The sequence below is a fragment of the Caretta caretta genome, chromosome 2 (genome assembly GCF_965140235.1).
Source record: "Caretta caretta isolate rCarCar2 chromosome 2, rCarCar1.hap1, whole genome shotgun sequence".
Lineage (NCBI taxonomy): Eukaryota > Metazoa > Chordata > Testudines > Cheloniidae > Caretta > Caretta caretta.
This window is the reverse complement of record NC_134207.1, coordinates 255,011,633-256,165,065: the sequence shown is the minus strand read 5'-3', so window position 1 is coordinate 256,165,065 and position 1,153,433 is coordinate 255,011,633. Positions and strand designations below refer to the sequence as shown.

General features: G+C 43.8%; 7 protein-coding genes and 2 long non-coding RNA genes across 36 annotated transcripts; 4 read left to right on the top strand and 5 right to left on the bottom strand.

Annotated features, from left to right (window-relative positions):
• Positions 1-318,558: 318,558 nt before the first annotated feature.
• XYLB (xylulokinase) lies at positions 318,559-460,477 on the bottom strand. Of its 6 annotated transcripts, none has more exons than XM_048837529.2 (20): positions 460,294-460,476; positions 456,614-456,696; positions 451,901-451,970; positions 450,423-450,503; positions 448,818-448,904; positions 446,429-446,557; positions 444,538-444,603; positions 442,392-442,464; positions 432,974-433,092; positions 431,486-431,567; positions 427,887-427,927; positions 427,335-427,450; positions 426,406-426,521; positions 425,749-425,822; positions 403,269-403,365; positions 338,617-338,675; positions 331,381-331,468; positions 328,927-329,021; positions 323,385-323,630; positions 318,559-319,614 (listed from the first exon to the last, which is right to left on the bottom strand). In XM_048837529.2, exons 1-20 carry the CDS (start codon positions 460,345-460,347, stop codon positions 319,531-319,533), a joined length of 1,860 nt encoding a protein of 619 aa, XP_048693486.1. In that variant the 5' UTR covers positions 460,348-460,476; the 3' UTR covers positions 318,559-319,530. The 6 variants fall into 6 exon arrangements, with proteins under 6 accessions (XP_048693486.1, XP_074982104.1, XP_074982103.1 ...); XM_075126003.1 differs by lacking the exon at positions 460,294-460,476 and adding an exon at positions 460,208-460,291; XM_075126002.1 differs by lacking the exon at positions 460,294-460,476 and adding an exon at positions 460,051-460,165.
• A 733-nt stretch (positions 460,478-461,210) lies between these two features.
• On the top strand, positions 461,211-490,812 carry C2H9orf152 (chromosome 2 C9orf152 homolog). The gene is made up of 4 exons (XM_048837542.2): positions 461,211-461,274; positions 472,088-472,216; positions 483,346-483,483; positions 489,602-490,812. The coding sequence occupies exons 3-4, from the start codon at positions 483,399-483,401 to the stop codon at positions 490,177-490,179; spliced, it is 663 nt and encodes a 220-aa protein (XP_048693499.1). The 5' UTR covers positions 461,211-461,274; positions 472,088-472,216; positions 483,346-483,398; the 3' UTR covers positions 490,180-490,812.
• Positions 490,813-497,519: 6,707 nt separating this feature from the next.
• On the top strand, positions 497,520-527,650 carry NUB1 (negative regulator of ubiquitin like proteins 1). Of its 2 annotated transcripts, XM_048837538.2 has the most exons (16): positions 497,536-497,633; positions 499,137-499,329; positions 503,436-503,553; positions 503,666-503,833; positions 506,685-506,743; positions 507,902-507,972; positions 512,283-512,477; positions 513,652-513,740; positions 515,227-515,333; positions 516,131-516,317; positions 519,553-519,660; positions 519,863-520,015; positions 521,595-521,741; positions 524,081-524,182; positions 524,831-525,023; positions 526,913-527,650. In XM_048837538.2, exons 2-16 carry the CDS (start codon positions 499,322-499,324, stop codon positions 527,074-527,076), a joined length of 1,869 nt encoding a protein of 622 aa, XP_048693495.1. In that variant the 5' UTR covers positions 497,536-497,633; positions 499,137-499,321; the 3' UTR covers positions 527,077-527,650. The 2 variants fall into 2 exon arrangements, with proteins under 2 accessions (XP_048693496.1, XP_048693495.1); XM_048837539.2 differs by lacking the exon at positions 499,137-499,329 and having other exon boundaries at positions 497,520-497,633.
• Positions 527,651-539,010: 11,360 nt separating this feature from the next.
• On the bottom strand, positions 539,011-588,106 carry WDR86 (WD repeat domain 86). 4 transcript variants are annotated; one of them, XM_048837543.2, is made up of 7 exons: positions 587,512-588,105; positions 584,789-585,118; positions 572,996-573,137; positions 569,854-570,277; positions 548,783-548,918; positions 541,320-541,423; positions 539,011-541,214 (listed from the first exon to the last, which is right to left on the bottom strand). In XM_048837543.2, exons 2-7 carry the CDS (start codon positions 584,949-584,951, stop codon positions 540,996-540,998), a joined length of 1,188 nt encoding a protein of 395 aa, XP_048693500.1. In that variant the 5' UTR covers positions 584,952-585,118; positions 587,512-588,105; the 3' UTR covers positions 539,011-540,995. The 4 variants fall into 4 exon arrangements, with proteins under 4 accessions (XP_048693500.1, XP_048693501.1, XP_048693503.1 ...); XM_048837544.2 differs by lacking the exon at positions 587,512-588,105 and adding an exon at positions 586,961-586,980; XM_048837546.2 differs by having other exon boundaries at positions 541,156-541,189; positions 587,512-588,106.
• A 29,346-nt stretch (positions 588,107-617,452) lies between these two features.
• CRYGN (crystallin gamma N) lies at positions 617,453-629,026 on the bottom strand. Its single transcript, XM_048842190.2, has 4 exons — positions 629,006-629,026; positions 628,279-628,527; positions 625,172-625,317; positions 617,453-617,769 (listed from the first exon to the last, which is right to left on the bottom strand). Exons 1-4 carry the CDS (start codon positions 629,024-629,026, stop codon positions 617,634-617,636), a joined length of 552 nt encoding a protein of 183 aa, XP_048698147.2. The 3' UTR covers positions 617,453-617,633.
• A 32,726-nt stretch (positions 629,027-661,752) lies between these two features.
• RHEB (Ras homolog, mTORC1 binding) lies at positions 661,753-723,776 on the bottom strand. 4 transcript variants are annotated; one of them, XM_048837555.2, is made up of 9 exons: positions 723,542-723,771; positions 699,666-699,737; positions 689,449-689,516; positions 681,267-681,349; positions 676,667-676,723; positions 676,515-676,562; positions 675,736-675,817; positions 674,238-674,306; positions 661,753-662,240 (listed from the first exon to the last, which is right to left on the bottom strand). In XM_048837555.2, exons 1-9 carry the CDS (start codon positions 723,591-723,593, stop codon positions 662,148-662,150), a joined length of 624 nt encoding a protein of 207 aa, XP_048693512.1. In that variant the 5' UTR covers positions 723,594-723,771; the 3' UTR covers positions 661,753-662,147. The 4 variants fall into 4 exon arrangements, with proteins under 4 accessions (XP_048693512.1, XP_048693515.1, XP_048693513.1 ...); XM_048837558.2 differs by lacking the exon at positions 674,238-674,306 and adding an exon at positions 663,146-663,265; XM_048837556.2 differs by lacking the exon at positions 676,667-676,723 and having other exon boundaries at positions 723,542-723,776.
• A 161-nt stretch (positions 723,777-723,937) lies between these two features.
• Positions 723,938-788,641, top strand: LOC125631219 (uncharacterized). The gene is made up of 5 exons (XR_012667305.1): positions 723,938-724,053; positions 736,082-736,234; positions 738,426-738,518; positions 739,288-739,368; positions 787,645-788,641. It is a non-coding gene; the product is annotated as an uncharacterized LOC125631219 (long non-coding RNA).
• PRKAG2 (protein kinase AMP-activated non-catalytic subunit gamma 2) lies at positions 746,600-1,133,514 on the bottom strand. 11 transcript variants are annotated; one of them, XR_007354878.2, is made up of 17 exons: positions 1,132,543-1,133,514; positions 1,023,493-1,023,564; positions 1,004,722-1,005,001; positions 884,352-884,563; positions 844,157-844,244; positions 803,921-804,030; positions 792,090-792,171; positions 789,287-789,345; positions 777,329-777,374; positions 765,331-765,385; positions 763,260-763,386; positions 758,982-759,147; positions 758,535-758,572; positions 755,823-755,969; positions 752,271-752,402; positions 751,711-751,764; positions 749,961-750,056 (listed from the first exon to the last, which is right to left on the bottom strand). XR_007354878.2 is itself a non-coding variant. In XM_048837547.2 (16 exons), exons 1-16 carry the CDS (start codon positions 1,132,642-1,132,644, stop codon positions 749,454-749,456), a joined length of 1,710 nt encoding a protein of 569 aa, XP_048693504.1. In that variant the 5' UTR covers positions 1,132,645-1,133,263; the 3' UTR covers positions 746,600-749,453. The 11 variants fall into 11 exon arrangements, 9 of the variants coding, with proteins under 9 accessions (XP_048693504.1, XP_048693505.1, XP_048693506.1 ...); XM_048837547.2 differs by lacking the exons at positions 751,711-751,764; positions 752,271-752,402 and adding an exon at positions 746,600-749,485 and having other exon boundaries at positions 749,963-750,056; positions 1,132,543-1,133,263; XM_048837548.2 differs by lacking the exons at positions 751,711-751,764; positions 752,271-752,402; positions 1,132,543-1,133,514 and adding exons at positions 746,600-749,485; positions 1,043,799-1,044,041 and having other exon boundaries at positions 749,963-750,056.
• LOC125631218 (uncharacterized) lies at positions 844,244-890,238 on the top strand. 6 transcript variants are annotated; one of them, XR_012667303.1, is made up of 7 exons: positions 844,244-844,800; positions 845,501-845,585; positions 864,363-864,403; positions 867,139-867,403; positions 883,020-883,135; positions 887,430-887,493; positions 887,574-890,238. It is a non-coding gene; the product is annotated as an uncharacterized LOC125631218 (long non-coding RNA). The 6 variants fall into 6 exon arrangements; XR_007354882.2 differs by lacking the exon at positions 867,139-867,403; XR_007354883.2 differs by lacking the exons at positions 864,363-864,403; positions 867,139-867,403.
• Positions 1,133,515-1,153,433: the final 19,919 nt, after the last annotated feature.

Here is a 1,153,433-nt window from a genome sequence, read left to right as displayed (position 1 = left end):
GGACAAGTGCAGAGTCCTGCACTTAGGATGGAAGAATCCCATGCATCACTACAGACTAGGTACCGAATGGCTAGGCAGCAGTTCTGCAGAAAACGACCTAGGGGTTACAGTGAATGAGAAGCTGGATATGAGTCAACACTGTGCCCTTCTTGCCAAGAAGGCTAAGGGCATTTTGGGCTGTGTAACTGGGCACAGACTTACCGGCAGCGCCCCCTGCTGGTCATTTCTGGGAATTAGCTCACCAGCCTCCGGAGCACCCTCTTCACGCCGGTGTCTTTCCTTGCTGCTGGCTTCCGTGTCCCTCCCAGGAACCCGGTGCCCCTTTCACTGGGTGCTGCCCCCTGGCAGTACCCCAGAGTTCTGGGTCTCCCCCTCCCAGGAGAATCCCCCACCCACTATCTCTACCTCGCCTCAGTCGTAGGCTCCTGCTAGTCACCAGCTAGCCCTCACGCCCTGGGGCAGACTGCAGTATGAGCCACTCATCACAGGCAAGGTTGGGTTTGGACCTGCTACCTCTGTCTAACCTTGGGCTGTCCCTGCAACCCCCATACCTAATAGCCCTTACCAGGCCCGCAGCCTGGGGCTTTCCTAGGCCGGAGCTCCCAGGCTCCCTTGGCCTTTCCCCAGCCCTGCTCCAAACTAGGTCCTCTATTCAGGTCTCTGCAGCCAGCTCCCTCCCTCTCAGAGCTAGAGAGAGAGTGTTCTTCTGCTCCTGGCTTCCCTGGGCTTTTATAAGACCCACTGGGTCTGTTTGTGGCATGGCCCCCAGCTGCAGCTGCTCTGCCAATCAGCCCAGCTTTTCCCCTGCCCCAGCCCTCTTCCAGGGCTATCTTAACCCCCTCTGGGCCCGAGCAGGTGTGCACCCCGCTACAGGCTGTATAAGTAGGGACATTGCCAGCAGATCGAGGGATGTGATTGTTCCCCTCTAGTCGACATTGGTGAGGCCTCATCTGGAGTACTGTGTCCGGTTTTGGGCCCCACACTACAAGAAGGGTGTGGAAAAATTGGAAAGCATCCAGCGGAGGGCAACAAAAATGATTAGGGGACTGGAACACATGACTTATGAGGAGAGGCTGAGGGAACTGGGATTGTTTAGTCTGCGGAAGAGAAGAATGAGGGGGGATTTGATACCTGCTTCCAACTACCTGAAAGGGGGTTCCAAAGAGGATGGATCTAGACTGTTCTCAGTGGTAGCAGATGACAGAACAAGGAGTAATGGTCTCAAGTTTCAGTGGGGGAGGTTTAGGTTGGATATTAGGAAAAACTTTTTCACTAGGAGGGTGGTGAAGCACAGGAATGGGTTACCTAGGGAGATGTGGAATCTCCTTCCTTAGAGGTTTTTAAGGTCAGGTTTGACAAAGCTCTGGCTGGGATGATTTAGTTGGGGATTGGTCCTGCTTTGAGCAGGGGGTTGGACTAGATGAACTCCTGAGGTCCCTTCCAACCCTGATATTCTATGATTCTAAGTATGTTCAGTTCAATTACATTATGCTTACCATTGCTAAGTGGTTCAGATATATTCACCTCTTGAACCAGATTCTGTGTACCACTTAGGACTAAATCAAGAATTCTCTTTCCCCTTGTGCTTTCCAGGACAAGCTGCTCCAAAAAGCACTCATTATTAATCATATATATAACATATAGGCAGCCCTATTTTGGCTAGAAAATGCTTATGACCCAATCCAGACTTCACTGAACATACTCTCTGTTCATATGTATTTGTGATGTCCATGAATGATTTTCAAACTACAGGTTTCAGAGTAACAGCCGTGTTAGTCTGTATTCGCAAAAAGAAAAGGAGTACTTGTGGCACCTTAGAGACTAACCAATTTATTTGAGCATGAGCTTTCGTGAGCTACAGCTCACTTCATCGGATTTCCACGTGCATCCGATGAAGTGAGCTGTAGCTCACGAAAAGCTCATGCTCAAATAAATTGGTTAGTCTCTAAGGTGCCACAAGTACTCCTTTTCTTTTTTCAAACTACAGGTTTTGTTCGTGGATTGTTCATTTAGAATATATGATATTCTTGTTGGATCACTGTTCATCTATCCCACATAGTATTGTTTCTGCTCCTTGATTTGATGACAATATTTTTAAACAGGAGAACTATATGGTTTTTTTAGGAACATTCAGATGCATAATCATTTGTGCTACAGTCCAAGAAACTTTGGGATTTACAAACATTTTCGTGAATAGCCAGCAAAACAAATAATAGGAACCCAGGAACCACAGCAAACTGAACTCACTGTTGTTATTTCCAAATTCTATTTTTGGCACACCTAATTATACTTTATACACTCAGGAATTACTTTACATACAGTTCAACCAGATCAAAGTAATCAGCCTTGAAGCTCTCTCATACAGTATACTGAAGTTTCCCCCAGCTTGGCAGGAATCCATGGCTATTGTACAGTGACATAGCCATCTTCACAGCACCTGCTTCTTCCCTCTCACCCTCCCTCCTTCCTCCCCCCCCCCCCCGAACCCCACCCTAGGACATCAGGGCTAGATTCGAGCAATCTGGAGTCCTAGGCGCACTAACAATGGGGAACCCCATGGCTTCACCCCCTTCTTCACAGATTCATAGTTTATGACCAGAAGGGACGATTAGATCATTTAGTCTGATCTCCTGTATAGCAGAGGCCATTAAATTTCACCCAGTCACCTCTGTATTAAACCCAGTAACGTGTGTTTAACTAAAGCACAACTTTCAGAGAGGTATCCAGTCTCGGACTGAAGACATCAAAAGATGGAGAATCCATCACTTCCCTTAGTAGTTTGTTCCAGTAGTTAATTAACCTCACTGTTAAAAATGTGCGCCCTATTTCCAATTGGAATTGGTCTGGCTTCAGCTTCCAGCCACTGGTCCTTGTTATGACTTTTGAGCCCCTTCATACCTGACACTTTCACTCTATGAAGATTCACCTCAATCTTTTTTTTTTTTTTTTCCATACGGTAAACAGATGGAGTTCTTTAAGTCCCTCCCTGGGAGGCATTTTCTCCAGCTCGTCAATCATTTTGAATTTTCTCTCAAATCACTAGTGGAGTAGCAGGGGCTACGTCCCCTACCAGATAGGCAGGGCAGAAGGATGGAGCTCCTCTGTCCATGCCCAGTGGCAACACTGATCCCTGCTCAGAGAAGTAAATATGGCAGCAAAGGAGCCAGAGTGTATTTGGTTGGGTGAGAGAGCAGGGCCTGCTGCCCTCTGCCTCCTACCACATATAACATCCTTTGCTAAGGTGGCGATGGCAAGGTCCCCCAAGTGCTGGGTCTGCAAACAAAACAATTGAAATGCACAAGACCATTCACACTTCTCAGAGCTATTATTTCAGGCTGTCTGCAGTCTCAGGCAGACGTGTCTGCAATGGTTACACTCACATTTTTACATTTCACATTTTTTACCACAACCATGAGGGCTGGAAACTTGCTTTTATTGAAAAGGAAAGGTCCAATTCTCATGTGATCGTGTGACTCCAGGTGCTGAGGCATGAGCCTATGGTCTCCATGTTTTAATCCAGCCCTGCTGGGCACAGGGAGCATGTTGAGATGGAGCACACAGAGCTTTATCCAATCCTTGGACAGCACAGTGGTCCACAACACAACTCCACCTTTCCATTCCTTCTCCCTCCAAGACCAAAGCCACCTTTCCCTTCCTCTGATCCAGGGACCACTGGGAGCTAAAATGAAGCAGCCTACATAGTATATTTCTGGTCCTGACTTTTTTCTCTAAAAGAACATTTTAGCATGCTCAGGATTATGTTTCCTTGCCTTAATTTCTCCTATTGTTCCTAGGAGGTTGAAGCTTTACCTATAGCACCTTCTTACATAGATTACTAGCAACTCCAGTCCTTGTGTTAGGCTCTGTACAAACACATCATAAGGGACAGCCCCTGCCCTGAGCAGCTTAATTCCTAAGTATACGAAATAGACAAAAGAAAGTGTTACTTTGTACAGATGGAGAAGAAAGGCACAGAGATTTTAAATGAGCTACCCAAGGTCACACAGAGAGTCTGGGGGCAGTGGCAAGAACTGAACCCAGTTCTCCTGAATCCCACTCTAGTGCCTTAACCACAAGGCCAGTCATGTAAGTGATACTTACTAGGAATGATCTGTGCCACCTGACATGTAACAATCCCGGTTAAAATAGCTGTAGGAGTCTGAAATTTGCAAAAAGGAATGCATCCGATGCAGTGAGCTGTAGCTCACGAAAGCTTATGCTCAAATACATTTGTTAGTCTCTAAGGTGCCACAAGTACTCCTTTTCTTTTTGCAGATACAGACTAACATGGCTGCTACTCTGAAACCTGAAATTTGCAAGACACTCTAGCTGACCATTCCATTCGCTTCTCCTTCCAGAGACTCAATTAATAAAGAGTTAAAGAAGGCTAATATAATTAATGTCAATCAACATGGGTTTATGGAGAACAGATCCTATCAAACTAACAATATCTTTTTTTGATGAGATTGCAGTTTTGGTGCATAAAGGTGATAGTGTTGATGTCATGTACTTTGACTTCTGTGAGGCATTTAACTTGCTACCACATGACATTTTGATTAAAAAACTAAAAGGTTATAAAATTAACAGGGCACACATTAAATTGATTTAAAACTAGCTATGTTTCTAGTGGGGTCCCACTGAGATCAGTAATTGGCCCTGTGCTATTTAATATTTTTATTAATAACCTGGAAGAAAACATAAAATCATCACTGATCAAATCTGCAGATGACAGAAAAATTGGGGGAGTGGTAAAAAATGAAGAGAACAGGTCACTGATACAGAGTGATCTGGATCACTTGGTAAGCTAGGTGCGAATAATCTATATTTTAATACGGCTAAATATAAAGACATACAACTTGGAAGAAAGAACGTAGGCCATACTCACAGGATGGGGGACTCTATTCTAGGAAGCAATGACTCTGAAAACAATTTGGGGGGTCTTGGTGGATTATCAGATGAACATGAGCTCCCAGTGTGACACTGTGGCCAAAAGGGCTAAAGTTATCCTTGGATGCACAAACAGGGGAATCTCAAGTAGGTGTAGAGAGAGCACTGGTGCGACCACTGCTGGAATACAGTGTGCAGTTCTGGTGCCCATTATTCAAGAAGGATGTTGATAAATTTGAGGGTTTACAGAAGAGCCATGAGAATGATTAAAGGATTAGAAAAAAATGTGCCTTATATGGATAGACTCAAAGAGCTCAATCTATTTAGCTGAACAAAGAGAATCATAGAAATGTAGGGCCGGACAGGACCTCAAGAAATAGACTTAAGGCCAGAAGGGACCATCACGATCATCTAGTCTGACCTCCTGCACATTGCTGGCCACAGAACCTCACCCACTCCTGAAATAGACCCCTAACCTCTGGTTGAGTTACTGAAGTCCTCAAATCATGGTTTAAAGACTTCAAGTTACACAGAATTCACCATTGCACTAGTTTAAACTTGCAAGTGTCCTGTGCCGCATGTTGCAGAGAAAGGCAAACCCCCCTCCACCCCACTCAGGTCTTGGCCAATCTGACCTGAGGGAAAATTCCTTCCTGATCCCAAATATGGCAATCAGTTAGACCCTGAGCATGTGGGCAACACCCACCAGGCAAATACCTGGGAAAGAATTCTCTGTAGTAACTTGGAGCCCTCCCCATCTAGTGTCCCATCACTGGCCACTGGGGATATTTGCTACTAGCAGTTGCAGATCGGCTACATGGCTTCATAGGTAGTCCCATCCTACCATCCCCTCCATAAATTTTTCAAGCTCAGTCTTGAAGCCAGTTAGGGTTGGGTTTCTTTGCCCCTCCCCCCCACCTCCTTGGAAGGTTGTTCCAGAATGTCACATCTCTGCGCTATGGCAGGACCAAGTAAACTTAGAACATCCCTTGAAAGCCTACTCATAGATTTACTAACCTTACAGTTAGAAAGTTTTTCCTAAAATCTAACCTAAATCTCCATATCTCCAGATCAAGCCCATTACTTCTTGCCCTACCTTCAGTGAACATGGAGAACCATTGATCACTATCCTCTTTATAATAGCCCTTAAGATATTGGGAGACTGTTATCAGGTTGTCCCTCAGTCTTCTTTTCTCAAGACTAAACATCCCCAGTTCTTTCAACCTTTCCTCATAGGTCAGGTTTTCAAAATCAGTTTTCAGGGACCTCGCCAATGCCAAGTACAGCAGGACAATTACCTCCTGTGTCTTACATACAACCCTCCTCCTAATACACCCGTGAATCATATTAGCCTTTTTTGCAGCTGCATCACATTGACAACTCATATTCAGTTCCTTGTGGTCCACTATAACCCCAGATCCTTTTCAGAAGTACTACCATCTAGAGAGTTATTTCCAATTTTGTAGTTGTGCATTTGATTTTTCATTCCTAAGTGAAGTATTTTGCACTTAAGGTTAAGAAGTGACTTGATTACAGTCCATAAGTACCCACATGGAGAACAAATATTTAATAATGGGCTCTTCAATCTTAGCAGAGAAAGGTATAACACTATCCAATGGCTGGAAGATGAAGCTAGAGACATTCAAACTAGAAATAAGGTGTAAATTTTTAACAGTGAGAGTAATTAACCATTGGAACAATTTATCAAAGGTTGTGTTGGAATCTCCATCACAGACAATTTTTAAATCAAGACTGGATGTTGTAGGGGAAGTTCTCTGTCCTGCATTACACAGAAGGTCAGATGAGATGATCATAATGATATCTTCTGGCCTAGAAATCTGTAAATCCATTAATCAGATCTTTGACCAGAAGCTCCAAGTAGTTCACGTCATCCAACACCCAAAAATCAACTTTTCCCCCCAGAATTCAATTGTCTTTGTTCTGTCAACTACTGACAGCAGCAAGAGCAATTAATTTCTTTGTGTAGCCCTTGTGATACACATTCTTTACTTCACATGTTTATTTCATCTTCATGTGAGGAAGAGAAAAATATACATGCTTATTTCTCCTGCTCACTTCCCAGCACCATCTGATATGTAAACAGACTCACAAAATATCACATTACTGTGAGGGAGGGGAAGATGTTACATTTTTTTCCAATGGCTATGGGGGTAAAATAATGATTTTAAAAGTGTATGGGCTGAACAGATTGTATTTCTTAAGGGAAACTATCAGGAAACTCAGGCCAGGCCTACACTACAGACTTATACTGGTGTAACTACGTCACTCAAGGGCGTGGAAAAATCCACCCCCCTGAGTGATGTAGTTATACTGACCTAACTCCAGGTGTCGACAGCACTATGTCAATAGGAGAACTTCTCCTGTGGACATAGCTACCATCTTTTGCAGAGGCGGATTAACTATGGTGACGAGAGAAGCTCTCCCGTCAGCGTAGGAGTGTCTTCACTTAAGTGCTACCAAGATGCAGCTACGCGGATGCAGCATTTTAAGTGTAGATCTGCCCTCAGTTTAGACACAAAATGTTTGGTGTTAAATAATCAGTGATGACAGAGTTTGACAGTCCTAGTTATAAGTGTCGGGTCCAATTCTGATTTTGCATGAGTGTAAAACAGGAGCAACCCCACTGGAGTCAATGGAGTCACACGGCTGCAAAACTCAAGAGATTGTGCCACTTCTGCTCATGCTGAGTAGTACCATATTAGACACATTACCCCACTGAAATCATGGCAAGCGACTACTTACCATCAGGATGGCAGAATCTGCCCCTAAGTGAGATCATAATCAGACTCGTCTAACTTGTTTCTAAATATATGCTGGGGGAATTCCTCTGCCTATAGTGTCACCAGCCTTTTAAAGTGGTGTCATTAAGAGAGACGTTAATTTAGGGCTCTCATAGCAAAGTGCTTGGTAGGCAGATTTGGGGTGGGTGGGGAGAAGAGTTCCTTCCCAGGACACGATATAGTTCACTGGGTCAAGAAACACTGAGAAATTATAGATGACCCCAAGCCAAAGACTGCACACACCACTTGCATCACTGATTATGCTCAGGAAAGGAAACAGGCCAGGATAAAAGGCAAAGCCAGCAAGACAGATAGCGCGCATTATGCTCTGAAGTGACTGCATGACCTGATCGATTTTGCCCTCCCCCATCCCTAGCCCTCCCTGTGTTGTCATTCTAGGCCACTGGTTCTCAACCTGTGGCCCAATCAGCACACAGCTGCAGCCCATGTGTCATCCTCAGGACCACACAGGTAGTGTTAGATGTGGCACACATAACATACTGTGGGCTGCATATGCGGACCACAATGGTAACTAGGTTTAAAATCACTGTAATCCAGACTATGAATTGGCGGGACCTCCATTTATACCCCTGACTCCATATAAGCCAAAATAAACAATATTTAAACTTTAAAGCAAAGGAGACATGAGGAAAAATGCAACACCCAGTCTACTCAAGAAACACTGCTCCCAAAAGCCTCCATTAAACAAACAAAAACAAATACATTTTGCAACTTGCCCTGAAGATCAGCAAGATTAGGGGCCTTTTGGACCAAAAGCAGATTTCTTGAAAATGATGAAAATTAGCCAAGAAACTTGGAAAATTGTATGGATTTTTTAAATATAGGACTGAATTTGAGCCCTTTTCACTCACAAGTAGTCTTCCTTTTTCAGAATGCAAATAACATTTTTGAAAAAAACTAATTTTGTGAAATGGGTAGTTCTGCAGGTGTGAAGATACCCAAATTAATCTTCTGTGAGATCATTTTTGCCCACATTTCACACAGCCTTACTCATGAACAACACAGAGCTTAGCTCACAAGACTCGATTCGAAAGGAGAGGGTTGGTGTCTGGTAAAGATGAAGAACAACCACCACAAAAAAATATTATTGCTTTTTTTTTTAAAATCTTTTTCTTTGTTTCTCCCCCACAATTTTTTTTAAATATCCCCTAATCTCCCCCACCCCCAAAAAATCTCAGTTTCACTGAAATTTTGGAATTTGAAAACTGTTGTCAAAACTGTAATTGCAATTAGAGTTAGTCACCAAATGGAAACTGATTTGGTAAAATATTCATAAACAAAAGCATGTGAATTCAATTCCTTGCACTTCGTGGGAGCATGCTCATCATTATTTGCCAGTCTCATGTGAACACTCGTGAAAGATCCACAAGCCCAAAACTTTCAAAAATGTGTACCAAGGTGAGCATTGTTTGATGTTTGCTATTTGTTATTTTCCTGTTAAGAGGGTTTACTTATTCATTCAGCAATCAATCACACACCAGGAATAATGGATAGCCAAGCACTTCAAAAACTCACTGGCTGAAAACTATTTTTCTGAAATATTCACTTTATCCTTGGAGTCCAAATTCATATAGAGCTAATGGGACTGGCTCACAAAACAAAACAAAAACATCAAGTCATTGAATTATTGTTTCAATGAATACTCTAATAATCTCTTGTTATAACATTAGTGCTCAGATACCAAAGTGATGGATGCATTAGAAATGTACAGACAGATTTCCCCTGCCCCTCAAAAATATTTTATGGAAATAGAGATGATTCACGTACCCTATTAAGTCCTGCTCATTACAGAATCAGGTCAATGGGATCCCACACAGGTACACAGGCCCTGTCTACATTGCAAGCCAAGATCTTAAGTATCAACAATCCAGCAGTTTATTAATATTTCCTGGAAGGTACCTTTCCTAACGAAACAGTAACTTAATCTAGTAGGTATTAGACAAAGGTTTGCCCCCACCCACAATTGCCCCAGTTCAATAATAGAGGTCACAGATAAGACCTACTGAAATTTTTGAATTTTGGAAACACAGTGCAGAAGTAGTGAAGTAAAGAAGGGAACTGCCACATCCAATTGGGAATAAAAGATGTTTATTGTAAGCTTAATGCAATTTTATTGTAATTAAATTCAATCTCTTCATCTTTGATGCAGTAATGGATCAGCAAATAGAACTCAAGAGCGTAGCCCCAGCCGAGTAATGGTTCTGTGGTTGGATGTGCCACCAGCAGTACACTTTATAAACAAGGGTCAGTGCAAATTGATTTAGAATATTTAAAAGAACAGAGCGTTTCCCAGTTGTGTGTGTGCAGTGCACATGTATCGCTCCCCCCACCCCTACCCAGCATCTATTTCCAAGCCATCACCACAAGCAGAAGCCTCATCAGGTATGTCTACATGGCAATTAAAAACCCATGCCTGGCCAGCACCAGCTGATTTGGGCTCACAGGGTTCAGGCCGTGAGGCTATTTAATTGCAGTGTAGACTTCCGGGCTCAGGCTGGAGTCTGGGCTTTAGGACCCTGCAAAATGGGAGGGACCCAGAGCTTGGGCTGCAGCTCCAACCTGGAAGTCTGCACTCCAATGAAACAGCTGCAGAGCTCGAGTCAGCTGGCATGGACCAGACCATGCATACCGGACCATGGTTCTGGCTACTAAAAAAAGTGCCAGAAAGGCATTCCAGAGTGTTCCAGCAGGACTTGAGTGCTATTTTAGACACACACATCCAGGATTTGATCACTGCAGATGACCTGCCCAGGGCCATCGGCACAAAAACATGAGTATTTGCACCAGGAAACTGATTTTAAAAGTTACATTTATACCAGACCAGAAGCAAAGTGGCAGATGTGTAGCTGCATTGACTCAGGAGAAGCCCAGAGAACTGAATACCTTCCCCTCATATTCCCCTTTGCTGCAGGGGGCAGTAGTTTTGTACTGGCCCTAACCACTAGCAATTACTGTCCTGTTTTTGCTGCCTAAGAGGGCCAAAGCTCATGCATTCACCACGCACCTGCATGGAAGGACCAGCCACACACAGCCCCTTCTGTCGGTCCTATGAACACACAGCAGCAATCTGAGTAACCTACACAGGGGAGTAAGAAGGGAAATGATGTTCCCCAACACCCATGAGGACAACACTGTAGCTTGCCCTCAAATCAGGGAACTGAATCATACCATGTGACCTGCTTGTCCAATCACAGCTAACCCACAGAGTTCAAAATTTCTAACAGCTCAAAACTCAAGAACAACATACAGACCAACAGAAGTTGGTCCAATAAAAGATATTACCTCAGCCACCTTGTCTTTCTAATACAGACCAAAAGTTATTTGGAGGAACCTGTTTTGATTACAGTCACAAGGTGCTTTACAATAAGGAGTGGCTAATATGTTTGGGTTAGATACTAGAGGGTTTTTTAAAATGAGCTTTTTCCTCATCATGGAAAATTTCAATCTTCTGGTGGAAATTCAAAAACTGAAATATTTCCATTTGGAAATGCCGCCACTGTGCCTCATGCTCCCATTCTTCTCTACAGGCCACGCGTCCTGACTAGACACCTCCTACGATGCACCACGGTCTCCTCTCTTTTGAGAGGGGAGGCAGCACATCATGGCATTCCCTGGCCAAGAGGCATCATGGGAGATGTAGTCCAGCCCCAGAGCCCAGCCCATAAAGAAGAATGGTGACACAAGGCAACTGAACTACCACTCCCCTGAGGAAACATGGCAGCACTTTCAAAGTTTTGGGGCATTTGATTTAAAAAACAATTAAAATTTCCCAATGCTTTTCATGAAAAACATCATTTAGTCAGACAACCAGTTTTCCATCAAGAACAGTTTTAATGGAAATTTTTTGACCTGCTTTATTAGATACACTGACATTACAATCTTATAATTGATCTCAATACATGCACACTATGAAATTCTCAGTGCTGCAGAAGGATTTCTATGCAAGCCCTCAGGAAGTGCTCTTGCCCAGTGCTAGTCTCTTAACTTTGCCCATTAGTTCTTCTTGTTCCGGGGGATAATATACTGTTCTAATAGTCTGAGTCACAGTAGGCATCCAAAATAGGACTCTCAGATAACTCAGTAACAACACACTGTGTGTCTGCAGAACTCTAGCTCTGAACGTAGAGCTGCACAGCACAGTCAGAAATCCACACATTCAGGAAGGATATTGAATACTCTTCTGAAAATAGAAAAGGACGACTTGTGGCACCTTAGAGATTAACAAATTTATTTGAGCATAAGCTTTTGTGAGCTACAGCTCAGTTCATCGGATACAGCTCATGAAAGCTTGTGCTCAAATAAATTTGTTAGTCTCTAAGGTGCCACAAGTCCTCCTTTTCTTTTTGCGGATACAGACTAACACGGCTGCTACTCTGAAACCTGTCTTCTGAAAATGTCTCTGCATGCTCCTCTAATGCACTGAATGTGGTACCTGCAAAGGAAAGGGGCCATTTTCCTATAAGAAAGAAAGAAAGAAGGGAAATAAAGCTACTACTTTTCAGGATATTTTTAAGTAGCCATAGGGTATTTCATCATAATTTGGCCACCTTAATTATTTTCAGCATGGGAATTGTCAAGCAGAATTTTCCTATACTAGCTATTTTTACTGATATCTATGCCTTAGATAGCACTTTGTTCTAGGGTGACCCTATGGCACTTTCAATTTCCAGAATATTAAAGATCTAAGGCTGGCAGTGAAGTCATCTTCAGTATCTTTTTCAGGGTCTTCCAGTGAACTGTTATGATCTGTTTCTATTTGAATGGAATACCTTTCTTTGGTTTACTTTAACGCAGGCCTCAGTTAAACTAAATCTGATGGAAGGAAAGTCCAGCTCAGTAGAGTTCATCACACTAGCAGCTGGCTTTTGATAAAAGCCCTACACGAATGCACTAATATTATTGTACAATATCTGACAAAGTACATTCAGACTACTGGACAGTACAAAGTCAGCTCCCGCATGAAGAGTTTTATTCTTAAGTCTGAGGGCTCTGCTACTTCATTTGATCACTGGGAGACTTCGGGAAACGGGAGGGGAATATAGATCCAGAGCAGCAAAGCTCCCTCAGAATTTTATAAAAATGTTTGGGTGGGTGAGGAGGAGGAAGGAGCTAAGTTGCACATTTAGTGGTTGAAATGTGGCCCTGTATTTTGACTAGAATATGAATAAAACCCAGTATTACTATTTTGGATATTCCAGGGGTGGATGGAGTAAGAGGGGAAGTTCACTTTCAGGAGTATTCAGGTTTAGATCTGAATTCAAAGCCTTCTCGTATACAGAGTCCCCATATCTCAGCTATCCCAACTGAAGCTACACAAATCCAGAGTGGAAATAAGGTATAAATTTTTAACTGCCAGAGTAATTAACCATGGGAACAATTTACTAAGGGTCATAGTGGATTCTCCATCACTGACAACTTTTAAATTACGATTGGATATTTTTCTAAGAGATCTGCTCTAGGAATAGAGGGAAGTCTCTGGACTGTGTTATACAGGAGGTCAGACTAGATGATCACAATGGTCCCTTCTGACCTTGGAAGCTACTGCTGAATAGGGCTAGAAGTGAAGGGCTTAGAGGGCTAGCCCCGACCGTGAGAGACATAAATTCAAATCCCTGCTCCATAAGAGTCTTCCTGTATAACCTTGGACAAGTCACTTAGTCTCTCTTTGCCTCAGTTTCCCCAGTTCTGAAGTAAGTATAATAGCACTTTCCTATCTCACAGGGGTGTTATGAGGATAAATACATTAACGATTATGAAGTGCTCAAATAGTACGATAAGGGCAGGCCTACAAGTCCCTAAGATAGACATAGCTTCTATTAATGAATTCCAAAGGTATGCATCATTATTCACCACTGACAGATGTGGAAAGTGAGTTACAGATGGTGGAAATGACTTGGCCAAGGTCACATAGTAGGTGACTAGCGGAACTGGATATACAGCCCAGGTCTTTGGTGTCCTATCCATTAGGACATGTTGCCTATAATGAAGCAGAAAACCTCAATGAAAGCAAAAAGATGCTGAAGCCAAGCTTTCACGAGGGAAATGCATTCTAAACAATAAACGTGAACTATTTCCAGAGAGATAAGCCTTTGTATGAAGGATGCCATCAGTGTGTGTGACAGTTTTCCTGCAGCAAGAAAATGTAGCCAGACTTGGGTCAAAGTTGGTTAATATACCACCTTTTAATCATAGTTGATCTGATTAACTTGGTATATGCAAATATAAATGAGGCCACGTTTTCAATAACATGCTACATATAACATATGGTGGAGCTGACTGACTGCTGCAGAGATCAAGAGAAGAGACCAACGTTCAGAAAAGCATTTTAATTATTGAGCATTTTTGTTTATCAGGGGAATGAGGTGGGAAGATGAGCGATCAAAGTTTATATCCAAGGTTGTGTCTGAATCTCTGTATTTCAAGAACAATATAAATCAGGGCTTTTTATTTTGTCAGTTGTGTGAGATGCAAATTAACTTCACACTCATTATTAATAAGGCATGAATGATAGGAAGAAGAGAGGAAAGAGATAATCTACACCTTACAAGTCCCTGTTTCCATTGTTGTACATAAAATAGGATTTCTAATATCCCAGTTCTCAGCTTTACCCACCTCTCCTCCAGCTAAACCAGGGGTGGGCAAACTTTTTGGCCTGAGGGCCCCATCGGAGAATAGAAATTGTATGGCAGGTCATGAATGCTCAGAAAATTGGGGCTGGGGTGTGGGAGTGGGTGAGGGCTCTGGGGTGGGGCTGAGGGGTTTGGAGTGCAGGAGGGTGTTCTGGGCTGGGACCGAGGGGTTCAGAGAGCAGGAGGGGGATCAGGGCTGGGGCAGGGGTGAGGAAGGGTTGCAGGTTCCAGCTAGGGGTGCAGGCTCTATGGTGGGGCTGGGGATGAGAGGTTTGGGGTGCAGGAGGGTGCTCTGGGCTGGGATCGAGCGGTTTGGAGAGGGGGAGGGGGATCAGGGCTGGGGCATGGGACTGGGGCATGGGGAGAGGTTCAGGGGTGCAGGCTCCGAGCGGCGCTTACCTCAAGCAGCTCCTGGAAGCAGTGGCGTGTCCCTTCTCCAGCTCCTATGCGGAGGCGGAGCCAGGCGGCTCTGCATGATGCTTCATCCACAGGCACTGCCTATGCAGCTCCAATTGGAGCGCCAGAGGGGGCCATTGGAGTTTGTAGGAGCCGGAGTGGGGCTATGCCACGGATTTCGGGAGCCACATGGTGCAGCCCCCGACCCAGCTGGAGCGCCTGATAGGGGCTGAGCCGCACGGTGCAGCCCCCGACCCAGCACCCCATCTGAAGCGCCTTTATCCATTAGGACAAGGTCTAACAAAGAATTCCCTCACATTGGCTGTACCACTTTTTGCGTTAGAAAATTGTCATCTCTAATGTTTAGAAATTCCAAGGTTGTTTTAGTACTGGCAGCATGAGGCCGCCAGTATATATCACTCAACTTGAAGTCCCCCATGATAACACATTTCCCCCCCTCCCCCCCCCCAAATTGTAGATAGGTGTATAAGGCGGCAATCATACTGTTCCCTACTGTGATGTGGTGAATTGTAGCAGACACCAACTAGTACCCCATCGTGTGCTTTATCTGCTGGACATTGATCCATATGCATTCAAGACCATTTTCTTTGAGTTAGCAGTGACTCATCCTCCTTTCCTCCTCTATTTACTCCTGTGGCGCTTGTTTTCCCTAAAGGTGCCCACCACCCTGATGTCTAATATCACCTAAAACAGAATTTGCTGCAGAAACATTAAGGATGGCAACCAGTAAGTCAGTAACTGTGGCACCCCCTGGGGCCAGCAGAAAAAAATGCTATTGGGCCTGTGGCATTCTTAAATGATGCAGAGAAGAACACATGGATGGCTGGAGCTAGTTCCCATCACCCTGGGGTCAGGGGGATTCAGTATGCTTTGCTGTCAGTGCAACAATCCTATAAGAAAGAGTATTAAGGTGTCAGGGAAGATCTTTTAGCAGATTGGAAGAGGAGATGGTGGTTATGGCTGAGTTTTTATTATTATATGCAGTTAGCCCACCCACACTCCAGCCTGCATTTGAAACACATCTTTAGGGATACTGGTGACACTGGTACAGTAGAAGGACCCTGCTTAGCTCAGCTAGTGTCAGACATCTCACCTTTGACCCTCTAATTTACAGCCCATTTGCCTAGGCTGAGCAGAGAGGCAGGAGGAAGGCAGGAGTCTCTAGGAGAACCCCAATCAGTTTTCATGTGCGGGGGGGGGGGGGGGAGAAGGGCTCTCTCTTTCTCTGTGGAACATCTGTGGGGGAATACACACAACAATCTGCTTCTGGCTAGCTAGCAGGGAAATGCAAACTCAGACAGCAGTAAGCTGGATAGGCATAAAGTTACTGTGTGTGTCCATCACTGCCTATCCGTGGCACATGACAGTGGTTGAGCTGAAAAGGGAATCTTAGAGGTCAAGAGTGCACAGCATGTACAAATGCACCATTCTGCCTCCAGGGGGCATTCTTTTTCACATCTCCAGAGTGGGTCTGCCTTTGTGCTTCAGCGCCCAGCAGCAGGGGCGAAGGCATCACCACTCGATGGTCTATCAAAGAACTTTTGCGGCACAACACAAACGTAGGGGATCTGTTTTTGACAGCGGAATCCGTAAAAATTGACATGCATGATCGTCAACTGAGACTGGAATTCAAATTGTGCCAAATGGGGTGGCAGACAGGAGAACTAAATCTTGTTAGTAGATTTCTATCAGGGATACGTTTGGCTCATTGTGTTGAAGTCTGCCTTTTCTGGTGTAGTGGCTTTTTAAAAAACAAAACATCAAAGCCTTAGTAAAAATCAAGGTGAGGTGGACACCGTTTTGAAAGGGAGTGAGCTTATATATCAAGTCGTTTCACAGCAGGATTTTTGATGTTTTTCAAAATGCCTGCTTTACAATCAGGCAAAAATAAAAATGATCACGCCTTTCCCAAACAACCCCACCAGCCACCGGAAAGGACCAGTCCTACTATTCAGGTATTTAGGAGGCAATATACCCCCATAGGAGCTAGGCAGCTGGCAAGCAGCGTGTTTAGCCTCTCAATCAGTGGCAGACTTAGAGTTAGTGGGGCCCTGTGCTCAGCTTCACTTTTGGGGCCCCTCCTTGGGACCCACCCAAGAAAAAGAACATTCTCTCTTATTTCCCTGCACCCCTGTTTTTCATTTTTTCTTCTTCTTCATCCTCCTCCTATAAGTAATAGGAAGTAAATGAAAATAAAGTGAGGTACCTTGATTGTTTTTGTAGTCTAACTTATTTTTCCACAGACTACTTGAAAATTGCTGAGGGTCTCGGCGGACCACTTAATTATCTTTCCAAATATTCTTTGTACCGTTAGCTAACTATTGTAAAAGCGCTTTGGATAAGAGTGCTTTATAAGTAAAAAAATGTTGGATGCGGGGTCTGGCCAGGACTTAGAGTGTGGAAGGGGGCTCAGGCAGGGGGTTGGGGTGTGCAGCACTTACCTGGGGCAGCTCTTGTTTGGTGCGAGGGGTGCAGGTGGGGATGTGGGGGGGTGCAGGAGTCAGGGAGGGCAGATGGCTGAGGGTGTGTGAGGGGGTGCAGGAGTCATGGCTGGGAGCGGGTGCAGGAGTCAGGGAGGGCAGGGAGCTGGAGGTGTGTGGTGGGTGCAGGGTCTGGGAGAGAGTTAGGGTGCAGGAGCAGGCTGGGGGTTGGGGCAGAAGGTTGGGGTGTGGAGCACTTACCTGGGGCAACTCCAATTTGGTGCAAGGAGTGCAGGTGGGAATGTGGGTGTGTGTGCAGGAGCTCCCGTTTGTTGCTCAGGGTGGGGGTGTGCAGGAGTCAGGGAGGGCAGGGGGTACGTGAGGGGGGTGCTCCCAGCCCCCTTCCCCACCCCAGCCCCCTGCCCTGAGCGGCTCATGGTAGGGAAGGGTGTGTGTGTGTGTGTGTGTGTGTGGGCGGGGGGGGGAACTGCCTTTGCTCCGCCCTGCCCCGATTCCACCCCCCCCCCCCAAGTCTCCTTCCCTGAGCATGCTGTGAAGGAGTACTCCTCCCACTCCCTCCCGGAGTACCAGCAAACAGTTGTTAGGCAGCGGTGGCAGTGCTGAGAGGGAGAGGGAGGGGGAGGGGCAGGGGGAGCTTGGCTACTGGTGGGGACGGATCCTGCAGCAGGAACCCCAGGAGCTGGCAGGACCAAGCTTCTGCACCTACAGCTGCCTGGCCTTGGGGCCCCCTGTCATTGGGGGGCCCCGTGCCAGGGCACCCTGTATTTTACTGTAAATCTGCCTCTGCTCTCAATAGAGCTGTGATACAAGGATGTATTATCCCATATTTCACGTGAGACAAAAAGAGCTTAAAACAACTTACCCCAAGTCACAGAGGGAGTCTGTGGCACAGCTGGGAACAGAACCCAGGACTCCTGAAGCCCTGTTGAGATTGCCTTTCTGCTCTGTGTGGGACAATACCTGGTTTGTTTCCAGCTAGCCACCATTATTTTCACCAATAGCCAACTGGCACAGGGAAATTTTTTCTAAAAGTTTTATAATATTTCTTCTCCTGCCTTCTGTACTACTAAACACCATTAGCAAGACACTTAGCAGCATCTTATGTCACTTCACACCTTTGAAGTGCGGCGCAAACATTCACTAATTAAATCTTAGCTTCAGGGATGCTGTAGACTTTGTGCTTGCAAAGGGACACCAAAAGGGAAGATCAGTGCTGGTGAGCAGCTCCGCTCCTTGCTTACACATTGTGAGGAGAACGTGGGAAAGATAGCACATTCTCCCTGAGGTGCCTGCTGCTGCAGCAGTGGGGTCAGTGGAAATGGTAACCCTTTCCTTAAGAGGATATTCAGGTCTCAATTGTCCATTTCTTTCACAGAGACCTCAATCCCAAAACAGAATTCAGAGCTACCTTTCTGTCCCAAAATAAACAAAACCAGCAGCAGTAGTTGGTAGTAGTGGGGTGAGGAAGGGGAATATGTGCAGGTGGAACAGGGACAAATTAGAAGTATTTGGGAAAAAAATCCATTAGCAGTAAAAGGAAGAGGATGTTTTAGTAGCCAGCAAGGAAATAATAGCTAATTTTGTTATCATTCGTTTATCTCAGCCAAGCACGGGAGCAATGATGTCAATACCTATTAAACCTCCGAGAATGCCACCTGATTTGAACAGGACTTTCCCAGAGGCCTGAAGAGATTCAGAGCCTGAATGCTCAAACTGTTAATAAAGTTCAGTGCCTCTTTTCCATTCAGCCTAACTCCAGAGGGCTTATTGGGATAGTTCCCACCACTAACGGCAAGCACATACTGAGGGCAAAGGGGTGTGTGCGGTGGGATAACACTAGAGAGAGACACAATAGAGCAGCAAAGACTGTTGAGTAGCACACTGCATTGTTGACATAAAGGAGGGAGCGCGCCTTTTAGCGGCGACTACTGTGTGAATACAGGGACCACTGTACAAACCCAGAAGCAACTTGCTTCGAAAGGTTGAATTCACTCAGGTTACATTTTAGAGGCAAATGGCAAACATTTTATGCTCAGTCCAGCCCTTTTAGTGCTGGCATTTTTGTCTAAATTGTGTTTGGATTAAATGAATCCCTCTCATCTGTTTGCTCTCTGGCTCTGAAATCTCCATTGCATCACTCTACAGAGCTCGGCAACACCTTGCCTGATCTTCCTGCTCTGTTCTGTCAGCATTCTGCTTTGACCCCTTAAATCAAGGGACATGGCTTTTATCTGGGAGACATACGTGTCAGGTGTCTAGCATAAGGTGCCATCCATACAAAGTAAGTGCAGTTGGCCCCGCCAGTAACACACGGTCAATCTAGATGTGGATAAACAGCTTCAAATGTATTTGCTCCCTACCCCCCAGTCAAAGTTAATAAGCACTGGGAATATGCTCCTGCTAGGCATGTGTAACGTTACTGGATTTTGCCCTCTGCACTGTACGTAGGAGACCTCAGATCAGATCCCCAGCTTCTTTATAAGACGCCGCTAGGATTAATAAACCAAGAAGCTTGGTCACTTGGGCCTAGGGTCATTGGAGGTTGCAGACATGAGCTGGAGGATTTGGGGAGTGGAGGCTTTTATTCAGCACATTCTCAGTTGTGTTCTCTTGTGCAATTTGGACGGCAAGAGGGGGAACTACGACATCTCCATTAAGCAAAGATAAATGATTAGTGTTGAGTTGTTTGCAGAGAAGCAACCAAACATGGGTAGTTTTGCTTGTGACCTCAGAAAGACCAATATCCAGATCTCATACGCTGGAGCGAAAAAGTATTACTGTGAAGTCTTAACAGAGCTGACACACTTGCCATCATGAATGAAGCTGTCACTGCTCTGAAGAATTCAAGTGGCAGGGCACTGGATATGCTAATGCAAAATAAACTGATCTGAGCTGGTTGATGTTTCCCTGAAACACTTTTTTCTACAAAAGGGCTTTTCCATGGTCAGTGTAGTGGAAGAGCTGGGGGTGGAATTTTCTGTTCTTTCAATGAAAAATTATTTTTAAAAACAAAAACAATTTTTCTCTAAGTTTTCAGTGAAAACCAACATTTTTCTTCAGAAATTTTGAAAAAACAAACTTTTAGAAAAAATTTCCAGTGAAAAAGAGATTGGCAGACCCATCCCTAAAACATCCTTTGGAAACAGGCTGAGTCCACAGAATTACAGATGGAGAGCAACTGAAATCAGGGAAGACCTACTGGGCCATCTAGACCATCCCCCTTATTGCTGCTAATCCATTCACTACAGTACAATTGCTAATGCTTTACGGAGTGTCATTTTAAGGGTTCCAAGGAACAGCATCTTCCCTAGGGAAATTATCCCACAGTCTAGGGAGAAGGTCTTTCCTGCGCGGTTGCCCCTGAAGTGCTGAGCTAGAAGCTAAAATGGCTGACTCCTCTAGTGGGCAGAAAGATGTGCAGGTTTGTGGCACTGGTGATTTTACTCTCCAGTGCTGGGGCCGAGTCACCAAGTAAGACAAGTGTGGAGAAGAGGATGGGTCTGCAGTATTGGTGGCACCTCTGCCGCTTGATAGATAATTGGTGAACTCTTACCCCAGGGTGGTGTGTATCTGGGGATTCTTTTCTTCTAATCCCTAGGCAGAAAAGCACAAGCAGAGTGCAGGGCAGTGAAGGAGATGACATGCCCAAGGTCACACAGGAAGTCTGTGGTATAGCTAGAACTCTAACCCAGATCTCAAGTCCCGGATGAGTGCCTTAATGAAGGCTGGAAAGAGCACAGTGATCCCACATTGCTCTGTCTTGGGCCAAAGCTTTTTCTAAATGAGGTTGTACCAAGGCACACAGAAACTGGGGTGCCTGCAAAAGCTGATGTCTTGAATCCTCTCAAATAAACAATGAAATAAAATAGGGTATAGACTGGCAAATCTCTTCATCTCGTTATTCCCCAATACCTGTTAGGCTGTACATTGTAATATTATCTAGAGTTGTAATATCATAAAGGGAGGAGAGAAAGTCAACTTCTCTGCTATTGCAAACTCCTTTTTTGTTAAAAGAAAAGGAGTACTTGTGGCACCTTAGAGACTAACCAATTTATTTGAGCATGAGCTTTCGTGAGCTTCATGCTCAAATAAATTGGTTAGTCTCTAAGGTTCCACAAGTACTCCTTTTCTTTTTGCAAAGACAGACTAACACGGCTGTTACTCTGAATCCTTTTTTGTTAGTGTTCACTCAGGACTCAATGCAATCAGATGATCCACGAGGGTTTTTTGAGATGCACCCTGACTGTAGCTCAGTTCCAGGCCTCCTTAACGGAACACAGAAGAGTGGCAAAAAAGGGCAAGGCTAGATATTCAAATACTACTTGGCAACAGGGAAAGCAAGAATGCTAAAGAGGTCAAGGGTCAGAAGAGGAGAACTAGAAGAAAGGCCATCTAGCAACAGGCATAGCTTTCAGACAACAGCTCCAAGGCTAAAAAACTGCATGGAAGTAAAATAATGAAGTCAAGGCCCTTGCATGACTTCTGCTGTAGCTGGAAAATGCTTAAGCCTAAAACAATCATATTTAGACCAGGCACAACAACACTATACATTTCAGAGTGATTGATTCATAACTCCCAGGAGTTCTTTGCTGTATTCTTTTATTCTTTCTCTCCCCCCCGCCCCCCCATAGCAGTTTGTAAGATCCAGCCCTCAAGACAGATGAAAGAGATCACTTCCCTACATTCTCCTTAACATCAGTAGGTCCCCACAGCATTTAGAAAGGAGCATTTTAATGCTTAATGCTCTAACAAGGAAATCCAACTGCCATCAGTAGAGCCTGTTTTGATGGCCTGAGTAAACAGGATATGCTGGTGACAGGTCATTTTAATACTGAACCGATTAATTCCAGAACACTGGAACAATGGGTTTCCTTCGGCTGCTGAATAATGCATGCCTGGCATTGCAACTGGCATCAGTAGGGTTCCTGGTTAGTGACAGAAATTCACACCAATGCTATTTTAATAAGCCATCACTGCTAAAGAAAGCTATTTACATTATTCATCTCCAACATTTGCACAGACATGTCAACTAGGGAGGTGGGGGAAAATGAGGTCAGAATAAAATACTGTTTCCTAAGTATTTAATTTCATGATCGATATAAATGGAACAAGGCAATGCTTATTTTAAGCATGTGATGTTAAAGGTACTGTCTCTGGTCTACAACTGGGACAGTGTAAGCGCGTAAGAAAGTGACAGAGCTTGACAGACAAGGGAAAAGCCAGGCAACGATTGGCCAGTCAGCCAGACCAAAGCTGTAGCAGAGCTCTGCTTGATACACGTGTGTCAGCCAGGTGGCATTAGGACTGTCCCAGGCACAGTTGACTGTAACAACCCTTTTGGGCCATTATGGCAATCAGGGATCATCGGATAGAAGGCATTCTCTAGCCATGGCTCCTTATGTCTGGGGCTGCCATTATACTGACTGTACGCCACTCAGGAACTGCCTAAGTGACTGGATTTGGCAAGTTTCCAGCTTCTTCATTGGTGCAATCCAGCCAGGGGTAGGGACAAGGATCCAGCCTGGAATTATGGAAGTGAGAGATGAAATGACTAGTTTGGTCAGATATAGTCTCTCCTTGCCAATGCAGGATTGTTCCACTTTAGTTATGAATGACTCAGACAGAGAGAGAAAGGGATGTTTTTGTGGTTAACACTGGATTGGAAATCAGGGGCTTTAGGTTTGATTACTGACTGTCAGACTCCTCATGACATCTTAGGCAAGTCACTTAGGATCAGATTTTCAAACAAGATCAGTTTCTATTTAGGCACCAGCTCTGTGGCTAAATTCTGAAAAACGATCATATTAAAGGCTAAGATTTTTACTCAAATTTAACCTAAATTATGGGTGCTGAGCACTTGAAAAATCTGGCCCTCACTCTCTCTAGGCCTCAATTTCCCATTAGTAAAGCGGAGGTAATACTTCCTGTCTCCCACCATTTGTCTCTAATGTCTATTTAACCTGTAAGCTCCTTGGGGCAGGCCTGGTCTGTCACTGTGTTTGTACAGTGCCTAGCACAACAGGGGCCTGATCTTCACAGGTGCCTCTAGGCATTATCAAAACATTAAATAGTTTTAAGTGACTCAAGTAACAGCGCTTCTAACAGTTGCGCCTCCGTGGAGCCCACTCAAGAATTCCATCTCACTCCTTGGAGTGTACACCCTTCAGAGACCTGTAGATCTGTCCTCCTCCACTTCTGGAGCAGTGGGAATGTTTTCTATGAGCTTGTGTCTCCAATGTGGGACTTGCCTCCATTGTGATATTTTATTGTATTATTATTTGTATTCTTAATTCTTTCTTGGGAGCAGAGAGCCCACAGCAGATGTGTTTACAATCTATTAAGTCCAAAAAAAGCTAAACAAAGAAGCATGACCATTTCTTCTTGTTTTGCAAAAAAAAACAAACTAAACAATAAAACCCCCAAAACCTTGAGAACATGACACCATGGCGCATAGTAATACAATGTCAGGATCAAAGGCAGCTGCAGAGCTAAGTGGGAGAGGCTGCACCCAGCTTTACAAAGTGTAATGTGTTATTTCTATCTCTTGGGAGACCTATAATTGAGGCATATTGAAAAAAAAATTAGTTTCCGTATGGGGCCATTACACTGTATATTAAGAAGTCCAATTGACATGAAGTACTGAATTGAATTTTCTAACCTTTTAAAAAAAGCCTTCACTTGGAAATTTCTCATGCATGTTCCAGATTAAATCTTCCTAACATAACTGGCTTCCTATTCTCTCTCCCCCATCACATGTAAGCTTCTTGTCCTTGCCTTCATAATTAGTTGTTGCGCAGAGGACTGTAGAAACATATAGCAAGAGACAGCCCTTAATCTGAAGGACTTCTATTCAAAGAGATGAGTCAAAGTATCATCAACCTCATCTTTGACAAGTTCTAAGAGGTAGCTGGGATTTTTAAAAACATTTATTCCCTCCCCTTCCTACAAAGTGGGCAAAAGCAACAATCATTTTTTGCCTAGAAAAGTCTCCACAATGTCATTTTTTCAATAAAATTTCAAAATGAGGGCCAATGTTTTCCGAAGTGGTTTTTGGTGCCTCTGTTTTTGGGGCTGCATCTTTTGGGTGCCCTGGTTTTCAGTAATTCAGCTTCTCATAACAAGCACCTAAAAAGGCCTGAACTTAAAAAGTGACTGGTGACTTTAAGGCCCCTTAAGACTGTAAAGGCTGCCACACTCTACAATGGGATTTTCCCCAATAGCTCCTTGAAGATCACTTCTTAGTAGGTTGGAGGGAAAAAAACCCAAGAAGCTATATTTGAGCACTGAGCCTCTAGGCAAACATAGCTCATGGAACCATCCCATTCAGTTCTAGTTCAGTGGTGCAGATCAATACTAATTATTTAATGCTAACACCTCAGGATCCTCACAGAGCTCTAATGGTGATCTTTTACTGCTTGTTCTCTAGCTTTGCAGTATCAACCTTCATTACGGTGCACAGAGCAGGAAAGCATCTTTAGACAAATGAACACTGCACTAGTTTTATGGCTGGTTAATACCGCACCAAGCTCAAGTGACCCTGTACAGCCAATGAATATCATAGCCTGGGTGGACTCTGGCAGAGAGTGTTCCCCAAGATGTGTGGGCCTTTGGGGGGGGGGGAGAGAAAGGTGGGGGAGTAGAAAGGGCAAGGATCTTGGTTAGCCACCCACTATACCCCTCCCCAGCCTCAAAATAGCACCTGCAGCATTTGTGTTCCAGAATTGAAGGTTTCATTTTAGGACACCAGGTATGGCTCTAGTCCTCACAGCTGTGAAGCTAACCTTGTAAAGGAGATCTTAATGTACACCCATGCAGCGGGGAAGGGGGAAAAAGGACACAAGCAGCATCTCTGTATGTCCTCTGCGCAGCCTTTGCAATCCCTGTGCCCCTCAAATGCAAGCACAGATCCCACTGATGCCCCTGTGGGTGCTGGCCACACTCCAAAGAAGGCAGGGAGAAAAGCATATTTCTCAGCTTAGCTGGCTGCAGAGGGGAGTGCACAGTGCACCTTCCTAAAGTTATAGCAGCAGGTACACTCCCACTATGCAGCTTTGCACCACTCTCATTGCGGGACCACACTCAGGCTAGAGAAGGAGAGTCTTGTGGTTAAGGACGAGGAGATCAGGGTTCAATTTCCTGCTCTGATTCAGGCTGCCTGTGTGACCTGGGGCAAGTCAATTCCCCCCTTGCACCAATGGGATTATGGTGCATCCTTTATTATCCTTCTCCTTCTCTATTTAGATGGCAAGTTATTTGGGTCAGATTATCTTCCTATATGCACAGTGCCTCCAGGTGCTATAGTAGACTCAATAGTTTGTAGAGCTCTTGGAAGATTAGAATTGTTAGCGCAGTGCTAAGTATGCTATAAGATCAGAAGAATTTGTCATCAGCCTACAAAATTACCTTGAAAAGGAGCCTACACTCAAGGCACTGACACGTGCCTGCAACCTTGACACAGAGGCGTGGGCAGGACTTACTGCAGCACATATAAACTTTCTCCTAGATTTCCAACGGCATGAAACACACTTCAGGTGAAGCAGGCTCTCTCACAGTAACAACTGCTCTCAACACAAACTGCCTTGAAGGGTTCTATGGCCATATACCATTGCTGATCTTAGCAGACCCTGCCCGGAGAAGCAAAGCTATCCCAAAGCGTTCTAAATTCAAAGAGCTGTGACCTCAGGATGTCTTGCCAGTTCAGAACCAGATGGCACAAGGACATGATCAGCAGGTAAACTTTTATTAACTGACACTTATTTTCACATGGACACATTGCTCACTATCGATTCAGAAAGCATTTAGTCAGTCCAGTTTTGTTTTGTGTTGCTACTGCAAGCCGGCCTGCTTCTATAAGCAGCTGTTTCAGAAATGGACACAAACTGCACGAGCCCTGAAAGCTGCCCAGAACCTTTAGAAAGAAAGTAATGTAAGCCTTCCCCCTGCCTCCCCATATCACTAAGGCCTTGTCTTCATTAGAGTTTTGTCGACAAAAGCTATGCCGACATACAGCCACCGCTTTAACTAAACCGCTCTTTCATGTCCACACTATGCTCTTTGGGTTAGCAGAGCACTAGCAGCTCTTGCATCAACATAGAGAGCAGTGCACCATGGGTAGCTATCCCACTGTGCAACTGGCTGCAGGGTGCTTTGGAAAAGGTTTGCTGTGCCTCACGGGGCAGGTAGTGTCACATGATGCAGGTTTCTCAATCCCGTTGTTCCATGGGCATCCTACTAGATTGCCAGCTGCTTTTCAACCGAAATTGGGCAGGGGGAGGAGGAGGAGGAGGAGGAGAGCGTGAGAGACAGGGAGAGTGTGGGGGGAGGAGGAGAAGACAGAAACAGAACGTGTGTTGGGGGCGGAGGGGAGCATGTACATGAGCAGAGCAGTCACGGTGAGCATTGTGGGATACTGAGGGAGGACTGTTATGGCGACATAACAAATGGCAGCATCTACACGGATGCTTTGTCACTTTAACTTTGCTGCGAAAAGCTCTAGGTCTCTCCTCAAGGTGGTTTTATTTTGTTGCCAGAACAGGAGAGTTTTGCTGCCAAAAGTATCATTGCAGCGTGTACACCTCTACAGTTAAGTCGGCAAAAGCTGCCTTTTGCCAACAAAACCATGTAGCATAGAGAAGGCCTAAAACAAATTAGAGGATTGGGCCAAAAGAAATCTGATGAAGTTCAACAAGGAGTCAAAGGACAAGTGCAGAGTCCTGCACTTAAGACAGAAGAATCCCATGCACTGCAACAGACTAGGGACCGAGTGGCTAGGCAGCAGTTCTGCAGAAAAGGACCTTGGGGTTACGGTGGACAAGAAACTGGATATGAGTCAACAGTGTGCCCTTGTTGCCAAGAAGGCTAACAGCATTTTGGACTGTAGAAGTAAGAGCATTGCCAGCAGATCGAAGGACGTGATCATTCCCCTCTATTCAGCATTGGTGAGGACTCATCTGGAGTACTGTGTCCAATTTTGGGCCCCACACTACAAGAAGGATGCAGAAAAATTGGAAAGAGTCCAGTGGAGGGCAACAAAAATGATTAGGGGGCTGGAGCTCATGATTTATGAGGTGAGGCTGAGGGAACTGGGATTATTTAGTCTGCAGAAGAGAAGAATGAGGGGGGATTTGATAGCTGCTTTCAACTACCTGAGAGGTGGTTCCAAAGAGGATGGATCTAGACTGTTCTCAGTGGTAGCAGATGACAGAACAAGGAGTAATGGTCTCAAGTTGCAGTGGGAAGGTTTAGGTTGGATATTAGGAAAAACTTTTTCATTAGGAGGGTCATGAAGCACTGGAATGGGTTACCTAGGCAGGTGGTGGAATCTCCTTCCTTTGAGGTTTTTAAGGTCAGGCTTGATTTAGTTGGGGATTGGTCCTGCTTTGAGCAGGGGATTGGACTAGATGACTTCCTGACGTCCCTTCCAACCCTGAAATTCTATGATTCTGCCGTCACTCTGGGAATTCTTCCTCATGGCTCAACAGAACTAAATTGGGGTCCCTCTAGTCTGCCAAATACAACAAGTCAAGGACTGTGAGCAAAGAACCACAAATGTTTTCTCAAATTTTTAAATGAATTTTCTCCATCCACTTTTTATATGAATCTTTCCCATGAACAATCCTGCTGACCAGTTTTACTGGCACAAATGTTTGCAGACAGCAACGTTCAAAGCAGCATCTGCTAGCTTTCATGGTAACTAACCTTTTAATATTACATATTAATACTGAAAGAGCTTGCAAACTCATCCAGTTAGAAAAACAAATCATACCTTGTGACTTAGCTGGCCAATCAGAACTCACAGGTTGGATTTCACATACGAATTATTCAAACAAAATTACTCGAGGCATTAAGTTTGAACAAATAAATTTGAACAAATGAATTCAAGTAATCACAATCTACTTAATACTCTCCTTCCTCACCACGTAGCGAGCATTCGTTATGAGTGCTAGGAAAGCACATGCATACAATTAAGCACATCAAAAGACTACACACTGAAGGAGCTTTGGGCACTGGTGCACCGCAATCCCGCCTGTGGTACATAATAGTTTAGTCTCCTGGAGGCTGGAATACTTTGGTCCAGTTTTGGTTGTTGGGTTTAGCTAGCCTGTTTCAGAGAAATAGGAGCTTCTTCCAACAAACCCCAAAGCCTGTCTCCCGCCCTTTACTTCAGCTCTGAACCTGAATCCCGCCCACACTATCAAACCAGGCTCTGCCATTCCTGTCTATTCTGGGCCACTATTTGGAGGTCTTCTATGTTAAGTCAAGTCTCATACGTTTTCTCTCTGAGCACTGTTCAATGGAGGTCAAACACACATAAAATTAACACTGAGTTGGCCAAAGGACATTTTCACACAGCAATGGAAAGAAACAGTGACCCCAAATCTGAAAGAGTCAGGCTAGGCCAGGGCCATATTTATCAAACACATTTGTAACATCTAGAGTAAGCCTAGGACAGCATTGGGGATTTGTGCTGATCACCGATTACAGCTGAGAGACAAAGTGGGTGAGGTAATATCTTTTACTGGACCAACTTCTGTTGGTGAGAAGTTGGTCCAATAAAAGATTTTACCTCACCCACCTTCTCTCTCTCTAATATCCTGGCACCAATAAAGCTGCAACAATACCGCATGTTACAGCTGAGAACAGAGTACTACCTTAAAAACAGAGCAGGTAACTAAGCATTACCTCTTAATTCCCCCGCCTCCTCACCTTATTCATATCAAATGCATCACTCACCAGTTGCCATGCATTTTCTGTCTTACACTGCAATTGGGTATCCATCTTGTGGCTGCTGAATAGACATAGGGCACTGGGTCTGTAAAGTAAGAGTTTATTCCAGGGAACTGTTAGGCAGAATTTGCTCTGGTTTGATACCTGCAAGAACACTGCACAGCCCTCCCACCTAACAAGGAGAAGGTGGATAGCCTTTCAGATTGTGACAGCCTGTGTGGCCTCTCATCTAATTAGGTCAGATAAGAGCTTGTATGAAGAAGCAGGTGAAGTGCTGTAGATTCAAGGAAGATGGTAAATTAGCTCAGTTAAAATGAGAGAAGCTACCTCCACTCACAAGCCCTTGTCCAGAAATCAAGCCAAAACTTAAGAAAAGTTCAAAATAAGCATGCTTAAAGGCAGAGCCTCTTCCTTGGAGCAAAGGCAGGAGCAGGGTGTGAGCTAGTGAAGCAATTTGCCCTACCCTCGCCTTCTAGTGAGAATTGTATTTTCTGATCACAGGAAAAATATCAGAATACTTAACCTGCTCAGCATTTCTTACCCAGTACTTTCCAGGCAAGGATCTGCCTCTTCCTTTCTGTTCCTGGAACACCTGCCTTTAAGGCCCCTCTCTTGAGCATCTGTGTGAGCCTGAGTTGCTATTAACTCATTTACCAGGGTCAGAGCTATCACAGTCCCCGTCTGATGGCATGGAGCTTTCAGAGCCCTGCCAGTCTACTGAGGATGGCTGAGCTGGTCTCATCTTGATTTTGCTAAGTCCATTTTTATTATTAATACCACTTAGTTCTGATTAGTGCTTCTCATCTGTAGATCTCTAGGCACTTTAGAAGTTATCCCCAACAAACCAAGGAACAGAGAGATGAAGGTCACGCATCAGGTGAGTAATAGAACTCAGGTCTCCTGAATCCTAATCCAGTGCACTATCCATCAGGCCACATGTAGCCCTCAGGCCTGATGTCCACTCATATAAGATTACTATATGTCAGTGTTTCTCCTATGATTTGTTGATATTTCAGGAGCTGCTTTGAAGGTATTTCAGGAGTTGCTTTGAAGATGCATGAAATGTTCCACTTCTCCATGTTCATGGTGAAAACGTTAGGGCTTGTTCAAGATGTATTGCTGCACCATGGAGAATTTGCTCATTGTTTTACAGGAACAAACAGTCCGGTGGAATGAGTGTTCAGTGTGATGAACAGTGTTTCGAATCTAATGAGCGTTGACACTCATAGCAGAGCTTTTCTCCTTTGCTCCAAATGAACATCAATGGCCTGTGTTCAGGGGTCCTGCTAAATTCTTTTAGATACTACTTGGGTGGAAGACGTTCTCTGTTCCAAGAAGCTTGCACGTGTCATTGTTGAGACAGAAGCTGGCAATGGTGACATCTGCACTTATTTTAAAAAGTGCATTTTGGTCTTTTGTGTGACTGCTTCATGATCCTAAAAATGTCACTGCAAAACTGTCCTGGGTTTTCATGTTGAAAATATGGTCCCTCAGCTACCATCCCTCTAGCCTGCTGACTCCATTCTCATCCCTTTCACTCACCCTCATGGTCTCACAAACACAAAAAGTTACATTAATCACAAACAACAACTTTCTTTTCTAAGCAAGGAACAAAACATTTGAAATAGACACAAGAAGCAGCAGAGGAATCCTTGAAGATACATGGGTAATAACTAAGCCACCAAGTGCTCTTATCATTCTACCTTTGCCTTCCCTCACCGCTCTGCTGTTTGCTGTTATCGTTTCTATATTATGTTAAATGTAGGGGCTGATCCTGCAAACACAACTGCAAGTAGCGAGTTGTCCTCCTCATGTGGGGTAGTTGTGAGCAGAAAGTACTATGCTGGTGGTAAGAGTTTGCAGAACTGGATCTTATGACTGTAAATTCTTTGGGTAGGTCTATATTGCAGCTGGAAGATGTGTTTCCCAGCCCAGACAGACTCACATCAGCTCAGCTTGAGCTAGCATGCTAAAGTTAGCAGTGTGGACATTGTGGCAGAGGCAGAGGCTTAGGCTAGCCACCTGAGTCCAAGCCCATCACCCCTTCAGGTCCAAGTTCAGGCAGCTATCCCAAGGTGCAATGGCTACACTGCTATTTTTAGCATGCTAGCTCACGTCTATGTACCCATGCTGAAAATCACACCTCCCAGCTGCAGTGCAGACATATCCTTTGGGGCAGAGACCACATGCCAGCACTGGGACTGAAGGGAGGCAGCTGGCCCCTCTCCAGTTCTCCTGGGGCTAATTGGGTACCCACTCCAGGTTATGGCAGCCATAACTGGCAACCCTGTTACAGTAGCCTCCGTGGGCTATAGTGAGCATGAAGAATCACTGGGGTTCAGGACCATCTCTCCTGGTTAAAGTAGATTGGAACAGGAGGGGCTGCTCTCAAGGAAGAGGGGGAGCTGTGGAAGGTGGACTACTTATCCAAGCTGGGGGAACTCCATTCTGCCTTTAATTGTACTCCCCCATCCTTTAAACCCCCCAACTCCTGCCTCAGAGCCTTCTGTAGGAGGATCAGAGCCAGTACTATGCTTGCTGCCAAGGGTCCAACCTGCTGAGGGATTTCACTGTTGGGGGAGAGGGGTTTGAGTTTCCATAACCAGTGCCCAAAAGTCCTAGAGAACACTGACTAGGGCGCCATGTATTTACTTGGTAAAAGCACCAGACACATCCATTATAAATCATATCAAATCCCCAAGTTTATTTAGTATAATTGCACAACATGTCTACTGCGGTAGCACCAACCAGGTTGGAACCCTATTGTGCTAGGTGCTGTACAAACATAGTAAATGGCAGTCCCTGACCCAATGAGTTTACAGCTTATAAAACTTCATTCCTGCTGACCATACCCCTGTCTCTACTGGTGGGAGTGGCTGTTCTCAGATTATAGTTCTTAATATGGAGAGTTTTATCTGACATTTTGACTACTGAAGCATGACGTTTGTCTGTGTTGTAGAAGCAGATTGTGCTCAGAAAGGATGAAATTCAGCTGCTTTTTTCCTCAGGCCTGTAATCACATCAATGCTCTGTTTTCACTCTTTTAAACTCCTGTAAAGCCACCTGTGAAAAATGTTGCTGATTTTGAGGAGAAACATGGATCTGACCAAGACTAACGCTGGCTCTTTAAGAGTTGAAGGGGAGACAATTAGGTGAAGTGGCTCAGCTAATGCATAAACAGTTTGTAATTATAGGGCCAGGACAGGCACACATGCGCTACCTGGGGAATATTCTTATTAAATAAAGCAGAATTCTGTCATCTTCTTAATCATGAAATATGGATGAAGCTGTAAGCAGCCCATCTGAGGTTTTAGCCTTTGCCCTCTGTGTGGGCGTGTGTGCCCATCCTGCCATTCAAGAAAAGAAGGGGGGCAGAAACAAAACCCAGCAATGCATTCACAGTATACAAAACTATGCTCTCTGGTGTTGATGGATTTTTTTTGAGTTTGCATGGGCATACGGATTACAGAAATAAGAATTCTACATTATCTACAGCCAGGAGCTTCTTTTCAACTGATCATTAGCAGACAGATGGTTATATACTGTGTATATATATATATATATATATATATATATATATATAGGAAGGTCTTGACCACATTAAAGGGAGTGTTGTCTCAGAATTTTGGAAATATGTGGCCACATTCTGATCCCTTCACTCATGTTGAGTAGTCCCACTGACATCAGTGGGATTTCTGGTGGAATATGGTGCTACTTAGCATCAGAAGCTGGTCCTCGGAGCACCTCCAATGAAGAGCCAGCTTTAGCCCCCTATGCCCTTTCCTCCAGTGATTACAGCCCAGTGCCTCAAAGATATTTAGGTGCCTGATTTTAATTGAGAGTTATTGGGAGCTAGGTACCTAAATACCTTTGAGCATATGGGGTTTTTTATTGCAGTCCAGACATACCCTTAGAGACCCAGTGTTCTGCAGTGGAGCGATACTTCGTGTCCCTAATCAGCCCCTCCTGCAATGTTGCTGGGCACTGTTTTGAAGGCTGCTCTGTGTCACCCCTTAAGTGGCTCCATTTTACTGCTGTATGATGTAGCGCTCCCTGTACGCACCCTGAAATCCTTCAGGATGACAGCTGCTATATCAAGGCTTTACTGTGACATATGGAGTTATTGTTATGTTTGCAGGGGGAGACCCCCAGCACCAGCACTACTGGCTGGAGATATTCTGCCTACAGATGAGAGAGGCAATCCCCTCTGTCGGTGCAAGAGGAAGAACGCACAGGGGCAAAGGAATGTGCTCTCTTCTTCAGTGCTGGCCCCAGACTGCTGGCTGGTGGAGAAGCCAATAGCAGTGGCCCAACTACACCCAATTTGTGACATCTGGAGAAGCAGGGACTGTCTTTTTGTTCTGTGTTTGGACAGCACCTAGCACAATGGAGTCCGGGCTCATAGGTGCTACTGGAATACTAATTAATAATATGCGGGGGGGGGAGCATACATTTCAAGACTTTCCCCACCTGGCTGTGCAGAGGGGTCCCTCTGTCCTCTCCATTCTAACCATCTAAACAGAAGCAACCCTTAATCTAGCCCTTAAGTACCCTCCTCCTCCTTGAAAGTACACTATAGTGATAGATAGATAGATAAATAGAACTGACCTAAACTCGTTAATTATTCTCTGCTTTAATCCCCCTCATTCACTCGTACTGCTATCCTTCAGCCAGCCACTCAGTTTAAAGAAAATCAGCCAGCTTGAAAAATGGGGTGTTCTCATGTAAACATTACTCATATTGCTGCAGTGAATTATGCTGCCTTCTGATCAGCAGCCTCACCCACTAAAGCCCACCTGATACAATGTCACATAGCATAACATGGTATAATGGTGTGACTGCAGTGAAAGATGCAGTAGTTTACTACACAACAAACCTGCTTCCAGAAGTTATGCACAAGCCAAAACTCCTTCATAGCATGGCTGCCGTACTCATTTGCAGCACAGCTACCGTCCCAGGCAGATCTGAAAACTCAAAAGGGGGTGTGGTCTGAAGATGTGAAGGAGCCCAGGAAAACCACAAATAAGTTACCACAGCAAACTATAGAACACGTTAGTGCTGCCGTGAACAGTAGAAAGTAGCTAAGAGCCAGATTCTGCCACCTTTCCATTGAGCAGAGCCTTACTCCTCCATTAGTTCCATTGCTTTCAATTCGAGCTTGAGGACTTAGGTACTACTCTATGCAAGTAAGAGTGGCCAAATATGGCCCTAATACCCTGATCTGATGCCCATTAAATAAACAGAAAAATTCTTATTCATTTCAATGTGTGTTAAATCAGACCCTAAATTATCCAAAATCCACATCAGTGTAGCCAGATAGTGTTTCCATGGCTGTCCAAGCATATAGATGGTCCAACTGCAAATGCTGGGAGTGCCTGGACTTAATCTCAGGTTACAAGGGATTTGTGAAATTTTGCTGCATCTTTCCACAAGCCATAGCCTGTTTCTGCAGGTTGTAGTAGTGCAGTACTAGACATCTTTCCCACAGGGCTTTTATCTCTCCAGTGGGTGTTTCTAGCCATTCCCAGTATACCACGAACATCTATTTCTCATGGCTGGATAGCAGAACACATTAATGTACACTGCTCAGGTTTGTAACACATTTTCAATAATCTTTACGTTTACCACTCCACTTTACTACAAATGGAGCATGCAGCCCAACATGAGAACAGATTAGAATTGGAAGAAGGAAACATTTGGGGTTAGATTGTGCCATCAGGTTTTAAAAACAGATATTTCTTTTGAAATCAGCAGGGAGCTATCATGCCAAAACATCATCATACTGCAATATGTCTCCTTGGTTTAGATAGCAGCTTTCATTTGTGACGAGTACAACAGTGTTCAAGAGCTGCCTTAAATCCCAACCAGTGAAATCCATGGTTTGCCAAACCACCCAAGTTCTTAAAAGATAGATCAGTAGGGGGCTAATCATGCTTTTATTTTGTTCTGATCTTCTGCAACGGTTTCCATTAGATATGGACTTCAGGATCTGAGCACTTCCTAGACTACAGGGAATTTCTAATCCAGATCTGAATCAGAACTTTGCATCTCCAGGCCTGTCTCTTGTTTGAAATAAACTCCAATGTCTTTTATAATCTAGGTGGTTATCATCTGGTAACAAGCCATATGTATTAGCCCCAAAATGGTGATGCAGAGATAAATTAAAGAAGTCCAGATTTAGGGTGGACAAGGGACAGTGCTTCATTTCTGGAAAACAGAATGCCTAGGTAGGCCAAGTTGTCAGCCAGTGGCTACTCAGGTCCTGATTCAGGAAAGCCTTTTCTGGAACTTAAAACACATGCTAAGTGCTTTCCTGAAATGGGCCCTCAAGGAACAATTAAGCGGCACTCTAGGAAGTAGCAAAAAGAAAGCCTTCTCTGCTTGAACGGCCTTATTGACCTGAAATCTTATACTCTTTCTTTGCCAGTTTTGTTCAGCTGGAGTTGATTTCGAACTATAGCATGTGTCTTATTAAACATTCAGCTGGAATAATCACATGCAGGCCCAGATCCTCAGCTGGCCTAACCAGACAATGCCAATTAAACTTTCATGTATGTCACAACGTGCTAAATACTGTGAAGGGTAAATTATTTTCCCCAGGCAGGGTTAATAAATATTCTTAAAAAGGCAGTTACATTTTGTTTGAACCATTCATGCATTAGGTTGCCAATGACAATGTGATACTTTACTCTAAATTCACCTCCAGGTGAATGAGTTCATAGATGTAATAATTTGTCACCTTGTTCATACTTTCTCTCATTTTGGCAAACATTTCAAAACAACCAATTGTTCAGTTTCTAATAGAAAAGAGAGGCTTTGTTTTGGTTTGGTTTTTTGCATCGAGTAACCAGTGTAGAGAGCTTCTCTCAGCAACCTGCTTTAAAATGCAACCCCTGTCCTGTACCTACCCTGTAACTTTCTGTTCCTCTCCATGCTCTGATTTCGCTCTCTCTTTTTGTACGATCACATTATCCCATATTGCAATTGTAAAACCACATTATAAAAGCAGCCGATATTGAACTAATTTTATCACAGGGCTAGTAATAAAGTTTAACACCAACTATAATATTGTTGTACACCAGAAATATTGCAACAGAGCAGTAATATCCTGTTAAATTCGTTTTCCACCCAGCACCATCAGATCTGTTGAAAGATGTTAAGGGTGAAGCATTTTTTGGTTTTTTTAAGCTTTATTTCTGTGGAGCTCTATAAATGTTTAAATTTCATAAAAAAATAGATCAGCTGGTTTTAGAAGTTGGACAGTAATTGTACCGGTGATATGTCCAACACATTTATAGTCTGAGCAGTGTAATTGATGGTCAGTAACCACCCTGCATAACAATGTACATCATTAGAGCATGCCCACAGAAAGGAATGACTATAGAGATTTGGTACTTGTGTGGCTCCCATACGACTGTAGCATCTGAGTGCCTCAACCTTTAATGCATTTATCCTGTAAAATGGGGATAATAGCACTTCCCTGTTTTACAGACAGGCTACGTAACTTGCCTAAAGCTATACAGGGAGTCTGTAGCAGAGCAAGAAATTAAACCTGGGGCTCCCAACTCCCAGTCTGGCACCCTAGCCACTGGACTGTCCTTCCTCTACATAGGAGGAAAACAGTGATGGATTAATGTTTTTTGTTACGTAGGGCCATGGCTAAAAATATTAGCCATCCTTCTAAGTAAATTACCCCTGCCCCTGAAGGCTGCATAGGGTATTAAAATTAATAATTCATTTACGGTAGCAGCCAAAATGTGCTAGTGTTTTCCAACCATCTGTGAAAGAGCTCTTCTTGCTTGCAGAAGCTCAGAATCGGGGGCCCTGTCCACCTAGAGGTAGGCACTGGATTAATGAAAGGTGTGTGTTGAAACAAATTTACTTAAGCTGGTACCAAGGCCTGTGTTGACACTTGTTTCACTGAAATCTGGTTTTTAAAATAATTTAGCTTGCATCAAAAATATGCCAATACAATAGTGTCCACTCAGATTTGTGCCTTTTAACTAAAATAGTTTTTAAACTAATTTTAGTTAAATGGGTGCAGAGTCTGTGCATAGACAAATCCTAAAAGTGGATTTGTCTAGAAGGATAAGTACACAAAGATTATGGGAAGAAGAGAAGAGGTCAATTCAACTAATTGTCAGAACTAAGCAAAATGTATTGCCATTGCTTATTTGTACAATGGTAGTCTCTATAAGCCCCAACAAAGACCAGAGTCCCATTGTACTGCACCCCGCACAAATAGATAGTAAGAGACTGGCCCTGCCCTGAAGAACTTAGAGCTCAACAGACGTTACAGACAAGGGGAAGGAGAAAAGAAATATTTCAATTTTACAAATAGGGAATTGAGGCACAGAGAATTTAAGCAATATGCCCAAGTCACACAGGAAGTCAGTGGTTAACTTAGACTTGACCCTAGGTCTCCTGTCTCCCAGTCCAATGGATTAAGTACAAGGCCATCCTTTCTCTCAAAGTAGGATCTAGATGCGGGTCTTTAAGATGGTCTGAAATGAAGACTGGGTAGGGACCTTGGGGATGAGCTCTGGGAGGTCATATTATACATAAGGGGCCAAGCGCAAGATAGCATATGTTAGAGTGTCACATCTCACAGCACCCCTCCTGGTGTGGCCCTGCACACACCCCGCCCGTTACTTCCCCCTTTCAGGGCTTCTCAAGAATACTTCTCCAACACTCTCTTAAGTAATAACACCCATTTCATGAGGTAATTTAGTAACATGGGACATCAGGTCACAAAAGAAAGTCCAAACCTGTAACTCAGAAGGTTTGGACTCCACCACCTTCTGTGACTCCAGGCTCTTCATCAATCTCACTTGGTCTTCAGGCTCAAAAGCTACCCCTCCACAAGGGCCCTACTAGAGTTCAAAAGCTCAGAGCAATAATGCTCCTGCCCTAGGCATAATAAAAGTCTCCTGTCCCTCCAGCGTCTTTCCCAGCACTCTACCCAGTGTACACGACAGGGGCCACAGGTCCAGTCCTCTGGGCCTTCCTCTTGATTTAGTCTCCTTCTCCCACTAATCTAGGCCTGTCTGTCTCCCTATTCCCAGGGACCACCTATAGAGTTTACTACTCTCCGCAGATTCCCTTAGGCCCATGGCAAAAACCCCACCTCTGTTCTCTCTGCCTGGTTTTCCTGACTGACTCTCAGGCATGGCTCACCCAGTCTGCTTCCCTTTATGGCCCAGCTGCCTTCCCTTAAACCCAACTGGGTAGGGACCTCTGGACCTGGGAATACATCTGCTGCCAGCCTTGCGGGAGGGACCTCTGGACCTGGGAACCAACTGAATATGGGGGACAACTAATGAATAACAGGGTCAGGAGTGAAGGTCACACAGACCTCACAGGCACCCACATAAGCCTTCCTAATCAAGAGTTTCATCTGAAGACTCCCAGTCCCACCTGTGGGGAACCACAGTATCCTGATTACCCTCTTTTAAAGGACAAAGGGCCATAACAGATGTGCTGAGACCAGTGTCTTGTTATACCCACCCTTCCCTTCCTGGCCAAGAGTTTCTGGTGAACATCTATGGAGCATTTGGCCTCTCATAAGTAAACCTCTAGAGCAGCAGTAGTCAGCCCATGGGCTGCAGGCCACATGCAGCCCAATTAGCACACAGCTATGGTCCAGCTGTGTGCTAAAAAAATTCAAAATTTGCCGCTCTGATCTGATAGGGGGCAGGGCTGGCTGAGGGAGAGAAAGCATCTGGCAGCCTGCAGAAGGGCTCCTGCCAGCAAGGGGCTGGCAAGTGGGTCTATGGTAGAAGTGGGCAAACTATGGCCCGAGGGCCACATCCGGCCAGCGGGACCATCCTGCCCAGCCCCTGAGCTCCTGGCCAGGGAGGCTCGTCCCCAGCCTTTCCTCCCACTGTCCCCCCTCCCCCGCAGTCATGCCACCGTGTGGGCAGCGCTCTGGGTGATGGGGCTGCGCACTCCTGCAGGGCAGCATGGCAGTGTGTCTGGCTCCAGCCGGGCAGCACGGCTGCCAGACATGCCGCTCTGAGTGGCATGGTAAGGGGGCCGGGGGGTTGGATAAGGAGCAGGGGGTCCTGGGGGGCAGTCAGGGGTTGGGGAACGGGGGGGGGGGGGGGGTTGGATAGGCGTGGGAGTCCCGGGGGGCCTGTCAAGGGGTGAGAGTGTGGATAGGGGTCGGGGCAGTCAGGGAGCGGGCAGGGGGGTGGGAGTCCTGGGGGGCCTATCAGGGGGTGGTCAGGGGAAAAGGAGTAGGGGGAATGGATGGGTTGGGGTTCTGAGGGGGGCAGTCAGGGGGCAGGAAGTGGAAGTGGGTGGATAGGGGGTGGGGGAGCCAGGCTGTTTAGGGAGGCACAGCCTTCCCTACCTGGCCCTCCATACACTTTTGCAACCCCGATGTGGCCCTTGGACCAAAAAGTTTGCCCATCCCTGGTCTATGGGCAGGTTGTGGGGGGAGGGGCTTTGGGTTGTGAGGGAATGGGGGATGCTGGGAACCAGGGGTTTGCAGCATGCCAAGTTTTATGTGGGGCTCCATGACTAGGGTCTTGGCTGCCAGCCCACGCCTGCTGCTCCACTCCTGGCCCAGTGCAGGGGTCCCAACTGCCCAGTGCTGCATAGCGGCATCCGGTTCTGGCTGCCAGCTGCCCCGCACCACAGGGTCCCGGTCCAGCTAGCTGGCTCAGTATGGCAGGGTCCAGCTGCCAGGCCCCACATGGCGGGGTCCACGTCTGGCTACCTGGCCCTGCACCACAGGATCCCGGGTTCTGGCTGCCCAGCCCCACACAGCGGGGTCTCAGTTCATCTGCCTGCCCCCCCCCCACCACAACAGGATCCCCTCCTGGCCCCCTCTGTGGAGGGGTCTCTGGGCGGGGTGCTGGGCATAGGGGACTGTAGGGAGTTGGGTGGGGGGGAAGCACTGTAGTTCTCAACCTGCCACCCACGTAACACATTGAAAACCACTGCTCTAGAGGCTGTTAACAACTATGACCACCACTGCTACTATGGCTTGGGGTCCTGAATTTCAGGGGTGATGAGCAGCGGCAGCTCCAAAAATGGGCCCTTTAGCCAGGATTCCCTAGCTACTCTTCACCTGGATCTTAGATTGCATTTGAATCCTTGTTCTTTAGAAATGAAAGACACAGCGTTCCACCACTGATCTCCCACCTCCCATCCTTTCCTTGCAATAAGTTGTTTTAAGTAAGAATGCATCAGAGATGACATCTTCCAGTCTTCCTTTAGCTCTCTAAATGTTCACCAAGAAGAGAGCAGCTCATAGATTTAGCAGGCTCCTGCTTGCCTGACTTCTTCCTGTGCTACTGTTGTTCCTCCCCTTTCAGTGGATTACATCCCTGTCAGGTGCATCCTCATGTTTCTTGTATATAATTAAAGGACAATATGAATATTTTCTTTGACCATTACATCCATTGACAACAGCAGGAGTTGAAATGTCCAGATCCAAGGCACGTCCACATGGTGCATTGATGACCAGCAGCACCAGAAAATCCATGCTGTTCTCCTCAAGGTGAACATATAAGGCATGAAAAGAAAGAAATCAATGCCTAATGTGGCATCTGCAGGTTAATAACAAAATACAAGCTGTAGTGGAGGTAGGCAGGGAATTAGTGTGACTGGATAGTTTAAGGAGGGGACTGAGTTCGGAGACTGGAGTTCTAGTCCCAACTCGGCCTCTTCAGGTGCGTGACTTGGGCAAGCTGCTTAACTCCTCGGTAATTGTTTCCCATCTGTAAAATGGGGATACTACTTGCCAGCTTTTACAGAGTCCTTTGAACCCTGCTATGAAGAGTGATACGCTCATCCAAATATTTCTATTACTAACCCTCCAACAGCCCCCACCCTCAACTCAAACAGGGTATGAAAATAGAGGGTCAGATTCCTCAGGAACTCAGAGCTATGCTGATTTACACCAGCTGAGCAATTGGCCCATAATATTATCACAGAAGTAAACTTAAAACAATCTATTCAAAGCCCAAATCTACAAGGTGGCAGGGGCTTTCAGCTCACTGGTGCATGCAAGCATTGGACCAAAGGTTAACCGTGACCTTGATGTTACCGGCCAAGATGGCAGCATGCCGATAGGATGCAGTCTCAGCAATCATTATCCACAGTTGGCTCTTTGGATCAGAAGTACAGGAAACTCCCAGCTGGGGACCAGCATGCTGAGCAGACAGATATGAACTGGCAAGTGACTGCTGGGCAGGGGCACTCTCTGCAAGTGCAGAGTGGAAAGATGGCAAGACTGGCCACCTGGGGGAGTTTGCTGGGGGATTTTGGGAAGGCACTGGAGGACAAGCTTGTTTCAGTGATTGTATCATGGCACTGAACTACAGCCATACTGGAACTCTCTTGAGTGAGCGACAATCAATTCAGCATGGTTCAAGATCTACCCCAACTTCTATTATGCTCAACATACACTGAAGGGAAATTTGTGTTTCTACCTCCTCCTGGGTGTCCCAGACCAAGACAGAGACTTCAGTGCAAAAAGCAAAGGTCACAGTACAGGTTAAATCAAAATTCGATTAACCAAACAGAATGGAGTTTGCAGATAGATACCTGGTATATTATACCTCAGTCAATTATTATAGTTCTTCATTATGAAGCATTATGCTGCATACACTATTTACCATTGATGCTACAACGTGCTGGAAAGTGGACATGATTTTTCTGCTATTTTGAGATTATTCTTGTCTTTGTGCCATCTGTTCTTGTGCAGTATTTGACACCACCCAAACCAATCTTTTTGCTGCACTTTACCTTCTTTTTGGTGTTCACGTGGTATTTCCTGCACTTTCAATTTCATGTGCAAATAATGCAATTGGAGTCTAATCATCCCTCTCTTGAATTTTATTCTTATTCATTTTAGCCTGTCTGGCATAGTGGAAGTGGAGGACAGCTTTCAATTGACACCACAGAGGGAGTGAAGGAAGATGGTGTGTATATGTGAGTACAAGAGAGTGAAGCCAGGTCATAGATTTTCCCTAGAAGCGGGTAAACTCTTCTGAACAGCTGACCACAGGGTATGTCTACACTGCAATCAGAAGGTGTGACTGCAGCTTGGGCAGACATACCTGAGCTAGCCTTGTACTAGCCAGACCAAAGCTAGCTCCAGTAACAACAGTTGTGCTGCCACAGCAGCAGGAGCCAGCGGCTCGACTATGTACCCTGGGTCTGTACTGCAGGAGGCTAGCCCTGCTGCCATGGCTACACTACTGTGGCTACTTAACCTAGCTCCTGTAAACACACACTGGCTAGCTTTGAGCACAGGTATGTCTAAAGGAGCTTTAACTGCACCTCCCATTTGCAATACAGACATATGTTAAGTGACTTTCCCAAGGTCACACAGAAAGTCTGTGGCAGAGCTGGAATTTGAACCTTGATCCTGTATAGCCTAGTCCAGTGATTTAACCACAAGGCCATAGGTCAATTCAAAATGTAATGCTGGGGTTCTCTTTTATATTACCTCATGTGTTTTATTGTGGGATCATTTTCTTTTTCCATTTTTCACATTGATCTCATTGATCAGTGTCACTACTAATGACTGTCCTAGTGCAGACAAATTAGAAGGGGTTGAAGAGATCAGAGAGAGAACCTAAGCGCTTGTGCAGTCTCTGCTTGTGAGCAGCAGTCGGATTCTCCCACCTTAGCATACAAATAACTCCCCTTGACTTCAGTGACTTCAAAGGGAGCAGGAACATGTTCTCTGTGCATAGAAGCTGAGTGTATTTTTCCCTAAAAAACAGTCATCAATCATTGCCAATGACACAGACTTATATCTTCCTCTATATTGAATCTAGGGGAGAGTCAGACGTTTGAGATTCCAACATAGCAATTCCATATTGAACCAGTTCATGGCTGGCTGAGTCCATGTTGCTTTCTTCTGTTTGTCAGAAAAGATACCACAAGGTTAGCTTAAATTAATTTGCCTTACCATGGTACCTTAGGCAAAGCCAATGCATTGCAATGGAAGATATAGTCCCCTTGGCTGCCACAGGTAGCCACTATCATGGGGAAACAATTGTTTTAAGCAGTCTCCCCCTCCTCTTCATCTTGTCTTGCAGATCTGTGCACTGCCTCTTCCACAGCTTTTCCAAGAATTCAGTCTTGCCTTCTTGTAAGAATATAATTGAGTAGATGGTGTCTTTTTGAGCAAGTTCAGTGGTTCAGGAAAGGACAGTTGTTTTAAAGAGTGTGGCTGGCTGGCCAGCACCCCTTCTTAATGCATTGCACACACACGAGAGAAGCAGTAATATGAAAGCACCAAGAAAAAAAATGAGCAATTTAAAAAATAAAAAATGATTTTTCCCCTCCTGCAGGGAAAGCAGAATTCCAGGACTGCACTCTGAACAACAACCTACAGTCCATCAATTTTGACAGGCTTCTCAAGTAACTTTTGCAAAAAATGTACTTAGACCCTGTACAGATATTGCATTGAATTTTCTAAGCTAAAGTCCTGTCAGGAGAACCTAGAACTTAATTTATCGTATATGTTTACCAGCTGTCTTTGGGAGTATCCATAATGATTCTCTTTTTATCTGGCAACAATAGAGGACAAAGGTGCAGTGATGCAAAGAAAGATACATTAGCTGTCAGAACATAGGTAACATATCTTGCTAACATACTCCATTCTATTTTCCCCACATTGGCTTGGAGCAGTGTTTTCCTTTAAAAGCATCCTATCACCTCTGACAGAAGCATTAAACATGAATGGCATCAATACCTTGGGAAAATGCTACCTGCTAGGGAGCTAGATAAAACTTTGTCATTCAAAAGGTTTTATTTTTCCTATAAGGTCCTTTTTCTTGGAAAGCATCAACCATTTACTTTAAACTTTATCTATTTTTTTTTCAGTGAACACGTCTATCCTGACAGTGCTGAAAGGCATGGGCCATGCAACTGCCATGGGTCTTGCTGAAAGCAGGCTAGTGGAGGGGTCTGGATCTATAGGTAGTTCTTTCTAGACACCTTTGCCAGCGCTGGTAGAGGACGATCAACCTGGTTTAGATGAAATAAGGACCAACATGAACCTTCATCGCAAAACACTAATGGAACCCAAATCTTTTCTGGGATTTGGGAAAGAGCATGGCTAATTTATTATAAATTATTAATTCATTATTATTATGATTATGATGGTTATTATTATAACGGTTCTCTGCACAACTTGGTTTTGGTCAGAACCAGAACTACAAATTCTTATGAGAGAGGCTATTCTTGAGTTTTTCCCCAACACCAGACAATCTTATGAGAGAGCCTGTTTTCCAAACCAACCTCAAGGTTTGGAAAACAACAACACAGCATCCATCAATCCATGTTGCTTAAAACATTAGCTCTCAGAACACTAATATTGCTTAATTCCCAAGAAGGCTAAGAGGAATATTATAACAAGCCAGCACTAGAATCAGAACTACAGCTTGTGTTACCTACCTAGGGTTTGAACTTGCAAGAGTGCTAAGTGCTCTCGACTTCCACTGAAGTCAGCGGGAGTCGAAGGTACACAGCACCTGGAAGAATCAAGCATTTAGTGAAACAGATCTACAACAAGGCAGGTAAGCAAAGTAGTAGCTAATCTACCTGTAGCGATACCTATATGTTGATAGAAGGAAAGTTAGAACAATTTCAGTCCTTTCTACACAGGACCCACTTGAGGGGTGAAATAAAGAGAAGAGAGGCAGAACAAAGATGAGAAGAGTAAAGACATGAGAAAAGTTGAGATTTCTAAGGGAAGGCCATGAAATCTACTGTACTATTGTTGCCTTAGGGCTCTGGTTAGCTCAACTGCACAGCGTTTACTCTATGCAGGCTCCAAAGCTAATTAGCTGCTGCTAATTTGGATCCAACCTCTAAGCACAGGGCCAGATTTGGATCCAGGGATTTGATTATAAAAACACTCCAAAACAGAAGAAGATATTCTGGATTGGGTTTAACTCTAATATCCACCTTTCCTTCAGTTTTGCGTTCAATGTGGGGGTTTAAACAGCTCAACACAAAAGAAACTCAGGTGATTCTGGCAAGGTTCATGGTGAAGACATGAAAAAAATAAATTCAAGTTTCAATGCAAAGCCATAAATGATCCCAGGCCTGGTTGAAAGCTTTACAGTCAGTCTCTAATGAACCTTTCAACTCACCTGAGCTGCAAATTTCAAGTATTCAACGAGATTAGAAATCAGCCACGTTTCTCCTGGTTTCAGGTTCTACCGCAAACATTTCCACAGCTCTAATTTCTGTTTAGGATTCAAGGGGATGATAGAGAGATGCCCTTTTTAAATGACTCAATCTCATTTAGAAGCTACATCAACTTCTCCATTCTATTATCTAGATGATTGTAATGATTCCTAGGAGCATCTCTGAAATTGTAACTGGCAGGAAATTACTTGTGTGGGATATAATAAAGGACCTAGGAAGAAGAGGAGCAATGTACAATGGGAACCAGGGAAAATGGAAAGAAGAATCTCAGACCCAAGCATGATCATCATAATAAATTTATGAATGGATACAAATAAGAAACCCAAGGATATCTTATATTAATCATTGCGGGGGAGGGAGGAAATTATGAACCTCTGACTTCCACTGGTGAGCAGTCACTCACACAAGTAGTCCCAGTGAAGTCAATGAGACCACAGAAAGCAAAGCAATTTGCCTAAGGTCTCACAGCAGAGCCAGATCTCTTAGTCCTATGAGCTAGTTAGTGGACATTTGCTAAACACTCACACCTACCCATTACCACTGTCCTCATGAGCAGGTGTGGAAAGACAGTTCAACTACTTCCTGTGTTAGGGAATTGCTTAGACAGAAGCATGAGCATTACAGAGGCAACATGCCAACCACACCTTATTTTGTAACATGCCACCTTTAGGGGACCAGCTCTGCACAGAGCAGATGACATGGCCTGGCTCTTACGCTGTTGTAAGGTTTCTTTAGAACTTCAGTTAACATCCTTCAACCCATTGTATTACTGAAATCCCTTAGGCCTTATCTACATTAGGCATTTGCTAAAAATATTCTCATCATCGCTAACACAACTTCAGCTTCAGCCACGTGGGGAGTCTTAGGCCTGGTCTACACCTGAAACTTAGGTTGACCTAGCAATATTGTTCATGGCTGTAAAGAGTTTCACACTCTGTATGACATAGTTAGGTTAACCCCCACTGTAGACATAGCTATGTCGACGGAAGAATGCTTCCAACGACCCAGCTACTGCCTCTTGAGGGGTTGGATTTATTACAGCGACAGAAAAAACCCTTCCACCACTCTAGCAAGCGTCATCCACGTAGCTGCAGCACTGTAGCACTAGTCGCATAGACATTCCTTTAGAGGATATACAGGTCAAGCTGCCATGAACACAGAGTGATTCTAACTGAGAGAGCTCTTGAAAATGCCAGTGGCAGCTGGCAGCCCATCTATGCTTGGGCTTCCAGTGCTGCTAAGCATGATGGAGCTCAGCTGGTGTCAGTGAAGTTCGAATTTCCTAATGTTGGTAGGGCCTGTAGCTCAGATTTTTAATACTAAAAGGGATCATTATGTTCATCCAGTTTGACTTACTGAATTACACAGCTCATATAATTTCACATAGCGAAATCAAATTCTTCATCAAACTCAACAACTTCTGATTGATCTAGAGTACATCTTTTAGAAAGACACCCAAGTCTTAATGTAAAGATGGCCGTGGTAAATTACCAGCACCACTAAAAGTAATGCAGCTCTGACCGATTTCACCTTATATATATTAGTAAGAAGCTAGGAAGAGTTCTCGTGTGTACACTTTCACAAACAGGGGCTTCCCAAATAAGGTGCCTGTTTTTTTCCTTCATAACTAAGATGCAAAATTTTATCAGTGAAGTTATTTTCTCTCTCTATCTACAGAGAAAAAATGATATACCAGCTAAACTAATATCACTAACTGAAATGACAGGTTAAGTATAAGTGTGTATGATTGCAGAATGCAGGATGGTAAAGCATATATCAACCCCTTTCAAATGTGACTATTTAATATTACTGTCATTCTTTTGGAAAAGTCTTTCTCACAATGAAAACGACAAGCCAGTAATACTCACTTTGGGGGCTAAATTCCACTCTCAGTTACACTGCTTTAAAGTGACTTTAATGGAGTTACTACAGATTTATGCTGGTGTACCTGAGAGCTGAATTTGGAGCTTTATGTATTACAATATACTGCTACTTCACTGGTTTATATTCCTGTAATTTTTCAGAATCATGTGAGTGCCCTGCATCTTCAAATCAGTGTGAATGTCTCCCTCCTAATCCTGTGCAAAGAATGAAGGTTAATTAAACCCATGTTTGATTTATAAATGTTATCCCTTCTGGGGAGCAGAGCACAACTCAAGCTACAAGGCAGTACTATGTTTATTTTTACTGCCCCATGAGACACTCCTTGCATGCAATAATTTTATGGTATAAACAATATTTTAGGGAAGGGACTGTTATGGTTTGTTGAGCAACTCTGGTGAAAACTGTTCTCAAACAAGACCAGCTTTTAAAGAGATTGCATAGAAGAGCAAGCCAAATGAAGCAAGCATCCTTGAAGGGAGCTGTAGTAATTTGTCCTTTAGTGGGTAAGCCATAAACCAAAGACATATCACAATTACATCTGATGTACAAAACATGGGATTAAAGCAGGCAGAATGTCTTACTCAGAAATCCAAATTCTGACCATAGTTACATGGGTGTAAATCTGGAGCAATTCCATTTGAATCATTGTGATGCCTCTGGATTTACAGTAGGGTAAATGAGAACAGAAACTGACCCTTAAGATTGTATTGAACTTGTCATAAATATAAAGGGAAGGGTAAACCCCTTTGAAATCCCTCCTGGCCAGGGGAAAGCTCCTCTCACCTGTAAAGGGTTAAGAAGCTAAAGGTAACCTCGCTGGCACCTGACCAAAATGACCAATGAGGAGACAAGATACTTTCAAAAGCTGGGAGGAGGGAGAGAAACAAAGGGTCTGTGTGTCTGTCTGTAGTCGTCTTGGCCGGGGATAGACCAGGAATGGAGTCTTAGAACTTTTAGTAAGTAATCTAGCTAGGTATGTGTTAGATTATGATTTCTTTAAATGGCTGAGAAAAGCATTGTGCTGAATAGAATAACTATTTCTGTCTGTGTATCTTTTTTGTAACTTAAGGTTTTGCCAAAGGGGTTCTCTATGTTTTTGAATCTAATTACCCTGTAAGATATCTACCATCCTGATTTTACAGGGGGGATTTCTTTATTTCTATTTACTTCTATTTTTTATTAAAAGTCTTCTTGTAAAAAACTGAATGCTTTTTCATTGTTCTCAGATCCAAGGGTTTGGGTCTGTGGTCACCTATGCAAATTGGTGAGGCTTTTTATCCAACATTTCCCAGGAAAGGGGGGGGTGCAAGTGTTGGGAGGATTGTTCATTGTTCTTAAGATCCAAGGGTCTGGGTCTGTAGTCACCTAGGCAAATTGGTGAGGCTTTTTACCAAACCTTGTCCAGGAAGTGGGGTGCAGGGTTTTGGGAAGTATTTTGGGGGGAAAGACGCGTCCAAACAGCTCTTCCCCAGTAACCAGTATTAGTTTGGTGGTGGTAGCGGCCAGTCCAAGGACAACGGGGGGAATATTTTGTACCTTGGGGAAGTTTTGACTTAAGCTGGTAAAGATAAGCTTAGGAGGTTTTTTCATGCAGGTCCCCACATCTGTACCCTAGAGTTCAGAGTGGGGGAGGAACCTTGACAGAACTCCTTTCCCTTCCCTCTAGAGAAGTCATCATGGGCCAGTTCCTAAATTATTGGCACCTGTGTGAATATAAACAGTTACGGCACCTGCTGTATTCCACTTTCTTCAAGGGCTTCTTTGAGATTGTGGCCATCTTCCAGCTCTGCTTCCATCACACCGCCAGCAGTAAGTGTTACTACATGGAGTGAGGTGTGGGGACAACGTGGAACAGTCGAAATCTCTCTCTCAAACACACACCTCCCTGTGAAAAATTTAAATTTACTAAATGCCACAAAAATGGCAGTTGGACTGCAAAAACCATACCAAAATTCACCCATTTTCTCAATGAAAACAATTCCACTCAAAATGGGCCTGTTTCAGCACAAAAAATTCACAAAATCAGGCCCGACTTTGAATTCACAAAGAAATGGTGTGACAGGGTGGAGTAGGCCCTGAGGTCTCCCGCTGGTGGCCTTGTGGCCCTGTCACACCTTGCCCCAGAAAAGGGCAGTAGAGAATGTGATGGGTTCCTCCCGGGGTTCTACCTGGAACTGGGGTACACTGAGCCCTCCTGACCCACCAGCCTGGGCTCCCTCTCACACTGTGCTGCTGTGACAAGCTCCATAGCCCTCCAAGCTTGCACTTTCACCAGCATTCACACAAGTAGGGACACAGCCAGCTGCAGTTAATGCAGGCTCTCTAACCACCAGCCTCCCTCCTAGGACCCCAGAGCAGTACCATCCTGCCCTGCTCAAATCTGGCCAGTATATGGGTTTAATACCCGGTCCACCTCCCCCTCAGTGTGAAGAGGACCATACACACTTGTGGTAACCAAAGCTGAGATTTTCCCCAGGCACCTTAGTCAAAGACACACTGGTTTGGATTAAAACATAAAATAAGTTTACTAATATCAACCCTTGATATTAGGGTTGATATTAAGTGATTATAAGTGATAGCAAACAGATAAAAGCAGATTACCTAGTAAATAAACAAAACCTCAAACTGAATTTAACACACTGGATAGGTAGGATATGAATTAGCAAATTCTCACCCTGAGTGATAAATGGGCTGGCAGATTCTTAAGGCACACTGCCTTTGCTTTGCAGCTTGGGTTTTCTAGCCTGCGTATGAAAACTGGGAAACACCTTTAGCCTGGGACCATCACTTCCCCCAGTTCATTCTTTGCTCCTCAGGTGTTTCCAGGTGTGTTATTGTGAGGAGGGTAAGATACCATCAGGAAGTCATTTCCCCCTTTTATATCTTCTTCCCACTTGCTGGAGAGCTGTGACCTGGGACAAACAGTTCCTATTGTGCTATCTCTGAGAGGTTTCTATTGTACACAGTTCCTGGGGTAATCCTTATGCATGTGTGCATTTCCTCAATAAACCATTTATAGTGTTTGGCTTTTTTACTGTTGTACCTGAAAGGCTGCTTGTGGGTGTTTTCACCTTCACAACATGTTTCAGTAACACCTACACAGCCAAACTTCATAACTTCACATAGGATGACAGCACATACAATCCAACGAGATATTAATGTCTACCAGATCAAGACTTTTAGAATAATGCCTCACAAGACATACTTTGTGCAAAACATATCCTAATTATAGGATCACAAAAACCTTGTAAGCAGCACAGAGTGGGCTCAGGAGGTTTGTTTTGTACCAGACCCTGTCAAAAGTTCTGAAACCTCAGCAAAGGATCTGGGTTGGATCAGTGTTTATAAGCAACTCTCAGTTGGCTGTTCTTGTGTTGGATCCGTGCTATGGTTTAAGCTTGTTTCCCCATCTCTAGTTTTCATCCTGCACCCTCTCCCAAATGCAAAAACTGGCCTTGGAAAAAAACAGGGCTGTGATGTGTATTGTGACAAAGTTCCTGCTCTACCTTGGTGGGTCTTGCACTTATTGGCGGATTTGCTCGCCTTGGAGCTTCACGGCAGCCCTCAGCTTGGCCGATTTTCTGAAACCACAGTCCAGGTTGACTCCTCCTGTGTCTGACCAGGAGCTGGGAGGATATGGGGGGAACCCGGGCCCGCCCTCTACTCTGGGTTCCAGCCCAGGGCCCTATAGAATGCAGCTGTCTAGAGTGCCTCCTGGAACAGCTCCAATTCCTTGGACTACTTCCCCATGGCCTCCTCCCAACACCTTCTTTATCCTCACCATAGGACCTTCCTCCTGGTGTCTGATAATGCTTGTACACCTCAGTCCTCCAACAAGCCTCACTCTCAGCTCCTAGTGCCTCTTGCTCCCAGCGCCTCACACACACACCACAAACTAAAGTGAGCTCCTTTTTAAAACCCAGGTGCCCTGATTAGCCTTCCTTAATTGATTCTAGCAGCTTCTTGATTGGCTGCAGGTGTTCTAATGAGCCTGTCTTAATTGTCTCCAGAAGGCTCCTGATTGTTCTGGAACCTTCCCTGTTACTTTACCCAGGGAAAAGGGACCTACGTAGCCTGCTCACCTGCTGCTGCCCTCTGGCCTGGGCTTTCCTTGCTTTTTACCCCTGCTTTCAGCTTCCCCCCGACCGGGCCAGACGCTCTCCCCGCTTTCTTTTTCTTTTGATGTTTTTTTTTCTTTCTCCGCTGTTGCTAGAGTGCTGGCTGGCTGCCGGCCGGCTGTTAGCCTCTCCCCGCCCACCCACCCTCAGACGCTGCTGCCGCTCCAGCTGAAACCCCCCCCGCCGTGAGAGAGGGGGGCCTGCCGGCCCACTTCCCCAGAGGGGGGAGTGGAAGGACCCAGCCTCCAGACCCAGCTGCTTGCTGTTTGTCTGCGGACCCGTCTCTGGTTGAGAGGAATCTTATCACTTGCTCCAGCATTTCTGGAATGCAAAAAAGAAAACCCGGAACAGACAGAGGAACAGCTGTCTACCAGAGGAACATTGCCCGGGGAATTTACAAATCGCCGTGGAGGGGGCCTAAGGCTGAGTAACTTTTGAACTGTGATCTCATGTTGGGGGAGGCCTTGACTGTGTCGTGACTGTGTTTGCAGGCACATAGGGGGCGTGGCATGGAGCTCCCCCCGATCCATCTGTGTCCTCCCAACCCCCACAATACCATCTTCACAACTGCCACCTCCACCGTCATTGCTGGCTGTTTAACATCTGCCTCTGGACTTAGCTGCTCGCCCTGATTCCACCATGTGGGCCAGAAGCACCAGCCAACCAAACAGGACTCTCTGGACAAGTGTACGGTGGTTCATGTGCCCCCCCACCCCGAACTGCCCATCCCACAGCCTGTCCCTTTTTACCTGACCCCAACTCCTGTTAACCACCTGCCACCACCCCCGCTGGGGCAGCAGCAATGGAGGGCACCGGGGAGACCTCTGCCACTGCCATGCCCACCGCCTCCCCAGACTCTAGGGGAGCCCCCCAGCCAGCGGGAAAGGCCAGAGCAAGAAGAAGGGGAAAGACCCTGCTAAAAACACCAGGCCCTCCGTGGCAGGGGCCACCCCCATTGCTGCGGCCCCACCACCGACCACGGCATCCCTCCCCCCTGCCTCCTTCACCAGCTCTGCGGGTGTCCCTCCCTCACCCCCAGGATGTATGCCCCCCCGCCCGCCGCCTCGTCATCTCTCCTGTCCACCACCTCCGCCACCATCAACAGCGGCCGGGGCCCCTTCCCCACCATAACAAGGAAGCACGGTGTCCGATGCCTCCTGGTGCCTGCCTCGCCCCACGTGGAGACCTACGTGCGGGCGTTGGCGAGGGTGGTGGGGCCCTCGGCCATTGTGGCGGCCTCCAAAATGTATGGGAAGATCGTCTTCTTTTTAGCAGCGGAGGCTGCCGCCCAGGAGGTGGTGGAGAGGGGCCTGGCGGTGGGGGGGGGGGGTGTTTGTCCCCCTAGAGCCACTAGAGGACCTGGGTGTCCACCTGGTCCTGACCTCTGTCCCTCCTTTTCTCCCCAACGCTGCCCTTTTACCCGCCCTTTCCACCCTGGGGAAACCTGTTTCTGTCATCAGCCCTCTCCCGTTGGGCTGCAAGGACCCCACCCTCTGTCACATCTTTTCCTTCCGCCGGCAAGTGCAGCTTCTACTGCCGTCGGTGGCGCATGATGGAGAGGCGGTCGAGGGGTCCTTCCTAGTCCCCCACCAGGGGACCTGTTACTGGGTGTATTTCTCCACGGGGGAAGCCCGGTGCTATCTCTGCCGGGCGTCAGGGCATGTCCGGAGGGACTGTCCCTTAGCCCGGCAAGGAGGGGCATCTGGGATCCCCGAGACCCAGCAGGACATCGGCCCCATCATTGCCAATGCCCCTGGCTGCCCGATACCCAAACCCGCCCCCCTTCTCTTCGGACCACCACTTCTCCCACTCAGACCCAAGGGGCACCTCCCCAACAAAGCTCAGACGAGTGGGAGAGCCTTGCCCTCGCTGCTGACAATCTGGCAGGGCCTATGGAGGAGGGTGTGGCAGAGATACCACCAAGCATGGGAGAGAGCCTGCCCCAGGGAGAATCCTCCCTCCCTTATGCTGCCCCACCGTCCCCCCGCCAAGTCCCTGAGCCATCGCCTTTACTCCCTGACACGACCCCTGCTAACCAGCCCCCAGATGATGCCATGGAGGGCTGGGCCCTAGTCCAGGGGAAGCGAGGCAAGGGGAAGGCTTGAGCTCCACCTCATCTACCCAAGGCGGAGGCCTCCCCGTAAGACCAGGAAGAGGGGCACAATGCCAAACCTTCCGCTTTGCCCACGAGTGCGTCCCATCCACCGGTGTCAGCCAGGAAAGACGTGGTAGCACTGGAAGGTAGTATCTCCCCTCCACGACCCTCGAGGAAGGCCCTTCTGTCCTGACACTACTCGAAGCCCCCGTGAACCCCGAGGCAACCATCATGGCAGGTGCCAGCGGGGAGAACCCCGGGGCGATGGAAAGTGTCCTCTCCTCCATGTTCAAGGAGATCGAGGCCCTAGATCTGACCCCGGTCGCCCAGGGGGAGGACGACCTTTTGCCAGCAAACCTCAATTTGGGCGACCTCACTCCACCCCTCTTTTCCCCATGTTCCCTCCCCCTAACTGCTGCTTCTGTTCCCACCTCCGAGGAGCCCCTGGACTCCTCCATCGACCCGGCCACTAATGGCACCCTGCTGACAACCACCGAGCCTGCTCAGGTGACAGCCGGCATCACACGACTGGGACATGAGTCACCGGGGCACCCCCCGTTGGTGCGGAGCAATCAATTTCCTTCCCGGGCGAGGGCCCAACAGAAGATAATCCACCATAGAGTCCGCGCCTGGTATCACTGAGAGCTCCCTCCCCACCCCCCTTAACCCTCGAGTCTGATTGGGAGGCGCCACCATCCAGCTGCTTGCCTCCCAAAACCCAGAACCTCACCTCTGCCCCTGCCCCTATCCAATTTACCTCCTGCAATGTTATTACCGCCACTGGGGCTGTCTCCTTCCCTTTCCCAACTGATGACCCCCAGGGAGCGGCCTGTGTGTTCTCCTGCCCTGACCCATTAGGAGCTGCTATCTTCCCTCCACCACCCCTTAATGCCCCAGAGCTTGAGGCAGGCCTAGAAGCTCCAGCCCCTCAGGCACCCCGTTGGGGGTCTGCACCCTGCTTGTCCATTTTAGTGGACCATGGGGCTGCACCAAGGGCCCCGCCAGGGAACAACCGGGAAACCGTAACCGCACCCCCCCATGAGCTGCGAGGAGAGCTGTGGAAGTTTTTAGAGGAGGTCCGTGGCTCCCGCAACAAGGTACAGCTTGCTCTCCAGTGATGGGGAGATTTTTTTCAAATCCTCCGGGCCACAAGAGCCCTCATGGGGGAAGGTAAAGGGACAGGGAAGCAGGATGCCGCGGCCTACTGGCGGGTCCACGTCTTCCGTGACCAATTACTCACCTACGGGATGGGTCAAGGACTATTGCGCAGCCCGCTGGGGGATGCGACCGTCCCTGCCAGTGAGGATCCCCCCCCCATGACACCTCTCACCATCACAACGTTGAACACCCGGAGTTGTAGGATGGCTCTCCACAGGTCCCAGGTGCTCTCCTCCCTTCGGGAGGGAGGGTACTCTGTGATTTTCCTGCAGGAGACCCATACGGATCCGACCGCCGAAGACGGTTGGCGGCTGGAGTGGGGGGACAGAGTCTACTTTAGCCATTCCACGATTCGGCAGGCTGGATGGCGACCCTGTTCTCCCCCGACCTACGGCCCAAGGTGCTAGGGGTTGCCGAGGCCGTGCCGGGTTGCCTGCTGCATCTCCGGGTCCGTATAGAGGGGCTCATGGTTAACCTCGTTAATGTCTATGCCCCGACATCGGGCCCGGAGCAGCTGCAATTTTATCAGCAGGCGTCCACCTTCCTCGGCACCTTAGATTCTCACGAGTGCCTGGTCCTGGGAGGGGATTTTAATACCACCCTCGAGGAGCGAGACCGCTCGGGGACCGAGCGGAGCCCGGCCGCCACGGACACCCTCCAGGAGATAGCTGAACATCACTCCCTAGTGGACATGTGGCGTGACCACCACCCAGATGACACTTCCATGTTCACCTTTGTCCGGGTGGAAGCCCATCGGTCAAGGCACTCCCGGTTGGACCGCATTTATTTATCATGCTTCCATCTCTCACGAGCCCACTCCTCCAGCATTCAGCTGGCCCCATTTTCTGACCATCACCTAGCCACTGTGACAGCCTCCCTCTGTGCGGAGAGGCCGGGGCCGGCCTATTGGCATTTTAACAACAGCCTGTTGGAGAATGAAGGCTTTGTGACGTCCTTCCGGGAATTCTAGCTGGCCTTGCGAGGGCAGCGACATGCCTTTCCCTTGGCGCAGCGATGGTGGGACCTGGGGAAGGTGCGCGCCCGGCTTTTCTGCCACGACTACACACGGGGCACCAGCCGACGGAGAAATGTGGCGATAGAACAGTTGGAACGGGAGGTCTTAGAGCTGGAGAGGCATTTGGCCGCCAGCCCCGAAGACCCGCTCCTCTGCGGATCGTGCCGGGAGAAGCGGGAGGAGCTCCGGGCCCTCGAGGACCATCAGTCCCGGGGCACCTTTGTTCGATCCCTGCATCTGCCTCCTTCGGGAGATGGATTGCGGCTCCCGCTTCTTCTATGCCCTGGAGAAAACAAGGGGGGCTAAGAAACACGTCACCTGCCTCCTGGCAGAAGACAGCACCCCCCTCACGGAACCGGCGGAGATGTGCGGGAGGGCCCGAGCCTTCTACGCACATCTTTTCTCCCCGGATCCGACTGACCCTAGCGCTTGCAGAGTGCTTTGGGAGGAGCTCCCTATGGTCATCGCGAGCGACCGAGACTGGCTACAATTGCCTCTCACGCTGGCCAAGTTCTGGAAAGCCCTCCGTCGTATGCCCACTAATAAGTCTCCAAGCATGGAAGGGCTGACCGTGGAGTTCTACCGCGTGTTTTGGAACATCCTCGGCCCAGACCTAGTCACCATCTGGGCCGAGTCTCTGCAGAGTGGGGTTCTCTCTCTTTCGTGCAGGCGAGCTGTGCTTGCCTTATTGCTGAAGAAGGGGGACCTCCGCGATTTACAAAATTGGCGTCCCGTCTCGTTCCTCAGCACGGACTACAAAATCGTAGCGAAAGCAATCTCACTGCGGCTAGGGTCTATGCTGGTGGACGTGATCCACCCAGACCAGACCTACACAGTCCTGGACCGCAGTATCTTTGATAATCTATTTATGGTTCGGGACCTTTTGGAACTCGGGCGTAGAGACGGTCTGTCGTTCGCCCTCCTGTCCCTAGATCAGGAGAAGGCATTCGATAGGGTGGACCATGGGTACCTCCTGAGCACTCTGCAGGTCAACTGGGTCAAGAACTCTGGCTTGGCAGTAGGAGACTGGCGGCAGGCGAGCTCCCTCCCACCCGCGCTTCAGACCATCCGGTGGAGCGTGGGTCCGCTGCTCTACCTCAGCATTTACCTTTCTACCACGCATCCCTCTCCGCCGGAAAACTGGGAAAATTTAGAGGGCGGGGTGATAGTGGCTCCAGAAATGGACCGGACTACTCCGATGTCTCTCCCTCGGAGGGAGAGCGCTGGTGCTTAATCAACTAGTCCTGTCCATGCTCTGGTACCGGCTCAACACCTTGGTCCCAGCCCCGGGTTTCCTGACCAACCTCCGTACATTGATTCTGGGGTTCTTTTGGTCAGGAACGCACTGGGCCCCTGTAGGGGTTCTTCATCTACCCCTGAAGGAAGGAGGACAGGGCCTGAAGTGTCTACACACGCAGGGGTCCATGTCTTCCACCTCCAGGCCCTACAGAGGATCCTCTATGGTGCAGGCAGTTTGGCGTGGAGCACACTGGCACACACCATCCTGCGCCGCATCCGAGGGCTCCGATATGACCGGCAGCTCTTTTATCTCCATCCAGGAGGTCTTCCGCGAGACCTCTCGGGGCTGCCGGTCTTCTACCAGGACCTCCTCCGGACTTGGAAACTGTTTTTAATGACCAGGTCCATGGCAGCCACCGAGGGATAGATCTCCTCGCGGAGCCCCTGCTACACAACCCCCAGCTCCGTGTGCAGGTGGCAGAGTCCCCCTCGGTGCAGCAGAGCTTGATCCTGGCAGAAGTCACGAGAGTCAGACCTCCTGGACTATGACTGGGAAGTCTGGCTGGATCCCCTGACTCTCGCCTAGTGCATGGGGCTCTCCAGACCTCGCACCCCCCTGGCGTGTACTTCAGGAGGCGAAGGCCGCTTTTCCGCCTGCTGCTCGAGCTTACCTCGACCGGGTCCTGCTCAAGGGCACGCCCCGCCCACCCTCTACCCCAGGCCCGCCAGACCTTTTAATTGGACCCCGCTCCGCAGACCCAATCGACCCCTTCACTGCGAGCCAGTTGCATGAACTGCAGCCGGTACGCTTCCAAACCGCGCCAAGGAAACATCTATACATGCTCGTGCTCCACACCCTTCACGCCCTCACCCTAGTGTCCCGCCCCGACACAAAGTGGCGAGACCTTCTCCCACCTTTGGATGGTGAGCGGCCCCGGTGGGCCAGCCTATATTCCACCTTTGTTCCGAGGCCCGTTGGGGACATCAGTTGGCGGCTCCTTCATGGAGCTGTGAGCACGGGCACATACTTGGTGCGGTTCACCCCCGTCCCAGATACTTGTCTCTTTTATGGTGTGAGGGAAACCCTGGTGCACGTATATTTGGAATGCGCCAGGCTGCAGCCCCTGTTCCGGCTCCTCACAAATCTCCTATTATGTTTTTGGTTGCATTTTTCCCCTCATCTTGTTGTTTATGCACTCCCCATCCGTGGCCTCACAAAGTCGCGGGATCTCCTAGTTAACCTCCTCCTGGCCCTGGCTAAAACAGCCATCTATAAAACCAGAGAGAGGAGGTTGGCCGATGGAGTTTCCTGTGACTGTGGGGCCATTTTCCGATCCTCAGTCTGTTCACGTATCCGGACGAAGTTCTTCTGGGCAGCATCCACTGACTCCCTTGATGCTTTTGAGGAGCGGTGGGCACTGTCCGAGGTTCTCTGCTCGGTGTCCCCGTCCGGGTCCCTTTGTCTGACCCTTTGATTGGGGAGAGAGTAAGGGACCCCAGCCCCAGCCATTGCTGCTGCAGATGACATCACCACCTTAGAGGGCTCCTTTCACATGTGGGTGCATGTGCCCCCCCCCCGGATTGTCCACCCCACAGCCTGCCCCTCTTGTTGGGTGCTTTCAGAGGAGGGAATTGTTGGTGACACTCGGGGGTGGCGCCAGGTAACTCGAAGGGGTGGAAGACCATGAGAGTCAATGAAGCCCACTCGCTCTGGGCCACCAGGTAACTCGGAAGGGTGGAAGACCACGAGAGTTGAGGAAGCCCCCCGCTCTGGGCCCAGGCAAACTTGAACACTTCCCTCCCCTGAAGCTAATGAGAAAACAATTGTGATTGGTTGCTGTGTTACACATTGCATATGCTGCTGTTTTTACTTTTGTGTTATGCAAATAAAGAAGACATCTTCTGCTTAAAAAAAAAATTACTCTCCTCTAGCCATCTGGCCTGACCCTGTCACAGTATGAATATGTAACCTTCTTGTAAAATGTCACTGCATCGCCATCTATGGCTGGTCCACAGAAGGCAGCTGTCTGCTACTGCTCCCAGCAAATCTAATTAGTCCTTCAGCTCAAATGGTAGAGGTCTGTTGTTTGGCACTGCTGGGCCCAGGGTGAAGTCCTGCTAACAGACAATGAACTGATATTCTTGCAAGCCTATGGGGAGAATTCTTTTCTGAGGTCTCAGGTGTTTCATGTACCACATGCTGGATAGTAACAGGAGAGGACTCCAACCTTCAAAAACTCAACTGGCTCTTTATTAAGAGAACTATTTACAGAGGTGCTGCAACTACAGCTAGGATTCAAGCCTTGTGCACACAGACTGGCTTCCTGGTGCCTTCTCCTAACCCTTCCCTCTTGCAAACTCTGCTTCTCCCTCAAAGTCCTGTACAGGTTGTTACATCAGGCATGCAAAAGAAGAGTCAGCTGTAGCCCTTAGAGATTCATTATTGTTTACTGGGTAAAATGATAAATATTCCGTTTGCTTTTAAAAAGTAATACTTTTTCTTTTTCCCCCTTTCTTGGATAAACTTCTCCCTTAATATATCTCACTAGGGGTGTGTACTGTGCATTCCTTGACTGGTCCATTGACTCCACAGGGTAATACATATGTCAAATATTGGTCTTGTTCTTAGAGCCAGGATAACATCCATTGTACACACTTCCTGTTTCTTCCTTCCCAGTGCTGGGGCTACCGCACTTTGACATACCACCAATTGATTACGCCAGATCCAGTTGCTATTAAACAGATGTAAGCAGGGAATAAATTCTTCCCTGACATCAAGTTGGGAGGGGGAGAGACTTTGGCTGTGTTTATGTAAATATAGTTTGCTCCTGCTCCTAGATATCCAACAAATAGAGCAGTGTTTTGCTCAAAGTAATCAACTTTGGCTAATGTTGGGTTACAAATCACTTTAGTACTGAATGCAGGGGCAGTGAAATGCTGTTACCAAAATGTTGCAATTATTGTAGGAATACGGAGAAGCAGGACTGTACTTAACCTGTCCCAAATGGGGGGGGGTCACCTTCAGCTCAAAGGACCTCGTTAAGCCAGAGGCTTGAATGCCAGTGCCCTGTGAAAGTAAGAGAGGTGGGAACAGATGTCCTAGCCAGGAGATATGGATTCTCCCTAGGAGTCCCCAGGCTGGTTTGACCTATTCGTCCCCACTGTTCAAAGAAAAAGTTAAATAGACTTTATTAGGAGCCTCTTTTGTTATTTTAAATGCACAATCAGAGCTGAAATCAGTTGTGGGACTGTTTCTGCCCAAACTGCTAAGAACTAAATGTCACTGAGAGCTGAAATCACTTGAGATGGGGCAGTGTTTCTGCCCAGCCTGCAAAGAGCTGAAAATAACTACGAGACTGATATGCAGAGGTCACAGCAGAGAGGGCTGGCAGCAGAAGGTGACTGACAGTCGGCCAGCAAACGAGTGGCTGGATGGGCAGAGAGGGGCAGCGAGCAGCCAGCAGGGCAGCTGGCAGAGAGGGGTGGCACATGAGTGCCCAAGCAGCAGAGCAAGTAAGGTGCCTCCTTACCTTAGGGTGACCAGATAAAATGGACAAAATATCGGGACACATGGGAGAAGCAAAAAAAAAAAAAAAAAAAGCAGCCGGATTCGAATTGCTGAAGGAAAAAAAAAAACTCGCCAGAGCGGCCAAAGCCGCAATATTGGGACATCGTGCATCGGTTGGGACAGGGGATAAAGAACTACAAATTGGGACAGTCCCATTTTATCAGGATGTCTGGTCACCCTATCTTACCTCCACCCAGGGTGGGAGGTGAACTCTGCAGATGCACCTCTGAACTTTGGGTTTGCATTGACCAAGGACAGCAACTGTAAGTGGGGTGCAGAGAAGGGACTGGCCTGCTAAAGGGACTTTTGGGTTGCTGGACTTAAGAACCTGAGGGGAAAAGGACACTGCCCAAATTACTTGGGGGGTGGGTCTTTGCTCGTGGTTTATGTTTATGAATCCTGTTTGTGGTGTTTTCCCAAATTAATGCCGAGTTACTTAAATCCTTTTATTAAAAGTTTCTTTTCTACACTCAGACTCTGTGCTTGCGAGTTGGGAAGTATTGCCTCTCAGAGGCGCCCAGGGTGGTGTGTAATTTTCCCAGGTTACTGGGTGGGAGCTAAAGCCAGTTCTGTGTTGTATCGATGGAAAGGAACCTCTAGATATTGAGCCCATCCCTGGTTGCTGCTGGCTTCGCCGGGCAGAAGGGTTAAATAAATGGTGCCAAAAACCTTGGCCAGTACGATGCAGACCTACAAACCAAGCCCCTAATGCAAACCAGCTGTTTGCACCTGGAAGAATAGGAGTTACAGAATGGAAGAATCCCTGGGACCACTGCATGAGGAGCAATAACTAGACATATCCTTTGATTTGTGAACCTCACACAGCCACTTGCTGGCTGACTGATTTAAAGGGGAAAATAAAGCTCCCACTAAGGCAGTGCAAGTGAGACCAGAAAGCTCAGGCAGCTTGGGCTGAGATTGTCAAATCAGCTCCATGTACGTCAGGGCCCAACTCCCATTGACTTCAATGGGCACCTACCTCCCTTAGATCTCTTTGAAAATCCTAACCAAACAGATCATATGGCTACAGAGCCTCTGTAGGGTTGGTGGTGGGGAAATCATTAAAATATAAGATTTGACTCACTTGCTATGGAACCCTCCTGCCCCATAGCCATGAATAATCCATTCTCCACAGTTTCCATGGCCTAACACAGTGTGAAAAGCTGGACAAGTCTTTGCAAATGAATTGAGCCCCAGAGTAATTACACATTCCTGCAAATTAGTTGGTACTATAATTGCACTTAGTATTTACCATGTGACCTAAGCCAAAAATAATCATGTATTTACTTTTTATTTATATTGTAACTTGCCATATACTGTAATTATACTGCCACTCCATGGCACTTAACACATCATTGAATGTTCCACAATTATCACGTTAGTAAATAGTGCTTAGTGGGGAGATTTGTGCCCTGTAATTTTAGAGCCCTACTTGTTAAAGGTTTAGTGTAGCTCTGTCAAAAATACTGCATCTCTTGACAAATACATTTTGCATAAAGAGCACCAGATACCAGGAGAGCAAAAAATGAACATTTATAAATTTCAAAATGCATCCAAAATATAGCTGGATTCTTAAGGCTCTTATGTTGAAGTCAATCCAGTAATCATATTAACAAAATTCTCTAAAGTCTTCAAGAAAAAGACCACCAAATAAATGGAGGTTACTTACCTGTAACTGGAGGTTCTTTGAGATTTGAGGTCCTTATCTCTATTCCACATGTGGGTACACTGCTGCACCATGTGCATGAATCAGGAGATGTTTAGTAAGCGATGTCCATTGGTCTGCAGGTGCACGGTGGTTCTCCTCATGATCTGAACCAAGGTTATAAGGGGATCTGCAGTAGAGGGGCTGAAGGACCGATAGTGGAATACAAATAGGGACCACATAGCTCAAAGAGCCTCCCGTTATAGGTAAGTAAAAAATGGTCATCTATCTTTCCATAACGGTTGTTCTTTGGGGTGTGTTGCACATGAATATTCCACTGGAAGTGTAGTGCACACACTTCGTGCACAGCTGACAGAAATTTTTCTCTCAGAGGTACCTGTCAGGGTAGCTCAAGCATCCTCTTTTGCCACACATTCCTCTCAGTTCCTTCAAACTGGAAGATTCCAATAGAGTGGGGAAGGAATGTGCAACACATCTCGAAGAACAACTGTTACAGAAAGGTAGGAAACCATTTTTTCTTCTTCAAGTGCCTGCACATGGCCAATCCACTGTAGGGGATTCACAAGCAGACAAACATGGAGGTGGGCTCAGCGTCTACCTGAACATTATGAATATAGGACAAATCATCCAAAACATCCATAGTCCTGGACTAATGGGGAAACAGCATAATGAGAATCAGATATGTGGACTGATGATCAAGTTGCTACTTTACAAATGTCTATGATAGGTACCTGCACCAAGAAAACTGCTCTAGTAGAATGTGCCAATACTCTAGCTGGTGGGGTTATATTAGCCAATTGGTAGCATAAATGAATGAACAAAGAGATCCAAGATGAGATTCTCTGAGTGGAAACTAGTCAGCTCTTAGCTCTGTCCACAATCACAATAAACTGTGTGGAGGACCTAAAGGACTTAGTATACTCTAGGTAGAGAGCTAAAGCCCTTATCACATCCAATGAAGGAAGTCTCACCTTATCTCTATGTGCATGAGGTTTTGTGAAGAATGTTGGCAAACAGATTGCCTGGTTAACATGAAGATTAAAGACTACCTTGGTGAGAAACTTTGGGTGAAGGCAGAGATAAACTTTATCCTTATGGAAAACTGTAGAGGGAGGCTCAGACACTATGGGTCTCAACTTGTCCACCCTTCTGACTGAGGTAAAGGCAACTAAAAATGTTACCTTCACAGAGGGGTGAAGCAGAGAGTAAGTTGTAAGGAGTTCAAATGGTGAGCCCATCAACTTTGCTAGGACCAAATTCAGATCCCTAGGAAGGGTAGTATCTTGCACATGTGGGTACAATATGACCCAGCCCTTCAGGAATCTGGTGATGACGGGGTTGGAGAAAAGGGATCTACTATCCACCGAGGCATAGAAGGCCGAGATAGTTTTATAAGAGTACATCTGGAAGCTAATAGCCAAATCTGATGTTTTCGGCATAGAAGATTGTGCAGTTTGAGGTGCAGGGGTGCATGTTCCAGAGATCCTTTTCTGCCGGGACCAAATGGAGAAGTGCTTCCATTTAGCTGGGTAAGTGCCCCTAGTAAAGGGGTTTCTACTATTCAGAAGCACTTTCTGAACATCCTTACAACAGGATCTTTTCAAATGCATTAACCATTAAGCACACATGCTGTCAGCTGAAGGGTCACCGGTTGGGATACAGCAGGTGACTGTAGTCCAGAGAAATCACATCTGGATCCAGAAGAAACAAAGGAAGCTTGATTGACAGGGTCAGTAGGATCACGTACCAGTGTTGTCAAGGCCATGCTGATGCTATAAGGATGAGACAAGCATGGCCTTGTTTGACTCTGAACAAGACGCTGGGTAGAAAGGGAATCTGAGGGAAGGCGTACAGTGGGTTGGGGTCCTTACAGGGCAGCAGAAAAGCATCCATCAGTGAGCCCGGGCTGAGACCTTGCTTGAAGCAAAACTGATGGCATTTTCTGTTGGGTTTTGTTGCAAACAGGTCCACTTGGAGAGTCTCCCAGAGGTGGAAGATTTATCTGACTGAATCTGGGTGTAACGACAACATGTGGTGATCAGAGATGGTACTGCTCTATCCTCCAACATATGCTGTTTCCCTGGAAGATAAGCAGCCTTAAAATGTATTGAATTGGTTATACACAAGTCCTAGAAGTTAACTGCCTCTTGGCATAGCTGAATAGATGGCACTCCCTCCCTTTCTGTTTATGTAAAACAGTCACAGAGCTGTCTGTTAGAATTAACAAATTCTTTCCTACTATATGCAGGAGAAAAGCTGTACAAGCTAGTCAAACAGTTCTTAACTTCCTGGCATTTCTATGAATCATTAGATTCTGAGACAACCAACCAGAGACCTTGAGTCAGCAGGTACCCCATATGAGGCCCCCAACCCAGGGATGGTGAATCTGTGACTACAGTGAGGGCTGGTAGTGGAGGGATAAACAGGACCCACACACAGACTTTCAGAGGGTCCATCCACTAATCCAGAGATGACAAAACTGGTATTGGCACTGGAATCACCTTGTCCAAATGATGAGAACTTAGGGCATATGCTGCTGCTAGCCATCCCCACAGCTTTCTCTGATGCAGCCTGGCATGTTGAACTACATAGGTACACGTTACCATGTAACCCAGGGGATTAACGCAGCAGCGTGCTATGAAGAGAGGATATGCTTTCAGTCAGGGAACCAGGCCCAGTTATGTTTTGAACCTGGATGGTGGGAGCAGGGCCTTGGCCTCAGATTGCTTCAACATACACTATTCTCTGTACCAGTTTTAGAATTGATTTGTCCCAATTTACTAGAAGCCCCAGTGCATCCAATGTGGACAGGACAGTGAATCCACTGGATAACACTGGAGCCTCAGACTTACCTCTGACCAACCAGTCATCCAGACATGGGAACATGGACTCCTAATTTTTGTAAATGTGCTGCCACCATATACTTTGTGAACATGCAAGGAGCAGCTGAGAGACTAAATGGAAGTAATGTGAACTGATCCTGGGACCCGTTTGCCACAAATCTGAAAAACTTTTGATGGTTGTGGTGTATCACAACATGGAAGTAAGCGTCCTTTAAGTTGAGGGCAGCATACCAGTCCCCCCTGTTCCAGGGAGGGAATGATTGAAGCTATGGTAACCATGTAGAATTTTATTTTCTTTAGGAATTTGTTCAACTTTCTTAGATCTAAAATAGGCCTTAGACCTCCTTTTTGCTTTGGGAATAAGGATGTAGTGAGAATAGAAGCCTTTCCCCTGAGACGCAATGGGACTTCCTTTATGGCCCCAGCCTGAAGAAGTGACTGGACCACCCAGTAAAGGACAATCCTGTGAGAGTGATCCCTGAAGAGGGATGGGGCAAGAGGGTAGAAATGAACTGGAGGCCATATCCCAAGTCCACCATGCTTAAGACCCATCAATCTGATGTTACTTGGGTCCAAGCACTTAGGAAGCAGGATAAGTGATTTGTAAACAAAAGGTGGGAAACAGGTGGAACTACAGTAGCTGGTACATTGCCCTTGACCAACTCATCAAAATGCCTGTTTGGATGAGGCGGCTGGACAGGATGAGTCCACTGATGCTGAAGAAGAGGTTGGTGGAGGTTGTCTCCTATAACCCCTACCCTTTCTCCTCAGCAGATCTTGAGAATGGGGAGCAAATCCTTGGTATCTGTATGGCTGTTGTGGATGGAACTGTTTCCTCTTTGTGGCTGAAATATAGATTCCAAGTGAGTTCAGTGTTGTCCAGGAATCTTTGAGGCTATGGAGCCTATCGTCCATCTTATCCAAAAACAAAGAGGGACCTTTGAAAGGGAGGCCCCCGATGGTCTGCTGGATCTCTATGGGGAGCCCAGATGACTGTAACCATCTTCTTATAGAAATAGCTGATGCCATGGCTCAAGCCACTAAGTCTATGCCATCTAAACTTCTGGAGTGCAATTCTGGCAACCATCTTGCCCTCTTCCACTGTTACTGCAAACTCCGGCCTACAGTCCTCTGGTAACTTGTCTTTACATTTTATAATGTTTTCCCAAAGGATGAAGTCATGGCGACTCAGGAGTGCCTGCTGGTTTGCAATTCTGAGTTGCAGAAGTCTAAGAAATAAAGTTTGTGCCCAAACAAGTCCAGTCTTTGAATCTTTGCCTTTGAGCATAGATACTTGATGTCTGTGTCTCTCCCATTCATTAGCAGCTGCTAACACCAAGGAACCGGGGAAAGGTGAGAGTATGAATGCTCATATCCCTTTGAAGGGAGGTAGAACCTCCCTTCAGCTCACTTTGATGTGGGAGGCAAGGAGGACTGTGTCTGCCAAAGTGCCTTAACCGGCTCCATAATGGCTTTGTTAATTGGCATAGTCATCCTGGCAGGTGCTGCCAATACCAGGATGTCCACCAACTTGTGAGAGCTTTCATGCTCCTCTTCTGCCTGAATATCAAAAACAGAGGCCACCATTTTCAACAGATCTTGATGAGATTTGTGGTCCTCCGGCAGCAGTGAGTTAGTTGCTGGTGATGAGGAAGAGGATGCAGCAGGCTTCTTAGGTGGTGGCTGCTTCATGACTTGTGGTGGGGAACCCACTTGAGTGACTTCTGGCTGTTCATTACCAATCTCGGTATCGAGTGTGACCTCAGGTGCCTCGGGTAGCCCACACTGAAAATGCCAAGGTGAGGGCAGGCTGTAAAAAGGAAAGCAGATTCTCCCAAAACTGATGGTTAACACTGTAGTTAGATTCACCAACCAGTCACAAACTGTGCTCCTGATCCCCCACTCTGGTTATCAAGAAGTTTAAAAAAAAGAAATCAGACAGCCCCCTGTATTGCATCCCAGTCTCTGGCTCCCAATCAGCCAATAGAGGTCCAGTAAAGTGAGAAGTTATTTAAAACTCTATTTACTATACAAAAAGTTCTTCTGATCCCCAAAGGGCCAGCCACATTACCAGGTCAATATTAGTTTGGATCTTACTCGAAATACCACACTGCCAGCCAATTCTTTAGTATCTAAAATGTAAAGGGTTTTATTATAAATGAAAAGCAATCAGATACATACATATGACTTCAGAGTCCATATATCAGAGTCCAGCATTGGTGAGTTTGCTGGCTTTTAAAGTCCCTCCGGAACACATCCAAAGCTTGGATGGGTCTATCAGTCATTCGGTCAAAGCTTCAGTTTGTAGAGAAGTTACTCCAGAGATGAGATGGATTGAAGACAAAATGGAGAAGATGCAGATGTCTTTTTATGTCCTTTGCCATGTGGCTTGTAGATCCTTTGTCCCAAACACAAGATCACAGCACATGGGCATGGAAAAGCACTTGGAGTCCCCTGTCCACAGGCATGTCCCTACATGTCCTGCTGACTCACAGGTGAAGCCCCTGGCTTCTTTCAATAGGTTCATTGTATAGCTGATTGTCCTTGATGGGCCAATAAGCAGGCTGGATAGTGCTCATGCCAGTCTGTCTGGGGGTGTCACCAAGAAACGTAACACAAGTTTGAGAGGCAGATATATCACACATTTATAACTCACGATACAAAGATGATACATATGCATAAACAAGATCATACTTAGCAAATCATAACTTTTTCACTGATACATTACATGGCACATCTTGTAAGATTCATTGCAATTTTGTAATACTGGTATCAATAATATTATAAATGGTCACCCATATACCTTACAGCGTCACACCAGGATCTGGAAAATGATGCCTTTTGTGCCGACTTCTTTTTGAGTGGTCTCAATGACCGTGAATGAGATGGTTGAGGGGAGGTCTGAGCAGAAAAAGGGGCTCCCCAAAGTGTACAGAACAACCACTGATATGGGCCTTGGACCCATCCTTGACTGGGCTATTGCCCCCTAAAAGAAGGCCAGTGCTGTGACCAGTCATCTCCAGTACTCTGATGGAAGCTATGCTCTCTGTCTTGGATGCGACACAGACAAATGCACTTCTGACAATAGAGTGGGGGTGGGCAGAACAGGTTGGGACTGGGGATAGGTAGCCCAAGCCCAGAGAAGGTGATACCAGGGATATCATCAGAGGTTTGCCTTTCAGCTGCATTGATCTTTGCGGAAGCTTGAGAGTTAGTGGTACCTTAGTTTCCTGATGTGGTAAAAGTAGATGCCGCAAGCATCTATACCAATTGTAAGCCCTCCTGGACCGTCAGGGAAGCAGGTCCATTGTGGCTGCGTATGCCTCCAGGATGGTTGGGAAAGGCAATAACTGATGGCTCTGCTGCAGAGATCGTTCAGGGGATGCCCTTGATGAACCTGGCACAGACCCCAGAGGTGGTGATCCCTTCTTCTTAGCTGAAGAGTGCTTCAGGGAGAGAGACTTCCCAGAATGTCTCAGACTCTCTGCCTCTACTTGGCTTCAGTAACGACACACGCAAGTGAGGTACTGAACCTAGAATCATAGACTTTAAGGTCAGAAGGGACCATTATGATAGTCTAGTCTGACCTCCTGCACAACGCAGGCCATAGAATCTCACCCACCCACTCCGGTCACAAACTCCTAAACTATGTCTGAGCTACTGAAGTCCTCAAATCGTGGTTTAAAGGCTTCAAGGAACTCCACTAGTAACCTCCTTCCAGCCTGACAGTTCACCTTTCAGTGTGACCCATTGTTCCTTATCCACCTTTCAATTTTCATATTGATCCCCATCTTTTCCAATTTAGCTAATAATTTCCCATGTGGAACTGTATCAAATGCCTTAATGAAATCGAGGTAAATTAGATCCACTGCATTTCCTTTGTCTAAAAGATCTGCTACCGTCTCAAAGAAGGACATCAGGTTAGTTTGATGTGATCTACCTTTTGTAAAACCATGGTGTATTTTGTCTCAATTACCATTGACCTCAATGTCCTTAATTACTTTCTCCTTCAAAATTTTTTCCAAGACCTTGCATACTACAGGTGTCAAACAGGCCTGTAGCTACCCGGATCACATTTTTCCCCCCCCCCCTCTTCAAAATAGGAACTATGTTAGCAATTCTCCAGTCATATTATACAACCCCTGAGTTTACAGATTCATTAAAAATTTTTGCTAATGGGCTTGCAATTTCATGTGCCAGTTCCTTTAATATTCTTGGATGAAGATGATCTGGGCCCCCCAATTTAGTCCCATTAAGCTGCTCAAGTTTGGCTTCTACCTCGGATGTGGTAATATCTACCTCCATATCCTCATTCCCATTTGTCGTCCTACCATTATCCCTAAGATCTTCATTAGCCTCCATCCTCAGTGTTTAGCGGTCCCACTTCTTTCTTTGTTTTCTTCTTATTTATATGGCTATAGAACCTTTTACTATTGGTTTTAATTCCCTTTGCAAAGGTCCAACTCTACATGGCTTTTGGCCTTTCTCACTTTATCCCTACATGTTCTGAGCTCAGTAAGGTAGCTTTCCTTGCTAATCACTCCCATCTTCCACTCCTTGTGGACTTTCTGCTTTTTCTTAATCACCTCTCTAAGGTGCTTGCTCATCCAGCTTGGTCTACAACTCCTGCCTATGAATTTTTTCCCCTTTCTTGGGATGCAGGCTTCTGACAGTTTCTGCAACTTTGACTTGAAGTAATTCCAGGCCTCCTCCGCCTTTAGATCCACAAGTTCTTCAGTCCAATCCACTTCCCTAACTAATTTCCTTAATTTTTTAAGGTTATCTCTTTTGAAATCAAAAACCCTAGTCACAGATCTATTTTTGTTTATCCTTCCATTTAGTTTGAACTGAATTAGCTCATGATCGCTCGAACCAAGGTTGTCCCCTACAACCATTTCTTCTATGAGGTCCTCACTCCTCACCAAAATCAAATCTAAAATGGCATCCCCTCTTGTTCATTCAGCAACTACTTGGTGAAGGAATCCATCACTTATCACATCCAGGAAAATCTGAGCCCTATTATTATTACTAGCACTTGTCCTCCAGTCTGTATCTGGGAAGTTAAAGTCTCCCATGACCATGATCACACAATTCCCATTAGTATTTACTTCATTAAAAACATTAAAGAGGTTTCTATCCACATCCAGATCAGATCCCAGCGGTCTACAGCACACCCCAAGCACTATCCCAGGGGAGGCTCTAGTAGCTTTCTTCCCCAATGTGATTTTTGCCAGACAGACTCTATCTTATCCATTCCATCACTTCTTATTTCTTTACAGTCTACCTCATCATTGATATACAATGCTACTCCACCACCTTTGCCTTTATTTCGGTCTTTCCTAAACAGCACATACCCTGTGGAGGGCCTAAGCCTTTTCTTTGGTACCAGCGAATGGGACCACATAGCTGCAGACATCCCTGATGGTGCACTGCATACTGAAGCTGATGTATTTGAGTCGCTCTCTCCACAAAATGAGTCCGATGGAGGGTGAAGTGCTGCCTCCATGAATATACACTTGAGTGTCATCACTCTACCTTTCTTGAGTGGGGCTTAAATCCCTTACAAATGTGACAGAATTGTTACTTTACTGGTTGAGAATAGTGTGATGTTGCACCCCATAATGCTTTTTGGAAATATGCTTATGAATGTAAATGACATAACTGGAATATGTTTTATGCTACGTATGCCATGTAACATCTCTCTGCAAAGGTTATGATCTACTGAATATATTCATCCTATTTGTATGCATGTATCATTTTTGTATTTGAAATTATGAATATTGGCTGTGTACTTGTCTGATTTTAAGTAGCCTTAGTAAGGCATTCAGACAGCTTCTTTAGAAAGGAATTTGCAAGTTAATTGCCCAATCAAGAAACACTTAATGGACAACGGATCTTGGAAGGCTCCAATCCACATAAGAAGTCTACCTGAGGATGTTCAAGGTAGTATGTGAACAATGGCTGCTACCTGTAAGTTCTGAGTCATGCAAGGACATGTGACTTGCCCATGATACTCCAAAACCCCATCTTGTAGCTGAGATTCTACACAGGGGGAGGGAGGGGTGTCCACTCACAAGAGAAAGTCTATTTAAACCCCTGGGAGACTCCTCCATTTTGTCTTCAGCTGGCTCAAGAGATAGCCGCTCCACCCCAAAAGGATACCTAAAAGAAACCGAAACAAAGGACAGTAACCACGGGTGTGTGAGTGATTGCTGGACCCAGACTAGAAGGAGGCTAGTCTGTAAAAGAGGCTTATTGGAACATCTCTGAGGGTGAGATTTTATCTGTATTCAGCTTTTTACTCTATTAGGTTTAGACGTCCGTGTTTTATTTTGCTTGGTAATTCACTTTGTTCTGTCTGTTATCACCTGGAACCACTTAAATCCTACTTTTTGTATTTAATAAAATCACTTTTTACTTATTAATTAACCCAGAGTATGTATTAATACCTGAAAGGGGGGGGGGACCAAACAGCTGTGCATATCTCTATCAGTGTTATAGAGGGCAAACAATTTATGAGTTTATCCGGTATAAGCTTTATACAGGGGAAAAAGGATTTATTTGGGGTTTGGACCCCATTGGGAGTTAGGCATCTAATTGCTGGAGACAGGAACACTTCTTAAGCTGTTTTCAATTAAGCCTGCAGCTGTTGGGGAAACGTGGTTCAGACTTGGGTCTGGCTCAAACCAGGCAGGGCACTGAAGTCCCAAGCTGCCAGGGGAAATGGGCTCAGGGGTAGTCACAGCACAGCAGTTGGCAGCCCCAAGGGGGTTTCTGTGATCCAACCTGTCACAGATAGATTGAACCACACAGGAACGTGAACACTCTACATCTGATGTCCATCCAAATACCAGGCCTTAAGTTTCAATGGTCCCCAGTTGTGTTGGATTAGCAGGTCTGGAAATGGTTGGATGTTGATGGGTTTATGGATTGAAAATCTCAGTAAGTCTGTGAACAAGAACTGTCTCACCCAGTTGGTCACAATAAGGATGACTCGAGCCTTGTCATGATGCATTTTCCACAGGACATGTGGTATTATTGGGATGGGAGAGAAGGCACATCTGAGGTGATCCCTCCATGGTTGCAGAAGGGCATCTCCCTTGGAGCCCCTGCCTAGAGCTCCTCTGGAGCAGTACAGGGGAAGTTTTTTGCTCCAGTTAAGCAAGGAAGATGGTATTCTCCACTGGTGAAAGACCATGTTCAGGACCAAATCATGAATCTCCCATTTGTGGTCTGTGAAAAAATGTCTGCTGAGACTGTCTGATGGGGAGTTCTACACACTTGATTAGCATGCTATTGAAAGGGTTATGTGATGTTTGATGCATCAGTTCCAGAGGCTGACTATCTCTGCACACTGAGATAGAGATCTTATTCCTCCCTGCTTGTTTATATATAAGATGGTTGTCATATTGTGTGACATTATTTGTATATGCTGGGATCAGCTGAATGGAAGGAAAGCATTGCAGGTCCGATGGACCTCCCTTAGTTCCAGTAAATTGGTATGCATCCTGGACACACAAGGGGTCCAGATGCCTTGGTCAGTATGGATTATCCATATGAGCTCCCCAACCTAAGAGGGAGGCAATGATAGTTGCCTTAACTGTAGGCATGAGGAAAGGAGTCCCCACACTCAAACTTTCTCCAGCTTCATCCACCAGATCAGAAAGGCCAGAATCTTGGACAGAATTGTTACTTTAGAATTGATGTTGACTTTTTCTGGTGAAGATGGACTGAAGCCAGATTTGCAGGCAAAGGAGATGAAGCCTGGCAAATGGCATCATGAACATGAGACCATGTGGCCAAGGAGGGAAAGGCAAGTTCTGACTGAAGTCCAAACTCTGAAGTGACCTGTTTTATGAGATCACCAATGGCATGGGATCTCTCAATAAGTAGATAGGCTCTCGCTGTAGTTGAATCCAAGATCACTCCTATGAAGTTTATGGACTTTGTTGGGGTGTCAAAGTGGACTTTTCATGGTTGACAAATTCCTCGGGAAGGTAGTAGAAGGAGCAGGCATCAGGTTAGCAAATGGACATCCTTGTACAATCCACCCATCTGAAGCCAGTCATCGACAAATGGGAAGTTGCTATACCTATTTCTTCTCATCCAAGCTGCCACCACTGAAAAGATGTTTGTAAAGACCCCGGGTGCCATAGCTAGCCCAAGGACTCTGAATTGCTAATAGTTTTGACCAAGGAGGAACTGAGGAACCTTTTTTGGGCAAATATCTATGTGAAAGTTTGTGTCTTTCATGTCAAAAACCACAAACCAGAAAAAGAATTATTGATGCCAATGTGACCATGTCTGAATTTTCATTTTTGGATGAATATATTTAGTTAGCATAGGTTGAGAACTGGTCTCCATCCCCCATTTTTTGTGGACTAAGACTATGTGGAGTAGAATATTTTCTCTGGATATTGAGGTGGAATTCTTTCTATGACTTCCGGCTGGAGAAAGGAGTTCAAATCTTGGTGCAGAATTTCCTAATGAGATTGGTCCCTGAAAAGGAACCGGGAAGGGTGTTTGTGGGTAGGTGGTAACAGAAAGTTAATCAGATAGCCATAGTGAATAATTTCCGGCATCCGTTGTTTGTTAAAGCCTACCAGCTTTGGGCAAATTGGGTAAAGTGGCCTACAAAAAAACTGAGGGGAAGAATGATGTGGTATCAATAAAGGGACACAGGTCCCATCAAAAGAAATTATTTGACTGTGGGATAGAATGAGCTGTGGCAGTGAATGTTGTGAACCTGGGCCTTTGCACCATCTGATGTTTGTATGGTAGTTTGTGGAAGAGTTGATGGTAAAATGGTTGAGGAGGTGGTCTTGCTCTGTACCCCTGTTTGTGATGCCTTCTTTTAGGGGCAGGGGCATTAATACCCAAAGAACAAAGTGTTGTTTTTGAGTCCTTGAGAGAATGGAGAGATTCATCTGCCTTTTCACGGCACAGGCTAACTGTATCAAATGGCAGATCTTGATTGGTACTCTGCCCCTCTCTAGAGAAACATGAAAATTGTAACCAGGAATCTCTCCTCATGACAATGACTATAGCCATCCCTCTGGACACAGTGTCTGCAGCATACACGTCAGCCTGGAGAGAGGTTTTTACCACTAATTTGCCTTCATCAATTAAGGACTAAAACTGAGCTCTATCTTCCTAAGGGAGCTTGTCCTTAAAATCCAACAACTTTGCATAATTAGTGAAATCTCATTTAGCTAGACGGGCCTGATAATTTGAAATTCTAAATTGGAGAGAGGCAGAGAAGACCTTTCTCCCTAGAAAGTCAAGTTTTTGGTACCCTTGCCCAAAGGTGTAGTTTTGAGGTGTTGCAGCCTGGATCTTTCACTGCCTGCTCATACCATGAGAGAGTTGGGAGGTGGGTGAGAGAATAGAAACTCTGCCTCCTTAGGTGGAATGAAGTAGTGCTTCTCAGGCCTCTTCGGGGTGGGAGCGCAAGATGCAGGAGTGAGCCATCCTGTTCTAGCTCATGCTCGGAGGGGTGCTGCCTGTTGATTGAGGCCAATGTACAAGGGGGTCTTCCTCGCCTGGATCTGATTGTGATCTCATGGGCTTCTCCGTCAGATATTTTCTAAGTCTTAGGTCTCAACCCTCACAATTCTGGGAGAGAAGGAGCAGCAAATGCTGCACTTAGCCGAGATGTGAGCCTTGCCGAGGCACTAAAGGCAGTGTTGGTGTTCATTGCTCACTGACAAGGAATGCAGGCAGGAAATGCAATTCTTTGAACCCCAGGACTCTAACTGACTACACTAGTGTGATGTTGCAACAGTAATCTATATTGTCATATTTTAATTAGATAACAACTGTTCTATATTTGCAACAAATCTTGTACAAGATCTCGACTCACACCTTACGCCACCAGCACTTCCAGCTGTCTCCATGACACCACTGATTTCCTGAGAAAACTACAATGCATTGGTGATCTTCCAGAAAACACCATCGTATCCACCATGGATGTAGAGGCTCTCTACACAAACATCCCACACACAGATGGAATACAAGCTGTCAGAAACAGTATCCCTGATGATGCCACAGCACAACTGGTTGCTGAGCCCTGTGACTTTATCCTCACACACAATTATTTCAAGTTTGGTGACAATATATACCTCCAGACCAGTGGCACCACTATGGGCACCTGCACGGCCCCACAATATGCCAACATTTTTATGGCTGACCTGGAACAACGCTTCCTCAGCTCTCGTCCACTCACGCCCTTTCTCTACCTATGCTACATTGATGACATCTTCATCATCTGGACCCATGGGAAGGAAACCCTGGAAGAATTTCACCACGATTTCAATAGCTTCCACCCCACCATCAACCTCAGCCTGGACCAATCTACATGGGAGGTCCACTTCCTAGACACCACGGTGCAAATAAGTGACAGTCACGTTAACACCACCCTATATCGAAAACCCACAGACCACTGTGCCTACCTTCATGCCTCCAGCTTCCACTCCGGACACACCACACGATCCATTGTCTACAGCCAAGCGCTGAGGTACAACTGCATTTGCTCCAACCCCTCAGACAGAGAACAACACCTACAAGATCTTCACCAAGCATTCTCAAAGCTATGATACCCACACAAGGAAATAAGGAAACAGAACAACAGAGCCAGATGTGTACTCAGAAGCCTCCTGCTGCAAGACAAGCCAAAGAAAGAAACCAACAGAACTCCACTGACCATCACATACGGTCCTCAGCCAAAACCTCTCCAATGCATCATCAGTGATCTACAACCCATCCTGGACAATGATCCCCCATTTTCACAGGCCTTGGGAGGCAGGCCAGTCCTCGCCCACAGACAACCTGCCAACCTGAAGCATATTCTCACCAGCAACTACACACCGCACCATAGTAACTAACTCAAGAACCAATCCATGCAACAAACCTTGATGCCAATTCTGCCCATATATCTACACCAGCGACATCATCACAGGACCTAACAGATCAGCCACACCATCACCGGTTCATTCACCTGCACGTCCACCAATTTAATATATGCCATCATGTGCCAGCAATGCCCTTCTGCCATATACATCAGCCAAACTGGACAGTCCCTACGTAAAAGGATAAATGGACACAAATCAGATATTAGGAATGGCAGTATACAAAAACCTGTAGGAGAACACATCAACCTCCCTGGACACACAAGAGCAGATTTAAAGGTAGCCTTCCTGCAGCAAAATAACTTCAGGACCAGACTTCAAAGAGAAACCGCTGAGCTTCAGTTCATTTGCAAATTTGACACCATCAGCTCAGGATTAAACAAAGACTGTGAATGGCTCACCAAGGACAAAAGCAGTTTCTCCTCCCTTGGTGTTCACACCTCAACTGCTAGAAGAGGGCCACATCCTTCCAGATTGAACTAACCTTGTTATCCCTAGCCTGATTCTTGCTTGCATATTTATACCTGCCTCTGGAAATTTCCACTACATACATCTGACGAAGTGGGTATTAGCCCACAAAAACTTATGCTCCAATATGTCTGTTAGTCTATAAGGTGCCACAGGACTCTTGGCCACTTTTAAAGATGTGGCATGTAAGAGGTCTATGAAAAGGTTATGATCTGCTGGTTATAATTATGCTATCTGTATGCATGTATGATTTTTGTATTTGAAGTTATGAGTATTTGCTCTATACCTAGATTTCAAATATTTGCTCCTGGGGTAACGCCCACAAGGTATTCAGCCTGCACATCTTGGAGGGACTATTCAAATTACATGGCTCATCAAAAGGACATTTAACTGACAATGGACCATGGGAGATGCCCATCTACACTGAATGGACTGTCCTGCAGATGTGCTGTCTGGGGGATAGGTAATAATTTCCTGTGGTGACTAAGCAAAATTATTCATGGACATGTGACTTGCCCATGTGACTCCAAACCCCATCTTTTACCTGTAATTTCCCACTAGCTGTGCTGAGGGCTTTGTTTGAAACAATGGGTTTCCCTCCACACGGCAGAAGGTATAAAAGGCCCTTGAAACATCTCTCTCAGTCTAGTGTTTTCAGTGGTAATACAAGAACTGGAATGCCTAAGGAAACTGCTTTTCTGACTTCTTGTTAGCCAGTGTGGTGAAACAGAAGTTTACTTTTGTTGCTGGTTTGGGATATCCTATGGGGGATTAGCCACCAGTCTTGGGGTGCATCTGCCCTATTTCTCAGCAGTTTGTCCTGAATTTGGCACTCAGTTGTGGCCCAAAAAGGCACGGTTCCAACTAGTACTTCCGACAAAAAGAATAAAATACTAAAACTTTGTACAATGTATTTACAGATTGAAGCAGTCGAAGGAAGAAGCTGTGGACACAGAGGATTCTGACTCAGGCCATGCAGCGGTAAGAAGGCACTGGAGAGGTGCCACTCCACACCTCCCCTTTTACTATCAGTTAAGAGCAGGAGGAGAACTACGGTGCATGGGCAGACCAATGGATAATGCTTACTAAAATCTCTGAACTCACATGTGGAATACACACAGAGACCATCAAGTGAAGAAGAACCTTAATTTATAGTAGATTAAAGCCAAAATTTTCAAACTTGACTGACTACATTAAGGTATTAATTCCACATTCAGGCACCTACAAAAACAAGATATTTTTGAAAATCCACCACAGATCCCATTTATTTCTGCTGGGATTTGTGAGTGCTCAGCACATATAACAATCAAACCACTTATATTAGATACCAGAGACTCTAGTCCTGAAGACACTTACTCATGCGTTTAGATTTGTACATACAGGTATCTTCCTTTGGATTTCTATGGGGCTACTCACATGATTAATTTAAGCATGTTTTTAAAAGCTTTTGTGGAGTGGGACTTAGCTTCATGCATTCAAGTTTAAAAATATTGGCCAAACTAAACTATTTACGGAGAAAAATTAAGTTTTAAAGTATTCTCAAATTTTCACAATTTCCATTTCAGCAGAAATTGTTTCTTCTTTAATTTAAATATAGATGGACCCCAGCTAAGATCCTGAATCTGAACACCCCCAAGCCTTGGTCAAATTCCAATCTGGATCTAAACTTTGGGGGTCAGCCACACTCCTAGTTTTCAAGGATTTCCTTTTAACAATCTATATGATTTATGATATAACAAAAAAGTTATTGGTGTTACAGACGAGCTACCCAAATTTTCCCACTTGCTTTAAAATGTTTATTTGTAGGTGTGATGCTCTGTACCTTGGGGGAATACCCTGCACCCCCATGTTCATCCTTATAATATGATTGTGTGGTATCCAGTGCAAAGTTTGTCATGTTGGATGTCTTCGGAAGGCTCATGATGCACTGAGCATTGTTGTTATAGTAATATAGTTAGGAGGCTGAAAATGTGTCCTCATGGCTTAAAACAAGTCGAGGCAAAAACTCTCCAGGAGCAGAGGGGCAGTTCACACCTCATCAGGCATGTATGGGACAAACCCAGCCCAGCCTCAGAAGAACAAAGGACACTGCATGCCTAGGTAGCAACAAAGGATCTGTTGGACTCTCAGGTGAGTCACCCCCCTTCCCTTGGTCAGTTTGGGACTGCAATGAGGTAATGGTACCTGACTCTGAAGGGGGAGGGCAAAGCCAAGAGGGAAGAAAGAATATGATAAAAGGGAGAGATTTGCCATGCTCTCTCTCTTCCACCTACAGACACCACCACCAAGCGACTGAAGCACTGATCAAAGGGGAGAGCCTGGCTGAAGGACAACCAGCCACCCTGTGGTGAGAAGCATCTAAGTTTGTAAGGGCACTGAAAGTGTTAAAATCTGCTTAGAACGCATTTTGCTTTTATTTCATTGAACCAAATCTGACTTCTTGTGCTTTGACTTATAATCACTTAAAATCCATCTTTTGTAGTTAATAAATTTGTTTGTTTATTCTACCTGAAGCAGTGCATTTGGTCTGAAGCGTGTCAGAGACTCCCCTTGGAATAACAAGCTTAGTACATATCAATTTCTTTGTTAAATTGATGAACTCATATAGGCTTACAGTGTCTAGCAGGCATAACTGGACACTGCAAGATGGAGGTTCCTAGGGTTGTGTCTGGGACCAGAGATATTGGCTAGTGTCATTTGGTTTCACAATCCAAGCAGTGGCTGGCCAAAAGTGCTCGCTCATGTAGTTGGGAGCAGCTTACATGCTAGAGGCTGTGCGTGAACGGCCCGGGAGTGGGGGTTCTCAAAGCAGAGCAGGGTAAGGCTGGCTCCCAGAGTCGAGGAGTGGAGTGACCTAGCAGATCACTGGTCCAGATAACACCAGGAGAACGTCACAGTAGGTGAGCCTAGTGGAAAGACTCCATGCATCTAAACAGAAAACCCAGGTCTAGAAGGAGGAGTTTGTTGCATCATTCACTATCAACCACACTGACTGATTAAAGAATAGCAAAGATGGGCCATTAAGCTAAAATCCAAGAGTGGAATCCTTGCTCCATTGAAGTCAATGGGATTTTTGCCATGGATTTCTATAGGGACAGGATTTCATCCCAGAGCCTGAAGTTCCTGCTCAGACCTTGACCCTGCAAATACATACAAATGTGCTTAAATTTAAGCATGAGTATTCCCATTAACTTCATTAATTAGAACTGGATAAATAATTCCTAATGAATAATTTATTCAATGAATTTTACTTCTTTTTGTGTTGGTGAATTGTCTGCAACTAGATTATTGATTGGACTCTTCATCTAAAATTATTTGCAGGTTTTTTCCAGTGAATCATCATCAACCTGCAGGTCTCTGGGGAACAGTACATTGTGAACAGTTACTGTCTGCAATTCATGCTGTGTGGGTTGGCTATATAAATGGTGAGGGAACACGTCTGTTCCTTGACAGGAAAAATTGTATGTAACTAAACAGCAGCAGCATGAATTTCAAACTGCACATTCAAGTAGAAAACTCAAAAATTCACACTGTTGTCGACTGCTGTTATGAAATTCAAAATTTGCTTTCAGTCAATATCCAAACATTGGGACTTTCAAATTCCTTTCAGTGCGTGTTCACACTAGTAAGGCTTGAGAAAAGCCAACACAAGAGGCACAAATTCATTCAATCTTTGTGACTATTTCTTTAAGATTTTTTCCGTGTGGCTCTACTCTTTGTTCAGGGCGGAGATGAAACATTGCTGAAGCCACAATCTTCTCAATCTTACCCAAGAAAGGGAAGTTAGAGATGGGCAGGAGTTGGTGAAGTCATAATGTCCTATGACTGCTTGTGCATGGGTCAATTCACTGCATTTCTTATAGTTGCAAGGATTAGGCTCTTATTGGGTGAGATGTTGACTTGGTCTTTCAGTAAGAGTCCTCATTATTCTACACTGGCTTTCACAAGCAAAGAAGAGGAAGAGTCCAATCCACCTATGATGGCCCTGGCTTCCACCATTGCTTTGAATATATGAGACTGACCAAAACTCAGCCAGGGAAGTTGCAGTGGTTTCCTCTTTTGGCCTTCAGTTCAGCATAGCACTTAAGCAGGCACTTAAAACCCTTTGACTTTGATGGCATTTAAGCATTTGCTTAATGTTAAGCATGTGCTTAAGTGGTTTGCTAGCTATGGGCCTTGGCTCTGGTTTGGGAGATTGTCGAAAATGCTCAATCTTTCCCATAAAGTAGCACTTCGCAGTAGGAGGCGTTTAATCTGGTATAGCCCAGATCAACATTCATGATGAAAAGAAGATAAATTGGTTACAAACAGGCCCTGCTGTCATAAAGCAATCCCCAAAGTGGGCAGATATGGAGTGGACTTTTAAAAATCAAATCATTGTTTTGTAATGAAAGAGAGAGAGGAAGCAATGAATATGATGAAAAGGTTGTCAGGCAGGCTGTAGATTCAACCATGTGACTGGATGCCCCTTTAATCTGCCTATCAGAATTCAAAGGAAGAGGGTAGTTTTAAGAGCTGTCTCAGAATACAAAGCAAACATGTCGACTGCTGATTCATGTAATGATAAACAAATGTGGGTTTTAGAGTGGAGTAGGATTGAAGGTCATGCTATACAGATAGGAGAAGAACAAAAGCCGCTACTTAAACTAGCGTCATGTTGTGTACTGGTCCAGTTGGACCAATATAGTGTCCAAGAAGGACCACAAGTTTATGATTTTAAGAGAGTACCAACCACTTGAGAAAGGTTTCATTTGTTCTGTTTCCAGTTCTAGCTCCAGTCAGTATTATCAGTCAAGAGAATGGATTCATAGCCTACCATTGCTTGTTCCTGTTACAGCCTTTGTCACAAGAAAGAAAGCGTGAAAAATTTGAGTAGCCTCATGCTTATGGTAAAGATTATAGTAAACCAATTCTCTAATAGCTAGGGCAGGTGTCACCAGATGGCGCTGTTACAAATATTTTTCCAAGTTCTTTCTCTTAGTATGTGAGCAAATGTTCAGTGTTGTGAAGACATGGTGTGTGCTGTTAGTTTTGTTATGCAAGGTTCTGGGGAGTGGCAACTGTATAAGCAGCAGGAGAATTTGCTCTCAGTTTTGGTCTCTGATTAGAGTCAGTTCTTGTGACAGAAGTGTTCCCTAAGAATTGGGCACTGGTGTTGAGCTGAGATTCCTGAAAGAGGGGATTGCCTGCATGCTGCTTGTGACCTCAGCTCCAGGACTGGTGTATGTATGTAAGTAAATAAAACAAGATACACTCAGCATATCTCCAGACTCCACATCACTGATTTCTCCTCTACTGGGAAGCCGACCTGCAAAGCCCTGGGCATCTGCTGCCATTCACCAGAGGGGGTAACCCTGGTGTCAGAACGGGACACAGATATTAGCAGAAAGGGCAACAATACAATCTATGGCTGCCATAGAGCTTCAGTCAAAGGAGACTTCAGGTTCCAGTACATAATCACTGATTTGATCCATGTGGCTACAGTGTACAAGCCTCCATATTAATGATAAAGACGGAGAACAAGCATTTGGCTAATATGGTGATGTGCACCAATATAAGAAACTGGATAGATTGTTTCATTTGGTGCAAGTGTAGTGAGAGCTATGGGCTCCTCTGAAGTTGCTAAGGGGCAAAATGTGAATAGCCCTCCTCTCCCCCCCGTGTGCTATAGTCAGCTTTTCTAGCCATTTGCAGTTTGAAAAGTATGACTGCAAACAGCACCATATGAGGGGGGTCTCAACTCAAGATCTCCTATAAGCTTCTACCACTTGAACTAAAGCAGCAGCTTCTCTAGCCAGTAGCTGAAATAGATTTGCATCTTCTATGGACCAGTTACCAAAGGGGACAAGTTACCCACAGTTCATGTGTGTCACATGGCCCCTTCTAGCATTTGGATAAGTCACAGCCACTCGCTTTATCCCATTAAGTCTTTCCCACAGCACAACAATCTGAACTAATGAAAATCTCGCATGAACAATGCAGCCAGTATTTATGCCCCATGCATGTGCCATTGATTAGAGTGGCTGCAGATGGTTGTATTTTAGATAATCAAGCCCAGATTTGTCAGTGTTGGAACAAAGGCATAGTTTCCTTGCTCGCTAACCAAATTTGTGGCCAAGACACTTGAACTGATCTCAGCTCTGGTGGCCAGTGAAAAAGTGTACATGGGGGGTGGGGAGAGAAGCAGCCTTTGCACATATCTAGGGCCCTACCAAGTTCACGGCCAGGAAAAATGCATCACGGACCGTGAAATCTGGTCTGCCCCCCTGAATCTGGTCTTTTGTGTGCTTTTACCCTATACTATAGGGATTTCACAGGGGAAACCAGTGTTTTTCAAATTAGGGGTCCTGACCCAAAAGGGAGTTGCAGGGGTCAACAGGTTATTTTGGGGAGGGGGCCACGTTACTGCCACCCTTACTTCTGCGTTGCCTTCTGCGTTGCCTTCAGAGTTAGGTGGCCAGAGAGCAGCAGCTGTTGGCTGGGCGCCCAGCTCTGAAGGCAGCGCCCTGCCAGCAATAGCGCAGAAGGAAGGGTAGCAATACCAGACCATGTCATCTTTACTTCTGTGCTGCTGCCTTCAGAGCTGGGCAGCCAGAGAGCGGCTGCTGACTGAGGACCCAGCTCTGTGGGCAGAAGTACAGAAGTAAGGGTGGCCATACCATGCCAGACCATCCTTACTTCTGCGCTGCTGTTGCTGGCAGCGGCTCTGTCTTCGGAGCTGGGCTCCAGGCCAGCAGCTGGCACTCTCCAGCTGCCCAGTAACGTAACCCCTCCTTCCCCTGCCCTACAATAACCTTGCAATCCCCCCACAACTCCTTTTTGGGTCAGGACCCCTACAATTATAACACTGTGCAATTTCAGATTTAAATAGTAAATTTCAAGTTTAACTATTTTAAAAATCCTACGACTGTGAAATTGACCAAAATGGACCGTGAATTTGGTAGGGCCCTACACATATCTAGTCAGGTGTCTCATATCTTACCACAAACACGGCTTTCTTTCAGATCAGTAACCTTATTTTCTAGCTTCTGAAGGGAAAAAAAAGGCTTCTATTTTTTTAAATATGCCTGTGACAGCTAGGGCAACTTCCTGCAGTATCTTAAGTATGAATAGCTTATGTATCATTGTGGACCAGGGATTGTACACATGTCATAGGAGAGGGTTACCACAGCTCCTCCAGGAAATGAAAACAGGAAGGGGTGATTAAAGCAAATCACGCTGGTTATAACACCTCCAGAGAGGTATCACCTCCTGGGGGGCCTCACCTATAGTACTTCAAACTGGATTCACCACAGGCCAGCCGACAGAGAAAGGACTTTTGGATTCAACTGACTCAAAGCCTTCTTCCTCCACCAGCAAACTGCCAGGACCTGCTGTCCAAGGTGAGCCCCAACCCTTGTGGCAGAATTGGAAAGACTTTGAGCTACTGGGTCCCCGTAAGACTGATGGGTGACCTCCAGTAAGCTGTTAGCATGCATATAGGGTCATTTATTATTTGGTATATGTTTTCTCCGTTACCTGAAGAATAAATGTGCATGCGGTGTGGTAACTTGTAACGGCTGGCAATACACTGTTCATAGCCCCCGCAGAGAAACAATGCACAGGCACCGGCCTTTGAAGGCAGACTGGCTTGCCGGGGCTATTGCAGTGTATCCAGGGTGCTGTGCAGCCTTAAAACCCCCAGTCAGAAGGGATGAGAGAGAGGTGGATGGCTGGCAGCCAGAAACCCTCAAGTGGGCACCCTTGAGAGACCCTGGCGGGGGAAACACAGATGCAGTTACCCTGAAACTGCGACAACGTCATCCTGCCACATCTCACCACCACTCTGGTTTTAAAAACAAACAATCCCCCCTCTCCCTCAACACACATACAGAGAACAGAGTTGAAAGTTGTCCTGAGGGATGTTCTGGCCTGTCTCACACTCATAATAGAACACGCTGCCTCAGGTACCACTTGTCCAGACTGCCACTGTGTTCATGTTTCAAGAGAGTCTCATTATTTAACATGCTGTTTGGCCTGGTGGGGCGGAGGGCAGAATGGGGGAGTATTATTATTTCTGGTAATGAAACATTTGGAAATAGACAAACTGACCCAATAAGGACCTGATCCTGTGAGGTGCTGAGCTCTCTCAGCACTCATTGAAGTCAGTGAGACCTGTGGGTGGGTGCAGGCAAGGCTGATCACTCACTCGCTTGCTTGCCTGGAGCAAATGGGCAGGGAAAGGACAGGTAGGTGCAAGCAATTGACACAGGCTTGACTCTCCTCACCCCCATCACTGGCCAGAGTATCTGAGGAAGAATGGTTTGTCAACACCAAACTACTGCCCCACCCCCAGGACCAGGAGGCAGAATTGTACCTTAGAGGTGTAGCCCAAGGTCCAGCATGCTTCAACAGCAGCCATGGGAACTACAAGTTGTGGACTACAAACTGCGGCATGTTGGGAGAACTTCCCGGTTCCTGCAAGGATGTACCCTCTGCCCCTGCCCCACCCAGCAGAAGGTCTTAGCACTGACTGAGCTGGGAGCATGTAGCAGGCAAGCAGAGGAAGCTGCTGGACTGTAATCCTGTTCTATGTTCTTGTTCCTGGTGGTTTGTCTGAGTGGGTCTGGTCTGAGGTGAACACACAAACACACAGCGCAGACCACACAAAGGACCCTCAAACTTTCCCAAAGTTGTGTAAAAAGCTGCCAGGCAGGCTTCCCCTATCTTGAACACCCTTATACTGGGCCAGTGAACAGGAGGGGTAGCTACAGAGGGAGTAGAGTTATTTCTGGCATGAGGCAGTTTGGGCAGCCCCCTTTGCTCAAGATGTGCCTACAGTCAGAATCTAGCCCAGAGCCTGGGAAACCCAGCTACCTTCCCTAGGTGTCACTGGCTTTGAGAACAAAGGACTGAGACCAAGGGAGGTATTGCTCTCGCAAATAGTTGCATCCCAGCCCTTTGTTTTAAGACACACTTTGTACAAATGAAACAAGTGGACTGTATGTTAACAAATAACTAAAAAATAGAGTATGAGAGAGAGATCAATAGAAAGCATTTAGCAGCCGAGGTGACATAGACAAAGTACATTTAGGACCATAGACACTTGACTCGAGGCTTTGATGGGGCGTTGTTTATTTTTTGTTTCACTTCTTAATATTCTTCAGATTAATGGTTGCAATTCTCCACTGAGCTATAAGGTCCTAGAGGCAACTCCTGCTGGAGCATTTTGATCAGAGTAAGCCATGGCATTTGCAACAGACAGGTTTATGAACTGATTTACTGCTCATATAAATTTCACATTGCTAAACTATTTAGCTGGCCTCTTTCTCTCCCCCTTCCCCACACCTCTTGACAATTAATCATTGGAGAACTTTTTTTTTTGGCATGAAAACAGCTGCCAGGTAGTGTTGTACTGCCTCCATTCACATCTTATGTGTATGTGACAGTCACTGAGAGACAATTTTTTAGATTTACAAAATATTATTGCTATGGTGAACAGTGACATGGGGAGGGGGGAAATTGTGCTTGAAAAGTGTGTGTGTCATATCCCCAGCCTTGTGGGTAGTCTCAAAGATAATAGCCTACCACAGCTGCCAGTTAAAGGAGTTACTGTTTTGGCTCAAGTGGTAGAGTTTTGTGCTGAAGGTCCTAGTGTGATTTACATAAGGTCTATAGATGAGTTTTCTCTAGTGTTCAGCTTATCAGTCAAGAAATGAGTCAGTCATTCTCCTATTCAATGATGATGAGAAAATGTACAGAGAGTATCACCTTAGATATTTAACCATCACTTTCTGTAATATGTATAATTCTTAAAGTAACATGTGAAATGAAAAAGGTTCACTGTAGGCGGATTGCCTAGGAAAACACGTATTTAAGTACATGGACTGGGTTTACCTGATGAAGAGAAAGCACTACAGCTGGGGGAAGAAAAAGAAGAAAAAGAGAACATTTTGTAAGAAGCTTTTCAAAATTCAAACATTCAAGATTTTGAATTTCCACCAGCTCTTTTAGATGATCAGAAAACAAGGCCAAGGAAGCTCTGTTTTTTGGAGTGATGATATTTCTAATTTTGAAACATTTCTCTTTTGCCCTTCTAGTAGTGCCTTCAATCCCAGGATCTGAAAGCACTTTACATACATTAATTAACATATTCATTCTTATGAACACCCTTGTGCAGTTAGGAGGTATTATCATTCCCATTTTATAGACTGAGATTAAGGCATAGAAAAGTAAAGTGATTTCCCTAAGGTCACATGGTGAGACACTGATGGAGCTGAGAGTAGCCTCTGGGTTGCCTGGATCTCTGCTGTCTGCTTTAACTGCAATATTATCCTTCATCTCCTAGAAGCTGCTGCAGCGAGACTAAACCTCTTACAGTACGCACACATTTAAAAACTAAATCATTCCTTAAGCTTTCCCCATAATTAAATCTATACCAAACCCTTTCTGGAAGTTCAATGGAAGTTTACTTAATATTTGCATTTTTTTACCCTATTTGTATGTCTCAAGCAGGAGTGTTAGACTACCATAAGGAAAACCATTTTAGTGGTAATTCTGACCTCACTAGAAGCAAGGAACACTGGCCATCTTCCAAAAGAGTCTATTATTGCAAAATCTCCAGCCTAAGTTTCTACAGAGGAAATGTCAATAGATCAAACCGGAAGCCAAACCTTGGCTTGCATGATACAAATCAACTACACATAATTGCCCGGTGTATAAGTTGATGCTGCATTTCTTCCAATCAGTTTACAAATATTTTGCTCATGGCATGGACCTTAAAAATGGACCTTACTAAAGTGTAAACTCATCTGACAATGAAACAAAGCCCCAGCTTTCTTCTTTAAGAGGAGTGTCAAATGAACCAGAACTGTGTGTTAACTTATATGACATACTCATTGTCTCTCATTGAATACACTTTGCAGTCAAATAGAGACCAGTTACCTCAAAGTGACGCTCATGGTCGTGGCATAGCGGCTTTTACCGGTCATTTCACTGGTTCAAATCCAGCTCAGGTGACCAAAACTTGTTATATCTGAAGGCCATTTGATTGCCTATATCAAATGGACTGCAGGTCTCCATCTGGCTCCTATTGGACAGACGACCACATAACAAAATCTGTCCTCAATCTGAAACCATGGCTGGCAGCCTGAGCAGAGACACTTTTGATAGAATGGGCATGAAGAATGGACTACCATCTCTTCCCCAGAGGTGTTCTCTCCAGAAATGGTCTGAGGCAGGTGTGCACTGCTACTGAACACACTGTATCTGTTTTGTAGATAAAATGAGAACTTCAGTTTCCAGAGCTGTTATTTCAATGCCTTTTAATGTCAGTTTCCTTTTTAAGAAGAGTAGGGGGGAAAAAAGGCGCTATTCTGAAAAAAAAATTCAAATTCATTTTGTGACGTTGCACTCTATATGTTTATGGAAATATGCTTATGAGTGTAAATATGACATAACTGGAATATGCTTTGTGCTAGATAGGCCATGTACCATATCTTTGCTAAGATATTTTTATATCTGAAGTTATGAGCGTCGGCTCTATGCTTGTATTTGAAGTGTTTTCTGTAGGAAACACATAAGGGAGGTGTAGAGGGGTGAGCACCTGCTCCAGCCCTGAAGGGGTTGGAAAAACCCTGCAGAGGGCTGTGGCTAGGGAAGGGAGTAAAACCCTGGCTGATTGGGGGAAGTGGCTGCAGCTGAGGGCCACCCCCAGTCAGGGCCCAGCTGGCTCTATAAAGGCTGTGAGCCAGAAGCCCAGGCACTCTGGTTTTTCCTTTAGAGGGAGAAGGGCCTGGCTGCAAGGTGCTGAGCAGGACATCCAGATTGGAGCAGAGCTGGGGAAGGGCCAGAGGAGCTGGGAGCTCCGGTCTGGAAAGCCCCAAGCTGCAGCCCTGGGAAGGCCTATTAGGTGCGGGGGTTGCAGGGGCAGCCACGGGTAGGCAAAGGCAGCAGGTCCAAACCCCTTCACCTGTGATGAGTGGCTTATACTGCCGTCTGCCCCAGGGAGTGGGGGCTAGTTAGTGACTGGCAGTAGCCTAAGACTGAGATGAGATGGGGATAGTGGGTGGGGTTCCCCTGGGAGGGGGAGACGCAGAACGGTGGGGGTATTGCCAGGGGGCAGCACCCAAGGCAAGGGCACCATGGTCTGGGAGGGACACAGGGGCCGGGGTGGTGAGACACCGGCCTGAAGGAGGTGCTCCAGAGGCTGGGTATTAATTCCCAGATGATGACCAGCAGGAGGTACTGCCAGGTGAGTCTGCGCCCCGTGACAGGAGGTTTGGCTAATATATTATTAAGGGGCTGTTCAAGTAATTGGGAGTACTTAACTAACAATGGACTTCAGGAGATGCCAATCCACATCTGAGCTTTCCTGGGAACTTTCAAATTAACATATAAAACAATGGCATCGTCCTGCAAAAAGCTGAATCATTCATGGACATGTGACTTGCCCAGGTGGCTACAAACTCCATCTTGTTGCTGTGATTTTGCACATAAGAACAAAGGGGTTTCCGCCCACAAGAGAGAATATAAAAAGCCCTGGAAGCACCTCCATTTTGTCTTCAGCTGGCTCAAGAGTTGGCCTCTCCACCCCAAAGAGATGCCTGAAAGAAACTGGAACAAAGGACTGCAACTACGGGGGTGTGAGTGATTGCTGGACCCAGGCCATAAAACGTATCTCAGGTACAAAAAAGGATTATACCTGAGATAACATGAAGGTGAGAAGTTAGTATTTGTAACTAGATCCTTAGCGTATTAAGTTAGCCTTAAGAAAAGGAGTACTTGTGGCACCTTAGAGACTAACCAAATTATTTGAGCATAAGCTTTCGTGAGCTACAGCTCACTTCATCGGATGCATACTGTGGAAACTGCAGAAGACATTATATACACAGAGACCATGAAACAATACCTCCTCCCACCCCACTCTCCTGCTGGTAATAGCCCATCCAAAGTGACCACTCTCCCTACAATGTGCATGATAATCAAGGTGGGCCATTTCCAGCATAAATCCAAGTTTAACCAGAACGTCAGGGGGAGGAAAAAACAAGGGGAAATAGGCTACCTTGCATAATGACTTAGCCACTCCCAGTCTCTATTTAAGCCTAAATTAATAGTATCCAATTTGCAAATGAATTCCAATTCAGCAGTTTCTCGCTGGAGTCTGGATTTGAAGTTTTGTTGTAAGATAGCGACCTTCATGTCTGTAATTGTGTGACCAGAGAGATTGAAGTGTTCTCCGACTGGTTTATGAATGTTATAATTCTTGACATCTGATTTGTGTCCATTTATTCTTTTGCGTAGAGACTGTCCAGTTTGACCAATGTACATGGCAGAGGGGCATTGCTGGCACATGATGGCATATATCACATTGGTGGATGTGCAGGTGAATGAGCCTCTGATAGTGTGGCTGATGTTATTAGGGCCTGTGATGGTGTCTCCTGAATAGATATGTGGGCACAGTTGGCAACAGGCTTTGTTGCAAGGATAGGTTCCTGGGTTAGTGGTTCTGTTGTGTGGTATGTGGTTGTTGGTGAGTATTTGCTTCAGGTTGGGGGGCTGTCTGTAGGCAAGGACTGGCCTATCTCCCAAGATTTGTGGGAGTGTTGGGTCATCCTTCAGGATAGGTTGTAGATCCTTAATAATGTGTTGGAGGGGTTTTAGTTGGGGGCTGAAGGTGACGGCTAGTGGCATTATTTTCTTTGTTAGGCCTGACCTGAAGTAGGTGACTTCTGGGAACTCTTCTGGCTTTATCAATCTGTCAATTTCAGCCCATGCACATCGGCGGAAGCACTCTATGTAGAAGTCCAGTCTGCTGTTTCGACCTTCAGGAGGAGTCCACCTAGAATCCTTTTTTGTAATGTTGGTAGGGAGACCTCTGTGGATTAGTATGTTGTTCAGAGGTATTTTGGAAATATTCCTTGAGTCGGAGATGTCGAAAATAGGATTCTAGGTCACCACAGAACTGTATCATGCTTGTGGGGGTGGAGAGGCAGAAGGAGAGGCCCCGAGATAGGACAGCTGCTTCTGCTGGGATGAGAGTATAGTTGGATAGGTTAACAATATTGCTGGTGGGTTGAGGGAACCATTGCTGTGGCCCCTTGTAGTAGTTTAGAAAGTTTAGTGTCCTTTTTCTTTTGTAGAGAAGCAACGTGTGCGTTGTAAATGGCTTGTCTAGTTTTAGTAAATTCCAGCCACGAGGAAGTTTGTGTGGAATTGATTGACAGACAGCCCCCCAACCTGAAGCAAATACTCACCAACAACCACATACCACACAACAGAACCACTAACCCAGGAACCTATCCTTGCAACAAAGCCCGTTGCCAACTGTGCCCACATATCTATTCAGGGGACACCATCACAGGGCCTAATAACATCAGCCACACTATCAGAGGCTCGTTCCCTGCACATCCACCAATGTGATATATGCCATCATGTGCCAGCAATGCCCCTCTGCCATGTACATTGGTCAAACTGGACAGTCTCTACGCAAAAGAATAAATGGACACAAATCAGATGTCAAGAATAACATTCATAAACCAGTTGGAGAACACTTCAATCTCTCTGGTCACGCAATTACAGACACGAAGGTCGCTATCTTATAACAAAAAAAACTTTTAAATCCAGACTCCAGCGAGAAACTGCTGAATTGGAATTCATTTGCAAATAGGATACTATTAATTTAGGCTTAAATAGAGACTGGGAGTGGCTAAGTCATTATGCAAGGTACCCTATTTCCCCTTGTTTTTTCCTACCCCCCAACCCCCTCAGACGTTCTGGTTAAACTTGGATTTATGCTGGAAATGGCCCACCTTGATTATCATGCACATTGTAGGGAGAGTGGTCACTTTGGATGGGCTATTACCAGCAGGAGAGTGGGGTGGGAGGAGGTATTGTTTCATGGTCTCTGTGTATATAATGTCTTCTGCAGTTTCCACAGTATGCATCCGATGAAGTGAGCTGTAGCTCACGAAAGCTTATGCTCAAATAAATTGGTTAGTCTCTAAGGTGCCACAAGTACTCTTTTCTTTTTTTTAAGTGAGTCTGTGACCGAACCCATCACACATTTTCAGCCAAAAGACCTGAAGAGCTCTGTGTAGCTCAAAAGCTTGTCTTTCACTAAGAAGATGATCCAATAAAATATTACCTCACCCACCTTGGTCTGGTAAATAAAACCAGAAAGCCATCTGGAAATGCTTTCATCTGACAACTGACATGCTCTGATCATCTGCAACCCACCTAGTGCTATTTTCACTAGAGAAATTAAATGCTGGGAGTTCTGCTACTGCTTTGAATACTATTCTTAAATACTTTACCATGGAATCTCCCAAAGGAAGTGGTGGAATCATTGCTTGGGACATGCAGTTCTAAGTCTCCTTTTCATCAGACCCAGACGGCATGGTGCTACAGAACTTGGATGAAAGTGAGCTGGCTGAGGCTCAATTCTGCAGAGACAGAGGTTATGTAGGTCAGTTGTAGATAACTAGGAATTCACACGGGACAGTGCATGCCAGTTGTAGAGGCATAAACCTGTACGATCAACATATTGGCTGACTCACAGGCAAACTGTAATTATTCTATTACTGACTGGATTATATCCAAGTACACACTTTGTCCCCTTGGCTAAAATAAATGCAATCCCATTTTCTCTCTTTTTCCTCAGATCTTGAAAAGTACACTGCATATCTATCCATCATCATAAAATGACCCTTTGCCTTCCCACGCAGCTCTGAGATTTCATATATTTCTATCTTGCATCTTTCAAATACTTTTGTCACAATGGCAATTCCCTTAATACATATTCCTCACATTCCATGCTCCAACTCTGATGGTTAGTTTATGAAGCTTTGGCTCATTCTTCTCCTTGGTGCAACCATCAGACAACGTACTGCCTGAAGGTTTTGGTACAGTACCATCATAACACTCACAGCCTGCACTCTTAATGGCCTCCCCAGTATAATCTGACATGCCTTCTGGCCTGTGGGTTTCACCATCCAGCGCCACATGTTGATGACATGATTTGAGTTCTATGAATGACTTGAAGAGACACTTCCTAAAACACAAATTAAAGATATCACTCTTGTTATTGGGAACTTGAATGCAAACGTTGGATCTGTAAGCTATCCTAAAGAAGTAATGGGAAACAATGGCCTGTGTTTACAAAATGAGAAAGCAAGGTATTGAATTCTGCTGCCTTAATCACCAGGCCATTATAAACACCATATTCACCAAACATCTTAGACATTTATACACAAAGGTCACTAGACACTATGGTAAAAAATCAGATTGACTATATAATGATACAGAAATACTTGAGATTGAGTGTGCAATGGACAAAGACTTTCCTGACTGCAGCTGAGACCATCTGCTGCTAGCCTCAAACTTAAAAAGTTACATTAGACAGGTCCACTGCATTTGGACTTGTCGAGAATCAATTAAAATTATATAATTTCTGTCCAGGTGAATGAGGACTACTACTGCAATGATCTTTGGCATAAAATGAAAACTATTATGCTTGAAACTGCCAAAGCACGCATTCCAAAAAGTCAGTGTTGAATTGCATCATGGTTAATTGAGAAGGTGTTAGAGATTGTGGGAAAAAATGACAGTGGCTTGGAAACCGAACATAGGAGATAATATAAGGAATCAAGCACACAGATTCAAAGGCAGTCGAGGCTAGACAAGAACAAATATATAAAAGGGCAAAATGTACGGAACATGAGAATTATAAAGAGTAATACAAAAGGGAGGTTCATATTGGTCAGACTTCTTACCAATAGATTTTCCCAAGATCAAACAGAATAAAAGATCATGATAGCAGATTCCTTACTGAGGGCAATAACATTAAACACAGGTTGAGAGATTACCATCCTTATCTGTCTTCCTCACAGAGCCACTCATAATATAGTACAACAGAAAAGAGAGTATGGAGCTGGTGCCATCAATCCTGCAGGAGTACGTGATGCATGCTATTATGAAAATGAAGCTTGGGAAAACACCATTAGTAGATAACAAGCCTAGAGAATTGTTCAAAGCAATTGGTGAACATGATACTGATCTTATATGACCAATTTGTAAAGACCTATGGGTGACCAGAAATTGGCCAGAGGACCGGATGAAGGGAATTTTTCTGCCCAGCCACAGAAGAGACGTAATAGAGTGTAGTAACGATTGTATTATCTCCCTGATATTGTACGTGAACAAAATTTTGCTCTACAGGAAGTTCTGCCTTTCAGGGTCGCATGAAATGAAGTGTAGAAGCAGAACCACCACCACCACCAGTTGGTTTCAGAGAGGGCCAAGGCACACATGACTAAATTGCAAATATCCATCACATCACTGAAAAAGGCAAAGAGTACGAACACCTGTTGATCATGTGTTTAACTGATTACTCGAAAGATTTGATACCATTCGACACGACCATCTGTGGAGGCTACTGGCAGACATGGGGATTCAAAAGCATCTCACTGAACTCATCACAAGTCTCTATCTTCACCAGCAGACAACGGTGCAAACCTCAGTAGGCAATAGTGACTGGTTTTCTACTGGCAGGGTGTGAAACAAGGATGTATTTTGTCCCCAGCCCTCTTTAATATATACATACTAAACCTTGGAAGGTTTTGGCAAGGCGGAAGGAGCTGGGATTTCCACTGGTGGACACCTCAACTAACCTCCATTATGCTGATGATATGGATCCTGTTTACTGCAATTCCTGATGTAATATAACAAATGTTGGTGTCTGTAAAAATAGTTAGTGAGGAATATGGACTAGTCCTAAATGTGATTAAAACAATTATGTATGTTGAGAATTAACAAAAACAGGATGCAAGTGGACATCACAATTAACAGAAAAGCTATAGAAGCAGTAGATTAATTTAATGATCTGGGATCATATATATCCAGACAAGGAGTCTGTTCCAAAGAAATTGGAAGACGACTAGGGATGGCTTGCTCAGTTGAAAGACCATCTTGAAATGCATGAAGGTGTGACTGATGAAGAGCCTAATTTCTGGCATAGCAACTTATGGATATGAATTGTGGAAAGTTAATGCTGCTGCCAAGAAGCAAACTGAAGCTTTTGAAATGTGGTGCTGCTGCTTGTGTATCTCCTGGATGGAAAAAAGATGAATGCCTATGTTCAGAATGATAGCTGTGTTAGTCTGCATCAGCCAAAAAAAAAAAAAAAATTAGTTTAAGGTGCCACAAGTTTTATTTGGGCATAAGCTTTCATGGGCTAAAACCCACTTCATTGGATGGGTTTTAGCCCACGAAAGCTTATGCCCAAATAAATTTGTTAGTCTCTAAGGTACCACAAGTACTCTTTTTGTTTATGTTCAAAATATAACTGTCAAATCAATAGTCGCAGACTTATGTACTTTTGTCACAATAGGCAGAGAAAGTTGAGAGAGTTATTATGGATGGAATGGGGGAGGGTCCTCGTAGGGGGGATGACCAGTGAGGAAGTGGATGGTGTGTGACAGATCACTGGAAGGTCAGCTGCTGAGTGCTCAGCATTAGAGATGGATTGTGAAGGCTTCAGAAAATTCTGCTTTGCCGCCACTGATATTCAGAAATAAATAGATTTACTTGCCTCCATTATTGTGGTGTTTTGCACATCACTATTCAAGAAAGTTCAGTATTTAGGGATTAATTTTGGATCCTCAATTGAGCTTGAAATCTCAGGTGGCTTCAATGGCCAACTGTGCCTTTTTCTCCTCTTTGCTTGGCAACCATTTCTAAGGATATGATTATGTTACAGTGCTCACCACTGTCAGGGAAGATGTGAATTTTGCCTTTTATATGGACTCTGCTGCAACACATTAACAACTTGTTCATTTTTTTCTCTTTTTTTTTAAATGAGACTAGATCAAAGCAAGCTAACTAATCATTAGTGTGCAGCAGCAGGATCCAACGGAACAATTCTTTTGTTCGCTTTGATTAACAGTTCATTAGTTCGCTTTGATTTATTCCTGTTTCAAAGAGGACTAGATCAAAGCAAACTAACAATGTGAGGGAGCTGACTTTTTCTCATCACTATAGCATGAAATTATCTATTGATTACTATGACTATGCCATGAATTATGCTTCATTTTACTGTGACATCATCATGTCCTTAACCATTTCCTTCTGATGTTGACATTGCCACAGTCATCCATGCCACTTGTGACCTTTGGATTAGCTTAATGCAATGCTTGCTATGAGACAGGGTTCTACCATCCTTGTGGAGCAGGGGGCTACCCCGTATAAGTAGCCCCAATGATTTCAATGGAGCCACTAGCACAGTGAGGTGGTGTTCAGTGGGTAAGTCATGGAATCTGATCCTACATCAAATCTCCCTTGACAACTATGTAGAAGTTGCAGCGACTGTTTAGTACTTTTAACCACAGGAAGCAGATTCCATCAGTGCTCTCCATACTGCACGGCCTTCCTTTTCGTTTTGAGGTGCAATTCCACATATTCACGTTAATCTTAAAAGCCTTCCTTGACTCGGCTTCTAGACTCTAAGAACTTGGGAGAGTAGAACCTGGGACTATGGGGGTTTGGGCCGCAGATGCTTAAGTATTGCCATTGGAAGCTTAGGCCAGGTCTCTGCTGGAGGACCCTGTGAAGATAGACACTGCAGAAAGTAACACCCAGCAGGCCCTGAGGGGCAGCTGCACACGGCCCATTGATTGGCTCATTCTGGTATATGACCAGGAAGACATCATGGGGAGCTGTCTGAGCAACAGTGCCGACTGCTTGCTTGCCACATCTTGCTTTGCTGTGGGCCCTAAACTCGGGCTTCTTACCCTGGTTAGGGCAGCCATTCGTGCATTCCTGGAATACCGGATGTTTCGGTACTTCTGGGAATAGTGTTGGCCTGCCCTGTCAGCTTGATTCCTCCACTGCCATGACCTCAGATGCATGGTGTTTGTGAAGTCATGCTGCATAGGGGTGCCCTGCTTCACCCTCACTTGACTGTGTGCAAGATCACACTGGCTGGAATGGAGCAGCATGCTCTTCAAAGGGGCATCCGCTATTCTATATTGGACAAAACCACATCCGGTTTAGTCAGAGTATGAGATGGGAGGACCCCCCCGCCAAAAGAAGGACTTTCTGGTTTAATACCGGACAAGTGGCCTGCATAACCCTGGTTCATCCTTGACTCTGCTACTTGCCTGCAGTCTGTAACCTAGCACCTGATGGTAACTTCCTGGTATCCTGGCCCTGCAACCTTGACCCCACTATTCATCTTGTAACCACAATTTGATAACTCATTGGTGCACACAGGCTGCCCACAGCCTGGCCCTGACAATTTACTCATACCACTTTTGCCCCCCTCCTTCCCCCTCCAGCCCCTCTAAAGATGATGGAAGGGACAGGCCACCCTCCAACCGGTGGATCCCCGAGGGCCTGAAACCGGCAGGACCAAGTCACCCATTTACCAGCAGAGAATCTTATGCTACAGGCTCAAGCGATGCAGCTCGCGGTCAAAGCACAGACCCTACACTAGCACACACAGGGAGAAACTACGTACCTGAACAGACCACCCATCGCCTGAAGCAGTGCCCAGGGTTCTGCTGCCCACACGGTTTAACGAGGACCATCAGAAATTCCAGAGTTTCCTGAACCAATGCAGGCTACTCTTCTTGCTCTGCCCCTAAACGTACCCTACAGACCAGACAAAGGTGGGGCTTGTAGTCACCCTGATCCCCAGCGAAGTGCTTGGTTGGGCTTCCCCACGTTGGAGCAGAACAGCCCAGTGCTCTTTTGACTGGGATGCCTTCCTACAAGCCTCCTTGGCCATCTCTGATGATCCACATTGCATCAGCTCCACAGAGGGTGTCCATTCGAAGCTTCATCAGGGGCAAGGGCTGCCCACTTCCTACACCACCCACTTCTGATGGCTTGCAGCTGATGTGGCATGGAATGAGGCAGCCCCATTACACCAATTCCAGTGGGGACTCTGAGGATGCAAAAGATGAACTATCCCTTGTTGAAAACCCCACCTACCTATAGGCCTTCATTGTTCTCACCCTGTGCATCAACTTTTGGCTGTGTGAGTGGAAGGAGGAAAGGGGTGGCCCAATGCCCCCATGCCCACGAGCCCACCTGTCCTGAACCCATGCAGGTTGACAATCACCGATGCCTGACCCCGGAAGAGAACGAATGTTGATGGCAGCTAAACCTCTGTTTTCACTGTGGAGCGTTAGGACAGGCCCTTGCCTGTTTAGGAAACAGATCAGCCCAAGGCCTGGCAGGGGGGTAAAGCCTGGGCATCAGTAGTGCTCCATGCTCTAAACCACCTCCCAACCTTCAAACAGAACCCCACATTTTCAATTGTTCCTGTGTTTGTGGGTTTTGGAGCAGGTGAAACAGATCCCCCCACAGCTGGTGATGAGAGATTCCAGGGCTGCTGGCAACTTTATAGAGGCTAATACAGCCCAAATCCTCCAGATCCCTCTCTGGCTAAAATCCACACAATGGATTAGGTTTGCTCCTAATATCAAGACTAGTGACTCAAGAGACCATCCCCATAGTGGAAAGGCACCAGGAAATAATGTGTTATGGACTGGGATGTAGGTGGTCTGGACTAGTAGTCAGAGCAGGAGTCAGGTCTATTGGGTGGAGCAGGTGTCCAGGGTGGGGATAGAAGCCAAGGATCAGCACCAGAGCCAACTGCCAGTTCCCAGAGCCAGGGATTGAGTCAGAACCAGGAATCAAAGCTGGGGGTCAGAGCCAAGGTCAGATACCAAATGCCAGAGCCAAGGGTCAAGCTGGACTTAAGAGCAGAAGTCGGAGGCCAGGGTCGGAGCCAGAACTGGTCACTGAGGATTGGAAGTGAGGCGTACAGGCAGGAGGAGAACCAAGGATTAAGCACTGACAGAAGCAGAGTGGGAACAGGAGTGAAGGTGTGAGTAAGGCAGGAGCCAGGAACAGGATTAGGTGCAGGAGGCAGGCACAAGCAGGGTCCAATGCAATCACAAAAGGAAACCACCTTGTTGCTCGGACAAACTTCCTGTTCCTCCTCCTGACTTAAATAGCGTAGGTGGACCAATCAGTGGAGCCAGGCAATCCCTATCAGCTTCCCAGTCCACCCTGTTTCAGTAGGTATTGGGTGGAGCCCAGGATGTGGCAGCTGTCTGGGTACACCCAGGCTTGGGTTCAACACCTGGGACATCACATGATGTAACCTGCTCTCCATTCTTCCCAATAATTCTTTGCTTAGAGCAGCATGACCTATGTATCTCCTGATGGCAGAAGAGCATTGGATTCTCCTGTGAATATTTCCAGAAAGTTTGCCTCCAACAAACTGACCAATACCCAGAGGGCCCACATCCAGGCCTGAGGATTGGCTAAGAACCCAGATGGCAGGGGCTAACCAGAAGGGAGCAGCTCAAGACCGGAACCTCACCCTCCCTGACAAGTACTGAGACTACCTGGATGTGTTCTGAAAAGACAGATTCACTATCCCCACACAGGGCTGCAACTGACCTTCAACATGTGACAAAGGTGCCCTATGAACAGACATACGCCTTGTCTGAACCAGAACTGGTCCACTATCAGCCTAGATGTCATTGTGGAACTTCCAGTGTTTAACGGCCTATCAGTAGTCTTAATAATCATGGACCATCTGACTAAAATATCCCAATTCATTCCCTGCAACCACCTGCCCCCGGATGAGACTACTGCACAATTCCTGGTGCAAAACGTGAATCATCTTCGTGGACTTCCAAACCACACTATTTCAGACCAAAGGCCCACAGTTTACCTCTTGCTTGTGGCACAAAGTACTTCAGTTACTGGAATGTCACATATCCACTGCACACCAGTGCACCACTGCACACCACCCCCAAAAACAGATGGACAAACCAAAAGAGTGAACAGAGTACTAGAACAGTACTTGAGATGTTCTGTGAATTATCAGCAGGGTAACTGCTCCACATTTCTGCCATATGCAGTGTTTTCATTTTACAATGTCAACCATGCCTTTACAGGTTATAGCCCCTCCTTTTCAAATTACAGGTTCCACCCCATTTTCACACAGTGCCACCAGCAGCCTTCTTGAACCCAGCCACCACTGACTGGGTCCAACAGTCCAGGAGGAGCTCAAGAACAACCAAGAGGCGGCAAAAGAGGCTTACAAGAAACATGCATACCGTCAGCGACAGAAAGCACCCTCATTCACAGGAAGCCAGAAGGTGTGGCTCGCTGCAAAGCATCTCCAGACCAGTCAACCTTCCTGGAAACTGGACCACCACTTCCTGGGATTCTTCCAGATATGCAAGCAAATCAACACAGTTACCTTTAAACTACAGCTTCTCCAGTCCCTCAACATATACCCAGTTTTTCAAGTTTTCCTTCTGAAGTTCTATACTCAGAACCCCTTCCCTGACTGAACACCACCACCTCCACCAGTCAAAATCCAGGGTTGCGAAGAATATAACATGCATGCCATGCTTGATACCTGATGGACATGTGGCCGCCTGCACTACCTGGTGGAGTGGGAAGGCTACAGCATTGAGGAGTGCTCTTGGGAACCTGCTTCCCATGTGCATGCCTCTGACTGGGTGGGGGGATTCTACAGGACTCACCTTGACAAGCCTGGGCCAGCACCACTCCGAACGGGGGCCTGAGGAGGGTGTGTAATGTAAGAACATGGGACCACTGGGGTTCTAGGCTGCTGATGCTTCTGTATCACCACTGGAAACTTAGGCCAGGTTTCCCCTGGAGGACCTTGGGAAGCTAAATATTGCAGGAAGTACTACCCAACAGGGCCTGAGGGACAGCCCCACAGCCCGCTAATTGGCTCATGCTTGTATATAAACTTGGAAGCCATCAGGAGGAGCTGTTTGAGCAACAATGCAGACCACCTGCTTGCTTCTGCTCCAGACCTTCCAACTTGAGTGTCAATTAACTTCAGCTAACTAATGCAATTGTAAATGCTGCTCTAGACACACTGGTCTTCAAAAACACAAATGTTTGTTTGTAGGCTGAACAGTGATCAAGAACAAACATTTATGGATTTCTAGTTTAGCACCGAGTCATACGCCTGCTATATATACAGTTTTTGGATTCATCTTACTATTTAATTTATGGGTGTGATCTTTTTTAAATCAGAAAGCTAGAACCCTGTGAACACAATTATCCAGTAAAAAGTGTAAAGGGTAAAAAGTGCCCTATGCTGGTCTAGTTTATTCCCTGTGGGATGAGAAGTAAACTATGCTGCTACAGGCATCTTTATACCAGCATAACTCCATCCATGCTAGGAGGATTATTCCACTTTACCAGGATCAGCATCACCCTGTTGCATTTCAGAGCAATAAACTTATCCTGTCAATGTCAAATGGTAAACTCCTTTTGGTTTTGTGAATGCCATTTTGATTGTAACCTTCACTTTACATTGTAAATGCCATTTTGGGATAAGACAAGATGGGATGGCAATGAAAACCAGTCAAATCCTGAGAGGGACAATCTATGCTATACCCTCTGTGCTCATATCAGAGGACTGGGACACCTCCTAGAGAGCTAACAATGAGAGTGCCATCAAGGGCCACCAACTCTGAATGACTCTTCCCTAGCTGAACAATACGTTTGCCCTTAGTAGGGGTCACTGACTTTGAATGGACTCTACACAAAAACCTGCCTTTGAAGAAGGGGGCTGAAATTCCTTGGTCTAAGCACATGGCTAGAAGAGCTGCAATTGCCCAGCCTGACTAAAGAGGAAAGATTTTATTTAAGGAGGCTTCTTCTGTGAGGATGGCAGCCATTCCACTGCCAGATAATAACACACAGGCCAATAAGTGTGGGAGGGTTATCAGGTCTATGGACTTGGACCAAAACCTTAGGTCTGACAGGTGGTGGTGAAGTTATACAGAGGGAGCTGTGTTCAGGTGTGTGTTGATTTCCACAGATCTGTAACCCTTGTGCTCTTTTTAAGAGTAAAGGAGTTTTGGTTAAGAAATGCCTGTGCTAAGTCTGTGTTCCTTGCTTTACTGCCACATAGTCCTTGAAGTGGTTAGTTGAGAAATCAGAGCTTCCATAGCCAGCTGGAGTCTAAAATGGAATTTATCTAAGAAACTGGGGGCTCAAGAGTACTGAGGCACTGGTCCTGGGATCCAGGTGGCCAGACTGCAGGGTCCCATTGCTCAAGAAGGGTGTCAAATATGGAGTCTGCACGTAGGAAGGTATTTGAGAGACCTAGAGTTGGGAACAGTTATCAGTCACTAACCAGGCCCAGGAGGTTTAAAGGCACATGGAATTCAGTGATTGGATCCCATCGTAAATTGCTGTCCATCCAGCAAGCAGGACAGGGCCAGGCTCTGACACTATGTAATTGCTCTCTTAGGGCTTGTCTACACCAACAATTAGAAAGCAGCAACCTGGGGTGTGAATCTATCCTGCACTAGCATGATCTAACTGTGAGTATGCACCCTGATGACACATGTTGACAATTCATTAGAGTGTTTGGAGCTAGTCCCATTTCAAAGAGGACTAGATCAAAGTGCTGTAACTAACTGTTAATGCATATCAGCAGGGGCACATGGACTGTTTGACTACATCTACACTTGCAGATTTAGAGTGCTGGGAATTAAACCAGCTCTCGGAGACAGCAGCAGGGAAAGCGCTGCTGTGTGTTCCTTGTGACTGTAGAGCATGTCCACATTAGCAGCTCTTGCAATGCCACAGAGAGCGGTGCATTGTGGTAGCTATCCCAGTGTGCAAGTGGCTGCAGCATGCTTTGGAAAGGGTTTGCAATGCCTAATGGGGCAGGCACAGCATCACATGATGCAGGCTTCTCAATTCCATTGTTCCATGGGCATCCTATTAGATTGCCAGCTGCTTTTCAAATGAGGGGTTGGGGAGTGTGTGGTGTGTATGTTGGGGGAGAGACAATGTGTTTTGGGGGGCAGAGTGTGTCAGCATGCTATCTTGTAAGTTTAGACAGGGGAAGGGGGAAATCAGACAACACCCCTGCCTCACACACACCCCCCCTCTACCTGCCTCTGTAGCAGGAACATTCCACAGTAATGGTTTGCTTTATGTCCTGGAGCAGATAAGCATTCAGGCTGTCAGAAACGGAGCTTTGAAAGGGGATATCTGCATGCCTGCAGCAGAGTTCAAAACAATGACCGGTGTGGCCACTTGACTTCAGGGAATTATGGGACATTTCCAGAGGCCAATCACAGCACAGTAATGCAACACGTCATCCACACTGACACCCCAGTCCTCCGGCCAGGGTGTCACAAGCAAGCTCTATGCTTCTCGTGGAGGTGGATTACCAGGAGTGCTCCAGCTGCAGAGTCCAAGCACTCTACGTGCCTTGCCAGTGTGGACACCTCAGGAGTTATGGCGCCCAGGGCTGATTTAATGCGCTCTAACTTGCAAGTGTAGACAAGGCCTGTGATATGTTAGTGCAGGATAGATTCACACTCAACTTCCTGTAGTTTAATTCCTTGTACAAACAAGCCTTTTGACTTTCATCAGCACACAGTATCTGACTGCCTTTATCCTGCAGAATAAAATTCACAAGATGGTACATCCTAAGTTTACAGCCTGTATTCAAACCCATAGATCTCTGTGGTCTTAACACAATCCAAAACTAATACAGCAGACAATCTAATGCAATTTTGAACATTACACGACATGGTCAGTAAGGCAGCTCAGCTGGACAGCATCCTGTTTGCATTTGAAAAAGCAATGATCTTGGCATTGCCAGTTCATAAAGGAAAAAGAGCATTTGGTGGGGACCTGCTTTTGCAAACCTCATCAGCCACTGGGAGTCCTTGGCACTTCCTTCAAACCTTTACCAAAACTTCACAACATCACAGGCTCAAATGGCACACTGGGTGGAAAGCTGCAGAGCTAAAGCTTGCTCCTTGTCAGTTCCTAGAGCAGCTTCCAGCTGATGAAGCTGGTACTGTCACTACTTTGTCTGCCATTCAGCTAGGCCATATTCCATTTCTGTGGTGAGTTGTCATTTCCTAGCAGGTAGACTCCAGTTTGAACTGGTGGGTCATTTTCTGTTGAGATATTTAGAGTCTTACTCTAGAGATCCCCCCATGAGGCTTATGTTAAGAACATAAGAATGGCCCTACTGGGTCAGACCAAGGGTCCATCTAGCCCAGTATCCTGTCTTCCGACAGTGGTCACTGCCAGGTGCACCAGAGGGAATGAACAGAACAGGTAATCATCAACTGATCCATCCTCTGTCGCTCATTCCCAGCTTCTAGCAAACAGAGGCTAGGGACACCATTCCTGCCCATCCTGGCTAATACCCATTGACAGACCTATCCTCCATGAATTTATCTAGTTCTTTTTTGAACCCTGTTATGGTCTTGGCCTTCACAACATCCTCTGGCAAGGAGTTCCACAGATTGACTGTGCGATGTGTGAAGAAATACTTCCTTATGTTTGTTCATTTCTGCAATAACTGAGCAAAATGTTAAAGGAAAACTGAAGGAGTTGTGGGGGAGGGTGTAAATGAAGTACCAGGATAGACAGGGTGAGGACAGGAATTATTCAGGCAGCACAAAGGAGTATACCTGGGAGTCCTGGGATGAAGACCCTGATTCCACAAGGTGCCGAGCATTCTCATATCCCATTGACATTGGTATGGTTGAGGGACTTCAGCACCTTGTAGGACTGGGTTCAATTCCTGGACCTTGAGCAAGTCACTTAAACTCTCTGTGCCTCAGTTCTCCGTCTGTCAAATGAAGACAAAATTCTCAGGGCTTGTCTACACATACAGTGCTGCAGCACTTAGTGAAGACACTATATACACTGAAGGGAAAGCTTCTCCTATTGGCATAGGTCCACCTCCCTGAGGTTGACTGGAGAAGTCCTTCTATTGACATGGCGCTATCTACGGCAGGAGTTTGGTCAGTATAAGTGTGTTGCTCGGGGGGGGGGGGGGGGGGGCTTTTCCACAATCTTAAGTGATGTAGTGATACTGACAGAAGTCTGTAGCATAGATCAATCTTTAGGCCACATCTACACTACAAAGTTTTGTTGGAAAAAGTTATGCTGCTTTAATTAAAAGACCTTTTGCATGTCCACACTATCTCCTTGTGTCAGCAGAGCACATCCACACTAACGGCTCTTGCATTGACAGAGCTGTGCACTGGGGGTAGCTATCCCACTGTGCAACTGGCCATAGGGTGCTTTGGGAAGGGTTTGCAGTGCCTCATAGGGCAGGTACAGTGTACACATGATGCAGGTTTCTCAAACCCATTGTTCCAGAGCTATCCTAGTAGATGGACAGCCGCTTTTCAACTGAAGGGTGTGGAGGGAGGGAGAGGAGAGTGGCGTGTCTGGGGTGTGAGAGACAGCAGGCTGACCGACCTATCCTGAGACAGGGGGATACCCTCCCCACGTCAGCTCCGCCCTGGCTCTGCTCCTCACAGCAGTCTCTCCCGAAGCAGCCCACTCTGCCTGCCTATGGCTCTGTGGTTCCTTCCGAGTTCTCACACAGCCTCCTGGGCTGCTGGGAGTGACATCCGCAGCAGCTCTGAGCTCTCCCTGCTGAGGAATATCAAAGCAGCGCAGCAAACAGCCCATCCCTCCCCCGCACCCCTTGCAGCAGTCTGTCTGCCCTGGTGTTCTAGTGCAGGGCAGAACAGGATTATTCCACCTCAGCGATTTGCTCTGTTTCCCGAGGGAGCAGCACGCTCAGCTGTCAGATACTTCTGGGAGTCTTGAAAGGGGAGGGGCACATGACTGCAGGGCAGCAGAGATCAAAACAGCGAGCAGAGCTGTCACGGCAGGCATTGTGGGACACTGGTGGGAGTCAGTTGTCGACAAAACAAACAGCAGTGTCTACACAGACGCTTTGTCGCTTTAACTGTGCCACAAAAAGCTTTGTGCCTCTTGCTGAGGTGGTTTTGTTGGCAAAACAGCAGAGTTTTGCCTCCAAAATTAGCTTTGTAGTGTGGACACCTCCCGTTATGTTGGCATAAGGCAGCTTTTGCCAACAAAACTTTGTAGTGTAGACAAGTCCTTAGTTTCTCCCTTCCTTTGCCTGCTTAGATTGTTAGGACTTTAGGGTAGGGACGGTCTCTTACTCTGTGTGTATGCATCACCTAAAACAATAGTGCCTGGATCTGCTCCTGTGCTACAAATGAAAGTCATGCATTCCATCCCCACCTTTGCCATAACAAGGAGCACGTGACATTTTCAAACCAGTTCTGAGACATACCAGCCGTTAACCCTGTATCTGAATAGAGAGACTGATTTCCCAGTAGAAATGGCCATTGCACTGGTGCGCCTCACCAGAAGCTACAGTTCAGTGACACAGATTAGGACCTCATGAAACACAGCTCCTATTTCAAACCTTGGCAAAGCAAGGACTTTCAGCGTTGTTGGAAGGAAAGTTCTTTCTTGTTAATTTAACAAACCACTGCTAAACGTATACTTACATTTTTTCAAATCATACCCTACACTCTGAAAGTACCTGCTTTTTCCTGAATTCTAAGAGGAACTACATCTCCAAAAGTCCTACTCTATGTGATTAGTCTGCCAAGATTTCTGCTGCTCTTTGATTGTTAATCATTCCTTTCTTTTATTATATTTGACATTAAAAGTTGTTTAGTGTTTTACTCCTCTTTGTATTAAATGCAAAGATTAGAATGTCTTTTATATTATACCGCAGGTTTACTCTGAAGATGAAAAGTGCCAAGTATTATATTATAGCCAACCATGATTTATGGGGCTATTATTTACAGTGTGCATAACCTGTGCTTGAAATGCAACAAGATGGACATTCTTCATATTTTCTACAGTATGTCCTCATTGTTCTTTCCATTAAATTTTTGGAGGGAGAGAATCAATGGAACAGCTCCTCAGCTAATGTAAATCTGCAAGGTTACACTGAAGTCATGCTGATTCACACCAGTTGAGACTCTAGCTCTTTGAGGGAAAATTAATCCAATGTCCCAGTGTACTGGCAAAACAGTATGCCCCCATTTTTAGGAGAAGATATGAAACTGTAGAGATCACAGATCAAAGCGGCTGGAAAGGCCATTCAGCAAAAATAAACAGGGAGAACAAGACCATCTGTGTCTCAGCCCAGATAAGCAAATGGTAGTTGGCACAGTCATTGACCAGCTGGGGTACCATTACCTTCCATTTCTCAAGAGACGGAGGGTGATTTAAACATCATCATTTAAGCACCAGTGGGTTTTGCAGCTTAACTGATATGAGCTAATAAACCTTTGCATTTGAAATATAGTGTAAAAATGGACACTTATTCTTCCTATATTCTTGTTGCTTTCTTATCTAACCTTCAGCTATTCACAAGTGCAAACCAACAAATCATAACTCCTAAGCTAAATCCATCTTTAGTATTACTCTACTGTCTTCAGTTGACTTACACCAGGCATCAGCTTGTGATCACTGTTTTTCCACATCTCCTCTTTGTGATTGTTACTATTAAAGCTGGTCAAGAAGTTTCAGATTCTCAACATAACAACATTTCACTATTTTTCACCCAAGATATCCATGTTTGGATAAGACTTCCTCCCCCAGCCCCTCACAGTTTCCATTTGATCCTGTAGGGTGAAATTCACCCCATATGCAAACAAACATAAGAGCTATGGGCCATTTAAGTCCAGTGTTGTCAACTCTGGCAAGGTCATCACTAGGCTCACAATATTTGGAGCTTTGTCTTAAAGCCCCAGCTCCTGGAGTCATGGGATTATTTGAGAATCTCAGTTTTAACGGGAATAAATAAATCCTGGTGTAAGCAGGGTCTGAATGAATTCTTCCCTGACAGTTAGCTGAGAGGGGAAGAGACTTTAGGTGTGTTCATTTAAATAGTTTGTTCCTCCTCTGCTTAGCTAGAGCGCTGTGTTGCTCAAAGTAATCAACTTTGGCTGGTGTTGGGTTACAAATCACTTTAGTACTGAATGCAGGGGTAGTGAAATGCTGTTACCAATGTTGTTGGCAGTATTGTATGAATACCGGGAAGCAGGACTGTGCTTAACCTGTGCCAAATGAGGTGGTCACCCTCAGCTGAAAGATCTCATTATGCCAGGGACTTGAATGTCAGAGCAAGAGGGGTGGGGACAGATGTCCACATTTCCTGGCTGCGACCCTCCCCAAGGGTCCTCCCCATACTGGTTTAACCTGTTTCCCACACTGTTCAAAGAAAGAGCTAAATAGGCTTCATTAGGAGCCTCCTTGTTATTTTAAATAGGCCTGGTTTCCTAAACCTTTCATCATTTTTGTTGCTCTCCTTTGGACTCTCTACAATTAGTCCCCATCTTTGTTAAAGTGGCACCCAGAACTGAACACAATACTCCAGCTGAGACCTCACCAGTGCAAAGTTGTGTGGAACAATTACCTCCCATGTCTAGGAGTATGCTTACACTGAACTCTCCTTTTGGCCATGTATAGAGTACATGCACAACATGCCCCCTTAACATGGCTATAAACAGAAGTGTAGATGGCGAGGCACTGCTCCAGAGAGTAAAGATATGTCTGAACCCTTAGGGTATGTAAGAACATGAGAATGGGTCAGACCAATGCTTGATCTAGCCCAGTAGCTGGCCTTCTGATAGTGGTCAGTGCCAGATGCATCAGAGGAAATGAACAGAAAATGGCAATTATTGAGTGATCTGTCTCTGGTCATCCAGACCCAGCTTCTGGCAGTGAGAGGTTTAGGGACATCCAGAACATGGGGTTGCATCCCTGACCATCCTGGCTAATAGCCCCTGACGAGCATATCCTCCATGAACTTATTTAATTCCTTTTTTAAGGTAGTTATACTTTTGGCCTTCACAACATCCCCTGGCAACAAGTTACACAGATTGACTATGCAGTGTGTGAAGAAGTACTTCCTTATGTTTTAAACCTGTTTCTTATTAATGTAATTGGGTGACCCTGGTTCTTGTGTTATGTGAAGGGATAAACACTTTCTCCACACCATTCATGGTTTTATAGACCTCTATGAAATTCCCCCTTAGGTGTCTTTTTATCCTAAAAGGAACTGTCCCAGTCTTATTGATCTCTCCTCATCTGGAAGCTGTTCCATATCCATATAAATTTTTGTTGCCCTTCTCTGTACTTTTTCTAATACTAATGTATACTTTTAGAGAGTGGATGAACAGAACTGCACGCAGTACTCAAGGTGTGGGTGTACGGTGAACTTATATTGTGGCATTATGATATTTTCTGTTTTATTATCTATCCCTTTTCTAATGGTTCCTAACATTCTGTTCACTTTTTTGACCGCAGCTGCACATTGAGCAGATGTTTTCACAGAACTATTTCCAAGATCTTTGAGTGGTAACAGCTAATTTAGATTCCATCATTTTGTACCTATACTTGGGATTATGTTTTTCAATGTACACTGCTCTTCATTTATCAACATTGGGCAAGAAAATGGCAGATGAAATTCAGTCACCCAGTTTTGTGACTGGGTCTCCCTATGTAAGTATTTGCAGTCAGATTTGGACTTAATTATCTTTTCAATAGTCTGCAAACTTTGCCACCTCACTGTTTCTCTTTTTCCAGTTCATTTATGAATATGTTGAACAGTACTGGTCCCACTACAGATCCTTGGGGGACCCCACTATTTACCTCTCTTCCCTGTGAAAACTGACCATTTATTCCACTTTGATACAATAGGCATCACAGAAACTTGGTGGAATGATGATAATCAATGGGACATGGTAATACCAGTGTACAAAATCTTTAGGAGTAACAGAATAGGTCTGACTAGTGTGGGTAAGCACTATATTTAAAAGTAAGCATAAAGTCAAATATAGTAAAACATCTTAAATGAATCAAACTGTACCACAGAAACTCTACAGATTTAGTATTCATGCATGGATTTTCTGAGTGTAGCATTAGGAATATACTACTGACCACCTGACCAGGGTGGGGATGGTGAAATGCTCCGGGAGATTAGTGAGGCTATAAAAAACAGAAAACCCAATAATGATGGGGGAATATCAGTTATCCCCATATTCTTTGGGAACACCACCTCAGGACAGAATTCATAAATAAAATCTGTCAACATAATTAATAACTGCTTCTTGGAGCAGCTAGTCCTGGAACCCACAAAGGGAGAGGAACTTCTTGATTTACTCTTAAGTGGTACATAGGATCTGGTCAAGAGGTGAATATAGCTGACTCACTCACTAATAGAAACTACAACGTAACTAAATTTAACATCCTTGTAGGAGGAAAAAGACCAAAGAAACCCACCACAGTAGCATTTAATGTCAAAAAGGGGAATTATGCAAAAATGAGGAAGCTAGTGAAACAGAAATTAAAAGGATCAGTCACAAGAGTGAAATTCCTGCAAGTTGCATGGAAGCTTTAAAATCACCATAACAACTGCTCAATCGATATGTAGAACCCCCTCCCCCCCCCCCCCAAAAAAAAACCACACACAGACACCAGTATAAGGACCAAAAATGCCACCATGGCTAAAGAGAGTAAAAGAGCCAGTTAGAGACAAGATGACATCCTTTAAAAATTTACATCAAATCCTACTGAGGAAAATAGAAAGGAACATGAACTCTGGCAAGTCAAGTATAAAGGTACAATTAGGCAGGCCCAAAAAAACAAAAACAAAAAAAACCTACACAAAATAATTGAAGATCAATTAGCAAAAGACACAAACTAACAGAAAAAATTTAAGTACATTGGAAGCAGGAAGCCTGCCAAACAACCAGTTGGGACCATGCGACAATAACTAAAGGAAGACAAGGCCATTGAGGAGGAGCCAAATGAATTCTCTGCATCAGTCTTCACTGCAGAGGATGTGAGGGAGATTCCCACACCTGAGCCATTCTTTTTAGGTGACAAATCTGTGGAACTGTCCCAGACTGAGGTGTCAATAGAGGTGGTTTAATATATTTAATTATATGTACTCTCTGTGGCTCTCTACATGCCTACCCACGTCTACACTGCTATTTTGAGCAGTGTACTGTACCATTGCCTCCCCACTGGTAGAGTCTTTCCCTGCCACAGCAAGGAAATGCTCTGGCAGCTTCCCACACTTGAAGCCTTTCCCATCTGCCTCCTTTATTGAATTTCATTTTATTGGTTTCAGACCAGTGCTCCAATTTATCAAGATCCTTTTGATTTCTAATCCAAGTCCTCCAAAGTGCTAGCAATCCCTCTCAGAATGGTGTCCTCTGAAAATGTTAAAAGCATACTCTCCACTCCATTATCCAAGTCCTCAATGAAAACGTTGAACAGTACCATTCCCATGACAGACCCCGAGGGACCCCATTAGACACATCCTGCCGGTTTGACAGCAAAACCATTGACGACTACTCTGAGTACAGGTTTTCAACCAGTTGTGTGCCCACCAAATACTTTTCATCTACACCACATACCCCTAGTTTGTGCTTTAGAAAGTCATACGGGACCGGGTCAAAAGCCTCACTAAAATCAATTTACATCATGTCTACTGGATGCCCCCATCCAATCTCATGACTGCAGGGTGGAGGGGAGAGACTGATTCATGGTTTTGGGGTTGGCAATACTGTAAGTGGGGTTTACGTGGTGCATAATCTTGATATAGCCTTCTGCACAGGAGTGAATTTCCTTATAGTGAAGACATAATTGTGTTGCAGGAACGTACCAATCTGACCCCGAGAAGCCACAAAGCAAGGTTCATGATTTAACTGCAACATCACATCAGATCTGGGCCTGGCCTGCAGGTTCCAGGACTATAACAAACACAAGAAGGGAAAATGCACTTATTGTGAAAAGACCTCCCCCAGAACAAAAGTCTTTGTTCAATGAAAAGAAAGGAAAAGGGAAACAAGCTAATTCTGGCACTCTTGGTAAACGTAAGCCACTCACACACAGGGAGCTCATTTTACTGAGGGCAAAGAGGGATTTTATTGATGAACCACTCAGATTATTAATGAAAAAAAGATAAACTGCTCACTTTTGCAGCTTGAGTCCCACAGGTCACTCACTCTCAGATGGGTGGTAGCATTAGAAAGAAAACTACTGGTAATATTATTGATGAGCCCCAGCAAATATTAACCCTATGTATATATATGGTGTGTACTTCAGAGTCTGATCACTGGAAATAGAGAAAATTGTTCATTCTACAAAAAAGAAGAATTTAACAAAGATAAATGGCTGTTGTCACAACCTTCTCTAATGACAAACAAAGCTGTCTGGCCAGGTCTTTGGCCTAAAGCATTTGCAGCCTAGATTAGGTCTTGTAAACTAATGCTCACCTGTTACTGTCTTGCAGTTCTTTCATTTGAACCCCTCTAACTGCAGCTGATTTAGGCACATTGAGATATTCTGGGTGGTTTCATGATCAACAGTCAAGTTACTGTACTCCTCTCTCTTCCCAGTATACTGTACAATCAACCTTTCTACAACTTATTATCTCTATGCCTATCCTTTGCTAGAGGAGAGAGTACATAGAGGGTGATTATTTGATTTCACTCTATCACTTTTGAAACCAGAACAGCAGTTGAGAGCGAGACAAGCTCACATGGCTAGCATCAGAGCTCATGCTATGCCAGAAGCCTGTTTGATTAGCAAACACGCCACAACGAGCTTCATGGGCCCAGCCTCGGGAGGACCACCAAGTATCCCAGTTCAAAAGGATGGTTCTGGTTTTGAAGAACTGGGCCAGTATCCAAAATGATTATATTAAACATTAGATGTGAGGATTTTAGCACTTCAAGCTCCCCACTGCCTCCACCATCTCACGCAACAGAGGGAAAGAAGGAAAGGCAAGAACAACCGTAGCTTTGAAAAATGTCAAGCTTAGATAGTGGAAAATGGTGGGATTCTCCCAAGTTCTACCTACTTGTGAGGCCACTCGCAGTAGATTGTGCACATCTGCCTAACATGATCATCCCTCTCCTTCTGTGGATGTTTTAATCAGCAGTGAAATGATTAATAATATTGACATTCGTATTGTCATCACTGGGTTTTAGAGTTAACATCACTGTAAAAGAATATGGGCAGCTTGCACCTCCCTTGAGCTGTCAGGGTCAGGCTGTCTGCAGACTCAGGAACATGTCACTGCAGCAGTTTGCAGTCAGATTGCATTGTTCAGGTTAGGAGTACTTGTGGCACCTTAGAGACTAACCAATTTATTTGAGCATAAGCTTTCGTGAGCTACAGCTCACTTCATCGGATGCATACTGTGGAAAGTGTAGAAGATATTATATACACACAAAGCATGAAAAAATACCTCCTCCCACCCCACTCTCCTGCTGGTAATAGCTTATCTAAAGTGATCACTCTCCTTACAATGTGTATGATAATCAAGTTGGGCCATTTCCAACACAAATCCAGGTTTTCTCAAACCCCCCCCCCATTATGCAAGGTAGCCTGAGAAAACCTGGATTTGTGTTGGAAATGGCCCAACTTGATTATCATACACATTGTAAGGAGAGTGATCACTTTAGATAAGCTATTACCAGCAGGAGAGTGGGGTGGGAGGAAGTATTTTTTCATGCTTTGTGTGTATATAATAAGATCTTCTACGCTTTCCACAGTATGCATCCGATGAAGTGAGCTGTAGCTCACGAAAGCTTATGCTCAAATAAATTGGTTAGTTTCTAAGGTGCCACAAGTACTCCTTTTCTTTTTGCGAATAGAGACTGACACGGCTGTTACTCTGAAACCTGTCATTGTTCAGGTTAGTTTCACAAATATAAGGGCTAGTGACTTACATGATTATTATTATTTTAAATGTGAACTTAGATTCTAGAGCTCAAGATGCAACAACCCAGGGAAAGTCCAGGCTTGCCTACATGGGTCTGTGAATTGAGAAGGGGCCTAGCTAGCAATCTCTGGCTGCTCATCTGCAGCAGCTACACAAAATGGAAGACCGTGTGTTTAAGGACACAGGCTGGCTGCTACCATTGTCTCTGCAGCCTCTGCAAAGAAAGCAGGGCTATGTCCTAGTCTTCTGTCCACAATGAGAAGCAGAGCTAACTGGGCAGAGTGAGGAATGAAAGGTGTACGAGATGGAGCTATGGATGTACTGTAGTTGAGGCATTGTATCTGCCTGCCAGAACTTCCATGGGGCAGCAGCTGAGCCACCTTTAAAATGCAGGGCTGCAGCTATATGCCTGGAAAGTTTGCGTCTTTGCCCCTTCTAACCACAGGTTCATGGAAGAGGTTTTACGAATCTCCTACTGCTGCCAGCTGTAGGAATCCATCTTTTAGCTCAGAGGACAGAGGCTTGTGCTTAAGATCTCAGTTCAAACCTCACTGACAACTCAAGTGAGACTGGTTCCACACCATTAATTATTGTTATGATTTGTGTAACAGTAGTGGCCAGACACTCCATGCAGAGATCAGGGGCCTGTTGTACCTAAAGCAGACTTTCCTGACGGTCACATCTCCAAAGATGCTATTATTGTGGCCGCATGTATTCTATTAAGGTCCTGCACTACATACAAATGCATTAACTTAAACAGACTAATATTGATTCAATAATTAGGCCTCCAAGTCTCATTTTGCGACTTGTCTGGTTGTTTTAAGTATCTTCTTGCATACATAATTGTCCCCCTTCACCCTAGAAACTCCTCTATGTGCCTATATTTATGCTATACCTGCTCAGGAATAAGACAAGCAACTGTGTCTGGGTACATTTTAACTTGTTCTTTTACTTTAGATTTCTTTAAACCTGGATTTTGTACCCCATGCTGTAGAATAAAATAATAGTAACTTACACAGAGAATCCCAAAGCATCTTAGTCTCTGGGTCTGATCCTATTCCCACAGAAATCAGTAGGAACTGTCCTAACAATGTCAAAGAGGGAAGGTTTAGAAAGGAAGGAAAAGTGGTTTTGTCATTAAAGCAGGAACTCAGGAGACCCATATTCAGTCCTTCGCTCTGCCACAAACTTCCGTGGTGACCCTGGGCAAGTTGTTTAGTCTCTCTGTGCCTCAGTTCACCCCCCCCCCCATCTGTAAAATGGGGATAATGCTGCTTCCTTTGCCTATCTTCTGTACTTAGACTGCAAACTGTTCCAGACAGAGACTGTCTCTTATTGTGTGTCTGTACAGCACATACCACAATGAGGCACTGTAATGGGGTGAGCACCCTCTCTCGTGCGTGCCCCCTTTCTCTCTAGCTGATATACTTGCAATCATAGTCTTTTACATGGGGTGGCACCCACCTCTCACGAGCAGCCCCCTTTGGATGGTTGGGTTTGAGCCTGTTTTTGGTTTTAGTTCTTATATTGGGGTGTCACCCACCTCTCAAGACACCCCCCAGGCTGATGGTTCTCTTCATAGGTCTTCAGTGACTCAGCCCTCCAAACAAGCCACATACACTGTCCCCCCTTCCTGGGGTATATAGTCCAGAGTTCTTATCTCAGCCCTGGTATGGGGCCATAGCTCTAAGGCTTTTCCCAGAGGCACTGTCTTCTTCAACCACCCAGCCAGGGCCCATCTCAGTACCTGCAACTGGTAGTGTTTCAGCAGGCCTCCCTGGGCTCAGTCTTCAGCCAGACCAGCAGGGCCTATCTTGGTACCCTCGCTAGCCTGGCCAGGTTCTGTGCTCAGTCCCCCTGGGCTTCAGCCTGCCCGCACTGACCTTCTGCTGCTCTTCCCACCAGCCAGGCACTCAGGCTTCAGTCCTGTCTACAGTACTGCTGCTCTTTCAGTCACCCAGTCTTCACTCTTTGGGCTCCACCCAGCAACTGAACTCTGCTCTGCTGCTTGTCTTATGTAGGGCCCTTCTGGCCCTGGATTGGTCACTCCATCAGCACCTCTGATTGGCCACTGTTCTGCAGCCACTCTAGGCTGTCTGGAGGACTTCTCTCTGCTCTGTTCTGGGGCAAGGTGATGCAGGGCTGCGAGGCCTCCAGCAGGGGACCTCCGGACCTAGTCCACCCTGCCACATGCCCCAGTAGTAGTTGTGGCCCCAAGATACTGTAACGTTAGTATAAATAAAGATAATAAGCAATGGCAGCAGAAGTCTCAGGCCCTATCAATATACTATACATAGAGCAAATCCACGACATAGATACATAACTTGGTATGGACATAATTTTGTGCTTTCCAAGCTGCTACATCACATCCTGGCCTCAGATGCAGATGTATTCATCAGGATCATTTTAAAACACTTTTCATTTTATACTGCATGATTTTGTTCATACACCCAGAATGAGTTTCATTGACCCTTACCTAATTATGGACCATTACTCTGTATTTACAGAGATAAACTGGTTAGCCAGCTCACATGTCAGCTACAGATCATGCACCTGGAGATTCACTGTAGGCTTAGGTCCAATGGTTCATGTAGGAACCAAGTTTGGTTCAGGATGTGGCCATTAATTTTCAAGATGAATTTTTTGGCTATTGGATTAGCCATTTGGTATTATACACTCACTGCCATATGTAAGATACCTATACATGAAAATCTAGCAGTTCCTCATTTCTGGTGAAGTAACTCCAACTAACTCACTTGTCTAAAGTCATGGTTCTTAACCTCTTCCCACGCAGCACCCAAAAACTACCCAGGGTTTCTTGCTACCACCTACCTAACTCTCACAATCCAAAAGCTGGTGGAACAGGGATTAATAGCATTGGGTGGTTTGGAGAGCTGGCAGGATGTGGGGGTAGTAGGTGCTGGTTGCTGGGAGATAGCTTGCTGATGCAGGACTCCAGTAAAGCAGATCTGCTGGGACATTGCTGGGTGCTGAGCTAGTGGGGTTATTGGTGCAGGAGAGCAAGTCTACTGCCTTCATGTGGTGACCCCGTCAGCCATGGAAAGCAAAGCTAAAACAGACAAATTGCAAAATCTGAGCTCAAGTTCTCATCATAAAAAGCAAAAGAAAAATACAGGCCAGTGGGGCCACTATGAGGGCTAGCATTATAAACTTTACCACTGGAGTCAGATCACAAGGTACTGCACCTCAGTATCAAGGGAATTTCAGTGGCCAAGAGGGATCTCCTCCTCCAGTTGGCCATAGAACTTGAAGTACAGGTCATCTTTCTTCAGGAAACAAATGCCACTAGTGTTACTTAACTATCAATTCCTGGCTTTGCTGTCATGTCTCACCTCCATCATAGGCAATACAGGATGGCATTCTATATCATAGAATCATAGAATCATAGAATATAAGGGTTGGAAGGGACCCCAGAAGGTCATCTAATCCAACCCCCTGCTCGAAGCAGGACCAATTCCCAGTTAAATCATCCCAGCCAGGGCTTTGTCAAGCCTGACCTTAAAAACCTCTAAGGAAGGAGATTCTACCACCTCCCTAGGTAACGCATTCCAGTGTTTCACCACCCTCTTGGTGAAAAAGTTTTTCCTAATATCCAATCTAAACCTCCCCCACTGCAACTTGAGACCATTACTCCTCGTTCTGTCATCTGCTACCATTGAGAACAGTCTAGAGCCATCCTCTTTGGAACCCCCTTTCAGGTAGTTGAAAGCAGCTATCAAATCCCCCCTCATTCTTCTCTTCTGCAGGCTAAACAATCCCAGCTCCCTCAGCCTCTCCTCATAACTCATGTGTTCCAGACCCCTAATCATTTTTGTTGCCCTTCGCTGGACTCTCTCCAATTTATCCACATCCTTCTTGAAGTGTGGGGCCCAAAACTGGACACAGTACTCCAGATGAGGCCTTACCAATGTCGAATAGAGGGGAACGATCACGTCCCTCGATCTGCTCGCTATGCCCCTACTTATACATCCCAAAATGCCATTGGCCTTCTTGGCAACAAGGGCACACTGCTGACTCATATCCAGCTTCTCGGTCCACTGTCACCCCTAGGTCCTTTTCCGCAGAACTGCTGCCTAGCCATTCGGTCCCTAGTCTGTAGCTGTGCATTGGGTTCTTCCGTCCTAAGTGCAGGACCCTGCACTTATCCTTATTGAACCTCATCAGATTTCTTTTGGCCCAATCCTCCAATTTGTCTAGGTCCTTCTGTATCCTATCCCTCCCCTCCAGCGTATCTACCACTCCTCCCAGTTTAGTATCATCCGCAAATTTGCTGAGAGTGCAATCCACACCATCCTCCAGATCATTTATGAAGATATTGAACAAAACCGGCCCCAGGACCGACCCTTGGGGCACTCCACTTGATACCGGCTGCCAACTAGACATGGAGCCATTGATAACTACCCGTTGAGCCCGACAATCTAGCCAGCTTTCTACCCACCTTATAGTGCATTCTTCCAGCCCATACTTCCTTAACTTGCTGACAAGAATACTGTGGGAGACCGTGTCAAAAGCTTTGCTAAAGTCAAGAAACAATACATCCACTGCTTTCCCTTCATCCACAGAACCAGTAATCTCATCATAAAAGGCGATTAGATTAGTCAGGCATGACCTTCCCTTGGTGAATCCATGCTGGCTGTTCCTGATCACTTTCCTCTCATGCAAGTGCTTCAGGATTGATTCTTTGAGGACCTGCTCCATGATTTTTCCAGGGACTGAGGTGAGGCTGACTGGCCTGTAGTTCCCAGGATCCTCCTTCTTCCCTTTTTTAAAGATTGGCACTACATTAGCTTTTTTCCAGTCATCCGGGACTTCCCCCGTTCGCCACGAGTTTTCAAAGATAATGGCCAATGGCTCTGCAATCACAGCCGCCAATTCCTTCAGCACTCTCGGATGCAACTCGTCCGGCCCCATGGACTTGTGCCCGTCCAGCTTTTCTAAATAGTCCCTAACCACCTCTTTCTCCACAGAGGGCTGGCCATCTTTTCCCCATTTTGTGATGCCCAGCGCAGCAGTCTGGGAGCTGACCTTGTTAGTGAAAACAGAGGCAAAAAAAGCATTGAGTACATTAGCTTTTTCCACATCCTCTGTCACTAGGTTGCCTCCCTCATTCAGTAAGGGGCCCACACTTTCCTTGGCTTTCTTCTTGTTGCCAACATACCTGAAGAAACCCTTCTTGTTACTCTTGACATCTCTGGCTAGCTGCAGCTCTAGGTGCGATTTGGCCCTCCTGATATCATTCCTACATGCCCGAGCAATATTTTTATACTCTTCCCTGGTCATATGTCCAACCTTCCACTTCTTGTAAGCCTCTTTTTTATGTTTAAGATCCGCTAGCATTTCACCATTAAGCCAAGCTGGTCGCCTGCCATATTTACTATTCTTTCGACTCATCGGGATGGTTTGTCCCTGTAATATCAGGGAAGGTATTCCAGCAGCTCCAGTCTCATCATCAGGTCCAAATGACATTATTGAATGGCAGGCTACCAAAGTGAAAGACCTGACTTTTATCAATATCTACAAACCTCCATCTGCCAACTGGCCACCTCTTGGCTTACCCATCATCTCAGAATCTTTAGTCTACTAAGCTTATTCAGACCACTCCCACTGGGCATACCCTGATGATGATGATCTGGATGGAGTAGGCTAGAGGACTGGATGTTGACGGTCAACCTGAAGCTTATGTATGCTCCGAAGCAGCCACCCACTTTTCTTAGTAAAAGATAAACCTTGGGTTTGTCTCCTGACCTTGCTTTTTCTACAACTGGTCAACATCCTCTAGTGGTCACAGAGTGTAAAATTCTTGATATGCTTGCTCAATCCCACCATCTGCCATGCCTGATCACAACAGGCATGCAAATTCCAACTACAAGGGGCTTCCAGAAACCTCAGAGGAATTTGTGGAAGGCAAGGTGGGATCTGTTCCAATCCAAGTTGGATGCTCTTATGGATATAGATTCAGAATCAGACAGACATTCAGAACAACATCAGTGCCATCTACCAAGGTTTCTGCAATAAAAGTTCTGGCTACTGAAAAGAAATCTAGGCCTCAGGGACTTTGTCAACAATTCATTCCTGGATGGTCATGTGATGCAACTAGACTATATCAGGAATTTAAATCTGCCAAGAATGAACAGCAGGTTTTTGACAAAAGTAGAGACCTTATTCACCTTCTAAGTCAAACTAGGCAGGAGCGATGGAAAGAAACTGGTTCCAAATTGAACTTAATGCATTCCAGTTGCAGAACCTGGCAAGCTATGAAGAGAGTGAGGAGAGAGTCTAGCCTTGGCAAGAGGGAGTACCCAGGCACAGCAGACTCCATTGCATCCCAGCTTGTGGCCAATGGCAGCGCTCCAAATGGAGATAAAGTTTTCAGCTGTGCAGTTAAAATGATGGTTGCTGAGAGATGACAAGTGTGGACACAAACCTGAAGGTGCCTTCTACTGATGAAGAGCGCGACCTGGTTATACATCAATTGCAGCTTAACAAGGCTTCTGATCTAGATAACATCCACAACAAGTTTGTGTCTCATTTTGGACCAATCACCAAAAGCGGGCAGCTTCACTATCTGAATTGTTATACCCAGGATTGCTGCATCCCAAAGCCTGACACAGAGCAAAGGTCACAGCTGCTCCCAAGCCAGGGAAACCACTGACAGACCCAAAGAGCTACTGACCAATCTCTCTGCTATTTGTTACCTACAAGATGATGGAGAGACTAATCCTGATGCAGATTAACGAGGTAGTTGATGCTCAACTGCCTTCCATTCATGCTGGATTCAGGATGGGCAATGCACTCAAGATGGGGTTCTTTGTCTGACTCAAGACATAACAAATGCATTTGAATCAGGACAGACAGTCGGTGCAGTCCTTATTGATCTGATGGCAGCCTTTTGCACTGTGTGGCATTTCAGATTGACTAATAAGCTGCTGCAATTTATTCCTTGTAGTCCGATGGTTCATCCAAGAAGTGATTAGTAACTAAAGATTCATCCTGCAATTTGGGGAGACAATCCTAAATCGTTTCTGCGATGGCCTCCACAAGGATCAGTTTTGGCTCCTCTTTTGTTCAAGATATACACAGATGAGCTTCCTGAAATGCAGGCCAAAAAGTATATATATATATGCTGAGGACATCTGTATTGCTGACACTGGAAACAATTTCCATAGGGCTGAAGGGAATCTCAGTCAACACATGGACATTTTGACTCTACTTCCAGCAGCAAAGACTAATACTTAGTGAAACCAAGACAGTGGCAACTACTTTACATCTAAACAATCATCTTGCCAATCGACCCTCTCGATCTGCGTATAAAGACAGTTGCTGCCATTTCAACATAGGTGGGAATAAAATTCAACCATAGCCTGACATACTGGCCACACCTGGAACACCCAAAAATGAAGATCTCTTCCTGTACCACCTGGATAGGAAAACTATTGGGAACCTCCTGGGAGCAGATCCTTTGGTCCTTCATACATCTGTATTGGCCCTGGTGTTGGCTCCAGCTGAATGCTGGGCATTGGTCTGGAGGTGCAATTGCCTGACTCATCTGGTCAACTTGGGGCTGAATTTTCCACTCCTATTATTAGTGGCTGCTTGAATAATAAGCCAACCTCCGATCTGTATGTGCTAGTGTCCATAGCTCTCCAGGACCTTCGACAAGATGCCATTACTTTTAAGCATGCCTGGAGAGCAGTGACAGATGAAACTAGCTTATTTCAGTTCAGTGGTGCCCTGTTTTCAGACAGGAGACTGCACACAGCACCGACCTGAAGGTCTGCATCTATTCAGGGGAGAAATTCCACAATTGCAGACTGTGTGTGACACTCATAGCTGGTTTCTCCACAAGCCTTTGCTAGGGCAGCTCACATACTCCTGGACAAGAGCACTACTGGTCCTTTACCATGCACAGACAATCAGTTCCACCAGGAAGCTATGTTCTTATAGAGGGGAAGCATTGGTGGGAAAGAGAGTCAAAGGGTAAGTTTACGCTGTTTTAAAACCTGCCACAACAAGTCTCAGAGCCCAGGTCTACAAACTCTGGCTCGCAAGGCTCGTGCTACGGTGCTAAAAACATCTGAGCAAACATCCGGGCTTGGGCTGGAGCCGGGCTCTGAAGCTGTGAAGGGGAGTGGGTTTCAGAGCCCAAGCCCAGAAGTCTACACAGCTGGTTTTAGTACCATAGCGCAAGCTTGTGTCTGCAGACCCAGGCTTTGAGACTTGCTGCTGCAGGTTTTAGGATATGTCTACACTGAATGTTAACACACGACATATATACAGGAATCCATCACTGCACCTGCTTTCTTGTCTACTTGATCTTAGATCCTGAACCAGGTTCAACAGGCTACTCTGACTCACAGAGTTGCCACAGCTATGCACCAGCTTGGCCTGGTTTCCTCTCCAGGGTGTGACTGGGGGGCAGCGTTGCAGACAACTCATGTGATGGAAGAATGCCCCCCTTGACATCTGGAGGACGATTTACAATGCCCGGCCCCCCTTCATATAGAGGCTATCCTCTGGTTATGCACCCTGGACACTGAGAGCTGGCGTCTGTATATGAGAGGAGGTGCTGGCTGCTGGTGGGGAGCTGGGCTGCTGGAAGCTGCACAGCGACTGAATGGGTTGGAGCCGGAGCAGAACAAAGGTGATAATAGTAGCAGGTTGGAATGGGGGAGTAAGTCAGCTGCTCCTTCTCCTCGCTGTCCATATTCCCAGTGGATTCTAGTAACTGGGATTCGGCTGCTTTTGTGTTCTCTCAAGCAGTAGAGTGAAAGCCAACGAGTGTCTGTAATGTGAGCTCTCAACCCTGCAACACCTCCTGACAGCCTGGTGTGGAACCACAGTTGTGTCTCTGCCTCAGTTTCCTCTGCTGGACTCTCAATAAGCTCAGTGAGGCTTGTATCCAGTGAACAATGCCTCTTCAGGGGTCTAGTTTATTTAAGCATCACCAAACATTGCATGTAAACAACCCTTCTCCTGCTGCTGTAAGTCCCCAGGCTTCTCCATTGCCTGGAGCTCTGCATTCTCTCCTCGGCTGACTCAGTGTATCTCTCTGGCCTTCCTGGCTCAGTAGTCTCTCTCCTCTGGAGCTGACTCTCGTTGTGTTCTGGGGGCTGTTCCTCTCCCTGGGAGCCTCTGCTCTCCAAGAGACACCACTGGAAGTAGCTTCCTATCCAGCTCCCTGGGAGGGGCTTTCTCGCCTGAATCTTCCTTGTGTGTTCTGGGCTCCAGCCTGAGCGCTCATAATACTTTATACAGCCCAAGTGTTCCTTAACTAGCTAACTACAGCCCAGCTACTTATCCAATTAACCATCCACAGGTGGATCAGGGTTGGCTCATTCTTCTTAGTGGCGCCTGTCACAGAATGGTTGGGTGCCTGATCACCCAGAGGGCTAGTCCTCATGACGGTGCCCCATATTTACCCCTTGGCTGTCATGCCCCAAGGGTTCAGAAGTCCCATAAGAGCAATCAGAATCAACAGTGGGTGAACTGAGAAAGTGTAGACGATTTATCTGGAGCTTTACCAATCTACAGTGTCTGAACCTCTCGGGTCCAGACAATCTAGCTGGAAATCTAGCTGTCAGAAAAGACTTTTCTCATGAGATTTCCATTACTTGGAACACCTGGTCAGGCTAGAAATACCACAAAAGCAGCTTCTCTCAGGGCATAGCATCTTATTACTTCCAGTTTCAGCAGTAGTCCACAAATGCAGAGTTGTACAAAAGTAAGAAATAACAGGGGAGAAAAATTATACAGACCCCAAATCTCATAAAAGCTTCACTTTGGGCTAGCTTAGAAGCACGAGCAGTGGGGAGAGGGCATGGGAAATCAGTGTCTTTGAATGGGATCTGCCCTTCCCCAGCCTGAATGCAGCCTTGCAATAAATGTGTCCACTGGGCAGTTGTCAGTCTAGTAATCACACAAAATAGCAGGTCATAGATTCATAGATACTAAGGTCAGAAGGGACCATTATGATCATCTAGTCCGACCTCCTGCACAACGCAGGCCACAGAATCTCACCCACCCACTTCTGCGAAAAACCTCTCACCTATGCCTGAGCTATTGAAGTCCTCAAATCATGTTTTAAAGACTTCAAGAAGCAGAGATTCCTCCAGCAAGTGACCTGTGCCCCATGCTACAGAGGAAGGCAAAAAACCTCCAAGGCCTCTTCCAATCTGCCCTGGAGGGAAATTCCTTCCCGACCCCAAATATGGCAATCAGCTAAACCCTGAGCATATGGGCAAGATTCACCAGCCAGATACCCAGGAAAGAATTTTCTGTAGTAACTCAGATCCCACCCCATCTAACATCCCATCACAGGCCATTAGGCCTATTTACCATGAATATTTAAAGATCAATTAATTACCAAAATCATGTTATCCCATCATACCATCTCCTCCATAAACTTATCGAGTTTAATCTGAAAGCCAGATAGATCTTTTGCCCCCACTGCTTCCCTTGGAAGGCTATTCCAAAACTTCACTCCTCTGATGTCAACATCAGTTTTCATTTGGGGACTGATTTTCAAAGGTGCTAAGCACCCACAGCTGTAATGGGATATGCAGTGGCTCAGAACCTGTGAAAATCAGGCCCCAGGAGGCAGACACAGCAAAATAAAAGGAAGAGAACTCTGTCATGGCATCACACATTTCCCCCATGGGTTTGCCTTGATGTCTATTTCCAGTACTTCCCTGGGCTTTTCCTTGGCATTTATCTGACAGCATGAGCCCATTCCCCTGAGAAAATAGTTTCTTCTCTGTTGACAATATCACTTTATTTAGTTTTATATTAGGTATTTTGTAACATTTAGCAGGGGTTAAATACTGTTGTCTTTTAACTAATTATGGTGGAGAAGAAAAAGATGGTCTTGTGACCAAGGCACTGGACGGGGAGGAGATCGGGATTCAGTCCCTGTGTGACCACATGGGCATATGACTTGGTCTCTCTGCACCTTAGCTCCCCATTTATAAGTTTGGGATAATATTATTATTCCATTCTCCCACCCTTTGTGTGTCTTGTCTATTGTCACCAAAGGTCAGTGGGCCTACTCAGGTCTGCAAAGTTAGGCATGTGTTTAAGCTTTTGCAGGATCTGTGCTTACAGGTACATCGACACTTATGGCGTCCTGTAGGGTACTGACACTGCACGCCCAGCTAGCCCGGGGATAAATAGCAGCGTAGACGGTGAGGCATGGCTTAGGTGAGTAGATTCTATGCACCTAACCAGTGCCTCCCACACTTCTACAAATAGTGTCGTGCCCCTCTGCTTCTCTGCTGCTGGAGTCTTTCCCCACTGCAGGGCAAGGCTCTGACAGGAAAGGACCAGCGGGGACAGGCAGAGCAAGACAAGGCTCTGACAGGGAGAAGGCAGCGGGGACATGCTCTGGCAGCAGGGAGGAGGCAACGGGGAAAAGTCTGTAGTGAGAGGGTGATGCAGTGAGGAAAGGCTCCGACCGTGGGGAAAGGCTCCAGCAGCAGGGAAAGGCTCCGACAAAGAGGAGGCAGTGGGGAAGGGCTGTAGCAGCTCCCTGCTGCCAGAGCCTTTCCCCGCTGCCTCCCCACTTCAGGAGCCTTTCCCTACTGTATATAGCTACACGCTTTAGCAACAAGTGTGGATGCAGCTGCCTTTTACTGCGGTGTGTAGCTACATGTGTACCGCCTGCACTCTACACGCTGCTGTAAGTGTAGACAGGGCCTTCAACTGTCAGCTTTTTGGAGCAGGGACTGTCTCCTACCCTGTGTTTGTACCGTGACCAGCACACTGGGGTCTGTAGGCACTACTGTAATAAAAAACTGATAATAACAATAATAGAGAGGAGACAGTAACGTTGTTTCACACACTTCCAGTTTGGGCCTCTTTATTATTATGACAGTAGCACCCCAAGGCCTGACCAAGACCCCCTGGGGCTATGTGTCCTACACTCACAAAGTGATGGACAGTCCCTGCCCCCAAATAATTTACAATCTAAATAGAGAAGACAGACAAAGAGCATGAGGAGAAACACACAGAGAGGAGAAGTGACCTGCCCAAGGTCATACAGCTGGCAGAGGCAGGACTGGAACCCAGGCCTCCTGAGTCTCACTTGTATGCCTTATAAGTAGAGAGATAGTTTGATCTACTGGATATTTCTTATTTTTAGCCATAGTGAGATGCCCACTGACCACAACTCTTCCGGATATTATATAGGCTGCAGTTAGCTGGAAATAACTTACTTTCCACAGGATATCCAAGAACTATATTCACTGCAATTTCACTCTGCGGCGTGTAAGCAATAGCCATACTTATCTGAACTATTGCAACACCGACAGCCAAAGCACGCTAAGTTAATCACTGGTCTATCTGTAGGCTGCCAAGTATATAATAGCGTGATAATGAATTTGTATAACCAGTCCTATAAAAACTTTGCTTTTTGTACTCAGGCATTTTAATTGACATAGAAACACATTTTAAAAGAGAAAGCAGGCTTGATGAGGTCAGCTTAAATTCCTTGGTATAATTACCAAGTCCATTGAACACAAATCTGAAATCATTTATGGTAAGTTAATAACTTATGCCTTTAGTTTATAAGTGCTGCATTATATTTCAGGCAGTTCAGATCTTGGCTTTGCTAAAATGACCCAGCCTTTAATAAATACCTCCCCATGTTTTTTCTGTTATCGTTCTTTTACAATTGTGGTTTTGAAATGGTGATGCAGGTATGGTATGTTTAAATCACCATAAATTAGAATATTTTTTTTCTGGCTGTTGCATCCTTACCGTAAGTCACCTGGTTTTCTTTCCCCAAAGAAATGTATTGCATGTAGGGTTCAGAAATGAAAAATACTCCATGTGCCATCTATGAAGGACCCATGCTAGATTCCTCCTGGATCAAGGGCTCTTTCGGAGTCTCCCTAGGCAGGTAATTGAGTTGAGGTTTTTTTAAAATAATACTTTAAGGGCTTGACCCTGCAAGGTGCTGATTTACAATCTTTGGATTTACAATCTAACTAGATGGACAGACACACTATCTCTAGAAATGTTATATGGCCCCCATTACAGTGGTATCTAAGTGTGACACTTTGGGGTTCACCCAGGCCAGTAAGGGGTTCAGTCAACATCTGCCTTGCAACTCTCGCTGGCTTAAATGCTGTGTTGCCATGGTTCACAGCCAGAACACCAACAGCCAATATACAAGCACCCTTCTTGCCCAGTTACTCTTTGCAGGGGGACCTCAACATCCTTTCATCCCCAAGTTCTCCCCAAAAGTCTTTCTCTGCAGTGCTCAGCCCCTCTCTGTGTAGCACACACAAAACGGTCTCAAGTTCACTGTTCCTTTAGCGCCAGTACATAGCAGCCTCTTAGCTTAACTGCGGTAACACACCCTCCACTTCAATACATAGCACTGAGTTGGTTTCTAGTTCAACAAAGGTTATTAAGAAGAGAACACAGATTTATGTGATACCAAGCAGAGGGGACAGGCATAGAAATGGTTACAAACCAACCAAAGTAAAAATACGCTTCTAAAACTAAAGTCTAACCCAACCAATTAGAGTCTTTTGTTCAAAGTTGTTTTCTCACCAGTCAGTCATTCGCCCAGCATGGCTGTCCAGTCTTTAGCCAGGATCCAACACAGAGCCCAAAGCACTCAGTTTCTTTGTGGTGAAGGATGAAAAAACGGCCTTTTGCCATCACTTATATCATCCCAAAGTTCACTGGCCCTGTTTCAGGAGGCAGGAGGAAGGCTTCCTGGGGGTGCAGTCTCCATCCCACATCTCGACTGTTATGTGGTCATCTTCCCTCACTTGCCTGCCTGCTGGCTTTGTTTACCTTGCATGTAAATGTGTTTTTCATTGTCTTAGGTCACACCTGGCTTAATTTACACTGGAGACAATGGAGTCAAGCCAGTGAAAAAACATTCCTTTGTCTAGGATGGGCTGGGCTTAGGCACGGATTGCCAAGCACATTTGAGACCTATTTCCAGCATATCTGTTTAGCTTTTTGCATGTTAGCTGTACACACATCACACAAGAATATTTCTGATCAGCGAGTTACTAGTTTTACAGTTATATAGCACAAGACACCTTTTAAACAACTAAGAAAAGGAGTACTTGTGGCACCTTAGAGACTAACCAATTTATTTGAGCATGAGCTTTCGTGAGCTACAGCATAAATTGGTTCGTCTCTAAGGTGCCACAAGTACTCCTTTTCTTTTTGCGAATACAGACTAACACGGCTGTTCCTCTGAAACCTTTTAAACAACTGTCATGACAACAGTGCATGGGATGCCCTGAGCTGGTCAGACCAGCTGAGACTCACTGCTACATACCAGGGAGTCCCTTGCCCTCAGGCACTGTGGTGCTCTTAGAGTCACACTGAGCACCTCACAATCTTCAGTGTATTTATCCTCACAACAACCAGTGGAGGAAGGGAAGTGCTATTTTCCAGATGGGGAACAGAGGAACAGGGAAAGTGAGGGTCAGATTTTTTAAAGTACTTAGGCACCTAGCGGGATTTTCAAAGCATCTGCGTGCTTGACTGCCAATGACTTCAATGGGTATTAAGTGTCTAAGAGGCTATGGAAAATCCCACTAAGCACACATACCTTTAAATATCTGTCCCTATCCAGCTTGCCCGCAGATTACACAGGAAAGCTTGTAGCAGAACAGGGAACTTGAGTCTCCTAAATCCCAGGCTAACACCATCCCTCCTCTGCAAGTCCCAGAGGAAATTGATAACTTAGAGAATCCTTTCCTTCTATACACATCTCTTAATATCCTGGCTAGTGGACATCTTTCCGGGACCACACTCCTAGCGCTTTCCCAGCAATATCTCTTACAAGCTTGTACAAGTGCCTTTGAACTTGTTAATGTGAAAACATTCATTCATCAAATAGAATATTTTGGATACTATCCCACCTGGAAAGAGGTCACTGAGAGTGTCTCTTTCCATTCAGAGCTGTGGAACAGAAAAGAAATTCCTTTCAGCTTCAGGAGACGAGACTACTTCTGCTCTGCAGCCCCTTCCCTTTCTCCCCTCCCCCAGCCTTTCAACCCGGCTCTCATCTCACACAAATCAATCTTTCCCAAGGATGTCATAGGATCCCCGTGCAGCGTATTAAGAAGAGCAGGGAATATTGCCAGGAGGAATGTGCTGAGCCAGCTGGTCCTTTGCACCCGGTAGGATGCACAGACCAAAGAGGCATCTGCCACACATGTCACACAGATGAAGCCAACTTTACATTCAACAACGGCACTAGACAAAAGATAAAAGCAGCTTCAACATAATCTATCACTCCAAGGGCTCTGGATCCACCCCCAACCCTTTCTCTCCAGGTTGTTTACCCAAAGCTGAATCTTGTTTCCAATTAAAGGATTTCTAAACAACGCTTTATTATTAATTATTATTATTGCCTGACAACTTTGATTATCACACTGGCTCATTCTCATTCATTAATCCAATCTAAAACTGTAGTACGAACAGTGTTTTCCTGTGATACATTCCTATGGTTTCTTTAAATGTTTTGCATTTTGACATTTTGTAGAGCTATACGTAGCTTTTTGGGGTATTTTTAAATGACTCCAGGTTTGTACCTTAGTTGCTGTCAACCCTCTAGGGAAAATAAGGGAGCAAAATAAACGAAAAAAATCACTCCAGCCATGTTTCCTGGAATCGGCTACTGTCAGAGAAGTACTAGCATCACAGAAAGAGTCCAGGGAGTACTCTCATGTTTAATATGCACAGGCTACCACTAATACAGTAGCTTCACGTGCTACGAAACAGAAGTACAGTAATTGCAGCATCTTGTGGTGGTGGTTAGAATACTGGCACTTTCCAGACTGCCAGCCATAATGAATTTCCCTGGAGGATGTACCGCAGAACCCACTTACAATGAAGCCAGATAGAGTGACAGTTTGTTTACAAAAAGAAAAGGAGGACTTGTGGCACCTTAGAGACTAACACAGTTATTTGAGCATAAGCTTTCGTGAGCTACAGCTCACTTCATTGGAGACATCCGATGAAGTGAGCTGTAGCTCACGAAAGCTTATGCTCAAATAAATTGGTTAGTCTCTAAGGTGCCACAAGTCCTCCTTTTCTTTTTGCGAATACGGAGTAACACGGCTGTTACTCTGAAACCTGTCAGTTTGTTTACAATGAAGCAGAAAAAAAAAGTGGAAAATTGTTTCTATGTAGTACAATGTGAAAATTGAAATTCTAGTTTGCTCCGTTCGTACTATTTAGCCAAGATATTTATATAGCATCAACCACTGTAGTATCTAGCTGTTATACACATGGGGGGGATTTTCAAAACTAACTGCTTACATGCCATTTGTGCCTTTGAAAATCTCAGTCATACTGTATCATATATGTTAAATACACACACATGCATTTTGCACATATGTAGCCTTTCATTAGAGGATCTCAAAATCAGTATGCAAACATCAATTCATTAAGTCTCAGAACAGTCCTGGCCGGTCGGGGAAGTATTATTAATAACTAGTTGTATTATGGTAGTTGCCTAAGGGACCCAATCACAGATCAGGACATGCGAGGTGCTGTGAAAATACAGAGCAAAAGATGTTTTCTGGCCAAATAGGTAGAGACAGACAGACATCACAAGAAAACAATGGACAATACGGGTCAACTTTTTTGTTTTGTTTTTTGTTTTGTTAGGGACATAAAATAAATGTTGTTATCCATTTTACATTTCTACATTGTAGTTGCATCACTAACCATAATCCTAGGCAGTGGTCTCAGTATACCAACCTTCTAACCATTATTATTATTCTCATTTTACAGACAGGTAAGTTGAGTTGCAGAGGGATTTTTAGTGACTTTCACAAGGCTACTCAGCAGAGTCAGTGACAGAGTCAGGAATAGAACCTAGAACCTGGCACCAGTCCTGTGCTTTAGCCACTATACCATACTGCTCACGGATACAGTCATCCAAAGGTAAACTACTCACATGGTGAAGTTTTCACAAGCACCCAAGTGATTTAGAAGCATAAGTCCCATTGAAAATCTCACCTGCAGTATAAGAGAAGAAATAAACTTACCTTGTTCCACCACTGTAAATTGGCCTCATCATCCAAATCACTTTCCAACATTAGGGGAAGAGGAACTTACATTTGAGATTTTCAGATGCAACATTTTACCCTACTTCACAATTTTTACACTCAGATGGGGAATATCTTCCCGCTTCTAACGATCTATGCTAGATTTGATGAGATGTTGAATAATAATACAAAAAGACTGCCCTATTGTTACAAATACTGTTTAAGAATCACCACCCCCACCACCATTTTGGTGAGTCTTTCCTAAATCAATGTGCTGTGCTCCCTCTGCTGGTTCTGTGACAGCAGCTAACACTATTCCTGGGGCTGACCTGACTGGTCATTCCAGTGCACTAATAGAAATGCTGTTAAACCCCAGAGATACCTTTTCAAAGGCACTCGATAAAATGAGGCTGTGGTAAACAAGCAACTGTGTCATTTTCATCTCCATTCAAAACAATCGGGGGCGAGGGGGCGGAAATCAATGTTTGTCAAGTGAAAAAAGATAATTTCAATAGGAAAAATATTTCCATGCTTCTAAGATTGTGAAAAATATCAGAAAACTGGAAAAAAGTCTTGAAATTCTTCTTTTAAACAAGTGTTACACTGTGCACAGAAAATTCTATAATCGATGTTAAAACATTTAGTCAGGATGGAAACTGCTTTAATCGGGATGGAACTATAGTTTCCTACACTGGGGTTTTGGGTAAAAATATGTTTTAGGTGCCTAAGTCCCATCTTCAAAGGTGACTTAGGCCACGGATGGCCTGATTTTAAAGGTATTTAGGTGGCTAATGATGCAGATAGGCATGTAGTGGGATTTTCAAAAGCATCTAGGCACCAAATTCCCATGGGCATGTAGGCACTTTTGGAAATTCCACATCTGCATCTTTAGGCACCTAAATACCTGGTCCCTAGGGGGCCTAAGTTGCAATGATATTCACTTAGGCTTCTAAGTACCAGAGATTTAGGCTTCTAAATGCCTGTCTCTTACAAAAATGGGACTTAGACACCTATGAAAACTTTCCCGTAGTCACAAACAAAGCCACTTTTCTGAAAGCTGACTATTAGGTGAACAAAAATGCGAATGACACTAAACCTTAATTTGTCCCTAATTGAAAACAAAGATGATCCAAACCTTTTCTGAGTTTGAAAAAGGCTGGTTAACTTTTGAAACAATTAGGTTTCATTTCCACATTGCTCTTCTGCATTCTATTAGAGAGCAGCAGAGAATGGGACTTTCAATTTTGATTTTTTATAAATTTAGTAAAAAATTTTAAAAGTCATAATCAGAATGAAATGTTTTGCGTTTACTGAAATGGAACTTCTGAGTGACGGGAAATTTTTTTTTAAAAAAGTTCTGTTTCACAGAAAATTTTGAATTGGGGGTGGGGGGACGGAGTTATTTCCCCGGATGAGGAATGAAAACAAATGTCAAAATCTCAGGATTTCTTGTGAAACAGAAATTCTGATTCCCAAACAGCTCAAGTAACAAAATATCATGAGCCAGATGCTCAGATCGTGTAAGTCAGCATAGCTTCATAAGTCAGTGGTGCCACATTGATTTACATCATCCGAGGTCCTAGGCCCTGTTCTAAAACTTTTCCACATGTAAGTGTTTAGGGAGGTTATTTGTCAACCTTTTCTACACTGAGGAAGTATAACATACAGCACTAAAGCACACTTAACAAGGAATTCCTCTGACTGGTGGTTCCTCTCAATCTGTACTGTACAACTATCCTTTGCATTATCATGGCCGAGACACAAACTGGGAACAGTTCATATAGCTAATGACCTAGGGATTGATCAGAAGCTCACTGAAGTCAATAGATGTCTTTCCATTGACCACAATGGGCTTTGGTTCAGGGCCTTAGACACCAGGTGTGCTAAGCTTGTCTTAGCTAGAAGCTGCTCTTTCCTTATCTAATGTGTTCTAGCAATGGGGATGTGCAGAAAATTCTACCTGGAATATGAAAAATGTAAGACACTGAGATTTTTCACCGCACCTCGGTTTTCTGAAAAGGCATCAATTTTATTAAGAATTTAAGATATTTTGCCATTTTTTCACTGGAAAAATATCAGATCTTGGAGGGAAAAATGGACTTGTATTCCCTTTGGAAATCATTATTAAGCCAATGACTGAATAAATCCCACAACATTTTTGATGTGTTACATTTCAGAATTCTAAATTCCTTTTGCCTGAAAATCCACTCACATCAAATACATCAAAAACTTCATATCACATTCGTTTGTGATATGAGCCATTTCCAGGACATACAGTAGCAAAGGATATTTGGGGGCTGTATAAAATAGGGAAAAACAAAATGATGAGAAAAGCATCTCTTGGAAATTATGGTCACTCTTGAACAGACTTCTTAGCAAGTCTGCCCTGAGAGTCAGAGTCTGCACCACTCTGAATCAGGAATAACTTCACTGAAGTCAATGGAGACTCACCCGCACAAAGCCTGTGTCAAGTGAAGCAGTCCTTTTCCTGTCAATCCACTGTTCTAGTCTGTTCCCAGCGACTGGCAGCCCAGGAGATGCGCCAGTCTGGAATGTGGCAAACAGTAAAGAGAGTAAAGCATGCTGACATTTTCTCAGCTATTAGGTGTAAGCAAACAAACAAAAATACAAAGGAAGGAAAATAAGCTTGGTACAGATGGGCTTTTTTGCACATTGCTTTCCACACACAGAGCATAGAATCAGAACAGAGCTGAATCTTGAGTCAGCATAATAATGACAGGTCGTTACAATTACAAGCTGCTTTGGACGTATTACTATTAGGGCTGCTGCTGGTTACGTTCGTATTGTTATTGGTGCTATTCATGCTACTTGGACAAGCATTTAATGTTCCCGTACTCACGTAAATCAAATCTGGATTAACGGCTGAGATAACAACATTATGTGAAACGGTTTAATGGCTGAAGAAGTAGTATTAAACTGGGGTCACATTTCAGCCTTATTGAGCTGGGGGCATTATGGATTCAGACTGGGAGCCAATAGGAGTTTTTGTGTGAATAAGGATCCCCAGAATTCCCTTTTTGAGGGGACACAGATGACATGACTGGCGAGGCAGCAGACGTCTCTGTTTTCTTGTTTGATGGACAAATTTGCAGACGATCTCACAGCAAGTCAGTGGCAGAACCAGGAATACAATCCAGGAGTTCTAAATCGCAGTCCTCTGCACTAATCACTAAGAAACATGGTTCAGGAATTCAAAGCAGCCTTCCCTCGATGATTATAATGTTCTATAATCCATGGTACTGAGCTCTGTACAGTCTCTGATTTAACACTACACCCTCAAGCCATCTTTTACTCCATTTTGAGGTTGTTTGTATTACAGTGGCACCTTGACAACCCAGCTGAGATCAGGGCCCCATTGTGCTAGGCACATATACAAAGTAATAGTCAGTACCTACCCCAAAAACCTCACACACCTAATAGACATAGGAAGCATGATCATCCCTAATTTATAGATGCAAAGCTGAGGCCCAGAGAGATGAAGTGATTTGCCCAAGATCATATGTGAAATCTGTGGTAGACAGCTTTTCAGAGCCCAAGTCCAGTACCTGGGTCAGAGCCTGGGTTAACTCAGGGTGCAGTGAAATCATACCCTTAATGGGAACATAGCAACTAGTGAAACAGACCAAGAAACTCTTGAAGTCACCTAAGTTTGCAAGACTACATAATAATGTTCCAACTGCACAATATTAAAGCAAGCTGCTGTGCATGGACAGATCCATCTATTCATACTGAACCTCACCAAGTTCTTTAAAATTGGGCGTTCTCTTCATATTTAAAATGACCCCCTTAATTCCCTGTAGGATTCTCCATATTTTCCCAGTTTTCAGATGCTACCTTCTCACTCTGAAAGCTGTTAATTCAGATGAGGCACTCAGATACTATGGGGAAGTCAGTATAGATCTCCCCAGGGAAAGGGGTTTGTCCACATGGAGCAGCTCGCAGGGACAGAGCCTTAATTTGTTCCTGACCCCCAACTGGCAGATACCGTGAAGCCTGAGAACTGATAGCTTTGTAATTTGATCCTGCTGTAACTGTAGATACAACTCCTGTTTATATACATGTAATCCTTCTGCCAGGTCGAGTTGGCAGCAACAAGGGCCAGGTTCAATATCTATGGGCTCCTCTTAACGATACAACACAGAACTTAAGCAAGCCCCCACCCAGTAATCTGGGGAAAATTAACACCACCCTTAGACACCTCTAAGAGGCAATACTTCCCCTCTTACAAGCATTGAGCCTGTGTATAACAAATGAGAACTTTTATTAAAGAAGAACCAAGCATTAGTTTGATAAAACACCCTACCCCCTGATCTCCACTGGCATTTGGCATCCCTATCCCCAGCTTAGCGAGTGAGCTTCAGTTTAGGGTGACCCCCTCAATCAGGGCACGCTAAGTACAGTTCTGCTTCCCTTCACTCACAGAATAAGGATAACAACAGTTCATTACCTCGGCATCAAATACTAAAATGATTAGTAACCCAACACCAGCCAAAAGTGATCATTTTGCCAAAGCAGCTCCACCATGCTGTGCACCTAGGCAGAGTAGGCATGTCTATGCAAACACAGTCTGCTTCTGAAGTCTTTTCCCCCAGCTCATCACTAGATGTCAAGGGAAAGCTCATTCAGACCCTGCTTACATACATGTGCAATTATTTGAGATACTTCTCAGTTCAGAGAAATAGCATATGATCCCTGTCCTAAAAAGCTTGCAATCAAATTTCACACTCTAACATAACAAAGGGGCCAATTAAATGGGAGGGGGCAAGAAATCCAGGGTTGAGAGTAACAGGAGTAGGTAGATATATAGGAAAGGCCAGTGCACACCATGGTTGAACCAATTTCACATTGTATACATTAAATATACACACACAAATAAAATAGTCTCTGACAACTTCCTTCTTGTAGGCATTGGCAGAGCTTGTTGGGAAAGTTTTTGACAAAAAAAATTTTTGTCAAAAATACCAATTTGTCAAAACCAAAACTTTTCAGTTTCAACAAATTTTTCAACTCAAAAATTTTTAAGAAAAAAGGTTTCAAAATTGTCAAAATATTTCACATTTTCTCAACAAAAATTTCCATTTTTCCAGCTCAAAACAACTTTTCATTTCAATATTTAAACTAATTATAGTTCAAAAAAGTTTATTCAAAAGATGAAACTCTCAGGGAAATATTTTGATTGCTCTGAAATGATTTTTTTTTCCAGATTTTTGGTTCACAAAATTTTTTGAGATTGACATTTTGTCCTAATTGGGCAAGGAAAAATGTTTTGATTTTTCAAAAAATCTTGTGGGACAGGGAAATGTTTCCCACCTCATTCTAGGTTTTGTGCTAGGAGTGGGCTAAAGAGTTGGAAGAGGAGAGGGCACAGACCTTGGAAACTTGTCCAGTTCCAAGCTAAGGGGCAGCTTGGATGAAGGCACTAAAATGATGGTGGGAGAAGCGGTTGAACAGGGCACTGAAGTTGCAAGCGGGGTGTAAGACAGACAGCACAAGAGATTGGATAAGTCAGTGGGGGCAGAGTTATATATAAGACCACACCCCTTGCAACCACTGGATCATCAGCAGGGTCAAACTCAGGACCTACTAGTGCTAGAAGCATGAAGCACTACTGCTTGAGCTACAGGAATAAATTCCATTACCTTCTACCTGCAGTATACTCTCAACCTCTAATGTGAGCTAACGGCTGTAGGAGGGACAATGACTCTCCCTTTGCTCAGATGGTTTGCATATGCAGAACTTTGAAGGTGAGGACAAGTTTGAACTTGATGCAGTGAAGAAGAGGAACAAAGGAAGGGGTTTAAAGAGAAGGGGGATGTAGTCAACCTGTTGAGTCAGGAGGAGGATTTCAGCAATTAGATTGTGTAGGGAGAAAGCTGGAGACGAGTAGGATGCAGTAGTTAGCCTAGGAGGTGGAACCGGCCCAGCAAAGGACTTTTCCAGTAGTTCTGTATTATTTTTTTTAAACTCTCTGAGCTGTCTGCCTTAATAAGATTCTGCTGCAGCGAGATCCACAGCTTAATTATGTGATACTCAAAGTAGTATTTTGCAAGTCCACAAGTAGCTCTCCCCAGTCTGATGCAACTGAACTGGGTATCTCGGAGCCTGATTCTGAACCCACTTACCCCGGTGTAACTCCACTGAGATACACCTGATGTAAACAGATGCGAGATCAGTGTTTGTCCCTTATTTTACAAGTAACTTTCCCACTGGGAGAATTTGGTCAGAGGGTTAACTACGCTGATTTATGCATTTCAGGTTGAGTGCTTCCCTTGTGCAAGTTTATCTTGAAAATACCAGACGTAGGGCAGGAAATCCAAGTAGAAGTAAAACAGGCCTTACTGTTTGGAACAGGACACATTCTTGTTCCAGATGATACACATGTGGCTACTCAAAGGATGTCATCAATGGATGTCAATTGTTTCCACTTCTTTCTTTCTTATAAGACACCTGCAGACAAGGACAAAGGAGGAAGTATGAAAAGGACTACTCCAAATCCTTTATTCCACTGATTTCCAGCAACAAAGATCTCCCTACATAGCACATTCCAGTGTCCTTTGTTTAACTCCCCTGCCCTACAAAGATTAGAGCACAAAACCTTTGCTTTCTGGTGCTTTGTAGGCTAACCTATAGGTTACGCTTTGATAAATATCCAGCCAGTCAAGGGACCATTAAGGTGTTTTCTCAAGCTGTGAAGTTGATATTTTGTTCAGTGTTTGTTAACCATTACAATGTTAGCCATATATGGAGGGGTTTACTGGCTTCCAAGCTTAATTTTGCTATCAGTTTTGGCAGGCTAGGTTAACTAGTGTTGATATTTTTGTCAGTTTTAGCCATTCACATCATCATCAAGTGCTTTATAGTTCACAGTTCTGACTTTCATATCTCATGGGAGGAGGCAGGAGGGTTTCACACTTATCAGAACAATTGTATCCTTGGGGTTTGACACACACACACTTTGAAGCAAACAGAAACCCACCAGGAATGGATTTTAGTGCTCTGGAAGCAAGCATTGACTAGATCCCAGTATAACATAAGCAGGTACAGGGCAAATTTCCTAACAGAGCCATGCATATGATACCTGACCTGCAGTATGACAGTCTTGAGCACAAGTTAACAGTCTTAAGAAGTTCCACCATTGTGCACTGGGTTGAGGTTGTGAACCAGCATCCATCATCAAGGCAAATCCCAAAGGAATGTAGCCTCCTTGCAGATCAAGCACCACCTGGATCAATCTCTAACTAAGGGTATGTCTAAACTATAAAATTAGGTTGAATTTATAGAAGTCGGTTTTGTAGAAAGCGTTTTTATACAGTTGATTGTGTGTGTCCCCACACAAATGCTCTAAGTGCATGTAGTCGGCGGAGTGTGTCCACAGTACCGAGGCAACTGTCGACTTCCGGAGCGTTGCACTGGGGGTGGCTATCCCACAGTTCCCGCAGTCTCCACCGCCCATTTGAATTCTGGGTAGAAATCCCAGTGCCTGATGGGGCTAAAACATTGTCGCGGGTGGTTCTGGGTACATATCATCAGGCCCCCCTTCCCTCCCTCCCTCCGTGAAAGCAAGGGCAGACAATCGTTTTGCGCCTTTTTTCTTGAGTTACCTGTGCAGATGCCATACCATGGCAAGCATGGAGCCCGCTCAGCTAACAGTCACCGTATGTCTCCTGGGTGCTGGCAGACGTGGTACTGCATTGCTACACAACAGCAGTTTATTGCCTTTTGGCAGCAGACAGTGCAGTATGACTGGTAGCCGTCATCGACGTAGTCCTGGGTGCTCTTTTAACCGGGTGCCTGGGCAAACATGGGAATGACTCAGCCAGGTCATTTCCCTTTTAAGTTTCGTCTTGTGGCAATTGAGTCCTACCAGCAGTGCACTGTCTTTTAACCTGCAGCTAGCAGAAGATGACGGCTAGTCGTCATACTGCACCGTCTTCTGCCGAGCACCCAGGTGTTGACGATGGCTAGCAGTCATACTGCACAGTCTGCTGCCAGCAAGATGTATAAAGATAGACGAAGTGGCTCAAAACAAGGAATAGACCAGATTTGTCTTGTATTCATTTTCTCCTCCCTCCCTCTGTGAAATCAATGGCCTGGTAAACCCAGTTTTGAGTTCTATCCTTGAGGGGGCCATTCAGTTTCTCGCAAAGCCACCCGCTTTGTTGATTTTAATTCCCTGTAAGCCAACCCTGTAAGCCATGTCTTCAGTCGCCCCTCCCTCCATCAGAGCAATGGCAGACAATCGTTCTGCGCCTTTTTTCTGTGCAGATGCCATACCACGGCAAGCATGGAGCCCGCTCAGATCACTTTCGCAGTTAGGAGCACATTAAACACCACACACATTATCCAGCGGTATATGCAGCACCAGAACGTGGCAGAGCGAAACTGGGCGAGTAGGCAACGTCAGTGCGGTGACAAGAGTGATGAGGACATGGACACAGACTTCTCTCAAAGCACAGGCCCTGCAATGTGGGCATCATGGTGCTAATGGGGCAGGTTCACGCGGTGGAACGCCAATTCTGGGCTCGGGAAACAAGCACAGACTGGTGGGACCGCATAGTGTTGCAGGTATGGGACGATTCCCAGTGGTTGCGAAACTTCTGCATGCATCAGGGCACTTTCATGGAACTTTGTGACTTGCTTTCCCCTGCCCTGAGGTGCAAGAATACCAAGATGAGAGCAGCCCTCACAGTTGAGAAGCGAGTGGCAATAGCCTTGTGGAAGCTTGCAACGCCAGACAGCTACTGGTCAGTCGGGAATCAATTTGGAGTGGGCAAATCTACTGTGGGGGCTGCTGTGATGCAAGTAGCCAATGCAATCAAAGATCTGCTGATATCAAGGGTAGTGACCCTGGGAAATGTGCAGGTCATAGTGGATGGCTTTGCTGCAATGGGATTCCCTAACTGTGGTGGGGCCATAGACGGAACCCATATCCTTATCTTGGCACCGGAGCACCAAGCCGGCGAGTACATAAACCACAAGGGGTACTTTTCAATAGTGCTGCAAGCACTGGTGGATCACAAGGGACATTTAATCAACATCAACGTGGGATGGCCAGGAAAGGTACATGACGCTCGCATCTTCAGGAACTCTGGTCTGTTTCAAAAGCTGCAGGAAGGGACTTTATTCCCAGACCAGAAAATAACTAACTGTTGGGGATGTTGAAATGCCTATAGTTATCCTTGGGGACTCAGCCTACCCCTTAATGCCATGGCTCATGAAGCCGAACACAGGCAGCCTGGACAGTAGTCAGGAGCTGTTCAACTACAGGCTGAGCAAGTGCAGAATGTGCATTTGGACGTTTAAAAGCACGCTGGTGCAGTTTACTGACTTGGTTAGACCTCAGTGAAACCAATATTCCCACTTTTATTACTGCTTGCTGTGCGCTCCACAATATCTGTGAGAGTAAGGGGAGACATTTATGGCGGGGTGGGAGGTTGAGGCAAATCGCCTGGCTGCTGGTATGCACAGCCAGACACCAGAGCGGTTAGAAGAGCACAGGAGGGTGCGGTGTGCATCAGAGAAGCTTTGAAAACCAGTTTCATGACTGGACGGGCTACGGTGTGAAAGTTCTGTTTGTTTCTCCTTGATGAAACCCCCTTCCCCTTGGTTCACTCTACTTCCCTGTAAGCTAACTACCCTCCCCTCCTCCCTTTGATCACCTCTTGCAGAGGCAATAAAGTCATTGTTGCTTCACATTCATGCATTCTTTATTCATTCATCACACAAATAGGGGGATAACTACCAAGATAGCCCAGGAGGGGTGGTGGAGGAGAGAAGCACCAGGAGGGGTGGTGGAGGAGGGAAGGACAAGGCCACACTGCACTTTAAACATTTAAAACTTTAAAACTTATTGAATGCCAGCCTTCTGTTGCTTGGGCAATCCTTTGGGGTGGAGTGGCTGGGTGGCCAGAGGCCTTCCCACCGCGTTCTTGGGCGTCTGGGTGAGGAGGCTATGGAACTTGGGGAGGAGGGTGGTTAGTTACACAGGGGCTGTAGTGGCGATCTGTGCTCCTGCTGCCTTTCCTGCAGCTCAACCATACATTGGAGCATATTGGTTTGATCCTCCAGCAGCCTCAGCATTGAATCCTGCCTCCTCTCATCATGCTGCCGCCACCTTTCAGCTTCAGCCCTCTCTTCAGCCCGCCACTTACTTTCTTCAGCCCGCCACCTCTCCTCCCAGTCATTTTGTGCTTTCCTGCACTCTGACATTGTCTGCCTCCATGCATTCATCTGTGCTCTGTCAGTGTGGGAGGACAGCATGAGCTCAGAGAACATTTCATCACGAGTGCATTTTTTTCCACCTTCTAATCTTCACTAGCCTCTGGGAAGGAGAAGATCCTGTGATCCTTGAAACACATGCAGCTGGTGGAGAAAAAAAAAAAAAGAGGCAGTGGTATTTAAAAAGACACATTTTCTAGAACAATGGCTACACTCTTTCATGGTAAACCTTGCTGTTAACATTACATACACAGCACATGTGCTTTTGTTCCAAGGTCACATTTTGCCTCCCCCCACCACGTGGCTAGCCCCTCCCCCCTCCCCGTGGCTAACAGCGGGGAACATTTCTGTTCGGCCATAGGCAAACAGCCCAGCAGGAACGGGCACCTCTGAATGTCCCCTTAAGAAAAGCACCCTATTTCAACCAGGTGACCATGAATGATATCACTCTCCTGAGGATAACACAGAGAGATAAAGAATGGATATTGTTTGAATGCCAGCAAACATACACTGCAATGCTTTGTTCTACAATTATTCCCGAGTACGTGCTACTGGCCTGGTGTGGTAAAGTGTCCTACCATGGTGGATGGAATAAGGCTGCCCTCCCCAGAAACCTTTTGCAAAGGCTTTGGGAGTACATCCAGGAGAGCCGCAAATGCCAGGGCAAATTAATCATTAAACATGCTTGCTTTTAAACCATGTATAGTATTTTAAAAGGTACACGCACCAGAGGTCCCTTCTCCACCTGGCGGGTCCGGGAGGCAGCCTTGGGTCGGTTCAGGGGGTACTGGCTCCAGGTCCAGGGTGAGAAACAGTTCCTGGCTGTCGGGAAAACCAGTTTCTCCGCTTGCTTGCTGTGAGCTATCTACAACTTCATCATCATCATCTTCCTCGTCCCCAAAACCTGCTTCTGTGTTGCCTCCATCTCCACTGAAGGATTCAAACAACACGGCTGGGGTAGTGGTGGCTGAACCCCCTAAAATGGCATGCAGCTCATCATAGAAGCGGCACGTTTGGGGCTCTGACCCAGAGCGGCCGTTCGCCTCTCTAGTTTTCTGGTAGGCTTGCCTCAGCTCCTTAAGTTTCATGCGGCATTGCTTCGGGTCCCTGTTATGGCCTCTGTCCTTCATGCCCTGGGAGATTTTGACAAATGTTTTGGCATTTCAAAAACTGGAACGGAGTTCTGATAGCACAGATTCCTCTCCCCATACAGCGATCAGATCCCGTACCTCCCGTTCGGTCCATGCTGGAGCTCTTTTGCGATTCTGGGACTTCATCATGGTCACCTCTGCTGATGAGCTCTGGCCAGTGTGGCAAGCTGCAGGTGACCATGCAAAGAGGAAATTGAAATTCAAAAGTTTGCGGGCCTTTTCCTGTCTACCTGGCCAGTGCATCTGAGTTGAGAGTGCTGTCCAGAGCGGTCACAATAGAGCACTCTGGGATAGCTCCTGGAGGCCAATACCATCTAATTGCGTCCACAGTACCCCAAATTCGACCCGGCAAGGCCAATTTAAGTGCTAATCCCCTTGTCGGGGGTGGAGTAAGGAAATCGATTTTAAGAGCCCTTTAAGTTGAAAAAAAGGGCTTCATCGTGTGGACAGGTGCAGGGTTAAATCGATTTAACGCTGCTCAATTCGACCTCAACTCCTACAGTAGATCAGGGCTAAGAACTTAAAGTTGTAAGCAATTATCCACTATGGACTAAAGCAGGGGTTGGCAACCTTTCAGAAGTGGTGTGCCGAGTCTTCATTTATTCACTTTAATTTAATGTTTCGCATGCCAGTAATACATTTTAATGTTTTTTAGAAGGTCTCTCTTTATAAGTCTATATATTATATAACTAAACTATTGTTGTATGTAAAGTAAACAAGGTTTTCAAAATGTTTAAGAAACTTCATTTAAAATTAAATTAAAATGCTGATCTTACGCTGCCAGCCCACTCAGCCCATTGCCAGCCTGGGGTTCCGTTCACCTAGGCCAGCAGCAGGCTGAGCGGGGCCTGTGGCCAGGATCCCAGCTGGCAAGGGGCCGGCAGCCAGAATTTCAGACCGGCAGTGGGCTGAGTGGGGCCGATGGCTGGGATCCCAGACCAGCAGTGGGCTGAGCGGCTCAGTCCGCTGCCACTCAGCCCACTGCCAGTCTGGGGTTCCGTCTGCCAGCTCCTGCCAGCCAGGGTCCCAGCTGCCGGCAGCAGCCCTGCTCAGCCCGCTGCCGGTCTGGGATCCGGGCCCTGCCCACATGGAGTGGCTACCTACCTTCTCCCTGGTTCTAGCCCATTCTCTTCCTCTCTCTCTGCACTGAGTTGAAGGTGGGAGTGCACTGAGCACAGGGCTGGGGGTGAAGGAGCAGGCTGGGTGTTGGGGTGTAGGGTCTGGCCAGGAACTAGAATGAGGGAGGGGGCTCAGGGTTGGGGCAGGAGATTTGGGTGTGGAGTGCTTAGCTGGGCAGCTCCCACTTGGTGCGAGGGGTGCAGGTGGGATGGGGGGGTGCAGGAGCTCCCGTTTGGTGCTCAGGGTGGGTGTGGGAATGTGGGGGGTGCAAGAGTCAGGGCATGGGGTGTAGGGGTGCTGGGTATGTGTGGGGGGTGCAGGGGTCAGGGCAGGGGGCTGGGGGTGTGGGCTAGGGTCATGGGGGTGCTCCCAGCCCCCTGCCCAGAGCGGCTCACGGCAGGGAGCTGGAGGGGATATGCCCCGATTCCACCCCCCTTCCCCAAGGCCCTGTCCGCACCTCTTCTCCGCCTCCTCCCCAGAGCAGTGCACGCACTGCGGCTCCACTTCTCCCCCTCCCTTGCAAGGGCCATCAGCTGATTGGTGGCAGGGAGAGGAGGAGGGTCAGGAACAAAGCACGCTGGGGGAAGAGGCGGAGGGGGGAGCTTGCCTGCCCTGCAGCAGCAGCCGGCAGAACCAAGCTTCTTCACCCTGCCCCCGTGGGAGGGGGGCAGAGAAGAGCGGGCAGGATTTTTAATGGCATGCTGCTGCCTGCCGGGGTCCTGGCCTGGGTTCGACAGCAGGCTGAGCGGGGCCAGCAGCTGGGACCCGGCAGGCAGCAGCGTGCCATTAAAAATTGGCTTGCGTGCCGTCTTTGGCATGCATGCCATAGGTTGCCAACCCCTGGACTAAAGTAAGACAATCTTGTTGTGTGTTTCTAATACTGCCACCAGGTGATGAGGGTGCATAAGACATGAAATAAAGATGGCTAACTAGCAAGAAGCTACTGTGTCTGTATTATAGACTTTGACAACTAGTAAGGAATGAAAGGGCTGGCATGCTAGGTTTGGTTTGGATAAATCTGAACAAGACACAGGAGATGATGGTGGGTAAAGCTAAACCATAAGGAGGAATCTGCAGGGGATGTGGCTGCTCTCTCAATTGAGGGTGTGTCAGGAGGTGGAGATTGGGGTCCAAGCCTGGTAGTATCCCGCGGCGAGAGTCTGTGGTCATATTGCCTAGTGGTGAGAGTCAATAGCTGGAGGTATGGGAACCTGGGCCCTCCTTGCTCCACCAGGTTCCAGTCCAGGCCCCAGTGAAACAATAATTCAAAATGTGCAGCCTAGAGATGGGTGCCCCTAAATCAGCTCCTTGGGCCACTTCCCTCTCTCGCTTTGGTTCCTCTATCTGTGTCACTGGTTTGCCTCTGGGTCCCTCCTGGAGTCCTCTCTGTCCCATGGGGTATCCTCTCACAGTCACATCTTGACCTCTGCAACAGAAAGGCCTGGGGCAGCTTAGCAGTGAGGCCTCACCCACATCAGGCCTCAGAAGTTTCTTGGCAGGAGCCTGCAATACAAAACTGCTCCCCTGCTCCATCCACCCAGACTGAGCTGAGCTGCTCCCTTCTGAACTCAGCCTCCACTGTGAGCGTGCCCAGCAGGGTCCCTGGGTGGGGCTTTCTGGGCCCAGAGCTGCTCCTTAATCCTTTCCTCACCAGTGTGGAGCTGATACACCCCATCACAGGGTGTATGACCTAGATCCTGGCTATTCTGAAAGCACCTCTCACTCTCCTTGGGTTTGTCATTCTTTACTTGTGCCCTAGTTGTCCAAAGATGAAATCCATGCCACCTTGTGCTGTTAGCCTGTCAGATTTCACACATGCGGAACTGGCTTGGGCAATATGTGGATAGCGTGAGAAACACCCAAGGGACAAAGGAAGTGGTGATTCAATAGGTGGTTCTGTTCCCTGAAATCATCTATGCTACCTGCCCAGTTTTAGAGGACATTGTGCTGTTACGGGTGCTGTCTTTCAGATGAGATGTAAAAACAGAGGTCCTGACTACTTGTGGTCATTAAAGACTCCAATTGACATAACAGAGATTGTTGTGACCACATTCCAACCCAGGTCATTACACTTTGCCTACCTAACTTGCAATTTCAGTTGGACACAGGATTTTATTTAACTTCCTGTCCAAAAGTTCCTCACTATAAATAGCTGCACTTCAGTGGTGGATGACATGATTCCTATCCACCACTAATCTCACAGCGATGTCATAAGGTTTAATTAACATTTGAAAAGCACTTTGAGATCCTCATTTAAGAGATGAAATGGCAGTACAAGGGTTTATCAGTATTAACCCATGGCCAGGCTACCTCCCTGCTATACAAATGTAACCCTTCTGTCAGGTGGCACTGGCAGCAACAATATCTAGGGGTTCCTCTTAACATTACAAAACAAAACTGGCTCAAGCCCGCACCCAGTAATCTGGAAAAACTAAACACCACCTGTGGGTGCCCGTAAGAGGCAATACTTCCCTCCCCGCTTGCAAGCACTGACTCTGTGTATAACAAAAAAAACCCAGAACTTTTATTAAGAGCAGAGGGAAATATGGCATTAATTTGGGAAAACACCACCACAACTGAAAAGTAAAAGTAATAATAAGTTAAACCTTCACCCTTCAGTATCATGGGCAGTAGTCCTGTGTCTCAGTTTCCCCCCTTGAGGTGTGAAAATCCAACAGAGGCCACTCCATTTTCTCTGCAGCGCCCAATGTATGGTTTGTTGTCCAACATCAGCAATGTCCCAGAATCAAGAAGTGTGTTTGGGTGAATCCACCTTATGCCTCCGGGGGACAAGGGGTGGTCAAGTAATACCACTGCCTCTCCTAATTCATGCCTGAAAATTTCATTCATGTGGCCAGGACCTCACTCTACAGGAACTGTTTTCTTACTGCAAAATAAATAAATAAATAAAGCCAAAACATGCCAGTAGATTGTGGTTTCCCTGATCAGCATTAATCTTTGGGCTATGGGAATCCAATCTCACTTTCCAAAAGCCATTTCCAATTGCTGCCTATGTGCTTGACCCTGACTTCTGCTGATCGATGGGGCATTCGGTTTCAGGCTCCAATTGAAAATTACTTCTTTGGATTGCCTTTATTTTCAAAGCCAGGAAAGAATTGTTCACAATTCTGAAGGCCACTTGGCTATAGGTAAAGTACTGAGCAGCTCATAGGAGCACTAATTGGATCCAGTATACTGACTGACCTGCCTTGACACTAAGGGTATGTTTTTACTACAAAGTTCACTCTGGTGATCAGCACTCAGGTGCAAGCACTAGGCTGGCCTCGCCTGGATGTGAGGAACCACACTGCAAAGCCCTACCTGAATTTCCATCTCCTCACTGGTGCTGAATGCCACCATGTGTGTTACTAGGACTTCTGGAGACTTATTTCATGGTACTTAGTACCGCAAGAAGCCGAGCTGCTCCACGATTCTTTCCCACCCTGACATCTGGTGGTGAGCTGTGGAAAAGGACTTCAGGGGCTGATCTCGTTTGCATGGGCACACCCACCCTGCCTAGCATGATGGACTGCTTGCCCAAATGCTCACTTTGGCTGCTGTGGGATCCCCAGTCTCTTTGTTATTGGGGCAGGAGTAATAAAGGGTTGTTATCCTGGTTATGTGAATCAAGGGCAGTAGAACTGTACTTGGCATTTTATGATGGAGGGACTCACCCTCAACTAAGTAGCGCTCACTAGGCAAGGGACATGGGTTCCAAAACCCAGTGAATTGAGAGAGGCTGGGGATAGGCATGTGTACCTGGTAGTGTGGGTGCCTTACTTTGACCTTGTCTCTCCCCACTGTGTAATGACAGAGTTAATTTTGGCTCCATTGGGAGTCTTGTGACATGCTGCAGAGTTGAAATCACTAGTACCTAGATCTAAGCATGAGACCTACTTTGGGCTAGTGGTGCACCAGCACTGAGGCTCCCCCTACTACCAGTTAAAAAAATCACTGAGAGCTGTGTTAAGTGAGGGGGGGCCCTGAAGACAAGTTGGTGAGTGGATGGCGGAGAGGAGCAGACAGCAGGATGGCTAGCAAAGAGTGGAGTGGATAGCTGGGCAGCTGGCGGAGAGGTGCAGCTGGTGGTGAAGACTGCAGCAGAACCCCATGGAGAGGCATGGCATTTGGCCATTGACCCGAGCAGCGGAGCATGTAAGAGGCCCCCCATATCTCCCTCCACTTCCACCCAGACTTGGAAGTAAACTTTGCAGATGAACTTCTGAACTCTGGAGGGCGGGGTGGGGGCTGCACTGATCAAGGACAGAAACTGGGGTGGGAGGTCGGGGACTATTGGGTTGCTGGACTTAAGACTCTGAGGGGAAAAGGACACTGCCAAACTTACTTGGGGGTGGAGCTTTTGCTCATGGTTGGTGTTATGAATCCTGTTTATGGTGTTTCCCCAACATACTTACACATTGTTTTCCTCCTTTATTAAAAGGCTTTTGCTACACTCAGACTCAGTGCTTGTGAGAGATGAAGTATTGCCTCTTAGAGGTGCCCGGGGGGATGGTATGTAATTGTCCCAGGTCACTGGGTGGGGGCTCGAGCCAGTTTTGCATTGTGTTATTCAAATGGAACCCCTAGATACTGAACCCGGCCCTTGTTGCTGCCAACTCTGACAGGCAGAAGGGTTATATGTCTGTCCTCTGGACACACAGGGAAACTGTGGGAAGGCACTGGAGGACTATCAATACTAAAGTGATTCAGCCGATATTCAGAGTGCAATGTGAGTGGGTTACCAGCCTGCGTGTAAGCAGCACTTGAGCGTTAGTCTACAACCTAGGATGGGCCGGCGAGCCTGGGCATAAAGCACCACCACTCTCAGGTGACAGGGGTGAAGGTGTGTATGAACAGGAGCTGGGTTAGGGGCAATACCAAGTAAGAACCTGAGTTAACTCTGCAATGAAGACAAGCCCTAATTGCACAGAATACATTCTGTCCTTGCAAGGTGCAGACTGTGTTTCTGATCACAGTTTTCATTGGCCTACATGCGTTGATCATGTGGAATGATCAAACTGGTGGAGTGCCCAGAACAATCCTTAAAACCCTGCTGCACAATATTCTTTAAGCTAATTGTGGCTGCAGTTGTATGAGAAGAGAGAATAGGGTCATGGGATAAGCTATATAAGCCTTCCTTCACCCTCTCTGTAAATTAAAATGAGGTCAAGTTCCTGCGGGGTTAGTTGATTTCTTCACTTGTCGAGCTGTTCTTTGCACAGCTCACTGTGCAGGAGAAAGAGGGACTGAAACTTTGGATTAGAGTAGGTTGGGATAATTGAATAACTTTTTTTGTTGGAAATGCGGATGCATTGAAATGGAAACTTTTCACAGAAACGGTCAGTACTAGGGAGCCCATGGAATGATGGGACGGAGAAAGCTGCACTGAGCCTGCCCCCATGAGGCATTGCAAACCCTTCCCAGAACACCAGATGGTAGCCAGTTGCACAGTAGGATAGCTACCCATGATGCAGTGCTCTCCCTGTGGATGCCAGAGCTGCTACTCCGGACATGCTCCACCAACACAAGAAGCGTAGTGTGGACATGCACCAGCAGTTTAATTACAGCGGTGGCTGTACGTCAATGCAACTTAAGCCAACTTAAGTTTGTAGTGTAGACATACCCTAATTAATTATTTATTGGGTCTGAGAGAAAGACTGACTCTGCAGCCTGGTGGTTCAGCCACTCACCTGAGACAGGGCAGATGTAAGGTCTTGCACCTGGTTTTCCCACATCCTCTTACTACTGGCTATTCTCAGGTTCTGCTCTCAGTTTCAAAAGGTCTTGGACAACCTGTTTGTAAAGCACAAGGAAAGATACCTCAGTCAGTGCATTAACATTTACCTAGGGCTTGGACCACAGAGAGGGCTATTCACTTTAATATTAATACAGGAATCTGATGAATTGATCTATCTTTTATGAGCATCTCATACAGCTACAATGAGCTCGATGGTGCAGAGCTCTTGCCAGCTTCTGTCTCCCCATATCAGCTGAAAAATGCTCATACTTGTGACACCACCCAGAGATGGCAAGAGACTTAAGAGCTGGCTTTAACCTCTAAGCACCGGGCATACAAGACGGTGCAGTGAGAGGCATTCACTGGCTTAGGAGAAAGCCCTTCCCACTCTGTACAGCCACCCTGTGCCTCCGCCTCCCCAGTTGCTAATAATGTGGGAAGGGAGAAAAAAAAATGTAGGAGGAGGAATGGACGTGGCCACTGGAGCATGTTACTAAATTACAGCTTCAGACCTCAAACGATGACCCAAGATAGAATAGTGTAAAATATTATCAGTAAACTAAGCTGTACTAAGCCCATGCAATATCTTGTAAGTAATTGTATAATAACAATATCCATAAATCAATCAGCACCTGCAACTAGTGCAAAGATTTCTTTTTAAATCATAAACATTCAAATGGTATAAAAGAAACCCAAGGCCCAACTTACAAACGGGGTGTCTAGTCCCACGTCCAGCCTCCCACAGTGACCAGTGCCACCTGCTTCAGAGGAAGGAACCCTGAATCCAGTTCTGGGGCTACTTGCCCCTAGGGAAAGCTTCCTCTTCTCCCTCAATAGTTGGAGGTTGGTTGCAGCCCCAAAGCTGGTGGGTTTACATCCCTTCCCAAATTCTTCTTCGTATACTCTTGATTTGCTATCCTAACAGTTAGACACCTACATCAAAGGGGCTGATTTTCAGGAGGGCAGAACATGCTGAACCCCAGTTGAGGTCAATGGGAGTTGCTGGGATCCCAGCCCTTCTCAAAATCAGCCCTCCTACTTAGATGCCTGACCTAGGGTACCCAGATGTACAAATTTACTACCCCTTCCACAAACTGCCCACATTTTGCCCAGCCTAGGATATATGCAGGGTATCAGGCAAACCAGTCATTAAGGTACAAAATCAGCGAAGTATGTAAAGCTCATGTTGAAGAGCTTTCATGGATTGGGGCCTCAGGATTTACAATCTTCCAAACTTGAAGTATTCATTATTTCCAGATGCAATTGAGACCTCAACCTGGTGGTATTCCTTGCACTGTAGAGACAATCTACCTGCAGAATGTCAATGCTTCCTAAAAGATGGTGGACCAGACTGTGGCCAAACCTGAATAGGTGCGCAAGGTTTGGGGAAGAGTATGAGGCACATTCTCTGCCCTCGCACTCCTGTGAATCAGAGCTACAGGTTTACAAGAACCCTTATGTACCAAAAACATTGCATCAGGCATGGTCAATCATCGTAGTCTTTCCTCGGCATCAGGTCAGCCAAACCTATGATTTTGTGTTTCTGTAGGGCCAGATCTGGACTCCTCACAAAGCTCGAGTAACCTGAGGAGGAAGGTTTGGTTCACACTGTCACTGGTCACATTCCCACCCTCCCAAGGCTCTTGCTCAAAGCAGTGTTCGATATATGCAGAGAGTGGAATCCACTTGGACAACCTTTCCTTGGCCTCACCCTATGCAGCTGATCCACATGGGACCAACAGCCCTTCAGGTCTTCCACAGGATTTAGCTCTTACATTCCATAAAGCTGATGGTCATCATCCAAGTCACTTGCTGTGCAGCATAATTGCCGAGTTGGGTTTCAGACTGAAAGTGTAATTCTAAAGATATTCCAGTTTATTTTTAGTTTACCTATGCTATGTGCACAGACAAGAGAAAGCTCCATTGGCCAGATTCTGATCTCAGCCATGCCAGTGTAAATCCACTGAAGTCAACTGAGTTCTTCTGCATTTACACTAGCCTAGCCCCAATCAGAGTCCGGTAGCACAATGGAGTAACTGATATCGGCACCACATTCCTGATCAAGAACACTCACTCTCTTGCTGATCTCTCTGAGTTAAGTTCCAAGGGGTAAAATTCCCAAATGATAACCACAGGATATGTGTGCGGTGGAATATTCAAATTAACACAAAGCCATAAGAGAGTATAAAGCTGAAATGCAATGCTATCAGAACCCGCTTAAAAAAAAATAAACCAAACCAACCTTCCTCATTAAATAGATGCTGAAAGGAGAAACTGAGGAACAATGCAGTTTGGCACCCTTTAAAATAATTAGATCTACCTACTTGGCCCTAATGTTTTTTACCATCAGGAACATCAAGGCGGGTGTCAGCAAGGCTCCTTCTCATTTCTTAGGTGAACTGCATTGAGGGATTTACAGTCTATTGAGAGGAGTCTGGAATTCTTTAAATTCACCGAAGCCAAAGTAATTCTTTCTGAATGCAGCCCCTGAAGGTGATTGTGCAGCTTAGAATAAGGATGTCAACATGCTGCTTTCATCATTTGATCACAGAGCTGGTACTGCACACGGAGTTTCTCTTGACCATTTAATTAATGAAGGGACTCACACAGCTGGAATTAACGTGAACTTTCAAAGCATCAAAAAGTCCAGCTATGGAACAAGCTGATATTTTCATTTATATATTAGCTTATTCTGGGTCATTGTTATGTACTTCATTCACAGGATATAGCAGCCTCTTGTTCACCCCCTTTTACTTGAATATTCCCTTTCACTTCACCTCTCTAGTGCTTCTGCATGAAGGAGGCTATCACCAATTAACAGGGACAATGGGAGCTGGAAGGGAATTTTAGCAAGCTCAGCAGGGATTCTTTTCTCCCAAAATCTTTGAGGAAGAGGATTATCCAAAAATGGGCAGGATCGATGCCAAAGTTTTTCCCTTTCTGATTTCTACTTGCTTTAGCCCTAACTTTAAAAAAAAAAATCAGACAATATCAAAGACGCTCTTTCAGAAATATTTGTTTGCTTATTGAAGTGAATTGACTTCACTCCTGGTAGATCACAAACCCACTACATTTCCCAGAATTCCATTATATGCTATAAATTAGATCAAGAGTTTAATACTTATTACCTCATGCTAGTGGAAACACTACTTTCACCTTTGTTTTATTGCCAAATACCAATGGTTTCAAGAAATGTAATAAAAGAACATTTGATAGCGCATGGAGCTATTTATAGATTCAACACTAGCAGCTTAATTCCTACAGCAATCAGTTAGATGTGGCTTCTGGATAATGCAATGGACAAGCACATTGGCTAGATGCTATGAATCAAGACTAGATGCCTTTCTGGAAGATACGCTTTAGCCAAACACCCATACCCAGACTCAATAAAAGGGGTCATTGGGTAAAAAGTGTTGGCCAGTGTTATGCAGGATGTCAGACTACATGATCTAATGGTTCCTACTGGCCTTAAAAACTATCAATCTAAATGTTGCCAGTACAATAAAATAGTTAAACATAATGACTTTTAAGAATCATAATTAGGCTTCTTAGTTAACACATCAATACAATGAACCCAGGGAGTTCAAATCTCTTTTGGGGCTACCATTTGAGACTGTGTGGTTGCAAATTCAAAAAGGACAGTGGTACACCTGTTTCTAGTATCAAGGAACCTGAATCCGGTGGCAAAGCTAGTAGAAATAGGCTTTAAATGAAATCTTAGAATCTGGGGAACACAGCAAAATGCAGAAGAAGATCTTGACTCCTTAAAATTCTTTTATTTTCCTCTGAGCAGCTGTGATGATGTGTGTGCCCCACACTGGCCCTGCTGGGAACCTTGCACAGGGTGCCTGACTCAGTCCCATTGTTACACAGCACTGATGGAGCACAAGAGCTGCTGTCTTACACTCCGGCGGTAGCTGCCTCTGAGCGTGGAGTGAAGCAGTGGTGTGACCTATACACCATATGTAGTGGCACCCCGTTTATAAGCAATGGTTTAGGAGCCATCATAAGCGTTAGATAAAAGGTGTACATTAATGAGCAAATAATTCAAAAGCGGGGACCTAACCCAGTGTCACTTAAGGGGGAGTTTGGGGCAAGCAGTATTCTTCCAATGTGTACTCACATGAATGTGTATCTAAATAAAACACAGGCAGCTATGTGGTATCATTAGAATGAGCACAGGATTGAGAGCCAAGAATTTCAGATCTGCAATCCTGGCTCTCCCACTGACTTGCTGAGAACCTTGGGGCAAGTTATTTCACCTCTATGTAGCACAAAATGGGGACAACAATAGAAACTCCCCCATGCTGTTGTCAGGATTAATTAGCAGCTGTTATTAAAATGCTCTGCAACTGCTCAGTTATCACAGTAAAAGTGCATATATTTAAGTGGGTTAAGTGCTTTGGGATCTTTCTGGACAAAACGCTTAACACGTGTCCATTCTACAGCTCCACCCTTTACCCAGAGCTCAATGGTCATTGTGAGTCTAGATTAAGTATTATGGTAACGGCACTAGTTGCTCCTGAATACAGCTTGACAGATATTCCATATTGGTTGCATGCTTTATGGTTGGAAGAAATCCCAGCCTTGTTGACACTAACTTCACTCAGCTTCAGAGGCTCTCTTAACTCTGCTTTTGGGCTTGTCAACACTCGGCGGATTGAGACACCCTGTCAGTGTGTGGTTCCTTATACAAACCATGACTAGAAGCCAAGGAGTCTCCAGGGCATTTATTTTTAACATCCTGTTGTGTGAGTTACATGCTGGTTAGAAAGGAAAATCTGGGTTTATTCCTTCACTGTTTATGTTCAAAGAATTTCCATCCCACAATGCCTACCCCAATAAAACAACCATAGCACGTCCTCCTACTGCAATTGGTTTCCATACCATAACATATATCCAAGCCTAACATTGACGCTGCTGAATAATGACTGTACATGAGGCTTGCTGTACAGGCAAGCTATTTTAGACTGTTTATAGTTAGGAAACTAACTCTGTCGGGGCATTTTCAAAATGTATATTACACTGATTGATGAAATGCTGTTTCTGGATTCTGTGACAAAGAAAACTGCCAGGCCTCCCCTAGCCGGCCGTACACAGAAGCAAAGCACCACCTCTACTTTTACATAGGTATCAATATTTAGCTCTTTTTAATCAATACACTGCTGGGGTTTTCAGCTTAGATCACTTTAAAAATACTCCATCACTTTCCAAATAACACAGTCCCTAGGAAACTGCCACAGCACAAATTCCAGATAATTTTTCCCTTTATTCAAAGGGGAAAAAATAGCTTCAAAGAGTGAACTTTGTTTAACGATTCTCTCGGTGCTTGTCAGACCAGAGCCTATTTCTAATATAAGTCTGTTTCATCATAACAGGTTTATGAAGTTCTGACTGAACACATTACATTAAAGGACCTATTATTTATTTGTATTACATAAGTACCTAGAGACCTCAGTGAAGATTAGGGCTCCTTTGTGTTAGGCTCTGTACAAACACAAAGTGAAAGATAGCCCCTGTCCCAAAAGAGTTTTCAGTCAAAACAGACAGATGAAGAGTGGGAGTAGAAACCAGAGTCATAGAGAGGTAAAGTGACTTGCCCCAAGTCACACAGCAAGTCCAGGAATAGAACTCACATCTCTTGACCCCCATCCAGTGCTTTACCCACTGGACCACACTGCCCTTTAAACATCACATTGAAGGCACTCTGACTGCACAGTGCAGGTTGGCTGAAGTTTATGGTGGACATGTGGGATCCTTTCCCTTATGGTTTTTGTTCACTGGTCTGGATTTATACTTGGTTGGATAACTGGCCCCCTTTGCTTGTAAAAACATAATCAGGCGGTCATGGCTGGGGACCTGGCATGGTAACACATCACTTCCTGTCAACATTATGGAGTTGAAAAGCAAATTCTGTCCTTCAGCCAGATCAGCTCTGCCTCACCCATGTCTCCCCTCTTGAATTCAATTTAAGGGCTCTGCTCGGACAAGGTGGCTGTCATGTGGGTAAATGACAAACACCCTGAGGAAGCAGGAATTGAAAAGATACTTAAAATAAATGACATTGATTAGTATGCCGATCTCAGGTGCAATGGCAATGGACAAATGCCTTTTGCACCTATGCACACAAAGGGACAGCAACCTCTTTTATAACTAAAAGAGTAAATCATATTTGCTTCTGTTGCAGAAAGCTATTGAGTTTCATGTCAGTCTGTGCCTAATTTGGACAAATCTGCATCACCACTGTCAATGCTGGCTGAAAAATGTAAACAATTCTACAAAACATCTTACATTTTTGAAGTCATTTTATCTTTTCACAAGATTTAAACTGAGTCCATTTAATTTTTCAATCATTTTTTATATTTCTTTTGCCTTTTCCTGTTCTAAGGTCCTCTCCTTTTTTCTCTTCATTAAAATTGGTTTGGAAAATGAGTGCGAGTGTGAAGGAAAGAGAGAAAGAAAAAGTGAAAAATGAAAACACGCAGAACATTTTGAAAAAAGAATTTTGACAAAAAAATTTAAATGGGCAGGGGTTTTTTTGCAAACATTTTCCATTTTGAAAAAGGTCATTTTTGATCCTCAAAGTGTTCATCTAAAAAATTTAAATCATCTCTAGTCACGACTATCGTTTCATCTAGCCCTCCTTGTAGTCTGTAAATTCTTCCCTTGTCCGTCTTAACTGTAGTCTGCTGTACTCAGAACACCTTATTGAGGCAATGACTCACAATCGTCTTGCTTTGACTGTGAGTTTAGGCCATGACCTTTCTTTTATTTTAGCCCCCAGGGTCAGAAACAGATTTCTTTCTCAGGAGGTGCCAGCAACGGTTGACCTTCACAATCTTAATTCCAGATACCATGGTGATGGGCACAATATAAGTACCTCGACAGATAAGGTTGGCTTAATTAAAATTAATTTGTTAATGGAAAAACTAGAGATAATAAAATAAATGGTAAGTAAATGCTTCCATCTTCTATTACTAACAATGTTGCTATAGTTATAAGTAAAGAAGGCTTTAAGTTAGAACAGTGATACAATATGACTGCAAAAAGATGCAGGGCCAAGAATGTAAACATGACTAGTGACTAAACTGTCTCAAGTTTGGCGTCCAAAGACAGACACACAAAAATAGTCACTTTTGAAAATCTTGTTCCTGTCCCTCGCCTTTAGGTTGGAAAAGGGTCTTGTCAGTGTGTCCAACCAAGTTGGATCTTTGTCCTTTGTAAATCCTGGCCACACCTCTCTGTCTGATTGCTTATCATTCAGGTAGAGATTCCAGTTAGCAAATGGGAGTTTGCATCAAACCTACCACAGAGACTGATCCTCCAAGGTGTAGAATATCCTCAATTACATTGCCTACACAAGGAGTGGAGGGCACTCTCTACCTTGTGAGGTTGAGGTGTTAATGAATAATTTGCAGTGAATAATTCTCTCAGTGGAGACAGTCTCTCCTCCTGCTTGTGAAATACCCATACACACAGACTGTTGTTGACTCAAGTACATTTATTGCACAAATTCACTCCATTAATTTTTTCGTGATCTTCTTTATTTCTATGGACCTGGCCATTGTTGTTTATTGTGAGTCTTCAACATTCAAGCTGTGCTGCTTAGATGTTATTCATCACATGGCATTCTGTCCCCTGATTTGACAATTAACTTTTATGATCATGGGAAGGGCCTGAAGAGGTCAATGGAGGTTAGGGAGCAGAAAGAGGATTAGACAATTGTTGGATTGAAGGTTTAGGGAATGCTGGGCCACACAGGTCTTGCCTGAGGCCTTGTTCCTAGAAAAGTTAAGCTTTGGTAGTCTGATGGTACTATATTCTCCATCTTCTTCAGAGTCTAAATTTGCAGGAACAATGATCCATCTAATTTTTACAAACGAGCTGCAACTGAGAAGTACCTAGTTTAAAATTAGAGTTGCACGAAATGGCTTTTATAAATAAGGATTTTTCCAGAGTAAGAAACGTAATTGATTATTAATAGTCAGAATAATACTTTGCAATTCTATCCAAAGAGATATTATGGCTAGGCAAACAAATATGGGTTAAATCAAGTTAGTCCAAAGTGCTGTTTTATTTATTTATTATTTGTATGATAGCATCCAGGAGCCCTAGTCTTAGACCGGGATCCCTGTTGTGCTAGGCACTGTACAAACACATAATAAAAAGATGGTCCCTGCCCCAAAGTGATCAGAGAAGAGGCCTGGGAGTCAAGACTTCCAGCCATGTCACTGATTCATTGTGTAACATTCAACAATTCACTTATGGCCTTACTTTTCAGAGATGTCAAGTACTTGGAGTTCCATTGACTTCAGTTGGAGGTGTGGGTGCTCAGAACCTCCAAAATTCAGTCTTAACCTCTGGGTCTCAATTAGCCATCTTAAAAGCCATCTTACCTCCTTGATAAGGGATTCTATTTGCAAAGCATTCTGAGATCCCTGAATCAGATGCTACAGAAGTGAAAAGTATTATCATGATCTACCTAGAATCCTAGACCAATCCTTTTAAGGTTATTATGCAAAGAGCATGGTTAGCCAGAGAGCTGAAAGAGTAAATGTGCCCATAGATATGGCGTCAGGCAGCCTGGCAGGCTAGTTTTTAACACAATCAGAAATGTTTTCTTCAGCATTGTTCTATCCAAAAATCAATAAAGGAACCCTTTTAAAATTACACTTAAAGAAATGCAATTGTTTTGTTCTTTCTCTGCGTACCTTCTGTACTATATGCCAACAGAAGAACAGAGCGTTCCCTCTAAATAGATGACAAACTCAAGCTTCAGAAGATAGATTTGATTTGGGCCACAAAATGTCAGCTTTAATGCATTCTAAAACCAACAGCAAAAAGATAGAGTGCATTCTATGGGGCACATTTGGAAAATATTAGCAATCCAAATGCAAGAATACCGATACCAGAAACTATGCAGAAGGCAGGGCCAGTAATTGTGCAAGCCCAGTAGGGAAAAGGGGTTTAAAAAAAGTTTTAGATGATTGCCTTTTATTGGTCTAACAATAAAAATAAATTGGGCAATCTCCTGAGAATTGCACTTGTTTAATCAATCATGGAAACCAGAGTGAGGCAGAGGCACTGAGCTAGTAGCAGGGTGTTAATTCAGGATGCATATTGAACAGCATAGGACAAATAATTCCTAACAAATCATTTCCTGGGAAAGGCTCTTTGCTTCTTTTTCCCCCCCTCTCTTTGCAAATTGACTCCCAACAGCATACTACTGTCTCAAATTTATTTGCTGCTGGATATTATGTAACAGTTCATTTCTGTTGGTCACTTGTGCTCTATGGCTTGTGGGGAAAGCAGTTCTTTGATAGGAATGGTTGAAATTTGTAATTTTCATTGCAAATTTTAATGAAATTTCAACAAAAATAAAACCTTTGCCAAAAATGTTGTGAATTGCTTTTTTTAACCTGCTCTATTTATTAAGACTATTTGATTATCAAAATATGAGCTGCGTTGTTTTGACTGGAATTATACCCCTTACTAGCTTAGTTAAAGCAGTATAACTTTCTAGTGCAGACAAGGCCTTAGACTACAAGACTGACTCTCACTATGTATTTCTGAAATAAATAGGATGAAATTCAATAAGGACAAATGCAAAGTATTCCACTTAGCAAGGAACAATCAGTTGCACACATACAAAATGGGAAATAACTGCCTCAGAAGAAGTATTACAGAAAGGGATCTGGGGGTCATAGTGGATCACGAGCTAAATATGAGTCAACAGAGTAACACTGTTGCAAAAAAAAGCAAGCCTCATTCTGGGATGTATTAGCAGGAGTGTTGTAAGCAAGACATGAGAATTCTTCCGCTTTACTCCGTGCTGATTAGGCCTCAGCTGGAATATTGTGTCCAGTTCTGGGCTCGACATTTCAGGAAAGATGTGGACAAATTGGAGAAAGTCCAGAGAATGGCAACAAAAATGATTAAAGAGCTAATAAACATGACCTATGAGGGAAGATTGAAAAAATTGCGTTTGTTTAGTCTGGAAAAGAGAAGACTGAGAGGGGACATAACAGTTTTCAAGTACATAAAAGGTTGCTACAAGGAGGAGGGAGAAAAATTGTTCCCCTTAACTTCTGAAGATAGAACAAGAAGCAATAGGCTTAAATTGCAGCAGATGGGTTTGACATTAGGAAAATTTTCCTGTCAGGGTGATTAAGCACTGGAATAAATTGCTTAGGGAGGTTGTGGAATCTCTGTTGGAGATTTTTAAGAGGAGGTGAGAATGCCATGAGTGCAGGGGACCAGACTAGATGACCTCTTGAGGTCCCTTCTAGTCCTACAATTCTATGATTTGTACAGCACCTAGCATAAGGGGACCCGGATCTTGGTTATGGCTACTGTGATACCAATAAATAATAATAATGTTTCTGTTCACAGACTTGAAAAGTGTAACTCTTAAAAATTAGGTTTCTGCTGGGAATAAAAAATTCACATATTCAATATTCTTCAATATTCGCTTGTTTCACTTCTACCACCAGTATTCCTGCCCTTTAATTTGTTTGCTAGAATATTCAGAGGAAGCTAAGATGCAAGGGGCATGAAGACAGGCAAAGCTAAATCATTTAAAAAGTCAAGAAAAATTCACATACATTTTTTGCACGATTTGCCCAGCTCACTATTTATAGTTTGAGATACAATAGAGTCAATGGGGAAGTTTGTTTAAACAAAGTCAGATGCACGTATGGCCTGCACTTCCTTTCCTTAATAGGTCTGCTTAGATGAAAAGGGCAAGAAGGTGCTACAATCTGAATAAAAATGAAGAGTGAAGATATTTCTGTTTAAATGGGCCATATTGAGCCCTGGTGTAAGTGAGTTTAATTTGTTAACTTTGATGGGAGTTGCACTTGGGAGACCTGGGTTCACGTCCCTGCTCTGCCAAAGACTTCCTGTGTGGCCTTGGGCAAGTCACTTAAGGTACATTTACAGAACCCATGGCCATGAGCCCCCTTGCTTGGGCCAATAGACTTGGGCTCCTGCCCCAAAAATAGTTGTGTAGATGTTGTGGCTTGGGCTGGAACTCGGGCTCTGAAGCCTAGGGAGGGGACAGGCTTCAGAACTCAGGACAGGACTTCAAAGTGCTCTCCACACAGCTATTTTAACAGTGCTAGCATGAGCCTCACAAGCCCCAGTCTGTCGACCCAGGCTGGGAGTCTCATGCTGTGTAGACGTACCCTTTGTGCCTCAGTTCCCCATCTGTAAAATGGGGATAACAGCACTTCCCTACCTCTCATGACCGTTTTGAGGACAAATATATTAAAAAAAAAAAATGAATGCCAAGCACTTTGCGATCTACTGTGCTATGTGAGAGCTAGGTATTATTATCTTATACCACAGCTGTAGCTGACCCCATAACTTTACTAGTCTGTACATAAGTGTTACCAAATTGAAATGAAAGCCCAGGTTTTCAAAAGTGACTAATGACTTTGGATGCCCAATGTCCAATTTTCAGAAGGCAGGTGCTAGGCACTCCCCTCTATAGTCTCAAACTGGGCACCCAAAAAATTAAGTATCCCAAATCACCAGTCACTGCTGAAGGCCTTAGCTTAAACACTGCCTTATAGGACAGGTTTTAACAGTAGCAAAAGGAAGATAGAAAAGGTTCAGAAAAGGGCAACTAAAATGATTAGGGGTTTGGAACAGGTCCCATATGAGGAGAGATTAAAGAGGCTAGGACTTTTCAGCTTGGAAAAGAGGAGACTAAGGGGGGTTATGATAGAGGTATATAAAATCATGAGTGGTGTGGAGAAATTGAATAAGGAAAAGTTATTTACTTGTTCCCATGATATAAGAACTAGGGGGCCTCTAAATGAAATTAATGGGTAGCAGGTTTAAAACAAATAAAAGGAAGTTCTTCTTCACTCAGCTCACAGTCAACCTGTGGAACTCCTTGCCTGAGGAGGTTGTGAAGGCTAGGACTATAACAGGGTTTAAAAGAGAACTGGATAAATTAATGGAGGTTAAGTCTATTAATGGCTATTAGCTAGGATGGGTAAGGAATGGTGTCCCTAGCCTCTGTCAGAGGGTGGAGATGGATGGCAGGAGAGAGATCACTTGATCGTTACCTGTTAGGTTCACTCCCTCTGGGACACCTGGCATTGGCCACTGTCAGTAGACAGGATACTAGGCTGGATGGACCTTTGGTCTGACCCAGTATGGCCATTCTGTGTTCTTAAGATGGCTTTATGCAGTAACATTAATATACAGTACAGACAAAATGCATTAAAATAACTATTGCACACAGGGTAGTTTTCTGTGGATTGATGGCAGTGCTAAAAGAAATAATGCAGGCATGGTGTGACAATCTTTATATAGAATACATAAATTGAACATTTTGGGTTTGACCAACATGGCTACAACAACACTGCAAACAAAAATTCAGGGCAAGACAGTTATCAAATTACCTTTTGGAATTGCAAGGAACAAATGAGAAATGGAGGAATCTCACTGTGAGGGATGTGAACATATGTTGACAAAAAATATGTTTTCTGTATATTCACAAAAAAGTGTGTCCATAAATACAAGAAACTAAGCCAGCCTTCTGGTCTCAACTTATGTATTATACACACACACACACACTCTAGTTGCTCAGAAAGGGCACCCTATTGTGATTATTAACTGGCATGGCTAAGGCAGGCCTGGGGCTGATTATTATAATTTAAACCCTTGGATGACTGAGAAGCCCTATATAAAACTGTGCAGTGCAGCTTAACAGACCCTCTCCTTTGCCTAACTAGAAAATCTGTTTCAAAAGGGCTCCATGAATTGTAGGGTACAGTCAATTAACTTGAATATTAATTATCTATAATGAATGTACCCATCTTGAGGGCTTGAGAAGAAACACATTACTTGGAGAGGGACTAATTACGATGATGTAATCTTGACCATGAAGAATAATTCCTTCCTAGTGATAGAAATGATCTAATTGAAGTATCTCATTAATTAATGTCTCCTGAAACTGACTGATAAAATGCCTCTATGAATGCCATCTGAACTCTGAGCCAGCAGAGCACTGTGCCACATACACTCCTGCTCCAGACCTTATTGGGGACAATATAATTAAAGGCCGTAGAAGCGTGCTGCATTCAGAAGGATTTATAACTCTGCAACGTGTATAACCTACAAATGCAATGTTAAGACAACGCAGTTTTCAAACATCGCAAGACCTCCGAGGTCAGCGAAAGAAAATATAAATCATGTAAAAATGCATTGGATTGGAGTGAATCCACTCCCCCACCCCCAACCCACACCAAGTCAGTCTGCACTGAGGGACCAATCTTGGGAGGTGCTGAATGTTCCCACCTTTTATTGGCTTCCCGACTCCAACTCACCTACTCCACAGCTCTCTGCACTAGATCCCCATTGAATATAGAGTCAGATGCCAGAAGTCTCATTTTCGGTTTACACCAGGTTTACACTAGCATATGTCCATACACTTCAGTGGAATTGCTCTTTATTTACCCCAGTATAAATGAGAGGAGAGTCAGGCCACTTCCTATGCCTCTTGTGTTGCCTTTTATGCCCCGGCAAAGAGGGTTGAACCGCCATTTGGACTTGGTAACGTTACATACTTGTCACAGGGTGAGCTGGCCATCTAAAGGAGTTGACCTGTGTCTAGTTAGCTGCTTCTCAAGTGATTGGTTTGAAGTCAGGGGTCAGGTGATAGTCCTGCAGATCACCGGATCCCCAGATAAAAGTAGGCAAGCAACTCAGGCAAAGGGAGACCTGCATGAGATCCAGGGTCAGGTGAAAGGATCGGTGGGAAGGGGGGTCCACCACAGCAACTAGGTGGAAGGCTTGGCTGGAGATACCTGCTGTGTGGACGGGGGCTTAAACCTTGTCAGGAAAATCTTGAGGTGGGTCAGGCAGCAGGATCTGGCTTGTCTATTTTGACTGCTACAGGGCTGGACAGAAAGAGATAGAGATCCCTAATGGGTTTATTTTCAGATTAGTAAAGTGCTAAAATACCAAGGTGATGAGTGCTGTATAAATGTGTAGACAGACAGATTAGGTGGGTGATAGAGGAGGCACTCTGCACCTCTCGGACCAGTCCCTAAAGTGATCATTTTGAAAATTAGACCCTTAACCTAACTGTGCCTCATGTTGTTATCCTCGTGGTACAGATAATTAACACTAACCTATGACATAGGCTTGTTCGGATTTTGTTTGCAAAACATGCTGAGACCCTGGAATAAGGCTCAATATCCTGATTGAAGTTTCTAGATTCCACTGTAATATAATCAACAATCATGGGATAGTGAAACCTGAATTAGGGCTTGTCTATACAGAGACCGGGTGTGCAGAAAGCCAGGGTGTAAATCTACAGCATACCAGTTTGCCATGCACTAAGTCTCCATATAGACCTGCCCTTAGAATCCCAGAGCTAACAGTAATCAACTACAGTTTAGTACAAACATTCCAGCACTTAACATCACATAAGGAAACCTTGGAAACAGTAAGTAAGTTAACAGGAGATATATGGGCCAGTTCAAGGACACAATTGTAATGTTACACCCTATATTCTTCATAGAAATATGGTTATGATATGAATATGGCATAACTAAGATATACGCTATGCAAGATGGCTCATGTTAGATATCATTAGAAAGGTTATGATTTACTAAATGTGATTATCCAGTTGGTATGCATGTATCATTTACCTATCTGAAGTTAGGAATATTGACAATGTGACAATTACAACTGTGTGTGTACTTGGGGAAACGCCCACCAGACAGTAAGCAATCAGCAATCTAATGGGCCATTAGAAAAAGACAATGAGTCTTTGAGATGGATCTGCCATCTGCCTGGAGTTCCTTCCTGTGGACATTGCAAACAAACCTGGTTTCATAGTTGCTTTGACACTGCAAAGTCAGTTGATAAGATCACCTGATACAAAATACTACCTTGGACACTGCTGGTACTTTTCCTCTGTAGGGAATGGGGATCAAAGGTTTCCCACCTTAAGTAAATCCTTTTAAGGCTGGGGAGGGGATTAATCTAGACTCTTCTCCATTGCCTACCCAAGAAGAAAGACTGCTAAAAGTACCTAAAGGGACAAAGGAACTAACCTGAGGGGAAAGGCAGGGGTGAGTCCAGACTGAGACAGGAGTCCAGTCTGTAAGAAGAAATAACTGGAACTCTAAGCTACAGAAACTGTGCAACTTGCCTAAAACAACATTTGGGGGAGAAACCCGACTCTTTAAGATCTTAAGCTTAGTATGCATATTTTGTTTTATTTGTTCAGTAATCTGCTTTGTTTTGTTTGCCATCTCTTATAATCACTTAAAATCTGCCTTTTATGGTTAATAAATTTGTTTTGTTTATTATTAAACCCAGTTTGTGAAAGTTCTAACTGGGGGCAAGAAGTTGTGTGTATCTCTCTTTACACAGAGAGAGAGAGCGCAAATTTTTATAAGCTTGCGCTGTGCAGATCTTTCTATACTGCACGAGACAGTATTATTTTGGGTTTATTCCCCAAAGGGGGTGTGCACGTGAGTGCTGGGTGAATCCTCTCATACAGAGCTGACTTCAATCTGCATCAGCAGATGTGTGGCTCTACCTCTGTGTGTGAGTGTGCGTGTTCGTGCACGCGTGCACTCAAGCTGCAAGAGGCCGGAGAGCCTAATTCAGCAAAACAGGGAGAGGGAATCCAGGCTGGTGGAGCAGGCTGGGCTCAGTGAAATCCCAGTACATCAAATGGCATTCCAAAAGGGGCAGGAGGTCTAACCTGGGATAACAATATCGTTATTTGTTTTTGGTTTTTTGTTAAAGTGATTTAAATGTCTACAGCTGATAAAAGGTTCTTCTCCAGACTCCAGAACGCCTGGGTGTCACATACCATTCCAGCACTAATTACATTTCATAAAGCTACCATATACACCATAACTAACATTTATTGGCCCATGAAATGTTGCTCAGAGTTAATAATTACAGATTTGTGTAGACAATAAAAAGCGGAGCATCAGCCTGGAAGCACGACAGGAGATTTAATGTTTCAGTTGTTAGTGAGTATGGCTCAGTCGCTAAATGTATAAACTGGGGCCATATTGCCCCAGAAAATCCCACAGGAGGAGAAGAAACACACCTTTGGGGAGTTTCCCCCACACATCATTATGTCTGGGGAGCGGCGTGCATGAGCTGTAGGTCTGGCCCTCAGCACTCACAGACCCCCGTATCCATCAAAGACAGAGTCTTTATGGAGGCCCTCAGTCCTATTACCCCTGCTGCCCACTCCTGGGTAGAGATTTCCCTAGCCAAAGCTGACTCAAGTTACAGCTACACTACAGAGCCTATGCCAGCATAGCCCCTAGCGTAGAGGCAGCCTACACCGACAGGAGTTGTTCTGTCAGAGTAGGAACACCCACCCCCCGCGTCAACACAGCTGCCCCTACACTGGGGGCTTTGTCGGCATAGCAACATCAGTCCGAGCTGTGGGTTTTTTCATACCCCTGGCTGACACAGCTGTGCCAGCATAAGTTTTAAGCACAGACCAAGCCGCAGGGAGTGTTTCCTCTTCTGCTGTGGCTGCTGTTGTGAATTTTCCCAATGCAGTGGGGGTGCCCAACAGGTAGAGAGCCAGCTCTGCCCCGGCCCTATCTCATGGGGTAATGCAGGTTAGGTGGCACATCAGGAGCAGGCTGGAGGGGGGCCAGAGTCTATCCAGAGCACACTTGCAATGCTCCCTATGAGCCATCGCTAGTGCCCAACAGAGGCGCATAGGAGAGCATATCTCAGGCCTTAGACTTTTGCCATAGGTTGAACTGGCCCCTAGCAGCCCCATATGGGAATGGGGACTGGAAGCTTCCTTCCTGCTGGTGCTCTACTGGTGCCAGGATGAATTTGTCCCTCAGTCCTTATTCCCAAGGGAGTCAGTGGTTTATTATTATTCCTGCCCCCCATGAAAATGAGCAGTTAAATCAAGACGTGGAGAGGGAGAAATCAGCCTCCTTTTATGCCATTTTGTCATTTGCTTGCTAGTTCATATCTTCTTTCAGGTCGATTCCTATATAGCCAATCTCCAGATTTTTCACCCTATAGCACTTGAAGCTTTATTTGAGCTGGCCACTAGGGTGCAGATTCTCCCTCTAAGGGTATGTCCAAACAGCAAGAAAACACACACAGCTGGCCCACATCAACTGACTCAGGCTCATGGGGCTCGAGCTGTGGGCTATAAAACTGCAGTGTAGATGTTTGGCCTTGGGCTGGCGTCCAGGCTGAGGCCCTGAGAAGTGGGAGGGTCCCAGAGTCCGGGCTCCAGCCCCAGACTGAATGTCTACACTACAATACCACAGCCTGAGCCAGTTGGTACAGGCCATCCGCAGGTGTTTTACTGCAGTGTAGACGTACCCTAAAGTTCTTATTTGCTTATTAAATGAGATTAGCACAGATTTACAGGAGTAGCGAGGAGATGAGGAAGGTCACATATATCATTCACTATCAATAAATGCTCCATAACTCTGTGTGTCTGTAACCCTTCTGCCAGTGCAGTCGGCAACAACAAAGCCAGGTTCAATTTCTCAGTGGCTGCTCTTGACAATATGACACAGAACTGGCTCAAGCCCCATCCCGTAATCTGCGTAACCCTACCACCACCCCTGGCTGCCTCTAAGAGGCAATACTTCCCCACTCGCACGCACTGAGCCTGTGTGTGTATAACAAAAAAGATCTTTTATTAAAAGGAAACCCAGCATTAGTTTGGGGAAAGGTAACAACCACATTCAAAAGCAGACAACCGTAAGCAAACCTGACCACACAGTGCACTGGGTAGTGTCCTTTGCCTCAGTTTCCCACCTTGTGGTGGGAAAGTCCGACTAAAGCCTGTTTGCCAGAAGCTGGGAATGGGAGACAGGGGATGGATCACTTGATGATTACCTGCTCTGTTCATTCCCTCTGGGGCACCTGGCACTGGCCACTGTTGGTATACAAGATCCTGGTATACAGATGGACCTTTGGTCTGACCCAGTAGGGCTGTTCTCATGAATGCCTATCCCTGGAACACATCACTCCCCTCTCCCTTTGCTGCACCCCACTCACAGTCGGTTGTCCTTGGTTAGCAAAGACCCAGAGTTCAGAGGTGTGTTCATGGCGTTCACCTCCCACCCCAGAAAGAGACAGGGCATCAAACAGTGTCTCTGCTGCTGCCTCTGCAACTGGCTCAAAGCTACCACTATTTCTCTGCTGCCGCCACTCGCCACTGTCTCACCGCTGCGACTTCTCTACCACCACCGCTCCTTGCGGCTTCTAGCCACCGCTGCTCGGTGCTCCCACAACATCATATTCTGACGTTCCACCACTTAACCCAGCTCTTCGGCCATTATAAACTTACTTTGGTATAACTGCCTTGCTCAGGGGTGTGAAAAATCCACACCCCTCAGTGACACCGTTATTCCAGCCTAACCCCTGGTGTAGACAGGGCATAGCCACCCTCTCTCACAGAGATAGATTCGGCTCTTTCAATCTTCACTGAAGCGCTACAGCAGAGCAGTGTTTTAAGTGCAGGCCTGTCGTTAGTGATTGAGCGCTCAGTGATTTCATCAGGGATTCTCACCGCCAGTGCCACCTCTGTGTTGTCTTTCACTGTCCCCACACAAGGTCTAAGGTCAGCTCCTAGACCTCCTCAGCAGCGCTGTCAGCTCTAGGAATCACCAACCAGAAACAAGAATTCTCAATAGATCTAATTCGCTCTATCTTTAAACCTAGGAAATAAAAAGGTCAACTGGGGGGTCTAGGACTCTTCAGGCAGAGTCCCCACCAACAAACAGGAATACCTGCCCCCCACCCATTCTCATCTTCACTGGGATTTGGCACCCCAACCCCCTGCTTAGCAAGTGAGGTTAAGTTTAGGGTGTATTAAGCACAGTTCTTCTGCCCTTTACTCGTACAATCAGGATAACAACATTTCATTACCCTGGCATTCAAATACTAGAACGATGTGTAAACCCAAACCAGCCAAACTTGATCATTTTGGCAAGACAGCTCCATCTGCTGCTTACCTAGGCACGTCTACACAAATATGGTCTGTTCCTGAAGTCTTTTCTCCTTGCTTATCACCAGATGTCGGGGGAGAGCTCATTCGGACCTTGCTTACAGGTATAAAACCATCACAGAATCTAGGAGCCTCATTCATGGACAGGACCCCATTGTGCTAGGCATTGTACAAACACAAAACGATGATCCCTACAAGGATCAAGTGGCATGATGCTCTGCATGGGACTACCTTAAACACTGGATATAGACAAACACTCAAGGCCCAGTTCTGTAGGCGTTACTCAGGCAAAATTCCCACTTCGGTCAATGAGAGTTTTGCCTAAGTGAAGCTAGCAGGATCAAGCCCATGCTGTGAATTCTGAACCAAGTGGTTACATTTGATCCAGACAAGCATGCCTGGAGGAAAACATTTAAAAAGGGAAAGAAATAAAGTTCTATAAATGGTGAGAGAACAGCACTGGGCATATGTGAAATACTGGAAAGTGCCCTTATTCCACCCATAGATTTTTCTCCACTGTCAACACACTAGGCTATTCTAAAGGAGATTATTTTAGGTTTGTGCTGATAATATTAAAAGGGGGCTTGAAGTGGGGTCGTGTATAAATAATGGATATAAAATAAAACCACTGCAACATTATAATTAAAGCTGTGACTGTACCTTTAAACAGTAAATGTCAAGGCTGTTATACCACATGTTTACAGAGGGCTCATAGAGACCAGATTTTCTTACCAATTACTCCAAATTCTATCACACACAGTGAGGGTTGTCCTCTAGGTCGGGGTCGGCAAACTTTGGCACACGGCCCATCCGGGTAATCCGTTGGTGGGCTGCAAGATATTTTGTTTACATTGGCCATCCGCAGGCACGGCCCCCAGCAGCTCCCAGTGGCCGCGGTTCGCCGTTCCTGGCCAATGGGAGCTGTGGGGGGGCCAGGCTTGCCAACGGTCAACGTAAAGAAAATGTTTTGCAGCCTGCCAGCAGATTACACGGGTGTGCCGAAGGTTGCCGACCCTTGCTCTAGGTAGAACAGGGACCTAGGAGTCAGAACTCCCATATTCACTTCCCAGTTTTGTCCCTTGCTGTATGACCTTGGGCAAGTCATTTAGAGCCCGATTTTCAGAGGTGCTCTGCATCCACAAATCCAGTTGAAGTTGTGGGGAGCAGCAGCTGCTCTGCACCTTTAAAAAAATAATCAGGCCCCTAAGCTCTGTAACATTCATGTCACCCATCTGTAAAATGGGGATATTGATACCCACTTCAGAGGGCTGTTGTGGGGCTCAGTTAACTATCCCCCATATCTCACTCATCTGGTCTCAGAGAAGAGAATATAGCATTCAATCAGAGCCCAGCCCTGCGGCCTGGTACAAAAGTCCTGCCTCTGTAGCATCATTCCCTGCTTCTCCCAGCCCACCAAAAGCCTCTCCATAGGGTTCCAGAGCCATATGCAGGGAAGCGTCTGGTCTAGTTTTAAATGCCCCAAGTGATGACGTTCCTATCACCCCCTTTAAACTATTCTACAGCCTAATATATCTCACTGTCTAGAAATTTTACCTAATATTCAACCTAAATTTCCCTTCTCAGTTTTATCTCATTACTCCTAGTTGTACCACCTTGTACCAAATGTTGTTCTTCCATAGAAATTATACCTCATAATGTTTGCAGACCATCACCACATGGCTGATTCACCTGATTTACAAGATTGTAAATGAGAGGAGTTAGTACATTACACATGGGCATAAGCACAGTTGGGAGTTTAAGATTAGACTTATTTCAATACAACAACAAAAGTTTAGTAAATACATTGCAAAAATCTTATTGTTTCCCCATTTGCACTCATATCACAGAGTGAATGTGAGCCCAATTCTTCACTCCATTAACACTGGGAAAGAGAATTAGCTCCTCTATGTAACCATGGCACCCAAAATGGCTTACTGGTGTTGTTACGAATTACACCTAAGAGGACACGCACACAACTGCTGCGACCAGTGTTCACTGCTTTCAGATCAGCTGCAGCACATTGACCCCCACTGTTTGCAGGTAATTTCAGTACCATAACTGATAAAATGAGATGTCAGACATAGGGGCATATTCTCCTGTGAATGCAAGCACATAACTCCCATTAGTGTTAATGGGAATTATGCACATGCATCGTGTAGAGAATATATGCCCTGGGTTAGACAGCACACTCAGCAGACTTGAGTAATCTGTGGCTGATTTTATTTTTCTCCTCAGAGAGTTTGAGATGAAAGGGAATGCATAGGGAAACTGGGGTACAAGGCATTAAAATTGAGACCTGAGCGAAAGAGCGCTTGGCGGCCATAGTGCTTATGTTGTGTGAGTAATGGGTGGAGTCCTACAGGAATTCTTTTCTCTTAGAGGGCCGGATCACGATCTCTCTCTCGCTCGCTCGCTCGAGTGTAAAAGAGGAGCGAGGGTTAAGGGGAAGGGAAGCAAAGCTAAAACCAGAGGAAGAACTCCCACTTTTCCCCTTACTGTGGTGGTTTGGGGGAGTGCCACTTCCCCCTCTCCCCATTCTCCAATGGTCTGAAAAGAGTCCCTCATGCTGCCCTCCCCCCAGCTCATTTTTATGAGTGGTTCCCTTGTTCTTTATTGCTAGCCCCCATCCTGTGCACTGTCGGAAGCTGTCCAATCAGGCCCTGGGGAAACTGGAGAAGAACGGAGTTTCCACCAACAAATGTGATTTAAAAAAAAAAATTTACAAGAGACAGTAGACCAGAGAGGAATGACATAACTGGGCCTTGGTCCTCTCTAGCTTCTTCTGTTTGCTTAAAGGACAGCTCTCCTAACTCTGAAAATGGTACTGTTTTACTTGACAGACCTGCTATCTATCTAAGGCACTCATATAATCCCCATCATTTTAGTATGCGAGTGCCTCATAATCTCATGTATTTATCTGCATACAACACCTCTGTAGGATAGCACTTTCCCGTCATCCCCATTTTATAGCCTGGGACATGAGACACAGAAAGGCTAAGTGCCATGCCCTAAATCTGCAATGGAGCTGGGAATTGAACCCACGTCCTACCTAAAGCCTTAACCACTAGACCATCCTTCCTCTCCTACTCCCTGTACCTAGTCAGCGTCTTATCCACACACGGCTATAACCAATATATAGTTTTACTGGTTTATTTTACAGAGGCATCATAGTCCAGCAGATAGGGCCCTAAACAGAGAGTCAAGGGTCTTGGGATCTATTCCCAGTTCTGCCACTAACATACTATGTGACATTGAGTAAATCACTTCACCTTTTAGTGCCTCTGGTTTCTCCCCCTGTAAAATGGAAATAAAGATACTTGCTGTACTTAAAAAACCAACAACCCTATATTAAAATAATGCTCCCAGCAACGTGGGCTGTGCACAGATCTGCTGTGACTGATGGGATTATCGCTACAGTGCAGACTAGGATTCTCTCCCCCTACAATTTATACATTCTTAACAGTAATCAAGGTTCTGCAGGCTGAACTGGTGCCTAATTGATTTCTGGTGTTAGCTTTAAAAGTGAACTCAATTGAAAAACCCCAAGTTGCTGTAAAATGAACCCGCCCCTTCTGTAGGGCAGGTGGAATGTTATGGCTCTAGGATCGTCTAGGGGTGATCAAGAGTGGGAATTCTTTTAACTGTGAACTTGATTGCTTCTCTACTTACCAACACAAAGCATGTGCACAGACTGGAGGGGAGGAGGACAGTTTATATCCTATCTCCATACTAGAAACCTTGGCTGATTTTGCTTATCACCCATTAAGGGAAACAGTTAGAGGTTGTGCCTGTGATCAGCTAACACCCCAGGGCGGGGGGGAGGAGGGATAAAACACAGTGAGAGGGTCACAGAGTGCAGCAAAAAGTAAAACAAGCCCACCTCTCATTTTTGTTTTTCATATTACTTAAGTTAACACAGTGCACTGTTAACATTAACTCATGGCCATATCTCACCATATCGATAGGCAATCAATATCACCACTGAAATATGATTTTGTTAAAATGTCTAGAGGGCTGTACACATTTAGCTCTCACACTATTTTCAGAAAATGAACATCAATATAAAAAATAATGAGGCTATAAAAATAAAGCCTAGTTCATGAGCTGAGCTGGCTTTTAAGAAATGGGGCAGAGATTTATATTAAAAAACCTCAAAGGACACAGGCTAGAAGAACAACATTTAGCATCTCTTTCAAACCCAAATGAAGGATGTTGAAGGCTGAAACTCAGTTTGCCATTGCTGATAATACTTGGATAGAACAGTGTTGAGGAACCACAAAAAAATCTCAGGCAGATAGATGAATAGAAACCGTTTAAACTTAAGACAAATAAATAGGATAGTATAGCTGATATGACAGAGCATCACTTCATATTCACAGACATTGTAATGTCAAGACATGCTTCTGTAACTCCCACACCTCCTGCAAGTGGTGTTCTGTCCCATCTAGTAGCACCGAGACCACTTAGAGAGAGAGAGAGAGATTAAGGAGTTTGCTCTACAGCCTTAGCTAACAGGAAGTTAGCTTTTAGCTCATGCGGTAGAGGCTCATGCACTAAGCTCCAGAGGTCCCAGGTTCAATCCCGCCCGCTGATAACCAGGGTCTGTTAGCATTACGCTTCCATTCATAGTCAGACCTCGTCAGGCTAGAATATCATGAGAATTCAGACGTTAAGCACCATCAGGCCTAATTAGTTCATGGATGGCAGACAATGATGAAAATGATTCTAGGATACTACAGGGATTGGTATTGGTGACGCAGTAAGAGGCATCCCCTCCCTTCTTATCCAAAGTAAGCTAATGTCCCACTATGGTGGTAGGAGGCTGTTGGACATGATACTTGGTCAACTGCTATTTTTGTTTATTTTTCTTTAGGGTTGCCAACTTTCTAATCGCACAAAACCAAACATCCTTGCCCTGCCCCTTCTCTGAGGCCCCACCCTGCTCACTCCATCTTCCGTCACTCGCTCTCCTCACCCTGACTCACTCATTTTCAGTGCGCTGGGGAGGGTCCCTTTTTGACCGGGTGTTCTGGTTGAAAACCGGACACCTGGCAAAGGATGTTTCCAAGGGGCAGATAGAAGCAGGTTGTCACTTGACTATCCATATGATGTAACACAGTCACACACTGCACATAAAAAAGGATTGCAACTGGGGCACAAACAGGTCCAAGTGTTACACGCACAACAGACAGTGTTCAGAAAACAGCATGCTAAGGGAGGAACAGCAGCAGCAGCAAAGTCATAAAGAACCAAGAATAGTATTTTCAGACCCCCCCGCTCCAACTCCCTTCTATTTGTCAGGCTCTTCTCCTCCCACCCATCCTAGATCTTTTATGCATTTTTCATTTAATGAACAGAAGCCAATGTCCAATAAAGTACCATTGAAATGAAAGCATGTAAAATATCTAAGTGTCAGCAAGCTGAATTCAAGGAGACAGAGGACAGTTCCTTTTAGAACTACACCCCCACTAATGCATTTTCAGGGGCTCTTCTGTCTGCTCTAAAATGCTTCAATGGGGAATGTCCCTCCACAAATGAAAGTATACAACCTTAGGACCCATCCAGTGGCTGATATAAAAGTTCTCTGGGATACCCCCTGCTCAAGGCCGCCCTGGGCCCACTCTAGTTATAGAGAAAATGAACATTTATGGGTCCAGGATGTCTCCCAAGCAAAGATTAGATAGAATGCAGTTTGACTGGAAGTTACTAGTTAAGACCCCAATCCTGAAGCAGATTCCATCCATAGAGAGTGGTGTTGGCTTCAGTGGGAGGGAGGGACGCACCCACAGGGAGCTCAGAATCGGGACCTAAATGGAGACATGTATGAACCCATCAGCATTTGCTTTTCCACCAAACAATGGATACTGGCTCAGAATCTGGCTCTGAACATCCTCCAAATTCAGGAGGAATTGGACCTAAAATGGAATTTCAGATCCATCTCTAACACCAACTAGCTATGCCACGGCCAGCCAGCTTAGAAGGCCAGAAGGAGCTGACGCAAATTCAGTTGTATTTCATAGGCTGTGGGAGCTCACACTTCATTGTATATAAATGGGCTTCTGTTTTTTTCATGCTATTGGATACTTGGGGTTCTTAGAATTTTTATTTAGCTTCATTTCACTTCAAACTCAGCATCATGTATAGTGGTTTAAAAATATCCACATTTAGAGTTTTCAGTTACAGCTGTGCATAGACTGAAAAATGTACCACCCTGCACTAAGAGCAGTAAAGATTTAAAAACGTTCCCCCCTTGCAGGTACTATACAGTACCAGCCTGTTTCTGCTTGCCTCAGGGAAAATTCTTTCATCTTTCACATGTTCCTCTATGGCTGGATTATGTCACATCAAATCCAATTACCTCATGTCATGTCAGTTTCTGACATAATGCAACAGAACATACTGAAGCAACACAACTCAGCATAACAAGATGTGTCTGAAATATTTAAAACATGCATTATTCCATGCAGTAGTCGAAGCGCACTGGCTGCTTAAATGCCTTTGAGCAGCTATATTATTCGCATGCCTTGTACGAGCAAAATCTGACCTATCTTCCAGCACTGAATAAACTCAACTGCACAGATTCACAAGGCTCCCCAGTCCTTCTGTGCTTGAATTCTTCAACACCACTCTGCATTTCCCAGTTGTGCAGCTTAAGCAGCAGGTAACCTTACATCAACTAGTCACAGCTCCAGAGAGCACCTTTTTAGATATATACACACACACAAAAAGTATGTTTTAAAAACCATGTGCATTGTGTTCAGTACAAGGGGCAGGATGGAAAGACCTGGACTGTGCAAGAGAGTCTCCCAAAGAAGTGACTTGGGGGTCACTCAAAAGTGGGCTGGATGGAGTACAAGCCTTGAGAAGTCAAGGTTCTAAATAATCACACAGATCTTCTAATCTTTTTAAAGGAACATCAAACAGCAAAAGTCCCGCTACCACCCCAGATGCTTTGAGTCTGTATGCATAACTAACTTAATATGGACCACGGAGCTGGTTCAAGGAGATTGCTCTGCTGAGAACTCACATAAAGAGGAGAGGGATAGCAGCATAAATAAAGGAAAAAAGAGGCTCCGCAAAAAGTAGACAGCCAGAAATAAGTAGAGACCTACATATATGACTCCCCCAAGAGCTCATCATGCAAGCAAGAATCCAGTTGGGTAGCCTGTCTATTTAAGAAGATTTGTTTACCTGCTTCCCTTCCTTTCTTATTTATCCAGGAAAGGACAGCTCCCAGGGAATGAAATCACCTGCCACCCCTTCTTTCTTGTTTCAGGACACCTCCAAAAGGAGTTTATGAAGGGGCAATGGCTTGTCCTTCCCCTCTCCAAAACTGCGGAGGCATTGTCCCTTTAACAAACAGCTCTTATGCTGTCCTGGGTAGTCTTTTTCTTAGGGGTGCATGGATATGAATGAACATGATTCCAACAGGGTGTAAAATGGCATTACCATTCTTTTCCTTTATAAACCTCTACAATGTTCTAGTTTACCTTTCCCCCAAGTCAGAAAGAAAGCCATATTCTCTTTTCCTATACAAAGAGGAAATTGAGTGGTGCAGTGTAGACAAAGCTCACCTGAAATCAACAGGAAAGATTAGGGCCTCCCAATAATAAAAAGCTCTGAAAGAGTTTGTATTTTTATTTATCCCCTTACATAAAGTTATAGCTGTGCCCAGGGCGGGAATAAATCTACTAGTTATTTCCTGGCTGGTAGCAACCACTTGAACCTGCCTAGTCCAGCTGTGGCTAATTGAAATCCACAGGTGCAGCAGTTCCCAATTAGTGGATCCTGAGGCATCATTGGGGTTTCTGGGATATTTGAAATCTTGAGGCAAACACCTCAGGAGCTTTTTGTCTGTGCAGATAGGATTATGGGGGAGGGTGAATTCCAAAATGGAATACATGAGAGAGGAGGTAGCTATAGAAACATCTGTACTGTTCTTGAATAATTCTAGGTTTCTTTTAGTATTTTCTTATGGGGAGCAATGATAAATGTTATTAAATCATTTTGCTTTGCTCTAGAGCACAAAGCTGTTCTGTCTGCTTTTGCTTGTGGCATCCGTGAGGGGTTGCCCCCTCCCCCTCTGTCTGATATGCCACCTGATGTACTGGGGTTTCACTGAGCCCGCCTGCTTCACTAGCCTGGGCTCCCTCTCCCTGTTTTGCTAAATCAGGCTCTCTGGCAACACACACACACAGTCTGCAAGCAGCTGTGTATGGGAAGATTCAGCTAGGAAAGTGCCCAGCACTCAGGTGCACACCCCCTTTGAGGATTAAACCCAAAATAATATTGTCTTGCGCGGTATAGAAAAGTCTGCACAGTGCATGCTCATAAAAATTCACCTTCTCCCTCAATGTGGAGAGAGATATGTACAGCTTCTTGCCCTCCCCTCCCCGCAAATATGAATTGCACAAACTGTGTTATGTTATAAACAAGAAATAATTTTAACTATCAAAGGTAAATTTTAAGTGATTATAAGGGATAGCAAACTGAACAAAGCAGTTTACTAAGCAAATAAAACAAAACATGCATACTGAGCTTAAGATCTTAAAGACATGGGTTACAAGTAGTCATTTCTCACCCTAAATGTTGATTTTTGGGCAGGTTGCAGAAATTCTTGAAGGTTAGCTACCCTGCTTGCAGCTTAAATCTTCAGGTATCTTATTCACTGACCAGATCCCTTTTCCAGCCTGAGTTCAGTTCTCCTCCCGCTTTCCCTTCTTCCTTAGGTGTTTCCAGCGCTCATCCTGGGTGGGGATTCAGTGAAGAGTGAACCAAGATCAACTTACTTCCCAGCTTTAAATAAGATTTATATAAGGCGGGAATCTTTTGTTTCCCAGTCTTGACCTCCCCCTCCTTTTAGTGGAAAATTACTCGAAGTCCAAGATGGTATTTAGTACCAGATGACCACATGACCTAGTAGTGTCACAGCAATATCCCAGGATGCCTCTCAGGAAAGAGAGAGATTAGTGTCTTCAAAGTCTTATTGTTTCTTCCTAATGGCCCACCAAGGCTGATGGCCTGTTGTCTGGTGGGTGTTTCCCAAGTACACACCCAGTTGTAATTGTTACATAGTCAAATTCCTAACTTTAGATACAGAAATGATACATGCATACAAATTGGATAATCACATTCAGTAAATTAAAACCTTTCCAATGATACCTTACGAGACCCATTCTGCATAAAATATCTCAGTTATGCCATATCCATATCATAAGCATATTTTCATAAAGAATATGGGCTGTAAAGTCACAGCACCATCTCACCACACTGCCTGTACAGAGGGTTGCCAGAAAAGGTTACATTGAAGAATCTGCTCAAACCTCCTTTAACTTGGTAAGTTCATTTGGGAAACCTAGGATATAGGTCCTGGGAGGAAGAATGCCTCAGATCTATCATGGAAGCTGTCTCTTCAAAGCCAGCAATGTCTTCCATGCTTCCTGGCTTGCAAATGCTGTGGGGCAGCAGCTGCAACTTCATATGTGTTTGTACAGCACCTGGCACAACAAGGCCTTGGTACTGTGTGGTGCGGGGAGGGCTCTCTGGTTGCTTCTAGAATACAAATATTGCATAATACTATCAATCCTGAATCAACAGGGGCTGTAGATCCTTCCAGCCACAGATCATTAACCATTTGGCATGGAGATGGACAATGTCTAGCCATGTTTCAGGAGGCCTCTGCTACATATATGATATTGCTCGCATCTTGTGAAATGGCCAGTTGCAGAATTCTAGCAACATCAAACATGAGGTCCCTGTGGGACCAAGCATGGTATTACACGCATTCCCTGCCTTCATCCATAAGTTTTGGCTGCCTGCTTGGAGCAGGATAGCCCATGCCATAAACTCAGCATGAGTCTCTCCACAGTTCAATAACAAAATAACCCAGGACTTGGCTCTCTGTGCCTTTAAATAAAGAAAGAAAAAACTCAAATGCAAGCACTAAACACAAGGTCTTGACCTGATTCTGCACTAGTGCAAAGGAGGAGGAGATGCTGCATTCCAGTCTCCCTAGCTCTTCCACTAGGAAGATGCAGGCAATCTATCTTAATTGGCCTGCTGGCTCTTGATTGGACAATATTTTTCCAAGCCCTTCTAGGCTTTAGAGGGTTGTCTTGTTGGTAGCCTGGACTGAGTGGATTTTCCTTGAGCAGGGGTGCTGATGCCTCCAGAAGGGGACACAGAAGGCCTGATCGATCCCATCAGATCCCCCAACAAGGGCATCAAAAATCTGCTTCCAATAGAATGGAAATTTTGGCACATATTAACAATATTATAGCCAGCATTAGTGCAGTGCCAAGGTGTGACCTCAGAAAAATCAGAAAAGTAAGATAGAAAAGACCTTTCTGATTGTCTAATCCGTCATCCAGGCAGTGCTATTGGATGAGACTACCTTAGGTAGATGGTGATTTGTGATTACTTCTCGTGACTGGTTAATTGCACACATTCTACTTTTGTTTCTGTTTTCTCCCCTTGCCCTGACCCATCCTGGTGCATTTGTTTGTCATTCACCTGTTGCATTTTGTCTTCTAAATTATAAACTCTCTGGGGAAGGGACTGTCACTTACTAAAAGAGAGGCAGTTTGACTTAATGGATAGAGCATGGGGCTAGAACGTAGGTTCTATTCCTGGCTCTTTCATGAGCCTGCTGAGTTACCTTGGGCAACTCCCTTGACATTTCTCTGCCTCGGTTTCCCCATATTCAAAATGAGGGTAATGACACTTCCCACCTTCGTAAAGCACTGGGGGGTCTATGGACAAAGAGTACAATATAAGCACTAAAGATTATTATGATGTTTGTACAGAATGTAGTACAATAGGACGCCGACACAGTTGACCTCTAGGTGCTATCAGAATATAAATATTACGACACACAGAGTTGTTCCTCAGAGACAGAGCAAAGAAGTCCGCAGAGATCCTGAGTGCATCTGTTAAGTATTATAAGTTCTGCTCGTTTGAGCTTTCTTAGATCCTAGGAGAACTAACTCTTCATGAATAAATTCTCTTTGTTCCTGTGCACCAATTAGCTCAGAAAGCCAGAAGAGCCATTATTCAATGAAGTCCAACTGCAACATTAGCTTAATGCAGGAGTTCTCAACCTTTTTCTTTCTGAGGCCCCCCCAACATGCTATAAAAACTCCACGGCCCAGCTGTGCCACAACAACTGTCTTCTGCATATAAAAGCCAGGGACGGTGTTAGGGGGTAGCAAGCAGGGCAATTGCCATAGAGGGCCCTGCAAAGCTAAGTTGCTCAGGCTTCGGCTTCAGCCCCGAGTGATGGGACTTGGAGCCCTGGGCTTTGGCTTTCTGCCCTGGGCCCCAGCAGGTCTAATGCCAGCCCTGCTTGGCAGACCCCCTGAAACCTGCTCGTGGTCCCCGGTGGGCCCCGGGCCCCTAGTTGAGAACCACTGGTTTAATGCACATCTTGTTTCCAGTGCCCATCGAGTTGAGATGGCCTCCAGTTGTGTCCCTCTATGGGTGTTCCAGTTCCACATCCAATGAACATTCCTGTCCTCAACAACTCAGAATTGTGCATGAGGCAATTTCCAATCAATTTACCTGAAATCCTGAAAAGGTGGTGATGGCTCCAGCTTTATAATGGGCTTTCTGATCTCTTGAAGGCATACGATGGAAGACAACTGTGCATGAGGCATGAAGAAGGGATTGTTAATGAACTGATCCACCATAAGGGGAGAAAACAAATGAGACAAATTCAACAAAATACAATAGACATGGAGTAATTCCAATGATTTCCTCTAACTACCCTGTCTGCTGAGTACTCACCAAATACTGCAGTATCTAGAGGTCTTTCATGTGAGTCACATTCTCATTTAAATATCTAATGCATGCACTGTCTGCCTGCTCATAAGACAGCAAGTTCACCTGAAAATATAGGAGCCAGATCTGCAGCTGCAGCTTAGGATAGGGTAAGGAGGACTGCAAGGCTGGTGTTAAGCCACCTTAATGCTCCCCATCTCGTGGGGCAAACTGTGTGCAAGTCCAGTCCCTGGCATAAATTAGAGAAGCCTGAAGCCTACTCTAATTTATGCCAGTGGTAAATACCCCTAAGGAGATTACCAGTATGGACAGATGCCCCAAATGCTGCTGCTTGACCCAGTCACACCCTTTCTACTAGCTGCCAGGAGGGATGGTGGTGAAGGAGTCATTACAACAACTCTGGACCACCCAAGGTCCTCACCACCCAGAGGGAATCCTACAGTGGCCAGTTAAGCCCCCTTTGTGCCAGAGGAGTAGCACAAAGTTGCCTTCACGCCACCCTATGCTCTTACAGAAAAAGTTCTCCTAGGTCGGGCATCTTCTTGGCTCAAGTTACACACCGGCTAGATGTCTAAGGGCCTCTGCCTCAGCTCTTTTTCTAATTCCTAGGACCCACCTTTGATCTCTGGATGACTTTCTCCTCATTGGCCCTGTAATTTGGAACTGCCTTCCAAAACCTCTCAGGAAGGCTCAGCTATGAAGGGAAAGAATGGACTTCCTCACTCATTGAGCTCACAGTTAGGATCATCTAGAACTTCTTGACAAAGAGAGACAGACAAATCAGCTCTGAGTAAGAAATATTCAGGCTAGTTCTTTCTCTCCCCCTCCTTTGCTGTCCAAAGGATCCAATTCCAGACACTCCCTCCTAGATGGCACTATTAATCCCTCTAATGACAATCAGCCCAACCTCACCACTGATACCCCTGCACTGGTCCCCTCTCTCCCAGAGATACATGGGGCAGTCTGAGGCTGGAGTAACAGAAAGGCCCTAGAGTCCACAAATGCAGGGAAGTTTGAAACTTGTGGTGACCAGAAATCCCATCCAAGAGAGAGTTTGCAAGACTTGCCGTCCAAATGGCCCAGATGCTCGAGGCTGTGACCTCAGTGCAGACATAGCCATGTACACCAGCTAAAGGTCTAACGCAAGGACTTGAATGGCAGAAGAAAGGGAACAAGAATTGAATGTATTAGGAAGGGGGATATTCAGCACTGGATCTGGGCTGGGACAGAGCAAGGGATGAATACGGGGTAAAGTCAGGAGAGTTAGATTCAGACTGATATTGACCCTTATCTGACCCTCCTAATCTTCTAAGTTGCCGCTGTCACTAACAGTGAAGGGTTCTCTGCTTTAGATCAGATAGGATTGTTTTTAAACACATTTCAGCAGGAAATGGTACTATTATTTACAAAGTCCTTTCTTTCCAGTGGAACAGTTGGTGCTGAGACTATGGGGTTTTGACAGGATCCATATAACATTAAAGCAAACAGTAAGATAATAGGAATCACATTTAACTGCCAATGAAGAAGAGAGAAAACCCGGAGTTCTTATCTAAGCTTTATCGGTCCCTGTGCAGTACTGTTAGCTTTTACTGTTGTTGATGCACCCAGCATCCATTCCTATAATTTGTGCAGCATTAGTCTTTGCCTGGACGGGAACATGAGATGAAAAGTGAAGTCGGATGAGCAGAACATTAGAGCAATTGGAGAGGGAGCATCTCTACTTCTGAGTTCTTGTGACGGGTAAGAATTTGTGACAATCTAGTGGCATAATTTCATGCAAGTCAAGGTCCCCTTCAATTGACTTTGTGTAAATCTAATCTCTATACATATTTCCCTCCCATCGAACAACTAAACCTCCTCATTGTAAATGCCATAGTGAGCCCTCTAATACACAGCTGGTGCTGCTGAGGTGGCCTATGGAAAGCAGATATTAATGGATATAATTTTTATGAAGAATCTGTAATTAACTGTGGGGGGCAGTGAGGGTTCTGTCCTGTTTTCCGATGAAAGAGGTAAGAATATAGGTATGTCTGGGTATACTATTAACTAGTTGGTAAACTAATTCCTGCTTGTAGCAGGGCAGTCACCCCACTCCAGCTCAGAAGGGGTTAAAATCCAGCCCTTGGAGAGGACTGGGGCTGAGAGGAAAGGCTAAACTGATTGGGGAAGCAGCCACAGCTGGGGCCACACCCCAATCAGGGCACAGCTGGTCCTATAAAAGGGAGAGATGGACCCAGGTTCCTGGGAGTTGAGCAGGGTACCTGAGTAGAGAAGTGCTGGGGGAAGGCAAGAGGAGCTGGGGAACTAGCCTGCTAACTACCTAGGCTGCAGGCCTTGTGCAAGGCCTAGAGAGGTACTGGGGCTACAGCCCAGAGGTGTAGCCTGGGGTTAGGCAGAGGCAGCTGGTCCAAACCTCCTTGCCCGTGATGAGTGGCTTACAGACTGCAGTCTGCCCCAGTGAGTGGGGGCTAGATGGTGACTGGCAGTAGCCACTGAGGCAAGGTGGAGCTAGAGGGTGGGGGCTCCCTTGGGAGGCAAGACCCAGAGTGTGGGGGCACTGCCAGGGGGCAGCACCCCAAGGTAAAGGGGGTCTGGGAGGGACCCGGGAGCCAGTGGCAGATGAGACACCGGCCTGCTCAGGGCTGGAAGAGCTAATTCCTGAGACAACCAGCAGGAGGCTCCACACCAGTGAGTTATTGCCTTGCTACACTGCTCTATTGAGAAAATCATAGGGGTAAATTCTCTCACCTTTACTCACAGGAGTAGTACTTAGTCTGCCAGTATTCCCATTGATTTCAAGCACCTTTTTCTAGAATAAGGTGCTACTGAATGTGAATGAGGCTGGCAGAATCTAGCCCATAGAAATTTGCCATTTCAGGGCCTGGCTGTAGTTTGTTGGCTCAGCTCCTTGATGGGGGTCTCTGATGGGGTCAAACCTCCACAGCAGGAACTCCAGGAGGTATGATGGGCCCTGAGCTCTGTGCATTCAGGGAAAGTATTGCTGCTTCCCTTAAGGAGATGAACCTGAGCCAGAGGTGCAAACGGCTTCAAGGTGTCACCCCCCTCCCCACTCCTTTTGGGGGGTAGCTAGGAGCAGCAGCCACGAGTATTCTTTGTACTCAGGGGAACACAAGGACTCCAGTTGTTTCTCTCCCCATGTGACTTTGCATTCATGGCTCCTTATACCCATGTTTGGGGCCTGGCTACAGTCTGGCATTTTCTAGACAAGTGTGTGTTTATACAAGTACTATACGGGACCCAGAGAGAATGAATGAGAGTGGCCCATGTCATACACGTCAGTGAAATAAGACAGACAGTACCACTTCTCCATGTCAGAGTACAGACACAGCGTGCGGTACCAGGCCTGGGCAGCCCACCCACTGATATAAACTTTTAGAGTTGTCCTCAGCCTGTCATGATCTACCTGACTCCGACTCTGTCCTATGATGATTCTTGGGGATCTACCCACTTGACTTCACCTAGCAGGATTCTAGTGAGCTGTAGTCCTTTGTCTGACTACAAAAATGGATCAGATAGACATCAAAAGGGGGTGGAGAATGAGGAAATATAGACATCTGTGCCCCATACATCTGAGACAGCAAAGAAAAACTGTGGTGTGCTTTGTTGGTTGCAGGGTCACAACTAGTGCACTGTGTACTTATCACACACAATAATTTTTCAGTTCTCCTATAAAAAAACGTATCCAACTCTGAAGCAGCAGGGTACTGAGAGTAGAGATTACTCATCGGTTAAGAGAGGTCAAATATTTCTCAACAGGGTCCCTTTTAACCTTTATAGCAACAGGCTTATTTCAAACAGTAATCTTGCAGATACTCTCCTAAGGAGAGCTAGCTGCTAGATTAGTTTTCATTTAGATATACTGCTACAGCAGCATGCTGTCCATGAACTTTATGATCTGATCATTCTTGGTTAGTTCAGGGAGCAGGAGATGTTTGGGTTTCTGTTCCACGAGGAAAACCACTTAAAAAAAACAGCACTAAAATCATACCACTTTAAACATGCAATTAACATGATGGCAGCTGTCCTGGTTCAGATGTGATCTCTAGATTTCTAGAAATGATCAGCTCCAGGACAGCAGTTTCGTTTAAGGCTAAATTGAATCTGTAAAGCTTTGAACAAAGTGGCTTTTAAATCTGTACAATAGCTACAGCAAAGGGAAGCCCTGGAAAGTCAACGTCACCGAAACCATTATTATAGCTGATAGGCCCCAATACCGCTCCCCGGCAGTCTCCTCCTTGTCTATTGCAGCAACCCCTAGAGGCCCCATTGTTCTAGGTGCTGTACACACATACAGTAAGTGACAGTCCTGCTGGGAATAGTCCAGTCTCTATGCACAAGACAGACAAAAGCAGCAGCAGGATCTCTAGTTTGCATACAGAGGCACATAGTGATTGAGTCACTTGCCCTGAAGTCATGTGGCAAAGCCAGGATTGGAAACTATATCTCAAGTCCCAAACTAGTGCCTTAAGCAAGGGATCGTCTTTCCTGCCAAGCAAGATCATCTGGCATCTTCCCACACTGTGGAACTGTACCACTTCCACTGCATTTTGAGCCTGGCATGCCCACAAGGAAGGAGCAGCAGTCAGCTCCAAGCATTCATGCTTGCCCCAGGGGCCTGGAGCATTCCACCATACACCTCTGACACTACACGCTGATTGACAGAAGTGATGTGTTATCAATGGGTTTTCACCTGTCCCACATCACAGAGGAGGTAACTCTATATAAGCAAATAGGAGCTTCAGTTATCTAAACTTGGGAGCTTAGAGTTAAGCAGGTAAATCCATATTTTAGACATCTAAATAAGTAGCCTGAGGTGCTGAGCACCCAGCTCCCCATTTGACCTCACAGGGCAGTGGGGACACTCAACCCCTCTGAAAATCAAGTGCAAGTTATGCATTTAAATCCCCCTCTAGGCAGCTAACTTTAGGCTCACAAGTTTGACAATTCTGACCCTATTGTGCTAACAGCTACAGAAGTGTTAGTATATTAATATATGCAACTTTAAAATATCTAGGCATTTATTTTATTATTACAGTTGACTCATTGTACAAACATATTTATCACTGTGCATAGCCATCCTGAACAGTTACCTTCAGGTTAGCATGAGTGCACCAGCTCTGTATTGCTCATTTGTCAAATATCATGCACATGGATCTGAAGCTGGTTAAGCGGTGTTTCCTCTTAAAGTCAATATTTATTCATTAACAACCTTTTAGCTAGTTAATTGAAAGTGACAGGATGCATTTTGCCTAATAGATTGCATTTTACAGAGTAATTTCTGATTTACAGTAAATTTGATTGAAGATAAAAGTTCATTTCTGGTATCAGTTTAAAAATGATTTGCGCATCTAGCAATTTTCCCTTAGGAAAATGCTGTGCTCTGATTTACTTGGATGTGTGTTTCCTGGCTTGCAACAACACCTCAGCCAAGTTTTTCCTCTAAGTTCTAGGTATCATAGCAAAGGGACCGTGTGATGAGCAGGACAGCAAATTGTGTTAAAGAGCAATTATTCTGCTATTTCTCCTTCAGGGTGGTTTTTAAACTGGATTAGATTCCACCACCCCCCCCATCTCTTCTACATTTAAAACTCAAGCACCTGGGAGTAATATGCTCCAGATAGTAGGATCAAGTACATCTGAAAAACAAATCAGACACAGAATGTATCAACATTACTTGAATTGTGGAAATCGTTATGAGCGGACAGAAACACGAACAGCGATTTTATTCCACCCATAACAGGAACGCTCGGCTAGTAAGCATTCTAAACTCCTGGCTTTCCCTCAATCCCTCTTACTTTTAAAGGTGAAGAATGATTCTGCTTTTCCAGGAAGGGTATATTAAAGAGCAGGTGACATGGGGTCAGGATTGCTGGATTCTGTTCTCTTTAGGTGTATGGTACTGGTCTGAAAAGTGACTTTGTAAAGACGGCCATGTGTATTGTCTCGAGGCTACATCTACACTACAGCTGGGATCGAAGTTCTGAGATCGATCCACCGGCGGTCGATTTAGCAGGTCTAGTGAAGACCTGCCAAATCAACAGCAGATCGCTCTCCAGTTGACCCCGGTACTACCCCCAGCGAGAAGAGTAAGGTAAGTCGACAGGAGAGTTTCTCCCATCGACCCCCGTGGTAAGTCATCCGAAGGTACGTAGATTCCATGTTATTCATGTAGCTGGCATTGTGTAGCGTAGGTCGACTTACCACAGTAGTGTGGACATGAGTGACTCCAAATCAAATGCACTCGCTTTACAAGTGAAAGGATGGTAGTTTTTTCCTGCCACCCTTGCAAACTCACCCTGGAATCTAAGTGTCCACAGCTGAGTTACTTCTGGCCCATGCATCAAACAATAAAGAATATACAGCTAGAAATTAGTTAACAAATCTGCTGATGACACATGAGCCAAAATAGAATCCAGCTGCCTCTCCTGTTACTATATTGATCGTGCAGGATTAACAGGAGTAGAGAGCAGTAAAAACTTATGGCCCAATTCTCCTGCTTTTATTCATGTTGAGTAGAACCTTAGTATGAAAATAATCCCAGAACTCAATTGCGTCTTCCAGATAAATCAATGGAACAACCTGTGTGCTCAGGTGGAACTGTGGCCCTTAGTCTACAAAATAAGCAGATAGGCCGCTGACTACACTTGGATAATCCATCAGTTGATTAAGAAGGTGACATTTTTACCCAGATACTTTTCAGAGGAAGACCACACTTTTGAACACCATGGGGATGAAGAACACACAATGGAGGCAATACATACCTGCTTCACTGCATTATTATGAAGCATAATTAAATGAAAAAACATTGTGAAACACTTTGAGGCACTTGACTGGACAATGTAATAATTACAACTTCTCCTTACTTACCATCAGAGATCACTTAGGAATCACGTTCTGACACTGTGATGGAGCATAATGACCTTGCACTCCCATCACTGCATCATGCAGGGACTTGCAGGATAGATACTTGAGTGTCAAATTTTTAAATATGTCCCCACAGTTCAGGGATGAAAACCTGGTACCACTAAAGTCGGTGGCAAAACTTCTATTGTCTTCAATGGAGCCAGGATTTCACCCCAGATGTTTATTCCACATTAACTGAACCTTACCAGGTCTTGATCTTCCCTCTCCTCTATTGTTCAAACAACAGGACATATGCCTTCCCCCTTGACCACATCCATCTTCCACTTACCCCAACTCCACTTAGTACAGATCCAATCAATCCTAGAGGCATACCCTCCAGCTAGTTATGGAAACATGGTGCAAGGTTCCCCACGCTGGCTTGCAAATGCCACTGCTTATATTGCATGAGTCCTGTGAACAAACAAAAGAATATAGTCTTCAATTTGTCACCCAAATATTGACCAAGTGGTTAAAATACGGGGAAAGAAAGCGATAAGTTACACCACTACTATTGTTTCCCTGCCTACTAGTGACAGTTTTCTGCCTACTTTGACTTAACAGGTCAGATTCTGAGAACATTACTCCACTGAGTACTACCTTACTCAAGTTTCACAGAAGTCACTGGAAGTGTTCATAGAATAAGGGACCACTCAGGGTGACAATCTGGCCCAATGCTGCTGGGGAGGGGAGTATTTTGTTTAGTATCCTTTACAGATTAGAGAGGAGAAATTTCATCCTTTCAGTGTGACACTATGGGAGATCGGATAGTAGATAAAAAACAGAATGTTGTACTCAGTGGACAGTAGCACCACTGCCAAATACCATTGTGCAAGTCACAGCTCAACTAGAAGATGGAATGTTTGTGTTTTAAATCTCTCTGGCTGTATTCTCTTCACTAAGATGCTAGCCTCAGAGCAAATTAAAATACATAGTATTTTCTGCTGTTGTGTAAAACATGCCATTAGAAACAAATGGATCATCAGAGAAACCAAAAAATAACTAATTTTAAATATTTTATTGCTGGTAAAGTATGAACTGCATGGTCATTTGGGTGCTCAGACACTGTTCCTGATCTGCAGTAACTCATCACAATGTCAGACACCTGGCACTGTTTGCTACTTTTGCTTGTTAAAGCATATTTATATTACTTCAAGATGAGTTTCTATCTTCTATGCTGAGTTTTGAAGAACAAAACACGCATTTATGCCTCAGTCCTATGAACCTGTACTCACATGCTTACCTTTAAGTATGTGAGTAGTTCATTGACTTCTGTTCCTCTTTTTGCTTCTCACAATATGGAAGGGATCCAGCAAGAAAGAAAAAGAAAGTCAGAGGCTCCTCTAATCACAGGACAAATTCTATCCACAGCTACTTCCACACCCCCATATCAGTAGGGTTACATGCTTGTAAGGGGAGGAAGAATTTGTTCCATGTTTTTAAAGCAGATGTTGAGAAAAGGTTTGGTTGTTTTTACTAATATCATCCTTCCCAAACAGGAGAGAGGAAGAGCTATTCTCTGGTTAGATTGTTGGGCTGAGACTCAGGAGACTTGTTCCCCTGCTTCATCAGAGAATTCCTGGGTGACCTTGGACAAGTCACTTAAGCTATCTGTGCCTCACTTCCCTCTCTGTCAAAATGAGGACAACAGCACTTTCCTATCTCACAGGGGTGTTGTGAGGATAACTACATCAAAGACTGTGAGGGGCTCTGATTCCTTGGTAATGGGAGCCATGCAACTACCGTAGATAGCAGGGGAGTCCCAATGAAAAGGAAAGGAACTACCCCAAAGCAGGGGGAGCTTCCCATTCTCCACATTAGTGCATAAAGCGATCATGTGATAGGACTCTGGCAAATTCCAAAACAGAGTAGCTTGTGAAAGGCTTCAGATCTCCACAATACACCAGGGCTAAGTTACACCCTCTGCATTCAGGCTATTCTGTACCTCGGAGTTTCAGCCCCATTATTTTATTTTTAGAAATGCTTGTCATTGTCATACATAAATAAGCCAACATCAGACAAAGGAGCACCCTTAGGAGGGTAAAAGAGCTGGTTGCAGGTATGGGAAGAAAAGTGTTATGAGGAAAGACTTCAAAAAGGAAACAAGTTCATTGTAGAAAGATTGATTTACAGAGACTTTAGGTTTACAAATGCCTGACTGGAAACACCATAAGAAAGAATGTGTAAATGCTACACAATGAGATTGAATAAAGAGTTACTTAGGTTGGCTATCAGAATGGGATTTTCACTAGTCAGTCATTAACCCTTAAAGAGGCACTCATCCTTCAGGGCTCCACACATTCATTTTTCTAACTGCAGGTATTTGTGCCTCCAATTTAGACCTCTTCTAGGCAACCGGAACTACTTGATTTCAGCCACGTCCCAAGAAGTAAGGGGAATAAACAGGAAGAACTGGAAGTCTTAGTATACAAGCTAAATTATGACTTAATTGGCACCAGAGATTTGGTAAGATAAATCTTATGACTAGAGTATTGGTATAGCTCATTCAGGAAGGGCAGGCAGGGGGGAAAGGGAGGAGGTGTTGCATTATACATCAAGAATGCATACACTTTTTCTAAAGTGGGGAAGAAGGTGAGTGGCAGACCAGTTGAAAGTCTCAGGGTAAAGATAAAAGCTGGGGGTGGGGAAGAAACAGGGGTGACATTTAGGGCTTTACTATAGTTCACAAAATCAGGAGAAGGGGCATTTCTAGATTAACAAATACTCAAAACACAAGACCTGGTAAAGGGGGACTTTAACTATCCAGCTTGTGACACTGCACCCCATATTCTTCAGTGATATTATTATATGATTATGGCATAATTGACGCATTTTGTACATGATGGGTCATATGAGGTTTCATTGGAAAAGTTATGATTTGCTGAATATGATTATCCTATTTGTATGCATGTATCATTTTTGTATCTAAAGTTAGGAATATTGACTATGTATCTTATTTCAATCATACTTACCCTGGGTAACACCCACAACTAGCCTTTCTGGTACAACAATGAAAAAGCCATACAGTGCTGATGGCCCATCAGCAAAGACAATGGACCCTGAAAGAACGTAACCTTCCTGTGAACATTTTGGCCAGCCTGTAAGCAATGGCTGCTATGACTCTACAAGGACATGTGACCAGGCCACATGATTCTGGACTCCATCTTGGGATGTCAGTATTTTTCCACAAACCGATCTGGGAACCACGTTTTGAAACAAAGGATTCCTGCCATATGCTAAAGCTACATAAGGCAGGGAGTGACATCATCTGTTGTTCTTCACTCCCCACACAAGAAGACTCCTGGAAACACATGAGGAACAAGGACTGAACTGGGGGAAGTGCTGAACCCAGACTAAAGGGATTTCTAGCCTGTGTTTGAAGATCTGAGAAACCCAAGCTGTAAAGCCAGTGCAGCTTGTACCTTAAGAATCTATGAGTCTGCCTGTACCATCTGTTAGGGTGAGAATCTGGTATTAATATGCAATCTAGTATATTAAGCTTAGGTTGTGTTTTTGTTTATTTGCTAGGTAATCTGCTTTGGTCTATTTGTTATCACTTATAATCACTTAAAATATATCTTTTGAAGTTAATACATTTATTTTATGTTTTAATCTAAACCAGTGAGTTGGAGTGAAGTGTGTGGGAATCTTAGCTCAGAGATGTTGTTGCATATTGAGGCGGAGGTGAACTGGATAATAAATTCATACTGGTTGGGGAGTTTGGACCAGGACAGGACAGTACCACTTTGGGGTCCTAAGCTAGAAAGCTGGGGGTTATTTTGGCTGTAGCCTCTCCATTGTTGGTTCACATTCAGTGGCTGGTCAGAGAGCCTGCATGTAACTGCAGCTGGGTGTATCCCTACCTGTGTGTATGCTGGTGGAAGTGCAAGACCAGGAGCATATCTGCAGCTTATCACAGCAGCACAGTGTGAGAGGGAGCCCAGGCTGGTGGGTCAGAGGGCTCAGTGATACCCCAGTTCCAGGTGGAACCGCGGGAGGAACCCATCACACAGATATTTGTTGGGGAAAAACAAACAAACAAACCACAGAATGTCCAATAAGTTCTTGGAATGCATTGGGGGCAACTTCTTGTTTCAGAAGGTGGAGGAAGTAATCAGGGAGACAGCCATTTTAGACTTGATTCTGAGTAACAGAGAGAAGGAATTGGGTGCAAATCTGAAGGTGGAAGGGAACTTGGATGAAAGTGAACATGAAATGATTTCTTTATTCTAAGGAAAGAAAGGAGTGAGAAGAGCAAAATAAGGAAAGTGGTCTTCAGAAACCAGACTAAAACTCGGAGAACTAGTAGGAGAGGTCCCATGTGAATGGGGAAATCTAAGGAAAAAGGAGTTCAGGGGAGTTAGCAGTTTCTTAAAGACACAATATTAAAGGCACAGCAACAACTATTTTGATACAAAGGAAATATAGGAAGAATAGTAAAGGGTCAATATGGCTGCATCAGGAGTTCTTTAATGACCTGAAAATCAAAAGGTATCTTGCAAAAACTGGAAACATGGATAAATGGCTAAGGAGTACAAAAGATGCACAAGTATATAGGGATAAAATCAGAGAGGCTAAGACAAAGTGAGTTACATAAAAGGCCACTAGAAGAGGTTCTTTAAATATATTAGGAGCAAGAGAAAGACAAAGAAAGTGTAGATCCACTACTTAGTGGGCAAGGAAAGTTAATGGATGATACCAAGAAAGTTGAGGTGTATAAGGCCTCTTGTGCTTTAGTCTTCACTAAAAAGGTCATAGAACATAAGAATGGCCATTCTGCGTCAGACCAAAGGTCCAGCTAGCCCAGTATCCTGTCTTCCAACAGTGGCCAATGCCAGGTGCCCCAGAGGGAATGAACAGAACAGGTAGTCATCAACTGATCCTTTCCCTGTTGCTGATTCCCAGCTTCTGGTAAACAGAGGCTAGGGACACCATCCCTGCCCATCCTGGCTAATAGCCATTGATGGACCTATCCTCCATGAATTTATCTACTTCTTTTTTGAACCCTGTTATAGTCTTGGCCTTCACAACATCCTCTGGCAAAGAGTTCCACAGGTTGACTGTGCATTGTGTGAAGAAATACTTCCTTTTGTTTGTTTAAACCTGCTGTCTATTAATTTCATTTGGTGACCCCTAGTTCTTGTGTTATGGGAAGGAGTAAATAACACTTCCTTATTTACTTGCTCCACACCACTCATGATTTTATAGACCTCAATCATATCCCTCCTTAGTAGTCTCTTTTCCAAGCTAAAAAGTCCCAGTCTTATTCCTCTCTCCTCATACGGAAGACGTTTCGTACCCCTAATCGTTTCTGAACCTTTTCCAATTCCAATATATCTTTTGGGAGATGGGGCAATCACATCTGTACCCAGTATTCAAGATGTGGGCATACCATGTGTCAAGGTTCCTCCCCCACTCTGAACTCTAGGGTACAGATGTGGGGACCTGCATGAAAAACCTCCTAAGCTTATCTTTACCAGCTTAGGTCAAAACTTCCCCAAGGTACAAAATATTACACCCTTTGTCCTTGGATTGGCCGCTACCACCACCAAACTAATACTGGTTACTGGGGAAGAGCTGTTTGGACGCGTCTTTCCCCCCAAAATACTTCCCAAAACCTTGCACCCACTTCCTGGACAAGGTTTGGTAAAAAGTCTCACCAAGAAATAAAGAAATCCCCCCTGTAAAATCAGGATGGTAGATACCTTACAGGGTAATTAGATTCAAAACATAGAGAACCCCTCTAGGCAAAACCTTAAGTTACAAAAAAGATACACAGACAGAAATAGTTATTCTATTCAGCACAGTTCTTTTCTCAGCCATTTAAAGAAATCATAATCTAACACGTACCTAGCTAGATTACTTACTAAAAGTTCTAAGACTCCATTCCTGGTCTATCCCCGGCAAAGACAGAATATAGACAGACACACAGACCCTTTGTTTCTCTCCCTCCTCCCAGCTTTTGAAAGTATCTTGTCTCCTCATTGGTCATTTTGGTCAGGTGCCAGCGAGGTTACCTTTAGCTTCTTAACCCTTTACAGGTGAGAGGAGCTTTCCCCTGGCCAGGAGGGATTTCAAAGGGGTTTACCCTTCCCTTTATATTTATGACACCATGGATTTATATAGAGGCAATATGATATCTTCTGTCTTATTATCTATCCCTTTCTTAATGATTCACAACATTCTGTTCATTTTTTGAACTGCCACTGCACATTGAGTAGATGTTTTCAGAGAACTATAAACAATGACTCCAAGGTCGCTTTCTTGAGTGGTAACAGCTAATTCAGACCCCATTATTTTATATGTATAGTTGGGATTATGTTTTCCAATGTGCATTACTTTGCATTTATCAACATGTATTTCAGCTGCCATTTTGTTGCCCAGTCACCTAGTTTTGAGAGACCCTTTTGTAGTTCTTCACAGTCTGCCTGGGACTTAACTATCTTGAGTAGTTTTGTATCATCTGCAAATGTTGCCACCTTACTGTTTACCCCCTTTTCCAGATCATTTATGAAGATGTTGAATAGGACTGGTCCCAGTACACGCCCCTAGGGAACACCACTATTTACCTCTCTCCATTCTGAAAAATGACCATTTATTCCTACTCTTTGTTTCCTATCTTTTAACCAGTTACCAATCCATGAGAGGACCTTCCCTCTTATCCCATGACAGTTTACTTTGCTTAAGAGCATTTGATGAGGGACCTTGTCAAAAGCTTTCTGAAAATCTAAGTACACCATATCCACTTGATCCCCCTTGTCCACATGCTTGCTGACCTCCTCAAAGAATTCTAGCAGATTGGTGAGGCATGATTTCCCTTTACAAAAAACATGTTGACTCTTCCGCAACGAAGTATTTTCATCTATGTATCTGACAATTATGTTCTTTACTATAGTTTCAACCAGTTTGCCTGGTACTGAAGTCAGGTTAACCAGCCTGTAATTGCCAGGATCACCTCTGGAGCCCTTTTTAAAAATTGGCATCACATTAGCTATCCTCCAGTCATTTGGTACAGAAGCTGATTTAAATGATAGGTTACATACCACAGTTAACAGTTTTGCAATTTCACATTTGAGCTCCTTCAGAACTCCTGGGTGAATTCCATCTGGTCCTGGTGACTTATTCCTGTTTAGTTTAGCAATTTGTTCCAAAACCTCCTCTGACACCTCAATCTGGGACAGTTCCTCAGATTTGTCACCTAAAAAGAATGGCACAGGTTTGGGAATCTCCCTCACATCCTCAGCCGTGAAGACAGATGCAAAGAATTAATTTAGTTTCTCCGCAATGGTCTTATCATCTTTGAGTGCTCCTTTAGCATCTCGATCCGTCCAGTGGCCGCACTGGTTGTTTAGCAGGCTTCTTACTTCTGATGTACTTAAAAAGAAATTATTACTTTTTGAGTCTTTGGCTAGCTGTTCTTCAAATTCTTTTTTATAGACCAAACTTCTATACATGGCAAGATTTTGGAACAAATTATTAAACAGGTTGCTAAATAATCTTGGAAGGATAACATTTTTTTTTTTAAATCAGCAAATGTTGGCAATCAATTTCACTGTATACACACAAACTGATGGGAAAATATTTCGATCAATAATCATCATCAACATTTATAGATATGCAGAATAAGAAAAGTGTTGCTTGAGAACTTCAGAGCTTGATTTAAGGATCTTTACTTTGAATATTTTGACATGTGAGGTTGACAATTTGTGTTTTAACAGTTATAAAACTAACTCTTTGAAGGTCAACCTCTGTCATTAAATAAATGTCTAACCCCTCAAAAATTTTCCACAACTGTGAAAATATAAAAAAGTACTTAAAACAGATGTTTGTCAACATTAAAAATCGATTTCTGACAAGCTGAATAATAAGTAACAAATCATACTAAACCAACTTAATTTCCTTTTTTGATAGGGTTACTGGCCTAGTGGATTGGGGGCGGGAAGTAGTAAACGTGATCTCTTGATGTTAGTAAAGACTTTGAGACACAGTCCCACATGACAGTCTCATAAGCAAACGTGGTATAGAGATGGGAGAGCAATACAGCGGTGCATAGACAATCCAGGAAGTTTTTGGAAAGCGTAGGGGACAATTTCCTGGTGCAAGTGCTAGAGGAGTCAACTAGGGGGGGGCACTTTTCTTGACCTGCTGCTCACAAACCGGGTAGAATTAGTGGGGGAAGCAAAAGTGGATGGGAATCTGGGAGGCAGTGACCATGAGTTGGTTGAGTTCAGGATCCTGACGCAGGGAAGAAAGGTAAGCAGCAGGATACGGACCCTGGACTTCAGGAAAGCAGACTTCGACTCCCTCAGGGAACGGATGGCCAGGATCCCCTGGGGGACTAACTTGAAGGGGAAAGGAGTCCAGGAGAGCTGGCTGTATTTCAAGGAATCCCTGTTGAGGTTACAGGGACAAACCATCCCGATGAGTCGAAAGAATAGTAAATATGGCAGGCGAACAGCTTGGCTTAATGGTGAAATCCTAGCGGATCTTAAACATAAAAAAGAAGCTTACAAGAAGTGTAAGGTTGGACATATGACCAGGGAAGAGTATAAAAATATTGCTCGGGCATGTAGGAATGATATCAGGAGGGCCAAATCGCACCTGGAGCTGCAGCTAGCAAGAGATGTCAAGAGTAACAAGAAGGGTTTCTTCAGGTATGTTGGCAACAAGAAGAAAGCCAAGGAAAGTGTGGGCCCCTTACTGAATGAGGGAGGCAACCTAGTGACAGAGGATGTGGAAAAAGCTAATGTACTCAATGCTTTTTTTGCCTCTGTTTTCACTAACAAGGTCAGCTCCCAGACTGCTGTGCTGGGCATCACAAAATGGGGAAGAGATGGCCAGCCCTCTGTGGAGATAGAGGTGGTTAGGGACTATTTAGAAAAGCTGGACGTGCACAAGTCTATGGGGCCGGACGAGTTGCATCCGAGAGTGCTGAAGGAATTGGCGGCTGTGATTGCAGAGCCATTGGCCATTATCTTTGAAAACTCGTGGCGAACCGGGGAAGTCCCGGATGACTGGAAAAAGGCTAATGTAGTGCCAATCTTTAAAAAAGGGAAGAAGGAGGATCCAGGGAACTACAGGCCAGTCAGCCTCACCTCAGTCCCTGGAAAAATCATGGAGCAGGTCCTCAAAGAATCAATCCTGAAGCACTTGCATGAGAGGAAAGTGATCAGGAACAGCCAGCATGGATTCACCAAGGGAAGGTCATGCCTGACTAATCTAATCGCCTTTTATGATGAGATTACTGGTTCTGTGGATGAAGGGAAAGCAGTGGATGTATTGTTTCTTGACTTTAGCAAAGCTTTTGACACAGTCTCCCACAGTATTCTTGTCAGCAAGTTAAGGAAGTATGGGCTGGATGAATGCACTATAAGGTGGGTAGAAAGCTGGCTAGATTGTCGGGCTCAACGGGTAGTGATCAATGGCTCCATGTCTAGTTGGCAGCCGGTATCAAGTGGAGTGCCCCAAGGGTCGGTCCTGGGGCCGGTTTTGTTCAATATCTTCATCAATGATCTGGAGGATGTGTGGATTGCACTCTCAGCAAATTTGCGGATGATACTAAACTGGGAGGAGTGGTAGATACGCTGGAGGGGAGGGATAGGATACAGAAGGACCTAGACAAATTGGAGGATTGGGCCAAAAGAAATCTGATGAGGTTCAATAAGGATAAGTGCAGGGTCCTGCACTTAGGATGGAAGAATCCAATGCACCGCTACAGACTAGGGACCGAATGGCTAGGCAGCAGTTCTGCGGAAAAGGACCTAGGGGTGACAGTGGACGAGAAGCTGGATATGAGTCAGCAGTGTGCCCTTGTTGCCAAGAAGGCCAATGGCATTTTGGGATGTATAAGTAGGGGCATAGCAAGCAGATCGAGGGACGTGATCGTTCCCCTCTATTCGACATTGGTGAGGCCTCATCTGGAGTACTGTGTCCAGTTTTGGGCCCCACACTACAAGAAGGATGTGGATAAATTGGAGAGAGTCCAGCGAAGGGCAACAAAAATGATTAGGGGTCTAGAACACATGACTTATGAGGAGAGGCTGAGGGAGCTGGGATTGTTTAGCCTGCAGAAGAGAAGAATGAGGGGGGATTTGATAGCTGCTTTCAACTACCTGAAAGGGGGTTCCAAAGAGGATGGCTCTAGACTGTTCTCAATGGTAGCAGATGACAGAACGAGGAGTAATGGTCTCAAGTTGCAGTGGGGGAGGTTTAGATTGGATATTAGGAAAAACTTTTTCACTAAGAGGGTGGTGAAACACTGGAATGCGTTACCTAGGGAGGTGGTGAAATCTCCTTCCTTAGAGGTTTTTAAGGTCAGGCTTGACAAAGCCCTGGCTGGGATGATTTAACTGGGAATTGGTCCTGCTTCGAGCAGGGGGTTGGACTAGATGACCTTCAGGGGTCCCTTCCAACCCTGATATTCTATGATTCTATGATGAAATTAATATAAAGTGGGTACATAACTGGTTGAAAACCCATACTCAAAAAGTAGTTATCAATGGTTCACTGTCAAACTGGGTTGATGTACCTAATGATGTCCCACAAGGTTCTGACTTGGATCTGGTACTATTCAATATTTTCATGAATAATTTGGATAATGTAGTGGAGAGTATGCTTATACAATTTTGGAAGATCCCAAATTGGGAGAGATTGCTAACACTTTGGAGGACAGGACTAGAATTCAAACCACCTTGACAAATTGGGGAATTAGTCTGAAATACATAAGATTAAATTCAATAAAGAGAAGTGCAAAGTACTACACTGAGGAATGGGGTGCCAGAACAATTTGCGTTGGGGCTGGGGGGTGCTGAGAGCAGTTGAACAAAACTGTAAACCCTGTATATGATGGAAACTACTTCAAGCCAAGGAGTGCAGCAACACCCCCAGCCTTCTTGGCAACAAGGGCACACTGTTGACTCATATCCAGCTTCTCGTCCACTGTAACCTCTAGGTCCTTTTATGCAGAACTGTTGCCTAGCCACTCGGTCCCTAGTCTGTAGCAGAGCATGGGATTCTTCCACCCTAAGTGCAGGACTCTGCACTTGTCCTTGTTGACCCTCATCAGATTTCTTTTGGCCCAATTCTGCTGTCTCTGACTGATCTTCAGGCTCAATAGATCCATGCTCGTCTCCTGCTACAGCTCACAGAGAACTGCTTTCCACAGTTCCTCCCTACACGCCTCCGCCCCATTCCACATGGAATCCGGAGCCACTGCAGTACCCCTACTGCTCCACCCCGGGGGAGAGTGCAGACAATCACAGCCATACACACACTGACCTGTGAGAGACAGGGTTGGTGAATGTGTTAGTGAAATGGAAATGACTGTTCTTTCCCCTTCAAAGATTATTTTCCCTGTTGTGATCGGGGACATGGTGCAGGGGGCTTCTGCCTAACAGTTTGAGTTTGAAGTGGCAGCAGTCCTGCCGACTGGTTACAGTGCAGATGGCAGCAGCCCTGCCTCGTGGCAACAGTTCAATGTGGCAGCAGCCCTGCCCAGTGGCTATAGTGCAGGCGAGGTAGGGAAACCTGGGCCCACCCTACTCCACCGAGTTCTGACCCCAGGTCTCTGTGGGGCTGGTTCAGCTGCTCCCCTATCTCTGAATGGTGTCAGCCTCCATCAGACTGCCTGAGCCACTTCCTACTCCAGTCCGTATGCCATCCAGCTGTCGCTGGTTTCTGGTGAACACTGCCTTCTGGGCTTCCAGCCCTTGTCCCAGTCTCTGGATGCTGTGGTTCCCATGTTCCTGGCTTGCTGCGGGTTCAGCTCTGGTCCTCTGTGGGCCCTCCCAGGGCACATCCTCTTCCTTGGCTTTCCAGCCCTTGTCTAAACTGCGTTGGCGTTTAAACACTGCCTCCAGCCCAAGTATGTTCCTCAACGGTGTAGGGGCCGGGCCTCCTTAGCCCACAACTGTTCTTTAACCTCTTCCTGGCCAGTGAGGGGTTTATACACCTCATCACACCTGTATTGATAAAGTTTTGTTCAGTTTTAAATATGTCTGTATGTGTTCAGAATAAAAGTCTATTTATGGAAACTAAATTCACCTTTATTAGTTCACAAGATATATTGGCTGGGGCTGACATCATTCACTGATAATAGCAACAGATGCATTTGCAATGTTATATTACCACATACACAGCACTCATCATAATGTAAATACCAGAGTGCAAAAAAAAAAAAAAAAAGCACACTACAGCAACACACATTACTGTGGCTCATTGTTAAAATGGTTCTTCAAAACCTCCCTGTGCCTTATAGCCCCTCCCCTCCCCCCAGGCGCAGTTGAGCTCTTCTTACAGCCCTGCTATCCGGCTGCTCAAAATCAGCAGACAGCCGTTCTATCTCCCCCCCAGATTAGCAGATGACAGAACGAGGAGTAATGGTCTCAAGTTGCAGTGGGGGAGGTTTAGACTGGATATTAGGAAAAACTTTTTCACTACGAGGGTGGTGAAACACTGGAATGCGTTACCTAGGGAGGTGGTAGAATCTCCTTCCTTAGAGGTTTTTAAGGTCAGGCTTGACAAAGCCCTGGCTGGGATGATTTAACTGGGAATTGGTCCTGCTTTGAGCAGGGGGTTGGACTAGATGACCTTCTGGGTCCCTTCCAACCCTGATATTCTATGATTCTATGAAACTTCTCCCACTTTGCTTCAAAGACAGTATGAAGCACACAGCAAACAGTTATGACCATGGGGATTTTTTTTCCACTGAGGTCTAATCTCGTGAGTAGACAGCACCAGGACCCTTTCAAACAGGCAGAGGCACATTCAATTGTCATTCTGCACCTGCTGAGCCTGTTCCTGAAGCGCTCCTTGCTGCTGTTGAGGTGGCCGGTGTAAGGCTTCATGAGCCATGGAAGGAAGGGGTAGGCTGGGTCTGCCAGGATCACTATGGGCATTTCCACATCCCCAGTGGTAATCCTCTGGTGTGGAAAGAAAGTCCCTGCTTGCAGCTTTCTGTACAGGCCTGTGTTCTTAAAGATGCGTGTGTCATGCATCTTCCCTGATCAGCCCGCATTGATGTTGGCTTTTCAGAAATGATCTGGACAAGCTTATAATAAAAACTAGATTAAGAAGCTCCCCATTGCTTTAGGGCCTTCTCCCATATTTCAGGATTATGCTAAACCTTTTCTGGAGGTTCTCAGGGAACTTGTTGAATTCATTTCTGGTGTCTTTGTGCTCCCAGATCCTACCAGTGCTGGAAAGCTTGAGACAGTCTTCAGCCCACTTGTGCAAACTCCCAAGGTTTGATAAGCATCAGAGAAGTAGCTGAGCCTTTTAGACTCACCCCAAACTCCATCCAGTTGGAGATGTCCCTCCATCGCCAATCAAAACACATTCAAAATGACATTTGTGTGCACGCACAATTCAGGGTTAAGGCTGAAAAATTATGCTCAACTCTTCCCCATTGTGGCTGGCATTTGTGGTACTTATTGGGCCTGATTCTCCCCTATTACACCCTGTGTCATTGTTTAAACCTATGTAGAGCAAGTGAAAAATGGGTATGGCAGGCTGCCATTTTGATTGGGTACATTTCTGATGCTCATGTTGCACAGGTGTAAGTGACTCCATGAAGTGCTGTGCAGCAGAGAACACGGCCTACTGTCCGTATTACAGGACATTTAGTGACCTCTGCAATACAGGGCTTGACAATACAATTCCTAGCCACCTCCTCCCTGCACCGTTACCATATGTTATAAAGCTATTAAGACGGCAAGAACACTGTATGTTAAAGGAAAGGCTTGCAAAAGCCACTTCTCATAACATGAACAGAATTAAAAAGTTTCTCTATGCACTGTTGTAATATGGAAAAAGCGAGCACTTCCAAATCTACAGACCTTGTTATCTATGTATCTATTTTGTTATTGCTCAGGGATTAGAGCTGCTCTTCCTTACAAGCAGGCCTTTCTTTCACAAAAGGCGCCCAAAGAGATAGAACCCTGTCAAAGGACACTCATTTATACAGTCATGTGACTACACCACATGATTGTGATTGAAAGCTACAGCATCCTCCTGAAATACAAATAAGTGGGCATCACATAAGTCCTGTTGTGGATTTGGGAAATCATTGTTTCAGACCTCTGGAATGACATGGGGTGTCACAAGAGGGAGGACTAGCAAAGAGAGTGGCTATCCTAGCTGGGAGCATACGCAGGGCAAAGGACTGGGGACTGAGAGAATTCGTGCTCACGTGAAAAGAGAACAGTGCAGGATTCTGCTCGTTCCTGTTACTAATGAGGATAGGGTTAAACTGAGAGATTACAAGAGATGGCAACCAGAACAATAAGATTAATACATTGCACTTAAAGAGCCCCGTCTGCAGAAAGAACACAAATCAATTCATAAATATTAAATATAAATAAGCCCCACAGTACCCATGTGAGCTGCTTAAGTGCTGTGATTAGCGATGTGATGAGTCCACATTTTTATGGCTTCACTAGATACCAAATATTGGGCTCTAAATTTCCAAAGATGTCAAATGCAATGTGGCTGATAGGACACATCCTCTCATTTGCTGAAAATAAATGTCATATTTACATAGCAGCCACAATGTACCCTACCATGGGTACAATCTCCATCAACGGCACTAGCATTAACTGGCATGAATCTTCGATGGACTGCATAGGATGCAGAAGGAAGGGGTTAGGGGATGGGGGAGAAAGCTTCTTCTAGGTGCAGCACCTCTCACTCAGACAGAGGCTGCTGATCCCATTTTGGTTCTGTGAGGTAAGTCATAGAATCATAGAAGATTAAGGTTGGAAGAGACCTCAGGAGCTCACCTAGTCCAACCCCCTGCTCAAAGCAGGACCAACACAAACTAAATCATCCCAGCCAGGGCTTTGTCAAGCCAGGCCTTAAAAATCTCTAAAGATGGAGATTCAACTACCTCCCTAGGTAACCCATTCCAGTGCTTCACCACCCTATTAATGAAAGTCATGTAGGGCCTGGTCATCTCCCCTAGCTCTGCACACAGCTCTATCCCTTTAAATACTGAAGGAGAATCAGCTGCCTTTGAAGTGTAATCCCCCATCCCCAGAAGCCAGGGGGAGCCCTCTACAGCAGTCATATGCTAGACTAGAGTGGGATTTCCGAATGCACTCAGCATTGGCCTAACTCTGCTCCCATTGAACTCAATGGGAGTTTTTGCCATGGACCAGAGTGGGGGCAGAGTTAGGTCAGTGCTGGGCACTTTTGAAAACCCCACCCTAAGTCTTTACCTATTCTAGCCTAGGGATCCAAATCTGCAGTGTCAAACTGCCAGTCATAGCAGAGGCTGCAGACTCCAGGCTGACGTTTGCTCAGGAGAAGGGCTGTCAAGCGATTAATAAAAATTAATCGTGATTAATCATGTGATTAAACAGTAATAGAATACTATTTATTTAAATATTTTTGGCTGTTTTCTACATTTTCAAATATATTCAATTACAACACAGAAGTGTAAAGTGCTCACTTTGTATTTTTTTTGCACTATAAAAAACAAAAGAAATAGTATTTTTCAATTCACCTAATACAAGTACTGTACTGAAATCTCTTTATCATGAAAGTTGAACTTACAAATGTAGAATTATGTACAAAAAACCTTCATTCACAAATGAAACAATGTAAAACTTTAGAGCCTACAAATCCACTCAGTCCTATTTCTTGTTCAGCCAGTCACTCAGACAAACAAGTTTGGTTACAATTTGCAGGAGATAATGCTGCCTGCTTACAATGAAAGTGAGAACAGGCATTCACATGGCACTGTTGTAGCCAGCGTTGCAAAATATTTAAGTGCCAGAGGGGCTAAAGATTCATGCTTCAACCACCATTCCAGAGGACATGCGTCCATGCTGATGATGGGTTCTGCTTGCTAATGATCCAAAGCAGAACGGACTGACACATGTTCATTTTCATCATCTGAGTCAAATGCCACCAGCAGAAGGCTGATTTTTGTTGTTGTTGTTGTTGTTGTTTCGGGTTCTGTAGTTTCCACATCGGAGTGTTGCTCTTTTAAGACTTCTGAAAGCATGCTCCACACCTCGTCCCTCTCAGATTTTGGAGGGCACTTCAGATTCTTAAACCTTGGGTCGAGTGCTGTAGCTATTTTTAGAAATCTCAAATTGGTACCTTCTTTGTGTTTTGTTAAATCTGCTGTGAAAGGGTTCTTAAAATGAACATGTGCTGGGTCATCATCCGAGACTGCGATAACATGAAATATATGGCAGAATGCGGGTAAAACAAAACAGAAGACATACAATTCTCCTGCAAGGAGTCCAGTCACACATTTAATTAAAGCATTATTTTTTAATGTGCATCATCAGCATGGAATGGTGGCCGAAGCATAAAGGGGCATACGAATGTTAGCATATCTGGCACGTAAATACCTTTGCAACGCCGGCTACAAAAGTGCCATATGAACACCTGTTCTCACTTTCAGGTGCCATTGTAAATAAGAAGCAGGCAGCAGTATCTTCCATAAATGTAAACAAACTTGTTTGTCTTAGCGATTTGCTGAACAAGAAGTAGGACTGAGTAGACTTGTAGGCTCTAAAGTTTTACATTGTTTTGTTTTTGAGTGCAGTTATGTAAGAAAAAAAGCTACATTTGTAAGTTACACTTTCACAATAAAGATATTGCACTACAATACTTGTATGGGGTGAACTGAAAAATCCTATTTCACTTATTTTTACAGTGCAAATATTTGTAATAAAAATAATAATATAAAGTGAGCATTGCACACTTTGTATTCTGTATTGAAATAGAAATCAATATATTTGAAAATGTAGAAAAACATCCAAAATACATTTCAATTGGTATTCTATTGTTTAATAGTGTGATTAATTGCAATTAATTTTTTTAATCACGATTAATTTTTTTGAGTTAATCATGTGAATTAACTGTGATTAATCAACAGCCCTACTCAGGAGATTTTCCTCCTGATAAATTTAAGACTCAGACTAGGCTCGCAACTCAGAACTTTTTGCTCATAGAATCATCCTGATTATAAAAAGTGTACTTGATCAGAGCTCAGCATAAACTTGAAAGCCTTGTGTCTCTCACCAAAAGAAGTTGGTCCAGTAAAAGATATTACCTCACCTCAAAGACCAGTACATGAAATCTATGGCCTGGGCAGCAGAGAAGGGTTGCGTTCTGGGTTAAACCTACATGATATGTTCATGAAATCTTTACTATTACCCTATATAGCCTACAGACTTCATATCACCATCACTGTCCTCCATCCCACTGGGTGGAACTGAGATGCCTTCAGACCGCTGTTAACTCCATACTGACTGAATATTTCAGCTTTCCTTTTGTCCTTACTCCCACCTGCTCAAGGAGAGAGAGAGACCAAAGACTCCAGGTCAGGTTTCCAACTTTGTTGCATATAGACTATATTGTAGTCCTAAACTGCTGAGCCCTAGGATGAAGCCATATCCTGGACTCATTGATGTCCAACCTTGGGGCTAAACTCTGCTCTCAGTTACACCAATGCAACCTCATTGACACCAATGCATGTATGTAACTGTGAAGAGAATGTGGCCTTTAATATAACATGGAATACATAATTGTGTATATTCTGTGTTGTTAACAAACAAGTAAAAAAGGCGACGTCAAATCTCAGCATGCATGTGTATGGATTGTGGGTTATTGACATTAAGATCTATTGGTGCACGTTATTTGGGATACTCAAGCTACAGATAATTAGCAGAAGAGACCACAATAGTTCTCTCTGAATTGATACAGTCTATGCTAACTTAAAGCCAAATTCAATAAAGCCTCCGTCTTAAGCACCATAAAAACTCACATCAGGCTATGTACTAAACTCTGAAAAATAAAATATCCAAAACATGCAGGGTTCAGATAGATAAATCTGACCCTTACTGAATGTTTAAATCAAGAAAGATTGAGCATGCTTCTTTTGATTTATTAGGACTTTAATCCCTCTTGTAGAGGCAGCACAATTTAGAGGACTGAGAAGGAGACTAAAATCCTAACAACAGCTGGAGTGAAATCATGGCCCCACTGAAGTCAATAGGAGTTTTGTCACTGATGTCAATAGGGCAAGGATTTCAACCCTGGTTCTCAGATAGGGTTATGCAAAATATTCACAGCAGCATTTGAAAATCTTGACATGCAGGCTTACATTTTCAAAGGCAACTAGTGATTGGGGGGTGCCTCCATTCTTCACGGTCCACATTGGGACACCTTGAATGGGCTGGATTTTCAGCGCTAAGCAGCTGCCCTCTGAAAATCAGAGCCCCTTAAAGTGTCTCCAGATGGGCACGTAAAACCTGAGGCACCCAAAATCACTCGCCGTGTCCTCTGTCTAGTCAAATTTTCAAAAAAGGGTCCAATTTTGTAAGAAACATGCAATATTTTTCCCACTTGAAAACTCATACCCATTTCGAACACTGATCTTTCTGACACTGCTGCTAGTGGGAATTGGTGTGATCAGAATATACACTTAGATTGCAGACTACACATATAGCATGTACACTAAACTAATGTATTAAAATTCCTTATTTGTGGATGAGTAGCTTTTCCAGCTGAATAGTTCCTGTCTTTCTAAGTGAGCTCACTAACGTAGCAGTACTACTAGGTAGTCTAAATAAACCTATACCCACTACGGGAAAACGGTAGGGTTCTGTGCTGATTCTGTACATGGGGGATGGTCCTGCCACATTTATTCATACATAGCTCCCTTTGAGTGGCCAGAGGAAGGAGGATCAAGCACTTGATGAGCCCTATTGTAACCGTAATGCCCTTCTTTCTAATTGCTCTCTTCCCCAATGTTTGCTAACACGGATATTATTCAGCCTGTTAGTTTATGATAAGCACCGATGCAGCTAAATGCTGACAAACTCAGCGATACTGTAACCCTAGTGATATACTTTTATTGCTGCCTTTGTACAGTGGCTCATTTACAATGCTGTACAAGAAATTAAAAAAAAAAAATAGTCTGGAGCTCTGTTCTTCTCACTCTGCATTTTCCATTAACAAGCCCCGCATGGGAAAATGGGTGCCCCCTCTACAGTTATTATTTGCACTCTGGCTGCGTATCAATCCCCCCTCCCCAATCTGCATTTCTCAATCCAGCCTGTGGATTAGCGTTGTTACCTCAAACCCGCCTTGAATTGCTCCATTTTGTCACCCGTATTTGAGGACCAAGGGAGAAAGCGAATGAAAGGAAAGCTGCATCTCTAATAGTATATTCAGTGGGCCTAGGGGTGCCGACTTTCTACTCGCACAAAATCGAGCTGGGGATGAGGGGTTTGGTGTGCAGGAGAGGGCTCTGAGCTGGGATTGAGGGGTTCAGAGAGTGGGAGGGGATCAGGGCTGGGGCAGGGGGTTGGGGAGTGGGAGGGGGTCAGGGGTGCAGGCTTCGGGCGGCACTTACCTCAAGCAGCTCCCAGAAGCAGCAACATGATCCCCTCCAGCAGTGCTGACCAGAGCCACCAGGGTCCCTGTTCAACCAGGCATTCTGGTCGAAAACTGGACACCTGGCAACCCTAAGTGGGCCTGATTCTCTTCTCATTTAGTCACTCCTGATTTACACAAGGGCACAGGGATGCAGTTCCAATGTGTGGGCCAGATCCCTGTGTTTGGAAGTGCTGTGCTCAGAGTATGATCTAGAGTGGAAGAGGGTCTAAGCAACCTTTCCACTACTCTGATCCTTGGAACAAACCAGCCCTTTGTGAAGCACCACTCTCCACTAACCATGGATCTTTGGAATGCAGTGTACTCTGGCTTCCCCCTCCCATTCAGCTTCCCACTCCCGCACCCCACGCCCCCCGCAGCCTAGGCATGGAAGGTGGTGGAGTGGTGGCTATGTCAAAGGAATCTCCAGCTGCAAGACTAGAGCAGCACTCATCCCTTTAGGGCTGCTGGAGCAGTGCAAAAGGGACAGAGCTAGGCGGGGGATAGGCTCTGGCCCATTATTTTCAATGGACCTGTGTCCCTCTGCACCAGTGATGCATTCAACTCCTTTACATTATGTTGACAAAGGGATAGAGTTTCTATAGGTCTGGAAACTGTACAAATGTACCACAATCTAAGATCCATCTGCTTCCCAAGGCCCAAAAGTGAAATCTGCTTCCCATCTTATGTTTTTATCTTTACTGACGCCCTGCTGTTTATACACTCAAATGCTGCACATTCTAATTTTGTTTAACATACACAATAACTATGTACCGGCTGCTGAAACGTTGTTGACTTACAGCCTCTTCCTTCTGTCCACACAGTGAAAAGACAATATTAAAAATGCATCTTTCTTTCAATATAACGGACGGAGTATGAACACAGGAGAAGCTCTACGAAACAAGCATGACATGCATTTGGCCCCAGTGTACCAGACCCTCAGCTGGTTAACTCAGAGGAGCTCTGTTGGTGTCAATGGGACTACACTGAGGTGCAGCAGCTGAGGACCTGGACATTTGTGTCTACATTTATCCCAGTTACTTGTTGTTTTGCTGAGTCAAGGTGATCCATCCTGTGGTATATTTCTAATGCACAGATGCTATGTTGGCCATAATAATATTTGCTTTAAGAGATCAGGATGAGACCTACAGTAGAAACCGCAGAGTTACAGACACCTTGGGAATGGAGGCTGTTTGTAATTCTGAGGTTCTACTGTATGTGAGGAAGAGGAAAATTATCCCATAGTATGCAGATTCACCTTCCTCTGAAGCATCTGTCACTAGTCACTGTCAAATACAGGATACTGGCTAGATGGACGTTGGGTCTGCTGTGGTGTGGCAATTCCTATGTTCCTGTGTGTATTCTAGTTATGGTACGTTTTAAGATTTGACTTCACTGAGTTATTTTCCCCCCCATGTGACATCCAGTGGTGAGCTGGAGCCGGTTTGCACCGGTTCGCTAGAATCGGTTGTTAAATTTAGAAGCCCTTTTAGAACTGGTTGTTCTGCGAGGGACAACCGGTTCTAAAAGGGCTTCTAAATTTAACCAGCCAAAAGTGGCGCCTTAGGCACCGAATCCATGAGTGCTCCAGGGCTGGAGCACCCAAGGGGAAAATTTGGTGGGTGCAGAGCACCCACCAGCAGCTCCCCGCCCCACCCCCACCCCCAGCCCCGGCTCACCTCTGCTCCGCCTCCGCCTCCTCCCCTGAACGTGCTGCCCCACTTTGCTTCTCCGCCCCCCCCCCCCCAGGCTTCCCACAAATCAGCTGTTCCCGCGGGAAGCCGGGGCAGCCTGAGAAGCAGGCCATGACTTCCCGCTCAGGCCCTGGGAGGTGGAGGTGAGCTGGGGCAGGGGGGAGGGGCGCGAGGAGGGTCACCCGCACCACAGGAGGTAACTGAGGTGGGGGGACACACAGGGGAACCGCTCCCCACCCCAGCTCACCTCCGCCACCTTCTGCCTGAGCAGGAAGCCGCTGCCTACTTCTCAGCCCTCCCAGGCTTCCCGCCGAACAGCTGATTCATGGGAAGCCGGGGGAGGGGGTGGAGAAGCAGAGCAGGGCGGCGCGTTCAGGGGAGGAGGCGGAGGCAGAGCAGAGGTGAGCTGGGGCTGGGTGCGGGGAGCTGCCGCTGGGTGCTCTGCACCCACCAAATTTCCCCGTGGGTGCTCCAGCCCCGGAGCACCCAGGGAGTCGGCGCCTAAGGCGCCACTTTTGATGTGATCAGTGGGGGGAGCGGCCGCTCCCCCTGCTCCCCCCCAGCTACGCTCCCCCGCCCCTAGGAGCCAGAGGGACCTGCCGGATGCTTCCTGGGAGCTGCCCCAGGTAAGCACCTCTGGGACTCCCCACCTCGCCCCCCGACAGGTGCCTCTGGCTCTTAGGGGTGGGATGGGCACCCACTACAGTGGCCCATGAGACCCTCCTGCCCGGTTCTGGGGGAAGTCAGGGGACAGGGGAGGGGGGTGGATGGGGCAGGGGTCCTGGGGGGGCGTGTTAAGGAACGCGGGGGGTTTGGATGGGGCAGGAGTCCCGGGGGGCAGGGGTGGGCAACGACCCCCTCGTGGGGTGAGGAGGGAACCCGTTAAGATTTTGGCAGCTCATCACTGGTGCCATCCAGACAACACTTGATGTCAATGGCTCACATGTTTAGACTCTTTGACGATGATGTTCCTCTTTGTAGAGGTACAGTCAAACCTGAATGTGCTGTGCAAGGATTAGGCCTGCATGCAGTTCCTATTAAAATTAAGTTACCTATTGTAATTCTGTTCTGAAAATGCACTCCCTTGCAAATGACCACAAGAAATAACTCCTGGCTGTGAAAGTCGTTACACTGGTGACCAAAGCCAAGATTGAAATTGATCTGCAAAAGGAAAGCCACTGCAAAGCCATTTTCTTCTGGAAACCCAGAAATGCAAACCAGTTATACTCTATACACAAAAACAGCAATACCAGTCCCTCAATAAAGTGCCATCTACTTCTTCAAGCAGTGGAACCCAGGAGGTAGAAATTATATTGGATCTTCTCCATTGTTCCCAGAGACAGAAAAAGAAGGGGAGACACCGATAAGTTGATTTTAAATGCACAATGTGGACTGCTGTTAGAAAACAGATAGATTAACGCCAGCTCCTGCCATGCTAAATGTACCAAATTAGAAAAGAATTAAACTGAAATAACCCAACATTCCATCCAAGAACACAGAACCTGAAAATATTTTTTCCCCATGTAAATCTTTGTAAAGTAGCCACTTCATTGGCTTCCCAGCACTAAATCTCATGAACACCCCACCTGGGAGCAATTGCACCAAAAATGGTGGCTTGGCATTTTGAAACTGGTTCTATCATGCATTGCTAGGTCTTCCACTGATTTAGGGATTTTGAGATATACCAATAGAGCTGGGAAAGGCAATCTAGGCACAGAAGCACATACTGTACAAACTCCAAACCAGAGAGGGAGGAAAGCCCATATGGGAGGAAGGATGGCCTGGCAGACAGGGACCTAGCCTAGGACTCAGGAGACCTGGGTTCAATTCCTGATTTAGCCACAGACTTCCTGTGTGACTTTAGGCAAGTCACTTAATCCACACTGTCTCAGTGCCCCATCTCTAAAACTTGGGTAATGCTTCCCTCCCTCATAGGGGTGTTGTGAGGATAAAATGAGTGTGAGGTGCTCACTGTGTTATGATACAATGGTGATAAAGCTAAACAGACCATGTGCCAGTGTCCTGGCTATAAGAGGACCAACAAAAGTCGTGACTTGCTCAGGGCAAATTTGGAAAGGGACACCCCCCCAGTTTACATAATTCTTTCATGTTGGATTCTCCACATATCTGTTGGAACCTCAAGAATCATACTGTGCCCTATTGTTGCCAACTACGATCCTTTCTGATTTGGTGACTCCCTTTAGAGCCAATCAACGATACTCTGTGATTCTTCTGACACTATTTATAGCATGCTCATCACTGTGCATATAATCAGCCATGGAAGTCACTAGAAACAGGACACTTTCTTTCTACCATCTGAACACAAGTCAAGTGAACAGCTCCAAGGAAGTGGTGCAACTGATTTTCCCAGCTGTGATTGGGCACATTGCTTCCATAGCATTCACAGTTCCTGCCAGACTCTGCGGAGTGAGAAACTGGTGGTAAGAGCTGAATGTAGGCTCATGGCTTTGGCTTCGTATGGGCTGCACACAGATGGTACCAGAACAGTACGTGACTCAGCACAATCAACTTTCAAATCAAACTCACTGGTCTTGGTGGCACAAAATGAGATCTCAAAATCTGGAAAATGAAATGAACAGTAACTCGAAATGGGATAAGAAATAGAGTAACAAAAGTGAGGCGTGACGGGCAAACAGCATCTTAAGTAAAAATTATATTAAATAAAATAATAATGATAGAATACTGCTGCTACTTCTACTACAAGGATTTGACCACTTCCGCTAACATGTTTGAATAAAGAAAACCGTATCTCAGTACTTTTACTTCTGGCCAGACCAAGGGATGGGGAAGGCTGCCACACAAATAGAAGTAACACAGAGACCAAAAAAAAAAAAGAAAGTCAAACCAACAACATTTCTTAAATCTACAAAACAAAACAAAACTTTCTTTAACTTGAGTTTGTGATGGAGCCCCACAGCCCGGCTGGGATCCCACGGGTTCTGCAGGACCTGCTGCCATAATAGTGGGAGAAGGGTAACAATTCAAGAAACAATGTGGGAGCGGGTGGGAGAAGGTATTGCGGGGCAAGAGTGGAATTAAAAAAAAATAGTCTTCCCACAGCACAAACAACATGAACGCCCCAGCCAGCAGCTGCTGCTTTCCAGCTGCCCAGCTTTGTAGGCAGCGCTGCTGCCAGCAGCAACACAGAAGTAAGGGTGGCAGTGGGGACTCTCTCTGCCTGTGCCTGAGGACGGCAGGGCATGGGAGCTTCCTGTCCCCTTTGCATGATGCAGGAGCTCTCCAGCCATTTGCATGGAGGGTTAGAGCTTTCTAAGCCCTTTGCATGGGGAAGGGGAGACTCAGGGGTTGCTGATCCCCTTGTAGCAGTTCATGAGGACGCCAATCCATCTGCATGGGTGAACTGGGAGGGTCGGGAGTTCCCATCCCATTGCATGGAGGTCCAGGGAGTGGGTGGGTGGGGAGACATCTGCTGAGAGCAGTATGTCCAGCCATTGCTGGGACAATTTTAGAGCCCTGCAGTGGGACTGGGATCCCACAGTTTCCGCAGCCATAATAGCAGGAGCAGATAAAAATTCAAGAAACAATGCAGGAGTAGGTGGGAGTGGGAATTGATGGATGGGATGGGATGGGAGCAGGAATAAAAAATTGTATTGCACAGGGTTCTAGTTTGAGGCAAAGGTTCCTGATAGGTCTTAATTTATCCAAACTACTAGATATGGAAACACCTAGATCATCAGCAGGGAATCTGAGGTTACCAAAGCCATCTCACTTAGACTCTCTGACATCCACAGATTTCATACAATCACAGTTAACCTGTGGAACTCATTGCCACTATATATATATATGGTGAATATATATATATTACTGAAGCCAAGGATTCAAAAAAGAATTGGGTGTTTATATGGATAACAAGAATATCCAGAATTAAACTAGTAAGGATTAAAAACAGAATTAAGAGTTTTGGAAGGGATATAAACCTTCATGCTTCAGGACACAAGCTAGCCTCTAAAGGGAATCTGTCACAAGCCGCTCAGGCTCCCCTTGCCAGTGGCCACAGATTGCTGTTAGGGGAGTCTAGTCTCTAGATCCCCAGGTGTTTTAAGCTTCAAGAATCTCAACAGAGCCCAGGCACTGTCCCAGCCTTGGGGTCTGGAGGCACTCCCTCAGAGCACAGACCCTCTGCCTGCCGTTCCCTCCTGAGAGCTATGACCATGCGGCCCAGCTGCCCAGCCCCTGGATCCAGTACTGACTCATCAGGCTGCCCCCATACTTTAAACACTCCCTCTCTCAGCATCCCACCAAAGCTGGGAGCCTTCTGGGTTACAGTTTAGCTCTCCTGGCAGCTCGTAGAATATTACGAACAAATACTTTGCACAGAACACTGCCCCGCTGTTGCTCTTAGCTCAGTCACACAAGAAATACACAGATCTATACAAAAATAGTAAATCCTACATGCATTTCCTCTCTCTAGTTTCCCCTTCTCTTGAGAGTCTTTGGGGGACTATCCTCCACCCCTCTTGCCTGATCTGGCTCCTGCAACAGCTTCCTTCATTTTATGCTGGTGAAAAATAGTCAAAGAGAGCAAATAGAGCAGCTTCTGCCCTTTCATAACCTTCCAGCCTCTCCATCAGGTGACTCCCAGGTGACCAGAGCCCTATCAGGTGACTTAGTTGCTAGGCAACCTCTCCCGTGATAAACCAGTTCTCCTGGCAGGGGCCAGCCTTTTATCTAGGGTGCTTCCATCTTGAATAAAGGACCACCCCCTTTTAGTGACCCCCTGTTGTTAGGCCTTCGTCACTGCTCCTGTTGGGATTACTGTTCAACATGGAAGTTAAAGGACACCAGAAGAGATAAAAGGCTTCATAACGGCTGTAGCATAGACATAGCCTTCATTAATTGTACAGGCAGACCCCAAATCATCACTGAATCTAAAAGAAACTTTCCCTGGGGGCAAATTATCCCATAACTGTCACTACAGAGTTTCTTGCACCTGCCTCTGAAGCCGCTAATCCTGACCACTGTTGGAGACAGGACAAGAGGCTACGTGGACCATTGGTCTGGCTCGGTATTTCTGCGTTCCCTTAGAAACTAGCATTCATTTAAATAGAAAAAAGAAATTTAACTGGAAGCCCTGAGGAGCCTTGTCCACTAATTCCCAGTACTTCCCTTGCCCTCGCTCTGCATGACAGTGCTACAATTTTTTAAACAGAGAGAATCAGAACCTTATTTTCTTGCTTTTAAAACCAGAGCCTGCTGAGACCATCAAGCAACTGAGAAACTTCCATGGTTCTTGACACAGTGTATTGATTTAGATATTCCGGGCAGGTTTCTGGAAGATTTCGTGGGAGATGTGCTCACAAAACCTGTTAAGGTTTTATAATAACAGGTGTTGTGTGCATACTTCCCCTGTGCTCCAAGTTTCTAGCTCAAAAATAGCAAAAAATGAGGTCAGTTCCTGAGACCGATGTCGTCGGGCTGGAAAAGAAGTGACAAGAAAGGAGTTGGAAAGACATTGTATTATCACGAAAGCTCCTCTCTGGGATTGCATGTGCTGGCAGCAGTGTTGTAAGCCTTGCTCGTGTCAGAATGTGTCAACATTGACAAGACCCATTGGAACAAAAAGCACGATTGGGTCAACCTGAAAAAACCCAAGAGGGTTTTGTAGGTCCTGAGTCCACAATTGGATCTATGCAGATGGACTGTGCCTGTGCAGAGACCCACCGTGCACTGCATGTGCACAGGGTCCCCCCACATGGATCCAACTGGGGAGGGTGCATTATTCTTGGGGAGGGTGCATTATTTTCTTGTGCGGCGGGGGGGGGGGGGGGGGGGGGGGATTCCTGACAATTCCCTTGTATTTGTGCTATTTTGTGATTATTATTTATTTAGCACCAAGTGTTCCTGGCACTTTACCAAGTAGGATAGAACTTGTCTGTAATTATATGGAGTCTGCCTCTATGGCATCCAACAGCCTGTATGAAGAGAAGGGCTCTGCTCCAAAGACCTCACAAACTAAGGCCAAAATTTCAAATTTGGGCACCTAAAGTGAGACAACTAAACCCATATTAAGCACCTGATTATATGACCTAGGTTTCAGAGCTGCTGAGAATCCACAATTCCTACTGGCTACAATGGGAGCTTTGGGGCCTCAGCACTTTGGTGCCGAAACAGGGATTTAGGGGCATGATTCAAGAATTGAAAATACAACAACAAAACAGACAAAGAAACACAGTTAGTATTTCATGAACTACAAGGAAATACTCAAGGGGTTCAATCACACCTAATGCCTCGCTAGTCCTCTAGCGCCCACCAAAGAAGACAGGATCTTTAGTGAAAGCACAACTACTGTTGCTTTCCAGAAGTAGACAGCTTCACTGGGGATAACAGAAGGGGAATTTTCAATATGCCCACCATTCAGAATCTGAATCTGGGCACAGCACACGGACCAGTTTCTAACTTTCTAGTTTTACTCTAATCCGTCTTTTCAAATTTACCAGTACACACCACCATTTTCAAACCAGCAGTTACCCGTGTCCTTCTGCCGTAGCCTGTAACTTACTTATCACTGCCATTTAATGGGACACATTCCCTGCTGGTGTAGGCAGACATGATGCCTTTGCAGCCAGCTGAGTTGCATCTGCTTTCACCAGCAGGGCAAAATCTTGCCTTCGGCAAAGGGCCAGTCCAAGGCCTAGGTACTACACAAACCCTATTCTGAAGGCTTCACTCAGAGTGGAGTGGTGCCTAGGCCTTGTGGGAATTTCACCCATAATGAATCCGGCAGCACATGTATTGCTACATGTATTGCTAGCCTGACTCCAGCCAATCTTTCCTAGAATTAGGGACCACCATTTTCAAACCATCACCCACAGAGGTGAAATTTATGCTCCCCGTTCCCTCTTCCTACCTGGTATTGTACATGATGAAAGGCCTCTTGCTTTCCTATGGGGGAAAAAAAATCTGGTCATTCTTTCTCAGACTCACATCTCTACCACAAGGACATAGCCCGCCATTATTCTGATATTTCAATTGATTCAAATGAAAGGCCAAATGAAAAGCTAATCATTGCCAGCTTTGGCGCCCCCCCGCCAACCAATCACCAGTTATGCCCAAGGAGTTTAAGGGAAGCATCTGAACTGTGGAGTCGTTATCTGGACTACAGCAAATCTCTTAACCTCTTGAGATACCACCACCACCACCAGAACATGTTCCTAAATCACTAGAACATGTTTCTGCCAAGCTTGTCTTCTAAAAGGATTATGGCTGGGGTGGGTTAGGGACAAGCTACAAACTCCTATAAAATGGCTGGTGAAAGCAACCACCTCGGACAGCTTTTGCCCCATCTTTTGCCTTCATGCAGTGGAGGTATTTCTACTAAAAGCTGGGGCACAAAAAGGGAACATCTGCTCAGGACAAGCATGGCTCATCAGCCTTGGTAAACAGCCTGCCTAGGAGAAGGAACTCCTAATTCGCTGGTCCTCATCCTGTTCTGTAATAGCATCAGGAGGTGCTGCAGCTGAGCCTGGGGACTAGCTAGTTCAGCATTCAGGCAGACTAATGAGCCCAGATCAGCTACAACAGAATCGCCTGATTGGCTGAAGGGAACCGGCAGCTGTGCTTCTAAGCCTAGCAGTACCACCAGGTGGCCAGCTGCTCAACAATTAATGCCTGCAGCTGCAATTGCTCCCATGCCTGCTTTGTTCCCGGACATACTCCAGTCCTGCTCCTTCCGGGTCCCTGACCCTTAGCTTTGACTCTTGGTTCCACCTCTGACCCTTGGTGGTGTTCCTGGCCTCTGACTCCAGCTCTGACCACTAGACCTGACTGCCAGCTGCTCCAACCAGTAGGCCTACCTGTCCACGTCCCAGTCCTGATAAATAGCTAGAGACTGGCTTAAGACATAAAGCATGAAGTGTGTTATCTCTTCCCAATTTTATCATTAATTATGATAACTCTGGATAGTCTTGATCTCCATATAAATTTCAAACCCCTCTTTGAATCCTGCTGCAGTCTTATACAACTATATACGGTCTTGAAAAATTGAAAGTCAGTGCCTTTTTCACCATATGGCTAGAAGGAATTTGTAGTTCCTTTCCCGCTTTAGACTTGATACTACTCATTGGAGCTCAGAGGTAAATGCTAGACCTGCGGTCAAGGCCCTGGACTAGGAGTTCAGTTGCCTTTCTCTAGAATACCTGTCTATCACAGCCTCTCTCTAGGATATCTTGGGGGTAAGTCACTGATCTCTCTGTGCCTCAGTTTCCCATGCGAGGAGTGGGAATAACAACACTCTTTCTTCCACCCTTTTGCCTACTTGACCATAAGTTGTTTGGGGCAGGAACTGTTTCTTACTAGGTTTCTACAGCACCTAGCCCAATGGGATCTCTGACCTGCTTGGGATACTATAATACAGATAACATTAACAAACTGTTACTGGCCTGAGGGAGCTGTCGTCTGAAAAGTAAAATAGTTGGATGGACTAGAAGGATTGTCAAACTTGAATCTGTGGGTCTTAAGACTAGTTTCCTTGGAAAAGGGATCTTTGCCACCAGCCAAGCAGATAGCTAATGACCCTTGTCTGAAATCAGACCTGTGCCGAATTGATATGAAAGGGAGCCATGCAGCTAAATGGACTTGCGGACTCAGAACCAGATTGAGATCATGATGAAGTCAAACAGGTGATGTTCTGATGTGATGGGGAGTTGATCCTTCAAGAAGATCAACACAGGAGCCAATCAAAACTTAGTTATAACCAACATAATCTTCAAACTGCAAAGCAAGAAATGACCTGCAAGTACCTTCAGAGTCCATTATAAGGTTCACACTCTTAAAGCCTGTGAAACACAAGTGAAATTAAAGAAGACAATTGAACAAAAGCCACAGACCTCTGCACAGCAAGCATAGATCAGATATAGGACAACATCTCCTGCTCCATTATAGACACTGCGGGTGAACTCCTGCAGAAACAGATCCTAAAGAAGAAACCTTGGATTGTGGAGAAGATCATCAAGTTGAGTGATCAAGGAAGGAAGCTAAGAGCACAAAGGAAGATGAATGAAACTGCAAAAGAGCAATATTCCTGTATGATGAAAAAAGAATAGATGCACTAATTAAAGTGGCAAAAGACGACTGGTTTGAACAACAGTGACCTGATATACAGAAATCTTGTGGCAAATGCCACCAGGAAGGCCTACCAAACCATCAAGACTCTTTTGAAAGATTTTTATGACAGGAAAAAATACTTGCCCCAAGTATTGGTGAAAAGGTATTTCCAATCATTTATAATGCTTTCTAGAGGAGCCGAGAACTATGCGTGACCTTGTTACCACTCTACCACTCTTGTTACCACTCTACCTCTCTTAGCAAAAGAGAGACTTGCTGGAGCTAAAAGAGATAACAGCTTCCTGTCACCCCGGTCTGTTAACCACCCCAGACAGATTTCTCAAGACTCTGCCAGCTCTTACTTGTTGCACCCGAGTTCCCAAGCCCTCCAGAAAAGTGTTCCCCTGTACTGTCCGGCCTATCAATGGACACGCATAGAAACTACCTAGTTTGCTACCTCCAAAGAGACAGTTTACACACCAGCTTGTTTCAGTCAACTAAGAATTCATACTATGCTTCATATTGCAGCACTGAGATTTACTGATGATAAAACAAAGAGAAGCTTATAAACAAAGATAGAGTTTTAAGTGATACTGTCATAAATATAAAGGGAAGGGTAAACCCCTTTGAAATCCCTCCTGGCCAGGGGAAAGCTCCTCTCACCTGTAAAGGGTTAAGAAGCTAAAGGTAACCTCGCTGGCACCTGACCAAAATGACCAATGAGGAGACAAGATACTTTCAAAAGCTGGGAGGAGGGAGAGAAACAAAGGGTCTGTGTCTATCTGTATGCTGGTTTCTGCCAGGGATAGACCAGGAATGGAGTCTTAGAACTTTTAGTAAGTAATCTAGCTAGGCATGTGTTAGATTATGATTTCTTTAAATGGCTGAGAAAAGCATTGTGCTGAATAGAATAACTATTTCTGTCTGTGTATCTTTTTTGTAACTTAAGGTTTTGCCTAGAGGGGTTCTCTATGTTTTTGAATCTAATTACCCTGTAAGATATCTACCATCCTGATTTTACAGGGGGGATTTCTTTATTTCTATTTACTTCTATTTTTTATTAAAAGTCTTCTTGTAAAAAACTGAATGCTTTTTCATTGTTCTCAGATCCAAGGGTTTGGGTCTGTGGTCACCTATGCAAATTGGTGAGGCTTTTTACCAAACCTTGTCCAGGAAGTGGGGTGCAAGGTTTTGGGAAGTATTTTGGGGGGAAAGACGCGTCCAAACAGCTCTTCCCCAGTAACCAGTATTAGTTTGGTGGTGGTAGCGGCCAGTCCAAGGATAACGGGTGTAATATTTTGTACCTTGGGGAAGTTTTGACCTAAGCTGGTAAAGATAAGCTTAGGAGGTTTTTCATGCAGGTCCCCACATCTGTACCCTAGAGTTCAGAGTGGGGGAGGAACCTTGACAGATACTGAGTAAGGAGAGTGGACACAGAATTGGTTACAAATAAAACAGAAGTGTAACATGCTTCAATGCTTTGACTAAAGCAGTTTTCTTACCCTCCAAGTCCTTTTGCAGAGTTTGCTGATTTTCAATCAAATCAGGATCCACATTTTTCATGAATTGTTCTCCTCCATGATAACCAGTCTTTTTGTTTCACCTTACATTTTCCCAAAACTCACTGTTTTGACCCTAAAGGCAAGACAACTCCCTATTGCCTTGGTCTCCCATGCTGATTTCACATCCCTCCCCCTGCCAACCTGTTTTCCTGTTGACTTAATATGCAAATAGCACTTCCTTTGTGTTTGACATATGCTGCTTCATTTACCTTAGAGATCTAGGTAGACAGTTAAATCAACATTCCTTTGTCTGGGAAAAAGTTGATTACTGACCCTGCCTGGTTACGTTGTTTATACATATTTTTAGTACATACCTACAACTTCTTGAATGACATCCATACATACATACATACGTCTTGCAATGCTTATGATGACCAGTATGATATAAGCTTTTACTTGGTACCTTACATGAGGTTCTTTCTAGATAATAAACGCAAAGTGTTAGAGGTAATGAGTTTGTCAGGCCTGATAGTTGTTACAAAGCAGAGAACTCATTGCCAGTTGGCACTGAGGGATTCTTAGACTCCTGATGAACAAAATTAATTCTAAGTTCGAAGTGAAAGAGGCAGAGGAGATCTACGTGAGAAGCTAGACTTACTGTGATGAACTTCCTTCTACAACAAAAGAAGTTGCAGATGTGGTTTGGACACTGAAAAGCAACAAAGCCCCTGGAGTGGACAACATACAAGCAGCACTAATTTAAAGTGGTGGACAGGCACTCATCTGGGCATACCATAAGCTTGTCAATGTGATTTGAAAGTCTGGAAGATGGCCCAAGACTTGGGTACAGTCCCTGATGGGTCCTATTCATTAAAAGGGGGATGCAGCTGTTTGTGGAAATTACTGCACAATCTCTTATTGAGCAAAATACTGCTGTGCATCATGCTGAGGAGAACTGTGCCCCAGATAGAGAACTTTCTGGCTGAAGAACTAGCTGGGTTTAAACCCAAAGCATTAAATTGAAGCAAATATTCAATTTGCATGTGCTATACAGAAGAATCCCATGCACTGCTACAGGCTGGAGCCGACTGGCTAAGCGGCAGTTCTGCGGAAAAGGACTTGGGGATTACAGTGGTCGAGAAGCTGCATGTGAGTCAATAGCGTGTCCTTGTTGCCAAGAAGGCTACCGGCATATTGGGCTGCACTAGTGGGAACACTGCCAGAAGATCGAGGGAAGTGATTATTCCCCTCTATTCAGCACTGGTGAGGTCATATTTGGAGTATTGTGTCCAATTTTGGGCCCCCCACTACAGAAAGGATGTGGACAAATTGGAGATCATCCAGCAGAGGGCAATGAAAATTATTAGGGTGCTGGGGCACATGACTTATGAGGGGAATCTGAGGGAACTGGGCTTATTTAGTCTGCATAAGAGAAGAGTGAGGGGGGATTTGATAGCAGCCTTCAACTACCTAAAGGGGGCGGGGTTCCAAAGAGAATGGATCTAGACTGTTCTCAGTAGTAGCAGATGACAGAACAAGGAGTAATGGTCTCAAGTTGCAGTGGGGGAGGTTTAGGTTGGATATTAGGAAAAGCTTTTTCACTAGGAGGGTGGTGAAGCACTGGAATGGGTTACCTAGGGAGGTGGTGGAATCTCCATCCTTAGAGGTTTTTAAGGCCCGGCTTGACAAAGCCCTGGTTGAGATGATTTAGTTGAGGTTGGTCCTGCTCTGAGCAGGGGATTGGACTAGATGACCTCCTAAGGTCTCTTCCAACCCTAATCTTCTATGATTCTGTACAAGAAAGTGCTGGGAAGGTGGTCCATCTTTTTGTGGATTTTGCTAAGACGTTTGATAGCATGTGGCACAAACCTCTTTGGGCAATCCTGTGGCTGGCTGGAGTGGTGAAAATGTGTTAAGTCTGATACAAAATCTCTATGGAAGTACAACAGCTTTGATGTTTGTGGGGTATGAATGAAGTAGTTGGTTTGACTTGAGGACAGATGTCAAAAAGGGCCTCTTGCTATCACTGACCCTCTTCAGCTGTTATCTTGAAGAAATATTAAGAGCTATTGTTGGAAATCTAGAGGGTGGCGTATCCATCAGTGGATGGAAATTTAGCTATTGGTCCTCCACCAATGAAATTGACTTGATTGGATAGTAACAAGAAGAGGTTCAAAAATTACTAGAAAGGTGGAAGCAGAGAAGTTAGGTTTAAAAGTATCATATGAAAAGACAAAGATAATGGTGACATCTGAGTCTGTTGAAAAGGCAAAGATATTCCTACACAAATCTGAGGAGGCACTGGAGTAAAATGAGTATTTCAAGTGCCTGGGTAGCATGACTACAAGAGACACTAAACATCACTTAGATATTTGACCTACAATGGGACGTGTGACTACTGCTCTAGCAACATTCAGCTACATTTGGAGAAGTAAAAGTATTACTATGAAGTGTGAAATGAAATTGCTGTAGTCTCTTGTCTTCAGCATCTTGCTGTACACAGGTAAGACATGGACGTTAAGGAAACAGGACATTAAGAGGCTTTCTGCCTTCAAATTGAAATGCATCACGTGATTGCTGTGCATTAGTTATACCTCACACATGAATAACAAGGAGGTAATCACCCAGATTTATAGCATGACCAGGATGATAACTGACATGAAGACGATCAGATGAAGAAAACTTGAGTTTGTGGGCCATGTGGGTTTACTTCTGTGAAAATTCTGTGACACTGCACATGCGCAGAATTCATGTCCCCTGCAGATTTCTTTGCTTCCCCACAGAAAGTGACAGGGAAGCAAAGGGAAGCCGCAACAGTGGGCATGCACCCCTCCCCAGTAGTGTGAGCACATGATTTCCAGCACCCGGAGCAGCTAGCAGAGAGGTAAATCACCCCAGGGGAGTGGCTGTGGACACCCATGGGTGTAGTTTGGCGGGGCAGGGGGCATTGCCTCCCAAACACAGGCAAAATGTGAGGGGGCTTTTGGGGGCACATTCCACTGCTCCCTCCCATTTCTGTGAGCGCAGAGCTGACTGGGTGAGGGAGGGTGCTGTTCCAGCTAACTGACTGCAGCTGGATGCTGCCTCCTGGGTCCTAGTGTTGGTCATGTCCCCTTCTATGTATGCTGGGAACCATCCTGTTTTCGGTACAAAGGTGAGTGCCCACAGTGAGGCAGGAAGGGGGTGGAATAAGGCAAGGAGAGGGAGAGGGGGAGGGGATGGGGAAGAGAAGGGATAGGGCACAGAAGGTATGTGTATGTATATATGTATGAGGTTTAATGTGAGGCAGGTTATTTCACATCTGCCTATGGCAGGGTTCCTGCACCTTTCTCTGAAGCATCTGGTACCAACCGCTGTCAGAGACGGGATACTGGCAATTCCTATGCACCTTTGAGCTCTTTAGGGTATGGACCACCTTTTCATTTTATGTGTGTGTGTGTGTGTGTGTGTACAGAACCTCGCACAATGGGCCCTGATCCTCAGATTTGCTTTTAGGTGCTACCAAAATACAAATAAAAATGATAGACAAAGAATAACTGCAAATATCCACTGAATGTGAGCTCTTCATAATATTTTGCCTTCGAACCAGAGATCTCAAAGCACTTTACAATATCCTACCACTACTGCAGATGGAGGTCAAGTGACTTGGCCTAAGTCACATGGAAAGAGCAAGGAATAGAAACTATATCTCCTGACTCCCAACCCTGTGCATTAACTACACAGCCATGCTTCCTCTCTAATCTTTGATTTACCCTCTAAATGCTGGAAGCTGTTTAGTGGGTCCTTTTTCCCCCTGTTCAAATATTTTACTAGCTGCACTGGAAAGAAAAAGATACAAACAGCAGGGGAGACTTTCTCATGGATAGAATACAATGAATTGCATGAGTGTGAGGGACTGCCCCTTACAATGTTCAAATGAAAGATAAACGTGAAAGGAGCTATATCCTTACAGCATAAAACATAGCAAGCACTGTTCCTGGGGGAATAGTAACGCCTTTTACAAATAAAACAGCAACCCAGAGGTCAATGCATTGTAGTGAGCAATATTTGCCATCTGGTAACTCAAATCCCTGAAATTTGCTGGCAAACAACTCTTGGGAATAATAACCATACGTTGGATTCACTGCATATATGTCCCTTCAGCCAAGGACTTCAAAGCACTTTCCAGTTATTAATTAAGCAAGTTTCATAACACTCCTGCCAGGTGGCAGAGTATCATTACACCCATTTTGTAATGATACCGAGGCTGAGGCCCCCCATCTCCAAACATAGCACCTGATTTGGGTGCCTAGCTTGAGACATCCTACGGGGGCCTGATTTTCAGAAAATGCTGAGCTCCTGCCCTATGGAAATCAGCCCCCTTTAACGTGTCTCAAATTGGGCTCCCAAAAAACAAAGGGGGCCCAATCACTGGTTACTTCTGAAAATATTGGCCATAGCAGCAAATTCATCATTGTAAATCAGTGCAAAGGCATAGATGGCAAACGTAAGTCTTCACCCCAGTAAATAGCACCATCACAGGGGGCCTTTCAACCTTCCCTGGAGCCAGCTTTGCACCACCTCAGCAGAAGCCCCCAGCGCAGGTTGCATTTGGGGTAAGTGGCAGACGGGCACAGTTATGTTTCCCAGTGATTCCCCACTGGTGCAAGTTAGGATGGCCTCAGGGCTGCTCTAACCTGTTCTGGAGGCTAAAGCAGCTCCCCCACCCAGGAACCAAAGAAGCACAAGCCACTTGGGAATGGGCAACAGGGGATGGATCACTTGATGATTACCTATTCATTCCTTCAGGGGCACCTGGCACTGGCCACTGGCGGAAGACAGGGTACTGGGCTAGATGGACCTTTGGTCTGACCCAGTAGGGCCATTCTTATCTCTGCACTGGGATTAATTTTGCCTCTGAGAGCTTGATTTTTAGAGGTGCTGAGAAGCCATAACTCCTACTGAGGTCTGTGAGAGCTGCTGAAGGCCCGATCCTCCTCTCCCTTACACCAGGTTTACACTGATATCATAGGTGCAGGAACTATGGGTGCAAGAGGTGCTGCAGCACCCCCAGGTTTTATTTGGGGCTCTGCTCCTCACCCCGCACACAGGGTCCTGGCTGCTGGCCCCACCCTTGTCCCCCTTAACTCTGTCTGGGTGCCCTCCTCCTGGAGACACGGCCCTGCTCCGGGTCCCAGCTGGGGGGGGGACGGGACGGCCAGAGGTAAGGGGGCTGGCTTTCAGCACCCCCATTATTAAAAGTGTTCCACCATCACTGACTGATATGGCTCTATCAACTTCATTGGAGTTGTCCTGATTCACACCGGTGTCAATGAGAGACGAATCAGGCTATCAGAATGGAGATTCAATGGTGTAAATGAACGGAGGATGAGGCCCGAGGTACCTAAAACCAGACACTCCAAAAAAAAAATGAAGCACCCAGAATTAGTGGACACATTTGAAAAATGTGACCGGACTTTGGCTGCTGAAGAAATGCACCTGCAACCTTCCTAACAGTAGGAGCATTTCTTTGCCAGACTCCTAAGGGTTAAATTCTTGCAGACCGGCTGAGAGGGAGTGCTACCATGTATAGAACACGGTACAAGGAGCTGAAAGCATGAGGCCATTCCTGGAACCCCCGGCATCTGTTGTCAATGTCCATGGCCTCTCAGTGCAAAGCATTGCCCTAGGGGAGATGGAGGGCTGCTGAATATTTATCATGGATCCAGGAATTCTGCCTATAACTGACTGGTCCAGTAAAAGTCTGTGTCAAGGCTCTGCCAGTGCAGGAAGCTGCATGTAGAATCAGGGCTATGCATACACCTACAGTATTGCTTTGCAACTGCCCTGCAGCAGGGCTCATGCTTGCGGGCTCTGTTGCTGGTATCAGTAATTATATTCAAGACCAAGATTCAGTTTTAGGAGGGAGCAGCAGGGGAAAGGTCCGTCTTATACAGAAGCAACAGCATGCTCCATGGCTAGAGGCAGAACATTAGCAGCACCAGCTGTTAGTAGGGGTGGATGAGCAGAAAAATAAAGAAGAGACCAGAAAGAAAACAAGTGACTCCAATAAACTGCAAAAGCCTTCACTGGAGTTGAGTTACTTTATCTGGAGTTCAGGCATCATGTATAGGTATCTAAAGGGGAGAATCATTTTTCACTCAAGTGTTTAACCTTTTGACGTTTAAAAGAGAAGGGAGCTTAAATTCCTAACAGGAATATGCTGTGCTTTCAATATGCTAAGTTAGACCCACACAATGCAATTCACTGTATTGTTACTGGATTTGAAGAATTTTTGTGTGTGTCTTGCTTAAAAAGAAAAATCAAGGAAGGTCTGATGATATTTTTAAGCTGTCGTGACACTCTCCTTGGGCCTCCTGAAATCAATGGAAAGGCTGCCATTGACTTCAGTGGGTTTTGGCTTGGAGTCATTATGGATGTCTGGGGATTTCTAGTCTAAAGAGAGGTTCAAGGTTTACATAACACTATGAAGAAGACTCTGCATAGAAATGTGGCAGCTGTAGAGTGGGGACAGGATGGTCACTGGTTCAAGGAATCAGTACTAGGACAGAGAGCATTTTGACTTAGGTCACTGGACTGATTAGAGCCCAGTTGGATAGCAATGATCGGACATTGTTACCTGTCATCTGATCACTGCTCAGGTGGTCTTTGGGAAGCAGTGTGGTTGGTGTTTCATCCAGTTCCTAGTACACGGGGGCTGAATCACCAGCTTCTTTCATGGGTTGACAAACCTCTTACCCCTGAGACAGAAGGATTAAGAGAAAATGACACATTTAAATATGTTTCCCAAATATCCAGCTAAGGAGTGCATGGGCCCATTATTGTGGTTAACTATAGTAGCCCAAGTGTGCTAAGCACTAAACCCTCTTAGTGTGTTTCCTAAAGCATCATTAACCATGGCTAAAATACAGAGATACAGTATATACAACCAGCTACTTTGCATGCCCTAGAACTAGTTTTTTCTTAAGAAGCTTTACTGTACGTTTGGTGCCTTGGAGCTGTAACATGCGTATGTGCTGTTCTTCTCTTAACACTCCATGCAGGGAGTGATGGGAATGTGCAATTGGTTATCAGACATGAAACTCAGCTGTATCTAAAAGCATCCATTTCAAAAGCAGACACCAAAGCATGTAAGGGGCACATTACTAGTGATGTTGCCATTGTTTTTAAAAGAGCACCAAGGAAACAAAGCTACAAAAAAAATTCATTCACACAACGTCAAAGGGATCAGACGTCAAAGCATGAAAGCAAAGCAACTCCAGAAGGCGGCAAACGCCCTTGCTGGAGGCCACCCACCCATACTGCTAACAGACTGCCGGGCTCCCAAGTAAGTGCAGGGATTGGAAAGAAGAAAAGATTTTCCATGGTTCATGTGTCAGACACGGCCTGATGAGGCCAATCAATTTTGCAGCAGGGGCCAAAAGAGAGAAATTCAGATGTTTAGAAGGGGAGAGGGAAGAGGATCTCTAGATACTTCCTGCTACCAAAAGTTTTATAAACCAACTTGGCTGCAATGCAATACCTAGATGAAAGAGCAAAGCTCTTCATCTCTCACTTGTTTAAATCTGGAGCAATTCCACTGAAATCAATGGAGCTACACTAGGGTACGTGAGAGGAGAATCAGGCCCTTTATGTTTAACATGATAATGCTGAGTTCTGAAATGTAAGCCAAAGAGTCGGATTCTCCGCTCACCTACCCCAGTGTAAATCAGGAGTAACTCCATTAAAGTCAATCATGTTAAAGAAGGAGAATTTGGCCCAGAAACTATATTGTTCCCTGTCTGCATTTTTAAATACACTGCACATCCATAGGCCAGCTTATTCCCTGTCAGGTGTTGCAAGATCTAGGTATAAAGGCCGATGGGGAGGGAGGCAGGTAGGTTAGGGATGTTATTTAGCCTTTAACTTGGGATTACCTTGGTTAATTTCTTGTGGCACTGCTCAGGCCCATTACCGGTATCTCTAATGTATTTCTCTCTCTCTGTGTATGGTATTAATTTTCTGTTATGGTGGAAAAGAAAGGATAATTTTTCCAAAAGGAGATGAGCAGTGACAAAGGATACAGCTTGCTGACAACATACTTAGCCACAAGCCACTTTTACACCCTTTTACAATAAATAGTAGCTGGAGGGGGGATTGCTTTTCCCACTCTCCTGCCAACCTCTCATTGTTTACTCTACCCTAGCAGTTCAGGAGCTCTTGTTAATGCACTGTGATTGAGTACCTCAGAGAGGATGGGGTTTGGGGGTTAGCTCACGGTTCCCTTTGAAGAGCTGTTTACTCTTTAGTGATGCCTATGGCCCATTGAAGACAGTGCTGCCTCACCCCTGCTGGGCCCATCTGCTTTGTCTGCCTGGTTTCCTGCTGCCGCAGGCAGGCAGCTGGCCTGCGCATTTCAGCGAACATTTGTAAACCCCTGGAGGGAAAAAAATTAACCCCATAAAGAAAGGTGGGAAGGGGCAAGAATGAAACAGAATGTTCTTGCCTTCTAACCCCAGCCCCTCTGCCCCAAGCCCCGCCCCCATCTGTTTGATTTCCTCTTTAACAAGGAAATGTGCGTGTCTGTTCCTACAGTTAGACATCCGCATTGGGCCATTTCCCCAGCTGGGGTCAAAGGGTGTTGCCAGCAGAGCGACAACCATTTACACCAGCCAGGGAGCTGGCCTGGTATTTGTTGTTGTAGCACACACGGCCTGCGAGCCATGCTCATGCTGTAAAGACGTAACAAGCGTTGCTATCTGCTGGGTGCCACTGACCCTCAGACTCTGCTGCCTTTATTTTATTTGGTTACTTTGTGAAACCTTCAGCGACGCCTACTCGTACATCCTCCTGATGAGGATGCTGCCCTTAGCAATTTGGTCCTCATCAGTAGCCCATCCTTCCTTTCAGGTGTTGTGCAGTTTTCACCTGCACTAAATTTTCTCTCTCTCTTTCTCTCACGCACGATGCAGTTTGGGGTCAGTTACATGGAATTACCTTTAAATGCACATTGGACTTAAATGCACAAGAAACCAGAGTGTTGCCGGCACCCAGTGCCGAGAGGCAAAACAACAGCAGGGGTTCGTTACCCGGTGTGCATCACCCAATAATCACAACGGGGTGGAGAAGCAGAAAAGTTTATTTGCAGCTGCAAAAAGGTACAGGGAGAATAAGATCTCAAATCCTGCACATAGAGCAGGAAGTTACACAGGCTTTTATACATCCTTTTTCCCAGCATACTTATCCAATAGCAAGCTGCCCTAAGTATCCATATAGCCAGCCAATCCAGTTACCAGCTAGTTCCCTTGTTTTTTGTATCATTTGTTAAACTATACATAAAGCTGCTTTATTCAGCATTGTTCTGCCATATCTGCCTTGTTTGGCCTTGTTTCGTTTCAGGCAGTCTGACTCTGCAACATATTGTTGCAGATCCTCAGCATAACTGCTGCGAGTGCCTCCAGGCGGAGGGGCCAAGGACACTTGGGCCTAGTAAGCAGAGCTGCTGCGAGTGCCTCCAGGCGGGGGGAGGGCCCAAGGACATATGGGCCTAGTGCAAGGGGGCTTCATCGACACTCGTGGTCTTCCATCCCCTCGAGTTACCTAGTGGCCATGCCCCAGTGTCCCCAACAACTCCCTCCTTTGAGAACAGTTAACAACCTTGGCTTTGAGTTTGCTCACTTGGGCTACTTATTTCTTTACAATAGGATTTTGCATAAGCACTTTATGATAGCCCTGAAGAGAATGACTTATTAACTTTTGCAAAAGGGCCCTGACACATGATACTGCACAGCATAATACCATTAATACAAGCAATACAGGAAAGAGAAGTTTCAATAACAGGCTAAATAAACCACCAAGCCAAAACGACAAACCCCAGCCTGAAAACAAGGTTTGCAACCAATCGCTCTCAGGGGCAGTATAGGCAACCTGTGCTCCGGCTCAAGCATGGGCCTCAGCCTGTACCACCTTTTCACAGATTTCATAACTGCTATCATTTACATATACACAACATCGGGGCCCGACGAGGGCACAAACCCCTCCTTGGGATGCCAAGAGATAGTCCAAAGCCAGCCTGTTTTGGAGGGAAAACGTCCTGAGCTGCTGTACCTCTTTATTAAATGTTTTTACTGCTGACCCTAAATCACTAACCGAGTGCTCTAACTCTAAAGCAACTTTCTCAAGTACCATTTGCAGCCTTACAGTATAGCGGCCTATGCATGCCATGGCTGGCCCGGTAAACAGTGGCGCTATTTCCAGTACAGAGCACCCTACAAGCTTTTCAGTTGTGAGGGAATTTTTTTATATTGCCCTCCAATGCCATAGTCAGTCACCGGTCTTTTCTTGTGACTTAACAGAGGTGTCTCAGGCATTTCTAATCTTTCCTTTGGGCAGTGTGGCAGTTATTGACAGATGAGGAACTCCATGAGCTATATAACAGCTACCTGTCCAGTTGGCTGGCAGCACCTTGTAAGCCTTTCGGCCACATACAAAATAGTGACCCTGTAGGGCCCAGTAAGGACTGTTTCTTAAGGGGATTCCTGGGATATTTAAGGCTGCTTTGGCTGTTTTTCCAAACAGTTCATATGCCCCTAAGGGGGCATCCCATCCTCCTGATTGGGTACAAGTGGAGGCGTTTCTAATTGTGCTGTTCAAATTACACTCACCATAGGGACCACTACAAACCCACCATTGGCTTGCTACATTGGAGATATTAACTGGACGGCAAGTTACATTTCCAAACCTTTCTTTTGTGGTAAGATTATTTGTAAGAGTTTTCCTAAAAGGGGAGGAACCATTGCACCCACACTGCTGGCCTCCCCTTTTGGTCTTTATCCAATACCCATTAGCCCACTGTGTAATAACACAGGAGCTTTTTCCCACAGGACGCCCATAGTGATCAGATTGGTTTCGGGTAAAACATAACACTCCCTCAGTGAGTACTGCAACTGAATACTCCTGGTCCTGATAGGTGGCTTGCTGTAAAGAGGTCTTGTTCCAGAACAACGAGTCCGTTCTTTCCTGCTCTTTGGTGGCGGCTAATTCTGCTAGGGTCAGGGGCAGCATGTCAAGGGGCATTCCCGTTTTGGGGGATAGTGGAGTTGGAGCACATACCCAGCAATCAGTCTGGTTTGTTAAAGTAGCAACATGGTGCGCAAGCGAAACAAAGGAGTTATGCTCCCGATATGCACAGTTTGGAAATACCAATACAGAGAGTAACAATGTTACCCAATTAATTATTACCAGAGTCTTCCCAACCCAGGGTCTCCAGTACCTGGGTAGGCCCATTTTAGTGTTAAGGTGCCCACTATTTGTGTCTTTTAAACAGTAGCTTTAGCCCAAGATCGTCACTAGATGAGGAGTCAGCAGGTTGGACGGTCCACTGTTCTGCTGACGAGGGGGCAGGTACTGCGTTCAGACGAGAGTGATGGATCCAGTTCTTGTGTCCCTCGATCTTTGCCGCTGTATGGGAGATCAGCAGGACGGTATAGAGTCCTTTCCACTTTTCCTGGAGAGGCTCGTCTTTCCAGGTACGAACAAGCACGGAGTCACCGGGCTGTAAGGAGTGGACAGGAGAGTCCAAGGGGAGAGGCTGGGAATCCTTGGTATACCTGTGAAGAGACAAGAGAACAGCAGACAGGGAACACATATACTGTGACAAAAAAACATTACCCAACTCCCATTCCCCTAACAGAACCGGGGTGCCATTCATAGGCCATGCCCTTCCGAATATAATTTCAAAGGGACTAAGACCTAATCTACCCTTTGGGAGAACGCAGATACGAAGTAGGACAAGGGGCAAAGCATCAGGTCATCGCAGTGAGGCTTCTTGGCACACTTTTGAGAGATGCCGTTTAAGGGTCTGATTGGTATGCTCCACTACACCACTGGCTTGTGGTCTCCAGGGCTTATGGAGTTTCCAGGGGATCTGTAAGGCATGTGAGATGCTTTGAATGATTTTTGACATGAAGTGTGTCTCGTTGTCAGATTCCATCCACAGGGGGAGTCCAAAGCGAGGAATGATCTCCTTAACAAACTTGAGGGCCACTGTTCTGGCAGTGCAATTACGGCATGGGAAGGCTTCTGGCCATCCACTGAACCGATCCACTATGACAAGGAGATATTTGAACCCTTGGGTCCGGGGAAACTCAGTAAAGTCTATTTGCCACACTTGTCCAGGGCCCGGAGTGGGTTCTAGGGCAGCTGGTGGCACAGGATGTCCCGGTCGGGGGTTATTTTTTTGGCAGACTAAGCAGTCCGCTTGTACCTGGGCAGCCAGGGGTCGGAGTCTGGAAGTGATAAAGTATTTTCCCATTAGCTGGATAAGTGCTTCCCTGCCAGCATGAGTGGTTTTATGTAGTTTCTGCAGCACCAGCTGGATCAGGCCCTTTGGTAGGAGGACCTTCCCTTCCGGGGAATGGAACCATCCCTCCTTTTCCCAGAGACCGAGTTTGTCAGTTAGCTGTCTCTCCTCCCCAGAGTACTGAGGGGTTGGAAGCTCCCCTACTGGTGGGATAAGGGCATGCATATGGGCGTTCTCAGTCTGAGGGGATGGCAGGGTGGCAGCATGCTTAGCCTCTCTATCTGCCCGGGCGTTACCTCTGGCCACATCTTGATCTTCCCTTTGATGGGCTTTACAGTGTACCACCGCCACTTCCGAGGGAAGTTGTACGGCTTCTAGGAGCCGGAGGATTTGGGGCCCATACTTGACTGGGCAGCCTTGGGCTGTCAGCATTCCCCTTTGCTTCCATAGGCCAGCATGAGCATGCAGCACACCAAAAGCATACTTTGAATGAGTAAAAATGTTGACCCGCTTTCCTTTTGACAGTTCAAGTGCACAGGTCAGGGCTATTAGTTCGGCAAGCTGGGCAGAGGTCCCAGCAGGCAAACCTTCAGCTTCCGCAGTGTCATGGAGGGTCACAACAGCATAACCCGCCCTCCTTTGCCCATCTATTACAGTACTGCTACCATCAGTGTACCACTCATAATCTGCATTTGGGAGGGGTACATCCTTTAAATCCGGACGGCTGGAGTTCTGGGCATCTGTGATCTCTAAACAGTCAGGTTTCTGTTCCTCTGTTTCTGGCAAGAGGGTGGCTGGGTTAAGGGAGGGGCAAGGCTGTAAGGTGACTTCAGAGTTCTCTAACAGCTTAGCCTGGTACCGAGCAATCCGAGCCTAGGTGAGCCAAAGACCTCCCTTTGCATCCAATAAGGCTCGGACCATATGGGGAGTATAGATTTGCATAACCCCTCCCAATGTTAGCTTCTCGGCTTCCTCAAGCACTAGGGCAGTAGCTGCGACTGCCCGTAAACATGCCGGCCAACCCTTTACAACCTGATCCAGTTGCTTAGAAAAATAAGCCACAGGATGTCTCCATGCTCCTAACAGCTGTGTGAGCACTCCTAGGGCCACCCCCTTTCGTTCATGTACATACAACTGAAACGGCTTAGAGAGATCCGGCAGGCCCAGAGCCGGGGCTTCCATCAACTTCCTTTTCAAGATTTTAAATGCCCTGTCAGCCTCTGGGGTCCAATAGAAGGGGTCATGATCTGCTCCTTTTACACAGTCGTACAGGGGTTTAGCCCACAGTCCAAACTCTGGGATCCATATCCTGCAAAAGCCTGCCATACCCAGAAATGCCCTGAGCCGCTTACGATTACTTGGGGTAGGAACTTGACAGATAGCTTCCTTTCTTTTTTTTTTTTTTGCTTGAAAGCTGACGCTCCCCTTGCCTTAGCTGTAACCTGATCCCTCTCCACCTCAGACAGCAGGGTTCTCAGGAGGATATTACAGTCGTCTCAATCCGGCTTGTGACTACTGAGGCACCCCTCAAAGACTGAAATAAACAGGCTTGGGTTCATGGAGAATTCCCCAGCCTGTGTTTTAAAAGCTGCTAGGTCTATTGGATTGAATGGCACATGGGTGTAAACTTGCATAGTGGTATCCTAACCTCAGTCTGCCCCTGGGCAAGCCACAACAGTCTCAGTAATCAAAGGATAGAGTCCCACCGAGGGGGCAATCTCTGTAACCCAAGGCATCCTACCCTTATAAGGTGGGGTTGTGGGGGCCAAAGGGGACACCGGCTCTGCCATTACAGTGGGGGTGGGGGTCTGGGGACTAACATTAGCTACTACCGAACCAGTCGGAGTCAAATTACAGCTCTGCAGAATTACAGCTGTATTCTATTTCTTAAAGCCATAAACACTTGTGCATACAAATGTTCATTCCATTTACCCATTCACTGACAAAACAAAACTAATTGGAGGATCGTGTTGTAATTAATTGACCCTCCTGGTGAGCACCACTACTGGTCCTCTAGTTGATATTGAGGCCAGTCAACAGTACAGAATAGTTTTAATTGGCTCTTGGTCATTGGATCCGCACCAAATACCTTCCAGTTTGCTAGAATGCACTCTAGGGGCGTACACCGTGCCCTAACTCCCGAGCTCTGTCCCTGTCCCATACCGACTGGGTAACTCTGGGCATCCCCAGGTTGCAACAGAGCATACAATCTGGATTTCAAAAAGTTCCTACCTTATCCAAGGGACCGGTTCCTCACCGTTGCCCACAGCTGCTTCTCCCCTATATGAGTGCGTTGCACCGTTGTACCCTCCGGCGTCGATCAAATCGCTTCTCCTCCGAGGCCCCCGATGAACTCACCGGTGCGCGCTGGGCGTCGGTTCTCGCCGCAATCCTCGACCTCCAGGAGGGGTCCGGCCAAGGCTAAATAGCAGCCTCGTCACCCACCCAGGGACGCCAAAAGCTGTTGCCGGCACCCAGTGCCGAGAGGCAAAACAACAGCAGGGGTTTGTTACCCGGTCTGCTATACCCAATAATTACAACGGGGTGGAGAAGCAGAAAAGTTTATTTGCAGCTGCAAAAAGGTACAGGGAGAATAGAATCTCAAATCCTGCACCCAGAGCAGGAAGTTACACAGGCTTTTATACATCCTTTTTCCCAGCATACTTATCCAATAGCAAGCTGCCCTAAGTATCCATATAGCCAGCCAATCCAGTTACCAGCTAGTTCCCTTGTTTTTTGTATCATTTGTTAAACTATATATAAAGCTGCTTTATTCAGCATTGTTCTGCCATATCTGCCTTGTTTGGCCTTGTTTCATTTCAGGCAGTCTGACTCTGCAACATATTGTTGCAGATCCTCAGCATAACTGCTGCGAGTGCCTCCAGGCGGGGGGGCCAAGGACCCCTGGGCCTAGTGCGAGGGGGCTTCATCGACACTTGTGGTCTTCCATCCCCTCGAGTTACCTAGTGGCCATGCCCCAGTGTCCCCAACAAGAGTATTAGGGATAACTTAGAATGGGTGACATTGTATAGGGCCCTTTCTATTTTTGCTTTGTTCTCCTTTGAAGCTATATGCAGCAAATGAGATGCTGCTTTTCACACACAGCACTGCCAGCTAATAAGAAGGGTAAAGTGGAACCAAAAGCTAGTTACAGTTGTCAAGCTGCTGTTGTATGGTAGGGAAATTTGCAAGAAGCACTAATCTCCAGGAGAAAAATTGTAAGCTCTTGTGCAGCAGCCTCCTATTGATAAATGGGTGGATGGGAACTGGCGTACTTCTGAGACCCTGTCCAATGAGTCCGCTCTGTGTCTGGAGAGCATCTCTTCCCCCTTCTCCCTGCCACCCCCGTAATGCTGCTGAGCACCCAGAGCCTTAGTCTCCAGTGCTTTGCATCCTGCATTATAGTTTACTCCTGTGCAAAGGAGTAAAAGGCTGCCAGATTGGAAGGGTAGCACACTGTAAAAGAGACTGCCAGCCAGGCACAAGGCAGTGAGGACTCAGGCTCTGCATAGTCTCACCTGTTCACTGCTCTTTACTGAGACAGAAAACAAATAGAGTAAAAAATATCCTTCCCCCCAACCTGTGCACAGAGTCCCATCAGAGAAGAGGCTTCTCTGCTATGGCAGCTGGGAGAGGTGGCTGTGTTGCCTACATGACACACTTAGGGCTATGTTCTCCTCTCCAGGCATGTATATAGCTCATTAATATTAATAGAAGGCTCACACACACTCGCAGGAGAATATATATCCCTCTGTGTTTGAGACTTGATACAGGCCGTATTTATAGTAGTCAGGGTCTGCGTTAGCTGCAGTTATGTTGATGTTCTGCCACTGGCCTGGATCCATTACAGACACTTATTTTTCTTACCCTCATTTCCTCTCTTCTCTCAAGTAATAGGCTTTTCTGATAGTTTCCATACCGCCATCCATTGGAAATAATTGGAGACATGAGAAGCTGATTATACTCTATCCCCCTATGTCTTATACTGTAGAGCAAGAGGAGAAAATGCCACCTGCTACCTGAGGGTGACTAATTTCCTACTAGGAAAATCTGGTTGCTAAACATCTGGCTTGACAGGATAGTGAGATGATTTCCAACAGAGGTGCGGGAAGGCCCAGGAAAATGTTTACGCTAGCCTAAGGATGCTAGGCCCAAGTCCAGCACTATCAACCTACACATCAAGGCAGTAAAAACCTCCTGGATCTCCACAGAATATTTCCTCCAAAAGGATCCCAAAACACTTTGCAAACTATAGGCAGAGCACAAATGAAATGCATCTACCCCTATGGGGGAAGGTGCTAATAAACCAACATGCAGCATAAAAGTGTGAGCAGAGGAATACTGGCAAATATACAAAAGAGAAAGCCATTTCCCTTATCAGAAGTACCAAGATATCTTTAATGTTTTATGCAAGTCGGACAGGACCTGCTCAATTTCGCCACAATGGAAGCATAATGGTAAACGGACTTCTAGGATTTGAACTTGCAATTCACAGAATCATAGAATATCAGGGTTGGAAGAGACCTCAGGAGGTCATCTAGTCCAACCTGCTGCTCAAAGCAGGACCAACCCCAACTAAATTATCGCAGCCAGGATTTTGTCAAGCCTAGCCTTAAAAACTTCTATTCCAGAGAGTTTAGCAATGTCAAACCAGATGCATACAACATACACATGGCTCTTCTAACCCTCTTTTGGTTAGTGTATTAATGATCATTTGCATTCTAAATATATACTAATAAAAACTGATTTGTGCATGTGTGTGTATGCACGCGTGTGTGTGAGCACTACTGTCTCTACAATAAAAATCAGAATTGCCCAATTGTGTATCCTAGGTCCTGCAGTGGTAACAGCTAATGTGGGGATTCTCCTTACACTGAAGAGGTAGAGACCTGCTTTTTCAGCAAGTGGATCCTAGTTCTAGCCCTGCTGTCGCTGAGAAGTTCAGAGTGGCCATGCTGTGCAGCATGTGACATCCCTGAGCTCCCTAAATAGCCAAGGGATTGTTATTACATATCTGAAGCAGTGAAACAGACTAGGAAATAAATGAACCTTTTGTCACACACCAAGGTGTAGGCGGTGCGACCTCGTGATTAGCGCATGAGTCTGGCCTAGTCATCAGAGCAGAACCGTACAACAGAACTGAAGGCGTGGTCAGGAGACAAGCCAATGGCTGGAGTCAGGAGCCAGAACAGAACCCAAGGGCTGAGCCGGAGTTGTGGTCAGGAGACAAGCCAATGATTGGAGCTGGGCATTCAGAGGTAGGAAGGGACGAGGGCTGGAGCTCCACAGGCAAGGGTTGGAGCAAGGGCTTGCTAGGAAGCAAACCGGGCATGGCTGTGGGTGTGGAACGTACTAAGCAGCCACTGTTCTGCTGTTGCTACAGGGCTATGTAACTGTAGCGTCCTCGTGGGCAAGATGGAGTCTGCTCTGCAGGCATCTCTGGCCAAGAGAAGGCACACGCAGAAACGCAGCAGGGAAACTCCCTTCTACCTCAGGGGCACCTGTCCCAAACCCCTGGAGTAAAAACAGCCACACACTGGAATAGTGCAATGGATATAGGAAAGGGAAATATTCATTAACAGAGGGATAAATGGAGAAAACAGCAGGGGGAGAAGATGTGGGGGGAGCAGTAAAACAGGGTTACAGCCCACACCAGGCTCCATGGGCCCAGTAGTATCACAATATGAAAGGGCAGATGCTGAGCACTGCGTCTACACTCAGAGTTCAGTGAGTCTTGGGTGCTCCAGGTCATCTTCGGCGCCAGTAAACTTCCCCCAACAAACCTCTCCGGTGCCCTCTTCTGCCGCTCTCTGCAAACCCACACAGAGTAACAACCTCCCCACTTAGCTAGCTACAGCCTCCCTTCTTATTCCCAATGCAAAGTCACAAGCCCCAGTATTCATGGCCCCATACAGCGCTGGGCAAAAGTGATACTGGGTCTGGCTACTGTTTATCCTCATGGTGCCCTTCCCAGCTCCTGTCCTGAGATTTCCTCTGTCAGCTGCTCTGTCCTTCCTGGGCTTGAGACTGGAGAGTTGAACAGGATAGATTTTAAGTGACTATAAGTGATAAGGCATAAGTCAGAATTGGTTACAAAAGAAATAAAAAGATAAACCCACAATCTAATTCCTAAATTTTACCAAGCAAAGTAAGAATTGAAAGCAAAAAGGTTTCTTTCACCCCAAAACGTTCAGCAGTCCATACTAACTGGAAAACCTTTCAGCTAAGACCACTCCCCACAGTTCAATCATGCTCCTATTGTCTTTCAAGTAATCTTGCTGCCATGACTACAGATAGGGGAGGAGAGGTAATGTGTAGGTCTGTATCCCTTATTTTATATGTGCCTTGTCTCTTTTAGGATTACCCTCTGCAACCCACTGGGGTGCAGACCTTTAATCTGTGGTATACGTGAGTTCCAAACTGTCCTTTAGATGAATTGTAAATTTCTTGTTTACTCCTTCTGTGTATGTGAAGTTTGAGCTGTCTCAGAGGTGATATGTTTACACTCTTCCCAGCTGGCGAATGGGTTGCTTCAGCAATTAATAGTTTTCTAACACCTGTGGTCAGTTCTTTGTTGTCTCTGAGGAGCTAGTCTGTGGGCATTCCCACAATTACAACATATTTCAGTAACAAACATATGGTAAAATTTCACAGTTTTACACAGATTGTTGTTAATCATTTTAAGGGGATAATGATGTTCAACAAATTATAAGTTTTCAAATGATACCTCACAAGACATACTTTGTGCAAAATATATCCTCACCATATAAAAGTGGTGCATATGGGGTACAGGGTGTCACACTGGCATAGTGAGTTTTTAAATTATGGAGAAGGAGAATAGAACACACAGCAAAATCCTATACATTGGGAAAGAGCAGAGTGTCATTGTTATGGAGAGTAAATGGAGCACATTAGCTTGTATGCAGAACTCCATCTTGAAGCTCACCTTTTATGAAAAAAACGCTCCTTATAAGTAGCAGAATTTGAGAACTCTGACAAGAAGTAGGAAGTGGTAACAGTATCAAGTTACAACAAGAACGCAGCTTCTTCATTGGTCACGGAGGCACAATAACACAAGGAACTTCCTCTGAACAGCTCTGAGCATATTGTCCCTCCATCACTTTCTCCCTGGTGAGCCAGTGGAGCAAAAGACCATAACAAGAAATTACACCTACACCTCACACATGAGAGTGAAAGACACTAGTACGAGGCAACCAGTCTGACTTGAGTTTCATCTAATTTAGATTTATTTTAACCCTAAAAATGTAAGGCCTGTTTTTTAATCTGATGGTAGGTGCTTAGTATTGTCATCTCAAAGCATTCAAAAAAATCACAGTCAAGCCCCGCCCCCGCCATATCACAAGATGGGCTTAGCAATCATGAGATTTTAAAAATAAATTTGGGTTCTGTTTATTTGACTTCTGGTTTTTGAACAGTTAGGGTTCAAATTTATCTTTGCAACCATAAGGAATAAAAACATACTTTCCCCCAGTACATGAAAGCAGAGGCATTCACTTAATCACATGATTCCAGGAGCTGGGGCTTTATAGAAAAAACACCAAATATCATAAGCCTCACTATAAAATCATGAGAACTGGCAACACAGTTGTCGTGGGGCTCACTCATTGCTATCAGCACCTCCTGTTGGCCATCCTGGGAATTAGCTCTGCCAGGCATTGTGCTCCCCCTCCGGCATTGTCTTCCCGCGTGCTGTCTCGCCATATGGCCCCTCTCACTCCAGGGACTGCAGTCTCCTCTTCATGGCTTGGCACTATGGCCCGGTCACTAAAGTCCTCCTGTTCTGGGGAATTCAAAGTCCTTCCAGACCCGCTAGCTGGCTGGCCTCTGCAATGCCTTGCCACTCCCCAGTGGCTGGTAGGGGAACCCAGGCACACCCTGTACACTGGGTTCCAGCCAAAGTCTCTGCACAGTTCTACCCCTTGCCAGGGCCGGCTTTATACCTTACACACCCCTAGACACAGCATCTTCAGTGCCCCCCTGTCACGGAGTATGGGGGACTCCAAGCCCTGCACTCCTCTTCCTGGGATTCACTGTGACTCTCAGCCAGCCAGTAAAACAGAAGGTTTATTGGACAATAGGAACACAGTCTAAAACAGAGCTTGTGGGTACAACCATGACCCCTCAGTCAAGTCCTTCTTGGTAACAGGGAGCTTAGACCCCAGTCTTAGGGTTCCCTGCTTTCCACCACCCAGCACAAAACTGAAACCAAAACCCCTCCAGCAGGCTCTCTCCTGCAGCCTTTAACCAGTTTCCCAAGCAGAGGTGTTACTTCCCCCTCCCCCTCCTGGCTCAGGTTACAGGCTCTCAGGTATCCCATCTCCAATTAAACTCCCCTGCCACATTCCCAGGTCAACACTCCCCCATCCCTGCTTTGTCACATCTCTCCCCCCTTCCAGACTGAACTCAGCGGGTCACTCTGACAAGTGACCTGGGGAAGTTCAGAGCCCCCTCTCCGGGACAACGCATCCGCTATCATGTTGGCACTTCCCTTTACATGGACCACGTCCATGTCATAATCCTGCAGGAGCAGGCTCCACGTCAGGAGTTTGGCATTGGCTCCTTTCATCTGGTGTAGCCAGGTCAGTGGAGAGTGGTCAGTGTACACGGTGAAGTCGCCCGAAGAGATATGGCTCTAGTTTCTTAAGGGCCCACACCATGGCCAGGCATTCCTTCTCGATGGCCATGTAGTGTTGCTCCCGGGGTAGCAACTTCTTGCTCAGGTACACGATGAGGTGTCTCTCCCCCTTTTCATCATCCTGCATTAACACCGCCCCCAGTCCCATGTCTGAGGCATCGGTGAACACCATAAAGGGCTTGTCAAAGTCTGGGTTTGCGAGAACTGGGCCACTGACCAGAGCCTCCTTCAGCACCCGGAAAGCCTCCTGGCACTCCTCAGTCCAGACCGCCTTGTCTGGCTTCCCCTTCTTGCATAGCTCAGTGATGGGGGTTGCTATGGCGCTAAAGCGGGGTACAAACCTTTGATAGTATCCTGCCAACCCAATAAAGGCTTGGACCTGCTTTTTGGTTTGGGGAGCAGGCCAGTCTCTGATCATCTCCACCTTAGCTGATTCCGGCTTTAGGCGGCTGCTCCCCACCCAATGTCCCAGGTAAGATACTTCAGCCATCCCCACCTTGCACTTCTCAGCTTCTCCAGCGCCCTGGAGTTGGTCCAGCACTTGTCTAATCTGGGACACATGGTCTTCCCTGGTCTGGCTAAAGACACAGATGTCATCAATATATGCCACGGCAAAACTCTCCATCCCCCTCAGTAGCTGATCCAGCAGGTGCTGGAAGGTGGCCGGTGCTCCCTTGAGGCCGAAAGGCAGGGTCAGGAACTCATAGAGCCCCAGAGGGGTGATAAAGGCCGATTTCAGCCTGGCATCTGCATCCAGAGGCACTTGCCTGTAGCCTTTTGTAAGATCCGTGGTGGTAAGGTATCAGGCTCCTCCCAATTTGTCTAGGAGCTCATCAGGCCTGGGCATGGGGTAGGCATCAGATACAGTGATGGCATTGAGCTTCCGATAGTCCACACAGAACCGGATCGACCCGTCCCTTTTGGGGACCAGCACCACCGGCGAGACCCAAGGGCTGGCAGATGGCTGGATCACCCCCAAAGTCAGCATGTCCCTGACCTCTTTTTCCAGGTCCTGAGCAGTTTTCCCTGTGACTCGGAAGGGGGAGCATCTTATTGGCAGGTCTGAGCCTGTCTGCACCCGGTGGACAGTCAGATTAGTGCATCCAGGCTGGTTGGAAAACAGCTGTCGGTACAGATGCAGCACCCCCCCTGCTCTCAGCTTGCTGGGCAGGGGTTAGCTGATCTGAAAGGGGAATTGTTTCCAGGGGGGAGCCAGCCCTGGTCTCAGGGAATATATTTACCAAAGGGTCTCTCCCTGCTCCTCCCAATGTCCACACACGGCCAACACCACATTCCCCCTGGCATAATATGGCTTCATCGTATTCACATGGTACACCCGGTGGTGGTGCGCCCAGTTAGACAGCTCCACCACATAGTTTACCTCATTTAGCTGCTTGACAACCTTGAAAGGGCCCTCCCAGGTGACCTGTAGTTTGTTTTTTTTCAAGGGGATGAGAACCATCACCTGTTCTCCGGTGGCATAGGCGCGGGCCCACACCGTGCCGTTATACCAGACCTTCTGCTTCTTCTGGGCTCTGGCCAGATTCTCCCTGGCCAGGCCCATGAGTTCAGCAAGATCAGGACATACTCCACCACTGACTCTCCATTGGGAGTGGCCATCCCCTCCCATTCGTTTCTCATCAGGTCCAGGGGGCCCCTTACCCTCCTTCCATATAACAGTTCGAAAGGCAAAAATCCGGTAGACTCCTGGGGTACCTCCCTGTACCCGAACAGCAGGTGAGGTAAGTACTAGTCCCAATCCTGCGGGTGCTGGTTCATAAAGGTTTTCAGCATCATCTTTAGCGTCCCATTGAACCTCTCCACCAGCCCGTTGGACTGGGGGTGATAAGCTGAGACCCAGTTGTGCTGGACCCCACATTTCTCCCACAAGCACCAGAGCAGGGCCGACATGAAGTTGGACCCTTGCTCTGTCAAGACTTCCTTGGGGAACCCCACTCGGCTGAAAATGGTCAGCAGCGCATCTGCCACGGTGTCTGCTTCAATGGAAGCTAAGGGCACTGCCTCAGGGTAGCAGGTGGCGAAATCTACCACCACCAGAATGTATTTCTTCCCTGACCGGGTTGTCTTTCTGAGAGATCCCACTATGACCATGGCCACCTTCTGGAAAGGCTCCTTTATGATGGGCAAAGGTTTCAAAGCCGCTTTCCCCTTGTCCCAGGCCTTTCCCACCCTCTGACAGGGGTCACAGGATCGGCAATACTGCCGGACAGTGGTAAAGACCCCGGGCCAGTAAAAGTTCTGTAGCAACCTCTGCCAGGTGCGCCGGATTCCCTGATGCCCTGAGAGGGGGATGTCATGGGCCAGGTACAGTAGCTTGCAGCGATACTTCTGGGGGACCACCAGCTGCCTCCGGATCCCACAGGACTCCACTTCCCCTGGGGGAGTCCATTCTCGGTACAGAAACCCCTTTTCCCACAGGAGCCTCTCCTTGCAACCTCTCCTCATAGTCTGTACCGCACTGAGGTCGGCCAGGTCCCTTAGCTTCCGCAAGGGGGGATCTTTCTGCAACTCGGCCTGGAACTCAGCGGCTGGGGAAGGGATGGGGACCAGTTCCCTCTCGTTGGCTGGGTCTGAGGCCACAGCCTCTCTGAGCCGTGCCCCTCGGTGCTCCCTCCCTACCAGGGTAGGGTCCTGTGCCTCCAGTGTGGTATCCTCCCCAAGGTCGGGGCACAGTGTCCCTCGCCAGCTCTGGCTACAGATCACAACCAGGGCATTCTGGGAGTTGCTTGGCCAGTCCTCTAGGTCCCCCGCATCAAAACGTCAGTGGGCAAATGGTGGTACATCCCCACATCCTTGGGGCCCTCCTTGGTGTACCCTTGCCACGGGCACCTCGAATGTGGTCCCGCCCACCCCCATCAGGGTCAGGTAGGTGTCGGGCACCACCCAATCTGGGGCCACCACCTCGGGCCGTGCCAGCGTCACCTCCGCACCCGTATCCCAGTATCCATTGACTTTCCTCCCATCCACCTCCAGGGGAACAAGGCACTCTCTCCGGAGGGACAGCCCTGCGCCCACCCCGTAAACTGAGAACCCTGAGTCCAGAGCATCCAGCCCTCCGGAGGAGCTGGCCTGGGGTACTCTTCCCTCCTGAGCAGGTGGTAAGCTGGCAGCCCCCCTTGCCTGGGCTGTCAGCCCCTCGTCCAGCTGGGTCCCTACCCAGTTAACCCTGGGTAGGTTGAGTCTGCTCAGTCTGTCCCTGAGCCTGGGGCACTGGGTCCGTAGGTGGCCTCTCTGGCCACAGTGATAGCAGCTCGTGTCACGTTGGTCCCCTCAAGCTGGTCAGATGGTCCTGACGCCAGGCGTTCCCCTTGGGAGGGGGTTCTCCATATTTCCCTGCTGGGAGGTCCCATGGTGACTCTCTCTCTGCATCGTGGGGGGTCTGTTCTTTTGGGACTCCTCCCTGCTACCCCCTGACCAACTGTTCACAAACTCATTGGCCAGTTGCCCTGCATGCTGTGGGTTCTCTAGCTTTTTGTCCACCAACCATAGCCTCAGGTCAGAAGGGCACTGTTCATACAGTTGCTCCAGTACGATTAGGTCAAGCAGGTCCTCTTTAGCTTGGGCCCCAGCTGTCCACTTGCGGGCACATCCCTGCATTTGGTTGACCAGTTGTAGGTATGTGACCTCAGACGTTTTACGCTGACTCCGGAACCTTTTCCAGTACATCTCGGGGGTCAGCCCAAACTCATGGAGCAGGGCCTTTTTCAACAGTTCATAGTCCCCTGCCTCAGCCACTTTCATTCTGCTGTACACCTCCACGGCTTTGGGGTCCAGTAAGGGGGTGAGAACCTGGAGCCTGTCTGCAGGGTCAACCCTGTGCATCTCGCAGGTATTCTCAAAGGCCATCAGGAAGCTATCTAGGTCCTCCCCCTCCTTACACTAGGCCAGGAAGCACTTATCAAAGCTCCTTGCAGTCTTGAGTCCCCCCTCACTCACCCCAGCCGGGGCCCCACTGCTCCTCAGCCTGGCCAGCTCCAGCTCATGCTGACGTTGCTTCTCCTTCTCCTCCCACTCATGCTGACGTTGCTTTTCATGATCCTCCAGCTCCCTCATTTTCATCTCCCTCTCCCATTCCAGCCGCCTCTGCTCCAGGGATGGGGAGCTCCGCCGGGAGGATCCCCTGCTGGCTGCCGAGGTCAGGGTGCCCTCGGTATTCGCTGGGCTTCCCCCAACCCCTCCCCTAGGCATAGGTAGGAAGGGTCTCAGGATGTCCTCGTCAGCAGTCTGACCCCTCCCAGCCTGGTCAGGCCCCAGGGCCCACGCTGCGTCCAGCGGGCGGCTTCCCTCAGGGACAGGGATCGGGTCATCCAAGCGATCCTTCTCCTCCAACTGGGCAATCAGCTGTGCCTTGGTGGACCTCCCAACATGCAGCCCTCTCTGCCTGCACAGCTCCACCAGGTCAATAGGAACACAGTCTAAAACAGAGCTTGTAGGTACAACCACGACCCCTCAGTCAAGTCCTTCTGGGGGGGCAGGGAGCTTAGACCCCAGCCTTGGGGTTCCCTGCGTTCCACCACCCAGCACAAAACTGAAATCAAAACCGCTCCAGCAGGCTCTCTCCTGCAGCCTTTAACCAGTTTCCCGGGCAGAGGTATTACCTCCCCCTTCCCCATCCTGGCTCAGGTTACAGGCTCTCAGGTATCCCATCCCCAAATAAACTCCCCTGCCACATTCCCAGGCCAACACTCCCCCTTCCCTGCTGTGTCACCCCTCTCCCCCCCCGCACATGTGGCTCTGCCTGGAGCCCCCCTCTCACATCCCCAAGTGGCCCTGTGACACCCCCAGCAGCCCTGTGTGGCCTGCTCTGCTCCTAACCTGGCTCCAAGAAGGCTGCTTGGACTTTTCACTTGAGGAAAGAAAACACCCGCCTGCAGGCTGTTTGCTGCCACCCGCCAGACCAGTCAGCTTCAGCCGGCTCAGGCTGTTCTGGCAACACAGCAGCCTCTGATGGGCAAAAGGCAGAACTGCAATACATTTTCTGCAGGGAAAAAAAATTCTGCCTCCCTCAAACAAGAATTCTGCGCATGCTGCAAATGTCATCGAAGGGCAGGGGGCACGACGTAAAACAAGTGGCATGTGGCGTGTCTCCGCAGGGGACAGGGCAGATGAGAAGGCTCCCTCCCAAGAACTCCGGAGCAGGGCAGCCAGCGGCAGTAGGGTAGCAAAATAGCCCAAAATACCACAAGTCACAACGGCTAAAAAATCCCAGTAACTGACAGCTAAAAATAGCCCAGTTGGGCTAGAAAAACCATATACCTGGGAAACTTTGCACCCTTGCAAGTGCCAGTGCCCCTAGCATATGCTTACTGTGCCTAATTAGAAATCCAGCCCTGTCCCTTTCTGCTGTTTCCATTGGCTTCTTCCTAGTTTTAATGGAAACTGATGGCCATTTTTACCCTTAAAAATTGGGGAAAATTGCTCACGTTCTTTAATAAAGGGCCTGATTCTGAACTGGTTTTCCCTAGTTGTACTCTGCTATAAACTCCCTGCTGACATCAGTAGGCATGCTCCTGATTTTACACCGGTGTAACTGAAATCAGAAGTAGGCCTGAAGTTTTTGCAAAAAGTATTTGATTTGATTTTTTTTCCCCCTCTCAGTGGCTGTGGCACATTGTGAAGGACTGTCAGTCACAGGGCCCACAGTGAAGCACACTACAACTCAAAGCACTTTTTCATCATAGTGTTTGGAGCAATGCAGTAATTCTGGGAATAGTTTTCCTAGCAGAAACAAACATAAACCCCACCGGGGTACAGGCTGTCTGCATGGGCTTTGTATTTTTCTGGCCAGAAATCTGGAGCCAGGTATCCAGATTTGTTTATGCATTTGCAAATGTTTTAAGGCAGGGGGACATCCTCACTTTATGCAAATAAAAAGCAAGGGCCTGATTTTCAGGCACATCTACTGCCTTATGTAGCTGAATATGCACATTCAATCCTCAGTTTATATGCATGCATAGTTGTGGCATATGGATATATAGCCACATGAGCACTGTGTACGTGTGTGCAAAATAGATGTGCATTTACATGCATGCAAATGATCTACTGTTGTGATGGGGTATCCACCCCACATAGGATTAGAAGGGGTTAAGATGGCCAATTAACTCCCCAGGCTGCACCTGGAGGAGAAGCCAGGGAGCAGGGAACTAATTGATTGCATGCAGGATCACCTGTGCAGGAAGGGGGGGGGGGGAATAAAGACAGGAAGCTGGCTCTATGATGGCATGTCATGTGCCAACAATGTACATTGGCCAAACTGGACATGCCATCATGTGCCAGCAATGCCCCTCTGCCATATACATTGGCCAAACCGGACAGTCTCTACATAAAAGAATAAATGGACACAAATCTGACATCAGGAATCATAACATTCAAAAACCAGTAGGAGAACACTTCAACCTCTCTGGCCACTCAGTAAAAGATTTAAGGGTGGCAATTTCGCAACAGAAAAGCTTCCAAAACAGACTCCAACGAGAAACTGCTGAGCCTGAATTAATATGCAAACTAGATACCGTTAACTTGGGTTTGAATAGAGACTGGGAGTGGCTGCATCATTACACATATTGAATCTATTTCCCTAAGTTAAGTATCCTCACACCTTCTTGTCAACTGTCTAAATGGGCCATCTTGATTATCACTACAAAAGTTTTTTTTTCTCCTGCTGATAATAGCTCATCTTAACTAATTAGCCTCTCACAGTTTGTATGGTAACTTCCAATTTATCTGTATGTATAGATAGATAGATAGATGTTCCATTCTATGTATCCGATGAAGTGAGCTGTAGCCCAAGAAAGCTTATGCTCTAATAAATTTGTTAGTCTCTAAGGTGCCACAAGTATTCCTGTTCTTAATGAGATTGATAATCTGGTAAAAGTATTTACCATGATTATTAATGAGAATCAGAGGGCACCAGAACGAATTTGGTTTCTTGACTGAACCCACCCCAAAAAATTACCAGCAATAATAAAACCTTTTCACCTGAATGCTGAACAGACTACCATCAACAGAAGATATGACCAATATGCAATGGATTATGCTACCCTGAATAGTTCTACAAGCAAAGGACCACTTTTAATGGCAGGTTTCAGAGGAACAGCCGTGTTAGTCTGTATTCGCATCTGATGAAGTGAGCTGTGGCTCACGAAAGCTCATGCTCAAATAAATTGGTTAGTCTCTAAGGTGCCACAAGTACTCCTTTTCTTTTTAATGGCAGTACAGTAAAGTTTGCATTTCCTAATTCATGTACACACACACACACACAAAATCTATATAAGGAGTCAGGTTTTAGCCCAGGACACTCCCCCAGATCCAAATTACAATAAAAAGCAGGAATGTGCCATGCAACCCCAGTTAGTTTCTTGGCCGGGCTCAGGGCTAAGGAAGCCTGCAGTTAATCAGCTTTCTTTCTCCACTAACTGTCACTGCAAACAAAGGAATTAGCAGTGAGGTCTGCAGGGAACACTGAGATAATTTGGCTCAAAAGCGAGGTGGGGGAAGAAAGCAAAACAAAATTACCAACAAATTTACTCACACTGACCACACCATAAATATTTAGATATAATCATCATTATCTTAGAGTAAATTAAGTTATAAACAGGCTTACATGACAAATGCCTGTCAGCACAGGAAAGCACTTTATTGCAAGTTAATGTGGAAATGGAGCACTTCAATCAATCAGGAGGCAGAAGTGCTGTCTGATGATATCAGCCCATAGAAACCTATTCCTATTGGACAGCATATGCTCATACCCACCCTGTACTTATTATACTGAACAGTGATAGATAGGAACAGGTATGGGTGTGTATGAAACTGAAATAATGAATCAAGTACTTACACCCCCTTAGGAGTTATTACTGTGTATTACACTAGCACCCACAGGCCCTGAGATCAGGGGCCCATTGTGCTAGGTGCTGTACAGACACACAGTCAGAGACAGTCACTCCCGTAAAGAGCTTACACTCGAAACAGAGACCAACAAATGGTGGTAGTAAGGAATAAGTATCATTCAACCCTGTTTTATAGATGGGGAGCCCTTCCAGCATGCCCCAAAGTCACCAAATTCAGGCTATTTCACACCAGGGGAGGGTGAAATTCTATGGCTCGTGCAATAAAGGAGGTCAGACTGGAGGATCTAATGATCCCTTTTGACCTTAAAATATATGAAAGCCTTTGCCTTAGAATCAGCCCTCATTTAGCTCGCCATGCTTATAGGCCCCGATTCAACAAGCTCCTTAAGCACATGCACAGTCCCACTGAAGTCATTAGAATCACGGACAAGTTTCAGGGCCTTGCTGAATCAGGCCTTCATAAAGAGTTGAAAATGCTCCTTGCCAGAGATAGTTTCTATTGTCATCGCTATTAGCCTCAGAATAAGGCCAACTCCCCTTGTCTTCAAGATGAGCCTTTGTTTCCTTTGCGTATTTTGTATGTTGCGTCAGAGCAGGTCTGTTCCACTGTTGCAGTAGCTGCTGTTACTTTCTCTGATTTGTGGGTGGGAGGGAAGGGAAGTTTATACTTTGCAACTGAAATTATTTAGCCAACTCCCAATGTCTGTCCTTACACCGGCCACGGTGCTGTGGAGTTCACGGTGTAACCCATTCTGCCTGGGCCAGCAGCAGGGTTTGAACTGGTACCGTGGAGCCGAAAGTTTGAGTCTCCTCAGTTTGGGCTAAAGGAGTAATTCTATTAGCTTGCAGCTGTAGCCGGCTCCTATTATTAGTAACTGTTGCCTGCGGGACCCTGGTAGGACTGGGGCTGGGGCTGCTGTACAGTGGCTTTGTTCTTTTCAATCAGAGATCTTAATGGGTAGTCGTGGGACTTTGCTCCTCTTCCCAAAGCGCTCCCCGGGGTGGGGTGCTGCAGGTTGCCATGGTGTCATCCCCTTTGTTCAACATCTATATGGGCCCTTATGAGGGTTAATAAGGAGCCGGGAGATTCGGTGTTTCCAGCGTGCTGATGACACCCAGCTGTGTGTCTGATTTGGACGATGAGGTTCCATGCCTTCCCGAGTGTAAGGTTGATACTGGGCCATGGATGAGAGTTGACACCCAGCTGTGTGTCTGATTTGGACGATGAGGTTCCATGCCTTACCGAGTGTAAGGTTGATACTGGGCCATGGATGAGAGTGTAGTGGCTGAAGCTTGAAGTCCCAGACAAGACTGAGGTGGTGATGATGGGTTGGGGGAAGCAGCCAGAAGAGATGGTGGAGGTAATATCAAGGAGTATGTTTGCTATTAATTATTAGTATTCACAATTTTATGTTTGTTTTAGGCTCCCAGCTGCTGTTTGAGGATCATATTACAGCAGTGACCCAGTCAGCTTTCTATCATCTGCACCTGGCCAGGCAGTTGCAACCTTTCCTTGCAGACCTTGCCACTGTTATCCCTGCTTTTGTCCCCTCAAGACCAGATTATTGCAATGCTCTTCACATGGGGCCACACCTTAAAACCATGCGGAGACGAAAGCTGGTGCAGAATGAATGCAGCAGCTCCCTTACTGATCACATGACCCCAGTGCTCCAGGATCTGCATTGGCTGCCCATTGGTAGGTGTTGATCTTGACTTACAAAGCCCTAAGTAGCCTGGGACCAGACTCCCTGAGAGATTATTTCTCTCCCCACACCATACTGCCACAACTGTGGTCAGTGGGGCGCGTGAGCTGGATCCCTCTCATCAGAATGGAGAGAGGGGCTGGCACAGCATTCTCCGTGAGGGGTCCAAGATTCTGGCCCTTGCTCTGCCTCCTTCCCTTCCCCCAGTGTGAAACAGCCCTAATTTGTTTTGTTTTCCCCCTGTTTTGAACCCACTAACTTGTGCTTGGCTAAAGAATTTCTTCCAGAAAGGCACCCAGTCTTCATCTGAAGATTCAACAGATGGAGAATCCACCACTTCCCTTGGTGGTTTGTTCCAATGCTTGATCACCCTCACTGTGAAAAATTTGTGTCTTATTTCTAATTTGAATTTGTCTGATTTTAACTTCCAGCCATTGCTTCTTGTTACGTTTTTCTCTGCTAGTTTAAAGAGCCTTTTAGTACCTGGTATTTTTTTCCCCAGAAAGGGGAGAATTTCCATCCCCCAGGGACCACTGCAGCGTTTCCTCAGTTGCCCAGGATGGTAAATCTCCTAGCTGCCCATGAACATTAGTTCTGCTGCTAGATCTTCAATCTATTCTTTCATTTGGGTGAATATCACTCTCTCCTGTGGCTCGTATCTCCTCCCATATAAAACTCACAACATCAGTTTCTACAGAATAGCTGTAAATCTCTTTGTGAATTCGTCATTGGAAAGAAAAAAAAAGAATCAACAGATGAAGTGACAGAGAAAATAATTAAGATAAATAAGATTCTTCTCAGAAGCGTATGTTTATAGAGAGAGGTGGAACCTAGACAACTCTGTGCTGTCTGCCCTTTGCCCCACTATGAAGTGAAAACTGAATACTCCTTTTCTTCTTTCTCCCCATGAGATGTCCTGCAACTGGCCTGCTAATCACTAGCCGAAGCAATGGAACCTTCTAAAAAGAAAGAGACATCTTTGGATGTTTTTTCATCTCTGAAATATTCCATGTGCCACATGAACCAGACAGTTTCTTTTAACAAAATGCTGTTTCTCCCCCCAACCCTATCCTTAGAGCAATAATGCACCCCGCACCACAATAATCCAGCCCACTAAATTATTGCAATTAAACTCCAATTCCTGTCACACACCAAGGACAGAATCCCAACAGGGTTTGTAATGCATTCATGCGGATGGGCAAGCAGAAGGCCAAGGTACATTTTGTTAAATGGTGTCTCACTCCCACTGAGCTTCTGTGTGGCTGAGAGGGGAGGAAGGAAATAAATTCACTAAATCTTTTGACTCAAAATAAAGATTTCTATAGATACCAAAAATCTGTTGACTGGCTCAAATAGAGAGCTTTGTAATTGAGTGAACAATGTTAACTACTGACTTCTCCTAAATCCTGCAAGACCAAGAGGGTTTCAGATTTCAGGTATTTAGCTAAAATTCAGCCCTCAAAGTACGCCACCCTAAACAGCAAATATTCTAGCAGTTAATTTGGGGTTATTAGACTGATGGGGCCAGTCAGGTGGCTTTATGGGAATCAGGCATTGCTCCTCTTTCTTTTAGGGAAATCCTAAGGGAATTATAAGTGGCTTTTTTATTTTAAAGGTGTGGAAAGGTAAAAAAAGAACAAGGTGTTTCTAGAAAATAAAAAGACCAAAGCAAAAGCGTTTGGATGGATAAAAGGTTGTAGAGATTATTACATTTTAACATATAAATTACTCAAATCGCCCCCATATGTCTGCACTCTGCTGCCGCATGAAAAAAGGAGACTGAGTGCTTAGTTCCCAATACATTAAATCCTAATAAATCCACCTCTGTTTTAAGTTATAATACATGAAACACTTTTCTCTGAAAATTCATCTGTGGTGCCATGGAAGTAGAGGCTGGAGCTGTAAAACGTGTTTGTTATGGAATCAGAAAACAAGGGATAACACTGCAAGGCAAAGGAACATATCAACAGCGAGAGATTGCTACAAAGGCAGAAACTAAGAAAGTAATAATGGTGTGATATGAAGACAGGAGGAACCAGTTTACCTAAGGGAGCAGCCTTGCTGGGGAAAATACAGCACAGACTACGGTCACGCAGTTTATTAGATGAGTAAGTTGGCGGAGTTTTCTGGGGAGAAAAAAAGGAGTTTGAGTCTTGTAATTGTTTTGAGCCAGATCCTCAGGTGACGTAAATTGTCACAGTCAATGGGAGTTATTGAAATCAATGGAGCTGCACTGATTTTCACTTGCTGAAGATCTGACCTTTATTTTTAATGTTCACTGATGTTTTTCTATTGGGAGATGCTAAATCTTTTCTGAAATGTTGATCACATTTCTCTTATGCCAAGCTGCATCCTACTATCCAACTAGTCAATAAGCATCGGTTGAGACACCCTTCAGAGACATTCAGCAATGTTCCAGTCAGCCTCAGGTTTCATGGGTTCAGCTCTCATTCATGTTAATGGGAACATCTTCACTGACGTTTGTGGGAGCTGGTTGGGACCTGAGATGAGCCACGAGAAACTCCCCAACAATTCATAGAAATCATAGAAATGTAGGACTGAAAGGGACCTTGATAGTCGCCTAGTCCAGTCCCCTGCACTGAGGCAGGACTAAGTATTATCCAGACCAACCCTGATAGGCATTTGTCGAAGCTGTTCTTAAAACCCACCAATGACAGAGATTCTACAACCTCCCTAGGTAATTTGTTCCAGTGCTGAACTACCCTGACATTTAGGAAGTTTTTCCTAATGTCTGACCTAAACCTCCTTTGCTGCAAAAAGCCTGTTATTTCTTGTCCTGTCCTCCATGGTTAAGAAGAACAATTTATCACCCTCCTCTTTATAACAACCTTTTATGTACTTGAATACTGTTATCATGTCTCTCCTCAGTCTTCTCTTCTCCAAACTAAACAAAACCAGTTTTTTCAATCTTTCCAATAGGTCAGGTTTTCTAGACATTTAATCATTTCTGTTGCTCTTCTCTGAAATTTCTCCAATTTGTCCACATCTTTCCTGAAGTGTGATGCCCAGAACTGGACACAAAACTCCAGTTGATGCCTTACAAGTGCTGAGTACAGTGGAAGAATTACATCTCATGTCTTGCTTACAACACTCCTGCTAATACATACTGGAATGATGTTTGGTTTTTTTGCAACAGTGTTACATTGTTGACCCATATTTTGTTTGTGATCCACTATGCCCCCCCAGATCCTTTTCTGCAGTACTCCTTCCTAGGAAATAATTTCTCATTTTGTATTTGTGCATTGGTTATTCCTTTCTGGGTGTGGTACTTTGCATTTGTCCTTATTTAATTTCATCCTATTTAATTCAGACCATTTTTCCAGTTTGTCAAGATCATTTTGAGTTCTAATCCTGTCTTCCAAAGTGCTTGCAACCCCTCCCAGCTTGGTATTCTCCACAGATGTCATAAGTGTACTTTCTATGCCATTATCCAAATCATTTATGAAGATATTGAACACAACTGGACTCAGAACAGATCCCTGCTGGACCCCACTTGATATACCCTTCCAGCTCAACTGTGAACCATTGATAACTACTCTCTGGGAATGAAGAAAAGGAGTACTTGTGGCACCTTAGAGACTAACCAATTTATTTGAGCATAATTGTACACTATAGGTACACTTATCTAGTACTTTTCATCCAAAGAATGCAAACTTTGGTCTGAATCATGGCTGTCCACATGTGGGCGCACTAGAAGGGAGAAAAAGTGCAGAGAGTCCTTCCCCACAGTTCACCTACTCAGGGGGCAACTGTAATTTGGCTCTCAGGGATCAGGTGTGCAAAGAGGGAGTTGGCCGGTAGCTCTGGTAACATGAGCAGCCCAGAGAAATTGTGTGTCTGGATGGAGGAACAATTACACACACACACACACACACACACACACACACACACACACAGATGATTGCTCTGGGAGAAACATTAGCTACACCTTTGTATAGGTTACCAAACACATATAGACAAAGAAGGAAAAATAAAGCCTCACTCACCACTGCTAGGCAGCCACCTCCAGGGTGCAACATGGCAGCTAATTAACAGCACTCACAGCAACTCTGTGTAACAGTTAAGGATGGGAGAGGAAGGAGCGACGTAGGTGGGCAGAATGTCATGACCTCCATCAGACTCTGGCCAGGCTTAACACCCCTGCTACGTGAGAGATGGCTTAGTATCGCTAATTACTTCCAACATTCAGTGCATCCATAGGAGGACACATTACAGCAGCACAGCACCCCCTAATGGCACGCAGGGGAATTGATTTGGTACAGTCCTCAAGGATGCGCTCCACCAACTGATCAACTAATACAGTAATACAAGTGCAACACAAAGGTGGAGTAGAGCCCTGGTAAGAAAATCAGCTTTATTTCCTGGCACTGGTACAAAAGCTAATACCCCTATCCCTAGGGGATCAATATTCACTAACTCCAGTGGACACTCTTACAAACACCACTGTGATAAGTGCCTTAGATGTGTTTCTTGTAGCACTTGAAAAGGTCCCATCCAAGCACTAACCAGAGCCCATTTATCAACTCTTACAAACAGTGTAAAGATCACGGCCTGAGATGGCATGGCTACATGCCATGGATACACAGAGCCTGCTTTATTGGAATCCTTCCTATTAATCTGCTTGTTATTCTTGACCGTAACAAGAGAAAGCATTTATTCAGGGTCACCTGAATGTGACATACCAAAAGATCCTTGCTAGGCAGTCCAGCTTAATATAGAGTTAAAAATGCAAGGGCAGCATTCCCTACACTGGTTCTCAGTCTTGAATCTTACTTTACATCTTGAATGGTGTATGAGACATCTGCACAGCATGCTGGGAGAACAAATCCGCCAGTAAAATGACCACCCGGGGATAAATCCATCCCTGTTATAACAGCAATGGAGTTACACTCGGGCATGATTTTGGCCTGTTGCTTCCCAGAGGGAGAAAGTGGATTCAAAGCAAGTAAGCCTTGATCGTCTACCAAGGAGACAAGTGAATGACTAAACAGCATAGTTGTTGTAACTGTATGGTTTCATCTCTCTCACCAATAGAAGTAGGCCCAATAAAAAATATTACCTCACCCACCTTGTCTTTAAAATAGAGTAAGTAGAAACAGAAGTGCCTATTCAGTATGCTAAGATGCATTGGCCAGACCACGGCTGTGGTCGTCACACCGTGTTTGGATTCAAATTACCACTGATCAGTTATGCCCTATCCAAATCCTTCCCCCATAAAAAAAAAAAAAAAAAAAAAAAATCTTAAAACCTATCTTGTGTTATGCCTTCTGGGCAAATTTGCTTTTATAAGCATGAATAATTCATGCATGTTCATTTATTATTAATTAATATGCCATGAACATGCATGGTTTATTCACCCAAACAAAAGCAGCACACCCTTCACACTCTCTGGCAGCATTAGATTAACCATTAGTAGCCAGTCTGACCAAAGCACGTGGATCTATTTCATTTTTCACCCCTTTTTCTCTGTGTGTAAGTGAAATTGTTCTCTGTCCTTCTCCCTTGTCAATGGCTTTCTCCATTCCATAGTGATTCCTGGAGTGGGGCCATTCAACTTATCAGAGCTTAAGCCTTTAGGATCATTTGAAAATAATACATTGTTGTTGCTACAAGGAGGAAAGAATGGTAATTATTAATTTGCAATATACTGTACACTTAAATACCATGTTATGTACAATTTCACACGCAAGAATGATGAAGACAACTCTGGAAACAGCTGACTTGGCTACCTCATAAGTAGGCTTACTGTTCAGCAGCATTGCGGAGGGGGATTTATGCCTGAAACTGTATAAAAGCTACTATCACTTATGGCAGCATTTTCCAGATGGAAATATCTCCCGGCACTGTTGAAATGCCCCCAAAAGCTTCTGCAAATCACAGCCTCACACTTATTATAGGTTTCAGAGGAACAGCCGTGTTAGTCTGTATTCGCAAAAAGAAAAGGAGTACTTGTGGCACCTTAGAGACTAACCAATTTATTTGAGCATGAGCTTTCGTGAGCTACAGCTCACTTCATCAGATGTTTACCATGGAAACTGCAGCAGACTTTATATACACACAGAGAATATGAAACAATACCTCCTCCCACCCCACTGTCCTGCTGGTAATAGCTTATCTAAAGTGATCAACAGGTGGGCCATTTCCAGCACAAATCCAGGTTTTCTCACCCTCCACCCCCCACACAAATTCACTCTCCTGCTGGTGCTAGCCCATCCAAAGTGACAACTCTTTGCATAATCAAGTCGGGCTATTTCCTGCATAGATCAAGGTTTTCTCACATCCCCCCCACCCCCATACACACACAAACTCACTCTCCTGCTGGTAATAGCTCATCTAAACTGACCACTCTCCAAGTTTAAATCCAAGTTAAACCAGAACATCTGGAGGGGGGGGGGTAGGAAAAAACAAGAAGAAACAGGCTACCTTGCATAATGACTTAGCCACTCCCAGTCTCTATTTAAGCCTAAATTAATAGTATCCAATTTGCAAATGAATTCCAATTCAGCAGTTTCTCGCTGGAGTCTGGATTTGAAGTTTTTTTGTTTTAAGATAGCGACCTTCATGTCTGTGATTGCGTGACCAGAGAGATTGAAGTGTTCTCCGACTGGTTTATGAATGTTATAATTCTTGACATCTGATTTGTGTCCATTTATTCTTTTACGTAGAGACTGTCCAGTTTGACCAATGTACATGGCAGAGGGGCATTGCTGGCACAATTACTGTAATAATTTGTACCATGGTAACCAATTGATATCAGGACCCATTGTGCTAGGCACTGTACAAACACGCAGTAAGAGACAGTCCCGGCCCTGAGGAGCTTACAATCAAAACAGACAAGGAAGTATTCTTTCCTTCTTTTAGGTAGATAAAGAATAGAGGCAAGGAGAGATGCTGAGTTACACTAAACCCCTTAACACTGCAGTAAAATGACCCTAGTCTTCAAGCCGAAGTGACTTGCCTAAGATCACACAGGAAGTCTGTGGCCAAGCCAAGATTTGAACCCAGACCTCCTGAGTCCCTGAGCCTTACCTGCAAGATCATCCTTCTTCCATTGCCAGATACCAGTGTCAGTCCATACCATGGACAAGATGTAGTAGTCTTCTCTTATCAGTATTGCCCAAGAAGTACAAACTTGGTTAATTTGTTTTCCCTCTATGTCTGTGGCTCTAGTACTACAAAATGGCATCTCAGTTTAGGAAATTATAAACTAATTCCAATTCAATAAAGCCACCTGGTTTGAGACCTGCGATCCCGAACTTACAGTACTAACTATCCTAGTTTAAGGGATAGCTCAGCAGCAAAGCTCCATTCATTATATGCTTAACTTGAATCCCTATAAGAAAGGCAAAGTCTGCCAATCAGCTACTCTATACCAGCGGTTCTCAAGCTGTGGGCTGCATGCAGCCCAATGAGCACACAGTTGCAGTCCAGCTGTGTGCTAAAGGCTTTGCGGCAGGGTCCAGGTTCCCAGCTGCCCAGCCCAGCGCAGCAGGGTCAGGGTCGCCGGTCTGGGGCTGCTGGCCAGCCCCACAGGGTCAGGGTCTGGGCTGCTGCCTGGCTGCCCTGCCACTTGGCCCCATGTGACCAGGTCCAGGGTCATGCTGCTGCCCAGCCCACCCCCGCTCAGGGCTCCATTCCTGACCCCACTCTGTGGAGGGGTCTCTGGGCAGGAGGCACTAGGCATAGGGCTCTGTGGGGGGGGGGAGGGCACTGTGGTTCTCAACCTGCAGCCCAGATAACACATTGTGGGCCGCATATGCTGCCCACAATGATAAATAGGTTGAGAACCACTGCTCTATGCTGTAATAGACACACACACAGGGTAACTGTCTTTGGTCATTCCCATTGCCAAGGACCAAGCAGACACAGACCCATGCTGAATCCCTGAATGAACCAACTCTGCTAGACTTCGGGGAAGTCTGGATCCAGACTGGTGCCCTGATATGACATGCACCAGCCTCACTTGGCACTAGTGTCCATGCAAAACCCCATGCAAAACTGTGGTCAGGGTGGGTTGGTGGCCATAGAGACTAAATCTGCAGCCTGGCCCATCTCCAGCTCCGAGGAAATAAGCAACTGGTGAAGTACAAAGTGGTGAAACAAACTCATTTGGTTCAATATTTTCAATGTCCCCAGCAATTCTGACTGTCATTTTAAATACTCCTTGCATTGTATAAATGGCCCATTGTTTTAGACAGAGCTTTGATCTTCACTTTTTAGGGGTGACCTGTTGCAAGACACTCGGGTCTGTGCCACTCACATGCAGCATTATGATTTCCCTAACTCACAGAGACAATCCCATGTAAGACACAGTGCAGAGATGTGGAGAGACCTATATATTTTAAGGTCATACTCCCTTATACAACCCCTTATTTCAAGCATGAGGACAACAAAAAGGGATCATACAAAAATTCCAGTGACAAATACACTACAGCTGCAAATCAGGCTTCAGTAAAAGCAATCGGAGGAGGCGCAGAGCTGGTCACTGACCGAGGCCATGTCTATACAGAGTTAGGTCACAGCAAGCTGGAGTGTAAGTCTACAGTGCTCCAGCCTGCCATGCACTAGCTGGCCACATGGACCCTGCTTTTGCACATTAAAAGTTCCATTGTGTGCTTTGACCTACTGCTAGTTCACAAACGTTTCAATAGCACTATGTCAAAACACATTACAGAGCATTTAATGTACAACAGCATGGTCCACATGGCCAGCTAGTGCATGGCAGGCTAAAGCACTGTAGATTTACACTCCAGCTTGCCATGTACTAATTCTCCATGTATACAATCCCTGAGAATGGACAAAAAAGGCTTTTGGAGAGAGAGAGTGTGCAAGCAAGGACTGTCATTTAGGATATTTGTACAGCACCCAACACCACGTGGCCCCAGAAACCCCTGGATTTGGTTGAGGCTCTAGATGTTACCTACAGCAACATTAATGGAGACGAGTGAATGGAGAGGAAGAGGGAGACAAAAAAATAACTCAAGAACTAAACTGTTCAGTCCTCTTAAATAGTGATGTATCCAAAGCACAACTCAATATCCAAACCTCCCTCCTCTGTTGAAGAGGGAGGGCAGGGGGAAGGGAATGATTTGGAACTCTACTCAGATCCGGGCACAAATTGTACGGTTTCCTATGTAATGATCCAAACCAAGACCCCAAGTCCATACTCCCCAGCCATTGGTGTATTCCAAAACCATATCCAAAACAGAATGGCATGCCTCCCACCTTAAATGCTTCAAACATCCTCCCATTAGGTCAGATTGCTTTATAAACAGAGAGATGTTCTGGAACACGAACACTTGGAGAGTTACAGCCAATTTAACACACAGGGACTGCTCTGGGAAAACTTAACACTGTCATAATTCATCCTTCCCCTCCCCCCAAGTCCAGAGATGAAAGATTAAACCTCAGAAGATTTATTAAACTGTCACTTTAATAGAATTTTTAGACTTTCTCTGTTAATAGTTTAAATTTAATTGAATTCCATCAAATGTGGGGGAGGGGGAAAGGTTGACGTTTCTCCCCAGCCGAAGAACGTTCTGAAACAGAAGCAGAGCTCCAATGCATCTTTTAGGCTTATTTGCATGGCATAGAACTGGATTGGACAAACAACACACATCTCACTAACAGTGACAGAAATGCCTCCACAACCAAACTTCAGCACTGGCTCAGTTACCATGCCACAAACTGCCCCGAGTTCCAAACACGAGACAGATGACGCAAAGGAGAAAGCATAAAACATGTCACCCCTCGCTTCTCAAGGAGAGGGAAAGAAAGAGAAACAGAAGGACTAGGATGAATAACTCTAGCACTTGACACGGCAACAATTAACTTGCTGAGGGCAGAATAATTCTTATGGTACGTCTCCGGCCTTGGCAAGTTCCCAACTTGGGTAAGGGAGAGATGTAATGAGCACAACGGACTGCCAAAGAATTTTCATAAATCCCAGCTGACGTCAGTTTTGATTTATGAGATTTGTGTGAAAAAATGGAAAATCCAGGTTTCTCCAAATGCATATGTCATCAGCTGCCACAGCCCTGCTGGTCTCCAGAGGTAACTCATCACACAGACAGCAGTAATCTAGTGCTTCATAATCACACCGAGCTTCTGTACTGCATTCTTAAAGGTTAGACGTTCATTCCTAATCAATACCCGAAGTAGCAGACTCCCCCCATCCAACTACATTGTCTTACATTATTTACAACTCATCAGCTTTGTCCAGTAATTACTTTCAATCCCATCACTTGGGGACACAAAGCAGAGTCTCTTCAGACATTGAAAAGAAGCGGGCATCAGGCTGGCACAGCCAGTCACTTTGTTCTTCACCTAAGGAACAGTCACAAGCCAGGCTGCAATATTCTGAGATTCAAATGTATCTTGTTTTCCCATTCAAAAGAAAGGTGCTATCAAGGGATTTAAAACCCAAGTTCCCACCCCAGTGAGCTCTATTTGGGAGCGTGGAGGAACAGGCATTAGGAACACAGAGGCGATCTGCAAGCTGCGCTGAAGGCTGAGTTAAGAGCTTTATGTTAATGTGAATGGGTGCAGTTTAATATCACAGCAGCTGGAGGACATTCTAGCGCCGAGCTTTCACCCTCCCTCGCGTTCTGATGCACACAGGGTGACCAGATGTTCCGATTTTATAGGGACAGTCCCTACATTCAGGGCTTTTTCGTATATAGGCGCCTATTACCTTCCACCCCCATCCCGACTTTTCACACTTGCTCTCTGGTCACCCTAAAGACACACCATGCTCAAAGGGGAAGCAGCAGCAGCTGGTATTACCCTGTTTATGATTTTAACACCACTGCTGCTGCAATACAGAACATGCAGGAGTCTGCCCCTGGAATACACCACTACAAACAAATGCACCGTCCACTTCCATGCACAGTGGCCATGCCTGCTTCTATCCCCTTCGATGGGGCACCTAGACCAGCGTGATGAGTCTACCACAGCCTTAGTTAGGAGAGATGCATCTTTTAGCTCATGGAATAGAGGCTTACGCATTAAGCACCAGAGGTCCCAGGTTTGATCCTGGTTGACGATAATTGGGGTCTATCAGCATTATACATGCATTCTACCCCACTCCTGAGACTACCCCAGCACACGCACAGACCCAGCCTTTGTATTTTTTTGTTTTGTTTTAAGCTTCGCAGTGTGTCTTTAAATGAGGGCATGTACCCCCCCTTACCTACCTCACAGGGGTTTTGGGAGGCTTAATTAATTAGGGCTAGGCCAGAACAGGTGCTGCAGGTGGGGAAAAGGGCACCTGTGCAGTGCTCCTGTGCAAGAGGCAGCCCTAATACCGTTGCAAAGTGTTTGGGAGCTCAAGGGGGAGGCCAGCCTGTAGTGTTCAGTGATAACTCAGTACTTAAGGTGCATGCAAGAGCTGTGCTGTACTCTGTTACAGGTTCCCCTGGGCTGTGCACAACAAGAGCTTCTCAGGGCCTCACTCAGCCTCTCCATCTGGGAAGCTTAGCCCTTAAAGGCAATCAAATTCCACCGCTTCCAAGCCAACCTTACTATAGCAGACATTTACAAACAGTGATAACCAGCCTAATAACCAGTGGTGAGCTGGAGCCAGTTCGCACGAACCGGTTGTTAAATTTGGAAGCCGGTTTAGAACCAGTTGTTAAAGGAGTGGGCTAACTCCCCATGTGGGCCGCGGGACCGTCCCGTCCGTCCCACCTGAGCTCTCAGCTGTGGAAGCTCCCCTGAGAATTTTTACACACCCGGTGGCACTTTGGGCCTTCTAAATGTTTATCAGTGTTCAGTTAGGCTCTGAGGTGCCCTGTGCTGTTGCTTGGACCTGCAGGACTCCCTGGAACATTAGCACTACTGCTAATCCTCTTCTTCTGGTTGTGCCCTATCCTGGGGCTCTGTTGTCTCAACCTGCTGTTGCCTGTCTGAGACCATCCCAGGTAAACGGCAGAGTCAAGGCCCCTTATCTCCCTTCCATTTGGGATTTGGAGAAGGTGTCACTTATTCCTCTGTGGCATGTGTCCATCTGGTTGACAACCTCATATGATCATAGGGCAACTTCTTGTGATACCACAGCTGTTTGCGACCACTGTTGCCCTCATAGAGACACACGGCATCATTTTCATGGAGTGGTGGCAGTTCCCAGACCCCAAACCGTATTGATTTTTTGTTTTGCCTTCTCTCTCTCTTTATATACCTTCAAGAGAACTCCTCCTTAAGGTGATAATCAGGGCGGGGAAGATGCTGTTTCAGCCACTTTGTGCTAAAAGCTTTAATTACTTTCTGGAGGTGTCATCCTGAGCAGTAGCTCTGGCAATGACAGTCCACATTTCATCTGAGACTGGACAGATTTTTTTTAATCTTATTTACCTATTCAAAATCTAGCTCTAGACTTTGCTCCTCTGCACTTTTGTCAAATGCTCTAAAGAGTGTGTTTGCAATCACCACATCTCTCCCAGGTTTTCATTCAATTTACAAATCACAAAGCTGAAACTATAATCTTTGTATTCTTGTGGGGGGGTATTGCCAGGCCTCTTTTGGCAATGGCAATAAGTGTTTTATGATCAGTTTCAACTAATGCAGACCTCCCATAAATAACGACGTGAAACTCTGTACAAGCATGGACTAAGGCCAAAGCCTTTTCCTCCTCCATTTGAGCGTATTGACACTCAGTTTTTGTTAGTGCCCATGACACATAAGCCCCAGTCTCCAGTTTTGGCCATGCTGCTGTAAGAGAACTGTGCTAACACCCTCCTTGGAGGTGTCCGAAGACAACTTAGTTTTGTATTACTGTCATAGTACCTTAGGACAGGGGCCTCTTCAACTCCTTTACTTTCTCAATTTGCATCCCATGTCCATTTGGACATCTGTGCACAGTAGTGCTCTCGGGTTCCTGGTTTGAACAGCTGGCATGGGCACAAATTTCTCTACATAGGAAATCTTTGTACTCCCTTCCTCTCCTGTCTTTTGGGGCAGGCATATTGGTGATGGCCTCAGCCTCATTGTGATCTGCTTCTACACCTTGCTGTGTTAACTCCTCTCCCGGGTCTGTTATTTCCATCACACAGAATTTACATTTTTGTTTGTTCAGTTTTAGCCCAGCTGCTCTGGTTCTTTCCAGAGCCACGCATAGCCTCTGCTCATGCCCTTCTACTGGTTTTTCCCCAGATCAAAATATAATCTATGTGAATCTGAGTGGCCTGTAGACCATCAGACATGTGCTGTATTTTCTGGTGGAACACCTCAGGAGCCAAACACAACCCAAATGGCAGCCTGAGGAAACTGTCTCCCCCAAAGAGGGCATTGAATGTGCATGTGACAGACTGTACCCTGTATTAACTCCTTGCACACTATTGTAATAATCTTTGTACAAAGTATGCCTTGTGAGAAATAATTTGAAAACTCATAATTTTCTGGTCATTATTGTCCTGGTAAAATATGTGTAGCAGCATTGTATGTAAAGTTATACATTTCTACTCTATGGTCTTACTAAAATTTGTTCGAAGTCTGGGGATTGGACAAACCAGAGACAAAGGGCAAGCTGACACCGCAGCCAGGTGTAAACCAGGCCAATGGTCACCATGATCCCAGCTGGAGATGTTTATCAAAGCGGGGAGAGGACTATAACAGGAAAGGGGAAACACCTCAAGGGACTCCTTCTTCCTCTCTCTCTGTCCATCTATTCATGGCACCAGAAGAACGAAGGAGGCAGCCATTATATAAAAAATGGGTCCTGGCCTAAGAAATCTGGCAGTAATAATGTTGTGAGCATGTGCTGAGAAAAACTTGACTTTGAATTTGACACAGTTTGTTAAATTAGGCATTAGTTGCATTTTTTTCTTTATTTTTCTTGTAACCACTTCTGACTTTTAGGCCTCATTACTTGCATTCACTTAAAATCCATCTCTTTGTAGTTATTACTGTTTTATCTAAACCAGTGTGTTTGAATTGAAGTGTTTAGGAAACTCCATTTGGGATAACAAGATTTGTACATATAATTTCTATTAATAAAATGACAGACTTTAAATGATCATGTATTGCCCAGGAAATGGCTAGGCAGTATAAGACATACATTTCTGGGGGGGGAAATCTGGAACTGGGAGTGGGCTGGCGTCACCCTGCATTATGCTTCGGGCTGGTTAAAGCCTGGGTGAGATTGGCAGGTTGCAAGTGCACACAGACATCGCTGGGAGTGACTTTTCCTAGGAGCTGTTTGTGAGCACTCCAGGACCAGTGGCAACCAGAGCAAAGCAGTGTAAAGGGCACCCCAGGTGCAGGGGTGATAGAATTACTCACTAGCCTAGATTGTACCCTGGGTATGTCACCATGCACAAACATGTGCTCTGTTTGTCTAAGAACTCTGCTCAAGCATCCAACATAGAAAAATGTTTGGCATCAGCCATCTTCCCAAAAAATTGCCCCTGGGTAGGAAGCGGAAAATTTTCCCTTTTTACATTTTTATTTAATTCTTTCGAGTCTACACACAAGTGAAGGGCGCTGTCTTTTTCTCCTCCAGTGACTAAGGAGTGTCTCCACTCTGTAGCCTATTTCCCCTTTTTTTTTCCTACCCCCCCAGACGTTCTGGTTAAACTTGGATTTATGCTGGAAATGGCCCACCTTGATTATCATACACATTGTAAGGAGAGTGGTCAGTTTGGATGAGCTATTACCAGCAGGAGAGTGAGTTTGTGTGTGTGTGTGGCGGGGGGGGGGGGGGAAGGGTGACAAAAACCTGGATTTGTGCTGGAAATGGCCCACCTTGATTATCATGCACATTGTAGGGAGAGTGGTCACTTTGGATGAACTATTACCAGCAGGAGAGTGAGTTTGTGTGTGTGTGTTTTGGGGGTTGGGGGGTGAGAAAACCTGGATTTGTGCTGGAAATGGCCCACCTTGATTTTCATACACATTGTAAGGAGAGTGGTCACTTTGGATAAGCTATTACCAGCAGGAGAGTGAGTTTGTGTGTGTGGTTTTTTGAAAGTGGGGGGTGAGAAAACCTGGATTTGTGCTGGAAATGGCCCACCTTGATTATCATACACATTGTAGAGTGGTCACTTTGGATGGGCTATTACCAGCAGGAGAGTGAGTTTGTGGGGGGGGGGGGTGGGCGGAGGGTGAGAAAACCTGGATTTGTGCTGGAAATGGCCCACCTTGATTTTCATACACATTGTAAGGAGAGTGGTCACTTTGGATAAGCTATTACCAGCAGGAGAGTGAGTTTGTGTGTGTGGTTTTTGGAAAGGGGGGGGGGAGGTGAGAAAACCTGGATTTGTGCTGGAAATGGCCCACCTTGATTATCATACACATTGTAAAGAGAATGGTCACTTTGGATGGGCTATTACCAGCAGGAGAGTGAATTTGTGGGGGGTGGGGGGCGGAGGGTGAGAAAACCTGGATTTGTGCTGGAAATGGCCCAACTTGATTATCATACACATTGTAAGGAGAGTGATCACTTTAGATAAGCTATTACCAGCAGGAGAGTGGGGTGGGAGGAGGTATTGTTTCATGGTCTCTGTTTGTATATACTGTCTTCTGCAGTTTCCACAGTATGCATCCGATGAAGTGAGCTGTAGCTCACAAAAGCTTATGCTCAAATAAATTGGTTAGTCTCTAAGGTGCCACAAGTACTCCTTTTCTTTTTGCGAATACCGACTAACACGGCTGTTACTCTGAAACCTGAATCCACTCTGTTGGTTCTTCTACTCACTCTGTGATTCCCAGACCAATGAGACTATCTAGCTCCTCCTCTTGCCTCTGCTTTAGGGTGAGGGGAGCTTTCATAGGGGCATGAACTGTGGGGTGATTGGGCTTTTTCAGCTGTATGCTGTTGAGAGCTTCCCTGGAAGACATCCTCAAATCCTTCCTCAATTGTTTTGGTCACCTGCCCCTCCAATGAGTGCACTCTCTTCATGAGACCAAGGGTGTGACGCTTTTAACCCAATAAAGGGTTTGTTTCCCTGGTACTATTACAAATTGTGTCTTTTCCAGGTTGTTATTTGCTCCATATATTTAATTTGAATATTGTGTTAGTGGGTGGATAAGCTCACCACTGTAAGCCCTGAGTTTACTTTTCACTATCTATGGCTTTTTAAAAAAATGTTCATACTATTATTTCTGGCAACATATTAGCTTGTGCACCAGTGTCCAACTTTAAATTAATAGATGTCCCATTTGCTTTCCATTGCTCCTATGACAAATTCATCTGAGCTAGTTGCGCTGTTGTAGTCCTCTTTGTTCATGCTGTGCACATGCACACTCTGCTGGTGCTTACAAACTCTTGCAAGTGATGTGACTCATTGCATTTCTTGCAACTTTTCCCATGTGCTGGGCATTGTGCCAGTTGTCATGGCATGTGCAGCTCCATGTTCTTGCTTGATTCTGACTGTGATCTCCACATGCCTTTCTGCCTTAGGTCTTTTTTCTTGTGATATTTTGGATTCTCAATCATGTCTATAGTGTCAAAGCACTGTCCACCTTCCATAAACTTCATTACAGACTGAGTGACTTCTGTTGGTGGGCAAATTCTAATTGTTTTGACAAGGATTAATTCTGGGTCTTCCACCACTCTCTCTCTCTCTGAGTTTTTGGTTCCAGATTCCAACCATGATCTGGTATTTTATCAGGGACTCAATTAGTCCCCTAAAACTGCAGGGCTGACCTTCAGTCTCAGATCAGTCACAAACTCTTGTATAGTTTCATCTTGCTTGTACCTGGTGATTCTTCATATGTTCCATTTTTACCTGGAGTGCAGTACTCCTCAAATTTCTGTACCAGGTTCACAATTAGCTTCCTCTGCCTGAGTTAACTGAAAACTGTTGAACACAAAGTATTCCTGAACGAGCCACTGTCGAAAATAAAGCTAGCTTCTGAATTCCTTCCTTTTTACTAGCACACATTGCTTGCAGATAAGCAGTGAAGCACTGTATGAACTTCCTCTAGTTGTTCTCCACATTTACAGAGAGTTTCAGCTTCGATGGAGCTGAATTACTCCATTCTTCCACCCAGGGCATTTTCTTAGGCTATGTCTACACTGAGCCTCCATGAGGACTATGGAGTGTGAATTGCAGATCACACCCCAAAGTGTTCTGTGCTAACTGCCCCAGTTGGATGCTGCTAGTGTGAACTAAAAGGTTCCTAGTCCATGTTAACACAGTCCTCTGTCAAACAGGACTATGTAAATGCCAACTAGGTACCTCTTAGGTCACCCCAGCAGTGTCCACACCCAGGGGCAATGGCAGCATTACCAGTGCCCAACCACCTTTCACAGAGACAGTTACCTAATTACCTAGTTATCTAATTACCCTGTAAGGTATTTACCAAGCTGATTTTACAGAGGTGATTCTTTTTACCTTTTGTTATATTAAAATTCTTCTTGTAAGAAACTGAATGCTTCTTTTCATTGTTCTTAAGATCCAAGGGTTTGGGTTTGTGGTCACCTATGCAAATTGGTGAGGATTTTTATCAAACCTTCCCCAGGAAGGTGGGGTGCAAGGTTTTGGTGAGGATTTTGGAGGGAAAAAAAGTTTCCAAACGGCTCTTTCCCAATAATAAACCCGGTTAGACATTTGGTGGTGGCAGCGGAAGTCCAAGGGCAAAAGGTAAAATAGTTTGTACCTTAGGGAAGTTTTAACCTAAGCTGGTAAAAGTAAGCTTAGGAGGTTTTCATGCAGGTCACCACATCTGTACCCTAGAGTTCAGAGTGGGGAAGGAACCTACAAAGATAGATATACCACTTATTGATATAATCATTGAAGTTTCCAAATTTCCAAGATCTCACGTCAATCAGACTGCTTATCTCATCATCACCCTCACTGGCACTCAGCAGCCATTCTGCCTTACACAGCACTTGGGGATGGACTGTATAATGAAATGCTAAACTGTATTATACATTCAGCCACTAGGTGGTGTTGTGTATAATATACCTTATTTAAGCTAGTCTCAACCATACCTGGCAGTACACTAAAGGACCTTATAGTGAACATTTCTGGTGTATCTCTCTGGGAAGGAAGCTCTGTAGACAGTCCATATTTGGTACAGGAGCTTGACCTGCTAGTAGCAGCCCTGCAACCTACCATGTACAAGATGCACATGACATGGTGTCAGGAGTAAACTAGTGCCAGAGGAGAACAAAACTTAAGGAAAGCGCAACCAAGGTTGTAAACAGAAGGAACAAAGCTTGCAGGATTGATCTTATCATCATGCCATTCTTCAATGCCCCAGAGAACTTCATTTTTGATAGACCTACAGAATGGACAAACTGGAAACAACATTTTCCAAGTTTTTGCATTACAACCAAAGTCCACAAGGAAGCTGGAGACATTCAGATATGCTCTTTAATTTATGCTCTGGGGAAGCAGGCAGAGCATATCTTTAAATATTTTACCTTTACTGAAGAGAGTCACAAAGATTAAAGGGGTCTGGTGATGTTTGATGCATACTGTATACCTCAGAGAAATGTGGTTTATGAAATGTCATGTTTTCACCTGAGAATTCAAGTACAAGGGGGAAATGTTGAATTTTGTACAAGAGCTCTACATACGTTGGATAAAAACTGTGATTTTTGAGACTGCAAAACATTAAAATACCAGAGACAAGCTCGTTATTGGGATAACAGATAAAAATATTTCACAGTAGCTACAATTAAAAACAGACTTAGCCCTAAACACAGCTATCCAGATAGCAAAATAGACAGAATTAGTGAAACAGCAGAACAAAAAAAGACAGGAAGCAGTAAAGAAACTCAGCATGACTGCTAGAAGTTATTATCATAAGACCCCTGAAGCTAAGAGGGACAAATTTCAAGCAAACACCAAAGCCTTTCAGCCTAAGTGTACAAGGTGTGGAAAATTTCATTTCTGTCCAGCTAAAGGTGAAAATGTAATAAATGCACAAAATGTAGACATATTTCAGCTGTTTGCTGCACCAAAGCAGTCAGCGAGTTGACTAATATTTCAGACAATCAAGAGCTATCGTTTCTGGGCTCTATCACATGTGATGACACCAAGTCTCCCTGGAGAGCAAAACTGAATATTCATGAAAGGACTATTGACTTTAAAATTGACTCAGGAGCAGATGTCACAGTCATCTCAGAAAGGACTTGCAATCACCTTCAACTCCTCCCTGAGCTGAAGTCAACAGACACAGCTCTGACTAGCCCTGTAGGTACTCTGAATTGCATGGGCCAGTTCACCACAGAAAACGACATACAAAGACAAAAGTATGCATTCAGCACGCATGTGATCAGAGGATCAAAGACTGATAACCTTCTTAGCTATAGCGGGGCAACCATGATGAGCCTACTGAGAAAGGGAGGAAAACTCAGAGGCTTTGATAATATTGGACTTTTAAAAGGAGATCCAGTACAAATAACCTTATGAGACAATGCTCAGACTTTGGAAGAGTCTAGCTGCAGATTTATGCAAATTCAAAGGACATCATTACCTGGTCATATTCCATTTTCCAGGTATATAGAAATAATGTACTTGAAAGACATAACATAAGATGTCACAGAGTTATCGAGAAACTGAAGTGCACTTTTGCTCACTTTGGTAATCCAGAACAAATAGTGACTGACAAAGGATCACATTTCACTGCAGCAGAATTTAAGTCATTCAGAACAAAATATGATTTTGATCATATTCCTAGTAGCCCACTTTACCCACAAGTGAATGGAGAGGCTGAGAGAGCTGGACAGACAGTCAAGAAAATCCTACCCAGAAAGATCCATTCCTTGCGCTTCTGTGTTACAGATCAACACCAACAGCAACTTCTGGATATAGTCCAGCACAGTTCCTGATGGGAAGACAACTCAGAACTACTGTTCTGACTTTGGAAAAGAATCTATCTCCAAAGTGGCCAGATGTGAACAGAGTAGCCAAATCAGATAAAAGGAGGGGGGAAAAAGCTTACAACACTTGTGTAACAGAGATCACGGAGTTAGAGAACTTCCAGGTCTAGAACCTGGTGACCATGTTTGTGTCAAACTGAATGGAGAAATAAGATGGACAACTTCAGCTATCATAAAGAAAAAGAATTCAGAGCCCAGATCATATATGACCGAGACTGACAATGGAGAGTTTAACAGAAACAGTCGACATCTACAGTTTGTTCCTCAGAAAGAAAAAATCAACAGAGCAAATTCTATAGGTGGCAGATGCAGATCAAGAAGAAGACGACCCAAAGATTGCAGACTGACCACAGCCATTTGTTGCAACTAATGGACAGCCAGATAGCCAAGCTGTTACCTATTTGGGCTGTGTAATTAAAAAACCAGTATGATTCAGACACACTTAACAGACTGATATGTACTGAACTTCAAATATAGCATAATAGCGTAAATTTTGTAAATGGTAGGAATGTAAAAAACTTAAAAGGGGAGATGCAATGCAATAGGAAACCTCATTATACTGTTCAGCCACTAGGTGGCAATGTGTGTAACATACAGTACCTTATTTAAGCTATACCTGGCAGCACATTAAAGACTCTTTCGGTGAATACATCCAGTGAATCTCTCTGGGAAGGATGTTCTGTAGTCAGTCCATATCTGATATGCTAGTAGCTGCGCTGCAACCTACCGTGTACAAGGTGTACATGACAGACTGTGCATCCTGCCCCAGGCTCTCTAGAACCAGAAATATAGTGGGTATATGGTGTTTGACGATCCCCAGAGAGATGTATAAATGCTTATAGTATTGTTATCTTCCCAGTCTCCACTTGTGAAGGTTCTGTGCTACAGTCCTGCTTGCTCCTCACTGGATGGAACTTTGTCACCAACTCTCCATGACCGTTTGCTATAGGCCTTTCAGAGCTTTTCAGGCCATTTTCTAAAGTGCCTTTGTATTGGAATGCTTCAGTTTTGGAGTCCTCAGCTTTAGAGACACAGCATGTTTAGAGATGCTGAGCTGTGTGTTCCCCCTGACTTGGAGTTATAGGTACTCCAGACTGCTGGTAATCAGTCTTTAGCGAACCAGTTGGGTGCCCAGAAATAGAGGCCACGTGAATATTTGTCATCCAAAATCAGGTGCCACTTTTGAAAAATCTGTTTTTCTCCTCCCTGTGCAATGCAGCATACCCTGAGTTCAGCTGACTATGCTGGGTCCGCTGTGTATTGACATACCAGCTTTCATCGATCTACAAATCAGGATTCTTCAGCCCTTAGAGTAAACTCATACAGCCCAAGAATAAAATCCTCCTCACCCAGGTAACCAGTCCTTTCAGGGATCCACTTTACCAGAGGATTCTCCAAAGGCTCCTCCAGAGACGAAGTAACTTGCTTCTCCAGTCCCCACCACTGGTAAAGCAAGACTTACACGCATTTGTGGTGTCATACCAATTCATTGGCAAAGGGAAGCTGATGAATATCCACTTCTGATGAGTTAGAGAGTCCCCTGACAGTTATAGAGCATGAATTACATTTTATGCAAATGAGTGGCTGCGTAGGGAATTGTGGAACTCAACTAAAGTTGAATATGAAAGAGGTTATTCCTAAGGCACATTTGAAACATCTGTTGATTGTCTCTAGTTTAATGCTGATGGCGGGGGGGGGGGGGGTGAATAGCTGTGTCAAAGCCCAGTGAGCTCATCAGTCAGCATAGGGCGACGTGTCACTCTTCCGATCTCCAGTCTGATCTTGCTGTGATAAAAGGGAACAGGGGTTGGGGGGAGGAGATAGATGTGTCTCTGCATACAATAAGGGCTGCAAGATTCACATCATAAGCTGCTCGGTTTGTCCAGCAGTTTCTTTTTGTTATGGTACCTATGCAAGTAGATCTGGCTGGGGGTGGTTTCTCATAGAGGAATGCTTTCCCCACGTATGGCCAGTCTGTTCAATAAGACTTTCTATTATTGTTTACGGTAGTGCCCAAGGTGTGGTAGGTGCTTCCCAGACATTCAGGAAGGGATGGTCCCCTGTCCTGAGGACCACATACTCTTAGCGAAGAGCAGACAAGTAGACACTGGTTAAAGGAAAGGCAGAAACAAATAGGAAACATTTATACAGACCAACTGATTTTCACTGTAAGCAGCATGAGAGAAGCAGGTCTTTAAGAGGACTTAAATGCAGGCCAGATATATATATGCTTTGTCTGCTGCGTGCCTTATTCTACTTGTGCATTTCTTATGGCACTGGGTGTTTCTTTACAGCTACCAATAAGGAGTGGAATGTGCTCGTGGTTAGAGCAGAAGACTGGGACCCTGGAACTCATGGCTCTGATGCTTATGGATCTTGGCCACATCTTGTGACCTCGCTGCCTTGATTTCCCCATCTGTCAAATGGGGTGGGCTAGCAGTCAGTTTGCAGCCTCCCAAAAGTGGGGGTGAGGACTGGCTGACTAATGGTTTTTAAAGGGCTTTGAGAAGGAAGGTTATTGTTGTTTGAGAAGGTTATTGTTACAATGTAACATCGGCTGTCAGGATAACCGGGACCAGCATCATATGAGAAACAAGCAATACTCAGATACACACAACTCTCACCGCAGAAGTTGTCGCACCAGGCCAGAGCTGAGACACATTGTCAGGTCAGCATGTAGGAGCGTTTGCCCAACTGTAGTCCATCCCATGTCTGTTCTTGGGATAAATAGAAGGCATCAATCTCCAGCCGGGTTGCATAGCCAGCCCTTCATTCACTTTTAACAGTTATAAAAAACCAAAGCAAAGCAAGTGCCTTGGCAACAGGTCACGTCAGATGGTACAAATGCCACATCAAGAGAGTGATGCTGGTTCTGTGCTTATCATCTCGATAGCGCTGGGGGTAGCCGTGCATGTTTCGTTACCAAGGCTTGTTACAAATGCACCAGCGACAATGTACAACCTTCTGTTTGCCCAGGCAAAAAAAACAAAAGACAAATTAGTCACTATAGATGTTGATCATTTCAGGCAAAGGAAAATAAAGAGGGGAGAAACAGGGACTCAACCTGCAGCCTTCATCGAAACTGAATCAAAATGTCAGCTACCTCACAGCAGCCAGGAAGCCGCTCTCACAGGTGCAATCAGAAGGAAACAGAATCACCTCTCATTTCAGTTACATGGCTACATACACCACAACCAGCCTCCTTAGCAGGTGTTTTCATTTTCCTCTTAAGGATCAGGGCTTAGCTCTCTGCCAGATGTAGGGTTCCAGACTCAGTGGGCTGGGCACAAGACGGATCTAGAGTGCCTTGTATCCTATATTCTTAAATTGACATGGATGACAAAACATACCACCTACCAAAGCCTGCCATGAGTATGACGGGGGTGGGGGACAAGACTCAGGGAAATGCTGTAATAATGGAGATTGGCCCCGACAGCGGAGTTCAAAAATTCAGGGTCACGGTTTCGGAACCAATGTTCCATTTCAGATCCATCTCAATAAAGAAGAGACAAGAAGAGACAGTGAAGGGAGGGTTCCCAGTTAATCCCTGGGTAGTGTAAATGCTCTGGAGCTAAACTCAGTGCTGGCATGAGTGGGTGCAAGTCCATCAGTGTGGCCCTGTACTTTTATTCTTTCTGTGTTTGTAAATTTTTGGAGAGACAAGATGGGTGAGGTCACCCACCTCGTCTCCCCAGTACAGCTACAATTCTGTAAGCTTTGGGGTTGTCCCATGGTCCTGTGTCCTGGGAATTGACTTTGGCTGACCTCTCTCAGCAGCCTTACTCTGATCAGCCAGACACTGAGCTGGGCTACTGTATGTTTATTTTCCCGCAACAATTAAACATCTCTGATCAGCTCAATTAATTAACTGTACACTAGCAGTTACTCACTGACAGCACCTTCGGCACCTTTACCACCTGTTACCAGACAATCAAACAAAAACAACTGAGCAAACAATGGCTCCATGTCTAGTTGGCAGCCGGTATCAAGCGGAGTGCCCCAGGGGTCTGTCCTGGGGCCGGTTTTGTTCAATATCTTCATTAATGATCTGGAGGATGGCATGGATTGCACCTCAGCAACTTTGACACTAAACTGGGAGGAGAGGTAGATATGCTGGAGGGTAGGGATAGGATACAGAGGGACCTAGACAAATTAGAGGATTGGGCCAAAGGAAATCTGATGAGGACAAGTGCAGAGTCCTGCACTTAGGATGGAAGAATCCCATGCACTGCTACAGACTAGGGACCAAGTGGCTAGGCAGCAGTTCTGCAGAAAAGGATGTAGGGGTTACAGTGGACGAGAAGCTGGATATGAGTCAACACTGTGCCCTTGTTGCCAAGAAGGCTAACGGCATTTTGGGCTGTATAAGTAGGAGCATTGTCTGCAGATTGAGGGACGTGATCATTCCCCTCTATTTGGCATTGGTGAGGTCTCATCTGAAGTACTGTGTCCAGTTTTGGGCCCCACACTACAAGAAGGGTGTTGAAAAATTGGAAGGAGTCCAGCGGAGGGCAACAAAAATGATTAGGGGGCTGGAGCACATGGCTTAAGAGGAGAGGCTGAGGGAAATGGGATTATTTAATCAGCAGAAGAGAAGAATGAGGGGGGATTTGATAGCTGCTTTCAACTACCTGAAAGGGGGTTCCAAAGAGGATGGAGCTAGGCTGTTCTCAGTGGTACCAGATGATAGAACAAGGAGTAATGGTCTCAAGTTGCAGTGGGGGAGGTTTAAGTTGGATATTAGGAAACACTATTTCACTAGGAGGGTGGTGAAGCACTGGAATGGGTTACCTAGGGAGGTGGTGGAATCTCCCTCCTTAGAAGTTTTTAAGGTCAGGCTTGACAAAGCCCTGGCTGGGACGATCTAGTTGGGGACTAGGACCTGCTTTGAGCAGGGGATTGGACTAGATGACTTCCTGAGGTCTCTTCCAACCCTAATATTCTATGATTCTATGAACTTTCTGGGAAAGATACAAAGAACTAAGAAATCTCACAACAATTATACCCACCTTGAGGGCTAAAATGCACATAAAGAACTAAAAATTAGACAACCTACCTGGTTACCTTTGCCCCAGTCTATTCTACAAAAACTTAGCTAGAATCCTGCAGTCAGTGAGACATTCCCTGGTGTGCTATAGAAGAGCTTTAGCTTTTGCAGAGAGAGGAATTTAAAATACAATTAAATAACGTAGGGATGAGCCTGGAGGCAAACATCCTGGTTTAGCTAGAGAATAGTATACTTCTGACTCCAGATCCAAACATAGCTAAACATGGGATGAACTCAAGCCCTCAACCTTCCCCATCTCCTCCCACCCCCCACACACACACACCAACAAGCTCCAGCACACCCAGGTTTGGGGAAAGTTTGGCTCCAGATCTCAACTTTTGGGCTTAGGTCCATCTCTAGAGAGAGAGAGAGAGAGAGAGGTGCGTAAAGCCCGACAGGTGCATAATTGCCAACATGGGCACTAAGACTTTCACTGGCACCTTTTCCTGCAATCCCTGTGAAGGGGCCCAGAACTGGAGGACCCCTGGACTCCGAATTGTCTTCTCAGCCTTCCAGGCCCATGTTCACTCCTGCCAGCAAGGCAATGACGAGAAGCTCGCTCCCCGGCCTCTCATGCTGAGGGAAGTGCTGCATTCTCCAGGGCACTCAATCCAGGAGCATCATGGCCAGGACTTTCAGACGTGCCGGTTGGTTTGGGAGCCTCCATTCTCGAGGGCCCATACAATGTAAAGGCCTGTCTTTCAGAAAACGCTATGCACTCACTCTCTGAAAATCATTTCCTCTCATGGTGTCTCAAGTTGGGCTTCCAAAGTCAACAACCACTTTGGAAAATCTCAGCCTAAACGTACACACACAAAAAACCAAACACTGCAGAGGGTATAAATTGCAGGTCACATACAAATCAACAAGCCAAACCAAAAATGCCCCCAGATATACAGGATGGAAGAAGGGATGGTATTAATTCCTCTGAAAGCAGGCTGAACAAAGAGGAGCTCCCAGTATGTGCGGGAGAGCCCTGAAGTGCTGATGTAAAGTATCATGCAGGTTCTTTCATTTTTGCAAGAAAAGAAAAAACCCTAAATTGTACCATAAAAACCTTGTGTTACAAAGAACTGATTAACATTTGACTCTGCTATAGAACCTGAACAATGGCCAAGGCTGTGAAGTGGCTGCCCAAAAAGGCTAAGCGAAACAATACAATAATACAAAGAGCCCTTGTGCATGGCAGGAAGCGTGATATACTATCTACCCTCCTGGTCACTGAGAGTGCTTTAGTGTTCATCTTGACTAACCAAGCCACAAGAATTCTCATGCTACATATTTTGTTAAAAAATCCCTGGGTAAAGAGGGTGCACAACAAAGTCATATTGCAAATCCTAAGTGTCATAAGTGTTTCCTTGGTTACAATAGACAGTTAGCACTGTGGAACCAAGCTGTTCCTATGTTCCTTCTTCCCATCTTCAAAGCACTTCACATCCATCAACTAGTTCTCACAACGTTTCATGAAGTCAGCCAATAATATTATCCCCATGTTACTGGGAAACTGAGGCAGAGAAAAGATGGACTCAGAGGGACCACAATTTGAACTCAGGAGTTTTTGGTCCTTAGTCACTTTCTATGGTTAACAAAATGTTAGACAATTAGACCCAAATACTCAACTGATCTAAATCAGCCTAGCCTCATTGACTTCAATAGAAATGTTCCAGCTTACAACGTCTGAGAATCTGGCCCTTGATCTGTCTCCTGGGGACAAACTGAAATTTTACTAATAGCTCCTTTTGTCCCCATTTATGCAGGTCTGCTTAAAATACTTCACGCCATCTATGCTAGAGTGTGATTTTTACTTTGATGTAGGCAGACCCGAGGAGGAGATGATCCTGTGAACTGGATGCAGTGAGATTTAGTTTTAACTCACATACTTTTGTAAATAAATTCAAGGCTGAAATCCATCTGAGTACAAAGTAGTTGTATGTGATTTACTCCATCATCTGTATGTCCATCAAAAGCAAATTTTATATACAGACATTTTTGGAAGGGGGGTGTCATCTTCAAGCATCATCATCATCTTCCCTTTCATTTGCTTATTTTGAATATCAGAACTATCAGCTCCTCAGTCTCCCCCTGGGTTTGCTGGAATACTTTGACAAGTTTTTAGAAGACCTCAAGAGGAATGTCACATGAAACTGTAACCTCGGATGCACATCCCCTTCCCCTCCAGCTGAGCTCTTCGGTAGAAACAGCAGAGTTGTAGACTACCTCTGACAGCTGGGGTGGGAAAAGAAAGCTGCAGTTTAGGATGTAGCCTTGTGCACCATCACTATTCTAATCCTCCAAAAATATGGGTTAGGCCAAAGTAGAGCAAATTGCAATAATCATTCTCAAGGCAGCAAAGTTCCAACTTCAAGGAGCAGCCCTAGGCCCACATCTGACAGCAAGAAGAGTAGAGTCTTGGCCAGATGAAGGTGGAAGAAGGCATTCTCGTAGCTGTTTCTGCCTGAAAATCCATGTGAGGTGAAGAGTCTGGCAGGCCTCAAAGTTTCAGGCCACCTTGACAATCAAAGGGTAAATACTGCCGATATCTGGGGAGACCTTCTTTGCCCATTAGGGTAATTTGTTTTACCTGGATTAATTAAACGTCTGTTTTGAATAGCTGGTCCAGCCTCATCCTCTGCAATCAGTCGGCTAGGCAGTAGTGAAATCAGTTTAATGCATCCAGCATTAAACTGCAGCCTGCCACATTCGGTCCCACAAATGGAGCAGCAGCAACCTGTAATCCACTGCTTTGACAGATCAAACAGCACTAGCATGGACATCCTCCATCATGGCTAGAGCAGACTGAAAGAGCTAACAAACAGGAGTGGTTAACAGAGGAGTTTTCTGAGGGAGTTTAGAGGGAGAGTGTGAATGGAAGCTAGATATATTTAACATTAAAACTTAAAGCCAAAAACACCCCCAATAAAAGCAAAACATCAATAAAGAAATGAGCTGCAGGAGTAGTAAGAGAATGCAGGCAGAAGTCCAGTGGCAGAGCGGGGGCTACCCAGTTCATTGCACACAATGCAGCATGTCTGATTACCTGCCCTATGGGCAGGTGGCATATGTGTGCATTTGGTGCAAGGAGCTCCTGGCCCTCAGAGACCATGTAGGGGCTTTGGAGACCAGAGTGGCTGAACTGGAGGAGCTAAGGGACACAGAGAGGTACATAGATGAGACTTTCTGGGACACTGTAGGACAGTCCCACCCTTGGTCTGACAGCCCCTGTGCTGCTGAGGAGGATAAAAGTCTCAGGGAAGGAGACCATCCAACTGGAGCAGAGAGAAACAATCCCATAGTTGGGACCCCTCCTTCCAGAAGATGTTGTGGTATCCTCTTGCACTGAGGAAAACTCTCTGGGGGAGGGAACTCCAGTTATTAGGAAGAGACAGGTAATAGTTATGGGGGATTGGATCATTAGAAACATAGATAGCTGGGTTTGCAATGACCGGGAGAGCCGCATGGTGACTTGCCTTCCTGGTGTGAAGGTTGTGGATTTCTCAAGACATCTAGATAGACGTATGTGTAGTGCTGGGGAGGAGCCGATGGTTGTGGTACATGTAGGTACTGATGACATAGGGAAGGATAAGAGAGAGGTCCTGGAGGCCAAATTTAGGCTGCTAGGTAAGAGAGCGAAATCCAGGACCTCCATGGTAGCATTCTCTGAAGGGCTTCCAGTTCCACACTCAGGGCCAGTTAGACAGGCAGAACTGCAGGGTCTCATTGTGTGGATGAGACGATGGTGTAGGGAGGAGGGGGTTAGATTTATTAGGAACTGGGGAAACGTTTGGGAAAGGGAGAGCCTATACAGGAAGGATGGGCTCCACCTAAACCAAAATGGAACCAGATTGCTGGCACTTAAAATTAAAAAGGTCATAGAGCAGCTTTTAAACTAAGGGCTGGGGGAAAGCCAGCAGGTGCGGAGGAGCACATGGTTAGGACAGAGGCATCCCTTAGGGGAGGATCTATTAATGGAAAGGAGTAAAGAGGAGAGAATGGAAGATGATCAAATACAGGTAGGATCTGATTAGAAACAGTCAAGTGACAAGTTTTTAAAGTGCTTATATACAAATGCTGTCAGTCTAAATAATAAGATGGGTGAACTAGAGTGCCTCGTATTAAATGAGGATATTGATATAATAGGCATCACAGAAACTTGGTAAAAATCTTAAATGAAGCAAACTGTACCATAGAATCTCTATGGATAGAAATTCCATGCTTGAATAATAAGAATACAGCAGTAGGGATGTATTACAGACCATCTGACCAGGATGGCGATAGTGACTGTGAAATGCTTAGGGAGATTAGAGAGGCTATAAAAATAAAAATCTCAATAATAATGGGGGATTTCAACTATCCCCATATTGACTGGGTACATGTGACCTCAGGACGGGATGCAGAGATAAAGTTTCTTGACACCTTAAATGACTGCTTCTTGGAGCAGCTAGTCCTGGACCCACAAAAGGAAAGGGAGGCAATTCTTGATTTAGTCCTAAATGGAGCACAGGATCTGGTCCAAGAGGTGAATATAGCTGAACCACTTGGTAATAGGGACCGTAATATAATTAAATGTAACATCCCTGTAGCAGGGAAAACACCACAGCAGCCCAAACTGTAGCATTTAATTTCAGAAAGGGGAACTACACAAAAATGAGTTACTTACACAGAAATTAAAAGGTACAGTACCAAAAGTGAAATCCCTGTAAGCTGCATGGAAACTTTTTAAAGACACCATAACAGAGGATCAACTTAAATGTATACCGCAAATTAAAAAACATAGTAAGAGAACCAAAAAAGTGCCACTGTGGCTAAACAAGAAAGTAAAAGAAGCAGTGAAAGACAAACAGACATCCTTTAACAGGTGGAAGTTAAATCCTAGTAAGGAAAATAGAAAGGAGCATAAACTCTGGCAAATGAAATGTAAAAATATCATTAGGAAGGCCAAAAAAGAATTTGCAGAACAGCTAGCCAAAGACTCAAAAAGTAATAGCAAAATTTCTTTTAACTACATCAGAAGCAGAAGCACTGCTAAACAACCAGTGGGGCCACTGGACTGTCAAGATGCTAAAGGAGCACTCAAGGACGATAAGGCCATTGCAGAGAAATTAAATGAATTCTTTATATCGGTTTTCGTGGCTGAGGATGTGAGGAAGATTTCCAAACCTGAGCCATTCTTTTTAGGTGACAAATCTGAGGAACTGTCCCAGATTGAGGTGTCATTACAGGAAGTTTTGGAATAAACTGATCAACTAAATAGTAATAAGTCACCAGGACCAGATAGAATTCACCCAAGAGTTCTGAAGGAACTCAAATGTGAAATTGCAGAACTGTTAACTGTAGTTTGTAACCTATCATTTAAATCAGCTTCTGTACCAAATGACTGGAGGATAGCTAATGTAATGCCAATTTTTAAAAATGGCTCTAGAGGTGATCCCGGCAATTACAGGCTGGTTAACCTGACTTCAGTACCAGGCAAACTGGTTGAAACTATAGTAAAGAACATAATTATCAGATACATAGATGAAAATAATTTGTTGCGGAAGAGTCAACATGTTTTTTGTAAAGGGAAATCATGCCTCACCAATCTGCTAGAATTCTTTGAGGGGGTCAACAAGCATGTGGACAAGGAGGATCAAGTGGATATGGTGTACTTAGATTTTCAGAAAGCTTTTGACAAGGTCCCTCATCAAATGCTCTTAAGCAAAGTAAACTGTCATGGGATAAGAGGGAAGGGGCTCTCATGGATTGGTAACTGGTTAAAAGATAGGAAAAAAAGAGTAGGAATAAATGGTCATTTTTCAGAATGGAGAGAGGTAAATAGTGGTGTCCCCCAGGGGCCTGTACTGGGACCAGTCCTATTTAACATCTTCAGAAATGATCTCAAAAAAGGGGTAAACAGTGAGGTGGCAAAATCTGCAGATGATACAAAACTACTCAAGATTGTTAAGACCCAAGCAGACTGCAAAGATCTACAAAAGGAGCTCACAAAACTGGATGACTGGGCAACAAAATGGCAGATGAAATTCAATGTTAATAAATGCAAAGTAATGTACATTGGAAAACATAATCCCAACTATACATATAAAATGATGGGGTCTAAAATAACTGTTACCACTCAAGAAAGATCTTGGAGTCATTGTGGGTAGTTCTCTGAAAACATCCACTTAATGTGCAGTGGCAGTCAAAAAAGCGAACAGAATGTTGGGAATCATTAAGAAAGGGATAGATAATAAGACATAAGATATCATATTGCCTCTATATAAATCCATGGTATGCCCATATCTTGAATACTGCATGCAGATGTAGTTGCCCCATCTCAAAAAAGATATATTGGAATTGGAAAAGGTTCAGAAAAGGTCAACAAAAATGATTAGGGGTATAGAACGGTTTCCATATGAGGAGAGATTAATGAGACTGGGACTTTTCAGCTTGGAACGGAGATGACTAAGGGATCTATAGAGGTCTATAAAATCATGACTGGTGTGAAGAAAGCAAATACAGAAGTGTACTTACTCCTTCCCATAACACAAGAACTAGGGGTCACCAAATGAAATTAATAGACAGCAGGTTTAAAACAAACAAAAGGAAGTATTTTTTCACACAACGCACAGTCAACCTGGAACTCCTTGCCAGAAGATGTGATAAAGAACAACACTATAACAGGGTTCAAAAAAGAACTAGATAAGTTAATGAAGGATAGGTCCATCAATGGCTATTAGCCAGGATGGGAAGGGATGGTGTCCCTAGCCTCTGTTTTCCAGAAGCTGGGATTGGGCGACAGGGGATGGATCACTTGATGATTATCTGCTCTGTTCATTCTCTCTGAAGCACCTGGCATTGGCCACTGTCAGAAGACAGGATACTGGGCTAGATGGATCTTTGGTCTGACCCATTGTTGCCGTTCTTATCAGAATGTTGTAGTAGGAGAGGTGCTGCCTCCTGCCAGTGATCATATTCAGGAAGGAGAACTTCACGACTAGGCAGAAGCTGGTGAGACTGTTTCCAGGAAGTGCTGGCTTTTGAGCATAGGTTGTGAGTGTTCAAGGACTGTGTGTTCAAGGGCTGCTGGGAGTGCGCCTTGTCTGAGTGACACACTGGCAATCTCTGCCAACAGCAGTCCTTGGAATTCTGTGTTGGCTTCCACTAGCCACAAGCAACATGTGTCTGTTAGGACACTGCCGGGAGCTCAGCCAGGGAAGGTGGTAACACAAGGAAGGGAATGGAACAAACAGACATTAGCATATTTATTTTTCTGCACCAAGCTGAAATGGAGTTGAGGCCACTGGCCTTTGTGACTTCCATGCACCAGATCATAGCGTGGGCTGAAAATGTAACATGCTGTTTTGTCTCTGTGTGTGATATTTGGCTTTTCACTTCCTGAGTGTGTCTCCTATGCAGTGTTTTTCTTTTGCTGATAAATATTTATGTTGTATGATTTTGATTTATATTTTGGGGGTTAAATACTGTGGAGCTGGAAACATCCAAAGTAAAACAACATAAAACAGAAAGAGAATAAAAGGGAACGACTCTTTGCCAAGGGTTCTGCTTCCTCCAACGGCGGAATTTTTCCATAGAAATGACCCCCAAAAGAGGCACAAAACTCATCCCCCCGGTCTATGCTTTATGATCATGACTCCAAAAACGTGTGCAGCAAATAGGAAAGGTGTTTGCAGAATCACCAAGGTTACTAGAGTGAAAACATCGCAAACAGCATTTGCATGATTGTCCTTCCAAATCTCAACTTGTAGCAACAGTGCATTTTAAATGAAGGTGATTTATAACTCAAACCAGCGTGCTAATCATATTCTGGATAATAGGATTTATGAGATAAAAAACAACAACCTATCTTTGGAGACAATGAGCTGTGTCTCTAGAAAGGGAGGCAGCTGAGCTTCAACCCCACCCCCACAAACATTTTGGACGGATTCAGAAATATACAGGAAGGTTATCCGTTTTCAGTATGATTCACAGTCTAGCAGGCATTAGCCCCTTTCCTGCTGAGGGACGAAGGGTATATCTTTTCTGCAGTCATGGGGCAGCTCGAGTAGACATACCTGAGCTAGCTTTAATGGAGCTAGAGCGGGGCCCAGAGTGGTGAAGCCACAGCAGCGTGCACTTAAGCGTCAGCTAGCCACTCAAGTAAATTACCCAGGGCTCCAGGCAGGCTTGTAAAGCCTTCACTGAAGCGAATGCTGCCGCACCTTCACTGCTCTGGGGCTGAGTTAGATTACAGCTAGCTATAGTATGCCTACTTGAGCTGTAACCACACCCCATAAGTAGGGTTGCCAGGCATCCAGTTTTCGACCAGAACGCCCAGTCAAAAAGGGACCCTGGTGGCTTGGGTCAGCACCGCTGACCGGGCCGCTAAAAGTCCGATTGGCGGCGCAGCAGGGCTAAGGCAGGCTCCCTGCCCACCCTGGCTCTGCATAGCTCTCAGAAGCAGCCAGCATGTCTAGCTCCTAGGCATAGGGGTGGCCACGGGGGCTCTGCACGTTGCCCTAGCCCCGAGCACTGGCTCCACAGCTCCCATTGCCTGCTAACCGCAGCATGGGCAGTGCACAGAGCCCCCTGGCCCCTCCGCCTAGGAGCCGGACATGCCAGCTGCTTCCAGGAGCCACCTGAAGTAAGTGCTGCCCAGCTGGAGCCTGCACCCCACACCCCCTCCTGCAACTCAATCCCCTGTCCCAGCCCTGAGCACCCTCATGCACCTTAAACCCTTCATTTCTGGCCCAGAGCCCAGACCCCGCACCCCCAGCCGGAGCCCTCACCCCCTCCCACACCCCAGCCCCCTGCCCCAGCCCAGAGGCCCTCACACACCCTGAACCTCTCATTTCTGGTCCAGAGCCCGGAGCTCGCACCCCCAGCCAGAGCCCTCACCCCCTCCCACACCCCAGCCCTCTGTACTACCCCAGTGAAAGTGAGTGAGGGTGGGGGAGAGCGAGCGACAGAGGCAGGGGGGATGGAGTGAGCGGGGGCAGAGCCTCGGGGAAAGGGTTTCAGTTTTGTGCAGTTAGAAAGTTGGCAACCCTACCCATGACTGCAGTACAGACATACCTTAAATCGAACACCCCAGCCCACTGAGCGAGTTCAAACAACTGTCATTTTTTAAAAATTAACCTGTCACAAAAAAGGCCAATTGTAGATCTCTACAACCTGCCCTCTTTACAACAACTGTAGAATTCCCAGCCCCCAAATACGCTGCATGAGGTGTGAGACAGACAATGTTCATTCCTGCACCAAGGATAGGGTTTAAGGTCCAATATCTTGCACCAAAGCAGAACTGGAAATGAGAGCTTTATGCCATTTGAAAGCAGATGCCCATGTTCCCAATGAGCTCAATAGTCCTGGATGCTCCTAAGATAGCTAACTTTACAGCCACGACACATTTACGTGGCGAAAAGCTCATTGAGATCACACTTTTGAAGGTGTATTGGCCCAAATCCTCAACAGGTATAACTTGAAATATGCTGATTTACATCAGCTGAAGATCTTGACCCTCAGTTTTAATTTCTCTCTATGAGCCTCATACAATTGGACTCATAATAACTAATCACCAGGCTTGACAGGTGGAAGGATACAAGAAATTGTTCTGAGAACCAAACTCTCTAAAACATTTGTAAAATAGATTTTCTGTGCAAGATGCGGTTTACAAGGAGCACACGATAGTATGGAGTGGTAGAAATGTCCTAATCGACGCTTGTATGGGACAGTCAGGCTGATTCACTCAGGGATGTGCCCAAACTCATCTCAACAAAATTATGTCACACCACCTTATGTATTGTCTATATATATATATACACACACACACACATATATACACACAATAAACATTCATATAAAATATGTCACCCTGTAATCTGTCAAATAAATCTGACATAATAAATATGTCAATTTATTTAACAACTGGTGCTGAAGAGAAATAGGCAGAGTGAAAGAAATAAAGACAGGGCTTAGTAAAAACACTGAGGAAGGCAGAAATTAAAGCAATCAATCAAATCCTCATGGAATGCCTACATCACTTGAAATAATATTTTATTGTCAGCTATTGATTGGCTCCCACTGAACGAAATTGCAAACAATGAATCTGGGGTTATAAACAAGAGTCACAATAAGAATAACTTATTTCAAAATCTTGGTCGCACATCAATTTGTGCTTTGCAGAATGAGATGTACAGAGAGAGTCACCGGTAGCCCTTGGGCATTTGGCTGCTTTGCCATTTTAACCTCGGAAGCCATCACCATTCAGTAACAATGGAAATGTTTTTATGAAGCACCAGTAAAAATAAAAACCCACTCTCCCCCCTCTTTAAAGTTTAAAGAGGTTTAAACTTTAATTTGTCAAGTGTCCAAACGTCTCTAGGATTAGCGCTAAGGCATGGGATGAAAAAGAAAAGTAGCATTTGTTTCAGCTGGTGAGATTCCCTTTCGGAGGAGGGCGGGGGGGGGGGGGGGGGAGAGATCTTGACATTCAGTCTCATGGCACCACCAGTGGGATTGACATTTTGCCCAAAGCAAAATAAAATAAATCAGAGGTGCAAAGAATGCTTTAGGAGCGATTTGAGCAGCTGGTGCACATTCCAGGCCCAGATCATTAATGATCTGGAGGATGGTGTGGATTGCACCTTCAGCAAGTTTGCAGATGACACTAAACTGGGAGGAGAGGTAGATACGCTGGAGGGTAGGGATAGGATACAGAGGGCCCTAGATAAATTAGAGGATTGGGCCAAAAGAAATCTGATGAGGTTCAACAAGGACAAGTGCAGAGTCCTGCACTTAGGACAGAAGAATCCCATACACTGCTACAGACTAGGGACCAAATGGCTAGGCAGCAGTTCTGCAGAAAAGGACTAGGGGTTACAGTGGACGAGAAGCTGGATATGAATCAACAGTGTGCCCTTGTTGCCAAGAAGGCTAATGGCATTTTGGGCTGTATAAGTAGGGGCATTGCCAGCAGATTGAGAGACGTGATCATTCCCCTCTATTCGACATTGGTGAGGCTTCATCTGGAGTATTGTGTCCAGTTTTGGGCCCCACGCTTCAAGAAGGGTGTGGAAAAATTGGAAAGCATCCAGCGAAGGGCAACAAAAATGATTAGGGGACTGGAACACATGACTTATGAGGAGAGGCTGAGGGAACTTGGATTATTTAGTCAGCAGAAGAGAAGAATGAGGGGGGATTTGATAGCTGCTTTCAACTACCTGAAAGTGGTAGCAGATGACAGAACAAGGAGTAATGGTCTCAAGTTGCAGTGGGGGAGGTTTAGGTTGGATTAGGAAAACCTTTTTCACTAGGAGGGTGGTGAAGCACTGGAATTAATTACCTAGGGAGGTGGTAGAATCTCCTTCCTTTGAGGTTTTTAAGGTCAGGCTTGACAAAGCCCTGGCTGGGATAATTTAGTTGGGGATTGATCCTGCTTTGAGCAGGGGGTTGGACTAGATGACCTCCTGAGATCCCTTCCAACCTTGATATTCTATGATTCTATAATCTTTGTACAGAAAGGGGAAACAGTTTCCATTGCCCCTTGACTAGCCCCTTGGCCCCAACTCTCCTCTCTCTTGCATCATTCTTACCCGGGTGTAATTCCATTGACTGCTGGTTTACACCAGTGGAAGAGAGAGGAGAATCAGGCCCTGAATTTTCCCTTCCCTGCTAGAAAATGATGTGTGCGATTAGCCTTGAGTTAAACTCTTTCTGACCTGGATTCTGTTATCCTTCGTCATTCCTTCCTTCCCAAGTCGCCCCACTGAAATGAATCAGACTGCTGGAGTAGTTGGGTCTTGTGAAGGAGCAGAGAGACTGCAGCTGGGCACTGCACGGGTTAAAGAAAACCTGTGGGCTTAGCTAGCACCGCCCCATTATACCTTCAGCCAATGCCAGGCCTGGAGGGAGTAGAAAAGAAAGGAGCCTGGCTCGGTCAGGGGCTGACTGGTGAAGAGGCAGGAGCTCTCTGTATGCCTGCCTGAAGAGACAGACCAGCAACCTGCCTACCAGCGCAGCCACTGGAGGCAAGTAAGTCTCCCCTTGCCAAGGGGAACCTGCAGACAAGTCCCAAATGCGGGGAAACTGCCCCAAATGAAAAGGTCTGGCATAGAGAGCAGCCGAGGAAAACAGGTCCTGAACCCCCTCTCACGGCTGGGAGACAGGTCCACCTCTCCAGTTTAGGGGTGAGCAACAGGATCCTGGGCCCGGACCTGAGGGAGAAGGAGATGTCAGGTCCCCTTTCAGTCCCCCCTAACCACCGATCTAGCCACGAGGCTGCCCAGCCACTGAAGGCCCTATCACAGGTCTACTCAGAATGAGTGAGGGTAACCGAATCCGGCCCCATCAGATTGAACTGAAAAGAGGAGCATTAACTAATTATCACTTATTACCAGAATTGCAGTAGCGCTTACAGGCCATAACCACATAAGGACTCCACTGGGCTAGGTAGTGAATGGCTGTTTTAAGGAGATATACATTTTTGGCAGGCTTTGGGAGAAAAAATCCACTTCTTTCATTCTCCTTCGGCTTGCTGACTAGGAAGGTTTGACTCCAAGGGTGTTTATCAAGTTAAAATTAAAGGATTTAGAACCAACCACACTGGTCCCTTTTCTAGCTCTCCCTCACACTTACTCATACTCCCCACCTCCAAGCAGAGCTCCAGGCATAGGCGCCCACTCCGTGGGTGCTCCAAAAATGGTGGGTGCTTAGCATCTCTCCCTCCCCCTACTGCCTCCTGCCCACTGGCTACATGATAGGTCTCAACATGTAATTGTAAATTGGGAATCATCATCGAGTGGGTGTGTTTCTAATGGGGTCCCGCAAAGATCAGTTCTTGACCCCATGCTATTGAATATTTTATTAATGACTTGGATGAAAACATAAAATCATCACCAATAAAGTTTGCAGATGACACAAAAATTGGAGGACTGGTAAATAATGAAGAGGACAGGTAGCTGATAAAGAGCAAACTGGATTGCTTGGTAAGCTGGGTGCAAGCAAATATTGTGTGTTTGAATATGGCTAAATGTAAATATATACACCTAGGAACAAAGAATGTAGGCCATTTCTACAGGATGGGAGAACTCTGCCCTGGGAACCAGTGACTCTGAAAAAGATTTGGGGTCATGGTGGATAATCAGCTGAACATGAGCTCCCAGTACAATGCTGTGGCCAGAAGAGCTAATGTGAAACTTGGATGCATAAACAGCATAATCGCAAGTAGGAGCAGAAAGGATATTTTACCTTTGTATTTGGCACTGGTGTGACTGCTGTTGGAATACTGTGTCTAGTTCTGGGGTCCTCAATTCAAGAAGAACGCTGAAAAAATGGAGAGGGTTCAAAGAAGAGCCATGAGAATGATTAACAATTAGAAGACATGCCTTCTAGTAATAGACTGAGCTTGAGTCTATTTAGCCTAAGAAAGAGAAGGTTAAGGCCTGACTTAATTACAGTCTATAAGTACCTGCATGGGTAACAAATGTTTGACAATGGTCTCTTTAGTCTAGCAAAGAAAGGTATAACATGATCCATAGGCTGGGAGTTGAAACTAGACAAATTCAGACTGGAAATAAGGTGTACATTTTTAACAGTGAGAGTAACCACCATTGTAACAATTTACCAAGGGTCATGTTGGATTCTTCATCACTGGAATTTTTAAAATCAAGATTGGATGTTGTTCTAAAAGATCTACACTAGGAATTATTTTTGGAAAGTTCTATGGCCTGTGTTTTTCAGGAGATAAGGCCAAATGTATCCATAGTGTAAATTCATTGATTTCCAATGGAGCAGTATTAGGGGCTAATGTAGCTTTAACAAAGTTCTAATTTACATTTCTGACGGTGCTTAGCATCACTTCTAAGCTATCTATAAGTTACCTTGCAAGGGGAGAGAGCTAATGTACACACTAAAGTCTGGTGCAAGGACGACAGCAGTAACGTATTGCCCAAGACTAAAAGTAGTTCCTGCACCTGTAGAATCTAGTCGATCTAGCCTGAAGCAAAGCTTCAAGCAATATTCCCCCCATCGAGGACATTTTCCCCCGCTACTGCTCTTGGAGTCAGTTAGTATTTGTTTTACCATCAGGTAGATCTCTCTCTCTTTGTCTTAGCATTTTATACTGCTACCTGTCATCTGTGCACTTCCCCATAAAATCAAGAGCATAGTCCCCAGTGAGTTTCATGGAGTTTCTGGCACTTCTCTGTCTGTGGGGTAAAATCCCTGCTTGGGGAAGGGGGCGGTTGGTTTTGATTTTTTTAGATCTGTATTCGCTAGATAAATGATCCCCTCTCCTACATTCCCCCACCGCCAAACCCCTTCACATGTAGTAAGGTCTCCTTCCCCGCACTAGGTTAGCAGTATCAACCTTCAGGTACTCTATTCAGCAAAACAGAAGCAATTTTTGGTGTGATCATCGGCCCACAGAAACCAACCAATGCTGGTCTCTAACCAGGACATTTTGCACTACCTGCTGTACCTCCAGCCGTTGGGGCTTGCTTTTAGTTCACTGCAAGTGCATCTGGCAGTAATATCGACATTACAACCCCTCATTCAGGGAAGATCAGTTTTCTCCAATGCCATGGTTGCAAGATTCCTAGAAAGGCTCCTTCATCTACATCCTATGGTCCAAGAGCTGGTTTCTCTGTGGGACCTTAACGGGACCTCCGTTCAAGCCCGTGGCATCTCATCCCTTTCCGCTTTTGTGTCACAAAAAACCTGCGTTCCTCGTAGCAATAACATGCACAAGGAGAGTGAGAGAGTTGCTGGCTTTGATGGCGGAACCTCCTTAAACACAGTTCTCCAAAGACAACATGATTTTATGACTGCATTCAACATTTTTGTTGAAAGTGGTTGCTCGGTTTCATTTGAATCAGGCGGTATTTTTACCTGTGTGCTTTCCCAGGCCGCATTCATCTCCGGAGAAGCAGCATCTCCATACATTAGATGTCAGGCGATGTCCAGCCTTTCAATCTGGACAGGATTAAATCATTTTGTGCTTCACCTCATTTATTTGTGTCATATGCGGATCACAGGAAAGGTTAAGAGGTCTCTTTGCAGCCAATCGCCAACTGGATAACATCCTGCATCAGGACTGCATATGAAACATCTTCTGCTATGCCTTGTGAGAGAGCATGAGCTCATTCTACGAGGGTGCAAGCTATGGCCACAGCGTTCTTTATTGACATTTCCACATTTGCAGGGCTGCTGCATAGTCGTCAATACATACGTTCACAAACCATGACACCATAACTGCCTCTTCCAGGGTGGATGCAAACTTCGGGAGACTAGTCATGCAGTCCTTGTTTGGGTAGACTGCGAGCCCTGCCTCCTGGGGTGGGTCCTGCTTGAGAGTCACCTAAGTGGAATACACAGCTGCATCTACTCGAAGAAAAAGAAACGGTGATTTACTATAACTGTGGTTCTTTGAGATGTGATGGAGACTTGTATTCCATGACCCACCCCCCGTCCCCTCTGCACTGAAGTCTCATTTCCATGTGTTTGGGCTGAAGGAACTGAGGGAGGGTTAGGGCAGTGCCACCTCATATAGCCAGGGGAGGGGCTACGACCACTAGGCCTGAATGCTGCCCCTCTATGGGTACTGCTAGTCAAATTGCTCTGGCTCCAGTGCAGAAGGCACACCCCAGTGGAATACACAGCTGCATCTACTCAAAGAAGAACTAACCGATCACAGGGCTCAAAACAGTTAAAAGTGACCTATTCTCGGGACAGCAGGGTGATCAAAAGGACCAAGCTGCTTTTAAAGGGGACTCTCACTAAAGCAGGGGAAAATAACTGGTTTGGGAGTTGAGGGAACGGACTCGGCCAACCAGACACTAGAGGTCTCATGGAGGGGTGGGGGTGATATGAAGGTTAGCGCTCCGAGGATTGCCATGGAGAAGATGTCTAGACACCTAGTAAGCCAGACATGTGTACAGACTGTTTTTTTTTTGTTGTTGTTGTTGTTTTAAGACCCATTTTCATTCTAACAAATACTTTGCTTTAAAAAGGCTGTTTGGTTACTGCTCCAAGAGGGAACAGACTTGCAGGTGCTGGATTAAAGTCAGCCCTGCTGAAGTAATCACAGCTGATACACAGGGGACTTCAGCCAGGGCCCAGTCAGAGTAGGAGACTCATATGATTCCCCCACAAGCCAGGTGACAGCTAGGGGCCTGATCCCGGAGAGGGGGTGCAGTTAGCTCAGTAACTCACAGAATGCGCCAGCATTTCTTCCCCTCCCACCACACTTGCCAAGGCCCCTCACATCAGCAGCCCATCTCTACTTCCGACCAGGAGGCTGCTATATTTGGAGTCCATCAATGCTTCTCTGAGTGCAAAGTCTGGGCTGGAGGGGTGCTTTCCTAAATGTATAATTTTCCTACTGATTTCTGCTTTGGCTAAGAAAACAAAGCACATCTCTGCTGCAAGGAGGAGCTCTTAGGGTGGATGTGTCATGGAGTTCTGGGCATTCACCGCCCTGCTGAAGACCAATTAGCAGTGGGTGATTAAACAGTAATGCAGCATACATAATGAACCATTCAGAGGAGAGCAGAATGAGTGATCAAGATGTACAGAGCAGATCCCTTCAAACACAGAAGTGAGCCCTGCAGAGAAAGGGGAACAGCAGCTGCTGCATGCTGAAGGGAAGAAAAGAATCCTTGGAACAAAGCAATTGGGTACCCTCTAGTGGCACAAGCTGGGAAGCAGTCTTCCCTTTGTCCTGACCCCTTCATTGTATCTCATCCGATTATATTTTACTATACAGTTACAAACTCGTAGGCTTTACATGCCCCCAGGCTCTCTCTCTTTAACCCACTTTAATCACCATCTTCTCTATCAACACATCAGATCCATTAGCGTGAGCAGTAACGAGTCACCCTGAGCTTGTCAGATGTTTTTATCATGAGATCATACCATATGCCAGGCCCAGAGCTTAGCAGACGCACACGGAGGCATGGAGGGACCATGAGAACCTTAAAAAAATCACAGTAACTTTGGGGGATCATACACAGTGAAGACTAAACAAATGCTGAACCTCCTGACACTGCTGCCTAGAAGCAGCAGGTTAATCTCTGTCACATGCAGTGACATTTATATTGAGGAAAAAAGAAACCAGAGGTGGTTAGGTGCCAGTTTAGGGGTGCAGCGTGAGCGATGGCAGAGCTGACGATAGTTTCTCTATTGAGCTTTGGTGATATTGCTGTCCTTTCTTACAGAAAATAATCTGACGGTATTAGCTGAGTTAGAATGCACGATGGCCACCATCTTGGTGGGCACACTGGGGACTGAACTGGGGGACTTCCAGAGCTAAAAGCACAAGCTGCTACAGCTTGAATTAAAGAGCCAAACAACCTTTGGACTCATATCCTCCATGGAAAAGGCACAGAGGGCTCCTATAACACACTCATCAGCAGGTTACATAGGCACCCTTTATTAATATTTGAATTATAGCAGGACCTTCATGCCCCCACAAAATTGAGGCCTTGCTATAAGAGGCTGTGTATGAACAGTGAAGTCCCTGTTCTGAAGAGCTTATGGTGTAAATGGAGAAGACCAAGAAAAGGCCGGAGAAAAGCAGCATCACCATCTCTGTTTGACAGATGGGGAGCCGGAGGAAGGAGAAAAAGAGTGAAAATTTAGTCAAAACTCTTCTCCTTACTTTTTCCTCCATCTAAAAATAGAAATTTGGAAAATTTCAAGCAGCTCTAGCTTTAAAGCTGGTCTGGGTGAGATGGTGACTGGGTTCTCATTGACATTTTTAATATACAAAATCTTGTTTTCAAAGGTAAATCATTCAGAGCCCAGTACTGTGTTGGACTATTGGTCTGAGAACAGAGGGTCCCATCCTCTGCTTGGTTGTGCCCCTTCAGTATTTGTGTTCCGCTCTTTCAGGGATCTTGCTCCCCAGCAAATACACTGCATATAGCAAACAACAGGGGTCCCAGCAACAGCAGGAGGAGAGAGAACAACACAGGGCCAAAATTCTCTGCTGGTATTGCCCAAGCCCCTGTGGGAAATTTACTGCCGTGCCTTTCTCAACAGAGCTGGATGAAGACTGCCCTTCAGAGAAATCAGAACACAGCTGTAAAAGAATCTCTCTCCTTTTATTACTTGGCTCTCAATCTGTTCAAAGAAAAACAACTTTTTTTCCTTCTTAATCACCTTCATCAAACTCCACTGAACTTTGGGATAATGTATGCTGTGTCATTGGTGCAGCACTGCTCAGAGAATGGTAAATAGGCTCCCATGTATTTCTTAGGATGACAGTTCACATTATCATTGAGAGCGAGGAAGCACTGTGCCGCACTGAACAAAAGGAAATCAGAATACCTGCACCCCGAGTGTGCCTTTCCCCCCGAGCCTCACAACATGGCTGTGGGCTAAGGAAGGAAGATTATGTCCCTGTTTCAATTAGGGGTAAACTGAGGCACAGACTTACTCAAGGTCAGACTGTAGTTGAGGCAGAAATAAAACCCTAGAGTACTGACTACCAGTCCCCTGCTCGAATGACTAGCCCCTTCTCCCTGCCTCTTACTTGCTGCTCTACTGCAGTTAAGGTGCTCGCATGGTATGTGCCTCTGGCCTTTATAAGGAATGACAAAGGAGAACAGGCTCCAGTCCAAGAAAGCAAAGAATAAAAAATCTCATTGGAAGCAATGTTTTTACCTATACAAGGGAAATTAACAAAGCCACCGACGGGAGTTAGACACCTAAGGGAATTAGGCATCTAATTGTCATTTGTTTTTGAAAATCTCCCCTCTAATGGTTATTCCTTTGGTTCCTGAATCTTTAAAGCCCTGAGGGCTCTGCTGTTTGCAGAGAGAGGCAGCCATTTTGTGTTCAGTTAAGAGCAGACTGTCACACAAAGTCATGCTGTGCTCTTTCATGATGACTTCAATTGTGTTCTTTCTTGTCACCTTAGTCTAAAATAAAGGTAATTGTCGCAACTTCTTCAGGGAATCTACTTTCAATTTATCTCCTCGTCCCTTCTTTTGTCCCCAGTTAACTCCCTTCTGAATGTGTTGCTGCAGCTTTCTTCATCTGACAGAAATTTTCAGTTAAAGGAAAAAGGTGTCAGTAATGTAAACCACGACTCGTGTCCCTTCTCCAGTTCTGGTTAGATCTTCATTCTCTTTATAAAACCCATCTAGCAAGGAAGATCACCATCCTTAGATAAATAGAAGAGGCCATGACACATTCCAGGTGTGTGAAAGGAGAGGAACTTAGTTACACAGATTCACTTGTTGCCTCAAGTTAGTGCTGATGACAGAGAGGAGCACAGAGGACTAGCTAGACCCTGGATGATGTAAGCAGGTGCTATGCAAGCTTCTCCCCACCCCCAGATCAGCCACTGGAACCCCTTTGTGACCTTTAAGCAGAGACTGCCTGTCATAGTAAATTGTGTGGTCATTTTGTAATGTATATACATGTCCACAAGCGACTAGGACAAGACCATCACAGTGACAGATTATAGCTCACGTCTCCTAGAGACTTGAAGTTCAATAGGACATGCAGTTTATACTTTCAAATACAGAAAATGGATAAACTGAATGTCTTGGGCTAACGTTTTTGGAAATGGCCAATCAATTTGTGCCTTGAATATTGTGTTTACAAATAAACGCCCCAACTAGGCCAATTAGGGGAAATGTCTCATGCCCTTTGGGAAGTGAATGTCTAAACTGCGGAATTGCACACACACATAGGCAGGGTTTTCTGATGCAGCTTCCAGCTTTCCTTGTGGGTACAAAATAGGCGTCTTTCTGAGCGAGCACATAATTGCAGTAATCTCTTATTTACCATCCAGCTCATCACATAAGGAGCTCTTGTCAGGATGCAGCTTAAAAAGGGGTCTGAGCACATGATTGTCACCTAAATTAAGGACCAGGACTGTACTGTGCTAGGCTCTGTACGAACTCAGAACAGAGTCCCTGAAACCCTCTCCTATTTTCCCTCTACTCCTTCTTAATTTTACTCTATAACAAATGTGCAGCTAAAATTAATCACCCCAGAGTTGAACTGTCCAGAACCCCAGAGTTGAAATTGTTCTGTTTCTCATTGTCTAAGCTTTTCAGCAGGAAAAAATAAAAAGCAACCAAACATCATCCAGGGCCAGATTTCCAATTAGGCACAGTAGGCATGTGCCTTGGGGCACCAGCCTTCTAGGAGTGCGTTACCTCTCTAAAACTGTGTGCAACATGAAGGTCAGCTGTAGGCAGGGGGAGCGCTGAAGATGCTGGGCCTAAGAGCACGTAAGTGTAAATCTGGCCCTGATACCATCATAAATGTAATAAAAAGTAAACTTTAAAATTAAATCATTTATTTTAAAATTTTATTAGTAACAGGCAAAGTTTTAAAAAATATTTTATATTTATGACGTGTTTTTACTAATTTGTTATTTAACCATCAATTAATTCAGGCTCTGAGCCAGAAAAGCACAGAAGACCATGCTTAGTTTTAAACATATGCTTAAGCCCATCTCTCTTCAGCAAAGCAATTAAGCACAGGCTTAACTTTAAGCCTGTGCTTAAATCCCATTTAATGAGAACCACCAGCTTAAGTGTTTTGCTGAATAGGGTCCCTCAATCATTTTGAATGTTGTAGCTCTTTTCAGTATAAGAAAACTGCAACAGCATAATTGAGCAACTATGGTAAATCAGTGGGTCTGTCTGGCACTCAGCAACCAGCAAGGAAAAAACCAACAGAAGTGCAAAAAAGCATTCTTCCCCCAACTGTGCCCCCTTCCTTTAAAAACGGCCAACAGGAAAAAGATGTATAATTTAGTGGAATGGTTTTATTTGTGCACTGGATTATTTTAAACATCAGCTGAAGTTATGTTCTCGTCTTCAGAACTACTGGGTGTTGCTTCAAAGTCATTCTGAGTCACTGCTCTCAGTCTTCATCTGCTGATGGGCCCGCAGGTAGTGATGGAAATATAACTTCCCTTGACACAGATAACCTCCAACAAATGAGCAAGTTCCCTTTTGACAGGGTGATGATAATAAATGGGGTGGGAGTGGGGGAAAGAGATCACACAGCTCTTTAAAAGGTAAGAAAATGGGCCATATTCTGCTCTCAGCTTCCACCGGGTCATATGGGTTTAACTCAAAGCAGGATTTACTCCAACATGTTTGCAAAGCAGCAGAAATCTCATTAGTCTGTTTCTAAGACCACTGATGGAAAAGCAGTTTTTTACCTGCAATTGCTTATTCTACAGCAAATGGATAACACATTGGTACATGCCAGTAAAGGCCTTGGAGACCTGTGTATCTAGGAGTCTGACTAACTGAGGTACCTGGCCTTTCTCAGAGCCCAGTCAAAAGCCAACGCTTCTGATAATCCGGAGATTAAATACTGGCCCCAATTCTGATCTCAAAGGTTTTACATTAGTGTGACTCCACTGACTTTAGTGGAGATACTACAGGTTTGCAGAGGTGAGAGATCAGAATCAGCCCCTAAGTTCACAAGATATCCTTCAACCTGCTTTGCACAAAAAAGGCTTTGTACACCCAAAAGTTGAAGTGAGTATAAAGGGCCTGATCCAAAGCCTGCTGAAGTGAATGGAAAGATTTAGTTACTTCAGTGAGTCAGAATGCAGCCTGGACTTCCAGGAAGTATTGTCTTTGCTTTCCAAAGGGTTCTTAATGCCAGCCAAACCCTACACTCTGAGCACTGCCCTCTTATACCATTCTGGGGTGACTTGATTTACCGCAGTTCACCTTGCCCTGCTACACTGATGGTGCCTCTCCTTAGGGCATGTGGCCCTGGTCTTTCCTTTCCCACGAGAGAGCATTGATTAACCCTCTCTCTGCTAGCCCCTGTATGAAGTCTGTGCTCATCACATGTATTTTTCAGATAGCACCAAACATGGTCATTAACACACACAAAAAGCTGAATTCAGCACTCTTTCTGTAAAACGGATGGTGAATCCTTAACAATGCTAGTCTCTCCTGGGAATAATAAATTATGAGGACAAATGGCAGAATCATTATCAGTTTCAATAGCCAGTCATAAATAGTCTTATAAGAACACTGAAATGATGGGGTTTTATTGAACTAGGTATCACTTGCCATTAATTACAGCAAGAAACTTTTGTACTTTGATGAAAGGCATTTTAGCCAGCTGAGTTATAAATTTGAAATCTTAAAACAAAAGTCACCTCAAGTATTCCCCCCTCCCCCAGACCTGAATGCAAAATGGCTTTTTAAGCCCATAATGACACAAAGTTTTCTAAAAGCTTTCTTATTGCACTCTGCTTCGGTGCTTACAAGAGACATTGAGTACAGATGGCTATTTTATTTTTCCTATTTACAGTGTTTTGTAGTTCTGCTTCAAATATTTTATCTTTTGGCTTGGTCATTTATGCTACAGCAGCCCATAGCATCTAGAACAGAAAAACCCACCGCACTAATTTAAAGTCAATGGGAGCTGTTGGAGCTCAGCACCCGTGAAAGGTAAGGACACTAATTGAGCCGCACTCCAGCAACTTCGTACACATGTGCACTTAACCTGAGTCCAGCTGCCTTCAGTGGGAATGGACCATATGAGCATGTGTGTGTCTGTAAGCAAACAAGTATTTGCAGGATCAGGGCTTTGGATGCCAAAGGCTCTGATCCTTCACACACTTCTGCACCTGAGTGGCTTTATGCCTGGGAAGCACTATTGAGTCCAATGGAATTACTCTGATATGTATTGGCAGGACAGGGGCTGAATAGTTAACTTCTGGCACCCAGGTTTGAAGATGTTGACCTTTGTCTTTATATTTGACTGCAAAGCACACCTATTATTCTCATCATCATTGTTATTTATTATGTGTATTATAGAGCCTAGGAACCGCACTCATGCACTAGAGGCTCAGTCCTGCAAGATGCAGCATGCTCTCGGCTCCTGTTGAGGTCAGTGGGAGCTGAGAGCAAGTGACATCATAGGACTGCTCAGCACCTTGCAGGATCAAGCCCTAGATAAACAATAGGAGAATGGTCCTGTGGTATTACCATTTGCTTCTTGTTGCCTTAAATGACCTGTTTATATTTTTCCTTGTGCAGGCATCATGGTTTTTTCCTACTGCCTATCCAGTTAAGACCTTATTTGGCAATCTGAGAGTTTAGCTCCCCAGTGCACTTGCTTAAAATTTAACAGATGGCCTCTAATAAGTAAATTGAAAAGAGCAAATAAGGTTAAAACAATTTTTCTTTATTGAATATCATTAACTTCACGGCTGCTCACTCCAAAATGCTAATTAAACTTCAATTCCTTTTGTAGGGTTCTAGTGAAGAAAAATTGCTGTGGGGTAAATTAATCTTGGTTGCAGAGGCCTGGACCAGAAGGTCTGATGCACAGATGTTTGTATTGCATAACCTTGCAGAGACTATTTGAAACTTTCCACTGATCATACTTTGTCAGACTAGATCCTTTCCCAAAATAATATAATCAAGAGGGGAGTTCTGGAGGGTCTGATAAGAAACTTTGGTCCTTTCCACAGTATAGTAAGGAACTGGACAAAACGACAGGGTCTATAAACAATGGTGCTGCTAGGTCGCCTCTAACAGATTGTTTGACTAGTGTGGATGAGGATTTCTAAGAACCATGTTATAACCTTGTAAAATTCGTGCTTCAAACCAAAGGTACTTGGCTGCTGTCTCTAGAACCACATACAGCTCTTGACAAGAAGAATGCCTTAACCACAACAGCAGTAGACTCATGAGCTGTGGGTTCAGTTCTCTCTCTTTCAGTACTTACATAATTCTCCTAACTGGAGTATCTGAGCACCTCACAATCATTAAAGGACTTTATCCTCACAACACCCCTAATATGTCAGTAGGTCTTACTCCATTTTACAGACAGGGACGTGAGACACAAGGGGTTAAGAGACTTGCCTAAGGTCACAGGAAATCTGTGGCAGAGCAGGGAACGGAGCCGCAGTCTCCTGACCCTCACTCCAGTCCCTGTTCACTTAGGCCAAACTTCCTATGCTCCTTGTCACAGATTGGTCCCCTGAGAATCCTTTCAGGACTTAATCACAGACCACAACCACTCCAGGTCTCCTTCACCACCACCACCACCATCACCACGTTTTATTGTATTCTTCCAGCAGGCCGCAGCCCGTAGTGTTGTTTACATGTATTTACAGCCCCTCGCCAGCTTCCCCACTTGCGTCTGGAGAAGGGAACAGTACTAGGCAGCATCTAGTCCTGCCTACTTCAGCCTTCCTTCAGGCTCCCAACTCTTCCAACACTTCCTTCCTATCAATGTATATACCCCCAACAGGCTGGGGTTGCTTCTCCCTCAACCTGTAGCTCTTCTCAGTTAATTAAAACCCTCCCTCAACTACCTATTTTCCAGTTAGGTCCCAATTACTATATACTGGTGGGTACTAAAGTGTGACGGTGCTGAATTAGCTCCGACGCAGCACACCCTGTTACACTCCCTGGGCAAGTCACTTAATCTCGGTGTGCTTCAGTTTCCCAACTGTAAAATGGGAATAGCATGACATTCTCAGACTGTCCTATCTATTTAAAGCTGTTTAGGGCAGGGATTTCTCTTATTATATTTGTGTAATGCCTAGTACAAATGGGGCGCTGATCCCGAATGAGACCCGCAGTTGCAGCTGTAATGCAATAATGCTAATAGTGATATATATTGACCTGAATCAAGTTCCACACACTCTGCTTAGTTTCTAACAGGGTGAGCTGAGTGCTGCCCCCAGGCACACTGCCAGATTGACACAACGAGGCCAGAGCTAGAGCAACGAACACGAGTCACCAAGGTCCTATCCCATCCCTGGGTGCAAAGGGTAGAGAAGAGAGAATCTCTTGCTCTCGGCAGCCAGGAAAGGTGGGATTGTGATGAGGGAGAGAGAAAACATACAGAATGCCAACAGGAATCATGGCAGAGCATTCTCAGGAGTATTAAGGCTTTTAGAATGGCACCTCAATACCACAGAGAATGGTGCCTATAGTTAAAACTGTTAGAAGCAATTGCAGCCAGAGTTAGTTGGAGACTAAACCAAAGAATGAAGTGGACTGACTGCAATTTATAACAAGGACCTGTTTCATTGTTGCTGTCATTTTCATCCACTCAACATCATTGTGGTTCGAAGGCAGGAGTGGTTTATTTGGTTCTGAAGCCATAACAGTATAGTGTCAACTACAACAGGGACAGAGCCTCAGACTTTCCATACTGCAAAGATATTGCAGAGGGGCTCTCTTCTCCTTTAAATATGCGATTCCACTAATCTGAAAAGTTGGATTTGCTTCTACACTTAAAGATTCGGAGTGTAAATTGTAAACTTTAAAAAATGGGGAATTTGACGTCAATTATCTGGCCAGTCTCACCATAGTCATTTCTAGTCTAGACAACCAGACTGAATATCAACATCTTGGCATCTGCCTCTCAGCCCAGAATATTCATTGCAGGGAGCACCCACTGTCCAACACACCAACTGCAAAATCATTCTAACTCCAAGACCAGCCATTGCATCCATGATGGTTAGAGAGAGTGGAAGTTGTGTTGTGACTTTCATTCCAGTCTTTAGATGAAGTAATCAGAACAGTAGCAGATTTTTCTTTTAACTATGGAAGCTACTGAATCAAATTCCTGTGCCAGCTTGTAGCCATCCCTATCCCCACCCCTGTTGGGTTCAAGCTGGCTGAGGAAGTTGTTAGCAATAGTTGTTTTAAGAATAACTGGTCCACTTATAAGTGGATCTAAAATGCCCACAAAACAAATCAAAGTGAGACTCTATTCACTGGGCAAATGGCAAAATGGATCTAGTCAGAAAGCAATTCTGCTTGTGACTCAAGTGTGCTGTTAAGGCAGTGAGATGGAATCAAGAGAAACAGTGTACCATGTTTCCTGAGTCAGCCATTCCCAGAAGAAATTGGTTAAACATCAAAGAGGGGTCTTGAAGTGCAGCATATTTGCTAATTCGTTTGGCTGAACTGTCTGACTAAATTGCATATTGGATTAAGTACCACTGATGGCAGGAATCATAATAATTAGGTCAAGAAAGGGAAAACATATTGTCATCTTTCAAGGATATCTTTCTTGATCAAAGGGGCATTTCTGCTATAAGCTACTATCCTCAGACTGAGTCAGTTAGGACGGGAATCTAATGAAAGGAATGAAACCGTGAGTGACATGGGGAATGTCCCACTCTGACCTAACAAGCTACAGCAGCAGTATCAAGAGATGCTCTCAGAAGACATAAGCAGTGACATCAAGGTTTTGCGAGAACTCTTTGCTTATTTGTTTTCTGTAACTTGTATTTCATTCTAAGATGAAAGCCTAAGGTAGGAAGTCATCTTGCGGTGACTGTATAAGCCCTTTCATAGCATGGTTTATATTTTTAAGAGTATTCCATCTGCAAATAAAGCAACATTTACCAGCTATAGAATGTCTGGAGTTCCAGACTGCCTCTCACTCCCCATCCATATGAGGAAGTGTTAGGAGAGTCCCCAACAGCTGGTAAAGCGGTGCACATTATATTATGCAACACCTGTCAAAATCTCAAGGGAGTCTTGTTTTACCTAACCCCAGGAACTGGGCTTGCAGGCACAATATGAATGTCTGGAAGAGTACAGCTGAGCTGCAGTGGTAAGCACAGACAAGGGCACACAGCAGAGAGAGAGAGAGAGAGAGGGCAAGATGATGTAATAACAAAGTAACCTGTCTGTATCTTCAGGATATCCCTGTACAAATGGATTAAGAGGATTTTCTGATGGGAGTTTGTGACATGCCAGGTGAGCCTGAGGAAGGTAGGAAGCAAATCCCACCTAGTTAGGAGGAAAAATAAAGGAGTATTGGACCAAGCAGGAATTAAATGAAGTCTTCTGGAGCTTCTGTACAGCTAGCTACAGAAGAATATCCAAGTACCTCATAGGTGGCTTCCTTCAGCCCAAGGCCCTTCTCTTCCTGAAACACATGGATCAAACATAAACCAGGCAGGAGGTTTCTGCTAGCCAGGGCATTGGTATTCTCCAGTTATTATTAACAACATTACAGAAGTACCTAGAAGCCCCAACCAAGATCAGAGCCCTTTGAACAGCACCTAGCACCAAAACACAGTAAAACAGACCCTGCCCTGAGGAGCTTGCAATCTAAACAAATAAGACAGACAAGGGAATCATCATCATCTCCATTTCACATGGGGAAGCAAAGCACAGAGAGATTAAGTAACTTGCCCAAGGTCACTCAGGGAGTCCTGGGAAGTAAACCCATAGTTCCTGAATCCTAGTCCAACATTTAAGCCACAAGACTTTCCTTTCTCTCTAAAGAGATGCTCTGACTTCTAGGACAACCTCACATGCTTGGGGTCTAACGGACTAGCATATTTGGGGTCAGGAAAGAATTTCCCTCCAGGTCAGACTGGCAATAACCAAGGGGGGGAGGGGCTTCTATCTTCATGTGGGTGTGGGTCACTTGCCAGGATTATCTAGGTGTATCTCATATCATCATCTCCCTACCATTGCAGGGGCCTCAAGCATTGGTGCACCTGGGTCTTCCTATTCTCTTGCCCGGTGCCCTGGTCTCCTGTGGGCTGTAAATCTTTGGTCTAAGTTTGTTTGTTGGGCTTAGTGTGCGGGTGCTGGGTGGTGTTGGTGGCCTTTGGTAGATGGGAGGTCAGACGAGATGATCTAATGGTCCCTTCTGGCCTCAAGCTCTGACTCTCAAGTTATAGCCAATTCCCCAGATCATACAGCTCCTGTGGTTTTCTGGAGAATTTTTTAATTCACCCCCAGTTGGGCCCAGCTAAACTTTCCTCATGACCCAGAAGCTGGTGTTCACCTATACACCCTGTAATAGAGCTGTATGCAAGAATAAGGTGGTCAAGCCAGTTATAACATTTTTACCCAGAGTTAAAGTGAATTCAGTCGGAATTTTTCACTTGCCCCCAACAAACAAGAGAGCATGTGCTGCAAGGGAAAGGCAACAACGATAAAGCTTTGAGATACTCAAGCAAGAAATAGTTGATCATAATGACTGAATAATAAGGATAATGTACTTCAAATAATACCAGCCAACCAAGGATCTAAAAGCGATATGCAAACATTAAATAAGCTTCATAATTGGTATGTAGTTGGCATTATCTCCATTGTACTAATGTGTAACTGAGGCACACAGAGGGTAAGGCACTTGGTCAAAGGTCACAACAAACCAATAGCAGAAAACAAACAAACAATCTAGACAGAATGACACTTTATCCCGTCCTAACCTCTGAGCCACAGGCTTCACAGGCTCTGAACAAAATGAACTAGCATGCACAGTGGTCAAGAAAGAGCCAGCATTTCTTAAAGAACAATTGCAAAAGTTTCATTATATTTGTCAAGGACTTGTTTAAGATACTACAGAACGGCAGAAAGACAAGGCAAGTAAAAGCAATATCAAGAATGGGTCTTAACCAGAGGAAGGTTCACGCAATGAAACGTCAAACAGAAAGAGGCGTCTTCGTGCCTATGAAGAAGTGGGAGCAGCAGCCCATTTCCAGCAAACTCCAAAGGTGAAAACAGCAGCAGAACATGCTTAAGTCCCGGGCAGACTGCGAAAAGCTACAAGCGTCTCTCAAAACTGGGTGACTGGGCAACAAAATGGCCGATGAAATTCAATGTGGATAAATGCAAAGTAATGCACATTGCAAAGCATCATCCCAACTCTACATATAAAATGATGGGGTCTAAAGTAGCTGTTACCACTCAAGAGAGAGATCTTTGAGTCATTGTGGCTAGTTCTCTGAAAACATCCATTCAATGTGCAGCGTCAGTCAAAAAAGCAAATGGGATGTTGGGAATCATTAAAAAAGGGATAAATAAGAAGACAGAAAATGTCATATTGCCTCTATATAAATCCATGGTATGCCCACATCTTGAATACTGCGTGCAAATGTGGTCGCCCCACCTCAAAAAAGATATATTGGAATTGGAAAAGATTCAGAAAAGGGCAACAAAAATTATTACAGGTATGGAACGTCTTCCATATGAGGAGAGATTAAGACTGGGACTTTTCAGCTTGGAAAAGAGACTACTAAAGGGGATATGATTGAGGTCTATAAAGTCAGGACTGGTGTGGAGAAAGTAAATATGGAAGTATTATTTATTCCTTCTCATAACACAAGAACTAGGGGCCACCAAATGAAATTAATAGGCAGCAGGTTTAAAACAAATAAAAGGAAGTATTTTTTCACACAACGCACAGTCAACCTGTGGAACTCCTTGACAGAAGATGTTATGAAGGCCAAGACTATAACAGTGTTCAAAAAAGAAGTAGATAAATTCATGGAGGATAGGTCCATTAATGGCTATTAGCTAGGTTGGACAGGGATGGTGTCCCTAGCCTTTGTTTGCCAGAAGCTGGGATTGAACAAGAGGGAATGGATCACTTGATTACCTGTTCTGTTCATTCCCTATGGGGCACCTGGCATTGGCCACTGTCAGAAGACAGGATACTGGCCTAGATGGACTGGTCTGACCCAGTATGGACATCCTTATGTAACATATTTACTCTCAGAGGCAGAAGTTGTGGAACTCTTGATAGACAAAAGAGATCAAGTCTCTGGAAAGAAATCTTAAATTCTGATAGGATCACTCAAAGCGAAACCACTGTGGACTACATGGGTCAAAAAGCCCTGACTTAAGGAGTGCTGAAAGCATGCAGAGTGGATAGAGGCTGTAATTATTACTATCCTAAGCCAAGAGAGGTACATTACATAGATGCATCGGAAAAGATGTGTTTAGCTATAAGCTTATTACAGAAATACTTGGCCTGATTCTCCACTGCCTGGCACATTGTGTTGTCATTTATGCTTATGCAATACAAAGCAATAGGGACTACCATTCGGATTTGATAGCATTTTATGCCCACTTTACACAGGTGTAAATCACTATGCTAGGGGCCTGGCTGTGCAAAAATCAGGCCCACTGTCTATGGGTATCTTTCTTTAAATGGATTTTGGCCCTTCATAATGTGGATGTAAAATCTTAACCACAGTTTCTGTTAAGAACTTTTCATATAGGCCCAGAGTCCACAGCTTGGCCTGGGGCATGAGGGCTAGCTAACAAAGAACAATACATGGCTAAAAGAAAGCTGGGGTAGACAGACAACCTTGTGTGTTTCAAGTCGATGAGCGGAGTCAGCATAACTCCAGATGGTGAGCCGTAATTGGGTGTCCTTATCGCGTGTTACAGACACACGAAGCGCTGAGAAGGTCCTCCAGGTGAACTCCCTGGTGAAGGAAGAAGATAGTGGTACAATACCCCTCAGATGCCAGACAGAGGCACAGCATGATTGACATGAGTTATGACATCCTCCCCTCACAGATGTATGCCAGTCCTAGTTCACAGAAATGCAAGGGTAAAACTATAAACAATTGTTATTGTTAAATACTAATTACTGCTTCTTTGCTTTAAATCTCCAGGAATGTACCCGTTGGTCAACCAGGAGAGCTGCCACCTCATTCCCCGGGACCCCAAAATTAGGATTTAACCTATACACTTTAATAGGAATAGTTTGAGGGTAATTCCCTGTGTATTAGCAATATGTTAACCTGAGTCACGGGTGGAGCCATTATGTAATCTTTTAGACTATTGACTTCTTGTGCTTATCTTGTCTTGCTGCTAGAACCTATCCAGGGGCTCGGGAACTCCCACCCTGTCGCTTCTCTCCGCCCAAGGAGCACCCTATATAATCTATTGTAATTAATTGTTCTGCAGTGTCTCTGAACCTAATAAGCAAAGTGACACTCCAGCAGCGCTGTGCATAATAAACCCTTGTGCTTGACTCTACACCAGGGATTGGCAACCTTTGGCATGCAGCATGTCAGTGTAAGCCGCCTGGCAGGCCAGGCAGGTTTGTTTACCTGCCGCATCCGCAGGTTCGGCTGATTGCAACTCCCACTAGCCGCGGTTCGCTGCTCCAGGCCAATGGGGGCTGCGGGAAGGGCAGCCAGCACATCCCTCAGCCTGTGCCGCTTCCCGCAGCCCCCATTGGCCTGGAATGGTGAACTGCGGCCAGTGGCAGCCACGATCGGCTGAACCTGCGGACGTGGTAGGTAAACAAACCTGCCAGACCAGGGGCCTTACCCTGGCGGGCCGAACGTTGCCGATCCCTGCTCTACATGGTGTCCATTTCTATTCCTTCAGTTTATATATCATATCATTATTGTGAGACTTTACTGACTGGTTTCTTTATTTGTATTTTGAATCTTTCAAATGTTATACATTGCTTCCATTCCCCAGCCAACTGGAGTGCAAATGGAAATAAAGGCAAAGCATGTGCGTGAAGTGCACTTTTGGCTTTTCTGCTGCTTTAGACACATATCCTGCACTGTGTTACTGTTTAATTTGGTGAATTTGCCGCAATTAAAAATGAAAAGTAAAAAGGATTCCACAGGGGTCAAAAAAGGCGGTATTTGGGTCAACTACTACTTAAACCATGGACAGAAAGTAGATGTTTTCAGACATTATTTATTCAGTCAGAGCTCTACCTCTTTGAAACTGAACCTTTCAGCAAACCCAAACATCTTTTCTTGTTCTTTTCCACTTGCACCATAAAGTGCTTTTTCATTGGATCACTTTATTGGAGAGTCATACCTTTCTCAGATGGATTGAGACTACAGTTAGGGGGGCATTCTATTAAAGGGCATGGCTGAAGCCTCGGTCTTTCCTTGTACTCCATGACCCATAAGGCTCCAACCTAGAGGGTCTTTGGCATGGGAGTGAGAAGTAATGCAAGTCAAACAGCAGCAAACCCGTTCCCCACAGCTAGCAAACTTCACTGCTGTTCCAATGGCTGGGATCAGTCTTCTGTGCAGTCTCACTGGGTTTGTCTAGATTAATAAAAAGGTTGTGGATTGGTCGGGGTTATTTAATACAATAGCTAACCCTGACCTTTCCTTAGTTTAGCTGCAGGTTAACATTTTGCCTGTATTTAGCTAGTCAAGGTCACTGTAGCGAAGGAACCTAAGGTCAACCTCAACCAAATAAATCCAGGTAGAAGGTGTCAACCTGCAGCTAAACTAGGGGAAAGATTGTGGGTCGGCTGGGATTAGCTAGTGTGTTAACTAACTCTGACCTCTTTCCTAATCTGGACAAATCCACTGTGATAAACAAGGAGCCTGAACAATGTGAAATAGGGAATCTGGTTGGAAATTCAAATGCAAGACACATTAAATTTGAAGAAAAGGGCCCCACATTCCTGCATCAGTGGGTTTTTGGGAAGGGATGTGTACGTATGAGACCTGTGAGTCCTCGCCAGACTAGCCTGTATGCCTGGAAAAGAGAAAACAAAAGGGAGGACTGAGTCTTACAACAGCATTTCTTTACAGGACTTTCTTGATTTACTGAGTCTTATTCCATCTGACACTAGTCAGTGAATAGTTGTGACTTTGGTGAGTTGGAAAAAAAAGAGCTTGTCTATAAATTCTTATACACCAGACACCAATCCCTAGAGGTCACCCCTAATAAACCCATCACCACAGCAATACTGTAACTCAGTGGTGCTCAATCTGCAGGCCCTCACAGCCTTACATGCTTCTCTCATCTCAGGGTTGCGTAAGGCTTCCTGCAGCAACCTGACAACGCAACAGTCGCCTTGAGGAAAATGACAATTTGAAACAAACACCAAACGGCAGACATACACACGCATGTTGGAGCCAGGATTGGTACAACCAGATTTTTTATCCCAGGTGACATACATCAAATGCCAGGTTTCTCACTCACCCAAAGGGATATTGCACAAAGCGTTCCCTTTCATTACCGACTTTGAGTTATTAATGTACAAGAACTTTTCTCCATACACTTCTGAATTCCAAACATACGAATACTTTGCAGTTCCACAGCACTTTCCATCACAGAACCTCAAAGCACCATCTCATAAATGAACTGAACTTCACAGCACCAGTGTGAGATAAAGCAAGTATTACCCATACACACAGAAAAGGAGGCACAGGGTGGTTAAGTGACTTGCCCCATGTGACACAGCATGTCTAAGGACAGGTTTCAGAGTAACAGCCGTGTTAGTCTGTATTCTCAAAAAGAAAAGGAGGACTTGTGGCACCTTAGAGACTAACCAATTTATTTGAGCATAAGCTTTCATGAGCTACTGATGCATCCGATGAAGTGAGCTGTAGCTCACGAAAGCTTATGCTCAAATAAATTGGTTAGTCTCTAAGGTGCCACAAGTACTCCTTTTCTTTTTGAGAATGTCTAAGGTAGAGCTGGGAACAAAACTAAGGATTCCTGATTCCAAGTTCTGTGTTTTAACTACAAGACATTGCTTCCCCTCATGTATAATTAATATTTTTAATTCTTCTGCAGCTCTGTTGGATAACAAGATGGCTGTTAAAGGTGGAGGGCTATTGCTATAATAAGTGGTTCATGTTATAGCATTGTACTTGGGGACACAGACTAATGAGCACATAAAAAGAGAGGAAGGAATGCACAGAGATAAACGTGAACTTATGCCACTTTTGAAAGCAATTGCTCAAAACCCCCCTTTTAAAAACATGAACATGTAATCTCGAGCTTGTTAATATCAAGAACAGTTCTAATGGTTCAATCATGACCAAAAATGGCATTGTTCATATTCACAGATGAAGTATTTAAAACACAAAATGAATAAAACAAACATTCCTTTATAATGCACAATGGACAATATTTCGTTGAAGCTGCTCTTTACACAAAGTCAGATGCTTGCATCATCTTCTAGTAACGTTCTTGTATTGAAATTTACTAATATGGGGCCCAAGTCAGGAAAACATCCTGAATTCACTTAGGCATGTGTGACGAAGTGGGCCTGTTCTTAATGTTTCCTCCGAATATTGTGGGGGTGCCTCAGTTTCCCCTATGCAGTTCTTAAGTATCTAGGTGGTGGGGTAAGGGTGTATGATCATTGCAGAGCCCTAGAGGGCAGGTGTGTGCAGGGGTCTGGACACAGAGAATGGCCAACACCCTGTTTCCTGGCAACTGATGGCCTGGGCCCTTCCCCCCCTGCAAGGTGAAAGCTGAAGGGTTGGAGAACAAAGGAATCAGGTGCCCTCCTGGCCCGGGAAAGGAACAAAGCCCAGAGGAGGAGGGGCTGGAGGGGGTTTCAGTTTGGGGCTGGCTGGGACATGGAGTGAAGTGCAGACGTGGTTGTCTGGCTCACTGCCCCCAAAATGGACCCAGCTGAGGGGTCCCGTTCTCTGCACCTGCAAGCTCTGTTTTAGACCATGTTCCTGTCGTCTAATAAACCTTCTGTTTTACTGGCTGGCTGAGAGTCACGTCTGACTGCGAAGTTGGGGGGCAGGACCCTCTGGCTTCCCCAGGAGCCCCGCCTGAGCGGACTCGCTGGGGGAAGCGCACGGAGGGGCAGAGGATGCTGAATGCTCCGAGGTCAGACCCAGGAAGGTGGAAGCTGTGTGAGCTGTGTGTCCTGAAGACAGGCTGCTCACAGAAAGGCGACTGCCCCAGAGTCCTGACTGGCTTCATGGGGAGCAGTTCCAGAGCATCGCCCAGGGACTCCGTGACAGCATGTGCTGAACAAAATGGGATGTAAATACATGCCCAAAGATAAATAAATGCTAAAGAAATGTCATAATATGGACGGTGTCATGGGATTGCTGGCCCCGCTAAGGGGAGTCCAAGCCAATGCCACCTGTGAAGAGCTATCTTAATCATAGAATCATAGAATATCAGGGTTGGAAGGGACCTCAGCAGGTCATCTAGTCCAATCCCCTGCTCAAAGAAGGACCAATCCCCAACTAAATCCTCCCAGCCAGGGCTTTGTCAAGCCTGATCTTAAAAATATCTAAGGAAGGAGATTCCACCACCGCCCTAGGTAACGCATTCCAGTGTTTCACCACCCTCCTAGTGAAAAAGTTTTTCCTAATATCCAACCTAAACCTCCCCCACTGCAACTTGAGACCTTTACTCCTTGTTCTGTCAACAGCTACCACTGAGAACAGTCTAGATCCATCCTCTTTGGAACCCCCTTTCAGGTAGTTGAAAGCAGCTACCAAATCCCCCCTCATTCTTCTCTTCCACAGACTAAACTATCCCAGTTCCCTCAGCCTCTCCTCATAAGTCATGTGTTCCAGCCCCTAATCATTTTTGTTGCCCTCCTCTGGACTCTTTCCAATTTTTCCACATCCTTCTTGTAGTGTGGGGCCCAAAACTGGACACAGTACTCCAGATGAGGCCTCACCAATGTCGAATAGAGGGGAACGATCACGTCCCTCGATCTGCTGGCAATGCCCTTACGTATACATCCCAAAATGCCATTGGCCTTTTTGGCAACAAGGGCACACTGTTGACGCATATCCAGCTTCTTGTCCACTGTAACCCCTAGGTCCTTTTCTGCAGAACTGCTGCCGAGCCATTCGGTCCCTAGTCTGTAGCGGTGCATGGGATTCTTCCGTCCTAAGTGCAGGACTCTAAGGAGCCACCTAGGCAGTTAAATTGTATAACAAGCACCAGGGCCTGATGAAAGGCTTCCAGGGCTCACTTACTTGGGGTGCTCATCTTGAAAGAAACTCTCCCAAGGGAGAGGAGCTCCCAGGATTGAGACCCATAGGCCCCAAGGATGAGGGCTGTGCAACCTCTGAGCCAAAGGGAGAGTTAATTCAAGTGTATTTTGAATTTAATAGAGTAGAATCCCAGCAAGGATATTATGTCTTGCATCGGTTTGGAGTGTGAAGTTCTTAAAGGGTCCTGAGAAAAGGGAAACAGAGGCAGGGGGTGCCTGCGGCACCGCACCAGCTCAGCAGGGGACGCTACCGGCAGGCATGTCCTATGATAGATGGATTTAACCATGTGCGTGAGTGCTTTCCTGACTCACACATGGCCTTAGATACTAGGAATGGCTTTGAAGCACAATGTTTAGAAAGGTTCCAGTTCTGGGTCTGAAGTACAATGTGTTCAGTTTAACTGGTCCACGGCAAGGATCTGGATCGCTATTATTTAGTTATAGGCGCGATTGGTAGCACTACCTTTTATTAAACTTGCCTGACACTTCCCTTTTTAAGTTAGGCCCTATATAAATCTCAGGGTGTTTTTAAAAAAAAAAACAAACAACAACCTCACCACGTCACAGCCAGAGCCCAGGCATTGGACTTTCACAGGATAGCCACAGCCACCAAGACCCCACTCCCACCCCTCACTACTGCAACCTTTTCCAGTAGCTGGGAGGTGAAACCAGGCATATCAGCTCGCGCCTCCCTGCTGAGGCCATGGCTGCTTGTGGGGGGTTAGTGGGCTGCTCCAATCTCAGAGGGGACCAGGTAGGTAGCAGGCCAGTCCTGTCCCAGGGAGAGGGCGGGGCAAGCAGGGTGCATCTCACCGTCAGCCAGGCTGCTGTGGCTTCCTAGTCTGACCAGCCAGTGGGGAAAGGGGGTTGGTGCTGACAACACACAGCCATTAGGAGCCCAGGCCTGGACCACCGCACAGTGGCCCCCGAGGGCCCTGCAGGAAAATCAGGGTTTTCCAGGTTCCATCCCCCCACCCTAATTCCCACACCAGGGCAGGGCCCCTCTCACCCATGCTCATGCTCCAAGCCACAGATCCTCATCTCAGCTCCTGCAATGTCTCCCCTGGGCCTCCTGTGGGGTGGGCTTGGCTGGGCCTCCAAATTGCAGCACATTGTCAGCACTGCCCCCCTCTCCCTGCCAGTTGGCAGCAGCCTGGGCTGGATGGTTGGTGCCATGTGGTGAGACATCCTCACCCCCCGGAGCAGCAGAATTAGCCCAATACTGTGATTTTTCCAACAGCGGGGAGGCAGAAACAGACATTCCTACTTCCACCTCCCCACTATTGCAAACATCACAGTATTGGACCAATTTCACAACTCCTGCGCAGTCTGTGAAATCATTATTTACACAGGGCCTTATTTATAAGATCCTGTTTTCAGTTGCTGCTAACTTTGCCAAACTTTAACCACTTGGGCTGAAATTTTCCATGCTGGCGTCTGCCTAAGCGTAACAGGGTTCACTCACCATTCTGGCACCTCCTGCTGGCTGTCTTGGGGATTAGCTCTGCATGTTAATGCGCCCTCTTCATGCGGTGCCTCGCTGCTGTCAGTCCTGCTCTAGGACCCACATCTCTCCAAGGACCGTGGTGTCCTCTTCAGCCACACAGTCTTCTGGCCGGGCCACACACTGTGCTCCCCCACTGTCAGGGACCTGTAGTCTGCTATTCAGCCACTTCGCCTAGTGCCAACTACAGCAAATTGTCTGGCCACTTCCTTGTGGCCCCAGCATCCTCTTTACCCTTGCCTCAGGCCCTCAGCCTGCAAACCCCAGCAGCCAGCCAGGATGGTCTCTTGCTCCCCCGGTCACAGCACTGCTCTGTCCAGAGTGCGGGCACTTCTCTTAACCCTCTAGAGACACAGTCCTTCCTCCCTCGGCTCCCAGCAGAAAACTGCCCTCCCCTGCCCTGCAGCTCCCTTTTTATATGGGCCTGTTTGGCTGCTGCCCTCATCCCTTCTCTGATTGGCTGCCTCCTGCGCAGCCTCCCTAGGGCTCTATTAACCACTTAGAGCCCAGGGTGGGGCAGGCACTTCAGCACACATTTTTGGAAATATGTCACCAAGATGGTTTGGCCATTTCCAAGAAAAAGGCTGGGGAAAAATGTTTTCCCCCCATTAAAAAATTCTCCTCACCTTTTCTTTAAAGAGTTCTAATGCCAACATGCTTTGGAGCAGGGACTTTAAGTTTGGGAAGGGGATGGGCCTTTGTGTTGGGGATGTGTCTCTTGCCCCACAAGTCGTCATAAAAATCCATCCAAATTTGGCCAAGTTATAAGCCTTTGAAAAATTACAGTTGCATGTGCTGAGTAGAAACAGCTTATATTTTAGCAGCTATATTCCCTGAAGATTCTGTCCACACTGAATATGCTCCAGTCTGGGATTGAACAGGACTTTCCCTGCAGTTACATCTCTGGGCTTCTGTGGGCCATGCTGGACCCAGGTCCAGGAACCTGAACTGTGTGCAGAGAGACTGTCTCTAGAATACTTTCAATGATAACCCTGCTGACCCCAGGCAGTGTGGAGGAGGAAGCTGACGGATTAAAATGCAGAGTTGGACTTGCAAGGGGTAGGGGAGTAGATTGGGACAAGGAGTCTGTGGGAGGGGAGATTCTGGGACTGCCCGGACAAGGAGACTGGGTCTGGTAGCCACGGGTAGAAACTGGAACTGAGATGGTAAGAAGACTGGAGCCAGGGGACTATGCGATGGTCTGAGCAAGGGGACTGGGACATAGTCTGGGACAGGAACACGGGGGATTGGGAGCCAGTTAGAGCTGGCACTAGGCATAAGCAGACTAAGTAATTGCTTAGGGACCCAAGCAGCTCAAGGGGGCCCCTATTAATTATTAGTATGTGTTGTGTGTGTGTGTGGGGGAAATATTCTTGCTTAGAGCCCCCAGTATGCTAGCACCAGCACTGGAGCCAGTAGCTGGGGGAGAGACTAAGGTCGGATGAGATGGCAGGAGGAGACTGGGACTGGCTGCGTAAGGAGATTGCGACTGAGAAACAGTGGGATGTGGGGAAGAAGAGGGCAGGAGGGGACACCAATCTAATGAGGAGCTGGGTCATGGGGAGGAGAACCAGCACTGTCTAGGTAAAGAGCCAGGAGGTGGGGACTGATTGGATGAGGAGACTGGAGGGGGAGATTGGGACTGAGAGCCAGTGGCGCTAGGGAATGAGGGGAAGATGACTGGAGGCCAGGGTGGGGAAGGAAAAGAAAGAGATCAGATGAGGAGCTGGGACTGGCTGTGCAGAGACAGGGTGGGAAGACAGGGAGCCCCAAGGGATGAGACCAGGACTTGCAGGGACTGGAAGGAGAAGCCTGAAGAGTGCAGACTGAACTAGAGGAAGAATATAGGCCTGGGCCAAAGGGATCACGCTTGGGGAAAATGGCAGAAGAATCTACTCACCAGAGCACAAAGCCCTCCACATCCTGAAATGGAACACAAGATTCCTGAGTCTTGCCCTTCCTTTGCTACCAGCAAATGCCTGTTAATATACCACACAAGTGTCTCGTTCCCCTCTAGTGCTGGTCCACGTAGAGGATGACACCCTACTGCTGTTATCGGCTACTCAATGAGTCCAAGCAACAGAGGTCTGTGCAGTGGAACTAAAGGTTTCAACTCTGATAGCCAATGGGGTGTCAAAATAATGTCACATAATGGAGGTTGGTTTAAGTGGCATGTCTAACATCACACAGGGACACAGGCAGGGATAGAATCCAATTCTCTAGGGTGGCATTCAACTGCCTTAACTTTTTGCTTCCTTCATTCTCCTGCCTCATTCCCTACACTGTTGCAACAAACAAAGCAGGGGTCCTACAGACTACAGTTTCTTTCCCTATACAACTCTGATTCATCTCCAGACCAAGTCCATCCTATGCACTGAATGAGGCAGGGATCCTATGTGATGATGTAACTGCAGACTGTTTATAACACATATGCACAAAACGGACGAATGAAGGTTCCACAGGGAGCCTGAGTTCTGGCATTTCCCAACTCTGGAGTGCTTGATTTTGCAATCTTAATGCTCTTTTAATAGTTTTTTGTTTGTAATATGTATATATTACAGTTGCTGTGCACTGTACAAACACATGCTGTCAAGGTTCCTCCCCCACTCTGAACTCTAGGGTACAGATGTGGGGACCTGCATGAAAAACCTCCTAAGCTTATCTTTACCAGCTTAGGTCAAAACTTCCCCAAGGTACAAAATATTCCACCCGTCGTCCTTGGATTGGCCGCTACCACCACCAAACTAATACTGGTTACTGGGGAAGAGCTGTTTGGATGCGTCTTTCCCCCCAAAATACTTCCCAAAACCTTGCACCCCACTTCCTGGACAAGGTTTGGTAAAAAGCCTCACCAATTTGCCTAGGTGACTACAGACCCAGACCCTTGGATCTTAAGAACAATGAACAATCCTCCCAACACTTGCACCCCCCCTTTCCTGGGAAATGTTGGATAAAAAGCCTCACCAATTTGCATAGGTGACCACAGACCCAAACCCTTGGATCTGAGAACAATGAAAAAGCATTCAGTTTCTTACAAGAAGACTTTTAATAGAATCATAGAATCATAGAATATCAGGGTTGGAAGGGACCTCTGAAGGTCATCTAGTCCAACCCCCTGCTCGAAGCAGGACCAATTCCCAGTTAAATCATCCCAGCCAGGGCTTTGTCAAGCCTGACCTTAAAAACCTCTAAGGAAGGAGATTCTACCACCTCCCTAGGTAACGCATTCCAGTGTTTCACCACCCTCTTAGTGAAAAAGTTTTTCCTAATATCCAATCTAAACCTCCCCCACTGCAACTTGAGACCATTACTCCTCATTCTGTCATCTGCTACCATTGAGAACAGTCTAGAGCCATCCTCTTTGGAACCCCCTTTCAGGTAGTTGAAAGCAGCTATCAAATCCCCCCTCATTCTTCTCTTCTGCAGGCTAAACAATCCCAGCTCCCTCAGCCTCTCCTCATAAGTCATGTGTTCCAGACCCCTAATCATTTTTGTTGCCCTTCGCTGGACTCTCTCCAATTTATCCACATCCTTCTTGAAGTGTGGGGCCCAAAACTGGACACAGTACTCCAGATGAGGCCTCACCAATGTCGAATAGAGGGGAACGATCACGTCCCTCGATCTGCTCGCTATGCCCCTACTTATACGTCCCAAAATGCCATTGGCCTTCTTGGCAACAAGGGCACACTGCTGACTCATATCCAGCTTCTCGTCCACTGTCACCCCTAGGTCCTTTTCCGCAGAACTGCTGCCTAGCCATTCGGTCCCTAGTCTGTAGCGGTGCATTGGATTCTTCCATCCTAAGTGCAGGACCCTGCACTTATCCTTATTGAACCTCATCAGATTTCTTTTGGCCCAATCCTCCAATTTGTCTAGGTCCTTCTGTATCCTATCCCTCCCCTCCAGCGTATCTACCACTCCTCCCAGTTTAGTATCATCCGCAAATTTGCTGAGAGTGCAATCCACACCATCCTCCAGATCATTTATGAAGATATTGAACAAAACCGGCCCCAGGACCGACCCTTGGGGCACTCCACTTGACACCGGCTGCCAACTAGACATGGAGCCATTGATCACTATCCGTTGAGCCCAACAATCTAGCCAGCTTTCTACCCACCTTATAGTGCATTCATCCAGCCCATACTTCCTTAACTTGCTGACAAGAATACTGTGGGAGACCGTGTCAAAAGCTTTGCTAAAGTCAAGAAACAATACATCCACTGCTTTCCCTTCATCCACAGAACCAGTAATCTCATCATAAAAGGCAATTAGATTAGTCAGGCATGACCTTCCCTTGGTGAATCCATGCTGGCTGTTCCTGATCACTTTCCTCTCATGCAAGTGCATCAGGATTGATTCTTTGAGGACCTGCTCCATGATTTTTCCAGGGACTGAGGTGAGGCTGACTGGCCTGTAGTTCCCAGGATCCTCCTTCTTCCCTTTTTTAAAGATTGGCACTACATTAGCCTTTTTCCAGTCATCCGGGACTTCCCCGGTTCGCCACGAGTTTTCAAAGATAATGGCCAATGGCTCTGCAATCACAGCCGCCAATTCCTTCAGCACTCTCGGATGCAACTCGTCCGGCCCCATGGACTTGTGCACGTCCAGCTTTTCTAAATAGTCCCTAACCACCTCTATCTCCACAGAGGGCTGGCCATCTCTTCCCCATTTTGTGATGCCCAGCGCAGCAGTCTGGGAGCTGACCTTGTTAGTGAAGACAGAGGCAAAAAAAGCATTGAGTACATTAGCTTTTTCCACATCCTCTGTCACTAGGTTGCCTCCCTCATTCAGTAAGGGGCCCACACTTTCCTTGGCTTTCTTCTTGTTGCCAACATACCTGAAGAAACCCTTCTTGTTACTCTTGACATCTCTCGCTAGCTGCAGCTCCAGGTGCGATTTGGCCCTCCTGATATCATTCCTACATGCCCGAGCAATATTTTTATACTCTTCCCTGGTCATATGTCCAACCTTACACTTCTTGTAAGCTTCTTTTTTATGTTTAAGATCCGCTAGGATTTCACCATTAAGCCAAGCTGGTCGCCTGCCATATTTACTATTCTTTCGACTCATTGGGATGGTTTGTCCCTGTAACCTCAACAGGGATTCCTTGAAATACAGCCAGCTCTCCTGGACTCCTTTCCCCTTCAAGTCAGGGGATCCTGGCCATCCGTTCCCTGAGGGAGTCGAAGTCTGCTTTCCTGAAGTCCAGGGTCCGTATCCTGCTGCTTACCTTTCTTCCCTGCGTCAGGATTCTGAACTCAACCAACTCATGGTCACTGCCTCCCAGATTCCCATCCACTTTTGCTTCCCTCCAGCCAGGTCACTCTTGTGGTTTCCCCCTATGAGGGAGGGAGAGCGAGAGCGTGTGTATGTGTGTGTAGCAGGGAGAGACAACAATCAAAGCTCCTGCTCTCCAGCAGTCTTCCACTTCACTGCCTCACAGTAGCACTCCCACAAATAAAAATAGAAGTAAATAGAAATAAAGAAATCCCCCCTGTAAAATCAGGATGGTAGATATCTTACAGGGTAATTAGATTCAAAAACATAGAGAACCCCTCTAAGCAAAACCTTAAGTTACAAAAAAGATACACAGACAGAAATAGTTATTCTATTCAGCACAATTCTTTTCTCAGCCATTTAAAGAAATCATAATCTAACACATACCTAGCTAGATTACTTACTAAAAGTTCTAAGACTCCATTCCTGGTCTATCCCCGGCAGAAAACAGCATATAGACAGACACACAGTCTTTGTTTCTCTCCCTCCTCCCAGCTTTTGAAAGTATCTTGTCTCCTCATTGGTCATTTTGGTCAGGTGCCAGCGAGGTTACCTTTAGCTTCTTAACCCTTTACAGGTGAGAGGAGCTTTCCCCTGGCCAGGAGGGATTTCAAAGGGGTTTACCCTTCCCTTTATATTTATGACACATGCCCTCAAAGGATACAGAGATTCAGATTCAATGCTCTGACTTGTGCTTTTCTCTGATAGGAAGATCTAGTGGTTTGTATTTATCTGAGAAGATTCTCTTAGCTTAAGTTTATTGGGTTTGGTATAAAAATATTGGAGGTGGAAGAATCGTAGTTCAAATAAGACAGTGCTGGAACAATGTAACCCAGAAATATTCATGGGTGTCATCAAAATGGGAAAAGCTGGTTGAATCAAGTATGTGGGAGACAGGAACTGCGAGGGTAGGGGTGAGGCTGAGCTGCACTGTTGAGCCTCACTCTCTGACAGGGAGTCTCGAGCAATCCCTCCAACTCCTCCTGCCCAAACACTCATAACAGTGAGCGGAGCTGAGTGCAGCCAGAACAGCCAGTGCAGTGGTGGGCACGAAGGAAACAACATTCCCCAAAGCCAGTGAGCTGGGGGAACTATCCCTCCACTTTTAGCAAAGGTTCCACTTTAGCCCCCTTTCTTTCTCCTTTTGGAAACTCTACTGTCAAACACCATACAGTACAGAGGTGATAAGTGTACCTCACAGGTCAAGTTCAGCCTAGGGAACTGCAAAGCAGTCTGCACGTACGCTGCTCTATACTATACGGCAGGCTTCGCTGACGTGGAGAGGCCCAAGTTAAGACAAAACACGCCTGAACAAGTAACTGCTGAACAAGCTGCTCATGGAGTTCACTCACTGCTGTGAGTGCCTCCTCCTGGCAGTTCTGGGGATTAGCTCAGTCAAGCTGACACTCCTTCCAGCAGGTTACACCCTGAAAGTTTCTCCTCTGCAGCCCCTCTCTTGCTCCTGGAACCATAGAATCCCCTTTGTGACTCACCCTCCAGCCAGGTCACTCTTGTGGTTTCCCCCTATGAGGGAGGGAGAGCGAGAGCGTGTGTGTGTGTGTGTGTGTGTGTGTGTGTAGCAGGGAGAGACAACAATCAAAGCTCCTGCTCTCCAGCAGTCTTCCACTTCACTGCCTCACAGTAGCACTCCCACAGCAGCTGGCAGGGGAACCTGCGCCCCCTCCAGGTTCTGGCTCAGGGACCCTACACAGCAGCCAAAGTCCATTCCCTGCACCTGGCTGCTTCTCCCTGAGCCACTTCCATGTCTCCTAGCTCTCACTACTCCTCTGGGTTTGCCAGTCTCTTCACTGATCTCAGCAACACCCCCCTGGCATGATTGCAAACTTCTCCCTACCACCCCTCTGCTTCCAATTTCCTGTCTTTTTTTCACCTGTCCCTCACTGATGAGCTTCTCTCTAATTAGGTTCACCAGCCTAAAGCTCCCCCACCACCATTTGCAGCCAAATTTAGCTGACTGGGTCCAGCTGGCCCAATTCAGCTCTTGCAGGGCCAATGTGGGGAACACTCCCTATCAAAGTCTGAGCAAGTAATTGCTGAAATAACTAACTGTTGTGACAATGTTTATATACAATAAGGAAGCAGAAACTAACTAAACTAATTATTGTGGGTATGTTTATAGTAAACTAAATAGGCAGAAATACCCTGAAATGATAAGCTTGCCTTACACAATCTCCAAAGCAATTGGTCTGTATGCAATCTGCAAAGTGATTGGTCTTTACATGCAAGAAGAACAGAGGTTAGTAGCTAGGCAAGATGTGTATAAACTGTATGGTGTGTGACATGAATTGGAATTGTGGTATCACCCTGTACCTAAATCCCCTGTGTCTGGACCTGGCCAGAATGGGCAAAGAGCTGTTGCAAGCCTAATAAGTAACCTGAGTGACAAGCTAGAGTCAAATTGAGTTTTTTGGATCCCATAGAACTGGATGAAGTGTTCTCCCCGAACTGGACAAGGTGTTCTGGAGGATAGGTCCATCAATGGCTATTAGCCAAGATGATCAGCGATGCAACCCTATGCTCTGGGTGTCCCTAGCTTAACATAGAATATCAGGGTTGGAAGGGACCTCAGGAGGTCATCTAGTCCAACCCCCTGCTCAAAGAAGGACCAATCCCCAACTAAATCCTCCCAGCCAGGGCTTTGTCAAGCCTGACCTTAAAAACATCAAAGGAAGGAGATTCTACCACCTCCGTAACTAATTCCAGTGCTTCACCACCCTCCTAGTGAAAAAGGTTTTCCTAATATTCAACCTAAACCTCCTCCACTGCAACTTGAGACCATTACTCCTTGTTCTGTCATCAGCTATCACTGAGAACAGTCTAGAGCCATCCTCTTTGGAACCCCCTTTCAGGTAGTTGAAAGCAGCTATCAAATCCCCCCTCATTCTTCTCTTCCACAGACTAAACAATCCCAGTTCCCTCAGCCTTTCCTCATAAGTCATGTGTTCCAGTTCACCTAATAATTTTTGTTGCCCTTCGCTGGACTCTTTCCAATTTTTCCACATCCTTCTTGTAGTGTGGGGCCCAAAACTGGACACAGTACTCCAGATGAGGCCTCACCAATGTCGAATAGAGGGGAACGATCACGTCCCTCGATCTGCTGGCAATGCCCCTACATATACATCCCAAAATGCCATGATGCTCCAATTGGATACAAATGGACTTCCAGTAACAGCACCTAATAAGAATGTACTTCCTCCAAGGATTTCAAAGAGCTTCTACAATCATTAATCAGCTTTTATAAATATCTAAATGGTATTAGACCCATGTTAAAGATGGGTATGATGAGGTACAGAAAGGTGAAGTGATTCAGATCAAGACCTATATTCCCTACCCATAGGATGCATCCCCATACCAACGGTATGAGCAGTTCCAATCTGCCCCATTTTCTGTAAATTAGATCAGACTTTCAGACATTTAATAAGCAGACTATATAGCACTCAGCTAGACATCGTTTGGGCACCCCCAGATGTAACACACTGTAAGCACATACAGGCACTTTCTACAAGAAGACTCATTTCCAACAGATCCTTTACTTGTTTTAACACTCTTTATTGTCTGTAGCACATTTAGCCAGAGGCCACAGCCATTAATTACAGATAAACGGCAAAAGCACTGAGTTCACATTTCAGACACTGGGCCAAACTGCCCTCTTAGTCATACCCAGGCAACCCTTCAGTGTGCTTGCACAGGCATAAGTTATGGTGGGATTTGATCCAATGCAGCCAACACAGTACTTTGTAATAGCAGATAATACTCACTAAGGCATTTCCACAAATGGAAACAGAACATCACTGGGACTGAAGAAGGGAAAATTAAGAAGTACTCTCTTTAATATTAATAACTGCTTTCAGAGGAACATAATTCCCTGGATATTCATACACCACCTTCTGTTTTAGAATAATCTAGCAGCTTCATAAAATACCTATATGTTAAGGAAAGAGAGTCCAAAATCAATGGTGCTTAGATTTTTGTGGACTTTACGTAATTTCTGTAAGGCAGCACCATAATAAACATGGTATAACATGGTATAAAAAACAGACAGATTAGAGACTTATAGAAAGATAGTTATGACAGATAAATGGATATAACAGACAGATAAAATAGATACGATACAGACAGACAGACAGACATGGTAGACATACAGATAGAGACAGACATGTAGACAGAGAAAGACATGGGTAAATGGATAGATAGAATTAACCTGACTATTGTTACCCAGCTATTACAAAATACCAATTACAATGCTGAAAAGGATCTGAGAAAAAAAATGATGCTGTGGACACAAAAAAACACTTGAGTGGTTTAAGTAAGATTTCAATCTTTCAGCAACTTTTCCAGAAACACCTTTTTAAAAAAACATTTTAATATGTATTAGACCTTGTTTTGGGCACAAAATACGAAGAATGCCTTAAACAACTGCAGTAAATTCTGTCAACTTTCTTCTGATCTTCACCCTGGCAGTCAATTCCTTGGGCTAGTGTTAGATTTTTCTTTTTCTTGCTATTTAGCCAGATGAGAGGAGACTGGACTGTAGAGAATCTTTTGTTCAAGCTCTGCATATCTTTTCAGAAGGGGCTGGTAGAGCTAAAAGAAAGAGAAAGTTACATGTGTATGTTTAAAACATGGATTTTAAAATTTTGCATTTCAAACCACCCCCAGAACCAACCAGAGTGTTAGGAGTCTTTTAGAAATGTCCTCAAGAACATGCACTGCTATTCTTCATTCTGTTTTTAATAGCCCTTGCTAACAGTTCTTTTACAGCTTTAATTTTGACACACTCAGACAGTTTCTATTGTAGTGGTGTGATAAAATGTGTACATGTTAGTTCAGTGTTCTTGTGATGAGCATAATTCATTACGTCAAGGGGAAGTAAGCAGTCATCTCTATTAAAATCACTGTTTTCTCGCAATTTGACACATCCTTCTCTGTAACATTTCTAAAACCCAGCCTGGTCTTCCTAGCCACACAGCCAAAACTCTTGTCCCGGCCTTCCTCATCTCCCCCAGTATTAATAATAACTGCATCATCCTCAACCTCTCCAGCCTACATGCTCCCTGCACTGATGCTATTCACCAGCAGGGCGGTGTTATGCCTGCCTGCTGGCACTAAGGGGCCATAAAGCCATAATAAATCAGGCCCAATAACTGGAAACCCTTATCCGTAGTAACCAGTAAGTAAGACCCAGTATTTAAGTGAATGTCACTGTTTCCCAAATAAGGACTCCAGTTTGCAATCCTTACTCAGACAAAATTCTAAATGGCTTCACCCTGAGTTTTTCATGAGTAGAAGTATAGGCTTTGTGAGAGTACAGAAAAGCAGAACTGCCCTTTATTCAGTTAAAAGTACAGTACCTCATGGCATCAGTGTTTAATACATACTCAACTGGAATAAAATACAATCTCCCAATATGATCACATCTTCTCACAAGAGAACACATTTATAGTTTTTGTAGGATGTTATCACCTAACATCCTACAAAAAAAAGTGATGGTGTTTTGACCTTGTGTTTCCATTCATTTCAAAATCTTCAGTTTCTGAATCCCCTTCTCCCTGAATAATTGTTTCAAATTGAAATTCTCTCTTTGTTCCTGGAATTTAGTCAAGAATTGTTGACTAAAGAATGGAATTATTGGACAAATTCAGCAACAGAGGAGTATGCTTTGATTAATTCTACCCATCACTAATAAGCGGTTAACAGCAGTTAAAACAAATTTCTATACTAAATTAAAAATATCAGGTGAAAGTCTAAGGAATATACAAGGTAAGTATACAATATATCTATGATATGTGAGAATATACATTGTACACTTCACTGAAGCCCTGTCAAGTACATGAAAATAGGTGTTTTAATACATGGTAGCTAATAAATTTTAACGTTTTTAAACACTCTCTTCCAGTGACAGAGCTCAGACTAGGAGACAGGAGACCTAAGTTATACTCCTACCTCTACTGCTGACTGACTGTATGACCTTGGGCAACTTGTTTAATCTTTGTGCCTCAATTTCTCCTGTCTGTAAAATGGAGATAGAGATCTACTGACAAAAAGGACATGAAACTGCAGAGTACTGTTATGATGAGAGTCATTCAGAAAGCATCTAGCCTGACCTATTTAATTATACAGTAGGGCCCAATATATTTCACAGACCAAAGTACTGATATTTTGTGTTTCTTTGTTAGCAGACATTTTTCCCCATGCAGAACTTGTACAAGGATGTGTTGAAGTGAGTAAGCACCGAAGATTTGAAAAATGGAGAAGAATGAAGTCACAGAGGTGATCAAGTACCTCTATAAGGCTTGAGTCCAAAGAAAATCCCTGAGGACATGATTGCAACACTGGGGAATGATGCCCATATGCCACAGTAAAAAAGCTGGGCTGATGAATTGTTGAATTTAAGCAAGAGGGAATCAGCACTGAGGATGAGCCAAGGTCAGGATGCCCTAGAGAGGCCAGAATACCAGAAAAAGTTGATGCAGTCCACAGGATGATGATGAATGACATAAGATGAACAGTCAGGCACATAGCTGAGACACTGGGCATCTGCAGTGGGTCAGTGCATGCCAGCCACCATGAAGACTTGGGCCTGAGAAAGGTTTCAGTAAAATGGGTGCCCAGAATATTCAGCACTGATCAGAAGAGAGTGTGATACACTTCCAGGAAACTTTTTGTTTCTCCAGGACAGTGCATCACCGCACACATCCCAGACCGTAATGACCACAGCAGCCAAATGTGCCTTTCAGCTGCTTCCCCGTCCAGCCTATTCAACATATTTGGCTCCTTCAGATTTCTGCCTGTTCCCCAAGTTGAAGGAAGACCTTTGGAGAAAGAGTTGCAGTGATAATAATGAGGTGATCATAGAAACTGAGGAGTTTCTGGGCATGCAAGACAAGGACTTCTATTAGACAAGCATAGCCAAACTGCAGCTGTCTATTCTACAGCTGCACTGGACCAAGTGCATTGATGTCATGGGGGACTATACTGAAAAATAAACAAATGCAAATTATGACTCTCTTTGCCAGGCTAGAAACTTTCTGAACACTCCCCATAGCACATCACAGAGCATATGATTTTAACTAACTACATGAATGCCTTAGGTGTGTTGTGTGCCAAAGTGCTGTCAGTACCTGTGAAATACCAGAATTGCCATTACACATCCTGAAGAATGCTATTGCTCCTATTTTTCTTAAATATATATATAGAAGAGTAAACAAAATACTGAGCAAACACTCATGGGCTGTATTAGGAGCATCAATATGTCAGACAAAAATAGATCCTTCATTTACTGAAACACCTATAGTTATGCCTCACTAATTCTTGCCTTGCTAACCTGTAAACTTGATAAACCCTGGCTGCTTTACCAGACTCCTCAGCAAAGATTTAATAGCAGAGCGCTATATTGCTAAGACTGCTGTATTTCTAAGATAGCGTTCTCATCTTACTACATGACATTTTTACAATATATACTACTGCACGTTTACTAGCACAATATGAAGTAGTATTGTGAATATATCACTCTAAATTAAAAAGCGTCAAAATCAATGAACAGCCACGTCAACTGATAAGTGTCCTTGACTATTTTATTGGCCTTGAACACTTAACTTGACAATTTGCAAAATCCAGGCACCTGCAGTGGGTCTCCCAGCCATCAGTGTGAATGAGTGCTGTAATATATACTGCATGCACATGGGAAAAATCAAGACCATCCCTCCTACTTTATTTCCGTACAACTTGGGTGAAATTCACCCCCCTGTGCAGAGGCCCAGCACAAAGTCTGTGAACTATAGATGTTCTTCTTACCCCCTTTTTTGACTTCATTGGGGAGTTCTGTTTAAATACTAGTGGCACAGCATGGCCCCCTATTACTGCAGGCTGTAGTGATTGGTATTTTATATGCAAACACACACATGGTGAGTCAGAACTTCAAATGGTGTAAGAAACAGTTACTTATTGTAACTGTGGTTCTTCAAGATGTGATGCAGATGTGTATTCCACTTGGGTGTGTGTGTGCCCAGCACACCAGAGCCAGAGAATTTTGCTTAGCAGTATCCGTAGGAGGCGGAAATGGCACTTTGTTCTCATGGCCCCTCTCCAGCAATACAAGGCAGCACCACCCAACATCCCTCAGCTCCTTCACCCAGAACACCTGGAAACGAGACTCCAATGCAGAGGGGACAGAGGGTGGGTTGTGGAATACACAGCTGCAACTCAAAGAACCACAGTGACAATAAGTAACCATTTCTTCTACTTCAAGTAGACGCAGCCATGTATTCCACTTAGGTAACTCACAAGCAGTACCCACCCCAGGAGGCGGGGCTTGGAGTCTATCTAAACAAAGATTGCAGGACTGCACTACCTACATTTGCATCCGCTCTGGAAAATGCAGTAATGGCATCATGGTTCGTAAACATATGTATCAACAACCAGGTGGCAGGCCTGCAAATGTCCAATATTGAGATGACACTGAGGAACCCTACTGACATAGCTTGCACTCTTGTAGAATGAGTTTGCACCCACTGAGGAGGCATGGTTGAAGCTCTTTCATATGTAGTCTTGATACAAGATGTTATCCACCCAGGGAACAGACTGCTTGTCCGTTCATACATCTGCATATAACACAAACAGACAAGTCGATGCATGAAAAGGTTCAGTTCTATCCAGGCAGAAGGTTAGACAATGTCTCACATCTAAAATATGGAGATGCTGCTCCTCCAGAGATGAATGTGATTTAGGAAAGAACACAGCTAAATATATTGCCTGGTTCAAATGAAAACTGAGAAACCACTACAGACAAAAAATCATAGAAGCTGGTTTCCATTGACATTACCTTGGATAACTCCTCCTTAGAGATTTCAGGAGTATTTTTCCAGAGGCAATTATATGGATTTATTTTTATAATTGATGTCCACATGGAATAAAGAACACTCAATGATGCACAAAAGCTCAGGAACATAAATTTCCTCTTTGTAATACCCTCAAAAAGTAACGTATCAAAGAGTGATATTTTAAAAAAGTAATTATGTGTGTTATAATATGAAGCTTGTAATTGCCTATAACGTAACTGTCATCAATATATTACTGACCAATCTCACACATTACCAGGGCTCAGCACGTAAATAAGAAAACAAAAGATAACAAATTGTTAAAACAAAATACAATATAACCTAGACTGAGACTACTACCTTCCATGCAAGAAGTGCTCACATCAGTATTACCTTGTCCTCCGTTCCCATCCGTCTGTTGCATCCTGTTACAAACCTAGATTGTGAACTCTCTAGGGCAAGGACTATCGTCTTATCAATTGTTTGTACAGTGGAGCCCTGACCCAGTCCCTGGGTACTACTTAGGGTGACCAGTTGTCCCGATTTTATAGGGACAGTCCTGATATTTGGGGCTTTTTCTTATATGGGCACCTATTACTCCCCACACTCTGCCCCAATTTTTCATACTTGCTGTCTGAATACTACTAACTAGACGACTACTAACATTAATAAAGTCAACAATACAAACAGCCCCCTTGTCACACACCTCTCATGTATTATATAAGCCAATGCTGACTATATCAATGCAAAATTTATGAATTAAATAGATGTAATTAAAACCTATGCACTTAAGGATGCATAGGCACTTCCCTGCACCTTCCCTACACAAAATCCTATATAACAGCACTAAACCAAATCTTATACCATTGCATAGGTACATGCCTTGTAACACGAGAGATGGGATTATCTCCAGATAATCATATTCTTTCTCATGCCTTTTTGCTTAATTAGCCAATAAGCCAAGCATCTCCGTTTTTAATAGACTTCTAAAACTGAGCTGCATTTTAATGCTCTAATAATGGTTTCTTACTGTCAGTTAGCATATACATATTGTTATAAGGTCTCCCAGTTATTTCTGTCATGCCTAGTGGTTCTGTCAGGCTGCAATCAAGGAAACTTCAGTGTCTGGAGCTCTATTGTGCCTTTCCTGCACAATCCCAGTTCCTTGCCCCAACAGGAACTATGGAAGGCATCATGTTCCCCAATGTGAAGGGGGGCACAGCTATTGCTCTCAGTATGGCTGCAAGTCATTGCTGAGGGATAGGCAAGTTGAGGGCCCATGCTCGTCCCTGCCCCTCCCCCTCTTTGGGACGGCTGGCAAGTGAGTGCAAGGACTGGTGATGGTCCTAAGCCCCTGCACGGAAGCACAAAAGGAAAGTGGTTCCATGCACCCTCCCCACATCCTTCACATCCACATGGGGCACTAGGCCAAATCTGACCCTACAATAATAAAGAACATATTAGGATAAAAGTTGTACTTCTGATTCTTGAAATTCTATTGTACTTATAGACCTTCACATTCAGGATTCAAATACAGCAAGCTGTAATGTTTTATTGCAGTCAGAAACAGGCTTTCCCCCCCTCTAGTGATCTGGTCCTTGTTGCTTCCAACCTATACTGGCAAAAGAAGGAAGCCAGACTAGATTCCCTAGCTATGACCCGCTTTCCGTACACTGCGAAGATCTGGCTCTTGCAGTCCAAAAGTGATATGGGCAACTTCACATTGGTTAGCAAAGCTGCTCTACAAGAGCTCCTCAGCAAGACAGAGCTTAACCTCAGGATGACTTTGAAGTTTATAAAAAGAACCATCATTTAAGCGAAAGCCACTAAACACAACAGAATGAAACTGGATGAACAGGGAGATGCAGCCCTATAAAAAACAGAACCAAACTGACTCATCACATTATGAATTTTCAATGCACTGTTCATGCTAACCCACTGTATTACTGACAGGCCCTCTGGCTTTCTGCAGTTTCACAGCCATGAAACTAGCCAAGGAATCCACTATCAACTGTAGAATTATAGAACAGGAGATAAAAAATTGAGTGGAATTTATAATGGAAAGAAACTGCTTTTAATGGGATGCAGCTGGCATGCTAAATGGGGGTGCAGAAATGGTCATTCCTCAGCTTGTTGTTTAGCTGCTATGGTCTCTTTAATGACTCCGTTTCAACAGGAGCAATAATTCACTGCCTCGATATCATTTAAGACCAATAAAAAGATGTGCAATGATAGCCAGGTCTAACCAAGTGAGAAAGGAGGAGAAAAGTATGGAGACAGAGACAATTATTCTTTTAGTTGTCAGGACATTGTATGCCAGTAAAACGTAAAAGACAAAAGAATTCACCGTTGATACTTTGAGCCAGGCAGTGTCTACCCCTGCACGGAAACAAGGATCTCACCCTCCCTTGCACACCTTTGCAAGCGGAAACTAGAAGAGCACTAGACAGCCCAAAAGAAGTGAACCGGTGGTTCACCATTCCACAGAAGCCAGCAGAGACAAACTGCACAGGGAGCACATATTACACACTTTCAAAGGGTGTCGCAACTCCCACTGGTACCATGTCCCTCACTCCTTCCAGAGACATTGTGGCTGAGTCAGATGTCACTGTGGACTGCTCCTGGGGCAGAGTGTTTCTCCACCCTTCCCACATCTCCTGGCAGCTCGGATTATAAAAACCAGAACACAGATCTTTTAAAACAAGGGGAAACAGGTATCACAAAGTTGAGCAAATGAGATCAGATCATCTGATTTTAAATTGACTGGCTTAATATTTCTGATCAGGACTTGTTTGATCACTAAGATTTTCCAGTTCTGTAATAATTAAATAATATGCTGGTATGTAGTGTGCCACTATGTAGCATAATCATTTCCATTATTAGTGTTGCTGATGTCTGGTCCTCCAATACCCTTTTAGCTGGAAGCTAGTAATTTTGGCAGTTTCCAAGAGTTTAAATAAAAGCTTAAAAGCCTTGATGTCTGCATTTATGGTGTGTGATGTTCTATGAGTGAAGCATGACCATTCATAAACTTGATATTGCCACTGCAACAAATCTTGTACACAGTATGTCATGTAAGGTGTCAATGGAAAAGTTATGATTTGCTAAGTCTGATTATCCAATTATATGCATGTATCTTTTTTTCTGAAGTTATAAATATTGACTATGTACTGGCATACATATATGCTGTATTCCTGGGTAAAACCCACCAAGTAAAATCTACAATGAAGCCAGACAGCTTTGCATTGATGACCCATTAAAGACATTTAACTGTTGCAATGGGCCACAGAAAAAACTCATTCCACCAAGATATCTCTTCCTACAGATGCCTCAGCTACCATCTGTAAATCAGCAAGCCATGAAAGGACATGAGATCTGCTCATGTGAACCTTGACTCCATCTTGTGCCAGTAACTTTCCACAAACTGGGCTATGAACTTTGATTGAAATAGAAAATTTTCAGGCCCATGGTCAAGGGTATAAAACATCCATTTTGTCTCTTTCCTGCTCTGATTCTCTGGACTGTGCATTTACAACTAAAAGGAGCATACTGAACTATGGACTGAGGACCTTCCAATACTTTGGAAGTTACCAGGGAGACTTTACAAGCCAGCAATCTGTAATATCACTGCTACAAACCAGATATAAAAACATTGCCACTATTGTATGTATATGATCTATTCACCATTATAACGCTCTTTTTTAATTAATAAAGCTTTATATTTTAGTTACTAGAAGACTGGCAGCAGCATGATGATTATTGGATAAAATCTGAGTTATGTATTGACCTCACTAAGTGGCTGATCTCTTGAGATTAGAAGGACCTTATATGTGATGAAATTGGTTTTCAATAACCACTCCTCAGAGTCCAGTGTCTGGGAGGTGAGATAAGGGCTGGGATGCCGAAGGAGACTGCATTTCTTACTTCCTGTTAACCAGTGTGGTGAGACAGAAGTTTACTTTTGTTACTGGCTTGGTATAATCTAATGATAGAATAACCATCAGTTTGGAGTGAGTCTGCCCTATTTCTCAACAGCTTGTCCTGAATATGGCATTCTCAGCTGTGACCCACTGAGGCAGTGACATGCTGCATCCAACGTATTATGCAACATGCCAACAGACTAAATTAATGTAGAAGAAATCTGTACATAATTAAAGTTAGTGGAAGTAGAAGGTATTTAGATCCTAGACAGCTACAACTAAGTTACTATTGTACAGTATTCTTGCTGCATTATACTGTTCATTTATTGCATGATATTAAGTTATATGTAAAAAGCTGTAATAGAGCTACAGTCTTATGGAACTCCAAATGGGAACAAATTGCCTTTAATGGGAAATTGGAAGTCCCAAGACAAGTTCGTTCCTTGGTTTACATGAACTATGTGGCTCTGTTGCCTAATTGGTTGTTTAGCCACGTGGTCCCACAAAACACAAGTTTCTTGTTTTGGGAGAATTGTAGAACTTTAGAGGATGTGTATGTATGTAGTGAAAACTGGTTCTAGTAAGCATTATTTCTAATTAGCGACCATTTGGCTGTTCAGACTGGAAGTTATCAGTGAAGATGTGTGTGCCTTTCATAAATGATTGCTGATCAATATTAAGAATCAGGCAGGCAGGGATATTTCTGATGTTTTCTAAACAGAGAAAATAACTTCATTAACATTTTTCCAACTAGCACTTTGCTGGAAGTAAAGACTACTTTGTCAATATTACCAGTCAGAACCCAAATGACCAGCACAGGCATTAAACCCAAGTTATAACACTTTCTATCCTTGAAAGATGACAGTTTTTCCTCTCTGCATGTATCTGATTGGGGAAATTTACTCTTTTATGGGTCTGAATATTGTGATCACTCAGATATTGTACCATTACAAGAACAGAGATTTCCTCAAATCAATCCTAGTGCCTCCCAAGTTACAAATACATCCATTTTATTTGCAAAAAACAAAACAAACAAACAAACAAACAAATATATGCATGATATTAAGTTATATGTAAAAAGCTGTAATAGAGCATTTTTAAAACATACAGAAAATAAAATGAAATAAAATTGAAAATGCTGAAATTCCAAAGCTACTCACCTGGTCTGCCCCAGTGGTTGGTGTAACAACTAATCTAGGTTCTGGTGCTAATTTCACTACATCTACCAAGGACACACTTGTTTCTGCCACAAGCCCTGCAGAGAGAATCACAATACTGATCAAAGCTCAAAAACAAGATGAGGGATGTGCCTCGACTCACTGGCAAATTAATACATTATATTGATCCTCCATCACCAGGTCAGCATTCAAAAGTGAAGGATAAATGGCAAAGGTCTTAGATTCCAATGCACTAATCTGGAAAGTGGGGACTCTGAGATTGAGTTTTTGTCAATCATTCAATTTGTACCTTATGGTGGAATAGCAGCAGAAATGCAGTTTCAAAAAATATCAGTAATCATTTATAGACACCAATAATACAGTAAGCCGCAGTGAAAATTTGCAGAAGCAAGAAATCCAAGGACAAAGTGTAACCAAAATAAAAAGCACAGCAAGAAAGATAGGGATGAGATGTGAAAACCGTATTAAGAAAATATGTACTACAAATACTCATTAAACTATGATGATATATAAGGCAGCTGAACAGTCAGAGGGAATCCCATTACTACAGCATTCTCCCTTGCAGAATAAGCTACAGCATTTCAGGTATTCTTTGTTATTCCTGCCAAACAACCTAGACTAACCATGGAATACTGTATTTGTAGATTATAAATTGTAATGTTGTTAAGGGGCCCTTATCATCAATATTTCATTTATATTAGCAAGTCTTCATTTTTACACAATTCCTCTGCTCAGCCAGAGGAGTGAGCCAGCTGAACAGCATCAATCAAAAATGCCACTGAAAAAAAACACACAGCATGCCCGGGGGGGGTTAGGCAGCAGCATACCTGAGCAAAGATTCATATACCATACTGACAGAGGGAATCCCCATCTTCTGGCCATATGAAATATCTGCATAAATCTTAATGGAAGTTGTCACCTCAAGCTATATTCAAGGGCAGAGAATCCAGCATGTACGGGAAAAGTTCAGGATGATTTTGAAGTATAAGGCACATTCTGAGTAAAACAGAGGAAGGATTTGGTCCCTAAAAAGTGTAAAAATGTTCTCAGCATACTTCACTCCTACTGATAGTCTGGTGCTGCTATTTCCACTCTCCTAAATGCTTTGCTGATGGCATCATTGCATCTTCTTTGGAAACAAAGTAGTGGAAGCATATTTTGTGTGTTAAAATTACTGACTCCGGTTCTCTGCTGCACAGAGTTTCTGCTTTGTCTTCAGACCTGTGAGTGCAGTCAATGTGGGTGTACCATGTAGCTGAACGCAGAATTTTCTTCGGAAAATGAAACCTGGATGCTTTTGTGATGATCAGCACTGTCTTCACCATGCTTCTGTCTCAATGTTATGACCCTGCATGAACCTGGACACAGGCTGTCCATTGCTAAAATGTCTAATTGAGGCCTATGGGAATTTTGCCTGAGTAAGGACTTGGCCCACAGCTTTGAACTTGTTTAACAGTAAAATAGCCAGGAAATGATGCTATTAAAGCATTCCAAAATACGTGAAGACCACCTTCCTGGGATTCAACATCATTTAACCTCTGAGAACCTGTCATTAACATACAAGTTTTTGCATCAATACGCAAATTAATTAACACCTTTACTTCTGGGACTTTGGCTGTTGCATTACAACTGGTGATGTACTGCAATAAATGAAATGACTGAGCAAGAGATTTATGCATTCACAACATGAAGCATACACAGCTTGAACGTGGAGCACAGCACAGCTTGTATATGCTGATAGATGGTTTGTCATTTAAAAATGCCAAGATTTACACAGAAGATTTATTTTAATGTCACCCGTTTGGGCAGTATTTATTACTAGGCTGGTTTTCTCTAACTCCTTCTCTCTTCCTCTGTGGGTTCAGTCAGGAGAGGGGAACTTTAATTAACAAATGGGTATCTGTTGGTGGAGGATCAGCGCATCAAAGCTGCACACCCTTCCCAGCAAACCTCATCCACTTCTAGAGATGTACCTGCTATCTGTCCAGGTCCCACTCCTGTCTGAGAGGAGGTTGCTGTAGATTGTGCTGCTGTACCCTACGTTACCCTCTAGGCAGACAATCTGCCACTGGGAGCCCAAGCCTAAATTCTGCTGCAAGAAGTGAGAGTGAGTGAAACCCTAAAAATTCACTTTTATTCTTATTGGGCATGATCCAAAACCCACTGATGTCAGTGGAAATACTCCCTTTAACTTCAGTGGGCTATGGATCTCATAGAATCATAGAATCATAGAATATAAGGGTTGGAAGGGACCCCAGAAGGTCATCTAGTCCAACCCCCTGCTCAAAGCAGGACCAATTCCCAGTTAAATCATCCCATCTGGTCCACTATGCTTTATATACCCTGCACTTTTTTTCAGAAACTTTAATCATGGGTATTGGGTGCATGAAAATTAAATGTTCAGGTAGACCAAAGGACTTTTCTTTACAGCCTTACCATGAATTGCTCTGTAAGCACATCCTAAACAAGCAGAGTTGGCGGTGTCAATAGTATACACTGGTGCGCTAAACACATCAGACAGGACCTGGGAAGTATAAAAGCATCTGTTACATATGACTGTGAAACACAGGGCAAATAAGTAATTCCTTATAATTGCTGAGGCAAGCAAATGGTTCCTGCACATGATAGCAAAATGTTTGTGCAGGCTTTGTACCAGTTACCTCAGGGGTCAGTGTGTACTGACCCTTTTCACGTGACACAGTACTAACCTTTGGCAAACTTGACTCAAGTCAGGTGACCGGGGCCAGGAAATAAAGATACATTTCTTACAGTGTTGTCACTCCTTTATTACAAAGGTTCTGTATGCGGTTATTATCTCTCCAGCAAGTTCTCAGAGTCATCCCCCAAGACTTGTAAGGGGCAGATCTGTTCACTCCTGAACCAAGAAATGGGGGGCCAGATTCTCTGCTTCACCGAGTTTATGCTCAGCAAAGTAGAAGGAAGGAGGGGAGAAGTGAGGGAGTCAGCTGCAACTCCCCAATTCTCTGCTCAGACATGACCACGGTTAGAGCAGCCTGGAGGCCCAGAGCATTCCAGCTACTCCTCCTCTCTCTCCCCAACATAGCCCTTGTTCTGGGGTCTACAGGGAGGGTGGTATAGGAGTCATGTGATCCTAACAGTATCCCAATGCAAGAGGACAGAGGGCTAAGTGGTATCTTGTAGTGAGTTTCAGCTGGCCAGATCAGTTCAGTGTACATCAACTCACTTTAAAAAGGTATAATGTAAGACATCAATAGTAAGTTAATAACATACTGATCATTAATAGTATTGTGTGGTGTATGCACAGATGACAAATTCAAAATTACAAACATATTGTGAATTATGTTTTTAAAGTGTGTCTGCTGGGCAGGGCTGAAGTTACCCCACTCTAGACAAAGGAATGTGGTTCTGCCACCTTGAAGGTACTTCCAAGGTGCATTAAGAGACAATGGAAATGCAATTTACAAAAAAGAAACAGAACTATCAAGGCAACAAGGGGAGGAGATTATCACTCAGCATCACGGCACGGGGAGGAGACTGCAGAAAAACAGATTAATTGGCATTTTAGCAAACACCAGCAGAGGAAACCAGCATGAAGCTTCCTTCACCGCAAGACTATGTCCCTTCCTCACAGCTTGACTGAGCTTTGCTTTAGGATAACCTTCAGAAGAATCGATTGCAAAGGTTCACTGCACTATAAAAGAGAGGGGGAAAAAGCCCCAAGTTATCTTCCACCTAACAAGATAAAGGAACCAAGCACTTTGGACTTTGTGGAAGATCCTGACCTGAATGGTGGTCAGCCATCTTGCTGGAAGGTAGATTGGTAAGGAAACTACCTTGAATAAAGGCTGTAGCTTGTTGGTGTTAAGCCTCAGCCACTTGAAAGTGTTTTTCACTTTTATTTGCTTGTACCCATATTTAACTCTTTCCCTTACTTGAACTCACCTGAAATCCTATCTTCTGTTGTTAATAAACTTGTTTTACATTTAATCTAAACCAAACCAGTGCCGTGCTCCCTTCAGGTAGCATTGTGAAGTAAGCATCTCTAAGTATCCATCTATATCAAGCATCACGTGAAACTCTATTTTAGGGGACAAATGGAAAATTGATCAAGACATCCTTTCCATGGCTTGGTAATCAAATGTAAGCTTATTCATAAATTCATATATATAACAAATCATTTAGAATATGTGATTTCTTCCTCATGAGTGACTTCAAAAGTAACCGATAGAACTTTTCAATGTCAAAAATAAAGAACAAATATTTCACCACGTTTCATGCAGTCATTCATCAAGAGCCAAAGATGTAAAAGGAAAAACTCCCTAGTTTAGACATTAAGGATTATATTTTGAAACAAGAAAATAGAAAGGGGCATAAACTCTAGCAAATCAAGTGTCAAAGTATAATTAGGCAGGCCTAAGCCACCAGATGGTATTCACCCAAGAGTTCTGATGGAACTCAAATATGAAATTTCAGACCTGTGGTTTGTAACCTATCACTTAAATCAGCTTCTGTACCAGATGACTGGAGGACAGCTAATGTGACATCAATTTTTAAAAAAGGTTCCAGAGGTGATCTTGGCAACTACAGGCTGATCTAAGTCTAACTTCAGTACCAGGCAAATTGGTTGAAACTATAGTAATGACCAGAATTATTAGACACATAGATGAACATGATTTGTCAGGGAAGAGTCAACACAGCTTCTATAAAGGGAAATCATGTCCCACCAATCTATTAGAATTCTTTGAGGGGGTCAAAACATGTAGACAAGAGTGATCCAGTGGATATAGTGTACTTATCATAGAATCATAGAATATCAGGGTTAGAAGGGACCTCAGGAGGTCATCTAGTCGAACCCCCTGCTCAAAGCAGGACCAATCCCCAATTTTTGCCCCAGATCCCAAACGGCCCCCTCAAGGATTGAACTCACAACCCTGGGGTTAGCAGGCCAATGCTCAAACCACTGAGCTATCCCTCCCCCTTTAAAAAAATTTTAATGGCTGGGGGAGGTTTGGAGCTGTGTGTTCTGCGGTGAGCCCTCTCCATGCTCCCGGGTTGCCGGGCTTTCTTGAGACTTTAAGAAAGCCTTTGACAAGATCTCTCACCAATGGCTCTTATGCAAAGTAAGCAGTCATAGAATAAGACAGAAGGGCCCCTCATGGATCAGTAACTGGTTAAAAGACAGGAAACAATGGGTAGGAATAAATGGTCCATTTTCAGAATGGAGAAAGATAAATAGCAGTGTCCCCCAGGGATCTGTATTGGACCACTGCTGTTCAGCATATTCATAAATGATCTACAAAATGGGATAGACAGTGAGAATGCAAATTTTGCAGATGATATTAAATTACTACAGATAGTTTAAGTCCAAAGCAGACTGTGAAGAGCTAGCAAATCTAAGGGGAAAAACAACTGAAGACAGTTGGCAGTTTTTCAAAGAGACATTATTAAGGGCAGAAGAGTAAACTATCCCATTGTGTAGAAAAGATAGGAAGTATGGAAAGAGACCATCCTGGCTTAACCAGGAGATCTTCAATGATCTAAAAATCAAAAAAGAGTCCTACAAAAAGTGGAAACTAGGTCAAATTACAAAGGATGAATATAAACAAATAACACAAGTATGTAGGGACAAAATTAGAAAGGCCAAGGCACAAAACAAGATCAAACTAGCTAGAGATATAAAGGGTAACAAGAAAACATTCAAATACATTAGAAGCAACAAGACTACCAAGGACAAGGTAGGCCTGTTACTCAATGAGGAGGGAAAAATAATAACAGAAAATGTGGAAATGGCAGAGGTGCTTAGTGACTTCTTTATTTCAGTTTTCACCAAGAAGGTTGGTGGTGATTGGACGTCTAACATAGTGAATGCCAGTGAAAATGAGATAGGATCAGAGGCTAAAATAGGAAAAGAACAAGTTAAAAACTACTTAGACAAGTTAGATGTCTTTAAGTCACCAGGGCCTGATGAAATGCATCCTAGAATACTCAAGGAGCTGATTGAGAAGATTTCAAAGATAATCATGAATGGCTCAGATAAGTCATGGAAGACAGGAAAGAGTCCAGAAGACTGGAAAAGGGCAAATATAGTGCCAATCTATACAAAGGGAAATAAGGACAACCCAGGAAATTATAGACCAGTCAGCTTAACTTCTGTACCCAGAAAGATAATGGAACAAATTAAGCAATCAATTTGCAAACATCTAGAAGACAAAGTGGTAAGTAACAGTCAGCATGGATTTGTCAAGAACAAATCGTGTCAAACCAACCTGATAGCTTTCTTTGACAGGGTAACAAGCAGTGTGGATTGGGGAGGGGGGGGGGGCGGCAGACGTGGTGAATCTTGACTTTAATAAGGATTTTGATACTGTCTCACATGACCTTCTCATAACAAACTAGGGAAATACAACCTAGATGAAGCTACTATAAGGTAGGTGCATAACTAGGTGGAAAACCATTCCCAGAGAGTAGTTATCTGTGGTTCACAGTCATGCTGGAAGGGCATAATGAATGGGGTCCCTCAATAAGGGCAAATGCAAAGTACCCCACTTAAGAAGGAACAATCAGTTGCACACATACATAATGAAAAATGACTGTCTAGGAAGGAGTACTGCGGAAAGTGATCTGGGGTCATAATGGATCACAAGCTGAATGTGAGTCAGAGTAACACTGTTGCAAAAAAAAAAAAAAGTTACAGAAAAAGGGCAACAGAAATTATTAGGGGTATGGAACAGCTTCCATATGAAGAGAGATTAAAAAACTAAGACTATTCAGTTTGTAAAAGAGATAACAAAGGGGGGATATGATAGAGGTTATTATACCATGAATGGTGTGCAGAAAGTGAATAAGGAAATGTTAATTTATTCCTTCACATAACACAAGAACCAGGGGGTCACCCAATGAAATTAATAGGCAGCAGGCTTAAAACAAAACGAACAGTCAACCCGTGGAAGGTGACCAGATTTTCCTATTTTACAGGGACAGTCCCGATATTTGGGGCTTTTTCTTATATAGATGCCTATTACCCCCACCCCCACGCCCGTCCCGATTTTTCACACTTGCTGTCTGGTCACCCTACATGGAACTCATTGCCAGGGGATGTTGTGAAGCCCAAAATTGTTTCTGAATTCAAAAAAGAATTAGGTAAATTCATGGAGGATAGGTCCATCAATGGCTATTAGCCAAGATGGTCAGGGATGCAATCCCATGCTCTGTCCCTAGACCTCTAACTTCCAGATGGTGGGACTGGACGACAAGGGATGGATCACTTGAGGATTGCCTGGTTCTGTTCATTCTCTTTGAAGCATCTGGCATTGGCCACTGCCAGAAGACAGGATACTGGGATAGATAAACCCCTGGTGTGACCCAGTATGGCCATTCTGATGTTCTTCACAGATATTCCTGAGTGTTTAAAATAACCTTTGGTATGTACAAAATGAGGGATTGTGAATACAGTTTATTAAGTGGCAGCTTTCTATAGCCCCAGAATGAATTATCCAAAAGCGATGACAATAACTTGAAAACACTTTGTTTCCCAAGGTTTTGATTAAATTTTAAAGAATACAATTAACCAGTGATTAAATTAAAGTAATGGCACTATATTGATCATATTATTTTAAGACACTTCTAAAAAGTTTTAACAGCAGCTTTATTATACTTAAACAGCAAGTTCTGTAACTTTATTCCCCCTCTCTAAGTTTGTTTCACTGTGTATAAATGTATTGTGAAAAACATCCAGCTCCTTGCCTAGATATAACAGTGAGGAGGTTCTACAAATGGCTCTAGGGCATATATATAGCTTTAGAAATTAAGGTTTCACTCCCACTAAATGTACTGGTCCAAGTTCAACCCTGGTGTTGCCTTAGTGGAATTACACAAGCACAGATCAATCTGGCCTAGTTTTTAATCTTCCTTATGTCAAGTTATCGACTAGAATAACCAGAGCAGATACAACAGACAAAGAGAAATAACAGCAACAAGCAACATGTTTTTTCTCTTTTCCCAATCCACTTTAAACACTATTGTCATACAAAACTGAGAAAAGGGATTCTGGATGACTTGGGAAATATAGAGCCTTTCACTTCTAAGTCATGAGCTCAAATCTGGATCAATTCCGTAATGACCAAGTCTGTGATGGGGTGTACAAACACCACACCAGGCAAAACTGCCTATACAACAACTTTGGGCTCAGGCAGCCTTGCCTTACCACCCCTGAGAGGCATGCTCATCTTGCAGGAGCCCAGTTCAGAAGGTCCCAGCCCTGGGAGGTAGAGAGACCTCTCTTCACTGGCTCCCAGGAAGGGAGGATGAAGCTGGCAGAGGCTTCCTGCAAACACTGTGCAATAGCTCTGAGGACACTGAAAAGAGGGAGGCCAGGGACACGTTTGGACTGCTGCTGTATTGTGCTTTTCCTTTGTTACCTTTCCTCTGAGGCCTGGAAGGGGTTGGGGAAGAAGGCCTAGAGGCAGACTGCAGTAGGTAGAAGCCCAGGGAAGAAGCAGGAGGTCTGAAGAAGCAGATCTCAATAGCCTGGTACAGGGGCCCTAGGCTGAAACCCAGGATAGAAGGATGGACTTGGTTGTCCTATAGGCCACCAGCGAAAGGACTGGTGAAAGGCCTATAGGCCACCAGCGAAAGGACTGGTGACCAGACAAGGGTCAAAAGGTCTAGTGGGCCTAGAGTCAGGCTGGAGCCTTGGCACAAGGTTGCCAGACTATATCTGGACAGGACTCTCACTTACCTCGAAAGTGGTGAGACTAAACCATGGCCTGGCCAGAGAGTTGAGTCACAAGACAAAAGTGGCACCCAGCAGACCCCAATGGTGTGTCACCGAGACGACAGTGAGGAAAACCCTAACACTGTCGCACCAAACCACAAGGCGGCACATTGGCTGGTAAGTCATTTTGTCAAAGACCTTTGTACTCTCAAAGCTGTTCTGGTGTTAGTGTGAAATAAATTAGCAAGATCAGTCCACTTCCTACTGGACAACTGTCCTTGTCACAAATACCACCACCACAACTAGCACTAACGATCAATCTCAGGAGAGAGGTTGATGACTAAACGGGCCAGGGAGACTAAACTACTTTATCACCTAGAGGTTGTCCCTTCACAATGCGACTGAGGTATATTGGTGGGGCAGTATGCTGTAGATTGCACTGATACTGCCTATGCTGTATGTGTCCTGTGGGTGAATAGAGGACTTCCGCCTCCAGCACTCCCACAGGCATTACAGCTGAGATTTTCAAAAGTGTTCAGCATTGGCCTAACTTTGCTCTCATTGACATAAATGGTCCAACGTTGAACATTTTTTAAAATCTCACTTTAAATGCACTCTTACCAACAACTCTTTGGTTTGGTTGCTGAAATGATGTGACTTAAGTTATGAGACTTGGAGATCATCACCATTTCAGATATTTTCACAAAACTAGTAAGTTGTAAATACTCTTCAGAGAACTCAACTTGAAATTAGCATTGGATTAACCTGTAAAACGTGGAGAAATTATTATAATTTTGTTAATATACTCCACACAATATCTCAAAATTTGAACAACTCTTAAAATCTCAAATACTCTCAATCTTATGTGCAGCTATAGAGGCGGCAGACTCAGCACACGAATATAAAACTCTACTGCCAAAGCTGTTAATATCCAGTGCAATGTAATTTTCTTAACAAACTCAGCAGTCTGCACTTACCTGTAAGATCTCTTTATTATATGATGCTCCACCAGTGGCCAAAATCCTTGTTCTTGGCACTACAACACAATAGAAAGGTCAGTTAAATAAGTATCATCAAGATATATGCTATTTAATTGGGCAATTAGAGCACGCAAGTGGGAATAAGACTATATGGTTTCTATCACTGACTTTACCACTGGCTTACTGTGTGACTCTGGGCAAATCCATAACCTACCTCTCCCTCAATTTTGCCAGCAGTAAAACGGAGGATAGCGCTGCTTAGCCACTGTTATAAAGCATGTTACAATCCATGGATAAAAAAGGCAATATAAGTAATGTAACTCTAATATTGTGGTACCAAAATCAGTAAGCTCTACTGAAGAGGGATACAGTAACAACGGCAAGATGATATTATGCTATAGTTCCGATTTGAGGTCAGCATCAGTTTGGATCTCAGTTATGTACGTGCAAACTGACAGACAGCTTACAAAATCAGCAAAATTCTCAAAACACATTTCTTTGTGATGTTCACAAATCAGAGAAATTAGTGGCAAACTCCCTCTGCCTGAATGATAAGAATGTGTTTCAAAGAATAATAATAAGGGAGTTACTAATAGATTCTGATAAAATAGTCTTTCTGAACCTTCACCCAAAAAAGGAAAGAATGGTTACTTACCTTGCAATAACTGTGACTCTCCATACATATTTCACTTTGGTGCACATGTGCCCCATGCATTCAACACAGCAGTGTCTGTGGAGGCCGTGCCTGCCCTGGAGTTCCCTCTCACTTCCCATAGATGAGAGCATAAAGGGCAGGGCAGCCAGAACCTGCACTCAGGTCCTTTGCTAATAAGAATCCCCCACGAGCAGGACACCTATCAGTGGGGATGAAAGGCAAGATTCAGAATCTCTGTGGAAAACCCATCTGGAAGAATCATAGTTACTGCAAGGTAAATAATTCTTTCTTCTTTGAGAGGATTGTCCACACAGTTTCTACTCTTGGTGACTAACAAGCTGTTAAACCAGTGCTAGGAGGCTGGTAAGCAGAGGCCCATTTCAAGAGTGACTGTAGGATACCTAACTGAACTAGCAACGGCTCTGAGAATAATGAGTAGTACCAGAGAATAATGAGTAGTAAAGGCCTGGATAAAACTTCACATTGCTGATCTACATATCTCTGCTGTGGGGATGCTACCCAAGCAGGCTGTGGAGGCCAGTCACCTGAACTCTGGTGGAATGAATTCTAATCTGTCCAGGTGGCTCTTTCCTAGCCATAACAGAGCAACTCCTGACACAGTCCAAGACCCACTTCATCTCTATGAAGACACAGGCTGCCCCTTATCCCTTCCAGCAAATATAATGAAGTGTCCAGGTGTACACCTGAATGGATTGGTCCTATTCAAGTAAAAGGATAATGCTCTCACAGCATCCAACATGTGAAGTCTCATTTCACTTGCTGTGGAATGTGGTTAAGGGCTTCAGGGCTCCACCTTGCAGCCATGGGAGGTAAGAAGGAACTGAGTGAAGATTATGGCTGCCCTGTTCTTTATGCGCACTGTTATGTGGAGCAAGACGACACTGAGAGCACAGGCATAGCCCCCAACAGACACTGCTGTTGAAAATAATCCAATCTTATGCTCATGTGCACCAAGAGCAGAATCTGTGTGGACAATATCTTGAAGAACTGAGCCCATACCTTTTGGGATATTAAAAATAGCACCCTATTCATCTTTGAATCAACATTTCAAGAAATGCCTCCTTCTCTTCATTAATAATTCCCTCACTGTCCTGTGTCTTGTCATTTGTTTTAATGCTTGTCAAAGCACACAATCTGTCTTTATGTCCATAACCCCAATTCAGCAAAGTACTTAAGTATATTAGTAGTAGAGCTGGTTGCAAATTTCACAATGAGATAGTGTTTCATTGAAAAATGCAAATTTCTCTAAACCAAAACTTTTTTTGGTCCATTTCACCAAAAGTATTGTTGGGAAGCTCTCTCAGGTTTAGGATGAGATTTCTGGGCAAAATGAGAGCAAGAGACTAGCCCACCTCAGACAGCCTGATGGTCAGGGCACTCACCTGGAATGTGGGTGACCCAGGTTTAAGTCCCTTGTCCTCAACAGGCAGAGCAGGGACTCAAATCCAGGTCTCCCACTTCCAGGTGAGTGCCCTGCCCATGGGGCTATTCTGGGCATGCTCTATGGTTTTTAACATAAAATTTCATAAGGTCTTAGTTTCACCCCAATGCGGAATGGGAACATTTTTGAAACCTTGAAAATTTTCAATGGATAGGAAAACCATTTCCTGCCCAGATGTTGTGGGTAGTCCCATTGACTTCAAAAAGACTATTCATATGCTTAAAACAGGCAAATATTTAAATACCATTGCTGAAGTGGGGTTCACGTTTGTAATGTGCAGCATGAATTTATAGAATTAGATGTTTTGTAATAATCAATAGTAACTACTATAGTGTTTGGTACTGTTAAATGCTATAATGCTGAAGATCCCTCCCAAAGAGATATTTCACTGATTACATCTATATATCAGCCTCAGTTTGGCCTGAGCTGAAGACAAAACACAATGGAAAAGGTGGTCAAACAGCTCTGGAGGCTAAAAACCACTCTTTATATTCTACCTTTTAGAGAATCTGTAGTCAAAGCCCTGAACATAAAAAACAACAACAAAATGAAGATGTAGATTGCATAGGGTTCTCATACAATTCCTGAGCCTACAGTGACTTGCTCAGGTAGAGACTTTATGACACAGCCAAAGCACTGCAAAGAGAACCTCACTTTACTAATACATTAATCTTATTTTCCTTTTGGTGCATATTCAGTGATGCACAAATTGAGTTTTAAAAGCCATTAAGATCTCTGTCAATGTCAGTAAACAAATCAACCAAATGGCAGAGTGATTCCTCAGGGGAAACAAGTTTCAATTATACCTACATAGAGTGACAGATCCCTGCCAAGATTATCAAAACAATATAATGCTGAAACAAATGAAAAATAACCAATAAATCACTGTGCCTGGAAACAAATCTGAACTCTTTATGGTTTGCCTATTAGTTAAATTTCTCTTTTGCTACACCTTCGGCATGATATTCTCAAAAAACATCACATCCAAGATAAAAGCACCACATTTGAAAGTCATCCTGCAAAACAGACAGAAGTGAAAAACAGAAATAAGTTTACCTCACTTTGCCGCATGACAGTGACCAATTCAAAGAATGAGACTGGCTTCTGCCTCCAGCCACATGGGGAATGCATCATACAATGCCACTATACCAAGATCATGGAAGAACAAGTAGAAAATAAAGGTGATAAGGGCAAATAGGAGTCCAAATGAAAATTACAATCACTTCTTGGGTAAATTGCTTCTTTCAGCTACTTCTTCTACCCATGCACACTCCAGCCCTTTGTCCTTTTCTATGCTTTTGTTATGCAAGCATCCAGCTTTGGATCACTGTAATAATATAAGAATATGTTGCTGTATATTTTAATTGACCAAGGTAAACATTGGACTACAAATTGCTTGTTTTGTGCATTATCCAGATTTGTATTAAGTGACGTCAGTATCTATACAGAAGACAATCCTTCTGTGTTGGCTCAGGGTCTCACGGCCATCATGACTCATCGCTGAGTTACCTCTGAGCCTGAGCCTTCTCAAATGCAATGAGTCATCAATTACCCGCAGGGTTCAGCCAATCCACAGGTGAGGTTCCATCCTTGTGATCCCAAGGCAGGTATATAGGCTCCTGAGGGACACAGTCTCTCCAGTATGCTCGTCACTAACGGGCCAGGAACACTCCCCCTGCCAGTAGTTTCAACAGACTACCTTTGCTCCTGCCCATGTCTGTTCCCAGTCCAGCCAGACCCTATTCCAGCTTTCATCTGCTTCTGCCTCACCTGGCCACTCTGACCATTTCACCAAACTGCCCTTTTCATGCTTGCTGAGATGGAAGCCTCTGTCACACCTGCTACTGAAATGTTGGAGTTAATTCAGTGCCTCCAGAGTCAACACCCTCTCTGCTCACAGATCCCGACAACCTCAGTACCCCCAGTGCAGCCAGATGCAGTACCTTTAGAACAAGGCCTGAAGGTCCTGCCACCAGGGAAGTTGGATGGGAACCACCAGAAGTTCTGCAGGTTCCTCAACCAATGCCATCTGTTTTTTCTGATGTGCACTGAGATGTAACCCACTGATCAGGGCAAAGTGGGGCTTGTTATCAGTTTATTGACTGGTGAATGGGGGGGGGGGAAGGAATAGCTCAGTGGTTTGAGCATTGGCCTGCTAAACCCAGGGTTGTGAGTTCAATCCTTGAGGGGGCCATTTAGGGATCTGGGGCAAAAATTGGGGATTGGTCCTGCTTTGAGCAGGGGGTTGGACTAGATGACCTCCTGAGGTCCATTCCAACCCTGATATTGATATGATTCTATGAAGCTCTAGACTGCACCTTGCCTCTCCTAGAACAGTCAAGCCAGGTCCTTGGCAATTTTGACAAGTTCCTCCATGCCTTCTCACTCATATTCGACGGCCCAAATCATGCTCATACCGCCAAAGCTGCCTTGCAGTTTCTTAAACAAGGTGTTGATCCATCTTGGCATATGCCACCCATATTCAACGTTTGCTCACTGACATGCAATAAACAAGGAGGCACAGATCTATCATTCCTGTCAGGGTCTAATAGATGACATAAAAATGAGTTGGGCTGAGTAGACCGCCCCCCGCCCTCCCCCCAGACCCCTATGGTGCTGAACTCAGATACTGAACTATGCATACAGATTGAGAACCAACTGTTCAAATAGTGCCAAAGGAAAAAAATAGTGCCATGTTCTACCCCAGTGTAGTCTGGTCCCATTCCAGCCACTACCACAGCCAGTCCCAGTGTGACAGCCTGTGAAGATCAAAGTGATGCAAAGACACCTCATGGACTGGGAAAAGGAGTATCAGCAACATAACAGCCTTTACCTATACTGTGGTGGGCAAGGCTATTTTGCCACCAAATGCTCCCTCAAATCCAGACCTGCGGCAGATCAGAGTAACAACCACATACAGCCCCTTTAGAAGGGTCACAGCTGGACATAATCACCAGATTGGGTGCCCCAAGCCAACCCCCTCTTCTATCAAAATGTATTTTAACAGCTGTGGACTGTTGTCATCCCCACCTGCAAGTCTTGCTCCATTTCTATGTCCTGTCTACACATGAGGTGAACTGCTCCCAATTTGTACTTGTGGATTCTGAAGTCTCCAGTAATTTTATAGATGCTGGATTTGATAAGACTAATCAACTTCCGGTACAAAGAAAGCACACCTCAGACCTGGTGGAATTGATTGATACTGTTCTCTGGTCCTGTTACCAATGAATCTATGCCCCTTTGGTTTGAAATCCAAAACCTCCAAGAAACTCTGTAATGTAACTTGATCAACTCACTCTACTTCCACGTAATACTTGGCATCCCCTGGCTCATGATCCAAATATCTTTTGGAAGATTTGAGGTACAGTGTGAGTCGGGCTACTGCCAGCAGTGATGTTTAGCCAAGTCAGGCACCAAGGAAACAAGAAACAGCGTGGGGAAGGCCACTTCCTTCTGTGTCCAGCAAATTCAAGGAGGTAACAATTTACCAATCCCTGAAAAATATTGAGATTTTGCCAATGTGTTTGACAAAAGAAATGCTGATATCCTACCCCCACATCAGTCCTGCGTCTGCCCCAATGATTTTACAGCCCAGGGACAAAATTCCATTTGAATGGATTTATCCCTTGTCAAACCAGAATTCCAAGCCCGACAGAAATACCTTGATGAGAACCTGGCAAAAAACATTACCTGTCTTTTGTCAATGTATAGGTGAACAATGATTTATTGTCTCTTGTGAAGTCTTTCCTGCCTCAATCCATTTGCGGTATTACTGTTGTTGACCACTATACACCTGGCCCCCAACTCAAACTTCACAGTCAAGAATGGGGTTCTCCCATTAAAAGATGGGATCTATGTCCCCAGTGGCCAACCACATCCAGCTCTACTCCAGCTATGTCACTACTCATCCCTGGCTGGCCATTTCAGTCACTGGAAAATGATGAAGTTAGCCTCTTGTAATTTCTGATGGCCAAAAGTACATCAGTCTATGAAGTCTTACATTAACTCCTGCAACATGTGTGCTTTGACAAAAACCTGTGCACTTTGGTTTCACTGATGGCTCTATCCCAACGCTGGTCATCTCTGTGGACTTTATTATTGATCACTCCAATTTCCAAGGCCATGTGGCCACAATAGTTATCACTGACCTCCTCATAATGATGTCTTTTTTTGTGCCCTGCAGGAAAATCTCTACTGCAGAGGTGACAGCCCAACTATTTTTAATCACATCTTCAAGCTCCATGGTTTACCACTGGACATTACATCTAACCAAGAATCGCAGTTCATTTCCCATTGTTGGCAGGAACTGTTCAAGCTCTTGGATGTTAATTTATAAGCCTCCTCAGCCTATGGGAAGACAGAACAAGTAAACCAAATTCTGGAGCATCATCTCTGCTGTTTTATCAGTTACCATCAGAATGATTGGGTGCCACTTCTTCACTTTGCCAAGTTTACATACAATAATTCTGACCACAAATCAATCCACCAAAGTCCTTTTTACACCAACTATGGTTTCCAGCTTTGGTTTCACCTGTCCATACTACCAGTTTCTCACATTCTGACAGCCTCTAAGCACCCACACCACAACCATGAAGAATTAAAAACCCACTCAGACTCCACCATGACTCCACCAATGTACAAACAATACACGGACCTCAGTTGTCAGAATACCCCTCACATTGTGGTCTGGGATAAGGCATGGCTCTCAAAACAAAAACACCTTGTACCCAGCCCTCAAGGAAGTTAGGACACCAATATCTCAGCCCAGTCCAGGTCATCCAATAGATTAAGCTGGTGGCTTTCAAATTCCAGCTACCCAAGATGACAAAGGCTCCTGTAAGTTCCATATTCCCATGCTGAAAAAGTGCAACTCCTTTTCTGGATGGATGAAGCCACCTCCTCCCCCTGTCATGATCCAGTGGCAGGAAGAATGCCTGGTGAATCAGATCCTGAACTCCAATATTCTCCAAGGGAAGCTCCTATTCCTCACTGATTGGGAGGTCTATGATTCAGTTGATTGCTCCAGAAAGCCAGCCAACAACATACATGCTCAACCTGCTTTTGGAATTCCATTGGTCACACCCCAACAAACTGGGCCCCACAATGCCTGGTATGTATCTTTTGAGGGTGTGTGATGGGATGACTCATCCCTAAGTTATCTCTGAGCCTGCTTAAGTGCAATGAGACATCAATTACCTGCGGGCTTCAATTAATACACAGGGAAGGTCCCACTCAGGTGTTCCCAAGTCACCTATATAGGCTCCTAAGTGAAGCAGCCTCTCCAGATGACTCAGGATCACCAACTGGCCAGGACCAATCCCCATGACAGTAGTTTCAACAGACTACCCTTGCTTCTGTTCCAGCCTGCTCCTGCTCTAGCCTTTGACTGTTTCTATTCCAGCCAGCCCCTGTTGCAGCCTGCATCTGCTCCTGCCTTAGCCAGCCACCCAGTGACTCTGACACTCTGTATAGAGAGCTGGTGACTGAGAGTGAAGATTACACCTTTGCAATTACCTCTTGCAGTATGAAGTTAACGGAAACTTCTACTCCTTTTGGATCAGAGGACGTATTTCATTTGTAGAGACTATTAGATCTGACTGGGATTCAGCCATTAAAGGAAAATACACTTCCAATGGTAATCCATTCTATCAGTGACTTGGTAGAACATAAGGACCTTTGGTTCTTGAATAATTCAGTAGTTCAGAAGTACAAGCAGGTTGACATATTTCCAATTAAATGTTTTTAAAATAACAAATGGTCTTTCAAAAATATTTTTAAATGGATGTTAATTATTTTTCTTTTTCACTTAATATTTCATACCTTCTATGCCTTTTCATATTTTTGTGACACCCCCCCCCCCCCACACACACACACACAATTGATATTTTTGGCTTATCTAAAACCTTCTGTGAAAACGGTTGATATCTAAATAGTTTTCAACAATTTTTGATAAGCCAAAATGTAATTGTTTTTGAAGAAAATGTCAATAAAATATTGTGAAATTTTGAAAACGTAAGAAAGAAAGAAAAATGGCTGTTTTGAATACTTCAAAATAAAAACCGAACCAACATTTTGAAATTTTTGCAGAAACTATTTTTGGATTTTTCGACCTCTCTATTTCAAAGAGTTCTCTCAGGTCTCCTTGCTCTATAGTTGATTTATAGACTAAACCAATGTAATGTATGGAGTGAAGTTCAGAGACCATGTGGCACTTATCAGAATGTTTCTAGTAGTTGACAGCCTGGTAAATTCTAGGTGTCTCCAACAAAGTCTGATCTACTTGTCTATCTATATTGCAGCAAGATGGATCAAAGTAAAATCTGCTTGGCTGCTTTTGTGGAGGCAGATCTGTATATGGAGGCAAAGACTACCCTTCTTGGGTTTCAGCAAGTTATGCTCATTGACGAGGTAAAGGTTTCAAGAGAATGGGTCTGAAAAAGCCTGAGTTTTGATGACTTTTAGGTTATGACAGGTTTCAGAGTAACAGCCGTGTTAGTCTGTATTCGCAAAAAGAAAAGGAGTATTTGTGGCACCTTAGAGACTAACCAATTTAACCAACCATCTGGACCCCATGGAAAAGAAGCCCTTGAGGAATTCCACCATGATTTCAACAATTTCCATCCCACCATCAACCTCAGCCTGATCCAGTCCACACAAGAGATCCACTTCCTGGACACTACAGTGCTAATAAACGATGGTCACAAAAACACGACCCTATACCGGAAATCTACTGACCGCTACTCCTACCTACATGCCTCCAGCTTTCACCCTGACCACACCACATGATCCATTGTCTGCAGCCAAGCTCTGCGATACAACCGCATTTGCTCCAACCCCTCAGACAGAGACAAACACCTACAAGATCTCTATCAAGCATTCTTACAACTACAATACCCACCTGCGGAAGTGAAGAAACAGATTGATAGAGCCAGAAGAGTATCCAGAAGTCACCTACTACAGGACAGGCCTAACAAAGAAAATAACAGAACGCCACTAGCCGTCACCTTCAGCCCCCAACTAAAACCCCTCCAACGCATTATCAAGGATCCACAACCTATCCTGAAGGATGACCCAACACTCTCACAAATCTTGGGAGACAGGCCAGTCCTTGCCTACAGACAGGCCCCCAACCTGAAGCGAATACTCACTTGCAACCACATACCACACAACAGAACCACTAACCCAAGCACCTATCCTTGCAACAAAGCCCGTTGCCAACTGTGCCCACATATCTATTCAGGGGACACCATCACAGGGCCTAATAACATCAGCCACACTATCAGAGGCTCGTTCACCTGCACATCCACCAATCTGATATATGCCATCACGTGCCAGCAATGCCCCTCTGCCATGTATATTGGTCTAACTGGACAGTCTCTACGTAAAAGAATAAATGGACACAAATCAGATGTCAAGAATTATAACATTCAAAAACCAGTCGGAGAACACTTCAGTCTCTCTGGTCACTTGATTTCTGATCTCAAAGTGACTATCCTTCAACAAAAAAACTTCGAAAACAGACTCCAATGAGAGACTGCTGAATTGGAATTCATTTGCAAATTGGATACAATTAACTTAGGCTTGAATAGAGACTGGGAATGGTTGAGTCATTATAAAAAGTAACCTATTTCCCCTTGTTTATTCCTCCCCCACTGTTCCTCAGACGTTCTTGTTAAACCCTGGATTTGTGCTGGAAATGGCCCACCTTGATTATCATACACATTGTAAGGAGAGTGATCACTTTAGATAAGCTATTACCAGCAGGAGAGTAGGGTGGTGGGAGAGAAAACCTTTTGTAGTGATAAACACCCATTTTTTCATGGTTTGTGTGTATAAAAACATCTTCTGTATTTTCCACAGTATGCATCCGATGAAGTGAGCTGTAGCTCACGAAAGCTTATGCTCAAATAACTTGGTTAGTCTCTAAGTTGCCACAAGTCCTCCTTTTCTTTTTAGGTTATGGTCCATCTCTTCTCTCAGTCTCTCTTCTGAAGGTGAGGTGGCTGGGTTGTTATTTATTTTAAAGATTGTCCTTTTTTATTTGTACAAACGGTGTATTTTAGTGAATGATATGCATGTAATTGGGTACATGTTATAAACAACCACCCAATCATTTATGTACAAAGAGACACAACGACATCATTCATCCATCATTATCAACTGTTTTCAGCTGACTATGGTTGAACTTGTCAGGGGCTGCCATCCGTCCCTTATGGCAGTGCACAAAAGGTACTTAAATGAGTGCTGCTGAAATAACCTAACAACTGTAACAAACATAATTCATGGATTAAATCTTTTGACAGTTCATGGAATTGGTTTAAACATCGTTTTAATTAAAGCCCCACCTACAGTACACACACACTGATGTGAAGAGCTGTAGCTTTGTAGAGGGTTGACACACAATATTTTCCCCTACTGTGTGCGTCCTAGCACTGCTAGGTGTAATGTAAGATCTATGAAAAGAAGGACTCCTGCAGGGTACACATCTGCTACACATATCTTATCTGCTGTAAGAAACATATCGGCTTTGTTTTAATATTGGTTAAAACAGTAATGCCTGTAGAAAAAAGAAAGAAGCAAAAATAGCATCAGTTTACTGGTGCAATAGGTAGGAGTGACACACATTTTCCTATACAAGTTCTGTCTGCATCTATCTACTTTGAATGGAATCCTACTCTGCCTAAGGAATGCCCTCTCGGACCTCAGACCTCTAGCCGTCATCTCTGAGGGCAGGGACCTATGTCTCTTCTCTCTGCAGACTGTGGTTTTAGGCCGCAGTCCCCTTACAGTCACTGTGATGCTCTCCAAGCAGGTCTGACTAAGCATCTAGCCTCTACATTTTGCTTTGTGTCCAAGGGCTACAACCAGGGAATGCCAGTGACTACAAGTAACCCAAACAGGTTTTTCAAAGCAGAGTACATTTAAGGACAAAAACATGCAGCGAAAAAAACACAGAACAAAATAAATGTCAAAACACATACTAAATGTGCCAGAAGTCACTCATTTTCCACAGCGGGGAGTCTGGCAGGCTGAAGTCCTTCCAGCCCTCCAACAGATTTGGGGTCCTTTTATTGAATCAAATAGAAGGCTTCTCTGTCAGGATAAACTCAGCCTTTTAAAATAGAACTCTTGCTTTGTAACCCAGCTTCCTGAAAACAGGTAAACCCAGTCACAGCCCCTTCTTCCCCAGAGGTCAAGCCTCAAAAGGCTGGGTATCTGCATAACCAGCTTTGGGATTTTGCATTAATTATCTTCTAGTGATTCCAGATTCCACAGGAAATCCTCCAGTGAGCCAGAAACATATAAATACATACAACATGTATTGATACAAAAGGCCGTGAATATTCTAAAGGCTCACATTTTTCTGGCCCATTTGAATACAATGGTCTTTGAAGTGCTCATGCTTTCAAAGCTGGCTCAAACATTCAGATAACATTCCTAATATTAAATACAATAAATAGTCTCAAGATAGGCCTGTGTTCATTGTATCTGTCACAGTGAGCAGATCATTGAATTAACTATTACGAATATGTACTATGGGCCTAATCCAAAGACCACTGAAGTCTATGGAAAGACTCCTGTTGACTTCAGTAGTCTTTGGATATCAGGTCCTATTTCAATCATGGCACAATAATGTGTCCAAATCTGTCCTAATTATGCTCATAAGATCTCAATGAAGTTAGAGGGCAGAATTTGATCCAACATTTTTAAGTTTAAAACCAATTTCAATTCCTGAATATAAATATCACAGTTAGGCTTAGATTCAGTTTGCGCCCCAAATTCCACACCCACGGTGTCATTTGAAACTCTGGAGAAGACAGTTTCCTTTCCTTAGTCCAAGTAGCTCAGCAGTATCTACACGTTCTAAAAAGTTTTATGGAGTTGGAACTTTCTTCTCCTTCATGGCTCGGCCCCTAAATAAAATAGCATGATGAAACAAGCATTCAAAATGCAACATCACCTCATTCCAGCAATAAATGTGATTGCAAATAACTGCAATTTATGATTTACAAGTAAAGGCAAAAATCAATCCCTTCTTTATTTTCCTGATTAAACCCCAAACTCTGCAATTTAATGAAAAACAAAAACCGTGAGTTTATATTTGTGTTATTTTGTCTGATTTACAAAACAAACCCTTGAGAATTGTTCCTACCTATAAATCCACATACACCACCTCCAAAAATCATGTTAGTCTTTCTTATTATTACAAAGTTGGCAAAATTAATCTCATGCTCTTTAGTGAACAGTTCAAGGATTCCCCTTGCCCTTAAAGCCTGATCACACACACAAAATACCAATTGCCCCTTTGTGCCCCTTTAAAAGGTACTCAGCAACTTGCAGCGCCAGACCCTTAGTCACAAGCATGTCTGCCAGACTGTGGTATAGCACAGCTTCACACATTCCATTCAGTTGTGAAAACAGCAAGTTAAGGAAGTATGGGCTGGATGAATGCACTATAAGGTGGGTAGAAAGCTGGCTAGATTGTCGGGCTCAACGGGTAGTGATCAATGGCTCCATGTCTAGTTGGCAGCCGGTATCAAGTGGAGTGCCCCAAGGGTCGGTCCTGGGGCCGGTTTTGTTCAATATCTTCATAAATGATCTGGAGGATGGTGTGGATTGCACTCTCAGCAAATTTGCGGATGATACTAAACTGGGAGGAGTGGTAGATACGCTGGAGGGGAGGGATAGGATACAGAAGGACCTAGACAAATTGGAGGATTGGGCCAAAAGAAATCTGATGAGGTTCAATAAGGATAAGTGCAGGGTCCTGCACTTAGGACGGAAGAACCCAATGCACAGCTACAGACTAGGGACCGAATGGCTAGGCAGCAGTTCTGCGGAAAAGGACCTAGGGGTGACAGTGGACGAGAAGCTGGATATGAGTCAGCAGTGTGCCCTTGTTGCCAAGAAGGCCAATGGCATTTTGGGATGTATAAGTAGGGGCATAGCGAGCAGATCGAGGGACGTGATCGTTCCCCTCTATTCGACATTGGTGAGGCCTCATCTGGAGTACTGTGTCCAGTTTTGGGCCCCACACTTCAAGAAGGATGTGGATAAATTGGAGAGAGTCCAGCGAAGGGCAACAAAAATGATTAGGGGTCTGGAACACATGACTTATGAGGAGAGGCTGAGGGAGCTGGGATTGTTTAGCCTGCAGAAGAGAAGAATGAGAGGGGATATGATAGCTGCTTTCAACTACCTGAAAGGGGGTTCCAAAGAGGATGGCTCTAGACTGTTCTCAATGGTAGCAGATGACAGAACGAGGAGTAATGGTCTCAAGTTGCAGTGGGGGAGGTTTAGATTGGATATTAGGAAAAACTTTTTCACTAAGAGGGTGGTGAAACACTGGAATGCGTTACCTAGGGAGGTGGTAGAATCTCCTTCCTTAGAGGTTTTTAAGGTCAGGCTTGACAAAGCCCTGGCTGGGATGATTTAACTGGGAATTGGTCCTGCTTCGGGCAGGGGGTTGGACTAGATGACCTTCTGGGGTCCCTTCCAACCCTGATATTCTATGATTCTACTTTAACTCACAATAAAGACAAAATACTGCTGCAAAACAGGTTTCACTGCAGTTTAGATCTAGCTGAAGAGGGCAGAGATGGCACTAACTGGAATAGCCAAGTTCTGGATCTGGTAAACCAGTACAAACAATCTGCCTAAAATGATTCTGAACCCTGGTTTAAAGACAAATGGATAGAATTCCGTCATCCCTGCTATACTAAAAAGCGAAAATTGAAATGCTAGGTCAAGTGTTATTTATTTTTATTTCAAAACGATAGCCACACTGGAGAAAACATGGGAGGAATGAACAAGTGCATCTACTTCAAAAATTTGCAAACCGGTCACTTGGTCTACAGTTAACCTCTTCATTAAGCACTACAAGGTTGATCTTTTATCTTCTCCTTTGGCAGGAAGCTGCTGCAGGAGGTGGCCCAGAAATAATAGACGTTTGAGCAAGCTCACAAAAAGGGGTTACTTCTTTCCTACAAAACTTTTATTTCTGACGTAAGTAATTTGAAATGATATAAAAAAAAAGATAACCTCCAGGGCCTAATCCTGATGAGCTCACCAAGACAAACTGCCACTGACTGAAAGAGAAACATTTGCTTGCTGAAAGCAAGGCTACGAAAACAAGGGAATCTATTCATGTGTTTTCCCATTTAAACAAAAAAGTTCCATGTGAAGCACCAAAGATGGAGGCAGCACTACTGAGCAAGCAAACATATCAAGCTTGAAACATTCATTCTCTGCTTCTGGACAACGTAGGGAATATATTGATCGTATAGAACAGCGTTCAGCTCTTCACTAACCTGCTATGTGAGCATGGGCAAGTCACTCCACTTCTCTGTGCCTCTTACTAGGTGTACATACAGCACCTAGTATAGTGGCATCCCAATCTCAGTTGGGCCCATGAGACACACACACACACACACACCCTCTCTTTGAAAGTGAATTTTTAACAAGGGTCTCTTGTGGGCCCCAGGAACTCCCTCTATCCCATTACTGGTAAAATTAAGACCTGTTGATACGTATGATGTTTTTAATTTAACTGAAAAATAATCACAGACAAACTAATAGGCAGAACGATATTTTTTTTTTTTAAGAATTGCCCTAAATCAGGATTAAACTGTTCTGACTCTCAGTGTATCTTAACAGGCAAGTTCTAGGTAGCTAGCCATTCACTGGGCTGGGGTCTTATAAATTGGATGCTGTTGCCAAGCAACAGTAGGTGCTAAGGAATGAAATACAGTCTGTAGAGACCTAATAGCCTGAAGAAAAACAGAATCACAATCCAAGATTTATGGCGTATTTAAAAAGGAGACAGAGAATGTCACAAACACACATACACACTATTAATTTATTGTAAATATAATTAGTATGTTTTCATAACGCATAATTAACTAGCAAAACAAAAGAAAACTGTTAGGTGAACTGCTTTATATTTTTCTTTATTAAGCTTAAGTAGACAGTCAAAAGATTCTTAAGAAATTAATCCATTAAGACCGAGCCCTGACATCTACCATGAAGAGATTTCAGAAAAAGAATTCTGTGTTGATAAAGAACACTACAATTGCCAGTGGTTTATCTAGGATATCTACATATCTGTGTTTTTCTGCCATGCTCATTGACATGGCATCTGCTCATCAGAAAATTCTGTGTAAACCTATTAAGATTTAAAAATATTTTTAGCAAGTAAATTAGAATACATTAACACAACTCATCTGTGTTCACCCATCATGCATATTTTATACTACTCAGGCAAACTGCCTTTAAATGATATACCAGAGCTATGCAGGATACACTGTAGCATAGTGAACAATGTAATCCTGTGATAAAGGTAACAGTTTCCATAGATGTAATAGTTTATTTGATGGACTGTGTATTTTAATCTGCAAATACACGAGGAAGATTGGGCCAAAAGTTTTGGTTGTAACCAAGAGAAGGGGCTAACTGAAAGCCTAACAAGATCAAGTTGACCCAACAGAAACAAAAGAAGCTGCTGCAGCAGCAGCAGCAGGATTGCAACTTTGTTGTGACCTCCTTCCAAGTCTCAATTCCATGGGCCAAATTCTTCCCTGAGTTAAGGCCACTCTGGTCCCTTTCACTTTTGCAGAGTGGCCTTAAATGCTGCATAGTTGTCCACAGAAAAAATATAGGGGGATCTCTGGTAGCACAGAACTGTCTTAGTGGCTGTTATATCACCATCTGTTTCTGCACTATATTGGGGGTGAAGGAAAGTGGGCATGACTGGATCTTCCCTGCACCTCAGTAACCTCTGAAATACCATAATTGCCCCTTTGAGTCACTGGCAGTCAGAGCATTCTAATGAGCTGCCATAAATTATACTAAGCTAAGACAGGGGACCAAATTGGTGCACAGCCAGACATGAATAACTTTGAAGACACCTTCCTCTGCACCTCCGGTACAGATATAATACAACAGCTTTTCAATTTTAATGACTCTGGATCTAACATGTCTTATATTGACATAGTCTCTAATAATATCTTTCCATGTCATGAAACCACTCCAAGTAGCAATCTCTTTTCAACAGAAGCTCAGGATTGACATAACAAGGGTTTATTTCAGGTCTGTATTCAGGTACATTAGACAGAACTAAGTGTGAAAGCATACAAGGAACAAGCCTGAAATAACCTTGGCTTTAACTAGGGTTATAAATTGCTTGTTCTAATGTGCAATAAATGTCCAAATTCAATCACACAGAATTAAACAAGGGTTTATGGGGGAAAGGGAGACAGTGAAGCTGACTTTGTATATCTTGGATCTATATTGTACTATTTATAGAACAGTCACAAAAGGGCTCAACTCTAGTAAGACTAAGTCCATCATGGGGTACTGGTAATTGATGGCAATAAACAAAAGGGAACCCAGGGCTCTTCGGAACCCTGTCATTCATTCACTGAGTCCAATCAAATCCTGTATGTTGTATTTAAAACTGTTTCAGTCCCCTTTTGAGCCCACCCAATTTTCCTATCAAAGGAATATTGGAGATTCACACTAAGTTTATCAATAGACCTTCATGTTAAGCAATGTTAGTTTTAAAGAGTTCCATAAATTAAAAAAAAAAAAAAAAAAGACAAGAAATCTGCCACTCTTCCTGGTTGAATCAAATTTTGCAATCTATAATAAGCTGCCCCTACCTCATTCCACTCTAATTAACATCTTACAGGTTTCAGAGCTGATGTATTTGAGTCACACCGTAAAAAAACACAAAACAAAACAAAACTAAAAACTTTAAAAATCAGGTTCTATTCTTAAAAACCCACAATTTAGATTTTATGGCACAAAGCGCATCAAAACATAGGTGCTCTACATTTCGGTCATCTGTCATACATTTTGATGGTGTGTGTCATATGCATTAGTGCGTTTGAAGGCTGAGAGGTATGGTCCTTGTTATAAATCCTTCTACAATGGTAAATAATTCCTCTCAATCCTTGGTAGTTACACCTTTCCAATATTAAGCACTATTAACCCATGTTCTAGATATTTGCTCTTGTAATCGCTTCATCCCCTTAATCATTTTTGCTACTCTGCTATGAATTTCTTCTATTTTTGCTACATTATTCTCAAGTAGAGGTGCCCAGAACTGAATGTATTTAGCTCCAGTGTACACAGCACAGTAAAAAATTAACACAGATGGACAATTCACAGGCTATTCCAAATGCCAAAATAAAAGAGAACTGCTGAAACAGCTGAAAAATGCATGCAAACAGATAGAACTCCAAACCTTCTCTGAGTAAAAGCCACATAAATTGCAACAAAAGTATAAACACCAATCTGAGCTTTAACCCAAAGCTTGACTGTTCCTACTGTTTCCCTGCACGGACCTCTTTGTTTCTGCCCAAAGAGAGGATTCCATCTCCTTATATCCAGGATCGAGTTAACAAGCTACCTCTGCCACATAGTGCTAGCCAGCATCTTCCTACAGCGTTCCAACACATGCTAACAGGATAAGTCAGCTAAGGAGACCTGACACCCTGTTATATGCTATTAAAGAAGAGAAGATGTATTCGTTTATTTTGTTACATTTAGACAGAAATGTGACTTCTTATGAAAGAAACCTATTGAGCTAACTCTGTAGAGTTCTAGTAATATCTATTAGGCAACTAACAGAGCTTAGATGAGCAGTAAAAGAGAAAATTAACATTTCTTAGAGACGTGGTGTAGTGACCAGAAACCCTACACGACATCTCTCAACTAAGAATGTCTACCACGAAAGGAGGGAGAAGGAGGGTATCAATCAAGACAGTAATAATGAAACAAAAGGATATTTAACAAAAAGCTTATTTTGTTACAGTATTAAACTACCACAGTGAATCCAGATTATTCCTCAAATGGAAATGGTGACTGGATTATCCATTCCAGTTACTACCCATTACCAGGTATCAAGCATCAGTATTCAACATGAGACTCCCAGAGTGTTACAGCTACAGCTGTAAAACTCGCCTTGCTTGGAATTTCAATGAGAACCTGAAACTCTCTGAAGTTCAAACCAGCTTCAGGCCAGCTTGGAATCCTTTTACCTCTCAACAATTCCTCTCCTCTCAAAATGTCTCTGAATTCTGTTTCCCCAAACAGACTCCACTTGTCCTTAATGAAAAGCTTCATGCTTCATACATAGTTGTTGGAGATTTTTCTTTCAGCAGTACCCGTCAGGGAAGCGCAAGCATGCTCTGGTGCCTCGTGTCATTGCACACGGGCATGAAGAGCCATGTTGTCCCGATCTCCCTCAGTTCCTTCCTACCACAAAGACTCTGACAGAGGCGAAGGAAGGTAGTTGTGGAATGGACTCATGCAACACATCTTCAAGAACAACAGTTACAGAAGGTAGGTAACCATTTTTTCTTCGAGTGATGACACACGTCCATTCCTCTATAGGTGACTCACAAGCTGTTCGAGCTGGACATGGTTTCAGAGTCTATTTGTACAGGGATTGTGGGACCACCCACCCAAATCTGGCATTGTCTCTAGACTGAGAGGTAAACATGTGGATTGAACGACTGCTGCCCTACAATCCACATGTTGTGCAAGATGAGTGCGTGAGCCAGAAAGTCCATGGAAGCTACCTGTGATTTAACTGAATGAGCCACCACTTCAGTTGGAGCTTCCATATTTGCTGGACAGTAGCATAAACAAATACAGCTGGAAATCTAGGAGGACATTCTCTGAGTGCACACTGGGTGGACCTTTACACTGTCTGAAGTTGTGACAAATAGCTGCAGAGATTACTTGAAAGGCCTAGTCTAATCCAGATAAAAAGCCAACACCCTTCTAATATCTAGACAATGGAGATTCTCTTCCCACCTACCTGAATGAGGCTTTGGAAAGAAGAAGGTTGGTAAGTAAATGTCTTAATTAATGTGAAAATCAGGAACCACCTTAGTCAGAAGCTTTGGATGAGGTTACAGGAAAACCTGGTCCTTGAAAAATATTGTATAGGAAGGTTCTGACACTCAAGCTCATATTTCTCCTGCTCTCCTAGTCGAGGTAACAGCAACCAAGAAAGCCACTTTCATAGATAGGTGTAGTAGGTAACAAGTCGCTAGTAGATCAAAGAGGGAAACCATCAACATTGCTAGAACTAAATATGATGGGATAACGTGATTTTGGTAATAAATTGATCTTTAAATGTTCATGGTAAATAGGCCCAATGGCCTGTGATGGGATGTTATATGGGTGGGATCTGAGTTACTACAGAAAATTGTTTCCTGGGTATCTGACTGGTGAATCTTGCCCATATGCTCAGGAATTAGCTGATCGCCATATTTGGGGTCGGGAAGGAATTTTCCTCCAGGGCAGATTGGAAGAGGCCCTGGAGGTTTTTCACCTTCCTCTGTAGCATGGGGCACGGGTCACTTGCTGGAGGATTCTCTGCTCCTTGAAGTCTTTAAACCACGATCTGAGGACTTCAATAGCTCAGACATAGGTGAGAGGTTTTTCGCAGGAGTGAGTGGGTGAGTTTCTGTGGCCTGCGTTGTGCAGGAGGTTGGACTAGATGATCATAATGGTCCCTTCTGACCTTAGTATCTATAAATTCAAGCTCCACTTTGGAATCAGGCTGTGCATATAACCTGTCCAAACCCTTTAGAAATCTGATGGGCATTGATTGACCTTTTTATACCCTGTTGTCCACTGGCGGGTGGAAAGCTGAGACAGCCACCAGGTGAACTCTGATGGAACTATGGGCTAGTCCTTATTGTTTCAGGAACAGAAGATAGACCAAGATATGGGGAATTGAAGCTTGCAAAGAGGCATCCACCCAGCCCATAGATCAAATCAAAAATCTCTTCCATCTAGCAAGGTAAGTAAACCTACTTGAAGGCTTCCTACTCTTAGGAGAATTTCTTGTACTCCTTTAGAGCAATCTCATTCCAAGTATGTCAGCCAAGAAGCATCCACACTGTCAGGTGGTTTGAGCATTGGCCTGCTAAACCCAGGGTGGTGAATTCAATCCTTGAGGGGGGTCATTTAGGGATCTGGGGCAAAAATTGGGGATTGGTCCTGCTTTGAGCAGAGGGTTGGACTAGATGACCTCCTGAGGTCCCTTCCAACCCTGATATTCTATGACTGGAGCTCTCCTCCCCATAAGACTGTTACTTGCAGTCTGCCAGTAGTGAGGGACCACTACACCCTCTTTCTCAACAGGTCCTGATTACAAGGCATGAAAGGGTGGAACCACTGGGACTGCTGTGGGTGGAATGGTTTTCTCTTTGTCACCAGTATATAAATTTCCAATGAATTAAGGGTTGCCTTGAATCCTTAATGCTATAAATCCTCTTGTCCATCTTTTAAGAGAAGAGTGAGGAGAGGAGGAATAGGAGGTCTTCTACAGTTTGTTGCACCTCCAGGGGAAGACTCAATGACTGCAGCCAAGATGAATGCCGCATAGTAACTGTAGAAGCCATAGCTCGAGCCTCAGAGTCTGCCACATCTAGGCTTACTTGTAAAGCTGATCTGGCAATTAATTTGCCCTCATCCATCAGACCAGTGAACTCCTGCTTAGCTTCATCCAGAAGCCCGTCCTTAAATTTTAGGACATTATCCTACAGGCTAAAATTGTACCAACCCAACAGAGCCTGCTGGTTTACAATTCTCAGTTGTAAACTTCCTGTGGAATACATCTTCCAGCTGAAGAGGTCCAGATTCCTTATTTCTTTCCCTTTTGAGGCTGATGCCTGATGTCCCTATCTCTCCTTTTCATTTGCAGCAAACACTATCAGGGAACCCAGAGGCAGGTGGTTGTAAAAATGTTCATACCCCTTGGAAGGGATGTATTATCTCCTTTCCACCCTTTTAGAAGTCAGAGGAAGGGAGAATGGAGTCTGCCATAAACTCTTAATGGGATCTAGGATAGCGTTGTTAACAGGGAGAGCTATCCTAGAAAGGCCCATAGTGATCAAAATGTCCACCAATCTGTGAGACTTTTCTTGCACCTCCTCTGGCTGGATATCCAGAGCTGTAGCCACCCTTTTTAGTAAGTCTTGATAGGCCTTGAAGTCATCTTGCAAGGGTGAGGTAGACTGCATGACTACCGCCTCATCTAATCATGAAGAGGCTAGTGGCTGTTGAGGAGGTCCCTTGTCCAACTCTTGCACAGGAGAGTCCTGAGTAAATAACTCCTCTCGTGAAGTCCCAGTCCCAGGAGAGGGGGAGTGGTGACCCTGGTGCACATGTTCCCAATACCTACTCGATATGGGAGGGCTGGAAGGGAGTGGGGATGTCTGAGAGCATGGGGGGGAGGTAAGAAACACTGATACAGAGGTGGGACCCAGCTATATGCCAGCCATTGGTCCTTGGGTTGAGATCTAAACCATAGTGGGTAAGAACCCCACTGGGGCTGCTCAAGTCTGGAAGCATAGGATCCAACCTCAGAGTCTAACGAGGAAGATGAGTCTGTTTTCTTTGACGGTTGGGAAATGACCCCATTGGTACTAGGGAGAACAACTGTGAGTCTAGTGATGGAGGCACTGGTGAGACCATCACAGGCTTCCCCCTTGATGGAAGCCACCAAGATGCAGCAATGTATCCACCAGCAGTACTGAACAGTGCACCGGTGATTGAGCTGGCAGGAAGGATCTAACACATCCGATCCTGGTACAGGACAGGAATCTTGCACTGCAGGTGAAACCGGTACCAAGAAGATCAATAGCTCGCAAGCCATCTTGAATGCTTCGGGTGTAGATGGCGCCATCAAAGGCCCCGACCCTGAGGTACAATGAGCTGCACCAGTCCTGGGATCAGTCTCAACAGGTCCTTCCTGAGCTCCAAAGTCATTAATCCCTCTTTGCATGCAGGCTGTATCTGGGAATCTCTCTTCTTCGACTTCCCCTCAGTGTCCTTGCCTCCACTCAGTACCTTACCTGCAGATTTTGAGGGCATCAAGGACTTATGAAGTCTTTTCTTCAGTATGGTAAAGAGGGTCTGCCTATAGAGTCAGCTAGAATGGGCAGAGCACTCCTGATAAACTCGGTACCCGTTCCAAGTGTGAAGGTTCTGATGGAGGGTGACAAACTCCACGAGTAAGTATTTGAGCCTGCCAGCCCTCTCCTTTTTGGAACAAGGATTGAACCCTCTACAACTGTGACATATGTCACCTATGCATGCTTTCCCCAGACATGCAAGGCAGCTGGGGCAAGGATCACTCACTGGCATCGGTTTGCCACAAGAGTGACAGGCCTTGAAGCAGAGAGAATGTGGCACCAGTCCAGTACTGGACCTGGTGCCCAAACAGGCACTGGAGACCAAGATTCACTAAGAATAAAACTAAACTTACACTAGTCAGTAACTATGTACAAAATACACTACTCTACACTAAACTAACACGACAGGCACTATACACACATGAAGGGAGGAAAGACTTGCAAATACAAAGATCACAGTTCCAACAACCGACACGGGGGAACTGAGTGGGGCAGGGATAGCATAGCCCTTTATACCTGCATAAAGTGGCACAAGGCACCAAAGGGCACTTATGCTGCCCTGGCAAGTATTCCTGAGGGGAAAAACCAACAACTGTGTACAATGCGTGCACACTTACATGTGCAATCACTCAAAGAATTGTGTGTTTTTCTGGAGAGTCCAACATCTTCAATCAACTGGCCTGCTCCCCCATCTGGTGTCTTTGGAAGGTTGCTGATAAGCCACTGACTCCACCAATCCATGGTTAACATCTTTACAAAGAAGGAAACTGCTTACCTGCAGGACATTCAGCAGCAGGACGACCAGGAAATGCTTTCCCTGTCTTATTTCTGCCCCTTTAAAAAGCCTTCCCCTTTTTCTTGGGTCTGGTGCACTCCAGAGTACACAGTATGTTACATTCCAGGTTTTCTGCTTAGCAGTATATCTAATTGTGTGTAAGTGAACAAAAATGCACATCTTTTGTAATTCCTCACACTTAACACATTTAGCAGTAATAAAGGACACAGTGACTTTCCAAGGGCATGTACCTGCTTAATTATTCAAAAGAAAATGACTCAGGCACTGTGGTATGAAACACTAAAATATGCAAACAAGGTAAATTATGGGGGAAAGTGACAAAAGGAAAAAATACAGTTCATGGTGGAAACACCACACAGGACCATATCCTGATCACCTTACCCACTCATGCAGCTCCATTCACTTCAATATAAGGTGAAACAAATGTGCCACTTCAGGTGAATTATTCTGTATAGCACTCAGCAACTAGCCAGTGTCCTAAAATAATCTGACCAACAACTGGCCACCTCTAGAGCATCTGCAGTATTTTGACTTAATGAGGAAGGATGTTTAAGAAAGGACAACAGGGAACTGTACTTCATTTAATGGGGTCAAATCCCATGCAGGCAAAACACCCTTGACTTCAATGGAAGCTTTGCATGAGTAAGGACTCAGTGAGATAGGAATTCAGGATTTCACCCTTGTGTGACTCTGGGCTATCCCAAATGAAGGATCCGAACTGATAGAAAAAAGAGATTAGTACAGAGACATTGCAACATTGAATTTTATCTACTTCTCATAACACACACAAAGTCCATTCAAACAATGAGCATCTGATTTTAGCTTGGACCAAAAGAAATGTCTTTCCAATCAAGACATCTATTAAACTGAATGTCTCTTGTAAGCAGGTACTGTGTTATATATATTTTCATCAAAACTGCTGAGAATAAGCAAGAGGAAAATGACTAAGTGAACTGAACAAGAAAGTGTCTGATCTTGATGAATAATTCAAGGATGAAATGCAACAAATGCTGATTTGTTTTTAAAGGCAGAAGGCAGGATACAACTGTCCTTGGGTTTGAAAAATGACCTTTTCTATGTAATGATGCTCTTGTCTTTAGGCATTGAACCACAAGCTCAGCATTTGTAATTCCAGTTCACAGCTCTGTTGTTTATCTCAAAGCTTATCACTCCTTGTAATATAATTTAACCTTTACTTAACAGGGTAACCCAATTATTGCAGGGGACTAGACTAGATGATCTATCAAAGTCCATCCAGTCCTACATTTCTATAATTCTATGCTTACCTGCTTCACAGTACTGTTGTGATGCTCAGATACAATTTTTAGATGTAAGCACAAACTTTTTATTATTACCACAGTATACCTATAAGTCAATAAATAACTGCAAAAAAAATCTTGTGGTTATCTATATCAGTGGTTCTCAACCTTTCCAGACTACTGTATCCCTTTCAGGAGTTGGATTTGTCTTGCATACCTCCAAGTTTCACCTCACTTAAAAACTACTTGCATACAAAATCAGACATAAAAGTACAAAAGTGTCAGCACAATATTACTGAAAAATTGCTTACTTTTTCATTTTGTCTGTATAAAATTTTAGTTTGTACTGACTTCGCTAGTGCTCTTTATGGAGCCTGTTGTAAAACTAGACATATCTAGGTGAGTAGATGAACCCTCTGGAAGACCTCTGCATATTCCAGAGGTACATGTACCCCTCGTTGAGAACCACTGATCTATATGCTTCAGTTCCGTACGTAAACTCCACCACTGTGGTCAGATGCACTTCTAGGTTATGCTAGCTACTGTAGTGGTGGGGAGGTGGCAGCGGTACAAAGCAGCATGTAACTTCTTCTCTGTTGGGGTTGCAATAGGAGCTTAGTACAGCTCTGTAAATGGCTAGTCATGGCCTTGGTAGCCAAAGGATCTGCCCTATTCAGTGCATCCTTGCTGGATCCTCTCACTAGCACCCCCTCCAATTCATGTCTTCTTTGTGGTTCTCTGTGTCCTTTATGTTCACCTGACCACAGCCTGTTATGAAACAGCTGATAGGACAGGACACCTTTGTCAGTGCCCTTCCGACCAAAACCTCCAATTGAGTGTAAAGTTCCACAAACCCTTCACCACCTCTTATTAGAGATTAGGGGATTTTTGGTCTCTGGGGTAGACTGCAAGAAATTACAGTAACTCCTCACTTAACGTTGTAATTATGTTCCTGAAAAATGTGACTTTAAGCGAAACGATGTTAAGCAAATCCAATTTCCCCATAAGAATTAATGTAAATGGGGGGGGGGGGTTAGGTTTCAGAGAAATTTTTTTCACCAGACAAAAGACTATATACACATACATACATACACACACACTGTTTTAAACAATTTAATACTGTACACAGCAATGATGATTGTGAAGCTTGGTTGAGGTGACGGAATCAGAGGGTGGGATATTTCCCGGGGAATGCCTTACTGCTAAATGATGAACTAGCAATCGGCTGAGCCCTCCAGGGTTAACTCATTGTTGTTAATGTAGCCTCACACTCTACAAGGCAGCACGAATGGAGGGCGGGGAGACAGCATGGCAGACAGAGACACACACCGTGTGAGTGAGTGAGTGTGAGAGAGAGAGAGATGCACATTGTCCCTTTAAGTATACTGACCCCACTCTAAGTACACTGCCTTGTTAAGTGGATCAGCAAGCTGAGACCACAGCTGCTGCCAGAAAGCTCCCTCCATCCTAAGCCCTGTCCCTGTCGCGTGTCCCCCCTGCTCTATGGAAGATGGGGTAAAGCGGGGTGCAGGAGCAGGAGGGAGGGGGACACCCTGACATTAGGCCCCCCCCTTCCCCCTTGCACAGCAAGCAGGAGGCTCAGGGAGCATCTCCAAGGCAGAGGGCAGGAGCAGCACATGGCAGTGAGGGGAGGGACAGCTGAACTGCTGGCAACTGATAGCCTGATATACTGAGCGAATATATCAGCATTTCCACAAAGTATTGTTTGGGGGAATACAATCTCCATTTTCCATACAATGATTATTGTCCCTTCTCTCTGCTAACATCCCCTCAGCTAGGTCTGGATGAGTAGGCAATTTTCCTGATTCCAAATTCATTAGTTTGTATTTCAAAAGCCACTTTGATCTTCAAAACTCAAGGTGACTGAATTCTGATTTGCACGCCCATGTCCATCTGTATTATTCTGTATGTTGGTCCCTCAACAATGCAGAATGTATTTTCCTCATTATAAATACATTTAAATTATAAATTTTGCTTGCTATGGAACATCATGAAAGATACCAAATTCTGTCACATCTTTGCTTGTGGGTTTCCTGTGGAGCCCCAAGAGGCAATTCAGCTGACATCTCCCAGAGCAATATTTAAGAAAGGGTAGTAGATGTGATTCCATTTATCATTGCAAGAGGCCAGGCTGGAGTAAGGAGGTGCAGTTTCAAGCTCTCTGCAACAACTGACAACCAGGGTTAATCTGGCTCGATATTCCTTAAATTTTTAGCATAATAATTCACACACAGTATCCAGGACTCTGTGTGACTCATGCCTGAGATACCAATATTGGTGGAGGGGAAAATAAGTGCTTATTTTACTAGAAAGTCATGATTTTAAAATTGCTGTTTTCCCAGTCTCAGCTTCTCCATAAATTGTGTTCTAAGCCCTTTTCCTGGACTGATAACTTGATTAAACCAAAATTGTGCTGGAATGAATCCACTTGAGAGCAGATGATCACTCAAGACAGATAAAAAAAATGGGAAGAAAAACAACCTACCCAACTCTGATACTAGGCAAACAAACAGTAAGACTGGCTTAAGCACAGACAGAGGCCAAGCACTAAGATGCATACTTTCTGTCTCCTGAAAATCCACCAGCACCCCTTGCTCATGAATACTCAGATTGTATTTGGCTAGTTGGCAGCACCATTTAGCAGTCTAAAAAAAAAAAAAAGTGCTTTTTCTCTGTGGTAGACAAATCTTCCCACCTTCATGCCCACCTTGTCATCTATAAAACTTACAATTTATTCAACTATTTTATTTATAGCATAATTAACCTTTTCAATATCTGAAACCTTCTGTGCCTTTTAAAGTATTAATGAACAAAGAATACTTTTCTGAGCCAATGTTTAATACTATTTCTGGGAATACAGAGTATGATACTAAAAGAGAAATATATATACTATACTTAATACAGGATGTGGCTAGAAAGAGAGACTTCTCTACTGAAGGTTTTTAATTTCATAGCATGATGATTGGTTTGCATGGAATTGCATTTTGGGCACATTCTGATCTCTGTATACCAGGGAAAATACACTCAAGTTAATGGTTATTTTAGATTTACACTGATAAACAACAGATCAGAATCTGGCCCAGACAATCATGAGAAAAAAAGTCCCACTTGCCTTGGTCCCTTGGAGACCCCAGGATGGCTCACAAGAGTAAGGGAAACAGGATGTGGTCTCATGAGTTTCAGATAAAAATGCAAAAAAACTTCAAGCTTATATGTAAAAGCAAGTTGTGGGAATGATTCTGATCTCACCCTCACTGGTGCAACTCCATGGATGTCAATGGAGTTACTTTCTGGCTTACACTGGTGTGAGATCAGAATCAGACCCTCTAGGCTTGATTTACCATTGCCAGGCACTTTCTGTCATCATTTACAGCAATGCAAAGTGAATACAAAATGCTACCAAATCAGAACAGTAGCATTTTACATTCACTTTGCCCTGCACCTTGTGTAGTGATTTATACCACTGCAAAAGGCAGAATGGACCCTATATGTTTAGGTCCAGTTAAGTGAAAGAATACATCCAATTCCTCAATAATATGGCTGTTGATTAGTCTCCTGAAAGGTAACTGAAGTCTTCTACGTGTCAGATATTTAGCTTTAGTTACACCAAAAACTATCTTCAGGAAGTACAAACATTTCCCCTCTGGCAACCTGTCTGCCACAGCAAATCTGTAAATAAACTGTCAAACTATTGCAATCATTCTTGAATCTGCAAGGGAAAAAGTAGTAAAAATGGTGCAGCTGGCTCTAGTCCCTGTAGAACTGGACTGATTTCACAGCTTTAACATGGTTCACTTCTTCACAGTAAATCCAATCTGATATACTGTGTGCAGAAATGAGTGACACCTTTGCTAATCATTTTCTTTAACTTATCATATTCAAAGGTAATAAAGGATGCAATGACTTTTCAAGGGCATGGACTGGTTAATTTTTCATAAGTAAATTGACTGCAGCTCTGCAAAAATCTACTAAGACATACTGTAAAGCCATCTAAAGTATGAAGACTCACATGTAAAAGGGAAAACAAAGGCACTGGTACTGGGAGAGATGATGTTAGAATGCTTCCTTATATTGACAAATGGAAAGTAAGAGTAACAAAGCTGCAAACAACCCAAGGAGCTAGCCAGGGGCGCTGACTGTAAGACTAATTAGATATAATTGCAAACTGGACAAACTGTTAAACAGAGAGAACTAACATATTTGTTTTTATAATTTAATGGTGCAGATTAAGGCTTGGGATTCACCTCCCTCCCTTACCTTATGTACTTAACAGAAAGCCAGCTAATCAGGCGAGCAGGGTCTGAGGATGCAATCTTATTGGATAGGCACTAACCAAACATCTGGACCCGTGAATATGGGGATGTGAGAAAGGCCTATCTGAAAAAGACAGTGAGTTTCATAACAGTTTTGGCAATCTGTAAAAAAAAAAAAATCTTTAACTGAGGGCTCTGCGCAGTGCAACTGGTCACTCCAGGAGGCTGTGCTGAGGAAGTAGTGTCCAGGAGATAAGTCTTGGTGGTTTTAGCTGGAAAAGTGACAAAGAGACCTGGAAGAAGAGCAGCAACTGGAGATGAGGGCTGCCCCCAAAATGCTGTCTGTAGAGAGTAAAGCCTCCATCCTGGTGGCCCTGAAGAGGAAGAACAGAACAGGGGAAGGAGGATCACCTGGACCGCTCTTGCTCCTCCGGAGTGGGCAAAGCATAGGAGATAAAAGGACGTACTAACAGCTTATGCACTGAGCTTCATCAAGATAGCCTTGGAGGGCTACAATGAAGTGGGACTTCCACACTGTTCCCTGGTCAGGTCCTCCCCAGTGGCAACCTGGTTTCCTGGAGATCCATGCTTCCATGGTCTCCCTGCTGGCAGCTCTACAAACCCACCTGAGAATGGTTGAATATACATCAAGGAAGCAATTTAAATAAAGCTGAGGTCAGCATGATCACACTCTTGAGTATCCCAATGGACTTGAAGGGGGGGAAATTATACCATCCCCCTGACACTTCCCCTTCCCAGCCTATAGAGCTCAAACCCCAACTACAGAAAGGGTTTTGCAGGAGAGATGATTGCAAGTCTTTCCACTGACTTCAACGGGTTTTGGTCAGGCCCCTGTGGAGGAGGGATATAGGGGCCTTAGCTAGGAGACCCCGCATCAGAATATTAACCACATAATAAATTGAGTTATTTGTTCAGCCATTTTGAGTTACTGGTATGTGTGTGGGGGAACCCCCATATGGACCTGAATCTGATCTCTCTTACATTGGCGGTGTGTGTTTATAGGTCTCTTTATGGCCAAAACAATTAATTTATTCTCAACACTCTTATGAGATACAGAAATATTATTGTCCCTATTTCACAGATGAGGAATTGAGGCACAATAGAGAGATAAATGTTCAGCCAGGAAGCCTGTATTAGAACGAGGAACAGAAACCAAATCTCCGGAATCCCAAGGCAATGTATTATCATAAGACCATCATACCTCACTGGTGTGATTCAGGAGTTACTGCATTTATACTGGAATAAAAACATTGTGAAATCAAAATAAAGCCTGTGCATTTCTTTTCATCTGAAAAAATGACTTTTTCCCCCCAATCTCCCCATAACAAAGAAATAGCTAATGGGATTTTCCTCCCACTATAAAGAAAACAATATCACCTCTGGGTTGAAAGGTGTCAGCCCCACGAGTCATTATTTTTTTTAAAGTTGGGGGCATGTGAAGGCAAGAGATTCTAACAGAAGTCTGAAAATGAAATCAGCCTCCTCTGGCATGCAATACAACAGAGCAACAAACATTAGGACAGGATATGAAGACTAAGACTGTGTCCAATTGAAAGTACTGGGGTATTTTAGGTAGAGAAACTAATTACCCCAACTTAGAGTTGCTCCAGGTCAGCAGTGTTAACTCCCTGACTCTTGCCAAAAGCGCTGTGAGTCAGGTCAACAGGCTAAAGCCTGCAAAGTAAAGTGTTTTTCCGGAAAGTGTTTAGCGTGTAAGATAAGGAGAGATACAAGAACAATTAACAACTGAAGAAAAATGTGTACTACTACCTTTGTTTTCATCCAGGCTGAATTTCCCCTGAAACTGAATCACTGGGTGGGGAGGAGGGGTGGAGGGAAGGATTTGCTAACATCCTGAACCACAGGAAGAGCCTGCCTGGGAAACCTAAACAAAAAAACTCACAACTGTGTTTTTTCAGTGAAAACACACACACGCACAATAAAGCTTGTTACATATACCATGAAAGAGCATATTCCTAAAATAATTACAACCTAACCCGGCTCAGAAAAGGCAAGTATGTTTAAACAGTGACAAAAAATCCTAAAAGATCACATCCCTGTTTGCTGAACCAGCCTATACAGTATAAAGATTTCCCGCACCCCTTTCTCCCATCTCCAGGCACCCGGGTTCTGTACAGTCAAATAAATAATTGAATCAGAACACAATATAAAAAACTCCAATAAAATATCCAAACCAAACAGTTATGAAGTGGACAGTCACACATAGAGGGTCACAAATACTGTACTCAAGCGGCCACCACAGTGGAGGCTTGATCATATGCTGATTGTAGGTTTAATAGTGGAACCCCTAACAACAAGCAGCTACCCACTGAATTAGGCTCAGTATTTTGTGGAAATGCTGAAATCGCCTGACCCGGATAGAATAATGAACTCTTAATGTTTGAGATTAGTCTAATCCCTGACTAGGTTCTTGGGTCAAAACAGGAGAGGAGATCATTGGGGATACAAAGGAAAGTGTGTCTCATGCTATTTGACCAAGAGGATCATGGGGAAAAGTTAGATAACATTTTTCCTTTATCATATGAATACAGCCAAGTGTTTGTTCACGGAGACTAATTCGACTCCCATTGACTTCAGTGGGCATTAGGCTGGGCCCTAAGGGTGAAACTGCAATTTTACAACCAGCCTTGAGTAAGGGGTTGCATGTAGCAGTGCTGCCCCAGGAGTGGAGCAGAGACCTAACTGTGATTCAGTCCCTCCCCTGCTCTCGTCTCACAGTGGCAGAGTAATTTACTTTACCGCTTCCCCTGGGGCAGCTTATTTCCCAGAGCCAGCAAGCAGGAAAGGGTGTAGCTATGGCTCCTTCCACACTCAGCCCTTCTATAACCACTTCCTTGCAAGAAGAGTATCTGGTAAGTAACTCCTGCTCTCCCAACCCTGGCAAGAGTAACAATCTGCACAGAGAAGTAAATGGGTATTATTCTCTCTCACTCCCTCTATAGGCAAGTAAGGGACATGAAAAGTAAGGGACATGCCAATCTAGCACTAAGGCCTTTAGCTCAACCAACAGGACCTAAAGATAATTTATTTACACCAAACTGGTTGAGATCAACTCTCTATCTATCCCCCACTATAACCACAAGAGGCTTTTCAACCTTTTATAATTTCTCCCAAAACATTAACACAGCTATATTGCACATCTTACATGTATTATGATATAGATTACTATTATAAACAACTATATGTTCAACAAGGAAAAAGAAGAATAAAATACATATTTGCAATATGGTCAAGTTAATTTTTGGAATCTCCTGACTTTTGAGTGTCTGACACTGAATGTTGCACTAATACTAGGGGATGGTATGGGCATCATATTTAATTGCACTTATTATTTCACAGGGGAACAAGAGGAGGAAACACTCAAATGCTAGAGAGAGAGAAATCCAGAGTTATTTGACATGCACACCTTACAAGCTCTGCAGGTTTCATCAATGATGCTTGTAAGTTCTTTGAAGTGTAGCTATTGCACAGCTTGTAAGTTTCCTTGCTCTGGAGCTAATGGGCTTGTGGAACTATAAGCTCCTTAAGCTCCTTAGTCTAGATCTAAGCGAACAGCTTGCTACAGTTACAAAGCTTCACTACCCCTTGCTCTGAAGTTGTTAAGCTTCTTAGTTTACACTCTTCTCCTGCGTCATCTTGTAAATTCCTGTAATCTGTACCTGTACTGAACTGTACTATACAACTAAACTACCATCCCATGCACATGCATTGCATCTACCTTTAGCACCTCGCAAGATGTGCTTAGCACCTCACAAAAATCAGGCCCAAGTCAGTAGCTACAAGTTAAATGGAAATTGCTTTGGTTCATGATCCACCTACATTTTCCAGTGCCATAATTTTATTGTAAACCCAAGTTTTTTCTATCCTAACAAATCTTGACTTCTCAATAAAAACCTATTTCATACCAGTTTTGAAGTTTCAGGGTGAGATTTTCAAAAATGTTCAGCATCAGCCTAACACTGATACCACTAAAGTCAAAGGGAGTTTTACTATTGACTTTAGTGGGAGCAATGTTCAGCCAATACTAAACACTCTTGAAAATCTCACCCTCAAAGTTCTGAATTACACCCATAAAAATAATGTTGGTCAGAATTTCCCCTCTCCTTTCCTATTCCAAAAAAAGTAAAGAAAAAATTCATTCACAAAGTGAACAGGAACCAATTCTGGACCTCGGGCAACGTGTAAAGCCAGTGACTTTGTACCCACTTACACCAAATTTGGCTTCAAGTATGGACATTTTCATCCCTGAGTACAACTATTCTGAGAAGTTATGATTTGACAGTGGAAACTGTCTTGGCAACTTTAATTATAATTATCATGACTAATGTTATAAAAACATTGTACCTTTTTCATGTGCACATGCTATCTCAAATTAATCTACTAATTGCATCATTGTTGCTTTTTGGCATGCAAGCTACCAGTTTGATTGCTGAAAAAACAACTCTTTCAAGGAGAGCACCTAAGCATGTCCTTAAGTCCCATTGACTTCAGCAAGACCTAAGCACATGCTTAAGGGCTTTCCTGAATAAGGGCCTTAATCCTGCCTTCACTTACCATTAATGTGAGTTGCATCCCTGCATTTGAGAGCTGTACCTGAAACCCAAGATCTTGTAACACAGCAGCCTAATCAAAGGGCTGCTGGCCAGGCCACTACTCTACACTTCTGCTATCATGAACGACATAATGCAATACAGCTAAAAGACTTAAGCATTCTTCATTTGTCAAAAGTAATTAAACATATTACTGACTTTCTGCACAACTCCAAAGCCAGCTGGGAAAAGAGAAGTATGTCTCTAGATCCATTTGAGTGACAAGGTCACATCATCCCTCTCTCCCTTAGTTACATCTCCATCACTGAGGGTGTGCATCATGCTGTAAGTTAATCGGTAAAACTCTGGACAGTCTATCTAATGTAATTAGGTCTAGCTGTCCAAACAAGACAAAATAATATGGGATGGCATCTGAGGGTTCAGACTGGCTTGTAACCACCAACTGACAGAAATAGGTTAATATACAAATGTAATTCAAGAGGAGAACATAATAGTAGGCTTCTGTATAGTTACATTTTAAGAGAGAAAAGATTGGAGAAAAGGTTTCAGAACCTTCAAATTGCAGGTTAAAGAAATGCTACGTGCACTCATTAAGAGCCTGATATGGAAACGACATATCTGCTTAAGGCTGGGTTGTTGTTTTTTCTCCTGTGACATAAAAAGCTCATAAAATGTAATTTTCCCAATGTAGCTTACAAGAAATTGCTATTCAGTTCATCAACACAAACTACTCATCACAAGGGGACACTCAGATGATTGTGGAAAGAATTAAGCATGTAAAAATGAGGACTAATTGGCTGAAACAGAATTTAGTAATGGGATACAGAGCCTATCACCGATAGATATTTCCCCCCCCTCCACCGCCTTTGTCTGTCATAGCTATTTATATTGGAAGCTCTTCAGGGCAGAGACATTCTCTGACCACACACACACACACACCCTGCATCTAGGCACAATTTTGGGTGGGACTCCTAGGCAATACACTAATAGATCACTGGTATGAAGAACTTGGCTCAGGACAGTAGTGGCCAAAATTTGTTAATATCCAATAATAGCTGTCCAGTGAGGTGTCAAAGAAATTGGTGGACAGTGTCTATGTCACCTTGCTGACTCTCAGCAGAAAGGCCAACAACTAAGATTGCAAATTCAGCACAGCTAATAACTTGGAAGTATATGAATAATCCCACTGACATTAGAGAGTCAATGGGACTACTCATGTCCTTAAAGTTAAGCATGTTCTTAAAAGCTTTGCTGAAATTGGGTCTAAACTGGCAGAGAGAATGAACCAAGCTCATTTCTACAGGAGGTTCCTCAAGGTCAGGACTGAGCCATAATGGTAAAGCAGCTTTCACTGCTGTTGCCTATGCAATACCTCTTCTCCAGATAAGCAGAGGATTTCAGTTTCTGTCGCCATCGATCCTGCAATAAATATGCTTTGTCCTGCTTTTGTTTTTTTTCTAACCTCCTGTGAGCTCTTGAAGAAGCACAGAAACCATTCCCACCACTGGTTGAATCAAATGACAATGCTATATGAAGCAACAAAGCAAGCCCTGTTTTAAAATTAAAAAAACCCAAAAGAATGACAGTGTGAGAGGGGGAAAGAGACAGATCTGGTGTGAAAGGGTATGAGAGACATTCATAAATTTATTTTTTATTAAACTGGATACATAAGTTAAATATCTCCCAAGATAAAATAAGTTTTACCCCTAAGACCAGTTCTCCAAGGCACCAATGGCCTCACAAGCTTTAAGGGGAATGTTTTTATTCCAACAAACTGTTTGAAACAACTTCTTCAATGTACTACACACATACTCCACATCAGACATAAGTTTCTCCTCCCACCCTCGGCCTTTTTAAAAAAAATTTTATTATAGATATGCCAAGGGTAACCCCATTTTTAAAGTTATGTTTGAATTCCACTTGTTCTTGGAAGATCCCAAACTATTTATTGAGTAGTTAAAGATATTCTTCCATAAACATGCATTTCTTTTTATTCGCTTTCAAGGCCACAGAACAACTGAACTGAGACCTCGAAATGCCCATGGGTTTTTCAGGCATAGGATGCACTACAAGAGATAAGCAAAGGGCTAAGGAACATAGATATTGTACTCTGACGGATAAGGTACAGTAACTCCCCACTTAACATCCTCTCGCTTAACATTGTTTCGATCTTACGTCCCTGCTCATTTACAGAACATGCTCCATTGAAAGTTGTGCAATGCTTCGCTATAACGTCGTTTGGCTGCCTGCTTTGTCCACAGCTGGCAGCCCCCCCGCCCTACCATCAACTCTCCTAAGCCCCCCCCACAGCGCCTCCCGTCCACTGGCAGACCCCAGGGATCAGCGCCTTATCCCTCCTCCCGCGCCAATCAGCTGGCTTGAGGCATTCTGGAGGGAGTAGGGAGAAGCAAGGACTCGGCCTGCAGGCTCCCCCTCTTGAACTATGCAAACCAGCTGATTGCCACAGGCAGGGGGGAGGCTGCGCTCCGAGACCTCACTCCTCCCCCCTGAAAGTCGCAAGCTAGCTGATTGCCGCGGGCAGGAGGGAGGAGCGAAGACGTGGCGGTGCAGAGTAAAGGGGAAGGATGGGGGGGTGAAGAAGAGGTGAATTAAGGGTGGACTTGGGGGAAGAGGCAGAGTGGGTGGGCTGAGGGTTGAGCCCCCCACCCCTGGTGCTTGCAGAGTAGGGGAAGCTGCCGCTGCTGCACAACATGGTTCTCCTAGCCTACAGCACCTTCAGCCTCCTTGCCTGCCTCATTGTCTCCTCATTGCTGTGCCTGTGTGGGGTAAGGCAGGGGCACAGTACAGTACTATAGTTGGGAGGTATGTACAGTATGTTTGTGAACACACAACACGTGCACACTCCCCCCCCCCCGGCAGCAATTCACTGTTGCTTTATGGCCCAGTGGTCCTGCTTGGGAATAGGGCTCTACACCAAGTGCTTGCAAGGCCACCAGCTGCCTGCAAAGCAGCTGTGGGTGGTGCACAGCAGAGGCCCTGCCTTGCTGTCTTGCTACAATGATGATTGTATTATTAAATTGCTTGTTTAAAATGTATATAATGCCTTTTGTTTGGCAAAAAAAAAATTTCCCTGGAACCTAATTGCCCCTCCCCCCCCTTTACATTAATTCTTATGGGGAAATTGGATTTGCTTAACATCGTTTCACTGAAAGCTGCATTTTTCAGGAACATAACTACAACGTTAAGTGAGGAGTTACTGTATTCTGGACCGTGATGGTGGCCAAGAGACTCACTACCTTCTACATGTGGCAAGGAAAGTAGCTTACTGTATGTTCCCTAGCTTAGCAAATTGACTTAATTTTATGATCTTCAAATGTGAGGAACCCTAAGAGGGAGCAATTCTCAGTGTGTGTGGGTTTGTGGAGGATGAGTGTCTTCAAAAGATCTGAAAAAGCCCTTCTTATGCTTCACGAAATGCAGCAAAACAATTTCAAACATGGTCGTAAGGGAATATTTATGCCAAGCCTGCCCTGAAGCTTATTCCTATGTTAATCAAGATCCGAAATGTAAATTTACCTCTCAAGCATCTTTCACTTCAGTCCCAAATTTACCTCCCTTGCACATAATGTTGATGTCATCTCACTGTTTATTACTGAAAATTATTGACACTTGAAGTGCTGAATCATGAAATTGGGGTTGTACACTAGTTTGTTCACTTTAAAGCAATTGATCCCACATCATTTCAAGATTCCTCTTCTGCTGTTTTTCATTGTGCTCTTCATCCTGTCCCTTTGTCACACTGTGGCAGGGATGTGCTCCACTCCTGCCTCTTTCCAGACAAATTTGGAGACCTTTCTTCAGGGAAAATACCCAGTGATTTATTTACATTTTTCATTCCCACCACCTTGACAGATTGTGCAGCAGCTTTAGCAGTATTCTGGGACTCTAAAGCTCCTGAGCCAGGCAGAGGGGAGACCTCCTGTGGCCTTGACTTAGAGTGACCATATTTCCCAAAGAGAAAATGCAACACCGCACGGGACTTGCCCAACCCTGCCTCTCCCTCCCTCCACATAGGATCCGTCCCAACTACCTGGCATCACCGTTCACCCGAGCCCCTCCCACCCCACATGGGGCTGGCCCAAACCCTCTGCCCCCCAGTACAGTGCCGGACCAATTCACCTGGCATCACCACTCGTCCAACTCCTGCTGCCTGGGGGCTGACTGCCTGAGCTCCGCACCTGGCACCACTTCTTCAACCCCCTCAAATGTTCCCCTGTGCCCACCTAGGAGGGCATGCCCCAATTTTTTGGCAAAACTGGGCATTTCGCATTTGCTCTTGCCAGCTGATGATCAGTTGGCGAGAGCAAATGGGACAAATACCCAGATTTGCCCAAAAAATTGAGACATCCAGGACAAGGCTTAAAAAGGGGACTGTCCTGGCCAAAACAGGATGTATGGTCACCCTACCTTGACTCTACCAGTCTATAGCTTTTCACCTTTTTGCTTCCCCCTTTGCACTTCCTTCCTGTGCCCTTGTACCTAATGAGCTTTTAACTCTCTCCAGCATATCCTCAATCTGGCACAGTTCTCATATTCAGGTGTACATGAGGCAACTAATTGAAGTTGCAGTGATCAGAGTGCTGGATCAGCTGCTGTTGCCCACCATTCTGTCAAATACACACTTATATAGGTTGAAAGCTATCAATGAATCCTAACAATGTAAGGCCAGATCCTGCACACCTCTCAAAATATTCTCAGGCAACTGGATCTGATTTCAATGGAAATTTTATCTGAGTACAGTATATAGGATTTGCCCCAAAGTGATATTATGAAAAGTGGTTACAAATACTAACAGTCTGAGTCACATGTGGGTTATCTGTAAGATTCTGGAATCTGGACACCTACTCCGTTCCTATTTACACAGACTATGAGCCACATTCCTCTCTTAGTTACACTGTTCCTCTCCATTAAAACAAACAAAATATTACTTGTGTAACTAATAGCAGTTGGGCCTAGCTGTTTTCTATCACCATTCTGGTACTGTTTTAAGAAAACTATATTAGCTTCCAAAAGAAACAGGGGCTTCTGAACTAATGAGTCCCCTAACCATTTTGTTCAAGGTACAAAATGGTATCACCCGTGATTGACACATTTATTATGTTCTTCTTAAGGCTCAGATCCTCTGAGATGTTGTGCCTTCAACCCCTATGTATTTCAGGCAGAGTTTAGAACACCTGGCACCCTGCAGGAGGTGCTCAGCACCTCACAGGACTGCATCTTAAAAATGTAAACTAAGGCATTACTATCAATTTGGTGTAAAATCCATTTCTGATACTAGAGTGCAGGCTTTATTTTTAGGTGTTTTGATCAACTATAGATTTATATCACTTCAAATTGGCATTTCTTTTTTACTACCTACTAGTATTTAAAGTTGGCATAGCAGACCACATTGGACATCTAGTCAGGTAAACCGATATACATAATGGAGTTGCTCTGGCAATTCTCCTTACCTCACAAAGTCTCCTGTGATTGTTCCCCCTACAGTTCAAATTTATCTTCCTCTGATGATCCCAGCTAGGTAAATCTCCAAACCTAAAGTCTCAAAGCCTGCATAATTACATAGTGCTAATAATCCAAACTTCTATTGTGACTAAAAAACAGAAGAGGCAAGAGGCTTCTAGTAGTGGTACTTTCTCCAATTCTCTCACAGAGCGAAGCATTTAAGCTAATGTATTACATTTAATGAGGAGTCAGGAACTTGTACTGCAAATAACAGATCACATATAATTGGAACTTGTTCCACCCCACTAACCTACAGTATATCAATAAAAACAATATTCACATTGGATTTTGGGTTCACTTCATTTGCATTTCTTAATTAAGTGTTTAAATAATTTAACAATAGTAACGACTTAATTCAAATTAAAATCTAGGGCAAAAATAAAACAATTTTAAAAAGCCATTAAAAGATTTTTTTACATTCCATCTAAATTAATATTAGCCTTAATATTTTCAGAAAATGCTTTTTTATCCTCTTCCCACTGAAACAAACATGAAGTTTTCTCTGTGCAGCCAAGCTTTAGACAAACCTTGTTAGAGCTATTGGCATTATTTCAGGCAATTAATTAATATACATTTTTTTAGGAAAAAGTGCAAAGAGTGGCAGTAAAATGGATGAAGCTGTTTTTTAAAACACTGCATTCAATTGAGATAATTGCTCTTATTCAAACACATTCAAGAATGTGAGCTGGCTAGGGATATCCTATCCATTAGTTACACATTCCCTAGCCATTCTTGGCACTGCTCTTAAGTGTCAGAAACTCAAATCGCACAAACTGCAACAATAAAGCAAGACATAACTTCCTATATCTCAAACGGTAGTGGTAGATTGATAATTAACATATGTTCCCATAAAAATAACTTAATTAAATTAAGGTTGTAAATATGTATGTATTAATTTAGAACAGTATTATCAAAACACTATTAAAATGTTTGAAAGCCACAACATTTGGAGTTAAGGTTCTGCAAACTACCTCAGCTCTGACCTTGTTTTCACTCCCGTTATTGACAACCCAGTGAGGGCCAAATTTCAGACCTAGTATAAGTAGGCACAACTCTATTGCCTCAGTGGAGTTATACCAACTTACTCCACATCTCAGTTTAGTGCATCATTTTTTAGTCCATTGATAGAAAGTGAATAAAGTTCCCTGAGGAGGAGCTGTCTAGTAAATTTTTCAAGACTGCTCAAGGGTTTGGAAATTAAGACACAATCCTACTGTGACACATGACCAGAAAGGGTTAAGCATCCTGCAGGATAAATCACTCAAATTCAACCCTTAAAAACATATGGGGAGATAATATTGGTGTTTTTGTGTTTACACATATACACTGGTAGAGGTCAACAATGTAATCAAACGGTCCCTGTCTATGCTGCATTCTGTTAATTCACAGATCAAAACAACATCTTAACATTTAAATGAACTGTAAACATAGGATACTGCTGCATTCACCTCTCTTTGAAATGTATAGCAAATCGACAAATGGTGGAAAAAAAACAGGCAATTGCCTTATGTTAATTCGTGTAGCTCAGTACCGGTGATGCTTAGGAAATAGGCGAAACAATATGCAATCAGGGTGACTTTGAAGTAGGTCTAAGGACTCTGACCTGTCAAAGAAGGCCTGGACCTGTATAAGACCCTTGGGTCCTGATCCTGTTATCTCAGATCTGCTTGAGGTTTCATGCAAGGGAAGCCTAAGCCATAAGGACTGAGATCCCAGTTCTGACTGGACCGCCCTGAATATAAACATGGGACAATAACCTATGGACTATTTCTGAATGAACTCTTTGCATTTACAACACTCTCCATTTCTGCTATGAAACAATCTCAAGGTTGACTCATGCCTGTATGTATACTGCTCTTTTAACCAATTCTCGCTCTCTTTTCTTTAATAAATGTTAGTTTAGTTAATAAGAATTGGCTGTAAGTGTGTATTTGGGAAAGGTCTGGAATATTCATTAACCTGGAAGGTAATGTGTCCAGTCCTTTGGGTTGGTAGAACCCTTTTTTATATGAGGAGTAAGATTTTCAGAAATCCTCATCATACCTGACTTTGGTGTCCAGGTGGAGGCCTGAGGCTGGGTTACTTTAAGGGAACTGTGTTGACGACTTCTGAGTAACCAGTGAGGTATAATAGAAGCTGCTTTGTGCTGGCTTAATAAGTATTGGAATATCCACCAGCTTTGGGGGTTGCCTGCCCCATTCTTTGCAGTTCACCCTAATTGAGTGACCTCAGCTGGCTCCTCTGGGATTCCAGTCACACCTACACGCTGGTATTCAGATGAGAAAGTGGTCAAATCAGTGGGAAAACTCTTGTAATAATTACTCGTGAGTAACAGTTTGGCAGAAGTTTGTAATTTATAGTGTGTTTGAGTTTGCATCAGAACTTGTAGCTGAAAGAACTTCAAAATACTTAATTATGAATCAAAGGGGTCTAAAAGAGAAAAACAAAGACAAAAACCCACCATGTACTGAGAAAAGAAGATTACTTACATGTAACTGGAGTTCTTTGAGAGGAGCCTCTGCATATTCCCACCTGTGGGATCAAGGCAAATGCACCACGAGCTTCCAGAATCTTCTGGAAAGTAATGTCCATCAGATCCACTCAACCTTCCCTTCCCCAGATCCCAGAGGATTCAGAAGGTATAAAGGAGGGGGTGGCCCCAACAGCCCCTTAGTTCTTTCCACTAATTTGGACATTCCTAACCTGATAGTTTAAGGAAGCGGGGAAGGTGGGCAGGGAGCGTGAATATGCAGAGGCTTATGTCAAAGAACTCATGTTACAGAAAAGTAACCTTCATTTCTTCTTCAAGCAGGTTCTGCACATTTCCACTTGTGCAAGTTTAGTGAGTAGTACAATACCCAGGAAGATGGGCTGAAGGGTTCTCAGTAAACATGGACAGCAGAACTGCCGAAAGAAACATCAACTCTGGAAGCCACACCAGAGTGAATAGAGGTGACTCAACTTCTTGCACTCCAAAAATAAAAAAAAGTATTAATGATGGTAATTTGTTTGGGAATGCTTGCATACAGCTTCAGTATCAGTCATGCAACATGCTGTGGTGAAGAAAGCATGAGGGTATGCCATGGATAAGGACCAACAATTCCAGGAGGTTGAAGTCCTGTCAGGTGGTAATAATTGTGAAACAGTGCATTTTACATGATGGACTGACTCCTCCATTGTCAGCTCCATCTCTCCAAGGGTTTTGGGAACTTGTAGATAAGTTTGGGGGCCATATAAAAAAATGAAATATGCAAAGTATGATATGACTCTGCATATGCAAAGTATGATACCTGCCTCCCTGAATGTAAGTGAGACTCAGAGACAGATAGACATTTCATCTCTTTCCGACTACTACTAGAAAGCCCAAGCATCTTAGACAGTTAGGATGGAGCTGTAGGAAGGACCACCTAATCATTAGGCTTGTATCTCAGTAACCATAAGCTAACAAGAATGGTATCTTCATAGTGATATAGTACAGAGACTAATATGACCAATGCTTAAACGGGAGCCTATGAGCTTTATGAAGATACACACTACAGAATACTAGACACTGTGTATGTCATGTACACGGTAGGTTGCAGGGCTGCTGCTAGCAGGTCAGGCTTCTATACCAGATATGGACTGGTTACAGAGCTTCCTTCTCAAAGAGATACACCAGCTGTATCTTTCATTATATCCTTCAATGACTACCAGGTATATCTGTTGTATGCTCAGATAAGGTATATTACACACATTAGCAACTTGTGGCTGAACAGTATAATAGTTTAGCATTATTTTACAGTGTACTCCATGGTGCAGGTGGAAGTGGACGTAAAACGTCTCCTTCCTGGCTTAGAACCAAAAGCTAGTTATAATTGGATGTACGTAGCCAGGAGCCCAGTAATGTTATAATAAAATTTCCTCCCAGGAGAGGAATCCATCAGCATATTTAGGGAATATCAGAGTAGTTATCACAGCCCCTCATACAGCTCTAAATCTAAATAGGACCTACAGTACTCTGTATCTTCTCTGCAGAACCTTCACAACGTGTCTTTTAATTTCCTGAAGATGAAGAAAAAGGATTCCATCCATCTCTTTTTTTGCCTTTGTATTTGCAGGTTACAAAGAGGGTTGGAAGCCAATAGGAAGTCCTTTCTGAAGCATCAGATGTATCCTGTAACACCTTAATCTGTTTCTCTTACAAAGGTTGCATAGGAGAGAAATCTTCAGATCAATGAGATCTCAGAATCAATAGGACTGAGGTGGGTACAGTAGCACATTGTAAGGGAGCTTCTAATCCAAACATCAGTTCTTGGTCTGTCAAATCTTCATATATATTCTCATAAATTTGGTCCTGGGCAGCTGAATTTCTGTTAGAGCAGTGCTTCCCAGCCTGTGAACCATGGCTCCCTGGGGGAGCCACAAAGTGTTCATGAGAGAGCCTCAAGTATCTGGCAAAAATATTTAATCAATATGCCCACTTTTTCTAATTAAGAGACTATTAAACAAGGCTTAAAAATCATCTGTGTCTTATATTATGCTGTTGCTGCTGCCAGGGATGGGTGCCTCTCTGTGCCCTCCGCTCCAGCAGGGGCCTCCAGCAGAGGGACTTCCTTCTGGAGGAAGCATTCAGCAGGAAGCTTCCTGGAGTACAGGGCAGAAAGAAGTTCCCAATACTGGTAGCAGCAGCAGTACCAGTAGACAGGAGCAGAGGACTAAGGGAGAGACAGAAGCATGTTATCTTTATAATGGAATGATTTTTTATGACGTGCTAAGCCTACATGTAGAAAACATTAGGCTAAAAATGATTATTTTAATAAAGTCAAACAGAAAAGGAAGAAAAGTAGACAATATGGTAATTACATTTTGTCTGGATTTTCCTGTTTTGGTATTACTAGGGAAAGTCCACAGCCCACATTGTGTCTCCTGTTTTCAAGTGTTAGTAAATTAAAGTACGAGGCCAGGAAAACTACGGAGACACTTAGAAACCCAACAAATTGAATGTACTGAACCTAACACTTCTAGGTAGGAATACTAATATACTAGATATGAAAGAAAAAAAATCAGGAAATTCATGAAATAGCCTTGTCTTTGGAGATGCCACATTGAAAGGGGAAAGGAGGACTTGTGGCACCTTAGAGACTAACAAATTTATTTGAGCATAAGCTTTCGTGAGCTACAGCTCACTTCATCGGATGCATATAGTGGAAAATACAGTGGGGAGATTTTATATACACAGAGAACATGAAACAATGGGTGTTACCATACACACTGTAGTTACTAAGATATTTCCAGTGTTATCAGACTTCTTAAAACAAGAGAATGAAAAAGATCAAACTGCTATTAAAGACCTACTACTAAATTCATGTATCTGTATTGTATTCCCATTTTGATGAACTTTTTCCTGGAGTTGAACGTGAGTTTCCATGAACATCAATCTCTGTCTGGTTTCAAAACCTGTTCTCAGGAACAGCTGACTCCATTCCAACTTTGAGTATCTCACCTCAAGAAAATCTCTAGAATCATCAAGTACTTATACGCTAAGGATCAAGTTTTCAAATCTAACAAACAAAGAATTCCAGTGTCCAACTTGAATCTAGTGTCCTGAATCAGTATTTAAAAAAAAAAAAAAAAAAAAAAAAAAGGTACTTGGTTGTGGGGAGCCACCAAGTTTTAAAATATTTGTAAGGGAGCCGTAGCACTAAAATTTGGGAACCACAGTCTTAGACAACTTAGTCCTTACAGAAACCTCAACAGTCCCTACCCAGAACCAAAGGAAATGACAGTTCCAGAACCAAGTAAACTGGATTCTAAGAATTCTGACAGTAGAAGAGTCTAAGAATGGATGGTCCTTCTGTCCCCACATAAAGGGCAAGGGTCTCATAGATGGAGCAATAGAAGGGGGGAAACACTCTCAGACTAGCAGGGCATTGAGTGTGTGAAAATGCCAAACAGGAAGCACAATGTAAAAATACTATCCACTGTCCAGATCTGATCTGATCAAAAACTTGTAATGCATTTCCCATTTCAACTGTTGTAAGGACCTCCACACTGGCCCTCCTTGCTTACACTACTATATTGAGCACAGAATCAATAAGGCGAGCAGTTCTGCAAAGATTATGGTGTTGGAACTGCAGTACCATATTCCACTGACCTGACAGAACCACTAGAAAAGTGACAGAACAATCGAAGGTGTCAGATCCTCAGGTTTGCTAGATCCGAGGCAACCTGATCCCTTCTTGACAATGAAGCTTGACTCTGCATCCAGGTTCTCACCCTGGATCCATGGTTGGCTAGCTAGCTAGATCCAGACTGGTTAGAGGATCTGGATCTATACTTGTCAACAAGAGATCCATGCTAAGCTTTTAAAAAAAACCAAAAAAAGCTCTTGATCCTTGCTCTGTTGTGGATCTGCAGCTCCCGGATCCATGCTTGGCTGCCAGACCCAGATCTTGCATCTCTGGAACCATGTGTGGCTGCTGGATCCAGATCTGGGTATTGCAGCCACAAATCCATGCTTGTCTGAAGGTTCTAGGATCTGCGGATCCAGATCCTTTGGAAACTGGATCCAATAGCTAGAGAGCCATGTTAGACACATAGCTAGGTCTCCTAGGTCAACCTGGAGAGGAACATTGATGATGAACAGCATGAGGAGCTTTCCCTGTCAGTAGGGGTGTGTGAGGCAGCCTTCCCATTCCTGTGGGTCCAGACAAAGCCTGTGACAGACAGGCAACTCCTCTTTTCTTTTAAAAAACAAACTGGACAGACTAAATGACAAACTATAAGCAAAATTTGATCTGAAAGGACAGAGAATAGGAATAAACCAGGAGGAAAGCATTGAGGCCATTGTGTGAGATCCCAGCTCACTGCACTCTTGACCGTTAGCAGGAATTAAGACCACTTCCCCTTTTATACCCTCAGAACCTCCAAGATGAGTGAGGAGGGAAGGGTGAGTGATCCCAATGGACACTGCTTTTCAGAAGGTTTCATAAGCTTGTTGTGCAGGCACCTTGATCACACAAATGGGAATATGTAGAGGCCACTTGAAGAAGAACGTACAGTTTGTCTAAAATACAATTCATTCTCTTCAATAAACATTCCAGAAGTACTTCATTCTAGCGTTCCACTTTAAGGGCCAAATTCTGGACTTCTGTGGGTACCCAATATCCACATCCAAGGGCAAAATTCAACATTTAGTAATTAGCTTTGATGTCACACTGTCTGGAGCACAAGTGTTCAGTCCTTGGTAAATGTAAGTTATTTAACTAGAAACACTTAATTGGACAAGCTCCTCTGGCCTTCCCCCAGCCCTGCTCCACCTTAGGTACTCAGGTATGCTCCCCAGCAGCCAGGCCCTTCTCCATCTAAAGGCAGAGAGAGACTCTCTGCTCCTGGCCCACTGCCCTCTTATAAGGGCCAGCTGAGCCCTGATTGGGGCATGGCCACAGCTGATGCTGCTTCCCCAATCAGCCTAGGAGCTGCTTGCCCCCAGCCACAGCCCTCTCCTGGGCTGTTTTAAGTCCCTCAGGGCAGGCGTGGGGTGACCACCCCGCTACAGTGATTATCTTCTCTCACATACTGTTCACAGAGTTCCCATTACATAGGTTGATTCTGGGTGTTAAACTACAGTACTATTTTGTATGTTCCAAGATGACCACTGAATAGACCACAATAAGTTACCTTATTTTCAGAATTTCTGTGCGTCCAGCAGCTCCAACTGGAGATCACTTATTTAGGTGCCTAAATAAGGGTTCCTACATAAGGTATAAAGACTCACCTCTACTTCAGCCCCTATACATTGGATAAAGGGGCTGGAGTAGCGAAAAAGAGCTCTAGCAGCCCTGGTTCTGACTGGGGGAGAATCTCCACCTTATAGCCCCCAAAGCCTGCATGAGCTACAGGGATTCTCATTTGTTGCAAATATACTGAGCAGCCCATTAGCTGCCCACAGGGGAATGCTGTAAATTAGACCAGCTCTCAGAACTGGTGGTGTCTTTCCTTTTACAAATTAATATTGAACATAATTAGAGATTCTAAATAATAAGCATTCATTATAACTATAAACAGAAAACACTATTATATGCCGGTAACAGATTAATTTATTTGAACATAACTCGGGTATCTCTAGAATCTAAAATTATGGTCAATTGATTTATCGTTTAGTAAAGCTCCAGGATATTTATATATGTGCCTTATCACCGGTAGAAGCTTTCTGCAGCGTTATTGTTCCAGTATGTTGTGTTCAGTAAGTTCATATAGGCTTAGGGAAAGATTTCTAATCATTTTATAGTTGATAGTTTGTCAGGGATAAATCAAATTTTTAGGACCACCACTCTGCCACTGACATAAGATGACAGAACACAATAATTGGCATGGCAAAAAACATCCTACTGTGTTAACCTACTGAACACAATATATCAAAACAATAACACTGCAGAAAGCTTCTATCAGTGATAAGGCACATATTTAAATATCCTGGGGCTTTACTAAATGATAAATCAATTGACCATAATTTTAGATTCTAGAGATACCCAAGTCATGTTCAAATCAGTTAATCTGTTACCCAACAAATGCTGCTATTTGCTATTTATGTATGTTTATTTTTTAGAATCTTTAATTATGTTTAATATCAATTTGTAAAAAGAAAGACACCACCAAGTATCCATGTGTAAGACAACACAGATTTTCTGATAGACTATTCAGTACACTATGATCCCCATACAACTGTTCCTCTTTTAGTTTATCTCAAATGCAATAAAGTAAATAAGTAAAACTATATATATAGACCCAAGCCAGCTGGGTACAGCAAAGTAGCCCTATTGGGATCCAGGAAGTGCTAAAGGATCACCCACAAGCCTAAGAAGGGGGTCCACAGGACCTGGAAACCAAATAATTACAGGGGACAACTAATGAAATGACAGCAACAGGAGTGCGGTCAAAGGGTCAAACGAAGGGAACCAGACGGGGACACCGAGCAGAGAACCCCAGACAGCACCCACTGCTCCTCAAAGGCGTCAAGGGAGTCAGTGGACGCCGCCCAGAGGAACTCTGCCCAGATAGGTGAATGGACGGAGGATCGGAAATAGGCCCCACAGTCACAGGAGACTCCATCGGCCAACCTCCTCACCCTGGTTTTACAGATGGCCACTTTAGCCAGGGCTAGGAGGAGGTTGACCAGGAGGTCCCGTGACTTTGTGGGGCCATGAACAGGGAGTGCACAGATAAGGAGGTGAGAGGACAAGTGCAACCAAAAACGTAACAAAATATTCGTGAGGAGCCGGAACAGGGGCTGAAACCTGGCGCACTCCAGGTAAACATGCGCCAGGGTCTCCCTCACGCCACAAAAGGGGCAGGTGCCTGGGATAGGGGTGAACCGTACCAAGTACAAGCCCATGCTCACGGCCCCGTGAAGGAGCCGCCAACTGATATCCCTAGCGGACCTTGGGACCAGAGTGGAGTATAGGCTGGACCACTGGGGCTCCTTATCCTCCAGAGGTGGGAGGAGGTCCCGCCACTTTGTATCGGGGCAGGACACGAGGGTGAGGACGTGAAGGGTGTGGAGCACAAGCATGTATAGATGTTTCCTCGACGTGGTCTGGAAGCGGACCGGCTGCAGATCTTGCAGCCGGCTCACGATGAAGGGGCGGGGGGGGCCTTCAGGTCCATGGGGAAGGGGACTGATGAAAAGGTCCAGAGGGCCTGGGGTGGAGGGTGGGTGGGGCGTGCCCTCTCTTAGGACCTGGTCGAGGTAAACCCGAGCAGCAGGCGGCAAAGCAGCCCTCACCTCCTGAAGTACACGCCGGGGAGTACGAGGCCTGGAGAGCCCCGTGCGTGAGCGAGCATCGGGGATCCAGCCAGTCTCCCCAGTCGTAGTCCAGGAGGTCTCCGACTCTCGTGACTTCTGCCAGGACCAACCTCTGGCGCACCAAGGGGGACTACGCCACCTGCACACGAAGCTGGGGGTTGTGTAGAAGGGGCTCCGCGAGGAGATCTGCCCCCATGGTGGCCGCCACGGACCTGGTCACTGAGAACAGTTTCCAGGTCTGGAGGAGATCCTGGTAGAAGACCAGCAGCCCAGAGATGTCTCGCAGAAGACCTCTCGGATGGAGATAAAGGAGCTGCCAGTCATATTGGAGCCCTCAGAAGCGGCGCAGGAAGGCGTGCACCAATACGCTCCACGCCGGACTACCTGCACCAAAAAGGAGCCTCTGCAGGGCCTGGAGGTGGAAGACATGGACCTGAGTGTGTAGATACTTCAGGCCCTGTCCTCTCCCCTCCAGGGGTAGATGGAGAACCCCTGCAGAGACCCAGTGCAGTCCTGACCAGAAGAACTCCAGAATCAATGTCCGGAGGTGGGTCAGGAAACCCGGGGCTGGGACCAGGGTGTTGAGCCGGTACCAGAGCATGGACAGGACTAGTTGATTAAGCACCAGTCCTCTCCCTCGAAGGGAGAGGCACCAGAGTAGTCCTGTCCATTTCCGGAGCTGCTCTATCACCCTGCCCTCTAAACCATGCCAGTTCTCCGGCGGAGACGGATGTGTGGCAGAAAGGTAAACCCTGAGATAGAGCAGCGGACCCGCGCTCCACTGGATGGCCTGAAGCGTGGGTGTGAGGGAGCTCGCCTGCCACCCATCCCCTACCACCAGGCCAGAGCTCTTGACCCAGTTGACCCGGGCAGAGGAGGCTGCCGAATAGATGGTCTGGCAAGCCTCCACCCATGCCAAGTCACCCGGGTCCTGGACCACAAGGAGCACATCGTCAGCATACGTCGACAAGACCAGCCACAGCTCCAGCTCTCGCAGCACCAACCCCATAAACCTCCTACAGAGGAAGGGCTCGATCGCCAGAGCGTACAGCTGGCCTGAGAGGGGGCACCCCGCCGTATTCCTCGCCTGAAGCTGACCAGTTTGGTCAGGGTCCAGTTGAGCCTGACCAGACACTCTGCAGAGGTGTACAGCACCTGTAGAAAACCCACAAACTGGGGTCCGAAGCCAAACACTCGCAGAGTGCTCAGGAGATACCCATGGTCCACCCTGTCGAATGCCTTCTCCTGATCCAAGGACAGGAGGGCAAACGACAGACCATCCCTACATCCAAGCTCCAAGAGGTCCCAGACCAGATACAGGTTATCAAAGATGGTGCGGCCTGCGACAGCGTAGGTCTGGTCTGGGTGGACCACATCCACCAGCACGGACCCTAGCTGCAGTGAGATGGCTTTCACTACAACTTCGTAGTCCGTGCTGAGGAGCGAGACGGGATGCCAATTTAGTAAATCGCGGAGGTCCCCCTTCTTTGGCAATAAGGCGAGCATGGCTCGCCTGCACAAAAGAGGGAGGACCCCGCCCTGCAAAGACTTGGCCCAGACGGTGACTAGGTCTGGGCCGAGGACATCCCAGAACACGTGGTAGAACTCCACGGTCAGCCCGTCCATGCCCTGAGATTTATTGGTGGGCATGTGGTGCAGGGCTTCCGAGAACTCAGCCAGAGTGAGAGGCAGTTCTAGCTGGTCTCGGTCGCCCACGCTGAACGTAGGGAGGTCGTCCCAGAGCACTCTGCAAGCGTTAGAATTCGTCAGATCCAGGGAAAAAGGGCCTGCGTAGGAGGCCCTGGCCCTCCCACACATCTCCGCCGGATCCATGAGGGGGGTGCCATCCTTTGCTAGGAGGCAGGTGACATGCTTCTTGGGCCCCCTCTTTTTCTCCAGGGCATAGAAGAAGCAGGAGCCGCGATCCATCTCCCGAAGGAGGCAGATGCGGATGTGGGATCGAACAAAGGCACCCCGGGCCCGATTGTCCTCAAGGTCCTGGAGCTCCTCCTGCTTCTCTCGGCATGCCCCGCAGAGGGATAGATCCTCGGGGCCGGCAGCCAGATACCTCTCCAGCTCTAAGACCTCCCATTCCAACTGCTCTATCGCCGCATCCCTTCGTCGGCTGGCGCCCCGGGTGTAGTCACGGCAGAAGAGCCGGGCGCGCACCTTCCCCAGGTCCCAACACTGCTGCACCGAGGGAAAGGCACACTGCTGCCCTCACCAGGCCAGCCAGAACTCCCAGAAGGACTCCACAAAGCCCACATCCTCCAACAAGCTGTTGTTGAAATGCCAATAGGCCGGCCCTGGCCTCTCTGCGCAGAGAGAGGTCATCACGGTGGCTAAATGATGATCAGAGAATGGGGACAGCCGGATGCTGGAGGAGTGGGCCCAAGAAAGGTGGAACCTTGATATATAGATGCGGTCCAACCGGGAGTGGTGCGACCAATGGGCCTCCACCCGGACAAAGGTGAACATCGAGATGTCGTCCAGATGGTGGTCGCACCAGACGTCCACGCGGGAGTGATGTTCGACTATCTCCCAGAGGATGTCTGCAGCAGCCAGGCACTGCTCGGTCTCCGAGCAATCCCGCTCCTGGAGCGTGTTATTAAAGTCCCTGCCCAGGACCAGGCACTCGTGAGGATCCAAGGTGCCGAGGAAGGCGGACGCCTGCTGATAGAAACGCAGCTGTTCTGGGCCCAATGTCGGGGCATAGACATTGATGAGATTGATCACGAGCCTCTCCATGAGGACCCGGAGGTGCAGCAGGTGACCCGGCACAACCTCAGCGACCCCCAGCACCTCGGGCCGTAGGTCGGGGGAGAACAGGGTTGGCACTCCAACCATACGAACTGTGAGATGGCTAAAGTAGACCCTGTCCCCCCATTCCAGCCGCCAGCTGTCTTCAGCAGCGGGATCCGTATGGGTCTCCTGCAGGAAAACCACAGAGTACCCCCCCTCCCAAAGGAAGAAGAGCACCTGGCACCTGCGGAGACCCATCCTACAGCCCCGGGTGTTCAATGTTGCGATGATGATAGGTGCCATGAGGACGGCTGGGGTGGATCCTCGCCAGCAGGGTCACTCGCGGTCCCCGTCGGGCCACGCAACAAACCGTGACCTACCCCATAGGTGAGTAAGGAGTCACGGAAGAGGTGGACCTGCTGGTAGGCCGTGGCGGCCTGCTTCTCGGTCCTTTTACCCTCCCCAGTGAGGGCTCTCGTGGCCCGGAGGATTTGATGGAAGTCCCCCCATTGCTGGAGAGCGAGCTTCACCTTATTATGGGAGCCACAGACATCTTCAAGGAACTCCCGCAGCTCTTCTTGCAGCGTATGGGGGGCCAGGGTCACTGGCCCCGGCTATTCTCAGGAGGGGCCTCTGACACAGCCCCGTGGCCTACCAAGACAGGCAGGCAAGGGGCAGATCCCCGACGTGGCGCCCGATGGGCCAGCGCCACGCGGCCCGCCTCAAACCACAGCTCAATTGCGGGTGGCTGAGGGAAGATAGCAGCCCCTGGTGGGTCAGGACAGGGAAATAGAGGCCGCTCCCTGGGGGCTATCCTCTGGGAACGAGGAGATGACAGCCCCAGGGGCAGCAATGGCATCACGAGAGGTGGAAGGGATAAGGACGGGGTTGGCATTAGGGGCAGGACAAGGATCAAGAGCAGGGGCCGGGTAGGGATCAGGAATAGGGGCAGGGGTCAGGAGCAAAGTCGGGGAGAGGGACAGAGGCAGGATCCTGGGCCCCAGTAGCTGGGCCATTGGGAGGTGGCCCCTCTCGGTTGGGCTCAGGGATCTTAGGAGTGGGAAGGGGACCCCCAATGAGGCCAGGCTCTGGCTCCATGGCTGGCGTGGAAGCAATGGCATCAGGAGGTAGACAGTCTGCAGTGGGGTCCCCGCCCAGGAAGGAGGTCGCTTGCCCCACACCTACGAGGGATACCCCATGGGACTCCGGTCCCGGCCGCAAGGCACCAGCCGTTGCCTCAGTAGGCTCGGCGGCTGTCAGCAGGGTGCCACCTGCAGCCGGGCTGATGGAGGAGCCCAGGGGACCCTCGGGGGCTGGAGCAGAAGCAGTGGTTAGAGGGAGGGATGGGGAAAGGGGGGGCGGGGGTGAGGTCGTCCTCCCCCTGGGTGACTGGGGTCAGACCCAGGGTCTCGATCTCCTCATAAATGGAGGGGAGATCACCTTCCACCACCCCGGGGTTTTCCCCGCCGGCACACGAAGCGACAGTCACCTCGGGGCTCACACGGGCTTCAGGTGGTAACGGGGCATGAGGGGCTGCAGCTGCACTAGAGGAGGAGGAAATACAACAGCATGGGGGGTGTAGTTAAAAGGGGTTCAAACTAAAATGGGGAGGGGCACAAGCCCATGGGAGGGGGCATGGGCACACTGAGCAAGGCACTAATCACGGCAGGGGAACCACATGGGAAGCGGGGAGAACCAGGCTGGAAGTAGGACAGGGAACCAAGGGGCTAGCTTCAGAGGCTGGGGCGGGGCAAACAAACAAAAGCTGCAGAGGGAAAAGGGCGGGGCAGGCAAACAAACTGAAGCTAGTAGGGGAGGCTGGAGAAAAGGGGAGGGGCAAAAGGCTGCAAGGGGCAAATGGGGCAGGTAGCAAGGCGCAAAGCTGTGGGGGGGCACGTGCGCCTGCACAAAAAGTCAGTGTGGGCTGGCTACTGCTTCTGGCCCAAATGGTGGTGAAAGGGTGTGGCAAGCCAGGTGAGCAGCTGAATCCCAGAGGCAGGAGCTGAAGGCAGATGGTAAGTGTCCAGCGATGGTGGTGGGGGTGGGGGCAAAGGGGGACACACGGATGGACTAGGGGGCAGGCTCCACACCACACCCCGTGTCCCCACAAACTCAGTCAAAACTCCCACCACAAGAGCACAGTTCAAAAGTTAATCAGTCTAGAGAGAGAAGGGCTACGAGGGTTGCAGTGAGCCTCTGAGAGTAGCATAAACCACCTGGCAGCACGGGACCCAAGGGGACAAGGTTGAAGCTCTGCCACAATAGTTTTATCTTGTGGGAAAGCTAGTTAATTTGTGCAAATAGGCTCTATTTAGAAGCTGATCCAACATAATAAGGCACCTTCCAAATACAGTTTGCATTTTACAGGAACCAACACAGTTGATAAGCATATATCAAGATGGAACAGGAAGAAGAGCTAAAGCATGATTTAGTGACATACTCAGTGTGACAAAGTTCCTCCTCTACCTTGGTGGGTCTTGTGTTTATTGGCGGATTTGCTCATCTTGGAGCTTCACGACAGCCCTTAGTTTGGCCGTTTTTGTGAACCCACAGTGCAGGTAAACTCCTCCTGTGTCTGACCAGGAGTTGGGAGGATTTGGGGGGGAACCCGGGCCCGCCCTCTACTCTGGGTTCCAGCCCAGAGTCCTGTGGAATGCAGCTGTCTAGAGTGCCTCCTGGAACAGCTGCGCGACAGCTACAACTCCCTGGGCTACTTCCCCATGGCCTCCTCCCAACACCTTCTTTATCCTCACCGTAGGACCTTCCTCCTGGTGTCTGATAATGCTTGTACTCCTCAGTCCTCCAACAGTATACTTTCTCACTCTTAGCTCCTAGAACCTCTTGCTCCCAGCTCTTTACACGTGCACCACAAACTGAAGTGAGCTCCTTTTTAAACCCAGGTGCCCTGATTAGCCTGCCTTAATTGATTCTAGCAGCTTCTTGATTGCCTGCAGGTGTTCTCATCAGCCTGTCTGTCTTAATTGTCTCCAGAAGGTTCCAGATTGTTCCCCTGTTACCTTACCCAGGGAAAAGGGACCTACTTAACCTGGGGCTAATATATCTGCCTTCTATTACTCTCCTGTAGCCATCTGGCCCGACCCTGTCACATCAGCTAAAGATTGACAAATACATTTATCAGTTTATTTGCACCATATGTATCCTCTAAAAACTGATTTATCCCTGACACACTATCAACTATAAAAAAAATAGAAATCTTTTGTGTGTGTGTGTGTGTATGTGCATGCGTGCACGCGCGCACACACACACACTTCTCTTCTTCAATTTAACTGCAGCCTTCAAAATTTCTTGAAATGATTTTATTAAGCACAATGTTTTTTACATGGATGCCAAATTTTTTATATGGATGCACTAACTGCTTGGACAGTACCAGATGTATGAAGTTCAGTAGGGGCTCCTAAGTTTCCTAGAATGATCTATTCTTTTCCACTTCCTTTTGGGTCCCTGGGCTGGAACCCAGAGTAGTCAGTGGACCCAGGTACCCCTACCAGCCATTGGGGAGGTGGCACAGACCAGTCAATGGAGCAGAAGACTGCCTAGGACAGTCATCCAATGGGACTTTAGTACCCCTGTAAGGGAAGGACTGTGGTGACCTGGCTGAAGGGCCAAGACACGAGGATGGAGTGTACTGAGTCCCAGAGAGCAAGAGGACAGAAGAGGGCACGAGACCTGGTGACAGCTGATCCCCACAGGAGCCACAAGGAGATGCCACCTCCCATGAGTGGACCCCATTACATAAATGCAACATACTTACACTTAGAAAATAAAAATTAAATGCACAACTAGGAAATGAGGAATAACTGGCTAGGCAGGGGTACTGCTGAAAAGGATTTGGGGGTTTTAGTGGATCACAAGTTAAATATGAATCAACAGTGTGATGCAGTTGTGGAAATGGCTAATATAACTCTGTGACGTTACTGTCAGGAACTGTGACCATATAGATCAGGGGTTCTCAAACTGGAGGTCGGGACCCCTAAGGGGGTTGTAAGGTTATTACATAGGGGGTCGCAAGCAGTCAGCCTCCACTCCAAACCCCGCTTTGCCTCCAGCATTTATAATGGTGTTAAATATATAAACAAGTGTTTTTAATTTATAAGGGGGGTTGCACTCAGAGGCTTGCTGTGTGAAAAGGGTCACCAGTACAATAGTTTGAGAACCACTGTATAGATCATTGTTGCAACCAGGGTCCTATGGCTGAACCAGATCTTGTACAGAAGAGGCCAAGTGGGGTGTCTATGGAAAGGTTGAAGTTTGCTGGTTATAATTATGCTGTCTGTATGTGTATCATTTTTGTATTTGAAGTTATGAATATTGGCTATGTACCTCTTTGATTCCAAGTAGCCTCAGTGAAGCATTTTGTCAGCTTCTTGAGAAAGGACTATTCTAAGTGAGTGCCCAATCAAGAAACACTTCACTGACAATGGACTTTGGGAGATGCCAATCCACATCTGAGCTTTCCTGGGAATGTTTAAACTAACATGTAAACAATGGCATCGGCCTGCAAAAAGCTGAATCATCGATAGACATGTGACTTGCCCATGTGGCTACAGACTCCATCTTGCTGTGATTTTGCACAGGAGAACACACGGGTTTCTGCCCACAAGAGAGAGAATATAAAAGGCCCAGGAAACCCTTCCATTTTGTCTTCAGCTGGCTCAAAATATAGCCTCTCCACCCCAAAGAGATGCCTGAAAGAAACTGGAACAAAGAACAGTAACTATGGGGGTGTGAGTGATTGCTGGACCCAGACTAGGAAGGAGTCTAGTCTGTGAAAGAAGCTTATTGGAACATCTGAGGGTGAGATTTACCTGCATTTAGTTTCCTACTGTATTAGGCTTAGACTTGTGTGTTTTTGTTTTATTTTGCTTGGTAATTTACTTTGTCTGTCATTACCTGGAACCACTTAAATCCTACTTTTTATACTTGATAAAAGCACTTTTTGCTTATTAATTGACCCAGAGTAAGTAAGTAATTCCTGGGGGAGCAAACAGCTGTGCATCTCTCTCTCTCTCAGTGTTATCGAGGGCAGAAAATGTATGAGTTTACCCTGTATAAGCTTTATACAGAGTAAAACGGATTTATTTGGGGTTTGGATCCCATTGGGAACTGGGTGTCTGGGTACTAGAGACAGGAGCACTTCTTAAGCTGTTTTCAGTAAAGTCTGCGGCTTGTGGGGGACGTGGTTCAGGCCTGGGTCTGCGTTTGTAGCAGGCTAGTGTGTCTGGCTCAACAAGACAGGGTACTGAAGTCCCAAGCTGCCAGGGGAAACAGGCTCAGAGGTAGTCTCAGTACCTCAGGTGGCAGTCCCAAGGGGGGGTCTCTGTGACCGAACCCATCACGCATTCTGTGGTGTATTTACATGAGTATCGAATGTAAGATATGGGAGGTAATTGTTCTATTATACATGGCATTGGTGAGGCCTCAGCTGCAGTACTGTGTCCAGTTCTGGACAACACACTTTAAGACAGATATGGACAAATTGGACGGAGTCCACAGGAAAGCGACAAAAACAATAAAAGGCTTAGAAAACTTGATCTACAAAGAAAGGTTTTAAAAAAACTGGGCAAAGTTAGCCTTGAGAAAAAAGACTGGGGCAGGGGGATACGTGATAATAGTCTTCATATATGTTAAGGGCTGTTACAAAGAGGACGGTGATCAGTTGTTCTCCATGTCCACTGAAAGTAGGACAAGTAGTAATGAGCTTAATCTACAGCAAGGGAGATTTAGGTTAGATATTAGGAAAAGCTTTCTAAGTGTAACAGTTAAGTATTAGAACAGGTTCTCAGGAAAGGCTGTGTAATCCCCATCATTAGAGGTTTTTAAGAACAGGCTAAACTAAGGCCTCTCAAGGATGGTCTAGGTTTACTTGGTTCTACATCAGCACAGGGGGCTGGACTAGATGACCTCTCAAGGTCCCTTCTAGCCCCACATTTCTATGATTCCATAAACCACATCCCAATCTCAGGGAACAAAACCACAAATTCATCTAAATTCCAGTGTATACATAAGGAAATACAGCATATGGAGGGAGGGGTATGATTCCCTGTCATTCTAGAAAGACATTCTATTGGGCCAAACCTGGGCTGATGCAGTTGTAAAGCACTTTGAGATCTATAAATGAAAAGTGACATATAATGACAAGTGTATAAGAAAAGCCAGGACACCTAAGACAAGTAAATGGAGAATTAACTCCGACCTGTTTGTGACAATTGGAACAACAGGAGAATCTCTGGGGGAGCTGACTGGAGTCCAATCTCTTCGTTCACATGTGAACAACCAAAATAGAAAAATGGAGGGACATAGGAGGAAAGTTTAAAATAGTAAATACGTACAGCTTAGCCAAGTAACAACAATAATAACTGTAGTATTTTGATAATGCTACAAGCACTAAAAAAGGGGAGGAATTTACAGTGATATGGAGAGGTTTAACTAGAAATAATGGATTTAAACCAAAGACAAGAAAATACAGGGATATCGGGAAAGCTTCCTAAGAGTGAAATATTTTATGCTGTGAAATAGCTTCGCAAAACAAGGAATAGGAGCCACATCACCAGAGTCAGTTAAAACTTGACTGGAAAAAAGCACTAGAAACTATACTAGAGGAAATAGTCCCTCACTGGATGACCTAATACATTTTTAACATTTTTAATTTCTATGATTCTATGCAGCTTCCTAGTAGACCTAGTACAGAGATAGCCTGATCATTTTTCAGGCGGCTATGTGAATAGTATCTCCACCGAAAAAGAATAAAAAATCATCTGGGCACAAGAATCACATTTAAATACTTGCGGACTAAACATTAAAGCCATTGTTCGGACAATGACAGCATCTTATCAATTTTCAAAAGAAAGGCAGATAATGCAATTTCCAATCTCTTTAAGTGTTCAGATTTTCTGTCTTAGCTGTGTTTCCTTTATGATGATAACGAGAGAACAACAACAAAATTCCAAGAAGGACAATGCATGTAAAAAATTCTAGTGCACGTAGGCTGCTTCCTTATAACACATTAGGTCACTTCCTTTGGAGGCATTTTATCTGTAAGTGCCTAAAAAATATTAAACTGATTCTGTTACTTCCCTCTGCCAGATGAAAAAGCAGCTCTTTGTGTGGACTAGATGGCTCAGCTAACAAACCTTTAACCTCCAGGTCACTGGTTCAAATCCAAGCTCTGGTCAATCATGACTGGAAGTCATTGCTATCTGATAGATGTTTGCTGGTTTGTGTGATAAAAGATGAGGTATGCTGAAAAGCTGGTCCCCAAATCACAACTGGGACCCTTTTAAACAGTTTCATCTATAAGGATTTGGGACCCTCTGGAGTTCTGACATTGACTTTGATCATGGCTTTAATTAATATGAAGGTAAAACTAACCTCTCTCACCTCTAGAGCTAACAATCCTCTCCCCACAGAGAAAGGTTGAGGTGTATTGTTAAGGGGCATTGTAGGAAGCTTGCCCTGCCCATGTGGTGGTTAAATAGAGGCCTTGGTTGCTGTCAAGAGCACTACATTATTTTAAGCTGTTTTCATATGCTTCATGAAGCAATGGGCTTCAAACAGAGGAGCCGCCCGCACTCATGCTGCTGAAACAACATCAGAACTCTGAGCAACAGCTAGAAACCAGCAAGCAGCCAACACAACATTTTAGTATTGATTTTTCTTTGAGAAATTTAAATCCTTCAGGGCAAAAATGTCAATTTAATCTGTATGCAGCTACACCATGGCTCCTTCAAAGGTTCCTTTTTTCAACTAGGAAGGAAGGTGTAACGTAATTACAGCTCAAGTAGCCAGATTCTTGAGCAATGAATGTAAAGAAGTTGATAGAATAAGCTTTCAATACAGTACCTTTAGGAATTAAGGTTTCCCAAAAGCTTGTAATAATTTATCAAGTAGGAAGTTAGATATTGGTTACTATAAGCAAGACAAGTGACGGTGACTATAGGCAAACACAGAAGCCATTGAAAGTTTTACCAATAATTCACACTGAACCATTAGCAAGATATTCTGTTTTATGGGCTGAGGGGGAAATTGTGAGATGAATGCCCCTAGGACTAGTGGTCTCTAGCTTTGCAGAGCCAGGGAGTTACCCCATCATCAAATGGACTGACATTGCATCATAATGTCTGCACCATAATGTCACACTGTTGGGACTTAATGACATAGCATCGTAACACAAACAATGATATGCCTAAATGTCAAATCTCCACCAGGAATATTTTGTGAACCTCTCTGACTCCAATATAATATCTTTTCCCTCCATTTCCCAGCTAGCTGCTGGGAGGGAAGATGGATCCATTTGGTTTGCTTAGCATTTTTTCAGCAATTTTACACCAAGGAAAACCAAGGAGAGAGTAAAATAGTATCTGAAGGAAGGAGGGAAATTCCACTAGATACACTGGAGTTTGCTCTCACACTGATCTATGCTTTGGTTTCTTTTTAAATATAGGATCTCAATCTCATTGCTGCGACAACAATGACAAGGTTAAACCCTAGAAAGGGCCTAGACTGGCACTCTCTCATTTTTTATAACTAGTATCTTGGGATTGCAGTTTTTAAAAAGATGTGGCTAACCTCTTAACTCAATCAGAAGAGATGCACTTTCACACACTTGAAATACTATTAACACATGGCACTTTAGAAAACAAAACCTACCGTATTCTTAGCAAGAGAGCAAAAAGGTGGGCATGCCTGGTACTACAGCCATTAATATTTAAGCATGCATGTGTACTGTCCACACAGTTAGTAGGGTAACATAAGCAATGGATTTCCACATGTAGGGGACAATGTAATATGTAATAAATACAGAAAAAGGGTTTTAACGTAAATGTTTTAGCCTATAAAGCTCAGAACATTATATCCATCTCCATTACCCTTTGGATGACAGTTAGATGGTGAGAATCAGACTCCTAAAAACCTAAACTAATAATCACACTAGCGCAATGTCAGAAAGCTACAGCATTATATAGTCACTGATGGGTACTTTTGAATACACAGAAGTTATTATACTGATTGGGTCTGTCAACATCACAGTAACTCCCCCACCCTCCCTGTCACATGTACAGTTTTCCTTCAATGTCCAAAATATACTTGACTCAGCTGAAGGCAAGCATACGGTTCACTCCCTCGATTACTTATTTTGGGGCAAGTGACACTGTCATTAACACTGGATTCCCCCAAACCAGGATAAAAACCCTGATTGGGGTTCCCTAACATGTAAGATCCCCAGCCAAAGTAAAGGTCTTATCCTGCTTCTATTGACATTAATGTAAGTTTTATAATTGACTTCCATGGGAACAGGATAAGCTTCTAAGCAGCTGGGATTATGTGTGTCAGGAGGCTACTTACACCATAATTTTCACTATAAAGGTGTCATGGTTTTGGTTTCAGAGGACATATAAGAGGTGCAGGGCTTTATCACAACAGGTCCCCAATCTATACATTAGACAGGTCTAGGATCTGATCTCTGAATTCTTAATTGTTGAGCAGAAATTAAATTTCAGAGAGGATGGCCATAAAAATAGAGAGGTGACAAAACAGAAGACGTTTATAGTACATTCAAAACCCAGAGAAAAAGGGAACACAAAGCCTTCACCTTATCTCTGCAGATCACTGAATCAGACGATATAAAGAACAGGAGCAGAGCAAGCTTCATTTGTTTGTTCCGGGTTGGCAACACTCTACCTACCCATCAAGTAAATAATCATAACAGGATATAGGGTGTTGCTCAATCATTTCCCTTGAAATCTGATTGAGAAAGATTGGAACAACTGCAACACAATGACAAACACATTAAAGCCTTTAAATCATGATTTATACAAGGTCTAACTTTTCTCACAAGTACCATCTGGTGACTTTGCCAGTTTTAAAAACAGGGTTGAGACACAAAAAATATATATCTTGGTTTCAGTAAAATAAATAAATAAATAAATAAAAGCATGAGATGGAATCTACCGCCCTCTCCTGGTAAATAAGCAACTTGTTTTCAGGAATGTGTATATGTGCACACATGAACATATACACATGGCAAGTACAGGGTTGTTTTAAGATTTTTGCAATTAGACTTTTGCCAAAGATTTTTTTAAAGTATGAAATGCACCTAGAGTTTTCGATAGCTGCAACTGGAAACACAACTAAATAAACAAACTATGATTTCGCAGTGTCACTATGTTTTTTCTACTACAGAACCAGTTTCTATAAATAAAAGCGATTTTTAGTTTTTCTATAAAGTTGACAAATTAATTCATAAAATGACATTAAGTTACAGTGGATTATCCAATGTTTATATTGTTTGTTACTCATCCAGGCACTCTAGCAGACAGGAAATATCCTTAAACAAGTTCCCTTCAAACTCTGAGGCTTTCTGGCTTATCCATCTTCCATTGCATTTAAGATTACAACCCAGATTCTTGGGTCCAATCAAGCTGCACTTGGCACAGGATCTGAGGGGCAGGGAAGATCGGGGTACAAAAATGGTTTTACATACCCTTTGTGACTCCCATATTCTGGGGCTGGATGGAGAAATTATCAGGTAGCCAGCTAAACCAGTTTTCTGGTTCATTTGTACCACCAAGAATTGGTTCCTATAAATTTCAAAACACCATATAGAGGTGTAAATTGTACTAGATCATGTCTACCCCATCTCCTACTAAGGCCTTGTTTAAATTGAGGAATTTTTCCCAATTCCAGGAATTGGCAGGAATTACCATTGTAGCTGCACCTGTGCAAAAGTGTCGATTAAGGAAAGCTGCAGTTTGCACTGATACAACTACAGTAGTGGATGTAAATCAACTCAATTCCTGGAATCTGGGCAAATCCGCCATGTATACAAGGCCTAAATGTGCTATATTTAATGAACACAAGTGACTATAGTTATATACTTCTTCCAAAAGATAAACAGACTTTTAAACATCTCATCAAGAATCACTAAAAATAAAAACTGACAGCTACCAAAACAAACAAGAGAAGGAGTATCTTGTGTGCAGGGGAACTAAACATATTTATAGTACTATGATCATATCAGTACCCTAAAACACACTGTATTTTTTCCCATTTCAGAACTGTTTTACCAAAAAAAAAAAAAAAAAAGTTGAGACAGTGCCATCACTACCGAAATAGAGCATCACATTTAAATAAATAACAGCATTGAGGAAAAAAGCAGGAAATGCATAAAATTAGCAATAAGGGCCAGCAGTTCTTTTTAAACTCATCTTTTAGTAATTACATAGCTGAAAGTTTATCTTGATGCAACAAAACAAGAATCAAAATGTTCCATAGCATCTGTTGGGAAGATACAATTTAAGGGACAGTGTCACACTCAGATATTATAAATAGTCATCTCAAGAATGAGGTATAAATGGACATTTAAAATACAATGTATTTTAATGTTGACACCAATAAGCAGGTGTGTTGTCTCCACGACACAGCATCTTTTTTTTGTGTTTACAAAGCAGTATTGTCAAATCTTGTGATTTTTTTCATGAGTCTCGTGATATTTGATGTTTTTCTTGAAGCCCCAGTTCCTATTGTCACATGCTAACATAAAAATCTCAGCTTTCATTTTTAGAAAAAGGTATGAGTCCTCATGGCTGTAGAGAACAGCTTGAAAACATGACCCAAGTGGACCCTAAAGGTAAACCAGAAGGCAAAGAAAAAGATCCCAAAATATATTCTTTTAAAAAAAAAATCTTATTATTTCTAAGCCAATCTGATGACTTTTGGGGACCTGACTTATAATTTTGGAATGTTTGGGTTGCCAACACTGACATGGTGCCAAGTACAATGGAGTCCTGATCTCTGACTGAGGCATATAGGTTCTGCCACAACACAATTGATAACAATAGAGTATAACATGTATGTTGGGGTATATTCAGCTGGAGGGAGCGGGGGAGTTATGTTGTAATAAGCTAAAGTATTGCTTTAAAACAGAAGTCATGGGATGTTAAATCATCAAAAAAAGGCCAGACTAATGGACGAGCAGTACTGCAGTGCAGGAGACCCAGGTTTTATTTCCAGATCCAGCCTTTCAATTCAGTGTTGCCAAAGGGCACCCTGGAAGACGGGGATGCTTTCTGTAGCTCAGCAGCTACCCCTCTAGTTAATTGAAGAGTAGCATTTGTAGGGTCTCACCAGGTCCAATCCAGTCTGCCTCAGCAGGAGGACTGTGATTGCAATCCAAGGTTCAATGGCAAGGGTGATACAGATCTAAATTCATAACAGCTGATATCAGCTGAGACAAGGTGAGTGAGGTAATATATTTTATTGGACCAACTTCTGTTGATGAGAGACAGACAAGACAACCAACAGAAGTTGGTCCAATAAAAGATATTATCTCACCCACCTTGTCTATGTAATATCCTGGGATCAACAGGGCTACAACTACACCGAATACAACAATGGAAGATATCAGCTGAGATGTTCTTGTGAAAAGTTCTTAGATATGAATGTCAGATCTGGTGGGGAGGGCTTGGAGGCAGGTGTTCTTGGTACATCATATTTCCCCCACATACGTAAGATAGCCCATAGTCTATTGACGGTTAGAGAATGGTAAAGGCCCATTTTTGCCTGACAGGGGTGATGGTGACTTATGTTTACACTTTGATTTATGGAGACAGTCTATTATGTTAATATTGAAGCTGGTGGCATCAGACATGCCTCCCCATCACCCACTGAAATATCCCCCATTTAAAAGTGGATCTACCACTAGCTTTTTCACCTGTCTCCTATGTGGCCTTTGTTTTTATATAAATCTTTAACTGTACCCTGCTAAGCAAAAATACAGGCCATCCTGAGCCAGTCTGTTCTCAATTGTACTGATACAAAGGGATAACTGTGAGGGATGGATTTTAATTATTTAGTTTTAAATTAATAGAGTACTCTTGAAAGAGGCATGTGTCTCCAAGATAAACATGACGGAGAACAACAGGCAAAAACTTAAGCCCATGATTTTTTAATGTGGTTACCTTTTCCTAAAATTTACCATTTATTATTTACATTACAATACTTACCAAGATTGGTGCTTCATTGTGCTAAATGCTGTACAAACATAAAGTAAGAGAATGTTCCTGCCCCAAAGAGTTTACAGTTGAAATAGACAAGACAGACAAAGGGTGAAAGAAAGGAACTATCATTATCTCCACTTTGCAGATGGGGAACTGAGGCACACACAGATTAAGTAACTTGCTCAAAGTCACACAGAAATTCCTATGACAAAGCCAGGAACTGAACAAAGATGTATTAATCTCAAGTCTAGTGTCTTAACCACAAGATCATCCTTCCTCTCATTTAACAAAAATTCTAGTTTAAAAGTTATTAGTGAAGCCTAATACATTGAATTAGCCAGGATACCTCAAGAAATAATCTACAGCCTGATTCTGAGAGACTTTCATCATCCCCAATTAAATCAGCATCTGCTAGAATCAGGCTCCTTTTTGCATAGTCAAGAATGGCATTTAACAAGAGCCTAAGTCAAAACTCACAACAGTTTCAGTACCTGTCAGGCAAGATAACAACCTTACCATCTGCGTTACAGTCAGAACCACTCTTGTTAGTGCTTGATCTTAGGTTCCATTGCCTCTGCTGTTTTTGTTTTTTTTTCAGATCACACTTACTGATTTTATATCCCAGCTTTTCAGCATGAATCCTCTTGGCCATGAACTGTCCTTCGATCAGTGCTCGTATCTCCACCTCCTTTGGAAAGTCTGGAACCTGTATCACAGGAATAAATTAAATTAACACACACCTTATGTAGTATACAACACAAGATTGGAGTCTGTTTTTAAAAAAAAACAAACAGATTTATAGTTCATTATCCTTGTCTTCACCCTGATGCTTGCACTCACAACTATTCTTCAATCACATACACATCACTTCTAGAAGCTCATGACAGACAGAATATAGCCCATAACCTTGGCACTCTTGGCAAACCCTTTAATCCTGAAATCAGTGCATGATGGGTAGTGTTTCTAATGCCAGTTGTAAATTCTTCTACATTTATCCCACTACACCAACAAACTGCTTATGAAATTGGCCTCAAGTACATTATCTCCTCTGGGGTACATTAGAGAAAATTCACTAAGTACTAAGTAATGTCATACACAGAAGAGTTTAAATTTGTCCTTTTGTCTACAAAAATAGGAAACAAAAACTAATCCTTTTCACTGATTTTCATTCACTGTGGTAAAGAGAGATTACTCCCTTGTAAAAACCGGTTATTTACCTTACAGTAACCATTGTTCTTTGAGATGTACTGTGTATGTGGATCTCACTCATGGTGCATATGTACCCTCTGCACAGGAGTTTGGCAGTTTTATCAGTTCTGTCCACTATGGATCACATATGCGTCTTTCACACCCTTGGACTCCCTCCCCAGGGTATAAAGCAGAGGTGGGCAAACTACGGCCCGCAGCCACATCCGGCCAGTGGAACCATCCTGCTTGGCCTGTGAACTCCCGGCCAGGGAGGCTAGCCCCCGGCCCCTCCCCTGCAGCCTCAACTTGCCTGTCAGGGGGTCGGATAGGGGTCAGGGTAGTCAGGGGACAGGGAACGGGGGGTTGGATAGAGGGTGAGGTCCTGGGGGGGCAGTTAGGGTCAGGGGGTCCTGGGAGGGGGAGGTCAGGGGACAAAGAGCAGGGGGGATTGGATGGGTTGGGAGTTCTGAGGGGGGCAGTCAGGGGGTGGAAAGTGGGAGGGGGTGAATAGGAGGTGAGGGGCAGGCTGTCCGGGGAGACACAGCCTTCCCTACCCGGCCTTCCATACAGTTTCGAAACCCCGATGTGACCCTCAGGCCAAAAAGTTTGCCCACCCCTGGTATAAAGGATAGACCCTACCATTCAGCTCCTTCACCCCCCAGAATACAGATTAAGATTCTCTGAGGGGCAGGGATGGAGGGAGTTGCGGGGAGAATGGGGAGTCATGGGATCCACATGCAGAGAACATCTCAAAGAATGAGTTACTATAAGGTAAGTAATGGTGGGTTTTGCCTTCGAGTCTGTGTCGGTGAGGATCTCGGTCATTGTGTTTAGCTAACAATTTGGTTCCAAGTGGTGGGAGCTGGGAACTCATCTGAATAAAAATTCCAGAACTGCTTTCCCGACTTGTGCGTCAGCTCCTGATGCTGACACCAGAGAATGATGCCTGGTAAATATATCCATTGAGAACCATGTGACTGCTCTAGAGAGCTCCACAATTAGTTTTCTACTGAAACATGGCACCAGTGTAGCCTAGGCTCTCATGGAATGAACAATAACATGAACTAGAAATAGTATTTTTTTAATATCATGCGATATTCTAATACTGTCCACAATCCATTTGAAAGTCTTTGAGCAGAGATCAGGTTGGTCTACCTCTAGATGTACTGCCACATGTGATGAATAGTCTAAGAGATCTTCTGAATGGTGCTATAATACAACACCCTCCTCTTAACATCCAATGTATGAAGTTTAGATTCACTGGAAGATTATCTGTAATTTTCCAAGACATCACTAAACTGAATATATCAATTAGCATGAAAGTCTGAAACCACTGTTGGAATAAATGTAGGGTGAGGGCTCAGTCACTATGTCTGCATGTAAAACCATGGGGGATGGAGGAGGATATATGTGCATGAAATTCACTTACTCTTTATGCAGAAGAATAGCCACCAAAAATATAGCTTTAATAGATAAATGATGAAGGGAACAAGAGGACAGAGGCTCAAATGGAGGTTCCATTAGAGAGGTAAGGATTAGGTTCAAATCCCATGAAGCTAGTATCTTTCTTACTGGTGGAAACATCTGCAATAGATTCTTATGGAAGAGACGTGAACAGGCAAATGACAGGCCAAAATCACTGCAAGTAAATTATAATGAAGCTGAAAGATAAACCAGAGAGTCCAGAATTACTGGAATGGATGATTGAAGAGTGTCACGTTGTCTTGCCCTCACTCCTAAGGAAAAACACTTCCACCATATATGATTTTCTAGTTGAGGGTTTTTTATTTTCCAAACGGATTCTCTGGGTCTCTGCTGAATGCTCCCTACCTGCTGACATTAACCAGAGACTCTCCATGCCATCAGATGGAGAGATGTTTAGTCTGGATAAAGCATGAGTGATGGTCTATACTATTACGTTCACCACTTTTACAAGACTATGATAAATTTTGTACAAAGTATGCTTTGTGAAGTATCATTTGAAAACTTATAATCTGCAGAACATTACTGTCCTGGTAAAGTATGTGTTATCAGCACCGTATGTGAAGTTAGAAGATTCTATTATGTATCCTTGCTGTAACATGCTCAGTTTAAAAAAAGCAGGCCCAAACCAGTTTTTCAGAACAAAGAACAGACTAACACCCAGCCAGGTGTTAAAGAGCTATCACTTACTTAAGCAGTCATTCTCCAGTAATGGGAAGGTGTAGACAAGAAATCTACATTTCCTCTCAATGACAGTTCAACCTTTACCTCCACCCAGCCGGGGATAATCCTCAAAGTGGGGGGAGTGGTATAAGAATGAGAGACAGTGGCCTCCACTTCATCTCTCTCCTCCTTCATCCCTGCTCATGTCATGAATGACCCAAAGAACTGAACTGCGGGGAGGGGTCCCCGGCTGAAAGGAGACCCACCCTGTGAAATTTACCGCAGCGTATGGTGAGACAAAAACTGCTTTTAAGTTCACTTGGCTTGTTAAGTTAGGTACTAGCTTGTGTTTTATGTTTTTATTTTCTTTTGTAACCAATCCTGACTTTTATGCATCATCACTTGTAATCATTTAAATTCTATCTTTCTGTAGCTAGTAAACTTATTTTTTGCTTTATCTTAATCAATGTGTTTTGATTACTGTGTGTTGGAAAAACCATTTTGGATAACAAGGCTGGTTCATTATCATTTTCCTTTGATGAAATGATGGACCTTCTGCGAGCTTGCATTATTCAACAGATTGCTGGACAGTACAATTTCTGGGAGACAAGGCTGGGACTAAGAATGTGCAGGCATTGCCCTGTATGTAATTAAAGAATGACTGGTCAGGGCGCTCATGTATTTAGCTGGGAATGAATTTGCATGCTGAAGGCTGTCTGAGTAGGCCAGGAAGAGAAGGTTACTCACTTTGTGCAGTAACTGAGGTTCTTCGAGATATGTGTCCATGTGGGTGCTCCACTTCAGGTGCTGGTGCGTCCTGGCACTGTCAATCGGAGATTTATGGTCGCAATGTCCGTGTGGGTCATGCGTGCACAGTAGGCATCTTGCGGTGCCATTGGTGCCGCATCTAGTGCGAGTATAATCCAAGCCCTCCAGTTCATTCTCTACCATAGAGTCCTAGCAGCAAACTTCAAAGTAGAGAGGAAGAGGATGGGTAGTGGAGCACCCACAGGGACACACATCTCAAAGAACCTCAGTTACTGCACAAGGTGAGTAACCTCTTTTTCTTCGAGTGCTGTCCCTGTGCATGCTCTACTTCAGGTGACAGCAGAGCAGTGCTCCTCAGAAGGCAGGAGGGTCTTTGGGTTCATGTGAGTCACAGAGGTAAGTACGGTTAGGCCAACTATGGTGTCAGCTCTGGAGTCTTGAATGATTGCATAGTGCTCAGGGAATGTGTGGACAGAGGCCCAAGTGGCTACCCTACAAATCTCTAATATCGGAAAAATGTTGAGGAACGCTATTGAGGTAGAAACAGATCGCGTGGAATGCGCTCTGAGGTGCGTAGGAGGATCCATGTTCTGAATACAATAGCACTGTTAAATGCATATGGAGATCCATTTAGACAATCACTGAGTGGATACTGAGCAGTCTTTCAAATGCTTGACAGGAGAAACAAAAAGTCTAGAAGATTTTCAGAACAGTTTGATCCTTTCCAGGTAAAACGCTAATGCCTGCCTAATGTCCAATGTATGTAAAACAGCCTCTGCTGGAGTGCCGTGAGACTTGGGATAGAAAGTGGGAAGATGGATTGGTTGATTCATATGGAAGGCTGATGTTACTTTCGGTAGGTATTTTGGGTGTGGACGTAGCGTGACCGGTAGCATGAAGAATACTGTGTAAGGAGGATCGGCCATGAGTGCCCCGATCTCATTCACCCCCTCTCGCAGAAGTAATGGCAATGATGTGATTGGAATAACAGAGACTTGGTGGGTAACTCACATGACTGGAGTACTGTCATGGATGGATATAAACTGTTCAGGAAGGACAGGCCGAGCAGAAAAGGTGGGGGAGTTGCATTGTATGTAAAGAGCAGTATGACTGCTCAGAGCGCAAGTATGAAACTGCAGAAAAACCTGAGAGTCTCTGGATTAAGTTTAGAAGTGTGAGCAACGAGGGCGATGTCGTGGTGGGAGTCTGCTATAGACCACTGGACCAGGGGGATGAGGTGGACGAGGCTTTCTTCCAGCAACTCACGGAAGTTACTAGATCGCAGGCCCTGGTTCTCATGGGAGACTTCAATCACCCTGATATCTGCTGGGAGAGCAATACAGCGGTGCACAGACAATCCAGGAAGTTTTTGGAAAGGGTAGGGGACAATTTCCTGGTGCAAGTCCTGGAGGAACCAACTAGGGGCAGAGCTCTTCTTGACCTGCTGCTCACAAACTGGGAAGAATTAGTAGGGGAAGCTAAAGTGGATGGGAACCTAGGAGGCAGTGACCATGAGATGATCAAGTTCAGGATCCTGTCACAGGGAAGAAAGGAGAGCAGCAGAATACGGACCCTGGACTTCAGAAAAGCAGACTTTGACTCCCTCAGTGAACTGATGGGCAGGATCCCCTGGGAGAATAATATGAGAGGGAAAGGAGTCCAGGAGAGCTCGCTGTATTTTAAAGAATCCTTATTGAGGTTACAGGGACAAAACATCCCAATGAGTCGAAAGAATAGTAAATATGGCAGGCGACCAGCTTGGCTTCACAGTGAAATCCTTGCTGATCTTAAACACAAAAAAGAAGCTTACAAGAAGTGGAAGATTGGACAAATGACCAGGGAAGAGTATAAAAATATTGCTCGGGCATGCAGGAGTGAAATCAGGAAGGCCAAATCACATCTGGAGTTGCAGCTAGCAAGAAATGTTAAGAGTAACAAGAAGGGTTTCTTCAGGTATGTTAGCAACAAGAAAAAAGTCAAGGAAAGTGTGGGCCCCTTACTGAATGAGGGAGGCAACCTAGTGACAGAGGATGTGGAAAAAGCTAATGTACTCAATGCTTTTTTTGCCTCTGTCTTCACGAACAAGGTCAGCTCCCAGACTACTGCACTGAGCAGCACAGCATGGGGAGGAGGTGACCAGCCCTCTGTGGAGAAAGAAGTGGTTCGGGACTATTTAGAAAAGCTGGACAAGCACAAGTCCATGGGGCCGGATGTGCTGCATCCGAGAGTGCTAAAGGAGTTGGCGGATGTGATTGCAGAGCCATTGGCCATTATCTTTGAAAACTCATGGCGATCGGGGGAAGTCCCGGACGACTAGAAAAAGGCTAATGTAGTGCCCATCTTTAAAAAAGGAAGGAGGAGGATCCTGGGAACTACAGGCCAGTCATCCTCACCTCAATCCCTGGAAAAATCATGGAGCAGGTCCTCAAGGAATCAATTCTGAAGCACTTAGAGAAGGGGAAAGTGATCAGGAACAGTCAGCATGGATTCACCAAGGGCAAGTCATGCCTGACTAATCTAATTGCCTTCTATGACGAGATAACTGGCTGTGTGGATGAGAGGAAAGCAGTGGACGTATTGTTCCTTGACTTTAGCAAAGCTTTTGACACTGTCTCCCACAGTATTCTTGCCAGCAAGTTAAAGAAGTATGGGCTGGATGAATGCACTATAAGGTGGATAGAAAGTTGGCTAGAGTGTCGGGCTCAACGGGTAGTGATCAATGGCTCCATGTCTAGTTGGCAGCTAGTATCAAGTGGAGTGCCCCAAGGCTCAGTCCTCCGGCCGGTTTTGTTCAATATCTTCATTAATGATCTGGAGGATGGTGTGGATTGCACCCTCAGCAAGTTTGCAGATGACACTAAACTGGGAGGAGAGGTAGATACACTGGAGGGTAGGGATAGAATACAGAGGGCCCTAGATAAATAAGAGGATTGGGCCAAAAGAAATCTGATGAGGTTCAATAAGGACGAGTTCAGAGTCCTGCACTTAGGACGGAAGAATCCCATGCACCACTACAGACTAGGGATCGAATGGCTCGGCAGCAGTTCTGCAGAAAAGGACCTAGGGGTTACAGTGGACGAGAAGCTGGATATGAGTCAACAGTGTGCCCTTGTTGTCAAGAAGGCCAATGGCATTTTGGGATGTATAAGTAGGGACATTGCCAGCAGATCGAGGGACGTGATCGTTCCCCTCTATTCGACATTGGTGAGGCCTCATCTGGAGTACTGTGTCCACTTTTGGGCCTCACACTGCAAGAAGGATGTGGAAAAATTGGAAAGAGTCCAGCGGAGGGCAACAAAAATTATTAGGGGACTGGAACACATGACTTATGAGAAGAGGCTGAGGGAACTGGGATTGTTTAGTCTATGGAAGAGAAGAATGAGGGGGGATTTGATAGCTGCTTTCAACTACCTGAAAGGGGGTTCCAAAGAGGATGGATCTAGACTGTTCTCAGTGGTAGCAGATGACAGAACGAGGAGTAATGGTCTCAAGTTGCAGTGGGGGAGGTTTAGGTTGGATATTAGGAAAAACTTTTTAACTAGGAGGGTGGTGAAACACTGGAATGCATTACCTAGGGAGATGGTGGAATCTCCTTCCTTAGAAGTTTTTAAGGTCAGGCTTGACAAAGCCCTGGCTGGGATGATTTAATTGGGGAATGGTCCTGCTTTGAGCAAGGGGTTGGACTAGATGACCTCCTGAGGTCCCTTCCAACCCTTATATTCTATGAAAGGACACTTTCATGGATAAAAGCAGCAGGGAACAGGTGGCTAAGGGTTCAAATAGCAATCTGGTGAGGCATTTCAACACGAGATTGAGGTCCCAGGTTGGCAAACTTCTGAGTAAATGTTCTGGAGACCCGTGAGGAAGCGTTTAGTAATTGGGTGGCCAAAGATCAAGTTCTCGTCAATCTCATGATGGAACGCAGTAATGGCCACAAGATGGACTTTGATCGAGCTCATTGCTAAACCTGATCAATTCTGCTCCAGTAGGTATTCCAACACTAATGTTAGTGGTGCTGTTGAAGCTGTCATGTGTTTTTCTTAACACCAGGAGGAGAATCACTTCCATTTTTGAAGGTAAGTATTATGCATGGTCACTTTTCTGCTGTTTAGTAACATGTTTAACTTGTTCCAAGCAGGCTAGTTTGCCATGATGGAACCATGTAGGAGCCACGCTTGCAGGTGGAGTTTCTCTGGGTTCGGGTGAAGAGTGTGACTGTTGTTCTGAGACAGCAGGTCCAGATGACGAGGGAGAGTTAGAGGGGCACATATCACCATGCACATCAAGTAAGGGTACCATGTTTGTCTGGGCCATGTCAGGACTATGAAGATAACCTTGGCCTTGTCTGTTCATATCTTGTGTATCACCACCGGCAGAAAATGGAGAGCAAGACTCTCCCATTCATTTCCCATGTGTGGTCTTGAGAGAAGTACCCATTTAGCGTGTCCGCTATCACTTTCTGATAGCCAGCAAGGTAGAAGGCCGAAATGTTTATGTTGTGGTGTATGCACCAGTTCCATGGTTTCATGACTTCGGTGCACAGTAAGTGAGATCGAGCGCCCCCTTGTTGATTGATGTAAAACACGCAGGCAATGTTGTCGGTCATAATGCGAATGGATTCATTCATTATGTGCGGTAGGAATGTCTGCAGGCATTGTGGATAGCACATAGTTCTAGTAGATTGATGTGTAACTGAGTCTCCGAAAGAGACCATTTGCCTTGAACTGTGTGCAGGTGCATAAGGGCGCCCCAGCCTATCAGCGAAGCATCTGTCATGATTATTATTGATGGGGGTTCCTGTTGGAACGGTATGCCCCTGCATACATTGTCTGGTCTTGTCCACCAACGTAAAGAGCTCAGAACATGGGGTGGTACTGTAAGTCGTTTGTGCAAGCTGTGCTTGCTGGGTATGTATACCGAGCTCAGCCAGCCCTGTAGGCAGCACATATGTAGTCTTGTGTGTCATACCACGATTGTTGTGGCTGTCATGTGTCCTAGCAGTTACAGGACAGGACGAGCCAGTATTTGGGGGCTGACTCTTACCTGTGAGATAAGGTTGGTCAGAATTGTGAATCTGTTCAGGGGCAGGGATGCCTTGGTTTCTATGGCATTGAGATGTGCCGCAATGAAGTCTAGTTGTTGAACAGGGATTAGAGTGGATTTTCATTCATTTATCTGTAGCCCTAGATCCCTGAATTGTGTGATTGTTGTCTGGACTGAGTCCAGTGCTTCTTGTTGAGTTGGGCCTTTGAGAAGGCAATCATTCAGGTAAAGGAAAATCATTATTCCTGTTTGTGTAGATGTGCCACTACTATCACCAGGGTTTTGAAGAAAACTCTTGGTGCAGTGGATAGGCCAAAAGGTAGTGCTATGTACTGGAAGTGATCATGTCCTACTGTGAAATGCAGGAATTTCCTGTGAATGGGGTATATAGTAATATGAAAATAAGCATCTTGAAGGTTGAGTCCTGAAAACCAGTCCCCCTTTTGCAGCGCTGGAAGTATCGTGCCCAGTGTCACCATTTTGAACCTCTGACTGTGTATGAACTTGAGTTTCCTGAGATCCAAAACAGGTCTCCATCCCCACTTCTTGTTCTGGGTCAAGAAGTAGTGGGAGTAGAACCCCTTCCCTGTGTACTCTGAAGGTACTTATTCCACGGCACCTAGTTGTAGAAGATGATCGACTACTTGTCGTAACAGGTGCGTGTGAGAAGGGTCCCTGAAGAGGGACAGGGAGGGGGAGAGGATAGGTGGTCGGGAGGTAAAGGGAATGGTATATCCTGATCTTACAATCTCTAACACCCATTGGTCCGTTGTTGTTGACATCCAGATGTGGTAGAATGGGCAAAAGCAGTGTCCAAAGCATGAGGATGGATTAGGTGAAAGAGCTGCCTGGTGAGGGAGATCGACCACACCCTCGACCAAAACTTCAAAACTGTGGCTTGGGCAGAGCCGATTGAGAAGTCAGTGGTTGAGTTTGAGGTGTTCTCCGTCGCTGCAACCATTGGTGATACGTTTCGTTCTCATATTGTCACTGTTGTTGTCAGTTGGAAGAGGAATCCCCGTTCCCCTGATAAGGCCGGTATCATCTTCTCTTCACAGGTGGAGTGTACATCTGCAAAGTGTGAAGGGTGGCTCAGCAATCCTTCACTGAGTGGAACCCCTCGTCTGTCTTGTTCAAAAAGAGCTTCTCTTGGTCAAGAGGTAGGTCCTCGACCTTGTTTTGGAGTTCTTTAGCTACCCCAGAGGATTGCAACCAGGATGGCCAGGGCCTGACTACGGCCATGGCCGTGGTTCTGGCTGCCATGTCTGCAACGTCCAAAGACGCTTGGAGGGCTGTTTTGGCAAGTAAGAGTTGACCCTCATTTACAATGGCACGGAATTGTGATTGTTTCTCCTTGGGAAGCTCCACTGTCAATGAGCTGAGTTTCCCATAATCATCATAACTGTATTTGGCCAGCAAGGCCAAATAGTTGGCGATTCAGAATTGTAACGTCGCCGAGGAGTAAATTTTTCATCCAAAGAGGTCGAGCCTCCGGCGTTCTTTGTCTTGTGTAGTTGATCGAAACTGTAGTTGTTTGCCAAGTTGGTTAGCGGCATCGACCACCAAGGAGTTGGGAGGCAGATGTGAGAAAAGGAAGTCCACCCCTTTGGTGGGGATGTAATACTTTCTATCTGCCCTTTTGCATGTTGGCAAAATTGAGGCCGGTGTCTGCCCGACTGTCTCTGCTGGTTCTAAGATCACATCATTGATTGGCAGAGCAATTTTGGAAGTGAATGCAGGTTGTAAGATTTGTACCAGCTTGTGTTGGTTTGTCTGCACTTCCGCCAATGGGATGTCCTGGCTTTGGGCTACCCACTTAAACAGTTCCTGGAACTGTATGAAGTCATCCGCCGAGGTAGGCGGCAGTGGCATAATTGCCTCAGCCGGGGAGAAGGAAGAATAGTGAGCAGGAGATGTCGCTTCCTGATCAGCGGCTGTTACTGTGTTGTCCCCAACATCCTGAGCCTCTGTTGGTTGCGGGGTGGGAGAAATGGGATTAGACCTCAGCTCGCCTCTGAGCCGTGGGTGGCCTGGATTGGGGGCCCCGGTAAGTTGCCCAGGGTTCCCAATGTGCCCATTACATTGGTAAGGCCATCTGTGTATACATCCATAATGGTCCGTTACCACGGTTGGGCCAGCTGGTTATAAAGGTATTTAGGACCCATCTGGCTCCAGGTTGGGTTGTCGGTCTTTTAGTGATGAGTGGTGAGGCAAGACAGTGCATGGTTCCTGCACATCATCATCATCATCATCACTGGACAAGTGTACCGCGCCATGAGAAGTATGGGGATCTCTTCTATAACTTAAGGGAGAGCCCTCGGTACCAAGTAGTGAAGACTGCTGTGTTGATGACACAGCCAAGACTCTCTGTTGCACTAATTTCTGTGGCAGTTCTGATGTCAGTGCTGTCAGCGCCAATGGGGGTGCTCTAATTGGTACCTTCAGATGGGATGTTGAGTTAGTCGGCGCTGACTTGGTTTTCTCAGCTACTGCCAACGGCAATGTCAGTGCCGGGGGGCGGAGACATGGTGCCTGAGGAGACGCTCAGCACCAGTCCCTTACGGGTGAATTTGGTGCTGTGGAAGAGGCATGTTGCCATCTGTGCCTCGACTCCATCTCCTTCGCTCGGGACTCGGCAGTGCCAGAGGTGCCCAGAGCGTCGTAGGTGCTCATCCAAGCATGTGTCGGCATCAGGGGTAGTGACCTGGCAGGAGACCACCTATGTTTCTGCGGTGTTCTCTGCGGAGACGTCTGCACCCTCTTCTTTGCTATTTTAGAGGAAGCATGTCTCCTGTCCCTGCAGCGGGGGTGCCTGGAGAGGAGGTCCATTGGCCTGGCTGTTTGGATAGATTTCTCCATCAATATCATTTTCAAGTGGAGATCATACCAGGCTCTCACTTTCAGATTCCTGCAGTGGGTGCACATAAAGAGTGTGCATCCGAAACGGGCATTGCTTCACAGCAAGAGCTGCATCGCTTAAAGCCTGGGGAGCCAGGCATCTCTGACAGGTAACTGACCCCGGTGCGGGGAGGGTAAATAAACTGGAAAAGTAAACTTTTTAATTCTTAAAACTATCACTAACACTAACTATAACTTTTAAAAGACTAAATAACTATTTAAACTGCTATTTTTTTTAAAGGTTTGGCAAGAGTAATAAACACCGCCCCTAAACTCCATCTTCAGCCGAGGATGGCTGAGAAGGAACTGGAGGGCTAGGGTCGTGCACACACTAGACGCACCAATGGCACTGCGAGATGCCTACTGCACGCACGCGACCTGTGCAGACATTGCTACCATTAATCTCCGATCGACGGTGCCAGGACGCACCGACAAATGAAGTGGAGCACCCACAGGGACAGCAGTTGAAGAAGAATGGATGTTCTGACAGCAAAGCTGTGTAAAAGGTACCCCAGGCTAGAGAGTTAAGGGGGACACAGCTGTTAAACAGTCCAGATAGTACCCTGGGAAACATCACAGTATGCAACTGGAATTCTGAGAAATTATATCCATCGGAAGTAGAAGAGCTATGAGCTGATGACTGAAGAGATGCAGCAGGTCTGAACACCAAAACTGACAAGGTCATGCTGAAGCCACCAGGATCATCTGAGCTTTGTCTTGTCTCACTTTCCTTAACAGTCTGGAAACGTAAGGAACAAGAAGAGCAGTTGATCTGACCATGGATCAGAAAAGCAGCCACTATTGACACCTAGCTGTGACCTCAGGGCTGGATTACCCAATAGGCAGACTAAGCACATGCTTAGGGCACCAGCAAAGCAGAGGGCACCAAAAATATATATATATATTTTTTAAAAAATTAATATTTGATATTTCCAAAAAAGCATCCAAGTAGTCATCATGGGAAAAATCAGAACTTTGTTAGACTTCCTTACACTCCACTACACACTCTTCCCCCGTTTTTCTGTTTTTTTTATTACTTATCCCCACCTAAACCAGGGGGGCGTCCCACTAACGTAGATCAAAAAATGCGAGGAAATCAGATCCTGTCATGTATTGCAATACATTTGTTTTATTGATATATTCTTCTGAGTTATATGTACTTGATTTCATACATATTTATATATATATACACACACACACACACACACATAAAAATAGTGTACATTGTATAATTTGTTTTTTTTAGTTCAGATAACTGAGATAGGGGGCAGGATGAAACATAACCAACTGAGTGGAGCACAGAAACGTAAACTGGTGGAAGAAAAGAAACAAAAAACTAGTGAAATTTTCCAAAATCTTCCAAAGTTGACATCATTTTGCGAAGCGAATCCATCAGAAGCAACATCTTCTCTCAGTAGCACAGACATCGTTCCAAACCCTGTAGGTGTTTCAGAGACTGACCCTTCTTCTGTTGGTGAAACAAACACCATTCCAGAACATGTGGATGTGTCAGAAACTGTAACTGATCATCCTACTCCTGGTGGTAAAACAGACATTGTTCTAGAAGGTGTGGATGTGTCAGAGACTGAACCTGCTTGTGCTGTAAATAATGGGAGAAAAGATCCTGGTATGTGGGTTGATTTCAGTACCTATGATTTAGCTTACTGGATAGATCATGTACCAAATGACTGTCAACACCACACTGGGTCATTTGAGAAATCACGTTGGACTTTTACCAATGGCAAACAAGCAAGATATTGTCCACAAAAAATATTTTTCAGCATGAAAGCGAATGGTGAGAAATACACTCGAGAATGGCTACTGTATTCACCATCAACAGGATCTGTGTACTGTTTTGTTTGCAAACCTTTTGCATATAAACCTTCAACATCCCGGTTTGCTGCCGATGGATTTAGTGACTGGCAGAATACTGTTTTAATTGAACAACATGAAAATAGCACTATTCACATAGATTCAATGTTGACATGTTTAAATTGAAGACAGGGCTTTGGATTGACACAAAAATTGGAAGAACAAATTAAAGGGGAGCGTGAATACTGGCAACATGTCTTGCAGCGTGTTATAGCTGTTATTCAAAATCAGCTGAATGTGGTCTGCCTTTCCGGGGATCAGATGACACATTTGGATCATTGCAGAATGGAAATTTCTTGGGATTGTTGGAGCTTATGGCTCAGTTTGACCCATTTTTAGCAGGCCATATCTCAAAATATGGGAATGCTGGCAAAGGTAACCCATCATACTTATCCAAGACAAAGACCCAATTTGTGATGAACTCATTGGTCTAATGAGTGACAAAGTTCATTCAGCTATTGTGGATGAAATAAGTACTACTGGGTATTTCAGTTTATCTGTCGACTCTACACCTGATCTTTCACATATTGATCAACTGAGCATTGTACTAAGATATGTGTATCCCACAGATGGAAAACCAGCTGAACGATTTACGACATTCCTTAATTTGAAAAGCTACACTGGTGAAGAAATGGCAAATCAAGTTCTGCATTATCTGTGCCAAGTTTGCAAAACAGATTTCTCAAAGTGCAGAGGTCAATCTTATGACAATGCTGACAACGCCAGGGCATTATCAAGGAATGCAGAAGCTTTTAGAACAGAACAAATATGCCATATTCATACCATGTGTTGCACACTCTCTCAATCTTGTTGGCCGCAGTGCTGTTGATTGTTGTCCGGTGGCAGTAAGTTTTTTCTCAACAGTCCAATTACTTTATACATTTTTCTCTGCCTCAACACACCTATGGGCAGTTCTTAAAACACATTTGGGCAATGATCTTGTGTTGAAATCTCTTTCTAATACTCGCTGGGAGGCACATGCAGTGGCAACAAGTGCAATTCTGGAGTCCTACTCAAAGATTGTGGATGCATTAGAAAGTATAGCTGAAGACCAATCACAAAAGGGAGAAACTATACAAGAGGCAGAAAACATTGCAAACAAGATGCAAAAACTAGAGTTTGTATTCATGTTGACCATGTGGAATGAAATTTTACAACACTTTTACCACACAAGTCAAGCTTTCCAAGAAAAAGAATTGATTTGAAAACATGTGCAGACCTCTGTCAATCATTAGCAGACCACTTACACACTTTGAGGAATTATTTTGAAAGATTTGAAGACACATCAAAAGATATCTTGCCTGATACTAACTACAAAGAAGCCCAGTCCCGCAAACGAATCAGGAAAAAACATGCAGATGATAGCAGTGCAACAGAAACAGCACTGAATCCTAGAGACAAATTTCGCGTATCTACTTACTACACTATAATTGATACACTTGAAGCTCATATGAAGAGGAGAGGTGAAGTGTACAAAGAAGTATCAAGTAGATTTTCTTTTCTAAACGATATGTACTTATCTGACGAACAACATTCACAAGGTTCCCAAAAGCTAGCTGACTCATACCCTGTTGACTTGAACATGAACCTTTGTGGGTTTCTTAAGTGCTGAGGCCAAGGGCTCCAGTAGGGCCAAAGTTGAAAACTGCATGGACAGGGCATATTACACCAAAGTGGTGGACCCCAAGGACCAAAAGATAGTTCCTGAGATGGAGTCCAGCAGTGGTCCAAGAGGAACTTCCTCTGTCATGTTTTCTATCCATTGATGGAACCACTGAGAGTGATCAAGGCTCCAAGGACTCTTCTCTACTGGATGCCTACAAAGATGAAAAATCTTCCAAAATTGGTACTGAAGGAGCCTACCACTCACCACTCATTAAAGAGTAGAAGGCATTTCCTTTTCCTTAACCTGAGGTCACAATGATATCTTCATGACAGATACTCTGGGTTGCACTGGTGGAGATTCTGACCTGCCCAATAAAGGAGAAAAGTACAATAATGGAAACTCTAGTTCAGGAGTTATCCTTGTATTAGTCATTTCTATAGATGAGACAGCAGTAAATGTCCCTGGGAAATGTATTATTCGGCTAAAAAATTTCACCCAGCTCTAGTCCTAATTAAACAGCAACTGAAGTACTGCCCTACCAAATTGTGCATTGGACCTGGAAGCTAAATCAAGAGCATAATTTTCAGAATGGTAGCCATGTTAGTCTGTATCAGCAAAAAGAACGAGGCATACTTGTGGCACCTTAGAGACTAACAAATTTATTTGAACATAAGCTTTTGTGCGCTAAAACCCACTTCATTGGATGCATACAATGGAAAATACAGTAGGAAGAAATATATATACACACAGAGAACAGGAAAAAATGGGTGTTGCCACACCCACTATAACGAGAGTGATCAGTTAAGGTGAGCTATTATCAGCAGGAGAAAAAAACCCTTTTGTAGTGATAATCAGGATGGCCCATTTCCAACAGTAGACAAGAAGGTGTGAGTAACAGTAGGGGGAGAAAATAAGCATGAGGAAATAGTTTTACTTTGTGTAATGACCCATCCACACAAGAGCATAATGTTTCATGAATGTATGTATAGAGTTCCAAGTTGGTGCTTTGCACACTTCAATAATAGGGCCATGTTTATGGCACTCAGGAGGGACTGCCTTAGCCCTAGTGGAGCGTGCCTTAATCTTAGCAGGAAGAAGGACTGAGGCTAACTTGTAACTCTCCTGAATACATAGCCTAATCCACGTGGATAAGTGTGGGAACCAAACACTCTGATCCTCATGATCATCTAGTCTGACCTCCTGCACAGTGCAGGCCACAGAGCCTCAGCCACCCACTCCTGTAATAGATCAATAGCCTCTGGTTGGGTTAATGAAGTCCTCAAATCATGATTTAAAGACTTCAAGTTACAGAGAATCCACGATCTACCCTACTTTAAACCTGCAAGCGTCCTGCGCCTATGCTGCAGAGGAAGGTGAAAACCTCTCCCAATCTGACCCACCAGGGGAAAATTCCTTCCTGACCCCAAATATGGCAAGCAGTTAGACCCTAAGCATGCGGCCAAGACCCACTGACCAGATGCCTTGGAAAGAATTCTCTGTAGTAACCCAGAGCCCTCCTCCTCTAGTATCCCATCACTGGGCATTGGAGATATTTGCTGCTAGGAGTCGCAGCATGGCTACATACCATTATATGCATCTCATCATGCCATCCCCTCCATAATCTTATCAAGCTTAGTATTGAAGCTAGATAGGTTTTTTTGCACCCACTGCTCCCCTTGGGAGCCTGTTCCAGAACTTCACTCCTCTGATGGTTAGAAACCTTCATTTAATTTCAAGACTAAACTTGTTGACGGCCAGTTTATATCCATTTCTTCTTGTGCCCACACTGGTGGTTAACTTAAATAACTTCTTTCTCTCCCTCCCTGGTATTTATCCCTCTGATGTACATGTAGAGAGCAACCATATCTCCCCTCAGCCTTCTTTTGGTTAGGCAAAACAAGCCAAGCTCTGAGTCTCTTCTCATAAAGTAGGTTTTCCATTCCTCAGATCATCCTAGTAGCCCTCCTCTGCTCCTGTTCCAGTTTGAATTCATCTTAAACATAGGAGACCAGAGCTGCACACAGTATTCCAGATGAGGTCTTGCCAGTGCCTTGTATAATGGACACTTCCCTATCTCGACTGGAAATACCTCGCCTAATGAATCCTAAGACTGTATTAGCCTTTTTCACAGATGCATCACATTGGCGGCTCAGTAGTAATAAACTAATGAACTTTGGTCTTTCTCCTCCTCTGTCACTTCCAACTGATAAATCCTGAGTTTATAGCAAAAATTCTTGTTGTTAGTCCCTACATTCATGACCTTGCACTTTGCACTATTAAATTTCATCCCATTTCTATTATTCCCATTTTCAAGGTCTTGCTCACATGCTCAGGGTTTAGCTGATTACCATATTTGGGATTGGGAAGGAATTTTCCTCCAGGACAGATTGGCAGAGGCTCTGGGGGTTTTTGCCTTCCTCTGCAGCATAGGGCACAGGTCACTTGATGGAGGATTCTCAGCACCTTGAAGTCTTTAAACCACAAGTTGAGGACTTCAGTAGCTCATTCATAGGTCAGGGGTTTGTTACAGGAGTGGGTGGGTGAGATTCTGTGGCCTGCGTTGTGCAGGAGGTCGGACTAGACGATCATAATGGTCCCTTCTGACCTTAAAGTCTATGAGAGACTGTTACTGGCTTTCAGGAGCTGTGTCACAATGCCCCACACTGTACTGCTATGACTGAGCAGTGGGAGAAAGACCAAATGGAAGAACCTTGTCCTGATAGCAATCTTCCCCAAACATGAAATGGAAGTATTTGAAATGCGAAGGTCTGAGATACATATGTATGGAAGTATGCATCTTTGAGACAGAGTTCTGAACCAATCTTGGGTGGGTAAAGAGTGAATTGTGAAAGCATAGGTCATCATAGGAATCTGAACTTCCTGATGGAAGAATTAAACGTTCTGAGGTCAAAGATGGGCCTCAGTCTACCATCATTTTTTGGGATCAGGAAGTATCTTAAATAAAACCCCTGCTCCTCTAAAGTCTCTCAGCACCTCCCTGATGGCCCCTGCTTCTAGAAGGGAGAGAACCTCTGTTCTTACTAGATTCTCGTGAGAGGAGTCACTGAATAGGGAGGGAAGGCGTCAAACTGTGTCCAACAGCATTCTGGCACTATCTCTGGGGTTCACTTTTCATGGAGATGGCACTCTATTGATGGAATAGTTGGAATATCTATCTCCAAAGGAAAGGAGTACTTGTGGCACCTTAGAGACTAACCAATTTATTTGAGCATAAGTTTGAGCTGTAGCTCACGAAAGCTTATGCTCAAATAAATTGGTTAGTCTCTAAGGTGCCACAAGTACTCCTTTTCTTTTTGCGAATACAGACTAACACGGCTGTTACTCTGAAACCTATCTCCAAAGGAAGAGTCAGAGGTTGATTGGAAATTGGATTGTAGTTCTCGCTCCCCCTGTGAAATCTGAGATCTAAGGCATGGTGCAGAAGAGGATGAGGCTGTCTGCCTTCTCTGGGGACAAAGTTTGTGGTTCCTTTCTCCTTTGTTGTTGCTGAGGAACAGGCTGCTGTTGTTGATAAGGACACCTATGGGTAACATATAAGGAGGAAAGTGAAGAAGGATATTTCTGTCTGTGGTACAGATTCTAAGGCCAGAAGGGATCACTATGATCATCTAGTCTGATCTCCTGCATAACAGAAGCCATATCTGAAGATGATCTTCCTCCCTAAAGTGTCTAATTTTCCACCTTCCCTATCAAACAGAGCAGAATGCACCTCACTATCTTTTTGCTTGTTGAACAGCTGCAGCCACCACCAGTGAGCTTGGGAGCAAGGCGAGTGTGAAACAGCAAGAACTCTTCATAGGGCAGCTGCTTTTTTCAACATGACCAGACTCATAACTGGATTAAATCAAATTATTTTAGGTGGCTTCAAAAGTACTTCCAATACTGTTAGAGTGATCTTTGAATTAGAAGGAGCCCCCAAGTTATAAAAAATTAGATGAGAGATCTCTTTTATAGAGACTGATGGTATATTCAAAGTGGAAGCCCGTCTAGAGACCAAGCCATGGAACTATACTGTGACTTCAGACAGTGAAGATGCTATGCAATTCCTACATTATCACCTGGAAAGATTTGGTCTCCAGTCTCTAAATCAGTGCCCTAGAACTCTACATTGGTGGCTCTTCTGAAAGAGTATCTGGGACCACCACTGGAGATTGCTGTCTATACCTGCTGATGTAGACAGATTTGGGGGCACCCAGAGGTCTCAGAGGGGACAACTCCCCGTATGACTACATATGTTCAGCTTCCTCATAATATCTAGGAGACAGCCAATAGGACCATCCAGCTCAAGAAGGACACTGCCAGTCTTGGCAGTACTCAGAATCAGCTTCTGTATCATGGAACCCACCTGGATGTAGGTGTGTTCTGTGTGAGTATGGGTCATTGAGAGTATATGTTTTGTAAGCAAAACAGAACCAAGGTAGAAAGTAACCTGTCTGTCTGATGCCACACTGGAGTGTGGATCCAACCTTAGATCTCAGGTAGTTGGAGACAGTGACATTAGAGGTCTAGGCAAACTTAAAAACTAAAAAAGGGGAAGATAATTTTCCCAGAGAGCCTGTACGAGATGTAGGAGAGGGAAGAGACAGTTCAGGGAAGATTTGGCTATGCTCCATAACCTTTTGTCTTTTCCCCACAGGGGAAAGCAGAGAAGGTGCCTCTATTGCTTCCCTTTTATCTTGTAATTGTTAGTGTCTTCTGGATCTGAGGCTATTTGAGGATCTGAGCGATGTATTGGGCTATAATTGTTAACTTTGGCACAGGTGGCTCCTCAGCACTGGAGATGATTTTTGGATTGGTAACACTCATATCACCTGCCTTCATTTTAGGATTTGAGGCTGACATTGGAATTAATCCCAAATAATATGAAAGGGATTCCAGACAGTGCTTGGACATAAAAATGGAGGCAGCATCATGCAATACCAGTCTGCTCCGAACCAGGAGAGTCCGGGCTCTTTTGAGAGGGCTGGCTCTGCTAACAGAGGCCTACACATGTACCATTCTGCTACTCTTGGAACTAGGATCTGACAACTTAAAATCTCTCAATATCAAGAGTTCTACTCTTTTCCATGGATTGGAGGACAATTCATTTTGTAGAACCTTAGGCTGCTGGTTCTTAGTTCTCAAAGGATCCAGACCTAACTTTACTCACAGAACCAAATTGATTAGCACCAGAGGGTCTGGCCACTAGGTCCTCCTGTAACAGAAGAATTGGTAGCCAGTTTTGCTGCTCCTTTTGGGCTCTTGAAGTAAAGGTGCTATAAACTTTGCACTAAGAAAGAATGTGTCCTTCTCCTAAGAATGACAGACACCTCGTAGGGGTGCTGGAGGCAAGGAAGACAGCAGGAAAAAAAGGATTACTCTTAAAACCTGGCTGCTTTCCCTTTGGATCCACCACAGAATCCATAAGACTGCACTGAGGCGCAGAACCTAAAGGGAGTCTCAACATATAAATAAATAAAATACTTTTATAAAATAAAATACTGTACTCTTAACTAACTATGGCACTATTTGATTAAAGAAGTGGATCCAAGTCAGATCTGGAAGGTTCCAATCCATCTGCAACTGCACATGGAAGGAATTGAGGTGGCCAGTGTGCTACATCCCCTGTCATAGCCTCACCTTCAGAATATTCAGAACAGTGGGGGGGGGGGGGGAAGGTCAGAAGAGGACATGAGAGCACTCCAAGAGGACCTGCTGTGAAGCATTCTATTATCAGAGCTGCAACGGCAACATATACCAAGAACGGGAATATGTAAAGGCCACTCAAAAGAAATTTTTTTTTCTTCCTTTAGTTATGTTCAATATGAGAAAGGCAACTAAAATAAGAAACCAGCCAGATACAAACCTGAAGCAAGCTACATTTCACAAATAATTATTTATTATCTGTAGCATTTTCCCATGCAATGTAATAACTGCCTATGATTTGTATAACAGTAAGAGAAAACTTTGCAAACACATAATCAGTAAGAGTTTAAGAGATTGGTGAGGTTATAAAGATAAACTGTACCAATTTCTGTTCACTCAACAACGATTAATCACAATTTCCAGTCATATTGTTTGAGTCTCATTAGCATCTTTACTGATAGACCTGAGAAGCCAGTTAACATCCATTGCCCAAAAGAGAAAGAGAAAAGGAATACATAAATCCAGGGGTGAAAGTAAGCCGGTGCAGGCTGGTACGGCATACCGGTAAAAAGTGGCCGCCAGTACCAGCCCGTACCCAGCTGACTTTAAATCACTGCTGTGGCAGCGCTTTAATGTCATTGCCCCTTTTGCCCCCCCACAGCTGCCGCCGACAGGGAGAGGCAAAAGGAGCAGCTGCCTCAGGGATATAAAAGGACCCAGGGCTCCAGCCGCCGCTGCTGCTACCATGACAACGGCCGGAGCCCCAAGCCCTTTAAATCGCAGCTGGAGCCCCGGGCGGTGTGGGCTAGGCAGCGTGGAAGGGCTGGCTGGGGGACTCTGACCCCCCCCCAGCCACGCCCCTTCTGCCCAAGGCTCTGCCCCTTCCAGGGGCCAGAGCTGACCCCCATACCAGTAAGTCTTCGTCTTTACTGTCATCCCTGCATAAAACTTTTCTTTCCATAAAATGTATTCTATTTTCATTCCAGTTTGATTTGGTCCAGTGTTTCATTACAGCCCACCACATGGCTCTCAGATCATTTGGTTAGAGACACAGAGAGGCAGGAAAAGTTCTTTACTTTATATATTTAGGAGCTAGACAAAAAAAGTAACTTTAAGGCCAAAATTTCAGTTCATCCTTAAACAAGCAATTATTTGTGCCCATAATTTGTGCCACTAAGATACGTGCACCTCTGCCTGTGTATGCAAATCAGGGACTTTGGCCTGGTCTACACTTAAAATTTAGGTAAACATAGCTATGGCACTTAGGGTTGTGAAAATCCATACCCCTGAGTGCCGTAGCTATACTTACCTAACCCCCAATGTAGATGTAGCTAGCTTAACAGCAGATAGCTTCTGTCACCCTAGCTAACTTTGTTCAGGGACGTGGTGTTCTTACAGTGACAGAAAAACATGTTCCATTGCTGTAGGCTGTGTCTGCACTACAAGGTTATGCTGGCATAGTTACAGCACCATAGGTGTTCCGCAACAGTCCCCGTAGTGTAGACATTGCCTCAGACAAGTGATTTATTTGTGCCCACAGAAAATGGATGCCAGTGTACAAAAATCAAACCTTTAGTCTCAGCTTGGCAACAGCTTATGTTAACCTAGCACTATTTGGTTTGCACTGCACGCTTCAGAGCACATCAAGTCCCCTAACCCAGGAGCACAATAAATAGACATTGGCCAGTTTATAATGAGCTAGCTGGGGTCAGAGTCAGTACTGTGGATATCTCCAAGCCTGGGACACAGACCAGAAAATGCCTTCAGAAAATCACTCAAAGGATCACATCAGTATATGAAATCCAGAAGGAATAACCGCAGATGCAGAAGAGAGCAAAGTTCTCAGGCCTTGATGGGATGAGCCTCCTTTAAGTCATGAACACAACATGATTTACTACAATGTGTTAAATAGGTTATTACTACCTTGTTGTTGTCTCCGTTGAATCTGTGAATCCCAACAGCTTCAGGAGTAATCTCTATCACATCAAAATAGAAACCTTAAATCAAAGCAAATTAAAGATAGTCATGTTTTCTTCTGGCACAAAAAAGTATTAGTTTCAGCAAATGGCTAGAAAAACCACAAGTGTATATAATGCCCATAAGAGTACAGAATGGTAACAGAGTGGAGCAAGACAAAGTAATTTGATTTATTAGACAATAAATTTAAATTTTGTATAGCATCTTACATGCACAAAATAAAATCACGGAATGTTTCTTGACCAATTCCAGTCCACATGTTTATTGAATTTATTCTATTTCCACTGATTTATAAGAATGTGTTTTTTAAAAGCATCTCTGACTCCAGGCACCTTTAATACTTCAATAGAAACACAAACCATATAATAAAAAAAGATAAATCCAGCAACTCAGCCTCACTATATAACAGAAATTACCAACCAAATACATGCGTATACAAATAGTGTATGTAGGTTACAATAAATCTTAGCGGTAGCATGAGTAGATACAGAGCAAGTGGGAAAGGGAGAGAAGAAAGAAACAAGTGATAGGAAGCTACTACCTATGAAATAATGATTGTATCCAAGTAAACCCTGGAGTTCCCAACTTTGTCAAGGTTCATACCTAGGTTTCCATTGTTTCCAACAACAGTACATTTTAGGGCTTTGGAGAATTCGTCCCAGGAGCCTGAAGCACAGTCATCTCTGATCCTCTCTCTTATTAGAGAGCCATTCTTAAAACTAAAAACAAACAACAATACTAACTATATATTCAAAAGCGGCATTTTCCAAATCATTTGGACCCCCCAGATTATTAAAGAGGATTTTGAAACACTAGAGGATTTAGACACACAACGGTCACTAACATTAATGGAACATATATCTAAATTCCTTAGACTGCTTCGAAAGTCTGAATCCAAAGTACTATAACTCAGTGCAACTGAGGTGGGAGAGACAAAGGTGGCTCCAAACCTTTTCTCCTACTTTGACCCTGGTGGTGCTTAGGGGACAAACTATCTCCCTGGGCAAATTAGAGCAGCCACATGGCTATCCTAGAGACCGCTCCAGGAGCTGAATATCATAGAATGACGTGTTCCAGCTACACACCCAGCATGTCCCAGAACAGCAGCAGTTCTTCCCCTCTATGAAAGAGGAATCTCCAGATGCCTCTTTAAAGGTACCTTTAAATCCCTTTTGTACTACTAATGCAAAGGTTATATATTTTAGGTCAAGGATCTAGCCCGCAAACCATCACCATTCACGTGATTTCTATTCCTCTAAATTTAATACACTGCCTTAGATTCATGCTCACCAGCCTTAAATTATACAAAAATGAACCCCATCCCTTCTATTGGCACCAGAGCTTATTCCCCACAATTTTGCAGCTCCTGCTCCCCAAATTAAATAATGGGGATGTCATAATGTTGATTGCAAATATTGCCATATACTGTACATAATATTGAATTTTTTATTCATTATCATTTTGCAAAGGAAACAAGAAAAATATCTTGTTGACTCCAAATGTAAGAGAAAAATCATGTAAAAGGATGTTACCATAAAAGTGCCATATAGGCTCGAGAGTCAACAGGATTGCAGAAAATATGACCTTCTAATGCAGGCGCTGGTTCTTTAATCCAAAGAAACAATGTGTCGCTTGTGCCAAGGCTAATCTGGAGAAGAAAATAATTGTTATAATAATAATTGTATCACATGAAGGCAATACAGAAATTAAATTAAACCCATTTATTATTACTGCTAATTGTTTTTAAATCACACGTTTAGTGAACTGGATTCTTATTATAGCAAGCGGTGATTCAGGTTGTCACCCCAATTAAATATGTTCCAGAGATAGAGATCCAGCAACTTATAAATTTGGGGCATTATCTTAAAAATAGTCCATGAGTTTGATTAAAATCCTACATCCAGCTCCAGGAGGAACTGAAATGAGAATCAGTCTGACTCCAGTACACAGAAAATCAACAAATTCTCTATTTTGGTTTAGTTGAGGACCAAAGGTTATTGTCCAGGGTCCTATTTTACATTCTGTAGTAGCTCTAATTTTATCACAGTGATGTGAACATTTTTCATGAATGTGTATTGACTTACCGCAATGTCCCCTTCTTCAAGTTTCATTCCTGCAAGTGAAGCTGAAAACATACATCAGATAGTTCAATTAATAACTAGGCATTCAAGGTAATTATGCTGCACTGGAGAGGACATTCTATTCTGTGCAGAAAGCCAGCACAAGGCCCAAACATAACCTCAGAGTGGATTTAAGTGGTGAGTAGGCCTTGTTTACTTTGGAGAAGTTCACCCTAAATACTGAAGTTAGTCATTATAGGGCATCATAGAATCAAAGGAGTTGGAGATTAAAAATTTTATCATGTCACCTGTTTCAGAGTAGCAGCCATATTAGTCTGTATCCGCAAAAAGAACAGGAGTACTTGTGGCACCTTAGAGACTAACAAATTTATTTGAGCATAAGCTTTTGTGGGTTACAGCCCACTTCATCCCATGCATAGAATGGAACATACAGAAGATACATATATATACATACAAAGAACATGAAAAGGCGAAAGTTGCCATACCAACTCTAAGAGGCTAATTAATTAAGATGAGCTATTATCAGCAGGAGAAAAAAAAACTTTTGTAGTGATAATCAAGATGGCCCATTTTAGACAGTTGACAAGAAGGTGTGAGGATACTTAACATGGGGAAATAGATTCAATTTGTGTAATGACCCAGCCACTCCCAGTCTCTATTCAAGCCCAAGTTAATGGTATCTAGTTTGAAAATTAATTCCAGTTCAGCAGTTTCTCGTTGGAGTCTGTTTTTGAAGCTTTTCTGTTGCAAAATTAAAAGGAGTACTAGTGGCACCTTAGAGACTAACCAATAAATTGGTTAGTCTCTAAGGTGCCACTAGTACTCCTTTTCTTTTTGCGAATACAGACTAACACGGCTGCTACTCTGAAACCTGTCGCAAAATTGCCACCTTTAAGTCTGTTACTGAGTGACCAGGGAGGTTGAAGTGTTCTCCTACTGGTTTTTCAATGTTATGATTCCTGATGTCAGATTGTGTCCATTTATCCTTTTACATAGAGACTGTCCGGTTTGGCCAATGTACATGGCAGAGGGGCCTTGCTGGCACATGATGGCATATACCACATTGGTAGATGTGCAGGTGAACGAGCCCCTGATGGCGTGGCTGATGTGATTAGGTCCTATGATGGTGTCACTTGAATAGATGTGTGGACAGAGTTGGCATCAGGCTTTGTTGCAAGGATACGTTCCTGAGTTAGTGTTTTTGGTGTGTGGTTGCTGGTGAGTATTTGCTTCAGGTTGGGGGGCTGTCTGTAAGTGAGAACTGGTCTGTCTCCCAAGATCTGTGAGAGTGAGGGATCATCTTTCAGGATAGGGTGTAGATCTTTGATGATGCGCTGGAGAGGTTTGGGGCTGAAGGTGACGGCTAGTGGCATTCTGTAATTTTCTTTGTTGGGCCTGTCCTGTAGTAGGTGACTTCTGGGTACTCTTCTGTCTCTGTCAATCTGTTTTTTCTCTTCAGCAGGTGGGTATTGTAGTTTTAAGAATGCTTGATAGAGATCTTGTCAGTGTTTGTCTCTGTCTGAGGGATTGGAGCAAATGCGGTTGTATCTTAAAGCTTGGCTGTAGACAATGGATTGTGTGGTGTCCCCTGGATGGAAGCTGAAGGCATGTAGGTAAGTATAGCAGTCAGTAGGTTTCCTGTACAGGGTGGTATTTATGTGACCATCGCTTATAAACACTGTAGTGTCTAGGAAATGGACTGCTTGTGTGGACTGGTCCAGGCTGAGGTTGACGGTGGGATAAAAATTGTTGAAATCATGGTGCAATTCCTCAAGGGCTTCTTTTCCATGAGTCCAAATGATGAAGTCGTCATCAGTGTAACACAAGTAGAGTAGGGGCATTTGGGGACGAGAGCTAAGGAAGCGTTGTTCTAAGTCAGCCATAAAAATGTTGGCATACTGTGGGGCCATGCGGGTACCCATAGCAGTGCCGCTGACTTGTAGGTATACACTGTCCCCAAATGTAAAATAGTTGTGGGTGAGGACAAAGTCACAAAGTTCAGCCACCAGGTTTGCCGTGACATTATCAGAGATACTGTTCCTGATAGCTTGTAGTCCATCTTTGTGTGGAATGTTGGTGTAGAGGGCTTCTACATCCATAGTGGCCACGATGGTGTTTTCTGGAAGATCACCAATGTCACCTGTTAGCCCACGCACTCCTACTTTCCACCAGTACAGGATTGTTCTCTATGATATATGTTCAAGTGTTTTGTTCTCTCAAGTTTTAAATATCTTAGACCCTGTTTTGGTAAAGTACTTAAACAGACAAGGTGTCCTACTGACATCAGTGGGACTATTCACATGCCTAAGTCCTTTGATGAATTTGAACCTTATAGAAGGATAGTCTTGTAGTTGAAGTACCCATCTGGGATCTAGAATGTCTTGGTTCAATTCCTGGCTCTGCAACAGACTTCCTGTGTTCCTCTGGGCAAATCACTTAATCTCCCTCAGTTCCCCATATATAAAGGGGGGCCAATGACAGTCCCTTTTGCCGGTCTGGTCCATTTTGACCATAACTGTGTCTTTTACTATACATATGTACAGTGCCTAGCATAATGAAGCCCCTATCTTGGTTCAGACATGTAAGCACTACTGTATACAGATAAATAATTTAAAAATCTCAAGAAATGGTGCTTCTGCACTCTTGTCCATAGGAGTTTTCAGAACTTCCACAAACATCCCTAAATTTAGCACATCTTGGATATCTGGGAATTTTGAAGCCCCTTCAATTATCTCTTAATAGAATTTTAGTAAAGGGCATCATTAAAATTTCGGCACCCACAAGATTAATGAGGGTGGGAGATTAAAAGAATAAAAACAAACTTTCAAGCACTTTGATGCCTGACTTCCCACTGTCTCTTTCAAGTAAGGCTTACACTGTATCTCGTAGTGATGAAGTTTGTCTTCTGTCACTGTGTTATTCCTTTTTAAAAAACTATGGTATTTATTCTACACAAGTAACTGTCTAAAGCACTGCAGTATCATTAAAGCAAGTGCTAGTGTTTTGGATTATTAATGTGAAATTGTGCACTACTTTTTTAAGGGTTTCCTGTTTATAGAATTTTTCTTTTAAACCTTTTTTCAGGTTTTAACGGGTGATTTCTTTTTAAAGGTTTGGGAATAGGTTTATATTAATTTAAATATATGTTTTTTTGAACTAGGTTTTATCTTCTTCATACCCAGGACTAACAGCCTGATTGAAGAAAAGTACTAGTAGTTAGAGTGAACCTCTGATCTCAGTTTCCACCTTCAGGCTTGGAGGAGAAAATGCAAGTTCTTTAAACAATAGATTTTTCTCAAGCTAAAATGGAAGTGTTCATTGGCAAAGGAAGTTTCTCAGGTGTGGACAAACCAAAACCTAAATTATCAAGGTGCAATTTAGGTGCACTATGATTATGAGATGCATTTGGAGTCCATATGCAGTATATATCCCATACAAAGTATGTATCTCAGAAGAATCAGTGTCAAAGGCTGCTGGAAAAAGGTGCCTGTGTGATATTCTTTCACCATATATAGATCATCTAAGAATTAATGAGATTTATTCAGTGAATATGATAATACACAAACACAGAACTATGGAAGCATATTTGTTTATTATCTCACCTGGATTGTCCCCGGTAAATGTCACTACTTTACAGTCTGGACTAAACCCATAGCGCTGAATATAATATGGAGAAACAGAGCCCTAAGGAGTAAACAACACATGAAGAAAGCTGAAAAGTGCAAATTAATCCCAGAGTGTCAAAATACGTCTATAACACAGATATCCAGCTGATTCTACAGTACTTCTACAGTAGCTGCAATAATTATTTACATTTGTTTTACATTTACATTGCAGCGCTTGAGCTAACGTTTTTGTAAGATACAAACAAGAAAACCTCCTGAAAACATCCCTCAGATCAGATTCTGAAACAGTAAAGACAGCAGCAGCATTCTGACTTCAGATCTGCCTCCAGTTATTCACAAAATATACATACACTTGTGTTCCACACCCACATACATATATATTACTATTCAAAATTAGATAGGAATACAGATTGATATGCAACCAAAAAAAACACATACAGCTAGTATGCATCACTATGTCAAATGTGATATGAATGTTTATCATCGATTATCTTTTATTTCAGGGGTCGAGGATTCCATTCTTTTATGTCTCACCAACAACAAATGGTAGCAAGAAGAGATTACTCTTTAAAATAAGAGGACACTTAAAATGACTTCTAAAACGCTGCTCCTGTTTTCACTGCCAATACCAGAAGACCAGCACTTGGCACTGGAATCACAGCACACTCCCAGATGGGTCAACCATGTTCACTAGTGCTTATACAGTGGCTGAGTGCCTGCTATCTCCATTCCCACGCATGCACATCTCTCGTTTTGTGGTGCTGCTCAGACCACAATCTATTTCAAAAGGTATTCAACCTGATTTGTTTTGACAATATAACAAAGATACGCTAGGCGAATTGAGGGGCTTTTAATAAACCTGATAACCGATAAACTTTATAACTACCACACAGTACTGCACTTGAGAAGCTTAAATGTCAGGCTCTATTTCTTCAGTGTTACTGACTGATGATAAAAGGAATACAGTAAACATTGTTCTCTCGTCTAAAGTCAAACAAGTGTTTGTGGGTGTGCAAGGAGAGAAAAGAGACTTCTATCATTTGAAGACTGCCAACAGGGTCACCACAATCTTAGTCTTTGTATCCCCAGCATGCAAAAACCAGAGGAATCTAGTGATGAAGGTAGTGACAGCCACCAGCCACCAAAGTAGGGCTTGTGCATCCTTTCAAAGATGTCAGTTACATCTAGTGCTTTGAGCAGGGGGTTGGACTAGATGACCTTCTGGGGTCCCTTCCAACCCTTATATTCTATGATTCTATGATTCTATGATTCCTGCTCTGGAATGCACTTACACAGCACTCCTGGACATATTAGTCAGCCAGAACAGCTCTGGAGACTACCCCTAGAGCACAGCATCTCTGTGCAAACATACACCAAGAGGGATCCTATCTGTTACACACAGAGCATAGCCCCAAAATCTTCCAATTACATGTTCATCAGCAGTTATCCTCCACTGGCACATACCAATACTGAGCTGGATGGCACAACAGGTCCCAGCTTTTCTTCTAATCCAGGCGCACAAGCATTGATGCAGGCGGTGGACCATATTTTATCATGAATCTGCAGTAAATTCATTCCAGAACCTATGAGACAACAGTATTCAAACACAAAATGTAGATCTTGGAACATAAGAATAGATTAATGAAAAGAAAAGAAAAGAAAAGAAAAGAAAAGAAAAGAAAAGAAAAGAAAAGAATACTGCATTAGAGGATTTCACCTGCCTAAAGGCAGAAAAGAAACTATAAATAAAAGTGGACATTTAATACTGAAATGGAATGGTCTCAGCTCAGCAGAGCACAGGGATGCTGTACAGTTACTGACTCACAGCTTTGTGGTAGCTTTCATTATGGAAAGGGGATGGGGGCAAGGAATCTTCCCCACTGCATAGGAACTGAATATAGTCAAAGTCCTTGCACTCCAACCAGTGACGCTAGACTCCCAAAATAAATGGGGAGGTACAGATAGATCCTGCAACCCCTCAACACTGGCGAACAGAAAATGAAGCCTATGCTGCACCCAATCAAACTGCAGTCCCTCTGCATTCAAGGGAATTGTGCTTTAGGCACAATAGTGCAGGAATTCCTACTAAGGTGGTATGCACCTTTGCACTGCACCCTAGTTGGGCTGTGGTTTTAGGCCATCATTTGTCTGTAACTAATCCTCCTAAGATGCCTGTGAGGTTATGTTTGTATTATCACCCTCCTTTACAAATGGGGAAATTGACCAAGAAAGGTCATGGCCCAAATTTTAAAAAGTAACCTCTAAGTTTGGGTGATACAAGTTTTGGGTGTCCAGTTTTATACAATTAAAACATGATTTTCAGACTGGTTGAATACCTTCAAGTCCAGCTGAAGTCAATGAGAGTTGTGGGTGCTCAACACCTCTAAAAATAAGGTTCAATGTGTGTATTACTGGACACATTTTAAAATTTGGTCTTAATGATTGGCTAAGGCCACATAGGTGAGTCAGTGTCAGAGCCAGGATTAGAGCTGAGGGGACTCTAAATCTGAACCCTGCAGTTAGCACACTAGATTAATCAGGCCTTCTGAATGAACAGGGCTGCCTCAACAGCTCATTGCATTCCCCTCTATGTTTACACTGCTCCAGCTTCTCCTCTAGTTAAAAAGAACAAACGTTTTTAAAACCCATGATTGACTGAGCACTAACTGTGGAGATGTTGAATACCATCAACTCTCATTCCCTGCACTGGTCTAAGATATATTTAATTAGACATTTCACTTTACTTTTAATAACCCAAGGTGAATTCTCTTAACTTAGTAATAATATTATCCTGGGCTAAAAACACTTTTGATTTTATATCTAATTAGCCCAGGACCTGTTTATCTCACTGACAGAAACTCAGTCATTGTCCAAACTGACTGGGAAGTCTGAAACCAATGGAATTTTGTTCAGTGCTACTGACCTTTAGACACTTCAACATATGTAGGGAGAGCGAAACTCACCCTTGGCACAGGGACTGTGAGATCAGGCTGTCCATGGAGTTTTGTGGGGCATGGGGGGAGGAAATGTAGTCCACCCCTCAACCTACTGGCAGACCACAAAGCTGCAACATGGCCCCTAATCTAAACAATGGGGTAGCCCTTCTGCACCCCTATACAAGTATTTGAAACCATTGGATATGCAAGCACTGAGCTACATGCCACACCCTGGGTTAATTCCTAACAGCCTCCTCTGCTCCAAGCTATTTCAGGCTACTGAAGAGCCCCCATCCTGAGTGCACATAGGGTACAGAAACAACACCCATTCCCACTGCAGCCTCTCTTTCAAAAGCACTCTCTCTCACACACTCACAGAGGGATTAAGTGGCACGGTGGGACTTGTGCTAGACCTCTGCACTTTGGTAGCTTAACGTTTTATAGAGAGGTCCAACAATGAGTATGTATGGGATATTTACACCAAAAAACACACAGTCCAGTGTTAAGACATAACAGAGCCAGGGCTCCAAGAGTGAATGCAGCTTTACAGAATATATTATACACCTCTGAGACACTAACTCAGGCCACATAGTAGGAAATTTAGATTACACCTTACCTGAGTTAATGATGTATAAATGAAATTAAATGTATTAAATTCAATCAATCAATCTCATTTCATGCAAATTAAATTCACTTAATACATTATATGCTGGTTAATTTGCCCTATGATTCAGCAGTAGGAATTCGACATAGCACAGCACACTTCCCATGGACAAGAGATGTATTGCTCTTTCCCGCTGTCAATCACACCCACCACCACCAAAAGCAATAAATACAACAGGATTTAATCAGATACAGGGACATTCCAGCTTTTCCACGTTCTTGAAGGGACCATTTTTAAAAAAATCAGCCACCACACTCTTCAGGACAAACTACATGCAACACCAGTAGAAGTTCACAAGAGAGACAGAGGGTGCAAGGAATCCCTTCCTACCACTTAACGCCCCTGTACATGGTCTAGGCATAATGGGAGTCCTTGCACAAGGACTCTGCAGCGATAGCACAGTGTCTGGACAAACCTATACAAAAGGGCCAAAGAGGAATGTTTTGTGGAAAAGCTCTATCACACATCTAGCTTCCTAGAGTAAAATGCCAAGTGTCTAAAGGTTTAATTATTCAGTGAGCAATAAAAGTTTTAAAGAAACATATGGTGATTTTGTGGGTAGATTCCTTATCTAAACCTAGAGACACATTGAATCAGACTTCTCTTATACCATTTTGAAAAATGTCATGACAGTTCCAGTCTTTAAACTCTATCATCATTTGTTTGTATGCAATTTTCTAGTCCCTTCTATGCAAAATGCAACTGGCAGAGCATTAAAACCTCCCACTTTAATCCTGTTCTATGGACACAGGGTGCACAAAACTGATTTTTTTTAAATAAAATTTAATTTAAAAAAAATTAATCATATATAGGTTTCTTTTTAAAAGTAAACCTTTTTAAAATTAAATTTGAAAATTGACAACCCAGGTTAAGGCCTAAAATTACTATAATCTATTAAAATAATTTAAACTAAATATAAAAAGTAATATTAATCAGCACAGGTCTGCTGTCAAGTTTCAAAGAAAGTCAAACCACAAAGCTGGTGGAACCAGAGTTTGTTGAAGTGCTAACCAGGCTTTTGACAGCTGAAGCCTCTTCTGCAGGTGCAGAGAGAATATCTTCTTCATATCAATTTATTCAACTAGTTCAGTTCAATTACTAGCTTGTTCAAAGTTAAGAAACCAATTGCAAGTTGACAAAAGCAGGAAAGTTTATTTTCCCCTTCCAGTCTACAAATAAAAACTAGGTGTGAAAGGATGAAATCTACTGATTCTAAAATCTTGAAGGACATGGTAACTAAAAACAATCAGTTCAGTTAATTCATTACAGATAATACTTCCTTTGTATAATAAATTGGATACTTTTAAATATAAAACATATTCTGATAAACTTTTTGATCATTTTTTACTTTGTATCCAGCACATTTAAGGTAGTTTTATTTAATAATAAATTAAAATGCTGCTTTTGAGCATTTTAATTTAATTGCATTTCCATCCAACTAAAAGCTTGATACAAATCACAAATAAACAAATTAATTGACTAGTAAATAAGAAATGCATCATTCATCATATTCTACCATAAACAAAAGAAACAATTAAGAATCTGAATAAATGTGTTAACTTATATAGTTTAAATAAATTTGTATAGATATAGTGTATCCTCCTTGTTAGCAAAAAGAAGCAACAAATTTAGTATCAAGGCTATATATAGTTGCAAATCAACACACTAAAAATCAACATGCTTTCATAAAAATCACACTTTCTTTAGGCAAATAACTAAAGTAAAAATGCAAAACGCAACTAAAATTGAGTATAACAAGGTTTTCTGCTTGCTGATTAAAATCATGATTAAAATGGGTTATTTAAAGTGCTTTGATTTTAATCAATCCACTCTGTACGGACATAATATTATTTATTGAATGTCAAACAGCTTTCATATATATATTATATGCTCTGACAGTGTTCACAACACCACAAAGCCAGTTAGATGGGCAAAACACCAACCTTTGCAATTCAGTCTGAGCTCCTACAATGAAAAGATGATGGTTCAATTCCCCCAGGCCATCAATTGCTAATAAATGTTCAGATATGTCTATACTACTCAAGGATGAAAGGATCATTTCATTTACCTTCCCATTCAGAACTCAGTTGAGAAATGGAAAAAATATTTTAAATGAACTATTAACCTATTGGAGCCTATAGGGAGAAATTAATATTTTACTTATATCTATCTTTACATATAAAAGACAGGTAGAGTACACATACCTTCCTACATATTCATCTAGATGGCAGTCTAAAGATTGCCAGTACTCCAAGGGTTAAAATCTAAGTGAGTCAAGCCATACAAAGCAAAGGCAGATCTTTGAACTATCACTTCATATGGACACTCACTCAACAATAAATGAATTCAATATCGGAGGTCATGGTCCAATGGTGATTGAGAAGAGGATCCATATGTGGATGGAAGGGATTCAGTATCTCATTCCAAGTACCATTGATTGATAGTTCAAGATCACCATCAAGTGCAGTAAGGATCACCAAATGTTAATTACTGATGCAAAAAAGCCTAAATGATTCAACACTGGGGGAAAAAAACAAAATTCTATTACAAAGGACCAAAAGACACTGCCTAATTGGATTTATTAATGGACTAAAAGTGAAAAAAATATCCAGAGATCAATACTGTAAAACATATATATAACATCTAGCGCAGGGGTGGGCAAACTTTTTGGCTAGAGGGCCACATCGGGGTTGCGAAATGTATGGAGGGCCGGGTAGGGAAATCTGTGCCTCCCCAAACAGCCTGGCCCCCGCTCCCATCCACCCCCTCCCACTTCCTACCCCCGACTGCGCCCCTCAGAACTCCCCGGCCGATCCAAACCCCACTGCTCCTTGTCCCCTGACCGGCGCCTCCCAGGACCCCCTGACCCTAACCCCCCCAGGACCCCACCCCCATCCAACCCCCCCTGCTCCCTGTCCCCTGACTGCCCCAACCCCTATCCATACCCCCACCCCTGAAAGCCCCCTTGGGATTCCCACACCTATCCAACCCCCCCTGTTCCCAGTCCCCTGACTGCCCCCCACCCCAGAACCTCTGCCCCATCCAATCACCCCCTGCTCCCTGTCCCCCAACTGCCCCCCAGGACTCCTTGCCCCTAACCGCCCCCCCCCAGTACCCCAGCCCCTATCCAACCCCCCCGCTCCCTTACCATGCCCCTTAGAGCAGCAGGAGCTTGCAGCCCCGCCGCCCAGCCAGAGCCAGCCACGCCAACGCACTGCCTGGCAGGAGCAGTGGGCCAGAGTCCTGGCGACATGGCGAGCTGAGTCTGCTGGGGAGAGGGCTAGCCTCCCCTGCCAGGAGCTCAGGGGCCAGGCAGGACGGTACCGCGGGCTGGATGTGGTCCGTGGGCCGCAGTTTGCTCACCTCTGACCTAGTGTATTTGTGTCAGAGCTCTCTTCTCGGTTTCTTGGCGAGTCAAATTCATAGCTAATATATCGCCATTGGCACCAACAGAGCTGCATCAGGATGAATTTAGGCCAATATGCTTTCTCTTGACAAAGGCCTTAATTTAGTATGTTCTTCTTTGATAGAACATAAAGAAGTATGCTAAGCTATGGTGTGCCTAAGGTACTTACAAAACATTTCAAAACATAAAAGTCTCTCCATGTCAAGAGCTGAGTAGCTGTTCTTTAAGGTGTTTTATAAAAAAAAAAAAAAAAAAGTAACAATGCCTCAAGGTGACACACTCAAGTATTTTAGGTCCCAAATGTACAGGAACTCCTCACTTAAAGTCGTCCCAGTTAATGTTGTTTTGTTATGTTGCTGATCAGTTAGGGAACATGCTCGTTTAAAGTTGTGCAATGCTCCCTTCTAATGTCATTTGGCAGCCGCCTGCTTTGTCCACTGCTTGCAGGAAGAGCAGCCCGGTGGAGCTAGCTGGTGGGGGCTGGAACTAGGGTGGACCCACAGCCCCTAGCAGCTCCCCGCTTCCCCTAAGTTCCCTGTGCAGCAGCTGCCCAGCAGGCTATCAATTGTGGCAGTTCAGCTGTCCCTCACCCAGTGTCATGTGCTATTCCTGCCGTCTGCCCAGGAGCTGCTCCCTGAGCCTCCTGCTTGCTGCGAGGAGGGGAAGAGGGGGGCTAATGTCAGGGTGTCTCCTCCCCCCCTGCTCCTGCACCCCGCTTATCCCATCTTCCATAGAGCGGGGGGTGGGGGGGACACAACAGTTCCGGAGGCAACAGCTGAGGTGGGTGATCTCCTGCTGATCTAATTAACAAGGCAGTGTACTTAAGACAGAGATCAGCATACTTAAAGGGGAAATGCACATCTCTCTCTCACTCACACACACACACACACACACACACACACACAGTGTGTGTCTCTGTCTGCTATGCTGTCTCCCCTCCCTTCATTCCTTCTGCCTTGTAGAGTGTGAGGCTACATTAACAACGAGTTAACCCTTGAGGGCTAGTTCATCATTTAGCAGTAAGGCATTCCCTGGGAAATATCCCACCCTCTGACTTCACCACCTCAACCAAGCTTCACAATCATCATTGCTGTGTACCAAAGTCTTTTGTCTGGTGAAAAAAATTTCCCTGGAACCAAACACTCCCAATTTACATGAATTCTTACTGGGAAACTGGATTCGCTTAACATCGTTTCGCTTGAAGTCGCATTTTTCAAGAACATAACTACAAAGTTAAGTGAGGAGTTCCTATATCTTACTTTTAACATCTGCACAATATACATGGAAATCGTTCCTCTTTCCCCACATTGTAGTTAATTTTTTTTAAATCAATCAAATGAGGGTGTTCTGCTGCTTATGGATAGCGAGTCATGCCTTATGAGACTGGGCCTTAAAAAGGAAACATTTTAATTGGAGTAAGTAACATTTCCTTGTGTAATCTACAACTTTAAAGACATAAGTTGTTTAGTCCTCTAGTGTAACTTGACAGGGTCTTTTAAAGCCTATATGCCCTGAAGTTAAACCTACAGAAATGAAGAATAGAAGTCTATTATATGAACATTATTTTGAGAGATGTATTTCCAAATGCGATATACAGGATTCATGGAAAGAGATCAGGTGAACTGCAGGAAATTGTAGAAGATGAGAAAATAACAGGCTTTTGTAATCAGCAGCAAAATAACTATTGCATAATAATTATTTTTTATTACTGGAATTAGAATGATCTCCCATTATGTTAATGGAAGACAAGGGAATGGAAGATAGAATGTAACTTAAATAATACATGATCTTCAGTCTAGTAAAGACTGACACTGTAATGTCTTACTTCATTCTCTCATCTTTTTCACATAAATATTTAATAATTGTATATCCTCAGGACTGAATATTTACTCTACATATTTAAATGTCCAGAGGAGCAACCCTTAGAAGCCCTTAGAAGGGCACCGTATGTGTAAGTTAGAGCTGGTTAGAATGCTATATGTTATCTGTGAAAAATTTCAAATGAAACAATAAATTTCCCATTTTGTTCAAAGTTTTTCACAAAATGTTTTGTTTTTTTTGACTAAACCAAAAAACATTTCCATTTCAAAAACTGAAAAAGTTGTTTTTCCTTGAAGCGGGGTGGTCACCCCACTCTGGCCCTGAAGGGGTTGAAAGCAGTCCTGGAGAGGGCTGCAGCAGGGAAAGGGATTAAGAACAGCCAGGGGAAGCTGACTGCAGCTGACCACAGGTGTGGCTGGCTTAATCAGGGCCCAGCTGGCCCTTATAAGAGGGCTGCGGGCCAGAAGCAGAGGAGTCTCACTCTAGCCCTGGAGTGGAAAGGGCTAGCTGTCTGGGAGCAGAGCAGAGCAGAGCAGAGCAGAGCAGAGGAAGGGCAAAGGGAGCTGGGGAGCTCCAGCCTGATAAACCTGCAGGCCTTGGTAAAGGCCCAGAAAGGTACTGGGGCTGCAGAGGGGTAGCCTGGGAATAAGCAGAGGCAGCTGGTCCTAACCCCTTGCCAATGATGAGTGGCCATTACATTGCAGTCTGCCCCAGTGAGCAGGGGTTAGATGATGACTGGCAGTATGGGCCACACTGCCCAGATACTTGGGGCAAGTTACATGGACTCTGGCAGATAGGCTGCACTACCTCGCCAGCCAGGGGTGATTGTGTGGAAGGAGGCCATTAGGCTGCAACCGGCCGCCCACAGAGAGACAGGCACAGGAACTTGGGAGTGGTGAGGTTCTGACTCCTTATCCCACCCCTGCCACAAAGGGGCGGTGCAGTGCCAGACCCGCTACATTCCTCCCTATCTTCTCTCTCTGAAAATAGTTTTCAAAAACCAAACCGTTTTAGTTTTTCATTGAAAAACAAATGGAAAATTTCAACCAAAATGAAATTTTTCTTTTCATTTGAAAAGTCATTTTTTCCACACACACAAAAAATCCAAAAGAGTTTTGACCAGCTTTAGTTTAGTATGTTGGGGTTAATCGTCCAAAGTGCTGAGGCACTCTGTGAGGGACTAAGCTCCCTCAACTCCCAATAAAGTCAATGGGTTGCACTTGCTGACTATCCATAACCTGCACTAATGATCATTGGAGCGATGGGTGCTCAGCATCTTTCAGGATATGGCCCACTGGGAAATATGGTGCAGACCCGCAAAAATTATTACTGAAGCTTACTGAAACTTAAAGGTAACCTGCAAAGAAAAAAGTAATTGGGCTAGTCACCTTTTTGCCTGTGTTATGATGCAAAAGAAAGCCTGTTTTGGGTTGGGGTTTTTGTTTTTTTTTGAGTGGGGGGGGGGCTGGTTCTTCTCTTTAAATTAGCAATTAAGACCCTGTCTTGGATCACTTTGATGACTGAAAAAATACCAAGACAATGTCATCACAAGAAAGTGATGACATCAAGCAATTGAAAAGGGAATGGATTTTTTACTTAGATCGTTTAAAACCCTTTCATTTTTTGCTTTAGTTAACATCTATTTAACAACATCAGCTAACAAACATTTTGGAGAAAGGATGTTTTTGTTATAAATTTATCCACCAATTAAGGTGAGAAAGCTCATTTACATGCTGTGAGACCCAACCCAAACGACGGAAGAATAGAAATATCAAGAATGTCAAGTCTAAGGCAACAAAAAGCAAAATTATAACTGACAGACATTTCAGATGTGCACATGTGGACAAAGGGCTGACAGAATTAAGATGAACACTAAAATGGGAATAATTAATTCAGTGCAGAGCCACAAGTTCAAATACACTCATCATCAGAGCAGTAAGACTTAAACATGTAGGAAACATCATGCCCCTCTCCTACTCATGATGGGGAGACAAGGAGAACTGCCATGCTAGACTGTCTCCCCCCCCCCCGAAAAAGAAGAGACACAACACTTACCATCACAGTAATCGATGGGTGCATAAGCACTTAGAAAAAGAGATGCTGCAAAGCTACTAACCAGAGAGATTCTCTGAAACAAAAAGATAACTTGAGATAGTAACTCCCCTCAACATTCATGCCCAAGCAAATGCAGTTTGAGTAAACAAAAGCAACAAAATATTAATAAAATCTCAGCAAGGGGTACTGCCTACCAGAAAAAGAAGTACTACAAGGATTATCCAGTAAAATTTTCCTGCCTGGGCTTTTAGAAGACATCCATATAAAAAGGAACCTCATAATAAAAGCTTTTAATAGCTTTTAGCTCTGAAACATACAAAATACACACACTATATTAGTGTACTCTGCCTTAGCATGAATTACTGCACAGCCATGATGTACCCAAGGGCCACAATTTAATAAAAAGAAGTCTGCATACAAAAAAACAGGGAGACGGAAAAATCAAAGCATGGATGACAGCACAGAAACCATACCAACACCATCCATCAGTGAATCCAAAAGGAAACCAAAGCTAAACAAGGAATAGATCTTATAAATTTCTCCTGCCTCTTCCGAGAGACTCTTCCATCACCCCTACATGGGCTCTTGTCTTCCTGAGTCCATTAACTTCTTCCTAAGTCAGGCAACATAGACCATCCTTACAACCCTGCCCTCTGACACCAATCAGCTATGCATTGCAATGCTACCTGCTACTATGCCGCAAACTAACTGCTCAGAGATAGATTGTAGATGGAATCATGAGGACAGTAGGGTTTAATGACCCTCTATCTCTTTTTGAGACTCTACCCAGGAACACATCTCAACATGGCTGAGGAACACAGGCCATGCCCTTCCTCGTGCTCCAATGGACACTAGCTGCCTGAAAGAGAATGAGGAGTGTTGGGCTAAAGGTTGGTTCTGGCTCAACTCTAAATCAGCAAGCAAAACAGGCTGGCACAGTGGAAGGAACGCACTGCATCCTCTATAAAGTAGTGAGCTGCCAAGCTAGTGTGTGCTGCCTGAGGGTCCTCAAGCGGAATTCTTACCAAGACAGAATTCCTCCTGGGGGCTCTGGTTGTAATATGGCACTGCCACATCCCTTTCAGCACAACTGGGGATCCCAGTTTAATTCACTTCTGTATTTGGTCTTAATTTGGGACCAGAACATATAGTCTGTCTTCCATCCATTCCACTCCATCCCACACTAGAATAAGAGGTGTCACAATGACATTCATGCAAATACAGACAGAACAATATTAAAGAAAACATTTCTTTACAAAGGGTATATTGAACCTGTGAGACTTATTGCTGCAGGAAGTCAACTGGTCCATATTGATAATGGATTTTAAAAGCCCTGGAAATTTTATCAAGTGCAGTAATAAATGCGAAAACAGGAGTCTCAGACAGATCTCATGCTTCAGGATGTAGGTCCTTCCCTCACGTACAGCACTGCCAACATGCATTACAGGGGTTTATCACCTTGCTCTGAAGCATGAAGCATCAATCACTGCTTTAGGCAGAACATCAGATTTTCAGCTTTGAGCAGTTAAAATAATAATTGTAATTGTTGATTCCTGAAATGTCAATAAAAAAGGAAACTTTTGTCTGAAATGTGTAATTCATTTTATAATTATAGAGCTCAAAATAACCTTCAAGGGCCAATCTGTTAAAAAGGGCTCAACTCAACCTCCAGTTTTTCCTGGGTAACACTGCCTGGCACCTGTTTTGCATCAGCAAACATTGCACTGATGCATGCAAATAGCTGTTCTGTGTGTGTATCAACTGTGTATAATCACTGCTTTCTGTGACCAAATGTGGCAATACCTGCACAAACTGGTGCAAATGCAATTTTGTGCAAGTAAAATTAAGGCCTACTTTTTTAAAACTTCGATTCAAAACGTTGTGACCCACAAGTATTCACAATGTTAAATGCATCATTCTAAAAGGATCTGATATTTGATTTTCATCTGCCAAATAACTGACCATTTAAAAAAACCAGACCCACTTTATAAAATCATCACCTCTATATTACCTATTTTGCATTATGAAAACTAATTCAATAAACAAAATGTACTTCTGTTTAGCAAAAACGTTTTTATATTTTCTTTAAAAAATTAAAAAGATTTTCAACTGTGATTTCCAGTAAGTGGACTGAAGTTGAGCCAACCTCAGTTTGTACGTAGACCTCAGGATTCTGGCTGTAAATCTTTGCGATCTGGTTTCCTGTAAAACGCTGAGAAAGAAATGCAAATGCTTAGGAATACAAACACTAAATGGAGTCAATAATCATTAACTCTGTGTAATGAGTTCAGTACATTGCACTCTGGATATTTAATTTGCCAGATGCATGATGAAAGTCAGTGCACAGCAGGCAATCTGCACTAAACAGGCTATAATGCATAGTCTCATTATGAGAATTTTGCTCACCTTTTGGGAAAAGGCTGTGAAAAAGCATTACTATCCATAATTTATGTTTCAGAAATGACAGTTCAATGGAATGAATCATACTGATTACATACAGAGGAACCCAATACAATGCAAACATTGGCCTCCAGAGCCTTAAAAGGTTCCCAACTTATACAACTTTGTATGGGTGGGGTAAATGGGGGACAGGGTATTTCAAGCCAGAAATAACTAATGGCTAAGGAATAATTATTTCTCATATATGTATTAAATCATATAAAAGAAAAATGCTTAAGATTCACTGAATTTTTTAAGTTAATTCATTGCCTGTTATAAGTTAAAAGAAACATTTTTGCACTGTTTAAAGTTTCATTTCAACTCAAATGAGCACACACTCTGCACAATGAATCAAAAAGAGCTATGCATATGGATAGGACTATATTTTGATGAACTCACCATCACTAACAAACTGACAACCAGGTGCTATTTACATATGCTACTTGTCTAAAACACTGGTACACAAACTGGAGGGGTGCAAGAGGTTCTCTGGAGGGGCGCAAAGAAGCTGGGATCCTGCAAGCTCCAAAGGACCCATGGCCATAATAGCAGGAGTGGGATAAAAATAGAGTGGGTATTGGGGGTGGGACAGGACTAGGAATAAAAAAATTATCCTCCCGCACCACAAAAAACATCAATGCCCCAGCTGCCCAGCTCTGAAGGCAGCACTGCCGCCAACAGCAGTGCAGAAGTAAGGGATTCCTTCAGATTACAAGTGATGAGTGGGGGAGACATAACAAATTCCGTGAATGGTAATGGGGGGGCAGGACTGGAAAAGTTTGCTCACCATTCGTCTAAAAGACTCCTCTCACTTTATGACATATTGTCACAATTTTGGTAGGAGGAGGTGCCTGATCTGAAGTCCCACTGCAATAAAAAGGGTGGGGTGATGGGGCATTCTCTGTTATGGCCTCTGGAACTTACTTATCCCCAGGTCCACAACCGTCTGAGTTTGTTTGCCTCCACAGAGCACTTGAAAGGCCCATTTTTTCTCCCTTACCTATGAAGAGATGGGTGTTGGGTAGGGCTGGATAGTGGTGTTGCGGGGCTCCGGATGTCTTGTTTAGAGACATTTATTAATTTAACTAAAATTAAATTTAGAAACACTCTGTAATATATTTTATTGCTATGGGCATCTGCATGAAAGCAAAAATTGAAATTAATCTGCTCCTGCATCTTTTTCCTCACTTGAACTCAGAGACAGGTCCTCAACTTGTGCAAATTTGCATAGCTCCACCAGCTGAGGATCTGACCCACAGAATTACAGAAGTAACTTACAGTAATAATTCATCCAGTCACTCTTTCTGCCAGTGCAGGCTTGCTTCATACAGTGCATTTTCTAGTGCTTTGACTAGTCTAATTTTACAACTCCCAAGCAATAGGACATCACCCCTTCCTTTGTGACGCTATTCCAAAGCTTAGTACATTTCACTGCCAGACAGTTTTTGTCAATATTCAGAGTAAACTTACCTTTTCACGAGTTTCAGCCTCATACAGATATCACACTTAGTGGCTGTGGACAGAATTATTTTCTAAGTTTGCCATGAGACACCAGTGCCTCTATAAGAATTTTCATTCTTTCCTCCTCCAGTTCTCACCTCGCATGCTCGTGAACCAGTTATATTAGCTAGGTTTTGTGCCCCTCCAACAGCTTTCTCAAGCGATAAGCACTGGGTAGTAGTACTGGAATCCATCCAAACAGGGCTGTCACTGACAGAAAAACAAGCCTGGGGAAAAAAATAAATCATCAAAAAGATTATCACTCCAGGAGGGACTTTCATACTAATGACCAAATCCTGAGAAGTTATCTGTGCCTGTATTAGGCCCAAATACAACAGAAAATAAGAACGGCCATAGTGGGTTACACCAAGGTTAAGGCCATAGTGGGTTACACTAATTCTAGCCCAGTATCCCTGTCTTCTGACAAAACTACTGTAATTTTCACTCCAGACATCTGAAGAAGAGAGTCATAGCCCACGAAAGCTTATGCTCTAATAAATTTGTTAGTCTTTAAGATGCCACAAGACTCCTCGTTGTTTTTGCTGAAACAGACTAACAAGGCTGCCCCTCTGAAACTTGTCTTCTCACGGTGGCCAATGCCAGATGCTTCAAAGGAAATGAACAGAACAGGGCAATTATCAAATGATCCATCCCCTGAGGCTGTCATCCAGTACTAGCATCTGGCAGTTAGAGGCTTAGAGCACGTTAGAGGACACCAAGAACATGTGCATGGAAATGTCACATTGTTGCACTGAAGATCCCCCACTGTCAGACGCTACACCCATCTACAATCCATATAAGCCAGCATGTTGGAGACATAGCCAGTGGATTTGCAAACAGTGTGAAAACCCCAGGCCAAACCTCACATTGGAGAGGAGAAACAAGCTGTGTCTGCCACTCTTTTACGTATTTTGCAGTAGCTAGCCATGGGCCAGCTATGCAGTTTACCAGGCCCTGAAGCAGATGCTGGGGCTAAGGATTCCATTCCTGAGCTCTGCTTTACTTCAGCATAGTTCTCTCACAGCATAGTCCTTTTGTTCCAGTTTTCAGGATTTATCCCTATGGATAACTACTGTTGTTCTTATTGGGGTTGTACTGACATTGTTGTCTCCAATGACTAGTTATGGTCTTTTGAGAATTCTTCATCTGACACTCAGAACACCACTTTGAAGTATTTTAACCCAGTCCCCAGATGGTTCACATGTTCATTGCAGACAATATTTTCATTTGGGAATCAGGATATACACATTTAAGATTTGAATAGACCAGTTGTACAGATGTCTTCGTCAAATGTTTAGAAGTTCTTTCTGATATCAAGGTGGGAAAGGCTGGTTTCAAGATGAAAAGGAGGACTTGTGGCACTTTAGAGACTAACAAATTTATTTGAGCATAAGCTTTCGTGAGCTACAGCTCACTTCATCGGATGCATGCAGTGGAAAATACAGTAGGGGGTTTATATACACAGAGAACATGAAACAATGGGTGTTACCATACAGACTGTAACAAGAGTGATCAGGTAAGGTGAGCTATTACCAGCAGGAGAGGGGGAAAAAAAAAAAAAGCTTTTTGTAATGATAATCAAGGTGGGCCATTTCCAGCAGTTGACAAGAACATGTGAGGAACAGTAGGGGGGAAAATAAACATGGGGAAATAGTTTTATTTTGTGTAATGACACATCCACTCCCAGTCTTTATTCAAGTCTAATTTAATGGTGTCCAGTTTGCAAATTAATTCCAATTCAGCAGTCTGTCGTTGAAGTCTGGTTTTGAAGTTTTTTTGTTGAAGAATTGCCATTTTTAGGTCTGTAATCGAGTGACCAGAGAGATTGAAGTGTTCTCCAACTGGTTTTTGAATGTTCTAACTCTTGACGTCTGATTTGTGTCCATTTATTCTTTTGCGTAGAGACTGTCCAGATTGGCCAATGTACATGGCAGAGGGGCATTGCTGGCACATATCACATTGGTAAATGTGCAGGTGAACAAGCCTCCTTTGCTTATACTTTTAAAGGAGAAGGCTTTTCAAATCTATGTCCACAAGCCACAAAACAACCCCAAGCAGCCACCCTGTGCACAGGAACTCCTTGGACCATAGTTTGAACCTTCAGAGATAAGTCTATCACGTTTCACGTAAGTATTCTTGCTAATAAAATCTTGTGAGTTGAATGGGAAATCAGATCTAAACATATTATCCATAATGGCAAAGATGTTAAAATAATATTAAGCTTTATAAAACAATAAATAGGTCACTTGTCATACATTGTGGTGCTCACTGGGCGTTGCATATTTTAACAAAATTGTATGCTGTCATGTCAGGGGAAGATGAAATACTGAAACCCCTGGGATATAGGAGAAAAAAAAGTATACTGCAGTGGCTTCTAACACAAACAAGCAAAGGGAATATTTTGGAAGGAAAAAGCAACTGTTAAGTGTCAGAAAGAGGAGTGTGTGTGCTCACTCTCCCTTCAAAGCTCTTCATTGCACGTATTACCTTTAGTAGCTGATGTAAAGGAAGATCAGGTGATAAATTCTTTAAAATTTGGCTGGCTCCTTCTTTCCAATACACGCTCCCATGTTGCTGTAAAGGATATACATTTTTAAATTAAAGATGGCACCCAGGATGTCAAATACAGATTCCAATCTGGATTTCGAACATTAAATGGAGGAGAACCATTTTCAAAGTGAGACACAAATTTATTGATTAATTAATTCATTAAACAGTTCACCTTTTTTGGAGACATCCAGGCCAATTAGATCATTTAATTACACTTCAAGAATGAGCAATGTATGTGCCAAATCATCAAATACAGGAGTTTGTCTGGCAAAAATGTAGACCATTAATTAAAGCAGCATCTAGTGGGCGCTTCTATAATATTGCTAGTTGCAGCTATTACCTTACCCAATGATTCTACCACAGAAGGGCAGCTATAAAGTGCAGCCAGGGCTCCACAGAATGACTTTCTGTCATTTTGGACCCGGCACACAGGGTTAGACTCTTTGTCTACTGATTAAAGCAGAGAAGTGGGAATCAAAATGCCTTGGTTCTTTAATCATATTCAAGGTACTTTGTCTGTCACTAGTTCACTGTGTAACCCAGAGCAAGTCCCTTAGGCACCACTAATTTGGGGTATTCAACTTGAAACATATAGCCCCTGATTCTCTGAGCATCCAAACCTTTAGCTGAAGTCCATGGAAACTGCAAGAGTTCAGCACCTCTGATTAATCAGTCCTAGGAGTTTGAAGCTGAGCAACTGACAACTGATACACCAAAAATTAGTGGGCACTTTTGATAATGCCTGCCTTAATCTCTCTGCACTTCACTTTACACAACTGCAAAATGGGTCTAAGACTTGCTTACCTTACAGGCATGGTGTGAGGCTTAATTGATGAATGAATGTCTGAGCACTTTGACATCTTCAGAAGAAAGGCACTATGCAATATAGGCTAAATTAGAGAAGACCTACACAAGTGCCTAAGCAAGAGGCACAGGGGGAGACATCCCCAGCCCATTTACACACAAGGCAGCCATCGTTTGGTTTCCATTATTCCTGAATATGGTTTCCATTATGCCTGAGGATGCACCACCCAGCAAATGAAGAGCTCTGATTAGAGGGATGCTTGCTACACCTCGAATACATTTTACATGTTCAGCTCTTCACTACATTCCCCTCTCCTCGAGCGCCTGTGGAACAATCTTGCAGACACAGCTGCTCAAACTCCTCCATCATCTCCAAGCACGGCTCAAATTTGCAAAACCATAATAGAACCCCGTAAGTGTGAAGAATTTAAATGACTTGAAACCATCTAGTTGTACACACAGCTAGTCTATGTAACCATACTGTTATCCTTGTCCTCTCTGTCCTATCTCTTCGTGCAGTTGTATACAAGTTGCATCTTGTATTAAATTAGCTTTTAAGATCTTCAGGCAGAGTCTGTCTCTTATTATGTATTTGTACGGTGTCTGGTACAATGAAACTTTGATCCTAATTGAGTCCTTTAGATGCTATTGTAATACTCCTAAATAATAAGTGTCATTATTCCTTAATACTCTGTTGAGGACATACAATATAACTAATTTTTCCCTTTAAAAACTAACCTGTCCAGCCCCAGAAAAAGCTCTCACATGAGAGAACTTAAAACCAGAAGACTTCATCTTTTCCAAGATCATATCCAGAGCCTACAAGAACAAACAGAATCAAGAGTGATTGTAATGAGCTACCAAATTATGCACACTCACAACCCTCAGAATTAAATTGTAAGTATCTGTCATCACTGATAAGGGTTCAGTAACAGATAATGAAAAATTAGCTAATGACTAGGGATTTTTTGAGAAATTGAATGCATTAGTTTATTAAGCAGGAGCCCATTTTAAAAAAGGGAACTACACAAAAAAAATTCTTCAAACAGGTTGAATCACAAAGGACAAATCATTACATCTTGGCTCTTGTTTGGTCTTCAGTGGGTTCCAATATATGAAAGAGACATTGTTGAGGTTGATAGATGAAAAATGGGACAATTTATTTGTTGGAAAACCTATGCAATTCTTTGTGGGGCAAAGTCCAATCTTGGAAGATGCTGAGCATCCTCAACTCCCACTGATTTCAGTGGGAGCTATGGACGTTCAGCACCTCTGAAACTCAGATGATTTATTCAGATACCTAAATATGGATTTAAATGCTTAACCTTTAGACACTCAAGTCTGAAAATTTTGCCCTGAGATTTTCAAAGGACACTCTGAAGTAATTTAAGACCAAAAATTAATCTACCTTTACACTTTCATTGCTGTGACCTAGATTTTGCCACCCTTACTCATGACGTCACTAGACAAGTTGCCTTTGTAGGACTACTTACATAGTAAGATTCTACTCAATGTGAGTACAGGTTACAGAATCTGGACCTACATGAGTAATTTTTTTCTGGATCATGAATATATGTTTTTAGAATACAAAAAGAAATCATCAGTATTTTAAGCTAAATATTTTCTACCATTATCATACAGGGCCTGCACTACAAAGTTTTATGATCAGCTGCTGCAGAACCAGCCAGCCAACCAGCAGAAGGAAACAAAAACTGGCTAATAAATCTTATTCTCAGAGGATGAAATTAACTCTGATGTTGCACAAACGAAGAAGTAAACAAAGCAAAGCCAAACTGGCTCCTCTTCCATATGAAACAAAGACAGCAAACAAAGAATGTTTTCCTAATTAAAAAAGAAGGAAAATTAGCCAAATTCTATCCAGCAGATGCAATATTTATTTATGGCTGGGCTGAAATGCGTTCAAAATCAGTGATGAAAGAACTTCTATTTTTCATGTATCTAGTATTAAAAACAATGGAGAGTGAAGAAACAAAAGCATAACAATTTAAGAACTCCAGCTTCGCTTATTCATGATGTGAAAATTTGCATTTCAATGAGATAGATCTGCATGCAAAAGAAATAGAAAACAAGCAAACGAAACACCTTAGCTTGAATGACAATCTTAATGGCTGCTCATAATTATAATCCTGAGTTAAGAAGATGAATCATAAGAACACAAATATACTCAGGCAACCAAAATTAAAACATGTTCTTACCTTGACCCACATTAACACAGGAGAAGTCACTGTCAGCTTATCACTGTGGACGTGGACACCGCAATGAGTCCTGCAGAAAGACAGTATTTTTTCTTGAGATGGGAGGGGAACCTGTCTTTTTTCACATTTGGTTCATTTTTCACCCTCCAAGCAGTTTTTTCAAATGATCATTTATGATCAAAGAACACACAGTACTATTTAGTACACAGCAAGGATAAAAACAAAGTTAGAAAATTCAGCCTGCTCTCTGGAACTAACATTTTGATATTTTGACTAGTCACAGAGAAAAAAAATAAAGAAGTCCCTGATCCTGCAGTGAGATCTAAGAGGGCAGACTCCTACATTTGCTCAGTACTTTGAAGTCACTGAGGCTCTGCATAGTTGGAAGGGTCCGCCTGCACAGATCTCATGCAGCAGTAAACTCTTGGTCTTTTATATTCATGCTGGTGTCCTACAAGGCAATTTGACACTAAAAGCCAAATATCACACACACAAGACGATCCAAAGTGAGCCCTTGTCTACACTATAAATTACTTCGGTACATCTTACATCACTCAGGGGTGTGAATAATCCACACCCCGAGCGACATAATTTATACCGACCTAAGAGCTGGTGTAGACAGTGCTGTGTTGGGGGGGGCACGGGGAGCTACCCACCAATTTTTCCCAGTTGGTGCTCCAGCCCCGGAGCACCCATGGAGTCGGTGCCTATGATGGCTGGCGCCGGAATGCTGCCCCTAGAAATGTGCCGTCCCAAGCAAGTGCTTGCTTTGCTGGTGCCTAGAGACGGCCCTGATAGCTGGATCAGTGCAGCTGCACCAGCGTAAATGATGTAGTGCAGACAAAGCCTTAGTGTGCAAAATGTGTGTGTGCATGATACTTTATGTCACAGTTCAGGGCAACTGCACCTGTATCTCCCCTCGGTGGTTCAGCAAAGGCACCAACTCTCAGTCTTCCAGCTCCCCACTTGTTGCCTCTCTTGGATGCAGACATCTGTCTCTCTCCCTTCTGACCTACAGTTCCCTGCCTTCACTGCATCATTCCCAGCCTAAACATTCTTCCCAAACAAACCTGCTTGCTTTCTCTTTAGAGAATGATAAGAGTGATTGCTACAGATATAAGTGCCACACAGAGTTTTCTAAGCAGGCCTACTTTATTCTTAATGTACAAAGCAATAGAGAGAAAACATACGAAAAACAATAAAAGAATCTACATGCATGCTAATTAGCCTACCAGAGTACATCCCAATTCTAACATGGGTTCTGGCAGGATAAGTCTTTCAACACCCCCACCCACTGTAAGGGAGTCCTTTTGGTTACAAGTTTCAGAGTAGCAGCCGTGTTAGTCTGTATCCTTAAAAAGAAAAGGAGTACTTGTGGCACCTTAGAGACTAACAAATTTATTAGAGCATAAGCTTTTGTGAGCTACAGTTCACTTCTTCGGATGCATACAGTGGAAAATATAGTGGGGAGATTTTATATACACAGAGAATATGAAACAATGGGTGTTACCATACAGACTGTAACAAGAGTGATCAGGAAAGGTGAGCTATTACCAGCAGGACAGCGGGGGCGAGCGGGGAGGGGGGATTGTAGTTGTAAGTATGCTTGATAGAGATCTTGTAGGTGTTTGTCTCTGTCTGAGGGGTTGGAGCAAATGTGGTTGTATCGTAGACCTTGGGTGTAGAAAACGGATCATGTGGTGTGGTCCGGATGAAAGCTGGAGGCATGTAGATAAGTACAGCGGTCAGTAGGTTTCTGGTATAGGGTGGTGGTTATGTGACCATCGCTTATTAGCACCATAGTGTCCAGGAAGTGGATCTCATATGTGGACTGGTCCAGGCTGAGGTTGATGGTGGGATGGAAATTGCTGAAATCATGGTGGAATTCCTCAAGGGCTTCTTTACCATGGGTCCAGATGATGAAGATGTCATCAATGTAGCGCAAGTAGAGCAGGGACATTAGAGGACGAGAGCTGAGGAAGCGTTGTTCTAAGTCAGCCATAAAAATGTTGGCATACTGTGGGGTCATGCGGGTACCCATAGCAGTGCCACTGATTTGAAGGTATACATTGTCCCCAAATGTGAAATAGTTATAGGTGAGGACAAAGTCACAAAGTTCAGCCACCAGGTTTGCCGTGACATTATCGGGGATACTGTTCCTGACAGCTTGTAGTCCATCTTTGTGTGGAATGTTGGTGTAGAGGGCTTCTACATCCATAGTGGCTAGGGTTGTGTTTTCAGGAAGATCACCGATGGATTGTAGTTTCCTCAGGAAGTCAGTGGTGTCTCGAAGGTAGCTGGGAGTGCTGGTAGCATAGGGCCTGAAGAGGGAGTCTACATAGCCAGACAATCTTGCTGTCAGGATGCCAATGCCTGAGATGATGGGGCATCCAGGATTTCCAGGTTTATGGATCTTGGGCAGCAGATAGAATACCCCTGGTCGGGGTTCTAGGGGTGTATCTGTGCGGATTTGTTCTTGTGCTTTTTCAGGGAGTTTCTTGAGCAGATGGTGTAGTTTCTTTTCGTAACCCTCAGTGGGATCAGAGGGTAATGGCTCAGACAGAGACAAACACCTACAAGATCTCTATCAAGCGATCTTACAACTACAATACTCATCTGCTGAAGTGAAGAAACAGATTGACAGAGCCAGAAGAGTACCCAGAAGTCACCTACTACAGGTCAGGCCCAACAAAGAAAATAACAGAAAACCATTAGCCATCACCTTCAGCCCCCAACTAAAACCTTTCCAATGCACCATCAAGGATCTACAACCTATCCTGAAGGACAACCCATCACTCTCACAGATCTTGGGAGACAGGCCAGTCCATGCTTACAGACAGCCCCCCAACCTGAAGCAAATATTCACCAGCAACCACACACCACACAACAAAAACACTAACCCAGGAACCTATCCTTGCAACAAAGCCCGTTGCCAACTGTGTCCACATATCTATTCAGGGGACACCATCATAGAGCCTAATCACATCAGCCACAATATCAGAGGCTCGTTCACCTTCACAACCACTAATGTGATAAATGCCATCATGTGCCAGCAATGCCCCTCTGCCATGTACATTGGTCAAACTGGACAGTCTCTAAGCAAAAAAAATAAATGGACACAAATCAGACGTCAAGAATTATAACATTAAAAACCAGTGCCCCCGCCCCCAGTGCTCTCCTGCCGGTAATAGCTCACCTTTCCTGATCACTCTTGTTACAGTCTGTATGGTAACACCCATTGTTTCATGTTCTCTGTGTATATAAAATCTCCCTACTATATTTTCCACTGTATGCATCTGATGAAGTCAGCTGTAGCTCACGAAAGCTTATGTTCTAATAAATTTGTTAGTCTCTAAGGTGCCACAAGCACTCCTTTTCTTTTGGTTACAAGCTCATCACAGCTACAGCTGAGAACAAGCACACTCATACAATGTTCAGTTCCCTTTTAGTTCAGGGGTCTCTGAACTGGAGTTTCCAGAAGCAGGTAATTAGTACACAATGGGTCTCTCCCTCCAGGGCATATCTTCAAAAGGCAGGCTTCAGAGTATGAATTTGCATTCCCATCACCCCAAGCGATTTCCTAGGGAATCCACATTTTGTTCCAAAAAGACTTTCTGAAGTTCCTAATATCTTCCAGATATTGCATTAATCTTGTCTTCCTGATAAAGAAGTCCCATACAATCTCACAATAGTACATAAACATTTGCATTCTAATACAATGTACCCCAAAGTTATTAACATTAATTCAATAAGGTTTAACTTAATTCAATAAAGTTCACTCAAGATATTATAGGACATTGTCAGTCTGCCACACTGTACACCTACTGCAGCTATTTGTGATTATTAAGTTTACTCATATAAACTGAGTAAGTGCATATGCAAACAGCTAATCCGGCACCTAAATCCTGTTCTTAAATAAAGGACATGGAGTTTTTGATGCACCAATTAAACTTGGTCTGTCAGTCATAACACCTTTTTAACTTCCTAATGTTTACCATCAAAGGTTTCATATCACAGCATGGGTGAAATCCACTTCTTGTCATATAAAATTTGAGCAAACAGGTTTTGTGCGAAAAGTCTGTGAACTTGCAAGATGGAATGTATACACTCCAGACTACAGATTGGAGTAGCAGGCACTACCCTCCTACATCCCGAGAGCATTTTTGGTCAATGGATCTACTCCAGCATATTCCGAAAGGTCCTTTCCAAACCTTATTTGGTGTTGGCATGGCATCCCCTTCCCAAACACAAAGGCAGTATTGCCAACCCTCAATTTTCAAAATTCATGAGCCATCCCCAAAAAACTCATGAGATTGGCTTAAAAATCAGGAGCTTTTAAAAAAAAATGATAAATTAGGGGGTACTTGGTATTTGCTTTTCAGTTTCTGGTCTTTTAGAATGCACTCATTTCATGTTTTCAAGTTTTTTGCCACAATCATGAAAGCTAACATCTTTCTTTCTTAAATGAAAGCTGAGATTCTCCTGCAATCAGAGGATTCCAGGAGCTGAGGCTTTAAGAACAGCACTAAACGTCACAAGCGTTTACATCACCTTTGCAGTGTGGCCAAATACCACACACAGAGACAAGCTGGAAACTCTGTTCATGCCTCCACACTCAGTAGATCCATGGGGTGTAACTGGGGTGAAGGCCCTTCAAAGGTACACCACATTGGACTGAACATCACACTAACTGAATAAAATTCAAAAACATACCCAAATTCCGGAAGGTCTTTGTCGAAATGAATGTTATCCTCATAGATGACTCTCAGCTGCTCATCAATGGCAATAACTTTAAGCTGAAAGAAATCAAAAGTGAACAAAAATGTAGACCTACATTTTCAAAAGGAGGATCGTTTGTAAAGAGTGGGTTCTCAGCAATTTCTGAAAACCAGGCTCCTTCAAGGTGTCTCAAACTGGGTACCCAAAATTACTATAAGCACTAGCGAAGCACTGCAGCTGGCTAGCTTCAGAATCAGGAAGGCAATGCTATGTCAGTAATATCTGGTTCACATTTAGAAGTTCATCTTAGCAACTGTAAAAATGAGAAACTTTTTTAAAATGACAGTTTAAATTATGCAGACGTGAACAGCTTAGGCCCCACATACATAAGGAAGAGCTTTCCAGTCACTGATGGGAAGAATTTTTTTTTCTGGACAATTGTCATTTGTATAATACCAGCAAGGTTCAGAAACAGCCAATGTGTGTCCATGCACCATATCAGCACTTCTCTGAAGTGCTACCTTGCCCTCCAGAATCTCAGATTTCACTTAAAAACAAAAATGTAAGGCCTTGTCTGCACAACAAAGTCAATGTAAGGCAGCTTACATGGACCTAACTATGGAGGTGTACACACTACAATGCTCCTCCCACCGCTGCAACTCACCCGCTACGCCGACCTAATAAAACCACCTCAGCAAGAGGCGTAGCGCTTAGGTTAACATAGTTAAGGTGATGCATTGTCAATGTAGACACTGCGTTGCTTACGCTGACTCAAGTGGCCTCCAGGAGGTGTCCCACAACGCCCACCATGACCACTCAGGTCACTGTTTTGAACTCCACTGCCCTGCAGCCAGGTAAACAGGTATACACCCCTCCTCTTTTAAAGCCTTGGGAATTTTTGAAATTGTTCTTCCTGTTTGCTCGGGGTGGAGAGCTAACATAGCTACTGCCCAGTGGACTGTGCTGGCTCCATGCAGAAAACATGGTTCTGCCTGGTGTATGCTGGAGGTGGTGGATCTCCAAGGTCTGTGGGGAGAGGAGGCTGTGCAGTTACAGCTGTGCTCCAACTGCAGGAACTTTGACATCTACTGCCAGATCACTCAGGACACTCGGGACAGCTCACTTCATCGGATGCTCAAATAAATTTGTTAGTCTCTAAGGTGCCACAAGTACTCCTTTTTCTTTTTGCAACGTTAACTATTTTCTCATAAGAGAGTGAGAGGGAGGATCACAGATCCAGAGTTTACAGTGTGATGTCTCAAGTTTCTGACTTTTTTTCTCCAATCACAGAGCCTAGATCATACTGAAGCCCAACCAACAGGCAGTGAAACTTAAGTAGCCTAGTGGAGCACACATGATCATACTTTTAACATACTTTGTACAATGTACAGAGAGTGGCATATTATTCTGGCAATTCACATGGACTGAGCTTATTTTGAGGGTGGAGAGATGAAGCATGTCACCATCGATGTCACTCTACTGCTGTTGCACTAACGCAAATCATTATTGTGTTGCATCCGATGAAGTGAGCTGTAGCTCACGAAAGCTTACGCTCAAATAAATTGGTTAGTCTCTAAGGTGCCACAAGTACTCCTTTTCTTTCTGCGAATACAGACTAACACGGATGTTACTCTGAAACCTGTGTAGATACACTGCATCAGTGGAAAAAGTGACTCGCACTGGTATAGCTTACCCTGATTTGGTAAACTATGCTGGTACAAATCACTTTTTACACTGCTGCAGCACATCCACAGTGATAGTTTGCACCGGTGCAGCAACATCTGTGCTTAAATCTCCAGTGCAGACAAATGTTAAATATCTTCATTAAATTAGTTCCCCAGATTTCTCAACTAGGCATGACCCAAATAAGTAAACTCTGCATACTTCCAAGCAAAGAGAGACCCTACATTCTGTGGCATTTCTCTGTTGGTTAGTAACACAATAATGTTGGAATGTCATATCCAATCAATTCCAAAAATTCAGAGAATATTCTATGCATCCATGGGCACAACCCCATTGATTTTGGTGCAAATCAGAACACCAAAAAAGCCTGATTCAGAGGAAAATTAGGGTCCCCAGACTGCTTGGTGCTAAGGAAGAGAAAGTTCTCTGCCATCACCTACTGCTGCTTACACATATCAAAGGTAGAAGCTTAATTTTCTGCATGGGGAAACTGTAGCCTGGATTCTAACAGAAATAAGAGAAGCGGGCAATGGGGGGAACACAAGAAGCCACTGCCATGGCAGAGGGGGATATGAGGGGGACATAACCTCTGGCATAAGGGAGGAAGTGGCGGGAGTAATAGAAGGGCATAGAAAGGTGACACACAGGGAGTCTGGGGGAGAGAGAGAATGGAGGAATACAAGAAGCCCCTAGCGCATGCAATGAGTTCAGCCTACAGAAGCTAGGAAGTGCACAACCTTCAAGTGTGTATGCATGTTGCTGCACACATTAAAGCACAGGAGACATAAAACACCTGTGACCAGACAGAAATTTAACTAGTAGTTTCTACCCCTTCTTCCCTTTATTTCCCTCTCTTCAGTTTGAAGGGGGGCAGGATAATGTAAAATCAGTGGGCCAAATTTGGACATTAGTACTATTGACCTTTGATTTGTAATTCCAGGAACCCAGTGAACCGAGAATCCAGTCAGAATTTCTACTGGCTTGCAGTTTTCTGGAGATCAGCAGTTTCTATTTAGATACTGTTACTGCATATCAGTGAAAATATTTTGCTTATTATCAAAAATATATTGCTAAAAACAAAGCAAGGAAAATACAGATGAGAAAAGCAGACGTTACTCTAACCATTGAAGCCCCAAGTTTCACAGGCGCCCGGTCTGGAAGCATTGGATACAACAGCCAAAGTCATCTGCCAACAGCACTATGGGATGAAGTGCAAGAAACGTGGACAAACTTTGTGCCTGCCCCCACTAGGGTGACCAGACAGCAACTGTGAAAAATCGGGACATGGGGTGGAGGGTAATAGGCACCTATATAAGACAACGCCCCAAATATCGGGACTGTCCCTATAAAATCGGGACAGCTGGTCACCCTAGCCCCCACCCTCCATGAACCAAATCAAAATCCTGGCTCCAATCGAACCCCAAATCTTGCACAGGTCCAGCTATGAACTCTGCACTTCGCCCAGGCACGCAGTCGGAGTCTCCGCCTCACCTGCCCCCACCCACGCCTCTGACCCTGCTCCTCCAGCAGCGGGGGCTTTTTTCCACCCGCCAGCAGGGCCCACCTCCTAGCCCAGGGGGCGACTACGGTAGTCAGACTGTTGCGGCGGGATCCCCATCCGGCTGCCAGACGGACCCCACCCCCTTACGGCTTATAGACGGGCCCCTTCTACAGAACGGCCCCTGCTCCCGGACGAACCCCCTTCCCCACACGCAGAGGGCCGGGGGGGGGGGGCTAATGACACTGACTGGGGAGTAGCCCAGGCTCTGCCTCCCCCGGGCCGGGCGCCCTCCCGAGCGGCTGCTCCGTCAGGTCACTGCGAAGGGGGCGGAAACCGGGGGCTGGGCTCGGGCTCTTCCTCTCACAGCCGAAGCGGGTTGTGCACAGCCGCCAGCGCCTCCTTACCCAGCCGCCGGGGGCTCGGGCCTGGCCGCTCCGCCCGGGGAACGGCGAGAGCCTCGGGGAGGCGGAGCCGCCCGCCGCCCCCGTACCTGCTGGGTGCTGAAGTCCCATCCCAAGTACCAGGGAGCTTCGGAGGCGGCCATGCTGGGCTGGATTTCCAAGAAGGCCAGGCGAAGAGGCTGCAGTAACCGGCAGCCAGCCTCCCCCTGCCCGGCCCCTCCGCGCGCGCGTGTGTGTGAGTGGGTGTGGTGGGGGGAAACTGCCCGAACAGCCCACGCGGAGCCCGGCCCCTCCGCTCGTCACACTCAACAGGCGGGGGGCGGAACTGTCCTAACGGCCGGTCAGCGTGTGACACAGATGGGGGCGGGGAGGGACCTGCCCTAACGACCCCTCAGCATTTGGCACTGACGGGGGGTGGGAGGGGAACTGCCCTAGCAGCCCCTCAGCATTTGACATTGACAGGGGGGCCTTGCCTTAATGACCCCTCAGCATGTGTGACCCTGATGGGGGGAACTGCCCTAATGGACCCTCAGCATGTGACCCCTCAGGAGGGAGACCTGCCTTAATGACCCCTCAGCATGTGTGACACTGATGGGGGGAACTGCCCTAATGGACCCTCAGCATGTGACCCCTCAGGAGGGAGACCTGCCTTAATGACCCCTCAGCATGTGTGACCCTGATGGGGGGAACTGCCCTAATGGACCCTCAGCATGTGACCCCTCAGGAGGGAGACCTGCCTTAATGACCCCTCAGCATGTGTGACCCTGATGGGGGGAACTGCCCTAATGGACCCTCAGCAAGTGACATTGACTTGCCTTAATGACCCCTCAGCATGTGACACTGTGAGGGACTGCCCTAATGCACCCTCAGCATGTGACACTGATGGGGGGGAGAGAACAGCTGAGATAGAGGGAAAGAAATTTTACACTAAAAAATCTTTTTAAAAATTTTAAAAAAATCTTTTTTAAAAATCTAAAGCTGTGATCCTGCAATCAAAACTGCATCTAAGCAGAGTTACCGTGTAGTGATTGGGTCTCTGCACAGATGCAGAGGTCTCATATACAACACAGGTAGGGATTTTTTTTAAAAAAAGCATTAATTTTCACAATAATTATACAGTGTTGCCAATACTTTTGATTTTGTCATTACTTGGAATAAACGGTATTTTCTTAAAGCCCCATCTCAGTAAGTAAAATGATCTTAGTTAGCATAAGAATCTGAAAAAAGAAAAGGAGGACTTGTGGCACCTTAGAGACTAACAAATTGATTTGAGCATAAGCTTTTGTGAGCTACAGCTCACTTCATCGGATGCATGCAGTGGAAAATACAGTAGGGGGATTTATATACACAGAGAACATGAAACAATGGTGTTACCATACAGACTGTATGGAGAGTGATCAGGTAAGGTGAGCTATTACCAGCAAAGGGGGGGGGGGGGAACCTTTTGTAGTGATAATCAAGGTGGACCATTTCCAACAGTTGACAAGAACGTCTGAGGAACAGCAGGTGGGGGAGAAACATGGGGAAATAGTTTTACTTTGTGTAATGACACATCCACTCCCAGTCTTTATTCAAGCCTAAGTTAATGGTGTCCAGTTTGCAAATTAATTCCAATTCAGCAGTCTCTCGTTGGAGTCTGGTTTTGAAGTTTTTTTGCTGAAGTATTGCCACTTTTAGGTCTGTAATCAAGTGACCAAAGAGATTGAAGTGTTCTCCGACTGGTTTTTGAATGTTATAATTCTTGATATCTGATTTCTGTCCATTTATTCTTTTACATAGAGACTGTCCAGTTTGGCCAATGTACATGGCAGAGGGGCATTGCTGGCACATGATGGCACATATCACAGGTAGATGTGCAGGTGAACGAGCCTCTGATAGGGTGGCTGATGTGATTAGGCCCTATGATGGTGTCCCCTGAATAGATATGTGGACACTGTTGGCAATGGGCTTTGTTGCAAGGATAGGTTTCCTGGGTAAGTGGTTCTGTTGTGTGGTTGCTGGTGAGTATTCGCTTCAGAATCTGAGTTATCATTTTTAAGTAACTTTGAAGCCCTCATGATTTCAGAAAAGAGCTTGAAAACCTGAACCCTAAATACTCAATGCCCAGAAGATTAAAAAAACCTCAAATTTAATTTTAAAAAATCTCATGACTTTTATCCAATCTACTGATTTTTGGAGACCTGATGCATGTTTTTTTTTAATGCCTTGGGTTGACAGTACAATTATTAAAATCTCAACTAAATGCACCCAAAAAATCTTTAAACAAAAAAGAGTAACATTTAAAAGCTACCTGAAATTGTACCTAAAATGAGGGATCCTCTCTCCAAATGAATGAGAGAATTGGCAACCTGTGCCTTAGGACCTGATTCTGCAAACTTTTATTTGCATAGTCCTGGGAAGTTAGGAGTTAAATTCCTTTGAGGATCTGGGTCATAGTGTTTACTACCTGCAGAAGTCCCACTGAAGTGAATGGGACTATCACAGTTTAAAGAGACAACAAGCATGATCATAAGTAAGGCTGTGTGTCTGTCACAGAGGTCATGGATTCCTTGATTTTCCATGACTTCTACAGAGGCTGGTGCCTATCCTTGCAACAAAGCCCAACTCTGCCTCCCCTCCCCACACACACACCAGCAGGGGTCCCAGGCTGCACGCTGCCACACTCCCAGCACAGGTCCCGGGCCATCCCGCAGTGGACCCGCGGTCCCCCGTCCCAAGTTTTAGTTAGGGGTATATAGTAAAAGTCTTGGAGAGGTCACGGGCTGTGAATTTTTGTCTCACTACTGCCCGTGACCTGTCCATGACTTTTACTAAAAATATCCATGACTAAAATGTAGCTTTATTCATAAGCATAAGATCATGAGCAAAGCACCCTCCTCAGAGTGCGCTGGGTGGGCTTTTGTCTCACGTTCTCCCCTTGTGCAGGGGCTACTTAGGCACCTGAAAACTAAGTGTTTTTTTTTTTCAGATAATAATTTAGCAATTAGCTGATAGGAATACTGTATCTAATTCCTATATAAAAAAATAATTAAATAAATATTAGACCCACTCAGCTCTAATACTAATATTTCACATCTTGTGTCAAGTCACTTAAGGTACATTGCTTAGGTTTAAAATTTTAATGTATATTCTTAGTTTGTTACTAACTCTTGAATACAGCAATTGAAACAATTGTAGAAAAATCTAGATTATTTTCTATCACTTTTTTTGCAGTTCACCAAGCGTCGAATAGATCATTTAACTTTAGAAACATCCTACTAGGGCAAGGCCCCATGAGTTTATACTGCACCTGCCTGGGGCTCTAGGGATGTTACCTCACTACAAACAATAGACTAGAAACTGACCTTAAACAGGAGTGAAACTGACACTTTCAAGTCACTTTCATAGTATTGGGAATCCCAAATGTTCAAAAATCATGAATCAGGCTCACCAAAATCAAGAGATTTAAAGCCAATCATGAGATTAAGTAAAAATAATAGATTTGGTGTTCTTTTTATTTGCCATCTGCTTGTTGAGCCTCTAGGGTGCACTGGGGTCACATTTCAAAGCTTCTTCTACAGCTACGAGGGCTAGAAACTTCATTTTTCTTTAAGAATGAAAGCTGAAATCATCACATATCCACTTGACTCCAGGAGCTGGGCTTTAAGGAAAACAATAATTATCATGAGACTCATGACAAAATAATGAGAGTTGGCAACACTACTTTTGCTTCTATATAAAGGCTGGTTACTTTCCTGAAGGCTCTTAAGCACAACACCACAGTGATTAAGTTGCAGTTCTCACACGCGAATATTTAAAACCAAACACCAAGAAAATTCCACATTTTAAAATTGAGGAAAAAATTGACACTGTGAGGTATATCGGGGCACTGCAGGTAGGAAAGGAAAATAAACAGGCACAGGAGCTCTGGGCAGCTCTTCCTCTTGAAAAAAAAGTTGGAGGGTCAAATCTTCCAGTCCTTAATCCAGTAAAATTTCTATTACCATCAGCGTCTCCACTCATAGATATTAACATGTGTTCAATAACTACATACTTCATACTTAAATATCTGAGCCATCTTAACTAGGGCTACACATTTTATACACATTGGCTTAGGGACTACATTTTCTGGCATATTCTGAACAGTGCTGTGCATATAGATGGTGCCCAGTGAATAATACAAATAATGACAATAATTGATGACTTTATGGACTCTGAGTAACAGCCGTGTTAGTCTGTATTCGCAAAAAGAAAAGGAGTACTTGTGGCACCTTAGAGACTAACCAATTTATTTGAGCATAAGCTTTCATGAGCTACAGCTCACTTCATCGGATACATACTGTGGAAAATACAGAAGATGTTTTTATACACACAGACCATGAAAAAATGGGTGTTTATCACTACAAAAGGTTTTCTCTCCCCCCACCCCACTCTCCTGCTGGTAATAGCTTATCTAAAGTGATCACTCTCCTTACAATGTGTATGATAATCAAGGTGGGCCATTTCCAGCACAAATCCAGGTTTTCTCCCCCCGCCCCCCAAAACCACTCTCCTGTTGGTAATAGCTTATCTAAAGTAATCACTCTTCTTACAATGTGTATGATAATCAAGGTGGGCCATTTCCAGCCCAAAGTGACTATCCTTCAACAAAAAAACTTCGAAAACAGACTCCAACGAGAGACTGCTGAATTGGAATTAATTTGCAAATTGGATACAATTAATTTAGGCTTGAATAGAGACCGGGAATGGTTGAGTCATTATAAAAAGTAACCTATTTCCCCTTGTTTATTCCTTCCTCCCCCCCCCCCCCCCCCCACCCCAACTGTTCCTCAGACGTTCTTATTAAACCCTGGATTTGTGCTGGAAATGGCCCACCTTGATTATCATACACATTGTAAGGAGAGTGATCACTTTAGATAAGCTATTACCAGCAGGAGAGTGGGGTGGGGGGAGAGAAAACCTTTTGTAGTGATAAACACCCATTTTTTCATGGTCTGTGTGTATAAAAACATCTTCTGTATTTTCCACAGTATGTATCCGATGAAGTGAGCTGTAGCTCACGAAAGCTTATGCTCAAATAAATTGGTTAGTCTTTAAGGTGCCACAAGTACTCCTTTTCTTTTTATGGACTCTGTGGATGCAGTTTCTGTTCTTTGTTCTGGACTTGGCCTAGATACAGCTGAAACCCTAAGAATTTGAGACATAGACACATCCGGATACTTATATGACACTTTCTGATTCTTTCCTTCTCTGGAACTCAGAACAAAAAAATGACAAAATGAAATGGTTTTCCATTAAAATGTAAAATTTCACAGCAGCCATTGCTCTACAAACAGCATGGGGCAGAACCTGCCACCCCTTGGGAGTTAAGTGATCTCTTCTCATCTGACTCTCATTTTCCATCCTTACTGACCTCTGTGCTGCTTTTCATGCTGTCAACCATGACATTCATCCCAACCTCCTGGGACTGTTTGGAGTCTCAAAGAACTAGCCGCCTAGGTTTTGGTCCCATGTATCAGAGTCCTCCTTTTTTGCAGCATGCAGCAGAGAGATAGGCTGTTCTGCTAGATAGAGAGTGAGCTCTGAAAGGTCTGGGTTTTACTCCACCCTCACATGGACTTCTTGTATAGCCTCAGGCCAGTGCCTTAAGGACAGGGTTTCAAACCCTTTTAGGCACCCAAAGATGCAGCTAGGTATCTAGTGGGGTTTACAAAGCACCTAACCTTCTAGGCACTTTTGAAAATCCCACTAGGTGCCTAAATACCTTTGAAAATCTGGCCTTTAGTCTGTGTGCCTCAGTGCCCCATCTGTACACTGGGGATAACAGCACTGCTTTACTTCAGAGGGGCTGTGAAGAAAAAAAAGGTTAGACTTTGTGAGGCGCTCAGATACTACGGTGATGGGGCCTTGTAAGTACCACAGGTAGAGTGGGAACTTTCCTATACCACTGCTACCCCTTCCTTTGGTTTTGGCCTCTTCTTTTCACCTACACTCCCAAATCTCCCCCTTTTCTGAATGTAACCTTGGCTCTGAGGGCTTGGCTGTATTTTTTCCTGAGTCCCATGTGTTATCTCTAAAACAATCCCTCCTCCTTACCCCTGCCCAGGAATTCCTGTTTTAGAGGCTAGGAGTACTTGTGGCACCTTAGAGACTAACCAATTTATTTGAGCATGAGCTTTCGTGAGCTACAGCTCACTTCATCGGATGCATACTGTGGAAACTGCAGCAGACTTTATATACACACAGAGAATATGAAACAATACCTCCTCCCACCCCACTGTCCTGCTAGTAATAGCTTATCTAAAGTGATCATCAAGTTGGGCCATTTCCAGCACAAATCCAGGTTTTCTCACCCTCCACCCCCACACACAAATTCACTCTCCTGCTGGTGATAGCCCATCCAAAGTGACAACTCTCTACACAATGTGCATGATAATCAAGTTGGGCCATTTCCTGCACAAATCCAGGTTCTCTCACCCCCTCACCCCCCTCCTAAAAACCACACACACAAACTCACTATCCTGCTGGTAATAGCTCATCCAAAGTGCAGGATAGTGAGTTTGTGTGTGTGGTTTTTGGGAGGGGGGTGAGGGGGTGAGAGAACCTGGATTTGTGCAGGAAATGGCCCAACTTGATTATCATGCACATTGTGTAGAGAGTTGTCACTTTGGATGGGCTATCACCAGCAGGAGAGTGAATTTGTGGGGGGGGGTGGAGGGTGAAAAAACCTGGATTTGTGCTGGAAATGGCCCAACTTGATGATCACTTTAGATAAGCTATTACCAGCAGGACAGTGGGGTGGAAGGAGGTATTGTTTCATATTCTCTGTGTGTATATAAAGTCTGCTGCAGTTTCCACGGTATGCATCCGATGAAGTAAGCTGTAGCTCACGAAAGCTCATGCTCAAATAAATTGGTTAGTATCTAAGGTGCCACAAGTACTCCTTTTCTTTTTGCGAATACAGACTAACACAGCTGTTACTCTGAAACCTGTTTTAGAGGCTAGACTTTCAGATCCTTAACTTAATCACCAGCCCTTTCTTATCTTAATCACCCTGCCTCTGTTTGTAAACAAAATACTGACTCCCGGCCCCAGGGGACACATCCTCTGCAGAACTTACATTTCACATTAATGCCTTGCTGTACTTAAGAGCTCCGCATGGGAGCTTGCACACCTCCTGTATGAAATTCGGGGGGGGGGGGGACTCCAGCCCCCCCCCCCCAAATGGCATCCCTGTCCTGTTGGTGAGAACATTCAAACAAAAGTTCCTTTAACATGCCCGTCCATCCCTCTCTCCCTCCCCCTCACCCCACTCACAACTGTTGTCTTTGGTCAGTGAAGACCTAGAGTTCAGAGGTACAGTCATGTGAGTTCACCTCCCACCAGGAGTGGGGTGCAGGATGTAAGGCACCTTGGTCGCTCCACTATCCGGCTGCTTGCTTCACCAGCCATTTGGCAGCTTGCTTTGTTTGCTCCATTTACTGCTCTGCCTGTTACCCCTAAAATCAGACTCAAGGCTCCCCCACAACAGCCTGCCTATATCAGTAATTTATCTGTTTTTTGGTAGATGAAAGGGGGTGGCCCACCCTAGAGGAACTGACAGGATTTTACCAGGGAGTTTCCCTCCAACCTATGGAGAACTCCCCAGAACAGATTAATTATGTTAACCCCTGGGAGGACATGGATACAGCCCTCCGCTCAAAGGATTGACACTTAGGAAGCAATTCTTTGAAATCAAAAATAACTTTTATTTAACACAACATGTCCTAATACAGTAAATCTAAAGTATATATTTGGAACAAAAAATAAGTTCTTACAGTTTATAAGACACATAAGATAACAAACTAATCGCAGATACATGTTAAAGTATTTAACATGATATTATATGACTAGAAAGGCTTTTCAGTGGTTACATTCTATATGCAATGGCCACTCACATATAGAATGCTGGCAACAAGTTACTTATTTGAAACATTTAAAAACATAATAACAAACATACACAGACATCCAACTTTATTATCTCAAACACACCCATTCATTCAATTCATTATCAAAATCACTGTGCTTACTTTTCCCATAGTCTTCTTTTCCTCTGAAAAGGTCCTTCTGTTTTATTTATATTCTGCTGTCCATTGTTCTGTTCCTTTCTTCTTTAGTGATTTTGCTCTTTTAGATGTTTTCTTCCCTCCTGCATCTGCTCCCTCTCACTCACACCAGGACTGACTAAAGCAGTGGTGGGCAACCTGCGACCGCTAATCCACTGGCAGGCCGCAAGACAGTTTTTACATTGACTGTCCACAGGCACGGCCGCCTGCAGCTCCCAGTGGCCGTGGTTCGCCATTCCCGGCCAATAGGAGCTACAGAAAACGGCAGACAGCACGTCCCTGCGGCCCACGCCGCTTCTCGCAGCTGCCATGGGCCAGGAATGGCGAACCATGGCCACTGGGAGCTGCAGGCGGCCGTGCCTGTGGACAGTCAATGAGACCTGTGGCACCTGAGCTGCAGGTTGCCCACCACTGGACTAAAGCCTGTCAGCTCTCTGCCTTATATACAGATTTCGGCATATTCTGATTGATTATTTTTACAATCCTGAGCATTCCCACCAATCAGATTTAAGCCCTCTGTCAATCAAAGCTGGATCTGACTGAAGACCTGTGCCTTAGGAGCCAGACCTGATTGAAGACCTGTGTTATGCTTCACTGACCCCTCCCTTCAGGGTTTTGGAGTGACCTCTATTTCACCTCAGCTTGCTTACTTACTATTGGCCAAATCTCTCCCAGACCTCAATTTTGGATTTCTCTGACTCTGACTGCTTGCCACCGCCATCTTGTTATCAGCCATAACCATCTAAAAGCATCTAAAATATATTAATTATTAAACCTCTATAATTATAAACAACTATCCATATCTAAGTATACCCTAACACTATGATTCACTATCACCACTCTATTTTTTAATTATTTTAAACAAGTTTAATTTCAATCTCTCCCTGCTTCAGCTAGTGATGGCAGTGCAGCATTCTTATTCCTTGCACAGAACAGAGCAGCTGAAAAATCTCTTGTACCATGCCATCCACTCACCGCTCCACTGCTGTCTGCTCAGGGATGTCTTGAGGTCCCACCACTTAACACAGCTTTCAGCTCTCAGTGACTGCAGCTGTTAGTGGGGGAAGCCTCACTGCTAGCACAGGCTGGGCAGTCTCTTTCATCAGAGATACTGTCCCATAGTAGGTCTAATACTAAGACCTACTTATTAGTGATTTCAGCTCTATTGATCTGCACCAAACGACTGTCAACTGAGTCTTAATCAGCTCTTCCATTACACACTGGAGAGGGGGAGGATCAAATGATGTCTAGGACCCTTAGGCAGAGCCCACACCACCAGGTAAAAACAGCTATCCCAACCCTCTCATCTCCCCGGCCTTTGGCACTCCTGCCTTCAGTCTAGTGAGTGCAGTTCAGTTGAGGGTGAGTCCCTCAATCATGGCATGACAAACACCATTCTGCTGCCCATTATTCACACAACAAAGGTAACAACACTTTATTACCCCTGCCCCCCAGTAACAAAGTGACTTGCAATCCAACACCAGTCAAAAGTGATCATTTGGGCAAAGCAGGTCCATCATGTTGTGCAACTAGGCATGTCTTATGCAAATGGTGTCAGTTCCTGAAGTCTTCTCCTGCAGCTCATCCCTAGATGTCAGGGAAGAGCTCATTCAGACCCTGCTTACATTCTTTTGGCAACAAGGTCTGGATAAAAGGTAATGGAATGAAGCTGCTGTAGGGAGTATTAAAGAAAGTTATATGGGCCAGATTCACCAGTAGTGAAACAGGAGATTCATGCAGCCTTGTTCTACCAAGCCCTGTTGAGTGAGAGGGGAATTTGCCCTAAAGGACAGTACAAAATGTTACTGCTGCTGCTCTGGGGCCTATCTCCACGTCAAGAATTATAACATTCAAAAACCAGTTGGAGAACACGTCAATCTCTTTGGTCGCTCGATTACAGACCTAAAAGTGTCAATTCTTCAACAAAAAAACTTCAAAAACAGACTCCAACGAGAGACTGCTGAATTGGAGTTAATTTGCAAACTGGATACAATTAACTTAGGCTTGAATAAAGACTGGGAGTGGATGTGTCATTACACAAAGTAAAACTATTTCCCCATATTTATTCCCCTGCCCCACCCCGCACTGTTCCTCAAACATTCTTGTCAACTTCTGGAAATGGCCCACCTTGATTATCACTACGAAAGGTTTTTTGCCCCCACCCCGCTCTCCTGCTGGTAATAGCTCACCTTAAGTGATCACTCTCTTGTTACAGTGTGTATGGTAACACCCATTGTTTCGTGTTCTCTATGCATATAAATCTCCCCACTGTATTTTCCACTGAATGCATCCGATGAAGTGAGCTGTAGCTCACGAAAGCTTATGCTCAAATCAATTTGTTAGTCTCTAAGGTTCCACAAGTACTCCTTTTTTTATTTCAGTATATGTGAACCTTTCATCCATCATCATTATCATCATCATGGCAAATCCCAAAGAGACATATCATCCTTACAGATTGAGCACTGCCATGTTCAATGTCTAGCTAGGTCATTAAGGTGGTCTGGCTGGATATTCAGTGTATGTTCATCATTGATGATATTATCACACCACCAAAGCTTTTTGTGACACTTTAATTGCTGGCCTTGTAATAGCAGTCCATGGCAAATATGCTTCATAGTCCATTGGTTTTCCATCCTCATAATATGTCCATATCAAAAAGCTGCCAAAACCAAACTAGTGCTGATGACCACACTGTTGTTGAGTAACCCAACTGAAGTCAATGGAACAGAGAGTGTAAAATTAGCATATATGAACACAGAAAAAATCCCAGCGGTCTCATCCAGCTCCCACTTAAGTCAATGGGAAATTTTCTGTTGACTTCAGTGGAAGTTAAATTGGGACCCTAGTGTGTTATAGTCAATGTCTTTTTTTATTTAGAAAAATAGGGTTTCAACTGATTAACACATTGAAATACACACAGATGGCTATATAATTAAGAGCATGCAATGAAGAAGCCATTTAGCTTTTTGTCAAAACAACACTTTTTTCTCATTTTAATCATGTTAGTTTAATCCATAGGCAAAAGGGTCAATGGTATCAGAAATGATACAAGAATTTCTATTGATGTTTTTTATTATTTTATTTTTATTATTATGTGTATTACTGTGGTACTTAAGAGGCCTAGTCATAGACCAGGACTCCATGAACTTCTTTTTTTAACCTTCAATTTTATAAATCCCAACACTTTTATATGAAGTCCTGTGCAAATTCCTCATGAGGTTTCTGTGCAAAAGGGAAAGGAAGGATGGGTATTTGAGACTGGTGAATTTTTCCAACCCTTTAAGAGTTTTTTTGGAACACCTCCACAGGCACTTTCTCTGCCCATATTGACTTTACCCATTATCACCACCTTGGCACTTAACAAGATCTTGGGAGAAGAGTGCCCTAACTGGTTTCAGACAGCAAGTTTTTTTAAGGCTGCTTTCTACATCTGACACATTTGTCCTTGTTGTGAAAACTGACCTAATTTGCGTCCTTATGCTCAGAGGACAATAGCTCAGCAAAATAAAGCTGTGATCTAGATAAAAATAGAACTAAGATTAACTATTGTTAACAACAGATTAACCAGATCTCTCACTCTACACTTTATTTTTATCAAACTCCACTTGAAGATAAATGTATTTGTATTGATTAAAAGCTATCAAAGACAAACTCATTCCTATTCAACCATCTGATGTGAATAATAGCAAAGCTTTGCACTTCCATATCACATTTCATGCAACGATCTCAAAGCATTTTACAAACAATACATTAAACTCAACATCTCTGAGCAGTATGTGTTATCCTCACTATTTTGCAGATGGGGAAACTGAGGCAGATAAGTGCATCTGGCCCCAGTCCCGCCCCTTCTGCCTGAGGGCCCACTCCTTCCAGGGGCCCAGAGCCATCCCCCACACCTTGCCCAGGAGCCCGGCCACCCTGAGTACTGGTAAGTCCATTTAAGTTACTTTCACCCCTGGTATGAAGTCATCAGATTTTGTCACTAAAATATGTTGTAAGTTTGATAGTCTCTACTGTTAGTTCACCAGTGACAACAAAGGAGGTAATCCACTCCCAGGACCCAGGAAGGTATTAAGCAACCATTAATCAGCAGGGGAGTTGTAAACAAAGGATTTACAATGCTGTAAGAGGGATGGACAAGCAAAACACAGTGGGGGATTGCTCAGCTATGTGACACAGCAAAGCCCACCAGGACATGTCTGGGTTAGTGTTTTCCAGGCACATGGACTGAGGATATAAAATAGGGGACAGTGGTATCATTCTTTTACCTTTACCCACCACCTACTCTGGAAGCAACAATAACCATGGGAAGACAAAGACTTGAACTGAGGAAACTGGTCCCAGGCTTAAAGGGAAAGCCAGTGTATTAAGAGCAATAACATACCTGCAACATCCAGTGGGGTGAAAAAAACTGCTAAATCCAAATACTGCCTAGTCTAATAAGGTTTACGATTTAGACTCTGTGCTTACCTTTTATTTTCTTTAACAACTACCTCTGACCTTTTCTGCCTACCACTTATAGTCACTTAAAATCTATCTTTCTATAGTTAATAAATCTGTTTTATTTACAGTAACTCCTCGCTTAACATTGTAGTTATGTTCCTGAAAAATGCTACTTTGAGTGAAACGATGTTAAGCTAATCCAATTTCCCCATAAGAATTAATGTAAATAGGGGGCGGGGAGGGGTTAGGTTCAGACAAAAGCCTTTTTAAAAATTATTTATATATACATTTCAGTATAAGTTTTAAACAAACAATTTAATACTGTACACAGCAATGATGATTGTGAAGCTTGGTTGAGGTGATGGAGTAAAAGCATGGGATATTTCCCAGGGAATGCCTACTGCTAAATGATGAACTAGCACTTGGCTGAGCCCTGAAGGGTTAACACAGTGTTGTTAATGTAGGAAACACTCTACAAAGCAGCACGAAAGGAGGGAGGAGACACAGCATGGCAGAGAGTGAGAGACAGACACACACGGTGGGTGGGTGTGAGACAGACAGAGACACACGGTGGATGGATGTGAGATGCGCATTGCCCCTTTAAGTACGCTGACCTCACTCTAAGTACATTGCCTTTTTAAGTATATCAGCAAGTTGAGACAGCAGCTGCTGCCAGCAAGCTCCCTCTGTCCTGAGCCCTGTCCTGTCCTCCCTGCTGCTCTGTGGAGATAAGGTACAGAAGCGGGGGGAGGGGAACACCCTGACATCAGCACCCCTCTTCCCTCTACATAGTAAGCAGGAGACTCCCAGCAGCAGCTCCAAGGCAGAGGACAGGAACAGCACACGGCAGTGGGGGGAGGAACAGCTGAACTGCCCTGCAATTGATAGCCTGCTTGGCAGCTGCCATACAAGGAATTTGGGGGAGCGGGGAGTTGAATGGGGGTTGCCGGTCTACCCTAGTTCCAATCCCCCACCAGCTAGCTCCAACGGGCTGTTCTTCCTGCAAGCAGTGGACAAAGCAGGGAGCTGACAAACAACATTATAAGGGAGCATTGCACAACTTTAAACAAGCATGTTCTCTAATTAATCAGCAAGGTAACAACATTAACCGAGACGATGTTAAGGGAGGAGTTACTGCACCTAAAACGGTGTAGTTTTAGTTGAAGTGCTTGTGGGATCTCAGCTCAGATTACAAAGGCTGGTGTGTGTTCACTTTCCTTTGAAGAAGTGGCAAACTAATTAATGAGCTTCCACTGTCCAAGGGTGTCTTGAGCAGTGTAAGACGGGGTGAAAGGCTGGGAGCTAGGATGACTGGCTGGTGCCTCTCTCTCTGTGATACATGAGAGGCTCAGGGAGCATTCATGCAATTTAGCTGGGCGTGGGGCTCCACATGCGAATGGCTGAGTGATCACAACTCCTGGTGGGGTTTCGCTGTTTGTCACTGGCACGGTATTGTGCGAGACAACCCAGGCTGAAGAGTTAAGGGAGCACAGTGGTCCTACAGTTCCAGGTTGTACCCCGGGGACCCCATCACACCTTCACACTTAGAAGGAACTGAAGGATGGTTGAGGTCACTTCCCCTTACATATCCTCAAATTCTTTATGAGAGGAGGTGGGGGAAGGTATGAGTGGCCCCATTGGAAGATTCTGGAAACTCGCAGCACAGGTGCTGTGATCCCCAAGTGGGGCCAGCTGAAGTAGAATCAGGAGTCCTGAAGGCCAGCCTTGTGTTCTAACCATTGCTAAATCCCTAGTAACTATCATGCCTTAACTAGGTCTCAGAGTTAAAGATGTATTTGAAATCTGCATACTCTTATCAAATATCTCATGAAAAAGGAAGTAAGCAATTACTATTGACTGCCAATATTTTCTGGAACCCAAAATGTGTACAATTAATCAGACTACAGTAGACATCCTGTTTCTTTCTTCTCTTTGTGTGTTTTACCTTTATTTGAGTCCTCTAGCATGTGTTTATCTTTTGATGTAATAGTCTGCTTTTAACCTTTCAAGGTTGTATAAAAAGGAAAATTATAGGAAGGCAGAGGATTATGATAATACCCTTGATTTTGCTTCCTAATGCTAATTAAAAAATTGCAAGATATTTGGAACCTATCTCTGTACCCCAATCGAACTATGTGGAGTATACGTCCAACACTACCCATATAAACAATGCAAATAACCATGTACGCCACTGTACAATCATGCGTATCATTGAGTCTAAACATCATTTTGTGCCAGATCTGCAGACAAATATAATGATACAGGTGACAAACACAGATGTAATTAACCATTAGGAACATTGTTTTTTTCTTCTGTTAAATCAACAATAATTATTGCCTAGAGATTCCCAGAAAAATTCAATTAATCAATGAATGGACTTTTAGATAGCAAATTATTTTTACTAGATAAAATTACGTAGATTCTCCTGATGAGAGGCTCTGCAAACAAGGTCAAGGAAAGTAAATGTCTACCTCTGGCAAAAGCCAGTGCCTTTGCATTTTGAAGCACCCCACAATTTTTTACCTCTAGGAAATGAAAAATTGCTTCTGCCGTGTGATGTAAAACAGACTTTAAAGAGAATATTGCACTTCAGATTTCAATCCATAATCAAATTGTCACTCAGATCAGACATTTTGACAGTTTGTTAATTGAGACAAGCTTGCACAGATACTCTACTAAGTAATAATGTCTCAAAGCCTACATATGTGCAAAAATATGTGTACCAGTGCAAAGAAATGGTTTTTGTGCTTGTTATTAATATTATTTATTACTATTTATTATTTGTATTACCACAGGACCTTGGACCAGGATTCCATTATGCTAGGTCAGGGGTGGGCAAACTACGGCCCAGGGGCCGCATCCAGCCCTCCAGGCGTTTTAATCCGGCCCTCAAGCTCCTGCCAGGGAGTGGAGTCGAGGACTTGCCCCACGCTGCGCAGCTCCCAGAAGCAAAGGCATGTCCCCCCTCCAGCTCCTACGCATAGGGGCAGCCAGGGAGCTCCGCATGCTGCCCCCGCCCCAAGCACCACTCCTGCAGCTCCCATTGGCTGGGAACCACGGTCAATGGGAGCTGCAGGGGTTGTGCCTGTGGACATGGCAACATGCAGAGCCGCCTGGCCATGCCGCCGTGTAGGAGCCACTGCTTGTGGGAGCTGCTTGACCCAGATCTTGCACCACTGACCCCCCTCCCATACTCCAACCCCCTGCCCCAGCCCTGATCCCCTTCCTGCCCTCCGAACCCCTCAGTCCCAGCCCAGAGCACCCTCCTGCACCCCCAACCCTTCATCCCCACCCCTATCCCAGAGCCCGCAATCCCAGCCGGAGCCCTCACCCCCCCTGCATCCCAACCCCCAATTTCATGAGCATTCATGGCCTGCCATAAAATTTCCATACCCAGATGTGGCCCTCGGGCCAAAAGGTTTGCCCCTGTGCTAGGTGCTGTACAAACACAGAACAAAAAGATGGTCCTTGCAATATATGGGCCAAATCCTGGGCCTGTAAGTTTCTAACATTAAGACAAAAAAAACCCAGACCAGCCACACCAGTCCCATAGTGCCACCTCCTGCATTCTTCAGGGAGAACACAATGATGGGAATTCAGAGTGGATCTAAAGAAATTATCAGAATTAGACCTACAAGGAGGGTATTAGCTGCTCTTCTCTCAGAAGTGTCACCTGCTAGCTGATTTACAAAGCACAAATGGTGACAATGCCAGAAAGGAGCATGTATCCTGCCTTTCTGACCAAAGATAAGCAATTCCAGTAGTGTCTGTATGTCAGTGAGAAAACAGATTTTTCTTTTTACCATTAATACATAAGTGAGGCATGAGTACAAAGCAAATCCTTCTATTGTTACTCGCTCATATTGAACTTTGGTGGGAACAGAAGCTGCAGGTGTTCCATTTCAAAGGATTAATTGTATCAGTTTACTGAACATCAGAAGCACAATTAAATCCATTTGCTGTATTAACTTCTCTAGGTTAGACCTGTAGCTTGTTTCATGGATCACACTCTAGTTGCATATTAGTGTTTCCAAAAATAATCTATATTCCTACCTCTGGAATTTTAATCAGACCCCCTAGTCATTAGTTTACTTTAGAGCAGCATGTTCCAGTGGATAGCACACAAGACTGAAAGTCAGGAAAGTTGGTTTCTGTTCCCAGTTCGGCTACTGACCTACTGTGTGACTTTGAGCACTAAGTCACTGTGCCTCTATGTCTCTTCCTTATTTGTGTTTTTCTATTTAGACTGTAAAGTTACTGCTACCAGACATTATTGCCTCATATAGACTTTAATATACTTTAAATGCCTTTTTATTTAATAGGTAGATGCACATCTGTTAGAGTAGAACCTAAATTTAACTTTCAAGGGATGCTGTCAAGGCTATTGTTTATGCAGCATATAGTCAAGTTGTGCAATACACGTTCACAGGTGGTCAATGAGTCAAATACTGGTGTTTGGATTTTAGAAAGGGCTGGGTAACTTTATGACCATTAATAATGTTTGTATCTAATGCCAGCTAAAACTATTAGGTCAATCAAATCTCATGCTTCATTGTATAAACGGATAGCCTGAGGGTGTGGAGAAGGATACCGGTTTCCCCCACAACTCAGAGCAGCATTGCAAAATCGGCCAAGTGCATTATGGGAGGAGGAGCTCACTTTCCTCCAAAGCATCAGGTACCAGTCATTCTTGGAGACAGATTATCAAATTAGCGTACCAAAGGTGTGATCCATGTGACAACTCTTATGAGTCATATGCTCTCTTCCAGTGTCAGTAGCAGGGAGCTTACCTACAGGAAGGATCCACATCTCCTGATCAGCAGCTGTTTTGTCTTATCATCCTCTTGGTAATGTAAGATAGACAGTATGGCAGATTAGGCAGGGAGCAGGCCTGCGTGTCACAAGTGTGCTGAGGATCCCTAGAGAATGATGAGGCTTGGCAGAATTCGATTTTTTTTAAATATAATTTTGACAGATAATATTGATATTTATTTTTAATTTTTATTTATTTTAATTTTCCCAGTTGAGCAAAATTATGAGTTTTAAACATTTTTTATATTTAATCAATTTAAATTTTCACAACTGTGGGAAATTATGGGGGAAACTGACTATATGGGGTCAGACAATAATTATTTAATCACAGTAGACATAGAGATTCAAAAAATTAAAGCTTTATAACAGTTGGAACACAAACTGTCAACGTCACGTGTGTGATGCAGTGTACAAACCCCACACTGGTGAAGAAAGGGTTAAGAAGCAACTCTGTGCCCAGAAAGGCCCACCCAGACACCTGTGCTGGGCATGCTCACAGTACAGACTGAGATCAAACGGGAGCAGCTCAGCTTAGTCCGGTTGGACGGAGCAGGGGAGCAGTTTTGTGTTGTAGGCTCCTGCCGAGAAGCTGCTGAAGCACCAAGCTGCCCCAGGCCTTTTTGTCACAGAGGTCAACAAGACGTGACAAGACTCTGACAAGACGTTCCCATCCCTGAAGCACTAGACTACACCCAGGTAAAAAAGCCATACTCGACTACCTAGATATCAACCCCAAGACGTTCCGCCAGAGGTTTTGCAAAGACAGTAACTGCCTGGAACCCTGCTCCAGGTGGTGGGCCAACAATTGAAGAACCAGTGTTGGCGCTGGTTAGATCCATAAAAACAGACGTGACACAGATGGTGGAAATGATCATGCTAGAACAATTCACCCAGATTCTCCCAACCAAGGTGAAGGAGTGGGTAAAGCACCATTGGCTGTCAACACTGGCAGAGACCATGATCCTAATGGAAAATTATGTGTCCACAGAGGGTCCAGCCTCACTAATGCCAAGGGCAGGGACTCCTGGAAACAAGACTCTGACCCCTAATGAGGGCCGGGCAAGGAGGGAAGACCAAGGACAGCTAAACTGGCTGTTACCCTTTGGGGTGCCCCCGGATGCAGGGAGCAACCTCACCACAAAGGTGGAATGGGGGCGGGATCGGGGCCCTTGAAGAGGGGGATACGCCCCACAAGGAGGACCCACTGCCCCAGAGGTGGACCAAATAATACTGACCCCAAAGGGCAATTTCTTTGAGTGTGGACAGGAGGGGCATTTCAGGCAGGAGCACCCCTTTATGAACTGCAATTATGGGCAAGCATGGACGGCAGATACCCAAGGCCAGAAATGGGGCACAACTAATATGCTGCTGCCAGTACATGTCAATGGCATCACAGTGACGGGCCTGGTGGACTCTGGATGTAGTTAGACCATCGTCCAGACAAGCCTGGTGGAGTTCCCTGACAAGCCAGGGGCCCCTATCTAACTCTAACATATCCACAGGGATATGCAGTCCTACCTCATATGACAAAAGTGCAACTTAAAGTAGAGGGCCACACAGATTTGCTGAGTCAGCTTAGTGACCACCCTGCCCTACCCAGTAATATTGGGACGAGACTGGAGATAGTTTGGAGAACTCCTACAGCAGTGGAACAAAGAACCCCGGCAGAGGTCGACCCAAACCCAAGAACGAGGGGTCTTATGGGACAGGACAAGGTGAAAGGTCCTGGCAGGGGTCGCTCAGGCCAGCCAGGAACACTGGCCCAACAGCCCACTAGTCCGAGGACATCCAAGGAAGCAAGCCATGATTGGCTACCTTTAGAGGAAGACTTCATGCAGGAACAAAGGGAGGAAAAGACTCTGAGCTGCACTTGGGAGCAGGTAGCTGTCCTGGAGGGGGAAGAGGATAAAACCCAATAGGCAAAGCAGTGGCCACACTTCAAGCTCTGCAATGAATGGCTATACTGAGTGATGAGAGACACCCAATCCCAGGAAAAATGGCACCAACTGCAGGTACCAAAAAAGGCTACTACACCTAGGCTACTACACCTAGCCCACTCGGTGCTGTGTGCCAGGCACTTGGGGAGAGAAAAGCTGCTGGAGAGGGTGGCATGTAGGTTCTTCTGGCTGGACATCCACCAAGAAGTGCACAATTTCTATGCCTCGTGTCCTGAATGCCAGTTGGCAAGACCCAAAGGGAGGTCTAAGGCCCCCCTGATTCCACTCCCGGTGGTGGGTGTACCCTTCAAATGGGTAGGGGTGTATTTATTGGGACCTTTGAGAAGAATGCATTGGGATTCTGTTATATACTGGTGATAGTAGAGTAAGCCACATGGTATCCCGAAGCCGTCCCACTGTGCACCTACGGTAGTAAACGAGCTCATGAAGGTCTTTGCGAGGGCTGGGATACCAAAGGAAATAACTTTTTATAAGACTCACAATAACAGAAAACATAGAATCATAGAAATGTAGTGCTGGAAGGGACCTCGAGAAGTGATGGAGTCCAGACCCCTGTGCTCAGGTACGACCAAGTAAACTTAACCATCCCTGACAGGTGTTTCTCCAACCCATTCTTAAAAACCTCCAGTGATGGTGTCATAAATATAAAGGGAAGGGTAACCACCTTTCTGTATACAGAACTATAATATCCCTCCTGGCCAGAGGCAAAACCCTTTCACCTGTAAAGGGTTAAGAAGCTAGGATAACCTCACTGGCACCTGACCAAAATGACCAATGAGGAGACAAGTTACTTTCAAAGCTGGAGCGGGGGGAACAAAGGGTCTGTCTGTCTGTGTGATGCTTTTGCTGGGAGCAGATTAGGAATGCTCTTCAGAACTCCTGTAAAAAGTTAGTAAGCAATCTAGCTAGAAATGTGTTAGATTTTCTTTTGTTTAAATGGCTGGTATATAAGCTGTGCTGAATGGAATGTATACTCCTGTTTTTGTGTCTTTTTGTAACTTAAGGTTTTGCCTAGAGGGATTCTCTATGTTTTGAATCTGATTACCCTGTAAGGTATTTACCATCCTGATTTTATAGAGGTGATTCTTTTACTTTTTCTTTAATTAAAATTCTTCTTTTAAGACCCTGATTACTTTTTCATTATTCTTAAGATCCAAGGGTTTGGGTCTGTGTTCACCTATGCAAATTGGTGAGGATTTTTATCGAGCCTTCCTCAGGAAACAGCGTGTAGGGCTTGGGGGGGGGGATATTTTTGGGGGGGAAGACATCTCCAAGTGGGCTCTTTTCCTGTTCTTTGTTTAATATGCTTGGTGGTGACAGCATAGGGTTCAAGGACAAGGGAAAGTCTGTACCTTGAGGAAGTTTTTAACCTAAGCTGGTAAGAATAAGCTTAGGGGGTCTTTCATGCAGGTCCCCACATCTGTACCCTAGAGTTCAGAGTGGGGAAGGAACCTTGACAGATGGGTATTCCACAGCTTCCCTTGGAATCCTTTCCCAAAACTTAAGTACCCTAACAGAAAGTTTTTCTTAATATCTAACCTAAATCTACATTCCTGCAGATTAAGCCCATTGCTTCTTGACCTCTCTTCAGTGGACATGGAGAACAATTGTTCACTGTCCTCTTTATAACAGCTCTTAACATATTTGAAGACTGTTATCATATCTCCAATCAGTCTTCTTTTCTTAAGACTAGATATGCCCAGTTTTTTTAACCTTTCCTCATAGGTCAGGTTTTCTAAACCTTTTATTATTTTTGTTGCTCTTCCCTTGACTCTCTGCAATTTGTCCACATCTTTCCTAAAGTGTGTTGCCCAGAACTCAACACATTACTCCAGCAGAGGCCTCACCAGTGCTGAGGAGAGTGGGACAGTTACCTCCCGTGTCTTACATACAACGCTCCTGTTAAGACACACTAAAATATTAGGATTTCTGCAATTGCATCACATTGCTGGCTCATGTTCAATTTGTGATCCACTATAAATCCTACACCCTTTTCAGCAGTACTACCACTTAGCCAATTATTCCCATTTTGTATTTGTGCTTCCTGAGTGAAGTACTTTGCACTTATCTTTACTGAACTTCATTTGTTGAATTCAGACCAAATCTCTAATGTTTCATAGTCATTTTGAATTTTAATCCTGTCCTATAAAGTGATTGCAAACCCTCCCAACTTGGTATCATCCACAGATTTTAGAAGGATACTCTCCATTCCATAATCCAAGTCATTAATGAAAATAGTACCAGCCCTAGAAAGGACCCTAGGTATAGTATCAGCCCTTGGAAGGACCCATGTGGGACCCCACAAGATATGTCCTCCCTGTTTGACAGTGAACCTTTAATAACTACTCTTTCAGTATAGTCTTTCAACCAATTGTGCACCCACTTTATAGTAATTTCATCTAGACCACATTTTCCTAGTTTGCTTATAAGAATGTCATGTGGGAACTGTGCAAAAGCCTTACTAATACTTCACACTTCTAACACATTTCATCAATAGACTCATAAACTTTAAGGTCAGAAGGGACCATCATGATCATCTAGTCTGACCTCCTGCACATTGCAGGCCACAGAAGCTCACCCACCCACTCCTGTAATAGACTCCTAACCTCTGGCTGAGTTACTGAAGTCCTCAAATCACGATTTAAAGACTTCAAGTTACAGAGAATCCACCATTTACACTAGTTTAAACCTGCAAGTGAGCCAGGCCCCATGCTGCAGAGGAAGGTGAAAAAACCCCAGTCTCTCCCAATCTGACCCAAGGGAAAATTCCTTCCTAACCCCAACTATGGCAATCAGTTAGATCCTGAGAATGTGGGCAAGACCCACCAGCCAGATACCTGGGAAAAAATTCTCTGTAGTAACTCAGAGCCCTCCCCATCTAGTGTCCCATCTCCGGATATTTGCTGCTAGCAGCTGCACATCACCTACATGCCCTTGTAGGCAGTCTCATCATACCATCCCCTCCATAAACTTATCAAGCTCAGTCTTGAAGCCAGTTAGGTGTTTTGCCCCCACTGCTCCCCTGGAAAGGCTGTTTCATAGGTCTCAGAATGTTTTACAAAGGAGAGCAGGTAAAATTTCTCCCCATTTTACACAGAGAATAACTGAAAGGCAGGAAAATTAAATGAGGTAGAGCCAAGACCAGATTCCAGAATTTCCAACTCTTGACTCCCAAGCCTATACCTTATCTACTGGAGCATGCAGCCCCTATGGTTCACAGTTTACAGTCCCAGGTGCACACACACTGAAAGGAGATTGATGTGCACAAGTTTCTTCGTTGTGAATCTTACCTACTTTTTAAAGATATTTGGCAAAGATGCAACAATTAGATTGGGAGGGCTGAGTGGAAAATGCATAGAATAATCCTGAATGTAAAGTCTGGATGGAATTATTTTCATGACCGATCAACATGATGGCGTTCCTTTAAAATTTAAGATTACTACATAAACCAATATCATCCAATCCTTTGTTCACCTGACTGTTTTGTTCAATGGTGTTTTGTACTTCACTGTGTTTTTTGGCAAAGATTCAATTGTTCAACCTTAAGTAAACATTACCTTCAATTGAACAGTTCTTGTCATTAAATGTTTTCTGAAGTTCAGTACACACCGAATGTATCTTAAAACAAGTTGATCGAAATCTACAACTCTGAATGCACCAAGCAGTGAAAGGAGCTGCTATACGTACCAAAAAGTTATTACTTCACTTAGGAACATTTTAAATGTTGCGAACTTGATTTTCTTCTTTGCAAACATAATGAAGGACGTCTCTTGCTTCTGCCTATTGTCTTCCTTGTGGAAACAGATGGTGCAAACTTACAAATATATCTGTGGTATTTTCTCAGTGACTCATACAGCAGAGCAACAGGATTCAGACTGTGACAGGCAGCCAACCAAGATGGACGTAAGCTTACTTGAGGAGCAGTATGACTGTATAAAACAGAAGCAAAAGCTGCAAACACACATTATTGTGTTTAAAACAGGTATGCTTCAGATTCATAGGCCAAACCTGACAAATGTAGAGGGGTAACGGGAACTCCTTTAAGTCTTCATTAACTTAAGATACTTTTGAATGCTTATGCACAGCTTGCAAGGAAAGCACAAAGTGGACTGCTTTCATGTTGCGGATGTCTTTGTTTCTTTGTTAATTCCACTGAAAAGTAGTCTAATGGTTAACAAATATATTAGAAGAGGAAGCAGTGAAACACTTTTTAATGTTTGTTTGAGGTGATTTTATGTATTTTAAGATAGTGTTATGTAAGTTGCATGCAATTCTTGATATCACAAATGTTAATTTTCACAGGTACTAATTAATTAGTGTTAATTGACGATAATATTTGCAGCATATAGCTCTTGTCAGATTTCTGCTTTCCTTAATGCTTCCATATGGTTAACCTAACAATACCATCTTGCACCTTTTGTTCTTCCTGTTTTAACCTGTTCCATGAAGCCTGTCCTAAAAGACTAACCAAGGCAGCAGCAAAAATCAAATGCCTAGCAGAAGTTAGGCTTTAGTTTAAAATGAGCTAAATTATACTTGGAATCACCGGCATAACTTTAATGTGCTAGCTTCAGACAGAGATGTGCCTGGTGGAAGTGGTTTCACTGTATATTATTTTGAATATGAGCCCACAGGAAAACAAATGACATGTGACACTTAGCTGCCACATCAGACGGGTTTTGGTATAACCAGTATTAGCAACATTTTTAAAGTTTATATTAGAATACTGTTTACAAATATTATATTGCTTTGCTTCTCTTTTCTTTCTAAGCTGATCGGAAGAGCCATGAAACTAAACAAAGTAATTTAAGTTTCTTTAGTTAAATAGTTGCAACATGAATAGAATTAATGTGATTTAACGGAGTTTGGTGTTTATTTCAGAGGTGAGTAAAATAAACCTGATGAACTCATAAGCCCCAAACCTGTGTCCAAACCAAATTTGGTGTGTGTCAAAATAATTTAGCCTATTTCTTACTTTACATTTTCCTGTGCATTTTTCTGCAGTTCTGGATTCTGGCTGGATGTAGAAGTGCTGAAAAAATTATAAATTAAATAATAATATATAATAGATGCAGTTCTATATCTCCTTTCATCCAAGGGCATTGAAACATAAATATTAATTAACCCCATGAAGAGGAAAAGTATATACATACAGAAGAACCAGTTTATCCAACAATACAAAACAGTCTAGGAGGGGAAATGAAATGCACTGTATCCAAATGAAATTCCAGAAAGACTGCAAATAAATTGACTGTAATTATATGAGTTAAAATTTGGCCAGCACACCAAAACACAATCATTCAGACACAGGAAACTGTTGATGGAATAACTTTTGAGAGGGCAGCAAATTTATATTACAGAGGATGGCTACACAGGTGGCTCTGTTCCTTTTTCTCTGAGAGATCCCAGGTGGTAACATTGGGTAACTTCTTCTGTCTAAGAGCACTCTCCAGCAGGGTACTAAGCTTTTATTTAATATTTATGTTACAGTAGTTCCTAGATGCACCAATCAGGTACTAGACACTATACAGAGGCACACACCCTTACTAAGCTTTCTTGTTTGACATATATATAGGGCTGTTAGGAGGGTTAGTGTTACTGCTTGAGGCACCTTTAAAGTTCCTTTGCTGCATGGATTTTGGCAGGGCTGAGGTTCTGGTTCCATGTTTTTAAGGTTAACAAACTGGGGAGCTTATTGAATACCCAACTGCTTATGAGTATTCAGGTAGCAGTAATTTCCATCCGTGCATGGAAAGATTGCTGCATTCTTTTTCAAATGTGGACCTTGCCACAATTATCCACACCTTTGCTACCTTGAGGATGGGTTCTGCTACTCTCCATAAGGTTACATATTCCAGCCACCAAAACACAGCAAAAGGAGGCAACCTACTTAGCAAGCAGTGTTTTGCACCGACAGCAAAGTACACCGACAGGCGATCTCCATGGTAATCAGATGATTTCCAGGAGAAGTTTAAGTGTGGGATTTTCAAAGGAGCATACAAGAGTTAGGCTCCCAAATCCCACTGTAGTTCAGTGGAAGTTGGGCACTTAACTCCCTTATGACACTTTGAAAATCCCAAAATAAACAACATTTATTATGTTGCCCAATAAATCCCTAAATTGTATGGATCCTGCCTATTTGTTCCACGACACACTCATAAGAAAATTAGGGAAATGTCTAGCTGAGATTACTATCATGTAGGTACACAACTGGTTGAAAAACCGCACTCAGAGGATAGTTATCAATGGTATTCTGTCAAAGCAGGAGGGCATATCTAGAGGGTTCTCAGAGCGGTCTGTCTGTCAATAAGTACTATTTAATATTTTCATTGATGACTTTGATAATGGAGCAGAGTATGCTTATAAAATTTGCAGATGACACCAAGCTGTGAGAAATTACTAGCCCTTTGGAGGGCAGGATTAAAATTCAAAAGGACTTTGAATAATTGGAAAATTGATCTGAAATCAACAAGATAAATTCAATACACATAAGTGTGAAGTACTTCACTTAAAAAGGAAGGACAAATCAAATGCAGAACCACAAAATGGAGAATAACTGGCTTGGCAGTAGGATTGCTCCAAAGGATCTGGGGGCTATAGTGGATCACAAATAGAATATAAACCAATGATGTATTGCTGTTGCAAAAAGGTTAATATCCTTCTGGAGTGTATTAACAAGAGTGTTGTATGTAAGACATGAGAGGTAATTGTCTCATAGACTTTAAGGCCAGAAGGGACCATTGTGATCATCTATCCTAATCTCTGCACATCACAGGCCACAGAACCTCACCTACCCACTCCTATAACAGACCCAACTGTCCTGCTCTACTCAGCACTGGAGAGGTCTCAACTGGACTACTATGTTCAGTTTTGGGCAACACATTTTAGGAAAGATGTGGACAAATGGGAGAGAGTCCAGAGAAGAGCAACAAAAATAATAAAAGGTTTGTAAAACCTGACCTATGAGGAAAGGTTAAAAAAACTGGGCATATCTAGTCTTAACAAAGAAGACTTATTGGGGACTTGATAACAGTTTTCAAATATGTTAAGGGCTGTTATAAAGAGGACAGTGATCAGTTGTTCTCCATGTCCACTGAAAAGAGGTCAAGAAGAAATGGGCTTAATCTGCAAGAAGGTAGATTTAAGTTAGATATTAGGAAAAACTTTCTAGCTATAAGGGCAATTAAGTACCGGAATAGGTTACCAAGGGAGGTTGTGCAATCCCCATCATTTGAGGTTTTTAAGAACAAGTTGGACAAACACCTGTCAGGGATGATCTCGGTTTATTTGGTCCTGCCTCAGCATGGGGTATGGACTAGATGACCTCTCAAGGTCTCTTCCAGCCTTTATTTCAATGATTATATTTGAGACTGCCTCTCTTCCCATGATAATAAAGTAATTGTGATCATCCAAAACTTCCTCCTGGTTTAGTCAGGATGGGACTGGCAGAAAGACATTCTGTGATGAGTCTTGGCTCTAGATGGTCACTTCCCACCTCTGTTGGCCCAAGCCCTGATCTGGTGACTTTTAGAACACTTCTAGATTTACTGGTTCTCCCAGGTTTTCAACTAGTGAGTAAGTGGGGGAGTCATCTGATAATGTAACTTTCTTCTGTTCCTTCCCGTGACACACACAGTGACACTTCAGTCTCCTTCTGATATTCAGGAACAAGAGGTGGCTGGCTTTGAAAATCTTCACTCAGAGGAAGAATAGGCCAATAAATTCATTATTTATCGTAGACTGCGAAATGAAAGTGTTGCTTACTCTGGGAATTAGTCTGAGAGTGGCACCCAAAGTATACAGTAGGAGACAGTCACATACAATAAGCATATGCCTATAGAAAGCTTCTTCAGAGAGTTTCTAAAGCTCCTGTGAAACGTGATTAACCTATGTCACTCAGAAACCTTGAAAAATGTAAAGACCCTGCAATCATAGTTCCTTTATTATGAAAGTGCAAGTGAAAAGGCCTAAACAATAAATACACTTGCAATAAAACCATTATATGCACTTGTTAAATAGAAAAAAAGTTCTATTCAGTGCAAGAAGATTTAAATAAAGAACTTACCTTGGAACTTTGGAGAGTATGTAATAAACTGCTAATATAACTTACTGCATAACCTCCACAGTTCTGATCACTACTGAGTTCTATGGACTACTGCAGATCCTGAATGTGGGAAAGTGGCATGGCATGTGTATCTTCAAAGCAAAAACTTTACACCCTCTCTCTGTTTATGTTCAGAAAGAAGAACTTTTAAAAGAAGTATCTTGAAAAAAATAGTGTTTTGTTGTTTTGAGTACTACCAGTGAAACAGGTGGATCTGACATACCTTCAAGTATTTCATTGTAAAGACCATTACACCAAAGGAAAACCAATTACAATATTTGTAAAAACACAATTCTGTTCTCTTTCAACAACACTACTTTGATTTCAAATCCAAGGCTGAAAGGTCTCATTGCACTATCTAGTGCTGTGATCTATTTTAAATGACTGTTTGGATGCTTTTTTGACAAAATATAATCTACACTCTTCTGTCCCCAAATTTTCCATTTGAATAACCTTCAGACTCTTTACTTCAGCAGACACACCTACTGCTAATCATTACAGTAATATAAGACAAGCACACTGCACAACTCCTACGTTAAACATTTACACCAACTGAAAATACATTTAATGAGAACTTGTAGAGATGTCAGTAGGAGCCATATGTTTTTAAGGGCTCAACTCCTAGGTCATTTTAAATGTATAGCAGACCATGGGTTTTCAGTAGTTTGATTGCTGTATGCTAATAATGCCTTTGCTTTTGCAGTAATTCTGTTCCTTATATCTTGTATGTTACTAACAGTAGTACTTACATAATGCTTTACAAATATTTATTAATGGATCCTCACAACACCTCTCCATGAGATTAGCTAATAAATATTATTCTCTATTTTATAAATGAGAAAACGGAGGCACTGATGTTCAATGACTGGCCCATGGCCTCAGTCAGTGGCAGACACGTTAGGAGAACTCATTCCCAGTCCCTGGTTCAGAAGCTACACCCCGTCATTTTGCTTTAAATAAACACTGTCAAGTTCTTCCGTGACTTTGTCCCCTGTGCAATCTCATTAAATTTGGTGGTGTGCAGGAGTAAAGTCAGGGCAGAAAATGGCTCTAGCTGTCTCATTAACTTGAGGCCACAATATGTGTAATGCTGCTTTCTTGCCACCTACCTGATTTAAAACAAACAATGTTTCTGTATTAGGTGACTGTGGAAGGCATTTATTTTCAGCTCCCCTTCTTTGGGTCCAGGAACAGCAAAAAAGGAAATCCATAGATGAGAGAAAAAAACAAGATGGCAGATTCTTTCCATTTCAGCCGTTTTGTGCCACTCAGATGACACAAAGTGGCCAGAATTTGGCCCTAAATGGACAGGTGGGAATTTCCTTGGCAGAGGTAAACTGTTTATCTTGACCAGCTAACACATGTTAAAACTACAACTGCCTTGTCTACACTAGAAGTTTACCATGTGATAGTTATGACCTGTCAGCTAACATATGGTAAAAATATATTTTTTCCTAATGTAGATGAATGCACGGTTGGTAATATAAAGCCTATGACACAGTTGTGCAGTTCCAATTCAATCCGGAAGGGGGCAGCAAAGCACACACACACACTAGTCCGTTTGTTATGGTATTTTTAATTCGTATGAATAGTTGCATCAAAATCATCAAACAAATAGAACGTTTGTATCTTTGTGACTACAGATCTATCTTCAGCTGAAGAGATTCCATGTTCATCATAGGAATTCTTGCTCATTGATGATTAAAAATTGAAGATAATCTAATTTATTATTGGGTTTTATGCTAATATCAGTATTTCCTTTATAAGTCTCAATTATTATTTGATTGACTGATGGAGCACCACTTGGGTACTCAGGACTTTGAAACATTTCCCCTCTGCACCCACATACTAAAGGAACTTGCACTCTAATTAGCCACAGAGAAAAAGTGCAGACACATTGACCCCTTAGAGCTCCTAAGGTTGAGTTTGTGGCATGGAAGTTGGATCTTTAATTTTTGCCAATGTAATAATGTAGAAATATGCATTTTCTTCACAGGTGAGAATCAGCCTGTTCCTGGGGAATCAATGGTCAATGGCATTTTAATAAATAAGAAAATAAGGAAACCAAAAGAATTTAAAGAACACATTCCTGTCAGAAAGGTCACACTGGACTTAACTTCCAATGGCAATGTACAAGACAGTTCACCATGGCGTACACACCTGGGAATCCACCGTCTACTACAAGCTGATTGTCAGAAGGTTCCAAGTGATCTTGCCCATTGCAAGAATGAACAGATTAGTTTTGACAATGAGAGACTGACTGTGAAGGAAAATGTCATGCTGCCAAGTGAAAAAACACTAACTGCAAGTGAACATTCCACAGTATCACTCGATGAACTGGGAAATTCAAGTATGTTAAACAGTCCCACTGAAGAGAATAGCAACTCCATTTCAGGCATCTGCCAGAAGCCTCCTTTGAAGTCAGTCTCTTCAGCAATTTGGACACACCAACAGATTTCATCCACAAAATGTACACCCATATCCAGCAAACTAAGCTATTACCCTTTCCCTCGGAAAAAAACACCCAGGATCTCAGAAGCTGCAAAAAGACTTGGATTATATGTCTCACCATAAAGAAATTTCAGTAATGTGTAAAGTTTAGTTAAAATTTAAAATAAAATTTCAGTAAACTAATTTTTCAATTCAACTTTTGACTTACTAACTAAGGGGTTAGTACTTTATATAGTAAGAATTTGCATGGGCCAATCAACATGTTTTAGAAGTTCACAGAGTGAAAAGTCTGTTAAATGAGTTGCAATGTCATAAAGAGTATTGGACAATAAAGAATTTTTATACCTAGAGCAACATCAGGATTATCCATACCCATTTTTGTACCTTCAAATATAGGAACACCTAATGTTAACTCATTTTGCATTGATTCCTTTTTTTTCTTCTAAATCCAAACTACTGATTTTTGAGGGACAAGAATTCTATCATAGTGAGATCACAAATCATTTGAAAAAGCTGTAGCAAAGAGTAGGATTTACAAAAACTGCTGATGAAGCAACTGGACTGGATTTCAGTACTGCATAATTTGATTAGCTGTCTGAACAAGCAACAAATGAAGCAGGTTTTAGAACAACAGTAGCAAGGGTGATTAACGCGTTCTAGTCAACATGAGGTTTTATTATCCATTTACTTCCACAAATTATTTGATTGATTTTCCTGTGTGTATCCTAAAACAGTGAATAAAACCATCATAGCATATTTCTGTTGCTGTCCTTAATGGCATTAAATACAGTAAATATCCAAATGCTTTTCCTATTCATAAATCCCACATGCTGTTAATTGTTTCTTCCAGCTGTGAATTAGAAACACACCTGTGCCTTGTGTTGTTGCTGCCATAGTAAGATGAATTATTCAAGTTGTGATATGGTTTTCAATGAAAGAATTGGGGCTAGCTAACATAAACATACAAGATAAATCAGATGTACAGTATGTACTTCCAAGGGACATGGTGAAGAAACAATTTTTTGGGTCATTCTGAGATGGAATGAGCAAAGCCCTAGAAAATACTGAACACTATGGGGAATTATTTTACAGTGGCCAGGGGATGGACTAGAAAACTTAGAACATCTTTCCATTTCTCATTTCTCATTCTTTGGTACTCTGTGCTAGTAAAAAGGTTCTTCACCTTCCAAAATAAGCTATTATGTGCTTCAGTATTAGATTTGGTACTGAGATGTAAACTTTCCATTTGACTTGTTACACAGCCAAAGCTACTAATGGACTTATCTGTACAGGGAAATTGATCGGCACTTATTTATTAGACTATTAATTTCATATATCTTAGAGCTTTTATAGCTATGCCAGTATAAATCCCACATGTGGGCACCCTATTCTGGAAAAAAAGTAACTTTATTCCATAATTATTCTAGAATAAAGTCACACTGATTCTGGAATGGAGAGTCCACACACAGACTGACATAGCTATAGGGGAATACCAGTTGCCTGTCAACTTCCCCTCTAGACAAGTCTTAAAATAAGTTCTGAGTAAGTGGGGCTCCTGCTTTATGAGACAAACTTCAAGGAAATATAGTTTCCTAATAACCAAAATAATATTATAGCACTTTTATATTAAAACTGGTCTATAAATATTAATATACTGCACAGAATTAGTTGCTCCAAACTTTTAACAGGATCATCTTAACTGCGCAATATGCTTTGGGATTGGGGGGCGGGAGGGAGAGCTCAGTGGTTTGAGCATTGGCCTGCTAAACCCAGGGTTGTGAGCTCAATCCTTGCGGGGGTCATTTAGGGATCTGGGGCAGAAATTGGGGATTGCTCCTGCTTTAAGCAGGGGGTTGGACTAGATGACTTCCTGAGGTCCCTTCCAACCCTGATATTCTATGATTCTATGATTTTTGGCCTAGTTCTCCAATCAGTTTACAGTTAGGGATGGTAAAGACAGACGTTAAAGCCGAGGGCAAAAACCTCACACAGTTATCAGTGTTTAAGAGCCTGATCCAGCTAAATTAAATTCAAAGGTGGGATAACCAATGACTTCAATGGTAGTTGGACTGGGCAATAAATTAGCCAGCCTCACACAATAGAAGCCAAGAAATCTCCAGTAATTTATTATTTATTAATGTTTTGATTTTTTAAACAATGATCAATTGAAGACAATCTATTTTTATTAGGTAATAATTAAAAGGCACAGAAAATATAGACGCAGCAAACTCTGAGAGGAGGACATAGCTATGCCAGCATACATTTTAAATGTAGAGCAAGACTTATTCTTTTTAAATTTAAATCTTTGTAGACTTCCTTGCAATTTAGGAAAGGGCAAATTACAACTAGAGACTTTAATATTGTACTTAATACCCTTTTGAGCTGAATGGACAGTTCATTTGTCTTGGAGCTTTTATATTAAGTTGTATTCATCTCAATAAGGTATTCTCTTTGAGTTGCAAACACTCCATTGAGATAAACTGGTTGCTCATACCTTAGAGCTATTGAATCAGGCTGTTGGCAGAGATCATGGATTAATTTCTAAGGCCTGGTCTACACTTAATCTTAGGTTGACACAGCTACTGCTCTCAAAGGGTTGAAAAATCCACACATCTGTCTGATATAGTTTTGCCAACCGACCTACAGCAATCCTGGAGTTTGTACAGCGATGGAAAAAAATCTGTTCCATTGCTCTAGCCTGTATCTACACTACTATGGCACCATATGCACAGAACCGCATAGCTATGCTGGCATAACCACAGAGCATATATAGCACAGAGCAGCCTACACCAACGGAAGATGCGCCCAAGGTGCCTTCATCCTCTACCCCGGGTTGACTATGCAGAGGACCTGGAACAAGACTTTACATTGTGGGAAGTAATGACCAGACTTACAAAAGACCAAAAACACAGACCCAGAAAAAGATGGCATTTGCTATAGCTTCCTGAAAAAACAAGACCCCAGTTGCCTGGTATTAACTGCCATTTTCAACAAATGCAAACACTTCTACCGTCCTTCCAGCTTCTGAAAGAAGTTCATGACGGTGTTCGTCTACAAGAAAGGCGAGTGAGACAACTCCAGTAACTGGAGACCCATCTCTCTCTATTCCACCATGTACAAACTGTATGCCAGCTGCCTTGGGGCTAGGATCACAGACTGGTCAGTGAATGGAGGAGCCATCAGCTCCATCCAGAAGGGCTTCAAGTCTTGCGAAGGCTGCTATAAACACAACTTTGTCCTTCAGACTGCCAAACACCTGTCAGGGATGGCTCAAGTATAGTTGGTCCTGCCTCAGCACAGGGGGCTGGGATTTGATCACCTCACAATGTCTCTTCCAACCCTGCATTTCTATGATACAGTTGTTAGGGGGCTTATTCCTTCACCCACTTACTTTCCTGGTCCTTCTCGCATGAACAGAGAGCAACAATACCCGAAGTCCAAAGGTGCAAACAATTCGATGTTTATTGGGGTGAACTTCCAGCAAGCATGATTCCAGTTTCCTTCCTTAGTATCCTCCTTCCCAGCTCTGACACCACAGAGCCTTACACCTGTGTCCCTGTTCCCATTCCTATCCTTAGCCAAACATGATTCCAACTTCCTTACTCCCATTCCCTGTTCCCATTTCCCCCTTTAGCAAAACATGATTCCAATTTTCTTACCCCCATTCCCTGTTCCCATCTCCCTTACCCCCATGCCCATGCCCATGCCCATGCCCACGCCCACCCCCACCCACTAACTTCCTCATTGACTACAGATTATATAGTAAAACTTGAGTTCTGCTTAGCTATACCTTAACCAATCATTTTCCTGAAATTTAACTAACCAATCCTAACATATTGTAACATGATTATGTAACCAATTATATCCCACCACCTTAATTAGTTTACACCCAGCAAAATTAATTATACAGTAGACGGGAACAATCACAGAACCAGACAGACATTATACAGACAAACAATAGCAAAGTGGGAACTACAATGACAAGACAACACAGAAGTGAGGATTTCACATCCCAGCTATTGATAAGTGAGTTCTTGCCAGACAGGATGCTATCAAACTAAGTTTCCTTTTACATTTTCTAGGCACTTCCCTTTCTCTGGAGGTGATAAGAATACAGGACAGGATTGTATTCCTAACAGCCCAATAGCACCTTATTTCAGTGTGACTAGTTTGGAATGTGAGGATGTGACTGTTTGCTTCCCAGCTTATGGCTGCCTCTGCTGCTTAGCCAAAGGCCTTAGCCTAAGAACAGGGCCTCAGACTGTCACAGTAAGAGAAGGCCCTTACACCAGCAGACAGTGATTTTGATTCTTTCTTTTATACCTCTATCACTAGCCAAGTGATAAGAATACACCTAAATTCTTAGAGTATAGGCCTTTACAGACAGGCCTGAATATCTATATCCTAACAACAGTATACCTCTATTATATCTTTATACTGATATAACTGTGTCCACACTCAGGTTTTACCAGCATAGCTAAAATCATACAATTGCATGTGTAGACAAGGCCTAAGGTTTTCCTACAGTGCACATATGCAGCTGCAATTCTGCTGAGGTCTTTCTGAAAGGGGAAGGTATTCTGATGCCTGGTCTACACTTGAAAACCTAGCTACATCACTCAGGACTGTGAAAAATGTCATGCCCTGGGCACAGTAGGTAGCTTTACCTATCTCCTGGTGTAGACATGGCTAGGCAACAGAAGGATTCTTCTGTTGACTTAGCTAACTCCTCTTGAAGAGATGAATTAACACCACCAGAAAAAACCCTTCTGAGGATGTAGGAAGCATCTACACTACGGTGCTACAACAGAAGAGCACAGCTGCTGTAGCACAGACATACCCTGAGGCTATGTCTACACTACAGAGCCTATACTGCCATAGCTATAATGACATAGCCCCCTAGTGAAGATGCAGCATCCGCTGACGGGAGTTTTTCAGTATGGGCTGGTCTACACTATGGGGGTGTGTGGGGATTGATCTAAATTACGCAAATTCAGCTACATAAATAACGTAGCTGAATTCAATGTACTTAGATCTACTTACCGCGGTGTCTTCACTGCGGTGTGTCGCACTTCTCGTTGAGGTGGAGTACCGGAGTTGACACTAGAGCAATCGATGGTCGATTTATCGCGTCTATGCTAGACATGATAAATCAACCCACGCTGGATCGATCGCTGCACGTAGATCCAGCTGGTAGTGTAGACAAGCCCTATAGGAACACCACCTCCCTAAAGGAAATTAGCTATGTCAACAGAAGCACTCTTCTGTTAGCATAGTTGTGCCTACGCTGGAGGAGGGGGGTTGTCAGCATAGCTATGTCACCAGGGGTTGGGGGGTGTTTTTTCTTGTCCCTGAATGACATAGCTATGCCAGTCTATGTTTTAAGTGTAGACTAGGCCTACCTTCCATTTTCTCTGTGCCCACCACAACTTCAAATCACTACTCATTCATAAACTCCCACTGAGCCTTCCTATGCTCGATGGAGCAGTGTTGAGCCTGGGAACGTTTGCATCTGGTTGTCAGAGCTCATGCTGCCACCTCAGGAGACTCATAGCTGCAGCTGTGCACCACGGGCTGCTCACATGCCCATGAAGATAACAAAAACAGCTGGGAACATCATAGTATTTTACCCCATCCTAACAATTCCAGCCATTTTCTCTGTGTCTCTCCACAATCCCACATCTGCACTCATAATTACACACTACCATGGCCGTCACTCTTCTCTTTACTATACCATTGACCTGGGCAGGACTTGTAGTGGGCTGGCAGACACTGCTCTCTCAGCAAGGGGTAATGCAATCTCCCTGAGAAACACCTTAGGAGAACAATGAGTTTTAAAACTGCTAAACTTCTTAACAGTTGCCCCAGCACTGCACTTCTCCCTCCCTGCTGAACTCCATTTCTATCCGTAAAATGGGGATAATGATGTTTGCCTCCTTTGTAAGCACTTCTGAGATCTACTGATGGAAAGCACTATAGAAAAACTAGGGATGGGTATGGGACTACACTGCAATTTCTGAGGTATTCATTAGATCTGCAACCCAAAAGAACGGTGTGAAGTCTGTGTAGCTTTGCCAGCATAGCTGTGTCCACACTAGGAATTCTTTGCTAGTATAGTATGCCAGTATTCCTATAACAGTGAAGCACTCCTAGTGTATTCATAGCCTTCGCTCTTGCATAGAGCCATAGACCTATTTCTTAAAAAACAGGTAAATATCCTACAGGTCAGGAGACTGAGGCAATTTGCCCAAGGTCACAAGGCAGGTCAGTGGCACAGCCAGAGCTCCTGAATCCCAGTTCAGTGTCCTCTTCACTGCACTGTGCTACCTGTGGGATTCACATTTAAAAGGTTGCAGGGTGCAGCATCAGCTATCCTGGTTACATTCACAATTGTTGCCGGCACCCAGCGCCGAGAGGCTGAACAACAGCTTGAGTTGGTTCGTTACCCGGTGTGCTGCACCCAATAATCACAACGGGGTGGAGAAACAGAAAAATTTATTTGCAGCTGCAAAAAGGTACAGGGAGAATAAAATCTCAAATCCTGCACACAGAGCAGGAAATTACACAGGCTTTTATACATCCTTTTTCCCAGCATACTTATCCAATAGCAAGCTGCCCCAAGTATCCATATAGCCAGCCAATCCAGTTCCCAGCTAGTTCCCTGATTCTCTGTATCATTTGTTAAACTATACATAAAGCTGCTTTATTCAGCATTGTTCTTCCATATCTGCCCTGTTTGGCCTTGCTTAGTTTTAGGCAGTCTGACTCTGCAACATACTGTTGCAGATCCTCAGCATAACTGCTGCGAGTGCCTCCAGGCGGGGGGGCCAAGGACACTTGGGCCTAGTACGCAGAGCTGCTGCGAGTGCCTCCAGGCAGGAGGGGGGGCCAAGGACACCTGGGCCTAGTGCGAGGGGGCTTTATCGACACTCGTGGACTTCCATCCCCTCGAGTTACCTAGTGGCCATGCCCCAGTGTCCCCAACACAATGTTGCCTAAACAGGGATTACATCTACACAGGGAAATTAACCAGCCTCGCTATTCTGGAGTAGCTCAATTACACCATAATAAGGATGTTGGACTAGCTAATGCTGGTGCCACCTTCCCCATGCAGACAAGGCCAGAGAGAATTTTCACGGGGAGAGGATCCCCCAGGGCTCCTACACGCGCAGATGGGGCCTATGAGAAGAAGCTGTAATGGCCTCCCCCCCTCGCAAGAGAGGAGACACGAGCAGCGGGAGGAAACCTCGGCAAAGCTGGGCACGTCAGAAGAAGGGAAATGGCTCTTTCCTGGAGTCTGTCCCGTTCCGGCCGCCGCCCCACCTCTTTTTTACCACGGCGAGGGCTGGGCCTCACCAGACCCCCACCCTCGGCCCTAGCCAGATGGCGCCCCCTAGGGGAGCGCAGGGATATGAGGCTAAGAGAGCCCACGTTCCCTGCACACGTGAGATTCGTTCCCCGCACCCTTCGCCGCTTCCGGGCTTCCGTAGGGAGCCGGCTGCCCCGCCCCCCGCTGACCGTGCGAACGCAGCGTAAACAAACGGCCGGGAGCCCGCCGCGTGGCGACAGGTGCAGAGGTGAGCGATCCCCGGCGGGTGGGGGCGGGGCCTTCCCGCCCCTGGGAGAGACTCAGCCACGCGCTGGCGCAGCCGGGCCCCGCCCCCGCCCCCTCCTCAACTGTCCCCGCCCCCGACTGCCTCTGCCGCCGCGGGGGGACGCAGGCGCTGTGTTGCCCGGTGCCCCCTCCACACACACACACACGCGGCTCCTCCCCCTCCCCTCCCCCTCCGGGAGGACCCCGCCCCGCTCGGGGAGTGAGCTGCAGACCTGAGGTCTAGATGATGCTTAAAAATTAGATCGACACTTATGTGGCTCAGGGCTGTGACAGATTTCTTGCTCTGAGCGCCGCCGTTAGGTCGACCTAGGGCCCAGTGAATTCTTTCATCGATGTAGGTACTGCCTCTTGGCCCAGCTCTACGCTGCCTATAACTACGTGGCTCGGGGTGTGGAACATTCACACCCATAAGCGACACAGTTACACCGACCTAATTCCCCGTATGAGCAGCGCCGGGTCGATGGGAGAGCTCCTCCCATCTACATAGCTACCGCCTCTCCGGGAGCTGGAGGGCCTATGCTGACGGGAGAAGCCCTCCCGTTGGCCTAGGTAGCATCTTCACTGAACGCTAACAGCGCTGCTGGGGCAGTGTAAGTGTAGGCGAGCCCTTGGAAAGATGGATTAACCACATCAACGCAAATGCGCTTCGCATCACTCTTGGAAACGTCTGCACTGTGGCACTGTAGTGGTGCCCGTATGGTGGCTGTAGTGTAGACATAGTCTGAGCATTTTACTAGTGTATACAGGACCTTACAGAGCATAGCATAGTACCCTACTCTTACTATATTTGGATACTTTTTATTTAAAAATACACCCAACTTCTGGAACTGGTAGTACTTTTTAGCACGATAGCTGCATATCCTAAAGACAATGGCAGTGCCATTCTCCCCCCCACCCAACCCCCCTAATAACTAATCTCTCATTTCCATTAGGCTTGACTCCGTGGCATGGTTAAGTAGATCAGTGCCACAAAGATCAAGTTGCATTTGATTATCTGCAAATGGTTACAGGCAGGATTAGCCACTGCCACAGAAAGGGAGAATGTAGAGCTATAATTATTTTAGTACTTATATACCTGTCTGCACTTATGAAATACCCATCACTGCTGTATCATTCTTTCACTGAGGCGGGGATGCTAGATTTGAAGGAGCAGTGGCTGTACAGGCCAGGCTTCTCTGGGAAAGTCCAGGTCTGCATGCCTAGTAGAGAATCTGCAGTGTATGAGTCCAAGTCCTTCCATGGAACTTCTAACATTAACCACCATGACACTACTGTGGTCTCTGGGTCCCAGGAGACCATGCCACATCAGCTTCCCCCTTGAGCTGGCCATGCCGCCTCACTTTGAGCAAAGCCCAAGTTATTGTGTTTTGCTCAGCCAGCTTTCACCACGTAGCCCCTGCTCCCCTCCCTCTATGTGGCTGCCAAATCTCATTTCTTTACCCATTTGCTCTTGTGTGTCATCTAGAAGAGGGGAGCAACTGATTCTGTGACTGCTTTTTATTCATAAACATCTGATGTTACATTCAAAACATCCATTGGGAAATACCCCCACAGTTTTATTGAAAACAGCTTTGGGAAATACCCCAAAGCTTTTAGTGACGCATCACGAAAGTGAAAGTTGAATCATTCCAGGAACATTAATGTCGGACGATGGAGAGGTATGTCTAAATGTTTTATGAAGGATTCTGTTTTGAATACTGCAGTTTACTAGTCATGAATGAATATTAATAGTAAGATCAGAAAATGGCTCTCAACTTTCTGTTTAATAAACATGGATGATTTTTATAGGTTAAAAAGTTTGCTTGAACCTTTGCATTTACAAAAATGAAACTACTTTGTTTTTTATAGAGATATTCTTAAGATAATTTGTTAGAACAGGAGTAAAATACATTTAACTTAGGATTTTTCAGTCCCTTTTTTCTGTTTTAATAGTTTAATAAAAATCACAACTAAGCTTGATTTACAAAACTATACCAAAAATTGTTGATAGTATAGCCACTGTATGTATGATCAGTTTTCAGATTCAGTTTGTATTTAAAATTCTGCACATTGATGTTAGTATATGCTCCAATGTGACAAGTATATTTTGAAGACTTAGGGAAATGGAAACTGTTACAAAAAGAACAGATCTGGAGTTTTAGTAGAACATCTAAAGGAGGTTTGCATGTAGATACAGTGTAACAATTTGAGATTTTTAATCTGGTCTCAACAAACGTCATAGTCTCTGTTACTTGGATAATTTATTATTTAGGGCAATATATGTTAAGTAAAATATCTGCTATAAAATGATTTCCAGAATTCAAAAAAGATAAAATAGTAAATAATAATGGGGTAAATTAATTAAAAGCTGCCTAAAAAAGAATTGCTTGTGTGCGGATGAAAACATAGGGAGAAGAAAAGGAGTACTTGTGGCACCTTAGAGACTAACCAATTTATTTGAGCATAAGCTTTCGTGAGCTACAGCTCACTTCATCGGATGCATCTGATGAAGTGAACTGTAGCTCACGAAAGCTTATGCTCAAATAAATTGGTTAGTCTCTAAGGTGCCACAAGTACTCCTTTTCTTTTTGCGAATACAGACTAACACGGCTGCTACTCTGAAACCTGTCATAGGGAGAAGACTGTATTAGTAATACCCCCAGTGCTTTATTCTTATGTGACTGTGTTAGGCCCTTTACTCTTAAGCCTGGAGAAGGGCTACTACAAAATAATAGAAACAAAACGGACAGGGCAGCTTACGTCAATTTCTGCACAATTTACTTTTCTATTTAAAAACAAAACAGTTTCTTGTCTTTGTGGTTGCAAAGAAGCTTCCAAATGTCATCCAAGTGTAAATTGATTTAGTGTCGATCAGATTACAGGGAGACTGTCTCCTGGCAAGGGTAGCCTTTGCCTACAAGTTCGGTTTTTGTTTTTAGGAAGGGAGGACCTTTTCAAAATCAAATATTAATAGAAACGTTTCTAATTTTTTCCCCATTTCCCATGAACTGTTTCTAGCACTGCCCTAATATACAAGATCGGAAAGTGAAGCTATCTACAAGCAAAGGAGAAACTGATCAATCTATTTTTACCATCCAGTTTTAGAGGAATGAATGTGTAAATGCCAACATTTAAAAAAACTTTCCATGTAAGCTGAGGAATACTTTTTCTAAATAAGCTTGGGTGTCTAGGGTCCAAAAGTCACCCACCAGAAGCCTTCATGTGCATTCAGGTTTTTCCCTTGTATCTCCTCCATTTCTACCTCCTCCCTCTCTCCACTACCTTGGTTTCCTATTTTACCAGGATGTGACTCCTCTAACTTGGTAGGTCAATATTAGCTGTTCAAGAGTTTTACTCCCCCACCCCACCCCCGGGCCTGCTTTCACTCTGCCTGTTCTGGCTGAGGCAGAGATAGAGTGTTAGAGTCACAAAGCAATTTATTAACACAAAGTAAAGGTTGCCTGGCAGTATCTCATGCCTTTTCATAACATCAAATTCAGCAAAACATAACTCTTTATTTGCTGGTATTCAGAGGCTAAGTTACACACTAGTGCAACCTTAACTCTGCCCCTCCTGAGGTTGACAATAGCCACTGCGGAATTATCGGCATGCGCTTCAGCTGTCTTTGTTTTTTTTACATGTAGCTGTGTTGAATGGTGGAGGGATTAGTGGGATAAATTTGTCAGAGCTGTGATTGTGATATGAGGTAATCTGCGGGGCCCTGCCCTTTGGGAGCAGAGTCTCTGAGTGCCTCTGCCTGCCCCTCACCTTGAGTGTGTACACTGAGGGATGCAGTTTGCCTCATTTCAGGGCTGAGTTGTGTAGAGTGTCAGTAGCTGTGCCCAGGATTGTCACCAGTGAAGTAGGATGCATGAGTGGTATGTGAGTGTTATGGTGGGTAAATGAAAGCATAGTAGTGGTAGATGAAATCCTGTTTGTTAGGGTGAAGCGGGGGGTGTAAAATGGATTAGGCATTTGAGTAGCAACATGCCCAGCAGTCATTCTCACGTATCAGCATAGAGCATGTGTAATTCATTATCTTTCAGAAAATACTTGGAGCCCTTTCTAAATTATCTGTACAAATTAGCAGGACACATTTCCCAAAAGTAGAAAAATCCCTCAACACAGTCAGTTGCAGCATGACTAAAGGTCATTCTCAGGCTTCTGCCAAGGGTAGGGTTTGAATTTATAGTGTACGTGTGAAGCTCAGCTTCAGTGATATCTGCACTATGTCCCCTGGAGCCACCAAATTACTGTGACAATGGATTGCCTACACACCCTCATGCATAGACTTGCTGCACATGTGCGTTTCAATCTCTGGCTTGTGAGTTTTATCACATACTGTTCTAGGCAGCTGAACTCTTCCATATTATCTTTGTCAGTATTGCTTTGCCAAAGGGACAGTGGGTGCCAGGCACCAGCTGAGATAAAATGTCAAGTGAATGAGATCAGTGGGGGGACAAGTAGAGCCATGGTTTGAACTCCGGGTATGTGGAAAAAAGAAACAAAAAGAACCTGTTGATTTTGTAAAATGCTGGCTTTTTTGGAGGGCTGTATCTCAGGAACCCCTTGCTGAAGTGACCCCAAATTTGGACCACTAACGCTACCCAGCACCCTCATGAGGCACAGAAATTTTCAAAACAAGCTGAGTAAGCGTGCCGATTTTAGAGTTGATCTTTACATAGAAAGTGCTGCTCGACCTTCAGTATAGCAGAGTTGGCACTTCAATATAATGAGTGTTCTGATTTGGTTCAGTGGGGGCGGGAGCTTAGCTGGTGTAATAGCCTCCTGTTTATCCAACCAGTGAGAGAGTGAACTCCAGCAGAGAGCAGGAATTGAAACTATTCCTTAGCTTCCTGCTGTTGCTACAAGCTGCCAACATTCCAGAATGGTAGCTAGATAGGTTAGTAAAGACAGAGCAGTCATGGCCAAAACCAGGACTGTTGGCAGTTAAGAAAATGGAGAAAAAATAGAACATGTATGGTTAAAAAAGTGATTTAAAAATTCTTTTAGTTTTTATAATCTAAGATGTCACTGGTAACCTAGAAAACATTGGGCCCTGGTCCTCCAGCTAGCTCTGTGGAGACCCAGGGGTTAACCTGCATGGAGCCAGCGGCAGGAGCAGAGTCTTTGGTTTTTTTAATATATTATTTTTAACCTATGAATTTTCCTTATAAACAGTGAAATTACAATAAAGAGAAGTATATAAAAGCAAACTAAAGAAAATACTGTACAATTGTTAGCAAATTTCCATCTCCAAGTTTAAATGAAATTTGCAGAGTTAGTTCATTTATTGGTTTGATATTGTACTTCACTTGTTTGGTCATTTATATTTAAAAACTGCATTACTGATGTTTTGCTGGCAGCCATTATCTTGCTGAAATCAACACTTGCCAACAAAGTTCCATCCTCCTGTGCAACTGGCGTAATGAAAAGAAAAAATGTTAATGTTTAAATAGAAAAGTTTTCCCAATTATTCCATAATTATCAGAGCACAGTAAAAATTGAATTAGAATCTTTGTAAATTTGGTTTTAGTGTATTTTTAAAATACTATATTAAATGCAGTCTTCCTACGGAACTTTAAATAATACAGTGCATGTTCCCTGAGGCCCAAAGCCTCAAAGATATTTAGGTGATTTAAGTAAAAATAGTGGGAGGTAGATGTCAAAATATCTTTGAGGATCTGGGCCTGAGTTAAACAAGGTCTTTTGATTCATCAGAGAAACAACCATACAAACAGATTAATTAGTTTTTTCATTTTTCCTATTGTGTTTTGTATTAAAGAATGGCGCAAAAGAAATACCTTGCAGCAAAACTTAAAAACTGTTTAAGAGAAGACAAAATTCAGCTTTGGAAACCTCCATACACAAATGAAAATAAAGAAGCTGGTCTGGAGTTGAAGGTACGTATTCTGCCTCACTGTTCTGTGGTCATTTTTTTCACTTTTATTTCATACATGGCACATTTTACTATTTTATGTTTTACTAATGTATGTTCTTTTATTTTTCTGTTAGGAGCTTGCACAGAAATATTCAGCCAAGGTGAATCTCAGTGAAAATGAAACGGAGTGCATTCTTGAAGAAATAAGATGTGAAGCAATTGAGCGTGGAACAGGAAATGAAGCTTATAAGACAACAGGGGTTGCAAAACTTGAAGTGGTTTTGCCTCCTAAGATGAAAAAAGTAAGTCTGTATACATTAAAGTTATGAAAAGAAGCATAACTAAAATCTATAGTAAAGTCCATACAACTTTAATTCTGTATCTGGTGCAAAACATTTCATTGGTGCAAAAAAGCTAAATCGGTTGGAGGAGGAGGGAATTCAGTTCAGTCATAAAACTATCTAGAAAAAAAATAAAGAAAACACATTGCATCCCTCTTTACGGTCATTCAGAAACAAATTCTGAATGGAGAAAAATGAACCAAATTTAACTTGATCTTTTCTGATCTCACCATCCAAGTTAAAAGTGAATGTATGGTGCTCATTCAGTTTTACAACTTATATAAAACATCTAAAATTGTCAGTATATGGATATTGTTCTTTGTTTAATCACAGTTTTAATTATAAACAAAATCCTTATTTAGGCACAGTAAGTAACCCCAAAACAACACCATCTTTTGTCATGTAAAGGACACTTATGACAACTGTCTTCACTAGGGCTGTCAATTAATCGCAGTTAACTCAAGTGATTAACGCAAAACAAATTAACTAGATTAAAAAAAGTCATGATTAAACAATAATAGAATGCCAATTTAAATATAAATATTTTGGATGTTTTTTGCATTTTCAAATATATTTATTTCAATTACAATTCAGAATACAAGGTGTACAATGCTCGTTCTATATTTTTGTTTAAAATACTTGCGCTGTAAAAAAGATAAACAAAAGAAATAGTATTTTTCAATTCCTCATACAAGTACCATAGTGCAATCTCTTTATCGTGAAAGTGCAACTTACAAATGTTTACGTCGTCACCTGAAAGTGAGAACAGGCGTTCACATGGCATTGTTGTAGCTGGTGTTGCAAGGTATTTACGTGCCGGATATGCTGAACATTCATATGTCCCTTCATGCTTCGACCACCATTCCAGAGGACATGCTTCCATGCTAAATTTAAATTTTGTATTCTCTTATTGTTTAACGTTGTGATGATCACAACTATTTTTTTTAATCTTGTGATTAATTGAAATTTTTTTTAATTTAACTATGATATACCTGGGTAATACTGTAAATTATAAACTTAGCTACTTTAAATGGTAGGTGTCCGGCTTTTAATGATGCAACCTGCAGATGTGCTTGCATTGGTTAAACTATGGGTCAGCTAACTACTTTCCCAAACTAGCCATCTAAGGCAACTTAGGTTGAACTGGCTAAGTCCATTGCTTGAACTAGACACAGAGTGGAAAAAATAATTTGTCTAGTGTGTCTTGTACACTTGGCCATGTTACAAAACCACCAGATAGGTGACTCAGCATATTTGAGAATTTTTCTTCAAGAAATATCAGGTCAGAACTCTATTACTGTAAATGACTATATAGCTGGGTAGATGAGGACATCCATGGACACCATGCTCATGTGCCTGCCTGAAGTCAGCACTGTTAGTCCCTGGTTTTCACGGTTCCAGACAAAAATGACTAAATTTTCCTCAAACATTTAAAAAAAAAAAATCATCTTATTTTATAGACACACCAGTTGCAGCTCCATAGTTAAGGCTGAGTTCCACACTTTAAAGCAGGGATTTAAGCTCTTGTTTTATGTACAAAGAACAATTGCAATCTCTGTTTAAAAGAAAATTTACTCTGTTTTCTGAATGAATTTACTTTTGCAAGTAAATCTGTTGATATTTACTAAAAAAAGGATTATTTTTAAAAAACAGTTAGCACCCTCTGTCAGACCTTTTCTTGTTCCAAGTGATCTCAGCTCAGAAATTGTTTCTTGACTAGATCTAGTACAATGGATAGCTTTTTTTATTAAAGAACTTAGAATTAGTCTTCATGACTGAAAGTTTATCATTCAGCAGAGGCTGCACAATAATCTTCATAGAAATTAACAACAAACTCTTTTAAAGTGGCTGCAGTTTCCTATTTTTAATGTGATTGAGGCCACGGGTTGCTCTTAGTGGGGCTTGCCTGCATGGGGAAATTTACTGATCTATTTATGCAGCTATAAAATTGTACCACTGTCATTATATTGGTATAATTCCTTTTGTTAGTTCCTAGACATTTTTATTCTGTAACATATAGTGATATAATTTCCCAGATAGACAGACCCTTAGCAAAGATGACCACCACCTCCATTCAGCAACTTTCTGTTTCCTGACTGCATCATGGAGTGGGTCAAGATCACTTCACTCACACTGATAACAATAGAAGGCAGTTTCCATCACTGCTGAGGGCAGTCTGTGCTCTTATTCGTATTGACAACAATGGCGTCCATTTTGAAAGATGCAGTACTTAGTGTTTCTGAAGGAGATTTTATGTGCCAGCCTCTGCTGAAAGATAAACTTTTATGAAAAATATTGGGGGGGGAGGGGAATCTTAATGGTAAAACTTTATTTGAAAAAACTGCATTGGAATAGCTCTACTCAATGGCGAGTGCGGTATGGGTACAGGGTATGCACCCTAAACAACCTTAACTCTGCTCTGTAGCATCACTGTGAGGAAAAACAATCTAATGTGTCTCTGTCTAATCTGGGTCCACGAATGTTAATAGGCTTTAATTATAATCTGACTATTCTGTGGCATGACAAAAAAAGCAGAGTTAAGGTTGAGTGCCTTAATTGTGCATTTCAATAACTTAACTTGTTTGGATTTGAGTTAACCATAACTCTGAATTTCCTGGCTTTATAATGATTATTTGGGGATAATTACAGCATCCCTGTAAATCATTACTATGTGTACTCTCAACGTTACTGCTATTTTAACATAGTTTTTGTCTGGAAATAAAGAGAGAAATTGTGGCTGCTTTAAATTAGTTAATTAAGAAAATGCCCAAAGTACCTGTATACCATAACTTTTAAAAAATATTTACATTAGACCAGAAAAAACATGCTGGAGACTAAATTGATCATCACTGGCAAGGAACTGAGATCCCAGTAAGTATTATAACCTTTGTCTTTTTTCCCTTTTAAATGGTTAGTGTCCTCTTTTGGTTTTGGCTCATTGTGCTTTATTACAGTATGTCCTAGATTGGGGATCTCAAACTTTCATAGGGTGGAGCACATCTTGATAGTGTGTGTCTCATGAACACATCTTGTTTATGACTATATAACATCTGTGTAGTTACTATGGCAATTGCTTACGTGGAAAAGTCTTGATTTAACATGAAGAAACAAGGTGAAAGGTTAGCACCACATGACAAGCTAGTTTGCCATGGACCACTATAGGCCATTAGTGGTCCATGGACATAGTTTGAGAATTGCCATTCTAAATCAATAACTACTAGAGCTTCTGAGATTATAAAGTGTTTTCCCTTACAATGTATGCCATGTATGGATGACTTCCAACTACTTGGTCTATCCTGTCCACTTTCCTGGCTGCTCTGCTCTCCCCTTCTCAATACTTTGGGCTTCTGTTTTTCTGGGTTCATTGATTTCATTTTTCAGGGTTTATTTTTAGCAATTTTTGAGTTTCATGTGAATGCCCCAAAATCAGGTTTTTTGGGGGAATTTCTCTTTATATATACTGCAATGAGTAATGTATATTATTTACATTACTCATTACATAATATATACTGTAGTAAATACTCTTTGCATTGTTCCCTATTGCAGTTTAACACAGTACTGTTTAAAGCACACTATGGGACCTTTAGTGCACACCAGCGGGGTCTATGTGGACCAATTAATGAGCCACACATTAGTGCCCTTTAGAAATCACATCCCTGTAGTTTGCATTACTGTTTAATGTAGACAAGCCCTTAGATACAAGGAATGATTTCTACTGTTTTTCCATTGTTTATTGGATAAACATGTTTTTTTTTCTTTTTATTGGGGGTGTTCTATTGCTGTTTATTGATTCAAATCTAAAATCAGAAACCATATCAATAACCTCTCTTCTCCTCACTTGCTATGGTGAGTTTGTGTCCAGTTACTAATAATGTAATTTTATCTTCAAGCAGACTTATAGTAAAAGTTTGAAGCCAGTTACAAATATATAACATTTTAATTTTTATTGCAATATGTTGCCAAAATATTTCATATCAAAATGAGACAAGAAGGTATTTATACTTTGGAATTAACTACTTTATTTCACAGGATTGCACAGATGAATGGATTTCAAGAAAAATGTATCAAAATAATTATAAATAAGAAGCAGCTTGACCTTGGTATGTATCACCAATTGAATATATGTTTTATTTATTTTGTAATTATGTCTTTCTTAGAAATCATCTTTCTTGTAATTTTGTCAGTCGCAGAAACAATATTAATAGCAGGGAAATAAGAGCTAGAGCAGTTCGCAAACTGTGGGTCGGGACCCCAAAGTGGGTCTCGACCGTGTTTTAATGGGGTCACCAGGTCTGGCGTAGACTTGTTGGGGCCCACCGCCTGGGGCTGAGTGAGGCTCAGGCTTTGGCCTCAGCCCTAGGTGGTGGGTCCAGGTTACAGGCCCCCCACCCAGGACTGAAGCCCTTGGGCTTCAACTTTGGCCTCCCCCACGCCAGGACAGTGGGGCTCAGGCTTTGACCCACCTCCACCCAAGGCAGCGAGGCTTCGGTCCCTTCCCCCCCACCTCCCCCCCCCGTCATGTAGTAATTTTTGTTGTCAGAAGGGGTTTGCAGTGCAATGAAGTTTGAGAACCCCTGAGCTAGCCAATAACAGCAGTCATGCTTGTTAAGTTCTACTCTAAAGGAAGGCTGAGATATTGTGATGGTCAAAATCAAAGGAGAGAATTATGGAAGAGGACAGCTTTGTGTGTTTTAAAAGCTCAATGTGCCACATTCTCAGATTTAAATCACATAATTTACCAAAACCTCATGCTGTAAAGTGACATGTTCTAAACTTTTCTTTGTTATCTTTGCCATCTTTCTTGATTTGCGAGACATTTGTGTGAACAGAAGCTTTGTCTTTACAAATTAACGTTCTTCTGTTCATTCATTCATTGATGTCCTAAATTCAGTGTCTAAGACACATTTAGCTACCTTGGAAGAAATCATGGTGTAAATGGAGAGAAAGGGTGGACCAATGGTTAGGGCAGTAGCTTGGGCCATCAGGAACCTGGGTTCAGTTTCCTGCCCCCTTTTATCACAGACTTCTTGTGTGACCCTGGGTCTTAGTCTCTCTGTGCCTCAGTTCCCCCATCTGTGAAACAGGGATAAAAGCTCTTTCCTACCTCACAGGAGTGTTGTGAGCGTAAATACATTTAAAAAGATTGTCAGATGTCTGACGTGTTTTCCCCTGGTGTGCCACTTGGAACTGGGGTACTACTGAGTATGCTTGACCCACGAGCCTGGGCTCTCTTTACACTACTGATGAGGCAAGCCAGCCAAGCCCTCCCTCAGGCTTCAGACTGCACTTAACCAGCACACATACAGGTAGGGACACACCCAACTGCAGCTTTACACACAGATGCTGAGATCAGCTCTGCCTGGGAAGGCTCAGCTAAAGAACTGCCCAGTACTCCAGTGACCCATCTGGAGTGAAAACCCAAAATTAGAGAACTGTACAGCATAAGCATGTGAAATTTGCCTCCTCCCCCAAGGTGGAGAGATATGCAACAGCGTTTTTGCCCCCCAGTTATGAATTCCACACTCTGGGTTTTACACAAAACAAAAACAAGTTTATTAACTACAAAAGATAGATTTTTAAGTGATTATAAGGGATAGCAAACAGATCAAAACAGATTACCTAGCAAATAACACCAACACACAATCTAAGCTTAATATACTATAGAAACTGGTTATAAACAGCAAATTCTTACCCTAAATATTGTTCTAGGCAGATTGCAGAGATTCTTGAAGACCCTTGCTTGCAGCTTAAAACTCCAGATATTCCTTTCACAGGTCAGAAACCCTCTAGTCTGGACTCAGCCCTCCCCCCTCACCCCCCAGCTCAGTCTCTGTTTCTCAGTTGTTTTCAGCTGCCATCTTTCTTGGGCAGGGAGTTAGTGAAGAACAAGCCACAATGATAAGGAGTACTTGTGGCACCTTAGAAACTAACCAATTTATTTGAGCATAAGCTTTCGTGAGCTTCAGCTCACTTCATCAGATGCATACTGTGGAAAGTGTAGAAGATCTTTTTATACACACAAAGCATGAAAAAATACCTCCTCCCACCCCACTCTCCTGGTGGTAATAGCTTATCTAAAGTGATCACTCTCCTTACAATGTGTATGATAATCAAGTTGGGCCATTTCCAGCACAAATCAAGGTTTTCTTACCCCCCCCCCCCACACAAAAACACAAGGTTTTCTTACACCACCACACACACAAACCCACTCTCCTGCTGGTAATAGCTTATCTAAAGTGACCACTCTCCTTACAATGTGTATGATAATCAAGGTGGGCCATTTCCAGCACAAATCCAGGGTTTAACAAGAACGTCTGGAGGGGGGGTAGGAAAAAACAAGGGGAAATAGGTTACCTTGCATAATGACTTAGCCACTCCCAGTCTCTATTCAAGCCTAAGTTAATTGTATCCAATTTGCAAATGAATTCCAATTCAACAGTTTCTCGCTGGAGTCTGGATTTGAAGTTTTTTTGTTGTAATATAGCAACTTTCATGTCTGTAATCGCGTGACCAGAGAGATTGAAGTGTTCTCCGACTGGTTTATGAATGTTATAATTCTTGACATCTGATTTGTGTCCATTTATTCTTTTACGTAGAGACTGTCCAGTTTGACCAATATACAGGGCAGAGGGGCATTGCTGGCACATGATGGCATATAGGAGGAGAGTGGGTTTGTGGGGGGGGGGGTGGAGGCTGAGAAAACCTGGATTTTTGCTGGAAATGGCCCAACTTGATTATCATATACATTGTAAGGAGAGTGATCACTTTAGATAAGCTATTACCAGCAGGAGAGTGGGGTGGGAGGAGGTATTTTTTCATGCTTTGTGTGTATAAAAAAGATCTTCTACACTTTCCACAGTATGCATCCGATGAAGTGAGCTGTAGCTCACGAAAGCTTATGCTCAAATAAATTGGTTAGTCTAGGTGCCACAAGTACTCCTTTTCTTTTTGCGAATACAGACTAACACGGCTGTTACTCTGAAACCACAATGATGTCACTCCCCTGCCTTAAATAGTTTTTGCATATGACTGGAATCCTTTGTCTCCCAGTGTGGTTCCCACTCCCAGTTAGTGGAAAAATACTAGTATTATCATGGAGTCCAGTACCAGGTGACCTGGTCACATGACCCTCCAGCCATAACTTAGAGGCTGTGGTAGCATCTGCAGAAAGACTTTTCAGTGGGTGATTAGCATCTTCAAAGACCTATTGTTTTCCCTAATGGCCCTTCCCAATGGGCCATTCAAACTGATTACATTCTGTCCAGTGGGCGTTCCCCAGGTGTAAACACATTTGTAATAGATGCATAGACAATATTCTTAACTTCAGATACAAAAATGATACATACATACAAATAGGATAATCATGTTCAGTAAATCATAACCTTTTCAATGATACCTCACATGACCTATCTGGTATAAAATATCAAAGTTATGCCATAATCATATCATATATAATAATATCTCTATGAAGAATATGGGGGTGTAGTGTGACAAGATGCTCAGATGCTACAGTAATGGGAGCCATATGAGTATCTTAGATACATAGATAGACAAACACAGAACTGTCTCATCACTTTGGTTCCAATTTTTTTCCCTCGTTGAAATTGTTAACTGTTAACTTCATTGGGAGCAGGAATTAGCCCTGCATGTTTTGAGTAAAAGGACTAGGGTGTTTTAAAATATGGAAGCTTTGGGGGATAGAGACCTGATCCTGAAAGATTCTGAATGCCTTTAATTCCCACTGAAGATTTTGGTAACTGAGGTTACTTAGTTGCACGTTGCATTAGTCAGTACTTGAGCCTTTCAGTTTAATATTTGAACAGTAGAGCATGAAATGTAAGACATTTCTGTGAATAATAAACATATCCACACTTAGGCTAGCTAGAATAAATGTATAAGGGGTATCACCCATCACATTAGAGGACATAAGCCAACCACCAAATGTTGGCTTAGGAAGAAGTACCAGATCATGCAAGTGTTAATATGGAAGAGCTGTATTTAGAGGGATGAGTTACCCCTATGCTTGTGAGGGGGAAAAAAACCACTTCGAAGTGCTAGTAAAATAGCAAATAGTTCTACAGTAATGGAGGATGTTTAGGAAAATGCATTGTCTTAGGGCTTGTCTACACTGGCAATTAACAGCGCTGCAACTTTCTCACTCAGGGGTGTGAAAAAACACCCCCGTGAGCGCAGCGCTGGGTGCTACGCCTCTCGTGGAGGCGACCACACAAGGCACGGCAGCGCTTTAGCATTGCCAGTGTAGACTAGCCCTTAGGTGGTTGCTCCTTTTTGAAGTCTTCCTAGCAGGAATAGCTGTTTTTAAAATGTAGTTATCTGGCAGTACAACATGAAATGTACTGTCTTCATAAATGTAATTTGTTTTGCCTATTAATCATGCTCTGTTTTTCAGAAAAAACACTTGAAGAGCAAGGTATAACGCACAATGTAAAGGTCATGGTGCTTGAGCTAAGACAGAGTGAAGAGGATACCAAAAAAAAAGTTCAGGAAGAAGAAATGCAACATGAAGAAGAGACCATGAAGGAGAAAGAAAGAAAGGAAAGGATGAAAAGAACTAAGAAAGGTTTAGAAATACTGGCAACGAGAGGTATGGGATTTTTACTCTTATGTGCAGTAGAAAACAGCAGTATGAGTTTAAAAAAAACCCCACTTCTATTTAAAAAAAACAAGGCAAAGAGGAAAGATTAGTATAACTTTGGGTTGTGATCTAATCACATCTAAACAAGGTCAAGCCTTGTCAGTATTTGGATGGGAAACCTCCAAGCAAAACCCAAGCGCTGCAGGAAGTGGACTTGGTGATTCATTCATTCCTAAATTGATGCGGAACAAATCCATTGTCATGATCCTAGGAGGCACCATGCTACTTGAAGGTGCCATCTTGCAGATGAAATGTGTAAAACCAGTTTGACCTCTTCTATTTGATCTTGTGAATCTAAGGGTGTTAAAGCCAATGAACTGGCTAGATTATTACATTCTGCCCACTTGAAAATTGGTTTCTCCAGTTGGTTATAGTACTCTTCTTCACTTCTTAAAAGACCTTATTTGTATAATGCTTGTGTTTCCATAAGAGAGACAAGGTGGGTAAGGTAATATCTTTTTTGGATTAACTTCTGTTGGTGAGAGAGACGAGCTTCCATGCTTACAGCAAAATTTTCTTCAGTCTGGGAAATGTACTAAGTGAGTCACAGCTGAATATAAGGTGGAACAGATTGGTTAGCCTAAGTTGTTAACACATATTTCAAGGGACCATTCAAGATGAAGTGATTCCTTAGAACATTTTGAGTTTTGAGAAAGGTACTGTATGAATCTGTTGTTAAATGGGGCACTTGAGAGTTAAGATACTGACAGCTCTGAAAATGTGCTTTGTATTTATTGCAGAAATAGCTAGGCCAGAATGATAAATTGTGAGTTGTTATGCCCTTCTCTGTCAGTTACCTGTGTTATGACCATAGATGGCCATGATTTCATAATAGCACACACAATTTAGAATTTCGTTCAGAAATTCAGGCTTGAGCTAGGGAGAGGCCCAGATCCTGCAAACAGCTCCATAAAGGCTGTTAATGGATCAGATTTCTCATTACACAATTGGTGCCATAATAGAGAACTCTCTCTGGAAGCCACATACACTATTCTACTTCATTTTATTTACAGTTTTTCTTAACAAGATGCGTATTGATATGGTCTTAAGACCACAATCTTACTTTATTCTTACTGTTGAAGGCATTGATAATGAATTAGTGGACACTCTTTTTTTGTTGCAGATGATTATTTAGATCCAGATACCACTCCATATCTAGATATAGCTAACCAAACTGGAAGATCTATCAAGATTCCTCAGCAAGCCAAAAAAGTAAGTATAACATTTAAGGAAGATATTTAGTGACCTTTTAAATAATCTTCACATGTGGTAATTTAAATATTATATTGAAATGGTCAAAACTGTTTCTTAAACAACCTCTGTAGATGCCAGCAAAAATTGATTGCTTAATAGAAGTGGTCTTCTGATAAAGGTGAAGCAGAACTGTGCTCCCGTACATTTGGGAATACTCTGATGGTCTCAGGACAGGCAGTTGTCTAACGTCTGTGATTTCTTGTAGAATCTTTTGTAAAAGGTGTTTGCATTTTGTCTTCGTGCCTAGAGTTATACATTAATTTATGTATTTTACGCAGCGCCTATTGTTGTAGCTTCTGGGTGTCTTAGTTAGAACAATATAAAACAATTTTTTCATTAGATCTCAGTCAGTTTAAATCACAAGCTACAGGAAATGTGTTAATAGTTAACTCGAAGTATTATTAAACAAATATGACTTCTTTTGTGCCCGGAAAGTCACCAAGCCTAGGTTCTGGTAGACTATTAGAATGAGAGAATTCCACATCTGGGAGCCTTCAAGTGAGAATGCCTTGCTAGTGGTCCTGGACGATGAAATTCCAGTAACCAACAGCAAGAGCAACTCGCTAGATCTTGACCACTAAGACAGAACAATAGAGGAAGAGACAATCTCTTAGATTACTAGATCATTCAGAGTTTTAAGAATCATAGCAAACACTTAGAATCACACCCAGAAGCAAAGAAGTAGTTAGCATGGAGCACTAATTCAGTGTGTTAATTGTGACCTGATTTCCTCACATGGTGCACAATGTTATTCTGCCCCAGCTGATATTCCTGTATACTTTACAAAGGTAACCCCAAATAGCATATGTACTGCATGTTCTGATGCAACAGTACAAGAAATGGAAAATCACTGTAAGGATTTTATTCAGTGCTGAGCACAAGACATTAAAGGTACATGGAGAAATCTTGTAGAATGTTTAGATAAAATAATGTTATTTATGATGCCGTTCATTGTCATAGTGCAAGAACCAGAAAGTTTTCAGCAACCTTCACTACTTCTGTCATTTAGTTTAGTAGAATTGAAAAAATGAGATTAAATTTTTGGCAAGTGATTCATGGGATTTTATCATCTATTTGGAAATAGTAGGGTTAGTTGGTTATTTATGAACACTGGCTGGATGCTGTTCTGTACAGTTATGCTCAGTAAGAGACTTATCCTGTTTATGAGTAAATTCTTGAAAACATATTTAGGGTTGCACTTTAAAAGTAAGGCAGGTGAAATATGTCATGTATCAGTAGCAATCATTGTTTTCAATAAATTGGACAACACAAATGACAAATACATGGGTAGATGGGTGAGAAGAAGTGTTAAATGATGGGAGATAATATGGCTTGATGAAGTGTTTTTCCATGGACAACAAATAATGTAAGTTATTTTCTATGACATTTCTTTTTAATTGTGAACATAATAAGGGTTTAATATATTCTTAATCCATTTTCATAGTCCCTTCTATTAGCTATGGGCTATCATGAAAAAGGCAGAGCATTCATGAAGAAAAAAGAATATGCCGTAGCACTGCCATTCTTGCTGGATGCTGATAAACACTTCCGGTAAGAACCTTTCTGAATTGTCATGTGGCTTTTCAGAGTACCAGCCAGTTGTGGGAACAGCATAAGTCATACCACACAGCGTACATTTTACATCAGTGGTTTTCAACCTTTTTTCATTTGTGGACCTCTAAAAAAATATCAAATGGAGGTGCAGACCCCTTTGGAAATCTTAGACAGTCTGCAGAGCCCAGGTTGAAAATCACTTTTCTATAGTAACAACAACCACTATTTTATATGGTATTCTTCCACAAGCATGCCACTAGTGGGCAGCGTTTGATAAAATTGCTTTAGTCTAGTCTAATGCAGCCCCCTTTGGTGTCCAAAAAAGTGGTGGTCTCCCCGTATGTTTCTGATATGCCAGCACATTCTGAGGGACTTCCCAAGGAGCACAATTTGGATCTTTACATGCCTCCAATGAAGATAACTGGTTTCTATGCCCTCCCAAAAGGTTGGAGTGTTGTAACTCCACTATACTTTTAAAACTGCAGTATCATATGTAGAAACAAGATAAAGTAAAGATAGTGTAGATTTAAGTCAAATGTAATATACCATAATATGATATACCTGGGACTCTCATGACATGAGAGCAGAGCATATTAGTTTGATAAATTAAAAAGTAATTTTGTATGTTACATTTATATCAGTGTGATGGTCAGACTGTAGAAATTTTCGGAATGCACATGATATATATGTACACATACACACACGTTTTCCTTTTCATGTTTTCCTGTCCCAATTCTTCAACGCAGTAGGGAATGAAGAAGGAACTTAGTTAATATTTTATTGCTGTTTTGCAGTGATTGTGGTAATGAACTTCTGAATACAGTTGATAATTATGCAGTGTTGCAGTTGGATATAGTATGGTGCTACTTCCGTCTGGGACAGCTGGAATGCCTTGATGATGCAGAGAAAAAGCTCGCCACAGCCCACAAATGCTTCAAGAGGTGTTATGGGGAAAACCACGAAAGACTTCTCACAATAAAAGTATGCTGGCATGATTTTACTGAAGGTGGTTTTGTTTTAGCAAATATTAATTCTTTGTTCCAGTATTTCAAAACTTTTTTAGGAATATAAAGTTCTCATATGTCCCCTTTAACCTTTACTTTTCACTCTTTCCAGATGTATAATTGTCAATACTGTAAAAGCATTGGACATGCATTGTGAGAATTCAGCATAACTGCTTTTCCCACCTCTCTGTATTATTAATGACATTTTCTTCAAACTGCATCACATTTCTGTCTGATGGGGAACTAATGTTAACTGGCTAATTCAGTATATATATATCACCTATATTGGATTACATATTTAGGGTGACCAGGTGTCCCAATATTATCAAGATCATTCCGATATTAGGGGCTTTGTCTTATATAGGCAACTATTCCCCCCCCTCCCCCATCCCAATATTTCACAGTTGTTATATATCTTTTCACTGAGTTACATTTTGAACATGCACACTGACAGCTGTCTAGGGGATAGGTCATTGGACTGGAACTCAGGAGAACTAGGTTTTGGTTCTGCCACTGGCCTGCTAGGTGACTTTGGACCAGCCATTTCATCTCTTTGTACCGCGGTTTCCCTGTCTGGAAAATGGGGGAAATTATACTTCCCGCCTTTGTAATGAGCCTTGAGATCTATTGACAAAAAAGAAAGGTGGTGGTGGTGGTGGTGGTAACATGTTGCCCTAGTTCTTGATCAGAATTTGAAGACTGTTCATATAAATTGGTTAGAGGCTTCCGAAATACTGCTTGAAGTAGTGTTAAACAAAGGAAAGTATTTAAAAAATGTAATTGTTACCCTAAAATTGGTCTCACATTTTGTAGCTTTCTTCTTCTACTCCAGTCTTGAATTATTTGAGGCCTGGCATCATAAAATCATAGAATATCAGGGTTGGAAGGGACCTCAGGAGGTCATCTAGTCAAACCCCCTGCTCAAAGCAGGACCAATCCCCAACTAAATCATCCCAGCCAATCCCAAGCCTGACCTTAAAAACTTCTAAGGAAGGAGATTCCACCACCTCCCTAGGTAATGCATTCCAGTGTTTCACCACCCTCCTAGTGAAAAAGTTTTTCCTAATATCCAATCTAAACCTCTCCCACTGCAACTTGAGACCATTACTCCTCGTTCTGTCATCTGCTACCACTGAGAACAGTCTAGAGCCATCCTCTTTGGAACCCCCTTTCAGGTAGTTGAAAGCAGCTATCAAATCCCCCCTCATTCTTCTCTTCCACAGACTAAACTATCCCAGTTCCCTCAGCCTCTCCTCATAAGTCATATGTTCCAGTCCCCTAATCCTTTTTTGTTGCCCTCCGTTGGACGTTTTCCAATTTTTCCACATCCTTCTTGTAGCGTGGGGCCCAAAACTAGACACAGTACTCCAGATGAGGCCTCACCAATGTCAAATAGAGGGGAACGATCACGTCCCTTGATCTGCTGGCAATGCCCCTACTTATACATCCCAAAATGCCATTGGCCTTCTTGGCAACAAGGGCACACTGTTGACTCATATCCAGCTTCTCATCCACTGTAACCCCTACGTCCTTTTCTGCAGAACTGTTGCCTAGCCATTCGGTCCCTAGTCTGTAGCGGTGCATGGGATTCTTCCGTCCTAAGTGCAGGACTCTGCACTTGTCCTTGTTGAACCTCATCAGATTTCTTTTGGCCCAATCCTCTAATTTGTCTAGGGCCCTCTGAATCCTATCCGTACCCTCCAGTGTATCTACCTCTCCTCCCAGTTTAGTGTCATCTGCAAACTTGCTGAGGGTGCAATCCACACCATCCTCCAGATCATTAAGGAAGATATTGAACAAAACCGGCCTGAGGACCGACCCTTGGGGCACTCCACTTGATACTGGCTGCCAACTACCAGTTGAGCCCAACAATCTAGCCAGCTTTCTATCCACCTTATAGTCCATTCATCCAGCCCATACTTCTTTAACTTGCTGGCAAGAATACTGTGGGAGACTGTGTCAAAAGTTCTGCTAAAGTCAAACACGCCCACTGCTTTGCCCTCATCCACAGAGCCAGTTATCTTGTCATAGAAGGCAATTAGATTAGTCAGGCATGACTTGCCCTTGGTGAATCCATGCTGACTGTTCCAGATCACTTTCCTCTCCTCTAAGTGCTTCAGAATTGATTCCTTGAGGACCTGCTCCATGATTTTTCCAGGGACTGAGGTGAGGCTGACTGGCCTGTAGTTCCCAGGATCCTCCTTCTTCCCTTTTTTTTAAAGATGGGCACTACATTAGCCTTTTTCCAGTCGTCCGGGACTTCCCCCGATCGCCATGAGTTTTCAAAGATAATGGCCAATGGCTCTGCAATCACATCCGCCAACTCCTTTAGCACTCGGATACAGCGCATCTGGCCCCATGGACTTGTGCTCGTCCAGCTTTTCTAAATAGACCCGAACCACTTCTTTCTCCACAGAGGGCTGGTCAGCTCCTCCCCATGCTGTGCTGCCCAGTGCCCATGAGTTTAAGAATAAAGGAGTAGTCTTTCATTGCAGCACCACAGTTAACCACACAGTTCTCATTAACAAAGGAAACAAGGCTGAATCTTCTCTTAAAAACACAAACCCCAATACACAGGCATTTAGCAACAGGAGAATGATTCTGCAGGCTTCAAGGGGGTTCATGCAGGCATGAGGCAGGGACGACCAGATGAACCAATAGACATTAAAGATCTGTGAACTCTTCCAGCAGGAGGATAGACCAGGGGAATCTTTCACATCACATTATGATGTGAGAAGGTATTCATGTTTATAAATAAATATATATTTAAAAAACCAAGAGTTGTGTGTGTGTATGTAATGGATCCAAAAGAGACTCAAATTTGAAACTTTTTAAAAAGTTTCTTCAGTTTTGATTTTAATTTTATATAAAATGTTTTTCTGAATGCCAGATTAAGAGGTTTTCTTTGCTTCTCAGTTTGTTTTCCATAGCATAGTGCAATACATAACAGGATTTAAATAGCTTTTCAGACTTTGATCCCATTATTGGATCCCTGCACCTGTGTGGAACCCCGCTGACTTCAGTGGGGCACCACCCATGTGGATCTGACTGCAAGAACGGGGCTAGCGTCTGTAAATTTCACATGCACAAATCTGTAATCCTTTTAGAATGTAAGATTTTTCACCTGCTTGTTGAGTGCCATGACAATTAGCATGTAATGGACTGATGCTCTGTTATACACTAACTTTTTTCTTTATTGAAAATTTCTTTAGGGAAGTTCTGGGAGTGAAAAGGTTTTATTTCTAAGGCTTTACCTCCTTCAGGGAATAGGAGACTATCATAACGGCAAAGAAAAAGAGGCTGTTGAACATCTTCAGAAGGTAAGGCATTGCACTAAGCAGCACATCACATTATAGGAACTCATTTGGAAACAGAGCTCACATGTTTTGCCTGATCTTGCATTCTCTACCCCCTCTTCTTGCCACCTCCCTCCCCCCAATGCACAGGGAATTTGGGAAGGGACCTTTAATATATATGCCAGTGGTGGCATTGATTTGATTGTTCTGTTCTTTCTACATCTAGGCAAATGCTTTGTATCAAGAGCTCTCCATAGATCCTGAAAAAATCAATAATTTGTTACTCCTGGGATTCTCTGCTCAGGAAGCTCGTCTTGGTCTACGAGCTTGTTATGGGAACCTGGAGGAGGCTGCCAGTCTTATTACCAGCAGAAGAGAGGTACGGTGCTGGGAAAGTATTAAACAGGTCTGAGTACTTATGTTCCAGAATGTACATCTTACGTATGTATTGAGACATGAGACAAAGCCAAGAGCTTTCATCAACTCTACATTGGTATTCACGGTGAAACTGAACAGTTTGCAATATGTTGTTGCAAGTATGAAATAGAAATTTAAAATTCTAAGGGGCAAATTCTCTCCCACCTGGCACAAGTGTGCAAGGCCTGAAAAAGTAGAACTGCCATGATATTGAAGAGGTACATGAGGATACTTTGCATCAGTTTTTACCGCTTAACTGCACTCTTTGGGAGCACAGATGGGGAATCCAAACTACATAGATTTACCAGCCAAAACTCCCATTTCAGGGTTGGCTGGTATGACACCTCAGAGGCTGCAGTTGTGGCCATAGAGTAGCTACTCACAGTGCTGCACATTCTGGCTTTGGATTGGGAATGTGGGGGAGAAGAATATTTGCTTTGTAAGGGAAGGGGGAGGATGGGAATTTGGCACAATATGTTTCTAATTTTAGACCGTTATTTAAACTATGATACAGGAGTAGTCAAGTGGAAAGGGACTGAGCTGAACTCCTTGGTTAATTTGCTGGCTCTGATACTGATTGTCCAACCTTGGGCAAGTCATTTTACTTACCTATGTACCCATCTGTAAAACTAATAAAATATCTACCTCACAGGGATCTTAATATGCTTAATAAACTCAGGCCTGATCCTGAGACAATCCAAAGCATAAAAAAATGTAACATCATTCTGGGATGTATTAGCAGGAGTGTTGTTTGCAAGACTCGAGAAGTAATTCTTCAGCTCTACTCAGCGCTGATTAGACCTCAACTGGTGTATTGTTTCCAGTTCTTGGCACCATATTTCCTTAAAGATGTGAACAAATTGGAGAAAGTCCAGAGAAGAGCAACAAAAATGATTAAAGGTCAAGAGCACATGACCTATGAGGGAAGATTGAAAAAACTGGGTTTGTTTAGTCTGGATAAGAGAAGACTGAGAGGGGACATAACAGTTTTGAAGTACATAAAAGGTTGTTAAAGGAGGAGGGAGATAAATTGTCCTCTTTATTTTCTGAGGATAGGATAAAAAGCAAAGGGCTTAAATTGCAGCAAAGGCAGTTTAGGTTGGCCATTAAGAAAAACTTATTGTCTGGGTTGTTAAGGACTGGAATAAAATGCCTAGGGGGGTTCTGGAATCTCTGTTGTTGGAGATTTTTAAGAGCAGGTTAGACAAACACTAATCAGTGATGGTCTAGATAATATTTAGTCCTGCCAGGGGACTGGACTAGTACAGTATGGCTACAAAATGGTGAATTAGGATTACAAAGTTTGCTAGTGTATATACAACCTTATATTGGAGGAGGGAATGTCTCTTAAAGATCATTGAGCAGCACAAATTTGTTTAAAAAAAAGTTTCCTTCCTCCCTGGAAGATTTGTAAAGATTAAAAAAGTATACAGAAGAAACCACATACACGTCTATCAAAGAATTAATGGATCCATCTTTTAGTAGAAAGCTGACAGTATTCTTCTACAATACTTAGCTTTGTAATGACCCTGCTTTTATAGGAAAAGGCACAAATAAGGAGAGAGGAGAGAGCTAAGAGGAGGAGGAGATTGGACGATATAAATACCTTGAAAACTATGGGCTACTCAGAGCGAGCCGCTAAAAAAGCACTTCACCAGGCACAAGGAAACTTGGACAACGCCTTTAAGGTAAATCGTTTTCAAGAATGATACTCTCATACAGTAGACCTTTTCCACTGGAAGCCATAGAAATACAGCTACCAAAAATGCATGTTTTCTAGACATTTTCTTTTTCTCTTTTTCTATTACTGACTCACTATGTGATTAAACTTTCACTCTCTAAACTGGTGAATCAGGCTGTCATACTGTCTGGAGTGGCCCATGAGCAAGAATGCCACCTTCGAGCAGTTTGATAAAAAGCAGGGCACAAACCCCAAACTGGTTTTGAGTTCTGTATTTAGATTTCACCAACAAGTAACAAGTGTAAACTCCTCAGGCACTCTACAGCCTTAACATGGAGTCACAGACAGTCCCCGTGGGCATGCTGATCCATTTTGCCATCCAGGCAAGCTTGACTTTGTGATAGATGGTCACTTTACACAAAAGATCACAAAATATTCAGGTTACTTCTCATCCCAAAGGACCAGTCACTTACCCCAAATCAATTTGCACCTTAGATCTCACACCAAAGACAACACCTGTAACCAGCCCTGTAACAAACTAACTAAAGGTTTATTAACTGGGGAAAAGAAATATTTACAGGATTAAAGCAGATAAGCATACACACACCAAAAAGATGCAATCTTAAGTTCAAAAGGTAATAGAAGCTTCTATAATAAACAAGCTTTTATTCCTTTAGGGCTAATCCAAGCCAAGCAGCTTGGGGAATCTCTTGTTTATGTTTAGGAGTCTTTGCCCCTCAGAGTCCATAAAGAGACCCTAATTCCTTAGGGTCACGAATTTTTATCCTCACCTCCCTAGCGTCCAAGCTGATGGGACAAGCGCTTCTGCGTATAACCTCTTCATGAGTAGGTGTGGGGAACAATTGACAGAATCATTGTTCTACAATGGCCTATTTGGATTCAGTAGTCCTTCCTGATGAGCAGGAGATAACACCTTTTGTAGAAATCCAGCATTTTGCATTAGGTCAAGATTTTTTTTCCTGTTTGGTGAGTTACATAGTTTCAGAACAGATATTTTACAGTTACAGAGGAAATACTTAAGTAGCACCTTATAGAGGTGAATACAGATAGTATAAGTAGGATTAATACATGCAGCATCCTACAGGCATTCCATAAAGTCTAGATACATCCTATAACAATGATATTTGTTTGACTGTAGTAATCCACAGATAAGCCAGACTGGTTTCCAGCTCTGCATTGGTCAGGGTTCAGTGGTGCCTGGGGCCCTGGCATCAGCTGGCACCTGGTCTGCCAGCATCACATAGGCTCATCCGTTTTTTAAACACAAGTATTTTTTTGTATATTTACGAAGATAAACGCCTGTCCCAACTTCTAGACACTCGACAAAACTTCTAGAACACAAAGGAATACAAAAGTAAATGCAGCAGGCTAGTCTCACTCACATATCAAAAATTAACGTGCTAAACGACTAAAACTTACAAACGCACTCCTGCCCCCAACATCCCAGCCCCCATCCATTTCCCCTTCCAAGAAAGCCAATAAATTATGGCTACTCTGGACCAAGGGGAAAATGAAAAACAAAGTCAAAGGCCCTTTAGATGGGGTTCCATTTGAGTGTCGCTGTAGTAGTATTGTACTAGGAGAGGAAGGCCCAGCTAGGTAAGTCACAGCCAACATCTTAAACAACCTGAAAACTAATAGGCAGCCCATGCAGAGTCATAGAGCTTAAGACCAGAAGAGGCCAGTTTGATCGTCTAATCTGATCACACTGGTGTCATTTTCTCTCTCTAAAGAAAGGATGACTAGTAGCATTTTTATTTAGACAAAGGCTAATACCTATGGGGACCCTGTTTCCTACATGTAAATTACTATAGGACACTAACTTTCAGTTTATGGACATTCCCATGTCAGAAAGAGTAGACGTACTAGGACAGAGGTCAGACAAAATCAACAAAACAAGATTTTGGGGCAGGGCAGATTCATTTATGTGGAAAGAACACAATAAAATACTGAAACTTAGCATCTACTGCTCTTAATTTGTTTAACCAATTGTCTTTTAGTATGGGAAGGATATAAACTAGATTCCACTCTCATAGTACAAGTGGGCAGGTACTAGGAATTCAGGCTGATGATCTGCCTAAATTTTCAACAGTGAGATGTGTTAAACACTGAAACAATCTTACAAGGCAAGGGGTGAAAGATGCAAGATACAACATGAGGTATCACAAGATAGGTAAGATAAATTTACTCTAAGGAACAATATGGTGAGGTATTAACTACATGAGCTAATGAGTCTTTTCCAGGTTCTGTAATTGTGTGTACATCTCTTTTGAGGAATACTACAACCTTTTAACTTATACTAATCGTTGTCTCTTCCTGCTTTAGATTCTTCTTGATGAACCTCAGTTATTCTTACTAAATGATGATGATAACGCTGATCCTATGGCCCCACACCAGTTTCAAGTTCCGAAGGAAAGTGTTGACCAAGTAAGTTACATGTTTTTCTTAAAGATGGAGTGTAGGGTAGTTTTTTTTAAAAAATCAAACCAGTGTAATTCTGAGGGCTCATTTCATCCCCTTAGCTGTTTAAATATACCATATTAGATCTTCCTTTGCAAAGCCACAGTCATGTTCTACCCCCGCCCCGCCTCTGGCACTCGTCGAATCCCCACTGATCTTCACCTACCACTTGGTGCAAAGTCATGCATGCTACTGAGTAATCCTGGGATGTGAATGCAGATTCTAGAGGACTTGGGTTCTTCTCTGATATGGCATGTTTTAAAGTGGAGATAAAATTCTCTTTTAATTTTCTGGCTCAGGGATAGGAAATAAGACTTAAAAAAAAAAAAAAACCCTAAACATCTTGCAGTATTTGGAGGGGTCAGGGAGAAAACCCTGATCTTTCTTGTGTAGGCAGCTGCCCTGCTCTGGAGCTGTTCAGTATTCAGTGTGATGTCACCAACTGAGAGCATGCTGGGGCATCTCTGTCAGTACATGCCAAAGAGGAGGACAGCACTTCAAAGAATCCGTAATAAGAGGAAATAAACAGGCACATTCAGATTGCTGATGTGGAATACTCTAGACTGTACAAACAAGTCAGTCTCTCAGACTTAGGGGTTTTTTGTTTTTGTCTAGTTGATGTACATGGGTTTTAATCGTGAGTCAGTGGAGGAAGCTCTGAAAGTCTTTCAGGGCAACATTCAGTTAGCTGCACAAACACTTGCTCATTATGGAGGAGTTCTTCCTGCTGAGTTGCAGCTGTCAACCGAACAGACCACTCCATCAGAAGAATCCATTTCATCAAAAGATTCTCCTACAGAGTCTGCAGGTAAGACTTGCGGCATATGACAGATATGGAGGGGGAAATGATTGCTGAATATTGAATAGATTGGATGATTACCTCAAATATCTCAAGAATCGCTCAAGCTTTTAGTAGCATAGTATCTATTGGATAGATGTTATTAGGAGCAGGCTTTGGGCTGTGACAGTGTGCTATCTGCTCAGCAAAAATAAGGAAAATCAGAGGAAAACAGAACACTTACTAACCAGCTGAGTGAGAGAGAGAGCAAGAAATGCAATCCATAGCTGCTAGGAATGAAATGACTGCTTTAAAACAAACGAGGAGGACTTGTGGCACCTTAGAGACTAACAAATTTATTTGAGCCTAAGCTTTCGTGGGCTAAAACCCACTTCATTGGATGCATGCAGTGGAAAATACAGTAGGTAGATAGATAGATACACAGAGAACATTAAAAAATGGGTTTTGCCATACCCACTACTATGAGAGTGATCAGTTAAGGTGAGCTATTATCAGCAGGAGAAAAAAAACCTTTTGTAGTGGTAATCAGGATGTCCCGTTTCCAACAGTTGACAAGAAGGTGTGAGTAACAGCAGGGGGAGAAAATAAGCATGGGGAAATAGTTTTACTTTGTTTAATGACCCATCCACTCCCAGTCTCTATTCAAGCCTAATTTAATTAAACTGTTTCCCCGTGCTTATTTTGAATCCCAATGCTAAAGAATCTCTTGCCCCCTACACTCCACCAATAATATCAGCTTCCACCATCCATTTGTACCATCAAAGGGGAGATGTGGAAGACCACCCTTCCCAAACTAGTCCATAAAACAATTATCCTTTCCTCCTTCAAATCCTTCCTTGAGACCTTTCTTCTGTGGAGCCTACAGGAAACTGCCAACTGTTAATGGCTACATGGGTGGCCCATGGGACTTGCCAATGTCTAGTTACCAAACTTTTATTTTTTGTAAAAAGTCTCAGAACCATCAGTCTGAGCCTATAGCTGGCCATTTTAAACCCCTGGTTCAACTGTAGGCTTTGTCCTCCTTCCCCCCTTCCATAGTAGTGTTTGTTACACCCGCCTGATGTGTCTTGTCCTAAATTAGATCGTAAGTTCTTCAGGGCAGAAACCATGGCATCTTATGTGTTTGTACAGCACCTACCACTATGGGAACCCCAATCCTGAATGGGGCCTTTGGGTACTACCATCATAGAAGCAATAGTATGCTATGGACTTCATGTGAGTTATGGTCAGAACAGTGATGAAAATGGCACATCCTAATTAAGAGTATGTCTATGCTTAAAACACTACAGCGGCACAGCCGCAATGCGTCAATGTAGACACTCGCTACAGTGACGGTAAAGCTTCTTCAGTTGCTGTAGGTAATCCATCTCCCCAAAAAGCGGGAGTTAGGTCAGTGGAAGAATTCTTCCATGCCCTGTCTACAGTGGGGGTTAGGTCAGCCTAGCTACATGTCTAGGGGTGTTAAAAATCCACACCCCTCAGAGAAGTAGCTATGCAGATGTAAGTTTTTCAGTGTAGACCAGCCCTAAGAGCTGCTCCTTGCTGAGACCTATCTCAGGGAGTACAAGGACTAGAAATGTTATTAGGCCCTGTGCAAAGGAGGGGAGAGAGCTTACATCATCTCTTCTTTTTCTCCCCTCCACCATCTCCCTAAGTAGTCACAGTTTAACCCCAACTTATTACAATGCTACCTAATGTACAATTAAGGCTTTTCTTACTGCTTAGAAGAATTAGTGCATCTCTCCCCAGACATCCTTTGGTGCAAGATAATTTTAAACTAGTTCTCCAGTGAAAGGTTTATAAAATTAGTGGTGTTGGCCCAAAAGAGAGTTTCATGGGAAGTTGACTTTTTCAAAGAAAAGATTATTTTTATTTTTTTGTTTTGTTCGTTTGTTTAGGTACTTCTAGTTCATCAACGGATGAAGACATGGAAACAGATGTAGTCAATGAAATCTTAGAGGATATTCCAGAACACGAGGAAGATTATCTGGATTTAACTCTGGAAGAGGAAGAACAGGTTATTAAAGAATACTTAACCTATATGCATGAGGAACAACCCTGAAAACTCATTACCCACCATTCAGTTACATGAAATTACTTTGGCTACATATTACATTTTGGACTCTTGAGTTTGGATTTAGATACCTATATCCTCAAGCTTATCTTTTGCCAAATGCCTTACATTCAGTTAAATTATAGATGAATTATTTAATTATCAATTAATTATAACAGTGCTCAAAATCTGCTTTTTTTTGGTTTATTATAATTTGTCATAATCAGCATAATGATGAAGCAGAAACAAATATTTTTCTGAAAAACACTGTTTAGTAGAGAGTTGAATATATATTTATATGGGTGTGAAATTAGCCCATTTAATTAATATAGCAAATAAAAGCATTTTACAGCATTTTGCACCATCTGTTTTAAAACAAAATCTACGTTTGTAAATCAGAAACCTAGTTAATACATTTATAGAGCTGTCAGTTTACAAAACCAATTTCCTTCTCTTTGAAGTACTGTTCTCCAAAAATCACTTACAGATCTGTTGTGTATGAACTGATGATATCTTTTCTTGTCTCTGTTCATGTCAGATGTTGCAACAGCAACTAATAAAAATAAACATATGGCACACCTTGCTTTTATTGAGATGTTTTCCATACTTTAAACATAAAAATATTTTAAAAAGGGGGGGGGGGAGTTGGAAGCAGCTGGGGAGGTCCTGCTCCCATCCTTGCCTCGTGCTGATGGGGCTGATTTAAACACTTTTCTGTAAAAAAAATTGGTGGGCATGATGTAGGGACACATTTTGCAATTCATAATTGCACACATTCTCAACAAAATCACCCCTGAGAGCCAGACATGACCCATGGACCATAGATTTGACACTCCTGTCTCTATCTCAATTTTTAGATAATTTAAACGTAAGGAGGAGGAAACAAAACACTGGCCAACTAATAAAGACAGAAATTGGGCCAGGCTCATTTCACCTGTCACTTTGTTGCCTTCGGAAATTTAGCTGAATGTTCCTTCCCAATGCTCTTTATCTTCCTTTTGATTCTAACACTTAGCCCTCTTCTTTTTGGTGTCCCTCCAAATGCAACTGCTGAACAGAGATGTTCCATTTTTGAGATCTGTGGTGATGCCGTAGCCCTGTTGGTCCCATGAGACTAGAGAGACAACATGGGGGAGGTAATATCTTTTACTGGACCAACTTCTGTTGGTGAAAGAGACAAGCTTTCAGGCTTAAACAGACCGACCTCTTCTTAAGGTCTGGGAAACTGAAGAAGAGCTCTGTGTAAACTCAAAAGCTTGTCTCTCTCACCAACAGAAGTTGGTCCAGTAAAAGATACTATCTCACCTACCTCTTGTGTCCATTTTTGAGAGGCTGTTTTGGAACAGAGAATGTGGTATAATATTTTTATTAACTTTATTCAAGCAGTAGAGGGACTCAAAGTCCCATCCATTGTGTCGGTCCATTTAAATGGCCCTACTTCAATGAAGAAAACAGTGATTGGGAAAGGAGGGAATATGACAGCAATGTGTGGTGTTCATAGTCATCTGTATCTAAACCCAGATGAAGCCCCTTCAAAGGTTAGTTTACTGCCTAAGCGGTGTACACAAGTTATTCAGGGGCCTGCTTTTCAGTTTACTCCAGTTAATTCATATGTGCTGGAATTCTAATGAATTAGCCTTCTCTAGAAAACACAAGGACAGTGGCACCTTATGGTCCAGTTAGAACAAGGAGGAAACTTGGAACTATAGTTTGGTCCACCAGTATAACAATCTGGAGGGGGTACCTGGTAAGAGTTTTGTCTGCATGAAATGCCGTCTGATAGAGCTAATGGAGGAAAAGATCCGAGGTTTGGAGATGCAGGTGGAAGGTCTGGTTGAGTTTAGAAAGGAGTTTGAGCAGATTATGGAGCAAAGACATGAGGTATCTGAAGGGAAAAGCTCAGACTTGCAGATGGAAGCAGGACTGAGGAATTCTGAGGGGAGACTGGGTGAGAAAAGTGGTCAGTGGAAGCATATGACTAAAAGAACCAGGCAGAGGAAAAGACGGGCTAGTGAAGGAGAAATAGAGCTCAAGAACAGGTCTGCAGAGTTGGAAAATGAAGGAGGGGCTCAGCAGGTAGTCACTGAAGGTGGAAGGGCAAGGAAGAAGAGAAGAGCAGCTAGTCCTATAGGAAAAGGGGAAGAGTCAATGGAGATTACACCAAATATGAGCCCCAGGAGGATACAGGATGGGTTGAAGAGGATTACAAGGGAGAATAGGAATGGAAAGAACTTGCAGCCAGAGGGAACAGGGGATAGACTGGAGAATAGCACCATCACCAGGAAAAGGCAGGTCTATGTGATCGGGGATTCTTTACTGAGAAGAATAGACAGGCCTGTAACCAGAGCTGATCCAGAGAATAGAAGGGTATGCTGTCTTCTAGGTGCTAAGATACGGGATGTAGACCTGAGGTTGAAAAGGATCCTAAAGGGAGCAGGAAAGAATCCCCTAATTATCCTTCATGTGGGAACAAATGATACCGATAGATTCTCGCTGGAAAGTATTAAGGGAGACTATGCTAGGCTGGGGAAGACACTTAAGGAAATTGAGGCTCAGGTGATCTTTAATGGGATTCTGCCTGTTCCTAGAGAAGGGCAACAAAGGTGTGACAAGATTATGACTATCAACAGATGGCTTAGGCACTGGTGCTATAAGGAGGGCTTTGGGATGTATGGCCACTGGGAGGCATTCATGGACAGAGGACAGTTTTCTCTCGAGATGGACTTCATCTGAGTAGGGAAGGAAATAGACTTCTAGGATGGAGGCTGGCACAACTGATTAAGAGAGCTTTAAACTAGGAATTAGGGGGAGATGGTTGGGAGATGTCCAGGTAATCTCCACGCCGGATATTAGCATTGAGAGGGAAGAAAACGAAGTAAGAAAGGATACAGCTGTGGGTAGGAGAATGTATACAAGGAGGAAGGGCAGTGTGGATACCAGTCTAATAGGTTATACTGGCTGTAGAATGACCATGCCTAATAGGGTACAGAATGTGAGTGAGGCCAAACAGCAAAAATTAAGATGTTTGTACACCAATGTGAGGAGCCTAAGTAACAAAATGGAGGAACTAGAGCTACTGGTGCAGGAAGTGAAACCAGATATTATAGGCAAAAAGAAAAGGAGTACTTGTGGCACCTTAGAGACTAACCAATTTATTTGAGCATGAGCTTTCATCTGATGAAGTGAGCTGTAGCTCACGAAAGCTCATGCTCAAATAAATTGGTTAGTCTCTAAGGTGCCACAAGTACTCCTTTTCTTTTTGCAAATACAGACTAACACGGCTGTTCCTCTGAAACCTGTCAGATATTATAGGGATAACGGAAACATGGTGGAATAGTAGTCATGACTGGACTACGGGTATTGAAGGGTATGTGCTGTTTAGGAAAGACCGAAATAAAGGTAAAGGCGGTGGAGTAGCACTGTATATCAATGATGAGGTAGAATGTAAAGAAATAAGAAGCGATGGAATGGATAAGACAGAGTCCGTCTGAGCAAAAATTACATTGGGGAAGAAAACTATTAGAGCCTCCCCTGGGATAGTGCTTGGGGTGTGCTATAGACCTCTGGGATCTAATTTGGATATGGATAGAGCCCTTTTTAATGTTTTTAATGAAATAAATACTAATGGAAACTGCATGATCATGGGAAACTTTAACTTCCCAGATATAGACTGGAGGACGAGTGCTAGTAATAATAATAGGGCTCAGATTTTCCTAGATGCGATAGCTGATGGATTCCTTCATCAAGTAGTTGCTGAACCAACTAGAGGGGATGCCATTTTAGATTTGGTTTTGGTGAGTAGTGAGGACCTCATAGAAGAAATGGTTGTAGGGGATAATCTTGGTTTGAGTGATCATGATTCAAACTGAATGGAAGGATTAACAAAAATAAATCTTCAGCTAGGGTTTTTGATTTCAAAGGGGCTGACTTTCATAAATTAAGGAAATTAGTTAAAGAAGTGGATTGGACTGAAGAATTTATGGATCTAAAGGCAGAGGAGGCCTGGGATTACTTTAAATCAAAGCTGCAGAAGCTATCGGAAGTTTGCATCCCAAGAAAGGGGAAAAAATTCATAGGCAGGAGTTGTAGACCAAACTGGATGAGCAAGCATCTCAGAGAGGTGATTAAAAAAAAGCAGAAAGCATACAGGGAGTGGAAGATGGGAGGGATCAGCAAGGAAAGCTACCTTATTGAGATCAGAACATGTAGGGATAAAGTGAGACAGGCTAAAAGTCAAGTAGAGTTGGACCTTGCAAAGGGAATTAAAACCAATAGTAAAAGGTTCTATAGCCATATAAATAAGAAAACAAAGAAAGAAGAAGTGAGACCGCTAAACACTGAGGATGGAGTGGAGGTCAAGGATAATCTAGGCATGGCCCAATATCTAAACAAATACTTTGCCTCAGTCTTTAATAAGGCTAAAGAGGATCTTAGGGATAATGGTAGCATGACAAATGGGAATGAGGATATGAGGATACCATATCTGAGGTAGAAGTGAAACTCGAACAGCTTAATGGCACTAAATCGGGGGGCCCAGATAATTTTCATCCAAGAATATTAAAGGAATTGGCACACAAAATTGCAAGCCCAATAGCAAGAATTTTTAATGAATCTGTAAACTCAGGGGTTGTACCTTATGATTGGAGAATTGCTAACATAGTTCCTATTTTTAAGAGAGGAAAAAAAAGTGATCCGGGTAACTACAGGCCTGTTAGTTTGACATCTGTAGTATGCAAGGTCTTGGAAAAAAATTATGAAAGAGCAAGTAGTTAAGGACATTGAAGTCAATGGTAAATAGGACAAAATACACCATGGTTTTACAAAAGGTAGATCGTGCCAAACCACCCTGATCTCCTTCTTTGAGAAAGTAACAGATTTTTTAGACAAAGGAAACGCAGTGGATCTAATTTACCTAGATTTCAGTAAGGTGTTTGATACCATGCCACATGGGGAATTATTGGTTAAATTGGATAAGATGGGGATCAATATGAAAATTGAAAGGTGGATAAGGAATTGGTTAACTGGGAGACTACAGCGGGTCCTACTGAAAGGTGAACTGTCAGACTGGAGGGAGGTTACCAGTGGAGTTCCTCATGGATCAGTTTTGGGACCAATCTTATTTAATCTTTTTATTACTGACCTTGGCACAAAAAGTGGGAGTGTGCTAATAAAGTTTGTGGATGATACAAAGCTGGGAGGTATTGCCAATTTAGAGAAGGACCAGGATATCATACAGGAGGATTTGGATGACCTTGTAAACTGGAGTAATAGTAATAGGATGAAATTGAATAGTGAGAAGTGTAAGGTTATGCATTTAGGGATTAATAACAAGAATTTTAGTTATAAGCTGGGGACGCATCAATTAGAAGTAACGGAGGAGGAGAAGGACGTTGGAGTATTGGTTGATCATAGGATGACTATGAGCTGCCAATGTGATATGGCTGTGAAAAAAGCTAATGCGGTCTTGGGATGCATCAGGCAAGATATTTCCAGTAGGGATAAGGAGGTTTTAGTACCGTTATATAGGGCACTGGTGAGACCTCACCTGGAATACTGTGTGCAGTTCTGGTCTCCCATGTTTAAGAAGGATGAATTCAAACTGGAACAGGTTCAGAGAAGGGCTACTAGGATGATTCGAGGAATGGAAAACTTGTCTTATGAAAGGAGACTCAAGGAGCTTGGCTTGTTTAGCCTAACTAAAAGAAGGTTGAGGGGAGATATGATTGCTCTCTATAAATATATCAGAGGGATAAATACCGGAGAGGGAGAGGAATTATTTAAGCTCAGTACCAATGTGGACACAAGAACAAATGGATATAAACTGGTCATTGGGAAGTTCAGACTTGAAATTAGATGAAGGTTTCTAACCATCAGAGGAGTGAAGTTTTGGAATAGCCTTCCAAGGGAAGCAGTGGGGGCAAAAGATCTATCTGGCTTTAAGATTAAACTCAATAAGTTTATGGAAGAGATGGTATGATGGGATAACATGATTTTGGTAATAAATTGATCTTTAAATATTCATGGTAAATAGGCCTAATGGCTTGTGATCGGATGTTAGATGGGGTGGGATCTGAGTTATTACAGAAAATTCTTTCCTGGGTATCTGGCTGGTGAATCTTTCCCACATGCTCAGGGTTTAGCTGATGGCCATATTTGGGGTCGGGAAGGAATTTCCCTCTAGGGCAGATTGGAAGAGGCCCTGAAGGTTTTTTGCCTTCCTCTGTAGCATGGGGCATGGGACACTTGCTGGAGGATTCTCTGCTCCTTGAAGTCTTTAAACCACGATTTGAGGACTTCAATAGCTCAGACATAGGTGAGAGGTTTATCACAGGAGTGGGTGGGTGAGATTCTGTGGCCTGTGTTGTGCAGGAGGTTGGACTAGATGATCATAATGGTCCCTTCTGACCTTAGTATCTATTAATCTTCAAATTCCAGTATGGAGCATTCAGAGGAACAGCCGTGTTAGTCTGTATTCGCAAAAAGAAAAGGAGTACTTGTGGCACCTTAGAGACTAACCAATTTATTTGAGCATGAGCTTTCGTGAGCTACAGCTCACTTCATCAGATGTTTACCGTGGAAACTGCAGCAGACTTTATATACACACAGAGAATATGAAACAATACCTCCTCCCACCCCACTGTCCTGCTATTACCAGCAGGACAGTGGGGTGGGAGGAGGTATTGTTTCATATTCTCTGTGTGTATATAAAGTCTGCTGCAGTTTCCACGGTAAACATCTGATGAAGTGAGCTGTAGCTCACGAAAGCTCATGCTCAAATAAATTGGTTAGTCTCTAAGGTGCCACAAGTACTCCTTTTCTTTTTAGTATGGAGCATGTTTATTTGATTTAGTACAAAGATTTCTTTTAGTCATGGCAAATATGGATCAGATATTACAGCTCACAGCAATGGTGTAGACAGTGGTATTATTTGTATGGCTTTAATATTTGATATTATTTATAGCTTTTGTACACCAATACAATGGACAGTACAAAAGTTAAATACAATAGTTATGCATTTATGGGAATACTGGTAGCATACCAAAACCCAATAAAGGGTGGCTGGAATGAAACAAACCTGAAAAAGATCAGCTCCGGGACTACCTAGAAACAAACGGAAGAAATATGATGTCCTCCAAGACAGCGGTACAAAGGAAGGACAAGGAAGTGGTTTAGCCCTGAGGGATTTGGGCTTGAGCCTGTGACCAGCTGAGAACTCTCAGCTCGTATTAAAACCAGTGGGAGTTGAGGAGGCTTGGTGCCTGGCAGGATTTGAGCCCTTATTAAATTGATACTGTGTTACCGGATAGAGCTTCCCACCAAATGATGTAGTTGGGGTAGATGGACTCTATAGCTTGATATAGTGCAGAGTGAATAGCAGGAGTGGGGGGACAATTGAGTGTGCATCAGTTTTGATGGAACTGTTCACTTCTCCTGCTTTGTGCTTTCCTTAAGCATTGAAGCTTTGCTTACGCAAGACAGTACAATTTAAAATGAAATGCTTGCCACAGGGAAATTTAAAATTTACTATTGAATGTGTAAGGTCATTCCAACAGAAACAGTTTCACCAGTCATGTAACTAATCCAAATAGCCCATGTGGCAAATAGTGAACAGCTGCCACTGGCAAGTGAGCTGCAGAGTAAGAATTACACGTTGAAGTCTGAGAGTAGTTTCAAACATATGTTTGCTACTGTGATCTGCTTACAAGCAAGAGGCAAAACTCAGGTTACTCATTCACCCAACTCTGATCCAAGGGATCATCTCCACCATTTATCGTTCTTTCCCAGCACCATGTGCTGCTGCAGGGCAGCCTGTTCAGTTCATGTAAACATACACAATATTGTTTTCTTTTAAATTTTCTGTACGGGTGTAGGTGCACTTTACCCAGCAGAGAAAAAAATAAGCCTTTACCTGTCCTCCAGCCCAAACTCCAGTATATTCATCTGAACTCCTAACACACATCACTGAGCTCGCAGACAGCCCATGAATAAAGTGAGCCTCCTGGCTGTTGAGGAGGGAGCCTGGTAAGAGCCACCATCTTATAAATGTGTCCCCTCAGGACCAATGGTTAATAGCGAGCTGCATAGCAAGATGGAGTAGTGCCTGACCGTGGTGGAATATGGGGCCAGTCCTGCTTGCAGGTATGTTCCTAAACCAGCACTTCTAGATGTGTTCACACGTCAAGCTATAATTTCAAGCTGGTGGAGACTGCCCCAGGCTAGCTCTGGACAAGCAAGCATAGGTCATTCACCTGGAGCTGGACATTACACCTCTAGCTTGAAGTGTAGACATACACCTAGTATGAGTTAAACACACAAACTCCAGTCCCAGCCAACAAAGTGGTGGGGTCACCTGCTGGACATAGAAAACAACTGGTAAACAAACACCTGCATAGAAAAGCAGGACCGTGCATGTTTAGTCAAGCAAAAGGAAGGCGGATAGGGGCAATGATTGCGCTCTATAAATAGATTGCGAGGGACAGGAGGGGTGCTAATAGCATGGTAGGTGACAAGCAGAGGTGAAAGTAAGCCGGTACGCCCTGGTACCGGTAAGGCTTCCCCAGGGGGCAATTTAAAGGGCCTGGAGCTTCCAGCAGTAGCTGGAGCCCCAGGCCCTTTAAATTGCCTCCAGAGCCGCGCTGCTGGAGCCCTGGGGTAGCGGCTGCAGGGCTCCGGCGGCTATTTAAAGGACCAGGGCGGTAGAAGCAGGGGATCCGCGGGGCCCTTTAAATAGCCCCCGGAGCTCCTAGTGGGGGCTCCAGGGGCTATTTAATGGACCGGGGCTCCAGCTACCTCTGCCGCCCCGTCCTTTAAATAGCTGCTGGAGCCCTGCTGCTTCCCCAGGGCTCTGGCGGCTATTTAAAGGACGGGGCAGTAGAAGAGGGGAGCCCCGGGCCCTTTAAATAGACCCTGGAGCCCTGGGCTGCTGCTGCTACCCCGGTGGGGGGGGGCACTTACCTTACAGGGTGGGCTGGGGATGGCTCTGACCCCCTCAACCCCGCCCCTTCCGCCCTAGGCCCCGCCCCTTCTGGGGGCCAGAGCTGGCCCCAGAGTACCGGTAAGTCACTCGACTTACTTTCACCCCTGGTGACAAGCTACTTAAGCTAAAGGACAATGTTGGCTCAAGGGCAAGTGTGGGGGGGGGGTCAACTGGCCATGAACAAATTCAGGCTGGAGCTTAGAAGAAGGTTGCTAAGCAGTAGAAGGTTGAGTTAGTATCTTAGTTTGTGTCAAGAACAATCTGGACAATGTTATGGGTGTAACTGTATGAAGGGGTTACTTGTGATGGTGGGGGGGGCAGGGCTCACGTCCATTTTATGCTCATAAAAGCTCATGTTTCAGGCAGCCTGCTGGAGGGGGATCAGGAAGGATTTTTCCCCTACCCTCAAAGTAGTCTGGCAGGTTGGGGTTTTTTTTAAAATCTTCCTCCGATGCATCTGCGATAACCCTCCCCCCACCCCGCTTCCTGCTTCTGTCGCTCCTCAGCCTTGGGGGTGCGGGGGTCATTGTATAGGGAGCTGCTCCCCTGTTCATCTGGGCTCCCCCACACCCAAACACACACCCCAGCTGAGCCTCACTCCCCCCACCAAGCACCCATACACACACCTGAACTCCCACCCGTCCTGCACCTGGACCATGTCAACAAGCTCCCCCTGCACCCAGACCCTCCCACCCGCACTGAACCCCAACTTGCTGCACCCAGACCAAGCCTCCCTCCCTCAGCACCTTCACCTGGACACACACACAGCCACCCCACAGAGTCCCATTCCCTCTGTACCCAGAACCCCCCCAAGAAGCCCCTGTGCATCCAGATTTTCCACTTCTGAACGGCCCACCTCCAGCTTGCCCTACAGAGAACCCTCACCCCACACCTGGATCCCCACACTGAGCCCCTCCACACCTGGATCCTGCAAGGCAGAGCTGCTTGCCTCACACCTGGATCAGTGGCCAGGGCTGGGCATGCAAGTGAGACGCTGTTCTTCTCACTTACTGTCTTGGCACCTGGCATGGAGGGGCAGGGCCCTGGGCCGTGGCCCTTGTGCTGGGTGAGGCTCAGGTGCAGCCCCACTGCCAAATCTGGAGGGGGGCACAGGGTGATCTCCTACTTTTGTGCAGCCAGGGCCCTGTGTTCCCCCCACACCCTCTCCCCCAAGCCATGCTGCAGTCTCCACCTTTATTTATTGACAAAATATGCAGCATTTTAAAATGTTGCAGATAGAATTTTTATTTTTTGGTGTAGAATTTTTTGGCACCAGAATTCCCTCGGGAGTATTAGGTGCTTGGCTGGGTCTTGTTCAGGGTCTAACTGCTCACCATATGTGGGGTGGAAAGGGACTTTTCCTCCAGGTCAGGTTGGCAGTGACTATGGGAGTGTTTGCTTTCCACTGCAGTACATGGGTAACCAGAATTAGCTGGGTCTATCTCAATCATTTCTCTGCCACTGCAGCACCTTGGCACTGGTGCACCTCAGTCCCTCTTTTCTCTGTCTGCAGCACCTAACAGTCTCCCGTGGGTTGTAATACTTCACGCTAACGTGGGGTGTTGGGTATAAAGGGCTGGTCCTGGATGGCACTGGGGGCCTGTGCTATACACAGGGTCAGACTAAGTGATCTGGTGGTCCCTTGTGGCCTTGAAATCTGAGTATAGCTGTACTGGTCCTGTCACTGGGCAAGGCTAGACTTTCACCACTGCATTTAAGAGAGAGAGAGAAAAAGATAGGCCTGTGGCAGCTTCTTTAACTCCTTCTAGGACAACCCTCACCGTATGAGGCGTGCTACTTTCCCCCCAGTGTGAGTCAGCAGGCTTTGACCCAAGACCTTCTGATCCCCAGTCGCCAGCTCGACTGCTTGCACCACAGGAACAACTGATGGCAATGTCGGCTGTTATCCTTGTGGCCCAGGCACTATGTGTGGGGTTCAGCGTGGCACAGACTTTGCCCCCGTTCACACACCTATTTGCTAGACAGTATTAGCATTGTAGGTGTAAGGCTGCCTTGGTTCGCTACTGTGCATTGGGAGGACAGCGTGCTAATGGTTAGGCTGAGCCAAGCCCTTACAGGCAGTGTGACTGAGGAGTGGCACTGTGCTACCGAAGAGCTAGGTTCTGGTCCCAACTTTGCCATCCGTGACTTTATTTGTAAAACGGAGGGTGTCACATTCTCCTGCTTCGGGGGGGAGAAGGAGGCATGAGCTCCCTCGCTTACTAATAAGGGTTGTGAAGTGCAACAGCTAGTGCAAGCCAAGATGTGAAACCAGGGTGTCCTGGCTCCCAGCATAACATACCTTGTGCCAAGGCTGCAGTGTATTTTGTGGCTTTGTCAGTCAAACTCAGTGGATTAAAGCGTTGAGATGTTGGCATCATACAGCTGTAGCAGGCAGGGCATAAGAATTTAGGGACCGTCCTTCTTCACTAGTAACAGACGTGACTGCAGCCCAGGGGTGACCAACCTGAGCCTGAGAAGGAGCCAGAATTTACCAATGTACATTGCCAAAGAGCCACAGTAATACGTCAGCAGCCCCCCAACAGCTTCTCCCAACACCTCCCGCCCACCAGCAGCCCCGCCGATCAGCACTCCCCTCCCTCCGCATCAGCTGTTTTGTGGCGTGCAGGAGGTTCGGGGGGGTAGGGGGAGGAGTGAGGGCATGGAGTGGGGGGCAGGGCGTGTGGCAGAGCCGGGGGTTGAGCAGTGAGCCCCCCCCCCAGCACATTGGAAAGTTGGTGCCTGTAGCTCCAGCCCCGGAGTCGGGGCCAATCCAAAGAGCCGCATGTGGCTCCGGAGCCATACGTTGGCCACCCCTGCTCCAGCCCATCTAAGCGGGAAAAGTGAGGACATGTTTGTAAAGTTCACATGATTTTTTCCCTATGCTTCTCCCCTTCTCCTCCCTGTCTGACTGCCATTTGTCTGCAGCCAATCCTATGTATGCAGCAAGAAAATAAAGGATTCAGTTTCATCTATAGATGCCATGTGTTTATTACCCACTCGCAGAGTATTACAGCATTTATCCGCCACAATACAGAATAAATAAAGCCACAAAAATAAAAACACACGGTTACGTATCTGTTTCATTGATTCTACAAAGTGTGCTATATCAACAACAAAAATATAAGGACACTTGAATATTTATGGCTCAGTGATTATCAAGGAGCAGTGAACCTGGACAAGACGAGTGCGCCACCCCTAAATTTAGATCAGCTGTTCTCAACCTGCGGCCCAATTAGCGCACAGCTGTGTACTAAAAAAAATTCAGAATTTGCTGCTTTGGTCTGGTGGGGGCAGGGCTGGCTGAGGGGGAGACAGTCTTGCAGCCTGCTGGAGCACTCCTGCCAGCAGGGGGCTGGTGAGTGGGTCTGTGGATAGGTTTGGTGTGGGGGGGGGCCACTGGGCAGTGAGGATTTGGGGGTCACTGGGAGCTAGGGGTTTACCAGGGTGCTGCAGAACCCCAGGTTTCAGGTGGGGCTCCGCTCCTGGCCCCCCTTATCAGGTCCTGGCTGCTGGCCCACTCAGCTCCTGGCCCAGTGCCAGGGCTCCCAGCTGCCCGGCCCCACACAGCAGCACTCGGGTCCCGGCTGCTACCCAGCCCCGCATGGCGGGGTCCAGGTCCAGCTGCTGCCCGGCCTGCACCCAGGGCACTGTTTCTGGCCCCGCTGTGGGCAGGGGTGCTGGGCATAGGGGCCTGTGGGCAGTTCGGGGGTGGCACTGTGGTTCTCAACCTGCAGCCCACATAATACACTGTGGGCCGCATAAACAGGTTGAGAACCACTGATTCAGATGCTTTTCCAAACCTACTGCACCCCTTTCCTTCAGGCACACCTAGGTAGTCTCTAGCAATTTCACTCTAGATCTTTACACACCACCACCTCCCTTCCAACAGGTCCCCACCTTCTTCCATGGTAACACCCTTCTACATTCCCATGCTCTTCATTTCAAAGCCTCTATGGTCTCCAGGCACTCTCTAGCTTTTGTCTGGCTCCTATGGCACCTGTCATGGAATGGGCAGCACCGCTGCCGGGTTAATGAGATGTGAAGGGAGCCCAGGCTGAGCAGAGACGCCAGAGAGCTACTGGGTGGCTGCATTCACTCAACCCCCCCGTCCATCACATCCTTCAGAACCAGCATCCCTGAAGCCTGTTGACCTGCTTTCCAAGCTCCACAACAAGGAAACAAGGCCCTCTCCCCACCGGGTACACCCACTGCCATCCTGCTCTCCCACTCAAGCTGTATGGGGAGGAACTGGCCTGAAGTTCAGGTTGGTCGTTTGCCGGAGTTTTTTAAAGCCCATTTAAATCTCTGCTCTGTTGCTGTAAGCTCAAGCCCCAGAGAGACTTCAGGCATCTGTGTGCCTCAGCCAAACTCTCCTACATTAAAGTCACTCGGATCAGCGAGAGGCAAGGACATTATTACCCCAAAGGGAGCTGAGAAAATTCAATTCAGAGTCATCCTGCAAGGCAGCTTTCGCTTGCACATTCTGCTCCATCGCAGTGTGTTGTAACAGGCAATAAGAAGGGGAGGGAGCCTATTGGCTTATTACTTATTCCTGCCTCTCCTCCTGTCAGGGACCAGCATGATACAGCAGTGGGGTCAAATACCACTGTACAGGGAGGAACTGGGAAAAGGAGACTTAAATACAAATTATAATTACAAACAAAAATACAGGGGAAGGCATATCTCATGGACTGCTTTCCACAATGGCTCCTGACCCCATATTGCCCCTGGTCTGTAAGTCATCCACGTAAGTTTACTTTCCATTACAATATACTGTGAGATGCGGCGAGATGTCAGTAATAGTCCGAAGAGAGTAGTTTCATGATTCACAAGAATGTGAACTCTTGATTGAGCACTTTGGGCAATATAATTTCCCACCCCTTTCCAAGGGCTGGCTTATCTGCACCCAGTGGCACAGCAGATGGCTCAGAAAGTTTGTTCCAGGCAATCACATTAGTTCAACAGCCTCAAGTTCCCCATTCTCCTGTTGCATTGTGCAGCCAACTCTGTTATTGAAAAGACGAGACAGGCTTCCCTTCTGAGAGCTCTTGCCCGGGACAGACCGCTCCGTCTTCAGGCGATGCTTGTTTCGCTTGCAGATTCCTTGTACATCCCAGATCCTTAGCGTGCCATCATGGGAAGCTGTGTACAATAATTCATTGTGAATCTGGAACAATAGGGTCATATTTAATCCCATACTGCACATTTCAGGGTCACCACAATCAAAATACAGCTTGGAGGTTTAGTCCTTTACATTTAAGGCCCTCCTCACCTGAATGCAGTTGATGATGAACTTGTGTCCTCGGAAGACCCTCTGCAGGACTCCTGTCTTTGAATTGAAAGCTCGAGCGCTGGCATCACCACTTCCTGTAAACACTAACACAAAGAAGCAATGAGGCCTTTTGAGGATAGCCATATGACCCATCATAAAGGATCAGTTATTCGAGGAAAACACTTTTTGGGCCCCATTCTCCACTTGCTCATACCAGTTTAGCTTCATGGACACCAGTAAGGTTGCTCCCAATTTAGTCCTGTGTAAATGAGAGAAGGGTCATTCTGGAATGTATTAGCAGGAGGGTTGTAAGCAAGACACAAGAAGTAATTCTTCCACTCTACTCAGCACTGATAAGGCCTCAACTGGAGTACTCCAGCCAGTTCTGAGCACCACTCTTCAGGAAAGATGTAGACAAATTGGAGAAAGTCCAGAGGAGAGCAACAAAAATGATAAAGGATCTAGAAAACATGACCTATGAGGAAAGATTAAACAAACCCTTTTTTTTTTCAGTCTGGAGAAGAGAAGACGGGTGTGGGGGGGGGCATAACAGTCTTCAAGTATGTAAAAGGCTATTATAAAGAGAAGGATGATAAATTGTTCTCCTTAACCATTGAGGACAGGACAAGAAGTAATGGGCTTAAATCGCAATAAGGGAGATTTAGGTCACACATTAGGAAAAGCTTCCTAACTTTAAGGGTAGTTAAGCACTGGAACAAATTACCTAGGGTAGTTGTAGAGTCTCCATTAGTGGAGGTTTTTAAGAACAGGTTAGATAAACACCCGTCAGGGATGGCCTAGATCATACCTTGTCCAGCCTCTGTGCATGGTCCCTTCTAGTCCTACATTTCTATGGTCTTTCCCACCATTGCTAAGCACTCTGGAGCTCCAACAGCAGAGTAGTGTAGACAATGCACCAGTAGCCACTGATGTTTGAATCACCATGAAATACAGGTTTGCTCTGAGCAGGGTTAGATGATGTGGGGCCAGACCCTCAGCTAATGAGAGTCAGCAGAGTTCCACTGAACTTCAGTGGCACTATCTGGATTTACTGGAGCTGAGGATCTGGTCCAGAATGCCAATGTACATAATCCACTGGGAGGAAGAAGTTACTGCACATAACATGAAATGACGGCAAAGGACCCTGTTTTATTAACATGGGTATCTTCCTCCAGGAGATGCTGCCATGCCTCAGGTTCATCTAACCAGCTCCCGACTTTACCCCTGAAATGTTCCCCACTCAAAAACATTCGTTTTATTTGTAAAGCAACCAGTTGCTGCTTCTGTGGCTACATTTGTTGTTCCATGCTACACATTCATTACACTCAACCTAAATTCCTTCTGGGCTTTGTTTCCCTCACACACACCTCTCATTTTTCAAAGTACTGAGCTCCTCCTCAAGTCTATGGTTCCTTCTCACGTTAAGTCTACCCGACCACGTTAATTGCACACATTTAGGTTTCCCTTCCTTCTCTCTGTATGTTTCCCTGTCTATACACATGCTTTGACAGTCTCTAGAGTTTCAAAGATTTTTCTGAAGCCTTCATTATCTTTGAACACCATACAGTTCCAGGGGCCCATTCCTTGCTGTAGTATCTTCACTGGTTTCTTCTATTGCATCAAGCAGCGGAGGCAAATACCCTTCTGATTTTGAAAGAAAAACTGCAAACCCTAGTAATTGAGTACGAGTCTGACACTTTCTCTCATAATATATGAAGCACGGCTTTACCACTGTTAGAATAAAGCCTGGACTTTTCAACCAAAAAAGCTTATTATCAACAGGTAGGATTCCTCTGTGCAGAGATATCACACAAAAGAAAATCCTTTTTCTTCAGCAGTGTAAATGCATCTTCAAGCAACTCTACACATTTCCTTTCAGAAGAGCTGATTTTTTCAATTAACTCTTGTAGCTTAGGATCCTTGAAAGCAATACATCCTTTGAGTGATTTAAGCCACAGGTTAGAGCTGGTATTCCATTACAGTATAGGTGTTTATAGAAATGATTGAAAGTGTGTGTCATGTCTATATTGTATATCACATACTATATGAACTATGGAAGGTTATTATAAATTCAAGCGTGATTTTGGGTGCCCAACTTGAGATACTTTCAAGGGGCCTGATTTTCAGAGAGTATATGCTCAGCACCTTTAAGGAGTTTCAGGTTGGGCACACAAAAATCACAAGACTTTTTTGAACATTTCAGACTATGAACAACTAGCTATTAATACGCACAGTAAGGACCATATCAACCAGCTTTAATGGTTGGGGAACATTCTCTTCTAATGGCACCACTTTTCTTAACTATTCCCAGCTCATTGACTTTTCCTACAGATAGAAATTTCTGAACTAAGATAGAAAATAGGTGAAATCAGTGATCCTTGTATTTCATGCCTCATCATAAACTGCCAGTGTGGAAAGTTTTGTGAAACAGAAGGGCATCCAAGGATTCACATTCTGTCTCCAGCCATCTCACCCCTCAAAACAGATGACAAGGCATTGATTGACTACTGAAAGAGAGGAAATGGACAAACGTGGTAGTTCAGTATTATTTACTGGTACACCGAGCAACCTGTCACTGTACATCTAGTGGCACAAGCTTTGCAGATCTCAAATTAAGCAAGGGAAGGCTGGAGCAGCAACTGCATTGCTCTTAGCAAGTACATTTTAGTTCACTCTTTCTTTTAGGATTTGCCTTTTGACAGGTATCCTTTATTTCCCTGTGAACTGTCATTTTGCATTTAAAGAGATTATTTGTATAACTGAGCTTCAACAGGGCAATGTAAAATCAAGTTTGGGCCAACATTTAGTTTGTATATAAATAAATTTGTATCCAAACCTACCTACAAACCCAATAGAAACCCCTTTTATGGAGGGTGGAGGGGGTTGGAGAAGAAGGGGTTAAAATTCAGTGCAAGGAGCAGTTCTTAAACAAGATTTCCTGGCAACCTTTGCAACACAAAAACTGCAGCACAGACATCTGAGTTGACTAAATTCATTTTCATTGTCCAAGCCCAAAAACGTAAGAGAGAAACAACAAGCATAACCCGTGAAAGAGAAATTGCACTGAAAAAAAATCTAGTTTTAATAATCTGTGGTGTTATTAGTTACAGAAGCAAAGAGAAGATGACGCATGGTTGTGTGGTTAGGATGCTAGCCTGGCCTTCAAGAGACTTGGATTCAATTCCCAGCTCTGCTGTGGACTTCCTGTGTGACCTTGGGCAAATTGTTTCTTTTCTCTGTTCCCCATCTGCAAAAATAATACTTTGTCTGGCTCGTCTTCTTTCAGCTGTAAACTCTCTGGAGCAGGCAACGCCTCTGACAATGCATGTGTACAGTGCTGAGCGCAGTGATGCTCTTATCTCTACTGGGGCCTCTAGGCGCTACTGTAACAAATCATATTGTAAACAAATTACTGGTTGTAAGGGGGCAGTTTCTCTTTTACAAGGTTAGAATGGTGTGTTTATTCTTCCCAAACAGGTCACTAATGTTCTTCATTGCCCACTTGATGTTCTATTTCCCAAATGGGACAAGTCAGCTGTCTCATCAATGGCTGTGATCAATGGCTCCATGTCTAGTTGGCAGCCGGTATCAAGTGGAGTGCCCCAAGGGTCGGTCCTGGGGCCGGTTTTGTTCAATATCTTCATAAATGATCTGGAGGATGGTGTGGATTGCATCCTCAGCAAGTCTGCAGATGACACTAAACTGGGAGGAGAGGTAGATACGCTGGAGGGTAGGGATAGGATACAGAGGGACCTAAACAAATTGGAGGATTGGGCCAAAAGAAATCTGATGAGGTTCAACAAGGACAAGTGCAGAGAGTCTTGCACTTAGGACGGAAGAATCCCATGCACCGCTACAAACTAGGGACCGAATGGCTCGGCAGCAGTTCTGCAGAAAAGGACCTAGGGGTTATAGTAGACGAGAAGCTAGATATGAGTCAACAGTGTGCCCCTGTTGCCAAGAATGCCAATGGCATTTTGAGATGTATATGTAGGGGCATTGCCAGCAGATCGAGGGACGTGATCGTTCCCCTCTATTCGACACTGGTGAGACCTCATCTGGAGTACTGTGTCCAGTTTTGGGCCCCATACTACAAGAAGGATGTGGAAAAATTGGGAAGAGTCCAGCAGAGGGCAACAAAAATGATTAGGGGACTGGAACACATGACTTATGAGGAGAGGCTGAGGGAACTGGGGATGTTTAGTCTTCAGAAGAGAAGAATGAGGGGGGATTTGATAGCTGCTTTCAACTACCTGAAAGGGGGTTCCAAAGAGGGTGGATCTAGACTGTTCTCAGTGGTAGCTGATGACAGAACAAGGAGTAATGGTCTCAAGTTGCAGTGGGAGAGATTTAGGTTGGATATTAGGAAAAGTTTTTTCACTAGGAGGGTAGTGAAACACTGGAATGCGTTACCTAAGGAGGTGGTGGACTCTCCTTCCTTAGAAGTTTTTAAGGTCAGGCTTGACAAAGCCCTGGCTGGGATGATTTAATTGGGGATCGGTCCTGCTTTGAGCAGGGGGTTGGACTAGATGACCTCCTGAGGTCCCTTCCAACCCTGATATTCTATGATTCTCTCGTCAAATCCTTTCAGCTTTTATTATTATATTAAAAGCTAATAATACCCTTGTGAACACCTCTGTCACATGTTTCTCCCAGGTCTGGCTAAATATATCAATGGTGACTGCTTAGTCACAGAGCGTGGAGTGCTATGGAAAGAGAAGGGGATGAAAGAAAAGACGGCAAAGTGTGCAAAATCTAGCAATACTGGGGTGGCAGCTTGGAAAGTTTTATTTGAACTGTGTGTAATCTTTCAAGTGAGCCAATGTCAATTGATTTCCCAGCTGAGCTACAGAGCGGGAATTGTTCTGAGACTTTAGTCTTTCTCATGCTCTCATTAAACAAAGAAAGACCTCCCACCCCTTCACCTCTCCTGTCCTCCTCCCCAACAGGAAGTAGGAGTTACAATAGTGGATCAGACCAGCAGTGTATATAAAAAGAAAAGGAGTACTTGTGGCACCTTAGAGACTAACAAATTTATTAGAGCATAAGCTTTCGTGAGCTTCAGCTCACTTCATTGGATGCATGCAGTGGAAAATATAGTGGGGAGATTTTATATACACAGAGAACATGGAACAATGGGTGTTACCATACAGACTGTAACAAGAGTGATCAGGAAAGGTGAGCTATTACCAGCAGGAGAGTGGGGGTGAACCTTTTGTAGTAATATATAGTGTATATAGTTCAGTATCATGCCTCTGGGCTTGTCTACCTGAACACTTTTTAAGTGCCCCAGAACAACTATGAAATCAAGTTAGCTTACTTGATTCTGATCATGACCAACCAGCCAGTGTGGACCAAGGAAAACCATGTTCAGCATTATGTCAGCTAATCATTGTTTACCCATGATCTGTATGTCTGAGTAGCTCATATTATTCTTTCCAATGTGCATTACCTTCTATTTGTCAACAGTAAATTTCACCTGCCATTGTACTGCCCTTTCACCTATAGGGATGGACCGTTAGTTCCAAATTACCCTACAACAATGCAGTTAGAGTTATTTGCAGGTATCCTATTTGAGGCAGATGTGGAAGAGGGAGCTGAAGAGAGAGCAGTGGCCTTGTGGATTGGCTCAGGAAGGGCATTTCTTCCATGTTGCCTGTATGCAAGAAGGTATGGAGACATTTATTGGGCAAATAGCACACCACAGCTACATCACTGGCAGATCAGGCCAGAGGATGATACATAAAAAGGCTCAGGATCAGTGGTGAGCTGGAGCCGGTTTGCACCAGTTTGCGTGAACCAGTTGTTAAATTTTGAAGCCAGTTTAGAACCGATTGTTAAAGGGGTGGGCAAATTCCGGCCCATGGGCCACATCCAGCCCGCAGGACCATCCTGTCCGGCCCGCCTGAGCTCCCGGCTGGGGAGGCTCCCCTGGCTTGGAATCCCTTTTTAATTTTTACTCACCCGGCAGCGCTCCGGGTCTTTGACGGCACTTCGGCGGCGGGTCCTTCGCTTGCTCTGGGGCTTCGGCGGCACGTCCTTCAGTGCCGCTGAAGACCCGCAGCGAGTGAAGGACCCGCTGCCGAAGTGCCGCCAAAGACCTGGAGCGACTGAAGGAATCGGTTCTTCAGATTTTGGCAGCTCATCGCTGCTCAGGATGATGACTATCTAGGATCAGCGTTATACATGATCCTGAAGCCAAGAACAAGAAGTGTAAATGAGCCATGCTAGAAGAGATAGCCTACAAAGGGATTCAGAGAGCGGCGAGGATATGGTGAGAAGTCTAGGCTGTAAACTCTCTGAGGCAGGAACTATCTTCATTGTTTGTAGTGCCTACCACAATGAGGCCTTGATGGGGTTCGTAGACACAAGACATTACTTATTTGCAGGAATCAGTATGGGAGATTATGAAGGTCTGAATAGGAGTTTTAGCTTTCAGGTCAAAGTAGACAGAATGTTTTGGAAGGGGAAGGAGCCAGGTTTCACAGATGTACATTTTAGTTTGAGAACAATAAATTGTGCATTACACAAACCCAATATCTTGCTATACCTGCATGCTCTAGTCAGTAGCGTAGCCAGGAGGGAAGTGGGGGGAGCAGCCACTCCGCCTCTGAGCACAAGTGGTGCCCTTTTAATTTATAGGCACCTTTTAAAATTTTTACTCACCCGGCGGCACTCCGGGTCTTCGACGGCGGAGGCCTTCACGCACTCCGGCTCCTCAGCGGCACTTCGGCGGCGGGGGCCTTCGCGCGCTCCGGCTCCTCAGCGGCACTTCGGCGGCGGGGGCCTTCGCGCGCTCCGGCTCCTCAGCGGCACTTCGGCGGCGGGGGCCTTCGCGCGCTCCGGCTCCTCAGCGGCACTTCGGCGGCGGGGGCCTTCGCGCGCTCCGGCTCCTCAGCGGCACTTCGGCGGCGGGGGCCTTCGCGCGCTCCGGCTCCTCAGCGGCACTTCGGCGGCGGGGGCCTTCACTCGCTCCGGGTCCTCAGCGGCATTTTGGCAGCGGGGACCTTCAGTGCCGCCGGGTGAGTACAGCGGGTGGCACCTTTTTTTATGTCCACTGCCCCTGTACGCTCCACCTAGCTACGCCACTGGCTCTCATGCTAGCTGGTGCACATGAGGACGGAACCCAGCCACGCTTCCAACCCATCCAGATATACTGTGAGATGTGCAGAAATAAACGGATCCCGCTGCAGCCAGGGAGTAGAAGCAGCTGCATGCACCTGCACTAATGTTCTGCTTGGGAGAAGTGAAGGTGCTCTCAGCAACCGCTCACCAGCAGAGTGAGCGCCATACTTTGGTGCTGAATCTGGTAGCACTAGAGCAGGAGGAAGAGTCAGTGAAGATTTCACAAGATCTCACTCCTCACAGCTATAATGTTACCTTTATTATTCACTTTTAATCAAAGGAAAAACATCCATAAATAGCAGGGAAAATGAGACAAAATTTCTGGAACGGAAACTTACAGATTCCTGCATGGTATTTCAAAGTGCTAACGCTGTGTTTGTGAGTCTTGTATGTTTGGACTTGCTCCCCAGTGTCTGCTAACCAGCACTTCACCGTCTTGTCTGCACTCCCCGAATACAAGTGTCGATTCACCAGCTGAAGGGGAAAGAGAAAAGAACATCGGGAATAGCCTCCTGGGAAAATTCAGAGAACTGCACTCAAGTGATTCATCCTCAGTCACATCTTCGAACTGAAAATTATCTTAGCAATGTAGCAATTAAAACAGTTTCCAATATTATTTGTATTACAGCCATACTGCCTAGAGGCTTCAGCTGAGATCAGGACTTCATTGTGCTAGTCACTGTAAATCCACGTGGTAAAGAGACAATGCCTTACAGTCTAAACGGACAAGACAGGAAGGGCAGGAAAAGGGAAGAGTTACCTCCACCAGACAGATGGGAAACGGAAGCAAAGGGAGATTAAGTGGCTTGTGCAAGATCATGTAGCAAGTCTGTGGCACAGCTGTGAATTAAACCCATATTTCCTGAGTCATAGTCCAGTGCCTTAGCCACAAGGCCATCCTTCCTCTCATCATCCTTCCCTAATATGGGAAAGATTTCACTGAGTTCTTCTAACATACAGATAAGGAAATAAACCAAGACAAAACAGGCATCATTAAAATACTAAGATTGTAAACTCTTCAGAACAAGGACTCTGGCTGGGCGCTTGTCTGTAAAGCGTCAAGCATGCAGTTGGTGCTTCATGAAAAAACAGAAATTTCTCTTACCAAAAGTTCCAATTCAGGAGCCAGGGTAATCACAGTTTCACATATCAGGTTTTTAAGGGCTAGTAGGAACCACCTTGGGACTGATTTAAATACGTAAAGAAAAGGGAGAAACAGGTGCTGATTGGAAGAAAAACAGAACTTGCACAAGGAATAATGGCTTATTTTCCCTATGAGCACACAGGTTTAAAGGCTGTCATGTCCAGAAGCATGGTTTAAATTCAGCTGGAGCTGACTGGAACAGAGCACTGGTAAATATTTTCAAAACTTGGCTCCTGTCTGAGTTCCCAACAGTTCCCAACGGGGGGGCTGCAAGCTGGTTTCAGGAGGTCCATATAAGCACCTCTTGTGGGGCTGAAGCCCCAAGCCCCTGAGCACCTCCCATGAGGAATGGGGGTTGGGGGCTCTGGGAAATACTCTGAGAATTTAAGCCCTGTCCAGAAGATAACCCCTCGCCTGATCAAATTCTCTCTGATGTCAAGGGGAGTCCTGCAGAGAGACTGACTGCAAGATATGCACTAACCCAGCTTGACATGGACTTCACTTTTAGGCCATGTCTCTATTCCTATAAAATCACCCATCCCTTACCATAAAGTAAGTTATTTAAAACACCTCTCCCCCTCCCACACACACACACACACACTCCACGTGGCTATTCAGCCCCTTTGCTCACCTCTGGATTTTGCAGATAAATTTGTTTTCCTTCCTGCCCAAAATCCCATTTAGTGTCCTGAGTCAGCTTTGTAGCAAAGTGGTGAATCATATCTTTACTGCTTGTACAGTATTATGAGACCCTCTAATGAAAGATACTTAAAATATTTATGATGGAGCTGTGCTGCACTGGACGAGAGTAATGTGACAAACTCACACAGAAGGACAAAGATGCCCTTGAAGACACATGCACAAACCCCACCGAATTCAAGAGTAACTGTGCTCATGCAACTCACTGCAGGCAGAACTTGGTACACAGGACCTCTTCCAAGGCCATGTCTCAGAAGCTCATAAAACACACAACTGCCCAAAAACTAGTAGTTTGAAATTTCACATCTCATTAAATTTCTGATGCATCAGCAGTGGCATTACTATTACATCTCAAGAAGGGAAACGAGGGAGTGACCTGCTGTATAAACAGACTTTGAGCTACACAAATAGCCTGACAGAGCTAATCTGAGCCCTAACCTTAAAACCCAACCTAAGTGGGCATCGAAAACATTGTCACATTTCACTGCTAATTGGAAAAGGATGGCTGGAGTTGGGATCCTGCCGGATTGTTCTTGGCCAACTCATGGTATTTCTGTTCCAAACATCTTACAGGAGGCAGAATCTACTCAACAAGAACAAACACTAAGTTACAGCCTCTTACAGGTACATGCCACTCTGCATTAACGGTACATTAGGTTATAGTGCTTGAGTTCTCCATTTAAGCGGGTGTGAAAACATTTAAGTCAAGCCAAATAACAGCTACGTGCCTTGGTTTGCTCTCCATCTTTATTTCTCTGCTAGAAAAACAATGTGGCAAATGAAGGGGGCTTAGCTGGCTAATCAATGGAACCCACAGTGTAATGGCAGTGAAAACTTTCCCTGAACAGTCCTAGCTGTGATATGAAGGGATGAACTCTAAGAGTCTTTGTGAACTCTAGTTTAGTCTTTATTCAGTCTGTAGCCTCTGTAACAAGAAGGGTACCAGTTGTACTGATTTATAGGCTTTTCTATGCTGTTCACAACTACAATGTATGGGCATCACACCAACTTAATGAAATTAGACCCATAATACCCATTTGATATAGGAAAGTATTATCAGCCTCATTTTACAGACTGGAAAACTGAAGTATCAACACGTTAAATATTTTTTTGCCAAAGGTCACTCAGGAAGTCTGTGGCTTAATCAGGAACAAATCTCTCAAGTTCCAGTCCTTAACCACAACATGATCCTTCCTCTCATTTTGATGCTGTTTTTGCAATAGGAACTGAACTGAACCCACCATCTCATTGCACCTAGGGCACCTGTCAGCCATCAGTTGGTGACAGCTTTCACAAACTCCCACTGGATTTGAAGCTGTAACCTATGTGGCACTTTGCACCCCAAAGCACCCCATATTTATCATGGTGATGTAATTATGAGATGTTTTGTACAAAGTATGCCATGAGAGGTATCATTCTAAAAGTCTGGATCTGCTAAACATTAATATCTTGTTGGACTGTATGTGCTATCATTGCATGTGAAGTTATGAAATCTTGCTATGTGTGAGTTATTAAAATATGATGTGAAGCTGGAAATACCCCAAACTAGCCTTTCAGGTACAACAATGGAGTAGCCAGACAGTGTTAATTGCTGTCATCAACACCCATCAAGGGAAGAATCCACTAACACAGGAACTCGGTATAAGGAAGCCTCCTCCCAGGGAGCACGGAGACAATGGAGAATGTTTGGCCAATGGAGGCGAACCCCTTCCTTCCTCCCACCCTACCCCCCTTCACATTTATAGACTTTCCAGCAAACTGGAAGAAACTATAAAATACAGGGAGTGACATCTTGATTTGTCTTCACTCCCCCACAACTCAACACCTGAAAGAACCTACGGAAGACAAAAGACTTTGAAAAGTGGAGGGGAACCCAGGCTGCCAAGCAGATGCAGCCTGCATATCAAGAATCTGTAAGACTGCTTGTACCATCAGTCAGGGTGAGATATTGCTGATTCAAATCCTATCTAGTTTGTATGAGACTTAGATTGCGATTGTTTGATTTCCTAAGTAACCTGCTTTGATCTGTTTGCTATCACTTATAATCACTTAAAATCTATCTTTCTGTGGTTAATAAACCTGTTTTATCTTAACCAGGATGTTTTTGAGTGAAGTGTTTGAGAATCTTAGCTGTGTTAACAAATGCTGGGGCATATCTTCCCCACAGCAGGGGGGAGGAGGACAGAATAATTAATGAGCTTGCACCGTACAAATGCCTGTGCAGTGCAAGATGGTATAATTCTGGGTATATGCTCCAATAGGGATGCAATGCTGGGGACCTGGGAAATTGGCTGGTGCCTCCATTGTTGGTCCATGAGTGGCTTAGGTAAAGCACTCAGGTAACTTAGTTGTGTGTGTGGTGCCACCTGCTGTCATGTTAGGGTGATAACAGGGCCCAGAGGGACTGGCTGTGTGTCGCCAGCAGACCATGGGGAGAGGGCAACCCAGCTGAATAGTTAGGGGAACACAGCGGTTCCAACAGTTTCCAGGCTTCACCTGGGGATACATCACATCACAACCTAGATCTACCTATAGTACTTGTGTGACACCCATCCCTTTACTATCGGAGTGTCTCTCAACACTCCTGTGAGGCAAGGAATTAATAATATCCCTATTTTATAGATGGGGAATTAGGGAAGAAAAATTAAATGATTTGCCCAAGATCATACAGGAACTTTATGGTGAAGCAGGGAATTGAACGTGGGTCTCAAGTCTCAGGCTAGCACCCTAACCACTAGACCATTCTTCCTAGATGTGAAAGACTCCATATACCATTACTAACTCTTGACTTATCCAATCCTGTTCCTTTATTAAAGCAAAATCTATTTTCATACAAAAACAAACCGTACAGACCAAAGAGAGTGAACTTTAGGGTGATCAGATGTCCCTATTTTACAGGGACAGTCCCAATATTTGGGGCTTTTTCTTATATAGGCACCTATTACCTCCCACCCCCTGTTCCAATTTTTCACACTTGCTGTCTGATCACGCTAGTGAACTTTCTAGTTTAGTAAGGCCTCACCCATTTGTTTTTCTGAGTAATATTTGTTTCCAGGGTATAAAATATGGAATAAAATACTTTAGGCAATCTCCTAAAAAACTCATTGGGCTACTGAAATGGAAAAATGACTGCGGCCTCAGGCTTGAAATAGTCTATATCATACAATGCATATCAAGTACACAAAATCCTACATTAGGTCTTCACTTCAAAATGTCAAATATTCTAATTTTAATTTATATTTGTTTCATTACAAAGATACAGATGCCTTATGCTGACAAGAGTGCAAATTAATTTCCCATGATTTAGGTGGGAGAGGGGAAAAAAAGAGAAACTTTACACAACAGCTTTTTTAAATATACCCAAGTCTGTCAACTCCTGATTTATAAGTGATCAAAAGATACAATTACAAATTCTAATCTGTCACTGCCTGGAGAAGCAGTGATAGCCTCAGAGCTGTACTTTCCTTGGCTGACTTTGGAGAAGCTTTGTTCGTTTTGGCCAATTTCCCAAGAGAGCTCCTGTCGGGGAAAAGCATAGCAAACCAAGGAGACTTCTAATAGATTAGAGAGCACAGGCTGGGATTGCAGCTCTGATACCAATGAGAAAAGTGGACACTGAAGTCCCTAATTCAAAGAGGTCTAAACATCTGAAAACTAGTTAGCTAAAAAAGGAGATGGCAACCAGCTGCCTGGTTTTAAAGCCTTATTTACAAATGAATTATATGGAGTGGCTATCACGGCATAGCTGGCCAGAACTCCAACCCATTCACTTGCCCCATTGCTGAGAGAGGCATTTCCTCTGCACTCTGTGCTAGCTGAAACACTAGCTCTCACCTAGGACAGATGAATAAAACAAATTTGAGCATACAGGCCACACATATTTTAGATATACTATTGCATGAGAAATTTCAGGCAGACCAGTTTAGTATTAGCAAAATTAGGGCAGGAGCAAAACAAATTATAATGGTAACATTGTTACAGCTTTAGCTATGGTGAGGTCATCTTCGGGGTGGCCCTGCTCTTGGTTGGGGTCTCTAAGACACTACTTTACTACAAACAATACATGAACAACAATGTTCTCACCCAGGCAGCTCTCAAGACTGAAGAGGCCAGTAATGGCTTAATGTTCAACAGTTTGGTGGATCTGAATATGCACAGCAGCTCAAGATTTCCCTTCTCTTTGTATGACGGCCAAAAATATCTGCAGTACAACTGCCTGGCTGGTACTTATGCCAAGGCTCATAGACATGTGCTTTCCTCTCACAGGTACATCTCTGCCAGAGGAGAACAAGTTCACGTCTCATCCCTCCAATCAGATTTGGACAAATATTATTGGTGTCAGTGCATCCACATGTATTCCCAGCCACTCCTGTGTCTCTTCGCTTACCAAATTCCCAATTATCTGCTTACTCACCACTTCACTGGGCCGCATTCCCCAAACTTTTCCGCAGGAGACTCATTTAAACTGAGCTTGTTAAATTCAGACTCACTAATGGGACCAGTTCCTGAGGTCCAACTATATGAGCTTTCAGCTGAGCTGGCCTTTCAAGATCCTATTCCAACCACATTCATTTTAATGAACAAAAAAAACTCTGCAGACAAGAGGTTGTTTTCTGACAATCAGACTATAGTTATGCTGGCTGGAGTCTCAGAAAGAAACAAACAGTCCAACCCCTCCACTGCAGCTTGATCTCTTGGATTGGTGCTGAAACTATGCTTCTCTAGTACCCCTCAGGTACTGTACAAAAGTACATTACACTGATTTATATGTGTATCACCTGACTAGTTATAAAATAAATATTAAGGCAAATTACAAGATTTAAGAATATTTCAAATCCACTTAACAACTGGACAAGTCGTTCCTCCTCTTGTGATCACACTAGGTCAGGAAATGGAGTGTAGGTGACAATTTAGTAGGTGGCACTCCTCCACCCCTTGCGTTCTAAAATTCAATACATCTTTAGGGGGACTGCTCTACTAAAGGTGCCATATTTTGGAAGAGACCCAAAGCTAAGTTCCTGCCTGTTTGTGGTCCTGTTGCACTTTTCACCACAGTAAGAATATTTCCTCTGGCTTCCAAGCTAAATCCCAAACTGCATAACTTTGTTCTACTAACCTATGTTCTCAGAAGAACATAGGAGATTCCACACTGGTCAGACCCAGTGGTCTATCTAGTCCAGTATCCCATCTCCAACAGTAGCCAGCACCAAAGCTCAGGGAAAGTGTACACAACAGGGCAATTTTGGAGTGATCCACCCATCTTTCAGTTCTGGCTTCCGTCTGCCAGAAGTTTAGGGTCACCTCAAGCATGGGGTTGAATCTCTGACCGTCTTGGATAATACCCATTAATGGACCCATCATCAATGAACTAGTTCTTTTTCTAACCCCGCTATACTTTTGGCCATCACAACATCCATGGCCATGAGTTTCACAGGCTAATTGTGCCTTGTGTGAAAAAACATTTCCTCTTGTTTGTATTAATCCTGCAGCCTATTAATTTCATTGGATGATCGTTGGTTTGCATATTGTGGGAAAGGGTAAATAACACTTCTCTATTCACTTTCTCCACTCATTCATGATGTTATAGACCTCTATCATATCCCCCCTTAGTTATCTGTTTTCTAAGCTGAACAAACCTAATCTTTTTAGTCTCTCCTCAACAAAAGCCATTCCATATCCTTGATCATTTTTGTGGCCCTTCTCTCAACCTTTTCCAGTTCTATTATATCCTTTTTGAGATAGGGCAATCAGAACTGGACACAGCATTGTAGGTGTGGGCTCACCATGGATTTATATAGTGGTATTATATTTTCCATCTTATTATCTATCCCTTTCTTAATAGTTCCTGCCATACTGTTAGCCCTTTTGACCACTGCTGTATATTGAGCTGAAGTTTTCAGAGAACTATCCACAGTGACTCCAAGATCTTTCTTGAGTGGTAAAAGCTAACCCATCATTTTTATATTATATATTACTGTAGTTGGAGTTATTTTTTCTCCACTGTGCATTACTTTGTCCTTATCAATATTGAATTTTATCTGTCATTTCTTGCCCAGTCACCTAGTTTTGAGATCCACCTGTAACTCTTCACAGTCTGCTTTGGACTTAACTACCTTGAATAATTCTGTATCATCTGTAAACTTTGCCACCTCACTGTTCACCCCCTTTTCCCAATCATTAATGAATATGCTGAACAGCACAGGTCCCAGTACAGATCCTTGGGAGACCCCACTGTTTACTTCTCTCCATTGTGAAAATTGACCATTTATTCCTACCCTCAGTTTATCATCTTTCAGCAAGTTACTGATCCATAAAAAGACCTTCCCTGTTGTCCCGTGACTACTTAGTTTCCTTATGAGCCTTTGGTGAAGAACCTTGTCACACACTTTCTGAAAATCCAAGAAGACTATATCAACTGGATCACCCTTGTTCCCATGCTTGTTGACCCCCGCAAAGAATTCTAGTAGATTGGTGAGGCATAATTTCCCTTTTAAAAGCCAGGTTGACATTTCCCCACTAAATCGTATTTATCTATGCATCTAATAATTCTGTTCTTTAGCACAGTTTCTACCAATTTGTCTGGTACTGAAGGTATGTGTGCCAGCCTACAATTGCCAAGAGATTGACATTGGAGCCCTTAAAAAAAAATCCATGTTACCTTACATACCTTCCAGTCAGAAGCTGATTTCAGCAATAGATTATGTACTACAGTTAGTAGTTCTGCAGTTTCATATTTGAGTTGCTTCAGAACTCTTGGGTGAATAAACATCGGGTCCTGGTGACTTGTTAAATTTTTCAATTTGTTCTAAAACTTCTTCTATTGACACATAAGTATGGGACAGAACTTCAGATTTGTCACCAAAAAAGGAAAGGTCTGATGTGGGTATCTCCTGCACATCACCTGCAGTGAACACTGATGCAAAGATTACCTTTAGCTTCTCTGCAATGACCTTGTCTTCCAGGAGTGCTCCTTTAACACCTTTAACACTGAATGCATCCGATGAAGTGAGCTGTAGCTCACAAAAGCTTATGCTCAAATAAATCTGTTAGTCTCTAAGGTGCCACAAGTACTCCTTTTATTTTGCAAATACAGACTAACACGGCTGCTATTCTTTAATACCTTTGTCATCTAGTGGCCTTGCTGCCTGTTCGGCATACTTAAAAATATTCTTGTTAGTTTTTATATCTTTAAAGCAAGTTGCTTCTCTGGATTGCATTTTTGTACTTTTACACTTAACCTAACAAAGTTTGTGCTCCTTCCTATTATCCTTACTAGGACTTGACTTGTAAATTTTTGCCTCTACTGGCCTCCATTACTCTGCTATTTAACCATGCTGGCATTCTTTTGGTCCTCTTATTGTCTTTTCTGATTTGTGGTATACATTTAGTCTGAACCTCTATGATGGTGTTTTTTAAGTAGTCCAGCATGCTGTCTGCAGGCATTTAACCCTTGTGGCTGCGCTTTTTAATTTCCATATAACAAGCATCCTTGTTTTTGTGTACCCTTTCCCTTTTTAAAATAAAATTTTACCATGGCAGGTTTTTCTGTATTATCCCCCCCCAAGGATATTAAATTTAATTACATTATGGCCACTATTACTGAGCAGTTGAGCCATATGGATCAGATCCTGTGCTCCGTTTAGGTGTAAATCAAGAATTGCCTCTCCCTTTGAGGGTTCCAGGACTAGCTGCTCCAAGAAACACTCATTTATGGTGTCTAGAAATTTTATCTGCATCATGTCCTGAGGTGACATTTACCCAGTCAATAGAAGGATAGTTGAAATCACCCATTATTATTGTATTTTCTGTTTTTAGTCAAGTATGGAATTTCTATCTATAGATATCCTATGGTACAGTTTGTTTCATTTAAGATTTTTACTAGGGCTGTTGATTAATCGCAGTTAACTCATGCGATTAACTCAAAAAAATTAATCGTGATTAAAAAAATTTATCACAATTATTTGCAGTTTTAATCGCACTGTTAAACAATAGAATACAATTGAAATTTATGAAATATTTTGGATGTTTTTCTACATTTTCATATATATTGTATTCTGTGTTGTAATTGAAATCAAAGTGTATATTATTTTAATTACAAATATTTGCACTGTAAAAATGATAAACAAAAGAAACAGTATTTTTCAATTCACCTCATTCAAGTACTGTAGTGCAATCCCTTTGTCATGAAAGTGCAACTTACAAATGTACATTTTTTTTGTTACATAACTGCACTCAAAAACAAAAAAACAGCGTAAAACTTTAGACCCCGCAAGTCCACTCAGTCCTACTTCTTGTTCTGCCAATCGCTCAGACAAACAAGTTTGTTTACATTTACAGGAGATAATGCTGCCCTCTTCTTATTTACAATGTCACCAGAAAGTGAAAACATGTATTTGCATGGCACTTTTGTAGCTGGCACTGCAAGGTATTTACGTACCAGATATGCTAAACATTCATATGCCCCTTCATGGTTCGGCCACCATTCCAGAGGACATGCCTCCATGCTGATTACGCTTGTTAAAAAAATAATGCATTAATAAAATTTGTGACTGAACTCCTTGGGGGAGAATTGTATGTCTCCTGCTCTGTTTTACCTGCATTCTGCCATATATTTCATGTTATCGCAGTCTCGGATGATGACCCAGCATGTTGTTCATTTTAAGAACACTTTCACTGCAATTTGACAAAACACAAATAAGGTACCAATGTGAGATTTCTAAAGATAGCTACAGCACTTGATCCAAGGTTTAAGAATCTGGAAGTGCCCTCCAAAATCTGAGAGGAACAAGGTGTGGCGCATGCTTTCAGAAGTCTTAAAAGAGCAATACTCCGAGGCGGAAACTTGTAATCAAATATAAATATAAAGTGAGCACTGTACACTTTGTATTCTGTGTTGTAATTGAAATCAATATATTTGAAAATGTAGAAAACATCCAAAAATATTTAAATAAATGGTATTCTATTATTGTTTAATCGTGCAATTTTTGTAATCGTTTGACACCCCTAATTTTTACTTTATTTGACTCTATGCTTTCTTTCACATATAATGCCACTCCCCCACCAGAGCAACCTCCTCTTGCAGTGTCATTTTGATAAATACCCACAGAAGCTGTACATCAGTAGTAGATAAAGTAACCTCTGGGGACAGTTGGTAGAGCACCTTGGAAATTCTCAGGTTAAGAGGTACTGTATATATTTAGGGAAGGTTGTCCAAACTGTTGTGGTAAGGAAAGCATGTGTTTGGTTATGAATTGAACATGCTCCCTTAGCCATGCCCTGACATTTTTAAATGTATAGGTCTGAATCAGCTGCATCACTACATCCTCCCCAGCTGTCTCCAAGCAGCTGCTGTACCTTCCCTGATGCAGCTGCTCAGCGGCCACGCTGGTTATGTGTTGCACGGCAGGGAGAGGAAAGAGTGAGTAGCTCTAGCTGCTCCACAACCTGGTTAGGTAACAGGCAATGGAAGTCTCAGAGGGAGCAGGCTGGAAGCTTGACTGGCTCTGCGTAATCCAATGGGAGCACCTAGCAAAGGACAGCCCAAGAAAGGGGGAGAGGGGGGCTGAAGAGGCAGTGGGGAAGAAAACCTAAGAACCTACCACCACTCACGGCTCCCTGATTCTACCCCCAGAACAGCCTGGAGGCTACTCTAGCTTGTGCCAGCTGACAGAGATACTCAAGAGACCACATGCCAACTGAGGAAATCCAGAACACAGCCCAATCCTGCCACTTCACTGTCCGCACACCCCCAACATGTCTTTTGCACCTGGAGCCACAGGAAATGAAGTATAAAACCTGGGTATTCCAGCTATATTCCCACCAGACACCACCCCCCATACGCCAGGGGAATCTCTGGCAGAGCCTTGCAGGAGGCTTCTGCTCCCTTTTCAGCACCTGAAAAGTGCAAAGGGAACAAGACAGAAAAATCTGCCCCAAAGTACTCACTGTCACCCCTTGATCTTTCTGAAGCAATATGTCTGGCCCTCAGATTGAAGAGGTCTGGCACGACAGATGAATGGTATTCTAAGGCAGGGCCCATGCATGTAGTGCTGCCTATAGCTAAAACTACCTACCACTTTTCATTACAAGTCCATTTTCATTTGCTTACAATCTTGCCGAAATTTAACCGCTTGGACTGAAATTTTCCAGGCTTGGTTTCTGCCTCAGGCCACAGATTTTTGTGAAGTTTCAGCAAAAGCAGCTCAGTTACTTTTGAGAACAAGACTCAGGAAAAGTAGGTTTCTTGAAGAGCTGTAGGGTGAAAACCTGGCTCCATTGAAGTCAATGGCCTATAACCCGTTGAAAGAAATGGGGCCAGAAATTTACCCTACTGCTTAGGGGGTCTGAAGCAGGAATTAAGCATATTAATCATTTTGTTTATTTTCCCCACTTATTTTTGCCTTCTGATTATACCTTTAAGAGCAGTAATTGACTACTAGAGCATCCTCAAAACATGTTACTGTAATAGTAGCACAGAGGGAGCAGAGAAACAACCTTTAACCCCAAAAATGTATCCAAACAAAACAGAGGTTATTTGGTGCCTGCATAATTCAGCTTTAAGTTTTCCCTCTAAGAGAGAGGGACGCTCAAATTCCCATGTTACAATAGCTTTTGGGCCTGTAGGACCTAGCAGCAACCGTCTCCTTTACGAAACAATGGCAACACTTATTAAACAGCGACTAATATATTTTTGCCCTGCAAAGGAGCAGCAATCATTTTATACACCAGTAAACAAGGAGAGAGTTGACTGCATGTGTTTTCCCATGGAAGCTAACACAATACATCTATTTAAGACCATTTGGGCTTGAAATCCCTTAAGTTACAGCCATCAGAGCATGGAATTTCTAAAAATATCCTGTTAAAAATGACCTGTTATCTCAACTATACACTCAGAAGAGAGGAGCAATTTTATCCAAGCCTCTTCACGACAGATGTCCCCCAAACCTGCCATTTTGTGGCTGGGGGGGAGGGGTTGCCATAGAAACACAGTGAAATATAGACAGCAAGATGTACAAATGAAATAGGATTTTGCTAACCTAAAAACTACACCATGTCTTTTCTTTTCTTCTTTACCATTTTCTGGTTTTCTTCTATCAGTCTGATCAAGCCCTCGGACCGCTACCCCTTCCTACTTCTCCATATGGGCACCAATGATACTGCCAAGAATGACCCTGAGCAGGTCACTGCAGACTACATGGCTCTGGGAAGAAGGATAAGGGAGTTTGAGGTGCAAGTGGTGTTCTCATCCATCTTCCCTGTTGAAGGAAAAGGCGCAGGTAGGGACCATCAAATTGTGGAAGTAAATGCGTGGTTACCCAGGTGGTGTTGGAGAGAGGGCTTTGGATTCTTCCACCGTGGGATGTTGTTCCAGGAAGTAGGATTGCTAGGAAGAGATGGGATCCATCTAACGAAGAGAGGGAAGAGATCTTCACAGGCAGGCTTGCTAACCTAGTGAGGAAGACTTTAAACTAGGTTCGATGGGGTGTGGTGACCTAAGCCCTGAGGTAAGTGGGGAAGTGGGATACCGGGAGGAAACACAAGAAGGAGGGTAACAGGGGAAGCCTCCTGATTCATACTGAGAAAGTAGGTCAATCGGCTAGTTATCTTAGGTACCTGTACACGAATGCCAGAAGCCTGGGAAACAAGCAGGAAGAACTGGAAGTCCTGGCAGTCAAAGAACTATGATGTGATTGGAATAACAGACTTGGGGGGTAACTCACATGACTGGAGCACTATCATGGATGGGTATAAACTGTTCAGGAAGGACAGGCGGGAGAGAAAGGGGGGAGGAGTTGCAGTGTATATAAGAGAGCAGTATGATTGCTCAGAGCTCCAGGATGAAACTGGAGGAAAGCCTGTTGAGAGTCTTTGGGTTAAGTTTAGAGGCGAGAGCAATAGGGGTGATATTGTGGTGGGCATCTGCTATAGACCACCAGACCAGGAGGATGAGGTAAACAAGGCTTTCTTTGGACAACTAACAGAAGTTTCCAGATCACAGGCCCTGGTTCTCATGGGGACTTCTATCACCCTGACATCTGCTGGGAGAGCAATACAACAGTTCACAGACAAGCCAGGAAGTTTTTGGAGAGTGTTGGGGACAACTTCCTGGTGCAAGTGCTGGAGGAACCAACTAAGGGTCATATGCCTCTTGACCTGCTGCTCACAAACAGGGAAGAATTGGTAGGGGAAGTAGAAGTGGGTGGCAACCTGGGCAGCAGTGACCATGAGATGGTTGAGTTCAGGATCCTGACAAAAAGAAGAAAGGAGAGCAGCAGAATACGGACCCTGGACTTCAGAAAAGCAGACTTTGACTCCCTCAGGGAACTGATGGGCAGGATTCCCTGGGAGGCTAATATGAGGGGGAAAGCAGTCCAGGAGAGCTGGCTGTATTTTAAAGAAGGCTTATTGAGGGCGCAGAAACAAACCATCCTAATATGCAGAAAGAATAGCAAATATGGCAGGCAACCAGCTTGGCTTAACAGAGAAATCTTCAGTGAGCTTAAACACAAAAAGGAAGCTTACAAGTGGAAACTTGGACAGATGACTAGAGAAGAGCAGCTAGTCCTATAGGAAAAGGGGAAGAGTTAATGGAGATTACACCAAATATGAGCCCCAGGAGGATACAGGATAGGTTAAAGAGGATTACAAGGCAGAACAGGAACAGAAAGAACTTGCAGCCACAGGGAACAGGGGATAGACAGGAGAATAGCACCGTCACTAGGAAAAGGCAGGTCTATGTGATTGGGGACTCTTTACTGAGAAGAATAGACAGGCCTGTAACCAGAGCTGATCCAGAGAATAGGAGGGTGTGCTGTCTTCCAGGTGCTAAGATATGGGATGTAGACCTGAGGTTGAAAAAGATTCTAAAGGTAGCGGGAAAGAATCTCCTAATTATCCTTTATGTGGGAACAAATGATACAGCTAAATTCTCGCTGGAAAGTATTAAGGGAGACTATGCTAGGCTGGGGAAGACGCTTAAGGAAATTGAGGCTCAGGTGATCTTTAGTGGGATTCTGCCTGTTCCTAGAGAAGGGCAACAAAGGTGTGACAAGATTATGACTATCAACAGATGGCTTAGGCAGTGGTGCTATAAGGAGGGCTTTGGGATGTATGGCCACTGGGAGGCATTCATGGACAGAGGACAGTTCTCTTAGGATGGACTTCATCTGAGTAGGGAAGGAAATAGACTTCTAGGATGGAGGCTGGCACAACTGATTAAGAGAGCCATAAACTAGGAATTAGGGGGAGATGGTTGGGAGATGTCCAGGTTATCTCCATGCCACAATTTCGCATTGAGAGGAAAGAAAATGAAGTAAGAGTGGATACAGCCGTGGGTAGGAGGAAGGGCAGTGTAGATACAATTCTAATAGGTTATACTGGTAGTAAAATGACCGTGCCTAATAAGGTACAGAATGTGAGTAAGGCCAAACAGCAAAAATTAAAGTGTTTGTATACTAATGCGAGGAGCCTAGGTAACAAAATGGAGGAACTAGAGCTACTGGTGCAGGAAGTGAAACCAGATATTATAGGGATAACGGAAACATGGTGGAATAGTAGTCATGACTGGACTACGGGTATTGAAGGGTATGTGCTGTTTAGGAAAGACCGAAATAAAGGTAAAGGTGGTGGAGTAGCACTGTATATCAATGATGAGATAGAATGTAAAGAAATAAGAAGCAATGAAATGGATATAACTGAGTCCGTCTGGACAAAAATTAAATTGGGGAAGAAAACTATTAGATCCTCCCCGGGATAGTGCTTGGGGTGTGCTATAGACCACCGGGATCTAATTTGGATATGGATAGAGCCCTTTTTAATGTTTTTAATAAAGTAAATACTAATGGAAACTGTGTGATCATGGGAGACTTTAACTTCCCAAATATAGACTGGAGGACGAGTGCTAGTAATAATAATAGGGCTCAGATTTTCCTAGATGTGATAGCTGATGGTTTCCTTCAGCAAGTAGTTGCTGAACCAACTAGAGGGGATGCCATTTTAGATTTGGTTTTGGTGAGTAGGGAGGACCTCATAGAAGAAATGGTTGTAGGGGATAATCTTGGCTCAAGTGATCATGAGCTAATTCAGTTCAAACTGAACGGAAGGATTAATAAAAATAAATCTGCAGCTAGGGTTTTTGATTTCAAAGGGGCTGACTTTCAAAAATTAAGGAAATTAGTTAGGGAAGTGGATTGGACTGAAGAATTTATGGATCTAAAGGTAGAGGAGGCCTGGGATTATTTTAAATCAAAGCTGCAGAAGCTATCGGAAGTCTGCATCCCAAGAAAGGGGGGAAAATTCATAGGCAGGAGTTGTAGACCAAGCTGGATGAGCAAGCATCTCAGAGAGGTGATTAAGAAAAAGCAAAAAGCATATAGGGAGTGGAAGAAGGGAGGGATCAGCAAGGAAAGCTACCTTATTGAGGTCAGAACATGTAGGGATAAAGTGAGACAGGCTAAAAGTCAAGTAGAGTTGGACCTTGCAAAGGGAATTAAAACCAATAGTAAAAGGTTCTATAGTCATATAAATAAGAAGAAAACAAAGAAAGAAGAAGTGGGACTGCTAAACACTGAGGATGGAGTGGAGGTCAAGGATAATCTAGGCATGGCCCAATATCTAAATAAATACTTTGCCTCAGTCTTTAATAAGACTAAAGAGGATCTTAGGGATAATGGTAGCATGACAAATGGGAATGAGGATATGGAGGTAGACATTACCATATTTGAGGTAGAAGCGAAACTCAAACAGCTTAATGGGATTAAATCGGGGGGCCCAGATAATCTTCATCCAAGAATATTAAAGGAATTGGCACAAGAAATTGCAAGCCCATTAGCAAGAATTTTTAATGAATCTGTAAACTCAGGGGTTGTACCGTATGATTGGAGAATTGCTAACATAGTTCCTATTTTTAAGAAAGGGGAAAAAAAGTGATCTGGGTAATTATAGGCCTGTTAGTTTGACATCTGTAGTATGCAAGGTCTTGGAAAAAATTTTGAAGGAGAAGGTAGTTAAGGACATTGAAGTCAATGGTAAACAGGACAAAATACAACATGGTTTTACAAAAGGTAGATCGTGCCAAATCAACCTGATCTCCTTCTTTGAGAAAGTAACAGATTTTTTAGACAAAGGAAACGCAGTAGATCTAATTTACCTAGATTTTAGTAAGGCGTTTGATACCATGCCACATGGGGAATTAATAGTTAAATTGGATAAGATGGGGATCAATAGGAAAATTGAAAGGTGGATAAGGAATTGGTTAAACGGGAGACTACAACGGGTCCTACTGAAAGGTGAATTGTCAGGCTGGAGAGAGGTTACCAATGGACTTCTTCAAGGATCGGTTTTGGGATCAATCTTATTTAATCTTTTTATTACTGACCTTGGCACAAAAAGTGGGAGTGTGCTAATAAAGTCTGCGGATGATACAAAGCTGGGAGGTATTGCCAATTTAGAGAAGGACAGGGATACCCTACAGGAGGATCTGGATGACCTTGTAAACTGGAGTAATAGGATGAAATTGAATAGTGAGAAGTGTAAGGTCATGCATTGAGGGATTAATAACAAGAATTTTAGTTATAAGCTGGGGACGCATCAATTAGAAGTAACGGAGGAGGAAAAGGACCTTGGAGTATTGGTTGATCATAGGATGACTATGAGCCGCCAATGTGATATGGCCGTGAAAAAAGCTAATGCGGTCTTGGGATTTCCCAAGGCAAGGTATTTCCAGTAGGGATAAGGAGGTTTTAGTACCGTTATACAAGGCACTGGTGAGACCTCACCTGGAATACTGTGTGCAGTTCTGGTCTCCCATGTTTAAGAAGGATGAATTCAAACTGGAACAGGTACAGAGAAGGGCTACTAGGATGATCCGAGGAATGGAAAACTTGTCTTATGAAAGGAGACTCAGGGAGCTTGGCTTGTTTAGCCTAACTAAAAGAAGGTTGAGGGGAGATATGATTGCTCTCTATAAATATATCAGAGGGATAAATACCAGAGAGGGAGAGGAATTATTTAAGCTCAGTACCAATGTGAACACAAGAACAAATGGATATAAATTGGCCACTAGGAAATTTAGACTAGAAATTAGACGAAGGTTTCTAACCATCAGAGGAGTGAAGTTTTGGAATAGCCTTCCAAGGGAAGCAGTGGGGGCAAAAGATCTATCTGGCTTTAAGATTAAACTCGATAAGTTTATGGAGGAGATGGTATGATGGGATAACATGGTTTTGGTAATTAAATATTCATGGTAAATAGGCCCAATGGCCTGTGATGGGCTATTAGATGGAGTGAGATCCGAGTTACCCAGGAAAGAATTTTCTGTAGTATCTGGCTGATGAATCTTGCCCATATGCTCAGGGTTTAGCTGATCGCCATATTTGGGGTCGGGAAGGAATTTTCCTCCAGGGCAGATTGGAAGAGGCCCTGGAGGTTTTTCGCCTTCCTCTGTAGCATGGGCACGGGTCACTTGCTGGAGGATTCTCTGCTCCTTGAAGTCTTTAAACTACGATTTGAGGACTTCAATAGCACAGATATAGGTGTGAGGGTTTTTTTTGTAGGAGTGGTGGGTGAAATTCTGTGGCCTGAGTTGTGCAGGAGGTCAGACTAGATGATCATAATGGTCCCTTCTGACCTAAATATCTATGAATCTATGAGGAGTATAAAAATACTACTCGAGCATGCAGGGGTGTAATCAGGAAGGCCAAAGCACAATTGGAGTTGCAGCTAGCAAGAGATGTGAAGAGTAACAAGAAAGATTTCTACAGGCATGTTAGCAACAAGAACATGGTCAGGGAAAGCATGGGACTCTTACTGAATGGGGGAGGCAACCTAGTGACAGATGATGTGGAAAAAGCTGACATACTCAATGCTTTTTTTGCCTCCGTCTTCACTGACAAAGTCAGCTCCCAGACTGCTGCACTGGGCAGCATATTATGGGGAGGAGGTGAGGAGCACACAATGGTGAAAGAACTATTTAAAAAAGGTGGACATGAACAAGTCCATGAGACTGGATCTAATGCATTCGAAGGTGCTGAGGGAGTTGGCTGATGTGATTGCAGAGCCATTGGCCATTATCTTTGAAAACTTGTGGCAATCAGGGGAGGTCCTGAACGATTGGACAAAAGGCAAATATAGTGCCCATCTTTAAAAAAGGAAAGAAAGAGAATCCAGGGAACTACAGACTGGTCAGCCTCATCTCAGTTCCTGGAAAGATCATGGAGCAGGTCCTCAAGGAATCCATTTTGAAGCACTTGGAGGAGAGGAAGGTGACGAGGAACAGTCAACATGGATTCACCAAGGGCACGTCATGCCTGAATAACCTGACTGCCTTCTATGATGAGATAACTGGATCTGTGGATATGGGGAAAGCAGTGGACATGATATACCCTGACTTTAGCAAATCTTTTGATACAGTCTCCCACAGTATTCTTGCCAGCCAGTTAAAAAAGTATGGATTGGATGAATGGACTATAAGGTGGATAGAAAGCTGGCTAGATCGTCGGGCTCAATGGGTAGCGATCAACAGCTCAAACTCTAGTTGGCAGCTGGTATCAAGCAGAGTGCCCCAGGGGTAAATCCTGGGGCCAGTTTTGTTCAGCATCTTCATTAATGATCTGGATGATGGGATGGATTGCATCCTCAGCAAGTTCGCGGATGACACTAAGATGGGGGGCAAGGTAGATATGCTGGAGGGTAGGGATAGGGTCCAAAGTAACCTAGACAAATTGGAGGATTAGGCCAAAAGAAATCTGATGAGGTTCAACATGGACAAGTGCAGAATCCCATGCACCGCTACAGGCTGGGGACAGACTGGCTAAGCCGCAGTTCTGCAGAAAAGGACCTGGAGATTACAGCGGACAAGAAGGTGGATATGAGTCAATAGTGTGCCCTTGTTGCCAAGAAGGCTACCGGCATATTGGGCTGCATTAGTAGGAGCATTGCCATCAGATAGAGGGAAGTGATTTCTCCCCTCTTTTCGGCACTGGTGAGGCCACATCTGGAGTATTGTGTCCAGCTTTGGGCCTCCCACTACAGAAGGGATGTGGACAAATTGGAGAGTCCAGCGGAAGGCAACAAAAATAATTAGGGGGCTGGGGCACGTGACTTACGAGGAAAGGCTGAGGGAACTGGGGTTATTTAGTCTGCAGAAGAGAAGAGTGAGTGGGGGATTTGATAGCAGCCTTCAACTACCTGAAGGGAGGTTACAAAGAGAATGGAGCTAGGCTGTTCTTAGTGGTGGCAGATAACAGAACAAGAAGAAATGGTCTCAAGTTGCAGTGGAGGAGGTCTAGGTTGGATATTAGGAAAAACTATTTCACTAGGAGGGTGGTGAAGCACTGGAATGGGTTATCTAGGGAGATGGTGGAATCTCCATCCTTAGAGATTTTTACGGCCCAGTTTGACAAAGCCCTGGCTGGAATGATTTAGTTGGGGTTGGTTCTGCTTTGAGCAGGGGGTTGGACTAGATGACCTCCTGAGGTCTCTTCCAACCCTAATCTTCTATGATTCTAACTCATATGAATTCCAAGCTCATAGAGGATCTAGGTAACAGATCTAGGAAAATTAGATCTGCCTTTCCTTTAGCCATACAGAAGCTTAGGAAAGACAGAACAGCTTCTGTGGAAGAGGAGTTGTTTCAAGGTTACAAAATGCCATTATTTCCATTACTATTTATATTTTAACGCCTGGCCAGGGACAGACCCATCTCCCCAAATTAAAATTATGCTCTCACCCCATTTGCTAAACAAAAATATTACATTAAGAGTTAAAAATAGATTTGATAAAAAGCTCCTTATTACCTTTCATAGAAACAAAAGACTGGAGGGGACCTCCCGGGTCATCAAATCCAGTTGCCTGCTACTGGAGACAATCGTGTCATATAACCCCATTCATATTTTTATCAAGCTCTATTGTTAGATTAAGTTGATTGCCACCGTTACTCCTATTGAAGGCTGCTCCAGAACCTCACTCCTCTGATGTTTAGAAATCTTCTAATTTCTAGCCTAAATTTATTCATGGCTAGTTTATACCCATTTGTTCTTGTGCTAACTTTGTCCTTTAGCTTAAACAGCTCTTCATCCTCCCTGGTATTTATCCCCTGAGGTATTTAGAAACCAATCATATCCTCTCTCGGCCTTCATTTTTCAGAGCTAAACAAGCAAAGCTTTTTTAGTCTCCTCTCATAAGATAGGTTCCCCATTCCCTTGATCATCCAACTAGCCCTTCTCTGCAGCTGTTCCAGCTGGAATTCCTGCCTCGCTTCTACCTGGCTTTTTATCCCAAACACCAGTTTCTGGCTACTTTGTGGTCTGAGACTAAAGCTTGTGCTTCTTAGTCACACTTACTGGAACATTTTGTTTCATAGCTTGTCAGTACTGAAGCTTTTTAGCCACGGACGAGGCAACAACTGGACAGGTTTCCTGCATGTTATTGCTGTACGCTGTCTCAGAGGAACCTCTTCTGAGTATAAGGTGGCAGCTCAGTCCCCTTGGCCTATTCAGTTCTTGGCCAAGAATGGTACGATGTGGATAACCACCTCCAGGTGGCAGTATGAAACATACTGGTTCTTACCTCTAGACAGATAACCGATCCTTGATGCTCTTTGAACACTTTTAACTGCTCGCCGGTTACAATATTCCATGTTCGGATGGTATAATCTGTGCTGCCAGAAAATAGCTCCCTGTTTGGAGCATCGAGTATAAGGCATAAAACAGCCCCAGTGTGCCCTAGCAGGGTCTGGTAGCAACGCCCACTCGACACCCACCAGACCTTAACAGTGCAGTCTGTGCTTCCTGTCACCAGGAAGTCTCGGCTCAGTTTCTCCTGCTCCTCCTCTGACTCATCATGAACATCCCTGGAGGAGTAGTGAGCCAGAGTCAGAACACAGTTCCGATGGCCCCGGAATTCCTGGATTTGCTTCTCCTTATCCACACTCCAGCACCGAGCTGTCCTGTCATAGGAGCCGCTAAACAGATAGTCTTTGGCAACCAGGATCCTGTTAAAAATAAAGAACTAGTATACACATTGTTGCTTTGTGCTTTAACTGCCGCCCCCTCACCCCCGGTGACTGCATAAAGGGTACTGTACCAAGACTGCAATGAAGCACAAGAAGCAACTGTCCTTCAAATAACTGTTCAACCATCAGATATATTAAATATATCAATGTGAGCGCCTCATTGCCACACGCAAGGACATGGCACAGTCCTGCAGAGACTTACCCAGTTACAAGTGAAAACAAACACATTACAAGGCAGAAGACTACTCCATTCAGGGTTCATCCAGGTTTTGGCCTTTGGTATTTGATTCTCTGCTGCTTAACATTTCCATTCCAGTTTAGGACACCATGTTGCTAGCAAGCAACTCTAATTCCCCACTGAACCTGCAAGACGTATCTAGATTTCTGATACACAGACAATGGAAGATTCCCAGGACCATAAGACTTGCCAAACCAGATCAGAGGTCCATCTAATCTGCTATCCTATCTTCAACAGTGACTAACACCAATGTTTCAGAGGAAGATACAAAAATCCCATAGTGGACAATTATATATGAAATAATTTGCCCATAGAAGAAATTTCTTCCTAATTCCAGCTAATTAGGGGTTATTTATACCCTGAAGAATGAGAGTTTAATCCTCTTACAATTTTTTATCCTCATTTAATTGCTGATCTTTTCATTAACTATATGAATTACATGTAAAAAACAGGATAAAAAGAATGTTAAAGTTACAAATATAAGCATTCGGAAGTTAGGAAATCCCAGTATTAAGGTTGCATGTGGAACCTTAATTTGGCCCTTCTGCATATACATAATCACATGTTATCCTTCCCTTCCCTCTCCTCTACCCCCCCCCCACCCAAAAGCCAAAACAAGCCAAAACAAAACCTGCTTCAGCATTCTGAAGTCAGGTAACTTATTTAGGTACCTAAAATAGACTAATTTTGGGCACCCTTTAAAAAATAACCTTGACTAGCAGCGCTACCATGTGTTATTCATTAGTTATCAGTTGCTTTTATAAACTTATTTAGCAGCTCATTTTTCATTATGGCTATTTAGTTGTCCAAAAGCCAAAGAAAATAGCCAACAATAACAGCAATTAAACTAATCGAAAATTTAGTTTCCAAGAACTTGGAACCACAGATGATGGTTCCTAAGACCAATTATCACACAACTGTCAGACAAACAGGCAGGTTAAAAACAACTTTTAAAAAAATACCTAGTCAAGGATCTCACAAAAAGAGGATGATCATCATTATCCCAGTTTTACAGATAGAGGCTACGGCTACATGAGAGAGCCGTGCATTACAGCGGCGCAGCTGTAAGCTCTCTAATGTAGCTGCTCTACGTTAATGGGAGAGAGCTCTCTCAACAGCTTCACTACTTCAGCCCTGGCGAGCAGCTGCTCCCTATGCTGGCAGGAGAAGCTCTGCCATCGACATAGTGCTGTCCACACCAGCGCTTATGTTGGTGTAATTTACATCACTCAGGGGGGTGGTTTATTCACACCCTGAGCAACATAAATTATGCTGACAAAAGCTGTAGTGTAGACATAGCCAGAGAAACTGAAGAACAGAGGGGTTAAGTGACTTCCTTAAACTCTCAAAGGGAGTCAGTGACAGATGTAGGATCAGACACCCAGTCCAGCACTCAGTCCACTGGACAACAGAAGATCTGATCAAAGAGCAGCATGCAGCCCATGAAGTTCTACCCTGCAGTCCATAGCACCTTCACCTTAATGAGGAAAAGAAGGTTGTCCACTTAGATCAAGAAGCCAAATGTCCAAATTACAGACAGGGCAGGGTGGGTTAGGGTTAGGAATACTTCTAACCACCTTCTTTTCCGTAAGTTAGACATGGCCCTTTGGCACCTGTCAGGCTGCAAAGGCAGCCATCTAAAATGGGCAATGTTTTGGTGTCCCTTTAATTCAAGATGTCATGAAAACTGGCTGACCCAGTATTTGAGCTGTCTCCTCCAACTGTTTACATATTCTGTTACATGCGTGTATTTGTTTTTTCCTTTCAAAACAAATGCTTCAATTGCTCTATTCCTAAATAAGTAAATATTTTCCAGCAATCAGGAGAAACCCTAGGATAACAAGCTAGGGAATATGCAAGTTCAGTAAGAGGTCACAGTGTAATTTTAAACTTAGTTTTAACAATAAGGAATAAATCATTCAAACAGGACCATGTCCTTTTTGCTAACAAGAATGGCTGACACGCTGCTTTTAAAATCTATTTATTACAGGTATCTGCTTTCAACTGAGCAATTTCTCCTAGAATTCCATTCCCAGTGGCAGATTCACCATACTGTGAGCCTTTTGCTGTTCTTCCATCTCCAGTCTATAGCTGTGTCAGCACCGTTGCTAGGATAACTAATTATTACCGCAAAGAACATGAGTAGCAGAGAGTCAAAGATTTACACAACCCATTTAGTTGTATAATGGAGATTACCAGATAAATTGTCTTTCTACCAGGATACAAGGTGGGTGAGATATTATTTTTTGTTGGACCAACATCAGTTGGAGAGAGAGACAAGCTTTTGAGCTACACAGAGCTCGTCCTCAGGTCCCACAAAAAATATTACCTCATCCCCTTGTCTCTCTAACATCCTGTGACCCACAGGGCTACAACAGCACTGCATACAATTTATCTCGTGTCCAGTTACAGAAGCACAATGGAATGATCCTCTTAAATGAAAAATCTGTAGTACCAACCTGTTGACAATTGATGTGTGCCCTCGGTAAATGGCCAGACACTGGCCTGTCATCACATCCCACTTTCTAATTGTGTGATCTGCACTACATGTGAATGCAACCTCATTTTCTAAGTGGCAAAAGGTGATGTAGCTTTCATGTCCTAGGAACAATGAGGGAGATAAAAAATATTCAATATGTTTCAAACAGAACAGGTCGGGCAAGCTGTGACATGCTTTCTTTAGTTTAATTTAAAAAAAAAAACTAGTTTGAAATTGGCCTGATCCAAAACCCCAGACCCTAATACTTTTGCGGCTGCAGTTTAAAAATCCACAACTGAGTTCATCACAAGCAGGAGCTCATGGAAAACATGGCACTTTTAATTTTAAAAGCATGAACTCCATCTTTGATTTACTGCTTCACTGGTATAAAGAATAAATTAAACAGAGGCATAGGTGCTGGAACTAGGGGTGCTGGGAGTGCTGCCGCACCCCAGGGCTTGGAGTAGTAACAACACAAATACATGGTTTCCGCATTCCCCCACTATAAAAATTGTTCAAGGACCACTGAACAGAGGTATGGTGGACCATTTCAATGATTACTGTCAACCAATTTAAGGCCCATCACTGAGCTTCTTGTTGTTTTAAAGGGTATTACAGAAACAATGAGCCAAATTCATCCTTGGTGTAACTCAACTGAAATCAACTGAGTTCAAATGAGCAATGAATTTGGTTCACTATATAAATACAAGTCTTTTCTCTTCTCTTTTTTAATTTGGTGAAAAAAGTGTATTTCAACATTACCCTCTGGTTTTTTAGACAAACAGCAGCACTGGGCTAGTGCAGGAAATTCTGAAATTCAAAAGACTAATTGGAAAGTTTCATTACCCAATCTAATTTAATAAGGTCCAATGTGAGTGAAATGCAAGCAACTAAAAGAACATGAGTGATGAAAAATAAATCAGCTGTATTCCCCCCCCATTATTTCTAATAACAAGTAGAAATATTAAATATGCTTTCAATGGCAACAGTATCTCTTTAAGCAAATATAATAGAGAGAAAGAATAAAGGCATTGTCATTACTATTTATACAGTGATCAGAGCGTAGTAGGCTTTATAGTCAGATTAAAAACAGACATGGTCCCTGCCCTAAAGAGTTTACACTCAAGCAAAAGTATGGGAATAGAGGCAAGGAGGAGTAGGGTTACAACATTTAGGTTGAGTTGTTATTTGATTGTACCATTAAGTGTATTTTACTGGGCCTCTGTGAGTTCAAGATTCAATTCCCACCAGCTCTGCCATAGCCTTCCAATTTGGCCTTGTCACAAGATCTCTCTGGGCCTTGGTTCCCCATCTGTAAAACAGGGGTATAATACTTTCTCTCCTTCCCCCCACCCACCGCTTCATTTTGTCTGTTTAGATTGCTTACTCTTGGGGTAACATCTCTTACTATGCGGCTGTACAGTGCCTAGCACAATGGAACCCCAGTCTCAGCAGGAGCCACTAGGTGCTATGATTATTATTCCAGTAGCTTTGGGGTTTGTTTGGAGGGGTGGGGGAAAGAGGTAGAACGTGACAAGCAGAAGAGGATGGAGGGAAAGAGGAAGGAACAAAGATATAGGGAAAGGAGTGGTAGAGTACGGAGAGTTATGCAGAAGAGGGAAATGGGAAAGGGTAGAGGTAAGGATCATCAGGAGGAAAGCAGATGGTAAAATGAGGCAAGCAGTCATAGTTAACTGACAGCATTAAAAATATGTGACTTAAAACAAGTGACTAAAGATAGTCAATTAGATATCAGGGGGTAGCTGTGTGAGTCTGTATCCCCAAAACCAACCAGGAGTCCAGTGGCACCTTAAAGACTAACAGATTTATTTGGGCATAAACTTTCATGGGTAAAAACCCCACTTCTTCAGATGCATGGAGTGAAAATTACAGATGAAGGCATTATATACTGACACATGAAGAGAAGGGAGTTACCTCACAAGTGGAGAACCAGTGTTGACAGGACCAATTCAATCAGGGTGGATGTAGTCCACTCCCAATAACAGATGAGGAGGTGTCAATTCCAGGAGAGGCAAAGCTGCTTTTGTAATGAGCCAGCCACTCCCATCTCTATTCAAACCCAAATTAATGGTGTTAAATTTGCAAATGAATTTTAGTTCTGCTGTTTCTCTTTGTAGTCTGTTTCTGAAGTTTTTTTGTTCAAGTATAGCTACTTTTAAATCTGTTAGCTACTTTTAAAGATTTAAAAGTAACAGATTTAAAAGTAGCTATATAAGCTCCTAGTCAAATACTTATCTAGAAGAGGGACACACGCAATATACTGTCAGACTAACTGTAGACCATGCTGTGCACAGGAATTTGTTTATTGTTAATCTGACAGCATATTGCACATCTTGTCAACTAGAGCATAAATTTTTGCAATGAAACGAATATGTGGCTGACTTCCAGAAAGTCAGAGTCTTTCCAGATGGTATCACAAGTAAAGGTAAACTGAAATGCATTTTAAGTAAATAAAAGATGGCTCTGGGGATTAGTAATGTGATATAGCACTCTTCTAGCTGCTGGCTGAGTTCCAACCTAGGTCACGTGACCAAAAGTTGTTACCATCAACAGCCAATGAAAAGTGAGCTTGATGGCCTCAGTCCAATTACCCAGGGACTGTAATGTGCACCGAAAAAAAAACCCACACACACCAAAATTTGGCACCCTTATAAGCAGACTCAACACACTGGTCAAGAATCAGGCCATCTGATCTATACTATGAACCCTTGTACCTATGCTGAGGTTTTGTGAAAATCTTCCACCAGTGCTAGCAAATTTGGGAGTGTGAGTGTAGACATTCACCAGCATCTTGAGCACCATGCTACATAATTCTGCTCTGAGCAGCTCTAGACCAGTGGTTTTAAAACTTCGGGTCACGACCCAGTACTGGGTCATGGAATGCAAGGCACTGGGTCACCTTCCTCAGCACCCAGGTACCATGGCACCTGGCCAGTAAAAACTAGTGGTTCCTGGCAATGGGAGCTAGGGCAGGCAGGGGGTGGTGCCTGTGGGTGAGAGCTGCTTGCGTGCCTCCGCCTAGGAGGCAGACCTGCTGCTGGCTGCTTCTGTGGCGCAGCGTGGTCTGTGGTGCCAGGACAGGCGGGAAGCCTGCCTCTGCACCCCGGCTGTGCTGCTGACCGGGAGCTGCCGGAGGTAAGCCTGTGCCCCAACCCTGCACCCCGATCCCCTGCCCCAGCTCGGAGCCCCCCCAAACCCGAAGCCCCCTCCTGCACCCCAAATGCCTCATCCAAGGCCCCACCCCAAAGCCTGCACCCCCAGCCCAGAGCCCTGACCCCCCTCCCACACCCCAACCCTCTGCCCCAGCCCAGAGCCCCCTCCCACACCCTGAATCCCTCATTCCTGGACCTATGCCAGAGCCCTCACCCCAACCCTCTGCCCCAGCCCTGAGCCCCGTCCCACACCCCAAAGCCCTCATCCACAGCCCCTTTGGGTCATGGGCATCAACAATTTTCTTCAACTGGGTCACCAGAAAAAAAGTTTGAAAACCACTGATCTAGACAACCTGGTGGCTGAATCACTTCACCACTATCTACATTAGTTACTCTTGGAGGAATTATGCACCACTGCACACATGCAAAGTTCAAGTCCCCTGCAGATCTTTTCCCCCCTGCAGAAAATAGATTCTGCAGGGGAAGTGCTGCAATTACAACTTTCACCCACCAGGGGCTACTGTTGTGCCAGAAGAGGGCAGTTGGCTCATGGGCAGGAGAGGCTGCTTTCCTCACAGTGCCCTGCCTATGGGGACAGGTGAGGAGGCACAGTATATGTGAAGCACTTAGAGGAGAGGAAAGTGATCAGGAACAGTCAGCATGGATTCACCAAGGGCAAGTCATGCCTGACTAATCTAATTGCCTTCTATAAGATAACTGGCTCCGTGGATGAGGGGAAAGCCGTGGACGTGTTGTTCCTAGACTTTACCAAAGCTTTTGACACTGTCTCCCACAGTATTCTTGCCAGCAAGTTAAAGACGTATGGGCTGGATGAATGGACTATAAGGTGGATAGAAAGTTGGCTAGATTGTCGGGCTCAACGGGTAGTGATCAATGGCTCCATGTCTAGTTGGCAGCCGGTATCAAGTGGAGTGCCCCAAGGGTCGGTCCTGGGGCTGGTTTTGTTCAGTATCTTCATTAATGATCTGGAGGATGGTGTGGATTGCACCCTCAGCAAGTTTGCAGATGACACTAAACTGGGAAGAGAGGTAGATACACTGGAGGGTAGAGATAGGATACAGAGGGACCTAGACAAATTGGAGGATGGGGCCAAAAGAAATCTGATGAGGTTCAACAAGGACAAGTGCAGAGTCTTGCACTTAGGATGGAAGAATCCAATGCACCGCTACAGACTAGGGACCGAATGGCTTGGCAGCAGTTCTGCAGAGAAGGACCTAGGAGTTACAGTGGATGAGAAGCTGGATATGAGTCAACAGTGTGCCCTTGTTGCCAAGAAGGCCAATGGCATTTTGGGGTGTATAAGCAGGGGCATTGCCAGCAGATCGAGGGACGTGATCGTTCCCCTCTATTCGACATTGGTGAGGCCTCATCTGGAGTACTGTGTCCAGTTTTGGGCCCCACGCTACAAGAAGGATGTGGAAAAATTGGAAAGAGTCCAGCGGAGGGCAACAAAAATGATTAGGGGACTGGAACACATGACTTATGAGGAGAGGCTGAGGGAACTGGGGATGTTTAGTCTACGGAAGAGAAGAATGAGGGGGGATTTGATAGCTGCCTTCAACTACCTGAAAGGGGGTTCCAAAGAGGATGGCTCTAGACTGTTCTCAGTGGTAGCAGATGACAGAACAAGGAGTAATGGTCTCAAGTTGCAGTGGGGGAGGTTTAGGTTGGATATTAGGAAAAACTTTTTCACTAGGAGGGCAGTTAAACACTGGAATGCGTTACCTAGGGAGGTGGTGGAATCTCCTTCCTTAGAAGTTTTTAAGGTCAGGCTTGACAAAGCCCTGGCTGGGATGATTTAATTGGGGATCGGTCCTGCTTTGAGCATGGGGTTGGACTAGATGACCTCCTGAGGTCCCTTCCAACCCTGATATTCTATGATTCTATGTGGGGGATGGACAGAGTAGGGCACATGGGGCTTCTGGGGGGTCATGTAGATTGGGGTTCACAAGGGGTAGTGGGGGGACAGACTGGGGCAGGAACACAGGAGCTAGTGGGTGACAGCATTAAGCCAGGGAGTGGGAGTGCAGGGCCACATGGCAACAGTGGAGGACTGGTGGCTGAGTGGAGGTGCAGGAACACATGGGGACAGAGGCAGATGTGCCTGACTGAATAGGAGAGGCTCAGGGTCAGCCAGGGACTCCATGGGGGAGGCTCCCCAACTCCCTAACAACTCCTCCCAAAAACAACTATTCCACACTTCTCCCACTCCAACCCACACCCAACAACCCTCCACGTTCACTCCTAAGCTGTTTCCCAGCAATTACTTCCCTCTCCCTCAGCTCCTCTCTTACCCCTGACTCCCACAAGCTTTTGCACTGTTTCTGAGAGGTGCAGGAAATAAACAGAGCCCTGCAAATCCACGGGTATCTGTTTTATATCCATGGACCATTTTTGCAGATAGCCACTCGGATGCAGATACAAATTTTGTATCCGCGCAGGGCTCTGACGGTAAGAGTCAGGCAGGCAGCTGTGAGAAACCTTGGCTCGGACTCTCCACCTGCCCTGGGCAGGGCGCCTGGGGTACAGGGACACAGACTGGGGCTGCTCAGGCCCCACGCAGGGCAGGTGGAAGGTCTGCTGCGACTCCCCACAGCTGGCTCTTAGCATGGCCAGGCTCCGGCTCAAAGGGCCAGTCCCCCACTGGCTGGAACTGGGTCAGGGAGAGCCATGCTGGCAGCTGTGGGAAGCCGAGGAAGACCCTCCACCTGCTGTGGGTGGGGGACCCGAGCAGCCCCCGACCCGTTTCCCTGACCCCCCAGATCACCTGCCCAGGGAAGGTGGAGGGACCCAGGCTCCCCACAACTGCAGCTTCCCAACCCAGCTCCGGCCAGTGGGGGACAGGCAGCTGTGGGGAGCTGCAGCGGACCCTCTCATTGGCCATGACTCCGCGGCTCCTCACAGCTGCCCGGGTGGCTTGTATCATGGCTAGGCTGTGGCTCCAAGGCCCTACCCCCCGGCCAGAGCCGGGTCGGGAGAGCCGAGTGGGCAGCTGTGGGGAGCTGGCATGAAGTCATGGACCTCCACCTGCCCTGGGTGGGGGGCCCGAGCAGCTCCACAGGTCACCATGCAGCAGTGACCAGTAGCACTGGAACAGGGGACCAGGAGGGGCCTCGCCCATCCACTCTTCACAGGGGCGGACCCCTCCTCCTTCCCTTCTTCTTCTCCCACCAAGGTCCCACCCACCCTTCCCCACAGCCAGGCCAGTTGGAGCCCAGCTGGGGAGCTGTGGGGAGCTGCAGCAGACCCTCCACCTGCCTGTGGTGCAGGGGAGGGACTGACAGCAGCCCCCAGCCATGTCCCTGCCCCCCAGGCTCCCTGCCCAGCCAAGGGCAGGTGAAGGGTCCATGACAGCTCCCCACAGCTGCCCACGTGGCTCTCCATGACCCGGCTCCGGTGGGGGGTGGGGGGTGCCTCAGAGCCTCAGCCAGGCCACAGTAAGTAGAGCCATGCAAATCCGTTGATATCTGTGGATATCCACAGACAACTTTTGTGGATCACAGATCAGATGCAGATGCAGATGCAGATACACAGATACAGATCCAAGCAGGGCTCTCAAAATATGTTTCTTTATTGTAGTTTAAATGAATTATTACTCAAAGTTCTGTATTAATATGCCTATTAAGGAATCTATTTGATAAAAATATTTCCTGAATCTTTTTTGTTGTCTATATTGTTACAAAAAGAAAAGGAGTACTTGTGGCACCTTAGAGACTAACAAATTTATTTCAGCATAAGCTTTCGTGAGCTACAGCTCACTTCATCAGATGCATTCAGTGGAAAATACAGTGGGGAGATTTATATACATAGAGAACATGAAACAATGGGTGTTACCATACACACCGTAACAAGAGTGATCACTTAAGGTGAGTTATTACCAGCAGGAGAGCAGGGGGGTTGGGGGGAAACTTTTGTAGTGATAATCAAGGTGGGCCATTTCCAGATGTTGACAAGAACATCTTAGGAACAGTGGGGGGGAGTGGGATAAACATGGGGAAATAGTTTTACTTTGTGTAATGACACATCCACTCCCAGTCTCTATTCAAGCCTAAGTTAATTGTATCCAGTTTGCAAATTAATTCCAATTCAGCAGTCTCTCATTGGAGTCTGTTTTTGAAGTTCTTTTGCTGAAGTATTGCCACTTTTAGTTCTGTAATCGAGTGACCAGAGAAATTGAAGTGTTCTCCAACTGGTTTTTGAATGTTATAATTCTTGACATCTGATTTGTGTCCATTTATTCTTTTATGTAGAGACTGTCCAGTTTGACCAATGTACATGGCAGAGGGGCATTGCTGGCACATGATGGCATATATCACATTGGTAGATGTGCAGGTGAACGAGCCTCTGATAGTGTGGCTGATGTGATTAGGCCCTATGATGGTGTCCCCTGAATAGATATGTGGACACAGTTGGCAATGGGCTTTGTTGCAAGGATAGGTTCCTGGGTTAGTGGTTCTGTTGTGTGGTGTGTGGTTGCTGGTGAGTATTTGCCTCAGGTTGGGGGGCTGTCTGTAAGCAAGGACTGGCCTGTCTCCCAAGATCTGTGAGAGTGATGGGTCGTCCTTCAGGATAGGTTGTAGATCCTTGATGATGCATTGGAGAGGTTTTAGTTGGAGGCTGAAGGTGATGGCTAGTGGCGTTCTGTTATTTTCTTTGTTCGGCCTGTCCTGTAGTAGGTGACTTCTGGGTAATCTTCTGGCTCTGTCAGTCTGTTTCTTCACTTCAGCAGGTGGGTATTGTAGTTGTAAGAATGCTTGATAGAGAGCTTGTAGGTGTTTGTCTTTGTCTGAGGGGTTGGAGCAAATGCAGTTGTATCATAGAGCTTGGCTGTAGACAATGGATCGTGTGATGTGGTCTGGATGAAAGCTGGAAGGCATGTAGGTAGCAATAGCGGTCAGTAGGTTTCCAGTATAGGGTGGTGTTTATGTGACCATCACTTATTACCACCGTAGTGTCCAGGAAGTGGATCTCTTGTGTGGGCTGGTCCAGGCTGAGGTTGATGGTGGGATGGAAATTGCTGAAATCATGGTGGAATTCCTCAAGGGCTTCTTTACCATGGGTCCAGATGATGAAGATGTTATCAATGTAGCGCAAGTAGAGTAGGGGCATTTGGGGACGAGAGCTGTGGAAGCCTTGTTCTAAGTCAGCCATAAAAATGTTGGCATACTGTGGGGCCATGCGGGTACCCATAGCAGTGCCACTGATTTGAAGGTATACATTGTCCCCAAATGTGAAATAGTTATGGGTGAGGACAAAGTCACAAAGTTCAGCCACCAGTTTAGCCGTGACATTATCGGGGATACTGTTCTTGACGTCTTGTAGTCCATCTTTGTGTGGAATGTTGTTGTCGAGGGCTTCTACATCCATAGTGGCCAGGATGGTGTTTTCAGGAAGATCACCAATGGATTGTAGTTTTCTCAGGAAGTCAGTGGTGTCTCGAAGATAACTGGGAGTGCTGGGAGTGTAGGGCCTGAGGAGGGAGTCTACATAGCCAAACAATCCTGCTGTCAGGGTGCCAATGCCTGAGATGATGGGGCACCCAGGATTTCCAGGTTTATGGATCTTGGGTAGCAGATCCCCAGGTCGGGATTCCAGGGATGTGTCTGTGCGGATTTGTTCTTGTGCTTTTTCAGGGAGTTTCTTGAGCAGATGGTGTAGTTTCTTTTGGTAACCCTCAGTGGGATCAGAGGGCAATGGCTTGTAGAAAGTGGTGTTGGAGAGCTGCCTAGCAGCCTCTTGTTTATATTCCGACCTATTCATGATGATGACAGCACCTCCTGTGTCAGCCTTTTTGATTATGATGTCAGAGTTGTTTCTGAGGCTGTGGATGGCATTGTGTTCTGCACGGCTGAGGTTATGGGGCAAGTGATGCTGCTTTTCCACAATTTCAGCCCGTACACGTCGGCGGAAGCACTCTATGTAGAAGTCCAGTCTGTTGTTTCGACCTTCAGGAGGGGTCCACCCGGAATCCTTCTTTTTGTAGTCTTGGTAGGAAGCTCTCTGGGGTTAGTATGTTGTTTAGAGGTGTGTTGGAAATATTCCTTGAGTCAGAGGCATCGAAAATAGGATTCTAGGTCACCACAGAACTGTATCATGTTCGTGGGGGTGGAGGGACAGAAGGAGAGGCCCCGAGATAGGACAGATTCTTCTGCTGGGCTAAGAGTATAGTTGGATAGATTAACAATATTGCTGGGTCGGTTAAGGGAACCACTCCTGTGGCCCCTTGTGGCATGTAGTAGTTTAGATAGTTTAGTGTCCTTTTTCTTTTGTAGAGAAGCAAAGTGTGTGTTGTAAATGGCTTGTCTAGTTTTTGTAAAGTCCAGCCACGAGGAAGTTTGTGCGGAAGGTGGTTTTTTTATAAGAGTATCCAGTTTTGACAGCTCATTCTTAATCTTTCCCTGTTTGCTGTAGAGGATGTTGATCAGGTGGTTCCACAGTTTCTTTGAGAGAGTGTGGCACAAGCTGTCAGCACAGTCTGTGGTATGTAGATTGTAATGGATTTTTTACCTTCAGTCCTTTTGGTATGATGTCCATCTGTTTGCATTTGGAAAGGAAGATGATGTCTGTCTGTATCTGTATGAGTTTTTTCATGAAGTTGATAGATTTCCACTCCATACGGCTAAATTCAGTGCCTTGCATAATGACAGGTTTCAGAGTAGCAGCCGTGTTAGTCTGTATTCGCAAAAAGAAAAGGAGTACTTGTGGCACCTTAGAGACTAACAAATTTATTTGAGCATAAGCTCGTGAGCTACAGCTCACTTCATCGGATGCATTCAGTGGAAAATACAGTGGGGAGATTTATATACACAGAGAACATGAAACAATGGGTGTACATTGGCCAAACTGGACAGTCTCTACGTAAAAGAATAAATGGACACAAATCAGACGTCAAGAATTATAACATTCAAAAACCAGTTGGAGAACACTTCAATTTCTCTGGTCACTCGATTACAGACCTAAAAGTGGCAATACTTCAACAAAAAAACTTCAGAAACAGACTCCAATGAGAGACTGCTGAATTGGAATTAATTTGCAAACTGGATACAATTAACTTAGGCTTGAATAGAGACTGGGAGTGGATGGGTCATTACACAAAGTAAAACTATTTCCCCTTGTTTATCCCCACCCCACCCCACCGTTCCTCAGACGTTCTTGTCAACTGCTGGAAATGGCCCACCTTGATTATCACTACAAAAGGCTCCCCACCCCCACCCCGCTCTCCTGCTGGTAATAGCTCTCCTTAAGTGATCACTCTTGTTACAGTGTGTATGGTAACACCCATTGTTTCATTGTCTCTGTGTATATATATCTCCCCACTGTATTTTCCACTGAATGCATCCGATGAATTGAGCTGTTGCTCACGAGAGCTTATGCTGAAATAAATTGGTTAGTCTCTAAGGTGCCACAAGTACTCCTTTTCTTTTTGCGAATACAGACTAACATGGCTGCTACTCTGAAACCTATATTGTTACAGATATACTTATTGACAGGTATTTTAAAATAAATTAACAAAATAATTGAAACTGGAGTGTTTATATTGTGTTATTTTGACTAATAATATAATAATATATGCTGAATTTTGAAATATTTTGAGCAGAATTTTTAATGTTTGGGCGCAGAATTCCCCCAGGAGTAAATAGTGCTTTGACCATCATGTACTAGAGTAACAGTGAATAATTCACAAAAACCTCATTGTAGATGAGGCTTCACTGATGGGTTACGGTTGCGGCACCTTGGTTATGTTGTGGGTGAAGCTTGCAGTGGTGTTTGTTCTGTTGGCAGAGGGCTGTCAATATGGTGACTTTCACAACACCAAATTTATATGATTTTTTTCATTAAATATGATAAACTGTTTCATGTAGATTTGAAACTAGCCAACATACTTAAGAGAGATTATGCGTGGGTAGAGCCCCAAACCCTAGCAGTAAGTAGGCCTGGTTGTGAATACACCCAAACCTTCTTGAGTGGATTGAAAAAGAATTATAATCCTAAAGGGGTATGCAGGAAGTTATCTAAAATTCACAATCCCCTCCTGCAGGGTTTCTGCATTCTTTAATCGTTTTGAGGTTAGTCTAGGGATTGTGTACGAAGATGTAAATCTCATTAAACAGGCAAAAACAATTTCAGAAGAAAAAGCCTAGCAGTTTGCATTAGACACATGGAAATGTTTTGTTCTACTGAAGAAAATCCCATTGTTCACTGAGGCCTGTTTCTCAACTGTAAGGTCAAGAAGTTCTGAATAAAAAAAAAGTCTCCTGGAAAAAGTGAAGATTTTAAAAGAAAAAAACAGTTACACTTGGGTGAGCTGCTGAGGACTGCAGTGAGGAAGCAGAAGTTAAATTGCTGGGTTCTACTCCAGAGGCCAAGGGATTCCTCTGTGCGGTAACATTTGTAACTTGCTTTGGGATGAAAGAGCTTCTAGTTAATATTACTCTTACTGATTCTTAAGCACGATATTTGGCCACTCAACCTGCTCCAGAGACTGGAGAAGATGGAACATGCTGTGTCAGGTTTGTCCCATACCTTAGAATAAACTGTACTTGAACTCAGAACCTAGATAAAAGGGACACATACTGTACCTTGGAAGTGGCCATGGCACTGGCTATCTGCAGTGCTCCAGAGACGTGCAGTGCCATCTTCACTGCCTGTCAGCAGGTGCTGCCCGTCTGGGCTCAGACTGAGCCAGTTGATGCCTCCTCGGTGATCAGAACAGACCTTCAGTGCCGAGCCACTGCTCCCCATCCTGCTGGCCTCAGCACAGGCCCCAGCAAAGGCAGAGGACCCAGACAGGGGTTGACTCACTGATTCCACACCACTTTAGAAAGGTAGTATGAGCCTGCAGCGGGCTCCCAGAGACCAACTTCAGCCATTACTATGGCCCTGAGAAACCAGCAGGCTAGCCTAGTCCCCTGCAAAAATGCACAAGGTCACAGAACAGGACACACATCCCTCCTTAGCATGGATAGTTACCCTTTTCCCCTCCCCTGGTCAGGACATATTAAACTAACTGATCCTTGACCCTTCATGAGTAAACATGGGAAATGCAGCAATTCTCACTGCTATAGGCATGGGGCTGAATCTATGTTGCCACCCTGCCCCGCACACTTTATTCTGGTTATAAGAAAGGGCTTGATTTTCTGCAGTGAAGAACACTGGTAGCTCCCACTTCTCCCTCTGGCTGGCTGTAGTGCCCATAATCTGGTGTCCTGACCACCCCAGAGGATTCTAATGTACCCTTGAAAGGTTTAAAGCCAGGTCTGACTAAACACAGGGGATTAACACCTTAAAGCAGCACAAAACCCGGCCCTGAACAGAAAATACCCCCCACTCCCCGGACAGAGATCTGTCTCTTCTACAGTTTGCAAAACATGTGTAGCTTGTCATGCTAATGCAGTATTATCAAACTGACCTGGCTGGACATGATGTCAGCCCAGGGACCCTTACCCTGGCCCCACAAAACCTGCCCTTTCTAAGCACAGCTCTCTCACACCCCCCTTGGGAACTAACTCTGCTTTTAGCCCTTATTCATCACCTTCATGCCAAGTCCTGAGCAGACACATTGGAAAAGAGGTTATATGCCAAAGAGAGCAGTGAGAATGTCCACACCACCTCCTCTCGTGTCCTAGGAGCAGAGGCCAGGGCAGGTTTGTTCCCTGTGGTACAGTTCCTAGTATTGCTATTCAGTGCCCCTCTTCTGCGGTACAGGCCCACAGGTTTCTGCCTGCACCTCCCACCGAGGGGAGATGGAAACCAGGCAAGGGCTCTCCCCTCTTTCCCTGGATTATATCCTCACCTTCCCCAACCCCCAAAAAAATCTCAACCTCTGTGTAAAATCAAACAGGATGATAAACCCTGAATGGTTCCTGCCATCAGAGAGCAAACCCCTCTCCATGCCCATCGCTGTGCTCAGCCCCCGCCCCTCCCCCGCCTCCTGCCCCCAGGAGAGAGAAAATCCCCACCCCCATCTCTGTGCTCATCCCCTCCCACCCCATGGCTGTGCTGCTCTCCTTCTGCCCTTCCCCCCAACAAGGCGGAGCCCCCTCTCAGCCCCCCCCCATGGCTGTGCTGAACCCCTCCTGCCCTTCCCCACCCCCAGGGAGGAGCCCCCTCCCAGCCACCCCCCTCCATGGCTGTACTGATCCCCTCCTGCCCTTCCCCACCCACAGGGGGGAGCCCCCCCCAGCCACCCCACCATGGCAGTGCTGATCCACTCCTGCCCTTCCCCACCCCCAGGGAGGAGCCCCCTCCCAACCACCCCCCCATGGCTGTGCTGATCCCCTCCTGCCCTTCCCCACCCACAGGGGGGAGCCCATGGCTGTGCTGATCCACTCCTGCACTTCCCCAACCCCAGGGGGGAGCCCCCCCAGCCACCCCACCATGGCTGTGCTGATCCACTCCTGCCCTTCCCCACCCCCAGGGAGGAGCCCCCTCCCAGCCAGCCCCCCCATGGCTGTGCTGATCCCCTCCTGCCCTTCCCCACCCACAGGGGGGAGCCCCCCCAGCCACCCCACCATGGCTGTGCCGATCCACTCCTACCCTTCCCCACCCCCAGGGGGGAGCCCCCCCAGCCACCCCCCACCATGGCTGTGCTGATCCACTCCTGCCCTTCCCCACCCCCAGGGGGGAGCCCCAATCTGAACTGTTCCCCACCATGCCTGTGCTGCTTTTCCCCTCACGCCTCCTTCTTTCCCAGAGGAGACCCCCTCCCATGTTCCCCCCTAGAGAGCAGGGGTCCCTCCCCCATGGCGGACCTGTGCTATCTGCCTCGCAGCGATACCTTCCGGCTGTGTGTCCTGAGACCCCCCCCCCCCGCCCCCCGCATGCCAGCGCCGCTTCTCTCCTGCCAGACCACCCCCCCCCCCCAGGACAGCAGCGTCCCCCTCCCCCACGTCTGTGCTGCTTCCCCCGGTCCCCTCCCCCCACGTCTGTGCCGCTTCCTTAACACTCCTCTCCCCCTTTGTCTCTGCCGCCCCCTCACAGAGGTGCCCCCCCCACTGGCCAACCCCCAGCAGCTGCTCCCCCCAGGGCTATTTTGCTCCTAATGCCCCCAAGCACCCACCCTTCCCCAAATAGTGCAGCCCGACTCCCCCACATACGACCCCCCCATCTATGTTGTTTCCTTTGACACTCCCCAGGGAAGGAAACACCCCCTCCCCCCCCCCAGAGCTGCACCGTCTCCTTGTCACCCCAGCCCTTCCCCTCGCCTGTGCTTCCACCCCAGCCCCATGCAGGACACCCTCCCTCCCGCCGTGTCTGTGGTGCCCCCCCCGGCCCCCGCTCACCCCCAGTCCCGGTTTCTGACCTCATTGTAACCCGCCAGGGCGGGCGAGGAAGATCCCGCGTCCCGGAGCCTGTGGGGCAGAGGCACCCACTTGCTGGAGAAGAGCGGAAAATAAAGCGCCCCCGGGGGGCTCGTCCGCGGGGGGGGGGGGGGGGGGCAGAGACACGTTCCCGCAGCAGCGAGTTTTCTCCTTTTAACCAAGGGACTTTCTCCCCGCCCCAAGGGAGAGGGGCAGGGAAAGTCACCGAGCCTCGCGTGCGGACAGACCCATGTCCCTGCCTGCGGAGGGGCAAGGGGGCAACCCGGGGGGAGGAGCCCCCCGCCTAGCAGTCCCGGGAACCCTCCACGTTCCCACGCGTGGGTCCTGCTGGGAAGATGCTCGTGGGGATGGTCCTTCGCCCGGGCTTAGCCCCCGGCGCTGTGGCAGCCGCTGCCGTGCAGGGAACAGCGCGGCGAAGAGGTCGGATTCAAGAGGTTTCACGTTCAGCACGATGCCTTTTGTCCGGGTCCCGGCCCCCCTTCAGCTGCGCCCGGCTGAAGAGCTTCATCTGAGCTTCGTGCCGAGGCCCCCACAGGCATCCCCAACCCCTTCAGCCCCTTCGCCCTGGTTCTCATTAACGCGGCGGTTCAGAGCTCGGCTTGTCTGTCCATCAGCTGCGCAGGGGACCACACCACCCCCCCTCAGGCTTCCCCTAGGTCCTAGAGGCAGTTGTCTTCCTCACGAGACTTTTTTTTTTTTTTTTTTAACACGTCTCTAGCACTTTCCATACTAGGAATCCATGCACTGGTTGCCTCACAACACCCCTGTGACACAAGGAAGCATTCTTTTTTTTACCGTGCCCATAGGCCCCCGACTAAGATCAGAGCCCACTGTGTTGGGCACTGTATAAATATGTAGAAAGAGACCGTCCCAGCACCAAAGAGCTACAGTCTTAGGCCATGTCTACATTAGCACTTATGCCGGCAAAACTTTTGTCGCTCAGGGGTGAGACAACCCCCCCCCCCAGTGGCATACATTTTGATGAATGTATCCAATGAAGTGAGCTGTAGCTCAGGAAAGCTTATGCTCAGATAAATTTGTTAGTCTCTAAGGTGCCACAAGTACTCCTTTTCGTTTTACATTTTGTTGGCATAAGCAGTGCTGTGTCATGGGATGGCATCCCTAGCCTGTGTTTACCAGAAGCTGGGACTGGGTGACACACACCAGCCATGGTTGTTTGGCAGGGCCATCAATCAGTTGTTTTGCGGCTGGTGGAAGGTGATTCAGAGAGCAGTGATTGGCGGGTGAGGGGCTGGAGGGAGGGAGCACAGCAGGGGCAGGAAGAGGCGGAGTGAGGGTGGGGCCTCTGGGGAAGGGGCAGATTGTGGGCGTGACCTTGGGGTGGAGCAGGGGTGGAGCACCCACCAGGAAAAATAAAAGTCAGCACCTCTGGTTAAAGCAGATGGATCACTTGATGATTACCTGTTTTGTTCATTCCTTCTGAAGCACCTGGCATTGGCCACTGTCGGAAGACAGGATATTGGGCTACATGGAGACTTTGGTCTGATCCAGTTTGGCCATTCTTAAGTTGATGGGAGACACTGTCCTGCCAACATAGCTACCACTGCTCATTGAGCTGGTTTTATTATGTCGACAGGAGAGCTCTCTCCCATTAGCATAACACGGCTACACAAGCGATCTTACAGAAGCACAGCTGTGTCATACAGCTGTGCCACTGTAAGCTTTTAAGTGTAGTCATGGGGAGAGAAGGAGAAACAGAGATACAGAAAGGTGAAGTGATTTGATCCAAAAAGTCACACAGCAGGTCAGTGGTGCAATCAGGAACAGAATCCAGATTTTTATGTAACAAATGGGCAACTGAGATGCAGAGGATAAATGACTGCCCAAGTTCACTCAAGACGTCTGTGGCAGAGGTGGGAACTGAATGCATTTCTCCTGACTCCCAGTCTTTTTAAGCCACACAACCATCCTTCTGGTGCTAGGCAAGATCTCCAAAATACTGTCGGGGGCAACCCACTTTATTATTGTGATCGTGTTTAGTGACAAAAATACACTAGCCATTTTACAGATACATCAGAAGATAAGTTCCCGGCCCCAAAGGGTTGCTATCTGTATAAATTATTCCAATGTAAAGAAATGCACAGATTAAACATACTTTAGAAGGAATCATATTCAGTGCAGCACATTATGGCTGACACAAAACAGACCTAATACATTACGCCCACAAAGAAGAACATATGGTTAACTTCTGCTTCTTCTGCTCTCAGTTAGTTACAGTAATGTAAATCTGGAGCAACTCACTGAAGTTAATGTTAAGTTACGGCAATGTAAGCCTGATGTGAAAGCAGAATCAAGCCTAATGGCCGTTTTCTGATGACAAACATTTCAACACATTCACCAGGACCAAAACTGGGACCCAATTTTTTTTAAATTACCAGTGATTCTGGATGCCCAACTTGAAGGCTGATCACTTGTCCTCTGAAAAATCAGGCCTCTTTAACATGTCTCAATTTGAGAATCCAAAATTCGAGACACCCCAAATCACTAGTTACTTTTGAAAATTTAAGCCTGAGAATCTTTTGGGCTAGGTATAGTTGCAGAAGGTATCCCAGGTTATGGGGAAGCACTGCTTTACTATACTGCTGCAGTGTGGGTGCAAGGATAAATTCAGGTTCCAGGCATAGACACACATTTTCATTACACAAGTATAAATCTCCTGCTTAGACTGGGCCATAGGGGATCCCTCTGTTATATCTCAGGTGGCCATGTTTTGGCTTTTGGTGAGCCCTTGGGTGTAGAAATTGTTCTGCCACTTCCTATTTTGAAGAGACATTTCAAGGCTCTATTTCAAAGGTGGTTTTCCCCTGTGATCATTATTAGTTGTGATGGATAAAATGTTCAAAATTGTCCAAGCTTTTGAACATTTTGCCCTATTTTTATTACCTTCCCCCAGCCCCTTTCATCTTTTTCTATTGCTTTTATCTGTTTGATTTTTAGGATTTATTATATTTTATTGTATTTTGTTTGTATACCACACTGCAAGGGAAGAGCAGGAAAAATATCTGTTTGGTTTTGCTATTTAAGGCCCTGATCCTGCAATGAGCTCTATGTAGGCAGATTCCCTCCCTCTTGCTCAGAGCCCTATTGAAGTCAGCAGGGATCTTCAAGCAAAGAACTCACTGTAGGTTCAGGGGCCAAGCTGGTAAGAGTTTTTAATGCAGATCAGATATGCCTACAGCCTTTAGACGTGGGTTTCTTAATGTTTTTTCTGGAGGGGACAATTGTACCAGGGCCCCAAGCTCAGGGTCCCATCCCCCCCCGAACATCTGTAACTGAGGAGGAATGGAGGTTAAATGGAATGGGATGGGGTAGGCCCCAAATTTCTCTGAAGGGCCTGTGACTGGCTCACTCCCCTGCTCCTAACCAGAGAGAGCAGGATCTAGGAGGACACTATAATTGGCTGGGCTCCTCCTCCCCCACAGACACAACAGGATTGTATGGGTGGAGAGGCCTCTGGTAGTGTATTTTCTTCTGACTTGTGTGAAAGCATGATCTTGCCTGCCTGAGCTTGCTTCCTTCTAACACACAGGACAGGCTTCCAGCCCCAATCGTAAGCTTCATTTGGAGCAGCACTGAGGTAGACTCAGAAAAATAGCATTTTACCTCCTTAGCTGTACTCTGTACAAGATTTGAATAATGTTGGACAAACTGCTACTCTTTGTTGATGTTATTCACTTTTATTCTGAGCAGAAGAGAGGGGAAGAGATTATTGCCCCCCTCCTTATTTATATGAGCCAAATCCAAACCTGGTGTAAGCAGATGGAACGACCACGGACAACAAAGGCTCTTTTGTTACATCAAAGAAGCAGAGCCAATAATGCTCTAAAGTAGTCAGTACTCAAGGCTCCTCTCACCCAACTAAAAACAAAAGAATAAAGTGTCTAGCAATACAAATGAACTTCCCTAGAGGATTAACCCCCTCAGCAATCCAGCTCTCTCTCTACACATTCCAGCAGAGAGGCTTGTCTAGATACCAGCTAAAAACATCTTTCTACTGCATCCTATCACTCTGCTTCCTAATTCAAGCTGTCAAACCTAATCCATGTCAGAACTGCTAACAATTAAATATTACCTCCCTTCTTCCCCAACCCAAAAGATTTCACAAGCCAAGCAAATCTCTCATGGAACAGCTGCCAGGACCCAGGAGACTGGTAATGGCATATGACACCTTCCACACTTAGCTCACTCTCTTGACAGCAGCCACATCATGTTAGTGAATGAAAATTGTTACCTTCTGAGGTGTGTTAGGTGGAGTCTCCACTGACATAGCCCCTCAGCAGTGAGGTCTGGTCTAGGCTAGAAAAGTTGCACCATCGTAATTACATTGATTTAAAATCACTCTAGTCACGCTGGTTCAAACCCCTAATGTAGATGCACTTAAACCAGTTTCTATCTTGCTAAAACTGGCTTAAACCTTGTTTAAATTGGTTTTGCTTAATTTAGTATGTTAGCAAGAACTAAATTGGTTCAAGTGCATTAGGAATTTGCATTGGTGAAACTGGTGAAACTTCTCATGGACCAGGCCTTAGAGATGGTTCTTATAGATAAGAGAAGAGGCATATTGGTTGAGCAATAAGGAAAACCCAGCTCCGTATTTGCTTTATAAATGGCAGTTCCTTAATTTCTTGCACCATCAATTCAAATCCTTTTACCAGCATTAAATTCACTAAAAACTAAGGAAAGAAATAGTAACAATCTCTGTAGGGCCTCCAACCACATCAAACCTCTAACAGAAACTGCTCTTCCTTCAAGCCCCAGTGGGATCTGAAGATATTTGTAGGTCAAGAGTGTGGACTCACCTCAACTAATATGTGGAGCAAACGTTCACATTACTATGCAATGGCGTAGGGAATGTAGATCAGGAACTTCTGATCTCCCTCTCCCATAACACAAAAATAAGGAGACATTCAATGAAAGCCAGCAAATTAAAAATGATAAAAGGGAATACTTTTTAGACAATGCATAATCAGATTGTGGAAGTCATTGCCACAGGATGTTGTTGAGGTCAAGAACTTGGCAAGATTCAAAGAGGGAGATATATATATATGGATAACAGGAATATCTATAGTAATTTTATGAGATACCAAAAAAAGTACTAGAAAGGATATAAAACCTCATGTTTTGGGGCGTAAACCAGTCTCTAACTATTAGGGCTTGTCTTCACTACCGGGAGATCGACACTGCTGCAATCAATGCAGCAGGGGTTGATTTAGTGGGTCTAGTGAAGGCCCGCTAAATCAATGGCAGAGCGCTCTCCAGCTCCCTGAGAAGATTAAGGTAAGTCGATCAGAGAGCATCTCCTGTCGACGCAGCTCTGTGAAGACACCAGGATAAGTCAACCTAAGCTACGTCGACTCCAGTTACATTATTCATGTAGCTGGAGTAGCGTAACTTAGGTCGACTTACCCTGGTCATGAAAGCAAGCCCTTAGAGGGGTTAGGAGGAGATGCTCCCTCTGCTGGGCAGATTATCCCATATTTGCCTGGTACAGGGTTTCCTGTACTTACCTCTGAAGCATCTGGTGAGAGACAGGACACTGGACTAGGTGGACCACAGATCTGGTCAAGTACGATAATTCTTAGGCTTCTGTACAGTCACTCTGTCCAGGTTCTTTGCAGGTAGGCATGCCCCAGCTTCCTCACGAGCCTTGCTTGAGTAGAATAGTTTTGCAAATTCCATGCACAGTCTAGCAGGTTAAAGCCCTGTTGGAGACAATTTCAAAGACTAGGATTTCCTGTCAGTATTCACAAAGGCCCTTCACTTTTTTTGATGAACTCTAAAGAAGTAGTTCCCAACTAGTGGTAGTTTTTATCACTGGTATTCTAGGTTCCTTCTCCCTATTTTAATGATTTAAGTTATCTGCTAAACTCCAGCACTCCACTGCTACACATGCCACACACTAAAGGGATTTAAAACTAGCTGATAGGTCTCCAAAGGAACCGTAAATCAGGCATCATCATCAAGCAGGTTGTTTCCAGTGGAGTCCTGCAGGCAGGGCCAGCTCCAGGCACCAGCGAACCAACCTGGTGCCTGGGGCTGCAAATGTAAAGGGGCGGCAGGATGTCGGGCTCTGGGGCGGCAATCCGCCCTTGGCGGCGGCAGGAATTCGGCAGCCACTCTGTCACAGTGCTTTTCGCACTCGGCGGCAATTCGGCAGCGGGGACGTGACTTCTTCTTCCTTAGAAGTTTTTAAGGTTAGGCTTGACAAAGCCCTGGCTGGGATGATTTAATTGGGGATTGGTCCTGCTTTGAGCAGGGGGTTGGACTAGATGACCTCCTGAGGTCCCTTCCAACTCTGATATTCTATGATTCTTCTTTGGTCGCTGGGGGCAATTCGGCAGCTGCACCATCACACCACCTCCATGTTTGGCGGGCAGGATTCCGCCTCCCCATTTGGCGGCAAGTTTGAAGATTTTTTGCCACTTGGGGGGGCAAAAACGCTGGAGCCGGCCCTGCCTGGAGGCATCTGTTTCTGGCCCTACACGAGTTAACACTTTTATCAATGACCTGAAAGAAAACATAACATCATCACTGATAAAGTTTGCAGATGACACTAAAATTGGGGGAGTGGTAAATAATGAAGAGGACAGGTCACTGGTTCAGAGCAATCTGGATCACTTGGTAAACTGGGCACAAGCAAACAACATGTGTTTTAATATGGGTAACTGCAAATGTATGTATCTAGGAACAAAGAATGTAGGTCATACTTACATGATGGGGGACTTTATCCTGGGAAGCAGGGGTCTGTGGTGGATAATCAGCTGCATATGAGCTGCCAGTGCGACACTGGCTAAAAGAACTAATGCAATTCTGGGGTGCATAAACAGGGGAATCTCAAGTAAGGGTAGAGAGGTATTTTACCTCTGTATTTGGCATTGGTATGACCACAGTTTTAATACTGTTGATAGAAGTTATGGTGCCCACAATTCAAGAAGGGTTTTGATAAATTGGAGAGGATTCAGAGAAGAGCCACTAGGATGATATTACCAGCAGGAGAGTGGGTTTGTGTGGGGGGGGAGGGCGAGAAAACCTGGATTTGTGCTGGAAATGGCCCAACTTGATTATCATACACATTGTAAGGAGAGTGATCACTTTAGATAAGCTATTGCCAGCAGGAGAGTGGCATGGGGGGAGGTATTTTTTCATGCTTTGTGTGTATAAAAGATCTTCTACATTTTCCACAGTATGCATCCGATGAAGTGAGCTGTAGCTCACGAAAGCTTATGCTCAAATAAATTGGTTAGTCTCTAAGGTGCCACAAGTACTCCTTTTCTTTTTGCGAATACAGACTAACATGGCTGTTACTCTGAAACCTAGAATGATAGAAACCATGCCTTATAGATATTGAGCTGCTTGAGTCTATCTATTTAGCTGAACAAAAAGAACGGTAAGGAGTGACTTGATTACAGTTTATAAGAACCTACATTGAGAACAAATATTTAATAAGGGGCTCTTCAGTCTAGCAGAAAAAGGTATAACACAATCCAATAGCTGGAAGTTGAAGCTAAACAAATTCAGACTGAAAATAACTTAAGTTGTAAATTTTTAACCGTGAAGTTAATTAACCATTGGGACACTTTACCAAAGATTGTGGTGGATTCTCCATCACTAACCATTTTTAAATCAAGCTGGATGTTTTTCTAAAAGATCTGCTCTAGGAATTATTTTTTGGGAAGTTCTATGGCCTGTGTTATACAGGAGGGCAGACTAAATGATCGCAGTGCTTCCTTCTGGATTTGGAATCTGTGAATCTACCTAGCCACGTGAGCACTAACTCTTGGTGCTTGGTCTGCTTCAAACTCCAGTCTAGTAACTGTAAGAGCAGAGTCTGGAGAAGCACAGATTCCCAGGCAGATGAGAGCTGACCCGAACAAGAGACAGTGGGTTTACTGGGTGCTACAAATGAGGTCTTTTAAGAGCTGACCCAAAGCTCACTGAAAGCAATGGGAGTCTTGCCATCAGCATCAATGGGTTCAGACCCTTAGTATGTTGAATGGATAGAGGTGCCCCGTTAGTGTAGGAGCTTCTGCTGTATAGTAGACTTCTCTTTCTGCCAACAAACCAATTATAATTTCCAAGACACTTTCAAGATTATTTTTCCTGACATATAGCCAGTTGTGATCACAGCTGTTCCAGGAAAGGTTATTGCCATCAGCTTCTTCCATTCTATTCTCTGCTAGGACAGGCAGCAGACTTCCCTGCAATATTATTGTATTTCTGGAATGTTACAAAATAACTCAAAATTACAAAACTTTACAAAATTACAAAATATCCTGGAAAAAAACCCTCATTCAACCCTGTTCTACTTTGATAGGAGTCCTCGCTTTCCTTCCAGACAGTAAACTGGCCTCTTGCCCAGACCATATATCTCTTATGACAGTCTCCTTAAGGGCCAACTCTAAATACAAGCCAAAAGAAATGTTTCAAAATGTGATATAGGGGTAACACTATAGGCCTGATTCTGACCTCACAGTGGTTTTGCAGCATTGCAACTCCTTTGATTTTGGTTGAGTCACTCCTAATTTACATCTGTGTAAGAGAAAAACTGGGCCTCGTGGCTTTGAAATAGGTAATAAAACACATTTTATAAATAAATAAATAAATAAATAAATAAATAAATAAATGCCAAGTTGGCTATTCTCATTGCAAATGCTGATCTATACAGTATTTTAACTAATGCATTCATAATATGGAAGTGGTGAACTCTGAAAGCTGCCTCCTTACTTTTTTGCCTTACTTAGTAAGTAATGTGTCCTACAAGAGACCTTACCTCTTAGGCAGGGGATGCAAAATGAGCAGCCCCCAGAGCCCTAAATGTAACCCACCATTACCTTCTCCTTGTGACTGATCATTGCTGACCTCCTATCAATTTTCAATGCTGGGAAAGTCAGACGAGCTGATCCAAAACCCATTGATGACAACGGAAAGACTCCCACTGACTTCAGTGAACCTTGGATCAGATCCTTAAGGCTGGATTGTTCCTGCTCCCTAGCACAGCTTTCCAAAAAGGAGTACAAAATGTCCCAAAGACATTGGAAGGGGCAGAGAGGAGCTGGGATCAGTGTGCTCCAGTGGGAACAGGCTGCACCATCCCAAAAGATAGCAATGCTTGTCCACTGCTCTGCATGGCATGGAGCAGGATGGAGGGCTGTATTTCTATCAGACTTCTGCCTTGGTCAACATAATTCCCCACCATCCTTCTACGCAGGGCTAAATGTCACAGACTGGTACTTGGCAAGGAGATACAGATACCAAAAGAGATGAGCATAAGCCCAAACAATCAGACTGGAATCAAAATTTGAGCTGCTTCGATACAGGAGGCTGGGTTGAGTCCATATAGAAATAATTGGGTCATTTATTTTGTCACAAGAGGTCCATATGATTTTATATGCTGGTTAGACATTCCCCCCCGGCTCCTAACAAACCGGCAACGTGACCCTTAGTATCACAAAGGTCAAGTGCCCCTAGTTTAAGGGAAACTCAGGCTGCCCATTTGATTAGGAAATCCAGTGATGCGCAGCCAACATTTTACTGAAAATTTTAACAAAAGCCCTCCCTAAAGTGTCCTTCCTTTGCTGGTCCACGCGACATGGGGAGGGTAAAATACTTTCCAACGACCCAGCCTCGCACCCCATCCTGACCGGATGTGGCTCCCATACTGCCAAGTGTTCATCACAACAGCAGCCGCGTGACCTGCATACTCTGACTGTGGAGTGGGTGCTTGTGTGGCGATTGGTTTCCCTTTTGCACCTGGTCTGAGTGGTCAGTTGGGAGATGGGTCGTTTTTGGTTTGTGAGGTGGGTAGGTCTGCCCTCACTAGCTGAGGTGGGAGGAAATCAGAGTGGGGAACAGGCCTGCTCTGGCTGACACTGTCTGGGAGCCATGGGAACACACACTAGCATTTCAGTGAAGTCCTTTTTGTTGCTGTAACTACCAGTATGGCTGCATGTTTTAAGATGAGTGTCATGTGAGTATTCAGCATTATGCAGTTTGTCTGCTTGTGTAATCTGACAGTAGATTATGGGGCAAAAATCACCCTTTGCTGATGCACAGGGTGTATAAATTGTACTTCCTTGCACTAGCCTGATTGCTGTATCCCTGAATGGAAGGACCTCCAATGGAGGGAAAGTAGCATTTCCACATGCACCCCTTCCCAGTTTCTGCCAGGGACAGCTTTGTGTGGGGGGGTTCTGTAGGAGCCCCACTGGTTAAGATGGCTGAGATGTCACTGAGCTTGCCATTACTCTTTTCCAGCTGTTGCACCCCGTATTTGGGTTTGCACTGGCAGGCTGTGCTTTCCACCTCATCCTCATGCAGGGGAGGTTGCAGCCACCTTAGACAGCTGTAACCTTCCCCCAGTAGACCTTCTGCCACCCGGAGCCGTTCTCTAGTAGCTGGCACATAACCTAGGTGAATGTGACTCCCTCAATCAGAAATCTACGTCTGTCTCTTACAACCAGAGTCACAAATCCTTCTTACATGTCTCAATGGCTTGGCCATATGTTCTACTGAGCTGAGTGTGTCTAGAATATGCCACATATCCATTATAGATTCCATCATGCCATTCTGAAGCAAAACCCCATTGAATTCAAAATATTAATGTAAGTGGCAGAAAAAACATAGGGATGAACATTCTGCATCTGAGTGGAACACAAAATGGCAGATACCTCACAGCTAACTTTGCTATAGCAAGGAAGTCCCTCTATATTTAAAGGCACAGTTCACAGATAACAAAATGACAGATAGACATTCTCTCAGTTATCGTACATATATACTACATCCCCCTTTGTCTGTAAATCCTTTCTCTTCCTCCCCCAATTTTCAAAGGCTTTCATCATCTTATTTTTTAAAAAAAGCAACCCAACTCCTCCCTCTCGTGTGAGGTCAAGTGTAATTCAGATGATCCATAAGCATCTGTTTCTTCATCAGAGGTTTTCCAGCTGCCCACGAAAATGATGCACTGACATACTCCAGGTAGATTTGAACTGAGTCCAGTGGAGGGTGGGCCTTAGGGAGTGTTGTGTATACAAGATCCCAGAGCAGATACCAAGATGACATGGTCTGAATGATGATTGTCAGGGAGCATTGCATTGACTGCATCAAGGCCAAGAATGGAACAGCAACCGCAACACGGTAGGATCTGACATATTGCTCCCCAATGATCAAATGACAGGATTCCCACACCCAAATGTTCAGACATCAGCGGGGAAACCAAGATAGCCGTCCTGCAGCCTAATCTGATTGCACTTTCACTGCTATAAATCATGAGGAATAATGGACCTCTTCTGAAGTCAATGGAGTTACACTGGCATAATAGCCAGGGTTGTTCCTTTCTTGTTTATTTACTTTTGTCAAATTCTCTCTCCTTTTATCTTCCTTATCTTTTTATGGGGAAGAAAAAGAATAGTAAAAAAAAAAAGGATGATTGCACAACTTCTTGATTTATACCTTTGCTGGATCTCAGCCAAACTCCCCCAATGATTTCAAGGGAACATTCTGGTAAAAACTGATGAGCTAATGGTAGAATAAACACCACCTAATGTCATGATGTCAATTGTGGTGTAAAATCACACCATGTGTAAACTGACCAGAAAATTGGTGTAAATGGCAATGTCATGCAATTTACGCCAATTTGACTCAAAGAGAAGATGCATGAAAGGATTGGCACTCTCACCAATTTGGCATTTTCTCTAGACAAAATTCATCCCCCATTGTGAGTTGCAGCAGCTCCCATGGAAGTCAATGGGAATTGCTGTGCCTGCTTACACCACGGTCAGAGTTTGACTCCTAAGAGTTCTACTTCATAATAACGTCTAAGTTAAAGCTGGTTGGGGGCCTATTTTATCTTATGCTTTTGTGTTAGTTACTTTCCCTACTACACCTCTACAAAGTATTGCCAAACCCAAGCATTCAGTGAGGCCTCCTCAAAATTATGAGATGGGCTTAAAATCATGAGATTTAAAAAAAAATAATAATAATAAATTTGGAATTCTTTTTATTGACCTTTGGTTTCTCAGCCTTACGTGTGCACTGAGATCACATTTTCAAACTTTTCTTTGCAACAATGAAGGCTAGAAACACATAGTCTTTTTAAAAATGAAAGCTGAGATTTCCACATAATCACAGGACTCCAGGAGCTAGGGCATTTTACAAGACAAACAAATATTGTGTGACGCATGATAAAATCTCAAGCATTGGCAACACGTCCTACAGGCCCTTTGTCAGCTAAATCACACTGCTTTGCCAGTTATACCCACTTACATCTGTTTGCTAATCAGTTTACACCCAATGGGCCTAATTTCCCCCTCACTCAGATAGGAGTAAATCAGGAATGTCTCAGCTGAAATCAGAAAACTTTCACCAGCGCAAAGCAAGTGTGGAAGGAAAGTCAGACCCAATGTTTAGCATCCTACTGCCAAGTGAGCAGCAAGCAGCAGCTTACTTCAGGATGCATTTGCCTGAATTTATCTCCTGGCATGTGGCTCAGCCAAAGTTGTGCTTTTGAGGTTTTGGGGATTGATAGTTTAATAAAAACAAAGTGTAAAAAAAATCCCTCTGAGAGCCTATGTGATTAGTAATCAGACTGATCAAGCTCGTCAGCATCTCAGACATGCTATGGAAGGCTCTAGGACCTGGAAAATAACCACGCCACACACTTGGAAGACAGCTGCAGGCTCTTCCTGTTCTTCAGTGTAAGCGATCTATTTCGTCTCACGGATCTATTCATTTTGGATGCAAGTGCTCAAAATATGCATTATTTACAGTCACACAGATAAATAAAAAGGAGATTTGCAGTTGTGCTATTAACCCCCTTGGCTCCCAGTTTAGCTTTGCCCAGTCACTGGAAAAGCAGAACATTTCAGGCCTGATTCTGCATCACATGGATTTGGAGCTATGCCAGTCCACGCTAGCTGAGGGTCTGACCCTTAGGGCATATATTTTCCTTCTCCTCTGTATATTTGTCTGTGGTTTATATTACCATTTGCTAAGTGGTAAGAGGCTGAGCCTTGTGATTTACACGCCTGTGAGTGAGAGAAGAAACTCTGCTCAAGCAACTGGGTCTGAGGCACCAGTGTTATGCAGCTTGTGCAGCCATTTACATCAGATTGGCAGCATTTTGTACTCACTTTGCACAGGTGAAAATGACTATGTAAGGTGCCAAGCAGTAGGGAACGAGAATGGATGTATAATGGTGTAAAACTGGCATAAGTGTGAGGAGAATCAGGCCCTATGAGATGCTATTTACCTTTGAAATCTTTTTGTGGTTTTCTCTCCAACATGAATTTCACAACTAAACCACTAACAGAATAAGAACAATAATTATTAGGCTGGGGTTCTTATTAAATAGGTACCAATTGGAGACCATAAAATGGGGTTGAAAATACAGAGAACAATCAAGACTGTGCACACTGTATGGACCAGATCCCCAGCTGGTGGAAATCAGTGTAGCCCTATTTAAGTCAGTTGAGCTATCCTGGCTTACACCAGTTGAGGAGCTGGCCCTATGTGGTTATGAACCAGTTTTTATACCAGAATTTCATAAGCCTGGCCTGTGGCTGCCCCTCGTGGATTACCGAAGCCAGGACATAGCCCTGAAGCTAATCTAAACAACATCAGGGGCCAAATTCCACACTTTGTGCTTTTAGCACTGGACAATCACAACCAGTTTCCCCACGATTGCCGCACCCAATGGAGACTGAACGCAGCACAGAATTAAGCCCAAGAGCTCCTGAGACAGATTCAGGCATCTATTTCCTTGCTTCCATGCAAAGCTAGGGCAAAAGTCAGCTCTAGTTACACCAGTGAAATCCTGTTGACTTCAGTAGGGTTGCACCTCTGGAACAGAGAGAGGATTTGGTCTAAATTGCAAGATACCAGCGTCCACCTAGATATCTCAGTGAGCAAATTCAGATGATGGCCAATGTAGGAGGAGCAGAGAGTGCAGAGGATCTCAAATCACTGCCTTTGTAGCAAGCTACCCACATTGGTAACTGCTGAGTTTGCAAGTCCATAAACAGGACTGGATGCTAGAAAGAGCCAAACCTTAGCCCTCCTTTGGGAGCCATGCCAAACAGTCTGGCATTTTCCATTCTGCTCCATAATTATTCATTTTTAAAAATTATGAAAACACACAAGACGACTTTAGATCAGGGGTGGGCAAACTTTTTGGCCCAAGGGCCACATCAGGGTGCAAAACTGTATGGAGGGCCGGGACGGGAAGGCTGTGCCTCCTCAAACAGCCTGGCCCTCACCCCTGCCCCCTATTCGCTCCCTCCCATTTCTTGTCCCCTGACTGTCCCCTCCTGGGAACCCTCCCATCCCAAACCACGCCCCCCCAGATCCCACCCCCTATCCAACCCCCCCTGCTCCCTGTACCCTGACTGCCCCGACCTATCCACACCCCTGCCCCCTGATAGGCCCCCCGGGACTCCCACACTCTATCCAACCCCCCCCCGTTCCTCGACCCCCGACCGTCCCAGAACCTCTGCCCCATCCAACCGCCCCCTGCTCCCTGTCCCCTGACTGCCCACGAGACCCGATACCCAACCCCCCCACCACCACGCGTGCCGCCACTGCCCCCTTACCATGCCGCTCAGAGCGGCAGGAGCTCGCAGCCCTGCTGCCCGCGTGGCTGCATGGGAGGGGAAACAGCGGGGGAGGGGCTGGGGGCGAGCCTCCCGGGCCAGGAGCTCAGGGGCTGGGCAGGAAGGTCCCGCGGGCCGGATGTGGCCCGTGGGCCGTAGTTTGCCCACCTCTGCTTTAGATAGAACAGACAAGGCAAGAGGGAGAAAAGCTAGTCTTGGGGTTACAGCCCATGACTGGGCATCATGAGATTGGGATTCAGTCCCAAGCTCTGCCACAGACTTCCTGGGTGACTCTGGGAAGGTCATTTAATCTCTCTGTGCCTCAGCTCCCCATCTGTAAAATGGGGATCATGCTTCCCTTTCCTTGCAGGACTGCGTGAGGATATAGCCATTAATACTCTCAGGGTGATCATGAACTATGGTGAGAGATATCAGTACCTAGATAAAAGGTGCTAAAAATACTAAAGCCATCCTCAAGGGTCAATATCCATTTTTATCAGATGAAAACTCCCAGCCCAGGACAGAAGTCTTGATTTCAGCAATAACTGGATGGCATATAAATTAAGTTTAAAAAGATCAATACATGAATCCAAAAGAGACACCATTCATCAATCCCATGTTAGACTAAAGCTGTGTGCATCTTCCCTTAAAGGGAGGATTTTGACCCAAGGGGAAATTGCTGATTTGCTGTAATACCTTTTATTCTGTCCAAATGAAGGCCCCACTCATTATCTGTTGATTAGATCTGGGAATAATAGAAGAAGTATGATCAGCTTGTGAAAGGAATAAGCAGAACCTTGGACTATTTTGTAACCTAACTCCCCGAACCCCTTCCCTAATCGCCCCTCATTTTGACAGACTGCCTATGCTAAAGGTTCAACACTACATTTGAAAAAATAAATAAAACAAGAACTGGAACAAAGGGGAGCTCTGTCTGGTACCTCATTCCAGCCAAAAAACTGTTTAACAATATCAGACAAATCCCCGGCCTGGGGGTTGGGAGGTTTGTTACAGAGACTTTTCAATTCCTATCAGGATTTTTTGTCTCCAAACCCATATTGCCTGAATGCAGCTAAAAAGAAGGGTCACTGGGTGCAAAAGCTTTCTCAGCGTCGAGAAGTTCGACGTTTCCAGTGTAATGGGGATCGCGGATTGTCTGGGGAGTTGCCTGTTGGAAAACAACCTTCGACAAAGCCAGTGCCATATTCATTAATGCATTTAGGGCAGCAAACTTTGAAGCATAGATTATTAATTCCTATATTCACAAGCAAAATGGGGTTATGAGCTCCAAAAATCAAAGCTGTGTTTGCCCTTTGTGTGTATGTGAGTGGATAATGACAAGTTTCAGAGTAGCAGCCGTGTTAGTCTGTATCCGTAAAAAGAAGAGGAGTACTTGAGGCAACTTAGAGACTAACAAATTTATTAGAGCATAAGCTTTCAAGAGCTACAGCTCACTTCATCGGATGCATACAGTGGAAAATATAGTGGGGAGATTTTATATACTCAGAGAACATAAAACAATGGGTGTTACCATACACACTGTAACAAGAGTGATCAGGAAAAGTGAGCTATTACCAGCAGGAGAGCGGGGTGGGGTGGGGGGGGGACATTTTGTAGTGATAATCAAGGTAGGCCATTTCCAGCAGTTTACAAAAACAGTAGGAAGGGAAATAAACAAGGGGAAATAGGTTTCAGATTAGCAGCCATGTTAGTCTGTATTCGCAAAAAGAAAAGGAGTACTTGTGGCACCTTAGAGACTAACCAATTTATTTGAGCATTAAATAGTTTTACTTTGTGTAATGACACATCCATTCCCAGTCTTTATTCAAGCCTAAGTTAATTGTATCCAGTTTGCAAATTAATTCCAATTCAGCAGTCTCTCGTTGGAGTCTGTTTTTGAAGTTTTTTTGTAGAAGGATTGCCACTTTTAGATCTGTAATCGAGTGACCAAAGAGATTGAAGTGTTCTCCAACTGGTTTTTGAATGTTATAATTCTTGACGTCTGATTTGTGTCCATTTATTCTTTTATGTAGAGACTGTCCAGTTTGGCCAATGTACATGGCAGAGGGGCATTGCTGGCACATGATGGCATATATCACATTGGTAGATGCGCAGGTGAACGAGCCTCTGATAGTGTGGCTGATGTGATTAGGCCCTATGATGGTGTCCCCTGAATAGATATGTGGACACAGTTGGCAATGGACTTTGTTGCAAGGATAGGTTCCCGGGTTAGTGTTTCTGTTGTGTGGTGTGTGGTTGCTGGTGAGTATTTACCTCAGGTTGGGGGGCTGTCTGTAAGCAAGGACTGGCCTGTCTCCCAAGATCTGTGAGAGTGATGGGTCGTCCTTCAGGATAGATTGTAGATCCTTGATGATGCGTTGGAGAGGTTTTAGTTGGGGGCTGAAGGTGATGGCTAGTGGCATTCTGTTATTTTCTTTGTTGGGCCTACTACTTTCTGTAGTAGGTAACTTCTGGGTACTCTTCTGGCTCTGTCAATCTGTTTCTTCACTTCAGCAGGTGGGTATTGTAGTTGTAAGAATGTTTGATAGAGAGCTTATAGATGTTTGTCTTTGTCTGACGGGTTGGAGCAAATGTGGTTGTATCGTAGACTTTGGCTGTAGACAGTGGATCATGTGGTGTGGTCTGGATGAAAGCTGGAGGCATGTAGGTAAGTATAGCGGTCAGTAGGTTTCCAGTATAGGGTGGGGTTTATGTGACCATCGCTTATTAGCACCATAGTGTCCAGGAAATGGATCTCTTGTGTGGACTGGTCCAGGCTGAGGTTGATGGTGGGATGGAAATTGTTGAAATCATGGTGGAATTCCTCAAGGGCTTCTCTTTCATGGGTCCAGATGATGAAGATGTCATCAATACAGTGCAAGTAGAATAGGGGCATTTGGTCACGAGAGCTGAGGAAGCGTTGTTCTAAGTCAGCCATAAAAATGTTGGCATACTGTGGGGCCATGCGGGTACCCATAGCAGTGCCGCTGATTTGAAGGTATACATTGTCCCCAAATGTGAAATAGTTATGGGTGAGGACAAAGTCACAAAGTTCAGCCAACAGGTTTGCGGTGACATTAGCACGGATACTGTTCCTGACGGCTTGTAGTCCATCTTTGTGTGGCATGTTGGTGTCGAGGGCTTCTGCATCGAGAGTGGCTAGGATTATCACTACAAAGGGTTCCCCCCTCCCACCCTGCTCTCCTGCTGGTAATAGCTCACCTTTTCTGATCACTCTTGTTACAGTCTGTATGGTAACACCAACATGTTCTCTGTGTATATAAAATCTCCCCACAATATTTTCCATTGTATGCATCCGATGAAGTGAGCTGTAGTTCACTTAAGTTTAAGCTCTAACAAACTTGTTAGCCTCTAAGGTGCCACAAGTACTCCCGTTCTTTTTTTGAGTGGATAATGAGTATCCCCCACAAGGAAGAGGGCGATTGGAGTTATTTTTCTGAAATTAATACTATGGTCACAGCAGGATACACACAAAATACAACACTTGGAGGCCTGTTATTGTTATTATCATTACAGGTTCAGATGACTCAAGTGTTATTGCTTCCTTCTTGCATTACCAGCAAAAAAACTGCTGTTGACCAGATAGCGCACTCAAGTCTTAGCAGTTTTGGTTCCCAGCTACATGACGGAACAGCCTTTGTGTTTACATAGTTTAACAGTTCCGGCTTTGCAGTGAAGACAGGATCAGACATGTCTTCACTGTGTTCCTCAAGGCTATAGCAGGATTCACAAATGGGATTCACTCCTGTCTGCCCTGCAAGCCTGAACTATGTCACAAGCTTCCCTGGTGAAACTGGGCTCAGCGTGGGACATGATTTCATACCATAGGCTGGACCTTACTTCACACAGAGTGAGGGAACTATATTATTTTAGGCAGAGGGGAAGAGGATGGGCTCCGTTAGTGTCTCCCGAGCTTTCCTTTCTGTTTCAGACTCAACAAAACCAAAAAATGCAAAGGGAAATTTAGCTGACACCACAGAAGGTTGCATGTCTGTCAGTCAGAATCAGGAATCCCTCCCAGTTGCTGACAGGGTGGTTAGAGCAAAGCCTGCTCCAAATTCTCCCAACACGTTCATAAACCTGAGTGTAGGGCTTTTTCTTGCCTAACATTGGGGTTTGTAATAAAAGGGTCCCACTGCTCTGTTACCACATCATAGACTTTGAGCAATTCCATTAGATCAAGGCGTAAACTCCAGGGAAGTCAGTGGAGCTAACCTGGTGTTAAACCAAGGTAGACAAGAGGAGAATCAAGTCTCCACAGGTAGTGCGGGGTTTACTTCTACAAGGAGTAAAAACCAGCCATGAGTGTCTATTCTCAACTAAACTCTCTACTTTCAGTAAAACTACAGGGCTTGGTTCTCCAGAAGTCTCCGCCTTGTGTTGCCATTTAGTCTAGATCAAAGTGCATGAAAAATGCTTTTATTCTGGTGTAGTAACTGTTTTACAGCAGAGAATCAGGCTCATTGAGTTATATTTATGCTGGGGAAGGCAAAACTGGAATTCTATGTATCTCAACCACAGACCCTTTAAAAGACACACAAGTATCATTTTAAATAGGGTTTTAGGGCTGGTCTACACGTAGTGTGGGCAACAATTTAACTCTAAACCAATTGAGTTAAATTAGTGCAATCCCCCTTCGTGTGGACAGTCCTAAATCAGTTCAGTTTATATCAACTACAAACTCACTTACCCTAAACTGACTGAAGGGTGTTCACAGTACAGGGGATAGCACAAACTGCTTGTAGCCCAGCCCTCACGTCCATTTGTGTCTATCCAGTGTTTCTGATGCCATCTTAGAACCTTGAAAATCATAGGACTGGCAGGGACCTTGAGAGGTCTTCTAGTCCAGTCCCCTGCACTCATGGCAGAACTAAGTGTTGTCTAGACCATCCCAGACAGGTGTTTGTCTAACACCTGTCCGGGATGGTCTAGATAATCAATGGTCTCTCTGTGGCAAAGTGACTCACCACCCGGTGCGCTGCCTTGTAAGTAGGTGCAGTGTTACGGGGATTTCCTCTGTAGTCCTGCTGACCAGGTCAGCTGGTTGTTCCCTTTTGCCCTGTGACTTGGGCCTCTGGCCAGGTCACCTTTGGTCTCACTCTTTTGGGGGTAAACCAGAGTTTTCAAACAATTTAGTCCTATGGCCTCACACCAGGCCAATGGCCCTGGTCCAAGCCCAATAGTCCTTCTGCCCTCTTGTGTTTGGCATATTCACACTAATCTTTCTAAAGAGGCTGTAGGAGAACCCATTCCCTTTCTCTACCCTGGGTTCCAGGCCAGGGGCCCTTGTAGCAAGTGGTCTGGTCAGACCTCTTGCTTCTTCCCTGGGTTACTTCCTACCCATCCTTTCTGGAATGTCAGGGCAGTTCACAGTCTGTTCCTTGTAGGTCCCAGGCCTTCTTCTCAGACCCTGGCTGTGCTGCAGGAATGCTGTGGGTTGGACACTTGCAATGGTGGTGGCCACACACCTCCGAGCTTTGGGTGGTGGGACCCTTCTTCCCAGGGTCAGCCCCCCATCGGGTTAAGATCCCCCTCCCAGTCTGGCCTGCAAGGACCCTTGGCTGGGGGTGTCTTTCTGCACTGGACCCTTTGCCCAAGGTCCCCCTTTGGCTGGCCCCAGTTGCTCACCACATCTGGCTCTGTGGATGCAACTCTGCTCCCAGCACAGGATCTGCTCTCCCTGGCAGGGCTGGATTAACCTTTTGTGGGCCTGGCGCCAAACTTATTTGTGGACCCCCAGGGGAGCAATGGAGCATGGCGCTGAGACTGGCCTGGCTTCTGCATCAGCCCCAGGCGGCTCAGCTCCGGGGAGACAGGTGGGGCCCCACAGGCGGTGGGAAGCAGAGGCTGCCCGGAGCCGGAAGTGCACTGGGGTCTAGCCAGTGGGCAGAGACGAGCAGGGGAGTGGGGCTGAGGAGACATCAGGCAGGCAGGCCAAGAGGAGCAAGTGGTGGGTAGGGGGAGCCAGCGGGGTATCGGGCCGCAGTGCAAGCGGAGTAGTACTACTGAGCATGGGCCCGGCTCCATGGAGCTACTGGAGCCATTTTAAACCCAGGACTGTCCTCTGGGCTCCTTCTGGGACTCTGCTCCCAAATCTGACCTGCTTCCTGGGCTGCTTTTCTGACCCCTCTGGATCTGGCCCAGCTCTGGTCCCCAGCTCAGCTTGGGCCCCTACTTTCTCCTTAGCTCGGCCCCACTCTGTCTGACCCAGACAATTCCAGCTCACACAGAGGATGGGACCCCTCTGGCCTCCTGACTCCCTGATTAGCCTGCCCACCCTGTCAATCAGGCTGACCTAGAGCATTGGCCTCTCCCCTTTTGGCACTGGGAGCTAGCCAACCAAAACACCCCCACTGAATGTTAGTAAGGGGACAACCCCTTACATTTAGTCAGAAGTTATTGGGCTCAATACAGGGGTAACTGGGGGGAATTTAATGGCCTGTGATATAAAGGAGGTCAGACTAGTTGATCTAATGGTCCCTCTGGCCTTCAAAAATGAATCTACAAACAGGAAGATAACATTTGATGCTGGAACATCTCAACAGTATCAGGGTCACTCTAGGACAAGAGTCTGAGCTCATTTTGCTGTCACAAAGGAGCTAAATCTCACAGCCAATCACTTTTGATACAAGTCAATTTTCATTTCATGAGAACATGACTGGAAATAGAATAAACTAATTAGGGATGGGAATTAGGATGCTGATTGATCTTCTCTCTCTAATACCAGGATCTCTTTCTCCACCCTGTTTACACCCAGCCATTTGTCATGCTTCACATTGTGCCCACTAAATTCCATACAGGCAAGGAGACTAGACCACCCTCTGAAACCCTTCATTGCTCCCCCTCAGTTGGCGAAAGAGGTCACTGCTGAACAAGGCTAGACACTCTGTCCTCTACTCATTGACTGAAAGTGTTGCCCACTGCCCTTGCGGCACACCCAGGACTGAACTGGTTTTCATTGGGTTGATGTCTTTGACAACGAGGGATAAGGGAAACAAAATGCAGCCTTCCAGCACTGTACAATGTCATTGTCAGGGTAGTTCCTTTTTTAAGTCCAACTGCATTCCCAGACCCTTAGTGAGCATACAGCATAGATTAACCTGAAACTACGATTAGCCATGTTGCAAGAACCCTAGCATTCGAATATCCGAGTGACAGTTCTTCAGTACACATCTTAGCTCCAACCAGATAAATAAATGTACTGGGGAATGTATAAATGAAAAACAATGAGATTGTCTAGTGCTTCCCATGCATTCATTCCACAGGGATATTGCAGCATGTACACCCATTACCCAGATCTGCATAAGAGAGTGCATCCACATACACAGTTATTCTAGCAGCAGCTTGCTCTGCAGTCAGATTCTGTATAGATTCGCAAAAAGAACAGGAGGACTTGTGGCACCTTAGAGACTAACCAATTTATTTGAGCATAAGCTTTCCTGAGCTACAGCTCACTTCATCTGATGCATCCAATGAAGTGAGCTGTAGCTCACGAAAGCTTATGCTCCAATAAATTGGTTAGTCTCTAAGGTGCCACAAGTCCTCCTTTTCTTTTTGCGAATACAGACTAACACAGCTGCTACTCTGAAACCTGTACAGATTCAGTCTGTATTCCAGCAGTCTGGCCAAGCCCAATATTAGACTGTTCTCAGTGGTAGCAGATGACAGAACAAGGAGTAATGGTCTCAAATTGCAGTGGGGGAGGTTTAGGTTGGATATTAGGAAAATCTTTTTCATTAGGAGGGTGGTGAAACACTGGAATGCGTTACCTAGAGAGGTGGTGGAATCTCCTTCCTTAGAGGTTTTTAAGGTCAGGCTTGACAAAGCCCTGGCTGGGATGATTTAGTTGGGGACTGGTCCTACTTTGAACAGGGGATTGGACTAGATGACCTCCTGAGGTCCCTTCCAACTCTGATATTCTATGATTACTGAGTGTTAGGGCTGGCATGGTCTTCTAGATGGAGTTTTTATTTAATGTAGCCTTATTCCTTGTAATTAACAACACTTCACATTTATTCATTTTGGAATTTCTGGTGATTTCTAGGAATTGTATAGACTAGTTTCCAGTTTACTTTATCCACTGCCTTCCTTATCAGTGCACCTTACCAAGACTCATTCAGGCATACAGCTGAATGAAACAGAGCTCTCATCTGCACGGCAAAGACATATATTAGTTTTACATCATGTTTGGATCAGTCATGTTGTTTAGCAAATATTATTTGATCGCTTGAGCAATGTCATCATGCGCACACACACGAAAAAAAGTCACACATTAAAATATGTAAAGGACCAAGGATACTGACATAGATGTGTTTTCCATTTAGGGATCAGGAAAAAAACAAACAACTTCATAGTACAGTGTCAAGTCAACAAGAACGTATGGGGCTGAATTTACTTCTGACAGCGACTAGTGTCTGAGGAAAATCCACGCGGTTGTGTAAGGAGAATGCTTTTAATTGTATATGTGCATGTACATGGTCACACCTTATATTAAAGTTACAATTCATAAATAGTACATTAAAGTGTTATTAAATGATTAATAGATGTTATAAGAATGCTACAGATGTGTAATATAGGTTATAGATAGCTTCCAACAGGTTGTCTAACCATTACACTCTATAACTGATTAACCAGTCTTTTTGATGGGTGTGGGTGTGTGGGTACACAGTGTCTAGCTCAGTGTGGTCCTAGTCCTGGGGTTACTAGGGTGCTACCACAAAATAACACAGAATACTGTTTGTTTATGTCTGCATACATATGTTGGGGGTAGGGTGAGTGACCATATATAATACATGCTAGGAAAATGTAGGTCTGTCTCCCTCTAGTGGATAGTCTATGTAAGAGGTTTTGAGTGTGCTTCAGGACTAGGTGCTTCAGTTCAAGGGATAGAGGCTCATGCTTTTAGAGCGGTGGATCCCAGCCCTCCTGCCAGCTCAGGTGGAACAGTTACACATGCATACAGTTTGGTGAAATTCCATGTATTACACACCACATAGTTTGTGATTTTTACAAAACCCCTAGAGCAGCTGAGTGTGCAGTTTGGGTTGATTTTAACACTTTTGCTTCTTTATCCTCTTATACTGTGCCCTGATATTGACTTTGATTCAAATAAATGACAATCCTGGCTTAAAAACAGATCACAACTCAATTGAAATCATGTCTATCTTTCTTCAGGACCAAATTTTGATTTACGAACAGATTAGAGGTGGTCACAATAGAGTACAATGCATATTACTGAATATTAACATTTAATAGAGTGCGTTGAGTTCAGGAGCTGATTAGAGCCCCGATGAAACAACAGCAATAAGCCATATTTAATTAAAAGAAAATGAAATACGCAGAAGCTGAGGCATGAGTCGTGCATTTCTGCATCCCACTCAGCAAATGAATCATTTCTCTGTTTTCCTTTCTGAAACAAAAAACCTTGCAGTTCATAAAGATTCATAGATTTTTAGGGCCAGAACAGACCATTATAATTATCTAGTGTGACCTCCTGAATAACACAGGAAATGCCCATTACAATAAAGGACTATTCTGGCATTACTATAAAGATAATTTGATATCTTGACTAGATGAGGACATTCCTGAACATATGAACACAGAGCTGAGCCCAAGACAAGATAGGATTGCCCAGCTTGCCTATGAGACAAACACAATTCAAACTATTATTAAGTTCACAGCATATGTTATCTATCTCTATATCACTGTAATAGGCAGACACGCACATTATCTAGCTATATATAATGGGCTATGTTTCTCAGCTGGTATAAATCAACATAGCTCATTTGATTTCAAGGATTTAGCCCAGTACACTGAGAGTGTCAATAGGTACACCTAGGGCCACATCCCTTACACAGTATATACTCAGGGCCCAATTGTGCTCTCATATCAGTTTTACACTGATGTAACTCCACTGACTTAAATGGAGTTATTCCTGATTTATTTCATGTAAGTGAGATCAGTCCCTGAATCCTTACTAAGGCAAAACTCATTAAGCCCACTCATGACTGATGCTGAGTACTTGGCAACTCCCACTGGGCCTGATCCTGCAAAATGTCAAGAAGCCTCAACTTCCACTGAAGTCAGGGATCATTGAAGTCAGCCTGAGCACAGGATGAAGCCCAGTGATTTCAATGAGAGTTGCAGGTGTTAAGCATCTCTCAGGCTCTGACTTTAAAGGGAGTTTGACCTGAGTAAGGGCTGCAGAATTTTGCCGAGGTAGAATACCTGAAGTTATGGGGGGGATATGCAGACTTTAATCAGCATGCGTTAGGAGGGCCACATTATTCAGGAGTTGCTAAGCCAAGAATGAGTTATGCATAAGACTCCAAACAAATGCTAACCAAAGCTTTCTATCACCTCAGCAGCTACATTCTTTATGCCACGGTTTAGAAAATAAGTAACATTTTAGCAAGTTTCTGAACATTTTGTTGGTCCTGTTATTCAATTATGTCCTGCATGTACAGTTGAGCTGGCAAACACACAAATCCACAACCACCAGGGACTTCACGGTTGTCATCATGCTACACAGCAAGACCACCAAGATCTTCTTGGCAAGAGTGGAACTTAAACTCAGATCTTCCAGTGTTAAAAGCACAGACCCCTCCCACTGGAGCTAAAGGAAAGGCTACGTTAGCTGTAGCAATAGAAGGCCTATGGCATAGCTGAGACATGCTGATTCCAATCAGTAGAGCATATTTTATATATACTCCCATACAGAAAAATCTTTGTTAACCTAGAGCTAAGGTCGCCGGACTGCACATCCCATCAACACGAATCCTAAAAAAACAAGGATACAAACACTTGTCATTCTTCACCCCACGTACAATCCACTCATTTCTCCTCCTCAATCTTATCTACCTGCCTTCCAATACCCACAGCCCACATATCTCCACGCCAAGGGGAAGCTTTAATGCTGACCATGCTTATTACCCAGGGGCCTGGTATTCAGAAGTGCGAGCACCCACAGCTCCAGCTGGAGTCAATGGAACCTAAAGGTCATCTGCAGCTCTGAAAACAAAGCCCTATATGTTCCAGTGATTCACATAGGGTTAGTGTGGCTTCCATAAAGTAAGTGTGTGTGTGTGTAGTATGATGTTGGGCTGCTCATGGTGGTGTGAGATACACAGCCTGTAATTTTTAGGAAGCTTTCTGTGAACAGGTGATTTGTGTTAATCATTGTCCTAAATGTGGTGGGTGTTGTCTGAAATGACAGAAAGGAAATCTGCTTGACTGCACATTGAGGCATTCTATTTATGGTTGGTGTTAAGGCTGCCTTGGTGCTTGTTGCTCTCTCCCAGAGCCCACCTCCCTACTCTTGTTGACCAATCCTACCAGCTCACCAGAGGCCTGATCCAGAGTCCATTAGACGCAGGGCCATGTTCAGTGTGCACTAATGGAGTGGGGATCAGGAAACTGAGGTTTGATTACCAGCTCGACCACTGACCTGCTGCATGATTTTGCGCAAACCACTTCACCTCTCTGTGCTGCTGTTTCTCTCCCTGTCCTGTGTAGATTTTAAGTTGTTCAGAGCAAAGACCGTCTCTTACCATGGGTTTGTACAGGGCTTATGAAGCTGGCTTCCAGTCTCATTTGCAGCCTCTTAGCACTACTGCAATTCAAACAACAACAGCTGCAGGGAAGTTGGAGAAACAAGCTCCCAACATCTGAAAATGAAAGTAGCTGATGGATCTGAGCAGTTGTGTCAGCTTGTCTTGGCGAAAACTATTATGTTAATTGTGTTATTCTGAATTATACTATTAATGGGCCAAATCCTCAGCTGGTGTAAACCAGGAGAGTACCATCAAATTCAATGGAGCTGTACTGATTTATATCAGTTGAGAATCTGGTCCTTTTTATCTAGTTTTAAAGTTCAAAAAGTGGCATATATCAGAGACACATTGTAGGTGTGTGTGTTTTTGTGTGAGAGGACAGTGGTGATTCAAATAGAAGACCCTGAAGGAATTTGAGGGAAAAGGGCAATATTTCAAAAAAGAAACATAATTAAGTGCTTCTTCTGCAAAAGTTAGTAAATACCTCTGTAAACAAATTTCATAGAAAACCAAATTATCCTATGTCCTACTATGCCAAAACTGGACACAACAAATTCAATCATTAAGGTGTGGAACAGATGGATTTTAGTTCTGCTTTAACTGGAAATCTCAGTGCAATCTTAACTATGGCATCACAACTGATAGCTTCATAATATGTCATACATACATATTCATACAACTACAGGCCCATTTATTACAGCATCATTCCAATAAAATGCCCTAATTTTGTTGTTTGTACAGGGCAATACTAAGCAAATAATGTTGAATTGAAAGGGTGGACAAAAAAGTTACAAAGTACATTTAAAATATATATGTTTGGAAAGTAAGCCACAAAAATAAAGGCAATTAACGGGAACACTGACACAGTGAGCAGCTCCTAAAATTCCACCTCAAGAAGCCCTTGAGGAATTCCACCATGATTTCAACAATTTCCATCCCACCACCAACCTCAGCCTGGTCCAGTCCACACAAGAGATCCACTTCCTGGACACTACAGTGCTAATAAACAATGGCCACATAAACACCACCCTATACCGGAAACCTACTGACCGCTATTCCTACCTACATGCCTCCAGCTTTCACCCTGACCACACCACACGATCCATCGTCTACAGCCAAGCTCTGCGATACAACCGCATTTGCTCCAACCCCTCAGACAGAGACAAACACCTACAAGATCTCTGTCAAGCTTTCTTACAACTACAATACCCACCTGCAGAAGTAAAGAAACAGATTGATAGAGCCAGAAGAGTTCCCAGAAGTTACCTACTACAGGACAGGCCTAACAAAGAAAATAACAGAACGCCACTAGCGGTCACCTTCAGCCCCCAACTAAAACCCCTCCAACGCATTATTAAGGATCTACAACCTATCCTAAAGGATGACCCAACACTCTCACAAGTCTTGGGAGACAGGCCAGTCCTTGCCTACAGACAGCCCCGCAACCTGAAGCAAATACTCACCAACAACCACATACCACACAACAGAACCACTAACCCAGGAACTTATCCTTGCAACAAAGCCCGTTGCCAATTGTGCCCACATATCTATTCAGGGGACACCATCACAGGGCCTAATAACATCAGCCACACTATCAGAGGCTCGTTCACCTGCACATCCACCAATGAGATATATGCCATCATGTGCCAGCAATGCCCCTCTGCCATGTACATTGGTCAAACTGGACAGTCTCTACGTAAAAGAATAAATGGACACAAATCAGATGTCAAGAATTATAACATTCATAAACCAGTCGGAGAACACTTCAATCTCTCTGGTCATGCAATCACAGACATGAAGGTCACTATCTTAAAACAAAAAAACTTCAAATCCAGACTCCAGCGAGAAACTGCTGAATTGGAATTCATTTGCAAATTGGATACTATTAATTTAGGCTTAAATAGAGACTGGGAGTGGCTAAGTCATTATGCAAGGTAGCCTGTTTCCTCTTGTTTTTTCCTACCCCCCCCCCCCAGATGTTCTGGTTTAACTTGGATTTAAACTTGGAGAGTGGTCAGTTTAGATGAGCTATTACCAGCAGGAGAGTGAGTTTGTGTGTGTATGGGGGTGGGGGGGATGTGAGAAAACCTGGATCTATGCAGGAAATAGCCCGACTTGATTATGTAAAGAGTTGTCACTTTGGATGGGCTAGTACCAGCAGGAGAGTGAATTTGTGTGGGGGGGTGGAGGGTGAGAAAACCTGGATTTGTGCTGGAAATGGCCCACCTGTTGATCACTTTAGATAAGCTATTACCAGCAGGACAGTGGGGTGGGAGGAGATATTGTTTCATATTTTCTGTGTGTATATAAAGTCTGCTGCAGTTTCCACGGTATACATCTGATGAAGTGAGCTGTAGCTCACGAAAGCTCATGCTCAAATAAATTGGTTAGTCTCTAAGGTGCCACAAGTACTCCTTTTCTTTTTGCAAATACAGACTAACACGGCTGTTCCTCTGACACCTTAAAAAGCTCATTCTTGGCATTCCAAGGTCCGGCTGATTCTTTTTCAAAAACAAAACCCAGTGGATGTAACCAGATTTATTTAAGAAAAAAAACACCACTCCTCAGCAACATGTCTGTGGGCATGTAATTATCGAACCAGTGCCCAGATCTGGACACAGGCCTATGTGCAGTTCCAATGCAGATTGCCATTCTTCCAAAGTGTATCCATGTGCTCCATTATAAATGTGCAATTAATAGAGAGTTCTGCTTTTCTCTGCGCTCTTAAAATCACAGAATTCTTGTATATTTCACTCCACTGCATGCCACTCCACAAGGGCAGAACAAGACGCACTGCTGAGCGGAGCAGCCCTTTGTAAGTGCACTCTTGCATCACATTCAGATGCACTCAGGGCCTGCCATCCTTTCCAGTGTCCCTTTGAAGAGACAGCTAAAGTGCTTAGGTCAGCAGACTCTCCAGTGGACTAACGCACAGACTTGCAGTGAAGAAGCAACGGCTCAGCATTATAGGAATTCTGCCAGTTCCTGTCAGTAACCATCAGACAAATGAGCCTGAACAGCGAATATAATAAACCAATATATACCAGAGGGAGTGAAAAGGAGAATAAAATTATCCCTTTAAAAACTGGCCAGAAACAGTGTAGCTAATATCATATGCAGTTTATGCTCCTATGGGAAAAGAGCCATCTGACCTTTCAGGGCGATGTGTCGCTGACCACACAAAAGCAATCTCATTATGTATTTTGTAAATAATTTAAAAGACCGAGCTTTTGGCCCTTCAGCTCCACCCTGTCTATATCCCCCTGGCAGCCCATGTGAAGCTGCACCAGAGATCAATAGAATCTGGGATGCAGAGTTAGGAAAGGACCAATTGAGAACACCCAAGAAATACAAAGGGCTAAATGTATCCATTTAAGAAGAAGAAAAGGAAAGGTGCTACGTGGGCTATGTGAGAAAAACATCTATATTCTTATATTGCTTTTCAAAGGCACACACAGAAAATCCCAGCGGATTGTGGCCGCAGGAGTTCACAAGTCTCCCTTCTGGAATTAAACAGAACAATGTTCCGAGATGTTATACTTGTGGGATGGTGGCTTTTAAAATAAAATAATAATAATAATGGGCCTGATCCAAAGCCCACTGAAGTCCGTGAAAAAATGTCCAATTACTTCAGTGGGCTTTGGACCAGGTGCAACAGACTGCATGTGAATAATGTGCTGGTTTAGCATTGCCAGTACTGGTACCTCGTCTGGACAGCAGCAAAGCAAGCCCATGTGCTCTGCTTTATGAATCAAAGTACTGTCAGGCCATCTAACCAAGCAAAGCATCGTCTCTCATGTAATGGGGGAAAAATACCTGCAGCCAACAGCAGCTCTTAAGAATTTATTGCACACTTTGAGGGAGCAGAGGGGAAGATTGAACTCCAGTTTGCACCGGGACATTGTTTGTACAAGAATAACTCAGTTAAAAGTAGTTGACGACTCTTCTGAGGGACTGGATATTTGCACTGTGAGCTTGCCACATGTTAAAGCTGTTGTACTCTCCTCTCTCCACAACGTACATACGGCCACGATAATTGGGTTCCTCATACAGCACCCATCTAAAACAGAGAATGAATGGATTACTCAGGAAAGCATTTATGCAGCACAGTAGTAAAAACCATCTTTGGTCCCTTGCTGAATCCCTTTGTCAGATTTCACCCTGGAAGTTAAGGAGCATCTAGAGGTCCCAACTGAGATCTGAGCCCCATCATGCTGAGCGCTGTACACACACAGGACGAGACCATCCCCACCCCAAACAGTCCAAGTACACTCCATCTTCCTGAACCCCCCTTTATCTAGAAAAGTAAACTTGGTTCCCCATGCCTAGATCTAATCAATCTCTCTCTCTCTCTCTCTGTGACTGGTGAGAAGTGACCTTCTCAAAGGCCCCTCTTCCATGGAATTCCACAAGGTTCATTTCTTGGCTGGTTTTTTTTCCCCCCAATTTGAATTTGACATGTTGGAAGGTCTTAAACCAACCTCGTGGCTCGGTTAAGAGAGAGTGCTGCAGGCTGATCATTTTAATCAAAATACAGCTTCTGAACCACATGTTTTGAGCAATGTTCGAATAAACTTTTATTCTAAATGCAAATCGATTTGATCAATGCAGCACACAGCGATCTCCCATTATATACCCATTATATATATATATAGAAAAAGCATTGATTGGGCCCCACTGTTTGACTTTGCTGTTTTATCTGAAATGCTTTCTAGTCTGAGTACAGGAAATGTCACAATATTTTGGTCAATTCAAATACTCCGGCTCAGTCACCGTTGGAATTTAGTGGAGGCTCTGATGTACATGTGAATCTAAACAAAATCTTCAAAATTATCGTCAATTATTAATCGCAAGGCTGTGATCTCAATTTTCACAAATTACTTTTGTGCATTATCACCAATTTTTTTTAAAAACAAAAACCTCCAGCTCTTCAATGCTATTCTTGCCAAACAAACAATCTCTTGCAATCACTGAACCTTAAAAGGAACAAGACATGTGTCACGTCAGATTATGCTATTTGTGGTACTGGAAGAGAAACGATGCACGACACTGTATGTGGAACAGAAAACATCTATTGAAAGCAAAATACCAGGTTACCAGGCTCCAAAAAGTAGTCACCTCTAATGGCCATATTTCACCCAAAAACTGTCACATTTTCAGCTAGATGGCACTATCTTAGAAATTGCTATGAAATCAAAATCTCAGCAGCAGATTTCATTTTCAATAATGCCTTACAATCGTATTATTATTATTATTTACATTGAAGTTGTACCTAGAAGCCCCAGTAATGGACCAACGCTACATAAGGTAGATGCTATGCTCACTTACACTAAGCTATACCATTAGATGGACAGACTTTTCATTCAAATTACATGCAGTGTACTCATTTACACATAAGATAGGAATCACTCTGGACACTAACCATTTAAGTGCAGCAACCTCTGTGACAGAATTTGGCAGCTGTTCAACAGCACCTCCAGATAAGAACTTAGGACAGGAAGCGAAGATTTCTGTGCCCAATTGATATTGTCCATGGAAAATTAGCAAAGGAACATAATTACCTTCCAAAAGCCACAAGTAGGATACATCATCAAAAGATCCCTGGGGAGCAAAGAACCTTGCATCTCCCTGAAAGCCTATTATGGGAGACAGCTTTGCCTAGTGGATAGGGCACTGGACTAGGAGTTCAGGAGACCTGCATTCTCTTCCTGGCTCTGCCTTTGACCTGCTGTGGGGCCACTTCACATTTGTGCCTCATTTTCACCATCTGTAAAATGGGGATAATGTGACTTACTCTGCATTGTAAAGAGCTTTGAGATCTAGGGATAAAAAATTGTTATATATAAAATAGGATGCTTTATTACAAAAGCCCACCCTGTTCACACAGTAGTGCAGGATGGGATTGAGTTTGGGGGCTGCCAGATGTATGCAGAAGGGTAGTGGAGAGGAAGAGTCTGCTGTTGCACACACAGTAAAATCCACCATGTTTCTCATCTTAACTCATTGACCGGAAGGGGCTGTGAAATGCTCTGGAAACAGCGTGTTCATGCAAGATAGTGGACGTCATCCCTCATGTTGTTCTCCATATCTTTCACCCTTGGGATGATTCTGAAGTTATGCTGGCAAGATCTGGAGAGTTGGCACAGAACCCTCCTCGCCTGGAAGGACAGGCTGGCCCAGCATCGTGGCCCACAGCAGTGTCCAGAGCCCTTTGCAGATGGAAGGATAGACCCTGACACAAGGACAGGAGCTGTGTCTAGAACCTGCCTCATCTGGAGGGATGGCTTGTCTTGACATGGGGCCTTTGAGGCTGAGATAAGGGGTGGAATGGGACAATCCTAAAAGAATCCCACTCTCAGCTACATGGAAAGGTAAATTAATATAGAATTTAAAAAATAATTAAATCATTTATTTCTGTGATCAATATGAACAAAAGTATTGGGGGGAGGGATATTGAGCATTGGCCTGCTAAACCCAGGGTTGTGAGTTCAATCTTTGAGGGGGCCATTTAGGGATCTGGGGCAAAAATTGGGGATTGTGCCTGCTTTGAGCAGGGGGTTGGACTAGATGACCTCCTGAGGTCCCTTCCAACCCTGATATTCTATGATTCTATTGTTAAACTAAAAATGAACAAAGGTATTGTCAATGTTAGCCTCAAACTTCTGGAAGCTTCAAAAAGCAAGCTCTGCAAAGTTAAACTGAAACTTGAGGTCAGGATGCGCTGCAACCAGATAACACTTTAGGCCGGGTCAAATGTATGAAGATAAACTATGCACCCAAGCATAGCTTATAATATTAAAGCAACCACATTTGAAATAATTGGCTACATAAAGATAAACTATGCACCCACACATAGTTTATAATATCAAAGTAACCACACTAAAAATTTGGCCCACCCTAATAGCTTGGTCTGTTTTAAAACCCGTCAACAAATAAGATAAAAAGTATGAAGGCACAGGACTAAGATGTGTGTGTTTGATCATAAGGGGACCTCTCTTTGATCAGGAAACCTGACCCACACCCCCTGAATGGAAGGGACATGCACTTCTCGACTGTCTGTACCTGGCCAGTGCGGAAACCAGCCGACTGAAGGGTAATGTATTTTTGGACGAATGCAGGGTAAGGTTATGGAGTAAAGAAGTCTGGTTGCTTGAGCTGAATTGATCTCAAGTTTGTATCGATACTATAGCGTTAAGAATAGTAGTAGGTAGTTGATGAATAACATTACATGTACTTGTGCTTGTCTTCAGTACAACTTGCCATTTATATTAATCCTTATTCAGTGCTGGTCTTTAATCTTTCTTTTCTTATTTTGTCTGTGTTGCTTTTATAGCCGGAAGTCATTAAAAATCTTTTTCGAGGAATAATTAGTAGTTTTATTTTCTCTTATACGGACACTACTCAACCTCATTACATCTGTGTTGGATGGTGGGAAGTAGTGATCACCCAGGGCACAATTAGGGCCCTGATGTGTGCCCCCTTCTTCCTTCATCTCCACAATTTCCAATATTCTAAGAGCCTATTCCTTGCTTCTAACCCTTAATACTACGGCACAGCTGGAGGAGAGCTTAAGGGCCAAGCAACCCTCTTTAAAGAGGGTTTTAATGGAAAACCTGCACCCTGAAGCTCTCTTTCCCTGAGTCAGTGAGTGAGCATGTGTATTATCCCCAGTGAGCATTCGCAGGGGCTCTCTCTCCAGGTTCGGAGTCTCAGGAGAACAGATCACCGCAGTGCTGGCCAAGGGGGTGATTCAGCAGCATGCCATGTCAGATTGTGTCATGCACTGGCATGTGGCATGCCTGAGGCAACCTAAATTGATGAGACACAGGCTAATGCAGCCTTCCCCACACTGTGTTTGAAACGCCTTTCTTATCCAGTGAAAGGGACAGTTTAGCAAGAATATCGTCTCTGGGATCCTGGGGCAAGAGGGTGGAAGTTGTGTATTGGATCACACGTGTAACTGGCAATCTGAACCATGACCGAAGGTTGTTCTCTTCAGTCAACAGCAACAGATTGCTGGTTATGTGCGTGATCGACCCCTAACTGGCTAGATGGGCAACAGAGAATGGATGTGAGTGCAGCTCCTTAGGGCTTGCCTATGCTCCAAAGGCAGCTGCGCTGCTGTAGTGTTTCCGTGAAGACACGACCTACAGCAATGGGCCCAAACTCCTTTCCCCACCTCCCCACAGAGCTGGCCTGAGCCCCTCACCCAAGTCCTCTGTGTAGGGCTGGTCTGAGCCCTGCTGCTCCCCCCAACAAGCCCCTTTTTGGCAAAACTGGCATTTGTCATTTTGGTGATCAGTTGGCAAGAACAAGCAAGAAAAATGCCCAGTTTTGCCAAAAATATCAGGAGGTCTGGGGCCAAGGGTTCCCAAACTATTTCAATCACGCCCCTCCCCCAACCCTGTCTGCACCCCCCAGGAGCAGGGGCCAGGAGCAGAGCGGATTTGGGGGCCAGGAGCAGGGCCGCAGTTGAGAGCGGGGCCAAAACTGCGGCTGGAAGCGGAGCCGCAGCCAAGAGCAGAGCCGCAGCTGGGACTGGGTGCAGGGCTGGGCCCCACTGCACCCCCCCGAATGTTCCTTTGTGCCCCGCCAGGGGTTGTGTCCCACACCTTGGAGACCACTGCCCTAGGCTCTGATCAGAGCCATCCAGGGAGCCCAGACAACTGTGAGGAGCCCTGCACCTGCTTTGGATGGGGGGGCTGGGGTGCCCGAGAGCAGCTCCTAGCACATGTCCCTGTCCCCCCAAGATGTGCTGCCCAGGGCAGGTGGAGGGTACAGGGCTCCCCACAGGGGCCCAGGCTCCCTGGGCAGCTCTTACCACAGCCCAGCTTCCAGCCAGGCCAGGGGGTGGGGCCTTGGGAGGAAGGGAAGGAATAGGGGGCAGAGCAAGAGCCCAAATGTTCTTTTTGCCCAGGGCTCCAATAAATCTTAATCCGCCTCTGATGCCCAGCATCAAAACAATTTGTAGGTGTGGGTTGTGCAATAATCCAGGCCAATCCCCTCCAACACAGACCACCAAATCACATGATGGTCATAGGGCTCCTTTGCTCCAACTTCTTTCAGTAAGATCTTCCCCTTCTTTTCACCCATCACCCTCAGTGAAGATGCTCTCTTAGCATGGAAGCATCATGTGTAACCACAGACCCAGCTGTGCCTTGCACAAGCCAAACACTTCCTGGCTCTGAGAGAATTCTGCGGCTTTCTGCTTCCCCTCCACACACACACCCCCAACACACACACACTTCCAACGAAATGTGTTTGTTGGTAAAAGGAAATGTGGTACAATGAAAACAGAAAAATAACTGATGACATAACAAAAAACAACAAATGTGTTCCTGATAAAAGGAGATAAGTTTTTTCCCCCTGAAAACGTTAATTCCCCTGAAACAGTGACAAAGGGCAAACTCCGCACAACCCTCACTTTGCAAAAGGTTTCAAGGATGTCTGAAAATGTAGGGGAGACAGAAACTGGGCTGATCATAGTTTGCACTGCTACAATGAAGGATCACAAGGCAACAGTGAATGTAGCCTCAGAAGAGTACTGTGATACAGGGAAATATTATTATCCTCATTTTAAACACAGGGAGAATGAAATTCAGAGAGATTATGACCAAAATTGTCAAATATGAGTGACAGAAGCTAGAAGCCTACGTTCATCGGGCAATGAACTGAGTACTGATTTTTCAAAGTGCTATTGAAGTCTGTGGGCGTTGTGGCAGCTCAGTGCCTCTGAAAATCACACACACACGCCCCTCTTCAAGGTGTGAGACATCAACATTTACATTCAAATTCAAATGCTGTAGCCTTGGCTCATCTCTAAGTACCATGAAGCCACGCTGGGGAATCCCACAGGACTTCTAATGGAGAGTGGGAAAGCAGGAACCATCTTCATAAGGAAGCTCCTCCCCATGACAGCCTGGAATTAGACAGGTTTCAGAGTAGCAGCCGTGTTAGTATGTATCCAGAAAAGGAAAAGGAGTACTTGTGGCACCTTAGAGAGTAACAAATTTATTTGAGCATAAGCTTTTGTGAGCTACAGTTCACTTCTTCGGATGCGTACCGTGGAAAATATAGTGGGGAGATTTTATATACACAGAGAATATGAAACAATGGGTGTTACCTTACAGACTGTAACGAGAGTGATCAGGTAAGGTGAGCTGTTACCAGCAGGAGAGAAAAAAAACTACAAAAGGTTAGTGGTAGCTATGGTGTTGGCTTTGTGATTCAGACACCTGACTACTAGGAACTGGACTGAGGCCACCAGCTCATTTCACATATGCCACCAAACAACCAGCACATGTAAACACTCACTGCTAACCTGGGCTGGATTCAAACCAGCAACCTCGTGGGTCAAAAGGCTCCATGTCCCAGTAGCAAACCCCCAAAGTGGCTAATCCTCCCAGTCTGTGCACTTATTCAATACTGTCAGCTCTCTAGCAAACTCATGAAATAGCAAGCCAGATAGCCATTTACTGCACCCAATCCACTACATTTTAACTGGTGGTTGCCATTGTCTGTAGAGAAAAATTATTTTCAAGGTAAAGACTTCAATGACTCCTAAACCCTACCAGGAAGAACCGTCACTTTTTGTCTGAAGCATTTGGAGCAACCTCTTGTAGATGTTAAGATTACTCAACTTACATTTAATCCCCTCCCCACAAATAAATGTATAGATCAAGATGACCAAACTTCCTCCTCCGGTGCAAACCCTCTCTTAGGGCTGACTCCCACTGAAGCCAATGGGAGTCTTTTCAACAATTTTAGTGGAATAGTCACCACTGCACCCCAGCTCCAAACATTCACTGCCACCCCCAGTCCCAGTCAAGGAGGTTTATTCTTTTGTAACAAAGGTTAAACAAACAACCAGAGTGCACTCTTAAGTCAGTACCTGGCCCCCAGGCTTCAGGGCCACCCCTCCTACGGGCAGTGCTTAATTTGTAAGGAAAGAGGTGCCGGGGCTCAAGCAATTTTTTTTTACAGTCATTACTGATGCAGTAAGCCCAGAGGTGCTGGGGCTATGAAGTGCCAAGCCTAGAGGTACTCAGCCCTGGCACAGATTAAGCACTACCTACGGGTCTCTGACAGTCCAGCTCCTGGCAGCTTTCCAGCCTCAGCCAGCTCTGCTTCCTCCTTGGAGCGGCAGCCGCAGGATTGCTTCCCTGAACTCCCCTCTTGCTCCACAACTCGCCACAGGAGTTGGTGCCACTCCAGTGTGGCCTTTGCTGCTCGGGCTCAGCCTGCCACCCTCCCCCTTTATGAACCGAGGTGTAGCCCAGCCCTCTTTAATTAGCTGGATTAGGCTCACTTGCTCCAGTCCGAGGAGCTGGGCTCAGTCTATCCACAGAGACCAGCTACCCTGTGACAGAGTGGATTGGGCTTGTGTGGGGAGCGAGCTTCATTGTGTTTCAAGATAGAATTACATAGCAGTTGCATTCCTTTTATGTCCTTTGCTTACTTACGCTCCATCTCCATACACTTTGATGGCATTGACACAGTTCTTGTTCCAGCCCTGCCCTTGCAGGAAAGAGCAATCTTCAGTGAACTCCATGCAGTGACCACTAAAATGGCTCCCATCAAATATTTCCATTCTGTAATGCTCACCGTGCTGGGGACAAAGAGATTTAAGTAAACTCAAAAGAAAATGCATCAAATTGTTTCCCCTGATTGTAAAAGATAACCAGAAAGCAAGAATGATACCTCATCATGGAAATGTGGCAAAAACCCAACAATAACACTGCCCACCCACAAACACATGCTCACAATACCCACCCAAATACCCACATAAACATACAAATGTCTCTCACAAACAGCTCACTCACAAAAAAGCACACACAAACTCCTCCCCAAAATATACCTCTACTTACATCCACACACCTGCATAACCACTGGTCACACACAAACGTATTGCTCACGCTGTACTTACCACACATACTCCCACACCGTACTTACCACACATACTCCCACACCTTTCACCTCTAAATCCCCTCCCCCACCAAACAAGTACTTAAACACTGTTCACAAAGACGCACACCACACAAACACTATAAGCACAACCATTTCCCACTCCACATATACATTTAAAAAAAAACCCAAAATGCCATACACACACACACAATATTGGAAATGTAATTGAACAAAAGTATAAGAAGTAAGAACATAGTGCAAAAAAATTTAATAAATCCAAAATACACAGAGGTATTAGATTATTTCCCCAGTTTGTACTTTTCTTCAGTTCCAATCATATCTGTGGTTATTTACACAAGTTGTTGTGCCTTTCTTTAAAAAGAAAAGGAAAATATCTTCCCAGAGTCCTAGCTATGAAAGCCTTCAAGGGTGAGTTGAGGTAAATGTCTTTGGGGAAATTTTCCTGTCTTCTCCATAGGTATTTGTGATGGAGCTGGTCAAAAGATTTTTTTTAAGCAGAATTCAGACAATAGCTAATATATTTTTCATATAAATTGCATTATGCATGAAAAAGCTACATTGTAGTGCCAAAAATCCCATAGCATTCTCCAGCAGTGAAATCTCAGATACCATTCCTGACCAAACATTCTTCTGTGTAACTGTTGCCTGAATTGTTGAAATATTTTAAAACTCTCACTTGTATAAGAGCAATGGAGCACAGGCCTGAGGGGAAGAAAAGCACTCATGGCTACTGGCCCACAGATGTTCAGTGGGTCTCCATGGATCTGGAAACAAGGTTCTATGTGGTACCTTTGACAAGCTCATATTCCCCTCTCTGGATTCTGTATTAAACATTGGAAACTGCCCCCTACACAATAGACTTATAACTCTGCCATCGGGGCACTGCACTGGACATGCCTTAGGAGTCTCGTTGAAATGCTAATATAAAGACAACCTTTCCCCTTGATGAATGAAAAGGCCTGGTTCCAACATCAGCCAAAAGAGAGAGAGAGAGTCCACTACCCCAAAGATGTACATTTACCTCCCCTCAGCCTGGCTAAGGGAGTGATGCATCTCACCCAGCAAAGTTAGTAAATCAGCAACAGGCCCCAGGGTGTGCCAACCAAGAATAAAAAAACCATTAATACTAAGGAGGGGTGACAAGGGTCAACCAATGGAGCACCAAGCATAGGGCTACAGCCAACCTTTGACTTGTGCAACACACAAGCTTGAATGGGGGTGACACCATACAGCCTTCATTCTTCCCATGTGGCGTAGCAATTTCCTCCTGGCCCCAATCAATACCTCCTCGGTAGAGTCCTAAGAGCAGCTCTGTGCAGGATCCTCCAGCCACGTACGCCAACCAGAGCAGCATGGGACAGACAGCTGTACTGGCTTGGTACAGCTCCCGCTGATATCTTCTCATGGCAGTTTAAAATGTAAGAAAAGGTCCCCTTCAGCAGCTTGGCTCATTGGCTGACAAATCCTTATGGGTTAGTGAGACACCAGATTTATTTAATGGAGAACAGGGCCCGCAGTGGACCTAGTCCAAAGAGGCACCTGTTGATGTATAGCCTCATTTTCGTTTGCTGGGTACTGGTCAGCCAATAGGAGCTGCCTGTATAGGAGTAGTGAGTGGATTCCTAAATTTGAGAGGATGCTCTGGAGTCTAGAGAAGTATGTGTGGTCTTATGTATTGCACATGGACTAAAACTTCACAGGAGATGCACATATCTACACCCCCCCCCCTCCCATTTTTTTAGGCTAAGTTTTACACAACACCAAAGAAAGCTACAACCCAATGGGACTTGGTGGCTGTATCAACCTGTAAGTGGCCATAACCTGCGAGTAATTTTCTTTAATCATTCTCCCATCAGTAGCAGGTGATGTTGGGATCAAATGGAAAGCTCAAACCAGGTTCAATTTTTTTCTCCAGCTGCAAATCCTCCCACTTCTTCCCCGGCATGGTAAAGGCTCTCTGCTCTGTTTGTTTGGTTTCTTTGTGTGATCTGGGCCATATTTGGTATTAATTCAGGGGTGCTCAGAATTTGAAACACAAGAGATAAGGTGGGTGACTTTGCCAGGAGCCTGAGAGCTGTCCCACAGCAACATCCTCCTCTCTGGTTTGCACAGCAAATTGTGATTCCAATGGCCTCTCCTCCCTGTATACACATAGATTGCTAGTGGGTATCATCAGGAGTTCTGCACACACAGAGAGAGCAGAATATGAGAGTAGAGCCCTGCCTTGTGCACAGAACTTTGCAATTCATTTGCATGTAAATATTTCATAATATTTAACATTACAAATAAATGCATGTGATGCTGTAGGGGCATTGCCCTCACATATAAAAACCACAGCAAAATCGTACCCTATTAAAACTGCTGACTTGGAAGACAGAATACAGTTTCTGCCCTTGTCCTGAAAGCATGGGAAATTGTTATGCTATTTTGTGGCCTATGAAGACTGTTCATAGAGGGTCTACTTTCCCCAGAATGCTTTTTACCTCCTAATTGTGTATTATTTCTATAAAGCTCGTTTTCTCAGATATTTATTTAGACTCCAGCTAACATGGAAGCTAAAAGCACAAATGCGACCCCCTCAACCAGATATTTCAGCAACAAAAACAAACCTCTTGGAAACTAATTGAAAGTTGGCACTAACCATTCCGACAGGCCTGCAGGAGCCCATGCGATCATTATGGCCATTCCAACGGTAGAAGTCGGGGTATTCCCCATGCTCCAGAACGTATTGCTGTCCTCGGAAGTCTGGGTGACCAAAACAGATCCAAGCTCCACTCTGCACACAGATAGAGTTCACTCGGTTCATGAAACCTCTGTCCTGGAAGTTATCACAGTTCCCACAGACCTCCAGCTTCCTGCCTGTGAAGTATTTGCCCTCATAGAAAGTGATCTGAAATGAGGAGGGAGAGGATGCTGTATTGTGGCACATGCAAACACAGACTGCCTGCTTGTACTATGCATTGTTATTCTGAGCAGATGGGTGTCTCTGGCAGACACAGTGGTTCTTTAATTCTGAGTCCAACCAGAGGAGAACTAAATTGACACTGGACTATTTGTTTTAATGAGAATTGTAACACAGCTCAAGTTTACAACACTGCATGTGGCTTTTATACCACCTCTCTCTTGTTCTTTTGTAAATATAAATGTCTGAACAGGAAGCACAGCTACCAAAGTACACCCCATTCTAGTTGCTCCTTTCCCCTCCTTAACAACTTCGCTTCCATTTCTCCGCATTCATTACTAACAGTATCACCACATGATCTCACTTTGCCTTACCCTAACCTAGGAAAATTCCTACTATCTCAACCTAGAGAGAACTCTGGCTCTTTGGCCTGAACGGAGGACCAAACAGTTGTTTGTTTACTTACTTTTCCCGAATACTGAGACATTTTCTGCTGGATGCAAACCAAAGCCAAAGCAGAAGCCAAACCAAAAATGTGATCTACAGAAATGTTGGATACCCCACTATATACAGTGAGGAGAGATGAGGCTGGTATCGCGAGATCTGCTTAACAATACAGCAGAAATAGGAGGCTTTAAAAAATCATGCTTACTAGGCAGAACGTCCACTATCAGGCCCTGCTGAGTCCAGAGTTTTGATTTAGTGCGTATAATTTAACAAAAGATTTGTTTGGCAGGGATTTGACTGATTAGTGTTGCACATTTCGAGTTCCTTTCAGAGGACTTTGTTTTTAGAATGGGCAATAAGGAAATTAGAAAAAGGTGGCTGCTTGGAAGTGCGGGATCCTTTATTGGCATTTTCTTCTTCTTTTTAAATGGGCCGTTGTTTTTCAGCTCACTCTTACCTACTGGGGCTGGAGATCCCGAAAGTGAGCATCCTTGGAAGACTCCTTAACAATAACGATTTGTACTTCATCCATCAAAGGAACTGCTTCTCGTCCATCCTTAAAACCTTTTTAGACAGCATTCCTGAAGGCCAAACACCCCCTCTGGTGCACAGAGTCTGTGCTTAAAAACTCACAAAATTTATTTATTATTTCTCATTTTTGTTAATGTTCTGGCATTTCAAAGATGCAGCTAAGCACCAAGATATACATATATAATTTAGGATTAAAATGCCTCCCAGGGATTTTAAGCAAAGGCACCACTGACTGGGTAAATAACAGATTTCACAAATACCAGTAACTAGGGCTCCCTGGGCATATAGCTTCACATTCTATAATCCACAAATTTCTTAAAGGTGGCCAGCAAAAAAAAGACTTACTATTACTTGTATTACAATGGTGTCTAGCGGCTCGAACCATGATCAGGGCTCACTGTGCAGTGCTCTGTACAAACACATAGTAAGACAGTCTCTGCCCCAAAGAGTGTACAGTCTTAAGAGAAAAAAAAAAGAGCTGGAGGGGAAAAAGACAAACTGACTTGTTACTGGTCACACAGCAAGCCTGGGGCAGACTGGAATGAGAACCCAAGTCCCCTGGCTCCCAGTCTACTGCTCAAACCATTAGGCAATGCCGCCTCGCAATATAGACATCTACCTATTTTTTGCCGCTTTCTTTATGACGTATAAAGAAAGCCTGGCTAAAACTGAGGTTTTTTTAACATTAGAAAAATAGAAGAAGCCGCCGTATGTAACTGTGACAAGACTGACAATTTCCTACAATATTCTGAGTGAACTTTATTGAATATAGGACTTGTGTACACTTAAAATACTGCAGCAGCACACCTGCACCACTGCAAGTGCACCACTGTGGCACTTCTGTTAAGACACTACCTACACCAATGGGGGGGGATTCGCCCATTGGCATAGGTATCCCACCTCCCCAAGAGGCAGTTCTGTCGGTTTAAGTGTGTCACTAAAGGTTGTGGATTTTTCACACCCCCCCAGCAAAATATAGTTATACAAACCTAATTTCCTAGTGTAGACTAGGCCTAAATTAAACCTTATTGAATTAAGTTTAATACGTTTGGAATCCTGTTGTATTAATTTAGATGGAATATATTGGCTAAAGGTGTTAACATAACCCAGTCACTGTCCAACATTAAACAGTGATACACAAGGACCAGGGCTTGGTCTACAGAGATTTCAGCCTGCTTAGCACAACAGCAAATACACCATTAAAATCCTTTTAACTTTATATTAAAGATACAGAAAAGAAGGGAAAACAGTTAAAGCATTTGAAATGTAAAGTATTTAAGTAAGGCTTTCTTTTAACAATATCCCTTGTTCCCTTTCCCTTTAGCTGTAGAGAGTTTTTAGAAGGAATTCCTCCAGCCCTACCCTGTTGTTTGACAGTCTCTTAGTCTGTATTAAAGATACTAGTACACTGTCTTTTTGGGGAAAAGAAAAGAAGTTAGTTGAGATAGGCTGGGGTTGTCATTGATGATGTTGTTATTAAAGGCCAGTATCAGATGGGAAAGCCCCCCTGTTTGACCGTATTAAAGATGGTAACTATCATTCCAGGTGGTGTTTGGGATTCTGCTGGAGCCTATTGGGGTGGCCATGTCATCTGTGTCCTTCTCTTTCTGGTCAGGACACTTCTCAGGGTCAGGATGATGAAGACCCAGGGGCTCAGGAAACAGTGGGGTTGCAGCCAGAATGGTGAAGCTGGCTCCAGTAGCTTGTCTGTTCTTTCCAGTTTTTCGTTTAGTTCTTTCGTCCTTTCCTCACAAAAATCTTTTTCTTTTAAGGACTTTAAAAAAAGGATGATGGGTGGAATAGCTCCTCCCCTCATTATTTTGTCTACCAATTAGGCTGAGTCAATGAACCAATTTTGGTTCATTAACTTTGGCTTCACATCTCTTGTTTTTAACAAGCGTAATATTAACACAGTCCTTGAATCATATCAGTTTGGCTTTTTGGTTTAGACTAAGTCAGTTACTTTTTCCCATTAATATTTGTTATTGTGGGATATCGTAACATTTTATGAACTTTTACATGCTTTTTATAGTTGAGCTCACAATTCAGGTACATTTGTAGACCCAATTGTCACAACAGTCCTATATGGAATCTGGGGGACACTTTAGGATATTATGAATAGCAATATTGTAAAATTGCAATGAGTTATGCCAGATAGGGCATGCAAGATATCTGCAAAAATGTTATTATTTGCCAGATATTATAATCTTGTTTATGTGTTTGTATCACCTTTATATTGTGAGTTATAGATATGTATGTCTGTATTTCAAACTTGTGGTATGCTTCTGGGTGACATCCCCAGACAGTTTGGCATCACCACTGCCTAGCCTGCTTGATGGCCCATTAAGAACCATCAGCTATAAAACTGACCCATTGAGAGAAGGCAAGGGATACACCTTATGACTCAGCAAGGCATTCAGGGGCATGCCTATGGACAGAAATGGCTTCCAAGCTATGTGCTGGGCAGCTTGTGTTTGAAACAAAGGAAGCACAGACCACATGGCAGAAGACTATAAAAGGCAGTTGCATCTTTTCCATTTGGTCTTCAGTCCTGCTTCTTACCTCTGGAGGAACATTGCTACAAACTGACACTCTGAACAAAGGACTGAATGACCCATCCAAGCTGTGGCTGTATTCCAGAGGGACTTTCAACCCAGCAAACTCATCAATACCGCTAGGAACCTGATATATGGACTCTGAAGTCTTTGTATGTATGTGACTGTTTTACCATTTAACATTTCTCTTCTTGTTCTTTTTTCTTAATAATAAACGTTTAGTTTTAGACACTAAAGGATTGGCTGGCAGCATGGTATTTTGGGTAAGATCCAAACCTATACTGACCTGGTAATGTGGCTGACACTTTGGGATCAGACTAACATTTTCTATATGTGAGCAGAGTTTTTAAAATAACTTCTCACTATACTGGACCTAGGTGCTCACTGGGAGCCAGAGAACTGGAATGCAATAAGGGGGTTGTGTGATTTCTTTTTTTGCTTCTTGGTAATCAGTGTGGGGGATTAGAAGCACAGTTTGTGACTGGTTGGGGAGTTTAACTTCAGTGTTACCCACTAGTCTTGGGAGTATCTGCTCTCCCTTTTGCAGCCTGCCCTGCCCTTGGCATTTCCAATGAGGGCTGCCCCCAGGCACCACAGAGCACATTGGTGTAGTCATGGCAGGATCCACAGAACCAGATCATTGGGGTTGGGGATCAAAACCCCACGCTATTCCAAATTTGAAATTTAAAACTGAGAGTGTTAAAGGTTAAAGTTAGTCACAATGAGTGATCCACAATCAAAACGGTAAGCCCTGAGAGAGTGTCTTCAGCATGAGAGAGAAATGGCAGAACTTCAGATGCAAGAGAAGCAAACCTTGGCCCAGCTGGAAAAAGAAGCGGAGGAGAGAGACAGAGAATCTCACAGGAAGCAGATGGAGCTGCTGCAAGCTGAGACTGAGGTTGCCAGACTTAAACTCCAAATCAAAATAATGAAAGAACAGCAGGAACTGTGTTATCCTGGTAGTCCAGCTCCTCTCTACAGCAGAATGTGTTCAGTTTATAACAATGCTGGTATGTTGTTTAATAATGATGTGGTAACCATGTTTAATCAGGGGAATGTCATAACTCACTCCCAGAAAAAGCATGAATGTGAATCCTCTGTGTTATCTGTAACAGACAGGGAGATCTGTGAAGGGCGGGTGTTTGACTCCAAGCAGTTGTATGTTTTTAACCAGGTATGCTATAACCAGGAAGAGAGCGTCTCTAGCCTTGGGATTATGGAAAATAGCTTTTTGTCCAGTCAGAAAAGCAGTTTATATGGTGAAGAAATTTCTGAATGTCTGTCTAATATCTCAGAAGTGAATCTGGAATTAGACGAAGCGCAGAAAGAAGCTCAGGAAAACATTTATTTAGAGCAAATTAATGTTGGTCAGTTTGAAGCCCTAACTGAGGAAGATCAGTGTAGATTTCTGGTGGGTGATGGATTGATGGCCAGTGAAGTTTGTGAAAGTGAGCCGGAACAAAGTAAAAGTGATTTGCTTAAAGTAGCTCAGTATGAGCAGCCACTGTCTGTGAAAAATTCGGTGTACAAATGTGGTCGCCCCATCTCAAAAAAGATATATTGGAATTGTAAAAGGTTCAGAAAAGGGCAACAGAAATTATTAGGGGTATGGAACAGCTTCTGTATGAGGAGAGATTAATAAGATTGGGACTTCCCAGCTTGGAAAAGAGACGACTAAGGCCTGGTCTAAACTGGGGAGGGGGGGGAGACACGAGCTAAGTTGGTCTAAGTTATGCAACTTCAGCTTCGAAAATAGCGTAGCTGAAGTCGACATACTTAGAGCTACTTTCCGCAGTGTCTTCACTGTGGTAGGTTGACTGCTGCCACTCCCCTGTCGACTCCGCCTATGCTTCTCACTCTGGTGGAGTACCGGAGTCAACAGGAGAGTGCTCGATCTATCACGTCTTTGCTAGATGCGATAAATTGACCCCCACTGGATCGATTGCTCCGGAGGTAAGTATAGACTGCCCTAAATGGGGATATGATAGAAGTCTATAAAATCATGATTGGTATGGAGAAAGTAAATAAGGAAGTGTTACTTATTTCTTCTCATAACACAAGAACTAGGGGTCACCAAATGAAATTAATAGGCAGCGGGTTTAAAACAAACAAAAGGAAGTATTTCTTCACACAATGCACAGTGAACCTGTGGAACTCTTTGCCAGAGGATATTGTGAAGGCCAAGACTATAACAGGGTTCAAAAAAGAACTAGATAAATTCATGGAAGATAGGTCCATTAATAGCTATTAGCCAGAATGGGCAGGGATGGTGTCCCTAGCCTCTGTTTGCTGGAAGCTGGGAATGGGCAACAGGGATGGATGATGATTACCTGTTCTGTTCACTCCCTCTGGGGCACCTGGCATTGGCCACTGTCAAAAGAGACAATACTGGGCTAGATGGGCGTTTAATCTGACCCAGTATGGCTATTCTTATGTTGTTGTGTTAAGGGGCAGGGGAGGTTCCAGCACTCCTGATGGAGTGTCCAGTTTTTAAATATTACCAACTTATCAACCCTAAGATGGTGTTAGGTTGCAGCAAACTCTGGTAAGCTTATTAGCATGTGTGTAGGTTCATTTATTGTTTGTCATCTGTTTTCTCTTTGATGCTTTGTACCTCAGGAATAAAGTAGGCCTGCACAGGAAGTGGTGTGTGATCTTTTATAACCGTGGCAATTATACCTGTTAACCATCTCTGAAGAGAAAGCAAGCAGGCGTGCTTGGGCAGCCTGTCTCTCCTGGGAATAACACAGTGAAAGCAGGGAACTGTGCAGCCTGGAAATACCCTAGTCAGAAAGGAGTGAGATGAGGGTCTCCACCCAAGAAAGGCAACAGCTGGGGAGCTGGAAGCTTGACAGTGGGTGCCCTTGCTGGACCTGTGCGGGGAAATACAGTAGTTGCAGTTGCTCTGAACTATGACAGTGACTAATAAAATTATGGCGTCACAGGACACTGAAAGCTGAGCTATTGAGAGGGGAAAGGAGTTCTAGTTTCCCAGACTTTTTTAGGTTTCAGAGGAACAGCCGTGTTAGTCTGTATTCGCAAAAAGAAAAGGAGTACTTGTGGCACCTTAGAGACTAACCAATTTATTTGAGCATGAGCTTTCGTGAGCTACAGCTCACTTCATCAGATGTTTACCGTGGAAACTGCAGCAGACTTTATATACACACAGAGAATATGAAACAATACCTCCTCCCACCCCACTGTCCTGCTGGTAATAGCTTATCTAAAGTGATCAACAGGCCACCTGTTGATCACTTTAGATAAGCTATTACCAGCAGGACAGTGGGGTGGGAGGAGGTATTGTTTCATATTCTCTGTGTGTATATAAAGTCTGCTGCAGTTTCCACGGTAAACATCTGATGAAGTGAGCTGTAGCTCACGAAAGCTCATGCTCAAATAAATTGGTTAGTCTCTAAGGTGCCACAAGTACTCCTTTTCAATTTGCAAATGAATTCCAATTCAGCAGTTTCTCGCTGGAGTCTGGATTTGAAGTTTTTTTGTTTTAAGATAGCGACCTTCATGTCTGTGATTGCGTGACCAGAGAGATTGAAGTGTTCTCCGACTGGTTTATGAATGTTATAATTCTTGACATCTGATTTGTGTCCATTTATTCTTTTACGTAGAGACTGTCCAGTTTGACCAATGTACATGGCAGAGGGGCATTGCTGGCACATGATGGCATATATCACATTGGTGGATGTGCAGGTGAACGAGCCTCTGATAGTGTGGCTGATGTTATTAGGCCCTGTGATGGTGTCCCCTGAATAGATATGTGGGCACAATTGGCAACGGGCTTTGTTGCAAGGATAAGTTCCTGGGTTAGTGTTAAACCAGATGTTAAACCAGATGTTCTGGTTTAACTTGGATTTAAACTTGGAGAGTGGTCAGTTTAGATGAGCTATTACCAGCAGGAGAGTGAGTTTGTGTGTGTATGGGGGTGGGGGGGATGTGAGAAAACCTGGATCTATGCAGGAAATAGCCCGACTTGATTATGTAAAGAGTTGTCACTTTGGATGGGCTAGCACCAGCAGGAGAGTGAATTTGTGTGGTGGGGTGGAGGGTGAGAAAACCTGGATTTGTGCTGGAAATGGCCCACCTGTTGATCACTTTAGATAAGCTATTACCAGCAGGACAGTGGGGTGGGAGGAGGTATTGTTTCATATTCTCTGTGTGTATATAAAGTCTGCTGCAGTTTCCACGGTAAACATCTGATGAAGTGAGCTGTAGCTCACGAAAGCTCATGCTCAAATAAATTGGTTAGTCTCTAAGGTGCCACAAGTACTCCTTTTCTTTTTGCAGACTTTTTAGACACTTTTTTGTTAGTGTCATTTTGTTAGTGTCAACCATTTCTTTCAAATAACTAATGAACCATTTGGAGAAAGGATGAAATGGTTAAAATAGTAAATATTCACACACCCCCTTCAATTAAGGTGTAAAAGGCCACACACACAGATCCCCGATACCTAGAGGTCTTCCAGCAGAAACAGGAAATAATAAGGCTTGACATTCCTAATATTTATTAGGTTAAAAAAAGCTTCATCAGAAAGAAAAATGGCCACCTTTAAATGTTTGTAGGGATGCAGGAAACAAGCAAAAAATCTACTGAGGCATCTCATCAAAATGCTGACATTATTTTCTAAGTGCTAAATTAGTCACCACATTGTCCTAGGCAAGTAATGAACATATGGAAATTCACATGTTAAAGAGCTACCAAGATCTTACTGCAGTCACCACATCATGAAAATGAGACCTGCACTGTCTATTTAATGCCTGGATAAGCAGGACATGAATTGTACAATAATTTCCACTGTCTTCTTCATCTTTACATTGCTCCCCAGTTCCAAAAGTGATTTTTGATCTTTTAAGATGGAATTCCTGTGGGGTGTGTCAGGGTTCCCTCCCCACTCTGAACTCTAGGGTACAGACGTGGGGACCCGCATGAAAGAACCCCTAAGCTTATTTCTACCAGCTTAGGTTAAAACTTCCCCAAGGCACAAATTCTTTGCCCTTGGAGGGTACGCTGCCACCACCAAGTGATTTAACAAAGAATCAGGGAAAGGACCACTTGGAGTTCCTATTCCCCCAAAATATCCCCCCAAACCCTTACACCCCCTTTCCTCAGAGGGCTTGAGGATAATATCCTAACCAATTGGTTATAAAGTGACCACAGACCCAAACCCCTGGGTCTTAGGACAATAGAGAAATTAGCCAGGTTCTTAAAAGAAGGATTTTATTTTAAAAAAAGGTAAAAATCACCTCTGTAAAATCAGGATGGAAAATAACTTTACAGGGTAACAAAAGATTCAAAAACACAGCAGGACTTCCTCTAGGCTTAGTTTCAAAGTTACAAAAAAAAAAAAAAACAGGAATAAACCTCCCTCCAGCAAAGGAAAAATTCACAAGCAGAACAAAAGATAATCTAACACGCCTTGCCTGGCTTTTACTTACCATTTGTAATATGAGAGACTTTTAGGATGGTTTATAGGAGAAGGAGTTTTCTGACCTGATGCTTCTCAAGAGAACACACAAAACAAAGCCTTCAAGATCTGAAAGTATCTTCTTTCCCCATTGGTCCTTTTGGTCAGGCGCCACCCAGATTATTTGAGCTTCTTAACCCCTTACAGGTAAGGAGGAATTCTAGGCTACCCTTAGCTGTATGGTTATGACAGGGTGAATATCTCAGGATGGCTTTGTCAAATTCGAGAACACATCAGCTGACACTAACAATGTTTCTTAAGTGCCATGCTGATGGAGGAACTGTGGTGGCAGCTGTCACTGGTGTTTAGGGCTTGGTGACCAGGGGCTACCCCCCATCCATCTTTTTGTTGTATCTACTTGTTGCCTTTCATCAGACACATTGACCGTAAGCTATTTGAGGCAGGGAACTGACTTTTCAAGAGGTGTGGGTGCACTACCAAGCACCCTGGGGTCCTGATTCCTGACCAGGGCCTTCCGTACTACCACAATGTAAATATGAAATAATAGCAACAAACAAGTAACAGACAAGTCACATCAGAAAATACTGCAAATAGAGAGAGAGAGATGTATGTGAAAAATAGCATATTGAAGAATCATAAGCACAGGCGTGGGTTTCTTGAACTAAACGTTTAACTTCTACTAAATAAAGGAAAGGTTGCCAATGAATGAGACCTCAAAACAGCAGTAAGCAGCTTTCAGAACTAGTGCCCTCTTCCTGAAGCTCACAAACTGCTCTGCCGCTCAAGCTCCATTTCTAGGTTTAGACGTGTGCAGGCTAGAACAACACATTACCTTTTGTGTGCTCCCAACCAATAGCAACACAATAGATCATGTCTCCAGAAAGAAAAATCAAACAGACAAACACAAGAGAAAATATGGATTCCCTCTGTTGCAGTGGTCATTTTCAGGGGAGTAACAACTAAGTGGAGGGTGTGAACCTTAGATTTGGAATTTGGGTTCAAAACAGATAAGTACTGAAGGTGTTGATTTTTATCCACACTAACCAAACCCCTTGGGTATGAAAAGTCAGGCTTGAAATCTCACAAGATAATGCTCTCGCCTGAGCTCTTGAACACTTCCTGTCCTGCTACAAGCTGTAAATACAGTGGAATGAACAAGGTACACAGGCACTCTGCTTCAGCTCCAAGCTGGACACTAGAAGTGATGGGAAAAAAGTAAGCAAATGTTTTTGAACCTCAAAAGAGGCTTGGGTTTGAAATGGCCCCAGGTTAGGGATGAGGGTTGTTGTCTATCAACCATCCCTAACTTACATGAGAGTTGGAACCCTACATTCAGCTTGGGCAAAATGTTCAGCAGCTCCTAAGTCACATAGGAGCCTAAATTCCATTGAAAAAAAATCAGTGGACTAAGGTTTCCACTTCGGTGATTTTCAAAAATGGGACTTTGGTTGCTTTTGAAATTTTTACCCTCTATCCTGTTCCCTCCCTCTGATACCTGGTTGGAAAGTCTATTCTATATAGGGTCTTACACTACACTCATCAATGTAGTATCTGAGCACCCTCAAGTATTCAAGTCTTATGGGATATGCACAATACTGCGGGGCTAATTCCTCAGACTAGCTATAATGAGCAGACGTACAGCAAGACTGTCTGGCTGCGCGCAGGTCATTTTTGCATTCACAGCAATGCTCAGCAAGAGTGCTTGCACAGCATTTTGAAAATACGAACATTGGCTGATTAATCCTCAACTTCCCTGGGAAGTAGCCAAGTGTCATCAGCCCCATTTCACAGATAGGGACATTGAGAAGCAGGGCAGTCAAGGTCACAAAATGAGTCAGAGGCAGATCTCAGGAGTTCCTGCCTGCCAGACCTATGCCCAAGCCACTGTGTTGCTTCACTTTGATCCCACTGCATGATATCAGCCTTTCATACAGAAAATAAATGGATTCTGTGTTTCCAACTGGATTTGTATTGCTCAGTTCTTGGCTGGCTCAGAGATAGAGGTATGGGGCAAATTCACATTAGCTCTGCTCACACCACCATGCTTCCTCAGTCTACTGTACCGTGAATGTTCAGAGATCAATACTTCTGCAGGTCACTCTGGTTCTGCCTGCCCCATGCTGCTCATGCCACTCTGACCTGCCTCCCCTGTTATAAGTGATTTATTCCTGCTCGAGCTGTTTTGCATATTAATATTTTCTTTTTCAGTCTCCATATCACCCTGGGAGCTAGTCAGGCATGAAGGACACTGCTGTAGCCCTAAAGAGATGGCAGCTATCCCCAGACACTTCTGCACTTCAGAACCAGGCATGTTAGCAGTAACCAGGGAATGAAATGGCCGTTGTCTGCTTTTTCTCCCTCATCACTGTGCATCCCCTCCCCACTCATTAAACACCAATGCATGTTGTTTTCACTGTGAATGCTGCCATGCAATTCACTACAAGCTCCCCGCAACCTATGCTGTCATCCTTCACACCCCTCTTCAACAATCTGTCTGTTCGCGCTCCCTCTCCATTGCCTTCTGTGCTGGCATCAAGTTTATTTGGAAGAAGACTCACAATTTCACCATTGCAATCCTTCACGCTTATCATTTGCTTGATCTATCTCTCAAGTTAAATTGCCTTGATCTTTATCTCAAATCAATGGCTTTTTTCTTTACCTCCAAAATGTCATCTCAACAGCATGTTTCTGGTCAGGAAAATTACCTGTCAATGACACTTTCTTACTCAATAAAACTTGTGTCTGGGTGTGCCCTTCTTCCTGACACAGAAGGGATAACATAGTGGTTTGAGACTCACCTTTGAAATCTCTAGGGCAGTGGTTTTCAACCATTTTTCATTTGCAGACCTAGAGTTGCCAATTTTTTGTTGGCTGCATTCCTGGAGATTTTATCACATAACAATTTTTAATCAAAGATTAATCTTTAATTCCTGGACACTCCAGGCCAATCCTGGAGGGTTGGCAACCTTATTGCAGACCCCTAAACATTTTTGAATGGAGGTGAAAACCCCTTTGGAAATCTTAGACATAGTCTGCAGACCCCCGGGGTCTGAAGACCACAGGTTGAAAACTACTGCTCTAGAGTACTAGACACCAGAGGTTCAACTCAGGCCATATCATGGACAGCTGAATCCTTCTTGGAATTTGATGAGGAGTGTTGTTCAGAAAAGACCTAAAAATAAGAATATGAAGCTCCTGTGGCACTTATAGAAAGAGCTGGAGCTTGATGGAGTGTTCTTCAGCAAAATCCCTTTCAATCTATTGTGCTTCCTGATGGCCTCCCCTCTTCTCACTTTAGAATCCTTCTGGATGAAAGATGCTATCAAAAGGATGTATGATTTTTACATGTGAGTGAGTTGGATTTTAGTCTGTCTCCTGCATTGCCAACAAAATTGTCCACTAAATTCTAATTACAGCTCTTTATTAATAAAACTCAGGATTCATATGGGTCTCAGTTCAACAAAGCACTTAAATACATGCTTAACTTTAAGCACATGCTTAGTCCATCCCTATTCAGCAAAACAGAAAGTTAAGTATGTGTCTAAGTCATACTGACTTCAGGGGATCCAAGTATGTGTTTAAGTACTTTGCTGAATCAGTGCCAGAGTGCTTTTCATCTTCAAAGGATGCAGTGAACATGAAATATCACATAGTGGTAGGCCCATGCATAGGTATGCAAGAGTGTTGAGGACACACTGAGCCTTGGACCCTTCCACACAGAAGCTGGCTATAGTTGTAGCCCTCACTACTCATCATTGGCTCTTCTGCAGGCACTAGCTGCTCCAAAAAGGTGAGGGAGGGTCAGTGTCTTGTCCCTTTCACACAAGCCAGCAGCGTTTGTCAGCTATGAAGGGGGCTGCGTGCTGCCACCCACCTCCCATCATACGCACATAAAAAGCAGCAGGAAGCATTTTCCCTCACTGAGGCATAATGACTCCCAGAGCTCCCACAGAGCATTGTGGAGCTGCACCACCTCCTATTCAAGGCTATGTCTTAATGACACAAGCTGACCCTAAATAATCAATCTTCACTATGTCCCTGGGAGAAGGAACCCAGCTTGACTCTCAGACCCCAGGATGACACTGCAGTGCTGGAAGGTAGAGGGCCGGGGAAAAAAGCAGTTGGCCAGTTTACGTCAAAACATTTGATGCGGAGGCCGCTGTGAGAGAAAAGAGCACTCCACAATGTCACTGTTATAGAGTCACATCTCTGACCTGCATCCTGCAGACCTGATGACAGGACATGGCCAGAACAGAATTAATCACACTTGGGTTTGAAAAACCCCAATACCAACATGCTACGCTTGTGGCAGTCAGAATACAGATGCCTGGGTCTTACCCACTGCCTCCCAATAGTCCAGCCCTTCTGCTTTCTCCCTCCACCCCCCACACCTGTCTCCCAATGGTCCAGCCCGGCTGCTTTCTTCTTCCCCCTGCCCCCCAGACACCTGCAAACCAGTTTTTCAGAGACAAAGACACACTAGCACCCCAGCCAGGTGTTAAAAAGCTATCACCAGCTTAAGCAGCCATTCTTCAGCAATGGGAAGGTGTAAACAAGAAATTTCCATTTCATCACAGAGCCAGTTCAACCCTGTAATGGGATCACCACCCACCTCTTGCAAGCTCCCCCTCTGGTTGGGTGTGTCCACAGGTTTTAAACCACTCCAGCCCTGATATGGGGCCTTATCCCCAGTGCTTCCTCCCTGGAGACATTATCTTCCTGTGGCCCACCCCAGGCTCAGTCCCTACTCAGTCCCCACCGCCAGCCAGGAGCTCCTTCATTGCTCCCCGGGTCCTGCTAGCAAACTGTTTTAGGCTCGGTCCTAGCAGCCAGCCAATCAGGAGCCTCTTGCTCCCCCTGTCCCTGCCAGCAAACTGTTTTTGGTCCTGCTGCTCTTCCAGCCAGGTACACAGCAATCCTTTCCTCTCCAACGCCAAGCAGCAACTGCCCTGTCTCTGGCTTCATGGCTCCTTTTTATAGGGCTGGGCCCTGATTGTCTGCTTCCCCTGCAGCCACTCTAGCCTGCTTGGAGGACCTTCTCCACTGCTTCTTTCCTAGTATGGGTGTGGCAGAACCCTAAGGCCTCAAGCAGGGGGCCTTGTCCACTCCATTACAAACCCTCACATCCACAAGAAACTACTTGTCACCTACACCTCAGTTGGGGGTAAACCTCAAAGAGGAGACAGTGGTATAAGAGAGAGAGATAGTGAGCTCCATTTCACCTCTCCTCATCCCATCTCTTTGCTCATGACATCAACGACTCTCAAAAAACTAAACTAAGGGGAGGTGTCCCTATATGAAAGGAGACTCAGCCTGTGACATTTACAACAGCGTACAGTTAGACAAAACCTTTGCTTTTAATGCAACTTATCTTGTTAAATTAGGTATTAGCTTGCATATTATTCTTTTATAACCAATCCTGACTTTTATGCATTAATACTTGTAATAGCTTAAAATCTATCTTTCTGTAGTTAATAAACTTAACTTACTGTTTTATCTTAACCAGTGTGTTTGGATTAAAGTATGTGGGAAGCTCCATTTAGGATAAGAGGGCTGGTGCATATATCATTTCCTCTGATGAAAGGACGGACTGTCTGTGAACTTGAACTGTTCAGTAGTGTGCTTTACATTTACATTACAAGATTTACATTTCTGGGGAGACAAGGCTGGGACTAGAGAATTTGCAGGTGTTTCCCTGAAGTTTAATTCATGAGTGCCAGTCAGAGTGCTCATGTATTTAGTTGGGAGTGAATTTGCATGCTAATGGCTGTACGAGCAGGCCAGGTGTGGCTGTTCTGACAGCAAAGCAGTGTAAAAGGCACCCCAGGCTATTCACACCGCTGTTCAACAGTCCAGATTGTACCCAGGGGAATGCCACAGCTACCCACGCTCCCTAACTCTATTAGCCACTCACTGTACATTCACTTCACAAACAGACCCTTGGTTTTTCTCACGGTCAGCATTGTTGCTGCCCTTGCTCTTGGGAAGCGGGGTGGTAGGTAGGTGGCAGCTGTATGGGATCCCGCAGATTTACTGTGAGTTGCTTATAGGATTGCATTGTGCAGGAATGTAGAGAGCGGGTGAGGGAGGGCTGCCTGGGAATTTATGTTTGGGCTCAATGTGATGTTATCTAAGACTCTTACCAATGCTGTATTGTGCAAGGATTAACAGCCTGGCACTGGCCGTGAGCATTAGTGTGTGCAGTGACTGGAGCTGACCTTATGGAAGCATGAGAGCTTCCAGCTAACCACTCGCAGTCGCTCCGTGTGTGCTTGTTCGCAATCAGTGCCCGTGGAGTACATGGGAGCGCACAGCTCTAGGCAGGGGGATTTCTGGAACATGCATCGCAGACATGTATTCATTTTTAAATTAATTAGAGTTTCTTTGAGGGGAAGGAGGGGGGGTTCCCAGAACTCACACAAAGTCCTTGATTCTGACCTTGTGGTCATTGATTTTACACTGATGTAGTCCTGATTTACACCAGATTAACTGAGCAGACTCCAGCTCAAATAATCCGAACCCAGTAAATCTCTACTTACACACACACACACACACACACACACACACAGAGTTTCAGTGTGGCAAGTTTGAACTGGAAACTAATTTGTACAGATGAATTCTAAACTGCTAATTAACCCTTAACTGTGAGAATTGCTAAAGGGCCTTGTTACAGCAGGATGCCAACCACTCGTCTTTCACTGATATCGCAGGGGATTGAGGCTGCTCTGGATCTTAAAAGATGGTTTCCCTGAAAGACAAATCTTGTTACCTCTCCCCACTGATGTGGAGAGGCCTCTTGCAGTGGAGGAGGGAAAGTTCCACTATGCTGAAGGGCAGGGAGGAAAGATTTGGAGAGGCCATGAATGGGGTTCACAGCCTCATCTCCACAGAGGTTCTGTCCACATGATTCCTGACAGGATGGCGACTCTCTAAGACTCTGTACATTCTCCCATACTTCAGCTTGGATATTCTGTCTATTTCCCCCCAGTTAAAGTAGTTTGAAATGGTGAAATTTGCAGGTGAGCTAGCTTCCCTCACAATTGTCTGATGTCAGACATGGCTCTCATCCGAATAAGGCTGAACCCAGTTCTTATGAACAGCTGTCAATCAAATGCAATAAAACACACACATATTTTAACACATTGAAGTCAATTACTCACTAGAAGCAAATGACAGAACTACAGAAGTTGGAGATGGAAAAAACATTTTTAGATAGAGTCCCGGGGTTTCCCAAACTTTTTGCAGCTGTCAAAACCTCTTTAAACTAAAGTTTTTTTGTGACCTCTCTCTCTCAAGAGCACCAACCCGAACCATGACCTGGTGAAATTTTGTAACTAAAGTCACACAGAAATAAGTAAGTGTTTAAAAAAATAAAGAAATAAGAGAAGAAGTCGATAGAGGAGGTAGAAATGTTACATTCACTCAGTTCAGTCTGGTGGATGTACCTGTCTAGCTGATAGAAGATGATCCATATAATATCTATTGGGAAAATACAGCATCTTAATCCATTTCTTATCGACAGCTGATCACAATAATTTGTTTTCATGGCCACCACCAAAGAGAAAACCAACTCACAGAGGCACAAGGTAAAAAAATGGGATGAAAGCCTCCATAGCTTTCATGCCTAAAGGCGGGAACTCCTCCTTCAGAGATGGCCAAAACCTGCTGAGCTCCTGGCTAGAGAGTCAGTGAGTTACACGGTCCTGTGACAAGAGAGACTTGATCGTTCGTTTTGCAGTGACCCAGACTCAGTGATGCCAAGCCAACAGCATCCTGGATAAAGGAAGAGCAAGCTGTATCTTTCCCCTCTGTTAATCTTCAAGTAAACTGTCCCACACCTGGGTATGAAGTGCCCTCAGATGCTGATTTGAGATACTGGTGGTCCCAGACCATATTCTCAGTTCACTCAAAGTCTGAACAAGAGGAAGAATGACATGGGAAGAACCACTGATGAGTTTCCCTGATTATTGCTTCAACTCTGTCACACAAGGATAAAGCTTTCATCTCCCATCCCTGGGGAGGAAGCAAATTCAGCTTGTCCACGTGCTCAAAAATCTACCAGGGTAAGGCTAAGTGTACCACCCACAATCAATCACAGAAGAGAAGAGATTGCTTATCATTCCAGAAAAGCTGCATCTCTGAGGAGTTGAGTTAGTGTTATACCTCATGAGACCACCTGGCTTGGAGGAGCTATGGGTGAAGGGAGCCCATGTAAGACACAAAGCTGAATTAATTGAGAAGTCATTAATGAAGTTCACTATAACAGCTTCCTGAAGGGGCAGATTTTCAAACCTTTGCACTGCAGCAAGCATTTGATGGCATATGAAACACTGAAGCCATAAGGCCTCGGGTGCCATGTTTTGGAATGCATGGCCAGTTCTCAATGCTCATTGCCTTAGCAGCTCGGATCAGGCTGCAATATTCCATTCCCGCTGAAGGTAGAGGCTGTGGAAACCCCATTATTGGTTAGACAAAGACTTGTCAGGGATGATCTATATTTACTTGGTTCTGCCTCAGCACACGAGGCTGGATTTGATGACCCATTCAGTTCCCTTCCAGCCCTATATTTCTATGACTCTAAGGCGGGGCTCTGACTGCATTCGAGAATGCCTAGGATGAACACTACTCTGCTGTGCAGCCCAGCACAACTTTACAAATACAGGTCTTCAAATGAACCAACAGAAACATTCTGCACAAACATGAGAACCTGTGTAGCACCAGGCACAGCAGTAGATGGGTTGAGCAGTTAGCTGTCTTGAGTGCTGAAAGCAGACGCGCTCAGGAATCCTCAGCTATGCCACTAATAGGGAATGAAACATTGTCAAAGGTGTGTGTGGTGGGGTGTGCGCCTGGGGCTGATAGGCCAATTATGGTATCTGGCTGCACCTGGAGGGAGAGCCAGGCTTATCAGAACATGAAGCCCAGCTGGGCAGGAGCAGACTGGTTAGTAGAAAGCCAGGAAGTTGAGAGCAGAAGGGGGTTGGACTGTGCGATGGAGGATTCTCTAACCCCACATGAAGTCACTCTGGAAACTGAAGAAGAGTCTATTAGAGAAGAAGAATGGATACAAGGTGGGAAAACAAAGAGAGTAGAAGCAGAATCAGATGATGATGATATCAGCTAAAAAGCAAAGCTGAGGAAGGAAATAAACCAAAATGCGATACTTGTAAGATCCCTAGCCAAAGAAATAAGATTAGGAGATGCGAACCCTGTGAAAGTAGCTAACTGGATTTAAAAAGCGTAGGGGCTACTGTAAGAGCTAGTCTGAGAGATGGTGATCTTTTAGTTGAATGTAAAAACAAAGAGCAAGCTGATAAACTGCTAAACCCTGAAATGCTAGGGAAAGTTAAACAAAGTTGTCACCTACCAAAGTATTTGACTGAAATAAAGGGGAGAATATATGGAGTGCCATGAGAGCTGACCAATTAAGAGAGGCTACATTTTAATCATGGATATTTTTAGTAAAAATCGTGAACAGGTCATGGGCAGTAAACAAAAATTGACAGCCTGTGACCTGTCCATGACTTGTGCTATATACCCCTAACTAAAACTTGGGAGGGAGGCCACAGATGCTCGGGGTTGGGGGGGAAGGGTGGCCCGGGGCACCACAGGTGCTGGGGGTGGTGGCCCGGGACCTCCACTGGTGCTGGGAAGGGGGGCCAGGAGCAGCATGTGGCCTGGGACCCCCACTGGTGCAGGGAGGGTAGGGTTGGCAGGCTCCCTGTCTGGCTCTGACCAGCATGTCCCTGCAGCTCCTAGGAGGAGGGTCAGCCAGAGGGGTTCCATGTGCTGCTCCCGCCACAAGTGCCGACTCCGCAGCTCACATTGGCCAGGAACCACAGCCAATGGTAGCTGCAGGGGCAGTGCCTATGGGCGGGGACAGTGCATGGAGCCCCCTGGCCCCTCTGACTAGGAGATGCAGGGACTTGCCGGTGGGAGCCGGGGAGCACCCCCTACCCCCACCAGGTAAGCACTGCCCTGCGTGCCAACCTCCTGTGTGAGCCCCCTCCCACACACCCAAATTGCTGCTGCTGCTACTAGCTCAGGGGCTGCCAGGTGTGGGCAGACCCTGAGCCAGCACTGCCCGCTGCACAAGGCACGGAGATCAAGGAAGTCATGAGAGAGCCGCAGCCTTAGTTATGAGATAACAAAAGCATAGAAGAGAAAGTGTTAGTAAGTAAGTGACTAATTAGTAAACAAGGAGAAGAAAGTAAGCCATCAACAGCTGCACTGATTACATTTAAGAGTTATTGCTACCTGAGAAAGTAACACTAGGGTTTCAGATCTTCCAAACCAAGTTATATACCCTCCCCCCCACCCTTTACGGTGCCATAAGTGCCAACAGTATGGGCATGTAGCCGCTGTTTGTAAAGGGAAAACAAGATGTGGTAAATATGGGGAAGGACATTCCTCTGAAAATTGTCTAGGACAGAGGTCAAATGTTGTAACTGCAGTGGTAATAACATTCAGGCATATAGAGGCTGTACTGTGGCAAGGCAAGCTAAAGAGATACAAAAAGGCAAAAATTGTTAACCTACCTTATGCAGAAGCTGTAAGGAGACTTTCAAAGCATCAGGTGGAGAAGGAAGAGACAGTCAGCACAGGAAAAGGGGAACGGCAGACAACCTCATTCTATAAAGAATATGATAAACACTGCAGAAGGAAAAGGCAATGATATACTAATAATGAAGAAAAAAAGTTTTTTTTGCATTTATGATAGAAGTGATAAATTGTACATCACAAACTGGGGAAAAAATAAAACAATGAAAATTATAGCAAGAGCAATGGAAAAATACTTGTATGTTAGCAACTTGTCAATGGACCTTATTCATGAAACTTAGAATGAAATTAGTGGTGAAATATGACAAGTATGGGGATCTCAATCTTTTGTTGGAATGCGCACAGTCTAATAGCACATGGTCAAGAACTAGAAAAAATATCCTGGAAATGAAAGCTAAACCATATGTTGTGTGTATCCAGGAAACATGGTTGGTTGAAAAGCTTACATTTAAAATTCCAAGGTATATTGCCTTTAAGCAAGGCCAAAAACTAGGAAAAGGAGGAGGCATTTGTACTTTCATTAAGGAAAGATTAAGCTACATAACAGTAGAGAATGAAGAAGTAAGCCTAGAATATAATGCTATTGAGATCCCAATGCAGAAGATATTTCCTTAAGGATTTATATCTATAACCCATGCGGGAAATTAGAAAGTTTGGAGCTACAAGAAATAGTGAAGAATACTAAAAGACCATGTACTATATGCTGTGATCTAAATAGGCGTAATAAATTGTGGGGAAGTAAGACAACTGATAAAATGGTGCATGGTTAGAAAAGTTCACTGATGAAAACAATCTAGTGGTTTTCAACTTTGGCACCCCAACTAGATTTAATGCAGCAGATGGTAGTTTTTCCTACTTAGACTTGGGAATTATAACAGCAGATATTGCAAGTAAATGCAACTAGGAAAATATATAAGGAAGACAGAACTGGGAGTGATCATTTCCCCATACCTTGCCCTTGAAAAATAATAAGTAAGGTTGAAGGTAATGGAAAATTACCCACCTGGAATTTAAAAAAAGCTAACTGGGAGCTATTTACAAGCAAATGTACTGAATTTGTGAATAATCAATGTGTGAGTAATGACATAGAACATTTCTGTGATAAAGGGATTAATAGTAGCAGTTACTGTAGCAAAACCTAGGACATTGAAGTACCCCAAAACTAAAAACTCACTTCCATGGTGGAATGAGGAATGCAAAATGTCAGATAAAGAAAGAAACAGTCTATACAAAAGCAAAAAATACAATGAATAGTGAAGATCTAATGAAGTCTGGGTAATATGATGGAGAAAATGATGAATGAAAGATTGGTTGCCTATTTGGAAAACATTGGAATTATACATAAGGAGCAGAGTGGTGTTAGGAGGGGAAGATACACCATTGATCACATTGCTAAATTAGAAAATGAAAATACAAAAATGTATGAAGCACAAGGGTTTTATGACAGTTGTCTTTCTAGATATTGAAAAGGCATATGACATACTATGGAGGCAAGGCTTATTGTACAAAGTAGGTGCACTAGGGATAAAGGGAAGAATGTCTAGGTGGATTAGAGAGATTTTTTGAGCAAGAGGACCATGCAGGTCAGAGTTGGGAAAGTTATGCTGAAGATATATAATATTAAAAATGGTACTCCACAGGGAAGTGTTATCAGCCCAACCCTATTTAATATGATAGATAATCTCTCAAAACAAGTAAGTGCTGGAGTACATGTCATTCTACTTGCAGATGACTGTGCTCTGAGCGTGAGGAGCAGGAATATTGAGGAGGCAGAAAACGGAATCAAGAAAGAGTAATGAGAGACCTCAGACTGGGGAAAGGCATGGGCTTTCAAGTTCTCCATCACTAAAACCAAAAGATTTATCTTTACAAAAAGGAAAGTTACAAAGGACTGTAAACTGTATCAGTATGGAGAACAACTAGTTAAAAGATTCAAATTCTTAGGAGTAATAAATGACACTAAATTACTCTGGAAAAATCATATAAGTTATGTTACAGATAAATGCACAGGAAGGATTAACCTGCTTAAAAATCTTGAGGGGACTAACCTGGGGGGTGGATAAGGAAACACTGCTGATGGTGTCCAGAGACTTAATCAGACCAGTTTTTGAACAGGGCTGCCAAAACTTCAGGTCAGCAGCAAAATCTGAACTTCAAAAATTAGATTTAATATAAGATCAGGCACTACGAATTATAACACCTGTATATGTGCTACAGATAGCGTCTAGTGAAAAGTCAGGTACACTACAAATGAAACTACTGGACCTAACTCGCTGGGCCAAAGTTAATGGGAAATGCAGCAATGAAAGTCCCAAACAAATTTATGAAAATTTCTGGGAACTCAATAGGAGAACAATAGCACATGGCATTAGAACGCCACATACCCTTGAAGTTCAGTGCAGCTGCAGGAGTTGAAAGCCATGGAAAAGCTGAATGAAATCACATCTTTCAGTCAGGGTAAAATTAGTTATGGATGGAAAGTTGCATTTCCAAACATTGATTTAGATTTATTTTTCTGAACTTAAGACTAAAAAAGAGGCAGTAGGTATTAAAAATGAAGTATACCAATCTATAGATGAAAAGTGGAGTTGGTCTTGTCAAATATATACAGATGGGTCCAGAACAGAAAACACAGGAAGAGTAAGGAGGGCATATTGTGTATCAAAATTGGGAATTAGTACATCTAAAAGAATACTTGACTATGTAGCTGTCATGACAGCCGAACTATTAGCCATAATGCTAGCATTAAATTGGATCTGGAATGTGTGGCCAGCAACAGCGGTCATTTTTTCAGGTTCAGTCTTATGGTGATTAAAAACAGGTGTCACGGTATGCAGAAGTGATATGTCTAATAAGAGAGTTATTACAGATGGGGATACATGTATCATTAACTTGGATCCTAGGGGGATAACAGGGAATGAAATGGTGGACAAAGCAGCTAAAAATGCTTTGGAAGAAGTGGAAGGATTGACATAGAAATATCCTGGAGTAAACAGGAATTCAAAAGCCTAGTAATGTACAAAAAAATGTAAACGAGGAATGGCAAAAAATTTGGATTAATGAAAAAAGAGGAAGAAGATTTTCTGAATTGTGCCCTAGAGTGGACAATTCCGACAAGTGTCAGGGCCTCGATAGGACTAATAATGTACTTTTGTTTGGCATACTAACTGGCCCTGGGGGCGTAAACAAAAATATTTTTCGACTAAAAGGACACAAAGACGGATGATATGATTTCTGTAAAGTGGAAGAAACAATTGATCACCTTTCGTGTGTATGTCAGGGCTTTGATAAAGAATGAAAAGCTTTTTGAGGCATTCAAATGTCTTAAGTTTAAAAAAATTACATTAGTAAAAACATCAGGGAAATGGAGTATTATTAAAAAGGTGCTGGGACATTACCTGAAAGACACAGGGTAGAGTGAGAGGATCTAAACGGCTGTGTACTGAGGAATTAGAGTTGGTGACAGCTATAGACTATTCAGTCAAGCCTGCTTTGCCACTAAAATAAGAAAGAGAAAAGAAGATGACTGCTGTAAGAGAATCTGCAGTCACTCACTAGGAGCACAGAAGTGGGGAGGAGAAAACCCAAGAGGAAGAATAAGACTTGGGATCCTAGCCCTGGAAAAAGGGTCAACCACACAGGAATTGTGGGGCAAGACAGCCTGAGGGGGCTGAGTAGAAAGAAGCCCAGGGAAACAGAAGCAAGGAGAAGGACTGAGCAGACATTTGCTGCTCATTATAGGGTCCCTGGACTGGAACCCGGTGTTGAGGCAGGTCTGGGTTCCCCTACCAGACACTGGGAAGTGGCACAGGATTGTTGGAGATGCCAACCAGACAGCTGATCAGGAAGAACTTTGTTACCCCAGAAGGGGAGACCACATATTGACCTGGCCAGAAGGCTGAGTCATGAAGGGGGAGCACCCCAAGTCATGGGGGGGGGGGTCACAGAGTGAGTAACCAAGGCTGCCAGACTGGGTGAGGGCTGAGCGCCCGATGTAGTCCCAAAGAGGCGCCACCTGCGGTGAGTGCATCCCTTCACAGTGCTACTCGCAACTTATAACATTTGAAACCATGTCTGCCGTGGGGGGCAGGATAAGATTTTTTTTTTTTTTTTTTGCAGTGAAATGCACCTTTTGCTGTTGTGCCATTCATAAAGACACCAAATAATCAAAGACCCCAGCAGTGTCCGTATTGACGGTAGGCAGTGGTGTTGTAGCTATGGTTGTCCTAGGATATTAGAGAGACAAGGTGAGTGAGGTAACATCTTGTACTGGAGCAACTTCCGTTGGTGAGAGAGACAAGCTTTCAAGCTACACAGAGCTCTGCTTCCAGTATGGCTGAAGCGGTGTCGCTTGAAAGCTCGTCTCTCTCACCAACAGCAGTTGGTCCAATACTAGATATTGCCTCACCCACTTTGACTCTGTGTATTGACAGTCCCAATTTGAAAGCTCAAATCTTGTTGCTTTTTCAAGGCTTCACATTTTCACTGAAAAAAGTCCTGGCGTTCATCCTCAGTTCTGAAATGTTGCAAGAACTTTAAAGGTTGTGTCCTCCCACCAGTTAGCAATCGAATGCACACACTGTACTATTTTCCCATCAACTCATAGCCAGACATCAGAGCTGTGAGTGGATTTCTGAGCCATCCCTTGCACTTTGGGATGCAGACAACAGGGTAGAGCCTCAACTGTTGTAAACTTGGTGCAGCTCCATCCAAGTCTCTGAAGTAACACCGATTTACGTGAGTTGAAGATCTGGCCCATATATATTTATATTTTTTAATTGGGCTCATACTGTTTTATAGAAAGTAAATCCGGACACACGTACAGGTCAGAGTTTAATATTGGTGTATAAACTTGGTTAGCATCCTTTCGTCTACAAGAGATGGTGTGAATTGCAGCCTATGATGTAGATGGTTTGCAACGTCTCATGTGACTGAATGGTCCACTCCAAGATTTACATCTAGACAGAGGCCTAAGATTTCAAAAGTAACTGGTGACTTTGGGCATTCACCCAGTTTTCAAAGAGTGCGGAGCACCTGCTCTCTGAAAAGGAGCCTCTCTTGGGTGTCCCACATTGTGCACCCCAAATCACTAGTCCTTTTTGAAAGTTCAGGCCAGAGTCCCTAGCAGATCGGAGTGCCCACACAGCCTACACTAGGCTACACTAAACCACCACCACCAGGCAGTCACTGTTTACTCTTCAATGCCCTTAGAAGGGGGACAGCCCACTAGCCATTTTTTAAGATAATTTTTAAATTTATTGGATGGGGGGAGGGGGGTAAGAGATTTTACATTTTGCATGCGTGCCAACAGCCCCCAAGTTCTTATCTGATCCCGCCTCACCCCCTAGGTGTAGGCCCCTACCACTTCAGGATTGCCCTCTATTGTGCAGAGAGAGAGAGAGAGAGCACACTGCAGCTGTGAAATGCGTTTTATCCAGCAAGACGGCCTTTAAATTCTACCTTTCAGTTTTCCCTCCACAGAGCTCTATGGGGAGGGGAAGGAAGCGAAGCATACCCCTGTGAGGAGCAGCAGCAGCCCACTTGGCTGACTCACAGAGACTAGACATAAATTAGGGTGGCTGAAAACTTTTGACTTCCTGCAGTGACAGGAAAAATCATAATAAGCAAAGCTTGCACTGGGCAGCGGCTGCATCCACTCAGAACAATCCTCTTCTGAACATATGTAACCCTTTTGCCCGTCAGAGTTGGCAGCAACAAGGGCTGGGTTCAGTATCTAGGAGTTCCATTCCAATACACAATGCAAAACCGGCTCGAGCCCCCACCCAGTGACCCGGGACAAATATATACCACCCCCGCTGGGCGCCTTTAAGAAGCAATCCTTCCCCTCTCGCAAGCACGGGGGGGTTAAGGGGCACCTTACGTGGTCCAAAGCCGATTGCCCCACGCCTCCATGGGGCTCCGCTCCACTCCACCAGCCGTCCCATGAATTGCTCCTCTCTGCCAGCCGCGCCCCATGAGCTGCTCTAGCCATCCCACAAACTGCTCCGCTCCACCAGCCACTCTACTCTGCCAGCTGTCCCACGAGCTGCTCTGCTCGCCGTCCCGCAAACTGCTCCGCAATATATCTTCAGGCTCCCCCACTACTTAACACAACACTCAGTGATTTCAGCTCTTAGTAAGTTTAGCTCTTTTGTGATTTCAGCTTGGAGTAGGGGAGCCTCAGTGCTGGTGCACCATTGGCCCAAAGTGAATTCAGCTCAGCAGCCTGTAACTAGACTCCTAATGGAATCAAAATTAGCTCTGATATTCCACAGTGGAAAGAGGAGAAAGTGCAATTAGCATGTAAGGCCCTCACCAGCAAGTATTAATACCTGTCCCCAGACTCTCTCCATTCACTGAGTTTTGGAACCCATGTCCCTTGCCTAGCAAGTGCTACTTAGTTGATGGCGAGTCCCTCCATAATAACAAAAGGCCAAGTACAGTTCCACTGTCCTTGATTCCCATAATCAGGATAATAATTTATCCTTCCTGCCCCAATAACAGAGAAACTGGGGATCCCACAGCAGCCAAAGTGACCATTTGGGCAGCTATGGGCTTATGCTGGGCAGGGTGGGGGTGGGTGTGCCTATGCAAATGAGATCAGCCCCTGAAATTCTTTTCCACAACTTGCCACAACTCACCACCAGATGTCAGGGTGGAGTTCATCCTGTCTGCTTACATATGCAACACAGTTCACCAGCCAAGTACTAGAGAGCTTTCACTGGGGTGAATCAATCAAACCCGCTAACTGCAGAGCAGCTGATACCTGCAATAAGTGCATATTGCCCTGGAATGGAAGAATACATCTCAAAAGAACCACCATTTTAATCAAAGAGGGACATGCTATCAGGGGGTGGGGTGTCATACTGGGATCAGAACTAAGCAGTCCTGAAATTCTAATTCCAGCTCAGACACACACTGTTCTTATAGCTTCAAGCAAGTCACTCACCTTCTCTTCTTCAATTTCCCCCTCTGTAAAATGGGGCAGTAACACTTACTTGCTTACCTCTGAAATGCACCATGAGGAATAATGCAAGGTGCTTTGAACACGTGAAATACTGAGCCCCCACACAATGAGGCACCAATCCTGATCAGGACTTCTGGGAGTTGCTGTAAAACAAGTAATAATAAAAGTGCTAGTCTTCAAAACTTAGCAGAAAAGTCACTATAATTCAGTTGAAACCCTGTTGGGAGAAGTAGTTTCTGATTGAGACATCTAACGAGAATAACTATAATTTCCCAGGTCAACCAGTTCTCTCCTTAAAATGGGGTAAGATGGTTCATGGAGATGATAGAATATTTCTCGGCATGTTCTTTAGAAAGGCTTTCAATGCTAATTGCAGGCACATTCCGTCTGTTCTTGCTGTTTTTTTGCCATGACTGTGGTTACACACAAGTCTCTGATGAATAACTGAACATTAGATCAGCTGGCCCTGCACATCTCTCTGAACATTAGAGGGCCATTATCTTTGTGTTTCTAACTGGGAATGTGTTTAGGGACTGTCAAGTTTGAAAAGGAGCTTTGCTTTACTATGAAAAATTGATACAGCAATGACAAAGAGATATTGCCAGTATGAAAGCTGCTTGATACAATGAGAGGTCTGCCAGGGCTGGAAGGGACACACAAAAGTTTAGCTTATATCTATGTACAAAAACACTGAACTTTCCCAAAGGAAGAGAACCGACAGACTTTGCAGCTCATTGCCTATGATGGCAAGAAGGAATGGAGGCAGCTATACATCCTTAGTTGGGGAGGTATGAGGCAGGGTGCCATGCAGACCCAATGGAGACAGCTATACAGATATCCTAAGCGCACAAGTATCACCCACAGTGGGGATCAGGCAGTGCTCATAGAGCATCAGTGATGTGTGTTGTATATGACTCTCACGCTGAAATCAATAAACAAGATGCTTCCCTTGCTGAGCGCCTGGGTTTGTAGGCATGGTTTTGTGGGCACAGATATCAAAGCAGGGAAGACATCAAAACACAGCAATTAGCCACACAGCACGCTTTTAGGGAGCGGCTCATGGAAGGTTCACCCAGACCAATTCCCCTGAGTTCCATGCAGCTCAGCTACGCGAATGCAGACATCAGCAATCACCCAGGGCCTCGCATACTCTGCACCTTCATGGCAGTACATTTTGCCACAGAACAGTGGACAGTGAGAGTCTTGATACAGTTTGGTTCTAGTCGGAGGAATGTTTATTGATTTCCAAGTTTTGCATTTAGACTTAAAAACAAAGTAGTTTCTTTTCTGATATCACTCAGGAGAATGAGATGTGTGCCCTGGACATGACTCTTCAGGGATGACCTAGACAACATGAAGAGGAATTATTTATTCATTTCATAGTGGTGTCTTCCTGTTCTTGGAAGGCACCTCACATGTTAGGCACTACTGCAGATAAATAATAAGCAAGCAGCAGCAAGGAGCTGACCTCATACTTCTGGCCCAGACCAAGCTCGCATTGGCTTCAAGTGGAGCTTTGAAAATGTGTAAAGCAGACACTGGAAGCTGTGAGTTTTGCCTCCATCTTTCACTTAGTGCTCTTGATGGGCCACTCAACTTAAAAATCCTGTATTGTAAACAGGAGTGTTTACCCACGTTACAAAAATAACACTTCAGGCAATTAGAAATAAAATTATAAAATGTTATTTCACATGTGATTACTTAAAGTCTTTATTTTCTTTCTGCACTTCTCAGACTCTGGATAGTGAAGATCGTGGTCTGCTTCACTGCCACAACCATAAGGTTTCAAACATTGCCGGGGAGCGTTTGTTTAAAAAACTGTTTTCATTAGACTTTTTGAAATCATGTGGGCACATTTCCATTGGTCTTTGGTTTTAATAGATATGATAATCTGCACTTATGCAAGATCTTTCATCATGCAAGAGTCTAGCAGCTCTCATGAGTAGCAATACTTATTGGGTGGTAGATCTGAGGAACAGCCAACTCACTTGCCCCGGAGAGAGTAGATGTCTCTAAAGATTCAAGTTGTTTTTTTTAATAAAGCAACACATTACTTGATTAAAATCTAGTTATGTGACCTGGGGTCACACAGGACTTCACAGGTAGCAGCTATATTGCATGCTATCAGTATGTTGACTTCACTGTGGTAGTGTGAAGTTCTATAACCATTCTGAGGCAGCCATCAGCAGTCAGCTTGTGGATGTCTGGCAAACCCCACGGTAGAGGACAGCTGTGCTCCACCAAGCTGTATGTTACAGTAGCCCATGTGGAATACAGACACGTGGAATTTTCACCTAGGCTCAAGGGTCTCAGGCTTAGGGTGACCACCTTTTCAAAAGGCAAAACCAGGACACATGCAGGGGCCCCGTCCCCTGCCCCTCCTCTTTCCCTGAGGCCCCACCCCCTGGCCATGCCAGAAGCCAGTGCTAGGCCTGTCCCTCTCTTCCTTCTGGTGGCTACGTCCCCAGCTTTCCCTCTTGGTCCATCTGCTGCTGTGGTTTTAGCCCCGTCTCACACTGAGAACGAGCAAAGGGGAAAGAAGTTCACAATAACTGGGGGGGCAAGGACCTCCTAACACAGATTCCAGAAAACAACCCCAGGCCAGCTGTGGAAATAGGGTAGGCAAGTAGTAAGAGGCTTTATATCCAACAGGGAGCTTTCAGATTATTCTGGAGGATAGATACAGGGAGTAGACTTGAACACATGCAAATGAAATCTGGGCTTTCTATCGGCTGATATATTTTATAGCAGGCTTCTATGCTGTGCCCTGGCTAGGGCAAGTTCTTATACTCCTTACAAGACCAGCCCAGGCCACCTGAAGGCAATATGGGTAACGGGATCAATGGAAAGGATAACAGAAAGCAAATGGCAAGGAGTGTTATTTAAAAGGAAGAAGATATTTCTTACTAGTGTTGTCCTGCCCCATCTGTATCCTTTTTCTCAGATGAGTCTCCAATGCCCCTGGAACTGCTGGTTTATGCAGTAGTGCCAATGGGATTATGTTACTTGTTTGCAAAGGGAAGCAGCAAAATCACCCCTTACAAAGTAGTCAAATTAACAAACTGAAATTACTGAAGTAAATAGCGAAAGACCAAACAACCCAGCTGAAAGAGCAGCTTCTTAGTCAAAGAACTAGTAAATAAGTTTAGTAAAGCTTTGAATTCTTTTCGACCATGAAGCAGGTTCTGCATTTATAACATTGTCATTAAAATACCAAGAAATCTGTTATAAATTAAGAGCATCATCCTAGCAAGGGAATTACAGACCTTGATTAGAGCTCAGCTATGCTGTAAAGTGCTATTTTTTATTCCTCTCTTCAATTGGTCAGCTTTACCTGGTATGCATTAAATAGATCAACAGTAGTACGCTGAAGCAGTGCTAAGGAGAAAACAGAAAACGGGTGACCACATCCTGTCCCTAGTGGTCACTACTGCCAGGGCTTGCTACACCAGTCCACACTGCGGCATGGAGGAACTAAGGGCTGAATTAACAATGGACACAGTTTGTAACTTTGACTCCGTGCTTTGGAATTTGTACTAGAGCCTTGGGACAAGAGGACAGCTGCTGAAATCCTTTGTTTTCATTTTGATTTAAAAAGGAAGGACATTCTCAGGGTAACATGACACCCGAGGAGGGGTGGGGCTAGAAGCCAGACACTCCTGACTTTTACTCCCAGGTCTGACAGACACTCTGTGGTCCTGGGCAACTCATTAAATCTGTCTGCATCAGGTTCCTCCATCCTCTGTAAAATGGGGAGAACACTCATTGGGATGGGTGGGGAGGGATCAGTCAGCATTTGTAAAATACTTTAAAGTTGAACAACACTATGATTATAAAAATACTATGATGGTATGAATAGTAACCTGTAGCTTGCTCCTCCTCCACCGCAGGTTACACACAACATCAGTGCTACTCAGACTATAATCTACCAGTCGGGTACAATAAACCAGAGTCTACACTGTAGTCATGATCAGCGAGTGCAAGTTCTGATCCATCCTCAAGCTACACAGGATTGCACCAAGTACCCCTAGTAAAACACTAATGGTGCAAACTATTCGGACCCTCTGCAGAATGCAGACGTACAAGATTTTATATTTATCTGAAAAAGATAAAAAGAATCTGAAAATGGATACTTGGCATTTCTACATCACAGAAGCAGCTTTACTTATTTTTCAAATAAATCCCGATTTTCTCCAAGCTGACATTTGGCAATTATTACAATCTACTGAGTGGAAAAAATGAGGAATATTGTATGGAAACAAAACCAACCTCAACAATAGCAGCATTGCTGCTCTCTCATCTATATGCTAGTCACTCACATTAGGGGCCAGATGTTTGGATGTGGGAGTTTCATTCAAAGAAAGAATGATTTAAGGGAAGCCCAAAGCCAACAACTGCCCCTCCCCCCAGTCTGTCAGCACTTCTTGCACCAATCAGGCAGACTTTAGCACACGCTGCTCTCCCCTCTGAGCAGGAGTTCAATTCACAGGGCCAACTAAGGGAGCAGTCTCACTACTGCAAACACAGGGAAGCAGTAAGGTCAATTCTGCAGCTCCCTGCTTGCCCAGAAAATGAGAAATTGGGACCCACCAACTCCCACCCTGCCAAGCCCAAAAGGAAGGAGATTATTATTGCCTCAGGCACTTCAAAGCTGTTGGCTTTGCTGTGTCATAACTAGGCATCTTCTACATTGTAAGACATGGCTGCTCTAGGCTTTTCAGGGCTTAGTGACAAGACAGATCAGCAGGAAGTTGTCCATTTTCCTGTCCCTCCTCTCACTACATCCATTTGCCATATTCTGCTTGTGATCTCTACTCAGTGTTGGTGACCATCACCACTCATCTGTCCCTAATGCTCTGCAGCTGCTGGAGAACTGCCTATCAAATCAAGGGGTGGAAAAGCAACTCAGCTTTCCAACCCAAGCAGGGGAGGGCAGGTGGGGAAGTAGATTTCCTTCCATGTCCTTGGGTTCTGGTGTCAGATTAGAGAGAGACATGGAAGTGGAAATGGCACTCCTGTGCTGCAAAGGCCCCACGCAATCACCGGTTTAAGCCCAGCCCCAGTAGCAATTGGTTAACTTCACATTTACTGTTGGTTAAAGCTGCCAGAAGGTTGACTCCATGAGCAAAAATTACTTATCAGTTATAGAATGCAATAAAATGTGTGTTATGTTCTTGGGGTGCCCCTTCCCCTATAACCAGGTGGGCAGCTCTGTCTCAGAATAATGCTGTGCCCAGTTTCCCCACACTGTGCTGCTGATAGCAACAAGGCTCTACTCTATTCTAGGGCCAGGTATTCTAAATTCAGGGCCACATCCAGGGGGCGCTGCAGAAGCGATGTGGGGAGTTACTAGATGTGGCACAAAACTTGTGTACAAGTTTTGCAAGAAAATTAAGCATAAGTGATAAAAATGGAACCACAACATAAAGCCTACCTCCATGTGTCATAAGAACGGCCATACTGGGTCAGCCCAAAGGTCCATCCAGCCCAGTATCCTGTCTACTCACAGTGGCCAATGCCAATTAAATTCAAGCCAACACCTGAGACCAGCTATTTGACTATTTAATTGGTGACCTACAGAGCAAGGGAGAATATCTAAAACCTTCAGTGAAAGATGCAGTTTATTCAATAGCATGGACTGGGTCATTGCAAGAAACAGCTAAACCTCTTCTGTGAGGAAACCCTGTATGTGACTCAGCAGATTTTTGGCCACCTCTGAAAGATGCCACCCTGTTTAGCTGTAGAAGCCTTGGAGGTTTCCATCCCATTTTTATCCTCAGCTTCCAACAGAGATCTGAAGGTAGTGAAGAAAATGCATTACAATTGCCCATCATTCAAGAGACAAGATTGTTTCTCCAATTCAGCCTATGAAACATCTCCTTAGCTAGACAGGCCCATCCATTACCACTTCCCAAATATATTTAAAGCTTTGAACCTTCTTTAGAGTTATAGATTTTGAAACTTCCTGATTATGATTTCTGATATAGCTATAGTTAAAAGTTTTTAAACTTTCCATGGTTCAGGTCAATGATCCTGAACCTTTACAAGAATGGAAACATTTACCTTAATTGGTCCTGGCTGGTCTGAAAAGCAGGACAGATATGAAACCATTCCTCACCCATGTCAATGGTGGTCTCAGTACGGAAAATGCATTTGGAAATGCCCTGAAAAATGCATGCCAAAATGTTCAAGGCACATGTAATTGCTTGCAAGAACCACTTTGAATTTATAACCCAGAATTGCGTCATTATTTCATTCTATTTTGAAAATACTGTCCCCACTTACAAGTCTGTGTAAACAGTTTATAATGGAAGTGTCAACAGATCCTTCATTATAGCTATATTTGAGTGGCCTCTACCAGATGAGTCATGTTAATTAGAAGAGTGGTGCTGTTAGCCTATTATTGCATTTGCATCCTTAGCACTTTCTTCCATCAAGTTAACAGGTGATACCAGAGTGCATCATCCTTATCAGCGGATACACAGGTTCATCTGAGGTTGTAGTCAACCACCCAGGAGTTCTGCTAGAGGGGATGCTTCAGTCTCACTGTAGCAAACATTCTGAAAAAGCTAAACAAGTGATTGGCTTCAACATCCATCTCTATTAGTCCTGGGGGGGAGCTGGAGGCTAGTCAGTTTGTAGGAAAACCTGTATCAAGTTACTGCTACATTTATTATATCTTATGTAAAAACCACAGTTAAACAGAGCAACACAATAAGGTTTGCAGCTATTTTATTTACAAGTATACATTTAACACAAAGAAACACTGATATCCAAGCCTAGTTAAGAGTAGTGTAACAATATGCATCATTTTGATGATTATTCTAACCAATAGACTACACTGAAAAATTAATGCCAGTAAAATTCTTGGTCATAATATTAAGAAATACAATATAAACTGAAAATATGATTGCTTAAAATTTGAAAATGGAAGTGAAGCCATTTACACAGGAGTCAGAGTTTAACATAATCTGAGGGGAAAGGCTCCAACCAACTGTATCTTTCAGGTTAAACAGAAGAAAAAAAGAAGCATAGTTTATCCTTAAAGATAATGGGCAGTTTGCTTCTTCAGGTAGAATGTATTCCCAGTGTTCAGGTTTTGCAGTGGAATTACATTACTGAGCATGACGACTTTCCTTGTGAAGCTGCCCCGTCAATCTTTTCTGCCTCCAAAATTATCCTCCTAAAAACGTCAACGGCAGTCTGCAAAGAGAGAGAAGTGTGATTAGTATGAAGGCTGCAATTATCACTTACTGAAAGAAAGACAACTTGGCACAGTTTTGCTGGCTACTCTAATAGACAAATGCATGCTCAATATGTCAAGTCAGGTCTCAAACAAATATGATATGATTTGGGTAAGTAGGAAATGTAGGTGTAATTGAAATATTTACCACAAGAAACTCTTTGGAAAATGGGCATAACCCACCCAATATACATGCTTACATGGGGAAACATTTAAAAAAATATTCTGTAGAGAACAAGCGTTAACTGAATCGTCAAAACAAACAAAAAGCTAATTACTATAATTCTGCTTTGTATTGTAGCCATTTTGAATAGTAAGTGCTCATTGACAATATTGAAAGCTTATATACTCTGCCTCTCCAAAGACAATACACAAGTATAAATTGATTCACATACTCCAAGCAATACTACTACAAGTCAGACTAGAAGAGACGCTATCTCTGTAAAGCTCCAAGTAATTTAACATCAAAGGGAGAGAAAACAATGGAGGAAGGCAATTCCAATAGAAATTAAAAAAATAATTCAGTAGAGGGTTGTGGTTTTAAGTGTCTTGGGTCCTTTAGGCATGCAGAGGGAACATTCCTACATTACACTACTCATTTACATTTTATTGCAGTGACTACCATCAGACACTGCCTAGTTCACAAGTATTGTCCAAGATGAGGTGTCCTGTTCAGCTCTACCAGGATGGGGCAATGAGATTTGACAACTGCTGCAGGAAAATGCTCCAGAGATAAAAGAAGACACTTGAATTTCAAGGGACAGTATTTCAAACTAAACTGGTATCTAATTTTAACCAAAATCCTTTTGAAAAGAGTTAATGTGAGCAGACAAACCGTAAATATTCTGACAGGTTCAGGGCTTACATTATACATATGAAACCTCAGACTGCAAAACAGCGAGCATTAACATATGTTGGTTGCATGCAGCCATATGTTATAAGCTTGCCACTTCCTTATACAGTTGAGGAAAACAATCCAAAACCCCTGAAAAAAACCACAAAAACTGTTCAGATTAACTGTGTGTAGGCATCCTCATACACATCCCTTCAGCAGCTAAGAGTAACTGCTATTCTCTGAGCAGGAATCATCTTTGAAGTTATTGATTCCACCTAGAACTCCTTACTGGACCCTCCCCTGGCTAGACTGAACAAGCTTAGGATACAGTAATCACTGGATAACATTTTTCCAATCTACTTGATGCTATTCCTCTCAGATTAGTTAGGAAGCCCCTTGATAAGGTGAGCAGGTGAGGGAGAGACTATCATGTCCTCTGTGCTTTGGACTCACCCTCCAGCTGTGGAAAGGATCCACATTGTTATTCTACCGTATGCGATCCTGACCTAGACAGTAACTTGGTGGGCAGAATGGATCTGTGCAAGGACACAAAGGAGTGGCACCTTTACTAGGGTCAGAACTAGGTATAAGCTTAAGTCCTCATCTGTGAGTTACAACCTGCTGGACTAGGAACTGGACAACTGAATCAGACACTCCTTTTCAATGTAAGTAGGGGCCTGATTAATTCGAGAGCTTAGGTTTCAACAGATTTGACAGAAGTGGTAGACTGAACATTTGACTAGTTTACAAAAGTTTTCATGAAAAAATGAAAGTTACTCTAAAATGCAGAAACTTCAAGCCTCTTTAAACTTCCCCCAGTGGTTACTCTTCACTTCAAAAATTCCATTAAATGAAGCACCAGTGTACTTATGTGGACTGAGAAACACTCTGAATAAGGGGGTTTAATGTCATGACACATTCAGGTTGAAGGATTATTGAATACTAGCCCACTCTGAGAAATAGTCACCCCTTTACAAAAGTTAATATGCTAAAATGGAGCATTCCATTGGACCTCCTAGAGGGATTCACTTTGTATGGTTAGACTGGAGACTCTAGATAATAGGTTGCTGTGTTTTTGTATATTTTATAGCAGTAGTCACTTTAATAAATATTCTTTTCTACATAATTATCCTAAAGTCAATAGTGATGCTGAACTCCTCATCTTCATTTTGGGTTTCTGAGGACAGCATTGATCATGTTAAAGACAGACATTGGTATTCTGACTAAGGGAAGTTTGGTCAAAAGCCAATGTTTCCCTGTGTATCAATTTTTAGTCTATCCAAGTGTCATTACTATTATAATTTCATGAGCACCAAGTTCCGTTTGTATAGAAAAGAATATTCCATGTTATATGGAAGCAAATGTATGAGAACTGGAAGAAGCTGGTACAAGACACTATAATTTGTTTAAAATAAACATGCTGAAAAGCTCTGTGTGCTCTGACCTGGCAGTTATTTCTCCAGTAAGGTACAATTTTTAGTTGGCTCACTTCTGAATAAATTCCACTGGACTCCAATAGCCCCACAATCTTAAAGTAATTATAGTAAGACCATAGCAGGCTGAATTCGATGTATAGCCTCTCTCATATTTAACACTATGTGTTGTGTAGAGTCTCAGGAATCATTAAAATACTAATCAATACAATTTTCCAAGCAATCCAAAGGCAAACTGACATAAGTGGCTGATTAGTCAAATTACACAATACATTTCCTGTGCAAACTGGATTTTAGCAGAGTCCTGGACAGGATTACAGATCCCATCAACTACTTTCTGCTGATAAATTTTCCTTGGGCGACAACTCAAAGGAAAAAAAATCTAGTCTGACCTACAATACACTTAACACTTATGTAAACAGTTGAAATTTTATTTTGGCTCTAGCAGACACTATTCTCTACATTCCTGACTGGAAACAGCTATTTTTAAAAAAGAGCACTTATTCTGTCAAATGAGACGAGACTATGTTATTTCTCAAACAGATTGTTCATCTGGGCCACTCACCAAGATGTAGGTGGCCAGTGAATACATTTCACAGAAAGGATGGGATATTTAAAAAGTTTTAGTTACATACATTCTTTATGGATCTTGTGACAAAGTTCCTCCTCTACCTTGGTGCGTCTTGCGCTTATTGGCGGATTTGCTCACCTCGGAGATTCATGGCAGCCCTCAGTTTGGCTGTTTTTGTGAACCCACAGTCCAGGTCAACTCCTCCTGTGTCTGACCAGGAGTTGGGAGGTTTGGGGGGAACCCGGGCCCGCCCCCTACTCTGGGTTCCAGCCCAGGGCCCTGTGGAATGCAGCTGTTTAGAGTGCCTCCTGGAACAGCTGTGTGACAGCTACAACTCCCTGGGCTACTTCCCCATCGCCTCCTCCCAACACCTTCTTTATCCTCAGTCCTCCAACAGTATGCGTTCTCACTCTCAGCTCCTCACATGTGCACCACAAACTGAAGTGAGCTCCTTTTTAAATCCAGGTGCCCCGATCTGCCTGCCTTAATTGATTCTAGCAGCTTTCTTGATTTGCTACAGGGGTTCTAATCAGCCTGTCTGTCTTAATTGTTTCCAGAAAGTTCCTGATTGTTCTGGAACCTTCCCTGTTACCTCCCCAAAGAAGAGGGACCTACTTAACCTGGGGCTAATATATCTGCCTTCTATCACTCTCCTGTAGCCATCTGGCCCGACCCTGTCACAATCTACAAAGATCAAGAATACATTTTCAAGCTGGTAAATCTTTTCAGCAAAACAAGGTTATGAGATGACTCAGACAGGAGCCACTGTTGCATGAACAATAGAGTCTTCATTGGGAACCACTTCCCTACCTCACAGGGATACTGTGGTGCTGTTCAAAGCAATTGGTCATGTATACAATACAAACTTTTGTCAGGGGCTGGATAAGCTGTACTGACAAGAGCATAGTTTGGCTAGCATAAGTGGTGTCTACACTAGGAGCACTTGCCAGTATAGTATACAGATATGGCTATACCAGCAAAGTGCTCCTACATATTGATCTGGCCTTTGATAGTTTGATGACTGATGTCAGTTGTGATCAGTATTACTGAACTTTGGTCAGCCATTTGACCATGTTGACTTCTTTCTAGGACTTGAGTTTAGTTTTTTCAAATTGAGAACAGCACAGAAAATGGTAGTAGTTAGCATTAAATCCAAACTTTGAGTATAATCAAATCTGCAGAAAAAGGTATTTCTACTTAATCTTACATAAAGGAAGAGCAAACAGACTTAAAGCCTGTAATACTTTTGTTACTAATACACTTCATCTAGGGTTGCTTATAGGCGCTTGTTTCCATGGTGGCGAGCTTGGAGGCAGTTCTTTAAGCCTACTTCCACATGACCGCTGCACTTTCCTCTTGCTGGGAGCTAGAATCTGAGAACTCTGAAATACATCTCCAGTTGACAGCTGCAGTCAGCGTGGTTGTAGGGTGGAGACTACACAACAAGAGACTGAACAAGTCTGTCCCTGGAGCTAAACACCAAGCTTGAAATACAATATGACAGATGTTACGTTATGTCTGAAGTCCAGCTGCATTCCCTTATCTTCTGTTCTATGTCACATTCTAGGGCTTTCTTTCCTCTGCTTTTGGAAGATTATAGAAATTGAAAACTGCTGAGAACACCATAAAAGCATAGTTCTTTGAACTCATGTTCTGCATTTAGGTTTGCGTGAAATGTTTCGATTGGCTTCACAGTCTGAGTGCCCTATAAGAGCTTTTAATGTGTTTTGGTACAACAGCATTTTACATCTTCCAAAAGAGGAGGAAAGAAAGTCCTAGAATGTGACATAAAACAGAAGATAAGGGAATGCAGCTGGACTTCAGACACAACATAACATCTGTCATTTCAAGCTTGGTGTTTAGCTCCAGGGGCAGACTTCTTCAGGCTCTTGGTGTGCAGTCACCACCCTACAAGCATGCTGACTGCAGCTGGCAACTGGAGATGTATTTCAGAGTTCTTGGATTCTAGCTCCCAGCAAGAGGGAAGTGCAGCGGTCATGTGGAAGTAGGCTCAAAGAACCGCCTCCAAGCTCGCCACCATGGAAAGCAGTACCTATAAGCAACCCTAGATGTTGCTATCTGCAGTTACAGCAGGGAATTACAACTTCAGATGCTTTTTCTGCCCACTGCCATCTTGAACTGGACTCCTATGTAGACCAGTTGAGATGGAGACAAAAACTGCAATTTGTGATCCAGCTATGGCTCTCCAGAAAGGAATCTACTGCAGCCATAGCTTCCCTTGCCTGGTGTTCTATCATCAAAAGGCTGCTGCAAGCTTGGTCGGTGTTCTTGGTGCTGTTCCTGGTGGCCCAGACGGAAAAGCTTTGCATTGATTGTGATAGCCTCAGCATTGCACAGTATGAGTAACTGACGCGAAGGCCATGTTGGGATAGGATGATCTAGGCCAGTGGTTCTCAAACTGTGGGTTGGGAAGCCAAAGTGGGTTGTGACCATTTTAATGGGGTCGCCAGGGCTGGCAGTAGACTTGCTGGGGCCTGGGGCTGAAGCCAAAAGTCTGAGCCCCACCACTCAGGGTGGAGGCCAAAGCCTAAGGGCTTTAGCGCTCAGGCTACAGCCCCACCCACCCAGAGGGAAAGTTCTCAAGCTTTGGATTCATACCCCCCAGGGCGGGCGGGGCTTGGATTTTGGCCCCCCTCCTGGGGCAAAGGGGCTCAGGCTTAGATCCCCCTTCCCGGGGTCGTGTAGTAATTTTTGTTGTCAGAAGAGGGTCTCGGTGTAATGAAGTTTGAGAAATCCTGATCTAGGCAACACGGTTCCCTCTTCTATGGGGGAGGGGGAAGAGGGACCAATAGGATGGCCTACAGTTTCAGCAAATGGTTCACAGTCCTTTGGAAAACACTGAGTTTGTGGGACTGGAGTAACAGAACTGAAAGAAGAAGCTGCTGTAAGAGCCAGTGAGGAACAGCCTAAGACAACAGGATCCAAAAGACAGGTTTAGAGTTATGATAATTCATGCACAAAGATAATGGCAGAGGCACCATCCTATGGCCTGGGCTATGTGTGGGACAGCATACCTCCCTGGTGATAACTTGAAGGTGCAGGAACAAACAACATGATCTGAGAGCACTTCCTCAGGATCAAACAGAACAGACAGTTCCAGGGCTCCTCTCGGAGGACGTGGGATTTTCTCTGATAGGCTTGGAGAGCAAGAGCCTATCCCTTTGAAACAGAGAAGTTCTATCATTTAGGGCCTGTCTCACGGGAGTCCTGGCTTTCTAATATCTGCATTAGTCTACTCCAGTTTCAGAGGTTTTGCCAAGAGAAGATCTCCTCTGCAGGGTAGAGCAGCCAAGCTAACCTTTGATATCTGAGCAGCCAAAGGGACATCCTAGCTGAGATGGAAGCACTCGTTCTTGAGGTGGTCGTGATGTTAAGTAGCATCTGCTATAAAACAACTCTAGACAGGGCAGTTTTTGAACCAGCTCTGTTCATCCCTGGTTTTGAATCACCTGGACAGGCTTTGGAGTCATGGCCCACCTTGATTATCATACACATTGTAAGGAGTGTGGTCACTTTAGATAAGCTATTACCAGGAGGAGAGTGGGGTTGGGGGAGGTATTTTTTCATGTTTTGTGTGTATAAAAAGATCTTCTACACTTTCCACAGTATGCATCCGATGAAGTGAGCTGAAGCTCACGAAAGCTTATGCTCAAATAAATTGGTTTGTCTCTAAGGTGCCACAAGTACTCCTTTTCTTTTTGCGAATACAGACTAACACGGCTGTTACTCTGAAACCTGTCATAGAGAAATATGCAACATGTGACTTCTTGCGAAGAGTTGCCCGTCAACTCATATGCTCTTTTCAACACAGATTCAACATCTGTTGAGCATCTCTTTAAAAGGAAGTTCCCATAACAAGTATTGCCATTCTCTTTTCCATTCAGGAGACTGTCACGTTTTCTTAATTTTTGGCAAGTATCCCAGGATCCCTTTGCATTGTATTACAAGATTTTTTGGGTATTTCCATTCTCTGGCCACCATGCCTAACGTGCAGATGGATGAGTAGTTGTTTCAGGGCCCTGTACGAACTCCATGGGAGGGGATCTATGGAAACTGGGTCAGCTGTGTCTTCCTTTTCCAGTAGAAGGATCAAAGCTCCTTCTGTACCTGGGGCTCATTTCTTTAGCTGTAGGAAGAACTTTGACTCCAGATTTATAGAATCTGGGTAGTCCTCTAAGCAAGATGCTAGCTTTCCTGCAAGCAGGAGGATAAAGAGAGGGTGGAGCATGGTCATAGTCCAGCCCCAATAGTCAGGGTGCTGGTATTATCATGGCCAGAAGACAGCAGCTGGAGAATTTATGAATCTAACCAGAGGGCAAGTGCTCAGAGACTTCTTGCTCCTAAAGGATGCTGGCCTTTGTCCACCCAAGACAGCAGCCACCACCTGGAGAATAACAAGCCTTGCTCCCAAGCTAGAGGAAGCCTCTGCCTTCTGAACTGGAGGGAGCTTTAAAGTCATGGAAGACAATCTTGGCTCCTCAAAGGGGGTCCCTATCCCAGAGGTTCCTTGGTGGCAGTGTGAAATCTCTCAGAAGAGGAGGAAGTGTCTCCAGAACCAGTAGGATGTTCCTGTCTTTGGTTCCTGTTGAAAGGGATGCTTCCCTGTCCTGCTCCCTGCCTGGTCTCTTCATTTAAGGGAAATCTCCTACCTTTCACCTTCCTTCCTGAAGAGCGTAAGTCACAAGATCCCCAGCAGCTGCCTGCAGTACCAAAGGTGGCTGTCCCAGCTTTGGCCTTTGGAGTACCTGAGCCCTGGACATGCTAGACAGAGTTATTCTCTGGCTGTAGCCAGAGGCAGCCACACAATAGCTGTGTCAGTCTTAGAAAGATTAGTGGAACCTGATCCTTCTCTGTGCAGTCTTTACTGGCTGGCAAAGGTACCGATCTCTCCGCTTCTTGAAAACTATTGGATTTACGAAACATTGTATAGAACAAGTGACCTCACCGACATAGTTGTGTACTAGTGTGTGATAGTTAGTACAGCAATTTAATATGCTAGGTGTTATGAAAAAACTAACTTCTTTATAAAAAAAGCAGGCTACAGAACTACAGAGTGTCACTTCAGGTTTCAGAAAGTTATCAATAAATCCACAATATGAATTAGTGAGCCGTTACAAAGATGTATATTTAGCAATGGGAAAAAACTGAATGCCAGCTAAATTGTTTAACTAATACAAGTTGACTGCACTTAAGTCAGATTTAGCTTAAAGAATTTGTTCTAGAGTGGAGCATTTGTATACAGCTTGTCTTCTAAAACCACTTAGCTGCAAGTCTACTATTCACTGAAGGATTTTACAGGATGTTTACAATCTTCATATTTTTGCACTACTCCGGAACTAGACTGAAGAGTGGCATTAAACTTGCCAAAATCTGAACGAAGAATTCAAGTACTACAAAAATTAAATGGTGACTTCCTTTGGATCTGCAGAAGATTTTGTAAGATTTGTACTATCAATTTTCTTGACTGGTGTGGAGAAAATAAATAAGGAAGTGTTATTTACTCCTCATAACACAAGAACAAGGAGTCAGCAAATGAAATTAATAGGCAGCAGGTTTAAACAAAACAAAAGGAAGTATTTCTTCACACAACTCACAGTCAAACTGTGAAACTCATTGCCAGGGGATGTTGTGAAGGCCAAGACTATAACAGGGTTCAAAAAAGGAACTAGATATGATTATGGAGGATAGGTCCATCAATGGCTATTAGCTAGGATGGGCAGGGATGGTGTCCCTAGCCTCTGTTTTCCAGAAGCTAGGAATGGGCGACAGGGGATGGATCACTTGATTACCTGTTCTGTTTATTCCCTCTGAAGCCCCAGGCATTGGCCACTATCGGAAGACGGGATACTGGGCCAGATGGACCTTTGGTCTGACCCAGTATGGCCGTTATGTTCTTTCGCCCTGCGGAAACTAGATTTTCTTGATTGTCCACTACCAGCAGCACAAGTTCTGGCAATTACATGTATGAAAGGATAAAAGAGGTATGATTTTACCAGGAGACAAGGTTCCACCTTGCAGGATTGTCTGTTTGGTTGCACAAAGACCTTCAGGAAAGATACAGATTTGATTCCTAATTTTAGGTATAGAGAGGTGCTAGTGAACTTTCCACTAGCATAAGGGTCTGCTTGGAGCCTCCTTCTTCATCACAAACCAATCTGATACTGTTCCTCTGACCCCATCATGAGCCTGGATTCCATAAGGCAAAAGTTTCACTAGCAACATAGCTTGTTACAACCAAATTAAAAATGACATTTGAGTATGACAGCCTATTACTTCAAACCCACAGCCCGTTAAAGTGAACTAGGGAAGAGGTCAAAGAACATGACAGATTAAGCCCTATATACAGCCATGGGAACTGATTGCCCCACCACCCAATTTGCAATTACTCTGAAGATACCCTCAAAGATGCTTAGTTTTGCAGTTCTCAAACTGTATATGTGTGTCTCCAGAGATAACATGCTTGTTAACAGCAAAAATGTTTTAAAATAAATAAATAATATATAGAGGTGAGAAATAACAGACTTCAACCCTATTGTACCTCTGCAAATGTGTGTACACAGAGTCAATCCTTTACCTCTCTCTAAAAGTGAGAAGTTTCAAAAAGTTTAGTGAATAGAAGATTGTTGGGGGCGGAATAGGTCTGGACAAGGAGAAGTCTGGAGATAAATGTGAGAAGGGAAGGACAGGAAGTAGAAACAGAAGTGAAACTGTTTGAGCAGCATATTCCAGAAGTCTTGAGGTCTTCCCGAGTGTAGCCTTCATTGATTTGAGCTCTACCATTCTCTCATTAGAAGGGAAAACCTATAATGGCAGCAGGCTGTAAAAGAGACCCAGTTTGGGAATAGGAACCATTCAAGAAATGTATGTTTGCTGATGATGTTTTAAAGAAAGTCACACCAGTGAACTGGTGGAAGTCACTTAAGCACTTGGATTCAGATATTGCTGAAGTGATAATCTCACTTAACAGCAGTACCTTCTTCTGCTGGTGTAGAAATAATATTTTCTTCCTTTGGACTAATTTATTCCAAATTGAGAAATCATTTGCGACCTGAAAAAAGCAGGAAAGCTTGTTTTTCTTTTCCAGATTATGAACAAATAGGAAAATGAAGGTGACTGAGTTAGCTGCAAAAGCCAATATTTTAAGTTTCTCATGTTGACCTGGCTGACAGTCTGTTTAATTAAAAAAAAAAAAAAAATTCATTTAATGATTTTAGTTAAATAATTTTAACAAAACAAACCTGATTTTAAAAAACGTGAATGTTTACATTCAAAAATTCATATGCTTGTTTTGTTAAAATACTAGATGTTTGCTGTTGAAGAAAAAAATCCAGAATACATAACGTTGTTGTTTTAGTTAAAACAAACAATTTAAATGTCTGGTGATGTTCTACTTCTAATATAGCATGGCAAGAAAATCCTCCAAATATTAATGATTAATCTGTTGAATTGGAGATAGTTCACTTCTCAATGACTTCATAAATATCCGCTTCAATAACCAAACAATCATTCATTTTCTGATATAACTGTAAAACTAATCTGAAAAGTTTTCAAAGTAAATCACTTTAAAAATGTACAAAAAGAAAAGGAGTACTTGTGGCACCTTAAAGACTAACAAATTTATTTGAGCATAAGCTTTCGTGAGCTACAGCTCACTTCATCGAATGCATTCAGATGAAGTGAGCTGTAGCTCACGAAAGCTTATGCTCAAATAAATTGGTTAGTCGCTAAGGTGCCACAAGTACTCCTTTTCTTTTTGCAAATACAGACTAACACAGCTGCTACTCTGAAACCTTTAAAAATGTACAGAATGTACCTTCTAAAAATGAAACCTAACATCTCCGAGTTGTGAAGAATATGTATTAAGGTTATAACAACCAACAAGAATGCACTTTTATGTAGAAATCCATGATTAATAGAGTCTTCTTGACTAGTGATTTAAATCATGATTAAATCAATTTGATTTCAATCAAATCCACCCTGTGATATTTAACAACAAAAAGGGGAAAGGAACTCAAGATAGAATAGGGAAAGAATGGGTTAGAGAATATTTAGGTAAGTTAGATGTATTCCAAGTTGATTGAGGCTGATTAAATTAATCTCAGGTACTTAAGGAACTAGCTGAAGCAATCTTGGAACCATTAGCAATTATCTTTGAGAACTCCTGGAGGATGGGGGAGGTCCCTAAGGACTGGAGAAGGATAAACATAGTAACCATCTTCAAAAATGGGAACAAAGACTGGGAAATTATAGACCAGTTAGCCTAACTTCAATACCTGGAAAGATACTGGAACAAATTATTCAACAATCAATTTGTAAGCACCTAGAGGAATAGCAAGCATGGATTTTGACTGGCCTAGTGGGTTGGGGGAAACAACAGTCATGATTTTTGGCTTTATATAAGGCTTTTGACACAATCCCATATGATATTCTCAATGAAATTTGGGAAACGTGGGCTACATAAAATTACTATAAGGTGGGTGCACTACTGGCTGAAAAACCATACTCAGTAATAATCAGTGGCTCCTTATCGAGCTGGGAGGGCATATCTAGTGGAGGTTCCAAAGGTGTCTGTCACTACTGAATATTTTCATTAATGACTTGGATAATTGAGTGGAGAGTAGACTTAAAGTTTGGATGACACCAAGCTGTGAGAGGTTGTAAGCTCTTTGGAGGACAGGATCAGAATTCAAAACAACCTTGACAAGTAAGCGAATTGGTCTGAAGTCAGCAAGAGGCAATTCAATAAAGACATGAGCAAAATACTACATTCAGGAAGGAAAAAAAGTCAAATGAACTACAAAATGGGGGCAGTACTGCTGAAAAGGATCTAGGGATTACAGTGGATAACAAAATCTGAATCAAGGTAATGTAGTTTAAAAAAAAGGCTGATATATTCTGGGGGTGTATTAATAGAAGTATCATATGTAGGACAAGGGAGATAATGGTCACTGGTGAGCCCTCAGCTGGAGTACAGTGTCCAGGTCTGGGTGCCACCCTTCAAGAAAGATGTCGAGAAACTGGGGAGAGCTCAGAGGAGAGCACAAAAATGATAAAATGTTTAGAAAACCTGACCTATGAAGAAAGATTAAACACTTACCCAGTTTTTTATCTTAAGACAAAAGACTGGCAGGGAGGGGACCTCATAAATCTTCAAACATCTTAAGGGCTGTTATAAAGAGGACAGTAATCAACTGGTTTCCAGGTCTATTCAAGGTAGGACAAGTGATGGGCTTGATCTGCAGCAAAGGAGAGGTAGCTCAGGGGCTCTCAACCTTTTTCTTTCTGAGGTTCCCCCCCCACAACATGCTATAAACACTCCATGGCCCAGCTGTACCACGACAACTGTTTTTCTGTACATAAAAGCCAGGGCCGGCATTGGGGGTAGCAAGCAGGGAATTCCCTGGGGCTCCACAACAAAGGGGACCCCACAAAGCTAAGTTGCTCAGGATCTGGACCCAGGTGGTGTGGCTCTGTATACCGGGCTGCAGTTCTGTATGGTGAGCTTCGGCTTTCTGCCCTTGCCTGTAGCGAGTCTAATGCTGGCCATGCTTGGTGGCCCCCCTGAAACCTGCTGATGGCCCCCCAGGAGGCCCTGGACCCCTGGTTGAGAACCACTGATGTAGGTTATATATTAGGAAAAGCTTTCTAACTATAAGGGTAGTTAAATTCTGGAATAGGCTTCCAAGAGAGCTTCTGGAATCCCTATCATTCAAGGTTTTAAAGAACAGGTTGCACAAACACCGGTCAGGGATGGTCTAGGTTTACTTGGTCCTGTTTCAGTGCAGGGGGATGGACTTGACCTCTCAATGCCCTTTCCAGCTGTACATTTCTATGAAATACTGGAACATATTCAGGGGTAAATGAGGAAGCTATTACACCAAAGATTAGTGTTAGGTTAAAATTAAATTAAATCTGCTAGTTTTGTCACCATTTAGAAATAACAATGGTAACATTTACAATGTTTCCTGGTTATATTTGGTCAGATTGTGGCCATCCATCCATTAACACAACCCACATCACTACAAGATTTGAGACCCTCCCCAGTATTTATGATTGTGAGGCAGAGAAACATTACTCCTATTTCAGAGGGAATGGAAGCACACTGGCAGAGCCTGGAAAAGAACCCAAATCTAAGGGCTGGCTAGTGCCTTACTCACAATGCTATCCTTTCATCCTTGTAGCGGTATGTTCCTGCTAAGGATACAGCAATTAATTCTCTATTTTTGAAGGTACCGATACAGATCAAGCCATTACCACTTCAACTTAGGGGAGAGAGTTTACACTGAATCTAACTCTTTCCACTTTAAAGGTGTAACTTAATTATGTGTGTGTTTGGTTCTGGTGCTAGTCACATATTTCTCCTTTCAACAACCTTACTTTATCTTCAGTTCTCAATGAAATATTTGGACAAGCTTGCACACATGGACTTCACTGCAAGTAATCATTTCACTTTCTATTGCCAATACACAGCTATACAGCATATAGTAGTTTTCTTCCCATTGTGATGAGGCACATGTGGAGACATTTAAAGATCCTTTGATACCAAATCCCACTATTTAAACTGCAGTGTATCAAAGTGGATGTTAATTGGTTACCTGATTTTCTTTAGCAGAGGATTCCAAGAAAGCTGCATTCCAGGATTCTGCTAAAGCTTTCCCTTCTTCATAACTGATCACCCTGACCAAACAGAAAACAGTATAAATTATTACAGCAAAGAAAATGTTTGATGGCTTATGGAGAAGTTAGAGAAGGGAGCTGTAGCTCATGAAAGCTTATGCTCTAATAAATTTGTTAGTCTCTAAGGTGCCACAAGTATTCCTTTTCTTTTTATGGATACAGACTAACAGGGCTGCTACTCTGAAACCAGCATTTGCCATGCAACTGCAGTTACTTCCCTGCAGTACTTCATGCTCTATGAAATATTAAACTGCTTTGCATGCAGTAAAAACATGTTCAAGTAAAATTTGGGTCTTGCAATACTTACTTTCCATTTTTACGATATTTTAGAATAACTCCATTTTATATAGTGCTTTAAAGTTATTGTCACAACATTCTTATGAAGTAAACATGCAACTACTCCATTTTGTAGATGAAAGAGAGGTTAAGTGACTTGCCCCAAAGCGAGAGTCAGGATTAGAATTCAGTAGCTCCTGGCTCTCACTTCCATATTCAAGTCCACAGTACCTTAGTTATGATAACTTAGTTTAATTTAGAATTAGGTTAGCTTATGCTAACTTTTTAGCTATGGAAAATTACATACCTATAATTTAGTTCCTAAGAAGAAAATTGCATTGAAATTGTTACAAGTGATGTTGCAATGGAGAACTGTTATGGTATCTTAAATTTTTCAGAAAAAAATATTGTATTTACATACCGTTCCATATGCAGGTCTTTTTTATTTCCAACCAGCATAATGGGTATTCTGTGAAAAAAAGTGAACCACTTTTAGAACAGCTGTTATAGCATATTGAACAAAGTACTAGTAATATACCTGCAATGAAATGAGATGAAAGTGTTACTACTTACTGGACTTTTCCCACCATATCCAATAACTTGCCATGGATAACTTTAATCACTTCAAAACTGCAAAATAAAGGGATGAAATCACACATGCACTCTGATGTTTAGCCTTAATACCCAATACACAAGCAATTAATTCCACCTGTAGACTGTGTGTTTAAGCTTTATTCTCACTTTAGCTATAAAACTGAGATGCTCTAAATGTGTTACTGATTCCTGTACAAAAAGACAAATTGGGCCAGAACTCCATAAAACACTAGTTCATCTAACAATATTCTTACACAGGCCAAGATAATCCTGTCTAATATACTTGTTTTTCCTTTAGATAAAGGGCACTGCAAGTGTATGAATCAAGACTGAGAAAGACATGCCTTAAGCATTATTTGGATGTTTGATGAATCTGCTTGGATTGTAGGTACACTTTAGGCAGAATGTGTAATAAGATTTAGCTGCACAATGCAGGAAGTCTGGGTAACCAGGTTAAATTAAAAGTACAGCTTCAAAACCAAACAAGCACTAAGAAGGAAGGTGCAACAGAAATACTAAGCATGTAGTGCTTCGCTGAAATTCATAGTACTTTCCATTTTAAATTGGGACAATACTCAATCTCAAAATTAAAATAGAATCCAAGTGATTTCATTCAGAATTTATGCACTTGAAAATGAAGAAAAAGCCTGAACTGTGACTTTCCAAGTCAAGAGAAGCACAAACTGAGCTGTCAGGTTGTATGAGAAACATTGCTTGTTCAGATACTACAATTATGGGTGCTAATACAAAGTCTGTACTCAAAGACTTGAGTTACTAAGGTCAGAAGCAATATTGTGAGGTGCCAGGAAGCCTCACACCCAGCTAACTTAATGGATATTTAGTACCATGCAGAATAAGCAAGTCGTAAACAAATGAAGCCAGTGATGTGCAATGGCAACCATTTTATTACATTTGGAGTAACTGAGCTATGAGGGAGTTTGACAGACAACTTTGATCAATTATAACAGGGATTTCATGTATAAACCTGGACTGGACACAAATATTGCAATTAAAAATTATTTGTAGGGTAAGTAAGGTAGGTTCTGACTTTCAAAACGTTATTGCCATAAGTAGTGTGCTCATTTACGTGGCATTTTAATCAGAGCTCAAATTCCAAGGGCCTGATTCTTCAAGCACAGCTTTGCATTAAATACGTGCCACAAAGATAGATGCCTTTAATACCTCCCTGTACAAGACTGGTCTAATCTGCATGAGGAAACCAGCCTGGTGTCAAACTAGTCAAGAATCAGGGTCCACAAAAGTAGCCTAAAGCCATCTTTGCCTCTTTCCCCCCGCAACAGCTGACCACAAGCAGACTATAGAATCTGGCCCACAGTTAGGTATGCACTCTCCTGCCTAAATCAGTAAGGACTAAAGCCAGCCTGTAGACATTTGGGAAGGAGACTGCAAGAGACAATGAAAACACAAAAAACATGGAAGTACACCGAGACAGTGAACTCTAATGATTGTTATAATGGACCAAACAATTGCCAATAAACCCAAAACAGAACGGGGGAAGTATCAGTGGACCAGGTAGCATTACACTGATGTTTCACATCACTTCATCTTTACTACCTTATGAACAGATTTCCTACATTAGCAAGTGGAATTAACGAAGTTCCAAATTAAAAAAACAAGATAACTGTAGGGCCACAATTTATTCTCTGCAGGCTGACAGTAACTGAGGATTCATTAAGGAGGTATACAGTGGATTACAATGCATGTTATTGCTCACTAGAAATGGAACCTACTTTGTGATACAAATTAGGAATTTAATTAGGTAAACCAGAATGAGAAACCTTCAATAACCTTGATTGTGAGCAAATTTAAGACTAGTTTAGAGAAGTAGGGCATTGTTTGCTTCTTTAGGAGCATTTTTATGAATTCCCATTTGACAAACACTGCACTTGAATCACTCAATATAGAAGAGAAAGTGGAAAGTAACAAGTACTCAAAAATAACAAGTACCCTACAGTATCAGTACTCAAATGTTCAGTTCCTATCTTAATATATAGCCAGTGACCTAGCTATATGAACCAAGAACAACAAACTTGTGTCAGACTGGAGTAGCAACCAACAAGCAAGCAGAAGACAAATCAAAGCCTCTTTGGCTTTCCAGAGTACTTAGGCAATCAGAGAGTGGTGTTACATGATATGTTCTACTGTTTAGAGAGTCTGGATGCAGGACAGAACAGGATATGACACCTTACACTTCAAGTAGATTTCTACTTTTTAAGAACCATGCAGTAAAATAAAAAGCCATTAAAAAAAAACAACAAAAAACCACTAGAAAAGAACATGCAGGTATAGACCCAGGGCAGTCTGAATACATTCTGGAGTTCTTTGCTAAGCTTACACTAGAATTTGACTCTTCCACAGTGGCATCTCAACAGCTGTCAGACAGGACAAAGTTCTATTTTTCATCTGACTGCTTGACTTTGCAGCACTACATAATAGAGAACTGGAGCCAGAGTTAAAGAATTAAATCCTCTAGTTATTACAGATCAGGTATAGGACAATCAGTGGAAGCTTCCAGGTCATCAAAGTGCCTCAACTCTGGTTGAAAGGTAGTAACTCTAGCAGCAGAGACTCAGTTCTATTGCTACTCTATCCATGTCTCTAGGTGAAACTACAAATAAGGGAACTTCACATCTTCAGTACACTGTCGCAGATGCAGGCAATTGTCCCTTTGAGTGGGCTGAGATTGAGACAACCAACTCATTTTACTTAGGACCATGCTGCTAGCCAAGCCCCGATCTGAACTAGTGACCAAGAAGATGGGAGACTCCATGTCCCATAAATCCCCAGGCTTTCAAACACTGTCTTAAAATTAAGCCAGAGTGCCTCCCCCAGGAGGAGAGAATGCTATCACCAAGTTTGTGTTGTTTGACAGTTTGTACATGGGGGTGCTTTATAATTATTTCACAGTCTTAAGACTCAAGTCTCATCTTCATCACCTGTTACTGTGAACGATCCTTTAAATAGCGACAGAAGCACCTGTCTAAAACATATGCTCCCATTAGCATTATTCCTCAATACTACAGAATGTTAATTTGTTTCACTGAGTAGATCTGACGAAGCTACTCTGCATATACTTTATGCATTAAGGTAATTTGCAACCATAAGAGTATTTGAGCAGCCCAGTAGAGTTCAGATTAGGACAAACATACTAGACACTCCAGTACCTGTCAAGAATGCAAGCAACTGTGTTCTTTCAAAGTGTCCCTATGTGCTGAACAGGAAGAGAGGTCGCTCGGTACCTTCTGTTTTTAAAAAAACTTGAAGGTTCTTAGATTTTACTTATTTAGCAGCTTACATAAGGCAGCTACTATTTTTAAAGTGCTAACTCTTTCTCTTCTACTGATATGCAGATGCTGTACAAGGTAACTTTAAAAAGAAATCCTGCCAGTAAAACCCACCAAATTTATAGAAACAAGAATGTAGGGGTCCAAAAAAAGGAAGGAGATTAATAGAATATGGTGCCAATGACTGTACAAAAACCTAATAAAGAGGTTAATGTGCTTCTTACCAGTAAAGAGATTACCTAGAAGAAAGCTGGGCCTCAAGGCAGAAAGGATCTTAATTCAAACTCTGAAAGCTGAACAGCTATTCTGAGAAGCTATTTTACAGTAAGACATGTCCTTCAATAGTGCAAATAAAAAAGCAGCTTACAAGCCAAATTCATATACACTGTCAATTGCCTGGCAGCTCATAGCACTGAGCTTCCTTACTGAACAGGCAATTTCTACCAGTCAACTGGACAGGTGGGCAAGGCAGAGGGGGAGAGAAAAAAACGACCAAGAAGAATCAGCTCTATTTGAGAGCACAGCTACAGCTACTCTACAGAGCTTACAGCAGAGCAACTACACCAGTGCAGCTGCGTCACTGTAGCGCTGCTAACGCGGACACTTGAAGCAGACAGGAGAGAGTGCTCTCCCGTTGGCTTACTTACTCCAGCCCCTGCAAGCAGTGATAACTATGTCGGCAGGAGCTCTCCACCAACATAGTGCTGTCAACACCGGTGTTTATGTTGGTGTAACTTACATTGCTTGGGGGATGGGGGAAGATTTATTCACCCCAGTGCGTGACATAAGCGATGCCAAAATAAGCTGTAGTGTAGACACAGCCTAAATTCATACAGCAAAGAGGAAAGAGAACCAACAATATGGTTCTTATGTTCACGTGAGTTCTGACCCAAGGAGAAAAGTCAGAAAACATGCAGTGCCCCTAGCATTCTAGGTCATGTTTCAATTTATGCCTCTTTGTACTCACATACCACAATGAGGAGCACTAGGAAGACTTAAGCTTGATCATCTTTTTACTCAAAGCTCATAACCAATACACTTGAATCTGGATTCTATCTTTACTTGTAGTTTGCAAGCTGCTTAGGTACAGTAAAGATATTTTCAAAATGCTATTGGGAGGAGAATTGTTATTCCCATTTTACAGATGGGAAATGGAGCCAGATATTCAGGAATTGTCTGAGGGCATACAGGGAGTCTGTGGCAGAGCCAGGGATTGAAGCCACATGAGTCTCATAAGCTTACTCATAAGAATACACACAAAGAAGAACTATTACCTTTTTATTGATGTGACTGAATAAACAAGAATGTAGCCATTAATGTCTATGGAGTATGTCTGAGGAAATATGGAGTATTCATCCTGTGGAAGGAAAATGGTATTTTTAAAAACAGTTACTGCCACAAGGGTGAGAAACTTAGTGATAGTAGATCACCAACAGTTTTAAACACTGATCATATTTTAAGACATGAATTGCAAAAACACCATTTGCAAAGATTTAAAACAATGTCAATACAGGTGAATCAGACTCCATGGCAGGCCTCTTGGTGGAGGCTGCATGTTCCTTAAGGATTACATATGGACATTCGGAAAAAGTAAAGTAAGCTGGGGATAAGAAGCTGTAGATTCCCCCCCACTCCCATATATACGCTAAACAAAAAGGATTTCACAATTTCCCACAAAATAAAATTAAGAAGAGCGTTTCGGGTTGAAATGTTTTGTTTCAATTTTGACATTTTCTAATACTGTAAAATAATATTCAAAACAAATCAAAACATTCTACTCCAAAAAGTTTCAAAATGGAATGTTTTGATATCAAAATGCTTAGTTTTAGGTCTTTCCTCTACCTCCACTCAACATTTCTTAAAAACAGAAGTGGTCAAAGTTTTTCCAAGATGTCTAAATTCTATATAGATGTTGTTCTGATGGTAGATTTAAAGTTTAGTTTGAGATCACTTCATCTCGTCAGTCAATCCAATTGCTCAGACTGTTCACTTCCACATGTCAGCCTATATGACGCAGGAGAACCTTCCTTCCCCCTTTCCTAATGGGCAAGTGGGAAAGGGCCCTTTATCTAGTCCTCCCCCACCTTCACAACTTTTTAGCAAGGTGAAGCTAGACAGAACTTGTCTTCGCTTGTGCCTCATATTCAGCTCTAATGTGCGGCAAAGCCCACACCACTGCTCGAATATCAGATAAGCATGCAGCTTGGTTACTGACTGTAAGTAAATGGCTTGGATTACTTCTATAGTAAGTGCAAGAAAGATGGTGGATGTGCAAAGCATTAGACTGTACTTGGCAATCCACAGGATTTCTATCAATTGGAATAGCTTTGGTAACAATTATCACCATCTGCCCCACAATCTCTAGTACCTTTTAACCAAGGCTCTTGTTTTCACAGTACTCCCACCATCAACCCATCACTTCACTCCCTCCAGCTTTACAAGTTTCAGTACCAAATCCTGTGCTGTACTGAGATAGTTGTTATCTCAACCCTTTCTAATCCACACTTTCACAACTGTCTGCTTGGCGGTTATTTGCTTGTGAGAGATGCTTTTTGGAATTATACAGTTAACATTTAAGAAGTTTGCCAACTAACAGCATAACACAGCCCAGTAATTACTTTCGGTGCAAAGTGGTGTGTGTGAATCTGCAGTTATTACTATAATCTTTGCTACGTTGTATGTATCCATCTAAGCAGCCCCCATGGTCTATTGGGCAAGTAAACACAACTGAGCAAAGCTTGTGCTAATGCATTTACAATGCTTTTCAACATCTACTCACAAGATCTCCCCCCTCCAACCCACTGAAGCCAACAAAGAAAACTCAAAGAAAATCCATGGGAAAGAAAGGTTTAAAAATAACCACTGGTGAGACAATGCTATTTTAATTAAGAATTAGTTTCAACTGTGTGATACTGAGATTGAACCTCAACCCTGAGAATGAACTCTGTTTAAGGTTGTGTTGGCTGGGGAATTGGTTGAGTTATGGTATTCTTTTTAGACTGAATTAGTGTTCTTGGGAAGGCGGGTTCTGATTTCTACAAACATTGCAATTTGCAAGAGAAGGAAAGGTAGCTACCCAGCTCCTGACACAAAATGACCAAAAATCATGATGTTTGGTCCACTAGCCTGCAATATACCGTTCAACACCACTCAAAAGACAGCAAGGTATGGGGAAGCGCCATTTGGCCAGCATAGCAAATGAGAAACTCAAAAATATTAGCACCAAAAGAAATAGTTACTTTCCTTGTGCAGCTTTCAGAGTAACAGCTGTGTTAGCCTGTATTCGCAAAAAGAAAAGGAGTACTTGTGGCACCTTAGAGACTAACCAATTTATTTGAGCATATTTTCCACAGTATGCATCCGATGAAGTGATGTGTAGCTCACGAAAGCTTATGCTCAAATAAATTGGTTAGTCTCTAAGGTGCCACAAGTCCTCCTTTTCTTTTTTCCTTGTGCAGTAACTGTGGTTCTTTGAGATGTGTCCCCCTATGGGTGCTACACTCTAGGTGCACTAACACTCCCTGTGCCTTTGATTGGAGATTTCTCATAGCAGTGTCTGTTTGGCCCACATGTGCATGTCAGTCAGTCTTATGCCCAGAGCTGTTATGCAGCTCTGTGTGGGAAAAACTGCCCTCAGATCCTTCTCTACCACAAAGTCCCATGGCAGAGAACTGTGAAGCAGAGGGGAAGGACAGGTAGAGGAGCATTTATAGGGACACACACCTTAAAGAACCACAGTTACTGCACAGGGTGAGTAACTATTTCTTCTTCCAGTAGTGTCCCTATCGGTGCTCCACCCAAGGTGACTACCGAGCACTGCCCTCTAAGATGGAGGGGGCTTCGGAGTCAAGTCCAGTAGAAAGGAAAGAATAGCTGATCCAAACACAATATCAGAGGCAGAGTCATGAGTTTTTGCATAGTGTTTGGTGAATGTATATATAGAATCATGAGTTGTAGGACTGGAAGGGACCTTGAAAAGTCTTAGTCCAGTCCCCTGCACTCCAGGCAGGACTAAGCATTATCTACACCAGAGGTTCTCTACCTATTTACCATTGTGGGCCACATATGCAGTTCTCCATGTGTTATGTGGGCTGCATCCACATAATATACATACCTGTATGGCCCTGAAGGTACCACATGGGCTGCAGCTGTGTGCTGATTGGGCTGCAAGTAGCTCACGGGTTGAGAACCACTGATCTAGACCATTCCTGAGAGGAGTTCATCATTGGAGATTTTAAAGAGCAGGTTAGACAGAGATTCTACAACCTCCCTAGGCAATTTATCCTAGTGCTTAACCACTCTGACAGTTAGGAAGTTTTTCCTAATGTCCAACCTAAACCTCCCTTGCTGCAATTTAAGCTCACTGCTTCTTATCCTATCCTCAGAGGTTAACAATAATAATTATTCTTCCTCCTCCTTGTAACAACCTTTTATGTACTTGAAAAGGTATGTCCCCTCTCAGTCTTCTCTTTTCTAGACTAAACAAACCCAATTTTTTCAATCTTCCCTCATGTGTCATGTTTTCTAGACTTTCAATCATTTTTGTTGCTCTTCTCTGGACTTTCTCCAATTTGTCCACATCTTTCCTAAAATATGGCACCCAGAACTGGACACAATACTCCAGTTGAGACCTAATCAGCACAGAGCAGAAGAATTACTTTGTGTTTACTTACAACACTCCTGCTAATACATCCCAGAATGAAGTTTGCTTTTTTTTGCAACAGCATTACACTGTTGACTCATATTTAGCTTCTGATCCACTATGACCCCCAGATGCCTTTCTGTAGTACTCCTTCCTAGGCAGTCATTTCCCATTTTGTATGTGTGCAACTGATTGTTCCTTCCTAAGTGGAAAACTTTGCATTTGTCCTTATTGATTTTCATCCTATTTACTTCAGACCATTTCTCCAGGTTGTCCAGATCATTTTGAATTTTAATCCTACCCTCCAAAGCACTTGCAAACATGTCCAGCTTGGCATTGTCCGGAAATTTTATAAGTACACTCTCTTTGCCATTATCTAAACCATTGATGATAATATTGAACAGAATCGGATCCAGAACTGATCCCTGCAGGACCCCACTTGATATGCTCTTCCAGCTGGACTATGAACTATATAACTGATAACTATTCTCTGGGAACAGTTTTCCCAACCAATTATGCACTCAACTTTAGTAGCTCCATCTAGGTTGCGTTTCCCTAGTTTATGAATATAGATGCCCAAGTAGCAGCTTTACAGATTTCAATAAACAGCATATTTTTGAGAAAGGCCATTGAAGTGGCAATAAACCCTTGCAGAATGGATGCTTATAACCAAAGGTAGTTGAATGTTGCAAGATTGGTAACAAGAGCTAATGCAGCCTGATAGCCATTTGGGAAACCTCTGGTGACAGACGGCTGACTCTTTTGACCTATCTGCTAGAGCAGGGGTCGGCAACCGGCGGCACGTGAGCTGATTTCTAGTGGCACTCTGCTGCCAGCCAGGGTCCCAGCCGCTGGCCCCACTCAGCCCGCTACCGGCCTGGATGGATAGAACCCCGGGCCAGCAGCCGGGACCCCGGCTGGCAGAGGCCGGCGACCGGAACCCCAGACCGGCAGCGGGTTGAGTGGCTCAGCACGCCGCTGGCCCCACTCAGCTGGGATCCCGGCCCGGGGTTCCGTCCATCCAGACCAGCAGCGCGGGTGTCAGACGGAACCCCAGACTGGCAGCACGCTGAGCTGCTCAGCCCGCTGCCAGTCTAGGGTTCTGTCCGCCAGCTCCTGCCAGCCAGGGTCCCGGCTGCCAGCCCTGCTCAGCCAGCTGTCCACCCGAGGTTCCTGTAAATGTAAAATGTATTATTGTCATGCGAAACCTTAAATTATTGAAGACTTGGCACGCCACTTCTCAAAGGTTGCTGCCCCCTGTGCTAGAGAATGAATAACTTGTCAGTGTCTCTGAAGGTCTTTGTTCTGTCTAGATAGAAGGCCAGAGCTCTCCCGACATCCCGGGTGTGCAACAGTGTATCCTGACTATGTAGATTCGCTTTGGGGTGGAAGCCAGGCATGTGAATGGGCTGACTGAGATGTAAATCGGAAGAAACTTAGGTAAGAATTTGGGGTAGTGCCACACGACCTTATCCTTAAAACACATTGTAGCGGGGTGTGTGTGTGGGTGGGTGTGTGTGATGACATCCAGGTACCTATTTCTCAATGTGTCGTGCTGACGTAATGGCTATCGGGAATGCCGTCTTTGCTGCAAATGGAGCAGTGAGCAGGTAGTCAAAGGTTCAAAGGTGCAGTCTTGTGAGGCATTTAAGGACCAGATTAAGTTCCCATATTGGAGTAGGATGTTGGTCTGGTGGTTTCCCAGTCCTCTAAGGAATCTCACTGTGGTCAGATAGGCAAAGATAGAATAAACTTTTATTGGGGTGGAAAGCTGTGATGGTTGCGCCAGGTGGATTTGTATAGAGCTCAACTGATAGACCTGAGGTTTTCAGAGTTAGGGCACATCCCAGTATATCTGGAAGTGACGTGATCATTGGTGGAATCTGTCTAGTCATACCAGCTGACAAATTGTGTCCATTTTTGAGAATATGGGTAATGAGTAGATTGTTTCTTGCTGTGTAATAGTACTCTTTACGTCTTCGAACAGGCTGTCTCTAATCCTGTGAGCCATCGACCAACCATGCTTTTAGAGGTTTCATCCCAATCTCATGATGCTTCATCTTCCTGCCCTTCTGGGAGAGACAGGGAGCAGCATGAAGAGTAATCTGAGAGCAAACAGCTGTATCCTGTAAGGAAACCACATTTGCCTGTGCCAGGTTGGAACTATTAGAATGACACTGGCTCTATCGGTCTTTATTTTGAGCATTGCTTTGGCTATTAAGGGAGCTGGTAAGAATGCGTACAGTAGGGTTGATGATCACTGAAGGTGAAAAGCATCCCTCAAGGAATGGTGACCCAATCCATCCCTTGAGCCAAAGCGGGTGCATTTCTTACTTGACTCTGTGGCAAACAAGTCTATCTGAGGGGTGCCCCATTGACTGAATACGTGGTGTAATACGTTGGGGGGAGGGGGTCTATTTCTCACTCATGGTCTTGGAAGAAGAGTCTGCTGAGTGCGTCTCCCATGGATTCAGAACATGGCTGCAAATAGGTAACTATGATGGTGATCTGGTTTTATGTACCAGTTCCAAAGCCTGACAGCCTCAGTGCAGAGGGAAGGAGATCTTGCTCCTCTTGGGCAGCTGATGTAAAACACGCATGATATAGTATCTGTTATGATCTTATTTGTTTGCCCCTGATTAGTGATAGGAATTGGAGACAGGCATATCTGACTGCTCTTGAGTTCCAGGAGACTGCTCTTGAGATTCTAGGAGTTCCAGGGCAGGTGGTTGTCACTGTCTCTTGTGACAACCACCTGCCCTGAATCCTGTAAGTGTCTATATGTGCTCCCACCCTAGCAGAGATGCATTTGTCGTTCTGACGATTGGGTGAGGACGTGTAACTGGAACTGCTCTGCACATGCCGTGATGGTCTTTCTAGTCAAGGCATTGTTTTACAAAGGTAGGTACGGGAAGAAGCATATTTAGACTGTCTGGTGGATGAACAGACTGTTCTAAGCCACCCTTGAAGGCACGGCAGTCAAAGCTTGGCATGTTCTGTAACAAAGGTGGTGGCTGTATTTGTCCCAGTAATTAAATGCAGTTCCTGACCATGGTTTGGGGACTAAGCTGAATTGTGTTTGCTGTGTTGGAAAGAGCCACAAACCTGTGCAGAGAAAGGTAGGCTCTTGCTGTCACTGGATCAAGATGTGCCCTTATGAACTCTAAGTTTTCCACAGGGGTCAAACAGGTTTTTTGTATGTTCAGTTGTAGGCCCTATTCAAGGAAGAGGTCTATGGCCTCAGAAGTTGCCTAAGACATCAGTTCCAGGAAGTGGCCTTTCAGCACCCAGTCATCCAGGTAAGGGGAAGCCAAGATATCTTTCCTGCAGCGCTTCACTGCTACCACAGAGAACCTTCGAAAAGGCCCTCAGTCTGGATGATAGGCCGAAGGGGAGCACTCCATAGTGAAAGTGCTCATGGCTAACAATGAAACTGAGAAATTGTTTGTGGGGTGGGTGGGTAGCGAGGTGGAAATATGCATCTTGAAGGTCAAGGATTGAGAATCAATCTCCTTGCTCTAATGATGGAATTATCATTGCAAACGTCATCATTTTGAATTTCTGTGCCTCCACATAGGTGGTGAGTAAGTAGCCTCAGGTCTAGGATGGGTTTCCAACCTCAACTCTGTTTGGCACCAGGAAGTACCTTGCATAAAACCCCTTCCCTCTGTGCTGCATGGGAACTGGTTCTACAGACACACAACTTACCATTGGGAACTATTTCTTGATGAAGAAATTATGTAACACTGCTCATGCTGCTCTGAAACCCTACCACACACAGGAGTGACAGAACTATGAGTGAGGGATATTAGTGCCTGTAGTGGAGATGCCATACAATAAAAAGGCAAAGGGCAAACTCTCCATAATCTTGTCCTGAATTTAAATCCTTAGAAATACAAAATCATGAAATATACACATACACAGCCATGGGATTACATTAGCATCATGCATCGACACATGCTTGAGTATTTCTTTATGGAAGCTAAATTTTGCAGAGAGTCCCTATCATCATCAAGCTAAATGACTGTTTCATAGACCATTTATGTTCAAAACCTCCTGGAACATTCCCTGTATCTCCAAGACCGTGTGCACAAGCAACCCACCTACTCTCTGGGATTTAACAAAACGTAGTAGTCTATTTTAGTTGCAGGATCCAGCATATTTGTCAATGCCCACTAGGCATTCATTCATGAGCAGCACAGAAATATGAATGTCAGTGATTATCATCACCGGTTACAAATAAAATAACGCCCACCTTCATTTTGGTTATGCATAGCCTATGGCAGCTGGTTCTTGGAGTCTGCAATAATAGGTTCTATCAGTTTAGCCCTTCTGCATTAAATGAATGCAATCAAGAATGCTAACAGGCATTACTAGCACATTACATTAAAAAGTGACGCGTCGACGTAACCGTATTTTTTGTATTTTGTTTGATGTAGCCAAATTCACTTTCCAAACACTAGTTTTAAAAAAAAAACAAAAACAAAAAACACCACTACAATACACTGCTTTAGCAATGTTTAATAGCCCCTCTCTATTAACCCCAAACAATCTGAACACATTTCTACTAATTTTGGGGGACTATACTATTTGATAGTATCACATTGGAAGTTAATTCAATTACTGCTAAATTAGCAAATACTAGTTTAGTGCTGTAAGCAAAGTGTAAAGGCCTTCAGACCCCCTTTATTCAAATATATCAATTGTGGTGTTTTGCTTAACACAGGACAATAGCACTCTAATCCTACAGGAGTAGCAATAAAACATGTAGTCTTCATTCTGAAGGAATGGTTCAGACAACAAAGGTCACTTACTTGGCCAGCTGTGTCTACTAGCTGAAGATGATATTCTTGCCCATTTACTGTGATCAGTTTTGTAAAAGCTAGAGGAAACAAGAGAAATGCACTTCAGAATTAAAACTGAATAGCTTTATACTCAAAGTCTACTGATATCAGACCAGAAATTAGTGGAGAGAACTCTAGTGGAACAATCTGAAGTTTAAGTTTTTAAAGAGGGAGTGAAAGACTAAATTGGGGTGCTCTGTATACAGTTAATATATTGCATACACTGAACATTAATGTTAATTATTAATTTAAAACTTCTGAAAATTGGAATTGCACACACTGGATGCAGAATTTCTCATAAGAGTTATTTCTTTATGTTTAAAGCACTTTAAGATTGTAGACTTTTCAAATAGATAAAAACTAGTGGACAAATTGTAGACCTAACTGGATTTTCACATTAAGAGTTACCTGAATGCAAGTCAATGTCAAAGTTAGTTAAGATTTAACATGAGGTCTTCAGTTTCAGAACCATTCTCTAAATCCAGTTTTCCTGATCTGAATACTGACCATGAAGCAAAAACACCAAAAAATGTTTTTAGCACAATGCAATTAAAAATAGCAGTGATTTATTGTGAACAAACTGCACATAGGACCACAGAAATTCTGACTTGAAGATGTCGCACTACTTTTAACTTGCTGCAGTTATCGCAGCACATTCAGTTCCTAATCAGGAAGTATATTTAGTACTATTAGAGGAAATCAAAACACTATTTATCAAGAAATGCCAATGCACATTATAAGCAGAAGATTATCTGGAAGCCACAACTCAATTTTTTCTTTTTTGCTTTTGTGAGGGTATATTAGCACAGTAATGTTATAGTAAGTGTAATATAAGCTAGTTGCCTCCAGTATTTTACTACCACATTCATGCTGAGAACATAAGGAGCCAATTTCAAAGCTTTTTGTTTTGGCCCAGATGGTTAGTCTTTGTACTTTCCAAATGTACACCCTAGCTTTCAACACTCTTGATATGCCTCTAGGGTTATTACAATGTTATGGACTGAAATTTTGACTTAGGTCCTCTAATGTTTAAAGCAGCATAGATTTCCTGAAAGGATGAAAGTCATAAAAAAACAGCACCTTAAGGTTAACTATTTTAGTGCTGAATGTTTTAGCAAGAACATTAAGCTGATATGCTAAGCACACATTTCCTGACTTGCCTCCCAGCGGCCAAATGTTTTGGAAGTCCAAAACTTCTAGCATCCCCGTTGACAATCTCCACAATGCAGTTCTCTCCCTCCGACAGTATAAACTTTTGCAGTGCATTGAAGGCGATAACTTTCAGTATTAATGTTTGTGCTTTCCTGTAAACTAAACAACGAATACTGCAAAGACGCTATTATTCATTTTTGTGTTTTGTTAAACTTGTGGAGGTTTATCTATCCAAAGCCACTGCAGAATTGCCAATAAGGGTACTGGACAGCTGCAGAATCTAAGCACCCTACTGAGGAATTTAGATCAAGTAGTTAGTATGAACAGGGTTTTATGTCATATATGAACTAATCCTACTAGGTAACCTCCAAATGCATAGCCATAGTATGTGTATTGTAGAGATTGAGGCATGGATGAGGGTTATCCGAACAAAGCCTCAACCAGTTAAGAAATAATGAGTAGATATGGCCTCTGATAAAGGGCATATGTCTGTCTTTTGACGTGTCTATAAATTGGAGGTATCTGTCTGGATAAGTTACTGGTGTGTGTCTCAATAAGCTTACACCATGCCCAGTACTATTCTAGCTTTCTTCTGGAATGAAGAGCTCTAAGTTAAAAAATGATAGTTATGTTCTTGCTCTATATGAGAAAGTATTAGGGTATTGATGAAAACACACTACTACCTCAAAAAGCGTTAATGAGCAAAGTCACAATTTTCAAGATTCTTGGGTCAAGTTAGTAAGATGGAAAAACAAGCCCCTTTAGACAAGGCGGCCACATTAACACATTTAAGAGGTCCAGAAACTGGAAGGGGATAGCACTATTACCTACCATATCAAAGCTCTGACCAGCCAAATGACTCCAAAATGTTAGAACGTCTCATACATGCTGTTACATAGTTCAAAGGGGTAAAAACTGATGGTATCTCTTTCGGGTGTGTTCTAGAAACCCAATATGCATGCTAAATGAGGAACTGTTCATCACTGCTAAAAGTCAATGGTAAAGACTAAGACGGGAAACATGCAGTGGAGGAGTTACTGAGCATCAGGAGCAGGAGGCACCCAAATTATAATGTTAAAAGCTTCACTACTACTAATGGCAATCTACTTCACCCTAACTGGCAATTATGCAGTGCCTTTGGAGAGATAAACCTTCACAGGTCTTATAAAAGCATGAAAATAAATAATAGAGCTTTGCAGTATTCATTGTTTAGTTTAAGGTAAAGCACAAAAAATAATATTCAAAGTTTATATTGGCAGAGGTGAAGAGACTGCATTGTGGAGGTTGTCAAGGAGGAAGTTTTTGTAGCTGGTAAGGGACTCCCCACACTTTTGGCCAGTGGAAGGCAGATCAGGAACAGCGATAAGCACATCAGCTGGATTTTCTTGCTAACGCATTCAGCACCAAAATAACATGTCCATAATGCTTACTATTCCTTTGCTCACACATTTATTCTTAACAGTACTTTAGGTTGCTCTTGTGATCAAGACTCTAAAACTGAAGATATTCAGACTGTTACATTAGATTATTTGCAACAAAGCTTTCACTTTATATCTCCTCAATCCTTCAGATTGGGAAGGAGGAGAAGGTTTTTTGGGCATTTAGTCTTTCGGCTTCCAGACAAATTAACTGCCATCTCATCAAAGGTGACAGCACTTGGCGGCAACGTAAGCAAGAGAAGACTGACAGGCAATAGAATGTATATGAGCTGCTGACACATAGTGCACGTTTGGGGGTGGACTGTTACTGTCTGTGCCACAAGAAGAGTGCCATTGAATGCATATACTCAAATGGGTTTATAGCTCAGCAGGATTATCCGTGAGTGGAGATATAAAAGACAATGGCAAACTATCCCCACAAAGGTACAGGGCTGTTAGCTATTCTTAAAAAGAGAAGCTGCCTCTCAAAAGTTGAGCTATTATTTCTGCACCCCTTCCTTGAATTTTATCTATTCTTCATTCATGCTCCCAAACCCTTTGTTTCTGCCTCTTTCTTGGCTTCTGCCAAGATATTTCCTACTACACTCCTCGCAAATGCATAACAGAGCTATCCTTAAGACAGGCACCCTCTGAGCCATTTGTTGCTGCTCTTTTAGATGGCTTGAGACGACGACCCTGGTGACCAACATGAACCACATCTTCTGCGCATAGGTGCAGTGTGCTGTCTCCACCTCATTCAGTCCAGTATGCATGGCAAACAGAAAACAAATTTAGCTCTTAACTGAAGTGCTTTTGGTAAACCAAGTCTGTCTACCTGTGCCCTACTTACTCCTATTTTGGAAAGCCTATGGTTCCTCTCCCCCTTGTGACACCTTCACACAGAATTGTGTGCACTTTGCTCCTTCTGAACAAGCAATCTGCATGCAGTAGTCTCCACCTGTCTAAACAGTTGAAATCCTCGTCACTCTTTCTTCCTCAGGGCCCAGCAGGAGCAACACTAATCTAAAGCAACACTACTGCTTGGGAGAAGGAAGAAAAGGGTAACCTCATCATCTTCACTTTCTCCTCAAGCACCGCTGCTCCAACATTAGTCTTATTAAAACACAGAAGGAGTGGAGAAATTTACCAGAACAGCCTTGCTCTTTGTTTTTTATCAATACAATCAGGCTCAGCTGTTTAGAGTTATCTACTTGCCTTGACAGTATAAACATGCAAAAAAAATTAAGGCACGTTAATTGCATCACTGCACACCTCCCAAATCCATTTCAATTCTTACACTGAGAGGTACTTTACCACAGCAAAAAGAAAAGGAGTACTTGTGGCACCTTAGAGACTAACCAATTTATTTGAGCATGAGCTTTCGTGAGCTACAGCTCACTTCATCAGATGTATACCGTGGAAACTGCAGCAGACTTTATATACACACAGAGAATATGAAACAATACCTCCTCCCACCCCACTGTCCTGCTGGTAATAGCTTATCTAAAGTGATCAACAGGTGGGCCATTTCCAGCACAAATCCAGGTTTTCTCACCCTCCACCCCACCACACAAATTCACTCTCCTGCTGGTGCTAGCCCATCCAAAGTGACAACTCTTTACATAATCAAGTCGGGCTATTTCCTGCATAGATCCAGGTTTTCTCACATCCCCCCCACCCCCATACACACACAAACTCACTCTCCTGCTGGTAATAGCTCATCTAAACTGACCACTCTCCAAGTTTAAATCCAAGTTAAACCAGAATATCTGGGGGGGGGGGGGGGTAGGAAAAAACAAGAGGAAACAGGCTGGAGGGAACCTCAACAGGTCATCAAGTACAGCCACCTGTGCTGAGGCAGGACCAAGTAAACCTCCACTATACCTCACAGGTGTTTGTCCAACTTGTTTCTAAAAGCCTCCGATAGTGGGAATTCCACAAGCTCCTTTGGAAGACTATTCCAGAGTTTAGCTATTCTTACAGTTACAAAGTTTTTCCTAATATCCAAGCTACAACTTCCTTGCTGCAGATTAAGCCTATTACTTCTTGTCCTACCTTCAGTGGACATGGAGAACAATTAATCACTGTCCTCTTTATAACAGTCCCTAAAATATTTGAAGGCTGTATCAGGATCCCCTCTCAGTCCTATTTTCTGAGGACAAAACATGCCCAGTTTTATTTAACCTTTTTTCATAGGTCAGTTTTCCTAAACCTTTTATCATTTTTGTTGCTCTCCTCTGGACTCTCTTCAATTTAATCTATATCTTTCTTAAAGTGTGGTGCCCAGAACGGGACAGTACTCCAGCTGAAGCCTCACTAGTGCCAAGTAAAGCCAGACAAGTACCCCACCCCCCGGGCCTTATTTACAACATTCCTGTTAATACATCCCAGAATGATATCAGCCTTTCACACAACTGCATCACATTGACGACTCATTCAATTTGTGATCCACTAACTTCCAGATCTTTTTCCACAGTACTACTATTTCTACCCAATTATTCCCCACATTTTGTAATTGTGCTTTTAATTTTTTCTTAATTGTAGTACTTGGCACTTGTCTTTACTGAATTTCATTTTGTTATTTCAGACCAATTCTTTAATTTGTCACGGTTGTTTTCCTCTGTTTTCCCTATCCTCTGAAGTGCAACCTACCCCCACTTGGTGTCATCTGCTAAATCATATATGCATACTCGCCACTCCATTATCCAAGTCAATAACTGAAATACCAACTAGCACTGTACCAGACCCAGGACTAGGTATAACCTCCCTGTTGGACAGCAAGCCATTGATAACTACTGTGGCTATGGTCTTTCAAGCAGTTACGCATCCATATTCAAGTAATTTCACCTAGACCACATTTCCCCAGTTGCATGATTGTCCCATGGGACTGTCAAAAGCCTTACTAAAAAATAAAGATACATCACATCTACTACTCACCCCCCATCCACCAGGTCAGTAATCTTGTCAAAAAAGTAGGTTGATTTGGCACGACTGGTTCTTGATAAATCCATGCTGGCTATTTCTTATAACCCTATCCTCAAGGTGCATACAAATTGACTGTTGAATAATTTGTTCTAGTATCTTTCCAGGTATTGACATTACACTGACTGGCCCAGGTCCTCTTTGTTCCCCTTTTAAAGACAGGTGTTACGTTTGCCCTTCTCCATTCTTTTGGGACCTCACCTGTCCTCCATGAGTTCTCAAAGATAACTGCTAAAGGTTCCACAATTGCTTCAGCTAGCTTCTTAAGTACCTGAGGATGAATTTCCTCAAGCCCTGCTAACCTGAATACATCTAATGCATCATATTTTCTTTAACTGGTTCTTTCCCTATTTGGACTTGAGTTCCATCCCCCATGTTAATATTAATTGCGTTGGGTATCTGGTTACTATTAACCTTTTTAGTGAAGATTGAAGCAAAACAGGCATTAACATCTCTGCCTTCTTGATGTCATCAGTTATTAGCTCTCTTTCCCCACTGCAGACACCTACACAAAGAAACTATGCTTTCCTTCATCTTTCTCTTGCTCCTAGCGTATTTAAAGAACCTCTTATTGCCTTTTTATGTCTCTTGCTAGGTATAACTCATTTCATGCTTTAGCCTTTCTGATTTTGTCCCTACCTGCTTGTCAATAAAAAGGGAAGAACTCAAGATCTACGCTTACTATGTCAATGGGAGAGAATTTGATAAAAATTTCCTCATTTCCCTGCGACAATGGAGATTTCACACCCACTTCTGGAGCCAAAAATGAGTTCCATATTTTAAAAAGGCAGACTGATGGGATGAATTATGTCTTGTGCCCTAAGAACAGCCTGACTTTATAGTTTGTTATGCAACTTTATTACGAGCTCTCACTAATGAGTATGTGCATTTTCAAAACTAAACTACAGCTCTGTGCCTAAGTAATTCTGCATTTGAATTAAAAGCAAAGTTTGGGAGACATTTTAAAGGCTAGACTCATGAGCACTAAATTTGAATTAACGTAAAAAAAGCTTCAGAAGTTGAACTGTTTTGTATATGGCATTTGGCAAAGGTGAATCGTGCCAAAGTTCTGATACAGGAATGTGTAGTACAAGAATACCCTGTTTAATGTAAAGAAACTGGTAACAGGGTAAGAAGTTACTGCAAACAAAGATATCTAGAGGGCAATAAAAGCTATACTGTTTCTTTAGCTTACATTTCATTTGCTTCTGTGACATTACCGTAGAGATTCTGGCACTGGATTCAGGTCAAACGTTTTACAGTTTGTTACTAAACGTTCTGGAGAAATGCAAACCCTCCCCCAAGCACAGCATTTGAATTCACCCACCACTTTGCCACTATTATTCACTGCAGACCTGAGACTACATCATAGGTTCTGAAGGAACAGAAAAACAGAATTGCTTTCATGTTTCCCACTGTCTTGTGCTTCTCACATAAACAGAAGCATGCAATGAGAGATCTTCAAAATAAGATTTAGTGATTAGAAATGCATATTAAAGAATTTCTATTTTCAAACAATTTAGATAGTAATGCAAATACACTGCCTTAAGAAGTTTAATCAGTAACTGTAGACAAGAGGGCAGAGATTTGAGACACTAGTCTGGTCACAAAAAAAACTGATTTTAGATTTGTCAGTTTTTTTTCTTTTTAACTAGAGCACTAATAAAAGGAAAATCTCTTAACTGAAGCTTTTCTAAGACTCAGTCTACAGCCTTATCTCCAGAGGACAAGACAGATTTACTTCTCTTAAAGGTTTGGGCATTCAGGGCAATAGCAGCAGTCCACTGAATGCTACCGGAGTAAGACCACCACCTTCTCAACATACCATACTTTGAGAGCTTTGCATTTCACACATAGCCTATTAGAGGCTGACACATAGGATACATACTTTAAAGAGAAAAACCTCAAAAAAGCTACCTTCACACTGCAGAAAGGAGGGGGACAGAAGAGAAATTCCTGAAAACGGTTTCTCAGGAGAAAATATTTACAAGGCAAGAACTTCTCTAAAAAGGCATCTTTACTGTTACTGCTGAATTCTGTAAAGTGAACATCAATTAGCGGGCCTTCACATGGCCTCCCAGTTTGAGGTCAACCATGTCATAGCATAGTGAGACTCAGACAGTCCTCTTGATAACAGCATTGTCCATCAAATTGGTGTCAAATAAAACAGCTGGCTGGACTTTAAGGGATTTAATGTGCTCCAAAAAGAACCTTGAAGACCCTTTAATACCTAGCATATAGAGAAAAGATTTAGTGAGTGAGGCTGAGAATGAGGAAAGTATGTTGGCAGTTTCCACAGACTCCTTAAGTCTAAGGAAACATCAAATGACTGACTCCCTAGAACCATATCCAGTGGAAGCTTAGTATGAAGGTGGGTCATGAAGGTCTGAAACTCACTTGGTCCACAAGCCTCTCTCACTGCCACCAGGATAGAGGCCCTCCATGTAAGACTTGAGCTCACATGAACAAAACAGTTGAACAGCTTTCAAGCAGCCTTGTCAGGGCCACAATAACTGACAACCTTCTCTTTTAGTGTGTCAAGCCCCACATGAACCTGATGACAAACTGCAGAGATGGGTCTACCTTTGACTAGTTACACCCTACAGCATCCTGACATAGCTATGGGGAGTTAAGTTCTTTGAGATTAATCTGAAGACTAACTAGTCAAGCAGTTTGTGTGGAGCAAGTAAAGGGGGTTCATGCACACCTGTTTACATTATCCTGCAGTTCTTTTCCCCCTCTTCGAATTGTAGGCCTTTCTGGCAGTTCCCTCCCCTCTTATCGCACCCCCCACCCCAAGGTGCCGGATCACATGAGCCACGTTTTGGAAACACTACACGTATAGATCTGTTAAAAATAAAACTAGTGAGCTGGCTGGAAGGAGATGCAAGGTTCAGAGACAATCTGATACTAACCTGAGTAACTCAAGCCTGATGGGATTGGCTTTGGCTCTCTGCAGAGTTGACTGTGCTACACTGGCCCAGATAGGGTACAGTTATTCAGTTCAAACCTTTCAGCTTTGCTATTAATTTAGCTACCAGAGGGACTAGTGGAAAGGCATAACGGTGCCTCCTTCTCCTAAGTGAAATGGCGAAAACGTCCCTTGCTATTACAGCCTTCTCTAGATTGCACCAGCAGAGGACAAGTCACTTCCTGATCCATTTAATGGGGAAGACACTTGCATGTCTCACCTGGGGAAGATCCAGCTTGCTTCCCAATCCAGAGGGCATTTGTGAATTCAGTCTACAATAGTGTTCTTCTCTACAAAGTACACACTGACTACATATGTTTTGTAGAAAAGCCAACTCCAATGCCTAGAAGGAGTGCCAACACAGTATGCTTGACAGCATTGCTACCAGGTGCTATGATAACAAAAGTCAATTCTCAGGGAGGATAGGTCAACCAACTGCTATTAGCCAAAATGGACAGGGACACAATCCTAGGCCCTGGGTGTTCTTAAGTCTCTGACTGCATGACAAAGGGTGGATCAGTCAGTAATAGCCCTGTTCTATTCATTCCCTCTGAAGCATCTGGCACCGGCCCTGTCGGAAGTCAGGATACTGGTCAAGGTGGACCATCAGTCTTACCCAGTTTGGCCATTCTTATGTTTTTAATTAAAATAAAGCCTATTCTGTGAGATTTTGTTTTTCCATCTTTTATCTTGCCAATTTTCATTGGCCATCTTAATCATGTGGTGGGAGTTTTTCCAAAATAAGTTATTGACAGAGTGACAATTAGCAGAGGCAAGTCTTTAGAAATTTAGGACTTGCCTTCTGTTGGAATAACTATTTTGTTAAGTTTTCAAGTGCAGAGAAACCCTCAATGATTTACGCAGATCTGACTGGAAGGAAAGATTTATGAGAAAAAATATCAGATATGACATCCCTGGATCTCTGCAGAAGAGCTGGAACACAGTAAGTGAAGCACAGATACTGTAAGAGGGTAGCATTTATTATCACCGGGGTAGAATTCAATGGACAGTAAGGACCCTGCTACTGCTGTTTCTAAGGATTAAAAAAGTCAGTCCTGTACTAAGACGCTAAGATGCTAGAATGAGAAACTTGCACAGATGTATCTTTGGAAAAAGACCCCACTTCCCTTGCAGTATTATGCTAGTGCATGGAAATCTGAAAGCGAATGACGAGAAATTAGTGTTTAAACTAAAATTTTCTATTATCCAAATAGAAGTGCAGAGAACAAACAGCATAATTAAAAGCACACTGGATGAATTTTGGGGACTTTTGCACAGATATATTTATCAAGATGTACCAATGAAGTTACAATTCATGAGAGAGTAACATGATTAATGAGTACAATGTTCCTATCGGAAGACAAACACCAGGATATATTTTAAATCAGATTTTAGTATTGTTTTCTTGCATCGCGTGTTTGAAGTCAAACCAGAGATACTATATTGTTCCTTTTGCATATTACAAGTTGTAATATATGCAAAGCAGCTTTCTATCAAACACTGTTCCTCTGTTCAGTGCACTTTAAGGTTCCAGTGTTAAAATGAAAATCCTCATATGGATGATCATTCCATATGAAAAGCCTTTTTTGGGATTATGCAAAAAGACAAATTTAATGTACAGGGAAGCACTTGGAAAGCAGCTTCAATTACCTAAGGATACTTACTGTTTTCTATGGTTGGATCATACGAATCAACAAACTGGCCTTCCACAAACTGAATAGTCAATGAAGATTTCCCTACAAAGGAAGCAAAAAAATATTTATTTAAATCCAAATTTAAAATCCCACTGTACAGAAACATATTCCAATGAGTTAATTAAGCCATTTAGAGCGAGAGTCTGCTACCAGATACAAAGTGATATTACAATAATCAAAGTTTAATGTGTTTTATGAAATAAGCATACAAACCTGTGGTGGCTTAAACCCTGGCTACAATTGGCTACTGAACCTTGTTACTGAAATAGTTCAATAGCCAGTTCAATAGCTAGGTTCTCAATCAGTACCAAAAATGATGTAAGAACTAGCACAGACCGGTCTGACAAGCGGTTTTCAGCAAGGGTTCTGTTTCCTAGCATAGTCAGAGCACCCACTCCAGTTTGTAGTATAGGAAACCAATTTCTGTTCCAAGTGGTGTTGATTAACATGTACTAAGATGCAAGTACCCACAAGACAACGTGGCATTTTCATACTTAATTATAAGGACAAGAGCTATGCAAGAGAAAACAGGAACTTTACATTAAGAAAAAAGGGAAGAGAGCAAGATGCTAAATAATGGCAATAATAAAAAGAAAAGGAGTACTTGTGGCACCTTAGAGACTAACCAATGTATTTGAGCATAAGCTTTCGTGACCTACAGCTCACTTCATCGGATGCATACTGTGGATGCATACTTTCCACAGTATGCATCCGATGAAGTGAGCTGTAGCTCACGAAAGCTTATGCTCAAATACATTGGTTAGTCTCTAAGGTGCCACAAGTACTCCTTTTCTTTTTGCGAATACAGACTAACATGGCTGTTACTCTGAAAAAATGGCAATAATGAAAATCATTTCAGTATCAGGATTAAAGACTGTGTTCCACACAAAAGTTTAAGGGCAAAGTCAGTCACCTCACTTATGCAGGCATTCTATCACCTATACAATATTGGGCATGGTGAAGAGTTACATTTACCAGTTTGGAACACTAGAGAATGGCTGTGCCAAATCAGGTGATTGCATTTTTATTAAAATGCATTCATCCAATCTGTAGTAGTTTAAAGAATAAAACCACTATACTATAGTTAAAACCCTCTTAATTGTTTCACTCTAAGAGGCATTTAACCCTCTGCCCTCATCAGAAAAAGTTATGACTACATTAGGATCCAGATTTGTCTTTCAAGTCATAACAGTGAGAAACTGAGAATTTCACATCCCTCATTAACCTCGATTAAGAACAACTGGTCTCCACACATTTTATGATTAATCCAGGGGCCTGTAATTTAAAAACAGTTATATGTCCAGCCCTTGTGGTTCTGCAAAATTATACTGTTAAACTGATGCAAGAATGTCTACCCAATTCTGAAAACAGTTTGAAATCATTGAGAAGTATGACCTGCCCTATTCATCTCAATAGTATGACAAAGACTAAGAAGAATACATTTAAGATCCTGCTAACATTTAGCTGGTTTTAAAAGTCATGGTTAAGCTGTAAAGCTCAGTAGCAAATAATTCAATTTGTGTCTACCCATCAACTTTTCTGTCATCACAACCATATTTGTGTGCTTCCACCTCGAGAAGACAAGCATTCAGAGCACAATGAGGGGCAGTGCACCCCAGTATGTCCTACTTCAAAGAGCTGGAAAGGAGAAACTGGCCAACCAATTTCACAAAGATAACTAGGGTCCCGGATGCACTGCAAAAAAGTCCACGTTATAGGAAGACAAATGAGCCAGACTAGGCCTCTGGCAGGGGTGAATCACTGTTGGCCGCTACAATAAGCCATATGACATTGACAAGCAATATCCAGAGAGTTTCTGCACTACAGAAATTGGAGAACCATTTGACAATCGTCCCAAACACTCCTTGTTCCCTGTAAGACTTCCTCAAAAGTTGGAGGGCAGCATTCATAATTGGCAGCGAATGGCATGGAACAACTATGAGAGGGCCCAGTTCAGGTTCTGTGCTGCACCTACTTCCCTCAAGTGTTAGAGAAGTTCTAGTATCACACTAAAGAGCTGAGAGAAAACTGCACCAATTAGGGTTGTTGGTTTTTTTAAATTTTTTTATTTTTTTATTTCAACTTAGCAGTATATATATTTATCAAGTGTACTTAAAAACAAAAGCTAAAAAGTCTTTTCACAGGCCAAGACAAAGTTCAAGGGTCTATTTCCCATTCAACAGCTAATCCTACCTAAAGCTATGAAGGAAATACTGATTAAGTATTAGAACAGTCATCAACTCTTATATGGGAGGGGCATCTTGATCTTAGGTCTTTGCAAATCAAAGCCTTGCAAATCCACCATTAGACAGGTGACTTCAAAAGCTGAATTTTGTCAGAGTAAATTAAAATGAAGTGATTCACATGGCAATAATTTAAGATGAAACTTGGGCAACTACTGAAGATTGGACTTGTTTTGTCCAGTGACATCTTAACTAGAGGCTAAGGGAACTTGTCTGCCCTCAGGAGGGATTCTGCTAACTGCTCATATTTACCAGGATTCTCAAGCTCTCAGTATTCTGAGCAATATTTTCCCCAGTATTCGTTTCCATGCACCACAACACACTTCTTTTCAGAGATTACCGGATGTTGCCTGATTTGATAAAGGCTGTTTCAGAAAGGCACAGCATATGTTCTCCCATCCCCAGGCACAAGTTTATCACCTCAACCCTACCAGAACCAGGTGTTCGAGCAGTGCAGCGTGCTACAAGATGGGAAGCTTGGTCATCTGATTACAGACTCTAGATGATGTTTTGTTTCACCATCATGCAATCTGTGTGATTTAGACAGTACTTTTAAGCAGAGAGATTGCCATCATTTTACTATTGTGAAGCAAGCATTTGGAAGCACCGTTGAACTTACAGCACCATTTCCATTGCAGTGACTCCTCTACATGCAGGAATTTGCCAGATCCTATTTCACGATATGTTTACCAACACACTGCAACATAATCCCACAAAGATTGCTAAATGTTAGATATTTTTGGACCTGGACAATAGCTTTTTTTTGCTCCTTTGTAACCTATGTTAGCATATTGGAGAAAGACACTTCCAAACAGTGAATAGTCGACAAAATAAATCTTTAGGAAACTAATCTATTGGATAATACTGAGTAATCCCTTGGCACTGGGTACATTTCTACACAATGGTGAGAGCAAGATTCAAGAACTTTAATTGATAGACACTACAAAGATTAACAGGCTTATAAGGTTCATTTTTAAAAAAGAGTTTACAGGAAAAAAGTTGTTTGTGACCGAGACTAAAGAACAGTTTAAGACTATGCCATAATTATACTTTGCTGTCTAAACATCAGTTTATATGCATGTTTTCTCAAGTCTTCCTACAGACTAGAGGACAAAATCCAGAAGTGATCAGTCTGAATTCATTCTTCACCAGACTCACAGAAGAAGTGGGCTATGAGGCTCTTGACCCAGTTTCCCCAGTATTAACGTGACTAGTTTCATAGAATATCAGGGTTGGAAGGGACCTCAGGAGGTCTTCTAGTCCAACCCCCTGCTCAAAGTAGGACCAATCCCCAATTTTTGCCCCCGATCCCTAAATGGCTCCCTCAAGGATTGAACTCACAACCCTGGGTTTAGCAGGCCAATGCTCAAACCACTGAGCGCTATCAAAATTGTTTCAGTAGAATGGAGTATTCTGAAAAGGGGTCTCAGGTCCCATTAACAACCAGAAGGAAAGATCTTAGCTAAGCTAAGAGGCAGGAACAGAGCACTTGTTGTCTTAATGCCATATTAAGCTATTAGATTAGTGCTGTCAAGACCTAATTTCTCAAAGAGACTACATTTGAGCCAAAAGAAGAGATGCTACAAGAGGTGTGGCACTTCAGGGCCTTCCAGTTAAGAAATAGCCTGTATGCATCATAAGCTTGCTGTTTGTGAGGCAAAATAAGCCTGTATGCAGCTCAGCTGTAGCCATCTCCTCACTACTTCCAGGAAGTCACACCAGTTTACTCAAGCTATAAAAATAAGCCACTGTATCATCCAAGAAGTCATATGGGAACTTCTAAAGAAAAGAGTTCAGGCTAAATCAAGCATTATGTCCTACAACAACCAACTTAAGAATAAAAACAGATCTTCAGCTCACACATTTAACATGAAATGATATTATATACAGGAAGCAGTATTTTAAGTGACCACTCGAGGGAGTAGAAATAGCTCAACTGAGGTTGCATCCAAATGAAGATGTAGCAGAGTTATACTAAAATACACCTGGAATACTTCAGTATTTTCAGATAGGATGCTCAAATGTAGTATTACGTAGATTAGACATACATATATGCAGTAGGCTTGGAAATCAGATGGACCTTCGCTTGGCTCAGTATGGCACACCTTTGAATAGTTCTCTTTGCTGTATAGCATAGCATACTGAAGTAGTATTCTTGAAGCCATTCAAAACTGCAAAGAGCCAGGAACTCCACAGACAAAGCCAACATGCTTGGTTTTAGAGAAGAGTTGGTCAACTGCAGGAACAGGCAGTATGACATTGATCAGTTAAGGGCATCTGCAAAAATTCAGCTCTTATCTGGAATAACTACTTTTGAAAATGAGGAAGGAAAGATCATACAGCTTTTCTAATGCAACTGAAAATTTTGCCTACAACAGCACTGTCAGTATGACCATCTTGGCCAAGAAATACTGAGCATATAAAATAACTAGGTGGATGCACATTTAAAAAGGAGAGTTAAGATTTCTAAGAATAGAAGACAATGCTAAAATTTAATGGTCACCTGTATTACAAAAATCTACTTGAATTATTTCCCTCTCTTCCCTCAGAAAGGGTACCAAAGAGAAAACAGATAGGAAGAACCAAAAAACTCAATAGTTGTGTTCCACACTACTCCTCCCAAAACCTTGCAAATGCAAAAAACTAAATGTGTGATGAGAACCCATTTGATAATTATTCTTGCTCAGTGCTCTAGAGAATGTTACACAGGGATAATGGCCAAATGTAAGATTGGATAGAATTTCCCCTCTGGAATATTATGAGTGTATGTAAGTATGGAGCACTATATAGTTAATCAAAGCAGACTTTTGAAGATTTTTTTTTTAAGTTAGGCTCCTAGATCATTAACTTTTGACACACTATTTCAGAAGTCTCAGTGCTTGTAGAGAAGACTAATAGTCCATGCAGATAATGGCTCTTCAGGGTTAGCCTTCCTGGAATCATAGGCTTGTTACAGGTGTTTGACTGTATTAAACAGGCTAGTACATTGAGTCTTTTTTATGTACTGGAGAAGTTCTTCATCAAGACTATTGTGATCTGTCCATCAAATCCTGAAATTGTCTGAGCTAACCCTTAGCTCTATCCTGGTGGGAACGCTTGATTGGTAGATCCAGCAAAGATATGTTCTGCTGGTAGTAGGATACTCTGATGGACTGGAGAGATTTCTGGTGTCACTAGCCAGTTAGCAGCTTTTAAGTGTCCTGTGTAAGTCTTCAGCTACTTTGGTACACAGCCACAGGTCATCTCTTTAGCTGGTGGTTAGAGCCATAAGCAACCAAATAAAATGAATACCATATGACTTGGTTCTTCAAGATGTGTTGTCCATATGTATTCCGCAACGTACCCTTCTTTCCTGCTAAAATGGAGTGTAACACCTGAATTCTGGAAAAAGAGTGGTGTCATGAAATATATAAACATATCTTGAAGAACCACACTTACTGTAAGGTAACCTTTTTCTTCAAGTAATTGTCCATGTGTTCCACTCTTGGTGACTTGAAAGCAATGAACTGAAAGGAGGTGGGTGCTCAAAGCTTATCTATATAATAATTGCAAGAAAGCCCTGCCAAAGTGCGCACCTGACTTTGGTGCTTCTACAAGGGAACTATTTTGCAACCATACATACCAGTCCCCAGATAGTTACTCTAAATATTTCAGAGATGGGAACACTTCTGAAAGAAGCCACAGAATCGGCCTGTACTCTAGTAGAGATTCTAATCTAGCTAGAACATTGGTTCCCAAACTTTTCAGCATCATGCACCCTTTTTAATTTTCAAAAAACCCTCATGCCCCCCACCTCTCCTTTACCATCATCCATCCCTTTTAACAAATTGAATTCATAAATTTAAAATAAGTACAAACAAATGTGTGTCAAGAAAAAATAAAAATGTAATTTAGAATAAATAGCAAACAAAACGAATTTAATATGAAGGATGATGCTGCATTTTTTTCGCAGTTGGGAAATCCTAGGTTTGAAAGATGAAAAAGTGTGCAACACAAATAGTTTGACATCCAAGTTGATTCCTTTGTTTCGTTTTTATTATGACTAAACTTGAGAAGTTCTCTCACAGAGGTACGTCAACGAAAATGGAAGAATACGTAGCGCTTCTTCTCCAACTTTTGGAAAATTGGGAAATATTTTATCCAAAATTCCTCCAGGCTTAAGTTTCCAAAAATATCTTTTGCACTTGAATCTTATTTCATTTCAAGTGCTTGTTCTTGCAATACTTCAACGTTGATGTCTATTCGTTGCCAGAACGGATTACATGTTAGCTTATGAATGGGGTTGGCAGAAAAGTTGTCTGGAAAATAGCCGATGAATTTGTCGGCAAGGTAGTCCAGATGAAACAATTTTGTTCTTCGCATCCTCTTTACAAAGTTCTTCAAAACCTTCATTTTCAGCGAGTGGTGAAAATGTTGGAAAAGACGAAGAGTTAAGCGTCTGAGCTTGCGTTTGCCGTTTCCAAAGCTTGATTTTGCCGTAAAACACTTTGATGGCATCGTGGTGTGCTGGAATGTTTGCAGAGTTGTTTCCTTGAAGCTTCAAACTGAGATTGTTCCAAGATTCAAAGAATGTCCACAAGATATGCCAGTGAAAGTTGAAACGTTTGGTCCATAAACGCATGATATAACTTTTTTTCTGTTGCTTGAGGAAAATTTCCACTTAGTCTTTCAGTTCGAATAATCTCGAAAGCATGTTCCCTTTGGAAAGCCATAGTGCCTCCTTGTGAAACAAAAGAATTTTGATCCGTTCCCAAATCCGAGCAAAGAGCTGCAAAAAGTTCTGTATTTAAAGCGCTGTTCTTCACAAAATTGACAACTTTGATGGCCAAATTCAACGAGTCATGTAGGTCATCCGGAAGGATTTTAGCAGCCAAAACTTGTCCATGTATGAAGCAGTGAGTTGTGGTTACGGCTGGATTTTTCTTCCTTTCACTAATGTCACAAATCCAGAGCCAAGCATCGCTGGAGCACCGTCTGGTGCATACACCAACCAGTTTTTCCCATGAAAGTCCATTTTCTTAAAAAAAAAAAAAAAAAAGTCAGAAACTTTTTATAGCAGAAGCCTTTGATGTGGTGATCAATTCCTTCGAAAAAAAGCAGTTCTTTCACAATTCCATCATTAATGAATCAAACGTAGACGAGCAACTGACAGCATTGTGCTACATCAGTGGTATCGTCGCACTGAATTGTGAAAAAAGGAGACGCTTTCACTGCCTCCATGACTTAAAGTTTTAAATCTTTCGCCATGTCAATGAGACGTTTCACAGAAATCTCAAAGCGAAATTTCCCATTTTTTCCCCTTGCTTTCAGCACCAAGCACAATACCAGCTGCTTTCAACAAGCAAGGCTTCACAAGAGTTTTTCCTATTATGTGCGCTTTCTTGGCTTTAGCAATGAGCAATGACAGTTCACAAGATGCTTCTACCACTTTGGCCGATGCTTGATGAAAAACCTCCAGTAGTGTCCAGCATCATGCGTTTTAATTTTGAAGTTTAGCAGCAAAAAACTCTTTTGGTTTGTCTTTCAAAGCACTGTAGTTCTTTATCAAGTGTCGCTCAAGACGAGTAGGTCTCAGGCATCATTGCTGAGAACTGCGTGGCACACTATACATTGAGGATAATCGATCCCATTTTCCCCCCCATGATGGTGAAACCATACTTAATGTAGTCTTCATCGTACTTCCTTTTCTTAATCATATCCATAATATAATTAAAAAATTATAATTAAAAATTAAAAAAAACTATAAAAATAATTTTCCTGATTCGTGAACAGATGCAAGTTAATCTGACAGGTTTCAGAGTGGTAGCCGTGTTAGTGTGTATCAGCAAAAACAAAGAGGAGTACTTGTGGCACCTTAGAGCAGTGGCTCTCAATCTTTTTTACTGGTGATCCCTTTCACACAGCAAGCCTCTGAGTGCGACCCCCCCCTTAAAAATTAAAAACACTTTTTAATATATTTAACACCATTATAAATGCTGGAGGCAAAGCAGGGTTTGGGGTGATCCCCCATGTAATAACCTTGTGATCCACTGAGGGGTCCCAACCCCCAGTTTGAGAACCCCTGCTTTAGAGTCTAACAAATTTATTTAGGCATAAACTTTCATGGGCTAGAACCCACTTCATCAGATGCACGGATTGGAAAATTCAGGAGCAGGTATAAATACATGAAAAGACGTGAGTTGCCTTACCAAGTGTGAGGTCAGTCTAACAAGACAGTTCAATTGACAGCAGGATACCAAGGGAGCAAAAATAACTTCTGAAGTGATAATGAGAACAGCCCATTTCAGACAGTTGACAAGGAGAGAGTAACAAGTAGGGGGAAATTAATATGGGGGAAGTTAGGTTCAGGTTTTGTAATGACCCAACCACTCCCAGTCTTTATTCAGGCCTAATCCGATGGTGTCCAGTTTGCAAATTAAATTCCAGTTCTGCAGTTTCACGTCTGAGTCTGTTTTTGAAGGTTTTTTTTGTTGAAGAATTGCCACTTTTAGGTCTGTTATTGGAGTGACCAGGGAGATTGAAGTGTTCTCCTACTGGTTTTTGAATGTCATGATTCCTGATGTCAGATGTGTGTCCATTTATTCTTTTACGTAGAGACTGTCCGGTTTGGCCAATGTACATGGCAGAGGAGCATTGCTGGCACATGATGGCATATATCACATTGGTAGATGTGCGGGTGAATGAGCCCCTGATGGTGTGGCTGATGTGGTTAGGTCCTATGATGGTGTCTCTTCAATAAATATGTGGACAGAGCTGGCACCGGGGTTTGTTGCAGGGTTTGGTTCCTGGGTTGGTGTTTTTGTTGCATGGTGTGTAGTTGCTGGTAAGTATTTGCTTCAGGTTGGGGGGCTGTCTGTAAGCAAGGACAGGCCTGTTCCCCAAGGTCTGTGAGTGAGGGACTGTCCTTCAGGATAGGTTGTAGATCCTTGATGATGCGCTGGAGAGGTTTTAGTTGGGGGCTGAAGGTGATGGCTAGTTGCGTTCTGTTACTTTCTTTGTTGGGCCTGTCTTGTAGTAGGTGACTTCTGGGTACCTGTCTCGCTCTGTCAATCTGTTTCTTCACTTCACCAGGTGGATATTGTAGTTTTAAGAATGCTTGATAGAGATCTTGTAGGTGTTTGTCTTTGTCTGAGGGATTGGAGCAAATGCAGTTGTATCTTAGAGCCTGGCTGTAGATAATGGATCGTGTGATGTGGTCTGGATGAAAGCTGGAGGCATGTAGGTAAGTATAGCGGTCAGTAGGTTTCCAGTATAGGGTGGGGTTTATGTGACCATCGCTTATTAGCACCGTTCTGTCCAGGAAGTGGATCTCTTGTGTGGACTGGTCCAGGCTGAGGTTGATGGTGGGGTGGAAATTGTTGAAATCATGGTGGAATTCCTCAAGGGCTTCTTTTCCATGGGTCCAGATGTCGAAGATGTCATCAATGTAATGCAAGTAGAGTACGGGCGTAAGGGGACAAGAGCTGAGGAAGCGGTGCTCTAAGTCAGCCATAAAAAAGTTGGCATGCTGTGGGGCCATGCAGGTACCCATAGCAGTCCCACTGACTTGAAGGTATACATTGTCTCCAAATCTGAAATAGTTGTGGGTGAGGACAAAGTCAAAGTTCAGCCACCCAGTCTGTCGTAATGGTACCCATCAGGAATAGCATCCCCGACACCATCATGAGCCGGTCTTGCATGGTGAGTGGTGGAGGTAACCACTCCCACGATAGAAAAGTCTCAAACACTCTCGTGAGCGAGCTAGGAAGTTTTAAAAAGTTCCATTGCTTTCTACATCATTCTCCGGCCTCCCCACCGACCAAAACGGTACTCCTGCACGTCGAAAAGCAAAAAAGTAAAAAATATTTGCATTTCGTGCTTTGAAATTTGAAAACATTACAGTTATATATTTTTATTTATAGTTGTATTTTTATTATTATACTTTGTTATACCTTTATTCTTGTCTACTTATATTCATCATAAAAAACAAGTAGTTAAATAATATAGGCCTGTAATAAGACAATTTTATGAATTATGTATACAGAATATGTATAATTTATTGTCTGTTGGTCTATTAACTAGTTACATTGATGGTTTTTTTTGTTATGAAAATTTCACTGCCTCGTGCTCCCCCTGGAATTTCTTCACGCCCCCCAGTTTGGGAACCGATGAGCTAGATACTAACTGCTTGATACAATCTGAAAACAATTTTGATACTGTTTGGGATGATGTAAGCTTGTCTCTTCAGTCACTCTGAAAATGGCAAATAAACGGAGGCTGAGTGTCTTGGATGTCCTTAGAGCCCTCTCTTTCTGCCTGAATAGAAGTGTGAAGTCTCCCTTCCCTTTGGCAGGAATGGGGCTTAGGAAAGAATACTAGTAAGGATATCATTTGATTTAAGTGGAAAACAGAAGTAACCTAGGGAAGAAACTTTGGATATGGTCAAGTGCTAATCTTTGTGGAAGACAACATATGATGGGTCCACCCTAAGCACCTGTAACTCACCTACTTTGAGGGCTGAAGTGACCACCACGATGCAAGGGGAGAGGCTATGATCCTGAAGGGGCTCAACAGAAAGACCCCTGGCCAGGACTGCATGGAGTAATAGGATGACGAGCCCTTGACCACATTGGAGTCCATCCTGCTGATAAATGGCCTCTGCTAGGGCTCATTCTCCTTCTCATCAGAGGCCTGGCTGGGGGTCTCTAGTCTGCCCTGCCAGGACCACAGCCTTCATCCCCGTCACCCCCACCCCCTTGCATCTGCAGGGATTGGTTATCATGAGCCCTGCAGCAGCGCAGAGAGCCCTCTGCAACTCCACTGTCCTAAATTCACTCCTGCTCCCTCACCAGCTGATAGCCCCCACACTATCCCTGGGCAGGAGCCATTCAGTAGCAGAGTGGCATGTCCTGCAGCAAGGGGCTCATTCTCAACATCGTCCCGGTAGGATCAGGACACCTTCAGGCGAGGACAGCCATCCAGCTGGGCCAGGATCACTCAGGGGGAACAAGTAATCATGTTGCAAAAAGGGTTACAGTGGCCACCAAACAGTGAGATCTGAAGGACTAAATACCACAGTGCTTTGGGGTCAGTGTTCAAGAAGAGCATGAATGCAATTACATATATGGCAGGGACTCAACTGCACTAGTACAGTAAGAGGGGCAAGTCTGCTTATGGCAGAAACGGGTCATAAAAGAAAAGTCCTAGTAAATTCCCTGACGAATTCAAAACAGTGGAAGTCTGGAAAGGGAGCAAAAGATAGTTTGTGCTGCAAAGTCTGTAGAACAGAAGTCTCTAGAAAGGCAAATCTATCATCAAACACTGGAAATTAAAATAAAGCCAAGCAATGATAGGCCAGGCTACAACAGAAGCCTGTATGGAAAGAATGAAACAAAAGGAAGAAAAAAGCTGTGTATTTGCAGCACACTCTGGTACATGTATTGTGCTTTGAGGCGATTCCAACGAATGCTGTCCATGGTTTGAACTTTTATTAGCTCTGTTTCAGAAGCATGTACCAGCAGCGCACACTTGTCCAGAACATCAGCAGCTGGGGGGAGGGGACTGCGCACACACACAGCCGAATTTTTTTTTTTGCTCACCACCAAGCTGTAATTAGGGCTCTTTTGAATGGTGAGAAGTTCTGTTTAGTAAACAGTGAAACCCCAGAGCTTTCTAGACAGCCATCAATGAATGTCCTTGCAGCATTCAACAATGACAAAATGTGTCAATCAAATACTATTTGCTGAAATCCTTTATTGTTCTTCAGTGCAATGCAGGGATCATTTTGATTTGGGTTCAAGATGTGCTGCAAGAGTACAGCCAAACGTAGGAGAAAAAACATGTCAGTCAACACTGACTACATGATGCACAGGCAATGCTTTGTAAAGGACTTGAAAGAAATGTATTCACACCTGCTGCATATAATAGCTCATCTTAATTAGCCTCTTACTCCACTTTTTCATGTTCTCTGTATGTATGTGTGTTTATCTATCTATCTTCTTACTATATGTTCCATTCTATGCATCCGATGAAGTGGGCTATAGCCCACGAAATCTTATGCTCAAATAAATTTGTTAGTCTCTAAGAAAAGGAGTACTTGTGGCACCTTAGAGACTAACCAATTTATTTGAGCATGAGCTTTCGTGAGCTACAGCTCACTTCATCAGATGCATACCGTGGAAACTGCAGCAGACTTTATATATACACAGAGAATATGAAACAATACCTCCTCCCACCCCACTGTCCTGCTGGTAATAGCTCATCTAAAGTGATCATCAGGTGGGCCATTTCCAGCACAAATCCAGGTTTTCTCACCCTCCACCCCCCCACACAAATTCACTCTCCTGCTGGTGCTAGCCCATCCAAAGTGACAACTCTTTACATAATCAAGTCGGGCTATTTCCTGCATAGATCCAGGTTTTCTCACATCCCCCCCACCCCCATACACACACAAACTCACTCTCCTGCTGGTAATAGCTCATCTAAACTGACCACTCTCCAAGTTTAAATCCAAGTTAAACCAGAACATCTGGGGGGGGGTAGGAAAAAACAAGAGGAAACAGGCTACCTTGCATAATGACTTAGCCACTCCCAGTCTCTATTTAAGCCTAAATTAATAGTATCCAATTTGCAAATGAATTCCAATTCAGCAGTTTCTCGCTGGAGTCTGGATTTGAAGTTTTTTTGTTTTAAGATAGCGACCTTCATGTCTGTGATTGCGTGACCAGAGAGATTGAAGTGTTCTCCGACTGGTTTATGAATGTTATAATTCATACAATTCACGGTATGCATCTGATGAAGTGAGCTGTAGCTCACGAAAGCTCATGCTCAAATAAATTGGTTAGTCTCTAAGGTGCCACAAGTACTCCTTTTCTTTTTGCGGATACAGACTAACATGGCTGCTACTCTGAAACATTCCATGCATTGTGCATCTTTTCTCATGCAGCCATTGATCATGCAATCAAAACTGATGCATTCTGCATCAATGAATTTGTGGTACATTTTAATATACCAATAGGCAAAGGTGAGTGCTTTTTAAGTCTGGACAAGCAACAACATGAGCCCACTGCGTTGGTGGCTACTCCTTCGCATTGTGCTATTGCGCTGTTTTTTCTAGCTTGAAGCAGCAAAATTCATTCACTCGTATTGGGACAGTTTAACAGACTCATTAAAGATGCATTCACCCCAAAGAAGGCAATGAAATTAGACTGTCACGGACAAAGAAAACTAGCAGGAACACTATTGCAAGTTATGTTTTCCTTGTGTATCCATCAGGTTTATTTGCAAATGGAAACAAAGGTACCCTTGATACACTGCACTGACACATGTTTGACAGCAATTTATAAGTTGCAGCTGAGGCAGATAATGCCTTAAAAAAGCAGAACTCAAGTCAATGGGCTCCAAAAGGCAATTCCTTCCATATGCAATGCATATTTTTGCATCAGATTTTCAAAGCAAACCAAAGGCAACCATATCCACAATGTACCTGACAGACTATAGTTCAGGATCTTTTTTTGTCAACTGTAAACTGTTTGATCTATTTGTCAAGGCTCAGATGTCATGCAATTTAAGTGACTATAAAAAAAAACAGGTTTCAGAGTAGCAGCTGTGTTAGTCTGTATTTGCAAAAAGGAGGACTTGTGGCACTTTAGAGACTAACAAATTTATTTGAGCATAAGCTTTTGAGAGCTACAGCTCACTGTGTATTTTCCCATTGCCAGACAGAAGTTCAAGCATGATTCTGACTTGCACATGATGCGTGGAGAGTCCTGCGATGACAGCGTACCCAGATTTCAGTACTGGAATAGTGAAACCGAGTCATTGTCTATCATGTCTAGTGTGGCATTACGTGCACTTGCAGTGCCAGTAACTTCTTACAGACACTGATCACCCAGTCTGTTCAGAAAAGGTCAAGATAAACATTGCATGGGTCTCTCTATAGTCTGCCCTGGGCAGCTCAACATTTTGTATTGCAATAAGGACATACATTCCAATATGGAGAGCTTTCAAAATCCAGAGTTATCTGCTAGTAACAAATAATTATACATTCCAACACCTGTAACAAGAGGCCCGGGTTTGGTTTTTTTGCTCAAGCCTCCTTAGCTCTGGGAACTGAAGACTATGGGCAAAATTCTGTGATTTAGACTTTTGAATTAAGCTTGTCACAGGAATAAACTTTTTGAATCTCAACACTGCTGTCACTGTCTGACACCCCCCCACCTTTGTTTTCCGCAATATAAAAATTAAAATCTAAAACCCCTTGATTTTTTCCTACTGAGGAAACTGAACTCGATAAAAAATAAATGCTTAAAACAAAACCAAAAGACATTTTCATTCAAACTAAAAGTTAACAATTTAACTCTGCCAACCTATTGATAAGCTAAACAAATTGAGCTCTAAGTGATACTACCCTTGGCTGCTAGTTGGAACTGCTCATGGTGTAAGGAGGAACTAAGAGACAGCTGCCCCACTCCACCCCCTTTGGGACCTGCTGACAAAGATACAATAGGAAGAATTCACACTAGAAGTAGAATATGTAGTGATAATCACGGAAAGAACCCATATTCTCGTTATGAGTCAGCTAATTTTGTCAGATACTGGATGTGCTGTAAGAACTCTGAGTTGCCACCTGTGAGTTACTCATGTTCTGTCAGGCAAGCTGGAAAAGACTGGGGTTGCCTTCTGCTGCAAGCTAGTGCCTGACTAAAGGAAGGCATGGTGCCAACTTCTCTTAAACAAGCACCTATTAGTAACTATTGCCTCTTATGCAAGTCTATTAGGGGTCATCACCCAGGCTCTGAATTTCCTTGGATCCATACCACTCATGTGAAGTCTGGGCACATATAATAAGGAGACAGCACTGATCCCAATCCTATAATGGGCAGGTCAAGTAACAATGGTGATTCTAAGTACTAACAAGATTTTGGGGATTTTTTTCAGACTTTGGGCAGGGAGGGATGATGGCACTTGAATGGATCTATTTCTACTGAGATCCTAGAGGAGGATAGCAGGTAGCTGAGTGATTGCCATGAAGATGTGTTTATGCAGGGTTTTATTTGTTCAGAACATAGATTTTATGTACACATGAGGATGCTGGGGAGAGGATGGAATGGGAAGATGAGTGATATGGGTTGTTACATCATCAAGGATGTTCTACACTACATGCTTCTAGTCATAAAGTAGATGTTATGACATTCACTCATGAAGCAGAACTAGTAAAAGAGCTATAACGCTTTTTTTATAGTGCAGTTTCAATACATCAGTTTTTCAGAAGTCATTGATATTGTGGTCATTCAAAAGGGGGCAGAGAAGTGACTAACAAGTTAAGTGTTATCATGCCTTGTTATCTGCTCCTTTGTTCCCAAGGAGTTGTCACTGAGCTAGTGTTGTATGTTAGCCTCCTCCACCACTTATGACTGAGCTTTGCAGCACTCGAGATCCTCAGGGACATTTAATGAATGTACACCAACTCACCTACCCTTTCATTTCACATACCCTATTGCATTGATATGAACATCAAGAAGTTTATCCTCATTTATGAATTATAGCCCAGCAGGATAGTATAGTTCTGCTTACTGGAACATAGAGATAATGGACCACAACAAGAAACAGACAATCATTCTGTGGAGGTACTCTGCAATCCTCTCCCAAAGGTTTCTAGGGAGGGCTGCCTCATATCTCTCTTTCTGATAGGACACTTTTGCATGCCATTCCATGATGATTTCAGCAGGCATTATTGCAACAAACAGTTTAGTAGCATATGGACTGGAGGGACTTTGGGATGACTGCAATAGCTGTGGTCTTCATTCCTTTGTTAGAGTCAGGAGTCAGATATCAGATAAAATCCACACTGTTTGTTGAAAATAGTACCAATACTCATTGCCACTGCCCTGTACTCATATATATGGAAATAGGGGCCAAAATATTATAGTTTCACATACAACTGAAAAATTCCCTAATTTTCTCCACTCCTCAACCTCAGGCCATACTCACGCTCACCATGTCTGGGGCTGGAGAGAGATGTTGTGCAGAGGCCCTTTAAGGCTGAATCCACAAATTTTCGTGGCCATAAATTTTGTAGACCCCTTATTATAAATGTATAGCAACCACTGCATAATTCATAGGTTCATTAAAAGATAGTGGAATATTCATCAAATGTACTCCAAGGACTATGCAATTCCTAACTGCCTCAAAAGTTCAGAGCAAGGTAGAGCACAGCCCTCCACACCACATTAATGTGGCAGACCATGAAAGTGCTCTTTCAAAGCCTCCCTTGGACATACAGTTCCATGCTGAGCTCTAATGGCTCTTGCATCCGGCTGTTTCAAGTCAGATGGGCACTCCACCTCTGCCCTGCACCCTGGTGGCAACTTTTCCCTCTTTGCCTTACAGATATTATGAAGGACAACGGGCAACTAAAACCATTGGGATATTTTTCTCACTGAGATACCACTCTGTGAGTAAACACACGTGAATTTGACCTCTTCCTCACAGACACCCCCACGCAACTTGCTTCTATCCCACAACACATTGCAAAAAAAGTTTTCCAAAAGGCACTGTGCCAGATGGTGGTAAGTGGCACACTGGGATACCTACCTGTAGTGCACTGCGCATCAACACAAGCACTCCTGGTGAGTATAAGCATGCACACGCACAAGTGATATATTAACTGTGGCAGCTTTATGCTGACATAATTTGCATGGACCAAAGTCCGTAGTAGACATGGCCTTAGTATGCTTTGACTTACTACCACTTCAAACAGCAGTATATCAAAGCACACTATGAAACTTTTAGTGCACTATAGCAATGTCCACACTGAACATTACTACACAGCAAACTAGTGCACTGTAGATTCACACCTTGGCTTGCCACACGAACTTACTATGTAGATAAGCCCTTGATGTTTTAATTATTCAGCATATATTCCTACAGCTAGATAGTATTTAAAATAAATTCTTGCAGGTCACTGTTGAGAGCTACCAGAAGTTAAAGTAGACTAGTGTTTTACTTTATAATTGAATTTGGCATCAGTATAAGAGTAAATTGTTAAGTGGCTGCATTATAGAAGCCAAAGAATTGTTTGGCACTTCCATAAGACAGCACTGCACACCCAGACATCCAGTGTTTAATTGCAGCAGAACCTACCCTTGCAAATTACTGTATTCTAAACAATAGACTTTCAACTTTTGTATAAATATAGCAATAGCAGGATCCATGCCTTGTTCAAACAAGGAACCCCTTCCTTTCAGACAAAGATGTTATCACTTGGTTGAGTGAGCTAGCACTGAGTCAGAAAACTACAAGCATAAACATTTAAGAATTTGACAGAGAAAATATAAAGCAGACAAATCAAGAGTTAATCATAGAACAGTGTCCTTAAATAACCCTGCTGTGGCTTGATATAGTAGGTGTACATCCTGCCTCTAGTGTCCCAGCTACTGTTAAAAAGTTTGCTGCAGTAAGTTTGACTTCTAAAGGGTAAAATCAATCAAAAGAAGTTTTTAATTAAAACTGGCATTTAAGTCTCATTTCAGTCCCCTGCTGGGAGCAGCCATTTTATTTATCTTGGCATTCTAGAGCATCCCCACTGTAAAGACCATTTAATCCAGTTCCCAGTCTAAGACTTTTTCATTTTAATAACGTTTCTAATTAAGTATTAAACACTGCCTAAATCCTAACCATTAGAATGTAATGTTGGGTCCTAGGTGGCTCTAATGCAATGGCTTTGGTGTGTTACAGGCCCCACTAATTCTGTAGTGGGGTACTTCGACATGACAGCAGGTTTTTGTTCTCCGCCAGATACAATAGTGACACTGGATATCTAGTATGTAATAGAAGGATCTGTTCCCTCTGATTTAATACTGAATGGATACCGCATTGTGATGTTATGAGTCCTGTACTGAGAGGTGCCATCATTCGAAGTGACTAAAAGCAAACTCCTGACTCCATTTGTAATATTAGAAATACTGTAACTTTTTGCCAGAATAAGGGGATGTTTACTCCATCTTCCTGCACAAATGCTTAAATTCCCCAGAACAGTGTTTGCGATCTGCCCTACTATAAATGCTATAGGGAAATTGCAGTCCAGTCCAGAGATGGCTGCATTATTTCTTGCATTTTTTGTTTATCCTTGACAAGCATGAAGGCTTTCAGATGACTATATCAAGAAAAGTGAGCAAAGGCTCATAACATACTGTGATAGGGTTTACAGAGACTACACATGCTTTGTCTACACAGGACTTTCGCCAGTAAAACTTTGTCATTAAAGGACGTGGAAAAAAACACAACACACCCCCGAATGACAAAAGTTTTACCAACAAAAAGCACCGGTGTCAACAGCGCTTTGTTGGTGGGAGAGCTCTCCTGCTGACAAAGCTACCACCGCTTGTTGGGGGTTGAATTTTTTTTGCAACAGGACAGCTCCCTCTGACAAAGAGCGACTACACTGCACACCTTTTAGCGGCACAGCTCTAGCAGCACAGTTGTGTCGCTAGAAGGTGCGTAGTGTAGATATAGCCTAAGGCTATGGCTACATTACAGTTTAGGCCCATATAACTCATGTTGCTCAGAGGTGTGAATAAGCCACCCCCCGAGCGTTGTAAGTTACACTGACCTAAGCACGGGCTGCAGGGATGTGCTGGCCGCTGCTTCCCGCAGCTCCCATTGGCCGGGAACAGTGAACCCCAGTCACTGGGAGCTGCGGGGGGGGCCATGCCTGTGGGTGGTCAACGTAAACAAAACGTCTCATGGCCTGCCAGCGAATTACTGTGATGGGCCATGTGCCAAAGGTTGCCAACCCCTGCTCTACACCCAGATAAGCATGCCATAGCATGCAAAACCTGAGAAAATCATGAGAGACAGTCCAGCTAAAAAACAGGCAGGTCACCAAAAGCCCAATTAGTTACTTTAGTTCTATTAGGGACTCTAAGATAGAAAAGACTTTTCCAAATCACTTCTGAGGGCTGGTCTGCAGTACAAGATTGGGTCGGTATAACTATATCACTCAGATGTGAAAAATCCACACCCAAACAAAGCAGTTAAACTGACCTAGCCCCCAGTGTAGACAGAGACTTTGCTCGTTGACCTAGATCCACCTCCCCAAGAGGCAGTATTACCTATGTTGACAGGAGAATCCCTACTGCTGGCATAGGTAGAGTCTTCACTGAATTTCTACAGCAGCGCAGCTGCAGTGTTTTAAGTGTAGACAAGCCCTAAATCTGAACCTTCAGATAAGGGACGTTCTCATTCCTTCAGCTACGTACTTAAGACCTGCAGTCCAACTACCAGTGTAAAGGCAGGAAAAAAACGCCATCTCCAAAGGTCCATCATACTACAGCAGAGATACATTGAGACAGTGGAGTTGGGTAATACTTTAGGGAAGCCCAACATCCACCTTCTCAAGGCTATTCTACCAAATTACCTCATTTAAGAAACGGACACTATTCTAGTGGGAAGACAAGTGTGTCTGCCTCAAACGGATAATCCACAATAAGATGATCCAACGGCAAACATCAAACCCATCTATGCTGCTTTTCATCAAATTGTCTGCCATCCTCAGGAAACTTGGAAAGGCTTATCAAACAACTCAAAACAGCCTCACATTCTTACTTCATTTCACCTCATGCAAACCTATTATTCTCCTCACACTGAATTTTCAAGTATTTTATTTCCTGACCAGGCTATACAAAACATGTAGATTCTTTTTAGAGTTCATAATTTTTTAAAAATGTCTATGCCATCATTGTTTAGGATGCAAATATTCTTTGACTTTACCAGAATCTATGAATGTTTTGAATACTAAATAGCTGATTAACCCTAGCTACTACAGTTTGGTAACAGTCAAGTTCCTCCCACTATAAAGAAACTGCTAGTTATTTTCTGGGGAAATAATCATCTGGCTTCTAACTTAACTGTCTGCATCTTGTTAAGTCAAAACAACCATCTTGTCCACACTCAGAAGTTGCAATGGTTTAACTTAAATTGGAGTGCTGTCTTTTCAGTAAGTAGTCTCCTCAACTTCCCTCTTCTTACAGCAATAGTGTGGTCAAGTACCTTTTCAAACATCCAAAGGAGTTTGGGGGTATGGATGAGTGCAAGGTGGCTGAAGCTCAATCCAGACAAAACAGAGATGGTAGTTTGGAGGAAACCAAGTGGAGTGTGAGGGAGAGACTATGTCTGACCTTCCGGATGAGGGTGTTGTCCACTAGTTACTCATGTTTGCCGCATGGATGTCTGTTTAGATTCTCCATTATTGATGGATTATCAATTTTTGGCAATAGGAAAGATGGACTTCTCAACTGTACTTAGCAACGTCTCTTGGATATGGACCTCTACCACAACTGATGCTTTGTCATCTCAAGATTAGGTTATTGCAATACACTTCTTGGGAGTACATCTTAAAATCTACTCAGAAAATGAAGACTGGATGGAATGTGGAAGGCTGCTTTTTAACTAGAGTGCCAAACATTGCACTACGCTTAATGATCTGAATTGGCGGATTATGATTTTCCAGGTGTTGGCTTTAACCTATAAATCTGCAAACAGCCTAGGCCCTGCCTACTCAGACTCTCAGAATCTAGCCAGAGTCTAGATTGGTGTAGGTATTAATGAGCTGAAGCATTCTTGATTTGAAAGAGAACTGTTGGCAGAACATTCTCTACAATGGCCCTTCAGTTTTGGAATTCTCCCCAATCCTGCTCAGAAATAGCTCTGCAGAACATGTTGCAAAGTTCAAATTTTAGGGAGCTTCCAAAATGGAGCACTTGACAGAGAGCGCTTTAGGCAGAGTACCTTTCCTCATTTTTCTTTTACTCAAGCCTTGATCAATTATTGCTTTATCTGGTGGAGGTTGTCAATTTGTTTCTCTACTGAGTAGAGCTTTTGAAGCCATTGTCAGTCTCCTAGATATTGACAGGTTTCAGAGTAGCAGCCGTGTTAGTCTGTATTCGCAAAAACAAAAGGAGTACTTAATGCATCCGATGAAGTGAGCTGTAGCTCACGAAAGCTTATGCTCAAATAAATTGGTTAGTCTCTAAGGTGCCACAAGTACTTCTTTTCTTTTTTAGATATTGACAATAAGCTATGAATCTTATCCCTTCAATGTCCTTCATGTATAAGCAGTTTTACAGAATGAAAGCAAAGTTCCAATGAACTTTTTAGTATTTGTTTCTGTAGTTTGAATTTTTAACTAAAACAAGTGCATGAAAAATATTTGAGACTATATTCAGGAATTCTAGCCTAAAGGCTTCCCTCATAACTTACAGTGGTCAGAGATTGTTTGCAGTGTTGTTGTACCCATGTGGGTCCCAGGATATTAGAGAAACAAGGTGGGTGAGGTAGTATCTATTTTTGGACCAAGGCAGACAAGCTTTCAAGCTACACAGAGTCTTCATTAGGTCCCGAGACCTGAAGAAGAGCTCTGTGTAGCTCAAAACCTTGTCTTTCTTGGTCCAATAAAAGATATTACCTCACCCACCTTATGTCTTTAGTGGCCAGAAAGAAAGAACTGAGTTGAGACTTAATCCATTTCTAGAAACAAATTGCTCAAATGGTAGAAGAATCAGAGAGGGACCCTAATTCTATAGGGAAGTAACTGATGTTACTCACCTTTTAAACAGATACATAACTTTATGTTAAACAGTCTTACCGCCTACTTTTTAGTATGCATCCTTTTTATTGCTGTACATAGGACAGTTAAGAAACACCCATTCTTATATAGCGTATAGCAATTCTTTACTCTTCTATTCAACAAAATTCAATGTTTGGGGGCTTTGCTGCTGAATTGGGGCCTAACTGAGCAGATTCAGACAATTACCAACATTTAACATTTCTATTGCAGTTGTTCCTGGAAGCCCCTGCTGTGGGCAGACAAAGTACAGAGATTTTATTCTCCTTCGTGTTTCCTATCTAAATATAGGTCCCTACTGAAGATCACATTTTCAACTTTTGCTAATCACAGAAGTGACATGGGGAATGACTTAGCTATCTTAATTTTTAAAATGTTTCTTTTGTTGCAAGATCAGAAATTGTGTTCCATTAAGCCATGAGAACCGTAAGATCTACCTGAAGAAAAGGGTAATCATACAGCGTGGGAAGACAAAGAAAAACTGATTATAACTGTTAGTTTCAGACTGCTGCTGGATGGTTCTGGGGAATTCTTCTGCTTGGGTTAATTTGCATGGGTCAACAGCAATAGTACTGCACATGTTCAGTGAAGTGATAAGGCACAGGTCCAGCACTGCCATGTCAGCACTACTACTATATAAACCTGGAACATCTTCATAAATTTGGGATGAGAAAAACATCTAGAGAACAGCCATCAAAAGAAGGGATGTCCCTAGAGACTGAGGCTAGGGCAGATTCACAAATTGGAGGAAAAGAGACACACAGGGAGAACTGGACATTTAACACACCAGGGGGTGGGGCGAGGGGGGTAAATCAATTCCAGAGGAAGAATCTAGCAGCATGAGAGGGCTTATATCCTCTGTGCAGGGGTCTGTGGCAGAATGAATAGTGAAAAGAATCACCCCATAGCTTCCCTGAACCAACAGAACTGATGCACCGCAAGTACTGTACCTAGCTGGTGTCTCAGCAATCACATCTCAATAGCTCATAATTACTAAAAAGGTTCTGCAAAAACCATCACTCCATTAAACACACAACAGCATGTAGGAAAACATGAGAATTCATGTGACAGTGAACCCTGCTAAAGTGAATGTTTTATATTAGAAGTGTTAACTCCTTAGCCAAAATGGTAGCTTTACGGTGAGCCCTGAACAGTGGGCATCACTCCTTCCAGTAAGATAGCAGGCACCTAGCCATTACAATTAAGAATACTTTTCACAAGAAGCATTTCTGACCAGGTGACCTTTTTAGAAAGCCACATGAGAGGGCTAGGTGAAGTCTCCCGGTAACGGCTCGTTGATCAGCACACTGCCCCTCTCCTAGCCACAGGGCACCATGGGAGCCGAAGCACTCCGGATCCCCCCTACTCCAGGGCCTTGGCAGACTGAGGAGTCACGGCGAACCCGACGGCCCTGAGGCCGGGCAGATACCGAGACAGGCAGCGCTCTCACCTACAGGGCCCGCGCACGGTGCCAGCCATCAGATCCGCGAGGAAGCCGGCTCCTTTCCGTCACTCGGATCAGTTTCTGGCGGCACCCCGCACGGTTAGTGCGCCCCAGGCTTTCCCGGTCAAGTGAAGCTACCGGAGTCCCCGCTCTCCCGGCCGGGCTCCACCTGCCGCTGGGGACTCTCAGCGCAAGGTGCGGAACCAGCCCGCAGGACGCTCTGGAGAGCGCGGCAGCAGGAGGGGAACCCCCGCCCCGGGTTCCGCCAGGCTCGCAGCTCAGCGCCGCTGCCGGGCTCCCACCGCACTCCCCGCCTCCGGGGAGGCTCGCCCCCAGCAATCAGCGAGCGGCGACCAGCCCGGCCACTCACCCGCAGCCGCCACAGCCTCGGAACGGCAAGCTTCCTAGGGCCGCCGCCCGGTCCCGGGCTCTCGGGAGCGGCCTCCCGGCCTGCCCGAGCGCCTGCCGCCGCCCCAGTCTCTCCCCGCCTCAGTCCGGCCCGACCGCTTCGATTCCCCCACCGCCCCCGCTCCGGGAGCCGCAGCCCCGCGCTCACCCACGCTCCGGTAGCCCAGGATCGCGATCTTGCGGGACTTGGACGGAGGCATCTTCTCCCCGCCCGGCCCCGACCCACATCAAGGGCGGCGGCTGAGGAGACGGCGGCGGCGGCGAGGCGGGGCGGCGGGACTGGACGGAAGACCCCAAGGGCGAGAGAAAGAGGAGACGAGCGACATGCAGGGACCGGCGGCCGCACCGACCGGATGGGGCTCCCTACGCGCAGCAGCGGCGCTGTCCCCACGTGACCTCTACATCACCGGCCGCACGTAGCCGAACGTCGTTACGTCACGAGCCGAGGCTGAGATTGTGGAGTTAAAAGCCGGCCGGAACCGCGACGGCGCGGAAAACTCGCTGCGTCATTTTCTGCCTTCACACCACCCCTTAGCTACGGAGCAAGTAGGACCTCTGATTGGGCCTGAACTGTAAAGTAGGTTATAATACCCGGCAGCGGATTGGCAGCAGATTATGGACGCTGACTAGCCAGCGCCATCGATTGGCTGTATTTGAAGGGTGAGGCGGGGCTAAATGGTGGGGCAGGCAAATCGTGATTGGTGGAGAGGGTGGAGTTGTGCATGCGTGAGCGATGCGGGCCTTACTGGGGTTGGTTGGTTTCGGGTCAATCGGCTTTGCGCCTTGAGGCTGGGGAGCGGGTGGGGATGCTCGAGGGAGCGCGTGCCCGGGTGTGGTGGCGGTTGGGCTGGGGCCTCTTTTGAATATGCCGCTTTTGGCAAGTGCTGCAAAACCCGCCTGCTCACGCGCGCGGGCGGGGCGTTGACGCTCCGGCTGTGGGGCCTCTCCCCTGGTTCAAGTAATCCCCGCGCCGAGCCGAATCACGCCTCCGCGCCGCTGGGCCCCACGCGTGGGGAGGGGGTTACGTTTCAGGGCAGCTGCCCTGGGCTGCAGATTTGGCCCGGGTGCCCCCACATGGTGACGGAAAAACGGCTGGGGCAAACGTGAGGGGGCGTTGCGGGCCAGGGCACCATGCCGGGCGCTAGCTTGGCCCAGTAGCCCCTCTGTCAGAGCGAGAGGCCGCAGGGCGGGGGCACGCTGACGTGCGGCCGAGGGCGGCAGAAGAAGTTCCTGAAGGATGAGTTCACCTCCCTAGGACACTGTGCCACACTAGCAGGCCAGAGAGATTGACTTGCACGGGGGCAGCAACCCTAGCAAAAGGGCGATGTGGGGCGGGTGTTACAACCTACGTTACAGCTCAGGCCCGATCAGAGGTTTTTGCTCCGTACCTTAGCTAAGGGTTTGCAGGGAGTTCTCACTGTAATGTGGTGCTGGAGTATTGAATCTGAGGTAGGCTCCGGCACTGCATACTTGAACCCTACCGCAGGCAGAAGTCTGGTGATCTGTAGGCATGTTGCTATTATCTGTCTCTGGAAAATGTGTACAGCTAATTTAGAAGGGGCTGTTATTTTCTGAAAGAAATATATGCTGCACATGGACTTAATACAAAAATACTCCCCTGCCAACTGTACACCCCTAGATGCCACTCCACACTGGAACCTATTTGAGATACAGTAGGACTTCAGAGTTATAGACACCAGAGTTGCAAACTGCCATGACTTTGTGTCAATCACACACCTCATTTGGAACCAGAAGTATGCAATGAGGCAGCAACGGTGACCAAAAAAAAGCAAATACAGTTCAGTACGGCGTTAAATGTAAACTACTAAAAAATAAAGGGAAAGTGTTATAAAGATAGTTGACAAGGTAAGGTAATTTTCTGTGCTTGTTTCATTTAAATTAAGATTGTTAAAAGCAACGTTTTTCTTCTGGATAGTAAAGTTTTAAAGCTTCATTATGTCACTGTTCTGTTGTAAACTTTTGAAAGAACAACCATAATATTTTGTTCAGAGTTACAAACAATTTCCACTCCCAAGGTGTTTGTAACTCTGAGGTTCTACTGTATCATGCTACAGCTACAACCACTACTTGATGGGTACCCCATCATGAAAGAAATCTTTCTTGACCGCCTGTCTTTTGGCCTTCAAACAACCTCTCCAAGCTCACCATCACACGCAAGCTCTCCACAGACTGGGACACACCAGTTCAAAGTGGTACCAGACCAGACCTTACCAGAACAACAGATGCAAAACCTGCAGATAATTTCCAGTGGTATGATGATCAACACTCCCCACAACACACCTTTCAAAATCCATGGGTCTTATACATGCCTATCACAAGATGTGGTGTACCTCATCCAGTGCACCAAATGCCCCAATAGCAGCTACATGGGTGAAACTGACAATCATTTAGAAAAATAACAGACAAAAACACACTTACCTAGGGGTAACACTTTTTACAAAGATATCACTTTATATCAGACCAGGCCTTATCTTCAAAGGACAGCTGCACAAGACCTTCAAAAGACAAGCCTGGGAGCTTAAAGTCATAATTTTGCTAGACACTAAAAATCACAGACCAAATTGAGACACTGAATTTATGGCTTGTTACAATCTATAGCCTGCTAACAAAACCACCCCTTCACCCTGGTGCTTCCTCCCCACTTTCCTCCATGTGACTGTAGGAGTGTAGCTGGGCCATTTCACTTTGAATGATTCTTTGAAATCTGTCAGGTTTCAGAGTAGCAGCAGTGTTAGTCTGTATTAGCAAAAAGAAAAGGAGTACTTGTGGCACCTTAGAGACGAACAAATTTATTTGAGCATAAGCTTTCGTGAGCTACAGCTTACTTCATCGGATGCATTCAGTGGAAAATACAGTGGAGAAATTTATACATAGAGAACATGAAACAATGGGTGTTACCATACACACTGTGACGAGAGTGATCACTTAAGGTGAGCTATTACCAGCAGGAGGGCGGGGGGTGGGAGAGGAAGAACCCCACCCCCCCTCCTGCTGGTAATAGCTCATCTTAAGTGATCACTCTCCTTACAGTGTGTATGGTAACTCCCATTGTTTCATGTTCTCTATGTATATAAATCTCCCCACTGTATTTTCCACTGAATGCATCCGATGAAGTGAGCTGTAGCTCACGAAAGCTTATGCTCAAATAAATTTGTTAGTCTCTAAGGTGCTACAAGTACTCCTTTTTTCTTAAAATGTGTAACTACTTACGTTAAACAATCTGTTCCATCTTGTATTTAGCTGTGACACTGAGAGCAAGTCTAGAAAATTAAGCTGATTTAAGTTACTTTGATGTACAGCTACTGCAGTAATTACATCAATTTTACATGTCCACCCTACACTCCTTTTGTCAGTAGTGCACATCATCATCAGGAGTGCGTCCATCGATTTAATGGACAGTGTGGGGCACTGACAGCCTGGAGCTTCGCCACCCAGGGCTGATAAACTCAGGGGCGAGAGGGAAGAGAAAAAAGTTCTTTGCTCTTGATTACAGTGATCTGAGGTGTTACTTGGAGCAATCACAGAGGAAACACTTTCAGAAAAGTGATATTTAATTTTAGGGTGACCTTTCAAGCACCTAATTGGTACCAAAGATCACAGATTCTGGCCCAGAGAGGAAGGAACCTATAGTTTGTTTCCTACTTAGGTCTGGTCTACATTAAAAAATGTTGGCAGTTAGGAGTGTGGGGAAAAACCCACACACACCTAATTGACATAACTATGCCAGCAAAAGCCCTATTGTAGGTGCAGTTTTATTCAGGGAGCTGGTGTAAGCTATACCAGCAGAAGAACTCCTGCTGATGGCAAGCTGCATCTACCCTCTGAGGGTTTGCTGATATCTATGCTAGCAAATCCTTTCTCGCATAAACAGGGCCTGACTCACTTGTTTTTCCAGTTACTATTTACCCTTCCCACCATCCATGAATAAATGGTAAACATTAGAAAGTGGAAGCAAAAACAGTTCTATCTAAGGAAATGGCTCCCTCTGGTTTTCCCAGTACATCTTGTCTGACTTTGTCTTCTAGAATGTAAATTCTTCAAGGCAGGGATAACTGTGATTATATTGTGAAAATCAGAGTATGTTGTTGGCCTTTAATGAATAGTTGCACCAACAGAAAGAAGTTCTCTGATATGAGAACATAGATTCAATGAGATAATATTTTAAGATAGTGAGATGTAAGATAGCATGATGTGGATAGCATTCTGCTGATGATGCAGCACAGTCATTTGTCCTTGACATTTATGTCTGAACTTTGTTTCCATTCATTAGGGGATAAATCCTATCTCCTCATCTATGAAAGGCTGGATGTGGGGATGGGGAGAGAGGGGTGGCATGTAGGATCTGTGCCCCCATATGCCTTCTGGTGCTTTACTTCACAGTAGCTTCCAATCTACAGGTTATGGAGGTAGAGGATCTGGTGCTATGAAGATACTTCTGTTCTTCCCTACCTTCAGGGGCAAGTTAGGATTGCAAAGGGCTACTGTGGCCATCGTGCTCTGCAGTCTGAGAGGAAGAATCCTTGCCCCTTCCCCCTCTGGGTCTAGTAGCTACTGTACAGTCCAGTGTCTGGATCATTTGCTAGATGGCAGAAGCAAAAAGAACTGGGCTGATTTGCTGGCATTTTATTATTTTAATTGTTGTGCGTCTGTAACAACATTTGGAGGATCCTGCTGGTGTCTGTTGTAGCCATGACTGTACCTTCCAAATCTGCATAGCCCCTTACGACTAGTCCTGAGACATCTGGGCACTGTTCCCTGCTCCTCCCTCCCTACAGCATTCATAAAATATTTTATATTTACAAGGTGGGTCAGACCCCCTGGACACATTCCTGCCAGGGCTTGGTAAGCAGCAGTCATTCTACCTCCAGGGGATATCAGTCTGGTTCCACTGGATCTTTCTTTTGATTCACCGCCTTTTCTTTTTTTTCCTTTCACCTCCTGGGCCATACTTATCTCTTCACTGTTTCTCTTCCCAGTTAACTTCCTCTCATTGCCTCCCTCCACCAGGTGGGAACAGGCTGGCACAGGCACTGCACTGTTTTCTGATTCTCCTCCCTTCAACGGCCCAGGCTCAACCTTTTCACCTCAACAATCTTTTCCTCCTCCTCCTCCTCCTGCTAAAAGTTCTTCAGCCCCACCACGATGCATTCTTGTTGAATAACAGTAGGAAGGAAAAGGGTACCATGCCATTTCTCCTCCTAAAAGACATTGTGTCTTTAAGGCACAAGCCCACATAGACTCACAGTTCCTCCTGTAGCTCTCCAGTGCACAGGGAGATCATGCCTACTGCACCACCCATTCACCGGGTGCACCCAATCCCCCACACAGCCAGCCAGTGGGTGGTGGTCCAGTCTCTCCCTGCATGTATTGGGATAGTTGGCATCCCAGAGGTTTGCAATTTTGCCTAGGCCCTATAAGATGTACCTGTGATTGGCAAAAGAGGGGATAGCTGGTGGAGGCCTACAACTCTGCTCTAGAGTTGCATGAGCTCCACATTTGTTTCCAGACCTAATTCAAGATATTTGTTTTGATACATAGGCACAAAAGGGCCGTAGTTATTTCAGAAACATCCTCTCTGCTTGAGCTTTACCTTGATCATTTTGATCAGCTGGGCAGGTAAGCTGAACCTCCTTAGTTTTGTTTGTCTGTGGGTAAGGCACCGTCATTCAACAGCCTTCAACTGTGAAATTTCCTCCCAATCTGGGTCCAATACGGCCTGAGTTTCATGCTCAGATAATACAGAAAATTGGGATAAACACAGTATAACAATTTGTCAACCTTCAGGGCAGAGTGCAAGGCCTATCTGTTTTATCCAGGCTCTTGATTTTGTTTGAAGGAGTAATTTATATATATTAATACTGGTTTAGGTGACATAGTGCACTGTTTTTATTATAAACTAGCCTAGAGCATGATAAGCACAGCCAATAAATGCAAACCATAAATTCCAGGCATGTGCCTAGGCTGTGAAATAGTGAGTGGTCAAAATACAGACACAAACATTGAAAATCAAGCACAAAATTGTGAGTGGAACACCAAAAGAGAAATTCTGAGGCAGATTGGGGTGCAGGTGGGGAAAGGGCAGATGGCAACCTTTTTTTTTTTTTTTTTGACCATTCCTACATCTGTGGAGATGAGGTGGAGGAGGAAAAACTGAAATGAATCTTGCAGGGGGGTGGGAAACTCATGGTGACATTTGAAAACCACTGTCCTAGAATACCAGCTCGGTTTATACAGGGGCAGGGAGCCAATCAGGAGTCATGAGGTTGCTCCCTGTTAGAGTGCTTGAGCCAGGACTTCCCATGGGCCGTGTCCATAGCAGGTTGTGAGTAGTGAAGCACAAGCTAGTTACAGGTACTACTGGGTGGCAGCATGGAGAGGTCTGCCTAATGGCCACAAGAGTTCAGGCTCCTATTCCATATCCTGAGTCTCTTCCATGGCACCATGTCGTGCAGATAAGGAACATGTTGGACAATACTATGGTTGGGTGGCCCATGCAACTATGACTAAACACTAGGTAATCAGGGAAAACGTACCCTCAGCAGTCCTCCTCCCCTCTCAGTCCTCCACCCTGTGCAGCAGCACCATGTGCATGCTAACCATGCTAAAGAAAGAAAGGAGAATGGAGGCCTGGTGACATGCAAAAGTAGAGAATTCTTTTGTTTGTACTGATTTCCCTGTTCAATAGTAGTGTTACGCACTTTACTTTATTACTGTTTTGAGTATTTTATTACTGTTGTTTTGGTGTTGTAATGGCAATTGACCTGCCTGAGAATGCTTTAATTTTTTTTTGTAATACAGCTGTGTTCACAAATAAAGGCTTTCATTTTATTAATAGGGCTGTTCATTAATCGCAGTTAATTCACGCAATTAACTTAAAAAATTAATTACATTTAAAAATTAATTGTGATTAATCACACTGTTAAACAATAGAATATCAATTGAAATTTATTAAATATCTTTGGATGTTTTTTTACATTTTCAAATATGTTGATTTCTATTACAACACAGAATACAAAGTGTACCGTGCTCACTTTATAAAATTGTTTTTGATTACAAATATTTGAACTGTAAAAATGATAAAAGAAATAGTATTTTTCAATTCACCTCATACAAGTACGGTAGTTGCAATCTCTTTATCATAAAAGTGTAGCTTACAAATGTAGATTTTTTTTTTGTTACATAACTGCACTCAAAACTGTAAAACTTTAGAGCCAACAAATCCACTCAGTCCTACTTCTTGTTCAGCCAATCGCTAAGACAGACAAGTTTGTTTACATTTATGGGAGATACTGCTGCCTGCTTCTTATTTACAATGTTACCTGAAAGTGAGAACAGGCATTTGCATGGCTCTTTTGTAGCCGGTATTGCAAGGTATTTACATTCCAGGTATGCTAAACATTCGTATGCCCCTTCATGCTTCGGCCACCATTCCAGAGGACATGCTGCCATGCTGATGACGCTTGTTAAAAAAATAATGCATTAATTAAATTTTTGACTGAACTCCTTGGGGGAGAATTGTAGTCTTCTGCTCTGTTTTACCTGCATTCTGCCATATATTTCATGTTATAGCAGTCTCGGATGATGACCCAGCACGAGTTCTTTTTAAGAACACTTTCACAGCAGATTTGACAAAATGTAAATAAGGTACCAATGTGAGATTTCTAAAAATACTACAGCACTTGACTCAAGGTTTAAGAATCTGAAGTGCCATCCAAAATCTTGGTCGAGGTGTGGAGCATGCTTTCAGAAGTCTTAAAAGAGCAATGCTCCGATGAGGAAACTTCAGAACCCGAACCACCAAAAAAGAAAATCAGCCTTCTGTTAGTGGCATCTGACTCAGATGATGAAAATGAACATTCATCTGTCTGTTCTGCTTTGGATCATTATTGAGCAGAACCTGTCATCAGCATGGACGCATGAATGGTGGTTGAAGCATGAAGGGACATACTAATCTTTAGAGCATCTGGCATGCAAATACCTTGCGACGCTGGCTACAACAGAGCCATGCGAACGCCTGTTCTCACTTTCAGGTGACATGGTAAACAAGAAGCAGGCAGCATTATCTCCTGCAAATTGTAACCAAACTTGTTTGTCTGAGCGATTGGCTGAACAAGAAGTAGGACTGAGTGGACTTGTAGGCGCTAAAGTTTTATATTGTTTTATTTTTGAATGCAGTTATTTTTTTGTACATAATTCTACATTTCTAAGTTCAACTTTCATGATAAACAGATTGCACTACGGTACTTGTATTAGGTGAATTGAAAAATAAAATTTCTTTCGTTTTTTACAGTGCAAATATTTTTAATAAAAAATAAATATAAAGTGATCACTGTACACTTTGTGTTCTGTGTTGTAATTTAAATCAATATATTTGAAAATGTAGAAAACATCCAAAAATATTTAAATAATGGTATTCTATTATAGTTTAACAGTGCGATTAATCACGATTATTTTTTTAATCGCTTGATAGCCCTATTTATTAATAAATTTTATTACCATCGCTGCATCATATAACTTGTATTTAGAAGAAAGATAAAGATATAAGGCATAACTGGGAAGCTGTATCAAACAATATCTCCGTTCATCTATTCAGAGCAATCCATAATGAAAAGCCACAGTTCATATCATACAAACCACCGTGGTATAAGCAGTCATCTCATGCACAATTAATAATTCATGACAGTCGCACACACCCCAGTCGTAGCATACAGCAACAGTACTACTTTTACTGTAAGAATCATGGTACAAATACAACCATAAACATACTGTTTTCCTCTTCAGTTGATCCATGCAAGTTCACAATGTGGGAGTACAAAGCATTGCTGACTTCCCTTGTCTGGGTGCAGCCTGCTCCAACTGTTACAGGAGCACCGTCTGTCTAAGTGTACCAGATCAGTAATCAATTACTATCATAGGCCCATTGAGTGGCAAGTGGCTCACCTTTGGATTCACAAAGAATGTGCAGAGCATACCAAGCCACAATACTTCAGACAACATTGATGACACTGGAATCTAAACAATTCTATAAACAGCACCAGTAGGATTCAATCTGCCAAATGCACAGTTGACCACCGTTCTACACTTGAGAGTGTAATTTGCCAGGGCCTCTGACTCAGGATATAATTTCATAAACCAACACAAAAGGTTGTAGTCAGGGGTACCCTAGAATAACATTGGGGACAGTTACTCCATTTATGACCATCAACTTGGGTGGGAATAGTGTTCTGGCCTATCCAAGAATGTAGACTCCCAATCAGGGGAAAACCCCGGCATCATGAACCTTTCCAGTGCAGCCCCTGTTGGCGTCCATAAATCGGCCTCTGTGGTCCATGAGGGTCTGCATAACAATGGAATAGTACCCTTTCAGCTTATGTGCTTAGGTGCACCTTGAGGAAAACAAACTTCAGACACATGAATCCCATCAATGGCCCTGGAGCAGTTTGGAAACACCATTTTCTCAAAGTCAGCAATTTAGGGACATTGTTTATGCCCACCATCTTTGGATAAATCATACACCTGATTGCCTCAGAACTCTCCACCGCCACTTTACCCACAGGTAACTTTCCAACACCAAACTGGTCAGCACCAGACTTATAGCAGTCTGGGATAACTAGCTTCTAAATGGTTATGGTCACCTGCTTCTGGACCACCATGGCCGTCCTCATACATGTGCTGTGATGCTGGCAGGTCAATGCAAGCTGTTCACAATGCTCCAGAAATGTAGCTTGCTTTATGCGAAAGTTCTGACGCCACTGTTGGTCATCCCAGGTCCCAGTGACGATGTAATCCCATCAGGCTGTGCTCGTGGCCCTGCTCCAGATGCGCCAGTCTACATAGGAGACAGTAGCGGTATACCGAGATTTGTGAACAACAGCCAGTTCGAGTCTGCCATGTCTGTATCGTGCCTTCGGTACATCAGAAAACACCACCAAAGGATGCACCAGTGACTTGTGGATGCTTTTCCCATTTCCTGAAACAGGAAAGAAAGCCCAAGCAAGACAAGTTCTTCAACTGGTGATTCCTCCACATAGCTTGCACCAGTTGCCAGGAACGTGCAGACCCAAAAAATAATTTGATTAGATGTGTTGGTGCACTGAGACAATGTTGTGTAAAGTGCTGAGACGTGGACAAGCAAGTTTTCTCACAGTGCACCACAAACAAATGGCTAGAGCAACTATAGCTGGGAGTGCACTAGAAAGCCTGGGATAGTCTAGTTTGACGATGTTCTACGTATAGTAGTGTAGACATGTAAGACCCAGGTCCAGAAACTGTAAACTTAGGGTCAATATGCAGTGTGGATTCTCAAGCCCGGGCTTACAAACACTGAGTTTGCAGGCTTGAATCCCACAGACCTGGGCTTAAATTGCAGCGTAGACATACCGTAAGGACTTTTGTGAGCACAATTATGTCATAGAATCATAGAACCATGGGATTAGAAGGTACTGCAAGGGTCATCTAGTCTACCCCCTTGGCAGGATACGGGATTTGTTGTGTCTAAACCATCTAAAACAGATGGCTATCCAGCCTTTTTTTGAAAACCTCCAGTGAAGGCAGTTTGTTCAATTGTTCTACAGTTTTTACAGTTAGGAAGTTTTTCCTGAGATTCAATCTAAATCTGCTATGCTGTAGTTTGAACCCATTGCCTCTTGTCCTGCCCTCAGTGGCAAGAGAGAATCATTTTTCTCCATCTTTTTTATGGCAGCTTTTCAAGTATTTGAAGGCCAGTGCCTCAGACCTCCAGAGCTTCCCTCGTTGCTTATGCACACTCTCTTAGCGTCCTTCCTGCACTGTGTTCAGGCTGGGCATCTAATTTAACCTCTTTGGGGCCAACCAGGCAGGAAGGCAAGGAACACCGGCTTGCTTAGCAAAGGAATTTCTTAACTACATTCACTTCACTCTGAAAGCATTAGACTTACAAGTTTTGCAAAATAACAAGTATTGAGATGTAACCCCCCTCTACGAGCCTCTAGTCTGATCTCACCCCTTCTGTGAGTCAGAACTCTTGTCAGCATTTCAGGCTAGGCAAAGACTCTCCTGCCATCTCTCTCTCTCCAGACAGTGCCTTTTTTACATGTGGTGATGATCTGTCTCCCTTCAGAGAAAAGGAGAGGTTACTCACCTTGTACAGTAACTGAGTTCCTTTATATGTATGTCCCTATGGGTAGTTCATTTCAGGTGTGCATGTGCCCCTGTATCTTTGGAGATTTTTAGTAGCAGTGCCACATACACCCAATACACCCTTGTGCCCCATTCCCAGGATATATAAGGCTTTGTGGATGAATTGCCCTCAGCTTCTTCTCCACCACAAAGTCTCACAGAGAAAACGCTGAACAGAGAGGAAGGAGGGAGTGTAATGGAGCACCCCTAGGGACATGCATCTTAAAGAATTCCAGTTACTGCACAAGGTGAGTAACCTCTCCTTCTTTGAGTAGTGTCCCTATAGGTGCTCCATTTCAGGTGACTCCCAAGCAGTATTCCCATAAAGAGGAGGGAGCTTTGGAACAGAGTCCAATACTGAAAAGAGAACTGCATTGTTAATTGCAGCATCTGACCTAGAGGCATGAACCAGAGCATAATTGTTGGAGGAAGTATGTATAGAAGTCCAAGTTGCAGCTCTGCAGATTTTAGCATCTTTGAGTAATGCCACAGATGTAGACTGTGATCTTGTAAAAGTGGTTATCACTCTAGAAAGAGGTTAAATCTAGCCAAGTCATAATGGGCAATAATACACCCCAAGATCCATCCTGGGAGTGTCTTGGTGAAGACTGTGGATCCTTTGTGTATTGAGGCAAAACAACTTCCATCTAGTACAGAGGGGGTTAACGTCCCTCGTGGGTGCAGCCAACCCCACCTTGCCCCCCTTGAGGAAGTGCAGGGGTGGAGTAGGAAGTATAAGAATATGGCCCTGCAGCTCAGTTTTGGGCAGACCAGGGAAGGAGGCAGACGTTCCTCTGACAGAGCTGAGCTTTCAGTGAAGCCCATGAGTGGTAGTGGGGAGAAAAGGCAACCCACTGCCCCAGGATATGGACCACCTCGGGGAGAGATGGGAGGAAGAGCCACCTGACAGTGAGACTGAGAGCCAGGTTCCAGAAGCGACAGAGTAGTGCCAGCAGAACCACGTAGGATGTAGCCCAGGAAAGCATGACTTTGGTCTGATTGTGCGTCGGGAGGCAAGACAGTAACCACACATTTCCCCACCAACCCAGTGGCAAGATTATCTGCTACTGCTAGGGCCCTGGGCTGGGACCTGGTGAAGAGGGTGGGCCCGGGTCCCTCTACTCCCTAACCCCAGCCCTCGAAAGCGGGACTGCACTATCCTTTAGGCTAGAAGGTCAGTGACAGAGTTTAACTGCTGTGCCCATGTCCAGAGGGCTCAAGCCCCTAGACTATTGGTGTCCACCCCAGTAGGCCAGGGCTACCAGCTGACTGGTGATGTGCTGAATCCTCCTTTTTGCACCCTGAACTGTCATTTGGGCAATTAAGCAGCTGCAAGTCAGACCGCCCAATGACCTGCTGGAGGGCATACCAATTTCCTAATGCCTCCAAAAGGGGGTGGCCTGAACCCAAGAGAGAGGACAGTTACACTTTGGAGCTGGCCATAGTTGAAACGAAGAGTAAACAGTTTTCTGCTGTGTAATAACACTCTATTTTCACTTTGCCTTAACAGATTGTTTTTAATCCCATGATCCATTAACCAGCCATGTGTTGAGGCAAAGACCTCTTGAGATTTGGGTGAAGGATCTTCCCATCTTCCTGTGCGAGAAGGGGAGGGGCAAGCTGGAAAGTGATTGGTGAGCAAGCAAATGGCCCACTGTCTGAGGTAAGGAAATCATGTCTGTCTGGGCCAAGTCAAAACTATTAGAATAATACTGGCTTTGTCCTTCTTTATTTTGAGTAAACTTGGGATATTAGGAGCCAGAGGGAACACATATAGAAGACCCAAATACCATCGAAGGTGAAAAGCATGTTAGAGAGATTGGTGACCCACCCTGTCACTTGGGCAGAACTGAGTGCATTTCTTGTTTGTGGCGAACAGCTCTATCCGAGGGGTGTCTCATAGTTGACATATGCGGTGAAGTACAATGGAATCTATTACCCACTCATGGTCTTGTGAGAAGTGCCTACTGAATGTATCCGTGGTCACATTCTGAGCTCCTGGAAGGTAAGCTGCTGTGAGGACCATCTGATTGAGTATGCATCAATTCCAAAGCTGGTCAGCCTTGGCACACCCAGAGGGAGAATCTTGCCCCTCCTTGTTGGTTGATATAGAACATGCATGACATGTTGTCCATCATGACCTTTATACTCCTGGGGGAATTCTGCACCACTGTGCATGTGCATAATTAATGAGTTGAATATATTTTTAATTTTTTGCACAGAAAAAAGGTTCTGCTGAAAATGTGTTGCAGTTCCACCTTTTGCCCAGCAGAGGGTACTGTGGCAATAGAACATAGCAGCAGGTCCCAGCAGAAAATAACTTCTGCAGTTCTGCCTTTTGCCCACCAGAGGGCGCTCTGTTAATAGAACATAGCAGCCACTCCCAGCTAGCTAGGGGCGAGAAAGAGCCTGCCTTTGTTCACATCATCTTTTGGGCCAGATCAGGGACAGGGGTTATGGGGAGGCAGACAGCATGGGACTGCTGAGGGGGTCAGACAGGGGCTCATAAGGGCTAGTGAGGGAGGACAGACTGGGGCAGGGGCTGAATGGGAGTGGAGGCGCAGGGCCCCATGGGCGGAGGGGGAGGGAGTGCAGAGCTACAGGGAGAAGGGAGGTGGCTGAGTGGGGGCACAGAGACACAGGGGGATGGGAGTGCAAGGACAGATGGGGATGGGGGGAGTGACACACGTGCTTGACTGAATTGGAGAGGCTAGGGGTCAGCCAGAGTCTGCAAGGGGGAAGCTCCCTAACAGTCCCGCCCCCCCCCCCCAAACCTGTTCCATACTTTTCCCACCCACACCCAGCCACCTTCCCAGCAATTATTTTCCTCTCCCTCAGCTCCTCTGTTACCCCTGACTCCCCCCAGCCTTTGCACTGGTTCGGGGGGCGGGGGAAGAATATGGTTCTGTATTGTAGTTTAAATGAATTATTACTCAGAATTCTGTATTAATATGCCTAGTAAGAAATCTATTTGTCAAAAAACATTTTCTGAATCTTTTTTGTTGTCTTTATTGTTAACAGACATACTTGCTGACAGGTATTTTGAACTAAATGACCAAAAATAATTGAAACTGGTGTGATTATATTGTGTTATTTCTACAAATAAAATATTCAGAATTTTAAAATATTGTGCGCAGAATTTTAAATTTTTTGTTGCAGAATTCCCCCAGGAGTAACCTTTATGCATTTGCCCCTGATTAGTGGTAGAAACTGGAGACAGGGATATCTGACTGCCCTAAATTCTGGGCGGTTGATGTGGAGAGTGGCTTTTGAGGCATCCACCTTCCCTGGGCCATGTGGGTGTTCAGATGTGCTCCCCACCTCACAGTGATGCATCCGTTGTTATAACAACCATTGGGGGAGGGCAGACAAAAGGGACTCCTGCACAAACATTTTGAGAGTATTTCCACCAATTGAAAGATTCCTTTTCAAAGGTGGGTATGGAAATTAGTGTAGTTAGACTAAAAGAATGAGTACTTGTGGCACCTTAGAGAATATGACAAATACTAACAAGTACTCCTCATTCTTTTTGCTGATACAGACTAACACAGCTACCACTCTGAAACCTGTAGTTAGGCTGTGTCTTTTAAGAGAATAAACAGTTTTGAGCCACGCATGAAGGCAATACATTTGCAGTCTTACATGGTCTATCACAAAAGTACCAGCTACCCTATGTTTCAATAGCTGAAGAGAGTTTTTGACTGGGATTTGAGTACTGATCTAGACTGTATTGACTATGTTGGACAGGGCCACAAATCTGTGCATTTGAAGTAGATTTTTGCTGTTATTGAATGGAGATGAGGTATGATTTCTAACTTTTGTATAGGGGTCAAGGTGGATTTTTGAATGTTCAGTTGCAGGTCTAGTTTGAGGAAGACATCTATGGCCTTGCAAGTTGCCTGTGAAATTTTGTCCTGGGAGCAACCTTTCAGAAGCCAATCGTCTAGGTAAGGGAACACCAGAAGAGGAGGTTACTTATCTGTAACTGGAGATTCTTTGAGATGTATGGCCCCTATCTGTATTCCATTGTGGGTTATGCATGCAGCATCGTATGCCCAGAGACGGTGAATTTGAAAGCAGAGTGTGTTGGCCTGCGCATGTGCCCTGGCTCACCTTGTGCCTCTGACCAAGGGGATAAGGGGCAGCGTAGACTGACCGCTTCTCCAGTTCCTTCTCTACCACAAATCAGATAAGATCTGAAGCAGAGAGAAAGAAGGGCAGGTAGTAGAATACAGAGAGGGACCACACATCTTGAAGAACCTCCAGCTACAGATAAGTAACTTCCTCTTCTTGAGTGATGGTCTCTATTGTATTCCACTGTAGGTGACTGATAAGCAGTACTTATGTAGGATGAGGGTGCGAGGCTGTAGGGCTGAGCAAAATACCACTGCCCCAAAGGAGGCATCAGTGGAAGAGTCCTGACCAGGGCATAATGTCTTGCAAATGTGTGAAGAGAGCCCGACATGGCTGCTTTATAGATGTCCAGGAGGGGTGCCTCCTGAACAGATGCCATAGTTGTTGCTTCCACTCTGGTGGAATGAGCTCTTACTCCAGGGGGGGAGGTGGGGGTGGGGGTTGCGCAAAAATGGATAGTGTAGCATACAGTCAAGAGATCCATTTGGAGAGCCTGTGGGTGAAGATGGCGTGCCCTCTGACTTTTTCTGCTATAGCGATGAACAGTCTTGGGGATTTCCTTATTGGTTTTGTTCTCTGTAGATAAAAAGGCAAGGCTTGCCAAACATCGAGGGAGTCGTGTCTTTGTTCTTCTGTGGACGTGTGGTTTTGGGAAGAACACAGGTAAGTGAATGGATTGGTTAAGGTGAAATTCTGAAACTATGTTAGGAGTGAATTTAGGGTGTAGCTGTAAAAAAAAACAACCTTATCCTTATAGTGTATGGAGGATCTGCCATCATCACTGAGATGATGGCTACAATGAAAGCAACCTTCATGGAAAGGAAAGACATGGAGTAAGTAGCCAGAGGCTCAGAGAGGAGCCCTGTGAGTACTGAGAGAACAAGGTTAAGGCCCCCTGGGGAGCAAGCTTAATAATATGTGGGAATTTTCCTAGTAGGCCTTTCCAGAATCTATTGGTGACTGGATGTGCAAAAGACCAAGTGGCCATGAGAAGGTGGGTGGTATGTGCTGATCATCATCAAGTGGACTTGCAAGATGCTGATGAACAAACCTGATATCTTCAAAGAGATGATATAGTCCAGGATGAGATGAATATCTGTAGTCTCTTGGAGAACCCCTCTTTGGTGTGCCCAAGAAGAGAAGCATTTCTACTTAGCTAGGTAATTTTTTTCTAGTAAAGTCCTTTCTATTACAAGAGAGGATATCTTGTACAGCTGTGGAGCATAAATATACCTGTCCAAATACCAAGCTCTGGGGTGGAGTGTACACAGACTGGGGTGCTTGATCTTGCCGTTCCACTGGGTCAGGATCTTGGGGAATATTGGTAGGATGATTGGTGGTTGGGATGACATGTAGTTGGTTGGGAAACTAGAACCGTCTGGGCCAGAAGGGTGTGAGAAAAATCCTGCTGGATTTTGTGTCAAACTCATGGCAGAAGTGTTAGCAGAGGGAAGGCGTAGTTGAACTGGTCCAGGCAAGGAAGAATCAGAGTGTCATCTGGGAGTGGCAATGTCGGTGCAACAGGTGCATTTCCTGTTTGTTTTGAGAGGCAAACAGATCCCTGGTTGGAATTCCCCATAAAGTAAAAATATTGCACAGTACTGAATCATGGCACTCCCCTTGTGGTAAACCCAAAATATCTGCTGAGGGAATCTGCAAGCACGTTTTGCTTTTGTGGAAGTTCGTCTGCTGATAGGGTGATTTGATTGCTGATATATCAGTTCCAGAGGCTGACTGCTTCTGCACACAAGGAGGTGGTTCTCACTCCCCACTACTTGTTGACATAGAAGACAGTTGCTATGTTGTCTGACATTACAAGGACACATTGAGTGCAGGTGAATGGAAAAAAAAGACATTTCTTCCAGACTGCTTGCAACTCCGGGATATTGATCTGCATCCTGGAGTCTCGAGATGTCCAGGCACTTTGTGCTGTGTTGCTGTTCATGTGGGTCCCCCTACCTAATAAGGATGCATCTATAATAACGTAATAATGGTCCTGTCTGGAGAGGAAGAGGGATGCCCACTCATAACTGATAAGGTTTTGCCCACAGCAGTAGGGAAGACAGTACTTTGGCCAGAACTGTCACCAAGAGATTTATGGAATGATGGCTTGGGAAGTATACTGACTGCAGCCAACTTTGAAGGCAACAAAAGTGGAGTCTTGAAAATGGGGTGATGTAGGTGCACGAGGACATATGACTTAGGCAAGAGAGACATGTCTTGACTGGTACTCAAGGGTTGCTTGTGACGTGAGCTGTGATATTGTTCATGGTCTGGAACCTGTTCTTGGGTAGATATACTCTTGTGGTGATAGAATTTAAGGTTGCCTTGATGAAGTCCAGAGATTGCATGGAGGTGAGAACAGATTTTTCAACATTTATGATGACTCCCAGTGAGGAGAGGAAGTGTAGCATCATGGAAGTTGATGCATAGGCTTCCTGGTAGGAGTTGGCAACAGGGAGCCAGTCGTTGAAGTAGGGGAAGACAATGAGACCACACTGTCTGACATGGGCTGCCAGTACCAAGAATATCTTGGTAAAGACTCTTGGGGGGGAGGGGGCGGTCACTATTCTGAAGGGGAATACTCTGTACTGAAAATGGTGAGAGCCTACCACGAATCTGAGAAAGCATCTGTGGGCAGGATGATTATCTACATTAAAGTAGGTTTCAGAGGAACAGCCATGTTAGTCTGTATTCGCAAAAAGAAAAGGAGTACTTGTGGCACCTTAGAGGCTAACCAATTTATTTGAGCATGAGCTTTCGTGAGTTACAGCTCACTTCATCAGATGCATACCATGGAAACTGCAGCAGACTTTATATATACACAGAGAATATGAAACAATACCTCCTCCCACCCCACTGTCCTGCTGGTAATAGCTTATCTAAAGTGATCAACAGGTGGGCCATTTCCAGCACAAATCCAGGTTTTCTCACCCTCCACCCCCCCACACAAATTCACTCTCCTGCTGGTGCTAGCCCATCCAAAGTGATAACTCTTTACATAATCAAGTCGGGCTATTTCCTGCATAAATCCAGGTTTTCTCACATCCCCCCCACCCCCATACACACACAAACTCACTCTCCTGCTGGTAATAGCTCATCTAAACTGACCACTCTCCAAGTTTAAATCCAAGTTAAACCAGAACATCGGGGGGGGGGTAGGAAAAAACAAGAGGAAACAGGCTACCTTGCATAATGACTTAGCCACTCCCAGTCTCTATTTAAGCCTAAATTAATAGTATCCAATTTGAAAATGAATTCCAATTCAGCAGTTTCTCGCTGGAGTCTGGATTTGAAGTTTTTTTGTTTTAAGATAGCGACCTTCATGTCTGTGATTGCGTGACCAGAGAGATTGAAGTGTTCTCCGACTGGTTTATGAATGTTATAATTCTTGACATCTGATTTGTGTCCATTTATTCTTTTACGTAGAGACTGTCCAGTTTGACCAATGTACATGGCAGAGGGGCATTGCTGGCACATGATGGCATATATCACATTGGTGGATGTGCAGGTGAACGAGCCTCTGATAGTGTGGCTGATGTTATTAGGCCCTGTGATGGTGTCCCCTGAATAGATATGTGGGCACAATTGGCAACGGGCTTTGTTGCAAGGATAAGTTCCTGGGTTAGTGGTTCTGTTGTGTGGTATGTGGTTGTTGGTGAGTATTTGCTTCAGGTTGCGGGGCAGTCTGTAGGCAAGGACTGGCCTGTCTCCCAAGACTTGTGAGAGTGTTGGGTCATCCTTTAGGATAGGTTGTAGATCCTTAATAATGTGTTGGAGGGGTTTTAGTTGGGGGCTGAAGGTGACCGCTAGTGGCGTTCTGTTATTTTCTTTGTTAGGCCTGTCCTGTAGTAGGTAACTTCTGGGAACTCTTCTGGCTCTATCAATCTGTTTCTTTACTTCTGCAGGTGGGTATTGTAGTTGTAAGAAAGCTTGACAGAGATCTTGTAGGTGTTTGTCTCTGTCTGAGGGGTTGGAGCAAATGCGGTTGTATCGCAGAGCTTGGCTGTAGACGATGGACCGTGTGGTGTGGTCTGGGTGAAAGCTGGAGGCATGCAGGCAGGAATAGCGGTCAGTAGGTTTCCGGTATAGGGTGGTGTTTATGTGGCCATTGTTTATTAGCACTGTAGTGTCCAGGAAGTGGATCCCTTGTGTGGACTGGACCAGGCTGAGGTTGGTGGTGGGATGGAAATTGTTGAAATCATGGTGGAATTCCTCAAGGGCTTCTTTTCCATGGGTCCAGATGATGAAGATGTCATCAATATAGCGCAAGTAGAGTAGGGGCTTTAGGGAACGAGAGCTGAGGAAGCGTTGTTCTAAATCAGCCATAAAAATGTTGGCATACTGTGGGGCCATGCGGGTACCCATAGCAGTGCCGCTGATCTGAAGTAATACATTGTCCCCAAATGTGAAATAGTTATGGGTAAGGACAAAGTCACAAAGTTCAGCCACCAGGTTAGCCGTGACATTATCGGGGATAGAGGCATTCTTCATATCCAGAGCTGTGAACCACATGCCCTTTTCTAAAGATGGAATTATCGTTGCCAATGTGATCATGTGAAATCTGAGTTTGCAAATGAAGCAGTTGATATGGCAGAGGTTGAGGATTGGTCTCCAACCACCCTTCATTTTGGATATCAGGAAGTAGGTCAAGTAAACTTTCTCCCTTGGTATTGAGGAGGGATGTGTTCTGCTGCTCCTTGCTGCAGTAGAGTTCACCTCTTGTTTGAGAATACTCTCATGAGAGTGATCCCTGAAGGAGGGTTGGGAGCTTTTTTTTTTGCAGGAAGTAGGGATGCAACTATCATATAGCCAGAGTGAATGATGTTCAGCGCCCTCTGGTCCAGTGTTTTTGCACTCCAGATGTTGAAAAAGGGTGCTAGATGACCCCCTAATGCTGCGTGTGTGGGTTGAGAAGTGTTGGACTGAGGGCTTGTCTACACTTACTGGGGGATCGACGAGCGGTGATCGATGCATCGGCGAATGGCAATCAATGCCTCAGCGGTTGATTTAGCATGTCTAGAGAAGACCTGCTAAATCGACCGCAGGTCGCTCTTCCATCAACTCCTGTATTCCACTGGATCGAGAAGAGTAGGGGAGAGTCGACGGGGGAGCATCCCCCATCAATATTGCGTAATGTGGACCCTGCGGTAAACAGATTTAAGCTATGTCAATTTGAGTTATTCTATTCACGTAACTCAAATTGCGTAGCTTAGATTGAATTTCCCCTGTAGTGTAGACAAGGCCTTCGTGTTTTGCTGCCCTTGAGCTCCCATCAAAAATAACGTCATGCAGGGGGCTGAGATTGAGATCCTGATTTTGTTGTAGAGGGTGTAGGGGAGCACGACTTTTGAAACCTCTGTCTCTGACGTGGTGGTTCATAGGACCTCTGATGGAAAAACTGCTGAGCCATGTCTAGATTTGACCAGTGGGTGAAGAAACTTCTTCTTAGGGGCAGGTGTGTATATCCCCAGTGAGCAGAGGGTAGCTCAGGAATCCTTCAGGCTTTGGAGGGACTTGTCCATCTTCTGATTGAAGAGGTGCAGTTCATTGAAGGGTAGGTCCTCAGTGGTATTCTGGACCTCCTTCGGGAACCCTGACACATGAAGCCATGACTTCCTTAACATGATGCTGGCAGTAGTCATAGCTCTAGAGGAGGTATCAGCATCATTGACTGCAGATTGGAGGTGGTCCTATCAGTTTGCCTTCATCTATCAAAGTTTGAAAACAAGCTCTGTCCTGTTTCAGAAAGGCTGTCAGTAAACTCCCCAAACTTGGCATAGTTCAGGAAATCTTGTTTAGCCAATAGTGACTGGTAACTGGCCATCCTGAACTGGAGCTGGATGATGAGAAGACCTTTCTTCCCATCAGATCCAAGTGTTTGCCCTCTTTGTCAGCGGGAGTTGACTGGGGATGTTGCTATCTAGCCCTTTCAGAAGTGGCATGGACCACCAGTGAATTGGGAGTAGAGTGAGAAAACAAAAATTCCACGCCATTGGCCAGCACCTAATAATAATTCTTCACCCCTTTGGAATAGATGTGCAGGTGGCAGGAGTGTGCCAAACTGTTCTAGATGGCTTTTAAATAGCTTCATTAACAGGAAGAGCTATTCTGTTGGGTCTGGAAGCATGCAGAACATCTAAGAGGTTGTGCTGGGAGTCTTGAATCTCCTTGAAAGTAATCTGAAGCTTTCCAGCAACTCTGTGAGGGTGGTCCTGGAACTGCCTGAAATCATCAGGGGAGCGGCGGAAGTAAGGGACATATAAGTCATCGCTTCTTCCCGGGAGGACGATGGCAGTCTTGCTGATTCTGGTAGAACTGCCGGATCCGGAGTATAATGCTCCTCCTCCTGTCAGACTGGGAAGCAGATCTGAATGTCCCCTTAAAGTGGGAAAAGGGGTGACATCCTGGCAGTTTGGATCAACTCTACAGGGGGAGTACTGGTCCCAAGGCCCCCAATATGGCCAATAGGAGGGGGTCAATAGGTGGTCAGGGGACCCCCATGGCATATGGTACCAGCAGCTCTGTGTTAAATAAGGCATAGGTTGGTACCAAACCGGTGTGGGCCTTTTGGGGGGTGGTGGACACACAGGGTAAGGGAAGAGTGGTTCATTCAATGGCTCAATCTCCTGATGAGGAGAAGGTTGAGTCCTATTCCAGTGGTGGTACTGTTGGGAGATGTATTCTGTGTATGACAGGTGATAAGCTCCTTCCAGCAGTCGATTCTCTCTGAGGTGATATCTCCCTGGAAAGGGGTGGGGGGGCTTGTTGGAGGAGGGGATTCTGAATCCAGAAAAGTGAAATTGTCCTGGGGGGTGGCAACAGATTCACATCTCCCCACTGTGGGAGAGGTTCTGCTCATTTGGGCCATCAGACCATGGGGTGGTATCCAAAGTTGGCGGTGATCAGACTTCATGCCAACAGACCCTGGAGTTTGGGTACTGATGGAACAGAGTCCAATACCAATAGAGCCCAATATTTATGGCCTTTCTTGTAATGCCTCTGGGATTTATGATGTCCTAAGTCCTCATGGGCCAAGCTGGTGGGCTTGCCTACAGTCAAGTCTGACTTCTCTGAAGTGAACTTGGAGGAAGACTTACTCTCGTGCTTCCAAGCTTCCCGACAAGTTAAGGGTCAACTACAAAGAACAAAAAACTGAGTAATGGCCAGCTCTGTTCTTTGAAGGAATGCTTCTTTGAAGGAATCTAGTTCTTGATCCCACCCCTACAATTTTGGCTACCTATGGAACAAAGACCAACTGAAAGGATAATTTTAAAATGAAAAATTCTTTGTAGATAAATCAGAAAATTAAAATAGATAATGTGGCACACAGGTGATACGGCTCCAAGGAAAGGGAGGGAGTGATTTTTACATCCGCAAGGACAGAAGTACTTGCCTATTGGAGAAAAAGAGCTGAATTTCAGATGGAGAAGCACTCTTTCAAATATAAAGTTTCAAATATAAGATAGGGCTGTGAGGGAGGAGTTGTGCTGCAAAAGTGATCACAGCTGGAATGTGGAGAATCTCTAGAATCCAGTAACTGTGGGATAAACTTCCACGTAGAATCTCAAGGAGAAAGGATTGAGAAGAGACTAGACTCCCCTACTTTCTTATGCAGACCTTATCCCGTACTTCCCTCATTATTCAAGGAATTAATTTGAATCGCATTTACAGTATATTACATAATTAAAGTGTTAGCTCCAGCTACCATCATTTTGAAATCAGTGTGATTTTGCCTATTTATAATATTAATTTAACTATTAGAAGGGCCTGCTGTGGGAGGTGGGGAAATTACAAGAGGAGACAGACAGAATTTGCTTAGGGTTGTGAAGGCCTTGGTTTCAAAAGTATTATTTGCATAGTAAGTTCATAGTATTGAAAATTAATGCGACTCTGCATATCTAACTGGCATTTTATTTCACAAACTAAGCTATTTCAAGTTTTGTAACAGACATTTCATTTGACTTGATTGTATTTTTAAAAAAAATCTCCTTACATTCATGGTTTTTTAAACACACAAAAACAAACATTTGAATGCATTTTCATTGTGTGGCATAAGAGCAATGCTTTACATGTTTATTTTACAGCTGTTCAATTATTTTGATGTAGATAACTCAAATTCAAACACTTTACTAAATACAGTACATAGGTCATACATATTATTTACAGCATAGGAAGGTAAGACTTAATGTGTCTTAAAATAGATAATGCTGTATTGGGAACAGTACATATTGGGAATAGTACAGCTGTCCATACACCACCTGTATTTGTGATAAATATTTTCCCAGTGGTATGCAGTCCTTTTATCAGAGGGTCCTACAGCGTATATGTGTGCTCAACAATGCCCAAATAAAAAGTGGGAGAAAAGGGTACTGTTCTAGACTTAAGATCCAATTCAGCAAACACTCACTTTAAGCACACACTTTGGTGCTTTGCTGAATAAGGAGCGAAAACCTCAGCCTCCTTTTGTGGGTCTTTCACTCCTTTATGAATTCAGAGCATTTTGGTTTTAACTGTTATGCAATAATTCAGATAATTCTTTTTCTTAAAGACTTAGACCAGATTGTGATTCTCCCTATGACAGGAGGGAGTTCAGCCAATATAATTAATTCTCAAGTGACTAAGCTTCTGCTTTAATCAGTCTCTCTTACCACATCAATTGAATAAAATTTTCATCCCTTCTTCGGCAAAACAGTGGGCTTACAAATACACACCACCAATGTAACAGACAGTGTTGAACACACACATTATGCTAGTGCTCTCTAAAAAGGGACAAATGTGGAGGCCTTAACTTAGAAGAAGTTGCAAAGAAGAAAAAATTCTACCACACTGCCACAGGAGAAAAAACCAAGAGCCACTCCATTCAGTTTTATTTTTCTCTCTCCACCAACATTATTCCCAGAGCTTGGACAATGCTATTTATGATGGAGATGATGAACTCTATATGCTGAGGTTATTGTTAAACCAAAGCAGCCATTTAAACTTCAGCACCATTCAAACTATATGGGAAAGAGTCAATTTTTATCTAGTCAGAAAGGAAAAGTTTTTAGAGAAAGACCCTTTATAAAACTTTTCAGAGGGGATAAGCAAGGGAGAGAAAAAAATTAGTAAACAATTTTTTTTGACAGTGTACTATGTGAATGTGTTCAGATTTTATGTTGAAAAAAAAAGTCTGAGGGGCTATTAAGAAAGAGGAGCTGTCAACGGTAGACCCAAAGTTTACGGTTATAGAAAGCAAGTTTTGACAAGACAGGTTTTTTGTTTGTTTGTTTTTTATAAACAAGTCATTAACGTAGTTTTCAGTTTCATTTAAACATTTCCCATCCTGTGTTTGGAATTCGAGAGTGACAAATCAATTCATTTTGATTTTCTCCCAGATAGGACATGGAGAAACACCCCATAAATGCAAGACTGAACATTCATTCAGTTTTTCTAGTGTAAGGTGTTATTCAGTAACCCAGGTAAAGACATTTGCTTTTAAAGTAAGTGTCCCTTTAATGTACAATTAGCCTGTAAAGAGGGAAGCGAGATAAGAATAATTCAATGTCTTACGTTACAAAAAGATAAAATATCCAGGTGGGAAAAAAGGATGTAAGAAGCATGTAAAATCTGTACATGCAAAGATACCTGGCATTTTCAAAAACTGCTATGAAAAAACTGATATAGTAAGGTTTCTTTAATTTCTTCTATCTGCAGAAGAAAGTCTACAATTATATAGTGTGATCTCTAAGCTTTATGGTGCATTTACATTAGCAAAAACCTTTCCTCACTCTTTGCATCTGTATGAAAACTCTATATCCATTATAATTTACAAAAAATTGTATCTGCAATCTTACAAACATGATTTAACATTTTAGTACACAGGAAAATATATAGCTCTCTGGCACTTAGTCTCCTCCACAGTACCTATCTATTACAGTACAGAATAACACTTTTCAACACGTGCTTTTGAAAACCTTAGACTGAAGTAATGTGGGCTCATCTAGAAGCCACGGCTTCTGCAGCTCCCAAGTGTTAAAAAATGAGAAAAATCTGCCACTTTTTTTGTATAACAATCAACAGTTTATTAATGGACATGGTGAAATTTTAGCTATCCACCAAAAATGTGTAAAAAATTGCCATGAAAGTAAAAATAAATAAAGCTGTTTTTAAATCAATCAGTTCAGAATGCAATATTAAAAACACGAAACTGTCATTAAAGTTTTAAAGTAATCTACTGATATTCAAATTACAACTTTTATGACAAATCTAATGAGAACTGAAACTGATTTGGTTTTAGGTTTAAAAACTTTCACATTCAAATACAGTGTCTTGTTTAGCACAATACTTCCTCTGACAGTGATGGGCAACTGATGACATATTGCTGTATTTGACATAAGGCACTATGATATGAATATGCCATACACTTGCCTTATGTCAGACGTCTGTTGCTGACCAGTGACTTCTGTCAAATACGAATGAAACAATTTCAGAATACAGTGCATTTTAATGAAGGACACAGTCTTTCAGCAAACATTTTGAAGACATTTTGAAATGCAAGCCTACATTTTTTAACATATAAGCTTTTTTGTCATGCTGCTTTTTTGCGACACCACTGGGGGAAAATACAGACATTACCCATCACTAAGTTTCAATACACATTCTCATAACCGTTCTTCTCGTTTCTATTGCAGTCAGTGTTCTTGAGGCAAACTTGACCCAGAAACTTCATTCAAGTTCTCCTAGAAAGCTTTATACATTCACAGCAGTCACTCAGTTTCACTCTCCTTTTGTCTGGCACCTGTTCATAGAAAAAAAATCCAGACTTTTCAAAAACACATAGTGTCCTATAGAGAATTCTTTCCCAGGTGTCTGGCTGTTGGAGCTTGCTGAAATGCAATGCTCAGGGTCTAACTGATTGCCATATCTGGGGGCAGGAAGGAATCCCCCCCCGACACCCCCCCCCCCCGGTCAGACTGACAGAGACCCTGCAGCATGGAGCACAGGGTCACTTGCAGGTTTAAACTAGTGTAATGGTGGATTTTGTGTAATTTCAAGGCTTTAAATCACGATTTGAGGACTTCAATCACTCATCCAAAGGTTATGTACAGAAGTGGGTGGGCAAGATTCCATGGCCTGCAATTCGTAGGTCAGACTAGCGGATCTTGATGGTTCCTTCGGACCTTAAAGTCTATAATAGACATTAGCAACAAATCAAGCAGACTAAGAACAGCATGCTGAAGGTTTATGGAAAGAGGTCAGAAGGCAGCATCTATACCTGCTGGCGTAAGCACCAATGCTTGTAGAATGTCAGAGAGGGAGATGATACCCACAATGCTATCTGCTTCATTCACTACTACCAGACGATGAACCTGCAAGCAGGGAAAATACATTTTATTGGATAGGAATTTTATTTTTCCCGATTTATAAATAATGGCAACAGTGAAACAAGGAGTCCTAAAATAAAGTGCTGTAAGGTGGGCAAATTTCCAGAATTAGAGGGAAGAAATTGTTCAAAGTCATCAGTTTCTTGACTAACATTTTAATATGGTGGTATCACAACATGCTTAAGCTGCTACTTAAAGGAGCACACAGTTGTTATATCTGTGTGATATTGCAGCAAAAGGGACCCTGTCAAGCAACATCAATCCAGAAATAATAAATGTATTTATTTTTACAAAACCTAAGCCTTTAAAACTTAGCATAGCTCTGTTCTGAAAAGTAACTCTGAAGTGCCATTGTGAGTTTCAAATTTTTGAGTCAACTTCTGAATACACTGGATATGAATTAGAGTACAATGATAAGAACTTGACTTTAAAGAGATTTTTCCAACTGCTAGCCCCTGCCAACTCAACCTGGCGTCTTATATTCACAAGCTGCGTCCTTGAATGTGCACCGTCATCAGGAAGAGGAGATTGTGTGTGTCAAATTCTGCAGTCAGATTTATTCAAACTCATCGTATTCAAGTTGTTTTCAGTGACACTTCTCTGTAATGGGATTGGACAGGTCAGATTGAGTGCCAAATCTGGTTCTAAAATTGGAACCTGAATAACAATTCTGCTAATTTTGCATGAAGCGTGAGCAGATTTCATGTCATACTCCAGGTAGCACTGCAGAGATAATACAGCTATGAGAGTCAAGTAGCAAAGATGGGTTGCTAGACCAAGTAGATACAACTCTGAATACCCAGAGATTTGTGAATAGCAAAGTGATATTTTTACAGTCACTTTTCAGAGTAGAATTTTAAGACCAACAGAAATGTTTCACATTTCATATATATATATTTAGCAGAAACAGAGTTTTCATCAAAAAATATTCACCTTCCGAGTTTATAATCTAAACATTGCAGCGTTCATCAGGACCAGAAAAATGAACCTAATCAGAAACAAAGTGAAGCTAACCAATCTAGTTTTGTTACAAGTTGAGAGCAATATTATATACTAGTTGCATAAATAGTGAAAAGTTGGTTTAACAATTTCAGTTTGAATAATCTAATTTAACTGCAACATACAGTTGTAGTGACAAACTTCAAGAGTAAGAGTTGATCATCTACTTGAGTATAAAATGTAGATATCTAACAGCTGAATACTCTTGATCATTTATCTTAAGGTTCAACATTTAACCATTTCTTCTTTTTTACTATCACTAAAAATCAGTTTTCTGTAAGACATCACTTTTTTTCATGGGAAAGATGTCCAAATGAGTAAAAATGTAAATAGTGAGATTACTGCTTCCAGCACAGTATTTCAATGAGAACCGGCATTATTCTCTCTCAAAGATGAGATTAGGGCTGACAGATACAAGTGATAAGGGCAAAAAACAGAGTTGCAATCTTAACAACTTTCCTATTTCTTTTATTAACACCTTGGAACCCCCTTAGTGCTAGGCAATCAAATTTCTCAAATGCTAGTAAGTGAAAAGAAGAAACCTCATCACCCTCACCAAGGGGATAACAGCATGAAAGCAGCATCTCTGGTTTGATTAAAGTAATGGTACGTGAATTTAGGACTGAGGTTAACTACATACCAGTCAGGATACCTTAGAGCTCCTCTTCTCTTGTATTTGAACAGTCATACCCACCTGATACAAATGGGGAACACAGGAAAGAAATAGAAAGAAAAGGGGGAAAATTCTGTTTTTATATTTTTTTCTTCTAATGAAATTGTGCTGGTGATACTTTAGACACGGATATTAGTTTTCTGTATATTACGCACATTTAATCACTTGGTCATCTTTCTCACATTGTGTCGTGAGTTCCATTAAGAAAAATTATTACTATATCAATTAAACACTTAATACCAGTATGATTAAGCATTCTTGTTTAGCAACCAAAAAGATCAATTTAGTACCACACTTGGAATTTTTATAGTAAAAATAACTGTTTTACACACAAGACACAAACTAATCCCCCCCAGCCAGTGGGCAGCTTCTAACATCACTGGGGAACAGGGCCAGATTTCTAGAATATTTGTGGGCCTCTACATAAAGCTGACTCATTGAGAAATATTTTATATTTGTGTATTTATAGTGTATCCATTTATATAGAAAAATTTCATTCGTTATACAATGCACACAAAAATACATACAGTTTTTCCTATTAGATGTTAAATGAATGTTTGAAGTTGTATGAATTGAACTATACTGCAGCTATCAAGTGGCAAGTCTCAAGAAGCAGGTTCCTCTTGTAAAAGTGATTTTCCTTCTCAGTGAGCTGTCACCTGGTAAAACAAAGGTTAATGAGGAAGGGTCAGGCAGGCAGGCCAAGATGGGCCACATCCTCATGTGACATGCTGTCCAAATCACTCTTTGTATTTCTGCACTGATGGTTGGGTTATTTTTTTTTTTTTGAAGTGTTCTTTGGGGGATGCAGACATTCCATAAAGCTTATGAGCAAAAGTAAGTCCATTGAGGAACACAGTGTAATTCTCATAGACTGAAGGAGGATAAGTATGGCCTTACCAGGGTCAGTTTGCATCCCCAAGGGAAGGAATCTTTTTTGAAACTGTTGTAATGGATTTAAGACCTCTAAAGATATTAATAGAAAGTTAGACATAATATGGGTCATTCTAGACACACTGTAGTACAAACTGCAAGCTTTAGTGGGCACAGAAAAAGCCAGAGGATATGGAACTGTCTGTTGATACAGTTCTAATGGAATACTGAGGAATAGTACTGACAATCTTGGGAATTAGCTCAAATTTAATAAATGTAAGTTTGGGGTCCCTGAAGATGCAAAATCTTGGATGCAGAAACTGAAATAATATGTTTTAAATTACTCTTGAAGATGACTGAAATGGGTAATTTTGATTTTCTGCAATGGACTTGATAGGTGGACAACTCTCTCTCTTGCTCCCTCATATGAAGTCTATTGACACTGGAGAAGGAAGACACAGGATAACAGCACCCAAACATTGGTAGATACAGTTACAGGTGAAACTGATTGAGACTTCATAATGTCTGCTTCTCTGGTCAGTCAGGTAACATCACATGGCAGAATCAGTAGGAACCAGATGTGTATCATAACTAAACATGATCAGGGATGCATGATGCAGTAATGTTAATGTTATGTATTTGTCATTTGAATTTACACATATCTTTATGCTTTTAGCATGCTTGAACTCTTATTTTTGTTAAGTTTGCCTCATTGTAAATGCATCTCATAAACGGGGGTGCTGGAAACCTGTGTGAAGAGTTTTCCTGCTTAAAAGATACCCAAGATTCAAAAAGTCTGCCAGGATGTTTTCCACAGCATTTAAAGATTTCATTTAGAAAGCTAAGTTTGTAGTCCTCTCTTTTTCTAAAGATAACCTTTTAAAAAACAAACAAAAAAAGCGGTGCTATCTTCATCTTCCTGAGTCTAGAGACATACTGAAATAGCTGTTTAAAATGTATACTGCTCCATTCTTCTCAATGTAGTGGTTATTCTGCAGTTTATAAGCAATTTAAAAGTCACTGTTAACTCTTTCACTTATGCTTGTCATATCATCTGAACAGTGAATGAATCTGAAAGGACATTCCACAAAAGTTTTAAAAGATGCCAATAATATTCTATCATATTTCTTCCCCAGCCAGTCAGCAAAGGGTGACCAATTCCCCAGTTTACCAGCAGTCTTAATTTCTGGGGTTACCCTAATCTGCCAACAGATTATACTGAAACATTGGTTAAAACCCAATTACAGTATGCTCACTAGCCACCTGGTCAGCCAGCTTCTCCACAACTTTTAGTTTCTAATACCGCCAGTGCCTCTCACACTCTATCTTAAGAGTCTCAGATTTCAAGGTCAGAAGGGCCCACTGTGATCATCTGGACTGATCTCCGATATAACACAGGCCATAGAACTTCCTCAAAATTCTTAGAGCAGATCTTTTAGAAAAACATCCAATCTCGATTTTAAAACTGCTAGTGATGGAGAATCCACCACAACCCCCAGTAAAGTGTCCCAATGGTTAATTAGCCTCACTGTTAAAAATTTGTGCCTTATTTCCAGGCTGATTTTGACTTGCTTCAGATTCTAGCCATTGTATCAGGTTACACCTTTCTCTGCTAGACTGAAGAGCCCATTATCAAAGATTTGTTCCCCATGTAGGTACTTATAAACTGTGATCAAGTCACCCCTTAACCTTCTCTTTATTAAGATAAATAGGTTGAATTTCTTCACTATAAAGAAATGTTTTCTAACCCTTTAATCATTCTCCTGGCTCTACTCTGAACCCCCTCCAATTTATCAAACATCCTTCTCAAACTATGGACACCAGAACTGGAGGCAGTATTCCAGCAGTGGTCACACCAAAGCCAGGATACAGGGATAAAATGACCTCTGCTCCTACTTGAGATTCACATTTATGCATCCCAGGATCACATAAGCTCTTCTGGCCACAACACTGCACTGGAAGCTCATGTTCAGATGATTATTTACTATGACCCCCAAATGTTTTACAGAGTCGCCCATCCTATAAGTCTGGCCTACATTCTTTGTTCCTAGATGTATACATTTAGCCATATTAAAATGCATATTGCTTACTTGTGCCCAGCTTATCAAGCAATTCAGATCACTGTGTCAGTGACCTGTTCTCTTCATTATTTACCACTCCTCCAAATCTGTGTTATCAGTAAATTTAATTAGAGATTATTTTGTTTTCTTCCAGGTCATTGATAAAAATGCTAGACAGCATGGGGCCAAGAACTGATCCCCACAAGACCCCACTAAAAACATCTAGTCAATAATTCCCTGTTTACAATTACATTTTGAGACTAATCAGCCGGTTTTTTAATACATTTAATATATACCATATTAATTTTGTATTATTTAGTTTCTTAATCAAAATGTCATGTGATACCAAATCAAATGCCTTACAGAAATCTGAGCATATTACATTAACACTATTATCTTTATCAACCAAGCTGGAAATCTCATGGAAAAAAAAAAAAAATCAATCAAGTTAGGGTGACAGGATTTATTTTCCATAAACCCATGTTGACTGGCATTAATTATATTACCCTCCTTTAATAGACTATATTATTCAGCTTTAATTATTAATATAATATATACACATATATAATTATCTTACAGTTGCACAAAAAAGTACGCCATCTTTGCACAGGCCCCCATCCATTCTAATCATGGTTTTGATTCTGAGGTTACTTCTGAAAAATATGCCATGCATCCTCAAACATAGCTTATCAGCTGAAAAGCATTAGGCATCCATAGTGCAGTTTGCAGGACTGTGCATTTGTTGCCAAGTATGTTCCAAAATCAGCATTTCTCTTGAATAACATTCTTTTTGAAAGATTCTTCCATTGTCCACTGATATCAAGTAGAAAATATAGCAGTGGGACCAAGTGGAGAGACAAGCTACAAAAAATATCTTGTAATTCCCCCATCACCTGCCAAGTCCTCAACGAAGTCATACTTATTTCACCAAGATCACCTGCAAATGATCAGTGCCCCCACTGATAAACCTAGTAAATCACCACTTTGATAGCTACACATGCTAATGTAAGAAGCAATATCTGCAGTGAACCATCAAAGTTACTTTGTGTTATTTTATTGGACTTTGATAAAATGATGCTTATGCACTATTTGGTACCCTTGTTGTCTTATTGCTTTAAAACACTAAAGTGAACAAAGTAATCTCACCTCAGCCTTCACTATTCTATCAACAATGGTCTCCAGTGTTTCCAGCTTACTGCACTTCACAACACCTTCAAAATACTGAGAACGGTGCTGGAGGGCTTGCGTTACTGTGATATCTAGATTATTATAGGTTTTTTCAGCAGCAAGGTTCTGAAAAATAAATTAGAGGAATCATTATTAGTCTTCACAAGAGGCAAGGAGATATGTCATTAAACTATCAATGCAAATATCAATTTACATTTCTGGTGTAAATTGATGGCTATTCCACTGCATATATTAAGCAAAGTCTATCAGAGTCCTTCAGCTGTGTAAACACAGCCAAGTACATAGGGGCCAGGATTATACAAGTTTATTCTCAAACCATTTGTAAGTTAGAGGAAAAGGCATTCATGAGCACATCTCTCCACAAGAAGGTGCTTACCTTTGTGCTCAGGGTTGCTCTTGTCAAGAGAAAAATACTGATTTATTCTTGCTGGTCTAATTTACCATCAGTCTAGATAAAAGGGAAAGCCACTGGGTGGAGAGATGATCAAAAGATGTCCTAATTTAGCTCCCACATTAAAGCCGTCAGCCAGCAACAAGTGAGCCATTTGCGCCTGGAGGTTTGGTTTTGGGTCCAGGTGTACGTTTTCCCCAGTGAACAGGTTTGTGGTGGCCTTGTGGTTCAGATTTGTGCTTTTTGTTGCAGCTTCTTTAAGTCATAGATTTTTCTTAAGTTTTCTCTCTAAGGAATTAACTTGGACTCAGACCTCTTCCTTTTCAAACACTGTTGTGAAAGGTATGAGAAATATGGATGGAAGTCCTACTTGTCCTGCCTCAGTGGTTGAAGAGGTTGAACAATCCTCTGAGACCAAGACTGAATCAAATGTTTTAAGGCGGTATTATTAACTAGAGATTCCCAAGGCCTGGGAGGATGAAAAACTCTTGCTTCTACACAGCTTCCTTGCATCCTATAGTCACCCTGAAAGGACAGAAGAATGTTTTCCACAAGGGTGGAAATGGAAAGCACAGAAGACTAGAAGAGATAAGCAGGTGTTTGGGAACCCTGACTCTAAAAAAGCATTGTGTACAGATAAGTGTTGGTAAAGGCACTGTAAAGCTATTTCACATTTGGGATACTTCTCCCTTAGTACTGATTTTCAATGCAGGGTTACAGACATCAGGATTTTCCACTGGCACACTTGTGGCAAGAGCTATTAAATCACTCTTGATGCATCTGAAGAAGTGGGTTTTTTTACCCATAAAAGCTTATGCCCAAATAAAAGGTGCCACCAGACTCCTCGTTGTTTTTGTGGATACAGACTAACATGGCTACCCCGCTGATACTAGATCACTCTTATGTGTCTATAGAATAAATCCAGCAACCAGAAGGCCCCATTAGATGGAAGGCTCTGCTAGGTCACACTGGCACATACAGATAAGATGAATATAGAAATTTGGGCTTTTCTTTTCTTGACGATTCCAGCTATTTAGATTGTCTGTTGGACAGGCAGGCTGGCAGCATGGGCTAGACTAAACTGTTACGCTACTGAGAGAAGCCATGGTGAAAACATCAGCCTGAGCGAGGCTCAGATACACACTGGGCAGGAAGGATTTAACACACCGGCTCCTCAGGCTCACATACAAAGGACAGCCACATGGTTGTCTACTCCTGAGGGAATTCTGCACCAAAAATATAAAAATTCTACAGACAATATTTGAAAATTCTGCAAATGTTATTTGCAATAAATAAATGTTGAGGCTCCAGCATGGCAGTGTGGAGCACAGGCCACTGGCTACATGGAGGTGGGAGATGATCCTGCCACCCCCCAGTGCTCCCAGGGACAGGGACTCAGTGGTGAGGCCGCACCCAATCCTGACACAGCGCAAAGCCTGGGCCTGCCCCAGAAACACCCTGGGGCCCTGTCCTTCTGCGCCAGGCGCACCAGGTATGGGCAGGCAGGGTCAGCCCCGCAGGATCCAAGTGTAGAGGGGCTTAGTGTGTGGGAATCTATATGTGGGGTGAGAGGGTTCTGTGTGGGACAGCTCAGTGTGGGATCTGGATGCACACGGATTCTGGGTGCAGGGGCAATAGGACTCACCAGGGGTCCAGTTGAAGGTAATTGGTGCTCAACAGGAGGGGGTCTCAGCGGGGGGTGGGTCTGGATGTGGGGGACTCAGCAAGGTGGTCTGGGTGGCAGTGGGGAAGGGGGAATGGGGTGGGGAAGAAAAGGGGATAAGGGAATTGGGGGGCAAGCGGGAGCCCGGCATGTGGCATCCTCTTGGCAGCAGCTGGGGTTCCCCTGTTAAGCAGGCCCATCAAACTCCCATCCCAATGAGCCCCATTCTGGGTTTCTGACAGAATTCCGCCAGGTGTAAAAATCCAGTCATATGAAACTCCCAATAACCAGTAAGAGGAAATCCTCAATCAAACTCTCTGAAAGAGTTAGGCTCTGGTGCAGCAGTAGTCTAGACGAGGATGGCTAAACTGGGAGGGGATGAAGCCTATACGTTCTCCATTGTGGTGCATGAGTAATGTAGACCACCAGATGCACACATATAAGAAACACTAATAAGCCAGAAAAAAATACTGTGCAAAGTGAATTAAAGTGGTGTTTTAACTTTTAATTTGATGAACTGGCTAAGGAATAAGTAATAGCTGAAGCAAACAACTAAAGGACTGCAATTTCAAAAGATACACTTTAAAACATTTTACAAAAATTAGAAGATACTTACTATTACATCAAATTTGGAATAAATATCTACAACTTTTCCTAAAAATGAAAAAAAAAAAGTTAGTAAACTCTTTTAAAAACAAAGAAAAAAGTTAATTTCCTTGCATCCTAGTTTCATTAATTACCTTATAATTACAAGGAAAAAATTCAGATCAAGAATGAAAAAAAAACTTTTGACATGTTACAGTGAACATTTGGCTAACTGAACAAGGGCGTGATATAATGAGATCTTCTAAGCCTGTTAACCTAGATTTTTCATTTGTTTATTTCTTGTATCTCAAATTATATTCTATCCCCTCCTCACCCTTGTTGTTTGATGAGCAAGTGGCAGGATGGTATAAAGACAGATTTAGGGCTGGTTTCAGCACAGGTAATTGTACAAAATAAATTCAAAATTAAACATGCTATCACTCCCCTTTACTATATTCTTGTACAGCTTAATACACACCTGACTCATCCACAACTGGTAATGCAGATATCCTTCTGTCTACGAATATGTTCAAGGCTTTAATAATAGGAGTGTCTGGATGTATGAAGGCAATGTTGTGATAAGTTCCTATCCCAAGCTCATCCAGGTTCTTCTTCATAAAGGCAGGCTTTGGCATTTCTGACACCTACGAGAATTAAAAATACATTCATGCACAAATCATGGTGGTTTCTCCATCACTGACAATTTTAAAATCAAGATTAAGTGTTTTTCCAAAAGATATACTCTAGGAATGATTTTGGGTACATTCTGTGCCCTGTGTTATACAGGAGCTCAGACTAGATGATCAGAAGGGTCCCTCCTGGCCTAGAAATTTATGGGTTTACAATGCAGCTTTCTTCAAGTGCTTGCACATGTCCATTGCAATGTAGGTGTGTGCCTGCCCCGAGAACAGCTGCCAGAATTTTTTCTGCGAGTGGATCTGTCAGCTCAGCTCTGGTGCCCCCTGGTGCTGTGCACTCGTAGTGCTGGTAGAAAGGGCCCTGCTGATGCTGTGCCCCCTCAGTTCTTTGTTACTGCCTATGACAGTTGCTGGAACTGCTCTGGTTGCTTCGGCAAACGTCACAATAGTTTTTGCTATTTTCTAGTGTAAATAGTTAATCCGGTTTTTTTTGTAGCTAATTTCCTCCCCCCCAGTTACATTAGTGCTGGGCCCTTCCCCGATCAGTTAGAGAAGTTCGTCCATCTCCAGGTGCCATGGCACGCCTTGGCTTCAAGCCCAGTGCTTCCTGCGGCAAGTCGATGCCCTTGAGCGACCCACACTCAAGCTGTCTCAAGTGCTTGGGAGAGGCTCAGAGAAGGACCACTGCCAGATCTGTAAGGACTTCAAATCTTGTACCAAAAAGGACTGGGAAGTGAGACTGAAGGGCCTTCTCATAGAGGCAGCTCTGAGACCTGCTTCAGAGCTGAGTTGCTCAGACTCGGTGCCAAGTACCTCGGTGTCGGTGCAGAGCATTCCTAATGCCTAAGAAGAAAAACAAGAAGCAGCCAGAGAGAGGTCAATCCCCAGCACTAAAGTCAATCAGACATGGGGACTGGGACACAGTGAGATCTGTGCTGGGACATTCTTCCACCTTGACACCAGCAACTCTGGCACCTATGCAGGTTCCATTGACTTTAGAGGCACCGACCTAAGGCAGGCAACATAACTCCAGTATGTTTATGGTGCCATCAATTCTTGAAGTGTTCACAGCAGCCAGAGACCTCCTTTCATTGCCAGTGCCTCTATCTCTGGCGATGCTGAAATTGGTGTTGCTAGTGCCATTGAGTGGCAGGGAACCATCTTCCTCCTGCCACCGCCTGGCTCCATCACTATTTTCCATAGTTTTTGCTATTTTCTAGTGTAAATAGTTAATCCGGTTTTTTTTGTAGCTAATTTCCTCCCCCCCAGTTACATTAGTGCTGGGCCCTTCCCCGATCAGTTAGAGAAGTTCGTCCATCTCCAGGTGCCATGGCACGCCTTGGCTTCAAGCCCAGTGCTTCCTGCGGCAAGTCGATGCCCTTGAGCGACCCACACTCAAGCTGTCTCAAGTGCTTGGGAGAGGCTCAGAGAAGGACCACTGCCAGATCTGTAAGGACTTCAAATCTTGTACCAAGCTGGGACATTCTTCCACCTTGACACCAGCAACTCTGGCACCTATGCAGGTTCCATTGACTTTAGAGGCACCGACCTAAGGCAGGCAACATAACTCCAGTATGTTTCATGGCCTCATCACAGGCTTCACCATTGTCCACCACCATCTCTGGCAATAACAGGGTCTGCATCGCCCTGGTTGTCTCACCAGGACTCATTGTCGTCGTCAGAAGTGGGGTCAACTCATCTCGCCCTCACAGTCACCCACGCTACTCCCTGAGGCACTCCTACTCCACTATGGCCCCAAATGCACAGGTGACACCGAGTACATGCAATGGCCCTTCTGAAATCAGTGGGGGGTTCCCCCCCAGCCCAGGGCTCTTTCTAAAGGTGCTCCTATTCGGTGGCCTCTGAGAGCAGAGCACCACTGGTACCTCGCCAGGAGACTCCCAGTCTGGACTCCAGTACCAAACTTCAAGAGGCGTTGCCATAGGTCCTGGGCAAAACAGAAGGAGGGGTTGAGGCCCCCCACACAATGCTGGCTTCCTCTTCCTCCTCCCCAGATGAGGCTGTGGTGACAGCTGGCATGTTTCCTCCCCAGTCTGGTCACAAGGCTCACCAGGAAACTCTACACAACCCCAGGAGGCGGGACTGAAGCATAAGCCCACCCAATCTGTGCCACCCCGAGGGGGAGGTGGAGAGGGGGAGACAAAGCCAAGGCCCCACTGCCCTGGGGTGGGGGACAAAGCCAAAGCCCAAGGACTTCAGCCCCAGGCAGGGGGCCTGTAATCTCAGTTCCACTACCCAAGGCTTCAGCCCCAGACAGTGGAGCTCAGGCTTTGATCCCAGCAAGTCTCAGCCAGCCCTGGTGACCACATTAAAACAGGGTCACTACCCCCTTTGCAGTCCCGACCCACAGTTTGAGAACTGTTGCACTATACTATCACCCAGCAGACCAGAAACAATGCTAGCTTTGGCCGAGCAATGTTGCAGTCAGCATGTTCATGAACTCTGAGCCCACCTCCTAGACAACTGCTTGGGAGTCACCTACATTGGAATGGACATGTACAAGCACTCGAAGAAAAAACAGTTACTAACCTTTCTTTAACTCGTGTTCTTCAAGATGCGTTGCACGTGTCCATTCCAAGACCTGTCTCCCTTCTCCTCTTGTCTGAGTCAGCCAATAAAGAAAGAACTGAGGGGGCATAGGGTCGGCAGGGCCCTTTATATTGGTGCCCTGTGCGCGGCACCAGAGCTAACCTGACAGATAACACGAGGGGAAAAAATTCTGGCAACTGTATTCGGGGTGTGCACACACCTACATTGGAATGGACATGTGCAACACATCTCAAAGAACAGTTATAGAAAGGTTAGGAACTGTTTCTTTCCTCATATAGATGTCTTATGGCTAAAGTGCCCCCATATAATTGAACTCCCGAAAAAGTCAGCATTCAATGCTTTATCTACAGAGTTCAAATCATTATCATAGAGTTTCATAGCAATCCAATAGTACGTTTTAGTTAAGCTGAAAAACAGGTTCAGATCTAGAACAATTTTATCAAAGAGGTGCAGAATTAAGATTAGAAAATGAACTTTTTCTGTTCTGATGCTGTATATTTATCTAATCGTACGTAATGACGACACATTATATGCATTTGACTCTAAGCTGCATCTTCCCCTTTTTCAGTTTACTGAAAGCAAAAACAACAAAAAAAAGCAAGAACAAAAAGACAAAGCGTAATCATTCTGTACTGTGTACTTAGTTCAAAACCTGCTTTCCCATCCAACTCACCACCTAGTCTGGCTGATCAGAACATTAAGAATGGCCACACTGGGTCAGACCAAACATCCATCTAGCCCAGTATCTTATCTTCTGACAGCGGCCAATGCCAGGGGCTTCAGAGGGAATGATAGAACAGGTAATCAAGTGATCCATCCCGTTGCCCATTCCCAGCTTCTGGCAAACAGAGGCTAGGGACACCATCCCTGCCTATCCTGGCTAATAGCCATTGATGAATCCTCCATGAATTTATCTAATTCTTTTTTGTACCCTGTTATAGTCTTGGTCTTCACAGCATCCTCTGACAAGGAGTTTCACAGGTAGACTGTGTGTTGTGTGAAGAAATACTTCTTTTTGTTTGTTTTAAACCTGCTGCCTATTAATTTCATTTGGTGGCCCCTAGTTTTTGTGTTATCTAAGCTTCTAAAATTCTATAAGGGCTTCTCTGAACACAGTATGAACTACAGTAATCCTCTCTCGCTTCATTCTCACCACCATAACAGAAGCTGCAAGAATAACCTAAGGACAATTCCAGTCTCTCTTTGTTGGGGAAAAAGCACCCAAACAGAATAGTGAGCTGAACTGGACATTTTTTGCAGTACTGTTAGTGGAGAGAAAACATCAAAATAGAATATAGGACAGTCTGTGTCAGCTACCATCTTTTTCTAAATTGGTGGGGAGAGAAGAGGGGGAGACAACATTTTTGATCCTTCCTTCTAGCCTATCTTTTCTACTGTCAAGAAAAGATGCAAAGCCACTTACACGCAAAAATGTTCAAATTAAAGTGTTTAATCAAGAAAAGTTTCCAAGTGAAGGGTTTACATTATTAAATAGTAACAGGCTTCTATTTAAATCAATTAGTCAAAGTACATTTTAAATTACTTACAAAAAGCTGGAGGAACTTGAGGATTCTTTTATGGGTAAGTATATAAAGTGCATTCCCACTGACAGGATCAATAACTGGCAATCTGTGGATTTTGTTTTTGATCAATGAATACACAGCATCAAAAAGGCTGAGGAAAAATAATTAAATCTGTTAGTGAATTCTGACCGTGAAATTCCAAAACATACTTTGACATCATAAGAGCATCACAAAGAATACACAAGACCAATAATTATCTACCATAATTTTCACATAAGATCCTAGAGAAATTGCAGAACTTATGCATAGCAAAAGATGTCAGCAAGTTTACTTTCACTATTGTTGAAGACCAACCACATACACACAGATATACATCAACATTTTAATAAACCCTTGGTATCAGTAAACATTGAGGGACAGTGAACCATTATAACAGAGAGTTTAGTAGAAGCAACATTTCTCCACAATTTAAGTTTTTCATTAGGACAATAATCATTTCAAAAATAAAGACAGTCAATTAATAGCACTCAAAACGAATGCCCTCTATTCAAAGAGAAACACACAGAGTGACAGTGCACAGTATTCCAACTCTCTTGCACTGGATGTATCTCAATCCTCAGTTGAAAGGATCACATCACGGGGAAGAGTGTTCACTTTCACTGAACACTCTTTCAAACTTTGGTTCTTTGAGACATCCGGCAATGCCAATTATAAATGATTATTTATTGTCAATAGTCTTTCAGGATGTGTACACTTGTCCACAAGAAATGGAGCCAAAATCACCATCTGATTAAACATATGCCACTGAGAGATGATTGGGGGGTGGGAAAAATGTTAGAGGGCAATAACTCTGATTGAATTTGAAATAGTGACCAAGAGATGAGAGGCTGTATGACATTAACAATTCCTTGAACATAAGAATGGCCATACTGGGTAAGAACAAAGGTCCATTCAGCCCAGTATCCTGTCTTCGGACAGTGGCCAATGCCAAGGGTCCCAGAGGGATTTAACAGAACAGGTAATCATCAAGTGATCCATCCTGTCACCCATTCCCAGCTTCTGGCAAACAGAGGCTAGGGACACCATCCCTGCCCATCCTGGCTAATAGCCGTTGATGGACCTATCCTCCATGAACTTATCTAGCTCTTTTTTGAACCCTGTTATAGTCGAGCCATCTAGTCTTAGGCTATGTCTATACTATAGCTGGATCGACGCTCCAGTGATCAGTGCACTGGGTATTGATTTAGCGGGTCTAGCCAAATCGACTGCAGATCGCTTTCCGGTCGACCTCCATACTCCACCCCAAATGGGAAGCGTAAAGTAAGTCTACGGGAGAGTGTCTCCCGTCAACCCAGTGCGGTATAGACACCGCAGAAAGTCGACCTAAGGTACATCGACTCCAGCTATGTTATTCATGTAGCTGGAGTAGCGTAACTTAGGTCGACTTACTGTGGTAGTGTAGACACAGCCTTACTCTTCTTGAAAGCACATTAGGAAATAGAAAATGTTAGTCTGACTGCAAGAAAAATAACTGATTACTCATTTTTAATGCAAGGTTAACCCTTGAAATGCTGACATTTCCCAGACTGTTGGAACAAATGCTTAGGACATAGCTCCAAAAAGTTAGTATTTTGATTAACACTTCTTGCATCTGTAGCATGCATTTATTAGAGTAACACTTTAGACAAATGATTTTCCTTGTAATGTAATTAGGATTCGTGGAGTGATGTATGCAAGAATCATCTTCCCTATAGTATCTGCTTTCTCAGCTCAGATATGTATACAAGTTAAAATGCAGTCATGTCATTGGCCCCATCCCCTGCTTGACAAGTGCATTGAAGGCAATTAAGCAAGGGGTTTGTGGAAAGCTCGAAAGTTGCTGTTACGCTACAAGATATCCTATTGGACTCAACGCTGATTTTTGGAGAGTTCTTCCTTTGAGTCACTTAAATAAAAACATGCAGAGTCTTTCCATTCTTCGTTATCTTACTCTAGTTCACAAACTCAAATCCTGTTTCTCTTTAATGTAGATAACGAAATTCCTAGTACTAATTCCAAGATCAGCACAATTTAGAAGCAAGCAACAGAAACTTACCTTGCATCCGGGGAGATGTTCACTAAAGGCTTAAAAGTTTCTTGTAAATAAAGCTCTGTATTAAAAAACAAACATTTTTAAAAGTAAGTGTTTTAGCTACAAGGAAGTGGACAATTACTATGATGTGTATAACTCAACTCCCCACTACAAAATTAAATGGATAAGAAGTTACAAAGGCTCACAAGGAGACAAACATCTAGAATTTTTTTTTTTTTTTTAAGTTAAATAAATGTGCAGGGGTACTTTTGACAGTGAGCCCTCTACACTGAAGTTAAACGGATAATCAGCAAAGGGATCTAAAGGAATTATTTAAACAAGAATTAAAGTAATGCAAAGAAGAGTATCACCACTTGGTGTCATTATAGCAATACAAAACATCATGAAGAGAAAATTCATCCATTGGATGAAGGCTTACAGTAACTGTGGTTCTTAGATGTGCTGTCTAGATATATATTTTCCACTCTTGGTGCACACATGCCCTATACAATTGAGATCAGAATCTTTTGGCCAGTAGACCTGACCTCACCCAGAAAATCTAAACTAGCTAACTGGTAACAAATCGTAATATCATCTGAGACCAATTTTGATCGCCTTTAAGATCATTTGGCCCGGCTCATCTTTCTCTCTGCAGAGGCAACAAAAAATGTAGGTAAGATCCTGGATGACTGTTCTATACAGATAAAATGAGAGTGCCCTCCATACACCTAAAGAGTTGAGTCTTGCTTCCCTCAGTTGGAATGTAGTTTAGGGAAGAACATTGATAGGATAAGAGGAAGTTTGAAGCCACTTTGGGGAGAAATTGTGGATTTGAGAACAAGCCTCTTTCCATGATAATCAGCCAGCCAGTATCCATGCTCTGAGATGTAGAGAGGCTGGGTCTAGATGCCAGTTGTTTGGGAGGGAGGGGGGAGAAGAAACACGACACAGACTACATCTGGACTAATTGGCAATGTTAAAAGGAGACAATTGAAAATCTACAAGGTCTGGGTATCAGAATTGCCTGGGCCAAACTGATGCTATCGGGATCATTACTACAGACTCTTGTTTTAGATTCTTTAAAACTCTCAGTATCAGAGGATACACATACATCAGACCTGGGATCCATGAAATGAGAATGTGTCTGAGTGTGGTCCCAGGTTCAGACCCCTCAAAGCAACAGGTGGGACATTTCCTGTTTGTGCTTGTGGTAAACAAATCTATGTGTGGGTAACCCCATATTTGAAAGACTGAATTATAAAGAGTCTTACTCATGCTTTTCTGAAAACTGCCTGCTCAAGTGATCTGGCTAGTCCTGGTGGGTGAATAACTATCAGGGTATGTCTACAGTACAAAATTATTTCGAAATTATTCTCTTCGAATTTTCGGAAGCTATTTTATACATTCAGTCTTCTGTGTCCCCACTAAAGCACGTGAATTCGGCAGATTGCGTCCACAGTACCAAGGCTAGCATCGAATGTTGGAGTGGTGCACTGTGGGTAGCTATCCCACAGTTCCCGCCACCCACTGGAATTCTGGGTTAAGCTCCCAGTGCATGATAGGGGAAAAACATTCTCACGGGTGTTTCTGGGTGTGTGTCATCAGAAAGCTATGGCAGACCATCGTTTTGTGCCTTTTTGGTGTGCAGACGCCATACTGCTTTCAGCAGACGGTGCACCGCTGCTCTCCTGCTACTATGAATCCACCTCTCCAACTCAGCTGTGCTCGGCCATCGTGAACCGAGCAGCACAGCTTCCGCCGCCAACTCTGCTCTTCCGCTATTGCCATGCTTCTGAGCTTCTCCATGTTGTCTGTCCTGGGCTCCCACCTCCCTGAAAGCCACAGAAGACAACCATTTTCAGCTGTTGTTCGGCTACTGTGAACAGAACAGCACAGCTTCAGCTGCTACTCTGCTCTCCTACATTTTGCGCCCTTTTTCCAGGATTAGCCATGCAGGCGCCATAGCCATGGAGCCCGATCAGATCTCCGCTGCAGTTTTGACCATTGTAAATACCTCACGCATTATCCAGTAGTATGTGCAGTACCTGCAAAACCGGGTGAGGAAGCGATTACTGATGAGGACATGGACACAGACGTTCCTAGAAGCATGGCATGTGGCAATTGGGAGATCATGGTGCTGTTGGGCCAGGTTCATGCTGTGGAACGCCTATTATGGGGCCGGGAAACAAGCACAGACTGGTGGAACTGCATAGTGTTGCAGGTATGGGATGATTCCCAGTGGCTGAGAAACTTTCATATGCGTAGGGCCACTTTCATGGAACTTTGTGACTTGCTGTCCCCTGCCCTGAAGTGCAAAGACACCAAAATGAGAGCAGCCCTCACAGTTGAGAAACAAGTGGCCATAGCCCTGTGGAAGCTTGCAACGCCCGACAGCTACGGGTCAGTCGGGAATCAGTTTGGAGTGGGCAAATCTACTATGGGGGCTGCTGTGCTGCAAGTAGCCAACGCAATCGTTGACCAGCTGCTATCAAGGATAGTGACTTTAAAGCCATCCACAATAGTCTGCACATTTCCCAATGTGCTGGGGTTCCCTAACTGCGACGGGGCGATAAACGGAACACATATCCCTATCTTGGCCCCAGAACACCGGGGCAGCCAGTACATAAACGGCAAGGGGTACTTTTCCATGGTGCTGCAAGCACTGGTGGATCACAAGGGACGTTTCACCGACATCAACGGGAAAGGTGCAGGATGCTCACATCTTCAGGAACTCTGGTCTGTTTGAACAGCTGCAGGAAGGGACTTGCTTCCCAAACCAGAAAATTACTGTTGAGGATGTTGAAATGTTTATAGTTATCCTTGGGGACCCAGCCTACCCCTTAATGCCATGGCTCATGAAGCCATACACAGGCATCCTGGACAGTAGTAAGGAGCAGTTCAACTATAGACCGAGCAAATGCAGAATGGTGGTAGAATGTGCATTTGGACATTTGAAAGCGCGCTGGCACAGTTTACCGACTCGGTTAGATCTCAGCACAACCAATATTCCAATTGTAATTGTTGCTTGTTGCGTACTCCACAATATCTGTGAGAGTAAGGGGGAGACGTTTATGGTGGGGTGGGAGGTTGAGGCAACTCGCCTGGCGGCCAGTTTCGCACAGCCAGACAACAGGGCAATTAGAAGAGCGCAGCAGGGCGCGCTGCACATCAGAGAAGCTTTGAAAGCCAGTTTCATGACTAGCAAGGGTACGGTTTGAGAGTTGTGTTTGTTTCTCTTAAAAAGTTACCTGCCTCCTATATTATTATATAAATAAAGGAAATAAAGTCACAATTGTTTAAAAACCGTTCTTTATTATTAGTTGCACAAAACACCGAGACAAATCAGAAGCTAGATGGGGGGGGGGGGAGGGAAGGACAAGTTCAGAAACCAAATCAAAATTTAGGATATGCCAGCTTTCTGCTGCTTGTGCAATCCTCTGGGGTTGACTGTGTGGGTCCCCGTAGCCTCCCCCTGTGTTCTTATCTGGGTGAGGAGGCTATGGAACTTGGGGAGGAGGGAGGGCGGTTATTCAGGGACTGCCGTGGCAGTCTGTGGTCTTGCTGCCTTTCTCGCATTAGATCCACCATACAGCGGAGCATGTCAGTTTGCTCCCTCATGAGCTTGACCATAGCATCCTGCCTGCACTCATCGCGTGCGTCCCTCCTCTCTTCGTATTCATGTAACGCTTTATGCGACTCTGCAATTGTTTGCCCCCACACATTCAACTGGGCCCTATCAGTGCAGGAGCTCGGCAAACATGTTGTCCCGAGTTCGTTTTTTCTGCCTTCTAATCTGGACCAACCTCTGGGACAGAGTAGATAGGGGCCGCAATGAAACATTGGCACCTGCTGCAGGAGGAGAAAAAGGGAGGGTAGTATTTTAAAAAGATACATTTTAGAGAACAAAGGGGACACAGTTTCTCAGTGAAACAGGCAATTCATAGTACACAGCACATATTTTTTCTGTACAAGGTCTCATTTTGCCTCCTATACTGAAGTGCCTGCCACTTTGGTGTGAGTAAGCCATCACATGCGGCCAGACAACAGAATTCAGCTTGCAGGCAGCCTGCGGGCTCTCTGGGATGATCACTTCACAGAACACCCACCCTCCCCCCCCCCGCAGGGCTCCGATGAGGCTCTGAACAGGGATGAGCCCTTTAAACTAAACGTGAACAGCCCAGCGTGGCTGGGTTTCCTCCCTCCCCCCACTGCATGGCTCTGATCAAGCTCTCATTCACCAGAAGTGCCTTCTCCAGGGTCATGGTCTGGGAGCATGCTTTGGGAGTAGGGGGAGGCTATTGGCTCCAGCGTTAAGAATAGTTCCTGGCTAGGGGGGAAAACAGATTCCCCACTTGCCGCCTGCACACTGTCCTCTTCCTCCTCCTCCAAAAAACTCATCCTCCTCGCTCCGTGCTACTCCCCCCTTGCAGGCGTCCACGGACAGTGGTGGGGTAGTGGTGTCATCACCCCCCATAATTGCATGCAGCTCACGGTAGAAGCGGCACGTATAGGGCTGTGACCCAGAGTGCCCATTCGCCTCCCTGGCTTTTTGGTACGCTTGCCTGAGCTCCTTGATTTTTGGACGACACTGTTCTGTGTCCCTGGAGTAGCCTCTTTCCATCATGGCCCTGGAGATTTTAGCATACGTATTTGTGTTCCTTTTTTTGGAACATAGTTCCTCCATAACAGATTCATCTCCCCAGCATGCAATGAGATCCAGTACCTCACTTTCGGACCATGCTGGAGCTCGTCTGCAAATCCGGGACTGCATGGTCGCCTGTGATGGTGGACTCTGCATGGTCGCCTGTGATGGTGGTGACCAAACAGGAAATTCAAAAGTTCCCAGGGCTTTTACTGCCTATCTGGCTAGTGCATCGGAGTTCAGAGTGTTGTTCAGAGCGGTCACAAGGGAGCATTCTGGGATAGCTCCCGGAGGCCAATATCGTCGAATTGCGTCCACAGTACCTGTAACCCGGAACGGCGATCTCGATTTTAGCGCTACTCCACTTGCTGAGGTGGAGTACAGAAATCAGAGTAAAGAGCCCTTTAAATCGAAAAAACTGGTTTGGACATGTGGACGGAGCCAGTTTTATTTCGAGGTAACTTGGCTAATTCCGAAATAATCGCGTACTGTAGACCAGGCCTCAGAGTGATCTGATGCTGGATGCACCAATTCCACAAGCAGACTAATTCCTAACAAGGAAGCTGATTGTGCTCCTCCTTGCCTGCTCACATATAATGCTGGGTGTGGTTTTGTCTCTCTCTTTCTTGCTATACCATTCTGCCTTGGATCAGAGGGAGAAACACTACACAAGCTGAACACATTGCCCCAAGTTCTAATATATTTCTGTGAAGAAAAGTCTCCTTTGAGGATCACAAACCTGGAGATTCATGTTGTCTAGATGTGCTCCCCAGCTAAGGATGAAGGAGTTGGTCACTACTGTTTTTGAGGACAGAGGTAGAGAAAATGGAACACTTCTGCATACATGATTGGGATTCTTCCATCAATTGGAAATATTAGGACTTAAGGAATATGAACTACACATTTACTTTCATTGTATGAAAAAGTGGCTGAAGTAAAGTCTGGTACGTGGCATGACCAATGTGCATGAAGTCACATGAACTATCAACCTGAAACAATCTGGCCTGAGGTAAGTATGCCCTACCTGTTATGGAGGTATCACAATAAGTTGTATTTTCTGGGTAAGCATCAAAGATGGACTTTTCCTTATTGATTTTGAGTTACAAGGTGGCAAAGAGTTGTAGGATGTGATGAATCACATCTTACCTGTTGCCATGAGCTCCCCCAAACAAGCCAGTCACTCAGGCAGGAACAAACAAACTTTTATGTCTCCTTAAGTACGCTGCCATTAGATCCAAACTTTCTGTGAAAACCTTTGGGGCTGTTGATAACCCGAACGGAAAGACTCTGAACTGGAAATGTGAGCTCCCCAGTAGAAATCTCAGGAGCTTGTGTGGGCTGAGTGGATCAAAGCATGGCAATATGCATCTCGAAGGTGGAGACTCTAGAAATTGGATTACTGAGACAAGGGTAGCCATTTTGAACTTGCCTCCGTGAAGGAATCTGAGTTTCCTTGAGTCCAGAATTGGGCAGCATCCTATTTTTCAGTTAAAGGAAAAAGGAACAGGAACAACAACTTTCCCCGTTTTATTGAAGGGGCACTTCTACTGCTCCCAAAGTAGGACATCTCCTGATTTAATTCTCTTCTGAGAGGGATCACTGAAAAGGGATGGGGAATGTGGATGGAGGACAGGAAACATCTAAAATGCAACCTAATATCCAACCTCTACGATTTCCAGGATCCAAGAGTATGAGGCAATATTGGCCCAAGCTTCCCAAAAAAGAAAATAAACTGTGTCCAAATGAGATAGGGAAAGGGTATGTGTTTTGGGAAGCTCTCAGTTAACCATCACACAAACACTGCTGCCCCTGAGAAAGAATGCAGGTCATCTGTGTATTCTTTGTTTCTTTCTCAGTGGTTCTTACAGTCTTTAGTATAGAGGCTAAAAAGGGGGCAGGAGGAACCTGCCTCGAATAGGGCTGCTAAGCTGCTTTTCTTCAGGGTTGTGGGGTGTGTAGACCCAAGAACCCAAGTGTAGCCCGGGAGTCCTTTGATGAGCATAACACATCTGTCTTTCTGCTGAACAGATCAAAACCCTTAAAAAGGAGGTTTCCTATAGCAATCTGTATTTCTTTGAGATTCTGTGAGGATTGTATTCAAAATGCCTCCACCTCATTGTCATAGATGTTACCATCAATCTTGCCACAGTGTCTGATGCAATCAATTGCTGCCTGTAAGGAGTTCTGAGCTATTAGTTAACTTTCTGAAATTAAGGATCTTATTTCCTCTCTAGAACTCCTGTGGTAGTCTATCAGTAAAAGTCCAATACTTTATACCAATTGATGTACTCATACTTGGCAAGGAGTGCAGAGTAGTTGGCTATCTAAACTGGAGGCTGGCAATGATATAGCTCTTCCTTCCGAAGAGATACAACTTGGACTGTTTTTCCTTATGTGTTGCCTTGGAGCTTTGCTGGTTTGGGCTCTCTTGTAGTAACTGCTGCCCAAGGGATCTAGATGTGGGAGGAAAGTAAAAATACTGAAATCCTGAGGATAGTCCTGGTACCTTCTCTCTACCTTTTTTAGATTTCAGTGGAACAGATGTAGGAGTCTGCCATAAGCACTGTGCATGTTATAACAGACTTCCCTATGCAGCACAGAGAGTCTATCTGGCCTTCAGGTGCACAGGATGTGTAACTGTTTATGGGATTTCTCTTGCACTAACTCAGCTGTAATGCCTAACAGCTCTGCCATCTGACAAAGAAGGTCTTGAAAAGCCTTGTAGCTGTTGAGGTGATGGAATAGATGGGACCATAGCTTTGTCAGGGGACGACAATGAAATGGCAGCAGGGGCAAGTTCAGCTGACTGATTATTTTTTCATCAGAAACTTGTATAGTTCAGGATCAGCAAGTGACATCTGGGATTGCTAACACTGTTGGACCTTCAAGGAGGGAGATGGGCCCTGGAGGTGGCAGAGGAAGGTTTTCTGGTGTGATGGAAGCCCCATGGTGCCCACAATGGCCATGAATGATAGCTATAAGCAAAATGAGTTGGGGGCCACAGGGAAGGTACCAGGTTCTCTCCTTATATCCCCTACATCTACTAGGGTAAATTTTGATCCTTGGACTCCTTATTGGATGTAGAAGGGTCAGATAAGAGAGATCTGGAGTATGTGAATGAACCCTCCCCAGTGTGGTCTGAAGTGGATAAGAAAGAACACTTTTCTTCCAATAGCGGATCTGATTTGGGAGGCATCCCAGGGCCTGATCTAGGAAAATCTTTAGATGATACAGAAGACCTACTCGGTACTGAGGGAATGTCCACAACCAAAAGGTAACAACTCTGACTTAGGGAGGGCAGACAAAAGTAGATTCCCCCTTCTCCCCTTGCCCTCCCCCGAGTATAGTGAATCTCTGTCTCAAGACAGTTAGTACCAGAAGCAACAATTTTGAAAGTTAGGAAGTCACTGGTACAGGAACAGTAAAAGCCTTGATGTCAGTACTGAGCGTCCCAAAGGCAGTGCCATGGAGTGCATATGGGAGACTGCTTTGAGGGTGCTCCTTATCTGGTACTGGTGTACAGATTCTTTTTGGGTGACAGAGGATCCCAACTCCAGCTTTGTACCAGGAAGGCTGAGGTGATTTATGCCTTTTTGCAAGGTTCCTAACATGAAGACCTGTATATATGTTCTTTAGAATCATAGAATATCAGGATTGGAAGGGACCTCAGGAGGTCATCTAGTTCAACCCCCTGCTCAAAGCAGGGCCAATCCCCAACTAAATCATCCCAGCCAGGGCTTTGTCAAGCCTGACCTTAAAAACTTCTAAGGAAGGAGATTCCACCACCTCCCTAGGTAACGCATTCCAGTGTTTCACCACCCTCCTAGTGAAAAAGTTTTTCCTAATATCCAACCTAAACCTCCCCCACTGCAACTTGAGAACATTACTCCTTGTTAAGAGTGGTACTGTATCCTACCCAATCAGTCATTCAAGAGGACTTGGTAATAATAGCAGCAGAAGAATGCTTCAGAGGAGGAGTTCTAGAGCTGGCCATTACATCCAAACTTATTGGGTACTTCTGGTGGAAGACTTCTCAGATCTGGCTAAAATTTTGTTTACCTGGATCAGAGGCAGATCTCATTGATTTGTCCAGCAGATAAAGTTTTTAGGCGAGACCAGGGCTGGCTCTAGGCACCAGCAAAACAAGCAGGTGCTTGGGGTGGCACATTTCTAGGGGGCGGTATTCCAGCACCGGCCATGCCTCCCCTAGAAATGTGCCCCCGCCGCCCCAGCTCGCCTCTACTCCTTCCACTCTGCCTCCGTCTGCCACTGCTGCTCCGCTTCTCCCCACCTCCCTTTCGCGTGGCAAGCCTGAGAGGGAGGAAGGGAGAAGCCAAGCAGTGGCGCACTCAGGGGAGGTGGCGATGGTGGAGTAGAGCTGGGGTGGGGAGTGGTTCCTCTACCCCCCCCGTTACTTCCTGCGCTCCCCCCCACCTTCACTCACCTCCGCTCCGCCTGCACCCCTGAATGCGCTGCCTCTCCCTCGCCTGAGATGGAGGGGGGAGAAGTGGAGTGGTGGCATGTTCAAGGGAGCAGGCGGAGTGGAGGTGAGCTAGGGTGGGGGGTTGCAGGGTAGGAGCCGCAGGAAGCAATGGGGGGGGAGGGGGATGCGGCACGCTGAGGGGAGGAGACGGGGCCGGGGATTTAGGAAAGGGATTGGGAAGGTGACAAAAAAAAAGCGGGGGTGGGCAAAAATTTTTTGCTGGGGCAGCAAAAATCCTAGAGCCAGCCCTGTCTGTCTTTCTCACCTTTTCAGTGTTTAGAAAATGACTGACAAACAGTGCATGTGTCAGTAATATGCCCCTCTCTCAGGCATAACAGGCATCTTGTATGTCCATCATTGAGGGACATAGCCACCTCACCAGATGGGCAATATTTGCACCACCGATATTTTTGCTCAACCATAAGAGCTGTAGCTTGGTACCAGGCAATGAAAAGCACTACTACCCAAAACAGAAGCCTATTAACAGGGGCGACGAGTTGTATGGGCTGGTGATGCCCGGGCTCCACTAATATTCAGGGCCCAGGCTCCACCAATGTTTGGGGCCGGGTCTCTCCCCGGCCCCCACTTGCTGCCCCTGTGAGCCTTCCCTGGGTCCCAGAGCGTCCCTGCCTCTCCCCTGCAGCTCCAGGCTGACTCTGCTCTGTTGGTTCCCGGCATCAACTGCCACCGCAGGGTCCTAATGCCCCCCATGCACATGAGTGGCAGGGCAGGCTGCCCTTACCCTGCCCTTCCACCTCTGACCCTTACGTTTTCCAGCTGCCCCCTCCACCAGCACCGGGGGCCCCCTTCCCGAAATCACTGCTCCTGGGCAAGGGGCAAGCCCCATCCCTAATCCCCAGTGAGGCTTCAGTGAGGGACAGCAGCAGGGGAGGAGGTTCACATGTCATGGCAGCCCCACCCCACCCCAAGGGAGGCAAGGGGGCTTCCTGGACCTGAGAGGGGCCCTAGGAGCACGTGCAGTGACAGCGGTGCAGGGTGAGTGTGCTGCCAGGAGGGAGAAGGGGGCCCCTCCCCCAGAGCTCACTGCTGCCGGCGGGGAGAGGGCCGGGGGAAGTCCTCCTCTCTGGCCCCAGCCCCGGGGCAGCCTGCCTGCACCCTAAACTCCTCAGCCCCATCCCAGAGCTCACACTCCCAGTCAGAGCCCTCACCCCGCACCCATACCCTCTGCCTTAGCCCTGAGCCCCTCCCACACTCCAAACCCCTCATCAGTGGCCCCAGCCAGAGCCCTCATCCCCCAGCACCCTAACCCTCTGCCCCAGCCCCCTCCTGCATCATGAACCCCCGAGCCCCACCCCTGCACCCCCTCCCACCTCCAACTCCCTCCCAGAGCATGCACTCCCTCCCCCTTCCCACACACCCCCTCTTATACCCCTACTCCTACCCCCACCCTGTCCCACACACCCTCTCCTGCCCCCAAATTCCCTCCCAGAGCCTGCACCCAAACTCTGTCCCACAGCCTGCACCCCTCACCCCCTCCTGCACCCCCACCCCCTGCCCCAGCCCAGAGCCTGCACCCAGCACCCAAACTCCATCCCAGAGCCTGCACCCCAGACCCCATCCAAACTTCCTCCCAGAGCCCAACCTCTCACCCCTTTTGCACCCAAACGCTCTCCCAGAGCCTGCACCCCAATCCTCTGCCCCAGCCCAAGGCCTACACCCCAGACCTCCTCCCCCCACACAAACTCCCTCCCAGAGCCTTAGGCAGGTGGGGGGCGGAGTTTGGGGGGCAGGTTCTGGGCACCACCAAAATTTCTACAAACCTGCCATGCCTGCCTATTAAAACCTATCTATCGTAAATACCAAGACCTATATTAAGATAACTATATATACACACACACACACACAATTTGTTTTAAGCTTGCAGGAGAAACTACAAGCAGCCACACTCTTCCTCACAGCCTTGGGTGGGTGGTAAGGAGGAACTAAGGGTCAGCTGGCCCCAACATGCTGATCTTGAGTGCACATGCACCAAAGGTGGATTTTATATTTAGATATATATGAAACAAACACTAAGAACTTTCAGCTGGTGATTTTTAGAAGACTAAGTTGTAAATTATAAAGTTAATCAACTTATTTGATTTTCAATTTTTTGCTTGACTCCTTTATATCAGTATGAACTGATGTTAAAATATTGTATGACAATCATCTCCACACAACATCATTAAATGTTAGCTTACAATTCCTTTTCAAAGTTGCTATTTTTAAAAGGTAACTAGCGCATGACTATAAAAATATATTTGAAACTGCTACCACAACTTGTTAACATAAATCTGGAAAAAGCAAGCAAGCAACCAACCAACCAATGGCTACATTCCACAAAGTGTGTTTAAAACAGTAGGAGAGATTTTAAAAATCATAGGCAGTTGGAGAGTGTTTATATTTAGGAACAGTTCATTAAGTGGTATGAAGTTACCAAAGTCCTTCTCAAGCTCTCACACAACGATTAGTTATAGCTCACAATGTGACTGTCAAAGCAGGATACTGTAATGTTGATTGTGAAGCTGTCATTGGGAGAAGGTACAGTATATAACCCCACTAAGATCCAAACAAGTTAGTTTAAGATTTACTCATATAAAAAGGTAATTGTGTTTAAAAAAAAAAACACCAAAACCAAAAAACGACTTCTATGAAAGTCAGTCTGAAAACAGGACCTCTTTCACTAGAGTTTATTATTACCACCACCACCAATACAGACAGGATTATTATTTCAAGTGCAGAATAAACAGTGTGAGCAAATAGACTAACGCTAAATATTTCCTGTTTTCATTCAAGTATCTTAGTAAGAGACAGATTAAGAGATGAGTAACCAAAACATGATTTTCGGAGATTAAGTTTCCTTAAGAGGCATCAATGGATCTTAACAGAAGTGTTCTCACCCCTCCATGTTTCAATCTTGTGCTCCTCCAATTCATAGATCTGAACCTACAATGAAAACATGAAAGTCTATAATGCTTTAAACATTGTCCAATCACAACCAAAGAATGTTAGGTTTTAACAATAACTTTCAGATCTGAATTATCCCCCTCAGTTTCACTGCGGATTCACTACTGCACAAAGACAAAGTTGGTCCTAATTCTTGAAATACCCTGGCCCAGTGAAGAGCAACGCTTACTGGCACTAACACGCAGGGAACAAGAGCAACACTTCCCAGCACTAGGTTTAAAGACATAGACCAAGTGATTATAGCATCTTATAAAAAGAGCGCACAAGCCCCCCCCCCCCCCAATTTAAAAAACCCTTTGAAGGTCACTTTTAAAGGAAAATTGATGAATGGTGTTTATCTGTATGAAGTCATTGAAAAGACCCAGTAATGAAGGATAAAAGTGTGAATTACAAAACTGAGATAAATGCTTTTTCCTCTTTTTGACAGTACTGACCCAGCAGTCTACTGAACTAACAAACCATTCCTTCTGATCTGATGAAGTGAGCTGTAGCTCACGAAAGCTCATGCTCAAATAAATTGGTTAGTCTCTAAGGTGCCACAAGTACTCCTTTTCTTTTTGCGAATACAGACTAACACGGCTGTTCCTCTGAAACCATTCCTTCTGGAGTGGACTTAATTGGGAGATGGGTGCTCAATGACTTAATGAGGCAGAAGGCTGACAAACCAATGAGAACAATGAACCCATGAGCTGGGAAAAGTTAGAAGATAGCAAGGAATTGCAAGGGGGAGGCTAACAGGAGCCTGGGGATACTGGATCTTTCCCTCTCCCTCCACAGAAAGTGGGCTAAGGGGCAAGTTTATGTGTCCTTATATATTGCTGCACAAGGCTGTACTAATGAACTGGTGGAGGGGACCTAATAAACAAAACACTGGTGCTTATAACCTTAGAAAGCGTTCTGCCTTTGTGTGTGGTGGTCCAAAAGGCAGAGAAGGTAGCCTTGTTACACCCTTAAAGGAATAACTGGGGACATGGCTGAATTTTTATTCTGTAAGACTTCATTTCCCCTTGTACAAGAGAAAGCATGAAGATAATGTTATGATTTTTTTCAACCACAGCTGGTGCTTTGTTCTCATTATTAAAACCTACTGAAGACCATATTTTTCCCCTCCCAAGCCTCTGTCACACTGCCCAATTTCTTGTTGCTCAGATGGCAACCTCCTGCAGCTCTGTCTCCAGACATCATTATATGACCTCCCCAAGGTTGTTAGGGGCTTTCTGCAATTCACTGACAGTTTCCTGAATATATTTTTAGCAGCTTTATATGAGAACTCATTATTGCTAACTGGTGATTACCACTTATAGAAAACCTTGTCTAGACATGTTAGTTTGCAGCTCAACCACAGCTACTGCCCTGGCTCTACTCTGGGCCAAGGCACCCCCACCCCTCTCATGAGTCATCTTCAGGTATTTCTGAGGCTTTAGTATTTAGATGCATTGGGCAAATTAGGATAGTTCATCTACTAAATTAAACCACTAAACTAATGGGGGCCACCCTCAAACATGATCATTCCTGCAATTGTCATCCCTTGAAATGTGCCAGAAGATGCTGAATAGTTGACACAGTCACCAGATTACCTGAAGGAACCATTTCTAGAAGCAATATAAAAGCAAGATATATATGTGAGTAAAACAAACTAGTTTTCAGGGTACTTGCAAACAGCAAAACAGGTGAGAGATTTCAGCTTGATTCTGTCTAGCTTAGCTATCAGAAACCTTGTTAAAGGCTGATGAGATGAAGTTACACCTGTTATAATCACATTTTGAAGAGAATATTCCTAAAGGATTAAAACCTGGCTCAGGATTCAGAATATAGTTTGACTGTTGTTGATAGTTGCAGCAGATGGTTGTAATGCTTTCAGAAATTATAGGAATGTTTGTGGCAATGCAAAAGCCTTGAACTTTGTACAAATCCTTGGCAATGGTGTTTTGATGCCTTTATGCAAAATAGAAATGCATTTATTAGAGGTAAAAAAACTCCCCAACTTTCCTCAAATGGTTTAAAGAGGTTATCCAATACTTGCACAGTGGCACATGTTGGGCTTCAAAGAAAATTCAAGTGGAATGTATGTAAGTCACTTGTTGTATTAACACACAGGAGGAGAGGTTTTTATTGCCCTTAAAAATATACAAAATCACAATGATTGTAAGGTTTTCAAGCTTAATTCAAATCAGTGAAGTAACTCCAGCTTCACAAAATTAAGAGAATTCAGAGTATTTTAATTTAAATTTACAATTACACTGGATTTGCATTCAGCTGCTACATAAAGAAAAATCATTAATTTAGGGGCAGATTCTTAACTACTTACTTATCTTGAGTCATACCTTGCTATATAAGTAGTCCCATTGACTTCAATGGGGTTAACTTGTGCAAATGCAACCCAGTAAGTTAAAGGGTTGCACAATCTGGTCCTAAGTGGTGTTATTAATTTTGCATGAATTTTAAAGACTGGTTTACAGTTATTTAAGAAAAATACCTTAAGATAATTTAATTTTTACTAGAACAGGAGCACCACAATAGTAAAATATACAGAGATTTTACAAATATTCCTGCTCATTTTGTAGGAAACTCTGTAGTAGCCATTTAGGATCAAATTCTGCCACCTTTACTCTGGTTGACTTGTCCCTTACTATGCAAGTAGTTCCATTTTAAATCTAGTCTGTGGGACTACTTGTGGAATTAGGTGCTACATAATTTAAGAAAGGGGAGCAGAATTTGGCTCTGAGATAATATACTCTGTGCAAACAAACTGGTATTACCAAAAGCTGAGAATTAATATTACAATATGGAAACTACTACTTCTCAATGTACAGTCCCTCCAAATTGTTTTTCTAGTGTAAATCACCAAGAAAAATTCTAGTTGTCAGTTTCTTAAAATGGTGACGGTAGCTTGTGTCAAACTCCTTGCAGCCAATACAGTAAATAAAATGCCTTGTGTTAACTGCAAAATGGAAGTGGGTTGACCAGTTTTGCAAAACCTCCGACTTCAATTGTGATTTTACCCAATTATTCTGTTATTTTGTAACAATACAAAAATGTGGGAGTTATTTTTTTTTAAAGTAATCACGGATATGGGCAATTGGGACCTAGCAGCAGCAAGAAAATGGCAAGCACATGAGTGTATATGTAAATAAGATAGCGAATGAGAGTTTTAAAACATAGCTAGCTCCAGTAAAACTGAATGTCTGGAATTGATTGTTTCAAATTACTTTGGCTGAGTTCTATCACAAAACAGAACAGACAGCAGCACACATGTAACTCAGTTACCATGTTTACATGATAAATAATATACATTCAGCTGTATTAGTGAATTTTTCATTTATCTATGTCTCTTTACCAAGCAAACAGAAGCTCTCAGTGTATACACTCCTTTCAGTGTATTCTCTGAGCTGTACAAAATAGCTATGAGCTGAAGAGCATCTTGTGTATTGGCTATTCCTGGTCAGATCAAAGTTCCATCTACTCCACTATCCGGTCTTCCAACAATGGCCAGCACCAGACACTTTAGGGGGAATGAACAGAACATGGCAATTATCCAGTGATCCCTGCCCTGTTATCGACTCCCAGCATCTGGCAAAAGTTTAGGGACATCCAGAGCATAGGGTTGTGTTCTGACCATCTTGCTGAACAGCCACTAAGAAACCTAACCTCCATGAACTTACCTAATTCTTTTTTGAAGCCAGTTATACTTCTGGCCTTCACAACAGCCCTTGGCAACGAGTTCTACATGGTGACTGTCCCTTGTATGAAGAAGTACTGTCTTATGTTAGTTCAAAACCTGCTTCCTATTAATTTCATTAGGTGACCCCTAGTTCTTGTGTTATGTGAAGGGCTAAAGAACACTTATTAACTTTCTCCACATCATTCATGATTTTATAGACTTCCACCATATTCCCCCTTAGTTATCTCTTTTCCAAGATGAAGAGTCCCAATTTTTTGAATCACTCCTCATATGGAAGCTACTCCATACCCCTAATCATTTTTGTTGCCTTTCTCCATACTTTTTCAATACTAATATATTTTTGTGAGATGTGGCAACCAGAACTGCACACAGTACTCAAGGTGTGGGCATGGCCATGAATTTATATAGTGGCATTATAGTATTTACGGTCTTATTATTTATCCCTTTCCTAATGGTTCCTAACATTGTTAGCTATTTTGATTGTCACTGCTCACTGAGCAGATGTTTTCAGAGAAATATCCATTAGGATTTCAAGATGTCTTTCTTGAAAGGTAATGGCTAATTTAGACCCCATCATTTTGTATGTATAGTTGGGACTATGTTTTCCAATGTGCATTACACACTGAGAATCTATTGATAGAGATTCTCTAGGTTTTAGTCAGGAGGAGAGGATGGAAGAGGATAAAGTATGGGCCAGATCAGACGAGAAACATTCACATAAAAAAGAATCTGACACATCAGAAAAGGGCAGACAAAGAAACAGTGACAAGTTTTTAAAGTACTTGTACACAAATGCTAGAAGTCTAAATAATAAGGTGGGTGAACTAGAGTGCCTTGTGTTAAAGGAGGATATTGATATAATAGGCATAACAGAAATCTGGTGGAGTGAGGACAATCAATGGGACACAATCATTCCGGGGTACAAAACATATCGGAAGGACTGAACAGCTCATGTAGGGGGGAGGAAGGGGGTGCGCGCGGGAAGGGTGGCACTATATGTGAAAGAAAATGTAGAATCAAATGAAGTAAAAATCTTAAATGAATCTACATGTTCCACAGATGGATAGTAATTCCATGCTCTAATAAGAATATAACAGTAGGGATCTATTATCGACCACCTGACCAGGACAGGGATAGTGACTATGAAATGCTAAGGGAGATTAGAGAGGCTACCAAAATAAAGAACTCAATAATAGTGGGGGATTTCAATTATCACCATATTGACTGGCTACATGTCACCTCAGGACGAAATGCAGAGACAAATTTTCTCGATACTTTAAATGACTGCTTCTTGAAGCAGCTGGTACAGGAACCCACAAGGGGAGAGGCAATTCTCGATTTAGTCCTGAGTGGAGCGCAGGATCTGGTCCAAGAGGTAACTATAACAGGACCGCTTGGAAATAGTGACCATAATATAATAACATTTAACATTTCTGTGGTGGGAAGAACACCTCAGCAGCTGTGGCATTTAATTTCAGAAAGGGGAACTATGCAAAAATGAGGAGGTTAGTTAAACAGAAATTAAAAAGGTACAGTGACTAGAGTGAAATCCCTGCAAGCTTTCAAAGACACCATAATAGAGGCCCAACTTAAATGTATACTCCAAATTTAAAAAAAACAAAACAGTAAAAGAACTAAAAAAGAACCACTGTGGCTTAACAACCATGTAAAAGAAGCAGTGAGAGATAAAAAGGCATCTTTTAAAAAGTGGAAGTCCAATCCTAGTGAGGTAAATAGAAAGGAGCATAAACACTACCAAATTAAGTGTAAAAATGTAGTAAGAAAAGCCAAAAAGGAGTTTGAAGAACAGCTAGCCAAAAACTCAAAAAGGTAATACAATATTTTTTATGTACAGCAGAAACAGGAAGCCTGCTAAACAACCAGTGGGGCTCCTGGATGATCATGATACAAAAGGAGCACTTAAAGACGATAAAGTCATTGCGCAGAAACTAAATGAATTCTTTGCTTCAGTCTTCACGGCTGAGGATGTTAGGGAGATTTCCAAACCTGAGCCGTCCTTTGTAGATGACAAATCTGAGGAATTGTCACAGATTGAAGTGTCGTTAGAGGAGGTTTTGGAATTAATTGATCAACTTAACAGTAACAAGTCACTGGGACCAGATGGCATTCACCCAGGAGTTCTGAAAGAACTCAAATATGAAATTGTGGAACTATGGTTTGTAACCTGTCCTTTAAATCAGCTTCTGTACCCAATGACTGGAAGATAGCTAATGTAACATCAATATTTTAAAAAGGGCTGTAGAAGTGATCCTGGCAATTACAGACCAGTAAGTCTAACGTCAGTACCAGGCAAATTAGTTGAAATAATAGTAAAGAATAAAATTGTCAGACACACAGAAGAACATAAATTGTTGGGGAAAAGTCAACATGGTTTCTGTAAAGGGAAATCATGTCTAACTAATCTGTTAAGAGTTCTTTGAAGGGGTCAAACATGTGGACAAAGGGGATCCAGTGGACATAGTGTATTTAGATTTCCAGAAAGCCTTTGACAAGGTCCCTCACCAAAGGCTGTTACGTAAATTAAGTTGTCATGGGATAAGAGGGAAGATCCTTTCATGGATTGAGAACAGGTTAAAAAGACAGGGAACAAAAGACAGGGTAGGAATAAACGGTAAATTTTCAGAATGGAGAGGGATAACTAGTGGTGTTCCCCAAGGGTCAGTCCTAGGACCAAACCTATTCTACTTATTCATAAATGATCTGGAGGAAGGGGTAAACAGTGAGGTGGCAAAGTTTGGAGACAAAACTAAACTGCTCAAGATAGTTAAGACCAAAGCAGACTGTGAAGAATTTCAAAAAGATCTCACAAAACTAAGTGATTGGGCAACAAAATGGCAAATGAAATTTAATGTGGATAAATGTAAAGTAATGCACATTGGAAAAAATAACCCCAACTATACATACAATATGATGGGGGCTAATTTAGCCACAGCTAATCAGGAAAGAGATCTTGGAGTCGTCATGGATAGTTCTCTGAAGACGTCCACGCAGTGCACAGCGGCAGTCAAAAAAGCGAACAGGATGTTAGGAATCATTAAAAAAGGGATAGAGAATAAGACAGAGAATATCTTATTGCCCTTATATAAATCCATGGTACGCCCACATCTTGAATACTGCATACGGATGTGGTCTCCTCATCTCAAAAAAGATATGCTGGCATTAGAAAAGTTTCAGAGAAGGGCAACTAAAACGATTAGGGGTTTGGAACAGATCCCATATGAGGAGAGATTAAAGAGGCTAGGACTTTTCAGCTTGGAAAAAAAGGAGACTAAGGGGGGATATGATAGAGGTATATAAAATTATGAGTGGTATGGAGAAAGTGATAAGGAAAAGTTATTTACTTGTTCCCATAATGTAAGAACTAGGGGCCACCAAATGAAATTAATGGGCAGCAGGTTTAAAACAAATAAATGGAAGTTCTTCACTCAGTGCACAGTCAACCCGTGAAACTCCTTGCCTGAGGAGGTTGTGAAGGCTAGGACTATAACAGGGTTTAAAAGAGAACTGGATAAATTCATGGACGTTAAGTCCATTAATGGCTATTAGCCAGGATGGGTAAGGAATGGTGTCCCTAGCCTCTGTCAGAGGGTGGAGACAGATGGCAGGAGAGAGATCACTTGATCATTACCTGTTAGGTTCACTCCCTCTGGGACAGCTGGCATTGGCCACGGTCGGCAGACAGAATACTGGGCTGGACGGACCTTGATCTGACCCAGTATGGCCATTCTTATGTTCTTATGTATTTATCAACACTCAATTTCATTTGCCATTTTGTTGCCCAGTCACCTAGGTTTGTGAGATCCCTTTGTAACTCTTTCCAGTCAGCTTTGGACTTAACTATCTTGAGTAATTTTGTATCGTCTGCAAACTTTGCCACCTCACTATTTACTCGTTTTTCCAGATCACTTATGAATACATTGAACAGCACTGGTCCCAGTACAGATCCTTGAGGGACCCTGCTATTTAGAAGTCATCTGTGAAAACTGAGGATTTATTCCTACCCTTTGGTTCCTATTTTTTAACCAGTTACTGATGGAGGAGATATCCTTCCCTCTTATCTCATGATGCCTACTTTGCTTAAGAGCCTTTAATGAAGACCTTGTCAAAGGCTTTCTGAAAGTCCAAGTACACTGTATCTACTGGATCACACAAACACATGCTTGTTGAGTCCCTCAAAGAATTCTAATAGATTGGTAAGGCATGAATTCCCTTTACAAAAGCAGTGTTGGCTCTTCCCCAACATATCATGTCCATCTATATGTCTGATAACTCTGTTCTTTACTAAAGTTTCAACTGATTTGATTGGTACTGAAGTCAGACTTACTGGCCTGTGATTACCAGGATCACCTGGTAAAAAAATCCTTGTTACATTAGTTATCTGCCAGTCAACTGGTACAGAGGCTGATTTAAGCAACAGGTTACATACCACAATTAGTAGTTTTTCAATTTCATGAGTTCCTTCAGAACTTCTGGGTGACTACCATCTGGTCCTGGTGACTTATTACTGTTCAGTTTATCAATTTATTCCAAAACCTCCTCTACTGACACCACAATCTGGGACAGTTCCTCAAATCTGTCACCTAAAAAGCATGGCTCAGGTTTGGGAATCGCCTTCAGATCTTCTGCAGTGAAGACTGATGCAAAGAATTCATTTAATTTTTACGCAACAACATTGTCTTTGAGTGCTGCTTTAGCACCTTGGTCATCCAGTGATGCCACTATTGTTTGGCAGGCTTCTTGCTTATGATAAACTTAAAAAAATATTTGCAGAGAGTTTTTTTGTGTTATTTGCTAGTTGCTCTTCAAATTCTTTTTTGGCATGCTAACTATACTTTTACACTTGACTTGCCAGAGTTTATGTTCCTTTCTATTTTCCTCAGTAGGATCTGACTTCCAATTTTTAGAAGATGTCTTTTGGCCTTTAACTGCCTTTTACTCTATTGTTTAGCTATGGTAACTTTTTTTAGTCCTATTACTGCTTTTTTTATATGGGGTATACATATAGTTTGAGCCTCTATTACAGTACAGGTTGCAGGCCTTTCACTCTGTGACAGTTCCTTTTAATTTCCATTTCTAGCCTCCTCATTTGGGGAGCCTTCCCCTTTCTGAAGTTAAATGCTACTGTGGTGGGTTTCTCTGATACTCCCCTCTACAAGGATGTTACATTTATTTACATTATGGTCGCTATTATTGAGTGCTTCAGCTACATTCATCTCTTGGACCAAATTCTGTGTGCCACTTAGGACGAAATCAAGAATTGCCTCTCCCCTTGTGGGTTTTAGGACTAGCTGCTCCATGAAGCAGTCATTAATGGTGTCTAGAAATTTTCTCTCTGCATCCCATCCTGAGGTGACATGTTCCCAGTCAATATGGGGACAATTGAAATCCCCCATTCTTATTTGGGCTTCTTTTTTTGTAGCCTCTCTAATCTCCCTGAGCATTTCACAATCACCGTCACCATTCTGGTCAGGTGGTCAGTAGTATATTTCTACTGCTATACCCTTATTATTCAAGCGTGGAATTTCTATCCATAGAGATTCTATGGTACTGTGATTCATTTTAAGATTTTTACCTTATTTGACTCTATGCTTTCTTTCACATATAATACAACTCTTCCACCAGTGCGACCTTTTCTGTCATTCCGAAATATTTTCTACTGTGGTATTACCAAATCCCATTGATTATAATTGTTCTACCAAATTTCTGTGATGCTTATTATACAAATATCCTCATTTAATGCCAGGCACTCAAGTTCACCCATTTTAGTATTTAGACTTCTTGCATTTGTATATAAGCACTTACAAAATGTGTCCATATTTAGTTGTCTGCCTTCATGTGATGTAATGGAATGGGACTTTTCTTCATTTGACTGTTTCTCTTCAGTTCCTAACTATACTTTATCAACTTCTATCCTCTCCTCTTTACTAGACTAGGTAGATAGAATATCCTCTTTAATAAATCCTCTCCTAAGGGATGTTTCTGTCTGATCCATGTGCTCCTCTGCATCTGTCTACCTTCCCCCAGCCCTTAGATTAAAAAGGACTTAGAGGAGTATTTAATCTTACATGCCAGCAATCTAGTTCCATTTTGGTTTCGACGGAGCCCATCCTTCCTGTGCAAGCTCCTCCTTTCCAAAAATTTTCCCCAGTTCCTAATAAACCTAAATCCCTGCTGCAAACACCATTGTCTCATCCACACATTGAGACCCTGCAGTTCTGCCTGTCTAAATGGCCCTAGGCATGGAACTACAAGTATTTCAGAGAATGCTGCCAGGGAGGCCCTGGACGTCAATCTCTTACCTAGCAACCTAAAATTGGCCTCCAAGACTTCTCCTACCTTTCCCTATGGCACTGATACCTATGTATATCGTGATCACTGGCTCCTCTCCAGCATTACACATAAGTCTGTCTAGATGTCTCAAGAGGTCTGCAACCTTTGCATCTGGCAGGCAATTTACCATGTAGTTCTTCCAGTCACCACAAACTCAACTATCTATATTTCCAATAATTGAATCCTCCATTACTACTACCTATTTCTTCCTAACAGGGGTCCTTGCACCTTGAGAGGTATCCTTAGTATGAGAGGATACTATGACATCATCCGGAAGAAAGGTCCCAACCATGGGAGCATTTCCCTCCGTTCCAGCTTGATGTTCTCCTTCCCCAAGACTTTCATCCTCCTCAACAGCACAGAGACTGTCAGACTGGGGGTGGGACCACTGATACTGTGTCCCAGAAAGTCTTGTCTACGTACATCTGTCTCCCTTTGCTCTTCTAGCTCAGCCACTCTGGTCTCAAGAGCCTGTATCTGAGAGCTGCAATCTGCTTGCAACAAATGACTTCACCATTTAATTTTATTTTTTTTTTTTAAAGTGTAGGACAAATTTTGTAAGTAAATTTATGGAACTAGTTTTTGCTTTTAGTTGATTCGCCCTATTAAAAAAACTCCCTGTAGGTTTTCCTTCCAGATTGAGGGAGACGCTGATCATGCCCAGTTATCTACAGTGGGTGGCTTATGTATAGGTCCCAGTTTTTAGTCATTGCACGAGGGGATCCCACCCTTTGCAGGGCTTATGTCTCTGCTGATGGGGGATCAAAAGGGAAATAAATGTTCCAATGCACCCAAGAGTAAGTTCTTCCCAGGGCCAACTCAAAGGGGAAAAGGCCAGCAGTACTTTCTTACTTCAGGGCTATTTAAGTAGCAGTTTTCTAGAAGTCCTTCTGGCTGAGTAGCTGAACTGGGCTTGCTCTGTCAGGCTTAACCAAGCAGTTCATTGCATTCCCCAGAGGGTTGGGGGAGGAGATCTCCTAGATGGGAATTCCCGCTATGGCTTCAGGAGTTGCTACAGCCATTTGCTGCTCAGGGTGACCTCTCCCCCTAGCTAACTGCAGTTTCCTCCTCTTTAAAGCCCTCCTCCTACATGACATGATTGTCAGAGCTGGAGAGGCGGGGCAAGCCCTGCACACAGAGCCTCTCTTGCACCTTCCTCATCAGTGTGCGATCTATATAACTCATCACTCCCCCCAATCTCCCTTTTTTTTTGTCCACCTGAATAATGTTGTACGTGACTGAACATGTGCAAATCACATATTTTGAATCAAATGTACAATAAAATCCTAAAAAACTATCGTCAACTATATTTTAAGTACTTTTCACACTAAATCACTTTTACGTAGAATCACTATTTTACACTCGGTTTAACTAGACCTTTTACGGAAACAAAAAATCTTAGTAGTAGTAGTAGTATTATAATAATAGTGCCTAAAAAGTTCAAAACCAACCAAGATTCTGTATCTAGATCCAGCCAAGATGATGGCCCCACTGTGGCAGCACCAAACACACACATAATACAAGACAGTCCATGCCTTGAAGAGTATAATTAGAAAAGACAAATGGGAAAGAAATGTTACCCACCTTTACAGATGGGAAACTGAGGCAGAGAGGGGCTAAGTAATTTGCCAAAGATCACAGCAAGTCTGTGGCAGAGCTGGAAATTTAACCAGAGTCCCAGTCCAGTGCTTTGACCAGAAAGCCATCCTTTCCTCTCAAAAGCACAATAAAGCATTTCTATAGCAAGTTAAGCTTCTAAAGGTTGTACAAATATTAAATCAATTTTCAATGCTTTTGATTTGCATTTATACATGCTATGGTTGTTAATGATACAATTAAAGTCTGATATGGTACTTACCATTGGAGACTTATAGTATCTATGCAGTATATTAATGAAATCTGTAATTGTTAACATTCCTGTAACAAGTGGAAAAAATATAAGAGCATTTAGAAAAGGCATCTTAAAATGATCTTAACTATGTTTTCATGTTTTTTAAAATATTTACTTCTAAATTGCTGTAGTTCACATTGTCAATTAATTGAACACAACATTTTAAGAGTTTTATAAATGGCCAATAATTTCAAAAGCGTGCATACTAAATTCTCCAAGTTAGCACTGACACAATGGACTATAACAGAAAGAACAGACTCTGTACTGGTAGAAGTTGGAACCAAACTCCTGGATCTGGATATTGCATCTGGCCCTTTTATCTAACAATTTTAGTCAAACAAACCCTGAACTAGGATTGCCTCCCTGCTTACATTTTTTTTTTTTTTTTTGGATGGGGATGCAGGGGAGGATAAAGGGTTTCAAAACCCAATTATGCAGTTTGGGACTCAGGTCCGCCACTAGTCTCTTTTGTGAGTCAAACATTTACTTAAAGAAAATACAAGCAGTAGACAGATTCATAGATATTAAGACCGGAAGAGATGGTCATCCAGTCTGACCTCCTGTATAACACAGGCCAAAGAATGTCACTCAGTAATTGCTGCAGCAAGATCAAAACTTCCGTTCGAACTGGAGCGCATGTTCTGGAAAGCTATCCAGTTATAACTTAAAAGATTAAGTGACAGTTCATCATATCCTTAGGTGTATATAGGATAATGCAATTTCCGTCAGTAATACCAAGTTATCAAAAACATTTTTAAATTTTACTGAAGTCCTACAAACTGAACAAATATCATTCCACCTAACGGATTACTACTCCTACAGCTGAACTTCTGAAAGACATATGAACAAGCATTCAGGGGAAAAATGTCAATTTCTAGAGGTCAACTTTAATTGACCAGAAATCTGAGATGAGCAGAAATCAAAACTCAGCATTGATCAAGGCACACAGTCCTTCATAAAATTACTAGTGCTTCCCATGGCTTTGAAATATTAAGTTCTTTATAATTTATTTCCAAGAACCTCTCAATCTACATGACAGGTTACACAAAGTATTTATAACGGTCACTATGATCCTGTTTTTCAAATGTGATAGTGACATAATGCTATATTCCAAAATTAGAGAAGTGTTAAAGAAAGCTGCTAAGGCTTCTAATTAGCAATATAAGGAGCCAAATGCATTTCTAGCCCTCTCAGGATGAGCTTAAGTTATAGCATTCTGTATTTAATGCTTTTTTGCTCTGCAGTCCATACAGAGTTTGAGATGTACATGTAGTCTGAACAGCTTACTGGGATAGTAAAATAAGACAGTGAAAGAAATTAATTTAAAGGGAAAAAATTGGATTGTGTCTTTTTATGGTGTAAAGAGACCTTTCAGGCCTTCTTTATTCACCACAAAGCAACACAAGAACATAAATCCAGTTTGTTTCTTCACATGTTACCTGTAATACACAAATTTGGGAGTTTTACTTTATCTATCGTAGACTCGGAAGCAAATCAGTAGTTGGGCTCGATGCTACATTGTTTTCTACGTACATCAAAGCCTTGGAGGAGAGTATCACCATGTTACTGTGCAGTCACACATGCATACTGGCAAGTGAGGACAGTGAAGAAGGTAACAATTCTGGTGGTAGACTTTTTGGCTAGCCCAGCTGTATGTATAGTAAACACTGCTTCCAATTTGAAGAATATTTTCATTGGGCTAGTTGGCCTTTACGTATATTAGTTAAGAGTGGAAAAGCAAATCTTTAAAAGTTGACGAAACACTACTCCTTCAGAATGGATAACTAGCATTACCCAGGCTACATCTCGAGATGATTTATACAATAAACTGACAAGTAAGATTTTTAAAGCTTAATTTTTGCTGAGAATATTTATATATTTAAAATGTAAATGAAAGGGATTTGAAAGATGCCCTGAAAACCAGCTAGATTTTTAGGCTGGCATTTTCAGAAGAACCTAAGGGAATTAGGTGTCCAATTCCCACTTAAATCCATTGGCAGTTGGGTGCCTAACTCCCTTAGGTGCCTCTGAAAGTCCCTGCCTCAGTATTCTGCCTCTGAGGTCTCATGCTACACCCTCCAATTCCCAACCCCTGAAATGGTAAACATAAAATGGTAAACATTTGGGGGGGGGAGGGATAGCTCAGTGGTTTGAGCATTGGCCTGCTAAACCCAGGGTTGTGAGTTCAATCCTTGAGGGGGCCATTTAGGGATCTGGGGAAAAAATTGGGGATTGGTCCTGCTTTGAGCAGGGGGTTGGACTAGATGACCTCCTGAGGTCCCTTCCAACTCTGATATTCTATGATTCTATGAAAATAAAGCAACCAACCACCTGGGGCCCCACATCTCACTGGACAGGCTCGCCTAGTATTTCCAAACCCAAGTGTTCTAAAGAGTCATGAGTCAGGCCCATCAAAATCGTGAAATTTCAAAAAGTGTGTGTTCTGGTTTTTGAGCTCTTGTGGTTCATGTCTTCAAGTTCTTGTCTGCAACCCATGAGATCTGGAACGTTACTTTCATTTTTAAATACACATTCTCATGTAACTAACCTGAGTTCAGCAGCTGAAGTTCTAAGAAAAAAATCACCACGTATTGAGAGACTCATGATAAAGTCATAGGAATTAGCAACACTTCAGCCTTCGCTGGAGGAGTAAGAAAACTCACCACCAGATGCATTTCCAGGATATACAACACAACCCAGCTAGCGTTGGCTCCTTTCTCTACCACAACCCCACATTAACTCCCTGCTGAAAAACACCAGCTTTCCTTACCTACAAAACTCTGTTTTTTACTCTCCCACAGTGGAGCTGCTCGAACACCATTTGCCACCAAGGCAAAGAAAGCCTTCTTCACCTGCCAGAAGAAAAAGCAACCAAACAAAACCTTACTGACATTACACCATCATATTAGAAGAAACCAACAGGGTAATATACGTAGAATCACTAGTAAAAATGCAGTTAGTCAGTGGATAGTTTTTGTTTAAAAATAAAATACATTTTTTAAAAATAGTTAAATGCTGACCAAAAACAAGATAAAATCTTTATCTTATGCTCGTGTGTCTTTTACATTAGTCTCTCTGATAATTAGGTACAGCTGGAAAAGTATGTCCACACTACCTTAAATTTGCTTCTTTCATCAGTTTTATGTCACACACTTAAGGTGATGCACAAATAGAATGGACTAAAAAAAAAAAAAAAAAAAGAGAGACCATCTGTGATAATGTAAGAGAGCTCTCAGACTACCAAATCAAGAATATAGTTTGACAGAGATTGTAACGTAATGTCTTTAGAAAGACGATACTGAGTCACCTGAACAGTAGTCAGTTGAACTTTCTTAGCAACATTTGCATGAGAAAAGGTAGAAACTGAACAGAAGTGTCATTTCCACTCCTGTTCCTGTCAGCCTTTGAGCTGCTGAATGATTATACAAGTTTCTTAAAACAAAAACAAAAAAAAACAAAAAACCCTCAGCTTAATCTGATTAAGTTGTCCAACAAGTTAGTGAATTTTGCTAAGAGATAAGCATGGGGCACATATTCTCCCTCCTACTTAAAATAATTTTCTTATTTCAGTTTCAAAAATCACAGGTTATAAATGTGGTCTTTAAAATAAAAATAATCCTGTGAAATTTGTGAACATGGATTATACGCATCAGATGGTTGCATTTTTTAAAAAGTTATTGAATGTTAGATAAAAACTTTCATGAGCACTATCTGATAAAGACAACAGATGAGAAATTCCTCCCTCCTCAATAGAAGCATTCTTTGAGGGCAAGAAACAGTCATCCCTTCAGAGAAGGGCCAACAAAAATCAGAAGGACCGAGTTTGATAAGTATTAGAAGGTGTAAACAAATAAGTCCTTGTGGAGAACACAGAGCAGAGAAACCAGCTCATGTACACACACGAAGCTGGAGAAAGGGAAAATTCTGTCTTATCTGTGACTTTTCATTGAAGGACACTCCATGTCAGAGTCCTCAAAGTGGGGCATTCTCTAGAGGCAGACTAGATCTTTGTTCTGAGTCTGGGTTCAGGATCATCCCTCAGAAATAACTCTTCAGGAGGACAGCTTCCAAAGCTGAAAAATACTAACTATAAGAGTGCTATTTAATTCAAATCATTTGAAGCAGAGCCTTGAAATGAAATTTAGGAGCTTCCTGGAGGAACACCCTCCTTCCCTTTCAAACCACTTAACAAGTGAGCAATAATCAGAAAAAACAACCCTATGCAATCCCTACATGGGTCAAACTATCTGACATGGAGTCCTAGAATGAATGTTCATAGGTAAGGCAGAATTCTCACTTTCTCAATCCCCTCCATGCAGTGCAATGCAGAAAGCAGTAAGTCATCCCCACCATCGCCAGGGAGGGACGATTCAACCATGTACAGTAAAAGCTTTGTTATCCAGCATGTTGGATAAATGGGAAGTGCAGGTAAGTCAAAAATTCCGGTCAACTAAGAGGGAGGGAGTTTGGATGTGGGAGGGGCTCAAGGCAGTGGGCTGAGGCATGGGAGGGGCTTTGTGGTGCCGGATCCAGGCGGGGCCCACCTCGGGAGGCTCCCTGAAAGAGGCAACATGTCCCTGTTGCTCCAAGGTGGCGGTGCAGCCAGACAGCTCTGCATGCTGCCTCCGCCCGCAGGTGCCACCCCTGCTGCTCTCATTGGCCACGGTACCTGACCAATGGGAGCTACGGAGCCAGTGCTTGGGGCGGGGGCAATGCATGGAGCCTCCGGGGCCGTTCCTCAGCCTAGGAGCAGCAGGGACATGTCATAGAATCATAGAATCCTAGAATATCAGGGTTGGAAGGGACCTCAGGAGGTCATCTAGTCCAACCCCCTGCTCAAAGCAGGGCCAATCCCCCAATTTTTGCTGCTGATCCCTAAATGGCCCCCTCAAGGATTGAACTCACAACCCTGGGTTTAGCAGGCCAATGCTCAAACCACTGAGCTATCCCTCCCCCTTGCTTCCACTATTGTCACTGCTTCCAGGGAGCCACACAGAGCCAGGCAGGGAGCCTGCCAGCCCTGTGCCAACTAGACTTTTAATGGATATCAGAAATGCTGGTTTCTAGAGCTTTCTGATTGGTAAGTGCCAGATAACACAGCTTTTACTATATTATTGAAAAGGAATTTAAGGACTACTGAGGCATCCTGTTCCTTAAGGCCCTTCTCTACCAAACCTGCATCACTGGAATTGAGGATGTTGACTCTATAGTGTATGAGACAGTATGGATGGAAGGCCCTATAATAGCTTTGCAGACCACCTCAGCTTGAGAGAGGGCTCCTGCACTTTAGAGGATCTAGAGAGGAGACTGTCTCATAATAGATTTTAAGGCTTTATGTTGCCTTTTTAAGAGCTGACTTGAGCAATATCCTTCACTAGTACTGGGCCAAACCCCGTTTGAGGGGCAAAAGTGATTTACCAGGGAGACTGAAAAGACCATCTGCAGGCACGTCTCCCTGAGAAAATAGATAATTTATGTTTTCCTGTGGGACCCCAGGGGCTGAAAGGGGAGAGGAGATGGGCCCATCACCCAAGTAAAGGAATTTGACTCACTTCATCCAGTGCTCACAGATGCTGGGTCCAGGCTAAGGGGGCCAACTTCACTGAATGAGGAATGAGCCAAAGCCACCAGAGAAAAGTGACTCCAAGAGGTCACAGGAGTTGGCACCTTTCATGGCAGTCAAAGCCTTGCAGGTTTGGAAAGGGGGAATGCTTTGTGGCCTTCTCAGACATCCCAACATATATCTTGCCTACTTGCTGGCCAGGAGTGGGAATTTCTTCCTGAGGGTTGCTTTGGGAGGTTGGAGAGCTCTTACCTTCCCCTGAGTCTAAGGAGGCTCCAAACAAAACAAATAAACAACACTTTCCTGCTTTCTCTGCAAGCTCTGCTCCAAAGGAGACCTGAAATCTGTCTTGTGTGCCACGTAGAGGCAGAAAATTCTGGTGAGTTCTTCTTGAGGAAGTGATCCTAAACCTAGGCTCAGACCAAAGATCCAGTCTGCCCCAATTGCTATGAAGATGTGGAATGATTCCATGTGAAGACTGTCTGACATGGAGGGGACTGAGTGATACGTTTGTCTGCTGACCAGATAAAGTTCAAGCAGCAGGACTACAAGCTCCTACATTGTTCAAACCTGTGTTTATGCTCATACAATCTATGGCCTCTGCAGAAACTGTCCTACGGGTGCCAATTCATGCCAGTTATAGAGGTCTGTGACATTCCTACCAACATACAATGAACTGCAAACAGATAAGCTCATTTGAAACTCTGATCACCATCAAAAGTTGCCAACAGATACCAGAGTTAGTTCTTATTAGTATAGGGCAAGAACGATGGTATCTTAGTTATTCGTGTGCAGTAACTGCTGGCAAAATCCAACTTTTTTAAACCACTTATTTTGGTTCACTACCAACCTGGCCCATATTTAACCAAGGGATAAAGAGGTGACAGGAGCCCTTTAGTTAGTCATTCAATTATCCAGAAGTTCCCTTGCCCCCTCCATATTCTGTTGATCCTTACAGGTGGTTTTTTTTATATAATACCAGTCACCATAACGATTTTGTATGTCCTGTACTTATAATAGTGACCACATTCAAAAATTTCACTTCAAGAACTTGAGCAAAAGTTGGGCAAAAAAAGTTTAAGATAATTTTAGAAAAGCACAATAACTTTAATGGGTTAGACTGTGTCTTTTAATCACAGACCGTAGCAAAAGGCTGCGCACAGTTGTATAGCCTCACGGGACAATGCCTCTCAGAACTCCAGGGCACGCAGAGGCTGTGAATGTGCTAGTACACGAATATATAGTGCAAACTGCTGGCTGGTACAATAGGTACATATTTGCCCTTTCCCATCCTCTGGGGGTACTGAGCATTCTGTACTGTCAAAGAGTGCTGGGGCTGTTATTCCATCTGGTCCACACGCAGGGCAGGGAAGTAGTGAGTAAGGGGCACCTACATCAAAGGCCAGGCCAAAATCTAGCCTTAAATAACCATGTACGTACATTTTTTTTTTAAATACACCCGCCCCCTCCATAAGCTGACAGCATGCTAAGTGAATGGTTCTAACAGGAAATGTAAGTAAACTGCTCACTCCAATATGGGAAAAAATATGGGTCAATGGTAAAGAAAATGTTTATGAAGCAGAGAAATGAACAGATCAGAGTTCTCCAACAAAGGAAACAGCAGCAGCAAAAATCTACAGCGTAAAATAGCTTTTTTTGTGATGCCAACCCTGCTGAAGACAAGTAAACCAACTGGTAGAACTGGAATAGAGCACTATAATTCGTTGAAATTTAAACCCATAGATATTACATGAAGTTACTCAAACTTATATCCATATCCTTTTCCTTGAGGAAATTCTCCTCAGCAGAGTTGGTGCCTCTGTGATTTAAATACTCAGGCAGAGAAAGAAACTAGTTTGTGCCCGTTAATCTGCACTTATAGTTGTGAGAGGACTCACTGGGTCTCTCTGCTAAGCAATAAACGAAGGAAAACTTTTCATGTTTACAATGCCAAAGGGCAAAGGGGTGGGGAAGAAGGAATGGAGGATAAGAATTTGTTGTCAATGCCCTTCCGAGCCGTCACGGGGCTGTTTATGCCGACATTTTGTTTTCTGTTTTGCTTGTAGCATAGCACAAAGTGGGTCTCTCAAGTTTCTCAAATTTTTACTGTTGTGCTTTGTTAATAACCTTAAGTTTAGATTAAGAAAGATGGTAACAGGGTAACAAGCCTTCTGGATGCAGGGGAAGCAAATGTGATAACTCTCTACTTTAGTAAGGCTTTTGATGCGGTCTCACATGACCTTCTCATAAGTGAACTAGAGAAATATAGCCTAGATGAACCAACGACAAAGTGGATAATCACCTTGTTGGTATACCAACCTCAGACAGTAGTTATCAATGGTACACAGTCAAGGTAGAAGGGCATATCAAGTGGGGTCCCAAGGGATCTGTTCTAGGTCTGGTTCTATTCAATATCTTCATAAATTATGTAGATAAAAGCACAGAAAGTACACTTCAAGTTTGTTGATGATACCAAACTGGAAGGGGTTATAAGTGCTTTCAAGGACAGGATTAGAATTAAAAATGAGCTTGACAAACTGGAGAAACGGTCTGAAACAAACAGGATGAAATTCAATAATGACAAATGCAAAGTACACCACTTAGGAAGGAATAATCAATTGCACAAATACAAAATGGGAAATGACTGCCTAGGAAGGAGTACTGCTGAAAAGGATCTGGGGGTTATAATGGATCACAAAAGTAAATAAAAGTCAACAATGTAATACTACTACAAAAAAACTGAACTTCATTCTAGGGCAGGGGTTCTCAAACTTCATTGCACGGTGACCCCCTTCTGATAACAAAATTTACTACACGACCCCACGAGGGGGAACAAAGCATGAGCTTGCCTGAGCGGTGGGACCAAAGTCAAAGCCTGAGCCCCACTGCCCCAGGCTGGGGGGACAAAGCTTCAAGGGCTTTTGCCCCAGGCAGGGGGCCTATTACCTGAGCCCTGCCACCCAGGCTGAAGCCCTTTGACCCTGGGATGGTGGAGCTCGGGCTTCAACCCCGCGTGGTGGAGCTTGGGTTTCGGCTTTGGCCCTGGGCCCCAGGAAGTCTAAGCCAGCCCTGGTGACCCCATTAAAATGGGGTTGCAACCCACTTTGGGGTCCTGACCCACAGTTTGAGAACCACTGTTCTAGGGTGTATTAACAGGAGTATTGTAAACAAGATTTGAGAAGAAGAAGAGTGCAAACAAAAATTGGAGAGGTTAATGAAATAAACCAAAGAGGGCATGGGGCACAATAGGCAGTGTTGTGTGGGCACCAGCTTCTCTGGCTGCACTGAGTGAGAGGCAGCTGTCTGAGGAGATGCAGTGAATAGGAGATTAAACAAAATGGTGGGGAGGAATCACAAGCCCTGGGAGAGCGCAGGTAGACAGGGCAAGCAAGGCTGGGTAGGACAGGGAACAAACAGCAAAAGCAGGGCTGGGGCTGAGTAAGAGAGTACCAAACAATGCAGGAGAAGCAGCTGGACAGGGCAGGTAACAGGAGTATGAAGGGAGTGCCCTGGGAGGGACAGGGGAAACAGGTTACAAATCATACTCTTGGGGGAAGAGTTCTGTACATGCACACCATGTATGTGCCACAATGATTTTTTTTTCCTCCACACACTATAGATTCTGCAGGAGAGGTGCTGCAGTTACACCTTTTGCCCACCAAGGGCTGCCGTGGTGCCAAAAGAGAGGGCAGTCAGCCAGCAGAGAGGCTGTGTTCCTCACAGCAGAACCAGGTGAAGAGGCATGGGACGGACAGATTGGAGTGTGGACACAGGAGCTGGGAGGGGCAGCACTGAGCCAGGGGCTGAATGGGAGTAAGGGTGCAGGGTCACATGGAGACAGGGGAGATATGCCTGACTGAATGGGAGAGTCCAGGGGTCAGCCGGGGTCTGCATGCGGGAGGTTCCCCAACTCCCTAACAATCCCTCCCCTCCCTGTTCACTCCCAGGCTCCTTCCCAGCAATTACATCCCTCTCCCTCAGTTCCTCTGTTACCCTTGACTCCCCCAAGCTTTTTCACTCCTCCTGAGGGGTGCAGGAAATATATTTATGTATTGGAGCCTAGTAAGGAATCTGTCAAAAAAGCCATTTTCTGAATTTTATTTTGTTGTCTGTATTGTTACAGACATGCTTGCTGACAGGTACTTTGAAATAAGTTCCCAAAATAATTGAAACTGGCATGATATAGTGTGTTATTCTGACAAATAAAATAATTTTAAAATACTGTGTGCAGAATTTATTTTTTGGTACAGAATTCCCCCAAGAGTAAAATTCCCCCAGGTGGGGAGGAGGGAGCCAACTTGACAAGCAGAGGAAGGTGGAGAAGGCCTACCAGCCCTCTGCAAGGAAAGTCTAAGGTGCATGCGCACCCACATGTGCTTGCAACAGACTCTCTGCTGCAGCAATCCCAGGGGAGGCTGGTGGAGGCTGCAGGCAGGCAGGCAGACAGGCAAGCAGGCAAGCAGATGGCAGTCAGCAGGAGCAGCAGTGTGGGAGGGCTCCAAGATGTTCCCCACTCCCTAGCAGCAACAGCCTCCTTCAGCAGCAATGACAAGTTCTGCCCAGAGTCCTAGGATGTAGTAGGAATGACCCAGGGGACTACAGGAAGGGAAAATATGGCATCATGTCTAAGAAAGATGAATGATGCCTTAGAGAACTAGATTCCATCCCTGCTTTTGCGACAGAGTTCCTGTGTCATGCTGGGCAATTCATCCAAACCAAACTTTTAATAATTGGGTACTAATTGTGTGTTCCTCATTTTTTGGGACCCAACTTGAAACACCTGATGTTGACTTTGCAAAGTGGTAACTGCTTATAGTTGCAAATGAAATCAATGGGAGCTGTGCTTTGAATATAAACAAAAAACAAAACAACCTACTGCAATAGTGATAAGTACTGTGAAAATAAATAAATAAAATAAAATAAATCAGACCCTATGTTTCTCAGATTGGGCACCCACCATTAGTTTGACAATTCTGGCCTTACTTTCTGTGCCTTTGTTGTAAAGTGGGGATGATACCACCATCTAATCTCACATGTGTGTTGTGAAGATAAATACATTAATGCTCGTGAAATACTCAGATACTATGGAGACAGCACCATGCTAACACTCAGATTAATTAATTAATTTGCATGTAGGGTTTGGATGGTATGCACTGAATAAGACCTAGGGTCATACACTGAATGAGGCAGGGATTCTGTGACAAGGGGGCTGAATTTAGGCTGTCTTAACCTTAATTCTGTCATTTCTTAAATTTTTAGAGAATGACTTTGTAATCTGAAGGTTCTTTCAATAGAACTTTTAAAATCTAAAACACACCCACCCAGCCACACTTTCTCTCCCCAAGACAGGGAATTCCTTGCTCCACATGGGATATAAAACCATCAGGGACTCCCAGGGTTCTCCCACACTGCTGTTATTGTCCTAGGGCAGATGTAAATCCTGGCAAGTGTCAGGTGCAAGACGGCAGAAAGTTCATCTATCAGTTGTGGTGCTTACATGCCACTCAACTTTTCCCCCTCTGCCTCCCTGCTACCAGAAACTTTCCTCACTGCATTGAAAAGCTCCAGCACCGGGGAACTTTTGAAGTCTGTCCCTGCTGCCGCCCCCCTGGGAAAGCATTTCACTGACATGTACAGCTACACACCACAGCGTGGACACATCCTGATTTTCACTGTGGCATGAAGCTACACATATTACACATCAGTAGTGGTGGCATGTAGATATATTTTAAGATCCTCTGCGATATTTGGATACTTTTATATTTCACTGAATCTTACTCCTTCTGCATTGAAGAGTTTTCTTCTCATCTACCTTTGAAGTACTATAATCTGTAGTAAGGCTCACTACTATGTAATCTATACCAATTTTATTGTTAACCATGAAAACTACAGTTTTCTAATGGTCTTAAAGACGCGATTTGTACCACCAAGTCAGAAATCTATTCATTCTCAAATGTAGTCTTGTCTGAAAATAATGCCATCTCCAATCACTAGGGGGAGACAGAATATTGAAGATACAGCAACTACTCAAAAACATTCTTCCAGAGTAACTCACCAGCACAATAAAGCACTAAATATTAATGAAGATCTAATTTTTATCTTCCTTATCTATTATAGACCAGTATAATGCCATTGATCACTTCTGATTTACATTGGTGTAAGAGAGATAAAAGACTATCTTATGTCTTTTACTCAGTTTAGTTACAGAACCTGTGAATTTTGCAAGCAAGTTAAAAAAATATATTTGGGAGTGACATATGTTCTGGTAATCTATGGAAGAGGCACCAAGGAGCTTGGCAAGATACCACTTCTTAAAAATCCAAAGAAATAATTATAAGTCAGTTTTCCACAAGGACCAGATCCAGTAAAAATGTCAAACATGCACAAATCCCACTGACTTCAATGGGAGCTGTGAAACATTGACTCCCCCACAGTGTTGATCCTAAATTAGCAGTAAAGTCTAAGATTTGATCTATGATCTTAAGGTCCTGAAGTATTAACTCTCTCAAAACAGGTGGACAGATGTACTTGTTTATTTCCTTTAAATTTTATAAAAAATTTAAGTGATGTTCCCAGTTGTTAACTTATTTACCTGAATATACTTGTCGGTTAACCTCTCCACAAATGTTTTTACTCAAAAGTTTTCTATGAAATCTTCACGTTTTTCTTCCAGTCAAATAAAGTTTACTATGGCTTGACAACAGATTAATCAGTCTCTCACACTGGGCTTTTCATGCTGCCAGCATCACTAACCAAATTACTTTTCTTTACCAAAATGGCTGTCACCAACATTTATTACTGGGACCCCAACTGCGCACTCACTGTACAGACAGATCAGACATAAGACTTACAAATGTAAGGCATTTGTGTTGAAACTACAATGTTCTTGGAGGTTTACTGAAACACTTCTAGTAAGATATTAACATTAGTAGGCTCAGGCCTGGTCTACACTACAGAGTTAGGTCAACGCAAGGTAGCTTACTTGTCTCTCCTGTGTACCCAATTACGTCAGAGTCTACACTTGAAGGCTGCTTTTGCCTAAGTAAGTCCCCAGCCACAGAGACATAACTCCACCTCCATAAGAGGTATAGCCCTTACGCCCATGTAGTTCGGGTGACGCAGCGTCCGTGTAGACCAGAGGTGGGCAAACTTTTTGGCCCGAGGGCCACATATGGGTATGGAAATTATATGGCGGGCCATGAATGCTCACGAAATTGGGGGTTGGGTTGTAGGAGGGCAGAGGAGTTCTGACTCGGGGTGCGGGCTCAGGGGTGGGGCTGGGAATGAGGGGTTGAGGGTTCAGGAGAGTGCTCTGGGCTGGGACTGAGGGGTTTGGAGGACAGGGGGGCAGACTCCGGGCAGTGCTTACCTCAAGCAGCTCCCAGAAACAGCGGCATGTCCCCTCTCCGGCTCCCACCCAGAGGTGCAGCCAGGCAGCTCTGCACGCTGCCCTGTCTGCAGGCACTGCTCCTGCAGCTCCCATTGGCTGTGGTTCCTGGCCAATAGGAGCTGTGGGGGTGGCACTTGGGACAGGGGGGAATATGCTGCTGCTTCTGGGAGCCTTGTGGAGTGGAGCAAGACCCCAACCCCGCTCCCTGGCTGGAGTTCCAGAGCGGGGCAAGCCCCAGACCCCACTTCCCAGCAGGAGCTCGAGGGCCGGATTAAAACATCTGGAGGGCTGGATATGGACCCTGAGCCGTAGTCTGCCCACCCCGATGTAGACACTGTGTTACTTACATCGCCTGTTGGCGGTGAGCCCTGAGTGGGGCTGACAGCTGGAGCCCCATCCCCAACCCTGGCACTGACAGTCCAAGCTGTCAGCTGGGCATGGGCTCACATCTGGGGCCTGCACTCGGCTGACAGCTCAGGCTGTCTGGCAGCAGGAGCCAGCTGTCAGTGCTCCATTTCAGACAGTAGAATCACTCTTGGTAAGGATACACACCACTGACAGAAGAAGCAAGCGTGGATGTGAACCACCGCTTTAATTACTGCGGTGGCTGTACGTCAACTTAATATTTTTAGTTTAGATAAGCCCTCAGAAATACAAGTTTTAAATTTTGTATTTCCCACTGTGTCTATCAAAATTCCCTAGGTAAAATCAAACAGATACATATAGCCTGATTGGTATATACTTGCTATTCCACGATCACTTTTTTTTTAAAAAGTGAAAGTGAAATTGCAAATTTAAAGCCACAAAAGAGAAACTAGACGTACAGTAAACAATAAATAAACCAACCTATAGATTCATTCTGATGCAGGGAAGATACTACAATCTGAAAGACGTATTTTCTTAAAATTTTCAAAAAAACAAAAGTTACCACTGCTTCATTTATCTTTTCAGGGGACACTAGGAGCAAAGCATGTCTCATCTCAATGTAGTCTTTTTAATCAGGCTAAAGTTATTAGCCCCCTTTTGTTCCTTCATTTAACAATCACTCTAAATAGAGCCAACAAAATCTAAAAAGTCTAGAAAGAACCAAATTGTGTCCCCCCTAATTTCAGAACAAATTATTCTTAATGTTTCTAGCACTTTCTGCTTTTGGCAACTACATTCATCATGCACCAAAAATCAAACTAGCTGAAATATGCAGATGATTTACTGGTAAAATTTAGGACCTCCAAGGAATTATACATTTATTTAATTTAGAGGATTATTTAAATTTTGAATTGTCTAGCTAACTTAAAAGGCAAGGCTCAAAACATTCTGATAAATTGCATAATATCCACACTCCTGCATAATCATAGAACATTGATATTTTGATAACTGTTTCATTTACCTATTCCCCTGTTAGAGCTTTACTGACTTTCCATGTCCATTTGAAGGCTACACTAACTATTGACTCAAAGTAAAATATGAAAGTTCCTTCCTATACACATGTACACACTTTCAAAAACATACTGCAGATTCTTGGACCCAAAAAGCATCTCAAACAGTTCTCTAAAGAGAAATCAATTTCACACAGCATTCAAGGATGATATCTATGTGCATATTTTAAAAGCCAACTGAACTGCAACAAAATGTAGTCTTAAGCACTTACTTGTAAGGTAGTGTCAAAAACAACAAGCTTAGAACTTGTTGGAACTATGTCATAACACTTGTTAGACTTCATGAATCGCACATAGATGTCACTTTCCGATTCTTCAGATGCTGTAAGAAGAAGGAACACTTTTAAAAGATCTGTTTTTTTTAAATGCAAAAGAAAAGCATACCATCAAATCATTTAGGCACCATTTTAAAATATGAACACTCCCAAAGCAAAAACCTTTGGAACACAAAACTTAAATGACATGGTTCAAGCATCAGAGTTCTGCAGCTCATACCCATCTTTCCTCTGATTACACATTGAAATTACAGTTTGAGACTGACATGTCACATTGATTTAACTGAACGGAATTCCTTTAATAAGGACAATAAATTTCTCCAATATCCAGTCTATTCTATTCAATACTTTCCCTTTGTTTGGGGATATTAATTTTGCTTTATACCCATGTTTTCTGGACACTGCTATTTCTCTAACAGGGAATTGGAGGACTAGTAGGCAAGTTTGGCAAATTATAGGCAGGGCTGATAGCACCACCTATTAAGGTTGCTCAACACTTCCCATAAGACCCTATTTTCAACTGCTTATAGCTTTGACAAATGCCATTTGGGCAGGAATTTTATGGGCTGGATATCTGCCTCAAGCTTTTAAGATTAGAGCCAAACAGCTCAGCCATTTCCAAGAACAAGGCAGGGGCAAAACAATGTATTCCCCCCACTCCCACCATGTTAAATTCTGGTGACCTTTCCTCTGAATTGCTCTAGTGTTCCTATGATTTGGAGAAGGACTTGAAATTTGGCAGGGATGGACTGCGTCAGAGATGTGCCTTTTGCCATCCCCATGAAAATCTGTCTAAATATGTCCACATTATAAGCCTTTGAAAGCAATCACAGTTATGCATCATCAGTAGAGACTTGTTAGTTTGCAGCTTAAGTCTCTAAAGATTCAGTCCTCACTGACCCATGCTCAAGCCTCACGGCTCCTAGGGCAGCCCAGACAGTGAATGCACCATAACCACAGAGCAACTGAGCATATTCCACCCAGCCCAAGGCTATAGGGACAAAGTTGGATTTTCCCCCTAATGGCTGTTTCAGGGCAATGTGGGCTGGGCACTGGAACTGAGAGCATGGAACCTGTCTCTCCTGTGTACTCAATGGCACTCACCATCCCTGCCCTCCAACCCTGTTGGCACCCAGAGCAGCGTGGAGGAAACCATCTGATCTGAATGCAGATGAGACAAAAGTCAGACCAGGAGGAGGGGAAGGAGTAGATTGAGACAAGGAATCTAGTGAGACTGGGATGCGTGGGAAGAATAGGAGAAACTGGGGACATGAAGAGAACCACTGAAATTGGACAAGGAGTTGTGAGGGGTAGGGGATGAGGAAGAGTGAATACAGAGACTGGTTAGGCAGAGAGACTGGGACAAGGGAACTGACAGGAGCCCGGGAGCAGCTGGGGAAGAAGATTGCGAGCCAGCCTGGACATTGGACACAACATACTGGACGAGAAACCAAAAAGGGGGAATTTAGAATTAGCTAGGCAAGGAGACTGGGCACAAAGAATTGAGGGAGGATGGGTGGGAACTAGAATGGGACTCTTGAAGAGTGGAGACTGACAAGCAAGGAGAACAGGACTCAGAAAACACAAGAACAGGCAGAAGGGGCAGGACAGGAGTCAAGTGTTGGGGGGTAGAGAAGAAAGATGGGATGAAGAGTCTGTGCACACTCTCCTCCAGAGCCTGGGGTGAAACGCAAGATTCACAAGAGTCTTTATTCTAGGTCAGCAAATATCTGTGAAATCCACAGGAAAAGTATGTCATCCCCCTCTAGTGCTGGTCCATACAGAGGATGACAATCTACTACTACTATCAGTTACTCTACCACTTGCGCTAACCGTCTGTGTGGTGGATCTAATGGTTCCAACCTGCTGATGACCATGTGATTGTCCATATGACGACACCAAATGGTTTGTTTTTTTAAAAAAGCTAGGAAGTTACATTCGTACAAACTAACTGATAAAAGAACATTAAGGTAGTAAAGACAAGAACTCAAAAGTCAGGAAGTGCCAAAATTAAGGCTTCCTATACAAGCTTAATTTGCCCCGCTTGCGAACATGCATTATGATCGTATGTAATTAAAGACTATTTTCTCTATAGGACCCCTACCTTTTTCAGTGCACACTATGGACCTGCTCTGGGGATAAATCAGGGTTGTGTAGTAAAGGAGACTTATCTATGGGACCCCAGTCTAATTTCTTTCAAAAATTAGTAAGTGAGGAGTCAATTAGGCAGGGGATTACAGGAAGAGAAAGGACGGTCTCACGGCTAAGGCAGATGAATGCTGCCCTGGAGAATCGGATTCTCTATAACATAGGCAGGGATATATGATGCCAAGCAAGTCCCTTATAGCAAGCTTTTCAGAAGTGGTCATTAATTTTGTGTTTCCCATTTTCTGGTGCCCAACTTGAGTCCCTGAGATCTGATTTTTCGGAAATGTTAAGAGCTCACTCACAACTACAACTGAAGTCAAAGGGAGCTGTGCTTCCAACAGAGTGTTATGTAATGTTAATAACTGAAATAATCAGATTTTGTGTCTCTTAAGTTAGTCACCCAAAATTAAGATCAGCAGTATCCACTAATCTGTATTCCCTGCTCTGTACAATGGAGATAATACTGCCTTCTCCCCTCACAGGGGAATTGTGAAAGTTTATTATTTGTGAAACAATGCATTCAGATACAAATAGTGATAAGCACCATAGAAAAGCCTGTGTACAGTAACTGGATTTCAAGATGTGCTATCCATATGCAGATTCCACTGGTGGTGGGCATATGCGTCAAGATTAGAAACATTTCACCAGCAGTATCAATACCAGCAGTTCTCAACCTGTTTCTCATTGTGGGCTGCATATTCGGCCCACAAAGAGTTACCTGGGTCATAGGTTGAGAACTACAGTGCCCCCTAGCTAACCTCCCCCCCCAAATCCCCATGCTCAACACCCTCTACCCAGAGATCCCTCCACAGAGTGGGGTCAGAGAGCTGGGCAGGCAGCAGGGATCCCAGACCCCGCTGCGTGGGGCTGGGGGGCCGTCAGGACCCAGACCCTAACCCTGTCAGGGCCAGGGGGCAGCCAGGAGCCCCAAAACTGCCGCTATGTGGGGCCAGGGAGGGGAGGGGTGGGAAGATGCAGCTGGGCCCTGAAGCCTGATCCTGCTGCTGCGGGGGGGCCGGGGGAGGGCAGGGCAAGCCTGGACCCCGAGCCTACAGCCTGGACCCTGAGCCTGCCATGTGGGGCTGAGGGGCAGCTGGGAGGACCAGCACGCGGCCTTTAGCACACACCCGAGCTGAGCTACAGCTGTGTGCTAATTGGGCCGCATGCAGCCTGCGGGCTGAGAACTGCTGATCCATACAGTACACATATGGCCTCCCAATCATCATACTCTGCGACAATGGCATACAAGGGCAAAGGGCGTCAGATGCTATTTGGTTCCTTCTTACCACAGAATTGCCAAAGAGGACTCAGAGGTAGACAGGATGAAAGGGCAGATTGCAGAATGTGTATGTAGACAATAGTTAGTGTATAAGTATAACTGGAATTCAAGGTAACTCCCCATTCTCCTTGAAGTGCTTGTCCATATGCACACACCACCGATGGTACCTCCCAAACAGTGACTGTGTTAAGGAGGTGGGCTTGGAGTGATTAGTTAGACAAGTGAAGAGCTGTTTTAGCAAATGCAGTAATTGGACTTGGAAGCCTGAGTTTAGGGGATAGTGTTTTGAGAATGTATACTGGTGCCAACATAACTGCTTTGCAGATGTCTAATACTGGCAAATTACACAGTGGTGTCACTGATGCGGCTTGTGAATGGTGGCTCTCCCTTGGCTACAGGAAAGCCCATTCTGATTGAGATTCTCAGACTGGATTTCTTATTCTGCGATGAAATTGCAGAGCCTTTCAACTTCTCTGCTTTGGAGATGAACAATCTTGATGACTTCCTATTTAGGTAGTAAGCTAGCACTCTCCTAATGTCTAGAGTGTACAGCGCTGCCTCAGCTCTGGATGCATGAAGTTTCAGGAAGAACAATAGTAGGTGTATTTGTTGGTTCAGCTGAAATTCTATTACTACTTTTGAACAAAATTCAGAGTTTGTCCTTGTGGAATACTGAGTATAGCAGATCAGCCAATGCCTACATTTCCCTATCTCTTCTGGCACAAAGCTATACCAGATAAAAATACCACTTTCATGGAAAGTTGCAGTTGGGAAGTAGAGGCCATGGATTTGAAGGTTGGCCCCGTCAGGGCTGAGAGTATTAGGTTCAAGTCCCATGGGGATACAAGTTCCTTAACTGGTAGGAATACTTTAACTAGGCCTTCTTGGGAACCTAAATTACCAACAGATGAGAAAATATTGTATGGCACTCCACCAGTGGCTGGTGAGCGGATATGGCCACTAGATACAACTTGACAAAACTGAGGGACAGGTTTGTGTGTTTTAACCAAAGTAAATAGTCAAGTATTTGAAGAGTGATGAGGCATCACTGATTTCTGGCACCAGTGAAAAAATACTGTACTTGTCCAATTTACTAGATTCTGAGAACTTCCCTAACAGCAGAAAAGAACCAACAAGATGAACCTAACTATGAAAGAACTTTCCTGGTCTATTGTTGGCATCCATCTAGCCATCATGCTGTGATATGCAGGTGTCAAACTGTTCTGCAGTGACTCAAGAGCATGAATACCAAGCTCATGGCAGACAGTTAAGAAGCAGGACACAAAACTCCAAATTAGTTACAAGTGGATTTCACCAGCCACTCAAATGTAAACTCCTCAAGCACTAACAGCCTTAACACGGAGTCACAGACAGTCCCTTTGGGCACTGTGATCCATCTTGCCACCCAGGTAAGCCTCCAAAACTCCCTTATACCAACCCTCCCCACAAATTCAGATTACTCCCACTCTCAAGGGACCAGTCACTTACAAGAAGTCCATTGTATCTTAAATCTCACACCAAAGAAAACACTTGTAGCCAATCCTATATCTATCTAAAAATGTATTATATAAAAGGAAATAAGACTTATTTCCAAGGTTAAAGCAGGTAAACACATACCAATGAGTTAGTCTTAAGTTTCAAAAGGTAATAGAAGCTTTTGTAATTCGTAAACTCTATAGGTCCCTTAGGACTAACTCAGGCTACACACTGGGGGATCTCTTGTTTATGCCTACAAAACCTTGCCCTTGAGAATTGAAGCAGCACAGAAATAAAAATCCCTGACAAGGAAAAACTATTCCTCACCCCCCTTCTCTGAGCTGTCAGTTCAGCTGACGGGAAGAATTCACTTTACACATCTTCTTTCCATGTGGAGGGAAGCCTTGTACAAAAGGCTTCTCTGTTGGGCAGAAGTTCACCTCTTTGGTCAGGAACCAACATTTCTCACTATTTCATGTCTCTTTCCAGTCTAGTGATTTACAAAGAGAATTACAATGTAAATACTCAAATATTACCTTACAATATGAGATAGGAATGTTAAGTAAGTGAGATTACTGAATGCGTGTAAGTTGCTGCATGCATTAAAGTCTAAATATTAAGCATATTTTTATAGTTTAATACCTACTTTAGAAATATTAAACACAGGTGAGCCAGACTGAATTTCTACTATGCATTTGGCAATATCCAAATGAGGCATAGAGATCTTGGCATAAAGCGGTATCTGGTATGCCAGCATCACAGCAGGGTTGTCAGATTTGAACGTAGGTTTTGACATTGGTCCTGAGACAGAAGGTCTGGAGGCAGATGTAAGGTTTTGGTTTGGGATACCAATAGGTTTAGCAACTGTGAACCACAATTGCCTGGGCCATGTGGAAGCTATGAGGATTAGCCTGGCTGAATTCTGTTTGTGGAGCACTATGAATCAGAGGTGTTGTGGAGCGGTGGGGAAGAGAGAGAGAGACAGAGATACACATACATCAGGTCTCCTGAACGTGGTATTGGAAACACATCTGCTATGACTCTTGGACTCATTCCTACCCTTTAGCAGAATTTGATGCTTCTTATATTGAGTGTTGAAGTCCATCTTGGGCTTGCCCAAGGCCTTGAGGACATTCTCCAGGATCTGATCTTTAAATCATCCATTCATTATCTGGGAGGGTGTCCGCATGCATGTTCTGTGGTCCAGGTAAGCATACTGCTTTCAGGAATAACTAATATTTGAGGCACCCAATTCCAAAGGCTGATGGCTTCCTGGAAGAGAGAGGAAGACCTTACTCCGCATTGTTTGTTCATATAAAACATGATGCTCATGTTTGTCAGTCATGATCTGTACCAGCTATCCTATTAGATGGAGGAAGTATTTTCAGACCTTCCGTACAGCTTTGAGTTCCAGGAAATTGATGTGTGTTCTCTTCTTCCTTGGGCAGGATGAGCCCTGTATCTTTAATCTGTCCATATGTACACTCTACCCTAACAAGGATGGATCCGTGACATAGTCTAGAATGGCAAAGGCACCCAGAAAGGGACCCCTCTACAGGCATTTATTGGGTTTTCCCACCATTTCAGTGATGACAGGACCAAGGGTGGGATGATGAGAGATGTCCAGGTTACGTTTAGTGGGTGTGAAAGCCAGCTTTAACCAAACCTATCAGCATCCAACATGAAGTCTAGCATATGACATTATGATGTGCATAAGGCCATATGACCTAGAAGGGTGAGACATCATCTTATATAGGTATGTCGGTTCTTCTCCGGTTGAAAAAAGTTAGGGCAGACAGTTTAAATAACTTGCCTTGAGGTAGGTAGGCCCTGGATGTGGAATTGTCTACGATGACCCTGATTAATTTGATTAGCTGAACAGGGATTAAAGCTGATCTCTGTTGGTGACTCTTAAGCTTAACTTCTGGAAGCAACTGAACATGTGGTGTTCAGAGGTCTGTTGAGATCTGCCCTGTATAAACCAATTTCCCATATTAGGAAACATGGTGATGCTGTGCCTTCTCAGGTAAGCTGCCACTACTGATAGCACCTTGGTACTGGACTGGCGGCATTCTTCATACTGTGGTGATTCTTAAGGGCAGTACTTGATATTGGTAGTGATCCTGGCCCACTGTAGGTACTTCCAATGGTGTGGAATGATGAATAGGTGGAAGTATGCATCCTGAATGCTGAGATACACAAACCAGTCTCTCTACCTCAGAGTTTGGATCATTGATGTAAGGGTGTCCATCCTGAATTTCAGCTTGCAAATTAACATATTGAGGTTCAACGGGTCCAAGATGGGTTTTCAGAATAGGGAAATAGTTGCTGTAAAATCCATTTCCCGCTTATTGTGAAGAGTTCTCTTCTATTACGTCAGGAAGTCCTCATGCTTCTCTCTCTAGAAGTAACAGATTCTCTTGAGATAGGTCCCTGTAAAGGGATGGGGAAGGGGCTTTAGGTGTTGTAGCCCATAGAACTAGCTTTACCATTTTAATTTTACTTAGCAGTGATGCAAGGAACCTACTGGTCTGTATCCTGTAAGGCATCATCTTGAGCAGTTAGCACAAGGCTTTGCTACCTATGAACTCTGGCATAGATAAATGGCCCAACAGTCCCCCTAAGTTTTGGGGACTCTGGAATAGTGTGCTTAAGGGAGGAGTTTGTACAAAATTGTACCAAGTGACTGCAGGAACACTGAACTGTTGGATATTTTAGAACAGAAAGATTGGAAGATGCTTAACCACAAACTTGCCTTGGTGATGAATTAATGTATATGGTAACAAGCTAAAATCATTAATATAATAACCTACAGGGATAAGGACATCCCAACATTATTTGGGGTGAGGAAGTTGGATATGGACAAGAGAGGCTGGGTATTTGAATGAGTGTTCATGACAGCCCCATGGCCCTAAAATAGGCCAGATCACAATGTGAGGGGGAAATCTGAACCATCAGACTTGTTTGAGATGACAGGCGACAGAGCAGGACCCTGTGTCTCTTATCACCAGAACCCAAGGAAGGTCTCAGTCTATGCAAGGAAAAGTACAAGAGATTTGATTACAATTACTTCATATTACTGTTATCTCTTTACTAATTCTGCCAATAAAAGCGATTAAAAGCTTTGTTTTACCCTCAGTGTGCCACTGTTATGCAATAGCTGTGAATGTGGTTCCCAACCAGCTACTGAACTTGACAACCTTGATTCTGCAATGCCTGATTCTGGGACTAGAACCCTACAATCCCCCAGCTCTTTAATTAGTAATCAACTGGAAAACAACAACCACCACAGAATTGAGCAACAGCGTAGGTATTACTGAAAACTGGATGGAATCATGTTATGTCCATGGCCCATTGATTAACAGTGATAAGTAAGGATGCAAGTTTGTCACTATGGGTCATGGATTCCTGAGGGACAGGGGGGCATGACCTTCAAAAGTTTGGGGACCCCTGCTGTACAGTAAACAAAGAATGAAGATGGATTATACTGAATAGCTGCTCAAAACACAAGCATTATCTCTCCTGTGCACTGATTAAGGGAGGGGTCCTGTGGAAAAAATTAGTATGTGATGATGTAATTAACGACTATATCAAAGTATACTTCTTGCTTTCCCCCAACTTTTTAGAGCTGGACTTTACAACCTTAATGTTAATTTTAAACATTGTGCATAACAGAGAATTGAGATTAAGGTGCTGCAAAGTGAGTGTTTATAAAAACCAAAAACCACACACGCACACACAGTGTAACTACCAAAAAGCTGTATAAACTACAGGTTTTCTCAAAGATGTGCAATATTTCTGAGTATTTTTATAGCAAAACTAGCTCAGATGTAGCTTATTTCAATGGAAGGTACAACTGTATTACAGTACTTTCAAACAGCAAGTTTCCATAACAGTGTACCCTCATGGCGTAAAACTTTACCAAAACTTAATATAACGGAACAGTGAAACTACTATAAAAACTGTGACCTCAATTCCAGTTTCACAGAAATGTACATGAAATTCTAGAGTGAAGTTTAATTTTATTGAAGAACAGAGTTGAAAGAAGATCCTCATGTGAGGAGGGATCCACCTTAATCAGCTGGTAAACAATCATGCAAGATACAAATATTATTTATTTAAACTTACTCAGATCTTAACATTTGCAAATGAAATAAGAATTCTGGTATTTCAATTTGCAGTCTTAAAAGATATAAAAACCTCTGCATACCTCTAATCATCATTATTTAAGGCACTTAGCACTAGTAATCCTCAAATAGATATTTAATCATAGTGCATCCCACTGAATTCTTTGCACAGATACTGTATAAATACTTTTATAGTTTGTGCAGGAGTGCCTACAACAGACCACTGTGGACTGACTTTTTGCTGTCTGTACAATGCCTAACACAATGGGGCTTCTGGCCTATGAATGGGGCTTCCAGGTACCACCACAGTACAAGTAATTACCTCTTGCAGCTAAGGGAAGGTCTACATTATGAGGCTAAGTCGACCAAAGTTACGTAACTCCAGGTACGTGAATAACGTAGCCGGAGGCAATGTACCTTAGGCTGACTTGTTGCAGTGTCTACACTGTGCTGGATCGACAGGAGAAACTCTTCACCAGAACGAGAAGCATAAGAGGAGTACCAACATCAATGGGAGAATGATCGGTGGTTGATTTAGCAAGTCTTCACTAGACCTGCTAAAAATTGACCCCCAGTGGATCGACTGCAGTGTGTCAACCCCCCAGTAAATGGAGAGAAGCTGTAAGCAAGGCTATGCTTTTTTATATTTAGACTGAATTCTAGTGTTTCAGTTCAACTTTAGTTTGTGGTTCCAGAAAACCTTGAAAGCAGGAAGCTCTACTGCATGAGGAACATTTTCCACGTTTGATTAAAGCTTTCAAAAGTTAGTTTAATCACAAAGAGATCATTCAGTAACTATAGGTACACAACTGTTGTAGTGAGCATCCGTGACCTTCAAGAGCAGCTTGTTAAGGCTGCCAACCAATAAAAAACTCCTCACTTTCCATAAACATTTCAATGATGTAAAGAATCCTCCTGGTGGGCCTTACACAAATATTTGTGTAACTGACATTAACTAAATCAATTATAACAATTTGACTTCAGATTTGAAGCTAGTTTTTCCCCTCTCCTTGCTGCTGAAAGCCTAAAATGAATCTACTCAGTAGTCTAGCTAGTAGTTAATAGGAAATGGGGGCAGGAGTCAAGTTAAAACTCTCCCTATTCCTACTCCACCAGTCTGGGAAAGTGGACAGCATTTGTAAAGTATTGTAAATAGCAACAGATTTGGGATGTCAGGGCTGGGCAATAGGTCAGGGGGAAGTCAGCACACTTCATACCAGTCCCCTCTATAAATCTGGAGGGTATTAATCAGAGAGTCTTCACTTGAGCACTTAGCCCTGGTCTACACTAGGGCTTTAGGTCGAATTTAGCAGCGTTAAATCGATGTAAATCTGCACCCGTCCACACAATGAAGCCCTTTATTTCGACTTAAAGGGCTCTTAAAATCGATTTCCTTACTCCACCCCTGACAAGTGGATTAGCGCTTAAATCGACGTTGCCGGCTCGAATTTGGGGTACTGTGGACACAATTCGATGGTATTGGCCTCCGGGAGCTATCCCAGAGTGCTCCATTATGACCGCTCTGGACAGCACTCTCAACTCAGATGCACTGGCCAGGTAGACAGGAAAAGAACCGCGAACTTTTGAATCTCATTTCCTGTTTGGCCAGCGTGGCAAGCTGCAGGTGACCATGATGGAGTCCCAGAATCGCAAAAGAGCTCCAGCATGGACCGAACGGGAGGTACGGGATCTGATCGCTGTTTGGGGAGAGGAATCCGTGCTATCAGAACTCCGTTCCAGTTTTCGAAATGCCAAAACCTTTCTGAAAATCTCCCAGGGCATGAAGGACAGAGGCCATAACAGGGACCCGAAGCAGTGCCGCATGAAACTTAAGGAGCGGAGGCAAGCCTACCAGAAAACCAGAGAGGCGAACAGCCGCTCTGGGTCAGAGCCCCAAACATGCCGCTTCTATGATGAGCTGCATGCCATTTTAGGGGGTTCAGCCACCACTACCCCAGCCGTGTTGTTTGACTCCTTCAATGGAGATGGAGGCAATACGGAAGTAGGTTTTGGGGACGAAGAAGATGATGATGATGAGGAGGTTGTAGATAGCTCACAGCAAGCAAGCGGAGAAACCGGTTTTCCCGACAGCCAGGAACTGTTTCTCACCCTAGACCTGGAGCCAGTACCCCCTGAACCCACCCAAGGCTGCCTCCTGGACTCAGCAGGCGGAGAAGAGACCTCTGGTGAGTGTACCTTTTAAAATGCTATACATGGTTTAAAAGCAAGCATGTGAAAGGATTACTTTGCCCTGGCATTTGCGGTTCTGCCTTTGCAAAAGGTTTCTGGGGAGGGCAGCCTTATTTCGTCCTTCATGGTAGGACACTTTACCACTCCAGGCCAGCAACACGTACTGGGGAATCACTGTAGAACAAAGCATTGCAGTGTATGTTTGCTGGCATTCAACCAAAATCCGTTCACGCGGTGGGAGGAGGCAAAATGCGACCTTGTAACGAAAGCACATGTGCTATGTATGTAATGTTAACAGCAAGGTTTACCCTGAAAGAGTGTAGCGACTGTTTTATAAAATGTGTCTTTTTAAATACCGCTGTCCCTTTTTTTTTCTCCACCAGCTGCATGCGTTTCAATGATCACAGGATCTTCTCCTTCCCAGAGACTAGTGAAGCTTAGAAAGAAAAAAAAACGCACTCGCGATGAAATGTTCTCCGAGCTCATGCTGTCCTCCCACACTGACAGAGCACAGATGAATGCGTGGAGGCAAATAATGTCAGAGTGCAGGAAAGCACAAAATGACCGGGAGGAGAGGTGGAGGGCTGAAGAGAGTAAGTGGCGGGCTGAAGAGAGTAAGTGGCGGGCTGAAGAGAGGGCTGAAGCTCAAAGGTGGCGGCAGCGTGATGAGAGGAGGCAGGATTCAATGCTGAGGCTGCTGCAGGACCAAACCAGTATGCTCCAGTGTATGGTTGAGCTGCAGCAAAGGCAGCTGGAGCACAGACTGCCACTGCAGCCCCTCTGTAACCAACCGCCCTCCTCCCCAAGTTCCATAGCCTCCACACCCAGACGCCCAAGAACGCGGTGGGGGGGCCTCCGGCCAACCAGCCACTCCACCACAGAGGATTGCCCAAAAAAAAGAAGGCTGTCATTTAATAAATTTTAAAGTTGTAAACTTTTAAAGTGCTGTGCTTAAAGTGCTGTGTGGCATTTTCCTTCCCTCCTCCACCACCCCTCCTGGGATACCTTGGTAGTCATCCCCCCATTTGTGTGATGAATGAATAAAGAATGCATGAATGTGAAGCAACAATGACTTTATTGGCTCTGCAAGCAATGATTAAAGGGAGGAGGGGAGGGTGGTTAGCTTACAGGGAAGTAGAGTGAACCAAGGGGCGGGGGGGTTAATCAAGGAGAAACAAACAGAACTTTCACACCGTAGCCTGGCCAGTCATGAAACTGTTTTTCAAAGCTTCTCTGATGCGTACCACGCCCTCCTGTGCTCTTCTAACCGCCCTGGTGTCTGGCTGCGCGTAACCAGCAGCCAGGCGATTTGCCTTAACCTCCCACCCCGCCATAAACGTCTCCCCCTTACTCTCACAGATATTGTGGAGCACACAGCAAGCAGTAATAACAGTGGGAATATTGGTTTCGCTGAGGTCTAAGCGAGTCAGTAAACTGCGCCAGCGTGCCTTTAAACGTCCAAATGCACATTCTACCACCATTCTGCACTTGCTCAGCCTGTAGTTGAACAGCTCCTGACTACTGTCCAGGCTGCCTGTGTACGGCTTCATGAGCCATGGCATTAAGGGGTAGGCTGGGTCCCCAAGGATACATATAGGCATTTCAACATCCCCAACAGTTATTTTCTGGTCTGGGAATAAAGTCCCTTCCTGCAGCTTTTGAAACAGACCAGAGTTCCTGAAGATGCGAGCATCATGCACCTTTCCCGGCCATCCCACGTTGATGTTGGTGAAACGTCCCTTGTGATCCACCAGAGCTTGCAGCACTATCGAAAAGTACCCCTTGCGGTTTATGTACTCGGCGGCTTGGTGCTCCGGTGCCAAGATAGGGATATGGGTTCCGTCTATAGCCCCACCACAGTTAGGGAATCCCATTGCAGCAAAGCCATCCACTATGACCTGCACATTTCCCAGGGTCACTACCCTTGATATCAGCAGATCTTTGATTGCGTGGGCTACTTGCATCACAGCAGCCCCCACAGTAGATTTGCCCACTCCAAATTGATTCCCAACTGACCGGTAGCTGTCTGGCGTTGCAAGCTTCCACAGGGCTATCGCCACTCGCTTCTCACCTGTGAGGGCTGCTCTCATCTTGGTATTCATGCGCCTCAGGGCAGGGGAAAGCAAGTCACAAAGTTCCATGAAAGTGCCCTTATGCATGCGAAAGTTTCGCAGCCACTGGGAATCGTCCCAGACCTGCAACACTATGCGGTCCCACCAGTCTGTGCTTGTTTCCCGAGCCCAGAATCGGCGTTCCACAGCATGAACCTGCCCCATTAGCACCATGATGCATGCATTGGCAGGGCCCATGCTTTCAGAGAAATCTGTGTCCATGTCCTGATCACTCACGTGACCGCGCTGACGTCGCCTCCTCGCCCGGTATCGCTTTGCCAGGTTCTGGTGCTGCATATACTGCTGGATAATGCGTGTGGTGTTTAATGTGCTCCTAATTGCCAAAGTGAGCTGAGCGGCCTCCATGCTTGCCTTGGTATGGCGTCCGCACAGAAAAAAGGCGCGCAACGATTGTCTGCCGTTGCTCTGATGGAGGGAGGGGCGACTGATGACACGGCTTACAGGGTTGGCTTCAGGGAGCTAAAATCAACAAAGGGGGTGTCTGTACATCAAGGAGTATTTCAGGCAGGACTTCACGGAGGGTTCCAATAAGAAATGGTGCACCTAAGTTATCGTTCTTATTGGAACAAGGAGGTTAGCCTGGCCTCTGATTGATACATGGCTAGATTTACCTCGCTGCACCTTCTCTGTGAGTGACTGCAGTGTGATCTAGAGGAATGAGTCCCCTAGACAGGGGAGGAGGCAAATGAGTACAAAACAAAACTGGTCTATTTCTTGTTCTGAGCCACTCCATCTATCTTTTACATCTTTGGCTGGCAGCAGACGGTGCAGAAGGACTGCATGCCACCCACATCTCATGGCTGCTCGGCAGAAGTTGGTACAGTACGACTGCTAGCCATCTTCATCTCTTGCCTGCCTGGCAGAAGATGGTACAGTACGACTGCTAGCAGTCCGTATCGCCTGCCCGCTCACCATAAGACGGTTCAATAGGACTGACTGCAGGACTAAAGAGAATGACCTGGTCAAGTCACTCCAAATTTAGTCCCTGCACCCATGTCTGCCCAGGCGCTCCCAGCCGACGTGGCCAGGAGCACCTCGGACATGACGATGACGGCTACCAGTCGTACTGTACTGTCTGCTGCCACAAGGCAAGGGGTTGCTGCTACTGTGTAGCAATGCCGTACCGCGCCTGCCAGCACCCAGGAGACATAGGGTGACGGTTACCTGAGCGGGCTCCATGCTTGCAGTGGTATGGCGTCTGCACAGGTAACTCAGGAAAAAAGGCGCGAAATGATTGTCTGCCCTTGCTTTCACGGAGGGAGGGAGGGAACGGGGGCCTGACGATATGTACCCAGAACCACCCGCGACAATGTTTTAGCCCCATCAGGCATTGGGATCTCAACCCAGAATTCCAATGGGCAGCGGAGACTGCGGGAACTGTGGGATAGCTACCCACAGTGCAACGCTCCGGAAGTCGACTCTAGCCTCGGTACTGTGGAAGCGCTCCGCCGAGTTAATGCACTTAATGCACTTAGGCATTTTCGGACCCAAGTGGAGGTGGAGAAAACCTGGATTTGTGCTGGAAATGGCCCACCTGTTGATCACTTTAGATAAGCTATTACCAGCAGGACAGTGGGGTGGGAGGAGGTATTGTTTCATATTCTCTGTGTGTATATAAAGTCTGCTGCAGTTTCCACGGTAAACATCTGATGAAGTGAGCTGTAGCTCATGAAAGCTTATGCTCAAATAAATTGGTTAGTCTCTAAGGTGCCACAAGTACTCCTTTTCTTTTTGCGAATACAGACTAACACGGCTGTTCCTCTGAAACCTGTCTTTGTACAAGGTGTGTCTTGTAAGGTATTATTTGGAAAAAAAAAAACAAAAAACTCAATTTGCTGGTCAGTATCATCCTGACAAAATATGCATGGCAATCTTAACAACATTACACAGGGAAGCCTTAATAAATGTTCCAAGCCTCACAGACCTGCCCAAAGAGAAGCTAGCAAACAGGTCTGTCCTAAACAAAGAAGTGTGTGCTCTGCTTAATTTGAATTTAAACTGTAAACAGTCATCAAGCAGTAAGCGAAGACAAAGGAAGTTCAAACAGGTGGGAAAAACAAACAGCAAGGAACATCTTTCCACATAGACTCTGCCTCCTACTGCTCAGCTGGAAATGTTTTTCAAGACAGAGACTGAAACTATATAAAGGAGGGACAAACAGCTCAAGGGTCCCCTCTCTTTCCCCCTGCCCATTGCATTCACTGCACCGGCAGGGACAAAAGGAAGCAGTCATTGGACTGTGGGGGAGGGTTCCTGACCCGACAATTTAGCCAGTAATCTGTTGGAGCATGTGATGAGAAATTTTGCTTGAATCTAATATAGTTTGTTAAGTTAGGCATTAGTAAACTTACATTTTTCTTGTAAACATTTCCAACTTTTATGCCTCATTATTTGTACTAACAAAATCTTTGTGATTAATAAACTTGTTTTACTGTTTTATCTAATCCAGTGTGTTAAATTTAAGTGTCTGAATAACTATTTGAGATAATAAACTGGCATTTCCCTTAAAGGAAAATGAACTTAAGATATTTGTACTGTCTAGAAGAGGGATGGGCAGTACAGGACATATATTTCTAGGGGAAATCTGGGTCTGGGAGCATGTTGTGGGTTACCCAGAAGTATAATCAAGGCTGGTGAGTGTAACCCAAGTGTGGCTGGCAGGCTGCAGTTACACACTAATGCTCAGGGTATGGCTTGCATGCTGGAAGGCGCCCAGGTGGGAGCTACTTCAGCAAGGCATTGTAAGGCACCCAAGGTTGCAGGACAGGGGTGACCCAGCCCCCCTGGTTTGGACTGTACCCTAGTCTGCCAACCACATATTCAAAAGCAGAAGCAGGAGGCTGCTATTCCTCAGAGGCTGCAAACTTCAATAATAATGCAGGGAAATTCTCTCAGTCAGGAGACAGACATTTTCCATTTTCTCCCGCCTATTCAGGTAGAACCTCAGAAGTCAGATAGCTTTAGTTTACTCAATGCTAGAACTTGGTTTGGTGTTGAAAGAGTCAAATCAATCAGTCCATACAGTTAAACCCAAGCTCTGAGTTTAACAGTTTTATTTCTAACTCAAATGATTATGAGTTACTAAATTGATATGTTTGCGGAGTGTGACAATGCATGCTGTACACAAATGGAAAAATCTGAGTGAAGTGTCTAAGCAGAAGGCGCTAAATTAGGGAAGTACAAGATTAGAGATAATATAGCACCAGTCTTTTAAAAAGGTCTTTTTGATCCTCATCTAGTAACAATTCAGTCCCTAGTAAAATAATGTAATAAATTCTACAGATTAAGTTTTACATAATAAAATTTAACTCTGATTGCAACCCCACATTTTGAGAATCATGATGTGTGGACTCTGGAGTGGCTATAGGATGAATGCAGTCAGAATATTATGACAAAGTTCCTGCTCTACCTTGGTGGGTCTTGCGCTTATTGGCGGATTTACTTGCCTTGGAGCTTCACGGCAACCCTCAGCTTGACCGTTTTTCTGAATTCACAGTCCAGGTCGACAACTCCTGTGTCTGACCAGGAGTTGGGAGGATTTGGGGGGAACCCAGGCCCGCCCTCTACTCCGGGTTCCAGCCCAGGGCCCTGTGAAATGCAGCTGTCTAGAGTGCCTCCTGGAACAGCTGTGCAACAGCTACAACTCCCTGGGCTACTTCCCCATGGCCTCCTCCCAACACTTTCTTTATCCTCACCATAGGACCTTCCTCCTGGTGTCTGATAACGTTTGTACACCTCAGTCCTCCAACAGTCCGCGTTCTCACTCTCAGCTCCTAATGCCTCTTGCTCCCAACTCCTCACATGCACACCACAAACTGAAGTGAGCTCCTTTTTTAAAACCCAGGTGCCCTGATTAGTCTGCCTTAATTGTCTCCAGAAGGTTCTTGATTGTTCTGGAACCTTCCCTGTTACCTTACCCAGGGAAAAGGGACCTACTTAACCTGGGGCTAATATATCTGCCTTCTATTACTCTCCTATAGCCATCTGGTCCAACCCTGTTAAAATATGAACATGAGAGAGAAAGAAAGTTAGTTGTCAGACACCTCTAGCATTTTATGGGCTGGTATTTTGAACTGCAATAGCCAATGTCCACTAGGCCCCTCTTTCTCTAGAAAGGTGTCTCCCTTCATAAACTAATCACCTCCAATGACCAGAATCTCAGGGATTGTCAACATACAAATTAGCACTAGTTTAGTTAAATTAAGTGAGTCTAAGTCCCTGTGAGGACACTTGCTTTGGTTTAAGAATGGCTTATTTCAGTTTATCTTAAAAACCATGTACCAAATTAACGGAAGCTCAACGGTGTTAACCCAAAATAAGCATACATTTGGTCTTTGGCACTAGTTTAATGTCACACTTTTAGTTAAACTGGTGCACCTCTATTTAAACAAGCCCTAAGTGATCTGGATCTCAGCAATACTACTCCAAAACTGTCCAACATCCACAGTAGGGATAGAACTGTGGGAGTGCTGGCTCTCCTCTCTTTCCCCACACACTTCCAAAGCTGCTCATGAAATCACTAAATATTGAGTGTGCTCTTTTTCAGCTTTTCAGTGGGGAAACAGCTTGGTGAAGAGTGAGTATTTGAGAGACCGGCAGCAAAAACAGATTGTCCCACTAAGGAACAGAGCATCTGGATCTTGCAACCTTCTCCCTCGTAAGATTTTCTGTAAAAGTAGTAAGATCACTATAAGCAGCTTCAAGTTGCCACAAACTGCTTTATGGAGAGGCAGAGATGAAACTGGAACTCCAGCACAGCAGAAGTGCATGTGAAGGCACCAAAAATTTCATAATCTCAACTAGCCAGCTGATCTGGAAGCTGGTAAGAAATGGTCTGCCTTCCCAGCTTTTGTCTGAGGAAAATGACAAGATATACAGAAAAATATTCCAGAGAGGATGTAGGAGTGATAGTGCACTGTGATATTAGAATGAATGAAGTTGATGAATTTGAAGAAATTCAGAGAACAGAAATGTAGTTAAGAGAGAAGTTGGATTGCCTTGTAAGCAAAAAGGTAAAGCAACTACAGTAGAACCCTGTCAATATGTACTATTATATGGTAGGCTCATTGTGAGCTACCAAATATTGCAAGCTAATAGGCAAAGGAGTCAAAAGTCAAATATTGTCCATTTATTATAATGTTTAGTTTTATACTCAATCACAGTAGTAAAAACAATTTTGTAAAAGTCATAACAAGACTTTACTATAGCATTTTGATATTGAATTTTTGTCCAGATTTAGAATCAGACCAGAGTTAGCGTTTTCCAGGCTGCAGACTGAAAGAAATTCTACCATCGCTCTGCCAAGGTTTGTACTTTGTCTTTCTTAGAAGAAGTTGAACATAAAGGCCAGGAAACTTTTGCCAATATGGGTAATGTTGGTTAAGACCGTCATTTTATGCTAGGAGGGTTTTCTGGTGCAGCTATTCTGGCAAACCTTTTCTAATAGCTTAAGGAGGGATAAAAAGCATTGGTTCTGCAGAAGTAGGTTCTGTAATATTGATCATTCAAGTCTTCATCTCACTGCACTCAGAAGTCAGCCATTCACAGACTTTCAACTGCATCTCATCCTTCTTACCTAAATAACCAAGCTTACCACTCATCTTTGAGGACTGGCTACAAATAGGGCATAATTACTGAAGAGGTGTACATGTATTCATACTTCTCTCTGAAATGTATGCACTGTTTCTCTGACTTCAGAAAGGTCCAATTAGTTCTGTCATTTATAACTACTTATTAGAGCATATTCTGATTTTAGAATAGGATCGCTGCTTTTAGTTCTCTATGATGTTTTACAGAATCTTCATTCCCCCCGACACATTTTTTTTAAATAAATAAAGTCTCTACTTGCTCTTTTAAGTCATTATTTTAAATACTGTCTATTCTCTCAAAAAATACAAACCAATACCACAACACACCCACCTTCTACTAGGAAGTACAACAGGATAGGTTAAGTGTATCAGCTGATGCTAAAGCCAGTTAGCAATAGTGGTGCGGTTTTTAAGTGCTGCCTAAAAATACAGTTTTCTGTAGACCATACCAAGTTTTTCCCTAGACTTTTACTCCATCTATTTTTTTCTACCTCCCAGTGCTGACTGTTCTTCCCTTCATCTTCTGTTCTTCAGAATCGCAGTTTAATATCCATTTTGTTCTCTCCTTGCCTCACTCATTTTGCACAAACCTTTGAGACAGCATCATTCAGTGCATAGGGCATCTGATTGACAGTAATGACACTGGTGTTGTATACAAGACTGCTACTGACCTGTCGTGACTTTGAACAATTTGCTGCAGATCTGTACAATGATATAAAGGCAAGAGATCTGTAGTTCTACCAGAACTAGGCAATACAAAAAAGAGATACAATACAAACACAACTAAATCTGTTTCACATACAGTTTCATGTGTTTTTCTCTTTTCTCTCTCCCCCCACCTCCTGTTACGCAAACTCTGAGAGCGTCAAAAGTTCCCAAAGTCAAGAGGCCAACAGTGTACATATGCCATTTTAGTGGTCATGCTACAAAGGGAGTAGATTTGCCCTCGTAAGTCTGGCAGCACAATTTGTAAAGTGAGACATGTGCACCTATTCTTTCTCACTAGCTATTTTTTCAAGATGAGTTCAAAATAATTTCGATATTAAATATTGATATTATGGCAGCACTTAGAGACCAACCATCTCGGGGCCTCATTGAGTTAGGTGCTGTACAAACATACAGAAGATGACAGACCCAAAGAGTTTATGATCTAAGGCCCTGCCCACACAGACACAAACGATGTATTTTTCAATTGCACCAACTCCAATCTAGGTTATAACAGAACAGCAACAGTTCAAGTGATCTTAAAAGGGTGTGAAGAAGGCAGTGATAGAGGGGATGTGCGTGCACGTACCGCTTTTCAATAGTGTTAAAACAGCTTGACCGAAGAGTACCTTTTTCTCCAAATAAGCAGGTCCAAAAACCCCCACAAGGCAACCCCAACCCCCAAAAAAATCCCCCACAACATCAAACACATCACGGTGAGGTAGATAAGATACGTAAAAACAAAAGACGTTTAACTTAAGACTCACAACAGAATTTTTTTTTTTAAATGTATTTGACTAATGGCAGAGAATAGTCTGGTGAACAGTTTTAGGGAAGGCACTCCCCCCAAAAGGGGCAGCATGGGAGAAGGCAGGACACTGAGGAGGTGTCAAGGCTGGTATCACTGGTGGAACACAGGGGATGGGGGAAATATGGGAGGGAAACATGAAAGGACACAAGAAAGGAGATTATAGTTTTGAGGCTAGGATTTAGTCTGGATATCACAGCTGAACAATTGGTAGCTTATTTCCCATTGAAACATTCCATGCATCTTCTGTACACTCGTGCTACTAGTCAAGAGTATATAAAGGGTGGAGATGCCCCAACACGCCTCAGTTCCTTCACACCTGAAGCATGTATTACCTTTGACTCTCATGTTGAAGAAAAGAATGAGTTGTGGAATGGATACATGCAACACATCTTAAAACAGCAACTGTCACTAGACGGGTACATAACCATTTTCTTTGAGTGTGTGCACATATCCATTCTATTTCAGATGATTCACAAGCAGTTCCAGAAGGAGGGTATTGGAGTCTACCTGATCAAAGAGTACAAACAGCACTTGCCAAAATTTAACATAATCTTTTGAGGCTTGAGAGAGAGCATAATGAGTGGTGAAGATGAACAGGCAACAAAGCTGGAGCCCTACAAATTTCACTAATGGATAAGAAATCAGCCAGTACTGCATGTGGTCTTGCTAAAACTCTTGGAAACAGTGGAACCTTAACAATATAACAAACTGATACAGGAAGATATCCAGAAGGAGATATTCTGAGGGGAGACTGGCTGACCCCTCATCCTGTGAGCAAAGGAGACAAACATTGTGCGCCACTGCACATAATTCATGTATCCCACAGAATTTTAATTTTTTCCTGCAGAAAATACATTCATCCCAAGAAGTGCTGCAGTTCTGCCTTTCAGCCACCAGAAGCTGCTGTGGCATCAGAACGGCCTGCAGCATGAACACAGCCGGCTGTTCTGGCATCACAGCGGCCTCTGGTGGGCAAAAGGCGGAACTGCAACACCTCTGGGGCAGAATCAGAGTAACAGCCGTGTTAGTCTGTATTCGCAAAAAGAAAAGGAGGACTTGTGGCACCTTAGAGACTAACCAATTTATTTGAGCTGTAGCTCACAAAAGCTCATGCTCAAATAAATTGGTTAATCTCTAAGGTGCCACAAGTCCTCCTTTTCTTTTTACTATCAGGAATGCTACATTTGTCGAGAGATTAAAAAGGGAGTGCATAACTATAGGCTCAATAAGGGGTTCCATAGAAGCTGACAAAACCAAATTTAGATTTGATGTTGGGGTGGGATACCTTATAGGTGTGATGAGTCTGTCAATCCTTTCAAGAATCTAACTGTCATAGGTATAGGGAAAAAAACAAGTCTTCCGCTGGAGAACAGGGGGCCAGATCTGGCACCTCCCTGATTGTTCAAACAGAACATAGCAGCAGTTTTGTTCATGACTACCTATACCATACACTCTCTGAGGTGGGGAAGAAATACTGGACAGGCCAAATGCTCAGTGTTCTCAAACAAGAGAGATCCTGATCTGACCAGAGTCTGAGTTTGGAGGTCCCCTAAATGAGCTCCCTATCTGAGAAATGAATCATCTCTGACAAGAGTAATGGAGGACAGAGTTGAGAAGGAAGGGAAGCGGCAGTGGGTCTGCCCTACTCTATACTCCAGGGGGAATTGTGTGCCAAAAAATTAAAAATTCTGCACACAATATTTTAAAATTCTGCATATTTTATTTGTCAAAACAACACAATATCACCACACCTGTTGCAATTATTTTGGTAATTTATTTCAAAATACCTGTCAGCATGTATGTCTGTAACAACACAGACAACAAAAAAGATTTCCCACCTAGAGTAGAGAGTTAAAGAAACCCCTATAACAACTTAATTCCTGTTTCTCTGTTATGCTTTCGTTGGGTGCCTCAGTCTGGGTTTGTCATATATGCCAGCTGAGCACACCTTGGGGGGGAACTCTGACTCTCTGATTTCAGACACCCACAAATCCCTCCTTCCCACAGCCCGGCCATGGGGCACCCCCTCCCAGCCCATACACCCCACCTTTTCCTCTCCTGAGCCCAGCCACAGGACACACACCCCAGCCCAGACACCCGCAATCCCACCTCCCCAGAGCACAGCCACAGGGCATCCCCCCCAGCCCAGACACCTGGACCCCCTACCTCCCCGAGAGCCCATTGATCGAGAGAGAGAAACGGCCTGATGCTGGGTCCTGGGCTTGTACAGGGTTTCCTGCACATCACCTCCTTCCTTCAGTATGTGCTGAGAACCGCAGTGCCCAGAACCCTTCAAGTCCCCCTGCCCTCCAAGCAGTTTGTCCTGTATTTGCATGCTGGAAAGCTGGGCAATGCTGGGTCCAGCAGCCCCTAATGGTGGCCAGCAGCTCTGCAGCACCAATTCTGCAGGGAAAAGTAAATTCTGTGCAGAACATTAAATTCTGCATTGCTCAGTGGCACACAATTCCCCCAGGAGTACTATATGCCCTCGGATGGAAGTGCAAGGATTTATAGTGCACAGGTGCAGACCTACAGACATTGCTCTCAAAAATCTCCAATCAAAAGTGCACAGGCCTACACCCACCTAATGTGGAACACCCAAAGGTTTATTTTCCCAAGTTTTTCTCATATACATTCCTCTATATCAGCTGGGGTGTTAAGTAAAATATCAAATAAGGAGGGGAAATCAGGAGACATTGAACCAGTTTTAATGTCTCCCCCTGCGCAATCAGTTTCCTCTTCAGTTTGTTGCTTTGTGAAAAAGCCACTCAGCAACTGGAAAAATAAGACATTTAAGAATAGGAAAATTATTGTACATCTATTAAAAATTTGCAAGGGGATACCAGTGTCAGTTTATTATCTGAAATTACTTTTGAAAAAGTAGTCACTTTTTAAAGTTATGTGCTCAACTTAAGGGGGCACTCATTTTAGGTATAAAATGGGTTAATTAAGGGTAGCATGGGCAACCTTTAGTTTTCCTTGGCTTTTGCTTGTTCAAGTTATGTCTCAATAATTGTTTAGTATAGTTTTTTAATTTTATATTTAAAATTTAGTGAGGGACACTGAAGATATTTGTCACCATAGTCTCATGGCTGCCCAAGTTCCTCAATTACTAGCTTTCATAAAAGAATTAAAAATATATTTTATACTATAGTTGTGTGCTGACACTTGGCATCAGTACTGGAGTGTGACCATCATTAATGCAGTCATACTATGTGAGATGAGACTGAAAATGGAGCTGATGCGCAGCTTAAGAAATCTGCATTTCAGAGGTAATCATAATAACCATACAATATCTTGTCCAGGCACCAAAAAACAAAACCAAAAACAAACTAATTTGCTCTGATTAAGTTAGAAGCCTTTTTCAAACTGAAGAGTAGAGTAATGGGAAGGAGATACGGAATTTCCAGATTTAAAATACTGTTTCTGGCCTGGGATACAAGTTAGGAAGAAGTAGTTTTACCCACTCATTAGTCAAGCAGATAATGCCTAGGAACAGCTCAGTGGATTGGCAATGAGTAGGTCATTGATCTTAAGGATCTTCTGCAGTCCCCATCGCTGTGTTAGATGATCAGCTCTAAATCACCAGTTCAAATCCTGCATTTTGGGAAAACCGCATTACTGTAGTTTTGTGAATAGAGGTTGAACTTCAATTGCCAGGATTATTAACCTAATGTTTTCTACAAACAGATTTCACATCCACCTATTAAAGAACTCATAGGTAACCAATACATCTAAATTTTTCCCTACCAGAAAGCCCCATGACTTTCTACAAGTCTAATTATCCCAAACAATGAAAATCTAGGTTTAAAAAGGTGCCTCTCAGAGAAATGCTACTCAAGACTAACAGATGAAGGTCTTTAAATACAAGACTTCCAAAAATGGTGTTAAGTTTCTGTATATTAAATATTAGAAACCACTATTCTGGTGGACTGGGCTCAATGAAGATTTAAGATCAATGAATGCTTGCTGAACTGCAAATTAGCCTCAAAGCCTTGTCTACATGAGACAGTTGCACTGTTTTAACTAACAGTGTTATTTAGAACGGATTTATTTCAACGACTGCAAAAAGAAAAAGGAGTACGTGTGGCACCTTAGAGGCTAACAAATTTATTTGAGCATAAGCTTTCGTGAGCTACAGCTCACTTCATCAGATGCATGCAGTGGAAAAATATAGTTGGGAGATTTTATATACAGAGAACATGAAACAATGGGTGTTACCATACATACTGTAAGGAGAGTAATCAGGTAAGATGAGCTATCACCAGCAGGAGAGCTGTGGGGGGGGGACGGGGGACGGGACCTTTTGTAGTGATAATCAAGGTGGGCCATTGCCAGCAGTTGACCAGAACATCTGAGGAACAGTGTAGGGGGCGGGGAGGGAACAAACATGGGGAAATAGTTTTACTTTGTGTAATCACACATCCACTCCCAGTCTTTATTCAAGCCTAAGTTAATTGTATCCAGTTTGCAAATTAATTCCAATTCAGCAGTCTCTTGTTGGAGTCTGTTTTTGAAGTTTTTTTTTTGTTGAAGAAGAATTGCCACTTTTAGGTCTGTAATCAAGTGACCAAAGAGATTGAAGTGTTCTCTGACTTGTTTTTGAATGTTATAATTCTGGAAGTCTGATTTGTGTCCATTTATTCTTTTACGTAGAGACTATCCAATTTGGCCAATGTACATGGCAGAGGGGCATTGCTGGCACATATCACACTAGTAGATGTGCAGGTGAACGAACCTCTGATATTGTGGCTGATGTGATTAGGCCCTATGATGGTGTCCCCTGAATAGATATGTGGGCACAGTTGGCAACGGGCTTTGTTGCAAGGATAGGTTCCTGGGTTAGTGGTTCTGTTGTGTGGTATGTGGTTGCTGGTGAGTATTCGCTTCAGGTTGAGGAGCTGTCTGTAGGCAAGGACTGGCCTGTCTCCCAAGATCTGCGAGAGTGATGGGTCATCCTTCAGGATAGGTTGTGGATCCTTGATAATGTGTTGGAGAGGTTTTAGTTGGGGGCTGAAGGTGATGGCTAGTGGCATTCTGTTATTTTCTTTGTTGGGCCTGTCCTGTAGTAGGTAACTTCTGGGTACTCTTCTGGCTCTGTCAATCTGTTTCTTCACTTCAGCAGGTGGGTATTGTAGTTGTAAGAACGCTTGATAGAGATCTTGTAGATGTTTGTCTCTGTCTGAGGGGTTGGAGCAAATGCAGTTGTATCATAGAGCTTGGCTGTAGGCGATGAATCATGTGGTGTGGTCTGAATGAAAGCTGGAGGCATGTAGGTAGGAATAGCGGTCAGTAGATTTCGGGTATAGGGTGGGGTTTATGTGACCATCGCTTATTAGGACCGTAGCGTCCAGGAAATGGATCTCTTGTGTGGACTGGTCCAGGCTGAGGTTGATGGTGGGATGGAAATTGTTGAAATCATGGTGGAATTCCTCAAGGGCTTCTTTTCCATGGGTCCAGATGATGAAGATGTCATCAATGTAGTGGAGAAGGGGCATTTGGGGACGAGAGCTGAGGAAGCGTTGTTCTAAGTCAGCCATAAAAATTTTGGCATATTGTGGGGCCATGCGGGTACCCGTAGCAGTGCCGCTGATTTGAAGGTATACATTGTCCCCAAATGTGAAATAGTTATGGGTGAGTCAAAGTCAAAGTTCAGCCACCAAGTTTGCCGTGACATTATCGGGGATATGGTTCCTGACGGCCTGTAGTCCATCTTTGTGTGGAATGTTGGTGTCGAGGGCTTCTACATCCATAGTGGCCAGGATGGCGTTTTCAGGAAGATCACCAATGGATTGTAGTTTCCTCGGGAAGTCAGTGCTGTCTCGAAGATAGCTGGGAGTGCTGGTAGCGTAGGGCCTGAGGAGGGAGTCTACATAGCCAGACAATCCTGCTGTCAGGGTGCCTATGCCTGAGATGATGGGGCACCCAGGATTTCCAGGTTTATGGATCTTGGGTAGCAGATAGAATACCTCAGGTCAGGGTTCCAGGGGTGCGTCTGTGCAGATTTGTTCTTGTGCTTTTTCAGGGAATTTCTTGACCAAATGCTGTAGTTTCTTTTGGTAACCCTCAGTGGGATCAGAGGGTAATGGCTTGTAGAAAGTGGTGTTGGAGAGCTGCCAAGCAGCCTCTTGTTCATATTCCGACCTATTCATGACGACAACAGCACCTCCTTTGTCAGCCTTTTTGATTATGATGTCAGAGTTGTTTCTGAGGCTGTGGATGGCATTGTGTTCCGCATGGCTGAGGTTATGGGGCAAGTGATGCTGCTTTTCCACAATTTCAGCCCGTGGACGTCGGCAGAAGCACTCTCTGTAGAAGCCCAGTCTGTTGTTTCGACCTTCAGGAGGAGTCCACCCAGAATCCTTCTTTTTGTAGTCTTGGTAGGAAGGTCCTTGTGGGTTAGTATGTTGTTCAGAGGTATGCTGGAAATATTCCTTGAGTCGGAGACGTCGAAAATAGGATTCTAGGTCACCACAGAACTGTATCATGTTCGTGGGGGTGGAGGGACAGAAGGAGAGGCCCCGAGATAGGACAGATTCTTCTGCTGGGCTAAGAATATAGTTGGATAGATTAACAATATTGCTGGGTCGGTTAAAGTAACCACTCCTGTGGCCCCTTGTGGCATGTAGTAGTTTAGATAGTTTAGTGTCCTTTTTTCTTTTGTAGAGAAGCAAAGTGTGTGTTGTAAAAGGCTGGTCTAGTTTTTGTAAAGTCCAGCCATGAGGAAGTTTGTGTGGAAAGTTGTTTTTTTTATAAGAGTATCCAGTTTTGACAGCTCATTCTTAATCTTTCCCTGTTTGCTGTAGAGGATGTTGATCAGGTGGTTCCGCAGTTTCTTTGAGAGCATGTGGCACAAGCGGTCAGCATCGTCTGTGTGGTATGTAGATTGTAATGGATTTTTTACCTTCAGTCCTTTTGGTATGATGTCCATCTGTTTGCATTTGGAAAGGAAGATGATGTCTGTCTGTATCTGTATGAGTTTTTTCATGAAGTTGATAGATTTCCACTCCATACAGCTAAATTCAGTGCCTTGCATAATGACAGGTTTCAGAGTAGCAGCCGTGTTAGTCTGTATTCGCAAAAAGAAAAGGAGTACTTGTGGCACCTTAGAGACTAACAAATTTGTTTGAGCATAAGTTTTCGTGAGTTACAGCTCACTTCATCGGATGCATTCATTGAAAAATACAGTGGGGAGATTTATATACATAGAGAACATGTGAACACTTCAATCTCTTTGGTCACTTGATTACAGACCTAAAAGTGGCAATTCTTCAACAAAAAAAACTTCAAAAACAGACTCCAACAAGAGACTGCTGAATTGGAATTAATTTGCAAACTGGATACAATTAACTTAGGCTTGAATAAAGACTGGGAGTGGATGGGTCATTACACAAAGTAAAACTATTTCCCCATGTTTATTTCCCCCCCCAGTTCCTCAGACATTCTTGCCAACTGCTGGAAATGGCCCACCTTGATCATCACTACGAAAGGTTCCCCCCCGTAATAGCTCACCTTACCTGATCACTCTGACAGTGTGTATGGTAACACCCATTGTTTCATGTTCTCTGTATATATAAATCTGCTCACTGTATTTTCCACTGAATGCATCTGATGAAGTGAGAGGTAGCTCACGAAAGCTTATGCTCAAATAAATTTGTTAGTCTCTAAGGTGCCACAAGTACTCCTTTTCTTTTTGTGGATACAGACTAACACGGCTGCAATTCTGAAACCTTTAAACTACTGGAAATTCTTTTATAGATAGGCACCTATTTTGGTTTAGATTAGACTGAGGTCCGCTAGGACAGTGGTTTTCAAACTGTGGGTCACGACCCAGTACTGGGTCGCAGAACGTAAGGTACTGAGTCACGACAGCTCTGGTCAGCTCCGCCCACCAGGCGGTTAAAAGTCCCGTCAGCAGTGCTGCCCGGCTAAGGCAGGCTAGTCCCTACCTGTTCAGACACCGTGCTGTGCCCTGGAAGTGGCCAGCAGGTCTGGCTTGTAGACTGGGGCACGCACGGGGCTCCACACTCCCATTAGCCAGGGTGGCATGGAGTCGCTTTCAGACCTCTGCCTAGGAGCTGGACCTGCTGCTGACTGCTTCCAGAGCACAGTGCAGTCCGCAGTGCCGGGACAGGTTGGAAGTTTGCCTCTGCACCCCATCTCTGCACCACTGACCGGGAGCCACCAGAGGTAAGCCCATGCCCCAACCCCCTGGCCCAGCACTGAAGCCTCCCTCCAAAACCGGGAGCCCCTTCCTGTACCCTAAATCCCTCATCCCTGGCCCCACCCCAAAGCCTGCACCCCCAGCCCAGAGCCCTTACCCCCTCCCACACCCCAACCCCCTGCTCCTGCCCAGAGCCCCCTCCCACACCCTGAACCTCTCATTCATGGTCCCACCCTGTAGTCCTCACCCCAACCCTCTGCCCCAGCCCTGAGCCCCTTCCACACCCCAAACCCCTCATCCCCAGCTCCATTGGGTCACAGATATCAACAATTTTCTTCAACTGGGTCACCAGAAAAAAAAGTTTGAAAACCACTGTGCTAGGAGACCATCTACACTAGCCCAAAATGAGCCACTCTAACTAAAGTGTGACTTTTTAAAGTGATTTCATTAAACCAATGGGAATCCCTGTGTAGACATTCTTATTTTGGTTTAACCAATGCAGCTCTCTCATGTAGGGAAGCGCTCACTAAGATGGACAAGAAGTGTCCTATCCTTAATGGAACAAGGAAAGTCAGTCTTAAAATGTAAGCTGAAAGGGTGTTTTATTTTGCTTCCTCCCCACTGCACCCCTCGCTTCTTTATGTACAAGAAGCTCCTGAAAGGTTTTTGTATTGTTTTAAGGAAAGATTTTTAATCTTAATGATACAAAGAATGTCAAATTTGATCTTCTCTGGTTTTGCTGGCGAACTTGGGGATTCTAGAGATGTTTATGTTCTCTGACACTCTTAACTGAAGGGACAATGTTGAGTTATTAACAAAGATATGCTTTGTTCTCAAGTGCTGATTTGGCACAGAGAATTAACAAAACAAATGTTTAAGCCAGCATTTAAAAATTTTCTTATCTCAACTGTTCAACTTCCAGGATCAAGATACCTTAATTTCACTAGTTCTCTCCACTTACCACTTTTAGTCTTCCAGAGTAGAAGAGTCATTAATTTCTGAAGTTAAGGGAGAAGAATGGGAAGTTTTCAGGCCTTCTTTGTACATCATACAGAACAACTGGCACAGGCCTATTTCTCCCCCCCTTTGTGGGTTACCTTTAACATGCACAAAGTTCTGTCTAGACTATTACCAGTAGGAGAGTGAGTTTGTGTGTGTGTGGGGGGGGGGGGGGGGGGCGGAGGGTGAGAAAACCTGGATTTGTGCTGGAAATGGCCCAGCTTGACGATCACTTTAGATAAGCTATTACCAGCAGGACAGTGGGGTGGGAGGAGGTATTGTTTCATGGTCTCTGTGTGTATATAATGTCTTCTGCAGTTTCCACGGTATGCATCCGATGAAGTGAGCTGTAGCTCACGAAAGCTCATGCTCAAATAAATTGGTTAGTCTCTAAGGTGCCACAAGTACTCCTTTTCTTTTTGTAGATAGTATTAAGTAGAAACAAAGACATTTCTGTCTAAAAATTTACCTTCTATTATTATTTGTAACATTTAAACTTAATCTTTCAGTGGAATTAGCATACATATTTCTACATTTCTCCCGACTTTGCACATGACAGTGTTTTCTGTCTAGTCACTATCACTATTTCTCCATGTATACAGCATTTCCCTTGCAGTTTGAGAGTCTTTCACACAGAAAAGAAAGATATTTTAATGACAGTGAAATGTTGTGTAATTCGTATATTTTTATGGGCATAACACTTAATAGGATGACCCAGAGGCAGGGTAAAACGCAAAGCTACCTTTAAATAACTTTACAAACAAACTCCAGTTAGCTTCAAGTGCCCCTTTAAACACAGCAAGGGAGGAGAACCTATAGTAGTATAGTGAGATATGATCACTAAAGCTTTTATTCTGGGCATTTTTTTGTGAAGTCGGACTCCAGGATTTCATTAATCTATTCTCTATGTGACTGAAGAAAACCAGTTGAATCCCTCAGAGTATGTCTCCCTAGGCATTGTTACCCTACTTTTACCTTAAAGTCATACTATTCCAGCAGCAGACGGGGGCGGGAGGGGGGAAGAAGAGGGATAGAGGGGGACAAGGATAAATGTAAAGAGAAAGTTCAATAAAAAAAAAAAAACCTAATGTTGCAAATTTGCTTGGCAACTCAAATCTCTTCTTGCCTTCTTTCTTCATCAGTGCAAACTTAGCAACAGCACAGGCTGATCAGATGCAAACCGAAAAGCATAGGTCAAGGGAATGATGGTAATACTAAAATTCTGCTGTTTTAATGGGTGTTTCGACAGCGTCAGGGGTAATGAGTCATAGTACACAGAAATCAGGGTAACACGGACCTCATTTAAATGGTGCATGTAAGGAAAGTTATTTTGTCTTTAAACAGACTTATTTACAGTTGCAAGCCTGCACAAAAGAAAATTGCCCTTGGCCAGATTTAGAGGTGATATTTAAAGGTAGCACAAATTAAACTCCCATAGACCCAATTAATCCCTGTTACTCCTGGGGGAATTCTGCACCACTGCATACGCCCAGAATTCATGTCCCCCCCCCAGAATTTTTTTCCCTGCAGAAAATACATTATGCCAGAGAGGTATGAAAGGCATAACTGCAGCACATCAGGGGCTGCTGTGGCACCAGAACAGCGGGCTGCCAGTCCCAGTTGGGAGCAGCCAGCTACAGAGAGGGGAGCAGGAGAAGGAGCTGCATTCCTCACAGCACCCTGCCCATGGGGCCAGGTGACGAGGCATGGGAAATGGGGGGGGGGAAGACAGCATGGGGCACATGGGGTGCTAGGGGGGCGGCGGCACAGGTCAAAGTTCAGAAAGTCTAGTTGGGGGGCAGGCAGACCGGAGCGGGGGCTGAATGGGATTGGGGGTGCAGGGACACATAGGGACGGGGAGGGGGTAGTAGAGTGGGGGTGCAGGGACACATGGGGATGGGACAGAAGTGTCTGACAGAGAGGCTAGGGGTCAGCCAGGGTCTGCATGGGGGAGGCTCCCCAACTCCCTAACAATACCTCCTCCCCCCCCCCAAAAAAAAAACCCAAACTTGTTCCATATTTCTCCCAGTCACACCCAACAACACTCCAGGTTATCTCCCAGGGTCCTTCCCAGCAATTACTTCCCTCTCCCTCAGCTCCTCCATTATCCCAGACTCCTCCAAACCTTTGCACTGCTTCCGTGGGGTGCAGGAACTTTGTTTCTGTATTGTAGATTCAATGAATTATTACTCAGAGTTCTGTACTAATATGCCTAGTAAGGAATCTATTTGTCAAAAAACATTTTCCTGAATCTTTGTTGTCTGTATTGTTACAGACATACTTACTGAAAGGTATTTTGAAATAAATTACCAAAATAGCAAACTGGCATGATTATATTGTGTTTTGACAAATATAATGCAGAATATTAGACTATTGTGTGCAGAATTTTTAATTTTTTGGCACAGAATTCCTCCAGGAGTACACTGTGCAAAGAAGTCTAAGTCCATGTACCAAGAATTGAAGGGGATGGGAAGAATCCCCAAAGGAACATTTCTGCATTTAGTTTCTACTGTATTATTCAACCTTAAATCCCAAAATCAAATGCTAAACTTTTAAAGAGATGAGACCCAGGTCTTGTCTACACTGGGAAAGAGGCATCATATTAGGAGATGTTTTAACACGAGTTACAGATACAGTTTTTCTCTTAGTGTAGAGAACACATCTACAAATGTTAGCTGCCGTTCTCCCAGCACCTACCCTCTGAAAATTCAAGGTGGGTTTTTTTTGGCATAGGATCCTTCCACATTAAAGAGTCCTTTCTCAACAAATATCCCTATCAAAACGCCCCACTCACAAGCGTCAACCTCCACCACATCCTCCTGCTCCAAGTGTTTAGTCGATAGATCCTCTCTCCGGTGGCCTCTGAAGCTCAATGGACCTGAGCTGGTTTGGACCAGTGGAGGGTGAGGAAAGGAGTTTGGTTTCAAAGCTGAGGGCCCTCTGCAGAGAGCTGTCAACCCCTGCAATTCCCCCCCCCCCCCACCCCGCAAAGTCTTAAAATCAAGGGACATCCATCTTGAAGTGTCTATGCAGATCACAACTGCAGCAGTATGGCAGAGAGAGGGAATCCCTCAAGTAGACAGATCCCACGCTATTAGAGCTTTGTAAGTGAAACAAAACAACATCTTAAACTCAGCCCAGTGACCATGGATGGACAGTGCAAATCAAGCACCACAGGCACTGTGAGCTCCTACCAGGAAACACTACTTACCAAAAAGGCAGGTGTTTTCTGTGCCACTTTAAGCTTTCTGATTGATCTGAAGTGAAGTCCCACAGAGAGTACATTAAAGTAATTCAGTTTTAAGGTAACAAAAGCACAAATCACTAGTCTACACTGGATTAACTCATGATTTTCCAATTTTTTAAAAAAATGATTATGTTGGTCCAAAATGCAGCAGAGCAATTTTAAAACTCAAGAGAGTTTGTGTGAGAAGTACAGGTGGGGCCCAATAGCACTTCCTTTTAAGGTTGCCCAACACTTCCCATTATAAAACAGTTTTCAGCTGCTTATAATGTTGCCAAGCTAACCATTTGGGCTGAAGTTTTCCATACTGGATGCAAGGCTGTTTTTTTGTTGTTGTTGGTTTGTTGGGGGGGAATTTCAGCCAAAATTGTTCAGCTGTTTCCAAGAACAAGGCTAGGGCAAGAGAGATCATATTTTTCCACATATTAAAAAAAAATAAATAAATTAATTAAAAAAATCTAACAGCTTCACTGAGAATCTCTGGCACCCCAGAGAAGGGTCTTGAAATTTGGCAGGTGGCTGGTTGCCTGTGTGTCAGCCTGTGGAAGTCAGCCCAAATTTGGCAGAGTTGTAAACCTCTGAAAAACTAATATGCATATGCACTGTAGAGATTTTACAAGAGTGTTGTAGTTAGATTCCCTAAAGATTCCATCTGCACTAGGCATGCTCCAGCCTGGGGCTAAGAAGGACTTTCTCTGCATAGGAAGAAGGGACAGAGACAGATCTGATAAGATGGGTTGTAGAGGCAGAGAGATTCGGACAAGGAGCTGAGGGAGGGAGGGAAGGCAAGAGGCAGGCCTTCTGTCTTATTCACAGCACAGCATGCAAGGTACTCAATGAGCCACTCTTCAATATTTTGTTTGATCCTCACTGTTCAGCGTGTGGCCATGCCTTCTTTACAGCACACTATTCAAACCCTTCTCTGAAGGCAAAATTATTAATTTCCTCATGGGCTTTTCTGGGGTGTTCATCAAGTATTGGAGTGCTTCATTAACATTAGTTAATATATCTTATCAACCCCTCATCTCATAGCAGTGTTGTACTTATCCCCATTTTACAGATGGTGAGCTGAGACAGATTAAGATCAAAAGTATCCACTAATTTTGGGTGCCCAACCTGAGGCACTTGGGACCTAATTTTTCAGAGAACGTAACATTATATAGCACTTTGTATGCTCAAAGCACAATTCCTACTGACTTCAACTGCTGCTGTGAGTTCTCAGCACTTCTGCAAATCAGATCCCAGAACACCATAAAATGAGGAACATCCAATTAGTGACCACCTCTGAAAGGGTGATTGAAGGAACTTGCCTGGCATAACATAGCAACTACCTTGCTACGGCCACAGAGAATCCAATTCCCCAGGCTAGCACATTCAACTACCTTAATTAGGAGATCTTCCTTTCTCTTTCATAATCCCCTGCCTCACTAACTCCCTATCTACCAACTTCTGCAACAAATGAAGTAGGGGCCCTTCAGATAGATTCCATCACTATACAACCCTGATGCATCCTCAGAGCAGGTCTATCCTGTGCACTGAATGAGTCAGGAGTCCGGGGGGGCGGGAGGAGAACAGTATGGTCATGGAATTAGAGAGTATATCATAATACATACACACAAGGAGGCCAAATTAAGGTTGCACAGGCAACTGTAACTCTGCCTTTTCCAAACTTTTGAATGCTTGACTCTATCTTAATGCAGTTTTGTGCAATGAGTCAATAACCTATAATATTCATTTTGTTGCCACCTTTCCTATAACAGTATTACAGCCTCCCCCAACAACTAAAGTGGGTTATTACAACATGAGCCAAGTTAAAGTATTACGAGCAGAGACGTGAAAAAGGGATGACAGTTAGTGGTGAAAGGTTAACAGACAGATTTAAGGAAGAACTTGTGGGAGAGGAGAGGTTGTTTGGCATACTACAGGCTGTATGTAGGAGGCTACTCCATGCATAGGAAACACCATGAAAGAGATAGTCACATAAATAGACAAGAGGGTGTCATCAAAAGGGAAGAAGAAATTGGGAGAACATAGTGCAAGAGGTGGGTGTGTAGGAAAGGAAACAGGAGATACAGCTGGGCAACACTGAGCAGCTTTGGTGGGAAGATTAGAAATGCAGATTGTATAGTACCAACTCTTTAGACACACATAAAACCTCCTAAAAACTTAAGTGTCAGGGTCTAAAAGGTTTAATATTGATCCACAATAATCAGTAATGGACAAGCTCAGTGATCCTACAGCAGTTGCAAGCATTACCATACAACAAACATGGGTTCAGCTTCTAAATCTGGGCACTCACTTCCTAGGCGAGAAGTGCTGTGGACAAAGCATATTTAGCTCCTGGGCCATGTATTGTTCTGCAGAAACTCTGTTGGACAGTCTAGAAAGAGAATCCCTTCCACCTTGCTGGAATGGAAGGCCAGCCACTGTAACACTGTGTTGATCTGGACGCGATAGCAATATAGTTCTGTCTAAGCTTAGAGCCTAGTTATAAGATTAAAAACCACCATTCCAGTGTTCATTCTGGGCTGCACAAGTGCATCATGAGCATTCACTGTAGTGTTGAAGTACAGACAAAGCTCCATGTCAGCACAAAAGCTTTTTTTTTTTTAAAAGTGAATCTGAAGCAGTCAACGAAAGACACCTGAACATACCAAAGATGTAATAGTTCAAAGGAGAAGGTTTAAAGAGACCTGACCTGAAGTAGGAAGAGTTAACCCAAGATTTTCTTTAAATGGCTCTTTTCTTCTCCCTCACTATACCCTTCCTTCCATACCCTTCACACCCTTAGTATGAGCCCCACATGACAAAAATTTGTTCCTAGCCTTTAATCTGGGATGAGATAGCCTGGAAAAAACAACTGCAGCTTTTTGTATACTCAGTGCTGCCACTTTATTTTCTTTAAATTGTGCTGGTGGATAAGATGGTAAAGAGATGGCCGTGAGCCAACACTGCAGCAGAACCAGTTACCCAAGGTACAGTTACAATGCTGAACCAACCAAATTACTACAGCTGACAGGTATATGGTGGATATCTGTGATGTAAATACTGAAACTAAGGTAACTTCTGTAGCCTAAAGAATTTTAGAGATGGGGGGGTGAAGAAAATTCAGATTAGATTAGTGTCATGGTATCGTTTCAACCAATAATGCTAACAGTTATTTTAAAAGGAAAAAAAAAACAACTAGATCTCAGACATTTCCATCTGTAACAAAATGAAGCTACCCAGTGACTCAAAATGTGGTGGTAAAAATCTGAAGTTTTTCTGTTAAATACACAAAAACAAATTCCTTCTACTAGCTCTTCCCCAGCCTCCTCCCTCCCCTGCCTTTGCAAAAAAACAAAAATAAACCCCAGACCTACTATCTCTTGACACTGATCCCATACAGAAAGCAGTTGAGGAGCAGCGTGTTTATTCTTTTCTTTTTGAGGAGCTATGCAATCCATGATCTGTCCTGAAGTTTCACAAGTCAACCCAAAACTGTGTGTGAAACAAACCAAGGAATCCACTTTGATGTAACAGCAGGTGTGTGTGTGTTTATTATTAGGTACACGCACACATCAGCTTTGTCACATTTTTGACAGTAACAAGGAACTGGTTGTCCCTGCCTCCCAAAAAAGTAACAGTATGAAAGATAAGAAAACCTACTTCAGTGGTCTCATTTCCAATCCCTGCTAAAAGGACACTGATCTTAACTAGTTAAAAATATTTTAATTCAACGTCCATTTTCTGAGAGAGAAATCAGCATTTAAACAGCATGTCCTGAGCTTTCTAGTAAACAACTCTTTTATTAATAATTTAAAAAGTTTCTTTGTTCTCTTACTGATGTTTAGAAGGGTCTTTTGGGCAGATCCAAGCAAACTAAACATATTTTGGCCCACCTCTTTCTTCCTCTCCTTCCCTTCTATGTATATATTGATGTGCTGGCTATTGTGTTTAAGCTCCACTGCAGCTAATACTAGTAAACACTCTCTTGAAAAGACTGAGTAAGAGCACTCAATACAAGAATTATGGCATCATTCTATTGCAAAAGACAGGATCTGCAACTGACCAACAAAGTGAAACAATAGAGAGTCCAGTCAAATGTCCAAAGTGAACAAGCGAGGAGGAGGGGGCGGGGGGAGTAGAGCAGGGGAAGAGGGTAGGGAGAAGGAAGAACCTACATTTCTCTCTCAGGGATAGGTATCTTATGTGTTAATTGTAACACTAGTAGGTACAAAATTTTCTAGATACAAGTGTGCTGTTTTTGAGTCTATGTCCTGTCCATTTTACTTACAGACCATCCCTTCTGAGAAACCAGATTCTGCAAAGCAACATACCATCCCATGAGACAAAATGCAGTTAAAAGAAAGGTTTGTATTCTAAGCAGCATTTCACTTCCCCCCACCCTTCAGTTTAAACAATTAGTTTCAAATAATGTGAATTAATTTCCTTTAAATTTAAATGCCAGTTAAATTCTCTCTCATTTGTGTAGGCTTTCAAGAGAATCACAAGCCAGATCCATTCTGGAATAAGACTATTTTGAGGCTCTGTTTTTGATGGTTACTTTCTATTAAACATTCGGTTCCAAAGGAACTGTTGCATAATTTGATATACCAGACAGTTACCTGTTGGTGGACATACTGTTGGGGAAGCTAGCCATATGTGAAACACAAAGCTAGATCAATCTATAATAGCAGCTAGAAAACAAGTTTTTAATTAAACACGTCATTTTATAGATTATAGAGAGAGGGCTTGAAATGTGACAAGACAGAACCCCAAATATGATAAAACTGCATCCACAGCGTGAAATCTAATCACATTCTTGAAGGCCTTTTGTTTCTGAACCACCTTACCACTCAGTAAGTCTCATCTACCAAATAACCAGAAAATTTTTTCTCCTCCCTTCCCTAACATTAACACAACTTCAATCATAGCAACAAGAGCAAGACTGAGGTCAAAAATATATGCACTGTGAACATTTCCATCTGCATCCCACTGTCTTTGGGCTTCTCTACGTATTGACTTCACATATGAAGACATATTGTAACAATGAAATAAGTTTTGCTCTAATGTATGGGCTGTTAGTTTTATCAAAATTGTCTACACTGAACATACCCCTATTTTATGTAAGTAGCATTCTTAATGCCCATGTTTTGATCACTATCCTTCCAGCCAAATGCTAGATAGATTCCCTACGAAGACAGCAAATGCCTCTGATTGGGGCCAGGGTTTGCTATTAAGTGTACTGTCCACCAATGGAGGAACATGCTGCCTCTGACAAATTCCAAAACCAATATACAACAAATTAAAACAAAGCAAAACTCTCAAACTTATATACCAACTCAAAAGAACAGTCACATACTTAACTTCAGTTTGATGGAGGAAAAATAACATTCCAAGAAATACCACAATAGAACAGAAGTTTGCAAATAGTGAGAATGATTGACAGTGAATTCATATTTTATAATCTGACGTGCACTGGAAAATAAATTATTCTATCACAGTAATCTGTACTATCTTGTGTAAATGAGTTTTTGTTTAGACCGGACATCCACCTCAGGATATTATGATATACTATTAAAAAGAAAAGGAGTAGTTGTGGCACCTTAGAGACTAACAAATTTATTAGACATAAGCTTTCATGAGCTACAGCTCACTTAATCAGAAACTACTACATGCCACAAGGGGCCACAACAGTGGTTCCCTTAACCCACCCAGCAATATTGTTAATCTATCCAACTATACTCTTATCCCAGCAGAAGAATCTGTCCTTGCTACTCTGACTACTATTAAAGTAGACAGTAAACAAACAAAGGTGATTTATTTACATTTCCCCAAAACTGAATATTTGTAGCAGATCAATAAGACAAGTTTAGGACAGACAGTGGTTTAACTCTCCAACCTGAAGATAAGAGGAAGTCAATCAAGTACATGAAAGGTACAGATGTGGTCAGAAATTATTGATATTAAACTGGGGAAGGATAGTACAAATTAGAGACTGAATTCCTTACATCCAACATTCATGTTAAATAAATCATACTGAAGCTGCAGATTTTATTGTTCTTGTAAGGCTTCACCAAGACAAAAAAGGCATGAGTCCATTTGACTGGCCTACCTTTGCTTTAAAAGTTATAGAGCAAGAAGCTCTTAGACAAGCAGTCAAGTCAGTAGAACGCAAGAAAAACCTTTAAAAGTCATAAAGGAATTTAAAATGAGGTTTGTAGTTAATTACATTCAACAGCAATATCAGCTACAGAAAGGAACAGCTATCAAAAAGAACCATTTTTTTTTTTTACTATAAATGACTCAGCCTATTATTTCCAAAGTTTTAAAAGATATATTACTACATGTTCTGCAAATAAAAAGCCTATGAAGTTTTAGCTACTTTAAAATATTAAATGTGAAAATTAGATTTCTATGGCCATTCACTATGAAAGGGCCATCATGTCTAAAAACTACTATCTTAAGTTTTCAACACAGTCCCCTTCAAAAAGGCACAAGCTTATAGATCTGCTCAAAATTATGGAGGAGAATAAACTCCTTTACAAAACAGTGTAGTGCCTGCAAGACACGTAAATAAGTCAGAAGCTCAAATCCTACCTGAGTTAACTATTTGTCAGTCATCTAATTAGGAGCTAAATAGGAAGCAACATCAAAGAAAAGCTGGCAGAGATAAGTCTGTTCTGTGAACACTGACTTTTTCTAATACTTGCCCCATCTGGTACAATATTCCCAATTTTGTCATCCAGAGGTCAAGGTCTACGGTACATATTATCACCAGGATATACAAAAGCAAAAAAAAACCAACCCACGCGTGTCCAGGTTTTCATCCTCCTCCGCCCCACATACAGAACTGGGCCCAGCGATAACTGGAAAAACAGATCAAGGGAGGGCGACGAAGGATCCCACCACAGGAGAGGGTGACGAAGAGCAGCATTTGCTCGCCTGAGTGGCCATCTGCTGTGAAGCGCCCAGCGTGCGAACGGAACACTCGGGCCGGGTCCCCACGCAGCGATCGCCCCACGCCCCGCACGAGCTGGGCCGAGTCTGGGGGCAGGGTCGGCTGTAACCCAGCGACCCGCCTCGCCCCTTTCCAAGGGCACAGGCAGCAGGGTGCGGGGCAGCCCCCAGCGGGCTGGCGGGCGAGCACGCGTCGCCGGGGAGACCCGACTGTCTCGGCTTCCCGCCCCCCCGGGGGATGCTGGCGTCTCCGTCCGGCCCCCCCAGCAGCAGGGCCAGGAGCGAGCCCCGGAGCGGGCAGCTATGCCCGGAGCTAGGGGAGTGTCTGTCCGTCAGTCGCTGCTCCGCGGCAGGCGCCTCCGACTTACCTTCATCGTCGAGCTCTAGTTTCTCCAGCATCCCTTCAGAGGCGGCCGGGGGCTGAGGAGAAGCCGGAGCCGCCGCAGCTGCCGCCGCCTGCGGAAGGGGGAAAACGGAGAAGGGGATCAGCATCCAGGCGCGGACCTACCGGACCCGCGGCGGCATCGGACGCAGCCCGGCGTGGCAGAGGCTGAGCCGGTCTGACCGAGGGGAGTAGCCGCCGGGCGGACGCGGAGGGCGGCTGCTAGCCCGAGTCCGTATGGGGATGAGGGACGGGATCACCCTCCAGCCTGACGGGGCTCGATTTGTGCTGTCTCCTACACGCACTGGGGGAGGGGAGGAGGCGGGACCTCCCCCCCCCACCCCCGGCGGCTGCTCCCAGCCCATTAACCCTTTACAGCCAGGCCGGGTAGGACTCTGTCCTTTGGAGAGGCCGCTGGCCTGTGACGTGGGAGGTCTCGCGTCTCCTCAGCATCCTTCAAGTCAGCGAGCTGCCGTTTACGGCCGTTAGATTCCACAAGCAGCCAAAAGAACCTTTCGGTGAGAAAGTTCCACCCCTTCCTCCTCACGGTCCCCCTTTCTGGGGCCTGACCGGGATTTGGAACATTCCGCTTTGCAGCAATCAAGCAGGCTGCTCTACACAGGAGGGAAGGTAACTACCATTCACACAGAGAGCGGGAGGGGGGGGAGGAGAGACCGGTGGTTGTGCTATTGCTACTTGCACCCTGGGTCAAGCCATCCACCTTTCCCTGTCCAGCCTGCAAGGCGAGGGCGGGCTGTTAAAGCCGCCTGCCATTCTTCCCAGGGTCGGGGTAAGGTAACCTGCCAGGAGGAAGCCCTTCCCCCGACAGCCGGCGTTGGTAGTGTCCGATATATTTACCTGCTAAGGCGGCCGTGAGCAGCCAGTCCCACCGCTGTCTAGCGGGGGATGCTGGATCCCACCTCCCCACTGCCAAGGGTGGGCCACCTTCACGAGGCATGTCTTTCTCAGGCTGTCCTGCAGACCAGTCCCCGCTGCAGTCCCTGCCCTCCCAGGCGTGTCCCGGGTCCTGGTGTGCCTGGAGACCCCATCCTCCACCTCCCACAACATGCCTCTCACACCTACTGTAGGCCCAGCCTCCCAGGACAGCGAGGGGCCCAGCCTGGCTGTGGCACTGTGAGACACACAAGAGTCAGACCCCAGCATTACAGCGGGCCCACAACATTCAGCAAGTCCCAGCATGCAGTGGTCCAGCTTGATGCCAGGGGGCCTGGTTACACTGCATGTCAGACTGTTGTCTGTGCAGGCCCCATTTCTCTGAAGTAAAGATAAAGATGAGTGTCATCTGTCCTATTCTGTACTCATGAAACAGAGATGCTGTGGTAAATGAAGCTGTAAGGAGTGTGGGGACCGGATTTTGGACAGATGGAACAAGTGGAGTAGTCTTCATGCTCCTGGTAAGTTACTGTACTGTTGGACAAAGTTTGGACAGCCCCTTTTAAAGTGATCATTCCATTTTCTTTATGAGTTTCTGCTACACAGGTGCTATAGCTTGTTTAAATACAGCAGGTCTTTTCCACATTAATGACCAGGTGTAAAATATTTTAAGGTTCTTATTTTACCTCCACTTTTCTAAGTCTGTTCATATAAAGTACACATTTTTTAAAGTAAGGGTAATTAACCACTGGAAAAGTTTACCAAGGGATGGGATAGATTCTTCATCATTTGAAGTTTTTAAATCCAGATTGGGTTTCTTTCTAAATGAAATGCTCTTGCGCTTAATCAGAAGTTATGGTCTTGATGCAGGAATTAAAGGGTGAAAGTATATGGCTTTTATTATGCAAGAGGATAGACTAGATGATCATAATGAGTCTTTCTGGCTTCATAGTCTATAATTTAGAAAATGAATAGACTAAAGTTGTTAGTCACTAAAGTGTGGATGCTTTAGAAATGTTCAGCATAAATCACACTGGCTGAGACAGGGTAATGTAAATAAAGTTTACATTATCAACCTTCTGAATTAGCATATACTTTTTGTGGCCCAAAATCACGGATTGCTAGCAACTGGCAGAGACAGGTCCAGGGGGATTGAGTTCTTCTGCTTACCTTGTTACCTAACCCCTTCTGCCTCTTCCTCGGAGTTTTCATTTTAGTTCTTAATGGTTGTCTCTATTCATCTCTACCCTCTTATTTAACTGCCTTTTCCTGGGACAGCTACTGACTTATTTGTCTGCAGGGCTCAGAAGGAAACCAGGCTTCTCTCTGCTGTAGAGCTTCAAAGGAAGCATTCCTTCTCCTTAGAAGTAGGTTCTCTATCCCTTGCTGAGCTGTGGCAGCAGATGCTAGTAGACGTTAGAAATGCTCCATGATGCAGAGCATGGTGCTTCAAAGGAGTCATAGCAACCATGTAGAGAATACTAAGGTTTATTTGGCTCCCAGTCACAGGCACTGGCTGCTGAAGGTGAGGAAGTCTTCCAAGGAGAAGGCGGACAGAGGACTAAGGCATTCAATATTTCTTGCTTTCCAGCAGAATAACATGCACAAAAACTAGGGAACACCACAAAATGTGTGTTAGTGAGAGTTAAGGGTTGAGAAGGGAGTACAGAACCTTAACAATTCTAGCACAGTTCTGCATGGCAGCTGCAAAGAAGGAAAATAAGAGCCTCAGGGGGGTTGGGTGACTGCTTTCTACCCCTAAACAAACCCCTTCCAGTGGACTTTAATATGAACCTTCATTTGCTCAGGAAGTAGGAGTGTCCAATTCTTGGTCATAAGAAAGACCACCATGAGGACACTGTGTCAAGTTTAACTCCAAACAACTTGTGTGTTGTTTTTTGTAATGGTGAAATATTATGAATATATACCTCAATGAATATTGTAGCTGATCAGCCATATAAACCACCAATACTGCATACACTAAGTAGCAATACTTCAGAACATCCACAGCATTTTAATTATATCTTTTATTTCAGCTGTGCTTAACCCCCCCCCCTTACAATTTTCCTTTTATATCAGTTGTCTTGATATTGATCAGGGTAAAATGTGCTTCTTACCAAATTTTTTTTGTTTGTTTAAAAAAGAACCCCAAAACCATTAAGGTGTCACCCCAACTCAAACAAATATAACCCAGTGCCTGTAGTGGCCCCTGCAGTTCTGTGGGGAGCTATCACAGCTCCAGCTGGTAAGGAGCTGTGAAAATTCTGGGAGGAGGAGCAAGGTCAAGGGGGACACCTACCCTACCCCCCCCCCCGTCACATAGCAAATGACACCCATTTGGAAGAACGAAAAGTAAACTTGTCAGAATGAAGAACACCACTGACGTGTATCTTAACAAAAATATTTACCATGGAGAAAAAGTTGTGAAATAAGGTTGCCATCTCTGAGTTACAAAAAAACAAGACATCTGGGATAATCCTGAGCCAATAAAACTGAGTACCCTTGCAGACTTTTCAGGACAGCTACCTCACAAAAACAAACAAAACAAACAAAAAAAATTCTGGGAAAACCCAGACAAGTGGTGGCCCTACTATGAAAGTAAAACTTCCAATAAAGAATACATACATTTCAGGAGAAAAATTAATATTGATAGGACTAAACTAGTAATAAAGCATGTTTTTGTAGGATCAGGGAATTAGCTACAGAAATCTGGTTTATTTTTTAATTAAAAAGGATATAAATTATATATAGCTGGAAGTCCAAAAGGGTATTGATTGTCATAGCAATATCATAGGGCATGTTTCTAGTGAGGTCCCACGGGGATTGGTTCTTGGCCCTAAGCTATTATAACATTTTCATTAATGACCTGGAAGAAAACATAAAATCATCACTGATAAAGTTTGTAGATGACACAAAAATTAGGGAAGCAATAAATAATGAGGACCGGGTCACTGATAAAGAGTGACCTGGATCGCTTGATAAGCTGGCTGCAAGCATACAATATGCATTTTAATATGGCTAAATACATCTAGGAACAAAGAAATGTAGGCCACACTTATATGATGGGGGACACTGTCTTGGGAAGCAGTGATTGAAAACGATTTGGGGATTGTGGTGGATAATCAGCTGTACATGAGCTCCCAGTGTGCCACTGTGGCCAGAGGGCTAGTGCCATCCTTGGATGCATTAATAGGAGAATTTCAAGTAGGAGTTGAGAAGTTATTTTAACTGTGTGTTTGGAACTGGTGTAACCACTCCTGGAATACTGTGTCCAGTTCTGGTGTGCACAATTCAAGAAGAATATAGATAAATTGGTGAGGGTTCAGAGAACAGCCACGAGAATGATTAAAGGATTAGAAAACATGCCTTATTGTGATAGACTGAAAGAAGCTCCATCTATTTAGCTTAACAAAAAGAAGGCTCAGGGATGACTTGATTACAGTCTGTTAGTATCTACATGGAAAACAAATATTTAATAGTGGGCTCTTCAATCTAGTAGAGAAAGGTATAAAATGATCCAATGGCCAGAAGCTGAAGTTAGACAAATTCAGACTGAAAATAAGGCTTACATTTTTAACAGTGAGAGTAATTAACCATCAGAACAACTTAGCAAGGATCACGGTGAATTCTCCATTGCTGATAATTTTAAAATCAAGATTGATGATTTTCCAAAAAGATATGCTCTACGAATTATTTTTTGGGAAGTTCTATGGCTTCTATTATACAGGAGGGCACACTAAATGATTGCAGTGCTCCCTTCTGGCTTTGGAATCTATGGATCTATTAAACTATGAATAGATGTTTGATTGGAAAGAAAAATTATGCCAGATTTTAAAATTATGTTTCTTTTTTTAACACCACACAATAAAATACTAAATACCCAACATTTAAAAAAAATTCATATGTTGTTTGTAGCTTACATTTGACACACACACCCTGAAAGTACACAACGTATTTCACCTGCTATAGTACATAATAAGCCATAAGAAGACATTTAGGCCCAAATCATGCCATAAGCTCTATGCCAGCAAACCTCACAATCATCACTGCAGGATCAGAGTGTTAATTTTTTTGTGGGAAAAACTGTATCCAAGCTGACAATATGAAGACAAATTCAATGTAATTTAAAGATTATTAACCCCTAGTAATATTTGCTAGTGTATACGTAACACTACATTGCGGATAGCTGTTTTACCAAAACGACACTGTGCTATAATTGCCTCTGTACTGCTCATAAATGCAATGGAAACTAAGAATCTCCATCCTTGCATTGGAAATTCCATCTTTCGCTCACCCACTGTGTAGAACTGATCAATGAAATTGTTTTTAATTGTTCACTTTATTAATATAACTTCATAAGTAAAGTTTTATGAATGAAACAACATTCATTCATAAAACCGGTTACCCCAATAACTGGCTAATTGAGTTTCACTTTCAATCCAATTGCTGCTTAAATCGCTGAAACTTGCAACATTGTAACTTCTGTTCACTGTTTGCCATTCCTTACACTTGTCCATATTGTAACTCGAACTCCACTTTAACTTGTCCCAAACTCCATTTTAAAATGCGCACTCCATTTTGTAAAAGCTTGCTGCAACCTTCATTTTTGCAAAACCCTGCTGTAATCTTATTAGTTTAGTTGTCTGAATGAGGTATGTATGGATGATGGAATCAACCTCCAGCCCCAGCCCGTCCTAATGAAATAAAGTGTAAACACCCAAGGGCTGAAGATGCAGACAACAGCCCTGACAAAGTAAGAAGAGTCCACCCTCAAAAGAAAAGAACAATTGAAGAAACATCAAAGCCAGGTCCCAGGCTGAAAGTCCTGTCTGCAATTGACTGGTGATCAATCACACTGAACCCAGATTTCAGAGTAACAGCCGTGTTAGTCTGTATTCGCAAAAAGAAAAGGAGTACTTGTGGCACCTTAGAGACTAACCAATTTATTTATAAATAAATTGGTTAGTCTCTAAGGTGCCACAAGTACTCCTTTTCTTTTTACTGAACCCAGAGGCAGCCTGACACAGCAAGACCTATAGACTCTGGATTCAAACTAAAGCCTACAAAATGGATGGGTGAGATGGAAGACTTTGGAGGGTGACATTCTGCTGCCAACATGGAAGGGTATAACAACTGTGAGCTAGCCTAGCAGGATACTGGCATGCTAATATTCTGAGATCAATGAACTACGTCAGCACAAAAGGATGAGTCATTAAGGTCTAGGAGAAAAATCTGTTCTACCCCAGACAGGGCTGTAACTCCCATTACATTGATATGATATGGCATAATGTAGGAACATCTGTGTATTTAGACTATTTAATCTGCTGCCACAAAAGGTTTCTAATAGCTCCTTTAGTCTGTACTAGGTATAGTATAGACTAGTTTATACTAATATATAGTGTATGTATTAATATACTAAGACCTTGTCTAGACTAGGAGTTAAAGGTATGATGTTAGAATGTGTTAGATAACGTTTTAAGTCTACTGTAGGCAAGGCAGTGTATACTTGAACATGCATTAAGGTTACTGAGTTTGAGCCTAGGCTCCCCATAGGCTTATCACATATCAAAGGCAGTGTGTGTCTGGTCCACATTTGACTTTTCAAATGTGTTAGAACATGTCTGTCTCTCTCAAGTGGATCTCTTCAGTTACAGCTGCCATAAAACCAACTGAGCAAATTCTTTACCTCTCAGGGGCGCATATCCATAGTCTCTCGAGACTGAAGGATGCCTACTACCCCACCCTGAAGCAAATACTCTCCAGCAACCACACACCACACAACAAAAACACTAACCCAGGAACCTATCCTTACAACAAAGCCCGATGCCAACTCTGTCCACATATTTATTCAAGAGACGCCATCATAGGACCTAATCACATTCGCCACGCCATCAGGGGCTCGTTCACCTGCACATCTACCAATGTGATATATGCCATCATGTGCCAGTAATGCCCCTCTGCCATGTACATTGGCCAAACCGGACAGTCTCTACGTAAAAGAATAAATGGACACAAATCTGACATCAGGAATCATAACATTCAAAAACTGGTAGGAGAACACTTCAACCTCTCTGGCCACTCAGTAAAAGATTTAAGGGTGGCAATTTTGCAACAGAAAAGCTTCAAAAACAGACTCCAACGAGAAACTGCTGAGCTTGAATTAATATGCAAACTAGATACCATTAACTTGGGTTTGAATAGAGACTGGGAGTGGCTGGGTCATTACACATATTGAATCTATTTCCCTAAGTTAAGTATCCTCACACCTTCTTGTCAACTGTCTAAATGGGCCATCTTGATTATCACTACAAAAGTTTTTTTTTTCTCCTGCTGATAATAGCTCATCTTAACGAAGTAGCCTCTCACAGTTTGTATGGCAACTTCCAACTTATCTGTATGTGTGTGTGTGTATATCTATATATCTTCTTACTATATGTTCCATTCTATGCATCCGATGAAGTGAGCTGTAGCCCACGAAAGCTTATGCTCTAATAAATGTTAGTCTCTAAGGTGCCACAAGTACTACTGTTCTTTTTACTACTACTAATACATCTTTAATCCTAATCTAGACAAGCTTTGAAGCTATTACAATGTTAACACATTTGGGTTTTAAACCAACAGTGTTCAAAATAATTTAAAACTTTAGATGCTATGAGCCAGATTCTTCATTATGCTGCAGCCCCTCTAGTTTGATCTGTTTTTATTGTGTAAAGGAACAGTGCTCCTGCCATACATACTGGTATCTTTCTGATATACTGTAATTTCGTAAAACATTTGTTATCCATTATTGCAAAACAAAACTTAGTTGTTTTGCACTATAGTGAAACAGTAAATGGTTGGTTTATTTTTGAAAATATATATTTTTGAAAATCGTCTGAGCATTTTCCTTCTGTGTTAGGTTACAGCTCAGAAGTTATTAATGTCTTAAAAACAGGGGTTTACAACCAGAATGCTGACACAGTCAGAACCTTAATACAGTTCTGCTAGCAATCTTTATGGAGGCAAAGTAAAACAAACAACTGAAGGTTAATAGAATAGCAAAAGTCATAAAAATGTGATGTAAACAAAATAATTTTGGGAAGGGGAGAGCTTAAATTGTAGTACCAAATTGCTTACTTTTTATTGCTGTGTTCTTTCCCTAACGTTTTAACATTATAATTAATGGGAATTACTCATATTCTGAAGGAGAAAGTCTATCCCCTGGATTTTATATACAGTTATAATTAATATATTAAAACAACATTTAACATTTTCATCTCCACAGCACTTTACACACATTAATTAATTCCCCCAAGCACTTCTGTGATGCACATAAGTAAGTATTATCCCAACTTTTCAGACGAGGAAATTGAAGCAGGGAGGGTCTGATTTGCACAAACCCATAGAGGAAGTTAATGAAAGGGCTGAGATTAGAATTGGATAGCTCTTGGCTCCCAGGCCTGTGCTCAGGCCAAACAGCCCTGCCTGTCTATGTATTGCCATGCTGGAAACACTGTTTTCATTCACAATTTTATGCCCCATGAAAGCATCATGGAGGTAGAATGTTAAGTATGGTGGAAACAGGATAGGAAGGAGCAAGTACCTAATGCTGCTAAACAGTGGCCCCTTAACTCAATTCAGGATCACTCACTGGCTCTGAAGAAATCCCATCCAGTCCTGCTTGGGTAGCAGATGCTATATCGGGTCTGAGTTGGGGAGCAAAATAGGGGATCCTAGGAGCTTTGAGACAGACATATTGAAAGGTAAACCCAAACACCAGAAAGGCCCAAAGCTGCATTCTTTATCGCCAAAATCTAATTGATTTCAGTAATGGTTTTGGTTGTGGCTTAGGCCCTAAATGTATGAGTGACAATTTCAGACTTAATATGTACAGCAATCCATCATATGTATTAAAAAAAAACAACCTTAAATGTTAAAGAGTGTGGAAATGGAAAGTAATGTATCCACCATATTTCTCCCTACCAACTACACACTCATTATCACTCCGGCCCATTGGAGCCGTCCAGATTTTCTTTGTCTTCATGCAGGTGTTTGGGAATGAGTGACAGGGGATGGATCACTTGATGATTACTTGTTCTATTCATTCCCTCTGGGGCACCTGGCATTGGCCACTGTCAGAAGATAGGATACTGGGCTAGACAGACCTTTGGTCTGACCCAGTATGACCGTTTTTATGTTCTTATTACCATTTTGGGGTAAGACTGAACTCTTAATTATCAGTGTGTATACACACAGATATAAAAACATTAAAAGGATTTTTTAAAAGTTCAACCAGTCCAAAAACGTGAATCCAAAAAACTTCAAAAAAAATTTTAATTTTGCAAAAGGCTTAAAAATTCTCTTTCATAACAGGATGCAGCCTGTCAAATTTCAACTGGTTTGTTTTGGTTTTTTTGCCACATTAGAGGAGGCTGAACATCAGCCTTATAATAGAAGGCTTGCTTCATCTTAACTATTAAGAGATGACTCATCTCTCCATATTAATAAACTAAAACATATTAGTGATATTTACACTCTTACATTTACAGCTCTTAATCACTTTAATAATCACATGGAAACATAGCTGTTAAATTTAAAAACATGTCATAATAGAAATTTCTACTCAAACCCATATATGCTTTTAGCCATTAGCATGTAGCCAATAAATATAGCCAAACAGTAGATCCCAATGAATTTAAAAATCAGAACTAATCCTTTTACTTAATTTAATTGCTTTTCAAAAGTTGATGGGTAATTTATAAAAAATATTCATCAGTTACTTTTCTCATACACCAAGAGACTGCTTCTGCACAGATGTAAGGATCCAAGCGTACTTACAACTAACAACTGGGAACTTGGCATGAAGAACTAGCTCCATCATCTCATCTCCCATGGGACTCTGGCTGTGTGTAATGATCTGCCTATGCACATTTGATTTCAGAATCAGGGACTAAGTGAGCTGTTGATAATCTATAGGAACATATGGATAACATTTATTTGCTTTTCGCAGGAGATTAAAGAGTACACCCAGGTCACAATTGAGCAAAGCATTAAAACATTCTTAAATCCATCCATGTTTAGGAATGCATTTAAGCACATTAAGTTTAAATGCATGCTTAAGCAATGCCTAAAGTTAAGCAGGTATTTCCATGCTTTTCAGAACAGGGATGGACTGCTGAATCAGGGCCCCAATGCAGAGGAATGTCGAGTAATCACTAGAAAGCAGATTCTGATACCACTTACAGTGGTGTAAAACTGGAATAACTCTGTTAAAGTCTATGAATCTAGGAATATTCTTAAAAGGCTGAAAACAGTTCTAGGTTTTGCCAGTGTTGCCATGAGTAGTTTTCTTGGTAAAGCTTTTTCTGTTAAGCTTGAATGCACTGGAGTCAGTGGCAAAAATCCCACTGGGCTTAATGGGACCAGGATTTCATCCCATGTGATTATTCTAGTGGTTGCCAGGTCTCATAAGGCCTTCTAACAGAGGATACTTGATGTTTTGTGGATTACAGTTTTTGAACTGGGTGCAGTGCAGTGTCTATATTACAAAATAGAGCTGACTATTAAAATAAGTAAATTTATTATATATGCTCCCCAGTGTCCACATCATCCAACACATTAATATCAAACAGAGATGGGATAAAACTGGGGGAGGTTTTGGCAAGAGCTCATTTCTTCTGTTTTTGCCTGCAAACACCACCAGGGATGGTGTTGGCTTTGGGCCCCATTTTATCTAAACTCTCCAATTTTAAGGCAATTTATATACAGTTTTGGATCATCTCTAGAAACAAATTTTTAGGCTTAGTATGTAAATTCTAATTGAATACTCTGAGTGTTTCCTACATAAGAGTGGGTTAAATCACCTTCTACAAATAAACACATCTTTGTTTGCCTTTTTCCCAGAGAACCAGCTTTCACTTTAAATTAAAATACTCTAAAGCAAGTTGTGTTTGAGTAATACAAAAAGTTACATATTAATCTACAATGACTAGGTAAAGACTCAGAAAAACTTTGTTGCAAACTACAAGTCTGCATGAAACAGATTTACTAAAGTATTGCAAGAAAAGTCTTAGCTTTCCTTCATTAAAGAAATGTGCATTCCCAGACATGCATCAAAAGATGTTTGTTTTAAAGCATTTCCACTACTCATTGCTTCCTTAGCAGAAAAGGCATTGACATTAGTGTTCCCGTTATGCTTGGGGACCCAATTGTACAACTGATAGTTTAACAGTAAAGTTTAATGTCCTTGCAAGTACTTCAAAGAAGGGAAAAAAACTCTTGCTTTTTGAAGTCTAATAGATTTGAGAGCCACAAGAAGGAATTCCCATCTAAATGCAAATCAAGGCACAACCATTTTGAATGCACGAATAGTTACAAATGGTAATTTTTCCACCATTTGCTAATGTTACATGGTACAATTACAGTCTTACACAACTGGAGTGTTTAACAGCTATTCTCTTCAGAATGCAACAGTGCATATTTTAGTTTTCTCTAGTCATATAATAAGCCCAAAATATTCTTATTATGTAGCAATGTGTTTAAGCAGATTTAATTTAAAACATTGTTATTCCTTGTTTCTGGTTTAATTAGTCTTGCTCCAGAAATACATAAAGACTAAAGCGGTCAGAAAAGAAAAAGGGTTAGATCTGCTCGCTGACCTATGAACAAAATCTCCTACTTGTCTGCTAGAGTGTGAATTGTGGAGAACTGATTTTCATAGTTTATTAGCAGCCTGATGCACTGGATGTAGTAATGCTGAGGTTAGCACCACGGTGTGGGTCCTTATCTTTCTCCATACAAAAATGGGAACTGCATGTAACTATACAGTGAACTTTGGACACAACACACATTTCATTTACAGGGTGCAATCCACCCGAGTGCAAAGGGATGGTCACAAGCTCCTCAGCACCACTAAAACCCTGGAGTGTATGGGTGGTTTTGCACAGAACAGCTGTGCAGGAAGTGTGGAGTTTCCAATAAAGGATCTCTTTACACAAAAGTACACAAGTCCAGATTTCCCAGGGAGAGCAGATTTCACGATCCATTATGCATTTTTCATGGCCACAAATTTGGTAGGGCCCTATACATTGATGATATCAACTGAAGAAAAGGGTCCCAGTTTGACGGTATCAGGCTGTTGCCTTTCAGCAAGGCCAGGCCCAATCCAATGCTTCCCCAGACAGTGGACTAATTACCAGGCCTACCTTGGCATGGTCAGAAGTGTATGTCTGGGGACAGAGTTAGAACTGAAGGCGCTAATGATTCATATATTCCTGGAAACACTGATTACCATCAAACCGTTCTGGCAAAGGATACCCAGGGACGCTACTGGGGGTGGATTCTGCAGGTTATGCCCACAGCGTTATATTCTCAGAGCGGTGCTGGCTCGCCTGCTCCTGCAACAGTTGGTTCTCAGCAATTGCACAACTTAATCCTGTTGTGCTAGGCTGGCAGCCTGGAGGCAGACTGCCCACTCAGTCAAGCCTGGTTCTTCTTGGAGCCGAGATTGGCCAATTGGCTCCATCCATATACCTTTCCTAGGCCAACCTCTTAGGGTAATGGTCTGCACAAACTGTTGGGGCTGGGATATTGGCACCGGGTCTAGTGGATGGAGCAGGAGTTAGTTGGGAGTTGGGCCAAGGGTCAGAGCTGAAATCAGAATCATGAGTTGAACCAAGAGTCAGAGTTGGAATCTGAGACTGGGAGCAAGGATCAAGAACCTGGAACAGGTCAGAAAAGCAGAAACAAGGCAGGGAAGCAGTAACCAGAAGTCAGGTGAGAAGGCAGGGTCCAGTGTAGCAGGCAGGTAGAGCCCAGATGTGTGGACAACTTTCTTGTTTCTTTCTGAGTTGGAGTAGGAAGCCCTCACCTATCAGAGATCCTGATGTTTCTCCAATCAGACCCTGGGAGAGGCCTGCCTGATGTAGTTTCAGGTTTCATGGTCTCTCCACTCAGTTGGTTAGTAGCAAGCCACTGGGTAGGAGCAGGAGGTGACCACTGATTGGGAACTCCACAGACCCAGGTGCAAGACTCATGGAGTGATGACATTCTGCACCATCCCCAAAGAAATTAGTAAGGAAGGGGATGTCTCATCCAAAAAACTGCGTTCAGCTGTTTTTCTTCCCTATCTGGAGGGGATGTTATAAAATTGTCTCGTGTCTTAAAGGGCTTTTGAAACATTAGATGCTATAATTATTGTTATTTACTGATTGTGTGCGAAGGTGGTAGCAAACAAGACATTCCAGTTTGTATAGAACGCAGCGTCCCAACCTGTTACCAGAACAAATCCCTGAGAGCACTGCACACATCAATGCTCCATGCCCTCCACTGGCTCACTTCTGGTGTTGAGAACAGAGCATTGAATTAATCTGAAAGGTCCTCAATGGGTTGGACCTTTCCATTCTTGACCCACAGTGACAACTGTGCTCTTCTGGAACAATGCAGCTAATTATGATGGAGGACAAAGCTTGTGAGAGCCCACAATTGTGAAATGACCAAGAATTAGTGGTCATCACAAACCTTACCTCTTTCTGCTCTAAGTGCAAGGCACATTTCTTTGGCTTTGCTGTCTCTAACAAACTCATAGCAACAGATTTTTTTTTTTTTTTAAAGAAACCTTACCAACACAAGACCCTCCACTGCACATGACTCTTCCCCTGGAGAGAAGAAGATAAGAGAATAAACAACAAGTGACGGATATGCAATCATGTTGATTGATTCACTTACTGGAAAGTCCTCAGAGAACAGGTGCCGACTCCATGGGTGCTCCGCGGCTGGAGCACCCACAGGGAAAAAATGGAGGGTGCGGAGCACCCACCGGCAGCCCCCCCATCAGAACCTCTCCCTCACTGTGCCTCCCACCTGCCACAATCAGCTGTTTTGCAGCGTGCAGGAGGTTCAAGGATGCAGCGTGCTTGGGGGAGGGGGAGGAACGGGGCGGGAAGAGGCAGGGCAGGGATATGTCGGAGAAGGGGTGGAGTGGGGTCTGGGCCTGGGGCAAAGCTGGGGGAGAGCACCACCCCAGCACATTGGAAAGTCAACGCCTGTGCCTCAGATACTATGGCGATGAGCATGATATAAGAACCTATATAGAATAGTATATAGAACAGAATGCCATTTCCTAAACTGCAGGGCACATCCCCCCAGGGGGCACAAAGAACTAGCTGAAGTAAGGGCACAGAAAATGTGTAAATTAAGATGTGTGTGTATTTAATAACATACAGCAGGGCTGAAGAGCAGCACAATTGGTTTCATTTTGCTGAAGGGTGATTTAGCTTTCAAAGGTTTGAGAAATTCTGGCCTTTCAGAAGAGAGAAGTTTAAGGACAAGTTCGACAGTCTTCAGAGCATAATGGAAAACCCACCTGCTCCCACCATATTCAAAGAACAGAAAATCTCATGTATGTGTGCACACACAAATAAATTAGGAAGCAAAGTGCCCAAGGACTGGGAAAAAATAAAAAAGGAATTCACAATAAAGTCTGACATTGATAACATGATGCCAATCTTAATTATTGTATTTGGCACTTAGAGGCTATGGTTGATGGGCCTCTTAGAAACAGCACATTTTTCATAATTTTTTGTGAAGGAAGGCTTCCCTGAAAGGGTTTTTTCTCCATCTGCCTTGACACATCACTAGAAGTTTGTATTCACCAGCAGTCCCAAGTAGAATTGTTTAGATGGGGAATGCTTTCCCAGTTTACCACCATTAAATAGTCTCCCAGCTGCAGCTGTTCTGCCATCCTTATCCGTAATAGATATAATATTAATTTCAGTAGTTAAAATATTAAAACAGTAGGCTACATTGTGCCTTCAATTACGCCTGTGAATCTCTACTAATTTCAGTGGAAAGTAGGGGTGTAATAAAGAATTTACCCCATTGTGAACAATTAAACTATCACCATCATATGTGAATAGTAAGCTCAGAGTCAGGAATGAGGAAACTGGATGAAATGGAGAACTTACTATTCTGAAGCATTTTTACTATATTTTCCCTACCGTTCTATTGTTGAGAATCTCAGAGAATCGATCCTCCTCCTGAAGCCACTGGGAGTTTTGCCACCGACTTCAATGGGAACAGTAACTGATCCATAACAGAAAGGCTAACTTCAGGACTCTGGAGCAATTATCTTGCACAAACATAGAATGCCCTTACAGCATCGTGCCACTGAGTTAAGCACAAAACTTGCATTTTGGGCCATAAAATTTTGGCATCTTAGTACAGCTCTTCCAACCAATATGTAACAAAAATGTAATGCTTTTGGTGAACATGTCTACAATATATAAAATGGAAACCATTTTAACCTGTTTTGCTAGTAATAAATTAGGACACGCAAACACATGGTGAAATTGTTTTTGAGTACACATTTCAAGGCTGAATTGCAAAGGTTATATATTTGTGGGGAGAGAGCTAGAGGTATCTGGTTAAGATATCTGATGCTATAATACACATTACATACATCTACAAATGTAGGAATATTACTGTGACCCAAAAAACTCTCACTGCCAACTGGCAAGGGAGTTAAAAGAATATCCTGTACATTCTGGCTCATCAAAGAATGTCATATGATGTCTTAATGAAAGCCAGCATCATGCTTGTTGGTCATTATTATCAACGTGAAATGTTTGTACAAATACTACATAAGGAGCTATGTACGTATACCAAAAATGTGTTTTAAAGACTGTATCAAGGCAGAGTTGACAAACAGGTTTTCTAGAAAAGACAAAGGGGGTGATGTCTTTTATTGGACCAACGTCTTTTGGTGAAAGAGACAAGCTTTTGAGCTACATAGAGCTCTTTTTCAGGTCTCTTTCACCAACAGAAGTTGGTCCAGTAAGAGAAATTACCTCACTCACCTTGTCTCTCTAATATCCTGGGACCAACATGACTACAACACTGCAAAAAACATGTTTTGTGTCTGAGGAAAGATGTTTATTCATTTGTCTCTGTCAGCATGTGAATAAAGCATTGTAAGCTAATACAATGGCTACACATCTACATATGAAGTAAACAGGGGGAGATGAAATCAAAAGGGCAGCAGCACAGCACAATGGGAACTATCCTGACTCAGTACAGACAATGAACTTTAGGGATATAAGAAGGCAAAAAGACACCCTTTGATCTTCCAACTGGAAAGTAAACAGGCAGTGTGTTTACATTCATGAAAACTGGATCTCTACCTACCTCCGTGGAAAATGCCGCAAAAGGCTTTAGGCGAGATAAACTTCTTTCGACAGGCAGATAGCTTGTTAAACTAAGTTTAGTCTCTAGAAAGCATGTTATGATTTTTTATGTACAGTAAAAGCTGTTTTATCCGGCATGTTGGGGGAATAGGAGGTGCCGGTAAGTGAAAAATGCTGTTTAACAAAGAGGGAGGGAGTTTGGGTGTGGGAAGGGGCTTGGGGCAGCGGATTGGGGTGCGGGAGGAAGTGCGGAGTGCTGTATTCAGCGGGCACTCATGTCAGGCAGCTCCCCACAAGCGGCGAGCTGTCTGGGCTGTTCCTAGGCGGACGCGCGGCAAGCAGCTTCACACGCTGCCCCGGCCCTGCCCCAAGCATTAGCTCTGCAGCTCCTATTGGCTGGGAACCGTGGCCAATGGGAGCTGCGAGGGCAGCGCCTGCGGGAGGAGGCAGCGCGCAGAGCCACCTGCCACGCCTCTGCCTAGGAGCAGCCCGGACAGGTCACCGCTTGTGGGGAGCTGCCCAAGGTGAACGCCCCCTGAATCCGGCACCCCACACCCCAGCCCGCTGCCCCAAACCCCCTCCTGCACCCAAACTCCCTCCCAGAACCCCTGTTCCACATCCTCTCCCACACCCCAACCCACTGCCAGCCCCATGCCAAACCAACTATAAACCCGGAATTTCAGTAAAGATCAGAAATGTTGGTTTATAGAGATTTCTGGTTGGTGAAGTGCCAGATAAAACAGCTTTTACTTTATTCCGTTATCCTTACTCACTATCTCTTGAATCTTTGATCATTAACTTCTTGTTAAATGATGATCCTGAGTTGAATCATACAAGGTAGTGTGTACACTGTTCCCATAGGGCAGAGGTGGGCAAACTACAGCCCGTGGGCCACATCTGGCCCGCAGGACCGTCCTGCCCGGCCCCTGAGCTCCTGGCCAGGGAGGCTTGCCCCTGGCCACTCCCCCGCTGTCCTCCCTCCCCTGCAGCCATGCTGCTGCACGAGCATGCACCCACCTGCTTGCGCCCACCCACCTGCCAGGCTTTCCAACAAGCCTGTCCTGACGCTCTAAGCAGCATGGTAAGGGGTCGTGGGGGGGGCAGTCGAATGGGGCAGAGGTTCGGGGAGGGGGGCGGTCAGCAGACAGGGAGTGGGGGGGTTAGATGGGAAGGTCCTGGTGGGGGAAGGGGGAGACAGGGGGGCTGGATAGGGGGTGGGGTCCTGGGGGGAGGCAGTTAGGGACGGGGGTCCTGGGAGAGGGTGATCAGGGGACAAGAAGCGGTGGGGGGGTGGATGGGTCAGGGTAGTCAGGGGACAAGGAGCAGGAGGGTTCTGAGGGGGGCAGTCAGGGGGCGGGAAGTGGAAAGGGGCGGATAGGGGGTGGGGGCCAGGCTGTTTGGGGAGGCACAGCCTTCCCTACCCAGCCCTCCATACCGTTTCACAACCCCGATGTGGCCCTCGGGCCAAAACGTTTGCCCACCCCTACCATAGGGACAGCACACCAAGTATTTTGGTGAGTGTTCAGTGGATATGCTACTACAAGGGAATGCTTCAAAGGGTCTCGGGGCTGGAGTACACCTATTGTTAACTTGCAAGGCAAAATAAGGGCTGACATGGTCCAGAAAGGAGTGTTTTGGTGACTAACAGGATGATGGTCAAAGGCACATCCACAGGGAAAAAATGGTCGGTGCTGAGCACCCAGCGGCAGCCCCCATCAGAACCTCCCCCTCCCCCCAGAGCCTCCAGCCTGCTGGCGGGCTCTGCCCATCAGCACCTCCCACTCCCTCCCTGCTGCAATCAGCTGTTTTGTAGCATGCGGGGTGGGACGGGGAAGGAGTGAGGACATGGTGTGCTCGGGGGAGGGGGTGGAACACGGCAGGAAGAGGTGGATGGGGGTGGGGCTTTGGGGGGAAGGAGTGGAGTGGGGTTGGGGGTTGGGGCAGAACCAGGAGTCGAGCACCCCTTGGCACATTGGAAAATCGGCACCTGTGCTGCTGGTGACAGGGAACTGATACCCAGTTACGCACAAGCAAGTCTCCCTCTCACTCAAGGCGGGGGGGAGTGGTAAAAATGTGATTCAGAGTCCTGGGTACCTCAGAACCATCACAGTTACCTAATATTAAAACCTGTTTCAGATTTTACATGTCCCCTTCTTATATGTCTGTACTGTATATCCTTAAAAATGTACACTGTAGGTATACACACATGCTCTGCTCAGTGCTCTTGAGTCTGAAGCCTGCTCCTCTTCCTCTTTCAAACCTACATAAACTGACCTTGTCTCTTACCATAGCATGGGGAGTAGGCAAACTAGCTGACAAGGAGCTGTAGCAGGAAGATGACAGGCAGAGATTTAAACTGATATTTGCAGTGCAAGCCAACACACAGGGTTGTGTGACAAACCAATTTAAATTATACTTACGGTGGCACTCCAAAAATACTGTGATGTTCAAAATGGGCAAGGGAAGAGGGTTCTTTACCTGTGAGCCTAGCCTACCCCAGGCTTCATCCTGACCCACTGAAGTCAATGGGATTATTTATATTAAAGCTAAGCCCTTGCTTCAGTGCCTTGCTGGATGCAGGCCAGAATGCTAGGTACCCTGGAGAAGTTAGCCCTGTGTGAATAACCCATAGGCTCTTAATTTTTCACTTTCAGCAAATATTTTGAGTACCAATAAATGAGGTAAAACAAGTACTGCTCCACAACTGGCCAAATCTGATTTAAATTCAACAAATTTACTATCTGCCAAATATTATTTACTACCATAGAGCCTAGGAGCCCTATTCATGGACCCTGACCCCATTGTGCTAGGCACTGTATAAACAAACCATTTGATTTTAAAGCCTAAAATGACTGGATCACTTTACTTAGGTATATTTTTTGATTAAATCAATTTTTTTCTTCATCATCATCATCCAGGAGAAAGGTGGGTGAGTAGATATTTGATACCGAGACTGATGGACATTTGTGACAAGTCTGCAAGGCTATATTATAAAGATAGCTGAGTAAAAAAATGCATACTTTTAGTCTCAAGCCCAATACTGACTCATCCATAACCTTGGTAAAATAACTCAGAGAAATATGTAGTTTGGGCTCTGGAGCTTTGACTCTTTCCAAGGCTGACAGGGAGGAAGCACTACAATGACCTACTGAGGTAAGTGGTTTGTTTCACAGCTCTCAGAGCTTTGTACTAGCCTAACAGAGAGACTACCTCGCTCCCTGTGCCATATTGCCACAGTTGTGATCAGTGTAGGTGCTCAAGCAAGTGTCTCTTTAGTATAAAAGAGAAGAAGCTGCTGACAGGGCAGTCTCCGTGAAGGGCCCTCTGATTTTGGCAATTTTGGATTGAGGGAGAGAGTTCCAGATATGTTGTCCTTCATGGCATACTTACTGCAAGATTCCTTTGGAGAGACCGGGATACAATGAAGGAAGGAGGGTTGGTTTGGCTTTGATGTTTCTGTAGTTGGTTATTCGTTGTTACTATTTTAACTTACGAAGGTGGAGAAGCGGGTTTTAATTTTATTTTGACTGTATTTTTAACTTTTGGTAAAGTCACCTAGAGCTCAGAATAGGTGGTGGTGTTTGAGGGGAATTAATATTTATTATTTTTGTAATAGGTGTTATTTAAAGCTCTCTGTAGATGCCAGCCCACACCTCTGCATTTATGTTTATGTATCTAATGTTATTTTCACAACCACTAGAGCTAAAAACATTTATTTAAAGTAAATAAATAAAAGCCTACATAGTGGTTCACAATTTCATAGCCAGTGAACATGTATGCGTACTAATTTGTTCATTGTGCTTTTATCAGAAAGTCGTATGCTAATTATTTGAAAATTATCAGTTCTGAATATATTTCTGAATTGTTTAGGAGGAAACTCTAAACTTGGGGAGCCAGATCAGTGACCTACCTCAGTAGTGATCCTATATGTAAATCTTTACTTCAAGTCAGAGTCTAATAACAGGGTGGCGATCTATACTACTTTATCTCCTTCCTTAGCATTAAAGTGTATAGTTAATAGTTAGATAGATAGCATATATTCCTATCTATGATATTTATATGGCCCTTATTACCATACTATCCGAGTGCCTCACAACTCCATGTGAGGTAAGGAAATATTATCTCCATTTTTTATAGATTGGGAACTGAGGCCCAGATCCACAGATGTACTCAGAAAGGTAAGTCCCAGTTTTGGGCATCACTGTGATCCACAAAAACCTCACTCAGTTGCCACCTCATCCTGTAGGTGCCTACACTTAGTGGCTACATTTTTGCTATAAAAGTTCTCTGCTCGTCTGAGTTTCTGTCTCTGCCATATTCTAGAAATCCAGATGCCTATCTCCCACTTTAGCTCCAGTGAGATCCACGAACTGGGGGAAGGTAGGCAGAAGAGCGCATATCTCACCTGTGAGACCCAATCTGGTAGATGACCTCTAAGCACGCCTGCCAGGTTGGGTCTCATTCAAAATCTGGGTGGGAATGGTGACCACGTTACCACTTTTAGCCAAGTGGTTAGAACTATTCAGCTGGGATGTAGGAGAGGTACACTCAATTCCCCTCTCTGTCTGAGAGGGAGAAAAGATTTGAACTGTGGTCTCCCACCCTTCAGGAGGGTTCTCTAACCACTTAGCTATGGGATATTCTGATGTGGGGCTCCCTTAATCTCTCCACTTTGGATAAATACCTAGAATCACTGGGCAAAAAGAGAGAGAGAGTGACTCTACAGCTTGGTGGTTAGGGCACCTACCTCGCACCTGGGAAGTGGCAGACCTAGGGTCCAGTCACTCTGCTCCAGTGATTCTATTTATACACAGTGGAACAACTTCAACATGACAGATTAAAGGAGTCCCATATCAGAATTCAAGAACTGGATGTGGTGCAGAACCTGGCCTTCAGATCTGCCTCACACTAGCCAGTGGTCGAGGTAGAGGGAAGACATGAATCCCCTCCCTCCTCAAATAGGCAGCATCTATGCCCAGTATTTGGTGAATTCAGGCAGGGCTGAGGACAACCAAAGGGAGTACTGCAACCATGAATCTCAGGCACTTCCTGTGGCTTGGCAATACTGCCACATGGAAGTAAGTGTTGTGAAGATCCAGGGCACCAAACCAATTATTTCGATCTAGCGAGGAAAGGATTGTCACTAGGATGACCATATGAAATCTCATGTATTTGATATACTTGTTGTGATTCTGAACATTGAGTACAGGTCTCAGAAAGTACCGTGAGTAAAACCCCTTGCCCTGATGTTGAAGGGGGACTTCTTCCATGGCACCTAAAGCAAGTAGAGTCTGAACTTCTTGTGGAAGCAGCAACTCATGAGAGGGCACCTGAAAAGGGATGGGACAGGTGGGCAAGTAGAGGGGATTAAGAAAAAATGGATAGAGTATCCCAATTGCATAGTGCTTAAGACCTATTTGTCCATGGTTACGGCTTCCCAAGCATTGAGAAAGTGGGACAATCTGGCCCCAAATGGGACAGAAATGACAGGAAGATCGCCAGTAACTTGACTGCTGTCCTCAAGGTGGAAGTCAAAAGGGTTGCTTACCAAAGGATAACTAAGGACAAGTTGGCTGGTTGGAGTTGGAGCCAGAGGGTCTCTTCCTCTGATTTACGTCTCCTCTTTGGAAAGACATGTTGCCTAGAAGTGTAAGTAGGTTGCCTGTAGTACTGTTGTAATACTGCTTGCCTGTATTACCGTTGATACTGCTATGATTCCTGGGCCCTGTCCTGCCACTCTTGCAGGCTGGTGTATAGACTCCTAACAAACAGAGTGTAGCACGGGAGTCCTTAAATGAGTGTAAAATCTCTTCAGTTTTTTCAAAGAACAGAAACTGACCATCCAAAGGGATGCTGGATGTTAGGGGCTATACTGGAATTTTTGTGACCAAGAGGCTCTTCTAGTTGTTATTGCAGATGCTGTACCCTAGAAGAAGCATCTGCTGTGTCAAGCACCAATGGATCATTGATGTGACTGCTAGAGGACCTTCTGCCAGAAAAGCCTTAAACTCTTCCTTTGCATCTTCAGGGAGTTTTTCAGTGAATTTAGATGTGACTCAGTTTACAAAGTCATTCTTTGATAAAAGAACCTGCTGATTAGCTATGTATGTCTGGAGAGACAAGGCAGAATAAATCTTTCTCCACAGCAGATTCAAAACACAGAGGATCCCCCTCTGGGCAAAACCTTAAAGTTACAGAAAACAGGAATAAACCTCCCTCTTAACACAGGGAAAATTCACATAAAACTAAAGATAAACTAATCCGCCTTGCCTGGCTTAACTATACTGGTTGCAATATTGGAGACTTGGATTAGGATGGGTTGGAGAAGATGGATTACTGTCTGACCTCTCTCAGTCCCAAGAGAGAACAACCACTGTAAACAAAGAGCACAAAACAAAAGCCTTCCCCCCGCCCCGCCCTCAGCAAGATTTGAAAATATCTTGTCCCCTTATTGGTCGTTTGGGTCAGGTGCCAGCCAGGTTAGCTCAGCTTCTTAACCCTTTACAGGTAACAGGATGTTGCCTCTGGCCGGGAGGGATTTTATTGAGCTGTAGCTCACGAAAGCTCATGCTCAAATAAATTGGTTAGTCTCTAAGGTGCCACAAGTACTCCTTTTCTTTTTGTGTATACAGAAAGGTGGTTACTCTTCCCTTTGTATTTATGACAACATTGTAGTTAGTACTGTAAACGCCCCACAAGATGTTGAGTGGACTATGTCGACACTCAGTGCCAGGATGGACTTCAACACTGGTGCCAAAGCATGAAGTATCATTCGTACCCTGTCAGAGAAATGCCCTGGTACCAAAGCTGTGGGTGCTAAAAGAGACACCATTGTTGAAGTTGAGGCATAACTGAGTACTGACATGGGAGAGTGTCAGTGCGAAAGACGGTACTGAAGTCACATCTTTTGTAGGCTTCCTAGCTGGTACCAACACCAGCACAGATGGTAGCCTGTGCACTGAAGCAACAGATCCAAATGAGCCAGCAACAGTAGGGGCATCTCCACTACAAAGGACTCGTGTACCACAAGAAAGCCTGGCTCGGAGAAGCAAAGCAAATCAGTTGCTGCCTGATAAGCCTGTGAACTTGTTGGTCCTGACAGCTTCAGTGCTGCAGTTGTGTGCATTGGTTCCGGACTCAATGGCCATTCCACAGCTGGTACTGGACTTGACAGTAAGGTACTGATATGTTTTTGCTGTGATACTGGGGAGATATAGGTTAAGGGCCCAGCTCCACCCTGAGTACCTGAGGAATCCTGGTGATGTTTCAAGCTCTTCTTTGAGAAAGAGGAGAAAGTCTCTCCTCAATCTGGAACAGTTTTGGTTTGTTTCATGAGTCCTCGTTCATGGAGGCCCCAGGGAGGAAGATCAGCCTTTTTCTCCAAGTAAAGTCTTAGTCATGAGGCCTGTCAGAAACCACTGTAACCTCAGCAGCTGCATGAGGGGCCAGGCAATGCAACGAAGGCCCTGGGGCTGAAATGGGCCTCATCACCCTCTGCAAGAGGTGCTATTTAAGATTCAGATATCTGGCTATCTGCGCTCTTTTACTGAAAGAATGGCAAATACTGCACCTCTCTTTACTGTGTCCCTTGTCTAGACACAAAAGGCAGTGCATTTGGGGGTCATTATTTGGGATAGCTACCCCATATGACAGGCAGTGCTTAAAGCCTGGTGAGAACATACCACAGGGCTTCATATGAAATGAACTAACCACTGGGTACTAACTGCTAATTACTAGCTACTCACAAAAAAGGCAGGGAGAAAACTCATTGATGCAGTAACCGCAAGGTAAACCTCACACTGAACTTCGACTCAGGCCACAGGTGTTGAGAAGGAACTGAGGAGGATTGGGCCAGCGCTGCCCTTATGTAGTCTTGGGAGAGGCCACGAGGAAGTGCAGGGCGCATGTGTCACCCTGATGGGTTCTACTACAGAAAGCCCGCTGGCTGACTGGAATACACGTTTGTAACCACTCAAGGAACTCTCAGATCCCAAGCTAATGCTCTAACCATTAGACCACCCAACCTCACTCTGGATCAAATGTTCTTTGTATCCCAATACATTTCCACAAGACTGAAACAGCCAAATGCTGATGCGTCTGCTGAAAGGTATAAAGAGCGGGCAATGGTATTCCCTCTTCAAAGTGTAACCTCCATATCTATAAGTGAGGAGAACTGTTTGGTGATCAGCTTGTGCTGCTCTCCCTTTGTACCGTCATGGTGGCTAAGATCCTCTTGGTTGCTCATGCTGTCTATTTCTGAGGTTAAACACTGCAAGAGGAAAGACCATGCGTTTTCAATGGAGGATTCACACATCTGAAAATTGCTCCCTCCAGAGGTCCATCAGAACCAAAATTTGGTAAGCTTCAGGTCATAGTGTAAAACTTAGGGGCTAGGACAAGTTCTTGATTGACCCCACCGGAATGCTTAACAGATGTGAGCCGGTGAGACGCCTGTTACTGTATTTTTTCTTTTGTGGGACTGTTTCTTTGTAAAGGGCAGTGATATAAGGGGCCCAGGTGCTGAGGCAATGGGCATCATTAAAATTTCTAAATAAATAACAATCCCCAGGCTTAGCCAGTAGACCCCACCACCAGAGGAGCATCAGGGTGGTACCTTTGCAGCCACCTGCTCTTACTGCTCTCATGGCTGCCCAATGATTGAGCCTGACTTCACCAATTGTTTCTGACTCTTTGTGGCCAAACTATCATCTCCTTCCCTGATCCTTGTCTTCCCCCTCTTTCTCCTATTCTCTTCCTTCACTCCTCATCTCCAATTTCTTGTGCTTGCCTCAAATTCACCACCTGTTATTCCACTCCACTTCTGCAGTCATCTTCTCTTCTCATCCCCAATATCCCTCCTAGTCATCTTTTAAATCTTTTAACAAATACATTTATATAAGCCCTGATCCAGCAAAGCATTTAAAGCATGTGCTTAACTTTAAGCACGTGAGCAGTTCTTGTGAAGTCAACAGGACTATATATGTGCTTAAAGTTAAGCATGTATTTAAGTGTTTTCCTGGATCAGGGCCATAATCATTTTCTAAACACAACCAAACTACGAACCAGCAAAAGACGTACATAGCAACCCAGAGCAACCACAAAATTACGAATTATTGTAACCTTCAGCCAACCTTCCCTCAATGTCCCTCCTTCTGTGTGTCGTCATCACTAATAGTGTTATGGCTACACTTAGACACTATCCTGCAAACACTACTGGAAGAAGTACTTACAACCATGAATAGTCCTGTTGATGCTCATGATAATAAGTACCACATGTGGTAATGTTTGCAGGGTCAGGCCCTTGCACAGTAAGCTCCTCAGGTCGGGGATCCGGTTTATTATTTGTCTGCACAGCACCATGCACACAAAACTTTAAATCATAATTTTTAACTTTTTCTGTTATGGGGCACAGGGAAATGGCACATTTCTAGATTCCCCCAAAGGTCCCCACTTTCAGCCAACTTCTAATCTGAAAAGTAATAATAAATAAAACTTTAAAAATTAATAACTTATTTGATTGTAACGCTACATATGCAAGCGATCAAGTTAAAAGCTCTTCTCTCCAGAGAATTCTGACCCTGTCTCCTTGTTGTCATGACCTCCCTCTTCCCCAGTACTCCCCGCCTTATAATTTAGTATTTTTACTGATTGTGCCATTGTTTTGCTTTTATATATTAGATTGTGAGATCTACAGGGCTGGGGCCTTGTCTTATTTTTACAACGATAAAGAACTGTGCACATCTTTGGCACTATACAAATCACTGCCATCGTAAAAACACATGACCTGACCCTTAGTTCCAGTTGAAAACACTGCTGTGAATATGCTCAAAGAATAAATATTTTGTGTTCACTGCACCAACACAATGAAAACATTTTTCCAAGCTGCTGCTGAGATGGTATCTAGTCCCATTATGAGTCAGCACCCCAATGCAGCTGATTTTCCAATTGCCAACTCTGGCTGCTTGCCATATTTTTTTTTTAAAGGTAGACACAGGGTCCATTTTAGAGAGCTAAATGCTCCCTTCCTGCTTAGGCAGAAATCTGCAAGATCCAAGTATCACAGGGAGTGGAGTGAAGCAAGGTGTGTTCAGGGGAAAGGTGGTTGTGGTATTTTCCCTTCCTTTTTGCAGCAATCTTTTCATAGCTGCTGAAATAGACCCTATTTCTCCTAGGCAAGGGATGAGACTAGGAAAGGAGGAGGGGAGGAAGAGTCATAGGAATGGCCACTTGGTACAGCACATTTCCCTTCAAGGCCAGTCAGGACTTACAAGTCTTAAAACATTGTAGGTGATTACAGGCAACGTTGTGGAGAGGACCTGAGATATTGCGTGTGGGGGTACAATATGCAGCAGTGTCACAAAGGCAGGAGAGGGACTGGGAAACCTGTGGATGGTTAAGAATCCATAGATTTTTCTCCTGTGGATCCCAGCCTGCACCCCATTTATGGCTGCCAGTTCTGCTCCACATCTGGGTCAGCAGTTAAGAGGGGGTGACACAGTGGAATGGCAAGTTCAGGTTCTGTGGGATCTGTGCTATGCTTTTCATGAAGGGGTTTGGTCCCGAATCCCTACTCTCTTGTAATGAACAGCCTAGATGGTAAATAGTTTTCTGTATTCTTGCCTTAAACTGCAAAAATATAGCTTGCAAATCATCATGAACAGTCCTTCCTTTAGATGCAGTTTTATGCTGAACTGGGCAGTACACATTACATTACTGTTATAACATGGCCTCCTTTCATGAGATGAAATGGTTACTTACTGTAACTGGTTCTTCGAGAGGTGAGGCGGACGTTTATTCCACTTAGGTGTGTGCACCCAGTGCATGGGAACCAGAGAATTTTGCCTTGCAGTACTCAGAGGAGGCAGGGATTGTACCTCATGGCCATAGCCCTCCCCTGGCTATAGGAGGAGGGTCTTACCAAATACACAGTCCATTTTGGTCAAGTTCATGGTCATAGGAGTTTTAAAATAGTAAATTTCATGATTTCACCTATTTAAATATGAAATTTCACGATGTTGTAAGTGTAGGGGTCCTGACCTAAAAAGGAGTTGTGGGGGGGGGTCTCAAGGTTATTGTAGGGGGCGGTTGCGGTACTGCTACCCTTACTTCTGTGCTGCTGCTGGCGGCTGTGCTGGCTGTAGAGCTGGAGAGCAGCAGCTGCTGGCCTGGACCCCAGCTCTGAAGGCAGTCCTGCTGCCAGCAGCAGCGCAGAAGTAAGGACGACATGGTATGTTATTGCCACCCTTACTTCTGTACTTCTGCCTGCAGAGCTGGGCCCTCGGTCAACAGCCACCGCTCTCCGGCCACCCAGCTCTGAAGGCAGCAGTGCAGAAGTAAGGGTGGCAATACCATACCATGCCCTTTTGTACTCCTGCTAGCAGAGCGCTGCCTTCAGAGCTTGGCGCCTGGCAAACTGCTGCCTCTCTCCAGCGCCCAGCTCTGAAGGCAGTGCAGAAGTAAGGATGGCAATACTATGACCCCCCCCTAAAATAAACCCCCCTGAAACTCCCTTTTGGGTCAGGATCCCCATTTTGAGAAACACTGGACTCCCCCATGAAATCTATATGGTATAAGGTAAAAGCAAACAAAAGATCAGATTTCACTGGGGGAGACCAGATTTCACAGTCTGTAACACATTTTTCATGGCCATGAATTTGAAAGGGCCCTATATATGAGACAGTGCTGTCTTGACCCCAATTTAGTCCCTTTATACCACACGCCCGGAGACTAGACTCCGATGCAGAGGGGACAAAGGGTGAGTTGTGGAATACACATCTCCATCATATTTTGAAGAACCACAGTTACAGTAAGTAATCATTTCTTCTTTGACTAGATGCAGCTGTGTATTCCACTTACATGACTCACAAGCAGGACCCACAGGAGGTGGATCTCAGAGTCTAACAAACATTGCAGAACCACCTTCCCAAAGTTCACAAGAGTTTTTGGATGATGTTGTATGGCATAATGGTTCATAAACATATGTATTGGTGACCACATAGCAGTTTTGCAAATGTCCAGTATTGAGCCGTTGCTTAGGAACATTATTGATGGAGCTTTCACTCTCTTAGAATGAGCTCACACCCACGGGGGAGGCATAGTCAAAGGTATTTTATATGTAGTCTTGATACAAGATGCTTTCCACCTAGAGATTTGTTTGTGAAGAGACCACTTGCCCCCTTCATACAATACACATATGACACAAACAGGCAAGGCAAAGCATGAAATGTTTTAGTCCTTTCCAGGTAGAATTTTAGACATCATCAGACATCTAACATGTGGAGATGTTGCTCCTCTGAAAATGAATGTGGCTTAGTAAATAACACAGGTAAATATACCACCTAGTTCAAACAAAACTGAGAGACTACTTTAGACAAAAACTTTAGGTGCAGTCATTAAGTCACTGTTTTTGGAGAACTGCATATAAGGATGATCTACCCTCAGAGTCTGCAACTCACAGACCGTCCTTGCGTATGTTATCACCACGAGGAATGCATGTTTCTGACACAAAAAAGAGAAGATGCCTAAGGCTGGAACAGAGGTTCCATCAAAGCCACCATGTTAAGGTCATTCAGAGAAACCAACTCTCATACCAGGGGATGGAGACAAAGAAGCCCTTTTAATAATCTTGCAAGCAGGGCATTGGAAAAAGCTAAATCTTCCATGAACAGGGGAATGAAACGCTGAGATAGCTGCCAGATGCACCCTTAGAGAGTTAAGCACAAGGCCCGATGACAGAAGATGCAGCAAGTATTCCAATATATCCTGAATAGAAGCCAACATTGGTTGAACTCTGAATGCCAATGACCACAGCAAGAATCGCTGCCATTTAGCTGAATAGGCCCAAAAGGGAGTTTCAGGGGGGTTTATTTTAGGGGGGGGTCATAGTATTGCCATCCTTACTTCTGCACTGCCTTCAGAGCTGGGCGCTGGAGAGAGGCAGCTGTTTGCCAGGCGCCCAGCTCTGAAGGCAGCGCTCTGCTAGCAGGAGTACAAAAGGGCATGGTATGGTATTGCCACCCTTACTTCTGCACTGCTGCCTTCAGAGCTGGGTGGCCGGAGAGCGGCGGCTGTTGACCGAGGGCCCAGCTCTGCAGGCAGAAGTACAGAAGTAAGGGTGGCAATAACATACCATGTCGTCCTTACTTCTGCGCTGCTGCTGGCAGCAGGACTGCCTTCAGAGCTGGGGTCCAGGCCAGCAGCTGCTGCTGCTAGTGGGCTTTCTAATACAGAGTAGAACCTTCAAATAGCTGCCGAACATTGCTCTTCCTCTTCATTCAATCATGGAACAGCCACACCAAGAAATCTTAGAGCTGAGTCCGAGAGGTCAGGATGGAGAGGAAGGGATATGGGAGGCTGAATAGATAGCATGAGAAGATCAGAGAACCAACACTTCCTTGACCACACTGAGGCAATGAGGATGATCTTGGCCTGATCAGCTTTCAGCTTGAGGATGACCTGTGGAATCAGAGACTACTTATGCATGCTGATGTGGGGGGAGACACAATGTAAAGGGGGGCCATGTGACCGCCCCAAGTGTCACCTCTGGGAGGAAATTTCCAGCCCCACCTCCCTGGGCAAGGGCAGCCAATCCCGTTGGCTCCTGAGGGGCTAGGGCCACAGAAGCGAGGAGCATGTACCTCTGGGCCGCGCCAGTACCACCATGTCTCTGCTCTGACCAAATGAGTCAAAATGGATTCCTGGAAGATGCGAAAGGAGGTTAGGTTGACTGGCTGAACCCAGGACCCAAATGCCATCTCCTCTGGGACTTATGGGTAGTCCTCATGGGTGGTGGGTATAAAGACCTTCCCTGGCGCTGCCGCCGACCTGCCATCGGATACCTGGGCCGCGGGGGCCTGCCCCTTCCCCGAGGTCCCCACTGCCTGCTGATGCTGCCTGCCTGACATGTCAGGGGTGGTGGGCCCGCAGCTCAGCCTGGTGTGGCTGGGGTGGGCGGGCCAGGGCTCCTCCAGTTGCGGGGGGAAAGGGGGAGCTCCCTCAGGGCTTCTGTGGGGGGAGGGGGTCGGGACTCTGGTGTGTGAGGGGGCGGGGCCTGGACCGGCGGGCTAGCCTCCCCAAAGCAGGGGTTCACCCGCCACCCATAGTAGTCCTGCTGTTTTGAGGAAGGGGAAGACTGTCAAAACAGGTGTTGTGGGTGGTATTCTTGCTGTTGCTGAGCACTCTAATGGTGCCATTGCACGGCTAGTGTATACATTCCCAAGGAACACAAGGTAGGCCCTTGAATCCTTGAAGGAGAGCAGAGTTTTGTCTATAAAGAGCAGCCAGCTGTCAAAGGGCGAGTCCTCTATAGCCTGCTGGGAGCAGTGCAGCCAGAACTCTCTTCTCAAGGTCACCGCTGAGGTCATCACTCAGGCCAAAGTATCCATGACATCTAGCATGGATGTCTTGGTCACCAACCAGCCTTCAGTGATGAACACCCAAAATTCCTTCGTGGAGGCTTCAGGCAGCTGAACTGTAAACTTACACATAGCTGCCTCAATTCACAAAGTCATATTTGGACAACAATGCCTGAAATCTGCATTTTCAGGGACAAGGAGGTATAGGTCTTTTTACTCACTAAGCCCAACCTCTTAGAGTCCTTCACCTTAGGGGTGGACTAAAATCTGTACTGCCAACCTCTGTCATTCACCAAAGTTATGATCAGGGAATTAGGGGCTGGGTGGGAGTAAAAGCCCTCAAATCCTTGCACCAGTACAAAGCACTGTTTCTCTAAATGCTTTGCAATAGATGGCATTCAAGAGCATGCTCCAAAGAACTTCCAGGAGTGCACTGTTAATAAAGAGGGCCACTCTCCCAGGGCAGACTGTTACAGGATGTCCAATAACTGATGGGTATTCTCCTGCAGGAGCTATGCCTGAATGACTAAGTAAAAGCAACCACACACCACAAAAGTTCCTGATAGTTCTCAGGTGCGGAAGGAGAGAAGACCCAAGCACTGCTGAATTGTCTGGGGACAAAGAGGAAGTGGTTAACTGTGCCAGAGCCCATTCCTAGAGTGGCGGACCTGGATGGGATGCCTCCAAAGGCTCCACAAGGTGAAGGCTCACTGATGCCTAAACCTGTGATGGGATGATGGCCCCAGTCAACAACCTAACCAGTGATCTCACCTTGGAATGCGATGAGGAGTATGACCTCTGTGATCGAGGAACACCCCACGGATTCCATGGAGACCACTAGGCATAAGCATAGGGCATTGGTAGCCAGTAGGCGCCAAGCCACCGGCCCCCATCCCGACCATGAGATGAGTACCAATCCTGGTACCAATGATGCTCCAAGAATGGGCCACATGACACACTGTACCTCAAAGTAGCACCCTGTAACCCCCATATTCATCATTTATATATGGTTGTGACATTTTGTACAAAAGCTTATCTTGTAAGGTATCATATGAAAAATCATGATTTGCTGAAACTCATTTTTCTGTCAAAATGTGTATATCATCATTGTATATGGAGTTATGAGATTTTGCTATATGGTTGTTATGGAAATATGTGGGAGACACCCACAGCCAGCACTCCAGTGCCAACAAAAGAGGTGACCTGCAGCCAGACGGGTGATAAGTGACCATTACTGGCCATTGACCAGCAGGGGAACTGTAAACAAGAGAGAGAGAAACAATTCAATGAGAGAGAGTTGCTAGAGCTCCACACAATGGGGATTGCTTAACCCAGTGACTCAGCAGGGCACGTAGAACATGTAATCCCTGACTCCATGTTTGAGACAGTATCTTTCCATGTACTTGGATTGGGGGTATAAATTGGAGACTGTGACATCAGCCTCTGTCCTCCCCAAATACTCTAAAGGCAAAAAGAATGGGAATTCAGCCTGTATACTAAGAACTGTGAGCTGCTTATAATGCCTAATAGGGTGAGAAAAACAGCTAGATTCAAATCTTCCCCAGTACAGAGTTTAGAATTTAGACTGAAATTTTACCTTTTCTTTCTTATGTAACCAACTCTGACCTCTATGCCTAACATTTGTAATCACTTAAAATCTATCTTTCTGTAGTTGTTAAACTTATTTTAATATTTTATCCTTTCCAGTTAGTTTGTCTAAAATCCTTGGGGAATCTGCTCAGATTACAAAGGCTAGTACATGTCCACTATCTTTTGATTAAATGGTGAACTAATTAATGAGCTTGCATTGTTCAAGAGAAGGTCTTAAGCAGTGTAAGACTGTACATTTCTGGGGTGCAAGTCTGGAGCCTGGGGGGATTTGCTGGTGTCTCCTTCTGTATAGTTAATGAGTGACTTAGAGAGCATTCATGCAACTTAAGTGGGTGTGTCCCTGTATGTTGTAGGCTGAGTGATCACAGCACCTGGAGGGGTTTGCTGCTTCTCACTAGTACAGCATCGTAAGAGACAGCCCAGGGAGGACAGTTAAGGGCACAGCCTCCCCACTATTCCAGGTTTCACCCCGGGGATCCGTCACAGCCCCCAGTGTAGGCCAGGCACTGGAGAGCAGGAGGATCCTGACCTCAATGCCAAAGAGTCCTGGGATTCTAGGGCTAAGTGTGGAGCTAGCCCTGAAGGTGTGAACAACTGATCCATCACCCAAAACAAGGGAGGGACTGGCACCAATGGTGAAAACAGTACCCCTGGCACTGAATGCATCTCCATTGGTTCCAGTGCCAGGAGAAGCGTCTGTCTTGTAGTTGGTGGCAGCACCGATGCAGCTGATGGTGCCAAAGTGAAGGGCAGAGATTGTTGCCAGGGTAATGTTGGTGGAGCAAAATGAAGCAGTGTTGAGGAGTTTACAGGTGCCGAGGAGGCCCCTTGTGGTCAGCCTGGCACCAACCCCACTTCTGTGGTCTGTGTCAGGGAAACATCAGGATGCAGTGAATATGGACCCGAAGATTCAGCAGCCCGTCCATATAGCAGGGCTGTAAACGACATAGCCCTGGTAAAATCAAGGACAGAGGTCGGGATGGAGAGGCAGAGGAGGTCAGTTGCTGCTTGATATGCCACCTGCATCAACACATCTGGTGCTGGCATCACCCTCATCAGTACCGGACTCCACGGATGCCCCAGAGCTGGAAATGGAGTTGACAGTATGGAGTCCCTGACTTCCCTAAACAATGTTTGAACACTAGTGAGGGCATCACCAGGGAAATACTTAACTAAATCTAACTAATACTAAGGGTACTAACTACCTATATACACCTAGAGCAGTCAGTAAAGAGAGAGAGCGATTGTGAGATTAAGAACCACATGAAGCTCCAACTCCAGCCCTGAGCAGTAAGAAGGAACTGAGTGGTCGAGGCAGTGCTGCCTCACATAGTCAGTGGAGGGGCTGCGGCGACATGGTGTGCGCACCGCCTCCTGCGGGTACTGCTAGGCAAACTTTTCTGACTCGCCAGCGCACTGGGTGCACACACATCTAAGTGGAATACACAGCTGCATCTACTTGAAGAAGTAGTTCTAACTCCCTAGCAAAATAATGGAACAAATATTACATGAAAAACAAAAGTCACACAATACCTAGAGGAAAACTGAGCCATGAGAAAGGAACAGCACAATCAATGTATAATGACATCTATCCAGCCCATCAATCTTTATTCATCATCCTAGACACTATTATTCACTCCAATAATATAAAGGTATTTCGGGGAGCCAGATCCTTAGGACTGCCTTTCAGTGAATGGCATAGTGCAGAAAACAGGATGTTAAAGGTAGTTTGGCTTTAAGCCGTCTCTATGACTTCCTGATTCTGGGTCAATGAAACTGGTCCCGAAGTGCAATATGAAGCAGACTTAAAGCTGTTCTGTTCTAAACTGCATCAGCTGTCCACAATCCCAAGGAGGACATTACAGTAGATGAGGATTGGCTGGTTTTAGCAACATCCCAGCTACACCCCCATTTTCCCTGGCCATGTTTCCTAAATCTGGGGCCAGAAGGGATAAGCATATTAGGAGCTACCATGCTGGCTTTATGCCACCTGGAAAGTCCGTACATTGAGGGAATCCTCAGGTAGCTGGTCAAATTAGATGTATGGCTGCGGAGGGGAGGAGACAGTATCTTACGTATGCACTCTGATTTCCTTAGGGCAGAGAGTGTGCCTTTATGGAATGTTATTTCCCTACAGGATCAGAAGACTGATTGCTGTGGCTGTGAATGCTATTAGAAACTAGTATATAACTACATCGATAAAACTATATTTCATGATGGTATGATTGTAGATATTATTTTCGAAACCAAGTAAGTAGTTTTTTAAGAAAGAGGTATAGCTGGAATGGTACAGCCCAATGTTAGCAAATTTTTTCCTAATATTCAGCCTATATTTTTCTTATTTTCATCCCACTGCTCCTAGTTATAGCCCCCTCGCCCTGTTAAATATTCCCCTTCACCACTGGGTTTGATTCTCCCCTCACACAAATCTGACCCCACTATGACTCCATTGAATTCAGTGGAGTTATCAGCGATACACACTTACTCAAAGGAGAGAAGAATCAGGTCACTGATATTTAAACGTTTCAGATACTCGTAGATAAATGTTAATACCCCCACTTAATTGTCAGATAGCCAACTATATATACTCTTTTTAAAAAGCTATTTATTTATTGGGTTTGGTAATCAATTTATGAAATACCAATCATGGACTACTGTCAGATAAATGAACGTATACACCAGCTTTTAACTAACGACAACTTTCACATGGACTGCAACTGTTTCACTGGCAGTTCAGTTTAAATAAGGATGGCCTGTTAGGGCCCACTGAGATCCATTAGGCTGTGTAATAATCTTGCACAGAGAAGTAAGCAGTGGTCACCACATAATCTGAGGCATTTAAAACTAGACTGGCTATAACCGTTTTAGGAAACGTATTGCAGGAAAGACTCCTGCACTAGCAGGTAACAGACTAGATAATTATTAAATCCTTTCATCTCTAATTTCTGTTATCAGTTTACAGCAGTATAAATCAATGCTGAGTCACAGTAATGTCTTGGCACACTAATATATTGCCTTAAATCACCTGAATGCTGAAATTCTGAATCTCTGTATAGTGAAAGAACAGACTCCCTTTCCCCCAGCCATGAGGCTTTTGTAAGACAACTTCAGATTCATAGGTCAGTTCCAGTTCTCTTCAGAAAAGTTAAATCTCTACAATAAAGCAGCCTGATTATGGGGCTTTGATGTGTGGCACTGCTTTTAGAGAGAGCGCCAAATTGAGGGACCTGCTGTGCATAGCCTGGTTCCCAGGCTCCCTGCCCACAGAAGAGTGTGATGTAATCATTCCTTATGCAAAACAGGTGAACAGCTGTGTTTGTGAGTTTACTACACTTTGGCTAAGGAGCAGCATTAAAAGCCCTGGAGAGAAGTGCCACTGTTAAAGAGCCAGGTAGTCACTGAAGCCCCATACTCCCGTTCATATCTAGGTGTGGAGGAGGGTACAGTTCCATCTCTGTGGCACATTCCCCTTCTCCTTCCTCTCTTGGAGGGCTGTGAATTTGGAATGGGTAAACCAGATGTGGACTAGGCTCCTCCAGATTCTCCCTACACCTTACTACTGAAGGCATTCTGCACCAAAACATTAAAAATTATGCGCACATTATTTTAAAATTCTGCCAATTTTACTTGTCAAATAAATGTGGCGGTTGCAGCATGGCATTGGGCAGCACAGGCCACTGGCTGCACAGAGGTGGCAGATCACTGTGCAGTTCTCCCTCCCCCCAGGGACACAGACTCAGCAGTGAGGCTGCATCCAACCTTGACACAGTGCAAGGACAGAGCCTGCCCCTCCATGCCAGGTGCACCAGGTGTGGGCAGGCAGGCTCAGCAAGGCAGGATCCAAGTGTGGAGGGGATTAGTGTGGGGGGACCCAGGTGTGGGGCAATCTGGGTGTGAGCGGCTCAGTGGGGGATCTGGATGCACAGGGGCTTATTGGAGGGTTCTGGGTGCAACGGTAATGGGACTCAGCAGGGGGGTCCAGGTGAAGGTGGTTGGGGCTCAGTGGGTCTAGGTGTCAGGGGGATAGAGTTTGGCAGGGAGTCTGGGTATGGGGGGCTTAGTGGGGGGGTCCAGATGCTGGGGGAGTGGGGTTGGGATCCAGGTGCAGGGGGAGTGGGGCTCAGTAGTGTGGGGATCCGGGTGCAGGTGGCTCGTCAGGGTTGTCCACGTGCAGGGGGAGTGGGGCTCGTCGAGGGGGATTCTGGGTGTGTTGGGGGGTCAGGCTCAGAGGGAAGGTCTGGATATGAAGGGATGTGGATGCACAAGAGTTGGACAGATAGGGGGGCAGCTCCCTGTACAGTGATCCCTCCCCCTGCAATTGTGGAGTGATGGGTGCAGGAAGTGCTGGGAGGGGTGGGAGGAGTTTGTAGAGCTTCCTACAGCCAGGGGAAAAATCTGGGGGTGGGTCTGATCTGGATGCAGTGCAGGGGAAGAGGAAGTCCCGTCCTCCCGAGCCCAGCCGGGACTAGAAGCTGAGCCCGGTGCAGGGTAGGAGCCACCAGCCATGTCTTCCCCAGTCCTGCCCCCACCCCACAGCAATTTTCCTCTCTGCCAGCTGTCCTGGGCACCAGAAACATACTGTTGGGGAGGTCGCATAACCGCTTTTGTGGCTTCCCTTTGCTTCCCCATCAGAAAGTCATTTTTCTGCAGGGAAACAAAGAAATCTGCAGGGGACAGACATTCTGCGCACGTGCAGTGGCACAGAATTCCTCCAGGAGTAACACCTGCAGGGTAAAACAGCCCAAAGCTGAGGCTAAGGTAGAGCCCTGTGTGGGACTATTTTTAATCCTGCACCCATCTCACTCCCGCTATTACGGCAGCAGGTTCTGCGGGACCCCAGTCCCATTGCAGGGCTCTAGGCTAAGGCTTCCCTTCCTTGCTGAGGTGTCCCCTTTAGATGGGTGCCAGCGAATAACCACAGTGTAAGAGGAGGGGTGCCCAATGCAAGACCAAAAGACATGTTTACAGAGACTGGTGGGAGGTTATAGAACCAGAGGGCACAGAGGAGGCAAGGGGCATTTTTGCAGATGCTCTTGTCTCCTGGAGATCCTGCCGTTAAGGATGCAGCACCCGTGGCTTCTTTTGGGAGGGGCAGGAGGCACAAACCCTGCTCTCCCCAATAGGAGAATTCAAAGGAAGCTCCACATGTTGAAAAACAGGGAGTTCTCTTTCCTCCGCATGATTTATTCTCATGGAGGGGAGGACAAGGCCCTGAAATGGGCTGGGGAGTGATGTCCTCTGCAAACATGTATATTTTTGTGATAAATGGAACACTGGCCCTTTCATCACATCAGCCCCTAACACTGCAGAGGAAGGGATGAGGAGGGAATAAAAAGGAGAACAGCAACATTAAGCTCAGGGTATTAATTTCCATTTCAAAACGGGCAAAGTAGAAACAGGGAAATATGTTCACAATTACATTTACAACCTCTTTGCATTCCAATCACAGTTAGTAATTTCACATTAAAGAAGAATAAGTTATCATTCACCACTTACCGCCTGAAGGTCACATAGTCCAAACAACACGAGGTCCAAGTACAAACTGTCTCATGAACTGTACACTGAAAAATCAAGTTGCACTTGGCCCATTAAGTGTAGCGCATGCTAATCTCTGCTTACAACTTTGATCTCTTATCAGCTAAATTCCTCATTACAACACTCTGGCCCCACAGACACAAACATACATACATTATTAAAAGAATATGGTATGCATATTCATGAATACCTAAAATTTTAGAAGTAATGCCCACAAATACCAATGCAGAGATGTGTCACATAGTAATTAACCTGGACGTCCATTCGGTGAGGGGTTAATTACTTGGATTGGTGTGTAGTATTCGGATTATCTGCTCTGAAGAGGTACGCTTCCCTACTCGCTGTCAAGAGCTGCCTCCTACCTTTTTTTCCTCTCTCCAAAATCTAAGGCTCTAGATAATATTCTATCCTTCGAAGTGCTCTTCACAACAGGAAATTTTGAGATTATATCAGCAGGGAAATAAATAGTATTACTTTTTCCCTTCCCGCTTTCTCTTTTCCTCTAGCAGATTTTTACCCCTTCAATGCCATACTCCAAGGCATACCAAAGGCCAGTTCTGTATGGGGACAGAAACAACTTGAAATCTAGTCAGTCCTAAAAGGCAAGTTAAAATTAGTTCTCTAGCTACTGGTTCTACACCTTCCCCGAGTCCCCCTGCTGTTGTGTGTTTGTACAGAGCCTAGAACAGTGGATCCCAGTTTGTGACTGGGGCTCCTACGTGCTACCACAATACAAATAATAATAATGATAATAATTAATAAATAAAATGGAATTACTCATGCTTAAAATTAAGCATGTGCATAAATATTTGAATGACTGGGGCCTAAATAACTGACTACACACAGGAAAACAGACTCGCAAAGTAAATTAATAGAGACTTTTTTCTAAATTCTTTTAGTTACAGTAGTTTTAGGTGTTACTTGTAAGACTAGTACATAAAAAGTTTCTGAAAGAAACATGATTTCATCTTTTAAGTGATGTTTGAGACAGGTTGCCATGTCTGCAAGCAAGCCTCCCTTTGATTGACAAAACTGTGCACCTAGAGGCATTCCACAGCTGTTAGCATGAATCATTTATCGTATAATCTATAGAGGGGATTTAAAAAAATCATTAACCAGAGAAAAAACTGCCTTAATAAGCAGCAAGGCTTTTAGGGACTTGTTTATGGTATGTGCTTTATGAACACAAATGTTTTATTACCCCACAACAGAAGAGAAAGTCAGGAAAAATGAAGACAACAAAGTGTATGCATGCAATGCTCATAAATTAATGTTGTTCCTCTACTGTGGTCAGACTTGTGAGCAATGCTGTGGACCTGCACTACTGAGAAAAGTGTGAACTATTCAGTCATTAAAAGACACAAGAATCCCAAAACTATCAGTCTCATAATCATCTCCAAGCTATTGAAGGTGAGTCACATTCTCCCAACACTTTGCCCTCTCAGTAGATCTTATCAAGGATTTAATAGGTTTTAAAGACATCTGTTGAAAATTAAACATAAAGGATCTGATTCCCCACTGCTTTGCATCTTTTGCCATCTTTTATATGGGGGCAAAGTGAAGATTACTAAATCAGAATGGCAGCATTTTACACCCACTCTGCACAGGTACAAATGATGACACAAGGTGAAAAGCAAAGGGGAATCAGGCCCTAAATATTTACATTCCTCACAACCTTTCATTTGTATAGATGCATCCAAAACCAAAATATACCAACTGATGACAACACTTTACAATGTCATTGTGATACTCTGCACTCCAAAGCAACACCCTGGCACTCCCATATTTACCATGGTGATATGATTATAATATGTTTTGTACAAAGTATGACTTGTAAGGTATCGTTCTAAAAGTCTTGATCTGTTGAACATTAATATCCTGTTGGATTGTATGTGCTATTATTGTATGGGAAGTTTTGAAGTTTTGCAATGTGTGTGTTACTGAAATATGCTGTGAAGTCGGAAAAACCCACAACCAGCCTTTCAGGTACAACAATGAAGTAGCCAGATGCATTGATGGCTACTGTAATATGCAGTCTGCTGACATGTTGCCAGGGAGTCTCTGCACCTGGGAGCTGCCCATGTCCCCTGGCGGTTGTACTCTTCTTCTCTCATTTTGCTGGAGTCGGGGAAAGACAACCTCCTGGGGACTGGTGCCATTACAGGAAGGTTCTCCCAATCAGGTCAGGCCTTAGAGGGAGCCCAGCTGGACCTCAAACCCTGCAGCTGATACTATGTTAGAGTTTCTGCTTGAAGTGGTGGTTGGTTCTTCCCCAAATGATTGACCAGCAGGAAAATTATGTAAACTCTCCTTTTCTGCTAGCTCCATTTCAGAGGTTGGCTTGGGAGAAAAAACATGCGACCTGAACAACTTTACCCTTCCCTGACCTGGCACTTCAGATCAAAATGTAGATGTTAGGGCCCATAACCACTGCATAGTTTACTTCAGATTAAAGATGACATATTGTCTACGGAACATGGTGAAGTCTTAGGTCATCCCTGATGTAAAGGGGTACAACTACACACAACCTGCCCCACATTATGCATGCACAGTTGTTAGCCATTAAAAATACTAACACACACAGGTCTCTCCCTATTGAAAACTCTGAACAAAATACTCCACTTACTGTTTTTGAGGTAGCACAGGGAGTTGGCATCACCGTGGGAGGCTTGGCTGCATTTTGGGGTGGAGGCAGAGTAAACCTCTGCCCTGTGTCCGGAGGAGAAGAGTGAATCCGGGTTTCTAGTCTCTCAGGTTCATGTTTATAGGATTCAAGAGGAAATGGCGGCTGCTTGGTCACTTGTGTTGGGGTAGATGGAGAGGAGGAGAGGCCGGACGCTGTAAACAAAGAAATCATTATTAAAGTGCAGATCGAAACAAGAGCGGAGAAGAATCTAAGCCGAAAACTGAGTCTGCACTTGCTCAGTCAATTTTTCTACCCTTCCCTTGAAAAACCAAATACGAATCTTGTCCTCCTGTTTCTAAAGGGGATTTCCTCCTCCCTCTACTTAAAACTTAAATAATTCAAATGTATCCTATGTGTATAATCCAATATACAAGGAGGTAGCATTGTGAAGTGGTTAGAGCAGAGAACTGGAAATCTATTCCCAGCTTTGCCACTAGCTTGTATCACCTCAGACAAATCACTTTGCCCTCCTGTGTCTCTATTTTCCTGTCTGTAAAATGGGAATAACAGGAGCTATCTATCTTGGCAAGCATGGACATTTGCAAATGACAGAAGCTATGTAAGTGTACAGCACTATTATTATTTTTAATATCCACACTAATCTCAGAGATGACAATGTCTATATGCAAAGAGCTCAACAGCGTTAAATGTTTTTATATTTTTCCTTCATTTTATTATTAAAGAAAAATCCAAGCCAGCAGTTAGAATAAAATTAGGAGCAAAGGTACAGGGGAAGGAAAGGTTACTCACCTTGTGCAGTAACTGCAGTTCTTCAAGATGTGTCCACCTGTGGGTGCTCCACTTTAGGTGCGCAAGCACCCAACCTTTGACCGGAGAGTTTTGGTAGCAGTGGCTGTTCTGCCCGCTCACATGCCCTACACATCCTCATGCCCTTTACCAAGACTATATATATAGGGACCTCCATTCCCCCTCTGCTGCAGAGCCCACAGAGGCCGTTCTGAAGCAGAGGGGAAGAGGTCAGGTAATGGAGCACCCACAAGGACACACATCTGGAAGAACTGCAGTACCTACACAAGGTGAGTAACCTCTCCTTCCCCTTCGAGCAGTGCCCTGTGGGTGCTTGTGACGGTCCTTGCTCAGGGGTTGGTTGGTAGGGTAACGCCACGTACTGGTCATAGCTTAGGCCTCTGACTTACAAGAGGGTTGTTGGTAGGGGAGCCAGGACCCTCTCACTCCACTGGGCTCTGACCCAGGCCCTTTGAGGGCTATCAGTAATCTAACAGTCAGGGGGTTGCTTAAGACTGCCCTCCCTGGGCCACATCCTATCTCCCCCCTTGCAATTGTCCAAAAGTCGCCATCTGGGTTAAGATGGTGTGAAGGGTGCCTGCTCACCCCAAGACACCTCCTGGTGGCAGCGTGTAGCATAGCAGCTCTCTTCCTCTCTTGGGTGGCAACTGCCTCCTCCTGCAGTATGGCCCACCCTCCTGGGCCAGCTCAGTCCTAGGGCTTTCCCCTGCAGGGGTAGTCCAAACCAAACAAAATGGATTACCAAAGTCCAGAGTTTGTACAAGAGGGAGAGGGGAATGCTTCCTCTCAGGCGGTCTCTGTAGCAGGCCCTCCCTTCCATCAGGGGGGGAGCTCTGGGCAATTGTTGTGGGGAAAGATTAGGCCGTTGTCTCAGCCCTTCTCCACTGCACGTTGCACGTCTGCTCTCTTTCCTGGTCTGCCACCAAGTGAGCTACTTCCCTGCCTTTTAACTCCTCTTCCAGTTGGAGCATTTGCTACAGATGTGGTGGGGCAGGGCTGGCTGAGCCCAGAGTAGTTCCTTAACCCCTTTTTGTCCAGTGTGGGGTTTGCACAGTGTTCCATTTAAGGTGACTCCCTTGCAGTAACGATTTAAGGAGGTGGGAATTTTAGAACACAGTCCACCACCAAAGAAAGAATTGCGTTGCCTACTGCCACATCTGATCTTGCTGCATGAATTAAGACATAGTGGTTGGAAAACATGTGCAACGAGGACCATATTGCAACCCTGCAGATTTCAGCAACTGGAATGTCTTTAAGTAGAGCTACAGATGTATACTGTCATCTAGCAGAGTGTGCAATCACTCTTAGGGAGGTATAACCCCAGTGAACCCATAGCAGGCAATAATACATCGAGATGTATTTAGAAAGTCTCTGAGAGTACATCTACACAGGGATAGAAGACCTGTGACATAGTCATGGCTGGCCTAGGTCAGCTGACTTGGGCTCGGGGCTGAAAAATTCTGTGTTCTGGCTCTGGCTGGAGCCTGAGCTCTGGAACAAGAATGGAGGGTCCCAGAGCTCAGGCTACAGCCCAAGGCCAAACGTCTACACAGAGATTTTTCAGTCCCAGAGCCCAAGCCCCACTAACCCAAGTCAACTGACCCAGGCCAGCCACGGGATTTTTATCCCTGTGTAGACATGCCCTGAGTGGAGACAGATGTTCCCTTAGACCTCTATGCAATAGAAACAAAAAGTCTAGGGGTCTTCCAGAATGGCTTAGTCCTGTCAATAAAAGGCTAATGCTCACAATATCTAGTGTATGAAAAGCAGACTCGTGTGTAGGCTGATGCAGCTTAGGGAAAAAACCTGGAAAGTGAATAGTTTGGTTGATATGAAATTCAGAGGACACCTTAGCTAAGATCTTTGGATGAGGTTGTAAAGATACCGTCTCCTTGGAAGACAAAGTAGTAGGAGGGTCTCCTTGGAAGACAAAGTAATTAGAGCCTCCTTCTCCCTAACTCTTTGAACAGAAGTGATGACCACCAAGAAGACTATCTTCATAGACAGAAGTAGCAGCAAGCACGTAGCTAATGGCTCAAAGGGTTGTTTCATGAGATAGTTAAGAATTAGGCTGAGATCCCGAAGTGGTGTTGGGGCTCTAATCTGCAGAAAAAGTCCTTGTAGGAATCTTGTTGTGGTCAGATGAGCGAATACCGAGAAACCTTCTACTGCCATATGGAAAGCTGTTAGTACCACTAAATGAACCCTTATGGAATTCATAGAAAGGCCTGATTATTTCAATTCCAACAGGTAATCAAAGCCTGAGGAAAGAGATGTCTGGATAGGAGAAAGATGGCACCAGTTTACACCAAAGGTTATATCTTTTCCATTTCTTAAGGTAAATTTGTCTAGTAGATTCCTTTCTGATATTTACCAATATCTTTTGTACTTCAGATGAACATGTGGTCTCTAGTCCCAAGAACCATTGAGGAATCAAGCCTGTAGTTGTAGGATGTTCAGATTAGGATGGAGCATTTGACCCGCATTCTGAGACAACAGTCAAGGTTTGTTCAGGAGCTGCCACAAGAGGGCAAGAGGTGAGTTTGATGAGGTAAGGAAACCAAACTTGTCTTGGCCAAGTTGGTGCAATCAAAATGATTTTGGTTTTGTCCTGTCTGATCTCAATAAGGACCTTTAAGAGCAATGGAGTTGGAGGATATGCAGAGAGAAGACCTTTTGTCCAGTAATGAGGAAAGCATCTCCAGAGATTCAGAATAAAGCCCCCATCTGGAACACAATTTCCTGCACTTTGTGTTGGCTACTGTGGCAAAAAGATTGACCTCTGGAAATCCCCAAGCTAGGAATATTTTGTTGAGGACTCAGGAGTCCAACTCTCATTCGTAATTTAGGGAGAAATCTCTGCTCGGGTCCACCCTGGTGTTTTGTATACCCAGAAGGTAGGAAGATGAAATGACTATCTGATTGGCTATGCACCATTTCCAAAACTTTATTGCTTTGGGGCAGACCGAGGTGGAACACGCTACACACCATGACAATTGATATAATACATGCATACAATGCTGTCATGATCTTGATAGACTTGTTTTTGAGTAGGGGAAGAAAGTGGAGGCAAGCATTTCTGACCACCCCTAATTTCAACAGATGGATGTGCAAGCACTGTTCTTGTTGTGAACATTTGTCTTGGACTGTGAGAGGACCCAAATATGCTCCCCATCCCAAAAGGGAAGCGTCCAATGTTACTATGACTGTAGGGGATTCTGGCTGAACAGGATTCCTGCACAAACTTTGAATGGATTCAGCCACCAGATGAGTGACTGCAGGACTTGATTGGGTACAAGTACTTGCTTGTTAATACTGTTTGTTGGGTACACAAATAGTCCTGAGCCACCACTGGAGACACTGAAGATAGAAAGTGGTGTTTTGTGTCATAAAAATGCAAGCTGCCATACATACCAGCAGTTGCAGACATGTCCTTGCTGCAACTTGAGGGATGAGCTGCACACTTTGTACATGGTTCTTTAGAGCAAGGAACCTGTCAATAGGGAGATAAACTCTTCCCATTATCGAATCCAGAAGTGCTCCTATAAAGAGAATTCATTGTGCAGAGATCAAGATAGATTTCTTGAGATTTATTTGCAGGCCTAGACTTCAGAATAGTGAAGTTGTTGTTTGGACAGCAAACCTAACACCTCATATGACCAACCCTTGAGGAGACAGTTGTTAAGACAGGGAAAGACCGTTATCCCTATATGATAGAGGTAGGCAGCTACGACAGCCATGATTTTTAAGAACACTCTTGGGGTGAATGACAGGCCAAAAAAGTGTAGAACCTGGTACTGGTAATGATTGCGATTGAAAGTGAAACAAAGACATCTTTTGTGAGAAGGATGAATTATTACATGGAAGTACGCATCTTTGAGGTTGTGGCTCACAAACCAGTCCCCTAATTCCAGGGAGGTAATTATAGCTACTAGGGACACCATCCTGAATTTCAGATGTCTGACATGCTTGTTCAATTGTCTGAGATGTTGTATCTCCCTCCAACCCATTTTTCTTTGGTATCAGAAAATATCTTGAATAGAACCCTTTCACCCTGTGTTTAAGTGGGACTGACTCTATGGTTCCTAGATTTAGGAGTGATGAGATCTCCTGTGTCAGCAATTGCTTGTGAGAGGGGTCCCTGAAGAGGGAAGGTGATTGGAAGGGTGGGGTGGAGGTAAATTGGACAGTATAGCCGAAGTGGCCTCCAATCCCCATTTGTCCAATGTTATAGTCTCCCGTACTTAATGAAAGAGAGAGGTGGTGTTCAAATTGAGGAAGAAGGGTTGTGTCATGCAGTTGATAAAACCTGGTCATTGGATGGTCTGGACTCTTGACCAAACCATCAAAAATGGTGTTTGGATGATGCTGAAGGCTGGGATGAAGCAGTCGAGGTAGTTGCAGGCTTTTTCTTTGAAAACCTCGATCTCTTGGTCAGTGATTTCGGTGGCCTACGGAAGGCAGAAAATTAAGCAGGGTGGGATCTTTGTGCTGACTGAGACCTGTTAAACTTCCTTATTTTTTGCAGGCATGTATATCCCTAAAAACTTAAATTTTGTCCTGGAGTGTTTTAGGTATGAAGCGAGTTGTCTGTGGAATCCGTGAAAAGGTAAATCATTGAAAGGTAAATCTTCAATAGTGAATTGCACCTCCTATGGAAATCAGGGACAACTGAAGCCAGGAAGCGCACCTCATTGATACTGTGGTGGAAACAGACCTGGCTGCCGTGTTCGTCACATCGAGTGAAGTTTGCAGTGAAATTTTTGCCAAAAGCTGATCCTCCTTTATTATGGAGCTGAACTGTTCATGATGTTCCTGTGGTAAATGGTCAGTAAAAGCATTACATTTCTCTTAATTCAGGTAGTCATATTGTGACATCAGCACCTGGTGGTGAGTTATCCTGAACTGACGTGTTGTTGACAAATAGCTCTTATGACATTTCTAGTCCTTATTATAAAGGGGTGGCTTTTTGGATATGCTGCCTACCCCTTTCATTGGCTCCATCCATGAGCAGAGAGTTTGCTGTAGGATGAGAAAATAAAAATTCAGAATCCCTGTGTGGGACGTAGTATTCATTTTAATCATCACTCTTCCGTGTGGTGGTGGTGTTGCTGGGGTTTGCCAGATGGACTTGGCTGGCTCCAAGAGGGCTTCATTAATTGTCTGTGCCACCCGTGCTAAGGTGGGCAATACGCACAAGCAATGAACGCAGCGGGAGTGCCCATCACTAATAGGGATTGCTTCTCAATAAGAAAGGCACGTTTTAAATCCCAATGAGCCTGGCATCCCCAACAAAAGGAAAAGTTGTTCCAGTCCCTCAGCCCCTCAATGGGGGGGGACAATGGACAATCTTTTCTATCTTTTTTTTAAAAGAAGAGGGTAACAAATGTTCCAACTGTAAGGTATTAAATCTACTACTATTTAAAACTAACTACAAACCTAAAACACTAATAAAAGTGGGAAACGGGTACAGCACAGTCACATGCTAGATACTGTCTCTGGCCAAAGGCAGTTGAGTAGGAACTGAGGTCAGTTTGCCCTCAGAGCCCTATATAGCAGGGGTGGCCAAACTTACTGGCCCGCCGAGCCGCATATGACAATCTTCAGAAGTTCGAGAGCCGGGGCACAACTGCCCAGAAGCTGGGGCTCGGGCTTCAGCCTCACTCCTGCTGAAGCACCAAGCCCTGGCACGTGCACCCCACAGGGCTGAAGCCCCGGAACCCCCCTCCCCACTGGACAGAAGTCCCTACCCCACCATCCGCTGCAAGGCAGAGGTCCTGAGCTCTCCCCCCGCAGTCTGGGAGGCAGAGAATGGAGGAGCTGGGGGCTTGTGAGCTGCACTTTAATGGCAAGAGCCACAGTTTGGCCACCCAACTAGAATAGCCTCAGTTTAGGGCACGAAGATGTGTAGGGTGCATGTGCGGGCAGATAGGCACTGCTACCAAAAATCTCCATCAAAGGTGCAGGACACACTCATTTTAATGGAGCAACCCACAGTGACATTACTTAGATAAGAAGTGGGGTACCTTTTCCAAGTGAGATGGTCTCACTGCTTTCTGTAATGGTGCTAACAATAGTTGTATCCCATCTACATTAACATTTTAATAGTTTTCAACATCAGCTGAGGAGGAAGCGTGGAGGGACCTTATGCTGAAAACAAATGTGTCATTTTCCTTGTGAAAATACAGCTTCACTTGGAATGTGCATCCCACCTCACCTGTACTTCAGGCAGTAGTCTTACAGCAGTTCTGCACTGTGTTTACACAGTTTGATCTAGCTACATCTATCATACAAGTCAGGAATATTTACCCATGCCTTACGTGAACATTTCCTTCCTTGGAGTAATGAGGTCCACCAATCCGTGACATTAGATCTGTGAACCTCATTACAAATAAGAAACTAGTGAAACAGATACCAGTGCATCCACATAAAGTATGAATCCAAATAAAAAGTCTTATGTGTGTGTTTATCAATAAACACAGAGGACCCAATTCTTCTCTCCCTCATGCTAGTGTAATTCAGGAGTAAGTCCGTTACCCTTAATGGGGTTACACTAGTGTAAACCATGTGCGCAAGGTGAATAGGTCTACATGCTTTCAGTGCTTTCACTTACACCACATCTGAATTGGACTCACATACTGTACTTAAAGGGATTTGTGTGTGTAATCAGGAGAAGACTTTAGTCCATAGAATGGGACTGAACAAAAAATTTCACATTAGCATGCAGAAAGGTTTTTTGAAACCAGAAATCAGACAAACAAATGCTTGAAAGAACCTTATAAACCCATCTTTCCAGCTTCTCATCATGGGTCTAATCCTCAGGGCTTGTCTCCACTGGGGATTTTTGCACCCTAAGTGCAGATGCACTGCATTGGTGTAGACTGAGGCTTGCAGTGGTGCTGTTTAACTTGGTTTCAGACTGGGGAAAGCTGCACCAGTAGCAAGTCACTTTTTACCCCAATGAAGTATATCTACAAGCTCCACTACTGCAAAAAGGCGGTGGGGGTTGGGTATGGATCAGCAAAGCCGAAGAAATATTTTTTATCAACTTCCACTCAGCTCAAAGGGAGTTTGAGATACCCAGTACCTGTCAGGGTCAGGCCACACCTCAACCAAGCTGAATGACATGTTTAAAGGGGAGTTTGTGTTTAATAAAACTAAACCATGAAGTCACGTAGTTGCTAAGGCACTGATGATACAGTCAGGAAATTATTAACTAATCACCTGAGGAAGGACTCCGTTATCCCACTGTTTGCAGTGCTGGTCCCAGAATATTAGACACTAGGTGAGTGAGGTAATATATTTTTATCCAGTAAAAGATATTACCTCACCCACTTTGTTTCTCTGTTATCCCAGACATTTCCAGGGGAAAGTTAACCCATCTAATGATTAAAGAAATTAATTAGGCACTTAATGGTTTTTATGAAGAACTACATAAAAAGGACATTTGCTAAGCCTCTCCTGATAATTTTATTTAACTTGTTGAGAACAGTAAAACTGACTTTAAGATCACAAAATGCCCAGAAAAATATTGTTGATGCTCTACCATGGGTTTTATTTAGTGTGGTATTATGCAATATTTAGCTTATTTCTCTACAGTTTTAATGAAGTTCCTGACTCTTAAATGGTTCAGATTTACTGGGACAAAACAAGTTCCCACCCTTGCTTCATGTCTTCCCAGACTTACAGCTGCCCTTTCCAGCACTTATGGTTTGCTGGGCAGAACAGCATTCCTGTGGATTCGACAGCACTAATCACAAGTCTGGTTCAGAGTGGGTGTTGCAGACATATACAGATGATGCTTAATGCAATATGCCACAGCGAGATGCAAAAAAAAAAAAAAAAAAAAGATCTGCAGTATTTTGAATATCCTCATCTCCTATTGATTTCAGTGGGAATTGAGGTTGCTCAGCATCTTTCAGATTATAATGGAAGCCAACTTTCCTGTTCAATTCTCAGTTTCTGACAGGTTTAGATAAATGGTGGTTGGGAAGGTGCTTTTATCTTTGGTATCTTTTATGGATGTTCAAGTGTCTGCAGAGTGTTTAGGGTTTGGGGAAGCTATAACTGATGAAACTGACAAGTCACTAAAAGGAAAAAAACAACACATTAGTTCTGAAAGCCTTGCTGCTGGGACGTATCCATCCTGAGCTAATGGACTCAGTGAGTCAAAAGAAACCATTTCCAATATCAATAAACTGTGCCAAAAGAGTTATTTCCAGACACAGGGAAGCCACAGACTCACTGTCCTGAAGAGGCTAGCATCCCAGCTAGAGGACATAGGAAGCAGTATATTAAAGGAGACTGAGGAGTGACATCTTTTAGCACTATTCTCACCCCATTAGGAATATGAAACTGGCTGCTGAGCACCGGACTGAGAGTCAGGAAATCAGGGTTCTATTCCTGCTCTACCAGACACTTCCTGCAGGTAGGTCACTGAGGCCTCCATTTTCAAGAACGTCCACTAATTTGGGGAACTTCTGTTTTTGGAAGCCCCACTTAAGACACCAGCCACCTGATTTTCACAGGTGCTGAGCATCCATAGCTCCAACGAAGTTAATGGGATCGGTTGGTACTCAGGACATCTGAATATCAGACCTGTGTGTCTCAAGTTGGGCACCCAAAACTGAAGCACCCAAAATTAGAACACACTTTTGAAAATATGGGCTTTACCCTCTCTGTGACTCAGTTTCCCCATCTGCAAAGTGGGGATAATTTTTCCATAGGGAGACAGTATGGAAAAGCCCTATTAGATCTTCTAGTCTAACATCTAAGATGTTACCTCCCAGAGTTGTTGTGAGACCTAATTTATCTGTATTTGTAAAACATTTTGAGATTCACATATGCTATCCCATGATTACTATTGAAAAAATCTTGCTGTTGTTATAGGTCTCGGCCTTGTAAATACAACATAAGGATCTTTGTAAAGGCCAAGTCACATTAAAAATGCCAAGTTTCAGATTTTTCATAAAGTCAAAATAAATGTTGGACTAACAAAACCTTGCACTAATTTAAAACTTATTGGACTAACATCTAAACAGCCAATATTTCTAGAAATACCTGAAGTCATATGTGCGTACAGTAGCTGCATTGTTCTACCACATATAAAACATAATGAAAAGAAAGTGAGATATAGCTTTATACCACATGGTTAGAAACAATACATCACAGGGTACTTAACAGTCATGGTTCAAATTCACTAAAGAAAGGTTTAACTTCTTCCTTTGGGAAGAAAGAAGCCCCTTCACACATTACTAAAAGCTCTCCTAGACAAATCAGGCAGAACAAATGATGTTATGGAGAAAGCAGTAAAAACTAGCAGTAAAAACTAGCCAGAAATTTTAGTCACCTCCACAATGGAGTCAAGAAAGCTCAGTATTCATCTAGGAGTCTGAAGAGGGAAAATATTTAAGAACACTTCAAATTTTTACTGATTTTAATAAGGAGGTGAATTGATGTACAAAGAATTCACCCAACGTTTCCCTCGCTGAAGAAAGAAATGTACAATGAGCCAAAGTGTCTTTATATCATCAAACCTAAATTGCTCTGCGATTTCTCCACTGAACAGATAAAGTAATAGTTTTTAGTCAACACAGTAAAAGACATTAGAGATGGACAAAACCTATTAGGTCATCCAGTCAATCTCCTGTTGGTGCAGGATTGGGCCCTATAATTCTCCAGTGATTCTTCTTGTCCAATTTTAAGGGAGAATAAAAACTTTTTGCCTTGTTCCACTCCATTATTACAGTGTCGCATTTCATTTAATTTCTAATGTCTTTTCTGGTGGCAATAAAAACATGGGACACACAAATAGAGAATTGTTTGCATTGCTTCTTACTGATGATTCATAAGCCCCAAGATTTGCAAGCTGTCCTAAATTTTAATTTGAATTAACATACAGAAGCAGCTGTTTACATTAGAGCTCATCCTCAAACATAGAAAAGATTTGAGATCGCCATGCTAGAACCAAACAATGCACCGATAAATTTTCTCTGTTCTTTGGAAATATTACAGGGTACAGTTTTGAAGTATAGTGACTGACATTAAACAATCAACTGTTAACCGTACTGCTGTATCTGAAATACTACAGTTTTTCCCCATACTACGTATAGGAGGAAAAACATTTCAGATATCACATTTCAGATAACATTGTTTGGTAATTGTTGACTTTATCACAGCAGCCACAGTAGCTACAAAGATGTAAAATATTTTTTCACTCTGCTCACCTAAAACAATTCTTAGTGTGAAACCACTCAAACTCATATATAGAAGGAAAAAGCAGGCATGCTTCCCTTTGTTTGACAGGAATACACTGGCAGCTTGCCAAGAGCCAAAAGGCCTTCCTTAACTTGAGTAAAATGGGCAAACTAGAAGAATGAGTGTGGTCCACTGCATGTATGGATCCCAGCATGCAATGCTCCATCTCAGTTTGAGGAGCCTCAAATTAGATCACGATGGCCCACACATGATGGGATGAGTAGAATCCATCAGTGTACTGAAGATGACAGCAGCCAAGGGCCACATCTTTGGCCAACTCTAGCATAAAATATAGCAACTGGGATATTTAGCTTGTCATAAAAATACACTAATGTTGCTAATATAACTTGTTTCTCTATATAGGCCAATCCCTCACACAATAATTTCCTTTAAAGTCCTGGCTCTAAATAGCTTTTATCTGCTCCTCCCACTCAGACATTCCTATCCAAACCCACCCTCCCTTAGGACTTGTGAGGAAAGAATTAATAAAACAGCACACTGCTTTTTTTCTCTTGGGAGTATTTGAAATCACAGCTTCTCTATTAGGTTTCCTTTGCAGAGTGGGTGATACCCACAATGGATGCTGTCATCTGCCAGCAACATGGTAGGATGCTGCTGGTTTCTTATGGGGAACAATGCTCACAGCTTGTGGTCTCCTGCCAGTGCCTCCCTTCAACTTGACAGCTCTGCTAAGTCCGTTTATGTGACAGGCTCAAGTCATCCCCTTTCAGAAAAAAGGACACCATCTTTCCTGCACACACCATGCCCCTCACGAACCACACACCTACAGAGGTGGCTGCTGCAGATTTCAGAGGAATGAGGGATGCTGCTGTTTCAGAACATGATCTTCCCTGCCACTTGTGCACACAATTGTCAATTTTGGCTAGTACTTGACTGGAGCTGTGACCCTCCTCACATGGGGAGAAACTAAATGATATGGCCTGGAGTTTGCTGTTGTTTTTTGCTTTTTTCATTTATCTGCTAGGAATAATGTTGATCAGATTTGTGGGATTTATTGGACGCTTGCAGTAAATCACTTCTGAGGTTCTCACATGACTAAAGATCTGTTCAATATTCTCATACTTTTATCTGTTTGATCAGGTACGGATCTAAACCATTAGTAACAAGTTTTCGTATCTTCCAAGGCTTAAGCATTTGCTGATTATTTAGACTCAAACTTCTTTAAAAAAAAAACAGAAAACAAGTTTTAATTTGCAACGGCTCAGAGTGCTGATTTTCCTCTGATTCCTTTCATAAATCAGGACAACGCTCCCCTTTCATTTGCATTCTTCTGCTAGCAATGAAAACAGAGGAGTAGGCAGGATACTGATGAATCTGAGTGGGGCCTACTCTTAGTTCAGTAAACTGATTCACTCCTCGGGCATGAAACTATGTCTATTTTAGCACTTAAGCAAATGGTGCAAATTATGCAATATGATGTTTAATACAGCTATTTAATGGCTGTAAAATGATACTCCCACATGCATGTGGAGAATTATTGGCTCTTTTTAATCAAGTAGTGTTAGTGACATACTGTACACATATACAGAGTTGTAAAATAACATACAGCTTTATAAAAAAGTAAACTTGAAAAGTAACCTGAATAGTCATTGTGACAAAAACAACATGGATTCCTCCCAGCAAATGTTCTTGCCAGTCCTAGCATTCTCAACACAGAGATTCAAAACATCACAGGCTCCTGAGGAGCCACAGCCCCCACAGTTGAATTATTCAGCCCATATTTGAGATGGAAAAGCCATCTCCCTATTGGTGGCCAAGGACTGTGGCCCTTCCTCTCAGCTTCCCAAGTAAGATAGGGCAGCACTGATTCCAGCTGCTTTAGCAGGTCAGCTTCAGTGTGACTGAAATAAATGGGAGTGGGGGTGTCTGCATGTGGCAGGTAAAGGAGTCCATGGGTGCTGCTTAAAATATGGTGTGTTAGCATGGGAGCATTATGAACCGCACGAAAACTGAGAATCTGCTGGATGTTAACCCAGGTGGTAACTGGAAGTGACATTCAGTTTTAGTTTCACTGTTGCATCATAGTTGGGTTGTTTTTTTTTATCTGCAGTTCACAAAATGGCATTCTGAACAATCACTAAGTAAGCCTTAAAACACCTCTATGAGGTAGGTAAGTTTTACATATGGGGAAACTGAGGCATGGAAGGATTAAGGGATTCAGACAAAGTCATGCAATGAGACAGTGGTAGAGCTGGGAATAGAATCCAGTAGCCCAGATTCCCAATCCCCATAAACGAAACCGTAAGACAACACTCCTTCAAAACCTCTCCAAAGTTTATGTTGTGATCTCCTTCAGCAGAGCTCTGTGATGAGAGGGGCCATTGCCATTTCTAAAGGGGCAAATCCTCTCCCTTGTGTATAAGGTGTCCTGGGGAGGCTCCTTGTGCCCTCCTCTGCTCCCATGCAGAGCATGCAATGGCCAGGCCAATCTAGAGCCAAGATTAAATTAGGTTTATGATCAATTTTCAAATATGTTATTTTAAATGTTTCCTAAGAAAAATCTCTATTTTCAGCAGTAAAAAGGCATCTAGCTCCTTTTCCCCACATCAGCTGAAATGAAATAAAAATACCATGTCTTAGCAAACCATTTATCTTAATCAATGTCCTTTTTGAACACTATTCTATAGCTGAATCCATACACCTGAGCATTAGCCTTTGCCTTATTGGCTATTTCACTCTGTAAAAACAAACAAACAAAAATATATTAATTTCCAACCTTCAGATTATTCTATTCTATTTAGGTTCTTATATCATACTCATCTCCATAAGATCTGAGAATGTAGTAACAGCCACTGCTCCCTAAGCTGAGAAAAGCATTCTGAACACCTTTATCAGTGAAATTATGAGAGTTTCTCTTCCTGCTGAACAACTTTCATTCCCTTTAAGAGAAACTGTTTGGTTATAGGGAATATTCAATAATATTCCTAATGCTAGAGTCTGATCCTGTAAAGGTCTTAAACTCCTATAGACTTCCACACCATCCAGGAGCACATCCTTATTCTTTCTTACATTTGGAAACTGCACTTGACCTACTCCGCAAAACTGCCATTACCACAATGGCCCATTTATTCTGGAAACCAGCACACCCTATAGAAGTGAGATATACACTATTTTATTCCTTTGCACAGCGTTTTTCTTTGCACCATTTCCCCCAGTAACCTAAGCTCTTCCCAGTGATATAAAAACACTGCTTTCTGATCATTAATGTGTGATGATTGGAAGAAATCTGACTATCTACAGCTTACAAATTCTGTCTGATATTGAGGAATCGCTGTGTGTCTGCTTCAGACTGCAAACTCCATTTTGAATGTGGGCTAGGCTGCCACCTCTATTGTCTTTTTACCTCCATTCAGATGGAAGCCCCCCTGGACAAAGAGTTGCCAACTGCCCAGAGAGAACCAGTCTGCCCATATAAACTTAACTAAGGAACGGATCAGCTGCTGGGGGACTCCCATCACCTGACAAACCTGATCTGGGGTCACCTGATAAAGGGGACTGGAGGTTATAAAAGAAGGGATCTCTCACTGGCCATTTTAAGGTTTAAAGAGAGAGGAAACTAGAAGCGGAAAGCTGGCTGTATGAGTAAGAGGAAGCTCCATATTCCAGAAGAGAAGCCATGTGCAGGAGGAAAGCGGGTCAGGAAAGATCCTGGACTTCTCAAAAGACTGTGACCTGAGCCCAAAGAATGCTCAAAGTGGTGAGGGATCTGAGGCAGGTAAATGTGTACAGGTGTTTTATTGTTTTGTCTAGATCTGCATATCTACTGTGCTATCTAAAGTAAAGCATAATTGCGTTAGAAACCTTTGAAAAGCCTGTGTGTAATGTGCTTCCACTACCATGGGTCCCTGGAGAGGTAAATGGTAAACCAGAGTATTCACAATGTTGGAGCTCTGGGAAAGGGTTTGCTGAAGCAACCAGGGAATCTTGGGGGCTGCATCAGCCCTGGTCTGGGGGGCCTATAGCAGCTGGACTGTGGGATCCCACTTCTGAGAAGAGGTAACAGAACCCGTGCCCAGGCAGGAAGCGTGCCACAGAGGCCAAAGAAACAGTGCAGGATCCTGCCTGGATAAAGAGACGCTTAAAAGCACACAGGTCCAGCATGTGGGATGCAAATATATCAGCCTAGTGACTGTCTAGCACGGAGAGCTTTACCGGGGCTGTGACACAAGGTAAACAGATTCCTGCCAGTCAAATCAGTTTAGGATTTATGGATCTGACCACAGAAAGAAGCAAATGTAATAAAATCTTTTTCTTTTCTGTATGACCCCAAGGCTGTACGTAATCACGCCTGAAATAATAGGGAAATGTAATAAAGTCAAATATTCATTTTCTGCTATATGATATGGACATTCAGGGTGTCTTTACTGCAGAGTCAACTCCATTATCTACACTGGAGTTAACTCCTCGTGAGTGGCCTAACTCAGTGGGAGTGGCCACACTGAAATAACACTTGAGCTACACACAGTGATTGTGTTAGCAGCTGCCAAGCTGTGCCAACTCCAGCTACAGCACATATCCCATGACTGGCCAGCCAGCTTGAATTAAAAGCATTATCACCCTTGTGCATGGACAGAACTTGAGTAGGGGGCAACACAAGTTTTAACTCAAGCTAATCGAAGTGAAGATAAATACTCCGATATTTCAACCCCTTCTTCCAAAATACCTAGAGGGGCCTGATTTACCTGCCTAGCTCTTTGTGTAGTCACTGACAGCAGTGTACAGTGGTTTTAAAATGCTACCATTCTGATTTGCACAAGTGTAGGTGATGACACAAGGTGAATCAGATCCTGTAACACCCCTAGGAGTTATGCTTGAATAATGAGTGCAAGATTCGCCCTTTCAGCAAGGTCTTTGCACACCCACAGAGATTCACATATTTGCACTTTAAAAAGTCACCCTTTCGAACAGCAATTCACCTGCTCCTTTTAATTACTCATTTCAAGATAGACATGTGGCATCTTTGCAGACCCCAAGTTGCCCATCAACATCCAAAAAAGTTGAATGATGAGCATATGTTAGCACATCAAGCCAGCTACTACAATCCTTGGCCCTTATCAATGTCATGACAACTGCTGAGACAAACAAAACCCTACTGACTTCCTAGGTATCAGCCAACCATAGTACTGCATCACATGGCAGAGAGTCCCGTGGTCAGCTCTACTATATGCCGGTTACAGCTGGCTGCTGTGAGAAACAACGCCTGTAGCAGCACTGCCTTATTTACTTAATACACCACCTGGTATTTCAATTCTCACAGGGTACTTTGCGCTCAGCCGCAGAGGCTTTAATGAAGCTACATTCGTTTTGTATTCTAGTGGAGCCTATTGGGACTGTTAGCTCTAATGCTGAACTGCTCTTTCCACTGTTGACCTCAGTTTTTCAGGGGTTGTTCCTGTGGGTTTTCATTGCTATTTTAGTTCGTGTTGGGGTAGATACATCCATTAGTGCAGAGAGGGGCAAACTGCTCTTCTTTGCACAAGAGAGAACACTGGGGTTCGGGGATGACAGCTAATTTCCACTGGTGGATTAGAACGTAGACATTCTTTTGGCAGGTTTCAGAGGAACAGCCGTGTTAGTCTGTATTCGCAAAAAGAAAAGGAGTACTTGTGGCACCTTAGAGACTAACCAATTTATTTGAGCATGAGCTTTCGTGAGCTACAGCTCACTTCATCAGATGTATACCGTGGTATTTCCACGGTATACATCTGATGAAGTGAGCTGTAGCTCACGAAAGTTCATTCTTTTGGCAGAGACTGCAATAGGGATATATTGAATCACTGTCTCCTGGATGTCCTGACCATAACTCTTCACTGCCCAGCACCACCAAGTTTTCCAGGTTGAACTAGGCCCCTGCAAGGGGAGGCTGCTACTGACATCTGCCTCTGCAACCTCCCTCTGGCTGATTTTCCAGGCATGGGCTCCTGTGGCCTGTTTTATGCAGGGAAAGCTGTCATAAACCAGAGATTATTTTTATTGTTTAATATTTGTTTCTGGTGGCACCTAGTGTCCAAGGTGAGTCACAAACATAAAAGACGACACAGTCCCTGCCCTGAAGAGCCTACATTCTGAAAGACAAAAAACAATGGGTAGGGAACAATATATAAATAGCTCACTGGTTTGAGCATTGGCCTGTTAAACCCAGAGTTGTGAGCTCAATCATTGAGGGGTCCATTTAGGGAGTTGGGGCAAAAATTGGGGATTGGTCCTGCTTTGAGCAGGGGGTTGGACTAGATGACCTCCTGAGGTCCCTTTCAACCCTGATATTCTATGAAATAAGTAGTAACTGGCTTCTTCTAATACAAAATTAAGTAACTTTGCAAATCACCACTTTAAACATAAGGGGTTTTTTTTAAGCAGATATTTTAGGAGGTTTCAGAATAATGTGTGACTTATTTCTTCTCCTGTGTGCTATTGTACACTTTCACAAGGGAGTAAATTTAGGATGGATTGGAGACACAGATGTGATTCAGAAGCTCCTTGCTTTGTCACTTTAAATTAGACCCTTATCTTTAATTGTGTATATTATTCCCACGGGATGTTCTTGTTGAAGGAAACTAAAGGAAAAAAAACAAACATCACTTACCTTACAATTGATACTAAGGGGATAAATTATATAAAAAGAACTCTCACAATCGAAATCTTAGTATATAAAGTCCCACTGAAATCACTGAGGATTTGCACAGTATACATACGATCCTCATAATCCAGAGCATGGAATGTTAATGCATATAAAAAACATTATGCTATCTATTTGGCATGCATGCATGAATGCTAAAAAAAGCGGCCAGTGCAGACAAGGGTATATCCACCTTAATGCACGTGGCCATTAACCCTAACAGCTGGGCATATGCTTAGAATATTGCACCTTCAGAAGGCAACCAGAGCAGGGGCCTTCAAGTCTCAAGTCCTGGGACCTATTCCTGACTCTGCCATTGGCTTGCTTTGCGAATTTGGACAAGTCACTGAGCCTCTGTGTGTGTCAATTTCTTGACCTGTAAAATGAGGATAATAATTACAAAGGTATTAGTAGTGGCTCCAATAGTTAAGACTGAGTTGAGAGTCTGACTTGAGCACAATTTACTTTTGTTTATTTTCTGTGATGCTCACAAGGGTGATGTGTGGCTTGAGTAATTAAATGTTTGTAAAGTACTTAAGAGATCCTCGGGGAAAAGACATTATAGGAGCACAAAGTTTTAACTAGCAATTCTTCTGTCTCTGAAATCCATATTTTTCAAAACATCTCTTCTGTTATTAAAAGAAACAAATTATCCCTTGTGCTAGTGTGTGTGGGTTACACTAGCTCCTTTTAAAATTCAACAGGAATAGACATGCGGCAGCCTGTGGCGCTCCCCACCACACAGCAGCTGACCCAGACTTCTGCCTCATCATAATTCTTATCTGGCTAGCCTGGGAATTAATCTTTGTGCACATTAGGGTTAGCATAGACTGCACGCTGCTTTTTAGTGCATCCACCAAAACCCTCTTGAAGAAATGACTCACTCCCTGGCACCTCTTTGACAGAAAACACATTGCTATGGGTGTGTTCTTGATCCCACTGAACTCAAAGGTAAAATTTCCATTGAATTAGGCTGTGCAGGATTGCGATCCCAAATGAACATTAGAAACGCTAAGCAGCAGCTGCCTTGGAAACTTTCACTCTGTGTTGATCTCCAGCTGCCGGGCTTCTCAGAGTCTAACCCCCCTTCTGTGCAATGATTTACACAGCTCTAGTTTTTGTCCAGCTTTCCTTATTTAGTGCTTAGAAGCCCCCAACTGATGCCTAGCTACACCATGCCACCATATACTTGAGCAGTCAAAGGCATCATACTAACCCTCCACCCCCGACAGAGAAAGCTGGAGAAAGGGAAAAGAAGTCATACTAACCCCTTTGGCTGCTTCCCTTCCTGGGATTCTCCATAGTCTCTTCACAGAAACAGTTACTGTTACATGCTCCCTTGATCCTCGCCCCCGACCAGAGCCATCCCCCATTTATAGACTACACTCTAGAGAGCACACTCCAGGACTTAGAGCATACAGCCAGGAATCAGGAGTAGAGGGTTCTATTCTTGGTTCTGCCAGTGACTTGCTGTATGACGTTTGGAAAACTGCTTAATCTCTCTGTGGGCCAAACTCATCCCTGGTTTAACCCCAATGAAGTCAATGCGGTTTACACCAGGGATTAATTTGTCCCTGCACATCAATGTCCCCATTTGCAAAGTGGGGATAAGACAGGGGTGCTGTGAGATCTCATTCATGCTTTGAGATCCTTGAATGAAAGGTGCCAAATATTTTTATAGATAACCTGTAGCTACTTTCCCCACTCTGGGAAATGCTTCCTTAACTGACCAAATTCATCTCTCTGGCTGCAGGCTAAGGAACTGAGCAGACACTGCCCCTCCACCATGCCCTTCTCTTGACAACGTGCCTGCTTGCAAGGGCCAGTGCAAGACCAACACCTGACAAAATGTGCCGCACGGTGGCTTCCCTCACCCGGCTGTACTACAGGCTGCAGCTGTTGCCTCCTCTCAACACCCAGCCCCATGCTGTTGTGAAATGCTGGCAGGAGAGAGTGCAAACTGCCCTTCAGCAGTGTTTAAGCCACTGCATGCCTACATTTTCCACAGGCCTGGCCAAGTGGTTTCTCTCTCCAGGAAACCCTTCCCCTCCCATGTCATCCAGTCCCAGCCTTCTTCTTGGGCTCACACCTCATGCAGTCCCTAGCTTCACCCCACACCCCATCCCAACTAATTATTATAAGCTTCATACAGCACATTGTATCAGTCACATTCTTGGTTAGTTACACACCTCAGCCCTCCCTCTCCTTGCCATCTTTCCATCACATCATCTGAAAACAATGGGAGCTGAGGGTACTCAGCACCTTGCAGGATCCTGGAACTTTGGGGCAGGAACCGTCTTTATTTCGGTAAATCCCCTTCCAAAATTATGGAACTAGAGAAATATTAAATACAAACAATCCAGTCTTTGCTCCTCCTGCCCACATCACGTCCAGTCCCAGCCTTTCCCTGTCCCCACTCTCACTGCCGTGCATGCATTCTTGATTGACTGCCTCCAGCAGCTCTCATCACAGGAAGCATCTATTCTTTCTGTGTCATCTGCTTCAGTCATTTGTTCTTCTCAAGGCCAGGGCTTCAAAAAGTTACTCATACACTACAGAATAATAACGCTAGTTCCAGACAGTGGCCACAGCAGCACTAAACACTTTGGGAGTTTTTAAAATATGCTGCGGATCCACTGATTTTGGTACATGTATCTGACTGACACTCCAGGCTCCCCAACGCCACCTTAACGATGAGTCTCTGTGAAGAGCCCTGGTGAGTCTTATTCAATAGCGGGCACTCAAATCTGCAGCTGACTCCTTTCAAACCCTAGTCTCTCATATACGGGAGCAAGTCAGGCAGGTAAAAGCACACACAACTGAATGGTAGACAGGCCACAGTGGTACACGGAGTTTACTGGTAAGGTAGGAGGAGGTGTGGGTCACTGCAGGGGAGGAAAGGTGAAGCTCCAGCTTCAGAGGAAAGGAATAGGATGAGAAGGATGCTGCGTATAAGCCACTGGTCTACTGTACAGTCAATTTAAAAAACCCTGTAATTTTCTGACCTAGATTTAGGGCTCCAGATTCAGAGAGCAGAAGCACTTAAATTCAAAGTACTGCCTGGTGCTGGTCAGGCCTTAGTCTGATAACCTAGAGCAGTCACCCAAAATTATTAAATGTACCCTAGGTGGGACAATTCAAGAGGCAGACTCCACGACTTAGTGCCGGGGAGCCAAACTCTTCTGTAGAATGGGCTGAATTCTATTTTTCATTTTGGTCTGTGAGCCAGGACTACATGCAGCTCTCATTCCACAGCAGAATTACACTGATGTCCATGGGAGGCTGGCAGAAAGTTCAAGAGCAGAATACGGCTTTTATAGAGAAACTAAATTTGTACTTATTGTTATGTATAATAAGTGCAGTAACTTATCATTGCTTTCATCACTCATTGGGGAAATATGGACCTGTTGAAGAGCACTGCTATCTTTTCCCCTTCTGCTTTCCCCCATTCTCCTATGCCTGTTCCTCTTCTCTTCCTTGTCTTAGCGAGTCTCCTCTGTTTTCCCCTCTGCATTTAATTATCTTCAGCAGCTCCCCAGTTCCAACCCCCATGATCTTCACTCCCATTCCATCCACTAAAATGATCAGCAATTAAATAGTTATTTTTTACATGCAAAGTATAATCCTACATTAGATTTAATATCCCAAGGGGTACGCCTATACATGAGCTTCAAACACACCTTGTGGTTGCAGTAGATATAACCTGGCTAGCTTGGGAACCGGAACAGCAAAGCCGCAGTATCCTGGGCTTCACTCTGGGCTAGCTGCCCAAACAATTACTGAGGGAGCCAGGTGGGCTTGCACAACCAGTGTTGAAGCCTGTGCTGCTGTGGCTTCACTGCTCCAGTATCAAAACTAGCAAAATTAAAGGTAGCTCAGGTATATCTACACAATCTGCGATCACACCCCAGGATGGCCATATAAACATACCCAAAGAGATTAATGGGGCAGGGGATTCACAACTCTTACAACCATTTTAGTCTGCACACTCAGGAAGACAGCACTGCACCTAGTTACACATGGTTCACATGTGATAGGTTAGCTAGAACAGTGGTTTTCAAACTTTTTTACTGGCGATACAGTTGAAGAAAACTGTTGATGCCCACGACCCAACAGAGCTGGGGATGAGGGGTTTGGAGTGTGGGAGGGGCTGAGGGCTGGGGCAGAGGGTTAGGGTGCAGGGGTGAAGGCTGCGGGGTAGGTCCGGGAATGAGGGTTCAGGGTGTGGGAGGGGGCTCTGGGCTGGGGCAGGGGGTTGTGGTGCAGGAGGATGTCAGGGCTCTGGGCTGGGGGTGCAGGCTCTGGGGTGGGCCCAGGGATGAGGGGTTTGGGGTGCAGGATGGGGCTCCGGGTTTAGGGAGGGGCTCAGGGCTGGGGCAGAGGATTGGGGCATGGGACTGGGGTGCGGGCTTACCTCGGGCGGCTCCCAGTCAGCAGCACAGCTGGGGTGCAGAAGCAGGCTTCCTGCCTATCCTGGCACTGCGGACCGCGCTGCGCCCAGGAAGTGGCCAGCAGCAGGTCCGGCTCCTAGGTGGAGGCGTGGAAGCGGCTCCACACAGCTCTCGCCCGCAAGCACCGCCCCGCCTCCCATTGGCCTGTTTCCGGCCAAGGGGAGCGTGGAGTCGGTGCTCGGGGCGGGGGCAGCGTGCGGAACCCTGTAGCCCCCCTGCCTAGCAGCCAGACCTGCTGCGGGCTGCTTCTGGGGCGCAGCTCGGTGTCGAAACACATAGGGACTAGCCTGCCTTAGCCAGACAACACTGCCGAAGGGATTTTTAATGCCCTGGTCAGCAGTGCTGACCAGAGCCACCACGACCCAGCGCCTTCCACTCCGTGACCCAGTTCTGGGTCGCGACCCACAGTTTGAAAACCACTGAGCTAGAATACAAAAGACCTACCAACATTTCTTTTTTAAAATGTCAAATTAAACTGTGCAGTATCTAGATAAATAAGTGGGCAGAGTGTTTGAAAACCGTGGCTTGGTAGGTCTTTCTATCAGTGCAAAATTTCAGTGCACACCCAGGCATCATGGTGCATTTATGGATGCCGCATTTGAAGCTCATTTCTGCTTTAACTAGGGCAACATAGTATCTGAAAGCTCATTCAGGCACAAAAGGCTACTGGGCCAACTATACCACGGTTAGTGAATAAAACAGGATGTGTTAGACCGACTGACAGAGCAGAAGAAAAACAAAGTCGGGTGTTTAAATACCAGAGCACAGCCTCTCCTTGCCCACCCTGATCAGTGTGCAGCACAGAGAAAACAATGCAAGCCTCCAAAAGAGGTCTCCAAGCTTTAGAAATTCCTTGGGGACACTGGTCTTATCTTCAGCCATGTTCTTTTCTACAACTCTCTAATAAGTCAGGTAAGTAAAGGTACAGAAAGTGCCCCAGGACCAAATTCATTGGTCCAAGTTAAAGCCCTGAATGCTGCAGAATCAGTGCAGAGAGATCTCCACAACAGGCTGATGGAGTGGGAATTTGAGGTCAGGACAGAGGCATGGCCAGCAGATCTATCAGTAGTTGGCTCCACCAGCCAAATCCACCAAGAAAAGGAGGACAAGTATTAAAGCGGCTGATGAGGCTATTGCAGTACCAGTAGCAGAGCAGCTCTGATGGAGCTCCACAGCTGGGGGTTGAGGATTCCACTCCTCACCCCTGCAAAGCATCCCTGACTATTTTCTTGGGCTTTGTGCTGGAGACAGGATTTACTGCTATTAAACAGAAAAAATGGCGCTCACATCAGCCTCTCCACACTGACCTGACAGAAGATGCAAGTCTTTCTAATCCCTAAAGCCCAGATATTCAAACGTTTTCAGGCACCTAACTTCCATTTTTTTCCAAAGGAGTTAGGCATCTAAATATCGTTGAGGATCTACGCATAAGTGTCCTGAATGCTAATGGAAAGTGATGAGCTTACAGCCCTGGAGACAAGAGTCCTTTTTATCCACAGGACAGGTGGTCTTGGCAGCAGAAATGCAAGCATCCCTGCTGACCTGCCTCAACCCACCACTTTGGGGGGGGTGAAAGAGTTCAGTTTTCATGCCTGTTCACTCTGAGTCCCCACCACCAAGGTTGCTAATTGATGCCAACTGTAATTTGGATGCCACTCAGAATAGGACCAAGACTGCTAAAGACAGAAACCACAATGAACAGATATTGGATGGTAACAGTGTCTAGTCACTACTGACCAGGGCTGGATTTATCATCCAGGCGAAAGGCTCTTTATCTCATTACCAATCCCCAGCTGAAATGTTTTTGTGATGCTGGTAGATCAGGTGCCAGCTCTTACCAACGCTGTAGGCATCAGCTGAACACTGACAAATTCATAGCTGGAAACCAGAAAAGCTCACCTGTATGTTGGCATTGTTCAAGATAGTTGTTAGATTTGTAAAGATGTGTTTAGTCTCTATAAAATGCTTGTGGCACCTTAGAGACTAACCAATTTATTTGAGCATGAGCTTTCGTGAGCCACAGCTCACTTCATCAGATGTGTACCGTGGAAACTGCAGCAGACTTTATATCTGATGAAGTGAGCTGTGGCTCACGAAAGCTCATGCTCAAATAAATTGGTTAGTCTCTAAGGTGCCACAAGTACTCCTTTTCTTTTTGCGAATACAGACTAACACGGCTGTTCCTCTGAAACCTATAAAATGCTTGTAAGTTGCTGCATGCATTAATCCTACTTGTAATGGCATATCCCATGCTACAAGGTAATATGTAAGTTTTGCTTTTTAAATGTAAAAATGCCTGCTCCCAACTTGTGAATCCAGGCAGGAGGAGTGGTTCCCCCGCCCATCAAGAAGGACTATAAAAACTAAGTGGGCTGCTGTGAAACATCACGATACAAAGACTGGGTTAATGGCTCACACCTGTGAATGTGCAAGGAAGCTCATCCCATCAGCTTGAATTTTGGAAGAAGGAAATAAAGATAGCTGACATGAAAATTCTTCATCTCTGCTGTTTGGGCTCTCACAGGGCTAGAGGTATGAAACAAAGGCAGAGAGAGAACCCCAGGATCAACCTGGGTTGTCCTAAAAGACATTCAGTGCTGACAGACTATAACTGTGTCACCTTTTGGAACCAGAGACTGTAACTCATTTGTGTATACATGTGTTGCCTGCTTTAACCTGTAAATAACTCATTTTTTTCCTAGTTAATAAATCCTCAATTAGTTTACTATAGGATTAACTGCAAACCTTGTCTTTGGGGTGAGGTACAAACTGACCTGGGGTAAGTGGCTGGTCTCTTGGGACTGTAAGCAACCTGAATCTTTTGTGATCTTTGGTGTAAGTGACCATTTATCATTTAGTCCAGCTTGCCTGGGTGGCAGGATGGATTGGAGTGCCCAAGGGGACTCGACGGTAAGACTGGTCGTATATTGCTTTGGGAGTTCACATTTGTTACTGGGTTGGTGAAATCTAATTCTAGAACACACCACCAGCTTGGTGTCTGTTCTGCTTTTTGACAGTCTGCCGAGATTGGCACTTACAGTCGTGAACCACTCCAGACAGTGTGACAGTTTTCACCTCATTTCTGAAAATAAATCATGAGCTGATCTGTTATTTTAACAAGTAGCTACTGCATTGGAAAGCCTGGTCATTTATTTCCAGCACCATTAAAGCAAAGGAGCGTTGTAAACCATCTCCTGTTCCTCGAAGCACACATTGCTCAGGACAAGAGAATTACTCCCCTGACCCACAAGACTTGCCTATCCACTGGATAACAAAGACTTGCACTAATAAAGCCATCGTGAGTGAGTCCATATTTGTAATCTAGTTAGCTAGCTTTTGCTTCCACAAACAGACTATAAAGAGTAGTCAGTCCTTTCTGGGAGTTACACATTGACATGAACAGAAATTACTAAGTGCTATATGACCCTAATTTGCTGAGCATTGGCTAAATGGAATTTGATTATGTCTCTAGGGTCAGCTTCTGTCCTTCTGTATAGATGAGCCAGTCAGCTATCAAAAGGCCAGTGGGCTTCAGAAAGGCTAAACGTTGGGGTGCACCAGACTAGAGTTCAGTGAAGAAAGTCCTGACAATTCACCAGCTAGCACAGATCTGAAAAGCCAGAAAGTCTGAAAAGCTGGCTGGTACTTATTCTTCACAGTCCGATCCTGTGGGACCCAAAGTGCGGACTCCAAAGCCTGCTGGCCAGATAGGGGAACTCTTATGTTTTATGAGCCTCTAATTTTTCTAAAGTCTGATTAGGACACCTTCAGAAACATAGTGGATGACACTACAGCGACAGTGAGTTTTTTTTGCCAGTGGACAGATGCTCACTAACTCATATGAAGCTGGCAGTTTATAGACTGACTGCAAAATAAACTCATTTCAGAAAGCAGTGAAATACCCTCATTAAGGTATCAGAGGGGTGCCTGGCTTTAGATGATGCCTAACAGATATACCCCACTAAGCCCAAGCAGAGATCATTGCTGGATATACACCCCGCATCCAGAATCAGACTATGCTAGCTCCCTAAAGAATCTATGTGACACAGACTGTTTAGCTCCACTGCCTCTAGGAATCTCTCTAGCCCAATGGACAGAGATGTTGCCTCTAGGGTAGGCGGTTGAGTGTTCAAACAGCATAAAGTTTGTTTCACCAAAACAAATTGTTTTTCCCCCTCTCTGTAAGATCTAAATTCATCACTTCATCTTTGTAAACAAAAACGAAACTAAACTAAAAGGTACTGACAGTTAATCCAAACTATTTAATATTTATGAAAACAGCCAACCTAGAGAGAGAGAGAGAAGAGGGCAGGAGCTGGCCACAGAAGGAGACAAGAGCTATAGAAACAAAAAAAGGACCCAGGACAGAACAGTGTTAGCCAGTAAAATGACGGAGTTAAACAAGGCACAACCAGGGCTAACCCCTGAACAAATCCGGAGCTTTAAAAAGGAATCCTGATAGTAAAAACTGTGTAACCATTTCACAGCCGGCCTTCAACGTCCATAATCCATGAACACCCCGCAGCAGTGAGCAAGCTGTTTAGCTGTATCTGGTATATTCAGAAGCTCTGCGGGTGCATTCTACCTGCATGTACTTGCAATGTTTCGCAGCAGGTCCACTGGCTTAAAAAATGGAATTTAAATGTAAATTCAAAGTCATGGTTTCTGTCATTCCTTAAATCTTAACTTGTAACCAGCCAAGCACACAGAAGAAAATTACAAATAAAATTCAAATCTTTTGTATTTACATAGGTTCCACCTTTTTCTAGTCACTCTGCCATGGACCGCTAAAGTTTTTTAATGACACTTCACTCTGGATTTATTTTCAATGCCTCATATGGTAATTATACAGCAGCAGCTGGATGAAGCAACAGTTGCTGCAGATCCAGTATCAGAGTGTGACTGACATGTGGACGGCTGCTTGCAGCTGAGGAGACGAGTAACGTTCCTGTGGAACCTGTGATTCCGGGTCATGTGTCATACATAAGGTGACCAAGGAAAATTAGCTAGCAGTTCTTCCTGGCTTTCCTTTTCTCCTATGCCCCCTCCTAAGGAGTCACCTGGTTTGCTCTGCCAGCTCAGAGCTATTTGGCTTGACTGCCACAAGAAGAATGATTTATAAATGAAATAAAGAAAGGGGAAAGATAGACCAAAAATAAGGTTAACCTTCCTGACAGCAAGAGATATGTGGCCAAGAAACTCCGTCATTTAGCACATTTACAGCCCTCCATGACCTTTTCAGACCTCGCTCCCTCCAGCTCCTGGCTCTCACAGAGATCTGGACCCCTTCATCTGATGCTGCCTCTGCAGCTGTCCTCTCTTACAGAGGCCTCTCCTTCTCTCACACTCCCTGACCCGGATCCAACCATGGTGGAGGTGCTGGACTTCTCCTCTCCTACTCTTGCCACTTCCAATCCTTCCTACCATCCCCTTCCCACCCTTTTGAACAGCATTGCATTTGATTCTTCTCTCCTCTCCCTCTCTATTTGCTGCCATCTACCATCCACCCAACTCCTCCCCACCAGTCTTCCTTGCTGGTTTCAACTCCTGGGTCTCACTCTTCTTCTCCTCACAATCTCCCATGCTCCTCCTCGGGGACTTCTACTTCCATGTGGATGACCCATCCAAACCATAGCTGCATGTCTCCTCGCCCTCACCTCTTAATTTAACTTGCAGCCCTGGTTCAACACCCCCTCACTTGACATGGTCTTCACCAAGTACTCTCTGATCTCTCTGTTGCTGAGTTCCTCCTCTTCCCTCATCACCAGGTCTCTTTCAGCATCATCCCTCAGTGACCCTCCCACTCAAGCCCAGTCATCTGGCCTTTCTGTGACTTCCAATCCTTCAGCGTTGATAACTTCTTGTCTGCTCTCAGCCCTCTCCTCCCTGCCTTCTCTTTCCTTTCTTCCATCCATATGGTTGTTGATTCTCTCCATGCTTCACTCTCTGCCACAGTTGGCTTTGATGCCCTTCTCTCTAATTGTAAGGTCCACCCTGCCAATTTCCAGGCCTGGCTCACCCCTGACATCTGCTTCCTACGAGCCTGCTCTTAGCAGAAATCCTGAGACCAGGCTGACTTCCTCTACTACAGATTTGTTCTCTTCACTTTCAGTTCTGCCATCTTCCTACTTCTCCAATTTAACTGAATCTCACACCTGCAATCCTAGCTGCCTTTTAACCACCTTAACTCCCTCCTCAAATTCTCCACTCCTCCTGCCTTCACATCTCTCCACACAGGATCTTGCCAATTTCTTTCAAAAGAAAAAAGATGACAAAATATGACATGGCCTTCCCTCTCCCCTCAGTTCACCTTCCTTTCCCCCTTCCCCTCCTACAACTCTTGCCTATTTCTTCCTGTCACAGACACAGCAGTTTCTCATCTGCTCTCCTCCACTAACCCCTTCCATTTGCTCATGTAGTCCCATCCCATTTTATCTCCTGATCTACCCTGCGCCAACTCTCATCCCCTCCTTTACTCTTCTCCGTAAACTCTGGCTCTTTCCCCTCACACTGCAAGGATGCTTTAGTCTCTCTGAGGCTACAAAGTGCACCACTAAGTCCATTTGCCTCTCAAACTATCACCCCATCAGACTTCTCCCTTTTATCTCTAAGCTCATTGAACGTGTTTACAATTATTGCCTGGAGTTCCTCTCCTTCAGTTCTACCCTACACCTCCTCCAATTTGGCTTCTGCCCCTTTCCCTCTATTGAAACCATGCTCACCAAAAGTTCCAATGGCCTCCTCCTAGGTAAAGCTCAGAACAAGTATTCCATCCTCATCCTCCTTGACATGTCAGCCACCTTTGGCACCCCCATCAACCATGCTCCTCTTTTTGAAATCTTGTCATCCTCTTGGCTTCCATGACTCCGTACTCTGTTGGTTCTCCTCCTACTTGTCGAACTGCTCCTTCAGCATGTCCTTTGGAGGATCCTCCTCATTCCTCCTCCAACTTTCTGTGAGGGTTGAACAGAGCTCTGTCCTTGGTCCCCTTCTCTTCTCCATTTATAAATACACCTTATATGTGGGTAATCTCATCCACAAACACAAATTCAACTATCGTCTCTATGCTAACAACTCACAGTTTTACATCTCTAAACTGGTCCTCTGGCAAAACTTAAATCTCAGTCTGAATTCTAGCCATCAGCTCAAACTAAACATGGCTAAAACAGAAGTCCTAATATCTCCATGATGCAGTATATCAATGATCATATTTCAATCATTAATATTGCCATTGTTAGACAACTGCAACAAATCTTCCACAAAAGTATGTCATGTAAAGTGTCAATGGAAAAGTTATGATTTGCTAAATAAGATTATCCTGTTTGTGTGCATGTATCATCTTTGTATCTGAAGTTATGAATATTGACTATGTACCAATATTTCAAATGTGTCTGTCCTGGGATAACACTCACCAGGTAATTTACATCGAGTCTGGCCAGCACTTGTGAATGAACTTTTCAAGTTGACGGCCCATTAAAGAACACTTAATGGGCCATAGAACAAGCTCCTCCCCACCGGGTGAACCTTCCTGTGGATGCTTTAGCCAGAATATGGTAATAGCTGCTCCTGTGAGTTATCAAAGCATGTAAGGTCACATGACTTGCTCATGTGACCCTGGACTCCATCTTGTGCCTGTACTTTTCCACAAACTGCTGTGGGCTTTGTTTGGGACAGTAAAATTCCATCCACATGGGAGACGGTATAAAAGACCCTGGAAACACCTCCATTTTGTCTCCATTTCCTGCTTCATTTCTCTGGACTGGGTCTCTAACATGGAAACTCTAGAGAGGGACTCATGACCCCCGAGCTGTTTGGGTAATTTCCAGAGAAGACTTTGTTCAAGCCAGCAGTTTATTCCATCACTGCTACAAACCTGATATAAGAACTTTGCAATGACTGTATGTATATGATCTATTAATAATTTTAACTCCCTATTTCTTTTCTCTAAAAAATAAACCTTTAGATTTTCGTTACTAAAGAATTGGCAGTAGTGTGATTGTTGGGTGAGTTATATATTGAACTGGCTGTGTGGCTGGTCTCTTGCGATCAGAAGAAACCTCTGTTTGATTAAATTGGTTTCCAGTAACCACTCCTCATAAAGTCTAATGTTTGGGTAGTGAAAATAAGTGCTGGAATGCTTAAGGAGACTGCATTTTTGCCTTCTTGTTAACCAGTGTGGTGAGATAGAAGATTACTTTTGCTGCTAGCTTGGTATATCTGGTGATAGAATAACCAACAGTCTGGGGTGTGTCTGCCCTGTTTCTCAGCCGTTAGTCCTGAATCTATGACCCACAGAGGCACAATGACAATCCCCACTCAAACCTTCCCCGCTACCTACTTTCTCAATCACTGTGGACAACACCACCATCCTGCTTGTCACTCAGGCCCAATGATAATAAATAACAGCAATCCAACTAGACTGGACACAACAGTAGCAACTATACAACGCAGCCCTACACTCGCAGGGAGAGGGATTACACTTCTTCCATCTCTATAGGGTCAATCTAACTCAAAATGACCAAAATTTAAAGGCTTTATCAGGGGTTGCTTCCAGTGTGGAAATACAGGTCCACAGAAGACATGGAGGCCCACTCTCAGAAGGTATCTTCAATGGGCTCTCCAAACACACTAGCTGGGCACTCAGACTGGCATATAAAACACGTAAATACCCATTTTACATGCCAAAAGCAGAGTGTTCTATTAAGGTTTGAAATTTCAGATCCCACGTCAATAAATCTCTGGTACACCAAAAAGGGAAAGACAAAAAAAGGCAAAAATTAAAGCAATAGCAAATTGCAGAGTCTCCTTTTTACCAACATGTACAGCATTGACCATGAACCAAAGTGGAAAGAATGTGATAAAAACTACAGTGTGGGCCAAAATCATTACTGGTGCACCCATTTACACTAAATGTGAATATGGCTTCTAGTCTAGGGCTCAATCCTGTGAAGTGCTGAGTGCCCACAACTCCCACTGACGACCATGAGTCACTATAATTGGAGTGACTGAGGGTTCTCAGCACTTTGCAGAAGTGAAGCACCTCACAAGACAGGGCCCTTATGTGAGAGCAGATTAATTGTTACATATAACCTTTCCACACCACAGTTACCTTGTGCTACCGAGTGGAAGTCATCTGCCAGTACAACCTCCTTCAGATATTGTGGTACTGAATGTTGTATCCTCCTGTTACACACAGGAGAGCTCATTTATTAGTTCAGGACCAAGAGGCATTTCTTAGGACCACACTGAATGTTTTGGCAGTGAAGCCTTTTTCAAGCCAGTGTGGACTCATGAATCAGCAATGAAGAGCTCCTTCTAGATAAATTCCCTGGCAATAAAAACACTTTCTTCTTGTGCTAAACTTACACTTTTAATTTTCAAAACATGTAGAATATTCCATATAGAGCAAGGTGCTCATTCAAGTGGGCTCCCCAGAGCCTTGAAAATGGCAGCATGGTTAATTAATAATTTGAAATAAAAACCAGCAGAGAATCATCTTCCACACAGTGTATGGAGCATTGGAGAGATTAGCTTTCATTATTATTAACCAGAGCAACAATTCTAATTGCCCTGTGAACACCAGCATAACTGTATCCCTTGGGCTGCATGGTTTTTTGTTTGTTTGTTTGTTTGTTTTGAGTTAAATGTATTTTGTCATTTACAACAAATACATAATATGCAATCTGTATAATAAGATGTAAAGAAAAAAACTAATATAACCCAGGACATAAACCAAGTCCTGTGGGTACAAGACCCCAATAGACAAAAGTCTGCCTAGAGATGGGTTGGAGGGGTGGGGCAGAGGCACAAGCCAATGACACTGTTCCACCAGGGCACCAGAAGCTAGCCAGGACATTCCCAAAGGCAGGCAGAGCAATGCACTGATTCATCCCCTTTCCTGGGCAGCTAGTGCTGGCAGAGTTCCTACTGAACCAGGCTGCCCTCCTCTGGCACAACGCTGATGTCTATCTGCTCCACTAACCAGCTATCCCTCCCTATTTGTACACAGGGTGCTACTCAGGCCCCACTGACTCCGGGGGCGTTAAACCAGCCCACATATTTGGCTCTAAGCTGTGGCCAGTTTACAAACAATACATATAATAAGAGATGAAGTAAAATTAAAGGGTATATTTAACATATGTACATCACAATAATATCACACACACACACACACACAGAGTAATGGGGTGTATAGACCCCGCACTGGCAAGAGGAGGATTAAGGAGCTGCTCTGGACACAGGAAGTCCCGTCCCCTCATCTCTGTTGGGCATGCTCCCACTGGAGGAAGCATTCAAAAGACAGCAGCGCAGCTCAGTCTGGGCTTACTGAGGAAGAGAGCAATTGTGTGCAGCAGCCTCCTGGGGAGAAGCTGCCGAGACCAGGCCTCCCAGCCACGCCACTGGAAGCCCTCTGACCACGGGAGCCGAGGTGACGACTCTCTACTGCCAGGGGAAGGGGCTCTGGAGACGACCAGAGAGGAATCCAGGACGGACCCCAAGACCAACTAACGGCAGAGAGACAGGAACAAGGGTAGGAAGCGACCTAGAGAGTATGTGTAAGGGTAACAAACCTAGGCCACATATAGGGGCAGCTTTTTTGAAGGGCCCTGGGTCATAACCTCGTGGAGTAGGGTGGGCCTGGGTTCTCCCCCCTCCCCCCCCCCACTTTTTTTTTTTTTTAAACACACATTACAGCCACTAGGCAAGGTGGCTTTGGGCTCTCCCCCTGAAACTAACCCCCCCCCACACACACACACACACCCCTTCCTCCCTGGCTATAAGGCACTGTCAGGCTACAAATCATGTTTTGTTTTTTAAAGTTGACTTACTCAAATTATTAAAATGGGAGTTGTAAACCTGATTTACTTTCCATCTTTTATGCATTTCACTCAGCTTTGACAATGACAATACACTGAATTTTATTCCTACTCCTTCTTTAATCACAGTTTGGCTGTCTGATTCTCATACACTGACAGAGATCTGCAATGTCCAGGTTGCACGCTGTACTGGAACGTTTCAGTCCATCTGTTTTCAATGAATTCTATTTAAAAATCATGAAAGCTCTTCTCTTAACATTAGTATCTATAAAACTCTTTTTTAAAAAAACTAAAACTAAAATTTGGGGCCTAAACTCCCATAGCTTCCCCCTGCTCTGGTCTTACCCTCTCTGGTATGTCATTCACATTTGCCTTTAAATAATTCCTTCTGTTTTAGAACACCTGGGTCTGCCTCCACTTCTGCAGCAAGGCCTAAAATCTCTTCTTGCCTGTTTAGTGGAAACTGACAGTGGGAATTTTCTCTCATTGCAAGCTATTTCAACTGCTGCCTTGTCCAAGGGTCCTCTAAATAATTTCCCTCCACAGATTAGGAGGAGAACAGGAGGGATAGCTCAGTGGTTTGAGCATTGGCCTGCTAAACCCAGGGTTGTGAGTTCAATCCTTGAGGGGGCCATTTAAGGATCTGGGGCAAAAATTGGGGATTGGTCCTGCTTTGAGCAGGGGGTTGGACTAGATGATCTCCTGAGGTCCCTTCCAACCCTGATATTCTATGATTCTATGATCTATACAATAAATGACCCAATGCCAGCAAGTCAGATTGTGACATCTAGAGCAGGGGTCTCAAACATGCGGCCCGCGGGGTTATTTTCTGCGGCTTGCCAGCTCCCTGCGGCACCCCCGCCCCCCAGCATTTACCTAGAGCAGCTCCAGCCCGGTGCACACCAGGGGCAGGGCAGGCTCCCTGCCTGCCCTGCCCCTGCACCGCTCTGGAAAGTGGCCGGGACCTGGGGGGAGAGGGCGCACGGAGGTCTGTGTGTTGCCCTGGCCGCTCCTCCAGGAACCTCCCCCAAAGCTCCCTTTGGCCATGGTCCCCCATTCCCGGCCAATGGGAGCTTCGGGGGAGGTACCTAGAGGAGTGGCCAAGGTAAAACACAGATCCCTGTGCCCACCCCCCTACCCCCCAGGTCCCGGCGGATTCTCAGAGCAGCGCAGGGACAGGGCAGGGTGGCGGGGGGGGAGCCTGCCCTGCCCCTGGTGTGTGCCAGGCCAGACACGCCCCCCAAACCCTTCCTGCAGCCGAACCCCCTGTCCTGAGCCCCCTGCTGTACCCCAACCCCCTGCCCTGAGCCCCCTGCTGCATACCTCCCGCACCCCAACCCCCTGCCCTGAGCCCCCGTTGCACCCCGCACCCCTCCTGTACCCAACCCCCTGCCCTGAGCCGCCTGCTGCACCCTGCACCCTGCTGCACCCTACACCCCTCTTGCACCCCAACCCCCTTCCCTGAGCCCCCTGCCGCACCCTGCACCCCTTCTGCACCCCCTGGGGGCAGGGAGGGGGCAGAGTTGGGGTGAGGATTTCAGGGAAAGGGTTGAAATGGGGGCAGGGAAGGGGTGGGAAGAGGCAGGGCAGGAGTGGGGCTTCACAGAAGGGGTGGAGTGGGGGCGGGGCCAGGACAGCAGGCAATGGGGAGGCGGTCAGTGGTGCAGCCCTCCGGCCAATGTACTAGTCCTCGTGTGGCCCTCGTGGTCATTTGAGTTTGAGACCCCTGATCTAGAGCATAAACATACCCCAGCATTTCAATAACTCTGCTATTATAAGTTTTCTTGATAATGGTCACAAGATAGCTACCAAAACACTGGATTACATGCACATGTTTTACAAACTCATCCTGTTTTAACTCATTCATTCATTGGCATCCAGGGAAGGTTAGCTTTCCTTCTTGAATGCTAAAAGAAAAGGAGTACTTGTGGCACCTTAGAGACTAACCAATTTATTTGAGCATGAGCTTTCGTGAGCTACAGCTCACTTCATCTGATGAAGTGAGCTGTAGCTCACGAAAGCTCATGCTCAAATAAATTGGTTAGTCTCTAAGGTGCCACAAGTACTCCTTTTCTTTTTGCGAATACAGACTAACACGGCTGTTCCTCTGAAACCTTCTTGAATGCTGCATCACTATGAACAAGAACCAATACTTTCAAACCGATATGCCTAACTTTAGGAATATAAATCCAAAATAAATATCCCTCTGAAAATTAAGCTACTTGAGATGCTTAAATACAGATTTATGTGCCCAGGTTCAAAAATTTTGGTTGAGGTAAACTAGTTTTTGGCAAAATTATTTTGGTATACTTGTTAGGATGCATATGGCTCCTACTACAACCAAACACAATGCTTGTATATATGCCATGTATTCATCAATATCACCAACCCCAAGGGTTGAAAATCACAAATCAGGCCCCCCAAAATTATGAGATTAAAAATATGCATGCATCTGAAGAAGTGGTGTTTTACCCACAAAAGCTTATGCCCAAATAAATCTGTTAGTCTTTAAGGTGCCACCAGACTCCTTGAGATTAAAAATAATACATTTCAGTGTTTTTTTACTTGCCATTTGTTTTTTGAAATATTAAAATTCATGTTTTCAAACTTTTCTCTGCAACCATGAGGACTAAACTTTTTTTCAAATGAAAGATGAGATTCTTATGGAATAACATGATTCCAGAAGCTGAGGATTTAAGAAAGATCAGCTATCACACAATTTGCAACAAAACTGTGATTGGCAATACTAATTCCCATATTGCCTATTGGTCACATTCTGATCTCAGTTAAACAACTGTAAATCAGGAGTAACTCTAACAATCAAACTACTCCTGATTTACACCCACGTAACAGATAAAAATCTAGCCTGCTCTCTACATAATATGCACATCAAATACACTATTAAAAACTTCATTTAAATAATGTTATAGGTGACAAAACTTAAGAAATGACGCCTTTTGGATGATAGCAACTCAAACACAGACCTTTCTGAAAAAAGAATACTGGTGTGAGTGAATCTGAGACTGGCTCCAATTCTCCTCTAGCAACATGCTCTCTCTCCCTCATGATATCCCATTCTGCAGTAAAGAAACACCTGGACTGAAATTGGAGCCAGTCTCAGATTCCAGGTGTTTCTTTACTGCAGAATGGGATATCATGAGGGAGAGAGAGCGTGTTGCTAGAGGAGGCAACATGAATGCAGGATTTCCAGGTTCCAGTCTCAGCTCTTCCACACTGACAATTTGAGACCTCAGGCAAGTAATTTGATCTCTCTGTGTCTCAGTTTCTCCATTTAAAAATGGGTCTGATAATACTTATGTAGTTTACAGAGTTGTGAGAAGTAATGTATGTGGAGACTGTTGAGAGTCTCCGATGGAAGGTACTATGGAAGTACAAAGTACACTTCCATAGTGCAACAGAAAAGCTTCAAAAACAGACTCCAACACGAAACTGCTGAGCTTGAATTAATATGCAAACTAGATACCATTAACTTGGGTTTGAATAGAGACTGGGAGTGGCTAGGTCATTACACATATTGGATCTATTTCCTTAAGTTAAGTATCCTCACACCTTCTTGTCAACTGTCTAAATGGGCCATCTTGATTATCACTACAAAAGCTTTTTTCTCCTGCTGGTAATAGCTCATCTTAACTAATTAGCCTCTCACAGTTTGTATGGTAACTTCCAACTTTTGTGTGTGTGTGTGTGTGTATATATATATATATACACACACATACAGACACACATATATGTTCCATTCTATGCTTCCGATGAAGTGGGCTGTAGCCCACGAAAGCTTATGCTCTAATAAATTTCAGAGTAACAGCCGTTTTAGTCTGTATTCGCAAAAAGAAAAGGAGGACTTGTGGCACCTTAGAGACTAACCAATTTATTTGAGCATAAGCTTTCGTGAGCTACAGCTCACTTCAACTAATAAATTTGTTAGTCTCTAAGGTGCCACAAGTACTCCTGTTCTTTTTGAAAGTACACTGTCACACAAATGAAACAAGACTAAGGGCTTGGCTATATGAACACAGTATGAGGCAAACTGGGGTGTAAAACTACCCCATATTAGCCTGCCATGCACTAACTGTCTGTGTGGACCCTGTTTTATGCACCCTGTTGCTGTGCACTAAAAGTTCCCTAGTGCACTTTAATCTACTTCTGTTTCAAAGCAGGGTAGATCAAAGTACACGATGGAACTTTCTATGTGCGGTTTCACCCAGATAGTTAGAATGCAGCAGGCGAATATGATGTAGATTTACACCCCAGCTTGCTGTGAACTAAGTGTTCAAATAGACAAACCCTAAGTTTTCCATCTCTGTAAGACTGAAAGAACAGGTGGCAGGATACCACTTTTAGCCTGACTGGTTCACATAATTCACGAGAGAAGAAGCCTTTAGTGATTTATGTAGTCCCTCACTTCACTCTAGATCAAGGGCCTGATCCAACTCCCACTGAAGTTGATAGAACAACTTCTATAGACTTCAACAGGCATTGAATTGGGCTCCAAATGAGGTTAGCAGCTGTCTCCCCATGCCACCCATTGACTTCAAAAGGAAGTTGCTCCCATCAGGCCCAGAATGTTGTTTATTACCGAGAGTACTTTGTGTTTTAACAATTCAAAGGGACTGATAAAGTTAAAATGCTACAGAGTTTGGGGTTTGTTTGACTTCTTTTTCTTTTCTTTCCCACTGTGTGCAGCTGGTTTCCATGGCAGTGTGTGTTGTTACCTAGGATATGGTCAAGGATAGTAATTTTGTTTGGCTGTGCTATTTGATTAATTGCTGGATTTGTAGGCAGACTTCAAATTGTGTGTGCGCGCATGCATGTGTATATATGCAATAGAGGGGGGAGAGTCCTAGATAATTTAGCTTTTTCAAGCCCGTATCTGCAACCCTTGCACATATGAGTAAGGGCTGCAGGATTGGGGCTTTCATGTGTAAAATGAATGACACTACATTGAATCCTAGAGGAGTTTTATTTTGGGAAAGATTTTAGTAAATAATTTTTAGCATATGGTCTTTTCCAAAGAACAGCCTGCACAGTATTCAACGGGCTCATTAATTTAACTGGAGTAGAAAGACAAATCCAATTGCTGTTGGAAGGAGCTTTACAAAGGAACGGACTTCAGTAAAAATATTGGTATACATGCATATATAGCACTGTTGAAAATTTCAGCACAGAAACTGTGCTATAGCTTCCAACTACTGTGAGAGGCATGTGGTGCATGCTACCGGAAGGAGTAGGGCATTCATTCCACTAAGAATAATCCCCCACAAACTGTTGACAGGTATGAATCCTATAAAATAGATATAAATAATTTTAAACCCTGACAAAAATACAGTTGATTGTCCTCACAATTTTGGATTCTTAGCTTCAAATACACCGCAGAAGAGAATTAAGCTGGTCAGTGCATAAAGAGTAGTGTACTTCTAAACTCACATCCAAGAACTGTTCTGAGAAACCTGTATTTCCTTTCAAATCCTGTGCAATTTCAAAATCTGGCTTGATGTCATTTAATTAAAAATACTGAACTGCTACAGTCCTCGGCTGGGAGCTGGATGCTGTAAGTATGCTCTTTTTAAAACCAGGACGCTTTCAACAGACAGCAAACACCATGATTGGTAGGTGTGTCTGCATAACCACATGAAAGGAGTCTGAGTGCATGTCAGACTGCCAGACCATGTGACTTGGCAGGCCTGCTATAGCTGGATAAATATTATGCCATTCAGTGGCAGATATACCTCTGGATTTAGACCAACTCTGGATCAAGCCCCTGAAGTTAAATCCCTGGATTTGTATGTTCCTTGTTTTGTGCTGAGCAGCAATGTAAAGCTCATGCTTATTCACCATAAGCCAAATCCTGGCCCAACCCAACCTTGCACAGATGTGGAAAGCCCTACATCAAGAACTAGGGAGTGGGTAGGTCACTCAGAGGCTGTGCAGAACGATTTTGTATCCTCCTGCAAAGACTTGCTCCATGGCAGCTCTTCCTATAGCAGCATGGAGGACAGTCTGGGATAAGGCCAGAAGATGGTAGAGGATGCAGCTAGTGAACCATGTGAATCAACTGGCCAAAATATAGAAGGCACAGAGACAGCCACCTATGTTCTGTAGTGGCTGCCTCAGAGCATCTTTGCTGGTGCTCCACAGTGTGGGGGGAGGATTTCATTCCCTCAATGCCCCCCCAGAGATCATTTGCACAAAGCCCAGTTTTCAGCCAACCAGGATCTGGCCCTGGATTGTACGTTACTGAACTTTTATATGTAAGTGGTTGCCAATGGGAGTTTAGAACTGCCAAGGGAATGACAACAAAGCTGCCGGAGAGGCACATTTTAAGATGCTGGTATTTCTCCAGCAACTTTAGACGATGACTGCTCGCTAAAAAGGTCGTATATTTTTAGAGCAGCAGGAATTTAACATTACCTACAAAAATCACTTCCTCCTGAAAATCAGCTTTTAAACTCTAAGCCTGAGAATAATTTTGCCTTTAACAAGATGAAATATAAAGCAATTGGGACTGTTTTAAATTGTAGTAATACAAGAAATAAAAACAGGGATGGTGGTTACAAACAAGTTAGAACCTATTACATTTTGTGGGGAGTAAGAAAGGATTGCCTGGAGTATCTGCCTCAATACTTCAGACAAATACATTCTTTCAGGGACATGAGTAATTTGCATAAAATGTGGGGTAGATGGCTCAGGCAATGCACTTAAAAGGCTCAGAGCACCCCTCAACTGCAGATCCTGCCCTAGCATGCTTGTATCAGTCTGCAAAGGAGAAGTGAACACTCTGGCACCATATTCATAGGTGACTAAAGGACCATGAAAAGGCTACATAAATCTAGAGGGAGCGGTCAGTAGCACTGCTACGGGTACCCGCATGGCCCCACAGTATGCCAACATTTTTATGGCTGACTTAGAACAACGCTTCCTCAGCTCTCATCCCCTAATGCCCCTACTCTACTTGCGCTACATTGATGACATCTTCATTATCTGGACCCATGGAAAAGAAGCCCTTGAGGAATTCCACCATGATTTCAACAATTTCCATCCCACCATCAACCTCAGCCTGGACCAGTCCACACAAGAGATCCACTTCCTGGACACTACGGTGCTAATAAGCGATGGTCACAAAAACACCACCCTATACCGGAAACCTACTGACCGCTATGCCTACCTACATGCCTCCAGCTTTCATCCAGACCACACCACACGATCCATTGTCTACAGCCAAGCTCTACGATACAACCGCATTTGCTCCATCCCCTCAGACAGAGACGAACACCTATAAGCTCTCTATCAAGTGTTCTTACAACTACAATACCCACCTGCTGAAGTGAAGAAACAGATTGACAGAGCCAGAAGAGTACCCAGAAGTCACCTACTACAGGACAGGCCCAATAAAGAAAATAACAGAACGCCACTAGCCATCACCTTCAGCCCCCAACTAAAACCCCTCCAACGCATTATTAAGGATCTACAACCTATCCTGAAGGATGACCCAACACTCTCTCAAATCTTGGGAGACAGGCCAGTCCTTGCCTACAGACAGCCCCTCAACCTGAAGCAAATACTCACCAGCAACCACATACCACACAACAGAACCACTAACCCAGGAACCTATCCTTGCAACAAAGCCCATTGCCAACCGTGTCCACATATCTATTCAGGGGACACCATGATAGGGCCTAATCACATCAGCCACACTATCAGAGGCTCGTTCACCTGCACATCTACCAATGCCCCTCTGCCATGAACATTGGCCAAACTGGACAGTCTCTACGTAAAAGAATAAATGGACACAAATCAGATGTCCAGAATTATAACATTCAAAAACCAGTCAGAGAACACTTCAATCTCTTTGGTCACTCGATTACAGACCTAAAAGTGGCAATTCTTCTTCAACAAAAAAATTTCAAAAGCAGACTCCAATGAGAGACTGCTGAACTGGAATTAATTTGCAAACTGGATACAATTAACTTAGGCTTGAATAAATACTGGGAGTGGATGGGTCATTACACAAAGTAAAACTATTTCCCCATGTTTATTCCCCCCTGCTGTTCCTCAGACATTCTTGTCAACTGCTGGAAATGGCCCACCTTGATTATCACTACCAAAGGTTTTTTCCCTCACCGCTCTCCTGGTGGTAGTAGCTCGCTGTACCTGATCGCTCTCCTTACAGTGTGTATGGTAACACCCATTGTTTCATATTCTCTATGTATATAAATCTCCCCACTGTATTTTCCACTGAATGCATCCAATGAAGTGAGCTGTAGCTCATGAAAGCTTATGCTCAAATAAATTTGTTAGTCTCTATGGTGCCACAAGTACTCCTTTTCTTTTTGCAGATACAGACTAACACGGCTGCTACTCTGAAACCTGTCAGAAGAAAGGCTTTATCGTTTAACTCTTTAAAACATTCTGGAATACAGTATGCATAGCAGACTCTATGAAGAGCTGGATCCTGCAATCTATACACCTGGCAGTAATTCTTATTCCTGTGAGCAGTGTCTCTGACTTCAGTCTGAGTAAGGGTGACTCCTGTGAGTATGGGTGTGAAGCACCAAGCCTGTAAATTCTATGGGTTTTTTTAACACGATCAAAAACTAAATTCACTTACAGTTTTAGAATCATATGAATCCAGAACAGTTCACAATAAAACACTAGAGGCCAGATCCTCAGCTGGTGTAAACTGGTATAACTCCACTGACTTCAATACAGTACACTGATTTACACCGCTAAGAATCTATCTCAACAGCACTGCTTTATCACTTAACACACCTATCCCTAGCCTGTTTTACAATGGCCATTTCTGGCATAAAGAAAAGGAGTACTTGTGGCACCTTAGAGACTAACCAATTTATTTGAGCATGAGCTTTCGTGAGCTACAGCATAAATTGGTTAGTCTCTAAGGTGCCACAAGTACTCCTTTTCTTTTTGCGAATACAGACTAACACGGCTGTTCCTCTGAAACCTGTCATTTCTGGCATGACTCTTCTAGGTTATTTCAGCTATGTTAGCTGTGAATACATCCCAAGAGTAAATCCAACCAGATGTTTTTTACAAGTCTGAAGATTGCTATTTAGGAGATCAGCAATGAGGGGCTGGCCAAGGCTGCAATCTAGAGAAAAAGCAAAAGCACCCCAAAGTGTAGCTGAAATTCTACAGCTTCATAAAGAATAGCTTGTGCTGTTCAGGTCCCCACCTTTCAAGAATTGTAAAGGCTTGATTCTTTTTCCACTCTTTTTCTTTCTAAAGTCACATAACTCCACTGACTTGACTAGAATTATTCCTGATGTTCACCAGGGTAAGAGAGAGGAGAATCAAACCTTAAGGGCAGAGGACTGAAGTGGTGGTTAATGAGGCTAACTAATGTGTTGAAGGGACCATTAAAGATCTCTCTGAGGTATTTAATTAGATTATCAGAACCCACATGCTGAAGTTTAAAAACAAATCATCTTAAACCATAAACAAAAATGGAAGGAAAAACTAACATCCAAGGTCTCAGCTCCTCGGTCTGTTTCCTATTCCCAGCACTTTAGTGTATTAGATTAGGATTTCCTACCCATTTATTCCTCTTTTTTCAAATGTTCAGTGGCCTGGCTCTTTTGTGATACCCTGCTTTGCTCATTACGTAGACCACACTATCCTTCCTGGAGGCTCAGCATTCCATAGACTTTTCGACTGTATGCCACGCATCTTGGTTCTTGCCTCTGGTGATTGCATCAGCAGCAATGTATGTATCAATTTCACCACTAGGAGCCCAACAATCCCCTCCTACAGAAACACCTGTGGAAGAGGACTCTGCATTCCTAAGATTGTGCCATAAGGAGAAGGCTGCCTCGACATGGATTGGGTGGCAGTCCTTTTCCCAAACCCTGCAGGGTGCTCCAGGAAGCTAAAGCTGTCCACGCAAAGTGGAGTAGAATGTATAAGGAAAATCTGTCCAGCACAGCACTGGCCAGGATTTCATCATGATCCAAAGCCTACTGCAGATGTCATAAAGATTTATCTGATAAGGAAGCATGACAATAGGACAAAGCAGATACCGACTTGGTTTTTCTACAAATCTCAGAACATATTGATTTAAAAAGTTAACACTAACCAGCATCAATATTTACCTCAACTCAGCTCAGTCTTTATGTTATCATCCTATATAAATATGTATGACACTGATAGCTACAGTAAATTCAATTAGATGAGATCAGATCAAATGCTAATATGAGTATTGCTGCAAAATAGATATGTTTTACTAGTATTCATGAATGCAGCTTCACAACATCTCTGTGCAGCAGAAAGTTATTATTTCCACCCATTTTACCAGCTGAGTAAATAGATGCACAGAGAGGTTAAGGATAGAATTTTAAACTTGAGTGCCAGAGGTTGAACCTGACACCTAAATCCATACTACACACCTAAATAAATGACCTGATCTGCAGAGGTACTACAGCAGTGGCTCTCAACCTTTCCAGATTACCATGCACCTTTCAGAAGTCTGATTTGTCGTGCATACCCCAAGTTTCACCTCACTTAAAAACTACCAGCTTACAAAATCAGACACAAAAATGCAAACGTGTCTCAGCACATTATTACTGAAAAATTCCTGACTTTCTCATTTTTACCATATACTTATAAAATACATCAATTGCAATATAAATATTGTACTTACATTTCAGTGTATAGTCTACAGAGCAGTATAAACAAATCATTGTCTGTATGAAATTTTAGTTTGTACTGATTTTGTTAGTGCTTTTTATGTAGCCTGTTGTAAAACTAGGCAAATATCTAGATGAGTTGACGTACCCGCCCCGGAAGATCTGTGTGTACACCTGGTTGAGAACCACTGCACTCGAGCACCCACAACTCCCACTGAATTCACTGAGGGCTGTAGATCCTCAACACCTCTGAAAATCAGGTGAACATTATATAGATACCTCTATATAGATACCTCTATAGGAACCCAAGTTTGAAAATTCTTATCTAAATAATTTGCCCTAGATCACACTACAAGTCAGTGGCAGAGACAGGAAAAGAACCCAAGAGCCTTTATTCCTTGCCCTAAGCAGTATACGCTGGCTTCCTGATCTGCCATTCAACTAGTTTTAGCCAACCACAATTCAGTAATAAGTTTTCTTGAACCCTTTTAAATTTCCTGATATAAAGTATACTGAGAAACTTTAGGCAAACTACACATGGACTGTGACAAAGAGAAATGATCACTGAAAAATGAGCTAGAATTAGAGACAAATACAACAAGACTTCACTAAATCCCTGCTAAATATGTACAAAAACTCAAGCATGTGAATTAAATGCAGGCCTACTTTCCTCTCTGTGTGTTTAGAAATAAGCTGTAAACTCAGTAATGATCAGTTGTTTGCTACTTTCCCAATTGCTTCTTTATCTAAAACATATATGGTATTTAAAGGGACAATCAACTTAAAAAAACAAACAAACCACAACTGTCCACACTTTTGTTTTTACCTATTATTGTTACAAACACCATCTGAGATGACCAGAACTGAAAGGGCATAGAGAAAAATATTTCTTCAGTTTGTTTATGCTGTGTATTTGGTATCACTTAGTTTCATTGGTTTTCCTTGTATACTCAGTTGCTTTTCCCTTTTGTTTATGTGGCTCTGTCCCACAACAAAAGGAGAGAATTATAAAATAGGAAAGCGTGACTGTAGAAAGTGCAGAAATTGGCAGGAGGATTTGGGGGCAGTTATAGAACCTGAAACTACTTTAACTCTTTTTCTAAAACTGACTAGACTGCACATTGATGGTGTTCTTTAACTGTGAAGCACTGCTACACTTTTCTCTACTCTGTTGTGCAGCACAACATACGTGTGGATCCGGGCATGACGACAGCCCAGCACCTCCTGCTGATCAAATGAGGGCTTGTCTACACAGCAGCAATGCACATAACAGGAGTGTGATTTTTGAAGTGCACTAATATGTTGTTCATTAATTGGGCTGCGTAGGCCCTGCTGGTGTGCATTAGAATTCCCTGGTGTGCTTTAATATATTATTGTTTCAAACAGCACAATGTTAAAGCACACTAGGGAACTTTTAATGCACACTAGCAGGCTCTACACAAACCAATTAATGTGCAACATGTTAGTATGCTTTAGAAATCACACCTCCCCCCATAGTGCACATTGCTGCTCCACGTAGGCATGCCCTTAGCATCTCAAGGTTAGACCTGCTGCTGTTTCAAGGCTAGACTTGACACCCAGCTGTCAGGGATGGCTTAGGCATAATGAAATCAATCCTACCACAACACAAGGGAATGGACTAAATGATCCTCTAAAGCTTCCTTTCAAGGCAAATGACTCTGTCAAACACATCAAAAGGAGCAGCTCAAATCTGCAGGGAATTAGAGACACCTTCACATCTAAACCCTAATAAATGCTGTGTTTTGTCTTACACAAAGCACTAAAATTTTAGTCATTCAGGGTGTGAAAAAACACCCCCTGAGTGACAAAAGTTTGAGCACTGAAAAGCACCAGTACAGACAGCGCTTTATCCTCGGGAGTCGCACTCCCAGCCATAAAGCTACCAGCCCTCATTCGGGGGTGGTTATTTTTTATTTCCAGGAGAGCTCTCCCCCAGCAATAAAGCGTGACCACACTGCCCACGTCATAGTGCTGCCGCGACCGTGCTACAACGGGGGCAGTGTAGACGTACCCTTAGTGATTAATCCCAATTTAAGAGAGCCTTTTTTTTGTCTTTCAGTTTTCTCCTTTTCCTGGGCGCCATCCACTTTGTTACACTGCTCTAGGGAGTCATGGTCTGTCCCCCAAATCAATGTAATATTAGCTCCTACCACTTGATTTTCTGAAAGACTGCACCAAAGCAGCATAGTTATGGTATCGGAAAGGGCAGGAGAGAGAATGGGACTGCTGGCTCCTCTTCTCTGCTCACCTCCCAAACAGACTAGGATACTGAAGGAGCAGCAGGTGTGGAAAACCACAAGCAGCCTGTGAACAGGGCAACTGCCCTTCAAAGGGAGTCAGGACCCAGTTCACCTGTGACTGCCTTCTGAAGGCCCACCTGGGTGTAACTGACTCGCTCCAGGTGGCTGCTTTATGGTTACTTAGTAAACAAGCTGACCTAACAACAACATGGAGCTAATAAAAATCTTACCCATGCTCAGTTAGCAAAAGCACTCCCGAGGAGATAGGAAGCTCCTGTCCCAAAGATATGAGCTCCCAGGAGAGCTTACTAGAGCAGGGAGCCTAGAGGTCTGCTCCTGGAGACAGGGAACCTGTTGGAGAACACCCCCCAGCTGTCTTTCTAGAGATAGGCCCGCAAGAAGGCCGGATCTCAGTAAAGGGATTTCTCAAACAGAAGCAGGAAGCCCAGCCTGTCAGGAACTATGTGTTACCCTGAAGATCTCCATGCCCCTCTGGCTCTGGAGATGGATTCTACCCAGGTAATGGTAAGAGACCTGGCTCCAGCCTCCAGGGATAGAAATCTGAACTGAGAGTGCCCTGCTGGTAAAGAGCCAGGACAAAGGCTACTAGTGGATTCAGGTGGGAACAAATGTTCTACAATTAACTCGGTCTCCCAGCTAAGACACTGGGGTGAAGGTCTGTTTATGTTATATGTTGGCCTTTTCTGTTAATAAATGAGACCCTTCAAAGAGGGGGGAAGGGGCAGTGTACATAGTACCTGAAGGCCTGTTTAGACTTGCTTATACTCCAGGTGAGGGGAAACCAGGGCAGGGTATCACACCTGACCGCAAATGCACACCTACAAAATGGGAAATAACTGACTAGACATTAGTACTGCTGAAAAGGATGTGGGGGTTATAGTGGATCACAGATTGAATGAATCAACAATGTGATTCACTTGCAAAAGGCTAATATCGTTCTGTGTTGTATTACCAGGAATGTCATAGGTACGATCTGGGAGGTAATTGTCCTGCTTTACTTGGTAGTGGTGGGGCCTCAGCTGGAGCACTGTGTCCAGTTCTGGGCGCCTCACTCTAAGAAAGATATGGACAAACTGGAGAGTTCAGAGGAAAGAATGAAAATGATCAAAGGCTTGGAAGACCTGCCTATGAGGAAAGGTTAAAAAAAACTAGGCATGTTTAGTCTTGAGAAAAAAAAAGGCCCCGGGGCCCTCCAGGCTTACAGATGGTCCCAGCTCTGAACTATCAGCATCCAAATCAGTTTGCTATCTTTTCCTTTCTTTTGACAAGTCAGTCTCTATCTGCTAAGTAAACAGCCTGCGGTTAAAATAGTCCGCTTTTTCTCATCTGATGAAGTGAGCTGTAGCTCACGAAAGCTCATGCTCAAATAAATTGGTTAGTCTCTAAGGTGCCACAAGTACTCCTTTTCTTTTTGCGAATACAGACTAACACGGCTGTTACTCTGAAACCTTTTTCTCAGCTGCTTATCATGGGGACTACAATCTACCACATTTATTTTACATCTGGTCAAGACTAAAAAGCTGCAACATGGAAAAACTCTTATTTTTGCTCACAAGCATGCAATGTGTGCATGCCCTGTACATGGTCATGATGGATTACATGTTTATACATACTAGAGCTAGCCACAAGCATCCTACTTTGGGTTGTGCAGGTCTCCAAATACATTCAAGAATTCCCAGAGAATAGCCACTCAGAGATGAAAAACACTGGCCCAATTCATCCTTGGAGAACCACCAGTGAAGTCCTTGGAGTTACAAGGGGGATGAATTTGGCCCTGTGCACACAGGGTTAGATCCTGCAAGGTGCTGAGCACTTGTGCCCTGTCCAGTATATGCTTAACTTTAAGCATGAGCACAGTCACATTGAAATTATTCGCAAAAAGAAAAGGAGTACTTGTGGCACCTTAGAGACTAACCAATTTATTTGAGCATGAGCTTTCGTGAGCTACAGCTCACTTCATCAGATGTCCTTTTCTTTTTGCGAATACAGACTAACACGGCTGTTCCTCTGAAAATTGAAATTATTGGGATTATGTGTGTAAATGCTTTGCAGAATCCAGGTCACAGTGCTTAGCACCTTGCAAATTCAAATCCACACAGCATTGTTGGAGCTTGAATGAAATGTGTTATTACTGCTATTATTAGCTGTTACTTTGTACGACAGATGTGCATGGTCCTTTACATAAATGAATGAAGACAGAGGAATTAATTAAAAGAATAAGTAATGAAAGAAAGAAATTAAATTTTATTTCAAATATTCTTAGATTTTCTGCTCCTGGTGGTGGGAGTTGGTAAATTACAAAGGATGGGCCAGGTAACTACTAATATTACCAACAATAAAGACATCTCCATTCAGCAAAAAGAAAGCTGCAGCCCTGTGTATCACAGTTATAAACTTTCTTATGGATTCTTGTTCACAACTATCTGCACTGGAGATATGAACAAAAACCCCTGTAAATACAGCTGGCCAGGTGAAGTGGGTACTTAAAAGGAGAGCTGTAGCCAGTTATGCAAGAAAGATAACTGTGGCTCAAACATAGTTCTTGGATGTGCAGGCAGACAGCTGACACTGAAGAAAATGGAAGCCACTCGTGCATGCATGCAAGTCTTCTCAGACATGAAGTAGACCAAATGAGCCGTATGATATGAACATACATAAAATGAAGCAGCAGAGCAGCAGCATAGCCCAAAATGACAGGTTGTGTATCACACAATCCATGCGGTCCAACATAATCCTGTCTGCAATCTCACTATCCTTTCAGAAAGGTGTATAATTGGATATTGAAATGTCAGGTTTAAGGGTGATTCTACGATCAGGGAACAAATTCTAATCTTGGGTCTCCTTCTATACCTTTCAGAGTAACAGCTGTGTTAGTCTGTATTCGCAAAAAGAAAAGGAGTACTTGTGGCACCTTAGAGACTAACCAGTTTCCACAGTATGCATCCGATGAAGTGAGCTGTAGCTCACGAAAGCTTATGCTCAAATAAATTGGTTAGTCTCTAAGGTGCCACAAGTACTCCTTTTCTTTTTAAGTCATTATGCAAGGTAACCGATTTCCCCTTGTTTTTTCCTACCCCGCCCGACGTTCTTGTTAAACCCTGGATTTGTGCTGGAAATGGCCCAACTTGATTATCATACACATTGTAAGGAGAGTGATCACTTTAGATAAGCTATTACCAGTTGCAGAGTGGGGTGGGGGGAGGTATTTTTTCATGCTTTGTGTGTATAAAAAGATCTTCCACACTTTCCACAGTATGCATCCGATGAAGTGAGCTGTACCTCATGAAAGCTTATGCTCAAATAAATTGGTTAGTCTCTAAGGTGCCACAAGTACTCCTTTTCTTTTTGTGAATACAGACTAACATGGCTGTTACTCTGAAATCTGTCATAATGACTTAGCCACTCCCAGTCTCTATTCAAGCCTGAGTTAATTGTATCCAGTTTGCAAATGAATTCCAATTCAACAGTGTCTCGCTGGAGTCTGGGTTTGAAGTTTTTTTGTTGTAATATCACAACTTTCATGTCTGTAATCACGTGACCAGAGAGATTGAAGTGTTCTCCGACTGGTTTAGGAATGTTATAATTCTTGACATCTGATTTGTGTCCATTTATTCTTTTACGTAGAGACTGTCCACTTTGACCAATGTACATGGCAGAGGGGCATTGCTGGCACATGTTGGCATATATCATATTGGTGGATGTGCAGGTGAACGAGCCTCTGATAGTGTGGCTGATGTGATTAGGCCCTATCATGGTGTCCCCTGAATAGATATGTGGACACGGTTGGCAATGGGCTTTGTTGCAAGGATAGGTTCCTGGGTTAGTGGTTCTGTTGTGTGGTATGTGGTTGCTGGTGAGTATTTGCTTCAGGTTGAGGGGCTGTCTGTAGGCAAGGACTGGCCTGTCTCCCAAGATTTGAGAGAGTGTTGGGTCATCCTTCAGGATAGGTTGTAGATCCTTAATAATGCGTTGGAGGGGTTTTAGTTGGGGGCTGAAGGTGACGGCTAGTGGCGTTCTGTTATTTTCTTTGTTAGGCCTGTCCTGTAGTAGGTGACTTCTGGGAACTCTTCTGGCTCTATCAATCTGTTTCTTCACTTCCGCAGGTGGGTATTGTAGTTGTAAGAATGCTTGATAGAGATCTTGTAGGTGTTTGTCTCTGTCTGAGGGGTTGGAGCAAATGCGGTTGTATCGCAGAGCTTGGCTGTAGACAATGGATCGTGTGGCGTGGTCTGGATGAAAGCTGGAGGCATGTAGGTAGGCATAGCGGTCAGTAGGTTTCCGGTATAGGGTGGTGTTTTTGTGACCATCGCTTATTAGCACCGTAGTGTCCAGGAAGTGGATCTCTTGTGTGGATTGGACCAGGCTGAGGTTGATGGCGGGATGGAAATTGTTGAAATCATGGTGGAATTCCTCAAGGGCTTCTTTTCCAGGGGTCCAGATGATGAAGATGTCATCAATATAGCGCAAGTAGAGTAGGGGCGTTAGGGGACGAGAGCTGAGGAAGCGTTGTTCTGAGTCAACCATAAAAATGTTGGCATACTGTGGGGCCATGCAGGTACCCACAGCAGTGCCGCTGATCTGAAGGTATACATTGTCCCCAAATGTGAAATAGTTATGGGTAAGGACAAAGTCACAAAGTTCAGCCGCCAGGTTAGCCGTGACATTATCGGGGATAGTGTTCTTGACGTCTTGTAGTCCATCTTTGTGTGGAATGTTGGTGTCGAGGGCTTCTACATCCATAGTGGCCAGGATGGTGTTATCAGGAAGATCACCGATGGATTGTAGTTTCCTCAGGAAGTCAGTGGTGTCTCGAAGGTAGCTGGGAGTGCTGGTAGCGTAAGGCCTGAGGAGGGAGTCTACATAGCCAGACAATCCTGCTGTCAGGGTGCCAATGCCTGAGATCATGGGGCGCCCAGGATTTCCAGGTTTATGGATCTTGGGTAGTAGATAGAATATCCCAGATCGGGGTTCCAGGGGTGTGTCTGTGCGGATTTGATCTTGTGCTTTTTCAGGGAGTTTCTTGAGCAAATGCTGTAGTTTCTTTTGGTAACTCTCAGTGGGATCAGAGGGTAATGGCTTGTAGAAAGTGGTGTTGGAGAGCTGCCGAGCAGCCTCTTGTTCGTATTCCGACCTATTCATGATGACAACAGCACCTCCTTCGTCAGCCTTTTTGATTATGATGTCAGAGTTGTTTCTGAGGCTGTGGATGGCATTGTGTTCTGCACGGCTGAGGTTGTGGGGCAAGTGATGCTGCTTTTCCACAATTTCAGCCCGTGCATGTCGGCGGAAGCACTCTCTGTAGAAGTCCAGTCTGCTGTCTCGACCTTCAGGAGGAGTCCACCTAGAATCCTTCTTTTTGTAGTGTTGGTAGGGAGGTCTCTGTGGATTAGTATGTTGTTCAGAGGTATGCTGGAAATATTCCTTGAGTTGGAGACGTCGAAAATAGGATTCTAGGTCACCACAGAACTGTATCATGTTCATGGGGGTAGAGGGGCAGAAGGAGAGGCCCTGAGATAGGACAGCTGCTTCTGCTGGGCTAAGAGTATATTCGGATAGGTTAACAATATTGCTGGGTGGGTTGAGGGAACCGTTGCTGTGGCCCCTTGTGGCATGTAGTAGTTTAGAAAGTTTAGTGTCCTTTTTCTTTTGTAGAGAAGCAAAGTGTGTGTTGTAAATGGCTTGTCTAGTTTTAGTAAAGTCCAGCCATGAGGAAGTTTGTGTGGAAGGTTGGTTTTTTATGAGAGTATCCATTTTGGAGAGCTCATTCTTAACCTTTCCCTGTTTGCTGTAGAGGATGTTGATCAGGTGGTTCTGCAGTTTCTTTGAGAGTGTGTGGCACAAGCTGTCAGCATAGTCTGTGTGGTATGTAGATTGTAATGGATTTTTTACCTTCAGTCCTTTTGGTACGATGTCCATCTGTTTGCATTTGGAAAGGAAGATCATGTCTGTCTGTATCTGTACAAGTTTTTTCATGCAGTTGATAGATTTCCACTCCATACAGCTAAATGCAGATGTCAAGAATTATAACATTCATAAACCAGTTGGAGAACACTTCAGTCTCTCTGGTCACGCGATTACAGACATGAAAGTTGTGATATTACAACAAAAAAACTTCAAATCCAGACTCCAGCGAGAGGCTGTTGAATTGGAATTCATTTGCAAATTGGATACAATTAACTTAGCCACTCCCAGTCTCTATTCAAGCCTAAGTCATTATGCAAGGTAACCTATTTCCCCTTGTTTTTTCCTCCCCCCCCCCCCCCCCTCCTCAGACGTTCTTGTTAAACCCTGGATTTGTGCTGGAAATGCTCACCTTGATTATCATACACATTGTAAGGAGAGTGGTCACTTTAGATAAGCAATTACCAGCAGGAGAGTGGGGTGGGGGGAGGTATTTTTTCATGCTTTGTGTGTATAAAAAGATCTTCTACACTTTCCACAGTATGCATCCGATGAAGTGAGCTGTAGCTCACGAAAGCTTATGCTCAAATAAATTGGTTAGTCTCTAAGGTGCCACAAGTACTCCTTTTCTTCTATACCTTGGGCACATCAGTTCACCTCTCTGTATCTTAGGTTCCCCATCTGTAAAATGGAAATATTAATATTTTCTTTTCTAACATTCATGTTGTGAGGGATATTACGTTAACATCTTAGCAGCAGCCACACTGCACCACCAACTGGGAGCTGCCAGAGATAAGTGCTGCCCGGTGGGAAGCTGCACCCCAGCCCTGAGCCCCCTTCTGGAACCAGCCACCTGAGCCCCTGACCCCGTCCTGCACCCCAAGCCCCAGCCCTGAGCCCCCTTCCAGAGCCAGCACCCCAAACCAGCCCTGAGCCCCCTCCCATAGCTGCCACCACCCCCATTCCCTCCTGCACCCCAACCCCCTGCCCCAGCCCTGACACCCCTTCCCAGAGCCAGCACCCTGTACCCCCTCCTGCACCCCAACCCTCTGCCCCAGCCCAGAGCCCCCTCCTGCACCCAAACTCTGTCCCAGAGCTTGCACCCCTCACCCCCTCCTGCATGCCAACCCTCTGCCCCAGGCTCAGCCCACAGCCCTCTCCCCTACTGCGAACCCCTCGGCCCCAGTCCAGAGCCCGCACCCCCTCCCAAACCCCTACCCCAGCCCAGTGAAAGTGGGTGAGGGTGCGGGAGAGTGAGTGACAGCGAGAGGGGGATGGAGTGAGTGGGGTGAGGCTTTAGGGAATGGGGGGGTCTCAGGGAAGGGGCAGGATAGATCCTGGGTTGCCCTTAAGTTCAAAAAGTGATCTTGGGTGTAAAAAGGTTGGAGATCACTGCAATACAGACACACACAAAAATTCCCCTGGGAGTAGAGAGTTAAAGAAACCTCTCCAACAACCCAGTTCTTGTTTTTCTGCCCTCTTCTGCCCCATCTCCCAGAGCCCAGCTGGGGGGAGACAGATATCCACAACCCCTCCTCCACAGAGCCCAACTGCGGGGGGCCCCCAGCCCAGATACCTGCACCTCCAACCCCCGAGCCCAGCCACGCCCCTCCAGCCCAGATACTCACACCCCCTCCCCTCCAGAGCCCAGCTGCGTGGCCCCCCTTGCCCAGACACCAGTCCCCCTTCCGCCCGCCTCCCCGCCCCCAAGCCCAGGGATCCAGAGGGAGAAACAGCCTGATGCTTGGTCCCAGGCTTGCACAGAGTTTCCCAGGCTGCCCTCTCCTTCCCTCAGGGCATGCTGGGAACTGCAGCTGCCAGGAACCCTCTAGCTCCCTCTCCCTCCCACCAGCAGTGGCTTCTATGTGCAAGCTGGGCTCTGCTGAGTCCAGCGGCTCCTAGTGGTGGCTAGCAGCACTACAGCCCATTTCTGTGGGGGAAAGGAAATTCTGTGTGCACGTTAATTTCTGCAAAATTCTGCACTGGGCAGTGGTGCAGAATTCCACCAGGAGTAATGCTGCAACTCCTTGTGCAGTGACAGTGGTGTATATAAGGCTGCATTCTGCAGCAAGTATGATTGCAGCCTGTAGTCTTGGCACAGCTAAAGCTAAGCACAGGACAACTGAAACACAGAACTGCTATACCAGATCAGACCAGTTGTCCCATCTAGTCCAATATCCTGACAGTAGCCAGTATGAGATGCTACAGAGCAAGGTGCAAGAACCATTATGGAATAACTTGCCCATAGAGGAAGTTTCTTCCTAGTCTAATTATTTAGATGTGTGTCCCTCTGAAGTTTCTCAAGTCTTGACTAACGTAGGTAATTTTGAGTTATCTGCAAATTTCGCCACCTCACTGTTTCTGCCCTTTGCCAGATCATTTATAAATGTATCAACTCGATCTAGTTGAAAATTTTCTGTCAAAAAACTGCTGGTTTTTTTTATGGAAAACTGCATTTCAATCAAACTGCTTTCCTTAGAAATATTTGATTTTTTTGTTCACTGTAAACATTTTGACTTGGAAATACTACCATCGTGGCAGTTATAGGGTGGTTGCCTTCTATTTCCTCTCTTTTCTAAGGGTTAGGCTCCCCAGCCATACTACATTTCCCACAATGCACTATGGCCGGGGACTCCCAGAATTCACTGTCTCTTCTCTTCAAGAGGAAGACCATGCTAAATCATGGCAGCTGTAATCTGCTCTGGAGCCTGGCCCACCAAGGAGAATGAGGTACCTGAACCTTAACTCCCATGAGGCATAGCAACAGCATTTTCAGTAGAAATATTTCTGGTTTTAGCTAAATTTTTCAGTACTCAAATTTCTGGGGAAAAAAAAAACATCAAGTTTTCCGTATAAATCCCCCTCCTTTTTCAAACAGCACAAATATTAACACCAGTTGTGGTACAGATCCTTGACACCCCACAGTTATCTTCTTGCCATGTTAAAAATTGACTATTTATTCCAAAAGCTTGGAAGATGCATAAAGGAATGGGAGATGGGAATGAGCAGCACAGGGACCCAGCACACAGGTTTATCAGGCAGGGGGAGGAGTCTAGATTGTCAATCACCACACTACTGGTGACATATCCCAGTGAATTCATTACACCAATGGATGCAATCCCAGGGACATGTACCTGCAGTTAGAAACCACGGATGTGCTCCTTGGGATTTAACTATTAGGAGCCTATGGGATCAGCCAAGAAACTGAATGTAACAATGTTAAGAATGTTTTTGAAAAAAATGCAACTCATCTGCACATATAAGGTTTTTCCCTGGCTAAAGGAATGCAAGCGTATGCCATGAAGCCTTTACATTATCTCTAACAGTTCAGCTGATTATCACGTCTCTAATTCCAATTCACACAATGCCACACAGCACTTTCTTATTATGGATGTGCTGCTGACATGTACAAAAACTGATTAGATAGTTTGACGCAGGCCTGAGGAAGTACTTAATAAATAAATGGCTCCATATTTCACAGCTATTTTTTTTAACTGTAGGTCCCCATCCCCACAGTTTGCTCTCTGCTCTCTCTCAACACAATTTCTTCTAGCTACTGAGCTAACCCAACCAACCAAAGCCACAATCCTAATATTGTTCAATTTTGTCCATCCTTCTATCCCCATAATATTCATAGCTACTCCTAGAAAACCACTCTCCTAATCCTGTTGACAAGCCAAGGAATGCTTTCTTCTCACAGCTGCCAAATGCATTCCATAGGGAAGTTCTATGACCTGGGCTATACGGGAGGTCAAACTAGATGATCTAGAGTGGTGAGGACTGAACCCTGCTTGGCCCTTGGGCTAGCTGAATACTGATGGCAGGTAGCTGTTGTCAAGCTATCCAGCAGTGGCTCAGAAGCACAACTGCCAACCTCAGGGAAGACTGTTAGGAACCAGGGCAAAAAACGCTCAAATTGGTTGTGAGATCTACACTCTTACAGCACCTGCTACCTAAGTCTCAAAGTATTTTGAGGGTAGGAGGGGGAGGCTGTGGTCTAGGGGATCAGAATAAGGAGATCCATATTCTAGACCTACCTTTCTCTCTGATTGTCAGCAAGTCACAAGCTCTCTGGACGTAAGTAGTTCTATCTATAAAATGTTAACGATACCACCTTTTTAAAGTATCTACAATTGAACAAGAGTTCAATAAAAACAAAGCATTATTAGCATTAACTAACCCTCACAACACCTCGGTGAGACATGTATTGACATCCTTTTGCTTGAGATGAATACCATGTACAGAGGGGTTAAGGGCCTATGCCAAGATTTTAAAAAAGCCTAAATCTGTATTTAGGCACCTAAATAAATGACCTGATTTTCCGAAGTGCTGATTTCAGCAGGAACTACCGAGTAATTAGCACCTCTGAAAAATCATGCCATTCCTTTAGGTGCCTAAACATGAAGCTAGAGCTTAATGTTTGGTACCCATGTTTGAGAACTTTGACCCTCATTTTCAGAGGTGCTGAAAATCCGGCTTTAAATGACTTGCCCATGTTCACATACTGATACACTGACAGAGCTAGAACCAGAACTCAGGAAGTTCCCAGTTCTCAGTCCTCTGACCTACTTCGCTCTACTTCCTACTTCGCTCTAAATGAATTCATCTCTTACACCAATGTCATCCCTCCAGGAAGGAGACACACTGGCAGGGTAGTGTGGCAAAGTTTGTAGGCAGCTGTCTGGGTAATACTTGTTCTGTGGATAAACAAAAATTTCACTTTCTAAGGCAACCACAGTAACACCATTGACCAGTACTACATTGACTTAGAACCTGGAATCTTTATTCCTTTAGTCCAATTCTGATTTCATTTACGCTGGCTTTACCCCCAGTGTAACTCCACTGACTTCCTTATTTACATTTGTGAGCAGAATCGTGCCCCGTGTGTAGCACTGTCTCCTAGCAGGTTGCCATGTTTCTCCACCTGAAAGGCAGTACCCCTGCATCTGCCACACCCAACTTGCTATATGTAGGCTCAGTTTTGTAGACTGAATAAACCGGTCACCTAACCCGAGGATCTACTACTAATACAAGAAATTACATTCCCCAAGTCTTAAAGGAGAACCCGGCTGATACAGAGAAATGCTGGGCATCAATCCAGAAAGCAAGGTAACAAGAACAAATCTGTCAGAGCTGGCACCTGCTTTGACCCCAGAGAGCAGAGGAAGGTTTTTATTACAGCCCAACAGAAGAACCAGACTCTGGAGGGACAGTGCAGATTAATCTTACCAGACTTAGGCCTTGCCACCCACATGAGGTGGGGAAATTTGACAGCTATTAACAAACTCTTTAGGGAGAACGTGGCAGGTGTATTCTGTGCTACACACGGTATCACTGCAGGTCCATGGATCCTATTTGTGCACCAGCCACCCAATCTGCTGCTCTGAGCAAAGGCTGAAGCTGTGGATAAAAGCAGCAATCAGAATACTGAAATTGGTCTCAAAAGTTTTGCTGGCAGCAGCTCCCATGCTTGTGGGAATTCTTCCCTTTTGCTTTATGTATCAATATCAGCTCCACTAACGTAAACTAACAACTCTAGAAGATACAGTTATAAAAGCATAAGGGCTTTTAACATTGGCATATGATAGGCAAGATTCATTTGCTCTAACTTTAATTTTCTTCCCATTAGTGGCTGTGTATGTTAGAGCAGCTCTTCCAAGTGTACACTTTGAAGTAGCTGCCCCTCCTCAAATGGTGGATATACTGAGCCAAATTCATCCCAACTGTAAATCCACTGGACTTTATACCACAGGACCATTTCAGTGGGTAACGGTTTTAGTTTGTATAAGGATTGTACGTCTTTGTACAATTTCAATTGTGTCTGCAAACTGCAGGTGCAAGAAAGATCATTTAATAATAAAAAAAAAATAAGCTGGCTCTTTAGTATCAAAAGAAAGTTGTACTGACTGATATCCTGACTATACGATGCCAATTTCGGCAGCATCCGAAAGCTAAATTAACCCTTTCATGAGTTATATGCAGTGTTGTTGTAGCCATTTTGGTCCCAGAATATCAGCAACTTTCGCTGCGTGAGGTAATATCTTTTATTGGATGAACTTCTCTTAGAGAGAGAGAGAGAGACAAGCTTTTGTGCTAACACAGAGCTCTTCTTCAGGTCTTTCATGAGTGCCACATACTCTCACAGATCTAAAGTCCAGAAGGGACCATTGTGATAATCTAGTCTGACTTCATGAATAGCACACGCAATGGAACTTCCCCAAAATAATTCCTAGAGCAGAGCTCTTAGAAAAAAAACCACCCAATCTTGATTTTAAAATTGTGAGTGATGAAGAATCTACCACAACCGTTGGCAAATTGTTCCAGTGGTTAATTAGTCTGTTAAAAATTTATGCCTTATTTCTGGTCTGAATTTGTCTAGCTTCAACTTCGACCCATTGGATCATGTTAAATCTTTCTCTGCTAGACTGACAGGCCCATTATTAAATATTTGTTCCCATGTGGGTATTTATAGACTGAAATCAAGTCACCCCTTAACCTTCTCTTTGTTAAGATCAACAGATTGAGCTCGAGTCTATCACTATAAATTATGTTTTCTAATCTTTTAATCACTCTTGTGGCTCTTCTCTGATTGCTCTCCAGTTTATCTACATCCTTCTTGAATTGTTGACACCAGAAGTGGACACAATATTCTAGCTGAGGTCGCACCAGTGCCAAATACAGAGGTAAAATATTCTCTCTACTCCTACTTAAGATTCCCCTTTTTATGCCTCCAAAGATTTCATTAGCTCTTTTGGCCAGTGTAGCACTGGGTGCTCATGTTCTCTTGATTATCCACCATGAGCCCCAAATATTTTTAGAGACACTGCTTCCCAGGGATAGAGCCCCCACATCCTGTATGTATGGCCTACATTCTTTGTTCCTAGATGTATACATTTAGCCATATGAAAACCAAATACTGTTTGCTTTCACCCAGCTTACCAAATGATCCAGATCCTCTGTCAGTGACCTGTCTTCATTATTTACTACTCCCTAAATGTTGGTGTTATCTGCAAATTTTATCTGTGATGATTTTATGTTTTTTTTTTTTTTCTTTAATGACCTGGAAGATGTTAAATAGCACACGGCCAAGAACTAATCCCTGTAGGACCCCACTAGAAACACACCAGTTTGATGATGTTTCCCCATTTACAATTACATTTTAACACCTATCACAGTTAGCCAGCTTTTAATCATTTAATGTGTACCATATTAACTTTATTTCTCTCTAGCTTTTTAATCAAAATGTCACAAAGTATCAAGTTAAATGCCCTACAGAAGCCTAAGTATATTACATCAACACTATTTACCTTTATCAACCAAACTTGTAATCTCATCCAAAAAAAAAAAATAATCAAAGTCAGTTTGACAGGATATATTTTCCATAAACCCATGTTGATTGGCATTAATTATATTACCCTCCTTTAATTCTTTATTACTCGAGTCCTGTTATCAGCTGCTCCATTAACTTGCCCAGGACTGATGTCAAACTGACAGGCCTATACTTTCCCAGGTTATCCCACTAACCCTTTTTCAATATTGGCACAACACTTGCTTTTTACCAGTCTTCTGGACCTTTCCCAGTGTTCCAAGACTTTGAAAATCAACATTAAGGGTCCCATGACTGTCCACTGTACAGTCCGTGATCTCTTCTCTTCCAGTCATTTCATTCATCCATCAAAGATGCTGTGCTGCAAACTCTTAACTTTGGAATAAGGTTTGTACTTTGTGTTACCCTGTCCTCACAGCAAATAATCACGGAACTGCATCCTGAATATCCTCAAGGACCAGATTTATTATACTGCATTCAGTCTGAAGCACCTACCTGGGACTGAAGGGAAAAAAACCCACCAGTATCATTTGGACTTTCCCAGTAGGAGACTGGATGTAGTCTTGGAAGGTACTGAGCACCCTCTACTTCCATTCACTTCAGTGGGAGCAGATGATACTCGGCACCTTTGACTTTGCATCTTTCAAGATAAGAACCGTAACACACCCCCATGGATACAAGTGCCAGTTCCACCCGTGAGTAGGGATTTTGATAACTTACTTTACGTTACACAAAAGCATATTGAGGGTACCAGGGCCATGGATAATGCTGCAGACTTGACTATTCGAAGAAGAAGATCTTTATATCTCTCAACAAATCTATTCAGCACCCCACAGATTAATCAGTGTCCCCCACATGCTCAGTAATAACTGCAAACTTTTTACTCCAGTAAAAGGTGGTTTATGCTCTGTACTAGGTTTTCAGACACAATGACGTTGCTGGGGTTTCCTACTTAAACAGGCTCCTTCCTCTCAGCTATTCATTTACAGTGTAGCTTATTTATAACATTTCAAACGCTAAATTGCTTTTCACTCCATCCTGATGTCAATCACTTGACTCTACATCTTTCACATTCCATGGGCCCCTTTGATTTTCCTTGATTTCTTTCCCTAGGATCAAGGTGATCTATTTTTAGTATACAGAGTGGTGTAAGTGAGGAGTTGCTATAGTGACAGTTAGCTGATACAAACCAAGTCCTACTGCAATTCTTGAAGCTAGTAATCTATGTGAGACCGTGGCTCAGAAACACCCAAACTTTGCTCAGATAAGGCTGCATTGGCCATCTTCCAAGACCCCCAGGGGGACACAATTTGCATGAAATGGGACAGAATGCAACTTTTATAATATGGGGTGCCTTTTGAAGGTTGTACAAGTCCCAGCAAGCAATGCTCCTTCTTGACCTACGAGAGGCTGCTATCTCAATAAATACAAATTATTCAGTGTTGCCTGTTCTTCTTCGTGTTGAACATGTAGGGCCAGATCTGGGCTCCCATGATGGCTGCTTTGCATTAGTCCACTGATGCAAAGCAACTGCAAAACCAGCTTCACCGGCTGCCTGAGGATTCACCAAGTGCTAGAGAATCCCTGGGTGGCACAAGACCAGCACAGCCAGACATGCGCCACCCACAGGAGAAAAGTGGCACAGCCAGCACACTCTCTTACTCCAGTACTTCCTGGTTACTAGAACCACTCTTTGAGGTCCACTGCATCCAGTCATAACCGTGTCTCTTGGACAAACAGAGCATCCTATAACATCATCCCAACTTCTCTGTCACCCTCCTCAACTCAGCCTTTCCATCTGCTCCCAATGTCCATTCCTAAGCTTGGCACCATCTTTGACTCTGAACTCTACTTCTCCTGCTGCTGTTGGAGCAAGAACCTTCCTGTCTCAGGCTTCTAGCATCTGGAACAAGCTTCCTTTGTCTCTGCATCTATCTGACTTCCCCTCTCGTTTCAAGTCTGAAAATGTACTCTCTCTTTTGTCTCTACTTTTTAAAATTTTCCTCTCATTCTACAGTCATGTATTATTTATTTGTAACCGCATTACATGCAGTAATACTGTATAGAGTTTTGGTAAACAGTTTGTGTGGAAGATAAATCCATATCAAAATCTGTAATGAAATTAAATTGTGCTGTATATCAAAGACCTACATCTTGATGTAACTCTTCTGTACACTAATTCTTGGTTTATATGCCATTAGTCTCCCCTTAGGGTTTACTGTTTCTCTGATTCTGCAAAAGGATTTGGCATCTACATTCCATGGACAGCACTGCACATATTATAGTGTCAGCTCTTGAATTCCTTCCCAGCCTGTGAATGAGAGAATGCACAGTAGAGGCCAAGTCTTGCTCTCTGATATTTGGGTGATCTGGAGTGGAGGGCACAGTAAACTTCCCTACTAGTGCACTTTCATAGCAGAAGGGCAGAACACCAATTATTACTGCACTGTCCAACACTTCAGGGCTCCAAGGGGATGTGGCCAAGCCCCCAAGGACTCTGGTACCCATGCTGTGGTGTGCTGCACTTTACTATGCATTCCTCCCACTTTCCCCGTTACTCTTGGCCATGATGCTGTGTGCTGGGAGAACAGCTTGGAGAAGTCACACACCATTCTGCTTCTCTTCAGATGTGTCTCCAGCATAAAAAGGCAGGAGTTTGCTCCCAGAGTCCTGTATGTATTATTTTGTTCTGTTGCGCTACCCATACTGAAAACAGTGGGGATAGTGGGGTGTGTTAGGAAAAGATGAATGGTTCAGTTGTTGTCATTTTGAATGTCCCTACAGGTTCCTCACCACCACCCTGAAAAGATGCCAGGAGATGGTGGTTGTTTTCTGACTCTATGAAAAATCTTTGAAAAAATGATGGAGGGTACTGCTGTCCTTCCTCAGGCTAACATCCCAATTGCTTCATCAAAGTAAGCAATGTAGGAAAAGGAACCATCTGATTGCAAGAATCTGTAAAGCCATATAATAGATTTACAAAGTAGTATGATGCACTGCCTGGCTATGTCTTTGAAGCCAACTAAGGTTCTGTGACTTTTGCCTGCAGTGAGAATTCTACCATACAAACCAAAAGTGCCAAAGGCACAGCAATATCTCATGGACCAGTACTGTACCTCTACAGACTGAAAAGGCTCTAGGTGTCAGCACAACTCTTTGGTAAGAATAAAATATCCAAGACAATTAGGAGCAGTTAAATCTGGCTGCCAGAATTTCTTATGCTTACAAATCCTTGACCTTTTTTCAAATCTGAACAGGAATAAGGTGAAAGCAAACTTATGAAAAGTAGCTGAATTCAAAAATTCCTGGGGTTAGTGAGTCAATAAAACTAACTATGTTCTTTTAACAACATGCTGTGAAATTGTTCTTTTGGACAGCTCACTAGAACCATGACCAGGGAGTTGATGGTCCAAAACCACAGATTTCTAATGTAACAAAGTACGTAACAATATAAATGCTATCTGCGTGTGGGATTTTAGGCTATGGAAATGGTTCAGTTTGTGAAATTTTTTAATGTACTTTTAGTTTCTTGCAAAAGCATTGTGATACAGATGCATGAAACAGGTTCTATAAACAAACAATGGTTTGGTGTAGTATGGTCAAAGCAAACACAAGGTTGATTTAGAAATTATAACTCCTAAAACAGCTATTCATCAAGAAGTCAGAGGCCCTGAAAATTACAAATGGGGGGGAAAAAGAGACCAACATTAAACTAGGGAATGGGGTGAGCCCATAAACTCAGACATTCATTAAAATCTATAATGCCACTGGCTCTTGGAACATCAATTTTAATTCTATGGCATTCTGTGTGATGAAATCCCAGGCTTCATTCTTCAAACTGTGATTTCATGTTCAAGCCATCTCTGCTTCACCCTTTTGTTCCTTTCAATATATTCATTAAAAAGGCAGACAGATATTTGGTCTGTACACCAGAAAGTAAGGGGTGAGGAGAAGGTTAGGGGAAGGAGGAAGTAGTCAGACGTAGAAACTGATAGTGATGGCTCCTCGGTTCTATGTATAGCTCTGCCTCTGACTTGGGGAAAATCACTAAATCCCACCTTACAAGATAGTCATGAAAAGTATCACCGCAGGCACAAAATTTAACAGCCTCTCTTTTATCATTACCATAATGATGATGGGGAAAAAAAATCAGCCTAATGACATTTTACTAGTCCCTAAAAAAATATAATTACTGGCCCTGGGTAAGCAAGCAAGCAGAATTTGGCAAGGCTTACTTAGCTTTACGGAATCTCAGAATCTCCATCTGTAAAATAGAAATAATACGTCTTTCTATTATTAACTTACGTTATATGTCTGTACAGTGTCTAGCATGATGGGGTCCTGATCCTTGGCTGGGGACTCTAGGTGCTATTGCAATACAAATAAAATTTCCTTACCTCATAGGGGATATTGTGAAGCTTCATTCATTTACACTTCAAAAGGACCAAGTATCATTATACAGAAGAATACACAGATTTTATCTCCTTTCAGGAAAATGTTGTTTATGCATCTATCTCCCTCGGGCATCTTCCCAATAAATACCTCTCCTCCTTCTGTGTTGTTGCTCCATGCTCCTCATCCATCTCACCTTAAATCTCACTCATTCTCTCTTGTCTAGACTCCTTTACCTGATCTCCTCCTGTTTCACAATCTCTCTGGGTTTGAATACCCAAGGATCTGGTTTTGTTTCCTTCTCTTTCAGAAACAACATTCAGCCTACACTGCCAAAAGTAAGTCAAATATACATATGTTGGGGTTTTTTAAAATGATTATAGAATCATAGAAACTAGAGCTAGAAGGGACCTCATGTCCAGCCCGTGGTGCTGTGGCAGGACCACGTAAACCTAGACCATCCCTGACAAGTGTTTATCTAACCTGCTCTAAAAAGCCTCTCATGACAGGGATTCCACAACCTCCCTTGAAAGCTCATTCCAGAGCTTAATTACCCACATAGTTAGACAGCTTTTCCTAATATACAACTTAAATCTACCTTGCTGCAAATTAAAGCCCATTGCTTCTTGTCCTACCTTCAGTGGACATGGAGAACAATTGATCACAGACCATTTTGTAACAGATCTAAACATGGGCAGCTGAGCGGCAGCCCTCCTAGCCAGCCCCAGGGCTCCGAGCGGCCAGGCAGAGCAGCCAGCCCTGATGCACTGGGAGGCAGCACTCCTGGCTGCGGTGCTCCAGGCAGTGCAACCAGCCCTGGTGCACCAGGCAGGGTGGCCCCAGCACCAGCTGCCCTGACTCCCTGTGGGAGGCAGGCCAGCCAGCCTGGGCCAGCCAAGGCAGAACGCTCTGGAAACCGCAAGAGGAGGCCTGGCCTGGGGGCTGTTTGGCAAGATACAACCTACCCATGCTTACAATACCCGCCGCCCATGGCCCTAAACATATTTAAAGATTGTTATGTCTCCTCTCAATGTTCTTTTCTCAAGACTAAACATGGCCAGTTTTTTTAACCTTTTCTCACAGGTCAGGTTTTTTAAACCTTTTATCCTTTTTGTGGCTGTCCTCTGGACTCTCTCCAATCTGTCCACGTCTGGAATTTGTCAAATTTGTCTGGAATCATGGGCAAGGACGTGGGCGTGTCCACCAAGAGGTCTAACAGCATGGAGAACCAGTGTTGGGTGGGCCACACTGGTGCTACGACAATCAGCAATGCTTTGCCCTGCCAGATCTTGAAGAGGACTTTGTGGATGACAGGGAAGGGTGGGAAGGCGTACAGCAGTCTTCCCGTGCACAACAGGAGAAAGGTATCTGCAATCGAGCTGTAGTTCAGGAAGGAGCAAAACTGCTGGCACTTCCTGTTGTTCCATGTCACAAACAGATCTACCTGGGGAGAGCCCCGCCTTTGGAAGATACTGCTGATGATGTCCGGGCAGAGAGACCATTCGTGGCCATGACAGGACCTGCTGAGGCGATCAACTAGTTCGTTTTGCAAGCCCTTTGACTGTATCGAGTGGGCGATGCAAAAGTCCCACAGTTTGAGGGTTTCCTGGAACAGGGGAGAGGAGTGAGCCCCACCCTGTTTGTTTATACAGAACATAGCTGTGGTGTGGTCCGTCAACACTGATACACATTGCCCTGAAGATGGGCCTGAAATCTCTGGCAAGCAAGATGCTCCGCTCGTAGCTCCCTGACGTTGATGTGCAGTGATAGTTCCGTCTGGGACCCGAGGCCTTGAGTCCTGATGTCGCCCAGGTGCACTCCCCACCCCAGCGCCGACACATCCGTGACTAGTGAGTGACGGCTGTGTCTTGGAGAAAGGTACTCCCATACAGACTACCGGTGGCTGTAGCCACCACTGAAGGGACTCAAGAATCTAAGGGGGAGTGTGACCAGCCTGTCCAGAGCGTCCCAGTTCGGTCTGTACACCTGAGCCAGCCATGCCAGGAGAGGGCAGAGCCACGGCCTTGCGTGCTGCACTACGTATGTGCAAGCTGCCATATGTCCCAGCAATTTTAGGCAAGTTCTGGCTGTCGTGGTGGGGAATCAATGGAGACCTTTGATGATGGCACTTAGGGTCAGAAAATGAGACTCAGGAAAGGATGCCCTGGCGTGGGTGGAGTCCAAGAGGGCCCTGATGAATTCTACTCTCTGAGAGGGAGTCAGGGTCGATTTCGCCACACTGAGGATGAGACCAAGTCTGAGGAACGTTGCACACACCAGGTTCATGAGTTCCTCCACCTGGGCTCGAGATCAGCCCTTGATGAGCCAGTCGTCTAGGTATGGGAAGACTTGCACCTGGTGCCTGCGGAGAAAGGCTGCAACAACCGCCATGCACTTGGTTAACACCTGAGGGGCCTCCAATAGTCTGAATGGAAGGACCATGAACTGACAAATAACTCTGCCAGCTCTGAATGGCTTCCTGCAGGTCCTTGTTTCCCTCTGGTCCCATACAGAGCAGCCCTGAAGCTGTGGAGATTCCAGCAGAGCACTCTCTGGGTGAGAGATCAGGTCAGGCCCTTAAATGCTTCTACAACTTATTTTACCTTTGTTGGTGGATTGCCTGTGCAAGTGGTTTTGTCTTCCTCATCTGCTTCCAATCTCCATGGAAGTGAAGCATCACACCTTGCACAGAGCTGCCGGCTACTACTGCATGTTGGAATATACAGTCCCTTTAAATTCCTCCTCCGCTCAGCCACGAAGGAACTGTCTCCCTCCCCTTTTACAGTCAGAGACTGTGAAAGGTGACCCTCACCAGCAGAGCCGCCTAGTGGTCAGGAAGGGGTGTAGCAGGTTGTCCTATCCTGATATCTCCCCATTCCTCAATGTTGAAAAATTGAAATTCCCCTGTCGCCTTCTTTCCAGATGTGGAGAACCGGACTTATCTATGATAAGTTTCAGCCTAGCCTCTTGAAAGTTACAAAGGCAAACCTGTGGGGCAACAGCCCAGATATGGAGGTGAGGAACAGCCTAGCAAGGAGCAGCCTAGCAAGCAGAAGTTTAGATTTAGCTGGTGGATTTCAAAATGAATAGTTGTGACCAATTGCCTTGGAATGAGACCGCGCTCCCTATCTGTGCAGGTGTCTCTACAATGGCACTAAGAGCAGAGATGCTTCTGTGTTGGGCACTTACGGAGTTTGACAGGGCAGGAAAACTCCTATTCAACACCTATACAATCTTTTGCATGTGTTGTTCAACCCTTCACTGAACAGATGGTGTCCTTTAAAGGGCACGGATATTAGCCTCATCTTGGCTGAAAACTGTCCCCTTGAGAAAAGTAACAGAGCTGATCTATTTACAACACTGCAGGCTGTACCAAGAGCTGACAATGATGTAACTAGAAAAGGAGTACTTGTGGCACCTTAGAGACTAACAAATTTATTTGAGCATAAGCTTTCGTGAGCTACAGCTCACTTCATCGGATGAGCTTATGCTCAAATAAATTTGTTAGTCTCTAAGGTGCCACAAATACTCCTTTTCTTTTTGCGAATACAGACTAACACGGCTGCTACTCTGAAACCTGAATGATGTAACTGACAGATAGGTTGGGGGGGGGGGAGGTCACCGATTTCCTTAAGTGAGTGAGCCAGAAGCAGGGTGAATTTCTTACAGCTACATGCCTCACAGCTGCCAAAATCATCTCCCTTTCCCCATACTCAGAGCATATCTTCCCTGCTTCCTGAATCTCTGCACTACCTTCCCTTCTTCTTATGCATAAAAGTGCAGTGTCTCCTCCTCACTCGCACCTCATTCACACCCAATGCTCTGTCTAAGCCTCTATTCCGACTGCTCCCTTTATCTTCATCTTCTCTATCTGTGTGTGTTATATTGTGGCTCATGTTATAACCCCCTTGTACTGCTCAGTTGGCACAAAGGGATTTTAAAGCTGCTCTAAATGGGCAACCAGGGATCCCACAATTCCCTCTCTGCTCCCCTTCACTAGGCCAAGCCTCTCTCCCACAATACGTCCCTCTCTCAGCCTGGGAGAAGATGCTTAGGCCTATTCTGGGGTTTAGCTTGAATGATGCACATAAGAAAAGGCACAATAATCTTAGCTGCAGGAGCCCCAAAGGTGGCTTCTGTAACAAGGCAAGAAGCCACCAGTATGCCCCAGCTTATGATGGGCAGAGGCCTCTCTTCTTTCTTTAAAAGATTTTATGACTAGAGGTCAAGGAAAATCAGAAACTCTGAGTTCAGTTAGTTCAGAACAAGAGGAGTGGTGGCAGAATACAGCCCACTGACAACTGGCATGGAAAACGATACGTTTGTAACCTCGTGGCCTTTTCCATCTCTACTTAGAAAAAGAGGGGGAAAAGAAGCTGAGCCTTGTGAGTCTGAACAATCACGGCATAAGACAAAATGAGTAGTTTGAGGTGGCGAGGAGGGCGTGCCCTGCATGAACCCCATTAACACCAACAGTATTTGCATAGCTATACCCGCACCACACTGCTCTAAAAGCATAGGATATATTTCTAAAATTAATTCCTGCTCCCTGACAGCAGAAGAAGCTCAAGAGAATGCACCAGTCTGCATTACTGCACCTGATGGGCCACCACGGGTGTTTGTTACAAATGCTCTTACAAAAAACAAACAAAAAGCTCTTCAACACCCTCGATTGCCATAAGAGCTGAAGGTGTTCAGTGCCTCTCAGGATGAGTTTAGTACAGGCCAGTGCTTTATAAAAACAAAGTCCTTTTGGTAAAGATTAATTCAGAAAATAATGCAAGCTTTTTAATAAATTAAGCCATCCTGAAGAAAAAGACATTCATACAGGTTAACCTGCTTCCAGAAAAGAATCCAGATTCCTCCAGGATCACAACAGCAGCAGCTACTCTGAGGAAGCCAGTATAACATACACATCTGACCTTTTTTTTCCTACCCTTGTGATCTGAGGTCAGGTTTTGGAAAGACACCTGCAGCTCATTCATGATACAAAAGTGACAGAGAACAAATGTGAGCCATGTTTTAAATATTGCTGATGGAAATTCTGCATAGTAAACAAGCATCTAATTCTGTCTCTACACCACCAGGATGGGCTACACAGCAAAATTAATGAGAGCAATTATGGTCAGAAACTAGAAAGGCCAGCTATTGTTTTATAGCCTGCACAACTCACATCACTGAGGAACATTAGGCTCTTTCATACCCACGGAAACCTTTCAGTTCACTTTAGTTAGATGGGACAGGGTAGGAATAAGGAGGTAAATGTTTATGTACTTTCCCTTTTGGCTGTTTCATAAGAACCACCATACTGGGTCAGACCAATGGTCTATTTAGCCTAGTATCCTGTCTTCCGACAGTGGCCAATGCCAGGGGCTTGAGGGGGAATGTACAGAACAGGCAATCACTGAGTGATCCATCCCCTGTCTTCTGGTCCCAGCTTTTAGCAACAAGAGGCTAGGGACCCCCAGACCATGGGGTTGCATCCCTGACCATCTTGGCTAACAGCCATTGATGGACCTATCCTCCATTCACTTATCTGATTCTTTTTTGAACCTCTGTTTCTGTAACGCTTGTGGTTTAGAATGTTTTTATAGCAATTGTTGTTGTTGCAGGTTGAATTATTTCCTGCACAGGGGAGGATTAACATTGGGTGCTTGCACCTGGGGCCTACATTCAGAGGGAATGTAGATGCTACAGTGGGTTTGGGTATGGCAAGTGGTGCTGCTGGCCAGCCAACTGCTTCAGAAACAAGACTTCAGGTGCCCCCCAGAACCTTTCATGGACCCTGAACACCCTATGTCACAATGTCAACCAAGGGAAGATGGGGAGGCAGTGGCTGAAATTGTCACAGATCAGACTCAGCCACACTGCTGCCTGTCAGGGAGCCCAGGGGGTTCCTTTGGTAGCTTGGGAATGGTCCAACATTTTTGTTGATCTGGGCCCTCTGTGGGCCTAACTCCTGCATAAGGGGCAACGTTAGCTTTCCCTTTACTAGATCTCACATTTTACCCCGCTATGAAATTCTCAAGGCTTCGGTCTCCTTTCATTTACATGGGCCTTACATTAGTGCAACTCCACTGACTCCAGCAGCATCATGCTTGATTTACATTGATGCAGTGTTGAATGTTGTGAAGTAACAGAAAAAACAAGGAACACCAATGGCAAGAGAGAGACTTTAAAAACAGAGCAAATTAATTGAAAACAAACTTAAAAAACACCTTGAAGTAGTAACATTTCTGTTTATTGACAAGAGTAAATAATGCTGAAAAACAGTTACTAAAACTCCATATACAACCCACAAGGCCCATTTCTTCTCTCACACTAGTTTTATACCAGTGTCACTCCAATTCAGTTTCTCCTGAATTATACCAGTATGAGAGAAGAATCAGGCCAGGGTTATTAACCAGTTAGACATACTGAACTCTGTACTTATCTTATTGATTCAGTGTGACGGTAACACTGTTTTTAAGTGCCATAGTGCCAGGTCAGTATCTCTCTTTTTTCTCAGCACAATTGTGCTTTACTGGAAAGTACACAGTGCACAACAATCCCACCACAAGGTAATGCAGGAAATTCATTCCCATTACTCAATTATAGCTTTCTGCTGTTTGTCAGGCAGAAATCAGCAGAGATCCTATTCTGTTCTCAGGAAACATATGTGATGCTTCGTCCAACGTCAGAATACCCCATACTTCCTGGCCAACTCAGCCTTACCTGAAATTTGCTTCCCAGTGCAATACCCAAACAGAACTCAGCATTTGTTCCATGATTAACCTGTTTTAAGTGACCTAGTGGAGTTCTGGTCTTTAACTAAAGGTGAAATATAATTGAACTGGAAACTGCGGGAGGACACTTGAAAGATGTGGTTTAAAACAGCAGTTGCCTATGGGAGGTAGCACTTCGTTTGAAGACTCTTGTATTTCCCTTTTTAACTACCAATTATATTATTTAAATATTTACTAACCTAGCACTTCATTTAATTCTCTTTTTTTAAAGAGAGAATCCTAGTTTGAAATTTACAGTCATCAGGCCTGCCAGGATATATTTCACACAGTTTAATCTGAATACTGTAAAGCAACTTTGAAAAAAAAATAATTTGGAAGATTAGTTCTTCATAGGTTTTTATATGTATACTAAAGGAATTCACTTAGCGTTTCCCATCAGGTACAAAATACTGTATAAATGACCCCATTAATATCTACCCACAACAGTTACTCAATTGAATCAACAGGATTAGGGACCCGAAGGTTGCTCTTTGTTTTATACAGCCACAATGCCTGATCCCAAAAAATAATTAATCCTCGTATTGAGGGGTAACACAGAAATTCCCTACCTAAAAGGCCATGAGGTTCAGATTTGCGCCTCTCAGAGCTTCTCCCCTGGTCCTTTCGTTTCTTGCTTCCTCTAAGACTGCCAAAACGCTTCATGAGCTGCGGCAGGCACCAAAGCAATAGCAGCCGTCAATCATACCCGATATCGAAGAAGAAGAAAGAGCAGATCTGATCAAAAGGTGGAGTGGGGCAGGAAAATAAGTCAGATAAAATGGAAACGGGGCAAAAATAAGATATTCCAAAAAGTCAGCTGAAACAACGTGTGGTTAGGAAAAGGTTCAGCTTCTGAATTTCTGAAAGAGACTTCAGATCACATCTTAATGACAATCAGATCCAGAGAGAGTAGCTGAACTTTGCCCAAAGCAGTTCGATCTTAATTCTTACTGTACAGTAACTATTCTGAAAATATCTGTGGACATCAGGAGAATTTCAAAAGCCTGTAGTGCGGCAGTTCTTATCCTTAAGCAGTCAGAAAGCTTCAGAGGCTGAAACAGAATTTCACCAGTGGATCAGCTTATGCAGAAGAGGTCAATAACTAGCTGATAAGCTCCCCCCTGTAAAAAATACTAAATATGCAAAGGAGGCACAAGCCCTCTTGAAGGGAATTGTCATGTGCAGTTCTGCATGATGTCTCTTTAAAAAGACTGTAAAAGGAAACCACCCCGGTACAGACAATTCTTGGCACCAATTGGCCAGAGCACATTCACAGTATGACATGACATCACACAACTATTTTGATTCATGTGTCCTAAGTCTTTGCAGGGACAGAATCATACGGCTGTCTATTGATGAGCTAAGAAACGACAGGCTCCTCGAGGACGAACAGCTAATGAATTAATAGGGAATGAGGCCTTGCCAGTTCCTTAAAAGGAAGGTGGTCATCTTTTGGAAACTAGAGACAGAGCTGCATGGTAGACATTTCTGTAGCAACTTGCACTCTCTCCAAATATCCTTGCACTGTACACAAGTAAATGGTTCTGATAGATTGCCCACATTCAGCCAGTGCACTGCTCTCTACAAAACAAAGGGAGCTTATGACAACTGTTTCTAACACAGATTACTTTAATTGAAATCTATCTTGCAGAACTTTTAAAACAAAAATTATAAAACAATGCAAAGCAGAAATCTCAAACCTGTAAGGGCTCTTATCCAGAGTAATAACCATACACATTTATTAGATTAGGCTCTGCAATTACAGATTTAGATGATTATTTTAGGAATGGGCTGAACATTTTGGCTAGGTCCTCAGTTGGTGTAAATCCGGGATCTGGTCCAATGTTTCTATCCGCTTTGAATGCCAATACCCATTGTCTTCAGGATTACAGTGAATGCTTGGTTAAAAAACAAAATCCGTGATGTTCAAAGGTACTGAATACCCGCAGCTCCCACAGACATCACTGGAATTTGTAGTGCTTAGCACTTTCGAAAATCAAATCCTACATGAATAATGAGAAGTAGCCAAACCTCATTCTCCTCCATAGGGAAGAGGAGAGGAGAAATGGCCATTGGTACTGCCAGGGAGTCTCTCCTGACAAGTCACTGGGGGGGGGGAGAGCGAGGGGCGAGAATTGCTATTGTCACAGCAAGGTCACAATCCATTTAAGTGTTGACTGACTCTCAGTATCCATCTGACTCTCAGCATCCACAGAAACAGAGAGCACTCCACACATCTTCATCCCAAGAAAGCAATGGGGACCTAACAATCCTTCTACTGAGTCCCACCAAACTCCTCTTCGCTCTGTGGCTTCTGACATCACAGTGCATGCCATGTTTCAGAAACCTCAGAGTCAATTCTTACACTCTTCGAGATTTTAGAAGCGTGGTGCACACTGGAGGTGCCCCAGAGCGCATAGGATCCATGCGAGGCTTCTAGGTCCTGGTGATGCAAAAGAATTGGTGTCCCCTCCACCCCCCCATTGTAAAGGGGAACTCGGAAGAAGAGAACACATGGCAGGCACCCTTGGTTCTCTCTCCCACAGTTTTTTAAAAAAACAAGGAAATTATTAATTAATTATTAAAGCTTCATTAACTTCAAACTAAGCCTGCCACTATAACCAAATACTGAATTTAAATATTGTATTCAAAGTTGTTCACAACCCTACCCCTCTCTACTTGTCCTCCCATCTCTTATGTCGAAACACCTTCCCCCACCCCTTCTGCTCTGCCAGTTATGCCAACCTTGTCAGTCCCCCGCACGATGATCTCAGTATTTTCCAGCAATGTTGCTCCTTCTGCACGGAATACCTTCCCTGAATTATGCTGTATGGCCACTGCCCTCTCCTCCAGATCTTTCCCTGAGGCCCACCTTTCACAGAATTGTAGGACTGGAAGGGACCTCAAGACGTCTTCTAGTCCAGTCCCCTGCACTCAAGACAGGACTATGTATTATCGAGAGACAATCCCTGACAGGTGTTTGTCTAACCTGCTCTTACAAATCTCTAATGACGGAGATTCCACAACTACCCTAGGCAATTTATTCCAGTGCTTATCCACCCTGACATTTAGGAAGTTTTTCCTAATGTCAAACCTAAACCGCCCTTGCTGCAATTTAAGCCCATTGCTTCTTGTCCTATCCTCAAAAGGTTAAGGAGACAATTTTGCTCCCTCCTCCTTGTAACAACCTTTTCTGTGCTTGAAAACTGTTATGTCCCTCCTCAGTCTTCTCTTCTCCACACTAAACAAACCCAATTTTTTCAATCTTCTCTCACAGGTCATGTATTCTAGATCTTTAATAATAATAATTAATATAATAAAAATTATTATTGTTATTATTATTGCTTTCTTCAGTTTGTCCACATCTTTCCTGAAATGTGACACCCAAAACTGGACACAATATTCCAGCTGAGGCCTAATCAACGCAGAATAGAGCAGAAAAATTACTTCTTGTGTCTTGCTTACAACACTCCTGCTAATGCATCCCAGAACGATGTTTGCTTTTTTTGCAACAGCGTTACATTGTTACTCATATTTAGCTTATGATTCACCATGATGCCCAGATCCCCTTCCAAGGTACTCCTTCCTAGGCAGTCATTTTCCATTATGTATGATTGTTCCTTCCTAAGTGGAGTACTTTGCATTTGTCCTTATTGAATGTCCCATCCTTACACTGTAAGACCTTTAAACAATGTTCAAGTGATACACATTTGTGTTTTAAAAAGACAAGTCAATCAGAGATGCATGTGAGTTTCTGGGGACAGAATTTGGCCCAGTAACTTTACAAGGAATAGAGGGCAAGAGAAGAAGAGAGAGAAAGCTAAGAAAACAGCCAGTAATAAGCAGCTGAAATTCCCTTCCCCAGGTGCAAAATAAATGAGCCTCACTACAAAACCACTGTTAACTACATCTCCACTCTGCTCTCCCCACAGCAGCATTTTCTCTTTTGTCTGCACTACTGTGAGAATGACTTAATGTCATCAGAAACAAAAAAAAAAATTAAATCCCTTTTTAATGAGATAGAAATTGGTATCCCTTCAGTGCAGAAACAATATTCTCATACCCCTGTTTGGCAGGAGCCAAGATTAAACACACGCTGATGACCTTTTCAAGCAGGCCACTGCACCAAGGGGGCTCATTTCCCCTGGTTAAGAATGGCAGCCAGGCGCTAATGGTTTTACATATGGCTACTAGAAAATGAGACAATGCCATTTAACAACAGACTTTCACAGTAATTTGTTAGAAAATAATAAGTGTTAGGAGTGCAATCATTTTGGCTCCTGCAGCTGATGTTCTAACAACTGATACTGCACCTGTACATCTGATTTCACATCTGTGTTAACCAGTTCTGTGGAAACATCTGAAAAAAAATAATTAAAAGCCAGGCTTATCGGAGCTATATTAGGACAGCCAAAGTTCTGGAGGCTTGAAACTGAAATCTCTTCTAAGCAGCGGTGTAAATACTTTGTCAAGTAGTTTTTAGGTCCCCAAATGTAAGCTATACCATGTTCTGTCTCCAGGGATATCTATCAATTTTTTTAAAAACCTAATGCAATTAATCCTGAGCGTTGAGGAGCACCCAGAACTCCAGCTGATTTCAAAGTTAGTTGAGGGTGCTGATGTGCAGGCTCAGGTCAACGATAAAAAGATATTTTTCAAGAATTAAATTAATGACAAAGCTGCGGGTTTTTTGGTGAGGGGGCAGGAGTGTGTGTGAAATTCTTCCCCGTAATGTTGGATGCCTGACCACAAGAACACTGTGAAAACAAATTAGATCCAGGCAGGGAGACAGACTGTGAATCAGTTTCACTTCATATAATTAATTTCACTCTATTAGTTCCTCACTCCCGCCCTCTTCTCAAGACCCCTCATGTCTCCATCCTCTGGTCCCTTCCCTGTTCTGCCTCTATACCTTACCCTGATTTGACTTCCTCCACTCTCATGGTTTTAATGACGATCACTAAGCTGACAACTCTTCAATTTGCCTCTGCACCCCCATCGCTCGGCCTGGGCTCACTCTCAGATCTGCAGCTGTCTCTCTGACACCTCTTCCTGGATGACCTGCTGTCAATTCAAGCACTGCATGGCTAAAATAGAACTCCTCATCTTCCCCCACCACTGCCCAAATTCTCCCTGCCCCCAGCCTCTTCTATATCCCACTAACCTCCTTGTGTCTCAGACGCACAACTGGCACCTCTCCATCCTTCACCCCTCAAGCCCCTTTAGGTTGCTGCTCAATCTGTCATTTCTTCCTCTTCCTCTCCCATATCAATCATTTCTCTCCTTCACTGCTGTCAACCTTCTCATCCAGGCCTTGGTACTCTCCTGCTTAGACTACTGTAACTCCTGTTCTCTGGCACACCTGACTCCCACTTTGCTCCCCATTCCAGTCTATCCAAAATGATGCCACTAAGTAAACTCTCTCTCTCTCCTGCCAATCTGACCTTGTCAGCCCCACACTCTCAAAGTCTCTTCCCTGCCCTTTGTATCTCAACTGGCATCAAATTCAAACTCCTTCCCACCTTCAAGGCTTTGCACAGCTCTACCCTGTCTTCCTCTCTCCTCTTGTCACATGTCATTCATGGGATCTCCCACTTCTGCTTCCCTTTATACACCCTTTGTGTCCCTTGCCCATAAACAGGGCCATACATATAATACAATTATGCAGACATGAAGAGTAATGTATTTATCCATTTTTCCCAAATATGCTGCATATTTGTAATCCAGGTGCTAAGCTTATTTATTTTATTGAGTCTCCAGCCCTTATGGTTGCAAAGAAAAACTTAATAATGAGAACTGAATGTAACCAACGCAGGGATGTCTGACTGAAGAAGAGCTCTGTGTAAGCTCGAAAGCTTCTCTCTCTCACCAACAGAAGTTGGTCCAGTAAAATGATATTAACTCACCGACTTTGAGTCTCTCCAGAGAGAGCAGAAAACAACAGCTCTGATATCCACAAACTTCCCTAGTCATCTCAGTTCAGGGTTAACTCTGGACCCTGAGGCCTTGTCTGCACTATGGGCGGAGATGGATCTAAGTTACGCAACTTCGTACCTAGCTGAACTGATGTACTTAGATCTACTTACCGTGGGGTCCACACTATACTATGTTGAAGGGAGACACTCTCCTGTCGACTCCCCTTGCGCTTCTCATTCAGGTGGAGTACAGGAGTCGATGGGAGCGCGATCTGCAGTCGATTTAGCGGGTCTTCACTAGACCCGCTAGATTGATCGCCACGCATCGATCCCCTGGTAAGTGTAGACAAGCCCTGATGTAAATATTTTAAACACCAACGTTGTTAACTGTTTGACAGCTGATCTTTTTACGAAAAACATAAAGCTGATGCACTTTTCCCTTTTGGTTAGATGTAGTAACAAAGCTACTGACTCAGTTACATGCTCTCCAGGTTTGCTGGGGTGACATTTTTTCCCATTATCTACTTTTGCCTGTGTGCTGGCCCCTCTAAGGGAGGTCTGAAGCACAATGATGGGGAAGTGGCACGCTTCTGCTGTGGGTAAGCAGAGGACTTCAATCTGCAGTGCCAGGCACTAGCTTCACAAAAATTCGTTTTGAAAAATATGAAAACTAAAATTAAGATGTAATATATATTTTTAAATACCCAAAAATGTGTTCTAACCTCCCCAGCTCAATCTGTAAATTATTGCTACATTATATCCTGACACCTCTGGGATGTTTCTTAAACCCACCCTTCCCAGGGCTATAAGATGGAGCAGCAGGATCAGCAGAAATATCAATAACTTTCAGAGGACTAGTGAGTGCTGGTGTAATAGTGATTTCTATTAACACAAATACTGCATTCCTGCTTTACCCATTGGGGACAATGAGTAAGGACTGCAGGATTTGCGCCCATAACAAATCATCGTTTTTTAGCATCTGATTAGTAAACTACGCGGCATATTTCTGCAGCAATCACACATGCTTTTTTAGCCACAAAAAGAATGTTATTAATGTCTAAGCAGCGCTGTTATTACATACTGTTCAATCAGGCTACATTTGATCTAATTATCACATCAAGTCTATTTTGACAAACACAAAATCAAAAAGGTAGTTAGGCGTTTTTAGCTAATGAGGAACATATCCAGAAGAAGGTTTCACACAAATTAGCAGAGAGAGAAAAGTTCATATAGAGAAACTTTTTCTTTCTCTCTTCCCTTTCTTCTCGTTGCTTCTCTCACCTTGACTTGGAACAGCTAGACTTATCTGATCACTGCACAATTCCATAAATCAGACTCATTGGGCACTGCAGAGCAGAACAAAACATTCCCCTCAGTTCAAATGGCTGGAAAAGGCTTTCAGACAACACTGAACGGAGAAAAAAAAAATGAAATTTACAGAGGCTCATAGCTGAAAGGTGTGATCCATGCCCATACCCTCGCAATTCCTGGTGTGACAATGGGAACACCAAAGTAGAGGAATACCTTCTCCAACTGATACTACCAGAGTACTATAGGAATAACCTAACTGAAATGAAATTGGACAGGACACTGGGAATGTTCTTCTATCCCTGTAGTAAGTGCCATGGAAACTTTAATCTTCAAAAAAAAGTCAGTAACTTGGTTTTACCGTAACACAAAGATGAAATCACCTAGCACACATTGTCCTTAACAGAGGACTATGGTACTGGTTCTATATTGATTTGGAGAGAAGATGAACACATACTGAATTACCAACACCACTATATTATAAACAATGCTACTCTAATACCCAACTATTTCCCATTATTAGGAGAGGCTGAGGAAACTGGGATTATTTAGTCTGCAGAAGAGAAGAATGAGGAGGATTTGATAGCTGCTTTCAACTACCTGAAAGGGGGTTCCAAAGAGGATGGATCTAGACTGTTCTCAGTGGTACCAGATTACAGAACAAGGAGTAATGGTCTCAAGTTGCAGTGGGGGAGGTTTAGCTTGGATATTAGGAAAAACTTTCACTAGAAGGGTGGTGAAGCACCGGAATGAGTTATCTAGGGAGGTGGTGGAATCTGCTTCCTTAGAGGTTTGTAAGGTCACAAAATCTAGTCATAAAAAACAGAAGTTAAAAGTAATTTCAGATTATACACTTACCTCCCTACTAATTACTGTGATTTTATAATCACTTGCCCTGTTTTAAAATGATTTTTTCTCCCCTATTTCTATGTGAAAGATCCACATAAACAGGAGAAACTGTCTATACTGGAGAAGCAGAGCAACTGACTACACAAAGGGCTATGAAATGCACATAGGAAGCAAACTGGAAAAATACATTTCTCAGCATTACTATTCTCTAATCTTTTGAGTGAAAATAATCTTGTGTCCACTGGAACAATAAAAAAAAAAATCAGAAAAGTGTGATTTTTAAGTTCACAATATCTCATTAATATTTCATCATGGACCAGCACTATGGCACTGGGGTATATAAATACACACACACAAGATAGTATGCCACAATGGACAGCAACAGTTGCCCCCCTCCTATTAGCCGTCCATGCCCACCAGAAAGAAAAAACTCCAGTGATAGCCCAGTGAAGAAAATGCTTGATTGAAGAGAAGCACTGAATCGTGCCCTGAGATGATATAAATCTTTAGATGCAGAGTGGATAAAACTCAATGATTTAATTTTTAAATCAGGTTTTCTTGATTGAAATCTGATTTTTTATTTAAATTAAATATTTTTCTTTTTAAAAATAAACCTATTTAAAATTAAATCTGACATCATGACTAAGGCTACGTTTTAGTCATGGGTATTTTTAGTAAAAGTCATGGATAGGTCATGGGCAGTAAACAAAAATTCACGCCCTATGACCTGTCCATTACTTTTACTATATACCCCTAACTAAAACTTGGGCAGGGGTGGCAGGTACTCTAGGGGGGACGGTCCAGGCGTGCTACGCATGCTGGGGAGATGGCCTGGGCCCCTGCTGGTACTGGTCGGGGGGGTGGGGGGCAGCAGCGCTCAGCCCGGGACCCCTGCTGGTGCTAGGGGGTGGGTAGGCAGGCAGCGGCATACAGCCCGGGACCGTGGCTGGTGCTGGGGGTGGGCAGGGTTGGTGGGGCTGGCAGGGCATCCCTACCCAGCTCTGGGTGTCCCTGCAGCTCCTAGGCAGCGAAGGGGCCAAGGGGCTCCATGCGCTGCTCCTGCCACAAGCGCCTGGTGCGGGCAGTGCATGGAGCCCCCTAGCCCCTCCACCTAAGAACTGCAGGGCCATGCCAGTGACTTCTATGACAGACTCACAGCCTTAATCGTGACAACCTATTTTTAAGGCCTAAACTTGCTACAATCTTTAAAAATCATTTAAATTAAACAAAAAAGTAATATTCAAGTAGTAATTGTTTGCTGCTGAGGTTTTGAAGAAAGTCAAACTACTGAACTCGTGGAATTTACTGGCTAAGAACCTGGAACCAGAGTTAAAGTGCTAAACCAGCTTTTGACAGCAATAGCCTCTTCTGTAGATGCAGAAATAATATTTTCTGCATTTCAGTTTATTCAATTAGTTCAGTGATTAGCTCATTCAAAAGTGAGAAACCAACTGGGAGTTGAAAAAGCAGGAAAACTAGTTTTTCTCTTCCAATCTGTCATGAAGTGCACTCACCTCTTGTGAGCACCTCCTGTCGCCTCGTTGCAATCCTGTACTCTTATTCTCTGCTCCCGGTGCCTCCTGTTCGCTGTAGCTCTCATCAGGTGGGACTTCAGTGACTCAGCCCTCCAGCTACATCACAGAGTCTAAAATGGACAAACCCCTTCCAGGGTAACAAAAGTCCAACAAAGACCATCACTGTGTCCTTGTTCAAATCTGCATCCCTGTCTCTGGGTTCAGTCCTTGTTCCCTTCTGGGCTATTTTTAAGTCTGTTCCTGCACTGTTATGGAGCACTGGCCCCAGGCCTTTCTCCTTGGAGACACTCTGTCCTAGGTGGTTCTCTGGTGTTCCATTTCTCCAGCCAGGTCACTACTTAAATTCAGTCCCCTTCCAGGGGTTCGTGACCAAGAGTTCACCAAACAGTCTGTCTGCCCTTATCAAGGTCTTCAGCCCTGTCCCTGAGCCCTTTAAATCCCAGTCCTTTGCTTGGGCTTCTAAACAAGCCTTATCCCCTTCTCAGGACGTCGGCTACTTCCCCAGTGGCTGGTGGGGGAACTCAGGCCCACCCTCTACTCTGGATCCCAACCCAGCGACCCTATAAACAGCAGCCATGTGCTACTTCCATTAATAGTTGCTACTGCATTTGCTGAGCTGCTTCCCACATAGCCCTTACCTCAGGGCTGATGTTCTCAACTCCTCTTCTTCCTCACTGAGTGACAATGCCACCAGAACCCATCTTCTGGTTCTCCATGGAGCTCCAGTGACCACCCTTCCTTGCTACTCTGGTCCCAGTCCAGAACTGACTTGCTCAGGACTGCAGCTCTTTTAAACTGAGTCCACTGTGCTCTGATTGGCTGCTTCACTGCAGCCTTTCTAGGCAGGTCTGGAGGACCTCCACCTCCTTTCCTGGGGTGTGATGTGGTAGGACATTGAGGCTTCCACCAGTGGGCTTCAAAGGGCCTTGTACACCCAGTCACACAATCTATGAATAAAAACTAAGTGTGAGGATGAGATCTACTAGATCTAAAATACTGAAGAACATGGTAACCAGAAAACAATCAGTTCAATCACTACCTACAGATAAGACTTCCCTTGTTTAATAAATCTAAACGTAAAACATGTTTTGATAAACTTACTTATTTTCCTTATGTATCCAGCACATTTAAGGTGGTTTTACTTAACTCCTTTAAATGATGGTTTTGGGCATTTTAATTGAATTCCAATTTCCATCCAAATGGAGCTTGACACAAAACACAAGTACAAAACTGATCATTATCTAGTAAATAAGAATGTGTCATTCACCATTTTCTAACATAATACAAAAACGTAAAAATGAAGAATCTGTATCAATGTATGCTAACCTATATAATTACTTAAACAAATGTGTGTGGATATAGTGTATCCTCCTGGTTATTAGAAAAAAAAGTACCAAATGATACTGACCAACGAAAATCAATCTTTCTCTAGGAAAATAACTAAAAAGTACAAACTTAAAACAAGATCAAAATCCATTATTTAAATCAAGATTTCCTGCTTGATTTAAATCATGATTATAATCACTACATGGTGATTTATGTCAATCCAGCCTGTTGAGAAGCCTCTCACTTACTTTACTGTAACTGCACTGATTTCAGTGGAGTTACTTCCAATTTTCAAATAGAAGTGAGAGGAAGTGGTCTCTGTTAGACTGCAAAAAGGGGCAGTTTCAGAGTAGGGAACCATCCAGACAGCGCCTAACGTCCAGTCCTCAGAAGTTCAAATCTAAGGACTGTCAGCAAGCATGTTTCATCTCATCTCAGTTGCTGTGATGATATATAAGAGACTGTCTCTTACATAACCAAAGACTACACAAGGCTTAGCAGATAAAAACAACACAATGGATTGCACCACAGTGCGATATACACAACACAAGTGTAATGCCAAAGAGACTCTGGAAGGCAATGAAGTGTCATCTAATCAGTACCTTCCAATGATTCACTGTCATTTCAAGTGGTATTGGTCTTGGGAATGATACTATAATGGATTGGCAGCAATTCACTGACCACAGAAATAGAATGGTGATCAAAACCAACCTACTGGTAATCACCCCTGTGTTTGAAATCATCTCTATCTTGGTGCATATGTTCACCCCATCATGAAATGAAATAGAACCCCATTTGCTATTTAATACACCATAAAAGCGCTAGAAGGAGAACTAAACAAAAAACATGACCTACTCTTGATCACTTCTCAGATCTAAAAGAAAAGGAGGACTTTTGGCACCTTAGAGACTAACAAATTTATTTGAGCATAAGCTTTCGTGAGCTACAGCTCACTTCATCGCATGCATTCAGTGGAAAATACAGTGGGGAGATTTATATACACAGAGAACATGAAACAATGGGTGTTACCATACACACTGTGACAAGAGTGATCAGGTAAGGTGAGCTATTACCAGCAGGAGAGCTGGGGGGGGGGAACCTTTTGTAGTGATAATCAAGGTGGGTCATTTCCAGCAGTTGACAAGAATGTCTGAGGAACAGTGGGGGGGTGGAGGGGGGAAATAAACATGGGGAAATAGTTTTACTTTGTGTAATGACCCATCCACTCCCAGTCTTTATTCAAGCCTAAATTAATTGTATCCAGTTTGCAAATTAATTCCAATTCAGCAGTCTCTCTTTGGAGTCTGTTTTTGAAGTTTTTTTGTGAAGAATTGCCACTTTTAGGTCTGTAATCAAGTGACCAAAGAGATTGAAGTGTTCTCCCATTGTTTCATGTTCTCTGTGTATATAAATCTCCCCACTGTATTTTCCACTGCATGCATCCGATGAAGTGAGCTGTAGCTCACAAAAGCTTATTCTCAGATAAATTTGTTAGTCTCTAAGGTGCCACAAGTACTCCTTTTCTTTTTGTGGATACAGACTAACACGGCTGCTACTCTGAAACTTCTCTGATCTAATGATTCTGGAACAATTCTGCTAACAGCAAGGAAATGAAGTTGAGGACCTTGCATAAGTTTATATCAAGAATAATTAAAAAAACAAAACTTACTAGCAAACTCTGCCTATAAAGTCTGTACTCTAAGGAGCAAATGCTCACAAAAATCGGACACAGCATACGCATTATTCTGAATAATTCTATGCATAATGTGTCTGCCTCACATATAATTGTTCCAAAGAGCTTACTAGAATTAGTTAGCCAAGTACTAAGGCCCTGCCTGAAAGGAGCCTGAACAGATGGATGTATGGAGGAGGAAGCATTCATTATTTTATACATCAGGCCTGAAAAACTTTTATAAAAATTTTCCCAGCTTTTCTCTCCATCTTACTGAGATTTGTGGGCACAGAGGAGACAAAGTAATTTTCTTAGCAACAGAAAAGTTAAAATGTGCTCCTACTAGAATTTTTAAAGAAGGCTAACGCACTGTGAAAAAAGACAGAGCCTGGAGCTCACTGATTAATGATACGTATAAAGATCAACCTTCCAGCACAATGAAAAGAGGAAACAGCGACAAAGACTGGGGCACTAGGCAGTTAGAGGGGACAAAAAATCTTTAAGTGAGTTAAGATGCAATATCTCTTATGTGATATAATCATCCAAGCTCCTGTCTTTGCTATTTCTCTACAATATTGCCATTAGTACTCCAGTAATAGGTAGGGAACTCTACAAAGGGACATCGCATCCAATTTGCAAACTGCCAGCCTACCCTCAGTGAGCTATGCTCCATACATAATGAAGATTTGAGGGTGTGAATCAAAGAGAAATGTGGGATGACAGTCTGTAGTTTAAGGCAGAGAAGAAACTGCATGCTGTGGAAAATTCTACTGCTGTTCATTCATTATACTGAGCGCCTGAAAACACTGTGGATTGTGAAGTGCAGAGGAACCATATTTATGGCCATTGTCATTACCTGGTGTATTTCACTGCATGGCCAGTTCACATGGTCTCATAGTCATACACACACACCAGGTTGTCACCCTTTCACCAACCATGTATTTGTTATTTCCTTACACAGTAACACAGTATTGCTGGCTTACAGCAAGAGGGGTCTTCCCTGTAACCTTCACTCCCAGGCTCACCCTCTATGCTTCCCTTCTGAGCACACTTGCTCTCTGTTCCTTCCACTTATATCCTCCCAATTACATCATTAGCCTGGTGACTACCACCCAGGCGCTCATAATCCCCCAACAGAAAGCATTTAATTGCTCATAACTGAGCCTGCAGCTTTCTTCATGCTGCAGCAAACATCAGTGACCAGGGTGCTACTAACAGTACCCTGTCAGAACCCTGAGAAAAACCTCACATTAAAAAAACACTGGCTTTGTCGGAGTCACTGAAGACATGAAATAGGGGAGAATGTTCAATTATTCTTTCTAAATGGATTATGAAAGTGCTGGGAATGGATAATTTAGATTTTCCACTCACTGTCGCTGCAGATCATATTCCTGGGGAAGGTCAAGCAGGGGTCAGTCCAAGCCGTTCTGGCAGAATGTAGAGAGAGCAGATTGGCAGGAGAAAAGACTCTGAAACCTGGCCATGCCAGTGAAAGTCTGTGGCTAATGTTAAAGGCAGAGAATACCCACCCTGCCTATCTACCGTCCCCTGCTCTGCGTTTGAAAAGCATGGTTGGATGCAAGAGACAACAAAGCGGGATTTCACAGAAACAATTTCTCTCCCTCTCTGAGCATTACTTGTTCAGAATTTTCTACTTATTAAAATATCATGGTTAGAGTCCTCGGAGGCTGAACCTCTTCCAAGGAATAGGTTCAGCATCAGTTATGCCAGGGCAGGCTCCCCAACATTCCCCCACCGTTGTGCTTCAGCTCTGACCTGAGGAACCAGGCCTTGGGCTGAAAGAACAGGTCAGTCTCCATGGCCCATCCAGGCCTCAATTCAACAATGTACTTAAGAACATGCTTAACTTTAAGCACATGAGTAGTCCCTTGAGTAATCCCATTTACTTCAAATGGATCACTCATCTGGTTAAAGTTAAGCACAGACTTAAGTGAACCAGGGCCTCAGTCCTTGGAGCCTCTACTGAAGCTGGCAACTACTATGCCATTATGGGTGTTTCTACATGGCAAGTGAAGGTAGCATAGAAAAGCATTCAATCTTTAGTCTAGCTAGCCTGGGTAACAACAGTAGGGTAGACATGGTCGCATGGGCTTCAATACAGGCTAGCTCACCAGGTACAAGCCTGCCCGGGAGTCGGGGAACCAACAAGGGTTAATGGCCTGTGCAACCATGTCTACACTACTACTGTTATCCATGCTAAATAGATTAAAGATTAAATGCTTACCTGTGCTACAATCACACCTTCACTTGCAGTGTAGGCGTACCTTGAGGGCCTACTTCAAGAGTGACTTCTGGGTTTTGGACACCTGTCCCCTGGGAATGGGAGTGAGACCCACAAAACTCACTTCACATGGGTTGCCAGGCAGCCATGAAATGAAATAGTATCAACAGTTCTGCAGTGAAGTGAGCGTATTGCAGTTCTCTGAATATCAGCTTTGTAAACTCACCTTACTGCTGGATGCACATGGTGCTTTACAGACACACAGAAGGACAAAGTCCCCGAGCAAAGGAGCTTACAGTCAAAACACAGAAAATAATGACAATGTACAAAGTGATGAGGGGATTCAAAAATAATAAAGAAAGGGACTCCTTGTTTCATATGTACAGATTCTAATTCCTTTTTTTTTTAAATGATCCAATAACTCAAATATTTGCAAATGAAGTGAAATTTAGGGGTTTTGCTCAGTGCATTTTTGACACAAAAATATAAATACAATAGTGATAATAAACTACATGGATCACACTCTAGCTGGTTGTTGTGTCTTTTCACCCACTGCAGTGGACTGAAGGGAGAGTGATGTGTGAAAATATCCAACCCTGCAACAGTCGCAACACATACTTGTGCAGCTTGCCAGCTCCCAGCAAGCCACAATACATGTGCTTGTTAACTCTGCTTTTACAGCAAGTAAGCGTACCTCTTGTGGTGCCCAACTAGCACTTGGTAAGATTTTGTATCCCTCTGCTTTACTTTGTGGTCTATTTATTTTTACTCTGAAAAGCTCATTTTAAAATGACCAAGTCATGAAGTGCAATGATTTTGCTTCTAGAACGACTGTGGAGTGCTGGCAGATTCCTTTTAAAGAAGAACCTATAATGGGCAGAAAGCACTTTAATTTTTTTAAAGTAGCCTTCTTCCTCTAATTAAAGACATGAAGTGTTAAGAACAAAAAACAGATGCTTGCCTCCTCTATTGCTGGCCACCTCACACGTCTAACAATGCAAAGCCTGATAGCTGACATTCCCATTCACTCAAGAAAACGTACTACCTACTTAGCCCTACAGCTGGGTATTGCATCCTTTCAGAGCTACTATTACCCATGCCATAGAACTGGCTGTAAAGAACAACCCAAACTGGTCCATATTACTGTGTTGCGACTGGGATGGTCAGAATCAGGCTTTTACCGGGTGCTTTAAGAAACCTTATCAGCTTTAAAGATTAAATGGTTTTGCTATTATTACACAACGTGCATTAGGAAAGAAAAATCAATGTCATCACCTTGGCAGCTAGCAATAAAGACTTGGCAAGTCTCTGACAGTCATATTAATCACAAGCATGTGACTAGAACAGAAATATCTGTCAAAAAACCTCTACCTTAAAAGCCATGAATAGAAGTTATTGCTCCCAGCCATGTACTTCTGTAACTCATGCAGGTTGTTTCCAGCCTTAATAAAATACTGACGGGGAGAGGGAAGGTAAGGGAGACAGTGCTGCTCCAATGGCCAGGGCACTGAACTAGGAATCAGGAGACTTGGGTTGTATTCTTAGCTCAGCTAATGGCTCACCATGAGACCATGGGCAACACACATCCTCTTTGAGAGCCTCAAATGAACAGCTGTATGAAAGTGCTCTATGGGAGACTTCCCGTGACCAGGTCATACACTTTATTTCTGGCCCCTTCCCTCCTCCTATTAACCAGTAAGGGAATTAAAAGTCCAGAAAGAAACATGCAGGTCTAGTTAATTCTCTGTAGATTTTTACGGTCATTCAGAGGCCTCCCAGTTTCTCTTCTGTTTATACTCCTCCTGTGTTGATACCCATTACCTGCCTATCTGCTGAGAGCACAAATGGAAAAGTCGCTGGAGAGTCTATCCTCTTGTCCTCAGTAAATTGCTCAGAGTGAATTATTGCAGGAGCAGTTCAGATAGCAACAGCCATATTGGCCAGGGACATGACAGCCCTACTGGCTGCAGTAGCATTGGATAGTCTTGTGGCCTGGAAATCTTAGCCACCTAATATGCATCTAAATCAAATTGATTGTTTTTATCCCCTCAGTGTATTAAAAGATGTAACTTGAGCTACTGTAGCAGAGTGCAGCACAGATAAGGAAAGTTCAACTTATCTTTATTTTGAGTTACAGCATTAGGCAGTCCATGTTCCGCCCTCTGCAATTCCTCCTTGCACCCTCCCTGCGGGCCCCCTATTTATAGTCGCCTGCTAAAAAATTAACACTTTGTTAAACAACAAATCTACTAATACCCTGCACTTCCATAGTACCTGCCATAGAAATTAATGCACCATGCAGAAATTAATGAGTCAATCCTCACACCATCCCAGTGATGTAGGAAAGTCTCCTTGACCCTTTTTACAGATAGGGAAACTGAGGCTTGTGGAGGTTAAGTGTTCTGCTCAAGGTTGCAAAGTCTATGGTACAGCCAAGAACAGAATCCAGATCCCTCAACTCGGAGGCCTTTACTTGCACCACCAGCCCATTCCCTCCCCGCAACAGTTTTGTAACTGGGCCAATATCCCATTACATTATGACTGCTATGTGGCACATACAGAGATATACCCATAGGGAGGCAGGGGAGTATTATCAGTGAGAAATTCTCACTACCACTTAGCTATCCCATCTCTATCTCCTCTCACCAGCCCTGATAACAAGCAGAGAGCTAAGGATCCTGCATTTAGTAAGGAGTTTTACTGGACTTTGCTCTAATGAATTGAGCTTCATTTGAACCTTATTCACATATCTATTCAGGGGACACCATCACAGGGCCTAATCACATCAGCCACACTATCAGAGGCTCGTTCACCTGCACATCTACCAATGTGATATATGCCATCGTGTGCCAGCAATGCCCCTCTCCCATGTACATTGGCCAAACTGGACAGTCTCTACGTAAAAGAATAAATGGACACAAATCAGACGTCAAGAATTATAACATTCAAAAACCAGTTGGAGAACACTTTAATCTCTTTGGTCACTCGATTACAGACCTAAAAGTGACAATTCTTCTTCAACAAAAAAACTTCAAAAACAGACTCCAACGAGAGACTGCTGAATTGGAATTAATTTGCAAACTGGATACAATTAACTTAGGCTTGAATAAAGACTGGGAGTGGATGGGTCATTACACAAAGTAAAACTATTTCCCCATGTTTATTCCAGCCCCCCCTTCCCCACTGTTCCTCAGACGTTCTTGTCAACTGCTGGAAATGGCCCACCTTGATTATCACTACAAAAGGTCCCCCCCACCCCCGCTCTCCTGCTGGTAATAGCTCATCTTAAGTGATCACTCTCCGTACAGTGTGTATGGTAACACCCATTGTTTCATGTTCTCTATGTATATAAATCTCCCCACTGTATTTTCCACTGAATGCATCCGAGGAAGTAAGCTGTACCTCATGAAAGCTTATGCTCAAATAAATTTGTTAGTCTCTAAGGTGCCACAAGTACTCCTTTTCTTTTTGCGAATACAGACTAACACGGCTGCTACTCTGAAACCTGTCATTTGAACCTTGTTGCTCACAAGTCCCTTAGTTACTGGAGTAGCAACTCCACAATGTGCTAGTCACTTTCCAAATATAACAATGGCATTGTTCTTACCCCCATGAGCTTACAATTTACACCATTACCAGTACAGTGTTAAATTTGCTCTGTGCCAGCACAGTGGATTGGACTCTGTGTTTTGAGACGAGAGAATTGTATACTGAGATGCAGCTTTCCTTGTAAGTTTATCTGAGACCTCACTCCCTTGTTAACTGACTCTGTACTTCGAGCTATCTTTTTCTGTACAACTGCAAGGTGACTCCAAAGCTTTGACCTAAAGCTAGGAAGGAGGCAGGTCCTCTGAGACATTTTTAACTCCTGGTGACCCAAAGGAGAGATTCAGATTCCCAAATGTGGAGAAGTTGCACGGAAGGAGGTTAATCCTGCTTGTAAATTCATAGCCTTTTTTTCTGGAAGCTGGTTAGGTATTGGTAACAACTGTCCTCAAAGCAAACAAGAACTTGTGGGGGAAAGCACTTTGTATGGTCCTCAATGAGTTTCCTTTAAGGCTAAAATGGAGCAATGCTTGTGTCATTTATCAAACAAAGGTTTCAGAGTAACAGTCGTGTTAGTCTGTATTCGCAAAAAGAAAAGGAGTACTTGTGGCACCTTAGAGACTAACCAATTTATTTGAGCATGAGCTTTCGTGAGCTACAGCTCACTTCATCGGATGCATACCGTGGAAACTGCAGCAGACTTTATATACACACAGAGAATATGAAACAATACCTCCTCCCACCCCACTGTCCTGCTGGTAATAGCTTATCTAAAGTGATCATCAAGTTGGGCCATTTCCAGCACAAATCCAGGTTTTCTCGCCCTCCACCCCCCACACAAATTCACTCTCCTGCTGGTGATAGCCCATCCAAAGTGACAACTCTCCACACAATGTGCATGACAATCAAGTTGGGCCATTTCCTGCACAAATCCAGGTTCTCAAACAAAGGAGATCTGTCAGTCTTGTCTATTTAGAATGCAAGCTCTTTGGGGGTAGGGATCGTCTCTTACCATGTTTGTACAGCACATACCGCAATAGGGCCCTGATCTTGGTTGTAGCCTCTTGGCACTACTGTAATACAAATAATTAATAATGAATTACCCTAGTTTTCCCATTCTCTCCTCCACTTCCACTGTGCACTACATCTACCTGTTATGTCTTTTTTCAGTGAGACTGTGAGTTCATCAGAACAAGGACTGTTTTTGAATTATTTACAGTGCTCAGCACAACAGGGCTCCAGTCCTGCTTGGGGCCTCAGAGTATTTACATAATACAAGTAATAATAGAAAAAATGTGCCTTTCTTTACATGGTATGAAAGCCTTTCCAATTCCCGCTACAGCTGGAAGTGGCACGGTACAGGAGTCGCAACAGGGAAGGATAAGGAACATCTCCTTAACTTGGCATGGGGAAAAGAAAGTGGTGTGTATTTGGTGAATCAAAGATCCACATACTTTCCCAGTCATAAGCCCATCAGAGGAAAATTTCTCGCTCTGACATTTGACTTTTTGGACACAGAAGTAGGTTCAGAGGTGTTACTTATGGTCAAGCTCTGCATGGGCTGGAAGGATGAGACAGTAAATTCTCAGGATTTTGATGACATTGGACATTTTCTTTTATATGGTATCTAAGAAGTGGCAAAACCTGCAGGCAACAGTTTAACAAAAATTGTTGATGTTCATTCAGTTCTGGGATTTGCTTGTGTGTCTGCATTTAACATCAATGACGCCTTAGGTTTTTATTTTATTTTAAGAGCCCTCTGATACAACATCTTTAATTCAGCCTATTTTAGGCTTTGCTCTTTATAAAATAAAAATTGAGTCCTAGCCTGGAGAGGAACTTTAGCTAATTTATTTCTTCTCTCCCTCTCTTACTGAAGCTAATCTTTTTGAGATGTGTAAGGACTGATGCAACAGCACGCTGAAAGGTTTTGAGAATCTGTTTATATCCAGGATTGTTAAAAAAGACTTAGCCCCTCTCCAGTTTGTCCCAATGACACCATTTTACTTTAAACAGCAAGAATAAAACTAATTCATTCAGCCTTCCTTCTGCCATCTCTGAAGCAGCATACAGCAAGGTTTAGTATTGATTATTGTGGCTTTTAAAAATATATACATATATAATTTTGTATATGTTCCATTTTGTTAGGTGTCCATGAGTTCTTGGGAAATTGGGCATCATAAGTAACTACTGTAATTTTTCATTAGAATCCTGAGCTCACTGAAGTCAATGGCAAAATGGAACTGAACCCGTTTGGATATGTAGAACACAGCATAAGCATTTCTATTAACTACAGCTAGATGAAAGAAAATGATAAAATCCAGTATAAGCAATATTTCCAATCAGTCTCCCAACATGAAGCATATATAATATGCTGCCATGCCTCTGTCAAGCAGGAGCACATTTCAGGGTCTTATAGATGGTTTCCTTGTGGTGAGGAGAATAGTGCAGAGTCTGGATATTTTCTTAGAGTAACATGTTTTTATATATACTACATAGCCGAGTCCTTGTACACACGTGGCCTAACAGCACATGGGAAAATCCCCTCTTTCAGCCCATACACCAATGCCTGATTCTCAGAGAGCAACTCTGCTCCAAGAAATGACTCTTGCTGGAGAGAAGACAGAACGAACACCACATCTCAAAACTAAGCATTTTTTCAAAGACAGAACTATATTTATGAGCTAAGAAAGCAAACTTGTAAACCTCTGGATAATGGTGCCACCTGGTGAGTTCCACCATAGCAGCATATTCAACACAGAAGCTACCTACAGTAATGTTGTTCTTAATTTAGAAACAGGAGAGATCAGTCCTGATTTTTGTACTTAACTGTAGACCAGTTCTTTCCCCAGCTACCCAGAATGCACAGGTTGACAGACAGACTCAAGCTGAAGCAGTATGTCCTTTATTTGCTACTTCAGTAAGTGAGCAGTCCACTGAAAAAAAGGCACAGCATAGTGTTAAATGCAAGCGCACACCCACAATCACCTGCTCACCTTAATTCCATTGTTACAAAGTTAATTATATAATGTATAAACACTTTTCTGCCTAACACTAAGATTAGTTTGCTAACTCAGTTGTTTACCTGATCAGGTTGCGGACCAAGTTGCTCATCTTTTCACATGTCCCAACACCTAAAATATACATTCTACACATCACATCCTACAATTGCTCCAACCTCCAATATTTTGGTGACATACACGCAGACGTGGGGAGGGCAAGAGACGCTGATAGCAATGGTGGGAAATTTTAAGGAAAAAATCCTAATACAGAAAATGCCAGAGAGAAGTTGAGAAAGTTTAACAGAGATGATTTATCACAAATACTGTAGGTTTGTTCATTTTAAAATCAGTGCAGACAAAACAGTAGTACATTGGCACCGGGGTATAATGATCTAGATCACCCAACAGGCCCCTTCCTTTTCTAACTTTATGGTTAATCCCTCTGCTGCTGGCGAGAGTCCCTGGCTGGTAGTGCAATGAAACAGTATTCTTTCAAGTTCTGTTGTTCCAAAGGCTACAAAGCTGGTACATGGACGCAAAGCTGTGTGATGGATCTGCTAATAGCCTCTGTACCCTAGGGGATGTTCAAACTTTCCCTTTCCTGCCAGCCCTAGTACATTATAGAATCATAGAATTGTAGGACTGGAAGGGACCTCGAAAGGTCTTCTAGCGCAGTCTCCTGCGTTCAAGGGAGGACTAAGCAGTATCTAGACCATCCCTGACAGCTGTTTGCCTAACCTGCTCTTCAAAAACTCCAGTGATGGAGATTCCACAACCTCCCTGGGCAATTTATTGCAGGCCTTAACTACCCTGACAGGAAGTTTTTCCTAATGTCAAACCTAAACCACCCTTGCTGCAATTTAAGCTCATTGCTTCTTGTTCTATTCTCAGAGGTCAAGAATAATTTTTCTCCCTCCTTGTAACAACCTTTTATGTACTTGAAAACTGTTATCATGTCCCCCCTCAGTCCTCTCTTCTCCAGATTAAACAAACACAGTTTTTTTCAATCTTCCCTCGTAGGTCATGTTTGTTAGACCTTTAATCATTTTTGTTGCTCTTCTCTGGATTTTCTCTAATTTATCCACATCTTTCCTAAAAATGTGGTGCCCAGACCTGGACACAATATTCTAGTTGAGGTCTAATCAACACGGAGTAGTGCAGAAGAATTACTTCTTGTGTCTTGCTTACAACACTCCTGCTAATAAATTCCAGAATGATGTTTGCTTTTTTTGCAACAGTGTTGCACTGTTGATTCATACTTAGATTGCGATCCACTCTGATCCCCAGATCCCTTTCTGCAGTAATTCTTCCTAGGCAATCATTTCCAATTATGTATGTGTGCAATTGACTGTTCTTTCCTAAGCATAGTACTTCGCATTTGTCCTTATTGAATTTCATCCTATTTACTTCAGATCATTTCTCCAGTTTGACCAGATCATTTTGAACTTTAATCCTATCCTCCAAAGTTCTTGCCCTCCCAACTTTGGTATCGTCTGCAAACTCTGTAAGTGTACTCTCTATGCCATTATATAAATCATTGATGAAGATATTGAACAGAACCGGACCCGGAACTAGTTCCTGTGGTACCTCACTTAATATGCCCTTCCAGTTGGATTGTGAACCACTGATAAGTACTCCCTGGGAATGGTTTTCCAACCAGTTATGCACCCACCTTATACTAGCTCCATCTAGGCTGTATTTCCCTAGTTTGTTTGTCCTTTCCCTTCGCCACATGTTTGACGGCATGTCTACACTGCATTTTAAAACAAGTGGCAGAGCATCTCAGAGCCCGTGTCCAGAGACTCGAGTTCACAAGGCTCATGCTATGGCACTAAAACAGCTGTGTAAACATTCAGGCTCAGGCTGGAGCTCGAGCTCTGATGCCTGGAGAGGGCGGTGGGTTTCAGAGCCCGAGCTCCTGTCCAAGCCCCAACAGCTACACAGGTGTTATTAGTACTGTAGCGCAAGCCCCACAAACCCGAGTCTGTAGACCTGGGCTCTGAGACTCGCTGTCAAGGGTTTTTTAACATAGTGTAGACATACCCTGTGGGGTTACTGGGACTCCCTAGGGCTAGTGCATACAAGGCCTAGCTGCTGAAGCACCTACAGTGCTTGCCTCTGAGTCGCGGTAACCCTGGCACACTGCTGGCACCCTTGAAGTTTGGTGTACTCCATCCCTGAGCAGTCCCAATATTTACAGTTGGAAATTAATATCTGTCCTGCATAGCAGATGCATGAGGAAGAACCCACGTGGCTTTCACACACACACACACTACCCGAATAAATAATTGAACAGTGAAGTAAGAGACCACAAAGTCTACATCTCAGAACACCCAAAATCCTGATGTATGAGTGTGTATTGGATGCTCCTAATTCTTTTAAAACTATTAGTAGCAGATAATTGTCCTAGACATTGTTTTTGAAAAGGTGACAGACCCCCTGCTGTCATTTTAACCTGGCAGCCACACTTTCTACATCTCTTCTCTAGTCACAGGGAAGTGATGTCTCCAGTCCTGTACTCCTCTTACTACTCTCAGTAAAATTATACACGAGGCTTTGTCTCTGTGTTTATGGAACAATCTAACATAAAAAAGAAAGGGTCACTGGAAATCTCAGTGGAGGCATAAAATATTGCATTTCTGAAACAAAGTTCTGCTACTTTAGAAGGGTTTTTTATTATAAGGCCACCATGCTCTGGTTATCAGCTCCAGTAAAGTCTGTTGTAAACTTTGGGCCAAACGCATGAAACCTGCATACAGATGTGTTTCCACTGCTCCATCCACTTGGGTTCCCACTGCTTTAGTTTACAACTAGAGCTTCCAGTAAAGCTGCTGAATGCAATGTTCTCAAACAGCACATTCCCTGGCCATAAACCTCTCACCTTTTAGGCCTCTGCATTGACCACCTATGCCCACCAAATCATCACAAAAGAGACTGTGGCCACTTTCCACTATCACAACCTCCACCAACACCACCAGCAGATGTTCAGCCTCAGGGATCTTCTGCCAGTGGTTACTCCAGTTCGAGCCAGTGTAATCCTTGGTGAACTGGTGCTAGCTCCTCATACCACATCCCACACTTGTAACACACAACCAAGAGCAACCTCTTGGAGAGAAAATGCTGCCTGGGTGCATAAGCCAGTTTGTTTGCTTTGCCTCCAACATTAAGAACTTCTCTTCCCTCATTTATTTTTCCGCTCTTTTTGAAGTGTATGGAAGACTCTCACTATAGATTTTCCACTGAAATACATGCCAAAAAATGGTATTGGTTTATTAGTGACACGAACAGTCTAACTGATTTCTGATCAGACCTCATTACCAGCTTGTTTGCTCCCATTTATGCTGCATGTGATTTTAATTTCAATGATTTGTCCTGTTAATAAATACCATCAAAATAGTGTGCACTTTCCCTGAGCTTCCCAGCAACCCCATAACAAATCTCTCTCCTAAAACACTGCCCTTTGCACTGGGAACAGGAATTCCTTTGGGTGATGCAAGAGTGATGGGATGGAAATTAGAAACAGCAAGCTTAGGCAAAATAGGAAAAACCCCTGAGAGTGAAACGTATCAGAATCTGGAATAGTTTCCCAAGGGCAGCAGTGGAAGCTCCGTCCTTTGAACCGCATAAAACTAGACTAGACAAGGCACAAGACTAAAATTAACACTGGAGGAAGGAATCCTGCACTGACTAGGGGAGGTAGCAGCAGTGAAGGGGGAAATGGATCAGATTCTGATTTCAGCTACAGCAGGATAAATCCAGAGTATAATAGTTCCTTGAGTGGTTGCAGACATGTATTTCACTCAGGTGTGTGTGAGCCCCATGTACTGAAGCTGAAGAACTAGGCTTAGCAGTACCCATCAGGGATACCCTTTGGCCCCTGTAGCTATATCAGGGTGGTGCTGCCCTAATGATACTAAACTGGGAGGAGTGGTAGATACGCTGGAGGGGAGGGATAGGATACAGAAAGACCTAGACAAATTGGAGGATTGGGCCAAAAGAAATCTGATGAGGTTCAATAAGGATAAGTGCAGGGTCCTGCACTTAGGACGGAAGAACCCAATGCACAGCTACAGACTAGGGACCAAATGGCTAGGCAGCAGTTCTGCGGAAAAGGACCTAGGGGTGACAGTGGACGAGAAGCTGGATATGAGTCAGCAGTGTGCCCTTGTTGCCAAGAAGGCCAATGGCATTTTGGGATGTATAAGTAGGGGCATAGCGAGCAGATCGAGGGACGTGATCGTTCCCCTCTATTCGACATTGGTGAGGCCTCATCTGGAGTACTGTGTCCAGTTTTGGGCCCCACACTACAAGAAGGATGTGGATAAATTGGAGAGAGTCCAGCGAAGGGCAACAAAAATGATTAGGGGACTGGAACACATGACTTATGAGGAGAGGCTGAGGGAGCTGGGATTGTTTAGCCTGCAGAAGAGAAGAATGAGGGGGGATTTGATAGCTGCTTTCAACTACCTGAAAGGGGGTTCCAAAGAGGATGGCTCTAGACTGTTCTCAATGGTAGCAGATGACAGAACGAGGAGTAATGGTCTCAAGTTGCAGTGTGGGAGGTTTAGATTGGATATTAGGAAAAACTTTTTCACTAAGAGGGTGGTGAAACACTGGAATGCGTTACTTAGGGAGGTGGTAGAATCTCCTTCCTTAGAGGTTTTTAAGGTCAGGCTTGACAAAGCCCTGGCTGGGATGATTTAACTGGGAATTGGTCCTGCTTTGAGCAGGGGGTTAGACTAGATGACCTTCTGGGGTCCCTTCCAACCCTGATATTCTATGATTCTAATCTGCCCCCTCAGTTCCTTCTCACCACCTGCAGCTTGAGTCAGAGCATTTAGTGTGGTTTCTCACCTCATGTTCTCTATCACAGTGTTTTTCTGGATTTCTTCTGTAAATGACGACAGGTTTCAGAGGAACAGCCGTGTTAGTCTGTATTCGCAAAAAGAAAAGGAGTACTTGTGGCACCTTAGAGACTAACCAATTTATTTGAGCATGAGCTTTCGTGAGCTACAGCTCACTTAAGTGAGCTGTAGCTCACGAAAGCTCATGCTCAAATAAATTGGTTAGTCTCTAAGGTGCCACAAGTACTCCTTTTCTTCTGTAAATAGTCACTTAGTTGAGTAGTACATTAGGAGTTAGTTAGGTGTAGTGTAGTCAGTAGAGTTTTTAGCCCAATGTGATGTCTTCACTGGGTTTTAAACATTGTCCATTCACATGGGGTAACTATCTCTACTAATGGTCCCCACACTTGAAGTTTACTGTGCCTTGGAGAAGGGCACGTTAAGAAACAGTGTTCCATCTGCAAGTCATTCAAGAAGAGGAGAACATAGGTGGCTAGAGACTTGTCCTGGAAACACCACATTGTGGCCTCCCTATGAATGAAGTGATATTAGAACATGCCCAACCTCTGTGGACTACCCCCGTGTGTCTTTAATGCCCACAAACTAAGCATACTGATAAAACACATTATGTCTCCATGCAAAGTTTTGAGTGTTTTTTCCTCACATCCAGCTCCTAATTCCCTGGCTGTGATGGCAGCAAATGAGAGACCACAGCAGGGGAGATATAAATCCATTCCTAAAGACAAAGAGTTTAAGAGGATGGACCTAATGGGGAGAAAAGTTTATTGAACCTCTTCATTACAAATGTCTGTTTCCAACCAACAGGCACTAGTATCTAAATATGACTTTGTGAATTGGGACACTATGTTCAAGTTTATGAATAAGTTACCAGAATCCTCCTGGAAAGCATTTTAAGCCTTTATGGCAGACGTCCATTTGGTGACCAAGACCTCTGTGCAGTCAGCACTGGAAGCAGTGAATGTTTTGTACAGACTCTCAGCTTCAGCTATAAAGATGAGACGGGCCTTGTGTTTACAGAACTCCAGCATAGCTTCTGAGGTCCAACAGAGCATAGACAACTTCCCTTTTGATGGCTGTTTTTTGTTCTCTGAGAAAGCTGATGACACTTCGCATTCTTGTAAAGATTCCTGTGCTACTTTATAGTCATTGGAGATTTATACCCAGGCCACAGAGAGACCTCATTTTGGGGGTCTGCAACAACACCAGCAATATCGTCTGCAGTGACACTTCCAGCAGCCATCCTACCCAGATAGGCAGTAAGACCTCCCCAGAAAGAGGCATAAATCACAGCTGAGAAGACCTTCTGGGTCTAATTTTAACCCACCCTTCTCCACCATCAGGCTAGCAGCCTTTTTGATTTGCAAACCAGTTGTGAATGTCTCAACCTCGTCTCCTCAGTTCGGGGACAGGCTGTGTCACTTCTACAGTGCTTAGGAAGTACTAACTATGGACAGATGGGTTTTAAGCACTGTGGGATTGCATTATGCCATCCAGTTTCTGTCCATTCCCTCCTCCCAACCCTCTACCCTGTCCCTTTTCAGGAACCCTTCTCACAAATTACTGCTTCTTCAGTAGGTTCAGACACTGTTCACTCTGGAATCTAAAGAGGAGGTTCCTCTTTATCAGGGAAAGGGATTCTACTCCCAATACTTCCTGATCCCCAAATCCAAGGGAGGGATGAGACCTACCCTGGATCTCCATGGTCTCAACAAGTACATCAAATACGTGAGATATTGCATGGTTACTTTAGCTACTATTTCTCCCCACTCTGAATCACGACTGGTTTGCTGCTCTTGATTTTCAGGATGCCTATTTCCATGTGGCGATTTTCCCAGGTCACAGGAAGTTTCTTGAGATTCCCAGTCACCAGTCAACATTGTCAGTCCATGGTCTTTCCCTTTAGCCTGTCATCAGCCCCATGCGTCTTTACCAGATACAAGACAGTGGTATCTCAAAAGGAGGAGAATTCATTTCTTCCCCATACCTAGATGATTGGCTAATGAGAGGCACATCCAAAGAACAAGTCCTCAGCCACGTCCAGTTTATACTGGACCTCTTCAACAAACTGGGGTTGGTTTGAACAAAGCAAGGTTGACATTCATTTAAACTAAAAAAAAAAAAAAGCAAGTTCATTGGGACCCTACCAGACTCTATGAATTCAAGCGCCTTTCTCCCACCTGAGCTATTCCACACAATTCAACACCTGCATTTGGACTTCCAATCTCAACCTTTAGTCATTGTCCATGTGTGCCTGAAGTTACTAGGCCATATGGCTGCATGCATGCATGGTCCAGCATGCAAGATTACATCTTCGTCCACTTCAGTCATGGTTGAAATTGGTCAACTGCCCGAGCTGCCAGTCATTGGACAGGCTGGTCTGAATGCCTCCAGAGATACTGGGTCCTCTACAGTGGGGGTGGAACAGAACAATGTATGTCAGGGTGTTCCCTTTGCCTGTCCTCAGCCAACCAAGACTGTAGTCACCAATCCCTCCATGATAGGTTGAGAAGCACATGTATGGACATTAAAGGTTCAGGGTTTGTGATTGGATCAGGAAATGTCTTTTCATATCAATGGACTGGAGCTTTGAGCCACTTACAACATGTCTCATCTTTCAGAATCAGCTTTGGGGAGCAGCGGTGTATATACTAACCGACAATACCACCACAATGTATTATGTGAACAAGCAGCGTGCTTGCTACAATCTGCTTTAACAGGAAGCAATAGAGTTTGGCACTTATGCATCAAGGAAGACATCATGCCCACAGCCACGCACTTACCGGGTTCTCAAAACCAGCAGAACTTTCTCTGAGAGCCAGGAGTGGTCTCTGAAGAGCAGTGTGATGAAATCCATCTTCCGGCAATGGGGCATCCCCATGATCAACCAGTTTGCAACAGACAAGAAGTGCTGTCAAATTTTGTTCTTGGGCAGGACTCAGTCCAGGATCTTTAACCAACCCCTTCCATCTGAATTGGGGATTGGCCCTGATGTATGCCTTTCCCTCTATTCTTCTCATCTCTCAGGTTATTTTCAAACTGAAGATGAACCATGCCGAATTGATACTTATTGTGCCAACCTGACCAAGACAATGCTGGTTCTCCAACTTTTTCAGTCAGTTTGTTCAACCTCCCAGATCTCTTCCTTTCCTTCCCAACTTACTGACTCAATGCCATGGCCAGGTTATACATCCTGCGCCGAGCGATCCACACCTCAAGGAATGGATGGTACATGGTTACATGAGGAGGAAGGGCAACATTCAGAAGCAGTTCAGAAGGTCCTACTTAATGATAGAAAACCATATACTGAGACCACCTATTTAGCCAAGTACAAACTTTTTTGTGTTTGTCAAAATCCAAGGAAATTCAGCTGATGTTAGGTCATGTTCAGGACATTCTGGATTGTTACATCTGAAGTCCTATAGTCTGGCTCTTAGCTCACTGAGTGTTCACTTGGCAGTAACCTCAGCATTCCATCCTCCAATCCAGGGGAAGACAGATTTTTCAGTCTCCATGGTAATCAGTGTCTAGTGTGTGGCTCACAAAGCAGAGTGCCAAACTCAGGTCAGACTGTCAGAAAACAGGGCAGAGACCCCAAACTGGTGGTATATTCTATAATTAGATTTTACCAAACCACTAACAAGCGTGCACTCCTGGATTACTATGCTAACCTTACCACGGAGGCACAGACAATCCCCCCTTAGGCATCTTGTCACTCAGACAAACTGGACTTTGTGATATAAGGTTATTAAAACCAAAAATCATCTCACATTAGGTTCTTTCAACTCCAAAGCATCGGTCACTTACCCCAGGTCAATGAATGCTCCAGATCAGACACCAAAAACACAAAAACACAAAAAGGTGCCACAAGTACTCCTTTTCTAAAAACAACACTGACAGTCAATTTCTTTAGTAAACTAAGCTAAGATTTATTTGCTATAAACACAAACGAGAGTTATTGAGAGGTTAAAACAAAGTAAAATACATAACAGGTGAGTCAGAGTTTGTAAGTCCAATTGGTAGCAGAGATGTAAAGTCTGCTAGTTTCCATAAGTCTCTCAGAGTTGTTCAAAATGGCTTTGGGGACCTCTATCTTGCATCTGGAATGCCCTTGACAGCATCCAAACAGATGAGAGATACAGAATCGCTCCCAGGGTTCCTTCTTATAGTTGAAAACAGTCTGGCAAGTATTCCCAGCACAGTATGGGTTCTTGCTTTGACGACTAAATGCAGACAAAATTTTTGGATTTTCCATTGCTGAACACAGAGACCCATGCTTTGAAGTTAACATGCTATTTCATTTACAGTTCTGAGGTTTCTGTCCTGTTTAATGAGCAATTTAAAGATAATGGATTTAGTTGCAGCCACTCCATTCATTTTTCATTAGTTTACAGGAACAAAGCTAGCCAGAAACAATCCTTCATTAGTGGTCATGCAGTTTTCCATATTAAATAAATTCTCATCCTAATGCTAAGCACACTTCTTGATCTAGGGCTAAGTACAAGGTAAATAAACAAATGTCAGATATCTTCACTCACCAGCATTTCACTAGTTTTCAAGCATTTAGGGCACGTGTAATTATCGGGCATATGCCATGTACATGTACTGTGATAACATTTCCCTTTGTTCTATTCTAACAAGTGAATTGGCTTGAACACACTATGACCTTTTAACATTTCTTTGGTTTCTATTAGCATGTGAGTGAATCAGCCTGATGCCTTGGTTTGAGCTGACAGCCTGCTGGGCAGCATCACACTGAGATTTCTGAAAGGTTTTTGTCCCCTTATTTTCACCTATGAAGGCAACAGTCCCATTGTAGAACTTTAATACTTACAGTGGCCACCATCATAGGTCCTCCATTTGAGCTGCTAGCAATTTGCTCTTTGTTTCTCCTTTCCCAAAAGACAGCCTTTCTTGTTGCTACAACATTCACAAGAGTTAGCAAACTGCAACTCCTAGTGACAAGGCCTCCATATACACTGTTCTTCAAAGAGAAAGTGTCTTTGAGGCCACATCCAAAGCTTTTGTCCAAAGCAATTTCACAGTTTCATCTTAACCACGTTATTTACTTACCTGTATTCTTTCCTCAGCCACACTCAAATGCAGATGAACAGCATCTTCCAACATTAGATGTGAGGTGGTGCTTGACATTCTATCTGGAAAGGACTAAACCATTTCATCCATCATACCAGCTTTTTGTCTCTTATGCGGATCAGATGAAAGATCAGCTAGTCTCTGCGCAGACTATTTCCAGGTAGATAACTTCCTGCGTTACTGTGGCTTATGGAGTACCTTAAACCATACCCCTACAGACATTACGGGCTCATTCGACAAGGGTCCAAGCAACATCAATCACATTTCGTAGCAATGTTTCAATATTAGACATTTGCAGGGCTACTATGTGGTTTTTCCAAACATACTCAGGCAAAACTCCCAATGACTTCAGGATTTTTCCCATTGATTGTATTGGTAAATGCCACACAGATTACAATAAAGATGTTTTGTGATACTTTTGTATAAAAAGTCCATTACAGAACTAAATCTTTTGCATTTTCATAGTCTAATGATTTTTATGCATTCTTCATCTTCAGACACTGTGTGCCAAATTCTCTTGTGGCCTAAACCTGAAGTCAATGCAACCAGACAAGCAGAAAGTTTGGCCCATCAGAGAGGGATATCAAACAAATGGCTATAAGTAAATTAATTATTTTTTAAAAACAATTCTAGGTATCTTAGGTACTTTCCTTTCTTTTATGTAAAAAAAAAAAAAAGCCATGGAAAAAAAATAAAATGTTCTCTTCTACTGGAACAAAAACAGCATCTGTTGCCACATAGCTAGGCTTTGATCATTTATCTACCTTTGTTTGCATGGCTGAAAATGTTACCCTCGAATATTTATTCCCAGCCTTTCCTTTTCACTACCATCCAAGAATTTGCTAATAATTCACGTTTTTCTGCAGGATGGACTTCTAATTCAATGAAATTCAGACATCTGTACAAAGTGGCTCATACTAATCCCCAGCACCTCTGTGAAAGTCAGAAGTGCAATGATCCCTATTACTAATTAGTTTGGTTTTTAAAGAGGAGGGGGTGGTAATTAGGCTCTTCGTGAATGAGGGCTTGATCTAGCTGCCACTGACTTCATACCACATAGACTGCCTCTGTCTGTGAAGCACTAAAAACATTTTAAAATGTGGTTATCTAAATGGAAACTCTTCTGTAATGCTCAGAATCTCTGTAATGGCCTAAAACAAACCCCACTGAAGTCAATGGAAGCATTTCCATTGATTCCAGTGGGCTTTAGCTCAGGCCTCTAATAAGACTCTTTATTTAGGTGCCTCAGCGTGGGTTAGAGGCCTAGAGTTAGGCACCCAAGTTTGTAACTTTTGACCTCTGTAATTAACACTGTATTCAGAATTCAATGGCCATATACTACTCTTACCTATGCCAGTGTAAATATTCCCAAAGTAAATCCACTGTAGTTTAACTCCAGATTTATATAATAACAGAGCAGAATTTGACCCTGTGGGTGTGAACCACATATTTATTGTTTGATCTCCACTGGAAGTAACTATGCTTTTTTCTGCAAAAGAGATGAAAAGGTGGATTAAATGTTCATATTAAATGCCCCTTATCCCAAAACTAGATTTATTCATTTTCAAAGTTAGCTGTTAGGATGTAACATTCAGGCAGGTGCTGAATTGTGATTAGTGCTACTGACTGACTAAGAATTGTGCGCACAGCTAACCTGTCCCAAAACATTTTATTTTATTACCTTTCTTCCCCACATCTTGCCCATTTGTTTTGTCTCATCCAAAGTCATGTCTTGTGGTTTTTTTAAGAGTAAAAGTCTTTGGGGCAGGGACAGTCATTTGCTAAATGTTTTAACAAAAACACGAAAGATTATTCAAATTGGAACAGATGTAGAGAAGGGCTACTAGGATGATCAGAAGAATGGAGACCCTACCTTACGAGAAGAGATTTAAGGAGCTTGGCTTGTTTAGCCTAACAAAATGAAGGATGAGGGGAGATATGATTGCTCCCTAGAAATACATCAAGGGATAAATACCAGGAGGGAGAGGAGTTATTTAAATAGGCCAATGTTGCCACAAGAACAAATTGATATAAATTGGCCATCAGTAAGTTTAGACCTGAAATTAGACAAAGGTTTCTAACCATTAGAGGAGTGTCACTCTGGAACAGCCTTCCATGGGGAGCAGTGGTGGCAAAAAAATCAAACTGGCTTCAAGACTGAGCTTGATAAGTTTATGGAGGGGATAGTCTGACGAGATTGCCTACTATGCCATATGGCCCATCTGCAACAGCTATTAGCAAATATCTCCAACAATCAGAGATGAGACACTAGATAGGGAAGACTCTGAGTTACTACAGATAATTCTCTCTCACTTGCCTGGCTGATGGGTCTTGCCCACATGCTCTTGATCTAACTGATCATTCTATTTGGGGTCAGGAAGGAATTTACCCCCAAGTTCTATTGACAGAGACTGGGGGCAGGGAGGACTTCCTTCCCCTGTAGTGTGGGGACTGGGTCACTTGTTGGTTTGAACTAGTGTAAATGGTGGATTCTCTGTAACCTGAAGTATTTAAATCAAGATTTGAGGACTTCAGTAACTTAGCCATACGTTACGGATCTATTACAGGAGTGGCTGCATGTGGTTCTGTGACTATTCTGCCCCATGGGTCTCAAACCTGGGTCCAGAAGTTTCATGGAGGCACTACACCCCAACCCACCACTGGCAGCCTGCTGGTAGCTAACCTGAGATCCACAAAGCCCAGCCTTAGTGTGAGGCTCCGCCCCTGAGCTCCAACTGGCGGGGTCCCAGAGTGGCTAATCGGCCTGCTGGCCCTACTTCAGCCAGCAGCAGGAAAAGGAAGCTATCTGAACAACTGGGCTCCACTGTACTCTGCACTGTGTGCTTCCAGTTCCCACTACAGCTACCTGCTCCTGAGTTCCCAGGTTTATGTCCTGGCCTTCCAACGGAGCTTGACTTCTGGCATCTGACTAGTGGTTCCTGCCATCCAGTTTGTCTCATGCCTCTGGCCCCTTGGCATCTTGACTTAGCCTGACTCTGGTTCCCAACTCATAGGTCTGAGTTCCACGTTATCTCCTGCTTTTGATCTCCCCACCAGTATCCCAACCTAGCTGACTCTTGATTCCTGTATTGTAACTGTGAACTCTGGATCCAACTACTACGACTGGCTGCCCACAACCCCGCTGTGACAGTGGCCTGCAATGTGCAGGTCAGACTGGATGATCAGGATGGTCCCTTTCTGGCTAAAGTCTATGAGCCCTCAAATGTTTGAGGTCTCCATGCACTACCACAATATAAATGATAACTATGTAATAAATAATGATAATGGGGGGCTATTTGCCACTGTTTCATCACCACTGTTGTATAATAAAAGTACTATTTTAAGGGTGATTTTTTTCCCCCCAGGAAAAATTTTGATAACAGTTTTTCAAAGTAGCTGCTTAGGGCTAGATCATACCTACGTTAAAGTCCCTTTGGGCCACAAGAGTAGCACAAAGTGACCTTGAAGCTGCCCTAAAGGGACAGCTGCTGTGAAGCCTGCATAGCTGGCTCTTGGCCTTTTTCCATCCAAGTGTGGGGGCAGCAAATAATATCATTCTAAACAAGAGACTTTTGTTAAGTTACTGTTAAGGTTGCTACGTGCAATTCACTCACCATTCAACAGATCTGTTAAAAGATCACAAACATTAAGAACTATGGAAATCACATGCTAAGGTTAAGTAAACTCTTCTGACACCAAACCTTACACTCAATTCTCTCTCTCTCTCACACCCCCCCCCCCTCAAAAGAAAGATCCTCACTGACCAGCACTTCTGGCTGTAGCAGAGTCTTCTGCCATTTCCCCCTCAGATGATAGGAGAACCTGGCCATGCCCAGTTATTTACACTGGTTGGATCCAACACAGGGCCCCAGCTCCTTATTACTTGTGAGGGGGCCCTCCTTTTGTGGGCCTTCTTAAGTCTACCCGGATGAGGATCAAAAGGAAAATCAAAAGCCCCAACACATTCGAGGGTACTCCCTTCCCAGGACCCTTCAGGTGGGGGGCAGGAGTCCACTACCAATGATACAGAGTGCACATAGTGGATTTTGAGAAATCCCCTGGCTGGGCTGCTGAGTCAGGCTTAGTCTGTCCGTCTTACCCTGGGACTTTGCTGCATTCTCCATAGGGTTGGGATGAAGGTCTCCCGGCTAGGAGTTCCCTTTGTGACTTCAGGAGTCACTCCTGTAATCTGCTGCTTAGGGCAATCCTGCTCCTTCACCCCTCCCTCCCTCCCCCAGGTTGGCTGCAGCGTCCTCTCTTTAAGGCCTCCTCCCTCTCATACCTGATTGACAGGGTCAAAGGGGTGGGTAGCCCTACTGCCATGGTCTCTCTGGCACTTCCTCGTCTGTTTGGGGTCCATACACCCCGTCACACCGGCCTTTGGAATTCATGAAATGTTCAGGATCCACAAATAGTAGCAACTGTTAAAATATTCTTCAATAATGAATAGCATGACTTCCCCCCCAAGCCTCCCACTGATTTCAAGACATTTGTTTGTGAATATAATAAACAAACCTGTCACAAATCTGTCTTATTCTGATCCCACTGAATTTAATGACAAAACTGCCAAATCCTGATCCCAGGTGGAGTGGCTGTCTGGCCAACTCTAGAAATTACCACTGTTATATACATTTTTTTCTTTGTTGGGAAAAGGGGTTAAAGTGTTTTTACCCACTTCCACTTTTGTTTAAACTTAAAAATCAGAAAAGAGGAAAAAATGTAAATAATGGTCCATTAGCAGCCAGTTAAAAAAAAGAAAAAAGAAGTCATTTCTATGAGCTCTAAGCAGTCCCACCTGCCACACAGAGGACGTATCTACACTATGCCCACAGGAGGGCACCTAACAATGTTTCACATTTTCAGGTACCACATACAGCTCTAGTTGGCATGACTTAACACAGTTACATACAGCACATTGCTCTCCTGGGACAGCAAGATAGGTCATACTTTGAAAGCAGCACCTAGATTTCTGTTTTGTGCATACTGTAAACAGCATCAGGAAAAGCTGCAATGAGCAGACTGGAAAGGAATCCTTCATGATCCAGTTTCACTGCTTAGTCAAGGGTGTGCTTCAGGGGAAAGCAGGGACAGGGTTAAAAAACACCTAACACAATTTTACATGTTCTGTCTAGAAATCAAGATATTTATATGGCCCATCACCACAGTATCCGAGTGCCCATTTCACATCCGAGCACAAGCACAGATTCAAATTTATTGCATGAATCAAAGATCAGAATTATTTAGGAAATGAGAGGGGAAAGGGCACTCACCACAAAACACAGGTGAGCTCTGACAGAAAATGGTGTAACATATGGTGCCCAGAAAAAGAAATACTTTTTTTAAAATAATACCTCTAGGTTCTGAAAATAAAAACAGGAGGCAGGAAGATCCAGCCTACATGTCATGAGATGCTGAACACCCAGATAGTGAAAAACACCAGCCTTGGAAGGGGAAGAGGAATTATTAGCCTATTGTGTGAACAGAACTCTCAAGAAGATGTGCCTTTCTAGATTCACTTACTGATGGGAGTGACCCAAAAAAAAAGTATTTCCAGCAAGTCTCACTAGGTGCATTGCCTCACCTGTTTAACTAGTGTGACGAAGTTCCTGCTCTACCTTGGTGGGTCTTGCGCTTATTGGCGGATTTGCTCGCCTTGAAGCTTCACGGCATTCCTCAGCTTGACCGTTTTTCTGAATTCACAGTCCAGGCTGACTCCTCCTGTGTCTGACCAGGAGTTGGGAGGATTTGGGGGGAACCCGGGCCTGCCCTCTACTCCGGGTTCCAGCCCAGGGCCCTGTGGAATGCAGCTGTCTAGAGTGCCTCCTGGAACAGCTATGCGACAGCTACAACTCCCTGGGCTACTTCCCCATGGCCTCCTCCCAACACCTTCTTTATCCTCACCATAGGACCTTCCTCCTGGTGTCTGATAATGCTTGTACGCCTCAGTCCTCCAACAGTCCTCATTCTCACTCTCAGCTCCTAGTGCCTCTTGCTCCCAGCTCCTCACACGCACACCACAAACTGAAGTGAGCTCCTTTTTAAAACCCAGGTGCCCTGATTAGCCTGCCTTAATTGATTCTAGCAGCTTCTTGATTGGCTGCAGGTGTTCTAATCAGCCTGTCTTAATTGTCTCCAGAAGGTTCCTGATTGTTTTGGAACCTTCCCTGTTACCTTACCCAGGGAAAAGGGACCTACTTAGCCTGGGGCTTATATATCTGCCTTCTATTACTCTTCTGTAGCCATCCTGCCCGACCCAGTCACACTAGATAATGTCAAACCCGCAAAGGGAAAAGCGGGCTAAGAGGAATGTAATCTGCAGAGAATTTCAATTGAAGATGATTACCCATAATGTAAAGGGTGAAGCTGGGCTGGCTGACTCCACAGTTAAAGTCTTCACTCCAGAAAAGAAACTATTGAGATTAGGCTCAAAATTTATCCGTAAGCAAAGAACTTTTTGTGCTTACATGTATAATCACAGCTTTACACTACATGATGCTATGTGTGACCTTCCATCTCACTGACTCCCCTGAACCCAGATCTGTCCCTTGCATCCTCAAACTTGAAAAAAATACCTACTGTCTCTTATTTCAGGGGGAGCAGGGGAACCCAACACATTTAACACACTGGCTTGCAAAATATGGTCTGTGCATGACCAGAGGTTTGAAGTGCCCTTCCATGTGGTCCACTGAATGCAATATTTTGAGAATAAATTATAATAGGATCTGGGCTAGATCATACTATAATTTAGTACATCACACATTGTGCTAAAGAAAATTAATGGAAGTTTTACTCTGATCTTCAAAGCACTGAAGGTAACAGCTACTGGCTCTCAACATATATACTAGAGTATGGACACTATTAGAAAATGTTGAACCTATTAAGAAAATGTTAATGAAATAGGTTTCCTTAAAGATTCTGATGTCTACGGATCATTTACAGATGTAGATCCAAACAATTATATGTCTAATCCTGCTCTTGTTGACATCAATGGGAGTTTGCCCACCACTTCAGTAGCAGGATGACGTAAACCCTCCTTGTCCTGCTTGTATTTTGGACTGAAAGGAGGACATCTGGCCTCCTCTAGTTGATGAGTTTGTTACTGTAGGCACAATAAAATCCCAATTAATTTACTCACTGGTCTAGAAAATCCTAAACCAATTACCAGTTTTAAAAGTGACACGTTGTTCTCTACTTCCCTTGGAAAAAACAAATGTGAGTTTACTTTAGCCAAATAAAGAGCAGTATAGAAGTACTTAGTTTCATTATGTAGACTCAGGAGTATAGGATTTAGTTAGATCAGACCCAATGACTCCAACATTGTGTAATATCAAAACTATTTCCACAGTCCTTTCACCTTTGTAAAATTACAAATGCAAAAAGCCTTCACATTAGATCTCCAAATCCATTCTGATAATTATTTGACTAATAGTGCAAAAAAAATGAATTCCTAACCTGGCAACTGGGCCTTATGCCAAGTGCACAAGAGTATTTCGTACATACCTGCATCTCCTTACACCTGAAAACTCCCATTTGCATTTAAATCACTCACACACCTACACACACAAAATGTAATTATGAGCCAGTAGTAAATTCTAGTATAAATAGGTTACTAGAAATGTCAGGAATGTCTACCCCAACTCCCATTTAAGTCAATGGAAAGACTCTCATTGATTACTGACTTAAATATCAGTGCTGTTGTAGCCGTGTTGGTCCCAGGATACTAGAGGGAGACAAGGTGGGTGAAGATAGTATCTTTTATTAGACCAACTTCTGTTGGTGAAAGAGCTCTGTGTCAGCTTGAAAGCTAGGGTCTTTCACCAACAGAAGTTGGTCCAATAAAAGATATTACCTCACCCACCTTCCCTTTTTAATGGAAGTTGGATTGGGCCCTTAATGGTTAACAGCTACAGTGTTCAGTTTAAACTACCACAGAGGAGAGAATAAAACAGTAATGATATATCACAACACACTAGCTGTTTACAATACTCTTGAACATACTTTTACCCAACACTTCACTATCTTAGGGTTTTTTACAATGCTTATCAAAATAGTATCTAAGCACTCCCCAGATAAGTTAGATTTGCATGGAAAGCCCCCTTGTGGACTTGCTGGGGTTTTCTACTCTTCTCCCCAATCTCAGGTTTCAGAGTAACAGCCGTGTTAGTCTGTATTCGCCAAAAGAAAAGGAGTACTTGTGGCACCTTAGAGACTAACCAATTTATTTGAGCATAAGCTTTCGTGAGCTACAGCTCACTTCATCGGATGCATATCTCCCCAATCTGTATCAAGAACTCTCTGCTTAAAGAAGAAGAATATATATTCTAACAGCAGTTTGCCATATGGCCTGGAGAGACTGGAGTAAGTCAACCCTGATTATTCGATGAGCCTTACCTGAGAGGAATCTGGTCATTCCAGTATAAAAGAAGCAGGAAGTTGCAGTGAAGGAGGGAAGCCCAGAAAACTGCATCTGTCTGTAGACACTTGCAGGTAGAAAGAAGGCTCCTACAGGGCCCTGAGTCTGCAGAAGAAAGTGAGGAAAGTTCTCCAGGCAGGGATGCATGGGAGAAATCCTAAACAAGCCAGGGAGAAACTGTAAAGACCCAGCTGGGAGACTCTGTGGAGAATGATAAACTCCAGGCAGGAGGTGCTGGGAATCAGAAAGACACTCAGGGAGAGGGCCCTGAATGGACCTTTGGCCAAAAGGGGGTACTTGGGAGGTGGCCAACTCCACTATGTATATATAGAAAATTATTATAATTTACATGATCTCCATGCTGATTATGGTGGAAATGACTGTCAGAAGAATCAGGTAGTGTGCCTTGAAGGTGTTCAGCTTAATTCACATTCTGATCTTCTCTGGAAACTTCCTCCACAACTGAATCCCCTTGAACAAGAATGTTAAAACCTCCTATACAAGTTTTCATACAACCCCCTTCAAAGCTTTGAAACTAGGTGGGAAAGCTGAGGTAGATTAATGCTTCACTTCTTAAGCCTAGATAACACAATATGGAATGAATAATGACTTAGACTGCATGTCTGTCATAGAGGTCATGGAAGTCATGGATTCCGTGACTTTCGGTGACTTCTGCAGCAGCTGGTGTGGCTGGCTCCAGGGCTGCCCGAGCAGATCAGGCAGCCCCAGGGCCAGCCGCACCAGCCGCAACTGGGGCAGTTTGGGTGTGGGAGGGGGCTCAGGGCTGGAGCAGGGGGTTGGGGTGCAGGGTGGCCCTCATCTCAGGGGTGGGGGCTCCCCCGAAGGGGCTGGCATGTCCCTGCAGCTCTTAGGTGGAGGGGCCAGGGGGCTCCATGCACTACTTGCGCTCGCAGGCACCACCCCTGCAGCTCCCATTGGCTCCAGTTCCTGGCCAATGGGAGCTGCGGAGCCCCCCTAGCCTTCCTTCACCCTAGGAGCTGCAGGGACACATGGAGCCACATAAGGAGCCTGCCAGCCCCACCCACCCTCCCCCTCCCAGCACCAGCAGGGGGCCCGGGCCGCCCACCTCCCCTGCAAGCACCAGCAGGGTTCCTGGCCACCCTCCCAGCACACCCAGACTGCCCCCATAGAGCACCCACAGCCCCACAGCCCAAATTTTAGTTAGGGGTATAGTGGAAGTCATGGATAGGTCATGGGTCATAAATTTTTGTTTACTGCCAGTGACCTGTCCGTGACTTTTACTAAAAATACCCATGACTAAAACATAGCCTTAATAATGACCTTCCCATCTGAAGATGGCTATAAATAATATTTGTTCTGAAAACTTCAGAGAGCATTTCTATTTTAGCACAAGCAGACAGACTTAATTTATAATGAAGTTAGGCTTCTATTTCACAGTCAAGTGTAGGATTCTTCTTTCGGAAACATTTGCTCTCACATTTAGTCCCATGCATATTAAAAGAGCAGATCATTGGGACCGAGATCCTCCAGGAGCACAGAGACCAGACATGGTGGTGATGAGTGTAGTAAAAAAAAACTACAGAGAGTTAGATAAACATGACAGGATGGATGGTCTTGTGATTCAAGCACTGAACAGGCACTCAGAAAATGTGAGTTCAGTTCCAAGCTTTGTCACTGATTCTCTCTGTGAACTCGGGCAAGTCACTTAAGCTCTCTATGCCTCACTTCCCTCTTTGTACAATACTTATTTTCTCCCACCCTTTGTCTGTCTTGTCTATTTAGACTCTAAACTCTTTCAGGATGGAAGTATCTCTTATGCTATGTCTATACTGCACCTCTTTCAAAAAGGACTACATTAACATGAACTAGGTACCTTTTAATTTGTGCCAGCCTTGTCCACACAGGACAGTCAGAGCACAACACTTGGTATGCTCTGCAGTTCACGCCTCCATAGTCCGCACTGAATGCCTGTAAGGGCACTGTAGACTAGCCCTGAGAGAGAGAGAGAGAGAGAGAGAGTGCGCGTGTGTGTGTGCGCGCACGCAGCACCTAGCATCATTTAATGACACATCAAAAAGAGGGCTTACCACACAGTAAAAGTGCGTAGATACGATGGTGCTCTAAGACCCAGATCCAGCAAAGCACTTAAGCAAGTGCTTGGCTTGAAGCATATAAGTAGTCTGAAATCAAGGGGACGGCTCCTTTATTTAAAATTAAGCAATTGCTTAGATGCTTTGCTGGACTGGGACCTAAATATCTGGGAATAAACAAACAAAAATAGATCTTGTTCACAAAGGGAGTGGCAGATAAGACTCATTACTTCTACCCTTTAGTTTTCTCTACTGTTGTTTGCAGCATGACCTGTCAGGAAAGGAAGCTGTTTGCGTCTTTAAATTGTAGTTTCTCCCAAGTAAAATGGTTTCTCCCCCCGAAGACCACTGGTATCCACTGAACCAATAAGGCAGTAGGAGTGAAAACTCCATCAAGGTGAATCAACTCTGTGGGAAGTTCAAAATGTTTTGTTTCTATTTCAACCCTGCTGAGGGAAAAAATTTCATTTGATGTTTTACTGACTCTCACTCCATTGCTAAAGACTTCCAAGAAAGGCTAATTCTTAGTTTCTCTACAGTTTCTTTACTGTTACTAAAAGAACAATTCACATATTTGCCTTCATTAAGTATGTAGAAAAGAAAAATTAAGAACACTGACAGCACATTCATAAGTGACAAGAGAAAATGAAGTCACTTAATTATTTAAGTGTTGTCCAGAATGAATGTCTTAGACTGACACCAAAAGCATATCTGATGGTTTCCAGGAAGTACCAAGATTTCAGTCCCATGTTGAGGAAAAGAAACACAAGATGGGAAGGAACTAGGCACCCAATGCCTGCCCTTCTCAGCCAATACAACAGCTGGAAATTATTCTCAGAAAGAGGCATTTCAAATTCAGAAACACCTCCATTTTCTGAGCCATTCCCTCTAAGTTACTTGCTACAGTGCAGTGGTAACTTTAAGAGACTTTAAAAATATATTTTAAAAATTATACATAGACATAAAGAATATGGGTATGTTGTAAGTTCATCTACCCGTAACTGCAGGGTAATATTGGAAACGTGAGGCTAGGATGGAAACAGGAAATGAATCAAAAGCCCCCTCCAGATGATTGGAAGGAAAATATGCTAATAATTATGGCCCAGTCTATACTAAAAAAATGACCCATTCCTGACAACAGATGTCAGTAACTGGTGCAGCTGAAACAGTGCTGGACATTACTTGCCTTTGTCTGTGTTTTCAGCTAAAATATACATAGCACCTTTGCTGACACGTTGTCAGTAACATGATTTTTTTAGTGTAGACAAGCCCAATAAGCAGCGCAAATCCATCTTGTGGGGAGAATACCAGCAGAAAATGGTGGTTAGATGTTTTCACACATCAGCATTATAAAAGAAAAAAGACATAGAATAGAATAATAGAATATTGGGGTTGGAAGGGACCTCAGGAGGTCATCTAGTCCAACCCTCTGCTCAAAGCAGGACTCATCCCCAACTAAATCATCTCAGCCAGGGCTTTGTCAAGCCTGACCTTAAAAACCTCAAAAGAAGGAGATTCCACCACCTCCCTAGGTAACGCATTCCAGTGCTTCACCACCCTCCTAGTGAAAAAGTTTTTCCTAATATCCAAGCTAAACCTCCCCCACTGCAACTTGACACCATTACTCCTTGTTCTGTCATCTGCTACCATAGATGGCCCATCCCCTTTCCCTGGGTTTCACAGATGGTTCTTCACAGGTACAGGGAGAGGGTTGGGAGTGATTGGGTCGGAGAGACTGATGGGAGGAACATCTACTGTCCTCCATACCAATCCTACAGAGATCAGGGAAGGAAGATGATAAAGCTCAAAACTGCCTTAGCTTTCCATGTTACCCTCTCTTTGATGAGGATTTATTTTAAAGGGTGAGTCTTGGGGGTAACTATGGCAGAGGTCTAAAAACATCACTTAGCTTCCCCATCTAAGTTCCTGCCTCTCCTGTTGACCTGGAATCCATGTGGATCCTGGAGGACTTGGGGGATGCTTTCCAAGGAGAGGGGTAAATTCTGCCTCCACCCCCAGAATAATCAGGAAGAAAACTTCCTCAAGGTTATTTCCTAAACTTTAGCTCCCACCCAGCTGGTTTCCCAAAAGCAAGGAGCAATTGGCCCCAGTAGTATCAGAAGAAGCTGATTCACATGCAGGATAGTAGAGATATTAGGGGTAAAAAGTCCACAGTTGTAGTATCTCACAACACAACTTATAACTGATATTTAGGTATAGTAGCATTTCAAAGGCTGGGAGGGAAACACACTATGGATTGTACTTATTGACCTCATAAAGAGCAATCTAAATGTCAAATCCACGAGCAAAAGCAGTGAACTTTGGACAGCCAATTAACTGAACTTGCATCAATTTTACAAGAATATATATTAAGGAAGCTGATTCTTTAAAGTAATATATGTCAGTAGTTTGAGCCTAACACTGTAAAAATACAGATTGAGTTGCACACAGCTGCAAGCTGTTCATCCAGAACACCCTTTGTCAGGCTGACCCTGTCTAACTAATCCTGGCAATTTGCATAAGCTCTTGCGCTCATCACAGAGTAAGCAGTTTCACAGCAACTTGTTACCAAAATAAGAAGCAATGCAATTCTAAAACAAATCTTGGGAGAAATCAAATTCAGCTTAAAACCTGAGGAGAAGCTTTACTATACAGATCTATCATAGTTAGGAGGCCTTCATCAGAGGAGAGCTTAAATGCTGCAACATGAAACCCCAAAAACTTTTTCCATTGTATCATTAGGATACAGGAAACCAAAGCTACTTGCACCATCTTCAGGTATAAGACAGTATAGCATGCAATTTGTATACCCTTTTCGTACACAGAAAACAATCTATCCATTATCATAAGGTATGGGGCAATCTTTGTGTAGTACCCCAATCATCCTTCCAACTGAACAATATAACTAGTCTCACTTGTGATTATCAGTAGACTCACAGACTTGAAGGTCAGAAGGGACTATCGTGATCATCTAGTCTGATCTCTTGCACACTGCAGGCCACAGAACCTCACCCACTCCTGAAATAGACCCCTAACTTCTGGCTGACTTACTGAAGCCCTCAAACCATGGTTTAAAGACTTCAAGTTACAGAGAATTCACCATTTACACTAGTTTAAACCTGCAAGTGACCCGTGCCCCATGCTGCAGAGGAAGGCGAAAAACTCAGAGGGTCTCTGTCAATCTGACCTGGGGGAAAATTCCTTCCCAATCCCAAATAAGGCAATCAGGTAGATCCTGAGTATGTGGTCAAGACTTTCTACTGCTTGGGTCACAACCACTGTTGTCATAGCCTTCCCACCTAAAGTCCTGCCAGGGGGGAAAAACAAAACACAAAACCCTCCACCAAAGACCCAAACAAACACCAAAACAAAACCAGACCCCCCCACACACATCCTACCCCCAAACTGCCCTTGCAAACTCCCCTGTTTACAGCTGTTTGCTGCACTGGTGCTCCTGTTCCAGTATTGACTTCCAGAGGAAAAAATATTAATAGACTGAGGCAATTTCTTCTTCAGATGAAAGAAAGACCTTTCTAGATCAACTCCCCTCATCCCAAAAAACACTAAGATTTGAATACATTACACTCAATTTCATTGTCATTAGAGTATAGTGACTATTTTAAAAACAAAATGTTTGAAAGCCAAATAGCTCAGATTTAAGGTTCTGCAAACAACCTTAACTTTGATTCAGTATCTTCTCACCCTGTCTACCATGGGCCTGATTCAAAGCTCACTGATGTCAAAGAGAATCTTTCCATTGACTTCCAAGACTTTTGAATCAGACCTCTGAGGCAGCATATTGGTGCACCATGAGTATTGTTTATTTGTTTGTTTTTTAAATAGCCACTTTGGGTATAGGAAAGCATGATTAGAGAAAATAATCGCTGCTGCTCCTAATGACTTCAAAACACAAAATTAATATTCCCTTTTAACATATTAAATTCCATATAGTTACCAATGTTTACCTAAAAATATTAATAATGAATTTCAGCATCTCAATTGAGAGTCTGCCCCACCTATTTCCTACTCGGTAAACTAATTGTCTTAAATTCTTCTTATATATATTCCCTCGAAAGCGAGACGCGGATCATAAAGTAATGACTGTAAAGTAGAAAGAACAGAGCTTCAGATCCCAGACTGAGTTTGCAGGGCTGGCGATTAGAAAGAACAGTTTTACTTGCAAGCTGAGTAAATGTGATACGGAGTCACTGTAAAGCAATTCCAAAAATGTCAGTTTTAAAATCACTTTTCATAGCATAGCAACAATTAAGTTAAACCTACTTATTGTCTCTTTATTCAGGTCTGGAAAACAACCTCAAATAGACTGACTCTATAATAATCCTTACCCAGTTACAATACTTCATTTGTGTCATGTCAATCATCCTCTTTTAAAACGAAATAATCCAAGTTTATTCACTGTCTTCCTACCTAGCTCCCTCCTCTCTACTGAAAAACTTGGTTGTTCTATGATGGACTGTTTCTTGCTTACCTCTACATTTGCAAGTGACTAAAACTGGATACTGTACTCCAGATGCCAGCTAGCCAGGGCTTTATAAAATGATTGCAGGACATCCTTGGATTTGGCTGATATTGGATGGGTAGGAGGTAATTCTTAGATCTGTACCATATGTAAAGTAAGAGTTTGTGGTCACTCCTGGAAATGTACATGAGGTATAAATGTAGAGAGTAAAGGATGTTCCAGTACATAGGTAGAAGATGGATACTGATACAGTCAGTAATTTGTGGAACCTTGATCCAAAACTTGAACTTTCTGGGTTTCAAACCTATGCTTTTTAAAACAATATTCCAATAATGTGGTTTTAAATTTTAGTCTTAGCTCTTTAAAAACAACTGTCTGGAAACTTCATATTTTAACGAAGTTATTTAAAAACACTCATATGAATATCTGATACAAATTGTGTTGGGGTTTTGGATTTTTTGGATTTTTACTTTCATACTCTTCTTGAAACCGAGCAGTTTACTTGACTGAAACATACAAACTTCATCCAGAAGGAACTCCAGATAGAAAATGAGGGGAAGCATAGTGAACGCAGCTCTCTCATGTTCCTTTGTACAGGAAAAGGCACTGTGACAGACGCTGAGCTCTAACAATCAGTCTACAGAGTCGCTAGCAACCGAACAAAACTGCTGCAGTCACATGCAGGAAAATATTTTCCCTCTCATGGCACAAACTTTTTTTAGAGCAGAATCAATAGGTTATTACTGAGAACACCACTAAGGTAAGCCAGCAGAGAATCAGACAAAGAGGAACCTTAAACATTTTAAGCCTCGTTAATCACCAAGATGTCAAAGTGCCTTTAACTTCTACCCTTACATGGGAAAGGATGACATCTTATTCCAACCACTATTACTTATCCCATATTGCACAAGCTCAGAAACAAAGTGTGTGTGTGTGGGGGGGGAAAGAGATAAATCAAGCACTTCAAATACTGCATATGTACGCTTTAAATCAAGAACATGCAAAGGTGTCACTGCCAAGAGAAACACGGAGCACATGGATCAACATGTTAGTGTATGTTTTGAACTTTGCATGGAAGAAAGAAAAGCAGAAGACTGGCTACATAATTTTCCAGGGTGGTGGGAAATTATTATTTCACAGATTCTCTTGTAAAGCAACAATCCAAAATTTAAAGTTTTATTAGGTTCTTTTTTCAGCTGCAGACTAGATTACATGAAGATTTGCTTCATGACCAACAAGGGAAAGGTGCAGTGCATCATTAGCACCAATTTAGAGATACATCATGATCAAAATCCCAGTTCAATAAGCACATGCTTGAGTGTGCTTTGCTGCACTGGAGCCCTCACTAACGTAGGCCATTCCAGGTTGCCCATCACCAGAGTAATGCAATACTGATCTTATATGGTTGGTTTGAATACGTTTTCTAAGAAATCCCCTCATTCAGACAACAAAGCTGAAGTGATAAAGGCTTTGTTTTAGATATGGTTTAATAAATTATATTAGTGTTTCATAAACCATAAACCATTCTTTATTTACTGAGAAGGAGCATTCACAAGATTTAATTATAAAAAACCCCAATAGATCACTGTTGTTTATCAGGTGCCACAAAATTCCTGAAGCCTTGGAAAGGCACTTTTAAAAGAAATGACATAAAAGTAAATGTAGTAAGTCGTAAGCATGCAATTCCTATGTAGATATAATATCTACCAAAAAGTGGGGGAGAATGGAGGGAGGGGCGGGTATCTATTTAAGTCTCTTTTAGAAAGGAGCTTAGGGAAGGGAACATCACCTGGAATAAAAGTGACATTCTGTCTTGTAGCTATTGAAGGGCAAAAGTTACTGGTGTATGCACTTGAATCAACATCACTCATTCTCCGAGAGGAGGCTATTCCTGCGCTAAAAAAATAAACAGTATGACTGCTGCAATGATTTCTCTCCCAGGAAGGTCACGGATGTCTTCTGTTGGCTCAAAAATATGGCAAGAGAGCCTGTTCCTATTCCTGGCTCTGCTATATATCAACATGACCCTAACTCAGTGTTTTTGCTGCGTGTTGAAGGATCCTTTTGCTTAATATTCTGATGGATAGGTTAATCTGGCTAGGATCAGACTTCACCTTCCAACCCTGCTCAGGAGCATAACTAGGCAGCACCTAAATAATCAAAGTGTCACTGGCGTACTTTGCTATGCAATACATATTATTATTAATTATTATTATTCTGGCAGGATGAAATTCTCCCATGTGCAGTGAGCTAGCATAAAGCCTATGCAGCACTTAAGACACACTCAAAACCACAAAATAAGGCTAAAATGGGATTTAAATGGTGCATAGGCTTTTTGGAGGGGCTGAAAAAACAGCCTATTAGGAAACCTGTTTGAACTTTAACTACGGAAGTTAACTATGCCCGTGATTGATCTGGCTAAACTGGATATATCATCTCTAATTGTGTGTAATACAAATTGGACTCCCTTCAAAACACCCCCTTCTCTAGGTTTCAGTCTCTGGGAAGTGGTTCAGTGTGGTGAAGGGACTGGTAAAGATCTTATTTCAATTGACTCTGCAGAATGTCTTGCCAAATATAACCACAAATCCTCTACAACTCTGTGGGCCTGCGCATGCACCCACATACATGTGAGACTATTTGTGTGTACAGAAGTCACCACAAAGTTGCTTATTCTGGTTAGAATAAATATTTCCCAGAATTCTGTTCAAGTAAAAAAAAATTTTAAAGGTCCCTTATGATTCCTATGGATCAAAGAAGATTATCGATACATTATATGCAATACACATTAGCCAAACACAGCTACAGGCATCAATACTACTGCACCTGTGCACCTATATAGGATTTTAGTTCTTCCATTCACACAAACCAAAACACAGACAATCCAAACAGTCAACCAATTCCAACAATTCCTAATAATAATAAGCAGAGGAAACTTGAGCATTCTGTGATTCACCTGTAAATATGTCCATTTCCTAGAGCATATGAGCTGTGTGAGCTCTAACTCTTTACTTATATTATTAGATTTTAAAAAGTACAAGTAAATTCTTTCCTCAACAAATAAGTTATTCAAGTGGCTCATTCGGTAACGGGAGCACAAACTACTGAAGAGACACAATCTATGTGTGATAAATAGTAGTCACTTGTGCTGAATCACACCGGTTGAAGTACCTAATGGTTTCAGATGGATGAGCCTAAATATCCTCTCCATTGTCATCAGATCAGGAATCCATGTCATTTTCCTCTGTCTGGTAAGGATAATTTGTTCTATAATAGCATAAACAACATCGGTAAAGTAACTGCTGAAATTCTCTAGGTGGTTAATGAAGCAAAACTTCTCTCATTCTGAGTTAAGTTCACCCTGTGCAGAGAGCCATCACTTACGCCACGTACCACTTCAGTTCCACTTAGATCCTATGGATGAAATCCCCAGCGCACTGAAGTCAGTGGCAAAATTCCCATCGACTTCAATGGTGTCAGGATTTCATCCAAAGCCTTACATATGACTCATGTGCTGGCTCACTGCCCAGGGCTAGATTTGTTGATTTGCTTGCAGGAGTTTCATGGTCACTTTGTACAGGACAGTTAGTGTGCAAGAAACTGATAAACATCTTAAGTGAAACTGATGAAAAACAGCATGTGCCCCATCCGCACTTACTTTACTATAGGCAGGTAAAGAATAGGTCAAGCCCACAGGTACAGTGTATCTTCCTGAAATAACATGATCAATTTCTTACTTTTTCTTGATCTGGAGAAAAACTTCATGCCACCGGGTGAGGTAGACGGGTTAGAACTGGGAGAGGATTCTTTGGAAGAGGACCTGAAGATTCCACTGAAGCTCATTCGGCGAGGGGAGCGTGGGGGAGACTCCTGATATGGGAAGGGGAACACTGTTTTTGGTGAACCTGGGCTATGTTTAGATCTCACAGGGGCAGAAACAGGGCTGGAAGGTCGATTTTGGAGCCCTTTTGAGAAAAGGCCTTTCGAAGGGCTGCCCGTATGGTAGCTCTCTTCCACCTGAGGGGGAAAAGAAAAACAAAACATTAATTCAACCCAGTTTGTTCCCCTAAAAGTCTCAGAACCTGCCTCTGTGGGTATGTCTATACTGCAGCTGGGCGGTGGGATTCCCACTGTGGGCAGACAGGCTCTCACGAGCTCAGCTCAAGCTAGGGTGCTAAAAATAGCAGTGTTGATGTTGCAGCACGGGTAGCGGCTCAGGCTAGTCACCCAAGTCGAAGCCCGCCTGAGTCCTGGTTCCAAGCATGAGCTGCCTCCCATAGTACAATGACCACAAATCTGTCTACCTGGCTGGGAATCAGCACCTCCAAGCTGCACTGCAGCCATACCTTGTGAAATCATTAATCTCATTACAGTGAAATGAGCAACTCTCCCAAACATTCTCAGTGCAAGTAAATATGTGTCTAAGTGTCCAAAAACAATAATCGGGGTGAAATTCACTGCTGTGTCAAGGGCCAGCATAAGGCTTAGTGGGACTGATTTGGTGAACAGGACTTGTGTGGCCCTCAGCACAGGGATCTATGTCACCCCAACTGCATAAGCTCAGATGGAAAAATATGGCAAAAAAATTCTCAAACAGTTGGGGGAGGGGGAGATTTTCTTATGAATAAAATATTTTGATCTTGAAAAGAGAGCAACAAGATTCTTGGTCTCCACACTTGCTAGCAGACACCACACATGGACAAAAGTGAGTTTAAGTGCTAGGTACATCTGTCTGAAGTGAGTTGTATTGAGTTCCAAACCCCTGGCATGCCTGTTCCGTCACTCTCACTTGCACCTGGTAAACAAAGGGTAAAAGTTTAGGCAGACAACATGCAAATCTGCCATTTTAAACAAGATCCTCTTATAAGGTGCTTAGCTACATGTTCTCCTCTAGAACTTACGCTTATTTAGTAGGCAGGAGTAACATAGCAGCCAAATAGCAATGCTCTGATTACCACAGGATTAGGCTACCCCACAACTCCTGTCCTGCTCATCAATTTATACTTTATGCCAGGTCACTCGTCTCACCTGCACAATGTAGAATCATACCATAAACTTATGACCTAATCAGGGACCTGTTGTGTTGCAGCTGTAAAAGCACATACAATAACTCCTCGCTTAACGCTGTAGTTATGTTCCTGAAAAAAATGATACTTTAAGCGAAATTATGTTAAGCAAATCCAATTTCCCCATAAGAATTAATGTAAATGGGGGGGGCGGTTAGGTTCCAGGATTATTTTTTTGCCAGACAAAAGACTATGTGTGTGGAGATGGGGTACAGGAGCAGGGGATAGGAGCGGGGGGAGGGGGACACCCTGACATTAGCACCCCTCTTCCGCTCCTCCTCCACCCCCCGCACAGCAAGCAGGAGGCTCCTGGGAGCAGTTCCAAGGCAGAGGGCAGGAGCAGCACACGGCAGTGGGGGGAGGAACAGCTGAACTGCCCAGCAATTGACTGCCCAGCCTGCTTGGAAGCTGCCACACAGGGAACTTAGGGGAGTGGGGAGCTGACAGGGGGGCTGCCGGGCCACCCTGGTTCCAAGCCCCCACCAGCTAGCTCCAACGGGCTGCTCTTTCTGCAAGCAGTGGACAAAGCAGGCGGCTGCCAAACAACGTTATAAGGGCGCATCGCACAACTTTAAATGAGCATGTTCTCTAACTGATCAGAAAAGTAACAACAAAACAACGTTAACTGGGATGACTAAGTGAGGAGTTTCTGTACAAAACTACAGTCCAGGCCCTGAAGAGTTTATAATCAAAGATGATAAGCAACCTATGGTGGGTGTAGGGAAAGAAGTACAATCAATCAGACTTACACATTGTTATACAAACGTATTCATTTTTATATGAATATAAACACTCAGCTATCTCTGACTCCCCCATAATCTTTTCATGTAGGCTTCATGGAAGAAGTGGGAGGTTCTGTAGTTTTGACAGAACAGAACTATTTGTATTAATTCTATGCGTAGCACTACATAATGGACCTGACCATTTCCTTTCTACAGAAAAGAAGGATGATCTTATGGTTAAGGAACTTGACTGGGACTTCCCAGCTCTGTCACAGACTCCTTGTGTGTCCTTGAGAAATTCACTTTCTTTAAGTGCATGAGTTCTGCCCCCCATCTATATCATGAGAATACTTCCTTTAGTTAGACTGTAAGACAATGGTGCCCAAACTTTTCCTCATGCGCCCCCCCCGCCTTACCAGTAATGAAATGTGTCCATGCCCCCCTGGCCTGGGAGCGGAGTCATGGCTGGGCAGCGGCTGGGGCCAGGAGCAGAGCCGCAGCCGGGAGCCAAGAGTGGGGCCTGGCGGCCAAGAGCCAGTAGTAGGGGCTGGAGGGGAACTGGGGGGGCAAAGCAGGGCTAGGTGGCACTCCCTCCCTGGCCCCCTGCTCTTTGGGGCTCGCCCAGGCCCCACTGCGCTCCACTGGACATTCTTCCATTCCCCCTGGGGGGCGTGCCCCACAGTTTGGGGACCACTGCTGTAAGCCCTCTGGGGCAAAGACCATTTTTGTTATCTTTTTGTATAGCACGAAGGGCTTGATCCTTGATCCTGCAGGCACTTCCACAATATAAATAAAAACTGTACTTAGTATACTACGTAAACATCTTCAAAGTAGTAACATTTTTTAAAGCTATTGCTAATTTTACAGAAATATTACAATGCAATTCATATGACTAAACTGACTGAAATTACTGCCACATAGCTTTTGCTCACAAGTATATCTTCTGAAACAGCCAATTAACATGAGAAGCTGATATTCACAGCATGTCCGGAGAATACTGCAAATTAAATTTGGTTATGGCCAAAGACAGTAACTGGAAGTGAGGGTAAGAGGCACAGTTCTATAAATTTGAGTCCATCATCACTCATAACCACAAAGCTGCAATTATTACAATTTTAAAACACTTGCAAGTGGGTAATTTCACTAATATCTTACCTAAATGACAAGTCCATTAAGAATGTAAAACAGTGAAGCGTCAGTAATTTTGTGTGTGTCACCTTTATTAGTCCCCGCCCCTGAAGGCTTATCTAGCAATATCAAAACAATGATAAAAGATACAGTTTTAAGTGTTAGTTTATAGAACAGGACCTTCCTGTGCTAATGCATCTACAGAAATTTGGGGGCAAAAATATCGAAGTTTAGACATTTCTTAAGTAACTTATCAATTTACCCTGTTTAAATATTAGTCAGATATGAAAGAAAATTGTTCTGAAATACTATTCAGAAGCAGCAGTACGTTTTACTCACTTGGATCACCACCATTTCTCTTACTCATGTCAAACAGCTGAATTAGTAGCGGAGCACCAGGGGGAGAAGCAGAACATTTTAAAAAAAGAAAAGGAGTACTTGTGGCACCTTAGAGACTAACCAATTTATTTGAGCATGAGCTTTCGTGAGCTACAGCTCACTTCATCGGATGCATACCGTGGAAACCGCAGCAGATATTATATACACACAGAGATCATGAAACAATACCTCCTCCCACCCCACTGTCCTGCTGGTAATAGCTTATCTAAAGTGATCATCAAGTTGGGCCATTTCCTGGATTTGTGCTGGAAATGGCCCAACTTGATGATCACTTTAGATAAGCTATTACCAGCAGGACAGTGGGGTGGGAGGAGGTATTGTTTCATGATCTCTGTGTGTATATAATATCTGCTGCGGTTTCCACGGTATGCATCCGATGAAGTGAGCTGTAGCTCACGAAAGCTCATGCTCAAATAAATTGGTTAGTCTCTAAGGTGCCACAAGTACTCCTTTTCTTTTTGCAAATACAGACTAACACGGTTGTTAGTTTGAAAAAAGAACATTTTAAGTGCATGTTACTAAATGAAAGGAAATTACTGCAATGAATTCTTTCATAACAGCACTGCATACTCACTACATATATGTCACTCCATCACAGGGGGATAGAAGCCTGTGAATTGTCTTTGGGCAGTAGAATAGTACTTCTTCTTAGAATATCTTAGTAGATTTCCAAAAAGGAGGAGTCATTTATATAAATAAGAACAGCAGCAACAATTTAGCCTTGCTAGTATAAGTCACAAGTCACTATCAATCTTCATGCTTCAAGGCACAAAAGCATCACCAGCTGGAGTCAGGAAGAAATTTCTCCCATGGTATAGAATTGAATAGTCTGATGCATTTGTGAGGTTATTTCTCCTTCTGAAGCATCCAGCACTGGCTACTGTTGAAGACAGGATACAAGACAAGATGGATCATTTTTCTTATTCTTTATGTTTCTTGCAGTATACTTTCAAAGTCAAGCACGAATCTAACTCCCATTTGTGCCTTTGACAAATCTGTCTGGCTGTGATGCAGATGTAATAAAAACGTCACTCTCCAGATTCTCTCAGTGATAACCCTCTCACATTATTGTATGTTGGTGCAGGAAAACAAGCACAGTGTGAATCAGATAGGTCTATATGCAAGTAGTATGTGACACAATGGGCCATTCAATCCAGACTGGATAAGCAGGTATTAAGAGATAAGTGATCAAAATAAACAATGGAAACGCAATGTAAATTAATACGCAAGTGAGGTCTAATAAAATAAAATGAAAGACTGTCTTAGCCAGTCAGCATGTTAAGTCAAAGAAAGATGCCAAGACCAAACACCTAAATCAGATGTCAAGAATTATAACATTCATAAACCAGTCGGAGAACACTTCAATCTCTCTGGTCACACAATCACAGACATGAAGGTCGCTATCTTAAAACAAAAAAACTTCAAATCCAGACTCCAGCGAGAAACTGCTGAATTGGAATTCATTTGCAAATTGGATACTATTAATTTAGGCTTAAATAGAGACGGGGAGTGGCTAAGTCATAATGCAAGGTAGCCTGTTTCCTCTTGTTTTTTCCTACCCTCCCCCCCCAAGATGTTCTGGTTTAACTTGGATTTAAACTTGGAGAGTGGTCAGTTTAGATGAGCTATTACCAGCAGGAGAGTGAGTTTGTGTGTGTATGGGGGTGGGGGGGATGTGAGAAAACCTGGATCTATGCAGGAAATAGCCCGACTTGATTATGTAAAGAGTTGTCACTTTGGATGGGCTAGCACCAGCAGGAGAGTGAATTTGTGTGTGGGGGGGTGGAGGGTGAGAAAACCTGGATTTGTGCTGGAAATGGCCCACCTGTTGATCACTTTAGATAAGCTATTACCAGCAGGACAGTGGGGTGGGAGGAGGTATTGTTTCATATTCTCTGTGTGTATATAAAGTCTGCTGCAGTTTCCACGGTATGCATCTGATGAAGTGAGCTGTAGCTTACGAAAGCTCATGCTCAAATAAATTGGTTAGTCTCTAAGGTGCCACAAGTACTCCTTTTCTTTTTGCAAATACAGACTAACACGGCTGTTCCTCTGAAACCTCTAATTGAAGAAGGGAAAGCTTCCTGCACTGCTGAGTTGGGGAAGAGCATATATTCACAGGGATTTTAAGATCCAGGTTTAAGGGTCCCTAAAACTTGGATTGAGGCTGCGAGTATTGGTAAGGATGGAGAGAGGAGGCTGTGTGATACATTGCTCACTAATACCATGCAGACCCTATTCTGCTTTTTGCATGATATGTAAAATGGTCATTAAAGATTCCCTAGCACAGGGGTGGCCAAACTGTGGCTCTTTTACAAGTGCGGCTCATGGAACCCCTGCAATGCTCCCCCATTCTCCATCTACCAGACTGGGAGGGGGAGCTCGGGACCTCTGCCTTGCAGCCGGGTGGTGGGGTACGGACTTCTGCCCATCAGGGAGTGGGATCTCGGGGCTTCAGCCCTGCAGGATGCTCCTTCTGGGGCTCAGGGCTTCAGCAGGAGCTGGGCTGATTCCCCGAGTCCTGTTAGGCGCCTCCTCCAGGGCTGAAGCCCCAAGCCCTAGACCCCGCCAGGTGTGCCCTGGCTCTCGAACTTCTGATGACTGTTGTATGTGGCTCGGAGGGCCAGTAAGTTTGGCCACCCTTGCCCTAGCACTTTTCACTGGAGCTGTTAACCTGGGCACCCTAGCTAAAATTCAGCCCAGGTAACTGCACCCTGCCTAACAAACTCCCACTTCTAGTTTCACCTGGATATCGTATTCTTCTTCACTTCCTGTCCTCACCTGTGGGGTGGTGCTGCAGTGCACTGTCAAGCAGATTTAATGTGTCTTCACAGAGAAGGCCACACTTCAGTGGCAATGTGATTTCTCTACTTAATATAGTTTGTAAAGTATGTTGAGTTCCTTCAGCATGAAAAAAAACACTATACAATTATAAGATTATCTAGAAACATATAGTCATATTTCATCAGACATCCCCTCCAATCTGGTTACATCCTTCCACTCCACTGAAACTGCCCTCACCAAAGTCTTTAATGGTATCTTCCTGTACTCCATCCTCCTCCTTTCTGCTGCTTTTTAAGCCACTTCTCTCGCCCTTCTCCTCAATACCCCATTCTCCCTAGATTTTCAGGGCAACGTTCTCTTAGATCCCCCTGTCCTCTTTGACCACTCTTTTAGTGTCTAACACAGCTCTGTTGTTGGTCCTCACATGATCTTCATCTACACCCTATCCCTGGACATCTTCATCTAGAGACACAGATTAAACTATCATCTCTATGCTGAGGACTCCATGCTTCTCCACACCTGATCTTGGAGCCAAATCCCATACCTTGGAGCCTCTAGATTTCTGTTGGATGATTCACTGACCACTCAAGTTTATACAGCCAAGAAAAAGTTCATCAATCTGTTCTCCTAACCTAATATCATTTCCCCCATTCTCCATCACTGCTAACACTACTCAACATCCTCCTCTTCATCTTCAATCCTGCCTCTCATTCCTCCCTCACATCCAAATCTCATGGCTTTCTTTCCTCAATTTCTTACTGAAAATCTGATTCTTCCTTTCTGTCCCAAAAGCTAAGGCACTTGTCTGAACTTTGGTCTTGAGGACTGCAAAGTACTCTTCTCTGGCCTCCTGGATATACATACCACTTGTCTAAAATCTATCCAAAACACTCCTGCCAAAATGACCCCTCTCACCATCCATCTGACAATGAGTTCAAAGGAATTTTTGGTGCTCAGTACCTCTGAAAATTCAGTCAACTTTGATTCAACTTCCGATAATGGATTTAGATGCTTATTGGTACTCTAAGGTTTGAAAATATTGACTTATTCCCAGACTAGAAATGGGCTCAAACTAATATCCTGGTTTTGAACACTCCTGAATTTAGGGGACATTTTGATTTGAAATTTGCGCCTTGAGTCCAGCTCCTATTAAATACTCCTGTACTGCCCTCCCCCTCTTCCATTCAAAGGGGCTAGGATGTTTATGGAACATTTGGGTTTTGTTATCCTTCTCTTTCAGTGAGTTATTTGACCTTAATTATGCTTCTATGCTGAAAAAAATGAAGGCAGATTAACAGAAAAAGAATCTCCTTCCACTCTCCTTGATGGGGAGAATAAATGTAATTAGAGAGAATACACAAGCTAGAAGTCTGTACTTATTTCCTGCCCTTCCAGTGAATCTCAATAAGAGGCTCTTTGATAAACTTAATTGGATGATTTCCTCATTCCGGTGGAACAAAAGAGCTCATAGAATCAGAAGAGCTGGCTTGATTAGACCAGAAGATAATGGAGGGTTTGCATTCCCATGCAGCATGTGATTATGCTCTGCACTATTACTTTCCTTGATTCTGTATGAGTTACAGCAAGGAGATGATAAAGCATCCTACAGAATCAGAGCGATGTCACCTTCCTAAAATAAAATAGGATACGACCAAGTTGGCTGACCCGGTAGCCTAGTGAGAGTGCTCTGCGCGTCCATGTGGACGACCTGGGTTACGCTTCTGATCCCAGTTCCCAGAGCCAGTAGGGGCTGGAAGTGCTTTAGAGGCTGAGGCCAAGCTACACTAGAGGCGCTAGTACAGCAAACCTACAGCACTGCAGCTGTGCCGCTGTACACACGTCCTACGATAATGGAAGAGGTTTCCCATGGGTGAAGTTAATCTACCTCTTCAAGCAGCAGTAGTGAGGTCAATGGAAAAATTCTTTTATTGACCAAGCCATAGCTACACTGGGGGTTAACTGCGGAGCTCACGGGTGTGAATTTTTTGCACTCCTGGGTGATGTAGCTAGGCCAATCTAAATTGTAAGCGTAAACCAGGCCTGGGTACTCAGCACTCATGGGAAAAGAAGTGCCCATTATTATTACAGACCCCTTGGGGGCACTCCTTAAATGGAGTCTCATCCATTCTTCTTCAGCTGACTTGAAGCATAGGGTATCAATGGGATGAGAGAAAAATGAGTAAATCCCCTAGGTTCAATAAGAGATGGACAGGAGAGACAATAAGTGGTAAGCACATTAATTATTAATGACCCTCTATGCCCAGCACACAGAGGGTTAGAAAATGGAAAATTCCCCAGGGAAGGACTGGAAGGGACAAAACTTTAGAAATTTCTCTTTAAATGAGATACATTCTATAGCATGGGAGACCATCACCGGAACAAGCTGGAGGAGAGAGGACCCTGGACTCCCTGAAGGACACTAAGAGCCAAAGCGCTCTCTGGAGGGGTAAGAAAACTGAGGGAGGGTCTTGCATGCAGGGATGGGTGGGAGTACCCACCTGGGCGGTGCTCTGGGAAACGCCTGCTTAAGCTAGTAGGGACAGTCGAGAGATCAGCACTAGCACTGGGGCCTAGGGCAGCTGAACTGTGGGATCCCACATCCCAATAAGGGGGTACAAGAGAAAGGTTCTGTTCCCCAGGAGTGTGCCAGAGAGGTCAGGTTAAGACAGTGTCAGGATACTGCCTACACCAGGGATCTCAAACTCAAATCTCTACGAGGGCCACATGAGAACTAGTACATTGGCCCAAGGGCCGCATTACTGACACCTTTACAAATAAAGATACAAAAGCCCCCCCGCCTCTGCCCCGGCCCTGCCCCCACTCCACCCCTTCCATGAGGCCTCACCCCTGCCCCGCCTCTTCCCACCCCTTCCCCGCCCCCATTCCAACACCTTCCCCAAATCCCCGCCCCTGCCCTGCCTCTTCTCTGCCTCCTCCTAGGAGCATGCAGCTCCCCGCTCCTCCCCCCTCCCTCCTGGAAAGCACTAAGCACCGCCAAACAGGTGTTTGGTGGTGGGAAGCACCTGGAGGTAGGCAGAGGAATGGGGACGCGGCACGCTGTGGGGGCGGCAGGTGAGGGGAGCTTGGCGGCAGCAGGAAATAACTCCAGGGGGTTGGGGAGCTGGGTGGGCTGCAGCAAATAACTCTGTAGGCCACATGCGGGCCACGTGTTTGAGACCCCTGGCCTACACCCACTGGGCTTAAAGGAAACTGGGATCCAAGGGTTGAGTCCAATACAGCAGACTTATGTCTGACCACCAGAGGAAGCCTGTCAAGGGCTGTGACTGCTTTGCTCTTCCTACCAGCATCACAACACTCTTGCCTGCATTCAGTTTCAGCTAACTACTCCTCTCTTGGAGATGGTGTTCATAGTTTCTAAGGCCAGAAGGGACCACTGTGATCACCTAGTCTGACCCCTGTATAACACAGGCCATAGAACTTCCCTGAATTAATTCCTGTTTGATCTAGAGAATATTTTTTAGAAAAAACACTCCGTCTTGATGTTTAAAATTGTAAGTGATGGAGAATCCACTACAGCCCTTGATAAGTTATTCCAATGCTTAATATAACAATCACTATTAACATTTTGCATTTTATTTCTAGTCTGAATTTGTCTAGCTTTAACTTCCAGCCATTGGATCTTGTTATACTTTGGTCTGTTAGACTGGATTGTGCTCTATTATCAAATTTCGGTTCCCCATTTAGGTACTTCTAGACTGTGGTCAAGTCATCACTTATCCTTCGCTATTGTTAAGCTGAACAGATGGAGCTCCTTGAGTCTTTCACTATAAGGAATGTTTTCCAATCAGTCTCACGGCTCCGCTCTGAACTCTCTCCAATTTATTATCATCTTTCTTGAACTGTGGATACCAGCACTGGACATGGTATTGCAGTAGCAGTTGCACCAGTGCCAAATACAGAACTATTGTAACCTCCCTATTCCTCATCCAGATTGCCCTGTTTGCATATCCAAGGATAGCATTAGCCTTTTTGGCCACAGTGTAGCACTGGGAGTTCATGTTCAACTGACTATCCACCATGACCCAAGTCCTTTTCAGAGCCACTGCTTGCACTGTATGGCCTACATTCTTTGTTCTGAGATGAATGACCTTACATTTGGACATATTAAAATGCCTACTGTTTGCTTATACCCAGCTTTCTAAGCAATTCAGATCACTCTGTATTGGTGACCTGTCCTCTTCATTATTTACCACTCCCCCAAACTATGTGTAAACCTTTGCAAACCTTATCAGCATTTGCATTTGCATTGCAAACCTTATCAGCAATGATTTTATGTTTTCCTCCAGATCATTAATAAATATACTAAATAGCATAATGCTAAGAACCGATCCCTGTGGGACCCCACTGTAAACAAACCTGCTTGATGATTCCCCATTTAAAATTATATTCTGAAACCTATCAGTTACCCAGTTTTTAATCAGTTCAATATGTGAAACATTAATTTTGCCTCATTCTAGTTTTGTAATCAAAATATTCTGTGGTACCAAGTCAAATGCCTTGTGGAAGTCTGAGAATATTACCTGAACACACACAGCTTTTTCAACCACCCTTGTAATTTCATAAAAAAATATCAAGTTAGTTTGACAGGATCTATTTTACAATAGCCCATGCTGATTGGCACTAATTATATTACCCTCCTTTAATTCTTTATTAATTGAGTCCAGTATCAGCTATTGTATTATTTGCCTGGGATCAATGTCAAGCTAACAGGGTTATAATTACCCAGGTTATCTTGGTTACCCTTTTAAAATACTGGCACATTAGTTTTCTTGCACTCATCTGGAACTTCTCCAGTGTTCTAAGACTTAGCAAATATTATCATTAATGGTCCAGCAAGCTCCTTGGTCAGCTCTTTTAAAACTCTTGGATGCAAATTAACCAGACTATAAGATTTAAAAATATATAGCTTTAGTACTGTTATTTAATATCCTCCTTAGTTACAGTTGGAATGGAAAGTACTTCATCATCATCATCATCTTCCTAAATATAGAACAAATATTTATTGAACATTTCTGCTCTTTCTGCATTATTATTGACAGTTCTACCATTTCCATCTAGTAATGGACCAACACCATTGTTAGGATTCCTTTTGCTCTTAATATACGTAAATCCCCTCTTCTTATCCATAACTCTGCTGGCCATTAATTTTTTCTTGTGTCCTCTTTTGCCTCCCATATTAATTTTCTACAGTTCCTAGCTTCTGAGTTATATTCATTACTAAGGATCTGATTTAGTCATGGAGGTCATGGCAGTCATGGATTCTGTGACTTTACTGGACCTCCATGACTTTTTCGGTTTCAGCTGTCAGCAGCTGAAGCCGGGGCTGGAGCTGGGGCTGTGCGCCCTCCCTCCCCCCACAGTTGTGTGCCCCTGTCCCAAAGCTGGGGCTAGAGCTGGGACTGTGCACCACTTTCCCCCTGCCCTGGAGCCAGGTCTGTGCATCCCACTCCCGCCCTGCAGCTTCAGCCGCAGCTGGAGTTGAGGCTGCATGCCCCTGCCCTGCAGCTGGTACTGGACCCAAGACTGTGTGCCCCTCCCCACCCTTGTGGCTTCAGCTGGGACTGTGCACCCCTGCCCCATGGCTGCCCTCCCCCACAGCTATGGCTGGGGCCAGAGCCAGGGCTGTGCCCCCCCACATCCCCCATGGCTGCGGCCAGGGCTGCGTACTCCTACCTTCTGGGTCTGTGGCTGGAGCCAAGGCTATTCGCCCGCCCCCCCCCACCGCCCCGACAAAGGCGGTGGGGCTCAGGTTGTCAGTCCAACCCTATGGGGCTCCAGCTGTCATTCCTCCCCCCACCCCACCCCAGCCCTGCCCCCCCCCCGGTTATTTTTAGTGAAGTCATACACAGGTCACGAGCTCCCATGACTTTTGTTTGTTGCTCGTGACCTGTCCGTGACTATTACTAAAAATAACCCTGACACAATCTTAACCTTATTCATTGCTATAACTTCCCCTTTCTTCCATGTGTTTTACAGGTATTTTTTAAATGTTTAAAGCTGCTTTCACTTCCCCTCTAAGCCAAGTTTTTTGTATTGTTTGATTTTTTAAACCAGCAGGGCCTACTTACTTCATTGTGGCTTTTTGGACATCTAGGAACTTTCCAAATTCTCATTCATTTTAATTATCCAAGAATGCACATCTTACTGGTTTGGACTTTATTCTGTTTGCACATAACAAATGTAATCAAGTCTTTCTGATCCCTTGTACCTAAGGTACCACTATTTTTTAATTCTGTGATCAATTCCCCTTTATCTGTCAAGATAAGGTCTAACACAGAAGCCCCCTTTGTTGGATGCAATACTTTGTGAGTTAAGGAATTGTCTTCTATAGCTTTTCGAAATTATAAGGATATATTAGAACTGGAAGCATGAGAGAATATGTTGCTCAGATTGAAGTCCCTCATGATAATGCATTTTTTTTTCTCCCTTACACATTACAGATAGGGCTTAACAAGCCGATCTCCTGTTCTCTAGTGTGATTTGGTGGCTGTAGCAGATGCCAACTGGTATCGCATCTTGTACTTTATCTGTCAGAATATTAATCCGTATGCATTCAAGATCATTTGCTTCCAATTTGCCAGTATGTCACTCCCCATCCCTATTGCCCACTCAGTCCTTCCTGAATAGACCATAACCATTATCTCACATTCCAATTGTGTGAATCTTTGCACCAGATTTCAGGAATGCCAACTAGGTCAAGTTTATGCTCATAAATGAGTAATTCCCATTCTAACAATAGTGTTTACGTCTTATGTAAAGTCAGGTTAACTTCAGTACCCGAAAAGATAATGGAGCAAATAATTTGCAAACACCTAGAAGATAATAAGGTAATAAGTAACAGTCAGCATGGATTTGTCAAGAACAAATCATGTCAAACCAACCTAATAGCTTTGTTTGACAGGGTAACAAGCCTTGTGGACAGCGGGGAAGCAGTAGAGGTGATATATCTTGACTTCAGTAAAGCTTCTGATACTGTCTCAAGTGACGTTCTCATAAACTAAGGAAATACAACCTAGATGGAGCCTCTATATGGTAAGTGGATAACTGGTTGAAAAACCATTCCCAGAGAGTACAGTAACTCCTCACATAACGTCGTCCCGGTTAACGTTGTTATGTCACTGATCTATTAGAGAACGTGCTCATTTAAAGTTGTGCAATGCTCCCTTACAACGTTGTTTGGCAGCCGCCTGCTTTGTCCACTGCTTGCAGAAAGAGCAGCCCGTTGGAGCAAGCTGGTGCGGGCTTGGAACCAGGGTGGGCCGGCAGCCCCCCCATCAGCTCCCCTAAATTCGCCGCATGGCAGCCACGCAGCAGGCAATCAATTGCCAGGCATTCAGGTGTCCCTCCCCCCACTGCCATGAGCTGCTCCTGCCCTCTGCCTTGGAGCTGCTCCTGGGAGCCTCCTGCTTGCTGTGCAGGGGATGGGGAGAAAGAGGGGTGTTGATGTCAGGGTGTCACCCTCCACCCGCTCCTGTATCCCATCTCTACAGAGCAGGGGAGGGACATGACAGGAGACAGGGCTCAGGACGGAGGAAGTTTGCAGGCAGCAGATGCTGTCTCAACTTTCTGATCTACTTAAAAAGGCAGTGTACTTAGAGTGGGGTCAGCGTACTTAGAGAGGCAAAGCGCTTCTCTCTTTCTCTCACACACACACACACACACACACACACGGTGTGTGTCTCTGTCTTACACACACACGCACCGGCCCCCCCAGCACTTTGGAAAGTGGAGGAACTGGTGTGCTCTCGTGGGATAGCGTTGGTTTATCATGTTCAGTTTCCACACGGAATGTTTGCAGCCACTGCCACGCATCTATTGTGTCTCCTCCCTCCACTTGTGCTGCCTTGTAGAGCGTGAGGCTACAAAAACAACGTGTTAACCCTTGAGGGCTCAGCAGAGTGCTAGTTCACCATTTATCATTCCCTGGGAAATATCCCACCCCTTGACTCCACCACCTCCACCAAGCTTCACAAGCATCATTGCTGTGTACAGTATTAAATTGTTTGTTTAAAACTTACGCTCTGTGTGTGTGTGTGTGTATAATGACTTTTGTCTGGCGAAAAAAGTTCCCTGGAACCTGGCCCCCACACATTTACATTAATTCTTATGGGGAAATTGGATTCGCTTAACCTTGTTTCGCTTAAAGCAGCATTTTTCAGGAACATAGCTACAGTAACTCCTCACTTAATGTTGCAATCAGTGATTCACAGTCAAGCTGGAAGGGCATATCAAGTGGGGTCTTGCAGGGATCAGTTCTGGGTCTGGTTCTGTTCAATATCTTCATCAATGATTTAGATAATGGCACAGAGAGTACACTTACAAAGTTTGCAGATGATACCAAGCTGGGAGGGTTCTTTGAAGGACAGGATTAAAATTCAAAATGATCTGGACAAACCGGAGAAATGGTCTGAAGTAAATAGGATGAAATCAATAAGGACAAAAGAAAAGTATTCCACTTAGGAAGGAACAATCAGTTGCACACATGCAAAATGGGAAATGACTGCCTAGGAAGGAGTACTGCAGAAAGGGATCTGGGGGTCATATTGGATCAACAAGCTAAACATAAGTGAACAGTGTAACACTGTTGCAAAAACAATAATTATTCTGAGATGTATTAGCAGCAGTGTTGTAAGGACGGCACAAGAAGTAATTCTTCCACTCTACTCCGTGCTGATTAGGCCTCAACTGGACTATTATGTCCAGTTCTGGGTGCCACACTGCAGGAAACATCTGGACAATTGGAGAAAGTCCAAAGAAGAGCAAGAAAAATGATTAAAGGCCTAGCAAACATGACCTGTGAGGGAAGATTAAAAAAACTGGAGAAGACTAATAACCGTTTTCAAGTACATAAAAGCTTGTTATTAGGAGAAGGGAGGTAAATTGTTCTTGTTAATCTCCGAGGATAGGACAAGGACAAGAAGCAATGGGCTTAAATTGCAGCAAAGGCAGTACAGGTTGGACATTAGGAAAAATTTTCTGTCAGGATAGTTAAGCACTGGAATAAATTGTCTAGGGAGGTTCTGGATTCTCCATCATTGGAGATTTTTTAAGAGCAGGTTAGACAAACACCAGTCAGGCATGATCTAGATGCAGGGGACTGGACTAAGGTCCCTTCTAGTCCTACAATTCTATGATTCTATATATCAGAGTATACTGCTGAGGCTTTAGTCCATGTTGTCTCTCAGTCTCACCAGCTATTTCATATAGATGTTGAATACATCAGGACTGAGCTTTGTAGGACTCCATAGGTAAGATCTCTGGAGGTGGGGGGAACTAATTGTCTTAATGATACTCTGAGTTCCATCAGAAAGGAGGACTTGCATCATTTCAGGGAACTCCTGGACAGGTGTATTTGGAGATCAACAGTACCAAGTTCTCCATAAGGGTCTAACAGCATGAATACTGATGTACTTCCCCCTATCTATAGAAGAGGGAGAACATTCACCCAATCAACAAGTGCTGCTTCGGTAGCATGTCACACCAGAAGCTTACATGAGAAGTCTCCAAGCAGTCAAACTATAGTCCCTGCCCTGATCAGTAAAGGAGAAAGCTGAGCTGAGATTAACTCCTTGTTCACATGGCACCAGACAGTGAGGAGAGGAAGGATGGTTATAGCTTATTATTATTCTTAAGTTTAAGCAATTAAGGTACTGGAAGGGACTCAGGATATCTACGTTCTATTCCTAGCTCTGCCACAGACTTCTTGTGTGTTCTTGGGCAAAACATTTTCAGTCCTTCAGTTCACTATTTGTACAATAAGGATACTACTTCCATGCCTGAAAGGGATGTTAGGACGATACATTCATTAATGATTGTGAGCTGCTCAGATATTATAGTGATGAGCACCACAGGAAACACTTACAAATACATTTTCTAAAAGTGCCTTTGCACCCTTTCCCAAGGAAGAACAGTCAAATTTAATGATAAACTTTAAAAGCAGATGATAGTGAGATCTTGTGGACTACTCACCTTTAACTCACTCTATAACCTAGACAGTGAAGGGATTTAAGTATGAAAAGATAGACATCTCTGATTTACTGCAGGTCTCCAAAATGACTGGGACATGGGAAACAGACCCTATATATGAAGGAGTCACTTCTTTTTGCATGTGCAAGTTAGATGGGTCAGACTGTGATTTCAACCTTGGAGAAGGGAGAACCACTTTACCTGAAGTAAAATACTAATTTGAATTGTATGTTTGCTTATCTTCAGCAAAGGCTGACTTACATTTTTCTTTAGAATTATATAACATACGACTGACTGATGCTAGGACTAATTCAGTTATGGGAGAAACCTCATCCTTCATGCTCATGAAGTGCATGATAACAGGTAGGATAAAATGCACGTAATGGATTTTAACATATGGTTTATTTCCTGTCGGAGATTGGGCATAGTCAGCTGATTTCATTCCATTTTGGAGCACAGGCTGAACACAGCTTGAAGTTGAATATTAGGAAGCACTGAAGGTTCTAGACTTCAATCAAAAAATTAGCCAGTTTACAAAAGAAATTTCATACCTCTTCAATGGTACGAATCCTACAGCCCAATCCTACAGCTGTGCCATGCATAGAATTTGAAGTTAATGGCAGTTCTGCAGGCTGAGTGACTGCAAAGCAGATCTGGGCCCAAGTGTTCAAAAAATATCTTTACTGGAGCTACCGAAAGAAGAGGTGGTTGCTGGGAAACATTGTTTCAGCTCTTCCCAAGAAAGTCACTGGTCAGAATGACATCACAAAACTGGTAGGAAAAATTCAGGCATCTCCAAAATGTCAAAGGAGGACTTCAAAGAGGCACCACACAGCCTTGGGAACGAGTAAGACCAAAAGAGAAAATCAGGTACATTTTTTTTTTAAACGATTGACCCTCATATAATTTTCCCATCATCAAGAGAAAACAGGAGACTGTAGATGGAGAAAGCAGTTTTTAGCCAGAAATTACTGCCTTTCACCATCATAAAAATTCAGAGCAAAGATATCACACTCTTCAGTTTATGATCCACCAAATATATATATCTTTCAGTGACTTTGTACATTTTTTCCCCATCCAGTGTCTACATGAGTTCCCTTCCATCCATCTCTGACTCCTGCATCACAGTCTTAGAAGTTCGAACACAGAAAAGAACAAGGTCACTGACATTAGGATGCTGAACTACTGATGGATTGGACCGGCTTCTAACATGATTATTCTCTACTCTGAGGTGCAAAATAATAGAGAAAAAAGTGCTAACAAAAGCCAATTTATTTAAGTGTCACTTCTGGACACATATTAACTTCACTAGGGCAATATTTGTCATTTCCCCTGCCTTGAGCCACAAAATACAGACACTTCGATAGACTGTAGGAAGTCTCATTTAACCATACAGTTAATATTCTTCGCATAAGTGTTATTGTAAGTCAGAATAGGCCATTTTGCAGCTATAGGCTGAACTGGCACTTTTTCGGGGAGGTCTACTCTTCATTCTCCAGACTAGACAGCATGGCCACACACACACACACACACCCCCAGACCTACTGCACTCCAAGAATAGCCATGTTGGAATGAGATCAGAACGAGTGACAGCATCTTCCAAACTCTACTGGAGCTATGAGGCCAGGACTTTGGGAACCAGGAGACCCCATCACAACCGATGCCACTGTGAAGGTCATGGAGCTGCTCTATAACAAGTTTTGAATACTGTCTTTCTATGTATTTGTCTGACTGTTGGCAAGGGACGTTTGCCAAATTAATATGTTTGGTTTAGTTTAACAGCAGGCTTCTGGAAAAACAAGCAGGAAGGCAAGGGAGTGGATTCCGGTAAGATACCTCCAGGGGGATTAAGGGAGAATGCCTGAGCTATTAAGCAGGAAGCTCATACTTCCTTGGCTTCAGTTAAATTTTACAGCTTATTTTGCCAATAGTGGTAATAAACAGATCAAAAATACTATAAAGAGTTAAAAGGACTCACTGGCCAGAAGTCAGGGAACTGTTCATAGGGACTAGACTGACGCCCTTAGACATCTGTTTGTTTATTGTACAACACCACACAGCAACGCCTCTTGAATCACACAGTAGCTAACCATATTCCTAGGGACAACTGTTGTAATTCACTGAGGCGTGTTACTGCATTAAGTTAAATTTAATTTGCAGTGTTTACAGCAACAGTGCTGTAGTAAGGACTATGTTTCTTTCTTCAAAGGAAGTATCACATTAGTACAACAGTGATGCAGGGCAACCCAGCAGTGGCTATATTTATCCCTGGTCTAATTCCATGGACACTGGGGACTTGCAGCAGGGAAGAATCTGGGCCCAAGACTCCCAGCCTCTGCAAACCTAAGTAAAATAAAATGTGTTTATACTACCACAAGCACTATGAAATTACAAGGAGGATGAAAGCTTTGAAACATCCTACCTTTCGAGAAGCACTTTTGTCTGAGCTCTCCACATCTCCATCCAGGAATGGCATGGCAAATGAGCTAAGATCCTAGAAGGGAAGAAAAAGGAAATTTAATGCCTTACATTAATACTTTTCTCCACTTTGCTTTAGATATTCTTATTGTTCTAGTTCACAGTTTTATTCCTGAAGCATCCACCGGCATACCATGTACTACTTTACAAGTAAGCTTTAACAACGGCTGCAAAATGAGGGCCCTCTTCAGCACTCCCTGCCTCTGAAGCCAATGGGAGATTTGCTTGAATCTGGTGGGAGTAAGGAATGCTTAGCTGGGGCCTAGGCCTCGTCCCCTGAGACTCAGAAACTAGGGCCTTATGCTAGGTCTCTCAAATGAGACTAATGGAGTTAGGTGTCGAGATTCCACCAAAATTCATAGAAGATGATATTCGGGATATACACGCTTGTTCACCAACACAAATCTCTTGCCTCTAGCAGTGCCATCATTATTATTTTTATGCACTATTTAAAGCAATTAACAAGAGAAAATATAGATAATCTGAAAATATGTAACATATGTATAGGAGAGAGAAAAGACCAACAGTGTGGAATTGGGAAAATAACCTATGTACTTTCACAAATTAGAGAGGAGCACACGATTGATCAAGTGAAGTGGAACCATGAGACAAGTATACACGGTCATTCTTAATTAATGAAAACAAACTGCAATTATGTTCCACCCCCCGCTGCCTGTTCTATTTTGATCACTTTCCAGTCTCAGCATTTAGACTAACGCAGTTTTTTTTTTAAATTAATAATTAAATGTTTTCTGTAGGGCTCAAATTTACCATCCATCTGGTCAGAGAAGTGGGTAATGCGCAACTCACACTATACCTCTCAGTTATTCAACTTTGTGAACAGAAGTTCTGTAATGAGATACCTAACTGCAGTTTGAGCTTTGGATCCGAACAAATATTTGGGGCTGAACAAATATTTTTCCTGATGTAGAACACACACCCCCCCCTCTGCCCTCTTGGTGTCAGTTCAAATGCAGTCCATTTTAGTAGTGGCTAAAAGTTATCAGCTAATGGCTGTTTGGTGGGTCTCCATCTGGTTCCTTATGGAGAAGTATCTAAATCACAAGAGCCGCCACCTATATTGGCACCCTTTTTGGGAGCATCATCAGAGAACCTCTATTCAATCCCTCTTTAACAGCAACACTTACATTTGTAACTCATCCAATAGCATGATCTTTTTTTTTTTTCTGCACAGTTCATAAAAACTTAACTTGTGATTGAACAGTTTTTCATCAAAAGTTAACTTTGTTCTTTCTTTTTTGTTTTTGGAGGTGGTGTTTTTTGGGGAGGGGAGTTGGGGGGGTTTTTAGTTTTTTTTTCAATGAAAGTGTGTGGCAAAATGAGCAGATGGCAGAGCAAAAATTGGTCTCATCCCAGATTGCACAATCATCCTAAATGCAAAACATGATTTTTTTAAGCACAAACGAACTTCAGACACACTTGAGGACTGTGCCTTTAGAATATTCCAGTTATATATCCTAATAACAAGTCTGGACATTTTGGCCTCAACCTCTCCATCTCAAAATTCTCCCCACCCCGGTTCCTCTGGCTGGTTTAACAGCAGAACTGCCCGTTTTTCCTATAGGACGATTATTGTAGCCTAGTGGACAAAGTCCCTGCATTGCATTTAGAGGATTCTGTATTCAAACCCCAATTAGGGTTGCATTTCTTTACACATTCAATATTTGTGTAATGAAATGCAACCCCAACAAAAAATGTGTAATAAAATGAAACCCCTTCAATGTTATCTATTTGTTCAATGAGATAGTGGTGTTTCAGTTCCAACTATTTAATAATTACCTGTACCAGGCTGTAGTGGAATGTCATGTATGCATGCAGCAACTCTACACAAAACATTAATTCAAATTTTCATGGAACTTCGCTAGCATGTGAACTAAAGAATACACTTGGTAGCTCATTGTACATTTATTCCGTGTGCCGGGCTCCCACTCATGTCAGTGGGACACATTGTCCCCTCTGCTTCCACAGGGAAAGGGGATTCAAAACTGGTAAATCTGGATGGGCATGCATAGTATAGGAAGAGGTCCCACATCATGCAGTTGTCCATCCTGTACTTATCCAAGTCTGTGAAAGCTCCTTTCAGGGTGCAATGATCAAGGCTACGTTTTAGTCATGGGTATTTTTAGTACAGTAACTCCTTGCTTAAAGCTGTAGTTATGTTCCTGAAAAATGCTACTTTAAGCGAAACAATGTTAAGCTAATCCAATTTCCATATAAGAATTAATATAAATGGGGTTGTTAGGTTCTGGGGAAATTTTTTTCATCAGACAAAAGACTATATATTACACACACACACACACAGACAGTATAAGTTTTAAACAATTTAATACTGTACACAGCAATGATGATTGTGAAGCTTGGTTGAGGTGGTGGAGTCAAAGGGTGGGTTATTTCCTGGGAAATGCCTTACTGCTAAATGAACAACTAGCACTCAGCTGAGCCCTCAAGGGTTAACACAGTGTTGTTAATGTAGCCTCACACTCTACAAGGCAGCACAAATGGAGGAAGGGGAGACAGCATAGCAGAGAGGGACAGAGACACACAGTGCGTGTTTGAGAGAGAGAGACGTGCATTGCCCCTTTAAGTATGCTGACCCCACTCTACGTACACTGCCTTTTTAAGTAGACCAGCAAGCTGAGACAGCAGCTGCTGCCAGCAAGCTCCCTCTGTCCTGAGCCTTGTCATGTGTCCTCCTGGTCTGGGGAGATAGGGTACAAGAGCAGGGGGCAGGAGTGGGAGGAGGGGGGGACACTGTGACATTAGCACCCCTCTCACCCCCCCCCCCCCCAGCAAGCAAGAGGCTCCCGGGAGCAGCTCCAAGGCAGAGGGCAGGAGCAGCACACGGCAGTGGGGGGAGGAACAGCCGAACTGCCTGGCAATTGGTAGCCTGCTGGGCGGCTGCTGCACAGGGAACTTAGGGGAGCGGGGAGCTGATAGGGGGGCTGCCGGTCCACCCTGGTTCCAAGCCCTGACTAGCTAGCTCCAATGGGCTGCTCTTTCTGCAAGCAGTGGACAAAGCAGGCGGCTGCCAAACAAGATTATAAGGGAGCATTGCGCAACTTTAAACGAGCATGTTCCCTAACTGATCAGCAATGGAACAACAAAACAACGTTAACTGGGATGACTAAGTGAGGCGTTGGTGCTGGGGAAGGTGGCCCGGGTGCTGGGGGAGGTGACCCAGGACCCCCGCTAGTGCTCGAGGAGGGGGTTGGCAGGCGCTCCCTACTTGGCTCCCTCCTCCCACACACCGAAATTGCTGCTGCAGAAGACACAGATCACAGAAACCATGACTTCCGTGACAGACTCAAAGCCTTAGCAATGAGCCATGGGCATAGGAGACTGTGGGGTTTCTGGAGGCAGAGCTGGGGGTTGAACCTCAAAACCAGGCCATAGGCCTCTTAAGTTTGCCACCTAAAAACTGTGGCACCTGTATTAATGACCACTTTTGGAAATTTGAGACCTAAATGTCTTGCCCAGACCCCCAGAAAGCCTGTGGCAGAGCTGGGAATGGAACACAGATCTCCTGAACCCCAGTCCTTTGCCTTAAGCTTAGAATACAAATCGTAAAATTGCAAAAGGGATGGTACAGCCCTATCTGCAAAAGCAGAATTTAAGTTACCAAATCTAAACAATTACAGCCTCAAATGTTAAAAATAACAAAATTCTCTTGCATTGTTATGCAATAGTGTCCAGTGCCAACCTCTGCTTTTACCAAAAAGATCCATCACCCTTGTGGTAGCCAAGAGAAAGTTTTTTGGTTTTTGTTTGTTTTGGGGTTTTTTTTGTTTTAACAAAAGCGGGAAAAGTTGCAGTGCTCTCCGAAAGGGAATTTCACACCATCTTAAACAGCAAACATCTTTTCATTATCATCCCTGCAGCCCCCAAATTGTGTCCACACACTTCCCTCTGCATACAGACTCTCCCCCAACCATGCTGAATGTGCAGTTAATGGTGAACGTGACAATCAAAACTGCTGGGCTTGCAGAGAACAAAACACCGAGGGCATGTCTACGCTGGCAAGTTTCTGCACCGCAAGCTATACCACTTTTATTAAAATGCTGGAATTAAACTGCTGTTGAGTGTCCACACTGTGCTCCTTATGACACTGGACTGCATCCACATTAGCAGCGTCACACGATGCAGGTTACCCAATCCCATTGTTCCATGGGCATCCTGCTACATTGCCAGCTGCTTTTCAACTGAGTGTCTGGGCAGGTGGGATGGAGCATGAGCTTAACAAGAACAATTTTTCAGCCTCCTCCTTGTAACAACCTTTTGTGTATTTGAAAACTGTTTTCATGTGCCCTCTCAGTCTTCTCCAGACTAAAGAAACCCAATTTTTTTTCAATCTTTCCTCATACGTCATGTTTTCTAGACCTTTAATCATTTTTGTTGCTCTCCTCTGGATTTTCTCCAGTTTGTCAATATCTTTCCTGAAATGTGGCACCCAGAACTGGACACAATACTCCAGCTGAGGCTTTAACAGGGCAGAGGAGAGTGGAAGAATTACTACTTGTCGTCCTTACAGCACTCCTGCTAATACATCCCAGAATGATGTTTGCTTCTTTTGCAACAGTGTTGCACTGTTGACTCACATTTAACTTGTGATCCACTATAACCTCAGATCCCTTTCCGCAGTACTTCCTAGGCAGTCATTTCCCAATTTGTATGTGTACAATTGATTGTTCCTTCCTAAGTGGAGTACTTCGCATTTGTCTTTATTGAATTTCCTTCTGTTTATTTCAGACCATTTCTCCAGTTTGTCCAGAGCATTTTGAATTTTAACCCTATCCTCCAAAGCACTTGCAAACCCACCCAGTTTGATATGCTCTGCAAACTTTATAAGTGTACACTCTATGCTATCATTTATATGCTTTTTTATATAAATTATATCAAAATTAGATCTGCATACTTGACCATCACACATTCCATTAACATGAAAAGTTATTCTGCCTTAACATTGTTGTAGTCACTGTTAACATAATTTAATTTTATGGTGAATTTCGTATTATGGCAAAAGGCACTCTGGAGGTAGAAAATAGGAAAATTTATCTGAACTTTCCCACTAGACACAAAGGAAAATTTCAGGTAAGTCTGCAGATCCACTACAATGGGTCTTACTCCTGCTTGCAGCTTCCTGGGGGAAGAAATGAGACCTGTCAATCATGGCAGGCTGGGAGTTGCCAGCCTTTGCCAGCTACAGATACTTCCAAAGCTGCTTTTTGGAGCTCATGCCTTTAAACATCAATTCATGTGTTAATAGAAAAAGAATTTCCTAACAACACTTCCTACAACAAAGCAACTTCAAATTTCATCCCAACTACCAGAGAAGTTATATATAAAATCATGCCCATGAAAAACATGGAGGAGTGTGACTGTTTAACACTCCCTCAGAACTATAATCCTTATGCCAGATGGGTTGGATATAAGGACTTTCCCACTAGAAGCAAGAAAATTTTCTGGTAAGTTCAGATAAATTTTCCTATTTTTCTTTGCAGGAAAGTCCATGGATCCATTATACTGGGATGTTCAATAGCATAGCAGTGTCTCACCAGGGAGGGAAATATGGGATGAATGAGGAGGTATATATTATTTAATAAAAAAGAAACATCAATTACTGAGTGAGCACAGTATGCAAAAGCCTTCCTCCAACAGCAGGAACTGATGAAGATTGCAGATTTAACCTTTATCCAATAATGAGAAAAAAGTGACATTAATTGTGTCATGGGGAAAGTTGGTATCTGAGTGCATTTGGGATACAAAGAACAATTTTTAAATGTTTTAGGACAAAAAAAAAATTATTTAAAATCCAGTGTCATGAAAAAAGTTACATTAACTGTTTTGAGAGTGACTTTTGTTCCCAAAATACATTCCGATCCTAAGAACAATTCTTTAATGTTTTAGGTGAAAAAAATTAATTCACTAGCAAATTGAAAGAACTAGCACTATTTTAATTTAGTGTGAGCGATTTTCACACATCAGCATCAACGTGGAGTGAATAAAATGGTTAGCACGTACAAATTCACTGCTTTCTCCACACTGCTTGTGGCTCTTCTGGTCAGCTGACCTTGGGCAAATGTAGCGGTGTTCACTGCCGAGCTTCCTACATGCTCCGAAGGGATCTATTTTTTTATGGTAGTCAAGGGACAAGACTGCTGTTTTGATGGGCATGGTGAGATGACAGGTAAGCAAGGATTCTTCTCTTTATATGTGCATCTACGAGACACTCTCCTAGATTGAAAAGGAACAAGTGCCCTCTCTGTCTAGGGCGAGTGTTGTGCCAAGCGGGAAAATGACAAAATTTGCCATTCCAACAACATCAAGCATGTTGAAGAAACGAACCACTGGCTGCCTATTTATTTTGCACCTTCTAGGAGCACATTCTTGTTAGATGGTCCATGTTATCATCACCACTTTTAATATCACTAGTAGAGAATTATGTAGGGTTTCTTTTTATCTTATTTTACAACCTTGTCATGATGCATGATTGATAAAATTATTACTGACTTGCTCTCCTTTGGAATATAAGAGAAATCAGGGTGACTAGCCAAGCAAACCCAAACACTGACGACAATTTTTCTCTGCTGAGATGTGAGTGCATCTCACTGGGTATATCTGGCTTGTTTCATTGGATTGTTCCAACATAGGTCAAATTTTCATTGAGCAGGTCTTCAGCAAGCTGAGGACTGGTGAAGAAATTATCCCCAACTACATTTCTTCCAATCTTATACCAGTGCTGAAGAGAAGCTTCTCATTGTCTGAAGACGAACTTGAAAAATCAACAGAAACACAATCTTCCTTTTCAGAGTAACTCTCAATACGATCTGGCACAAAGTCATCATCATCTAATACATTGCCATCACACAAGGACTTGCTTTCAGAGTTACAAATCATTTTTATAAGGTCAGAAACAGAATATTGTGCCTGATTGATTGCCATCTCGAACTGTGCAACACAGAAAACCCCCTCAAGAGTCTCCTGAGTCTGCAGTGTTTGGAGCACAAGATCTAGACAGAAAATCCTCTCAAGCATGGGCAGTGGGTATCTTGGAACAGGAAGGCATTGTCTTCTCGAACAGTCTGACGTTCCTACCGCCCATGCTGTTCCCTGGGGCAGGCAGGCTGGGGACTGCAGTGTGCCCCCAGGGCCATGCTGCACCATGCCACACGTCCTCCCAGCACTGGGGCCAAGGCCACTCCGGCTGCGCCACCTGGCGGGGGAAGGAGGCACTCTGGCCATGTCGCCTGCCCACCCGCCCAGCACTGGGGCTGGCTGCTCGGCCAGGGTGGGGGGTGTGCCCAGCAGCGCAGCCCGGGGAGGCTGGGGCCGTGCTGCCCAGCTGTCCAGGGGGGGGACTAGCCTGGGGCAGGGGCCAGTGGCCACGGAGGCGGGGGGAGACTGGGCAGGAGCCAGAGGCCACAGTGGGGGCTGGGCTCCAGTGGGCATAGAGGCTAGCTTCCCCGGTGGATTCACCCACCGCCCATGTTCTCAAGAGTGTTAGGTGAAGAGAGCCAGCACCAGTCCACTCTGTGTTGAGGTTACTGATCAAGCCTGGATTTTAAGGGAACAATGTCCCTGGAGTACCTTCTACCTTAGGGTGACTGGATACAACAACCACTGTCTCTGTAATACATTATCAATTAGCATATGCTAACTGTTACAAGACAAGATATTTTTGTCAACCTGTCTGCAATAGCTCATGAGCGTGAGTGCCAAACTCAGGGCAGACTGTCAAGAAGCAGGGCACAAACCACAAATTGGTCATGGATAGTTCTCTGAAAACATCCACTCAATGAACAAAGAGAACAATTGATTGCCATCCTCTTTATAACAGCCCTTACCATATTTGAAGATTATCAGGTCCCCTTTCAGTGTTCTTTTCTCCAAACTAAGCATACTCAATTTTTTTAACCTTTCCTTATAGGTCAGGTTTTCTCAACATTTTATCATTTATGTTGCTCTCCTCCAGATTTTCTTCATTCTGTATTAAAATGGAGCACAAAAACGGGACACAGTATTCCATCTGAGGCCTCATCACTGTTGAGTAAAGCAGAACAATTGCCTCTTGTGTCTTACATAGAACACTCCTATTAATACACCCTAGAATGATATCAGCCTTTTTCACAACTGCATCAAATTGTTGGCTCATATTCAATTTCAGGTCCACAGTTACCCACAGATCCTTTTCGGCCATCTACTGCCTAGCCAGTTACTCCACGCTTTGCAGCTGTCCATTTGATTTTTGCTTCCTACATTTAGTACTTTGCACTTGTCTTTACTGAATTTCATCTTGTTGCTTTCACACAAATTCTCCTGTTTATCAAGGTCCTTTTGAATTCTAATCCTGTCCTCCAAAGTGCTTGCAACCTCTCCCAGCTTGGTGTCATTCACAAATTGTAAAAGTATACTCAAGTCCATTATCCAAGCCACTATTAATAATACCTAACACTATCGGACCGAGGACTGACCCCCACAGGATCCCACTAGATATATCCTCCTAGTGTGACAGTGAACCATTGATAACTATAACTAACCACATTATAGTAATTTCATCTAGGCCACATTTCCCTAGTTTGCTTATGACAATGACCTGTGGCACTGTGTCAAAGCTTTACGAAAATTAAGATAAATCACAGCTACTGCTTCCCCCCATCCACTAGGCCAGTAACCTTGTCAAAGGTTTGTGTAGTGTAGTGTATGTGTAGTGATTTGCTCTTGACAATCCATGTTGGACTATTAGTTATTATCCTCTGGAGGCTGTGACAGACTCAGACCAGAAGGATATAAGAAAGTAAAGTATATCAGCCTCAGAACGAGCAGGTAGGTCCCTGTTCCCTGGATAGCCAAACAAAGGCTACTCCAGGCCAATCAAGACACCTGAAGCCAATTAACCAGTTAAGGTCATTAGGCTAATGCCAGCACCTGACCCCAATTAACTGGCAAAGGGTCAGTTAAGGCCATTAGGCTAATGGAGACAGCTGGAACCAATCAAGGTCTCACTCATACTGCTTGAAAGCTCTCCCTTCCAGTTCCCTAGGGAGAGCCCAGGTGAAAGGAGTTGGAGGAGAAGCAGCATTGCTGTATTCTGAGGTAAGGGTGAAACTAGGAAAAGGGGACCACGGGGAAGTGGCCCAGGGAATCAAACCAACTTCAGTGGTGAAGGGAAATCCGCCAACAGCTGCTACTATTAGGATCCCTGAACTGGAACCCGGAGTAGAGAGTGGACCCGGATTCCCCCCACCATGCTCTACAGAGATCCCCTTGAGAGGGGAAGCAGGCCTCGATCCAGTCAGGAGGCTGAACTGTGCCTACTGAGCGCTACGGATCAACAACGACTGTGGGGTATTTCCCCTTCCCATCTCCCACACTGGCCTGTGATGAAAGTAAATCAACAGGATGTGACTCTTGCCGCTATACTGTGAAAGGAAGATCACACTGGGGCCTTAGTGAGTTTCTGAGGCTACTGAATCCACCCGGAAGTGTGGGACCCACCAATACAGGCTCCAAACTTTGTCACAAGGCTTACAAATTGATCGTTTAATAGTTTGTTCTAGTACCTTTCCAGGTATCTAAGTCAGGCCGACTGGTCTGTAATTCTCTGGGTCTTCTTTGTTACCCTTTTAAAATATAGGATCTGTACACACACTTCTCCAGTCCACCGCAACCTCACCCGCCTCCATGAGTTCTCAACGATAAAGGCTAATGCTTCTGAGATTGCTTCAGCTAGTCTCTTCTGTATTTTAGAGAGAATTTTGTCAGGTCTTGCAGACTTGAATACATCTAAATATTGTTTAATCTGTTCTTTCTTTATTCTGGATTGTGCTTTCTCCCCCTTGTTGTTAACATTAATTGTGTTCATAATTAACCTTTTTAGTGAAGACTGAAGCAATATAGGCATTAAACATCTCAGTCTTCTTGATGTCATCAATTATTAACTTTCCTTTCCTGCGAGGTAGCGTAATTCACACTTTCCTTTGTCCTTCTCCTAATACATTTATAGAACTCCTTCTTATTGTTTTATGTCCCTTGTTAGATTGTAACTCATTCTGTGCCCTAGCCTTTTGATTTTGTCCCTACATGCTTCTATTTTGAGCTACTCTTTTGTACTCATGTGCTGCAATTTGTCCAAGTTTCCTCTTTTTGTAGAATTCCTTTTTTATTTTCAGGTCTTTAAAGAGTTCCTGATGCAGCTATATTGGCCTCTTACTACCCTTTCTAGATGTGCATTACTGCTCTGCCAAGAGCATTCACTTAAAACTTTTTTTTTTTTTTAATAATCAAATATTTGAAGGATGTGATCTGAGATTTTCACTTCTCTGCTCACTATGTCTACTAACACATTATGGCTCTCACTTTTCACTGCCTTGCATCTTGTCTAGTAATTGCTACCCGAATGAAGTGGGTGAACAGACCACTATTCTGAGTTGATAAGTATTTTGCACCCCTTTGAACTGGTGACTGCAAAGGATGCAAGGCAGTGGTGAATCAGGCCCTAGATATGGCTATACAAGAGCTATGTATTATTACCCAACCAGGAACAGACACTTTCCTTGACGAACTTTACCCATGCTTAGCTAGCGCTTTAGTACGGAGAACATTCCCTACTGTTTTTCTGGATTTCTCCTTTAATAAAAGCAGAAAAGGCAACTTGATGCAGCCTCAGAGTGCAGAAAATGTGCCCAATTTTGCAAGGTGCCATTGAAATCCAGCATTCTGCAGGGTCACATCCTCACAAAGCTCTAAGAACCTACCTATGTGATGTTCTTATCTAACATATTTTCTGGACACAGATAACCCCGAGTATCCCTCTAGGTTTAGGAGGATCAGGGTTTCTGTTAACTTCAGGAGGCAAATACTCTTGTTCCCAATCATCGGCTTTGCCCAATCAGCATCATATTTATTAGGAATAGCCTCTGACTGCACAGTTTATTGATTAGACTGTCCATTAGAAAGAAGAGATCAGGACACAGGCAGTTAGCACACATGCTAGCACTAGGGTCTTAATGCCTTGAGATTCTCAATTTGAGGAAGGGTTTGGATTCCAAACTCCTACCAAGACAAAATGAATGACTCAAGTTCTTGAGGACAAGGTGCACATTTTTGCAGATCGGACCTGATGGAGGGATTTCTCTTTCAGAACTAACCTTTTAGAAACCCTGCAGACCTCAGAAGACATCACTCCAATGACTACTATTTAAGTTAAAATTCAGACTTGATTCTAAATCTGTGTTATTAGGAGTCTTGAACACAGAAATCATTGCTTCCAGACACAAAGCTATTATTTTGCTTTTCATTAAGGACACAAAATATGGATGATTTTAGAATTTTTGGCAATTTGGAGAGATGATTTAATGGCTGCCTGTACCCAGTGCTCCCTGATTTTCTGGGACCAGTGGTACCAAGAGGACTGTCCACATTTAATCCACACCTAAGAATATCCAGGAAACATCTGCAAAGTGAAATGACCCATCACATTTTAATCTAATGGTTTGTAGATTATAGCATAATCTGAAAATAAAGCAAAGGAGCTATTACATTTACAGGCCATTTAGAATATCAATTTTGGGTTGTGGGCAAGGAGAGGGAGAAGGTATTTTTTTACATAATATGCCAAAACAATTAAAATATACCCATGATTGTATCATTCTTAACAAATAAAGGCACGGGGGGAGTTGAAATGGACAGAGATTTCTACTCATTTGTTGGGCTTCCATTCTGAACACAGCACTGAGTCTTGCTGTGATATTCTGTTCCTTATGGGTACGGTTACTCATTCCCTACCCGTTCCAGTGCATCTAACAGAAGTGTGTGTTCTGGAAGACAGAGTGATAAATTATACTGAGACGTTAGGATTTTGGTTACTAGGTCTCAGTATGACTCAACGAGTGGGCAGTGACAGATGCAGAATGCTTGTTACATGCACAGAAGCCAGGTTTGTACTTCGCAAGGCTTGGCTGATTTAATTTCTCATTTCTCTTAAATTTTTTAAAGTATGTTCATAATAAAAGAAACCATCACGTGGAACTGGATAGCTGGAGCCAGTGGAAATGAGATATGGAGACCTTCAGTTCTGTGTTCCTGGCTCCAATCCAGCCCAAATCTTGGTGCCTGAAAATCATTAACACCATATAGTGACTATTCAGTGCCCTCTGTGAAATTAACTTGGTGGCCTCAGTACAATTCCTAGAGGATAAGCATTCGCAACAGAAGATCACCACAACTGCCATTTAAAGGCACCTTTCTGGGCATCCTAAGCAAACAGACAAAGGATTAAATGGCTATGGAAACTGAAGCTACCTATGCATTGCCACACCCATTCCTGTACCGTGCACAGCATGGGTGGCTACTGCTTTACTTGGCTAGAGCCTTTGCTAACAGAGCCCCACCAGTCTCCTGACTCTGTAGTACTGGTGGAACCTTACTGAAAATACAAACCACATTAGAACAGAAATGCCAAGATATTTCCCAGATAATGGTTGACCAAAATAGTTTGTTGAGTGGGATAGGTCCTCATGCTGGAAACCCTGTCAGCCTCAGCACACCCCTGAGGAAAAGGATCTCGTCCAAATCACTAACATCTTGTTCTTTTTGAGACTGATCCTGACAGGTGCTGAGCACCAGCAACTTACACTGAATTCACTGTTTGGGATCAGGCCACATATGAATTGCTTCAACAGAAAACCATAGAGATTTGTGGGATTTTTTAATATCTCAGGGATATGGTATTCTTTATACCCATTCCTCCAGTCTTTAGGGGGAAACCCCAGCTTTATCTTCTGAGTCACCTGGTTAATCACCTTGTAAAGAATCCAGCAGCAACAGCCATACTGAAGAACTCCCATGGAATGGGTTGGGAAGGAACCAGGCAATAGAAGACAGGATGGGCATATTCTGGAGCGCGAGCTCAGAGGTGGGGCTGTGTGTAGCATGTTCCGCTCTGTACAGACTACCATGTTATTTATATGTTTTAAGTTAACCAGCAAAAAAAATGTCCAGAGGCCTTGAGACAGTATGGAAATATTATGAATGTTGCCCTATTCCTAAAGTTCAACAGTTAATAGAACATCACTTGTGGCTCTCTGACAGGATATGAGTAAGAACCCCAAGCATGTGACAGCCTGTTTATTGGTTCTTTCACGCTAGGAATCGTACAGTGCTATGACTGTTCACAGAGTATTTATTATTATGGCAGATGGACAACCCAGCTAAAGCATAAATTAAAAAGAGAGAGCACACAAGAGAAAAAGAACAGAAAACTGTGGATATTCCCTCCTCACCATCCCAGATCAGACTCCTCCACTCTCTCTACTAGGGCTGCAACTTGGCCACCCCTCACAAACTGCAACTTGTACAAGCAGCAGCCTGCTTACTGACCAGCAGAGGGAAGTACCAACACATCACACCACTGCTGCATCATCTACTATTTATCGGTTTCCAGCCTCAATGTAAAGTCTTATTTCTGATCTTCAGAGTCCTTACTGTGTGCTAGGTAGCTCGGTTCTGGATGGATAAGCAATCAGTATTATTATCTATTACTCCTAGGGGGAATTCTGCACCACCGTGCAATGCAGAATTTTACAGAAATTAATGTTGTGCCTACAGAATTTCCTTTTTCCTCCCCACAGAAATGGGCTGCAGAAATATTGGCCACCACCAGTGGCCACTGGACCCGGCCCAGCCCAGCTCTCAAACAGAAGACAAGGCTGGGGGGAGGGAACAAGAAGGAGGCAACGGTGTGCAGGAAACTCTGTGCAAGCTTGGGACCAAGCATCAGGCTATTTCTCCCTCTGGATCCCTGGGCTCTGGAGGGAGCGGGCAGGGGGGAGAGTATCTGGGCTGGGAGGAGCCATGGCTATGCAAGTGAGTGTCTGGCCCCTCGGCTGGGCTGAGTGGGAGAGCGAACAGAGAAACAGGAACTGGGCTGTTGTAGGGGTTTCTTTAACTCTCTACTCCTGGGGGAATTTTTGTATGTGTCTGTATTGTTACACACATACTTGCTGACAAAGTATTTTGAAATAAATTACCAAAATAACTGAAACTGGCAGTATTATATAGCGTTATAACAAATTTAACTTTGCAAAATTTTTAAGAATTTAAAAATATTGTGTGCAGAATTTTTAATCTTTTGGCACAGAATCCCCCAGGAGTAATCTATTGGAACCATGACCAAAGGTATGCTGGGGCCTTCGCGTTATTGGATAGACAGGAATACTTAGACACGAAGCATTCTGAACTATAAAACACCTTAGCAAAAAAAGATATCAAAACTAAGCCCAAACCCAACCCTGTTCAATGCAGCCCCACTTTGTGATAAGACCCCTCCAACAGAACATCTCCCTCAATACCCAATCCAAAATAGGAAGGCTGGGTGGAGGAAGAGGAAAGAAAGAAATTGAGAACTTCAAGAAAGGGAGGAGAAGTTACAAGGATGATGAGGGATTTAAAAGGAAAAACAAACAACACACATCTATAAGCAGGGAGAGATTGTGGGGATCTTGCCCTTCTAGGCGTGCTCAGTGCTATCAGTAATTGCTGACAGTAATTTTGTGATGGGGTCTTAGAAGATGTAGATTAGACAGATATTTTAAAAAAAAAGTAGAGTTTCAGGAAATAGTTAAACAACAAAACTACAGGCAGCAAGAGATCATTAAACCTGACCAAAGAGAACTGTGTCCGAACATAGTGGAAATACCTGGGATACTATAGTGGTGGGTGCCAATAAAAAGATCAGTTCGATAGACAGGCTCACGTCAGGAGTGCTTCAAAAGTATCTCAGTGCGTTAGCTTCTATTTAAAGAAAAAAGGCTGCACTTTATACTGTGATTTCCTCATTCAGTATGGAGCAAATCTTCTAGAGAAGTATTTCCTCAAGGTCAACGCTTCCCACTGATGTCCACAGGAGCTTTAACCGAGAAATTGCTATTGGAATTTGTTCGTGTGTGTGAAGAGAATTTTCCTGCTGTAAAAAAGGATATTAAAGTTTCTAGGTAGGAGATTAGACCCCTCTGATCAACTGGTCCCTTGATTTAATAGGGAAGATGATGCTTGGAAGTCACTTAAAAAAAAAAAGGAATAAGGAAATACTAGATGTTGCCAGTTACTCCCCTCAAGAGAGGGAAATCAAGGCCACACATGCTGCGGAAAGAAGATCAGAGTAAGATTCCTAATGGAGCCTCATGGGAAGGTCCCCCTGTAGAATGATCATTTACCACCATGCCTTTGTGCTGCATTGTTCCGTATCCTCCTTTTCCCACAGAACACAAACTCTTTGGGGCATGGAATTTGTTACCTGTTTGGCATAGCTCTGAGTACACTTACAGCACCAGACATATAATATATTGAATACAGTGGTCTCTTGTCATGGCTCATACAGAGTGATCTTGTTCTTCTGGTATCTGGGCCAAAGAGACATGGAGCACTGTAAACTCCATTCTAGGACCCAGTGAGGATGTCTTCTCACACACACTCTCTCATTTCTCTACCCTCCTTTGTATGTAATGGTGCTGTTTCTTGGAACTGAAAAAACAACCTCAACAAATCAGTAAAGAGAAGCTCTAATCTGAGCATCTGCAGGGCATAGTAAAAGTTTCAGTAGTTGGCCTACATCTGCCTTAAAATCTGCTGACAAGACATCAAACCCTTCAAGCTAGCCTGTACCTTTGTGAGACAAAACCACAGGCCACAAATTCTAACCTGCCAGGCTTTGATCCAACAGCAGGTGAGAACAGATGTGACCAAACTCAGTTGTGGGGAGGAGAATAGGTATTTTTATTTTTTTGTGTTGATGGATCCATGCAATAAAAATAAACAACATTAGCACCTTTCATCCTTCAGAAGCCCAAACCATTGTATAAACTTTATGTTTATAAACACGATAGTTTTGAGATTAAAATAGTGGACTGGCACTCAAGAGATCTGGGTTCAGTTCCCAGTTCTGCCACAGACTTCCTATCTGACAGGTCATTTAATCATTGTCTCTTTACCGTCTGTAAAATAGGGATAATATTACTTCCTTTCTCTCATCCTGGTCTGTCTTCTTCATTTAGAATGTAAGCTCTTGACAAAATGTTTGTATAACAGCTAACACGGGGTTGTGAGTTCAACCCTTGAGGGGGCCATTTAGGGATCTGGGGTAAAAATTGAGGATTGGTCCTGCTTTGAGCAGGGGGTTGGACTAGATGACCTCCTGATATTCTATGATTCAACACAATGGGGCCCTGATATCTGCTGGGACCTCTAGGTGCTGGTGTAATACAATATAATAAATAATAATAATGATGGAATCATTACACAACTTTGCCCCATGGAAATGCAGCAGCCATTCTGCACCAGTAATGCTGCTTATCACAGATCTTTTTTATGGAGACTTGAGGAATAATGCATCTGTTTGAAACAATAGAGGAATTTAAAATTTAAGAAGCTTAGTTGTTATCCCAGTTGGAATTTGGCCAGAACACCCTGTACTCTTTTGTCAGATCCTTTAACACCAGTGGTCATGGTCTCAGATTTAGGAAAAACATTCAAAGAATAGTATCTCTGACAACACTGTGCCTCCTAACACGGTCCCATGGCAATTGCTTAGAGCCGACTCAGATTCTTACTGTGCACTGGGATCTGTTCTTTTCTTCAAGAGGTCTTAAAGACAGTGACAGCCCCAGAGCCAACATGAACAGGTGACTAAAATATTAATCCACTCATAAAAACTTGTACCTATAAGAAAAATCAGTCAAATAGAGCAAGATAACAAGTGGGGTTATTCATCATCACTGGAGCTATTAATCACTGTACTGGAATCTATCTAACAAGCATGGTTTGGAAATAGCGGGAGTAAAACCCTTTCCCCCTCAAATGCAGCAGGACTTCCTTCACAGCTCCCACCTGCAGAAGGCCCTGCACCTCCTGAGCAAGCAGATGCTCCCTGAAGAGGGACAGGGAGTAGGGGTGGGGGAGAGAAATAAACTGGAGGGTATATTCCACTGCTACTGTGTTGAGGGCCTACCAGTCCGATGTTATAGAGGCCAAAGCAGGGAGAAAGGGGGACAGACGGTTGGGAAACAGGGGAGCAGGATCCAGGACACAGGCTGGAAGGTCGCCCTTGAGTGCACCCTCAAAATACCTGCTTACCACCCAGTTGGTTACGGGTGGAGCTTGAGTTAGCAGAGGGTGCTGGCTGATGGCCTTGCCGCCGCTTATAGTCCTGGCCCTTTTTGCAGAAGAGCTCCAACTGAGGTTGGCTCCCAAACCTGTGGGGGCGGTTGCAGTTTAAACCGCTTCCTCGCCAGCCCCAGCATGAAAAGGCCCAGGGAGCGCAAGCTAGCCCTAGAGTCTTTCAGGCCAGGTAATTTACTGTCCATTTGCTCAGAAAACAGTGCCAGGCCTTCGAATGGGAGGTCATGGATGGATTGTTGAACCTCCATCGACAGGCCCAACAACTGTAACAAGGAATCCTGCCTCATCAAAATGACTAAAGCCATGGTCTGGGCCACAAAGTCTGCTGCATCTGAGGCCACTTGGAGGGCTGTCCTGGCCACAGGTCTGCCCTCACCGGAGGATAGCCAGCAATTCCTTCCTGGGTTCCTCTGGCAGCACATCCATGAATTTGGCCATGGACTGCCAAATATTAAAATCATAATGGCCAAATAAGGCCTGACGGTTGGCCACTCTCACCTGAAGGCTGGCCATAGAATAAATTTTTCTACCAAAGAGATCTAGCCTCTTTGCCTCCTGATTCTTAGGTGCTGATCCCGACTGGCCCTGTATATTGTTCTCACTGACTGCCAACACAACCAGTGTGCTTGGGGCAGGGTGGGTAGCGGGGACATAGTATTTTGTTTCTGCCTGCTTGGAGGGGCGGGCAGGGAGGAGGGTGTCTGCCACAGGGCCTTAGTAATTTTCACCACTTCCTCATGCACCGGCAATGCTACCTTGGAGGGGGCTGCTGCACTCAGCTTCCAGCCCCAGGTTTGAAGTAACCCTCTCTCAAGAACTCCTTGTGGGCCCTGGCATCATCCTGGGGAACCGAGTGAGAGGGCCCCGCTTTTGCCTCATCGGGTGAAGATGATGAGGGGGCAGCTACAGGCGGATCTGCCAACTCCACTGCTTCTGCTGGCTGGCCCTGGGGAGCCTGCTGTGACTCCGCGCCCAAGTCAGGGGGCAGGCGGGAGACTGTCACTTATCTGTCAGATGCCCCCCAAGGCTGATCTATACCCCTTTGATGCGTGGGGAAGTCCCCAGGGGTTCCATAGTTTCCAGGGGGCCAGCCACTGCCCCTGGGGCCATGCTCAGGCCTCTGGCAAACACTAAAAACTCTCTGGCAGGCGAAGAATTGTACTAAGTTGTATGACAGTTTTATTATTTCTAAGAAATTCAAAATAAAAAATACAATATAAACATTTTCTTTTCTGAACACCATCTTCAGGGACATCATTGGCCTGCTAGGAGGATTTGAGGACTCGCACTGGCCCTAAGGTAAACTGAGTTTGAATCCCCTGCCCTAAACACTTCAGACAGCTTCTATGGAGATTATTGGGCATGGGTTCGTTACAACAGTCACAAGGTTTGAAGCCTGGGGACCGAGACATTCCCTGTCCCTCGGCTAAGTCCTGTTTGGGACTGACAAACTATTACTAACTCTAACACTAAGGGAACTATAAAACTACCAACGTTTTTAACAACTATACATAAAAAGTTTGCAACTAGACACAGTTGAGAGAAGTAAGCTTGCCGAGGCAAGGAGACGTTCCAGCACCATCTCTGGAGGTAAGAAGGAACTGAGGGAGGAGGGAGCCAGCAGGGCTCCTTATACTGCAGCATATGTGCACCACTCCAGAGAGCGCCAGAGCCGGTCCCCTACGGATACCACAGAGGGAAAAACTTGCAGCACCGGTGCATGTGGCGAGCACACACCCCTACATTGGAATGGACATGAGCAAGCACTCGAAGAAGAACTTTGGTCTATGGGATCCTATTATTAATTCTTTAGATCAGAGCCAGTGGCCATAGGTCTCCGTCTGACAGTGAGCTGGTAGTGGTGTTTGTCAGTCCCTCCGTACCGTGACCCACCTGTTCAGACACCTGCAAGTGGAGAGGCACTGCTCCCTGCCACTAAAAATCTACAGAAGAACTAAATCAACAATAAAACCAAGACAAAAATAAGCATGACAGACTCCTCCCATTCTGGATTTCCTGCCTCCCTGTTGATCAAGTCAGCACCTTGAAAAACAAGGGTTTGGACCCATGTTGATAGGGTCCATTTCATCCTCTTTCCAGTCATTTCCTCTTCCGACAGATGCTCCTGGTCCTCAACAACCATATTTCAGTCACTTAAAATCTTTCTGATCTCCCCTAGGTGCTCTTAGTCTGTCCAATCTCCACTTTGCAGCCATTCTTGGCTTTTCACCCCATCTGGGACTGCAGCTGTCTGAAACTGAAATCAATTCTCCAAGGTCAGATATCCTATGTTCTCATGACCTGCCATGTACCTGAAAGCATGGCCTGAATCGGAAGCCAAAAGCAAAACATACAGATATTGCTAAAATATCTTGCCTCCTTTACTCAAATAATTGTACACTGGCACTCTAGTAACACTCAGGTATTAGACCTCTTTCAATTGTTACATTTTAGGCTGATCCTGGGAGATGACAGGCCTGAGCTTTAGGAGGCAATCAATACCTAAGAGGCCAATTGTTGGGTGCTCAGCATTAAGTCTGGTTACATAAAAGAAAAACAGAAGGGAAACATATGCAGCAGAAATCAGAGTTGCCTGCAGTGTGAATCATTATTAAGCCAAATTTTAGCAAATCCCAAATTGGAAAAAAATGAGTATCAACAAAATAAGATTTAAAACGAAGGAACTTTCCAACAAATCAGGATTTTTGGTTGTTGTTAACTAGCAACAGCCACTAATTGGGTAGCAGTTGCCGCTTCCCCTATACAAGCTGTTTGAGAAGACACACACTGTAGGATGCAGAGACCAGATGGTTTTAAGAAGAAATTAAATACACACACCCCACAAAGCTAATCTCTTTTCGAATCACTAAGAAAAGTTATGCAAGGGAAAAAACCCCACACAATTGTTTGTACTAGATAAAAACATTTTGTTCAGCCTTGAAATATCTACTGCAATTAAATGCTCTAAAAAGAGAACATCAACTCTGCCAGTCGTGCATGCAAAAGAGACAAAACATGACAAAAACAAAATATGCGAGGACCATACCTTTCTCATATTACCTTATGTATGTCTGCTCCCAGCAGAGTCTTGCAGTGCATTCATGCTTCCTTCAAAATGAATACAATCCCGATTCCCTTTATAACAAGTCTCTTACAAAACACAGATGATTCACACAAATTCTGACTTAGAGCTCTGAAAAATCCTGCAGCATGGCTTAAAATGTCCATAGAAGAACTCCATTAAAAACCTCTCCGAAAAGGCAACTGAATTAAAACAGTTCAGGCTCTGCTACTGATTCTGATGCTGCAACAGATGGGGACCAGGGCTGGGTGTGTTCTTGATTCCCATCACAGCACAACAAGAGGATGGCAGAAATACTAGGGAACCCAGGATAATACAGGCAACAGTTTTATCTATTGCTGCCGGGTGGATGCCAAAAATGCTTCAGACACATTAGAAGATTCAATTACAAGAATGCAGCAACCTGTCTTATTAACTCTAATAGGGTTAAGGATGAGTGAATTACACAAATGGGTAAGGAAGTACTGAACAGCCTAGATATCCAAATGTCATGGGGACACTTAATAAGTTTGGGGGTTCAGGAAATTTTTAATATGTAATTAAAATAACACGCTGGAGACCAGGATCCTGTTTTTGGTAACAGGAAGATTCAAGGAGTCCAGTGGCACTTTATGGTGCCACCGGACGTGTTGTTTTTGTGCATATAGACTAACATAGTTACCCTTCTGATAGGAAGATTCAAATAATTTAGGTTGCACTGCATTCTAATGTTTCAGGGGAGGCAGAGTAGTCTAGTGGATAAAGTACAAGACTGGCAGTCATGGGACACAAGTTCAATTGCCAACTCTGTCACTGGTCAACTCTATGGTGATAGGAAAATCACATAACCTCTCTGTGCCTTTGTTTCCTCAACTGTAACATGAGGATAGTGACGTTTACTCAATTTTTGCAAGTTGCTTTGAAATCCCTGGATGAAGAGTACTATATAAATGAAGATAAATAGATATGTCAGGTTGAATATGCAGAGAATGTAATTAAAACAAAATATATATATATACACACACACATACATATACACACACACACACACAGGCAAAATAATGCAAACTCTGAAAGTGGGAGCCGGAAAAAAATAGGAGTTTCTGAATAAGAAGTCCATTGAAAAAAAATTCTTTAGGATAATTTAAATTTTCAGCTTTGCTCAATGTCACCTACAATCCCAGAATGGACCCTTATACTAGCAAAAGAGGCACACCAAGAAACTCCAACATCAAGGGAAGGAAATTAAGTTTTCTGACCTTTAGGATTAAAAGACAAACAAAACTCAGATTTGGGGACTGGACTGCCACAGAGCTGGTTGGGCTCCTCCTGCCGGTGGCTCATCACACTAGCATAAGGGGATCCAGACACTGACTTCTCTGGGTCTCACCAGGCTGCTGCACTGTTTTCTCCCTTCGCCTCTGGCACATTTCCTGGGCACCTACTCTGAATCTGTTACCCCTTCATGAAAATGGAGCCCCACAGCTTATTTGCTATAGGCCCCAGAACCAGTGCTAACTCTCAAGATACCCCAGTAGCTTAAGCACACCCTCTCCCAGAACTCTACTCGCAGGTGTGAGCCTTCTGGTTATCTCTGCAAGGGGCCACGTGGTACGAGAATGACATAACACACTGACCCTTTGCACAGAAGTCTCTTTACCTGCTCTTTACTTAAGCACAAGAAATACAGAGAATGTACAGATCATATAGAAAACAACATACATCCTGAATGCAATGCCCCTCACTCTAGCTCAGTGGTTCTCAACCAGGGATACGCATACCCCTGGGGGTACGCAGAGGTCTTTCAGGGGTACATAAATTCATCTAGATATTTGCCTAATTTTACAACAGGCTACATATGAAGCACCAGCAAAATCAGGACAAACTAAAATATCACGCAATTACTTGTTTATACTGCTCAAAGTTACACGCTGAAATGTAAGTACAATATTTATAATATTCCAATTGATTTATTTTATAATTGTATGGTAAAAATGAGAAAGTAAGCCATTTTTCAGTAGTAGTGTGCTGTGACACTTTTGTATTTTTATGTCTGATGTTGTAAGCAGGTAGTTTTTAAGTGAGGTGAAACTTGGGGTATGCAAGACAAATCAGACTCCTGAAAGGGGTACAGTAGTCTGGAAAGGTTGGGAACCACTGTTCTAGCTCACCCTTCCCTGAGGTGTTCTTGGGGAACCCTCTATGCTCAGGTAGGCAGGGTTCCCCCAACTCATCAGAATCCTGCAGCAGTTTCCACCATATTGAGCTGATGCAAATGGCCAAAGACCCTGAATAGATCATTGGGGCTGTCTAGCATCCTTTTATTGAAGTGCGTCACTTGTACTGTGTTTCAGCACAAAAAAGTGCTGAAAGTGGAGTTTCTCCCCCGGCTCATTTACTCCGACTCTGGCCAATCCATTCCCTTCCTCCTGCTCAAAATTTCCTGTCTCTCTCTGTGGGTCTTCCCCATGTGAGTCCTTTTATAACCTTTTTCTTTGGTCACCCGCCTCTTTGTCCTGCTTCAATAACTCACTACAGCTCTCCGCTTCCCTTCAGAGAGGAGGAGACGGTATCCTCTCCCAGCTCAAGCAAACCTATTGTCCTAAAGTGCTTTATCCTGAACAGGTGGTCACTGAGTTCTCACAATGCACCATTGTCCCTGATCTGGCAGAGACGTTACAGCACCTTGCCAGCCCATGGCAAACACACACAGACAGAGTATTATTCAAGACAACAGCAATTTTCATAGCAACACTTCATAATATCAACCAGAATTCAGAAGTTGTACAGACTGATCCCTCAAATCACACAGACATCTCAGAATGCAAAGCTTGTCACCAAAAGTTGGCTGGTCCATGATGTGAGTGAAATAAATGTAATGGTCTCAGTCCAGTTTCTACTGAGCAAACGTTCAGTGGCAAACACACCAGCACAACTGGCACCTCTGCTGCCAGTCTCAAAGAGGCCAAAGACCAAGGGTGAAATCCTGGCCCCACTGAAGTCAATGGCAAAACTCCTGAGCAGTTCTATGGGGCCAGGATTTCACCACAACTGAGCATGGAGACAGAACTTCCTTTTAATCATCAGCGTGGTCCCTTCAAGTCAGATTTGAGGCCCAGTAGCAAGTCTTTATTGCAGAAGGTTGTACCTAGAAGGTGTTTATAGGCTACATGCAGAGCAGCCACTCTTCTGCTTCAAAAATCAGGCACACATCTCAACAAAGATTTTCATTTTTAAAAGTCACCCCCTTTTTTAATGCTGGAAGAGCAGCACAAAGTGCCTTAGAGTTTTACTCACACGCTGCATTCTGTTATTCCAAATCACTGACTGCTTCTCAAATTCTTAGCCTGACTTACCGCAGTAAGTGCACATTTTTTATTTTTAGTAAAGGCACATTAGTTTTATCTCAGACTAGACTGAATGCCACAAAAATATCTATCAAAGTCTAAACCTGCTGCTAACTAATCTTTCAAAAGCGAAATCAATCCACGGGAATGACATCTGGAGCAAAGGCTTTCTGGAGTACATCAACTAATTAAATGGTCTCCGTTATATAGCATGTAACATCACCCAGGAGAGGTAAAAGCACCCACATCGGTACTGAATGGTCTTTTTGGGGTATGAAGCAGGTGTCAGTTCACACAGTGCTACCAAACCTGCAGCTGCAAAGTTAGTCTTGGGTCTCCCACCCCAAAGAGGTCAGGTTGAAATCCTGTTACTATGTTTACTGCTCAGGCTGAGTGAGCTTCTTCACACTGATGCAGCTCTGTGAGGAGTATGAATGTCCCATTTTAGTGAACCTGACTGGGTCACCTTAATTGTACCCCTCGCCATCCTCCTGGTTAACGGGAATCCATCCACTATTCCCTTACCTCCCTCCACAAACACACATACCAGTTCTGGACACACTACGTATTCCAACCACCGGTAATCTTTCCACCATCCACTGGTGTGAAACGCATCCCTACAGCTGTCACAATAGGAGTCTAGGACAGATGCATGGAGTGGGTCACATTAAAACTTGAGCCTTGCATCGAGGGACGGAGTGGAGAGCTTGGTAATGCAATGGCTTGGTAGGTTTCCACCGATTTGCTTAAACTAGCCCTGGAAGGTTGATTATCTTCCCATATCTCCACCTCCAAAGCAACCACACCTTCCAGCTTGTACTTTTTGCCATGATTATTTGAAATTCTGCTACAGACAATGATCACCTCTTGTACTACAAATTTAATATTGATCTGTAAGAGAGAAGGCTCACACTTATGGTTGCCAAGCCTCCAGGAATTAAAGATTATGTCATGTGATGAAACCTCCAGGAATATGTCCAACCAAAATTGGCAATTCTAACTGTAGTTACCATGAAAAACACCAGCTTTGGTACAGTGCTCTAGATTACGTCCAAGCAAAATAACTAAAATTAATGAAAAGATATTACCTCACCTACCTTGTTTCTCTCAATATCCTGGGACCAACACAGCTGCAACAACACTGCAAACAACTATGGAAGATATCAAATTGTGTCACATAAAATGAAAACTTCACAACATGAAGTCAGACTGAGGAGCGACATCTAATTTCTGAGTAAATGCAAGAAAGACAATACCATCCCCAGAGGACTCACCATTTATAATCCTTTCACCACTACATCCAATTCCAAATATGCGGAACACTTCTGCAGAAGGACCTCAGAAAAACTGAGGAACCATCTCCTGTACCATATATATACTCCAGAAGAGACCACCTCAAACAAGAAATCATAAAATTCTCCCAACAACTGAAGAAAAGAAAATCAGGAAACTTACCTGGAGATCACACAGGAAACACAAAACAGCTATTAAAAACACCAAGAACCTGATGAGAGCCATCCAACACAAAAGCAAAAAGTGGAACCCACTACAACAATCACCATAACCAACAGAACATCACCCTTAGGGGAAATCAAGACACCATGACCCACCACACGGACATTACACATCATGAACTTATCAAAGCTCCCCCTTACCAGAATGAAGTATCTGTATTCTCCAGGGAACTGAATTTTCTTCCCCAACACAGAACTTGATACTATACTAACATGTGGAGAGTGAGAAGAATCCTTCTGCTGACTCCTCCTCAAGGAATTCTTTCATAACCAAGACAACACCATCCACAAACTCCACCAAAAGTCATAAAAATAAATCATCTGACTGGACACCGCCCAGCAGACTAAACCACACAATGGATCATTGTATCAATTGCTTTAGGGAAAAAAAATTACTGTGAAATCCTTAACAAATATTACATCAACCACAGTCTGGCAACCCAGATATAGGGTACACCATTGCAGTCCTTAATCATGATGACCACATCAATGAGGCCCAACAGAAAAATTTCTGACACTCCCTACTACAAAGAACTCAAAGGCAACCACACACCACAATTCACATAGAAGTTTAAAGATACCGTACCATTAAATCCTTCCCCACAACAACTCCAGGAAAAAAATGCTATAACCTCATGCTCCACAAACTCACCCCAGGGACCTTTCTACATGTTTGCCAAGATACACTAACCAGTGATGCCAGGCAGACACATCATATCTGGCCACAGAACTCTTACTGAAGGAATATCAGGACTCATAGAAACCATCCTCAACCACTCACCACACAAAGAGCCAGCTTCCTCCCAGATACAACCGACTTCCTCCAGAAACTCTGCACATTAACAACCCTCCCAGAACACTATCCTTGCCATCACAGATATATCCTTGTCACCTCCCAATATACCAACATCCCTCACCATGACGGCATAGCTGTCTGCCTCAAATACCTACAAGATAATGTACAACACCCTAACACATTGCCAAACTCATGTATTTCATCATCTCCCTGATATACCAACCTCTTCATGGGCCACCTCAAGTAAGAACTACTGGAAAAATGCAGCATGAAACCAACAACATTCCTGGAGATAGAGCAATGATATTTTCAATCCATTGGACAGACAACCTAAGCTCCCTCAGAGATTTCCACCACAACTTCAACGACCATCCGTCCATCAAACGCCCTCTTATTTAACACTCCCACATCAGCATCAACTTCCTGGATGCCATAATTAGCTTCAACAATGGAATCCAACCAACAACAATAGACAAGAAACCGATGGATCACCATACTTACCTCCACAGATAAAGCAACCACCTCAGATACACCAAAAATATCTGTTATTTACAGATACCACAGAATTTGCTCCAAAGAGAAAGTCCAGATATGCATACTTAAAAACGCCTTCACTAAACAAGGACGTCCCCTCAGAGAAGTAGACTGCATCATGGAACGGGTCACCCAAAATATCCCAGGACAGCCTGATTCAATACAGGGAAAAAACCCACTAACCCAATCCCATAGCTGTCACCTAGCACTGCACACTGTAATCCATAAATGCTATCAAACACTAAAGCCCATATTTGATGGGGATCGCATCCTGAAAGAAATTTTTCCCAAACCCCTCTTCCAGCCTTCAAACAACCTCCCAGCCCTGCCAAACTCATCATCAGAGACAAGCTCCACATAGACCAGGACACACCAACTCACAGTAACACCAAAAGCTGCCATCACATCTCTCCCAACTTGAATTTAGCTCAGACGCTGTTTCCGCATCCCCTGTCCTGAAGAAAAGCTCTGTGGAAGCTCAAAAGCTTCCACCTTTCACCAACAGAAGTTGGTCCCATAAAAGATATTAGCTCACCTATCTTGTCTCTCTGAGATCAGTGAAGTTAATGGAAGTTTTACTTGACTCAGTCATGCGGCATCAGGCCTAAGGGCTACCTCTTGCAAGGCACTGAGCAATTCCTGAAGAGTGCCAGGTGTCCTCATTCCCACTTGTGCTAAGTGTACAAATCAGGTTCTTTGCATGTGGAAAAGCAGGAAAAGGGTCTATATTGTTCCTCAAAAATGGTAGCTCTTACTTGGGCTGTTTTAAAATGTGTGTGCAAAAATGGGTTTGTTTTGTTAGTGGGTGACATAAATGAGCAGGTATTTAGAATCTAGAGGACTTTCCCCACCAGCCTATGACAACTATTTTAAAATAGGTCAAATTTTAGAGCTGTAACAGGGTGCACAGATTCTTTAGAGATCCAGTTTGGGAATCCTCATAGACTATCTCCCTTTTATAGCCACAACTGCAATACTAGGAGGAAAGGAATAAACCTGCTAGGGTTAGTTGGTCACAGCTTCTTCTCTCCTGCTCTGATTAAGAGAAAAGAGAAGGCATCTGGGGTTGACCCATCACTAGAGATAGTCCGGAAATGGAAATCCCTTCCTGAGAAAAAGAAGAAATTATTCACTTTATGCAACAATAGTTCTTCGAGATGTGTCCCTCTATGGGTGCTCCATTGTCAGTTTGTCTGCATCCCTGCACTGCTGATCGGAGAACTCTGATAGCAATCCATCCTGCACGCACATGTGCTGCTCCCTGCCGGCCACAAGTTCCTTCTCTACCACAGAGTCAACTACTATAACTCCAAAGTAGAAGGGAGGAGAGTGGGTTGTGGAGCACCCACAGGAACACACATCTCGAAGAACCATCATTACTGCACAAGGTGAGTAACTTCTTCTTTGAGTAGTGTCCCTATGGGTGCTCCACTGTAGGTGACTCCTGAGGAATGCCCACCATTGGAGTCTGGGACTTTGGAGTCAAGTCTGGTATGGATGATAGTACTGTGGCTTCAAATTTGGCATCTGCAGCCGAATCCGCCCAGGATGGCTGCTCTGCAGATTTATGATATGGGGATACTCTTGGAGAAGAAGATGGAGGAGGAGACCAACCTCGTAGAATGTGTGCATATTGAAGATGGTAACAGAGGTTAATACAGCCAGAGACCCATTTAGAGAGGCTCTGAGCAGAAATCGCTGTACCTTTTGACCTATCTACAACAGAGTGGAAAAAGTCTTCAAGATTTTCTGAAGGCTCTTGTCCTGACCAAATAGAAGGCCACAGTTCTCCTCACATCGAGTGTATGGAGGACAGTTTCCCTATTATTCTGATGAGGTTTGGGACACAAGACTGGAAGAGGAATAAGCTGTTAGGTGAAATATGGAAGTCACCTTGGGAGTGAACTTCAGATTTAGTCTAAGTGTGACCTTGTCAGAGAAAAACACAGTGAAAGTGGGATGCACCATCAGAGCCACTACTTCCCCAATCCTTCTTGCAGAGCTGATGGCATTGAGGAACACCATCTTTATGAAAAGCTGAGTTAATCAACAAGTGGCCCTGGGTTCAAATGGTGGCCTAGTCAGAACTTTTAATATTAGGTTGAGATCCCATTGAGGCGAGGGAAGTTTAGGTTATGGAAACAGGTTTGCTATGCCTTTGAGAAACCTCTTCATATGGGAGAAGACTGAGTATACTTCTACCTGCTGATGGAAGGTTTAAATTGCTGCTAGATGAACTTTCAGTGAATTGATAGAGATTCCTGATTTCTGGAGAGTCAACAGATAGTCTAAGACCACTAGTAGGGTGGATATATTAGGGATGACAAGTTTAGGCAGGCACCAGATTTGGAATCTCTTCCATTTTTGTAGATAGGTATAGCAAGTAGCTCCTTTCCTACTGTACCTCCTCACAACAAGAAGTCTCTGTGTTGGAACTATGAAGGAGCCAGGCTTTGAGCCACAGAATCCACAGGTTGGGATGGAGAGTGCATCTCTTGTTCTGCAACAAGAAGGTAAGGAGTGATTGAAAGAGTCATCGGTGGACATAGTGCCAGCTGTGACAGGTAAGGATACGTCATCTATCTGGGCCAGGTGAGAGCAACTAGTATGATGTTTGCTCTTTCTTTCAGCAATAGAGGGAATAGGGGGAAAAGGCGTAAAGAAGGCCCTTGTCCCTTGGAGTGTTTTCCAATCCCTGCTCTGAAGCAGTACTGTGGATATTTCTTGTTCTGATAAGTAGCAAATAGGTCTATTATCGTGTCCCCCATTGTTGGAATATGTTGTAGAGTACCACCGAATCTATCTCCTTCCATTCCTGGTCATGTGGGAATTTGTAGCGGAGACTATCCACCATTGTGTTGTGTATTCCTGTTAAGTAGGCCACTGATATTAAGATATTGTGAGAGATGCACCAGTGCCATAGTTTTAGTGTGTCTAAAGACAGGTAATGAGACCTGGCACCTCCCTGATGGTTTATGTAATATATGCAGGTCATATTGTCCATCATGACCCTTGTGTGTGTGTCTTTGATCAAGAGGAGGAAGCGAGTGCACCTGTTTTTGACCACTCTGCGTGGAAGCAGGTATGTCTTGGCTGGAGACCATTTGCCCTGTATTGTGCAACCATTGAGATGCACGCCCTACCCTATGAGGGATGCACTGGTGGTCAGGAATAGAGATGGATAAGACTGAATAAATGAGATTCTTTTACAGACATTTAGTGGATTGCTCAACCCTGGTGGGCATCAACAGTTTGCTTACGTTGTCTCTGTTTGGCCTGTAAACCGAACTAAACCATGTTTGGAGGTATCTCATGTGTAATCTGGCATGAGCAATAACCGATGTGCCCACAGTCATGTGCCCCAGAAACTGGAGGCAATGTTTGGCTGACATTTGGGGGCTGAATTGTACTCTATCAACAAGGAGAGAATGAGAAATCTGCAATGTGTGAAGAGTGCTTTCACCTGAACGAAGTCAAGGTTGGCTCCTATGAATTCTAGTCTCTGTACTGGTGTTAATGTTCATTTTTGTTCATTGATCTGTAGGCCCAGATTCTGAAAACAGGTCCAATGTGGTCTGAGTGACTCACTGGGCTTCTATGAAGGACCGTGCCCTGAGAAGGCAGTCATCCAGGTAAGGATAAATCATGATGCCTTGATAGTGTAAGTGTAAGCCGCCACTACCAAGAGGACCTTGGAGAATACTCTTGGGACTGATGAGTTGTCGATAGGGAGTACTCTGTATTGATAGTGGTCTTGGCCTAGCGTGAACCTGAGGTAACGTCTGTGGCTTAGTATGATAGAGATGTGAAAATAAGCATCTTGGAGGTCGAGGGCCAAGAACCAGTCTTCTTTTTTCTAACGCTGGAATGATCGTAGATAACGTGACCATCTTGAACTTCTGAGCCTTGATAAACTTATTGAGCGCTCTGAAGTCCAGTATGGGTCTGCAACCTCCTTTTTAATTCAGTATCATGAATTAATGAAACTAGAAGTGTGGGCACTGGCTCTATGGCTCCTACACTGAGGAGGTGGTTTATCTCTTGATGTAGCAGACTCTCGTGAGAAGGGTCACTGGAGAGGGACGGGGAAGGGTGTTTGGGAGGGAGGAGAAATGGATGGAGTATCCATCTTGGATGATCTCCAACACCCATTTCTTGGAGGTTATCTGTTCCCAAGTGCTGTGGAATAAGGTGAGACGATCTCTGAAGCGATGAGTGAGGTTTTCCAGCATGAAATTAGGAGAGTATTCTACGGGCACCTCAATCAACCCGTCAAAACTGTCTCTGTGAGATGGAGGGCTGAGAGGAAGTTTGCTGAGATACCGACGTCTTTCGTCTGGAGAACCTGGGCTTCTTCCTCTGAGAGTCCTATGATCTCTGTATATATTGAAATGGATACTGGGATGAGTATTGAGATAAGCACTGTGAGCGAGGGCTGTACTTTCTTTTGTACCCAGGTGTATAAGAACATAAGAACGGCCATACTGGGTCAGACCAAAGGTCCATCTAGCCATGTATCCTGTCTTCCAACAGTGGCAAATGTCAGGTGCCCCAGAGGGAATTAACAGAACAGGTAATCATTTCGTGATCCATCCCCCGTTGCCCATTCCTAGCTTCTGGCAAACAGAGGCTAGGGATACCATCCCTGTCCATCCTGGGTAATAAGCATTGATGGACCTATCCTCCATGAATTTAGCTAAACAAGACAAAAAATAAGCACCTTGTGCCGGATCCCACACAGAAGGTTCCTGGGTTTGACCTTCCACAGTCATCTTGGTTAACTCTGAACCAAATCCGAACCAACCATGGTAGAGGCGGACATCTAATCCCCAGCGTGTGAGTGTGTTTCCCCATAACAGACCATTGAACATATCACTACCTATTGCCCAGTTTACAAATATGAAGACAGCATTATTGCAATAAATTCTGCTACTCCTGATGTAGCCATTTGGCTCCATCAATTTCAGGTGGAATTGTAGTTGCTGCTCTACCCCAGCCATACAAAAGAAGAAGTCGACGACTCCAAATTCCACTGAAAGAACCAGGACTCTGATGCACAGCGAATGCCCCGATTCAGAGGCACTCTGTACTTCTTCAGGGAGATTTAACATATGAAGAATGTAGATTGGTATCCACCTGGCATACTTAGGCCTGTCTGCAGTAAAGAAACATGGCAGCATGTCATACCACCTGTGAATGTAGGTGAAGTTTCCAATCATCCTCTCGCTCTGCATGGACATTTAGTAGTAGTATCTTCATAACCCGGAGAAAATTATCCCAGCATTTGAATGTGGAAGGCTTGGCATACCCCCTTATCTGATATTCCTCCAGTAGCAGTAGCATATGCTGAGTCACAGCATCATCTCTTTAACAACATGGGTTTGAGTCTGAAGATACTGAGTCCTTACCTTTTGAGCATCAGCCAACATTTGCCAGACAAAAGGAGTACAGGAGTACTTCCTCCTTGCTCAGACCATTGAACAAATGAATAAAGTTCCAGAGCACTAGGGGCCTCAAATGCTAGAAGCAAGCCACATAGAGCATGATTGAATTGCTAACTAGCAATCATTTGACCTGCAGTACACGCTGCATATACATCAGAATCAACAAGAAGTTCTCGCAATCCTGTGTTTCCCCAAAATTTCCCAATACATGCAATAAAGCAGCACAGGGCGTGAAAACCACCCAGAAAAAAAATCACATTGGTATCAAGTGCATTTGGGAGAGTCCATTTCACTAGCTCAGCCTTCAGCTGCTGATTCACGATCTGAATGGCATGCTGCTGTTATTTCCTTACATTTCAGCATTGTAGTATAGATTGTGGCCATGTCAGCTGGTTTGGCATCCACAAGAGGTATATATGAACCTATTGTGTAGGTGCTCTTGGATTTGCTGAGCTTTGTGGAATGTCACAGCAGTTTGGCGTATCAGTGAGGGAATGATGTTAGACAGAACAGGTAGCCATGGTGTTGGAGTCGACTTAAGGGTTCCCGTGATGCACCGCATCACTGTATTCAGCTGGGTATCGACAAGGGATCGAAGAGTGGCCCCTCGAATCTTTTAACGTGTGGAGGGAGGCATCAGTCTTTTCAGCAAATAATTTTGTCCCCTCAAAGGGGAGGTCCTCCACTGTCATTTGAACCTCCTTGGGGAAACTGGAGAAATGAAGCCACGAGGCCCATCTCATCATAATGGCAGTCAAAATAGAATGGACTGCCGTGTCAGCTGCATCAAGTGCAAACTGGAGAGACTTTGTGCCATCAGCTGGCCCTCGTGAACCAAGGTTTTAAATTGGCCCTTGTGAGAATCAGGGAGCTGTTTAATAGAAGAAATAAGCTTCACATAGTTCATATTTAGCCCACAATGCTTGACAGTTCACCCCTCTGATTTGAAGGGTGGCTGAGGAGTAGGCCTTCCTGCCAAACAGGTCCAGGCACTTCCTGTTCCAATCATAAGGGTTGGACCTAAAGTGGTGGTGGTGGCCTTTGCAGTTAACTGTGTCCATAATAATCGAATTGGGAGGCAGGTGTGAGAACAGGAATTCCGTGTCCTTTGCTGGCACATAATATTTCTTGTTTGCCCTCTTAAAAGTTGGCGGGACAGACACCTTATTAATAGGGAGGGTGACCCTGGAGGAGGTGGAGGATGTCCACCAGCTTCTGGTGTGACTCAGACACCTCTGGTAAAGGTATTTAGAGTGTCTCTGCCACCCTCTGTGCCACGTCCTCGAACAGTTTAAAGTCATCCACCACAGATGGCGGAAGGGGCATCACCATCTCATCTGGTGACGATAACAAGAAGTGTGCTGGAGGAGTGACTTCCTCCTCTACTTCAGCCTCTGGTTCCTTGCCTGTTCGGGGGGTTCAGAGGCCCACGAGGCAGAGGCTGAAGGAGGGCACTTCCTTGGCTGTTGGTAGGCCACACTGGCAGTGGTAGAGGCCTGCTGCCTTTGGGCCTGCCAGGGGTCCCAGTGTGGCCATTGTGTTGGGAAGGGGCCTGATGGTTGGTACCATGGTTGCCCAACCAGAGAGACTGTGGATCAGAGGGGTGGTTTGCCTGGTGTCCATAGTGAAACTGGGCTCCTTACAGCAGTGAGAAGAGTGTTGGGAAGCTAGGTCCTCTTGCTCACTTTCTGATTCCGACGACGGAAAGAGCGGTGCATGGCAGGAGGTTCTCGGTGAGCCAAGGGCTCTGGGTGAACTCGGTACCAAGGCCCCAGTACTGAACAGAGGAGAGTACGGTGCATCAGACACCAAAAGATCCGTTGCACACTGGAAATCTGTCGGTGCGGAGGGCATCAGTACCAGGGAGGCTGGCAATGCTGAGAGGCTTGTACCAACAGTGTCAGAGATGCAGACCGATAGCAGGGTCCTTCAGTGCCTGGCATATTGTCGGCAGTACCAATACTGATGACCATACCAAAGCCTTCCCTGGGACAGGTCTTCTATGTTTCTCATGCCCCTGCGGTACCAATGCTCCTTTGCCTGCGCCTATTGGGTCTGTAGGCACTCCGACTTGCCCTGTCGGTTCAGTACTGCACGTGCCCTGGGTACCAGATCCAGATGGCATTGGTGCCATCAGTACTATTGATACTGACCGAGTCAGGGATTGTTTTTGGCTTGATCAGGCCTTGCTTTGGGGACCCAGGGATCTCTTCTTAGAGGCCTTATGTGAATATCTCGCAGGCATCTCTCTGAGATCACCTCCCTTTAAAGTAGAGGGCTGTGGTGAAGGCTCCTGCCAGGACTGAAGAGATTGAAGCACTGACTCCATGAATAGAAGTTTGAGCCTTAGTTCTCTGTCCTTCCTCGATCTGGGCTTAAGTTGCTGACAAAAGCCACGCATCTGTGGAATATGTTTCTCTCCCAGGCAGCAAACACACTGCAAGTGTCCATCGGTCACTGGGAGAGTTTCTTTACCACTGACGCATTTTTTGAAGCCCAGAGAGCCGGGCATATCCTTTTCCAGGGGGTCCCCCACCACAGGGTCCTTTTCTTCTTCTTTTTTTAGGCAATGGCCAAGATAAAATATAAATGAAGCGAAGAAAAAAGGGGCTTCAAAACAAGCTAAAATTAGCGAATTTAAGAGAGTAAACGATCCACAAACGGACAGCCCTTGCTCTATCTCTAGCCAAAGGTGGTTGAGAAGGAACTGATGAGGTACTGGCCACACATGCTGGCTAGCCTCATGGCAGGAGGGCAGAAGTGCATGCATGGGCAGGACAAGACTGCTACCAAAGTTCTCTGATCAGCATCACAGGGACACAGACACCTCAATAGTGGAGATCCCATAGGGAATCATAGAATATCAGAGTTGGAAGGGACCTCAGGAGGTAATCTAGTCCAACCCCCTGCTCAAAGCAGGACCAATCCCCAACTAAATCATCCCAGCCAGGGCTTTGTCAACCCTGAACTTAAAAACTTCTAAAGGAAAGAGATTCCACCACCTCCCTAGGTAATGCATTCTAGGGACATTACTAGAAGAGAATTTCACCTTTTTGCAAAATAATTTCACTCCAAACAGGGATGAAAAATCAAACACCATGACATTTTTTGTGAGAAGAGGAGAACCAGAATGGAATTTTTCATTTTCCCAGTTGCCAACCTGGAAGGTTCTGTCAACTTCATTTTCTGCCTGCTTCTCCAGCTTGTGGAGCTCGGAAGGGGGAAGGGTGGGAGGCTGAGCATCCTGGCTCTCCACTTGTCCTGCCATGGAGTTGGGGGAAAGGCGGGAGAAAGAAGGCTGTTGTGAATTTCTAGGTGGGCAGCCATCATTTCTTTTTCCTGATGGAAAAGTAAATAAACAAAAAGATTCCTGCAGAAAATTTCAATTGTGTAAAAAGGACATTTTTCCATGTAGATAGTTTTCTAACAGAAAACTCCCAACCAGCTCTACTGAGCACCTATTCGGGGAGAACAGGTAAATCCTACTCCCGTAATGAAAGAGGCACTCCCAAATGGAAGGATTGCAGAGTGAAACTGAGGGGAAATGCTTATCTATGTGGGTGATTTAAAGGCCTCTGGTTTAATTACGAATACAATAAAATGGGGATTAGCACCCAGGAAACGCTTTTGCGCCTTCTTCTTCATCTTGCTTGAAGAACTGAGTCTGTGGTAAACAATTTAAAGAAAAAATTTCATAGCAGGATTGGGTTTTTCTTTTAATCCAAGAAAAAAAAAATACACCCTGGTTTGAGTCTCAGTCTGATCTAGTACAAACTATGGGGTTCCTGCATAGCCCAGTTCTAACATGAAAACATGCCTTCTCCTCCCCCGCTCCTTTTACTTTAAAAGTATGAAGCAAGAGAAACAGATTGCTCGAGTACATCCCAAGTATACAGAATAGTTAATGGTTTAGTCACCATTTTAAGATTATTTCCTGAAAACACTTCTGAATTTGGCCAGCTTCTAACATCTATAAAAAGTAATTTAACAACTCCCCATTTCCTTCTCCCTTCCAAGATGATTATGGATAAGATTTTATAGTTCTTAACATCACTTAATATCTCACATTTATACAGTACCTCTCACGCCAAAGGGTTCCCAAACACTTTTCAAAACTACAGGCCAGGTTTTCAAAGACGTATTCATGCAGTTATTTATTAATTACAGGCATATGTTTGCGCACACCTATCTAATGCTTGATGTGTGTTCAAATATTTGTGTATGCATTTTACTAGTTAGGCACCTAGTGGATATGTGATCATGCAAATATCTGATTTCTAAACATAAGGTAGTGTTGGGGACACTGGGGCATGGCCACTAGGTAACTCGAGGGGATGGAAGACCACGAGTGTCGATGAAGCCCCCTCGCACTAGGCCCAAGTGTCCTTGGCCCCCCCTCCCGCCTGGAGGCACTCGCAGCAGATCTGCGTACTAGGCCCAAGGGTCCTTGGCCCCCCCCCGCCTGGAGGCACTCACTGCAGTTATGCTGAGGATCTGCAACAATATGTTGCAGAGTCAGACTGCCTAAAACTAAGCAAGGCCGAACAGGGCAAATATAAAAAAAACAATGCTAAATAAAGCAGCTTTATGTATAGTTTAACAAATAATACAAAGAACAAGGGAACTAGCTGGGAACTGGATTGGCTGGCTATATGGATACTTAGGGCAGCTTGCTATTAAATAAGTATGCTAAAAAAAAAAAATGTATAAAAGCCTGTGTAACTTCCTGCTCTGCGTGCAGGATTTGAAATTCTATTCTCCCTGTACCTTTTTGCAGCTGCAAATAAACTTTTCTGCTTCTCCACCCTGTTGTAATTATTGGGTATAGCACACCGGGTAGCGAACCAACTCCAGCTGTTCTTAAGCCTCTCGGCACTGGGTGCCGGCAACAGCTTTTGGCATCCCTGAATGGGCAACGAGGCTGCAATTTAGCTTGCCCGGACCCCTCCTGGAGGTCGAGGATTGCGGCGAGAACCGACGCCCAGCGCGAACGGGTGAGTTCATCGGAGGCCCCAGAGGAGACGCGATTTGATTGACCCCGGAGGGCACAACAGTGCAATGCACTCATATAGTGGAGAAGCAGTTGTGGACGACGGTGAGGAACCGGTCCCTTGGATAAGGTAGGAACCTTTTGAAATCCGGATTGTATGCTCTGTTGGAACCTGGGGACGCCCAGAGTTACCCTGTAGGTATGGGACAGGGACAGAGCTCGGGGGTTAGGGCATGGTGTACGCCCCTAGAATGCATTCTAGCAAACTGGAAGGTATTTGGTGCGGATCCCATGACTAAGAGCCAATTAAAACGATTCTGTAGTTGACTGGCCTCAATATCAACTAGAGGACCAGGAGTGGTGGCCACCAGGAGGGTCAATTAATTACAACACGATCCTCCAATTAGTTTTGTTTTGTCAGTGAATGGGTAAATGGAATAAACATTTGTATGCACAAGCGTTTATGGCTTTAAGAAATAGAATACAGCTGTAATTCTGCAGAGTTGTAATTTGACTCCAACTGGTTCGGTAGTAGCTAATGTTAGTCCCCAGACCCCCACCCCCACTGTAATGGCAGAGCCGGTGTCCCCATCGGCCCCCACACCCCCACCTTATAAGGGTAGGATGCCTCGGGTTACAGAGATTGCCCCCTCGGTGGGACTCTATCCTTTGCTTACCGAGACTGTTGTGGCTTGCCCAGGGGCAGAGGGACGTCAGGCTACCACTATGCAAGTTTACACCCACGTGCCATTCAATCCAACAGACCTAGCAGCTTTTAAAACACAGGCTGGGGAATTCTCAATGAACCAAAGCAGGTTTATTTCAGTCTTTGAGGGGTGCCTCAGTAGTCACAAGCTGGATTGAGACGATTGTAATATCCTCCTGAGAGCCCTGTTGTCTGAGGTGGAGAGGGATCAGGTTACAGCTAAGGCAAGGAGAGCGTCAGCGTTCAAGCAAAAAAAAAAAAAAGAAAGGAAGCTATCTGTCAAGTTCTTACTCCAAGTAATTGTAAGCAGCTCAGGGCATTTCTGGGTATGGCAGGCTTTTGCAGGATATGGATCCCAGAGTTTGGACTGTGGGCTAAACCCCTGTACGACTGTGAAAAAGGAGCAGATCATGACCCCTTCTATTGGACCCCAGAGGCTGACAGGGCATTTAAAATCTTGAAAAGAAAATTGATGAAAGCCCCGCTCTGGGCCTGCCGGATCTCTCTAAGCCGTTTCAGTTGTATGTATATGAACGAAAGGGGGTGGCCCTAGGAGTGCTCACACAGCTGTTACGAGCATGGAAACGTCCAGTGGCTTATTTTTCTAAGCAACTGGATCAGGTTGCAAAGGGTTGACCGGCATGTTTACGGGCGGTTGCAGCTACTGCCCTAGTGCTTGAGGAAGCCGAGAAGCTAACATTGGGAGGGGTTATGCAAATCTATACTCCCCATATGGTCCAAGCCTTATTGGATGCAAAGGGAGGGATTGCTCGGTACCAGGCTAAGCTGTTAGAGAACTCTGAAGTCACCTTACAGCCTTGCCCATCCCTTAACCCAGCCACTCTCTTGCCAGAAACAGAGGAACAGAAACATGACTGTTTAGAGATCACAGATGCCCAGTACTCCAGCCGTCCGGATTTAAAGGATGTACCCCTCCCAATTGCAGATTATGAGTGGTACACTGATGGTAGCAGTACTGTAATAGATGGGCAAAGGAGGGCGGGTTATGCTGTTGTGACCCTCCATGACACTGTGGAAGCTGAAGGTTTGCCTGCTGGGACCTCTGCCCAGCTTGCCGAACTAACAGCCCTGACCTGTGCACTTGAACTGTCAAAAGGAAAGCGGGTCAACATTTTTACTAATTCAAAGTATGCTTTTGGTGTGCTGCATGCTTATGCTGGCCTATGAAAGCAAAGGGGAATGCTGACAGCCCAAGGCTGCCTAGTCAAGTACGGGCCCCAAATCCTCCAGCTCCTAGAAGCTGTACAACTTCCCTCGGAAGTGGCGGTGGTACACTGTAAAGCCCATCAAAGGAAAAATCAAAATGTGGCCAGAAGTAATGCTAGGGCAAATAGAGAGGGTAAGCATGCTGCCACCCTGCCATCCCCTCAGACTGAGAACGCCCATATGCATGCCCTTATCCCATCAGTATGGGAGCTTCCAACCCCTCAGTACTCTGGAGAGGAGAGACAGCTAACTGACAAACTCGGTCTCTGGGAAAAGGAGGGATGGCTCTATTCCCCAGAAGGGAAGGTCTTCCTACCAAAGGGCCTGATCCGGCCAGTGCTGCAGAAACTACATCAAACCACTCATGCTGGCAGGGAAGCACTTATCCAGCTAATGGGAAAATACTTTATCACTTCCGGACTCCGACCCCTGGCTGCCCAGGTACAAGCGGACTGCTTAGTCTGCCAAAAAAATAACCCCGACCGGGACATCCTGTGCCACCAGCTGCCCTAGAACCCACTCCGGGCCCCGGACAAGTGCGACAAATAGACTTTACTGAGTCTCCCCGGACCCAAGGGTTCAAATATCTCTTTGTCATAGTGGATCGGTTCAGCGGATGGCCAGAAGCCTTCCCATGCCGTAATTGCACTGCCAGAACAGTGGCCCTCAAGTTTGTTAAGGAGATCATTCCTCGCTTTGGACTCCCCCTGTGGATGGAATCTGACAACGGGACACACTTCATGTCAAAAATCATTCAAAGCATTTCACATGCCTTACAGATCTCCTGGAAACTCCATAAGCCCTGGAGACCGCAAGCCAGTGGTGTAGTGGAGCATACCAATCAGACCCTTAAACGGCATCTCTCAAAAGTGTTCCAAGAAGCCTCACTGCGATGGCCTGATGCTTTGCCCCTTGTCCTACTTCGTATCTGCGTTCTCCCAAAGGGTAGATTAGGGCTTAGTCCCTTTGAAATTATGTTTGGAAGGGCATGGCCTATAAATGGCACCCCGGTTCTGTCAGGGGAATGGAAGCTGGGTAATGGTTTTTTGTCACAGTTCTGTCTGCTGTTCTCTTGTCTCTTCACAGGTATACCAAGGATTCCCAACCTCTCCCCTTGGACTCTCCCATCCACTCCTTACAGCCTGGTGACTCTGTGCTTGTTCATACCTGGAAAGATGAGCCTCTCCAGGAAAAGTGGAAAAGACCCTATACCGTCCTGCTGGTCTCCCATACAGCGGCAAAGATCGAGGGACACAAGAACTGGATCCATCACTCTCGTCTGAAGGCAGTGCCCGCCCCTCGTCAGCAGAACAGTAGACCGTCCAACCTGCTGACTCCTCATCTAGTAACGATCTCGGGCTAAAGCTACTGTTTAAAAGACACAAATAGGGGGCATCTTAACGCTAAAATGGGCCCACCCAGGCACTGGAGACCCTGGGTTAAAAAGACTCTGGTAATAATTAATTGGGTAACATTGTTACTCTCTGTATTGGTATTTCCAAACTGTGCATATTGGGAGCATAACTCCTTTGTTTCGCTTGTGCACCATGTTGCTACTTTAACAAACCAGACTGACTGCTGGGTATGTGCTCCGACTCCACTGTCCCCCAAAACGGGAATGCCCCTTGACATGCTGCCCCTGACCCTAGCAGAATTAGCCGCCACCAAAGACCAGGAAAGAACAGACTCGCCGTTCTGGAATAAGACCTCTTTACAGCAAGCCACCTATAAGGACCAGGAGTATTCAGTTGCAGTACTCACTGAGGGAGTGTTATGTTTTACCCGAAACCAATCTGATTACTATGGGAGTCCTGTGGGAAAAAGCTCCTGTGTTATTACACAGTGGGCTAATGGGTATTGGATAAAGACCAAAAGGGGAGGCCAACAGTGTGGGTGTAATGGTTCCTCCCCTTTTAGGAAAACTCTTACAAATAATCTTACCACAAAAAAAAAAAAGGTTTGGAAATATAACTTGCCGTCCAGTTAATATCTCCAATGTAGCAAGCCAATGGTGGGTTTGTATTGGTCCCTGTGGCGAGTGTAATTTGAACAGCACAATTAGAAACGCCCCCACTTGTACCCAATCAGGAGGATGGATTGCCCCCTTGAACTGTTTAAAAAAACAGCCTTAAATATCCCAGGAATCCCCTTAAGAAACAGTCCTTACTGGGCCCTACAGGGTCACTATTTTGTATGTGGCCGAAAGGCTTACAAGGTGCTGCCAGCCAACTGGACAGGTAGCTGTTATATAGCTCATGAAGTTCCTCATCTTTCCATAACTGCCACACTGCCCAAAGGAAAGATTAGAAATGCCCAAGACACCTCTGTTAAGTCACGAGAAAAGACCCTGCGGCGACTGACTACGGCATTAAAGGGCAATATGAAGAATTCCCTCACAGCCGAGAAGCTTGTAGGGTGCTCTGTACTGGGAATAGCGCCACTGTTTTCCGGGCCAGCCATGGTATGCATAGGCCGCTATAGTGTAAGGCTGCAAATGGTACTTAAGAAAGTGGCCTTAGAGTTAGAGGACTCGGTTAGTAATTTAAAATCAGCAGTAAAAACATTAAATAAAGAAATACAGCAGCTCAGGACGTTTTCCCTCCAAAACAGGCTGGCTTTGGACTATCTCTTTGCATCCCAAGGAGGGGTTTGTGCCCTCGTCAGGCCCCAATGTTGTGTATATGTAAATAATAGCAGTTATAAAATCTATAAAAAAGTAATACAGGCTAAGGCCCATGCCCGAGCCAGAGCACAGTTTGCCTATACTGCCCCAGAGAGCAATTGGTTGCAAACCTTGTTTTCAGGCTGGGGTTTGTCGTTTTGGCTTGGTGGTTTATTTAGCCTGTTATTGAAACTTCTTTTTCCTGTATTACTTGTATTATGCTGTGCAGTATCATGTGTCAGGGCCCTTTTGCAAAAGTTAATAAGTCATTCTTTTCAGGGCTATCACAAAGTGCTTATTATATAAAAAAATAAGTAGCCCAAGTAAGAAAACTCAAAGCCAAGGTTGTTAAGTGTTCTCAAAGGAGGGAGTTGTTGGGGACACTGGGGCATGGCCACTAGGTAACTCGAGGGGATGGAAGACCACGAGTGTCGATGAAGCCCCCTCGCACTAGGCCCAAGTGTCCTTGGCCCCCCCTCCCGCCTGGAGGCACTCGCAGCAGATCTGCGTACTAGGCCCAAGGGTCCTTGGCCCCCCCCTGCCTGGAGGCACTCACTGCAGTTATGCTGAGGATCTGCAACAATATGTTGCAGAGTCAGACTGCCTAAAACTAAGCAAGGCCGAACAGGGCAAATATAAAAAAAACAATGCTAAATAAAGCAGCTTTATGTATAGTTTAACAAATAATACAAAGAACAAGGGAACTAGCTGGGAACTGGATTGGCTGGCTATATGGATACTTAGGGCAGCCTGCTATTAAATAAGTATGCTAAAAAAAAAAAAAAAATGTATAAAAGCCTGTGTAACTTCCTGCTCTGTGTGCAGGATTTGAGATTCTATTCTCCCTGTACCTTTTTGCAGCTGCAAATAAACTTTTCTGCTTCTCCACCCTGTTGTAATTATTGGGTGACGCATACCGGGTAGCAAACCAACTCCAGCTGTTGTTTAGCCTCTCGGCACTGGGTGCCGGCAACAGTATGCACGGAGATATAGATAGATATATGCAGTTGCACAAGCCTAGATATGAAAACTTGATCCTATGCAAGCACACAATGTAAGTGCAGCAGCCTCTATGGGGCAGCAGAGAATTAGTGCACAATACGCTGTACAACAGTGTGTGGCTAAGGAAGGTTTTGTAACAGAAGAAATTATCCAGATCACTCCATTAAATGTTACTTACAAATGTATTATGTGCATAAATTCCTAAGAGGCAGTGAGAAGATGGATCCAAAATTCCAGACCTTCCCAGGCCTTTGTTAAGCAGTATTTGCAGGCCTCCAAAAATATTTTTAATATAAACCTTACCCAGTTGCCTGCTACACTATAGTCTATAAAATCACTTACATTGAATTATAATATTTATTCATCACCATCACTGCTAATAAAAATGAATACACTAAAATTGATCTTTCAGGGTTTTTTTTAAATTCCGTTCAACTTGTTAAATCTTCATAGATACATCTTATTAATCATTCCTGGAATTATAATCCAAGTCTTAAAAATAATAAGGGATTTATATTCTAAAAAACTCTCATCTAGTTAGACTAACTAGATAATTTTCTAATTATGTAGGGTAGTAACACAGTGAAATAAATAATCGCTATAATCTTCTAATATGAATGAGTAAAATAATTATTTATAGCCCGAAAGATCGAAAACTTTGAGGATGCAGATTCATAACCAGTGTAATGCCCCAATTCTGCAAAGACTTACATGAGGTTAATGAGCAGAGTCCCACTGAGATTAATGAGCAGAGTTATACAGATGTTTTCAAGATCAGGGCCTAACTCCTCACACTAAATGTTTTAAGATTCTGTTCCATATCAGTACAATAAAATTCATTCACATTTCCTCCCCTTTTTGGTCTAGGTATAAATTCTAATCCTATAAATTTAAAATTAGAAGTAGAGTTATTTTTAATGATTTCCCAAAGGAGAAGTGAAGTGACTTCTTATTGATTTATGTTCTGTAGTTCTATGCTCTTATTTATGATCTGTAGTTCTCACATTTAAAGATCTAGATGTTTAACTAATATGTATACATAGTAGAAATCACATGAGCACGCAGATCTGTGTGAAGATCCGACCCCTTCACTTTAAGTTAACAAGATTTTTGTCTACTATTATTAAACTTCACCATTTATAATTTATTACTCACCAGCTACTAGTCATAATCCATGGAAAAGCAGTGGAAGATAATTCTGTCAATCCCTAGGCTCATTTACAGGCATTTTCCTGGAATTTATTTCATTGCTTCACAGGCTACTGTAGCTACTAAAATCCCAGCAAGAACATTCTGGTTGACTTCATTAGACTGCAGTTACCCAAGATTCATTTCCAACTGCACATCACATTTTAGTCTAGTAAAGGTAACGGGTGCTGTTGGAATTTAACTGTTGTGTACAGCTACAGCCCCAGACAAAAAGTGGGGTGGAGGAGGATGGGTTTATCATTCTGAGCTAATACCTATCATCACTTCTAAATGGGCATGTAATTATGCTTCAAAAATAAAAGTGACTGCAATCCGAATACTGTTATCTATACCATGAAAATTATGACATATTTCAAGACCACGATTAAGAAATCTAATATGATATTCTCCTAACACCCACCACTATCCCATTTCCCTACCTCAAAATATCTTAGTTATATGTGTCTGTTTCAATTGCAGTACTACAATATCCAACTGAATAACATTTTTCAGTAAAACCTGCTGGACCTTAAAGAATTCACACTGCAAATAAAAACAGTCTGAAGTATTTTGTTTTACCTCTAGGTGGTAGGCTAGCTTTCGAACAGGAACAAATCCCATGAACAACTGAATACCAGCTTTTGGAGGCTGTATACAGAAATCCTTGGGCAATGCTCAGCAATTTATAGTATACTCTTTAGAACTTCATAACACTTCTTTTCCTTCTTCAACTTCTATTATTCTAAGTAAACTTTACAAGCTGACTGGAATCCAGCAGTTAGAGCAGAAGACTGGGAGTCAGGATACCTGGGTTCTAATCCCAAACTCTACTAATGACTTCTTGTGTGACTTTGGGCAAAACCATTTGAACACTGTGTCTCAACTTCCCAGGTCCCACAATCTGCTTCTAACAGGTTTATCAACAAGAATACCTTTTCCACAGCAAACTGTGCAGTCACCTCTAGAGCAGAATGCAGCAGCTGCATAATAGAACACAGCAACAGCAGCTTAGGACAGAAAGTGAAGACACCAACATTTATTTGTTTTTACTTATGCTAAAAAAGGAACCAACAAGAAGTGTGTCATTCATCACTCTGACCACCCTTCGTATGCTGGATACTGTTCTCTTTCATCCATGTTTTTGTCTTTTTAGACTGTAAGCTCTCAGAAAGACACAGTATCTTTCTACAGGATTATACACTAAGTACCAAGCACATTCTGAGTACTATTACATTATTTATTTTGCAGTATCCAACTAAAATTAAAGGAAGAATTTTAGGTAGTCAGAATACAAAGACCTAAGATGGAATCTGGCTAAAAGACCAAGAGCAAGCCTTGATGATAGTACCATATGATCTTTAATAAGCACTAGTGATCAAGGGCTGTACAAATTACCCACAATCTCCCAACGCTTAATAGCACTTACTCCCTCTGGATATTTACAGAACGTCTCTCTCTGTCAGGGATGACTTATCCCTTGAGCTCAAAAAAATATTTCTGATGAAATAATTTTATGCCTTTGGAATGCACCAAGTGTCAGGTATTTGGGTGGGAGAACCAAAGAAGTTTCTCCCCTCGAAAGTTCAAGATATCCCTGGAACTTATCTGTCAAGGTTCCTTCCCCACTCTGAACTCTAGGGTACAGATGTGGGGACCTGCATGAAAGACCCCCTAAGCTTATTCTTACCAGCTTAGGTTAAAAAACTTCCTCAAGGTACAGACTTTGCCTTGTCCTTGAACCCTATGCTGCCACCACCAAGCGTGTTAAAGAACAGTGAAAGAGCCCTCTTGGAGACGTATTCCCCCCAAGCCCTACACCCCCTTTCCTGAGGAAGGCTTGATAAAAATCCTCACCAATTTGCATAGGTGAACACAGACCCAAACCCTTGGATCTTAAGACCAATGAAAAAGCAATCAGGATCTTAAAAGAAGAATTTTAATTAAAGAGAAGATAAAAGAATCACCTCTGTAAAATCAGGATGGTAAATACCTTACAGGATAATCAGATTCAAAACACAGAATCCCTCTAGGCAAAACCTTAAGTTACAAAAAGACACAAAAATGGGAATATACATTCCATTCAGCACAACTTATTTTATCAGCCATTTAAACAAAACAGAATCTAACGCGTATCTAACTAGATTGCTTATTAACATTTTACAGGAGTTCTGAAGAGCATTCCTGATCTGTTCCCGGCACAAGCATCACACAGACAGACAGACCCTTTGTTTTCCCCCCACCCCATCCAGCTTTGAAAGTAACTTGTCTCCTCATTGGTCATTTTGGTCAGGTGCCAGCGAGGTTATCTTAGCTTCTTAACCCTTTACAGGTGAAAGGGTTTTGCCTCTGGCCAAGAGGGATTTTATTGTTCTGTATACAGAAAGGTGGTTACCCTTCCCTTTATATTTATGACATTACCCTATCCCCATTTCAAAAAACACAAGTTGAACTCTCTGCTATGCTATCAACATACCTGGTATACTATTCAGCAACAGAGAATAAACATTTCCAGCAAAGTGCAGCTTAATGTATCTGTTTCCACAGTCCTGCTGCCTCTTGCTGAGGAAAAGCATTTTTGCTTAAATTTGAAAACAAATGAATATATGTCCCAGTCCTTCAGCCTTCCTCTCTGCAAGCACCTGGGATAACGGAAGTATTCATACACCAAGGGAGTCTATTTCTTTGGGAACCCCTTGTTGAACTATTGTTAGCACGTAAGTGTGACAAACTAGTGAGATCTGAGTGAAATGGTATCCTCTTTCATAACATTATTCTTTGGATGATTTACTCTTTAGGTTGGAACCTGATTATAGCCTCTTAGGGTTGTCAACACAGAGCAGAGAAAATAAAATATTAGCATTTTAGCACTCAGGTTTGACCATAATTATCAGTGCACTGAAATGTTATGTACATGCACTATTTTTGGAGAGAGAAAGACAGACAACATTAAACTGAATGCATCAACAAAACCTTGAAATGCTATTTAGAAGTTAGAGTTTGGAGCCACATTTTTAAAGCAATGATAACATCTAAGCAGCATTAGTTTTAGAGCTCTTTTGGTTTGTTTTTACTCTTTAGGAGGCAAGAGGTAATCTAAGCCCACAAATTCTCCTCCCTTTTCAGCCTTTATTTGTCTATATTCTTTTTCAGCTGTTAACTCTCAGAGTTGAGAATACTTCACAGAAGGAAGAAACATTGGACTAGGACTGCTGCTCTCATGCTTTAAGTTACTGAGGTGCATAAGCACCTAGCTGATTCTGGGCCACAATTAATAACTATCCTCCCTCCCTCCCCTGAGGAATTCATTAACTCTCCCATCTAAGTACAGCCCCAGTTCCCCTTGTGCAATCTGAAAATAGCACAATACAAGGCAATATGGCCTCTGGCTAAAGAGTGCTGTGTGTTGGCATTTAACTGCTTGCATGTTTTGCAATGGCATTACCAATCCGCTCTCAAGTCCTCCAAGTGTAGAATTTCCTTCACCAAAAGCCCAGTCCAACAACCATGGAAGTCAATGGAACTTCAACTGGCACCGGATTAGGCCCAAAGCCGGGTCCAAAATGAAAGCCAGCCCAGCGAGGGTTCTGACAATCCCCACAGCCCTTATTTGTCTGCCTACAGTCACTTAGGCTGTGATCTCCTGAGACAGGGCTGATCTAGGTGACTATTTAAATAGGAGATCATCCAGGAGAACAGACCACAAGTGCCACTGCTGATTCGGTAGGTGGCACTCTTCTTGCTGAGTCACTTTCTGGCCGCACCTTTCTTTTAACAGAAACAGGCTCGCTGCCATGGTTTGAGCTACTACTCCCAATCAGAGGAGAGCAGCCATATTCCTTCAGAGAACATGTATGGGAGCATTGAGAGACAAGAAGTTAATTCAGTTTACAAGTCTATTCAGTCTCTGGCCTCTCTGCCAAGACTGCCAGTCCTAACTCTTGTGGTGATTGCTGTCACATGGATACCTGCTGACTGGAAACTGGACTGAGACCAGCAACTCATTTCACATAAAATAAAAAGCAGCCATGTGACAGTGGTTCGGAGACATATGCTCAAGTCACACAAATCAAGGCAGGTGAATAGCAACATCCTCAATGGCCACTAGATACTTTAAACACAGATCTTTAAAAAGTTCAAATTGTTGTTCTAAGAATCAAACACCAGTTCAGTTTTTTTCTTGAGATGTAACAAACAGCAATCAGCTGCTCAATTAAGTTTTCATGGCAGGCTAATCATTTTTCCCCTCACAAAAGGATGGAGTTGGCAGGACAATTGAGAGCAGACTACAGTGAACTTGCCTATTAGAATTCAAAGCATCCAATGCCGTGTTTTGCTTTCTTTTCTCAGCTTTAATTTAATCACTAAGGGCTTGATCCTGCTTTGTGAAGTGCTGAGCTCCCTCAACACCAAAACGGGCCAGAGATCTCAATACCTTGATAGACCAGCTCCTAAATGATAAACTGAATATGATGCTTCAGTACAGCCTCAATGCTCTAAATTATATATTATATGAACATCTTAAAATATTCATTACGGGTTGGATTTTCTGAACACTTCAAGGAGCTCAGAGCATAAGTGTGACTAAAAGACTTTCCATGGGACTTGTGCTTCCATCTCCTTTGAGTGTTTTTCAAAATCTCATCCTAATTCAATTCATAATATTTAATAAAATACTGCTGTGCATACAAAATCAATACACTGCCCATTCCTTGGTGGCATTTACCATGACAGATACAGGTATCCACTGTTTTCTCAGGTTTCAGAGGAACAGCCGTGTTAGTCTGTATTCGCAAAAAAGAAAAGGAGTACTTGTGGCACCTTAGAGACTAACCAATTTATTTGAGCATGAGCTTTCGTAAGCTACAGCTCACTTCATCAGATGTATACCATGGAAACTGCAGCAGACTTTATATACACACAGAGAATATGAAACAATACCTCCTCCCACCCCACTGTCCTGCTGGTAATAGCTTATCTAAAGTGATCAACAGGTGGGCCATTTCCAGCACAAATCCAGGTTTTCTCACCCTCCACCCCCCCACACAAATTCACTCTCCTGCTGGTGCTAGCCCATCCAAAGTGACAACTCTTTACATAATCAAGTCGGGCTATTTCCTGCATAGATCCAGGTTTTCTCACATCCCCCCCACCCCCATACACACACAAACTCACTCTCCTGCTGGTAATAGCTCATCTAAACTGACCACTCTCCAAGTTTAAATCCAAGTTAAACCAGAACATCTGGGGGGGGGGGGGTAGGAAAAAACAAGAGGAAACAGGCTACCTTGCATAATGACTTAGCCACTCCCAGTCTCTATTTAAGCCTAAATTAATAGTATCCAATTTGCAAATGAATTCCAATTCAGCAGTTTCTCGCTGGAGTCTGGATTTGAAGTTTTTTTGTTTTAAGATAGCGACCTTCATGTCTGTGATTGCGTGACCAGAGAGATTGAAGTGTTCTCCGACTGGTTTATGAATGTTATAATTCTTGACATCTGATTTGTGTCCAAAGAATAAATGGACACAAATCAGATGTCAAGAATTATAATATTCATAAACCAGTCGGAGAACACTTCAATCTCTCTGGTCACGCAATCACAGACATGAAGGTCGCTATCTTAAAACAAAAAAACTTCAAATCCAGACTCCAGCGAGAAACTGCTGAATTGGAATTCATTTGCAAATTGGATACTATTAATTTAGGCTTAAATAGAGACTGGGAGTGGCTAAGTCATTATGCAAGGTAGCCTGTTTCCTCTTGTTTTTTCCTACCCCCCCCCCAGATGTTCTGGTTTAACTTGGATTTAAACTTGGAGAGTGGTCAGTTTAGATGAGCTATTACCAGCAGGAGAGTGAGTTTGTGTGCGTATGGGGGTGGGGGGGATGTGAGAAAACCTGGATCTATGCAGGAAATAGCCCGACTTGATTATGTAAAGAGTTGTCACTTTGGATGGGCTAGCACCAGCAGGAGAGTGAATTTGTGTGGGGGGGTGGAGGGTGAGAAAACCTGGATTTGTGCTGGAAATGGCCCACCTGTTGATCACTTTAGATAAGCTATTACCAGCAGGACAGTGGGGTGGGAGGAGGTATTGTTTCATATTCTCTGTGTGTATATAAAGTCTGCTGCAGTTTCCACGGTATACATCTGATGAAGTGACCTGTAGCTCACGAAAGCTCATGCTCAAATAAATTGGTTAGTCTCTAAGGTGCCACAAGTACTCCTTTTCTTTTTACTGTTTTCTCAAGCGCTACACACGGAGACATGGTCAAACAAACTGTTCTGGAAGGACAATTGCAAGGTGAGATTTCTTTCTGAAATCAGGCCAAAGTTCATTCAGCCTACCTTGATTTTTCTCCCTGTTAGTTAGATCAGGGGTTCTCAAACTGGGGGTTGGGACCCCTCAGGGGGTCACGAGGTTATTACATGCGGGGTCACGAGGTGTCAACCTCCACCCTAAAACCCCGCTTTGCCTCCAGCATTTATAACAGTGTTAAAGATATAAATTAAAAACACTTTTTATAAGGCGGGGTCGCACTCAGAGACTTGTTATGTGAAAGGGGTCACCAGTAAAAAAGTTTGAGAGCACCATCTAACTGAGTTAGATGCACCACCTGAAGCACCAAGAGGCACTACAATTAACTGCAAATCCCTCTTCAATTTGTGAAGACCAGGGAAGGGGTCAGAACCACAGCTAAAAACTTGGGGATGGAGAAGAGGATAAGCATTGAATTGCTTCATAGTACCCTAAACTTCGACAATTTCAATTGAAATTTCAACACAACAGTAGACAAGGCAGGCTCAAGATAAAACTAAATTAATAAAATAAAATTCTTACTTTCTTTTTCTGCTAATTTAGTTAGATGTGTGTTTTGAAGATACATTTAAATAGGACCTTATTCCTTTTCTTTCTTGAAAAGGAAGAAAAACACAAACCAACCTTTGACTAGACAACTCCTTCCATAAAATGAGAAAATCTGTCAATCCCATCCACTTTTCTATATCTCAAGCCTCATTACTGGGTATTGGGGATAGGCATGACATTGACAATCTGCTAATACCAGTATTTTCCAGTGTTTATATGTCAGCTTTTATGCTAAAGGATACCAAAAGTGCTCTGCAAGGTGTATTTATTTATACAGAAGTCCATTCCCTAGCCACAGAAGTATAGCTGCCTCGGATGTGAAACATGACAACTATTTTTATACAATGGTAAGCAAAGGTGCTGTAACTCTCCTATAAACACACTTCTAGTAGCACATCCCATAACCAATGAACTCCTCTGAATTGGTGCCACATCCCTACAGAAAAACACTGAAGCAATCCTTACTTCCTTCTCATTAACTTGTGGCCTACCATTTCCATCCATCATCCTCCCAAAACCTGCTTTGCCACCGACCTAGTTAAATCATAGCCTCTATTCATCTGTATTCTACTCACCTGTGCATCATGTCCGTACACCACTAAACAGATGCGCTATCTCCATAGTGGTAATTAACAAGGTAGAAAGAAAATATGCAGCCTCATTATAACAACCTTATCATATAGGAGAGAAGTGCCAGAGACTCCATGAAGTCCACCAGGGACTCGGTTACTGTCAATGATTTTACATTGAAGATGCTCACTAGTACAGTGAAGAGTAGCAGTATAAAAATTAAAGAAGCAGAAAGAAAAAGCTAACTAGCTACTGGCTTATTATGAACTTCAATAACTGTTTCGAACAGAAAGCAAGGAAGACAAATTATTTTGGTATTTAAGGTAACTGTACAAGTCATCAGTTTACAGTAGACAGCTGATTTCAGAGGAACAGAGAGAGAGTTGCATCTCAACTTGGTCTATTAATTCTACTGATCCTGATGCTGTCATTTTTGCAATTAACCAGCCTCCCAGTATAAAAGAAATTTTTAAAAACCTGGTTGCAGCTGCTCACTTCTGGCCTGATTTTCCATGCTGCTGAGTACTCACAACTCCCACTGAAATCACTGACAGCTGACAGCATTCAGGGCCTCTGAAAATCAGAGCTCTTGTCAAGAGGTCAAAGAACAATAACTTAGTCCTACAGAGATCATAGAATATCAGGGTTGGAAGGGACCTCAGGAGGTCATCTAGTCCAACCCCCTGCTCAAAGCAGGACCAATCCCCAAGATGAAGAGTAAGAAAATCAATGTTCATCCTCCATGAATTAAGATGCAGATGATCAATACCAGTGGCTCATCTGCTCCCTCTAGAATTTTAAAAGTGAGATAGTAGGAAAAAGGCCAGGATGTGGAATAGGATCCTGAACATCCTCAATGCAGGAGATGCATTGGAAAGTCTAGCAGGTCTTTTTCATTTCTAATGCCTATAAATATACTAAGGTTACAGTGAAGTCACTGAAAGCTGAACGAGGTCTCTTATTAAAGGTGGACCTGATAACTATGTCTACAGTTAAGATTCCCTGACCCTACCTATCATGAGACCCTGTTTTCAATTGCTCAGAACTTTGCCAAGTTTTAACCATTCAGGCTGAATCTTTCCAAGCTCGTTGTCGGTCTTCAGCTGAATTTTATTTATTTAAATTTCAGCTAAAATAGTTAAGCCACTTCCAAGAACAAAATTAGAGAAAAATACATTGTTTTGCCTCATTGTTTTGCCTTTAAAAAAAAAAGTCTTACAACCATTTCATTGAGAAGCCCTACAGCCTCCATATTTTGAAGCAAGTGCTTGAAATTTGGCAGAAGCATCACTCTGGTGTGAGGGATATACCTTTTGTCATTCCTTTGAAAATTCTTCCAAATATAGCCACAATCCTCACATGCTCAGTGGACGCTTGTTATAGTTTGGCAGCTGAATTCTCCAAAGATTTTTCTCTCCATTGAGCATGCTCTATCCCACGGCTTCACGGTCCGAGCAGAAGATTCCTTGCAACTGCACCTTCCAGGGGCCACTGTGGTGCCAGATACAGGAACTGAGATCAGAATCATAGAATCATAGAATATCAGGGTTGGAAGGGACCTCAGGAGGTCATCTAGTCCAACCCCCTGCTCAAAGCTGGGCCAATCCCCAATTTTTGCCCCAGATCCCTAAATGGCCCCCTCAAGGATTAGAACTCACAACCCTGGGATTAGCAGGCCAATGCTCAAACCACTGAGCTATCCCTCCCCCCAAAGAAAGCCTATTTCTCCTTCACTCTCAATGCTTCCCTTGCTAGTGCCCAGCTAGAGAGGAAGAGGAGGAGGGTGCAGCCTGACTGGAATGCACAGGGATGAGAAATAGGGTAGAGAGTACTGTAGAAGCCAGAGAGTGGAAAGGAGCAGAGGGGGAGAGGAGGCAGAAGCCAGAGAATGGGAACAAGCAGAAGGGGCAGGACCCAAGGGACAGCTGGGGGGGCGGGGCGGACAGAATAGAGAAAGAAGAAGGAGGCAGGAGCCAGGAGATGTGTGGATAATAGAAGCAGAGGGGAGAGGAGCTGGAGGGTGGGGGGAGGATGGATAGATGGGAAAGCAGGACAGGACCATGGGCTGGGGAGGGCGAAAAGACAGGCTGGAGATACAGAAGCAAAGAGGTCTATAACCATAACCACTGGAGCACTCTCCCCTCCAGAATCTGGAGTTGAACTCAGGAGTCTGAGGGAAACATGGGTGCCTCTGAAGGCAGTGTTGCCAAAGATGAGGCCCAGTGCCAGGGAAGCTGCTGATGGAGGTGCCCCCAGTATCAGAAGGGGGATCGGTGTCAACATTATCACCGGTGCTAAAAAGTCTGTGCCATGCTAGTTTTGGCAGCATCAAGCAAAACCTTCATTGGCTCCTGGATGTTGAGCCTCATTATCAACTGAAGGGGGCCCTGCATAAAGTCTTTCCAGGAAGATGGAGCTTTTGGCAAGGGAAGCTGAGCAGGCTCTCTAGAGCCAATCAGAGGAGGAGCTTGCCTGGTCTGTGCCAGTGGGATCTCCTGCTCTTCAAGACAGCTCTGATACTAGCGATGAATACTGCTGTGCAGAGCCAAGCAGTGGAGGAATAGCCAAAAGCTTTGACAGAGATGTGATGGGATGTGTACCCCACACAAAACCTAAGTAAAAAGGGCCAATTAACCCTGTGAAAGGCTGCAAATAGCGGAGACTCAGGGCTGATGAAGTGTGACTGATGATGAAGCCCAGCTAGGCAGGGGCAGGCTGAGCAGGTTAAAACCAGGAAGTGGAGAGCAAGAAGGGGGCTGCAGGAAGGAACTCTCCAGTCACTCCATAGAGAGGATAGCAGTTGGCAAAAGACAAGGAGGAGGTCTAGGGGGAGAATAAACCCTGGGATCCTGCCTTGGACTATAGGTTCTGGCAAGAGCCTGAGAAGGGTGCAATAGCCACAGGGAGCAGAGGAAGCTCCATTGGTAACCCAGGGGCCAGATTTAGATAAGAGAGGTAAGAAGCAACCTAGAGAAACAGCAATGGACTCTGGGATTGTGTAGATCATTATTGCTAGTCAAAGTGTCCCTGCGCTGGAACCCGGTGTAGAAGGCAGGCCCACATTCCTGTACCAGCTACTGGGGAAGTGGCATCATTTGGGCTGTGGAGCGGAAGACTGCCTGAGACAGTTTGTCCAGAGGGACTTTGTTATCCCAGAAGATGAAACTATAGTGAGCTGGCCAGAGGGTCACGCCACAAAGAGATGCATGCTGAGTTACAAAGAGGGCGTGAACGCGTCCACAGAGAGAGATTGAGAAGGGGCAAGCAACTAAAGAAGAGGGCATCAGACTGTTGAAGAATTAATCCCCAGTCACAGGAGGGGAAATGGACTGTGTTGGAGGCATGAGCACTGACGAGGTGTTCAAGTCACTTGGCACTGGAGCCAGAAGCCAAAGAGGAGGTGCTGAGACTGGTAAGGAGTTTCCAAAGTGACATGAATTGGTGGTGGAGGAGAATAAAAACTGCTCTTCTTTTTCTCCCTAGTCTCCTTTTGTGGACTGGAATTCTTCCTCTTTTCCTTCCTTTTCCTGAGGTGCAGAAGTTTGTCTCTCAAAGCAGTGATTTTAATGGCAAAAAGGAAGCTAAGTGTGCCTGCAGTCTTAAATGTGTTTTCCTCCTCGTCCAAGGAATGAAGACATGGTAAACTGAATTGGGACACTATGAGAGCCTCTCTCAGGCACACTAGGCTCCAAATGTGTGCATCTGTCTCTGGCAAGATGGCTAAGTGCAGGTTGCACAATTCTTGAACTCCCTACAGGGTTTGGGAATCTGACATAGCCTCAGAAATAACCCAGTGCAATTGGCCCAACTACTCTAACAATGAGACAAAAGGCTAACTAGCTAACAGACATAAGAGAGAGTTCCATTTAGCTCCCTGCAGCAGTGGCAAAGGAATGCAGGTCGTTGGGGGAGGTGAAACTCCCTTATACAAATATAGCAAGAATGCTACTCAATTCCAGAGTGGACATAGCTTTGTTATACTGTACCATAGCTCAGTGCAAGAGGAACTAGATTCCATAAGTGAAAATGCGGAGGCTTTCAAAGAACAGTATGTTTGTCGTTATTCCACTTTGTCCCTCCACAATGTTCTTGCTGTCCAATGTATTTAAACGGAATTAGAAGGCATGTCTTTTTTCTCTACAAGCCTCCCTAATTTGTAGCTTCCAACATTGGCAGGTACAGCACGCTGTTACCAGGTGTTAAACCCACTGCAGCAGAACAGCTATGAGGCTTTCTTTCCTATATGCCAACAAAGCACTTCTGTTGTGGGAAAACTATTCTAGTCCTTTTCTTCAGCTAATTCAATTGCCCAAGGATAGCCTTTGCACTCCTGCCAATTTATTTAAAGGGACACTGAAAAACCCTTTAGTTTTCTTAGCTCCCTATTGTTCAGAAAATCCTCTTGAGAGTTTAGAAACATTTCTCTCTCTTCTGAGTTTGTATTTAGCCAAACAAATATTTTTTCCCCAGGTGGAAAAAAAGCCGATTGTAGAAAAGCAGAGACTTCCAAATGACCCCATACCGGGTTTTTTAAATTATGAAAGGGAATGAAAAAGACAATTGAAAGATTAATAACATTAGGAAACAAAGAATAAATACTGCAGGATGAATATACATCAGCTGAGAGAGTATTAAGTAATTCAGGGCCTGACTGTGCTATAAGCCTTACCATAGTGGGTACTGTTTATCATAAGTCTTGTTCTTACCTGTGTGTGAGACAACAAACTGAGTTGGTTTAGCCATGGTACAGAGCCATGGTGCAGCACCGGCCTTTATAAACAGTGGACATGAACATGGCTTTATCTGGTTATGATGCAGTGCGGCACTATCAGACATCACTAAACTGTATAAACCTTTCAGACCACTCCCTGTTACTAAAACATAGTATACCTTTTCTAGGGTCAATCTAGCAGGTTAATTTTAGCAATGACACCCAGATCTGCCTCTACCCCATGCCTTTCCTCCTCTGTTCATTCTCATATCTCTGTCCTTCTGACATCTCATCCTGGGCAACTCAAAAACAGCATAACAAAACCTGAACTTCGTAACTTTACCCTCCTCCAAAGTGTGTGTGTGTGTCTCTCTCTCTCTCTATTAATTAGCCTTCAGTTCCACCCTCACTCAGGCTCACAATCTCAGTATCATTTTGTCTAGGTTCTTACATAGGGCTTGTTGCCATGGTCTCTACGTGCCTCTTAAAATTACGTACATGTAAAGATATATTTCTCGGGCTGTCTCTGGTCAGCAGGGGCTACACTTTGGTGTTTGAGGGTTGTTTTTCGTTTGTTTTTTTCTGCCTTTTTGGCGTTATGGGATGGCCAGGTTGAAAAAGAGGATTTAGCATTTTGTTGTCAAGGTGCTAAGGTTCAGGATGATTTTGATAGCTTCAGGAATAAATGCTACAGTCATGGGAAAACTGTCTCCTGTCACATCCCCCACTGTCCCCCAGTTTTACCCCAGACGCTGACTGTGCCAGTAGCACATCACAAGATATGTGGCTCACCCAGGTTGAGGCAGTCACCCCAAACACCTTAGGCCAGTCCTTGAAGAGCTTTGAAGATATGAGCCAAAACCTTGAATCTGACCCAATATTTAACAGGGAGCCAGTGAAAAGATCAGAGAAGTGGGGTGATGTACTCCCTGCAGCTCATGTTATTAACCAGGTGGGGAGTTGTGTTCTGAACCAGTAAGAAATACCCCACTAAGAGAAGAACAGGAGAGACCAAGGTGAGCAGCCCAGAGGAATAATGACCAAGATCAAAAAGCTTTGGGAGCATGGACAAGGGGTCCAAGTTTATATATGAGTCCACTCCACGGCCAAGACTGTCCTTTCTACTAGGTTCACTGCCTAGCAAAATGGGTACCTGGGGACTGTCTGCACAACCACAATATAAATAAATAAATAAATAAATGGTAATAACAGAGCATTGGATCAGCACTATATATAAAGAATATATATTGGCATGGATAGTACTTGTAACTTCCTTGAGAGGTGAATACAATTAGCCTGCTGGTAGAGTTTATCACCATTAAAAATTTGCATTTGATCAGCCTTGTCCTCTCCCTGAGAACTACATGTTAGGACTCCACAGGGTGTATTATGAGCACTCCTGATTTAGGAGGAGTTCTGTCCAGGACTTCAAGTGAGGAGGAGGGGAGCAATAACTACAGAGTGCCAGATCCTGCTCTTCTTGAAGTTTTTCCTTGTGTGCACTAACAGAAAACTAATCCAGCTTGTTGCACTGGTTCTGTACATAGATATAGCCTCACACACCTCTTTAGTGACTCTGTAGTAAACCAAAAGATCAAATGTACTCAGAAAGGCACAAATCCAATATTTGCTAGAATGTACATATAGCAATAACTATATAAAAAAGTAAGACATAAGACTGAGAAAAAAAGGGGGGGGGGGCAAAATTCCTTGCCTCTCAGATGCTACTTAATTCAAACGTACTAAAAAGAAAGAATGTACTGGTAAATGTCCAACATACATAAAACAAAAATCAAGAAAACAGATCCTACCATCTATATCCACCAGGTCAATCCAAGCTGAAAGCTATGCTTTGTGCTCCTGAGTGATTCTTTATAGGTCCATCACTGATATCATCATGGGCCAGAGTGAAAGAGTGAATTATTTAGATAGGCACTAACCAATAAGAAAAGACATTTTATAAGATCTATAGAAGGAAGAGACAATACAAATATTAAACTTGCTTTCATTTGCCTAGGCAGAACCCCTGTAAGAATACAGAAAATAGTAAACTGGGGGATGGGGGAGAGGGGAGGACAGGTAATCTGGCTATCACTGACTATATTTTATGTATGTGGGGGATGGATTGAGTTTCTCCCAATTAGCTGGTACAGCACAAATGAACTGGAAAATAAAAACCATGTTCAAAGACATCAGTAGCTTAATTAATGGGATTCGTAGTTTAAAATGTAAAGATGAAAGAGCAGGATAATGGAGTGTGTACCATTAAGAGTTTTGAAAACATACGTTATTTTATCTTAGTAGACAGCCCATCTTGGTCAATTAAGAAGCCATGCTGGCAGTTTGCCAAGAATCTGAGGGGCACACCTCTGCATGGCCTTCCTAAATGTACAGTATTATGATAATGCTGCTCGCAACCAATGCAGAAGATCACTGGGGAGCAGTCTCCACAGGCTGCATCTCCACATCTGAGTGGTTCCCTTTCCTTTGAGTCTGTACTGAATCAGTACCCCAGCATGGAGTGAGGTCGGGATGGCAGAACCAAGCAGGGAGCTTGTGCCCCCACAATGGACATACTGCAGCGGTTGATCCCTGTTTCTACCCCGGTGCATCTTCCCTGTAAACTACACACATGTTCTGTGCATATCACCAACCATGCTACTTATGATGGGCAGGGCTCCATGGCTGCTGGGGGCAGAGGCAAGAGTGCGACTAGAGGGGCGGGAACAGCTGCCACAGCAACCAATCCCATGAGAGGGAGCAAGGAGGAACCGGGGTGATTGGGCTGGGACCAGAAGCCGCTATCCCCACCAAGAGGAACCCCTTGACCCGCATTCCAAGCAAGCTTCCACCGCCTCTGGGTGAGGTGGTCACATGCTTTTGAGCTGTTGTCTTTTGGATCAGATATAAAAATGGGGTCATGACCACTTGTGACCATTAAAGATCCCACAACACTTGATGTAAAAATATGGATCTTATTATCAGTGTAATGGCCAAATCTAACCCAAGTAAACAAACAACTTCTGCCATCCCTAAATCTCCCTGCAGCTTCAAATGGATATGTTATTCCTCTTCACTGTCTGCCTGTAATAGAGCCGGACTCACCCAGCGGTGCCTCCTGCTGGTTGTCCTTGGGAATTAGCTCATCAGCCTCTGGAGTGCCCTCTGGCGTCTGGTGATCCACCTTAACGCCAGCCCCAGTCCCTCTCTGGACCCGGTGCCTCCTTCCACTTGGGTGCTGCCCCCTGGCAGCAAACCCCAACAATCCCTGAGGGTCTCCCCTCCCCGGGGAACCCCCACCCACTACCCGTACCTCGCCTCAGTCTTGGCTACTGCCAGTCATTGCTTAGCCCCGCTCCCCAGGGCAGACTGCAGTGTATCAGCCACTCATCACAGGCAACGGGGTTTGGACCTACTGCCTCTGTCTACCCATGGGCTGCCCCCTTGCAATCCCAGTACCTAATAGGCCTTAATCTAGGCCTCGCAGCTGGGGGTTTCCAGGCCAGAGCTCCCCTGCTCCCCTGGCCTTTCCCCCTCAGCCCTGCCCCAATCTAGGTACTCCCTCAGGTCCCTGCAGCCAGGCCCTTCCCTCTCTGAACGCAGAGAGAGACTGGCTAAGCTTCAGCCTATCAGCCCCTTTATAGGCCCAGCTGCGGCCATTTCCCCAATCAGCCTAGCTTCTCTTGCCCTCAGCCCTGGCTCTCTCCCAGGGCTGGCTTTTAAGCCTCACAGGGCAGGAGCAGGTAACCACCCCGTTACACTGTCCTATCTGTAAAGTATCGGGGGTAGCCGTAAAGTGAGCTGTAGCTCACGAAAGCATATGCTCAAATAAATTTGTTAGTCTCTAAGGTGCCACAAGTACTCCTTTCTTTTTCCGTGTTAGTCTGTATCCACAAAAACAACAAGGAGTCCGGTGGCACCTTAAAGACTAACAAATTTATTTAAGCATAAGCTTTCGTGGGTAAAAACCTCACTTCTTCAGAGGTTTTTACCCACGAAAGCTTATGTTCAAATAAATCTGTTAGTCTTTAAGGTGCCACCAGACTCCTTGTTGTTTTTGTCCTATCTGTATCAACTCTTAAACATTGCTAAATTCAAGTCTAGAGATTTCAGAATTTCAGCAGTAGGTGAAATGACCCCTCTTCTAACTCCGAAGGTGCTGAAAAGCCTAATTATGTAAATGTTCATAGAGGACTTGGAGATTATTGTATTGAATAGAAACATTTTATCCTTGCTTACCTGAAAATCTCCATTCTTCTTTGTGTGAAGGTCCATAGACCCACTGCAGTGGGTACTTCAGTCTGTTTGTAGTCTGGTGGCATAACCAGAGCGTCAGTCACTGAAAGCAGGGGAATGCCCCACCTCCTCAATTTTCCTCCACTTGAGACTACTTCCACAGCCAGGATCATTCCATTCTGCTTTCCTAAATTACAGATTGCATTAACTATATTTTGAGGAAAAAGCATAACTCTTCTAATGCAGGGCATGCGGGCCATTTCTCCAAGCTAACGAAACCTGAATCTTTGGATGTCAATTCCCATCTCTATTCTGGATGACCTACTTGTCTCCAGTGTGGATCAGATCTGTGGACTTGATTCTCGTGTGGAGACTCACGGACTGGACCGTGAGCGGAAACTCCACTCTACCCACAGAGCTGGCTGAGCTCCCCAACAAGACACTCAAGGAGTGAAGCAGGAGACACAGCAGACCTTTTGCCTCTGGCTTTCTCAGCCCAGTTCTCTCCCAGAAGTCTGCAGCGGCACTAGCCATTGCAAATGCCTCAGAGAGGGAAGCAGAGCTGAGGGGACAATCTCCCCAAAAGACAAATGCAGCCTCAGCACACAGCTGGGGACTAGACAGACAATTTTTTTAACCAAATTGTTAGTCAGAAATTTGAAACAAATGCTGGAATTTTCCTCAGAAAAGCTCTGGAGCATGGAGACCTCAGGGAGCAAGGTATTATCATACTGCCAGTGACTGACAAGTTTGGTTCTGTCCCCACACTGCAAAGAGGCTGAAGTACCCACTGTAATGGATCTGTAGACCTTAGAACAAAGAAGAAAGTGCTACAGAAGTGCAAAGAATTAAAGACGTAACAGCAAAGGTTAGGACAGGTCCAAGCCACATTTTCATAGAATCATAGACTTTAAGGTCAGAAGGGACCATTATGACCATCTAGTCTGACCACCTGCACAACGCAGGCCACGGAATCTCACCCACCCACTCCTGTAACAAATCCCTAACTTATGTCTGAGCTACTGAAGTCCTAAAATCATGATTTAAATAAATTAAAAAAGAAATTTTAGGACTCTGAGGGCAGTATCTGACTCACAAGTTGTTCTTTCAGTATCTTCAGGCTAAAAGATTCTTACTATATAATTTGTATTTGTTAATCACTGCAGATTTCTCTGGTTAAGCCAATAGCACCACTCAGACAATGACTTTCACGGAATCAAGCTTGAGATCAATGTTCAAATAAGTACTAGGTTGGGTTAATATGCACTGGTGTTCACAATAACAATATTTAGAATATAGAGAGTTTTTCATGTTCAGTGAGATTTACAAACATTATTTAATTAATCATCACAAAAGCCCTGTGAGGTAAGTAAGTACAAATTATGATTCCCATTTTACAAATGGGAAAATTGAGACAGGATAAGCAACACAGGCAGAGCCACTGGGTTAACCAGTGTCAGTGCTGAGATTAGAACTAATGAGTTTCCAATTTCCAATCCTGTGCTCAAATCACTTTTCCACATCTCTCTCTCAATTGTACCTAGGGAACATGTCTCACAGAATCAGCCATAGAAACAGAATTGGATTCCTTCCTGCCAGGTGCCGCCCGCCTGGTGTCAGTGTTATCTACTAAAGTTTTTAAGGTTTCAGAGTAGCAGCCGTGTTAGTCTGTATTTGCAAAAAGAAAAGGAGAACTAGTGCCACCTTAGAGACTAACCAATTTATTTGAGCATAAGCTTTCGTGATGAAGTGAGCTGTAGCTCACGAAAGCTTATGCTCAAATAAATTGGTTAGTCTCTAAGGTGCTACTAGTACTCCTTTTCTTTAAGTTTTTAAAGAAGACAAGGGAATACCTGCTAATAAAAAGGCACAGCAGTAAGATGAATTACATGGCTGACTCTCCTGGCAAAGAAGTCCTATTAACATTAACAAGAGCTATGGGACCTATGTGCAGAGAAAGAAGATTAGAGCCCTAAATCCAATCTGTGTCATTTTTATTGCAACCCTTGTTCCACTTCAGTAATTTCTTTACTGACTCCACAGACACTGTCACTCAAAGACACATATTTATCTGTGCTTTACAAGTTCTTCTTCGTTGTATTTATTGGTGAATTTTAAAAAATGGAAAAGTATCCATTTAGGTAATATCCTTTGGATACAGAACATTATCGCCAACAGAACTACCCTATCAGCAGTACGGCTGCATTTTTAAAAACAGATGAAACACCGGGTGGATAACTGTGACCATAAAGAATATATCAAGTTACAGATGCAAAGACAGTAAACAGAATTATATGGAAAGCTCATAATCCGGGGTTGTCTGTTAATCACTCACCGGGATTAGGATGTAATTGCATCCCTCACTTTCTTTGTTCAACATTTCGCAAGTGAACTAATGCATTATGGGAAACTGTTCATCTTCCTCTGAAGCACCAGATTTTAGCTATTTGCAGAGGCAAGGTATCTGGCCAATTCAATTAAAAATATACTTATTAGCATGAAAAGCTAAACAAGCATTAAAAATTAATAGACAGACCCAACCCGTGAGTCTCTCTCAAAGGTAGATATGATCAACCCAAGATAGGGCTACACGCTGCCACTTATGGTGATTTAGTCCTGAGCGGAGCTGGTCCAAGAGGCAACCATAACAGGACCGCTTGGAAATAGTGACCATAATATCACAACATTTAACATTCCTGTAGTAGGAAGAACACCTCAACAGCCCAACACTGTGGCATTTAATTTCAGAAAGGAGAACTATGCAAAAATGAGGCGGTTAGTTAAACAGAAATTAAAAGGTACAGTGACTAGAGTGAAATCCCTGCAAGCTGCATGGACACTTTTCAAAGACACCATAATAGAGGCCCAACTTAAATGTATACCCCGAAATTAAAAAACAGAGTAAAAGAACTAAAAAAGAGCCACCGTGGCTTAACAAACATGTAAAAGAAGCAGTGAGATAAAAAGGCATCTTTTAAAAAATGGAAGTCAAATCCTAGTGAAGTAAATAGAAAGGAGCATAAACGCTGCCAAATTAAGTGTAAAAATGTAATAAGAAAAGCCAAAAAGAAATTTGACGAACAGCTAGCCAAAACCTCAAAAAATAACAACAAAATGTTTTTTAAGTACATCAGAAGCAGGAAGCCTGCTAAACAACCAGTGGGGCCCCTGGACGATTGAAATACAAAAGGTGCACTTAAAGACAATAAAGTCATTGCGGAGAAACTAAATGAATTCTTTGCTTCAGTCTTCACGGCTGAGGATGTTAGGGAGATTCCCAAACCTGAGCCGTCCTTTGTAGGTGACAAATCTGAGGAATTATCACAGACTGACGTGTCATTAGAGGAAGTTTTGGAATTAATTGATCAACTTAACAGTAACAAGTCACCAGGACCAGATGGCATTCACCCAAGAGTTCTGAAAGAACTCAAATGTGAAATTGTGGAACTATTAACTATGGTTTGTAACCTGTCCTTTAAATCAACTTCTGTACCCAATGACTGGAAGATAGCTAATGTAACACCAATATTTAAACAGGGCTCTAGAGGGGATCCCAGCAATTTCAGACCGGTAAGTCTAATGTCAGTACCAGGCAAATTAGTTGAAATAATAGTAAAGAATAAAATTGTCAGACACATAGAAGAACATAAATTGTTGGGCAAAAGTCAATATGGTTTCTGTAAAGGGAAATCATGTCTTACTAATCTATTAGAGTTCTTTGATGGGGTCAACAAACATGTGGACAAGGGGGATCCGATGGGCATAGTGTATTTAGATTTCCAGAAAGCCTTTGACAAGGTCCCTCACCAAAGGCTCTTATGTAAAGTTGTCATGGGATAAGAGGGAAGATCCTTTCATGGACTGAGAACAGGTTAAAAGACAGGGAAAAAAGGAGACAGGGAAAAAAGGGTAGGAATAAATGGTAAATTTTCAGAATGGAGAGGGGTAACTAGTGGTGTTCCCCAAGGGTCAGTCCCAGGACTAATCCTATTCTACTTATTCATAAAAGATCTGGAGAAAGGGGTAAACAATGAAGTGGCAAAGTTTGCAGATGATACTAAACTGCTCAAGATAGTTAAGACCAAAGCAGACTATGAAGAACTTCAAAAAGATCTCACAAAACTAAGTGATTGGGCAATAAAATGGCAAATGAAATTTAATGTGGTTGTAACTCCAACTATCCATACAATATGATGGGGGCTAATTTAGCTACAACTAATCAGGAAAGAGACCTTGGAGTCATCATGGCTAGTTCTCTGAAGACGTCCACGCAGTGCGCAGCGGAAGTCAAAAAAGCAACAGGATGTTAGGAATCATTAAAAAAGGGACAGAGAATAAAACGGAGAATATCTTATTGCCCTTATATAAATCCATGGTATGCCCACATCTTGAATACTGCGTTCAGATGTGGTCTCCTCATCTCAAAAAAGATATACTGGCATTAGAAAAGGTTCAGAGAAAGGCAACTAAAATGATTAGGGGTTTGGAACGGGTCCCATATGAGGAGAGATTAAAGAGGTTAGGACTTTTCATCTTGGAAAAGAGGAGACTAAGGGGGGATATGATAGAAATATATAAAATCATGAGTGGCATGGAGAAAGTGAATAAGGAAAAGATATTTACTTGTTCCCATACTATAAGAACTAGGGGCCACCAAATGAAATTAATGGGCAGCAGGTTTAAAACAAATAAAAGGAAGTTCTTCTTCACTCAGCACACAGTCAACCTGTCGAAATTCTTGCCTGAGGAGGTTGTGAAGGCTAGGACTATAACAGGGTTTAAACGAGAACTAGATAAAGTCATGGAGATTAAGTCCATTAATGGTTATTAACCAGGATGGGTAAGGAATGGTGTCCCTAGCCTCTGTTTGTCAGAGGGTGGAGATGGATGGCAGGAGAGAGATCACTTGATCGTTACCTGTTAGGTTCACTCCCTTGGGGGCACCTGGCATTGGCCACTGTCGGCAGACAAGACACTGGGCTGGATGGACCTTTGGTCTGACCCAGTATGGACATTCTTATGTTCTTAGAAGTATTGTTTGTCTGAGAGAAACCATTCCAACTTCTGCTTCCTGTCTGACAAATAGAAGATCTTGGTTTTTTCCTCCCTTCCACTTCCCTCCAGAGTCTCTGGGTCTCTGTCAGAACCCTGAGGATTACTTTCTCAATTGTTTCCTGTTGTACATCTCCGCCCTGGAACCCCTAAGTCACAGTCAACTGTGCAGATGTAAACAAGACTCCCCTTTTAAGACCCTCACTCTCTTTACCCAACTAGCAAGATGAATTGCTGTTTGATCTCCTCCCCACACAGTACTTCTAGCTTTAACCAACACAGACTGGTAGGAACTTCTAAGAATTTGTCCCTCTTTCATATTTCTCCACCACCAGCTTGAGAAGATCAACTTATCCTTTGAAATGCAGATAATCAAGTGCCTAAAACTGAAGACATGACAGATGCAAATCAACACACATCAGACCTACCAGTATCAAACCAGAAAAGAACATTTCAGCTGGCTCAAACTGTATGTGCTGAAATGTTCCCTTGCAATGACAGAATAAATTTCTTTTCAGAACACCAGTCAGGTCCCCAGATAAAACTCCCAGAGTCCCGTTAAGTTTACATGGGGACCAGTTATTTGCAATCTACAGAAAACAGAAAATAAAAGGTAGTTAAGAGTATACATGTTTAACATAGAATCCCCTATAAGACCATGTAAAATGGCAATATGAACATAAATTTACTGCAAAAACGTAGGCACCAATGAGTTTAGGTGCCTACAGGATTCAGTGGGAGTTTTACACATTGCAGTGATCCTGAATCTGGGAGTTTAGTGCCTAACTCCTTTTATTCATCCAGGCCTTTATGCTTTGGGCAGTCCTCTTCTTCTACTTCTCTTTCCACTTGCGACCTTGTGGTGAAGGAGACTAGTTCTGATTTGTACAAAAAATAAGTTTTATTTCTATCCTGCATCACCAGACAGTCCATAACAAAGTGCAATGATGATGTAATGAATTATGTTATGACATGGGAGAAAGCAACTGAATTCGGCATGTATTTAGCCTTCATGCATAGCAAAATGTACCAAAACTGAGCTATCAAAACACATCTTCTCCAGGTGAGACACCTGACTTACCTCATTTATATTATGAAAAATCCTGCAGTCTTCAGCAAAGGAAAAATGCAAGGAGACCATATTTTGCAATGTGTTTCTGGTCAAACTATACTTGTTTCTTGCCTGTGCACACATCTGGGGGGAGGGAGGGGGTGTTATCATGGTGTCAGATATGTATAACAAACCTTATAACATAGTTATTACATGGAGGGGAAAGGGAGTGACTGTCCACATAGGCCAGAGGAAAAAAAATGTTTAAATAGAATTGGTTTTGTATTGTGGATGGGAACAAACATGTAGCTTTGGGTTATTGACACTCTGAAAGTGTTCTACCATGTAGCACATTAGGCAACACATACAGATATTCTGCAACTTATGTTCATATTGCCATTTTACATGGTCTTATAGAGGATTCTATGTACACCATATATACTCTTAACTACATTTTATTTTTTGTTTTCTCCCTTGGCGCCTATGTTTCTGCCTCAGCATGAGGATTGCTGCCTCTCTCCAGGCATCCAGACACCTATCTGTCACCTAAACCCCAGAGCTGGTTAAAAGGGGATGGGAGTGTCAGAGAAAGTAGGAAGTGATACTTCCAATTTACAAACAGTCCAATTCGGTTTTTAAATCAGAACTTTCTTTAAAATGAAGTGACATGATAAAACTTTCCACTCCAGAGCTTACTAAACACTTCAGCTAAGTCTCCAACGCTCCTGTGGAATACATAAGCGCTGTAACCATTCTACCTATGGGTAAACTGACGCACAAAGGCTACTCTACTGTCACACAGAGCCAGTGACAGATTTGAGAATAAAACCCTGGTGTTCTGACTCATTACTGTGCTTCAACCACCAGATGAATTCTGCTAGCTGCAGATTCCAAATGAAGGTAAAGAATGGAATTAGAAAAACTGAACAAGATGTAGGTGTATTGCTAACACCAGAGAAGATAACACCATTCGCCTCCTCGTTTGTTTCACTGCTTGTGCATTTACACTACAGTGAACAGCACTGGCATTTGTCACTTAATACAAAGAAGCACACACGCTCAGGCATTGCTTCATGCTGGTAATGTTTTCCGCAAGACCTTTTCAAAAAAAAAAAAAAAAAAAAAAAAGGAGCAAAACCTATACAAACTTATTTACAGCCCAGAAAACTTTACACAACAGATTCTATCATTTAAAAACATAGGTCAAATTTTGTGTGTAAATAAGTTAACAGCGTCTTTTAAAACTCTATATTCTCCCACACCCATCTATGTAATGCTCTGCACAACTGGCTCTGTGCATTGTACAAGGGAGACTTGGGAGGGGGAACTGCTTTCCACAAAGCCATTAAATATTGACAACAGCAGGTTATCAGATTTAGTGGATGAATGATCTTGCCTGCTACTGCAAATATTATGATCCTAAGTACCTTAGACAAACCTCTTCATAAACTTCTTAGTCTGCCACTTGAAACAATTCCCAGGCTGGAAACTTCAACTAAGAATATTATAAAATTAACCCTCTTCATATAAACAAAACCTTAAAAGAAGAGTACACTGCAGTGAACTTAAGCAGAACTGGAAGAAATTGAGTCAAACTTGGCTGGTTTGCCAAGGCAAGAATTTTGTTTTATCTTTTTCCCTCCTCTGTCTTTTATAAAACAGGAAAACTAAATTCCAAAAAAAGTAAAGTGTAAAGATAAAGTCACACAACTGGAACAAAAACCCAGTCAGGAAATTCCGTTAACTTTACAGTATACGTTTTACAACAAAACTGAAATATTAAACTACAAATATATTTTAAAGCATATAACATAAAACAGGTAATGTGGGTAAGCTAACAGTTGGAAACAAGTTTTGCATTTTGTGACTTTGTGATTTGAACTGTTGCATTGCCTTTTTTTTCTTTTAATATACAATAAAAATATCCAGACACTACAGTTCTTCAGCTGTTTCCTTTAGTTGTTTTTAAAGTTCAAATGTCCTTTCCCAAATTGAACAGTTTAACAGGAATTTTATTCCTGAATTAAGATGCTCTTGTAGGAGAGAACAACGTAACCCCAGCTTCTAATTAAACAATACATGAAAACTTGGTAACTCTAAATGACTGAGGGAGACAGTGTGGTCTGCAGATAAGGCATGGGACTGGGATTCACTTCTGCCACTGACCTGCTCTCTGACTTTTGGCAAGTCACTTCACCTCTTGTGCTTCTATTTCTACTCCTACCCTCTCTCTGTCTTGTCTATTTAGATTGCAGACTCTTCAGGGTAAGGAGTGTCTCTCACTACATGCTTGTACGGTATCTAGCAAAATGGCTGATTGGGGCTTCTAGGCATTACTTTAATGCAAATAATAATATAGACTAGGGATTCATAAATTTTTAAGGCCAGCAGGGACCAACATAATCATCTAGTCTGTCCTCCTGTATAACAGGCCACAGAACCTCACAAAATAAATTTCTTCATTAAATCCATAAGTTATTTTTGAGCTATGGCATATTTTTTTAAAATATATCCAGTCTTGATTTAAATATTTCAAGTGATGGAGAAATGACTTCAAATATATTAACAACTGACAAAACCTGTGATGCAAAACTAACTTGAAAAGTATCCAAGTTCTGCATGCTCATGAGAACAGAGCTTCAGACCATTTTAGATTCACCCATCATCATTGGGATGACCACCTACCATGTATTCCTTATTTGCCACTCACTGTCTCACAATCTGTGTCCAATAAGGAGCTTACCTGATGTGATAAAAACGTGTTTTCAAACAATCATACAAAGAATCACAACAAATATGATTCTGTATCATGATAAAACGTGTGTGGGGCTGTCCCTTCAAAATAAGCTTTGTTGTGTATTATCCCTCCAGTTCATTCTTTAAAGGGGAAGTGCTCACCAACATACAGCTATAAATGTGTTTTGATTGCACCAGCCCTTTTCTTCTTCAACCGACTCGGAGTCTAATCATGGTGTGATGCATATTAGTTAGCCAGAAAAACACTTGATGCTGCATTTGGAGACTGAGGGCTGGTCTACACTAAAACTGTAAGTCGACCTAAGTTATGATACTTCAGTTAGTAACTGAAGTCAACGTAACTTAGGTCCACATCGCACTGTGTCGACGGGAGATGCTCTACTGCCACTAAGAGACTTGTAGCCTAAAAGCACAGTCCAAATCCCATTTCTAACAGTGAACTCTTGGTGCCCTTCGGCAAATCACTTGGAAACAAATCACACCCTACTTTATTAGATCATGTCCTGTATTTCAGCAGGATGGCAAGATTTCCAGCTCTGTTTAAGAGAGCAATCGGAAGAGACCTGGCTACCAGGCACAGCACAGTCCCAATAGGATGTGGTCTGCAGGCTGGAGTGCACGGTCAGCGCATATGCTGTAGGACAGTGTGGGGGTACACAGAGGTTTTCTAAGGGCTACATCAACTCATCTAGATATTTGCCTACTTTTACAACAGGCGACAAAAAAAAGCACCCGTGAAGTCAGGACAAACTAAAATTTCATACAGACAATGACTTGCTTATACTGCTCTATATTCTATACACAGAAATGTAAGTACAATATTTATATTCCAATTGATTTATTTTATAATTACATGGTAAAAATGAGAAAGTAAGCAATTTTTCAGTACAGTAAAACCCCAGAGTTACGAACACCAGAGTTACAAACCGACCAGTCAACCAAACACCTCATTTGGAGCCGAAAGTACGCAATCAGGCAACAGCAGCAGACCAAAAATAAATAAATAAATAAAGCATATACATTACAGTACTGTGTTAAATGTAAACTACTAAAAAAAAAAAAAAGGGAAAAGCAGTCTTTTCCTTCTGCACAGTAAAGTTTCAAAGCTGTATTAAGTCAATATTTAGTTGTAAACTTTTGAAAGAACCATAGTTTCATTCAGAGTTACTAACATTTCAGAGTTACGACTGATCTCCATTCCCAAGGTATTTGTAACTCTGAGGTTCTCCTGCAGGGATCCCTTGGCCCACACCGCTTCCCGCAGCCCCCACTGGCTTGGAATGGCAAACCGCGGCCAGTGGAAGCTGCAATTGGCCAAACCTGCAGACACTTCAGGTGGACACTTATTTTTAGGTCTGATTCTGTAAGCTAAAAGATTTTAAGGGAGGTGAAATGTGGGGGTACACAAGACAAATCAGACTCCTGAAAGGGGTACAATAGTCTGGAAAGGTTGAGAGCCACAGCTGTAGGATGCTGTGATGCATTTACCTGCTGATATATGCTGTTCCTTCTGAACACAGCTGTAAGGTATGCACTACTATACAACCTTCCCCCCACAAAGCCTAAGTCATCCAGACCTCTACTGGCAGAGTAGCAGAATTCCACCTCAATACCCATTCCACTCCCACCCACAACATGGCTCTTAACAGCACTGAGCTGTTAACATCTCTGCCTCAGTTTCTCCATCTGTAAAATGGGGATAAAACTTGCTTACCTACCTCACAAAGGTGCTGTAAATGTTGATTAGACAATCATAGAATCAAAGGACTGGAAGGGACCTCAAGAGGTCTTCTATTCCAGTACCCTGCACTCAAGGCAGGACTAAGTATTATCTAGACCATCCCTGACAGGTGTTTGTCTAACCTGCTTTTAAAAATCTCCAATGATGGAGATTCCACAACCTCCCTAGGCAATTTATTCCAGTGCTTAACCTCATAGGAAGATTCCAAATTCACGGTCCATTTTGGTCAATTTCATGGTCATAGGATTTAAAAAATCATAAATTTCATGATTTCAGCTATTTAAACCTGAAATTTCACCATGTTGTAATTGTAGGGGTCCTGGCCCAACAAGGAGTTGTGGGGGGTTACAAGGTAATTGTAGGGAGGGTTGTGGTATTTCTACCCTTACTCTTGCGCTGCTACTGGCAGCAGTGCTGCCTTCAGAGAAGGGCAGAGGAGAGTGATGGCTGCTGCTGGCCAGGAGCCCAGCTCTGAAGGCAGAGCCACCTCTAGTAGCAGCTCAGATGTCAAGATGGCATGGTATGGTATTGACACCCTTATTTTTGCGCTGCTGCTTTCAGAGATAGGCCCTTAGTCCAGCCCCCAGTTCTGAAGGCAGCAGTGCAGAAGTAAGGGTGGCATGGTATGGTATTGCCCCACTTACTTCTGTGCTGCTGCTGGCAGGGCACTACCTTCAGACCTGGGCGCCCGGCCAACAGCCGCCACTCTCCAGCCACCCAGCTCTGAAGGCAGCGCAGAAGTAAGGGTGGCAATACTGTGACCCCCCCCTAAAATAACCTAGTGACTCCATTTTGGGAAATGCTGGTCTCATCCATGAAATCTGTATAGCACAGTGTAAAAGCACACAAAAGACCAGATTTCATGGCCCATGACGCATTTTTCATGGCTGTGAATTTGGTAGGGCCCTACCTATAGGTCATGTTTTCTAGACCTTTAATCATTTTTGTGGCTCTTCTTTGGACTTTCTCCAATTTGTCAACATCTTTCCTGAAATGTGGCACCCAGAACTGGACACAATACTCCAGCTGAGGCCTAATCAGCGTGGAGTAGAGCGGAAGAATTACTTCTTGCTTACAACAGCCCTGCTAATACATCCCAGAATGATGTTTGCTTTTTTTTTTTTTTTTTTTTTTTTGGCAAGTATTATCATGTTGACTCACATTTAGCTTGTGATCCACTATGAGCCCCAGATCCCTTTCTGTAGTATTCCTTCCTAAGCAGTCATTTCCCATTCTGCATGTGTGCAAATGATTGTTTCGTCTTAAGTGGAATACTTTGCATTTGTCATTATTGAATTTCATCCTATTTACTTCAAACTATTTCTCTGGTTTGTCCAGATCATTCTGAATTTTAATCCTATCCTCCAAAGCACTTGCAACCCCTCCCAGCTTGGTATTGTCCACAAACTTTAAAAGTCTACTCTCTTAATGTTTGTAAAGGGCTCGGAAGATAAAATCATTAGTGCTGAATTATTTATTAACCATGATTATTATTACTAATGGAGACCTTCAAACTTGAATTTTGCAGCAGAAGAGCACAGAACATATCATAGTTCTCTTATTCTAACTCTGAAGCATTGGAAGGACTAACAGATAACTTAATTCTGCTCTTCATAAAGTCATTGAGAGTAGCAGACACATGAGCAAAAGTACAGTGTGGCTGACATCACTTAGCTCAGCAAATGCCAGAGAGACTTTCTGATGAACTGGCAACCAACTCGACTTTGCAGGATGGGGCACAATTGAGCCCTTGCAGAGAGCAGACACCTCCGTCTTACAGTGGTCCAATATATCCTCATCATCATCAATGCAACAGTCCGACAGCTTAAAGTTCACATATATGTACAATATCCCTTCTTGCACTGGGCCAGCATTTCTTTAACATGAATACAACTGGTAAGCACTAGTGTTGCTACTTGGAAGGGCTTTTTCCCAAAACCAGAGACTAGAAATTTATCACAAAATGTGAAAACCTAGGATTTTGTCAGGAACTTTCTTTAAGACAAAAACCACTGTTTACCAACACCCAGGACTATCAGCAAAATTGTAACGACATTTTAAAACATGAAAGTCAATTTTAAAAGTTTCCAATACAAACTCTTTCCCACAGCATTTGTTATTTAAACACTACAGCACTGTGACAGTTTGCGGTGCCAGAAGGAGAAGGGAACATAGAGAGTCACCTGTGGTTGTCAAAAACGTAAATGCGTCATTAGTGAGTATCCAGAAGTGATACTGAGGAGTCAGTCCTAGTTCTGGATTTAGGGAGATTAAACCATTAAATCTTTATGTGCCTTGCAGCACAGTGCATGAGAACCCAAAAGTGAACCTGAGAAAAGTATAGTCTTATTTTCAGAGGTGCTAAGAAACCACAGCTTCTTTTGAAGGCCACTGTGCCTGAAAATAATCAGACCTCTGACTTATCTATTCTGGGCATCTGTACTATCTACATTCCAGTCTTCTTCATTGTCCAAACTGAGTAAAATTCAAAAATTAAGCAAACAGTTTAAATAGTAAAGAGTAAGTCAGATTTTTTAAAACATGTCAGTAAGAAAAAATCTAACATGTTGCTAGTAACACAGATACAGATTTTAAATATATGATTCTTAACCTGATAGTTAAACAAGTAAACCCTGTACCATTGGAAAGCCTCATTCCAGAGATTAGCAGAATTTAGCAGCTGGTATAGATTCTTCTGCAAGTGAAATTCTGGTTCTTAACTTTGATATAAAGAAACTTTTGCTAACTGTACTGGCTTAGCTAGCTGGCATTTGCTGTGGGGAGAATTGTTATCTTAGATCTCTTTTAGACCCTTGGCTGCACGCACTGTATGTGCTAATCAAAACTAAGATGTTTGGTTCAGCCACTATTTTTGTATTTGGCTCTAAATGGGCACACAAACAGCAGGGATCTTTTTTAATCCTGCTGCAGATGGAAGTTTCCATACTACAGTTCTGCAATGATTGTAAACAGGAGGCTGGTTTCATCATCAACCCTTAACCCTTTATATAAAAGTACAGTGGCCGTGGAGCGACTAATCCCTCACTGGGGGAGGGAGCATGGGGCAATTCAGGAAAGGTTCTGTGCACAAAAGAGGAACTGAGACTCTCTGAGATCTGCATTTCTGTACCAATCCCAAGCTCTCAAACTTTGATAAAAAAAACAAAACCCCACACATCTGAATTCTATTAAAACACTACAAATAGAAGTCAGTATGTGCGAACTTGTCCAAGATTACACAGAAGCTTGGTTATGGCAAAGCAAAAATAAATTTAAAAAGCAGCAGGGTTTTTTCCAATTTAAAAGCAAAATGTATGTTGTTGAATATTAGATTAAGCTGGTTTTAGAGCCATGATGTCCAGAAATTATCATTCAAAGCCTTTTTCATTATCTTAAGCAGCTGTTTGGGCAGAATTGAGCAGTTCGGGGGCTGCAGCTCTTGTGGCTTCACGGACCCACAGGCCAAATTCTGAGCAAAACTGAAGTAAAACAGCTGTGCCCACAGGAACTATACAGGAATTAGGGAATGAATGGAGATGAAACTTCAACACTGCCATCTACACTGCCATGTTGCTGGGTTCACAGGTGTCAACTTTCATTTTCCTGGGTGGGTGCTCCACCACACCACCCCACCCCTCCATCCTGCCCCTTCCCCTAAGGCCCCACCCTCACGCTGCCTCTTCCTGCCCCACTCCACCCACTCCCTGAGCACGTCCTTCCCTCTCTCTGCCTCTTCCTGCCCTCGCTCCGCCCCTCCCCAATGCCTCCCACCTGCTGCTGAACAGCTGATCGCTGTTCCCAGTAAGGGAAGCAGTGCAGGCCGAGGGATGTACTGGCCGCTGCTCCAGCAGCCCCATTGGCCTGGAACCGTGAACCGCAGCCAGTGAGAGCTGTGATCGGCCAAATCTGCAGACGTTGCAGGTAAACAAACTGTCCCAGCCCGCCAGCAGATTTCCCTGACAGGCCGCGTGCCAAAGGTTTCCGATCCCTGCTGTAATATATCCACATTTCCCACATACATACCCTGTGGTGAGCCAGGAGGCCCCAGCGCCCCCAAAGGCAGGGCACAGCAGACACAGTTTTTAAGATACCTCAGGATTTTTCCCAGCTTCCGGACAAAATTGAGGGGGATTCAATGCTCTGAGGGCTGACTATATATAAACCGCTAATAATCTAGGCTGAGGTACTTCAGTAACTGTCCCTCCCTCCTATGTCCTTCCAAAGTGACTGTGGTCAGCCATGTTGGCTTTGTTTTCTACTCCAACAAGAGTTGGGCCAACACTGGAACCTCTAACAACTCTCTAGGGTGGGTGGATTTGAATCCTCAACTCCAAAGTTCCCTTTATGGTTCTGATTAAGGGTCAAATTCAGTCCTGTTCCTAAATTAACGTATCCAAACAGGACAGTTTTGTGCAGCTAAAGTTTGTAAAGTCTATTAAAATGAGGTCTGTTTCCTCCTTTCCCGTAAGGGAGTCTGGCAATAAAGCTCCACCATTCAAATCTTGCATCTTTGCTGGACATGTGAGATTTCTCCTATTTAGCCATTTTAATATCAAATCAGAACCCAACCTTAGACTTGATTCAGTCTCAAGCCCGAACCTTATTTTAAACGGCAAAGAGTCCTGTGGCACCTTATAGACCAGACCTGCAAAACATGCGGCCCCTGGCATGAGGCCCCCATGGTCTCACTGTGCGGCCCGCGGGGGGTGAGTAGGCAGGCGGCGGCGTGGGGCAAGCCAACGGCTGGCTGGCTGGCCGGCCAGCGGGATGGCAGGATGGTGACGAGGCCAGTGGCTGGGGAGCTGGCAGCGGGGGGCTGGGGAGCTGAGGAGGCGAGCCGGGAGCGGTGGGGGAATGAGGAGGCGAGCCGGGAGCGGTGGGGGAATGAGGAGGCAAGTGGGCAGTGGCAGCAGGAGGGAGGGGGAAGAGCAGAGCCTCAGCTCGCTCGCTGCTCCTGAGAGGAGGAGGAGAAGAGGAGGGAGTGTGGCCTTGGGGAAGGGGCTGGAATCAGGTCATATTCCCTCCAGCCACTGCTGTGAGCACCCCCACGACCCCAACCCACCCCCCCAGCCCTCTACCCACCCTGACCCCTGCACCCCCCCACATCTCCCCTGCCCTGACTCATTCACCCCCCCCTCACGCCCCCCCTGCCCTAACTCCTGAACCCTCCTCACATACACCCAGCCTCCTGCCCTGACCCCTGCATCCCCTCACACCCAGCAGCGCTGGAGGGGGGGGGGGGCGGTGTTTCGGCAGGGCCAGGGGGTTTTCAGCCCTCAGCTGTTTTCTTTGGAGTAATATGGCCCTTGCCGCTTTACGAGTTGTGCAGGCCTGTTATAGACTAACAGAAGTATTAGAGCATAAGCTTTCATGGGTGAAACCCACTTCGTCGGATGCATGTAGTGGAAATTTCCAGAGGCAGGTATAAATATGCAAGCAAGAATCAGGCTAGGGATAGCAAGGTTAGTTCAATCAGGGAGGATGAGGCCCTCTTCTAGTACTGGAGGTGTGAACACCAAGGGAGGAGAAACTGCTTTTGTAGTTGGCGAGCCAGTCATGGTCTTTGTTTAACCCTGAGCTGATGGTGACAAATTTGCAAATGAACTGAAGCTCAGCAGTTTCTCTTTGAAGTTTGGTCCTGAAGTTTTTTTGCTGCAGGATGGCGACCTTTAAATCTGCTAGTGTGTGTCCAGAGAGACTGAAGTGTTCTCCTACAGGTTTTTGTATATTGCCATTCCTAATATCTGATTTGTGTCCATTTATCCTTTTACGAAGGGACTGTCCAGTTTGGCCGATGTACATAGCAGAGGGGCTCTACTGGCACATGATGGCGTATATTACATTGGTGGACGTGCAGGTGAATGAACCGGTGGTGGCATGGCTGATCTGGTTAGGTCCTGTGATGGTGTCACTGGTGTAGATATGTGTGCAGAGTTGGCATCAAGGTTTGTTAAATGGATTGGTTCCTGAGTTAGAGTTACTATGGTGCGGTGTGTAGTTGCTGGTGAGAATATGCTTCAGGTTGGCGGGTTGTCTGTGGGTGAGGACTGGGCTGCCTCCCAAGGCCTGTGAAAGTGAGGGATTGTTGTCCAGGATGGGTTGTAGATCAGTGGTGATGCGCTGGAGAGGTTTTAGCTGAGGACTGTATGTGATGGCCAATGGAGTTCTGTTGGTTTCTTTCTTGGGCTTGTCTTGCAGCAGGAGGCTTCTAGGTACACGTCTGGCTCTGATGATCTGTTTCCTTATTTCCTCGTGTGGGCATCGTAGTTTTGAGAATAGCAGATTTAAAGGATGCACTACATGCATCCGACGAAGTGGGTATTCACCCACAAAAGCTTATGCTCCAATACGTCTGTTAGTCTATAAGGTGCCACAGGACTCTTTGCCGCTTTTACAGATCCAGACTAACACAGCTACCCATCTGATAGTTATTTTAAACATAATCCAGCCCATTAACAGTCCTGTGGTTCCATCTGAATCTTGCATACAGTCACAAACAGTCCCCCACTTGGTGCCTAAAGTCCCATACCAAATTACTACAGGGCACAATTTGTTCTGTATTTCACCACTAATCATGAAAGGATCATATACTGTGATTAAAATGTATTATTCTACATTCATACCCCACCACACACACTAGTAACACTTTGTGGCATTTGCCCTTGTAAGCTTTGCCCTCTACTTCACACATGGTTGTCCTTTATTTCCATATTGTGGTGGGTGCAGTGGGAAACCTTCACTCCCTTCAGAGATCTGCTCTATTGAATTCTTGCTCTGGTTCCCCTCTGTGGCTGTCACTAGGCTCACTGTAAGAGCTCTTTCTTTGGGCCTATGTACCTATGACCATTTTGATATCCCTTTTAGTTTTCCCTGTTTTGTTTATGTCTGGTTTCTCTAGGCATTGAGCCCAGTTTATTTTACTTTTTTTTGTGTGTTCTTTATAGTATCCCAGATACTATTTTTGAGATTGTGTTTTATAAATATATAATCAATCATACAGATGCACCATAAAAATGGCTGCCTTTGCATGTATCTGCGTGTATGAGCGGGTGCTAAAGGGGTCCTGTTGAATCATTGCATAGGTCAGACCTGTGAATATGTATTTCTGAAAAAAGTATATTTAATTATATACTAGTTATTTTGCGGGCAGAATTCCCTGGCTTGCTGCCTTTTTTATAAATAGTCCTAAGGGCAAACAAACAAACCACTATTAACAAGTAGACTTTTCTGTTTTAAAAACAGCCCTGCTCAGAGATGCTCAGTGCACCGGGGCTCAGATGAGTGAGTTAATGCAACAAAAACAACAGCCAGATGCAGCATTCAGATGAAGCCAGTAATCAGGGGTAATTCTTACTGGCACTTCTATTAGTATAGAATTTAAAACTCATTTAAATAGAATAAACCCTATTGTTTAAAAAATATCGCAAGAACATTTCACGTACAATTTGGCACAGTGCTGTCTTGGGTCCACACCTACACAATTAAGAGATACTGTGTTGGGAGACCCAGTTAAAACGTGTTTTGACCGAGTTACAACAGACATTACAACATCATGCTACAGTCCTGCAAAGTCCAAAGCTGCCATGTGATGTAACAGCATGGTTAACACTTCAGTAAACTGGCAAGACTTACATGTGTTTTAACTATGTTGTAACAAATAATGCCTAGCTCTTATACAGCCCTGTGCAGTAGAACAGCATGAAGAGGTCCTGAGTCTATGTAAAGAAAGCAAAAACAGATCTAAAAGAAGTGGCCTATCCTCATTCACCATTTTTGGATGATAACTCTCAGAAGCTTAATGATAACTATTTAAGTGTTCAGTTAACTATTATGGTGGATCATATTAAAGAAGTTCTGTATTAAAATCACAAATGAATTTGACTCCCCATAGTTTAAATTCCAGGGTATTACTAATTAAGAGGTCTCTTGGTTTTTGGTCTCTTATTTTTACTGTTTCTCTCCCGCTCTGTGTGAAACTTGCAAGCTGCTAACTGTGTTAGTACATCCTAAGACAGAGTCTGTTCTCAAAGCAATACTTTGTAACAACAACTACTCACACAGAGAGAGACTCAAAGAGATACTTTGTAACAACAGAAACAGCACACAGAGACTCCCCGCCCTTTTGGTGTATTTATCTAAATTTGTTAACAATTGTGATTAAAATAGAGATAGAGGATGTGTGTGGATGGATGCTTGGTGTGGATAATAAATGAATGATCAGGGAGGTGCCAGCTTAAAAATCCAGTAAAAAGAAAAGGAGTACTTGTGGCACCTTAGAGACTAACCAATTTATTTGAGCATAAGCTTTTGTGAGCTACAGCTCACTTCATTGGATGCATTCACTTCATCGGATGCATTCAGAATCCAGTGTCAATCAGCCGAAGAAGGCGTCAAGTGGAAACAACCAGAGGACCCCCAGAGGGCAAACTGGAATCCACCCAACAGCCTCAAGGATGGGAGAACAGAAGAACAAGATAACATCTGGCAGCACGGAGCCATCAGGAATGTGCTATCTGCTGACTCATTCAGCAATAACATGATGAAGCAATTCCCATAGACTGGCATAGGAATAAATTCCTATAAAAATGTCTCTAGAAACTGAGAACTTTGGGGTCTGATTCTGCAAACCAACTTCCAGGAGCATCAGATGTGCATCTGACAAGGCCCAGCTCCCTCCTTGTGTCCAGGCCCCCTGGCCAGTGGCTTGGCATGAGCAACTCTAAGGCTGGTAACTATGATAACAACCTTGCAGAACCTGTGTGTGTGTGTATGAATGAATGTGTGAATAAATATGAAATTGAATGGAATGTTATAGCTATAGCTAACTGCTTACTGAAAAGGAGTACTTGTGGCACCTTAGAGACTAACAAATTTATTTGAGCATAAGCTTTCGTGAGCTACAGCTCATTTCATTGGATGCATACTATGAGTCTTTCTGTATTCACAATAAATAATGGCATTTTGCCTTTTCCCCTTTAATAAGATCCTGCTGGTTTTTACTGTATTGGTATAACAATTTCCCCAATCTTATTAGCACAAATATCCACCTATCCTGTGCTTCGGGGAGCAATTTTTCTTACTAATCTGATGCAGGACTAGCGAAAATAGCTTGATGATCGAATGGTTGTGTCATGGTGTGGTGCAGGCCCAAGAAAGGAACACAGAGAGGCATGAGCAGTTGCAACATTTAGTAGTAGTCTGCTAGAAGTGACATAGAAAAGAGAGTCGGAACTATTTCTGGCTGGATTGAGACCTACAGCATTAACTCTCAAAGTGCTTTCCAGCACATCTTTCATCAGCCAGCTACAGAAACACCCTCACTGAATCACGGCCAACATCTAAACACATCAGTAGTAGAAAACCTAACAAGGTCTAACTTTATCGGCAAGACAGACTAAGTTACTTAAGACTCTGAGCATGCTGAGAGCATTATTTCATTTGGCTTCAGTCAGCTGGCTCTTAAGTAAAGTAGATTGTGCTTTTTTTTTTTCTTTTCCTTCTAGTTTTAGAACTGGTATTTAGGCTTGTTCTTTTCCCTCTTCCTTCTTCTTTGGTTTGTCTTGCTTTAACTTGCTTTTCACATAATTTAGCATTTCTTGACCAGAGCAATTGGACAGGCCATTCTTTTCTATGGCATCAGGTCAGTCATAAGGTTTGCCAAATACAGCTATAAAATTTTCTACAGCTTCAGCCATGTGCTGGGTAGGGCCTGAATCTGTGGGGAGAAAACGCATTCTTCCTGACTTCCTAACTACAGTCTGCAAGATCGCCAATGAGTTGGACTTTATTTGCAAAGTGGGAGCAAAAGCTTTGCAGGAAGACTCCAACTGTACCTAGCCAATGAGCTAACTGTGTTCATCAGCGAATTACAAATCAAATTGACTCACTCGGCTTCATTGGTGTCAAAGTTCTGACATTTCACTGCTGATCTATTACATTTGCTGCTGTACCCACTACTGAGTTATGATGATTATAAACTTATGTATACTGCTCCTCACTAGGATGTGGAGGAAAACAAAACTCAACTACTTTCTCTGCACTCCCATGATCAGAGACCAGCAGCTGTGTAAATAAGTCTAATGTTAAGACTTCTCTGGTTCCCCCCCGCCCCACAATGTATCATTTCTGCCCCCTTCAAGATCTATATAATGTTGCAAAACGTTCCTTTTTGACTGTTATGGAATTCAGTTTCTCAGGCTGGGTAGAGCTGTCAGGAATTTTGATGCATCTCTCCACAACTTCTCCCTGTAGTTTTTCATTCCATACCCGTCCCCAAAGCCTGTCTGAGTTGATCTGGTTTGCTGCTTTTCATTTCTTCAGATTTGTGTTGAAGCCCAATATACTGAAATTTGCATCCTTGGGTTACCCCTTTGTTATTCTGTGAAGGTGACTCACACTGTCCAATAAAATACTCAAACAGTTCCCTCAGTGTTTCACACACATTCTTCTAATCAGAACTTTGGCCTGATATTGTTAACAGGTGACCTACCGTGGTATGTGTTATGGGATAGAACAGACATCTGTTTGAAACAGTCTATTCCTAGGGAAAGTTTTCCGGGATAGTGAAAGGCAATTACCGCCACTGCCTTTTGGCAAAGATTCCCATCCTTCCTGGTTGTAGTTGCTGTATTTTTCACTTGCAGCCCAATTTCTCTCCGAAGTCTCCTGTTCAAGGTGTTTAATTTCCTCTACCCCTCCCTGCTTTTCCTTTGCCTCCTCTTTGGAGAGCTCCATCTGCCCTCAAAACCCTTCTCAGAGCCTTGGCTGTTCTCTTATAGAATCGTAAAATCACAGGACTGAAAGGGACCTAGAGAGGTCATCTAGTCTAGTCCCCTGCACTCAAGGCAGGACTAAGTATTATCTAGACCAGGGGTGGGCAAACTTTTTGGCCTGAGGGCCACAGCGGGGGCACCCCAGGTAGGGAGGGCTGTGCCTCCTCAAACAGCCTGGCCCCCGCCCCCATCCGCCCCTTCCCACTTCCCACCTCCTGACTGCCCCCCTCAGAACCCCCAACTCATCCAACCCCCCCTGCTCCCTGTCCGCTGACTGCCCCCTCCCGGGACCCCCTGTCCCTAACTGCCCCCCTAAGACCTCACCCCTTATCCAACCCCCCCGCTCCCTGTCCGCTGACTGTCCCAACTCCTATCCACAGCCCCGCCTCCTGACAGGCCCCCCAGGACTCCCACACCTATCCAACCGCCCCAGGGGACCCCCTGCCTGCCCCAGGGGACCCCCTGCCCCTTATCCAGCCCCCCTGCTCCCTTATCATGCCGCTCAGAGCACCAGGACTGGCAGCCGTAAGTAGTACACCATAAGTAGCACATTCCTACGGGGAGCAATTTAGCCGCGCTGCCTGGCAGGAGCTTGCAGCCCCACCACCCAGAGCGCTGGCAGCATGGGGAGCTGAGACTGCCGGGGTGGGGCGTTCCAGGGGATAGCCTCCCCGGCTGGGAGCTCAAGGGCTAGGCAGGATAGTCCCGCGGGCCATAGTTTGCCCACCTCTGAACTAGATCATCCCTGACAGGTGTTTGTCTAACCTGCTCTTAAAAATCTCCAATGACAGAGAATCCACAACTTCCCTAGGCAATTTATTCCAGTGCTTAACTACCCTGACAGTTAGGAAGTTTTTCCAAATGTCCAACCTAAGCCACTTGCTGCAATTTAAGCCCTTTGTTTTTTACCCTATCCTCAGAAGTTAAGGAAAGCAGTTTTTCTCTCTCCTCCTTGTAACAACCTCTTATGTACTTGAAAACTGTTATGTTCCCCCTCAGTCTTCTCTTCTCCAGACTAAACAAACCCAGGTTTTTTCAATCTTCCCTCACAGGTCATGTTTTCTAGACCTTTAATCATTTTTGTTCCTCTTCTGGATTTTCTCCAATATGTCCACATCTTTCCTGAAATGTGGCGCAGCCAGAACTGGACACAATACTCCAGTTAAGTCCTTATACCTTCAATTCAGCATTGGCAGCTCAGTCTGTTTGTGAGTGAGAAAAAAAACCTATCCCTTGCTGATGAGGAGTGCCACTCTTTCCTTTCCCTTTGTTTACCTCTCCCTCTGGAGGTACGATATAGCCAGTTCTGACACCAAGTCCTATTGGGGTGCAGCCAGGCAGGAGCAAGAGGCATGGAGAGACACGTGTTATTGCAACAGAGGTAAGTGATTTCTTAGTAATGATCCAGCAATGAAGAGTCAGCATTACTGCGAGATCTACAGCTTTACTATTTATTAATTATTATTATTATTTATTTGTATTAACTCTGATGCTGTGTCTGCAAAAACATTTTTCAGAGAAAATGTTGCGGTTTCAACAGTGGCAGCAACAGCAAGATTGCAGGTGAAGCCAGATGAGGTCTAGGTAACAGTGGGAAAAATACCTGCACCCTGAAAAAACCATTGTTCTCCCCTAGGGGAGTTGCACCGATGATGGTGTAGTGGCAAGAGATTTCCTGAAAATGCTAGAAAAAAATATGCTCTCAAGAGCATTCCAGCACAGTCTGGGCTCTCTCCATGGGTATCAGCCACTGAGATCGGAAGACTTTTCATGAAGTGAGGTCAATTCCATGCAGCACCCCTGGAGAATGTCTTTATTAATACATTTAAAAACTATTAAGCCTACATGCAATGAGTTTGATGTCAGCTGAGTTTCAGAAAGACAGGTGTCTACATCACACAACCACTATAATTGGAACCATTTTAGGGCAGCCTTAGCAGAGAGGTCTTGGACTGAATGGACTGGGAAACGGACACCTATCACCTTCTACAGGTGGTCCTTCAGTTCAGGGTCAAAGAAAGCCTGCAGCACAGCTGTCTCTGCTATACCAGCTTTCTAGATAAATGGAAGACTTTGGTCATTTGGGCTGTTAATCTGGAGTCTTTCCGAAAAGCACAAAATCTGCATGCAGGAAAAAAAATCCTAACAAAAGCACAAGCCCTACAAAATGGATTGTTTACATAATTTGACTATACTAGTATCAAGATACATTCAAAACAGTTTTCTTCTTGAACTCAAAACTTTGCTGCTTTCCCAGTGGGTATCTAGCAGCACAATAACCCCTCAATGCACCTGCTTACAAAGTGACATTCCTTTCAGCTTTATTGAAAAGAGCAGTTTTTGTAAATTTCTGATGCTCTGCTACACAACAGCTGCTCTAACCCTACTGTCAAATTTAATCTATTGTAAATCATCAATTATCAGCACACAATACAGCTGAAAGCACATTCAGTGGGTAGAGCAGCTGGAAAGAAAACATTATCAGTCCGGATACAGTATTACCCTTTTATTTCACTTGAACACGACTACTGAAACATTATTTGTATACATAACGTGGCCCATACTGTCCAAAGGGGCCAGAGAAAACAGAGACATGAAAAACAGATTGAGCCCAGGGATAAGAGACAAGCTTACAGAATGCAGGAGAAAGAAAAACAACAAGCCTTTAGTAGCAACTCCAAACATTCACAGAGTCCCAACTCCAGATGGGCTCAGCACCTTTCAGAATCACGCCTTTTATTTGCTCCTCTCTCTCCACAAGAGACAGGTGTGAAAGCCAGGCCATGCTCATTACAGTATAAACAGTGACAGACCAACCTCAAAGAGAAAGTCTACCCTTCGAGCTGGGAGAGTAAATTCCAGCTTGAGGAGACATAGCTCAAGAGCTCAAAGCAAAACAGAGTAGCCATTGATTACAGCTAGCACAGGTACGTCTCCTTGAGATGAAATTTACATCTCCAGCTCAAAGTACACACATAGCCAAAGCATGAGTGGGGTCAGCTCCAGAGGTTCTGCTCTTTTAGGCAAACCAAACTTCTACCCTGCCAGCCTCTAGTCATTCCCACGGTTACTGTATTTTTCAATGCCTCAAGTGGCCACCTCTGCTACCTGTATGGCAAAGGCAGCCCTGAATGAAAGAGCTTAGCCGAAACTTATATTCAGTGCTTTGATTGGAAAATCAGTCTGTTCCCATAAGACAAACCGGTCTCTCTTCTTTTACATTACTACAGATGGAGCTGGTATCACGGCCAATAGTGAAGGTTGCCCAACAGTTTTCATTGTAATGCCATATTTTTAGTTGCTTTAACTTTATCAAACTTTAACTCTTGACAGCTGGGAGGGGCAATTGTGAGAAAAGTCCTGTTCAGATCCAGGATGGAGCATGCTCAATAGAGATGGAATCTTCAGCTACAGATGGACTCTGCCAAACTCTAACGGTCTTCGAGTATGTGTGAACTGTGATGTTCAGAGGCTCATAACTTGGCCAAATTTGCGTGGATTTTTATAGTGATAAGAGGAGGCACATGCCTACCATCAGAGCAGTCCTCTGCCCACATTTCAAGTCTTTTCTCCAAAGCATGGCAGCACTAGAGCTTCTCAGTGAAACAGTTGTCGTAATTTTTTTATCACATGGGCAAACCAATGTATTTCTCTTTAACCTCATTCTCAAAAATGGCTGGGCAGAAAAAAAAAAGGTTATAAGCAACTGAAAATAGGGTCAAATATAATGTAAACTGTCAGGCAAGCTTAGCTGTAGACATCAGTTCCAACTCTGCCTCGAACAGATTTTAAAACAATAAGCCAAACCCAACATTTTCCAGAATCACAAGTCTTGTTTACTTTTTACAACCAGGAAAATGGGTAATATAAATATTGTTAAAAGTGGTTTCTGATATAGAGAGCTGCAGTGTTTCCCTGACAGAGATACAGTATTGCTAACCTCAAGAGAACACAAATCACGAGTCAGACCTCCCAAAATCATGAGATTTTTTTTTTAATCAATTCATGTTTTTTAATTTGTCTTCTGATTTTTTAATGTCCCTCTACTCAATGTGTGTGAGATAATTTCAGGCTGGAAACTCAACCTTTAATGCACTCAAAAATGTACACACCTCTCCCCTGGCTGGTCAGATGCAGAGTCCACTTACTATTTCCTCATTCCTAAAGTAAGGGAATTGCCAACCATTTCTGACTACTGACTTGACACAGAAGCACCACTTCCCCACTCCCCTAACTCCTGCTGCCCCAGCACCTTCTTTCTGCTATAGGGCCATACATGGAGGGAGGGCTCAGTGGCAGGGAAAGTCTATGTCCTCAGCCCCGTGACTCTTGCACCCAAGCTCTACCCACATACCTACTTCTGTAAATAGCAGGATCAGAGGATCTTCTCATACCACCGCAACAGCTCCTCCTGCAAATCACTTAGCTTGCTCACCTTTCATTTCACGGTCTATGAAATGGGGATAAGAAGGCTTCCTTACCTCATAGGGGTAGCAAGAGGAGCTATATAATAAGATGCCAGCATTATCACTCTGAAGCCTAAAATGTCTACTGAGTCAGCGTCAAGTGATGGAAACAGCTACGAACATGGTTGACAGCTCTTTTTGTTCAAAAAAATTGAATCATCATTGGTTGCTTGTGGAACCCTGCACATACGGTGAATTACTTGGCCCAACTGCCACACCTGTGTGTCCAACTGCTCGGAGCACAATCAACTCCCAGCTCAACCCTCCCCCCTACACACAATCACCCACACACAGAAATGAACACAGTCCTCCACACAATACTATAACCAGCATACACAATAACTCCAAGCATCACTCTGAAGCTTATGTCTGTTGAGTCAGGGTGAAAAGATGAAAACAGCTACAAGCATGGTTCAGAGCTCTTTTTGTTTAAATTATCACCAGGTTCAATCATCACTGGGACTTGCAGACTGTTACTGATTTGTTTTTTAACATGACTTTACGATAGCACGGAATTTCAACTACTAGTTAATTCATTTATGTTTGTGAAGCACTTTGAAATCTTCATATGGAAGATGCAGTCCATGCAATGCATTACTATTATTATTGTGTTGGATCTCTCACCAGAGTCTGTTTAGGAGAGCATTAAAACAAACTCATCAGTAAGAGCCTGAATACTCTCCAAGAGTCCACTTCAATGGCAAATTCAAGTAAACCAGGTTCCTCCTGGGTTTAGGGCATTAGCAAAAACTACAGCAGATAGACTGTTGATATTATGGAATGCACTCAGCTGATAAGAGAACAAATCTATGGAAAACAAACAGAACCATACACAGATAACAAGATTAAACTGAAGCACACAAGAATCCTGCATGTATCTGATGACCAAGAGTCAGAAGATCAGTGACATTTTTTTATATTTCAAATTCAAGTTAATTAGGGAAGTGATAAATTAGAGATCACACTTCGTCCAAATTAGTATTATCAATGCCCCAACATGGTGTTGGCAGACAGAGCACTACAATGAAGTTTAAATAAAAAGGAATAAAAAAAAAAAAAAAAAGGTGCTCCTTTACAAACAAGAAGGTAAAACCAAGATCCTGACCCTTATGGTCATTTAAGATCCCAGGGCTCTTTTTCCTTTAGAACATGGAGTTTGATCCCCAGTCTCCTGGCCAAATTCTAAAATTTAGATAATTATATTCTGCAAACCAAATTCTCTCTACAATATCAGCCGGATAAAGTACGTTTTTCTGGTCTACGTTTGTCTAGTGCTGTTATGTACCATGAAATATCTGTTGCTCTCCATCCTGGACAAGGGAACATACCAGTAACAGTAGAAAAAATACCAGCAGATATGATTTGTAAACATTCTGGGACCCACTGGTATGAAAAGCCTATTAATTAGCAGTTCTGAAATCAGCCAAGCAACTACCTGTTCCAAAAAAAAAAAAAAACAGTGAAAATGTGAGTCACGTTGTTTGGGTTACATGCTGGCTACAAGGCCCATGACAAAATTCTCTGAGTTTGTAGGGCCCAGACTGTTACGATTCCCAAAACAAGGATATCCCTTTTTCTCTCTAGTCTACAGTCCTGCCTTATGGACGGAGGATGGCAGGGTCCAAGATAAAGAGAGTTTATGGTTGGGAGTCTGAATTCCTATACAGCGGTCAGGCTTCTGCAAGCAGATCTATATTTTTAGGACTACCCAGGAGACAGATGTTCATCAGCTAAATCAGGGACAGAAGCTTTCAGATGAATCTGTTAATGAATTACCAAGTGTGGCTGTGTTTATGTTGGACTGAGTTTCAATGGCCAGTTTAATGAATACACACGCTTCAAATACTTATCCAAGATGAACATTCATGCTTTTACTACTCTGTCATTATAAATAAATACACAAACGCACTCCATGGCATGTCAGTTAAGGTAGCCCTTTACATAACTTTCCTAACACAAAACATAAAAAGGAAGGAAAAGTCAAGGCTACAAAGACACACACCTCACACACAGCACAACTGAGCTAACTGATCACCACACGCCAAAAAACAAAAAGGAACCCACCATTTAGCTCTGCCCCAGTAGAGATTCCAGCCTCCCAACATTGCCATCCCCCAATTCCACCCCATGCCTTCACCACAAACAGATTTCTTATACCACTCCTGTGTAGTTCTGTAAAGTTACACACACTCTGTTTTGTGCAAGGCAGTGCTGAAAGACTGGCAAAATGGAAAAAAGGCATGAGACTCTGAATGTGAACTTTTGGGGGCCAAGCTTTAATTACAACTAAATGATTTTCTTGAAACTTCTCGGGAAATTCAACCTCTACTGAGAGATTTTGTACTGAAAATTTGGGAAAGATACACTGTGTTTTTCCTATAAGACAAACAGGTTGAACTCCCACATTAAGTACAAAACAGAATGCAACATTAACTATGCCATCAAAACAGTTCCACCATAAAACCTACGTGTGAATATACATGAACAGACACACTTAAAAGGTCATGCAGACACACATGCAATTACATGGGTCTTACACAGCCTATGTACTGAAGTATAATTAACTTCAATGACAATTACAAAGTTACATCAAGGACATTATATAGCCTTATACACTGGCCTTTATCTGTATTGCTGTCATGCCTTTGATTAAACAGGATTTGACCTTTTATAATATTGTCTGGCCTATTTATAATGCATTTTACCTCCATTAAGTGGAGGCAAAACGGTAATGCTGAGCATGTATTTATTTTGCTCTGGGCACTTTGTACCTGCATCCCCATTTAGGCCACTGGAAGCAACTAGAGGCACAGGATACCAGCTATCTCCCTATACCACTTGTGTTGTTGGAAGAAAGTTGGATCTGTCTGCCAGTCAAGCACAAAGTAAAAAAGATACTGATAGCTTTGAGTTGCCTGTTTATTGAAACAGCAGGGTATTATGCTAAATTATAGGATTTAGATATCGGCAACACTCCTCTGATTTAAGTGGTTTGCCCCTCTCATCTACTCCCTGGCAAAGCCCAACAGATATCTTGAAATTCAGGTCCCATGTACAGGTTGTGGCCTTGATTCTGACCATAATTACAGTAGAATAAATCAGGAGCGACTCCAAGTAAGTCAGCGGAGATACATCACTTACAATGATGTAAGACAGTCATTCTTAACCAAGGGTACACGTACCCTGGGGGTACGCAGAGGTCTTCCAGGAAGTACATCAACTCATCTACAGTTGCCTACTTTTACAACAAGCTACATAAAAAACACTAGCGAAGTCAGTACAAACTAAAATTTAATACAGACAAAAGGAGGAAGTAAGGAATTTTTTAGTAATAGCGTGCTGTGACACTTTTGTCTGATTTCGTAAGCAAGTAGTTTTTAACTAAGGTGAAATTTGGGGTATGCAAGACAAATCAGACTCCTGGAAGGGGTATCGTAGTCTGGAAAGGTTGAGAACCACTAATGTAAGACATGACAACAGAATCAGGCTCAGCATATCTACTGGTTAGTGACTGGTACAGTCAGGGGTCCATTTCCAGCTGTGCCACTGACTTCCTGTTCAACACTGGGCAAGTCACTTAAGCCAGAATTTATTTTAAAAAACTTAAAAAGCATCCACTAATTTTAGGTACCAAAGCTGAGATCGCAGGTGCTGCTTATCTGAGGTGCTGTAGCTCCTACTGAAGTTGGCTGGAGTTGTGGATGTCTCAAATTTGGCATCCTAAATTAGCGGACCATATTAAAAATTCTGGCCTTAACACACATCTCATAAGGGTGGCAGGAAGCTTAATGTTTGTTTAAAAAAAAAAAAAAGAATGAAGATGCAACATGTATTTTTTTGCACCTGATTGATTATTATATTAATGTTTTAGTAGTTCTGGTGATAGCAACTACTGCTTTAGCTGGAAGGTTCTGGTCAATAGAATATTCTTTCTGTGTGTGATACAGTGGGTCTGACTAACGCCATTCACAAGGCTACAGAACAAGAAAAGTTCAATACAAAAATTAAAAAGCAATCTGATGTGGGGACTGGATGGCTCAAGGAACCAGTAACAGGACTGGGATCCTACTATCTCTGGGCTGCTTGTCCAAATCCAGCCTTAGTCAGCAGTAACTGAAAGCTGTTACCGCCCTCTGATGGTTTGATGCCATGTATGAAATAAGGTAGGTTCTCAGTCCCATGCCAGCTGTGCAGGTTTCTACACCACTGCCATGCATACCTTTGCTGTCAGTCTCCCGGAGACTGAAACAGCCTCTCAGGATTGAAGCACCATGATGGGGCACTGTGAGGAAGCTTGCATTGCCACTGCTCACGATGAATCAGCATGGCACTTTTCACCAGTACTTAATTCACGTCACATTTTTGAATAAAAAAGGAAAATGTTGATCCACCTGCTCCTCTCCATTCTCACTCTCCTGCACAGCTATCAGCACTGTCAACAGCATCTCATTTCTACCAGTGAATAGTTTTCCAGCTTCCTCAACTCTAGCACCATCCTGCATTTAAGATCCATTGCAGCACATTCAGACCATGTCTACAAATCAGTTAGCTCTAATATTTGTCTGAGAGGGAAAGAAACTGCACTGACATAATCAACTTAGTAACGACAGGACCATTACTGAATCAACAAATCAGTGTCTTTTCCTGGCAATTTCCTCTTTGTGTAGCCTCCATAAAAGAATAATTTCTGGTTCAGTAAGAGAGACATTTCAGATTTATTTAGTAAATGGATGATTTAAGCATTTGGATTTTCACCAATTATGTTGCATTGTATTGATCATCAACTGCAGCTGACACATTCCAATCCAGAAGTGCCTACATTTTAGTAGTGAGTAAAAAAAATCCTACAGGCAGCTGAACTATCTACTGTCATGCAGATGGATTGTGTCTTTTGTCTTTTTTTGCTAGACTCTTACAAGACTGTGATCCCTTCATCTAATTGATTTATAATAGGACACCACTGGTCACTTTCCCTCTGTAGCTAAAGCTGAATAATATTTTCATTCTATTCCAGTCTCCAATCACTCATTACATTATATAGTTTTTACATTTCAGGCTACATTTTTTCCATTCTTGGTCTCCCTCTGAAGATAGATTGTTCCATTCCCACACCCGCAACCCCTTTTAATGTTTAAGCGAACAAATGTTCAGCCATTTTTAGGTGCAATGAGACTGGGATGAAAATTACGTTTTCCATTATGAATTTTTATTAAAAAAAAATCTTGTGACTTATTTTTTCTTTTTGGAAAAAAATGAAGGTTGCAAGGTGAAATAGATGGAAACCGTCCTCATGGAAGAGGGATGTCCCAGAAGAAAAAACAGGTTTTGATTTAACCACGTTTGGAACATTTGAAAAATTACATTCTGAAGCTACTCAGATTTTACCCAGAATGCTTATTAAGGCCCTGAACCTGCACCACTGAAGTCAACAGGAATTTTACTTGCATGCACAGTAAGGTTATCTTCACAGTGAACTGGCCAGTCACCTATGTTGTTGTTGAAATGGGCAGGAAGAACTGGTGCTAAAGAAATGACATCTGCATACCTTCCCCCTCACTGAGCAATGCACCAGTTGATCCTCCCCCTCCACCTTAGAGGTGGCTACACTTCAGTTCTGCTGTACGTTTATGAATTTGCCGAGCACTTTGGAATACTCTGGCTTAAAAGGCACCACAGGAAATACATTTACCTGCACATTTAAAATTCAACCCAATGCCTCCAACAGAGTTTATTTTCAAGACAGAACAGACTCTTACCACCCTGGTAAATTAATAGTTAACACACTTCAAACTTCCTATTTCCAGTATTTAGGGGGCAGTACCATATAAATAGGGCCAAAAACTTCTTAGGGGTGTTTCTGGAGCTACCTCAAGTAACACACCTCAATGGCCACTACAGTTCTTTATCCTTACAACCCAAGTCCCTTAATAACCAAGAGAAGGAAGGCAAGTGAGGCAACAGTCTCTGAAGCAATACAAAACAAAACAAAAACCAAAAAACTACAACACCACTAAAGTCCTCTGGCTGGGGCTTACACACATCCAAAGCAGAGTATTCCTGTCACAGCAGTTATCCGTTGCAGTATGTCAGCTACCCAACCAGCAAGCCTGAGCATATTTGTTTTTACACAGCAATTTCCACACCAAGACACATTTCTATTCCCTCCCCCTTCTCACGCTTTTGTATTCCATAGTCCTCATCAACAATTAGCGGAAATGACTGGCTGTGCCTGTTCTCGCTGTTCCCAGACATTTCTCTCCCCCTAGTGAGCTCTGAAGACCATGCAATATTTGACATGACAAGACTTAGAATTCTTCTACAACAACAGTTGTATGTAGGGAAACAGAGAAAACCAAAGAACAAGGAGGTTAGTTCAATTTACCAGATGGGGATCTGACAGCAGTAGGTACCCAGAGCAGTGGGATTTATACATTTTAAAGTGTCCTTAATCTCTCGGGACACTGGCCAAAAGACTGGAATTTTAAACTACTGAAAGTTTTTGTTGTTTAATAAAAAAACCATCAGAATAAAGCTATGTTTACTGAGTCAACTAGCTCTTCTGCTGGTTTTATGCCATTAAAACAACAGGATTTTAAATGTAAATTAACTTTAGAACAACCAAAATCTAAATCCTGTTTTTACTTTAGAAGGAAACATTTTCATGCAAAGGATCTGAAATACACCACAGCTCCAGAACTTGCTCCAATGTTGTATATCCCATTGCTGCTCACTCCCCTCCAGCATGCACAATTTACCATCCTGTAACATACACAAGTATGCATTCAATTTGTTATAAATAGTTGTGCACAGGACACAATTAATTCTCTCTTACACACACACAGACAATACCAATACTGTTTTGTATCCTTACCACATTTTTCAAAATTAATCAAACTAAGTGGACAAAGCTTCTGAGCTCTTAAAGAACCACAGAAGCTGGAGATGGAAAAGAGCTCTTAGATCATCTAGTTCATTTCTCCGTCAAGATTGGATTGTTCCTAACAGTACATTTTTATTGTTTTATCAGTCTTGTTTTTAAAGTCCAGAGCAATAAGTTTTTACTACTTCCTTTGGAAAAACTATTCCACAGATTCCCATGATATTCTGCTCAAGTTTTCCCATTCCTATTAGTTATACCCTAGGTACCACTCTAAATAATTCCTCTCCCTCACTAGTGTTAACAACCTTTAAAAATTATAAATGTGTGCATCCTCCCTTAGCTGTCATTGCTTCGCCAATCTACACACATGTACACAGAAAGACTGAAAGAGCTAAGTCATCCCACGAGCTCTTGACAGTTCAAGGAGAGCCCAAAAAGCATTAACTCTCCTCACAGGGCCCAGAAAAGTTCAAGCCCACCACAATAATTATTTGTGACATGAATCAGCCTTCAGCCCACAAGAAAAGCGGACATTAGCTCCTGGAAAATCCAAAAAGCCAAAATATGTTTTAAACCCATACTTCAGTTTTATATCCTTTCTTCTGGTATCTTATTCATTAGGCTGTCTCCCATTAAGATTATTCAATACACCAGGGTGGATAAAATCCATTTTTAAAGCAAAAAATCAGATATTTTAATTGAAATTATATGCAGGTTATAAAACGATTTAAAATTAAATTTGAAATTGACAACCTATGCTGAAACCTAAAATTATTTAAATTAAATGCAAAAATAATATTAAACAGTTCATATTTGCTGCCAAGTTTTAAAGAAAGTCAAACCACTGAACCAGTGGAAGTCAATGGCTAAGCACCTGAACCCTGAGTTGGCTGAAGTGCTCAGCCAGCTTGACAGCAGTAGACTCTTCTGCAGATGCAGAGAGAATTTGTTTGTTTGTTTTTTCAGTTCAGTGTATCCAACTACATCAATTCAATGACTACCACATTCAAAGGGAGTGGAAAAAGCAGGAAAGTTTGTTTTCTTCCTCCAATCTATGAACAAAGACTAGGTATGAGAGAATGAGAATTACTAGTTTTAAAATCTTGAAGGCCACGGTAACAAGAAACAATCAGCTCAATTAATTAACTACAAATAATATTTCCTTTGTTTATTAAATCCGTTAGTATTAAATGCAAAACGTATTTTGATAATTTTTTTCTTATGTAACCAGGAACAAAAAACATTTTTAATTTAAATTTGAATTTCCATCCAAATAGAGCTTGACACAAATTGCAAGTAAAAAATGAATAATCTAGTAAAGAGTTCAGATATATAATTGCTTAAATAAAGGTTATAGCATATCCTCCCAGTTAGCGCAAAGAAACACCATTGCTGATTTGCAAATTTACACTAAATTTGGTTTGGTAACCAATGAGAATCAATCTTTCTTTAGGAAAATAACTAAAAAGCAATGGTTTAAATCCTGCTTGCTGATTTAAATTATGATTAAAATTAGTAATTTAAATCACTCTGATTTAAATCAATCCACCCTACAATACAGTGTCTGAGTATATTCAACGCCCATTTACTTTTAAAAGATAGCAATATATCACCTACCCAATTGGGTGGAGCTGGACAAGATTTTTGCCTGAAGCAGTCCTACAGACAGCTTCATTCACTACACAATTCTGTCACATTCCCAGAGCATCCTGAAAGAGGCATGGGTCCTGTAGTGCAATAATGTAATTAAAGAATATCATAATGCATACACCCAATAGGGCATGGGCAGCCTTAATTCTGACATTGCCTAACTTCTGAATTCTTGACTTTGCAATCTGAACATTGTTTTAACATTTTTTGTTTTGTTTTGAATGTATTTTATACACACACAATACAGGATATTTATTACATAACCAATCTTAAGTTTCAAGATAGCTACCCAACTTTTGTGGCACATGTGCAGCTTTTAACCTTTGTCACTTTTTTTCCTTTGAAACACTATATTCTGCAGACAAGTCAAGCTGAATGGTTTTAGCAACAAGCATTTCTTAAATTTTTCATCCCTTAACCTCTTTTCATCTCTCCAAACCTAAGATGTTCCACTAAAGATACATGCATACCCAGAGAAACAGAACCACTCATATGAGTCAAGTTGCTCATGTGGGTAAGTGTCTGCAAGATCAGGCCCTGAAACTGAACTCATCCAAGCAGGGACCATGGTTCCATCTTTGGGCTCAATTCTACCATCCTTGCTGATGTTGAACAATTCCTTTTTTTTCCACATATTATCCTTTTGCTTTCACTGAAACTACCTGCAGAGTAAAGCACTACTCCTGTGATTCCAGGTGGCAGAATTTGTCCTTGTATTTGTACAACACCAAGCACCTTGTCCGAGGTTAACAATAACCTAACCTAGACATCATGCAATGTAAAGTGAATTCCATTTCCATGTGGCAAGACCACACAGCCCACAAAGAAAGTAAGTTTATTATGAGGCAAAGTAAAGACACTAACTTATGTTCTTAGATACGATGTTTCCTCTTTACTTTTTACTCTTTTCAGTATTTCAAAGTTAAAAATCCCAATAAAAGATTTAAATTAATAGTATTTTTGCATGCCGATGAAGTTGGTTGCACAGGTCTGAAGGAGTTCAAGGATCCGGGACTCTTTAAATACACCACACAGATAAAAGAACTGAAATAATTTTTTTTGAATGCTGAATTACGGGCATAACATCGTAAGGAAAAACACTGGCATGTGCCCTCGTGCCCCTGAATAACTCAAAGATGCATAAAGCGATTCTAAAAAAAAAAAGTGTATAATTAGATTCTATTTGAATAAACTAGTTCTTAAACTAGTATTAGCTTTACCTTGGACTAGCTGAGCAGAGGGTGAACGGGGAGTACTGGTCACCTTTTTACCTCCCAGCCCCCTTTGTATATGAGTTCAGTGTTTGTGCACGATGTCAGCTTGACAGATCAGGAGGCTGAAATCACCTCCCCACAGAGCAGGTACAGGACAGACACCAGCGGAAGTCTGATGAATCTCCCGCACTGGACTGCTATTGGTCAGGGGCGGGGCAAGGCGAAGGTGAGATTCTGTGGCAGATAGGAGGACAATCAGCAAAGAGTTGGTTACAGCGTCTGGGTGTCTGGGGACCCTGGGAGGAGTGTGGTGGTTTGAAGGCAGTTGGAAGTGCTGAGTGGGACACACAGGATGCGAGAATCTATGAAGGTCTAGCAGATGATCTACCTTAGAACACTTCCCTCAAGTAAGTTGCCTGTTGGGCTACCAGGGATTCGGAACAAAAAACATTGGTGTGTCCTACAGCAGACCCCATGGAGTGTGCAGTAATCACACAAGGTTCACCACACTGCCTCACCTGTATTCCTCAAACCTGCCATAGTGGCATCACCTCTGGAGGTGCGGCCACCATTCCATGCTTGGTCCCTCTGACCAGAAAACCTGTAACAGTCCTAACTACTGTGGTGGTTTGTGTGTTGCGGACACCTATCCACAGGGAACTAAACTGGTATCAACAATTGATTTCACATATACTATCAAACAGATGTTAACAACTTTCAGTCAAGTTGTTACCAGCCAAAACTGGGCCTGCATGAGAGACCTATGGGTGGAAAGCTATACAAGGAGGGAAAATGGTCTTGTGGTTAAGGCAATGGAGACTACTCAGGAGATCTAGGTTCAATTCCCATTGCCATCCCAGACTCTTTGCATGACATGAGGCAGGTCACTTAATCTCTCTATTCCCCATCTGTAAAATGGGGATAACCATACTTCCTTTGTCCTACCTCTTCTCTGTAGTGTCTATGGAGATTTGAAGCTCTTCAGGTGAGCTGTCCTGCTGTGTTTATATACACCTATACATTGATATATGCACCTAGCACACTGGAGCCCCAGCCTTGGTTGAGGACTGTAGGTGCATAGACATAGCAGTCACGGTAGCATATTGCTACATTAAAAGTAGTTAATATTTCATTAGCTACAACATTAAAACAATGGAAAGTTTACAGGGAACTTTTTTTTCCCCATTTGAGGGGTGGAGTACCTGAGCCCTCAACCATTCACCAACGCAAGGTATATACCTTCCCAGCCCCAGGCAGTAACTAGAGCACAGAGTCAGATGGCTGGAGTGATGATTTTAAAAGTTCCTAATCCTCTGCCTCATCTTCTCCTTTCCAGCCTGAGCTACCTTTCCACAGGCTACATCATTTAGTTCCCATTTCCATCACAGACACTTTGATTAATACGCACTCAACAGCAGCAAATCCCACTCCAACAATCTTCTGTTCCAGAGGGAATACTAAAGCAAGATGAAAGCTGCATCCCAGTGGCTGAAACACTCTTTGAAGAAGTGTTGCTAAACTTCCAGGGTCTGGGTACTGACTGATCACCATTCTTAGCTTTGGGTCACCCAGGTACACTACCCAGGAGCAAACCGTAGGTCTGACATCCTTCATGAAGAGTAGGACCCTAAAGTCTGACTGCCCAGACCCCTGAACCAGTGACTCAGCCCTCCCAAGTCCCCAGTTGATTTGACATATCCCTCCTAGAGTCCACCTGACTGTAGGAGCTCTGAGTTCCTACTTACACCCTTCAGGGGCAACGTGACAGTAAAGCACAGCAACAATGGCTTAGCAAAAGAATTTCTTAAAAACACACACACACTTTTCTCTTTAAAAAGCAGACAGGAGTTACAGATCTATGGAAAACAAACTGCTGAATCCAACTCCTTTAGTCTGATCTTTACCCTCATCTGCGCGTCATTGGGTTTGGTCCAAATCTTTTAAAGGTGGCAAAGTCCCTCCTGCTTCCACTCCCTCCACCTGTGCCTTCTGTTTCTAGTGATTAAATTGCTACCTCTGCTTAGAGAAGCACCCCTTTTTAAAAGAGACGCTGTACCTGTTTAGTCAAGTGAAGCAACTGTAGCTCTCCCATCCATGTGCTTTTCTTAGACCATGCACACAGAGGGAAGGGGAGCATCCAGGCCTCTTCTCCCTCCACCCCCACCAGTTTCCCTGTAAAGAATCCAGAAATCCCCCTATTTCACCAGGGGAGAGCCATTCAATGCAGATGGCCCTTGATGGCCCTGTCACAGCTTCCCAGATACAGCTTCCCCACTAAGTGTCAAGTTCCCACTATCAAAATAAATGCTCAAAGCCACACTACAGATTATGATCAAAACAGAAGCTGAATTACAATAGGCATTCACAAAACACAAATGGAATTCATAAGCTCACTCAAATATATTCCCCCCATTTGGACAAAAACTGGGGAACCACTATGGCATGTGATAACACCTTTACTCTACCACTTGGCTTGCTGTTGCTCCCCATCCTTCATCTGTATGTTGTCTATTCAGGCTTTCCAGAGCAGGGACCTTAGGTACTTATAAGGTCCGCATTACTGTAGCATCACAACATTTCATAATTGTTAGTGTATTTATCCTCACAACACCTCCATGAGGTAGGAAAGTATTACTATGCCCATTTAATAGATGGGGAACTGAGGCACAGAGTGACTGATCTACCCAAGGCCATACAGGAAGACTGAGGCAAAGCAGAGAATTGAACCAAAGCATCCCATGTCCTAGGCTAGCACTTTAACCACTGGTTTATCCTTCCTCTCCTCAGGTTTGGAACTGCTGGAAGATCAAGAGCAATTTTATTATTTACACAGCACCAATAGCATGCTTGCTTGAAAAGTTGCCTGTAAAGTATCTAAAGCTTTCCTAGTGCTATGTAAATTAATTACCATGTCTGGTTTTTCATAATACTGTAGGTAATGCATATATGTACCATTGCTCCCTACTGCTGGAATGTCAAATCTGTGTGTATGTGTGTACGTCTGTAAGGTATAGCTGACAACCTGAAATATATGCTGCAACAAATCTGTTATACTTCCCATTACACCAACTCTACCTAATGTAAATTGCCATTCTAAATTATATAGCAATGTAAAAAACCCTAGACACTACGTTATAAAGCTAAACTTTAAGTGTCATAATTAAGGATAATAACAAAAAATGTGGATTGCATTTTGGTTCTCTACAAACAAAACAAAGCTCCCACACTATATAGAATTCATATCATAGAATTCATATCAAAATTTCACATAATTTAGAGCAGCAGCTCTCAAACTGCAGGTTGGGACCCCAAAGTGGGTTGCAACCCAATTTTAATGGGGTCGCCACGGCTGGCTTAGACTTGCTGGGGCCCAGGGCCAAAGCCCAAGCCCCACTACCCAGGGCTGAACCCAAAACCCAAGGTCTTCAGCCATGGGTGGTGGGGTTCAGGTTATAGTCCCCTGCGTGGGGCTCGAGCTCTGGCTTTGCCTCCCCCCAACCCAGGGCAGCAAGCTCGGGCAGGCTCAGGCTTCGGTCCCCCCTCCTCTGGTCGTGAAGTAATTGCTGTTGTCAGAAGGGGGTCATGGTGCAATGAAATTAGAGAATCCCTGATTTAGAGAATGCACTATTATACAAGTTAGCATTAATTAAATTGAAGCATTATACTCCAGATACTGAGAACGTGTGAATAGCTGCAGTCTAGAATTCTTTCCTCTATTGTCCACCTTAAGAGTAAACATATCAATCAGACACAGCAGAAGAAATTGCCATGCCAAAATTGTTTCCACACATTACGATTACTAGAAACAGTTCAATGGCCACACAGTATCATGCAGCCAAACCATCACTATCTGTCTATATAAGGCCTCTTTTTCTTTCCATCATGTGCAAAATATATTCCATTCAAGGACATCAAGTTCAAAAGTCTTGTTCTTTTGCCTTCACAGTCCTGCATTGCTCTGCCCCTCCCCACCTGTCAGGCCTTGTCTCTTACCACAGTGCTCTCTTCCCCAGCAACCTTGATGCTCCATTTCTCCCACAACCATCTCTGCATTGTCTTTCATGGCACGCGAGGCATGGGGCACCTTCTGGTATAAATGCAGTTTTAGTCTGAAAAGTGACTATGTTAAACAGTACCTTACTCAACAGATCTGTTCAGCATATGTATCCAGAATCAGCTTTACTGACTTCCATGCCAGTAAAGCTTTGGCTACTTTTTACTCCTCTTAGCCCTGTAGAACCAGCACAGAGGGGTACAAGCTGGATTCTTAAGCCTCCCCACATGTCAGCAAATTCTTGTAAAATTCTCTCGGTTACATCTGTATAGCTCCCTTGAAGGTAGTGTGGCTGCACAGGAGTAACAGTTGACATAATTTGAAGTCCATGGGCCACACAGGTGTTACTAAGTGCACAATATTAGCCCATGGAATATTTATTACTGGAAACGATTCATGAAAAAGAAAATACATATTGTCTCTCATATCTCAGGGCTGGGAGGTGGGGGGAAGCATCTTTGTCATTGAGACAAACATAATGCTCCATCATGCCATTTTTACCGTCACTTTTCCAAGTAGACCTGACCCTCAAAACTTCAGCATCACTGTCTATACCTACTGGCAAGAAGGACACATAGAATCATAGAATATCAGGGTTGGAAGGGACCTCAGGAGGTCATCTAGTCCAACCCCCTGCTCAAAGAAGGATCAATCCCCAACTAAATCATCCCAGCCAGGGCTTTGTCAAGCCTGACCTTAAAAACTTCTAAGGAAGGAGATTCCACCACCTCCCTAGGTAACGCATTCCAGTGTTTCACCACCCTCCTAGTGAAAAAGTTTTTCCTAATATCCAACCTAAACCTCCCCCCACTGCAACTTGAGACCATTACTCCTTGTTCTGTCATCTGCTACCACTGACAACAGTCTAGAGCCATCCTCTTTGGAACCCCCTTTCAGGTAGTTGAAAGCAGCTATCAAATCCCCCCTCATTCTTCTCTTCCGCAGATTAAACAATCCCAGTTCCCTCAGCCTCTCCTCATAACTCATGTGTTCCAGTCCCCTAATCATTTTTGTTGCCCTCCGCTGGACTCTTTCCAATTTTTCCACATCCTTCTTGAAGTGTGGGGCCCAAAACTGGACACAGTACTCCAGATGAGGCCTCACCAATGTTGAATAGAGGGGAACGATCACGTCCCTCAATCTGCTGGCAATGCCCCTACTTATACAGCCCAAAATGCCATTGGCCTTCTTGGCAACAAGGGCACACTGTTGACTCATATCCAGCTTCTCGTCCACAGTAAACCCTAGGTTCTTTTCCGCAGAACTGCTGCCAAGCCATTTGGTCCCTAGTCTGTAGTGGTGCATGGGATTCTTCCATCCTAAGTGCAGGACTCTGCACTTGTCCTTGTTGAACCTCATCAGATTTCTTTTGGCCCAATCCTCTAATTTGTCTAGAACCCTCTATAACCTATCCCTACCCTCCAGCGTATCTACCTCTCCTCCCAGTTTAGCATCATCTGCAAACTTGCTAAGGGTGCAATCCACACCATCCTCCAGATCATTAAGGAAGATATTGAACAAAACCGGCCCCAGGACCGACCCTTGGGGCACTCCACTTGATACTAGCTGCCAACTAGACATGGAGCCATTGATCACTACCCGTTGAGCCCGACAATCTAGCCAGCTTTCTACCCACCTTATAGTCCATTCATCCAGCCCATACTTCTTTAACTTGCTGGCAAGAATACTGTGGGAGACTGTGTCAAAAGCTTTGCTAAAGTCAAGGAACAACACGTCCACTGCTTTCCCCTCATCCACAGAGCCATCCACATAAGCAGAGTCTTTCTATATCTGCAGGATATCACTTTCTTACTAATATGTATTCTCTTAAAAAAACCAAAACAGTAAATAACCTTACATGCTGCATAGCAGTAATTATAATGCAATGATTTAACCCTTAGCTCCATAAAGACACATATACCTCTCAGGCAAGGAACTATAAAGAATTCATTCCTCTTCTCCCTCTACCTTTCAGCAGTTCCTGTCCCACTCCTGTTCACTCCACAAACATAGAGTTTCTCCCACCTCCCACATCTCCAAATGATTAACACAACATGGTCAACAGCCTCATGTTCCATGCTTCTGCTCAGCTTCCACCCCCTCCTTGGTTCTTCCATGCCCATGGCCTACTCTTCTGATGCAATTCACCTCCTTCCTGCTGGTCTACAGCCCACAGGAGCTGCAGGGGACAGGGAGGGAAGGAAGGAGGGAGGGGGCAGGGCATATCAGAAGTGCAAACTGGGAGAGAGAGGAGGTGGTTGAAAGGAGCAACTGTATTTTTCCATAAACCTAGCTGGTGATCAGCTTGTGGAATGTCAAGAAGCATAAAGATTGAGAGCCCTTGTCATTTTTCTCCTACCTACTGTAACTGCAGTTGCTAATCCTTTTTATCTGATGCACAGGAGCTTTCAGATTTCATTGTGAAAGTTCCAGGGCTTCTCCTCACCTTCCTCAACTCTTTAGTCCATTAAGGGAGATCTGATTTCAAAATTGCAAGAAGGTAGAAGTTTGGGACACATTGTTTTCTGGGTCTCATGAAGAAGACACAGGGACAGTTCCAGATTCCATTTTAGGGAGACACTTCCCTCTCCTCTCCCTGCTGAAAGAAAGTCTTTCCAGATAAGTTTGTGCTCCAGGGTCACACAGGTAGCAGAGTCCCTCATTAGCTCCTTTGGAAAAATTCACAACTTAGCACTTCCATCTGTTGCTGTCACAAGTAACTCCAAGAATGGAGTGTAGTCCTCTTCTTGTCCAACCCAGCAGTCATCTGGCAAAACAAAGTATATTATACGATACTGGAAAGGAAGAATCATTTTATGAATGTGATTTATTAACTGGAGAAACACTAGGTGGGTGAGATAACATCTTTTATTGGATCAACCTCTGTTGGTGAAAGAGACAAGCTTTCGAGCTACACAGAGCTCAGAATGAGCTTATGTCATTCTGTTTATGTCAGAATGAGCTCTGTGTACCACAGAAACGTGTCTCTTTCACCAACAGAAGTGGGTCCAATAAAAGATATTATTTCACCCACCCTGTCTCTCTCATATCCTGGGTCCAACACCGCTACAACACTGCAAACGTTTATGAACTAAGCAACCACTCACTGCTTTGCTATAATGGAAAGCAAGAGATGGAGGGAGAGATCCTTGGTTGGTGTAAGTTGTCATAATGCCACTGAAGTCCACGAAACGAAGAGAATTTACACCATCTGAGGATCCGCCCCAGGGTCTCTACACGACAACAGGCATAGGTACAGCATTAAATCTGCTCCTAGAGATGGCTCCTTCAGAACAGAAGCACTATGAGGAAGAAATGTGGGAAACCGTGGAGAGCTGCTGCCCATACTACATCTGTTCTGTGCATAAAAAAGGTCTGTTGTCTCCACAGCTATTATTAAGAGACCTTTCCCAAGTGGGAATATATCACTACACCAACCTATAAATATCACTACACCAACCTTTCTGTCAGGGCAGGAGGACAGGTGGCAATAACCACTTCATTGGACAGATATTTTGGCCTCACTGATTACTGTACACAAAGGAACAATGAAATTTTTCACTATCACCTTCTAACATATTTAGGTCTAATACACAAAAGTGCTAAATAGCTGCAATTCCCACTCATTGGGGGCTGCAGTGGGGCTCAGGTGACGATCTTGGGACAGATTACACTCTTCATTACATTTAGTGTACATTCAAAGTAACTGAGAGCAGAATCTATCCCGTTTGCAGTGAAATGAAGTTACAATGACAATTTTTAACGTATTCCAACAGAACAATTCTGTAAGAAGATTACAAAAGGAAAGTATTGATCTCTCTGCTAAGAGCTTTGAGTCAGCAGACAATTGCATCTAGCCTTAGAATGGAGACGACAGTGCTTTTAAAATATGTACCAAGCAAGATATGTTTTCAATTTGTATTATTACTAATTCTGTTGCCTTCTAATGTTTTAAAAGGAAACTCTGTAAAAGCTAAAATATGTACATTACAGATGAGCAACAGCCACAAAGTTGAGATCTGTGTCTGAACTTTGGCATACAAGGGGGACATTCAGACCTGGGATTTCATTTGAAGCCATCTCTACTTTAAATGTATAGAAAGTATCTTCAAGATTTCAGAAAGTGGTGCTATGAAAGGGAGGAGCAGATTTCGCCTCTTAATGTATCTCATATTGGCTCCTATGGTCTAGCTCAATTACTAGTCTGTCATTATAAATCACTTGGGTAATTGCAAGGAGTAAGTTCACTGAGCACAGGCCAGTGATTTAGCAACTAGCGCCTCACTCTGCCATGCTAGAGAATCTAATGATATGAGGTTTATCTTGGACTACCACAAATCAGTTTAGCAGGTGATGGGAGCATCCAGTTTACAGGAACTCAGCAGACTGCCAACCTTCCCAAGAGCAAGATTTGGGTGTCACAATGCAAATGCTTCACTTGTGCAGAAGGGGGAGATTCAGCACAGAAAGCACTGTTTCAGAAAGAAAGTTTGTCAGACTTTTCTATTATGTCCTACAATTCTGCCCCCAACCCTCCATTCTTGCTTGAAATTCCCACCTTGGGTTGTGAGCCACAACAAAATGGCCTCTTTAAGACTGATCAATTTGTTCCCACTGTATTCAACCCCTAAAAAAGGAAACAATGAGAAAGAAGGAGAACATTTACACCTTCCATTCAGGCACAACTAATATCTTTGGTTTTCTCCTCACACCTAATTTTCTTTTTTTTTTTTTAAAAGTCTTCTGTGCTTTTCATCAAAGCTTGTCAACTTTTTCTAGGTCAAGTCTTTCAAGTGGCACGGATACACCCCCACTGTAGGACTAGAAAGTATCACTGACTCCCAACCAAATCAACTTTATTTCTTGTGTGGATTTCTCTCTCAATACTTTCTCTTAAAATTACACTCTCTTTTATTTCACTTTCTGTTCACACCTCCTTAGTCTTCCCCTTGTTGCCCCTAATCTGACAATCTCAATGAGCAAGAATTAAATGTCTGAGCAATAAACACGATCTCACAGCAAGACACAGAAGACGAGGATGAGCAAAATAAAAATTTCTGTCTGATGAAAGCTCCCTTGACAACTACAGCAGCACTGACAGGCACCACTGAAATAATAGGAATGATGCTCCAAAACAGCCAAGAAAATGTTATGAAACAGAAAAAAAAAGTCTAAATTAATCTTTCCAAATGAAAATTCCACTGTCAAGTGAGGAGTATAACAAAAGGTGTATTGCAATTACAACAGAAGATAAAAAACTACTGAAAAATACCACCAAATCTGAAAAATTATGACCCATTTTAGAAATACTATAGACCTCAACTCTGCAGAAAGAGGAAAGGTGTCTATTGGTTCAGGGTGGGGGGAAGAGATCAGGTCTTTGTTAATTTTTAAGTCTTGAATTGCTCCCAAATGAGCAAACAGCAAAATAGTTACTGACTTCACTGAGAGCAAGATCAGACCCTAATCTGATTGTCTACACGGTGATAAAAAACCCACAGCTGGCCTGGGTCAGCGGACTCTGGCTTGCAGAGCTCAGGCTCCAGGGCTGAAATACTGCTGTGTAGATGTTCTGGCTCAGGCTGAAGCTCAAACGAGGGTGGAGGGTCCCACAGCTCCAGCTCCAGCCTGAGCCTAAATGTCTACACAGCAATTTTTAGTCCCGCAGCCCAAGCCCCACAATCACAGATCAGCTGACTCAGGCCAGCCACAGCTGTACCAGGGGGCTTTTATCCCCATGTAGATGTGCCCTTAGTGGCATATGTGCAAGTATCTACCACTGTCCAGGTGGCAACTTACAAAGCAGGCTCAGCAAAGAGGCCACGAAGTTAACAAACACAGGCAATGAATTTGTTCCTCTAGGACAAGACTGAGGCAACCCTGGGGAAGAAGATGAACTTTGTGATTAAGAAAGAGAACTAGAAGCAGGGGCATGTGCAGGAATTTAAATTTCACCCCTTTTGGAGAGGCACATTCTGGGCCCTCCCCCTGTCCCCCAAGGAACTCACTCTCCCCTCTCCCCACCTGGCACTGGGAGGACCTCGCTGCCCATCACTGTCCCAGCAGGAGCTCACTCTTTCCTCTGCCCCATCCCCTGACAGGAGCTCGCTCTTCCCTGCCTTTGCGTCCCTAGGGCTGGAGAAGTTCTATGCCCTTGGCCCCAACTATTATTGGGGGGGCTTTGCCCCTGCTTGCCCCCCCTTGTGCACACCCCTGACTAGAAGCCAGAACATTCGGGTTCTATTCTTGGCTCTGCCAAAGACACTCAGATTTGGAAAAGTCACTTAATCCCGTCATGTCTCTATTCCTCCATGTATAAAATTAGGATAATTACGACCACACTGGGGTGTTCAATGTTTGTAAGGCATTTTGAGATCATCAGATTGAAGTTGTATTACTGGTGCTGTGGCAGAGATTGGTGCCTAGACACTATCATGATGGACACATTGGAGACACCCATGTTAGATGAGGGGGGCCTAATTTTGAGCACACTAACACACTGTAGGGTTGAAAGTTTTACTCACACTACTGGGCTCATGTTCCACTTCAGAGAGACAAAGGAATTCTACAGAACTAATTCTTCCCATTAAAAAGCTGTGTATGTCTCCGTTGTTTTATACCACAGCATTCAGTATGCCCTACATGTTTGCATTTGCTTGTTTTTCCATGGGGGGAAAAAAACAACCAAAAAGCATAGAAATAAAGTTAGCTAATGATTTCCTGTTGGCCTGGAAGGGACGTGCTCACGCTGCCTCCTTCCACTGTACAGCTGGAGCAAAATCTAGACCCCTCAGCAGGAGGAGCAGAAACTCTGAAACTCATTGCTAGAAGCACCACAGCCAAGAGTGGTGAATTCCAAAAAAGGAATGAAGATTTATATAAATAACAAGAATATACTGACAAAGTTTTGAAAGGGATAAACTCTCCAGCTTCAGCGTATAAGCCAACCTCTAACTATTGGACATTAGTGAAAAATGACCCTCTGAGCAAGTTATTCTATACTGCCTGCCTATTACAGAGTTTCTTGCACCTTCCTCTGCATCAGCTGCTACTGGCCACTCTCAGACAGGAGGCTGGACGGCCTGCTGGTCCGGAATTTGATAAAAGGGTTTTACGCTGGAAAATGATTAATCAAAACTAACTTTTTGCGGGAAATAACTGATTTTGACAAAAGTTTCGTAAGTCCAGAATGAAACATCAGGTAACAGAGTGAGCAAATGACCCCAGCCCAAAACAGCTAATAACCCCATGGTTAAGGCATTCATGTAGCATGTGGGAGAACAGGTTCAAGTCCCTGCTCTGCAGCAGGGCCTTGAACCTGAGTCTGCCACATGCCCAGTGAGTGCCCTGACCACCAAGCTATTGTGGGGTGAGACACTCACAATCTCACCTGTGGGAGCTTTTCCACTTGGCCTAAATAATTAAATAGTCACTACAGCAGGGACTTGAGCCTGGTCTCCCACCTTTCAAGTCAGGGCCCTAACCACCAGGCTATTGAATCTGGGACTAGCACACACAAAAATGTTAAAAGGTCTCAGTTTACCCACCTGGTTATGGGGGGGGGGGGGGAGAGAATCAACCTCTTGCTCTAAATTTTCAAAAAGTCTCAGTTTCATCCCTATATGGAACTGGAGACATTTTTAAATTATGCAAATTTTCATGGGATAGGAAAACCGTTTCCTGCCAATCTGTACACTTCTCTGTTCTAGTATAACCATTCCTCTGCACCTACCATTCCCGCAATAGGTTGCTTTGATAAACAACTAAGAGGCTTCTGAGCTATCAACCTCCTGGAAATTCAGCTCTGAATTAGTGTTTGAGGGCTTCAGATTAAAGGCTCCAATTCAGTCTCACTGAAGAGACAGGTCCAAGTGCCAAAGTTTGGGCACGTTCAGGCCAGCATACTGCTTTGAGCTCACCTCTAGTTAAAATACACTCAGACTGTACAGCACTGCACATGAAATATCAAATCCTCTTAGAACTGTGCCAAACAAATCACTTGGCTAAATGAAGGGAGCAGTTAGTGCAGTGCATGCTGTCCTCTCCCTTTGCCCAGTCACACACTGCAAGCCTGGCACTCTGCATGCAGCTGGGCTGGGTCTGGTTAGTGCGTGAAAGGGAAGAGGTGGAGGGATCCAGTCCTCCCTCCCCAGCGCCAGCCCAGCACCAAACTGTACCTCCTTTTCTCGGGGGGAGGGGGGTGAAGTTATATCTTTTATTGGCTCAACTTCAGCTAGACAGGAAGAAGAGCTCAGTGTGGCTTGAAAGCTTGTCTCTCTCACCAACTGAAGTTGGCCCAACAAAAGATATTACCTCACCCACGCTGTCTCTCTAATATCCTGGGACCAACACAGCTACAGCAACCACACAGGGAACAGCCCCAGCAGGAACAGTGAACAGCTCTCTCCGCCCCCCACCTCGGGGTCTACCTGGTACAGGGGCCACACCTCTCCCCCCACTAGCTGCTATTCGCCTGTTCCAGGCACAGGCTCACACAATGCATGCACTGCCCCCGCCCCCAAAAGCGGTTTACCCTCTAACAAAATATACCACTTATAACTGCTAGACTTATTCTTCTCAGGTGCAGACCTTGCCAACCCAATTTGCAGCAGCCTCTCTCCAGCAAAGGGCAAAGCCCTCAGCCCCTCATGCAATCTGGTCAGAGGGGAGCCGTCCCTGAGGCGTGACACTGCCCGTCTTTGGGCAGGGTCGCAGGTGGGACCCTCCTCCTGCCCCCCCCCGCCCCCCCGCGTGAAGGCTGGCTGCACACGGACTCCGGCCTGTTCGAAATCGGCTCCGTAGGGCGCGCCCACCGGCCCCACTCCGTTGGGGCTGCCGCTGCCAGGGGGCGGGAGCCTGCACGGCGGGCAGGCCGCCCCCCGGCCACCCGCGCGTGCCGTGCCGAACGCCCGAGCACGCGCTCAACGGCAGCCGCTTCCCCACGCGCCCCAGCTCTTGCTGCTGAATGCCAGAAGCGGGCAGGGGGCTCTTCTTCTCCATCCCCCGCCCCGCCCCCCCCCCCACACGCTGTTGCTAAGTGACAGAAGAAGCAGGCACCGCCGCACGCTGAACCCCCAGACCCTCTCCTGCTGCAAAAGGCCAGGAGGCGCGTGCACCTTTCTTTACCACGCCCCCCCCCCAACCTGTTGCTGCGAAATGGCATGAGATGTCCACGCTGCCCAGGAGAAACACCCCCCCCCCCAGCCCCATGACAGGAGGCGCGTGTGCTGCCCGCGCTGCAGCGTGCGGACCGCAGTGGCTTCAGCCCTGTCACCGCCACCAGGAGGAGGAGGAGGGACGGCGCAGAGGCACTGACCGGGATGTGCACTCGCAACATGCGTCTCCTCTGGCTGGAGCCTTTCCTGCTGCCGCTGCTGGAAGCATCTTTCTTCTTGGTGTCCATGGCAGTGCTTCCCATCCCGCTCAACAAGGCGTCACTCCAGAGGATGGCTCCCCAGCAAGGCTCCTCTTCCACCTCCCACCACTGTCCGCCACCAGCAGCCAATCTGGGCTTGTTTTCAAACCCTCAGGAACTGGGGAGAAAGAGGGTGGGGGAACCAAAGGGGAAGGGAGGAGTTTCTCCAGCTGCGGTTTTTTAAATGGGGGCTGGGAAAGTTGCTAGGGGCCCCCGTCTTTTCCAAGAGCAAAATCATGAGACATCCTTAAAATTGCGGTTCAGTTTATAACTCTTCCGCCCGTTCAAAAATATCCGGAGACTCTTGGTGGGTGAGAAAGTTTCCTTCCCTTTGCACAGCAAAGTGACGTGTCCCCCATTACACGTGCCCTGGGGAGAAAGAGGAAGGTGCAAAAGTTGAGCTCGACACCGTTTGCAAATAAATACAATCCCTGGAGTCCGGATCCTGCGACTAGGTCCGTCCCTCTCTGTCAAACAGGAGGCGGTGCAAGCGCTCCCTGAAATGCGACTTCTTCCTCCGTGCAGCCTCAGCTGCGCCAGAGCTACGAGAAACTCACGCAGGCCTGGAGAAGGCGGTGGTGCAAACAAACATTGCAATGTGGTTCCCCTTTCCTGCTGGAAGCCGGAATCCCAGGCAGGACTGATGATAATCAGGGACTTCAAGGAGGCAGCACCCGGCCTTGAGAAGGAGGAGTTGCAAATGCTGCTTGCAATCTGGCTCTGCTGAAAACAAGAGGCTGCGCTTAACAGGAAGTGCAGCGAATCATAACATACTTTCTCCCCGATCTGACACTGCTCCCCTTTACATGCGTCTGTCTCCCGGGCATCTCCAAAAGCACAATGCTCCAGTCCAGAACTCTTCCCTAATAATTCATGATCTGACGGCGACCTAGCGAGTGTTTGGGAGGGGGGCTGTGAAGGCTGTTGCTAGTTTGCAATTGCTGATGCACGAGGGACTGGCTGGATTTCACATAGAAAAAGAAAAAGAAACAGCGACGTTCTTCCCCGCCCCGCCCCCTAGGCGAACCCCACTCCCTGGGATTTCTCGGGGATTATGTTCTCCAGCGCCATCAACCCACAGCCTGCAAAAGGCACCCTGTACACACCCCCTTCCTCCTCATAAGTCTGGCCGACGGGCGGCTCTCACCACCCCCTGCTTCCAGGAGCCATCAACACAGTTGTTGCGCAATTTGTATCACTAACCACCACCTCATCGCTGCGATGACCACAGAGGGCCAGTAGGTGGCGATGACCACTGCCCGCAGCAACGCGCCTGCCAAACTCGGTGTAGCGGGTGCGCCCGGCCTCACAGCGCGGTGCTCCGGACACACCGGGGCTGACGGAGAGCGCCCCACAGTTACCTGCCTGGGGCTGACAGCGGGAACCCCACAGTTAGCCCCTTGGGGCTCCGGTCGCCAACTTTCTATTTGCAGACAAGCAAACACCTTTGCCCCGCCCCCTGCACCACCCTTTCTCTGAGGCCCCACCTCCCACTCCCTCCATCACCCCCTCCCTCTGTCGCTCGGTCTCCCCCACCCTTGCTCACGCGCTCATTTTCACTGGGCTGGGACAGGGGGTTGGAGGGCTCCAGCTGGGGGTGCAGGCTCTGGGGTGGGGCCAGAGATGAGGGGTTTGGGGTGCAGGACAGGGCTCCGGGCTGAGGAAGGGGGTTGAGGGGGCTACGGGGGGGCCCAGAAATGAGGGGTTAGGGCGTGGGAGGGGGATCCAGGCTGGGGCAGTGGGTTGAGATGCAGGGGGCGAGGGCTGCGGGTGTGGGCTCTGGGGTGGGGTTGGGGTTTGAGATGCAGGAGGGGGCTCCAGGCTAGGGCCAAGGGGTTCAGAGTGCAGGAGGGGGCTCAGGGCTGGGACACCAGAGGGGGTTCAGTGTGCTGGTTCTGGACAGTGCTTACCTCAGGCAGCTTGCAGGAAGCAGCAACATCTCTCTCCAACTCCTAGGCAGAGGTGCAACCATGTGGCTCTGTGCTCCACTTGCACCTGTAGGTGCCGCCCCCTCAGCTCCCATTGGCTGCTGTTCCTGGCCACTGGGAGTTGCTGAGCTGTTGCTGGGGGCAGGGGGAGCGCGCAGAGCCCTTTGGGCATCCCTCTGCCTAAGGGCCAGAGGGAGAGGGAGATGCTGTCAGTTTCCCAGGAGCTGCACAGAGCCAGGTAGGGAGCCTGCCTGCACCTCCAACCAGACTTTTAACGTCCCGGTCAGCAGTGCTGACCAGAGCCACCAGGGTCCCTTTTTGACTGGGCATTCCGGTCAAAAACCGGATTCCTGGCAATTCTATCCTTGGGGCTAACAGAGGGAGCCCACAATTAGCTGCCTGAGGCTTTCAGCAGGAACGCCGCCACCAGGAGCTGAAAGAGTGAGCCCCACCACCATTTCTACAGCAACAACTACCTTTCCCTCCTTCCTCTTTAGTATCATGTGCTGTCCTAATAACAAGCAGTTGTGCAGTGTTTATTCCGCTGGTGAGTTTGATATTTTTTCACATCATTGTGTGGTGAAAAATGGATCGTACTTATTGCCAAATGATGATAGTGTTCCAAAACGAAAGCCAGAAGCTGAAATGGCTAAAGTAGATACAAAGAAAAAAATCTGCAAAAACAAGAAAATATGATGAAACATACTTGGATTTTGGTTTCACTTCCATTGCAGTTAATGAAAAAATTAGGTTTCAATGTGTAGTGCGTGCAGTAACTTTAGCAAACAATAGCCTGAAGCTAACAAAATTAAGACGCCATTTGGAAACAAAACATAGCAATCTGGTAGGAAAGAACAGAGATTTTTTCCAAACGAAAGCTAGAAGAAATTAATAAACAAAAAAACACAATGAAAAATGTGGTATCCACCCCTGCAAGTGCTTTAAAAGCATCGTATCAAGTTGCGTACCACATTGCCAAGAATAAAAAGCCTTACACAACTGGGGAAAAACTGGTTCTCCCAGCTGCAATTGACATTTGCGGGACAATGCTTGGTGACAGTGCAGCAGAGAAGTTAAAAATGATCCTGGTGTCAGACAATACAGTCAGCCACCAAATCTCTGACATGTCAGAAAATATCAAGGCACAGCTGATCTCTCGCTTGCAGTCCAGTTTATTTGCAATCCGATTGGAAGAAACAACAGATATATCAAAAGAAGCTCATTTAATTGCTTACATTCAGTACTCACACAAAACATCAATATTGGAAGATGTTTTGTTCTGCAAGCCAATTAAGATGCGTGCAACTGGATCTGAACTGTTTAACATTTTGAATGACTTCCTAACTTCTCGTGAATTGAAGTAGGAAGCCTGTGTCTGAATCTGCTTGGATGGAGCCCCTTCTATGTCTGGAGGTAGGGCAGGCTTGAAAGCCAAAGTGTTTGAAATTGCTCCACATATATCATGGACATGGACTTGCATGCTATACCGCAAAGCTCTTGCAACTCAAAACATGGATCAGGAACTTACAGACGTTCTGCTATTAAAAGCATGAACTTTATCAAGATGCAGCCCACAAAGGCATGTCTCTTTGCAATGCTTTGTGCAGAAATGGGAGCGGAGCATGACGCTTTTGTTGTTTCACATGGAAGTCAGGTGGCTATTCAGGGAGAAAGTGTTGCAACGTGTTTATGAAGTGAGAAATGAAGTTCAACTTCTTCTATTGGATTTGAATTTCAGAAACGCTGAGTGATCCCTGCTGACTTTACTTTTGGCTCACTTTGCTGATATTTTTGACAAACTGAATTCTCTAAATGTCTCATTGCAAGGAGCAGAAAATACTATTTTTGACCTGCACAACAAGATATTGGCATTCAAGAGAAATCTAGATCTCTGGAAAACAAAGATCAAAACTGGTTTAAGCATTCCCTTCTCGTTGTTAACTGATGCTATCGAGGAAACAGAATCCGAACTATTGAGTGTTGTGGAGCCAATCAAGAATCATTTGACTTCTCTCAGAGCCAGTTTGAATAAATATTTTCCTGAAGGAAATGCACCCCAGAATGACTGGATTATCCAAACTTTTCTAGTTGAGGCAGTGACCCTGTCCCATCTCTGAAATGACATTTAGGAGAAGCTGATTGAACTTCAGAGTGATAGGACATTGGAAAATTCAACTGAAAAAAACAGTCTTGGGGAATTTTTGGTTGAAACTTGGCTTAGAATGTCCAGCTTTGTCAAAGTGTTTGATCAAAGCTCTTTTACAGTTTGGTTCATCTTATTTGTGGGAGATCGGATTCTCTGCGCTGGCTGTGCTAAAGACAAAGTACCATTCGAAACTGGAAGCAGAGGAGAACCTCAGAGTGTCGGTTTCAAAAATCTCCCCAGGAATTGATAAACTGTCAGCAGAGAAACTGGCACACGCTTCACATTAAATATCTGTGTATTTGAAATGTACAGGTGTAGGCAATTTAATTAAAGTTCTATTAAGTTCTGTCTTAGGTTTGTTAGTAAGCTATCAAGCATACTTTTCAGTGTGTCTATTTTTGTCTGGGTTGGGGCAACCAAAAATTGTAACTCATGGTGGGGGCTCAAATCAAAAAGTTTGAAAACCACTGGTGTAACTACTATAGATCGCGACAGACACTTTGATGCAAACTGCACTAGCAGCTAGCTTCCTTCTCTGTTGCTGGGGGGAAACATCTGCCAAATAGGAAAGGGCCTCAGTCCATTTTTTAAATCTATCATATTTTCCACTCTCTACCTCCAACAAGCTCCCATTCTCTAATGCATTTTCAATTATGTTAGAGGAACAGGCAAAATTTATTTATCTATATTACAAATAACTCCATTGAATATTAGAAACGTAAAGCCTTTTAAAAATCCATTTCACCTGTCACTATTTATGTTGTTTGTTTTTTACCTTTCTCTCAATGCCGACAAGGGAAATCAATGAAGTCAGTTCCACCTTTGTTTACAGTCAGGTTCTCAGGGCTGTGAAGTTTGGGTTGCAAACACTGCATGAGAACCTTTATTTGCTTGAAAACCCAAACTGTTTCAATTATACTGCTCAGAAAAATTCATCCCAAATCTCTCTGCTGGCTTTGTTTTTACAAATCTACATCTTGGGTCAAAATTTGAGTTGTGTGGTGGATCACTATTCTCTCCCACAGACAACCTTTGTTCTATGTCATAGCTTTCAGAAGTTGGCATGTATTCTGTAGTAATAAAGCCTGCCCCTGCTACCAGAGGATCTGAACCTGCAAACACTTACACACAAGCTTAACTTTACACAGGTGAGGAGTCCCATTGAGTTCAAAGATATGCATGTGTGTATTTGCAGAAACTGGGTCAGAGTTCCCTCTATCACAATTTAGATAACATCAGGGCAAGCTACAAGGCAATGATTTGCTACCAATACTTCAAAAACAGGGGCTCCCAAAAAAATCTCCTTAGCTTGTGAAAAAACTAGGCGCGTGGGTGGTTGCTGGAAGGACATTATTTGCTTCCTTCCTTATGGAAAGGTCTCAGAATTTAATAGGGATTAAACCAATACAGGGAAGACATTAAATAGGTTTCTATAGGAATTGCTATAAAAACTTATAGCCAAGAATAAAAAACTAGAATGTTTTCTGTAGACGGTTTTAACCATTGTAGCCCATAGAGCTAGCTTTTCTCATTTATTTTATTTAGCGATAATGCAAGTAACCTACAAGACTGTATCCTGTAAGACATTCGGTTAAGCAGTTAGAATGAGGCTTGAGGCCTATGAACTTTGGCCACCACACCTAAGCTTTGGGGAACTGTGAATAGAGTGTTTAAGGGGGAAGTTTATACATAACAACACCAGGCAACCACAGGAATATGAACTAACACAAGCTTTTGGATATTTTAGGATAGGAACATCTGCAGATGTCTCACCACAAAAGTGCCATAGCAACAAAGTGACATAAGTTGAGATCATTAATATACTAACCTATAGGAGAAGGGCACACCAACATTAGTAGGTGAAGAAATACAAAGAAGGAAGAGGGGAGAAACCGCTACTGAATATGCATTAGGCAGAGAGGCGTCAGAGTTTGGGTAACCAAAAGTCTCATCTCTGCTAGTGCCAGGAGTTAATGACAATGTTGAACAGGACTTGTCCTCTTCTCCACTGAGCTCAAAATAGCGGTCATCATTGCGTCATCTAGCTCAAGTGCTCCCAATAGAGTTCAGGTATAGTATAAATTTCTAACGTAGACAAGCCTTAGAGAAGGATTGTTTGCAAACCACCTTCAGAAGCAAACCTAGTAACATGGCCAGCAGATTCACTGGTCCCTCTTTTTCTACTATAACCCACCTCCTGGTCTAACTATCTGTGTAATACCCATATTATTGCTTTGTAAAGCAAAGCACGCTCTCTATCCAGAAAATAAGATGTCTGTCTATCTGAGTGTGCATCTAAAAGCCTTTTTCCTACTGAACTGATCTTGATGTACCATCCCCCTGTCAAAAGCTCATGATTTATATTCGGGGCTTTGGATTTTCAAGGTGTTCAGCAAGGGGATTTGTGTTCACTCCTTCATTTCAGGTCCAATCCAACATTCTCCATACACTCAGAACTCCCATTCATTTCAACAAGAGTCTTGGTTCCACAAAAAATACAGGATCAGGCCCCTGATTTTCTTCTTAAGATGGAAGCGAAGAGAATTTGATTTTCTCATATTATTACAAGCTGAGAAAAACTCTTAAAACCAGCAGAGGCGGCTAAAAGGTACAACAATAAAAATATCCTGAGACTCTGTATAGTCTGGACACAGAAATGCAGAAATATGACTTGACATGCAAAACAACCACAAGTGGCAAATGAATTTTGGATTATACCCCATCATATGACTGGACCATGGTTAGCTATCCTTTAAATATAGGTTGAGTCAATTTTTCCATTATAAACACCTACAATGCATTCCCTGGTTTAGAAAATAACCATAAAAGTTTGCTTTAAGCTTTGGTTGTACTGGTTTTTGGACATCTAATGCCATAAGCAAAATAATGTCTAACTAGCAAGCGCTATGCTGAAATTTCACACACACTGAGTGCAGTAATAAGTTGCTTTCTGAAGACTTTCATTTTTAAAGTGAAAGTTGTGTCCAAAAAAGCAAGAAACAAAACCAATATAAAAACATAGAGAGTTTCTGGTGCTTTTTAGATCCGTCTATATCAACAAACAAAATACACAAAAAAGCATTGGTTGTTAAAGTTTAAAGCTCACAGGTAATAATATGGCCAGGTGCTATTTGGTGCACACATTTTCATGTATGTTTTTATTTGTTTTAATGAGAAATGAACTTTTCTGACAAAGTGCCCCTAACCCCCCTTTTACACATATATGCTTCTCACTGTGAACATTTCATATTGATTTTTATCACATGGACTTTGTGAGCACGTGCAGCAGTTGAGTTAATATGACAGCTCATTACAGCCCCATTTATAATGTCTAAATTTTACTTTGTAAAAAGAGTGCCTATGTATAGATCTTACCAACTATTACAGTTGGTCAGGTAAACACCATGCCTTTTAATTAGTATGTATAAGAAGTTCTTATTTAGGGCTAGCGGAGGTCTCAAACATTTTGATCAAGAAGAGTCCTTCAAGAAGTCCCAGAAACATTTTTTAAAGTTTATTCTCACCTCTCTGCTCAATAATTGCTTAGATCCGATTAGTATTAATAGGAATTAGGGGCACAAACCCCCATACCCAAGGATATAATATGCTCCATATAGCTAATTTGCTCTTTATTATCCTGTTATCACACTTTCTATTTCTCTCACTGATTCTGGTTCTCTTCCATCTGTCCAATTTTGTTCCCTTTCCCTCTCTCTCTCCTCCACCCCTTCCCCCACCCCACTTTTCATCCCTCCTTTTCTTCTCATTTCTCTATTCCCCTGCTCCCTTTCCCAAGTTTGCATCTAGGCTGCTTGGATTTCGTTCAGCACATTTACAAGATTAAAATCAACCAAACTGTACAGGAATCATTAATTTTGTCAGCAATACAATGTAAGTAACATGATGAAATGTCAGTATACAATGCTACTTCCGCACAAACCATCTTCATGGAGTAAAAAGTGCCCAAAGACAGTATGCACCAGGACACCTATCTGCCTAAAATTTATATTTGGACCTGGTACATACAGTAACTCATTAGACCTCCCAGGATTTTTCCAATTACATAGACTATAGTCCACCTAAAACAGACTATGGGGGAGTCTTTGTGGCAGATAAATGGAATCTCACAGTTTGTGGCAAATATAGAGTTAAAACTCTTTCCCGTACTCACTTGTATAGGCTGCAGGGAGATACAACTATCTGAGGCTGTGCCTGCAAGCAAGCCAGTACCAAGACCTAATTGGTCAGCAGGAGCAACATGAGACACAAGGTTAATGAGCAATAAGCTTCTAGTTCCCTGTGGGAGAATCAACAGGAGCAAGGAAGAAATTCAGCAAATCTGAAGGCTTGAGAAGAGGGATTGTGTTCAGCTGTTAACATTCCCACTTTGAGCTGTCAGAGGCCTTTTCTTTGTGTAACTGGTTATTGAAATAAACTGCTGCTGCTGCAATTCAGCTAAAACTCATCCGCACAAGATGCTATTTTATAGCTGCCACTGCTCTAGCTGATTCATTTCAGACTAAAACTCTTACTCATGCTGGTTTTGCTAGCCTGTTGGGTCACACTTGTGTCATTGCACTGAATCAGCCCATTGGGTCAGCAAAAGCACTATCACATGGGGGGGGGGGGACACTGGAAGCAGAGAAAGTACTAGTGAGCCAGCTTCACAGTAATTTTGCCTGGTAGGGGAACTCCTCAAACCTTAATGGTCTGAGAATTTCTCCCAAAATACCCACTGGAGGCAGATTTTTTCTGAAGAGTTTCTCTCGGTTGTAAGTCTCAACAGGATGTTCTGTTTAAACAGTCACAATCTGGTCCTATGACTAGATCAGTAGCACTTTCTCCAGGCAGTGCTAGCAGCCTCCACTTGAAATGGAATAGTCTCACATGAGCATCCTTATTAGAATCTGGCACCTATACATCATAGTGACAGGTGCCTTTTAAATATATTTATCCAGGTTCTCATATGGGTGCCCGTCACCACAGTATTTAAGAGACATCTTCAGGCTACAATGAGAAGAATTAATTCCTTCCAATATCACCTTCTAAATCACGGGAGGGCAAACTACAGCCCATGGGCTGGATACAGCCCCTCAGGGCTCTCAATCTGGCCTGTGGGATTGCCAGCACCGTGGCGCAGCAGAGCTAAGGCAGGCTCCCTGCCTACCCTGGCCCCACGCTGCTCCAGGAAGTGGCCAGCACCACATCCCTGCGCTAACCTTGCCTGCAGGCACCACCCCCCGCAGCTCCCATTGGCCGGGAATGGGGAACCGTGGCCAATGGGAGCTTCGGGGGTGGTACCCGCAGGTGAGGGCAGTGTGCGGTGGAGCTGCCTGTCCCACCCCACCACCAGGAGCTACTGCCAGACATGCTGGCCAGTTCCGGGAGTGGCACGGGGCCAGGGCATGCAGGGAGCCTGCCTTAGCCCCGCTGCATGCCACTGCCATCCCGGAGCTGCTTGAAGTAAGAGGCGCTGGGCTGGAGCCCACACCTCAACCCCCTGCCCTGAGCCCCCTAATCCCCTGCCTTGAGCCCCTTGCAGCACCTCTCCTGCATCCCAACCCCCTGCCCTGAGCCCCCTCCTGCACACCGCACCCCATTCCACAACCCGCACTCCCTCCTGCACCCTAACCCCCTGTCCCAGCCCTACATTCATGGCCCTGCATACAATTTCCCCACTCAGATGTAGCCCTTGGGCCAAAATGTTTGCCCACCCCTGTTCTAAATAGAAAGTACCTAAATTCCCAAGAAAATCCTTTTTTCTTCCCAAGAAAATCATTTTTCCTGCCACAAAAGCTCATATAAGGACCCAGAAGCTGATTCTTCAGGGTTCCCACAACTCCTTTGGCTTTAGCCCGAAAGCCTTTTCACTGAATCAGAACCACTTCCCAGATAAATAATATACAAGTTTTGTTTTTAAAGGGACACTGTCAAGTTAGAGAACATATTTTTAGAAGTAAATAGCTCCTGAAGCAGCACTGTTTTCAAGGTATGAGCACTTCAGTGACTATGGAAATCATAAATCCCTTTAACATGAATGGGGGATGTTCAGCTTCAAGACTTGTGTTGGTGCTAAAAAGGAAAAATCACAGAAGAGATGACCAAGACCTAGTAAGCCACCTAGACTGCTCCTTACTAATGCAAGAATGTTCCCTATGCTGTATTTTTTAGTGCTTCTCATTCAGTTTCTGGCTGCAAGCCAGACACAGTAATAGTGCTGTGATTTACATATGCAGGCCTACAAATTACCTAAGAAATTTTATTTAAAAAAAAAAACCACAGCAACATAAGTGGAAAGATCTACTAATTTTGTCACCCTAGAGGATTACAAATAGGTTTCGGTAAGAATTCCTTTTTCATGTTGTTTTCCAGCAGCATACATAACATAGTGCATAAACTAAAAGAGCATTGAAAGGAGATGAAGGCTCAGCCCAAGCCAGCCATGTGTGGGGACAAGCCAAATAATGTTTTCTGCAGTAAAAATGTGCAATTACTTCCAGGTTCACCAGTCAAGTTGTGAACTGGGAAGAATTCAGAGGGTTAAAAATTTCAATGTTATGGCCTTGTGCATGTGATAAATCAGGGTTTATGAAAATCTCAGAAGTTAGTAGTTTGGCACAGTGCATGTGTCAGGCATCAGGCAGCACATTAGGTGGTAAAGATCCTTTCCTCCAGAAGGAACCACGTGAAGCTGCCCAAAACATCAGTGTGTTTTACAAATACTGTAATATGGTGCTGAGATGAAAGCATATTAGTTCCAAAAATGAGCCACAGGAGCTCTATTTAGAAGACTCTGCATTGATCTCAAAGGGTATTACATGTCTGTGCAATCAGGGTCAAAGTCCACTGCAACAGAGGACGGGTGCAAAGCCCCTCATGCTACTTTGTCCCTTGTTGGTGGGTTTGTGCAATCCCTGTGTGCTGCAGATAAATGGCTTCCAAATCTGCCCTGTGTGGGATCAGAACAGAAGATCAGCTTGGGGCTCGCTTGTGTTTATACAGATCTAGTGAGCCCTCACACAATGGGTTCGGAAGGTCTGAAGCCGCTGGGATGCCTGCACAGTAATCCTGCACTCTGGGCCTTCATTGAGGAGGGGAATCTCCCCAAACTCCCTGCACTCAGTGGACACAGAGCCTGCATAAGCTCAATGCAAATGAAACAAATTTTCCAGAGTGTTTTCAATCTTTACAAGAAAACATGCATTCTTCTTCTCTCCTCCTGTTTCCCATAATATTTCTATTTAGCCCCAGCCCAGAATGACAGATACAATATTAATGCATTTTGGATTACACAGGAGTATACCTGTACCCATGCAGAAAGATACTAAATTTTGTAATCAGTTAGCAAATTATTCTGCAGAATGGACAGCTATTGATATTTGCAATTTAAATCTGGTGATTGTAGTTTAACGTAGCAACCGTTGAATTCCACAATAACTTTGTATTTATGGTGCAACATCAAGCATGGATTTACTAAAATTACTTTTTCCATCCTCAGCCTGATATTCTGAAGCCTCAAGAACAGTTTTGGATTTTGATTCTCTCCTAAAAAGTGTGGGACAATGACTAGATCATCAGGAAAAGGAGGGCTTATGATTGAGTAATTCCCCACTAGGAAGACCTTTTGAAGCTGCCACAAGTACTCCTTTTCTTTTTGCCTTGAAACAGGGTTTTGCATGCAAGATATATCATTTTCATTGATAGCAAAATTAGTCACAATCAAAATTATAACTTCCCACCTTCATTTATAGCAACTCTTCCACCTCTAAATATTTATTAGAAGACCAGTTTCTAGAGATGGTCCCAGAACAAAAGGGTCTGAACTCCCCAGGATCAAAACACTCCTCTCATCAGATGCTCAGCTCATGTAAATCAGTGTAGCTCCATTTAAGTCCTGATTGTGTCTATTCACCATAATGGGATTGTCAATCTAGCAGAGAAAGATATAGCACATTCCAATGGCTGGAAGTTGAAGCTAGACTAATTCAGAGTAGAAATAAGGCGTAAATTTTTAATGGTGAGAGTAATTGGAACAATTTACCAACAGTCATTGTAGATTCTCCATCACTCACAATTTTAAAATCAAGATTGGATATTTGTTTAAAAGAAGTCTTGTATCATTTTTGGGGGGGAGGTTCTCTGACCTGTGTTATACAGGAGGTCAGACTGGATTATCACAATGGTGCCTTCTGATTTAGAATATATGAAAAAAATTCATGCAAATTAATAGAACTTTATTCACCAAATAGTGAATATCTGATTAGCAAACCTGTGAAACGGAGGAATAAAGATAAAATCAGAAAAAGAGACTTCTGGAAGCAGACAGGGAAAAGTCAAGGCTATGGAAACAGAAAACAATGGCAGAGAGAATCACAAATGGATCCTGCTCTGGGATAGCCAAATGAGTGTTTAGCCCTGTGATCTTTCCAGGTCACAAGACATAAACTAACATCAGTCAGGAGAGGCAGCCAGGAGAGCACCCTAAAAGTGTGGGGGCCACAGGTCCCCAAACCTTGGCCCCACACCCATGCCACACTGCCCCTGAGGCTCTGCCCCTTCTCCCCAAGACCCCACCCCCACACCACCCCTTCCCCCAGGCCCACAACATTTTGGCACCTGAAGCAGGGAGCTCAAATGATGCCCCCATGCCCCCTCGCTTGGGCCAAAACTTTGAAAGGTCTCAATTCTGCCTTCTTCCTGTTCTACTTCTCTCATGGTAGTGTTCTGCTACCTACCCCAATAAAGGAGAACTAACAACTTAAAATGGCTTGTTCAAAACTTTTAACACTTAACTTTCAAATGCCTGAACAGCAAGTGTAACTTTTCTTCTCTGTGTAGTAAACACTGACATTTTTATCTGTCTGAATAATCAAAGTGGTGCTTTCCATGCTTTCTTGGTTGAAAAGATTTGAACTGCTTCCTGCTGAAGGTCCACAGTCTGGACCAGCTCATGCTCTATTGAGATGGTTGCAAGGCCAAGCAGCCTCTCCTGTGTCATCGTGGAGTGTAGATGTGTTTTTATTAACTTCGGTTTGGAGAAGCTGCATTCTCCCCTGGCAACTGTTACAGGAAGTGTTAGAAGTATGCCGCAGAGCAACAAAAGCATTTGGAAAGAGGGTGGTCATCTTATTTGTGCACATATGTTCCAGAACAGCCTTTGGAGTTGATCCTGTTGAAATGCATCTTGAAAGGGCTTTCAGTTCATCACCTAAATCACTTGCATCGATATTGCGCATATCATCATGTGTCACTGTCTCTAGTACCCTGCACTGCTGGTATAGGTTTTCTTCAGGTATAGTGAGGAGTTTTGGAATATCATACAACATCCCAAATATACTGCTGTGTTTCTTGACCTGCATGAAACGTTCAGGTGACTGGATTGCACAATCTAGCACCTGGTTAAAGAAATCAATTTTGAATTGTTGTTTTGGGTCTCTTATGGATTATCCCGTGCCTCGTAATCAAAATGTCGTCTTCTTCGGTGACTCTTGTATTCTTGAATGGGTGGGAAAATAGCTTCAGTGTGAAGTTCCTCTGCCAACTTCTGTGCACTCTTCAGAACGTTTTGAAATCCCTCATCTGACTGGTAAGACTGTAGGTATGACTTTGCTTTGTCTAGTTGTTCCATTGCTCTAGATATATCAAGGTCAACACCTTGGAGTCTCTTGATTACAACATTTATTTCAAACAGTATGTCATGCCACAAGACTAAGTCACACAGAAATTTGAAGTTATGTATGTTTCTGGTGATTCCATTTCCCTCTGCCACTGTTCTCCCACGAACAGTTCCTGTCATAGCATTATCCTCCATAATGGCAACTATGGCATCATCTGTCTTCCCAGTTTGGTGTTTGATAGGCTTTATCACCTCCACTCAACTTTCCCATCGTGTGGCACTCAGTGGTCTCAGTGTCAGAGAGGATGTTCCCAGATGTTGCTTGAAAATTTGCCATCGATGAGTTGATGCAGAGAAAAATACATAGATGCTTTGAATTACATTAAAAAATTCAGCAGTCTTACTAGAAGCTGATGCTGCATCACTGACCACCAAGTTCAATGAATGAGAACTGCATGGGACAAAAAAAGCTCGAGGGTTTAACTCTTGGATCAGTGTCTGCACTCCTCTGTTCTTTCCTCTCATGTTGGCACCATTATCGTAGCCCTGACCTCTCATGTCAGCTATCGCAATTCCCCTATCTTCCAGCTTTTTAAGAAACACATTTGTCATACCAGCTCCTGTAGTATCATCAATGTCAATAAGTTCTAGAAAATGCTCTGACCGTCACCACTGCAGGGACATTTTCACTCGGTTCTGTTGTTAAAAAACACGCCATTAAAGTAATTTGTTCTGTATGGCTGATGTCAGGTGTGCAGTCCAGAATAACAGAGTAATATCTTGCTGAATTCAGATCTGCCACAATCTTTTGTTTGACTTTTGTTGCCAGTAACTGTATGATCTCATTTTGAATGGTTTTTCCAAGGCAGTGGTGTGTTCACATTTCTTGGGTGGTGACTCTTCTTAGATGCTCCTGGAATACAGCATCAAACTCAGTCATCAGCTCCACAATTTTAATGAAGTTTCCATTGTTTGGCACATACAGCTGATCTGAAGTGCCATGCAGTGCTAGGTTTTGGGAAGCAAGCATTCTCACAATGGCAATGAGCCTTTTCAGAACATTTTGCCAGTAAAGAGACTCTGATGCAATCTATGGTGGCCTTTAACCTTAGTCTCATCTCAAGCTCTTTCCACCTATGAAATGCTCTCTGGTGATTTGCTGCCTTCTCATGGCATGCCAGATTTTTAGACAGATTTTTCCAGTCCTTTGTTCCTGTAGAACCTAATGCGGCTGGAACATTAGACTGGAAGAGTTTGCAATAAAAACAGTATGCAGCATTCTGGGTTTCTGAGTACATAAGCCAGGGCCTCTCTACTTTGTCACCATTGGGGATTTCATGCCAGTAATGTGTTGGATGGAAACATCTGTTTTCATTGTGTGATGGGGCAAGGCCAGATGGCTATAGAAAAGTAGTGGGAGATAGATATATTAGCTCCAGGCTAAACAAATCCCTGGTACCAGGTTAAGTGAAATGGAAGCTGCTCCAGGTCAGTTAAGACACCTGGGGCCAATTAAGAACTTTCCAGAAGGCAGGGAGAATGCTAGGTTGATTGGGACACCTGAAGCCAATCAGGGGCTGGCTGAAACTAGTTAAAAGCCTCCCAGTCAGTCAGGTGGGTGTGCATGTCAGGAGCTGTGGGAGGAAGTTGCGCTGTTGGAGAGGCTGAGTAGTACACACCATATCAGGCACAAGGAAGGAGGCCCTGAGGTAAGGGTGAAGTGGAGCTTGAGGAAGTGAGGGCTGCTGTGCGGGAAGTAGCCCAGGGAATTGTACATGTCATGTTTCTAAAAGGTCAGCTCCCATAGCTGATACTATTAGGGTCCCTGGGCTGGAGCCCGGAGTACAGGGTGGGCCTTGGCTCCCCCCCGCCCACCTTTGCCCCCTGATTAATCACTGAGACTGGGAGACAACAGAGACTGTGCAAGGAAAGATAACTTCTCTTCACCTCCCTTGCTGGCTTATGATGAAAATGGCTCAGTAGACTGTGACTCTAGAGAAAGAAGGGTTACGTGGAGGGTCACAGTGAGCCTCTGAGGCTAGCGAAATCTGCCAGGAAACGTGGGACCAACGGAGGCAAGGACAGAGCTTTGTCACAATTGTCTTTGGGGAACATTAAGTTTTTCACTTTCTGTGGCCCATGCAGTACAAGGAAGTCCCTCAGGCTACTGCTCAAGTGGGTTCACAGTCCTGGATCATCTAGACTTAAGGAGCTGTTTCTTGTGCCTCCACCACACTCTTCTCTGATCTACACTTTTCTTCAGGAATGTGCATGGCTACATCCACTTGAGATGGAGATAGTGCCAGGTCAACTGCACTCTAACTGGAAGATCAAGCATCTTCTCACCACTCACATCCTCACTGGGGCCAGAACGCTCACCGTGAACATTTGTGTCTATGTATCTCAGGAGAGCTCCTTCCTGCTTACCTAGAAAAGCTTCCTTTCCTTTCTTTTTCTGAATGCTGCCCCAGAGGGGTGTTTTCTTCCTTCACTCATGACTGCTGTTCTGTGCCAGCTATAGTGGCTCTCAACACTCAATTGAAGGGGACAAATAAGCAGGCTGGTAGCAGAGCCTGAGTGAGGGAAGATATCAGTGTCTTAAGGGCCTAACTGGCTCCTACTACTTCAGTTGACTGCCTGTTCTCCTCAAGTGGGTTCAGGGAAGCAGCAGGAAACAGGAAGCTCCCTGAGAAGCTGGTGTTAATCAGTCCAGGCTCCTGGGAGTGCTAGAGAGGTACATAAGAGGCTCCTCCTACTCTCTCTCCCTGCAGCTCCTGCTGCTTTCTGTTATTCCCTCTCACCTTTCCTCCTGCCTGCCAGTTATGTCTCTTGTGCCCTCCTTCCTCCAGCATAGCACTCCACCATCTCTGTGCATCTAGAGCAGAGAGAATACATATGCACCAGACACAATTTTCTACACTCTGGGTCCTAGTGGTGCCCGCCCACAGTCTGGCACCTGAGGTGGCTGCCTCAGTTTGCCTCATGGTAAGGCCAGCCCTGCCTTCCCCTGACCCCCGCCTGCCTCTTTCCCTCAGGCCTTGCCCCCCTCTCCACCTGCTCACCCTGTTGCTCACCCTTATGGCCAGTAAAAAGCGGGAGTGCCATGGCTCTCTGGCCTCCCTGTTCTGGTACCCCTGACATCAGCAACACACTAGTTATACATCTGATATATTTTCTCCTGAAAAGGAGTCACAAAATGTTAGAGGGAAACTATCAAGATAAAAATCATATGTTTAAAAAAATCCTTACCTGTGCAACTGATAACATCACAGATGTGGAGTGCCTCCTACAAAATGCTGTGTGCCCTCCACTTCCAGTGAGGCATAGAAGCAGGCTTTTTGATTATTAAACTTGTATGACTTTTTAAAATCAAATTGACTGCCTCCATTTATGCTGTTTATTTACTCCTTGTTCTGCAATCGGCTTAGGCAGTGAGATGAAGGGAAGCATCCAGCAGAAGCTTCCCTCTGTTTTGAGTAAGCATGTGGTGAATAACTCAAGCAAAGTAGAGACCCAGTGGGGGAAAGAGGGGAGATGCTGATGGAGTGTAAATCCCTGAAGGGAGGATGAGGGGTGAGAGGGATGAGCAGACCCAAAAGAGAAAGCTGAATAAGACTTATATGCCTGAAGAGAAAAGAAGCCAAAATCATCCATTTCCACTGAAGAGGAAAGTCACACACCACCTGAGATGAGGAGCAAGTGGTGTCACAGCTGGAGAGAAGACTGAGCAGGAGTCAGAGGCCAGATCACCAGCTGCTGCTCCCAGACACTTGGTGGTGAGCTGCCAAAAAGCGGGGACAACAAACTGTCTATTTCCTCTAATCAGAGAACCTTGCCAATGAGAATGAGAGGAGGAAGAGAATCCTAACAAGATCCCTAATGCCTTTCTTGGAGAGCCTCACAGAAAAACTGTCCATCTGGTGTAGAGTGCAAGTAACCAGTGAAACAGGGGGGCAAGGTTGGGCCCCAGAGTAGGGAGATGGGGGAAGGGTGGGTCATTGCAACACACTGAAATCCTGCTTCAGCACAGAGGTCCTAGTAAGGAAGAGAGGTGCTGTTGCATGATAAGGCCTGGAGTGACTGACCTCCAAGAGGGAACAAAAATGGGGGAGACTTTCAGGAGGAGAACCGGATCTGCTTCTTGAAGGGGACTAAATATGCAGTATCCGGGGATGGTTACCAACAACTTGCGCATTTTTCTCTGGGATTGTGGGGCCTGCCAGGCTCCCAGCCACCAACAGGCGGGGTGTGGGCAACCTAGTGCTTATTGGATTAGTTTTAATATAAAACATAATGCTCGGGGACATGTGATACCCCCATGTGACACCTCCCTGCTAGAGTGAAATCAATACTACCAATGGGAGAACTGCCCGAGGCTTTGAGTTCAGAGAAGCATTTGACTCTGTAAGCAGTGTCAGGATGAGCTCCACCCTGACATCTGGTGGTGAGGTGTGGCAAGTTGTGGAAAAGAACTTCAGGGGCTGATCTCATTTGCATAGGCACACCCACCCCGCCTAGAATGAGGCCATAGCTGCCCAAATGGTCACTTTGGCTGCTGTGGGATCCCCAGTGTCTCTGTTATTGGGGCAGGAAGAATAAATTGTTATTACGCTGATTATGGGAACTGTGCTTGGAACTGTACTTGGCCTTTTGTTATGATGGAGGGACTCACCATCAACTAAGTAGCACTCGCTAGGCAAGGGTCATGGGTTTAAAACTCTGTGAAGGGAGAGAGGCTGGGGACAAGTATTAATACTTGGTGGCATGGGCCCCTTGGTGAGGGCCTTACATGCTAATTGCACTTCCTCCTCTCTCCACTGTGGAATATCAGAGCTAATTTTGATTCCATTAGGAGTCTAGTTACAGGCTGCTGAGCTCACTTTGGGCTAATAGTGCACCAGCACTGAGACTCCTCTAGTACAAGCTGAATTCACCAAAGAGCTGAACTGACTAAGAGCTGACATCACTGAGCGTTGTGTTAAGTAGTGCGGGAGCCTGAAGATATATTGTGGAGCAGTTTGCGGGACGGCTGGAGTGCCTTGTGGACAGGCTGGTGGAGCAGTTTGTAGGACGGCGGGAGCTGCTGGTGGGACGTGGAGCAGTTTGTGGACCTGCTGGTGGAGCAGTTCGTGGGACGGCGGGAGCTGCTTATGGGCCATGGAGCGGAGCTGAGTGAAGGAGTTCGTGGGGCGGCTGGCAGAGCGGAGCAGAGGCCTATGGAGCTGTGGGGCGGTCAGCTTCAGATCATGTAAGGTGCCTCTTACCCCCGTCCCATCTCCACCCAGGTTGGGAGGTAAAGCTCCACAGATAAACTTTCGAACTCTGGGGCTGCCCTGACCAGGGACAGAGACTTTTGGGTCATTGGACTTTTGGTGATTTGGGGTTGCTGGACTCAAGAACCAAAGGGAAAGGGGCATACCTCAATTTGCTTGGGGTGGGTTTTTTGCTCATGGGTTGTGTTATGAATCCTGTTGGTGGTGTTTCCCCAACATAATGCCACATTGTTTCTCTCTGTTATTAAAAGGCTTTTTGCTACACTCAGACTATGCTTGCGAGAGGGAAAGTATTGCCTCTTGGAGGCGCCCAGCGGGGGTGGTATATATTTGTCCCAGGTCACTGGGTGGGGGCTTGAGCCGGTGTGCCTTGTGTTATTGGAATGGATCCCCTAGATATTGAACCCGGCCCTTGTTGCTTGTTGCTGCCCCCTCATTCCCCATAGAGTCCCCTCCCCACACAGGTCTCCACTTGTAACAGCTGCCTTCCTGAGGGTGGAAGAGGGCCAACAGGCCTCTTCCCAACCCTCCTGGCAGCTCTGTCAGGGATCTTCCCCCACTCCCTATAGCCCAGGCAGGGGTTCCCCTGATTCTGCCCCTCTTTTCATCCTCTGAGTCCCTCTCTTCCCTCAATGATTCCACATCCCACCCCCAGCCGTTCCCTTTTTACCCCACTCACAGTGGCCACTGCTCCACCTACTGTTGTCTGCCCCACAACCTCAGACCATAGATACTGGCCAGCAGCCACCTGGATTGACCACCCCTAGTGGCAGGAGCTTGCCACTGACGTACAAAATATTTGTCCAGCAATTTGAAGATGTGACATGCTAACCATTGTTACTACCTGGATTCGTATTCAGTATCCAATGGATTTTAATTGAAAGTATTTTGTGTCTGGAAACTTTAAGTAATAATCATAATTCTCTATTTTGAATAATGTAAACTGTAAAAAATAAATTTAATTAATTGAAGATTGAAGGGATTTGTAAAAATCCCTATAACTATGTATTTCTAGTGCACCTGCCACTATTGCTACAGGTAGGTCATGAATTACCAACTTTGGGCTTGAGCCTGAAGTCCTGACATAATGGGAGTTTTGCCTATGTCAGGACTGCAGGATCAGCCTGCATATTTAACTAATTTTTATCTCACAGCTAAGATAAAATATATAGTATTTTGCACAGTTTGACTGTTTTTCTGGAATATTCAAATCGGTTATTTAGAATATACTAATAAGCTACTCTTTGGTATTTGGACAAACACTTACACTATTTTGCACATCCCTACAGCCTGATTCTGCTCTCATTTAATTAAGCAAGATCCTCATTGACTCCAATGGGAAGAAGGTCAGACACCTAATTTTAAACTTTGTGGGGGAACCGGTGGAAGGCAGGGGCAACTTTCCATCATTAATTTTTTTGTCTCTTCAGCGCTGAGAAAGTAAAATCCTAATTCCCCATCAGAAAACTTAGTCTTAACAGACAAGCCATTAAAGTAGGACAGCTCCAACACAAAAATATTTAAAGTACTCTGTTCAGCAGTGGTAAGATGTATAGTACAAACACACCGACATCCAAACAAATGCACATTCATCCAAATATTTACCACAGAATCAAAGGAGAGAAAAATACAGCTCCCATGGCAATACTGTGAGTAGGACACACTCAGTCCCCTTAGTAGTAAACTATTTTTTAAAACTACTTTGGTTCATTCTTATCACAGAGTTTAATTATTTACTCCTTGGGTAGGAAAATAGCAGATAAATGATCTCTAGTCAATGGGTGCTGTTTTTCTCCTTAATTTTTACTACAGGAGAATGGAGAAAATAT

Bases quoted from the DNA above. Each gene is read 5' to 3' on its own strand.
- XYLB (XM_048837529.2), bottom strand. From the start codon at position 460,347: ATGGCCGCCTCCGAAGCTCCCTGGTACTTGGGATGGGACTTCAGCACC. The intron at 427,928-431,485 runs GTGAGATAATAA...GTATGTTTTCAG, and splicing joins ATTTACCGGGGACAATCCAG to CTTCACTTGCAGGAATGAAA. The intron at 338,676-403,268 runs GTAAGTGTGATC...ATTGTGTTGTAG, and splicing joins AAAGCTGGGATATAAAATCA to TGCCAAGAACAAGGATTTTG.
- C2H9orf152 (XM_048837542.2), top strand. From the start codon at position 483,399: ATGGACGTAAGCTTACTTGAGGAGCAGTATGACTGTATAAAACAGAAG. The intron at 483,484-489,601 runs GTATGCTTCAGA...TTTTCTTCACAG, and splicing joins CATTATTGTGTTTAAAACAG to GTGAGAATCAGCCTGTTCCT.
- NUB1 (XM_048837538.2), top strand. The intron at 507,973-512,282 runs GTATGTATCACC...TCTGTTTTTCAG, and splicing joins TAAGAAGCAGCTTGACCTTG to AAAAAACACTTGAAGAGCAA. The intron at 520,016-521,594 runs GTACGGTGCTGG...CTGCTTTTATAG, and splicing joins TTATTACCAGCAGAAGAGAG to GAAAAGGCACAAATAAGGAG.
- WDR86 (XM_048837543.2), bottom strand. From the start codon at position 584,951: ATGGGGAGCAGTGGCTCGGCACTGAAGGTCTGTTCTGATCACCGAGGA. The intron at 573,138-584,788 runs GTACAGTATGTG...CATTGTTCCTAG, and splicing joins GTGCCATGGCCACTTCCAAG to GACATGAAAGCTACATCACC. The intron at 548,919-569,853 runs GTAAGAACCAGT...TTTCCCCTTCAG, and splicing joins GATCGGTTATCTGTCTAGAG to CTGGTGAATCGACACTTGTA.
- CRYGN (XM_048842190.2), bottom strand. From the start codon at position 629,026: ATGTCTCAGTATTCGGGAAAA. The intron at 628,528-629,005 runs GTAAGTAAACAA...TCCTCATTTCAG, and splicing joins TGTCTCAGTATTCGGGAAAA to ATCACTTTCTATGAGGGCAA. The intron at 617,770-625,171 runs GTAAGTAAGCAA...TCTCTGTTTTAG, and splicing joins AAAGTGTATGGAGATGGAGC to ATGGGTGCTGTATGAGGAAC.
- RHEB (XM_048837555.2), bottom strand. From the start codon at position 723,593: ATGCCTCCGTCCAAGTCCCGCAAGATCGCGATCCTGGGCTACCGGAGC. The intron at 676,724-681,266 runs GTAATAGTTCTT...TTTATTTTGCAG, and splicing joins TCAGTCACATCAATAAAAAG to TTTTGAAGTGATTAAAGTTA. The intron at 675,818-676,514 runs GTATGTAAATAC...CTGTTTGGTCAG, and splicing joins AAAGACCTGCATATGGAACG to GGTGATCAGTTATGAAGAAG.
- PRKAG2 (XM_048837547.2), bottom strand. From the start codon at position 1,132,644: ATGGGAAGCACTGCCATGGACACCAAGAAGAAAGATGCTTCCAGCAGC. The intron at 884,564-1,004,721 runs GTAAGAAATTGA...CTTTGTTTACAG, and splicing joins TTTCTCCAGATCAAGAAAAA to CGTCCGGCCTCTCCTCCTCT. The intron at 763,387-765,330 runs GTAAGTTTCTGT...ATTTTTCCTCAG, and splicing joins AACATCTCCCCGGATGCAAG to CCTTTTTGATGCTGTGTATT.